At 36.1% G+C, this 1,153,433-nt stretch overlaps 2 protein-coding genes across 10 annotated transcripts; one reads left to right on the top strand and one right to left on the bottom strand.

The window, feature by feature from the left end:
* Positions 1-222,904: 222,904 nt before the first annotated feature.
* NAV3 (neuron navigator 3) lies at positions 222,905-1,131,005 on the bottom strand. Of its 9 annotated transcripts, none has more exons than XM_055236272.2 (40): positions 1,130,654-1,131,005; positions 881,775-882,182; positions 502,911-503,028; positions 502,207-502,259; positions 477,149-477,221; positions 474,770-474,953; positions 448,334-448,402; positions 444,739-444,878; positions 431,091-432,117; positions 417,001-417,116; positions 389,111-389,219; positions 388,065-388,448; positions 380,265-380,384; positions 318,814-318,946; positions 317,389-317,659; positions 315,746-316,454; positions 313,271-313,759; positions 308,442-308,483; positions 306,801-306,961; positions 298,613-298,801; positions 295,644-295,696; positions 289,671-289,694; positions 287,131-287,208; positions 276,738-276,821; positions 267,107-267,218; positions 260,574-260,695; positions 259,546-259,566; positions 258,693-258,865; positions 256,329-256,482; positions 254,949-255,123; positions 250,040-250,137; positions 247,398-247,493; positions 246,964-247,132; positions 245,445-245,680; positions 238,224-238,378; positions 236,956-237,027; positions 236,090-236,286; positions 235,038-235,156; positions 230,766-230,969; positions 224,912-225,510 (listed from the first exon to the last, which is right to left on the bottom strand). In XM_055236272.2, exons 2-40 carry the CDS (start codon positions 881,844-881,846, stop codon positions 225,391-225,393), a joined length of 6,921 nt encoding a protein of 2,306 aa, XP_055092247.1. In that variant the 5' UTR covers positions 881,847-882,182; positions 1,130,654-1,131,005; the 3' UTR covers positions 224,912-225,390. The 9 variants fall into 9 exon arrangements, with proteins under 9 accessions (XP_055092245.1, XP_055092247.1, XP_055092241.1 ...); XM_055236266.2 differs by lacking the exons at positions 881,775-882,182; positions 1,130,654-1,131,005 and adding exons at positions 258,322-258,387; positions 619,510-620,949; XM_055236267.2 differs by lacking the exons at positions 881,775-882,182; positions 1,130,654-1,131,005 and adding an exon at positions 619,510-620,949.
* Positions 304,366-305,402, top strand: LOC134732152 (peroxiredoxin-like 2A). Its single transcript, XM_063614901.1, has one exon. The coding sequence runs from the start codon at positions 304,519-304,521 to the stop codon at positions 305,272-305,274; it is 756 nt and encodes a 251-aa protein (XP_063470971.1). The 5' UTR covers positions 304,366-304,518; the 3' UTR covers positions 305,275-305,402.
* Positions 1,131,006-1,153,433: the final 22,428 nt, after the last annotated feature.

Here is a 1,153,433-nt window from a genome sequence, read left to right as displayed (position 1 = left end):
ACTCTACTCAAACTATTCCCAAAAATGGAAGAGGAGGGAATACTTCTAAACTAATTCGCTGAGGCCACTATTACCCTAATGCTAAAACCAAACAAAGACACATCCAATAAAGAAACTGCAGGCCAATATCTCTGATAAATATTCATACAAATATTGTCAAGAAAATATGTGCAAACTAAATATAACAACACATTAAAAAGATCATTCATCATGACCAAGTGGGATTCATCCCAGGGATGCAAAGATGGTTCAACATATGCAAATCAATAAATATGATATATCGCATCAACAAACTGAAGGAGTAAAATTATATGATCATTTCGATTGATACTGATAAAGCATTTGATAAAATTCAACATCTTTTCATGATAAAAATAACCCGAAAAAACTGAGTATAGATGAAACATACCTCAACACAATAAAAGCCATATACAACAGACTCACAGCTAGTATCACACTGGGGAAAAACTGAAAACCTTTCTTCAAATATCTGAGACATGACAAGTTTGTTGTTCACTACTGTTATGCAACATAATACTGGAAGTCCTAGGTAGAGCAATCAGACATAAGAAAGAAATAAAAGGCATCCGAATTGTAAATGAAGAAGTCAAATTATTCTCATTTGCAGATTATATGATTTTTTGGGGGGGGGCGGAAAACCTGAAGACTCCACCAAAACAAACCAACAACAAAAACAAAAAAAACAAAAACAAAACCTATTTTAACCAGTATGCAAGTTCAATATAGCTGCAGGATACAAAATCAACATACAAAATTCAGTAGCATTTCTGTGTGCCAACAGAGAACAATCTGAAAAATCAAGAAAGCAATTCCATTTACAATAGCTACAAATAAAATTAAATACTTATGAATAAATTTAACCAAATAAGTGAAAGATCTCTACAATGAAACTATTAAATATTGATGCAACAAATTGAAAACAACACAAAAAATGGAAATATATTCCATGTTCATAGATTGGAAGAATCAGTATTGTTAAAATACCCATACTAATCAAAGCAATCTACAGATTCAATGCAATCTCTGTCAAAATACCAATGACATTCTTTACAGAAATAGAAAACAAATACTCCTAATTTTTATATGGAACCACAAAAGATCCAGACTAGCCAAAGTTATCCTGAGAAAAAAGAACAAAACTAGAGGAATCACATTACCTGACTTCAAATTACAATACAGAGCTATAGTAACCAAAACAGCATGGTACTGGCATAAAAACAGACACACAGACCAATGAAACAGAATAGAGAGGCCAGAAATAAATCAATACATCTACAGTGAACTCATTTCCAACCAGGGCACCAAGGACATACAATAGGGAAAAGACAGTCTCTCCAATAAATGGTGCTGGGAAAACTGGATATCTACATGCAGAGGAATAAAACAAGACTTCTATCTCTTGCCATATACAAAAATCAAATAAAAATAGATTAAATACTTAAATCTAAGACCTCAAACTATGAAATTACTACAAAACAACATGGGGAAAACTCTCCAGGACATTGGCCTGGGAAAATATTTCTTGAGCAATATCCCAAAAGAACCAGCAACCAAAGCAAAAATGGACAAATGGGATCACATCAAGTTAAAAAGCTTCTGTACAGCAAAAGAAACAATCAATAAAGTGAGGAGACAGCTCACAGAATGGGAGAAAATATTTGCAACCTACACTTCTGACAAGGGATTAATAACCACAATATATAAGGAGCTCTAACAACTCTATAGGAAAAAAAACTAATCTAATTTAAAAGGGGACAAAAGATCTGAATAGACATTCCTCAAAAGAAGACATACAAATGGAAAACAGGCATATGAAAAGGTGCTCAACATCATTCATCATCAGAGAAATGCAAATTAAAACTACAATGAAATATCATCTCATTCTAGTTAAAATGATTTTTATCAAAAAGAAAAGCAATATTGAATGCTGGCAATGATGTAGAGAAAAAAGAACACTTGCACACTATTGGAGGGATGATAAAATAGTACAGCTACAATGGAGAACAGTATGGAGGTTCCTAAAAAATCTAAAGATAAAACTAACATATGATCCATTAATCCCACTGCTGGTATATACTCAAAAGAATGGAAATCAGTATACTGAAGAGATATCTGCACTCCAGTGTTTATTGGAGTACTATTCACAATAGCCAAAATTTGAAAGCAACCTAAGTATCCATTAACACATGAATGAATAAAGAAAATGTGGTGTGATGCATGTTCACACTCATAGGTGGGAACTGAACAATGAGAACACTTGGACACAGAGCGGGGAACAGCACACCCCAGGGCCTGTCATACGGTAGGGTGCAGGGAGAGGGATAGCATTAGGAGAAATACCTAATGTAAATGATGAGTTAATGGGTGCAGCAAACCAACATGGCACATGTATACCTATGTAACAAACCTGCACATTGTGCACATGTACCCTAGAGCTTAAAGTATAATTAAAAAAAAAGAAATAAAAGGAAAAAAAGAAATTAAAAGGGTTATCAAGATAAAATGTAGGAATCCTAAGGTGCTATGACTTTTAGTGCTTCTTAAAAACTCAAATTCTGTGCCTGACTTACAAGAAAAATTTGAGTGGAGACCTGAGGATACTGCAAAAGATTAAAAGATGAGAATTGGCTCATTTATTTTTATATTCAGAATTGTCATTTGCTCATAAACACTATAATAATAAAAATTATCAATGTTAAAAAAAAAAGAAAATGTGGTATGATATGGTTTAGCTGTGTCCCTACCCAAATCTCATCTTGAATTGTAGCTCCCCCAATTCCCACGTGTTGTTGGAGGGACCCAGTGGGAGATAATTGAATCATGGTGGCAGGTCTTTCCCCTGCTGTTCTCATGATAGTAAGTCTCAAGAGATCTGATGGTTTTATAAAGGGGAGTTTCCCTGCACAAGCTCTCTTCTCTTGTCTGCCACCATGATTGTGAGGCCTCCCCAGCCACGTGAAACTGTGAGTCCATTAACCACCTTTCTTTTGCAAATTGCCCAGTCTTGGGTATGTCTTTATTGGCAGTGTGAAAATAGACTAATACAGGTACATATACACAATGGAGTACTATTCAGTCATAAAAAAGAATGAGATCATTTCCAAGTTTAGAATAGAAATAGAGGACATTATCTTTTTTTTTTTTTTTTTTGAGACGGAGTCTCGCTTTGTCGCCCAGGCTGGAGTGCAGTGGCGCAATCTCGGCTCACTGCAAGCTCCGCCTCCCGGGTTCACGCCATTCTCCTGCCTCAGCCTCTCCTTGTAGCTGGGACTACAGGCACCCGCCACCATGCCCGGCTAATTTCTTTTTTGTATTTTTAGTAGAGACGGGGTTTCACCGTGATCTCAATCTCCTGACCTCGTGATCCACCCGCCTCGGCCTCCCAAAGTGCTGGGATTACAAGCGTGAGCCACCGCGCCCGGCCAAGGACATTATCTTAAGTGAAATAAGCCAGGCACAGAAACACAAACTCTGCAAGCTTTCATTCATTTGTGGGAGCTAAAAATTAAAACAACTGAACTATGGAGACAGACAGTAGATTAGTGGTTACTAGAGGCTGGGAAGGGTAGTACAGGTTGCGGGGTTGTTAGAGAATGGAGATGGTTTATGAGTAGAGAAATATAGTTAGAATGAGTGAATAAGACCTAGTATTTCTAGTACTTGATAGCACAACAGGGTGACTACAGTCAGCAAGAATTTGTTATATATTTTAGAGTAACTGAGGGAGTACTATTGGAATGTTTGTAACACAAGGAAATGATGACTGCTTGAGGTGATGGCAACCCCATTTACTTTCATGTGATTTTTGTACATTGTATGCCTGTATCAAAATCTCATCTACTTCATAAATATTTATGCATGGTATATATCTATAAAATTAATAAATTAAAAAAGAAATGATAAATATATTCTAGCTATGTGATATCTAAGGGTAACAAATAGGGCAAAATTTTAATTATTGGATGAGTTTATAATACCAATCATCTTGAACTGGACTCTTGGTAAAACCAAAGGTACTTAGAAACTGTCATTGCCAACTGCTATCCCTATTTGGTGGCTGGACCTTCTGTGTTGGGGACAAGGATGGAGGACAATGAGGTAGAATGGAATACAAACATTGCCTGCTTATCCAGGGAATTTTCCCTGGTAAGTTTACAGATTCTGGTATTGGATTTCTTGCTGATGGTGACAGTGATGTTTGAAGGATTTTAAGCAGGAGGTGACATGATTTGTTTTTCATTTGAAAGAGTTCACTGTGGTGGCAGAATGAACTGATGGAAATGGGATCAAACTAAAAAGAGGGGTAACACTTAAAAATTATCAGTAGCAAACTAAATACAAGAAGATACAATAGGAATTGCTTTGCCATGTAGGCTGGTAGGACATCACTATTAACACTGCTTATCAATATACCATAAATGTAAATAAATACCACTTAACTAAATAATAGGCAACAAAGCACATACATTATATTTTATAGTGGGTTCAGAAGAATCCAAAATTTTTGAATATTGTAGACAATGACATTATGGGGGTATTTTTATAAATTCACAGGTTTCTTAAAAGGTCTGCAAGGTTGGTTAACATTTTAATACAACATGGAGAAACCCTGACAGCAGCAGTGTGCTCATGAGAATGTATTTAGTCTTATTTCTGTTGGAGAAGCTTCAGTGCTATGGTTTTAGAAATATAGTGCTTTAGTATGTCCCATCAAATCTTGGATCAGAATACTTGAAAAGTCTTATTTCTGCTATTCAGTGACCTCTTGGCTATACACTAATAGATTTCCAATCCACTGAGAGGCAAAACCCTCACAGACACTTTTGAAACATTCAAAGCTATGATTAAATGTGCCTTTACATCAAAAATCAATCTTTTTAAAGGCATTCAAGGGATTTGCTCTGCAAAGCAGAGACTAGCATGCTAGCCAGGCTCTCCTAGACTTCTAAAATATCTATCTTTTCCTTCTGCAGGAAATCATTATTCCAGGGACTGTTTATAGAGGCAGATTTTCAAAGGCCTCCAAACTCCAATTAAGATCATTTTGGCTTAAGAACAGCCTCTCATTTATTACAGGATTTTCTTTAAGTACACAAAAGTTGCATGCTGTAAGTGTAACAATCATCAATTAGATTTGCCTTTTTTTTTTGTACGCTGGTTAGCTAAACAGCACAGTCTTTACTTTTAGAAACATTCAAGTAATAATATACAGGTTTATCTTTTTCAAGTCATTGTGGAACTTCCATAAAGTAAGTGATATTTTGCTTTCCAGAATTGTCATAATAAAAGTAGATTTAGCTAGCATTTAATGAGTTCTTCATATACATAATGTCTTTTGTCAATACAGATAATTGAATTTTTTTTTTTGTAGTGCTAATGGTTTCCTATGCTCGTTAACCTCAATTCTTCCAAAAGATATATAAGTTTCTTGGGGACAAGGATCCCATCTACTCCTGTGCTTAATTTCCATACTAAATTTAGCAGAGTTCTAGCGATTAGCAGGTAATAATAAACACTAACAATAAGCCTTTAATACTAGAAGAAGTCCAATTTCATGTTTAAAAATTTTTTTATTTGCAAATAATACCCCTATTCAATTCAATACATGGAACGGTAGGTTGAAACTGACAAGTTCTGTCGTCATTGATCTGACATTTTCCGATCATTCACACATTTTTGTTGTACAACTACAATATTGAAGCAGTCAATGAAACTTTTTGTCAATTGTCCTGTCATATTGTCATATACACCTCTTACAGGTGTATTAATGTCATTCTGTTGTAATAGTTTCAGTGGTATCATTCTGTTACATCCTAAACTTTCATTTGTGCCTACTCCTTCATTAAATATTGCGTCTGTATGCAGTTTCCCACTACATCTTCATTATGTTCCAATATAATTATTTTGTTAATTTGCTAAGAAGCCATATAAGTGAACTTAAATTAATGAAAGTGGTCTGCACATGATCACAGATTACTTGGCAGAAGCTGGCACACCACAAGCCAAACGAAGACATAGATCATTTATCTGTTTGTAAGAAGTAGGCCCTCAAAACCACTGGCAGAGGTTCAATAGGAACATAGAGTAGAAACCCAGGAGAAAGTGATAGTGGGCTCACATCCCCAATAGAATGATCCAGAATCTAAAACTGGAACCAAACCTGGCCCATCTTCTGTCTCAAAATCTCCCATCTTCCCCAGATAGGTGGACATCCTTATCATACATCTTGTTGTCCAAGCCATCAAAATGATTTCTACTACTTTCTCACAGCCCACAGTTAACACATACTGTTGATTCTATTTTCCTGATATCTTTTAAATTACTCTAATCATTTTCATCCCTAGGGCCACCATACATACTCTGTCTGTTATCACCATTTCTCTGGTATACTAAAAAGACTCTTAACTCATTTTCCTGCCTCTAGGCTTGCTTGCATTCCCACATTGCATCTACCATTTACTTTCCAAATTCATCATCATGTTCATTTTGGGCTAAATATCATTCACAGGTTCCCCATAGCTTCTAGATAAGATCAAAATTTCCTGGAAGGATATTCACATTCATTTACAATCTAATTTACGGACCTTTCCAATTTCATCTCTCACCCTTGCCTTGCTTACGTTGTCTGTTCCAATGATCACCTACTTGCACTTTGAGTGTTGGGCCACCCTGTGGCTCCTGGCCGCCTTAACCACCCTACCAATTCATCTTTTTTATCTGGGCTTCTACTTAAAAAGCTCCCATTCATTTTTTAAGTTTTACTTTTTCCAGGCTTTATGCTATCTAAAGAACACTCTGTTGCCATACCTTCCGTTTCCTTTTGTCTACAATAAAGTTTGGAATCCTAAATTTCAAAGAAAAATTAGATTAGAAAAACAGTAAATAAAATGGGCATTGAATTGTGTTAGGGTCAAGAGGAAACAAAAATGCAAATTCTGCTCCTTGGAAGTGTCAAAGGGAGGGAAATTTATGAAACAAAGATAGTGTCAGTGCCATGTGTTAAATAGCGCTTCACTCTTTTCAATCAAGCATAATAATATTCAAAGTGGAAACAGTAGACTAAGAAAGAATAAAAAGTCAAAATAGGTGTAGTGGGTTTCTATTACTGCTATAACAAATTACAGCAAATTGTGTTAAAGCAATACAAATTTATTATCTTAAATTCTGGAGGTCGGAAGTCTAAAAATGGATCTCATTGGGCTAAATCAAGATGTCAACTGGGCCATCTGTCTTTCTGAAGGCTCTAAGGGATATTGCATTTTCTTGCCTTTTTCACCTTCTTGAGGCTGCTTACATTCCTTGGCTCATGTCCTTCTACTATATCTTCAAAACCAGTAATAACTAGTCTTTCTCACATAGAATCACTCTGACATTCATTCTTCTCTCATCTTCCACAGTTCAAAGCCACTTGTAATTACATTTGGCCCGTGGAAGTCTCCAGGAAAATCTCCCTATTTTAAAGTCAGTTGATTAGAAACCTTAGTTCGATCTACAATCTTAATTCCTCTTTGCTGTGTAACCGAATATACAAGTTCCTGGGATTAAGATGTAGACATCTTGGAGGCGGGGGCATTATTCTAGCTACCACAATAGATAATATCATAAAATCTTCAAAGGAAGCCGGGTTTGTATAGAGTGAAGTCTTGTGATTACGTATGTGCATTTTGTAGCCAGAAAAACCTGGGTTTAAATCCTAACTCTCCTCACCAAAAATAAAAAATAAAATAAAAATTAAAAAAAATCCCTATATAGAAGTCTCCTAATGTTGAAACCTGAGAAAGCTAGGGCTTTAATCTGTCAGGGTTATTGGGATACAAGTTTTTCAAGCATATAATCTCTTCTCAATGACTATGCTATAAGATGGAATAATAATGGAGTTGTCTTAAAGATTATGTGACTCAAAGTATTAAGTATAAAACATATAGAATGGCCTTTAGCATGTTCGAAGAGCTCGATAATGATAATTGTGGGTATTTTATGCCTCAGTGAATGGTAGTGGTTATTATGAAGCTAAAAGAAAAGTCATTCCCTTTAAACGTACCAGAAATTTGAGTTAGATACAATAGGAAAGTATTACAATTATTTTTAGGTAAGAAACCACCCTTATTTAGAAAAACATCTAGATGGGTGCTTTTAGTATTATGAAAGCCAAAGTATTCTGAATGTAATTCAGGAGAATAGAATGCTCTGAATAATACAGAAATACATCTAAGAGTTTCCTTCAGGCAGCTGGAATAGGAGGAGGTTTTTGTGAAGGAGAACAAGACCCTGGGAGTAGAGAGGGCTCACCTATCATGCAAAGAACAGAGGCCAGATAAGAATATGGGTCAGTGACATATCCTCCAACACAGAGAAAATAAGAAAACAAATCCTGATAATGAAAACAATAAGTTGTTCTGTGTTCAGTGCTGTGCTATGAACCCCTGTGTTATCAAATTTTTAATCCCAATTATTTTAAATTCTAAAATGTTAGTAGAAGGAGGCTCCCATCAACAATCTTATTTTAGCGGTGTTATGGGGAATCATGTATAAGAAGCCAGTGTTCAGCTCAGGACAAACAGCTCAATTTGCAATAGCGCATGTTCAGATCAGGCAACACAGAGAAGCAGCAGCCAGATGAGGAATGATTTAGCAGAAATATGAGACAAATTTCTTTCTCTCCAAATACATTAAAAGAAGGGGAATGTTGTATTTGTTCGTGTGTTTGTTTTTGAAGAGGGGTAAGGCAGAAGGCGTTGTTGATTCCTGACGTCGCATGTATTCTGTTACAGAGATTAGACCTATCTAGAGAATAGGTGTTATTATTTTAAATGATTCATCTTATGATGATGATGATGATGATGACTGCTTTCATTTTTATCATTTCCAGATGATCTACCTTATTTTGGAATTAAGAAACACTTGAAGATTATTCTCAGAAATGCCATAAGGGATATTTAAAAATCTTGGAGCACACAAGAAGTACAAGAGGAATGAAAATGTCATGTTTTAATTTTCCAAAAAAGAGAATATTTTAGTTTTTAGTATATAAAGGCAGATTAACAAACCTTCACACAAATCTATATTTTATTACTAAATTAATTGATTACACTTTGTGTTTACTAGGTCACAGGGAATTTCAATGGGTTTACTCTGCAAAAGATTTCATGTGAAATACATTTTTCTATTGTGAAAGGTTAAGGTTTTCAAGGCAACTAAGAAGTTTTCTAAAGAGACAGTGTTTGTAATACAGGTAAGATACAGTAGAAAAAGTTTCTTCCAAAGCGTAAAGTTTTCCCACATAATAAATTTGTGTTTTGGGATGTTACATGAATCTCTTCAGATCATTAAGTTATAAACATAGTAATATAACAAGTTTTCTAGAGGTCTAAAAAGTTTAACATGTGGTATAAAAATACCTACTGTAGCTAAGATGCAGTATTTCCCAATCTGCTTGAATACATCTTGTTTCCTATGATAAAAATGTTGGAGAATTCTTTAGTTCTAAGATCTACTATACACGTAGAACTTAGCTGATAATACTTTAAATCTTATTGCACAACTGCCAAGTATTTAGGAGAGTAGTAAACATATTTCTGATTAAATCAAAACTCAGTTAAATCAAGACCTAATTAAACTCCAATTAAAGAAAAAACCTTTGAAATAAATGTATATAAATACATTTACTGGAGCAATCTTAAGATACTCTCAGTCATCTTTGTCTACTGGTATTCATGCTTTTGTATAATCCCCTTCCCTTAAGTGTAACAGGGTTGTGACTTGCTTCAATCCAATAGACTATAGCAAAGGTGATGAACTGTCACTTCCATAATTATGTTACATAAGATTATAACATCTGTTCAGCTAAGGGACTTTTTCCTTTGCTAGCTTTCATAAAGCAAATGGCCATGTTAGGGAAGTCCACACAGCAAGAAATTGAGAGTGACCTTCAGCTAAAAGCCAGCAAGAAACTGAAGCCCTCAGCTTAACAATCCACGAAAAGTGAATGCTGCCAATGACTTCATGAATTTGAAAGTAGATCCTTCCCAAGTTTAGCTTTTACATGAGACCCCATCCCTGGCTGAACAATTTTATTGTGGCCTTGTAGAGAACTCAGCCAAGCTATATCTGGATCTCTAACCCACACAAAAAGTAAGATCATATACATTTCTAAATATTCAACTATTATTTTGAGACAATTATTAATTTTCATGCAGTTGTAAGAAGTACTACCAAGAGATATCCTGTGTGCTTTACCCAGGTTTCTCTAATGGAAACACTTTATGAGATTGGAGTATAAACTATCAACCAAGATATTGACATTGACACAATCAAGATACAAAATATATTCCATCATCACAGGATCCTCATGTTGCCCTTTTACAGGCACACTCACTTCCCTGCCTCCCTCATCCCCTTCTTAATCTCTGGAAGCCACTGATATGTTCTCCACTTCTGTAACTTTCTCATTTCAAGAATCTTTTGTAAATAAAATCATAGTATTTAATCTTTTTGATTTTTTTTTTTAACTCAGCGTAATTCTCTAGGGATTCATCCAGGTAGTTTCATGTCACAGTGGTTTATTTCATGATATGAGAAAAACCACAGATTGTTTAACCCTTCCCCTTCGAAGGGCATGTAGATTGTTTCCAGTTTTCGATTATTACCAATAAAGGGACCATAAACATTTAGTACAGATTTTAGTGGACATAAGTTTTCATTTTTTTAGAATAAATGCCCAGGAGTGCAATCACTGGGTTGTATGGTAATGGCATGGTTAGCTTTTTAAATAAATAAATTGCCAAACTGTTTTCCAATATGGCTGTACCATTTTACTTCCCCACCAGCAATGAATGAATCATTCTGTTTCTCTGCACCTCCACCAGCAATTGGTGTTGTGTGTATATATGTAGATATACATACATACACATACATTTTACATATAATGTATGTTTGTGTCTATATGTGTGCATATGAGATATATGAACACACATATAAAATTATATATATATTATACATACACACACATACACAAAGGGTCTCACTCTGCCAGCTAGGCTTGAGCGCAGTGACCCTATTATAGCTCGCTGTAACCTGGAACCCTTGGGCTCAGGTGATCCTCCCACCTCAGCCTCAACTCCCGCCCCAGAGTAGCTAGGACCGTAGGCATGTGCCAGTAAACCTAGTTAAGTTTCTAAAATTTTTGGAGAGATGAAGCTTGCCCAGGCTGTTCTGAAACTCCTGGGCTCAAGAAATCCGCCTGCTGTGGCCTCCCAATGTGCTGGGATTACAGGCAACAGCCCACCTCACCTGACCTGGGAATTCTGATAGGTGTGTAGTGATATCTCATTTCAGTTTCATTTTCTGTTATATTGAACATCTTGACATGTGATCACTTGCCATCTATATTTCTACTTCGACAAAATGTCTCTATTTCCATTTTTAAACTGCCCGTTGCACATTTTCTCATCAGTTTGCTTATTTTTTCTAATGTTGATCATTCCTTATATGTTCTACATACTATTTATTTGTCAGATATTTGGTTTGCCAATATTTTCTCCTACTTTGTAGCTTGGATTTTGATCTTTTTAACAGGATCTTTCCCAGAGCAATAGTTGTTAGTTTTGATGAAGTCCAACTTATTTTTTAATTTTCTGGATTGTACTTTTAATGTTGACTTTAGGAATTATTTTCCTAACCTTATATCCTGGAGATAATCTCATAAGTTTATTTATCTAAATTATATAGTTTTATGTTTTACATGTAAGTCCATGATTCATTTTTAATTAGTCCTGCAAATGACAAGAGACTTCGGTTGTGATTAGTGTTTTGCTTGTGGATATCCAATTTCTCTAATGCCATTTGTTAAAGAGGCTGTTTTATCTCTATTTAATTGCTTTTGCACCTTTTTCAAAAATAAGTTGGGCATATTTGTATCCGTTTTTTCTTGGTTCTCTATTCACTTCCATTGATTTATGTTTATTCCCTCCACCCAAAGTCTTGTTTATTTCTCTCTACTTTTCAGAGTCAACTCATATTTGTTTTATTTATAATATTCAGTGATTCTACTTTTACTTAGCAGGAGAACTAGCAAAACACACATTGATTCCATCTTCCTATAAAAATGGAAGTCTCCAATATATGTTATTTTAAACTTAGTTTGTAGTAATATTGTTATGTAACAATAAATAATACAACATATAAATAATAGTATGTCTCCAGTAAGCACCAGGAGATAAGTATTTATCCCAGGGTATCATCATAAGCATTAAATTAGGTAATGTTTAATAAACTATCTAATAAATTGACAATACCATGCAAATTATACCTATTTGCGTAGTGGTAGAGGATAAATGAATGAGGACTCAAATCCCTACTTCTCCAACTATGAAAAGTATCCACTTGTATTAGTCTGTTCTTGCATTGCTATAAAGAACTAGCTGAGACTGGGTAATTTATAAGGAAAAGAGGTTTAATTGACTCACTGTTCCACAGGCTGTATAGGAAGCATGGTTGTGGAGGCCTCAGGAAACTTACAATCATGGCAGAAGGCGAAAGGAAAGCAGGCACATCTTTTTTTTTTTTTTTTTTTTTTTTTTTTTTTTGAGACGGAGTCTTGCTCTGTTGCCCAGGCTGGAGTGCAGTGGCGCAATCTCGGCTCACTGCAAGCTCTGCCTCCCGGGTTCACGCCATTCTCCTGCCTCAGCCTCTCCGAGTAGCTGGGACTACAGGCGCCCGCCACCACGCCCGGCTAATTTTTTGTATTTTTTTAGTGGAGACGGGGTTTCACTGTGGTCTCGACCTCGTGATCCGCCCGCCTCGGCCTCCCAAAGTGCTGGGATTACAAGCGTGAGCCACCGCGCCCGGCCGGCACATCTTACGTGGCTGGAGAAGGAGGAAGAGAGAGCAGGGGAAGGTGCTACACACTTTTAAACAACCAGATCTCATGAGAACTCACTCACTATCACAACAACGCAGGGAAATCCACCCCCATGATTCTATCACCTCCCACTAGCCCTCTCCTTCAACATTGGGGATTACAATTCCACATAAGGTTTGGGCAGGGACACACATCCAAACCATATCATCACTAATTAATGTTTCTGAAAGCTACTGTTACATTAGAACCACCTGAAGAGCTTTAGAAAATTACAGTTCCCTGAGCTTCCATCTAGATTGATTAAATAAAAATATCTGGGCTTGAATTCCTTGAGTTACTATTTTTTAAACTTTGTCAGTGATTCTGATGGTCAATGAGTTTTGAGAACCACCGCTCTAAACCTTTCTGAAATTTCTTCTTGTTCTATAAAGTGAGGATAATAATATGATAAGGATATCTCTGCCACAATTTGATGTAAGACATATAAATAACCTAAATCAGGTTCTTAGAACTGTATCAGCATATAGAAGTGGCACGAGTATGCGTTTTGCAAACGAGTTCCTAACCTAGCTGGAGTACTTCCTAGGTCTGTCACAGTCAAGTCATAGGACTTTGGAGACTCAGTTTCCTCATTTCTCCTAGGACCTTGGAGCCTCAGTTTTTCTCCTAGTACTTAACTCTTGGAGCCGGTGTAAGGATAAAATTAGATAATGTGTATATACATATTTCATACATTGCGGTTGCATTTGTTCTCGTTCTTTCTTCCTGAAACGTCTCTGCAAAGCACAAGTGTAATCATCCTTACCATAATATAAAGTTTAATGTGGAGCTTTAAATTTTAGGAAGGGAAAAAACACCTTCCCTTTATCCAGCTGTCTGGATGCTACCAATAGTTCTTTGACTTCTTCCAGGGTTGGCCAGTGTTATAGTACGGTTTTTACAAACTTTTTTTTCTAGAGGTTTCACCATTGAGAAAAAAGTAGGCTTGTATTTCAGTCTTCAATGCTCAGACTTTGCTTCTTCCTTCTTCTACACTACATATTTTATTCTGTTTTCCAAGCTAGTACACCCTTGTTACAAGAGTTACTGATTTCAATGGACAAGATGTCATCCTCAAGATGTCTCTTCTAACATTCTAGAATTGTTACACATTTAAAAGAGTTCTAGTGCATCTGAAAGGTTGGGAATGTCTTCCCCAAAGTAGCAGCCTCATTAATTTCTGGGATATGCAATAAAGGAATTCTGAGACATATCTCTGTATTATCTGTCCTTTCTTTTAATCTGATGATATTTGTTCAGAATCTACTCAAGTGGATTAGAACATGTGAAACAGACTTGTGGGGACTGAAAGATATGATGCAAACCCCAGAAGTGCCCTGGTTCAGCCAAATGCATACACACATACATACAAACACACACATCAGAACTCATAAACTCAGCATTTTGACTTTGACTTAGGAAACAAAATGGTTACCCATATTGTCATCAATCTTAAAGTTTGGTGGATTGCAGCAAATCAACAATTTTTGGAACTTTACAAAATTATTATCTTCCTGATATAATTAATTAAACTGTAAAATTTTAGTTGATCTGTTGTTCTCTTTAGATCTGGTGTCTGTGTAGTGTAAGCATTATTAGATTCTACAGTCTAATATTTGAAATTACACTGTTACACCAAAATAGAAGTTGAGACGATTCATTACAAAAGCTCTAAAGACAAAACTACTCAGTCTCCAAAAAATGGACAATAAAAAATGACAAAATATAATTCCCAAAGGAAAACAATTATATTTTCTACTCGTAAGTATCAATAGAATGATGTCATATTGCGAAAGTAGGGTAATAAAATGTCTTGTTTTAATAAGCTACTGCCAAGGAATTTCAGGAAAATAATATTTTGCTACAACAGAACTGAGTCATCCATAAGTAGAGATTATAATTTCTAAACAGATTCTTTTGGTTAGGGTCTGGGTTTAATTTTTGGCCAGCTTTTCAAATGCTTTCTTACAAAAGAATTAATTTTAAGTGAATCATGATTTTCTTTTCATTCTCAGAAGCAGTTTTGTGGGATTGGGGTTGAGGAGGCTGAAAATAGATGGATCAGATACGAACAAAAGCATGCAGCAGGAGGACAAAGACGACTAGCATTAAAAGCAGTGAGTTGGGGTTCCTGGATTTTTGTGGACTTATTTACCATCAAAAAGCCTAAACCTGTTCATTTCCTTGAATCTAAACAGAAACAAAGTGGGCTCTCAACTATTCTAATCTAAACTAAGCTCCTATTTTCCTACTGGAAAGTACTATCAACTTTCCCCTGAGAAAGATAGGTTATATGAGAGCCGAATAAATAAGGCTCTATTTAAAGACCCTAAGAGTGCATACAATGAATAGAAAAATCAATGTGAGCCCCTTTGACAGCTGAAATTAGATGTCTCATAATGTTTTGCCAGCTTCATAGAGCATTGTATATTTTCAAGCTACCCTCTATGCTTTTGTGCTCCTTTATCTTTATTTGCCTCTCTTGTTAAAAATACAATTTTGCCCTTTTGCTAACATTTCATGGGCTTAGGGACTTACTTTTAAGACCTGGCCACAAAGCTTTGAATTGGTGGCACAGGCATTGCTAACAGCAAATTAACCTGGAAGAATATGGGCTTTGGGTTTATTCAGTAGCACATTACCAATAATTTTTATTTTGAAGTGTTGCCTTATTTTCCTTTCATGTCACATGGCACCTAAGCAAAAAATGTACAAAGGCTGCAGAGAGTAGCCTGGAAGAGACAAATGCTTTGTGATTTTGCAGCGTCAGTGACATTCTCATGTCTAAAGATATGGAAGTGAAATGTGAGGCATAGGTTTTTCAAGTTAGGAGAGGGAGATAGAAAACTATTTAGCTAGATAGTTCAAAATCAGGTTTCTTAGGGACAAAGGAAAACTACAGGAGGAAAGCAATTCATTGAACAGGTGGACAAAGAAATATGTTATTTAATAAAATATCTTAAATACCAGGGGTACTTTGCTAAACTCTCCATACCTTACCCTGAAAACTGAGTTTATTTTTAAGCAAAAAGAATTAATAAAAGATTCATTTCTGGCAATATTTATTCTATCACAAAATGTTACAGCCTATAATAGCTTTTGAAGCCCTATCCTGACCACCCACTCATTTAAAATCCAGTGTCTTGCTCCAACACAGCATTCTGATTCCCCTTTACTCTCCTTTTTTCTTTTTGTGCCTTCTAACATAACTATAAAATGTACCTATTTTTATATACTGTTTATTTATCACAGATCTCCTACTAAAATACAAAATCTATGAGGTCAAAGGCCTTGGTTTTACTTACTGATATATCCCATGAGTGTAGATTAAAGCTTAACACAATATATTTGGAGAATGAAGGGATAAATGAACGAAGAGTAACATGACACACATTAACCGGGATCTTTTGTCTTGATGTAGAGAAATCAACCTACTGGGGGCTGACGTAGTTGTTAATATCGGCTATGACATTTTCTCTCTGTATTTGCTATTTGCCATCATTTACTTTTTCTGCCTTCATTTTACAAGTGTAAATTATATGGTGTAAAAAATATTGCCCTTTCTCCCAGTTTCAAGGGTATTAAGCAATAAAGCCAGAAATAGACTTAGGACTGTAGAGCATTATAAACTTTCTTGTCACAACATCATAAATAAATATGTCCAGGATTGATCACCCACAACCCAACAAATTAAAATAAAGAACAAACATAAGAAGAAAAATGAAAAAAGGAGATTATATCATTTTGCATTGGTTTAATGGACCAGCAGAATCAAATATGAAAATGCTGAAAAAATATAGAGAAGAAACCCAACAGCTCTAGAAAGAAAGATTGTACCTCATTACTAAAGTTCTAAACTTCAATAGAGAGGAATGACAGATTTCTGTTTAAAAAAAAATGATTCTCTGTGACATTTCAGTGAGTTGTCAAATCTATAACTTCCCTTTTTTGAACTGCTGCTGGAGGACAGATGCCTTTCCTGTGGGGGTTACACCTCTGTGAGTGGTTAAAAAGAGAAGGACGAGCTTCCTGCACACGGCACCACTATTCACTGAAGGAGGTTATTTTTGTGCTAAATCATCTGCACCAAACCATATGGTTGGAAGAAAATAGACTGCTAGCCAATATATAGCATCTCCAGAGGGCCTAGACTGGCATAAGATGCCTGCTGATTTGTTTGCTATTTGAATAGATGCCTTCCTTTCCTTGGCGCAATGAAGAAAATTGTGACTTGGGGCAAATAATTCCACAAAAAAATAGAATGGAAGAGAATGTCACCAAGTAAGAAATACCTCCCAGTATTTTTATATCTATGTTCATATTTTATTAAAACTTCTATGTGTTATTCAGTGCTATTTGCTGACCGTTATATATTCCTTTAACAAAGAAATTATATGAGTTTCCCTCAATCCATCATAATACATGTTATGGTCTGAATCGTGTCCCAATCTCCTTAACCCAAAATTGATGTGTTGAAGACCTAATCCTCAGTACTTCAGAATGTAACTGTATTTGACGATAAGGTCTTTAAAGAGGTAGTTAAATTAAAATGAGGTCATTGTGATGGACCTTAATTCAGTATGACTGATATCCTTATATGAAGAGGAAATTTAAGCCCAGACATATAAATAAAGAAGATGAATATGAAGACATAGGGAGATGACAGCCATTTACAAATAGGCCAGGTACAGATTTTTCCTTCAAGGCCTTGAGAAGGAACCCTGCTGGCACCTTGTCTTTGGACTTCTAGCCTCCAGAACTATGAGAAAATAAATTTCTGGCCTCTGGCTTCTATGCTACAGTCCTAACAAACTAAAGGAAACACACACAAATCCAAAAACTGTCTCTTCTGGAATTAATGAGGATAACCAGCAAACTGATGGAGGGCAGGTGATTTCTGCTTCTATAGAAATGGCAAGAACCAAAGAGCAGTACCTTTGTAGAAAAACATCTCCATTGTGATTTAAAAAGCAAAACATTAAGATTACACGAATTTCAAAGGAATAATAATTATTAATGTTTGCAACATAATTTTGCCAATACTCTTTTGTTCAATTCTGACAACGCTGTGAAGTGGGTATGTAGATTTCAATCTTCAAGTTAACTTGTCCAGTTCACACAGCTGGGATTTGAACTCAGATCTCCTACCTTTAAATTCTATTCTGTCACAATGAAATCTCTCTGCTCTGATTTCAACTGGGTTTAATTTCTTTTGTGTTAATTGCCTTTAATGGAAGAAGTTTTCTCTTTCTCTTTTCTTTTTAACCTAAAGACCATGTTACTCATAAGCAATAGAAATACTGGCAATTGGTGGTGTATTCAGGTTTTCTTATTGCCAATAATTTAAGATTATGAATTATTTTTTCTTATAATGACAATTCATTCAGCTTTTCAAAACAATGACATCATTTAGTCTTGTGAACTTGTAATCTGTGTCTTAAAATTGAATGGTAAAATGTTATTCACTATGTATGTGTGAAAGATGTTATATCATTATGTATTACCCAAGATGTAATACAAGAATGTCTCAATTATTTAAGAACACAATTACTCTCAGCATAATTATTGATACATTCATTGTTATGAGGCCACAAATGATTCATTTAATTTTTTTGTAATTTTCTATGTTGTTTTATAATGAGAAATAATGTTTAGGATGAGGGAATTGTAAATTTCTAACATCAAGTAGTCAATTTTATCAAGTATACTTTATTTATAAGTCAAGAAAATAGATATGTTTTCATTAAATTTTACACCAAAAACATTGAAATAAATAACATGTTGTCTTTATATCTCATTTATTACTTTCTACTTTCACTAAAGTTTTGTATGTATATGTCTTATATTTTACTGATTTATTAAATCAAGATTCATATCTGCTTCATCTTTGCAACTTCTATTTTGTTTGTAGTACTTGCTCAATAAATATTTAATGAACATCAAAATAGTTTTCCATGTATCACAGTTATTAAAAATATGAATTAAATAAGAATAATCCACTATTTTTTTTGTATCAAAGAAAACTGGGGCATCAAAATAAGAATATTTATACCATAGTCAGATTTTAAACAAAGTGCTAACAACAGATGGTAGTGTTCTTTCATCTGTGTTAAACAGATTTTTTCATATTAACTTATGAATGGTGTTCATCAAATTTCTATAGCATAAGGAAAGTTTTATTCCTTAAAATTTCAGCATTTAATCTGTGGCTTAAGAAACTAAAGTCCATTAGTCTAGCTTATTTATACCATCATCTTGGCGCATTGGACTCCCCTGGGATATTTGTAAAGTCACAATTCTTTCCTACTGTTTCAATTAACGCTCTAGAACACTCATTATCTTCAGTAGAAACTGTCTTTGAAACCGTAACACCCTTCAGCTGGAAATATGTTATTTGATTGTTCAGAGTTAAAAGGCTTAGGGTTTTTATTAAGGGACTCACATGGGGATGAAAATTACAAGCAGAGGAAGACCTTGGCCAAGACATTCAGAGAAACTGATCACCAAGTCCCTCCCGCCGCTTAGAAAAATAACCAAGTCCATAATTAGGGCATAGCTAAGGTTAAAATGCTAGGAACATACTTTTCCAGCTCTCTGAATGAGACAGCCTTTGCTTTCCAAATCATCTACCTCATCAGCTGGGGTTACAAGACCTGCTTTCTCACTCTGCCTACCCTTTAGTTGAGAAAGTAAAAACAACTCTTTAATCTTTACCCATTTGACTACATGGCTCCAGCTACCAGTCAACAAGGTTTATTGAGCCCCTTTTCTATGGAGATTCGGGGTGGCCATGCGGTATATTAGCACACACACCCAAAAAAAGGGAAAAATTGTATTTGCCTTTGAAGAGCTCCAAATATGAGAAATCCAGGAAAGATGTTAATTCCTGTATCACCTTATTCTTTTATTGGAATGTACAGAGAAAGACACAAAGATCAATGTGAATAAATGCTGCCCAAAATAATTTCTTCTGTTGCATTGGGTATACTGCAGTGAGAAAGACACATGGGATAAATTGAGAATCCTCAGCTCACACAAATTGGCCTTATTTTTAAGCAAGTACGCCACGTGAATTTGCAAACACATTTGCTGAAAGGTGACCTTATTAGGAAAATTAGCAACTACATGCTGTAAAGACATGAAATATATGATAAAATTGTTCTATTAATATGCAGCCCTCACTTTTTTAGGCAGAGACTAGTTGACTAGAGGTAAAATCAGTGTTTCTCAAAATCTCTTCTTTTAAACAGACTAAAATTTTAACATAAAGAGTTGTGGGAATTCTTATCAAAATGTTTTATTTCCTGTTAAAAGGTTTGGGTTTTTTGTTTTGTTTGCTTTTTGTCTTATGATTTTTGCAATTTCATTCCACTAATGGAAGTGCAGTGTTTTGATAAACGGATAAAGACAATGTATAACAACTCACTGGGAGAAGGAAACCAATTTCTAAAACCATTTTATGATAACCTGAGTCTCTCCTAATATTTTTTCTCTTGATGTTCATTATGATTAATAAAGTTTCTCAATGTTCTTGAGATTGATTGGCTTCATCACACGCAATAAATTTATTCTACCTAAGTTCATTGAGTGCTATCCCCAACATGATTTTTGCTGTCTCATCACCCCTCCCTCCTCCTCAATTTCTCTGTCTCTCTCATTTCACAAATTATTTAGGGGGGAAGGATAAAAAACTAGAATGAAGGTGATTAAGAACTAAGAACTATGAAAGGTAATTATTTGTCAAATGTTGACCTCTAGAAAGTAGGGACATACTTAAAGTTAAGTTTTTGGCTAAATGTCTGATTATGAAACCAGGGTAGTCAGTTCTGAAACAAAAGTTATTTCACAAAGGAGGCACTTTAATAACCAAAAGAGGAAAAAAAAGAGAAAAACAATGATATGTTCTGTAGTTGATATTAATGGGTATTTTATTAAAGGCAAGGTGAACTAACTTTATAAAACATACTCTGATGCCTTTTCTGTAAAAATATGAATCATTTTATGACATTTTATGCATCTGTAGGCTCAGACACTGACAGGTGTTACATGCAGTTCATTATATTTTTTGTGAAGAAAAGGGACATTTCTATAATTTAAATTTCTGTAACATTCATGCTAGACAGCTTATTATAAGTTTAAAGTATAGAATAACAGTGTGCACATCATTACGATGTTACAGATTTATTTCTGGTCTGCAAATAGGGGATTGACTAGAACCATTCATTAATTCAACAAATATATATTCAGATTTTTTGGGTTTTAGGTATGTACAAAGTTGAGGAAAATGTGATCCTTGACCCAAGGAGCTTATAGCCTAAGAGAGAGAAGTTACAGGACACATGCATATTCTTATTGTTAAATAAAACATTCAAAATCATTAGAGGTTAAAAAGTGCTTTTGAATTTAGAGGAGTAAAAAATATATACATGGAACAGTTATCAAAGGTTCATTGGGATGGGCCTTAGTATTAAGTCCTTAAAATTAGATGAAATCAATTGAATGAGTTTGGAGGAGTAACAGTAACAAGAGACTAGAAGAATGAGAAGGTAAGTATGGTCCTTGACAGTGAATAATCCCATCTGACTTGAAAATAGAGTATGGGAAAAATGAAGACAGAAAAGGAAGTTTGATAAAAATCTTGTACGTTTCTTGAATGTTGAGCTAAATAATTTGGACTTTATTCCTCAAGTAATGAAGAAGAATGAGAATTAGCATATATTGCATTATTATGCACCTTCTAAAACCATTTATTTACATAGGCTATGTAATTTAATTTCCTCATCAACCTCATAATGAAAGCAATTTACACACAGGAGTCTGTAAATGGGATTTAAGTGGCTCTTGTTCCAAAGCTCCTTTTTCTACATGACTTCTTTGTGGTCATAAATGACTTTGAGAATTTCATGAACGCTATGGAACTTCTTTCCAAAGAAATGCATATGTACACACATACACAAAATTTCTCTTATAATTTCATGGTATTTATTAATTTCCATTTTCATTCCCTGTTAAAACACTCTTGCTCCACCCAAAGATATCTCTCATAAGGCAATGCATTTCCTTCTGATTCCATGATCCAGTAATATTTCAACATGGGAATATATAAAAGAATACTATAGAACTGAGTTTTCAATAAGGCCATTATATTTCCTATTATATCAATAAAAAAGAAATATGTAAATTAAATGATTAAAACAATGTAATAATTTTACCCCAAATTTGGAAATGTTCATCTTATAAAACAAAACAGATTGGTCCAAATCTGAACCACCTCACATTAATTTGAATCTCTTCAATGTTTTATTAGCTTTTGTTTTCTTGTCTTAATATTTGTATCTAATATTTTCCCTTTTTAAAAAATTTGAATATCCTATTTTTACCCGTATCTTTCAATTTAAACATAAACATTTTTGTTGGTTGGAAATCTTTGTATTTCATTTGCTTAGCCATTTTGTCCTTAAGGTCTTAGGGACAAAATGGCTAAATCTGAGTCATGAATCTGTATTGCTAGCAATGTGAATCTGGACACATTACACACACTGCATTTTATTTAAAACCAGAAAACTCTGTCAGGTTCTTTTCCTGAAAACTGGGAATAATAGTAATTATGCCCTTCCTTAAATGATTATTAAATGTAGAAAATTTCTAAATGATAGAAGTAGTTTAATATCCATTATATCCATTACTATTCAATTCATGACCATTCTTTAAAACCTAGTTGTAACTGCATTAAGTTTGGGAATTTTTTTTTTTTTTTTTTTTTGAGGCAATCTTATTCTGTCACTCAGGCTGGAGTGAAGTGGCATAATCTCGGCTCATGGCAACCTCTGCCTCCCAGGTTCAAGCGACTCTCCTGCCCCAGCCTCCCAAGTAGCGGGTACTACAGGTGCATGCCACCATGCCCGGCTAATTTTTGTATTTTTAGTAGAGACAGGGTCTCACCAGCCTGTTTTGTTGGCCAGGCTGATCTTGAACTCCTGACCTTAGGTGATCCACCTGCCTCGTCCTCTCAAACTGCTAAGGTTACAGGTGTGAGCCACTATGCCCAGCCAAAAGGCAAATATTTAAGAATAAGAAAAAGCATAGTTTAAAAGATAAATATATAAATAACAAATGATATAAGTGATATAATAAGAGCTTGATATAAAATGCTAGGAAAACACAGAAGAAGAAGTAATGACTGAGTCCTGGAATAGTGCAATAAAGAGGTAACATTTGAGTAGAACCTTCTAGATGGGGTTTTCTAGGTTGACCTAGCTGACTCTTAAAGTAATTCTCCACGTAAAACAGCAGCTTCCTGTTCTTGTATAACATATTAGCCCATGCTTTAGAACATGCTTTAGAACACGCTTTAGAATATGAACATTACAGAAGCAAGAGAGAAATGCTATATTTTGATTTAAATGCTACTTACTGGACCATTTACATGGTTGAAAACATGCAATATCTTTTCAGTTACATTGAAAAGCGCATACACTGTATTTGTTTGAAATTCAGGTATTAAAGCCAGATTATGTAAATGACATTTTAAAAAACAATGAAACGAATGCATTATTTGAGGGGTCAAATACATTTTGTATTATCAATCAGTTTGAAAATTCTCATGAGCAATAATTACCAACTCTAACCCACACCATGATATTGTTTCTAAATATGTCACCAAGGATGGGTGTCTCTCCATGTCAATTCCCTCCTTGATGTTGCACTTGTGTTCATCAGAGCTTCTTTTAAATAAAATATTTTAGGTTTAGGGGTACATGTATGTGCAGGATTGTTATATAGGTAAACTGCATGTTGTCAAAGTTAGCTGTACAGATTATTTAGTCACCCAGGTAATAACGATAATACCCAGTGTTTTTTTCCCTCCACCCTCAAAGTAGGCCCCAGTGTCTGGTAGTTCTCCTCTCTGTATCCCTGTGTTCTTTTTGTTTAGCTCCCACTTATAAGAAAGAAGATGCAGTATTTGGTCTTCTGTTTCTGCAATTAGTTTGCTTAGGACAATGGCCTCCAGCTCCACCCATGTTGCTGCAAAGGACATGATCTCATTCTCTTTTTTTCCAGGTAAAATTATTTATTTTATTTTTTAACTTTTATTAAATTCCGAGATACACGAGGTTTGTTACACAGGTAAACTTGTGTCAGGAGGGTTTATTGTGTAGATTAATACCAGGTATTAAGCCTAGTACCCATTAGTTATTTTTCCTGATTTTCTCCCACTTCCCACACTCCAGCCTCCAATAGATGTCATTCTTTTTATGGCTGCATAGTATTCCATGATGTATATGTACCGTATTTTCTTTATTCAGTCTATCAGTGATGATCATTTAGATTGATTCCATGTCTTTCCTACTGTGAATGATGCATGATTAACATACATGCATGTGTCTTTATGGTAGAATGAATTATATTCCTTTGGGTATATACTCAACAATGGGATTGCTGGGTGGAATAGTAATTCTGTTTTAAGTTCTTTGAGAAAGCGCATCAGAATGGCCATTGCTAAAAAGTCAAAAAGTAACAGATGCTGCAAGGTTGCAGAGAAAAGGGAACACTTACAAACTGCTGGTGGGAGTGTAAGTTAATTCAGCCACTATGGAATGTAGAGCTGCTTTTCTTGCTCTGCCAGGAATCAGTATAGTCATCTAACATTTACTGAGTCTTTAATCTGTACCAGTTACAATGCTAAGCATTCTGTAATGTTTTACTTTAGTTTTCTCCGATCTTACAGATGAAAAGTCAGATTGAAAGAGATTAAGCAATGTACTCAGAGTCAAGAGCAAATTCTGTTAAAGGATGGAACTGAAATTTGAACAAAGGATATATAATATAGTCACTCTGTGTCCAGGAAATAAATCCTGAGATGCCTACAGGTAAGAGTGAGGCATACATTACACGAAAGATCCAAACCAAGCTCTACATGTTTTTGTAGAAGCCCAAAGTCTCCAGGATTAATACATAAATCAGCAGCAAGACATTCAATGCCATTTTAAGCAGATAGATAATTGTCTATTCAGCAGAGAAAGCCAACACATCTCTACTAGTTAGAGCCAAGGATTATCAGATGGTAAGCTGTGGGTTTCCTATGTGTAGGTTATTGAGCTTCAACTGTTAGTGCAGGGCCAGGGGTCCAGGCAGTTCAGAGGAGCATCAAGTCTCTTCCACCTGGAACTTTTATCCTTTACTCACTTAAAAAGTGACATCATCACCGTGCTAACAAATTAATGTGTGCTTTAACTGCCAGCTACCCGAATACAGCTGAATGGCTCTTATCAATGCCCAGTTTCTATCAAAGTAACAGGAAGTTTTTATCCCAGAGTTTCCAAATAATATAGGATTTTTCTACATGGCATGAGGGCTTTCTAGCCTAGATAATTTCTGATAGCTATGACCTACCAAAGTGTCTTCTAGCTAAAACCTAGGATTCAAGGTAGCAATCAGAAACACTAAAATATTATTTTCTTAATTAAAGAAAGAATTAAAGAGTGAGGTCAAATTTAGCATATATTGATGATCACCTACTACCACACGCTTGAAGGTCAGTGATTACATCTTATATATTCTTGTATTCCCAAAACCTAAAAAAGTGACATTGCATAGTGAATATTCAGTCAATATTTGTGGAAGGATTCTTTGGCCTGTTATTTATATACTATCACTGAATTTAAATTTCATAAGGCTTTGAGATATGCTATTAATATTTCAATATTTTTAATTAGGTGATTACATTTTTTCCAAGAAAATCCAGCTAGTTACTGACTGCGGTGAAATTCAAAACCAGATCTTCCTACCCTACATCTCATTTTGAAGATAACACCAGTGAATTCGATGATTCAAAAATGTGTACCTAATGATCAAGAATTGAATGTATATGCAGTACCTACAAACTATGAGACATATCATGAGACATTGTTAATATTCATTTAATCCTCATAAAAATCTTTAGAAGTATTATTTCAACTTAACAGAAAAAGAGAGCTCAGAAGTGTAGAAAAATGTGTCCAAGGTCAGACAATAGAATATGGCTACTTACTATGTATCAAATACTTTATATATATTAGTTTCTCATGAGCTAGGAAGAATTTGAACCCCCAGAGTAAAATTCCAGTGTCCATATTTTATTTTCTTCATATGCTTACTCAGTGAGTTTTAATTTCCTGAATTTGATATTAAATATTTGGATTCAAATAGCTAAAACAAAATAGCAAAATCCATAAGACATAAAATTCAAAAGTACCAGGCTGGGCGCGGTGGCTCACGCTTGTAATCCCAGCACTTTGGGAGGCCGAGGCGGGCAGATCACGAGGTCAAGAGATCGAGACCACGGTGAAACCCCGTCTCTACTAAAAATACAAAAAAAATTAGCCGGGCGTGGTGGCGGGCGCCTGTAGTCCCAGCTACTCGGAGAGGCTGAGGCAGGAGAATGGCGTGAACCTGGGAGGCGGAGCTTGCAGTGAGCCAAGATCGTGCCACTGCACTCCAGCCTGGGTGACAGAGCAAGACTCCGCCTCAAAAAAAAAAAAAAAAAAAAAATTCAGAAGTACCTCTCATATAAAGACTTAGAGCATTATTTACAGTATTTCTTGAACTTCACAACCTGAAATACACACTTCATCCTCATCTGTGAAATCTCCCTCTTTACTTGGCCTATTTTAAATATTAATATTTAAACCTAAACCTCAACTGCAACAAAATACCATTTGATCCTATGTTTATGAATAAAATAATACAAAACATTCAAGATAGCAAAATGCTCACCATTACATTGAAGATGTATTAGCCATTGCAGATTAGATGTTTGTGTACTAGTTCGACAGTTTAAAAATCAGATTTTTATTTAATGTAAAGTATGATAAGCAATAGCTATTTTGATGAGTCCATTTCTAGGTCAAAATTGAGGGTAACAAGACAGGGCCCTGCTTTGATAACCTTGGACATTTTGGAGAAAAGAAATAGTTGTCTGTCTTTTCCATAACTCCACAATGAAGATAAGCCAGAAAGAAAGGCTATGCATATTTCACACAGAGATGATATAGAGATTTGAAAAATTAACAGTAAATAAAAAGGGACATCTTCTTTCTCCCACTACATTGTATATTTGCAGGTCTGTCATTGTTTTCTCCTCTGGTCTGTGAGCTCCTGAGCATAGTGATTTATGTTTATGTTGTTATAAATCACCAAGCACACAAACCATCCTCCATAAATATATAATAAGATGAACAGGAACACAAACATTACAACAAGAAAATGAAGTCCACAGTGACTCAACTTTACAATTCATGTGTGCCCTTCCATTTCCTCTGGCTCTAATTCAAATTGTCAGGATCCCTGAGCTTCTCTCCAATCATCAGCTCTTTCCATACACCTAAGGACTAACCTTTAGCTTCAAATTTCATGGTTACAAACACTCTATTTTTTACCAAGCCGTTATGAAGTAGCAACTATTACTGGTGCTAAATTTATGAAATTCAACAAAGATCCATTAAGTAGTAAAAAATATTACTAGTGGTAAATTGATCAACTTTTAACAACTGCCCCAATTCCATGAAAATAAGTGAATAAATGAAGAATTATGAATCCAGAACGAGAGAGGGAGGTTTCCAGGAGAGCACTTACACAGATTACTTGGAACTAGAATATTAATGCCAAATTATATTAAGTGGTTTTCATATGCAGAAACAGAGAAATATGTGAATATATTTCTTCAAAAGTGAATATGTTCCTTCAAGATTCCCCAAAGTTGGATACAGCTGTCTTAAAAAAAATTGGTGATTGAAAAATGTCTACCAAATTTTTGTTGCCCTTTTACAATTATTAAATCACATATTTGTAGCAAAGAATCAGACTTCTGTGATAGTGCCTCCCTGTTTATTATTCTTCAAAATAAATTTTATTACGTAATGCATTTTAAATTTAAAAATACACTGGACTCTAGTAAAATCTGTTATAATGAATAGTTATGCCTATCTTTTAGCTGATCTGGCACAGGTATAAGCCAAGATTTTATTTGGTAAATTGGCAAATAACAATTTGGTTCTAATTTGAATCCTAATGGAAGGGCAGTTTCTGCCCCTCCCTTCAAACTTCAGCTGATTTTTTTTTTCCAACTCCAAGCATATAGATATTACATAGTTGTTTAAGTTTTAGAAACATAAACATGCACTTTTTTTGGCAGGTATAATTGATGGAATTAGGTTTTCAAGATGAAAAGTTGTAAAAAAAAAAAAAAAAAATTAGTCTGTAAATTGATAAAGTCATCAGCTATTTTTAAAGTTCTAACCTCCAACCCAAAGGGAATATGTAATCAACGAGGTTGTGTTACTCTTCACATACATTTGTTCCCTCCCCTTCCTTGTGAAAGGTTGATGCATCACCATGCTGTTTCACAAATTTGGCCATGTGACCTGTTTGGGTCAGTGAAAAAGGAGAAAATGTTATCACTTTTGTGGCCCAGCTGTAGGAGTGAGAGCATGGTTTGCATGCTCTTTCCTGCTTTTGTTAACTCACTTATCAGTGAGCAGCTAATGGGTCATAAATTCTAGAATAAAGACAATGTAGAATAGAGCCACAGCTGCCCCACGACAGGCATGTAGCACGAAAAAGAAATCCTTTTATTTTTGTAAGCTACTAAAATTTTGTGGTCCTTACCACAGAATTACTTGGCCTATCCTGTCTAATATATCTGTTCAATATACCTTGAAAATGGTTGATGCTTTGTTTAGAGAGAATGTTTGGCTACTATTTACCATCAGAACCTCTAAAAGAATTTGTTCAATAGGATCATTTATCATGAGGAATTAACTGTAAACAGATGAACAAATCATTGTTACTGTGGTCAGGTAACAGGACATAGAAATAGTTTTGCCTTAAAAATTATCTTAAATCTGTTAAATAAAATAATCACACCCCAGCGTAACCCATGTCTTTATAATAATATGAAATTTCTCGTTTTAGAATGTTTTCATACGGAGAGCCAAGAGTAAAGAGCACAATGAGTAAACCATGTTTAATTATTTGCCTTTCTGTAAGAAGCACATACATTTATTTATGTTTTTCTAACAACAAAAAGCACTGTTCCTTACTCCAATGAAAAAATAAAACACAGGAAAAATGTTGTTTGGTTCAAAGCCCACATTTTCCCACTTCATTTTTCATTTTATTCTTTAAGTGCTGGTACTGAGGAGTGATTTTACTGTGTAAACAGCTCAGTATTTCCACTCATTTCTAGTAGTTACCAATGGCCTTTTATGGTGATTTAAGAGAATTCTGTTCCTGCCACATAACATATTTAAGCTAAAAGGAGGCATTGAGGTGTCATGTCGTCAATGGTGCTAAATTCTTAAACCCTTCCATATGTACAAATATGCAGTGTCAATAAGAAATGATTTTGGTATCAGTAATACTGAAAGAGAAAGTGAGAGAGAGAGCGCACAGAAGGCAGCCTGGTTCCCTCAGAAAGGAACTGACATGTTCTGTTTTATCACATTCTCTGTAAAATGTTACAAGATATACTCTAGAATACACTTTTTGTGTATGATTTAGAATTAGAGAATTCTTCTTTCACATTAAAATACAGATAGATTTTCCAGCTCAACAGTTTCCCCAAAATCTCAGGCAATGAAACAGCCAATTGGACCAGCTTGAGAAAATAAAAATACGAAGATATTTTCTCTAATTGAGCTACACTGTGGAGGCCTTAATTGTATGCTATGTTTAAAAAGATGCTCTGTACCACCAACAATATTCATATTCTCTCTGTAGATGGCAGATGATTCGTCTCCAAGAACACTGTGATAAACGCCCTGCTACACTAGGAATCGAATTTTCTAATGTTTGAGGACATGCTTTGTTTTCATATCTGTATCAACACAAAATCTTTATTTACAAGGTCTGTCATTTCAACTTGTGAGAAATGATTTCCTCTCTTAGAGATTGTCAGTACTCATCTTAGATTCAAGTCATCAACAAGGACAGCAAATGGAGGAGAGTTCCTAATACCAAGAATATACAAACATCTTATTCTAGAAAAAGCTACTATCAGTGATTATTGCTCTAAGAAACGGAGAAAAAAAAAGACTTTCAGAAACACTCTCAGTTCAGTGAACCATATCCTACCTTTTCTCTTCCAAGAAAAATAAAATACACATGAATGAATGATATAAAAGAGGTCAGGTATATCAATGCTGTTTCACTACTGAGTGATTAGTCTTTGGAAGTTCTTCAAAGGCAGCTAGGGTGAAGGAAAATTTCTTGATTCTTGAGAAAATTAGTTGGAATTACAATGATAAGAAATTACAATAAGAAATGAGAAATGTGCATGACAAGCTAGGCTCCTTTCACTGAAAACCCAGATAAAAGACAAAGCACAAAACTTTAATGATGCTGATTAGATGCCATTCAGGGGCAGCCTCAGAAACTGAAAACTCCCCACTTCTGTAAGCATGGGGAAGATACTAAAGAAAATAAGAAAATTGTCTCAACCCTAAAAAATATAGTATACTACTCTGAACTAAAGGGGACAAAACATCCTATTTGGATGATTATAAGATATTTGGAGTAAAGATGTTTTCCTAAGACAAACTAATATGTACTCAAGAAAGTATTTTAATAGGACAATATTATTTTCAATAATATTTGAATTGATAGGCATTATCATTTGATAAATAAGCCTGATCTTAGCCTAAGAAACAATCATATTCAGGGAATATATAATCCATGTGTAACCATGTGTCTAAATGTGTTTCTTCTGTGCTGTGTTTAGGGCTTTATGACATGCTGATCTCAATCCCTAGCCATGAATATGGCACCTTGGGAAAGGCTGGCTGATGACATCTTCAACTGGCAGTTTCCACCTCTGAGATAGGCTTGATTGCCCTGGCCTTAAATGTCAGGGGCTGTATAGGAAAGGTCAAGACTTTGCTCTTAAAGATCTAGCAGCTCCAAGATCTTCCCTGATGATGAAGAAAAAGCAAATATTTTATATCTTTCGAAATCTACAAAATTTACTCTCCTCAAATTAAACAGAATGGGCAAAAACTTATCTCTATTGTCCTTCAACTCACAGAGAGCTACTAAACGTAGCAACTTTCTTAAAGCTAGCTTTTAATCTCCAGAAGACATGTCTGAGGCATGTTATTAAAAGGAGAAAAAGACCAGGCATGGATCCTCACACCTGTAATCCCAGCTGTGAGGCTGGGATGGGTTAATCACCTGAGATCAGGAGTTCGAGACCAGCCTGGCCAACATGGTGAAACCTTGTCTCTACTAAAAATACAAAAATTAGCCAGGCATGGTGGTGGGCACCTGTAATCCCAGCTACTTTGGAGGCTGAGGCAGGAGAATCGCTTGAACCCGGGAGGTGGAGGTTGCAGTGAGCTGAGATCACGCCACTGCACTCCAGCCTGAGCAACAGAATGAGACACCATTTCAAAAAAAAAAAAAAAAAAAAGAAAAGAAAAGAAAAGAAAAAATGTTAAATCTTAGATAAGAGGCATTACCTGGATTTGCAAAGCAGAAATTGATTAACGGTAAATGTGAAGAGCCTATATTCCTAAAAAAAGAAATATTTTTATCCCTATTCATCTAGGATATAGGCTCCCCCTTATAAAAATTGCTTTAATGTTTAAAATAGAAAAAGAAAAAAATAATTATGTCTATAGAAAAAGGGATAAATATAGCTCATTAATATTTTGGTTGAACATTCTTAGTCATGGAAGTATTTTAATATGACAATATTATTTTCAATAATACATAGCCATGGAAGTAGAATGATAGCTAATTGAAATCATTTTTCTAGAATAGCACTGTCCCCCCCAAAATATAACAAGAGTTACTACACAATACAATTTTCGTTTGTTTTTTTTTTTCTTTTTTGAGATAGGGTCTCACTCTGTTGCCCAGGTTGGAGTGCAGTGGTGTAATCTTGGTTCACAGCAACCTCTGCTTCCTGGGTTCAAGCTATTCTCCCACCTAAGCTTCCCAAATAGCTGAGACTACAAGCACATGCCACCACACTTGGCTAATTTTTTTGTTGTTGTTGTTTTGTTTTTTTAGTAGAGATGGAGTTTTGCCATGTTGGCCAGGCTAGTCTCAAACTCCTGGACTCAAGGGATCTGCTCGCCTCAGCCTCCCACAGTGTTGGGAGCCACTGAGCCTGAATGCAATTTTAAATTTTCTAGTAGGTATGCTAAAAAGGTAAAAAGAAACAACATAAATAAATTTTGATATGTTGTTTAATTTTATAGTAAATAATCAGTATTAAAACAAATTTATACTGCCTTGGTTAAGTTTGACTTTAATGACTGGAAATAAGAATAAAAAGTCCCTCAGTTGCAATAGCTGCATTTCAAGAACACAATACCCACACGTGCCTAGTGGCTCTCATACTGGACAGTACAGTGTTGGAACACATCAAGGTGAAAACATGCACATAAGAGTTGAGGAAAGGGAGGCTTAAATGAACTTTTTAAGGCTACCCAGCTAGAGAGAGTAAAGCCACCTCAACTGGGTTCCTTTTTCTAAACTCAAGATATTTAAGTAATGTTGTGTTGAATTCTAATGCACTAAATTTTAATTTTACACACCAAAAAAAAAAAAAAAAAAAAAAAAACTTTTGTAGTTCTTAACAGTGCAGATCAATGAAGACTAATTCATTGATTATTTGGAAACTCAGAGGTTTCCAAATGGGCCTCTTTAAGACATATTCAGCAGCTCTGCAGGCTGATTAGGAGAAATGGACACTCTTAGGGGTTGTATTTTATTCTTTCACTGAAATCGGCCAAATGTCCAAATTATCACAGGTCTCCTCCCTGTGTTTCCTATGTTTTTCTTTCTCATTTTAGTTGGCCGTTAGGTTTGTGGTTTTATTAAGGTTCTTGTGGCAGTGTCAGCCACATTCCAGAAATCAAGTGCATGTCACACCATATCCAGATCCTTTTTTAAAGTGTCCTTCCAGACAACTGGCCACAGGCGGAGTCACTCAGTTAACTCAGCTGTAACAGATGATGGATCTCCTTCACTATGGGATCTCTCATCCATCATAAAGCACACCCTGCTCTCTATAGAGATAATAAATCATTACAGGGCTCAGGGACATGAGAGAAGAATCACAAAGAATAATACACCAAAGAATGTGTTTTGTCAGCACAAGATAGAGACACATCAAGCAAGCAAACAAAAACAGAATTTTCTTCAGGTGTGAGTACATTTGCTTTATAAAAATCTTCTGTTTGATGCCCCATTTTGTCTGCTGTAAACATGCTTTGTTGCTGCATAAAATTAAGAGTCATCCTTTGTGTTCTCAGACCTTATATCTCTTTCATTGAATTATCCTCTAATGCCCTGGACTGTACTGGAAACTGTCCCAGCGCCTTGTCAAATCCTTTTATTTTTGTTATGAAGCAGGTTTTACCTGAAGGAGATGTCCATTTGTTGCCAAACTTAATTAAGGAAAGTTGGATCTTTTAGAATAAGAAAAGCATATGAGTGGCTAAATAGCGAAGGACATTTTATGTGTTTTTTCTACAGCACTAAAACAACACCATGTTCTTTCCATCTAAGTAAAAAGACAAAACAGAACACTTCCAACCCCTGCTGACGTTGTGCACATTATTTGCTCATCGTTATCCCCACTTAAAAGGTGGAGAAACTGAGATAGGGAAAGATAATTGGAGCTACCTAGTGCCACAAAATAGAAGACAGAGCTAGAAGTCATTAACTTTCTCAATTTCCACAGCACAGCTGAGGCACTGTGGTTTTGAAAAAGAACAGATGGTAAGTGAAGGCAAGAGCTGAAGATGAGACCTTCCTTTAGTAACTCAGAAAGCTGTGGAATGCTATTATGCATGCTAAGTAGGATAGACACTCCATATATTGAAAGCAAGCCATAGTGCCTTATATGAGGTTATAAAAGATGTATCCCTTTCAAAAGGGTGGCCTATATTTATATTATCTTTTAGTGTCCTATTTTCAGGGGATCCAATTCAAAGAGAGTTGTCTTTTTTGTTTGTTTTAAATAGTGGGTAGTCTTTTCAGTGATCTGTTCTGAAAAGACCACCCACTATTCACCCCAAGTAGTAGGCTACAATTAGGCTACAATTACATCTTTTAGATGGGTTTCTCTAGTTGTTTTTTGTTTGTTTGTTTGTTTTTGCCATTTAGTTCTGTAGTGCATTCAAAAAAATCTAATCCACAAATAAAGTCCATCTCTTGTTCCCAAATAAATTCTAACCTATTAAGATTTTCCTTCTGTCTCCAGAAACCTTGGAAACAAACTTTTTACTGTAATGCAAACCTGAGAACCAAGAAGTCTGGATACTCTTCTTTTATGATACTATTTTTCATGTACGCATGACTTTCTGTGTGTGTGTGTGAGATGGAGTCTCGCTCTGTCACCCAGGCTGCAGTGCAATGGCATGATCTCAGCTCACTGCAACTTCTGCCTCCCAGGTTCTAGTGGTTCTTCTGCCTCAGCCTCCCAAATAGCTGGGACTACAGGCACGCACCACCACGCCAGGCTAATTTTTGTATTTTTAGTAGAGAAAGGGTTTCACCATATTGGCCCGACTGGTCTCGAACTCCTGACCTCATGATCTACCCGCCTCGACCTCCCAAAGTGCTGGGATTACAGACGTGAGCCCACTGCGCCCGGCCTTGTTTTCTTGATATATCAAATAAGGGATACTTTATGAGGCATAATTTCCTTCTGCCATACTCCCATCACTGATATTTCATTTTAATCTTCTAATAACTTTTAATTTCATGTCTGCAATTAAGACAAATTATTCAACTTTTAACTATATACTCTAAAACTACACTAATATGGTAACCACTAGCCATATGTGCATATCAGCACATGAAAAGTGACTAATTCTAGCGGAGGTACACTGAAGTGTAAAATGCGTATTGGATTTGAAAAGCATTCATTACAAATAAACATCTCAATTTTTATACTGATTACACATTAATATTTGAATATATTAGGCTCAAAAAAACATATTTTAAAAATTAACTTCACCTTTTAGTTTTAACTTTTTAAAGTGGCTATCAAAAATTTAAAACTACATATATGACTCACATTTTAGTTCTATGGGATAATGCTACTGTAGAGCAGGGGGTGGCAAGATTTTCTTGTGAAGGCCCAGATAGTAATATTTTAGATTTTGATGTGACTATATGGTCCCTATATTAGTTATTCAGCTCTGCCACTATAGCATGAAAGTAGGCATAAACAATACATAAACTAATGAGCAGACTGTGTTCCAATAAAACTTTATGGACACAAATTAGAATTTCATATAATTTTCATATGTTATGAAGTATTCTTTTTAACTGTTTAAAAGTATTTTTTTAAAAAAATCTCCTTTCATGGTACAAAAAAAAGTCCTTTCATGGGTCAAAAAAAGGATTCAGAATGGTCAGTCAGATTTGGCCCACAGGATGTAGTTTGCCAACCCTTGTTACAGAGTATATGTTACAAAAAGTTTGATGTGAGAGCAATCCTGTCATCCACCAAAGCCCATTATTCCTGTCAAAGAGAGCCAAGTCCTGTTATAAAATTGGAAAAAGAAATCTTAAATGAGGATGGCTGGGATGAAAGTAGAGGTAAGGATACTGGTTTAATTTCTCATGTTCCATAAATAACAAACTTTTTTATCTTCAGGAATTAATGTTATCACATTTTATTCCAGATATTCTTATGCTAGTATATTTTATGCAAGTTTTAAAAAATGGAGGAGATGAAGAAGTTGAGACAGAAGGTAAAAAAGAATTCACAGATGTTAATTCTTCTTCCTACATTTCAGTTGCCCTACCTATTGTACAGTAGGGGCATCAGCTGGTGGGGCTGAAAAAAGAAGTCAGCAGAAGGTGGTACTTTGGCAGAGTTGAAGAGCAGATGAAGTTTGTTATTTACATTTACCCATCTCTTCCATCTTTGCCTATTAACCTCTGACCTCACATAGTTTACAGTCTAGTAGGGAAAGTAGACTTTATGCAAATAAACATGTATCATTTAAAAATGTGAAAACGTGGCCGGGCACGGTGGCTCATGCCTGTAATCCCAGCACTTTGGAAGGCCCAGGCAGGCGGATCACCTGAGGTCGGGAGTTCGAGACCAGCCTGACCAACATGGAGAAACCCCGTCTCTACTAAAAATACAAAATTAGCCGGGTGTGGTGGCACATGCCTGTAATCCCAACTACTAAGGAGGCTGAGGCAGGAGAATCGCTTGAACCTAGGAGGTGGAGGTTGCGGTGAGCTGAGATCCCGCCATTGCACTCCGGCCTGGGCAACATGAGTGAAACTCCATCTCAAAAAAAAAAAAAAAAAAAAAAAAAAGTGAAAACGTATGAAATAAAAGAGCAGGCACAATAGAATGGTGTTTCCTAAACTTAAACGTGCATACATAACCTGAGGATTTTGTTAAAAGGCTATACATGATTAAGTAGGTCCAGGTGACGCCTTTCATCCTGCATTTCTCTCAGGCTTCCAGGTGATGCTGACATTTGATCTTTAGACCACATTTTTTAAAATGCGAGGTTGACAATGAGAAATACTTTTGTCTTTTTTGGTTCATTGACGCATCCTAATTGCCTAGAACAGCACTTAGCGCACAGTAATCACTCAAATCTATTTTGAATGAATGTAAGTTGATAAAGAAGAAAATAACATGGATATATCATTTAGATTGAGGTATCCAAAAAATGTCTCTGATGGAGAAATCTTTGAGCTGAGCTTGCATCCAGAGCCATCTTACATTCCAAATGCTATCACTGCATCCCTCTTTCCTCCACTGTTTATTCTCAACTCTAAGACGGGTTCTCATAAAAGACCCCAAATAAAGATGGAGATTATGGATAACAGTGAAATATGTTGCCACTTCTGTGGCATCTGCATTTGTAACATTTGTGTCATCAGTGTCTGGAGAAGGAACACTTTCAAAGGAAAGACTCTCTAATAATGGAGTTCAAGGACTAGTGACAACCAAATGGGGACGTATTTGGTGTCAGTGTCCTTTTGATCATGCCAAATAAGAAAACTACTACAAGTCTGTACATAAATGTAGTGATACAACCATTAACAAGAAGGAGTGACATTTTTTTTTTTCTGTAAACTAAGGCTGGCAGTTATGACTAGCACTATTTTCCCTCACAGAGGAACTGATAGAATAGTGGACTCCTAGAGATGTAAAGAACCTGAGGGATCATCTATTTCAATCACTTTCTTAAGGTATTTTGTATTTCCTACTCAACCTTTAAATGGTTATGCAATCTGAGCTCACGAAACAATCCATTCTATTGTTAGTACCTGGTAAACGGTACTAAGCTGTATCATTAATAATTTATCTATTCCTAAATCTTTTATTTACTTGTTCTGATTCATTTATCCCACAGATATTTTAGTGCCAACAACATGTTGAGATAAGTGCAGTCATTCATGGGCCTCGCGTATATCTTCCTGTCCTCTGGAACCCATCAGAATAAGTCTGATTCATCTTCCCTGTGACAGTGCGTCATAGTTTTAGAAGACTGTTATTCTTAAAGATGTGGGAAACTGTCCATTTATCTTTATGAGAAGTTATTTCATTTGGTCACTCTGTCATAAGTGCCACATGCCAGTTGCTGTCTCAAGCACTTGGGATATTGCTTTGCACAAGACAAACATGATATCTCTCCTCATAGAAATTATAGTTTATTGAGTAGTGCATGCATTGAACAAGTTAATACAGCACTGGATATTTTTATAAGGCAAGAAACGATGCCATGAGATCTAGATAGTAAGAGGGTAGGATCTCTAACAACTCGACCTTTATATTGAAGCCTAAAGGACTGAGGTTGAACAGAATGGGAGAAAGAATATCCTAAACCAGGGAACAGAGAGCACAAAGACCCCATTTGAGACACAGAATGTCGTATTTGGAACAAAGATGGCTATAGCATAGTGTGGGAAGGAAAAGGTTTATGAAATAAAGCTGGAGGAAACAGGTATTGAAGGGCTTCGCAACTTAATTTGAAGGCTTTTTACGTACTTGAGCCAAAAGACATGAAGGTGAGGAGTATTAAGCAAGATAGACACAATCAAATTTGAATTCTATAAAGATTGCCCTGACTTCAGTGTTCAGAATGGAATGGAAGTGAATAAAGTAGAGACAGGGAGATATGCCAGTGTTTCTTAAAATGTGGCATGCATATAAATCATATGAGGATCTTGTCAAAATGTAGATAAGTAGGGTTGGGTGAGCCCTGAGATTCCACATTTCTAACAAACTCCCAAGTGCATGAAGAAGATTATGGGCTGAGAGATGATGGAAACTAGATAAAGTGATAGCAGTATAGATGAAGAGAAGTGGATGGATTCAGGTGAGTTTTAGAAAACAGATTCAGTAGGTTTCACATATGATTTGATGTGGGATAAGAGGGAAAGGATGCTCCCCAGGTTTCTGGCTTAGCAAATGGGGAGTTACGGTCATGATGTCTTTGACCATTTTATGATTGAAAACATGGCAAAATCTTAATTATTTTCAGCCTTTCATAAATATAACAAATTTCCTCCAGTCAGCTGTCTTGGTCCATGAACTCTCATGTATTTATTCTAAGATGTGTTAAGTGGCTTAGAAAATGCATAAGTGTATTGCCTTGATATGGGATTTGTGTTTTTTTAAAGACAAACAATATGGGGATTAGCTTTCTGTATACATAGCGACTAGCACATTCAGTAACTATATCCTTGCAGGAGTGCAGATCTGTACTTCTACAGTGCATTGTGGACTTCAATGGCTTGCATACCAGTGGGGTCTCTTTTGGCTTTAGCAGCAGAAGTGGGTAACTAGAGATGAAAGGCTCATTTCCTAAGTTTTTACTACTGGTGTGGCAGTAAGAATGGAAAATACATTTCTGTGATGAGCCGACATGGTTTTTAACAGCTAGCATTCTTTCTCCACTCCCACAGCACATTCTCTGGCAGATTTCTGTTAAACAGAAGAGGCAATTTAAAGGTTGTATTATTATAGGTTTCTTAAAGTTTAGCCCACGTAACAATTGCACCCAGCCTTTCTAGAATAGTTGAGAGAAGAGAGAGGAAGAGAAAAGTCTGATGCATTGAAACAACAAAATCTCATTGTGAGAGACACATCTGTTCTCTCTCCTGTCTGAAATACCATTTTGTTTTATGAACAAAATGTTTATCTGTTGAACTATTCAGGCACAGGGATGATAAGCAGGTCCTAGACTTCTAAGCTGACTTAGAGAGTTAAAATATTCTTGGTTGCTAAGCTTTAAAAAGATGGTTGTTTGTGGTATATAATCCATAGTTTTCCATCTGCTTACATTGAAGCTGACAGAAATTCAAAGTCAATGCCTTCCTTATAAAGTGATGCTTTGTGATGTAATTACAGAATAAAATCTCTAGGCTGAAATAGGATTTTCTCCCGTGGAGATAACATTAAAAAGAAATAGAGATACTAATAAACAATCTGAGAACATAGATGAGTAGCAATGAAAGAAAAAAAAAGTCATTTAATTCTCTTGAATGCTGTCAAAAAATAACATCACTCAGCTGAAACAAGCAATTTAAACTAGGCTACAGGAACTGAGAAAGCCAGCTGAGGTATTGCCAAAGTCCCAGGAAAACACAGTTGTCTTATGACAGAAGACATCATTATGGTACCTGCCCAGCACCCAACACTGCTGTCAACTTCCCTGCTGAACAACAGGATGGGCCCCTGTGGAGAAGATCATTCTATTTCTTTCTTCCTGGATTCATGAAGAAACTGAATTTCTCAGCCTTCCTTGTGTTTAGATCGCCCTGTGATTAAGCTCCAGCAATAGAATGTGAGTGACAATTATGAATGCCACCTCTAGTCCTGGCTTTTAAGAACCCTTCCAAGAATTCCTCCACCTGTTCTGTCGCTTCACCCATTGGCTTCCCAGTTGAAGAAGAAACAATAGAGAATTCTGACATCATAGAGGAAGCCAAAGCTATAAAAGCCACCGACTGTGGTGGTGTTGTTACAGCAATCAGATACAGCTGACTAATAAAGTCCATATAGCCATATGTTTGCCATGTGACTCTGGGACCCAAGTTAATTGCACTGAGGGCAAGAAGTTCACTTTTACTGAGCCATGTCCTGGTTCCCATGTCCTGGATAGAAGAGTTCAGTGCTCTTGGCCCCTGGAACTGAGGACATGTCAATTCAGAAGCTTGCAGCAGCCACATTTGGTCATAAGTGGGTGAAATAGATAAAACTAGACTGCTGAAGTGATTAACAAGCCAGAGTGCCCATGAGAAAGACCATGAGGCATGCTGTGAAATGTGTCAAAAAAGCTTAGTTTCCTGAAAGTTTGCTTCTTCCTGATTTGCTTAATAAATAATTCTTCTTTTTAATTAACAGGTTATTTATTTTTAATTTTTAGCATGTTCCCTCTAGTTTTTACGAACTGGTCAACAAGACACCTTTTACTTATCTAAATTCATGTGACTGATGATCAAAGCTGGGATTTGGGACAGCTCTTAAAGCAGGCCTCAAAACCAGGCCACTTACTGCTCTTCTTTCCAGAGACTCAGGATTGAACTTATTCTAAAGAAGATTCAGGAACTCGAATCATACTGTTTCTGTTAAGTAATGCTGGCTATTCTTCCATTTTGCAACTGGAATCAAGAACCCCAATTCTGTCTGGACTGCCTGTTGCTTTATTTCAGATTGCATGGTTTCTTCAGAACAACAGGGTCCATTAGCTGAACAAAGACCCTGCTGGCTTCAGTGGTGGGAAGAAAGAAGGAAAGTGTTAAGATACTCTGATTCCTTTAGGAAGAAGGAAGGAAAGAAAGAAGACAGAAGTAAACTGTGAAAGATAAAAAATAGATCAGAGGCATCTAGAAAGAGAAAAATGAGGCAAAAAAAAAAGGAAAATTAGGAGAAGGAAAGGATGGTTGATCAGGTTTATCACTGCTGGTGGGCAGGCCAACAGACACTGAATGAAAAAAGAAGTTGCCTCTGTAAGCCTCTACAAGTCTAATCTTCAAAACAAAACACAGCTATGAGAAAAAGAAGAGGTTCCTTCTGTGTTTGGAATGTTCGGGAAATAAGAAAGACAGTCGGTTAATATAGCTATTTTGTGTATAATTTTCAAACTGTGTCTGAAATGCTATATATACATATATATGTATATATACACATATACATACGTCTATATATACACATATACATACGTCTATATATACATACATATGTATATATACACATATATACATATATATGTGTGTGTGTGTATATATATACATATATATGTATACATGATAGAGTGGAAGTCTACACACAGGTAGGAAGGGTAAGTAAAATTTTGCATGCTACTAAATAGGACCTTTAGTTAGATAAGGCAATTTTTGAACCAGTTGGCAAGCCAATAAATGATTTTTAAGCGATGATAACAGTTACCCCCATTTTGTTCTGGATTTTGCTGCCCTCTCTAAGCTCCCTGTCTCTAGTTTGTTTTATGCTCAATTTTTCTTTCATAAAGCAACCAGAATGATATGTTGACAGCAAAAATTTGACTATTCATCCCTGGCATAAAAATCTTCAGTGACTTTCTATATATTTTGAAGAAGCAAAATCTTATTAACCCAATACAAGTTGTCCTTAGTATATGTTTGGACCTACATTTTTCTTTTTATCCCATATGCAATCAAACTGAGCTACCAACTCCTTCCCCTAACATTTAACATGTTGTTATCTAAGCCTGAAGCTGCCCTTTCTATCCTCCTCTCTCAATAAATCACTGACGGTCTTTAAAGGATATCCTTGAACGGCAACTGTTAGTTCCTTTATTGGTCTTTGCTTCCTCTTAACCCCATGACATTTTTTTTTCTCCTTTGTCATGTGTTACATTGCTATATGACAAGCAGTTTACTCAATTAACTCATTTTCTTCAAAACAACTCTATGAGATAGGTATTCTCATTATCATTTGTTTTATAAAGAAACTAGAATGTAATCTATCCAAAGACACAGGAATGTTACGAGTCAAAACCAAGATTTGAATCCTAGTATGCTGGATCCATAGCCCACTATCCTCACCATGCTGCCTCTTTCACAGCTCGTGCTCTGTCCATGGTTATTTGCAATTTATCTCTCCCACTAGAATATAAACCTATCGAAGGCAGATACATCCTGTTTTTGTTTCCCAAGCAGTGATTATAGATTACAGTGCATATATGCATGTATAGATTTTTCCTTAATTGGATAGAGAAGGATGGTATTACATTTGGAAGTCTATATGTATTATATACAGCTACAGAATTTTACACTGCAATGAAGTATTCATCTGAGGTGCCTCTAATAAAGGTAGATAATCAACTCATAAGCAGCAGATAAAATAATCTACACTCTGTGGTTTAACAAGGGGAATTTTCATTTTTGTTATTCAAAATCTTTGTGTCCTGAATCCTTTTTCTTACTAGAAAATGTGAAACAGGAAAGACTTCATTAGACCTAAATGTGAAGGCATTTTCAGAACATAAAACTGTAACCACATTCCAAAATTTTGTTTTCCTGTCCTTACTTCTTCTACTTTCACATCATTACCAATTTTCTTTTAGTATAATTAATCTACAAAACATCAATCATCTAAAATATGGTGGAAATGTAAAGAATTCGCCCTAGTTCCTTTGACCATGCAGATGACCAGATATTGTTTTGATCTAAATGGTTCCAGTGAATTTTTATCATTAAACTGGAATGACCCTTTTCCTGGCTTCTTTTCATGCTCTCTATCTGAAGCTATTTGTATTTGTTTGTTGATTTTTATATGCCTCATAAGCAAGTCTCAGCACTCATAATAGCATAAGCAGCTTGTTGTTCTTTCAATGAAGGTTATGGTGGATGCTGTCCATTTCATTTGTATCTTTAAAAAATAGTTGCTGAGAAGTGTCTTAATCCTATTACATTTAGTAAATGTTTTCAAATTCTGATAAAATAACATGTAAAATACTAATTAAAAGTATAGATGATTTTTCTACCTGATAGTTTTTAAAACTTCCATTATTTCATTAGATTACTTTGTGTGATGGTTTTACTATTTACTGGACACAGTGCTGCACAAGCAGGCAGAAGTGGATCTCTGCTGTGTTCACTTCAGAATGAGCTATCTGTCTCTCGTTATTCAAGTCTTGTTACATTAGATTCGTACCATATTTCCTCCAAAAAGAAAAAATATGGCACAGAAAATTGCGATGGAGACAATATAAGAAAAGCTCATATTGCCTTTTTCCAGAGCACCAGACCAGAACATTCTAAACTTGGAATGCTGCACTGCCATCTGGGGGATAAAAATCTTCATCGTACATTTACTGTTGAGCTGAGATGGAGGGGCAAGATTCCACAACAATCACAAGAAACTGGGAGCAATGAGAATTTTTCTAAAATACAGTGTGAAGTCCACTATTAAATTTTGGGTTATTTTCCCAAAGCAAAAAATATGTATCTAAATCTATCCCTATCCTTTAAAATAGCGTTCTGTCATGATGATGTATTACTTACTTTCATTGATTACATTTTATTTTCTTTAAATCATAATTTGAACCTAAGGAGTTTTAGAAATTATTTAGCATATTTCCCTTATTGCAGAGATGATGAAATGGAGATGCAAGTATTTCTACACTTTGCCTTGTCACAAAACTAGTAGTATATCCAAGAGAAATACATCTCTGATTTCCCAATTGAATGTCCTCTCTTCTGCAAGATACTGTTCCCAACAATATCAGAACTTAGATGCTTCTCCACCTGGTAAACAGCCACTTACCCAGTATCCCAAGAGTAAAACACGTGTACAAGTTAGTCAACAACAGCGTTGATTTTCAGATTCTATTACATACATTCCTCCAGTGGAAGGCAAATAAAGATATTAAGGTGGAAGAGTAAGTGGCAATTATTGATTTTCTGTGCTTATTTTAGAGACTAATGTATTTGTTTGTTATTAATCTTTTGGTATTTATCTCCCAGAGTCCAGAGATGTCACTGATTTTAAAAAGGAAATAAAAAAAACTTTAGTCCATAATTACCATTATAATAAATAAAATCTAAAATACGTTAATTTGGTTTTTGTTGGTTTTTGCTTAATAAGATAACTAATCATTGGGTTATATGGAAAGTAAAAAATAAACCATAAGTAACCAAAAAAGGTAGCTTCATGTGGTCAAGTAATTTTAGTATTTTTCCATTAATTTTCAACCTATTTGTTATATGTAAGTAATAATAACATCATTCCTTTACTAACCTATTTATTAATGTTGTATTATTCCTATTTTTAAAGGATTGGGCAATTCATTGATATGAACTGAAGTCATCTTTACCTGCACTAAAATTCAAAATTCCTAAGTCATACTTTCTAATAAATGGGATTTCCAAGGCTCTTATTCTTATGCACAAGGAATAGCTGCAGCTTCCTGGGAATCCCTCCATGGCTTCCTAGCATCTGTCAAAACCCTAAGAATAATAGGTAAGATACCTTAGTCCCTAGCCATGCCTTTAGTAGGCTGCAAACTAGAGGGTTCAAAGTGCTTTAAACTTGAAGTGACTGAATACAGATTTTCTTTTTAGGGGAGAATGACAGCATAATTACCATGGAGAGACACTGAATTCATGAGCTCTTGATCCATTGAGGTAGCATGAAGAAGAAAACACTTAGGATAAATGAATGAACATCATATTAAAATAATATTAAGAGAATATAGTAGAACAGTTTATACCCTTAAAAATTGTAACCCACAGCAAAAGTACATTTTACTGCAACTACACACATATATATGCATAAGTTAACATAGGAACAGGTGTTCCTATGCTATAACACAGAGATATAAAGTAAAGAAGTTCATTTCTCTCATGTGAAGTTCCAGATGGAAGAATCAGGCCTGGAATGTTGAGCTAGGTTTCTTCTCTTTTGGTGTCTGGCCTTCCTCATTACACCACATTTTTATCTAAGCTAGGTGCTTCACTGCCCATCACCGTGCCACACTCAATTAACGACAAAAAGGAAAAAACAAAAAAGAGGGGACTATTTAATAGATAGACATCATTTAATATTCTTTTTTTCTGCTATAACATTAATACCACAGACTGGGTAATTTATAAAGAAAATAAATTTATTTAGCTTATGATTCTGGAGACTGAGAGGTCCAAGAGCATTGTACCAATCTGGCAAAGGCCTGAGGTGGCAAAAGGGTAGAAGGGCAAGTGAGTGTGAGACAGAGAAAAAAGGGGCCAAACTTCCACAATAACTAACCCACTCCTGCAATAACAGCACTTATCTGTTCATGAGGCCAGAGCCCTCAAGACCTAACTACCTCTTAAATGTCTCGCCCTTTAATACTGTTGCAATAGCAATTAAATTTCAACACGAGTTTTGGATGGGTCATTCAAACCATAGCAAGGTCATACTCTTGCCTTAAAGTTCATGCAATAGAAGTTACATGTTTCAACTCAGTTCACATCCTACTGGCAGGCTTTATTATGCAGTCATATCTAGAGGTACAAGGGACTGGAAAATACCAGTTTTAGCGGAGTGGTCATGTGCTGAGTTAATATTATATTACATGGAAAAAGATGTGTAGGCTAGGGTAATGCTAGCTTCTATTTAAAAACAAAAAAGAGGGGTCTCCTCAAATGAAAAATAGGTCAAACACAATCAAAGTTTATTTCCCATCTGTGTCTGTCATTTATTTACAGAAATAGGCTTATACTGGCTCTGCCATCTTTAATACATGGGTTCCATTGCTGGGGAGGTGGGAGAAGTGTTCTCTTCTTTACATGGTTGAGGAAGTAAGAAAAGAGGATGGAGAAAGTATTCATGTTTCTTAAACACCTTCACCAAGAAATGACAGATTTAATGTGTTACTTTTCTATCATCCATTGACAAGCAGTTACGTGATCCTATTTAGATGCAAAAGGGGCTAAAAAATGTTCCTGGATGAGCACCTACTTCCCAATATCAACTCTGTAGTATGCATGACAGCATGAATTTGGGTGGAAAGGTAGTTTTCTCTGGAATAGAAAAGAAGAATGAATATCGAAGTCTACTTCAGTCTCTGCCATCACTGCCGATTTAGGTCACACTTTTCAACCACAATTAGAACATGCTCTTCCCCATCCCACCCTCCAAGAGGGACAACTGAAAAGTTCTATTCAGGTCCTCCATCTTGCTAAAGTTATCTTTCCCCTACTCCCCAACCTAAACCACAGTGGTGAATAGGAATAGGATAGACATAATATTTAAAAAGCTCAATCCTTAAAAAGGAAGAATAGAAACAGTACAGCAGTAACTGGATTCAATATCATGGCAGTGGGGTAATTTCCTATGTTAAGCTATCTGGCAGCACTTTGAACCACTCTCTGCTGCACACCTTTCTTCATCATTATCCTATGAATTTATGGCTTTGCCTTTAGGGAGGTTCTTGCATATCCATTATCTCCATGGCCACATATGAAGTAGACACTGGAGATTTTTACCAACTTGGTACGACTCAGAATGCTGGCCGGCTTCTTCCTGATGGTTGGTACAGGCTTAGGGAGACACAGTTTGCCTGAACGGGTAGGCTATGACAGACTTTTGTAAGCCTGGCCTGAGGTTTCTTTGGCAATGCAAAAACCTTTGGTAGGTCCACAGACTCTATTTCCACCAGTTCTGGTTGCAAGTAAATAAAGCCAAAGTTCTCATCTCTATGTTGTTTTTTAGCCTGAAAACTTTGGCCTTTAGTTACTTGCTTCCATGTCCTGTCAATTTCCTTCTTGCTCAATTTAATAGTGACCAACTTAAGGAGAAATAAAACAATTGGCTTTAGTAGGAAGGCAACATTCTTAATCTAATGTTTCCCACTGGGCTGGCTCCTATTGTCTGGCAGTCTTAATGGTTTTGTCCAGCATTACTTATCTTCTGCTAAGACTGTTTCTTGATTTAGAGACTCATTTTATCACTGCCTCAGTTTGGGCACAGAAGCCTTTGTTTTTCTGTCAGAACTGATTTTTAAAGCCCTGAATTATAAGACTCTCAGTCAATTTAGATTACAGGCCAAAAGCAAATAAAGAAAAATAAAAACCCCAGAAAGCCTATCTTACCACAACTACATTTTTTTCCTTTTCACCTTGCAAGTGACTAGTTCTAACTTGAGTTGTCTCTCTAGTTAGACTCTGCTATGTGGAAAAAATTTAAAAATTAAAAACAAAACAGCCAAAGCAGGCAGCAAGAGTGTAAGAGTTGAAGGCTTGGTTGGCAAATGGTCTTACGTCCAAGATCTCTCCAAGTCAACTTTCTAAAATGTTTTGCCATAATATACATATCATCAACAGCTATCCAGTCCAATATCTGTGTCCTCACTTCCTGCCACCTAGTCACTAAGCCAATATAATATTTTTAAGTGTTGTTTCCATGGCCTGCTCAATTTAACCATGGTCAGAGACAATCCGAAATAAAGCTTAAACAAGACAGATGCTTGTTTATGTCTTAATTAGAAGTCAGCTAGGTGGTCCAAAGATGACATGGAGGCACCATAATCATCAGGGTTTCAGGGTCATTCAATCTTCTTGTCTTGCCATTTTCAACACATGATTTCTATTTAGTGATACAAGTGGTGACTTCAGCTGTCACCACTATGTCTGCATTCCAGCTAAAATAGAAGTCAGGAGAAGAAAGAGGCCAAATTTCCTCCTCTCAAAGGCACAACCCCAAAGCAGCATACTTCCCTTCTGTTTATATTCTTTCAGCCGGAAGTCACATGGTCTTTCCCAGCTAGAGGGAGGCTGGGAAATGTAGTCAAAATGCAGCTGTCTATCATTTAAGAAGAAAAGAACAGGTATTTGAGGAAAATCCAGCGGTCTTTTTCATCTGTGTATGTCACTGAAACAAAAATTTAACACAAAATCTGCCCTAACTACTTACAATACCCCCTGATATTTCTACTCAAGTCCATCTAGTAAAAATGCTGATCAAACCCATAAAAATAATTTCTCTACTTATTAATGCATAATGCCATCAATATGTGGGTCTAGAAGGCAAGCTTAAGCACGATACCCTTCATTCTAATTCTGCATCTTTGATTATTAAAAAGACTCTTAACATTTAGGGATAATCTCAGTTTGTAGAAGTCTTCAGGGACAAAAAACACACCTACTCCCAGATACAAGGCAAAATAACTAAAACAAAAAAAGAAGAATGGAAAAATAAATCTCTCTTATCAGCCTTTAATTAGAGACTAAGTCCTTCACAATTAGAGATAAAAAGCTTAAAGAAGATACAAAGACCTGGAGGTGTTAACCATGACTCCAAATTAGTTTCACTAGGTTTTATATCCTGCAGGGTAATAATAATTTACTAATTTTGCTATTCAAAATAAATAATAATACCCCTATTACCACACCTCAAATTCTTAGCATCCCTCTGAGCTCACAGTCAGATCCTATTCAGACTGAATTTATTGCCAGCATATGAATAGGATCTAGAAAATTGGCTGTCTTTTCTTAGCACAGGTCTGAGGGTGTACTCCATATGGTTTCACAATAGAAAAAAACACAAATTTGCATCTTTGGAGAACTAATTATTTTGCCTTTTTTGATTTTTTCAAATTTAAGATTTGGAATTGTATAGAATCTTGAGGAAAATAAACACCAATTCTCAGTGGATAGAAATTTTAAGAGTGAATATGGTTTTGCAATTGTCCAAACAAAAATGAATGAATCTTAGACAACATTTAATTTAAAAAATATAGCTTGAGGCAATATATTGAATTTTCAAGGGAGGTGTTGGTGCTGAACTGTGATGCTTCTGGGCTTTGAAGAAAATTATTATTTAAATAAAATTGCTTGTAAAATAGCATATGCCACTAAGATTTTGGGCTATAGAAATAAGAGAACAAATGCAACATATCGTAAGTATTTCCAAAGCAAATATAAAACAGCAACTCCACTTCAGAATAATGTGTTATTTTTCCATTGTGACAAGCTAACAAAGAATCTCTGCTCCTTCTCCAGCAGCCTCTTCTGTAATGAGGAATCTATCTCACATTTATCACTTTTCATAATTCTTTTCAGCTGAACTTAGTAATTGATGACTACCAGTCTAATATCTCCAGTATTTTCACCTAAAATAGTATAATATCCAGAAAAAAATTTGCCATTGACAATTAGAAGATGCTGTTTCATAAAGTACAAATTTTCTATTAGCACATACTAAATGACAAAGAGCAATTCCTAACAGATGGCATTTAGATAATTATATTGTAGAGATATGTTTCTCTTTTATGTTCGCCCCCTCCTTTATCCCTACCATGCTTTCCTTTGGCCACCATAGAGTGATGTCAAGCTGACCTAGCTGTGTTGTTTGGCTCACACAATCTGCGCAGTGACCTACATTAGTTCAATTGATACATATGAATGTTAGCTTCAAATCTCACCCCTCTTTATTTTGTACTGGAAGCCTGAGCAATGCTCAATCAACCTAAATATTATGTGGCTATGGCTCAAACTTTTGTTCATGGCATCTGCTTTATCTGGAATTAGTTTTCTTTTGGTAATCACACCCACTTTTCTCCTGTGTGCTCCCTTACAATGTCATGTTAACCTGGAATTTGTATTTAACACATACACTGTAATTACTGGGTTTTATATCCGTCCTTTTCTTTAGATCACGAACACAGTAAGAATCTGTTTACACCTACTTAATCTTGTTTATCCCAGCATCTAGAACAGTGCCATACATAATTACACCTTAATGAAGCCTTCTTAAATGAAGTCATAAAGTCAAGAATATGAAAGCACTCATGACAGCCAGAACACACAGTGCCATGGAGTGGGAGTGGAAAGGATGGGTAGATTCTAGGGTTTTGGAGAGGGAGAATGCTTCACAAACTGTGTTACAGGAAAGCCTCCATTAAACATTCACATCTTGTATTCTGACTCATAGACATTTTCCAAACTTAAAGTTGATTTGGATGCAATTACAACTATATTTATACAATATAGAAGTACTAGATTGGGTAAACATATTTATTCTCTCAATTAGCAAACTGAGATTTTGTCCAAGCCAAGTAACAGGCATCTTAAGTATGAGAATCTGATACTAAACCAAATTTTATAATCTGATGTTTATGATCTGGCAGCTAGAGCACCTGAAACAGCTCACGTTGGAGACTTTCTGGTGACAGTATTTATCTTTCAAGCCATCAGAGAACCTTCCAGAAGAGCCTAGAATTGGTCTTTCTAAGCACTGTGGAGAAGTCAGTAGAATGGACTTTGCATTCCAATAAAAATGCAACAATAGAATATTTCGCTGAATATTCAATTTACTAAGAACATATAATACATAATGAAGAAAAGCAACAGATAAATGAATTAATTTTTGTAACCAAACCCCTTTCATGTGTGTTTTTGTTTTATATCTTTCTGTAGCATCTTAAGTTACAGCTATCATTTATACAGTTTTCTCTTAGGCAGACTTTAATTCACAAGAACCAAGACATGAACTGAAATAATATGGGCTACCTTAAAAGGCATTCACTCACATGGTCTTATATTACTTGCAAAAAAAAAAAAAAAAAAAAGTAAAAAGGAACTATAATGGAAAGGCTACACTTTGGTCTCACTCTCTTTGGAGAAGATATGAAGGCAGGAAAATCTGTTTTCTTCTTGGGAAGGTTTGCCTGAGGCATTCGCTGAGTCAGACTGCTAAGAAGTGTCATTCCTCTTTTTTGCTCTTTCTAAAATACTGGATTTTTTTTTCTTCCTTTCTTAGTATCACAGAGGGATTATTTTGGGGAAAAAAATAGCAAACAAAAAATTACTAGATAAAGAACATGGATCTTGAACATCACAAAGGGTGCCTGCAGAAATTGGCTCCAGTACAAACCCACTGCCAATTCTGTATGGCATGAAAATTCCTAAGGAATTCAACCCTCCTCATAACTCTTTGCTTTGCCTTACAACTTGCAAGACACCTACACCATCCTAAAAAGTGTACTCAAATAGAGTATATACATACATTTTCCTTATTCATTTATCCATTGACGGACATTTAGGTTGATTTCACAGACTATTATGAAAAATTTTGCAATAAACATGGAAGTGCAGATATCTCTTTGACATATTTATTTCATTTCCTTTGGATATATACCCAGTAGTGGAATTGCTAGGTTATATATTAGTTCTATTTTACTACAAAGCCGTAGTAACCAAAAGAGCTTGGTACTGGCATAAAAACAGACCCACAGACCAATGGAAGAAAATACAGAGCCCAGAAATAAATCCACGTGTACAGCCAACTCATTGTTGACAAAAGTGCTAAGAACACACAACGCAGAAAAGACAATCACTTGAATAAATGGTTTTGGGAAAACTAGATATCCAAATGCAGAAGAATAAAATTAGACCCTCCTCTCTCACCATATGGAAAAATAAACTCAAAATGGTTTAGACTTAAATATAAGATCTGAAACTATGAAAGTGCTAGAAGAAAATATTAGGGAAAAACTCCATGACATTGGTCCGCACAATGGTTTTTTGGATATAACTTCAAAAACCACAGGCAACAAAACCAAAATAGAATTTGATTGCTTATTCACTTGTTTAGAAACTGAACTCACAGAGTGCTTGGTATATAGCTCGTATACAAGGCCCCCTGAGGCTACAGTCAGTAAAGACAAGTTGCTCATCATTCAGTACGTTCAGTAACAGGAGACAAACATGTAAAGTAATACAGTACAATTGGCCCTCTGTATCCATGAGTTCTTCATTTGTGAATTCAACCAACAGCAGATCAGAAACATTCAGGAAAAAAAAAGAAGGTTGTGTCTGTGCCAAATATGCAAAGACTTTTTACTGGTAGTTATTTCGTAAATAATGTAACTACTATTTGTATAGCATTTACATTATATTCAGTATTATAAGTAATCAAGAGGTGATTTAAAGTATACAAGAGGATGTACATAGATTATATGTAAATGCTACATCATTTTATATAAGAGGCTTGAGCATCTGTGAATTTTGGTATCCACAAGAAGTCCTGGGACCAATCCTACATGGACACTGAGGGACAATTGCATATATAATCAGTTTTTCAAGCGCTCAGATAGCAGTATTTCAGCATACAGTGGAGGACACAAAATTCTACCAATTTGGCCAGTAAAGGCTCCATAACATGCAACACATAGAGAAATGTAGAAACAACCTAAACATATAATGCTAACAGATAAGAGAGGTAGAGTAGTCAGGGAGCTAATCCAGTGGTCTAGGAGAAAGATAAAGACCTGAATGAATCAGGGACAGTAAGAATGGACAGAAAGTGGTAAAACCAAGAGATGTTAATGAGAAAACACATATAAGCTCTATCTCTGTCTGGCAAATAGAAATTGCTAGATATGTTTTGGCTATATTTGTTGTTTAATTCATTGTGTACAAACAGATTACTTTGAATAAAGTAGTGGGCTAAGGAAAAGCCCTTGATTGTTTAAGGAATGAGTGAGGATCCATCTATTTCCAATAATATAACAGCAATAATGGCACTAGGCCTAAGCATGAGGGTCCCCATGCATGAGCCCTGCACACTGGAGGGCCTGAAATGGTTCTTCCCTTCTGCCATTCATCTTCACAAGGTAAAAAACATGTGTTCATGGAGACTTGATTGTCAGAGTCTCTGTCTCTCTTCTAGAGCATGTTCCTGGGACATGGGAACCAAAATTCCCTGCCCATATGACTTCAGCCTGTTCCACAGCATACTTAGGTTTCCTCCCTGCATTGGTCATCTTAAAGGCAGCCTGAGCCACTGCTGTTTCACATCTCTCAGCTGGAAGGGTAGCTAAGGAATAGCTGTTTATTAAGGCAGGGATGGGGCCTACATGAATGAAAATGAATGTGGTATCTACATGCAAATGGGGAAATCTCCTATAGTATGGGATGGACACAATGGTGGTAGAGAAGGGGAAGTAGATTGTAGGCTATAATCCAGGGGCTTTGGAGATAGGGGTTGATTTTCTTTGTGCAACTACATTCCAGCACAAATATGTGAAAAGTACAATTCTAAATTCGAGGCTTACCTTCCATGTCATTCTGAAGGTTTAATAGTCAAGACTGGAATAGAGAAGATATTTAATGACTTAATTTATGATGTTAAAATATGTAGACATAAGATATTTAGGCCTCTATTTATAGACTTGTCCTGAGCCCTGCAAAGCCCTGCAAAGATTAATAAAAATTTATGGAGAATAATTTTCTAGAAAAACTTTAGCAAACACAATTCTTACATTAGAGTAAATTCAACAAATACAAATGCAGAGCTGATTTCCCAAAAAGGTAAAGAATAATTCCAAAGTCACAGAAAAACAGATGGAAAATATGAAAAAGATTAAGAGTCATGAGGGATACAATGAGATATGCCTTCCAGTTCAAAGAGGAGAATTAAAAAGGAGAGAAACAAAATTTTTAAATAAATAATATCTGAGAACTTCTAGAACTAATAAGAGATCTGATTCTTCAGGTTCTGAGATGCTCAACAAATCCAAAGCTGGATAAATAAAAACTAACCCCAACCTAAACTCTTAACAATAAAAATTCAGAAACAAGAATGGGGAGGGAGATTTTCAAAGCAATTATGGGAAAAGCTGTAATATGCACATAGAAATAAACATGGGACTGACGATACTTCCCAGAGCAACAAAGGAAGCCAAAAGACAATAGAACAGTGTCTTCAAACTTCTGAAAGTAAGTAACTGTCAACCTAGAATTGAGTACATAGATAAACTATCATTCAAGAGCTAGGGCAAAATAATGACATTTTCAGATAAAGGTGGGTTTATCACAAATAGAACCTCACTAAAAGAACGTGTTTTGAGAAGTAAATCCAAAAAGAAATATTTCAGAATCTAACATTTTAGAACAAAGAATACGATAAATATGGGTAAAGTAAAACAAACATCGAGAATAAAAAATATGTAATTGTCGTAATGATAATGTCTAACTTTGGGAGTATTATTCGTCAAATTGTGCTTCCCCTGATTCGTATGCTGAAGTCCTAACCCTTCTGTGTACCTTATTTGGAGATAGGATCATTACAGAAATAATCAAGTTAAAATGAGGTGAGCAGGGTGGGCCCCAATCTAATATGACTGGAATCTTTATAAAAAAGGGAAATTTAGACCTAGAGATACACACAAAGGGAAGAGGACGCAAAGAAACAGAGCCATCTATAAGCCAAGGAGAAAGGACTGGAACAGAGGGTCTCCTTGGAAGAAACCAATCCTGCTGACACCTTGATTCTGGACTCCAAAACTCTAAAAAGACAATACATTTGTGTTATTTAAGCCACCTAGGTGAGGTAAAAAAAAAAAAAAAAAAATTAGAATGACAATTTTGAAATTAATGACATGTAGGACTGGGAGGTTATAACATTTTCTAAGGTCCTTCTGTTGTTCCAGAATACATAAATTGACTAATATCATATTTTAACTTAAGCAGGCATGTAAAAAGTCTGACCAATGAATGATGAGAATAAGGAGTGTACTTTTAAATCAATTGAGGGGAAAAATAAAATTTATACCTAAAACATAAATTGAAAAAAAATGCAAAAAAATGAGGAGGAAACACCTAAGATAAACAGACAAAACGAACACAGTGAAATGGTAGAAATAAATGCAAATAATAACATGTTATTTATTTTAAAAAGTAAATGAACTAAATTCAACTGTTGAAATGAAAAGATACATTGAATAATAAAATCTGGCAGTATCATTTACAAAAATACATCTAAAATATAAGGGCATATTCACATAAAACTAGAGATCTACAATGCCTGACAAGCAGTTTGGAAAAAGAATTATGAGAAAATTACAGAAGTAGGGCCAAGTGTTCTGGATCATCGGTGTAATCCCAGCACTTTGGGAGGCCAAGATGGGAGGATTGCTTGAGGCCAAAGCTTCAAGACCAGCCTGGGCAACATAGCAACACCCCTGTTCCCACAAAAAAATTAATAAGTTAGCCAGGCATGGTTGCCCATACGTGTAGTCCCAGCTACTCCAGAGGCTGAGGAGGGAGGATCACATAAACCCAGGGGTTCAAGGTTGCAATGAGCCATGTCTTGTCACTGCACTCCAGCCTGGGCAACAGAGTCTCTTAAAAAAATTATAAGAGAAGTTATGAGTAAAATATCTTTTAGATACGTCTTTCAAATGCCACTGCATATTTTTATAAATTATTTTTGTAAATCTTTTAAGATTTTAAAAGATTCCACAGTCCCTGTACCAGTAAATGGTATTTTTATAACAGGGAGAATATATTTATTCTGATATTTATAATTAGGAAAAAAAATATTAGTTATTTTTTCTTTTAATAGCTAAAAACATTGGATTTTTAAGTAAGACATTTACTTTTCTTAATAAAAAACACTGATGGTTCATAGAGACAAAAATCTACTTTCTTAATAGTTCATGTTCTGCTATAAGAATAAGTGAATATTATACTGTTGTTACAACAGGAGATAACTTTTCAGGCAACTTAGATATTAATAAAATTATTATTATCGTACTTGCCTAGAGACTTAAAAATAAAATAAAACAACTAGGAATATCTAATATACATATTTTCACATTTTTTGATAACCCATGTTCTAGGTCAGCTGAAAATTAATACAGTAAATACCTATAACTTTGACAGATAGAAAAATTACTATTCATAACTCATTTCACTAGCAAAGAATTAGTCACTTTAAATGAGTGAAAATATATAATTTTTAAAAGAGAAAATAACATTTTTAGATTTGCTAGAAAAGCATTCACTATTGACTGATCTTTTTAGGGATATAGTGTAACTATCCCAAAAACTTAATTAAAACTAGAAAGACATAATTTTTCTATATTTTTATATATAATGTATACCATGTAAATAGAAGTGCTAAAATAAGTGAAATTGTGGGAATGTTTAACTGTCTCATATTTATTTTTTCAAATTAGACTTCACTATGTTATACTAAAAAGAAAATATTAAGGTAAGGATTAATAATATCTGAATAACAGAACATCCATTTTTCTTGTTGTGTGATTTAATTCAGGATTTGGCAAGATAGACACTTTAAACCACATAATTCTAGGTTGTGTTTGGGGAAGGAGGAAGGTTTGGCTGTGTCCCCACCCAAATCTCGTCTTGAATTATAGCTTTCATAACTCTCCCCATACTGTGGGAAGAATCCAGTGGGAGATAATTGAATCATGGGGATGGTTTCCCTGATACTGTTCTTGTGGTAGTGAATAAGTCTCATGAAATCTGATGGTTTTATAAGAAGAAACCCCTTTCACTTGGCTCTCATTCTCTCTTCCATGCCGCCATGTAAGATGTGCCTTTTGCCTTCTGCCATGATTGTGAGGCCCCTCAAGCCACGTGGAACTGTGAGTCCATTAAACCTCTTTTTATTTATAAATTACCCAGCCTCAGGTATGTCTCTTAGCAGCAGCATGAAAATAGACTAATACAATAAATTGGTACTGGTAGAGTGGGGTGATGCTGTGAAGATACCCAAAAACGTGGAAGCAACTTTGGAACTAAGTAACAGGCAGAGGTTGGAACAGTTTGGCGGCATCAGGAAAATGTAGGAAAGTTTGGAACTTCCTAGAGACTTGTTGAATGGCTTTGATCAAAATGCTAATAATGATACAGACAATGAAATCCAGGCTGAGGTAGTCTCAGATAGAGATAAAAAACTTACTGGGAAGTGGAGTAAAGGTGACTCTTGCTATGTTTTAGCAAAGAGACTGGCAGCATTTTGCCCCTGTCCTAGAGATTTGTGGAACTTTGAATTTAAGGGAGATGATTTAGGGTTTCTGGTAAAAGAAATCTCTAAGCAGCAAAGCCTTCAAAAGGTGACTTGGGTGCTGTTAAAAGCAATCAGTTTTAATAGGGGACCAGAGCATAAAAGTTTGGAAAATTTGCAGCTAGACTACATGATAGAAAAGAAAAACCCATTTCTTAATTTTTCTGGGGAGAAATTCAAGCTGGCTGTAGAAATTTGCATAAGTAATGAGGAACCAAATGTTAATCACCAAGACAATGGGGAAAATGTCTCCAGGGCATGTCAGAGACCTTTATGGCAGCCCCTCCCATCACAGGCCTGGAGGCCTAGGAGGAAAAAATGCTTTTGTGGGCTGGGTCCAGGGCCCCCTTGCTGTGCATAGCCTAGGGACTAGGTGCCCTGCATCCCAGCTGCTCCAGCCACGGCTAAAAGTGACCAAGGTATAGCTCAGCCTGTGGCTTCAGAGGGTGCAAGCCCCAAGCCTTGGCAGCTTCCACATGATATTAAGCCTGTGGATGCATAGAAGTAAAAAACTGAGGTTTGGGAACCTCCAACTAGATTTAAGGTAATGTATGGAAATGCCTCAAAGGCAGATCTCTGCAGGGGTTGTGCCCTGTTAGAACCTCAATTAGAACCTGCCTTAACAGAACCTCTGTTAGGGTAGTGCTAAAGGGAAATGTGGGGTTGAAGTCCCCACACAAAGTCCCCATTGGGGCACTGCCTAGTGGAGCTGTGAGAAGAGGGTCACCATCCTTGAGACCCCAGAATGGTAGATCCACCAATAGCTTGCACCCTGTACCTGGAAAAGCCACAGACATTCAACACCAGCCCATAGCAGCTGGGCCATGTTGATAAGCTAGCCCCAGGAAAGGGGCTATACCTTGCAAAGCCACAGAGGAAGAGCTGCACACCATCATGGAAACCCGCCTCCTACATCAGTGTGACCTGGAGGTGAGGCATGGAGTCAAATGAGATCATGTTGGAGTTTTGAGATTTGACGGCCCCACTAGATTTTGGACTTGCATGGTGCCTTTAGCCCCTTTGTTTTGGCCAATTTTTCCCATTTGGAATGGGGGTATTCATCCAATCCCTGTACCCCCATTGTATCTAGGAAGTAACCAACTTGCTTTTGATTTTATAGGCTCCTAGGTGGAAGGGGCTTGCCTTGTCTTAAATGAGACTTTGGACTGTGGATTTTTCAGTTAATGCTGAAATGAGTTAAGACTTTAGGGGACTGTTGGGAAGGCATGATTGGTTTTGAAACGTGAGGACATTTCAAAATGTCCTCATTTTGGGTTTTGGGATTTGGGAGGGGCCCGAGCACAGCAATATGGTTTGGCTCTATCCCCACCCAAATACCATCTTGAATTGTAGCTCCCAAAATTCCCACGTGTTGTGGGAGGGAACTGGTGGGAGATAATTGAATCATGGGGGTGGTTTCCTCCATACTGTTCTCCTGATAGTGAATAAGTCTCATGAGATCTGATGGTTTTATAAGGGGAAACCCCTTTCACTTGGCTCTCATTTTCTCTTCCTTGCCACCATGTAAGATGTGACTTTCACCTTCCACCATGATTGTGAGGCCTCCCCAGCCATGTGGAACTGTGAGTCTATTAAACCTCTTTTTCTTTATAAATTACCCAGTCTTGGGTATGTCTTTATCAGCAGTGTGAAAACAAAGTAATATAATCTACTAGATGCCAAAAACACCACCTCTTCCAACCCCATATCCTTCAAATTGTGATAACCAAAAATACCTATAGACATTGCCAAATGTCCCTTCTGGGGCAAAATCACCCTTGGTTGAGAATCACTGACATAATTTTAGTGTTTCTTGCTAATTTTTTTTTTCTTAGTGACACTTCTCCAATAGTCTGTTTTATTTATTTTAGATTATACATATGTCCAGCATATAGCACAGAAAACTTGGTCTAAGACAATCATGGACACTTGAATGGAAGAAGCGATGCCTATACAAAGCATGTCTTTTACAAGATATTTTTAAAGTAGATTAAAACATTTTCAGTTCTTTAATATTTCTTCTAAAAAAGCTCATTGGCATTGTTTTTGGTTGGCTATATGTATTAATTAGAGATTTTGGTTGCAAAGACAATCTTCGTGCAAGTGTAATTTAAAGAAAGAGCAGTTTGAGGAGATCTCATGTAACCTAAGGCAAGATAGCAGCTGGGCTGTTGATAAACTAGGATACTGTGAGGACCAGAAATAGTCTCTTATTTCTGTTTACTTGTTTGCCTTATTCTCTTAAACTTTTTATTACAAAAAATTCCAATTATACACAAAATTGAAAGCAATAGTTTACAGATAACTTAGCCTCATCAATTACAATATTCTGCCATTCTTTCTTCACCTCTTACTTCTTTCCATATTATACTCTACTTCATGCTGTGGAGGCAGTAAAAGAAAAATCTAGACATTGTAACTTTTTTTTTTTTGAGACAGAGTTTTGCTCTTGTTGCCCAGGCTGGAGTGCAGTGGTGCCACCTCGGCTCACTGCAACTTCTGCTTCCTGGGTTCAAGCAATTCTCCTGCCTCAGCCTCCCAAGGAACTAGGACTACAGGCTGGCGCCACGACGCCCAGCTAATTTTTTTTTGTCGGTCTGGCTGGTCTCGAACTCCTGATCTCAGGTGATCCACCTGCCTCGGCCTCCCAAAATGCTGGGATTATGACATTTTATTAGTAAATATTTCTGTATGTACTGCTAAAAGATCATGCCCTTTGTAACATAATCATAAAACCATCATTAAATGTAAATTCAAAATAAAAATAATTTATTAAGATTATCAACTACCCCATCAGTGTTCAACTATCCTTGACTGTCTCATAAATGTCTTAATGGTTTTATTTACAGTACAAACAAGTTCAACACTTAATGTTTTGTTGATGTGTCACTTAAATCTGTTTTAATCTATTAAAATTCTCTCATTTTTTCTAGTCCCATTGCTTTGTTAAAATAAGGTTATTCTCTAAATTTATAAATTATAGATTTGACTGACTGTATCATCTTACCATTTGATGTTCCTCTCTCCTTTGTATGTCTTTTACTTTGAGATTTAGATCTAGATGCTAATCAGACACATGTTCAAGTTTTTGGCAAGAATATGTCATCTGTTGCACTGTATAGTTCTTATTGCATCACATCAGAAGGTTTAAAAAAACGCCAGACATTCCCTTTTTTGTGAAGTTAAACTAAGTCTTCCCATCTACTCTATTCTTTATTAAATGACCAATTGTCGCAAATTATATATTTAGCACTATGTAGGTTTATGTGTGCAAGTATACCATACTGACAACTAGTTTTCATCAAAATCACAGTATATTTAGTGAACCCTTTATCATTGTTTTTTTCTTTTTGAAAAAAATATTTTTATTTGTATTTTTAATTTGCATGGGTGCAGAATAGGTGGATATATTTATGGGGTAAGTAAGCTGTTTTTATATAGGCAATGCAATGTAAAATAAGCACATTGTGGAAAAGGAGGTATCCATCTCCTCATGCATTTATCCACTGAGTTACAAACAATACAATTATACTCTTTATGTTAAAATATATAATTAAGTTATTATTGGCTATAGTCATCTGTTGTACTATCAAATAGTAGGTCTTATTCATTCTATTTTTTTCTTTCTCTATTTTTGAATGGATTTGAAACCATGTTAGAGCAAATCAGAATCACTGGACTTAGTGGATAACTTCCCAAATATTATTTGAAGAAGCAAAAATGCATTCAGATGTTTAATTGCTAGTAAGTTTGTTTAAAACAAAAATGTCATGGCCTTATAATCACACTGTCAATCCAGTGACAAAACTAGTAATAACTAATCTCTGGATGTGACTAGAGCTTTAGACCTTACTAAGCAGTTTTACATCCATAATTTCATTCAGTTCTCAAGGCAGATGAGAAGTGATGCTGGCAACGTGGCTTGTGCATCCAGGATGGATGTGGAGCAGTGCTCCTACCTGACAGTCCATCTGTTGTTGTCCAGAGAAAGAGTTTATGGTTAATAACTTGATTATTTCTTTCATGGATTCAGTGTTACTATCACAGATTGCTTACTCAATTTTAATACTCACTTTAAAATATAAGAATAAAAGTGGCAAAATTAGACTGAGTCTTCACAGATGATATTAAAATAGGCAAAAAATATTAGAAGGCACAGGTTGGAAATGACTGCAGGAAGCATCCACATATCATGGAGGAGGAAACTCAGACCAAAAGTAAGAAACATAACAAGGAGACCACCATCTGTGGGTGTTATTTTGATTTGTATTGATTTACAAATAAAATTCTAATTTTCTAAAATAACTCTAATTCCAATTCATAATTCTAATTTATAAATAAGATTCTTGTTATTTGTACATGAAAATTTAGCTTTACTCAATACTGCACTTCAGAAATTAAAAATTCAAAATTAGATCTCTGTGAGAAAATGTTGACAGAAGGCCTGTCACTGAGAGGTATGCACTAATGCCTCGCCAGGCTGTTTCAAGGACAGGAAAGAAGTTAAAAAAAAAAAAAAATCAAACATACGGATGCCATGAACAGAAGAAAGATTATTTAACTTCATCATATTAAATATAACTATATCAAACCTGGTTTGATAAATATTTAAGGGTTTTGCACATTCGAGGGTCTAAGCTTGTACTGCAGAAGGGATAGCTACGAATTACAAGAAATCATTGGTTAAGCATGTTCATTAACAGGAAACGTGATAAACAGTTGTTAAAAATATTAGTTGAAAAAATATATATATATTAGTTGAGAGGCAATTAGGCTGAGGCAGCCCCAGCGCCCTAGGTTCCTCCTAAGCAAACAGAAATACAGCTTAGTATAAAAGGCACAACAAAACTTAACCTTAACAATCAGGAATAACCAACTAACTTCTAACTAGGGACTTTCCACTGGAATGATCTAAATAAGGCTACTTGCAACACTTTCATTAATCAAATATTTTCTTTACCTTGCTTCAGTGTTCCTCTTATAAAAACCTTCCAACTCCTTCCGTACCCTGCCTCCTTGCTGGAGCCCCAAACTGCCTGTGGTCTTTAGGCTGCCCCATTTACAAATCGATGTCTGCTCAGATCTACTCTTTACAACTTTATGGTATCTAAATTTATCTTTCAACACAATGGAAATAAACAATGGGGATAAAATGATAAATGTTGTAAGTGTTGTTAAAATGTTATAGAAAATTAATTCCAACCCCAGGTAGTTAGAAAGACTTCATGAAAGAGGTAGCAATTTTAAAGGAAGAATAGGACTCAGACATTCCAGGCAGAGAAAACAGCAGGGACATAGCACAGAGATTTTTGAAAAAAGTTCAGGTCATTGAGAGAGAAAAATGAATATCCTGGTTTGAGGAAAGAGTAACACAGAGGGATAATATACCAAGAGATAAAAGCTCAGTGGGGTGAAGTCAGGAAAGCTTTGAATTTCATGCTAGGAAATGGGGCTTTATTTGATTGACAATGGTGCATTATCAAAGAATTTTTAGCAGAGACATGCATGTTTACTACAGTGATGTAGAATGAATTTTCTAGGAGCTGTATTAAAGATGCATTGAAAGGGAAAGACAGTGGAGATGTTCACAGAGAGAACAAGCCAACCTCTAAATTAGGAAACAAAAGTAGGGGCATACAGACATACAAGAGAGTTGAGGAAATGAATAGCTAAGCCATGGCTCCATAATGGCTGATACTGCTTGTTACATCAATTTGCTGTTTCCTCTTTTCAGCTAATCAATTTTTTGTGTTTAAATTTCAACTTAGATTTCTAAATAATGTAATTTTAAAATGCTAAAAATTATATCAATTGAATAATAACATAGATGTATACTGTTTTTTGTTTTGTTTTGCTTCCTGCCATAAAGTGGTGGCAAGTGATGCCTGGCAAACATAAGTATTTAATTTTTTTAAAGGTCAAGTGTAGACTGCAAACACCATATAAACAAAGAGGATAGTGGCACTTACTTGCCTTTGTTTTAGGTTTTAGTGACCAGCTGAGAAACAGTGGAAGACCACAACCATCAAAAAGCCTATCTGCATATTCATCCATAGAAACACTCAGTGTTCACATGTAAAATATGTGGTTAGAGATAACCTATAAAAATATATATCTTTTGAGGCTAGTATAAGTTATCAAGACCAGAAAAGATTTATTACATGAGAAAGGAGGAAAATAATCAAATATTAAATTTTATATCTGAGTGAAACATTGACAAAATTTGCTAACATCTATAAAGAATATAAGTACGACTATATATAAATCAATGTATAAATATTTGAAAGAAAAGATCAGCATAGTTTACGTGTCTCCATATGACAGACAGGCAGGCACTCTTGATGAGAGAAAAGTGAAGCCCTTAATAGATCATGTAGTCTCAGAACTTCAGTCAGGCTTTTGTTTTCACCATACATAATATTTCCGTACACAATTAGAAAGCTTGTTAACTGGTATTGTCTCCATGTCATCTGGGTCCCATGGGGTCCTACACTCTTGCCACTCTATCAGGCAGTGCAGGGTAGTCCCAGAGTGACTGTCTTTTGTATTATTCTTTTTTACTATTAATTATTCCTTTATAAGGGGAATCGTAGGAATAATATATTTTTATATGTAAATGGGATTCTTTCTTTAGCATTTAGATATATTCAAATCCCTCCCAAATCAGATTGAAGCATGTGTCTCTATGGGCAATGGGGCAGGGGCAAGGCAGGATTGTTACAACAGTAACAAATATTAACCATTAATTTCTGATCACCTTGTGCCTTGCCCCTGGACCAACCTGGCAGTGGTCAAATTAATTCATTCCTTCATTCATTCACTCGATCAATGTTTCTTAGATGCTGATTTTATTTCAAATACTATCCTAGGCCCTGGAGATATATTGTGAATTATTATTTTATCCTTGTAGAGCTTATGTCTTAGTTGTTTTTCTAGAAACGCAAATAGATAATATGATAATATTTCAGGTGGTGGTAAATTCTTTTTTTTTTTTTTTTTTTTTTTTTTTTTTTTTTTTTTTTGAGACAGAGTCTCGCTCTGTCACCCAAGCTGGAGTGCAATGGCATGATCTCAGCTCACTGCAACCTCTGCCTCCCAGGTTAAAGGGATTCTCCTGCCTCAGCTTCCCGAGTAGCTAGGATTACAGGTGCCTGCCACCACGCCCAGCTATTTTTGTATTTTTACTAGAGATGGGGTTTCACCATGCTGGTCAGCTGGTCTCGAACTCCCAACCTCAGGCAATCCACCCGCCTCAGCCTCCCAAAGTGCTGGGATTATAGGTGTGAGCCATTCCACCTAGCCCAGGTGGTGGTAAATTCTATGGGAAAACAAAGCAAACTAAGGAGACCAGAGTGTCAACATACGGTGAGGGGAGGTGAAGGGAAAGTGCTATTATTAAACTGGCCCAGGCAGTGACACATGCCTGTAGCCCCAACACTTTAGGAGGTGGAGGCGAGAGGATTGCTTGAGACCAGGAGTCCAAGACCAGCCTGGGCCACACAGTGAGACCTCATCTCTACAAAAAACAAAAAAAAAAGCTAGCTGTGGTGGCATGTGCTTATAGTTCCATTTAGTCAAGAAGCTGAGGCAGGAAGATTGCTTGAGCCCAGGAGTTGAGGCTGCAGTGAGCTATGATGGCGCCACTGCACTCCAGCCTGGGTAATAGAGCAAGACTTGTTTAATAAATAAATATTAAATACATAAATAAATAAAAATGGTAGTCAGTGAATACCTTGATCAGATGGCATTTGAGCAAGTCCTGAAGAAAACAAAGGCTTGAACCATGCAAGTAACTGTAGGAAAAGAATTCCAGGCAAAGAAAAAAGCTAGGCAAATGTTCTGAGAGAACATGCTTGGGTCATTTGAGAAACAGTAAAGAGATCAACCAGTGAGGCTGGACAGGAAAGAGAGGAATAGGGATATTTGTGCTTGGATCTTAATTTTTCTAGGTTACCAAGTGACAAAACAGAAAGGTTAATATTTAAAAAAAAAAAAAAAATTACAGTTCCGAAGAGAAGGGAGCATAACTTGCCAGACAGGGCCACAAAGGGAAGCACCAGTTTTATTCAGGAGGCAGAAGTAGGAACAAGGGGAAGGCACTGGCCAGAGTTTTATTGGAATTTCCATGATAAAGGCAAGGCAGAGTGGGGTAAAAACCTTAGGACCCGCTAGTTTGAATAGCTGTAGTGGGATTTTGGGCATAGAGCTGTCTTTAGTTGTCTGGTATCTGACTCCGGGTTGGTTTAGTGCAGAAGAAATACTGGCTTGATGTGTGACAGATAAGGAGGTGGTTGGGGGTACAGACTTGGGGTTAGTTATAGGGTTGGTGATATGATTTCCATGCGCTGTGAAAGCTGGATCACAGGAAAGATATAAACAACTTTGAGTCTTAATTTGGCCTTGTGATGAATGACCACAAAATAGACAAGACAGAATTGAAAAAAACAGTTCAAACACAGTGATCACAGTGATAGGGCCGGGCACGGTGGCTCACGCCTATAATCCCAGCACTTTGGGAGGCCAAGGGGGGCGGATCATGAGGTCAGGAGATCGAGGCCATCCCAGCTAACACGGTGAAACCCTGTCTCTACTAAAAACACAAAAAATTAGCCGGGCAAGGTGGCAGGCACCTGTGGTCCCAGCTGCTCCGGAGGCTGAGGCAGGAGAACGGCGTGAACCTGGGAGGCAGAGCTTGCAGTGAGTGGAGATCGCGCTACTGCCCTCCAGCCTGGGTGACAGAGCGAGACTCCGTCTCAAAAAACAAAACAAAACAAAACAAAAACAGTGATAGGACACAAAGCCAGAAAAGGAAAAGGGAACAGATGATTGATATGAATATCTGTAAGTCATTGTAGGTATTTTAAATCTTACTCTAGGTGAAACAGGAAAGCACTTGGAGAGTTTTGAGAAGAGGAATGGCATAATCTCACATATTTTAAAGGGATCTTGGCTAGGCATGGGGGCTCACACCTGTAATCCCAGCACTTTGGGTGGCCGAGGCAGGTGGATCACCTGATGTCAGGATTTCAAGACCACCCTGACCAACATGGTGAAACCCTGTCTTTACTAAAAACACAAAAATTAGCCAGGTGTGGTGGCAGGCGCCTGTAATCCCAGCTACCCAGGAAGCTGTCAGGAGAATCACTTGAACCCAGGAGGCAGAGGTTGCAGTGAGTCAAGATCATGCCCCTGTGCTCCAGCCTGGGCAACAGAGCGAGACTACATCTCAATCAATCAATCAATCTCTATAATTCCTGGGCTGCTGTGGTGGAAATAGTTTGAAGAAATAAGAATTTCAGTAGTTTAAGTTTGAACTGTCTAAAAAGAAACAGGTGGAGATGTCAAAAAGTAGGTTAATATATAACTGTTCCTGAGTATAGATTTGGAAATCTTTGTTGTATTTTAGATAGTGTCTAAAGCTGTGAGATTAGATGAGATCCCTCTAGTGTAGGCTACCTGGAGAACCGGAATAACCAAGCTCTGTGGAACTGCAGCACTGAGAGATTAGGGTAAGGAGAAGAAACCAATAACTGACTCAGGATTAGTCAGTGTGGAGAGAATGAAACCCTAAATAGTGCTATGGAAGCTATGTGAAAAACATGTTTTGAGAAGAAGGGATTAAATGTCAAACGCTGATGATGGTCTTTTTTTTTTGGAGGGTGGGTAGGGACGGAGTTTCGTTCTTGTTGCTCAGGCTGGAGTGCAGTGGGGCGATCTCCGCTCACCACAACCTCTGCCTCCTAGGTTCAAGCGATTCTCCTGCCTCAGCCTCCCGAGTAGTTGGGATTACAGGTATGCACCACCATGCCTGGCTAATTTTTTGTATATTTAGTAGAGACAGGGTTTCTCCATGTTGGTCAAGCTGTTCTCAAACTCCTGACCTCAGGTCATCTGCCTGCCTCAGTGCTGGGATGACAGGCGTGAGCCAGGTGATGGTCTTAATAAGACGAGATCTGCTAATTGAATGGATTTAGCATTATTGAAAGCCTTTGGTGACACTGATAAGACCTGTTTTAGTGGAGTAGCACTGGTGAAAGACTCTTTGGAGAGGATTCAAGAGAAAATGGGAGGAGAGAAATTTAAGACAAGAGTATAGCCAACCTTTTTGAAGAATTTTGTTGTACAGGTGAGCAGAGAATTATAGAGCATATGGAGATAAATATTGGGTCAAGAAAGTTGTTTTGTTTTTAATATGGTTGATATTACAATGTGTTTTTATGTCTGTGGGGTTGACCCAGTATACTGGAAAATATTACACTGAAATTAAGACGTGGAAATTAATGGAGAAATGTTCTTAAGTAAAAAGGGATAAAATCAAGTGACCAAATAGGAGGGTTAGTCTTAGACAGAAGCAAAGAATTTTATCCATAAGAACAGCAGGGACTGCAGAGTATAGGAATATAAATACAGATATACAGTGATGGGTGTGATAGAAGTTATTTCCTGATTGTTTTCTATTTTCTTCAGTGTAATAGGAAGCTGAGACTGGAGAAGGGAACAGATACGATTTTTTCCCTTCCCACACCTGAGGCATAAACCATCCTTCCATCACTGGCAGACAATAACACACCTAGAATAGTGTCTACATCCACTGGAACACATCTCTGGAGGAAGATGCATTAGAATATGCAAGCACAGGGGGTAGCTCCATTCCATGTAACTCAGATATGCCTCTTTGGAGAACGGTTGCCATCCAGACTCCACTGAGAATCTATTATCTAAATGTGTTTTCTCCAAAGATACCCTCTACTGCTTGCAAATATGTTTTTACTAGACTCGTCTTTATTGTTTACCAGACACGCCTGGGCTTTTATGATTTTTAGAAACAGATTCAGCACTGGTTCCAACTAATATTAAATGAATAAGTCACAAATATGTAATCACAATTCTGATAAGTGCTATGAAAAGGAGAGATGAAATTTGAGCAGAGGTCTGAAGGAGACGTGAGATAGGCTAAAATGAAGAGAAGAACGAACAAGTACAAAGACATCGAAGTAGGTATTGAAGACAATGAACCCAGCGAGGCAAGAGCATAGAAAATAAAGGAGAAACAGGTGATAGAGATGGGGATTGATAAAGTCGGGGAGATAGAACAGAGCTAGATAGTTCAGAGCCTTGCAGGTAACTTTCTGAATTTTTGTTTTTATCATAAAATCAATGGAAATCTATTGAGGTCATTTAAATAAACGTACGACATAATCAGATTTGCAACGTAAGAGCAGTTCAGAACTAAGCAGCTGGAGGTTCTCACATTGAAGCTTACTGCGTAAAGGGGAGAGGAAGGAAATTCCTGTTTGTGCAGTGAGCTTCAAGTGTATGTACGGTGGTTTAAAGGAGCTATGGAGAATCAGACACGTAGGATCAAAGTGCTATCGATATCTGAAGACCAAAAGAGTGAATATATAAAAGGAAGCTGGAGAGGTAATATACAATTAGTCCATCATTTAATTCTTCTACCTTTCAATTCTGTATTCCACAGACTCAATATCTCAAATATTTGTCTTATCAGTAGTTTCCATTCCTGATTTTCCATTTGTCTTTCCTGAGCCCAGTAGTGGTTTCTCCTGCTTTCTCACTGAATCATAAATACTATCTTTTCTTCAGTGTTCCCAAAGGTTTTAGAAAGTCAGAACTTAAAGTCCTTTTGTATAGCACAACCTTCCCTCCACTATACTTGCTTCTGAATTTCTACCACCATACCTACATTAAGGTAAGTAAGTCATAATATATAGCCTATTAACTAGAGTTTTCTCTCCTTTTATTTCCCTGTAGAAAATGCTCAAATGAGGGCAGGATTCAGGGATCAACTAAAAGCATTACCCCAAGGCCAAACAATTATTTACTTAAAGGAAGTCAGGCAGAATTATTTTGGCTGATAATTTGATTAATGTAGTACTTTTTATTAAAATAAGAATATGCTGAATGATTACTATTACACTACATAATGGTTTTCAGCTGTGTATCACCGGCAACTATTTAGCTTGAACCAAAATTTTACTGTACAGCTGAAAACCTCAGCTTTAGATGAAAGAGAGTTAGATAGTTTTCCTTTTAATATGAGCAAAAGTTACTATGATGAGTTTTAATCAAGTTGTTAAGGTTCCATAAACAGTAATGAGAAGGAAAGAGTTAAAATTTTATTTTAAAAATGATAATCTAACTGAATAATTTTTCTAAATGTCCTGCTTAGGTTAAAATTCATGTGTTACTATTCTAAAGCATAACAACTTTGTGAGTTTAAAGTATTTTTGGTTTAATTTGTTCAATATTGAAAATAATGCTACCTAGACTTTGTTTACTTTTCACATGTAAATAGGGTTATATACACTGTGTCATCATGATTGTTAAATTATAGACCTTCTCATAGTGATGGTGAATACTAATGGGAACCACAGAACAGCACTATCCCAAAAATTTCTCCAAATCATCTTTGGGACTGACTTTTCAGCTCAGCTGAAAGATTAATTTGATTTAGGGATACCCTGAGTTAACTCAGTGAATAATTTCTCATGTGTAACTCTCAATATTCTCCAGACAATGGCATTTTCTCAATATAATTCTATCAAACATCAGTATAGGAGACTTAGTCTGGGCTAAGAACTTGTGCAGAGTTGTAGAAAAGACAATGGTCTTGCTCTTTATATCTGCATTAGAAATAAAATTTATAAGGGGCGGAGACTACTTTTCATTGCTTAAACAATAGCTGCTCCATCCTCTGCCGTATTATTCTTTCCTGGTAGATTCTACTTTCCACACTACAGAGGTAGAAAATGCCAGATGGTTAATCTTTTCCAAGTAGCATATGACAACCTATGTCAATGGGACCCAAGATTAAGTTTGCTGATAAACCTCTGGGAAAGGCTTTCGTTTTCCATAAAAAGTGGATGTGATACCTGGAGCTGCAGTAAGCTTCTATTGACCATGAGAAAATAAACCTAAGGATTAAAGCTAGCACATTGAAACTGTAGAGAGGAAGGAGAGAAAGTGCTTGGGTCCATGGTGTTACAATAGAGACTCTAAACCAGCCTTAGAACTAGCTTACATCTAAGCTCTATGTTATATGGTCTATCATATTTTCTCCTAGTGTAAGCCAACTTTACTTGAGAAAAATGACCTAATTAATTCTCTAAACACGTTAATTAAACATGATAACAGTAGTCATAAGTGGAAAAATAATGGACAGTTCTTATCTCTGGATGCTTTTAAAATACTTTATCTTGATTATTTATGTTGTTAATGGTAAGCAAACCTGGGATTCACAGATTTATGATGCATGGCTTGCTACAAAATGCCATGTCCACTGCATAATTAACAGAGTATAAAATGAGTTTGGTGACCATAACGGCTCTCTTTGTGTCAGCAATGCCACACAGGTATCAAAAATTAAATCTGGGGCAGGATAGATGCTAATGTGCAAAGATGTAGACAGCTGTGTCATTAGTCCCAGACTTTGCCATGTTTTGCCTTTGTTTCTTTTGAATTCTTAGTCAAGTTTAATATTGGCCTAGTTCTCTAGATTTTGTGAATATGATTTGATAATTCAACCCTTAATGACATCTCACTGACACGCCTTTTAACTTTCATTTTCTAATGTGAAATACAAAATGACAACTCAAGCAGGACAGTATTTTCAGAAGAAGCCCAAAGGATATCAATAGATTAGAAAGAAATTTTGCCATAAAGAAATACCTGAGACTGGGTAATTTATAAAGAAAAGAAGTTGAATTGGCTCACAGTTCTGTAGGCTTTACAGGAAGCATGATGCTAGCATCTGCTTGGCTTCTGGTGAAGCCTCAGGGAGCTTTCAGTCATGGAAGAAGGTGAAACAGGAGCAGGCACTTCACATGGTAAAGAAGGAGCAAACAAGAAAGAGTGTTGAGGGGGGAGGTGCCATACTTCTAAATGAGCAGATCTTGGTAGAACTCACTATCATGAAGACAGCACCAAGCCATGAGGGATCCGCCCCCATGATCCAAACACTTTTCACCAGGCCCCACCCTCCAGCACTGGAGATTACAATTCAACATGAGATTTTGGGCAGAAACTAATATGCACACTATATCAGTACAACTTGATGTCTTCTAATTTGCTCTGTATGAGTTACTTCTAACAAAAAGCCAGACTTTGAGGCTGGCCACAAATAATTTTTCTAAAACTGTTGTTTGAGTACTGAAGAAGACCATATATTTTCCATAAATCTTGGATTTTTAGCTGGTTATGGTAAATAGTCATCTGGTTTGAGGAGGAGGAGAGCATACTTAAAGTAGATGTAAGAGTATGTGCCTGGATATTTGAGTGTCTTATTGTAGAAACTAGTATTTTCCTTCTCAAAGGCATATTTTCTCTCTTACATAGTAATAAGATTTTTGGATACACATAGAGATGCTCAACTTAAGACAACAATTGTCAACTTCTCTTCAAACTAGGTAAGAGTGTGATGAAGTTCTAGCCAATGAATGTGAATGGGCCTACCATGTACAATTTCCAAATCATGGCTATAAAGAAAAGAAATGTGTCCTCTATTTTCTGTTTCTATTCTCTTTTCCTCTGACTGGCAAAACCCATACTGTGTCATTAGATGGATGCTGTTATTAAAGATTAAAGGGAATCTAGATGTTTGATCATTACAGATTTAGCATGCTAGCCTCAACCAAACTCTTATGATTTCACATGAAAGGGCAAAAGGTCCTTTTGATCAAGCCACTATAATCTCTGCTGTCTACTACTGGGCTAAACCCGGATTCCAACTAATATATTCACCCATCTCCATAATGATTTGGTATTCATTTTCTTTATATACATTATATTTGGTCCTATCAAATATTAAGTTTGCATGTATTTTCTTCCTATTCCCTCTTTAAAACTCAGTATGTTCAACTAAAAGTTGCAAAAAAGGGTGAGTAGATATTGGGGAACATCTAGCAGTCTCTGTCATACTTATTTTAATAAATGAACAAAATAAAATTTTGGTAGATACAGTGGCTTAAAATGTTCCTTTTTAATGTTTGAGATGGAGTCTTGCTCTGTTGCCCAGGCTGGAGTGCAGTGGTATGATCTCGCTCACTGCAACCTCCACCTCCAGCGTTCAAGTGATTCTCACACCTTCAGTCTCCGAATAGCTGGAATTACAGGTGTACACCACCATGCCCAGCTAATCTTTGTATTTTTAGTAGACATGGGGTTTTGCCTTGTTGGCCAGGCTGGTCTCAAACTCCTGGGCTCAAATGACCCACTTGCCTCGGCCTTCCAAAGGGCTGGGATTACAGGTGTGAGCCACCACACCAGCCTTAAAATATTATTTAACAAATTGTATTTCTCAATTATCACCATCCACAGATTTTCCTCACTTGTTATTTTAAGAAAATGTTATAATAGTATTTGCCTGAAATTCTTAATATAAGCTATTTTTTGGACCATGAGCCTTCTTCAAATAATCAGGTAGTTTTAAATTTTTCCTAAACAATCATTTTTGTTGGAAGGATGTCAATACAAAAGCTCCCACATTTATACACTTTTAAGTGAGGAATTATTATGCACGTAATAAAAGTTGTGCTCTAGGGCAAAAGCACCTTAACTCTCATCCTTTTACAAGCATTTGAAGAAGGGTAGTAAAAGGTCATTTTATTTTACTGCACATCGTTTTCTATCTTTTTGTTTCTATTGTTGCTGATTTTGATGTATTATATTAACTTTTGTTCACCATTACCTAAAAAAGCACAAAAGCAGTGAGAATGAGGAAAGTGCCTGGAAAAGAAAATTTCTGATTTGAAATAAAAGTAACAATAAAAATCAAGCAATATGTGAGAAAATAATGTTGCATGAGAAATAATTATAGGAAGTATCATCTTAAAAGAAAAATCATGCAATGTGTGGTAAGAGCTATATGCCTTTCCAATATAAAATAACAAAGTGATGAGAAAAAATTAGTGACAAATGGGAAAACCAGATCTGTGACTGGATCCAGAGTTCACAAGCTTGCTAGATGTTGGAATCACTGAGAGGACAAAAAAAAAAGAAAAAATACTGATGACTGGCTGGGCGCAGTAGCTCACGCTTGTAATCCCAGCACTTTGGGAGGCCGAGGCAGGTGGATCACGAGGTCAGGAGATCGAGACCACGGTGAAACCCCGTCTCTACTAAAAATACAAAAAATTAGCCGGGCGTGGTGGCAGGCGCCTGTAGTCCCAGCTACTCGGAGAGGCTGAGGAAGGAGAATGGCATGAACCCGGGAGGCGGAGCTTGCAGTGAGCCGAGATTGCACCACTGCACTCCAGCCTGGGCGACAGAGCGAGACTCCGTCTCAAAAAAAAAAAAAAAAAATACTGATGACTGCTTGCCATTCCTTAAAGATCCTATTCTAGTTGGTCTTTAATATAGCATATAGCATGTGGCCTAGATATCTAGATGTTTTAAAATCTTTCCACTGATTCTATTGTGCAACCGAGGTTGAGAATCACTGGATTAAGGTAACAGCATTAATGTCAGATGTTAATTAGGTTAATATTAATGCAGAAGAAGGTTGGGAATTCATCTAAAATCTTAAATTTAAAATTAGAGAGGGGTCTGATTGTAAAAATATCTTAAGCCACACAGGGTCAGTGCCTGTTACCCCATCAGTAATGAAGTAGCTTCTAAGATTCTGTAAGGTAAAACTAGCCAACAGAATTTTCTTCAATGATGGAAATGTTCTAATCTGCGTTGTCCAATATAATAACCACTTGCCACATGTGACTGACTATTGAGGATTTGAAATATGGCTAGTGCAACTGAGGTACTAAATTGCTAATAGTATTTACTTAATGAAAAATATTATTTTAAATTAAAAATATGATCAAATTTCATTTATATTTAAGTGTAAATAAACATCAGTGGCAAGTGGCTATCTTATTGGATGTTGCAGTCCCAAAATAAACTCAGAGGACATTAAGTTGGAGCATTACCTGATTCTACAGATTTTCAGTGTTGAAAAGTAGGTAGCCTATTTTAGATAAAAATTCCAGATACAACATATATTTGCAAGATGAACATATATGAATCTTTTACTTACAGAAAGAACTAAAGCTTTAATTACTCTTTGCAAGTCTTGGAACACTGAAAAAATAGGTATATAAACAGACTTTCGGAAAAAAAATCTGGTTGTAAATATGAGTTTATCTTCTGTTTTTATTTAGGGGATTTTAATTAAATCAACCACTTAATTTTTTAATATAAAAGTATGGCAGTAAGCTTCATGTCTAAAATAAATTCCTATGAAGAGACACATATAGAGTTATAAATTAGGACTCTGTGCCAACAAAATAAGCACGTGTTTCTTTTTCTGTCTTTATACTAATAAATTGGACTTGTTGCTTACCTACTAGACAATGGGTTAACAGCTTTTTATGCACATTCTTATTTTATCTTCACAACCATCTTTTGAGGTAGGTACTGTTACACACATTAAACATGCAGGAACTGAAGCTCACAGCAGTTAATTTCTTCAAATTCACCCAGCTTATGAATGTTAAAGCTGAATGCTGCATTCTACCTTTATTAGTAGTAATAACTGGCACACCTCCTTATAACTACGTAGGAATAGTTAGTAGTGTTATTTTTATTGCTAGCCGACATTTCAATGCCACTGCTAAAATAAACGCTCTATCAACAGAAAACAATTGGCCACTGTCTGAACAGGTGTTACTTATTTGTGTACTTGTGAATGTATATTTACTTCATTAATACCACTTATATTTCTATAGATCTAGCTCTCCAACAGTAGTTTGAATAAAGCCAAATTCTAGAAGCCACAGTAACAAAATATTTATTACTATTCAGAGATTAGAACAATTCGTTGCTTTTCATTGTCTCCTGTAGTTTTGCCAAGGTAGCATGAACAAAAATAGGAATGTGATTATTACGCACGCCTTTTAAGAGCTATTTGTTAAGTAAAGATAATTTAGCCAAAATGCACTTCAAAAAGAATGTGCTATTTGCACATTTCTTCACCAAATGACAATGGCATTGAAAATCTAAATTTATAGTAAAGAGGTATCACAGGAGTTTGAAGCAGCAAAGCCATTTCTAGCTGCTGAAGTGCAAGAATGAAGAGATAGAATAATAAAACCTTGGGGACATGTCTAAAAATGTGACACTATACACCGAATATCCATCTGAAGGTGTCTCCAGAAAACCTTGATGTACATTTAAAATGCAGGATACTGCCACAGCAGGGCCTTTTTCAAAATGTGTCACTTGATTTGTATATTTCGCGCTAGATTCCACTAGAAAGATGTAGGACTAGGCAAATTATAGTTATCAGCCAGCGAGTTCTTTCAAGGTTATTTTCTGGATACTTTGGAGCTGAGTGTCTCCAAGGCCTCATCTCATAGACCAGAGTTGCTATTTTCAATCAGTGTGATGAGACAACACATTTGAAAATTCATATTAGCTTATGCTTCAATGCTTCCTTTATTTCTGGTTAACATAAATGGTTATATTCCTAATCATATTTCAATCTTCAAAAGATTATGAAATCACGTGAAATAAAATCCAACTTCAGTAACTGAAAATAGTTATTAATTGAATTTCACCCTATGCCAGCCACTTTGTTTAGCACTTTATCTAATGTAATCCTTTACACTTTATGAAGAAAAAATTATTTTCCATAGTCTGCCTATAAAGAAACAGGCTGAAAGTTAAATGACTGTCCAAAAGTAACATAGCCAGTAGGGAGAGGTGCCTGGTAGCAAAGCCCATGTTCTCGATTTTTCTCTTCTATGCTAAAGTGAGAAAATACCTGGATGTGGTTAATATTTTCTAGTCTTTTCTTGTCTGAAAGTAGACTATTATGCCTTTCACAAAAAAAAAAAAAAAAAAAAGGCTACCTTGAAGAAACCAAGGACACTAGTCATATAATCTACTCTTCCAAAAATATTTGTACTTTCCCACAAATTATCCAAAAATTCAACAAGAAATTATCCTTCATTTTCATAACATGTTGAAGCCTTATTTTACCAAAGAAAAAACTGAAAATAATAAATTCATGAACTCAGATGTTTATTATTTTTATTCTATACTATGTATTTACTCTTTTCTCACTGAGATCCCAAATTTATTCAGTACAGGAGTGTCACATTGTTACACACAATAGGACAGGTGGTAATTAAGTTTAAAAGAGAAAACAAGACCATATAAATACTAGAAGAAAATACAAGGTCATATCTTTATAGTGTTGGAGGAGAGAAGGCCTTTCAAATTATGACCTCAAATCCAGAATTCATTAAAAATTTTATAAATTCCACTTCATCAACAGATATAGACAAGACATACAAAACTTTTATATTATTAAAAACACTGTAACCCAAAGCAAATTACAAAACTCTCAAATCATGTACATTACAGAGAGAATATATGGAAGCTCCTTAAAACTAAGTAGTAGAAAACTGGCACCCAGCAGAAAAATGGACAAATATGAACCTGATGTTTATAGGTTAAAAGAAAAAAAACAGATGCCCCTTAAATATATGAAAGCATAGTCAATGTCTCTCAGAATAAATCTGATTTGGGGATCAGAACAAAGGAATAACAAACCTAAAACTACACCAAGATATAATTTTTAACCTATAATATACATGACAACCTAAAATTTACAACTCTGTTGGCAAGTTTGTGGAAAAAAAAAAAAAAAGTAACTTCTCTAGTATGTTGCTATTGGGTATAAAATAGTGAGACCCTGTGGAGGCAACTTGAGAATGACCATTAAAATAAAAATGCCTTCACTGTTGATTTATTAGTCTCTACTTCTGAGAATTTATTCTACTAATTTACATGTATGTATACAGTATGATATATGTAAATGGTAATTCATTACAATACTTTTTTTATAATAGCAATAGACTGAGAAAACAACAACAAACATCTAGCATTAGGGGCATGTTATATAATTGACTATCTTCCTATTGATAAATTTTTTTTCTGTTGTCACTTTTTTCTCAACATAATATGCCCCAGCCTTGTTCTAGAAGGCAAATGACATAAACTGGCCTGTGAACACATGGAATTCCGGGAGTAATACGCAGATAGAGTTACAAATAGTTGCCTGGAAAATATCAGAACAGAACTCACACAACCTTCCTGCTCTCAGGAGAATCTGGCACAGCACCATCACCAACTCAGAGGGAGGGAAGCAACCTTGAGTCAGCTCCCAGGCAGTAATGAGTGTTCAAGGGAGATATAACTCTAAGGAAAAGGATTGAGGTCATGGAATTAGAAGAAACAGATGGAAGAATCATTTGAACCATATCCAGGTCTTCTGAAAATGATGAGACAGAAGAGAAAGAGAAAATTGCTTCAGACAGTTTTGCTGAGAAATTTGTCTCAGATAAATTTTGGAGTAAGGTCAGAGACCTAAGATAAGAAAACCGAGGCAGAGGTGGGAAAAAATAGAAAAAGGAAAACGAAAAGAGCAAATACATTCTTCCTTCCTATCTTCGAGGTGCCAGAGTAGCTTCACTAAGATGCTGCCTGATTGTTTCTCTCCAGACACTTTTGCGAATGATCTTAATACTATAAAGGAGCATTTCTGGACTTGATTCACTAATGATTAGAAAGCTCGTAACAAATTAGACGACCAGGCTACAGTCTCACCTGCCAGGCAGTGCAGCTGCAGATCTTGGCTGACCGTCATGTCAGGTGAGAAAGAGACTAATACAAAATAAATGCCTTTATAAATTGCAAGTTAATCTTCTGCTGATTGATATTCCTGAGTAGAATTACTAACATAGATTTGGGGAAGAAAAAAAGAAGGAAAGACAAAGATAGGCATTAATTATATTTTTGTATGTGTCAGGCAAAATGTCAGCATGTTACTTGTGCTTTCTCTTAATAGTCTCATAAATATTAAAGTTAGGCATTATCCTCCATTTTGCAGATGAGAAAGTTGGGACATAGAAAAGTTTTTAGACTTATCTATGATCACATAGAGGCAGAGATCAAATGTGAATGTGAAATGGTCCGATTCTAAAGTTTCTGTTCCTTCTAAACACATTCTATTGTCTCTATTTCAAATGTCAAAAACTTGGGTTTTACCCTATTTGCAACCTAACAGGTTAGTCTGCCACGGATGCTGGCAGAACTGGCAGAACCATGAGACTCCTGGGTCAGGGACAAATCACAGTTTATTACTTACAAAATAGCAATAGCTAGTATGTATCATTTTTCTTATATGAGTTCCTCAGGCCCCAAATACCATAGGTGACATGAAAAGGTGGCGGATGACACCTGCACATGCCATGGGCTCTGTTACAGGAGAAGAACACTGAATTTAAGGAATCTAATTGTTTTATAATGTGCAATGGGCGTAACTGCCATTTGCCCTGGAGAAACACATTTTTTCCCTATAAACAGTACAAAAGACCATATCTATCTTCCAAGACTGTTATAAAAATATCTTTGAAAATATATCTAGAACAAAGACCATCACTGTTTCTGTTCACAAGGTGTACAGAAGTAAAACACACCTGTGGAGAATCGTCTCCCAATACCAATCTAATAATATTATAGTATTGCTTAGCATAGACTTCATAACAATTTCTCATACTTTCTAAAGGGTATTTGTGCTCTTCCTTTCCAAAATGGTGGTAGAGAAGCAAGCTTGCTTCACTTCCCAGAACAGAAAATCAAAAACAAATATATATCACCAAGATTATTACCAGTAATATCCCACAACTCAAATGTAAGAATGAGTATGTTCCTGGGGACGCAGAGAGGTGAACAAATTCAAAAATGTAGAAATCATACCCAGTGTCTTTACAGACCACATAAAATAAAACTACTAATCATTAATAAGAGGAACCTCATAAACTAGAAAAACACATGGAAATTAAACAACATGCTCCTGAATAACCTATAGGTCAATGGCGAAATTAAGAAAGAAATTTTAAAATATTGAAACAAATCAAAATCAAAACACAACATACCAAAATCTGAAAGATAAAGTAAAATCAGTACTAAGAGTGAATTCTATAGCAATAAATGCCTACATTACAAAGCTTAAATATTTCAAATAAACAACCTAATGATGCAACTTGAGGAACCGGGAAAGCAAAAACAAACCAAAACCAAATTAGTACAAGGCAAGAAATAAAGATCAGAGCAATAATAAATGAAATCGAGATTATAAAATAGAGAAGAGAGGTGACACAACAAAAGCTTTTTTTTTTTTTTTTTGGAGGGGGAAGATAAACAAAACTGAAACTTTTTGTTATACTAAGAAAACAAAAAAAAGAAACTCAGAAGACCCAAATAAAGAAAAGCACAAAAAAATGAAACATAACCACAGGAATACAAAGAATCATTAGATATTATTGTGGACAACTTTATAACAACAAATTGTAATTGCTTTATTCTATGTTTATGTTTTAGGATTTTAGAACATGTATAGTTTGAGCTCTTTACGTAACATTAACTACTTGTACATGGTATAAATGTTTTCCCATTTTATATGTTATTTTTATTTAATTACGTGTGATTAAAGAGCATAGAATTTTTGGAAACAGAACACTATCAACAGGTTTTCATGATTTCTTCTAGTACTTCAAAACAAGCAAGTTATCACATAGCTTGATAAATATTAAATTGTAATTGCAGCTGTTTTCTCATAAAATTTACATTTATGTTAAATGGATTCTATATCAGTCTGGAGTTTCTCATTCCTGTGAGAATAAAGGAATCATTCTTTTCAGCTTCCTCCTCAGATCTTCTCTCCTGTAGCATTAACATACCTGGTGCCTTGAATCTTTCCTTGTGTAAGTCACTGTACCATGTAATTTGCTGTGAGCTTCCACATTTGAAATAAAAACTTCAGTCATAAACTCCCAATGAAAGTACAGTGTGATCATGTTTCATCTCAGTTTGAGATATTGTACTACCATTAATTTAGAAAATGTTCATTTATATTTTAAAGTCTTTTATTGTCAATTGTTGGTTCTGAACAATATCTAAATTGGAGTGATGTTGGGGAAAAGTTGAAGTCTTAGCAACTGACTTATTGGATTCAGCATGAGGACAAATCTCTGATTTTTTTTTTTTAATCTTGCCCAAATTCCTATCTAAGGGGTCTGGCGAGTCATAAATTCTCACAAACCATAAATTCTCATCAGAATGGGTTTTATTTAACCCTGTATATCATGACTTACTTTCCAATCTGGCTCTGGCATAACAAGGAAAAACACGTTTCTCTGCCATATCTTGAAATGGCCCTGCAAAGCTGAGCTTTGTGGGGGAACCTGCATCTGTAAAGAATCTCTATTGACATAGCTAGATCTTTTTCTTCCAGGCCCTCCCAATCCTGAAGAGATTAACTAAGAGATTAAGTCTAGCACCTTTTAAAGATCTAAACAGGAGACCGGGCGTGGTGGCTCAGGCCTGTAATCCCAGCACTTTGGGAGGCTGAGGTGGGTGTGGGGCTCATAAGATCAGAAGTTTGAGACCAGCCTGGCCAACATGGTGAAACCCCGTCTTTACTAAAAATAGAAAAATTAGCTGGGTGTAGTGGTGCACTCCTGTAATCCCAGCTACTCAGGAGGCTGAGGCAGAGAATTGACAGAGCAAGACTCTGTCTCAAAAAAAAAAAAAAAAATCTAAGAAACATTTGTCATCTGTTGTCTCTAAGGGCAGCCACAATAAGACTTAAAAAGGACCTTGGTCTCTTGGTCTCCACAATATTTTATCTTTACCTGAACATTTCCTTGAGATAGAGTCTCACTCTGTCACCCAGGCTGGAGTGCAGTGGTGCGATCTTGGCTCATTACAACCTCCGCGTCCCGAGTTCAAGCAATTTTCCTGTCTCAGCCTCCCATGTAGCTGGAGCTACAGGTGTACGCCACCAAGCCAGGCTAATTTTTGTATTTCTAGTAGAGATGGGGTTTCACTATGTTGGTCAGGCTGGTCCCGAACTCCCGACCTCAGGTGATCCTCCCGCCTCGGCCTCCCAAAGTGCTGGGATTACAGGCATAAGCCACCATGCCCAGCCTAGACTGATTATTTTAATAGTCTTGCAATATACTATAAAGTTATTACAATGCTTTATGGAACTTGAACTGTAAGAACTGAACTAAATTCATCCTGAGCCAGGCAATGTTATGAAATCATGTAAGACCTTGCCAGTGCACTGCATACAATGTCAGGATCAGACAGGATATTGTAGAAAAGATTAATTTAAACTAAATACAAAAAATATGTAGATGAAAAATAACTATTATAGGGAGATTTCGATAAAATCTTATGCTGGAGCTTAATTAGATGATAAAAATATGGTGACTCAAGTGCTTTGTCTATGAGAAGAGATGAACAGAATCACAACTTGAACTCTTCAATGGTTAGGGGAAAAGGCTTCCCCAGGACCAGAAGCCTCATAGCAAATGGGTGAAGATAGAGGCCCAAGACCAACTTCCTTCTTTGATTTTATGCTGCACTTACAAAATTTCAAAAATGTCAGATTGTCTATACATCTGCACAGATAGAAATCCTCAGGGACTAAAAGATTTTAAAAGCGAGTAGTCAGAAATGACTAAAATACAACTCCAATGCTTATATATATACCATAGTGTATGCGAGATCTAGAGAGTTGACTCTTCTCGCCCTTCTGATTTTAGAAAATGTATAACCTAATTATCCAGCGGCATTGTTAGTTGCTCTCCAGATAATTTTTAAGAATTAAAATACTGATATGCTAATATTTCATATCTGTGGAAAACTGTTAGTTGTTTCCCAACATTTTTCTGTCTTTTTTTTTTTTTTTTTTTTTTTTGAGACGGAGTCTTCCTCTGTCGCCCAGGCTGGAGTGCAGTGGTGCGATCTCGGCTCACTGCAAGCTCCGCCTCCCGGGTTCAAGCCATTCTCCTGCCTCAGCCTCCCGAGTAGCTGGGACTACAGGCACCCGCCACCATGCTCGGCTAATTTTTTTGTAGTTTTAGTAGAGACGGGGTTTCACCATGTTAGCCAGGATGGTCTCGATCTCCTGACCTCGTGATCTGCCCACCTCAGCCTCCCAAAGTGCTGGGATTATAGGCGTGAGCCATCGTGCCCGGCCTCATTTTTCTGTCTTCCATAATAAAATGATTGTATCTGAACATATGACTGCTCAGCTAGAGGCAATATTTCCCAACCCTCCTTGCAGCTGGGCATGCTAATATGACTAAATTCAGAACAATGCAATTTTGAGCTTAATGGTAACTTACTCCTCACTTACTTAAAATGAAATCGATGCCATCCATTTGGTGTCTTCCTCTTCTTTCATGGGTGAACAGACATGCACACTACCTTTCAAGGGTGGAGAAACGTGGAGGGAGGACTGGGCCTTCACACCTTCTACAGCAGGTCTACTTCACCAGCTCTGACTGACTGGACTATTAACTGAAAAAAAAAAAAAAAAAAAATCCAGTTTTATAGTACTAAGTTGTAAAAGCAACTTAGCCTTTATTCTAAGGAATACAACCATCCTCACCCTGTATCAAGTCTGTGAAATTCTTAAAGGAAAGAACTATGATTTATTTGCCTGGTTCATAGTAGCTTTCAAAAACTGCACGTTTGTATTGAATAGGTAAGAGTCCTCTGAAAGATTACTCGGTCGTTTCTTGTTTTTTCAGTCTACCTCAATATCACATCAAGACAAAAAAAGGACTTAACATACAATTTGAGGGTAGTAATCATTTTGCTCCTTTCCAGGCTAAATGCCAATTATTTTAACCTTTTTTGTAAGACTTACTTTTCAGCCCTTTAATCATTATGTCACTGTCACTTTCTCTGGATGCTGTCTAATTTCTCAGCATTTCTTTAAAATGTAATGATCAAATATGCACATATGCTGTATAAGAAGTGTTTAAGTAATGCAAATTAGGATGGAAGAATTATGTTCCAACCCCTACATGTAACATGAAGGCATATTTAACTTAATAGCCTGGTTAATATGGTTAGCTGTTAAACCCAGAACCACAGTAATAATCATATTTACATAATGATTTACAAAAATGCTCTACTCTAGTTATTTCTTCGCTACTATAAAATTACCAATTTTATTATTAAGACTTATTTGTTGATATTTCTACTCCTTTTGAATCCATTATGTTTGTATGGGACTGTATCATTTTTATTATTTACAAATAAAATTATTGAATTTTGATTCATTTAATTAGGTCATCAGTAAAAATATCAAATAAAATAGACAACAGTTCTGCAAACTATCACCTGAATTGTCACTCAGGTTGACCTAGAATCACTGATAATGACCGATACCTGATCTTGCTGAGTATCAATATGTAAATCACTTCAGGGATTGAATGTAACTTCATATAGTACAACTTTCTTTAATCAAATTGGGTTTATTTTTTTCACCCAATAAAATGTCTAGGAATGGAATAAGGAAATAAATCACGACTGGAGTATCCCCTTCACAAGGCCAGACTTCTGTCTGTTTTTGTTTTTCTTTGTCATCCTTATTGTGGGTCTGTCATCCTAATGGTTTTTAGATAGCTGCCATGAACACACAAAAGGGTAAAAGGGACATATCAGTATGACTACCATTTTTAATCAGGATAATGGAGATTTTTCCCATAAGCCCCCTCCCCACCAGTAGATGTCTGCCACTCATGCTACCCATGTCACATTGCTACCCCATCACTAAAAAGGAGTCCCAGAAGGCAAATACTTAAACTGGGCATAGGGCCACCTAGAACAAATTTGGAATACGTTAGTAAAAAAGAGGGAGCCGTTAACTGTGAGTGGACAGTTTACCATATCTGCTATGTCTTATGCTGGCAGAATCCAGATTATAATTCTTACATTATGGACAAGTATTTGCCGATGGGTAGAAAAAAATGAAATCAATAATTATCTCTTCTTTCTCATTATTTGGCATATGTTTTCACTAATCACACTGTAACACTGATCTAGGTTGTAGTATCATAAATGTTTGCTGATATATTGAATATTTACATAGAGCTAAAAATTCTGAAATTTCTGGTTTTATTCCTTATGAAAAACGACAGTATTTTCCCTTAACAAACCCTCTGGGGATATGAGGAGCCTGATGCCAAGAAACATTGAGAAACACAAATGTTTTTAAACTGTTAAGGTCTCCACTATAAAAATATATTTTTTCAAGGTCCCCATCCCTCTCCTCAATGGGAAATTGTTGAGAAGAGGATGGATGTAGATTTGTTTTCAATCAGTTGTGTCTATTTAGATAGGCTAGAAATGCCGATTTTGATGCCGAGCACTTTCAGCATGTGAGACTATTAGAGATTTCATATATATATATATGAATGAATGAGAAAGGGGGAGAGAGAGAGAAAGAACAGATAGATACCACACAGGAATCTTTGAAGAGAGAACGATACAATTTTATGGTGAATATTTTCTATCTTTTTGTGTTTCTATTCAAACTGCTCTGTAATCTAGTGGTTTAAGAGGCAATTTCAATACCTCCTGTATAGTTTTGATTCAGGAGTCCTTTGACAATTTAATAATACCTAAGAAGCATAAGAAACTTCTGGCCATATGGCAGGTATAGTGGGAAAAAGTCCTTGCTTTGCGATTAGACATGCCTGGAATTGAATTCTGTATTTCCTATTGTTAGATGACACTCACTAAGTCATTAAATCACTCAGACCCTGCTTCCTTTTCTGGGAATTGGAGTTTTGATATTCCTTTACAGGTTAGGAATTACAATGGTCCTTCTCCATTATTTTCAAACCTCACACTCTACCAGAACGATTTATCAGAACTAGGATTTAATAGCAATTATTTCCAACTTTAGCAAAACTTTACTGCAAAGAATTTAGTAAAAGACATCCTTGACATGCTTTGCACCCCTGAAAATTGACAATCTTTAGGAATGGTACATAAAAGCTATTATTTTCCATCGTGCTCATCTCTAGAATTATAGATCTGTAGGTACACAGTGGCTTTTGTCATTTTTGAAAGTGTATTGAACATTTTGCTAAATATGGTGTACTAAATGTTGAAACGCTGACAGCTAAAAAGATACAAATTGTAATTTCACCTACTCATTGTACTTTCATTGTAAACTCTTTGCCTCACTGATTTGTTTCTGTCTTCTATTTTGCTGCTTTGTTTACCATGTACTTTCAGCTCTTAATTGCCTCTGGTTTTATTATATAAGCTTGAACACTACATTATTTGCAAAGCTTAATGATTAAGTTATTTCAAAATTCTGAAAAGTTTCTATTGAAAGGATGGCATCCTTTATTCACATTATCTGGTGGATGTTTTTTAAGGTTTCAGTTCATATTTCACCACAAAAACGTTGACGTCATCATTAAAAATACAACTGCCCCATAATATTCTTCAGTTTGTATGACTCATACATAGTTTTGCACTCAGTTATTTAATAGACACCTGTACTGAAACCCTAGGATATACCTTATATGCCTATTTCTTTCATTTTTTATTGATATATAATTGATGTGTTTTGGGGTGCACGTGATAATTTGATACATTCAAATAGGTGCAAAAATCAAATCAGGGTGATTGGGATATTCATCACCTTAAATCTTTATCTTTTCTTTGTGCTAGGAATATTCAAATTATTCCCTCCTATTTTTAAAATGTAGAATAGATATTATTAAGTAGAGTCACCCTACTCATCTATCAAATACTAGGTCTTGTTTCTTTACATAGCCTCGTTAATCAACCTCTATTTATCCCCCCTCATCTACCCTTCCTGTTCTCTGGTACCCAAAATCCAATTTCTATCTTCATGAGATCCACTCTTTTAGCCAACAGATAAAATGAGAACATGCTATGTTTGGCTATGGTCATTTAGCATAAATAACCTCTAGTTCTATCCATGTTGCTATAAATGACATAATTTTGTTCTTTTTTAGTGGCCGAGTAATATTCTATTCTCATTCTCTGTGTGTGTGTGTGTGTGTGTGCGCGCGCACGCGCGTGTGTGCGTAATATTTGCTTTGTCCATTTATCCATTTGTGGGCATCTAGGTTGATTCCCTAGCTGGCTATTGTGAATAGGGCTGTCATAAACACAGGAGTTCAGCTATCTCTTTGATGTATTGATTTCCTTTCTTTTGGTCGCATACCCTGTAGTGGAATTGCTGGATCATGTGGTAGTCCTATTTTTAGTTTTGTAAGGAAATTCCGTACTGTTTTTCATGGTGGCTGTACTTACATTCCCACCAACAATGTAGTGAGGGTTCTCCTTTCTCAACAACCTTGCCAGCATGTGCTATTCCCTTTTTGATAAAAGCCATTCTAAGTGCAGTGAGCTATCTCACATTGTGATTTTAATTTGTATTTCTCTGATAATTAGTAATGTTGAGCATCTTATTATATATCTATTAGCCATTTGTATGTCTTTTTTTTAAAAAGTGTCTTTTTACATCTTTTGCTCATTTAAAAATCAGTTTGTTTCTTGGCTATTTAGTTGTTTGTGCTTCTTATACATTCTCATAAATTTATTTGTATATATTTATCTCATAAATTACAATATATACAATTTTTTTCTCCCATTCTGTGGGTTGTCTCTTCATTCTTTTAATTGTTTCCTCTTCTGTGCAGAGGGTTTTTTGCTTGATGCAATTCCATTTTTTTTTTTTATTTTTGCATTTGTTGCCTATGCTTTTATGGTCTTACACAAAAAACATCTTTGCCCAGACCAATGTCTTGCAGCATTTCCCCAAAGTTTTCTTCAAGTAGTTATATAGTTTCAGGTGTGAGATTTAAGTCTCTAATCAATTTTGATTTGTTTTTTTGCATTTAGTGAGAGTTAGGTGTCTATTTTCATTTTTTCTACAGATGATTAGACATGTTTCTCGAAATCATTTATTGAAGAGACTTTTTCCATTGTTTGTCTTTGGTGCCTTTGTAAAAAAATGAATTGAAAAAAATAAATGTGTGGATTTATATCTGGGTCCTCTATTTTGTTCCACTGATCTACGTGTCTGTTTTAATGTCAATACCATGCTGATTTGGTTACTACAGCTTTGTAAGGTGCTTTGAAGTCAGGTAATGTGATATTTTGTTCTTTTTGCTCAAGGTTGCTTTGACTATTTGGGATCTTTTGTGGTTCCTATAAATTTTTTTTAAAAATTTCTATTTCTGTAAAGAATATCATTGGTATTTTGACAGGAATTGCATTGCATCTATAACTTGCTTTGGATGATACTGTAATTTTAACACTATTAATTATTCCAATCCATGAGCATGGAATACTTTCCATTTTCCTGTGTCCTCTTCAATTTTTTTCATCTATCATTTATAGTTTTTCTTATATAGATCTTTCATGTCTTTGGTCAAACTGATTCGAAGTATTTTATACTCCTTTTAGCTACTGTAAATGAGATTGCTTTCTTGATTTCTTTTCCAGATTATAAATCTAAAAAAAGTGTAAAAATGCTACTTTTTTATATATTAATTCTGTATCCTACAGTTTTACTGAATTTGTTCATCAGTTTTACCAGTTTTTGATGGAGCGTTTACATTTTTAAAAAATATAATATCATTTCATCTGCATACAAGCCTAATTTGACTTCTTCCTAATTTGTATACCTTTTCTTTCTCTTGTCTAATTGCTCTAGCCAGGACTTTCAGTATCACATTGAATAAAAGTGATGAAAATGGCACCCTTGTTTTACAGGAAAGGCATTCAATTTTACTCACTCAGTAGGATGTTGGCTGTTTCTTTTATACCAGGTTCTTCAAGGTTTTTATCATAAAGAGATGTTAAATTTTATCAGATGCCTTTTCCACATATATTGAAATGGTATTTCTTTGTTCTGTTAATGTGATGTATCATAATCAATGAGTTGCATGTATTGAACCATCCTTGTCTCCCTGAGATTAATTCACTTGATTATGGTGAATTATCTTTTTAATGCGTTGTTGAATTCATTTTGTTAGTATTTTTGTTGAGGATTTTTGCATCTATGTTCACCGTAACACTGGCCTTTAGTTTTCATTTATTGTTGTGTCCTTGTCTGGTTTTGATATCAGGATGATGTTGGCCTCATAGAGTGAGTTTGAAAGTATTCCCTCCTCTTCAATTTTTGTGAAGAGTTTGATTAATATTGGTATAATGTTTGATAGAATTCAACAGCAAAGCTATCAGGTCCTGGGCTTGTCTTTGATGGGAGACTTTTTATTAAGGCTTAAATGCCATTACTAGTTATTGGCTTGTTGAGGTTTTCTATTTCCGCATGATTCAATCTTGATAGGTTGTATGTGTCCAGGAATTTATCCATTTCTTCTAGGTTTTCCAATTTGCTGATATATCCTTGTTCATAATAGTCTAATAATTTTTATGTCTTCTTGTCTGATTTTAAGTCTTCTCTTTTTTGTTAGTCTAACTAAAGCTTTGTCAATTTTATCTTTACAAAAAAAAATTTTGTTGTGTTGATCTTATTTTTGATAGTCTCAATTTTATTTATTTTTGATTTATTCTTTATTATTGGATTTCTACTAATTTTGAACAGTTTTCTTTTTGCTTGTGTAGTTTCTTGAGGAGTATCATTCAGTTATTTGAAGTATTTTTTAACTTTTGTAATGTAGGCATTTATTGTTTTAGACTTCCTTCTATTGCTTTTGCTTTATCCCATAGATTTTGGTATGTTGTATTTCAATTTTCATTTGTTTCAATAAATGCTTAATATTCCTATTTTCTTCATTGATATATTGGTAATTTGGCAGTATATTGTTTAATTTTTATGTGTTTGTATAGTTTGTGAAGTTCAACTTGTTACTGCTTTTTGGTTTTGTTCCATTGTGGTCACAAAAGATACTTGATATGATTTCTACCTTAAAAAAAATTGAGACTCATTTTATGGCCTAATATTCGGTCCACTCTCGAGAATTTTCCATGTGGTGATCCAAAAAAATGTGTTTTCTGCAGCAATTGGATGAAATGTTCTATAAATGTCAGGTAGGCCTATTTAGCCTAGTAGATTGTTTAACTCTGATGTTTCTTTGCTGATTTCCTGATTGAATGACCTGTCCATTACTGAGAGTAGAGTGTTGAAGTTTCCAATTACCTTAGTACAGCCTATCCCTTCCTTAGATCTATTAATGTTTACTTTATATACATGGGAACTCTAGTATTAGGTGCATAGATATTTATAATTGTATCTTCTTGCTGAATTGACTCCTTTATCACTATATAGCAATCTTTCTATTTTTTTAATAGTCTTTGGCTTGTAATCAATTTTATCTTATATAAGTATAGCAACTCCTACTCTTTTCTGGTTTCTACTTGTATCAGGTATCTTTTTGCATCCCTTGAGTTTGTCTATGTGTGTCTTTAAAGTGAGATAGGTTTCTTATAGGCAGCATGTAGCTGAGACTTGTTTATCCATTCAGCCACTCTGTGTTGTTTAGTTGGATATTTGAGCCTGTTTACATTCAGTTTTATTACTGATAGGTAAGGACTTACTACTGCCATTTTGTTGCTTGTTTTCTGATCATTTTGTGACTTCTCTTTCTTCCTTTCTCATCATCTTCCTTTGCGATTAGGTAATTTTTCCTGGTAGAATGTTTTATTTTGTTGCTTTTTACATTTTTAGTCTATTATTAGTTTTTTCATTGTTTTAACCAAAGAGCTTACAAAAGTCATTTTACAGTTATAAAAAGTTATTTTAAAGAGATGACATCTTAGATCACAAAAAATGGAAACAGAAAAAAACTAAAAATAAAACGGTACATTTTAGTTTTATACCCCTTACATTTTTTATCAAGTTACATATTTTTATATTACCTATTTTTAATAGGCTGCTGTAACTAATATTTTTATAGATTTATCTTTTAGGCTTTATACTAGAGTCGTGAGTGCCTTGCCTACCACAATTACAGTATTGAAATATTCTCACATTATCTTTTACTTAATTTTACCAGTTTTGTACCTTCAAATGTATTCTTTTTGCATATTAATTTGTTTTCTCTCAGATAGAAAAAATACCTTTATCATTTCGTGTAAGACAGGTCTGGTGGTGGTGAATTCACTCAGCATTTCTTTGTCTGGAAAAGACTATCACTGCTTTATATTTTAAATAGCTTTGCTGGATACAGAATTCTTGAATGGTAGTTTTTTTCTTTCAGCACTTTGAAAATATCATCCTACTTTCTCCTGGACTGTATGGTTTCCCTTGAGATGTCTGTTGCCAGATGAATTTGAGCTCATTTTTACACTATGTAGTTCTTTTCTCTTGCTGCGTTCTTAGAATATTCTCTTTGTTTGACCTTTGAGAGTTTGATTATTATATACCTTGTGGTAGTTTTATTTGGGTCAAACCTGTTTGGTATTCTCTGACTTTCCTGTACCTGGGTATTTATATCATACTCAAGTTTTGAAAGGTTTTTAATTATCATTTCTTTGAATAAGTTTTCTACCCCTGTTCTTCCTCATCTGTCTCTTAAATGCCAATAATTTTTAGGTTTTGTCTTTTAAGGTAATTTTCTCTTTTTTTTTAGGTGGTCTTTGTTATTTTTCATTTTTTTTTCTCTCTTTGACGACATTTTCAAATAGTCTGTTTTCAAGCTCACTTTTTTTCCTCTGTTTGATTCAACTAGCTGATGAGAGACTCCAATAAATTTTTCAGTTCAGCAAATATATTTATCAGTCTCAATTTCTGTTTTATTATTTCAATTTATTTGTTAAATATCTTTGGTAAATTTTTGAATTGCTTTTCTGTGTTACCGTGGATATAGCTTTGTCCCTTAAAACTGTTATTTTGAATTCTTATACAGTAGCTAACATTATCATTGTCTCATTAGAATCAGTCACTGGTTCCTAGTTTTGTCCATTTGGGGAGGCCATGGTTCCCTACTGTTATTTCTTGTGGATGTACATCTATGTATTTGTATGAAAGGATTAGTCATTTCCTCCAGTCTTCTCTCTGTGGCTTGTTTTTTTACTGTTACGTTTGCTTAGAGATTCTCTGTAATTTGCCTGTTGAATTTCTCCCCCCACTCCCCCACTACTAGGGAACTGCTTCTTTTTTGGCACCAGACAGCATCTAAGCCCAGGTTTGCCTCCATTGCTGCCTGTCCTGAATGAAAGTGGTCAAAAAGAGAATAGTCCATCAGCGTGGGAAGGCTGGCTAGGGGATTGTACTCATAGGACTGTAGGACACACCTCTTTTATTGTTCTCCTGCTGAACCAACACTCTGATCTGGTGTCTCCTTCAGCCAAGCTACATAGTAATTTCTAGATCTTGGAATGATAGTCCTACCTCTTCCCTTTGTCTCTGATTGTCTTCAGGAATATGTCTCCCTTTGTGAAGCTTCCTATGGATTGAGGCAGAGACAGATCTTCCGCCTTGTAACCCAAGATGGTAAGCAAGCTGATTCTCCACCCCAATCTCATATTTTCCAGTGTAGAAATCATGAGTCAGGTGTCAATTCTCTATTTGCTTGGTGCTGGACAGATTGGAAGGAGGTACATCATGGCTATGAAGTCTGATTCTCTTACCATTTGTTCAGAATATTTTCACTTCTTTGCAGCTCCAGGAACTGACTAATCCTCATATGCGAGTTCTAGAATATCACTGGTGATAATCTTGGCATTGTGTATTTTTCTGTTGTCCATGTTGGGGAATGAGGCCAGTTTGCTTCTGCACCGCCATTTTGGAATCAGAAATTCTCTATAACTATTTCATAATTAAAAGCACAGTTTAAAGAATTAACAACCCTTGCAATATTTTCTTCTTAACTCATGTAAAATAACAGAGCCCCAGAGATGAAAACCTATGATCTTTCCAGTGAGAAACAGAAGGATACTCAAATTTTATCTGAAGGCTAAGGAATGAGGTTTCATCCTGAATATTTCTAGCCATATTGGGAAGCCATAATCGCTCACATAATTTGGGAAATGTGGCTCTCTAGAATGTCTCCGAAGACAGCAACAATGCTATACTCCTCTGATATGCCCTCAGGTTTCCTGTATTAGTTTGCTCAGGCTGCCATAACCGAATACGACAGACTTTGTGGCCTAAATAACACACTTTTCCCCACAGTGAAAAAATTCCAAAATCAAGTTGTTGGCAGATTTGGTGGTATCTTTGAAGCTTCTCTTCTTGGCTTGCATGTGACTGTCTGCTGGCCCATGACTTCTCATGGCTTTTGTTCTATGTACCCACATCTCTAGTGTCTTTTCTTCTTCTTATAGAGACAACAGTTAAATTGAATTAGGGCCTTACCGTTATAACCACACTTAACCTTAATTATCTCTTTAAAGGTCCTATCTCCAAAAATAGTCACATTGGGGGGTAGGGATTCAACATATGAATTAGGAGTGACACAATTTAGTTCATGATAATGTCTGTGCTAGCCATAGTACACGGAAATATGTCTCCTTTGTAGTTCCCAACTCCAACACCTCAATATAGCTTCACTGATGAAGGATCAAAAATGTCTATCTCTGTGGTGGCTATCAATGCATATTGCATGGAAAGGGATGTACAGTAATGGTGAAACCAGTCCCTTGTATGTGCTTAACTAGAAAAACCTCTTTTCCAATTAGGGTTTCAACAGATACTTTCTTTCTGAATTATAAATAATTCTACTATTATACTACTTTATATTATTATTCTATTTCATTACGTTATTTCTGGCCATAGAAAGAAAGATCAGTCAGGCACAGGACACATATTTGCATGCAGCAAATGTGTTTTGAATGCCATTGCTATGTGCTAGCTATAGCAGACACAGTCATAATTAAATGACATTCAATCCATATATTCAAGACGCTTACATTCTAATAGCGCTTAAATATCTATTAATATTTTTAAGGAGAAAAGGTAATTTTTTTAATTTGAAAAAAAGAGACTAAAAGGAGAGAGGAGGATGGGGGTTGATAAATAATTGGTTCAAGGTTTCCTTGGAGAAGGATGAAAGTTCTGTAATTAAATAGTGGTGATAGTTTCACACTTCTGTGAAATAAAACATTGAATTGCATACTTTGAAGGAGTTAATCTTACTACATCTATATTCTATTTCAATAACTGTTATTGAAACAGAGAGAGACTAAAGAGATCCCCTATCTTGGTCTTCTCTTCAGGGACGGTTTAAGCACTTCCAAACCACTACTACAGGAATTTGTTTCCTCTGAATTTCATTACACTGATAGTTGCTGAAGTTTATGAAAATATACTTGAAAGAGTGATGGTGCACTGGGGATTTATTCTATAGCTATTAGGGGGCAATATTGTGTAATGGTTAACTTAAATTTAAGAATTAGGATGTCATCTTCAAATTCTGGCTTTACCATTTGCTGGTTGTATAATACATGACAAGTTATTTAACCTCACACATTTATGCACAAAAATTTTAGGCTAAGTATACTTATTAGCCTCATTTCACATATGAAGAATCAGGCTGATCAAGGTCACATGGCAACCGCCAAAAATGTTGACAATGGAAAGAAATAAAATATAGTCAGTAAGAGAGAATACTCTGCAATGAAATAAAATATGACTTAAAATCTTCAAATTTCGGTTCTATGACCTACCCTGTGACTTTTGGCAGGTTACTTAATGTCTTTAGTCCTCTGCTTTCTTACCTATAAGACGGTGTTTCAGGTACCTGTTGCTACATAACGAACCATCCCAAAACTTGAAGGCTTAAAATGGGTTATTATTGTCTTTCCTGCCTCTGCAGGATGAGTGGGCACAGCTGGGCAGTTTTCTTTTGGGTTTTTTATTTATTTATTTTGAGATGGAGTCTCGCTCTGTCACCCAGGGTGGAGTGCAGTTGCTGGGACTACAGGCGCACACTGCCACACCCGGCTAATTTTTTGTATTTTAGTAGAGACGCGGTTTCACCGTGTTGCCCAGGCTGTTCTCGAACTCCTGAACTCAGGCAATCCGCCCGCCTCGGCCTCCCAAAATGCTAGGATTACAGGCGTGAGCCACTACGCCCGGCCCGGGGTTTCTTATGCTACTGCAAGTAGGTGCTGGCTGGGGCTGCAATCATCTGAAGACTCACCTAGGCTGGATTTCCAAGACAGCTGGCAGCTGCTGGCTGTAGGCAGGAGGGTCAGCTAGAACTATCAACTATGGCCACTATGTATGGCTTAGGTTCTTGAAGCATTATGACTGGGTTCCAAGAGGGAGCTTCTCAAACAGGAGTGTTCCCAGAGGCCCAGATGGAAGCAATAATGTTTCTTATAAACTAACTTTGGAAGTCCCTGAATGTTACTTCTGCTGTATTTTATTACCCAAGCAGGTTACTCAGGGTAATCTAGATTTAATGGAAGGGTACATGGATGTGCTTTGGTCAAGCAAGAGGCTGAGGCGGATATCCAGGCCTACATGACTCAGCAAATTTGGCATGCAGATGCACACCTCCATTTGTTATATAACCTGTTTGTGTAAGTTCATACTTGGCCCTGAGCCACTATGGTCTGTAAAAGGTATAACTGCCCTGTTGAAGCTGTGCTCAAGAGACATGGCTCTTGGGGCTCAGCTCGGCTCAACGTGGCTCTTGTGCAGGTGCTGGTACCCAGAGAGAGCATCAAAGAGAGCCAGAGGAGGGGCCCAGGACACAGTTTGGCTTCCTCGTGCCCAGAGAAAGAGTTAAGCTGCTGACCCTGAAGGCAGGGGAAAGCCAGCCATGCAACTGCAGGCCCAGGAGCAGCAGGAGCCGCAGAGCCAGAGCAAATAGCCAAGGTAAAGGTGGACAGTGTAAGAAAAGTTGCTCATAAGAGAGCTAGAGTAAGAAAACTGTTAATGAGAGCTGCTGCTGAATACAACTATCTTTCACCTGCCTACGCCACCACCCTCACCCTCATCCCCACCCCCCTCCCGCCTCCAAGTGTTCTTTCTGATCATCCACCCACCCCACTCCCCTCAGACTTCAGCATGGGCTGGACCTGGACCCTGAGATCTGACAGGAATTAAATCCCATTTCTTCAGGTAGTGATTTGCATGCACATACCAATGGAGAAGGACTTAGTAGTTACCATTTTGCAAATTAATAACCAATAGCCTGCCCTTCCACTGGCCGCTGTAATCACATTCTCCCCATGTGCAAAATATACTCACCCTCTTTCCAAGAGCCTCAAAATCTCATCACTTAATGGCACTGGCTTGAAATCCAGAACTTCTCTGCTAAATCAGCCCCTCATACAGATGGGGCTCCTCAGGTGAAATTCCACAGTGCAGTTTGCCTGAATCTGAAGACATACAAACCAAAAAGTTTTCTTTAGTTACCTGCTCCCTACACACCCAGTACACAAAGATGAGGTAAGCATAGAGTAATGGCAAAATAACTGACTTCCAAAAAGAGGATGAAAAGAAAGCACTGAATGGTCACTGGTCCACAGTAGTTAACACCCTCCAAGGTTGACTTTGGTGACCCACTCACATGCTTACATAGCACCATAGGCTTTTTTTTATCTTAAAAATAATCGAATTACATACAATTGCTTCTTATCTAACCTGTCCAACATGTGGCAAGAGTTTGAAGAGCAAAGACTATTTTCTTGATCATTGTTCACCTAGCGCCTAGCACTTAACGGATTCTTAATCAGTACTAGCTGAGTTAATTAAGGCCTGAAATATGAACTTGTATTCTGTTAATGTATGATCTCATTTCTGTCATTTAATTTCTTCATCGCTACATTTCCTCATCTGAAAAGTAAAAAAGTTCAGATTAGACTCAAGAGCTCTGGTTTGCTCTTGATTCTTCTGTCACTTCTGCTTTGACATCCTGTGAACTCCAGCACCAAAACTACATTCTTCTCAGATGCCCCAACTAGTCAGCATTTATTCCAAAGAGCTCCACTCCCTGATGGGTGCTGACTGAAGAAAATAGAAACATGTGAACAATATTTTCACAAAGTGATGGGAAATTAGGCTCAGGTGCATGCCGGATTGGGCCTAGTAGCCAAGGGCCAGCAGAAGACAATGACACCCAAGTAATGTTTGCATTGCTCCTCAAGCATCTTACAAATTCATCCTGGGGCTAGAGGAAGGGTCTGAGGAACATAATCCAGATACTTCACAGTGTATATCAGCAGATGGCAGAGGTGTATGCTTACACTCACCATTGTCACAGTTCTCTGAAGTATTTGAGATTTCTGTACTTGGTTATCCTGTATTAGGATGGAATATGTGGGCACAGTGTCTCCTTTTTCTCTGAGTTTTGATTGTTGATTTATTTATTTATTATTTTTTGTGAGTCTTGCCTCTGAGTTCCTCTGCAATGGGTTGCTAAAAAGACAAGTGCCTACCTTTGGAGCCCTGATTGTATTTATAATTCATTTCCCTTTTTTTTTTTTTTTTTTTTTTTTGAGACAGTCTCACTCTGGTATGCAGTGGCACAATCTCTGCTCACTGCAACCTCTGTCTCCTGGGTTCAAGCAATTCTCCTGCCTCAGCCTGTGAGTAGCTAGGACTACAGGCATGCCACTATGCCAGCTAATTTTTGTATTTTTAGTAGAGATAGGGTTTCACTATGTTGGCCAGGCTGGTCTGGAACTCCTGACCTCCAGTGATCTGCCTGCCTTGGCCTGCCAAAGTGCTGGGATTACAGGCATGAGCCACTGCACCTGGCCATCTAACTATATATATTTTTTAATTAGCTTTCCCCATGTTTTATATCACTGTTTCACTTTCTTTCTTGGAACAATTAACTCCCACAATAGAATCTGTAGGCTGTTCCCTCTTTCATTCGTTTTATTTATTCTTTGTCTATAAACTCCAGGGACATGGTTCTCAGATTTCAACTTACATCAGAATCACTTGGAAGGTTTATTAAAGTACAGATTGCTGGGCCGCATCCCCAGAGTTTCCAGTTCTAGAGGTGGGTCTGATAATTTGCATTTCTAAATATTCCCAAGTGATGCTGTTGCTGCTTGCACGGGGACCACACTTTAGCAACCCAGTGCTTTAGGGTATGCACCAAAACCCAAGTTTAAAAGTGTTATTTTTTACTTGTGGAACTGAGTTGTTTTTCTGTTTTTTGTTTTTTGTTTTTTTTTTTTTGAGACAGAGTCTTGCTCTGTGGCCCAGGCTGGAGTGCAGTGGCACAATCTTGGCTCACTACAACCTCCGTGTCATGAGTTCACACCATTCTCCTGCCTCAGCCTCCCAAGTAGCTGGTACTACAGGCACCCACCACCACGCCCAGCTAATTATTTTTTTATTTCATCTTTGTATTTTTAGTAGAGACAGGGTTTCACCATTTTAGCCAGGATGGTCTTGATCTCCTGACCTCATGATCTGCCCGTCGAGGCCTCCCAAAGTGCTGGGATTACAGGCGTGAGCCACTGCACCCTGCCAGAACTGAGTCCTTAACCTGTGGGGTGTGCACTAACCCCAGGTAGCTAATGTCCAACTTTTGAAAAAAACTTATTTTTAATTATTAGGGATATATAATAATTGCGCATATTTGTGAGGAACATGTGGTATTTTGATACAAACATACAATGTGTACTAATAAAATCAGAGTAATTGAGGTATCTCTATCACTTCAAGCATTTAGATTTCTTTGTGCTAAGAACATTCTAATTTCACCCTTAGTTATTTTGAAATATGCAATCAATTTTTTGTTACCTATATTCACTTCACTGCTTCCTAACACTAGATCTTATGCTATATAATTTTATTTTGTACCCATTTACCACTTCCTCTGTATTTCTCCACCCCCACTACCCTCCCATACTTGGATAACTATCATTCTGCCCTCTATCTCCATTAGTTCAATTTTTTGGGGGTCCCACATATTAGTGAGAACAGGTAATATTTATCTTAATGAGCCTGGCTTATTTTACTTAACATTATATTCTCCATTTTCATCTATCTCTTTGTAAATGACAGGATTATGTTCTTTTTTATGGCTGAATAATATTCCATTGTGTATATGTACATTTCCTTTATCCATTCATCCATTGGTGAGCACTTAGGTTGATTACATATTTTGGCTATTGTGAATAGTCCTGCAATAAACAATAAAAATGGGAGTGCAGATATATCTTCAATATACTGATTTCCTTTCTTTTGGATCTACCCCAGAAGTGGGATTGCTAGATCATATGTAGCTCCATTTTCAGCTTTTTGAAGAACCTCCATACTGTTCTCCGTTGTGCCTGTACTAATTTACATTCCCACCAACAGTGTACAAGGGTTTGCTTTTCTCCATAACCTTGCCAGCATTTGCTTTTGCCTGTTTTCTGGAAGAAAGTCATTTTAATTGGGATGAGATGATATCTCGTTGTACTTTAATTTACACTTTTCTGATGATTATTGATGTTGAGCATTTTTTTCATATATCTGTTGACCATTTCTATGTCTTCTTTTGAGAAAAGACTATTCGGATCTTTGGCCCATTTTAAAAATTGGATTATTTGTTTTGTTTAGTTGTCTTCTGTTGAGCTGTATATATTTCGGTTATTAATCACTTGTCTGATGGGTAGTTTGCAAGTATTTTCTCTTTTTCTGTCAGTTTTCTTTTCACTGTTTGTTGTTTCCTTTGCTACACAGAAGCTTTTCTCACTATGTGATCCTCCTTTGTCCATTTTTGCTTTGATTGTCTGTGCTTTTGAGATCTTACTCAAGAAATCCTTGCCCAGACCAATGTCCTTGAGTATTTCCTCAATGCTTTCTTCTGGTGGTTTTATAGTTTCAGCCCATAGATTTAAGCTTTTAATGCATTTTTATGTGATTTTTGTATATAATGATATATATCTTTTTAATGGCAAACTATTTTATTGCCTCTCACATGTAATTTTTGCTAAGAGCACAGATTTTTTAAAGCCTCTTTTGATTTCTCACTTTTTGTGAAAAGTCAACCTGTTAGCCTAATTGCCGAAATTCTTGAATTATACAAAGTAACAGGATAGCTGAACTAATATCTGAGATTAGCTGTCGTGAAGTAAAGTTCCATCCACTTTGAGTTGTTTCCTAGGAACTTTAAACCAAGGGTGGGAAAATAGTTCCTTCTCATTTTTTTGTCTGCCTGTATAAGCATATACTGTTTTTCTTTCCCATAATATCATCTAGAACATTTATAAACACATTAAGATAACTAAATTTAGGATATGAAAGAAAAAGTTTCGTTCTACCAGCTAAAACTGTTTCCCAGCATTTTTATTCATCGATTATCATCACTTCAATCTTAGACTTTAGTAAACAACCATTTTTTTTTAACCACTTAAAATTTAAGGATCTTGGACACTTTATTTAACCTCATTGAGCCTCAATTTATTCACTCATTAAGTGAGAGTATTGGTACTTACCTTCTAGTATTTTATGAGAACTTTATATATACTATCTTCATTCCCCCATTGAGACCTGAAATTCTGTTGATTGCCATTTCTTTCTTCCTCCTTTGATCTGATTTTAATATCCTATGAAAATAAAAACAAAAATATGGAAAAAGGTGGTCATGCTTTACTATATTTAATGTTTTATATTGGAGTAGAGCATAATTTTTTATAAATTCGGGGCCTCTGTTGATTCAACACTTTTTCATGCTGTTAGTTTCCTGAGTTGACTTTAACTTATTTTCTACTTTTATTTATTAGCATTTAAATTAGGCGTGACTTCATGAAAAAAAATCCTATTTTCCTTTTTGTCTCAATCAATTCCTTTTTCAGTGTGTGTGGCTTTTCTCGATTGTTGACAAGACCTTGAGAGCAGGGCAGATTATGCTTAACAGATACCAATTTACATGTTCCATTTTATCTTCTCTTGTCTTGTGCTAAAAAGTATGGTTCAGGATTTCTAAGGCTTTGATGTAGAGAAATAGCAATAAAACACATTTATTGAGCACTGTTAAGACAATGATACTCTGCTATACATCTCCTCCTTTGGTTTTTCACAACTGTTTGAGGTAAGTATATATTACCATTCTAGTGATGATGTAGAAAGTGAGGCACAAATAAATAAGTTGGATGACACACAGGCATATATTCCAGAGCCAGAATTTTTAATCCTGTCTGATCCCAAAGATCATGAGCTTAGTTATTACAAAGATTGCTCTTGAAACTTAGAAAAGCTTGAGACTATTAATACAATTTCCAACTATTATGTAAGAGAACAGTTCCAGAAGAATTGCATCGTAGATAAGTGGGATTTTTACCAAGTGCTTCAAAAATAGTATTGAAATATCTTATTAATATTTGATATTTTAACTATTTTATTCTGTCAATTTTTGTCCATTCTTAGCTAATAGGCTCCATGTTCTATATACAGTCGAAACTATTGTTAGAACAACTCCATATTATCACCTACCACATATTAAAGTCTAACTTCTGCCACTACATTTCTACATATAAAGAGACCAAGAATGAAGCCATGAGAATTTATATCTTTATATACCTTCTTAAAGCATTGCAATTACAGATATATCTATATCCCCTGATGTGAAAGCAAACATGAGTAAGCAATCCATTTCTTCTAATTATTTCATATAATGCTTGAGAAATTATATTTGTTGCTATTAAGACAAACCACAATCTTGCTCCTCTTTTCCATGGCCAGAATTTCTCTTGCCTTTAATCTAAATATTCTAAAAAAAAAAAAAAAAAAACCCACCCGTTACTATTCAATCAGACTGCTATGATTTTCAGGAGGATGGCAGGGGCTAGCCATCAAAGGCATTGACAATTACCAGGGGAAAAATACACAGATCACTAAAAACAGAAGCAACAGAAGAGATTGCACTGGGCAGCCACCTCTTTCCTATATATTCTATTTGATTGGCATTCTTCTATGATAAGTAAAATCTAAATTTTTGAGAAAAGGACAAAAGTTGCAAGAGGTTTGATTTTAAAGACTCAGATTTTAGGAAATACAAATAACATTTTATTGGGAAAATAACTACATTTTATTGACATAAAACCCTGGGATTGATAGTGAGATCAAAGATAGGGTGGGAGAATGTAAATGCAAAGTGGATATCACTGATGTTGAAATTTGTGTATTCGGAGCAGGATGATGCATATGAGCCAAAGAAGAGGGTCTTCAAAAGCAAACACAAATAACTCAAAGCCACCCTGATGGCTTCCTCAATGTCCAACCAGTTGCTTCTCACCTGGGGGAGTTATGCTGGTAAAGCAGCAACCACACATTCGAGTCACGTAGTGTGACTGCCATAACAAATTATAAACTTCGTTGCACCTAAGGCCCACTTCAAACAACAGAAATTTGCTATCTCAGCTGTGGAGGCCTGAAGTCTGAAATCAAGGTATAGGCAGCACTGTGCTCCCTCCAGAGGCTCTAGATGAGATTCTCTTCCTTGCCTTTTCCAGTTTCTGGTGGCAGTGGGCATTCCTGGACTTGTGGCTGCTTCATCCCAGTGTCTGCATATATGATCATATCACCTTCTACTTTTTGTCTGTCTCAAAGCTCCTTCTTTCTCTTATATAGACACTTGTAATTGGATTTAGAGCTCACCTAGATAATCCAGGGTGATCTCATCTCAAAACTCATAACTTAATCACATCTGCAAAGACCCTTTTTCCAAATAAGATAACATTAATAGGTTCTAGAGATTTGACATGGACATATGTTTTGGGGAACCACCATTCAACCAATGATAACATGATTGCATATTCCTTACAAATAACAGTCTTTGAAGAAGTGAAACTCTCTTTTTCTGGTGATGATTCTATGTCCCTCAAATGAGTCTGAGCTCATTCTTCCCTTAATGCAAGCATGGGGAAGAAAGGCAAGGAGTAGAAAGGAATCCAGCTGTATTTTTAAAAGACTGGACCTTTACTGCACTCCATCTCAAATAAAATACTGGCTCTTTGAAAACAATGGTATAAGGATACATACTTAATACAATGGTAATATCAACAGAAATATATGAAAATAAAATGCCATCACCAAAAGCTATCTCCTTACAAGAAACTGGATATTTAGAGAAACAGTACCCTCTTTCAGGTCATCAGGGATCCACTGAGTGTTTATAATAAATGGTCCCAAGTTTGAGCAACCTAGAAGAAAAAATGTATAGTCAAGGACCTTGAGGAAATCATATCCTTGAACATCTGGCTTGATGTGCTGTTGAAATGTTATTGTCTATCTTTCTGCAATGGGCATACTGTATCATCAACAGGAATATTAGAAGCTTAGTCAGTTTCCCAACAATAGAAGTGAAGAACTAATTTTTGGTGACCAAAGAGTTGCTTCTCCATTCTTATCTAACACAATACTTCTCATTTGCTTTCCTAAACCATATGGCTAATGACTTTAGGAGTTACAAATACTAATTACAATTAGACTCACAAATTGAGTTTTTAAAAATCAAATTATAAATTATGAAATAAAAGTTATGTTTCTTGGTAAACTGATAGTAGATAAATAAGCATAAGAACTCCAAGATTTTAACTCTTGTAATCTACATTATACCTAGGAGGAAGTAGAAAAATATCAAATAAAAATAGTGACAAGACAAAAACAGCTAAGGCCCACTTCAAAACCTTACTGAATATCTTGAACCTTATTTTTTTCATCACCCATGTATGTATACACTGAGACAAGTAATCAGCAATAAACAAAAACGCACATGGTAAAATTTTGTTCCAGTTTATTTATTTAGTTTTTTAATCTACAGTTGCCTTTCCTTTTAATTCAGGATTAACATCATCACAGAGTACCTTCTTTATTTTGTATTCACTCCATAACCTTCATCTGTATGCCTCTTTAAAGACAAAACTAACTTTCAAAAGCAATTTGCTTCACTGGAGGGAATAATATAGTGCATACTGATGTGTAATATTTCCATCTTTAAGGAGTTAATAATTCAAAGACAACAACAAATACTCATCTCTTTCCTCCTACCTCACCTCCTCTCTCCCTTCTCTTGTCTCCTCTGCTCCCGCTTATCCACCTTCCTTTTCTCCTCATCCTTTGTGGTTCCTACCTCCCTGGCTCTCTGTTCTCTGCTTCCAAATGAGAACCCAGCTGTCAGCACTGTGCTGCAATGCGAGGGATGTCAAGGACGTTCTGCTAGGCAATGCACAGGACCATTGATCATTGTTTTTCTTCACGGTTTACAGAGAATCTCTTGGCAAGAGAAGTGTCTTTGCCATGCAGAAAGAATTCAGAGTGCTGCAAGGTTTTGGCTTTTTCGAACAACACATTAAGGTTATTAAGTTTTGAATATTCAGCAGGTTAAAATTCCTGTTTTTCATTATTGCCTCCATAAAATAATATCTGTATTTACCTCCAAAACAAAAATCCAGAGTCTCACTATAACAAATATAGGGAAGAAAAATTTTCTCCTCACAGTTGTATATATAGAATCAACACAGTGACAAAACAAAACACTCAGGCATAACAATCTTAGTTTGATAACCGTGTACGTTGGAGACCAAAAAAAAAAAAAAGAGTAAAGAACACTCAAATTACCATTCGTGAAATAGCCATGAATTTTAGCATATGGCATGAACCACAGAAGCAATACAATTTGTTCTTTAAAAGCTCTGGATAAGCTTTTAAACTTATGGATCTGCAACACAAATTTAAACCTAGGAAGACATCCTGTTGCCATGACAATATGGTACACTAGCTCCCTACCATGATGAGTCCCAGGCTTCAGGAATATGATCACGCCCTTGCACTTCAGGGTTCTTTGATAACAATGCGCTGCTTTTAAATCTTATTAACATATTACTTAGGTATTTGTTTTTAGCTCTAAGTAATAGATATAATATCATAGTAAATAACCTGACAAAAATAAAAAAGTATTAAATATATTTATTTCAAAATGTTATTATCTGATGTTAGTAATAACTGTGAACTTACAACCAAGATGTTTAGATTAGAGAGATAAAGGCTATTGTTCAAAATGAAAAAAGTATCATTTGTAGGAATCACTCATTTTCAGTGCTTCCGTGGAAAAGTTAAGCGGATACTAATTCAAAAGCTTGGAAAAACTCATTGTGATATATTATTCATTACACGGTGATGCCTGCAAACGTGCTTTAAAAACAAAATAGAGAAACAGAGGACAGGCCTTAACTTGTCACAAACAACATGAGCTAAAAAGAATCTCTTCTGAGGCACAAAACAAACAGGGTGAGAGGTTTCTTCCTGTCAAGGCAGATGGCAGCTTATTATCACCAGTGTCTCACTTTCTTCCCGTTTCCCAAGATTGTTCTTGCTTTCTCCTTTATTATATTGCAGCCGATAAGTAAGGAAAGGCTACACTGAGTTACCATTAATTCATTCTCTCAGTAAACATTTAACAAGCCTTCTCTTAAAAAGGCAAGAGAAGAATAAGCTCAGCCTAGCAAGGAGGGCAAATATGAGAAAAATAGATATAATGAAATTCTTAAAGGCCAGAGTCCTGGAATATAAAGGATTCCTTAAAATCACAGATGAGTATAGGCCTCAAACAGTCCCGAGGCACAATTTATGTTTGAGGTGAGCATTTTCCTAGGTAACAATGGGTGAAAAGGAGAGGAAATATTTCAAGAGAAGGACATGTACAAAGGCAGAGAATTTTGGAGTTCACTGTTTATTTTGGGAAATCCCACCAGGCCTGTATGCCTAGAGTGAGGTGCATATGGGAAAGCAGCATGAAATCAGCTTGCCATAATATGAGGCTTGTACTTTGTCCTGCAAAGTACAGGAACCCATAAAAAATTACAGGCCATAGGAAAAAAAAGTCCAAAAATTGTTGTAGAAGAATCACCCTAACAGAATGGGAGAGGATACATTGGATTGAGCTGAGATTGAACACAGGAAAGTTAAGAAGCTCTTATAATAGTTCAAGTGAGAGAGATCTGAACAAGGACTGTTTATGGAGAGATCTGGGGAATATTAGAGTGGTCCATTTAACAAACCTTGATAATCTATTCAATGCAGAAATTAAAGAGGGAATATTTCTGGCATGAGTGATTAGGGGAATGCTGTTATAATTTTCCACAGTGAGGAATATGATTTAGTAGACAGGCATGGTGAAAATAGATTAGTGTATTGCAGGAAAATTCCAACAAGTAAAACTATGAGGGAAAAAGAAGATTGAAAATCAAATGATAGTAACTGCTACATTGAAAAGATATACATAGAGGATACGAGAAAGGGGAAACAAAATAGATAGAAATTGGAAGGCTTTCATTCAACAAAAGCATTTCAAGAGAGCCCTCCATATTGAAATGCATTTGAATAATGTTTCTAGTGTGATAAAGGCATCCATTAATATGAAAAAACTGTATATATTTAACAGTTCATCCTTGCACCATGTAGAAGCATCATTTGATATTTACCACAAATCTGTGTGCCTAGATTAGGTATTATTATCCCTCTTATTATTTATAAGAAGAGATTCTCATATCAGAGATCTCATATCTCTTCTTATAAATAAGAAGAAGGATAATATTTACCACAAATCTGTGTGCCTAGACTAGGTATTGTTATCCCTCATATTATTTATGGAAAGAATGCTGAAGGTCAGAGAGGTTGGCTAACTCCCTCAAGGTTACACAGCTGGTAATCCAGGACTGCTGACTCTATTTTCTCAAGATATTTAAATATATTATCTAGTTATTCCTGAGCCATATACAGGGATTTATTTTGTTGAAAGAAATACAAAATCATTCAGTCAATTAAAGCTATTTCACATCTTCTGTAGCTTAGGGATGATTCAAATATCTAAATAGATATTTTGGGATAACTGTCCTAGATATGACTAGAAGCTCGTTTTTACTCTGAATTTGTGGAACTGAGATATGACAGTCATAAAAGGGCAAAAGGAAGAGTAGAAAAAGGTTTCACAAACATATTGTGAACAAGATATTCTTCAGTCAGAGAATCAATGTAATTTTTCCTCTCAAGTGAGTACTGCCAGACTCAAGGTGATATTACCCATTACCTGTTTCAGATCTATAAACAGGATACTCAATTTTAGACTCACCAAGTAATATAGCAATCTCTTAAATGAGCCAAAGAATATGATCAAAAGAAAGGGTAAAATTATTCCAAATATTTCCTTAAAACAATAAAAATCGCACGCATAAATTTCTTGCATAGATCCATAAAGGGTAAATGGTAAAACGCTTGAGAAACCTATCTGTTGCCAAAAAGGTGATATAAAAAATGATAAAAACATCAGATTAAAAACTGAAACCAAAGCCACATTTGCACAAACGTCTGTTAGAGTTGTGATAAATCCATCCAGAGCCACATAGAAATCAGCAGGTGTCATAAGAATCACTTCCATTTCAGTGTGGTCACGGAGAATATCTCACTCTTACTAATACTTTGCAATAACAAAAATTATTATTTTAGAGCATAACTTGCATTCCATTAACAGGTTCTTTACAATTTCAAATTTTTAATTTTAGTCTACGAAACTTCTTTGTGATAGGTAAATAGATATTGTTTCCACCATTTAAAGACGAAGAATGGTGGCTCAGAAAGATCAATATTTGCTGAGTTTTATCAGAAGGAAAAGGCAGAAAGCCAGAATGTAAATTTATGTGTTTTGACTCAATCTTTTATGTAAGATCACTATAACACTCTATACTCCATTTCATAACTTTCAACTTTAATATTCTCATGATAAGGTCCAGGAAATAATCTTTTACAGGGTAGCAAAAATCAAATCATATTGAGATATTAGTTGTCTCACAGCAATTATGCTTTATTAAGTGATTACTCATCTGATACATAAAAAGCTAATTTCTTTTTATTCTCTAAACATAAAGTATGTTCACAAATAGCCAAGAGTGGGTCTGAGGTTGCTTTAAGCCCACTAGTGTGTTACTACAGGACTCAGAGACTCTGCATTTTAATTACACGCCATGATTTCATAACTCAGTCCCATGGCAAATCATTATAATAAACACATCAAAGGAAGCCTCATCTTTTTATGCATAATGCAAGCATCAAATACAATGACCTTTCTCATATTTGCACATAAGTAATTTTATTTTTGCAAGGATAATGAATTCCTTTGCTTCTCAATTTATTCTTTGTTTTTGTGAAATATTAATCATCTGGTATTCAGAGTCCTTCTTTAAAGTCAAATTTTGAAGTTTCTTTGCTAAATCCAAAAATATAAACACAAAATTCTCAGATAATAATTATGGATTGCCTAAGCTTCTTAATAGTATCTCGAGTAGTCCCAGCTAGAACATGCCCATGAACAGCAAAGAATATTCGCTAAACGTCTATCCCTAGGATATTCTTAAGTAATGAAGCAGTTTTGAAAAGTGTTGGGCCTTTCTGGAGAGTCAAATGAATTTGTGCATAGGGTCTTCAATATAAGACTTGCAGAATGAGGTGAATATTTACATCACTGTTTAAATTAGATTTGGAATCTGTGAGGTGTGTATGTGTATGTGCTTCTGCCTTTTGTGAGATGTGTATGTGAATAGGTTTCTGACAGTAAGTCTCCCAGAATTGATGAGACCTGAGTTTGAACACCATCAACAGGTATATTGCCCAAAAATGGGTACTGATCCACATGCCATGATTATACTTATATAACTATTATAATTACTGTTATTTTTTTTTCAACAAATTTTAAGCACCTACTATGTGCCAGTCACTGTGCCAGGAGTTGGAAATATGAGGAAGACCATAACTCTTATAATGAGAATACAAGGAAGACCATCTCTCAAGAAAAGAACATCATAAAACATGTTCACTGTCAAGTCCTTGTCATTATCAAAAATATCTTCAGATTGATGTCATTCTGAGAAAAGTGATTTCATATTGAAAAAAATTCTACAAAAGTAATAAAACTTTTCTTCTCAATTTTCAGAACTTGGGTGGGTTGGGGGGCAGGTGTTTTCATCTATTTTCATCCTTGTCCTGGTAGAAATTATTTGTTTGATTAACATTTTGGTGGGGAAGGTCAGTCTCTAAGGCTACAGATGAGAAGATCAGTTACTGGATGTGTTCCTAAATTCAACGTCAAATCCAAGAGCCTGAAAATAAAGGATGGAAAGAAAGGGAAAAAAAGAAAAATTATCAGACAATGTGAAGACATTTTATGGAGAGGAAGAAAGAGTGAGTGAGCACAGGAAAAATCACAAAGCAGTATATGCAGAAAAGAAAGAGATAACAGTTATCAGTAAGTAAAGAGATAATTAAGAGATAATCTTTTCAGTGGCACTAACACCATAGTTTGTCACATCACTGGTCATTAATGATTTGTGAGAAGCAGTGTCTCAACTATGTTTCTGTTACATTAATTATACCTGAAATAAAATCTTTGCACACCTATTGTTCCACATAGTTATGCCTATATCGTTTCATGAAAAAGTTAATAATGAATACTTATTGAATACTTAGTAGGTCCATTCAACATGCTAAATGCTTTATGTACATTAACTATTTTTAATATGCAAACTCCATAAGATATATACTACTATTAGGCCAATTTATAGATACCAAAATTGTATACCATAGGACTTAATGACATTTCTTTTCATCTGTCCCCCTTCTCCTCCCTCGATAAAAGCTTGACATTAGTCTGCAGTTAAGGTAGAGACAGTTTGCTGTGTAATTTTGAATAATTCTCTAAGCCTTCATTCTTCATCCACAAAATAGGACAAAATAGAGTATATGACAGCATCGTTGTGAGGATTAAATAATTCACATAAAATCATTTTATTTATAGCTGAAACAACATAACACTCAATAAGTGAATTAAAAGAATTGTTATTATTATTTTAGATGGCTGATTAGAAGACAATATTAAGCACTTTTTGTTTTAGAGACAGAGTCTCGCTTTGTTGCCCAGGATAGAGTTCACTGGTGCGATCTTGGCTCACTGTAACCTCCTTCTCCAGGGGTTCAAGCGATTCTCCTGCCTCAGCCTCCTGAGTAGCTGGGATTAGAGGCACACGCCACCATGCCCGGCTAATTTGTTTTTGTATTTTTAGTAGACATGGGGTTTCACCATGTTAGGCTGGTCTCGAACTCTTGAGCTTGTGATCTGCCTGCCTCAGCCTCCCAAAGTGCTGGCATTACAGGCATGAGCCACCGCGCCCGGCCTAAACATCAGAATCTTAAGAGTGCCACTCATGGTTAACTGGCAGATATTTTATAATACATCAGGGTAGATGCTGGCTTAAAAATGAAATGCTAGAGTTCCAGATCAGATTATGGATTTCTGAAAAAGCTTCTTTAAAAGCATCTCAAATATTAGCCCAGAGCAAATAGCACAGGATTTAATATAATTAAATACACACCCATAAATACTGCAATGTTTGGCATCACTGTAAATGTCCATAGGCCTCTCTGCACTGCTGCATATGCTGCTCATGCCTGTGGGTTCTGGGAAGAGTTATAAGTGACACAGCAGCGTCATACCTTCTGCTATAGTATAAGAGGCCGATATAATATTACATATATTAGATATATATATATAATGGTTTTCATGTATGTATAAGTAATGAATTATTTTTGAAATATTAAAGAATTTTCCCCTTGTAAATTTCCATTTTTCCGTCTGCTCAGCTTCTGCTCTTCCCTCACAAACCTCCTCCCCGACTTCATGTCATTGTGGTGTTCAGTACTCAGACAGTGGAAAGGAAAGCAAAATGGAAGCCATTTAGCCTTTGATTTGTAAAAGCACAGAAGCCACTTATAGAAAGGGGGAGAATTTTAAGCATAAAGCAAACATTTGAGAGAGGTAGGTTGAAGAGACTCCGGATGTTCCAGGATTAGGAATCACAAACAAAAAAATAGAGGACTGCTGGATCAGGGATCACGTGGCCAGGTAGATGGGAATAAGGCATGTTTTTTAACAGAGACCTGTGTCGACAAGACAACTAAGTCAACTTAATGATCGCCAGCACACTTAGGCAACATGGAAGATCACATGCCTTCCTTCTATAGAGGTAGTATATAAGCTCCCAGAATTTACCCAACAATCTAGTGAAGGTCCAAATTGTTAGTACATTTCTATCACATGAATAGAATGAATGCTCAGATTACAAATTAAATTTGCATATAAAAATACAATGTGATTTTCTCACACACCCATATCAGGTTCATATCCATACATCCTAACTGACTGTATTATGCATGTGCATATTTATGTGTGTGTGTGTGTGTGTGTGTGTAAAACACATATAAAGACATATCAATGTGGCCATAAAGTTATGCATTTAATTTCTAGGAAATTCTACAGAGTAGATACTGCTTAAAAATTTCCCCTGAGAACATATAAATGTCTCAAAGTCAGGAATTCTGTTTTATTCATTTTTATATTAGCAGAGCCTGGCACAGCTCCTGAATTGAATAAGTATTTATAATATCTGTTAAACTAGTAGTCAGTGTGCATGTGTAAGAAAGCAGCATGATGAGAAAATGTACTTTGAAGGACATTAATTTGGAAACCATGAGTAAGATAACCTGCGTGGCTGAGCTAGGAGGCTATTGAAACGTCAAGGAAAGGGTATAAGGTTCTGAACTAGGCTGGTAGCCTTGGGAACAGGAAGGAGCGCATGAATGAGATCACTAAGTGGTAACTGATGGATTGTGGCAACAGTTTTCCATCATAGAACTAGAGCTCTTGTGGGGTTCAGCCTAGAATGGTTTTTATCCCTTGGCCAAATGCTTAAGAGTATAAAGTAAATATTAGCTGTCAGTGACAATAGGAACCTATAGAAACAGCTTTTTAGAAAGAATAGTATTCAAGAAGCTCATCCATTAAAATTGATTGCATTTAAATAGTCTATCTAGTTAAAACACAAAATACAACTATTAGAACTTTGAAAATACCTTTTTTATGTTCAAAATCAGGTCATTAATATTGTTCTAAGTACTCATCTTTAAAACAGCAATAATAGTAAAGTCAGTTATTATCTATGTTCAGTGAACAATCACATGAGTAAACACATACATGATACAGCTTGCATTTTAAGGAAGATTATATATATATTCATTTCAAGCTGGAATTGTAACAGTTGCCAGTTCCACACTTAAAGAAATAGGTCAGTAAGTGCAGACATGCTGAAATGCCTGGGGTCCTTATTATCTTTGAGCTTCAGTGAAACAGAATCTAAAAGGAGAAATAAAGAGATTCATGTCTCCATAGACAGATCAAGATGAAAAGTAAACATTTATCATTAGCTTCCCTTTGCCTTCTGCATTGAGTGGAAGTTTCCTGAGGCCCTCACCAGAAGCAGACTCGGGTGCCATACTTCTGGTACAACCTGAAGAACTGTGAGCTAAATAAACCTCTTTTCTTCACAAATAACCCAGTCTCAGGTATTCCTTTATGGCAACACAAACGGACTAAGACAAGAGACAATGTCACCATCCCTGTAAAAAAGAAAAAAAAATTGGCAATGCCATTCTGAAAAGGTGATTGTATGTATAAGGTTAAACAATCCTGATGAAGGCAAAAAATAATTTCTGATTCCGATTTAAAGCATATGTAATGAGTAGAGGAGTCACCCTCAGAATAAAGATCATTTGAACTATTCAAAATACAAAATGGGTATAACTCCCTGTGTATCAGAAGTTGATAATGTAGATCATTCAACTGTTTTCCCCTTCACTGTTATCATGACTCAACACAAAAATTAAAGAGCTTTACTGATCAAGGTCCTGAGCTTGGAAGGTCAAAGTTATTACTTTCTCCAAATTTATGCCAGCTTTTTCAATTCCTAGTATTGATATAGTAGATGATATTTGGTGATACCACATCAGTAAATTAATTTGTTCACTTATCAAGAATGGTACAGCTTTCTCACCTTTAATGACCTAAATTTCATACATGAGAATTTGCAGAAGTTTCTACTGAATAGAATCTTAGCACTTTTCCCTCAAAAGGTTTCCAAAAGGAGGAAAAAAAACTTCAGGAAATATGTATTATATGAACCAAAGTATTAAATAAACAAATTGTCTTCCTTTCTGAATTAATCTCAGACAAAGCAAAATGGCGTTTGTGTTGTTTAAAGTAAGATCAGACTTCATAAAATGTAAGACTTTCTACCCTGAGATACAGTTTAGGGAGAATAATTGCTTGTCTGTGGAAACAAAAATTCTACCTGCAAGGAAGTATAAACTACTTGAACTCAACATCAAAAGACTTCATAGAGATTTTAGTGTGGTTCTGAGAGCAGTTAAAAAGAGAAACTGCCTTTTTTATTCCTTTTAGATTTTGGTAATCAGAAACTAACTGCAAGAGGAGATTATTTCATGTGGTCCATGAAATAATTGAGTTCAAAGAAAAGAATACCAATATAGGCTTCTAACATGTAAAAATATATGCTATGATCTAACAGACTCAGATTAGTTTAAATACAAAGTAATCTGAAAAATTAAACAAAGCATTACAAGCAAAAGGTCCTACATATTGAGATGATAAAAATATGTTCCAAAATTCTATTAACATACTTCAATAAAAGACAATTATGAGTATTCTTTATCTTTAATGTATTTTTAAATAAATTGTATTGTTTTGGGTCATACAACATAACATGCTCCTTACAAAAAATGAAAAAGCACAAAAAGCTTAAAGCAAGCAAAAATGAGAATAAATCTAACCATTCAGTGATAACAGCTAACACCTGGCCCACAGACTTTGAGATGACTCTCCAAGCTTACATACTATTAGAATATTACATAAATTTGATAAAACAATAGACACATTCTCTAATGCATTTGTTAAAAATACATTATGATCAGCTTTTAATATCCATAACTATCAGAATATTTATAATAGTTAAATAATATTGCCCTGTGAGATTGTATCATAATACATTTAATCTTATACTGATAAAAATATATTTCTATTTTTTTACTATGAAATTCTGAGAACATCCAATGTATAACTTTTGTGCGTCAGTCTGATATTTTTTATGGTAAATTTTTCAAAGTAGAATTGTGATTTAAATTTATCAACTTGAAATTTGAACATACAAGCTGAATAAATAATAAAACTAGGACCGAACTATATTCCGGCTACAGGAGAGTCACTTTGCCTATAAGGACTCACGTAGACTGAAAGTAAAGAGATAGAAAATAATATCTCATGCAAATAGAAACCAAAAGAGAGCAGGAGTAATCAATATTTGTGCCAGATAAAACAGACTAACTCAAAAAATGTAAAAAGAGACAAAGATAGTCATTACATAATGAGGAAGGGAGGGGTCAATGCAGCAAGAAGAGATATCAATTTCAAATACTTATTCACGCAGTGCCCAAGCACCCAAATATATAAAGCAAATTTTATTATATCTAAAGGAAGAGATAGCTTGCAATACAAAATAGTGGGGGACTTCAGCATCCCACTTTTAGCAATGGACAGATCATCCAAACAGAAAATAAACAAAGGAACATTGGATTTAAACCTGCCCTGTGGATCAAATGGACATATCAAACATTTACAGAACATTCTATCTAATAGATGTGGAATGTAGCTGCACATGAAACTTTCTCCAGGATAGATAATATGTTAGGTCCCAAAATAAGTCTCAACAAATTTTAAAAATTCAAAATCATATCAAGTGTCTTTTCAGACCATAATGGCATGAAACTGGAAATCAATAACAGAAAGAACTTTGGAAACAACACAACTACCTGGAAACTAAACAACACACTCCTGACTAACAAAGGGATCAATGAATACGTTGAAAAGGAAATTAAACGTTTCTTGAGACAAGTGGAAAAGGAAATATAACAGACAAAACCTGTGGGATACAATAAAAACAGTTCTTAGAGGGATGTTTACAGCTATATCAAATAATTTTTAAAAATCTCGAATAAACAACCTAATGTTATACTTTAAGATATTAAAAATAAATTCAAAAATAGTAAAAGAAAAAAATAAAAATTAGAGCAGAAATAAAATAGACACTAAAAATACAAAAGATTAATAAAGCAAAGGGCTGTTTTTTTGGCAAGCTAAGTAAAATCAACAAACCTTTAGCTAGACTTAAAAAAGGAAAAGATTTGTGTTACTTCATTTTCAAACTGCTGATGAAGACATACCTGAGACTGGGCAATTTACAAAAGAAAGAGGTTTAATTGGACTTACAGTTCCACATGGCTGGGGAAGCCTCACAATCATGGCTGAAAGCAAGGAGGAGCAAGTCCCATCTTACATGGATGGCAGCAGGCAAAGAGAGAATGAGGAAGATGCAAAAGCAGAAATCCCTGATAAAATCATCAGATCTTTTGAGACTTAATCACTACCATGAGAACAGTATGGGAGAAACCACCCTCATGATTGAATTATCTCCCACTGGGTTCCTCCCACAACACGTGAGAATTATGAGAGTACAATTCAAGATGAGATTTGGGTGGGGACACATAACCAAATCATATCAAGATTCAAATACATAAATCCAGACCTGGAAAAGAAGACATTTCAACTGATATCACAGAAAAACAAAAGATCATAAGAGATTATTATTATTGTATACACTCATAAATTGAAAAACCTAGAAGAAATTAATTCCTGGACATATAAACTTACAAAATTTGATTCAAAAGGAAGTTGAATATCTGAACAGAGCAATGGGTAACAAGATTGCACTGATCTACTACATATACAATGCAACCTCTTAAAATACCAAGATTGAATCAGTAACAAAATGTTTCCCATCAAAGAAAAGCCCAGGACCTGATGGCTTCACCAATAAATTCTACCAAACATTTAAAGGACTAATACCAATTATTTACAAACTATTCCAAAAAAAGTTGATGAACAGTAAATTCTTCCAAAATCATTCTACAAGGCTAGCAGCATCCTGATACAAAAATCAAGCAAGGACACAACAAAAAAAGGAACTACAGGCCAATATCTCTGATAAGCATATACATAACAATCCTAAACAAAACACTAGCAAACTAAATTCAACAGCACATTCAAAAGGTCATTTACCATGACCAAGTGGGACTCATCTGAGGAATGCTAGGATAGTTCAAAATATGCAAATAAATTCATATGCTACGTCATGTTGACAGAATCAAATATAAAAATTATATGATCTTTTTAGTAGATGCATAGAAAGCATTTGATAAAATTCAATACACCTTTATGATAAAAACTCTCCACAAATTGTGTATAAAAGGAATGTATTGTACCTGAACGCAATAAAGACCATGTATGACATACCCAAAGTTAAGATCGTACTGATTGAGAAAAAGTTGAAAGCTTTTCCTGAGACCTGGGACAAGACAAAGATGTTCATTCACTTTTACCATGCTCATTTAATATAGTACCAGAAGCCCTAACCAAAACAATTAGACAAGAGAAGGAAATGAAAGGGATCCAAATTGAAAAGGACTGCACACACACACAAAAAAAATTAGAGCTAATAAATGAATTCAGTAAAGTTGTAGGATACAAAATCAACAAGCCAACTCAAAAATTAGTAGTATTTCTGTGAACACAATCTGAAAAATAAATCAAGAAAGTATTATTTACAATAGCTACAAAAAATTAATATACCTAGGAATAAATTTAATCTAAAATGATCTCTAACATTAAAGATCTCTAAAATGAAAATAAAATATTTATGTAAAAAATTGAAGAGAATGTAAATAAATAGATATTTTATGTTCATGGACTGGAAGAATATTTCTAAAATGTTTGTAGTATTCAAAGTGATCTACAGATGCAAAGCAATCTACAGATTTAAAGTAATCTCTCTTAAAATACCAGTGACATTTCTCGAAGTAGAAAAAAAAATCCTAAAATTTGTATGGAACTACAAAAGACGCAAAATAGCCAAAGCAACCCTAAGCAAAAAGAACAAAGCTGGAGGCAATCATGGTATCTGACTTTAAAATACACTACAAAAATATAGTAACTGAAATAGTATGGTATTGGCATAAAAATAGACCAATGGAACACAATAGATAACACAAAATAAATCCATCCACATGCAGAAGAGTGAAAATAGAAACCTGTCTCTCACCAGACATAAAAATCAAGTCAAAATCAATTAAAGACTTAAATGTAAAACCTGAAACTATAAAACTGCTGGAAGAAAACATCAAAGAAACACTTCATGACATTGGTCTGGGCCAATATTTTTTGGATAAAGAACTCAATAGAATAAGTCACAAAAAATAAAAATAAGATTATATCAAACAAAACAGCTTCTGCACAACAAAACAATCAACAGAGTAAAGACACAACCCACAGAATGGGAGACAATGTTCGCAAGCTATGTATGTGACAAGGGGTTAATATCCCGAATATATATGAAACTCAACTCAGTAGCAAAAAATTAAAAAATCAAATTTAAAAATGGGCAAAAAACCTGAATAGACATTTCTCAAAAGATACACAAATGGCCAAAAGGTACATGAAAAAATGCTCACCATCACTAATAATCAGGGAAATGCAAATCAAAACCACAATGAAATATCACCTCCCTCAAATTAGAATGGTTATTATCATCAAAAAGACAAAAAATAACAAATGCAGCCATGGATGTGGAGAAATGGGAATTCTCACACACTACTGGTGGAAATGTAAATTAGTATAGTCCAATAGTATGGAAATTCCTAAAAAAATTAAAAATAGAACTACCATGTGATCCAGCAATCTCACTACTGAATATTTATCCAAAGAAAATTATGTTGAAGAGACATCTGCACACCCTTGTTTACTGCATCAAGGTATCAAATAGCCAACGTATGAATTCAACCTAATGTCCACCAATGGATGAATGGATAAAGAAAATGTGATAAATATACACAATATTTACATACAACACAAACAACATGGAATGCTATTCAGCCATAGGAAAAAAAAATGAAATACTGTCATTTGTGGCAACATGAATGAACCTACAGGACATTATGTTAATAAGCCAGGCACAGAAAGAGAAATAACCCATGATCTCATGCATTTGTGTAATCTAAAAAAGCTGATCTGATAGAAGCATAGAGTAGAATAGTGGTTACCAGGGGTAGGGCACAATGCAGGGCAGGGGTATGTGGGGAATGGGGAAAAAATTGTTTAATGAGTGTAAGTTAAATAGGAGGAATACCTTCTGGTGTTTTATCGCACAGGAGGGTGACTCCAGTTAACAATATTGTATGTTTCAAAATAACTAGAAGAGAGAATGTGAAATGTTCTCACCACAAGGAAATGATCTCTATTTGCAGTAATGGATATGCTAAATACCATGACTTGATTATCATACAATGTATACTTATATTGAAACATCACACCATACCCCATAAATATGTACAATTATTATGTCCCAATTAAAAATAAAATACAACAACAACAAAAATAAATGCATAATGCCAAACCACTCAATCGGAAGCCTGGATGTAAATATTCAGGAAAAGTTCTTAACCATAGACTACAAATTTCCCAAACTCAGGAATTGCTACTCTCTTGGATTTTATTCTCAGTGTCAGAAGCATGACTAGCATACAGTAGACACACAATAAATATTAGTTGAATAAATTAATATTGATTAAATTAGATTTAAAGAGTTTAATTTGCATCTAATTAGTTCTTTATTTGAAACCGAGTGCAACCTTTTTTAGAGCCTTCCCTTTAATATAACCATTGAGAAGCTTTTGACTGGGAAATACAGACGGATTGGATTCTCTCTCCTCACACTCTACATGAATTATGCACCCATAGTGCTCTGCCACCACTCTGCATGACCTTAAGCTAATTGATTATTTTTGAGTCTCCCATTTTCCATCTGTAGGACGAGTATAGTAAAAACCCACTTTGCCTGCCTGTCAGGGTTATTCTGAGATTTAAACAATATAATGGGAGGTAAAAGCACTTTGTACACAATAATATTGTCTACAAATGAAAGAGATTAACAATTAAAGACAGGTTTAATGTTTTGGAATGCATTATACACAACTCTTATTAGCCTGAAAAGATTTCTATAAATATGCTAAAGCTCCAGGCTCAGAGGCTACTGTTTCCAATGTCCAAATGCACATGATGTATCATAATAATTATTTCTTTAAGATTGGAAAATTGCATTTGTTTTCACTTTTATCTGCCATATTTAGCTGAACAATGCTTCCTATTGATTTGCGGCATCAAAGTCACTTCCTTTCTTCAAGCATGACATTTGCTATTATCTCTTTGTAGGCACAGAAATCAAAAAGCAACACCATAAAAAAATACAAACTTCCCCGCTTAAGTATTGATTTAAAACACACTCGGTTCATTAAAAGCACTGCTGGGATTTGAAGCACTTAGAGGTAATCTTTTCTTTTCCTCAGCATTAAAAAATATAGTGATTTATAGATCTTAGTGACTCTCAGGAGGAGTTAGTTGTTATTTAAATGTGCATTGGATTAAAAAAAGTAAAAGATTATGAGTTACAATCCAAATTTCCCCTTACTCTATGTAGTACCAATGTATGGCAAAGATAATTTTTCCCTTAATAATACTGACATATGTTAATGTTTGTATAGACTTTTTAAAAAGAGGTTTTATGTCATGTATCCTGTACCTCTGTCTCATCCTGGAATTTCTTGGTCCTCCTCCAAAAGGGACAAGGTCAGGAATGCAGGAGGGCTGAGGCAGAGCACTCACTAGCTTCTGTCTTTAGGGATCTTCCCAGAGAGGGGAAATCTGTGCTCCTGTCAAAAGGAAATATGTGTCCCAATTGCAACCAACAACGTCTTCGTGTTCCTCCCGCCAGCCAGGTGTCATGGTGGTGGGAGGGAAGAGTCGGGAGTCATAGGATGACTCAGACCCTTTCCCCTCCTACAAGGGCATTCAGCTAACGCACTACTATAAATAAAGGATAATAAAAGAGCTATCAATTGAAAAGGATTCTTAAACTTGCTTAAAACTCTTTAAAATTATTTCATTCATGTGTTTAGCTCTCTATGATTAAAAAACTAATTATTCTACACATCAGTGATGTTAATCTTCAGTATTAACATACATCTATCACAGTTTTGGCCACATACATGTATCGACTATACTATTATCTTCTTGATTATTTTAATTGACAAATGTATTTACTTAAAATGTATTTTAAAGGAAGTTTCAAATCTAATGTACTTTATCAATATAAAGCGATTAGAAGTAAAAATGGAACAAAAACCAAACAAAAATTCCTACTCCTACTTTGTTATAATTGCCTGTGCTAAAGCCATTTCTCTATTTCCTTTTATAAAGTGCAGTGATAGAAAAGTGTTAAGAGCAATAAACAGTATCAAAAATACTTGATCTTGGTTGATCAGAGGATTGAAAGATAATTTAAAATGGAGATATGCTTTGTCTTTGATGTGTGACCCCTTGTCCATCTACCACCTTAAATATTTCTCTTATATCCAGTGATATTTTTCTCATCCTCTGGGAAACACAGCAGAGCTATATGTTTTGGTCATGTATCTCTTGAGCTGTATAGCCTCCAATTATGGTGCCCCTACTTGAATGCATGAAGCAGAAGCATGACAAACATTTTATGGTGCAGGCAAAATATCCAAAGTGAGTTTTTAAATTTTTATCCACATTGACAGATTTAGGTATTAACTGTCCATAACTGAAAAACCACATGTAACAAAGGTTTTATGAACATAAGGCAATTTAGACTTTTAACCCAGAATGAACTCCCCCCCCCCCAAAAAAAAAAAGCCTTGGGTGCAGAAGCAGTGTGCAGTACTTATCAAATTTTTATGTGCCTATAAATCACCTGCCAATGTTGTTAAAATTCAGATCTGAGTGAGACCTAATATGTTTGCATTTCCAGCATGCTCTAAGATAATGCAGTCACACTTATTGTTCATGGGCTGCACTTGAGTGGCAACAACTTACAACACAGGTTCTCAATTCAGGCTCTGGACTTATCCATTGAATCTCAGCTTTGCTGTTGTCTACTTGTATGAATAGAAACAACATATTTCAATGCTTGCAGCCAATTTACTTATCTGTTAAATGGTATAAGAAGTGGTGGAGGCTATTTAACTGGATTGTGGTGGACAACAAACGAGTTCCTATATGTAAAGCACATTGAAGTGTATCTAATACTTACAAAACCCTTAATAAATAAGTATCAGTTCTTATGATGAAGCCACAGATGAGGATAACAAATTTTCAGCAGTATTGCATGGTTCTTGGAACAAAAGCTTTGTTACTACACGGGACAAATTTAATTACCAACAAGTCTCAGAAAACACCTGCAGTATCTCATTGCTATACTTTGGATATTTGATCCTCCAAACCTCATGTTGAAATTTGATCCCCAGTTTTGGAGGTGAGGCCTAACAGGAAGTGTTTGGATGATGGTGATAGATCCCTCATGAATGGCTTGGTGACATCCTCACAGTAATGAATGAGTTCTCCCCCTCTTATCAGTTCCCATGAGAGTTTCCCCAAAAGTTGGCTGTTAAAAAAAGCCTGCCACCTTCCTCCTCTCTCTCACCTCCTCTCTCAGTATGTGATCTCTGGATAGTCTTATCATGTTTCTCTTCCCATTATGCCCTGTATCATATATTTTTAAATGAGATATTTACTCTCTTGATTCTCCAATTATTATGTGTTATACATCTTGAGCTGTATCATCAGTACCGGGGAGAACTGTAATTTAAGTGTTCATCTCACTGCTTCACACAGTGACACTAAGTACCTGAATTAATGAAACTCAGAAACTGAAAAGATATATGCATGCTTACAATGTCCTTTTTCATTCCTCTTTCAGAAATATTTTCACTTATCAGTAATATAGTAACATTTAACTATCCAGCACTCAATATATATTAAAGGACTTCTACTTTGAAGAATTGGTAAAAGGATGCAAAATTTATCCATTACTCACAGTTAGTAATTCTCATACAAAATAACTTTATATATGTCGTGTTAAAAATTTTGTGTACTCTGTTATGTAATATGTCTGTGTTCACATATTTTTAAATAATTTTATATTATAAAATAATTTTTCAAAGTTTCTTATGTCTTCCACTAATTAATGTACTTTTTAATATGCCTGTCAACTGCAGAAATATGACGGGAGAAAAACCCACATTGTATATCAGATTGTTATGACAGGGAAATTTCCTCCTTTGCCAATATTTTGAGATAACAAGTTTAATCTTAAAAAACTGTTTCTTACTATTTGAAATTTTATGTAGTTTTATATTAATATATTACCATTTTGGAAATCAAGAATCATTTAAACACTCTTTGTCACCTTACGATTATAATTGACAGTATTTTTTCTTTATATTGTGATATAGAACATAGTATTTCTTAAAATTAATGTCACTTTAGACACAGTATAAATTTAGTATATGGGAAAAAATGGCAAGAGTTTTTTACCAGTTGATGAGCAGAGGTTAATGTGATCACGGAAGAGAAATACTCAGAGAACTGTCAAAAAGGTGGCATATAACAGATCATCACTAAAGGAAATTTTAATGTGCATCTTCTCGTTAGACAATGAAGCTGCAAAAAGTTGCTAAGAGTGTCTAGGACTCACTGCTTAGTCATTTTGACTATCTCATGTAAATATTCTCTAAAGTTTTTTTTCAAATGAAGAGGGAAGAGTGCCACTTCTAATTCTGGCTGTAATAAACTAGCTTATATCAGTCCAACCCCTTCACCAATAACAACATAAAAAAATGTTGAATATATATTAAAAACATCAGTTTGAAGGCATGGGAAAGCCACGAAGGTATCCAAACTTATAGCCAAGGTCTTAAAGAAAAATGCAGAGGGACAATCTGACACTTAGTACATCTTTCGTCCTTGAAGCATTCGTGAGCACATTAGTGATGTATGCGCCACTGAGTAGCTTTTAGCAATTTCAAGGGACTTGGAAGAAAAAAAAAACAGAGACTATCAATGAGGTAAGGGCATGGGAAAATCTCCAGATTTTCAGTTGAGATGCTTGAAAGGTTACACCAGAGAATTAATGGAGAGCCAGGAATAGAGAGTCTTTACAATAACAAACTCAACCTCAAAAAAATTTAATCTATGTTTGGCTTACATAATATTCTCCAAGTCTAACTACTGCCAGAGGAAAGGAAAATTCCCCACTGAAGAAAGATAACATCTTCAAAATATTCAAATTATGTATATAACCTTTTATACATGATACTCAGCATTCAATCAAACATTGTCTGACACATCAGCCGAAAATACCAAATTACCACAAACAGAAGTAAAAAAGAAAGACACCTACAAGAGATTCCAATATTGGAGATACCAAGCATGGACTTCAAAATAGCTATGGTTAATATGTTAAAGAAAATTGAGATATATAAGGTTAAGTCAGCATATACCTGGGATCTATGAAGCAGAATTACTGTGAAAACCTTGGAAAATCCAGAGCTGAAGAATACAATAAATGAAATATCAAAAATAATTCAGATAAATTTGACAGCACATTAGACATAGCTCAAGAAAGGATTCACTGGAAGATGGGTTAGTATGCTAGATCTAAAGCATAAACCACAAAAAGAAATCAAAATACAGAAAATAAATGCACACATGAAACTATAAAAGCTTATTGTGATATATAAGTAATTCATAAATAGTTAAACAGAATTTCATGAATTGGAATGCTCAATAATATTAATTTCTACCAAAGTGGTATATAATTTCAATGAAATTTCAGTTAATAACTCAGAATATATTTTTCTTTGCATTTGACAAACTGATTTTTTAAATGATGTGAAGATGCAGGGAGAAAATAGCCAAACAATATTGAAGAAAAATAGTGTATACAATAACCTTAATGTGGGTTACCATTCAGTCTTTTTTCATACAAATTTAATCTCTATTTTTCTCAACAAATGAGCCTTTCGAAGAATCAACAAATTATTATATATCCCATGTTTTTCTTTACCAACTAATATATTCTATCATTCTGTAAATTTTCATGTTTTCACAGATATCATTGTTAAAATATATCAAAAGCAAACGTAATGGACAAATAATTCATATTAATATTGGTCTTAGCCTATTGATACTACTATAACAAAATACCATAAACTATGTAGCTTATAAGCAACTGAAACTTATTTCTCACAGTTCTGGAGACTGGGAAGTCCAAAATAAAGGTTTTGACAAAATCAGTGTTTGTTGAGGACCCATTTCCTGGTGCATAGAGGGCACCTTCTTGCCTTATGTTCACATGATGGAAGGAGAAAAGCAGCTCTCTGGGGCCTCTTTTATATGGGCACTAATCCTACTCAAAAGGACTCTGTCCTTGTGACTTAATCACCTCCAAAAGACACCGCCTCCTAATACCATCACATTGGTAATTAGGTTTCCAGTGTGACTTTTGGGTAGACACAAACCTTCAGACCACAACAATGATATAATCCAACTATAAAATACAGTCAAATTCACCACAGTTTGTCATTTATTTTTACATAAGTTTCCCACCACATTCAAATTGTAATTAAATAGTATTATTTAGTAAGAATGTTTTTCAGTTTTGCTGCCTCTTTCTGACCCAAAACAGTCTGATCATTTCTATAATAGTTTCATTATATCTATAGTAATAACAACCTAAGAAAACATGCTCATTTATGAGTGTAGAATGTAACCTCCTTATGTAGTTCTACAGCTAACCTTAAAATAAGGTTCAAGCAATTTTTGTTTGCTATTTTTGACTGTTGCTATTGTGGTATTGTGCTCTATAAACAATACTTTTCTTTTTCTATAAAATCTTCTGGTGAATTTCATTTAATTGTCCATAATTATCATGCACCTACTACAAAAGACACCTGAGTTCTGAGCATCCCCAGTTTGTAGCTCTGGATTATGTTAGATTTATGATTGATAAGCCCTATCAGTTAACTAAGAAAATAACCCTGACATAATCCCTTCTGGAGACACTCCTAAATGAATTGGAATAAACGAGATTTGTTACTGAGGTAATTGAAGTACATAAAGAAGGAATTTATTGTTCAGTTCCCACCTATGAGTGAGAACATGTGGTGTTTGGTTTTTTGTTCTTGAGATAGTTTGGTGAGAATGATGGTTTCCAGCTTCATCCATGTACCTGCACACTGTGTACATGTACCCTAAAACTTAAAGTATAATAAAAAAAGATGGAATTTAATATTTTAAAATTTATAATTACAGTTTAAAATATTTAAAGTTAACTAACATTCTAAGTTTATGAAAAGGATGAAATGCCAATCAAAATTCCCCTTAAAAGTGATTGTTCATATTTGCTAAACTTACAATCAAAATAGCAATATTTATAAGCTATGCTTAAAATCTTAAGAAAAAACTAGCTTCTTTATTAAATCAACTATAAATATTTAAGATCAAATTTGATCTCTGAATAATTTTTTTGTGTCTGTGAAAGCCACCTTTGAAGGCACCAAAAGCTCTTAACAATACAAAACTTAAAAGTTAATGAGGTTTCCTTCATAATCACAATTTGCATTACTGGTAATTCTCCACAAAACTTATCAATTATTGTATGGTCTTTATTGTGCCTCTTTTCGGAAAACAGGCATGCAATTGATCACATGCAATTGATTACTTTGTGATCTTCACTAGATACGGTATGAACTATGAAAAGTTATTATGCTGGTAATGATAAAGGAGCACACATTCATCAATATGAATAAAGTCACTCAATCTATCTCATAACTGGGGGTCAGATCTTTTCAATGCTATCTTTGTTATACTTAAATTTCAAACATTACATAATACATATTTAAACTTATGTTTCTCTTTGTCGCAATTAGACTGGCTAGAACCAAATGTCTATAGACTGCCCAACCCTAGAGAATGTCTTTCATAATGCAGTTTATACAAATATTGCCACCCAAGATTAGCAGCATGGCCACTATTATTACTATAGTAACTTTTCCATAAACAGTACAGTTTCAAGAAAACTTTCATAAAGTTACCGAATTAAGTGTTCTTTGCTTCCTGTGGTTCATCTGAAATGTTAGTTTTTCCACCTAGAACATTTTAATTTATGAGCACAATATTTTATTTTTGATCTCTCAACAGCATGCTGTTGTAACTACACATTTTTTTCACAGCAAAGTGAATTTGGGATTCTCTAATGTTGCTTGGTAATGTTGTGAAAGGAATTATAGGCATTGAGGTAATGCACAGTACTCCCACATCTTTCACCTCACTGTGCAGTCAGCCAAATTATATATTTATTAATTTTGTTAAGCTGGCCTCATGAGTCAATAGATTGAATAGAGTCTCTGTTAATTAAGTTTGCTGATGAAATGACTAGAAACTTGGAGAATAGCTTCAGAATTAAAAATGAGTTTAACCAGCTGGAGGGGATTTAGGCATTGGATAAGGATTGGATCAGATGACCTCTGTGGTCTTTTGCAACTCTGGGATTCTGTGAAGGACTGAGAAATCAATACAGGAATAATTTATATGAAAAAAGTTCAATGTAAAAAAAAGGTTGGATTGAATGGATTTATTAAATATGTATTTTAAATATCAAAATCTTAAATGGTTACACAGAGGCATAATAGTTTTATATGCTAACAGAGAGACGTTCTAAACTTGTGTTACCAGGTAAGGTTGATTCAATTATGACACTGAGATGCCTTGCTTTCAAAAAAAGCCTTTTCTATAAAATGTTTTTTATTGTGTGCTAGATAGCAACTAGGTGGTTCAACAAAACCTGTGTTCTCTACTTCCTGCCCAATCAACAAGATTACTTTTTTTGGTAGCTAAAATTCACATGGCCAAATTAAATTTTAATCAATATAATGTGTATATAAGTTCTGTAAATCAATTTCAAGCTTTCCCTGTAAATATATCCTCATGAGATTTTCCATTTTCTTTTTTAGCCTGGCTATCATAGACTGATATGCAAGGCAATGCAAACTTGGATTCTCTGTCTTAAAGATGACATATCTTAAAAAAACACATACACACATGCATTATATATATATATTTTTCTTATTGTAAAATTTAAAATGGCAGAAGTCATGAATAGGTATTTGGGAAGAAGATATCAAAATATCCAATAAGGATATAAAAGGCTAGTAAACTTCATTAGTCATCAAGAAAGTGCAAAAGTTAGAACCTCAGTGAATACCATTACACCTCTGCCAGAATGGTTACAATTAAAAAAATACCTTAGAATGCCAAGTAGTGGCAAGATTGTGAAGCAATAGAAATTCTTATGCACTGAGAGTAACAAGGTAAACTGAGAGTTTGATGGCACTACTAAAGGAAATCAGACACATAACTCTATAACCTAGCAATTCCACTCCTAGATATTTTCCAAACCAACAGAAGTTCTTAAATACATCTGCCAAATGCATCTACAGAAATCCTCAAAACAATAATATTGATAATAGACAAAGCAGAAGAGTCTGTCTACAGTAAAATAGGTAAATAGTGATATATTTACAATGGAATCTCATAATAAAAAAGAACAAACTTTTTATTCTGAGCTGAATTATATAATATTGAGCAAAGAAAACCAGAAACAAACGCCAACATACATAATTTCATTTATATGAAGTTCAAATATAGGAAAAAATAGTTAAGTATAGTAATAAAAACAGTAGCTATGTTGAGTGTGTATGTAGGGTAGATATTGACTTATAGGGAATTGTGGGAGGCGTCTGGAATGCTAGAAATGTTGTTTATTTTGATTTAGGTTGTAATTCCACCGCTGAATTTGTAAAAAGTTATAGAGTTTAAACCTAAAATTTGTATACTTTCCTGCAATTAGGAAGAAAAAAGTTTACAGGAAGAGTTACGGTCTGATGAGTCTAGGTTAAATGTCTCAAATATATATCTGAGATATTAAAACAGTAGAAATTCTGTACAGTTTCCTTTCTCAAAGGAGATTCAATGGTTTAAATCATGCCCAGAGGCAGGCTGGGAGATTAGATGACTTTTTGGGGTCTCTTTCAGCCCTATGATTCTATGATATTTCCTATAACATGTTGTTTTTCTTTAAACCCCCTTCAGTCTTTCTGTTTCTCTAGTATGAAGTTGTCCTTGACTGAATTTAATACTCTAGGGGGTTTCTCACAAGGGCACCGTAAGTAGAAAGTCTGTTACCTCCCTAATATGTAATATGATGAAGTTGTATCCAGTGGGAAATCTCAATGGCATTTTGTCCAGCCCTGCTATAGTTGGATGGATAATGCAAGGTCATATACAATTATCTCTCTGCTCTTGCCTCTGGATATTTTAACATTATTTCTTCACGAGTTTCCCTTCACATTGCATGCTTTGCACTAGATTATTTTTTCGCCAAGAGGTACTAAATTGACTTCCCTTTTGTCAACTTTAGAAGAATTTTGTAAACATTCTCAGTGTGAATATATGGGATGAATAGTGGCGATTTCAAGAAATTTTTTGGAAAATATCCATGGATCCTTTGTCATTACATAAGCAGTGGGTTACATTGATGAAGTATTTTGCTTTGAAACACATTTTAGTGTTATGTGGACACAGCCAAAAAGATATAGGCTAAAAAAAAAGATTGAAAAAATATTGTATAAAATGATTTTATCATAACCATAGATATTTGAGATTTCACTTCTTGAATATTTTTCATGGGAATTATAAATGTTACTGTCAATATTATTTTAAAACTCTTGACTCAGTTTTGAATATTTATTAAATGAAGCAATTCACACTGCTACAATATAAATCAAATTATTTCTATTAATGTATTGCAACTTTCAAATAAAATTTAATGTGAATTTCCCTTTAGTTTTGGAAGTGTGCTACATATATTTTGCATGGGCTTTGTTGAATATATATATTCATATATATATAGTGGGTATATATATATATACCCACTAATGTGTTAGTTTCCTTTCCACATAGACATTTTAGGAGCACTTTTTGTTGGAGAATCCATAGCCTATTATTTCTGGAAGTTCCTCAAGCAAAATATTTACTCTGGAGAAATAAGCTTACAGATTTGAAGACATCTACGTTAATTGACACTAAAACATTTGTTCCTAGACTCTTAAGGCTCTCCAAAGTCTGTACTTTCAGGACGCCCATTCAAACTTTATGCCACTAAATGCTTTGGGGCAACTACAAAAAGCAGCATTCCATTGGTAATGTGCATCTGTGTGTACAGCAATCTCTAAATGCAGCTAATGGAATCTCAGCATGAAACCAGAAAAGATTTTTCCAAACTCATTATAGTTGCAGGTTACTCTAGTTGAAAAATTGATTTTGCACTGGAAAGTGAAAATCTAACTTCACAAGGTCATCAATCATTGGGAAAACATGCAATAGAATAATTATTTCTATGCATTGAGGCCTGGATGCAAACTTATCCATTCACAATTCAAGGAAAATTTTTTTGTTATTCAAGTGCAACCAAAATGTCAATAAATTTGAAAGATAACTTATAGGAATGCAGATAGAAAAATCTATATTTACTTTAAAGAAAAATAAAGAAAAAAAACCTCAGAGCCAATTACTAGATATTCCAGTCCCTGCAAAATTTGTAAGAGTACATAGCAACTAGAATTAGTTTCAACTCAGTAAAAACCTCATTCTTCAGATGACTGATGCCAGAGATAAGAAGTCTAAATGATATCCATCCTATTGGCATGCATAATAGGCAAATAATTTTCATTTATTCATTCATCTAGAGATTCATTTAACAGGATTTTTTTGGATGCAACTGTCTAAAAGGCCCATAAAAGAGTAGATTTTATGAATCATAATTTTTCTTACCTGGATCATATTTCAAATTTTATAATCATATGTATGATCTAATTTCCCAATTCCAGTAGACTATCTAGCTTCGTGTTTCTAAAAGCGAATAATTTTGCTTCTAGTATTTGATAAAAGTATTTATTTAAAGCCCAGCATTTTATGGATCCTTGATTGAAAAGCACTAATTTAGTTGACTAATGATAATCATGTACTTATAGAGAGTTTTGTAACTGTAATTCCACAACCAGGCCCAGAGCACTGTTGCATCTGTCAACCATACAGTTCTTTATATAGGTCAGAGGAGAATCTTGCTTCATGCCCATTCCATGAATTTGTAAAACTGGTTTATTAGATGACATCTACTTTAACGTGATTCCTAAACTGTAGATAGCAGCCTCTGTTGACCGCCAACATCCTGCTTCTTGGTCTTTATACCTTGGTGTCTCTTCCCTTGAGTGCGAACTAGGCTTATTGAATCATTTCTAACAAATAGAATATAGGAAAAGTATTGAGAAGGTCCTTTCTGAGATTAGGTTCTAAAAAAGTCTATAGCCTCCATATTGGGTGCTTGTTTTCTGTTGTTCTTTTACTTCTTCGTTCTGAGGGCAGCCAGTTGCCATGTTGCAAGCTGCACTATGGATAAAGCTAGGTGGCAAGGAAATGAGGAAGGTCTCTGGCCAGAGAATGGTAAGAAACTAAGGAAATGAGAACTGTCTCCTACCAACAGCCATCAAGCAATTGAATACTCTGAGGAACGAATCCTACCAATTGACAGAGAAGGAACATTGCCATCTTGGACAAGCACCACCATTTTAAAGTTCACCTTGATCAAAAATTGCCTAAATCCAAAGAGCATCAGCCTAATGGCTAAGGTCAGCATGACCATAAGCCACAGATGACATCTCTGACCAGAAACATTCCAACCCTAAGATAAACCCCGCCCCTAACCAGAGACATAAAACAAGAAACTTTTGCATTTTTGTAAACATACAAAAGAACATCATATACCCAATATACCCATAACCCAACTTTAGCAATTATCAATATTTTGAAAACATTTATAAATTCAGAGGCTAATCACAAGATGTAATAAAATGACCTCCTCTGAGGTAGCCTCCCCTCCTGCCAGAGAGATGTCAGCCCCAAGATAACCTCCCCTCTGACCAGAGACATTCCAACCCTGCAATCAATTTTCCCCCACGCAGAAACATTCCAAATCCATGATAAGCATTCTCACCCGAAAACCAGTAAACACCCTTAGTCTGTAAGAGAGAGCACTCCTGACCAAAATCGGCCAGAAGCCCCTCTCAGGTTTGTTATCCAAAATAAACCTGTCTAACTGTTGAGCTGCTTTTTATGTTTCTTTCCTCTTTAACTCCCACACCAATAATCATGTTAGTGAGTTTGGAAGTAAATCATCTCCCACTTGAACCTTCAGAGGAGACCACAACTCTGTCTGGCAGGCTGACCAATATCCTGAGAGACCTTGAGGCAGAGGCACTCAGCAAAGTTAAACTTAGATCTTACACCCAGGGAAATTGTGAGATAATAATTGTTTTAGATCACTAAGTTTTGCGGCAATTTGCTCTATAGCAATAGGTAACTTACCTTTTTATAACTTGTGCAATTAACTCATTTTATTATATCTTGTTATTAGCCTCTGAATTTATAAATGTTTTCAAAATATTGATAATTGCTAAAGTTGGGTTATGGGTATATTGGGTTTATGATGCTCTTTACTTTTGTATGTTTACAAAAATACGAAAGTTTCTTAACTTGTTTTATATAATCAGAGAGAGAATCCTCATTTTCCCTTCCCTCTATTTCTTCAAATTAAATGTGATTTTACATTTCCTCATATGAAATTTTCATCATTCTTTAGTTTTTTCCACATATTTTAGAGCATATTGGTATAATTAGAAACATTTGTCTCAAAACAACCAGAAATTTTTTTTTAAAAAATCCTAAAAGATTTTTTTAAATGTATAATCTGTAGGAGAAAGATATATCCAACTCACAGGTCTGCATAACAAGTATAAACCTTATTATTAAGCAAAAATGAGTCCAAAATAATACAAGAATAGTTAATACGATTAATCCTTATTTTGTAAATCTTTAAAAATGATTTAATAAAACTTGCCTTACTGGCCTGTGATAGAGTATTAACGTAATATTTGCTACTAGTTGGTGAGTACTTATTATGTAATTGGCGAATAGTTGCCTTGTTTTATCTCATAGAAACCCTTATAAAAGCCAGTAAGATAGAGTCTATTTTTTCTATTTAATAAAGAGAAACTAGGCATTAAGATATTAAGTAACTTTTCTCAGGACACATAGATAGTAAGTGATGAAGCTGGGAATTGAACTGAGATTTTAATCACTAAACTATACAATACATATTACATATCTAAAACAGTATCTACCACAGAGAAAGTGCTATTGTAATTTTTTCTCTTCATTTTCCTCATGCAAAGATAGATTTGAGAGGCAGTGAAATAACTACCTGCATAGTCAGGTTTCTACTGACATAGGTCATACAGCTACCCCCAAACCTCCATGGCTTAAAACAACTTTCCATGCTTTCAGGTCTTTAAGTTGGCAAGAAAAAGCCCTGCTTTGGACTGGAGATCATGTCCAAAACCTTGTGTTTCTTATCCTAGCCCACTAATACCCATAGAAAATGCTTTTCATTTCAGATGGAAGAATCTCCAAGAAACTTTAAGCAAAAGTATTTAATGCTTCTTGAGGTTTCAACTCAGAACTGGCATGTTCTCACTGTACCTTCATTCTATTGTCAAAGCCCAAAGTCAATGGGGCATGGAAGTAACTGGCCCACAACAAATCATGAAAGGGAGAGGACGAAAGGAAGAATTATAGATAAACAATACAGTTTGAAACAGCATTCATAAAAATTGTTATAAAATAAATATTGAATAAATGAGATATTTGATGTTTAAGTTGTATATACTCTAAAATGTTATAGTTTTAGCATAATAAAAATGTTGCTTCCTAGCAATTTTTCTGATCATTTTCATTCAATTTTACTAGTCATTCTGATTAATACATGCATTAACACAAGTCATTTTGTTTTTTTGTTTTTTTTTTCCTTTTTTAAACCATTTTTAAATAAGGAAATACAGGGATCTTTAGTCATTCTCAGGAAACTCTTTCTTTCATAATTACTCAAGTTAATGCCTAATGGCTCTAAAGTAATACCTGTAATTACTAAATTACTTTAGAAATTATGTCCTTGGTCACCATAAATCACTGTAAATTTAAATGTATTATGTTTTCTAGGTACCTCTAGGTAAAAGCTTTCACAATTATAATCAGATTTCCACAGGTAAATACAAATGATAATTTGTTTTTACTAATGCTCTATGTCTTATCTCTTTTGCACTAGGCAACTTAAGGAACATCAAAGGAATTTGTTTTAATTGCCCTCTATTATTAATTACCCATCTTTGATCATCACAAAAACAGAATTGCCACTTTCTCTTATCTTGCAATAAGATAAGATAAGCACTTCCTTGGTGCTTCCATTTTTTACTCATAGTTTTGTTTGTTGGTTTGTTTTAGAATAAATGGTTTACGTATCTGTCTCCTTCACTACATTGTAACCTCCTTCAACGAACAAATTAGATCTTATTTATCTTGGTATCATTTGTGCGTGCCTATTCCATGCCTGTTCCAATCTATGCCTATTAAGTGAAAGTTGGCTGAACAAATAGATGACATAATTATTCATTGGACAGCTGACACTCAAAGTTATAGAAAAAAGTGCTATTTTAAAAATAGCTTTTGACTAAGAAATATTCCAATTAATTCACTTTTAAAAGAGTTGAATGTTCATGTGGTAAGATTTTAAAAGGCTATCATTTATCAGTGAATCAGACAAAACATGTTGAGATCAAAATGATAAATTTAGAGAAATCTGTACACAATTAGTGGGACCCCCCACCAGTACACCAGGAGGAGCTATAATTTCAGAGAACAAAGACTGTTACATTATGTATACTATCAAGCAATACAGCTACATCCTGAGTTCACAGTAGGTTTTCCAGCTAAATGGAAAGTGAAATCCTAAGAGGCATTACAAAAATATAATTATTATTGTAGTAAAAGAGCAGTCAGTATCAAAGGCTATCAGGATTTATGCCCTAGGTTCACCTCTAGTACATCAGAATCCAAGCCTTACTGTCAACAAATCTCAAAGAACACTCTACTTTAGCAATGAGAAAAAAGAAAATAACAGGAAAATATAGCATTATAATATACCAGAGTTTTTCTAAGAACAGGAAAATAAAGCATTATTATATATCAGATTTTTTCTAAGAATTCCATTAAATGTCTGCACATTCATTCAATACATGTTTATTCAGTGTCTACTTGTGCCACGTACCATTTTATGTGCAAAGAATAAAATGAGGCAGAATAGAGGAGAGTATCAAGTCCAGTGAAAGAAAAGGAATGTCAAACTATACATAAAATAAGACTTTTTTTTTTTGAGACAAAGTCTTGCTCTATCGCCTAGGCTGGAGTGCAGTGGTGCAATCTCAGCTCACTGCAACCTCTGCCTTATGGGTTCAAGCAATTCTCCCGCCTCAGCCTCCTGAGTAGCTAGGATTACAGGTGCCTGCCACCACGCCCTGTTAATTTTTGTATTTTTAGTAGAGACGGGGTTTCACCCTGTTGGCCAGGCTGGTCTGGAACTCCTGACCTCAAATGATTCACCCGCCTCAGACTCCCAAAGTGCTGGGATTACAGGCATAAGCCACCACACCTGGCTAATAAGGCATTTTAACTACAGTTTGTTTTATGAGAACATAGAACACCCAACCTGAATACAAGGGATAGGGAAAGCTTACAGTAGAGAAAGTGAATTCTAAGTTCAGAACTGGAAGATGAATGACAGTCAGCTAGAAAAACATTCCAGAAGAAAGAAAAATATGAGTAATTCAATACATTCCTTCTATAAGCCACATCGTGGAGTTTGGACTGGAGAAAATGAGTACCTGTTAATTTTATTTGCCATATTGACAAATAAAGGATTCTTATGTCTAACATGAACAGTAGGCAGATATTCCCTCTCCTAAAGCTGAATAGCTAGTGTCCTACAATAGATCAAAACTCAGTCAATCCGGGAAGACTGTGCCTGTGACATGGTCCTGACTCCACCTTGTATTCCTTTTGTTCCACACATTTTCTGAGCCTTGATTGTATCAACTGTTTGATATTCTTAAAATGAATTCCATTTCTGCTCAAGTTAGCCAGAGTTGGTTTCTCTTATTTTCAACCCAATTCCCTGACAACTTGGTCTTTAAAAGATTTTAAGCAGAAAAGTAGCAGATACATACATGTACTTCAGAACAATTTGTCTAGCCTCAGCATTGATAATGGAAAGCAGGGTAGCTATCTTGGAGTCAAGGAATTTGTTTCTGTGAGTTTACAATCAATCAAACTAGAGATTGCGAAGGCCTCAACTAGAAGGGTAAGGAGAATAGCCAGTGGGTTTGAGAGGTATTGAAGTAGAATTTACAAATATGTGGGCATTAAAGAGAGGTAGAAATAATGGTTTTCTTCATTCTCATGAAAAACATTTACTGACCAATTTCTCAGTACACATTTATTATATAGACAATGAACTATGTGGAAACACAACCAAAGAAGTCTGAGGACAAAAATATAAAGTAAACCTAAAGAACATATAAGAAAGGAAATAATACAGATGCAACAGTTAGAATTTAAGCAAAAACCTACCACAAAATAGCTCAAACGATAAATAACTTTTTGACCTATCTTAGAGTTCAAAGCTAGATCTTTGATTTAATCTAGTAACCGAAGTTAAATCTCCCTGAATTATCTTATCTTTTAAAAATCTTTTTGGGGTGGCTTTTCTAATTAGGATGATATGAATAAAGTTAGCGTAGGTTGGGGGCACAGATTTGTACTAAAAAATGTGCAGAGAAAAGAGTCCATCTCCTTTTGTGTCTATCTCTTACAGGAAAGGCCACAATTTCCAGAAGCTCCAGAAAACTTCTCTTCCTTAATCATTGCTGTACATTAGGGCATATGTCCATTCCTGAAATAATTATTGTAATTAGAAGAATTTCACGTGTAACAATTTGAGACTTGGGTTCCTCTAGTAAGACTAAAATGGTATTAGCAATTTAAAGGGTCAATGCAATGACAGTATATTAGGGATTTTTAAATCATAAAAATGTATTAAAAATAACTTTATGCCAATATAACTGAAAACATTAAGAATAGGCAATTTTGTAGAATAAAAATAAGTTACTAAAACTGATTTAGAAAATAGAAAAACTGAATAGACTAGTATTCTCTGAAACATTGTATCAGTTGGAGAATAAAAAACTTCCTCTAACATAGGCCACAGACCCAAATCATTTCTTAGGTAAGTTTTACCATATCTTAAAAGGCACAGATAATCCTACTATCACCAAAACAAATTTTTAACATTTTTATAGAGGTATAATTGACATACAAACACCACACATGCAATGCCTAATGTGTACAATTTAGTGAATTTGGACATATGCAAACTCCTGTGATACCATCACTACAGTCCAGGTCGTGGATATAACCAATACTTTCTAGAGATTTCTTGTGTCCCTTTGTCTTTGTTTTCATGGTAAAAAACACTTGTGTTTTTTGAATGTTTTGTTCTAAGAACACTTTGACATTCAAAATTAACAAACTTTGAAGTGTGCTAAAGCACTTCATTGTAAACCAAAGACACTATGTTTTACAGCAGATTTCTAAAACTTATTCGTCTAGCACAACTAAAACTTCAGGTCCATGGAACAACTCCAATACAGTTTAAAGGAAAGAAAATTATGGAAAACTATTTTAATCTTATGAACCTAACATAACATATGTGATAAAATTAGACAGCAACAGTATAAAAATTAAATCATTGTTAAATATCACCTTTAAAAATAGATGAAATAAAAATTTTAAAAACATAAAAAGCAAATTCAATACAATGTAGTATTAAAAAATCCTCAAAAATACCAAAAAAATCTTTATTCTAAGATTGCAAGAATAGTACATCATTTGTTTAAATTAGCAAAGTCATATAAAATGTTAATCTATTAAACTGAATCAATGTATGATTTTTAAAAATTAAGCAGAGAAAAAATCATTAGAAAAATCTGACATCCTATTATGAAAAAATTCTTAACAAATTGGACGTCAAAAGGAACATCTTTATTTGATAAAGTGTTACCAAAAATCCATAGAAATATTATTCTTAAAAGTAAAACATAAGAACTATTCCCACTAATGTCATAAATGAAACAAGTGTTTTATTGTCATTCAATTATTGCACATTGCATTAAATGTCCTGGTCAATATTGTAATTCAAGAAAAATAAAAGTTATCCATACAAATTGTAAAAGAATTAACAAAATAATTTTTATTTACATAGAAAATCTAAAATAATTATAGACGGCATTCAATCTAAAAGAGCTTAGTACTTTTGCAGTATAAAAAACCCAACATACTGGCTGGGAGCAGTGGCTCATGCCTTTAATCCCAGCACTTTGGGAGGCCACGGCGGGTGGATCACGAGGTCAGGAGATCAAGACCATCCTGGCCAACACGGTGAAACCCCGTCTGTACTAAAAATACAAAAAAATTAGCCGGGCATGGTGGCAGGCGCCTGTAGTCCCAGCTACCCGGGAGGCTGAGGAGAATGGCGTGAACCTGGGAGGCGGAGCTTGCAGTGAGCCGAGATCGCGCCACTGCACTCCAGCCTGGGAGACAGAGCCAGACTCCATCTCCAAAAAACAAACGAACAAAAAACCCCAACATATTGAAAATGCTATGCAAAATGCAAACATTCACAATAACAATGAAAATTAGATTTATCTGTAGTACCTTTAGGAATAAAGCTAACAAAAACTGTGAGACCACCAAAGAAAAAAATTGTAAGATGTTATTAAAGGACACAAAATGTAAAAAACTGGGGAAATACGTCAGATTCAGATTCATATTTATACATAAAGCAAAACAATAGCATGTCAATATTGGCCAATTCTGTGTGGTGGGTACACCGGTATTTGTCATATTTACTGTACTTTCCTGTATTTTCTTTAACTTTTCAAAACAAAGACAAATCAATACAAAGAACTGTGTTTTTCTGCAGAGAAAAATACATCTTCCTTCATGAATCAATGAAATAAACTTCTTAATGCTTTTTCATAAGTAAAAGTTTGCCACAAGTATTAATTTTTTCGAACCAAAGCCAAAGTTTTTCATGTAGAGTATCTGACTAAAAACATTTGCTGTTTGACAAGGAAATACTAAAGTCTGTTTAAAAGTATACAAGGAGAATCGTACAGTGAGATTAAAATCCTTAAAAATTACCAGAATAATTTTCTGCTCTCCTTTTTATTAACATAATTATGTCAACAGATACATATCAAGATAGGTATATAAAATTGGGAGCAATATTTTTTCAGTCATTTGGAAAGCAATTAAATAGAGCCATAAGCTAACATGACTAAAAAATATTTATGAAGCAAAGTGAGGTTAATTTTGAGGAAAATAATATGTTTCAAGTATGTTATTGTATTTTCTTTAGCAGTCACTGTTATATTCTTGAATATTGGATTCATATCTAAGACACTGAATCATATATATTTTCTATCTGAATATAGTATTAGCACCTTTCAAAGTATCCATAAGGCAGGATTTTTTTTCCATAATTAGTGAGGGATTATTTTCTCACCCTATTTCCAAATATTATTAGATATTTGACACTTCTGGATGACTTAAATTATTTTTGATTAGCTCAAGATAACAGTTTTATCACACTGCATCCTGAATCAAGAGAAGAGAAAATCACATATTAGCTTTATGTTCTGCCAAGTCTAGACTAAACTAAAATAGAAATAATAATTTTGTTTGTTTGTTTTTTAAATGTGTCTTTTGGGTTCAAAGCCGACATATACGGGAATCTTGACTTTAGTTGTTCCCCTCATAAAATCTGGGGACTTGAGAAAGCATTGGTGGTTAAACATAAAATCCACAGACAGCATCTCAATAAACTGTAAATCCTGAATATTTTTCTGTCTAAATTCTTATCACTATTATCACAACTATTAAAATTCTACACATGATTAAAGTACAATTTAAATTTTGTTTCTAAACTGTCTGATCAAAATGAGATATGAAAAGGCCAGGCACAGTGGCTCACGCCTGTAATCCCAGCACTTTGGGAGGCCAAGGAGGGCGGATTACCTGAGGTCAGGTGTTTGAGACCAGCCTCAACATGGAGAAACCCTGTCTCTACTAAAAATACAAAAAATTAGCCAGGCGTAGTAGTGCATGACTGTAATCCCAGCTACTCGAGAGGCAGAGGCAGGAGAATTGCTTGAACCTGGGAGGCGGAGGTTGCGGAGAGCCGAGATCGTGCCATTGCACCCCAGCCTGGGCAACAAGAACGAAACTCAGCCTCAAAAATAAATAAATAAATAAAAATAAAATAAAATAAAATAAAATGAGATATGATCTCTACCTGCAAGCTCAGTTGAGGTTTTGTGTAAACTATGCTTAGAATCACACTCTGCTAGATTTGGAGAGAACATTCAGGTGATTTAGGTCAAGCCTCTTTCCAATGAAGAAATGACTTTCTTAGCTAATAATGCTGGCAAATAGTTGGGGCAGCTTCGCCTTAAACCCTGCTAAGTGCTTACAAATTTTGAGACATTCCGTGTGGACTCTTTAATATCCAATTATGATTCTCCCCTTTCTCCTTACTTTCAAGATCAGAAATTGAAGTGACAAATAAAAGCACATCCAAACTTAGATGAGTAAAGACTTTATTTGGAAGAAAGACTACTGCAAAATGGAGAACTCCCGGATTCCAGAAATCTGCAAGAATCTCAAAATCACAAAGAAAGTCTCTTCTTTTATAGGGAGGGCTGAGTGGTAGGTGAGGGGAAGTGAGGCAAAGGAGAGAGTAAGTACCACATGTTTGGAGGTTTGACTAGAAATACATCTTGTTATGGTCAGTCAACTCCCAGGATACACTGATAAGGGGGCATGTTCTGCATTTTAGGGCTGATTCAGGGTTGGGGGCAAGCTGATGTACAGCGGCTTGTGGGAAAGAGAGAAGCCTGACTAAAGTTTGGTCAAGACAAAGCAGGGGTTAAGAAATGGAAAATTGTGAGCTGTTATTCAGAAGTTATGATGTGTGTCAGAAGCATGGCCATGTGATATTGTCTTGGCTAACAACATGCAAGCAGATTACTTCTGTTTTATTTTCCTGATAAAAGTGGCCCACTGAATTGGTAAGCAATTTTTGTAGACATGATGCCTGGAAGTAGAGCAGCAATATTATAAATATAAAGAAGAAACCACAAATGAGGAGCCAGATCACTTTTGGCACCATACAGTCAGCAGGAAGATCTAGACTACCTCAGACTTCTTTTTTTGCATTAAAAAATAAACTATCATTGGATTAAGTAACAATAGTTATATTTCTATTACTTATAGCCATCTTATATGAAAAGTATGTTTAACAGTCTTTCCTAAAATTCTGCCAAAAGTCAATATTAACTTACAATTTTTTAAGATACCTGAAATCAGCTGGGTGCAGTGGTTCACACCTGTCATCCTAGCACTTTGGGAGGCTTAGGCAGATGAACTGCTGGAGCACAGGAATTTGAATCCAGCCTGGCCAACATGCCGAAAACCCACTTCTACCAAAAGTATTCGAATCTATCTATCTCTATATATAAATATATATGTATACATATATATATATATATTTCTAAGAGGTCAAGTTATTGCATGTGAAAATAATACATAAAATACTACACAAATGTTAATGTTGGCATATTGTTTTGTATTCTGTCACTGTTTTTTGGTAGATACTCATGAAAAATTTTGCGTAATTGCATGAAATATCTAATTCTGACAAATTATAAACATTGAGAGGACTTGGAAAGCTCTCACTTAGTTTTAATTGTATTTCAAAATATCACAACTGTGCTAATATCAACATGAAAAGAATTAACTATAACTAACTATGGATATCTTTCTGAAAGTCTTTTTAAGTTAATTTAATTATTTCAATTGCCTTAGAGAAATATTTAGAGAAATCCTGTAGTGAAACCTTTTACAAATACAACAATTATTCCTTCATTCACCTATAATTTATCTGTTGAGTTTGTTTGTTTTAGGCAGACTTTGTAACATACCAGCATTTGCATTAGTGAGTTATATAAACTTTAACCAGGATGTCCAAAAGCAATTGAAATAGTTGTCAGGGAGATGGGAGAGGCAAAAGGTAACTCTGCAGGGGAAAAAAATATAAGCTGAAACTCTTCCAGTGAAGAATTCTAGTACAAGGTGGTTTATACCTGGAAGCCACTTGATCTACTGACAAGTATTGCCTAGGGTCTAGAGGCCACACTGCAATCTAGGTGAGAGGTCCCTATCCTTTTTGGCAACAGGGACCAGTTTTATGGAAGATGATGTTTACATGGATGGGTGTGGCAGGGGATGGTTTCAGAATGACTCAAGCACATTACATTTGTTATGCACTTTATTTCTATTATTATTACACTGTGTTATATAATAAGATAATTATGCAACTCATCATCACATAGAATCAGCAGAAGCCCTGAGCTTGTTTCCAGCAACTAGACAGTCCCAAAGTGGGGGTGATGGGAGACAATGACAGATTATCAGGCATTAGATTCTCATAGGAAACATACAACCTAGACCCCTCACATGCACAGTTCAGAATAGGGTTCACACTCCTATGAGAATCTAATGCCACCACTGATCTGACAGGAGGAAGAGCTTGGGCAGTAATGCAAGTAATGGGAAATGGCTATAAATATAGATGAAGCTTTGCTCACTCAACCACAGCTCACCTCCTACTGTGCAGCCCTAATTCCTAACAGGCCATGGCCCAGGGGTTGGGTACTCATGGTCTACGTAATGCTCATCCCCTACGTAAATCTATCTCTCTTCTGGTTGTTTATGGTCCTCCTTATATCAATGAAGTTTTGAATTTTAAGAACACAGATTCCATTTTATCAAATCCTGCCTTCATGTGGATTAGAGGGTAGTGAAAGATCTGGCAAACGGAGGATCTGATTCAAGCCTTGATACTGCCTAGAGTCCTCCAGGGTCTGTATGGTGTTACATAAGGACAATTAAAATGCATACCAGACAATATAAACTATCACTGTCATAGTCAAAGAAATTTTCTCAAGGGGAACCAAAACAAACCTAAATTGACAGTTTCTTAGTTTTGGTTTTCATCTGGGCCAAGTCATCCTCACAAAACATCAAAATAAGTTTCAAATTTGGTTCTACATAGACTAATTAGTGGGATGCCCAGTAAGGAAGATTAATCCAAATAGGAGAAATGTCAGAATTTTCACATATATCAAAAAATTATATCTTAAATGAAAGGTTAACATGGTCTATTGTAGGTTTTTAGATGTATTTGTGTGAATAGGAAAATGGTTTATAATTAGGAAATAAATTATGTATAAGTACTTCATGCTTCCAAAGCTCATAAGGATCTCCAAAAGCATCTTTATATTTTAATTATTTTAGAATATTTTCTTGTCAATCTACCTTGTGGCATTCATTTTGTGTACCAAACTTGTAATCACAAATTGCAAAATTAAGCTTCCTGTTAAGTGCTATATGAAAGACAATATATTCTAAATTAATAAAATCTCAACTTACATGTGTTAAAATTTAAACACCAAGTTTTGTATAAATATATTCTATTCATCTTTATGTAAGGACAAAAAAATAGAAATTGGTGGTAAAATTTTAAAACATTGAAACTATCACCAAAACCATTAAATAAAACTGTCAAATATCAGAAAATTTTTTCTATTGTCTGAAAGGCATTCAATTCTGGGCACTTCTCTGGTACTTATAAATAATTTCCATCTGAAAAGATATGTTTCTTACAAGGAAAGAAAGCACTAGATTTTTAAAGTTGTTTTTATAAGCAATACTCAACTATTATATGGATCATGGTACAGTACTCTTCTGTCCTGTATTTACAGACAGGATTTGTAACCATAAGAATTCTGAAAACCAAGTTTATATAACATTTACTATTGCCAATGTCTGCAGAGTGAGTTCAGGGAGGAATAAGAAAAAGAGAAGAATTGGAGGGCAACCGAAAACAGAAAAATATCTGTAGTACACTAAATGTGAATGTGTTTAACCTAGAAAAAGTAATATTTTTTTCTGTCAAATCTATAATATTTTTGTAGTATTAACTGAAAATAATTTAGGAAGAGGGAACATTATTGTACATTTTGATTTCATTATCTTGTATTCTTCTCACCTTTCATAACTGAAAAATCTAGAAAAATATGTCATTTGCATTGAACAGTTACATCAGAGGACTTAAAAGTTTCAACACTGCTTCCCTTGAAAGCTCGGAGTATGTCAAGCTAAACCCATTATGATGACTAATGATAAGGTTCCCTGTGACTGGGTTGGCCACCCTCAGCTGAAGACCTCTGCCATGCTGTCATAATCATGGGCAGTCTTCTGGCTGGCTGACCCCAGCTTCCTACTCCGCAGCCCGTTAGTACTCAATGATTAATGGACTGTAAAATAAAAACCAGTCTTTGAACAAGTCAGGATTCCTTCCCATGAATCCTGAGAGGGAATACAAAGTTTCTTCCCTGAAGTTGTCAAGATTTTATGGGAAAAACTTCGTCTTTTTTTTCTCTCTCTCTAGCTGTATGACAGTTCTGTTACCAGTGTTGAAACCAGGCATCGAACTAATTAATCAAAGACCTTTTTTTTTTTTTCCTATCGCAACCCTAAAGAGCTGCTATATGTTCTTCATCAATGTATTCCAAGTTATTCCAACCACTATGATTCATGATTAGCTCTTTCAAAATTTCCATCTCAGGGCTGTACTTTGGCATCAAGGGGCCTTGTGAAAGAGAAATAATTCAGTGAAGCAAATGTAATTTTAAAGCTGAGAACAGGCTGACTCTAAATCTTGTGTAACTGAATCAGGAGTGCATAATGTACATAGCAATGCTTCTTCTAATAATATTGTTTCCATAAGTAAACAAAAAGTCTAAATAAAATAAGAACCATAACTAAAAAGTTCAGGAAAACAGGAAATAAAACAAAAATTTAAGAAAAGAGAGATGAGACCTGGTTTAATGCTAGCATATTGATTTCTAGACTTCTCATCCAAATTGCATTTCCTAGCAAATTCTTCTTGCTTAAGAATTCCAATTCCAATTGATTTAAGAGATTATCATGGATATTGAGTATGAACAACTAAAAGCTAACTTTAGCTCTCAGTAAATTTGAATTTAGCAAACATTTTGCAATTAAATTCTTCTATGAATAAAATAAATCTCTTCATTTTAGAAACCATGCCTTCTCTGTAGTCCCAGCTATTCAGGAAGCTGAGGCAGGAGAATGGCATGAACCCGGGAGGTGGAGCTTGCAGTGATGGAGATGACGCCACTGCACTCCAGCTTGGGTGACAGAGCGAGACTCTGTCTCAAAAAAAAAAAAAAAAAAAACAAACAAACAAAAAAAACAAACCAGAAACCATGCCTTCTCATTCTCCTTGATATAGAAAATTAGTAAGTGGTGAAATTAATTACACATAATATCCCATTATTAGAAACTCTTGTAGTTCCATTACTGCTTTTTGAAATTGCATTGGTCAAAAACATATTTGTCATCTTTTCTTTTGTATTATCTTTCCTGGCTTTTGAAATATTTACACTTAGATGCATTATTCTTGTTGATTATACTTCAAGAATACATATTTCAGTGTTCTTTGATCTGAAAATCAAATTCAAATCACTACAAGGATTCTAACATGAACATTTCTTTCTATTCCTTCAAATATATATTCTTCCTATCAATCTAGCTCATATATGTATGAGATGATATTTTTCTGAGACATGTGGATTAACATGACACATCAGGATAGTTTAGGATTTTGGTAGAATTTGTGAGAATTTAGCACAAACATTAGTTATTCAATGACCAATCAAAAGACTTGAGAAATAGTGGCAAAAAGAAAAAAAAGTTTAAAAACTGCAGGCATCAGAAAATGTTTTTGTAAAGTTGCTACTATGAGTGTTTCCTAAAAATATGCTTTGTTAACAGAAAATTCTTATATTTTTCACTTAATGTGAAAAGGAATCTTTTTTTCCATGAAAGTTTAGCTTTAGATGCTTTTTACAGTAGCTGTAGTACCACAATCATTATCTTCAATTTCTCAAACAATGTAAAGAACGTGAGACTGACAGTGACTGTGAATTGACCCACTTAGGGTCAGTGTGGGTGTTCGGACCTTTTTACACAAAGGCTTTTCATAAAAATCAAATGAGTAAAGGAAAAATAGCTGAAGATGCCAGACATACAGTTTTTTCAAATCTGTGTTTTCCTCACATAGGTATGGCATTAGTGTCAGGGTGGAGATGCTCAAAAATGCATAATACATGTCTAAAAGCTTCATAAAGATACCAGATTTTTAAATAATTATCTCAAGAGATAGAATATAAGAACAAAATTTTAGAAAGCTCAGCACAGTTTGCTATTGTTTTTCCTTTATTTTTGCATGTTTTCTTATAGTTTTTTCAGAGGAAGATGTTCTCCAACAAGAGCACAAAGTAGTAGCAGTACTCTAATGATTGAGGGAATGCGGCCGCTAGGCGCAAAATTCTGCTCACTGGTTGTGTGGCATCATGTTGAGAAAGCAACTAATTGTTTGGCTTCTTCTCTTACTAGCCAAGTACTCCCTGATATAGCCATCAACTCACCAATTCTACATGTATGATAGGAACTACCTATGCCAAAGCAAAGCAAGGCTCTGACAGACAAAAGCAGAAAAATCACAAAAGAGTGACAACAATAGAAATGTTTTCAGTTTTGTTTTTTGGTTTACTTCACTATTCTTATTTGAAAACAAAATCAAGCACATAAAGTTATATACTCTAGAGATTTGTATTTTCCACAAGGATATGTCAAAGATTGGTTTATTGCTACCCTAAATTGGTCAAGGTTTGGGATATATACCTATAAATTCTTCAAAATAGACAGGATGGCCCTTTGTTCGTTCATTCATTTATTCAACAAATATTGATAACATGTTGATTCTTAAGCATCCCTTCATGTGCCAAAAATACAGTGATACACAGGGATAATAATGGTTCCTAACACCAGAAAATTTCCGTCGAAAGGAAGAAGATAAAAAGAAACTCCATCTAGAGGATAAAATAGAAAACACATAACTTGGTAAACATAGATGCATAGATTCCATTAATGTTCTGAATAAAAATGAAACATGATATAATTCAGTGTCTAAGGAAGAGAAACTAGGATATACAAGGAAGGATTTTCTAAGATAACATCATTTGAATTATGACATGAATTCAATGATAGAACCTGGACAAGCAAAACTTCAGGTGAGAGCACCCATGAAGAAGGCAAGGGCTTAAAATGGAAACAAAACTGGGGTATTCAAGAAACTAAGCGAATTTAATAAGGTGTTGTCTTCCTTCTTTCTTTCATGCCAAAATTTAAAACTTTGCAAAGGACAGGAGACTTAATATGCTTAGAGCCTTTGAGAGACTAAGACCCTGATGTTCTTCTGCGAGTATAGTAGACTTCTTTACATTTTAAAACTGATACATAAAGACTTTCAAGAATCTTCACTTTCACATCAATCATTATTTTGGAAACGAATTCTGGACTTGGACCCTAGCTAAGTGACCTGAACCCAAGCTCACAGCCCATACAATCAATATTTAAGTAGTTTTACATATATAAGCACATGTAAACCTCAGAATAACCTATGTGATTAACATTCTAAAATTTGTCATGAAATTTTGAGAGTGGTTCTTAAATAGCTGAATTGAGGAATATTAAATTCATAAATACATAGGTTCTAAAATACCACTCTTATTTTTATCTCTTCTCTATTAATATTGCATAATCTACCTTATTTACTTTTCCTTCAAAATGTCTTGCATTTATTTTTCTTAATCCAAGTAGTACTATTTTACGATTTTTCATCACCTCATGTTCTTCCCTACGTTTAATGCCTTTCCATCTGTATCTTCCTGGCTAAATCTTACATATCTTTCAAAGCCCAGTTTAACTATTTTCGTGTTCTTCCTATGAAGTAGACCAAAAGAAATAATACAGTTTACGTCTCTTTGGCACTTAGCACTTGGAGTATCAGCTCCCCTTCTACCTGTGTATATCTCACAGCATCTAGCAAATTGCCCACCCAGAACAAATACTTCTGGAAACGGTGAGGATGGAGGAAGGTGGAGATAGTACTCTATCCCATACTTTTCATATGGAGGAGAGAAAATGTGGGCATTCTAGAACAGAAAAGCATGTAGTAAAATGCAGGCCTCTCCTTCCCAAAAAGAAAAAGAGACCTCAATTGATTAATTAGGGGAAAGGCCTGAAATTGTAAATTCCTGTTTCTGTATTTCTTCAAAGCAGTTGTGTCTCAAGGTGCACGCTTCCTCTGCTTTTCTGAAAGCAGGCTCTGTATCTGTTAATGCCTGCATTTCTGAGCATATACATTTTATTGTACAGGGAAAATATTAGGAAGCCTGATTATAGCTACATATCTGAAACACATTTTCTCACTTACTTATTAAGCTGTAGTACTTTTATCTCCATCTTTATGATTCTCTACCTTAAAAACTTTCAATACATACTTGATGAATGAATAAATGAGTGAATGAACACCAAGTAGAGGATGATAACCCACCCACCCATCTCAGTTTTGTATTTTGGCCTTATTAAAAGGCCAATCTTCCAATTACCTTTGGAAGATTCACAAAATGAGACAAGAGTATAAGTAAGTATTCTCTGCAGCATAATTATTTCACTTGGCCCTTGGGACAACACATCAATGTGGCAAAGTTATATTTTGAGGTTTCCTTAAAAATTTCTCCAAAATAAAGGCCTTTTCAATTTTAAAGACTAGAAGACTGAATGCTAAATATCTTATCCACCAACATTGATGAGAAGTTGTATCAAATAGAATGCTTTAGACATACATAAAGAGGCACGTTTCATTCACTACTCATCAGCCAAGCACTCTCATTTATTTCAGTACACCATTGTGAACTTAGAGACTGGTATTTAGACACTAGGAAATTTACATTTCCAAGAAATTGAAATAACCCCAAATACTGCATAACTAAATAATTATTACATTGAAAATAGTGTCTGTTATTCTTTCATAAAACTAGAATCGATACATAACAAATACAGCCCCATTCCTCATGAGGCTCCTGGGAGAGACCCTGCTGTGCTATACTTTAATTCACTATTTGATCTGGGCTGTGGGCGGGCTGAGGGGGGTAGGGGGGTGGGGAGGGGGAAGAAAAAGAAACATTTAACATTATCAAAATTAAAGTTGAAGAAAGCAGTCATAATCATTCTCAGTATCAATGCAATTGTTACCAACAGCTAGTTTAAGACAATTCTCTGCATTCTATGTTTAAACAGAGTACACTACTAAAATAAAAATTGTGAGTCATACCAAAGAACTAGAATTCTGAATTCATCAGCAAGGAAAAATATAAGTGAAAAGCATATTGTCTTTTTTTAAAAAATAATTCAAATCTTTTCCATTACTTCTCTGATTTAAGTGTTTTCTTGTAGTGTTTTTTTCTACAGTGGCCACAATTTCCTCTGTGAAAAACACCAGTTTCTGGGAAGCACATTGTACCAATATCATTCTGCTAGAATATAGCAATTACCTAACAGCTTAACTGTCACCAAAAATATTTTTAACTAAAATTAAAAATTCACTACACATCACATTCTTGTAGGACTTTAATTTATATTTTAATTTATATATTTCACTATTTAGAACCTTTCCATTTTCCTCTCCATGAATTTGCCATTTAGATTTGAGTTCACTGGAGGAGAACTAAAACTTAAGCTGTTACGGCCATGTGAAATAATAATATTCTCCACCAGTACAGAAGTTCACCTATTAATGATTCCCAACAATGTCTGAAACAGAAATGCCACATCACTGGCGTTATTTCATTGAAACTAGGCCTCATTCAGCTGCGATCTCACCATCTAATCGCATTTTTCTCAAGTTATAAAAAAGACAGTGCTTGTTAGGTGGAAGAAGCATCAAACTTTTCCGAGTCTAATAATGTCACCATCAAAGAAGCAGCAATTTATAATTGTTAGCCACTTGTCATTGCATGAATACCAGTCTGTTTAAAATATTACCTCTGTTTGTGTGCAAATTGCTATCTAGTTCATCCAGAGTCCTATTAGCAGCCATCTTCTCTACTGCTAGAGTCCTGGCTTTAGAAGAAAGGGATAGTTAGGCAGCTTTTGATGAGAAATAAAAATTAGCCTAAAATTTATCATATTTAAAGGAATTTTACTAAAGAGAAAATTCAGACCACGGATATCTCTCCAACACTCCTACCATACTATACTCCATATGATCTAGATTTAGCTTTACCCCCTGAAACCTCCATGTAGGAACCCAGCAGAACCCATGAGCTGGTTCACTTACGGGTTTTCACCCTCCTTCATAATGGAGACTTATTAGTCCCAAGGCTATTATGTTTTGGTCCTATTTTCTTTATCTTTCCAAAGTCTACATGGCAAAAGCAATGCGTTATCTTCTTCCAGTAACATTATTATCCTCTTTTTTCTAAACCGTTATCTTCTTTTCTTCTTACTGTCTACAAGTAAATAAGGCATGTTTTGAATATTTAAATTAAAAAATGCTTCATACTTTGTTAGACTTAATCTTTCAGGCTGGTCTAAAAAACACTATAATATTTTCTGACAATTACTGATGTCTATAGTACAAGATAGACAATATATTTTTTTTAAAAAATAATAAAACTAAAAGAGTAAATAAGTGTGTTTTATTTTGGGGAAGAGATCGGGAGCGATACTCCAATCTCTTGTTTAGAGGACTCCAGTGTGATTACCAGCCTAGGCTTTCTATGTCTTACTTTCCCCAAGGGATAAATATTTACTTAACTAACCGATGATTTTGCAGTGAAAAACTGGGGAGAGCAGTCACTTCCTCTTCCCTTTCATTGTGGAGACAGGTTATTTGAAGGAAAGATACATTCTGCATTATACATCTATGCTCTTACCCTAAGCATGAAGATCTAGCCCCAAGCCACAGTGGCCTGTGGCTGGGTCTAACTGTCTGGTTCTGTGTTAGATATACCATTTTCCTGTAAATATAAGCCACCATCTTCAGTATGAACATCATCAATAAACAACGTTATCTATCCATCCTCGTCTGTTTTAGTCTTTTGTCTCACATTTCAGTTGTTCCGAACAGTGTTAGGGAATTGATAGTTTCAGTTCATAGACTCCCTAACCCAGCACATTTGAAGAAGTTGTATCTTTTCTTAATTCATCTACCACTTAATAGAAGGGATAATCTGAAGATCATCACTGTATGCTTGGAACCATCAAATAACTTAATACCCATTTTTTTCTCAGGTTCGTTTTTAACCGGTCAGCCTATCAAACAAGTGTTTTGGTATAACAAAGAAATTACATGAATAACCTGCTTAAATATATAACAGCATTAGTATTTGCATAAGTTAATTTATCCCAGAGCAATAAGTTAAGGTAAGGTAATAAGAGTTAACATATTAAACAAATGATGGTTAATAACTAATATTTATTGAACACTATGTGATAATACTACTGAAAACATATTGTCTTATTTAATTTTCAAAGCAGCCCTAGGAGAGGAACTATTATTATCTATACTTTAAAAATGTTAAAATTCAAGCTTTAAAACCCCGTGTGAGGACATAGAACTCTTCCAGTATTGAAAGACAGGTCTGTTTGACCTCAGAGTCCATGAGCTCTGGAACCACACTTTATCTTGTCTTTGCAAGAATTATCTTGTTAAACTAGAACATCATATGGGAAATTAATTCCGTTTTACTCAGTTTGAATTTGCTGGTCAAATCTTACCAATATGTAAAACTATACACAAATTAATCAAGGACGCAGCACTGTAAAATTCATAGATGTTATTAGGAGCCTATTGTCTTTAAACAAAAGATTCGTCTAAAAGATAAATGTAAAATGAGGATCCTTTATGTTTTGACATTTCCAGGAATAGAGATACAGAGAGATTGTTTCAGTTACCTGGGATCCATCTTAAAGAGTTATGGGAAAGTAAAACAAAGCAGAAGCAGTTCCAACTGCCACATAATCAAATCTTAAGGAGAACTGAGACGCTATGCCATGTGTAACAGAAGCTCCAAAGCCCAGTTATCCTGTTACCCTTCTCAGCAGCACCCCAATTAATTCAAACCTCTTCTACCCTGCCATAATGGTGACTCAACAGCTTTATTTTGCTTCTCTCTTCATGTGTTTTTTTTTCTATTCTGCTCCTGCTCGCCTTCACTCTTTTTCTATGAATTCCGCTTTCTTCAGATCTCAATTGCCTTATGACTTTTGCTCTAGATGAGCTCAGCTTAAAACATCATTAGCTTTCCAACTTAGACTCAAGCTGTCATAGGCTGATGGTTTATTGTTTTCATGCTTTTGATTTTATCTTACTCCAGTGGTATATACCAAGCAGTTTTCTTCCTAAAGCAATCAGACTTTATTTTGAAACTTCACTTTTGATGTTTCATGTTTTATTCCAATTATTTCAGAGAAAGACAATGCCTTTGATGATATATTTACTTCATTTACAGGCACATAGCCTCCTATAGGACACAATATGCCTGTATTTAATTTAAAGTTTTTTTAACTTCAGTTTCAACCCAACAATTTTTTGTTTTGTTATTACTGAGACTGAGTCTCAATCTGTCACCCAGGCTAGAGTGCAGTGGCGTGCTCTTGGCTCACTGCAAACTCCACCTCCCAGACTCAAGTAATTCTTGTGCCTTGGCCTCCAGAGTAGCTGGGATTAAAGGCCCCTGCCACCATGCCTGGCTAATTTTTGTATTTTTAGTAGAGATGGGTTTCACCATGTTGCCCAGGCTGGTCTCAAACTCCTGACCTCAAATTATCTGCCTGCCTTGGCCTCCCAAAATGCTGGGATTACAGGCATGAGCCACCATGCCTGCCCAGCCTTGTTTTATTTTTAATCATCACTGATGATGTTGGCCAGTTTACTGGTGTAGCACGTATCAGTGTTAGCATGCAGCACAACCATACTGTTGTAAATATATGTTTTAATCATTACTGAATAACAAAATTGGGAGGTATAATCAAAACTGTGGTTTCTTTTCTCTATAGTCACAATGTTTCCCTCCTACCATACTTCTAGTAATGCTTCCCACCTTCCTATCCATAGAAGTGAATCTTAACCATAGTGACCCTTGCCTCTGACCATGGTGAGTGGTTCAGTAATAGATTCATGACCTAGACCAGACCAATCATAGCTCTTATACAGATTTTATGTAACTGAGGCTATTAGTTCCTTCTTTAGAAAACTCTCTAATAATGTGATTGCAAAGTTGTTCAGCAATCACAATTCTTAACACATGGGGAGAGTTTGCCTTTCATAGAAGAAAATACTGTAGAGCCAATTAACAATAAGCAAAGAGAGCTGGAGGGACTGAGAGAAACAGTTCTGGCTTTGACCAAGTTCAAGTTCCTGTTCCTTAAGCCCCTAGAACTGTCCAAGTCTGAGCTACAGCAATATTCTTTCAATAAATCTTCTTTATTGCTTAAATTAATTCAAATTGGGTTCCTGTAATTTATAACTGAAAACACAGTAATATAGCATTCTTCATCTATCACACATTTTTACTAATAAAGAATACCCTGATTGTGACTCTCAGTCTCTATTAATCATAGTGTCTTCATTGAACAGAATTCTTATCCAAGCGTACTTGAAAGTACCTCTACTCCACCATGTATAACACAAACTCATCCTTTATCCCCCAATTACTTTGACTATGTAACTTTCCAAGTATATCAGTGATACAGTCTTGAATCTTGAGAAACACTGCTCAACTTCAGATAAGGTAAAAAAAATCTACACTCTACAAACAAAACCCAAACTTTTTCAACTTGAAATTTGAAGCTATTTTTGTGGCCTATACCTACCATTTCTACCTAAATTCTCATTGTTTTCTATCACAAATCCTACAATTATCTGTATAATATTCCCTAGTCACATATTTATATTTCTATCTCTGCATCATTCATTTTACCGAGAATGCTTTTATTTTCATCTTATTTTCTAAGCTTTGTCTAGCTCAAACACTATCTTCCCCTTGGAGAATGAATTTGCCTGGAGGCAAGCTAAACTAATCAAGAGGAATTGAAACTAAATGTGATGAGGGAGGAGAAAAACATCCCGATAAATATGTAAATCAATTTACTATGGAAAACAGTAGCTATAACATTCAAAGCGGCAAATATTGTGGGTAGTACCAGTGAGTCATATGAGAAAACAATTGAACCCAAAACCAGTGATAATGCTTATAACACCAAATGCAAATATACATTCTTATACAAATTCTAAGTATTGTGAATCTTAAATTTTAGAGAAAAAGCAATTTTTAAGAATGTAGACTTGCTGGATTTTTGTAAAAGATTACAATGTTAGAAGGACATATAGACCTACTAAGAAATAAAGAAGAGTGGTATAGAGTGACAGATACTATGTCCACTTAGAAACCAAAGATTCTGAAAGATAAAGATTACTGGAGACTAGGGGATACTTTTTAAAAAAGAAAAGGTTAATCCGATATATTTTGCTATGGGGTTAGAGCTTGTATCATGGTTAGGGTTATTGTGAGGGTTATTCTGGGGGTGACGTTTAGGATTAGGGAATACCAAATAGGGAATAAGACATTTGCAGAGGGAAGAGCCAAGATGGTCAATTAGATGGAGTCAGGAAGAGGAAGAGCTTCTCCCCCTGGGAGACTAGACCATCATGTAGACTAGCACACTCTGAACAGATCTTCAGAAAGAAGGCATTGAGGGTGGATAGAGAAAGAACGCAGACCCCAGGACTAGAAGGAGAGGAAGCTGGAAACCCTGCATAGGATTGCCAAGTACCAGGACGCGTTCCTGGCCCTGGAGTGGCTCTCACTGAAAGGATGAGTGAGATAGGCATGGAATGGCACACTCCAAGCACACAACTCCAGGATCCTAGCTGCAGAAGACCCGTGATCCCCACAGACATTTGCAGTGAGAACCACCTGGAGAGTTAGCAGAGTCAGAACTTCAGTCTGCATAGAGCCCAGAGGGTTTGGCAAATTAACAAATGCAGTGGAGCACAACCATGGGTGCCTATCCCCTGAGGCTTACCATACTTCTCTCTAGATGGCTTTTGCCTGTGTTAATTGCCATACCTGAAGAGATCCGGGTTGTCTTGCTCATAGGACAGGGCCAATCTTATCTAAATACCCCAATGTCTGCTGGGCTTTCCCAGGGACCCTGCCTAGCTTCACCCACATGCAGCACAGCCTCAGCTGCCCCATCAAAACTATTCCTAGAGACTACCACCATAGCATTCTGCTGGCAGTCCCTGCCTTCCTGTTAGAGCACTTTTGCAGATGGACCCCCACTAGCACGCCCTCCTCCACGGGTGCACACTCACCTACAGACTCCCCTCATTGCTCTATTGGCATGCACGTATCCATGGCCCCTCTGCCCCACATTGGTGTACACATGCATGCCTGCAGCTACCCTCTAAATCCAACCTCCCCCGACCCCCTGTTGGTGCACACTCACCTGTGGCCTCCCACTGACCCTCTGGTATGCACTTACCTGCCCCTGACCCTTCCACTGCAGCACATTCCCTCACAGACTATTGCCATGCTGCCACAGTGCTTTCGCTGAAAGCCCCTTTTAAAGAGTTGTTGCCACAGACTTGAAATACCTTGGCCCCTCCAGTGCACCAGGTGCTTGGCCTGCAGGGGCCAGAGAACAATGCCACAAGCCTGGGCTCAGCCCCCAGAGATAGAGCACACAGCAAAGGAGTGCTGAGCTGAGCCTCGGCCCCATGAAAGCATCCAGAAATGAAGCCAACTGACTAAACCCAATGTATTAGTCCATTTCCATACTTCTATGAAGAAATACCCAAGACTGGGTAATTTATAAAGAAAAAGAGGTTTAATGGACTCACAGTTCCACATGTCTGGAGAGGCCTCACATTCATGGAAGATGAAAGAAGAGCAAATACACATCTTACATGGCAGCCAGCAAGAGGACATGGGCAGGAGAACTGCTCTACAAAACCATCAGACCTTGTGAGACTTATTTACCATCACAAAAACAGCATGAGAAAAACCTGCCCCCATGATTCAATCACTTCCCACCAAGTCCCTTCGAGGACATGTGGGGATTATGGGAGCTATAATTCAAAATAAATTTTGGGTGGAGACATAGCCAAACCACATCGTTCCACCCCTGGCTCTCCCAAATCTCCTGTCTTCACATTTCAAAACCTATCATGCCTTTCTGACAGCCCCACAAAGTCTTAACTCAGTTCAGCATTAACTTAAAAGTCCAGTTCAAAGTCTCATCTGAGACAAGGCAAGTCCCTTCTGCCTATGAGCCTGTAAAATCCAAAGCAAGTTAGTTACTTCCTAGAAACATGGGAGTACTGGCACTGGATAAATAAACCCATTCCAAAGGGGAGAAATTGACCAAAATGAAGGGGCCATAGGCCCCATGCAAGTCCAAAATCCAATAAGGCAGTGATTAAATCTTAAAGTTCAAAATGATCTCCTTTGACTCCATGTCTCACATCTAGGTCACACTGATGCAAGAGGTGGGCTCTTACAGTCTTGGGCAGCTCCACCTCTGTGGCTTTGCAGGGTACAGCCCCCCTCCCAGCTGCTTTTACGGGCTGGCATTCAATGTCTGACTTTTCCAGACACACAGTGCAAGCTGTTGGTGGAGGTATCATTCTGGGGTCTGGAGGACAGTGGACCTCTTCTCACAGCTCTACTAGGCAGTGCCCTACTAGGGACTCTGTGTGGGGGAGCTCTAACCCCATATTTCCCTCCTGCATTGCCCTAGCAGAGGTTTTCTATGAGGGCCCTGCCCCTGCAGCAAAGTCTGTCTGTTTCCATATATCCTCTGAAATCTAGGTCAAGGTTCCCAAACCTCAATTCCTGACTTCTTTGCATCAGCAAGCTCAACACCACATGGAAGCCACCAAGGCTTGGGACTTGCATCCCTGAAGCCAAGGTCCAAGCTGTACCTTGACCCCTTTTAGCCACAGTTGGAGCATTAGAGCACCAAGTCCTAAGGTTGCACGTAGCAGGGGGGTTCCTGGGCCTAGCCCACAAAACCATTTTTCCCACCTAGGCCTCTAGGCCTGTGATGGGAGGGGCTGCCTTGAAGGTCTCTGACATGCCGTGGAGACATTTTTCCCACTGTCTTGGTGATTAACATTCTGCTCCTTGTTACTTATACAAATGTCTTCAGCCAGCTTGGCTTGAATTTCTCCCCAGAAAATGGGTTTTTCTTCTCTACTGTATCATCAGGCTGCAATTTTTTTTTCAAGTTTTATGCTCTGCTTCCTCTTGAAAACTTTGCCATTTAGAAATTTCTTTCATCAAATACTCTAAATTGTCTCTCTCAAGTTCAAGGTTTCACAGATCTCTAGGGCCAAGCAAAATGCCACCAGTCTCTTTGCACACCAAGAGTGACCTTTACTCCAGTTCCCAACAAGTTCCTCATCTCCGTCTGACACTACCTCAGTCTGGACTTTATGTCCATATCACTATCAGCATTTTGGTCAAAGCCATTCAACAAGTCTCTAGGAAGTTCCATACTTTCCCATATTTTCCTGTTTTCTTCTGAGCCCTCCCATCTGTTCCAACCTCTTTCTGTTACCCCATTCCAAAGTCACTTCCACATTTTCAGGTATCTTTACAGCAGTGCCCCACTCCTGGTACCAATTTACTGTATTTGTCCATTTTCATACTGCTATAAAGAAATACCTGAGACTGGATAATTTATAAAGTAAAAGAGGTTTAATGGACTCACAATTCCACATGGCTGGGGAGGCATCACAATCATGGTGGAAGGTGAGGAGGAGCAAAGGCACATCTTACATGGCAGCAGGAAAGACAGTATGTGCAGGGGAACTGCCCTTTATAAAACCATCAGATCTCATGAGACTTATTCACTATTATGAGAACAGCATGGGAAGAGCCCACCCCCATGATTCAATTACCTCTCACTGTGTCCCTCCTACAACATGTGGAGATTATGGGAGCTACAATTTAAGTTGTGACTTGGGTAGGGACACTGCCAAAGCATATCACCCAACATATACCACTATCAAACCCTCAGGGACATTAAAGAATATAAGAGCAAAAACACCCATCCAAAGGACAGCAACTTCAAAGAGTAAAGGAACATCAGCCCACACAGATAAGAAAGAACTAGTGCAAGAATTTTGGCAAATCTAAAAACCAGAGTGTCTTCTCACCTCCAAATGATCACATTAGCTCCCTAGCAATGGTTCTCTACCAGATTAAAATAGCTGAAATAACAGCATAGAATTCAGAATATAGATGGAAAGGAAGCTCAGTGAGATCCAGGAGAAGTTTGAATACATTTCAAAGAAAACAGTAAAATGATCCAAAAGTTGAAATATGACAAAGCCATTTTAAGCAAGAACCAGAGTGAACTTCTAGGAATGAAAAATTTACTGCAGGAATGTTGAATGCAATTGGAAGTGTTAATAAAAGAATAGACCAAGCTGAAGAAAGAATCTCAGAACTCAAACAATTCCTTCAAATCAATGCACACTAACAGAAATTTTTTTAAGAAGTATTTTAAAAAATGAATAAAACCTGAGAAATATGGGATTATAGGGAGACAAAACCTATGACTTATTGGCATTCCTGAAAGGGGTGGAGAGAGAGAAGCAACTTGTAAAACATATTTGAGGATCTTTTCCACAAAAATTCCCCAATCTCCCTAGAGAGGCTGCCATGCAAATTCAGGAAATTCAAAGAACCCCTGTGAGATACTATACAAATGGTCATCTCCAAGACACATAGTCATCAGATTCACCAAGGTCAACATAAAAGAAAAAATCTTAAAGGCAGCTAGAGAGAAGGGGGTAGGTCACACCCAAAGGGAACTCCATCAACCTAACAGCAGACTTTTCAGCAGAAATCTTACAAGTCAGAAAAGATTTGGGGCCTATATACAATATTTTTAAAGAAAAGAAAATCCAACCAAGAATTTAATTTCCAGCCAAACTAAGCTTCATAAGTGAAGGAGAAATAAAATCCTTTTCAGGCAATCAAATGCTAAGGAAACTCATTATTACCAGACCTATCTTACAAGAGGTTCTTAAGGGAGTGCTAAACATGGAAACAGAAGGTTGATACATGCTACCATAAAAACACACTTAAGTATGTAACCACTAACACAATAAAGCAATTATACAATCAAGGCTACATAAGAACCAGCTAACATCATGATGACAGGATCAAATACTCACATACCAATATTGACCTTGAATATAAATGAGCTAAATGCCCCTCTTAAAAGGCACAGTGTGGAAAGTTGGATAAAGCAGCAAGATGCAACTGTATGCTGTCTTCAAGAAGCCCATCTCACATGCAGTGATACCCACAAACTCAGAATACAGGAATGGAGAAGAATCAAACAAATGGAAAACAAAAAAGAGCAGGGGTTGCTATTCTTACTTTACACAAAACACACTTTACACTAACAATGATCAAAAAAGACTAAGGGCATTACATAATGATAAAGGGTTCAATTTACAAGAAGAGTTAACTACCTTAAATATATATATACCCAACATTGGTGTACCCAGATTCATTAAACAAGTTCTTAGAGACCTGCAAAGAGACTTAGATAAACACACAATAATAACAGGAGACTTCAACACCCCATTGACAGTGATAGACACATTATCAAGGCAGGAAACTAACAAAGTTATTCAGGACCAAATCTTGACACTTGACCAAATAGACCTGAAAGATATCTACAAAATATTCCACCCAACCACAAGAATATACATTCTTTTCATCTGCACATGGATCATATCTAAGACCGACCATATGCTTGGCCATAAAACAATTCTTAGCAAATTTTAGAAAACTAAAATACTGACCACTCTCTCAGACTGCAGTGCAATAAAAATATAAATAATAAAAAGATCTCTCAAAACCATACTATTACATGGAAATTAAACAACCTGCTCCTGAATAACCTTAGGGTAAAGAATAAAATTAAGCCAGAAATCAAGAAATTCTTTGAAACTAATAAAAAGATACAACATATCAGAATATCTGGGACACAGCTAAAGCAGTGTTAAGTGGAAAGTTTAGAGTGCTAAATGACTACATCAAGAAGTTGGAAATATCTTCAATTAGCAACCTAACCTCACACCTACAGTAACTAGAAAAATAAGAGCGAACTAATACCAAGGCTAGCAGCAGAAAAGAAATAACCAAAATAAGAGCTTAACTGAATGAAATAAAGTTGCAAAACTCCACACAAAAGATAACTGAAATCAAAAGTTTGTTCTTCAAAAGAACAAGATTGACAGACTACTAGCTAGATTAATAAAGAAAAAAAGATTCAAATATACACAATCATAAATGACAAAGGTGACATTACCACTCATCCCACAGAAATTAAAAAAAAAAAAAAAAGTCAGACTGCTACGAACTCCCCTATACACACAAACTAGAATACCTGGAAATAAATGGATAAATTGCTGGAAATAATGTCTCAAGATTCACCACCACCACCACCACCACCACCAACAACAACAACAACAAAAAGAAAGAATGAAATCCTGAACAGACCAATAACAAATAACCATATTTGAATCAGTAATGAAAAACCTACCAACCAGAAAAAGCCCTGGAGGCAGATTTCACAGCCAAATTCTACCAAAGGTACAAAGAAGAGCTGGTACCTATACTACTGAAATTATTCCAAAAAATCTAGGAGGAGGGATTCCTTCCTAACTCATTCTGTGAGGCCAGCATCATCCTGATACCAAAACCAGGCAGAGATACAATGCAAACCACCACCACCACCACCAACAACAACAAAAAACTTCAGGCCAATATCCCTGATGAACATAGATGCAAAAATCCTTAACAAAATACTAGCAAACCAAATCCAGCAGCACATCAAAAAAGCTAATGCACCAAGATCAAGAAGGCTTCATTACTGGGATGCAAGGTTGGTTCAACAAACAAATTAATAAATGTGTCTCATCACATAAACAGAACTAGAAACAAAAACCACATCATCTCAACAGACACAGGAAAGATTGTAATAAAATTCAGCATCCCTTCATGTTAAAAACCCTCAACAAAGTAGACATCAAAGGACCATACCTCAAAATAATAAGAGCCATCTATGACAAACCCACAGCCAACATCATAGTGAATGGGCAAAAGCTGGAACTATTTCCTTTGAGAACCAGAACAAGACAAGGACGCCCATTGTCACCACTCCTATTCATCATAGTTCTGGAAATCCTATCCAGAACGATCAGTCAAGATAAACAAAAAAGACATCCAAACAGGAAGAGAGAAGTCAAACTATCTGATGATATGATTGTACACCCAGAAAACCCTGTAATGTCTGCAGAAAGACTCCTAGAACTGATAAACAACCTCAGTAAAATGTCAAGATACAAAATCAGTGTACAAAAATCAGTAACATTTTTTATACATCAGTAACATCCAATCCAAGAGCCAAAACAGGAACAGTTTCACACACAGACCAATGGAACAAGTTAGAGAGCCCAGAATTAAAACCATACCCCTACAACCATTTGATCTGTGACAAAGTTGATGACAACAACAAACAATGTGGAAAGAACTCCTTATTCAATAAATGGTGCTAAAATAACTGGCTGGCTGTATACAGAGATTGTATGTGACTGGACCCCTTCCTTTCAACATATAGAAAAATTGACTCAGAATGGATTAAAGACTTAAGTGTAAGTCCTAAAACTATAAAAACCCTAGGAAAAAACCTAGGAAGAACAATTCTGGACATAAGCCTTGGCAAAGATTTTATGACAAAGTCTCCAAAATCAATTGCTACAAAAACAAAAATATACAAGTGGGACCTAATTAAAGTAAAATACTTAAACATGGCAAAAAAAAAAAAGCCCTACCACTATTAACAGATTAAATAGACAACCTACAGAATGGAAGAAAATATTTGTATGCTATATATCCAACAAAGTTATAATACTCAGAATCTATAAGGAAATGAAACAAACAGTCCTATTCAAAAATGGGCAAAGGATATGAATAGACACCTCTCATAAGACATAACGCAGCCAACAACCACATGAAAAAAATGCTCAACATCTCTAATCATTAGAGAAATGCACACCAATACCACAATGATATACCATCTCACACCAGTCAGCATGGCTATTAAAAATTCAAAAAATTATAGTTGCTGTAGAGGTTAAGGAGAAAAGAGAATGCTTATACACTGCTGGTGAGAATGTAAATTAATTCAGCCAGTGTGGAAAGCAGTTGGGAGATTTCTCAAGAACCTTAGAACCAACTGACCCATCAGTCACATTATTAGGTACACACTGAAAAGAATATAAATTGTCCAACCATAAAGACGCATGCACGTGTATGTCCATCATGGCACCATTTACTATAGCAAAGACATGGAATCAACCTAGATTCCTATCAACAGTAGACTGGATAAGGAAAATATGGGACATATACACCATGGAATACCACGCAGCCATAAAAAAGAACAAGATCATGCCATTTGTAGCAACATTGACGGAGCTGAAGACTATTACCCTAAGTGAATCAATGCAGGAACAGCAAACCAGACACCATGTTTTCACTTATAAGTGGGAGCTAAACACTGAGTACACCTGGACACAAAGATGAGATCCTGGGGCCTAATTGATGGGGGGTGGTGGGAAGAGGATGAGACTTGAAAAAGTACTAATTGACTACTATGCTCACTACCTGGGTGATGAAATGATTTGTACACCAAACCCCAGCAACGTGCAATTTATACATTTGATAAACATGCATGCGTACACTTGAACCTAAAATAAGGAAAAAAAATGATCTGCACACAATCAAAGTATAGTATACTTAGAGAATCATTTGACTCAAAACAGTTTATGACAAGTTCTCCACATATTTTTCCTGAAAATTTGAAGTCCCAGAGAAGGGTAGGATTTACCAATGGAAATTATTTAGAACCTGATTTTGATCAATAAGGAGGAATTGGATGAAAAAAAATAAATAAAATACAAAACCCGACAAATGATGTTAAAGTATCATGAAAATGTTAACCTGAAGAGAGCTGGCATGGTTCTATGAATAGCAAGCACACTATGCTTTAAAGTAAAAAGAACAATTAGTTTTAAAAAAAGTGGTCTCTACTTATTAATAAACGTAATACTTAGGAAAACACAACATTTTAAACCAGCATATATGCAAGAACAAATAGCCTATAATTAAAATAATTATTTGGAGAAATTAAAAATGTTACTTTCATAGTGGGAAATTTAAAAATAGTGGCTTACATCCCTTTGAATGAATAGGCACATTCAACAAATAGTAAGAACATAAAAAATATGAACATATCAATTACCAAACTTGCTATACCATGTATACAGAATCATGCATGCCAAAATTAAAGATTGCACAATTTTCTCAAGTGCATGTGATTCATTTACAAACAATTCTTCAAGCACCAAGCACTAAAATAATTTCAAAAACCAAAAGACAGTTAACATATAAAGCATATTCTTGAATAAAGCACTTCATTTATGTGTAGTTAATTTTAAAAATAACAAAAGGCAGCCGGGTGCAGTGACTCAACACCTGTAATCCCAGTACGTTGGAAGGCAGAGGTGGGTGGATCACAAGTTCAGGAGTTCGAGACCAGCCTGGCCAACAGGGTGAAACCCCATCTCTACTAAAAATGCAAAAAAAAAAAAAAAAAAATTAGCTGGGCATGGTGGTGTGCACCTGTAATCCCAGCTACTCAGGAGGCTGAGGCAGGAGAATCACTTGAACCCAGGAGGCAGAAGTTGCAGAGAGCCAAGATTGTGCTACTGCACTCTAGCCTGGGGAACAGAGCAAGACTCTGTCTCAAAAAAAATAAAAATAATATAAAATGAAATATAACAACAAAAGAAGAAACAGTTGAAAAGGTGAGCGGGCATGGTGGCTCACATCTGTAATCCCAGCACTTTGGGAGGCCAAAGCAGCAGGATCACTTGATGTCAGCAATTCCAAGACAGCCTGGGCAACGTGGTGAAACCCTGTCTCTACTAAAAATACAGAAATTAGCTGGATGTGATGGCAGATGCCTGCAATCCCAGTTGCTAGGGAGGCTGAGGCAGGAGAATCACTTGAACCCAGGAGGTGGAGGTTGCAGTGAGCCGAGATCGCACCACTGCACTCCAGCCTGGGTGACAGTGCGAGACTCTGTCTCGAAAAAGTGAAAAGAAAAATTTAAAAAGCATTTCTAAATAGATCATAACTGAAAAAGTAACAAATTAGAATAAACTTAAAATAATCAAATGTGAAAATGCTGCATGTTAAAACAAGTGAAACAAGTAAGCATTACGAGTATCCTTCACTATCCAGCTTTCTTGATGTGAATAATCAATACGAAGAATTGCAAATATCCAAATTTGCTATCTGAATCGAAACTTCCTATTACAAATATTCATTTATATACCAGAAAAAATGTTGAATTTGCATATGACCCAGGGCCAGAAAATGCAGTATGACTTTAGTCTATTCTGGATTTCCCCCCTAAATAGTATTTTGATCTCGTCATTTTAAAGGATTCTACGTTATCACTATGTATTCCTACCTATTCCCTGGGACCCAGGGTTTGCTGCTGCTGAGGAAATAAGCATAGTACCAACCTGGGTTTGGGTGAAATTAGTATTTTTACTCTACAATTTAGTTGGTTATTTACGTGATAGACAAGTTCTTTTTATGTACATAATACAAATGTCATTTATATCTGATATTGCAGCATTATTTTATAGTAAGAAATCAGAGAATGGCTTTTAATGCTTTCTATATATGAAACACTGATATTAAGAAAGTTTTACTAATAAGTAGAGAAACTGGTTGAGAGCATTAGATGGCCAAAGAATGCCATTTGTACTATTTAAAAAGGTGAACTATAATAGGCATGTAATATGCAAAAATTTGCTGTTCAACATATTTTCAGGTAAACATTAAATGTTGATAATAAAAGATGCATATATTTACAATCATTATATAAAAACAATAAAACCTAACAGAAATATTGATATGAACAATTAAGGAAAGAGAAATACTGCAAGAATTGTATTTGTGATCATAAAGATAATCCTAAATAACATATAGGCAAAGAGAATATGTTATTGTACATAAAATAGCATAAAATTAAGGTTTATCTAGGTATGCAAAGATTGTTTAACATTTTAAAATGAAACTAATCATGCTAATGGATGAAAGAAAAAATTAACATCATTACAACAGATAAGGAAAAAGGACTTGAAAAAAAAATTAACTATCATCAAATGAAAACTTTAACCTGTGAGACTTTAAAAACAAACTACCAGAAAATCTACAGAAAACATTTAACCATAGAAAACAAAACTACATAAAACCATTATGCTTAAGAGCAAAACATTAGAAGAATTACTTTTAAAGTCAATAAAGATAAAGATCTTGCCATCATCACTGTAACAGTTACCTGTTGCTGTGACACAAACTATCTCAAAACTTCTTAGCATTTTATAAAAACAGTGATTTATTAATTCTCATGAGTCTCTGAATTGTTTGGGCAGGACTCAGATGGGATAACTTGTCCATTCTGTTTAAATCCTTTGGAGCTCGCTCTTATGGCTTCAATTTGGGCTGAGAAATTGAAGATGCCTCTCTCACATGTCTAGTTTCTAAGCTAGGGTAGTTGGGTCCTTTATCTTTCTCTTCTTTAGATGTTTATCCTCTAGGAGTTCTCTCCACTGATATTCTTTCATTTACTCAGATCTTTCTCTCCGTGTGGCCTCTTCAGTAGGACAGCTCATGTTCCTTTACATCGCATCTCAGGGATCTCAGGAAGCCCAAAGTGGAAACTGCTATGTGTCATAAAGCTTAGGCCTTTAAACTCAGACACCATCACATCTACTTTATTCTTTTCTTTAAATCTAGCTAAATGCTAGGCCAGATTCAGTGTGGGAGATTACACAAGGGCATGAATAAAGCGATGTGTCTTTTACTGGGGGTCATTTTGTAGCAATCTATCATAGCCACTTCATTTCAAGTTTGTATTTGAGATTTAGCCTATCATATTGTGATGAGGAAGGGGATAAGAATGATGATAGTGATATTAAGAATTGAGGGGAATTCTCATTTGGGGATTATATGATTGCATATATAGAAAATCTTATAGAATGAACAAAAAAATATTAAAATAATGTATGTCAATGATCTTAATATGAGTAGCATATTAAAAATGAATTATATTGGGACAGCATGGTGAAACTTCATCTCTACAAAACATATAAAAATGAGCTGGACGTGACAGGGCATGCCTATAGTACCAGCTACTCAGCAGGGTGAGGTGGGAGGATCAATTTAGCCCAGGAGTTTGAGGCTGCAGTAGCTTAGATCATGCCACCACACTCAAGAATGGGTAACAGAGCAAGACTCTGTCTCAAAATAAATAAATAAAAATTATACTTCCACATATCATAAACATAAAAATGTAAGATTTTTAAGAAAATATGTACATCAGCAAGAAGTCATCTGAAGTATGTTAGAAATGTCCAGCAAAAATATTCTAGACCTTTATGAGGACATTGAATACATCATATTGAAAGACATTAAAGAAAATCTATATAAATGAGGAGAAATGGCAAATGGATAAGAACGCTCAATATCATTAAGTAAATAATTTTTCTACTAGCAGTATATAAATTTAATAAAATTTTAAATCAGAATTACAATAAGATTTTTCCTGGAACCTAAAAAGTTAATTCTATAATGTTAAAGTGCAAAAGGCCAAGAATAACCAAGACAAATTTGGAAAAAAGTGAACAAGGTTTGGGGTCTTGTCCTACCACATATCAAAACTAAACAGAAGTGTTAATTCAGAAAGAAGCACAGGAATAAAGGAAAAGACTGATTACTATATTAACAATTATAAACTTCTGTACAATCAAAGAAACCAATGAAATAGAAGATACAAGCAACAGTCTAGAAGGCATATGCAATGACTCATCTAATACATCACTATCAAAAATATATTTTAATAAAGCCTTCAAATTAATAAGAAAATGAAAATAAAATAGAGAAATGGACAATTACTATACACAGGAAATTGAAGACAAGGAATACCAAAATGATCGATAAACAAATTAAGGGTTACTCAAATTTTCTAATGATGAATGAAAACGAATCAATAATTATTTGGTAAATTGTAAGCCATTTGAAGATTCTACATGTTTTTAAGAAGGTAGAGACTCTAATAGAGTGCTCACAGAAGTGCAAATTAGTACAATTTATTTGAAGAGTGACTTCACAATGATATCCATTTAAAAGTGCCTAGTGAAACCTTTATACACTTAAACTAGGAAAATATGTACAAGAATGCTTTTTCAGTATTATTTACAATAGCAAAGAAATGAAGTGCAACCTATGAGAGAAGCATAAATACATGTGGAATACCCATACAAAGAAATTGTATAAAGCCATAAAAATTGATAAAAGAGACCCATGCTTATAAACACAGATTAATCTTTCAAATATGTTGAGAGGGAACAAATGAAAGTAAGTTGCTTGGGGTCTGTAAAATTTTATACCAGTTTTATAATTTTTTTAAATTTCAGCCAGTCATAATAATGCTCATATATTTTATAGGTATTTCTGTATGTAGTAAAACTATCTTTAAATGAATGAAATTTAAAAACGTATTCAACACAGTTGTTGGCTTAGTTTCAACTAAGCTAAATAAGTTTTATTTTATATTCTTGATGGTAGGCACATGAATATTCATGTTATTTATAATTTTGTGTGCATGCCCTTGAATATTACAAATGTAAAAAAAATAGAATTATAGTGATTGGGAGGGATTCTGGGAACACAAAACTTAGAGCAAATGATTTCCTGTTTTTAAAAATAAAAGAATAAATTGTTTTTCATTTTTCAACAAATACTTGTTATAATTCCAGGATATATGAGACACCGTGCTGAGTGCTGAAGCAACAGCCAAGAAAAGAAAGACCCAGAAAATCCAGTTACCACTTTCATGGCATTTATAATCTGATTATCACTTAACCTACAAAAAGTGGTGGTTTGTGACAACATAAGTCACAACAGGCTGCTTGAGAGCTGACTTTATTTCTTTGAGGGGGTCCTTTTTTATTTAATGGCAAAGAGAAATATTATGGAATTCAGCAAATCCATGACAATGTCTAGATTAACTGGTATCAATCTGAAGGGAGGTTTTTTTTTTTTTGAATTATTGCACTGCACAGTTTTCATCTATTAAGAGTTTATTTGTGCTTAATGGCTTGAGAACAGATACAAATGATAAAGTTGAGTTTTATTTTTCTACATAAAACTTTGAGAATAGAGAATGTTAATATGCAATATAGTAGTACCTATATACCACATTTACCAGTAATACACCAAAATTCTATTTTTCTCTTTAACCACACTTCCTGTCATGAATTTACAAATACTCTATGTCATGAATATTTAATTCTTATCTTAAATTGTGATTATCAACTGCAATGGCTTAAGTAGGTTGTCCTAACTGATTCTGAAGTATGTTGAATGTTATATGCCTACACCAACTTAGAGGTCTCAAGTTTTCAAATCATTTTCTCTTTCTAAGACAGCAAAGGGAGTGGACTCATGCGTGGGTGTCAGCAGAGACTGTGTTAAAAACTGTTGCTTTAGAATACATGATAAATTAGGCCGGGCGCGGTGGCTCACGCTTGTAATCCCAGCACTTTGGGAGGCCGAGGTGGGCGGATCACGAGGTCAGGAGATCGAGACCACAGTGAAACCCCGTCTCTACTAAAAATACAAAAAATTAGCCAGGCGTGGTGGCGGGCACCTGTAGTCCCAGCTGCTCGGAGAGGCTGAGGCAGGAGAATGGCGTGAACCCCAGAGGCGGAGCTTGCAGTGAGCAGAGATTGCGCCACTGCACTCCAGCCTGGGCGACAGAGCGAGACTGCGTCTCAAAAAAAAAAAAAAAAAAAAAAAAAAAAAGAATACATGATAAATTGTTGCCACCTTTCATTTTGCTTGACTTTTGATTGCAGCTTCTTTTTAAAAACATTTCTACCAAAGAGAAGATTTACCCTTTCAGTTACCAAAATTTCATCAAAAGTAAAGATACATCAGGGGAGTAAATTTTGTCAATCTATAAAATTTTAGCACACATTGGAACACTTCAGGATTAGTAAGAGTATACTATGTAACAAGTTAGGTTTATCCCAGAAATGCAAGCTTAGTTTAACATTGGGAAATCAATAAGTATAATTTACTATATTTACAGAAGAGAAGGGAAAAATCATAAGATTATTACAATAGTGCAGAAAAATAATTTCACAAAATGTAACCAATTCATGCTGAAGAGCCTCCACCAGAAACAAAAGAGAATTCTCTTAATATAAGAGTATCTTTAAAACATTTTAGCCAGGCGCGGTGGCTCACGCCTGTAATCCCAGCACTTTGGGAGGCCGAGGCAGGCAGATCACGAGGTCAGGAGATCGAGACCATCCTGGCTAACACGGTGAAACCCCGTCTCTACTAAAAATGCAAAAAATTAGCTGGGCGTGGTGGCGGGCGTCTGTAGTCCCAGCTACTCAGGAGGCTGAGGCAGGGGAATGGTGTGAAGCCGGGAGACGGAGCTTGCTGTGAGCCGAGATCGTGCCACTGCACTCCAGCCTGGGCAACAGAGCCAGACTCCGTCTCAAAAAAATAATAATAATAAAATAAATAAATAAAACATTTTAGACCTAATGTCATGCTCAGTAGTGAGAAAAAAAATTGCCCTAAAGTAAGAATACCAAGGATATCTGTTTGCCATTTCATTGATCATTATACCGAAGGTCCTAGGAAGTGCAGCAAGCCAGAAGAAAATTACATATTGGAAAGACAACAAAGTAAAATTATCTTTTCATAGATGGTATTTTTGTCCTTATAGAAAATCCTAAGGAATCTCCAAAAGGCTACCAGCATTAATAAATGAGATTAAGAAGTTAGCAGGATAAACATCTATATATTAAAAAAAACTATATTTGTAAACTAGTAAAACCATCTGAAAATAAAATTTTAAAATTACTATTTTCTAGTGCCCCAAATATTAATTATGAAAAATTTAACAAAATAAGTGAAAGATATATACATTGATAAACACTATACATTGCTGAGAGACTTGCAAAAGACCTAAATAAAGATAATGGCCATGTTTATGGATTAGAAGTATTATTAAGATATCAGTTCTTCCCACATTGATCTACAGGTTGAAAGTAAACCCAATCAAATCTCAGTAGGCTTTTTTAAAAATGGAATTTGGAAAGCTTATTCTAAAATTTATATAAAAAGATAAAATATATTGAGTAGCTAAAACCATGTTAAAGTAGAGCAAAGTTGGAGGAATTATTCCACTGAATTTCAAGACTTAGCATAAAGCTAAAATAATAAAGATTGAGTGAATTTCATGTAAAGGGGATATATATATAATCAGAACAAAGAGTTCAGGGATTGTGCTGTACTTTAGTCAACTGAGGGTGCAAAGGTGCAAAGTAATTCAGTGGGGAAAGGATATTCTTTTCAGGAAATTATTCTAGAAAAACTACCCTTCTTAAGAAAAAAATATGAAAAATAATCTATATCTCACCCCATGTACTAAAATTAATTTAAAATGGATTATATATCTAAAAGTAAAGCTGTAGCTATAAAATTATTAGAAGAAAATATCTGCAACCTAGGAGATAAACAAGTATGGACATAAAAGGCACTTCCCATAAAGGAAAAAAGTCAATAAAGTCTTACAGCCAATAAATTACAGAACTGGGATCCAAACGCACTCTGATTGCCAAGGCAAAGTCTGTAACATTATACATTATATGTTTTCTCTCATATTTGTCTTTTTCTCCCCAATTCATTTGAACTTCAGAATATGCCAGAAGCAAAGCAATTCTCAATTAGAATAAGTAATGACAAAACATTATTCCTACTTCAAAATCTGGTTTCTTTGGATTTCCAGTAAAGTTTTCGTTTGACTGCGAGTCCTCTAAAATGTTTGTCAACACAAAACTGTTGCAGAGATTTCTATACAATAGAACAAGTTCCTAATAGTAGAGAATAATACATACTTGTGCTTACTATGTACCAAGTCCAATTCTAAATGTTTCATGTTTACTAATGCATTTAATCCCAAAAATAAATCTATGAGTGTGGCACTTTAATCCTATTTTTACAGATGAGAATATTTGAGGCAGAGAGAGAACTCACTCAAGTTCACATAGCTTAGTAAGACTTCCAAACAGGATTTAAATTTGGGCAGTCTGACTCCAGATTTTATACTGTTAACCGTGGACCGTGTGCAACTGCTTCTACTGTATAGCTCAAGGCTCTTCAAACTTCCCAGACATACAAATCACCTGGAAGACTTATTAAAACACACATTCTGGCCTACAACCTGAGATTCTGTTGGTCAGAGAATTTGCATTTCTAAAAATCCCTGCTGGTCTCAGAGCATGCACTGGTATAGACCATGTTTTGGGATTTTCTTTCTAATGATCTTTAAAACAATAGACATTTTATCAGCCCAGTGCAGTGAGCTATAATCTCACCTCAGGGCAGCAAGATGAAATAAACCCCTTCAAATCCCATGACTATGTGAAATTCTTCCCTAAGTCAATATGATTTACACCTAGAGACAATCAAAACATGATTTATATAATACTAAAAGTATTGTTTGCCAGTCAAAAGGCAGCAAAAACATGTGCATACTAAGTAGAGAGCTTTTTAATGAGTTTTCTTATAAATGTTCTACAATGAAAGGAAGGTAATAACAGTTAACTCTGAAATCTGCTGGCCTTAAGGGCTAAACTCTGTCCACCATTAGCTTGCAGGTACAAAACTCAGGATCTGATGTTTCGGCCAGGACAGACTTCAGCTCTATAAACAGGATGGACATTTTATAGTAGAAGCTTTTTATATGCTTTTTCTTTTTTTTTTTTTTTTTTTTTTTTTTTTTGGAAAGAGGAGGTTTATTTAGGAAAAACATACCAGTCTTAGCTCTAGGAATAAAGCAGGGAGAGGATGCTTTGAAAAAAGCCTGAGCATCACATTGGGCATGTTCTCTGGGGCCCAGGCTATCTGTGGAAAGACAGTTGCTTGAATTAAGCAAACAAAGATTTTTGCAGGTGTTAGTCAATTTGTTTCACAAGAACAATTAACTCATTTACTCAAAAAGTTAATCAACTCCGTATTCTATTTGAGAGAAAAAAAGGATATACTGAGGGTCCCTAAACATAAACAGCAAATATTGGAGAAAATAATTTTTAAATAAAATGCCAGTAGAGGTTGGGTGTAAAACCTCCACCAAGAGTCAGTTGGATATGTCCTAAAAGTGGCCAGTTTGTCAGCTGTCCTCCAGTACATGAGAACTTAATGGTTCATGACTTAAAAACATGATTTTCTGGTGTGCTTTATCTTCTTCTTACTGCCATGTCTTGGGACATAGTGGTTTCTCAGAATGTAGAAAGCGTTTTCGTAATCATTGCTACTTCTTTTCTAAAAAAGAAAAATCACTGCATTTGAGACTCGCATTTCCTCTATTTGCAGATACAATGAAAAAAATATATTTCTTGACGTCTCCATTGGCTAAAAATGAAACAAAAGGCGAGATATGTGAGGGGAAAGGGAGTACAAGCATCAATGCCTGCCAGTTCACACTTCATTTCTAGCATGCTGTTGTTAATATTTTGTTGTGTATAAAAAAAATTAGTTTGGACTTGTAGTCTCCAGAACTGTGCAAGAATAAATTTTTTTTTCTGGAGGGAAATTTATAGCACTAAATGCCCACAGGAGAAAGCAGGAAAGATCTAAAATCGACACCCTAACATCAAAATTAAAAGAACTAGAGAAGCAAGAGCAAACAAATTCAAAAGCTAGCAGAAGACAAGAAATAACTAAGATCAGAGCAGAACTGAAGGAGATAGAGACAAAAAACCCTTCAAAAAAAAAAAAAAATCAATGAATCCAGGAGCTGGTTTTTTGAAAAGATTAACACAATATTGATAGACTGCTAACCAGACTAATAAAGAAGAAAGAGAGATCAAACAGACACAATAAAAAATGATAAAGGGGATATCACCAATGATCCCACAGAAATACAAAATACCATCAGAGAATACTATAAACACCTCTATGCAAATAAACTAGAAAATCTAGAATAAATGGAAAAATTCTTGGACACATACACCCTCCCAAGACTAAACTAGGAAGAAGTCAAATCCCTGAATCGACCAATAATTTCTGAAATTGAGGCAATAATTAATAGCCTGCCAACCAAAAAGAGCCCAAGATGAGACGGATTCACAACCAAATTCTACCAGAGGTCCAAAGAGGAGCTGGTACCATTCTTTCTGAAACTATTCCAAACAATGGAAAAAGAGGGACTCCTCCCTAAGTCATTAGAAGAAGCCAGCATCATCCTGATACCAAAACCTGGCAGAGACACAACAAGGCAAGAATGAATTTCTACTGTTGATGTTGGTCTTTAAATGTTTTTATTAGCTCTTAAACAAGAAGAATGGTCTATTGCTTGGTAACCAAAATGTAGGCATACAAAATGCTTATAAATTATATTAATGTATTTGGTTAATGTACATAGATACCTCACTAGAAGCCTGCAGAAAAGTTAATGCTAATGGTTAAAGGAGTTTAATGCAGCTATGTACCTAGAAACTCAGCCAAGATTTTTTTCCATTTGATTCCTTAGATAATCCAGAATATACCCAGATGATTCCTTTCACAGTCCAGAGAGAAGCCCAGGAGATGCTATAATTCTACAAGTTAAATCTGTTTTAATTTGTCCCCTGTTCCTAAGCATTGAAGCACCATCAGGAGAGGAAAGAATGCCTATTTGCAAAGCACTTGTGCTTACTACCATATCTTAATTGTCTTCAAACTGCTATACCAGAAGACTCACTTTGTGCTATACCAGAAGACTCATTTTGAAATAAACATGACAGTTCAGGTTTGCATCTGTGACCCCACTAAATATGTTTTGAGGAGCCTGTGATATTCAGAGTCCATAAGAGCTTTATATCCAAAGTGGAATTTTTTTTTTTTTTTTTTTTTTTTTTTTTGAAACGGAGTCTCACTCTGGCCCCCAGGGTGGAGTGCAGTGGCGCCATCTCGGCTCACTGCAAGCTCCGCCTCCCGGGTTCACGCCATTCTCCTTCCTCAGCCTCCTGAGTAGCTGGGACTACAGGCGTCTGCCACCACGACTGGCTATTTTTTTGTGTGTGTATTTTTAGTAGAGACGGGGTTTCACCATGTTGGCCAGGATGGTCTCTATCTCCTGACCTCGTGATCCGCCCGCCTCGGCCTCCCGAAGTGCTGGGATTACAGGCGTGAGCCACAGTGCCCGGCCGGAAAAAAAATTTTAAGTGTATTATGAGGGCTTCCCTTTCCCCATGTAGCTGTTTTAGATCACGGCAAAAATGGCCACACTTCTATATCCAGTAAGTTTCAAAAAGTACTTAGATGCATACACCTGGTGTAAGCACTAGAAAAAAAAGAGTCCTTAGAAGCCCCCAGTAGAATTGAACAGGGGCACCTGGCCTGGCAGGGAGGGAGCTTTTTCTAAGGAACTGATTTTCAGCCTGAAGCTTTCTAAATAAATATAGACCAGCTAAGGCATGGGGCCGGTGGAAAGGGAAAGGAAGGCCATGATTCAGCCATAGCAAACATTGGGTGTGAAGGCCCCGAGGAAAGATGTGGTACAAAGAACTTGATAAACAAAATGAAGTCACTGTGGCCGAGGTGGAGGGAGAAAGAACAAAGATCATCATATGGGGCTGGTAGGGCCAGATCAAGCAAAGCTTTTTCAGCCACCTTGAAGATTTCAGGGTGACAGAGGGTTTTAAACAGAGAGATGCTGTTACAGACTTACCTCTTTAAGAAAATCTCCCTTGCCACTATAGGGAGAATTGATTGACAGGGGAAGAGTTGAAGCAGAGACACCGTGAAGAGATTTTTCCTTTGCCCAGGAAGATGATGATTTCACAGTGCACCAAAGTAATGGGAGTGGAGATGGATAAAAGTGTTTACTGACAGAAGAGAAATAGATGAATCTGAACGTTAAGGAAAAAGATAGGAATATACATTATTCTTAATTTCTGGATTTCTAGCAGGCAAATCCAGCTAACATTTAACATGAAAAAGAAAGAAATCTTTGTGTTTAAGCTGCTGAAATGTTGGAGCTATTTTGCTACTGTAGTTAAGTGATACAAAGATTTAGAAAGATTTTGGCTAAGTTTGAATATTTGTGCATTCCACTTTCAATCCTACCTTTAGAACCTAATCCCACATAAAGTGGAACTCCAGGTACTTTAAGGAATTTTCAAATACCCTTCGACTAGAGGTGGGGTCAAATCTCATAATTGCGGCAATGTAATGGAATATCTGCTGCCAGGACACATTATAAATGTTGTTTCTTGTACTCCAACAAAAGCGGAATGTTTTAACATGGACTGGTCCTAGACCTCCATTCTGACCACTAGCTCCAGTAACTTGTACTGCTTTCTCCCACCCCTTTCTTTATCCCTTCTTGTAGCCTTAACAGCTTATTATAAAAGCTTCTCTGAAGAAAGGAAATAGCAGCAGTAACAAAATCTCTCTCTCTCTCTCGCACACACACACACACACACACACACACACACAATCACAGAGAGGCATGCATGTACATGCACATTTTTACTATACTTTTGTTTTTCCTGGTCTTGGTTCACATAATGAATATTCCATCTCCATTTACAAACAGCTGGCTGCTTGTCATGTTTTTAGAGTGGAAATGTGATTTATGCCTTGCACAGGTGTAATGAATGCTCTCTTCATGGAGTCTATGCCAACCATATACCTCTACAAGGTCCTTGTATAAACTGTCCCTCATTCATATAAGAGGTTCTGAGCTTTGCTGAATTTTTTTGTTAACATCAACTAATGTCAGTGCTTTTTGTCAAATTCTCTCACACACACACACACACACACACACACACACACACACAGTCTTTTCATATATGTGCACACACAGATATGAGTGAGCCCACAGGCCATCTCTCACTCAATATTTCTGAATATTCTCTCCTATATTTGATGTCTGGTAACTACCATCATGGCCCACCCAGTACAGAGTGAAGAAGCTTTGCCATGGTGGATCTGGAGCACAGGTGGGGGCACTCAGATCTAGGCAAGTTGCAAAGGGATGAAGTGGCACCAGTGCAACAGACCTGCAGGACCTGGGCAACATCAGCATAGCATGAATAGCCTGAGATATAAGAAGGACAGAGAGATGACATCATAGGATATTTCTCCTGATGATGAATAAATTATGAGAATGCTAGTAAAACAATAATCACGACCTAAGTGAGGCTTGAACACCAATTGTCTCCTCAGCCCTTGATTTTTCTACCACACATACAGTTACATACAGAAATGGTCATAGACATTTACCCAAGAAAGGAGGAAATATGTGAGTAATATTAGCAGTAATTTGAAATTAAACAGTACATCCTAGGGAAATGAGGACAAATAAAATTATTTTGACTTGAACTCTGACAAGCTGCAAATGAGATTTCGGTTCACTGCTTTCCTGGTCATTAAATGGAAAGAAAATGGTTCTTTTCCTTAGCCTTCTCAGTCTTTCTATGACAATCTTGCTTGTGCATTATGTTTTTCCCTTAAAATTTAAACACCCTTTTCTACCCACCCACAGGATAAGATGCCAAGTGCTATTCTCTGATCAGTTATTGATTTTGTGCCATCTGTCACCTATGAAGCATGATTTCAGGGAAAGCAATGGTGTGGCATCTCTTAGCTTAAATTGTTCTAGGCAACCACCCCTTCCAAAGTGCTAGACAGAAACCTGTTTATTCCCTGTCTACCATCCTGATTTGTTTATGATCTTTATTATTTATATCTTACAACTAAATAAATTCACAAAATACAGGGAAAATATGCATTTGAGTTGACAGGTTAAACAGTAGGTTTAAAAACCATTATTTTTCTCAATCAGGAGGTTCTAATGAATATGCCAGACACCTAAATGAGCTGTTCAATAAAACGTTCCTTCCTACAAGTTTACTTATTTCTGGCGATGCCAAATCTTATACTTCTCTTTGTATTAAAAACAAATGTCAATGAAAAAAAACTATATCATTATTCAATTTGAACTTTCACCACTTATTTAAAAAATTGTTTTGTGTTAAAGGATATTCTAATTGCTGGTCAAAATAGAAAGTTGATGTAAGAATCATAACTGCACTTATTTTAAGAAGATATAGCAATGAATGATTGAATATCTTTTATTATTTTACCTGATCCAATTTCTACTTTTCTAAATTATTGGCCTTTCCCTTCTTTGTTCACCTAACCACTTACTTTCACCACATTCTCCCTAATAATCTTTTCTTCATTTTCAAGAAACAAATGTATTCAAGCAAAACCAAGAAAGAAGTGGTGAGGTTATTATAATTAAAAACATGATCATTTATTGGACACTTAGATATAAAATCCAAAGTACAGTTGTATTTAACTGTGGCCATGTCAAGAACTTGCCTCCAGGATTGAGGTAACTAGCCCTTCTTCTCAAGTCAGAGTTGACTACAAATATATATTGAATGCTATCTATGTGCCAGGCACTGTCTAAGCAGCATAAAATAAATGAGAAATTGTCTCTGCCCTTTTGGCATTTATAGTTTAGGGAAGAACACAGACATTAACATTAAACCAATTATTTAAAAACTTTTGAAATAGTAAAATTGAACACAGGTGATATATTAAATGCAGAACCCAACTAATTTTTAGAGAATAGTAAAGGCTTCATAGGAGAAGGGATGGTGAGGTTGAAATCTTAAGAACAAAGAGAAAATAATTAGACAAGTGCTGCTATGAGCATTAAATTCTTACAACTGTGTTTAAATTACTTGGTGTAACTGCGTCATTCTTCCATCAGTCTCTTTTGGCTACTCATAAGTTTTGGTTTTTTTTTTTTTACAGACCTAGAATATACATGACTTCAAATCTGGAGATTACATAAACATACACATGTCTCTGTTGTTAAAATGGAGAATCTAATTGACTTAGTCTGGTCTTTGGAGGCTTTGGCTTCTATTAGGTGCCACTAATGGCCTAATCAACTTGAGGCAAGGTTTGTTGGGAAGGGGGAGCAGGGAGTATCTTGAAGCAAATGTCTTTGGCTGTGGTCAGTAAGGATGAGCAAAAAGAAAATGTGAATTATAGCAGGTGAACTGATTGGCATGTCTAGGATACAGGTGTTTTTGTGCACACACATATGCAGTCAATCATGGGCAGTATGCCCTGTCACTTCTCATTGGTCATGAAAAGTTGTACACACACTAATCCAGCTCCCTGTGGGGTTACTGGACCTGTAGCTATATCCGAGAAATGGCCAGAGACACCATTAGATTGTGGCTATAGAAATAAATATGACTCCCTTGGGAAAGATATTTATGACTTTAGTTTGACTAGCTCTGGTCTCTATAACCCTCTATGACTTACTTTTGCTGCATTGAAAATAATTATGTTGTTCTTCGGTTCCAAGATGGCTAAATAGGAACAGCTCCAGTCTACAGCTCCCAGCGACACAGAAGATGCATGACTTCTGCATTTCCAACTGAGGTACCGGGTCATCTCACTAGGGCTTGTTGGACAGTGGGTGCAGCCCACATAGTGTGAGCCGAAGCAGAGCAGGGCATTGCCTTACCCGGGAAGAGCAAAGGGTCAGGGAGTTCCCTTTCCTAGGCAAGAGAAGCTGTGACAAGTGGTACCTGGAAAATCGGGACACTCCCACCCTAATACTGCGCTTTCCCAATGGTCTTAGCAAATGGCACACCAGGAAATTATATCCCATGCCTGGCTCAGAGGGGCCTGTGCCCATGGATCCTTGCTCACTGCTAGGACAGCAGTCCAAGATCGAACTGCAAGGTGGCATTGAGGCTGGGGGAGGGGCATCTATCATTGCTGAGGTTTGAGTGGGTAAACAAAGTGGCTGTGAAGCTCAAACAGAGTGGAGCCCACCACAGCTCAAGGAGGCCTGCATGCCTCTGTAGACTCCACCTCTAGGGGCAGGGCATAGCTGAACAAAAGGCAGCAGAAACTTTTGCAGACTTAAACATCCCTGTCTGAGAGCTCTGAAGAGAGCAGTGGTTCACCCAGCACGGTGTTTGAGCTCTGAGAACAGACAGACTGCCTCTTCAAGTGGGTCCCTGACCCCCGAGTAGCCTAACTGGGAGAAACCTCCCAGTAAGGGCCAAATGACACCTCATAATCCAGGTGCCCCTCTGAGACAAAGCTTCCAGAGGAAGAATCAGGCAGCAATATTTGCTGTTCTGCAGCCTCCGCTGGTGATACCCAGGCAAACAGGGTCTGGAGTGGGCCTACAGCAAACTCCAACAGACCTGCAGCTGAGGGTCCTGACTGTTAGAAGGAAAACGAATAAACATAAAAGACATCCACACCAAAACCCCATCTCTAGGTCACCATCATCAAAGACCAAAAGGTAGATAAAACCACAAAGATGGGGAGAAACCAGAGTAGAAAAGCTGAAAATTCCAAAAATCAGAGCACCTCTTCTCCTCCAAAGGAACGCAGAGCTCCTCGCCAGCAACGGAACAAAGCTGGATGGAGAATGACTTTGATGAGTTGACAGAAGTAGGCCTCAGAAGATCAGTAATAACAAACTTCTCTGAGCTAAAGGAGGATGTTTGAACCCATAGCAAAGAAGCTAAAAACCTTAAGAAAAGATTAGACGAATGGCTAACTAGAGTAAACATCACAGAAAAGACATTAAATGACCCGATGGAGCTAAAAACTATGGCACAAGAACTACGTGACACATGCACAAGCTTCAGTAGCCAATTTGATCAACTGGAAGAAAGGTTATCAGTGAATGAAGATCAAATGAATGAAATGAAGCAAGAAGAGAAGTTTAGGGGAAAAAGAATAAAAAATGAACAAAGCCTCCAAGAAATATGGGACTATGTGAAAAGACCAAATCTATGTTTGATTGGTGTACCTGAAAGTGACGGGGAGAGTGAAACCAAGTTGGAAGACACTCTGCAGGATATTATCCAGGAGAACTTCCCCAACTAGCAAGGCAGGCCAACATTCAAATTCGGGAAATACAGAGAACGCCACAAAGATATTCCTTGAGAAGAGCAGCTCCAAGGACACATAACTGTCAGATTCACCAAAGTTGAAATGAAGGAAAAAATGTTAAGGGCAGCCAGAGAGAAAGGTCGGGTTACCCACAAAGGGAAGCCTATCAGACTAACAGCTGATCTCTCCGCAGAAAGTCTACAAGCTAGAAGAGAGTGGGGGACAATAGTCAACATTCTTAAAGAATATAACTTTTCGGGAGGCTGAGGCAGGAGAATGTCGTGAACCCGGGAGGTGCAGCTAGCAGTGAGCAGAGATCACACCACTGCCCTCTAGCCTGGGTGACAGAGCTAGACTCTTTGTCTCAAAAAAAAAAAAAAAAAAATTTCAAATGAGAATTTCATATCCAACCAAAGTAAGCTTCATAAGTGAAGGAGAAACAAAATTCTTTACAGACAAATGCTGAGAGATTTTGTCACCAACAGGCCTGCCTTACAAGAACTCCTGAAGGAAGCACTAAACATGGAAAGGAAAAACCGGTACCAGCCACTGCAAAAACATGCCAAATTGTAAAGACCATCGAGGCTAGGAAGAAACTACACCAACTAACGAGCAAAATAACCAGCTAACATCATAATGACAGGGTAAAATTCACACATAACAATATTAACCTTAAATGTAAAAGGGCTAATTGCTCCCATTAAAAGACACAGACTGGCAAAATGGATAAAGAGTCAAGATCCATCACTGTGCTGTATTCAGGAAACCCATCTCACAGGCAGAGACACACATAGGCTCAAAATAAAGGGATGGAGGAAGATCTACCAAGCAAACGGAAAACAAAAAAAGGCAAGGGTTGCAATCCTAGTCTCTGATAAAACAGGCTTTAAACCAACAAAGATGAAAAGAGACAAAGAAGACCATTACATAATGGTAAAGGGATCAATTCAACAAGAAGAGCTAACTATCCTAAATATATATGCACCCAATACTGGAGCACCCAGATTCATAAAGCAAGTCCTTAGAGACCTACAAAGAGACTTAGACTCCCACACAATAATAATGGGAGACTTTAACACCCACTGTCAACATTAGACAGATCGATGAGACAGAAAGTCAACAAGGATATCCGGGAATTGAGCTCAGCTCTGCATCAAGCAGACCCAATAGACATCTACAGAACTCTCCACCCCAAATCAACAGAATATACATTCTTTTCAGCACCACACCTGTTCCAAAATTGACCACATAGTTGGAAGTAAAGCACTCCTCAGCCAACATAAAGAACAGAAATTATAACAAACTGTCTCTCAGACCACAGTGCAATCAAACTAGAACTCAGGACTAAGAAACTCTCTCAAAACCGCTCAACTACATGGAAACTGAACAACCTGCTCCTGAATGACTACTGGGTACATAACAAAATGAAGTCAGAAATAAAGATGTTCTTTGAAACCAACAAGAACAAAGACACAACATACCAGAATCTCTGGGACACATTTAAAGCAGTGTGTAGAGGGAAATTTATAGCACTAAATGCCCACAAGAGAAAGCAGGAAAGATCTAAAATTGACACCCTAACATCACAAATAAAAGAACTAGATAAGCAAGAGCAAACACATTAAAAAGCTAGCAGAAAGCAAGAAATAACTAAGATCAGAGCAGAACTGAAGGAGTTAGAGATACAAAAAAAACCCTCAAAAAAATCAATGAGTCCAGGAGCTGGTTTTTTGAAAAGATCAACAAAATTGATAGACCTCTAGCAAGACTAATAAAGAAGAAGAGAAGAATCAAATAGACGCAATAAAAAATGGTAAAGGGGATATCACCACCAATCCTACAGAAATACAAAATACTATCAGAATACTATAAACACCTCTATGCAAATAAACTAGAAAATCTAGAAGCAATGGAAAAATTCCTGGACACATACACCCTCCCAAGACTAAACCAGGAAGAAGTTGAATCCCTGAATACAAGAATAACAGGCTCTGAAACTGAGGCAATAATTAATAGCCTATCAACCAAAGAAAGTCCAGGACCAGATGGATTCATAGCCGAATTCTACCAAAGGTCCAAAGAGAAGCTGGCGCCATTCCTTCTGAAACTATTCCAATCAATAGAAAAAGAGAGAATCCTCCTTAACTCATTTTATGAGGCCAGCATCATCCTGATACCAAAGCCTGGCAGAGACACTACAAAAAAAGGGAATTTTAGACCAATATCCCTGATGAACATTGATGCAAAAATCCTCAGTAAAATACTGGCAAACCAAATCCAGCAGCACATCAAAAAGCTTATCTATCACGATCAAGTGGGCTTCATCCCTGGGATGCAAGGCTGGTTCAACATATGCAAATCAGTAAACTTAATCCAGCATACAAACAGAACCAAAGACAAAAACCACATGATTATCTCAATAGATACAGAAAAGGCCTTTGACAAAATTCAACTGCCCTTCATGCTAAAAACTCTCAATAAATTAGATATTGATGGGACATATCTCAAAATAATAAGAGCTATTTATTACAAACTCACAGCCAATATCATACCAAATGGGCAAAAACTGGAAGCATTCCCTTTGAAAACTGACACAAAACAGGGATGTCTTCTCTCACCACTGCTATTCAACATAGTGTTGGAAGTTCTGGCCAGGGCAATCAGGCAGGAGAAAGAAATAAAGGCTATTCGATTGGGAAAAGAGGAAGTCAAATTGTCCCTGTTTGCAGATGACATGATTGTATATTTAGAAAACCCCAATGTCTCAGCCCAAATCTCCTTAAGCTGATAAGCAACTTCAGCAGTCTCAGGATACAAAATCAATGTGCAAAAATCACAAGCATTCTTATACACCAATAACAGACAAACAGAGAGCCAAATCATGAGGGAACTCCCATTTACAATTGCTTCAAAGAGAATAAAATACCTAGGAATCCAACTTACAAGGAATGTGAAGGACCTTTTCAAGGAGAACTACAAACCACTGCTCAATGAAATAAAAGTGGACACAAACAAATGGAAGAACATTCCATGCTCATGGATGGGAAGAATCAATATCGTGAAAATGGCCATACTGCCCAAGGTAATTTATAGATTCAGTGCCATCCCCATCAAGCTACCAATGACTTTCTTCACAGAATTGGAAAAAACTAAAGTTCATATGAAACCATAAAAGAACCCAGATTGCCAAGACAATCCTAAGCCAAAAGAACAAGGCTGGAGGCATCATGCTACCTGACTTCAAACTATACTACAAGGCTACAGTAACCAAAACAGCATGATATTGGCACCAAAACAGAGATATAGACCAATGGAACAGAACAGAGCCCTCAGAAATAATACTACACATCTACAACCATGTGATTTTTGACAAACCTGACAAAAACAAGAAATGGGGAAAGGATTGCCTATTTAATAAATGGTGCTGGGAACTGTCTAGCCATATGTAGAAAGCTGAAGCTGGATCCCTTCTTTACACCTTATATAAAAATTAATTCAAGATGGATTAAAGACTTAAATATTAGACCTAAAACCATAAAAACCCTGGAAGAAAGAAAACCTAGGCAATACCATTCAGGACATAGGCATAGGCAAGGACTACAATTCTAAAACACCAAAAGCAATGGAAACAAAAGCCAAAATAGATCAATGGGATCTAATTAAACTAAAGAGCTTCTGCACAGCAAAAGAAAAGAGTGAACAGGCAACCTAGAGAATTGGAGAAATTTTTGCAATCTACCCATCTGACAAAGGGCTCATATCCAGAATCTACAAAGAACTCAAACAAATTTACAAGAAAAAATCAAACGACCCCATCAGAAAGTGGGTGAAGGATATGAACAGACACTTCTCAAAAGAAGACATTTATGCAGCCAACAGACACATGAAAAAGTGCTCATCATCACTGGCCATCAGAGAAATGCAAATCAAAACCACAATGAGATATCATCTCACACCAGTTAGAATGGTGATCATTAAAAAGTCAGGAAACAACAGGTGCTGGAGAGGATGTGGAGAAATAGGAACACTTTTACACTGTTGGTGGGACTGTAAACTAGTTCAACCATTGTGGTAGTCAGTGTGGCAATTCCTCAAGGATCTAGAACTTGAAATACCATTTGACCCAGCCATCCCATTACTGGGTATATACCCAAAGGATTATAAATCATGCTGCTATAAAGACACATGCACACGTATGTTTATTGTGGCACTATTCACAATAGCAAAGACTTGGAACCAACCCAAATGTCCATCAATGATAGAATTGATTAAGAGAATGTGGCACATATACACCATGGAATACTATGCAGCCATAAAAAGGATGACTTCATGTCCTTTGTAGGGACATGGATGAAGCTGGAAACCATCATTCTAAGCAAACTATCACAAGGACAGAAAACCAAACACTACGTGTTCTCACTCATAGGTGGGAATTGAACAATGAGAACACTTGGACACAGGGTGGGGAACATCACATACTGGGACCTGTCGTGGCATGGGGGGAGGGGGGAGGGATAGCGTTAGGAGATATACCTAATGCTAAATGACGAATTAATGGGTGTGGCACACCAATATGACACGTGTATACATATGTAACAAACCTGCACATTGTACACATGTACCCTACAACTTAAAGTATAATTAAAAAAAGAAAATAATTATGTTGCATGCCACATAATTTGGATATTCACAAAATTACTATCAATATATTAACCTAAATCTAGTATTATATTACTGCATTCTAGAATCAAACAGATCCCAGTTTGAATCCAAACACTGACAATTACTAGCTGTAACAAAAATTACCTAACATGGTTAAGCTGCAAGATTCTTCATTTGTAAAATAGAGAAAATAACAATACCTGTGTCACAGCTAAGGATTCTGTGGAGTAGCATAGAATAAATTATCCAAAATAACAGTGGCTCAAACACATATGGTTTGGTCTTTCTCATAAACTGAGTACAGATCTAAGAAGTCCAAGCTGGCAGCGTGGCTCCAGGAGATCAACCAGGACCCAGGCTACTTCTGTTTCTGCTTCCCCATGCTCAGCACTGGATTCCATCCTCAAGCCACCATGCTGGCAGCCAAATCATTAGGTGTCATTCCTATGTTTCAGATTGTAAGAAGCAGAAAGTGGGATTGGGGGGTAGGTTCAAAGGAAGTAACTCCCAACAACCTAAGTTCCACACAACTGTTCTGCGCACATCTCATTGGCCAGTACTCAGTCAAATGGCTGCAAGAAGCTCCAAGATACACCTGCAAATGGAGTCTTTGTCACTTTGCATAACATTTTGGTCATAAGGAATAAAGGAGAAATAGATTGGTAGGCAGCCAGCTATCTCGGCCACAATATTCTTCACAGGATTATTGTGATGATTAAATTAGTTAATACCTCTTAACATCTTAGCACAGTGTGTGATACATTGTCAGCACTCGGAGGCTACAATTATTATTGTTAAGACACTTGGCAGAGACATTAGTTTCTATTATTTAAAATACACAATCACATTGTGTAAAAAGAAATTATGATTCTGGAAAATGCAAATTTCTTTATTCCACTTGGAACTGATAAAATATTAAAGGAAATGAATCAAAAAATGTCATAGAAAAAATACGTAGAAAAAAGTTTAAGACAGTAGTTAAAAACTGTAGCTTGGAGAGTTTATAAATGAATAAAAAATTGGTTTATTAAATGAAAGATCCAAAGCTAGGAAACTACAGAAAACTACACTGATAGGAAAGGAAAACAGTTCTCTTGAATTCTAGAATAATTCTCAATAAATATATTAGAAGAGATGGTAATAGAATGTGGGTACTTACTCAATACTTCAGATTTTTATATAGTTCAGTACAAGTGCCTATGTTGGTAGAGATTGAAGGAGAGAGGTGTTCCTGTCTTTAAAATCTTTGGTCTCTGGTTTCTGATTTGCCTTCCTCTATTTTGACCAGCATTTCCTTTTTTCTCTTCCTCTTAGTCTCCCTTTTCTGTCTCTTTCCCTTTGCTGTTTTCTCTTTGCTATGTTTTTGAGGTCTGATGCAAATAATAATCAATGTTTTTTATTCTTTTATGGAGTGCGTGTTATCCTGAATCACTGCTTCCAGGCAGAAAATGATGCCAGATTCTCTTAGTGCTAATTCTCTTTTAATGCTCTCTCAAATCTGAAATGGAAATATACTGCTGAAAATATAGGAGAATGGGTTTCAGCAACACACAGACCTAGGTGTGTGTCATCTTAGACAATTATTCTTGGCCTCAGTTTCCTATTTCCTAAAACTAGTGTAATAATGGCATATATTAAAGCCTTTCTTACGGATTCAATCTGGTGATATATAAACTCTATAGCTTATATGAGTAAGAACATGAAGCAATTAAATGTTAGCTCTGTTAATATTATGATAATAAAACTAGATACAAAAGTTCTACAGTTAAGCTTTTGGTATCTACAAAGTATTGTTGTTAAATAATATTTTTAAAATTGTTAAATAACAAGTATTTTACGATGCTGTTAGATCAGTAAGAACTTTCCACATGAAGCAAACCAAAAACTCAGGAACAAATATATTATATTTGATTCATCTGTTGTATAAAATCCACCGCTTGATAGAGTACTGCAAATTGTCCAAGTCTGTCCTCGTAACTCTAGTCCAACAGCAAATACTGTCATACATTTTCGGTATGAAGGACTCTGATGCCTTCCCTCAACCTTCCATCATTTGGTCTAAGAACATATCACCTAATTAGTTCGTTTTCTTGGAGCCTGAAGTTTTATTTCCTCATGATTCATTATCCTCTAGAAGGAATAATGCAGACTATATCAGGTAGTCTATATATGTTAATTCTCACTGAAAACACCGTTAGTCTAGTTAGTCTGTTTGTGTTTGCTTTTTGTCTAGCCATCTGAAATAAAAGCTCCTACTCATTCACTGCCTTCTAAAGCACATATGGTGTTTTTCTAAGTCTTCTTCCCAAGGCACTGACATATCTTGACAGACTTTTCCTACCTCCATCAACAGCAAAGGTTCTTAAATGGTTTTGGCTAATGGATATTTGTGAGAATCTGGTGAGAAGTGCAGCTGAAAATGAATGTACACGTGTACTTGTTCTGTCTCTGAAAAGCAAGTACACATGTAGGTTCATACAAAAATTTTCAAGACATTCACAGATAGACCTCCTGATACTTACCAGTTAAATTTTAGGGTTCATTCAGAAGAAGTATATATTTTATCAGTTAATTTGTATATATACAACATGAAAATCTAATTGTTATCATATAGATGAAAGTCATAAAAATGTGAAGAAAATTTAGCTTCTCTACAACCCACAACCCAAGTTGGCAGTTTTATTCAACGGATGCATGTATTTTTTTCTCCTCACTTCTAGTGTTGACATCATCCTTTATTTTAGGAGACTACTTATAACCCTCAACATCTCAACCTTCACAAATGATTTAAAAATAAATGCAGTAATTATGTTTATACTGTAGAACTAAATAGAAAAAAGCCTTTATAAAATTCATATGAATGCCCACCTTATTTCAAACTACTATAAAGCCAAATTCATTTTTTATTTCCAATCACATTTTTATATCCTGATTCATGAAAATGTCTATTAATTCCCTTATACTACCATAAAATAACTTAGTAAATTGTGAGTAAATCTTCTGATAAGACTCCCAAGAGACAGGTTAAGTATAGTTCATAATTTTTAACATATATGTGACTTAATATCTGCCAGTGTCTGTAATATACTCTTATTTTCACTTTGCAGATACTTAGAGCTTAAGGGACTCAAGAGCCATACAGTTCTTAAGCGATGGGAAACCTGCACTGCAATCCATTTCTTTTCAAATCCAAAGTCTAGGTTTTTCCACTGTGCACTTCTACATAGAATATATGTTCATCCTTCTGTTTATCTGCTCCCTCCCCAACTTTTGTTGAATAATTGCCATAGCAGATTATTTAAGGAAATATATATTTGATGACAGCCTATGTACAGAGTATATGCAAATTTTGTTATATTCCTTTAGTGAGAAACAAAATAATTTGAATAGTTCAGGTGGTTTTGCTCATCATTCTATTCAATGAGGATGTGCCCAGAGAGTCTCAAACGAGAGATATGAATCTGTGGAACCCTCAGTAGCTCTCAGTTCTGGCATGCCTCTCATAGTGAAAGCAACTAAGTATGATTCATCATCAAAAGATGGTATTGCAAATTTATATTTTGTACATACATTCTGTTGTATTTATACTTTACTACTACTACAGTAGTGTTTATATATAAACATATTCAAAATCATTGTACTCTGAGCTCATTTACAAATTTAGGGGGTAATTTCGACTAATAATAATTTGACTAATAATTTTCAAGTCACGTACTCAGGTGCACTAGGAAGATGGTCTGAAATGCAGCTCTTAAATGGGTGTCCAGAGAGACAGATGTTGAGAGTTAGACTTCAACTGTATCCAGGGAAGAGGACATCCTGGCCCATGATACAAGCATCTAGTTAATTTTGCGGTATTAGAGGTAGATGAATCTGCTTATACCATAGTTTGACAACACGAATCACTGAAATCATCCAATAAATGCTCCCCTTACTCTGGTTTTTTTTTTTTTTTTTTTTTTGTGGTGGAGTCTTGCTGTCACTCAGTCTGGAGAGCACTGGCACTATCACAGCTTATTGCAACCTCCACCTTCCAGGTTCAAGCTATTCTCCTGCCTCAGCCTCCTGAGTAGCTGGGATTACAGACACCTGCCACCACGCCCGGCTAATGTTTGTATTTTTAGTAGAGGCAGAGTTTTACCATGTTGGCCAGGTTGGTCTTAAACTCCTGACCTCAGGAGGTGATCCACCTGCCTCGGCCTCCCAAAGTGCTGGGATTATAGGTGTGAGCCACTGTGGCCGGCTGATCTTACCATTTCTGTATACAACTTTGTAACTTGATCTTCATATAGATTCACCTATAAAAATAATACAATTTGTTATTGCATGCAACCAATGTAATTTCTTGGTATTCTGAGGTTTTCTGATTTTGTTTTTACTTTGTCCAATAGCGTTTTATGTCCAATAGCATTTTATGAATTTGAATGAAGAGACTCAATTTACCTATGACTCTAATGGCATCTAATCATATAAAGAGAATCTTAAAATAGAACTCTAAGCCTTCCAACTAGGAATAAGCTCCTGGAATGTGGTAATTCCACCAAGGAACTATATTTGAGAAAACCTGAAAAGATTCATGTGCCATGGAAGAGGTAGGAAATAGGTCCTGGGGAGTTTCGAATGTCATGCTGAGTGTAGCTGTTAAGATGTAGGCAACTGTGAGTCTGGCTTTTATGCAGGAAAGAAACATGTCTGTTTGGTGAATTTGTTTCTGTAGGGTGGGGAGTAGAGTTGTGTGTCCTCTGATGTTTTGGTTCTCTCTTGTCTTATTTTTCTTTTGCTTATTCCCCCTTTACCACCAAATTGCCAAGTGGCACTTTCTCCTTTCCTTCTGTGCCTTTCCCCCTCAGAACCTATGCCTCTCAACAAAAGACTCTAAGAGCCCTTTCAAATTCTACACATGTTTAAATTCCCTCCTGTGGTTCATGTTCTTACCTATCAGACACACTTTTAGTTATTTCTAGACCAGCTACTGTAGCCTGGTCTTTCTGGTGGTAGTTTTAGACCGACCCTAGGCTAATCCTAGGTCCCCTCTTCTTTCTCTGTCAATGGCACATGCCCCCTTTTCTCACTGAAGACCTTTCTGTCAGAGGGGATGGAAGGTAGCGTGAGAGATCCCGGGCTGAGTTTGCAGTTTGTTTTGTCAGGTGTTGTACAGTTTAGCTTTCTTTGTCTCTAAATTATGGTGACAGTGTGGCTTTGGTATAGTTTTATTTTTCCCTCTTTGTTGATCTGTGCCTTTTTTTGAGAAAATATTGGCAGACAGGGACGTAGACAGCCACCACTGTCTTCAACTATCTGTAATTGCTCAAAAATAATTATGCTACCAGTATAGAGGATGGATGGGAAGAGAGGCTAAAAAATAGACTAAATAGAAGGCTATTTTAATAGTGTAGGTAAAATATAATGGGTGACACAGTTAACTTCATAGATGAAGAGGTGAGTTCAGTTAAGAATTTGGAAAATGTCAAGGCAGCAGAAGGAAGAAAGGGTGACCCCTAGGTTTCTGGCTTGATCCACTGAATACCATTATACTATAGTAGAACTATTCCGAGATAAAGAAGACAGGATAAGGACTGACTTTGGGAGATGGGAATGTATATGGAGAGGATTAAATAATTTCAGAAATGTAAGTTCAGAATGCCTGAGAAATGTCCAAGAGGTCACAGTCACTGGGAATTTTTATATAAAGAACACCCCCCAAAAATGTTGTAATTAAAGATAAAAATCTGGGAGTCAACAACAAAAGGCTGATAAGAGCTATGTTTATGTTGTGTTTCCTTGTAAAACCAAGGAAAGGAGGTTAACAGAAAAAAGTAGAAAAATACACCAGGATAGAACCCCAAGGGGGTTAACAGAAAAAAGTAGAAAAATACGCCAGGATAAAACCCCAAGGGGTTAACAGAAAAAAGTAGAAAAATACGCCAGGATAAAACCCCATTGATGGTGTAGGCAGAGAGGAAGAGGAGCAAGTGAAGACCAGGGTAAAGGAAGTCAGCAAGGCAGGAGGCAAGCCAGGAGAGGCCTATCTTGGAAGTTTGAGATTAATTCAGTTTCTTGATGTGAGTATTGCTTCATCTTAGTGAATAGGTTATAAAAGAAGTAGTAAAGGGATGTATGAATACCAAATTTCTTGAAGACTGAACATTTATTAAACTTTTCAGCAGTAGGATGTCATTGGTGATGTTTGCAAAGACCATTTCTACAGGTTGGTGGGGGGTGAATATCAGATGATAGTGAGTTGAATAGTAAGGAGTGAAGAATTAGAGGCAAGAAGTATCGATAAGGCACTCATCTGTAGTGCCTCATCCATTGCAGTTCATGAAGGACAAAATAAGGCCAGTGAAGTAAAGTAACATTTTCACAGCATTTACACTCTTGGCCTATATCACTTTTACTATGTTTGTACATGCCTTTTCACCCATTTAAAATGGAAAATTCCTTTAGGTGAGAATATGTTCCTAGACCATTTTTGTATCATGCCATAGTTTGCACCTACCATGAATTCAGTAGGAATCTGTTGGCCAAATGAATGAACAAATGAAAGATTCAAAAGAGCCAAAACCACCCATGTTCCAAATTCCAGGCACGATAGTTAGTCCCATTGCTTGTAAAAATGTTTAGCCTCTGATTTGAAACAATGAAGAGATGCTGACTCTTTGCTTATTTTATGATCTCTGAATGACAGTCCTGGCAGGCACAGCAGAGGAGCTAGCTATTAGGATGCACAGAAGACTCTGGCACCCAGCTGAAGTATGTAAATGGCCACTCTGACAGCCCTCCTCCAAAAGCAGCTTTCAAACCTTAATATGCTTTACCATTTATCTGTCGTCTTACAAGTAAAGAAACATTTTTTCCTGTGTAACTACTCACAGACACTTATTTAATTTTATTACTGCTCTCTGCAGTGCTGTCAGACAAATCTCCTTTGAGCCCATTTTGATTAATAAGGTTTGCATTTCTTGTTTGATTTCCAAGCCCATCTCAAAGCAAGACTCCAGTACAGAACTCCAGATCTTCTCCACATTGGCTCTGTTTTGAAAGGAAGGTTCTGATTGATAGAGGTGTCAGAGAACGCACTGCTGAGAATAAATACAAAAGCAACAGCATGTGCACAGAGCCACAGAAAGAAAGAAAACAACCCACAACAATGTGCCAGAGCTTAGTTTTTAAGAAGAAAGGTCCAAAGGAAAACTGTCGACTAAGATATCCAATGCAAGATTTCATAATCCTTCTCACTTTCATGCCAGGTATGTCTTCCTATACAGGCCAGGAATTTTTGGTGCCAAGGGGACAAAGGGGGAGAGAAAAGGAATACATAAAGAAACATAATAGAAATGTTTCCTGTTAAATTTATAATCCAAACATTTGCCTCCTGGACAGACTTTAATTTCTCCAGCTGGCTGTGGTGGTAATTAATATTTGCATAAAGTTGGCTTGAACTTCAAATCCCTTATGATTATTTGGGTAGAGATAGGGTGGTCAAGCCTGCGTTTCTCCAGGTTGCTTGAGATTTATTCTCCATCTCCATTTCAAGGGACAGTTTTTATGTGTGCAGGCCCCACTGCCCCCACTGAATCTTACTCAATGCCTTTACTTCCAAATTTCTCCAACTCAAGGCTATGTTTATTTCAGATTGTCCTTAAGAACTGAGAGAGGAGGGGGCCGGGCGCGGTGGCTCACGCCTGTAATCCCAGCACTTTGGGAGGCTGAGGTGGTTCGGATCAGGAGGTCAGGAGATAGAGACCACCCTGGCTAACACGGTGAAAGCCTGTCTCTACTAAAAATATTAAAAAAATTAGCCGGGTGTGGTGGTGGGCGCCTGTAGTCCCAGCTACTCAGGAGGCTGAGGCAGGAGAATGGCATGAACCCAGGAGGCAGAGGTTGCAGTAAGCCGAGATTGCATCATACCACAGCACTCTACCTTGAGCGACAGAGCGAGACTCTGTCTCAAAAAAAAAAAAAAAAAAAAAAAAAAAATTTTAAAGAGGAGGTGAGAGGTAAATTTATTTAACTACACAGGAGGACAAACAACCTAACATTGACTATTGGACACACCTGGCCTTCAAAGTCACCTACCTAGGGTATTTGCGGTGGTAATTTTCCTACTACAATCATAGACTTGCATCATGTTGCTGTCCCTTTTTCTCCTCAGACCAAGCTCACTTAGCTGTATCTCTCACCCAAAGTTTCAGATAATTCCTGCTGCAGAATAGTTGAGCCAGCCCTTCATTAGAAACCATCTGCTCATGCCCAAGGGGCCATATCCTGATATTTATGACTGAAAAGGGCTCCTCTCTCCCTAGGAGGGATTCTGTTTCAGAACTTAAATAAATTTTTCTTCCTCCTTCTGCTACTTCAAAATAAAGCTCGTATGCTTTGGACTCGACATGAAAGTAATTGTGTGTTTTTACTGTCGCGTTCTCATGGAAAAAAAAAAAAAGTGAAGGTATCAAGGTTTATTTTACTTCTTTTATTTTTGTCCCCAAAGGATTTATCCTAATCTTTCCCACATTGGTCTGTTCTATCCTTCACAAGTCCTTGCAAAATAGGGAAGGAAAAGTAGGAACCCTTAGTTGGAGCACTAGCTCACCTCTCACCAGTTCCATCTCGGTACATTACATCCAAAAGGTTTTTTATAACCTCCTCTAAGCAAGTCCTCTCTCTTATTCCAGGATATTCAAAACATACACATTCTTGAGTTCAGAGTCCATTATATCCTCCATGACTTCCTGTCCTGTATTCCTTTCCTTTTTCACACCCCCTCTGCTAAGAGATATCTATTTGTTCCACCTCATTTGCTGAGTGAATTATTTCCCACAATTACCAAACAAACAAAAAAGTCAACCCCCATGCAACATACTTCACTGGGGGAAAAAGAGAAACAAGAAAAAACAGATACATTTTATAATATAATGAAAAAGCTACAGAAAAAATTTAAAACACAGAGAAATAGAGTGGGTTGCAATTTTGAGTAAAGTTGTGAGAGAAAGGCTCACTGACAAGTTGATATGTGAGCAAATATTGTTGTATTGGTTTACTATTGCTGTTTTAACAAATTCTCACACACTTAGTGACTTCAAGCAACACACAATTATTCTCTTCTAGTTCTGGATGTCAGAAGTCTGAAACCAGTTTCCCTAGGAGAAAATCAAGGTGTAGGCAGGACTGTACTTGGTTCTGGAGGCCCTGGGGGAGAATCCATTTTCTTACCTTCTCCAGTTTCTAGAGCTGCACTCCTTGGCTCAGGACTCTCCTCCATCTCCACCGCCAGCAATGTAGCACGGTGCTTCAGTAGTCACATCACCTTCCTCCACATCATGTCTCCCTCTGCCTTCCTTGAAAAAGCACGCTGATCATTGCAATTAGGGCACACCTGAGTAATCCAGGCTACTTTCTTCATCTTAAAACCCTTAACTTAATCACATCTGAAAAATCCCCTTTGCCTTATAAAGTATTATTCACAGGTTCTGGGGATTAGAACCTAGATACCTTTGGAGGCCAAAATGGAGACTACTGCAGATAGTAAAAGAGCAAGCCACGCAACAGTGTGTAAGGGAGATAGTTCCATGCCCATAGAATGGCAACTACAGAAGTTTCGAGGATACACTTCAAAAGCACCCATAGATGGGCACTTGCTCAGAAGGAAAGCCAGTGTGGCCTGAGTAAAGCAAGTAAACAGAAAGTAGATGAGGTCAGAGAGACAAGGAAGAGGGTCTAGGGACAGAGTGCATCAGCCAATGAGCTATAGCTTGGAAATCCATTGTAAAGGTTTTGGCTTTTATTCCGAGGTGAGAGACAGCTAATGTGAAGAATCCATTCAGGTGAATGCATTAGAAATGCTAAAATGCTTGATTTCTTTTCCAGACATTGCTACAATCTTATCACAGTGTTATAATTCTTTTTGACTTTTCTCTTTACTCTGCCCAAAGCACATACACCCAGTGAAAAACTTCTCTATTCTAAATCATCAGAATTTGAAGAGCCAAGGTTTCTAGAATGTCTGTTTTTTCTTTCCCCCAAATGTAGTTTTAAAAGCCTTCTAACATAGACGTTAAGGGTTACCCCACTGCTCCCAGTAATGTACCATTCTTATTACAGCATTATTAAATCTTTGGATTTTATTGTGCACCACATTCTTTTTTGAGCATTTGATGTACAAATATCCTAGGCAATTAAAAAGGGGAGTGAGAAAAGGAGGGGCTGTCTACATGAGGCTATTCAAATACTTGCCCTCAAAGTCTTCAGCACAGTGGGTATCACCTGGATAAGTACAGGCAGTTTTTGATGTTCGGATGGAAAACTCACCTGCCACTGACAAGAACTGTTAATGAGGCTCTTCAGCGCTGGGAACACGATGAGCTTGCTCAAATGCATTGATGGCCTGCAAGCCTTGGCTTGTATCCCACACTGCTCCCTGGCACGGGAGACTGATAGTGTTCAGCAGTCTCCCGGTGATGACTATTGTGTCTGATGTGGGCTTGGAGAGCCAATTTGGAAGTCAAAAACTAAACCTTGTTGTTTCTCTCTGCATTCTTGCCAGAACAGTTTAATTCTCCAGGCAATGTGCATGCTTCTGACTACCTAGGGAAAGGATCATACACGAGGAAGTATGGGTTCAGTATTTCAATGTATTATTATCTCACTGCACCGAGCGGTCTACATTTCCAGCTGCATTCATTCCCCAGTAAGCAGTGGACAAGTAAAGTGCCCAAACAAGTGAGAAGAGGCAATTTTAATGACTGGAGAGTTGCTACATAGGTGTTTGTACTTAAGGTGGCCATTAAAACCTCAAGAGGGAGTAAAAATCTGTAGTTTAAATTTCACAATTATTTGGTTACTTCTGCCCCCTTGTCCCAAACCATGTTTCCTGCCCCATTACATGCCCTTTGGAGGTATAGATACATTAACAAAGAAATGTAGATGAATTTTGCTACAGGACCTAATCCTCAGGATCTTTTTAAGAGAGTTTCCTTGGTCTAATAAATATTCAAAACAACCAGGTTGAGCAAATCCTAAACCACTTATCTGATTAGTAATCTTAGCTTAACCCCATGTCTCCAACAAAGCTTTTGTTACCATTTGACAGGAAGGTATTTGTCTTTTGGGGCAAAACGGAGGGCATTGAACAGAAGTGAAAAAAATCTAGGTACAGGGAGAGCAAGAAGCTTCAGAAGTGGTTTGTCCAGGTGGTACAGATATCAACCAGCATATGAGCTACTGGCCTGCAATTTCCGCCTGTTTCTTTTTTTTTTTTTTTTTTTTTTTTTTTTTTTTTTTTTTGAGACGGAGTCTCACTCTGTCACCCAGGCTGGAGTGCAGTGCCGCGATCTCTGCTCACTGCAAGCTCCGCCTCCCGGGTTCACGCCGTTCTCCTGCCTCAGCCTCTCCGAGTAGCTGGGACTACAGGTGCCCGCCACCATGCCCGGCTAATTTTTTGTAGTTTTAGTAGAGACGGGGTTTCACCGTGGTCTCGATCTCCTGACCTCGTGATCCGCCCGCCTTGGCCTCCCAAAGTGCTGAGATTACAAGCGTGAGCCACCGCGCCCGGCCCCGCCTGTTTCTTGGTGCCCTGAAGATCAGGTGTTTTGCAGTTATAATGTGTACATGAATCACTCAATACTAATTCAACATTTTTCAGCACCTCCTATGGTGCTAGCCTCTTTTCTAAGTTGAGAACTCACATTCTAGTGTTTATGGACCATGTACAATGACTCTGTTATGCAGATCCTTCTCTTCCTCACTAACGTGGAGGACGGCAGCTTGGTGTGCAAAGAACATTTTTTGCTTAGATTGAACAATTCTAGATTCTATTCTTAAACTTCCCTTTAAGCAAGTCTATTCAATGCATGGTATCTCAATGTCCTTATGTGCAAAATATGCATGTTAGTTCAGCATTAACTTGCCCATAAATGCATTTTGTATTGACTTCTTGCTCTTCCCTGTTTCATTTCTCTACTGCCCTATTGGCGCTTCTTAAGATCACCCCCCGACTCCAAATAAACTACTTAGACACAAGTTCTTATCTCAGGGTTGTCTTTCTCAAGGAACACAGCCTATGATAGATATCTAACTCTATACATGATTTATAAAACTCTGCCCACTGACTAAAGGTGAGACTATGAGTTACAAAAACTGGAGGATATTGGGTAATTGGTTCTAATAATTTTAGAGAGTTCAAATAACAAAGTTAACAATAAATAAATGGAAGAGTTAGAAGTAAAACCCAGGATTGGTGAATATGACAATATATAATTTTTATTTTCGTTTGCATACACACAAAAACTCACTAAGTCTAAAGGAATTTAACAAACTGGAAGAATTTATCAAAACATATACCACAAATGACTAAAATCCATAGCACATATAAAACCCTTAAAATTGAGAGAGAAAAATAAAAACCAAAGGAAAATATCAAAAATATTTGAACAAACCATTCTCATAAAAATGATACAAAAGTTCTTTTCAAACAGGAAAAACTGTTCAAAGTCACTTGTAATTAGAGAATTGCAAATAAGACAATACTAAGGTACCATTTTTCACCGATCAGACTGGAAAAAAAATTAGAAACACAACAGAACATTCTGTCATTGGGGCTCTGGGGGAAAAAAATTACTCTCACGCATTACTGGTAGGAATGCAAAGTGGTACAGCCCTTCTAGAGGGATATTTAGCAACACCTAACAAACTACATATGCAATTACCTTTCAACCCAACAATCACAGTTTTTGGAATTCACCCTGAAGACACATCCAATGATGGAGAAATACATATGCAAATATGCATCATTCATTGATACATTACTTGCAAAATTTCAAAGTATTGAAACAAGCTAAATATTTACACATAGGAAAATGGTTGAATAAACTAGCATTTCCACTCAATGGTGTACTGTGCAGCTATAATAAAAGAATGAAGATGATCTCTATAAATTGATAAGGATTTTTAGGATATACTACTAAATTAAAAAAACAAGTATCTACAGTATGCTACCTTCATGCAAGAAAGGGATAAAAGACAATTCACATGCATCTATTAATAGTATTTCGCCAATGTTAATTTCCAGATTTTGATAGTTGCAAACAGTTAAGGATTATAAATATGGGCTGTATGAAAATTATCTGTGCTATTTTTGTAAATTTTCAGGTCTAAAATTATTTCAAATTTAAAAACCTTTTTAAAAAGGGTGAAGTCTGATTTATCTTATCAGTAATGCCCTAAAGAATCTAATTGTTTCTTGTTGCCACCCAAAATTTCAAAACTACACTGTGATCTACTTTCAGAACTACACTATGACCTACCGTTTAGAAGGCCCAGTTATTCAGCTTTTTCTTTGAGTGTGTGTACAGCCATCCCACAGTTATTCAATATATCTTTTTTTTTTCCGAGGCAAATGAAGTTAGTTTTTATTTGAATGTAATCAAAGAAACATAATTGACACTGGCTAGCTTAAAGGATAGACTTTTCAATTCTATTTCAAGGTTTAATGTTTCCATGTTCAAGTGGAAAATTTATTGTAAGAAAAAATTTAAAATGGGTCCAATGTGATCTTTTTTCTTTCTTTTAATACAAAATGCTGACATCTTATTGTCTTAAGAATTGAAATATGCTTTGAAATTTAGGGAAATTTTTAATTAAAAATACAAAGATGTAGACAGAAGAAGCGGTAATAAAAGAAAACTTTCCTATTTGGTAATAATTGTTACTGCTCTCAATTTTAATGTGCTATGACTCAACTTCTTGTCTCACTCTGCCTGGAAGTCCCTTTTACACCACTCTATCTGAATCTCAGAATGACATCAAACAGAGTGGGAAGTGTTTACTCACCAGCATGTATCTATTTTCTCATTTTAAATCTTCAACACCAACTTTCTAATTCATTTCTCTCTTCATTCCTTTCTCTGCAGCTTTTGCCATCTATTGTGGCCCCTCACACGTTTCTATCTTCACCAGGGATTTAACAGTATTAATTAAAAAAAAAAAAGGAAAGGAGAAAAAAAGCTAAAGTACCTTCACCTTAAATGAGCCTCCAACAAACATTCCCTGATTCGATACGGGCCAATGTTAGAATGCAAATATGTTTGGTGATAGTTAGGACTAGGTTAGGAGCTAGGAAAAACTGTAAAGACCAAAATTTGTCCAGGTTTCTTACCCTCCTGGTCGGTTTTCTTTTCCCCAACAATCATTTACTTATTCACTTAAAAATAATAAAATTGTAAAAACATGGGTAGGCAAATGTGAATACATTCAGTAGGATCTCATACTTTGAGCAAAAGACAGGCACATAAACAAATACAGTATTATATAAGGGCTATAATGTTTGCATGAACCCTCTTCGATTTAAACAACAAAAAACACAGTAATCCAAATAAAGTATGAGATTTAATTTAAAACATCAGCAACAACAGATATGATTGTATAGATCCAACAACCATTAGTTTATACCCTTCATGAATCCAGTTGCAAGCAATTGATCTCTTCCCACAACACTAATTTTTTACCTCTTTTATGCCAAGTATAGCAGTGCTTTGTCCAAACTTTATCTTCAAATATCTGTTTCCTTTTGTATTTTAGTGTATTTTGTATTTTAGGCTATATAGCATTGCCTTCACTCTCAAAATATATATATATATATCTTGTATCTCTAGGATTTATATATGTGTATATATATATCACATTCATATATATAAATACTAGAGATACATATCTATATCCCTGTGTATATATATGTATATATCCTTGTGTCTCTAGTATTTATATATATATATGTATATATATATACACCATAATTGCAAGTTTCCTGGGGCCTCCCCAGCAATGCTGAACTGTGAGTCAATTAAACCTCTTTCTTTTATAAATTATCCAGTCTCAGGTATGTCTTTATTAGCAACATGAGAATAGACTAAAACAATTGGTTTTGAGGGATTTAATCAAAGAAAAATATTGGGTTTTTATGTTAAATGTCCTGTTTCCTCTGATAACATGTCATTCTGTGGTAAACTACAGAGGAACAAGGGTAGTTATTTATTCATTCATTCATTCATTTTCACTCAGTGACACTCATGGAGTGCTACAAGTTGGGGCTGGAGGTAGAGGTAGTACATGTTAGTCTTGTCCTAATCTTAAAAGTGTAGTAAAAGCTATTGATGGCTAATTGAGGGTATAATGGGAATTAGATTTATATTTCCAAAGGATCAACTTGGAGAGTCAATTTGTAAAGTGGCCACTGATAGAGCAGATATTATTATAGTAGTCTAAGCGGACATAGAGAGAAGTGAGTGAATTCAAGAGAAATCTAAAAGATAAAATTGGCAGGCCTCACTAATGGACAAGACTTGGAGACAGAAAGAAGCAGGAATGAAAAATGAGTCCCACATTACTATCTTGAGCAACTATATTGCTGGAGGTTTCTTTCACAGAGATATGGAAATGGGAGAAATGCACCAGACATAGGAAGGCTAATCATGAAGTTGAGTTACCACTGAAATATGGACGAGAAACTGTCAATAGCATTTAACACTATTCATCACATTTTCCTTAGAATAATTTCTTCTTTTGGCATCTACCTGGTATTCTTTATACCTTTTTATATTCTCTTACTAAATATATTTTGCCTATTTTGAACTCTAAATCTTGGAGTCCCCAGGGCTTTGTCTTTGGACTCCATCTCTTTTCTATCTCACTCATTCTCTATATGAGCTCATCCAGTGGCATGGCTTCACACACCATCTACCCTGTGAAAACTCCCACATTTTGATCTAAATCTTCAATGTTGTGTTATATAGAAGCTGGTATCTATCTCACACAAAAATTTTATGCTTTCTTTGATGCACAAGATCTCTCACTACCTAGCTACTTCCCACACACAAATGCGCCCAGGATTGCTTTATGACTCACAAAAGAGGCTGGGCCTTGAACTCACAGATAAACTTTAAAGAGGCTATTTGAAAGAAAGCATTAGTTTGAAAAGTAGTCAAATATACAACTGAAAATATGGGGGAAAGCACAATATTTTTTCAGATCAAAAAAGGATATGAGATTGAACATTATTTAAATGATCAAGATGACCAAGTGATTAAAACAGAGGATCTTTCTGTTATGTGTGATTGTTTTAATGTGTAAAACTGGTTATATGAAACTCTGTTGAATAAAGAGGGCCTCATTTCATAATCTCCAGATGAGACCACTCTCCAGAACTTCAGACACATACATGTAACCTCCACATCTCCACTTCAATTTCAAGTAAGCATCTTAAAATTAATATGTCAAACTTACACTCCTAATAGTACCTACCAGCCAACTGCTTAGCTGTAGCGTCATTTCACATTTCATCCTAACGTGGCCAAAACCTTTGGAGTTGTATTAGTCAGGAGTCAGGATTCTCCAGAGAAGGCACACACACACACAGAGAGAGAGGGAGACACTGTGTGTGTGTGTGTGTGTGTGTGTGTGTGTGTGTGTGTGTGTGTGTGTGTAAATATAAAGGAAAAGAGAGAGGTGGAGATTTTAAGGGCTTATCTCAGCAGCAATTGTGGCAGCTGGTAAGTCTGGATTCTATAGACAAGTTAGCAGAGGCTGGAGATTCAGGTAGGAGTTGATGTTTTAGTCTTGAGTCTGAAGGCTGGAAATTCAGACAGAATTTTTATATTCCAGTCTGTAGTCAGAATTCCTCAGTCTTTGCTCTTAAGATATTCAACTGATTGGATGAAGACCACTCAGATTATGGAGGGTAATTTCCTCTAAGTCAACTGATTGTAAACGTTAATCACATTTTTAAAAATACCTGTACAGTAACATCTGGACTAGTGTTGACCAAATATCTGATCACCATAGTCTAGCCAAGTTGACATAAAATTAACTATTCTGGGATTGATCCTTGACTTTCCTTGACCCAAAATCCAATCACTCCCCAACTCCATCCACTCCACTTACCACTCTGGTCTAATTTATCACCATCTTTCTTCTGGATTATTGCAATCACCTCCTACTAGGTTTCCCTCCTTCTACTTTTGCATCCTCTAGGCATGCTCCCAACCTTAGGGCCTTTGCCCTTGCTCTTCTCTCTGCCAGGAAGACTTTAGCCTTGCCTATCCACATGACTGACCCGGCCACTTCTCTGGTCTTAACTCAAAAGTCCCCACCCAGTTCAACCTTCCCTGGCCCTATCTGTCATCTGTCACAACGCATACTTCACTTCCCATTCCCTGCTTTATTTCTTTTCTAACTCTGTGTAACTTACCTACTTAAGTATTGTCTTTCTCCCAGTAGAATATGAGCTCTGCAGGTAAAACGTGTGTGTGTGTGTGTGTGTGTGTGTGTGTCTGTGTGTGCGCGCGTGTATTGGAGAAGAGAGGGTGTTTATCATTGTATCCTAGGACACAGAATACTGCTTGGCCTATAGTAGGTACTCAAGAATACCGGTTTAATGATGGAAGTAGCTTATGGAATTTAATCAGAATTAAAGGAAGTTTTAGAATTTGGAGTATCAGCAATGTAAGTTTGTTAGGGATTATTCAAGGCAGAGGAATAACAAAAACAGAATCTTGGCCTAAAACAGATAACATGTTAAGGGGACAGTAAGAGTTCAGCATGACTGAAAAATGTAAAGTTCAGTGTGGAGGCAATTAATGTAGAATGAATTTAGATTAGTCTGCAGGAGTTGATTAGAAAATGCCTCATGGGAACTTTATACTAGATAATGGGGAAATATTGAAAGATTTTAAGAAAAAGAGTGACAAGGTCATATTTTCACTCTAAAATCTAATCAGAGACTGCAATTTAGATAATATATTAGCGAGGGGCTAGGAAGAGGAATAGTTGTTTCCAAAATGATCTTGCCTACAATAAGATAGCTCTCAGGGTTACTGTGTCTTAAGGAGAGAGAGAAAAGGGATAACAATGTTATTAAAGATGAGAATCTATCCCCTACAGTAAATGAAAACAAAAGTTAGTAGAAAAAAGGTCATCCCCTTATAGGTTTCTAAGTCTGTGTTGCACGAAAATAAAGTCATTTTGAAGCAATAAACAAATATAATTGTAACAATGATTCAGGTACATGTGGGAGCTGAGGAACTAATTATTTTCACCCTCTAAAGTACCTACTGCAGTTTATCAAGTTTGCAAGATAAATGTTTTAATTCACTACATTTACATAAATCCCCTTGCAGCACTTTTTTTTTATCAGTGCACTTACAAAATGAATTGATTTTCCAACGTTCTCCAACTTTTTTCAATTAGCATACTTACATTTGCACTTTTCAAAATTCATTTTTTCATTATGTAAATACCTTATCAATTTATCACCAAAAATATGGATTTCCAGAATCAATCAAAATGTGAAAATTTAATTTCCTCCCTTATAATAGAGTCCATCTTGTCTTACCTTCTACATAATACTCACCACTTTCATTAAATCAAAGCTAGTAACCTTGCTCTTAGGTTTAGATGCTAAGCCTTATAAAGAATTGAAAAAATTAAATTGTGAGTTGGTACAAAAGCTCAGACCATCATGAAAGACTACTAAGTAAATCTTTATTTTTCCACAAAATAAAACTCTCCAAGCACGAGTTTTTTTTCAACAAAATAAAACTCTTCAAGCATGAGTTTTTTTATACGAATTGTTCATCCTCTTCATTGGAACAGAACTTTGTGAGGTGATCTGTAACACTAACTATATTACAATCAGAAAGCAAAATTCTACCTTTTACAATGCTCCCTAAATATATTAGAATAACAAGTATCAATACACATTTCTGGGCTTATTATGTTCTTTAAGCACCTCCTAAAAGAGGTAGCATTTGAGAGATGGGAGGAAGAAGCAGAAGGATGTAATTATACCTTTAAGCACATTAAAGAAAAGATTAGAATAGATCTAAGCCTGATCTATTACACAAATAGCTCTTAGACAACCCTAAATATTAGCCTAGAGGATAGAATGACTGCCTTTTCCTGATTTTTTCTCTCTTGGGTTCAGAGTAGCTCAGTTCTGATTCCTCAGATTAATGTTTTTGTCTATATCTGAGTCTTCTGGGTGCAAAACTGGAACCAACCAACTGGGGTCAGACCAAGAAGAATGTAATGTTTCTCTCAGCTTTAGACAGGTTAATCCCTGACTACAGGCCCTTGACCTCCCTTTTCTTATTCACTTTAGGAAACTTGCAATTGCTAATTTTTGCTCTATCGCTTTGAAATGTAAATGTTCTACAACCCAGTCATGGTTTTCTCTAAGACCTGGGAAATAGAAACATTAAGAAAAGTAGAGCCCCAGTCTCCAAGTCTTCGTGAGAGAGTAAGAGCCTAACCTGGGGGAAAATGCCAATTAGCAAACACAGATGGCCTAATCATATTGCCCAATGCCCCATCCTAGGTCTTCAAGTATTTTCCCAATAGCTCACTCCAGTGTTTAACAACTCTTCTGCCTTTTGTTTCAGTGGAATTGAGTTCATTACTTTCTCTTTATTCCAACAGTCTTGACTACTGTTGAAACAGAAGAAGACTTGATGAAGTCTTCTCTGCCTGTTTAACTGCATCCAGTGCAATTTTTCTTTGAGAAGTCACAGGCTGATATATTCTCCACTGATGGAGACAGTCACAGCCCTATTTGGGCCATAGTTTTAATAATTAGGCCCCAAGGGTAACAAGAACACAAAACTAGAGGGTGTTTGTGTGTGTTTGCATGAGTGTGTGTATGCGCACGCGTGCAAATGCGTTGGCTGGGCAAATTAGACACAGCTTTTCTTTGGATTTACCTTCCTATATGCAGAAGTTCCTGTAGATAACTGTTCCATCCCTCCTCTTCAGGGGAGGAGTGCATTAGCTACTTGGTAATATTGGGAACAATAGATCTGTCTGGCTGTGTGGCCAGCTCAGTGGGGCAGTATGAGACAGAGTAAGCACTGTAAAACTTTTACATTAATTAATTGTGAAATAAATAACCACATTTCAAGTTCAGGCAAGAAGCAAGGAGATCATTTTTTAGGTTCTCAAATGCTAATAGTTTGTCGGGCCAGTACTTTAAAAAATTGAAGTACTTAAAACACTAAATTTAGAAATTCAGCTTAAAATATTTGAGGGGATTGAATTAACTAATTTATTCAAGGAACTAATTGAGAGTTTAAACTGTTAAACTTGAGCTAATCAAATGTTAACTAAATGTTAACGGTAGAGGGTGTCTAGGTTCTTGGCATCTTGAACAAAGAATTGGACAAAACTCATAAACAAGGCAAGGAAGGAATGAAGGGATCTATTAAAAATGAAAGTACACTTCACAGTGTGGGAGCGGGCCTGAGCATAGTGGGGCTCAAAGGCCCTGTTACAGAATTTCTGGGAGTTTAAATACCCTCTAGAGGATTCCATTGATTAGCTGGGGTACACCCTACGTAAATGTAGAGAATGAAGTTACAAAGTCATTTACAGCCTACGCCTTATGGAGAGGATATTTCCTGTCCTAGCTGAAGTGTGAATCCACCTTAGCTCCTCACCCTATTTTCCTGCCTCCTCACCCTATTTTCCCTGCCTCTTCACCCTATTTTCCTGCTTCATAAAGAGTAAGTAAAAGAGTATAAGTGACTATTCTTTTTCAAATAAAATTTATTTAGATTTTTGAATGACATAAAATTTATAAAATGTAGCTTGAAAACCTAAGGCAAATGTGGTTATTGAGTTTGTAACGCTAATAAATTGAATATCAATTTAACTGCAAAATGTAAGAGTGTTCATTGCTAAAAGGCATTGAAATACTTGCATTAACTATTAAAATAATAATCTATCCAGACTTTCAGGAATTATTTTGAATAGCTTGAGAACAGATGTGAATGTCACTAAAGGATCCATGAAAGGATTTTGAATATTGGTTATGAGGAAATTATGTATATAAACTTCCTTGGATACTTCTTTAAAAAGAAATCAACAACAAAAAGATAAACCCCTTTAAAATAAACCTTCCATATTTTAAATATCAAGGAAAATATAATCTGATTATAATTTTATTTATTTATTTTTTTAAGACAGAGTTTAACTCTTGGTGCCCAGACTGGAGTGAATGGTGTAATCTCAGCTCACTGCAACCACTACCTCCCAGGTTCAAGGGATTCTCTTGCCTCAGCCTCCCAAGTAGCTGGGATTATAGGCATGTGCCACCATGCACAGCTAATTTTTTGTATTTAGTAGAGACAGGGTTTCACCATGTTGGTCAGGCTGGTCTCCTGAGGTCAGGATTTCGAGATCAGTCTGATAATTTTAAATTGATGTTTATTTTAGCTAACATATGAGATTTCAATAGGTCGTTCATTACTTAATGACCCAATTCTATACAAATGGACAGAGTTTTATTTTTTAACATTTTAAGAAATAGGAAAGACGTTTGTACAGAAACAAGTATGATGCAATTGTGGCCATTTAGAGCACTGTCACCTAACTTTACTATTTTAAATTACAATCAAGGTAGAAGTCACTGTGCTAAGTGATTAATCTAGAAACAATCTGAGTGTTTCTATTGCAATCGTGAGTGTCACGACATACATACAAAATAATATTTTAAAAGAACTAGAATGAGATAGTATATAAAGTAGAGTAAAATTTCATTTCTTCTTGGGTGTCCCCAAATAATCAGGTGTATTTGCTCTAACTCTTACAAGGTAGGTAAGCACTTGACCAGGGATGTGATGCAAATTTGGTATACCTAACTAAATGTTCATTGTCAGATTATGTGACTTTCCAGTCATAAAATTGTTCCTTTGAGAAATATGTTATATTTCAATGAGATCTAATTTATTCTGACTTTCAGAAAATAATCTAGTGAGAAAATAGGCACTTCCTTTATTCAGACATATGAAGGCAAGCCCTGTTTCTTCTTTGAATGCATATGTCACGAAGATAACATTACCATTTAAATAAATGTCATCAATGGGAAGTCAGTAGCAGTCAGTAAAAAAGCTAATTGCAACGCTTTCAAGATGAAAAACGTGAAGAGAGTCTCAGAGAGCTAAAAAATATTTACAGCTTAGTATAATTAAAGAAAAAAAGAAATGAAGCAAGGATAAAGAATGCAGAATGTGGGGAGGTGACAAGACAGAGTGGAAGGAAATGGACCTGAGGGAGAAAAGAAGGAAAATAGTAAGCAAGATTGGCATTTACTAAAGGCTGTTGGATTGTTCCCATCAATAACAGGGAGAGGCATTTCTCAAGGCCACTCCATGACACAGGAAAATAAGAAGCTGGAGAAAACAGCAGGTCTCAAAGCCAAGCTGTTTCACTCACAAAGGGTTGACTTAGCTCTGTGTGCTGTTGGAAAGAATTAACACGTGCATAGCTGAGGGAGAAATTCAGACCTTTTTTACTTTTCACCCGATTCAAATAAAAACCAGGACACAATCAACATAACAAAAGATATGCCGATTACTTAATATAATTCTACTGCATTCATCAAAAGCCTTTCTCTGTTTAGAAGCCTGTTCTTCACAATAGTTAGGAGTCTCACAGAGATAATGAAATGCATCATCAAAGAAGCACTTATACTCACATGCATTAGCAAAAGTGTAGGTGAGGCCACCTACTGGGTATGCTGTGAAGTGCAAGAAGTTCCTCCATTTTAAAATACCTCTTTTACCCGTGTGTCAATGTGAAAGAAATTTCCAACAGGATGTTTCAGATTTAGGCATTCTTTTCTTTGAAGACCTAGGTTAAAATACAAGTCTGTCAACTGAAGGGAAAACTCGACTTCCTCTGTAGGCCTGATCCTTATCTGTAATGGTTAATTTCACTGCAGATGGCAAATTTGGGGTATTCTCCCCAGGTTTCTTTTTTGTAAAGTTTCCCAATTCATATAAGGTGGCATGAGAGAATTTATGTATAGAATTATTATATACTGAAGCATGTATAACCTTAAAAATGTATTTGTATTTATAACCACTATGCATCTATAAGATCAAAGGCAATTACAAATACCAGTAAAATTATAACATTGAGACAAGTCAAATGAAGAGTATAAATTTAACATAAAGAGAATATTGTCTTGCTTAAAGTGAATCGTTGAATGCTTAATGAGTCATGTGATGAATGAATTTTTCCACTACTGAATTTTCACTCAGAGAGCATGCTTGACACCGTGGACTGAATTCATCATACACATTTTAAGCACCTATTGTTTATGCAATGATTCTGACTCTGTTCTTTTAACAATAGCCCTCAACACTTAAGAGTAGCACAGTCTGACTGGAACTCCATTATAAACATAAAAATTCAAGGTCTAAAATCAAGCACAGAAAGCAATTAGCAAAACTTGGTTTTAAGATGGCTGTCCAGGCCGGGCGCGGTGGCTCACGCTTGTAATCCCAGCACTTTGGGAGGCCGAGGTAGGCGGATCACGAGGTCAGGAGATCGAGACCACGGTGAAACCCCGTCTCTACTAAAAATACAAAAAATTAGCTGGGCGCCGTGGCGGGCACGTGTAGTCCCAGCTACTCAGGAGGCTGAGGCAGGAGAATGACGTGAACCCGGGAGGCGGAGCTTGCAGTGAGCCGAGATTGCGCCACTGCACTTCAGCCTGGGCGACAGAGCGAGACTCCGTCTCAAAAAAAAAAAAAAAAAAAAAAAAAGATGGTTGTCCAAATGATCCAGAGTATGTTTTTTTAAAAAAAATCTTAAATACTTAAATTCAAAAATTTACAACATTCAAAAATTATTCATGTTTAGTATTTGCATTTGCAGGCTCCAATTTAAACTACATTGCTACAGAGCAATGTTGTCTAACAGAACTTCCTGCAATCAGCCGGGTACAGTGGCTTATGCCTGTAATTATAGGTATTAAGAAGGTTGAGGAGGAAGAATTACATGAGGCCAGGAGGTCTAGACCAGCCTGAGCAACATAGTAAAATCCTGTCTCTAAAAAAAATATATTTTTTTAATTAGCCAGATATGGTGGCACGTGTGTCAATTACTTGGAGGGCTTAGGAGGGCGGATTGCTTGAGCCCAGGAGTTCAAGGTTGTAGTGAGCTATGTTGTGCCACTCCAGCCTGGATGACAGATCTCACCCTGTCTCTAAAAATAGATAAATAAAAATAAAGAAAGAAAAGAAAAGCTTTCTGCACTAATGAAAATGTTCTATATCTGCACTATCCAATACAGTGTTAACCACATGTAGCTATAGAGTTCCTTCAAATGCAGCTAATGCAACTGCCAAATTGAATATTAAATTTTATTTAATTTTGACTAAATTTAAATAGCTACATAGGGCTAGTGGCTACTGGAATAGTCAGCACTGTTGTATTTTTATTAAACCCTCATTAAATCCTGGCTTTCCAAAATATTACTAAAACAACATGGTATAATAGAAATTAACACAAGTTAGTAACTTAGAACAACAAGCATTTATTAGCTCACACAGTTTCCATAGGTCATGAATTTGGTAGCAGCTTAGCTGGGTGAGTCTGACTCAGGGTCTCTCATGATGCTGCAGCCAAGATGTTTGTGTGGGCTAACAGTAATCTGATGGCTTGACTGTGGCTGAAGGATTAACTCTAAAATGGCTCACAGGATTGTTGGCAGAAGGCCTCAGTTCATTGCTGGCTGTTGCAGGAGGCCTCCTTTCCTTGCCAGGTGGATTTCTCTATGAGGCTGTTCAGTGTGACCTCACAACATGGCAGCTAGCTTCCCCTAGAGCATGTAATCCAAGCTTCCTCCAGAGTGTGCCATCTGAGAAAGGAAGTCAACATGCTTTTTAAGATATTGTCTCTAAATTCATATCCTGTCACTTTCTTTACTAGAAACAAGTCACTACATCCAACATACTCTCAAGAGGAGAGGAATTAGGCTCCATCTCTTGAAGGCAAGAATATTAGAAAATTTGTGTGCATAATTTAAATCCACCATAGACATGTTAACGTATCTAAAGCAATGGAACTAATAAGTGGAAAAGCCTGCATCTGAACTTATTTCAGTCTTAGTCTGGAACCAATGTTTTAATTGCAGCTCTCCAGTGCCTAGGAAAACTATATATTCGAATGCATTATCTCTTGAGAGCACATTTAGAAACCAAATGCAATCTAAATGTGAGTATTTACTTTAATTTTTCTTGATTTTAAAAAGATGTAGCATTTCAAAAATCTATTTATAAGTTCCCAAGTGCAATTTGACATTATAGTCTCATCATTTGAAACTTTTCCTCTTTCCTAAGAAATTGGGTAGATATTAAGCTCACAAAGAAAGTAAAGCAACTAGCAAGTTGTTTGGAATTCCAGTATCTATTTCTGGAAATTCCAGTTAAACTTCTCTTTTTTAGGAAACCTCAGAGCGATAGCCATACCCTAACTCCTCTTTGACAGTCTCTTCTATATTCCTGCTTAAGATGTGCCCCACGTACTTATACTCAGGGAAGTGGTACAATCAGGGAAGCACAGTTTGAATGATGTTTACAATCTTTACCTGATCTCTCAAAAAATAATAAAGGTGATTCAAGTACAAAGTTGACATGACTTCTTACTAAAATTCCAAATACCAAGGAAACGCCCCAGAGCCTCTCATCGTTCTGAGGAAAGAATGCTTTGCATTCTCTCCACCATTCCATGTCCCACTTTCTCCACCTCTCCCACTCCACCCACCATGTGTGCCTTCACACATCTTTCTTTGGGCCTGTGAACTGCTCAGAAGTATATTAGCTATGCTTTTCTCCCCACTCTTGCTGAAGAATTTGGCAGTGGAACTGTTGTCCTTTCTGCTTCTTCACGCACAGACTCTTCGTCACCAGAGCCCAAAGCACCAATGACCATAAGAGCAGTAGAAATAGCAAAATAATCTACTAATCCACAACCTTTCATGGCAATTGGAGAGAAGGGGGATCTACATATATGATTATTTTCTCTGCTACTCCAGACATAGGTGACTGGACCAGGAACTGGTGTCTGACATAAAGGCAGCCATCTGCGGGATGAGCAGGAATCTGAGAAGTGGTTTGGCAGAAACACAGTCCAGGCTAAGGGATCCAGAGTTAATGGTGACTGAGAAAATCCCTTGCACTCTTTTTTTTTTTTTTTCTAGGAAATTTAACTGTGAAACACTTAGTAAGGAAATAAATGAGTAGAGAGAGCAGAAGCCTAGAGATGAAGACCTACAAGGCAGTAAGCCTTGTGTGATTAGCCCTGAGTGACAAGGAAGAAAACTAGGTTTAAAACAAAGTCTATCTCATTGTGGTTTTGATTTGCATTGCTCTGATGGCCAGTGATGATGAGCATTTTTTCGTGTGTTTTTTGGCTGCATAAATGTCTTCTTTTGAGAAGTGTCTGTTCATGTCCTTCATCCACTTTTTGATCAAAACCACAATGAGATACCATCTCACACCAGTTAGAATGGCCATCATTAAAAAGTCAGGAAACAACAGGTGCTGGAGAGGATGTGGAGAAATAGGAACACTTTTACACTGTTGGTGGGACTGTAAACTAGTTCAACCATTGGGGAAGTCAGTGTGGCCATTCCTCAGGGATCTAGAACTAGAAATACCATTTGACCCAGCCATCCCATTACTGGGTATATACCCAAAGGACTATAAATCATGCTGCTATAAAGACACATGCACACGTATGTTTATTGCGGCACTAGTCACAATAGCAAAGACTTGGAACCAACCCAAATGTCCAACAACGATAGACTGGATTAAGAAAATGTGGCACATATACACCATGGAATACTATGCAGCCATAAAAAATGATGAGTTCATGTCCTTTGTAGGGACATGGATGAAACTGGAAAACATCATTCTCAGTAAACTATCGCAAGGACAAAAAACCAAACACCGCATGTTCTCACTCATAGGTGGGAATTGAACAATGAGAACTCATGGACACAGGAAGGGGAACATCACACTCAGGGGACTGTTGTGGGGTTAGGGTAGGCGGGAGGGACAGCATTAGGAGATATACCTAATGCTAAATGACGAGTTAATGGGTGCAGCAAACCAACATGGCACATGGATACATATGTAACAAACCTGCACATTGTGCACATGTACCCTAAAACCTAAAGTATAATAATAAAATTAAAAAATAAAAAAGTCTAACTGAGACAACTCAAGTGTGACTCTTCCTCGCAATGGAGGGATCTTATGTATCTACTAAAAAGGATATAAATTGTGTTTTCTATCTCTCAACAACTTTTATTTAGGGTTTATCATTTATTTATATATTTATTTACCTCAATGTCAGCCCTAACCTGGTTTCTACAGTAATAATGATAGCTAACATTTCTTGGATGGTTACTAGGCATCAGCACTCTTCTAAGTGGTGAATTATATTAGCATGTCTCTGTTACATTTCTCACTTTATATGAAGATATGAAGACACAGTATCAAACTAACTGGCTTCCTGTCATACAGCTAGTGAGTGGCAGAGGCAGCATCTTTGTCCATTTGTGCTGCTATGACAAAATACCATAAAGTGGGTAATTTTATTTTATTTTTTGGCTGAAAGAACAGAAATTTATTTCTCACAGTTCTGGAGGCTGGGATGACAAGATCAACATTCTGGCAAGTGCAGAGAGAGCGAGTGAGCTCTGGTCTCTTTTCTTATAGTGACACTAATGCTATTGGATCAGGACCCCACACTTATTACTTCATTTATGCTTAATTACCTCCATAAAGACCCTACCTCCAAATACAGTTATATTGGGGGTCAGAGATTTAGGAAATAAATTTGCAGAGGACACAAACATTCAGTTCATAGCCACTAATATCGTCCTTTTAATTGGAAAGTCGCTGGTAGATTTATCAACTTTGTCTAGGTCCACAAAGTAAATTGGGGTTAAAGAAAAAATTTATGAACAATAGAAATATATTTCTCATAGTTCTGGAACATGGGAAGTTAAAGATCAAGGTGCCAGCAGGTTTGGTGTCTGGTAAGGACCTGGTCTCTGCTTTCAAGATGGCACCTGGTTGCTGCATCCTCCAAAGGGGATGAAGGCTGTGTCCAGAAAGGCAAAAGGAAATGAACACTAGTACCCTCCAGACAAATTTATAAATTCACTAATCCCTTTCATGAGAGCTCCACTCTGTGACTTAACTAGCTCCAAAGGCCCCACCTCTTAATACTACTGCATTGGAGATTAAGATTCGACGTAAATTTTGGAGGAACACAAACATCCATACCATGGCAGGTAAGGTTTGAAATCACATAGTCTGGCTCCAAAGGCTGTGCTTCTAACTGTTGTATTCTTCTGCTGCTCTAAATGAAACAGTTGCCTCCTCACTGTGAGATAATTTCCAAATGTCTTACCCTGACATGGAAGGCTCCCAGAGTCTAGCCCACAACAAGCTTTATCAAATTCTGTTACTTCAATTTTTATAAACCCCAGCCTCTCCTCTCATAGTTCCCTAAAACATGCAGCCTGCAGGCTTTGTACTGCCTCTCTCTGCACCTTTATGTCTCCTGAAACTGGAAAACCTAACTAAAGGTGCGATCACAGTAAACCGACACATAAAAAGCAGCAGGCCTTCTGACTGCTACAGTCGCATACATCTGAATGCTGAGGCTGTAGAATCCAACTTTGACAAACAACGTAATCTTTCTGACTGCTTTATAAGTGTTTATTTAGGTTCTCAGCTGAAGAACAAGAAAAATGAAATTTAGTGCCAAGCTGTGTGGACATGGTCAGACTCTTGGATAATTTATTTTTTATGACAGATTCCATTTTCTGCTGCTGGCATGATTACACGGGAAGACATTTGTCCACTGAGAGTACGTTTGTGTCTTTTGAATGGGCTAACTCAGTGGTAGGATTTAATTTGTGCAATATTATTCACTTATTAGACCAAAAGACTAAGTACATGCTCGTCATTACTAAGTTTATTGAAATGTTATTACAAGAATCCGTCTTGAGAGGCAAAAGGAACATCAGTGCTTAGCCTGAGATTTTCTCATTATCTTCGAAGTGCAGATATCATTGAGATGATTAGTTTCCTGGATAAATTTAGATTTGGAGAGGTGTGAATATGTGCTCTGTTAGAAATATTGTGTTGCAGTATCGTTTATGCTGTAATGCTGTTGCTGAAAACTGAAGTACTTAGAGAGTGAGCTGGGTGAGTGTGTGTTAACAGCGAATTGCAAACTATTTGAGAATGCTCCTCGGAAAAAAGGGACGGTCACTTATCAGGTCTAGCCAATTGTTGCAATGGTGGAATGTAGCCCAACATTGACAGATAGCTTCATTTTTAAGAAAACAAAATTTTTGAATATCTATATAAAATACCCTGATGTTTAAATGTTGGTAAGTATGGTAGACAGAATTCTAAAAATGACTTCTCTTGGCTGTCTTCCTTGTGTAACCCCTCCCCTTTGAATGTGAGTGGAATTTGTCAATATAATGAAGGATACCACAGATTTTTGCTGGCTTTGAAGATACAGGGGCCTATATCTTCAGCCTCTAGGATCTGAGCACAGTCTGGGGCTGGTAAGCTAGCCAGAAAATGCGGACCTCAATCTCACATCCACAAGGTACAGAATTCTGCCAACAACCAGAATGAGTTTGGAAGTGAATTCTTCCTGAAAGCCTTCAAATAAGTGTTCATCCCAGCCGACACTTTCTTTTTGATCTTGTGAGATTCTGATCAGAGAATCCAATGGAGCTCAACATAAATAATGACTTACAGATTTGTGAGCCAATAAATGGGTATTGTTTTACGTTGATAAGTATATGGTTATTTGTAATTTAACAATAGAAAATTATTGCAATGTATTAGGCTGCTATGAAGAAATACCCGAGACTGGGTAATTTATAAAGAAAAAGAGGTTTAATTGACTCACAGTTCCACATGTCTGGGAAGGCCTCTGGAAACTTACAATCATGGCATAAAGCACCTCTTCACAGGGCAGCAGGAGAAAGAATGAGTGCAAGCAGGGGAAATGCCAGACGTTTATAAAACCATCAGATCTCGTGAGACTCACTCATTATCACGAGAACAGCAATGGGAAAAACACTCCCATGATGAAATTACCTCCACCTGGTCCCACATTTGACACACGGAGATTATTAAAATTCAAGGTGCGATTTGGGTGGGGACACAGAGCCAAACAGTATAATGCAGTAAGCATTTAAAATAATTTAAAATCTTTAGTAGGAATATTAACACATACCAGTCAATGAAGGATCAGTTTACAATCTTTGGTATAATTAAGGTAAGGTAAGAGTTCAGATGAAAGGGATAATGAGCATTTTTTCATCTTCTAATGTAACCAACTGTGCCATGTGCGTCTCATGATCATCATTTAAAGTCAGTCTGAAATAAAAGTTGATTGAATTCCTTTGATTAAATGGATACATTTTGATTGAAATGAAAATAAAGCTCACAAAGCAATGATGGGTAAAAACATAAAATGGTGAAATGTGTAAGAGCATTAAGAGAGACAATATGCTTTGGGAATATTTTTTGTATTTGGTTATTTAAGGTAATCTAGGTAAATCAAGTAAAAGGAAAATTTTTTTATCATTTTTTCCTAAAAATAATTCCAGTATAATTGTTTCTTTAAAACTCTTTATATGCCTCCATAAATCTGCTTCATTTATTCTTGAGGATGCTTCCTTAAAATATATGGCAAATATTTGCATTCTCAAAGGTCGCCTAGCTTGAATCACATGTAGTAAAAGTAGTACAAGTTCAGAAATTCCAGAAGATATTCTTTCTCTTTTAGTAAGCAAACTTCAAAAGATTATTTCTAGGGAATACACTTATTGTCATTTCCTTGCCCCAATAATATTCTTCAACCAAAGTGGTTCTTAAATATCAAAACAATTAATCAGTAAGTACTGTCTCTTGCAGCTCTCACAAGACTCTCTTCATATATTCAACATCATTAATTGAACATCTATTTTGTTGAGGTCACTGTGTTATAAAGAGAATGCTAAGAACAAAGAAGGCCAAAAAGATAGGATGGCTATCCAGCTTTAAGTAGCTTACTATCTTCTTCTCTTTTAAAACTTGTCTATTATAGTTAAGAAGTGGATATGTATTGGCTTTATTAAAGATGCTACTGAGATTTCCTAGCCACCCTTTCCTTTCCACCAACCACACACACAAACACCAATTCGAAGAAGGCAGTTGAACCCACTCAGTTGCAGGTGAAGCTGAGGGTTGGCAAGTTTTCCATCTCCTTCGTGGCTGGAGAAACCTGCCCAGGGATGCTGACTACATAAAAACTGGTAAGCTGGATTACCATTCTGCCCTCCATGGCAGATACATGTGACCACTTGCATGCCTTATCATTCACATAAGTCATTCCTCTTGCTCTGGGAGAGTTTAAGGAGTAGGGCTTCAAGAGCAGAGTAGGGCCCTAGAGAAAATCTGGGGAAAATACGATTAATGTTCTTTACATGCAATTTTTAGAAACGTAACGTTTTTGGGCCCTGGGCCCCTCCTTTCCAGAATCCCAGGCCCTGTAATTTGTACAACCCCCTTGCTTTGGCACTAGAGAGGGACAGACAATCCCTCCATGGTTCTTTCCTGATAAGATTTCTATTTCCTATGGCCCAGAGCCAAAATGTTTCTCTTTCATGAGTGCTTATTTGGTCTTTAAAAATCAACCATTTATCTATTCAATGAAATTTAAAATAATGTATGCTCAGTAAATCAAACAAATACCTTATCTTTAGAGGCTACAGATGATTATTAAAATCTGGAAATCCCAAAGCTTATGTCAAAATAGAACTAACCCTGTTTTATTTTTTGGAATTTTTCTATTAACTTCCTATATATACTAAATAATGCATGCATTTAACTTTGATTGCACAGTGTATTTACGCTGGGATTACAGACAACTTTTCTTCTCTTTACATACCGTTCTATTTGAATAATAATATAATGTTATTTAATAGATACTTGTGTGTATTTTCTGGAAATTGGTTACAATATTTAGTAGCTATACCTCTATGGTCTTATTAACATGATGACATGCTAGAAGTTACAATTGCTTAACCACAGTCTTTCATGTTTTTGTTTTTAAAATTAATACTTGGACTGATTTCCCAAAAAAGGAAATTACTTGTGGCATTTTCCTATGATTATTTTCAAACTTCTTTTCCATTCTTGCCTTACTGATGTTGTTGAGATCTGCAACTTGACCTTTCTTTGAAATTAATAGTCACACAGTAACTAGGTCTGATTCTAACAGTATCAATATTTGCTTGGCTGGAGAAATGTTTTCATCTGTTTGCACATGATCTGTTTTCTAGTTCTCTTGAGGTCTTGCATATATTTTGCAATTCATTGTGAGAGAAGGAAATTTCCAGAGCAGACTGCAAATCCATGGTGTCCTGCAGGATTAATGTGGGAGTCCGCCCTCATGTAGTTAGTACACCAGCTGGTCACCCAGAAACTTTCCTCCACTATTGTTCTGTGCTAATGGCATAGAAACATTTTATTTTCAAGTTGGCAATGTAGATAGCATTAGTACCAATTATAATGTTATTTGATGAGATAATTATTTTACTTAAATCCTAATGCAACTGTGTATTGGGGATATTAATAATTTCAAATTTCCAAGTGGGCCCCTAGTATAAGAGACATCTCTTCCTCAAGCTAGTTCCTAAAACTCTCAGTTGATGCTGGAAAAAAGAGCAAACAGCTAAAGGGCACACCATAAGAAAAAAAAGGCTAATTACTGCGTTGCATTCACAGAGGGATTACTTACAGCCTGTTCTCTATCCTCAGCCCCAAGGCTTCTGCAGATGAGCAAAATTTCTAGTAGCAGATATTAAAGAAAATGTATATTGTTGAGGAAACATGGTGTTTTTGATTTTGGAAATAAATAGCCACTAAATTTTAATATGTAAGGAAAAGAACTTTAATATATAAGAAAAAGCATTAAATTTTAGAAGTACCTTTATAGGTTCAGGGGTTCTTAGGAAATCGTATTAGCAATTAGAATGTTGCTTGGTGAACAGGGGATGGGGACAAAAGCAGCTGATAGCCCTGTGTGATATTTTATCCAGATGAGGAAAAGTATTCATTTAATCTGTCTCTTATTTGTCATATTCAGTCTGCATGTCCATTTTGAGCGTATATGTAGATTTTTCTCTCTTATACTGCTTTTTAAAGCATTGTCTCTTTATATTTATTGATAAGTCTGCAGTGGTGATCTGATCTTGTTCTGGGAGTCATTATTGCATTTCAAATTTCTTTGGGTAGTTGTGCTTTATATTGTTCCTTTCATTTTTTAATCTAGAGAAGAGAATCATTTTCTGTCTTAAAAAAGAATATTTGAGAAGGGTCTTTTTAATCCAAAGGTAGAATAGGTAGGTGCTATGGACTAACTTTTTGTGTCCCCACAGAATTGATATATTGAAATCCTAACCCCACACTATGACGGTATTGACAGGTGGGGCCTTTGGTAGGTGATTAGGCGTTGAGGGCAGAGTCCTCATGGATGGGACGGGTGCCTTTACAAGACAGATTCCAGCGAGCCCTCTTATCCCTTCACTCATGTGAGGGTACAGCTAGAAGACAGCTCTCCATGAGGAAACGGGCCCTCAACAGACACTAAATCTGCCAGAGCCTTGGTCATGGACTTCCCAGCCTCCAAAACTGACAGAAATACATTTCTGTTGTTTATAACCCCCACAGTTTATGTTATTTTGTTACAGCAACCCAACTAGACTAAGCAAGTAGGAAACCTTCATCCTGGGATTACAGAGCAAGAATATTACATATATAAAATTTTGAGCTTTTCTGGAGAATGGGTGGACATATTTATTATGGAGTCCATGTGTTTTTACCTAATAATTGAAGTTAAGGGAAAATGTTACAAAAGACAGACCAAGGTGATCTTTACCAAAGCTTGAGAATGAAGAAGGGTAACAGAATCCCTGCAATAGTTACAATGAACTACTGGAAGCCAGCACTGGGTATGAAGGGAAATGTGTCTGTATTCGGTAAGTTGAAAAACTTCCAACTCAAAGCCTCAGGTTAGCACTTCCAGCTGGGAAGATGCTCTATAAGTGATCGAGAAAGCTGCTTACCAAGTGTGGCTAGAGCTATGCTATTTAGTAGCAATCACTGGGCATATGTGGATAATTAGCATTTGATGAGTATATCAATTTAGGAATACAATTTTCAGCCTTATTTCATAGTAATTACCTAAGTTTACATTTAAAACTGATAATTTATTTTAAGTGTATTTGGAACAACCGAAGCATGCCAATCTATCAACTGTAAATATTTTCAATTCTAAATGCAGATCAAATTGTTCTGATGAAAATTTAGCATATGACTTCACAGTAGGTATAAGTGTAAAATACATGCTACATTTTGAAGTTTTAGCACAAAAAGGAAAAAGAGAGAGCAGTATGTAAAATATTTAAAGGATCTTATTTAAAAGTATTTTAGCTTGATTTTATGTTGAAATGCTAATTTTTTAATATATTTAAGTAATAAAATATATTATTATAATTAATTTTACCTCCTTCTTTTTACTTTTATCAGTGTGGCTACTGGAAAATTTAAAATTGCATTTTAGCCAGGCATGCTGATGCATGCCTTTGGTCTCAGGTACTCCTACTCAGCAAGAGGCTTGCTCGAGCCCAGGAGTTCGAGATTATAGTGAACTCTGACTGGACCACTGCACTCCAGCCTGCAAAACAGAGTGAGACCCTGGCTTTAAAAAATAAAATGAGTTGCATATGTAGCACTCATATTTCTACTGAAAGTGCTGCTCTAGTCTAAAATCATAAAGCCTCATGATTGGGGTATAGTTCGGGTGAATTTCCCTCTCTTGAGAAACCACTAATATTGGAAAAGACTCTTCTCTAGCTTTTATGTGGTAGCCAAATTGGAGACTTTATCTCCAACCACCATGCACCCGACTCTAGCTCTTCATAGTGCTGGCTTTCAGCCTCAGAAGTTCCACCAAAACCTGGCTTCTGTGTAGCATTGTTTCATCACTGAGTCCCTCGCCCCACCAGTGAGAGGCTGAAGAGAATCTCTAGGCCTACATTCTGCCACAACCGGAGGAAGGGCTGAACGAGGAATGTAAGTAGCTTACCAGGAAAGATTTTTGCCTGGGAAGGGGGGATCCCCTGCCCCCTCAAAGTAGGCAAATGGCCACTCTACCACAAACAGCCTATAAGGGAGTTTGGTCCAGCTTCTACACAGTGAACATCACCCTGCGAAACCCGCTTATATACTCAGCTGCCTCTGCACAGCATATCAAGTTAGATCAAACTAGACTAAACACAACTGTACTCAAGTGTTTTTGGTTGGGCTATTACCAGATACCTAGAGTTTTTACTCTCCCCCGGAATATCTGATAGATACACATTATTTATATCACAAACAATGTATAGAACCACTCCAGTGACATTGGGTGAATTTTAATATCTGTCATCATCTTAGGGTATAAAATCTACAAGAACACAAATAGTGGATCAGGTGATTTTTCTGGGAGAAATCACAAAACTTAACTAGGATACAGATTTTTCTGACTCTTACGTCAATGGTTTTCCCCTTATATTATATTCCTTTCTAAATGTTGTGTTAAATGTGCACAAATATATTAGGCAAATTGACAAATAATGACTAAAAGAACTATGAAGATTTTCACCATATTCTTCAAGTTCTATTCTCAGTCTTTACTTGGTCAAGGTCTCTCTTGTGGGGGATAATCCCAAAGTGAAATTCACATCCTTACTTCTCATTTCTGTGCCAAAGATTCCTATTCTGATTTTTCCAGCCGCCACCTGTCCTCTAGGCTCTAGCATTACATTTCTACTGCTTGGTGTATTTTCTTTGTTCCCCCAGAAAACCCCACACATTTAAATTGCACCATATATAACTAAGTCATCTTTAAAAAAAAAACTTGAAAAGCAGAAAGAAAAAGAAAACTTGATAGAAATTATGGAGCACATTATATCTAAAGGGGAATAAAATTCCCAAGCATGAGGCAGTGCTTTAAATAACACTAGTCCTCAAGATATCTGCTTCTTCCCTGGTCACCAGTCAGCATTTGAATTACTAATCTGGCTTCCTAGGAAGCTCCACACCTGTAAAAGTCGTTCTTCTCAAATTTAATGCATTTGCTTAACATATGCTAAAGTTCAGTTGCTGTCTCCATGTTCAGAAATATTTTTATTCCACAATATTATATGGAATAATTATATATATCAATAATTAAATGTATCTATATATCTGGAATATAATTCCATGTATATGTGTATATATATGCATGTATGCGTTTATGTGTAAATACGTATATATACACACACACACACATATATATATACATACACACACACATATATATATATATATACACATATAATTTTTTTTCTGGAAAAGCAAATAAGATAGATTTTTGACCTTATCTGAGGGATCAGAAAGGTTTGTCTAAGGAAATGACATTTGAGACTGTATAAAGCTCTTGGGGTAAGAGAAAGGAAATGACTGTAAAAGAAATATTGTACTAAAGCTGGTCTGGAACAAAACATGATTTATCTCTTGATGTAGTTTGTAATCTCCTTCACTGAATAAATTTGAATTGTGATAAAACATTTGGGAATTTTAAATACTTATTTAATTATGAGATGATATTTGTCACAAGGAAGGAATTAGTCACACACTCACCTACCTGGCAGTCAAGAGTTTGGGGATGTTTAAATTTTCTTTTCTATTTTGTTTAATTTCCTTTTTCCATAGATGTCTCTATTTTAAGAGAAACTTTTAAATTGGCCTCCTAGAGACTTTTTACCATCCTGCAAGATTATAACAAAACTTTGACATATGGTCATAGCTACATTGTCTGGAAAGTTATAAAGTTATTGTTGTTATTGTTTCAACAATTACTTCTAGGTTCTACAATTAGGCTAATGTACCAAAATGGGGGTGGTGGACATGGTGATGAAGCTGAGGGATAAGCAAGATTCAGTTTAAATACGGAATTGTTGTCCTTTGGTATTTGAGTCTTATTTTTAAAAGCAAAATACAAAAGAGATGAGAGAGATGATCACATTTATATTTTGTAAAGATCAGTCTTTCTATATCAGCATTAATAGAAATATCAAGCAAGCCACAAATATGAGCAACATATTTAATTTTTAAATTTTTCACTAGCAGCCACATTAAAAAAGTAAAAACCAGGCCAGGTGCAATGGCTCATGCCTGTAATCCTAGTACTTTAGGGAGCCAAGGTGGGAGCATCTGTTGAGCCCAGGAGTTCGACACCAGCCTGGGTAACATAGTGAGACCTTGTGTCTACACAGAATTTTTTAAAAAATTAGCCAACTGTGGTGGCTTGTGCCTGTAGTCCCAACTACTTGGGCTGAGGTGGGAGGATTGCTTGAGACTGGGAGGTCGAGGATGCAATGAACTGTGATCATGACACTGCACTCTAGCCTGGGTTACAGAGTGAGACTCTGTCTCAAAAAATAAAAATAAAAATAAAAAAATAAAGAATCAGATGAATTAATTTTAATATTATAGTTAATATAGCCTAATATATTGGAAATATTACTACTCTTAACATGTAATCAGTGTAAAAAGTATTTACTCTGTTATCAAGTTCAACTCTACCATGCCATTCTGGAATATTAAGGACAAGTGTTAAAAATTTAAATGATGGAGAAAGGTTTATTTAATATTAGTATTTTTTTTTTTTTACAATTTCATGAAAAATACTTGGAGAACTTTCATTTTTCTCTAATAAAATTCTAGTTTAGAATGTGTTCTGTTTAATTTCTATGAATAGGTTTTCTTGTTGATGAGTTCCTGGGTAATTGAGAGATAATACATACTTTATGTAGAGAAGAGATCCTCTTAATGATTACTTATCCAAATCATATTCACTGAATTAAAAATAATAGTGAATTCACTAATGCAATATTTTATGTATTAATTGTCACAAGGAAGGAATTAGTCACACACTCACCTACCTGGCAGTCAAGAGTTTGGGGATGTTTAAATTTTCTTTTCTATTTTGTTTAATTTCCTTTTTCCATAGATGTCTCTATTTTAAGAGAAACTTTTAAATTGGCCTCCTAGAGACTTTTTACCATCCTGCAAGATTATAACAAAACTTTGACATATGGTCATAGCTACATTGTCTGGAAAGTTATAAAGTTATAACTTTTCTTATTGATGAGTTCCTGGGTAAAACAGAAAACAAAATAAAAACACAATCCAAGCTTTTTTTGTTTGTTTGTTTGAGATGGAGTCTCGCTCTCTCACCCAGGCTGGAGTGCAGTGGCGCGATCTCGGCTCACTGCCACCTCTGCCTCCTGGGTTCAAGCAATTCTCCTGCCTCAGCCTCCTGAGTAGCTGGGATTACAGGCGTGCGCCACCACGCCCGGCTAATTGCTAATTTTTGTACTTTTAGTAGAGACAGGGTTTCACCATTTTGGTCAGGTTGGTCTTGAACTCCTGACCTCGTGACCCGCCCACCTCGGCCTCCCAAAGTACTGAGATTACAGATGTGAGCCACCGTACCTGGCCTGAAGCTTCCTTTTAAACATCTTCACTGATCAAAGAAATAGAAATAGACGTTTTTAAGGTGGCCTATTATTTATAAAAATAATATTTTTCTTTTTTTAATGTGAAAAATCCAAAGCCTGAAATAAAGATAGTACTTGAATTTCTCCAAATGTAAACACAACTCACTGGTATCATTGATTCTCTCAGTATCTGAAAATATATCCTGTACAACTATTCAGTGGACTATTCACAGGGCTTTTTACAGTCAACCTCATTGTAGAGAACTTAGGTGTTCATCAAAGAAAGAAGTGAGAGGAACAAAGACTCAATTTTACTAATTGTTTTTTTGAGACGGAGTCTCACTCTGTTACCAGGCTGGACTGCAGTGGCGCGGTCTTGGCTCACTGCAACCTCTGCCTCCTAGGTTCAAGTGATTCTCCTGCCTCAGCCTCCCAAGTAGCTGGGATTACAGGCACACACCACCACGCCCGGCTAATTTTTATATTTTTAGTAGAGATGGGGTTTCACAATGTTGGCCAGGCTGGTCTTGAACTCCTGATCCACCTGCCTTGGCCTCCCAAAGTGATGGGATTACAGGCCTGAGCCACCGCGCCCAGCCAATTTTACTAACTGTTAAATCCTTTAGGAACATAGCCTGTGTCTCAATGGCTCTGACTCCTAGGAAAATTGCCTGGCACATATTAGGTATAACAGCTAACACTTAGGTAACATTTAAGCCAGGACAGAATCTTTTCTGAGTATTTTACATATTTTAAAATATTCATTATTCAAAACAATCTTATGAGTAGATAGATACTATAATAATCTCATTTTATAGATGAGTAAATTGAATCCTGAAAATATTATATTACTGATATTATTCATGTATAGTAACGGCAGTGTTAATATAGAAGCTAACAGTTATTGAGTTTCTTGAGTGATAGCTATTACTCTGATTACAGATCTAAACTCAATCCTCTCCACAGCCCTATGAATAAGTACTATTTCTATACCCATTTTATAAATGAGGAAATTGAGTTAAAATATATACTTTCAAAACCCTAAAATAAATTTATTTACACCTTATTCTCAAGAATATTTGAAAATAAAATAATAAATATTTCTTACTATTTTGTCAATTGTTGTTAAAGCAGTTACAATTTATGGAGGGCTAGGCACCGTTTAAGGAATTTCCATGTAATAACCCATTTGGTCTTCAGAGTAATCTGTGAGAGGTGGACACTATTATTATCATCACTTTATGGGTGAGGAAAATGAGGCACATAGAGTTTGAGTAAATTGGCCAAGGTCACACAAAGAATGACAATGTTGGGATTTATACTTAGGCAGCCTGAAATTGCATTTAGCAGAACTGTATTAAAGTTTTGGCTAAATTCAATGTTTGTCTGAATAAGATAAATTGCGGAAATTTCCTTATCTCCCAACTGAGTGAAGGAACAAATGCACTGATTATAATCCATTATGGATGATTGGTCTATTTAAACTAATACCTTTCTTTTTTGCTCTATAACTATTCTAATTCAGAAGTTTTCCTGCTTTTAGAATTAAAATCCTACTTATACTATCACAAATATACATTCCAATTACTGAGGTTAAAGAGATTTCCAAGATACTTAAAAAGAAATTATAATTTTAAAACAGGTTCTTTTTTCTTTTTATTATCTTCTCTATTAAAATAAATAAACTACCACCCAAAGAATTAGTTTGCTTTAAAATAATCTTTAGAGCTAAAAGTTCAAAAGAGGATTTAATGGAATAAAAACAAAGAAACATTTATTGAGTTAATTTAACTCAGTGAATCTCAACGTTTTATTTTATATTCTTATTTTATCATCGGCTATTTAGGAAAACTATTCAGAGTTTTCTAAAATATTCACTAAATAACTATCATCGAAAAAGATAAACTGATTACCTTTATTTACTTGAAAGCTGAAACCCTTTTTATGTTTACAAAATAGAAATTTGCATACAGTCCTATTGATGGCATATTAATAGTGCAGCAACATTTTAAAGCTTGACACTTCTTGATGCAAAATTATTCACTTTTTTCCACACGTAGAAACCACACCACGTTGTCAATAAATAATTCCACTTTAATGGCAAAGTAATAATTTAGACAGATACAGGGTGCACATTTGCAAAAAAATATATGCAAGCTGGTTTACAAGCTAGAGGAACAATAAACCAATAGAAAATACATCATCCAGTTAAGTCCATTGACACCAAGTACTTATTGTTGGGGCTTTACAAAGACTACAAAACTTTTCAGATGATTTATTTCACTGTTTCTGCCTATTTACATGATATGTTACATCAAAATGTACAAAATATAAAATGTATACAGACAAATGTTTCACAAACTAGTTTAAGTTGTAAACTAGGTGGACCTACTGGGATGTATTGCAGGAAATTCTGTTTATGCTCATGTTTGGACTGTGTTTCTCAAAATGGCAGGGAAAGATTAGCAATTTTCTTAGGTCACATATTATACAAGGGCAACTAGTCACTCATCCAGCTACATAGATTGATGTTTCACAACAAATTTGATCCATGTTTGAGGCTTCAAAGTCAGGGTGACAATTCTATGTGCATAAATTCAGTTCGGATTTCCCTTAGGGCAATAGCACCGTGTAAGGACCTATTGACTTTGTGACACTCTGAAAACTGCACAGATGTTTCGTGGTATTGTTGTTCTATAGCAACTGACCCATTGGTGGTCACAGAGAGTAGCACCAATTACACGTCCTAAAAGTAACACATTTTCACACACTCATAGAAGAAGTCTATACCATGGCCTAGCCCTTGGGTTTCATAAACCTAAAACCTGTCCTTTGTGTGTGGTGGTAACTTCTCCAATGACTGATCAGTTTTCATGCACTCTCTTTAAAGCCTGCCATGACAGATGTACTTTCAGACAGTTTTACTTATCCAAAAATATATTGGCTTCATGTACAGTTTTGAAGCATGCTCACTCTAGCACTGATAGCTCCTGCATAGTCATAACAACTGTAAATACAGGACAAACACACCAGATAATACAGCTTTGAGGGTTTGCATTCTGTATTTGTTTGCAATGTACAGGAAATCTCAGCAAGTGAAACACCTCTTAACACCAACAGGATAAAATACAATTTTGTTTGTGTTTGTTTCGATTTGTGCAAGTTTTAAAAATTATTATTTACAATACCTACCCAGTAGACTGTGCAAATCTAACCTTCTTTTACAGTATAAACGCTTCCTCTTCCACAGTGACCTTACCGCTTCAGTGTTCTTTAATGCTGAATTTCTCATGTACAACAATAGCAATCAAAACAACATGCGTCAAAACTAATTAAAAAAACAAAAACAATAGGGAAGGAAAGCCGAATAGTTGTGCTCATGCTGCATCTAGTGCTTCCAGCCCTGCTGGATAATAATTCAAAATCTCCTGCCTTCTGAAACTCTCTCACTTAGAACTGAATGGAATTTCGCCACGTCTTAGGTTTTAAGTGACAGTCAAAGAGCATTTCTGGGTTATTTTAATATTTTGGAGGATAGGCAAAGCGATCTATTCACAAGGCTAAAAATACTGATCTTTCTCCTATCCATTTCTTCAAAAAAAAAAAAAAGAGAAAGATATATAGAGATGAGGCTACTGTGTTAACTGGTGTTGCTTGGTTGTAAATGAAAAGACAGTGGAAATTATCAATGGTTTAGGATTTAAACCAACTGTTAAACTGTCATAGAAATCTGTTTTAAGGCAGTGAGACAGCACCATAGGAAATGTTCCTTCTTTCACTGAAAAGGCCCAAACAAATAAAGCCCTAAAAAAGCCTTTTATCAGTGTTGACTAATAATTGGTATAAAACTCTTGTTAAGGGAGTGGGCAGGTGGTTTAAAAAGACCACTGTGGTAAAAACAACCTTATAAAACCAGTGACTCATATACTAAAAAGTTGGTGGAGCACATCGTGAGAACGTGGCAGTTCGAATTAAATTGGCACTTCTCCAGTCTGCCACAGTAGTGTTCTTCTGGTGGTTGCACAATTCCATTTGTGCTTATGGAGGACTGGCCTCTTGGATTTGTTCTGGAACGGGGTGAGCGCACAACACAAACACTACTGAAGCCCTGTGACCAGCACCGTGTGGCACAAAGGAGGTTGGACAGATCAGAAAGATGGACCCTGCCTGGGGAGAACAGCCCCTCAGAGGAAACAAAAGGGACAAAAAATGGTCTGCATTGTAAACTTTTAAAGAGGAAACAAAGAAAGTCCAGTTTGGCTATCCCATGTGCAATCTATTCAGTTGCCCTGTCATTAGGGTCCTTTCCAGTTGAGTAATGGAGCCTTCTATTACTCCACAGATATAAAAAATGCTTAGAAATAAACTAAAGTTAAGCTTCCATTGCCATTTAGCATCTTGGCGGTTCAGACTTAGTTCTGCTGCCTCCTTGGAGACCACAACTCTGGGTCAGGGCCCTCGACAGGGTGCTTTTATACTGGCAGTGGTTTAGTGAAAATACCTTCCTTTTGAAACATTTTTTTAAAAGCAAAGTCTTTTCCCCTAACTTTTTTCACCCTCTAGAGGGTAGATTCAAGAGATGAATCCAAAATGTCTTCATGGTGGTTGGTGCTTTCGCTGTCGCAGCTTTGTGTGCTCGAGTAATTGGCTGCTTCTTGGAGTTTCATTAGCATATTCATCTGAAGAAAGAAAAAAGACATCGATGTAGGCAATGATGCATTGAGTAAGCCAGCCCATAAAAAACAAGGCCCTGAGCCACACCGAAGAGCTGTCTTATCCCATCCAAGTGACATGGGAAAATAATTTTAGATTTTTACTCGTTGCCCCTGGCTCCTACGCTGTTTCTCCCAAACAGGACTACAACACCAAACCATAAGGACAAAATAGGGCCTCTAGATAACTCTTTTATTTGGGGTTGTGAATGAATACTGCTCCAGCAGGGAGACTGGAAAGGAAACTGAATCACAGCTGGACATCTGGGTTCGTTGCTGGAAAGTACGCCAAGCTTCCCAGCTTTTTGGCTGGGAGAAGCAGAAAGCATTGAATGGCAACTGAAAGTCATGAATGTTCATACACACACAGACGCACACAGAGGCACACACGCACCGTCCCTTGAGAGAAGGAGGGGATGGAGAGGAATGAAGCCAGCTGCTGCACACAAGCACACCATCTGCTGTTTAGGAGCTGACCTCGGGAGGAGGTGACTGAATGAAGCAGACCATGAGTGTTTGAAGAGGGAGAAGGAAAGAATTACTGTCAAGTTTGTGTTGTTGAATTTCTGGCTAAAATATGATTGATATATCACCGAAAACAAAAACCATCATCTGGAACAATAGCGGCTGTCTCAAGTTTCCCAGCCTTATAGGAGAATGGTAATGTTTGTTCTAGTAAAAGGGACATATGCACCTGGGGAGAAAGGCAGCTAGCATTTCCATGTATTATAAAATAAAGAGCAGTCACATTGCTTGAATTTTGATAGATCTGGAGCTCCAGTGTTAGAGATGGACTTTTTTTTTTTTTTTTTTTTTTTGGAAAAAAAGACTGTTTAAAGGCAAATTGTGAATAAATGGTTCAATGATTTTAGAAAGCACAGAAAAATTGGCACATGTCTTTATGAGGGTAGTGGACTTTTTTTCATATCAAGGGTTTTTATAAACTGTAAAAATTTTTATATTACGTAATGCATACTAATTTTATTATTCTATAATCAAAAGGTTTTTTTTTTTTCCAACTTACAGAAATAGAAAGGAGAAATCCAAAAAACGATTCCTTGGTCATATGTTAAGCTATGCATGCTTGTGTGCTCAGTACAAAAAGTGTGCTTGATAAATGCTTGTGAAATAAATGATAAACTGGTAATCACCAATTTCAGCAAGAATTCATTTCTGACAGAGACTACAGTTACAGCATAATTTGAAGTCATTTTAATAGTCTCAGGAAAATATGTTTTAACCTAATTTTCAATCTGACTCTCTTAATTTATTAAATAAGCTACATAAGGTTATGAAATAAAAGTAGTTGGTGATAACTTTTTAAACCCAGTAAGCCAAAAAGTCAAATGTCTCCTTCAACATAGTTTCTTTCTCTCCCACTCTCCTCTCTCTTTCTCTCTCACCCACACCCCCACCTTCCTACTTTCATGTCCATTCATATTCCTTCTCCCATTTCTTTTATCAATCTGTCACTCATTAGCAGCTGCCTGTATGTTCAAGCATTTGGGTGAAACTGATCTGTAAAATAAAACTGAGTTTTGAGCACCCTAGTGATTTAGTAAGAGTAGAAATGATAAATGATATCTTTTAAAAAAGATACAATTGTATCTTAGGCACAAATATTTGAAATCACTTGAATGCTGGATGTTGTAAAAGTTTCACTGTGTAATAGTATTGTTATTAAAGTCTAAATTTTTTAAAATGGTGTCATATAGTAAATATGTTCCATTATAATACATTCCACATCTCAGATTCATAATAAATGTATACAGTGGGATTTACTTTGCCTTTGCTAAGTATTATTTTGTGCATTCAAATCAAGGGAGATTACAAGAGAAGATTATGTATGATTTAGTCGTTATCGTGATACATCACAATTCTCCAAAAAGTATTAATATTTTTCCTCTCTTCCACCCCACTTCTTCCCCACACTCACTGCTATGGTTTGCATGTGATAATGTCACTTCCGAAACTCTTGTCGAAATTTTATCCCCATTGTGGCAGTGTTGGGATGTGAGTCCTAGTGGGAGGTGTTGAATCATGGGGGTGGATTCCTCATGAACAGATTAATGGCATTCTGGTTAGGGGTCAGTGAATTCTCACTCTGGAGGGAATGGATTAGTTCATGTGCTAGAGCAGGTTATTAAAGATTCGTGCTTCTTCTCTCACCATGTGACCTCTCTGTACACTCCCACTCCTCTTCCACTTTCCACCATAAGTTCATGCAGCATGAGGCTCTCACCAGATGCAGCTGCCCAATCCTAGACCTTCCAACCACCAGAACGATGAGCCAAATGAATCTCTTTTCTTTACAAATTGCCCAGCCTCAAACAGTCTGTTATAGCAACACTAAATGGAATAGGGTATCTATAGTCATAAATTTAATGTTTATCATTTCTAACACCTTGATCAAATCCTTACCATCATTGGTACTTACAAATCTGCTAAGCTTCCAGATTCCACCCTATCTCCTTCAATCTGTCCTCTCTCTACTCTGTTATTAAAGTGATCTTTAGAAACTGCAGATCTAACTAGGAAAATCATGGCTCAAACACCTTTGATGGTTCTCCACTGTCTCTGTGATAACGTTTTAACTTCCTGCAATGATAAACAAGGCTTAGCATGATCTAGCAATTGTATACTTCCATAGTTTTAATTCCTACCACCAACTGGTGTATAGTTCCCTAAATGTGTCCTCCAATGTTTCACATTCTATTTCTTTAATTTTGGATGTTCTCCCTGTAACCATATGGTGAACTCCTATTAATCATTCAAGATCCAGCTCAAGCATCTCCTCTGTAAAGCTTTATTCTAACTGCTTCCTCAATGAACGCACAATTTTACCTAATATGTGCCTCTATTATGTTACTGCAGTTCATACAGGTAGAAGTCTCTCTTCACTACTGGATTTTAAGCTTCTTGAGATCAGAAATGATACTGTAGTTATCACCTGATCACCAGGTCTTAGCATTAAGGACATACTTATTAACATTCTCTTTGTTGTTAATGGTGAATACACATTGTATTTTTAACATAATGTGAGATATACCAAAAACTTGCATCCTCATTCAGATTCAAAAAGTCTCTCCCCTCTCTTCTTCCCTGTTTCTTTGCTATACTCATTGCTCTGGGGATTTCTGACACTAAATAGTGGATATTTCTTGACACTAAATAGTGGATATTTTGTAGGATTTCTGGTTTAGAATGGACTGAAAATATATGTTGGCTTCATGCTAGTAATTACAAAAATATATAGAAATAAAAACAGATAGATCGTCACCAGTCTGACCAACATAGAGAAACCCTGTCTCTATTAAAAATACAAAATTAGCCAGGCATGGCGGTGCATGACTGTAATCCCAGCTACTCTGGAGGCTGAGGCAGGAGAATTGCTTGAATTCGGGAGGCAGAGGTTGTGGTGAGCCGAGATCGTGCCATTGCCCTACGGCCTGGGCAACGAGAATGAAACTCCATCTCAAAAAACAAAAAAAAAAAAAAAAAAAAAAAAGAAAGAAAGAGAAGAAAGTGAAAGTAAAAAAGAAAGAAAAACAGATAGAAATATTTATTTTTTTAAAACCAGAGAAAGCCTGCCAAATATTTAGTTTTAGATGATGTCTTTTACCATTTAGCATGTAAGACCTCATACTCCCTGTTTCTTAAGATGCTTAATAGAGCAGCAGGTTAGGAACCAGGAAATTTTTTTACTCCAGTTCTCATGCCAGAATGGAAAACCTTGAATTTGTTTCCTCTACTAGAAGACAAGTGTGTTCAGAACCAGGAAAAAAAGTGCTTTATGGGGTGAGCTGACCTGCACTATGAGAACTGGGAAAGGGTTTCATACTCTACAGACTAAAACTGAGAACAAATCTTATAAACACCTCTCCTCATAAAACAGACATATTATATAAAAACTGCAGAGGTAGGACTGGAATTTTTGAGGAATTCAGATTAAATAATCCATACTCATATTCTAAAGCTTATATTTACTCTGTTAATCATTCTATCAGCAATTATTTTTTATATGCTCACAATTATGCTGGATCCAAACCAATTTCATCACCACTGTTGATTCCTAGCTATGAATCATCTAAAAGGCCAGGTACCATGTTATAAAAATATAAGTCTGGGCTCTTAAGGAATATATCGCCTAGATCAGAAATCAGCAGGAAATCCCTGGAATCTAAGTAGGTCTATGTATATCTTCAGTGATTTGATGAAACTCTTAAAATTGTATGCCAAATTTTCAGTGTGTATGCATTTTGCTGGGGAAAGGATCTTGAAAGTTTATCAGATTTTCCACAAGAAACTCCCAAAATGTTCAGCTGAGATGATGATGATGATGTGTGTGTGTCAGGGTTGTTGGTGTAAGGGTATTCCTTAAAATATCAAGTAATTTAATATCCTTAGGCATAGTCATAGGTTATGATTTCTAATTATTTATGTTTTGTGTTTGTTTGATTTAAGCAACATAATGCATTTTTATTTCAGTATCTTTTCTTTCTGTATTGGTTGTAAAAGTCCAATAAGCTCTATACTCATAGAATGGTGAGTTAATAACACTTCACATTTGATACCAATATATTGAAAGTAATCTGTAAAAATAAAAATAGGTATCAAAAAAGTGCTTTTTCCTAATAATACTACATACTTAATATTTTCAGAATATTCATACTTTGGAGTTTTACAGACTTTCATTTCAATTATTCCACTATTTTAGAAAGTAAATAAACCATAACTTCCATTTGACTTCCAAGTCAGTTTATCCTTTGCTACAGTAGGCAAGAGAAGACCCATTCTATAAAATTAGGTTAGTCGACATAGGCAAAATATTTTTTAGTTCTCCATGAACACATTATACCATAATTTTTTGTTTTTCTATTTAAGAAAAAAATTGAGTTTTCTCTTAAATGCCTATTGAATTGAATCATAATATAGAAAATTATATTTATTTAATTATATGCACAATTTAATGCATAATAAGAGACAAATTATAATCTAGGAGTTCATTCTGATTGTAGCATTTCTTGATTTCTTTTTAAGCATACAAGTTTGGTTTTCACTTTAAGATTTTCATCCATGGAAAGCAGGCCAAAGATAATAGGGTTAAAACTGTTCCAAATATTGCTTAGGAAAACAAATGTCTTTGCTGGAAATAACTAAATATTAATGACTATACACTGTAGTCAAGATTACATAGGAAGAAACGAACATCTGATTCTTACCAGGGGATCTCCTTCTGTGTCAGTTTGCGGAATGTGCTTTGAGGTTGTGGCTTCCTTAGTGGATGTGCAGCTTTCATACCCAACATCTTCTGGTCGCAGCTGAAGTAAGGCTGGGCTCTCCTGAGGCAGAGACGCTGAGCTCCATGGATATGTGTCAAGCACCCACTTTGAAGGATCTTCCCATGGTGTGCGTTTCCCATACATCTAAAAGTTGACCACGCGTTTAGCGTATATAAAACGCATTTCTATTCAGCAAAAAAGGGGACTACTAATTGGATATGATTTTTTGACATATTGAGTTCTTAAGGGACTTTCAAGAGAATTAAGTATCTGTATACAGTTTTCCAGATTTAAAACATGTATCTGTCTACATAGCTTACTTTAAACTTGAAGGCTAGATAAAATAAAGCTGAATATTTGGAATTGATGTCAACCTTTGGGGGAGAATATACGGGAGGTTTATTATAAATAAACATGGACATGACTGCCCACATTTACTTTTACTAGTAATTTGACAAGCCAAGGGAAAACTAAAGGTTGAAAAATAAAAGCTTCAATTATGGAAGATTTTAAAAAATATGCTTGATGTTAAGTAGAGTTCTCTACTAAAGTATACCTTGGAAAGATGGAAATAAAATAAAAGTAACTTATTTTTCTTTGCCTAATTCACTCTACTCAAACTGTCTTTTAGAGTAAGAAAACTTTCTCTGATAACAATTTTCCTGTAATCAACTTGCTCTTTAATCCCATTGCTTTCTGTAAAAACTCTTTTTAGATGTTTGTGTTTCAGGCCACTAGTAAAAGAGGATAAAAAATTGGAAACTGAATTATCAACTTTGCAAGAACCTTATTGTGCAATTTGCCCAATAAGGAAGAGCTGATATAGCCTGGTTAAAGCACTCGCAGTGGAACAGAAGAATCAGATAAATCTAAGAGATGTTAAACATTTCTAAGCTGCAAGCAAAGCTAAACCCAAACTAGAAAGGGCACCGTGAAGAGAAGAATGAGACATTGTAAAAAAAAAAGAAAATAATAAGTATAATATTACAAGGGCACAGAAAAAAAGTGAAAATTAAGAGAAGGGGGCAGTAACATAGGGACACTTGTTCCTTAAATTACTTTCCTTCCCCATTTGACTTGCTTTACCAAGGACAATCCTGTTTAGCAGGTGCCTATTTGGTCTCAGATGACATACTTTGGTTTGTTGTGAGATGGCTGTTTTGTATAGTTTGTTTTGGTTCAGTAAAGACAAAAGGGAAAATGGTGGACATTAACACCATGAAAACTTCATGGACTGCCTTAGAGTTTTCTTTTGAGTTTCTTCTGGAGAAGTTGGACTTACCTAAAATAAAAGGGAGTCTAGGTACTGATATCTGTGCATTTCCTTAGATGATGATAACAGAGGTAACAATCATTATACTTTTTTTAAAAATAGTTATCTTGTTTTAGAGCAAAAGTTTCTTCTCGGTTAAAAACTTACTTTATAGATGTAAAGTATAGCATGCTACACAACTTCAACCAATTGAAGAAAAACGTGTAATTCTTGGAAAGCTTAATTATGTTTGTTTGTTTTAATGTAAGTCTAGAATCAATAAATTCTAGGTTTTTAAAGAACTATCCAGTATAGCAAAATTGGAAGAGACCAGTGAAAAGCTAAATGGGCCAAACACTATATTTCCCACTGAAACACATATTGTAGAAAAATAATTGAACAAAGAGAAATCTAAATATTCAGAATGAGATGAATTGATAGCTGACTTTTTAAGAAACAATCCACCAGAATAAAAATCAAAATCCATTGTATCACCAACATCTTTTCCAACTAGAACATCTGGCAGAATGCATTCCCCATAAGGTTTTTCACCAAAAAAATCAGCCTTCATCTGAAGAGATTATTTTATTACTCTAAACTTAAGACTGTCATTTTTGCTACCAGGCTTTGTTTCTCCACTTCCTTCTCCAATCCAAGATTCTTTCTTGCCAGTAGATCCATGGGAATGGATCATGACAGATTTGATTCCTTTGCTTCTTGCTCCCCTAGAAATATTTTCAACCGATAGACTTTTCTGGCCCAGCATAGTCTTCAATAGCAATGAAAACTGTCTACCCACAAAAGGATTTTCCAATTTTTCCCTTCCCATGTGCTGGATTCCCCTCCCCCAACAAGCCCTAAATCACAGTTGATTCATCTTTCACACTAACCTACTACTAAACATCCTGAACCACAGCAAGAACTGAGACATTTTTATCCCTCTTCAAAAATAAGTTTGAAATATCTCTGTTTTAGTTTGAGAAACTAATCCTTAAGTGATTATACTTTTGCCCAAATGGATACTTTATAGAATTATAATTCTCCAAATAATGTTCTATAAATAATATTAATTTAAATATGAAAAAAGAACCCATGCACCTTTTGAAATAAGACCTAAGGATGCTAAGCATTTTAGCTATTATCATTTCAAGGTTTTTACAAAGATTCCTTTGCTTTCTATTAGTAAGCAAATATTAAATGAGGAGAAATTTATTTATAAATAGATAATGGTTTATTAAAACCAAAACCATAGCTAGAGAACAAATAATGTATATGAGTTCTAAAATTTTCATAAAATGATTTTTTTTTGGTACAAATAATCAACATGGAAAGATCCAACTTATATCCTATGGTAGTTTTAGAAGAATTCTGAAACACAATATGTTATACTTGAAAAATAAAGACATTTGTATAAGCTTTTATTTTATTGGAGGCACTTGCTTGGGGTAGATTGGCTCATACCCTTAAAAGTGTTAAATTTGATTATTTAAATCTAGAGTAGAACCAATCAATAGCATTGTTTAGGATCTTAGCTTTATCTCTGAGGCTTCAGAGTATCCTCATAAAATTCATCATGTTCACCAGAACTGTCATTTTAGTTCCAAATACTGCCATGCCATTCAATAGATAAAGAGAGCATGATAGTAAAAGGGAGTAAAAGAGGGAAAAATAGATGGACAAGTTTTTTAGATAGTAAAATAAAGACAACACAGTATTGTAGATGATCGAATGTGGAAAACATAAACTATATCTTAATTCTAGTAGTAGTTGTAAAAACCAGAAATAGAGACATCTCGGCTGAGTTATTGAAAAGGAGATGAGATTCTTCCTCAATAAATTGGGTGATTATGTTACATAAATTTTAAAGAGTTTTATAATTCTACAATTTCAAATCAAACTTAAGGAAATAGCAATACTTATGGAAAAATGACATGTATTTTGTTGGAGAAATAGGGATTTCTTTTAGTGATACCTTTTCATCTTTTAGTTAGGAAAAAACAGAAGGGCCTTGGTTGCAGGGCCTCAAGATAGAAGGCACATGAGAGGAAGAGCAAAGATGCTGTGAAACCAATCTGTCATAGATCAAAAGACCAACTGACTCTCTTAGAATTTAGAGTACTCCCTCCAAAATAGTAAAGGATCCTGCAAGTGACATTAAAGGGCTTCCAATAATGAAGTACACTAAAAACAGGAAACTTACAAGCAAAAGCTACTTGTCAAAAATTATGTGAAAAAAAAGGAAAAAACAATTCCAGCCTGAGAAACCTAGAAAGACCATGTCTCTAAAATAATAATAATAACAATAAAAGTAACTGAGTGTGGTGGTGTGTGCCTATACTCCCACCTACTTGGAAAGCCTCATCACTGGAGCCCAAAAGTTCGAGGCTGCAGTGAGCCATAGTTGTACCACTGCACACTAGCCTGAGTGACAGAGTGAGACCCTGTCACACACACACAAAAAAAAGAATAAGAAGAAACAAAGAAAGAAAGAGAGAGAGAGAAAGAGAGAGAGTGGGGAGGGGGAGAGGGAGGGAGGGGGGGAGGAAGGAAGGGAGGGAGGGAGGAAGGAAGGAAGGAAGGAGAAAGAAAAGAATTAAAAGATAAAGGAAATTATGTGATAAGAATATAAATGGTCAAGGCTCATGTAAACATGGCTGTGTCATAAGACGTAGAACTGTGCAATTAATTAGCTATCTAATAAAAACAATCTTACACATCCATGACAACCATTTGCACTTAAATGTATAGTTGTTGAAATAACTGTACCTTTTCTTTCTCTTACAAATTTGTTCTCAGAACAGGGAAAATATTACAAACTATTTGCTCTTGAAAACTTTATTGCTCTATTTATATAGTTCATGCCTTTAGTTTTCTGCATAAATACCCAGATTTTTTTTTGCTTTTAAAATAATTTTTTTTTGCTTTTTTTAAAAAATAGCAATGAAAATTGAGTACTATACCTGAAGACCCTCTCTCACTGCCTCCAGAATATAAGGTACTAAAGAATAGTTCCAGAGATCCATGAACCATACTCTAGAACCTTCTACATCCATGGGGCAAGGAAGGAATAGTCGGGGACCTAAGAAGAAACAAATAACAAAATATTTTCAGAGTTATACTTAATGATCTAAACACATATCTAGACACCATTTTGGAATATAATATATTTCTTACAAAATTCCTAGAAAATTGTATTATTGGCCAGCTTGATTATTATTAAAGCATGTTTACTGAAGACCCAATATCCTAGCCACTTCTATCTTTTTACAATAAATATTAATCTAGGGCACAATATACTAGAGTTAGGAGAAATGATAAAAGTCATAATGCAGTTATCCTGTTTCATTTTACAAGCAACAAAGCTGTGCTGAAATGAATTGCCAAATATAAAACATGTCATTCTTTGCAGAATTGGGACCTGGCATGAGTGTTCTGGTCCCAGTGTAGAATTCTTCTTCCTAATCTAAACTGTGTTAACAGTGAGTACATTTTTATGATGCATAACAATGTGAAAGAGACTTCTGTACATGCAATTAAAGAAGGAATAAAAATGTAAATATCTTTATGCAAACTAAAAGAGAAATAAACAGTTTTGTCTTCATGAAAAACACAAAACACTTAAATTATTTACAAAGCATCTAAATTATCTCTAACTAAAATCTTTCCTCACAACTTTATTTGACATGAGCTATTTAGCCAAATTTGTTTTTAGCATAAAAAGTATCCTAAATCGCTACTATTCATTTCCAGTGGTTATCTGATTTTTAGATATTTGTCCATATTGAACTTATCTGATCTCGGTAATATTTTAGTAAAACATAACTGTCAGACAAAATGGATTTAATTGGAGATACAAAGAAGAAGAAAGCAAACTTTCAGAAGGGAAAAAATAAATCTTTGGAAGCTTGAATAAGCATTAGCTTTGCTTGTTATTTTCTACCATCCAATCTGGCCATCTTTACCAAGCACCGTTAGTTCCTGGAAAATGGCATATTATAATTTTGGAACTCACCAATGGTAACGTCAGAAGAACTGTGTGTTTCCAAAAAACTGTTGAGATGATGCCACGTCTTAGGAATCCAATCTATAATTTTGACTAGGTCATTATTGCGAATGTTCCTTTCAATTTCTATCTCTATGAGTTTTCTTCGAAGATATCTGCCTAAAAAGCCTTTCACTGGTTCTGTATGATTTGCACATAATACCCATCTACAAAAGAAAAAAAATCAGATATTTTTATATAAATTAAATTTTACATTCACAGTGATTCTTTATCATTATTATTTATTTTATTTATTTATTCATTATTACTTTCCAATAGAAAGTAATACGTTCTATTGGAAAGTAATAATGTTCCCATTTCAATTGGTGGCCACCTTTTAATGATCAAAGGTGTTAGGAGGTCTACTAGGATGAGAGCTATAATGTAGCTAACTCTACTTTTTGAGCTAAAAAGAAGCTCATGTGCGTCAGAAGTGAGTGGGAGTCTAAATGCTGATCACTCTTCTGTAGGAGAATCACAAATCCTGAAATAGCAACTCTCTTCACATTTCTCACACTTAGAAGGAATATGCTCTACTTTAACCAGGGACATAGTGAACAGAAAAAACATTTACTTTTCTTTTTTCTTTCTTTTTTTTTTTTTTTTTTTTTTTTGTTTAAAGAAACACATCTGATTACAGGGTTGAAGATCACGAAATGTTTGCTTGAGAAAGTGTCAGAAGTGAGAATTATTTTCACACCACAGGTCATCTCTGGCAAGATTTGTCAAAATACAAATGGAAAAACAACCCACAAAAACAAACAGAAAGAAACAATGCCAACCCCCTCCCCTGCCCCCCAACACAAAACAAAAAAAAACCTTCAACTTAACTTTACCTGAAATTGTGATGCAGCTCTAGATTTGGTGATGAAGAAACTCCCTGATTCATTGTTCCAATAATATATGGACTAGAAAAAAATAAATAGAAAATTTTAATTTACTGGAGGTAAAAGTGATTAATTCATTAAAGTTATCTTGGAAAACTACTAGGATAGATATGATTGTTCCATTTCAATATTTGTCTTTTAAAGGGTAATTCTGTAATGGAAAATGCCAAAGATCACTGGACTAGAAACTGATACTTGAGTTTCTAATGCCAGTTCTGGAATCAAGGCAAGGCATTTTCTCCCTCTGAGCCTGAGTTTATTTGTAATTTATAGTATTTGAGTAAAGAGTTTAGTTAGTATAATCATAGGGGTTTTGTCCCACTCTAACATCTTATAATGCTTATGATAAAATGTATTAATTTTTACTATTTTAATATTTCATAGTTATGTTAAAGATTATTAATATTGTGAGACAATTTGTATTCTTTCAATCCTTATTTCATGCTGATCACTTAACTTCCAAAAATCTCTAGCAGAGATAATTGGAATATTTGGCACTATTAAAACCAATTATTTTATGTTGATATTCTTATATGTCCTTTCTTTAGAGGCCATGCCACAGTGAATCTTTAGTGGGTTTTAAGATTTTTTAATACCTTACTTTAACCTCTCCTTTTATTGTAAATAGTTAAAAATCATACTCATTAATAGAGGGAGCTATATCTGAATGTATTAAGTTTATCTCTAGAGAAAGGTTGAATTTAAACTTTGATATGAACTGAGAATGAAACCAGAGCTCTAAAGGCTCCAGTTAGTTTTTAATTTCCCTGATTAAAACTATTCCATCATTGATGTTGGTTCCACGAATGTTCATCATGTCTGCAGAAGCTAAGAGCATCAAGGAAGTAATGTTTCCATAAGAGTGCCTGGGATATGGTTGTTGAATGAATACATAGATATTCTAAGGAATACATAGGGAGTCTTTAAAATTATGGTATAATATTAAAGAGGGTTTCTCAAATTAATGGCAGCCATTGTAAGTCTAAAAATAATAACTACTGAGGTAGTTCATATGTTAATTAGCTGGAGTTAATCATTCTACAGTGTACATTTACTTCAAAACATCATGGTGTACACAATCAATATGTACAGTTTTGTCAATTTAAAAAATAAAAATTAAATATTAAAGAAATTTTAAAAATGCATACAGGCACAAGAAGGCAAATTTGATGATAATTATTTCATATTTCATTATTCAAAATATTTGATAAGCATACCATTTGTTGTATTTACAATTGAGAAAACCATTGAAGATATCACTCAGAGAGCCCACATGATGAAGATTATCAAGAATTATTACAACTGGGAGCTCCACTCCATTATTATCAGCACTGCACTGTTCAGCCAGGTTAGCTAGATATTGTTGCAATTCCTTTTAAAAAATGAAGAAAACAGATACATCAATGATAAATTTATACTAATAGCAAGCAGTTAATATTTCAGGAATAGCATGCTTTGTCCTCTATTCAGTTTCTTTCATTAAAGTCATAGATTATTCAACTGATGTAAAATCTTTTCCTATGAATCAAAAAGCATATATTGCTGACAGAATAATTTTTTTAAATAAAAGCGAGAAAAAGGAAAGCAATAGAAGATCCAGTACCAAACACCTGCAGCAAATATAAAAGTATAAACATGAAGGCATATTTCTAAGTGGCTTTCTCCCCGAAATAAAAGCCAAAATGAGTTCTGGATATGAACTCTTATGATAAACCACATATATTGAGATTTTATTCTGAGTTTTGGTATGCAATGATAAAAGTAAATTTTAGCAACCTTAATATTTCAAGTATGAACTAAATTCAAAATGGCATTTCTCAGGTTCCACTAATATTTTTAATTGCGTTAATTCTAATTCATGTAGATGGGGTATATCTAAAAGTACAGCCATAGGACCTTGATAAGAGTTTGCTTATTATTTATTTAAAATCTGCATGCAATTGCTGTAATTTTAAACAGAGACAAAATTTAGCATCTCTTGAGTTTATTGGTTCTTTTACAGGTATTATTCCTGTCTAATAGCTTTTAATCTAAATATGATAACCAGTTTGCTGATTGACTGCTCTCACAGATGGGTAGGCCAGGAACATAATTAGGTTTCTTAAAATTATCCTAATCAGTAAGAACATTTCCATAATATTTGCATATTTACAATGACATTTTCAATTTGCAAATCGTCCTCAGGGTTATAAAACAATTCCATGATTCTGGTTTCTGGCAGCCAGGTAAATGTGTGAATTGCTCACTCTAGATGCAACCTCTCTCTGTCTGTAACACCACTGCTGAAATAAAAGTAGGAGATAAAACAACAGGCCAGGATTTTGAGGCGTTTAGTAATTTTTATTTATGTTCAAATATAAAAATGTATTAAAGAAATAAAGTACTATTTGTTTTCTATTGAGCTAATCACATAAAAGAAATCTTGCCTAAGTCAGAGAATGCAGAAAAATATGTTTAAAACTGTTGAATATTCTGGAGAACTCTATTTACTTTAAAAGAAAAAATTAAATTTATGTCACTAATTTAGCTACATTAAGTCATTCATTCATTTATAAAATATTCACTGTCTATCTACTGCATTCATAGCCTTAGACCAAGCCCTGGGTATACAAAAATAGTGAAGTCTGATTCCTGCTACCAATGGAGTTTAAGTAGGTTTAACATTTATTTAACATTTATTATGAACTGCATCAAGTACTTCTACGGACATGAGGACTAAAAAAGGTAATCAGGCTGTTTTTCCCTGTAAGCTCTAAGAGTTGTCACATTAGGGACTGGAATTTAAATGTTACAAATGATTTCAATATAATATCATAAATATATTATGAGATCTGAGAAGTCAAGGGAAGAGATTTAGCCTAGCTGCTGGGTGTCAAGAGTGGTTTTCTGGAGGAGGTAACACTGGAGCCTGAGTGGGGTGGTAGGCACACATGTAAATAATGATGAATTTACAAAATGCAAGGTAAAACATTCCATGAGAGAAGATAAAGGAGGCATGTGGCCTATAGGTGGGAAAGAGATTAATCCCAACTGGAGCATCCTGCTGGCACCAGGGATTTAGAGATAAAACATAATTTCTGTCTTTCAGAAACTTAGAGTTGATAAGCAGAGAAGCAGGTCAGCAAGTGATTCAAATACAGTGTGCTAACTGAAATGCACAAAACATTATAGGGAGACATAAGAGAGGCATCTAATCCAGACTTAAGGTTTACAGAAAAACAGAGTACAGTGGTTAAAAGGGGGAAAAAAAGCAAAAAGTAATAATAACAAAAAAAAAAAGGATTGAAATCTAAAGAATAAAAAGTGAAACCCGAAAAGTGTAAGTGTATGATGTGTTTTGGGAAATAAGTGTTCTGTTGTTATAGAAGAATATAGTACATGCTACTGGTGGTGGCAATAAAAAAGAAAAAAGACTTTGAATCCATGCAGAAGAAGTTGCATTTTTATTACATAAACAAGTGTGGAACTTTGATATGTTTGTTTGCGTCTTTGTTTTCAGTAGAGGAAAGCAATTTACTTATCCAAGGAAACAGAAATGTGAAAGATAGAATAATTAATTAGAAAAGGAAATAGCATTTAAGAAGCTTATTACCTTCCTGGAATAGAAGATCAGGCATATACATATATAACTATAATTCACAGTCAAAATAATACATTACTTCAAAAAAGTATAGATCAAAGATTTTGTTTATAGTATGTAAAGATTGCTTGTAGCGTCTGGAAAAGGCGTTGTGGTGGCAGTATTATTTGCTATTATTCCCTTGTTTTTAAGATTGGGTAACATCTTGATGCTCCAACACAACAGAAGAGCTTTCCAAATAGAGAGGAATAACCAGTCAGAAACATGAAAATATGATATCCATGTAGGAAAAAAGCTAAGAATATGTGTTTGTGAAAGGAAATGGTGGTAATGAAATTGTAAAGGAAACTGCAACCTTAAATGATTAGGAAGATCACTGGACATTTCCTTTTGGCAGTGAAGAAACATTCTTCTGGTGACCTGAGTAAGTAGTCACAATGGTGATTTAACATGTGGTGAGCATATTGAAAGGAAGAAGCAAGGCCAGCCAAGAGAATGTTGAAATTATTGAAGCCTAGAGATACTGAGGGACTGAACAAGGAACAATGTGATGTTTTTGATCTAGTACAGAAATCTATAAGAAAACATTGAAAAATTTTAATCTGATGAGATTTTAATTATGAAAAGATATTCTATGTTCTATGAGGTGAATGAATATATCCCAAAAAAAGAAAGAAGGGAAATTTAAAGGAAATCATGTATCGAGCCGTTAAAAAATAATTGTAGAAATCCAAGAAACAACAGAGGAGGATGTTAATCTGGGGTGGAGGGTGGTTTTGTTGGAAAGGAATGGAAGAGGATAAACTTATAATTTGTGTTTGGGGCTGAAATTGTCAATTCTCAACATATATATTTAGTAGGTGGATAGAAACATATGTGTAGGATGATAGAAAGCTTACACATTTCGGAGAATGGGCATGGCTGATTCTGTTTAATTGAAGTCAACCACACAAGTCAACACAAGTTGAAGCCACAAGAGTCATCCAAAGGAGAATAAAAGTGAGAGAGAACAGAATAGTTCATTATAAAGAAAAACAGTTTCATTTACTGGGAATTGAAGGAAGAGCAGAGAGGGAAAAAAACTGAAAAGCAATTTACCAGGGAGCAGGAAACAAGGAGAAAATGATAACATGAACGTCAGAGACAGAGAGAGAGTGGGGAGGCACAAAGGAATTGAATTTCATAATTAGCAGATCACTGGGTCATTTTTGGACAATCGGAGCCTTTAGATTCTAATTGTAATGTGGCTGTCTTTCATCTCAAGAGGGTAGTGGATCCCTTGGGAATCTGATGGTAGGTATGAACCATTGGATGTAGAAACAGGCAAACACAAATATACTTTTTTCATATAACTTAAGAGTTTTTCACAGATTCCCTTGAAATAACTTCATGATACCCACTCTAGCTTGATGAAAATGAAATCTTAGATTGAGGCACTGATGCACTGGCATTAAAAGTCTTTTTTCCAGATCTAGTCAGGTAGAAGGAAACAGGCATATCTACCAGATGGGAGTTGGCAATGAGATGAATCCCATACTCTGAAACTACAGGTGGAACACCACAGTTACATAAAAATGGTAGATCACTGCTTTCTCAGATGCTGACTCCAGACACACTAAAAAGGAATCTATCAACTCCAGTTTTCTGATCTTTTCCAACCTAACATTCCAAATGGCTTCAGCTGGCCATGTATTCTCTACTAAATCCATCTCTAGCCTTCTGGGCCTACTATATCGAATGTCACAAAGTGTAATTGTTTATGTGTACTGCTCTCAATCAAAATATTCCAGTTGGCAGCTTGAGGGAGGGCTTGAAGTGTGGGAAGAGGAACAGAATGTAAAGTGCAGAGGTACCAAAAACATGAAAAGATGTTTTTCATTTGATGATTTGTTGTTCGAGTTTCTTCTTTTTTTTTTTTTTTTTTGAATCAGTAAGTGCTTTTCGGATTTGTCTCTTCAGTGCTATCTATGGCACAGCATAAAATGCGTCAGCATTTACACAGCTCCAGGTTTTCAGGAACAGGATTTATTATTTCATGCCTCATTAGCATTTTACTTCAGCAAATCTATGCTGCTGGTATCCCTAACACAATCTCAATTTGTCATTCCCTCTTTTTTTATATTTATCCTCACTTACCCTCACTCCCAACTCCTAAGAAAACAGTGGGTATTCTCCGTCAATTTGGCAAAAATTGTCCAAATTTCCTGGCAATGAGTTTGTATTCGGCATTACTGATAGCTTGTTCTTATCTTCAAACCATAAGGAATAACATAAAACATAAATATTTTTTAGTTATACTTTGTGCTTTCTTGGGAATGAATGGTATTGTGATTTGTTCAAGAGTTTCTTCCTGGGCTGAGTGCAGCGGCTCATGCCTGTAATCCCAGCATTTTGGGAGGCCGAGGCAGGTGGATCACGAGGTCAGGGGATTGAGACCATCCTGCTAACAAGGTGAAACCCTGTCTCTACTAAAAATAAAAATAAAAATAATTAGCTGGGCATGGCGGTGGGCACCTGTAGTCCCAGCTACTCAGGAGGCTGAGGCAGAAGAATCACTTGAACACAGGAGGCAGAGGTTGCAGTGAGCTGAGATCATGCCACTGGACTCCAGCTTGGGCAACAGAGCGAGACTCTGTCTCAAAAAAAAAAAATTAATAAAATAAATAAACAAAGGATAAAAAAATAAAGAGTTTCTTCCTATGAATGTTTCCTAGCATCATTAGCTCTGCCAGTGCTTGGCAATGCTTTTCCCCTGCCCATTATTTTGCAATAAAGTACTGAACTGACCTAATAATGGCACAAATACATTGTCCTCTGAAAAAGCAAAAAATAAGAGTGTTGGAAATATTTCATCAAAAAAGTTAATAGGACACTAACATGTTCTTAACAGAACATCTCTAAGCAATAAACTTTTTTTCCTAAGCTGAAATATATAGATAGATAGATAGATAGATAGATAGATAGATAGATAGATAGACAGACAGACAGATAGATATTTTTTAGGGAAAGCTATGTTTTAAAATTAATGGGAATTACCTATTTTGTTTTAGCATGTCAACTACATTCTAATGAAGCTTCATCTCTTTAATTCAAAACTTGATTTTAAGTGATCCTCAACTTTATCAAAATGTCATGGTCTCCTCCAATAAATCAATTTTGCTCTTATTTTCTAAACACTTTTTTGTTCCGTAAAAAAAGTACCTTGTAAAGAGTTTCGTCATACCAACATTGAGGAAAAAACAAACACTGAGGATGACTAAGAGGGCTTTCAAACCTTTCATATTTTTTGGCTGAAAATATTTAAAACTGTGCTAAAAGGCTTTTATATAAAGATATGAGGAGACAGAATTCACAGGAAGCATTAAACATGTCAGCTGAAGTAAACAGACAATTGTGCTCTTCCTACTTTTGCTCAGAGAAGAGTCAAATACTCTACCTCAGGTTCTATGTCTTTCTTTAGATGGCGGTTCAACCACATTTGAATAGGTCTGAGTTCCAAGGAATACTCAGAATTTATGTATTGCATTTATTTAACTTTAAGAGATCCCATTGTGCTTTATGTACATCGTTGTTTTTGAAGGACACATATAAAACGGTTTTGAACAAAGATGTGTGTGTGTGTGGTTGTATGTGTATGTGTGCATGCACTGTGCATATGTGTGTGTATGTTTGTGAGAGAAACCTTCACTGGGAGCCAAGGGCTGTAATTAAAAATTGCAAGCAACTCTTATATTGTGCTTGCTACCTGTGCTGTTCTCTCTGTCTCTCACACACACACACAGACACACACATGCATACACACACTCATTTATTTAGTCTTTAGAATAGCCCTACTATTTCTCTCATTTTACAGGTGAGAAAATTAATACTTTTTGTTCGTGAAGCTATATGCCTGGCTTATTTCAAGAATCTAATGGGTTTGGGCTGCTCTTGGGAGTCACATTTATTTCTGAAAATTTGCAGACTTAAGGTTTCTGAGAAACTGGGACAGTTTAGATCATTGAACCAGCTTATCCTTGAAAGTGTAATATGACCTAGTATAATTGGGATTCCCTCAAGGTATTGCTTATAATAGTTGCACTTTCTCAACAGAAACTTTTAGGTTTCATTGATTCAAACTTTAATAAATAATTACAGGTAAAACTAGGTTAGTGTTAAAAATATGTTAGCCATCAACTAATTCCTTTTTAGGATTTTTTATTTTACTCAGAAAATAAGAAAGTACAGGCTACGCTGTATCGGCCCTCATGCCTTTTTAATATCTGAGTGTTCAGGCTGATTACTATGGCACATTAGACCTTAGATGGTGGTGAAATTGAATGTTGTTAAGTTTCCTAAGGTTCCTAAACAAAAGTTTTAGGGAGATGTGACATAAGCAAATTGCTGCTCCCAGAATTTCTGCTTGGAATATTCTAATTATTGCCAAATCTCCATTGCTGCAAAACCCATGTTATTTCCTACTTATCTATTAAGATCCAACAAACTATTGCCCCTTTATAAAGCTCTGATTCCTCCAAGAAAAGTTATTCTTCCTTGTTGCTCGTGCACAGACCTCTTTCTACTGTAACACTTTCTAGGTGGATGTCTAAGAGAAACCATGCCATAGGGGACCTGTCGTATTATTCTGTATATTCCCAATACCTTGGGGAGTACCTGATAACTGAATGTTACTGAAAATAGCAGTCTTGTTCAAATTGATGAAACAGAGTTTGGTCACTCACCAGGTTATAATTCTAGTAAAAAAAGATAGATATTCTTTTCCATGTACAACATGGAAGTCTCACAAAATCTTATGATTTGATTGCTTAAAACACTTATGGATAAATTGCAGCTGTTCTCTTAGAATTCTGCAACATACCTTACTTGACTTGTGGTCCACATTAAAAGTGGCAATTGCATCCTCTGTTTTTTTCCTCCCAGATTTGGTTATTACATATTCAGCAAGTTTGTTTGCCAAATAGGTCTTTCCAGTACCACTCGGTCCTGAGAGTATAATTCTGTGATGCTCCATCAACAGGTTAAAGTACCTTTGGGTAATTGGTTTAGGAATCAGCGTATCAAAAACAAAACTGTCCAAACTATTTTCTTCTACCCCTGAAAGAAGAAACAAAAGAAAGGGCATGATTTATTGTTCTACATAAGCTAGAATTTAAAATATCATGCTAAACAGCAACAGCATTGTTAGTCATAGGAATAGAATCCTTGCAAAATAATTTCCTAGATATTTCTATCCCACAAATATGTGTTGCCATTTCAAGGAAGAAAACATATCAGTAATATGGCAGAGTGAACATCTAAACAAAAGCAAGCTGTTTCTTTTTCTTCAGGCTTCACTCCACTGTCTACTTCTTGTTTTCACTTATGTTTCCAGAGATAAATGGAAGCATTATAAATGCTATCATAACATCTTTTATTGAAGATGATTATCTTTGTCAAGAATAAATGTGAAGATTATAAGAATAAATGTGAAGAATAAATGTGAAGATTGAACACACACACACCCATATATATATATGAACACGAGTTCAGTAGAACACATGTCTTTCTGATTTCTAAAATATTCATTTAGCTTACAGTCTTCCCTTTGTGTGTGTGTATCTGTGTTCTTTCTTTTACTTTCTCTTCTCCCCATCTCCTTATTCTCTTCTATCTCTCATTATGCATCCTAGTTGTACAACCACTCAAGCTTTTGAAGAATACAAATTGTTATGTTTGGCAAGGAATTAAGAAAGGAGCAACAGTATCTCCTTTTACGAACTCAATTACCTTCATCATAAAATCAAATATTGACAAATTCCTCTATTAAGTCACAGTTTATATAGATGTATCCTGATTCTTTAACATAAATAAACAAGGAATTACGAAGACAAAGGTGCTTCAGATATTACATTAGCCTGTAATTAATCACATCATCTAAAGCAAAGAAAATTATCAGAACTTTCCATCCTTGATTCTTAACTTCTATTCCCTATTCCTGGGGGGTATTTATTAGGCATACGCATTTTAAAATCAAAGATATATCAATGAATATGTAACTTTGGAATACACACTAAATGTTTTGCATCCTCCTGTAATGAAAGATGATAATGAAGAAAATCCAGAAATTTGAAATTCCTAAATAACATTCCTTTTTGTGAGTCTTGAATCTTCAAATCCCAGAACCCAAAGAACTTAATTTCCTTAGATTCTAGTGTTTTTAGGAGGATTGTAGTATTTAATAGTTTTGGTATGCAATGAGTCATATTGATTTTTAAAGTACTACAGAGTTTTCAAATAGAAAAAAATTAAGGGAAACTGGCCAAAAAGGGGTGGGGGGGGGCAGAATAAAATATTGCTAAAAATTATATTTCTGCCTTACTTTTCATTTTCATTTTTACCTTTGAGGTTCACAGTGATGATGTTATTATCTCCAACAAGGTATCCACAAGGCAGCAATTCAGGCACTTCTAGGTTATGGGATCTAATTAAGTCTCCTATACAGTAGCTAGCAATGCAGTCAGAGCTCAGACCAAGGCTAGTGGATGTATCAATTCGGAATACATATTCCTACAATGGCACACACAAAAAATAAAGTCAAAACAGAGGTTCAACTCATCTACAACAAATACATAACTCACAGGGATACAGAGCTAGTTGTCAAGAATATTAGAAATGGGTAATATAAGAACTGTTAATATCAAATAGCTCAAACAGAAAGCTTTCCTTATTTGAGGAGAGGAAAAGAAGATGTGTCTCTGCTATTGAAGTTAAGGAAAACAATTAAAGAGAAACATATTTGAAAAGTACTATTAGGGCGTCTTGCACAACATACCTTAAAGAGACGTCTTATTACACCATCTAAGACATCCCACTTGGTTTTTCCACTAACACCAATGGATCCTATCAAATATGCCTGAGACTTTTGATCCTAAATAAGAACAAAATAAAGTAAGATAAAATCCAATCGTATATCTTTTTTATTACTATGTTTTCTACTAAAATTAGTTAATGTAGTTGTTGTTAAGACTAAATTTATTAAGCCTGTGGCTTCTATAGTAACAGAAACACATGGTGGATTATATAAAATAAAACATATTTCAGCCAACTAACCAACCAAACAAATAAAGTAACAGCAATAGCAACAGTAACAAGAAAGAAAGAGATGAGATAAAGCAGCATGTCAAGGAAAACTGATTCATGACCTGTTCTATAGAAGGCAAAGGTGAAGGAATCTGAAAGAATACTCTTGCATTATAATGCAGTGGATACCTTCTTAAAGAGAAGCAGCTTGGTAGGAGGGAAATGGTGACAGAGACAGAACAGAACCATATTATATGAATTCTAGAACTTTATCTTACTATTTTGTGATCTTATTTTTGATAAGTCCAAAACTCAGTTGTTTTATTAAATTTAATCTAGAATCCAATCTCGCTTTAAAATGTGTTATCTATGATAATATAAGGCATTTGCATACCTATAAAACAGGTTCCATTTTGAATTTATCAGAAATTCTATGTTTAAAAGACCTTGCCAGAGAAACCCACAGGATTTGTTTTATCAAGCAAGTAATTATTTTATAATAAAAATAATGGTTCCAAATCTATCTTTTTTGTAGGATGGGATTTTGAGAAATTTCTACATATATTAGAAAGGTAAATAATTCAAAAGGCTCTAGTCTAGCTAGAGCCTCTATTATGATGACCAGAAATGGTTAATGAAATAGTGATTATGATTCCAGTAGATATAATTAGATAGTTGACATATTATAATCCTGGTTCTAGTCACCAAGTATGTTATCATTAACGGGTGGTAGAGTAATCACTGAGTCATGGGTTAGAAGATATGGATTCTATAACACATAATACCTACCACCTAATTAAGAAATGTGACCTTAGGTAAATCACTTAGCTGGCTCAGACCCTCAATTTCTTAATCTGTAATATTTAGCACCATAAGGGTAAATGGTTATCACCATTATTCAGGTATAATCTGAGTTAGAATCCAATACCTTTTGCAGAATAAGTTGAGAAATCCACAGCTGACAATTGTGATTTTTGTTACTATTGTTATGAAATGATATTTGTGTCTCCTCAAAATTCATACATCGAAGCCCTAACTTCCAAACAGATGGTATTAGGAGATGAGGCCTTTGGGAGGTAATTAGGATTAAATGAGATCATAATGGTGGGACTTTCATGACGGGATTACTGGGTAAAGTAAACAATTCAGGATTTGCAGCCTTTCTCTCTTCCTACCTACAGACACTGAGGTAAGACTGTGTGAGGACACAGCATGAATTCCACCACCTGCAATGCAAAAAGACAGCCCTCACCAGGAACCAAATCAGCCAGCACCTTGATCTTGGACTTGCTAGCTTCCAGAACTGTGAGAAAATAAATTTCTGTTGTTTAGGCCACCTAGTCTGTTATTTTGTTATGGAAGTCCAGGTAGAATAAGACAAGTACTTTCATGGAAGCTTTTTTAGAAAAGATGTTCAAAGGTATTGTCTGTTAGAATTACTGTGAACAGGAAATCTTATTTTTTGGTGTGTTTATAACCCAGTTAAAATTACTGCTTACGCAATCCCTTATAAAACGCTGCTTTTAAATTAAAGTTAGTTTATGTTTCACTAAGAGTATTACTGTCTCTCACATAAAGACCCACTTGGGAAAAGTAGGTACACATCTGCAGCTCAAGCAGAAAGTTGATGGCATTGGTATCCTTGGAACATTGGCCTAAGGTAAGAATTCACAAGTGCTATCTTACTTTTCAAACTTAAGTACTTTATTTTAAAATTCGAAAGAATTTTTATTTGCTTGATGTAAAAAAATTGGATACTTAGAAATTTGTATTTTTGGCTACTCAACTAAAATTTTAACTTAAAATTTGTTTTTGTTGTTGTTTTAAGAAAGGGATAGAGTCAGAATGACATTGCCAATTTGAAGGCAATATTTCATTGCAAAAAAATTAAAATACTTGCCTGGTCATCTAGGACCTTGCTTAAATAGACAAGTAACATCAATGGAATTTGTCCTACCGAGTTCAGTAGAACATGTGTCTTCCTGATTTCTAAAATATTCATTTAGCTTACAGTCTTCCCTTTGTATAAAGATCATATTGACGGCTCTAGTGACTGCACATCGTAAACATTACGTATAACCAATAAGTGAAACCAAAAGAATATGTCAGACAAGATGTTTGCCAAAGAAATAACTATTTTTTAAAGTTTTAGAAATGAGGGGCTGTTAATATTGCTTTCAGTGAATGAATGTGAGGTACACGTAAGACACATTTCTACCTCTGTGATGATGTCATCTCTTTATTGTCCCTTTCATGTTTGTATGACATATTAAGCTAACACCAATCCACAATTGTTGTAGAATATTTACCAGATCAAATATTCACACATAAAATACATTTGACTCATGGTAATTCTCATTGTTAGTAATAAAGAGTTTAAGATTAAAGAAGTACCTTTGCTCGACCATAGCCCTTGCTTATGGAGACTATAATTTTCACACTGCGGCCATCTTTATGTCCAGTTGCATCACCAGCATCATCTAGCAAAATATCTATCAAATTTTAAAAGAAAGACATACGCAACAGAGTAACATTAGCCCAGATTTGTTTACTGTCATTCTTTTCTCCTTCATAGTTTTATATCTTTTAATGGGATTTGCTTCCCATTCTAGCCTAACTGATTTGAAAAGCCTTAGCTTTCAAGAAGATGAATTACTGTGGTTGGGCTAAAGTTTCAATCTAAGAATTTAATTCTGCTTGCAAAGATCTTCACTCAAGTGTTGGGCCACTCACTGCCTTTAGATGAAGAAATAAGAGATTTCTTTTTCTATTACACATAGGTCTGAGTAATACCGAGTAATATTTAGTCACCATTATAACCATGAAAAACTGACAGCCATCTGGTTTTTCTATCCAATCTAAAATATCCAAGCTCAATATCTATGTAATTTATAAATGTAAAGGTGCTGAAATTGACTGTCAACTGAAATTATTTTCAAGCATTTGACATAGCCAGCTATATAACTACTCACCTTATCTTTATAATTATTAGGTACTGTTATTGAATTTCAACTGTGGCATTATACTGGAATTATGATTGCCCTCCTGAATCCTTTATGCTAATAGTTTCAAAACCAAAATAATATTTCTAGTAATCAGCTAAGAGTTACAGAAGCATGATAAAGCTAGCTGCCTTTAAAATATCAGCCTTTAAATGGTGATTAAAGATTAACTTTCAAAATATATTATACCAGATTAATTTCCAATTTGGAGAATTATTAAGGCAAACTATCCCAAATATATGTTTTCCTTTAATAATAATAATACTATCATAGAACCATGCTTAATATTAAGACAGTGTTCTGTGGATAAATGAAACTCCATTACATCCTAAAGAGCACATGTTCCTGGTAAAAAGAGGACTCAACTGCTCTGACAATAAATTTATAGAAAAAAAGGTTATGACTATAGCATCATAGAAATCAATACTTTAATAAGATGGCCTCTGAAAATAGAATGGTTTCTATTATCTTAATAATTAAGCATATGTACTTTTGAAAGTAAGCAATAAAAATACTCTAAGATCATAACAATTAAAAACAACTTTTAGAGCTTGAGAACTTTCAGAGCTTTGTAATAAATTTTTAAATCATCAAAGATAATCTCCTGCACTGGAGTTTAATTATTTTCCCAAGTTAACATCTTAATAGTCTTTCACCTTTTCACCTACTCCACTCAAAAATAAAACTCTTCCTTCAGTGTCATTTTAATTATCTTGCTCCTTGTTTAGAAGTTTACAGTGGTTTACCATTGGCTATTCACATCTAGACTTCTGGTAGTTCGTGATCAAATTACTTTAGTACTTGGCTTAATTACCCATAAATGCTCAAAAATATTTGACCAATATTTATTAAGCATAAATGGTATCAGAAATTTTGCTGCATATTGGGAATGAATACCAAGATGAGAAAGAAAGTGAATTCCTTGTTTTTTTGGAGTATGTATTTCAGAATAGGTTAAGCACTCTGCTAATATAAACAGGACAATGAAATAGAAGGTAACTGAAGGGAGCCTGCTCTAGATAGATAGGTCATCCTGGAAGGCTTCCTTGAAGAAGTAGTGTTTGGAGATAAGACCAGAAGGCTGAAGAATGCTAGACAAGTGAAGAACCAGGGGAAAAGATTCAGTCAACAAAAACAAGTGCAAAACCCTGAGATGTGTGACCTGGGTATGTTAAAGGAACAGAGAGATGTTTGGGGTAGCAGGAATGTAGAGACAAGGGGAGGGTGAGGAGTGGTATGAATGATGTGGATGGAAATAAGTATGGACCATATCACACATGGCCAAGTAGTCCATGGCAAAGGAGGTTGGCCTGATTGTTGATCCACATAAGCTGCTTAAATTTGCCTTGGAATATGTTATTCAGTTCATGTCATATTTACTTCTAAAAACCACACTTACAATATGAAATTTCTCCTGACAATAGTAGGATAAATATTTACCAAAGATGAGTGAATAACTATTCTTTGCTTTTATTATGTGGCTATTTAAAGCAAAATTAACACAGTAGTGAAAAGTCCAGGTCCTGGATTCATCCAAGCTAGGGTTTGATTATTAGTTCTGCTGCTTACTAGTTTCACGATCTTGAACAAATTGTTAGTCACTTTCCTAAGTCTTGGTTTTCTCAGCTATAAAATGGGGCTTTAACAGCACCTTCCTGGTAGAGTTACTGAGAACATAAAAGATAATACTTTCAAAGCACTTCATCCTCAGTGTTTACTAAGTTTTGCTCTTCCAACCATTATTTCTGTTTATTCTAACTCCTTCTGTTGACTGTGGGCGGGTCACATCATGACTCTGAATCTCCCCAGTTCAGAGTATATTGACGGGATGGTCACCTGATGAAACAACTCCAGGAAAAACAGCAAGTTTAATGTGAGAGGCTTCTGTGTTTTTGTTTTGTTTTGTTTTTTACTAGAAAATAAGTCATGGTCCTCTGTCTATATTTTGAAGGAAGAATTAAAGAGGTCTGCCATTCTGACTATAATTAAGTAAAATTCTGGCTAAAAACTAAAGCCTTCTCAAACGTCTGACTTTACTGGATGCATGGAACATGCAATTAATATTTCAGGAACTAGATACTTGCCAATTATCCTTGCTCCTGCCTACTTTCTTTATCTTAAGATTAATCATGAAACCTAGAAAGTCTCTCTGTTAAAAAGCCCCAGCATAGCGTGGATCACGAGGTCAGGAGATCGAGACCATCCTGGCTAACACAGTGAAACCCCGTCTCTACTAAAAATACAAAAAAATTAACTGGGCGTGGTGGCGGGCACCTGTAGTCCCAGCTACTCCGGAGGCTGAGGCGGGAGAATGGCCTGAACCTGGGAGGCGGAGCTTGCAGTGAGCCGAGATGGTGCCACTGCACTCCAGCCTGGGCCACAGAGCATGACTCCGTCTCAAAAACAAACAAACAAACAAACAAACAAAAAAGCCCCAGCATAAAGGCAGTTTTGATTTCCAAGTGTTGAACCCACTACACAAGAGTGAAAGTAATGAAAACAATATTCTGGTTGTGTGATTTAATTTTTTTAGTTCAGACATAAGTATCACTATTGAAAAATAAGGAAACAAGATATATTAAAAATAACTTAGGGAATGGGTAAAAAAAAAAGGTATTAAAAAACGTAAAACTTGGTTCCTCCTAAAAAATTGCCATAAATTCTTAATCATGGCCATCAATGTGTTAAGACCAATAAACACAGAAATTGTAAATTTAAACTCTTTGATTTTATATTTCTCTTTATGAGTTCTATTTTTCCTAGATATTAAGTTTTTTTATATGTGTCTGTTTTTTCTAAACCACCTTCAGTATTAAACTTGCCTCCTTCAAACCTTATCATATTTTCATAAAATAAAACAGAATTATATAAAAGGCAATGAAAGCCTACCATTAGTCTGAACTGTAAGGTACTGGCCCTTGTCTTTCCCTAGGAGCCAAGCCTGAGGATCCAGAAATGCACTGGTTATTATGAGATGTAGATCTTACTTCACTTCTCTGTCAGGTCCATCAGCAACAAGCCAACATAGAGGATGCTGTTCAGAACTGTCAGATTCTATACATTTAAATATTTGTGTTCTTTCTTTTGTAGAATATTTTGTTGAGTGTGGATAATACTTTATGTACAATTTACAAACTCAAATTGCCATCCACTTCCATAGTCTTATTTTACCTAATGATCTACGAGTTCATTTAATTCTGAAATCTCTTGCTTTTTACTTGGCTTCTGACATTAGTTGTACTTGATGCTTATTCTCAGAATTTATTTTCTTCCTCTAATCTCCACCAGAAGTTTATAAAAGTTGTTTTCTTAAATTACAGGGAGTGCCCACTTGTCTTTTACATATAAGATGAAGGCCATTATTTTATATTATGAAGAGCAGCCATAATAGCAGAATTTTTAACATTCTGTCTTTTTAGAAGAGATGTGATTCATTGGAAATGTAATCAATATCAGCATGCCATGTCATTTCCCTTCTCCTTCTCCTTCTGTATTTTAATATGATTTAAGGCAAGCAGTGTACTGTCTCCATTCTGTGATGGAATCTAACGTTGGCTAGAAACATACATATTATTGGTTTCCAAGCGTCATCTGGTGGCCGTGCTTCACAATTACCACAGATCCTCATGTAAATATTACCTAGACTAAATTCTCTATCCTTGAAATGATTCTCTTGAATGAACTGTTCCACAGAAACAGCTACACTTTATGCTTGAATGGTTCATCAGATATTAAGATGACATTATGTCATATGATTCTATTTGCAATCGAATCAAAACTGTACCCTTGTTCCATCACTAGTACTGTATTCTTTATCTTTGCTGGAAATTTAATAGAGCTGCAGACTGGGTGACAGAGTAGCATTATTACTCTCTCAGAGCAACATCATGCAGGGTCATTGAGTCGAATTTAGAAAATAAAGCCTGCTACACTTATAAATGGGTTTTACACACTTAAAACAATAAAATTCAATGAGGTTATTATTATTATATCCATAAGTACTAATTATCATCACTGAGAGTATTTCTTCATCATCATAATCATGGTGAAATTACTTCCTAGGGAAAAGTGATTTCTTAAAAATATTATGAAGACCATATCTCTAAGATTGACTTTTGGACGGAGAATGTGCTTTTAAAATTATAACTAAGTAGACTAGATTTATAAGATCAAAATAGGACTATGTCTGAGAATTAGAGTGTAACATTTTTAAGAGTATGTAAAGTTCTCCAAATTCTAGGCTTCCCACCCGTTAACTCATAGGCATGCTGTGATTCAGGCAAGCATGTGCACTAAATCACCTGAGGTAACAGCCTCTGTGATGTTCAAATTGTTTAGAGAAAGTCCTAATGACTGCCTGGAAGATGAAGAGGAGGTGCTGCTTGAGGATTCTGACGGTGGCCGAGTAGGCTTAGCTGTGTTACCAGTTTCTGCCTTCAACCGGTCATTTTCAGCTTTCAGTATTTCAATTTCATTCTGTTAAGAAGATGGAAAACATGAAAAAAATTCAGTTGGTTTGATTGAGAGAAGAGCACCAAGTCTTTTATCAGAGTTAATTAGCTTGTTTGTTAAATAAAACATGTTAATATGTTAAATAAATAAATATAAGATATGAAATAGGATTTCCTTCCCAAGAAGGAAATTTAACCTTTTTCTCTCTCATACATTATACGTTGCTGAATTCACAAATATAGACAATCCAACCATTCGACATGTTTATCATTATTTTTTAACTAAATCATGTGTTTGAGAATTTTTCCAGGACTTGATCTCATTTGAATTAAGAAAAATATGATGGAATCATTCGTAACACTTCTCATTTTAAAGGTGATGTTAAAATCTTATAAGCATATAATGCCATTTGTAATATTGTTATAAATCCGTGGACAGTTGAAAGACAGAGCAAAACAAAAATAATGTAAATAAGGTGATTTAAAATTACTCCAAAATCATACCTAACATCTGAAAAAGATTTTTTTCCTTCCAATTGGGACACTAAGCTCATAAAAAACAACAAAAGCCTTTAGATGAACATATACAGTGGCAGATGAATCTGCTCAGCAATGAGCTTGTCTTATTGCAGTCATCTGTGGTACCAAGTGATTACTGGTATACAATAATAAAATGCAAACTTAGTCTGAGCACAGACTGGTTCTGAATTTAGCCTTTAGATGTTTCTTAAAAAAATACAAAAGCTTTACTTTTACAGATGGCATTCTAAATCACTTTTACTTCCGTATTCAGAAAGCTTGTGTTGAATTTCTACAGTTTCCTCATTACTTTTGTATTTCAGTGGAAAACTGGTGAAAGTATGTGAAAATCAGATTTCAAAAGAACAGGCAAAAAGCCAAAATATAAGTAAATGATGGAAAAGTGAAGAAGCAAGAATTGTAGTAGCTTCTCTAAAAACTTAGCTCTCAACCTCAATCCAATCACTAGTACAGTATCCTGAATGGTTCTTGAATACAGCTTGCCAGTTTGCATCCCACTTCCAAAAATTGGATTTGACAAAATTCTCAATTGAGTACTAAGAAATGAGTTGCAAAGACTGAATAAACGAGTACATTTCTAAGGTGGGTTTCCAAGTGGAATTTATTCTGTGTTAACCAAGAGAACAGAATAAGCAGCATTTTTTTTTTTTGTTTCTCCATTTTATTCCTTGAAAGTGCTTCAGCACCAACCTGCATCCGGTTCATGGCTTCCCGGATCTGATCAAGATGATGAGCAGAGCTGAGGGCCTCCAGCCGAATATCCGTTAATTTTAATTCCTTTTCTCTGAGCTCACTCTTCAGCTGCAGAATTATCTCTGCCTCAGCTTCTGTGCATTCACAGATCCTGAAGAAGGAAACAAACAGAATCAGTGGCCTGGGGAAGGCAGAGGATTAAGAAAAGCACTGCCTCTTTTAAAGGCTGAACTGCAATATTATCTAGCTGGTACAGATATGGTGTGCTGCTGGCAAAACCTAGAGAAAAGGAGAGAGTTTTACAAACAGTTATGCATTCACAGGTTCAAAACGGAAGTAGCTTTTTCTTTTAATCTTTTTTCTATTTTTTAAAGTTTAAAAATAGTCTACTATTACTGAGTATAAAGTAATCCTAAAAATTCTTTTATTGGTGATATTTATAGGCAGAAAAGTCATAGATTACTACATTTCATTCCAACATTTTCAAGGGACTTAAACCTCTATTTGCAACATGTGACTATTCATTTATAAAAGCAGTTATTACATTCTTAAAATGTTGATTTCTTCTTTTGTAAAATTGTGCAAAAAAAAGCTTTGCCACAATACTGTCTTTAATTACCATAAAAATCCAATCTAAACACTGTAGAAAATAAATTAGAGAGATTACTTTTGGACATTTAAATAATGGGTGAGTTATACAACCTTCCTATTAGACTCAGCTGATTTAGGAGATCACAGCTAAATCACAGGTTTCAACCCCTACTAGCAGGCTAGCTGAGGGCTGTTTGAAGGAAACATATTGTATTCTTGTGTTGTTTTATTGTATTGTTGACAGCTTTGCAGGAAATTTGCCAAAATAATGTTTTATATTAAATAACATATTTTCCATTTAAAATTTGAGAACTACTTTACTGGCCACAAATGACAGTGACATGTTCTTCCTTTCTGCATAAATCATAAAATTATGTGGGCAAAGCACAGTGGCCCTGTTCTATATGAGTTCTATGCTAGTTGTTGTCATGGGCATACAAGGAAATTAGATTTAAATAGTAAATAACACAGAGAATTATCTCACCAGAACACTTTCCTATATTTGAAATGTGTTCGTTCTTGTACAGTAGTCCCCCACAATTATAGTTTATCCACAATTTTAGTTTCTGTGGTTTAAGTTACCTACAGTCAAACATGGTCCAAAAATATTACAGTATTTTGGGCTGGGTGCAGTGGCTCACACCTGCAATCCCAGCACTTTGGAAGGCCAAGGCGGGTGAATCACTTGAGGTCAGGAGTTTGAGACCAGCCTGGCCAACATGGTGAAACTCCGTCTCTACTAAAAATACAAAAAATTAGCCAGGCGTGGTGGTGCATGCCTGTAATCCCAGCTACTCAGGAGGTTGAGACAGGAGAATCGCTTGAACCCGGAAGGCAGAGGTTGCAGTGAGCCAAGATCTTGACATTGCACTCCAGCTTGGGTGACAGAGTGAGACTTTGTTTAAAAAAAAAAAACAAAAAACAAAAACAGTATTTTGAGGAAGATACAGACTACAATAATATAACTATTATCACAAAATATTTCGGTAATTGTTCTATTATTGCTGTTAATCACTTATTGTGCCTAATTTTTAAATTAAATTTTATCATATGTACATATGCATGTATAGAAAACAAAAACATAGTATACATAGGGCTCCGTGCTATCTGTGGTTTCAGGCATCCAATGGGGGTCTTGGAAAGTATCCCTGGTAGATAAGGGGGGGCTACTGTACTACCAAAAAGTGGGATATCATAAAAATGCTAGGTTAGATTAACTAATAGAATCAAAGAAAACTGGATTGCAGGTTGATTTTAGGAAACCAAATTTTAGTTGAAAAAACAGAGACGGTATTTATTGTTGAAATGCATGTGAGTGATTTTAGAAAAAGCAGAAGCAAACACTACTTAGGTTAGAACCTGGATCTTTGCAATTTTCATGCATCACACTCCACTTTACCGAGATCTATGCTTGTAGATCACAGGGCCATTTTGTCGTTTCTTTGGTGGCCAGACAAGGGGTGACCTGTATGTACACAGTTAGACAGATACATGGACAAATGCCCGTGAAAATAAGTGAGAATCATGATTTAGAAAACTGGAGAATGAGATCAAGAAACACTTGAATTCTAACATACGAAAATGAAAAAGAGAAATGAAAATGAAAGAAACCAATGAAAGGAAAAATATGAAAAGAGAAACTAATGCTGTCCATCATTCTCAGAAAAATCTGAAAATAATTGGTACAGATATGGTTAGAACATAAATATGGCCTTCATCTAAAATTGTTTTTAAAATATATTTCTGCATTTTGCAGAAGGAGCAACTTACGCTGAAGCAGATTGTGAGGGCTTCATGGATGCTGAGCCACAGTCACCAGCATTATGGGGCAACTTGGGGGATGCTGGAAGGGATGAATCAGTAAGCTCTTCAATGTCGGAATGTGACGAAGGAGGCTTGGTGGACTTTTTCTTCCCAAAGGCTTGTTTGAAAGAACTTCTCAGCTGAAACAAGGACAGAAATTACCCTTCTTGTCTATTTGCACTTGAAGAGCTTTTGCTTTGGGGCGTTAGTTTGCAGATGCCATCCTAGCCACTGCCTGGGGTCAGTATGTACAAGCAGAGTATTAACAATTGCAGCACAGTATCTCTAAAAAAAAAAGATACCGTGTTTTGTGTGTTCATTTTATTCTTGTATTAATCCAGCGCAGCGCAAACATGGAAGGCTTTTAAATAGTGCAAGGTCAAGGGCATGGCTGTCAGAGCACTCATTTAAAACTAAGTACCTTGAAGGGATCTCCATTCCCAATGCTTCTCTCTTCAAGGCAATTTGTTTTAAATGGCCACTTTAGCGCTACAATCAAGTCATGTCCTGCTGACAGTACAAACTTAAAAAGCAAAATGAAATCAAATTCACCTAACACTTCATTAATTGTGATTTTTCTATTCAAATTTTCCAATCCCAGACTACTCAAAACCAGAATTGGTATCCCCTACAGCTCTATTCAGAAAGTGGTTTTACATCTCTTTAAAATTTGAGATTAAAATGAAAAGACACAAAGAAAAGACATACAAGGTAATCTGTTTTAAAAGGTATAAAAGCCTACTGCCAAAATGAATAGCATTCATGCCAAGGTAGGGTTTTTTTATAGATGCATGCCAAATTGTCCACGGTTTATATTCACCTCACTTCCTCTAGAGTTCACCTTGCAGAAACATGAAAGAGTGTGGAATTACAAATCAAGGGAATGAAGGCTGATCAGTATTTTAAAATATTACCTGTATAAACATTTTTTAAGACAAAAAGATATTTCTTTCATTATTTGTAGAAAGCACTCCAGTAAAATTCTCTGACAATAATGTCTGGATTTCATCAAGAGTTGTATTTACTGTAAATCTACCTTTTTTTTTGGTATTAAAAGAAATTATTGACTCAATTGTTTTTAAATTTTTTGCAGTAACAGTATCTTCCCCTCGGCTATTTAGCTATTGATCAATATCATAAATTATATCACAGCAAACTTAAGGTACAGTTCTGTTAAAGTGCATTTCTATATTTCTGCTGTATTCTCTTGGTTAAAAACATCAAGCAGACACTAATGTGGTTGATTTCTTTTAGGGTGAAACTATTCACAAGGTAACTGTTGATTCCAAAGGCGGAAGGAGAGTTTCATGGTTTCTTCTTTCCCTTTATTAACTCCCGTTCTCCTCCTTTTCCTCCAAGACCACTATCACCATCATCATCACCATCATCATCATCTTTTCACTTTTCCTTCATCTCTACCCCCACAATAAACCCCTATTTTAAGCCATTTATTCACAGATGTTATCTTATTTTTCTTTAGTATAACTCTATAGTTATACTATATAGTTTCTATAGTTATACTATAGAAAAATAAGATAACATCTGTGAATAAATGTATTCACAAATAAATATAATTGCTATTAACTATCTTTTTATTGGTAAGAAAATTCAGGCCCCTCAAAAGGTCTAGATATAGTGATGATTCAAACCCAAGTTTAGTCCCAACATTAAAATGTATGCTTTTCAGTACATGCCACTCCAATCTGGTGATGAGTGCAGCATTTGAGGTGTCAGTAGCTTGAATGGGACACTTTGTAAACTACTGCAGATCACTAAAGCCCCAAAGAAAAAGACCTAACACATTATGCATTAATAAGCTTCTGAATTAGATGAAGGATGGTGACTTACCCAGTTTTTCTTTTTCTTCTTCTTGGAGTCAGCATCATTACCACTGCCAATACTGGAATGGCTTGTGGCACTGTTGATACTAGAAACACTTTCAGAGGAATGCTGTCTTCTGATGCGAAGATCTAGCAATAGAGGAAGAGTATCACATTGACTCATGAAGAGTCTCGATCTGAACAAATAAGTCTTTTAGGTCTTTTGAGAGGAAGTTCTCTAAAAGGTCAACAAGGCTTTGTACAGATAATTTCAGTGCAGTTTTGACTTTAGAAGTTTAATAAAGTACAACCACATTTGTTTTAATTAACTGAGTTATCTACATTAAGATTTAATGGGAATCTCATATAAGTCCACAGCCCTGGCAGTTTAATGAGTTCTGAGTTTTGTCTAAAATTAAATGCTGTGCTAGTGATTTCTACTGAATACCTGGATCAAACAGCTCCTCCAAAATGATTTGTTCTGAATGATTAATTTCAAAGAGTAAATGGAAACTCATAATAGAATGAGAATTAATTGTGCCTTTTTAATATTCATGCTTCAAATACAGTTACTAGAGCCAAATGTATTAACTTTCCATTTCATAGAATCATACCATATTAGAGCCAAAACAAATCTTGAAGTCACGTAAGCACATAATCTCACAGATGAGGAAACTGAAGTGAAAAGAAGTTAAGTAATTTGGCCAAAGTCAAACAGCCAATGAAAGGCAGATCCTCCAAAGAAAGCCTAGGTAGACTGAGTTTGTGAGTTAAACAGCGGACATATTTAAGACAGTGCAGTTCTTCCAATGTACTCCTACTGCCTGCCCATGACTTATTATAGAATAGTAATAGTAATACCAATAACAAATAATAATAAAACTAGGTTTTACAATATGCTCGATATGCCCCCGGAGTACCTAATTTTATTCTTAAAGCAAACCACTGAAATGAGTTTAATTACTAAATATAACTTTCACATGGTCACATAGCTGAAAAATAGTGGAGCCAGGCTCAGCCTTAGGCTGATTCTAATATCCATTGTGTTAACAGCCATGTGCACAGCATATGGTATGGCCTTGCTTAACTTCTAAGAGCAAGCAGTGCTTCTTTAGTTAAGATATTTTGAAGAGAGTAGCATTTGATATTTAATCATGTTTAAAGGTATCCGTTTCTTTTATACAAGCAACTTTTAAGATTTATTTATAGTTATTAAAAATAAAACAAACTGAAAATTTTCCTACCTAAAAGCACTAGTATTAAGTATTACTGAGACAGTAAGAAAATTTACAAAATTGTGCTTGAAGTCACATTTGCTTTTAGTCCATTTCCATTAATATACTTATTGGCATCAAGGCAGATTAGTCAAGCAAAAAAATCTCAGTGGAAGTTGTAAGATGTCAAAATTTACTATAAAGCTGACGATGTTTCCAAAAAACTAATACCATAAAATCAAGCCTCTTCAATTGACTGATTTAGTGAATAGTAAAAATGATCCATGGCAACAAAACTATAACTGGTTGCTTTCAAAACGTATAATAAATGAGTATGTATGTATTGATAGACATGTAATGTATGTATTTACATACATATGTGTGTATATGTGTATCCTCACCTTCATATACATATATATCAATAAGTCCCTTAATTTTTCTACCGAGACAATCATGCTGAAAAATTTTACAGGAAGAAACACATAGAGCTTTTTTTTTTTTTTTTTTTTTTACAATCCCTAGAATTTGTCCCTTAACATTGTTTTAAAAAGTAATGATGAGAATATTAACTGGTTTTGCATGCCAAAACATTACCAACTCCTAAACCTAAATCAAGGTTTTCATGTAGGAGGTTTTAATTCAACAATAAAGGAATCCAGTATCCTTTAACCAACTATTATGGAAATCATATAAATAGACAATAGAAGAATATGTGTAGGTATATCTTCGTGCTTTAAATTTTTGCTAGGATTGGCCATTAGCTTTTTGAAAAAGAAGTAGCATTTGCTAGCTCGTTCCTAATAATTAACTTTCACAAATAGAAAAGCACAAAGTATTAAAGTATTTCAGAATTTTTATTATATCCAGAATTAATAAATTGTGTTCGACTTCTTTAATACTAAATTTTTAAAAAGATAGTAATCCTAGGTCAAAAGTAGTCCTTGGAAGTATCAGTTACATTCAATTATGACTGCATTCACCAATAAAGATTAGCAAAGCCATAATATTAATAATATTGTGAAATGAAGGAAATGCATTTTACTGTTCCCTAACAATTTCTTTTTAGTGCTTGTAAGTATTTAATTCAGTATACGGGGAATCATAAAGTTCAGTAAAGAATGGCCAACCAAATGAATATCAGCAATCTGAATTAATGGAGAAGCCTACTTTTAAAGTGAAATTTTCAGGTATGTGTTTGTTCACTCGTCATTTTCCATCTCCCATCCTCTGTGTCACCACTGCCCCAGTTCAAGCTACCAACATAACCTTTACAGCAAGTATAGCTATTGAACTTACTCATCTTCAAAGCATTCTGTAAACAATAGCTAGAAAAATCTCTTTTAAAAGGCAAACTTCATCATCACTCTCCACTTAAGACCTTCCAATAACTTCTCACTTTAATAAGAATAGATAAAAAAATTCAACTTCTAAATATGGCCTACAATCCCTCAGTAATCTTGTCAGTTCTTAACTCATCAACCGTGTTCTTCTTATTACATGTTTGCTTAGTATTTTCCTTACATTAGTTCCATAAAGAAACTAATTTATTTTCTGCCTCAAAGCTGTTTTGAAATACTCCTCCCTCAGTACTTATAAAGTGATTGACAATTATTCCTTGGATATTCACTTAAATATTATTACCTTGGAATAATCTTCCCTGACTATGTAACCTACAGTAGGTACCTTGGTACCCTCCTTCCCTATGGTACCCATTATTGTCCATCTTGGAACTTATAACTGTTTTGGTATACAGGTTTAGCTTCACCAATGATCACATACATTCATTTGCTTTCTGCTCTCCCACTAGACTAAAAGTTCTATGGAGACAAAGACCGTATCTATTTTGTTTACCATTATAAATTCCAAACCTTGTATTGCTATACAAGCATATGGCATGTGGTATCAATCAATACATAGTGTGAAATAAATTTGATTCTAATTTTTCATTCAATATAACTATGTTTGCCTATCACTATTTCTAAAAAACAAATTAGTGCTGACAGAATTTTAATTCATGTGTTATCCAACTATATTTGGTATATATCAAGGAAAAACAATTCCATATTTACACAGAAGTAGTGACTTAGAAAGCGATGGTACATTTTTAAAAATAAAGGTAAAATTTTCTATTACCTTCAACTTTCAAATTTCTTATCACAAATATTATTTTTGCAGTGGATTGTGGGCTCCGTGACCACAGGGTAATTTTTTAAATCTTTGTATTTTAAGATCTGCTAATGCCTATACTTAATAGCAGGTGTTTAAATATGTTTGTAAACAAAAATATTTTATTATAGACTATAGTCATGTATCAAACTTTGTTAATGAATGTGATGCATTAATTTAGAGGAAATAGAAACACATTCACAAATTGGTGTGTGGTTTTGTGATAGTCAGGCCTGTCTATAAAACTGCTGCCTCACTCCAAATATATCTTTTAAGATCATATGTTAAAAATATATATTACATAAATATTTTAAGGGCCTCTAAAAGTGAATTTCAATGTGATTTCCAATATAAATTTATACACCATACAATTACCTTAATAACCCACGGAAAGACACATAATCAGTCCAACTGACTGTTTTTTCCATGTAATGTCAATAGTCAGTGTGATAAGAATCACTTTGTGTTCATTAAATTTAATGCTGAGTTTTAATATTACAGAAATACAATCTAACTATCCTGTATACATTCAATCCCTTATAACCAGTGGTTTTTGTTAGTTTTAAAACCTAGCAAATTATTTTTTAATATTTCTTGACCAATGTAGATATTAGCTGTTATTTTTCACCTTAAGCACCACCCCTTCCACATTTCTGAGCAAAGGAATTCCAATTTTTCAGTTTCTGTAGATATATTCAGCTACCTGTTGCCTAAGATAAAAGGAATCCTTTCAGCAAGTTTCACTTCGGTGACTTGTGCTGTGTGAAAGTAAGGATTAAGGATTTTTAAATCCCTTCTGGACCTATTTACGACATGAAGATTTAGAACATAAGCTGCTTTATTATAGCTCTAAGATAAGCTTTAAATATGCAGTAATTTTCCATGCATCACATAAATCACTCCCCCACATGGAAAGTTTCTAAATTCTTGAAAGAAGTAGCCCCTACAGAACTACTTTGTCCTTCAATTTAGGCATATCTCACTTTATATAATTGTTTTCCTAACATTTAAATTGAAATTCATTTAAAAATTACTTTATTCTTCTTTTAAAAATTCAAATAAACCCCTTTTATGTGCAAGACATCATCGTGGGCATCTTGATGTCTTTCAAAAGGGTGAAAAAACAAGCTCTACTATTGTACATCAGGAAAGACATACCTTAAACAAAAGCCCCATAGTATAATGTAATTTTAAGAAGGGAAGTATTGCTTCTTCCAGAAACATATCACAGGGGATTTCATTCAGTGTAGGGGTCAAGGAAGCATATTTAGTTTCACTGCTGCTGCAGTGTCTCAAAAAGTTTTTAGTTTTTATGCTGATCAAACAAGGTAGAATATTCTAAATGGAATGAACACAATTCATTAAGAACTTATGAAGAATTGAAAAAAAATTCAGGATAGCTGAAATATGGAATATGCAATGCAATAACAGAACAAGAAGTCTATATGTGCATCATCTGGCACATAATTGGTTATGAATAAATATTTGTTGAATAAATGAAGCTGGTGAAGAGAGATGATGTCATGTGGAGGAGTCTGTATTCCATTCTAAAGGCAATGGGATACCTGTAGATGTGTTTCTCAATGACTATTCTGGCTTCAGCGTGAAGACTGGTGTTAAAGCAGGATAAGATTAAGAAGAGGAAGGCTATTTAGGGGTTTGTGGTCATGGTTCAGGAGAGAGGTGATGGATCGCGAGAGTAAAATCACAGAAAAGTTAACAGATCCAAGAGATATTTAAGGAGTGGGATCAACAGATCTTGGTAATTTATTCAATGAGGAGAGGAGGAGTTATGAAGAATACTTAGATTTCTGGCTAAATGGAAGGATGGTGGTGCTATCTACTGAGGCAAAGAGCACTGAAGGAGCAGCAGGTCTGAGACAGAAGACAAGTGCAAGTTTGGAGACGTTAGGTTGAAGATGCAAAACAGACATCCAAAGATATCCACGTGGAGTTCTCTCTTGGTAGCTGTATATACAGAGTCTGGCCTGGAGACCTAGATTTGACAGTTATTAGCTATTAGCACATTAATAAAAATTACAGCTAGATTATGAGATGATTTTCTATATATTTTTAAATAGGATGCATAGAATCATAATGGAAGAGAGCTTAGGATATCAACAATTAACAAATGGATACAGAAGAGTGAATTTACAAAAGAAATATTGAAAAAATATTTCAAAGGAGCAGAAGAAAAACCAAGAACGTATGATGTCATGAACATTAGAAAAACTGAATGTTTCACATAGGAAGAAATGAATATCAGCATCAAATGCTGTTTCCATGTCTTTCTAATACAATAAGAATTTTAAATATTTTACTGAATTTAGTGTCATATAAGTTTCTACTGATCCTGGAGAGCATTGTTTTGGTGGAGTGGAGGGAAAAGGAGCTACACTCCAGTGGTCTAAAGATGGCTGGTGGCTGAAGACATTGAAAGATTTCATAAAATTTGTCTCAGAATTCTTCTGGAAATGAAAAGAGAGATAATAAGGCATTCATGTTTTAGGACAGGATTTTTTAAGCTGGGAAAGAGTTGAGCTCATTGAATGCCATTGAAAAGTGTCGGGAAATGAGTAAATAGAACCAATGTAAAGGAAAAAAATGACACGATATTAATAATGAACATTTCTTCAGTGGTGAACCCAGGGATGGGGCAGTGGCAGAAATATTTTCATTGTTTAGAATTGCTTAAGCATAGGAATAATTTAAAACAGACCTACCTTTCACCCGTTGTTTTTATTGTTTTAAAATTATCTACAGGAAATGAACCTTTTTATGGCCTCCATCCAGGAAAAGTTGTTCCCAATGCCCACTGCTTGCTATATCATCATATTGACTATTTCATTTTTAAATACAGATCTAGATTATCATACTCATTAATGAGTTTGTTTTGCCTGAAGTCAGATATGCATGTATTAACCAACCACTCCATCTCCATCTCCACTGAATCAAGTAGAGAGATGTGTACACAACTATAGAACCAAATTTCTTAAGATCAGTTTAAAAATTACTTGATAATGAAAGTCACCGTTCTAAAATTCTAGGATTCTGACCACATTAATACCAACGTATTCATTATAAAAGGCAGTGACACTGAGTAAATGCAGTTTTACTGTAATTGATAAATAAAATAGATGCCTATTATATTGGGTGGAAATGAAATGATTTCTAAATATACCTTTGGGAGGATGGTCTGGACCATTCAGCGCTCCCTGAATAGCCGCCTGGGCAGCAGAATTCTGAGCCTTCAGCATTTCAATGGTTTCTCTTAGTTCTATAAGTTCAGATTCCTGTGAAATAAACAGAGTTTGGAAGCTTTAGTAACCAGAAAGAAAAATAAAATCTCCTTGCTCATAGTTGAATTAAAAAGGTTTGATTTTATGTAGTAACAACTTCCTGGAAGATTTGGATGCTTAGCTGAACTTGTCAAGTTGTACCTAATAACTTCTTTCTTAGCTAAAGTAAAGGAGGTGGTTTTTGTTTGTTTGTTTGTTTGTTTTTCTTAGTTATTGTCTTATAAAAGAGATATGAATAGTCTTTATTCCTTTCAAAGGGTGGCACCCAGAACTCACCAGTACAAAGTAAAGCAGAATATCACACCACTCATTTCAGATAACACACTTACTAATATTACCTATGATTACATTAGATATTTAGATATCACTATTGCACCGTTGCATTGTATTGTATTTATTGCCAACTGCAAACCTGAAGTTTTGTCAAATGAATGATTTCAGATTTTGTTTGAAGTATTTTGTGCCTGCAAAATTGATTATTTGTATTTAAGTGTAAAACGTGGAACTTACCCCTAATTCCTATTAAATGTCATCTTATTAAATTCTGATGCCATATCAAAGTCATGTTACATTCTGATCCTTTTTCATTCAGTAAAACTCCTAATGTGGAGACCTAGTCTCACCAAGCCAAAGCAACACAGGGATAAAGTAAATAAAAATATATGTATTATATAATTTTTAAATAATAGTTAAATTACAAACAAAGCACCTTACAGATCAAATTTTAATAAAGCATATATTTTCTTTTTGAATTTACAGCAATTTTAAGATATGTCCCAATAAAAATATTTGCACAAATTTGAACTTTCATAGTTATTTAAGTGAATTATTTTATCAGAAATAACTCATTTTTGGAAGATAAAATAACTCAAAACAAGATAAAAAGAAAAAGAACTGAGTATTGTTTCAGTATAGACCATATTTCCATTAGAAGCTCAGTGACAAGGAGTATCTTTCTTGATGGTAATATGATCCTAAAAATCAGATCTTTGTCAGCCTCTTAGAGGGAGAATTCCTTGGTAATGTATTTGTCATTCTTCATTGCCTTTAGCATCTTTGGCAGAAAGCCAAAGAATTGGGCCTCGGTTCTTCATTCTCTGGTAAATAATTTCTCTTTACTCAATGCCTCCCAGAATATATATTTTAAAAAGATCAACAACAGCAGCCTTTGCAGAAAATTGTTTCATACATGGGAATATCTGGTGAGTATTCTAACCTTAGACACTTAAAAAAAAAAGACAGATGATGCTAATTGAAGTGATATCCAAGTTTGAAATAGATACCTGGCACCTCATATATCTATTTTCATTGGATACCTGACATCTTCCTGATAGAAAACAGTCACATTTAAAACAAACAACCAGATCTTCTTATGCACTTTTAGTAGCTTATGAGTGGAAGAATCTCTCATAATGAAAAATCAACAGTAACCTCCTAAATTTATAGATGGGTCTTCAAATACTTGACTGCAATTCATTTCGACTATATTTATTATAAAACAAGAATATAATATTTGTGGGAAATTTCCAGTGTCATGACAAAAGTCAGACCCAATGCATCATAATGACTCAGTCTCTCCAATTTTTATATTCTGTCCACTGCCAAATTAGCAACAGATTTTACCAAAACTTAATATATTTTCCATTTAAAAATATCCCCCAAGAAATAAAATATTTACTGAAAATTCAATCTGCTCCTACTGGAAATTTATTCAAAAAGAAATAAATGGTACATAGTGGAATCATGGAATGTAAATATTAATTATACAACATAAATACTAGAATGCATATTAAATTCTAATTAAAATCAGATTTTTATCCTTAAATTTAAGATCAATTATGCTTGTACTATGGATTAAAGTCTGTTAAAACATTTGCCTGTGGCTTTAAAGGAAAAAATTGGAAATGAGACTTCATGCCAACAGTGTCAAACAATTAAGCTTAGCTTTGAGTTAGCTGACTTATTTCAGTGTCAAAATGTTCAGCTGTTCAAGAGAAATCTCTTATAAAACCTGTTTTCAAAAAGATAAAATGTAGAACGTTCAGGCAATGTTGCTTTTTCAGAATATCATGTTTAATATGAAACAGAAAAATGATCACTTTCTAATATTAATTATCTTTTAAAAAGCAATAGATATTAGCAGGTTAGTTGTTACTCAATGTGGCACAATATATGTAAAAGGAAGAATAACTAGTTAAGAAAAATATATGCTATATAACTTGAGAGAATCATATCTATGAAAAAAATTAGTTCAACCAAATTCATACTGTTATTTCTTTAAAACTTTATGAGTATAAGCAAACACCTATAAAATATTCCATAGTCTTTGATTAAAAAGATAGCCAAATTCTACATTGATTGACATAATCTGTTCAAACTTGCACTAGTTATCTTTCCATATTTGCAAAATTCCTTCCTTCTCTCTCATTTCAGTTAATGAGATCTGCTCTCACCTTGCACTCAAGCCACACCCATCTCTTTTCTCTGAGCTTTCCATATAATTTTTCCCTTTATTTAAATATCCTTCCTCACTGTTAAAAGCCATGGTAAAATGTCTCCACACTTGTGAAACCTGTTTTCCTGTCAGAAAAAAAATGAAAATGTCCGTCGAGACTATTTAATGTAGTTTGTTTAGTTGTTGATGAATATATTTTTTCACTTGATTTATGATCTCCATAAATATTGGGATGATTTTGTTGAAATGGTCTGGTCTGTGTTAAACAGATGTGTCTCCCCTTGAAAGAATAACATAAAACTTTATTGCATATGTCTTTTATTTTTTTTGCAGGAGGGTATCTGATCACCTAGTGAGTGGGGTACCATATAAAAAACATCAAAAACTGTATTATTTATTACAACCAGGAAGTCTTATTTTGGCTAAATCAGTGGAATCACCTCCTTTGGAGGAGAACACAGTCAGGTTTTCCTTTCTCTCTTTCCCAATAGTATTATAGAGATAAACATAAAGAATTTTAAAATAAAAACTAAACTGATACATACAAATTTTTCAATAGTTTATTTCTAGTTTTCATTTTTCTTCTTCATAATTATGGTTAGTTCACATTTATTTTTTAAGGTATATTTTCTCAGGTTTCTATAATGCATAGAAATTGTAATGTGGCCTTCAGATGCAACTAATAATTTTTATTTTATTTTTGTCCATAGTGGGGAGTTTGGATGAGGTATATGATTAGAAATGAATTCCCGACATCGCTAACTATAAAATCATTAGACATTTAAAAAATATTTTCATACAATTTCTTCATGTTGAAGGGAAACATAGAAGACACTCAAGTTTTGAGAATCCTTAATAATCACTCAGAAAAAAACTGAAAAAATGTATGTGCCATCAAGATACGGATTTAAAGTCTACTCTTCCAATTCAGTCATTTCCAGTTTCTTATTCTCATTAAATACTAAAGAGAAGATTGAGGCTGGGATAATTGTGCAAAGGATTTTAGGAATAAGACAATCAGATCATATTTTGTTACTTCACACTTTTCAAAAATGATAGATATTTTAAAACCTGAGAACCAAACTAAGATTTCATTTTCCTCCAATGAGCTATTCAAGATAATGATGCCCCCAACACCTGCTGAGCTTGTAAAGTTCTAGTTTTCCATGAAAGTTTCTCATGTTAAAGAAGCTGAATGGAGTCAATGTCTCTTTTCACAGTTTTATGCATGTATCTGAGGCTAAACAATTCATTCAGGTCAGGCTTGAAATTCTTCCAAATAAAATGATCAAATTTTCTGTCAGAATACTAGCCTTTCCTGGTGGTCTTTCCAACCCAGTTTCTTAACTATACCCAATCTCTTTCCAAATTTCTCACTAATAAAGACTTTGTTGAGAATCCCAAAGCTTGGGACAATCTCATCAAGTGTCATCAACTAACTTGACCTTCTAGGCAAGCCTGTTTAAATTTTCCACCACATCTGCTTTTTAGGTCCTCACGTTGGCACTAAGTTAATCTCACACTTCCCAGCTCCAGTTTCCTTAAGTTAATCTCACACTTCCCAGCTCTAGTTTCCTTAAGTTAATCTCACACTTCCCAGCCCTAGTTTCCTTAAACAGGTCCTCCCTTCCCCACTTCACCATGCATCTGAAGTCTTGCTAATTGTTCTACTGAAATAACCTGGCCATCCCTATTGCGTCTAGTTTCAAATAAATTACATTGACCAAATACCAGTAGTGTAAGTAATTTGAAAATTTTAAATTCACATTATTCTATGCCCTAAAGATTAAGGGATGCATCATTTGACTCCAGCAATATATATTTTTAAAAACACTTCTAGATGACAGATATCATAATGTAAATTAGGGAGAGTTAATGTAAAAATCATATTCAACTAAATTTTTAGTTGCAGCATTATCTATTTTCAAATATTTGGTTTCAAATTCCCTCATTTTGAAGGTTTCAATTCCCATTTTATAGTCACCCCAAAAAAAGTTTCAGAGAGTTAACAAATGAGCAAACTACTAGGCTTTATGATTAGCATAGGAGTCAATATCTGAGCTTCCACTCATACAAGGGGATATTTCTCTGCCCTGCTCTGACCTTCTAACAAGAAAAACCTATCACACCTTAACCTATGTTCTAATTGCCTTGGCATGACAGCTACAGGGAACTAATTTGAAAGTCTTTTAAATTTTAAATTCTGAAATATTTAGCTGTGAATATAGCTTTAGTAAATTTGAACACAAGGATTTAGAAGTAGTTCTGTAAAAATGTTACTTATAAAAATATAGTTTGCTGGATTCCTGGAAGTTGAGCCTTTCTCAACTGGCATTCTGTGAGAAAATTAAGCCCTGCACAATGATTTGAGTAGCAATTTCCTTGATTCTGACAAGAGTGGTACATAGCTAGTACCATTCTAGATGGTGAGAAAAGAAGTTATTTCAGCACATATAATGGATGCCTCAGGGCATTAGGTTTAATTTTTTTCATATAATCCTGGTGAAGAAGTGCTGGTGAAGAGACAACGATCTGAAATCAGGATAAAATTCTTGATCAAACTACGCCAATATCATAGTCTACTGAGTCCTAGGTTAGGTACACGGTAATGCCTAGAGATAATTTCACTCCCCAGCAAGCATATTAACAATTCTCTTAATTTTTACCTACTTACAGACTTACTATTATATAACATGTCTTCTTTTAGCAGCTATTGCGAATACTGTTTAACTTTCAGAAAATGCTGCCAGATTGATCACTAACTTTTTTTTTTTTTTGTAATTTTGATTTTTTTGAGACGGAGTCTTTCTCTGTCACCCAGGCTGGAGGGCAGTGGCGTGATCTCAGCTCAATGCAACCTTCACCTCCAGGGTTCAAGCAATTCTCCTGCTTCTGCAGATGTTTCCTTTGAGAATGCACATGAAATTGTACTGAATATAATAGCATGATAATTTTCTGCCTTCTGAGTTATTCATACATGTCTTTTCTTTCTTACTAGGCTATAAGTATATAAAACCAGTGTTCTGCCACACAAATTTGGCAAGAGATTCAGTGTTATTTGGCATCTGGAAATAGGAAAAGTGTTAGGAGTGAATCCCTCTCTATTCAAGGGAGTTATTTTGGTCTATAAATCAAACAACAATTCTGATGTAGTTTCAGGCTATTAATGCCATGTGATTGCTGAAAATCACACTGTGAAGCCCAAATACTAGAATCTGAGTCTTAATTTAGTTTATCCATTTTTAAAGTATGTAATCAAGAACATGTAACCACCTTGGCCTTTGTTACTTCGTGTTTTAGCTTCCAACCCAGCTTCTCAGTATCCTCATTCTCAGCTTTACTTTTTTCGGTAGTGCTTATCATCACCTGAAATCCTATATGTTTTAATTATATATTATATATATGTATTTTATATATACATATATTTGTGTATATATATATGTATATATATATATTTTATGTATATGTATTTTTTTTCGAGACAGAGTCTTGCTCTGTCGCCCAGGCTGGAATGCAGTGGCATGATCTTGGCTCACTGCAACCTCCACCTCCCAGGTGCAAGTGATTCTCCTGCCTCAACCTCCTGAATAGCTGGGACTACAGGTGCCCACCACCACGCCTGGCTAATTTTTGTTTCTAGTAGAGATGGGGTTTCACTATGTTGGCCAGGCTGGTCTTGAACTCCTGATCTCAGGGAATCCACCTGCCTCGGCCTTTCAAAGTGCTAGGATTACACGTGTGAGTCACCACACCTGGCCTGTTTTAATTATATTTTTATTATCATCTGTGACCTCCTAAAATATAAACTCCATGATAAAGAGATACATATATGTGATATATATGAGAAATATCAACTCCATGTGGAATATTACATATATGTACAATATGCTTTTAGAGTTCTGGTAGATATGTATGTCTATAGATATAGACCTATATCTATCATTCTATATCTATATTGTCTGTACTGTTTTGTCATTAGAAGAGCACAAATTCAATATAAACTTCATGAATGACTAAATAGACAAATGAACCTTATAACTTGGGGAAGGGAGTTTAAGAATCTCTGCTCTATACTTCACAAGCCTTTTCTCAGGATTGTTGAATCACCAGAGAGCAATATACCCTTTTATCTCAGCTCCCTAAAGAAATGCCTTTAGTGAAATATGATTAAATGTTATGCCCTTAGCTTTTAGAGAAATGTCTATTTGAACAGTGATTTTGTCTTTTGTTATTCCATGACCCCAATTTAAAAACCTTGGCAATAAATTCGTCCTTGAATTTAGTGCCAAAGAGTTTGTCTCTTCAGTCTAAATTATGCTCTTCTGGCCAGAAAATGAGAATAAAACACACCTAACGATCTCCCTTTGTACCATAGCTTCCTTGAAATTCAATTCAGTTCAGTGCCTTGCAGTAGTAATTATCTAGGCTGAGGTATATTGTTATATACATTATTCTACTGGTTTTAATTAGATTCTGTCCTTGAATTATACCATTTCATATTGCAAATAATTTTATAGGCTTTTAAATATCACTTTGAGAATAGGCAAGTTATAATCTCAAATTAATAAACTAGTTAACCATGATTGTTGTGTGTATACAGTTTGCAATTCAAAAAAAAGTGATTTTATTTTCAGTTAAAAAAGTGATAAGGACAATATGAGACATTCTGATATCTTCTGAGAAAATTTTATAATTTTGGCAATGTTATTTTAAGGATAATGTAGACACATTATAAAATCTCTTATGTTATAGAAATTATTTTTAAATATTCGGGCTTTAATCATAGGCATTATAAGTTAACATACCTCTACATTTTTTTTGCAGTTTCTATGAGAAAATTCACTTACAGATATAACAGGGTTCAAGAAAATATTGGGTGGAGGACAAAATTCTATTAATTTTGGCTTATTAAAGATATTGAGACTTAAATTCTAACACTTGTTTCCAGCAATATGCTTGGTATATGCCCAGTGAGGAATTTGGTGTTATCTTATAATTTTCAAGGGGAAAAGAGAAATGTAAAGGAAGGTAATATTTTTTGGTAGCCCCTAGCATGTGACATGATAACAGTATCTGACTTACTCCTCATGGTGATCCTACAAGGTGGTTATTATAATCTCCACTTCTAAGAAGGTGAATTTGAGGTTCAAGAAAGGTTAGATAAACTTGCTCAAGATTACCCAGCTTTTAACAGACATAGCCAGAATTCTCATTCAAGAATACTGGGGCCCAGTGTTTTTATTCTTTCCCATCAGCTGCTCTAAAAAGCCTTCTAATTCTATTTGCTGGGTTCTTATATTACACAGTGAAGTGACAAGCTGCAGCAAAAAAGAAAGAGAGGGAGACAGAAAAAAGAAGGAAGGAAGGGTGTAAAGGAGGAGAAAGGAAGGATGGAAAAGAGACAGGAAGGAAGGAAAGAAAAGGAAAAAGGAAGAAAAGGAAGGAAGGGAGGGAGGGAGGAAGGAAGGGAAAATTTATGTTTCAAAAGGAGTTTGTTAGCTGTGCTAGAACAGATTTTCCAGGAATGGATAATATTCTCTCTCACAGGCAGGGTATATGGAGAATATGAGAGAGAATACAATGTGCTAGTAATACTTGGCAATTATAAGAATTTTCGATTTTCTCTTTTGATTTCATTGAACTATTCATTCTGTGTTTTAAAAATAAACTTTTGTAAAGTGACAAAATTTGGTAATACATACTACTTTTGTAAAGCTAATCACATACCTTACAGAATCTAAAGACAGAACTGAAGCCATTCCTATGGATAGAGGAACACATTCCTGAAAATACCCAAAACTTTTGATATAATGGGTCTTTTTGAGAATTAGATGATCATTTATGCACATTTACAGTTTTCATACACACACACACACACACACACACACTCCATACAATTCTAGAGGCTTCACCTATTTCTGATACCCATCCACGGAAGTTAAGGCCACTGGACTAACAGCAGAGAAGTAAGTTAACTGCTCATCACAGGAAAGGTGACCAGGCTTTCTATGCAGTATGGACCTTTTTAATACTTTTGTCTTTGTGAACTAAATTCTCCGTTCCTTTCTTTTTGGTATACCCTCTTTCATACCATAAAATCCTTTAGGTTCATTTTAAACATTTTGATATAACAAATGACTTTTCTTCAAAAGTAATATCCCTAGATGGCAACTAGTTGTTATTTCAAAATTACACAGGATTGGCCTTTGTTTCATAGCTGCTGTAACCTGAAGTCCCTTACTTGGCAGAGTCCTAACACCTGTCCCAGGCATCCTTCCTGTGTGTCTTAGCCCACAGACATGTTCTGTAGCTATGCCTACAGCCATGTTCTATAGCATAGCCTACAGCCATGCTCTGTAGCTGGATTTAGTGACCACGTATTTGTGAAAGTTCTTAACAAAGTGTGATTCTTGTCAACTGCATAACAATTTGCTCCCAGAATATTCTCTTATGTGACTGTTTCTCTTTCTTAACATTCAGTATTCTTTTACTAGTTCCATCCAGAAGTAAATTAATAGACTGCCTAGAAAGGATTTTGTGTGCCTTCGTGTGTTCCAATATGGAGTAAACTGATAAAATTTTTAAATTAAAATCTGAAAAGAAAGGTATTATCATTGTTTTAATTTAGTATAGAATTGAACGTTATTTTATCACTATTATTCTTTTTTTTTTTTTTTTTCTGTCTCCCAGGCTGGAGTGCAGTGGTGTGATCTTGGCTCACTGCATCCTCCGCCTCCTGGGTTCAAGCGATTCTCCTGCCTCAGCCTCCTGAGTAGCTGGGATTACAGGTACCCACCACCACACCCAGCTAATTTTTTTTTTTTTTGTATTTTTTGTATTTTTAGTAGAGATGGGATTTTACCATGTTGGCCAGGCTGGTCTCGAACTCCCGACCTTGAGTGATCCACCCACCTTGGTCTCCCAAACTGCTGAGATTACAGGCATGAGCCTCTGCACTCAGCCTGGAATATTATTTGTAAGGAGCTTCAGGTATTATTTAAGAATCCTATGCAATTTACTGTCTTCTTTCAGTCTCCAGTGGCAATTTCTGAACATACCTTTTGTTCCGCTGTCATAGTTAGACTTTGCAATCGGCCAGTCATATTCCCTAAGCTCTTTTCAAAAGCTGCTACAAGGTGAGCCTGTGAACAGAATGGAAGAAACATAGTTTAAATGTCAGAATCTTATGTGGATGGATGAAAAGCCTTCATTTTACAAAATGCTTAATTTCATGTGTTCCAACTCTTTAAATACTATGACTATCATAATTAGCTCTGACTGGTGACTCTTCTTTAACACACATTTTCATTCATCTTTTCTAAGCTTTGTCTTCTTAAAATCAGTGTTTCAGTCTCCTGACATTTAATGTGAGTTTAACTTCTGAAAGAAGATGGTATTTTGCAAGTAATAACTCCTTCTGACTTGCACATCATGTAGAGATTTGACACTCAAAATGTCGAATATAAAGTTCTGATCTGCCAAGTTTTTAGACTTAAAGCCCAAAAAGAGGTCACTGAAATGGACAATGGACAAATGTTCCTCATTTTTATACTTTCATGATGACCTTTGCAGATATTGTTAGCTGCTCTATTGTAATGATACGCTCCGTCAAGTGTCAGACATCTGCTGACAGCTAGAACATTATCTTTACTCTTTTTCTACTTACAAAGAATCGAATCGAAAAGAGTTATCTTTACTTTCCAAACTCTTTTCAATAAAAGGGCTTTTCTACTTCATATCCCCTTCAATGAAGGAAATGTAGGTAAGCCAGTTAGAAATAATATTCCATCATATTTTATTTCACAGTAAGCTTTTGTGGCTTTCGGGTTTTATTTTAAATATCAGAGAATTATACATATTGTAGTACATAACTATAACTCTTATGATTAAGAAGTATTTGACAATTTTATTAAAGCTCAAAAATAGGCCAGCTTCCATTTGCATGCCCTTATGCAACAACTTGAACCCAAAATATTAAAATGAAGAGGCACTTCAATCTCTCACCATGGCCTGAGGTAGAACTACAGGTACATTATCTCAAACTGATAAAATTTTATTGTGTCCCTAAAAGGATATACGGACTTAATATTTTGCAAACTAAGTCTATAATAAACTATACCTATATATGGGGCAAAATTTGGAAATCTTTGGCCAAAAATTATTTTCTTTTTGAAAGACATGAATAAGATGACTTAAATAAAATATATCTCCATGTACTTATAGCAGAGTTGAAATGCTGAGGCACCTACTATCAAATGGATCACAAAAATCCAAAGAATTAAGGCTTATTACTTAATAATGGAAATATATTCCATTATTGGTAACAGTTAGAATGTGCATGTTCCTTCCATTAGCATTATGATACAAAGGTGCATGTTCCTAGCTCTGAATTCATCCTGGGATGCCTTTCTTTACCTGATACTGCAATATGGAGAAAAACAATTTGTAGAGAATACATCTACTAAAGTTTAATCCATCAGAACAACTCTTTGTTATCATTTTCCACTCCTTCCCCCTTCCTTCTTTTTCTCCTGCCCCTCTTCTTTCTCTGTCTCACACACACCTACCCACTCTCCACACACCCTTACCCTTGAGATTTATACACCAAATTTGTTAGCAGATTTAATTGAATAAATACCACTAAAAAAAGTATCATAGTTTAAAAAATTTTCAGTGACAAGCATGGAAAGTGATGATATCAGATCTAGTAACTGAAAAATTAGCATAAGGCTATGCTCATTTTTTCCTATATTTTAACTTTTAATTATTTATTTTATTCTTTTACTCAGTGTCTTGCTGCCACCCAGGCTGGAGTGCAGTGCCACAACCCTAGCCCACTGCAGGCTTAAACTCCTGGGCTAAAATGATACTCTTGCCTCCGCCTCCCAAGCAGCAAGAACTATAGGCATGTACCAACATGCCCAGCTACTTTTTTTTTTTTTTCATTTTCTGTAGAGATAGTGCCTCACTCTGTTGCCTGGGTTACTCTCCAACTCCTGGCCTCAAGTGATTCTTCCCACCTTGGCCCCGCCAAGTGCTGGCTGGGATTATAGGTGTGAGCCACCACACCCGAATTTTACCTTTTCAACTGTGGAAAAATCCACACATATATAAAAGTGAACAAAATGAAAACAGCCCCCTGACTTATCACATAGTGAACATTCATGCATTCACCAGCCAAGTCAAGAAATAGGACATTTCAAGAACCAAGAAACTCTTCTTTGTCCCTCTCTTATCATTATTCCCTCTTCCTTCCCCAAAGATAACCTCTACATAACTTCTGTGGTAATTATTTTCTTGCTTTTCTTTATAGTTTTTCCTACCCAAGCTTACACTTTTAAGCACTATGTTTCGATATGCCTGTTTTAAAAACTACCCAAGGGTAATCAAATGGCATGATTCTTTTGTGGTTTTCTTTTGCTTTACGTGGGTTTTGAGATTCATCCATGTGGTGTGTAGCCTAACTTAGTTTTTACCGTATAGTATTCGCATATGTGAATTTATAATATATATGCCCATGATGGTCATTTCAGTTTAACCTGTTAGAAATATTCCCACTATGCCTATAAAATTGGTTACTAAAACCTAAAACTAAAATTGTGTGTTTCCTTTTAAAATAAGGAAAATTATGGCAGAAACCCTTTATTAGCACTTACTAAATGAAATGTAAGATTTTACTCAATATTTCAGTTTTCATTCTCCTTATAGTGGAGAAATGTAAGGTTTAATCATTCTACTATGAATCCTTAAATGTGAAACTTGAAGAAAATTACTCTCCTTTACCCTTTGTGCATACTTTATCAGTTTAATATGAATTAAAATTTAACAAAGAAATCGGGATTGTAAAGAGTATGCTGTATAAACTATATTACTTACATTTTGTAGCTATAAGTAACCACAAAATATTTATGATTAGAATGGCAGTTTGTAATTATGCATAACAAACTTATAACTGGTTACTAAAGAACATTTTGAGTCATGTTGTTTTCAATGAAATGTATGTTATGATTATATTAGTGAAAAACACCTACAACCATCTGATCTTCGACAAACCTGACAAAAACAAGCAATGGGGAAATCTGAAAAAACAATTAATAAATGATTCTGGTAGAACTGACTAGCCATATACAGAAAATTGAAACTGGACCACTTCCTTATACCTTATACAAAAATTAATTCAAGATGGATTAAAGACTTACAAGTAAAATCCAAAAACTATAAAAACCCTAGAACAAAATCTGGGCAATATTATTCAAGACATAGGTAAGGGCAAAGATTTTATGATAAAAACTCCAAAAGCAATCGCAACAAAAGCAAAAGTTGACAAATAGGATCTAATTAAACTAAAGACCTTCTGCACAGCAAAAGAAACTATCATCAGAGCGAACAGACAATCTGCAGAATGGGAGAACATTTGTGGAATCTATCCATTTGACAAAGGTCTCATATCCAGAGTCTACAAGGAACTTAAACAAATTCACAAGTAAAAAACAAACTACCCCATTAAAAAATGGGCAAGGACATGAATAGACAGGATATGAATAGACACTTAAAAGAAGACAGTCATGCAGCCAACAAACATATATAAAAAAAAAAGCGTAACATCAAAGCCACAATGAGATACCATCTCACAGCAGTCAGAATGGTGATTATTAGACTCAAGAAATAACAGGTGCTGCGGAGGTTTCTGAGAAAAATGAATGCTATTACACTGTTGGTGGGAGAGTAAATTAGTTCAACCAACGTGGAAGACAGTGTGATGATTCCTCAAAGATCTGGAAGCAGAAATTGACCCAGCAATCCCATTACTGGGTATATACCCAAAGGAATATAAATAATTCTATTATAAAGATACCTGCATGCATTATGTTCACTGCAGCACTAGTCACAATAGCAAAGACATGAAATCAACCCAAATGCCAATGATAAACTGGATAAAGAAAATGTGGTACATATACACCATGGAATACTATGCAGCTATAAAAAGGAATGAGGTCATGTCCTTTGGAGGGACATGGACGGAGCTGGAAGCCATTATCCTCGGCAAACTAACACAGGAAGAGAAAACCAAACACCACTTCTTCTCACTTATAAGTGGGAGTAGAATGATGAGAACACAGGGGCACATGGTGGGGAACAACACACACTAGGGCCTGTCAGTGGGAGTTAAGGGAGGGAGAGCATCAGGAAGAATAGCTAATGGATGGTGGGCTTAATATCTAGGCGATGAGTTGATCTGTGCAGCAAACCACTATGGCATATGTTGACCCATGTAACAAACCTGCATATCCTGCCCTTGTACGCCAGAACTTAAAAGTTGAAGAAAAAAAATATTGTCTTAAGCTTATCTCACCTTGGTTTAGTTTATCAGATTAACATTGTTACTTTAGAAGTTATGAGAGGCTAAATTTCTCACTCAATAGGGTAAATGGAAAAGGAGGCAAATAAGGGAAAATTTTTCTACTAATGATAATCTTTATCACCTTAATGAAGAGAAAATGGAAAGTAAGACTGATTAAACTTATAGGGTATCACATCTTGTCTGAGAGACTCTATAAAACGACTTTTAAAAAATATGGATTTTCAGGGGGGTTGTTAATGACAGTTTACTTGGTTCTGATTTTTCCTTTAGCAGTTGCATAATTTTAAGGTCAGAGTAAAATTGTATTAATATGATGATAAATATCCCCTGACTTGTGTTAGGTGAAGTCTATAAAGGTAATAAAATAGACAAGACTGAGTATTAGTAAAGGGAATATGATTTCAATCCATACTCTCTTTGGTTTTGGAATCATACAATGTATTAGGTTGGTGCAAAAGTAATCTGAATAGATATGTAAAGAGAATTACTATGATGCCACCCAACAGGATGAAATATCATTATACATAATGTCTACATTTTATTCCTTCATATAGATTACAGAGACAGCCCACTGACAAATTAAAAACACTCTAGGCATATATATATATATATATACACACATATATATTTATATTATATAGTAATATATACTATATATAATATATAGTAATATATACTATATATTATATAGTAATATATATACTATATATTATATAGTAATATATATACTATATATTATATAGTAATATATATACTATATATTATATAGTAATATATAAATATATAGGTGCATATATAGGCATATAGGTATACCTAGAGTATATATATTATATAGTATTTTATATATGTATGTTATGAAGGTATATATATATATATATATACACACACATACACATATATGCCTAGAGCATTTTATTATTTATATGGGAAAATATTTTGTAAATCATGTATAAATATATAGTATATTATGTATAAATACAAAACATATATTATGTGTAATATATATTTACCCATATAAATTTTATATATATTTAAGACTTCATGTTTTAAAATTAGTAGTTAGTTGAACCAAGAATGATTCTGCAACATAAAGTTTCACATTTCTTTTACACTATAAAAAATTGTCCAAACACTGAAGTGTTTCTCATTAATAATATGTATACAATTGTTTTCTCTTAGAAGAGATGCAAAAAAGCAAGAGTAACTAGCAAATTTTATGAAAATATTAAATAAGCAAAGAAGTAGAACACAATCTCAAAATACTCAAGAGATTTTTGGTTAAAAGACTTATCTGCTGAAAGGCAAAAAGTACCTTTTGTTTTCTTACACATTCATTCAGTAATGTCTTTAAAAATGTTAGTAATAACTAGCCTTGTGTCCATTTCCAAATTATGTAATGGCTGAGATTTGTAAAGAAAATCCGTTAAAAGACAAACAAAAGCATCCCACCTGACCCAGCTGCCCGAAGGTGTGGGCGAGAGGCCAGAGGCTACCTGGCTTATTGTTTGCTATGACCATTTATTTAGTTGCCTTTCCTTGTGTGGCTTCTGTTTTCTTTCTGTTTGTTGGTGAGTTATTGATCAGAAAGGCCAAGCAATAGCGCCTGCCAATATAACTGCTCTCCTTTCTAAGGACATGCTAGTAGAATCAGCTTAACACTTTACCTGTGGTTTTACGCAGCTCTGTCCAGAACAACTTTACAAAAGGGAGGGAAGGCTTAATACACATTCTACTGAACAGGGGCTTTACTCTGCCAGTCAAATGAGAGGTGAGCTAACTAGATACTCTTTTGACTTACCATACCCCATTTGGGCAAAGGGAAAGAAATGTATTTTAACAGAGACACAGATGCATTTCAAATTTAAAAATTAAAATACAGGTTATTGTTTAGAGTCCATATAAATGTAATTATGCCAAGTTTAAATATGTGATATACCAATTAATACATAAAAAACACTCCAAATAAAGGAAAAGCACGTAAGCTATGGCAGAACGTTTCATATACAGAGTAAAGATGAATATCTGATACTTAAAAATGTTGTTAAAAACAACTGATTATTTCTTAGAAACAAACTCATTGAAATTCATCCCTATAAATTATAGCTATTAGATTTCTAATATAACAGTTTCTCACTGTGGGGGCTGCACTCACATTTAACCAAAAGGTAGAAAGTTTACTTGTACTGTGAACAAACTAGTAAACAAAGACTTACTTTTACTTTCAAACAGGAACTGTAGATTTAAAAAATCCTTGATTATACTTAAAATATCCTATAAATAAGTAATTTTACCAAGTCCCTATAATCAATTTAAGTACATGCATGTTAAAAATATATGTGTATATTATATACATTAACAGATATTAACTCAGATGAAATGAAACATTCTGAACGAAATTTAAACACAGCACTTCTTACAACTGAGGAAAAATCAAGTATTAACTAAATTATTTGATGGCTGATTATGATGTATGAAATCTAAAATGACATTATAAAGCAAACACAAAGAAAATGAATGAGTTCAAAATGACTTGTAGTTAATAGGTGATTTGAGAGTAATTCAAATTCCTGGATGTGTAAAAAGGATTATTTCCTTAAGAACACAAATGGCCAGATATATACAAAATTTTACCCCCTATAGTTATAACAATATTATCAAAATGTTTAAAATATAACTGACATTAAAATTGTTTAATAGTAATTTATATACATTTCCATTTATATAAATTCCCAGATACTGCATTAGTCTAAAAGAGAATTTTAATAAACTTTTTTTAAAAAGTAGATGATAGTGCATATCTTCATTACCTGTACCTTTTGACTCTCATTCAATTTGTACATTTTTACAATGTAAAATATTTTCCTATTTTTAGTCAGTAAATGTATTTGACGGTAAGAAGCTTCGACAGTCCCTATCACTACCAAATAAAGAAGCACTAAAGAGTGGATTAAGGTTGAAACACCTGGGAAACTAAAAGCAAGATATTTTTTGAAAAGAACTGTGGTAGATCTTTAGGTGATTTATATTTTAGTTTGAAACTAAAATACCCCAAATAAAGAAAAAGCATGTTACATTATGATAGAACACTTCATATACTGAGTAAAGATCAACATCTGATACTTAAAAATATTATTTATACATTTTAATACATTATATCTTTTATAATTATATACACAAGAAGTTGCAAAGACAGCACAGGGAGGTCCCTTGTATCCTTCATCCAGTTTCCCCCAATGATTATATATCTTATAAAATTGTATTATATATCAAAGCCTGGAATTCAATATTGATTTACATTAATAGGTTGACATATGTGGATTCATGTAATGGCCATCTCATTCAAAATACAAAACTAAGGATCTCCCTCTTACTGTAGTCACACTACCTCTCTCTCTCCTCCATCCTTAACCCTTAGCAATCCCTAATCTGTTCTCTGTTTCTTTAATTTTTGCCATTTCTGGAATGTTATATAAATGGAATTATACAAAATTTGACCTTCTATAACTGTCTTTTTTTCACTCAGCATAATACCCCTGGGATCCACCCAAGTTGATGCACGTGTCAATAGTCATTTCTCTGTATTGCTGATTAGAAGTCCATGATATAGATGTATGAGAATTTGTTTATTAACTGGCCTATTAAGGGATATTTTTGGTTGTTTCCTTTTTTTTGGCTATTAAAAAATAACGCTGCTATGTACTGGTTTTTGTGTGGATCTGATGTGATTTGAGAAGGTTTCCAAATTACATTAAAAATTGTTTAAAGGAACATAAAATAGGATATATATCAGTCTCCCATCAGTGTGCAAAAATTAATACTAATGGTAACACATACAGCTGAGTGGAACCTAGAGCAATTTGGGCATTTGTCTCCAAGACTAGCACATTTTAAATTAACACAAAGACTAGCATGAATTATCTATTTGGCACTGCTGCTTCTAGTCTGTGTTCCTTATTTTTATTTTTTTTTAAATTATTGTTCCCCTAGGAAAACATTATAGATTTTTTTCCCTAATTGTGCTCTTCCTTCATTTTTTAAAGCCACAGATATGCTGGATGTTCCGTTATGTATTATCTGCATATCTGTGCTTTTCACATAAAAAGAGTACTTAAAAAGAATACAAGAACCTGTTTTCACCCTTTGTTGGTCACATTAACACCCAGCTGAGAATTCATGCCCTAAAGTCATGAAAACACATCAGTGAAAATAGTGTGACATGCATAATTAGAGCAGACGAGGTGGGTAGCAAACTGCTGGAACCTTTCTAAAATTATTCCTCCATTTTCAAACAGCAGCACAGAGTTGACCCCAAAGATTATTCCCCTATGTTAGAATTTAGTTCCGTATGCGTGTGTATGTGTGTGTGTGTGTGTGTGTGTGTGTATGTGTGTAAGGAAGCTTTTGCACATGTGTATTAAGTATATATACACATTAGCATATAATAGAAAAATGTTGAAATGATACACAAGAAACCAATAATCATGAGTAAGAATGAGATTCTCAGAGCAAAAAAAAAACAAAAAAAGTGAAATACCATTTCAGTTTTTTCTTTTGAAGACAATAAACATCATTACATTTTAAATGGAAAGTATCAGCCCATCTTCCACTATGTCTAGCAGCCATTTATTATTCCAATATCTGAATTATATGATGAGATCAACCAAGAGACATTAAAAATAAAATGAAACCCTGAGTAATCATTCAAGACATCTGCAAGTATCCGGACAATCTAATAAATAAGGTCTGCCACTGAGCCTTCCTCATTGCAGATAAACACAACCCAGGAGGTTCTGGCATTTACATTGTTGTACTTCCTTGGGTACAAATTCAGGAACCTAGACAACAATATTTCACACTTCTATACATGTAGCCTATATTATAAAATTTACAGTTGCCTCTGGACTATCTCTTTAAAAACATAATAAGGTTAAATAATACTGTTATTTTCTCATATTGCTTAAACAATTATCTAAAACCTGCTATTATTTTCAGGAATCTCCTAACAACATCTATAAAAAATAAATAGAATAAATCCAAAAATTAATTCAATTCTCCCAAATTTCAAAAAATAAAATCAATTCAAATACAGTGCTAAAATGAATACATTGTGAATGAAATGATACGTATACTTAGAATTTATATTGCACGATGATAACTTTTAAAAAATTTTAAAATTGCTCTTATTCAAGTCTTATACTGTAGGTCTGCACCTGCTCACTCTTGAAATATCATGCTTTGTCTAGGAGACAGAAAAACTCAGTAGAGGAGCAGAGGGAGGGGTGTGGAGGCACAGAGCAGGCCCAAAGCTAGGCAGCAGAACTGAGCAAAGGACTGTTGAGTGACAGAGGCAAGACATATGGCAAAATAGCAGGCATTTCCTTACCCCTCACTGCTGTTCCTAACACCATTGCTCCTCAGGACTGGGAACAATGCCACATTTCTCCTTTATCATTCTGCATCTACTCTGAGTGCTCCCTGACACAGTGGAAGATATTCAGTAAATGTTTATTTAATTGACGGTCATCATTTCTGCCATCCTGGGCTGCTTTGGTGCCAGTAAAAGTGTACCCTTTTAAATTGCTATGAGAAGGCTGCCAAGGTTTTTTGAGCAAACCGTATCTCATCTACAGTGTAGCTAAGCTATCCCTATTTAGACCTAAGTTCACCTTTTAGAATTAACTGGATGCTTAACTAATTGTTCAATACATTGAGATGAAGGAGGCTGGGCACATGAATATTTTATCTTCCAAAGTCAAACACTAACAACCCCTCTTACATTGTCAGAGAATCTTATGCAAGAGGAGCAATAAAAATAGCAAACAAGAAAAGAAGTAACCCATATGGCTGTTACTATTATTTCCAATCTTATTAGAAACAACAAGCCATTTTAACCATATTGCTGCCTCTCATCAGTTTGGATTTACATTTTATTACTGAGTAGGCAGAAAATGTTAACTTTTTATGAGTCCTGCTAGTTAATAATTTAAGTCTGTATCAGGCACTGAAAGTCTGTAAGTTTTTTACTAAAATGGTTCCATTTTACTGTATACAAATTTGTTGTAATATATTTTAAAAATGAAGTGACTTACATTTGCTGAAAGCTGAGATGTGAGGGTAGCAACTTTTTCTTGTGATGCAACCAGCTCTCTCCGCAGTTTATGGATTTGCTGAATGCAATTAAAAAAAATCAATGGAATACACAAATAGATTTTTACTTAAAACCAAGAATTCAAACCAAGAAAGCAAATACTGTATTTAGCTCATTCTAACCCCATTGTATCAGCACCAACTCCTGAAAATAAAGGATATGAACACTGACTCCACAGTAACAACAAATGTCATTCAAAAGGAAGGATTATGTGTCAAACTCAAATCTAAAAATCAAAGTATGCTTACTTGCTCCATTTGCCATCCCTCAAATGGCAAATGACTCAAGAGCAGTTTACCCTCTGTATTGATTCTTCTCCTTCTAGAAAAACTGTGGTAATAAAACTGTAGAAAAATATTTTCTTTATAAAAACTGTATACACACACACACACACACACACACATATTTTTCTTGTTCTTTTTTAGTAAAAGATACTCCATGTTTTTTTTTTTTTTTCAGAAAATCTTAGGTTTTTTTTTTTTCCTCTGTACATTTTAATTTCTCATAGTTTGAAAACTTCTCAAAAGCTATGGAATACCCTGCAATCACTGAAACTTGGGCTTAATTCAACATTTAATCAGTTCACATTTGAAATGTTATTGGCAAGAGTTTTAATGACCGCAAAGAAGCCTTCACAAATCTGTATCATGACCTTTATTTAGTGAGTTATTCTTAGCTCAGAGACGCTTTATAGCTTATCCACATCTTAAAAATCAGGGGGAAAATGCAATGATAGGTGCAACTAATTAGATGAACCAATATAATATATATTCTAAAGTATCTTTCTTTTTAGTTAAGTTCACACTCCAATAAAACTGAAACAAAAAAGGGTAAGGATATATTATATCATGTTTAAAGTTTTAATTCAAGCACTTTCTGCAGTTTATTCTGCATGTCTCTTGTTGTGACTAATAAGTATTGAACATTTATAACAATCTGACACTAGGTTCTATAAGTATATATCTGGTCTCAAGGGATTTCAGTTACTCGGATGTTAAACATTCTACTTTTGGTACTTCTCATTTCTTCAAAAACAAGTCTTCTATAGTTGTAGTTGAACTTTTGGAATGCTGTCTCAGTTTGAAAGAGCATTCTTGACATAGTTTATTAACTGTCTAGTTTTTGCCCCTGGGCATTAGATTTTGTTGAAAATAAATGGTGGTCAACTGAAACACTAACAAAGTAGAGAACTCTAAGCTGGAAACAGATAGTAGACATTTATATAATTTTACCAAATGTGATTCTACTTCATTCCTGTTTTTGTTTCCAAAACAGATACACCCCAGTCTAAAATAACATTTGCTTTACACTTATAAGATAATGACTATGAATGATTTCAGAAAATACAGCGTCTATTTTACTCATAAATGAATCCAAACTCGAAGAGCATTTCTGAAATTAAATAGTCTCTATTACATGATTCCAGTATCTTTAAAATGTAATCCAGGAAACTGTAAAGTGATTGAAATTGTTTTTTTAAACCATAACCCATGACAGAGCATCAATGATAATTGATAACTACTACTAAGGCAAATAGATGTAGCATTTCCATGCTTCAGTAGCTATACTATGATCAATGTTAGAAGCTTTGTCATGTCCATGTGATGTAAATAAAACCACTTTGATTTTAAAAAATCATATCCACTCTTTGGTTCAGAGATTATAAAGAAATATTAGTTTAATCAATACTTTTCAAATATTTTTAAACATAGCACAAATTTTATTTTTAAAGGCTAATAAAATAAGACTTCAAAGAAAGGAATACTTTTGCAAAAGCTGTTGTTAAGGCATTTTTTTTTCTCTGTTGTCTGATTGCCTCAATGTAAACCAATCAAACAGTCATTACCTCACCTTGAATAAAGTCATAATTAAAGTCCTCCTGCTCTCTTTGACCAGGACAAATGTTTTACCAAGGGAAATTAAAATAATATTCTCTCCTGATTGCAGTTTGATTTGCTCATGAGTGCAACCAAATATGTATTTGTGAAACACGTGATTAGAACAATAGGTGACACACCACACATAAAATGGCAATTAGGGGGAACAAGATAATGACACAAAACAGATAGTCTGAGATGCTGGTATCCTGTGTTGTGGAGGCTTGGTGCCCAAGTTTCAACCAGTATCCTATGCAGATGGCCTCACAGGGAGTGGGGAAAAGACTGTAATAAAATAGGAAGACCATAGGCCTTCATTTATCAATGATTTAAATGAGTGCTTACTATTATAGACAACTTATTAGGTGTTCAGCTAAGACTCAATCTAGAATGTGAGAGGACAGCTTGCCATACAAACTTCCTTTCATTTTATTTTTAAGAGGCAATATCAAAGACCATTTATCAACTAGCTGCCTTACTTCACCAGTCCCGTGGAGTTCTGCTATTGTATCACAGAGCCCTCTAGTGGTCACAACACTAATTTCATCATGAATGCAAACTAAAACAGAAAATATTAAAATATTGCATGTTTTTTTTTTTTTACCTCTGAATGAGCCTTTTCTTCAGCCTGTAAAACAATAAAAAGAAAGACTTTAACTATAAAAACTATTTTCAATTAATTCCACAAGTATAAATGAATAAAATAATCATGATGTATTTTTTATTATCTACTATGAGAAGAATGGAATGAAATACATAAAGTTATTAAATTGAAATAGTACAAGCAAGTTACTTTAGAGTTTAATATAAATGTTTCTTAATACATAAACTATAAGGTATTCTTAAAATATAGGTCATTTGATCCATAATATTCCTTTAAGCAAAAGATAGAATTAAAAGACTCTAAGATGTAAATCACAAGCAACATAAACCAAATAGTTATAAAATTATACTCTAAAAAAGATGGGTGCATGAAAACTTAAAATATTGAAGTATCTTTCATACAGATTGTAGGAAACAGACTCCATAAAATTATAGAGACCTCTAGCCAAGGTTTAGATGTCAGAATTTTATTCTGTGATTTACCGATCACAAACAATGTCAAATAAAGCTGGGGTAACATACAAACCTCTACTGATAACCACAGATAATTAACATTATTTACTTCTATTTTTTCTTTCTTTAATGATTATTAATAATTTTGATTATCACAAGTCAGGAAAACACTTAAACACTGAAAACACTGAAACACCCAGTGATAAAAGTGTCTGGCAAACATTTTTGGCTTATGCAGCTTATGGAAAGGAGGACTGCCATAGGAATTTGCAGGGTGTTTTTGACTTGACTTCCAGAAAACTCCTAGCTCTGTTTTTCTTCATCATGCTGGGCTGCAAAATGCCAGAAAATGAGTTATGTGCACCATTACATTTGGGAAGCTCCCTTATTCTGGGAAAAGCTGAAGAATGCATAATCTTGTTGAATAGTACAAGTCTGCTTATTGCCATAAGCAGATCCAAAGCTGAAAAACAATCTCTTATCTTCTATGTCTACTTTTGGGATAGTTCTAGATTAATTGATACAAAACTACCTGAACTGTTTTTTTACTGCTTTTCTTTCAGAAAACATAAAGCAAAGTAGTCTAACCATCAGGATATATTTTATTTGCCAGCAACTCTTTTAACCTGAGCTTTGTCTTCCCTATATTTTCTCTACCTTTAAAAATATGTAAACTTAGTAACATAGTGGCTAAATAATAAAGTGGCTAAGTGGTAGAATCCTAATAGCCTTTATAAGAAAACTGTTTTAAAAAGCAATCTTGAATAATTTACATCTCAATTTTAGACTTTTAAGGAAAGATTTTATTTTTCAGATCCTAATAATTTTAAGGTTTTATACATAGTTTGGTTTTTGAATAAAAAATAAGCAAGGAATATTAAGATAAAAGTTTCATTGTCTTAAAACATATGGCACAATTAACTATGTAACCATGTCTATTAGTTTTCCCTAGTACTTTGCTTTTGTTTTTGTTGTTGTTTTCTTTTTCTTTTCTTTTCTTTTTTTTTTTTTTTTTTTTTTTGAGACAGGATCTTGATCTATCACTCAGGTGCACTGGCGCATTCATGACTCACTGTAGCCCACTGTGCCCGGCCTACTTTTTATATTTTTTGCCAGTTTATTCTGCCCAGTCCTGCTTCTAGGCTTCCTAGAATTATAGAAAGCTGGTAAAGATTCAATAATCAATAAATAATTCATGTATTTTTTAATAATAATTTAAAAAAATTAAGAAATATACTCATCGCATTTTTGTTAATCTATAATAGTCCTGTTACATATACTAGTAGCAAGCATAATCATTAAATATCAATTCTATACATGCTGTATAGCATGACTTTTTTCACTACCAGTTTTTCAAAACTATTATTTGCTTTAACCTTTGCCTTCTTTCATACTCTGTGGTTATTAATACCAGGTGGGTGTTACCACAAAAATAAAGCAATGAGCAAGAATATTAATATTATATTTTTTTCAGTAGCTTAGGTGTGGGATTAATGATCTCATGATGGAATTGGATTATTTGCCATTTTTTTTACAATGGTTTTGAGCAAGCCCTATGTCCTGGAGATGATAAAAAATATGAAACACTTGACTGAATAAAGATGCTTTTATTTATTCTGTAAGCCAATAGGTGGCCATTTATCCATTCAAATTTATTAATTAAAAAGTTATAACTTTAGTATTAGCTATTTGTTAGGCAACATGTTAAAGAATCCACAATGAATCAAAAATGACACTTGCTCTCATGAAAATATACAAATTAGAATTCAAATTCAAAACAGGTTAAATAAAGTTTTTAATATACAGTTAATCAAAAAACATCTATTGCAGGGATCAAAAATTTAAATGCCTAATAGGACAAGGCTTATAAAGAATAAATGGACTTGAAGTATTTAAATAGTCACATGACCTTCCCTGGCTGTCTTTCATTTTCCCATTTGACAGCAATATAAATAGCAAAGGGTATTTCTTTCTCATGAGGAAAGCAACAGCACAGTGAAAACTAGCCACCCAAATTTAGCTTCAGCATCAGGAAGAAAAGCATTGGTGGAGGCTGTGGCTTCCTGAGAGCCCATGCCAACATCTAAAGGGGTCAATTACAGGTGACTGAAAACCCAGAGGAATTTCATCTTAGTATTGCTAGATATTCCATAGATATTCCAATTATTTTTAAAAGGAATTTAAAATTTTGAATTTTTTAGATAAAAGCTCCATATCTCACAATATTTCACAGTGTTGGCTTAGATTCCCTCTCCCTCTCCCTCCCCTCTCCCTCTTTTCCTTTTTTTTTTTTTTTTTGAGACAGTGTTTGGCTCTGTTGCCCAGGCTGGAGTGCAGTGGCGCTCACTGCAGCAGCCTCAGCCTCCCAGGTTCAGGCGATTCTCCTGCCTCATCCTCCCAAGTAGCTGGGATTACAGACGTATGCCACTACGCCAGGCTAATTTCTGTATTTTTAGTAGAGACGGGGTTTTGCCACGTTGGCCAGGCTGGTCTCGAACTCCTGACCTCAAGTGATATCCACCTGTCTCAGCCTCCCAAAGTGTTGGGATTACAGGCATGAGCCACTGCGCCTGGCCTTAGATTTCAAAATAAACACACAAACCATAAGTTTGCCAAAGGTAACACCTCTGCAGATCAGGTTAGGCTTGTGATTTCCAAACAGTTTGCAGACATCCTGAGACAAACGGGATAGATCTAGCTAACATTTTCAAATTTTATTTTATAGGTATAGTCCAAAGAAATTTGGCAACTTGCCTGATGTCACGCAATAATTTCTTGATTGAACTAGGCAAGAATGCAAACCAACTAAGTCTCTATTGAGAGTTATTAAGAAGGCATGAAAAATAATAATAAGTTGCTTTTTCATTTGATAGTTTAAAAAGCATTTTCATAGGTATTTTCTCATTGCCAATTAAATCCTAATGCCTGATCATGGAGGACTGGGGAAAGAATGACTCCTCATCTTTTATGATTTTTCTCTTCAGTAGTTCCCCAAATATTCACTTATTTGAATTATTTTACTACAGTTTACTTGTCAATTCAAATATATCATTTTCATCATCTCAAATACAACTCTTTCAATTTTCTAATAATATCACCTTCTCATGTGGCTCGATCACCTAATCCATTCTTTACTCACTTAATACTAGGATCTACCTTACCTCCATATATTGGCCTATAAATATATGTTATATATATATATGTATATATATACATATTCTATTTTAATCTATGTTCCCATTTCATATTCTACTCTTAAAACAATATTTCTCATGTATGCTTTCTAATTATCCTCATCATTTTGACATCCCACTCCTATCTACAAATGTACCCCTTGGGTTCTCTATAAACTTGCACTATCCAATCTAGTAGCTGCTAGGCACATGTGGCTATTTCAACTTAAATTAACTAAAATAAAAAAGTCAATTCATCACTTTGCCAGATATACTTCAAATAATCAATAGCAACATATGGCTCATAGTTACTATATTAGTGTAGATACAGAACACTTTTATTAACACAGACAGGTCTACTGGACACTGGTAGACTAGTAATCTGTTTTTTCTTAAACTCATGATCCTTTTCTTGAGGAATACATTTTTCAAAAAAATCTTTAATACTGGGATACACAATAGTTATATATATTTATGGGGTGCATGTGGTATTATACAAATATACGATGTGTAACGATCAAATCTGGGTAAGTGGAATATCCCATTCTTCATTTAGGAAGAATATCATTTCTTCCTGTTAGGAACATTCCAAATCTTTTCCAGCTATTTTGAAATGTACAATAAATAATTGTTAACTATAGTCACTCTATTGTGCTACCAATAACTAGACCTTATTTCTTCTAACTGTATTTTTCTTTCTTTCTTTTTTTTTTTTTTAGTTTTTCTTAGGTTTCGTAAAGGTAGTTTTATCCAAATATTAATTATTGTATGTATTTAGAATAATAATGATGCTACATCTTTTGACATTACACATAGATTTAAATGGCAATGGTTTAAATCAGAATACAATTCCCCAACAAATGGCAGTGCTGGCCCAACAGGAGAAACACTAAGTCTTAATATATTTCTTTTATGTGTTTTTTTCATGCGTGTTTATATATTCCTCACTTTATCCATTTTCACAAAAAGTACATTTACCTAAACACTAATAGTGATTTCTTAATTTCTAGAAGCTATGGGCAATTTTAATCATTGAAAGGAGAGATAAGAAAAATATTACCTCTGCCAATAACAGTCTGATTTTGAATGACTATGTAAGGCAGTAAACATATGAGATTAATTTATAAACAGAAGGTTCAAACAAACATTTGAACCTAATGATAATGAGTGAAAAAATTACTGCCCATGATGCTCAGTTGATCAGTGACAGCAGAGGCTATGAACTTTTCATGAACCTTACAATACAGGATTAGGGCTTATTCATAGTACTCAAGTCCCACTGAGATTCAGTAGGCTGCTTTTAAATATACCTCACGGTTAACCTAGCTCTAAAACGACTCACTCATAAAATATAACTTCCTGTAGGCTACTTTTAAAAAAAGATAGAATTGTATTTAACAAACAGAAAAACTCTCCTGGTCAAAAATGAATTACAATTTCACACATTTGCAAAAGATCTGGAAACACTGGTATTTTTCTCTTAATAAATAAGTTTCTGTCCAAGTGTGCTGGTTTACACCTGTAATCCCAGCACTTGGGGAGGCTAAAGCAGGAGGAATTGCTAGAGGCCATGGGTATTGATCAGTCTGATCAATATAGCAATGACCTCGTCTCTAAAACAATTTAAAAATTAGCTGGGCATGGTGATGTGTGCCTGTAGTCCTAGCTGCTTGATAGGCTGAGGCAGAAGGATAACTTGAGCTCAGGAGTTCAAGGTTGCAGTGAGCTATGATTGTGTCATTGTACTCCAGCCTGGATGACAAAGCAAGACCTCAACCCAAAAATAAATAAATAAATAAATAAATAAAATAAAATAAAATAAAAAGTTAAAAAAATCACACTCTTTCAAAAGGTATATTTAAAAAAATCTCTCATTCTTTTATGCTTTTACCCTTTACCCTTACTGCTTTTACCCTTCAATAATCCTCTCAACAGGATAAACTTTAAAAATGAGGAGAAAATACTATAGAACAATTAACAGTCATGGCTCAGAGAACAAAACATGGATAACTCGTCATTACTAAAATGATAGTATAGCAGACTACATGGTTTCAGAGACTCCAAGTCATACCTCAATAAGTTTTATGAAATCGAATTCTACACCCACTCATTGATTATGATGAGTGCACAAAAGCCAAGTGAAAGCACATGTAAGTGACCAAAGAATGGCAGGTGGAGCACCTGGCACTTTATTGGGTATTGGGCAGCTTAGAGTATGCCCTTATTTCACTACACAACTCCTGTGTACAAGTCATAGACGAATGTGATCTCTTCACAGTAAAATGATCTACTTCATCATCTGTGTGCATGGCAAAAGCACAAGCTTTTTCTTAACAGCCATTACTTACTGTAGAGTAAAGAGAAGAAGTGCTGGACACCAGTGATAATGAAGAGCCATGAACTGGAGAAAACAAACAGAACAATAGAGTTAAAATAATAAGGTCTACTCAAAAACCCCAGCCTTTACAGAAAAAGTAAAGAACAGGTGGTTAGGGAAATTAAGTAATAACAACTAACTATAAGATTCTGAGAACCAGCCTGCTATAACTTTTTGCCAGTCAGGACGTTGAGACATGGAAGAGCCCCATCCATACTCCCTAAAGTACCTCAGTTGCCAAGTTATTAGACAGAAGTCTACAAGCATGAGCCCTACCAGCCTGTTTCGTACATATTGAAAGCTGCAGTAAATTCCCATATAATAAATAGAATAGCATGGAAACCCAAACTAAAGTTGCCATACACTTTTAAACCTTGAAAAATGTATGTACCTTATTTATTTCATTTGTATCCAACAAAGGTCCACTTTCAGATTTTTTTCTCGATATAATTTCAGGAAAATAAGCACGTTTATCTAATGTGTTATTACAACATTATCTGTGATGCATTGATCATACACTTATAAATGTGGAATTACTGTTCCTTTACTAATTTTAGTAAGAGAAAAATACTTTTTTTTTTTCAAGGTGGTGTCTCAGAGAAATTGAGAACGGAAATGTCGCGCTGGCTTTTATCTATTTCAAAATACCATGGTAAACATTGGACATTCTGCTTTATACTCCTATGCTTCCAATGTACTAAACCCAAAAGGTGGATAAAATGGTGCTGAATAATATTTGCAGAAAAGTTCATCCTCTTTTTACTATGGAGTAGTATGGTTATTTCTGCTCATTGTGCATTAAACAAACATTAGTTGAGCATGAACAATGTGACAAGCTGTTGCTAGATCCTGAAACTACAAAAATAAATAAGATAAAATCCCAAAAGCTCAAAAAGAAGATATAATCTAAAAGATATTTACAATAGAGTACTATGATTGCTACTGAGATCAATATGGTGGGTACTACAAGGACATATGGGAGGTGCTTAAGACCTGATCAGGAGACGGCTGGAATAGCTGCACTAGGCTTGTGGATGAAAACATGGGGATGAAATTGAAGGGAAACCAGGAAGAACCTTTTTAAAACTGAGTATATAGATGTGGTCAAAAGAGGAATAAAGAACAACCGCCAGTTTTCTAACTTGGGCAAAGCTGTTACTCTATGTGATGTGCAAAATGTTGGTATTTGAGTCAATTACTAAAAAAAAATTCTTTCAATCTCTAATAATACCCTCGTAAACTAAAGTGTTACCCTGATGTACCATAGGAAAGGTGGACAATTAATCAGACGATCTCATTCTCATTCTTTTTGTTTATGACCTTAGAACACGTGGCTCAGTCTCTTCATCTGTCAGTGTGAGCATTAGGTAGGATATCAATAAAGTCCCTTCAATCTAGTTCAATAAGTCTTGAATCTAGATCACCATTTAAGAACTAGAATAGTTCAGTATTCAATACATGAGCACAAAAAAGCCATCTTGCCCACTTAGGCTAGCTTGCAGAAATTTAGATTATTTAATCCTGATACATTGAAGGCCAGAATTTCCCAGTATGTAAAAATCACTTTATTTGTCAATGCGACACTCTAGAAAGCCATCTGTATGCTTAGCAAATTATTTTAAAAGTATTATAAGACGCCTATCTGTGAAGAGAGCAACAAAACCATTTCAGAAAGCAATGTCCTTACATTTGAGAATAGTTATATTTTGTCTATCTACATGGCAACAATCAGTGGAGTCATTGGATATATTTCACTGTCTGTCATAGTGAACTTAGTGGTTTGGTTAATATTGCAAAAGGCAATGACAGCTCTTCTCTACTGATTTAGTGCCAGTATATTAAATCCATAGTGGTGACCTGAAAAACATGAGTCAATTTTCATTGCTGCCTAACCCCTCAGTCAGAAGATACTTTAAATAAGAAGGTAGGAAGGGAAAAGATAATGGAACAGAATTGTTCTTTGTTCTCATATTTCATCCTTGTGACAAACCTAAGAAGCTACAGATGCAGAACTTAGGGATACTAAGGTTAAGAAACTTGCCTAAGTTTATACCACAAATAAATGGATGGCTAAAGACTTAAACTCTGGTATGTCTCAAGATTTGGAGACTTTTATTTTAAACATAATTATTAGGGTTAATAATTTCATTCTAATCAGTTTGAATTTGTATGTCTAGTTTTATTTTATCCTTAGCTGACATGCTTTATAATATGTATGCTGTAAGTTTTCTTTATGGATACTAAAAAAATTCATTAAATCAAAGAGAAAAGTCTCTCACATTATTGTTAAATTTGACATTTGAGCTTCTACAGTTTACAAAAATATATATATTTGAGCATCAACTCAGCTTCCTGAGGTTTTCAAGCTGATTTATTTAGAGTATTTACATAGAACTATATAACTATAAAGATATTTATTAGGTTAGGTGACAATTTTATTGCCATTGGATGAAGAAATAATGACTTATAAAGCAAAAAAATAGGTACAATATGAATTCTAAAATGATATAATAAAAAATTAGCACCAGAGGGAATTCCTGGGAATAAAAGTCAGCAACATGTGGTATTTTCATAAAATAATGTTTCTGGTTTGCGTGTCTTTATGGCTCTTTAACCAAAATGTCAAACAAAACATTTGCTCTGATACTTGATGCACCTGGGAAAATAGTTTCTATGTATATTTCTGTATTGGAAAAGTAGATTTACTCTAAACTCTTCTACAGCCAAGTATTAATCCAAACAAATTCTGGCATATTTCCAAATACATAAAGAAATAGAAGATAATACAGAATAAAACTTCTTCAAGCTTCTAGTTTCTCAAATGATAATTACACTAGTTTATTTTCCTCTTCAAGAATCTTTGTGATGTGAGTGACGTGATGGTTTCCCTCTCAGGGTTTAAATAAAGTGACTTCATCTTTATTCCCCCACAAAGCTTACCTTCTTCCATGCTGTCTCTGAATGAGCCTGAATGACTGATAGCACGAGGTCTTTCCTCCAGAGAAGTGGCACTCCCACAAAGCTGGGAGTCATCATAGAGATCGAAGGAAGAGTCTTGGGCTGGGATGCTGTTTGAGCGCATCATGCTGGGCCCAGGAAGGTTAAATTGAGACAAATTTGTTGGGCTCACTGAAAAACAAAGCACACACAGCCTATTACACTGAAGCTTGAAAGATGAAAATAGCAGGTTGATAGAAAGTAAGAACATGATCCCAATTCTTATGAAAACATGAATGTATAGTGAGTCTCTATTTAAGGTAAGAGTCTGCCTCTGAAATGTTCAATAACAGACCCCATTGCGTCCTTCTTTTCCTCTGGCACTTTTATGGCAAGCCTTATGTCAATTTCTAAAGCAACAGTACACAAAACCAACAAGTCACCTCTACTGCTCTTGCTAGAAATGTAATAACATGGTATTTTCTGCTACCTGTTATGAAGAAAAGATGGTCTTTCTAGAGTTTTCGGTTTTCTCTTTAAAAATAGTCATCACTTTAATGGAAAAAGCAAAATCAGAAAGAAAGTAAAATATAAAACATCTAAATTTCCCAAGAAGGGCTTTAAATGCTTCCAGGCAAATACTCTCAGTCACTTCAAGCTCTTAATTGATGTAAGTTCATGATTAGGACCATCATTATTATCAAAGTTAGGTTATAAGGAAATAGCATGTAATAAACATTTTTATAACTAAACACAATGTAACATACATGGTATCTGTAGCCCACCATAAAGTTAATTATATGAAATGATTTTCTACTCTGTTTAAGATCAGCATATCACGATGAGATGGTCAAAAGTCACAAACATGTTATATTTCCAAAGAAGTATCTTAAGTCTGTAATTTTTAATAACAATTTATTTTCTTATTGCTTATTGCCAAAGAGTCCTCATCGGGTAGTCATCAATTTAAGAAAAGATTCGGTTGCTTTTATGTACAACTGCATTGGAAAACAATACAGTTGTGAAATTTGGAATAAAAGCAAAGCAGAAAAATTGAGAAAGATATTCTAAATGCTCTTATTTAAGAAAAGCAAGTTTGTTACTGGTATATGAGAAAGCAGGCAGGAGCCTCTTAAGATATAAAGGGAACTAGTAAGTATTTTCAAAACCCTGGGGAATCCGTCGGTGGCTTAGAGTTTTTCTGACATCACTTCAAAACTTACTAAGTTTTTTTCTTTGACACAGGCACTAAACTTCTTCTTAATACAAGTACGGGCTCTCAAAACAATGTAAAACAGGAAAAGTATACCCAGAGGTAACCGGAGAGAAGTATCCCACATTTGGAAGGCACTGTGCTTGATAATTCTGGTATTAACCGAATTAACACACAGAACAACCCTCTGTTAGAGCCAGTTATTGATTGGAGTAAAAGGAAGCATAGGACTAAGAATCACATATTTAAAATGTAATGCAAAAGGAAGAAAATATGAATCTGCAAAGTGCACAATCTATTGGAAAAAAAGAAGAAAGGATGGAAAGGAGAAAAAGGTAAAAAAGGGAGGGGGAGAGGATCTGCCTATCTTTCAAGCATATTTCTCCGGCCTGCAGTGACCATTAGTACCATTTCGGTCTGATTAGTGACAACAGCCGGTAGGTACACTGTAGGACATTCAAGACTTAAAATGTTTATGTTTAAGGTGGCAAGATTGGGGTAAGTCACCCTATTCTTGGTTCACAGTATGAATTTACTCATCTTAAATTAATGAAGTATTAAACAAATTTGCAAGTGCATCATTTTAATATACATATCTATAGGGTTAGGAGGATATTTTATTTGCTTTTTGGCTTTGTTTAATTCTTACCTAAATGATTGCAGAGATATCCAAGTGAAGTGTACTTCTACAATTTCAATACATAATACTTAGCTCTATCAAGATGAAGCATTAATGAAGATTAGGATAGATTTTAAAGGGGATAGTTTGCATTTACAAACACTTTTGATAGCTTCTGCATTGGAAATTACACCCAACTATGTAAGAGTGTTCAATTAAGTTAATAACTACAACAGATCTGCTCTTAGATGTTGTAGTTGAATAGAAGGAAAAATATGACACAGTCTCTGATTTCAAGAGTAGCCAGTAGGGCAGATGTCTGAAGAAGCAGAAAAGTTAATATGTAAAATAGAACAAGAAAAACTATACAATACAAGACAAATGTAAGACATACAATGACAATTTTTTGAATGGAACACAAATTGGTAAAGAGCTTCTAGTGGTAGTTTTGCTTTCCATATGCTTTGGGCAAATAACCCAATCACTACCCTTCAGTTTTTTTATGAATAAAAAATGGAAGAATAAAAGGCCTATAAGATCCATTCAAAGCCAAGAGACACATAAGAATTTCTAAACAGAAGAGAAACAGATATGGCAATATATTAGGAAAAAGAGGGCTACCAACTTTGTCTTAAATTGCATTTGCATAGCCAAGCCACTAATCTTTTATTAAGATTATATATTTATTTGTAGTAACTTGAGGAAAACAGGATCCTATATAAATGTGGACTGGGTTTTTAGGATATTATTAAATACTATTATTTTGAGACACGGTCTCACTCTGTCTCCCAGGCTGGAGTATGCAGTGCCACTACATAGCTCACTGTAGCCTCTAACTCCTGGACAAGGGATCCTCTTGCCCCAGCCTCCTGAGTGCTGCTGGTATTACAGGCATGATCCAATGTGTCTGGCTGGACTGGGTTTTTAAATAACCCCAAGTCACTCTCTACTTTTGCATCTACAGCTAGACATTAACTAGTGAGTTTATTATATTGTTTTAAATATGAAGAGCTGCCATATGCAATCTAACTTTGACTTATTTTGTAGAATCTGGATATATATAACTAGGAACAATAGGTGAAGATTCAGGAAAATTTTATTGGATCTCTTAAAGAAAGAATTCCAAAAGTGTTATTTCTAGATTTTAGTAGTTTCTGTCATTGGCGGGTTTAAAGAAGAAGTTAGAGATGTCATAAAATTTTACATAAGAGATGAAGGGTTGAACCAGATGTGGTCTCTTCTGACTATGAGATTATATGCTTCCAAAAGAATAGAAGACAGGAGGTTATTCTGAGAAGATTGAAGAGTGAACACGAAGATGGGAAAGGATTCAAGGTAGAGGAAGGTTCTTGTGTGTCTCCTGGCTTTGAATGGATCTTAGAGGCCTTTTATTCTTCCATTTTTTTATTCATAAAAAATTGAAGGGTAGAGATTGGGTTATTTTCCCAAATGAAGTTTCATCCAAAGACTTTTTGATTTACATAAGTTACATTTTGTTAGTCTTTCTTGAATGAGAATGGTTTCTACTAAGGCTAGCATGCTGGGAGCGACACACGAACCACAGTTTACTGTGGCAGTAGCTCACAGTAGTCTACTAAATATGACATATTGTAGTGATCTTAATTTTCTAATATATGTTGTGATTTTTTACAGTAAAATTTCTAAAAATTTTATACATTAACACATTTTAAATGGTACAAAGAATAAAGAAAACATGAATACTGCAACTATTGAATATTAATAATAATCCTGTATCTTACTGATTATTCCAAAAAGATAATGGTCAAATCAAAAATGGCTGATGTTAAAAGACAACAAGAGGACATATTTAAGGTAATATATATATATATTTAAAATTTAATAATAAAGTAACTTTGTTATTGCATTTTAAGAGTACTCATTTTCTTGCCCAATAAACAGAGGTTCAGGTGAACTGTAAATACAATAAAAACTCTTTAAACATTATGTTTTTGAATCAATCGTTTTTTCCACTCTGAAATCATACAGCATAAAGGTCTCAAAATGCCTGATTTGAAGCCATACGTGTTTCTAAGATCTGGAGAGGTACATGAGATTGTGTTGACATGGATAGGAATAGCTTCTTTTATACCTTCCAACAGGTGAAAATGTTGAAACATAAGGGAGTTGACAGAGTAAGATCAGTTTCAAATCTGCTGCAATTGTCGATAGTTAAAAAAGCTTCAGCAAGGACAATGTCCCTGAAAATGAGAGACAGATGTAGGAGATATTCTGAAGATAAAATCACAGGTTCCTGCCTATTGAAAATGTACAATATGAGGAGCACAGTTTCAAGTAAGACTATTGATTACACGGATTTTGTACTAGAGAGAAGGATGATATGTGAAATTATAAGACAAATAGAAGAAAAGAACTTCAGAAAAGACTTTGATTTGAGGTGGCTATATAGTCTAGCACACTGATGGGATTTTAGTTTTAGAGCTGAAAAAGGTCTCAGACAGAAAGTGAAATGTTGATTTGAGAGATTAGAATTAAAGTTGTGAATGAGAACATAGAAAAAGGGTTTAGGATAAAAAAAGTCTAAAGGAAAAACAACTTGGCAAACACATAAATATAAGGAGGAGATGCAGGATGAATTGCATTGCCCAGGGTTTGCACCCAATACCTGGAACAATTATTAATATAGTCCCATTCACTCTCAAAAATGACCTTGTGTCTACAATAAATGATACAGTTATGTTAAGATGAGCAACCCCAGGAGAAAGAATTGTAGTTGGAAAAGTATGAAGAGAATCAAGAGGGCAGTGTCACTTAAGTCATGTCCTGTCTCACACAGCTGAGAGATCTCTAATATAAACCACAATAGATTAAGGGGGGAAACCCACATCCTAGAAAGGTAAACTTGACCTTTCAGACTCGCTTTCTATAGCAATGAAATGTAAGGGATGTATTTGATCAGTGGTTTTCTAATTCATCAGAACATTAAAGCTCTACAGAGAGCTTTGTTGTCAGTAAAAGTATAATTCACATTTCATTTATTAATTGTGTTCTAACTCTGAAAACTATGTAATAAAATACATTCCCAAATGTGCTACAGAACCATTCATTTTTTAACACATTGTGACCATGGACACGTTGGCTTCAGTTGCCATGTTAACTTTAATTTATGCAAATCTTAGCATAAACTTATCTTTGCACAAATATTTGACATTTGTGGTAAATGAGTCCTTGATAAAAATGTCACGGTTTTGTACTAGTCTTTCAAAAATACAATCTGTGAATGTCTTTTACATAAAATCCTGTGGTTACTGTCTTGTGAATTACTACTCAATTAAATGTAGACGAAGCTCAGGCATATCTGATGAATGCTACTCTATGATAGTGTGAGACATGCTTTCCAATGACAATAATGATTTGGCAGAATCTATCAAGTCTTACACACTTCTCCATCTTTACATACACTATATCCATCATTCTTTACAATATGACCTAGGTATTATGTATCCATTCAAGAGATAAGAAAATTAAGTTTAAACGACTTCACCAATGTCAGACATAGTAAGTGGTGAGTCTTTTTGTTCCTAAGGAATAATGAAGGTGGATTTAATCAGAATAATAATGGTGAGGAAAAATAGAATAAGGAGTCAACTAATCAAATTAAAGTCAATTATGAAAGAATTGATAGGAGACATAAAGTACTTAGAAAGCTTGTAGCACTTTAGGTGATTTGGGTGTGTTTTAGATGTTGTACAAAATTATTTTTTTCATATTCCTATGACTTACACAAACATTTTAAATTCATTTTTTGAAGTTAAAGTGTTAGGCTTTTTGCTTTTTTAAAAAATCAACTTCAACTTAAAGTAAATAAAAGCTATACATTGTTTGGCATTATAGGCAAAGACTCTTATCACTATACAGGTTAGGAAACAAAAACTTGACGTTTGATATGAAATCATTAGCTTATATGAAACCATGACCAAAATAATTATTTTCAATTGCTAAAAGTCCTACTCAATATAGTGGGAAGGGTTGCAATAGAAAAGACATAGCATTGAGTCTTGTCCTGGCTGAAAGCTGGAAAGTCCAACTTACTGAAAAATGTCAATCTTCTGTAGGTGCATGACTAGAATTTTTTTTCCAGTGAAAAAAGAAAAAGTAATGAGGCCCTTGGAACCCTCAGGACCCAGGAGGGTTTGGCCCCTTAGTGTCCTGGCTTCAGGCTTGGGAGAAGGCAAGAAGAGGGAGGCACTTGAGGACCCAAGGTGCTTCTCTGTGGGGATGTGGTCCATGGGTGCAGGAGCCCTTGGAGGCTGCTGCCTTGGCACTGATGCTGGCCAACACAGATGTATTTTTGTTCAAGCCCTGGAAAGACGTGCTGGAGTACCTGGAGAATATAGACCTGAAAACACTGGAGAAGTAACCAATGACTTTCAAAGCAAAGGAGCTATCAGGGGGAAGAAGGAAGTTGTGATTGTGGCTGTGCCAGGCTGTTTTCTCTGGCAAGAGGGGGCTGCAGATCTGTCCTCCCTGCAACCCAAGTTGGATAAGCTGGGTGTCTCCCTCTATGTACTCATTAATGAGCAGGTCAGGACTGACATAAAGTTTTTCCAGCCTTGTTTCAAAAGAGAAGTCTTCTTGGATGATAATAAAAAGTTCTATGATCTACAAAGACAGAAGATGATGTTTACGGGATTTAGACCTCTGGGAGTATGGTACAACTACCTCCAGCCTGGAATCGAGGCTTCCCTGGAAACCTGGAAAGCCAAGGCTTCATCCTCAGGGGAGTTTTTGTGGTGGGATCAGGAAAGCAGGGGATTCCCGAGCATGGAGAAAAAGAATATGGAGACAAAGTAAACTCACTTTCTGTTCTGGAAGCTGCTAGGAAGATCAAACCAGAGACTTTGGCCTCAGAGAAAAAAATGATCGCATGAAATTGCCCAACTCAGAGGCACTAGGGGTATTCATTCACCTGTGTTCATGGAATGTGTTGTCCCCACTTGTGTCCCTAAGGAGTTAGAAACCTGCATTGATCCTATTCTCAGTATGGCTTATTAACTTATTTTAATATTATACTCTGTTGAGGCCCAGTAAGGCAAAATAGTCCCAAAACTAGACTGGCAAAAAGCTAAGAAAGCAGTGAAGGTTATTCAGCTGAAACCTGGAAAATACAAGGCTCAAAATGGACTGTTGTGCCTCATTACAAATGTATATGGTGTTTGAGTTCTGTTATTTGAAATTATGTTTATTTTCAGGTCTTCAAAAATCTAACAGAAGTTGATGATTAACTCGAAGTTTAGAGAATATAAGGTTTTGGCTTGTGTGTTTTCCATTACTAATTTTTTATATAATATCAAAGGAGTACTTTCATGATGGAATTGACGTGCTCTGGGATAGTTTGACAAAGGTAAATCATAAAGTGAAATTTCTTATTTCATTGTCCTCTGTCCTAAAATCAGAGATGTGTTTTTCTAGAAGGAATGATTGTCTCTGGCTCTAATAAGATTATGTATCAAAACTCACCTTTATGTACAAGTTTTTCTGATAAACTAATAATAAAAATATTTACCATAAAAATAATGAGAATACTTTATATGTGACTTTATAGAAGATAAATCTATTTTTACAGTCATTGAATCTATTAAATGGTATCTGGCATGTTTAGTTTTCTTTAATTATTTTGTTACTCAGAGGGCTTTTAATGACATTTTATGCAAATAATTTTATATTTCATACAAATGATGCTAAATACAAAGTAACCCAATGACTAAGTTTGTAATTTATTTTTCATTGCATTTATTTGAAAATGGTCAGAGTATTGTCTTAACAGAAATTCTTGTATGCATTTTAAGGAGTTTTAACTGTAACCATGTTAAAAGAAGTTAACTTGGAGTCATGGAATTACATATTTTTTTCTTCCTAATTGTTTCTATTTTCTACAAAAGATTACTAATTTTGTTTTAAGGATGTTTTAATATTTCAGACAAATAAGGAGATGCCTTCTGTTTTTTAAGAGGATTCTAAAATGGAATGGAAAGGCCCCTGGGATTAAAGTCAGATGTTCTGGAACTGATTACTGCCTCGAACCCTTAGTAATGGTAAGACTTTCTCAAGTCAAGTGACCTTTCTGAGCCTCTGGAGCCTAGACTAGAAAACAACCACAGTATTAACCTATGTTAAGCATTTGTCGTGAGCAATAAACAGCATAATGTTTGGAGATTATTCTGTGAAGAGTAAACAATGACGCAAATGAAGGTACTGTTAAAGTGCCTTTATCCCTCCCTTTAAATGAAAACATGTTGTGTTATGGAGAGATTCCAGGGTTTCCGTGAGAGTGGGTGGTGAAAGAAACAAAACAAAATCAATATTTTAGAATATTTTACCCAAGTTAGAAAAGTGGTATTTTCCCGCTGCAGAAGATGACATGGCAGAAGGGGAAACCAGAGGTGACTGGTTGCCAGTGTCCTGAAGCCCTCCAGTAGAATGAGAACGCAACCACTCTTTGCCCTCTTCTTGGTTGGCCTGCCGAGATGATGGGGTGTATCTGCAAAACAGCACAGCTATGACACTTAAGCACATCTACAAGGGCAAGGCAATGCCAGGACAGGAAAACAATTGAGAGGAGGTTACTATTCAGAATGAATAACAATTTCAAACAGATTGAATCTAATTATGATTGCTCAGTTCTTCCAGATGATCTTACACCATCTGTTTGAATCACATAGGAAAAAAATAAAGGGATTTGAGAAGAAAATTATGCTTCTATCAGACATGTAGTTGGAAATCATAAGCAATGAGCAGAGAGCCAAGTTAATTGAGAACTCAAAAGCACAGGGCTAGAAAGGATGTAAAGAGGGTGAAAACATGGACTACAAATGGAGGACAGTGGCGGGCCAGGGCCAAGAGAAATGAAGTGACGGTCACAGAAGGCATAGGGAAATGGAATACATATTGGCAGCTTTTGTTTTTTTTTAAAGGAAAAACAGTTCTTTTGTTAAAACTGCCACTTGACATCATGCCTAGATTACAAAAATAAGGAGGGAGATGTGCTCGCTTTACTGGAAAATAAATTTCTGGAACAAAATATTAAAATGGAATAATTGCCAGCTATTTGCTATTGCTGAAAAATTGGAGAGAAAAAAAAATGGAGAAAGACCTAGTTTCGCCATTATTCAGTGTTTCACCAAACTAAATATATTCCTTTTCTTTTTGTAAGTAAATTCTTAGCACCAAAAGTAGCCAACTTTTCATATGCATACAGTGTTATACCTCTATTAGTAGTTCATTCTATATCTCTTCCGCAGATAAAAGTACACAGTAAAAGATGGACATAAGTAAAATTTTTATTTTATTTTTTATTATGGATGGAATAATTATTTTGAGATTATTAAATGATATTAGATTAATTCAGATTTAAATTGATCTGATAGCAGTACCCCTGCAAAATAGAAATTAAAACAATTTTGAGATTTTATCAAAAGGATTCTATAAAAATCATGCCTTAATTACAGTATTTGTCCTGTGATGATGAAAATATGTTTTCTTTGATTTAGATTGTAGCATCCTTCAACCTATCAACATTAACTGCCCACATCTGTAGATTGTATGGGTTTTGAGGATTTGCACGCATATGCCTCCAATAGGCAAAAGTTAGAAGAGTTAATTTTATTTTAATTTGTTGAAGTGAGTTCTGCATTCTACCAAAAGTTGCTGCCCCCAAAAAAGCAATGCCTGGGACAAGTTTTTTTTTTTTTTTTTTTTTTTTTTAGTATTATTTATTCAAAATAGTGATATTCACATTGGAATTTATTTAATTTGAGTGACAGCCTCAATCTCTACTAGTATCTCTACCTAAGGGGCTATCTCACCAACTGTTCGGGCCAGAGACACCATCAAAATTAAAAGTGATTTCATCCTCAATGTCATGTGCTACATTGCAAACAAACAAAGAAGGAAGAGAGACAGCACACAAAGTTTACATAACAACAGAGAGAGGTAGCAATTGTGCTGAGAGAAATATATACCTTAGTCCCTTTTTGGGTAGTGTATTTCTGTCAAGCTGCATGCTGTTAAAACAAAGAAAACCCCTAAGGACATAATGTAAACAAAACTTCCAAATTACACATCCAACAAAAATGGTTCTCTGAACTATAAAAAATAATCTTTTGGTAACACACATATAATGCTTAACTCATTGAAAAAGGCCAACTAAAGGTGACAAGATGTCCATTGCCGTCACACATATTGAGTTCCTTTCTAATGCAGTACCATTCAATGATAGTTTAGTGATAGGATTACTAGAAAATAGATTAAATCACATTAGCATAATTTTCCTCTGAATTCTATTGATTAAATACTATCTTAGTTTTTCCTTCCTTATGCAACTGATTAGACTTTTGCTATGACATCACATGCAAAATGAGATAGATCTGCTCTGGCTAAGTTAGAGTGACAACTTCCAATTGACAGAGATGGTATAAAACATTGTTTAATACTTATCCTTTGTCTTCAAATTATTTTTAATAAAAAGGCATGTTTATTTCCCATTGACTCATGTGAAGAAAGATATATGAATGTTTGCTTAAAACTTAATTGATTCTAGTATCATTTATTTAAATATTTTAATGAAATTAAACTATACCATCTTTTAGAAATCATAAATTAGGTATTTAAAAGACTATAAATTTTATCATCTCTATTTTAAGGAATTCACAATTGGTAACAAGAAGGAATGAAAAGGTATGTCTAGAGAAAATAAGAAATGGCCTCTCTAAAAATACAGGAAGAGGATATCAACAACTAAGTGGGACAAGTCTAGGGATTTCTTTTATAATCTCTGGCATGTGGATAAGCAAAGTGTAAAATTAAATTGCAGAATTATAGCTTTCTTCCTTTAGGACCTCAAATGATCAAAATTAAATGCACAGGATATGTATAATGGGGATGATATAACATGAATGTAAAAAGGCTGACTTAAAATTTGATCACTCAAACCAAAGCTAAAATGTTTTCTTCTATGTGTACTCCATTAGTTAGCACTGCAATCAAAAGCATCCAAAGGCTTTATGCAACTTTAACTTTATTGATAATGTCCATGTGAGGTAATTGCTTATACTATGTAGAGGCCAGTTACAGTATATATGTTGACTATAGAAGTTTTCTTAAGTACTGTGGATAAACAAACAAAATAAATTATATTGAACAAATACGAGAAATCTCCAAATATGAACCACATGTGCTAAGGCATTTATGTGGTCATAAGTCGTTTTAAGGATTATTTATTTCCATGTGTACAAGTTAAAGTTCAATGCCACAAAGAATATGAAAAGTTGGTATTCTTCTGCCAAACTCATCCAGTTGTATAAAAATTATATATTTATATGATGAAGAGCAATTTAGTGAAAAAAATTAGAATAAATACATTTAAAGTTACCATAATAATTTAAAGCTTTATTTAGAAATATGTTTGAATCTAGAGATTAATGACTTTATAACACAGACAATTTCTGCAAACCACCAAAGGTTGCAAACTCATATGCCAGCAAGGGCCAGATAGGGCATGAAAATGAATGTGGTGGGGATTTTAGTCAACAATCTGAAGCAGACAGGCACTGTCTGCCTACAGCCAATAGTTTCTGGGCAGAAATGTCAAGGCAGCATTGCCAGATCTGACATTTAAAGACAAACCCGGAATTTGCAAAGTTGGTTACTACAAATTATTTAAAAATTTAGTTGCATCAGACACATGAAACAAAACCCAAAACAAATACAGACTAGTTATGGCTCAATGGCCACCAATGACCTGGAGCAGCTGCAGAGAGAAAACTGTTAAAAGGTGTATTTTATTATTTTATTTAACGAAGAGGAATTTAAACAAAAATTAAAATCTATAGGAAAAGCTACCGATATAAATATGAGTATCAAAGAAATCATCTAAAATTGTAGACAAACAGGTAAATCATGAACTTATATACATCTTTATTATATATCACTAATTAACTTGCCTTAAAATATTTATATTAATACATTTTTGTCTCTGGTGTAGCTCTTTGGTTTTCTTAGCATTTCTGACATTCTACTGATCAATTAATTAATCGTAGTGAAGCCAGTATCACCCACTAGATCTACTTTTCTCTTCAATAGGTCATAAACTTTCTTAAATGTACTTGAAAGGATTAGAGCAATTTGCTATTGCTTGGAGTTCTGTTGTCAAGAAAACAAAAAGCTCAGTGACTTATATTAAAATGTATTTTAATCTAGTAATTTACTGGAATGCACTAAGTAATATTAATAGTAAAATTACTATTAATTTTAATGCTTTTAATACTATTAAAATTAATAGTAATTTACTGGAAGGCACTAATTAATATTAATACTATAGCTATGTAGTTAACATGTACTTTTTACAGCTTAATATTCATTCATGCATTTTATTAAGGCTTAAGGGCAAAACATATTTATCCAAAATTAAAGTTCATTTTAGAAAAACTATTTGGTCATTTTAATGTTAGAATACTCCCGTTTTAAAAATTGGCCTAGTTCAGGCTGGGTGCCGTGGCTCACACCTGTAATCCCAGCATTTTGGGAGGCTGAGGCGGGTAGACTACTTGAAGTCAGGAGTTTGAGACCAGCCTGGCCAACATGGTGAAACCTCATCTCTACAAAAATACAAAAATTAGCCCAGCATGGTGGTCTGCTCCTATAATCCCAGCTACTCAGGTGGCTGAGGCATGAGAATTGCTTGAACTCGGGAAGTGGAGGATGCAGTGAGCCGAGACGGCACCACTGCCCTCCAGCCTGGGTGACAGAGCGAGGCTCCATTCCAAAGTAAATAAATAACACAACAGAACATAAATAAAACTGGCCTATATCAAAGATTGAACATGTACAGTAAATAAATCTGCTTAAAAAGAATAAGAAATTACATATTTCTAGTGTGTTTCTATAGTGAAAATTTTATTGACTTCAGTGAAAATATAGAGTAAAATATTAAAACTGCATTTTGGTTATAGCTATGCAACTATCCAATTTTATCATCTAATTTTGATTTGAGAGTTACTTGGTTATAAACAGTTACCTGACTGTATTTCTGAATCTGGGATTCATGTCTAAATGCTGAAGAAATAAGCTGATGGCTAAACGGCCAACTTGTTGCAGATTATCTTTATAATTAAAAAATAACCAGTATTGCGGAAGGTGGTTGTGGTTAAGAAATGATAACCTATTTGCAGTATGCTTGGTTTGATTATCAACTTGATATTTAGAATCCTTACATATAAGCATACAATCTAGGATACATTCATTAAAACTATAGGTTAATATATTTTAATATAATTTATTCATTAGAAGTTTTATAAATGACATGTGAAGAGATGCCCATTTACCTTAGAAGTGCTGAAACTAGAATCAAAGATTTTACAGGAAGCCCGACTTTTTAGATGGAAAAATGAACCCTTACTGGTCTTTACGTATGCTGTCTATAACAGCACATAACAGCAAAACCATAGGGAAATGGTTACATTTTAGTTGCTATCACTCAGCTGTTTGTCTTGGCCCAGTTTTTTTCTTTATGAGGAAAAATGTATTTTGTAATTAGCAGCCCACCATAGGAAGCACCAATATTTTAGTTAGTGCTAAAATTATTTTATCATTGGAAAGCCCCATTTACGTGGCTGTCTCTGTCTCATTGTTAGGCAAGTAGGAAGTAAAGAGGGATAGAAGCAATGTTTTGCTCTGGGTTTTGTATTTTACAAAGTCAAGAGAAAATGGGGAATTTCAAATTGGGACATCCTAGATTAAGGGGAAACTGGTGTAATGCAGAGAGTGCCTAGTTAAGGGCTTTAATTGATGTTTTAAAATATCATTCCGGGAGTAAGGCTGAAGGTCTAGAAAATAAATGCCACCATCAATATCATTGTTAAAAAAATAAAAATAAAAATAAAAAAATAAAAAAAAATCAGGGGAAGATACAGAAAGATATATCAGGTATTTTCTGTGACCAGTATTTCTTTCCACATGTGGCCAAGACCATGTTTAAAGCTTTATTTGTGTCAAGAAACGAATAGCATTGCATTTATCAGGGAAAAAGAAGTAGTTTTAAGACATTTTCCTGGTGGTAAGAGTCAGTACCAGTATAACCAAGAAAGGATCACTTTGAGGAAAAAATTTAGAGTGATTTTGCTCAAAAGGGATGCTTCACAGTAAGCATGTTAGGTAAGAAATGACTTGTTATGTCCTCTACTTTAAGTTTATATATATATAAAGCCAATGAGAAACACTTTGTAATATGATTACTTTTTTAAGTGGTCTATTAAAAACAGTACTGGCACTATAATTTTCTCCAATAATTCATGGCTGACAACTGATTTTTTTTTTACCAGGCCAACTAGGATTTCCCAGCAATCCATCTGCTATTTTTTCATAGAAGTAAAGTGGAACAAATTTAACATATTGCTCTGAGCATAACTGTAGAATAATTTCAATTTGGTCTTTGAAAATGCTTGAGTCATCATAAGGAGCTAGTGTTGTTCTGAAGCTTAAGCCAAATCATTAAAATGTCTTCAGGAGACCTCATTCAATATCTAAATACATGCCTTGAATTTTATTCACATTGCCTACTGGTTATAAATGTATGCATTCACATTAACAAAAGTATCCACTCACCCTACCTTTAATGATTTTATTCCTCTGTAAATTTGGTAATAAGAGCAAATGAAAGGCCCAGTTTCATCAGTCTTACATCCTTTTGCGCAGGGGCACTCACAGTGAAATCAAGAGAATTTAATGGGATGGGGGTTAGGCATAGTGCAGGGAAGAGGGGGAAGATGTTATCAATGCCTCCAGGAAAGCTCACCTTTCTGAGAGAGTAGATCTCACACTACCCGTTCTCATGAGCAGGCTCTGGACCTCGTGAGTGCCTGTGGTCAGTCCAGACAAGGAGCCATGATGGCTGAGGGGGAGGTCAATGGACTCAGAGCTCGTGTGGAGGCTAGTCATGGACTGGTAGCTTGGAGTATCCTTGCTGCCTGCAGAGGAACTGCTCATATTGGCAGCCCACACGAGACCACCTGATGTGAAAGAGTGAACCGATGCTGGGCTGGAGGCCAACGAGTGACTTAAGCTTATAACATCTGTAGTTAAGTCTGAGGGTTTACTGAAGAGAGGGCTGCTGCTGCCGCTTAGCCCACCAGCACTGCCCATGCTGCCCGTACCGGACGACGGTGACTCCAGACTGCCTTGCCGCGCTAATGTGGTACTAGGGCTGGGCATTACTGAGGAAGATTTCACACCCTCAGTATTAGGTGCAGAGGCAGATTTGCCACCTGCCTTGGCACCAAACAACCTAAAAGAAAAACAAATAACAACTTCAGTTGTTCCAAGAAGCTAATATCCACATTTAATATTTAGGGTTACAGTACACAGAGCCAAGTGTGCTTTGGTGTACTGAACTACAAAGCACTTCCTGTTTCTATGTTAATGAACTTTTATAAGCTTGGACTTCTTTATCAAGTGCAGAAAATCTCTCATATAAGGGTAGGTCAGTACTGAGCTGCTACTAGGGAAAGAGGGGAAGTGGGTGGAACAAAAGTAAGTCAAACATGAAAACCCCTGGTTTTCATAATTTAAATGATCATGAGACTTTCACTCAAATTCAGTAGTTTGACCATACTTGCTGTTACCTATTTACAGAACCATTATAATGAAACAACTTCTACGCATTCGATAGACAACACTTAAATGAGCTCTTCTTCTTTTTTTTTAAATTTTTAAACAGTTTATTCAAAATCTAGAATGAAAGCTTAAGGCAAGTTTAGGGAGTTGTGTTGAGTATCTGGTGGTCTAAGTGACTGTCAGGGAGCACTTGGTTGGAAACAATATTGACATTGTCAGCAACAAGTCAGTTTGTCTGTATTTTCCCCAGCAGAGGCCAAAGGGTTTTATGTCAGTTGCCAGTGCTATTCAAATACATTTTTTAATAGTGATTTGAAACAGAGCTGGTGCTGTTAGATTTTGGAGTTTAGTTCAGAAAACATTTTAGTTTTGTAAATGAAGCAGATGGTGGAATCAAATTTATGTAAATATGGAAATACAATGATATGAAGTAATGGCATATGATTACTAATTAAGTTGCAATGAAATCCATATTTCCTACAGTGAAATATTTTATGACGAATATGAGAAATTGTTTCATAGGTAATGGGCCACAGGAGGGCACTACTGGCTTTTACTTAAGAAACAAATATTTACTCTCCCTATAAGCCATAATTCATTCTTCCCAATGAGAATCAGTATTTTAAAAAGACAGTTCTGCAGCATTAATATTTCTACTGAGGAATAAAACCTTTAGGTTTTTCAAACAATGAAGTATCTGAAATTGATTTATTATAAAATAAATGTTTCAAAATCTGTCATTTCTAAGATATCAAAGTTCTGGGTTTAGTCAACAGAATAAAAACAAACATTAAAAATACTGAACCCATAATGAACTATGAACCACACTCTACCATCTTGCAGATGAGAAAACAGACCCAGAGAGGTTTAGATACTTGTCCCCAATTTTTAACTGCATTTATTTTCCTACCCCTTAAAAACACATGGGTATTTAAAAACAGTGATATCTTAGAGCAGATCTTCACATATTTAATACCAAAAACAATCCAGGAACAGAAACCAAGTCATGATCCTTACCAGAGTCATGTCAAAGAAAGCAGATGAAGAGTTAGAAAGCTTAGCCCACTCTTCAGTTGTGATACTGTACCAAACATTGGAATAGTTTCAAATTCTGTCATATCTTGATTGTCTTTAATGTGTCAAGATATGACACTGTATAAATCTGTCCAATGGAATCTGTTACAAGGAAAACAACTTCATCTACATTTACGATCACCAACTCATTAAGAGCCAGCAAGAAAATGACGCTGGAAATGAATGCCAAAAGTCATAAAAACCTATTTAGTTTTAATTTTTAATGTGAAAAGGAGGGATGGAAATCTATAGAAATTTTACAAGCTATTACTTTGCCTTATCACTAAGCTTAGGTATTACCATCAGCTTTTAAGTCTCTTAGGTGTTGTTTGTGTTGCTAATATTACAATAACAGTGAAACTTTGAAGTTTGACTGTTTCTCAAAATGAGAACTATTTTTTTTTGCTAGCTGTTTATATGGTAGGCTTCATAGAGTTCACTGTGTACTTTAAAGAATTCTAAGATATATATATACCCTATACATATTTAAAAAATATATACACACACATATTTATATGTAGTGTATGTGTCTAACACATATTTATCCTTTATATTTTTCTGGCATCATTTTATACATCCTTACCTTCGAAATGTGGGTGAGGCAATATCTGGATACTTGGATCCTGGCTGCCTGAGACCTTGTGCACCACAGGCGCTGGCAGAGGTGGGGCTGGATTTGGGGGAACCTGACAAAGAAACACTTTCTGAATCAGAGACTGCTACTTTTTCCTTTTCCTTGTCTGTTTGGTTGACGGTGACAGGACTCGAGCGCCCTGACCCAATTTTAGTTGGTTCTCTCAGTTTTGAGGTGGTGGCCCCAGCAGACTTGCTGCTGACGTTGGAATCAATACTGCTGGTACTGGATCTGTGGCCACCTCGGCCAGGAATGCCACTGGTGCTGGATTTTGAAGGGCGGGGCAAGCTGCGATATTGTAGGGTAGTCTTTGAGCTAACATGCAGCACAACATCATCCTGATTCTGTGAACCGTCCAAACTGGTTTTTCTCCCCGCATTTGACTTCCCACCAATGGCAGCAGATTTTGGAATTTTACCCAGTGTCGCAGAGCCACTTGTTATGGTTGCTCCACTGCTAGTGATCATGGCAGATGACCCTACGCCACTTGCTTTCTTAAAGCCAAAGGAGCTGGTGGCAGTCGATCTTCCAATGCCCGAGGGGGGCTTCTTCCCTTCATCTCCACTGCTTTTTCCTGCATCTGAAGGAGACCTTTGTAGAGATGATCCCTTTAGGGGAGCTTTTCCTTTCTCAGAAGCTTTGGCATCATCGGTTTTCCCTAATTAAGGAGAAATACACAAACATGTGTGCCTGTACCGTTTGACATCACCACACTTCGCGAAACAAGGTGTAAAATGTGAATGCTTCTTTATATTATTTCCCTTCCTAAATGTATTGTCTTAGATGAAAAGTCTAATATATTGAGAGGACTGAGTACATAGCTACAAAATTTTGGCTGTCAGAAGAAACATTATGAGAGATGGAAGAGATAAAATGAAAACATATGTTTTGCTATTTGTTAATATCTTATATTTTGCAACTCTCTTTAAAAAGATAGCACTTAACCCTATCAAGCTAATTAGTAGAAAAAGAATTCATTTGAATATCTGTGAGATGATTATATTTGGAGTACCCTGTTAATTAGTGTTTCAGGTGGCGCTATTTATAATTAGGCATTATTTTAAAAATACAGAGAGTCTTTTTTTAAAAAAGTATGGCACAATTTTGAAGAACTATTTCATTCTCTTCTTTCATGAAGTCTAATACACAGACAATGTTTCAACTCTCCAGCATTCCAATTGATTAGTGTCATTGCTAGTTCCTCTCAGAGTCTGTAGTGAAATTCAGTGGCACATTCAGTGTAAAAATTCCAAACTTTCATTAAGAACTCAGGACAACAACAAAAAAACTTGACTGTTGCTTTAGCAACCTAATCTTATTTCCCCATAACCTGAAATAACTCTGGCAAGGTAAGGCATCCAGTACCCCTTATGAGGGGGCTCTCCAGAGAATGCCTAGATATAGGCGCTACTTGGGCTTCTATGACGAGTTTGTGAAATGTAGATAGAAAAACTATTTAACTATTTGACTCCATGTTTAATATGGATAAGAATTTGGTATTTTAGAAATGCTATTGTTAGAGAAAACAAAGATTGAATGGAAACAATAAAGTAAAGCACTTTTGCATAACAGCTGCCAAATGACAAGCCTACCAGGAGTTTTGAGTGCACTTGTTCCAGCTTTCTGCCTAGATGGCGCCCCTCCTTGGGCAGACATGCCTCTTCTCCAGGAACCTGTCTGTGAAACAGACAGGGAAGCTTTCTGCCCTGCCTTCTCGGGGTCTTCAGGAAGTCCAGAGGACACAGTCTTCCACTTGCCACCAGCATCTCCATGGCTATCAAAATCTTCTTCTGGTTTTTTCAGTTCCTCAGGACTATCCCAGGTCTCGTCTGTGGTGGAGCGTTTCTCTGAATCTGTCCTCAGCTATAAATATTACAGAAAAACTTTATGTAGAAAAATTTATAAAGTGTGAATTAAGGCAATGAAATGCACTTTCAGATAACTGGATAAATCCAAAGATTCTATTTTGATCTAGCTTCACTTACATTTTATTAATTTTAGCCACATAATTCCCACTTGCAGATATTAGAGAATGTCAGAATAAATACGTGCAGAAAACACCAATTAAACGCTGCAGAAAGGTAGAAATTTTCTATATCAAATGTCATAAGAAGTAGTAAGACAAGCTAGGACTTAATGATGTAATGCCCGTTTTTCATTTTTGATTTATCATTCACAACAGATCCAGTGATGTATTTCAGAGATCATATAAATTAATCAAGAACTATCTAAAATTAGACTATGAAAATAATTGTTGGATTTTTAAACAAATATATCAATATTATAAGGAGAGATATAGCAACATAAATCTTTCTGAATTAGATTGTAATCAATTGACTATATATTATATTAAGTATTGATATGTTACTATTATATTAATATATAATTATACATTATATATTAATATATACATACCATATAGCTTGGTGGTGTAGTTATCTATACAAATATAGTAATTCATTATTAATATTTTAAATATATAATATATTTTATATAATATATAAAATATATTATATCTATATATGTTATATATTTTTATATATTTAATATATAAAAATATCTATTATATAAATATATATTTATATACTATATATAATTATCTATTATATAAATATATATTTATATACTACATATAATATATTAACAATAAATAAATATATTTGTATAGATAACTATACCACCAGGCTATATGGTACATATATTACATATATATAAATATATAATGTATATCACATATACACATATATATATATATATATGTAAGCTGCTTCTGTTTATTCAAAATTGGCTGAAGTGCACATTGTTGCTCCTCCTAAGGGTTGTGGCTTTAGGAAAGACTAAGATTAAAGACACTTCAGGGTTCAGGAGTGGCAAAGGGAGTCCTTATTATCTCTGCATTTTCCAGTTTCTGCAATAATTTTGGATTAAGGGCTTGTAGTATACCTTAATCTAATATTAAGTAATTTGGGGGAAAAAACTGGCAGAAACACTGCAGAAAGAAAGGCGGTAATTCTCACCTGAGTATTCTTCCTAGAGGGGACGGTGAGGTTGGAGTAAGAGCTGACAGAGGATGTGGTGTTCAGGTCATCAGTGCTGATGTTATCAAGGGTGTCACTGAGACCACTGCTCACTGAACTGCTGTCATCCCAGCTAAAGGCAAGACATTTAAGAGCAGTGAATCAAACACAGGATGCACAATGCAAGTCACCTACATTTCCATGCAAGATTAACAATTTATTATTAAGACATTCTTTTAAAAAAATCTTATGAAAAGTCACTTAGTTCCCATTTTGGGAAAATCATATTTATATGAACTGAGGGTCTACCTAAGAATAACCTTATCTGATATTTGGAAAGAATTAGTGTCTAGAGCAGTGTCCAGGTTCGAGAAGAATGTGTGTGGAATGAATAAAATCACTGATACAAATACTGCATAGTATCAGGAAAGAATAATATTATAGCTGACTTTTTTATCCCTAAAAATTCAACCAGGAATCATAAAGCGTGCACAAATTTATTCTTTGTTCTAAAAATCAAAAACTTGTGCTGTAGTCAGGAACCAGAAAATCATTACTCATTCTTCCTCCTAGCTTAGGAACTACTTTCAATCATTCACAGAGTCTTATTGGATGAGTCTCATTATTCTTTGATCACCAAGAATATTGAGATTCATTCAATCATAGCATCTCTCCTGCTATCCCTCACATTTCCATCCATGATAACATCCAGTATCCTCTTATCTGGACTTCATGCTTTTGATCTTTCCCAGTACAAATTTATCTGCTAACATGGAGTCACTGATCAAAAATTCACATCTGGCCATGTCACAACCTTGCTCAACATCCTTCAAAGACTTCTCCTTTCCCAAACAGTGGTTACTAAAATGAAATGCCCCTGTGCCACACAGTGCATAAGAAAATCCATTTGAAATATAAGAGAAATAGCTAAAATTCTGGATATAGGCATGCATTACATATTGTACTAACTGTATTGTTACCTACTGTATTAATGACAGGGACATGTTTTAAGAAATGCATCATTAGGTGATTTTGTTCATTGTGAGAACATCATAGAGTGTACTTACACAAACCTAGATGGTATAACCTAACTATACACCTAGGCTATGTGGTATAGCCTGTTGCTCCTAGGTGTACAGCATGTTACTGTACTGAATACTGCAGGCAACTCTAACACAATGGTAAGCATTTATGTATCAAAACATATCTGAACAATGAAAAGGTACAGGAAAAATATGTTATTATAATCTTATGGGACCACAGTAATAGATGTGGTCCTTCAATGACCAAATGACTGAAGTGTCATTCTGTGGCACATGACTACATATTTATTTTTAATCTAAAGAAGGATAAATTAAATAGGCTGTATTAATATCATGTAGAGGCTAACACAGGCACCTTCATTTAGTGAATGCATTAGATTATGCAGAAATAGTGTTGAATAAGCAGCATAAGCTGAAGGAAAATGAGAACTCCACAATGAAAAGGTGGACCACAGTTCTCTCATTTACTGGCTGGTTCTCAGTTTATTGTGATATATAGTCTTTATTAGTAGCATGAGAATAAACTAATACAGTAAATTGGTACCAGGAGTGGGGCACTGCTGTAAAGATACCCTTACCCGGGCTCTCTCAAATTAATCCATGCACACTGAATAAACACATTATATACAGACAAAAGCTAAGTCTCATAAAATGGACACATGGATTTAAAAGGCTCCTGCAAATAACCTGTACATTGAAGAGAATATTCATCATGAAAGCACAAACTACAAAGAAATGGTGAACTGATACTTTATCTGCTCTTCTATATATACTTTCAGAGCTACATCATAAGTCCAAAATAATGGTAATGTATTTAGATCACATATGAAGTCAACTAAAATGTAATTATCAGAAAAAAAAGAAAATTAAATTTATAGAATTATTGTTAAGGCTGATTCCTCTCTAGGTGTATATTTTGCCTGAAGTTTTAGCTGCTGAGAGCATAATGGATCATAATTATCAATGACATTTATAACTCAGATTATCAATAACAATTATATTTTTAATAAGAGCAAAATGGTATTTTGCACTACTATAGCACATATCTGTCATTTGTGGTTGCTCAAATCTTTTAAAAACCTTCCCTGCATCTTAATTTGATAATTTCTCATATCATGACTGACATGGTTTGGCTGTGTCCCCACCTAAATCTCCTCTTGAATTGTAGTTCCCATAATCTTCACGTGTCATGGGAGGAACTCATTGGGAGGTAATGGAATCATGGACATGGTTACCCTCATGCTGTTCTCAAGAGAGTGAGTTCTCATGAGATCTGATGATTTTATAAGGGTTTTTCCCCCCTTTTGCTCATTCTTCTCCCTGCCACCATGTGAAGTAGGATATGTTTGCTTCCCTTCCACCATGATTCTGTTTCCTGAGGTCTTGCCAGCCATGCTGAACTGTGAGTCAATTAAACCTCTTTTGTTCATAAACTACCCAGCCTTGGGTATGTCTTTAGTATCAGCATGAGAATAAACTAATATGGTAAATTGTTACCAAGAGTGGGGCACTGCTGTAAAGACACCCAGAAATGTGGAAGTAACTTTGCAACTGGGTAACAGGCAGAAGTTGGAACAGTTTGGAGGCCTCAGAAAAAGATAGGAAGATGTGGCAAAGTTTGAAACTTCCTAGAGACTTGTTGAATGGCTTTGACCAATATGCTGATAATGATATGGACAATGAAATTCAGGCTAAGGTGGTCTCAGATGGAGATGAGGAACTTGTTGGGAACTGGAGCAAAGGTGACCCTTGTTGTGCTTTAGCAAAGAGACTGGTGGCATTTTGCCCCTGCCCTAGAGATCTGTGGTACTTTGAACTTGAGAGAGATAATTTAGGGTATCTGGTGGAAGACATTTCTGAGCAGCAAAGTGTTCAAGATATGATTTGAGTGCTGTTAAAAGCATTCAGTTTTATGTATCCAGAAAGATATGGTTTGGAATTGGAACTTAATTTTAAAAGGGAAGCAGAGCATAAAAGTTTTAAAAATTTGGCCGGGCACAGTGGCTCACGCCAGTAATCCCAGCACTTTGGGAGGCCGAGGTTGGCAGATCATGAGGTCAGGAGATCGAGACCATCCTGGCTAACACTGTGAAACCCCATCTCTACTAAAAATACAAAAAATTAGCTGGGCGAGGTGGCAGGCACCTGTAGTCCCAGCTACTTGGGAGGCTGAGGCATGAGAATGGCGTGAGCCCCGGGGGGCAGAGCCTGCAGTTAGCCAAGATCGCGCCACTGCAGTCCAGCCTGGGGGACAGCGAGACTCTGTCTCAAAAAAAAAGTTTTAAAAATTTGCAACCTGATGATGCAATAGAAAAGAAAAACTCATTTTCTGAGGAGAAATTCAAGCCTGCTGCAGAAATTTGCATAAGTAACTATGAGCCAAATATTAATAAGACAATAGAGAAAATACCTCCAAGGCATGTCAGAGACTTTTGTGGCAACCCTACTCATCACAGGCCCAGAAGCCTAGGAGGGAAAATTGGTTTTGTGGGCTGGGCCCAGGGCCCCCCTGCTGTATGCACCATAGGGACTTGGTGCCATGCAACCCAGCTGCCCCAGCTTTGAATAACAGGGGCCAAGGTACAGCTAAGGCCATGGCTTCAGAAGATGAAAGCCCCAAGCTTTTCCAGCTCCCCTGGGGTGTTGAGCCTACATTTGCAGAGAAGTCAACAACTGAGGTCTGGAAACCTCCGCCTAGATTCCAGAGGATGTAAGGAAATGCTTGGCTATTCAGGCAGAAGTTTGCTGCAGGGGTGGAGCCCTCATGGTGAACCTCTGCTAGGGCAGTGTGGAAGGGAAATGTGGCATCAGAGCCCCCACACAGAGTCCCCACTGGGGTACTGCCTAGTGGAGCTGTGAGATGAAGGCCACCATCCTCCAGACCACAGAATGCTAGATCCACCTACAGCTTGCACCCATGTGCCTGGAAAAGCTGCAGGCACTCAACACTAGCTTGTAAAAGCAGCCTGGAGGGGGGCTGTACCCTGCAAAGCCACAGATGCAGAGCTGCCCAAAGCTGTGGGAGCCCACCTCTTGCATCATCATGACCTAGACGTGAGATATGAAGTCAAAGGAGATAATTTTGAAACTTTAAGCTTTAACAATGACCCTACTGGATTTTGGACCTCCATGAGGCCTGTAGCCCCTTGGTTTTGGCCAATTCCTCCCATTTGGAATGTGTGTATTTACCCAATGACTGTACCCCTATTGTATCTAGGAAGTAGCTAACTTGCTTTTGAATTTACAGGCTCATAGGCAGAAGGGACTTGCCTTGTCTTGGATTAGACTTTGGATTTGGATTTTGTGTTAATACTGAAATGTGTTAAGACTTTGGGGAAACTCTTGGAAGGGCATGATTGTGTTTTGAATTGTGAGAACATGAGATTTGGGAGGGGTCAGAGGTGGAATGAAATGGTGTGGCTGTGTCCCCACCCAAATCTCATCTTGAATTGTAGTTCCCATAAGACCCATGTGCTGTGGGAAGGACCTGGTGGGAAGTAATTGAGTCATGGGGGCAGTTATTCTAATTGTGTTCTTGTGAGAGTGAGTTCTCATTGGATTTGATAGTTTTATAAGGGGCTTTTCCCCCTTTTACTCATTATCCTTCCTGCTACCATGTGAAGGACATGTGTGCTTCCCCTTCCCCCATGATTATAACTTTCCTTAGGCCTCCCCAGTCATGCTGAACTGTGAGTCAATTAAACCTCTTTCTTTCATAAATTACCCAATATGGGGAATGTCATCATTAGCAGTTTAAGAACAGAGTAATACAATGACCTTTACCACCCAAAAATAGGATATAAAAAGCTCACATTCCTAGACTCTCTTATGAACACCTATAGCATGCAGCACAGGGACTAGCAATCATTTATAGCAAGAGGTCACAAATGAGAAAAACAATCTTCTGGCAAGCAAGGTGGCAGAGTCATTTGATTCTTTTCTATTATCTAGCAAATTATTCAATTGTTTTCTAACAGCATGGGCAGATGTCTGGCCTCAAGTTTCAAGTGTCAGAGGTGTCATTGGAGGTAGCAGTGAAGCCCTAGTGCTATGATTCGCTAATAGCCTGCAAAAAGGCTGGTTCTAAGCATCCCAATAAATGAGAACCTTCTACTATAGTTTAATTCCTTAAATTAGCCAAGGTAGATTATTTAGTTTGCAATGTGGAACCCCAATAAATACATTTATGAATTTAAAAATATATATTTCTTTACTATATCTTTCTTATATTTGTACATGTTGAGCAATGCATACAGTATCTTTTCACAGGAATATATGTATATAAATTATAAAAACACAAATATACACACTTTGATGATTATTGGCTGAAGTAAAGCTCAGGCTCTTTGAAAAGACATATATCAAGAGAATGAGAAGATAACCCACAGACTGGAAAATTTTTTTTCCAAAAGACATATATTTTGGGTGAATAAAGAAACTGAAAATTGTTTTTTCAATGTGGTTATATAATTGTAAATTCTTACCACAAGGAGTGAGAATTTCAGCTGCTCCATATCCCTGTCAATACTTGGTATTGTCAGTCTCTGTAAAAGCCTATCTAGTAGTATCTCATTACCATTTTATTTTGCATTTCTCTGATGACTAACGATGTTGAACATTGTTACATGTATTTATTAGAAATTTGAATATATTTTTTGGTGACATGTATTTTCTAGTCCTTTGACCACATTTTTATTGGGTTGTCTTAATATTATTGTGTTTTAACAGGTTTTCTAATTTTTTGGATTTTAGTGAATTTTGTTTCATTCTATATGGCATTAACATAAACAAGAAGTGGTTCTTATAGTAGTATTGACTTAATGCCTATCCACCTGAGTTAACATTGTCAGTGAATGATACTGGATTAGTATTTTATTATTTTTATTTGTACAAATTCAAATTTTACACGTATATAGTATATAACTGCATAGTGATCAAGTATTTAGGTGTTCATCACCTGAGTATAATACATTTTGTTAACTGTAGTTACTGTACTCTGTTATCAAGCATTGAATTTATTTCTTTTAACTGTATGTTTACACCTTTTAACTCTCTTCTCTTCATCTTCCCTCCTACCCTCCATTCATCCTTTCCAGTCTCTGTTTCCTACCTACCTTTCCATTCTCCACCTCCATGTAATCAAGTTATTTAGCTCCCACATATAAGTGAGAACATGTGATATTTATCTTTTTGTGCCTAGATTATTTCACTTAAGATAATGAACTCCAGTTTCAGCCATGTTGCTGCAAATGACAGGATTTCATTCTTTTTAATGGCAGATAGTCTTCCAATTCTATATAACCTATATACAGAAATGGAATATGTATAATGGAATGGAATATAAGTATTAGAACATGTGGAAAACATTATATATACATGTACGTGTGTATACACACACACACACACACGCACATATATATATATATATATATATATATATATATATATATATACATATATATATGGCTTTATTTCTGAGCTTTCTATTCCATTCCATTTGTCTACAAATAACATGCTGTTTTGGCTACTATAGCCTCCAGCTTTGTTCTTTTTTTATATTTTTTTGCTTGTAGAAATTGATAAAATCCATGTGCAATTTTGTTACATGCATAGATTGCATAGCGATTAAGTCAGGACCAGATTTGTTCTTTATGTTCAGAATTGCTTTGGCTATTTGGGCTCTGTTCTCATTCCATACAAATTTTAGGATTATTCTAATTCTATGAAATATGACATTGGTAATTTGGTAGAAATTGCAATGAATATGGAAATTGCTTTGGGAAGTATGGTCATTTTAATGATATTAATTCTTTTGATCCATAAACACGGGATGTTTCTCAATTTGTTTGTTTAATCTTTAATTTCTTTCATCAGTGTTTTGTAGTTTTTTGTGCAGAGATCTTTTACTTCCTTGATTTATTCCCAGGTATTTTAATTTTTTGTAGCTAATTTAAATGGGATCACTTTCTTGATTTCTTTCTTAGCTATTTTATTATTGGGGCATAGAAATGCTACTGGCTTTTGTATTTTGATTTTGTATCCTGAAACTTTAGTAAATTAATTAATCAAATCTAAGAGGTTTTTGCTGGAGTTTTTAGTATTTTCCAGATATAAAACCATATCATCAGCAAAGAGGAACAATGTTACTTGCTCTTTCCAATTCAGATACTTTTTATTTCTTTTGCTTGTCTGATTGTTTTGGCTAGGACTTCTAGTACTATGTGGATAGGAGTGGTGATAGTTTGCATCCTTGTCTTGTTCCAGTTCTTAGAGGAAAGTCTTTAAACTTTTCCCCATTCTGTATGATATTAGCTCTGAGTTTGTCACATATGGCCTTTATTATACTGAGGTATGTTTCTTCAATGCCGAGTTTTAGAGCTTTTTTCATGAAGAGATGTTGAAGTTTATCAAAATTTTTTTTCTGCATCTATTGAGATGATCATATATTCATTTGTCTTATATTCTGTGAAGATGCTTATCATGTTTATTGATTTGTTTATGTTGAGTCATATTTGTATCCTTGATACAAACCCTCTGGATTGTGGTATATTATTTTTTTGATGTGCTGTTGGATTCCGTTTGCCAGTATTTTGTTGATTTTTGCATCTGTGTTCATCATTGTTATTGGCCTGTAGTTTTCTTTTTGTGGTGTCCTTGTCAGGTTTTGGTTTCAAGGTGACACTGGTCATGTAGAATGAGCCAGAGAGAATTTCTTCCTCTGATTTATTGTAATAGCATCAAGAGGACTGATATTCTTCTTGGCATGATTGGTAAAATTAGGCTGTGATTCTATTTGGTCCAAGGCTTTAAAAAAGTTGGGAGATGTTTTTTATTACTGATTCAATTTTGCTAATCATTATTGATATGTTCAGGTTTTCTATTTCTTCCTGATGCAACACCTTGGTACGTTGTAAGTTTCTAGGAATTTATCTATTTCTCTATATTTTCCATTTTTCAGCATGTAGTTGTTAATAATAGTCTCTGATGATCCTTTTTATTTCTGTGGTATCTATTGTAATGTCTCCTTTATCGTTTTTGATTGTGTTTATTTGGATATTGTGTTTCCTTGTTTACTCTATCTAGTGGTTTATCAATTTTATTTATCTTATTGAATAGCCAAATTTTAGTTTTGTTAATCATTTGTATTTTTTTAGTCTCTATTTGATTTAGTTCTTTTCTGATCTTTATTATTGCATTTCTTCTGCTGATTTTGGGTTTAATTTGTTCTTGATTTTCTAGTTTCTTCAGGCACACTGTTAGGTTGCTAATTTTAAAATATTTCTACTTTTTCAATGTAAGCATTTATTGCTATAAACTTCCCTCTTAGCACTGCTTTTGCTGTATCCCATGGGTTTTGATATGTTGTGTTTCAATTTTTGTTAAATAATTTTTTGATTTTCAGCTTAATTTCCTTATTGTCCCAGTGATCAAACAGGAATATGTTGTTTAATCTGCATGTATTTGTATAGTTTCCAACGTTATTCTTGGTATTGATTTCTAGTATTATTCGACAGTGGTCTGAGAAGATATGTGATATGATTTCAACTTTTAAAAAATTGTTGAGACATGATTTGTGGCCTAATATATGGTGGTCTATCTTGGACAGTGTTTCATGTGCTGATGACAAAAATTTCATTTTGCAGTGGTTGGATGGAATGTTTTGTAGATGTCTGTTAGGTCTATTTGCTCTGAAATCTAGTTTAAATCTAAAATTTATTGGTTGATTTTTTGTCTAGATTATTTAATACTGAAAGTGGAGTGTTGAAATTCTCCACTATTATTGCATTGCAGTCTATTTCTCTCTTTAGGTCTGATATTTGCTTTGTGGAGTTGAGTTCTCTAGTGTTGAATGCATATACATTTAGAGTTGTTATTTCCTATTGCTGGATTAATCTCATCATTATATAATAACATCCTTTGTCTTTTTTATTTTACTCTTTTTAGCTTAAAGTCTGTTTGATCTAATGTAAGTATAGCTACTCCTGCTCACTATTGCTTTCCATTTGCAAGGAATATCTTTTACCATTCTTTTACTTTCAGCTTATGTATGTCTTGCCTGGCAAGGTAAGTTTCTTGTAATCTGCATATATTTGGATCATATAGTTTTATCCATTCAGGCATTTGATAACGTTTAGGTGGAGAATTTAATTCATTTACATTCAAAGTGATTATTGATATGTGAGGCTTCCTGTTATATTGTTGTTTATTCATTGCCTTTTATATTTTTTTTCCTTTCTTTTTCCCTGATTGTTTGTCACTGTGGTTAGTTAGATTTCTCTGGTGGTAACATTTGATATCTTTCTTTAGTTGCTTACCAGGGAGTTTTATACTTTCATGTATTTCCATGATGATAAATGTCATCCTTTCACTACCAGTTTCCAGACCTCCCTTGAGCATTTATTGTAGGTCCAGTCTGGTAGTAACAAACTACCTCAGCATTTTCGTGTCTGAGAAACCTTTTATTTCTTCTTCATTTATGAAGGATAATTTTGTGGGCTATAGTATTTAAGACAGTTTTTTTTTTCTTTAAGCACTTTGAATATAGTCCTATTCTTTCTGGCCTGTAAAGTTTCTGCCAGAAATTTGCTGTCAGTCTGATAAGGTTTACTTCATAGGTTATCATACACTTTCTTTTGCTGTTTTTAGAATTTCTTCTTTATCTTTGACTTTAAACAGTCTGATTATAATGTGCTGTGTATAAGACCTTTTTGCGTTTTATCAGCCTGGGGACCATTGAGCCTCCTGCATCCCAAATATCTAAAACTCTTGCTAGACTTAGGAAGTTTTCATATATTATTTAATTAAGTGGGTTTTCTAATCTTTTCTTTGTCTTTTCACTCTCAGGGATATCTATAATTTGTATATTTGGTCACTTTAATGTTATCCCAAATGTCATCAAGGATTTGATTATTCTCTTTGAATTTTGTCTGACTAGATTATTTCAGAAGACCTGTCTTTGCCTTCTGAGATTCTTTCTTCTGGTTGATGTAGGATATTGTTGAAGCTTTCAAATGTATTTTGCGTTTTCTTCAATAAATCCTTCAGTTCCATTAGTTTTTTTCAGTTCCATTTTTATTAGTTTTTTTTTTTAAATCTATCTGTTTTGTGAATTTCTCATTCATATTCTCAATTGTTTTTCTGATTTATTTGCATTGTTTTCTGGTATCTCAATGAGCTTCTTTAAAATCAATATTCTGAATTCTTAATCTGAAATTTCAAAAATTTCCTTTTGATAAGATCTCTTGCTGGGGAATTATTGCGTTCCTTTAAAAGTGTCATATTTCCTTATTTTTTCATGTTTTCTGTGTTCTTATGTTGATATCTGCATATCTGTTGTAACAGTCACTTCTTCCTATATTTGAATTCCCTTTCATATTATACCTGTGATGTTGTTTGGATAGGGTACTGTGGCTCTGATTATGGGTGTGTGCAGTAATGTAGTCTCTCTATGATTTCTTTGGCTACAAACAGTGTCAGTGACATTTGTGATTTTCTTGGTAGGTTAGGGTGTGGTTATTAACGGAAGCTGTGATGAAGCTGTGCTGAAGACTGGAATGTCAGGTGACCCAGTCTTCAGGCCCTAGTGGTGGCAGAGGTGGGCTGACTACATGCCTATCTTTGTTCCCTAGGGTAGTGTACAATGGTACCTCTGTTGGCAGTTACCAGGGGGCTGATGGTGGCTTCCCCGGATGCTGGTAGCTGCAGCAGTGGGCCAGGTGTGAGGAGTTTCTCTGGCTTCTGGGCAGCTGTCGTGATGTGGCTGACAAAAGAGGCAGTAGTGAAGTAACCTACTGGAACCCAGACAGTCCATGCTGGTGTTGGCAGTGAATGCCTTTTGCATTTCCATTTGAATTATAGAAATAGCTTGTCAGCTTCGACAGAACATCTTCTTGTGTTTTGTTCAGAATTATATTGAATCCATTGATTAATTTGGGAAATACTGATATTTTAACAATATTGTCTCTCAATCCACAAATAAGTATCTTTTCACATATATTGGTGTTCTTTAATTTATTTCAGCAATGGTCTGCAATTCCCAGTATAGGAGATTTCATTTTATAAATTCCTAAATACTTCATGGTTCAATATTTTGATTTTATTTTAAATGGTATATTTAAATTTTCAATTTTCAAATATTTTTTGTTAGTAGATAAATAAAATTGAATTTTGAATCTTGGCTTTATATGCTATGATCTTGCTAAATTCACTAATTAGTTCTAGTTGTTTTATTGATTTTTTTGGCTTTTCTTTATACATGTTCATGTCAACTATGAAAAAAGGCAATTACACTTTTTTTTTCTAATCTGTATGCTCTCTACAATACATTTAAATGTATTAATGCATCAAGAAGATGAAAGTCTTTATTAATAGCTAACAGATATTTTTTCCTCTGTGATAATATTATACTAATATTTAATTCTAGGAAAAATAACTTCAGAAAAAGCATTATAAAGGAAACAGAAGAAACAAAAGAAACCTAGATGAGATTATTAAGTAAATATTTGTTAGAAATTTTGAATATCATAAAATATAAAATTAGGATTTATATCATATTCCATATTCAATTCCGATGACTTCAGAATGAGTAAAAGAAGAGAACTATTTCATTAAATATATGTTTTGGTTCTCAGGACAAGAATTTTCAAATCACAAAGCAATAAAAAAGATAAAGATACCAACTTGATGAAGAAACCTTTTTTTTTTTTACATTTTGCAAATATTATCTGAAAGAAAAAAGATAAAATGCAGAAAAAGTTTCCTAAAATGTGATAGAAAATCCTTAAAATTCTTACTAACTGAACCTGAAACAAACCAGTAAGAATAATACTAACTTGTCCATAGAAAAATAGACAAATACTCTGCAAGATATTATCCAGGAGAACTTCCCCAATCTAGCAAGGCAGGCCAACATTCAGATTCAGGAAATACAGAGAACGCCACAAAGATACTCCACGAGAAGAGCAACTCCAAGACATATAATTGTCAGATTCACCAAAGTTGAAATGAAGGAAAAAATGTTAAGGGCAGCCAGAGAGAAAGGTCAGGTTACCCACAAAGGGAAGCCCATCAGACTAACAGCTGATCTCTCGGCAGAAACTCTACAAGCCAGAAGAGAGTGGGGGCCCATATTCAACATTCTTAAAGAAAAGAATTTTCAACCCAGAATTTCATATCCAGCCAAACTAAGCTTCATAAGTGAAGGAGAAATAAAATACTTTACAGACAAGCAAATGCTGAGTGATTTTGTCACCACCAAGCCTGCCCTAAAAGAGCTCCTGAAGGAAGCACTAAACATGGAAAGGAACAACCGGTACCAGCCCCTGCAAAAACATGCCAAATTGTAAAGACCATCGAAGCTAGGAAGAAACTGCATCAACTAATGAGCAAAATAACCAACTAACATCATAATGACAGGATCAGATTCACACATAACAATATTAACTTTAAATGTAAATGGGCTAAATGCTCCAATTAAAAGACACAGACTGGCGAATTGGATAAGGAGTCAGGACCCATCAGTGTGCTGTATTCAGGAAACCCATCACACGTGCAGAGACACACATAGACTCAAAATAAAGGGATGGAGGAAGATCTATCAAGCAAATGGAAAACAAAAAAAGGCAGGGGTTGCAATCCTAGTCTCTGATAAAATAGACTTTAAACCAACAAAGATGAAAAGAGACAAAGAAGGCCATTACATAATGGTAAAGGGATCAATTCAACAAGAAGAGCTAACTACCCTAAATATATATGCACCCAACACAGGAGCACCCAGATTCATAAAGCAAGTCCTGAGTGACCTACAAAGGGACTTAAAATCCCACACAATAATAATGGGAGATTTTAACACCCCACTGTCAACATTAGACAGATCAACGAGACAGAAAGTTAACAAGGATATCCAGGAATTGAACTCAGTTCTGCACAAAGTCGACCTAATAGACATCTACAGAACTCTCCACCCCAAATCAACAGAATATACATTTTTTTCAGCACCACACCACACCTATTCCAAAATTGACCACATAGTTGGAAGTAAAGCTCTTCTCAGCAAATGTAAAAGAACAGAAATGATAACTGTCTCTCAGACCACAGTGCAATCAAACTAGAACTCAGGATTAAGAAACTCACTCAAAACCGCTCAACTACACGGAAACTGAACAACCTGCTCCTGAATGACTATTGGGTACATAATGAAATGAAGGCAGAAATAAAGATGTTCTTTGAAACCAATGAGAACAAAGACACAACATACCAGAATCTCTGGGACACATTCAAAGCAGTGTGTAGAGGGAAATTTATAGCACTAAAGGCCCACAAGAGAAAGCAGGAAAGATCCAAAATTGACACCCTAACATCACAATTAAAAGAACTAGAAAAGCAAGAGCAAACACATTCAAAAGCTAGCAGAAGTCTAGAAATAACTAAAATCAGAGCAGAACTGAAGGAAATAGAGACAAAAAAAACCCTTCAAAAAATTAATGAATCCAGGAGCTGGTTTTTTGAAAAGATCAACAAAATTGATAGACCGCTAGCAAGACTAATAAAGAAGAAAAGAGAGAAGAATCAAATAGATGCAATAAAAAATGAAAAAGGGGATATCACCACCGATCCCACAGAAATACAATCTACCATCAGAGAATACTACAAACACCTCTATGCAAATAAACTAGAAAATCTAAAAGAAATGGATAAATTCCTCGACAAATACACCCTCCCAAGACTAAACCAGGAAGAAGTTGAATCTCTGAATAGACCAATAACAGGTTCTGAAATTGTGGCAATAATCAATAGCTTACCAACCAAAAAGAGTCTAGAACCTGATGGATTCACAGCCAAATTCTACCAGAGGTACAAGGAGGAACTGGTACCATTCCTTCTGAAACTATTCCAATTGATAGAAAAAGAGGGAATCCTCCCTAACACATTTTATGAAGCTAGCATCGTCCTGATACCAAAGCCTGGCAGAGACATAACCAAAAAAGAGAATTTCAGACCAATATCCTTGATGAACATTGATGCAAAAATCCTCAATAAAATACTGGCAAACCGAATCCAGCAGCACATCAAAAAGCTTATCCACCATGATCAAGTGGGCTTCATCCCTGGGATGCAAGGCTGGTTCAACATACGCAAATCATTAAATGTAATCCAGCATATAAACAGAACCAAAGACAAAAACCACATGATTATCTCAATAGATGCAGAAAAGGCCTTTGACAAAATTCAACAACCTCCATGCTAAAAACTCTCAATAAATTAGGTATTGATGGGATGTATCTCAAAATAATAAGAGCTATCTATGACAAACCCACAGCCAATATCATACTTAACAGGCAAAAACTGGAAGCATTCCCTTTGAAAACTGGCACAAGACAGGGATGCCCTCTCTCACCACTCCTATTCAACATAGTGCTGGAAGTTCCGGCCAGAACAATCGGGCAGGAGAAGGAAATAAAGGGTATTCAATTAGGAAAAGAGGAAGTCAAATTGTCCCTGTTTGCAGATGACATGATTGTATATTTAGAAAACCCCATTGTCTCAGCCCAAAATCTCCTTAAGCTGATTAGCAACTTCAGCAAAGTCTCAGGATACAAAATCAATGTACAAAAATCACAAGCATTCTTGTACACCAATCACAGACAAACAGAGAGCCAAATCATGAGTGAACTCCCATTCACAATTGCTTCAAAGAGAATAAAATACCTAGGAATCCAACTTATAAGGGATGTGAAGGACCTCTTCAAGGAGAACTACAAACCACTGCTCAATGAAATAAAAGAGGATACAAACAAATGGAAGAACATTCCATGCTCATGGGTTGGAAGAATCAATATCGTGAAAATGGCCATACTGCCCAAGGTAATTTATAGATTCAATGCCATCCCCATCAAGCTACCAATGACTTTCTTCACAGAATTGGAAAAAAACTACTTTAAAGTTCATATGGAAACCAAAAAAGAGCCCGCATCACCAAGTGAATTCTAAGCCAAAAGAACAAAGCTGGAGGTATCACACTACCCGACTTCAAACTATACTACAAGGCTACAGTAACCAAAACAGCATGGTACTGGTACCACAACAGAGACATAGATCAATGGAACAGAACAGAGCCCTCAGAAATAATGCCGCATATCTACAACTATCTGATCTTTGACAAACCTGACAAAAACAAGCAATGGGGAAAGGATTCCCTATTTAATAAATGGTGCTGGGAAAACTGGCTAGCCATATGTAGAAAGCTGAAACTGGATCCCTTCCTTACACCTTATACAAAAATTAATTCAAGATGGATTAAAGACTTACATGTTAGACCTAAAACCATTAAAATCCTACAAGAAAACCTAGGCAATACCATTCAGTACATAGACGTGGGCAAGGACTTCACGTCTAAAACACCAAAAGCAATGGCAACAAAAGCCAAAATTGACAAATGGGATCTAATTAAACTAAAGAGCTTCTGCACAGCAAAAGAAACTACCATCAGAGTGAACAGGCAACCTACAGAACGGGAGAAAATTTTTGTAACCTACTCATCTGACAAAGGGCTAATATCCAGAATCTACAATGAACTCAAACAAATTTACAAGAAAAAAACAAATAACCCATCAAAAAGGGGTGAAGGACATGAACAGACACTTCTCAAAAGAAGACATTTATGCAGCCAAAAAACACATGAAAAAATGCTCATCATCACTGGCCATCAGAGAAATGCAAATCAAAACCACAGTGAGATACGATCTCACACCAGTTAGAATGGCCATCATTAAAAAATCAGGAAACAACAGGTGCTGGAGAGGATGTGGAGAAATAGGAACACTTTTACACAGTTGGTGGGACTGTAAAGTAGTTCAACCATTGTGGAAGTCATTGTGGCGATTCCTCAGGGATCTAGAATTAGAAATACCATTTGACCCAGCCATCCCATTACTGGGTATATACCCAAAGGACTATAAATCATGCTGCTATAAAGACACATGCACACGTATGTTTATTGCGGCACTAGTCACAATAGCAAAGACTTGGAACCAACCCAAATGTCCAACAACGATAGACTGGATTAAGAAAATGTTGCACATATACACCATGGAATACTATGCAGCCATAAAAAATGATGAGTTCGTGTCCTTTGTAGGGACATGGATGAAACTGGAAAACATCATTCTCAGTAAACTATCGCAAGGACAAAAAACCAAACACCGCATGTTCTCACTCATAGGTGGGAATTGAACAATGAGAACTCATGGACACAGGAAGGGGAACATCACACTCGGGGGACTGTTGTGGGGTGGGAGGAGGGGGGAGTGACAGCATTAGGAGATATACCTAATGCTAAATGACGAGTTAATGGGTGCAGCAAAACAACATGGCACATGGATACATATGTAAGAAACCTGCACATTGTGCACATGTACCCTAAAACCTAAAGTATAATAATAAAAAAAATTATATATAAAAAAATAGACAAATAACTTTATTGGAAAATTCACTAAGAAAAGTTTCAAATATCCCAAATCATATAAGGAAACTGAGCTTCATTAATAATTAAAGGTGTTAGATAATAAACAAGTAATATAGAGAGAGTCCTTACTAGTGACTAGATACCATTCTAAGCATTTTCTATAGTAATTCGGTTAATTCTCACAGCAACCCAATATGATTGGTACAATTATCCCCACTTTATAGATTAGGAGACTAAGGCATCAAGAGATTAAATAGCTCACCTAAATTCTCACATATAGTAAATAATGAAGATGGATTTTGAACCAAATATCTCTGGCTGTACAGTACATTTAACCATGATAATAAAATGCTAATAATGATGTAACATTTTTGTCCCATCAAATTAGCAAAGAATATTTTATGTATTATCATTAATGTTGTCAGTTGTTATAAGAAAGATACATTTATCCCATACTGTCCTAAATGTATATTGGTAAAAAAATTTGAGATTATTTGGCAATATGTATCAAATATTTTAAAATTATTTGAATGTTTGACCTAGTGATACCATTTCTAGGAAACTATCCTAAATAAACACTTAGCATTGTGAACAAAAACTCATTTAGAAAGATATTTATCCCAGCATACATTTTTTCTTAACAATTAAAAAGAGTGAGCCATTGATACATGAAACGACATAGATTCATTTCAAGCGCATTAAGTTAAAGATGCCAGAATCAAAAGGCCACGTAAGGTATGGTTTTGTTTACGCAATATTTAAGAAAAGGAAAAACACTATAGAGATTTAGGACAGATCAGTGATCAGGAAGACTTGTGGTAGCAGTTGCATGGCTTGATGCATATGTCAAAATTCAGAACTGAACAATAATAAAACAAATTTTACATGATATTAAGTAATTAAAAATGTAGCTAGCAAAACTGTTGGAAGATTATTGTTTGGATACACATAGGTTAATTAATGATTCCAAGAAGGAAATAATTGTTGAAGCATGCCTTTTAGTTTTTAGATTTTTAATGTTCAATAACTCGATGGGGCCAATCTTAGTTAATTTGTAGTTCTGGATTCACTCTTGGATTCACAGTTAGAGGCAGGCTTGTTTGAAAACAAATGTGTTATACATTCAAGGTCTTTTGCCTGCTTTTTATGATGAAGGATTCTGAAATATTAACTAAACAATTATTAAAACGAAATTCTGAATATTTAAAATTGATTTGAGGAAAATGCCATTTGTAGGTAATTTTTCAGCACACACCTCTTTTTTGATGTAATAGCACTTCATATAGCAGGTATTCGAGTCATGCTTTTTGATATTTCATGTTACTGGGGCTCAACAGTCCTACTTATACATGTACATGTAAAACAGATACTTTGTTTACATAAACAACCAATTCTTATACTTCAGTCATTTAATAGTAACCTCAACCTCAATCAGCTAGGCTATTCAAATTTTCCATTAATCGAAGAAACAGCTTACTACTGAATCTTCTAGATGTATTCTGCTCTCTAATTCAACTACAATCATAAGAATACTGTTTACTAAGGTGATACTATTTTTGATTTCTGTAAAAACACCTTCTCACTTCTAACCTTTTAATGATGTATTTTTTTGTTTGTGTTATTAAAAGCAAAAGTATAAAAAATCCATGTGATATAGTTTAGCTCTGTGTCCCTACCCAAATCTCATCTTGAATCGTATTCCCATAATTCCCATGTGTTGTGGGAGGCACCTGGTTGGAGATCATTTGAATCATGGGGGCGCTATCACCCATACTGTTCTAGTGGTAGTGAATAAGTCTCACAAGCTCTGATGGTTTTATCAGGGCTTTCTGCTTTTGCATCTTCCTCATTTTCTCTTGCTGCCATCATGTAAGAAATGCCTTTTGCCTCCAGCCATGATTGTGAAGCCTCCTTAGCCACCTGGAACTGTAAGTCCAATTAAACCTTTTTTTCTTTCCAGTCTTGGGTATGTCTTTAACAACAGTGTGAAAACGGACTAACAAAGTAAGTTGGTACCAGTAGAGCAGGGCATTGCTGAAAAGATATCCAAAAATGTGGAAGTAACTTTGGGACTGGGTATCAGGCAGAGGCTGGAACAATTTGGAGGGCTCAGAAGAAGACAGGAAAATGTGGGAAAGTTTGGAGTACAGACTTGTTGAATGGCTTTGACGAAAATTTTTATGGTGATATAAACAATAAGGACCAGGCTGAGGTTGTCTCCGATGGAGATGAGGAACTTGCTGAGAACTGGAGCAACGGTGACTCTTGTTATGTTTTAGCAAAGAGACTGGCGGCATTTTGCCCCTGCCCTAGAGATTTGTGGAACTCTGAACTTGAGAGAGATGATTTAGAGTATCTGGCAGAAGAAATTTCTAAGCAGCAAAGCATTCAAGAGGTGACTTGGGTGTTGTTAGAGCATTGCATTTTAAAAGGGAAACAGCATAAAAGTTCAGAAAATTTGCAGCCTGACGATGCAGTAGAAAAGAAAAACCCATTTTTTGAGGAGAAATTCAGCTGGCTGCAGAAATCTGCATAAGTAACAAGGAGCCAATGTTAATCCCCAGGACAATGGGGAAAATGTCTCCAGGGCATGTCACAGGTCTTCACGGCAGCCCCGCCCTTCACTGATCCAGAAAGCCTAGGAGGAAAAAATGATTTTGAGGGCCGGGCCCAGGGTGCCCATGCTGTGTGCAGCCTAGGGACTTGGTGCCCTGTGTCCCAGTCACTCCAGCCATTGCTAAAAGGGGCCACGGTATAGCTCAGCCTGTGGTTTCAGAGGGTGCAAGCGCCAAACCTTGGCAGCTTCCACGTGGTATAGAGTCTGCAGGTGCACAGAAGTTAAGAATCGAGGTTTGGGAACCTCCACCTAGATTTCAGATGTATGGAAATGCCTGGATGCCCAGGAAAAAGTTTGCTGCAGGGGCAGGGCCCTCATGAAGAATCTCTGCTAGGGCAGTGCAGGAGGGAAATCTGGGGTCAGAGGCCCCACAGAGTCTCTACTGGAGCATGGCCTAGTGGAGCTGTGAGAAGAGGGCCATCATCCTCCAAACCCCAGAATGGTAGATCCACCAACAGCTTGCACCTTGTTCCTGGGAGAGCCACAGACACTCAACGCCAGCCTGTGAAAGCAGCTAGGAGGGGTGCTATACCCTGCAAAGCCACAGGGACAGAGCTGCCAAAGATTATGGGAACCTATCTCTTGAATCAGCATGTCCTGGATGTGAGACGTGGAGTCAAAAGAGATCATTTTGGAGCTATAAATTTGACTGCCCAACTGGATTTCAGACTTGCATGCCCTGTAACCCATTTATTTTGGCCAATTTCTCCCATTTGAAACAGCTGTGTTTACCCAACACCTGTACTCCCATTGTATCTAGGAAGTAACTAGCTTGCTTGTGATTTTACAGGCTCATTGTGGAAGGGACTTCCCTTGTCTCAGATAAGACTATGGACTGTAACCTTAGATATTCATGAGACCATTTCGTGAAAACTTCTGGGTATGCTTCTTGTTTTCAGAGGAAAACGAGGTAACACTTAAAATCAAGGCACCACTTTTAAAACATCCTATCACATTTCAGTATAACTTTTTCCCACATTTTTTTGGTAATTTAAATAATACCAAGAAAGAGATATACTTTTTAAATATTATATAAAATATTTTCATATTATTAGGCACAATAATCTTTGCAATAATAATTTAAAATACCAATAATTAACTGTTAGGCTTTGGGTTTTAGTATCAAAATGTTAAGTCAATTATTTTCTCCCGAAAACTAAATAAGCACAAAACCACTTAGCCCTACATCATACCTCTTATATCAGCAAACACAGTGCACTACCTGTCAAGTTTGAGCATTGCAACCACTGAAGTGTAAATTCTGTATTACTTCAGGGTCATTGATAGAAAGCAATAAAACTTATTTCAAGAAAGATTTATTCAGCACTTCCCAGGAAAATGTTTTATTACCATGAAGAAAAGCACAAGTCATTAAAACAGGTTTTAAATGAGAAAAACCTAAGTCTATATAAACACTGATATACTGAAATGATTTTATGTTAAATACATTACTCTTGACCTATAAAATGCACATGTACATGATTTTTATAGCAGTTTAAAAAAGATGCCTTTTACTTTCTAAGGTATGTCATCCTGCCACTGCTCATTAACTGTGCAACCTTGTGGAGCTTGAATAACTGGTTTAGAATCCAGTTGAAATGTCATTCCCTTTATGAATCTTTCCATGATTTTCAAGGACACTTTACCTCTTCCACATCTGTGTTTACTTCTAGTGTGCTTTCATTCTGTAATTTATGTACATTCTGAGTTGTTTCATTTTGTGGTTTATGGTGGGGGAAGCAGATTCTCTTTCAGAGTCTCACTGCCCAAGATTGGCATTTGGCTAAATGCAGTGCCTCAATGTTTGTGGAACAAATCAATAACGAATCCAATCTTACATACTCACAAACTATAGTCATTACCTGCGATTCATTCCCTCATTCTAAAGACTCTGAATTGCAAATTACTACAAATTGTGGCAAAAACCAAGGGAATGAAGTGAGAAGAAAACTCCAGAGAAGGACTAGAAGATTTAGGTGAATAAAGAACTGCTTCTTTGAGTTGATAACTTCAGATAGCCATTAAGCAGGCAAATGAAGACTAAACATTAGAGGAAAGAGCAATAAAGAAAAATAAGAAATATTTGTAAATATTGTCAAAAAGTGTATTTCACATTTATTGTAAAAATAAGTGTAAAAACCTGGAAGTAACAAAAATCAAGAAACCGGTGGTACAAGTACAGCAGGCAAAAGCAAATACATAGTTCTGAGTCTGAAAAGGTGGGCAGGGAAGCCCTTAAAGGATTTTATATAGAGTGCTAAGAAATTAGAGTATCTTAGAAGTGCAATAGCAAATCAAATAGTATTGAGCAGTAAAGTGACATAAGCAGATATATTTTTTAAAAACATTTCAGTGCTACAAATAGAGGTAGAGTGCAAGTGGGGAGCTTAATGAAGTATTGTGACACTCTTCAGTTTTTGATGGGGAGTTACAAGTAAATCAAAAGAAGGGAGTTTCAAGATATATTTTGCGGTAAAAATGATAGGATTTGCTGTTGATTGGAAAGTGATGAAAGAAAAAAAGACTCTAGGTCTCTTGCATGCTTTCCTACAATATAGGCATAAAACAATTTGGGGGAAAGTGTGGGAAAAAATCCATCAAGAGGACTCAAAGAATAATTTTAACCTCATCTTCTGTTTGTACTTAGTACCATTATTTTCATATATCAAGGGAGGTCTATATGAGGTTACTCTATCGTAGCCTAAGACTTGATAGTCTATAGCCTATAAACTTCTTGATAAACTAGAAATTCATATAAACATGAGGTTAAAGTCTTTCCATTCTTATTGTTTTTAGTATGCACTTAATGCTCTGATTTTATTCATGAAATATTCATAGAGACTAACATTAATACCATATGGGTTTTGAGTAAAGAGAACAACCAATAAACTTTATACACTGACCTTTTTATTTCTTTTTATTTTCTCTAGAATATAAATAATGAAGATTTACAGCTATTCTGTTGTGGCATCAGAAAGGGCTAGGTAAACAAAAAATGGAAAGCTCTTGTTCTTTATACAAGGAAGCCCTAGGTAGACTTAGTTAAACGTAATAAGTGATATTAGTTTAAAAGGGATTTATGCAGTCAGGCACAAATTTATTTTTTAATGATATCGGAAGGAGAGTATAAACATCCTTTTTTTTAAATGGGCTGAAATCACAAAGGAGATAAAATAATTTTATTAAAATTTCTTTTGTTCAAACACATTACTTGAATAATCCTCATGATGGTTGGTTTTGGTAGTTTAATTCAATGCTCATTTTAAAGATGCTGTTATATAGTTGAAATAGGTACAAGTTGATTTAAAAGTCTTCTATTTGTGATAAGTTTAGAATATAACATATGACATACACGAAAGTTAACTCCAGGATTCATTGAAGACCATTTGGTATCTTTTTACATCTTATATAAATTTAAAGACCAATATATGCTCACTGTGGAAGACTGGGCAGTGCAGAAATACATAAAAGGAACAAAGTAAATCATCTGCAATCCCACCCAGAAGTAACCACCATTAGCATTTTGATGATTTCTGTCAAGTCATTTTTAGGAAGTATTATATACACACACATAAAAATTTACCTAGTTAACACTCTGCTGATTATACTATCTGTACATTATTCATTCACGTTATATTACCTTATAATTATTTTAATGCTCTTAAATTATTTTCTAATTCATTATTTATAATAATGATATAATTATATCATATGGACTATTATATATTTAACAATTTGTATTTTAAGATGCATAAAGCATTTTACAATTTTCTAACTATTGTAAGTAACACTGCAATGAATACCTTTGTACACATATATTGAGATTATGTTTAGAATTATTGTCTTAGGATAAATATACAAAAAGAGAATTACTGACTCACAGGTTTTGGATATTTGAAACACTGCAGATGCAACTTAATAACTGAAGAAACAACATCACTTCAATTCCTGCCACCCATATAACAGTGCCAATATTATAAAAAAAAAAAAACCCTGGATACTTTCAGGCCATTACGGTTTCCTTTAGTAATTCAAAAATTTTGACATGTAAAAATAGTTACTAATTATATTAATGGTTTTCAGTTACATTTGTCAAATTGTGAGACTGAGTTTTTCTATAACTTACTTAGCTAATTTTATTTCCAGATGTTGTCAATGTCCTTTGTATATTTTTGCAATGGAGTTTAAATAATCCATTTGTACTATATTTTTAAATGTTAAAAAAGTTTCAAATATTTCCCAAATCCGTTTCTTTGTTTTTCCTTTTAATTAATGATATTTTTATGTATAGGATTCAAAAATGTTTCAGTCAACTCTATAAATCTTTCATATTTTCTTCTGTAATATTTTCTCCCAGAAAATTTTATGATATAATTTGATTTCTCCTCCTCTTCCTTCTTTTATATTCCATTTTTATGGTAAGGTTTGAAAGGTAAGAATCCCTTTTTATACAACTATTTCTTTTCTATTTATTATTGTGGTTTACTTATCAAGTCTTAATATATGACATGTGAGCATTTTTAGTGATTATCAAATGTTTTCCACTGGCCTATTTGTTGATGTTTTATAGTAATATCATGATGTTTTAAATATTACAGTGTGTGGAGAGGTTATTTTTAAAGACAGACTACAACTTAAAATGTGTACACTTAACAAGAAATTCAAGCCTTTTAAAAATATTTTTATATTTAAATTTTTAATTTTTAAAAAACAAAATTACAAAACTCAGCTGTTTCTAAAGAATCATTACCATGTATAGTTTTATTCATGTATTAGTGCATCGAACATTTATTTAGTGACATTATTATGGCAGAATGAGAAGATAGAAATCAGTAAGATGCTATAGAGACAAAACTTTTACCTTAACTTAGAAAAGGTGTAATCTTCACTTTTGAGAATGTACAGGCTGTTTTTTGGATATCTGAGAATTTAGTTATAGGCGTTCTGCTTAATAAATAGCAATCACAGCTATTAAGTCTGAGCTAAATTGTCTCTCCTTTTAAAAACCTTCTTTCTCCCTTGAAATACCTTTGGCATTAGCTTTCTCTTTCAGAGGAACAGAAGTTCCCAAATTACTGTAATTTCAAGGTTAAGTGAAAAGGGAAACGTTATGTAAAAATAAAAAAGCTTAGATAGAGCTCAACGACTTAGTTACAGAGCTAACTGTGAACAAGGTTGAAAACAGTCATCTGTTCTGTTTTATCTTACTTGAAACAGCTACATTAAAGTATTAGTTCAATAAAATATTTATTATATTTAAAAGGGAAATATTATTAAAAACAAAATTACAAAATTATTAACCATGAAGAAATTGATTTTTGCTTTGAGATATACAAAATGTATTATAATAAAAACATTCCAGATTCTTCCATTTTAAAACATTCAGAACATTGCCTTGGTGAGGAGCAATGCTTTAAAAAGGCACTTCAGTAAGTGAATATCTCTAGATGGGGGTGAAAGATAGTTCAGAATTAGAGAGATGTTTGCCAAGAGATTCACATCCCAGCACTGAAGAACAACAGATGGCAGCAGTAACATTGAAAACTTGCCGCAGATCCTGTCTGGCATGCTTTCAAAATGGCCATTTATATTTTCTAGCACAAACAGCCAACTGCTGTCTCCTTATATTGCAAGCGTGGATATAGAAGAGAAGACAAAATGCAAGAATGACACTTGAATCCTCTTGACAGAGGAAAGGGATTCAACTTGAAAAGGGAAGTGTGCTGGTGATATGACCTTGCCTGACCAGATGTATAATTTTCTAGGATTTTCCAGGCAGTCTCCTTAGTGCTGATGACCTAACCTATCTCCAGGTCTAAAACATTGCCAGCTGCTCTCAGGCTACTACCTTACTTCCCAAACCCTGGTCTCTGTTTCTGAGCTTTGTTTAGTAACATCCATTTGAATTTTGCTTCCTCCCTAAAGAGGATTTTAGTCCACAGATTGTTGTTGCTAACCTGGACCATCTCTCACCTCAGGTGGGCAAACTAGAGTGAGCGCATGCACAGAAAGGGTCCGGACAAAGCAGAAGCAAGGCAGAGAGAGGTCACTGAGTCTTAGCACAGACAGGAGATAGACGAGTTACAGTAACTGGAAAGGCTCAGAACCTCAACAGAATGGATATGGTACCCAGTAACAAAGAAAGAACTTGATATGGTTTGGCTGTATCCCCACCTAAATCTCATCTTGAATTGTAGCTCCCATAATCCTCATGTGTTGTGGGAGGGTCCCAGTGGGAGGCAATTGAATCCAGGGGGCGGGTTTTCCCGTCTGTTGTTCTTGTAATAGTGAATAAGTCTCACAAGATCTGATGGTTTTATGGAGAGCAGTTCCCCTGCACGTGCTCTCTTGTCTGCAGCCATGTAAGATGTGACTTTGCTCCTTATTAGTCCTTCGCCACGATTGTGAGGCCTCCCCAGCCATGTGGAACTGTGAGGCAATTAAACCTCTTTCCTTTATAAATTACTCAGTCTCAGGTATGTGTTTATTAGCAGCCTGAGAACAGACTAATACAGGTCTGATAAATTGGGCAGCCCTTCATCTCAAACAGAGAGCTTTACATCACTAGAGGAGAAATAAATTTCCCAGGATTTGGTGAGGACAAACAGAGGGACCTGCCAGAAAGAATGATATAAAGCCTTGGAGAGAAGTAGCTCCTGCTCAAGCAGTTTGTAGTGTAAGTTATGATATTCTTCACTGCTCGTCTCCAGAGAAGAGAACTAGATTTTATTTATAGGGGAAGCCATATAATTGATTGGGACATATCCTATGAGGTGTTGATTCATGAGCTTGATCTTAGGACTTGATCCTTTTTATTTGCCAAATAGTGAATCTAATACTACTCTGTCTTACCTTCAGGGATATGAAATACTGAATACTCTTCTTGGGCTAATATGAGTCAAAATAATAGGATCAGGAAATAAAATTTATCAGTAGGGTTTATACAAAAGCCACCTCATTTCCTATATTCCATATAGGTTACTTCCAGATCTACCACTAGCCTATGTAGCAAGTGCCTTTATACAGTTCCATGAAGCATAGCTTAGCATGCAGAGCGTCATCTGGATTTCAGCTAGACAGTCACTCTATTGTGCAAATATGGGTGGGATTCAGCCGGTACAACTATATGATTCATTCTGAGAACTATCATGGAAGCACCTACCCAAGACAAAAACCTAGATTGCTCCATCATGCATATTCTCAACCTATATCCAACTGGCCACCAAGCTCAATTGGATCTTTATTTCCTCCATCTGCATGTCTTCATCTATGTTGCCATTGTCTTCAGGAAACTCCTCACCATTTCCCAGTAGAGTATTGCTGTACTCTCCTAACTGGTATCTCTCCCTCTAGCCTGGATTTGCAATGCACCCTCAAAGAGCAGGAATAAATTCTGTAAATTTTAGCATGGTACAAACACTCTTCAAAGTCTGATCTTTGCTTAAGGTTTAGCCTCGTTTCCCATTGTTTGCCTACTTATAGTCACATTGAGCTACTCTGTACTTCTTCAAGTGTTCTCCTTCTCGTTAAACATGTACAAATATGTTTGTACTTTAATTGTGTTTATATCATATTCTTTCTCTTTTTCTCTCTCTTGCTCTCTCTTCAAGAGTTGAGCTTGAATTGATTGAGAACATTTATAGAAGTCAATTTCAGAAATTAGGTATCTTATTATGGTGCCTACATAACCTGTAAGACATTCTGGTACAGAGGTTTCATGCACTGTGCTGTGGTAGTATACTGACAAAGTAAATGCATTACATGAAACATAACAAATATGCCATCAAGTCAAGATATATATACATATATATATATATATATATATATATATATATATATATATATATATATTTGATACAGAGTCTGTGTCACCAGGCTGGAGTGCAGTGGCATGATCTTGGCTCACTGCAACCTTTGCCTCCTGAGTTCATGCGATTCTTCTGCCTCAGCCTCCCAAGTCGCTGGGACTACAGGCACGTGCCACCACACCTAGCTAATTTTTGTATTTTTAGTAGAGACAGGGTTTCACCATGTTGGCCAGGATGGTCTCAATCTCCTGACCTCGTGATCCACCTGCCTCGGCCACCCAAAGTGCTGGGATTATAGGCATGAGCCACCACACCTGGCCAAGCCAAGAAATATTTTTAATATTTTTGATGTACAAGGAACTAATGCTAGATATTATTTGTTTCGGATTTATAACCCGGTAATTAAAAATACCTTCACCGTTTCCTCAATGTTCATCATAGTCCTTAGTATTTTAAAGAATAACTAAAGTAAATAAAATAGTACATATTTATAATTGTATATTTACAAAGTCTTATAATTAGGTTAAATGCTTTAGGATATTCTTGATTGATATGACAGTCTTAATATCTTCAAAGTTTAAATACACAATTTTCACATCTTAGTAATTTCTTGCATTTTACAAAGTACAATTTTTTGGCTTGGGAAATTACTTTCTTCTCATTAAAATGTTACACCATTATATCCATTGACTTATTTCAGTTAAAAATAAACAGTCCACTATTTAACAACCTGGACATAGGTTAAATCTCATGCATTTGAAATCAATATTTTCTAGGTGTCTTTTGGTATAAAAGACAAGCTGATTTCAACTGGCTCAAGATTTCACAAGCCATTTTTGTTACAGTGCTTTCAGATAAACTCTTAAATCAATAGACATATAGCATAAATATCTAATCCTCAGATTGTATTCAAAATTGATATGTTAGAAATTCTCCTTAAAAAACAAAATAGGTCAGACATGGTGGTGCATGCCTGTAATCTCAGCACTTTGGGAAGCTAAAGTGGGACGATTGCTTGAGGCCAGAAGTTTGAGACCAGCCTGGGCCACATGGCGAGACTTCATCTCTAAAAAAAATTAAAAATTTAGCCAGATGTGATGGTGTGCGCCTATAGTCCCAGATGCTGGAGAAGACTGCTTGAGCCCAAGTGTTTGAGCCCAAGTGTTTGAGGCTGCACTGAACTATGATTGTACCACTGTACTCTAGTATTCCAGCTTGGGTGACAGAGTGAGACCCTATCTCTAAAAAAGAAAAAAAAGTAAATAAAATTATTATTTTTAAGTCTTGTCTCTGTAAACAACAGTCCTTTGGGATCAATATGTTTTCTAAATTTAAAATTAAAGATGATTTGGGGTAAGAAACAATTTTACTTGGTAAATAAGTTTGTATAATTCATTTTTGTTTTTTTCTAAGAGTTTGATTTTCTACTTAGTACTGTACTTTTTTTTTTTTTTCCCCAGAGTGTCTTTGTTTTGGCAAACTAAAACAGAGGGTTTATAGTCTCTATTCCCGATAGCTTTCCACTGCTGTACAAATCTTTACACCATAGTGTTATGTGTTTTATTTCCAAAAACAGTATCTGGACTTACTTCCATTACAACGTCATGCCCTATGAGATTGAAGGGCACTTTGGATTTCCTAACCAGAGATCGAAATGTTCCCTCTGTTCTTGTACTCCATAATTGATTTATTTAGTACCTGCTATATTTCTGGCTCTGTACTAATTGCTGATTATAGACAGGTGAGTAAAAATTAGCTTTTGTCCTCAGTGAACATATGAAATGTAGAAAAAGATAGATGAGTAATTATCTGTAACTGAGATTCTTAATTTTAGCCCATTTATAACAAATAAATACAAGTGCATTATATAAAACCTACACCTGAATTTGCTTGCTTACAGTAAAGACTGTCACAAGTTTTGTCACAGAAACTTGAAACTGTTAATGATTCATATTCATTGCATATTGTTAACTCATTCTTCTTTTATTTATTCATTCATACTTCAGGAATTTGCTAGGTGCATACAGGGCTTATAAAGATGAACAGAGCAAAATCTGCACACCAGGATTTGACCAAATGAAAATTATTGCAGGAAGTAGACATGGTTTGGTGTGTTTCCCCAGAGGATTTAACCAACCAACCAGCTAATACCTAATATATGAAAGCCAAGTACATACATTGTTCTGTGCTTTGGAGCAGGGAGAGACAAAGTCTACATTTCCTGACCTAAAATAGCCTTAAAATTTGACTGAAGACCCAAGTGAATATGGATGAAACACTTTAGAAAATAATTAACACAGCCGGGCGCGGTGGCTCACGCCTGTAATCCCAGCACTTTGGGAGGCCAAGGCCGGCGGATCACAAGGTCAGGAGATCAAGACCATCCTGGCTAACACGGTGAAACCCCAGTCTCTACTAAAAACACAAAAAGTTAGCTGGGCATGGTGGCGGGCGCCTGTAGTCCCAGCTACTCCGGAGGCTGAGCCAGGAAAATGACGTGAACCCGGGAGGCGGAGATTGCAGTGAGCCGAGATCGCGCCACTGCACTACAGCCTGGGAGACAGAGCGAGACTCCGTCTCAAAAAAAAAAAAAAAAAAGAAAAGAAAACAATTAACACTTTCAAAGGGTGAAATGAGTTTCTTTCTGGTATTAGAAAAATATTACCATTCTAAGTGTGAGCAAATGTTTAAAGATCTATTATTTTATACACTATGGCCCTCCCTCAACACCAACAAATTATTTTACCTGAGTCAGGCCTCTTCCCACCCCTCCAACATCTTTTCTATTTGATAAGAAAAGACAGTAATTGAATGAGTTTGTATTTAAACCTGTTATACTTTGTTTTTAATATGTCATTTATAGATTTATTTTTCTTCACATGCATTTCTCCCAATTTGCACAGGTACCTGTTTGCAATGTTGAAGTAACCCTGAATTTGAATGTCAACTTTCCAAGGATTCAAGAAATTTTGCAAAATTCTAGGTTATATGAATTCTGTGTCCTGGTTTATCTTGTGCACGACTGTGTCCTCAGTGCTATATACCATAGGTGTGGATGTTTGGTGAATGAATAATGAATGAATTCTGGGGTAAGATATATTAGCAAAATTAAATTACCATTTTCGTTCTTTCCATTATGACAACTCTTTAATTTAGAGTGAGTGAGTGCTTTATTGGGCATGTACTGTGCAGGACAGTGATTCTGTATATTCTACGTTTAAAAATGAAAATAAGAAAAGGAAAAATTGCACAAGAAATGTAGCCAATTAACAGGTGAATTGTATTGACTCCGATTAATACACTGTTTTCAGTTAACATTCGTTTCGAATTAAATTATTGGTCAATTGAGCATGCTGAGTAGTGAATATTTCTCATAGAATCAATTCCTGAACCTTTAATGCTCTACAAATTAAAATTATCAACATTAATCAAAGAGTTATGCCTTTTAGCAAGATAGGGCTAATAATGCACCTTCAAGGAATCCAACATAATTCTATTCTGAAGTCAACATTAAGGACAAAAGTAAGGTTACTACTAATATTATACTCGACTGAGCTTTTCAATCCCAAAACATCAATAGAAATTACAGATATTATTTCTATGATCTTGAACCCTTAATCACACATTATAAGTAGAGTCTGCATTAATTAGCTAGGTTAGCAATCAGGTCTATTTCAAAAATGCATTTTTAAATGTAAACTACATACTTTGGAATTATATTATGTAATTTCCCAGTATCATAATTGAGTAAAAAGCTAAAAATTATATCTATTTGGACATATTCTCACACACACACACACACACACACACACAAACAGAATACAGCACAGCACAGAAGTACTTCTGACACCTTGCAAAACACCATTCATCTTTTACTTTTATTGTTAAGAGTTTGAAAGTGAAAAAATAGATCCCATGAAAAGACTGTTATGGAATTTTCACATCTTTTTGACTTTTATCTTTGAAGTCAATGAATTTTAGAAATATGAAAGCAACTATTGTAGTAGCTCTTTGTATCACTTTAAAGATAGGTCATAAAGACAGTGGTATGATGTGTCAACTGTAACAGTTTATGTTCCTGAAAAACTTAAAACATTTTAAAAAAATATATATGGTGTCAATTTCAACCAGAACCTACAAAGGAAGTGCCCAGGGTTACTCTGTAATGAGGTACACAGTATACTGGCAATAAGGTTCTATTTAGCATTGATGGCACCATGATCATTGAGAAAATATTCCAAAAAGCTCATCGCATACTTTACATTAATCTAAGAACTTGGAATAATTTAAGACAAAGTTTCTGTGGTGACATCAGGCATCTTCAGGCAATATGGTTAATGTTAGTAGAAAAGGTTTTAAATTCAAACAAGCTTAAATTAGAATTTGGATAAACTGCTTAACATGTTTGAATTTTTTATTGCTTAGTATTATACCATCCACAATCATTTGTAGTACTAAAATCAAAGAAATATGTGTATAAGAACACTTTCAATTTAATTCAACTTTAATATATATATAATGTGATATATATATAATTCCACTTTATATATGTATAATTCAACCATATATATATATATATATATATATATATATATATATATATATATGTATTTCGGCAGGGGGAGGAAGCCATATACAAAGTATAGTAGCAACTGCTTGATGCAGGGCATATTGGAGATAAGAGAGATAGATAAACTCAGATAATGATTCTAATTTTGCAACAAGGCAATAGACGTAAATTAATAAAATATGCAAACAAGACCATATAAATGTTAGGCAGTCCAGAGTAGAAGAGAAAGAGCTTAAATCCAAGTTTGAGAGGTAGGTAATTCTGAGTAGATTCTGAAGGGAGAACAGAAGTGTAGAGATTTAGGATATTAGCCCATCTGGAGATCAAGATTTAAATTAAAGAGGAATGGAAGATGAAGTTGGATAGATACACTGGATCCTTTGGGATGACAAATTATTCTTTATGAGTTAGACACAGTGTCTAAGGAAGTACTGTCAACAGGATGGATGTATACTGGCTATCACAAGTATCAACTTACACATGGTGAGGAGGCAGAGGGGAATCAACTAGTATCTCATCATACCTTTAGTTCTAATTTCCATTCTTGATCCTGTAACTAACTGGTACATTCAAACTGAATAAACATTACAAAAATCATTCATAATAGTAAACCTAAAAATCAGCATCCAAACTGATAAAAATAAGTGAAGTTTATTTCATCTTAAAAATAAAGAAAATAAACCTCTACAAAGTTAAATACCATATATTTTTGATAATCCTAAGTATTTAGGGGCTTTATAGATTAGTTTTTGATAAATCAGAAATACTAGTATGCCTGTTTAAACAAAATGCTGTGGTTCTCTTAATATGCTAAAATGGTGGCTTTAAAAAATATGTTAAAATGGTCATCCGAATGCATTCATAATAATTATAACATTACTTTATGGTTTAGCATGTATTTTTTCCTTGTTTCTTCCACCTGCATTCACTTATTTTCTCTACTTGAATTAAAACCTCAGAAAAAAGAAATCTGAACTTACAAATTGGTTGAATTCCATAAATTGACTTTTCTTTGGGAAAAGGGGAAGGGAATGGTGGTATGGAAAAAAATGGTAAAGTGATTGTCTAAATAACAAATATAAATTACCTGACCTGCCATATTTGCAAAGACAGTGCAAGGCACAAACATTCCTATTACGTTGATTTCACATGTGGTGAACAGAATCCCTTCATAAACCCAAATGCTAAGAGATCAACGAGCACCTATTAGCAATAAACTGTATAGTTCCTAGTGAAAGGTCCAAAGCTAAAATTACTAATCCAAATGCTGATAAGAGAAGATACTTGGGGTTTTAACAAATGTTTACATGTGTCAGTGTTTTCTTGGGTTCTGTCTTTGCTAGTATGACATGTCTATTTTTGGTCCCATTATACAGTGATGTGGGACACACCGTGATTTTCCAGCTCAGACTCTCAGATTCTGGGTAAGCAGCCCATCTTCAAATTCTCTGAGGACCCCTGTAAAAGTATGTATTTGCTGCCTAAGATAGGCAAGACTTAGAGAATTGTTGTGGTCACAAGAACAGTAGGATTTATATAGAGTTCCGGATTAGAGGTGTGCTTATTTTAGTTGTTTCCTGATCGTCTCTCTTAAGAGGACAAAGAGAGAAGAAACAAGTAGAATGGAGATTTTTTTATTTTTCCTTTCGAATGAGGACACTATTAGCAGCATCTGTGATTTTTTACAATAGCGCATGTCAACAAACTAAGGGAAGGTGAAAGTGAAAGGAAAAATTGCAAGACCAATGTGATCACTGGGTCTTCCCTCTTGTCCACTCAGTTGAGATAACATTCTTTGCAGTGATAATCTATTCGCACATTCTATAATAATAGTGTTTTATTCTTTGTTAGAAACACATTTGGAAGGAAAAGACAATAATTGAATGAATTTTATATTTTAACCTGTTATATTTTGTCTATGTCATTTATACACTTATTTTTCTTCACATGCATTTCAGAACAATCAACTAATTAATTTTAATGTATTTTATATATTATGTTAATTGTATACTTAAAACAATAAAGTCTTGCTAACAAAAATTATAAAAACTATTATGTTAAGTGAATAAGAAGTATATAAAATTGAATGACCCTCATAAGTTACATGAGGTCATTCATAATATATATGAGATATATCATATATCTCATATATATATATGAAGAAACACTAGAAAGGAAAAGAAAATGGTAGCATCAATTATGCTTGGAAGAGAGGTGTCTTGTTTTTAATTTAGCAAAAGCTTTCTGTGATATTGTTGTCTGATATTCCTTTTGCAATAAACATGATAGTTCATGTTAATTACGTGGATCTATAAGTGAATATTCAAATTAATCTGCTATAATTTGCCACTATTATAATTTATCTGTGAAACTGGGACAAATAAATACATCCCTAGTTAAATCTAAAATATACATAGAACCATAAAAATAATTAGCTGGCCATGTTATTTCTAAAACACTGAAGGAATATGTATAGAAAAAAATTCAAAAGAAGAAAATTCACTTCATAACTTACATTTTATGAACCACTATTTCTAGAGAAAGACAAGAAGGTTAGAGCTTACATTTTATAATTGTCTCCTTAACCATTGCTAGATTGTAACTCACTAACATTGCTGTCATATTTTTTGTAAGTCAAATGACATAAAACCAAGCATTAAATCCCACTCAGGTTACAACCTCATCTCTGAAATACTCATTTCTTGCTGTACATTGCAATTTCCAGGGTGGTTACTTTGGTAACATCTAGATGCTTTGGGGTTCCTTCTGAATGTGTCCAGTGATTTTCCCTACTCCTCTGTGCTATACAGGACAAAATATACATGTGGATACCAACATAATCTTTAATCCTCCTTTAGGCTGTTGATTTTCAGCGAGAAGTTTGTTTTCTAGAATTAGATCATACATGTCAAGGTCTGTTACAAAATCAGTTCTCATAGATTTATGTATCTTGGCAGCTCAGCAAAGAAATCCTTGATTTCAGTGAGATCAATGGAACCATTTTTAGAAAATCACTGCCAGACCTGAAGCTAATTTTCTCTAATTCTACAACATCTGTAAATCTCATATGGAAGTCTGGATTTTAATCAGCCCTGCAGCATAACAAATGACTAGTGATGCTTAAAGAAAATAAACACCAAAAACTATTTGACAGGAAAACCACAAAAATAGCATAAAAGAGCAATATGGGCTACAGGCTCTAGAAACCTATTGTTTCATTGACAGTTTTAAAGGCTTCATAGGCAGTTAATTCAAAAATAGCAAAAAGTGTTGGTGTCATATAGGGTGTCTTCTTCACGAAAGATTATTTTTTACTACTATGAAAGAAATCCAGTGAAACCACTGGGATCCCAACACATAGATGAGGACGTGCAACGATTGAAAGAAGTGATCATAGAGGAAAGAATAAAATGCAAAGTGAATCTGTACCACAGGGGGTGCTGCAGAAATATCGGCAGTAAAATAGCTGTATCTTTCCAAGTCTTTAATTCTAGCCAACTTCCAGGGTTGGCAAAGTGAAAAGATCCCTCAGCAATGATTACTTCCCTTAAATAATGTTTATTACCATATGACTTCTCATTAGGCATACAAATTTAAGAGGTTGCAGGTAAATAGTATCCACATTGTCCAACAAGACTCTCATAAATTCACTGTGATAAAAATATTGGTAGCAATAAGTATGTGTACTGTGCAGCCATACTCTTGCAAGGAACAAGACTTGAGCATTTTGGCATAATGAATCAAAAAATAAATATGTCATTACTTAAAATGCTGCATATGTTTTATAATTGAAATTAATCTTATTTGCATTTTTCACATAATTGACTAATAATACATATCCTAGACATTCTTTTTGTCAATAAAATTTTCAAAACTAGTAAATAGAGAACATATACTTGAAGAAGAGACTCCTATTAAAACAAATGTAAACAAAGCCAGATTTAGTGTTTTCTTTTATGCAATTTTGGTAGTAATATTACTTATACCAATTCATTACTTAAAATGAACCAGGAACTATCTGAACATTTTATAGGCATAATCTTTACCCTCTCAACAATCCTGCAAGGGTAAACACCATTGTTAATTATTTTGTAGAAAAGGATACAAGCTTGGAGAAGTGAAGTAACTTACCTAATCTTCGCTAAGATTTACAAAATGGCGGAGCAGGAAGGGAAACCCAGCGTTTGCATTCCTGAGTTTGTACTTTTAATTTCTATGCCACATTGTCTCTGACAAATTTACAGAACTCAAAACCCATTGCTGAATGAGTCTGGATGACTTAGTTGTAGATCATCAATTGGCATTATTATCAAGATGCATTTTACTCAACATTTGAGTTCGCGAATCAGCTACTCACTTTCTTGTAGTTATATCTCCTCATCCTCCTTTGCCAAAATGCTGTGTTCCCAAATAATCTGTTCTTGGCTGTACTCAAAATTTTTAGCTGTCCTTTTTCCTAAGTGCCAGTTTTCCATTTCAAACTGCCTGCCTGACATCTCCTCCTGAATGTTCAGCCCACACGCAATATGTTTCTTACTGAATTCATCTTCTCCCTTCCCAAATCCATCCCTTCTACTACATCTTCTATTTCTGCTCATCATTTTCACAATCACTTTAGAAGGAAAGAAACTAGTGTGAATTGCCACTATAGTAAGTTGTATGATTATTTACAAATATTCTATCTACTTTCCCTTTTTGTGGATTATACATTATCTATCTCATTGACTTTTGGCCTTGGGCATGTGATGTGTTTTGGTCAATGGAATATGAACATACATGGGATATGCCAGAACCTTTAAGGGTCGGTGTAAGTTTCTGCTGCCTCTTTTGCTCTTCCCCTCTGTCTCAAGAAAAGACATCCCAAACAGGGGTTGCTTCTTCAGTCTGAGTCTAGTAATAAGAAAACAAGTAAAGTCAAGCCACAGCAGGTAATTCACAGCTGTGCCATGTATTGTGAATAAGGAATAAATGCTTTTTACTGTAAGCCACTGACATTAGAGGGTTACTTGTTATTGCAAATACAAGTTTTGGTTTACCCTCACTTTAATATCAAATTAGCTGCAATTTGCATTAGTTCTATATTTAAAATATATCTTCTATACTTTATTTTTATAGGAACACAATCTAATTATGTTGATTATTACCCATCCCTTTGATGATGCAATTCTTTTTATATGTCTTTTTCTCTTTTTTTATTTTATCAAGATGACTCTTCTTGAAGTGAAATTGTATCATTTTACTCTTCTATTCAAACATCATAAATAATTTTACAAGCGGAAAAAAAAGATCTCACAGAAGACTAAGTAATCAATCATATCAAAGAGTGCTGATAGGCCAAGTCAGGAGAGACATGAAAATTAAACAATGAATTTAGCAACATCGATTTTATATCAATGAAAGCCATTGCTAACCTTAATAAGAAAGTCATTGATTAGTTTAGTAAAAACAGTTTTAGAAGAGTGATGGGATAAAACACCGAATGGAGTGGATTCAAAAGACAACAGAGAGAAATTGATGATAGCAAGGTAACTTTAAAAAATATTTCAAGGGATTTATTGCAAAGGAGAGCAGAGAGAGAGAGAAAGAGAAAGAGAGAGTGGTGGCTCAAGGGCAATATGGAATAGGGGGGGTGTTTGGGGTTTATTTTGTCTACTTTGTTTATAGTGAAAGATAAACTTCAAAATGTTGGTGTGCTGATGGGAATGATACAGTAAAGACCAAAAAAAAATTGGTGATGCAGGACAGTTTAGAAATAACTAGAGCTATAACTTTGATCACAGAGAGGCAATGGGATCCAGTGCCTAACTGCAGGGTTTAGCTTTGGATATTTAACTGAGACAGTTCATACGCAGTAACAGAAGGTAAGGCTGATATAAGTGTAAACCATCAGTAGGGAGGTAGCTGGGATGATGAGACTGATACTTGGATTTCTTCCATTTTCTCAGGGAAAATGTAAACATGCTAACTGAGAAAGAGAAAGAAAGACTGGAAATTTGAGGAGAAAGAATAGTTGCAAATTATTTGTTAAGAGAATGAAAGAGTGGAGCAGGGAAATGTAGGATTTCTGTGCACACCACTAGTCCACTTGAGATTACTAGTCATGAACATACTATGAAATCAGTCTGCATGATATTTATAGTTTTATCCAATCACATTCAGCTGGACAGGAGCAGAGTAGATAAAATCTTGGTTTTAACTGAAGTTAAGATTTTTCTAGTCAAATAAGCAAAAGAGAAAGGGGTAGTGGAGTAGAAAACATATCCAAGAAAGGTTTTTTGTTTGGCTGGTTATTTTTGATAGATCATGGAACCTAACTTGTACAAAGAAATATATGACAACTCGGCAAGTATTTAGGATTCTGATGATTTAAGTATCAATGAATTGCAGGTACTGGTCAGATTATATTATTCTTGGAGCCAGAATAAGAAAGGAAGTGAACTGGAAAAATAGGGGTAGTTGTTAGCATAGTACTCAACCCTGTTTGAATGGAGAAGGTGAAGTTTTCACAAAGGACAAGTTCCAGGGTGTGACAGTGGGAGTGTGTGACTAAAGTACGAGTTGAACGGAAGGCAAGATCATTAAAGGATAAGGTGTCAAGCTTCTGAGAAGAGAGGCTATGGGTCAGTGGATGTGGATATCACAATAAATTAAAATAATAGTAGTGTTAGAAAGTCACAAAATATTAGAGTTAAAATCTTGAATAACCCAGGGACAGAAACATAAGTTTCTTGAAATGATAACTAGGAGGGATAGCAGGTGGTCTATATTGATGGTAGGAACTTGTTATGGTTTGAATGTTTGCTCCCTCCAAACTCACATTAAAATTTAACCCCCAATGAAGCTGTATTGACAGGTGAGACCTTTATGAGATCACTGGCTTATGAGGGCAGAACCCTCATGAATGTATTAACCCACTCGTAGATTAGTGGGTTAATGGCCTAGTGGGTTAGTGTGTGAGTAGGTCTGTTATAAAAGCCAGTTTGGCTCTCTCTCGGCTGCCCCTCACCGTGTGATGCCCTGCACTGCCTTGGGACTCTACAGAGCATCCCCACTAGCAAGAAGGCTCTTACCAGATGTAGTGCTGAACCTTGAACTTCTCAGCCTCCATAACTCTAAGAAGTGAATTTCTTTTCCTTATAAATTATTTAGTTTCAAATATTCTGTTATAAGTCATAGGAAATACACTAAGACAGGCTTCAACACAGGTATTTCTTTCAGAGGGGAGGTGATGATGAAAGTGGACATTTAACCCACCCCCAGGCCCAGGAGGAAAAGAATGTGTACAAGGACTACAGGGAGTCTTCAGGGGAGAGGCAGATTTCAGTGAAAAGAACAAAGGGAAGGGCATGTTTCAAGAAGAAATTACTAATAGAGGCAATTCAGCCAACAGTGGATTATGAATTCTAAGCAGCATAGTAAAAGGGTTTCAGCTATTGGGAAGAAATTAAAAACATGGTTTAAAAGCAGAGAATTTAGAGGGTTATAAGTTTGTGGGGTTATGGGTATCAGGGATAATCTTTTCTCCTAAAAAGTTGATATATGTCAAACATACCTTTTCACTTAATTATGTTCTATTGAAATGCTAATGGTAGGACAGCTATATCACACAGTGATTTTGTTTAACAATAGACTAACAGAAATCATACACAGTGTGCTTAAAACCAAATACCAAAATATTCAACACTGACTACCTTCAAGCGAAAACTTCTGAGAAAAATCAGTTTTTAACTGATCTGAAACAACAAGATTTTCTAAAAATACATGCACAGATATTTTCAAAACAGGTCATAAATTGACAAAATAACACAAAATAATTCATCAGCCAATATTTATATTTGAAAATATAATGCATATGCCTGTGTATGAATATGTGCCCTTAAGCCATGTATTAGTCTGTTCTCATGCTGCTAATAAAGACATACCTGAGACTGGGTAATTTATAAAGGAAAGAAGTTTAATTGACTCACAGTTCCACATGGCTGGGGAGGTCTCACAATCATGGAAGAAAGCAAGGAGGAGCAAAGCCACATCTTACACGGTGGCAGGCAAGAGGGATTTCGTAGGGGAACTCCCCTTTATAAAACCGTCAGATCTCATGAGACTTATTCACTAACACAAGAACAGCATGAGAAAGACCTGTCCCCATGATTCAATTATCTCCCACTGGGTCCCTCCCATGACAGGTGGGAATTATGGGAACTACAAGATGAGATTTGGGTGGGGAGACAGCTAAACCATATTAGCCAGGGAATGAGATCAATGAAAGAACATCCAGGAAAAGATCTACTTAAAAGTCTTGTTTTGGGAATGTTTAGCATTCATATTGAAAGTTTATCTTTGTGGTGTGGGTAGATTCAGAAATACACAGTGTGAGCTGCACAGGGAAAGGGGCAGTTGAATGTGGAAGGCTCAGCACTGAGGATCCTTAACTCCAGGGAAGATAATCAAAGCCTTAGGCCCTTAACTTTAAAAAGGGAGAAACTTCATTTCCACAGAGAAAGAACAGCATAACACCTCAGATGAGCCTCTCTCCAACTTCCAGATTTGCCCCTGCCTATTTCCATGGGTAAACAGATCTAGGTCAGAATTTTAGGAGAAAAAGCAGCAAAAAAGAAAGTGAGAAGAAATGGTGACAGCCTGCAAGAGACTGCCAGCAAGATGGACAACTGACTCAAGCTGGGAGGAGCATCCACAGCACAGCACACCTCCCCTACTCATCTCTTGACATTCACGTGCTGTAAAGGGTTGCAATCCGCGGCCCTCAAGCCATGCGGAGCACCAAGACCTTCATCTATACTCAGCCTTCACTGGGCTCTCCATGAGCTTTACAGTACCGAACTACCAGGTTCATTAGTTGTACCTACACGTGGAGAATCATAAAAGGCATAAGGGTGCCTGTTAACTCTGACCAATAGAGATTCTTTCAAGAAAAGAACAGTCCTGGTAGTCAGAATAATCAACCTCTCTCTCTCTTAACGTATTATCACACTATAGTTCATAAGATGCTAGAGGTGTTATAACAATAGACCTAACTGAATATTTAATATGCACATTAAAGAAAGACTCAAAAGACTTATATAGCCTGATAGGCTTTTCTCCTAAAAACTTAATAAATCAAATTCTGACTTCTGTATTTCCTGTCTTATGCCTTTCCTGTTCATACCTGCTAGCTTGTCAAATGGATACAATCTCTAAAACACACTGGACTTCATTTATGATAACTAAATTGCCTGTGGTTGACAGAATTTTGAATTATCCTACTTGTTATTATCAAATGCATGTGCTCAGCTAAATAAAGTCATAAGACAAGCAAGTTTGAGGTAATTAGATGGTGCTGATTGTACCTGCAGTATGCAGTTCACTTTCATGATTAATTCTGCATTGAAGGCTACACATACTATTGTATTCCACAAAACAGAGCATCAAATAAGAGAAAAGAGTCTAGGGTACCTCGTGACTACCAGTGTCAATTTGAACACTATTATCTCACCATGAGTAAATGGTCCAATGTCTTAGAAAAACTCCAAAGCAGCAGCAGATCAAGAATTATGATCTATTTTAGACAGAAATTAAACTATAATGGGAAAAAGTAAAGTCTAAAAGTCATAATCAATACTGATACCCACTGTGTTAATGAGTTTCTGTCATTACAACAACAATGGAATCAAAAGGGTAGGAAAAGTATCTCTCGAAATTGTGGTGATTAAGTCTTTAACCCAAAGAGAACATTTATGCAGGTGAAAATTTATTTTAAAAGTATATTTCAAGATAGAAAACTTTTAAAAGTTAATTTAAGGCTCACTCTGTATATCACATAGATAACTTAATGTTACAAAAGGGTTTTTAATGATCTTTGGAAATGAGAGAATGCTTGACCTAGCCTTTCTGTTCTCTTGCCAAGGGGACATGATACTTTCATTTCCCACTTTCTACTGGCCCTTGGTACTTTTATACTTTGTGTCTCAATCAGACCACATGAGTACCTACTATGCAAGAGATAAAACTTTTAAGTTAGAAACAGTGTAAACTATACCCTATCCCCAAATTATTTTTGTCTAAAATGCCAGGTTTAAGAATGTCTAGATGGCTATAATTTAAGATTTTATTGTTAACAGAATGGGTGGGGAAGAGGGTAACAGGTTCATAACATATTAAAATATAGACAAAATACATTTTTATGGTTAATATATTAACTCTCCATGCTTCAGTGGCCTCATTTACACAATGTAGGATACAATATCTTCGATTATGAACACAAGGCTTAACACAGTATCTGTCATATCATTACTTAAACACATATAAGTGACCTTCACTTTCTTTACTGTCCTATGTAGGCGAGAGAGTAGCCATTAATTATCATGCATAGAATTGGTAGAAACTCCATTTAGAGGGTAGGCCTAATTATTTGTACAGTGTTCTCTTTGGAGATGGTTCCATTCCAGATATAAGCCCAGGGCACTGGGGTATCCAGCCATTCTCTAAATAAAGAAGCCTCCTGTTTGTTGTCTTACTTGTAAAGAAGTGAGAGTTTTCAAAAATTAACTGATTTCTGATGTCTGCTAATAATTTTTTCTATGAAGAGAAGAAAAAGGATTGTGACTGACACTGTATAATATACTTACGGTGTGCTATCTTATTTAATCTTTATAATCATCCTTTTAAAGTAGGTTTGGGATTGTGAAACAGGTATCAAATACCAAATAAAAATATCAAAAAATACAGCCTTTTTACTGATAAAAATGTTATCAGTCATGAAAATAATGAATGCATCAATGGCAGGCTAATAAAACTTCAGAGATAAGAAATAATCATGCTTTGTTTTAAAGCACATTTCTTTCAAAATTTATGATTCTAGACTACTTTTTTCCAAGGCATTTCCAACTAGCTAAGCTATAAATCTAAGTCTTTATATCTAAAAATCTCACACTGTCTTTTCATTTAAAAATAAAAAAAGACATATTTAGAATTCTTGTGCTAGCCCATCCTAGCACAGGATGTAGGACTCAATGGCACATCAGTTCTTCATGCTGTGACAGTTCTAGCTACAAAAGGTGTGACACTATCTGACACCAAGGCACATTCACAGCTGGGGTTTTCAAATAACAGTTTTATTTTGGAGTCAATTCTGAGTGCTGCTAGGACATAGGAGGATGTTATTTGTGTATAAGCCTTTTGATCTATTTAAGGAATCACCAAGTTAAGTGGTTAAAAACCAGCAACATATTTGCCAGAAATATGATCAAAATTAATATTTTTCTTTATAATTTGATATTTCTAAATACTTCTCTCTTGCTAAAGTGGTTAAGTATTCAGATGATTTCACTATGCCACATTATCTTCTGGGTGTTTGGAAGGGAGGTGAAACCAAATCTCAGAGAGTCATCTTTCCATGGAGAATTGTATCAATGCAGTTCTAGTTGTCTATTATTGTGCTGTGAGGTTATTGAGAGAGAAGCTACAGCTTTCAATTTAAAAGAGTGGAAAGAGTGAAAGGCAACTCTCATACTTGTTACTTGACCTCATAGAAATTAGGCCTGATGTAGAGCAAAGAGAATGAGAATGTTATTGGTTGAATTGTGTACCTTCCAAAATTTGGTTGTTGAAACCCTAACCCTAGGCTGGGTGCGGTGGCTCACGCTTGTAACCCCAGCACTTTGAGAGGCCGAGGCGGGTGGATCACGAGGTCAGCAGATCGAGACCACGGTGAAACCCCATCTCTACTGAAAAAAATACAAACAAATTAGCCAGGCGTGGTGGTGGGCGCCTGTAGTCCCAGCTACTCGGAGAGGCTGAGGCAGGAGAATGGCGTGAATCTGGGAGCCGGAGCTTGCAGTGAGCTGAGATTGCGCCACCGCACTCCAGCCTAGGCGACAGAGTGAGACTCCGTCTCAAAAAAAAAAAAAAAAAAAAAAAAAAAAAAAAAAAAAAGAAACCCTAACCCTAGAACCTCAGAATATGACCTTACTTGGAGATAGGGTCTTTACAGAGGTAATCAAGTTAAAGAGAGCTCATTGGAGTGGGACCTAATCTAACATGACTGATGTTCTTACTGAAAAGAGAAATTTGGACACAGACACACACAGGGAAGACAATGTGAAGACACAGAAAAGTCAGCTAACTACAAGACAAGGAGACAGGACTCCTCACTCATGGCCCTCAAGAGAAAACAAGCCTACCAAAGCATGGATTTCTAATGTCTAGCCTCCAGAAGGGTGAGACAATATGTTTCTGTTTTTTGTTTTTGAGACAGAGTTTTGCTCTTGTTGCCCAGGATGGGAGTGCAAAGGCGTGATCTTGGCTCACTGCAGCCTCCGTCTGCAAGGTTCAAGCGATTCTCCCTGCCTCAGCCCCCCAAGTAGCTGGGATTACAGGCACCCACTACCATGCCCAGATAATTTTTAGTAGAGACGGGGTTTCACCACGTTGGTCAGGCTGGTCTCAAACTCCTGACCTCAGGTGATCCACCCGCCTCAGTCTCCCAAAGTGCTGGGATTACAGTCATGAGCCACCACGCCTGGCCAATACGTTTCTGTTGCTTAAGCCACCCAATCTGTAGTACTTTGTTATAAAGTCCTAGCAAACTAATACAGAGAATCAATGTTAAACTTCAGAGTCTAACAGTTACGATTCGGATTTGTTTCACCACCATGGGAGTCAGCAAACTATGGCCATGGAAAAAATCCAAATTGTACACTGTTATTTAAGAATGTTTTTTACATTTCTAAATAGTTAGAAAAATTGGGGGCAATTTATTTTCTTTCATTGTGTAAACAGATACACAATATCTTGATTTTGCCTCTTGGCCTGTAAAGCCTAAAATATTTATTGTCTGATCCTTTATGAAAAAGGTTTGTAAACTCTGGCCCGGGTAGGAATCAAGCTGAGTTGAAATCCAACTTCATTTAGTTATTGAAATTTGGGTTAATTTTATTGTGCTTTCATATTTTTATTTGTAGAACAGAGCTTTCTAACAATTTTCCTTATTTTACAGAATTAGTATCAAGGAGTAAAAAAAAAATGAAGAAATATGAAAAAACTCAAGAAATATGGAAACGTCCATATATATAATTGTATTTTTTCAGAAAATATTTGTATAAATTACACATACAACAAATATTAGAAGTCTATCATTTCACTCAACACATTTTCTAAACTCAGAGATGAGTTCTTTGATGTTTTAGACACAATCCAAAGATTCTTTAAGCAGAATTTCTAACGTAAATTACCATCAGATATCCTAGCATTATACTTTGCTATTTAAATGTATTAATATCTTGGTCAAAATATTTTAAAATTACCACAATCTAGAAAGCCTTGAATTTCTTAAGCAAGCAAAAGCAGGTAGCAATATTTTGGATTATATGGCTTCTATAGACTTTCATACTTAATAAATTTTCCTCCATAATGATTTCAAATGTTAATACCCTAGCTACATGCTTTCTATACCTGTGTTTTTTTTTAAAAAAGCTCTCAAAAGAAAGCATGTCATTCATTCATTCATTTACATAAACATTTATTGAATACTAATAGTGAATCAGGTCCTGTGCTAGATGCGAAGACTATGAAGTCAGAAAAGACATGAAATAAATACTTTCGAAATAATATGGGAAACATTAAGATGCATATGACGGCATAGGGTTTTGGGACGTCACATGTATATCTTGTGATGAGAACTGCATTCGATTCTGGGAGTCCCTATCTTTGGTATGTCATAGGTTTCTGGAAAAGACAGACACAGTGCCCTCAATAAAATACGGCGAATTATAAGATTGACACACAACTAGTGCACAGAGAAGAAGCACTGAGTCTATGAGGTTTTGAGGAGAGTTCACAGAGAAGGCAATACCTGAAGTGAGTCTTGGAGGATAAGTAAGAGATACGAAGGAAGCCAGAATTGATATTCCAGGTTGAGTATGGGATTTCAGGCATAAGCAATGCCATGGAATAGCAGGTTTTAGGATGGTGGTGGACATCAACAAATAGTTACACATTTTCATATTGTAAACTGTGGCACCAGGCAAACCAAGAGATAAGGTAAGCCTGTGTGCCAGATGCCAGAATGCTCAGATTGGGAAAACAAGAAGGGAGAGAGCAGAGAAAAAGTGCATTGGGAATTCCATAGAGTAAGCATGTTAGGATATTAAGTAAAGACTTAGGCTGTGAAGATGCTTCTTTGGCTTCCGTGATTGTTTCAGGATGTCCTAACCTGTTCAATCCACTTGACTCTTGGGAACCTTGCAGAAGCTTGTTTCTCTCCCATTGGATTTGAAGCTTCAATTATATAGGACTGAGAGTGCATTGTTTTAATCAGAGGAGGGCCTCACATTTCATGTTAGTAGTCATGAAAATAATTAATAAATCAATGGCAGGTTAATAAAACTTTGGAGGTAGGCAATAATTATGCTTTGTCTTAAAGCACATTTCTTTCAAAACTGATGACTGTGGACTAGATTTCCCCAAACCGTTTCAGGTAATTAAGCTATAAATCTAAGTCTTTATATCTAAAAATCTCACAATGTCTTTTCACATTTTCATATTGTAAACTGTGGCACCAGGCAAACCAAGAGATAAGGTAAGCCTGTGTGCCAGATGCCAGAATGCTCAGATTGGGATAATAAAAAAAAACCTATTTAGAATTCCTGTACTAGTCCATGTTTGCATTGGATGCAAGACTCCATAACCCCCAAATCCTATCTAGGAAGAATACCACAGCCAGGCCAAGAGATAAAGGTAACCAAATACTGTTCTATTCAGCCACATCCAAATTCATAGTAACTATGGACTTCTCAGTTCTGGAAACAATACGTACTTTTTTTTTCTTAAGTCAGTTTTCACACGATTTTCTGTCACAATCTAAAGAGAACTATTCTTGTAACTGTTAGTTTCATTCATTTTATAAATATAGAAATGAGGCCAGGACAGCTAACTTTCCAGACTCACACAACCAACCAATGGCTTAGATGGGATCATAAACCAGGAATCAAAACTCTAAATCCCCTTTTTATGATTAATTACGTTAAATTATTTCTCACAACACTATGTTTTCTTCATATCTGTATTGCTTACAATGATGTATGGATTTGCAGTCAGTAAGCATGTGACAGATATACGGGGAAAGTAAAGGATCAGTGATAGTCCTGATCAGGTAGACTCACACCAGGTTGCCAGGATTACAGGATCCAAGGAGGAAAAAAAGTTCTTTTCAATATTTAATTAACCTGTGTTCAGCCCTCAACTGTGCAGTGTGTCCCATCAGATTACCTTTCTTTTTTCTTTTCCCAGAGGAAACTCTCTAGGCTTTTGCTAAGATAGAAAAGAGATAGTTATCTACTATTTCAAGAGTTGGGTTGGAGACCTGCAGGTCTGACTACTTCTTAAAAAGCTTCTGATCCAGTTCCTCCTGTTTTTACTTCATATTGATCCCTACATCTCAAATCAGAATTAGTAGAATACCGAATGCCAATTGGCATTAGAATACTAATTCTGTCTTACATCATATCTTCGTTTGTTTGTTTGTTTTGAGACAGAGTTTTGCTCTTGTTGCCCAGGCTGGAATATAGTGACGTGATCTCTGCTCACTGCAACCTCCACCTCCCAGGCTTAAGTGATTCTCCTGCCCCAGCCTCCCGAGTTGCTAAGATTACAGGCACGAGCCACCACGCCTGGCTAATTTTTGTATTTTTAGTAGAGATGGGGGTTTCACCATCTTGGCCAGGCTGGTCTTGAACTCCTGACCCTCAAGCGATCCACCTGCCTTGGCCTCCCAAAGTGCTGGGATTACAGGCATGAGACACCGCGCCCGGCTACATCATGTCTTTTACTTATCCTCCAAGACTCACTTCAGGTGTTGTCTTTTCTGTAAATTCTCCTCAAAACTTCATAGGCTCAGTGACCCTCCTCTATGCCCTAGTTGTATGTCAGTCTTATAATCTGCGATATTATTTTTGAAGACTCTGCGTCTGTCTTTTCCAGAAGTCTATAAAATATCCAAGAATAGGCACCGTGTTCTACTATTTGATCCTAAAATTCCCAAGCCTTTTTGGGGTTCCTGTAGTATAAATTGCCTCCTTCTTGACTTTTCCCACAGAGTTCTCAGTGCTTTTGTGGGCCTGCTAAATCAGTTACAATCCTTCTTCATGTTGCCACTTCCATAGCTTTATTGCTATTATTTCCTTTTGTATTCTGGACTTTACACATTTCTACATTTAAGACATTTTTTTTCAATAATATATTTGTACAGTTTCAGAAGCAGCGCAGCTAGTATAATATTTGAGTATGAACATATCACTGCTATAAAATCGTCAACTGTTCCAACATATTCCACAAATTTAGTATTAAATTGACATTTAAACAGCATATCTATTAGTTTGCACTAAGATTAACCTGCTCTAGTCACTAGCTTCTGATCAAGAGTGAAGCTGGAAACAATTTCAAAATAATTAAAATATTATTGACGCCATTATTTTTATGCACTTTAAAAAAAAAAACTTCACCTGGGTATAAATCCCAGCATCTGGCATTTACTAGTGGTGTAACCTTGATAAAGTTTTTCAGTCTCTTGTGCATTGCATGCCTCATTTGCAAAAAGGTGTTGATTATAGTACCAAACCTAGAAGGTTGTTATGGGAATTAAATTAATTCGCACATGTGAAGTACTTAGCAATATGTGTGGCACCAACCAAACATTCAATAAGGGAACTATTATTATAAATAATTTTATTTTTACCTAGCAAATATTTGAACAGTCAGGTAGATGTGGCTAGTCCAAGGTGTCTGATGTCAGAGTAAAATACACTCTTAGAGAAACAAATGACAGAGTTTTGTTCTGTAAAAAGTAAGGAACTCCTGGATATTTAATTAAGCTTCATAAAGAAGCATAGTTTCAGTAGAAAGTTTTTATCATCTATCTTGTCAGCAGGAAAACCTAACTGACAAAATATTTCAAAATTACAACAAACTATAATTCCTGATAGTTCACAAATATATACTTGAAATTAAAAATCTAAAATTAAATTGTAAATCTTTATCTCATCAAATGAGTACAGAAAAATTAAATACCAAATGCATATGTATATGTATACATACACATACACCCACACAAACATGCACACACAGATATGTGAGGCATCTCCTTCTAGTAAGTTCAAAATTTGATCTTTTTAGAAAATAAATTCATGAATATAGTCATACAATCAGATCAGATAAGATTCTGCTAATTGGTCTGCAAATAAATCAGAAATGTGATGAATGTCTTAAATTTAATGGTTTATTGCACTAGCTCTTTAGATATGTAATTTATTCCACATAATAGAAGGATATGCAATCATTAAAAATCATATTCAAAAATAAGATCTAATACTACACAGTATTATTATATAAATACAGTGAGGAAAGCAGGGTACTATACTATACATATGATGTAACCAAACTATGTAAATAGAAAGGGTAAAGAAGCCTAGGAGGAAATATCTTAATGCAATATTCTTAGTTGTCTTTGGGATGAGAGGATTATAGATTCTTTTTAGATTCTTCTTCACACTTTTGTATATTCTGTGAATTTTCATTAATAAGCCTAAGAAAGTTTTATAATAAAAAAGATTTAGTTTAGAAAATAAGCACTCATTTATAATGAAAACACTGTCATTTACAACTTATCCTAAAAAAAAATATGGGAGCTCTGTTAGGGCTTTAAAAAAAACCAAGCTTATTGCAAATAACTTTAACTATTTCAAATGCAAATTAAGTCAAGCAAGAAAAAAGTATAAATGAAACCCATATGCCTCTAATAAATAAGTCCATGCCACCCACTCTATGCAGCCGGAGTGAGGAAGATGCAGAATTTATCAGCTGCCAGCCAAACACTCTCAATTTAATGATCCCAAGTTGAAAATCTGAACCCATTAGTTAGCCTATTAAAAAAAAAAGAATTCATGCCTAGTTCTGGAAGGGGAAATAACCAAGTGTTTCATGTATAGATGTAACTTCTTAAATCAAATTAACCATTTAATTAGCTAGGATATCTCTCATCATGAAAAGTAATATCATGTAATATAAAAGGACCAAAATTCCTTTTTCCCTCATATAAGTGCTCTTTTAGTATTTTTCATTTTATAAGCCATATTTCTCCCTCTTCCATTTTTCTATCTCCTGAGCCTGTTAGAAATAGATATTTCAATAGAATTAGATTTCAAGACAATGACAGATTTATATATATATTACATACATTTTATATAAAATATATGTATTATATACAATTATATGTATTATAAATAATATATATGTAATTACATATAATTATATATTATATATTATATATAAAAGAACAAAACAATGCTAAATTGCTTTATTGATATTAGCAAGCTAACTAGCTTTTTAGAAGCTCTCACACATGTGAAATGATTGTTCTGTCATCTGTGTTTTAAGATCTATTGACAATCTGCAATAGAAATAGATACCATTATACATTGAATTAATTTACCAACTTTTTTGAAGCTAGATTTAAAAAAAACTGTTTATAGTGTAGATACGTTTAGGTCAAGATGGAAAAATTAAATAATTTATGAAGTCAAAATATTTCATCCAGGCATGATAAAAACCTTTATCTGAATTAATAATTTTATGAATAATGCTTAAAACATAAGCTCTAAATTCAAATTCTGCAATTATTATTTATTAAGAAAGCATCTATGGGTAAGCTACTTGATGTGAGAATTTTTTGCCTCAATGGTAGTAATAAAACCTACTTTATAGGGCTATTGTAAAGATAAAGTAAAATAATGTATTTAAGTAATATGGTATGTTAGCTACACACACTAGGTCCTCAATACTTATGTCTATTATAGCTATTTTTATTATAACAAATTTGACTACTCTTCCTCCTCTTTGTTCTCCTCCTTTTCCTCCTCCTGTTCCTCCTCTTCTTCCTCCTCTATTCTCCTTCTTTCCTCCTCCTCTTCTTCCTCTTTTCTTCTTCTCAATATCTTTACCATCCTCATAAGATTCATTAGTAAATTCTATTATAAGCAGATAAGATAAAAATATACATAAATAAGAGTCCTGGGAACCATCTCTTGTATTGGGAGAATCATTCTATAATGGTAAAGTTAAAAATTGATCAAGTTTAATGTCAAGATGAGTCTTATAAAAAAATAGGATTTAGAGCTACAATCTACAACTTGGGCTAGTTGTAGTGTCGAAGCATCTTTTGAATTTCAATGGCAATTGAGGTTTAACAATCCCTATTCTAATGCTCTTCTAATATAAGACTCTTGAGTAAAAAGCCCAGCATTGAGCACAGTGATTGGCAGAGAGTAGGTTCTCAACATGTGGATGTGGTATGAATTAATTCCCTAAGGGGCATTATAAAAAAGTACTGGAAGCCTCTGAGGTTATTCACAATGGGCACAGTTAATTTTAAGATTTGAAGAGAAGTCCAGAACCTGTTCATATTCTTGCAATCATGAGCAGATGATTGCAAAGGGAATTTGAGAGGGCATCAATAACAGTTTTTCCAAATCCCTATTATTTTGCATTGGTCTCTCCCTACTTAGAGTAAAGAAATGTGGGCAAAAAAGGCAAGCCATCTGATTATAAAATGAAGTAATTATATTTACTTTGTCTCTTTCCGTCTCAGCCTGTTAATCTTTACTGTGTTTGCTTTTAATTACTATGGAGAGCCAGTAAGCTAATGAAGGAAATAGTTAAGACATGGGAATATACTAATTCTGTGATTGTACTGGAACAAATCAACATGGAGAAAATGAATTATTTACACACACTAGTGACAAGCATCATGAATCTGATCCCGGAGATATTTGCTTGGTGGCTTAGAAAAAATCTCTGTTGCCTTTACTTTTCCTAGTCGGAAAAGTCTTGGAAATCATAAAGGTCTCCCACCCTTATAACTGATGCCCCCATGATTTCATGAGAACTGGCATGATGCCCTTTGTCATGGCAATGTAATTTTCTGCACATTGCTAACAATTGCAGACTTAGATATTTAGTATTAACTATGTATTTAGATTTGAACTTAGGCTTGCTTCAATATATGATGAGTTACAATGGCAACCTCAGAGTCATATAAAATCAGGACAATCTTTAATGCCTTTTGGAAACTGTGATTTCAGCATCTGGATTATAGTTTCACAAATCAAAACAATCCATCAAGTAGTACAATATAAAAATAATTTCTATGATGTATTATGCTTTTATACTTTCAATAAAAGCATGATTATATATGAAAATAGTATAAATGTGAAGCTATATTTATTAGTTTATAATTAAAATTAGCAATTACTATATTTAGGAATATAGTTTAGATAACAATGTGACAGACAACCCAAAATATAGGTCGGAAAGGTATCTTTGTTACTACAAGTTGTAGAATTTTGTTGATATTCAATATAATATATGGTATCTGGAGCTTTGCCTTTCTCTCCTTTAAGATTCATTTTGCCATCATATTGACTGAATAGCTACCTGGATGAATCATCTACGTAACCTAATTTTGACTTCTATTATCATTCTACTTCAGTAACCCAGGTTATAGCTTGCAATTTGTTCAACCAGTCAGTAAATCTCTACCTCTCAAATGTGAAATTTATTATTATTTTATTTTATTTTGTGGTAAAAACCTTCTAATCAACCTCTTTGATCCCCCTCCTTTCATTAAACATGCTCAGGGACTTCAAGGTAATGTTTTCAGAAGCCTTCATCAAGGTGCCAGCAGATTTGTGTCTGAAGAGGGCCTGATTGCTGGCTCATAGGCAGCTGACTTTTTGATGTAACCTCATATGGCAGAAGAGGCTAAGGGGCACTTGATAGTGGTTTCTTTTCTAAGGGCACTAATAGCATTCATGAGAGCTCCACTCTTGTGACCCAATCACTTCCCAAAGACCTTACCTCCAAATATCATCACAAGGGGGACTAGGTTTTAACATATGAATTGTGGAAAGGAGATAAATGTTAAGTCTATAGCAGTTCTATAATCTTTTTCCAGATTCTTCTATCTTCCTTAAGACTTATCACCTTATTTTGTCTAGGAATTCACTCTCTGTACCAGATCAAATTCCTTTCTCCCCAAAACAAAACAGAGCAAATCAGCAATAATCTTCATCCTGTCCCTTTTGTTGACTTCTATCTGATCTCTCTCCTTACCTTCACTGCAACTTTCCTGAAGATCTCCCTTCATTGTTTCAACCTCCTAACTTCTTCACCTTTTCATAACCTAGCATGCTCCTTCAGTATTTCGTTGAAAATAACTTTGATAAAGCCACTGATAAGAAACTAGTTGCCAGTTACCAAACATCACTTATCCATGGAATTGGACAGTATTGCATATTTCCTCTTCTCTCCATTTCAAAAAATATCAGTTAACCCTGGTTGTCCTTTGATCTTTGTGTTAAAGCTGATTTCTCTGTTTCTCCAATGGTTGTTCTTCCTTTATTCACTCTTTCAATGCTAAGAATTAATTCTCAGGGCTTGTTTTCTTACTGTACGTCTGAGATACAAATGTTCCTAGCTTGCATAGTGCAGAGTCACAGAGTGGTTTAAACAAAATTTAATTCATTACTGTCATAATCGGCCTCAGGCAGGCAAGAGGCCAGCTCCACTGAGTGATGCTATGGCTGGGAAGCTGACCTTAGATTTGTGCTGTCTTGCATTAAAATCTCCAAAAAGAGCTCAGATAGTTTTGCCACAGTTACCTCAGCTGCTGGGCAGGCTTCTCATGACTGGTGGAATTTTCACTCTGCACAGGTGGTATCATCACCAGCACTATCTCGGTGAGAAACTTCAAGGAACTAGGACAGTTGCAGGACCATGAGTGCAGTCTTCACTCTCTCCTGCTTTATATAACTATGTCTGTGAATTTCTAGATTTTTCTCCCACTGAAGAAAGATTTTGTCTTTAACTGTATCTATTGATCTTACGTATCTGTTAGGAGAGTTCTAATGCTTAAAAATTGGGAAACTTCTCATAAGAGTCCAGACTCTTGGCTTCACTTGAAAAAAAAATCGTGGGAGGTCTCTCAAAATAATAAGAGCTATCTATGACAAACCCACAGCCAATATCATACTGAATGGGCAAAAACTGGAAGCATTCCCTTTGAAAACTGGCACAAGACAGGGATGCCCTCTCTCACCACTCCTATTCAACATAGTGCTGGAAGTTCTGGCCAGAGCAATCAGGCAGGAGAAGGAAATAAAGGGTATTCAATTAGGAAAAGAGGAAGTCAAATTGTCCCTGTTTGCAGATGACATGATTGTATATCTAGAAAATCCCACTGTCTCAGCCCAAAATCTCCTTAAGCTGATTAGCAACTTCAGCAAAGTCTCAGGATACAAAATCAACGTACAAAAATCACAAGCATTCTTGTACACCAATCACAGACAAACAGAGAGCCAATTCATGAGTGAACTCCCATTCACAATTGCTTCAAAGAGAATAAAATATCTAGGAATCCAACTTACAAGGGATGTGAAGGACCTCTTCAAGGAGAACTACAAACCACTGCTCAATGAAATAAAAGAGGATAGAAACAAATGGAAGAACATTCCATGCTCATGGGTTGGAAGAATCAATATCGTGAAAATGGCCATACTGCCCAAGGTAATTTATAGATTCAATGCCATCCTCATCAAGCTACCAATGACTTTCTTCACAGAATTGGAAATAACTACTTTAAAGTTCATATGGAACCAAAAAAGAGCCCACATCACCAAGTCAACCCTAAGCCAAAAGAACAAAGCTGGAGGCATCAGGCTACCTGACTTCAAATTATACTACAAGGCTACAGTAACCAAAACAGCATGGTACTGGTACCACAACAGAGACATAGATCAATGGAACAGAACAGAGCCCTCAGAAATAATGCCACATATCTACAACTATCTGATCTTTGACAAACCTGACAAAAACAAGAAATGGGGAAAGGATTCCCTATTTAATAAATGGTGCTGGGAAAACTGGCTAGCCATATGTAGAAAGCTGAAACTGGATCCCTTCCTTACACCTTATACAAAAATTAATTCAAGATGGATTAAAGACTTACATGTTAGACCTAAAACCATAAAAACCCTACAAGAAAACCTAGGCAATACCATTCAGGACATAGGCGTGGGCAAGGACTTCATGTCTAAAGCACCAAAAGCAATGGCAACAAAAGCCAAAATTGACAAATGGGATCTAATTGAACTAAAGAGCTTCTGCACAGCAAAAGAAATTACCATCAGAGTGAACAGGCAACCTACAGAATGGGAGAAAATTTTTGTAACCTACTCATCTGACAAAGGGCTAATATCCAGAATCTACAATGAACTCAAACAAATTTACAAGAAAAAAACAAACAACCCCATCAAAAAGTGGGCAAAGGACATGAACAGGCACTTCTCAAAAGAAGACATTTATGCAGCCAAAAAACACATGGAAAAATGCTCATCATCACTGGCCATCAGAGAAATGGAAATCAAAACCACAGTGAGACATCATCTCACACCAGTTAGAATGGCCATCATTAAAAAGTCAGGAAACAACAGGTGCTGGAGAGGATGTGGAGAAATAGGAACACTTTTACACTCTTGGTGGGACTGTAAACTAGTTCAACCATTGTGGAAGTCAGTGTGGCGATTCTTCAGGGATCTAGAACTAGAAATACCATTTGACCCAGCCATCCCATTACTGGGTATATACCCAAAGGACTATAAATCATGCTGCTATAAAGACACATGCACACGTATGTTTATTGCGGCACTAGTCACAATAGCAAAGACTTGGAACCAACCCAAATGTCCAACAACGATAGACTGGATTAAGAAAATGTGGCACATATACACCATGGACTACTATGCAGCCATAAAAAAAGATGAGTTCATGTCCTTTGTAGGGACATGGATGAAACTGGAAAACATCATTCTCAGTAAACTATCGCAAGGACAAAAAACCAAACACGGCATGTTCTCACTCATAGGTGGGAATTGAACAATGAGAACTCATGGACACAGGAAGGGGAACGTCACACTCCGGGGACTGTTTTGTGGTGGGGGGAGGGGGGAGGGACAGCATTAGGAGATATACCTAATGCTAAATGATGAGTTAATGGGTGCAGCAAACCAACATGGCACATGGATACATATGTAACAAATCTGCACATTGTGCACATGTACCCTAAAACCAACGTATAATAATAAAGTAAAAAAAAATCAAGTGATGTGGCAATCCTTGGCTCTCTTTTCCACACTTATGCATTTCCAAAGGCAGCAATTTACAATATAAATATGCATATATACAATCTGGAGCTTGTATACAAGCTAATTTTGTATACACTCGTATATACGATCTAGATTATATATATAATTATTATACATACTAATACTTTAATCCAGCACATATATAGTGACTGACCTTATATCCCCAAGGACATATCACCTGGGAGTTACACAGGGTTATGAATTGAATTATGTCTCCACCCCCTAATTTGTATGAATTGTTAACCTGCAATGTGACTGTATTTGGAAACAGGACTTTTACAGAGGTAATTCAGGTTAAATTAATACATAAGGGTGGAATCCTAATCTAATAGCACTGGTGCCCTTATAAGAAGATAGAGGGACACCAGAGACCTCTCTTTATACAGACAGACAGGCAGAGAGAGACACACAGACAGACAGACAGACAGACAGACAGACAGATAGATCTCTCCAGGAGCACAGAGGAAAGGCCATGTGAGAATACAGCATGAAACCCACTCTCTGGAAATCAGGAAGAGTTCTCATCAAAAAACAAATTTGCTGACACCTTGATCATAAACTTCTAGCCTCCAGAACTGTGAAAAACTAAATGTCTATTGTTTAAGCCACTCAGTCTGTGGTATTTAGTTATGACAGCCAAGGATTATCATACACATAGACAAAACCCAAGTTCCTCTAGAAATAGATGGTGTCCCCAGCCCCCTTCCCCACTGCCATTCTTTAGTTAGGTGTTCATCCAATTTACTTTAGTCACTTTCTAAGCACTCTACCTGTCTTTATCTCATCCCTCTTCAATATTCTTACATTGCTGTGAGAGTTCCTTTTAAAATACAATGATTATAGCACGTGCTCTTGCCTTGAAATGAAATAAAACTAATTAAACTTAGTAAAATAGCTCCTTATCACCTATAGGTCCAAACACCCTAGTAAGGCCCCCAGGTCCTTTGTCTCTTGTCTCCCTGTCCACATTCCCAGTGCACTTCAGAATCCCATCACTGGTTCCTCACACCAAACTCGTCTATGCCTTTATGCTCTCACTCCCCACATTCCTTCTGATTTCTCCCAGGCTGGATGTCAAAAAGTTGTATGCTTTCTTTAAGACCCTGCTTAAATGCTACTGCATTTTGAAGTCTTTCCTTTATACTCCCAGGTAGGAGTAACTGTTTCTCTTTGGTGCTTCTAAGGCACATTGTACAGACATCTATTATGAGTGGCCTTTGTTTACATTACTCTCCCTTACCATTAAACTGAGCAACTTTCACCCATATTGTTTTGTTTTATTTTTACCCAAGGTGCTATTATGATGACAGGCACTTAGGAAGCAATCATATATTTGTTTATAAAATATTTGTGATTGTTAGCATAGAAGCTAGAGTAAGAACTATAATAGGAGTTAATAAAGGTCAAAACCACAATCATCCTGCAGTCCCCCAAAATGTACCTTTTAAACATAGCCCAACACAATGTATAAAACCCACATATTTAACTGCCTGCTATAAATGTATCTGTGAAGTTGCTGGAGAGTCTCGAACATATCTACAAGGATTATACCCATTCTGTAATCTTTTCTTAGTCAAGTAAATACAGAAATGGGGTTGATGTTGGATTGATATGGAAAGTAAATGAACTGCAATATCTTTAAGCAATAAAATATTTAAAAGACACTACAGATGGCTGCTGAAAGTCCTCATTTTTCCTTTGGGGCCTTTTTAATGTGCTGGTAAGAGGAATTCAGTTGTTCTCTATTGTCCATCACATTTTAACCAGAAGTTGATCAAAGGGAAACTATAGCCTTCACTATAACAATACAAACAATTCAAGTCCATTGCTATCCTAGCTAGCTGGCTGGCTGCCATTGTGCTATGACTCTCTGCTTTTGCACTTACACAACTTTTGGAAAGGATAACTAAGAAAAAAAATGCTGTGGATTTTTTTTTTCTTTTGGCTTTTAAGCTTTCTTGTCAGTGAATTATTGCAAGCCTTATCATTTACCCATTTACTATAATGAATCAATCACTAATATGTTTCATATTATTTAAAAGACCTTTGGCAAAAGTAGTTGGGAACCACAAAATAGGAAGTAAAAGACCTGAATCCTTATACTATTAGCTACATGATTCTGGGTAAATAAATATTTCTGAGTTTCTGTTATTATATTGGTGAAGTGAAGGCATTCAACTAAATCAACATTTCTTAAAATGCTACAGGAACAAGTTAATTATTATCATAAGAGAAAAAAGTGAGGGAATCAGTGATGAAAAAGCTCCACTGAATTAAATACAATTAAGCAGATTTTACTTTGAACCTCAAGACTTCTCTGTACCTTTGATATGTTAATATCCAACATTATTCTCTAAGAACAGATAGGATATTCAGTTTTTTCAAATGTACACAACCCCAGAAAACTATTTTTGACTTACAATATCTACTATTGTCTCATGATACAAGAAACACTGGAAAAGTCCAAACTGTACGACATCTGAAAGGTCTGTAAAAAAAGGTATAAAAATTTTTTGATATGTATAATTGTATTCTTTTTAAACTCACATTTCTGTATGTTATAAGATGATATGATTATTTCCACAATTTATCTGATATATTTATTGAGTTCCTACATTATGCTAGCTACTGGTGATAAAAAGATGGATTAGATATTATTCTACATATAACTGTTTCATGTTCTATAAGTGAAATAGACATGTAAACATGTAATTACTTATGTGACTGCATAACAGAAAAATCAACGGCATGCTGCAGGAGCAGAGAGAAGATATGCTTTGAAAATAATCTGAAAAATTGCTATGAAAGACTTTTTGGCCTTTAAAATGTGATTTGCCATGTCGTATGAATATAGTTTTTAGTAGAATAAAATTTCCCTGGTTGACATTTTCTGCAATTGTCTTCTAATTCCTACTATGTCAGATTTAAGGTGCCAGGATTAAAAGGTTGAGACAAACAGACAGGAAACATGTTTTTATATGATCTCAATTACAGTAATTTTTTTTGGGTAAACATGAACAAAAAAGTAATATATCTGTTCTTGCCTATCATACTTGAAATGGATAACAGAATTTAGAAAATTTTTTGAAACAATTTTTCATAGAAGGAAGTATTTTAAATTAACTGAAAGAGTCATACAACTACAACATTTAAGACCATGTATTTTAAAATGATCTACATCCCGAGTCACTTCCTGAATATAAGATTTTAAAAGACCATCAGACTTATCTGTAATTTTTTTAAAAACCTTCTATCTCTGCTAATAGGAGGATTTATACTATGAACTTATTGCAATTTAATTTATACAAGCAGCTCAAGTTAAAATTATTCTTTTAAAAACCATTTATAAAATCCTCAAAAACTGCATCTACCAAGCTGAACCAATTTATTTCAGGTGTAACAAGTCATTATTTGATCTAATTTAAAAATTAGTGCCATCAGTGTATTCTAACATATCAATATTCTCATTATCTTGACAGAACACAGCTAATAGGGTAAATAATAACTCTGAAATGTCATTTTTAATGTTTAAATATTTATGCTAGGCACACATGTATTTGTAGGCCTGGCATCTATTTGTTCAACTTAATGTAATGATGCTTGAACTTAAGAATCACCTTGAGGGCTAGTTAAAGCTCAGATCACCATGCCTTACCTTGAGATATTCTAATTCGGTAAGTCTTGGATGAAGCTGAGAATCTATCTTTCTATGAAGTTTCAATGGCTGCTGCTGCTGCTGCTGGTCCAGGTACCACACTTTAAGAGGCACTGTTTTCACAGGTCCCAATTTATTAGATACCGATCTAGGTCTTTATGTTGTTCTGAGTTCCTCCGCCAGAGCCCAATCTGGGGCCCTGATGGAGCAAGGAGAGTTGATTATCCCACTGTCCCCTAACCAAAGTCAACTTGTGTTCATTTCTTGGTTCTGCCATCACAACCTCCTTTACCAAAAACTAGCAGATATTCCCTCCCAAGACATTTTCTACTTTCAGCGAACAATAATAGAATAATAGGTCATTAGTTTCAAAATGTGGCCCACACTTTGGGATTCTTTCCCTCTTATCACTGTCTCCTATTTTTCACATAACCCATTTTTCTCTTTCATAACATCCTTGTATTACCTTGGTTCTTTCCGGAGCTCATTTGCCACTCTATTTAATCAGATGTGATTGCCAGCCTATGTGACTATATAGCCTAATTAATAAATAGCCTATATTCATTAATTTGTTCATTCACTCCACAAACATTTGTTAAAACTCAACACGTAAACAATATGATAAAAATTCTGCACTCATGGACTTACATTACAGGTGGGGAGACGCTTCACACACACACATGATTCACAGCCACACCCACACCCACACCCACACCCACACCCACACTCACACACATGAGTATATAGGCTAGGAGAGTAGGATACAGACAGGGTGGGAGCTGAGACTGTTCTAACCATTATGAGTCAGGATATCAACAGCCTGTGGGTAAGGAGAAACTGAAGACTAACATTAGAACTCCCTGGGTATCTGGCCTTTGGAGTTGACTGTACAAAAACGCACAATGAATTGTATACAGTTCCTATTTCAGAATGTGAGTACATTGCACCTTAACCTTTTGTCTTTCTCATAAATGCTGAATTAAACAACCACTCTAGGTATTTAGATATAACAATTCTGAAAATATGCAATCTCTTCCTGCTCAACAAAGTCAAAACTCTGAGTGAAGAGAGAGCAAAATCAGGCCAGAAATTATATTACAACATTATCTTACCAAAACAATGTTCTTAAACATGATGATTCTGATAAATCAGCAGAGCAATTTCCAGAAAAATAATTAGTTCATAACACACACACACACACACACATCTTTAAGAAATTTGAGGCAATAAAGAAGCAAAAATAAGCCTAAAGTAAGAGTTTTTCTATGTTTACAACACCTTCAAGAAAAGCATCAAGCTTATTATACTAGATGATTTGAAATATGTTTTAATCTTTATATCATTAGCTTCCAGGTAAATCTGAGGATATCTGAATTGAATGAAATTTATTAACCAGAGTTTCTTTCTAACAAGGAAAGTAAGTCTATGTTTATAATTTTGCTTTTACAGATATTAACATTTGCAACTATGTTACCTGAAATTAAAAAAAAAAAATCTCCCCAGCCACACATTTATTTTCAGTATTACAGAGCTAAAATGGCCTTGTAAAGAAAATCATCCTAGTTTTAAAAATATCCCCAAATAGGCCGGGCGCAGTGGCTCATGCCTGTAATCCCAGCACTTTGGCAGGCCAAGGCGGGTGTATCACAAGGTCAAGAGATGGAGACCATCCTGACCAATATGGTAAAACTCCATCTCTACTAAAAATACAAAAATTAGCTGGGCATGGTGGTGCATGCCTGGAGTCTCAGCTACTCAGGAGGCTGAGGCAGGAGAATCACTTGAACCCGGGAGGCAGAGGTTGCAGTGAGCTGAGAGTGCGCCATTGCACTCTAGCCTGGTGACAGAGCAAGACTCTGTCTCATACACACACAAAAAACAAAAACAAACAAACAAAAAACCTTAAATAATTATTTATCAAAATAAAATAATTATTTATCAAAATAAAAAGTCCTTTGATTTACACTGTTTAATAGGAGTTTTCTCTTATTTTCTTATTTATAAAATTGCTTCATGCATGCCTCACCATCATATATGCTGATAGCATTACCTGTCTGCATCTACTGTCACATCGTGGACCCCTCTCTGGATGATGTCCCGGGAAGTTGTTGTGTCTGGTATTCGGTTTAGACTTCTAGTATATAGGTTAAGTCCTCCATCTGTCATGTACCTGAAAAGAAATGTCTAATTAATCCACAGAAAATTAAATCAACTCAACTGTACAATTTAACTTAATAAACAAATGGTGTCCACAATTTGCAATAATTACTCAAATATATTCTATTATCTTGTTTTTTTCTGTATAAACATTCTACTCACCAGGGATAATTAAAATATTTTTTCAAGTTTACTAGGAAATCAATATTTCCTAGTATTTGTATCAATATTTCCTAGTAGTAGTTACTGCAACAAGTAACTAGCCTATCATAGAACCTATTTTTCTCTTTTGTTATTAATATTATGAATAGGCTTGCAGATAATATAACTCTTAAGAAATTAAAAGGAAGAAAATTTCATTTTTGAAATACTGTTTGTGAAGAAGTCATAGGAGTAATGGATCGAAACCTAAACTTCTACCATATCTGCCATCTTCCTAGAATTCTGTTTTTATGTTTAATATCTCTTATCAGCTGCTGTCACTGCACTGTCACAATTAGCTGTGTCCCCACCCAAATCTCACCCTGAATTGTAATAATCCCCATGTGTCAAGGGAGGGGCCAAATAGAGATAACCGAATAATGGGGGTGGTTTTCCCCATATTATTCTCATGGTAGTAAGTCTCACGAGATCTGATGGTTTTATAAATGGGAGTTCCCTTGCACAAGCTCTCTTGCCTGTGGCGTGCCATGTAATATGTCCCTTGCTTTTCCACTATGATTGTGAGGCCTCCCCAGCCATGTGAAACTGTGAGCCAATTAAACCTCTTTCCTTTATAAATCACCCAGTCTCAAGCATGTCTTTATTAGCAGAGTGAGAACACACTAATATAGCCATCTTCCTAGAATTCTATGTTTTTATATTTAATATCTCATATCAGCTGCTGTCTGTCACAATTAGCTAATTTGTAATTGCATGCACACACAGAGAATCTAAAGTGATCGTCACCACTCCCTTAAAGAAACTCCAGTTCAGCATCTTCCTTAAACGTGGCGTAGATAACATTAAAAAATGCCCCTTATATTAAATATGCTAGCTACAAAATCCAGGCTGATAACAAATGATTGCTGTGAACCTTTTTTAAATGATTGTTTGGAAAAAAATCAGGCACCTAGGAGAGAAACCCTTACATGCAGACATGCTGACAGTTTCCTAAGGTCAGTGTGTAAGGATGGTTGAGTGTAGACTAGAGCCAGACTGCTGAGGTTCAACTACAGTGCTGCTACTTACTAGCTGTGTGGGCTCAGGTAAGTCACTTAAACAAGCTATGTTTAAATTGCTTCGTCTGTAAAATGGAGACAGCAACGATATGCTCACTTCTTGCAGTGACAGTGAGCTACCAATGAGTTTATATATATATATATATATATATAACATGCATACAGCATTGTCTAGCACATTGTAAGTAACATATAAATACTGACTATCTTTAAAAATACTAGCTATTTTATGCATTAGAATTTCTAGAGTCACTAAAATAGCTCGTATCTTGAATATGAAATTAGAGGAAGTATTAAGATTAGGAATCTCTGGTGCAAAAGATGGATCTTTTTAACACAGCTCAAGTAACTCTGACCTTTCGCACAGTTATGCATACTTCAGTCATCACAAAGTTTACTAAATGAGAATTGAGGGAGATCAAGGCAGAAGCAGGATTAAAGTATATCTACCCCTCACTCCTGTGCCTTATTTTTAATTTTTACTCCACAGAATTCTTAGATTAGTTTGTGTTTGGTCATGTGACTTGAAGTAGAATTTTAGATTATATTCTTGGCCCAACTATTTATTACTGTGACACCTGAAGATAACTTCAATTTCCACTCAATTAAAATATGGAACTTTTATCCCAATTTTCCAGGGTGTTTTTAACTTCATAAATAGAGACTTTCCAAAGAGGTTCATTATGAGTAAGAGGCCTTTCTCTGACTAATTCCTAATTACTGGCAGATTCATATCCCCCAGTATTTAAAGTAAATTCAAAAAGAGGAGAAAGAGATAAGCCTTCTCATGTTTCAAGAAATTTTGAATTCTCAGGATGCTGATTAACTAACTTTCTGAGTTACACCTAGAGTACATGGAAAAAATGAAACTTTATTCCCATTTAAATGACTTCATGACATTCTTCGTGGTTACATGAGAAAATCCTAATTTAAACATCGTCATTCATTACTACCTTATTGAGCCTTTTGTTCCTTTAATCTTTAAAACATATTTTTAAACATTTTGAAAAGAGAGTTAACTTTATGATTCAACTTTTTCATGACTCGTAGTATAAATACTTTTTTTTGAGATAGAGTCTCGCTCTGTTACCCAGGCTGGGGTGCAGTGGTAAGATCTCGGCTCACTGCAACCTCCGCTTCCTGGGTTCAAGCAATTCTCCTGCCCCAGCCTCCCAAGTAGCTGGGATTACTGGTGTGCACCACCATGCCCAGCTAATTTTTGTGTTTTTAGTAGAGATGAGGTTTCACCATGTTGGCCAAGCTGGTCTCAAACTCCTGACTTCAGGTGATCCATCTGCCTCAGCCTCCCAAAGTGCTGGGATTACAGGCATGAGCCACCATACCCGGCCAGCAAACACTTCTAAGCCCCCTTTTCTTAAAGAAACACCATCAAATTAAACTTTTCCTGGGATATCTCCAGCCCTCTTGTCTTTTCACGTTTTAATTCTAGGCTGAGATTTTGGGGCTGCCTCCTATGTAAGCCAACAAGGGCACGCTGCATAAGCTGATGAGCAATAAGTCCAGAACATCCTGGGTATCCTCGCACAATCACCCTTGAGCTGAGACCAGCCCCATCATCTGCTGATCAGATCTTAGCATCTTCTGCACAGATAAGAGAACTGAGTCATGACTTAAATTTCGGTGTCCTGTACTCTAACATAGGAAAGAACAAATGCATGTGAGTAAACAGGGGAAGTTTCATGTAGGATTTGGGGTATTTTTACTTGTCAACATAAGACATGTAGACCATCGATGCATATTTAAATGGGCTCATTTGTGAGACTATCCAAGACTTTTTTGAAAGATGTTGGGGAACAAAAATAGAGGAAACAAGAAGTCTGAATCATGTTTTAAATGAAGCAGAAACAAATGAGAAGGACAAAATCCATAACAGCATTTTTAAAAAACTTAGTGAGTTCAGCAGAGACTAGCCAGATGTCATCAAACCAGTTTCCCTCTCCTCCTGGGCACACAGCTGAACCATATAACCTAGTCTCTTTTACAGTCAGATGTGGTCATGCAGCTGTTCTAGACAAATGAATGTAGGCAGAACTCATATGCATGAGTTCCAGGCCTGATACATACAAAATCTTCTCACATCCCGGTTCTTCCCCTCTTTTGCCATTTGCCTGTTGAATATCAATGCCTAGGGTAACACTGGAAATCTGGCTGGGTAACAACAGAATTACCATCCATCTTATTCTCTGAGTGACTACATGGAGTGCATTCCCCAAGTGAAGATCAGAAACACCAGTGAGGGTTTTATGTGAAGAACAAATTAGCTTCTTTGTGTTAAGTTACTGAGATTTTGAGATTTCTCTGTTTTAGAAATTAATGTTAACTAATATAGTTAACATATTATGCATGTATTCTTGCATATATTGCATGTATTCTTGCAAAATATAAAATGCTTCTGAGTACAATATGCCTGTAACATATATTATTATATGCAGAATTCAGTTGCTAAAAAACATTTAAAACAACTACTTATTTAAGAATACTTCTCTGTGTGTATATATATGTATATATACACATATGTGTGCACATTACAATTTACTGAATAACTGGAAAGCTACAAAAATATGAAAACACCATCATGTGAGTCACATGTGGGCACATACTATGTCTATATTATTCACTACTGAATGCACAGTGCCTGAAATGTTGCTTGACACATAGGATGAACTCGATAAATATTTTTAATAGACATATACATGTATACATACATATATATATAATTCAGTTTATGATCCCTGTTCTTTCCATATTCTTTTCCCAGGAGCCTTAATGCCTCCCACAATTCCCGCTCTCTTCTATTGAGATGAAATACAATAGATCTCTATCCTGGACAAACAATCTTCATATCCCACCGTCTCCAGCTCTACATCTCTAACTCTAATTTCATCATCTCTCTCTCTGCTTTCTCATTAAAAAGTCCTTTCTCTCTCTCTTTCTCTCTCTCTCTTTCTCTCTCTGACGATTTTCTCTAATGGTATAATTTTCCATCTCCTGTGCTTATGATGTAGGTATCTTAATTCTTGTCTGCCTTATGCCCTCGTGGGTAGTCCATCTCTGGTTCTTAAACTTTTCCTTTGCAGTGCTTCCCCTATCAATTATTTTCCTAATTTTATCACTACAAATGCCACTACCATATTTCTAATCTTATGAGCTTGAGCGAGAGCTCTTGCACTAGTTCCTGAAATTGAACCCCCGAGTTTCTCCCCTGAATTCGCTTTGCATATTTCCCATAAAGGGGCCTTCAAAAGCCATCACCATCCTCATGCCATGTTCTATGACTATTTAGTAATCTCTAAGATAGAGTATTTTACATAGCTTATAATGTAGTTTAAACTTCTTAGCATAATGATGTTAAGGTCTGTCAAAATAGTGCCTATCTCTAAAACATTATCTTTAAATATTCATGTTCCATGACTCTCAGTTAAGAGAAAAATCATCAATATCATCTAATCCATTGTCCCTTAGATTCTGAAAATTACATTTTATGCAAGTTTACTGAATAATTTATACCTTCTATGTTTGCACTTTTCTTATATATGTATTTTAAATGTATTTCCTTTGTCTATAGCTTTTAAATCAGAAAAAAGACCTAAAATGTTTCTTTTTCTTATTCACTCCTTTCTATTTCATGTGATGGTTTAGTGCTTTCTCCTCATTCTGAACTCTTAGCTCAATTTTCATCCCTATAAGCCTTTTGAAATTCCCAACATATTGCATTGTAGATGTCCCTTGATTTCTTATTCAAACTGCTCCCAAGATATGCTGTCACTCTCCAGATAAACATTCTACATGAGTGTGAGTATATATAGTCAATCATCATTATTCACAAATTCTATATTCGTGAAGTTGCCTACTTGCTAAAATTTATATGTAGCCACAAAATCTAAACTCATAGCACTTTCACAGTCATTCATAGATATGAACAGAACAGTGAAAAAAAATGAGTCTCAGACGTTTCCAGCTAAGGCTAAATAAAGTGATACTCTGCCTTCTTCTATCAGCTCTAATATCACAACAAATGTTCTTCTATGACCTATTTTAGTGCCACGTTTCCCACATTTTTTGGGTTTTTATGCTGAGAATTGTGCTGTTTAAATAAGGTGTCTTTAAAGAGAGACACACGTAAAGCAAGTTTATGTATTGATCAGTTGACAAAAATATTGTGGCGAAATGCTCACGGGAACCAAAACCTGTATCTCTACTAGGGGCAATAGTTCAGTATTCACTAATGCAGTGTTTGTGGTGACTTCATAGAAGAGAAGTACCATGAATAATGATATTGAGTGCACATAGGTATATATACATACATACACATACATATACATATATACATACACACACGTATACATACACACACACATACATATTTATATAATATATATATATTTTTTAGACGGAGTCTCACTCTGTCACCCAGGCTGGAGTGGTGCAGTAGTGCAATCTCAGCTCACTGCAACTTCTGCCTCCCGGTTTCAGGTGGTTCTCCTGCCTCAGCCTCCCAAGTAGCTGGGAAGACAGGCACACGCCACCATGCCTGGCTAACTTTTTTAGTAGAGATGGGTTTTTGCCATGTTGGACAGGCTGGTCTTGAACTCCTGACCTCAGGTGATCCATCTGCCTTGGCTTCCCAAAGTGCTGGGATTACAGGCATGAGCCACCGTGCCCAGCCTTTGTATATATATCTTTATATATACTATATAGGTATACTTATGTATATAATTAGCCATACAAATATATTTGAATAGTGAATATAAAATTGAATTCACACATATGTCCACATTTAAGGAGATTAAGAAAAAAAGAGAAGAGGGGATAGAGTGGAAAGAATGGAGAAGAAAGAAGAGAGAGATGGGAGAAAGAGTGTGCCTTAGACACTCTTGCTTTGCCATTATGTTTTCTGAACTGGGCATTGCCTCCTAGGCTATGTTAAATACATACAAAAATGATAATTATAACTAACAGCAACCAAAAATTGGTACAGTTATTAATGATAGTAAATGTAATAGTGATGATAAAGAGGAAGATGATAAATTTATTGAGTCCTTATATCATGCCAAGCATTGTGCAAACTAAAATTTGTGGATGATCCTAACAACTTCATGAAGATGGTACAATTTTATCCTTATTCTAGATGACAAAAACTAATTTGGATACGTTAGGTACCCAAGGGGTCCACAGATAGTGAATGAGAGAGATTCAAACTAGGCACTCTGAATCCAGTGGCAACTAAACAACAACCTATCTTAATTAATCATAATTAGTCTCTATAATTCTAAATTTTTAGGAAGTCAGGTAGGGTGGATACCAGGAATGGACTAGTAGGTATCAGGATATCAGAGCAAATCTATAAATCTAATCAAAAGCTATTTTGTACTCTTTTTTAGGTCGTGTCACCATTCAAACATAAGCTTTTCATGAATGAAGTCAGGAAGGGTCACTTATATAGAAGAATTATTTCCTACATGGGTCCTCTCAGATGCATAAAGACAAAGAGTAGGTCAAAATCCAGACTCACACAAAGTTTATAGACAAGGTTAATTGGGAAGCTTTTCCACATATTACTCAGCCTGTGTTTGAAGTCAGACATAGCTGAGTTCTAATGCAGGTCCACCGTTTCCCTAGCGTTAGGTCCCAGATGGGGCCAATTAGACTCAGTTTCCTTATCCATAGTACATGTATAAAAACATCTACCTCATAAGCATTGCTGGTGGTGGGAAGGAAAAGTAAAATAATGTCTTGAAAGCACTTAACAAGAGCATAGTACATAACAGGAAATGCTAAAAATGCCAATTATAATTATTAATAGAATATCCTATTGCCTCCCTTTGGGCCTATTCTGTGATTATGCCAAATATCCCAAATTGATAATATACTCTAAGAGTTTTACAATCACAACATGTTTTGGAATGTAATAGGACACAGAAGAAAAACAGGGTCTGAGATGTATTGAAATCTGATATCATCAAAAGAAAATGAACAGAGTGAAACTTTCAACTCCAAAGTGATTTTTCCCTCAAGTTAAATTGGGGATGCATAATTGAAGACAGTAAGAAAATATTTGTTTCTCAAAGCAGTTACAGGCAGCTTCTAACAAGCTAAAAAAGAAAAAAAATCAAGCAAATCAGCAAAACTCCTCCTGTCTCCTTCCCACGTCCTTCACTACAAAATCTGTTACTTAAGAAGCATGTGAAAATCACTCTGAAAAACAGAAGCCACATGTGTTTCTCTCAACAACAGAAAAACTTAGTGGCTTATAATGAATTTATAGAAATCTTGGATTCTTTACTCTCCATGAATGAGCAGAGGAAGGGCCCTTCAACATTCTGAATAACCTCAGATGTCTCATATTTTCTCATGACTTTCTGGGCAAACTTACACATTTCTTTATAGTGAACGCATTCTAGTAGACCACCTCCCCTCTTCACACAATGCTGATGGAGAACAGGGCCACTTACCCACTGTTGATGTCATCAGTCCTGAGACTTTTCCCAAGGATATCACCATCACTCATATATCCACCCACATCGACTTCAGAAGACATGTCCAGGTCACTGCTTGCTTTCTCACTCATGTCAATCTGTGACATGTTTCCCAGCCTAGAGACAGCAGCTCGACGGAGAGGCGTGGTATACATGAACCTCGAGGGGTCTGTGTGGATGAATCGACTAGTACCACTGCGAGGATAGCCAGCACCCAAGGAGGGAGCATCTCCCGCCTGAAGTCGCGGACATGCCTGGCCCAACCTCCAGGTCATGGGGGTGGGTCGACTTGTCAAGTTGGGTATGGTCCTTCCGTTCACTTCTGTTGTCACAGTGCTGTCAAATGTTGTCTCCAGGGTGCTGTCAAATAAAATGGAGAAATAACTATACTCTGGTTCACTTAGGGCCATAACCTAGAATGCATGAAGATAGAAAAGGCTAGAGTTGAGGGTCATCTCTTATAAACACGTCATCTTCCTGAAAGTTAAACTCTATGTTCATTTTGAGGTCAAACTGTGGAAACGGGCATACATTTTATAGCTTTTTGTTTATTTTCAAAAGAAAGGCCATCAGTACACCTTGGGTAAAACAACATATTGTTTTACATTTTCAACAAATCCTTAACTCACTGTAACTTTCCCAGACCTATTCTGAAAGTTAACTACAATTATGTTTGAATGTCTCCCTACCACCCTGCCCAGATGCATTTCAAGTGCAACTTGTGCCACTGTTTTCTAGGACAGGTATTACAAATCCACTTAACAGTGATGGTGGTAGTTGCAGTACTGGAAATTATACTGAAAAAGACATAGATAGCAGATAGAGATAGAGATAAAAGATAAATAGGTATATACTGTGAATTCTCAGTTTAAGGATAATTACCAATCAATTTGATATAAAACAAGGGAGAAAATAATAAGGGGAAACTGAAATCCCATCTCTGTCATTATAAGAAAAGGTAAATGTTTGTTTGTAATTATTTTTTCTTTATTGGCTCAAATATATGCAAAATTGAAAAAAACCTGTGGCTTATCTGAGTCCCACGAAGACTGGACATAGTCTCTTCTAAATTCTGCCTCAAATCTGCTATGTTTTTAACTGTTCTCATTCTTCTTGTTTCAGGGTCTTCACCTAGGAAAGCAACATGATAAATTTGATATTCATGACATTTACTATCCTCAAAATAATTGTATACCTAGATAAGTAAGTCACCTCTTCTTAAAAGTAAAAGGATATGTAATACATTTGAAATAACTATTATTATCTACAAATTATAATTCTTTCTACAAATAAAATGTGAATAGAGACAAACATAGTATCACAAGTAATAATTTTAAGTGGTGATAACACTATAATATTTTGTAGGTTTGACCTTAAAATAAAAAAAAACTCACTTGGAAATGTGCTGTTTACTAATCCATGTTGCTGGGATTAATTAAAAATCTATGATTATGACCTGAGAAACATGGCTGAATAGGAACAGCTCCAGTCTGCAGCTCCCAGTGAGATCAACACAGAAGGCAGGTGATTTCTGCATTTCCAACTGAGGTACCAGGTTCATCTCATAGGGACTGATTAGACAGTGGGTGCAGCCCACAGAGGGTGAGCAGAAGCAGGGTGGGGTATTGCCTCACCTGGGAAGTGCAAAGTGTTGGGGAACTCCCTCCCCTAGCCAAGGGAAGTCGTGAGGGACTGTGCCTTGAGGGACGGAGCTATCCAGCCCAGATACTATGCTTTTCCCACGGTCCTCACAACCTGCACACCAGGAGATTCCATTGGTTGTCTACACCACCAAGGGCCTGAGTTTCAAGAACAAAACTGGGCAGCCATTTGGGCAGACAGCAAGCTAGCTGCAGGCGTTTTTTTTTCATACCCCAGTAGCACCTGGAATGCCAGCAAGACAGAAGCATTCACTCCCCAGGAAAGGGGGTTGAAGCCAGGGAGCTAAGTGGTCTAGCTCAGTGGATCCCACCCCCAGGGAGCCCAGCAAGCTAAGATTCACTGGCTTGAAATTCTCATTGCCAGCACAGGAGTCTGAAGGACACCTGGGACCCTGGAGCTTGGTGGGGGGAGGGGCAACTGTCATAACTGAGGCTTGAGTAGGTGCTTTTCCCCTCACAATGTAAACAAACCCACTGGGAATTTTGGACTGGGCAGAGCCCACTGCAGCTTGGCAAAGCTGCTGTAGCCAGACTCCCTCTCTAGATTCCTCCTCTCTGGGCGGGGAATATCTGAAAGAAAGGTAGCAGCCCCAGTTAGGGGCTTACAGATAAAACTCTCATCTCCCTGGGACAGAGCACCTGGGGGAAGGGGCGGTTGTGGGCGTAGGTTCAGTAGACTAAAACATTCTTGCCTGCCAGCTCTGAAGAGAGCAGCGGATCTCCCAGCACAGTGTTCTAGCTCTGCTAAGGGACAGACAGCCTCCTCAAGTGGGTCCCTGACCCCCATGCCTCCTGAGGAGGAAACACCTCCCAGCAGGTGTTGACAGACTCCTCATACAGGAGAGCTCTAGCAGGCATCTGGCAAGTGCCCCTCTGGGATGAAGCTTCCAGAGGAAGGAAGAGGCAGCAATCTTTGCTGTTCTGCAGCCTCTGCTGGTGACACCCAGGCAAACAGGATCTGGAGTGGACCTCCAGCAAACTCCAGAAGACCTGCAGCAGAGGGGCCTGACTCTTAGAAGGAAAACTAACAAACAGAAAGGAATAGCATCAATGTCCACAAAAATACATCCACACAAAAACCCCATTTGAAGGTCACAGACATCAGAGACCAAAGGTAGATAAGTCCAGAAAGATGAGAAAAAAACAGTGCAAAAAGGCTGAAAATTCCAAAAACCAGAATGCCTCTTCTCCTCCAAAGGATCACAACTCTTCACCAGCAAGGGAACAGAACTGGACAGAGTATGAGTTTGACGAATTTACAGAAGTACGCTTTAGAAGATGGGTAATAACAAACTCTTCCAAGCTAAAGGAGAATGTTCTAACCCAATGAAAGGAAGCTAAGAACCTTGAAAAAAGGTTAGAGGAATTACTAACTAGAATAACCAGTTTAGTAGAGAAGAACACAAATGACCTGATGGAGCTGAAAAACATAGCACGAAATCTTCATGAAGCATACATAAGTAGAAATAGCCGAATAGATCGAGGGGAAGAAAGGGTATCCGAGATTGAAGATGAACTTACTGAAATAAAGCATGAAGACAAGATTAGCAAAAAAAGAATGAAAAGGAACAAACAAAGCCTCCAAGAAAAATGGGACTATGTGGAAAGACCAAACCTAGGTTTGATTGGTATACCTGAAAGTGACAGAAAGAATGGAACCAAGTTGGAAAACACTCTTTAGGATATTATCCAGGAGAACTTGCCCAGCCTAGCAAGACAGGCCAACATTCAAATTCAGGAAATACAGGGAACAACACAAAGATACTCTTTGAGAACAGCAACCCCAAGACACGTAATTGTCAGATTCACCAAAGTTGAAATGCAGGAAAAAATGTTAAGGGCAGCCAGAGAGAAAGGTTGATTACCCACAAAGGGAAGCCCATCAGACTAACAATGGATCTCTCTGCAGAAATCCTACAAGCCAGAGGGAGTGGGGGCCAACATCCAACATTCTTTTTTTTTTTTTTTTTTTTTTATGAGATGGAGTCTCGCTCTGTCACCTAGGCTGGAGTGCAGTGGCACAATCTTGGCTCACTGCAAGCTCTGCCTCCTGGGTTCACACCATTCTCCTGCCTCAGCCTCCTGAGTAGCTGGGACTACAGGCGCCCGTCGCCAGGCCCGGCTAATTTTTTGTATTTTTAGTGGAGATGGGGTTTCACCGTGTCAGCCAGGATGGTCTCGATCTCCTGACCTCATGATCCACCTGCCTTGGCCTCTCAAAGTGCTGGGATTACAAGCGTGAGCCACTGCACCCGGCCTCAACATTCTTAAAGAAGAGAATTTTCAACCCAGAATTTCATATCCAGCCAAATTAAGCTTCATAAGCTTCACGTGCAAATACTCACATAGGCTCAAAATAAAGGGATGGAGGAATATTTACCAAGCAAATGGAAAGCAAATAAAAGCAGGGGTTACAATTCTAGACTGATAAAACAGACGTTAAACCAACAAATATAAAACAAGACAAAGAAGGGCATTGCATAATGGTAAAGGGATCAATGCAACAAGAAAACCTAACTATCCTAAATATATATGCACCCAAAACAGAAGCACGCAGATTCATAAAGCAAGTTCTTAGAGACCTACAAAGAGATTTGGACTCCCACACAATAATAGTGGGAGACTTTAACACCCCACTGTCAGTATGAGACAGATCAATGAGACAGAAAATTAACAAAGATATTCAGGACTTGAACTTAGCTCTGGACCAAGCGGACCTAACAGACATCTACAGAACTCTCCACCTCAAATAAACAGAATATACATTCTTCTCAGCACCACATCGCACTTATTCTAAAACTGATCACATAATTGGAAGTAAAACACTCCTCAGCAAATGCAAAAGAACGGAAATCCTAACAAATAGTCTTTCAGACTACAGTGCAATCAAATTAGAACTCAGCATTAAGAAACTGACTTAAAACTGCACAACTACATAGAAACTGAACAACCTGCTCCTGAATGACCACTGGGTAAATAAGGAAATGAAGGCAGAATTCAATAAGTTATTTGAAACCAATGAGAATAAACTACATACCAGAATGTCTGGGACACAGCTAAAGTTGTGTTTACAGGGAAATTTATAGCACTAAATGCCCACAGGAGAAAGCAGGAAATATCTAAAGATCAACACTCTAACATCACAATTAAAAGAACTAGAGAAGCAAGAGCAAACAAATTCAAAAGCTAGCAGAAGGCAAGAAATAACTAAGATCAGAGCAGAACTGAAGGAGACAGAGACACAAAAACCCTTCAAAAAATCAGTAAATCCAGAGCTGGTTTTTGAAAAGACTAACAAAATAGATAGACGGCTAGCCAGACTAATAAAGAAAAAAATAGAGAAGAATCAAATAGATGTAATAAAAAATGATAAAGGGGATATCACCATGGATCCCACAGAAATACAAACTACTATCAAAAAATACTATAAACACTACTATGCAAATAAACTAGAAAATCTAGAAGAAATGGATAAATTCCTGGACACATACACCCTCGCAAGACTAAACCAGGAAGAAGCCAAATCCCTGAATAGACCAATAAGAAGTTCTGAAATTGAGGCAGTAATTAATAGCCTACCAACCAAAAAAAAAAGCCCAGGACCAGACGGATTCACAGTCAAATTTTAACAGAGCTACAAAGAGGAGCTGGTACCATTCCTTCTGAAACTATTCCAATCAATAGAAAAAGAGGGACACCTCCCTAACTTATTTTATAAGGCCAGCATCATCCTGATTCCAAAACCTGGCAGAGACACAACAGAAAAAGAAAATTTCAGGCCAATACCCCTGATGAACATCGATGCAAAAATCCACAATCACACACTGGCAAACTGAATCCAGCAGCACATCAAAAAGTTTATCCACTGGCCAGGTGCAGTGGCTCACGCCTGTAATCCCAACACTTTGGGAGATTGAGGTGGGCGGATCACAAGGTCAGGACTCAAGACAATCCTGGCCAACATGGTGAAACCCCATATCTACTAAAAACACAAAATTAGCCAGGTATGGTGGCACACACCTGCAGTCCCAGCTACTCGGGAGTCTGAGGCAGGAGAATCGCTTGTACCTAGGAGGCGGAGGTTGCAGTGAGCCGTGATCGTGCCACTGCACTCCAGCCGGTGTGATGGAGGAAGACTCTGCCTCAAAAAAAAAAAAAAAAAAAGGTTATCCACCACGATCAAGTTGGGTTCATCGCTGGGATGCAAGGCTGGTTCAACATATGCAAATCAATAAATGTAATCCATCACATAAACAGAACCAATTGCAAAAACCACATGATTATCTCAATAGATGCAGAAAAGGCCTTCGATAAAATTCAACACCCCTTCATGCTAAGAACTCTCAATTACTAGATATTGATGGAATATATCTCAAAATAATAAGGGCTATTTATGACAGACACACAGCCAATATCATACTGAATGGGCAAAAGCTGGAAGCATTCCCTTTGAAAACCTGCACAAGACAAGGATGCCCTCCCTCACCACTCCTATTCAACATAGTATTGGAAGTTCTGGCAAGGGTAATCAGGCAAGAGAAAGAAATAAAGGGTATTCAGATAGGAAGAGAGGAAGTCAAATTGTCTGTTTGCAGATGACATGATTTTATATTTAGAAAACTCCATCTTCTCAGCCAAAAACTCCTTAAGCTGATAAGCGAATTTAGCAAAGTCTCAGAATACAAAATCAACATGAGAAAATCACAAGCATTCCTATACACCAATAACAGACAAACGGAGAGCCAAATCATGAATAAACTCCCATTCACAATTGCTACAAATAGAATAAAATACTTAGGAATACAACTGAAAGGTATGTAAAGGACCTCTTCAAAAAGAACTACAAACCACTGCTGAAGGAAATAAGAGAGGACACAAAGAAATGAAAAAACATTCCATGCTCATGGATAGGAAGAATCAATATCATGAAAATGGTCATACTGTCCAAAGTAATTTAGAGATTCAATGCTATCCCCATAAAGCTACCACTGACTTTATTCATAGAGTTAGAAAAAAACTACTTTAAATTTCATATGGAACCAAAAAAGAGCCCCTATAGCCAAGATAATCCTAAAGAAAAAGAACAAAGCTGGAAGCATCATGCTGCCTGACTTCAAAGTATACTCCAGGGCCACAGTTACCAAAACAGCATGGTACTGGTACCAAAACAGATGTATAAACCAATGAAACAGAATAGAGCCCTCAGAAATAATGCCACACATCTACAACCATCTATCTTTGACAAACCTGACACACACAAGCAATGGGGAAAGGATTCCCTATTTAATAAATGGTGCTGGGAAAACTGGCTAGCCATATGCAGATAACTGAAACTGGATCCCTTCCTCACACTTTATACAAAAATTAACTCAAAATGGATTAAAGACTTAAACCTAAGACCTAAAACCATAAAAACCCTAGAAGAAAACCTAGGCAATACCATTCAGGACATAGGCATGGGCAAAGACTTCATGACTAAAACACCAAAAGCAATGGCAACAAAAGCCAAAATTGACAAATGGGATCTAATTAAACTAAGGAAATTCTGCATCTCAAAAGAAACTATCATCAGAGTGAACAGGCAACCTACAGAATGGGAGACAATTTTTGCAATCTATCCATCTGACAAAGGGCTAATATTCAGAATCTACAAGGAACTTAAACAAATTTACAAGAAAAAAACAACCCCATCAAAAAGTGGGTGAAGTATATGAACAGAGACCTCTGAAAAGAAGACATTTATGCAGCCAACAAACATATGAAAGAAAGCTCATCATCCACTGGTCATTAGAGAAATGCAAATCAAAACCACAATGAGATACCATCTCAAGCCGGTTAGAATTGCGATCATTAAAAAGTCAAGAAACAACAGATGCTAGAGAGGATGTGGAGAAATAGGAATGCCTTTACACTGTTGGTGGGAGTATATATTAGTTCAACCACTGTGGAAGACAGCGTGCAATTCCTCAAGGATCTAGAACCAGAAATACCATTTGATCTAGCAATCCCATTAATGAGTATATAACCAAAGGATTATAAATCATTCTATTATAAAGACACATGCATACGTATGTTTATTGCAGCACTGTTCACAGTAGCAAAGACTTGAAACAAACCCAAATGCCCATCAATGATAGACTGCATAAAGAAAATGTGGCACATATACACCATGGAATGCTATGCAGCCATAAAAATGGATGAGTACATGTCCTTTGCAGGGACATGGATGAAACCAGAAACCATTCTCTGCAAACTAACACAGGAATAGAAAACTGAACACCACACATTCTCACTCACGAGTGGGAGTTGAACAATGAGAACACATGGACACAGGGAGGGGAACATCACACACCGGGGCCTGTTGGTGGGTGGGGGGGTCAAGGGGAGGGATAGCATTAGGAGAAATACCTAATGTAGATGACGGGTTGATGGGTGTAGCAAACCACCATGGCATGTATATATCTATGTAACAAACCTGCACATTCTGCACATGTATCCCAGAACTTAAAGTAAAATAAAAAAAATCTATGATCATTAGATCCTAATTATTTCAAGGTGTTCTAGGTGTACTCAGAATACTTGAGGTAAATTTGCTTTATGTAAAAAGTACATATTTGGAATCTGGGGAATAAACTAGAGGCCTTTTTTTTTTAATTTTATTTTTATTTTTAGACAGAGTCTCACTCTTTTGCGCAGGCTGGAGTGCAGTGGCGTCATCTTGGATCACTGCAACCTCCACCTCTGGAATTCAAGCGATTCCCCTGCTTCAGCCTCTCAAGTAGCTGATATCAGGCCCTTGCCACCATGCCTGGCTAATTTTTGTATTTAGTAGAGATGGGGTTTCACCATGTTGGTCATAATGCTCTCAAACTGCTGACCTCAAATGATCCACCCGCCTTGGCCTCCCAAAGTGCTGGGATTTCAGGCGTGAGCCACCATGCCCGGCTGAGGTCTTTTCTTATGGAAGCAATAGCTTTTGAAGTCTTTTACTAGACTCATGGACAAAGACTGACAACATTGAATGGTTTTATTTTTAATTACTTCTCCAGTTTCTACAGTTCTATCAATGATACTAGAGTTCAAGTAAATTCCTAGGCATCTAAACTCAAAATGTTTGTATCTAATGAGCATGAAACAAATAGCTCTGCAAGTATGACTAATGCTGGCCTGATACAATCACCACCTATCAACTGCGGGCAGAAGTGTCCTGAAGCCATTTTGTTTATAGTCATACAATACTTCCCCAAGCTAGTCACCTTCTAAAGCCAGTGAGTCTAGATAATAGGAAGAACATGAAAAGAGAGTAGTGGAAGCACAGTTTTTATTGTGTTCAATTTGGACTGAAGAGGATGTCTAGTGATGGGCACTTTCAATAAAAGTGAAAACAGAAAGGAAGGAGGGAATTGGAATGGATAGATTAAGAGAGGGACAGGGAAGGAGAGGAGACAGAGAAAAAGGAAGTAGATGGGATGGCTGGGAAGGGAATGGAATGGAAAGAGGATGGAAGAAAAAGAAAGGGAACAAAACGAAAAGCAAAAAATAGTATATATTAAATTACACTATGAAAATTGTCACATAGAGAAGTCAAGATGCGCATCTATAATCTGTTTTAGGAATATAGCTAACTATTTAACCTGTTAATTTACTTCCTTAATACTCAGGTCAGATTTTTAAAAATCTATAACAAATGTGCCCCTTTAACACTTATCATCACAATCACACAGTTGGTGGGGATTTCAGAGATCGTCTTGCCTTAGCTCTTGGCCACAGCATTCATCTGTCTCACATGGGACAAGGCCATCTGCCTCTGCCCGAAAACCCCGACACTGGAAAGGCCTCCACCTCACCAGTAAGAGATGGCTCCTTCTAGTAGCAGGTCAAAATATAAAACATTTATGGGGGATAAGCAAACATTTGTCTCCCTTAAACTTTCACCCCGTGGTTCCAGTGGATCTGAAACCAAATGAACAAATTTACACTGTCTTTACCAAGGCAGCCACTCAAATATTGCAAGACAACCGCTAATTCCTTTACTATATTTTTCAGGCAAACATTACTACTTTGTTCATTATTGCTCACTTTGGGTGGTTGACAAAACAGCCACCATTGTGCTGCCAGCCTGTAAATTTCTTCCCTTGAATTTACAAATCATTTGAACAATTAAAGTATACTTAATAATAACATCATTATTTCAAACATAAAGTACTAAGAAACTTTCCTGAGGTAAATATTTTTAAAGAATAATAAAACACATGTTGGGATCTCATGCACATGACAAACTTTCTCTACACTAATTAAATTCAAACAATCACTAATCCTATAGATTAACATTATTCTTTTAGAACTCAGAACTGTTAATAACCCTTGAGACTGATCACATTCTTCCTGGAAATTCTTCCCATACTTCTCCTCACACATATAATACAGGGTATTTCAGAGATGGCTATAAAGAAGTCTACCTTTCACTTCCAAATAATCTGAGAGAACTATGAAGAAAAAGAAGTTTTGTAGAGAAAATCTTACAGACTGGAAATAAAATTATTACAGTCAAGGAAGAGACATACAAAGAAGAAACTTATTCAAACTGGGTCAAAATAAGTAGTGAAGGGGACAAAATTGGAGAAGCACTAAACTTAAGATTCAATACGAAAGATTTCATAAAGTTATTGGCATCTTAGATTGCAGGCGAAAGATAAAAAGTCATGAAAGAAGGAGTATCTTGAGATGACCTTTTTTTTATTTTGGTGAGGGGAGGTACAAGTAATTGACCTCACACAGATTCCTGGAACACATCATTACATGTTCCTATCCGTTTCCTCCTTCCCCCAGGAAAACTTTTAAGTTGTAATCCAGCTGCATCTCAATCACTTGCTAACTGGAATATTAAAATTAATATCTCAATTATGTTCCATCTTTTTATATTAATTTTAAGAACGTTGTATTTTCAGACATGCTGTTTCACTAAATATATTTTCACATCTACTTCTTCATTTCCTTTTCAATTTCTTTTTTCCAATCCAACAGGTATCTTAGATCCTTGGATTCTTCTAACTGAATTCATTGTTTATCTGGTTTCTCTCATGTTTTAGAACCAAAGCCTCCCTCATTCCTTAGGTTTTTTTTCATCATGACATTCACTTACGACACTGCCCTCCTCATGACAGACAAATGGACCTGAAATTCCCAACACTTATTGAGCAAAACATAACTGCTGCCTTGTTCATGTCATGAAAGATAATAACCAAAGCAAAATTTATTGCAGTAAATGTTTTCAATGACCCACAAAAGGCAAGATAAAACTAAATGTACTTACAAACTCCCTAAGGACTGATGGCATAGTCTTAAATATCCTATAAATTTGTATCTGAGTGAGGTCCAGAGGCTTTGGGGGAAAAACGCAATTACAAAGCCCAAATATAAAAGCAAAAATAAAATTAAATGTTTAGCAACAATAAAAGTTACCAGAAAAATGCACATGAGAAATGCATTTAATCATAGTAATGTTGTGTCTCCTCCTACTTGCATAGTCTCGAAGTCAACCATTATTCCTGAAAGAGGCTTCCTATATGTCAAACACAATGGAATGGCTTCCACACATTTTCCAGAACGGTATATTCTGAAATCTACTTGAGTTTTTAACATTGGTGCAAAGTGCTTTCTCACTGCTCATAAGGTGTTCTTAGTAGAGAAAAAAAATAACAGCGTCAATTTGATACTCCTACGTTACTATCTGGTGGCAGACAGACCATTTAATCTGTGATCTTGCTCTTAATTTTTAGGCTTTAATTATACACACACGTTGCAATTAACACTGCCAGCATTGCCATCTTTTAATAGGAAATCAAATCTATATGAATAAACCTTATTCTCAGAGAATTATGCCCTCTACCCCATCCATATTACAAATGTTATATAGAGTACAGCTTCCTGATTTATTGTGTGAAATAACTCTAGTTTTGTGGATGGCCCTAGTAGTGATTTGGATGAACATTTTAAAACTCCTCTGGTTAATCTTGACACTTTGGAGAAAAATAGCAAAATATGGCCAAAAGCTTTATAGTCACTTTTAAAATGTGCTCCTCTATGGTTATAGGATAAACCTTAATCTGTCTGATTTAGGGGCATATCTAAGAGTAAAGAATTAACCTCAAGGAACCCCACCTAAAAACTAACTTGGAAGAGGCCATTTTGAGTCGTAAGCAGAACCTACTGAAGCACGTGTTAGAAATTCTGGAATTCCTGTGTGCTGTGGGCGTAGATATATTCAACAACTTAACATGGATCATTATTTAGAGAATTGCATCAGAATGCTTCATTATCTGGAGATATGATTATTCATATCACAGCTATTTGAATAAACTTCCCCTTACTTTTTCACTTGCATTTTTGAATACTGGCATAAGTAGGAAAAAATACTTAAACAGAATAATCACATAAATACAATAAGCAGATGCTCTTGAAAAACCAAGGCATACCGGCTTCTTTTGAGAGGTTACCTTCTGACAAAAATGCTTCAAGTTATTTATGCACAAAAAGGCACATGTCATATATACACCCACCCACAGCATGCTATAATTTAACTGAGTAAGCATCAAATGCTGTCAGGGGACTGCACTCAGTTCACATCTTTGTAAATACTTAAGAGATACTGAGAACAAGATAAATAATACCACTTCAAAAGCAAAAGAGGAATATTATCTGATTCTACAGTTCCAGAGGATCCAAAAAAGAAAAAGCTTCATAAAGATTAAGACTTTCTCTCGCCTTTGTGCTGCACATAGCCCTTTATGAGAAGCAGTTCATCACAGAAATCATACAATGGTGCAAAACTAAATCTTCAGTGATGGAGCACCTGGTGTATTCAGATTCAGAAATCGCTATTCTGACAACTGTGGAAACATTACTCTTTTAAAACCAAACTGACATGAAAAATTGAACAATATTTGCCTCTGCTGTCTCTATAAGCTTTCTTCTTCTAAAACTGGTTCACTGAAAGAATCCAGAAAACCTCATAAAACATCTTGTAACAGGAGGGTCTACATTAAGAGTAAAAACAAGCCTGCATTTAGCATTAGTTTCATGAATCAGAAACAAAGAGATCATTGCCCAGGTTTAATTCCTTTCAATTTCAGGAGCCCAATATGAAGTCTTTTGTGGAAATACACATTGACATAAAATATGATACAGCCAGTAATTTAATACTTATGGAAGAAGGGACTGTATGATGTAAATATATTTTGGTACAACACTGAATTCAGAAATAATAATTAAAATGTTCACATGTTAGCTGTTTAGGTAGGTGGCACAGTTGACATTTAAAGTTTAGTCACAAACTATAGAATCACTTGACCTCTTCTTAGTTAAAGATTATGCCAGAAGTTACTACTGAAACTCATGTTATCAAAAAGGCCTAGTTTCTAAAGTATGAAAACAGTTCATAGTCATCTACATAGTAGCTTAAATGCTTATAATATGCACATGCAGAACTAGTTTTAGTCAAACACTGAAACAAAAGAGAAAAGAAAAAAGGTATTTTTGCATTTCTGAAACTGTTACTGCAATAAACAGGGCTTGTCACTGAGGTATAGAAGAAGCCTTCTATTCAGGTAGCAGGAAGGCAGCAGAAGAAACTTAACTCTACAGAAAATTTACCCAGGAGGCCATTCATTATTCATCCCTTATCTGTGATGAGGTCACCTTGAGGGAAGTTGAACAAATAGGCCCCTTTAATGAGTAGGTGAAAAACATGTTTGGAGTTTTAAAATGTTAACTTATTTATGGATGTCTAGAAGGTACTGGACACTAGGCGAGGCTAATAATGCCCATGGCAGATTTCTGGAATTTACTTTCTCCAAATGAACCTTACCAGTGGTGCTCATAGCTCAGTTTTACCAAAAAATTTAAAAAAAAATCATTTCAAGAAACAGGAATTTATAATGTAACCATATATTTTTAAAAATCAGTCTAAAAACATGAAAGCTATTTGGCAAATGCAAATAATTTCATAAGAGACTATGAAATTTCTTAAAATCCCATACATGTTTTTAGGAACAAATTGGACTTACCTAATAAGTCAGTGTAAAGTGCCTGTTCCAGATCACCCAGCATGGTAAGGATCACCTCCTCATCCAGATGAGCTGTCCCTTCCCGCAAACAGCTTTCTCCCTCCTCTTCAGCCCAGCTTCTGCTGATGCTGCTTGGCTTGGAGGACACGTTTTCATCTTCAGACCTACTATCTTCATCACTCTCACCTTCCAAGCCTCTTCTTGCAGACAATTCCTCTAAGTCTTCACTGTCTGACTGGCTGCCCCCAGCAGGCAGGAGGTTCCAGGCTGAGCTGCTGGTGTGATATAGGGACTGCACAGACCGCGAGAGAAACCTGGACAGTGAGCGCCGCTCTGCATAGCTGGCTTCTCTCTGGCTGGCCTTGGCAGCATTTCCAAACCAGTTGGAAATGCGCACCGTGGGTCTCCTCTCCCCATCACTGGTGAGGGAAAGATTGGTCAGAGACTTTTGTTTCTGAAGGCAAGCTCCCTTTCTCCTTACTTCTTTGCTCCGGAACACAGAGAGTTCAGCAGGCCGCTGCATGATTCTTCAGTGGCTCCTTCCTTTCAACTGGACTTCATATTGTCTTTTTACACTGTGATTGTAACTGATCCATTTGATTTTGATTATCACATGCACTTCAATAAAAGCTCAAGCTCACACATTCACAGAAGATTCTAGAGATATAGTATATATAATTATTTGCCCCCAATTTAGCTTGACACATCATTTTACTAATCAGCAGTACTTACAAATATTTTGCTCGAATATATCTGAAGCAGAAAAGAGTTCACCAAAGACCCTCCTCCAGCTGAAAAGTAGTCCAGGAAGCCAACTACGTTTGCCCGTCTTCATCCAATCACATGTCTCAGCAGGAGGATGGGTACACATTTCCCTCTATTGCTTCTGTGTCCCGAAACGCCAGGAGGTGCAGCACGAGCTGAGGTCTCTTGCTTTTTGCTTTTTTTTTTTTTTTTCTTCCCCTGCCTTTCACCAGCCCTTAACTGACCCAGGTCTGTAACCCTTTACTCTAACGAGCTGACACAGTGCAGCAAGTACAGCCTTCCCATAGGAGCCCAGGAAGAGCAGGAATTAAGCACTGAAGCCCAGCCCTGCACGAGCCTCTTACATTTTAGTATTCCACCTGCATTCTCAGATCTATGGCTCTTCCTTGCTGCTGCAGTGGATGCTGCTGGCTGCCATGGCAGCAAACATCCTGCCAAATTAAAACAGAGGCACGGGAACGGCTGTCCAGCGTAGAATGCCACAGGTTTCAGAGCCAAGCCTGTATGAGATCTTCCACTATTAACCTTATGCACATTTAAATGACTCTCAGCCACCCAATCTCAAACACGGACACACACTCACACCCTCACATACACAACACACACTCCCCGATGCCGAGAATGACAGACTAATTCTCTGTAGCTGCAGGCAGCTGAAGCAGGCAGATCTCCCTTCTGAATGTTGGGATTTGTGCTGTAAAAGCACAAATCAAATTCAAGAGTGTAAAGGACCTAAAAAATGAAGCATGACACTCTCCACCCGCTAGGAGATAATGCTTTAAAGGGAAAGACTTCCCTCATCTTTTAAAGAACAAAGTCAAAGGCTTTTTATTTTGAATCCTAAAATCCTAATGTGATGATAAAGATTTCTTACAGCCTTTTTGTAAAAACAAAAAGGAAAGAGAAAGAAAAAAAATTACTCAAAAGGGTTTTCCCTTCATATTTTGACTCAAAGCATAAAATTGAAAGTTTGTGGTCAAGTGTGTGGAACATAATAATGTCACAGATAACACAAAATGCACATTGTGTCTTTTGATATTGCATTTTTCCGGGTCTATTTCATAAGCCTATCACAGCATAATCAGCTCTTATTTTTTAATGTTTTCGTAAAAACAGAAAACCTAAAGATAATTTTCTTGTATTTACCTTGTACTGGTATGTACACTACACCACCACAAAATTCTGATTTTAAGACACCTTTAAAAAACAAATATATAGTATAGCAGAAATCATGGGTACCATTGACAGTTAAGAAGAAGACTATCGACTTTTTAGTATTTAACTTCTGAAGATTTTCTGCTCAGAAACAGAAAAATAGGGACTTCTCCTTTATCAATGAGGGAAAGTGGAGAAATATGCAGAAATATTATCTTCATCATTTTCAGAGCTAATGCGGCAAAATTAATTGTGATTTTCTACCTCCTATTGCCAATCTCAACTAGAGGAAATACCCAATCTCATAACTATATATATTAGCATTATAATACGCATTGCCTATAACTTTACACATAATAACCACTTACTTTGCAAAGTTAATTATTCCTTATGCCCCACCTTTCAAGGTAGATCAGACTTAGATCCATTTTATAGACATGAAAAGGAAATTAGATGGAAAGAACAGCAATTATTTGTGACAAAATTCTGCAATAAAGAAATCTGTGAATTATTGATACTCATTCAATTCTCAATTCTATACTTTTTAAATACTACTCGTTTACATAAAATGTGCTAAATAAAATTAGAGTACAAATATCAGATAATTGAAACTGACAGTTATGCTCCTAAAAACATAATTTTGTAAAGTATTTTTTGGAAGACCAAAATGACACTCCCCTTAGAATTCCTAAGTAGAAAAGTTTTTTCCTTCATTCTGAGTTATTGTGACACAGTGAATTTCCAAGTCCTGAGACCATAGTGAAATTTGTTCAAATTATGAAATTTCAACATATTTAACATTTGTTACACTAGTATATATGCTAATATACCCTAAAGCCTTACAGATTCACAAAAACTGCAATTCTAATGCTTTATATATCAAAAGAGTTGACCTTATTCATCTGTAAATAAAAGCAATATTTATGCCCTTTCCTTATTCAAGACTGCTTATATATATACCAATCAGTTTAAACCTGTGGTTCTCAAGCTTCGTATGTTCAGAATCACTTGGAGGGCTTATTAAAACACAGTTTGCTGTGCCCCAGCCATATAACTGCTCATTCAGTTGGACTTGGAGGGTCCTGGGACTTTGTATTTCTAACATATTTCCAGATACTGCTGGCTCTGAAAACCCCCTTTGAGAACTACTATGCTGAGATTAGTGGTTTTCAACTGGGGATGGTTTTTCCCCAAAGGGATATTTGGCAATATATGGAAACATTTTTCATTATCACAACTGTGGGTGTGGTGGTGATATCTAAGGGGAAGTGGCCAATGATATTGCTAAACATCCTACAATGATAAACCACCCCCAAGCAAAAAAGAATTACGCATTTTACAACGTCCATAGTGCCAAAGTTGAGAAATCCTGACTTAGATTGTTATATTGCATTTACAAATGGTTTAGAAACTTCAGTGGCATTCAATACAAAGATGTACTTTTGCTGACATTAATGTCCACTCTGTGTTTGTTACAGCTCTCTCTCAGGTATTCTTTATTCTAACAACCGTGCTGCAAGAGCAATCCTAGTCTGGGACATGTTGATTTTATGACCAAAAGAAAAGAGAAGTGAGAGATCCAAGCAATGGCTCTTAAGTTTCTGCTCAGGAACATCCCATGTCATTTTTCCACTTGTATTTCATTTGTCAGATTAAATCAAATGGTTCTTTCTGATTCAATGAGACAGGAAGTTTAATCCCTCTGGAGGGGTGAACCCTGGAAAGGATGGGCTCAGTCCAATGGAGCCAGCAAGGAGGGGATTGTAGAGAGGGCTTATCAAAAGGGGGTTTCTGTCTGTTTCTTTGTTCAAAGATATTGTTATTAACTTGTGGTTACAGTAGGTTTGTCCCAGAACTACATCAGTCCACATTTACCCTGAGCGACAGTGGGGAACCCACTTATTCCTTCTCTGGAGACAGCCATCCTGCTTGCTTTGGGTGTACATTCATATATAGATGTTTTTATATTTGTTTGTATTCACACATATAGATGTATGTTATACAAGGAAGAGGAGGAAGTCGCACTGCAAAGGAGACAAATACGCCCAGTCAGTAGGAAAAATGTGAATCATTCTAATTACGCCAAGACCTAAAATAAGTTATAGCCATTATAATGTGCTGGAAAGGACTGCTTTTCAGCTCCTTAGTAAACATAATTATAATGTGGCGATTTAAGTAAAAGACCTAAACTGATTTGAATTATCTGAGCTTGATCTTCTTGATCTTTATAAACATTAAAAAAAGGCAATTTCAGTGATCATTTACAGAGATTGTAAATGTCAGATATTTCCCACTTTCAATACAAAGTCTGGTAGTCAGTAAAAGCACATGTAACCATTCGCTTATCCTTCTGTTTAACCTAAATTCTTCTATTTCTAAAATGGTTTCCTGAATTCATCCAATAATTTTAATACTATTTTTTTACAAATGACACGCCAGCTTTATTGATATTGAGCCAGTTTGGCACCTATGAACATTTTTTGGTTGAATATAAATTCCAGATAAAGGTTAAGAAGTGAATTAAACAAATGTTAAACATGTTGGTGGATAGTCTTATGCAAAAAAAAAAAAAAAAAAAAAAAAAAAAGGCAAGTGTGAACCTATAGAAGAAAAATTGAAAAACTTCCTTGAGTACCAGTGGGATGAAAATTTGGGCTCGCTTTACATTTGGCAGAATCACTTGGCAGATGATGAAAGGGATGTCCTCTGAGGACAAATTCTTTCCGTCAATGAATGTGAGAATAAAACTCAAGCCAAAGCAGTAAAATCTGTACCATTAATTCAGCCAGCTTTGTAATATTGAGGCCATGATATGAATCTTAGAGGAAAGGCAGGAAGCATTAAGCTACTTCTTCAATGGCACAAATTATATAATACATTTCACCTGACTATAATAATTATTGGAGCTACCATCATCAGATTGGGTAAATACAACTAGGTTTCTTCACAAAGAACATAATAAGCAAAAGCAAATTTAAGTTATGTACTTAAAAATTTCGGAGAGGTACACTGAAGACTTATGAAGAATATTCAAATTGAAAAAGTCATTTATCCAGTATTCTACTTTATTGAGTGTCATGCATTTCTGATGTTTATCTTCAAACCATAATTTATCACCTTTTTAAACTTTCATTACCATTTAATGTCAAAGACAATGTTTTTATAACGTCAAGTGAGTTACTGCATTGGTGAAAATTTAAACAGCTAAGCTCTCCAACTAACTTAGCAAATCCTTCTAACACATCTTCATTGCAGTGTGAACCATTCAAGTTTGCTCCTTAATAGTCTGGCAAATCTTTACATGTCATACGTCTTGTGGGTCACGCAATAGGGATGATTTTCACATTTGTGTAAGCACAAAAAGATTTTTTTCAGGGTTACATAACTCAAAAGTAGAGGAGAAATAGTTTCAGACATGGATTTTTCAAGGGCTCAGTCATTTCCGACAATGACCTTGAATTTGGTCTCTCCTGATTTAGGTTCTGTTTCCTCTATGTTTGTTTCATTTGAGAGTGGAGGTCACCGTAAGCAGGTCTAAGCTTTTCTTTTATTAGTTTTAGGTGTAGTGGAAAAAGAGACCACTTCTCTTATAACAACCTCAGGAAAAGTCTTGAGATTGAGTCTTTTCTGTTCTGATCAAACTTGATTGGGTCACACATCCAGTCCTCAAACAGTCACTGCAGTCAGTGAATAGATTGTTCTCATTGGCTCCACTTATATCAATTTCAGTTAGATCACATGAGCAGAAAATGCTCCCCAAAGAAAATCAAGGTGCTGTTATCAGAAGATGGGGCAATGGATACCAGACATACAAAACGACACCAGTACTTGCAGGTAGGCTTAATATACAGCAATAGAGCTTAAGCTATAGAACTCCTAACTCACCTAAACCCCTTTCTAGACACTATACATTTTATTTTCTGTATTATTTTCAGGCCTCTGAACATTATATATACTTCATAAATTTATAAAACCTGCATCTTACCCTGCCAAGACTAACTTCCTCAGAATTCTGTATCATGAAGGCCACTTCACTTGGGAAGCAGAATTATCCCTCATTGAGGCCCCTACAGCAACCATGAGCAATAAAAGTTCAACAATAACAATAGTCTTGAATCTTGGGGTTACAGAAAATCACAGAATTATCAAAACCTCAGTGAGCTTAGGAGAAATGCCCAATTTTACAAAAAGAAACTAATGAAAAGAATAAGTTAAAAAGAATTTGTTTCCCATTATTTTCATGAGGTTGTTTCTACCTAGAATGTTATTCCACAATTTCATTGTTCATTAGAATTCCACAATATTCATGTCTGATCTTTTTTTAGGTTCTGCATGACTCTTTACAGCTAAGTTAGTTGTTTCCATGTGCCTATTTATTCATTTATTTGTGGTGTTAAATTTTACCTATTTGTTTCTTACTTTTTCAAAGGAGAGCTCACTTCTTAGTCACATTTGTTTTCCCAAATTTTGAGATGCCTGGCATGTGTAAGATGCCAGGTGATAATTACTGAAAAGACTGATGGAAGAATAATACCATATCTCACAACAATCTTCTGAGTTTATTAAGTATCATCATAGTCACCACACAGAAAAGAGAATCAGGGAGCAATTCGCAGTGCAGAGTCCAAATAATCGCTAAATAATCGCAGTGCTGAAGCCAAAATTTATTTTTTCCAATTCCTAGAACATTTCTCTTTCCACATGTCAAACAGTCTTGGAAGGGGTATTCTGTGGGCCAGTCTGAGCTAGGACCTGGCAATAAATTCAAGTGCTTATGTGCTTTGTGGTTTCACTAGCATCCAGAACTCAGAAAGAGGAAAGCCAACAAAGGGATGGAGATTCTGAGAAAGAGAGGCATCATTAATATAGAAAACATCTCATGAGCTTTAGAATTCTGACAGGTTAATTCTTTTATAGGGTTATTCTATTACAGGCTTAATATCCCTTATCAGAAATGCGTGGGACCAGAAGTGTTTTGCACGTTGAATTTTTTTAGATTTTGGAATATTTGCCTATACATAATGAGATATCTTGGGGATGGGACCCAAGTCAAAATTCACCCATGTTTCATATGCATCTTATACACATAGCCTGAAGGTAATTCTATACATTTTTAAAAAAATTTTTGCATGAAACAAAGTTTATGTGCACTGAACCATCAGAAATCAAAGGTGTCTCCATCTCAGTCACCTAACTGGATTGGACAATCTGTGGTTTTGTGGCATCACCATCATTCCTGACTGAATTTATATGCTACTAATAGGCAATTATTTTATTGCAGTTATTTATACATAAGTACTTACCAGTAAAAAATATGACATAGCATTAATGCAGTGAAAAAATAATGTGTTCAAGGTCACTAAGCAGCACAGTAGCATTGCCAGAATACCTGTATCAGCTATGAAACAACAGCAACCACAAACAACCACAAGCTTTCCATCTCTACATTCAATGCTGTGTTTGGATTAAAAGGTTACTGTACACTGTCTTTTTTTTTTAGGTGAGAAGAAACATCAGAAGCAGCTGAGGGACCGAGAAATGGGCCCCCTAGGGATGAGGCGGCATTCTGCTGTGTAGCTTTTTAAAATGTTTCCCCCAGAGTCATCTGCCTCCTTAACAACAGTTTTTGTCTTAGAAATCTCTCTGACTTTTATCAACTGACATAATTTATTGTTCTGTAATGAATGTACACTGCTCTAGTTCTTCACTAAGATCATCATGCATTTCCATCATATTGTCTCTAGGCACTTTCTCTGCAGTGTTAACATTGTTATCTTCATCATTACTATTATCACAGTCACCTGAATTCAGCACCATTTCGGCTATGTCATCAACGTTCAATGAATGAACAACTGGAGGCTCATTATCAATGTTAAAAATTTCTTTGATATCCACTTTTTCCAGCCTTCTTATGGACTCTGAAAGTATTTACTTATTTATTTATTTGTTTTTGGAATAGGAAGGGTCAGACATCATTGTTTTTCTCATTTGACATATGGAATCCTTCAAAGTCACCACCCGGTTCATCATCATCACTGAACATAGATTCAGACCAGAGGCTGTGCCAGGCAGGTACCACCATGTCTTTAGTCACTGCATTCCAAGGCTTGACAACAGCATATATGACATCCTTCATGTTAAACTCCTTTTGAAAATCTTCCACACATATACCTCTGTTCACTGCTGCTGGCATGCTATTTAAGGAAGTGTTTTTATATTTATTCTTTATCGAATGAAGGATCACCTGGTCACTTGGCTAAATGAACAAGTCACATTTTGGGGAAAGCACATGGCATAAACATTGTTTTTGATAATAATTTCAGCTAGACAATGAGTAGAATAAATATAATCAAACAAATTCTTGCAGTCATTCAGTCCAGCTTCCTGGCAGTGAGCAAGAATTGCTGATACAAAATGTTTGCAAAACCAACAGAAAATATGTCCCTGGTGATCCAAGCCTTTTTGTTAGCATAATAATAAACTGGTAAGAAATTCACTCCCTGAAAATAGCAGGGATGCAAGCTTTTGGTTATCACAGCAAGTTTTCATTTATGGGTTCCTGCTGTATAAGTACATCCAATCTCAGTTACTCCGTCCTTGGCATCCTTACTTCCTGTAGGGGCTGTCTTATCTTCTGTGTCAGTATCTTTCTGAGGCATCAAAACTTGTGTTGTTTCAGCATCAAAGATTTGTTCCAGAGTCAGATTTTCATCGGCAATGATCTTGGCAAACTAGTCAATGTATGTCTTCACTATTTATCACCACAAATCTTTAAAAATTTAATGCCATTTATTTTCTTAAATTTCCACAACCAGCCTATTGAATAGTTTCCTTCAATTGCCAGTTCATTGTGAAAGATCTTTGCTTATTTAACCATCATCATACCAAGAAGTGACATGTGTACAACGTGACACTGATGGATCCACTCTTTCAATACACAATTGAGATCTTCATTTTTAGCTTTATGCAGTATTTTTCTGTTTTTCATTAATTCTGTTCATCACTTTCAATGGAGACCTTCAACAATTTATCCTTTGGTTTCTTCAGGTCATATATGGTGGTCATTCCAACACCATTCTCTTCCGGAAGATGTTTCCCACTTACACCACAGTCTAGTCTCTCCAACAGCTTGACTTCCTGTGCTATAAATAAAAAAAAATGCTTCCTTTTTTTCTTATCACTGTTATCCATAGGGGTATCTTCAGGCCTTTTTGACATTTTCAACAATATCTTTATGCCACAGAATGAAAAATAAGCAAACAAACAAAAACAAAAACAAAACAAAAACCACAGTGTAATGCATATAGGTCTTGACCCAATGTGGGGCACTGTGGGGAACCTGCCATTGGCATGTCCATTCTGCACACATGCCATTATATTACCCTTTGTGGGTGTGCTTGCGTGGGGGAATCTGGGTGTGCATGGAAAAGATACATAGCAGCTAAAGGGGCTGACAGACTATTTTTTCCCCTGAGAATGCTGAATAAACTATGCTGTGCACCTGCATTTTGACTGCAATTTGTCACAGGAGGTCAGGTTTGGAATTTTCCACTCGTGGCATTATGTGACCACACAAAAATTTATGAGTTTGGGACCTTCTGAAAATTTTGGATTTTTAAATTATGGATGTTCAACCTGTGTTACAAATTTATTCTTCTTCTCCCCCCGTCCCCCCAACTCCCCGCCTTTTTTTTGGAGACAAGGTCTTGCTCTGTCACCCAGGCTTGAGTGCAGTGGCATGATCATGGCTCCTGCAGCATTGAACTTCTGAGCTTAAGCAGTCTTCTCTCTTCAGCCTCCTGAGTAGATTGGACTACATGTGTGCTATACAGCACCATGCCTGGATAATTTGAATTTTTTTTTGTAGTGACAGGGTCTCACTATGTTGTCCAGGCTGGTCTTGAACTCCTGGCTTCAAGCAGTCGTCCTGCCTTGGCCTCCTAAAGTGCTACTATTCCAGGTATGAGCCACAATTCCTGGCTTTCTTCCATTTTATAATGTGCTGTTTTAAAATCCCAGCTCAACAGGGAGAGCTTCTGAACTGTAACATTACTTCTGTAGAATGCCTAAACATTTTCTTATTCATATTCTTTGATTATTCAGTGATGGCATAATGAAAAGTAAATTTTTATTTTCCATTTATATCAACCCCTTCAGTTGAGTATAATTGGTCTTAAGTTCACTGTGATTATTTCCTGAGTGCCTTCCAAAGCCAAAGATATAAGTCCTATCTTTTCTGTTTATTGTTTTCCTCTGAAAATTATTAGGTTCCTTTTTTAGTGTAGTTCTTATTTAACGCTATATCCATTATATTAATTTCATTTTACATGCATTTATTGAGTGCTATCTATATACTAACCATCCATTGGTGATGCCACTTAATAGACAAAAGTAGAAAAAAGAAGAAGTGGCAAATTCTGGATATATTTTAAAAATGCAATTATTCTAGGGTATCTTAGTACCTTATTTCTTATAGTTAGTTCAATGTTGTGTCATCTAAATTTTTTCAGTTCCTGAATTTCTGAGAAAATAACAAGAGTTCAAGTACTGAGAAATATCCCAAAAAGCTGATTCATATACACCATTTGTTTCTGAGTACAAATAGAAAACAATACTGCTGGAGCCAACAAGATACTATAATGAATAGAATATCAGGACATCAGGTGTGAGGCATTAAAAAGGAGCCATGAATAAGTCTAAGGTTTCAGGCTTGGGCAACTGGAAGGATGAAATTCTTATTAATCAAAATGGAGAAGACTTGGGTAAAGAGTTCTCGAGGGGTACAACTTTTTAGGTTAATATCAGAGGTTCAGTTTGGGATATATTATGTTTGAAATGTCTATGAGATATTCAAGTGAAAAGATTGTGTTGGCAATTGGATATTTGAGTCCAGAGTTCCAGGGAGAGAACTAGAGCAGAGAGAGACATTGGTAAGCCATTAGAATATAGATGAAATTTAAAGCCATGAGATAATATCGATATTAAATCACATTTATAGGTAGAGAAACCTAGAAGCAGAGACCTGGATCATTTAAATCATAAGAAATCGTCAAGAAAAAAGTATAACTAGAAAAGGAAACCAAGAAGGAACAGTAAGTTTTGAGGAAAACAGAGGGGATATATGACCCTGAAAATCAAGTATCTTAGTCCATTTGTGATGCTATAAAGGACTATCTGGGTAATTTATGAAGAAAAGAGGTTTATTTGACTCATTGTTCTTTAGGCTGTACAAGAAGCTGCTTCCAGCATCTGCTTCTGATGAGGACTTCAGACTGCTTCCACTCACAGTGAAAGGCAAAGGGGAGCTGTTGTGCAGAGATCATATGGTGAGAGTATAAACAAGAGAAAGTGAAGGTGCCAGGTTACTTTTAACAACCAGTTTGTGTGGGACCTAACAGTGAAAATTCACTCACTCCCAGGAGAATGGCACCAAGCCATTCATGAGGAATCTGCCCCTGGGATCCAAACACCTCCCATGAGGCCACACCTACAACATTGGAGATCAAATTTCTTTTTTTTTTTGAGATGGAGTCTAGCTCTGTCACCCAGGCTGGAGTGCAGTGGTGCGATCTCAGCTCACTGCAATCTCCGCCTCCCAGGTTCAAGCGATTCTCCTGCCTCACTCTCCCAAGTATCTGGGACTACAGGTGTCTGCCACCACAACCAGCTATATTTTTGTATTTTTAGTAAAGACGAGGTTTCACTGTGTTGGCCAGGCTGGTTTCAAACTCCCGATTTCATTACCTGCTCCCCTCGGCCTCCCAAAGTGCTAGAATTACAAGCGTGAGCCACCATGCCTGACCAAGGGGATCAAATTTCAACATGAGAATTGGTGAGACCAAACAAACTGTATCCAAACTATAGCACCAAGGAAGAAACCTTCTTAGAAGAGGACAAATAGTTGCTGCGAGGTGAAATAAGATAAGGCCTGAGACTTGAGCCTTGGATTTGGCCATGTTGACATTAGTGGTGACTTCAATAAGAGCAGTTCCAGTGGAGAAGTGGGGCTAAAAGCCTAAGAGACTGTGATTGAACCCTGCTCTTTTTACAGCATGCCGTAAGAGGAGATAAATCACAACAGCACTTGAGGACAAATTTGGGGTCAAGGGAAGTTGTGTGTTGTTTTTTTTTTTTTTTTTTGAGACGGAGTGTAGCTCTGTCTCCCAGTCTGGAGTGCAGTGGCGCGATCTCGGCTCACTGCAAGCTCTGCCTCCCAGGTTCATGCCATTCTCCAGCCTCAACCTCCCAAGTAGCTGGGACTACAGGCGCCCGCCACCACGCCTGGCTATTTTTTTGTATTTTTAGTAGAGACAGCATTTCACCATGTTAGCCAGGATGGTCTCGATCTCCTGACCTCGTGGTCTGCCCGCCTTGGCCTCCCAAAGCGCTGGGATTACAGGTGTGAGCCACTGCGCCTGGCCAGGAAGTTGTTTTTTTAAAATTAAGGTTGGAGAAATGATAGTATGCTATGGCCTAAAATAAGTGATTTGGTTGGGAGGGAGCTATTAAAGAGAAGAGAGAGTAATCTAAGTAAAAGCAGAGTAAATAGGTTTTAAGAGGGTATATATGTTTTACTTGGGTAGATGTGATGACAGGGGTTCATGAACTTTTCTTTGTGCTTCACTTTTTTAAGTGAAGTATACATCAAGGTCATCAGTTAAGAGAAAGGATGGGACCAGTGATGTCGGACATTTGAGAAAAAAAGGTATACAGAATAGACTGACTGCCAGGAGCATTATATAGTCACTTGAGGTTGGAGGTCATGAATGTAAAGTGAGCCGCATTGACATGCGATGTGTTTTCTCCTGGTTCATTCATTGTTGGTATAGAATAGGTGGAGATTTAAATGTAACCAGGTCATGATTTCATCAAATGAGTACAATTAAGTGAGAGAGAGGCAATGGAGTTAGGGTATATAAAAATAAAAATACATTCACTCATTACAGGAATTTAGCTGACTAAGGAGAGAAGAAAAACATGCAGAGGTTGGTGAAGAACAGTTAAAAGTGGTAGGATCAATGAATTGGAAATCCTAGTGGAATCATTGCTGGAGTCAGAGAACAAAGGAAGAATACTGAAATGATAGGAAAATGTAACCAGTCAGAGTGCAGTGCATGAAAGTGAGGTCATAGAGAAGTAGTAGTCTCTGATGGTGCCTAGGTCTAGGGTATGATGATGAGAATAAGTAGCTCAGGAGGGACTGCAAGACAAAATTATGGGAGGAGAGGCCAAGGTGTTAGAAAGAACACCCACGTAGATACTAAAATCACTAAAAATTAAGGCAGAAATGGTAAGAGAGTAATAGTGACCCATAAACCAAAATCTTAAAATGATGAAGATATGTAATCTAATTTCTCTGTGATAGTCATCTTATCACTGGCCTGCTTATATTTCCTTATCTAAATTTCTTCAATTATATACTCAATTTATAACTTACTAACTGCAAATAATACACAATTTTTCCAGGAAATCTCAGGTTAGCAATGAGAGACATTTTCACTATCCCACTATAGGCTGCATTTAAACAGATGATAGTGAGATTGACATAATTAGATAAGTCTCATTATACCATTTATTTTCTGTTTTCTTTCTTTTACTGAATTCCTATCCAAATCCTAGACTGAAAACTATGATTTTATGTAAATAATTGATTATTGCTGCAAAATGATATTATGCTCTCTGATAAATCCATTAAATTATTACATTAATTGCTAGTTTATATTCACTTTCAGGTATTCTATTAAAAATCAGAATGTTAAAATGAAATATCAACTGGAAAAATGAAAACGTGATCAAAGGGTAGACAATAAGAAAGTGGAGAAAAATATCAAATACAGACTATTTATTTAATCAGATATACTGTGATATATGAGTTTCTGAAAACAGTGTTCCTTTGTGAAATTAACATAAAATTGCAATTCAAACTCTACTAAATTCATTTATCCTACAGATTTGAGCTCTAGTACTTAACATGCATATCGAGGACATTTATGTATAAATATATGAGGCATACACATCTTCATGCCATGCTAATTTTACAAAACATCTGGTCATAGTAGACACATAGCATTATTTTGACCATGGTACTACCCAGAGTTAATGGAAAGTCAACACATCCCCTATGTATTTGAAAAATCTACAATTACTAGCCCTATATCTATGTCTTGGCATTACCATTTCTACCCCTACCTAGTACTGGCCTTTGTTGTCATCTGAATATGAAACCTCTGACGCCTAGTGTTATCAACTAATGCTGATTCCAAAATGTACCCTTGGGATGTTGCTCTGTAATTGTTGTCAATATCCACTGCAGGATGCTGTAGTCACGTCTAATGCTTGCCAAATGTTTTTCAGGTCTGCTGAAGTGGGGAAGTTTCTTAACCCCCAAATTTGTGATAAAGTCACTTGAGCTTCTTAGCAATACTTATACTTTGAGTCTTTGGAGTGCACAGTGATTTTTTAAAATTAAATAATTTTAATTTTAAAGTTTTCTTCATTTGAACTTAGCTGTGAATACACAAGGCTTGGGCCAGAGATTTCCTGGAACAACAGACATACCACTACTTTCATCCATTATTATACTTAGGAGCAGATAAAGTACTCTTTACTCTCTCACCCTTTAGGGGCAATATATTTTGCTAGGAGGTTACTTGGTTCCTCATGAATATAGATCTATATGTAATGAAATTAAACTAAATGCCTTCCGTATATGCTTAGGCTTACCTGGACCCTAGAGAAAACACTGTGCTCAAGCTGAGCATCCCGTTTTATACACACCAAAAACATGATAGCTGTGTCTGGGATATGTATTATTTTTTTCTTACATCATCTATATATAATAAAATACTTTCCTTTTCAGAGTTTTTTAGAATGGTCATTTGAAACCGCCCTGTAGAAATGTTTTAAATCGTACAGAATTGATGACAGAGCAGGCTGCATTAGCCATGGAGAATATACATGGCCAATCATTAGTTTATTTTCAATCTCCAAATGTATTATCCAGATTTTCTCTGATTTTATTCAACTTGACTGAGGGCAAAATGACTTAAAGTCTTCACTTCTGAAAGGACTACCATTACTTTTACAGTAACAAAGAGATCATCCTAAGCAGAATAGCCAAATAGCTAACAATCTTTGAAGCATGAGATGTATATAGTCCATTTTTGCATTAAAAACAGTATACCACATATATGATTTAATAAAAAGTCTTATGGAAAGAATACAGAAATTCCTAGGTTTGACCTATGCATCGATGAGGTCACTTACCAGATATCTCCTCCAGGCACTGCTTAGCAGTCTTACTATATGATAAGTCCATCTTTGTAGGACTGGTACAGGAGTCAGCTGATGGTAAAGTGGTACCTTCATTTTCTGAATGTGCCCTGAAATCAACCATGAAAATAGAAAGAAATAGCAATTATAGTCACTAGTCACTCATCAAAGTAGAAGTTCTACAAGAAATATTAATTACAAATTTTCCATCAAGGTAAGTATTTCTTTATGACTGGAATGTTCCAGAGCTGTCTATGTATAGGAGAACTGTGTTATTTTTCATATACAACTTAAGTGGGAATGAGATGTGGAATTAGATTTCTTAGGCTTGTCTAAATTTGGAAGCTTATAACTACCAATAGTTTATTATAATTTGGGGGCAAAATATTTTAAAAGATCCAATTTCTTTTGCTATTTTAGAGGAAATATGGCCAAACTACATTTTTTGTGAGAATAGTGAAAGTATTAAAATCACACCTAAAATTCTTTTTTAAAACAAAACTTCTATAAAATATATTCTAAAATAATGTGTAAAAATAAAAAATAATCTTGTTCTAGGCTATATACATCATGATAATGACTTAATTACCAAAGATTTCAGAGGAATTAAAGTCAACCAGAAACAAATTCTCATTCTTACAATTACCTTTCACATCATCTGTTTCACATTTGTCTATGTATGTACATGGGTATGTATTTTTGTGTGTGGTTAACTTGTAAAGAGTCTCTAATTAAATGAAAAGCACTCAACAAAGGTCCTGAATACTTTTGATATTCTAATGATACTTCAAGCACGTTTCTTCCCTTTATGCACAGGTAAATATTTTAAGATGTGCTTTCTATTTGATGCAGCTTCAAAATCGATGTATATTTGACACAAACTAGCACACATTTTAAATGTTCACAGCATGAACTACTAAGACACAGAAGGAGGCAAGCCAATACAGGATTGCACACTGGACTGTGTTCTTTAGAGACATCTCATTTGCCTTACTTCTACCCTTTTATTTCTGGTAGTAGGTGTGGGCCATGACAAGTGATCTTTCAATATTTACTACTTTAAGAATATTTACAAATAATGTTCATATGTGAATAAAAATGTATTATATTTTTGAATCAATGCTTAATTAACATTTTGCTTTTCATCTAAATTTGAGTTTCAAGAGAAAAAATGTAATCATTGATATTAGAAATAGTCAATATTTAACTGACAGGCCTAGAAACTTAAAAGTTCACTTAGGTTTTATGAAAGTATGGAAAACTACAAGTTGTCTGTATTGATATATGTGTTATATATGTGAATTAATATATGAAAGAAAGAACTATGCAAGAAAGCAACTTTCCTATACAAAGTTGTGCCTTGGCCTCCAATAATTTCTGACAGACTGTTCCTATTTTATTCTAGCTTAAAACTGAATATAAAGAGCATAAACAAATTAAGAAAGAAAATGTACTATTTAAGTGATAGGATATATACCATTAAGGCCAGAAAAAAAACCTCAAAGTAGCTAAATTTAAAAGATATTTTAGTCTTCCAATCATTTGGTATCTTGGCAGCATTTAGAACAGCAGCCCATTCCTTCCTTTATCAAACTGTCCTACCTTGGCTTCTATGGTAAAAATTCTCCAGTGTGTTTCCCATTTTCTCTGGATTCTACTTTATTCTATGGTTTTCCTTTACATAATCATTAAATGTTTTGGTTCTTGGTAGTAGAAAAAGAAGTGGGGATACAAAGAGCAGAAATAGGAGTTCAGCAAAGGAATATTCTATTCTTCTTCCAGTTTTTGTCTATAGTCTCTCTAGATGATCTCAATCATATTCATTGTATTGGTTATTATTATTTATGCCTGAATTCTAAAACTCTAACTCTAACCCAGCACTTTACTCTGAATTCCCGATGTATATAAAGACTGTTTAATTGACATTTCTTCTTGGTTGTCACAAAAATACGTCAAACCCATCATTTATAGAACTGAAGTCATCATATTTCATTAACAAACCTGGTCCTGATTCATGGAGCCCTCTGGTGAAAACTTTATGGAACTTACAAGGTCTTGCATGGCTGGGTCCCATGCAACCCATGGGATGATGGTCTCCAGCATCACCTCACACAAGACTCCTCTCTCCTCTCTCTACCGTGGTCACAAGAGTCTTCTACGCACTTTCCATAGCTTCCTACCCAAACAGGGTCTTTACACTTGATTATTTTCCTCCCCACTTCATCCAGTTGGTTCCTTCCCTCCAAGTCTTAGCTCAAGTGACTATTTCTTAAAAATTCCTCCCTAATTTCACTGATCAGGCAAAGTCTCCAATTATAAACACTTAGTATTCCCTGGACCTATCTTTTCAGCACTTCATACTCTTGTGATATGAGATTAATGAATTAATTGATTAATGTTTAACTCCCAGACTAGACCCTATTCTCCATGTTTGAACTCACCATTGTATCCCCAGTGTCCAGTCTTGTATCAGAATATGTTTCAGTCAACAAATCTTTTATAAATATATGAATAAATAATATTAGCCATAATAGTAAAACAAAATTATTGGTGGGTAAAACATATGCAAGAAAGAGTAGCATATGTGTAAATACACTGGGTTGGAGTGTAAAACTTGGCCCCATCACTAATCAGTTATTAACTCATGTGATGTTGGCAAGTTACTTCACCTCTCTGAACTTGTTTGTTCATCTGTAAAAATAAGAAAAAATGCCTGCCTTGCAAAATAATTGTGAAATCAACTGTTATTACAAAAGGACTGGAAATACATTCTCTCTCATGAAATTCTGGTCAATATTAAAAGAGAAAATATATCTGCTCTTTGTGTAGCCTGTTTCTTTCTCTTCTGGACCCCAATTTCTCGCATATCCCCCATCTACTGACAGTCCCTCCCCATTCGTTTCTAAAGTCTACTAAAGTCTGTTCTTCCACCTGGCTTCATCTATCGTGGGCCACTCTACCCCTTGCTGACCTCTCCCTTAACCTATTGTCTCTGAACAAAGGGAAAAACAATCCTCTGAAGTGTTCTAAGGATTTTTATTACTTGCTGAAGAAGTTTAAATGGAGAGTAGGTAGTGAAACTGTGGACCTCAGGGAAAGCTGACTGGCTGCCTGCGAAGTGTCACAGAGACACAGTACCTTGTTGAACTGGCTGGGAGCCAGGGTTGACCTCTAGTCCTGCAGACTTTGTATTCACAGATTCATCTTTTAGAAACTGAGTCACATTAAGCATTTCACTGAAATATTTGTCTAAAGCCCACTGCTAATTGGTTCTTATGAGAACAAGACCAACAACTGTCACAGGAGCAAGAATGTTTGTGGCCATGTTAGTTAAAAAAGATTCTATCTCCGTCTAAGAAAGTCTGGAGTAAAAGAAAACTTGGAATGTATTTTAGCAGTATAGTTTTTGCTCTACTAAAAGCAAACAGCTCTTAAAAAGAATTCTTCAGAAGCTGACTTACAGCTATCTTCCTCAACATGTAAGACTTAATTCCATTGGTTAAGTTCCCACTCCCCCTGTCTGAGAAATGCTTTTCAAAAAAGTGTATTCCTACTTGTGACAGCTCAGTCTTGTCTTGGAAGCCTTTTTAAAATTTTTGTTAATGTGGCAGTACATATTTTTGGCAGACTCACTTTTTTATGTCTTTTAGTTTAAGTCACAAGAGACTCTTATTTACCTTAAGTTTTCTGGTGTATTTCTCATCAAATTCCCTACATGAGTGATCTACATTAGCATTAATAAGGAAACAGATTGATCAATGAAAGAAAGGAGCATGATGAAGGTAAACTTCAAATCACTGTAAAAAGGACTTAGAAGTCATCCTTGGTTTATATTCACATGTAAATGGGACCAGAAATGTCTACTGATGTTACAAGCCATCCGTTTCTCTAGTATTTCCACCTCACAATTTGTTACGGCAAAATTAGATTTTAACTCCAGTCTATAGAGGATCAATCAATGCCAACTGGTAAAGATGTACCCTTTATGCAAATGATCAAAGAAGTTAAGTTAAATCTCTGAAGACTCACAACATACCCTCTATTTTTATGCATGATTCATACCAGTTAAATAAAAATATTTGAGTTGATTCATGAAATAATTTATGAAGACTTTAGAATCAAGAGTGTTTTCTAATCAGAAAGTACATTTTGACAGATATAGTGAATATTGCAGTGGCACATTCACTGTTTCCCCATAAATTGATAATGCATTCTCTTCCTATTAACTGGAAAAAGGAAAAATATGTATCATAATATTCCTTCAAAATATTCAGCAACATGGTCCTATGTAGACAATCTTACTGTGCATTTACAACATGGTCATCATGTTATGAGTAACTATTGAAACTATAAGATATAGCATTGCAAAAACAGTTTATTTGGATTTCTTTTATTTATTTACTTTCTGAGATACGGTCTCACTCTGTCACCCTGGCTGGAGCGCACTAGAGCAACCATAGCTTACTTCCGCTTTGACCTTCCTGGCTCAAGAGAGGCTCTCACCTCAGCCTCCAGAGTACAATTTATTTAGAATTCTAATAAGCCAGGTCCTTCATCTGTTACTGAGAGTTGTAGTAATTAAAAATCATGATACCATGGATCAGTGATTACCATGAGAGCTATTACCTGTTTTTGTGCACTTAATATGTGCCAAGTGTGGTGCTTAGTATTTTCCTAGAGCCTATCCTCAAAATTCACAACGATCTTGCAATGTAGGGGCTGCAGATAAAGAAATTAAGACATCTAGAGGTCAAATAAGTTGCCCTAGATAACAATCTAGTAGATGCTTAACCAGTACTTGAATCTGGCTACCTGTAAATGTTGATCTATTAACTACTACCTTACAGTTTAACTCCATCAAAATGCCTCTGAACTAAGTATTTTATTGCATTTGAGGTTCCCTTAGCTAACAGACAGCTCAGTCACTCAGTCGTTAAATGTGACATATCCACTGGTCTAACCTAAATGCTATTCTTTATGTACTGATCATTAAAAGGAACTCAGTAATAAATCCTAGACGCTATCAAACCTCTAATCTTTAATGTCATAAACATGAACGTTTGCATATTGATTTATATTCAAGAAATATTTCCCCCTGTGGATCCATCTTGATATAGATATGGTCACAAATGTAGACACAAGTAGAACTGATTTGAGTCAGAAACATTAACTAACGGTATTGTAATTCCCGTTTATAACCCCAACAAAAAAGAAAGAAAAGCACATATCTTTCAAAAACCAGTAATGTGCTTGCTTTCCTATTTTCTTCATTCTGGAAAGGCAGACAGGTGACAGCCAGGGCCAAGGCCAGGAAGCTGTTGGGGTGAATAGAAGTCTAGTGTGGATGGAAGATTTACTCGATTCAGGGGAGTTGAGCAAATAAGAAAACATGTTGAGAATAATGACAGCCAAGTTTCTCATGGTTGACAAAAGAAGGCACAAGTATGGAAAGAAAAATAAAGTCTGTGGTGTTGAGCTGGAATCGGAGGTGTTATGAATGTATGTATATGTGAATAATCACATTGAATTATAATAAGTCATATATATATAATATCAAAATAAATGATTCAACATATGTGTATGTATGTGTGTATATACATACATATATTTCTTGGTTTTGACCACCAAGAAAACCTAGGAGCAATGAGATCTTGGTTTCTAAAATCACTCTATACAAAAAGACATACAAGTTCCTTAAAGAAAAGAATAGGATCTAAAGCCAAGTTAGGGAATGTGCAAGATGAGCTTAGAACACCTTGAGCCATAAAGAAAGAAAATTCACAAAGAGAGATAGGGCATTTGGAAAGGAGACACAGCCAGCTTGAAGGGGCTCCCAGTGGCCAAATCTTGGAAAATTAAGCATCAAAGTAAGTTGTGATAGTAATGAATTATAAGAAATACAGTAGAAATCTATTTGTCCATATAATTTAAATAGATAGAAAGATCATGGGGAGAAAATATATCTCTTTCTTAAAGTAGAATGCCAGAGAGCAAACGCAGAAGACAGGATGGAATTAGAAAACCAGTTGTCATTTACAATAGCACATTATTAATTCAGGCAACAAAGCTCAATGGATGCTAAAACTTGTGGGTGAAAGTAGATAAAAAATTGCATTTTTACACACAGTCTCAAAATATCTTCCCACAAAAATACCTATTACATACAACTGGAGACAAATTCACTTAGAATATAAAACTGTGGCAGATATTATCTTACTCAAGCAATCAAATTCAACACAACCAAAATGGAAGATATTGATATTCATATCATGAAACACCCAATAAAATGCAACGGGAAAAACACAGTATCATTTCGTTGACATTCCAGACAAAAAAATACATTTAATATGTATCAAATAATGAGGAACTATATGACAAACCCAAATTAGAAACATTATGTAAAATGCCTAGCCATCAATTTATCAATATCACGAAAGTCAGGGAAAGGTTAAAAGATTGTTCCAGATTGAGGGATATTCGGAAGATGTGACAACTACTAGGTGCAATATTTATCCTGAATTACTAAAAGTGACCATTTTTGGTGAAACTTGGTGAAATATGAATAAGTTCTCTGAGTGCTCTGGGAGAGGTGTAATGAGAGTCACTTGCACAATTCTTGCAAATTTTCTGTAAGATTAAAATTGTTTTCAAAAACATAACATAAAATATGAAGAGAAGGAACAACAATGGCTTGGTTAGGCAATCTTGCCATGAACCTTGTAATCAAGCACAGAAAAGGTAGTTTGTGAACCCTTCTGCTGGGAAAATGGCGGCTCGTGGTAGTATTCTACACAAAAGTGCCTCTTCTAGCAGTGTATCCATATTCCATCCTAAAAGTACTGCTGTGAGAGGAAAGGTAAATCACTACCTGACGTGTGGATACATATCAAACCTAGCAAAAGACAAGCTGGCAAGCCAAGCATTCAATAAGCTTTAGTTTTTACTGATAGCCAATTATGCCCAGTTCACATAAAACCATTACTGTGGTATATTATGTAGAAGGAGCTTCAGGGCTTACAAAAGCATTACCTGAATGATGGTTAAAGGCTTCACATTTCAATCTTTGTAAACTCACAGTTCCTCCTCCTCCTCATTGTACTGGCTCGACAAATAAGCCAAACTTAAAACCTTGTGAGTAAGCATTTTCAAAACTAATGTTTTGCATTCTTTGCCTTTTGGAAAATAGCATATTAAAATGTCAATTTCCCTGTCACATCCTAGGCAAATCTATAGTCCCACAGAAATATTTTATAATAAAAATCTCTTCTGAGAATCCATGGTGTGGTTGTATAAAGTACAGCATATTATATCAAAAGAAGGAAAAACTCTAAATTCAGATTTTCTTGGCCTAATTTTACAAGTCAAGTGTTAATAGAGGGTCTCTGCTTACATTTAATTAATGGGCTTAAGAAGCATGACACTTTTCTCCTTATGAATAGTGCCTTGCCTTTTCTAAGGGTTAGGTATTTTTCTTTTTTGAGAACTGCTCAAAACCCTGGTTCTGCTCTCTTTGCCTCTACATGTTTGCTTTATGTCCAATGCATTGTTTCCTTGGCATTTACTACAAATGGTCAGAAAAGAAAGAATGTAGACTTCAAAACAGCATGTTATAAATCTGGGTAAGCGTTATTTTAAAACTTTGTTGGAGGCTTCTAAAGAGACAGGTTTAAGGAAAACACACAGGTCTCCCTTTTCTCCATAATTAACCAATTACTATATTATTTTGTTTAACATGTCCTTGACAGCATGTAGAATATAGTTGTGATGTAATTAACACAAAAGCAATGGAAGAAAAATGACATATGGGAAAAGGGGAGGTATTTTTTGAAAATCTGAAGGATGTAAGGTAACAATTTTTGAACTCCAGGCAAGAAAAACAGGTTCAACTAATATAGCTCAGGATGGACACCAAGAAAGAGAAGGAACAATAAAAAAGGAGTTTTAAAAAAACAGAATGAAAAAACTGTATGGTTCTCCTTTCTCTTTTCTTCCAATAACTGGAGCCTCCTTTGAGATTTAACAAACCTACCTAAGAAATTCAGTAAATTGCTCCTTCATCTATACATTTAACCTGGTTCATCCTACTCTGACCTCTCCCACAAACAATCCATTTTACATACTGAAGAAAGTAACTTTTCTGATCATGCTTTCCACACACATGCTCATGTGCATGCATGCACACATGTATGCACACACACATATACATACATAAAGTCCAAGTTTCTGACATTCAAGAATTTCTACTACAACCAGGCTCCAATCAATCTTCAATGTTCAAGAGAAACTGACCTACTTGCTGACCACCCTACGTATCTTGTATTGACTTCGTTTATGTGGTTCCTTCAGCCTTATGTTTCCCTCCCTGTCCCCCTCATCTCTGCATTACCAAATCCTACTTATCTTTCTGGACTCAGTTCAAGTGCCACTTTCCCTGATTCCAATAGCTAAAAGTAACTTTTCACTTTTTTGAAGCCTCAGTATAACAAATCTAGTTCACTCCTGGGGAGCTTTACACTTCCAGCTGCATTTTGTTGTTCTCTTTGAGCTTGCCCCTTGTCTACCACACTGTGGATGATAAAAAGCAAATGACATAGTACGTATGATTTTTCACTCAATTCTTGATGTCTCATGCATAAGAGATATTTAGTAGGTAGTTGTTGAAAAAAGATAAAAAATAAGTGAATAAATGTGCTGAAGAGAAGGTATGGTTTAATTCTTTAAATATTTTAAAGCTGTTTGTATTTCAGTTAAACTCTCCCATTTATAGGAAGTGAGAGACTTCAGAATTTTTTTTTTGTTCCAGCGTACATTTTTGGCAGGTTTGAAAATTCTTCCATAGCAAGTGATTCTAACACAGGATGACAGTGTTTCATTCAACAATTTTTATTTGGTATCTACTGTAGGTAGCCTCTGTACTGAGCAATTATGCTACTAAATAAGAAACACAAGACTCTTAATTTCAATGAACTTACATTACATTAGGAGGTGGCTGAAATCACACCAGTTAATAAGTAAACAAGAAAAGAACAGATAGTAATAAACTGTATAAAGAAAATACAAGAGGACGATTAAACAGAATTCTGAGAAGGCACATAATATATATTCCCCTGGAGTAGGTGGTTGGAGATGGCTGGAGATTAGCAGAGCTCTAATAACAAGACAGGCCTGCAGTGATCTAGAAGACTGTTGTTACAGTCATAAATGAACGTATATGCCAAAGATATGTTCTAAAGCAACATAGGTTGGTTTGTTGAGAAGGAGGATGAAGGCTGAGATACAATGTGCTGGGGGAAGGGGGGACTGCATGTGGCTGTGGGGATCAATTGTGAACAGGGTACTAGATTACTTAGAACCTGGAGGGTCACGGTGCAATGTTTGAGTTTTTTTTTTTAATGTAATGGAAATCTAATAGATGGCTTCATTAATTAGAATGAGATATATGATTTACGCTTTTAGAAGGTCAAAATGCCAGCTGTGTGAAGGATGTTACTGCAAAAAGCCCAGAGTGGAAGCTGGGAGACTCACTGGAAACTAGATGAGAATTGGTGGTGATATGGCTTAGATCAGGAGACAAGGGCTGGAAATGGAAAGAAAGTCTGATTGAGGGTATGTTTCAGAAGAAGGGTTGGGAAGACTAGCTGAAAATTTGATGTATGGAGAAGGGGTCATTGAAAGAGAAAAACAAAATTCAAATTATTTCCATTTCTTTTCTTCTTTAGTCTCTGATATGGTTTGGCTCTGTGTCCCTACACAAATCTCACCTCAAATTGTAATCTGAATTGTAATCCCCATGTGTAGAGGGAGGGACCTGGTGGGAGGTGATGGGACCAAGGGAGCAGTTTCCCCCATGCTGTTCTCCTGATAGTGAGTGAGTTCTCATGAGATCTGATGCTTTAAAAGTGTATGGCAGTTTCCCATGTCCTCTCTTTCTCGCCTGCTTCCATGTAAGACGTGCCTTGCTTCCTCTTCGTCTTCCACCTTAATTGTTAGTTTCCTGAGGCCTCTGCAGCCATGTGGAACTGTGAGCCGATTAAACCTCTTTTCTTTATAAATTATCCAGTCTCAGGAATTTCTTTATAGCAGTGTGAAAACTGACTAATACAGTCTCTCATTCATATAATTACAAATCCTAACCATTAGTGCCTATAGCAGTTCCAGTTACTAGTATTTGCATAGCAGCTCACAATTTACCTATTATTTTTCCCATCATGCCTGGATTATAAAATTGTAGGATATCAAATTTGGATGATAGCACAATGTTCTTCCCTCCTTGTGACAAACTCTAACTCATCTTTGATGTCTTACCCTTATCTTAACTTCTTGGTGATGCATTAGTTGACTCCATTTTGTCAGATTTGTAAAAAACCCTCTTTTTTTTCTACATTAATTGTGTATGTTACATACACTTCCATAACAGTAATGGTTTAATATTTTTGATGATATTATTCTTACTACCCTTAGTAGACTGAGCTCCCAGAAGGCAGAGATTTTTTTAAAAAAATCTTTGTATCTTCTATTACACAGTATTTGTAGAATGAGGGATGAGTACATAAATGAAAAAGTATGCAGCAATTTCCCTTTGCCTAAACTGTAATAACTGGTCACTTTGCCACTTTTTAAATACTTCAGATGGTCATCTTAACACTATAAAAAGCAGTCTATTTCAATTTCAGGTAGCTCTAGTTATCAGGAACTTCTTAAACCAAAATAAAATATTTTCTTTAATTCTTGACATTTTGTCTTATTTATATCTATTTGATAAATGAATAAGAATAACAGCAAATTCGAAACTACTTTATCACACTGTAGAGATAATTGAATTACTGAAACTATGTACAGAATAATTTATATTAGATAGGAAGTTAGGCTAATAGGAAATCTATTAACTTCCAGAATCCACATTATATTTATAGAACTTTGAACATCCAGTTTGTGACAAACAGTACTATGAAGCATATAGCAGAGTCTCAGAAGGAGTAAGTACTAACCTAGGATTGAGCTGAGAAAAAAAGTCACCATCAGCCATCAATCTTCCCATTATATAAAAGTTACTTAATTATCTTTACATATCATATATGTGTATCTGTATACATTTATATAATTTATACTAATTAACAGCAATTACCATTTTCAATTGTAAATGAGTTCTGATTGAGAATTTTGCAAGTGTACTATTGGCATTTTCTAACCAGAATTTTCTCAGTAACAATACCTCTTATTTCTGTCATGTAGATAGAACTGATAAGCAAAGCAAATTTCTACTAGCTTTATGATCTTAAGAGATTATTACTATTCTGACTTAATATCTCTGCTTCTTCATTTCTGGAAAATGGGGGGTAACAATCTTTCTCATGAGTTCATGATGAAGTTTAAATGAGAAAATTCACATATATTTTGTGACACAAAGATTTTCACTAAGCAAGCACTCAATAAATGATAATACCAACATAAAAGAGTAAATTATTAGTATTATTTCATCAAATGATTAGCAACTCCAAAAATAATTGTCAGGGATTTTATAGGAGGGATTCTTACATGGGGATAGAACAGTGAAAGTCAGAAAGAACATAAAAGGTTACATAATCCAAATGTCATGACTCTATAAACAAGCTTTTACTGAAAGTTGAAAAGAATGAATGTTAACCACTCTGTCTTTTGAGGATTTACTATTATTTGTAAAATTTTTCTGCATTGATTTAAAAACTTTGAATGAATATTACTTTATATATAGACTTCAATGTGAAATTTTAAGAGACAGTTTTAATTAATTTATTTATTGTAGAAACAGGATCTTGCTCTGGTGTACAGGCTGGTCTCACAGTCCTGGCCTCAAGTCATCCTCCCACCTTGGCCTCCCAAAATGCTGGGATTACAGGCATGAGCCACCATGCCAGCCATGGTTTTATTTATTTTTAACTATCTTATATTGTTGATAATAATAAAAATAATTACTGATATTCATGTAATTTACTCAAAATCTGGCTGTGTGCTGTTTCTGAACAATGGCAACCACCACCACAAGACGCTGTTTCTGAACAATGGTAGAGTAAGACATGTTCTATCACCCCCTCTTTTTTTTTTTTTTTTTTTTTTTTTGAGTTTCCCTCTTGTTGCCCAGGCTGCGGTGCAATTGCACGATCTCAGCTCACTGCAACCTCTGCCTCCTGGGTTCAAGCGATTCTCCTCCTGCCTCAGCCTCTCTAATGCCTTTTTTCTTAGCTACTTGGCTATATTGCCTCACTTTTATAGTCTTGTTGTTAAAAAACAGAAACTCAAAGAGTTTCTCAAAAAACTCATCAGGGTCACACAGCGGATCTACACTGTAACTTCTAAGCTGTGCTGCTGTGCTGCTTCCTGTTTTTGATATTTAAAAGTTACATTTTCAAATGGAAACCACTAAATTTGTTTCCACTGGATATTTTATTGCAAACAATTTTTTTAAAAGCTTGTTGCTACTTATAGAAAGAAGCCTACTAAATTAGCAGTTCTAGATTTACAATTTCCTATGAAATTCACTTGTGATTTTTTTGAAAGGATTGATGTTTTTACAGAATATATTTGTAATCCACAAGGGTGCTGAGTATGACATATTTAAAACTTCATGATTTTTTTTCTCACATTTTTGAAATGTGGCTCATGATTTTGACCTCTTAAATTCTGCTTTGTCAAATAGGGACCCTGGAGTCAGAAGGAGCTGCAGACTCTCATCTGATCCAAATACACGTATTTTAAATGAGTTAGTACTACTGAAGTCAGAATAGCAACATTCAATTGTAATGTCCCAAGAGCGTAAATGTAATAATTATAATAATTTTGTTTTGCTGAGTGTATAAAACCTCAGAAAAAAAACACTTAGGTTCCTCATTGAGAAAAAAACAAATCAGTATAAACTGCTTTATTTTAAAAACTTTTATATTAAAAAAACTTAATAAAATTTTAAACTATATAGTTTTGACCCTTTCTTAATTATAGTAGGTCCTGCTTCCTATTCATAAAATTTTCTTTCTGTAGTTAAATTGCCAACCTGCCCGAAGGAGGGACAAAGCAGACATTATTGCTCCTCAGGCCGTCTCCTTACCAACCAAGCAGTGAATAAACTGGGGACACAGCAGTTACTGACATATCTCTAATCGATTAAAACAAATCACAGAACAACAGGCAAAGTGTTGTCTTTACCATTTGGGTGGTAGGATGCATATTTTAAAATGCATAATAATGCATTTAAAAATTTTATATTGTGTATTTCAATGCCTACAAAATAAGAATGCAAAGTAAAATAAATAATAAATAAATAAAAGGTAAAAAAAAACAAATAAGTAATACAGCCCAAATAAGTAATACAAATTATATATGTAACCCCTTTTACCTAGAAACCTATGCCTTGCTGTGGGAAATTAATATAAAATTTACATTGAGAAAGTAATACCTTATAAATAACATTTGAAGAACATTTGCAACACATCAGTATATACAGTAAACATGTTATATGCATGAGTGCTGTTAATAGTCTCAACTCTACAAAGTAGTGCATGGTTCCTATTTGACAGCTGAAGAAAATGAGACTAAAGAATGTTAAATAACTTGCCCAATGTCTTATAGCTGAAAAGTGGCAGAACTAGGAATGAAATCCACAACTTTATCATTTCAGAAGCTACTTCTTTAACCATTATGGTATACTTTCTCCCAAAGATGACAACAAAAATAACCGTAAACTATGTAAAAGTGAGAATTATTTTAAAAGTCTGCTGCTAGTAATAGAAAAAGTATAGTAGTAGCAATAATATGAATAAACACAAGAGAAAGTTGTGGCATCTGGTTTCTAGCTGGCTTTTGATAACAAGTAGTTTAATTTTTGAAGGTCTCAATTTCTGAGAGGGAATGAGAGAGGGAATAAAACTAGATCCTACTGGAAGTTTTTTTCCAGACTAAGATTCCGCACTAAATTCTAGGCCTCTATCTTTAGCATGAAACATTACTCCAAAATGACGACATAAAGCACCACTTTATCAGCCTTCCCTATTACACTCTGAGTATGTAGGCCTGTAAATAGATTTACAACTGTGGATAAGCGGAGGCCACCTTACCTGTAAATGAATGGTGCCACTGTCGCAGTATTCGGGTGGCTATGTTGCTGCTGTTGAGGGAGTTGGACAGCACCATTTCCTGTGCTCTGCCCACTGCTTTGTGCCACTGTCATGGTACAGGAACCAGAAGGAGGAGCTTGGCCAGCTTCCCTTCCTTCCAAAGGGGCAGGACAACTAGAAGCACTTGCTTTCTCCATAGTTATAGGCTTAGATAAGGACTGGGATGGGCTCCCCTTGGTAGTCCTGAATTTCTCAGACTCTTTGCTTGCTGTGCTGCCAGGTGAAATGGTTTGCTTTGCTGTTGGAACTTTAGAGCCCGGTTTTGGAATACCACTGGAAGATGGAATTAAGCTTTCCTTCTTAGCTGCTGTTGTCTTGCTGCCCTTAGGGATCAAGCTTGCAATTTTGGAGGTCTTTTTTGGAGCCGTCTCTGTCACCTGATCCTTCTCTTCCTTGATTGTTTTTTCAGTGCAAACTTTATTTTTGTCCCTGTTCTTTTCTTCTTTTTCCTTTGGCTGTAGCAAAGACTTTTTATTGCTGAGATTTTTGCTGCCAGCTTTTGGAGGGGCCAACTTAGGTGACACTTTGGGACTGCTATTTGTTGAGCCACCACTATTCAGACCACTATTAAAACCTTCCATTTCACCAGATTCAGAAAAGGCATCATCATCCTTCCCACCATCACTAGTTCCTGAACTGGAAGGCTGCGGGGGGCGTAAAGCAGTCCGGGCATTGACTAGCTTGAATTTCTCAAGCATGGATTTCTGTCCTGAGGGAGCAGTTTTGACCCCTTCTGAGACAGGTGGCTTCATTCTGTCTGAAGATGGTGTGGGTGAGGTGGCTGGACTTGACTGCTTTACAGTCAACATGGTGGAGGTGGCACTGTGTTTGACATTCATGGACTTGCTGCGCCAGGGCTTGCTGGCACTTGGAGAAGGGATGGCAGAGGCAGGAGGCTGCCCAGAAGTACTGGGAGGCTGCACATTACCATTTACTCCTGAAGACGATTGAGGTCCTTTGGAGGAATCTGGACATTGTTTAGAAGAAAAATAAAGAAAAGGCGATTAATCTTGATCATTTATATTACCTAATTGAGAACTTCCAAACTATCGATGGATAGAAGTCTCTCTCCTCTGAACTGAAAAGAGACCGTGGCATCAATCACTTCTCTGAGGTGATTTTTTTTTTTTTCACCATATTTCAAAAATGTAGAGTGTTTGAGAGGCATTGATTCTGGGGCGGGGGCGGTGGGGGTCCCTATCTGAGGGACTCCTCAGACAGGGGTCCCTTGTTCACCATCCTCCGTGAAATCAATATCCCACACAAGAGTGCTACTCTCCTCGCTCCGGGCCTACAACACTTGGGGGTAGCTATAGTGAGCTGTATCCAGCATCTGGTTCTTACCTCACGGCCATGGCCCCTTAAATCACCCACACGTTCCCCTTAAATAAGACATTACGATGGATCACGGGTCTATCACCCTATTAACCAGTCACGGGAGCTCTCCATGCATTTGGTATTGTGGGGTGGGGGAAGGGGGAGGGATAGCATTAGGAGATACACCTAATGCTAAATGACGAGTTAATGGGTGCAGCACACCAACATGTCACATGTATACATATGTAACTAACCTGCACGTTGTGCACATGTACCCTAAAACTTAAAGTATAATAAAAAATAATAATAATAAATGTGCTTTATTTTCCCCTCTGAAATTACTCTTACCCAAATAAATTTGCTAGTCACAGATATCCAAAGATGAATAAAACACTATCCCTCCTCTAAGCAATTCTCCGTGTTCTTTTTCAACCACCACTGTAGCCCATACTAGTAAATGGATATTCCACCTTGCCCTATAAAAATATGTTGTATAACGAATGTTGAAAATTGGCTTAAGCTACTGGGAGTTTAGCTAATTGTTTAGTTCATTTTTACCGGATTAAATATGCTTATAACTTATAATTTAGCTTTTTGTTAATTTTAATTTGTATATTATTGAAATTTATGCTTCTACAGATCAGATAATCTACTAAGCAATCTACATCTATTTATCTTTATAATAATCCTACAAGGTTTGTATTCATATTATCATCCCTATTTTACAGATAAAGCAACTGAGGCAAGGAGAGGATAACTTCTTCATGGTCAGACAGTCTGTATTTGAACTGATTTCAGAGACTCTGCTCTTAACCAGCACACCTACAGCTTCCCATAATGATCAGAATAAATGAAGCTACTTTTTAAGAGTTATAGGAAAAGAAATCCATCTGTCATATAAGTATTTGATAATGCACTAGTGTTTGTTTACATTCCACTTGGAAGGCACATTATGATGTGAATCTTTAGATGACTGCTCTAGTATAATTAATGCTTGATTACAGTCTTATTTTTAAGAAGACCAAACTAAATTAAAGGAAGGATTTTACAATATCGTATAGAATAAAGAAAAAGAACTGAGCTTAGAGTTAAAAGATCTCCATCCAAGTGTTCACATTTGGAAACTGTGTAATTCTGGTCAAGTCATTTATCTTAAGTTTAATCAGCCATGAATGCCTCCCTCTTTCTTCCTCGGTTTTTGGGGATGAGGGGATGATTGAATTAGACATTTAAGTGGTACTGTAAACATATAGATATTGAAAAATAAATGCAAATCTTTTTTGGATGAAATGCTTAATGAAATGTTATATAAAGATATTATTTTAATACTATTCAGGAATTGGAGCTCATTCCATTTTATTAAATACCTATAAATAAAAAACTACAATGCTTTTGTTTTTAAATGTTTTCTTTAAAAAAATGTCAGAACACATGATAAACCACATGTAATCAAGCCAATTGGTACAGAATACTAGTCTTAATTCATTTTTCACAAAAAGAAATTGACATACAACAGAAGGAAAGAACAAAGAAGTTAGAGATGGAGAAGAAGTCAAATGGTTACATGAATTTTTGTGTGTTAGGTTTTATTTTCTAAAAAACGAAGTGTGCCTAAAATAACATAGTTGATATTTGAAATTGATATTAACAATAAAATATTGTACACAAACACATTTATATTAAATTTTCATAAACAAATTGGTAGACTAACAATAACTTCTAATTCTTACTACCCCTCTGCAGTTCCTCATTTCAATTAGCAAAGACTAATACTAATAGTATAATACAAGACTGAGCCTATATATTCTATATTTCAATCTTGCCATTCACTGAAAAGTCGAAATGCTTATAAATTTTAAAGCATATAATGAGAAATTGATCTTTTAAAAATATTCATGTAAAGTCTACTTGTGCTCATGTTTGGAATATTTATGAAAATTCATTAGATACATACACAAACACTAAGGTGTTCTAAAAAACAGTGGATATATTCAAGTGGATATATAATCAGTGGACTGATTCAAGACCAATCCAACAAGCTTCAAAACATTCAATTACTCAAATACATTCACTTTCTGTGAATGGATTCCAATATTTTGCTTATTATCTATGTTATAAGTACAAATAATTTCAAGATTATTTCACCAACATATCCCTTTCAGAGACTAATAATATTTCCTCATAATTTAAATGATTCTTAGTAGCAGATAGAGTACACTGACTACCGACAGGTAGAAGCACCTTATTCATCAGGTGTCAGCTGCGACCTTACTTCCTCAGGGGGAAAAAAAGTTACTCCCACACCCACCTTTGACCCCCACAGCATCGAGTCTGAATTAGATGGCTCTTCTACTATCTCCCATAGCTTACCATTGCCTGCATTATAGTCATTATCACTCTACTGTAACTGCCTATTGCCTCCACAATGCTGTGCATTCCATGAAAGCAAAGACCATGCCTGTATTAATGTTTTATACCATGTATATAGCACCCACTACATGGCAGGCACTGAAGTAAGTGTTTAACATGTATTAACTCAATTAATCCTCCCAACAACAGCATGAAGTTTCCATTATTTCCCCTATTTTAGGTGTGAAAAAGATGAGGCACAAAGAGGTTAAGTAATCTTACCAAGATTATACAATTGAGCACTGAACTTTGCTTGAATTCTAAGTTAATCCTATCAACCACCATTTTTTTATTATTATTTTTTATTATACTTTAAGTTTTAGGGTACATGTGCACAACGTGCAGGTTAGTTACATATGTATACATGTGACATGTTGGTGTGCTGCACCCATTAACTCATCATTTAGCATTAGGTATATCTCCTAATGCTATCCCTCCCCCCTCCCCCCACCCCACAACAGTCCCCAGAGTGTGATGTTCCCCACCCTGTGTCCATGTGTTCTCATTGTTCAATTCCCACCTATGAGTGAGAACATGCAGTGTTTGGTTTTCTGTCCTTGTGATAGTTTGCTGAGAATGATGGTTTCCAGCTTCATCCATGTCCCTACAAACGACATGAACTGATCCTTTTTTATGGCTGCATAGAATTCCATGGTGTATATGTGCCATATTTTCTTAATCCAGTCTATTGTTGTTGGACATTTGGCTTGGTTCCAAGTCTTTGCTATTGTGAATAGTGCCACAATAAACATACGTGTGCATGTGTCTTTATAGCAGCATGATTTATAATCCTTTGGGTATATATCCAGTAATGGGATTGCTGGGTCAAATGGTATTTCTAGCTGTAGATCCCTGAGGAATCGCCACACTGACAATCTACTCATCTGACAAAGGGCTAATATCCAGAATCTACAATGAACTCAAACAAATTTACAAGAAAAAAAAAAAAACAAACAACCCCATCAAAAAGTGGGCAAAGGATATGAACAGACACTTCTCAAAAGAAGACATTTATGCAGCCAAAAGACACATGAAAAAATGCTCATCATCACTGGCCATCAGAGAAATGCAAATCAAAACCACAGTGAGATACCACCTCACACCAGTTAGAATGGCGATCATTAAAAAGTCAGGAAACAACAGGTGCTGGAGAGGATATGGAGACATAGGAACACTTTTACACTGTTGGTGGGACTGTAAACTAGTTCAACCACCATATTATACTATTCCTCAAATGCAGATGGGTAAGTTCAATGGTTTACCAATTACAACATTCCCTTGAATATAGAAACATAGAAAATAGTAACTATCCAATTAATGCCCTGAATAGAATTATATTAAATGAACTTTGTTTCTCAGGTACCCAGATTCAGTTAGAATCTAAGAATTTTTCTTCCAAACAAAATGAATTTTCTCAGGTTCAATGAACTGTGTACATGCCTGTCCACTTCCTACAGTGAACATGTTTTCCTGATTTTTGTTGAACATATATGGATATTTTTCTACTATTTCCAGGAAAATTAATGTTATTCAGTTCCTACTGTTTATGGAACATGAATCTAGGCACATCATCTGTTAATATTTAGAGTTACTACTCTATTTAAGACATTCCAAGACACATTATAATCTTGTAGGAACAAAATAAATAGAGTCATAAAAGATAAATGCCACTGTATATATTAAATGTCAGGTGAGTGTCATGTGGGAAAGAAAATGGTAGAGAAGATCAGAGTTGCAAGGGCTCATAGAGAGCTGCAGAATAAGATTAAAACAGATGTTATAAGAGAGGTGTATAGGCTTTTGAGCCAGAAGAACATTTACACATATTTTTGGGGAGCTATATAAAAATTTATTCTATTTTTTAACATTTAAAAATTACATATATATGGACAAAGAGTTGGAGAGAAACATAGTCCCCAAAATCAAAGCCTATTCTGCTGGATGTATTGTTAAGCAGAACATGATGACATCCTATTGAAATCATCCTTACTCACATTGATCTTAAAAGCCATTTGTGGCTGAGCACAGTAGCTCCTGCCTATAATCCCAGCACTTTGGGAGGCCAAGTCGGGTGGATCACTTGAGGCCAGGAGTTTGAGACAAGCCTGGCCAACATGACGAAACCCTATCTCTACTAAAAATACAAAATTAGCTAGGCATAGTGGCGCACACCTGTAATCCTAGCTACTCAGGAGGCTGAGGCATCAGAATTGCTTGAACTCGGGAAGCAGAGGTTGCAGTGAGCTGAGATCTCACTGCTGCCCTCCAGCCTGGATGACAGAGCAAGACTCTGTCTCAAAAAAAAAGTTATTTATGATATTTCATATTCTATAATGAATATAATATGAATAATTATTACAAATATAATTATGCTAACTGACATTTTATTGAAGGTTCTTTAACTGCATTATTTCACAACAGCGCATTGAAGTGGAAAGGGCTCATATTCCTAATTCACATTTGTAGAAACCAGAGCTTGGTAAGCTTCATTCAATGATTTACGTACCTAATGAGGAGTGTATGGTGGAGCTAGGCTTTGACCCCACATCTTGTCACTCTACAGCCCAAGCTCTATAATTTTCTTGGAATGTCAAACATTCTAAGTGTTTATCACAGTCATTCTCAAAACTTTAATGTGCATACATGACACTTGGGGATCCTGTTAAATGCACATTGTGATTCAGCAAGTCTGCAGTGGGCCCTGAGGCTCTGCATTGCCAACAATCTTCTGGATGATGCCGGTGCTGCTCACACACAAATCATACTTCGAGTAGCAAGGGTTGAGCAGACTCACAAATTCTGAAAACTGTTGGCCTTTTCAGTTTTAAAGGGCTGTTTCTTAACACAGTCCCTCAAACTGCTAAATTCATTAAATGTTTCATAGCTATGCAATATTAACATTTTTTTTTTTCTTTGATCAGGAGTCTCGCTCTTTCACCCAAGCTGGAGTGCAGTGGTGCGATCTCGGCTCACTGTGGGCTCTGCCCCCCCGGGGTTCACGCCATTCTCCTGCCTCAGCCTCCCGCCTAGCTGGGGCTACAGGGGCCGGCCACCTCGCTCAGCTATTTTTTTGTATTTTTAGTAGAGACGGGGTTTCACCGTGTTAGCCAGGATGGTCTCCATCTCCTGACCTCGTGATCTGCCCGCCTCGGCCTCCCAAAGTGCTGGGATTACAGGCGTGAGCTACCGCGCCCGGCCAATATTAACATTTTTACTGAACTTTCTAGCTCTGAGTTCACCTGGATGTTTAGCAATTTGCTTCAAATAATCTCTAAAACCAAAACAAACTCTTCAGGTTTTCCTAATGTCATTTTTTCTCATCTCTTTGGCCACATACTTGGTATGTATCTTCTGTGCATCTACAACTAGGTTAAGAAGTAAGAGTGTGCCTGGGAGCTTTGGTGGGGTTGATCGGAGATGGTAGAAAAGAACCAGTCAGGATGCTTTTTTAAGTGGCTGATGAACAAGGGAAATAAGAGAGGATGCTCTTTCCTTAGAAAAGAAAAACAAGTGGGCCGGGCGCAGTGGCTCACGCTTGTAATCCCAGCACTTTGGGAGGCCGAGGCGAGCGGATCACGAGATCAGGAGATCGAGACCACGGTGAAACCCCGTCTCTACTAAAAATAAAAAAAAAATTAGCCGGGCGTGGTGGCGGGCGCCTGTAGTCCCAGCTACTCGGAGAGGCTGAGGCAGGAGAATGGCGTGAACCCGGGAGGCGGAGCTTGCAGTGAGCCGAGACTGCGCCACTGCACTCCAGCCTGGGTGACAGAGTGAGACTCCGTCTCAAAAAAAAAAAAAAAAAAAAAAAGAAAAGAGAAACAATGTAATCCCAGCACTTTGGGAGGCCGAGGCGGGCGGATCACGAGGTCAGGAGATCGAGACCACGGTGAAACCCCGTCTCTACTAAAAATACAAAAAAAAAAATTAGCCGGGCGTAGTGGCGGGCGCCTGTAGTCCCAGCTACTCGGAGAGGCTGAGGCAGGAGAATGGCGTGAACCCTGGAGGTGGAGCTTGCAGTGAGCCGAGATCGCGCCACTGCACTCCAGCCTGGGCAACAGAGCGAGACTCCGTCTCAAAAAAAAAAAAAAAAAAAAAAAAAAAAAAAAGAAAAGAGAAACAAGTTGAAGACATTAGCTAGAAAGACTGCTATAGAAGTTCAAGTACAGAAGAGGAATTTCAACATCACTGCACCCAAAAATGAAACAAGAGGGACTCTGAATTATGACATCTGCATCCAACCCACAGTAATGGTCATAACAACAGCTGTAAAATCATTCTCAGGTGAGTACACACATATAAGACATTTCCCGAAGCTCTGCTCTAAATCTGTCCACAGCCTGTCCCTATACAGAGGCAATGAGGTGCTTCAGATTTCATTAAGAGGGCAAATCATAGGTTGTTGTGCATCAGGAAGGCACTGGAATAATAAGAGTCTCTCTGGACTCCTCACAGTAGAGATTGCACAACAGCAGCTGAAATGGCAGCACCTGTAGTGTCTACAGAATGAATGTAGTCACAAATTATAATCATTGCCATTTATATATTCAGGAATAAGTAGCCTGGTCTCAATGACATATTTCTGAATGTTGATTACTCAACTTCTGACTATGAATGAATCTCAGCATGGGGAAAATAACAGATTTCTAATGCACATATTTAAAGGCATTCCCAAAATAGATTTGTGTCTTGCATTTTTATGGGCTACCTCTGCTTACAGCCTTACCTCTTGTCTACGGTCCCCAAATAGCAATTTGCTTCCACTCCCTCTCTTCTGCTTCCTCTTCTTTTACCTCCTCTACATTCAGCATTGCCAACTCCACCATAACCAAATAATATTATTCATCTACTGCTTACTTTATTCCAAGTACTTAATAAGTACTTCATACATGGTATCTCATTTAAGCCCATAATAATCTACAACATACTTATGATCTCTCTTGTTAAAAATGAGAAAATGAAAACTTAGAAAGATAAAGTAATTTGTTTTCAATCATACATATGGCAAAACTTAGAAAAAACAAAATCTAAATTGGAACTCATTTTTATCTGACTCAAACATTTGGAAGATTTTCACTGTCTCTTCTTTCCACATGTTTACTGCATGCCAGAAATTCTACTGAAATGGCTCTCCAGCAAGCCACACTTATCGCACAGTCAAGTTAATTGGGTAACTCCTTGTTTTCCTTCTTCCTCGGTGAGCAGGATATAAATGGGGAGAACATCACACAAGACACTTTATTCATGTACTATATACCCTCTTCTTTAGCATCTTACTTGCACCTGTTCGTCTGAGTTGATGTGAGAATAGATATTAGTTCACACTTGCGAAACATCTAAATTCACAGAACTAATGTCTAGTTATCTCATCTTGTAAATAAACAATATTGATGACTTGGGAACAATGCCAACCAAGTTCCAAGTTCTAAAATTAATACATTGATGTAAATGTGGCAGTCACAACAGGCATATGGAAAGTTTATAGTGGGACATTTCTCTCTGGAACCTCAGTTAGCTGTAGAGTTAGCACCACGTTACCAAGAGTGGTATCAGTCTGAGAAAGGACATACAGACGATTCTTAATGGCTTATCTCTTTTTCCTCACTGAATAGTATGTTGCTTTGATAAAAGAAAATTAGGTACCAACTCTGAAATATAAGAAGTGACAACAAAAATGATGACAAAAGCACCATTCATTTCTGAAGTATTTCCTGCATGGCAGGCATTGTGCTCAGTGATATAGATGGTCCCTGCTGAATACAGGATACTTTAAGCATCACAGATCATGGTGGAAAGAGGAAAATGATTAAACAATATGGCTATGCCACTTATTTTGATAAATAATTAGGACTTTAATTTCACAACAACATACCAAATGCTTTAAAAAAATTAAGTTGGAGAAAAGTGGCATTCAAATCTAAATATGTCTTGGTATTCAGTGGCTCCTCATGCACCTCCCCACACTGCTTTGCATAAATAATTGCTTGTGTATTGCCTCAGTCATCAATTTTATAGTGACTCAACAGAAACATGGGGTGGAGTTTTATAGTGATCCTAGAAAAGCTGTTCATTCTGTACGTGCTTATATTGTACCTTTGCAATCTTAGAGTGCCACTCTGTGGAGAGTTGTACAATTTAGAGAAGCTTACATTCACTCACCAGCCAGTATGTAATTTATGTACAGACATATATACTTTGTGGACACCTCAATATTTGTGCATGTATGCATAAACCAGCAACACATATGCCCAAGTCTATTTAGTCTTATAAATTGATATATACATAGATATAAATATATAGATATAGATATATACATATATTTACATATATGTACCTAGTTATGGTAACTCATGGAAAGAATTCTAAAATCCCTGAAATCATGACGTTAACAACGTATTTTAGCCTTATATAAGTATTAAGTAATAAAGCTGTAAAATGCATAATTAAATCACCAGTAAAGTAATATAATAACTAAAGCACATTTGCATTGGCTTGAAAAGAAAACAGTTCAGTTCTTTGGCTTTATTGTAATTTCAGAGTAATTAAAAAAAAACAAAGTGTTTAAGAGCTAGACATCTATGTTGTAGCTGAATAAGCTGCCCAAATTTAAACACTAATGCATAATTCTCATTAACTCTGATAGCTGTATAATGTTGAATTAAAATGTTGCTAAATCCTTGGCATCTATCTTATTAATTCTGTGTTGTGTGCAAATAAAAGCCAAAGCTTCCACACCAGAAGATACCTGATTAGAATCTAGACAAAGAGAAAGAAGCCCTGTTCAGTGAGTAAACAGGTACAATGTAAGAATCACAGGTGAGAAATGGCAAAAAGATGGTAGGTAGTATCACCTCTGGTGCCGGGGCATGTTTCTTAGCAACATGGAAAAACACCTCTCCACTAAGGAACTCCATCAAATGATTCATGTTTATAGATCATAATAAAGAAACTGGATTCCAAATAAAGCTATGGATAAATCCCTAATAATACTAAGCTTTTTGCATTTTTAGATTTTTTTAATACAAATTTTGTAAAACAAGAATGATTTCTTAAGGTAACTTGCTTCAGGCATGCAAAGTATATGTCGAAATGAACCATGGCATGGTTTCTACAAGATTTGATTTACAGTTAACAGGTATTTGATTTTCTTCGGAACATATATCTGTCTAGAATACTCTCATATGGTTCTGGGCAAATTGACAAATGCTGGTGTCAGAGTGTATTATTCATTGTCAGTTTCTGAATGGCAGGTCATCAGGAGAAGAAACTGAAGGAGTCTCAAAAGAAATGCTTTACAAATTATGCTGTTTTCATTTTACCACTTGTTCTGAGAAATTTGTTTCCACGTTCCACTTCAACATAATGTTCAGATAGCAGTGCATCCCATTGTAACGTTTCTATTTCAGCCTTCTCTGCCAATGATAACCTACTATAATGTGCGCCGATATTTTAATTCATTTAATGAGACTGTAAAATGAGCACAATATTTTTTCAAATTTCATTATTAAAATGATATTAGATATATCTTTTGAAGTGCAGTTTGTAATTCTCTACTGATTTCTTCTTATTAAGCGTCACATCACTTTAAAAAAGCTAATTTGTTTTACAAATCATACATATGAAAAGCCACTGTACTTTCAACAATTTTTAATTTTTTTTTTTTTTTTTTTTTTTTTTTGAAACGGAGTCTCGCTCTGTCGCCCAGGCTGGAGTGCAGTGGCGCAATCTCGGCTCACTGCAAGCTCCGCCTCCCGGGTTCACGCCATTCTCCTGCCTCAGCCTCCTGAGTAGCTGGGACTACAGGCGCCCGCCACCATGCCAGGCTAATTTTTTGTATTTTTATAAATTGTTTTATGTGTAATATATTATTATCTCGTTTGCTCTTATAATTTAAGATAATATTTTGGAAATATAGCATGACATAATGATTAATCTACGAACACTTATTGGATCTATTGACATAAAGTTTTAACTCCACATTTAATAGCAAATTTCATATTGTATACAAGACAAATTCCAGATGTCTTTATTATATCATATGAAAACTTGTCTAAGGAAATGTGCTTTAGATGAGCAGACTGCATATTACATGACATCTGTCTCCACCTTGTGGTTATTATCAATATTGCTACTATCTAATTTTGCACTACCTTCTAAGCATAGGTAGGGAAGGTATGTATGAATTGAGTGGCCATGGAAAAATATTAATGCTTGTATATCATCGGAATTTTACTTTTAGATCCCAGAAATAAGTTAAATAAAATATTTTCACATTACAGAAAAATTCAGATAGATTAAGATATAAAAGTGTTAATTCATCGAATGCATTTCTAAGTCTCTTTACAAACATTGCTAGCAATTTCTTGCTAGAATATTAATAACGGTGGTATCGTGTTGCTTAATTGGACACTTTGGTAGTCTATTTAACACATCTTTATTTCTAGGCCTGTTAGCTTCCCCCAGAAATTTCCCACATATACAGGAATTATTAGCCTGAACTTGTATAATATTTTTTAGAAAAGTTAGAAAATGAGGGCATTTTTTTTTCTGATGAGGGACTGTCATCTCCCTTAGCCCCAGGAAGAGTATAAGTCTTCAGTAATATTTCTTGTGATCTTAAATCTAAAATTTTATTTTATATTTTAAATAAAACATTCCTAACTTCCAAATATACACTTTTGTTTTTCATTTTCCAGTTAACTCAAGAGCTTAGGATATTGCAATCTTAACACACACTGCCCTGCTCTCAGGTGTTTAAAGTCTGTCCGCTTTTGCTTTAGGCGGAAGGGAATATTCACACAAAAGAGTGTCTTGCTTCTAGATCACATCTGTCCGTTCACATTTGAGGAAGAGGGAGTTGTCTAATCATTTGCCTATATGAAACAATTCACAATTATCTATTTTGAGCAAAAATGTTCCCACATGGTTGAATTATTCGATCCCAATTTGCCAGATGTTCTACTAACTAAACATTTGTGCCACTTTTTAATTTCATGTGTTTTTCCATGTAGAGCCCAACGCTCTGAAGAAAAGTTTGAAGTTCTATTGATTTGAAAATACTTCCTCAAAATCCAGCAGAACACCCTAGTTCCTCACACAGCCATACTACTTATAACAGCACAAGTTCTTCATTTCCTCATGATTGAGGTGTAAACTGCACATGCTCATCCCCATTCTCTCTGCTACTCAGTGACAAGCATCAAATCAACACCTCTTTAAATGCCCACTTCATACATCACAGAGAACTGTGTGGCATACGATTCACTTATAAAATGCCTTTAACAGACACTCTCATTTAATGTCCTTGATTTTGTGATTTGATATTTATATTATGCACTATTTCAAGAAAACAAAACAAATATGAATAATTTGTCTTTTGGGGAAAACTGAGGTCATAATATCTCTGGGATCTGCTGCTTGCAAAGATTAAAAACCTACTGTAATTATGTTTCAAATTTTGACGCTCCAACCTTAACTGCCAAAAACACTTATGGCCCTTACCTTAACTGAAGTTAAGGATTCAGATAAATTCAATATGGCTTTATGATTTCAGGATACATTTTCAAAAATATAAAAAGACATAAGAAAATGTGACTTACATGCATTTGGAAGGACTTGTTTTTGAGAAACAGTATTTATACTTGCATATATAACTAACTACTTTAAAATAAATGAGTGCATTTGTTTAAAATGTTCTTCAGATAGGAAAGCTGGCAGTCAGGAGGGGACAGTTAGGAAACATACAGAAACTCCACTGATAACATCTCTAGGCCCAAAGTTGTTACGCTGGTCAAATATTAGATTTAGCATGTAATTCACAAGACTCATGTTAGACTTGTGTCATAATGATGTAACAAACATTTACCTTTTTCGTTTCCATTTGCATAATTTGGAGGCTTGTTTTTGTCAATGCTGTTAAAGCTCTGACTTCTCCTGTTTAAATTAGAGGCTCCCTGGACCTTGCTGCTGCTGCCTGCAGCAGGCACCCTAGAGGGCCCTGGAAGCCTGAAATAGTATAAGAAAAATTACATCATTATTGTACATTACAAAAAGGTAAGAAGCAGGACGTGCTGAAAGTCAGAAATTTACAACATATGATGTTATAAAATCTATTTAGCAGAAAATGGTGATAGATGTGACAAATAAATAGCTAAGCACAATGTTGGAGATCTTCAGAAAAATCTTGTTTCACTTTTCAATGAACATGTCCCTCCAAAATTGTAATAATATAGAGTAACTAAAATAAACCTTAACTTTAAAAGTCATACTCACCCCATCCCTGATGAATAAAACTTTGCCTTAAAAGTACTGTAACAATGATGTGAAAAGTAAAGGAAACAATAACACTTAACTTTATGTTCTCAGCATATTTATCAGCTATTTCAGTTATTAAGCTGTTCTTTTCAATGTATAAGGCATTTGTTTTTATTGTAGGTAGTTATATAGTAAGTTTGCTTGGATATTAATCACAAGAAAGTTACTGAACAAGAAGGAATAGCTAATGCTCACTGAGTATCTAAGTTACTTAGCTACACTAATGAAAACATGGTACCAAGACCCAGGTCATGAGTTAAATTATATTTTACTGGTCTGCCCCACAAAAAAACCTTTTTCATTTTCTTGCCAAAAATAAGCATCCAGACTTAGCTGGTTATCTCATAAGTTTGGCCAACTGATCACAGAGGAGACATGACAAGAAAGGATGCAGATCTCAGAAGAAAATCACTGTTAGCCGGATGACAATTTAAAATATGCTTACATGTAGTGACAATAGCTTTAGCTACTCTTTGTGTATGAAGGATAGGATATGAGGAAATATGAACAGACTATCTTACAATTTAGAGGTGGTTTGATTGGAGGTAGTAACTTACTGCTGCTTTATTTGAACTAAAATATCAGTTTGGATCATTCATTTCACTCTTAAGCAATTTCCACTTTAAAATTTCAATGACCGATTATGTAACGAATTGTGCCTAAAATGTGCAATTACTAGATTTTGATTTTATACTACTGACATATATTCTACAGGTATATTTAATCTATAAGTTAAAAACTAGAAATGAAGAACTAATATCGACATTCTTTTTTTTTTTTTTTTTTTGAGACAGGGTCTCTGTCGCCCAGGCTGGAGTGCAGTGGCACGATCTCAGCCCACTGTAACCTTTGCCTCCAGGGTTCAAGCGATTCTCCTGTCTCAGCCTCTGAGTAGCTAGGATTACAGGCACTTGCTACTACGCCCGGCTCATCTTTGTATTTTGATAGAGACGGGGTTTCCCCATGTTGGCTAGGCTGGTCTTGAACTCCTGACCTCAAGTGATCCCGCCTCAGCCTCCCAAAGTGTTGGGATTACAGGCGTGAGCCACCGTGTCTGGCCAAGAACTAATACTGACATTCTAAGATCTATTTAGAAAATACGATATTGAAAGTTTTGCTTAGTATTTGCTGCCACCATGTGAATGTCACTGTGTACTACTCTGAAATTTTTTATTTGAAAGGAAAACAAGAATTCAAAATCTACAAATATAGCACTATTTTTATAATCATCTTATAAAAGTTTAAAGCAAAGATTATTAATGTCTCTCATATTGGTATCCGATATACCAAAATTTCACAATCCAGTTGTTACATGTTCAACATTTAACTCACCTTTATAATACTACTTGACTATATCATTTTCATAGAATATTAGAAAATCAAACCACCTTCAGGAAATATAAGTGCTTTTATAATAGTAACAGTCATTATAAAATAGAGTGAATATCAGGAAAAAAACAAATACCAACTTAAAAACAAAACTGTTGATTTCTTAGAATGGTTAATAGCTTCAAAATGTGAATTATATTTTAGTGTTTAAATATATATGGCTGATAAATGGTCCCTTTAGCTATTTTGCTAATTGGACACTGTGCCATACAAAATATTAGAATATTTTCCAAATGATTCCAGCATTTAACTTTTGCTCAAGAGAATCTACAAGGGTTTGTAAGTACAGCATAATAACCACAGATGCTAGGAATTTACAGGACCAGTGATTGCACTCTGTTGAAGGAACTCAACTAATGAATTTGGCCAAGTGTCCCAATCATAATAAATCTGAGAACTATTTCTGTAGACATAGGCATAGACTTAGAAAGTTCATTCCAAACTCACACATATAAACAAATTTTGTCACAAAACTTGCCCTGCTTGTAATGCAAATTGACCCATTTCCAGAAAATAATTAAAATATATTTTAATCTTTACTGCAACCCATGAAGTCAAATGATCTTCAGTCCTTAGAAGAACAAATTAAAACAAATTTAAAAATAATTTGCTCTTCTCATTACCCTAATTTGACAGGCAGCCAGAGCAGGCCTTCGGATTATTCATCGAAGTAATAAAAAGGGAAATGAGATGAAGCAGAGAGGAGAGAGAGAGAGACGGAGAGAGATCTATCAAAATACAGCACTTAAAAATATTTTACATGCCTAAGTCTTGGAGTAATAAAAATGCTCATTGTGCATGGCAGGTCACTGTTCCTTACCCATCATAATTTATATCATTTATTCTAGTTTTTAATTAAATACCTTTTAAAATTTGTCTTTCCAGAATTATGCTGGCTACTCTGGAAATGAATATAACTTAGAAAGCCAAGGCAAGGGGAAAGACACCTACCTCAAGTCAAAGCATCAGACGCATTCCTTGTGGTCAAACACTACATAATATGATTCATCAGTGGAACAGTAATGAATAAACCACTGCTGGATACTTCCCCAGTGAGTGAGATGACACAAAGGATCACATACTAATCAGAGGTATAAAACTCTTTTGCTGTGGTTTTATTCAGCTGTTCCATGCTACCATCATGCCTTCAGCAACTTAACACTTTTAAAAAATCAAACTCTTTCAAAACATTTTATAGGTCATTATTTTCCAAACAGTATATAATGCACTGTCATTTATTATAACAGGCTGTCTTTATTATACCTGTGTCATAAAGAAGCAAAAAAAATAAACTATTATAGATAGGAGAACAGTTCAGACTGACCTGGTACTAACATCCCCACTAAAATCTGCCAATGTTTTTCAAATCTCCATTAAAATGTGCAATAATTAATGCATGCCCATCTCAAAAAGCAATTACAATTTTGTTGTATAACTTCCAGATTATGTGACTTGGAAAGAATTGGGCATTCAAAGTAATGGTTTTCTTGATTGATTCTAAGCCTAGAACCTAGACTTAAGCCCAGTTATAGCACGACATATAACTAAACTAAAAAAGGTGCCAAAACCCATTTAATTATCTAATACAAACATGCTCATCCCTGAGGCTATGTGTGAAAATCTTCCTGGAAAAATTTAGTGCTCTAAACTTCTCATTCAGAAGTGCATCATTAAAAAAAAAAAAGATAGGACAAAATATCACTGGGTATTTACTTGCATATCACTAATAAGCAATAAATTAGAGAATATTAACTGACCTAGTAGGCTTTTTTTGACTGGTTGCAATTCCACTGTGATTAGACTGAGTTGCATATCTGGCTGCCAGACTGTATGAGGAGAAACAGAGAAATTGAATTAAAGAGATTCTTTGAACATGGAAGGAAAGCACAAACTTACAAGAAAACTATGAATTAATGAAATGCAATTGGAACACATATAAACATGTATAAAGAACAAATTAATTAGAAAATTATGGTAATGTTGTATGTCCAACATGACCTTTGATTGTGAATGTACTATGAAATAATGCAGTGCACACCTTGTCATAAAATGTGTTATCACTGACTTTACAATTATGGCCGTGTAATATTATTAATATTTTAAAAATACTATTATTTCATCATATAAAAAAATTCAACCTTGTAAATGACTGTGACACTTCAGGCAAACTAGTTTCACTGACATGATGAAAGATCACTTTCTTAAAAAGTTTAAAATGAAAAAGAAGAGTATGAGATGACAGTCATTAGTCCCTTTAGTAAACTCTTCTAATTTGCTTTTTTCAATCTAAATATTATTTTGAAAGCCAAGTGATTAAATAATCTGGTTTCTGTCTAATAAGTTATTGCTGACCTCTAGTACTAAATTGTTTTCAAGGAAGTAAACAATAAAAGATGTTTTGTCTTGGGGAAGATCGATATAAAAACAGAAATTAAAGTGGGCTTAAGTTCTTCATAAACAACAAATACTGATGACAACTTCTGGGCATTCTTGAATTACATTTCTCAATGATTTTTTTAAATCAAAATCTTTGTTCAAAGGCACACAAGAAAGCATGATTTAAGCCAAATTTTGAAGAGCAATACTTTACACATAAAATGCACATTTATACATTAAGTTCAACTGATCTCTGCGTTACGTAAGAGTTCTGGAATCAGTGTTCTGAAAGATATAGTTAGACCTGATAAACCCAGGACACGTTCACACACTCTGTGATGGTCATGGGTTGATGCCTAAGTGGAGAATCACTTCTCACATGAATTGGAATGGCTCGACATGAACCCAGTTGCTGTGCATGCACAGTTTTCAAGGCCTCCAAGGAAACAAGAACAACATGGTGGTGTTGGAATCAGGGTGGGATCACTTGGAGCCTTGCTGCAGTTGATCCAATTGCTTCTCTGCCAAGCAGAGGGTATTTTAGTCAAGGATGTGTTTACTCAGTTAACTTCTACTACACTGAGCTAGTCAGTGGTGGGAGCTTGCAGGTCCTTAAAATTGCCTGGCTTGAGGGAAATATATCCTCATATAGAGGGAGCTTTTCAGATTCACAGAGCACATTTGGCATGTGATAAATTGTTATTTGTGTATAACACAATCTGTATTCTAACTGCACTGAGCACCAAAACAACTGGCCACAACAGGCTAAACTACCTCAGTAATAATAATGTCAGAAAGTAATTCAGAAATAAAAAACAAACTGTCTCAATTCAGTGAAATAGCATTTTGAAAATAGTAAAGAATAAAAACACGCAAAGTGAGGAAAAACCTTTTGTGAACTTCTCAGTCTACTTGTCAGTTCGAGAGTAAGAGAACTATCTGTTTACCACTATGTCTACCCCACTTTCTCTAAATTGGACACAAATATTAGCAAAATAGATGACAATGAAACAATATGTTTTCCTTCAGTGAGTTGAAGCCACCTTATTGGTCCCCCACCTCATTAATTTAAAGAAGTGCCATAATATAATTCTTAGCATAGAACTGGAGAAACAACAACAAAGTCCATAAAGTTTGAATGATTTGGCCAAAATCAATTTCATTTTATGGTCCATGTGTGTTTTCCAATTTATTATATAAGAATACTCCACTTTGAACCTGCATTCTTAGACCAAACCTTCTCACTGTAATCCCTTGAAAGGTAGCTTCTGCTCTGCTTTCTTGTACTGGTGAAGCTGTTATCTTGAAGGACACAGTGTTTTCTTCAATGCTCACTGTGTTCTAAAGTCTTTGTATTTGACCATGTTGGTCCCTGCCTCTTTTTGAGCCTCTTCTATTCATTGACTAGGCATTATGGCATTCCAGTAAGCTGACCCAATTAGTTCACCATCATTTTTGTTCCATTTTCTCTTTCCTTTTTGGGGTCCTTGTTTCCCCATCTCTTAAAGGCATGATATTTTTTCCCTCAAGAGTATGTCCTCTTTCCTCGAATATTTTATGCATTATTTACTTAGACTTTCTACTAAGATTTAAACTAAAATTCTACTCCTAAAATTAACCTCTGTTCATATTCCCATCCATCGGTACCAACTCAATGAAAGACTTGTCCATTTACATGAGCTTCAAACTCACCACATCAAACTCTCCATTCTCCTTCCCCTATTCTCCAGCTCTCAATAAACTCCTTCCTTAAATTTCTTTATTTCTATCCACAGGACCACAATTTTCTTAATAATGTAGGCTGAAAATCTCAACAGTTGACTCTTTCCATTTCCCTTTCGATTATTACAGAGGAGAAATCACCACCTAGTCATACTAATTCAATATCTACAATTCCATCTGTACCTATGTTTTCCATCAATTCCAATGTTTATCACTCTAACTCAAGCCTTGAATACTTCCCACGATACCTCAGACCTAGAGAAATTCAAATGTTATATTGCTTATCTAATTCATACTTCAGAATCAAATATTCGAATTGAAATGAATGTATCTAGGCTTGTGTCTTGATATTACTGTTTGTCTCAAATAGAGAAGTGAAATTATAGGTGAAGGAAGCAAAGGTCAAAGACAGACAATAAATTTTCTAAAACATGTAGCTAATTAGTGAAGATTCAAAGTAAATTTTGATATTCAAGATCCTCTATAAAATATTCATTTCTTTTTTTGAGATGGAGTCTTGCTGTCACCCAGGCTGGAGTGCAGTGGCGTAATCTCAGCTCACTGCAACCTCCACCTCCTGGGTTCAAGCAATTCTCCTGCCTCAGCCTCCCAAGTAGCTGGGATTACAGGCACCCGCCATCATACCTGGCTACTTTTTGTATTTTTAGTAGAGGCAGTGTTTCGCCATGTTGGCCAAGATGGTCTCAAACTCCTGTCCTCTTGATCTGCTCACCTCGGCCTCCCAAAGTGCTGGGATTAAAAGTGTGAGACACTGCACCCAGGTTTATAAAATATTCTTATGTTTCTATGTTTACGTTCTAGTATCTTTGTCACAGGATAAAAGACAAGAGAGGTTTTTATCTCACTTGTACTTTTCTATTTTTCTGTGCCTTTACTCATGCTGTAACTCCTATGGGAATACACCCTACCTGTGTCTATTATACCAAATTCTAACCATTTTTCAAGTATCACCTTAAATTACACCAAGTCTATGCAACATTTTATCACCTTCTAGACACATATTAAATCTCTAAGCTTTCATAACTAGGCTTTGTACCCTTTTATGAAATGAAAAAAATAATTTAACTTTAGTTATTTAAATTTATAAAAATAATAAGATTTCTTCAAGGCAATCTCTTCATCAAATGTACCAACATTATCATAGATATTGGAAATTCGCCTACTCTTGTCTCTTAAAAAAAAAAAAAAAAAACTAGGCTGGGCGCAGTGGCTCACATTGGTGATCCCAGCACTTTGGGAGTCCGAGGCAGGTGGATCACGAGGTCAGCAGTGTGAGACCAGCCTGGCCAACATGGTGAAGCCCCGTCTCTCCTAAAAATACAAAAATTAACTGGGCCTGGTGGCGTGTGCCTGTAATCCCAGCTACTTTGGAGGCTGAGGCAGGAGAATTGCTTGAACCCAGGAGGCAGAGGTTGCAGTGAGCCAAGATAGCACCATTGCACTCCAGCCTGGGTGACAGAGTGAGACTCTGTCTCAGAAAAAATAAAAAGTTAAATAAATAATAAAACGAATACATTTTGAAAACATAATATATCATATGTCACCAAACCAGCACCATAAGTGTTGTAACAGGAAGTATATTATTAACACAATTAATAGAGACAATTTTTCAAGGATCTATATTACAGAAATGCAATAATAAAAACACAGACAATGGAGCACTCAATAGGACAAATGACCCAATTTCTTCAACAAATAAATTGCAAGAAAAATTATGAAGGGAAAACCTATAGAGTCTTATAAGAACTTAAAACCAATTGTAATGTACAGATGCTTATTTGAATTCGGACTCAAATAAACAACTGTTAAACTTTATGAGAAAACTGAGAAAATTTTAACACTAGGATGTTACATGAAACTAAGTAATTTATATTAATTTTTTAAGTGTGATAATTATCTTGAATTGTTGAAACTGGCTTACATGTCCCATAAAAATGATGTTATAGTTTCTTCTGAATAAACATAGAAATTGATCCTCACAGTTTTAAAATTTGAGAAACTTACATTTGTTTTATCTGAGTTCCTTTTCTCAGGAAACTGACCATCAGGCCTCTTAGACAGTATCAAGGAACTGAAACTTACCAAATCACCATATCTAGACAATTAGATGTCAGGCCCCTCATTTGCCATGATTACTTTCTTACTCATTGCTAATTCCTGTTTTCCTAACAGATGATCTATTTCCTGTTGACCAACTTTTCTTCCTTACCTTTCCCTAATTCCTGCTTTTCCGCGTGTAGCCACATTCCTTCACCACTACGTAAACCCCCAGTTTTAGTTGATTGGGGAGGTGAATTTGAGACTGATCTCCCATTCTTATCAGCTGCAGCAACAGAGTAAGGCCTTCTCCCTGGGCAATTCTTGTTATTTTAGTGATTGGCTTTCTGTGCAACAGAGAGCAGGACTAGACTAAACCCCTGGTGTTTGAATAACACTGGAAGCATATTAAAAATAAACTCTTTCACAGATATATATTTAATTTGTTTTAAATAAATTGAGGTGAATAGCTGATTTGAAATAGTCAATAGTGGAATTAGGAGCTTGGAATGGTTGGATACTAATTTTAAAAAAGGTAAATTGTGAGGTGATAATGGTTAAGTCAGATTGATGGGTCCATGAGAAATTTAAATGGAATTTAGTATGTTTTAAAAAAGCAGAATAAGAACTATTCTTATTTATTATTATTATCCTCTAAAAAGTAATTTATCTGCCAAGTATAACTGCCGCAAATGCTTAGTATGTCAAAAAGAATATTCTTTATGTTTGATTTATTTATAAGGCAACTTCACCATTCCATGGATCTATTTTCCATTATAGAGAATAAATATTATTTCACCAATTAGCCCACTGGTCTTATCAATTTCATGATTTTTGTCCTTTATTTTTCATGATCTCAGCTACTAACAGACTACATTGCACCAGCTGCATTTCTAAGAGGCACCTAGTCAAAAGTCACTGGCCTGTTGCTACTTAAGTGTCTACCACTCTCAGATGTTTATAGATCAAGAAGCTTGGACTCCTTGGAAGACCAGTTTATTTTGGTTTGTTTGTTTGGTTGGTTGGTTGGCTGGTTGGTTTTAGCTAGCTCTTTAGCTTCCATAGGAAGCCCAATGGGCAAACAGTTTGGTTGGGCCTAATACCTAATGTTTATGAAATATCGTGTAAAGGTAAAGCACTGTACACACATATGTATGTGTAAGTTAGTGAGACATTTGTTAATTGCTGGTTCTAATTATAGTATTACTGCCATCCCGTTTTTATGTCCGTAGTAACTACACTTAAATATCTGTTGCCTCTCCTTGTTTTTGTCTTTTCACTTGAAAAGAAGTCTAAAAGAGAGCAAGCAAGGCTTAGTTGAACGTTTGCAATGTTATATAAAAAATAAGCTATTACTGTAATCTTAAAAATCACTGGTAATCTAGGGAGGACAGAAATATCAAATCTTCTGTTTCAATATGCTTCTACTTTTCTCTCATTATTTTTCTTTCAAATTTTCACATAATCAATCTCTCCCCATTTCTCTCATTACTTGTTTGATCTAACTCAAAATCTTTCTCAATAGTTCCTTTATTTTTCTTAACATTATTGTCTATGCCTCCCTGGACAGCAGAAAAACATTTTATCCTCCGCAGTGGTTGTAATACCATTTCCCAGGTTTCAAGTTTATAACATGTTAGTAACAAACCAGGTGAGTAAGCACAGCCAACTTGCCGAGTCCTAGTAAAACAGACACAGGTGACATGTAGACACAGCTCTCAGGCAATGGGGGAAAATAAACTGAGTCAGAAAAGCAGTAAAATAAGGGTTTTTAGATGTCTGAATTGAAGAGTGTATTTTTTTCTGAAATCCTGTATGATCAGACTCCTACTGTTTATGGTGGGCAAAAGATGTCAGAAACAGAAGCACGAAAGAAGTAAACATTTTGAGGCTCATTGTGGATCCCACTAAAAGAAGTATGTGATCATCTTTCTAGTAAACTGGAAGATCAAGGGGCTGCTTTGTATTTTTCTCAAACATGGAAGCGAAGAAGAGAAAACTATACGCAGTCAACTATTTTTAAAGTATGGAATTCATCAGTGATCAAAACACAGCAGGATCCAAACTGCCAGAGCTTCCTATTTCAGCTTCAGTGTAAATCCTCATGTGGAATTATAAAATCCATTTATTATAAGGAAAGAAAGTTTTTAAGGTAAACAGCCGAATCTGTGGTTACCCATTTTTACTAATCACTAGAGCCTCACTACTCAAAATGTGGTCTATAGACCAACAACACTGACATCACCTGGGGCTTGTTAGAAATCTAGAACCTCAGATCCCATCTCAGACTCACTGAATTTGAATCTTCATTTAAACAGAATCCGCAGGTGATTCCTATGCATAATAACATCGGAGATACTGTGTGCTACAGAATATCCACAGATGTCTCCTTAGAAGGAGAATACTCACAGTTTCTAAAGTCAAACAGCATATTCCAAAATCTCAAGCCATGACTGTTCTCTAGATGTCAGCAGCCTCCTTCTTACAGACTTCATCATTTTAGCGTTCCTGACACAACAGCCACATCTCCAGCTGTTACTCCTGCTTCCCAAATACAGGTTCATTCACTGTCACCACCCACAAAATTTCACACTGTTACCATAAATATTCTAAAAATTATAATCCCAGATATAATCGACTCCTTCGTTCTTTTATAGCAAATGTGTATTTCAAACCCTAATCTCAACCCTAAACTTCAGAATCCCCTTTCTGAATATCTCCTTGATATGTCGTGAATATTGTATCTTGATGGTGCAGTAATTAATCAGGTTAAGTATCTGTCTCCTAAACAGACTGTGTTGTTCTCCAGGGCAGGAATTATGTTACGTTAATTTTTTTTCATTCTTAGTTCTTGCCATGGGGCTGGTATATGTTCAATAACTAAATAATTGATTGACAGTTACTGGGTAGCATTTTCAAACGATGGCATGTTATATCTCTACCTTCTAAGCTAGGGAAATTGTTCCAAGAATAGAATTATCAGAAGTATGTTAAAGGAGGGAACAGAAAGATACTAGTCATTATTACATCCTTATTAACTGGCAGCAGTTTGTGTTTATCTTACTCAATCCTCACAACAGTCCTGCAAAGGTTATGCTATACAACTGACAAATATGAAAAATTAAGTCTTTTAATGTTAACTCATGTGCATTTTACACATTTTGCAAATTAAAGTGCTGAAATTTGAACTTAAATTTGTTAACATTGCATAAGCTGTACTCTGTTCTCTTGTACCATATTGTCTGTATAAATTATCAGTTGAAGTATTTTTATTGCTCCACAGATTTGTGAAGATTTCCAAGATATTATAGAATCTGTATACAGAATATGATCTCTGCAAGTATCAAACAAATCTAATTTCAAAATATACCATTTGACAGAGAAATAATATTAAACAACTGCAATCTACTTTACATAGAAATCAAGAGTAAACAATTTTAAAGGTTAAAATAATTATAGTATTTAAGCAACTATTCTCATAGTCTTACAAGCAAGTATTATCATTTAAAATCTTTGGCAATGTTTTATTCAGGGCTAATAAATATGGAACATAATTTATAATTAGCCACACCCACATCCATTACAGACATCACTAATCAATCATGGAACTTTTTTTCCTACTAGTTCCTATGGTAGCCTCATAATCCTTGCAAAGGATTCAAACAGCCCTTATTGTTCAACAGGAATTACAATGAGAGTTAAAATGTATTTGTATCTCCTCTCTATGCCTTCATCAATACACAGTTAAGAAAATTTTAATAATTTCATGTAAGATGTTTGTAGACTATTCTATTTATGTTATAGTTATTTTAACAGCAGACTTCCATGCAAAATGTGGTCATATATATGTATATATGACCTCATTCCTTAGTTTTAGTTTTCAACCTCAAGAATAAAATTTGCTTCAGCATAATGCACATACAGAATTCTCTAAATCACCAAAACATAATACCTGAACCTCATATAATGTATCAATTTTATCTCTTTGGATTCTATCAAGCTTCTTCCAAAAAAACTCAGCTGAGGAAGTTGGTATTTGAATTGTTTCAACTTATGCTTATTTATTGTGGTAATTATAAATATTTTTAATTCTCTTATTCATTCTACAAATATTATTATTATTATTATTATTATTATTACTATTATTTGAGATGGAGTTTTGCTCTGTCACCCAGGCAGGAGTGCAGTGACACAATCTCGGCTCACTGCAACCTCCACCTCTCAGGTTCAAGCGATTCTCCTGCCTCAGCCTCCCAAGTAGCTTAGATTATGGGTGCGTGCCACCACACCTGGCTGACTTTTGTATTTTTAGTAGAGACGGGGTTTTACCATGTTGGCCAGACTGGTCTCAAACTCCTGACCTCAAGTAATCCACCTGCCTTGGCCTCCCAAAGTGCTGGGATTACAGGCATGAGCCACCGTGCCCAGCCCTACAAAAAATATTTTAACACTTAGTTTTTTTTCCAAGTAAGAACCTAGAAAGCCATATCAATTTGCTAAGGAATTTGGTCTTTATTCTGATTGCAGTGGGAGACTACCAAAAAAATTTAGTTTCGAAAGAAATACTAAATTCTCAGATAAGATCCTTTCCTTAGATAGGTAAGAGTGAGGAAGAAATGAGGTTGGGAGATGTTAACAAGGCTGAAAACAGATCAAATAGAAAATCATGGCTAAAATTCAGGCAGGATTTTATATAGGCCTGAATGAAGACAGAGGCACAGGAAATAGAAGTAAATGATTAAAGTAAGTTAAAATAGTGGACGCAAGAATTGAAAGAAAGGGAAGAATCTAAGACAAATCCTGGGCCTCTAATTTGAGTTGTTCTATGTACAATAAAGTTACATAGAAAAGAGTGTGGGAAAATGAGGTTGAACATCCCTTGTATAGTGTATGAAAAGAAAATTCCAATTCAATTATGTCTACATACAAAAAAAAAAAGTAGAGAAAGAAATAGAAAACACTGGGAAAATGGATGTTCAGGAGTGACTAATCCCACCTTTAGAGTATTGGCAGAGTGAAGAGCCCTCACTGATCTTATTCTAACGATTCACTTATAAAGTATATAAATACTTTTGGATATTGAATTAATGAATAAATAAGAAAGCAGCTTCACATTCCTAAGGTTTTCAAAGTGGCACATAGACATAGATATTGAAAAACTAAACTTAGTTCAGTGTTCCCCTCATTCTGACAAACATGAAGATTCATTTATTCAATTGTCCAATTAATCATTGAAAATACTTTTATTGACCACCTCCGATGTACTGGCACTGTGTTAGAAAGATTTAATTTGGAAAAATTTGGTTAAAGCATACAGAGATTACTGTTTCATTCTGAGAATTATAACCCCTAAAACCATGTATACTAATACTCTTCATTAAAAAGTATAGTATGGGTGTGGTGGCTCACGCCTGTAATCCCAGCACTTTGTGAGACCTAGGTGGCTGGATCACGAGGTCAGGAGATTAAGACCATCCTGGCTAACACATTGAAACCCTGTCTCTACTAAAAATACAAAAAATTAGCCGAACGTGGTGGCATGCGCCAGTAATCCCAGCTACTCAGGAGGCTGAGGCAGGAGAATCGCTTGAACCCAGGAGGTGGAAGTTGCAGTGAGCTGAGATCACATCACTGCACTCCAGCATGGGTGACAGAGCGAGACTCCATCTCAAAAAAAAAAAAAAAAAAAAAAACACACACACAAAAAACTATAATTTTATAGTTAATGGAAATCAAATTCAAGTTTGGAAAGAGAAACAAAAGCATTTTGCAGATGTGAAGAAATGATATATGACATTATTTATCTTCTATGAATTAATATGTTGAAATGCCAGTAGTAAACATCTAATACATTGGTTAATAGCAAAGAATCTACAGTCAGCTGCCCTACCCAGATCTCAGATCAACTGCTTTCTGTGCCTAGTTTCTCACCTGTTAAATGAGGATGACAGCTACCTAAAGGTTTTTATGAGGACCAAATTGCAGATCACTTAGATGGGTGTCTGGTAAAGATAAGTGCTATAAAAGGTAAAAAAAAAAAAAAAAAAAAAAATGCATACTTGACAGTCTCTGGAGGCACTGTAAATATTCTAATGAATCCTGTGTGAATTTTAGCCAGTATTACCCTGCACACCTGCACACCTGCACTTGGAAGTCTTCCTAATACCACATCCCTTGGTTCTCACTTATCACTTTTGATGTTACGTTATTCTTACTTGAAAGCACATAAGCATGGCTCTTTCAGGACAATGGCTGAGCTTTTAACTGTGGCTCTTGGTCTCTCAGTTTAAAATTACTTTGGGACTGTGATTCCTTGAAATCAAATACAATTAGGTCTTATTCTCCTTCAAAATTTTATGGATATTATTCATTATTCTTGTTTCCCAAAGTCAACAACATAAGTCCCACAGGACTTAGCCCAGTAAGAAATCATTAGAAACTGTCCCAATAAGACACCAAAGAACCAGCATTCCCAAAACAACACACACAGGGTGAGCCTTTCAAAACATGAGTCTCAACACTGCACAGAATCCAAAAATGTCTTAAATTCAGGACTTAGTGTTCTGTGATGCAGTGATTAGACGAATATATGTTCAATATAGTTTATTTAATATTTCAACCAGAGTTTTATATTTCATTTGTAATCTAGATTTCAGGAATAATTTGAAAGACAAGAACAAAATGTCTCAGAAGACGAAGTACTTCTCAATAGAAAAACAATTTACATGTAAGAATTTAGCAAAAAGTTACCATAACTCAGTACATTGCAAAACAAAAAGAACATTCTCTCATTCTCCTTGTTTCCTCACTTCACCTGTAGTTTTTTATGGTCCCCAGAGTTTTGTGTTGAGCTCTCCTTTCTTTCCCCTACCTTTATACTCTTTTCCTGAGCTATTTCTTCCATTTCTATTGTTTCACTCAATAAAACATAGCTAAGCTAATGTTCCCAGGTCCGTACCTCTGGCTCTAGCTTCTCTTCTAGGATCCGGAGCCACATATTAGTCACCAAAGTTCCATTAAAATCTTAAACCTAGGAAGGCCAAAGCTATTTTTTTTTCTCTCCACCTCCTTCCTCTCATCTGTTTCCACTATCGTATTATATTTTCTGCCTTACTGAAATACATGATATTTCAATTCATCAATGAAAGTAGACATGTGATGATTGTCTTTTACCCTTACTTCCAATCAGTAACCAAATTCATTGTTCCAGTCCGACTTTCACATCTGCAAACATTAAACTGTTCATTCTCTTGCCACCAGGGCAGGGTCCATCCCTATTCCCCTGCCCAAAGCACATCTTTTCTCTACCCTGTCACCAGGGCAATATTTCTAAGTTATAAATAGTCTCATTTTCCCTCTGGTAAAAATTTCTCAAAGCAATTTTACTTTACATTTAGCAAATAAGTTCCAGCTCCTAGGTATAGAGTTCACAACTTCCACAAACTGACCTCTGCCTATTTCTCCAGTCTTCTCTCTCATTATATGCTATGACAGTTTTAACACAGGAATACAGTGAATTCATTGATCATCCTTCCATTGAGAGGTGAGATCTTTGTGCTATCCACCCATCTCTTAGAGTCTGAGTGGGCTTGAGGCTGCTTTAACCCCTAGAGCTACCATGTGAGAAGTATGATACCACTAAGGCTGCCATGCTGAAGTGGCCATGTGAATTTCAGTTAAGCTGCTAGAACTGTGAGTGAAGAAGTCATCTTGGAAGTGGATTCTCTAACCACAGATATTCTGTCCCTCACCAGTTTGTGACATCCCCGCCATTCCATCCTTCTCCATTGCATGCCCTGGACATAGTGGAGCAAAGACAAGCCATCCTCTTTATGCCTCGTCTGATTCCTTGGCTTACAAAATCCATGAGCATCGTAAAATGGTTACTGTTTGGTGCCATTAGATTGTGGGATGCTTTTGTAAAGCAGCAATAGATACCGAGAACCCATTTCTACTTTAACTTTCTCCTCAGCCAAATAACTATTGTTTCCTGAATGTGAAATGGCATTTCCTTTGTCAGTCCCTTCATATGTGCCCTTTCCTCTAACTTTGATCACTGAGCAACTTGTGCTTTGTTGAGTTAATTAACATGTCTATTAAGTGATCTACTTAAATATTTAGGTGTCTATAAGATTGTGGGTGATTTGAAGACAAACATCACTTTATCTTAGCCACATATCTGATCTAACTCTTGGCTCATGGTGAGGGCCAATTTATTTGTGGAAAGGTCACATATGAACTTTCAAATCACCAGTGGAAAAGAACACAAGGCTCTAATGTAACATATAAAGGATCAGTAGCAACAAATCATCTTTCATTAAGCCATATGTTATGCATTGACTCTGCCCAAGTAGACAGCGGCTGGTTCATCAAAACATAAAAATCAAGTAGAAAACAGTAATTTTTAAATAGATGTATTTAATACAAAGGTAGTTGAATAAACTATATTTATCAGAGCAAAATAGAATGTAAAGGCAATCTTTCACATTACATAGGTTTTTATAACTCTTCATCTATATTAAGAAATTTTATAGAAAATCATTTTAGAATCATCCTTGTTTCTGGCCCTATCTATTTACCCTCAGTCTTGGAGTCACATAAACATATCACAAAAGAAGAAATCTTTATTCGGAATCCCTATAGAGTGAGACATGTAGTACTCTTGATTCCCGAAGAAAGAGAAAAGCATGCTTAATTATGATATCACATTTGTTTTTTCTAAAAGCATCATTCACAAGGAAACAAAGAGGAATATAAAGAAACAAATCTCAAAGTATAAAATAAGGCATTTCTTGGGTTTGAGTTTTAGTGGGCAATTTTTACGTCCCAATTTTCTCTTCTATAATATAGTATGTTAAAAAGACAGAAATTATTTCCTTTCATATTCACTGAAAATGGCTTGAGAAAAAAATCGAGAATAAAGTACCCAAGATATACTATAATTATATTTTTTTAAAGTTTTATGCTAAGTAATTTTAGACAAAAGAACAAACATTAAAGACAGTTAAATACATTCACTAAGGGTTTTTAAGACTGAGATAGATGGAAATAAATTTCTTTATGTGTCCTATGATTGCTTGGGATAGAAATGAAACCATATATTCAGAATTAAGATTTAAAGAGCTCCTTAAACCAAATTCTTTCTTTAGTATAAAGACTTCTGCAGGATCCTTGTGAACTGCTATAAAATGAAAACTAACATGCTATTAGCACTAAGAAAGAGAGAGATATTTAGCCACTTCTGCAAATATAGCTTTGGTACCTCAAAACTATATGTGGTCCTTAAAAAACATTTAAGACATTTTGCAAAAACTATCCTCACTGCAGAGTATATCATAAAATACATTCTCCTTTTGCTAAAAGTTCACTGAAAACAGTTATTGCCTAATCCATAAATAAGTCAGAAACAGCTTTAACCCACATGTGTTTCTTTTTAGTAACCGGGTGGCTGAAATATCATCTGAATTGCATTTGGGACAGGTTACTGTGATAACTTATCCTATTAGTGAAATACGGTATGAAAATATGTCATAACCTCTGTCTTATCTTAAATTTCCACAGACAGTTAATAAGGCCACCTGCATGGTCTGCTTTTGTGAGATCTCAAAACAGTAACTAAAGAGGGAGAGGCCTGTGGAAGATAATACAGCATCAAAGTCTCTTGCTCTTTTAGGAATGTCAAACTTCAGGATAAAGGAGAATTCAGGAAATGAGGCTCATATTTCTTTTACAGTATCACCATAAATTAGATTTTCCACAATGCTGCTACTTACACATAGTTCAAAGTACTACGCTACAATGCTGTTCTGTGGATGTTTTCCATTTTCAATTTTTAGTATGGAGTATAATTACACCTCAATACATTCAGAGCTTCAGTCCAAAAGTTCATTTGAATGCAACCACCTTAAAAAAATTGGAACTTGAATACTGGTAGAAAACGTTATTTTGTCAAACTAAAAATTTAAACTAACTTAGGCAAAGACCACACAGATCAGTGAAAAATCAGATTATTTAATACTTCTAAATACTTAAAAAGCATTGTAGTCATCATAAAATATGTTATTTCTTAATACATATGTTCAGGAAAATGACTTTTATTACATTTAAAACATGAATACCTATAAAGTATGTGAAGATTTGTGAGAAAATCTAGTCTAAGTCCTTATAATTGGGCTGCTCTCCATTTAATGCAAAGCAAATATAATCATCAATACAATCATAATCAAACCAGCCCAATTGTCTCATAGAACTGATGTTTATGGTTTCTTTTGAATAAACATAGAAATTGACCCCTCCAGTCTTAAAACTTGAGAAACTTACGGTTGTCTTATCTGGGTTTTTTTCTTGGGAAACCAACCATCAGGCGTCCCAAATAGTGTCAAGGAACTGAAACTTATCAGATAATTATATCTGGACAATAAGATGCCAGGCCCCTCATCTGTCATGATTGCTTAACTGACCACCTGCTTCCTGTTGACCAACTCCGCTTCCTTATCCCTCCCTCATTCCTGTTTTCCCACACATAGTTACATTTCTTCCTTACCATATAAACCCCTAATTTTAGTTGGATTTGAGCCTGGTATCCCTTCTCCTCAGCTGCAGCACCCAGTTAAAGCCTTCTTCTCTGGCAATACTTGATCTCTCAGTAATTGGCTTTCTGTGTAGTGCACAGCAGGACCTATACCAAATCTTTGGCATTTCAGTAACAATATTAGTAAGCAGTGAGTGGGGTCACAAAACATCTCTGATGGGTGAGCATTGGTCTAGAGCCTGCCACTCAGCAGAAAGAGAAGGCTTTTTTTTTTTTTCTTTTCACATCTTATGAGACTGAGAGATCAATCAGAAAGAGGGAGGCACTTGGGATGGTCAGAAGTAGAAGCATAGAAAAGGGACTATAAAGAGGTGTATGTTGAAAGTGTGCCTTTGACTAATGGTTAAAGTCTCATAAGCAAGACTAAATTGCTGAAACATGCAAATCCCCTAAATCTAATTCCATGCTCACCAAGTTATCTCCTGATTTTCCATGTAGACTTGGCTACAGAAAAATAATCTAATGATCATACTGACATAATTATTATAGCTTTTTTATTTTTAGTGTATTTCTCTCTCTCTCTCTCTCTCTCTCTCTCTCTCTCTCTCTCTCTCTCTCTATATATATATATATATATATATATATATATATATATATATATATATATTTTTCAGAGGAGGAATCTCTGTGCCCAGGCTGGAATGCAGTGGTGCAATTATGGTTCACTGCAGCCTTGACGTCTTAGTTTCAAGCCATCCTCCCACCTCAACCTCCCAAGTAACCAGGACAGCAGGCACATGCCACCACTTCTGGCTAACTTTTTTTTTTTTTGTATTGTATTTTTTGTAGAGAGCAGGTCTCACAGTGTTGACCAGGCTGGTCTGGAACTCCTGACCTCAGGTGATCTCCTTCCTTGGCCTCTCAAAGTTCTGGGATTACAAGCATGAGCTATCATGTCCAGACAATTACGATTTTTGTGACAGTTGCAGTTTTTATTATAAGTCAGTAATTTTTCAAATTTGAAATTTGAAAAATTACTGACTTATAATGGAAAAAAGGTCCATAATTATTAATATGTTTTCTAGTGAAAACTAACCTCAACTTTTTGAGGCTGAAGCTCTGAATGTATTGAGATGTAATTTTACTCCATATTGAAAATTATAATTAATAAAGTCAATAGTTATTTTGTTTAATATCTTATTAGACTGAGAGATCAATCAGGGGCATTTGGGATGGTCAGAAGTAGAAGCATAGAAAAGGGATTATGAAAAATTAATAGTTATTGACTATTAATTATAATTTTAAAAATTTATTCGAAATTATAAATATTGACTTTATTCTGCTTTTTTATAAAGACTAACCTCAAAAAATTGAGATGAGGTTAGTCTTTAGTAGAAAACAGATGAAATTCAATAGCTATTGACTTTATTAAGTTTTGAAAATTTTTAATAAATTTTATCTTTTTGATGTTAGTCTTTAGTAGAAAAGATTAATAAATAATTTCATATAGTATAAAATTGCAAATGAAATAATTACATATATAATCAGTGCTCTATTTGAGAAGAAAGTTGCTCATACATGCCAAATATGTAGTACCTGTGGTTAGAATAAAATTTCTAGTGTTTGATAGAAAATATCTAACTAGGCCATCAAAATGTCCCGTTATAAAATTTTAAATAAATTAATCACAAATTAGTTATCATGAATCACAGCTCTATTATAATAACATTTCACATCTTAAAAAATATTTCATAGGACAAATAATGGCTCACCATTGTTTTTATCTACATATTTATGGCAAAAATTATGTCTTAAGTTCTTAAATTAAGAGTTAGTCTCATACTTTCAAATGTATTTATATTCTCACAATTCTTTTGGAAAGATAAAATACAATTATGATGTTTTTATTTTTTACCTAGAAAATTAAGTTTAATTGATTCTGACTTAGTTAAGAAAAGTAAAACTAAGAATAATTTTTTAAAAAACAAAACTAAACCAAAACCAACGATCTGAACATAAAAAGTATTTTAAACTATAATAACTGGATAATTCCGGAAAAAAGGCACTGGCACACAGTGATCCCTTGTTTACTTGGACTGATCTCCCCAAACTATTATAAAATGAGCTCTGGCCCTAATTCAAATTATCTACTATTTTATGCATCAATTCAAACAAGTATCAACTTTTACTAGACTTTCAGATAGGCCTTAACTAGGGAAGAATCAGAGTATATTACTTGATTCTGAAAAAAAATAAATAAATAAATAAAAAAAATATATATATATATATATATAAAATAGCTCCTATGTAAACACTCTATTGATTTTCAACTTTTAGAATCAACCTATACTAAAAGCATGGACGAATCAGGTACTGTACAAAATAGATTAATCCTATGAACATTGGTAACAAAAAAATAAAAGTGCCGATAACAGAGATTGGAAATTGTTAGTGGATGGAGAACCAAACCGTAGTTTTAATATCCAGGTTTTACAAAATCGAACACCAAAAGATACTCTGCAAGTGATTGAAAAAGAAATAAAGATGTTATTCCATTATATAAAGGTACAAAGTTAACCAATAAAAGAACTAAAGATACTGGAGTATAACTATGTTAGTAACACTCCTAGAAAGACCTGCCTATATTTGCTATCTCTTTTTTTAATTGACACATAGAAATTGTATATCTCTCTCTGTAATTCCTCCCTCTCATTCTCTTTTGTACGGATTCCAATCAAGTTATCATAGCAACTACTTCACTGAAAGAGCTCTCATCAAAGTCTCCAGTGCAAAAGTGGTAAGTCAGTTCTCAGTCCTCATCCTACTTACATGCAACATTTCATGTAGTTGACATTCTGTAAATAATGGATAGAAACACAAACTCTGTACTAGATTGCCTTGATTCAATATACAGCCTAGTCTCTGTGAAACTGTGCAATTTAATTGATCTTTCCATTTTCCGTTTCCTTACGTCAAAATTAATATTAAGAATACAGTACAGGCCAGGTGCGGTGGCTCACGCCTGTAATCCCAGCACTTTGGGAAGCCGAGGTGGGCAGATCATGAGGTCAAGATTGAGACCATCCTGGCCAACATGGTGAAACCCCGTCTCTACTGAAAATAGAAAAATTAGCCAAGTGTGGTGGCGTGTGCCTGTAGTCCCAGCTACTCGGGAGGCTGAGGCAGGAGAATCACTTGAATCCAGGTGGCGGAGGTTGCAGAGAGCCGAGCTGAGATCACGCCTCTGTACTCCAGCCTGGTGACAGAGTAAGACTCTGTCGAGAGAGAGAGAGAGAGAGAGAGAGGAAAGAAAGGAAAGAAAGAAAGAAAAGAAAGAAGAAAGAAAGAAAGAAAGAAAGAAAGAAAGAAAGAAAGAAAGAAAGAAAGAAAGAAAGAAAGAAAGAATACAGTATATACATCATAGGATTGTCGTGAGGATTGAGACAGTAAATGTATGTATAAACTATTTAGAATGGTTCAGAAGGGGCTCCATATAAGTTATGACTATTGATCAGTCTCTCCATTGAACACTTTCTGCACCTGCTTTTCAGGACATCAAGTTCTACTTTTCTTCCTACGTGTTACAGGCTAACTCTTTTTGGTCTCCTCTATCAGGTCTTGCCATCTCCTTGATCTCTAAATATTGGTAAGCTCCTGATCCAAGGCCCCAGTTCTCTTCTTCATCTATGTACAGATTTTGGTGACTTAATCATGTCTAGCCTCATAGCTTTTTATTGTTGCTATATGCTTATTTTTCCATGATTTTTATCTATAGGCTTCATCTGTCCCTTAAACCCCAGTCTTGCAATTCCAATGGCCTCCTCAGTATTTTGGATATATCTCATATATATTTCAAAGCTCACATGGCAATAAGTGAATATCTGACCTTCTCCCTACCAAACATTTCCTCATATTTTTTTCTTCATTTCAGCAAATGGAAACACCATCTTTCCAACAGCTAATACTACATCGATAACGTAGTCTCACCTTTATAGCCTCCTTATCCATGCTAGAGTTTCCTTTCTGTTTACCAATTTCATTACAAGTCTATCAGTTTCTTCTGACACTACCTTCAAAACACATTTGGCATTTAACTTCCTCTCTGCACTTTCAACATGATAGCCCAAGCTTTTTCCACGACTTCTTGCTACCACCTTTTCCCTACTACACTCTATTTTCAACACAGCAGCCAATGTGACCACTTCATTTATATGCCTGTTTATGTTCCTCATGGCACATAGTATCTTCCCCTCTCTCCAGGAATAAAAACCAGTCTTTACAATGGCAACAGGGCCATACTAATTCTTATGTTTCTTTGAATTATATCCTACTCTTCTTCTGCCTCTTTCCCTCTGATCCAGCGCAACTGGGATAGATGTTTTCTCTTCTTGAAGAAAACCAGACAGGCTCTTAATTCAAGGTCTAAGGGCATTTCTTCTCTCAGCCTGAAACACTCTGCCCTGAGATATTCACCGACAACATTCTCTCATTTTCTTTGCTTAGTGTCATCATCTGAATGAGGACTTTCCTCGGTCCTCATTAAATTTAAATTAGCAAAAAATGGTTCCCACACATCTGATTGGCCCTTTTCTGATTTATTTTTCTCCATCATCAGCTGTCAAATTACTGGTAAATATTTTAATTAATTTTGTATTATCTCCAATCACTAGAATGAAAGCTTCAAGAGAGCAAAGATTTTTTAATCTCTTTTGTCTTCTGCGTATCTCCAGTGACTAGAAGATTGCCTAGAACATACTACGTGCTTAATAAAAGTTTGTAGAATCAATTAATGAGGGTGGAGAGAAATAGAGAAGTGTGAATCCAATGAAAATGGTCAAATTGATGAATAGAAACTGGTGGTAGGTGCATTCTATTTAGCTATATGGAAGTAACTAATAAAAAATATCTAAACTAATTAAAGGGGTTATTCTGTTTATTTAGACTGGGCATACAAAGGACTGAGCATTATTAAGCTATTTTAGTGGAAATATTATTACTTTAAATTATTTTCATATATTTAATTAAACTTAGAAGTGGAATGGGCAGACTTGATTAGAGAAAGAGAGAAAAGGGGGAACAGTAATGAGGTTGACTTAAGGTTTTTATTTTTTATTTTTTAATTTTTTTTCTGCAAATCCCCCTTTTATTTGTTTTACCTTTTTGCATTGTTTCTTTTCCATGTACATTGGTTCAGAATTAACTTTTGCATATATTACACTGATTGGTTGTTAAGAAGATAAATTCTCTCTAACAGAATTCTCTGTGCACAGTGTGATATATTTGTATTTTTTTACATCTTTTTTAATGTGGGTCAATGTATTTTATTACACATGTGATACGATCTTCAAGTGAAAGAAGGGAAGATGGAAATAGCTGGTTTGAGTGTCTATTATATGCTGTGTCATGCTAAGTAAGCATTTTATACATAAACCATTTCATCTGGTCTCCTCGACACCCTTATGAGAAAGTTGCCACCATTCCAATATTAGAGGAAGAACACTAGGATTTGAGCAGGTTAAAATCACTTGACCATGCCACTCCGCTGGGAATTGGCAAGCAGGACTCCAACCCATACTTGCTTGACTATGAAATAACCAATACAGCAAGATGTTTAATCTTTACCCACATAAAATTCATCCAAGAATACTGACATAGCATCTGGGAATGATGGCTCATGCCTATAATCCCAGCACTTCGGAAGGCTGAGGCGGACAGATCATCTGAGGCTAGGAGTTCGAGACCACCATGGCCCCACAAAAAATACAACAAATAAATAAATAAATAAATAAATAGCTGGCTGTGGTGGCGGGCACCTGTAATCCCAGCTACTAGGGAGGCTGAGGCAGGAGAATGGCTTGAACTCGGGAAGCAGAGGTTGCAGTGAGCTGAGATTGGGCCACTGCACTCCAGCCTGGGTGACAGAGCGAGATTCTATCTCAAAACAAAACAAAACAACAAAAATACTGATATAGATAAAATCTAATTTATATTAAATATATTTAAGTTTTAAAAAATTGATTACTTGGTTAATCAAGTCTTTATCACTCCAAATATAGCCAAATATTTTCTTGTAATGAATTTAAGAAACTTAAAATCTGAGTCCCACCTTTACTATAATATAATCTTCATCTATAACAACCAAAACACCAGTGTTAGAACATAACAATAGTGTGTGCATGTGCACACACAAAATTCCTCTTAATATTACATACTGTTGGTTTCCAAATGCAGTCAGTTAAGAATAATTTCTTTCTCTTCAATTATTTCTCTCTAGAGATAAAAAAATCCTGCTTTAAATAATGATTTTATAAATATCCCTCTTCTTTTATGTTTTTGTTTTGTTTAAAGTTTAATCGATTAACTTACTTTTTTTAGAGAGCACACTATAGGCCACAACACAGAACTGAGTTAGGCAACTAATTGAAACCAGGTTCATAAGGGCTTAAATTACTAGAGCCTTCCTGTCATCTTAAATTAAACTTCCTTATATACTTCTCAAGATTTATAACCTTTGGCCCAAAAGCTGTAAACCGTCCCAGTTTCAGAGTGAATCTCCCAGAAGGAAATAATGTTTCCTGGAACATACACGCTGGAAGGCAAATGTCCTCTATGGTAAGAGGGTTCCAAAAGCAATATGTGTGGTAGGGGTCACGGGAACCTTGGAAAGGGGCTGCAAGGGAACAGACAAGCCGTTCAGAAAACATGTACCCAGGGATTTCACAGTTTTACTTGTGAGTCCTGTAGGAGCACATTCATCTTAACTGAAAGTGGACACATTCTTGATTTGCTCCTACAAAATCAAAAGCAGAAGGACATATGATCATCTGCAGAGATCATAAACTTTCAAGTTCCTAAAATAATTTTTTTTAATTCAGAAAGATTTATCACCACTGGTTTTGCCACCTCTATCATCTATCTGCGTAATCTCTTACCTCTACTTTCACATTCAATTTTCTTCTTTTACATGTTTTAATTGTATACTACATAAACTATTCATGTGATTTAATAACCACTATCTGTGAGTTGGTAAAATTCGTCAACTATTTGGTAACAGGAAGGAAAATCATTTAATAATCTGGTCAAAAATTAAGATAAAAGTATGTATTTTAAGAAAAATCACGTCTTTTAGAAAAGGTTTTAGCAAATAAAAAAATTTATCTTTTACATGTACTATCATCCTAACATCTTGTATATAACCAGGTCAGTACATAAGAAAAATTAAATTTCACTTTTTTTTTCACTGTAATGTTTTTACCAGATATTCTTAGGAAAATCATGCATTCATTTACTGAGTGTTGTTGGCTGGTATGTGCTAGGTACTGCTTAGGGTTGAAATAGAATTTTCTTTTAGCTTTCCTGCCAACTAGAACTCTACTTGTCAAAATGCAACATATGAAAAAGTAAGGTTCACAGAAATAGCCTAGGATGAAAATGAATTTTATGAATTTTAAAATTATAGGATTTATTTTTACATTGTTTCCTAGAATAAGAAATAGGATTTCCTTCATCTCCCAATTAATACCTGTGGAAAATAACTATGATACCAACCTTTATATATGATTTTTTTAGCATTTTATATTAAAACACTTCTCATATTTCCCCTCTTGGTTGGAGAGAAGAATTTTTATCTACCTTTTTCAAAATAAAAAGAAAATTAAGAAATATAGAATGAACTAGTTTTATTTCATATATTAAATAAATGCAAATAAGATGCTTAATATTTTGGAATATAGCAAGATATTGAATCTTTACCCACATAAAGTCCATCAAAAAATACTGACATAGATAAAATCTAATTTTCATATCAAATACATTTAAATTTTAAAAAATTGATTACTTGGTTAATCAAGTCTTTATCACTCCAAATAAGCCAAATAATTCCTTGTAATGAATATAAGAAACTTAAAATCTGAATCCCACCTTTACTTTAATACAGATCCAAGTCCTGGCAGTCTGATTGCAGAGGTAAACTCTTAATAATTAGAGCTCTAGGTGCCACTTGAGCAGGACACACATGCATGCACACTTGTGCACACACATACACTCAAGTTCACATATAGCACATGACCCATGCACCTATAGATACATACACTCAAAGGTGGAGAGGGAGCTGAGAGAGCAGGAGAGCAGAATTTGTTACTCTATTCTTTCCTCTTGGTCCATGTTTTATTTTTTCTCCTGTATATTTCACTTGTTAACCTTTAAATCCAAATTTCTGTTTAAATGAAAGCTATTCAACTTGAGGAAAATCTGGAGTTTTTTTCAAAATAGCAAAATCAAATTAAAAATGATTAATGTACAAAATAAGTGTTGTGGAAATATGTAGAATTATGCCAATTTACTTTAAACAAAGAGAATAAAACAGAAACACTTTCACTGAACTGAAACAATGTGCCCTAAGAAATGTTTATTAGTCTACAGAGAAAAATATAAGAACATTTTCTGGCCAAATATCCAGAAAAGTATAGCAAGTTGACATTTAAACTATTTACTTGGAAAGAACTTTGAAATCAATAGAAAGGCATCATAAATCATGATTTATGACTCACACCTCCAGCAAATGAAGATAAATTTGTCACTAGGAATTTTTCTGCATTAATTATCTTGGTTCTAACACATAGATACTACATGATGTTCCTATGTATATTATCATTATGGCCTTTTGAAAAATGCTTTAAAATATTGATTGCTACATGTAAGTCCACATAAATTCTAATTTATATATTAATGTGATACACTAAATCTATATGAATAAAAATAAGTATTAATGTCTTAAATATCATATCCTTTAAAACATGTAAAAATTCTCTAAAAGTAAGACTATTGAAAGTAAGACTTGAACTCTTCTATATTAGGGTCCTGAATACTACTTTTAGTAAAGCTGTTACTCTATAAACATTTATTAAATTATATATCAATTCAAAAAGTAATTAAATCCAATTTAGCAGAGAAAATTTTGCTAAAAGTCTACCACAGCCTTAAAGGACACTGCTGAAAAGAATACTTTTCATAAACTTGTAATGAAAAATTGAGACATCCTTCCACAAAAGAGTATAAAAACCATGAGTATTATACATGGCTTTATATTTTAAACTACCCCATAGTTTCACAACAGCCATGTATATCCAGCAAGAAGAATAGGAAAAGAAACAATTTCCTAAAAGGGTCATAACTACCAAGAAATTCTGGGCAAGAAATTCTAAACAATAAATTTCACATGGAAGATACAGAAAGAGTGAGGTAAAGCAATGTCAAATGATATTCCATATCACTTCCAGAGTCAACATGCTTTACGTAAAATAATTTTATTTCCTTTATTTTTTCAGCTACTATTCTTGTGTCTTCTTTATTTAAATTGCTTAAACCAAACTCTAGTAAATATTATTTCTGGCACTTTTCATAATCTATCTCTGTTCCAACCATCCACACACACAAAAAAAATAATACATACAACACGATGTCATCCACTTTCTTCTTCTCTATGCTTACGAAAATCCAAGAAACTTATCCTATAGAGATTTATTTTCTACTAAGAGTCTTGTACAGTCTCACTTGATATAGCCAAAAGCCAAGATGAGCTTAAAGAGCAGTCAAATATCTGCATTACTTTATAATAAAAATATCCCCCATCACTTCATAAGCTTTATATTATATGCTATGTTTTTAGTAAAACTATAGCTTTTTTAAAATTCATTTAAAAATTCACTGATGAGTGAAAATCCTCCAAAGGGAACAGAATTTACATGGTTGTATAGAGAAATAAATATTGTTTATTATGGAGTAACAAACAAGGTCCATATGAGGGTTGGTTGATAGATGAAAGAGAGGTGATTTCTGAACAGTTGAACAACTGACCGTAAGTGGGAGGTAGTTCATAAATGTACTTTGGAACATTATTTTAATTGTTTGAGTCATTTATAATTACCAAACTCAAGGTTAACTGAATGTTAGCAGATTTCAAGCTTGACTTCTAAGGTGGACAAAGTTAAATATTTACATTTGTTGACAAGTGTTTATATTTTCAAAGACGATGAAAGGGATTTTCATATCCTCTGTCCTCAAGAAAAATAATCATAACTATTTATGTAATAGAGCTAACTAACCAATACCCCAGTCATTGTTCAGGAACAAATATAGTAGTTTGCATGAAAGTTGTTAAGTGAAACTTCATTCTGTGATCATTTATTTTGATACATAAACTATGTTAGACTATAGTCTAAGTTATTCCTTCAAATACTAATCTAGTTGTTGCTATGTAGATATTTTAAGGATGTAATAAAAGTCTATAATCAATTGACTTTCAGTAAAGTTTATTTTAGATAATTTGGGTGATCTTGATTCAACTAGTTGAAAGAAAGTTCTTTTGTTTGTTTGTTTGTTTGTTTTAGATGGAGTCTTGCTCTGTCACCCAGGCTGGATCTTGGCTCACTGCAACCTCTGCCTCCCGGATTCAAGTAATTCTCTGCCTCAGCCTCCAGAGTAGCTGGGATTACAGGCGCCTGTCACCATGCCTGGCAACTTTTTATATTTCTCATAGAGACAGGGTTTCACCATCTTGGCCAGGATGGTCTTGAACTCCTGACCTTGTGATACATCCACCTTGGCCTCCCAAAGTGCTGGGAATATAGGCATGAGCCATCGTGCCTGGCTAAAAGTTTTGCTTTTCAAAAGCAGAACTGAGGCTTCCTTGAGAGAAGAAGTTCTGCCTGTGTACTACAATTTCAGTTCATGACAAGAGTTCTATCCTGCCCTTCCAGCTGGGCTGCCCTTCAGATTTCATATTTGCCTAACCAGTATGCGCAATCATGCTAAACCAATTCTTCACTATAAGTCTCTTGTTATATATCATTTACTTGCTCGACTCCTCTAGTTGAACACTGACTGATGCAATTCTAAATTGGAAAAAAAAAAAAAAAAAAAAACAACTAATAATGGAAGAGAAAAGGAAGTTGCCATGATTTGGGAGCACTCCACCCAGGTTGTGTCTACATAAGCCAAAAGGCTCAAGCCAGACAAATAATACATGTATGTGCACACACACACACACACGCACACACACACACACACATCAAAAACACTATGTTCCCAAACCTCAAACTCCTACGTTTAACAGACCTGAAATTTCTGACAGACTTAATTAATCAAAAGTATCAATGAAAGATAACTACACGACAGGAGACTAGGACTCAATTGCACATTCTAAATACTAAAGACATTTGTAGAAGAATGTAGCCATGCCACATTACTTACACCAAAGACATTTCACACTGTGATACAGAACAACAATCTTTAGAAAGCAAACAAAATATGTCACCCAAAAGATGATAGATGTTGCTTGTCCAAGCAAAAGAAGAGTGGTTTGTTTGTATTACACAAGTCAAATAATCTCATCACATTGATACAAGTACATGAGTACATTTTTCAAACTCGTGGACAATAATTTGTTAAAAACAAGTTGTATCTACACAAACTAGTTGGAAACACATTCCCTACTTCCTTTCCTTACCTGGACTGCATATCTTGTTGGGTTTTGGCCTGGCTGGCTTCCGATGGAGGGGAAGCGTGGGTAACTCGCTGCTGAAGTTCCACCAAGGACTGGTAGTACTGTTGTTGATGGTGTTGTTGTTGCTTGTAGCGAGATAAACTGAAAAACAGCCCTAGAATGGCTTTTAAGTTTCCATTTCTTATTTCTGTATGAAATGAAAAATACGAAAAAAGCATCATATGTATTCAATGTCCTTTTTAACAAATTCTAGATGCAATCCTCTTGAAATAAATCTATGAAGATATACAACTTAATTCTCTCAGTCACAGTTGAATCACAAACCTGAATTTCTGAAACATGTTAACATTTCCAAATAACTTGGAATTTCATGGAGAGAATAAAAGGATAGAGGGTAAAAAGAACAAAGCACACTCAGAAGTGATATTCTTTGCTGACCTTGAACTACAATTTTTCTCGAGTTAGCTGCTTCTTAGAAATAAATGAGCTCTCTCTTGTGCTAACCATTTGATTTAGCATGTTGTTTCCCTCACAAATATACACAGCCATTGCCAGCATTGCAGTGGCTACGAACTGGAGAAAGAAAGCCACTTAAATGTTGGTTGTCCTGCATTTATAAATATTGATGATGTGGGTGCACCTCATAATACCAACTGGATTTGTTGCAATCAACTTTCTTTCTAAATCACCCACTCACCAACTCATTTATACATATTTATGTATGTATATAGCCTCCAAATATATATCCATATATATCAAAACATATATGTGTGTATGTATATCTTCCAAAAGCAGACATAATATCAATTTTTAATGTTCCAATTCTTTTATTTTTAATTTATGCTATATATTAATAAATAATGAGGATTAGCTTACGACAGATAACATAATTGAATAAGTAGAAATCCTTGTTCTAACAGATGAAATTCCTGTGTAAGATTTTCAAATATTGAATAAAAAAATTCAATTCACAATGTAGGCTACACATAAGCCTAAATTTTTCTCCTGTAGTTATAACTTAAAAAAATAGGAAAAGAGAAGGAAGTAAAGCTTGAAAATAAGCTACACAACCTGCAATCATATTTTAAATAAAACTTGCTGTTGCCAATAAAATACATCCTCCTCTGAGATCAAGGTTTTATGTCCCCTTTTGGAGTTTAGGAAAATTAACCAACTCTTTGGATTTCTTGCTCTCTGATGGTTTATCATATAACTCAAACTATGCAGTAAAATAATTAATATAAAATGACCCTCTGAGTTGTTCTATTTTCCCCCCAAACATTTCTCATAGTTTTCGTCACATTGAAGAGTTGGCTTCATCAATCTGAGGCTACAGTGAGACAGCGTTAATTTCCTCCTATAAACCTGAAAGATTTTGTTTAAAGAGTTTTTAAAAAGTTAGTTTTATTATTTTGCACGTTTAATTTAGAGAGTAAATTGTGAGCATTCATATATATTTTAAAGATGAATGAAAATCAATGGGCTTATATTAATAAAGGTTTTCATAAGGAAGAGACACAAAAAGTGAATAAATGGCAGCATTTCTAGCCTGCCTTTAACTACTTAGCAACATATTATCCTGGGGAATTTTATTCAAATGTTATTCTAAGTTACAGAACTACCAGTTAGGTTTGAACCTAAGATTCTCGGTCATTAAATGCATAATTTAATTATATATCATAACATGCAAATATAAAAGAAATTTAAATATCAGTGTCCTCAAGTATGGAAAATTTTATCTTACGTGTGGCAAGCTTTTGCAAACTTTTGCCACCTTTATATGAGCAAGTAAAATAAACTAAGAAAAAGATCAATGTCAAAATTTGTTCGTTTTCCCCATTTTGCTCTTTCAATTTTAGTGATGATCTTTTGAATCTTTAATGATTTAAAACATTTATATATAACAGTGATTAACACTGTTAGTTCTAATTATTTAAGACTTCATAGTGACTTATTTAAACTTACCAACTATTTTGACTATTTCTACCAACTTGAATATATTATAGAAATGTTATTGATAAAATAATATTTAAGACATAATTAAAATATTTTATCTGTGTTTATGTCATCCAACATTTATCTAATTATCTATTAATCTACTTAAGAAGACTAATTATACTATAAACTAGTAATAACGTAAAGATGTTTTGTTGATTCACTCCTCTCCCATATAACAGTTCCGGCAGAATCCAGAAAACATTAAAATACTTCAAGCACTTATTAATAACCACTATGTTTATGTTTCAGTTGTCCTGAAGACTTCACCAATTTCCTTTATCATATAAAGGAGCCGTATACTCCAATGTTACATTTCTTACATTATAAAAAATAATTTGAAAACATTGATGCCATTTGTGACAATTCAGTCATTCTTTTTCTTACCTTCAGCAGATAGACCTTGAACATTTACCCCTCTGGCTGCTAGAAAACTAAGGCAGATATCAACATTTTCAATCTGCAACATGAAAAGCAGTGAAAAAGCAACTTAGAGGATTATATTTTAACAAATACATGTGCCAAAATGAAACCAGAAAGAACGATAAAGAATGGTTTACATTCATTTCATACTAGAAGTCTTAACCAGAGTTTAACTAGAATTATTTTGGCTAATTGCAGAATGAATATAAAGCTTTCATTGTCCAGCTGGTACTTACAAACAATTCATAAAGGCCTGATAAAGAATGGCATTCTTGCAGATTAGCAATCCACCTACTTAACATAAAACTGGATCTTGTATTTTGCAAATAAGTCCCAGTGAAAGCATCGATACAGACTGAGATTGTTGCATGTGTGAGTCTTAGAATGTTAGGATGTGGGTAATTCAGATTCAACCAGCAGTATTTGTTAAGTGTGTCAAAAGATAGATACATGGAGACAGGTTTGATACAATGTGAATATCAAGCATATTTTCATCCTAAACCTAGCAAATCCTTATTTCAAAAATTATATTTGTATTTCTAGAGGTGAATAATCTGCTGATTAAATAAAGGTATTGTCTTTGCTATTTTAAAAGGGTGATTCTCATGACACTTTTTGTTTGTTTGTTTTTGTTTTTGATTTTGAGACAGAATGTTGCTCCGTCACACAGGCTGGAGTGCAGTGGCGCGATCTTGGCTCACTGCAATCTCCCTCTCTCGGGTTCAAGTGATTCTCTGGCCTCACTCTCCCAAGTAGCTGGGACTACAGGCTCCCGCCACCACGCCCAGCTAATTTTTTATATTTTTATAGAGAGGGATTTTGCCATGTTGGCCAGACTGGTCTTGAACTACTGACCTCAAGTGATCCACCCGCCTTGGCCTCCCAAAGTTTTAGGATTACAGGCGTGAGCCACCATGTCAGGGCCCATGGCTTTTAAATGATTGGTTTCAATATGATTACCAGTTTATAATCATTTAGGGTGACAAGCAAAAAAATATAAAAAATAAAAAATTGATCATGACATTATATAGCAGTGACACAGCTAAGATTCGTAAGAGCATAGAAAGCTAAAAAGTTCCAATTCTTTGTGATCCATCTCCCTGGATTTGGAGTATTCTATAAATCTTTAGATTCTACAGTAAAGAAGAGATTTAAAATTAATAACTTGGCAAGGTCCTATTGTCTGTCTTACTAAATTCTCATCGAAAGCTATGCATGAGGACGCACAGAGTTCTGCCAATGTCCTCCCTAGCTTAGCTTCATAGCAATGTCAAAATGTCTCTTAAAGAAAATAAAAAGAAAAAAATAGATTCAAGAATCTATCCTTATAAAATAGAGAAACTATTTATGTTCCTTTAAAATAGTAATTTTGTACAAAATTGATAATATACAATGATATGCTTTTTGCTTAAAAATGACCACAGCCAAGATATACTCATTTATTTTGGGGAAAAAAAATCTTTATATTAATTAACTTCAAAGTAAGTTTTACTGAAATTATTCTACTGAATAAATAATAGAGTTGAACATGGTGAATACAACATAATATAATAAATCTTATTGTTCTGCCGATCAGCATCTGAATATCCAATGAGGCAATACTGCTGAAACGTCTATTAATTCTTTCCTTTCTTCATATTTCATTCTGCTGCTAGCTATAAGATTATATAAGGAAGGAAAGGAGGAGGAACAATAACAAGAAATGAGGCAAATTCAATGTTCCCTATCCATCCACAGTATTCTTTTAAATGTATTTCTTTCAGACTCATTAAAATTAGTAAAAGAAAGATGCCAAATAATTATTGTGGCCTAATATTAAGAAAGATAATGTGATGGAATATTTTTAAACGTTTGCAAGAGCAGCCCTAAAGTTCTTGATTTCAATGCAATTATATGGCTTTTATAGAAAGAAGGAAGATTTCTGACCCAAATGTGATTTGCTACAAAATGTTAATAGGATATTATTACCTAAAGTTTAGTTACTCATATTATACATGAACAGGTTAGCTCACTGAAAATCCAGAAAAGGCTCATCGAGTTTGTAAGTTTGTAAGATAATTTTTTCTCTACCATTTAACCAGCATATAAAATAAACTGATTCCTAAATTGGGTGTTAGACACAACTCTCTCTCTCAACTTGCACCACAGTCAGAAGGGGAATGTAAAAGAGAAGAAGAAGAAAAGGAGAAGGAGAAGGAAAGAAAGACGAAAGAGAAAGAGGAGGAGGAGGAGGGAAGAGGAAGGAGGAGGAGGAAGGGGGAGAAGGAGGAGGAAGGAGGAGGAGGAGCAGAAGGAGGAGGAGAAGGAAGGAAGGAAGGAAGGAAGGAAGGAAGGAAGGAAGGAAGGAAGGAAGGAAGGAATAAAGGAAGGAGGGAAGGAAGGAAGGGGAAGGAGAACAACAACAACAAATGATCCATAATACATTCTTTTTTATTTTCAGATCTATTTATCAGGAGCATTCAACCATTTTTACTATTCTCTTATAGTCATTCATTATGAGGACCAGCAATTTAAGATAGTTAGTTATGTTCCTCATTATTGCCTGAGTAGCTAAGTAACAGCAACAGAATAAGTACTCGAATAGTTTCCAATATGACTATTAAAGGCTAGTTCATTAAAGCTCATTTATTTATTCAACAACATTTATTGTTAAAATTAACAATTTACCAAAATTTATTTTCTCACAATGTATCAGCATAATAAGCATGACTTTCAAGAAAATAATACCTTTTCCCCATTTAATTCTAGTCTTTCTATAAATTCAATCACATTTGTTATTACATACTAGGCTATATGTTTAATAGTAAAAAGAAGTGGTTTTAAGATATCTTGTTAAATGCCATTTATATGGTCACTTTCTCACCAGTGGCATACTTTAAGATAATTTGAGTGGATTTTTTAATGATAAAATAAAATTCTCTGGTTAATAATTTTATTTCAAGAAATTATGAAGATTTTATCATTCCTGTTTTTAATATAGATTTTCCTTAAACATCTCTCAGTTATTATAAATAGACCTAGTACAAACACTGTTTTAATTGTTTTTTTCCATATTTAATGTCAATTTTTTTAAAACTAGAAACCTCTCTAAAACTTTTTGGTAACTTACAAACAGATAAAAGTTATTTTACCATCAAATTGAGCCAAATAATTGTAATCTGTTTTATTTTCCTTCATTATTGTTTGAATCAGATATCAAACAAACTAACAAAATTCAAATCATATTTTAACACCAAAAATTTGGGTGAAATTTTAATTAGAATAATTTTATGTACCTTAATATTTTCTAAAATATTGACTGTGACTCACAGCAAGAAATAAATTGAATAACACAACCCAATATGCATATACATAATTATAATGGAGTCAAAGTTTCACGGAATAATACTTCACCTTACTAAATTCAGGTTACTGTGATGCTTCCTAGTGCACTGTACTGTCTTCTGTTTAATCTATTTAGATGTTGCTTAAAATCCACCAGATGGATTTCAGGGTCCATTAATGGATGGTAATCCACAATATGTAAAACACTGCCCTAAGAAGACCAGAGCATTGCCATGCCTACATTGCCTCTTTTCTGGTGGGGTTTGTGGCAGGTGGTATGCAGTAGGGGGCATATTCAAGTGTAGCAACAAGGTTAGTGAAGGGACAGTGAAGGTGATGAGAAATGGTCAGATTCCAGATGTTTTCTGAGAGAAATTGGTGGGAAGATATGGCTTTTGAGACAAAGAGAAGAGCCAAGAATAACTCCAAGTTTTTGGGCTTTAATCACAAGAAGGATGAAGTCTGTATCCACTGAGATGGAAAAGATCATGAATGGAAGTCGAAGTTTCTTTTTCGACATGTTGGCTGGTCCATCGAACATTCAAAAGGAGAGGGTTAGTAGGCGGTAGGACACACAATCTGGAGTTCAATTGAGAGGTTGGAGTGGAGATCTAAATTCAGAATTTTGGTGATGTGAATGAAGTCTTGAGGGTGGATTATCAACAAAAGTGTGTAAACATAAAAGAAGAGGAACAAACATTGAGCCTTAGGAGATTATCACTGGAAAGAAGAGGAGGAACCAACAGAGAAGAGTGAATAAAGCCACCGGGAAGTATGAGGAAAATCAGGAGAGGATGGGGCACAGAAAACCACCTGAAGAAAGCATTTTAAGCACAAGGGAAAGATGAGCTCTATCAAAAGCTGCTAACAAGTAATGTACGACAAGAGCTAAGAGTTGACGATTAGAATTAAATAAAATTCATGAAAGGTGCTCATAATAGTACTTATCAAATAGCAAATGCTCAAATATCTAAATTAAATATTAAAGTATATGTCATAACATTATACACACATGAATTAAATATTAAAGTATACGTTACATATTACATGTGTGTGTGTTTGTATGGGTGTAATGTATACATAGAGGACCAGCCAGAATGTAACCTTCATGATGGTTCTTTTTTATTTTGTCTACACTCTCTCTCCAGTCTACTTTAATCATATATATTACATATATGTAATATACATTGTTTATATTATATAACATATATTACATATCTTATATTGCATGTATGTAATATATAATTTAATAATACATTGCATAATATATATTACATATATAGTAATATATATTCAAACATATATATTACAGATACATAATATATAATATATAATTTAATAATATATATTACATATACAGTTATATATTATTAAAGTATATATTATATATTTAATGTATTCCATATATGTCTTATACATGTAATATATACATATGTTATGTATATATACATCTATTACATGTATAAGACATATGTATACATGTAATATATTAAACATATTTATATTACATATAATGTATTTATATTAATATATTTAACATATTACATATATGTATACGTGTAATATATACATATGTGTATATTTCATATATCATAGATATGTAATATATGACATACACTTTAATACTTTAATATATTATTACATATATAGTAATACATGTTATTAAAATATATATTATACATATTACATATGTGTCTCATACATGTAATATATACATATGTATATAGTAATATATATTATTAAAGTATATATATTTAATATATTACATATGTCTTGTACATGTAATATATACATATATGTATATACATGTAATATATACATATATACATATATTACATGCAAAAGACATAGGCAGGTATACACATAATATATTAAGCATATTTATATTGAATATATAATATGTTCATATTAAATATTAATATCATTTTTAATATATTACATATATGTGTGTGATATATACATATGTGTATATTACACATACCATACATGTATGCATTTTTACTACATATATGTATTGTATATTTATATACTACATATGTATATATCATACATATGCATATATTACATACATGATACATATATGTATGATATATGTGATATATAGCATATACTTTAATTATACATTACTATATAGGTAATAGTATAATCATATATGTAATGCTAATATGTATAAACATTGTTAAAGTATATATAATAGTATTTTACATACATTACATATGCGTTATATATTATAAGTAATATATGTTATGTGTTATTAAAGTCTATATCATATGTGTTACATATATATTACAGTATACATCATGATATATACTTTAATGTGTTATATGTGTATATATGTATTTATGTATATGTGTGTGTGTATATATATACACACACACACATACACACACACACACACACACACACATATATATATATGACTGGCCAGAATGTATAGTCTCTATTGATTCTTTTTAATTTTGGCTACTGCTCTCTCCCCAGTCTAAATGTATGACTTAGGTGATCTACAAACAATTGCTGAGGAAATAAATGAACTACAGGAAGGATAAAATAATGTGTTCATGCTTGAAGCAGTCAAATAAAAAAGAGAAATAATTAAACTCTAATTGGAAATAATATTAGTAGTCAAATTCATTATGTCTCCTGAACACTGACCCTGATGAGCTGACTTACTTCTATGGCATCCTAAGCCTCTCCTCTAATATATATAAACTCATCTCTGCTGGTGGGAGCTGACATCTCTCTTCTCACATTTACCCTCCTACCCCCAGGACCTCACACCATGGCCAGGCACAATCAATGCTTAATGCATTGTTGTTGACTATCTGAATGAATTAATAAATTTAGACATAGCATTAGTTATAATCTGTAATAGCATTTGGCCTGCTATATGTCCAAAACTTAGGTTTTGGTCTTTTTTTTTTTTTTGTCGGGTCAGGGAGGAAAATACTACTCTGGGGTAGAAAAGATGTTGATGAGAATAGAAAACCAAAACCTGATCATAACAGGAAAATGAGTGGGAAATGGAAGTGCCAAGGGGTTAGTCGAGTTTTGAGCTTTCAATTAACATTTAGAAAAGTCAATAGTCCATAAAAACTGAAATGATGTGCGGGGAAAACTTGTTACCATTATATTTTGAGACTAATAGAAATAAATGATTTCAAAAACATTCCATGATGGTGGGGCCCATAATAATCATTTTAGCTGATTTTTTCAATTTAAGAAATAAAAATTAAAAGCAGATAATATGCATAATTACTTGGAAGAGTCAGTTAAATTTTACATGTAAAACACTTAGCACAATACAATGTACATAGTAGGGATTCAATAACTCAAAACAACAAAAAATACCTATTGTTATTATAACAGTTTTTAATATTAATGGAGGGTAACAATGCTATAATGGTATAAATGATGCCATTTCACATCATAGCCTCTTTCACTTTTGGTATTACACAGATTTTCCTGAGAATTATCTGTATCCCAGTAAACTCAGTTCCCAAATTTTTAATCTAGTATTTCTTAAACTCTACTACACTTAAGAATTAACTGAGAATCTTTTAAAACCATAGATGCCCAATTTACATTTACAAACTCATAAGTTTAATCAGAATGTAAGCAGATAGGAGCCAGTTTTCAGTATACATTACAAATCTGCAGGTGATTCCAATTTGTAGCAAAACTTGTAAATTACAACTTCCAACTATGTTCTTCAAAGAAAGTAACTGCAGATAATTTCAGTTTAATACCATGTCGTTGCAGGAATTGCACTGTTCACACTAGAGTAATACATTGTTTTTCTTATTTGGACCATAATACTATATAATTCATGTGTTATTCCTGTGATATTAAAACATACATTCCTTTATAGCAGTAATACAAAGAAATTCATTATGCTTTCAACGGACACCACATTTCTCATTTGGCTCAGGTAACAGTCAAATCTCAGGACATTTGTAGCTTATGGACAGTCACTCTCAGGACATTTACTTGCCTATTACGTCAGGCACAATTGAATGTCAAGCACAATTTCTTGGGCCCTTCATTTCTACTTGTGGTTTATCTTTTATTGGCATGGAACACCTACTTTCTCTTTTTCATGTTAAATTTAAGCATGGCTTGATAACTATAAAAATGTTGGCTGTGTAATGAAAATAAAATGAAAAGTTTCTGAGAGCTAGATCTAGTCATTATTTTCAGAAGTATACAAATGCATGGATACATTGAGCCTTGAGGTTTTGGGATTTCATCAAAATACTTAACCTTATCATAATGCTCTAAAGAAAAACAGTTTTGTTACAGTAATTCTTCAAATGGGCTGTTATTTTCTTTATTATAGAAACTAAACAAATGTAATAGAAATTGGTCCATATTTTTAGAATTGAGTAGTTTCGACCTGTATACTTAATATTAGCATCCTGTAACACTACCGTTGTTTCATGTTCTATCAAACAAACCATTTATTTATTCACTCATCACACATTTATGAAACTTACTTTATGCCTGAAAATGTGCTCTGTGCTACAGAGATCAATTTTGAGGCACAGCTACTATTTTCATGTGTTCTAAAGAGCACTGAATTATTTCAACTACTCATAAAAAATGGAACAGAAATTTTTCAAGGCAGAATTTTTCTGATTGTCTATTTTCATAGTTGTATATTTATACTGACCCTTACATACTTGCTAAATATGAGCATGTCTGATTGCTAAATTATAAATTGGGTTTCAGATGAGAAAAGGAAGAATTTTCATCACCTTCATATATGAAAACTCAAGACACTTACCAGTGTATTTTTAACTACAATTATTTTTTTAAACCTGAGAGTTAACATGTGTTCTTGACATATCAACCATAGAGTGTGTATTAGAAACACTGATATTGGCAGGGCACGGTGGCTCACGCCTGTAATCTCAACACTTAGGGAGGCCAAGGCGGGCAGACAACCTGAGGTAACGAGTTCGAAACCAGCCTGGCCAACATGGCAAAGTCCGTCTCTACTAAAAATACAAAAATTAGCCAGACATGGTGGTAGGCTTCTATAATCCCAGCTACTCCAGGGAGGCTAAGGCATGAGAATCACTTGAACCTGCGAGGCAGAGGTTGCAGCAAGCCGAGATCACCCCACTACACTCCAGCCAGGGGGACAGAGCGAGACTGTGTCTCAAAAAAAAAAAAAAAAATACTGATATTTATTCATTTCAGTGATGAATAAACTATTCTAAAAATGTAGTGCTTTTAATTAGCACAGCTCTTTATTGAATTCATACATTTTAAGCTGTGTTTTATTATAGCCAGCCTTTTAGCATTTTTTACTGCAAATATAACCTGTTTCAGGACATGTAATTGGAAGCATCTATCACAATATCAACAAAGTAACATCTTGTCTATTCATATTTTTTTACACTTACTTATGGATAGTTAATGAACATTACAGTTTGGTACTACATATCAAGACATGATTAATAACCTCCTTATAGTTTGTGATTAAATCTAAACCAGGGCACAACACTAAACACTGAGTGATTAATTCATTCAGCAACTATGGACTGTTTATTATGGTCAAAGAGCTCTGCTCAATGGTGAAGGGATATAAAAATGAATGATAAGATCTTTGCCTTTGTGAGCTTGTAAAATAGCTGAGGAGACAGAAAAGATTCATAAATTGTCATAATGCAAGGCATAACATGATAAATTTCAAAGAGAATTATAAACAACTCTGTAGAGCAGTGAGGAGAATGGAGTTATCAATTTCCACTACAGATAAGGAGAAAGCTTCATAGTAGTGTCATTTAGACTTAAAAGCTAAGTTGGGCCTGGGTGTGGTGGCTCACGCCTGTAATCCCAGCACTTTGGGAGGCTGAGGTGGGTGGATCACCTGCGGTCAGGAGTCTGAGACCAGCCTGGCCAACATGGTGAAACCCCGTCTCTACTAAAAATACAAAAATCAGCTGGGTGTGGTCGCATGTGCCTGTAATCCCAGCTATTCTGGAGGCTGAGGCAGGAGATTCGGCTTGAACCTGGGAGGAGGAGGTTGCAGTGAGCCGAGATCACGCAACTGCACTCCAGCTTGGGTGACAGAGTGAGACTCTGTCTCAAATAAATAAATAAATAAAAAGCTAAATTGGATTTTATATAAGGTTAGACAAGCATCAGAAGGAGGAACAGGGCATACCAACCAGAGCAACTGTAAGGAAAACTGTTCACAAGGATGCTTGAGAACTGATTGCTCCAGTACTTACCTTGTGCAATTATGCTTATAGAGCTGACTTTGACCTTGGATTTAAAACACTGTGTTGCTCATTGGACTCAAACCCTGCTACAATGGAAAAAGTCAAATAATCATAAACCAGATGGCAGGTATAATACCTCAAAGATTTATTTCTTTCTCCATAAGAAATGCATCCAAGTTAGAAAATGGCTAAAGTGCTAGATATTGCTGTTGCCAATCATACATAGAGAATGTCTAGACAAACATAAACCAATCCTAACTTTGGATATTTCGGGAAGGTAGATTCTTTTGTGACTTGTGCTATTTTTCATGAACTATGCTTCTCATTTTTCACATTAAACATGTAATACTAGCATCGTTACATAAATTAAATTAATAAATTTTCAATTAAAAAATAGATGTTTTAGTTTGAGCAAATGCCAATCCTAACATTGAATTCAAGTAATTAGATAGAATTTATCCTAGGATTTTAACTAGACATAAATTTTTTCTGGAGAGTTAAAGTAAAACACAGTAATATTTTTGCTTTGGTTAAAATTTGTAGGATGTTTGTTTTCCTTCGTTCATTTAACAATTATTGGTTCATCGAGACATTTCCAAGCCCTAAAAAATATGTAGTTTTATAGGCAAGGGAGGTAAGTCAAATTTAATGCAGTAAATATTATGATCACGGAAACACAGACTCTTAGAAAAGAATGCAGAAGAGTCTATTTCTTTTTTCTTTCTTTTCTTTTCTTTTTTCAAGACAGGGTTTTACTCCCATTGCCCAGGCTGGCGTGCAGTAGCACAATCTCGGCTCACTACAACCTCCACCTCCTGGGCTCAAACGATCCTCCTGCCTCAGCCTTCTGGGTAACTAGGACTACAGGTGTGCACCACCATGCCAGGTTAATTTTTGTATTTTTAGTAGAGATGTGGTTTCACCATATTGGCCAGGCTGGTTTTGGACTCCTGACCTCAAGTGATCTACCATTCTCGGCCTCTCAAAGTGCTGGGATTACAGGCATGAGCCACTGCGGCTGTCCAGAAGGGTCTATTTCTGACCAGAGGCCAAAAACACTAGGAAAGGAGAAAGTCATTAGTAACTAAGACCTACCTAACATAGTAACAAAGATATGTTATTTTCAAGTTGTCATTACTATACCAATTTATTAAAAAAGTGTTGATCAGAGAACTGAATTGATATGCCCAAGATCACTCAGAGCCCATGTTCTTAATCCACACATTTTGCTCCTTTAAGGGAAGCCTGAGTTAGTCCCTGAGAGGTTAGGAAGGGTTTGCTGAAGGAGGGGATGTGGTACGAGGTGAACGCAGGAAGGAGCTATATGTGAACTGGTCATGGTTGAGAAACAGCATAGGTTGAGGGATCTTTAAGAGATCAGAATAGCCAGGAATGTTGAATTGACTCTCATTTAAATCTTTCTCCACAACTTCCCATTGTTTATCATTGTGAAACTGCTCAACAGGTTAGTAGCCTTCAAATCAGCTTGAAGAACATGGGTAGAAGGCATCAGGCAGAAGGGGCTCCAGAGCACAAATCCTGAAATCTGGAGAAAGACAGTGGCAGGAGACAAGGCCACAGAAATAAGTAAGGGCTCAATGAGGAACATCCTCCATGCCTTGCTAAGGGTCAGGCTTGATCTTAAAGATCAGAGATCCAAACGTGTGCTTTAATCAAAAAAGGGATATGATCAGTATTGCAATGAATACATCAATTTAAATGACCACACAGTACATACATACATTTATTAACACATAGTAATAAAAATTTCACAAATCAATTTTTACTCATATCTGAAATACACTCCGATTTTTAAAAAATCCTATTTTAGTATATTTCATTTTTTAATTCAGTTGTAATACACTAACTCATAAGATACTATGTGAGCAATTTGCAGTTTTAAAAATCCTATCGTGCATGTAAAGAATGGAAGCAGGGAAAATGATTTGGAGCTTCTCTATGTTCTCCTCCACCACTCAACAACCAAGCACAGGAAGGAAGTTTACAGAGTCATAAGCAAGTATGCTATTTACTCCACATACAAAACCCTTTTCATCTTCACTGTCAGTTTTAGTAAAGTCAGTATTATTTTTCTTATTCACTAGAGGCTCAGAGAGATAGCATAGTTTATATAAGCTTATACAGTTAATGAGGAGCAGAGCCAGAACTAAAACTTAAACCCGTCTTTCTGCAATGAGCTTGCTCTTCTGCCTCATTATGCTTACTACCACTATAATTTAAACATTCTCACTAAGCTATTCTCAGCCTCTGACTCAGGCTTACTACACAACTGGCAGATGGCTAGGAAATAGTGCCAGGTACAAATGAAGTAGGGGCTCAATAAATATTTGGTTGAATGTAAGAATGAAAACTGTGTAGTGTAAAGGTAAAGACAGAAATGGGTATGCAAAAATCCACTTGTTCCACACATTTCATAAGTTTACAAGTTTAACTACTCGTATATTACTTCTCAAATATCCAATGCATTTTATATGCTGGTAGATTAACATACAGAATGGTTGATGTGGCCTCAAGCAAAAGAAAGAATGCAGGCATCCACCATAAGCAAGAAAAGGAAAGGAATGGATATTCCCTACAGCCTCTGGAAGACGTACAGTACTGCTGACACCTTGATTCCAGCCCAGTGATAGAGATTTCTGCCCTCCAGTACTGTGAGAAGTTAAATTTCTATTGTTTTAAGCCACCAAGTTTGTGGTAATTTGTTACAGAAGCCACAGGAAACTAATACAAGGATCTACTCAGTAAAGCAGTAGAAATCTAAACTTTGGCAAGTCCAAAGCTGAGCAGGGGTCACTGTGAGCATGCATAATTCCAGGCCTTTTCCTCTGGAATTGTGATTTGTTGAGTCTTAGTGCTGGGGGCAGAGAGGATGAGAGGTGCAGTTTAATTAGTTACTCCTGTGTCATTGCAAAGCAACGCCTTGAAGGCTTTCCTTTCCCATCTCAAATGTGTTTGTGTTGCAGAATAGAGAGAGAAATAGGGGACAGTAATTGGGTTTTGCTCTTTGGTTTTTGTTTATTTGTTTAGTTGATCTGTGATTAGATACAAGGAGTACGTTTATTAATTAGGTCCTATGGTGTAATTAAAAATTTTGCAGTTAAATAAAACTGGATTTGCATCATGGTATTACAATTTACACATTGTAAGAAACTGAGAAGTTTCTAGGCATGTGTGGGTGTGTGTGTATGTATACACACACATATATCCACACTAGAAATGGAGAAGGGTATATTCAATTATTTATACGTATAGATACTCTTCCTTAGAGCTAAGCTGTATAAACACATGTATGCTAGAACAGAATTGTGTGTGTGTCTGTGACTAGCTATATAGACATAGGTATGGAAAGTTCCTGAGGATATAATCAGATAAAATCTTTTCTTCAAAACCCTACTATTCTTCTTTAACTTACTTGATAATTGGAGAATTATGAGCATCATTTAATATTTTGTATCAGTTATAGATGATATGAAATCTTCATTATAAGCTATAATTGGCAAGTGTTATAAATATAATTTATTAAAAATTACATCAGTATTCATTGACCTGAAGATATAGTCTTTTGTTTTTTAATAAATTTCTGCTTTTAAGTTTGTTCCAGAAAACAAAACCAAACAAGGGAATTTATTGTTTTATTATAAAGTTATTAAACTCTTCTAAACCTAAAAACATGTATGTATATAAAGAGCTCAAGTTACATATAACAACTTATTATTTGCCAAATTCATAATTTTACCATAAAATTTATAAATCATTATTTGTCTCACAAGACCACTCCCTCTCCCAGTTTCATAGAGTTTATATCCCTGCCACAGATAGAAGAAACAAGTGTAATATTGAAGAATAATTCTTATTTATATTGCAAGTTTGGGCATAGGGGAGGGAGAAGGAGAGGAGCCAAATAATTTTTTTTAGAAAGAGCAATCTCAATAAAAATCCAGGAAGTTATTTTGTGGATATCAACAAACTAATTTTAAACTTTATATGAAGAGTCAAAAGACCTAAATTGCCAACAGAATATTGAAGAAGCACAAAATTGGAGGACTAACATAACATAGCTTTATGACCTACATGAAGTAAGTCATGTAACCAAAACAGTAATCAAGACAGTGTGAGGTTGGTGAAAAAATGGGAAAATAATCAGTGAAACAGAATAGAGAGCCCAGAAGTAGACCCAGATTAATATAGTCAATTGATATCTGTCGAAGAAGCAAAGGCAATAGAATGAAGCAAAGATCACCTTTTCAACAAATAGTGCGAGATGAGCTGGGCATCTACATGCAACAAATATATAAATAAAAATAGACACAACACTAAAGACATGATGTATAAAATAAATAATTGATAAGCTGGACTTCATAAAAATTAAAAACTTCTGCCCTGTAAAGCACAGTGTCAAAAGAATGAGAAGACAAACCACAGACTAGCAGAAATATTTGCAGAAGACACAATCATCATCCAAAGTTTACAAAGAACTCTTAAAACTCAACAAGAAAACAAACAACCTGTTTTTTTTTTTAATTATACTTTAAGTTCTAGGGTACCTGTGCACAACATGCAGGTCTGTTACATATGTATACATGTGCCATGTTGGTGTGCTGCACCCATTAACTTGACATTTACATGAGGTGTATCTCCTGATGCTATCCCGCCCCCCACCCCCTGCCCCACGACAGGCCCTGGTGTGTGATGTTCCCCTTCCTGTGTCCAAGTGTTCTCATTGTTCAATTACCACCTACAAGTGAGAATATGTGGAGTTTGGTTTTTTGTCCTTGTGATAGTTTGCTGAGAATGATGGTTTCCAGCTTCATCCATGTCCCTACAAAGGACATGAACTCACCCTTTATTATGGCTGCATAGTATTCCATGGTGTATATTTGCCATATTTTCTTAATCCAGTCTATCACTGATGGACATTTGAGTTGGTTCAAAGTCTTTGCTATTGTGAATAGTGCCTCAATGAACATACGTGTGCATGTGTCTTTATAGCAGCATGATTTATAATCCTTTGGGTATATACCAAGTAATAGGATGGCTGGGTCAAATGGTATTTCTAGTTATAGATCTTTGAGCAACCGCTGCACTGTCTTCCACAATGGTTGAACTAGTTTACAGTCCCACCAACAGTGTAAAACTGTTCCCATTTCTCCACATCCTCTCCAGCACCTTCTGTTTCCTGACTTTTTAATGCTCACCATTCTAACTGATGTGAGATGGTATCTCATTGTGTTTTTGATTTTCATTTCTCTGATGGCCAGTGAGGATGAACATTTTTTCATCTGTCTGTTGGCTGCATAAATATCTTCTTTTCAGAACTGTCTGTTCATATCCTTCACCCACTTTTTGATGGGGTTGTTTTTTTCTTGTAAATTTGTTTGAGTTCTTTGTAGATTCTGGATATTAGCCCTTTGTCAGATGAGTAGATTGCAAAAATTTTCTCCCATTCTGTAGGTTGCCTGTTCACTCTGATGGTAGTTTCTTTTGCTGTGCAGAAGCTCTTTAGTTTAATTAGATCCCATTTGCCAATTTTGGCTTTTGTTGCCATTGCTTTGGTGTTTTAGACATGAAGTCCTTGCCCACGCCTACGTCCTGAATGGTATTGCCTAGGTTTTCTTCTAGGGTTTTTATGGTTTGAGGTCTAACATGTAAGTCTTTAATCCATCTTGAATTAATTTTTATATAAGGTGTAAGGGACGGGATCCAGTTTCAGCTTTCTACATATGGCTAGCCAGTTTTCCCAGCACAATTTATTAAATAGGGAATCCTTTCCCCATTTCTTGTTTTTGTCAGGTTTGTCAAAGATCACATGGCTGTAGATGTGTAGTATTATTTCTGAGGGCTCTGTTCTGTTCCATTGGTCTATATCTCTGTTTTGGTACCAGTACCATGCTGTTTTGGTTATTGTAGCCTTGTAGTATAGTTCGTAGTCAGGTAGTGTGATGCCTCCAGCTTTGTTCTTTTGGCTTAGGATTGTCTTGGCAATGCAGGCCCCTTTTTGGTTCCGTATGAACTTTAAAGTAGTTATTTCCAATTCTGTGAAGAAAGTCATTGGTAGCTTGATAGGGATGGCATTGAATCTGGTTTTTAAAACTGGGGTCAAAGACCTTAACAGACACCTCACCAAAACAGATATACTGAAGACATATAAGCATACGAAAAGATGCATATTTCCACATCATATGTCATCAGGGGAATTCAAATTATAGTTACAATGAGATGCCACTACCAACTATTAGGATGGCCAAAATCCAGAACATTGGCAACACCAAATGCTAGTGAGGATGTGGAGCAGCAGGAATTCTCACGCATTTCTGGTGGGAATGCAAAATAAAACACTTTGGAAGACAGTTTGGTGGTTTCTTACAAAACTAAACAAATGTCATATGATCCATCAATTACACTTATTAGTATTTACCCAAAAGAGTTGAAAACTTAAGTTCACACAAGAATCTACCCACGGAATTGTATAGCAGTTTTCTTCATAACTGCCAAAACTTGGAAGCAACTAAGATGTTCTTCAGTAGCTGAATGGATAAACTGTGGTACATTCAGACAATGGAATACTATTCAGCACTTAAAAGAAATGAGCCATCAAGCCATGAAAAGACATGTAGGAACCTTAAATCCACATTACTAAGTGAAAGAAACCAACCTGAAAAGTCTACATGCTGTATGACTCCAACAATATAACATTATAGAAAAGGCAAAACCACAGGGACAGTAAAACAATCACTGGTTCCCAGGGGTTGGAGCACAAAGGATGTGTAGGGCAGTAAAACTTCTCTGTATAATACTATAATGGTAACACAAGTCATTACATATTTGTCTAATGTACAATACCAAGAGTAAACTTTAATGTGAATCATGGATTCTGGGTGATGCTGATGTTTCAATATATGTTTATTAATTATAACAAATATACTACTCTGTTGCGTGATGATGATATTGGGGGAGGCTATGCATGTGTGAGGGAAAGGGGTAGATAGGAAATCTGTACTTTTCTCTCAATTTTGCTGTGAACTTAAATTTGCTATAAAAAAGTAGTTTAAAAAATAATAAAAAAAGGGGAGGAAGTGGAGGAGGAGGAGAAGGAAAAAAACAGCTGAAGATCCAAAGACCTGAATTCCAGACCTTATTTTGTTAAATTTATTTGTTAATAAATCTAAAGATAATTTGGCCTAGACTAAATAAACATGAGTCCATACCGTAATTTTTCCACTTTACTAAATAAAGGACACAGATCGCCTCAGTGAGACACAGTTCCATTATAGGTTTGCCGTGATGGCTAAATGAAAAGTATAAGCAAAACATCTAGCACAGCACTAGGTATATACCATTGATGTTCAATAAGTAAGTGATAATGACATCATTGAACTATCAGATCTTTCTCTAAAGTTGTATGTTTCTATGTAATGATTTCCCAGTATTTCTTGTTATGTTTGAAACATGGCTAATACAAGTTAGGCGTGAAATATGATTTTTCAGAGTGTAACAAGGAATGTCAATATATTTTCTGTGTCTATCCACACAATTCAGTTTTTAACTGAATTCGTATTAAAATAATTTAAATATAATTTCATGAAGCAACTAGCTTTGGCATATCTACTATATTTCAAAATACTTATCTGATCAAAGATAAATTTTGCATATGATTGCACTGAGGTTAAGTGAACAAGATTTTCCCTATTTACTCTTTTTTCTTATTATTGAAATAATTGTAAATATATAAACTATCACAGATTTTTTCAGATAGGAGTATTACAATTCATATTGAAAATGGCCACATATCTTAATATTTTGTTTCCTAAACTAAGATTGTTAAAATTGTCCTACTGTTAAATATTTTTCCACTGATTATTGTAAGTGATAATTTTATTAAGTTTGGCAGTGGTGGGGGGCAACTGAAAAAGAAGGAGCAATAAGTTCCTTAACAACACCAACTATTAAATGTAAAAAGCTAAAATTATAAAAGGATTCTTATGAACTATGTCTTCAAATACAATGATTGTATTTTGTGTTTACAGTAATACTGGGCTACCAATAAAAAACAATTTGTAGCATTTTAAGTACAAAAAAATCAGGATAAAAATATGCCAATTATTTATTAAAGTGGTCAATATTCAAAAATATAGTAGAAATATCAACTACATTTTGCAATAGTTACATATGCATATATAAATTTTAATGTCCTTAAAAATTATTTCTTCTCTTCAAAAACAAAGAAAAAATCTGTAATTCAAACCATTACTTTATTCCAATTTCTATTTATCATATTGGTTACACAAACAAGTATAAATATTGACAACAATAAGAACAACATTTAAGCTATTTATTCTATAAAGTTAATGCAACAAGGAGTTCTTGTATTTTTAACTTTTATTTAATTTCTAAATGGCAGACCAAAGAATTCCCACAACGAAATGATTTCACGTTGCTGTTTTTCTTTGTAAATTAGACTTACTAAAACTGAAGAGAAATCATCATCTTTGGCATTTTTTTTTAAATCAAGGTAGCAAATCAGAGTTCCAATTGACTTTAGAGTTTATCTGTCCAATTTCCTCATTGCAGAAATGAGCAGAGGCCTTGAGAATTTACTGAATGCCTTTTCCTGGGTCATATACACAAAATTAGAATTCCAGTTACCTTTGTCCTTTTAACAAAACACACTGCCTCTTAATGCCTCCATGTTATGTCAATTACTTCATTTGAACTTGACTAGTGTGTGGAGCAACCTCTAGAGATAGACAGATTTAAAAATCATTTAGGTGATATTCTAATAACTTAAATATAAATTCCCTGATACTAGTAGTTTATACATATTTTTGCAAAGTTTGAATCTGTATAAAAATAACGAAATCATTAAGAAAAATACAAAGTAAAGATTTTCATTTAGTATTTCTTTATAGATCAGAACTCTATTTGTAGTAAAGCATTTGTCTTCATTAAGCTATCTTTTTCTAGCCATTCCAGAAGATGAATATTTTCAAAGTCAAGGGATCATGTGACTGGACTAACTTAGCCATATTCCACTCCTCTGAGTCATAGTGCTACAATTTTACAGTGTGCCATATATAAGATTTTATTAAACCTTTAAGAGCATTCCAGTATTTTATCTCTTCCCTATTTGGTTAAGAACCTCATCTTCTTATCTTACCTAAAAAAAAAAAAAAAAAAAAAAAAAAAGAAATCCTTTAAAAGAAGAGTGATTACAAGCAGTAGCTGAAAAAAATAAAACTTTAAAGGACAGGCTACTGATAAAAGCATGGGCTTTTTTTTACTATTAAGAATAGTTTCACTTTCCAGATAAATATAAACAATAGAAATAGGATCAAGAAATTTCTATCCCAAATGGGATAAAGATGTGAATTCCATAACAGTAATGATTCTGGGAGCCATAACCCTATGGGACATGGAATCAGATAGGCAGGAAAGACTTAAATCTAATGTTCCAGCTACTAGGAGTTAAAAAGGAATAAGAAGCCAAAAATATTCATAACAGCAAATTGTAAACAACATATATGTTATACTAAAAACTTAGGTTGAAGGTTGTGGCTGGAAAACAATTGAGCTATTACAACAAAATAGAGCCAAGAAAGAGGAAGGACAAGCTGTGAAATACATTTGCCAGCTCATTAGCTGCCTTACATAGTCTAATACTTGGTTTGTAACTATTTCACATAATCAGATGTCCTCATTCTTCTGTGCATTTTTGAAGATCCTTAAATATAATGGTCTATTTAAAAAACAATTTTAAATGTCTTTGAAACAACTTTTACCCTACATGTCTAACATTTTTGTCTAAGAAACTTGCACTTGTGTCTCTGCATTCTAAGTAAATGTTGGACATATTTTTGCTATTTTTAATTTGCTGGGCATTTGGGACATTCCTGGTATTTATAGTTTACTAATTTATTTCCTCATGTAAGCTCACCAAAGTTGGGACATGCAGTATATATTTTGAATCCTGATGCCGCCCACCTAGGAATTACTCAACAGGTGCCATCCACATTAGTAACTTCATCTTTGGATAAGGTTAAATTTAGTGTTGACTAAGCTCCAACAAACTAAGTTCTGTTTTCCAGGACCAGTTTAGTCTCAAGCTCATCAAAGAAAAATAGCCACGACTTTGAAACTCAAGATAAATATGAACCACAATATCTCAGTAATTATACTAATAAAGTGCTAAAAGGACAAATTCATATTTTTCTTAAATATGTGCTCTTTGGACTATGCTATTCAAAAGAATTATTGTTGGGATTATATATACCTGTATTATGTATATCCACACACATACACATATTATATAGAGAGAGTTAAATTTTCTTTATAAGGTGCACATGCACACGCACGCACACACACATACATATATATACACACACATATACATGTATATATATAGCAATATTCCACTCCTCTGAGTCATAGTGCTATAATTATATATATGTATATATATGTACATATATGTGTATATATACACCATATATATATATGTGTGTATATATATATATATATATGGTGAATTTTTCTTTATTATAAGGTATCCATGGCCAGGCGTGGTGGCTCATGCCTGTAATCCCGGTACTTTGGGAGGCCGAGATGGGTGGACCACCTGAGGTCAGGAGTTTGAAACCAGCCTGGCCAACATGGCAAAACCCGTTTCTACTAAAAATTTAAAAAATTAAAAAAAATTAGCCAGGCGTGCTGGTGGGCACCTGTAATCCCAGCTACTTGGGAGGCTGAGGCAGGGAGAATTGCTTGAATCAGGGAGGCAGAGGTTGCAGGGAGTCAAGATCACACCATTGTACTCCAGCTTGGGCGACAGAGCAAGACTCCGTCTCAAAAAATAATAATAATAATAAATAAATAAAGTAACCATTAAACCATTAGAAAATCACATGAAAAGAAAGCACATTAATATTATCTAAAATTCTGAAGTTGTCATATTAATTTAAATTCCTCTAGTTTCTATTTAATATACTTTCTTTTCTACTTTGAAATTATTGAGTATACTTGATGTACACAAAATAATACATATAACACTTATGTAAGTTGTAAAAGCAGAATAATATAGTGCATTATACTCCACAGAACTAGAAACCTTCAAATAACTTGCCTCTATTTATGTGTTTCTTCCCTGTTCCGGCCACAATCCTTTCAGTGGTAGCTACTATGTAGAGATTTGTGTTTATACAAATATGTTACATACATACTTTTTTCAGTATCAGTATCTTCACCCCATCATAACCTTTTATGACATGATACAAAAACAAATGTATCCCTATTGTTTTCCAATATCAAATCTTCCACACAGACTAAAATTTCCTCCTCTTCTACTTCCTTTAGGACTTGGTATAGTTACTTACCACTTCATTCCTGTGAACCCTTTCCTTTCCCTCTACTGCTTCCTCCTTCTCTGCTTTCTCCCCCCCTTGCAAAAACTCCCCTCAACTCTGTCTTCTTAAGCTATTTATTTTTTTTCTTCTCTAACAGTGTCTTAACAGGACACTCTTAGAAAAATTATTCATGACTCAATGGATATCGGCACTTCTTAGTTACTTCTTAACACGTTATCACTCTACAGAAGATGTTCACATACAGGTAATCAATGCCTATCCAATTACCAAAAATAAATACCACATTCCAGTATACCAGCTATTTAGCTGCATAACATTTGACAGCGTGTTACACATTCTGCTCATCTTACTTTGCCCTGACTTGCTGGGGTAGTCCACATATTAGAGCTTCAGCTACTGCATCTTCCCTAAGGATTAGCAGTCCACATCTGTGATTCTGTTCCTCAACGATAGTCTCACTCTGTCAACATTCTTTCCCTTTCCCGACTCCTATACCTCTATCACATAAATATTTATATTTCCTAGAGTGAAAAACCTCAGGTTTCTTCTCCTGTGACTTTATGCAGACCTCCTGTAAGATTCCATTCTTGTCCATGGTTTCAAATATTACCTCTTTTTTCAGTATATTCTAACCAATATTATTTTCTGACTTTCAGAAACACATGTTTAATAGCCTTAAGTTTCCTCCAAATTGATGTTTTAATAGATACATCAAGTTCTACATGTTAAAATATGAATTCATCACCTTCCCCCCTACACACCTTTTTAAGAAATTTTTTCTGCTTCTATAATAATCATCTTGTTTAATGGTAATTACTTACCCATTCAGGCTAAAAAATTGGGGCCATACTCTCCATTGCCCACATTCAACTGGACACCAACACTTACTTACTTTATAATCCCCATAAAGCATCTAGGGTGATCTTTAAAAATATTTATATTGGATCATACCACAGCCCAGCTTTAAAAGTCTTCCAAAGTCTCCCTGAGTTAGAATACCATACCAACTCCTTACTTTGGCCCTACGCTATCAGGCTTCCTTGTTCCCTTCAAACAACTCTCCTTGTGCCTAATCCACAGTGCTCTTCTATTTGTTTGTGGAATGCACCAAAGTTACTCCATTCTCAGTCCCTTTTGTTCTCGCCTATGTAACTGTTGCTGTTATTTATCTAAACATTTGCTCCTCCAATTCTCAAGTGTAGTTCACTCAAATGTTGTTACACCTTGTACTCAGTGCTCAGTAAATATTGATTACATGTGAATTACCTGGCTACTATGGAAATTTATCAATACATTGTAGATTCATACAACAAAAGGGATCTTCTATTCTTAAAGGCTTAAAATGATTCAATAAAGGGTAGCAAGTTTAAGATTTAAATAAAAACAATTTGTGATTAAAAATAGTAGCAGACCTAATTTTACTTTATCTTTTGTTATTAAGCACCAACAGCAACCAAAGGCCACAAGAGACCAGGTATACAAAAAGAGGTGGCCAAAGTAGTCCTGTGAGCAAGTATACCACTCACTCTTACTAATGTAACACCTCCCAGTGTTATGCAATCAAGGAACAGGCAGCATCCTGTTTGGAGTAGATACATGAAATTCATAAGCCTAGTCATGCTATCATAATTCTATTTCCTTTTCATTCTTGTCTCAATTAAAGTCTGGAATTTGTATTCACTAATAGTTCTGACACAAATTCTTAAGAACAGAGGCAAAAATAATTCAACCAAAAAAAGTTACATTTATTTCATATGTATTTTTCTGAATCAAGATATTGAAGGCATGCCAACTTCAGATTCAAAATTCAACCACATCTTAAAGAAATGAGGATCTAAGTCATTCTTAGTCAATATTTGATATGATTCCAACTAATGCTTTTTGGCTGAATAAACTACCTTTTTGATAGCATTTGCATTTCTCAGACTTTGGCCTTTCTATTTTGTTTTAATCAGAAGTGGAAATATCAACATAACTTGCATAATATCTGTAACATGATATTTTGCAGTTAACAGGAATAAGAAGTAATAAAAAAATTAACAGAGTCTGAAACTCAAGAGAATCTTTTCACAGATCTGTAGACTCTCTAGGAACAGCTGTTTCAGATAAATAGGTAAAAACAGCACCTCTATTAACCATTGTTATGAGCTTTGGAATTTTTTTTCCATCACTGAGTATAAGCTTCCCTGTTTATTGAATTCTCTGTAATACCAGAATCAAATTGGAATGGTAGCCAAGTAGGTGAGAGTTTCTAGACTTAAAATGTTTAATATTATTCAACACCTCTTCATGGTAAAAATAATGAAATCAAAAGCAACCATGCTGGGTTTAAGAAACATAATTATGGTTTCAGGGGACTGTTGAGCTTTTTAATTGAAAGCCTTAAAAATCTTTTAACAGGTGTTAATCCATGCATGTGTCCTTTACAAAGTTTGTAGCAATACTATTCTGCATTGCATAATAACATACATATCTCATTGTCACATTCTAATTAAGGTTCATTTTACAGATGAGAAAGCTGAGGCTCAAAGAAGTTACATATTTTTCTCAACATCACACGGCTTATTACTGTATCGAGGTCTAAATGTCTTCTGATTTGGCTTGTTCACAGTAAAACCTCAGAAAACAACTGTAATTAATTCCCACAGAGTCACTTAGAGTAATTAGATCAGGAAGTTTCCTTAAAACCGAAGGATTGTATAGAAATCCTTTCTTTTACAGTGATTTTTTTCACAACCATATACACAGAGTTCATGACATTATAATAGGTCCTGGAAGTAATTATTTTTTATTTATTTATTTTATTGTTTGATTTTATTATTTTATTTATTTATTTGTTTATTTATTTGAGATGGAGTTTTGCTCTTATTGCCCAGGCTGGAGTGCAATGGCATGATCCTGGCTCACCATAACCTCCGCCTCCCTGGTTCAAGCGATTCTCCTGCCTCAGCCTCCCGAGTAGCTGGGATTATAGGCATGCGCCACCACACCTGGCTAATTTTGTAATTTTAGTAGAGACAGGGTTTCTCCATGTTGGTCAGGCTGGTCTCGAACTCCCAACCTCAGGTCATCCACCCACCTTGGCATCCCAAAATGCTGGGATTACAGGTGTGAGCCACCACATCTGACCAATTATTTTAAAAATAGACATGATAGTTAATCACTTTTAAAAATAAATTATGTTTATTATTTTGGATTTCAGTTTTCTGACATTAAGTAAAATAGGTCAGTGGATTTTAAAAGTTTATAGATTTTTTTATTCTTCCAAGTTTCTGACAACTAAGAACTCATTAAATTCATTTAAAATGCCTATTCTGTGCTGAAGAGTTTTGGAGAAAGCTTCATCTTGTGGATTTTGGCTGTCATTCCTGATTATATCTGCTTGATGTAACTTTAGTTAAGGCATTTTATATTTCAGGTTTTCCTAGAAAACTAAGTTGTGGCTTTTTAATTAAAAAACATATTTTTATCTCTGTAGTTTATTACTCTTTGACTTTATTATAAAACTTTAAGTTTTTATTGGTTGATAAAGATAAGAGATAGCTGGGAAAGAGGCAGATATCCAGGCTGAAGGCTTTCTGGAAGAGACTACGAATCATATCTCAAAATCAGTCACTGCTCACCAAACTTACAGCAGCATGCCTTGAGAACTATTTCCAGAAGTGTTGAAGAGTCCATGTGTTTACATTGGACTTTGTTGTGAACAAAGAAAATACTATTTATATATTTTAAAATGCACATGGCAAGGCCTGTTCTTTAAGCCAGTTGTTCAGACAGAAATAATCCACTTAAAAGTAGAAATGAAATTTACTACCATTAAGACCAGTGTTAAATTAAATTATACAGCACGGCAGAACAAAAAAAAGTCAAGGATCTAATAAGACATCTGGAAATATGTCATGTGTATATAAGAGTCACTTAATGATGTTGATGTGCCTAAATTGAACCCACACAAATACATATGAGAGAATGGGATCAAATGGTTTCTTAAGCAGGAAGACATGCAGAAAAAAAAATATCCATTTACAAATGCAATTAATTCTGGAAGTGAAGATCAGCATTATATATTGAGAATAAATATGATTCTTACCATCTGAGACTGACTTCTAGGACATCCATTGATATCTTCAACTTTTTCATTTGCTAAAGCCAAGAGATAAAATAAAAGAGAGAAAAAAAGAACGACATGCTTAAGCAATGAAGTGAAACACACACACGAAAACAGGAAAAAAAAACACCAAGCAAAAATGCTCCTGCTACATATATTCTGTCTTCCAAGCAGTGTACAAGAAGACACACTTATTAACAGCCGCCAATTCTATATGCACAAATCAGGCAAAAAAAAAAAAAAAAAAATGAGTGAGAAGGAAGTTGCTGCTAATTCTTTAGCCTGTGCCAAATGATTGCTGACATGAAACCTTTCACAATTGTCCCTGCTGGATCAGGATACAGTTTCAAGGCATCTCAGAGTGTATGAATTGCTCCAGCTAATGAACTACACACATGGGAGACATATGGTTTAATAAAGCATTCATTTCTGACAGTTCAATTCAAATGATTCAATAAAGGTTAGCAAGTTTATGTATATAAAGATACAGTTCTAGTTATTTAAAAGTATGGCCAAACTGCCTTTTTCAAACATCCTCACATAAACATTTTAATTAAATCAGGGGAGAGCTACATGAATCTCAGAGACACATGGACCAATTCAGTAAGGTGCTTAACTTAAGTTGTGCTTTACCAAAGAGATGGGAGCAGAGACTTTCATGCTTTCTTTCAGAAGGAAGGGCTTACCAATAATCTGGATGATTTCTGCTAGGAGTACTCCATCTGCAATGTCTTGTTGCAAGTCCTTGATCAGCCGCTTATGGCCCGATTTTGCTAGGTAGTGGTTGGCCCAGTCAGTGTAAATCTGTTGAACAGAGAGAAGGAAAAAGTGAGATGGGGTGAGGGAAAAGAGAGACAATAAAATGCTGAAGACAAATGTGGGATTCAAAGGGAAGCTATTCTGGATCACATTCCAGTTTAAGAAGTCATAGCTCTAAAGGAAATAGTTGTAAAGTAATTTTTAAACAGCTCTTTCCCTGACTTATCTCTCATTTCAAAGGGGATGATTCACTCTCAAAATTAAGGGCTAGTCACTTGTGACAAAGCAAAACTTCCCTCCGGGATGACTACTGAGGAAACTCCCGTTGCAAATCAGTTTGGGTTTTCTCTCTCTTTATTGTTTCTATCATTTTGAAAACAATCTTGCCTGTTCATGTAAAAGAAACCCACCTGGACTGATTTACATAGAAACATTACTATAAAAAATTGTGTTTCTCTGAGAAGACTATTGAATTTGTCATGTGAGATACTGTATGTGACAAGATTTTGGCATCATTTTATGAGATAATTACAAATACCTTCCTGTCTAAGATATTTTATTTTTGGATTATCATCTTCCACTTAAGCCTCTTGAAATGTGTTTATATGAGAGAATAGAGGCAGCAAATGGAGTTATTACACAGAAATTACAATGTAGAATTCAGAAGTGGATTATAAGGCACAAAATTGACAATTTGACATAGAACACAGGTGTCTCTTCAACAGCAGATCATGATATACAGAAAAGCTGAAACTCTACAAAAAGTTTACAAAAATAAAACTGTTAATTTTTTCAATTGAACAGAATACTTACTAATTGTAAGGGAAAAATAAGCATGAAGATTTCAGCTTCATGAGTGGTACATATGCATATATTAGTGGATTTATTACAAGGCAGACTATGATGTGATGTAACAGAAAAATGAAATATTTGAAATGAGAATAGAAGAAAGAAAATAAGAAATATGCTTGTTAAAATTATTCTTAGAAGCACTGGAATTAGAACTGGAAATAACACAGAACCTAAGCATGAGAAGTGAGGAGAAGGACCTTCCTTGCAGTGGGTATGACACACAGAAAAGCCGACAGGCAAAGAAATCTAGGACACAGCCGCAAAATCTGTAATTGAGGCAGAATGTCTAAAATTAGGGAAAATTAGGCTGAAAAGGTAAGTTGCATTTTATAGTCACGAACACTAAATGCCAAGCATGTTAAAAACTTTTTAAGCATTTCCAACAAAGCAAATTCACATTTAAAAAAGTAATAATAATAAATCAGAAGTATAGAAACTAAAAAGTGAAAGTCTCCCCACAACTTTCAACCCTGTCCATTTTTGAATAATTTGGTATGAAGAGTTCTAGAATTGTGTGTACACCCCACTTCACACTATACCACAGAACACACACACACACACACACACATACACACGAGATGACATTTTTAACCAAATTTGGCTGAAATTTTACATATTATTTTGCAGTTTCAAATTTATATGTAACAATATTTTAACAGCTTTTCTAACAGCCATTTCATGTATGTTCATCTATTTTTAATATTGCATTATATATATCAATCCCCCAGTTGATAGATATTTGACTTGTTTAAATGTGTTTCTATTATATCTAAAGTTGCAAGAGACAGTCTGATATATGTACCTTTCTGAACTCACATGCTAGTGTTGTTATATGGCAAAAACCTAGAAATGGGGCTGCTAAGTGTTCTGAATGAATCTTGGGTCTAAATATCACAAGATTACAACACAGAAGAAAAAGTCTTCCTTTCTATTAGAAAATACAAATTAGTCCTACTGGCATCAGAAGACTAATACATATCTGGTGGTGATTAAGTTTCTTGAAAGACGTAAACAATTGGAGGCATCCCATTGCGTAAGAAAAATATATGTGAGAGCAAAATTGCATCTCCTTTTATTAATATCCATGATCTCTATGTTGAAGATATTGAAGATATTGAAGGGTAAGAAAAATTACTTGCATAACTGTCTCCTGAATTGGCACACAAATACATGATTTTTAGGTAGATGCTTTTATTTGGTAATAATTTTTCTCAGTTAAGATTTGATTATATTCGTATGATCATATATTTTTTGGAAGGATTTTATACTGTTTAGAATTTAAAACATTGAGCACTCTCCCCTTCTTAACACATCATTTAAATGATAGAATTGTTTTGGCCTTCTAGTAGAAACTTCAGGTTCAGTCAGACTTGAGTTGTGCCGAACTGTCGATATGCAAAGAGTGGGGCCATGGGTTGAAAAAGGATTCACAAGCGTGAGGAGAATGAGTTCTGGAGTCGGACAGATCTGACTTGAGACCACTTACTACCAGTGGAACCCTGGACAAGTTACTTAACCTTCAGATTCCTCTTGTAAACAAAAGTCTTGTTGTAAAACAAGGAGAAAGATAATACTTACATTATAGGATTGTGCCAGGACTAAATAAGACAGCACTTGTAAAGCATCTGTCACAAAGCTAGTCATGAAAAAACATGCTTGCTATTATTATTATCACATGGCATCTAGTTTTATTTTGCTGTGATAGCTTTCCAACAAATACTTGTTAAAGTTATAATTTCACAAAGGTTAAGAAAATTGAGAAGGCTGGCATCAGAAAACTAAAGAAATTGTAGTAATTGCTTCTGACACTACTCATATCACTAACTCTGCCTGCCTTTAAATTCACAGGTGTTGTGAATCTGTTTGCCATCTGAACTCAGGGAAATCTAAATAAAAGATTGAGGCTGTCATATTCTCATCCAGGCCTGTAATGTCTCTACTGTGACACCACTTCCATCAAACTGTATTGCATTGGTTTTGTTTTATGATGACATTAATTATACACAAATATTTGTTTAAATAAAAAACAAAATGATATGAACTGAAAGTGAAAATAAGAATACTTTCATTCTCCAAATGCATGTCAATGGTTCCTTAGCCTTTATCCAAATTCATCCTGGGACTTAGGTGAGAAAACAAATGGGAGGCCAGCTAGTTGGCTTCAAGGTACCTTGTTGGTAATACCTGTGTTTTAGCTCACAAATCATTTTTTGTTTGATCCAGAATTTCTTCCAGAGGAATCCCAAGCTTAAGGGCTTTGATATGTCCAGCATCTCTAATATCTGAAACTTTGCTCAGGCCACAGTTCTAACTTCAGCTGCAATCAGTGAGAGCAATGACTATATAAAGAAATTTAATGCAAATTTAAAAATAATTGCTGTACACTTTATTTATTCCTTCTAATAAACAGCTGTGTCTTCCATACGTAAAAGATACTTGAGACCCTCCAAGGAAATGACAAGAGAGGGAAAACCAGTGCCTTCCAAAAGGATATTATAACCTAGATGGTGAAATATTTCAAAAATTACAAAGTAACATGTAAATATATTGTAAAATATTATATACAAACGTACTTCTCTCTTTCAAAATTGTATATGTGTAAGCTGAATAAAAAGGTGGAAAAATGAGTTGTGTCTTTAAGGAGACTTCAAGCAAAGGACACATGGTATATAAATGTATTTAAAACTCATCAATAAATTTACTGTAATGCTGTGATGAGAGAGAATACAAACAATCTTGTCAACTGTCATTAGAATGTGATCTTTAAATAGATACAACAGGATGGTGAAATCAGGCCCTGAAATTGTATTTGAATTCCAAAATCGCCCTCGGTTCATTATCACAAAAATAATAATCACAGTATTTAACCTTTTAGTTTCAGCTGAATGAGTTACAAAATGTGCAGTAACGTATTTTGCAGGCTTATGCTATGAATTAATTATAGTTTTTTTAGTGAAGAAATTTGTATAATTGGGAACAATATCAAACTATTCATAATTCAGTGTTTGGTAATTTTTGTAAAAGGGTCATTGAGGACTTTAATCATGAATGTTCTGGCTAAAGCTTCCAATATGATTTATCACTAGACATCTGAAGCCAGTCTTCTTCGACAGTTTCGATGAACTTCAACGTGATGAATATAAATATCATCCCATCTAATAATTTCATCTCAAGAAATTCAGAAGAATTAGTGAGATTGCATTTACAAGAGGGCTACTTAGAAATTCTAGTACAATTGCACGCATAATCATTCATTTACCATAATTAAAAGTGATAAAAATCAAAGGTATCATGGTATATTTTACATTTATCAGTATGAATTTTTGGGCCTACTATGCAATAGCATGTATTCTTTGAGGAACAATTCACATTGTTGGAATGTCTGCTCTGCCACTTAATATTCGTGCAGACTTTGATTGAACATTTATTTTCTCTAAATTCCACAGTATTATCATCTGTAAAATGGCAATAATATTATAACCTACTGATACAGTTTAGCTCTGTGTCCCCACCCAAATCTCATGTCGAATTGTAATTCCCAGTATTGGAGGAGGGGCCTGGTGGGAGGTGACTGAATCTTGGGGGCAGACTTCTCCCCTTGCTGTTCTGATGGAGTTCTCATGAGATCTGGTTTTTTTGAAAGTGCGTAGCACATCCCCCTTGGCTCTCTCTCTTCCTCTGGATCCCACCACGTAAAATGAGCTTGCTTCTCCTTCACCTTCCAGCGTGACTGTAAGTTTCCTGAGGCCTCCCGAGCCTTGCTACCTTTGGAGCCTGCAGAACTGTGAGTCTATTAAACCTCTTTTCCTTATAAATTACCCAGTCTCAGATATGTCTTTATAGCAGAGTAAAAACAGACTAATACCTCAACCGATGGAATTATTGTGAGGATTTAATGAATTTATACTTTGGAATATGGACTTTCACTTAAAATATGTATTTGCTACATGTTAAATATTATTATTAGTAGCTCACTGCTTTAATATGAAATACATTTCCATTAACCATGAGAATTTTATTAATATTGTAAACCATTATTATTGTTAAACTCTTAAATCGTAGATATTCATCCAAATATAGTTTACCTAACTAATTAAGGAAAATTGCAGGAAGTTGTAGTGACCTTGTAGCTGCATCATTTGCCTCTATGATATTTCTCTCACAGTGCTCATTTTTCACTATAAATATGAGGATGAAATAGAAGGCAACATATATGATACCATATTTCTTTTGAGCAGTGAACCTGCTATGAAGAAACAACATCAGAAAAAGATCTACTCTGATTTTCCTAGAAGTCCTAAACATTCGTGATTTTTTTTTTACTACTGACAGTATTACATACTATCTTTGTCTGTCACAGCAAGCTGCTTCTACATTTTAAAAAATTATTTATTTTAGCATTTGGTTAATATTTTATAAGTAACCTACCACTCAGTTATATAAAAATAATTATAACTATTTTTGTTATTCCATACACTACATAGAGGTAGATGTGTTTCAATGGGATAAAGTAACTTATTTTTAAGGAATCCTAAGTAATCGAAGAAGTAGGGAGAAGTGACAGGGGAAAGACTGCCTCTTCATTGAAGTTAAAAGTCTGTTTGAATAAAAACACACTAATCTGTAACCTGATTAGAAAATATTATGAATATAATCAGAGGTTTTAAAAATATTAGCTGAGCTAATTTTAACCCTGTACTTATTTAAAACATTACTGTTTTCCTTCAACATTCAAGTAGTAGCATTACATTTCTATAAGCACTGCTCCCTGGTATATTCAAATTACTGGCTTTGTAAAGTTAAATAGGTTCTTCTAAGCCATAACAGGAATTGTGTTGAAGACCAAGGGTTTCTATGATAATAACTGGACTTCTAAATCTTAAAAATCAGCAAAAGACTAAGCATATAAAGTACAACCAGAAATCATATCTTAGGGAAGGGTGATCAGTGAGCTAAGTGTTTTTCCCACAAAAAGAAAAACTAGTATAGGGAAGCGAACTGGAAGGAAAAGGAACCCTAGAACAGACTGAAGAGGTTACCTCTCTGGACTGAGTTTCAAAGTAGCATTCAGACCTGAGAATGGAATCACAAAGGACAACATTGACCACAACAGTAAAGGAAAGCATACATTTTTTTCCTAATCCCCCAAGAGCCATATGGAATTTTCTGGAAGAAAGAAGTGATCCTAGAGAGCACTTGAAATCAGGACAGGAAGGATGCATAGAGCTGGTACAGAAAAGCAAGAAGGGCACAGAAGATGTGAGGATAGGTTAAAATAACTAAAGTTATGCATGACAAGCATCCTACCTTTGGGCACACATCAGACAGCAGCCTTGGTGGGTAGCAATGGCAGTGAGCAAGCTGTGTCACCCCTGGTGCCATGATAATAAGTAACCACAATCAACAACCCTCCCCAGGCTATCACTGCAGAAAGAAAAGGAAGAATCTGGAACTGAATGAGCCTGGTCCTCAAACAGTGAGTTTTAAACAGAAAGTGATTATGTTACTTTGAATTGAGAGAAATACATTTTCTCCTACTATACAGAGAAAGAGGCTTAAAAGGTGAAGTTATATATTTTTTCAAAGATATAATTTTGTACACCACAGTTTTAAGACTCAAAAATTCAAAACTGGTAGGCAACATTGGACAAAGAAGGTTGCAAAATGACAGTGTGGGATTAAGACACAATACATACTACTTTTAGACGTTTTGAAAAGATGATCACAGACTGGATCAGCAGTTGTTGTTACAGAACGGATATGACCAAAAGATTTGTGAATGAGTCCAATCTCATGACTCTTGCAGGCCTTCTAGAAATCTCAATAGCTCGTGTGGTACAATTATGAACTGAATCCATTAAAAGTTTTGGGTAACATCATATCATCACAATATATGTAATACATTCGCCATCTAGCTAGTTCACCGCAGTCTGTATAGATAGTTCACCTCAATATTCATATCAAGGTTAAGGCTGACACTGTATGAAGTTTTTCAAAAATCTCAACTTTGGAGTTTGATTTAAAAGTGAATATTAATGAGTTGACTACCCCATAAGATCAGTGGATAGTCTATGAAGGAAAGTAAATTATAAAGTAAACATAAAGTGAAGTCTGATAATTTCCTTTTACTTTTTTTCTTTCATTCTCGTTCAATCTCTGACCCAGTGCTGTTAATTTTATTTCCTTAACATCTCTTGACCCTTCCACTCCTTCATTGCTACTATCATTGCCCTGTGTCACTACTCATCATCTCTCACCCAATTGCTCTAACAGTCCTATAAACAGTTTCTGAGTGCAGGCAGGCTAAGCATTATACTATTCTATACACTACAGCTAGTGATTGCTTTAAAATGCAAATCTGATCAAGTAATTTAACATCTTAGTAAAAATCACAAAATAGCTCCCACTTAAATTCAGAAAAAAAGGTCCCTTATGAAGTCAATTTATTCTATTTTTAAGAGAAAATTAGTTTAAATAAAAATAGCAAAAAGAGTAAAACATAACTATGAAGGTTACAGAAGAACGATGATTGAGAAATGACACATAAAAGGATGAGCTTCGACAACCAGAAAGAAGGGGAAAGCACATTCCATGCAGAATATGCAGAAATAATTACATCTACAAAGGAACAGGGCTATGAAATAGCCTCATGATTTCAGATAATTTTGAATAATTCTATTTGGCCAGAGCATGGGGAAGGAGTACATGGAAAGACTAGAGGAAGAGGCCAGGAATCAGGTAAGGGTGGGACAAAAAGCAATAGTATCTAAAGCTAAGAAGGCTTTATTAAGATTTTTAGGTGAAAGTTTATTTTCATGTAGGGAACATGAAAATGACAGCCATGCTGCTGTTACTAAACTTGAACTTGAGTGCAGCTATGGAGTTTAGAGTCAAGTTTAGATTCAAGAAAGTAAAGAGAGATTACTTACAAGACTTCTGTATTCTAGATGATAGAATAGTTTTCTGCCCTGTATTTACTAAGAAATTGCCCACAGGACAGCAAGAACAAAAAATCTTAACTCAAATTCCATCTTCCATGACCACAATATATGAGTATGGAAGGCAGATGAAAGAATGATACACAGGTAGCAGAGTAGTAAAGGAAGATAGACCCAGAGGAGCCTGCAGAGGGAGACAGAGTAACGCAAACAGATTTTCCCACAGAACCCCACAATGGCTCAGAAAGTATGAGCATCAGATCCAATGGAAGGTAGGATGAACCAAATTCAAGAGTTATATTACTGCCGGCCTATCCATTCTCGCATCAAAAGCCAGGACATATTTTAGGGAAAATCTGGACTTAGGGTTATCAGAAAGACAAAAGGTAAAGGCATGGAAACGTAAACAAAAGGATTAAATAAAATTATGTATACCTATGTTGAGACCCCAGCAACTGACTTCACTTCCCAGGCACCGTCTCCTTCAGGAATATAGGATTTCATATCCTCCACCCTCACTCCAGTCAGATTTAAAGAATCTGTCTTTGACAAAAATGATCATCCCTAAGATCAACAGATACTGACATTCATGGTACCCAGTGAATCAATCAGCTGGCCATCATTATAGGATGGCCTATAATGAATCACAAAAGACATTAACAATTATATGCATGCACACACACACACACACACACACAAATAGCTTCCAAGTAGATTATCATTATTATTATTATTATTATTATTTGAGATGGAGTCTCACTCTGTCGCCCAGGCTGGAGTGCAGTGGCACGATCTCAGCTCACTGCAACCTCCGCCTCCCAGGTTCATGCCATTCTCCTGCCTCAGCCTCCTGAGTAGCTGGGACTACAGGCGCCCACCACCAGGCCCAGCTAATTTTTTGTATTTTTAGTAGAGATGGGGTTTCATCGTGTTAGCCAGGATGGTCTCGATCTCCTGACTTTGTGATCCACCCTCCTGGGCCTCCCATAGTGCTGGGATTACAGGTGTGAACCACCACGCCTGGCCGCTTCCAAGTAGATTTTTATTGTCTCATGCTTGATACAGAGAATTGAGGTTTACCAGGGATTTCATAGAATTATCTGAAATAAAATGGAGATACCAAAATAGACAGATAAAAAGAAGCCAGGATAAAGTACAGACAAAGCCAAAGCATAAGAGAACTTCAGGGAAATTAAAATTAATACCCTGGGTTAGAAATGTGAAGTTGCATTCCTTAGAGGATGCAGAAGAAAATGAATGATACATACACACACACGCATGCATGCATGCATGCATACTTACACCCACACACACACAAATACACACACATATATTTGAAGATCTAGGGATTAAGTAGAAGTATGGTAAACTAAAAATATGATTGACTTTTTAAAGTTAAAAGGCTGGAAGGATAAATTGAGAAGGTTTATTGGAAGGAGATCAAAATTGAAAAGGATGAGCAATAATAGAAAAATACAGTCATATTAGAGGATCCAGTAAGTCAAATGTCAAAAAAATACTAGTTCCAAAAAATAAGATGAGAAAAAAATTATAGGAAAGAATTTTCAAAGTGTTCATCACGATTAAGAAGATAAAAATTGATAACAATATCAGGGATAAAAAGAATATTCCAAAAGCTTCAGGAGGGTGGGGCACAAATAAACAAATTTTAAAAGTTCAAGTTACCTTCAAAGGATCAGAAATTATAATGACATCACAAGTCTCTACAGCGACATTGCAACTAGAAGATATAGAGAAATTCCTATGAAATTCTGGAGGAAATTGATTTTCAATCTCAAATTCTATGCCTAGACAAACTTTCCAACAGTTGGGATAATAAAATAAGGATACAGGGGGTGGAGCCAAGATGGCCGAATAGGAACAACTCCGGTCTACAGCTCCCAGCGTGAGAGACACAGAAGACGAGTGATTTCTTCATTTCTGTTTGAGGTACTGGGTTCATATCACTAGGGAGTGACAAACAGTGGGTGCAGGACAGTCGGTGCAGCGCACTGTGCGTGAGCCGAAGCAGGGCGAGGCATTGCCTCGCTTGGGAGGCGCAAGGGGTCAGGGAGTTCCCTTTCCTAGTCAAAGAAAGGGGTAACAGACGGCACCTGGAAAATCGGGTCAGTCCCACCCTAATACTGCGCTTTTCTAACGGGCTTGGAAAACGGCACACCAGGAGATTGTGTCCCGTACCTGGCTCGGAGGGTCCTATGCCCACAGAGTCTCGCTGACTGCTAGCACAGCAGTCTGAGATCAAACTGCAAGGCGGCAGCCAGGCTGGGGGAGGGGTGCCTGCCATTGCCCAGGCTTGCTTAGGTAAACAAAGCAGCCAGGAAGCTCGAACTGGGTGGAGCCCACCACAGCTCAAGGAGGCCTGCCTGCCTCTGTAGGCTCCACCTCTGGGGGCAGGGCACAGACAAACAAAAAGTCAGCAGGAACCTCTGCAGACTTAAATGTCCCTGTCTGACAGCTTTGAAGAGAGTAGTGGTTCTCCCAGCACACAGCTGGAGATCTGAGAACAGACAGACTGCCTCTTAAAGTGGGTCCCTGACCCCCGAGCAGCCTAACGGGGAGGCACCCCCCAGTTGGGACAGACTGACACCTCACTTGGCCAGGTACTCCTCTGAGACAAAACTTCCAGTGGAACTATCAGACAGCTGAATTTGTGGTCTCACAAAAACCCGCTGTTCTGCAGCCACCGCTGCTGATACCCAGCCAAACAGGGTCTGGAGTGGACCTCTAGCAAACTCCAACAGACCTGCAGCTGAGGGTCCTGTCTGGGAGAAGGAAAACTAACAAACAGAAAGGACATCCACACCAAAAACCCATCTGTATATCACCATCATCAAAGACCAAAAGTAGATAAAACCACAAAGATGGGGAAAAAACAGAGCAGAAAAACTGGAAACTCTGAAAAGCAGAGCACCTCTCCTCCTCCAAAGGAACACAGTTCCTCACCAGCAACAGAACAAAGCTGGATGGAGAATGACTTTGACGAGTTGAGAGAAGAAGGCTTCAGACGATCAAACTACTCCGAGCTACGGGAGGAAATTCAAAACAATAGCAAAGAAGTTAAAAACTTTGAAAAAAAATTAGATGAATGGATAACTAGAATAACCAATGAAGAGAAGAGCTTAAAGGAGCTGATGGAGCTGAAAGCCAAGTTTCGAGAACTACGTGAAGATTGCAGAAGCCTCGGTAGCCGATGTGATCAACTGGAAGAAAGGGTATCAGTGATGGAAGATGAAATGAATGAAATGAAGTGAGAAGGGAAGTTTAGAGAAAAAAGAATAAAAAGAAACGAACAAAGCCTCCGAGAAATGTGGGACTATGTGAAAAGACCAAACCTATGTCTGATTGGTGTACCTGAAAATGACGGGGAGAATGGAACCAAGTCGGAAAACACTCTGCAAGATATTATCCAGGAGAACTTCCCCAATCTAGCAAGGCAGGCCAACATTCAGATTCAGGAAATACAGAGAACACCACAAAGATACTCCTTGAGAAGAGCAACTCCAAAACACATAATTGTCAGATTCACCAAAGTTGAAATGAAGGAAAAAATGTTAAGGGTGGCCAGAGAGAAAGGTCAGGTTACCCACAAAGGGAAGCCCATCAGACTAACAGCTGATCTCTCGGCAGAAACTCTACAAGCCAGAAGAGAGTGGGGGCCCATATTCAACATTCTTAAAGAAAAGAATTTTCAACCCAGAATTTCATATCCAGCCAAACTAAGCTTCATAAGTGAAGGAGAAATAAAATACTTTACAGACAAGCAAATACTGAGTGATTTTGTCACCACCAGGCCTGCCCTAAAAGAGCTCCTGAAGGAAGCACTAAACATGGAAAGGAACAACCGGTACCAGCCACTGCAAAAACATGCCAAATTGTAAAGACCATCAAGGCTAGGAAGAAACTGCATCAACTAACGAGCAAAATAACCAACTAACATCATAATGACAGGATCACATTCACACATAACAATATTAACTTTAAATGTAAATGGGCTAAATGCTCCAATTAAAAGACACAGACTGGCGAATTGGATAAGGAGTCAGGACCCATCAGTGTGCTGAATTCAGGAAACCCATCTCACGTGCAGAGACACACATAGACTCAAAATAAAGGGATGGAGGAAGATCTATCAAGCAAATGGAAAACAAAAAAAGGCAGGGGTTGCAATCCTAGTCTCTGATAAAATAGACTTTAAACCAACAAAGATCAAAAGAGACAACGAAGGCCATTACATAATAGTAAAGGGATCAATTCAACAAGAAGAGCTAACTATCCTAAATATATATGCACCCAACACAGGAGCACCCAGATTCATAAAGCAAGTCCTGACTGACCTACAAAAGGACTTAAACTCCCACACAATAATAATGGGAGATTTTAACACCCAACTGTCAACATTAGACAGATCAACAAGACAGAAAGTTAACAAGGATATCCAGGAATTGAACTCAGCTCTGCACCAAGTGGACCTAACAGACATCTACAGAACTCTCCACCCCAAATCAACAGAATATACATTTTTTTCAGCACCACACAGCACCTATTCCAAAATTGACCACATAGTTGGAAGTAAAGCTCTCCTCAGCAAATGTAAAACAACATAAATTATAACAAACTGTCTCTCAGACCACAGTGCAATCAAACTAGAACTCAGGATTAAGAAACTCACTCAAAACCACTCAACTACATGGAAACTGAACAATCTGCTCCTGAATGACTACTGCGTACATAATGAAATGAAGGCAGAAATAAAGATGTTCTTTGAAACCAACGAGAACAAAGACACAACATACCAGAATCTCTGGGACACATTCAAAGCAGTGTGTAGAGGGAAATTTATAGCACCAAATGCCCGCAAGAGAAAGCAGGAAAGATCCAAAATTGACACCCTAACATCACAATTAAAAGAACTAGAAAAGCAAGAGCAAACACATTCAAAAGCTAGCAGAAGACTAGAAATAACTAAAATGAGAGCAGAACTGAAGGAAATAGAGACACAAAAAACCCTTCAAAAAATTAATGAATCCAGGAGCTGGTTTTTTGAAAAGATCAGCAAAACTGATAGACCGCTAGCAAGACTAATAAAGAAGAAAAGAGAGAAGAATCAAATAGATGCAATAAAAAGTGAAAAAGGGGATATCACCACTGATCTCACAGAAACACTATCTACCATCAGAGAATACTACAAACACCTCTACGCAAATAAACTAGAAAATGTAGAAGAAATGGATAAATTCCTCGACAAATACACCCTCCCAAGACTAAACCAGGAAGAACTTGAATCTCTGAATAGACCAATAACAGGTTCTGAAATTGTGGCAATAATCAATAGCTTACCAACCAAAAAGAGTCCAGGACCTGATGGATTCACAGCTGAATTCTACCAGAGGTACAAGGAGGAACTGGTACCACTCCTTCTGAAACTATTCCAATTGATAGAAAAAGAGGGAATCCTCCCTAACACATTTTATGAGGCCAGCATCGTCCTGATACCAAAGCCTGGCAGAGACATAACCAAAAAAGAGAATTTCAGACCAATATCCTTGATGAACATTGATGCAAAAATCCTCCATAAAATACTGGCAAACCGAATCCAGCAGCACATCAAAAAGCTTATACACCATGATCAAGTGGGCTTCATCCCTGTGATGCAAGGCTGGTTCAACATACGCAAATCAATAAATGTAATCCAGCATCTAAACAGAACCAAAGACAAAAACCACATGATTATCTCAATAGATGCAGAAAAGGCCTTTGACAAAATTCAACAACGCTTCATGCTAAAAACTCTCAATAAATTAGGTATTGATGGGATGTATCTCAAAATAATAAGAGCTATCTATGACAAACCCACAGCCAATATCATACCAAATAGGCAAAAACTGGAAGCATTCCCTTTGAAAACTGGCACAAGACAGGGATGCCCTCTCTCACCACTCCTACTCAACATAGTGCTGGAAGATCTGGCCAGGGCAATCAGGCAGGAGAAGGAAATAAAGGGTATTCAATTAGGAAAAGAGGAAGTCAAATTGTCCCTGTTTGCAGATGACATGATTGTATATCTAGAAAACCCCATTGTCTCAGCCCAAAATCTCCTTAAGCTGATAAGCAACTTCAGCAAAGTCTCAGGATACAAAATCAATGTACAAAAATCACAAGCATTCTTGTACACCAATAACAGACAGATCCAAATCATGAGTGAACTCCCATTCACAATTGCTTCAAAGAGAATAAAATACCTAGGAATCCAACTTACAAGGAACGTGAAGGACCTTTTCAAGGAGAACTACAAACCACTGCTCAATGAAATAAAAGAGGATACAAACAAATGGAAGAACATTCCATGCTCATGGGTTGGAAGAATCAATATCGTGAAAATGGCCATACTGCCCAAGGTAATTTATAGATTCAATGCCATCCCCATCAAGCTACCAATGACTTTCTTCACAGAATTGGAAAAAACTACTTTAAAATTCATATGGAACCAAAAAAGAGCCCACATTGCCAAGTCAATCCTAAGCCAAAAGAACAAAGCTGGAGACATCACGCTACCTGACTTCAAACTATACTACAAGGCTACAGTAACCAAAACAGCATGGTACTGGTACCACAACAGAGACGTAGATCAATGGAACAGAACAGAGCCCTCAGAAATAATGCCGCATATCTACAACTATCTGATCTTTGACAAACCTAACAAAAACAAGAAATGGGGAAAGGATTCCCTATTTAATAAATGGTGCTGGGAAAACTGGCTAGCCATATGTAGAAAGCTGAAACTGGATCCCTTCCTTACACCTTATACAAAAATTAATTCAAGATGGATTTGTGTTAGAACTAAAACCATAAAAACCCTAGAAGAAAACCTAGGCAATACCATTCAGGACATAGGCATGGGCAAGGACTTCATGTCTAAAACACCAAAAGCAATGGCAACAAAAGCCAAAATTGACAAATGGGATCTAATTAAACTAAAGAGCTTCTGCACAGCAAAAGAAACTACCATCAGAGTGAACAGGCAACCTACAGAATGGGAGAAAATTTTTGCAACCTACTCATCTGACAAAGGGCTAATATCCAGAATCTACAATGAATTCAAACAAATTTACAAGAAAAAAACAAACAACCCCATCAAAAAGTGGGCGAAGGACATGAACAGACACTTCTCAAAAGAAGACATTTATGCAGCCAAAAAACACATGCAAAAATGCTCATCATCACTGGCCATCAGAGAAATGCAAATCAAAACCACAATGAGACACCATCTCACACCAGTTTGAATGGCCATCATTAAAAAGTCAGGAAACAACAGGTGCTTGAGAGGATGTGGAGAAATAGGAACACTTTTACACTGTTGGTGGGACTGTAAACTAGTTCAACCATTGTGGAAGTCAGTGTGGCGATTCCTCAGGGATCTAGAACTAGAAATACCATTTGACCCAGCCATCCCATTACTGGGTATATACCCAAAGGACTATAAATCATGCTGCTATAAAAACACATGCACACGTATGTTTATGGTGGCACTATTCACAATAGCAAAGACTTGGAACCAACACAAATGTCCAACAACGACAGACTGGATTAAGAAAATGTTGCACATATATACCATGGAATACTATGCAGCCATAAAAAATGATGAGTTCATGTCCTTTGTAGGGACATGGATGAAACTGGAAACCATCATTCCCAGTAAACTATTACAAGGACAAAAAACCAAACACCGCATGTTCTCACTCATAGGTGGGAATTGAACAATGAGAACTCATGGACACAGGAAAGGGAACATCACACTCTGGGGACTGTTGTGGGGTGGGGCGGGGGGAGGGATAGCATTAGGAGATATACCTAATGCTAAATGATGAGTTAATTGGTGCAGCAAACCAGCATGGCACATGGATACATATGTAACAAACCTGAACATTGTGCACATGTACCCTAAAACCTAAGGTATAATAATAAAATAAAATAAATAAAATAAAATAAGTATATATTATACAAAAACATTCTAAAAGAAAAAATTATTTTCACACATCCCTTGTAAGGCGGTTATCAGAAGTGAAAATAATGGAATCCAACAAACAGGTGACCAAATGTAAGAGAGAGGCAAAGACATTTTTAGGTGATGATAAGGAAAGTTCAGTCTAACTGCTATGGAACAGATCTAGAGAGCAATCATTTTACATGGAACAAAGAGAAATGATTCTAGGATTGTTGACACTAGGGAAATAATAAAACTGATATACTTTATGAGAATTGGATTATAAGAAAAATTGTGTAGGGACAGATTTTACAGATCTGTTGGAAACTGTTAAAAAAATGTAAATGTAGCCATAAAGTCAACATAAATTATACAATTAAAAAGTGAGGCAATTATTAGCTCTATGGAAAAAAACAACAAACTCTGTTTAAGAAAGAGATTTTAATCATAGGATAGTATTGGTCTGGTAGTGAATAATATTTACATGGGAATAATGAAAACAATATAGATTTCACTGAAAATTATAATGTAGGTATATTGGGCATAGTACAGAGAAAAAGGGGGTTATAAAGAAGCAAAGTCCTTATATATCATCCTAAAAAGTCAATAGATAGCCTCTAAATTTCATAAAGTAGGATATTAAAGCAAATTACTTGGAAATACAAAAACAATCACCATAAGAAACTGCTAAATGGGTAGAAATTCATTCCTTTTGTTGAAGAGGAGCTAGGGATACGACTGCTCTTGTTTGTTTACCTGTAGAACTTTACATGTTATTTTATTTTAATAGTCTGATAACAATGAAATCATTCATTTAAAAATAAAGTTTATAGACCAGGCATGGTGGCTCATGCCTGTAATCCCAGCACTTTGGGAGGCTGAGGCAGGCATATAACTTGAGGTCAGGAGTTCAAGACCAGCCTGGTCAAAATGGTGAAACACCATTGCTACTAAAAATACAAAGAAAAAAAAAAATAGCTGGCTGTAGTGGCAGGTGCCTGTAATCTCAGCTACTTGGGAGGCTGCAGCAGGAGAATCGCTTGAACCAGGGAGGCAGAGGTTGCAATGAGCTGAGATCACGCCACTGCACCCCAGCCTGAGTGAAAGAATAAGACTCCATCTTAAAAGAAAATAAAAATAAATAAGTAAATAAATAAATAAATAAAAATAAGGTTATAAAAAGAGTCTGAGCGAAACATGATGAGGTAGGCATACAGAAAACCAAAGGTATGGGGATATAGAAAAGCCATATTTACAGAGTAGAATCAGTAAGACTTGAAAGTGAAACAGATTTAACTCAGGGTGGATAAATTCAAATTTCTGGTTTGGATTAGCTAGATACTGGTGTCTCCCACTTAGCAGACACTCAATAAAGACTGGCTTATAGCTTATAGGGTCAACGACATGTCCCTGTCCATGATGCAGCCAGAGCTATGCAATGTGGTGGCTTTGATAGGCTAATGGAATGGAACTCTAAAAATGGAACTCTAAAAATTTGTTTTTAGGTTTTAAGAAAATATACATACCTCCTAATTATTTTTTAAAAAGGTTTGATTTTAGTTGCAAAGAATACAAGTCCTCAATCAATATATTAAAATCCTGGTATATCTAACATATTACTAATGATATATTTCTTTTTTTTTTTTTTTTTTGAGACGGAGTCTTGCTCTGTCACCCAGGCTGGAGTGCAGTGGCACAATCTCGGCTCACTGCAAGCTCCGCCTCCCGGGTTCACGCCATTCTCCTGCCTCAGCCTCTCCGAGTAGCTGGGACTACAGGCGCCTGCCACCACGCCCGGCTAATTTTTTGTATTTTTAGTAGAGAGGGGGTTTCACCGTGGTCTCGATCTCCTGACCTCGTGATCCGCCCGCCTCGGCCTCCCAAAGTGCTGGGATTACAAGCGTGAGCCACAGCGCCCGGCCACACTAATGATATATTTCATATGAAGAGATTGGCTATCTTCAGACAAAATGAATAAATTACATTGATATGCATAAATATCATTATTACTGCATCTAACTTTTCAAGTACTCTGAGAGTTATTTCCTACCCAAACAGAGAATTCACCACAACAGGCTACTGTACTTTTGACCATAAAGCCAGATGAGACAAATAATCAACATCGACCTCCTGAACTCTCTGGCACCTACCCCTACTCATCCCAGTGACACTTTGTTATGCAGATATCAAGTGCACTCTTTAACTCAATTTCAGATTTTATCGGAGCTGAAATTACATTAATATTTTCATTTGCAACTGCATTTATCTGTTTAAAATTGTAGCCACAATTCACTAGCTTAGAATCTAGTTACATATCTCTATCATTAGACTGGAAATAGGAAATTTTTAGATCAACAGAAATACAGGTAAGTTGATAGGAAAAGAAAGGGTAGGATTTACTATGCTAACTATAGTATGTTCTGATTTTTCTTTACATGCAGTTTTTTAATAGAGAAAAAAAGCTGAGGCCATAACACAAACCATGTCATTCATAGTCAGATCAAACCTGCCAACATTTATTGAGCAGTACTGTGCTTGGCACCATGGGCAGTACCAACAAGGATAAGGCATATAGGTTTTCCTTAACGAGGAAGGGAAGGAGGGGGTCGGGAACAGGTCAGACAATTTTGAAATCCTAGTAGGGGTTCTCTGCAATGATGACTGCCTCATCTTTCCTCCATCTTCCTTATCCTTTGGCATTCTAGCTACCTAGTTCGTGTCCAGATCATCATTGTGAGAATCCCTCAGCATTCATTTAAAGTCATATGTGTTGTTCTCTAATCTTTCTTGCTGTTCCAAATGTACTGAATACTTTGGAAACTGAGTCAGCATTTTCCTTCTCCCCGCCCTCTCTCTCTTTTTTTTTTTTTTTTTTTTTTTTTTTTTTTTGAGGCAGAGCCTAGCCCTGTCACCCAAGCTGGAGTGGTGCAGTTGCACAGTATCGGCTCACTACAACCTCTACCTCCCTGATTCAAGCAATTCCCTCCCCTCAGTCTCCCAGGTAGCTGGGATTTACAGGCACACACCACCACGTCTGGCTAATTCTTGTGTATTTTTAGTAGAGATGGGGTTTCACCATGTTGGCCAGGCTGGTCTTGAACTCCTGACCTCAGGCAATACGCTCACCTCAGCCTCCCAAAGTGCTGGGATTACAGGTATGAGTCACCGTGCCCGTCCAGCATTTTCCTTTTCTAACCTTTAGTGATGCGGTCATACTGGGCAACCTCATGGTCAATATAGATAGTCAATCAAACACTCTAGCAGAAATAAAATATATAATGAAGAACCAGCTACCCGGTCTTAAATGCATGGGGCCTGACTAATGATCTTTTCTTCTACAAAAAATGATATTATATACATTTTTGAAAAAGGAGTTGGCTATTATAAGGGCACAATCTGGTGGTAACTTAACTTTTATTTCACTTTAATTGCATTTCCACTGCTACCAGCAGTATGACAAGAAAGGGCCACATAACATTCTTTCTTCAAGATGTAGTGTCTACTAATAACAGTGTTGAGAGTAAGCACTATTTTAAATACTTCAAATAGTTTAACTCATTCAATCCTTAAAGCTCCCTAAGAGGAAGGTACCACTATTCCATTTTTAAAGATGAAGATTCTAAAACAGAGAGGTGAAGTATTTTCCCAAGGTGGCAACAGTAAGTGCTACATAGAACCCACAATTTCTGTCTCAAGATTTATACTCTCAGCTTATACAAAAGGAAATGTTTTATTTATGAGCCTTTCTTAACTCCAGCCTTCTACCTTATTTCTGTTACATCTTATGTGCATCTCAAAATATGGAGAAAAGTCTCCTTTATTTGACTGCTGCAATATCTAGCATTAACAGAGAGCTCCATGGGGAATTCATCTTAACAGTTTGTGAAGTCTAATAATGCTGGTGACAATATGAGCTAAAATATAAATATTAATACCACAGAGTATATTTTAAAAAACAGTTATGAAAACTGTCCATCTCCACCCTTTTCTAAGAAAACAAGTGAGAATACTTGAGATTCTTTTACCTTCTTCTTGTATCAGTCTGATAAATTGTTGTAAATTGTGCAAGTACATTCAAAGTAAAATCAGCTACCATCCTCCAAAGACAAAGTACATGCTATAAGTATGCATAAGAAAATACTGTTAATAAAACACAAAGTTAAAAGAGAATAAATCTGTTTAAGCCTTAGCAGTTCAGTTTCCAGGCTTCTGACCTGAGTATTTCTCCTCTCTTTCCAACAATTAACAGAGAAAAACTGACTGATGGAAAGATTGGTTTAACGTAGACTGTAGTTCTCAAAATGCAGTGTCTTGATCAGCGCATCAAAATCATCTAGGAACTTGTTACAAATGCAACTTACCAGGCCCCTTCCTAGCTCTACTGAATCCGAGACTGGTAGTGGGGCCCAACAAATGAGTTTTAAAAAGTCTGCCAGGTGATTCTGAACTGTGCTAATGTTTGAGAACCTCTGGCATGGATGGAATACTGTTCACAAATTACAAGAGACCTAATTCTAATACCTTAAACTGTCTTTCAATGTAAAGAATATGGTATTTTAATGTAAGTGAAAAGTAATAAAACAGCCATGGCATATCTCTATCTGTATCTATCTATGTACCTATGTATCTATGTATGTATGTATGTATGTATGTATCTATCTATCTATCTATCTATCTATCTATCTATCTATCTATCTATCTATATCTTCCCTTACCTCCCAAGCCTCTCTTGCTAGGAAGAAATGCTTTGTGAAGAGAGGCTTGGGAGGTAAAGGAAGGTAAGAGGCATAAGGTAAGGTAAGCATTGCCTACAACAATGCTCCCTGCAAAGCATTCATTCCTGTTTTCAATACTTTAAATTGTTAGTGACAAAGATAGATATCTACCTCAAAGTTGTTTCAAGATAGGATGTAATTAATTTATTAATTAATTTGGAAAGAAGTGGCAAAGGGATGGTTTACTTTCACTTAGGCTAAAAACATAGAACTTGGAAGCTGAGAGAGAACACACTGCCTGCTGTGTTTAAAAGCCTCTGTGAAAAGTAATTGAAATAAAAATGCAGCGCACAGAGAGTACTAATCCAGCCATCAGTTGACAGGGAGCAGTAGAGAAATTTCCAGGAAAAAGTAAGCAACTTTCAAAAAATATTTGCTTTTTCAACAACTTTCTTTCCTTCCTCTTACATCAACTCTAAGCAAATATTAGACTACTTGGAAGATTCTGTTGATCCCCACTAGAGGGCATCCGATTTTCATAAATACCAGAAAATTTTAAAACTACAATAAATTATAGAAAAACATATTGGTGGCCGGGCGCGGTGGCTCACGCTTGTAATCCCAGCACTTTGGGAGGCCGAGGCGGGCGGATCACGAGGTCAGGAGATCGAGACCACGGTGAAACCCTGTCTCTACCAAAAATACAAAAAAAATTAGCCGGGCGTGGTGGCGGGCGCCTGTAGTCCCAGCTACTCGGAGAGGCTGAGGCAGGAGAATGGCGTGAACCCGGGAGGCAGAGCTTGCAGTGAGCCGAGATCGCGCCACTGCACTCCAGCCTGGGTGACAGAGCAAGACTCCGTCTCAAAAAAAAAAAAAAAAAAAAAAAAAAAAAAAAAAAAAAAAAAAGAAAAACATATTGGTGAGATCTGTCATCTAGTTTGCTATTTGCTAAGGACACTTTGATGGTTTCATTTTGTATTCCAATCATACCCAATTACGTATCAGCTTTCTGCAGTTGGTGTCTCTCCAGTGACATGCTGTAGCTCCACATCACCACGGGTAGGAGCTAGATCCACATACCTGCAAGACCATCAGCTAACAGTGGCTGCTGCTGCGTAGCCTTGTCAAACCGCAAAGCGATACTGCTCAAATAATGAGCCAACCACATGAGCACTAAGAGAGCATGGAGACTTAGAAGTCATCGCATTAACAGCCACCCTAAACCCCCTCCAATTTCATCCTAAAATCCTTTCATTTGTAATGCACCACAATTGCTGGAATGCACAATTGTTAAAATGCTAAGGATTCCATTTGAATCTCTTACAAATTATTGGAATATATTAGCTAAAGGAAAATAAAAATAAAAACAGAAAACATACAGACTGCTCACTATATGAACTTATACGGTTTATATACAAATATAAGATAATGAATAAAAGTCAAAGATTTTAAATCAGACCCAAATTTCAAGTTCAAGCCTCTAAACCAAATTTTAGAGAATTTCCCTTCTTATAAACTATTCCTACGATTAAAGTTGACCTTCAAAAGATATGTGAAATATGGTTTAAAACATTCATTCAACATGCAAGGCACAAGAAGTAAAAATTCTCACTAGTTAGAGAAGCAGACGTAAGTCAATCTTGTTTTTTGTTCCAACCTTTCACCCTCCCCATCATTCCCCCACCCTTCAAAAAAGTAAAGTTAAATTTTTGAAGGGTTTCAGAAGTGGAAAGTATGGAGCCGGGAGTCAGAAATTCTGGGCTTCCTTCCAAGTTCCACCACTAACTACCGGATCTTGAGTCTTCTCTTTCATGCTAGGATCATATCCTTATCTACCCTGCCTATCTCAAAGGATTATTGTGAGGATTAACTGTAATAGAAAACATGTGCAAAAGCAAAATGAGCTATACAATACAAGTCATCATTATTATAATCAATGGAATATGCTTACTCATGATTTACATTTAAAAACATATTCCCCCAAAACAAATGTGTAGTAATTTCAAATAACCATTGCGCATGTCAATATTTAGATCGACTACTCTCTTTTTAATTGCATTGAGACACAGAAACTACTTTACTTTCATAGAATATCCTTATCTTGAATTTCTTCTTTGTCCATATCTGATGTATTACCTGATATATTACAAGGAACATTATACTTTAGATATCTATATTGAAAATTAATGACTGTGCAAAAACTAGTTTTTGCGAAGAGTTGACCCAAGCAGGGATGCACTTCCAGCTGCCTCATGCCTGGAAGTCCCCCTACTGCCACCTCCTATCAGAAAACGTATTACATTCTCACTGTTCACTGAAATTTCTGCTCCACCTTCCATAGCATAAAATATTCTCTAGAAAGCAGCTTCTCACCAAGGACTTCATTTCCAGCTCTCCTCTCCTTGCATTTAGGTGGATAAATATGGACTAGATATCACCAATGAAATAAGAGCTAAAGTATTATGCACCTCTTCCTACTCTAGCCCATAAAAATATACTCTAACCTATTCTTTGTTTTGCCCACAGACCACCTGGGAGTATATATCCAGGTAAAACAATGAGGCCACATAATGAAAATGTGTTTTCATCAGTCTGAGTTCTTGAGTGACTGTACGTAACAAACCATCTCAACTCCATACCCAACCCCCAGGAAACACTGTGGACTGCTGAAAGTCTACTGTGTACAGAGCCATTGAAATTCAGGCGTTTGTTAGAGCAGCTGGTTTTAATTTAAATTACAGAGATTCTCCTTGCAGCCAGACCCTTAGGAGAGCAACTCCCTTATGTACAAGAATTCAATTACAACTCCTATAGAGAGCTAAAAATCCATTCCACAAATCCCTATTTCCCTTGCAGAGATCATTGTGTTGCACCTACAGTTTTCTGGTTATCTTTTTATTAACTAATTTAATAGCATCTTCTGAGCACATATTGTGGACTGTTCATCACTAGTAACTCTTCTCTTCTTTTTGAAGCTCTGAGCTTGATTTCCCAGCAGTTCCATTCATTTTTTACTGCTGATTCTGGGGTGGTAGTGTGAGCATTTGTTGGTCAAGTTTCCACTGCTGGGGCCCTTGGAACTTCATATAACCTTTTTTTTTTTTTTATTAAAATGAACTAGGTACTGAATGTATCTAATATTCTAATTTTGCTTTATAATTTACAAATAGGTCATTTTGTTTGTTATACTCATTTGAGGTATATACAGTAGGTGTTACAGTCCTACTTTACTAATCTACGAAAGAGGTGATACAGATTTAGGTGGGCTGTTCAAGAAAACTAACCATCATTTATGACATTATTTCTACATTAATGATGTTTCCAAATTTCAGTATAATAGATTTTTAAAAAATTTGGAAGATGATCACTTTCTAAATCTAGCTCTCTCCTATTTTAGCTCTGATGTGTGTGTGTGTGTGTGTGTGAAGTTAAATTCGATAGCTTAAAATGTATTTAAAAACATAAGCAATGACTTTTAAATTCAAAGTTCTTCACTATCATAATTAAGCTGGTAGAATACTGGAGCGATAGAAAATGTACTTTTTATTTCTTAAATTGACTTTAGACTTACCACATACTACTATGACATTCCTTTATTCTCTTTTTATGTGAACTGATATTCCAAAAATGTAATTTATATTAATTATAATATTTATAAATTGGAACTAAAACACCTAATGATAGGGAAATTGTTATTATCAAATTATGGTTTATTCACTCTTCAAAATGTTAAGTAGCCATCAAAAATAAGAGTAAAATGAAAAATATGATGCAAAAAAAAGTAGAATAGAAAACCATCTTGAGATGCACTTATAAAAATACTAGAAGCAAATTCAGGGTGTAATAGTATTTACAATAAGGATGATCTGATTTCAGATATTGTTCTTTGTAATTAAAAATGTTCTGGATTAATATATTCCTCATAAAATTAAAATTGATTTCAAAGCATTACCTCATTGGTATTCTAAGGAAGTTAATGAGAACAGTTTAAGAGTATTTTTTGGTCTTATAGAAAAACAAAGGTACAGGGAGACTTAGGATTCAAGTCACTAATAAAAACACTTATTATTATTCTCAAAGAGAGAACCACAAGTAAGAAGAAGTTTCTGGTTAAGGAACACAAGCCGAGGGGACAAGCGTAAAGTCAATGCGGGACAAAGGTGGGATCCTAAGCTGGAACAGTGGTCTGAAAGGGCAAGGCACTTTGGAGTGGCCTGTTCAGGTCCAGAACATATGAGCAACACCTCTGTAGGATAGCAACGGAGTAGGGCACACAGGAATTGCAAAAGTCTGAATAAATGCTGATGAGGGATTTTCCCAAAAAGCAGAGTAGTGGAGGTCAGAGAATAACTAAAAAATAAAGGGATCAGTCAAAAACCAAAACATTCACAAGAGCCCGAATGACCAGAAAAGCTGTTAGGAGATGGAAAAGAAGCACTGGCCCTCCAAAAGGTCAAAAATTAAACAAACAAACAAATAAACCAAACCAAACCAAACAAACAAAAAAAAAACCTCTCTGGTTCACAGCTCAAAGATTCCAAAACACAGAGGCAGGGAACCATACCAAGGTAGCTATTCTGGCATCTTCTGGGCTAATATTTTTAATTGGAACTGGTGGCTAAATTGAAGTATTTTCAGGGCTGACCAAGGAGGTAGCTTCTGCTATGCATATGACCAGGTCTTGCACTTCAAGTTCATTGACACAAAGATTCAGAGATACAGCTTTGATATAATTGCCACTGTTTCCACTAAGTCATAAAGGTCACCCTATACAGCATTCTCTGCCCATGTGCTGGACACTTTACAGATCTTATTTCATTTATCCTCCAAAGGACCTTATGAGATGGGCATTGTTATATTACATGTGAGACAACTGAGGCTCAGATTCATTGACTAATTTGCCCCAAGTCATTAAGTAGCAAGTCACAGAGCTAAGTTTAAAATTGCTTCTCTCTCTCTCTACAATACCCATACATTTTCAGTGGCACCATACAACCTTCTTTGTTGGTATAAACAAAAAAAAGAGAAACACTAACATTTTTCAAGGTGTGTGGCCAAGTACTGCCTTGTATCCTCATAAAAAATATCATTTTAACTCTATTATTTTCACTAGATTTTTCATGTTTCACGTTAGAAATTGTAACTCTCATTTTAACTCCACGGAAAAGGAATTTAGCTATGAGAAAACTTATCATAAGACAATCTTTCCCAAGTCAGTTCCAAACTGCAGTTCTTAACAATGGCATGATTTTCCTGCTCTAATATATTCATTTAATAATAGTCACAATTTGTTGGTTATTCCAGGCTGCCAACGTTTATGTAAGTATGGCTACTTCTGGATTTCAGGATTATTAAGTGAATGGTTCCTACATGGCTAATCCTTGTTCTTGAACATTTCTATCAATAATGAAAATAGAATTTTGAACTGCATCTCTATGACTTCATGAACTATTTCGCAGTTGGTATTACCTAACCTGAAGAACATTTATTAGTCTCAAAAATTCCAAGTTAAAATTTGAGTAAATATTAACATTTTTAGAATTCCATATCTTGAATATGCATATCCTCAGGCACTAGATTTATGAGGACCAAAAGATGTTTCTCATTTTTTCTCAAAATAGTTACCCTAGCTTTAAAGTTAAGCCTTTGACAAAGTCGGTTGAATATTTCACATAGCACTAGACTTAAATTTCAGCTTCTCCACTGGCAGATGAGCCTTAAGAATAGGTATCCTTTTCATTTTCTTATGATGAGCTTGTTAGAAATCCAAATCTTCAAACACACGTTCAAAATTCTCTACTTGAAAGTACTCACAGCCATTCTATTCCCTTTTGTGACAAGGATATGAACAAATAACTCATATGAATCCAAATGGTGACCTTTGAAGGTCTACTACTATCCACATTCACAGGACGAATCAGTCATCAATCTGACATTATTTTCTGATAATATTTTCTTTCTCAAGACAAGAGGCATCTGCAGAGTAATTTTTTTTCGGATAACTTCCTTTTTTGAACAAACATTGCTGGTTAACATTTGGACTCACACATGTGAATCAAGTGGAAAGAGATGACAAATATTCACCTACATTAACCAGAAGGTGTTTGAGTATTGTACCTAAAAGTAAATTCAAAGGCTTGTACCTGTTTTTCTGACAATTCTAATTTTCATAATATATATTTACCTAAAAATATATTTTAATGTTTCACAATAGCAAGTTAATTGTATTTCCAGAAAATTGTCAATGAAGGTTTTTTTTGGTACTATAAAAGTTATATGTAAAAAGGTCAGATAGGACTTAATTCATCTTACAGTTTTGGGGCTTTTTGTTGTGTGTTTTTTAAATCTGACTTTTCCATTTTCTTCATGTCCAATTTTAAGCCACTGTTAAAACAAAATCCATTTTTTCAAACAAAATAAAACTGGTTAATTTTGATAAAGCAACTGAGAAAATTAAGTACAATATATAGCATGATATCCTTTATTCAAATATTAATTATGGGATTTAGAGTACTAATGTTAATTATGGGGTTTAGAACACTAATGTGACTCCTAAAACAACACATTAAAGACAGTTTTATTGTTACTCTTATTTTACAAATGAGGAAACTACAATTTAAAGATACTAAGCAATTTGCTAAATGTCACACAGTACAGAGTGCCAGAACCCGGATTATTAACCAAACCTAACAATCTCTAGAGTTCTTAACACCATGCTATATTTCATGTGCAGTTGGTAAATATTGCTTCAATTAGTGGTAAGTTATAAACCTGCCAAATTACAGCATCATTTTCGAAACCAAAATATAAGTGATAATTCAGTCTTCTGGAGAAGTCATGGGTTGTTCACTTCAAACTCCAATTTCAGAGCTCCCACAGTGAAAAAAGGTCACCAAACAATCCAAGCTTGATTAAATTTTCAATAGGGTCAAATAAATAGTGTCCCTTTAAGAGCTCGAATTCTGTTAATCTGATCAACTATTAAGCAAAGGGAGTATAATTGCCACTGAGAGCAGTGTACATGCAGACTGTCTCAATGAAAGCATGCCTATTCTTATAAGAAAACAGATGTTTGCTAAATTAATATGAAGTATTTTGCCTTGAAAGATATAAAGATGTCCTTCGATGGTTGCTAGGTAACATATTTGAGGTTAAGAAATAAGCTAAATTACAGACTTTGGAATGCTTTTCTTACTTATGTATTTTAGTAAAACGGGGGATTAAAAAGCAGATAAATACCAAAGAAAATACCTTAATGACATGGTATCTTCCTTTCTAGCCCCATGCCCACAGATACGGAGTTGCAATGGTTACTGTGTGAGCATTTTCAGAAGTTAAGCTGGATACCCAACTCTTATATTCCAATGTAAGAATATAGTAACATACAATTGAGCTTTCTGGCAAGGAAGTTCTAAATACATCAGTTCACGTAGGTTTCCTTCATTTAGTGGGACTAATGTGGAAATTCATGTGGATACCACGTCAAGATTTAACAAAGCAAAGAAATACTTGACCACACTTTGACCTTCACTTTAGATTAATTCATGATTAAGTGCCTGTTCTCAAAGCATCCATTTCTCTGCCCATAGACATAAAATATTTGTTGTTTGTTCACTTTCTGTGATATCCATACCCACTCCAATCCTGATAAAGTTTCTAATTCTTCCTCTATCTTGTTTTCTTTGAAAGTATTTTTTCTCATATTGTCCCTTCAAATCAGCTCTCTGGTTCATTCTTTTCCCTTGTTTGAATGAAATACCTTGCCCATTGTTTATATTCATCACAAGGTCTACTCTTCCTATAATGATATAGACTATTTCTTCCCATATGATATGGAGTCTATTTCTCCAATCTTGAATTTGGGTTGGTCATTTGGCTGGCTTTGCCCAATGTAACCTTAGCAAACATGATACAAGCAGACCCTGGAAAATCACTTGTGCAATGGCTTTAGGTTATTTGCTGCTCTTGGAACTCTGAGCTGACATATGAATAAACCTGAGATATCCTACTGTATGATGACCATATGGAGGGAAGCTCCAGTCATTCCAGCTGTACCAAATAAGACTATCATAAACCAGCTTGCTGAGAGCCATATGACCCCCCAGAAACTATCACCTAGTTGATGGGCAGCCGGCCACAAACTTGAGTGAGCCCGTAGAGCAGCAATGAACTTCCCTGATGAACTAAGCCCAAATAGATAATCCACAAAATTGTGAATAAATGGTTGTTGTCTTAAGACATGGAGTTTTGGGTTTGTATTCTAGCAGAAGCTACCTGATACATTTTCCAATAACTATACTAGGTGTGGATGTGCTAAGAAAATCAGTAGCCAACAGTTCTAGACTGGCTGACTTAAAAAGGTCCCTCTAATATTAGCTATAATGATACTCAGCCAAGTGGTTTTTCTTTATGGATCTAACAGAATGTATTTGCAATTATGCAAGCTAATACAGTTTCTAAAACAAAATAGCCCTGACCATGGAAACTTGTCCAAATGGAAGGTCACGAAGCAGTGTTAAATGTATTTTATTTAGGAAGAGCTTTAGTAATGACAGCCAGAAGAATCCTCAGCGTCCAGAGGGAAGAGTGTAATATCACAGTTAACCATTCCATATGGAAGGAGAGATGCCAAAATATTGTTCTTTAGGTATAAACTCAAGTCTTAACAATTTATTTTGATTAATTCAATTTGGACTTTATCTAATTTGTTGACACTACTGCTGGAAAACAATGCTGCTGACTGTCTGCAGGTGAATTCAAGTTTTTTAAAATGCCATTCCATTTGTCTACCTTTAAGAATAGAAGTTATCAATTATAAGGATCCTTTTGGTCACTGCCTTTGAATGCAAAAAGTCACTGTATGAGTTAGGGTCTAGTCAAGAATATAGAAACCTTTCTAGGTATTTTAAATAGAAAGTATTTAATTTGGGGCTATGGGCTGAAACATTTGTCTTCAAACAAACAGTTCATGTTTAAATAATCCAGATTTTAGCAAGAATAAGAAGCCACCATCACCTGAAAAAGAAACACTCTGGCCTTTCTCTGCTTCCTGCCCTTTAACTTTCCATTAGTTCCATTCATAGCTGCACACATTGGCAAATTAAAATATAGCTTTCAAGAGAAGGTCGGTGAATGCAAGGAGGGCAAACAGGCAATACCCAGGCACTTCAAGTAAGACAATAGGAGAAAATAGGACCATTACACATGCAAAACCTTAGACATATTGCTATATAATCTTAAGCAGAGAAATAACCCTCGATACATAAATAATTGAACAAAACTGATGATATAAAAGATGTGTATTTCATCCATTTCTTGCTTTTTTTTTTTTTTTGAGGCGGAGTCTCGCTCCGTCGCCCAGGCTGGAGTGCAGTGGCGCAATCTTGGCTCACTGCAAGCTCCGCCTCCCGGGTTCACGCCATTCTCCTGCCTCAGCCTCTCCGAGTAGCTGGGACTACAGGCGCCTGCCAGCACGCCCGGCTAATTTTTTGTATTTTTTAGTAGAGACGGGGTTTCACCGTGGTCTCGATCTTCTGACCTCGTGATCCGCCCGCCTCGGCCTCCCAAAGTGCTGGGATTACAAGCGTGAGCCACCGAGCCCGGCCATTTCTTGCTTTTTTACATGGTGTTTTTTAAAACGTTCTGAAAAGGTTATCAATAGTAGTTTAAAATTAATACTTAAAATAATGATGAAGAGAATGGGCTCCGGAGACAGTTTACCTAGGCTGCAATCCTGGTTCTGGTAATTCATACCTTTATAATCTTGGGTAAATTTGGTAATTAAGTCACAGATAATAATACTATATGTGCCATTTAGTTATAATGAAGGTTAAAGTACTAATGCAGGCAAACCTCTTCCACAGCATCCGGTTTGGAATAGACCAACAATAGATTTTAGTTATATTATTAGCTTTTATGTGTTGAAATACAAGTTACATAAACTTTATGTCAGATTTTTAAATTGCTAGTTTTATTTTTCATTATGATTTTTATATAATAATGCTCTGTTTATAAGACTAGTTAATTTAACACTAAATAAACAGTGAATATCCTATTGATGTGATATTGCCAGAGAAGAGAATGAATTCTGTTTTTTATGTCTCCTGGTATTGAATTCTATCTTCTATGTATTTGGTATTTTTCTAATATTTCACATTAAAAACTTCATCAGTCTGAAAAGGTATTTTTTAACACTAACTGTAATCATAAAACAGTGGTGTCCTGAGCATTGAAATGAGATCAACATCTGTATTTTGATTTTCAGTAATTTCTATTGTCTGATCATAATGAAAATCAGCACCTCTTCTAAGTCAACTCAAAAGTCTGATGAAAAACATGCATTTAATCAAATGTGTCTTTGCAAATGCCTTTTCTTTGAGTACTGTATGTAGAATTCCATTCATAGGTTAAAATACCTTTTACTACAGGAAAAAAAGAAGACATTAGTTAGATCTTGTACTTTAGAGCTTTGTTGAAAATGTACAATAAAATCAATGAAAAACATGCCACTCCCCTCCCCACATTGCAATACATGCCTAATAGCCTTTCCTCTGCCTCTTTACATCTTTTCTTCTCTTGGTAGGATTAATCATTCCTTCCTCTTTGTTTCTGTTCCTTTTACTTGAAGGGTATAGATGAAGTACAACCAAAAACAGACTTATGTTTAGTCTTTCCTTTCAAAGCGGTCCCGGGATTTATTCTTTCCTCCTCTCTGAAATAAATATTGGAGCAGTTGTCCATATTTTCCAATGTCTTTCAAACAATAAATAGTTCCTTTTGTTTTGTTATTTAAAACATTCTGGTGCAATCTAAATCCTAAATAACTCCAGTCCAACTTCAGGGCTTTGCTTTCTCTGTTCCCTTTACTCATAACGCTCTTTCACCAATATCCAAACAGCTTACTTACTCATTTAAGTCATGTCTCTGATCAAATATCACCATCTCAGAGTGGCCTGTCTTAAATTTCTTGATAAAACAGCCTCTTCCCACTGCAATTCCATCACTGTCTAACCCATTACATTGCTTTATTTTCTTCAAGTGCTTATCATCACCTAAAACACCATAACTTTGTCTCCTGATTACTTTCACTCATCTCATTGGAAGGTAAGCTTCATGTCATTCAGCACTCTGTCTTGCTCACTGCTCTATGGCCAGCGGTAGGTCACAGGAAATGATCAATAAACACTGATGAGACTAAATGAATGAATGAGGAATTCATGAAGCCACAAAATACACATATCAAAGATCTTACCAATTTTGCAACTTTTTGTCTTTACAGCTCTACTACAGACCATAATAATGCAGTGAATTTAATTATTTCGTAGAGATAAAATAACTATCTTCAGGGATATAGAAAATGTACCCTCCTCATCCTGACAAAATTTTGCAGGTATACCATAGCACAATTACATTGAAATATGCAAATAATATACTATCTAGATGACTTACTTGATTCTGGCTAGAAAATCTTTTTTTTTTTCTTTTAACATGAAGAGATCCAGTGGGAAATCCCTGGCTTGCCTGTCTGTTTTTGTCAAACATTCAACAATAATTGATAATCTCTACATCTGTTATTTATTTGACAGATCTCTGGAGGGCCATACAAGAAGAAATTTCAGAGAAACCCTAAACAAACTCGATAGCTCTTTGCAAAGCCAGGAAGAATTTTTTCCCATTATATAAATGTTAGGTTTAATTTAATAATTCACACAATGATTACTGATGCATTCTCTTGCATAGCATGTAAAGTGAAATTTGTGATTTGTCCACTATTGTATTAAAAAACAAGAATTAATCACACACTAAAATTGAGCCATTTGAATTTGGGAGGAGGCAAAAGCCAAAGAAAATGTGCAGCTGGTCAGGAAGCAAATCCAGGGTGGAGAAATTTTTGCAGAGAAGGAAGAGAAGAAGATCCTAAGGCATGAAGGAAGACATTCAGATTTTGTTAGCATGTTTTCAAGCATCTGACAACTAGAATCTAAAAGATGCAACATATCACTTAAATATATATTTTGTAACTAAACCAAAAGATCTTCAGAAATTAATGGAGCTGCATCTGGCTTGGATTTTTTAAAGCCATTTAACTGACTAATTTTGTAAATAATATGCATACCGAAACACAGGCTTTAGGCATAAAGCTGAAAACATCAGATCATTAAAAAAAAAAAAAAAAAGACAAAGAATCTCTGCATTTCTTAACCTGGTGAAAGGTTTGTGTTTATTGTTTTGAGCTTAAGATATCTGTTTACTGAATCAAAACATAAATCTGAACATTGATTTTTACAAGCTATTCAATATTAACTTTACTCCACAATAGACTAGACAAAACCAATAGACTAGACAAAACCACATGTATTGTCACTCCATAATCATGCAAGGGGGTGAAAAAGCAAGAAGTAAAGGTTATCCCAAAGAGCACTAGCAAACCCTTTGAGGGAATTTATTCCATGCCTCTGACCATAATTTATTTTAATGGAATCCCCAAAACAAAATGTTGCCCTTCAAATGTGATTTTTAGATAAAAGCAAAATCATTTATCTTGCCATTTCATGACATCAAAACATCTGTAGGAAAACACTAGAAAGCATCCCTCACTAAGATATCAAAGTAACTGCTAAACTCAGAGGACAGCTGAAGCACAATCAGTATAAATCATCTGGGTACCTCCAAAAAACATCTTGCACATTCTCAAATGATTGACTGATGGACTGCTTGATGTGTGAATAAATGAATGAAGCCTTCGACAGTTAATCAAAGGCATGATCACTTTAAGTGCCAGTAAGACCAATAGTATTAGTCTGCAAAAGAGATTGTGAGATGATTCTCTCTTAAGGCAGTTTAAAAATTGGCACTGGTACAGAATATAAATTTATGGGAAGCATTAACCAGCTAAACATCTGCTGAAATTTTCATTCAATTAAAAGCAGAGCGTCTCATAAAACCTACACTTGGCTTCCTTAAAATGTCATGGCTCAGAGGTGAGGGGGAACTTCTGCTGTGGATATGATTAAGATCCACAAAGAATAAAGAAGAAAAAGGACAGTCAACATTCAATGAATCTATATTTTACACTCATCACAGTGCTTTTAAAAACTGACATGACAAATTCTAAATCCAGATCAGACTGAAAAAGTATCAAGTACAATCATCAGAAAGAAGGGAAACATAACTAAGGAAACATACTTTTAAAATTCTCTGTCTGAAGCTTAGCACAAGCTAAGAATTATGTAAACATTTTAATTAGTTATATTGTGAAGATAGAGCTTAAATGAGAGACTGTAAAAACACTCAACTCCTATTTTGCTTCCAGCCTCTCAACCAAGGATAGTATAGCAGAGTTTTTATCATTCACAGACACACTCCCTGAATTTTGGGTCCAATCTTCCAAGAAACCATAACTTCTCTAGGTCAAAATTTCCTGAATGAATTAAAAAAAATCAAACTATGTTAATATAGTATGTAATACAACTCTTAGAGTAATGCCTAGTACGGGAGGTTGCAGTGAGTCCAGAATGCGCCACTGCACTCCAGCTTTTGGGTGACAGAGTGAGACTCTGTGTCAAATAAAAAAAAGAATAATGCCTAGTATATGGTTAAATATTAGATAAATGTTAGCTATGATGATTGGATTATGGAGTAGAAAATTCTAAACAGTTCTAACATTTACTCTTTTTCATAAACTACTATAAGTTTAATATATTTTTATAATAAGAATAAAGGTATTATATGATCATAGCTAACATTTATCTAATATTTAACCATGCACTAGGCATTATTCCTTCTTTTAGTCTAGCTAAGTGACTTTCCTCTTAGCAAAAGAATTGCTGTGTACATGAGATATGGAGTAAAAGTACGCGTATATGTAACACAAAACCATATAGACCATGTTTTGGGGCCAAGTATGCTAATGTTAAGAATTTTTTCACCATGCATTTTTTTCATGTCACAAGTTGACTTTGGAAGCTACTCAAACAAAACTGTGTCTCAAATATAAACTGAAAATTATTAATGGTCATTGAAAGAGCTGAAGATAAAAGACAATAAAAATAATTATGAAAACACTTAAATGTACATATTACTTATTTCTCAGTTCTTGAAAAATGCATGTAAAACGTCATGGCTCACATCTGTAATCCCAGCACTTTGGGAGGCCGAGGCAGGCGGATCACTTGAGGTCAGGAGTTTGAGACCAGCCTGACCAGTGTGGTAAAACCCCATCTCTAGTAAAAATACAAAATTAATTTTGTAGCCCCAGCTACTTGGGAGGCTGAGGCAGGAGAAATGCTTGAACCCAGGAGGTGGAATTTGCAGTCAGCTGAGATTGTGCCATTGCACTCCAGCCTGGGCCACAAGAGTGAAACTCTGTCTCAAAAAACGAAAAAAAACAAACAAAAAACCCTGCAAAACTACAAAGATAATAATACTACTGTAATAATAGTATGCTTTTAAAGTAGAGATTGTTACAATTTTTAAAACTGGGACAAATGTCTATATGTAGATCACCATCTTGAGGTTAATTTATGGAAATATTCTAGTATAAATTACTGAGTAATTCATCTGTGAGCATTTTCAAATTAAAAGATAATTTTAGCAGCTAGACCTTGTTCACTGGGAACAAGTCAACTCAAAGGAATACCATATTTTGTTGTCAGATTATTAGGCCTTTCTAGGCTTGTAGACACGTGGCTTCATTCTCTGCCTCAATAGTTACATGTCATTTTCTCTGTGTGTGTATGTCTAAACTTCTCTCTTCTCATAAGGACACTAGTCATTGTATTATAGTCCATTCTAATTCTGTATGATCTCTAAATACACCTGCAAAGACCCATTTCCAAGTAAGGTCACATTCACAGGTGGTGATGGGGTTAGAACTTCAACACAGCTTTTTTGGTAGGCACAATTCCACCCCAAACAGTATTATATTCCAGGAAATTTATATTACCTTGTCTCAAGGAATGCTTGCCATAAACTCAATGGAGTAGGTATCATTCCTTTTTAACTTGGTGAAAAAGAAATCTTGCTAAGGTTAAGCTACTTTTCCAGAATGACACAGCAAATGTGAGGTAAAGGCTTGATTTAAACATAGAACTGTTTGATAATAAAGACTGTGTTTCTGAAACTGGGGTCTGAACACCTTGGAGTTAAAAATATGTGATCATGTGGTATAAGAATCTTTCTAATTAGCATGGCTCAACTTGCTTGAAAATTACTTTAATGACAATGATTTAAAACATTAATTTTATATTAAAATAAACACATTTGGTCATAAAATGCAAAATTCACATAGGGTACTGTAAATAATTGATGCTTCAAATACATTTTTTCGAGTTCAGAAGACTGAGTTTTGGTAAACTCTTACGAGTAATTTTTCGGTCCATCCATCCGTAGGTATTTTTAAGTTAAAAAATTAAAGAAGCATTGCCAGAATAATTGGTGTTTTTGCATATAGAATAGATGATCATTTACCAAGATATTGTGGGAAAAGTCCAACATAGGATGCAATTCTGATTCTTGCATTGACAATAGACCAAAATACTCCACTATGTGCACTTATTAGTTGATCTTTTAACAGAAGCACAGACATAAGATTGAGATTGAAAACCTTGAACATTTCTGGCATGGTGGATCAGGTGCATTATAAATTTATTTGGTGGAAAAATTTTATGCTGGCCAACAGGTTAGATTAATTTTATTAATGACAGATTCTAATCCAGTTCTTTAAGGGAATTCTGGAATTTCCAAAGACTAGGACAGATCATCTGTTTCTGTCCTTCTTTTATCAAAAAGTCCAGAAGCATTTGATCACTTTTTACCTGGAGTTGGCTCTTTACTCCCTCCCCAAACACACTGTGACTTAGTTATTCTAAAGCTAATGTTGGGTTGAAATGGCACAGCACTGCCTTAAGGGCATTCATTCTTCCATTCATACACGATCTCTGTAGTACACACAGTACTTCCTAGGTAGAGTACCGTCCTGGCTGGTTGAGGTATAAAAAGATAGCCATTTTCTCTCCCAAATACAAAAGTTTAAAAAGTTTTCCCTCTGCATGCCCATTGTTGTTTGTCTCTACTGATAAGTGTCTGTACTACTTCAGTATCTCACAATATCTTCACGTTTTAGGTTATTGTTTCACCTCTTTTCTTTCATGCTTCAGCTTTCAAGCAACATGACTTTGGTGGCACACCACCAACCTATTAGAATGTACTTTATTTCTCTGTCTCTAGGGGAATCTCCTGAACATAGAATATAAGGTGCAGCCTGTGTGCTTTCAGCCCTATTTTTCCACAAGGGCTGACTTGTTCGGATGCCTGGGCTTTCTTTGTCACCAATCTTAGGTACAGAGTAAGTTGTTGGAACTGCAGCTCCTCAGAGATAAGGAATGCTTCTGGTGGCCGGACACTAGTCAATTGCCGAAGTTCAGGTCAAACTTAAACTTAGACATAGGCAAAAGATCGTTTTTAAATAATGATACCTTTTCAGCAATCTATTACACATAAGTGTTTGTCCCCTCCAAATTTCATGTTGAAATGTGATCTCCAGTACTGGAAGTAGGGCCTAATGGGAAGTGTTTGGGTCACAGGGGCATATCCCTACTGAACGGCTTGGTGGCCTCCCTATGGTAATCAGTGAATTCTAACTCTGTTAGTTCAAGGAAGAATTGGTTGTTTAAACAGTCTGACACCTCCTCCCCTCTCTCTCTTGCTCCCTCTTTCATCATGTGACCTGCCTGCTCCCCCTTCACCTTCCACCATGATTGGAAGCTTCCTGAGGTGCTCATCAGAAGCAGATGCTGGCACTGTGCTTCCTGTACAGTCTACAGAACTGTGAGCCAAAATAAACCTCTTTTCTTTATAAATTACCCAGCCTCAAATAACTCTTTATAACCATGTAAAATGAAAGAATAGACATAAGATTACCCCAATTTCCTGTCTAATTAAACTCCCTATGAGACATATTTTAAGTATGCCTTGAGAGTAAAATAGTGCTATTCTGTTAAGACCCTTAACATCAAAATATTAGGAACATTGTAAAGATGTCTCAAACATGACAACAACAAAGACATTTAAGTGATTGCATATATATAATGACATATCTTAGTTCTCTAATATCTATCTCACCATGAAAAATTTATATGAAACCCATTTTTAGACATTCATTTTGTATGTCTAAAGTAAATTGTGGTACCATTAAGATTTTATGTTCTAACTATAGACTCTGATGCTGGTCTAATTATTTTAATAAAATCTTTAATAGTCATAAAAATTGATATTATTATACTTTATATAAAGCCTCCATGAAGAAGCATTTATACAAGAAAGTCATAAAATAAATTCTCCATTTCCATTGGATCTTATAAGATAATGGGCAATGTATTCGAAAGGGGGGCTGAACTTCATCCAGTAGCTTATTTTAAAAGTCAAAAGTATGTTGCATCAGCTAATATTTTAGTAAAGAACTTGTTCTACCTGAAAGATAAATAAGAAGCTAATCTGCCTTTTTTCCATGTGGTACCAGCATGCAGTGCCAGAACTGCCTAATAACATATTGTTTCTTTTCTTTTCTTCCTTCCTTCCTTATTTTTTTGGAATTAAAGATTTTAAGTTGGTATTTCTTATGCTTCTTCTTCCTATCAGCATTCACTATGATCACCCTTGATCAGGGTAGAACAGTTGTTACCAGGATAGACAAAGCTCTCCCCAAACTGAACTGATGTTTTAGTAAGATCAAAGAAGAAAAATGTTCCTGAAAGGTTCTCTACTGCATATGTTAAGATACAGATAGTGACTTTTATTTCTTGTTTAAAAAATTATCATCTTTAATTATCAAACTATTATAATATCCTATACCCAAAAATGTAAATCTAGCAATAACAGTAGCCACATTTTGAGTACTTGTAACATCTAGGAAATATATAAGGGGCTTTATATTCAGTATCTAATTTAATCCTCCCACAAAACTATCAGCAAACATTATTATCCCCATTGTACAGATGAAGAAACTGAGGCTGAGAGAAATTAAGTAGCATGAGCAGGGTGAAACGACAAACGAAAGGGTCATGATTTGGATCCAGTCAGCCCATTTCCACATCTATGTTATTTTTACTGAACTATGAAATGTATAGCTTGATTTTAATTACACTACTTAGACTTTTAACTTCTTTAAATACAAACTATACAATCTATTTTCACAGGCAAAAATTAAGTGCCATTATTATAGAGAAGGATCAATCTGATCTATAAATTATGCAAAGCAGAAAAATTTCTTAGAAGGGTTGAATGTTTCTCTGACATATTGAAAATAGTAAAGCAGTGAAAAAAATCTACTCGTTAATCAGATATTTTAAATATCTCTAAGCCAGTTATCAAAGAAAGCAATGTGCTTTTTAGATGAGTAATATTTTTGGGAAAAAAAGTACAAAATTCAAACATTACTATAAAACAAAATCAATACAATCATAAAAACTAGACACCGGAAGCTAAAGAGTAACAGGGATATATTCTTTTTAAATTGCTTTATCTTATCTTAAAAATATCTGTATCATTGTTTTTTCTCCTTCTAGAAAGCACATTTATGTGCATTTTGGTAAGTGATGCCCATTTGGAAACCATTTTATATTCCTTAAATAAGTGAATAAAAGACTTCCAAGCTTTTCAGTGAAAGACAATATATTTAGCCCATAAGAAGTTATAAACCATATGTCAGCTCCAATATTTTCTTGAGGCATATGTTTTTGGCTTCATATTATATTTACAATACAGTTAGTTTAATATTTATGTTTATTTTCCGATATGTAATTAGTAGTCTATGTGACAATAAGCAATTTTGAATATAAGTTGTTTTGGAAAATCATGCTGACAAATAAACATATAATTTGTGATTGCTACTTACATACAATAGCTCATTATGTTTTAAAGTAATAAAATATAGTACATATGCTAAAAACCACTGTAAACCACAACTCTATAGTTTCTACATGGGAGTGGTTTAGTTCCAGCTTTCAAAAATATTATGGAAGAAAATTCCGTGGCAATCACTTTGTGTTTAATATGCATGTCATCAGTTTTATTCAGCCATTTACGCTGAAAAGGAAAAGTTGATAAACATCCACACATCCTTACAAGTATGTGATACACATGTAATGTTATGTAGACAAGAAATAGTGCAGTGAGTTAACACTTACTGAGCCTGTTCACTGGCTCAGTATCATACATGTGTGGAATATATTGACAAATTAGCTTGCTCTTAGGTGTTTAGTCTTAGGAAATGGTACTGGAGTCTTAGCTTTCTAAACTAAAAATCAGGTGTAATGATACCTCTTCTATAGGGTTGTTAGGAGGGCTCCTACATATAAAACAGATAAATACAATATTGAAGATTGTATAAAAGTCTTTTCTCCTTCCACAAACACATTGCTACTTAGTTATTCTAAAGTTAATGTTTGGTTGAAATGGCACATCACTGCCCTAAAAGTATTCATGCATTCTTCCATTCATATGATAGAGACAGCTAGTGACTCCTGTTACTAATTATTACAAGGAAATAATCAGGAAGTCTGAAGTGGGTAAGTTTTATAAAAGAGATGAAATTGAGCTCGATCTTGAGACATGAGAAGTTTACCAAAAACTCTCACCTGGAGGCAACTAAAACTACTTCAACCAAAGTTCAACCTGTAGAAAGACAAAGAGGAATGGCTTTCCATATAGATGAATAAAATTGGCAAAGACACAGACTTGGGAATACATACATGTTACCTGAATGAGATCTCATCTCTCCTGATGCCAGGCCCTTGTGCACGCTGTTCCTTCACACCTGGCTTTCGCCACCACCCTGGAACTCCATTATGTAAGAGACTTTGATTTACCTTTGTTTACTGAGTAGCTAGCATGAGCCTGTCACACAGGAAATTCAAGCTGGACAGAGGGTGTCAGATTTGAAATCAGATTTTAGAGTTTTTGATGGATGAGTGACAATCAGGATAGCTTCTTAGAAAGTAGAGATAATAGAGTCTGGAGGGCTGCTTGAAGGGCACTGAAGCCATATAGATAGACCAGGATGGTGGCAAATAAGTGAAAAAAAAAAAAGATGTAACTATTAAGTAATGACAGAAGTTGGCAACTGAAATATTTCATATAGGTAAAATATTTATTTTCTTCAAAATTATATAGGGTTAGCAGTTTTACTCCTAGTCAATATAAATGTTAGTAGTTCAATAGTTAACACTTATACAGATTTACTATGTGCCAGACATTCATCCAAACCCTTATATGAATTAAATCATTAAGTTATCACAACATCCCTGTAATGTGGATACTATTATTATTTCCATTTTACTAAGGAAGGGAGATCAAGAAACATGTCCAAATCACATAACTAGTGTCTGATGCCACTGAGAATTGAACTCAGACTGTGTGGCTCAGTTGGAGTTTTAATAGTCAGCTAAAATACCTGGAGATTATTTCCTAATCCCTCAAACCTAGCCCATTCCCACCAATTTTTTTTTTTCTTTACTGGCAGTATTAATGATTGTCTTAATGTATCATTCAAATATAAAATACAGTGTGTTTTTTATACTGATTGCAATAAACATAAACTCATGCAAATAAAATTTAGGTGAAAATGGAATTTATTATAAAGATTCAGAGGTTCGTCTTTCCTAAGGGCGATCTGCTGGCTCTTTCCAATAAGCTGTTAATTGGAAAGCATTGGGGAACAAAAGCTTGTTTGCTTTCTCTCATTCTTCTTTGTCTCTCTGTCTCTCTCTACCTTTCTGTGTGTGGAAGTGTATGTCTGTCTGTCTGTGTTTATCTCTAATGTATTTCAATCCTGCTTTTCCCTGCTTTATTCTTCTCTCATTGTATATAAATTGGTTTTCTTTGCAAGTTTGTGGCAAATTCAGCTCCTATATATCTGAGTTAATCCATCCCGTGCCTGTAGCTCTCTACCTTTCCTGCATGCTCCACAATTTTCAGGGAGAAGAAATGGAATTGGTGTAGCTTGGATCAGAAGTTCACCCTTTGTCTAATCAGAAGTGACCAGATGGAACAAGGTCTAGTGACAGTTAACTACTCAGTAGATCATGGGAACGGTACTCACGGAAGTGATGGGAGCTGGCAGGCCATCATGCCACGTCCAGTAGTTAATAGCAATCTAAATGTTTTAGTTACCTCAAAATGTTTCCAGTGTACTCAACATACAAAATTAAATTACTTTAGTAATTTTTGTGCTCATATTGTTATGGGTCTGGTCAGCCATATTTAATATAGGTTTTAGCAAACAATAAGATAATTACTATTATCCAACTTACAAGGGATGTGAAAGACCTCTTCAAGGAGAACTACAAACCACTGCTCAATGAAATAAAAGAGGATACAGACAAATGGAAGAACATTCCATGCTCATGGGTTGGAAGAATCAATATCGTGAAAATGGCCATACTGCCCAAGGTAATTTATAGATTCAATGCCATCCCCATCAAGCTTCCAATGACTTTCTTCACAGAATTGGAAAAAACAACTTTAAAGTTCATATGGAACCAAAACAGAGCCCACATCGCCAAGTCAATCCTGAGCCAAAAGAACAAAGCTGGAGGCATCACGCTACCTGACTTCAAACTATACTACAAGGCTACAGTAACCAAAACAGCATGGTACTGGTACCACAACAGAGACATAGATCAATGGAACAGAACAGAGCCCTCAGAAATAATGCCGCATATCTACAACTATCTGATCTTTGACAAACCTGACAAAAACAAGAAATGGGGAAAGGATTCCCTATTTAATAAATTGTGCTGGGAAAACTGGCTAGCCATATGTAGAAAGCTGAAACTGGATCCCTTCCTTACACCTTATACAAAAATTAATTCAAGATGAATTAAAGACTTACATGTTAGACCTAAAACCATTAAAATCCTACAAGAAAACCTAGGCAATATCATTCAGGACATAGGCATGGGCAAGGACTTCATGTCTAAAACACCAAAAGCAATGGCAACAAAAGCCAAAATTGACAAATGGGATCTAATTAAACTAAAGAGCTTCTGCACAGCAAAAGAAACTACTATCAGAGTGAACAGGCAACCTACAGAATGGGAGCAAATTTTTGCAACCTACTCATCTGACAAAGGGCTAATATCCAGAATCTACAATGAACTCAAACAAATTTACAAAAAAAAAACAAACAACCCCATCAAAAAGTGGGCGAAGGACATGAACAGACACTTCTCAAAAGAAGACATTTATGCAGCCAAAAAACACATGAAAAAATGCTCATCATCACTGGCCATCAGAAAAATGCAAATCTAAACCACAGTGAGATACCATCTCACACCAGTTAGAATGGCCATCATTAAAAAGTCAGGAAACAACAGGTGCTGGAGAGGATGTGGAGAAATAGGAACACTTTTACACTGTTGGTGGGACTGTAAACTAGTTCAACCATTGTGGAAGTCAGTGTGGCGATTCCTCAGGGATCTAGAACTAGAAATACCATTTGACCCAGCTATCCCATTACTGGGTATATACCCAAAGGACTATAAATCATGCTGCTATAAAGACACATGCACACGTATGTTTATGGCGGCACTATTCACAATAGCAAAGAGTTGGAACCAACCCAAATGTCCAAGAACGATAGACTGGATTAAGAAAATGTGGCACATATACACCATGGGATACTATGCAGCCATAAAAAATGATGAGTTCATGTCCTTTGTAGAGACATGGATGAAACTGGAAAACATCGTTCTCAGTAAACTATCGCAAGGACAAAAAACCAAACACCGCATGTTCTCACTCATAGGTGGGAATTGAACAATGAGAACTCATGGACACAGGAAGGGGAACATCACACTCCAGGGACTGTTGTAGGGTTGGGGGAGGGGGAGGGGGAAGGGACAGCATTAGGAGATATACCTAATGCTAAATGACGAGTTAATGGGTGCAGCAAACCAACATGGCACATGGATACATATTTAACAAACCTGCACATTGTGCACATGTACCCTAAAACCTAAAGTATAATAATAAAATAAAAAATAAAAATAAATAAATAAATAAATAAAAGCTAAACATACTATTTCTGGATTGCGGGTTGTATTGTCATTTATTCCAAAAACTTCCAAGAGTGAGAAATGCATTAAATTTAGACATAAAATACAGAAGATATAAATATGTAACTTAATATGTAGAAAGAAAACATAAACAGAATATATTTTAAAGTAAATGTGAAAAAGGAAAAAAATACAGTAAGTTATGGCACCAAAGATTCATACTCATAGACAAATCACACTAGGTCTCTAGGTTCTCAACAGTCCTATAAGTGAGGGTCACTGGACTCATGTATTTTGAAGGTCTTCTCTATTTTTAAAATTTATACTAATTTTTTCCCTATAAAAAGAAGTTAAGGTAATGATCTAAAATCTAAAGAGAATTCCTTTCAAACAAAATGAATCACTGATGATATAAAGAATGCATAGGAAAGAAAAAACATTTTTCCCACTTAAATACTGCTAGTAATAAATACAGAGGCAATATATTTTGTGTTTCCCCCAAAGCAATTCTATAAATTTTAATACATCTATTCATCTTGAATCTCAAAATCCAAGATTTTGATATTAGAAAAGCCCCAGAACCCTGAAGACATCCTTACCATTTTTGTATGACAAAAGGTGAGTTTTCAATGAAATAATTTGAGATGAATTCAAAGGCATTTGGAGACTACGGGAGAATATACTGACACAAAGCAGTAAATATGAGAGTAACTGAATTCTGCATTGAATACATACTCATTTCAAATCGCTTTCTTAATTTTTTTTAAATAAGATACTTCCTCAAATTAAAGCAGCCATATGGCACAACCAGCACTTCAGAAAACAAACACCAACTCTTACACAGATAAAGCATAGAAGAAAAATTAGAGTAGACATAAGTGTAATGAAAAAGTCATGAAAACAACTTTTGGTCTTGAGTCCAAAATAAGATAGGATAGAATTAAAGTGAATCTGGCAGTAGTTCTGAAGTAAATTTAATAAATACTGCTGTGTCCTTCTGTTCCCTGTTAGCTTGGTTTTCACGACCACCTACCTTTTGGAATAATCTTTACCGCATTTTTCACAGGCTCAGCTTCAAAATCGTGGTCCGTCTACACAACATTAAAAAACAAAATAGTTCTTTCTATGAAATGGCTGGTCAGCCAGTCAAACCCCTGCTTTGATCTAACTGAACAATTCACAGAGTGAAAACAATGAGTCTAGAAACCAATTTCAGGCAAAGCAGCATCCTGATTATAGATGATTAAGAGAGATAATTAAGAGATGTTCCACTACCAATAAAATAACTTGACAACCAAAGTTTCAGGAGATAATTTTTGCAAACAACATATTACAATTAAAATTTAATGTCAGATATGAAAATTATGTATATATATATATATCACTGGTTTCAGAGGTAAAGGTAGAGATAATTTTGAGGAAATCATTTATTAAATTCCTATATCTTCTTCCCCGAGTACTATTAAGCATATACATATGGTGGACAACTATTTTTACATCCAAAGGACACCCCTAACATGTTACCCAGAAAAACAGTACTGGGGCATCTCAGAGCTGCACATCCAAGCAAACTTGGGGACTCTAAACAGAAACTAATGAGGAAGAGATGCCTCCTCTTTGAGGAGCCAAAGTAGCTCAGCTGAGACTGGTATCAACAGGCAGCCACAGGTCATACGAAGAAGAATGAAGCTGGACCCTTACCTTTCTTTTCTTTTTTTCTTTTTTGAGACAGAGTCTCACCTTGTTGCCCAGGCTGGCGGTGGTGCGATCTCAGTTCACTGCAATCTCTGCCTCCTGGGTTCAAGTGATTCACGTGCCTCAGCCTCCCAAATGGCTGGGATCACAGGCACCTGTCCCCACGCCTGGTTAATTTTTGTATTTTTAGTAGAGATGGGGTTTCACCATGTTGGCCAGGCTGGTCTCAAACTCCTAACCTCAGGTGATCCACCTGCCTCAGCCTCTCAAAGTGCTGGGATTCCAGGTGTGAGCCACTGTGCCTCGTCTGGAACCTGCACCTACCTTTCACCATATACAAAAATCAAATCAAGGTGGATTAAAGATATCCATGTAAGAACTCAAACTATAAGAATCCTAGAAGAAAATTTAGGAAATACAGTTTTTGATATTGGCCTTGGGATATAATTTATGACTAAGTCCTCAAAAGCAATTGCAACAAAAACAAAAATTGACAACTGGGACCTATTTAAACTAAAGAGCTTCTGCAGAGCAGAAGAAACTATCAACAGAGTAAATACGCAATCTATAAAATGGGAGAAAATATTCTCAAACTGTACATCCAACAAAGGCCTAATATCCAGAATCTATAAGGAACTTAATCAAAGCAAACAACAAATAACCTCATTAAAAAGTGGGCAAAGGACATGAACAGATACTTTGCAAAAGAGGACATACAAGGGGCCAACAAACATGAAAAAATGTTCCACATCACTAATCATCAGAGAAATGCAAATCAAGGCCACTGTAAGATACCATCTCAAACCAGCCAGAATGGCTATTATGAAAAAGTCAACAAACAACAGATGCTAGCAAGGCTGCAGAGAAAAGGGAATGCTTTTACACTCTTGGTGAGAATATAAATGCTTATACACTCTTGGTGGGTGCCACTGTGGAAAGCAGTTTGGAGATTTCTCAAAGAACTTAAAACAGAACCACCACTTATTTGACCCAGCAATCTCATTACTGGTTATATAACCAAAGGAACATAAATTACTCAACCAAAAGACACATGCTCTTGTATGTTAATCACAGCACTATTCACAGTAACAGACATGGGATCAACTTAGAAGACCATAAATGGTAGACTGGATAAAGAAAATGTAATACACACACACACATATGTGTGTGCACATGCACATGCCATGGAATACTATGCAGCCATAAAAAATAATGAAATAATCTACTTAGTTGTAACATGGATGCATCTGGAGGCCATTATCCTAAATGAATTAATGCAGGAACAGAAAAAGAATGCATGTCCTCGCTTATAAGTGGGAGCTAAGCACTCAGTACACATGGATATAAAGATGAGAACAGGCCGTGCGCGGTGGCTCACGCTTGTAATCCCAGCACTTTGGGAGGCCAAGGCGGGCAGATCACGAGGTCAGGAGATTGAGACCATCCTGGCTAACATAGTGAAACCCCATCTCTACTAAAAATACAAAACAAACAAACAAAAAATTAGCCGGGCGTGGTGGCGGGCGCCTGTAGTCCCAGCTACTCAGGAGGCTGAGGCAGAAGAATGGCGTGAACCCGGAAGGCGGAGGTTGCAGTGAGCCGAGATGGCGCCACTGCACTCCAGCCTGGGCGACAGAGTGAGACTCCGTCTCAAAAGGAAAAAAAAAAAAAAAAAGGATGAGAACAATGACACTGAGGACCACTAGTCAGAGGAGAGAGGGACAGGGGCAAGAGCTGAAAAATTTCCTGTTGGATACTATTCTCACTGTCTGGGTGACAGGATCATTGGTGCCCCAAACCTCAGCCTCACACAATACACCAATGTAACAAGTGCGCACATGTACCTCCTGAATCTAAAATTAAAACGATTAATAAATAAAGTGCTAGCACGTTAAGGAAAAAAGAAATATGTATTACTAATAGATATTAAGTTGGTTAAATGATGGATTTCTCATAGCTAGTGAATTAACGGTTTATTTTTTGAAAAAGGCATACAAACTTTTAAACTCTGGACATGTAAAATATGCCTCATTTTATGATTTAGATACAGGAACACCTTGGAGATATTACATATTCCATTCCAGAACATTACATTAAACCAAATAGTGCAATAAAGCAAGTCACACAATTTTTAGTTTTCCACTGCATGTAAAAGTTATGTTTGTACTATACCGTAGTCTATTAAGTGTGCATCAGCATTAACGTCTAAAAATGTAATGTGCATACCTTAATTATAAATACCTTATTGCTAAAAAGTGCTAACAATCATCTGAGGCTTCAAGGAGTTGTAATCTTCTTGCTGGTTGAAAGTCTTTTCTTTTCTCAAGGTCGACAGCTGCTGATTGATCAGGGTGGTGGTTGCTGAAATTGGGGTGACTGTGGCAATTTAAGTAAGATGACAGTGAAGCTTGCTGCATCGATTGACTTTCATGAAAGAGTTCTCTGTAGCATGCAATGCTATTTGATAGCATTTTACCCACAATAGAACTTCTTTGAAAATTAGACCCAATCCTTTCAAATTCTGCTGCTGCTTTATCAACTAAGTTATGTAATATTGTAAATCTTTTTTGTCATTTCAACAATGTTTACAGCATCTTTACCAAGAGTAGATTCTATCTCGAGAATAGAAACCACCTTATTTGTTCCTCCATAAGAAGCAACTCCTCATCTGTTCAAGTTTTATCACGAGGTTGCAGCAGGTCAGTCACATCTTCAGGCTCCACTTCTGATTTCAGTTCTCTTGCTCTTTTGCTGTTCCTACCACATCTGCAGTTACTTCCCACGGTGAGTCGTGAGCCCCTCCAAGTCATCCATAAGAGTTGGAAACAACTTCTTCCAAACTCCTGTTAATATTAATATTTTGACGTCCTTCCATGAATCACGAATGCCCTTTGACATCTATAATGGTGAATCCTTTCCAGAAGGTTTTCAATTTACTCTGCTCAGATCCATCAGAGGAATCACTATGGCAGCTCTAGCCTTACGAAATGTATTTCTTAGAAAGTAAGAGTTGAAAGTCTTGAAAGCTATAGTAAGCTCATCTATATTTGTCCATGTTTTAGAAAATTATAGTGATTTTTACTGGTAGAATGGACAGCCATTTTGACAGGAAATTAAGTTGATTTTGTCTGTGTTCCTCAACCCATGATGTCAGGAGGCCTATGTTTGTCATCTTCCACTGATCACATCCTGTGCCTAAGACAGTGAATAAGACTGAAGGGACACAATCAATAGTTGCTGAATGAATAAGTACACTTTTTAATTCTTTCAATTATTTACTTAAAGTGGCCTATATCTTCATCAAGTTTATTTTTTTCTGAAAAATGTTCAATACCTTATTTCAATTTGTTTGCCTCTATATATTTGCTCCAAAATTTATTCATTTTCTCTTATTGTAAACATAGTAGGATCATGTATTATATACTACATTTTTGCCAATTTGAAATATGTTTTAAATATACTTAAGCCTGTGATAAAAACTTATAATGTTTGACAAGTTTGATGGTATTTAAAACAAAATGAAATGCAGATGTATTATTTGAGGCTTTCTCATGCTTGGGACAGAAATCATGATATAATATAAAAAATACCAAATGCCAAAAATCTAGTGTTTGTTCAAGTGCGTGTGATATTAGTCTAGGTAGTTAATTTCCATAATCATCCCATTTTCCTCTATAAAATGTGAATAAAAATACCCAATCTGTAATGGTTATAACAAACAAATGAAGTGAAAATAAAAAGCAGCAAATCATCAAACAAATATAGGTGCTTAGAAGGAAAACTCCTTGTGACCCAAAGCCATCCAGCGTGAGTTTAGCTGGGAGGCCAACCACTCGGAGGCAGAGCTGTGAAGAAACAAAAGAATATGAGATTGGAAGTTGCGTTTAACAAGAGTAGAATCCACAGTAAATACAAAGATACACACTCTTGAGGCTTCTTTAGCGTGGTAGCAATTCTCACAATGCTTTGGGTAGCAAGCATGCCAATGAATAAAGACATATTACAGATATATACCCCCACAGACATCTGCAACAATCCCCACCCCTAAAAGAAAAAAAAAAAGAAGGACAAAATAGAATTCTAGGATTGGCCAGTAGAGACTATAGGTACAACTCATGGAGAAAAAAGTCAAAGAGGGAGCCACAGGAGCCAGATGAGTATGAAGCCTAGGACAGCTTACCAGCTTGCAATTCAAACTGCTGTGAAGTAACTTGAAACTGAAGCCAACAGGAGTATAACCAAGGCCTGGCAAGGAAAAGGCCTCTTTGTTCATGGATATAGGAAATATCAAAAAGCAGAGATGAAGGGAAAGGGCAAAAGAGAATGGGGTCAGAGTTCTAGGATTACATAGAAAATGCCAGTCAATATTCAAAGCTATCGCATGAAAGGAGCCATGTGATATGTGTGCTAGTGTGCACTAATCATTTACTGAAACTGCTGGTAGCAGGTACCAAAGATTTACTTCCATGAGAATTAAGATTTGCTGATTTCTAAAACAGACCAAGTATTCACGATATAGTCAACAGTGGACATGGGAAATCACAATAGAAAATCACCAGGGAAGATTTAAAAGTCATGGTCTTTGGAGAAAAATCAACTTCTTCTAGATGTCTTCCTAGACTGGTGCCTGTCAAATGTATTATGAGACTACAAATCATGTGTAGGCTTGTTCAAATGCAGGTTGTGTTTCACCAGGTCTGGAGCAGGATCTGAGATTTGATATTTTTAACAAGCTCTCAGGTGATGCCCATGCCTCTGGTCAACACACCCCACTTTGATCAGGGAGGTACAGAAGGGTGAGGAATTGAAGAGTCTGATGTAGATCTTTTGTGGCTGTTCATTTGCCTCCCACAGGCCATGACCTAAAGCTTTGCTCTGTTTGGCCCAGACAGTTTAAATTCTACATGAGAAAAGCCAGGGTTTCACATCAAAATTGGATTTCCTGGCTCTCTTAAAATACTTAGGACAGCTGGCATTGAGCAGCTTGAAGTTCTACCTGGCAACCATCAACTGGAGCTGAGTGAGAGTTACTCCTTTAGAGGAAGCATTTTCCCTCCACTTCTCCATAGCCACCTTCACTACCAAGTAAATCCCTGACAGAGGCAGAGACCATTTGCTATTCATCATGCGATTGTTATGTTCATTTGTTTAGTACAGAAATATTTTTCCATATTCCCCCAGGTCTTTGTCAAAATTAAGAAGAAACAAATATAGACCAAGTTGGATCATATTCTATATTTTCCACATCCATTATCTATATTTACCTACCAATCCTCTTTACATTTTTGACTTTGTAACACCCAGTCTTATCCATCTCTCTTTGTCTTATCCTAAGACAAAGTCTGACATATAGTACTGTGAATTTGAATCTCTAATGTAAAACACATCTAAGGAAAACAGAGACTCAGAATTAAGAGTCCTAGTTTGGGATCCTTTTGTGGTATCCTGTTTGTTACATTAATATTTTCACTATGAAACTGGTTATGATGTGCAGGCAGACCCATGTGCTATCTTACTATATCTACTTACAGTGAACTACAGAGTTCACTGTTAATCTTTAGATTAATTTTGTGGCCTGACAATTAAACCAGAGGATAAGGTAGTAGTGATCTGTCTCTTGAAAATGATTGTGGTAAGTGGTATTAGAAATGATAAAATTACAAATACATCCTTACTATATTGTTTAATTCATTAATTTTCTAACATTGGCACTTTCTCATTTTTGTAAAAGATTTTCACTGTCTTAAAAATAGCATAAAAGAGTTCTTCCTTTTTTTTTAACTGGAAATTGAGATCAAAAGGCCATAAAAGGCTAGAATATAATTAGATCCCCCTGTCAGTGGTTATAAATTATAATTTATACTTTTATATGAGTTCTTTGAAAAGGACTGGGAAACATGACTCCTTTTATCAGATCTGTGTATTTTGTATAAAAAGGAACATTTGGGTAAATGTTTCCAGACAGGATTAAAAAAAAAAACAAAAAAAACAAGAGGGTACATATATGTGGTAGTAGAGGATGGGGTAGCATGGAAGGAAAACAGATTTGAAACAGTCATGATAACTATTTAATGCAGACACTTTTAAATATTTAAGAAAATAACAAAACTTAGCATGTTTTATACATAACTCAGGAGTAAAAGTTTCCAATTAGAGGAGAACTATTGAGAATATTAACATAAAATCAAAGCAAAAATAATAAAAAGGCAGGTTCTAATAATCATTCTTAGCTTTTATTTAGAGAGTAGATTCTAAGTTTTATATCTTGCTGCATGCCCAAAACTCCAATAATGTTTCCTTTCTTGTTTACCATGAGATGGCTGACCAGCAAGTTTTACAAATTATGTCACCCACAATCTACTATTCCCCACCTTCCTCCTCCCCACAAAATAAACACACACAAACACACACACACACCATCATGTCATTCTAAACCTATTTTAAAATTGAAATGTCCTTAGACAGACCAGCAATAAATTTTCTGTTGACTTTCTATCTTCCTTTGTTGATTACTCTATTCATATTGAATATCTGCATTTCTGTCAGCAGGGTTATAGGAATGCAAAGTCTATATTAGTTGAATCTGTGAGAATATGTTTTTTTTTTTGTTTTCAAGAAACACTCCTGTCCTTTTTCTATCTCTCTTTCTTCTTTCAGATCTCATCATCACACATCTCTTTTGAATGTGCTTTAAGTTACTAATATTTTAATGAGTTACTCCTCTGCAGATGGAGGCATTTGAAGTCAAGAAAATAGGGATATGGGAGGAATATCTGCTACAGCATGGTAGTGAACTGGATGAAGCTCTCCAAAGATGCTGTATTTGGCAAGCACAGTGTTTCAAAAAGATTTTAGCCAGTTTTTTAAACTTGAAACTTTTACATAAAATTCCAGGTTTCTGGCTTATTTTGAGAAATGAGAAGATCTGTCTACACTGAGTCCACATTCTTGCATGTCAGCAATAGGCGGGAGCTTTCCCTTTCATACAGAGCCTGTACTCTTCAGTTATCCAACTCTCTTCACCACATTCTGTTGCTTCTACTCAGCGCTTTTCACTCATTTACTCTTCTTCAAGATAGGGATCTTGTCTTATCTTCATAGACATTTATTTGAGTTTGCAACTTCTGTGGTAGCTACCGGCTAGTTCTTTCTAATTTTCCTGGTGGTAGCTAGTGAGGGTTGGTTAAAGTAATCAAATCTCTATAATTTGGTTCTTTCTATTATCAAGTTTCTCTCTCATGTTGTTATTATGGGTAGCTTATTGTTGTTTTTTAAACTCGAAACTTTTACATAAAATTCCAGGTTTCTGGCTTATTTTGCAAATCTAAATTATTAAAATGTTTATATTAACATGAAATATCACTTTGACCAAGATTTAAAGACTATAATAACAGATGTGCATTTTCTCCAACCTTTATCTTGGGTTATAAACTTTATTTGTAATCTTATTTTGGGGATAGAAATCTCTCTAGGTTATGTTCATAATCGTCATGCTGGGGTGGGAGGTGGTGACAACACCACCATCTTGTTAGTCAATTGGAAAAAGATCTAGGCAAGTGCCGGGCAAAGTTCCAACATCAACAAACGGAAGTCCATCTACTGTAGTTTCTGGAAGTCAGGAGGTAAGGAGGAAGCTGAAGTTCTGGAATTCAGTAGATCAAATCATGCATTTGAAAGAGGAAACCAGGTAAGGGTCAAGGAGTAAACTAGAGGAAGATAACTTCACTGATAGGCAAAAATAACTTGTCCTGTGTCATCCTTGGTATTTTCTGCTGAAAATGAATAGACTTTGGTCTTTAGTTTTCTTGGAATACATTAGTGTAACTCGATAGGGGAGAGCAATATATAAGTAGTACACTTGTAGTTTTAACATCAACATTAAACAAAAATTCTTAGAGCAACTTGAAGATATTTCTCTGGCTCTTGTCTTCCTTTGATTTAACCACCACTGGAAAAATTCTATATGGAAGTTGCTATAGTCACTGTTCCAAAGCCTCATTTGGGCAAGTTATTATTCTTGCCAGCTAACTCTACTTATTATTCTTGATTTTTGTCTTTGAGTAAAACTCATCCTTGAAAGTCAGAATAAGCTTGCGTACAATTACAATCCCCCCACCTTTTTTTTTTTTAGTTTGGCTATCTGAGTTTTCTCATTAATAAACTTTCTTTTTAATCAATTTGTTTTTAATAAGATGCCATGTATCAAAGTACACATATGACAATGTCAATATAAGTATTCTATACATTTCAACTCTAATATCAATACATTAGTATTATAAGTTTCAACTGTGTCCTTTTTATTTAACAATCTCAATCTCTTCTCTCAGTTTTATGCTTGAGAAAAAACTTCATATTAGTCAGCATAGCATATTGGTCAGTTACTGTTACTGACTTACCAGTAAACTCCAAAGAAACAGTTTGCTTTGATAGAATGTGCCCTCTATAAACTTTGTGATTAGAAAATTTACAGCATAATGTAACTGTAGTTGGTTATCTACCTCATTCCTGAGGTTCTTAAAAATTCCAATTTTCCTTCTTTGATCCCTCTTTGTTTCTTTGCTTCCTATTTTATATTTATAAAGATCCTTTAAACACTATGCAAGTAAAAATCCTACAACTAGAGATAGAGGAAATTCTTATAACTAATTCAGTGCATCCAAACTCATGTTCTTCAGAAACCTAACATCCAGTGAGATGTTTAACAGGTGTCACTCAATGGCACAGAAGGAATCTCACGAAACTCATAATTTATAGTAATGCTACTTCACTTAACTAATATCAAAATTAGTTACCTACCAAATAATCATGACTTCTATTTTCTTTTCCCTTTTAATAGCCAACATAAATTTATCACGTTTTGCCAGGTACCATACTAAGCACTTTGCATATATTTTATCATCATCATTATACTTTTGAGATCAAGAAAATGAGGTTTAATAGGTTCAAATAATTTTCTCAAAATCTACAGCCAGTAAATGGAAATACTGAAATAAAATTCAGATAGTCGGGCCAGGCGCAGTGGCTCAAGCCTGTAATCCCAGCACGTTGGGAGGCCAAGGTGGGTGGATCACAAGGTCAGGAGATTGAGACCATCCTGGCTAACACTGTGAAACCCCATCTCGACTAAAAATACAAAAAATTAGCCAGGTGTGGTGCCATGCACCTGTAGTCCCAGCTACTCGAGAGGCTGAGGCAGGAGAATTGCTTGAACCCGGGAGGTGGAGGTTGCAGTGAGCTGAGATCATGCCACTGCACTCCAGCATGGGTGACAGAGAGAGATTCTGTCTAAAACAAAACAAAACAAAACAAAACAAAAATTCAAATAGTCTAATTTTAGGGCTTGCCCCCTCTATGAATTTGAGGAAACCCTTGGTGATCACCTAATGCACAAAGAAATAATTTTCCATCAGCAAGAAAATATAGACAACATTTGCCAACTCACTTTTGCATTGAATGTTTCTACTCAATGATTACAACTATGTCATGGACCCTGTCTTACAACTTCAACATCTTTATTGCACAATAAACATAAGTCAATCTTTGATCATTTATTTCAGCAATTAATAAATTTATGAGTGCATTTGCTTTCTATTTTAATGTCAGTTTGAATTATTTCCACCTGTGAGTATCTTTTCGATATGAGAATCTGACAAAAATAATTATAAAAAGTGTTTCATGTCAAATAAGTTTGAGAAATTTCTGTGTAGGTCAATTTCTCTAAACCCATGAAACTGATAAAGACTATAGAAATGACTTCCCTCCTCCAAAGGCTAGACCAGTGGATGAGGAACCACACCTGCAAGGCTGTTGGTCCTGGAGCAAAGAGGGGAGAGAATGAAGGGTTCAACGACACCTTCGAGGTAGAATAAAATAAATGGACAAGGGAGCCAGCACTTAAGATGAGTGGTTCTTCTCTGGAAGGCATCAGAGTGTAACACAGAAAAGCATTACATTGGAAAGCAAGACTTTAAAGCCATCTCTGCAGCTGTTGGCCTTGGGGTCATGTACAAGTCCTTGAACTCGCTAAGCTTCAGTTTCACTAAACAAGTGCTTGTTAAATTATTAGCCCTGTCTGTGATTTCTATGACCGAGTACATTTTTTTAAAGTCACTTTAACTTAGGTTGTTGCTGTTCAAAAAAATGAATCAAGTCATAAATAGTAGGACTGGAAAGTTATTTAAAAGTATTGAAAAAAAATCTGGATTTGAGAGTAAGAGAAGTGAAATGGCCACTTGTCCAAAAAGACTACATACATTTATCTGCAGAAGATATAAACAAAGAGATATAAAGACAAGGCACTTTTGAGGATATTTTGGGTTCAACATAATATGAAAAAGATGCTCACCATAGAAACATTTACTGAGTTAGTATCGAAGTAATCTTTATAAATTTATATTAAATTATATTATCTTTATAAATTTATCTTTATAAATGTATTTATCTTTATAAATTTATATTAAATCACAGCATAGATACAAAAGGCCCTATCTAAATTACTGGGAAAATTATATTTAATTTAAAATTTTTTTATTTGAGTTTGTTTAATTTGTCAACACTTGCAGCAGGAATACCAAGAAAAAGTCCTAATATTTCATCATGAATGCTAAACTAACAGGGAGTCCTACTTATGAAATGGGATAATCTTATTTAAAAAAAAAAGGATGGAAAATATTTGACTAATCGCAGTTTGCTATGGAGAATTACCTTGTATCTAAATTATTATATCATTTACCATACTGCAACATTGTGTATGATTCCTCTCTTTGAACTAGTTTCTGCAACATTATAGGCATTTCAGATGTTGCTGTAACTTGAATTTACTTTCAGGAGAACTTGTGCAGCTTTCCTGCAGAGTTTACAGGTAGCTGTGTGAGATGTTTAGACATATTCAATGAATACTTATTGTGAAGTACCTACTTTATGTAAGAAGCCATCTACATTCTTTAAATTCTAATTTTATAGTTGTTATATTGCAATTTCTAGATATTTTTCTGAGTCAACATAGAGCAGGCATTTACTCGATGAAGTATCGTAAAAATATCAAAGTAAAAACATGTTCTCACTACATTTTTAAAGAAAGGTGAGAAATAGACATGGAAACAACTATGGATAACCATATGGGAAGCAAATACAAGCTAACATAGAAATATTGTATTTATCATATTTATTTCATAATTCATTTACAATTAAAGAAATGGAAATATGTTGCTAATAGCAGAGTTCTCAGGAAATGCATTCATCAAAAAATTCAACTGAGGCTAGTGCAGTGGCTCATGCCTGTAATCCCAGCACTTCAGGAGGCAGAGGTGAGGGGATTGCTTGAGCTAAGGAGTTTGAGACCAGCCTGGGCAACACGGTGAAACCCCATCTCTACTAAAAATACAAAAAAATAAATAAAAATAAAAAGCCAGGCATAGTGACAGGCAGGCACCTGTGGTCTCAGCTACTTGGGAGGCTGAGGTGGAAAGAGTGCTTGAGCTGCGGAGTGGAGTTTGCAGTGATCAACTGAGAACTAAGATTTGATTCAATTTGAATTATAATTTGTTTAGAAGAATAATTTATAAAATAAAGCTTTATGAGAATAACATAAGATATAATTCGAGAATTCAGTTCAGCTTCTTAGGTTTCCCTCACCTACTGGTTTTGGTGTCAGTTTTGACTGGTTATTCCAGTTGGACTTCAGACAGCTATAGGCCAAGAATGATAACTACTGTCTGTACTTACACAGTGTTCAAACTTATAATGGCTGATCTATGCATACCCTGAAAAATATACCAGATGCATAAGAACATCATAACCATTGGACATATTTTCTTATGTTAATGTGAAGACTAGGATCTTCTTTCACACTATACATATAAATTGTACTTCGGAGTGATATTGAGAAAAAACTACAGTTATTAATTAATTTACATCTCTAATAACGACTGTTTCAACTATTGAATAGCCATTAATCCTAAACAGAAAAGTCATGAATATGAATGATAAAGTACTTTATGTTCAAAATAACAACTTACAGAGTTCAGTATAACATGAATCATTGCAGAGTAAAAGAATATTTACTGAGTTATTATTGAATTAACTTAGAGTAGTTAAAATAGTCACATTTCCATTAATTGTCCAGTATTTCAGCCATAGATATGTCTACCTATATTACTTATGGTTTGTGAGAGAAACAGAACTAATTATGAAGGCTGAAAAGGCCCAAGATCTGTAGCCAGCAAGCTAGAGACTCAGGAAAGATGGTGGTGTAATTCCAGTCCAAGTCTGAAAGCATGAGAAGCAGAAGAGCTGATGGTGCAAACTGCAGTCCCAGGACAGAAGACTGTCTCAGCTCAAGTAGTCAGGCAGGTAAAGTTCCCTCTTAATCAGCATTTTTGTTTTACTTGGATCTTCAATTGATTGGATGAGGCCCACCAATAATAGGGAGGGCAATCTGCTTTATTCAGTCTACTGATATAAATGTTAGTCTCATCCAGACACCTTCATATACACACCCAAAATAATGTTTGACCAAAAGTCTTAGCACTCCATTGTCCAGTCAAGTTGACACATAAAATAAACCATTGCACCACACAAAAGGTGGATGTTAACCATCATGCTGGGCCCAGCAGATGCAGGTTTGGAGGGCACTGAGGTTATTCTGAGATTAAAACACTCAATTGACCAAATCTGCCCTAAAATTTTTTTCAAGAAATCACTTGTCCATATTATATAGATCAAGATGGAGTTCCCCCTGAGTATTTATGTTACTGAGCAGAAGAACATCGGTCCTATCCACAGTCACACACATATGACTCACCTCTCTGAGAAAACAAAGATAAAAACATTTGAATGCTTAGAACATTCAGTGACTCATGCCAATTCCACATCCCACATACACAATGCTTAATACATACAGGTCATTCTTAATCAGCATAAACTATAGCATCTTCGGATACATATTAGATAATTCAACCAGGAATTGACTCCAACCCAAAGACTTACTTGGGACATAACATTTGAGGGCAAAACTTAATGAGGCTATTAATTTATGCTTCTCTTCATTACTTTATCTTACTGTATTAAGATAAAGTATTTCAAAAACAAAATCAGCCATTAAGCTCGCTGCAGAAATTATTTAATTATTTAATTGGTTAATTTTTAAAATGGGGTCTTGCTGTGCTGTCCAGGCTGGAGTGCAGTGGCATGATCATGGCTCACTGCAGTCTTGACCTCCTAGGCCAAAACAATCCTCCTGCTTCAACCTCCCCAGCAGCTGGGACTATAGTCACATGCTACTATGTCAGGCTAATTTTTATTTATTTCTTTGTAGAGATGGGGGTCTCAGTTGAGTCTCAAACTCCTGGTCTCAAGTAATCCCCCTGCCTCTACCTCCTTTGGATTACAGGCATAAGCCACCATGCTCGGCCTATTTGGATAATTATATACAACGATAAACACTTAGAGAATGGGTTTAAAATGTACATTTAAATAACCTTCCTAAATCTTTTGCAAAGCCATGGTTAAAACCATCATATTTTACCCCATATTCCTCATTTAAGGAACCATGACCAGAAAGCACCTAAGGAATTCATTCCAGAAAAAAAAAACTCAACAACTTTTGTGTCTTTAGATATGCTTTATTGTTTGCCACTGTAACATTCAATGTATTCCCATTATCTCTTTTTTCCCTCTTAGATATCTAAAAACTGAAATAATTAAATGGATAATTATAATAACATGATTTAAAAATTTCTGATAACATCAATTTTATTGCTTTGTTGGATAATGTTTCATATCTTAAAAAGCCTTATTATAAGCTTCACTGAATTTTGTGGATGAAATGAGGTTTATTTTATAGTTTACTACTTAATTTTAAATTAATTTTTATATATTGAATTAATTCAAAACTCTAAAAGGATTTCACAAAAATATTAGCACTCTCTAAATAAGTCTCTCAAAGTGGAAAAGGGAGATTAACATGGAATAACTCCACTCATCCTTCCAACAAATATTTATTTTCTATTAAATCTTGGGGCTTTTGCAAAATGCTAATCACATAAGAATAAACAAAGTAGATATTGCCTTTGTTATCATGTAGTTTATAATCTAGTGGAGAAAAACAAGTGTCACATAATCCCAAAAATAAACATGAATTTCAATAAAACTTAACCCCAGCCCTAATCATATTGTCACAATCTTTCCCTGGATACTGGTTTTGAAGTTACCACATAAGGCAAAAAGTACTCATACTTGAATTTTCCCTTGAAAATTCTAAGTTCCCATTGAAGCAGAAGATACATAGTTTTAAGGATTCAACCCTATATAGTTGTGTAGAAATTGAAGCCAACTAAGGGATCCAAGTCTTCCATCTCATGATTACCAAAGAGCAAAACTAAATGGAATGGCGGGCAGAATTTTTTCATAGCATTTATATTATTTTCTCTTTAAGTCTACCCTCATTCTCTCCCTTTCTTATCAACTCCTATCACTGAATTTCCTAATTAAATGCACCTATGCTGAAAACCCACTGTGAGAGGTTCCTCTGTTTCTCCAGAATGGGTTCTTCTCTAACGCAAGGTCAATATTTGTATCACTAGCTACTAACATTATACCTGGAACCTAATTCATGTTTGTTTAGTGAACATGAGAAACTGTTGTCAAAGTCCCATTTACCTAGAAAAGAATGTTCCATTCCCATATAGCTTGGAATCCACACTACACTAAATGAAAACAATTGAAAAATCTCATACAAAGGCATTTTAAGTTGACTATGATGATTAAAATCAAGGAGTAGAAACCAACCCGATTAGAACCACAATATTATAGCTTATTTCAGCCCAATGATTATTTATTGATAGGCACTGTTCTAGATATTTATGTAAGAAAAAAAGAATTTTTCTAAAAAGCATATCCAAGTCTAGAAAGATTAAGAAAATGACGTTAAACATGGACCAAATTCACCTGCTTTTATTCAGTAAGCTATGGTAGTTAAATGCAAGAATATCAGAAAAAAAATGGGGGCTCTATATACATCCTTGAGAAAGATGAGTTCAGCAATGAGTTGTCCAGGGGTGGAAACAACAAGATGCTTAAGTGACATTCAAGACCAATTTGCTTTAATTTTAAATTGAAATAATCTACAACTATTGAACATATATGAAGATAAGATAGCCCCATCCTTGAGGGATTTATATTCCAACATGTTAGACCCATATGTACGTTCTGTTTAGCATGTTAAGTTTAGCATACAGACTGACACATACATTGTGGTGATAGTGGGGAATGTATGGGAGTTCAAATGAGCTGGAGGGAAATAATTTAACCACTAAACAGCAGGCTGTGTGAGGAGAAGCCATTGAATGTTACGAGAGCAGAGAAATGAGGCTGTAATTGAATGCAGGACCAGGTCATGGCAGTTTTATATGCAATGCAGCGCTTTACCCTGTGGCGATAGACAGCATTCATATGCGTGAAGAATGGTAAGATTTACATTTCTCAGGCAGCAGTTGAAAGATTGGTTAGGAGGCAGTAAGACTGGATTGAGACTATCGACTACCAACAAGGTGCCTTCAGAGAGAGATGATAATAATTGACACTAGGGCAGTGGTAATAGAGGTAGACAAGGGAGGAACTGCAGATTTGATGTTTGGCTTAAATAACTAGATAAATTATGTTTCTTTTAATGGAGAGGAGGAATTGCCTAAAAAGATTGTATTTAATTAAATAAAATTATTCTTATTAGAAAGATTTAGTCACTACCATTATCAAGAAAGGTGAGAAGAATGGTAGAACTGAACATATGTCTCTGGTTGGATTTAAATTCATCTTAATCAACAAGACAGCGAATAATTCAAATTTCAAATGGGTTATTTTGCTCTAGCAATGTTCTTTTAAGAATGTGAACACGCTAATATATTCAAGTGCATGTTAACAGATCATTAACTACTCAACAGAGAAACTAAGAGAAGGAAATTGACATACGTAAAGAAATTTAGAAGAATCCTGGAAGTCACTTCCAATTTAAGATCAGAACATTTTCTTAAAATTTTTGATTCATAAAAATACTCCTCTAGGGCAGATACAACCTGTAAAAAGCAAGGAAACTCCATATATGACCAATACAACTTTTATTTTTATGTGGGTGTTTATTGCAACAAACCAACATGCATTTATTGAGTACTTATTCTGCATAAGGTACTATTGGAAACTGCTATGGTTATCTTTTTCTGAAAATAAGAGACATATATACAACACTAGTAGCAGAAAAAAAAAAGTAGCAGTACAACCTTTGGCAAGCTACTTTGCTTCCTTAGACTTCAGATTAATAATTGATATAATTAGACCATTACATTTTAAGAGTGTTTCCATCTCTGTGACTTTGTGACATAAATAGAGACACTCAAATCACATTTCAGTGTACTAAAATACTTATTAACTCCTAAAAAGCTTAACATTTTAATTGTCTCACCCATATAGGAATAATTTCACTTTCAAGATAAATGATAAGAAAATGATGAGACTGATTAACCTTAAAGAAATAAAGTTTGACACTATATAGTAGCCCTAATAGATGTTGTGTTCCATGAATGTAGACTCTTCCAACAATAAAGATGAGATTCCAGAAATGCTCCATCCATCATTGATACCATTAACAAAAATTACTCTAAGACATATTCTCATATTTCTGAAAATGGGGGAAATTCATTAATAATTTGGAATTGTCAATCTTTCTTTTCCTTCCTCTTAAGTGTTACTAAATTAACGGTGAACATCAGAATTGCTGAAACAATGAAATAATCAGGAGTACCTGGGATGGAATTTTAGGTGTCAAGTTGAGTGGATTAAGGAATACCTAGAGAGCTGGTAAAAGCATTCTTTCTGGGTATGTCTGAGAAGATGTCTCTGGAGAGACTGGTTTTTGAATTAAGGGACTGAATAAGGAAGATCCACCATCAATGTAAGTGGACATCATCCCAAAAGCTGAGATCCTGTTTGGATGAGAGAACACAAACGGCAAAGGAAAAGTAAATTTCCTCTCTCTGTCCTGTAGCTGGGACACCCTTTTTCTGCCATTGGGCACCAGAACTCCAGGTTCTCCAGCTTTTGACTCCAGGGAATTACAACAGGACACCCCAGATTCTCAGGCCTTTAGTTTCAGACTGAAGTTATACCATCGGCTTCCCTGGTTCTGGAGCCTTTGGACTTGGACTGAGCCACACTACCAGCATCTTTGAGCCTCCAGCTTGTAGACATCCTATTGTGGGACTTAGACTCCATAATTTGCATGAGAGAATCCCCTGGATATATCCCCTCTTTATCTATGTATCAATCTATCTATCTATTAATCAATCATCATCTAATCTGTCCATCCATCCAACCATCCATCATTCCCTCCCTCCCTCCCTCCATCCATCATTTCTACTGGTTCTATATTTTTGGAGAATCTCGACTAAAACACGACAATTTTTCAAAAATTGACACTGCTTCTAGGCACCGTTCTAAATATCATCCAGTTATTAAATAAACTAACAGGACTTAGGAGCCAGGTTTTCTTCCTTTACTTAAATGAATGAAACATATCAAAGCTACAGTTGGGTGCTGTACCTCCCAAAGAGATTATTGTTGGCTTTATTTTAAATTATAAGAGGATAATATAAACAAATATTTCATGTGGCCAAATACAGTTCATTTCGTGCGTTGTTTATAAAATAATGTCAGGAAAACACAATCACTTTTTTTCTAGGAAAGATTTCCATCTGGACACCTGAATTCCAATTTCCTTGTGGTAAACTGAAAGATAAAAGAGAAACAGAAAAACCAATAGAGTAACAACTGGTGATAGCAAAAACCCAATGGAACAAGACCATCTTCAAGATAAAAGAGGAAAGAACTCTCTTTATCATGAAATAACTAGTTAGTATGCATGTTCTCACCTCACTCTGTCTCTCTCACTCTCACACTCTTTCTCTCTCTCATTTAGTAAATATGTTAGAAGAAAATGGCTTTTATTTTTTTCAAAAAAATCAACTTTTATTTTAGATACAGAGAGTACATGTGCAGGTTTGTTACATGTGTATATTGCATAATGCTGAGGTTTGTGTATGGACCCCGTCACTCATGTAGTGAGCATAGTACCCAATATGTGGTTTTTCAGCCCTTGCTCTCCTCTTTGTCTAACCTATCTAGTGGTCTAGCAAGGTCTATTGTTCCCATGGTTATGTCCACGTGTGCTCAATGTTTAGCTCCCAGTTAGTGAGAACATGCGGTATTTGGTTTTCCGTTCTTGTGTTAATTTGCTTGGGTTAATGGCCTTCAGTTGCAAACATGTTGCTGCAAAGGACATGATTTTGTTCTTTTTATAGCAGCATAGCATTCCACAGTGTATATGAGTACTTTCTTTAACCAATCCACTGTTTATGGACATTCTGTGTTCTTAGGTTCCTTCCACGTCTTTGCTATTGTGAACAGCATGGGGATGAACTTATGAGTGCATGTGTCTTTTTGGTAGAATAATTTATTTTCCTTTGCGTGTATAACTAGCAATAGAATTGCTGGGTCGAAATGGTTGCTGTGTTTTAAGTTCTTTGAGAAATCTCCAAAGTGCTTTCCACAGAGGCTGACCTAATTTACATTCCTACCAATAGTGTATAAGCATTTCCTTTTCTCTGCTGCCTCACTAGCCTAGCACCCGTGGTTTTTTGACTTTTTAATAATAGCCATTCTGACTGATGTGAAAGATCTCATAGGGTTTTTGATTTGCATTTCTCTGATGATGAGCGATGATGAGCATTTTTTCATATGTTCATTGGTTGCGTGTATGTCTTCTTTTGCGAAGTATCTGTTCACATCCTTTGCTCATTTTTAATGGAGTTACTTGTTTTTGTTTATTGAATTGTTTAAATCCCTTATAGATTCTAAATATTAGACCTTCATTGAATGCATAGTTTGTGAATATTTTCTCCTATGCTCTAAGGTTGTCTGTTTACTCTGTTGATAGTTTCTTTTAATGTGCAGAAAGTCTTTAGTTTAATTAGGTCCAACTTGTCAATTTTTGTTTTTGTTGCGATTGCTTTTGGGGACTTAGCCAGAAATTCTTATAAAGCCCGATGTCAAGAAGGGTATTTCCTAGGTTTTCTTGTAGGGTTTCTATAGTTTAAGGCCTTACATTTAAGTCGTTAATCCATTTTGAGTTAATTTTTGTATATGGTGAAAGGTAAAGGTCCAGTTTCATTCTTCTGCATATGGCTAGCCAGTTATCCCAGCACCATTTATTGAAATAGAGAGTCCTTTCCCCACTGCTTGTTTTTGTCAGCCTTGTGGATGTTCAGATGGTTCTAAGTATGCAGTTTTATTTCTGAGTTTTCTATTATGTTGCATTGCTCTATGTGTCAACTGGTATTGTACAAGTACCATGCTGTTTTGGTTACTGTATCCGTAGAGTGTAGTTTGAAGTCATGTAGTGCGATGCCTTCTGCTTTGTTCTTTTCATGTGAGATCGCTTTGGCTGTCTGGACACTTTTTTTTTCCATGTGAATTTTAGAATAGTTTGTTTTCTAATTCTATGAAAAATTCCATTCGTAGTTTGATAGGAATAGCATTGCATCTTTAAATTGCTTCAGGCAGTATGGCCAGCTTAACATTATTGATTCTTCCAATCCATGAGCATGTAATCTTTTCCCAATTATTTGTCTCATCTCTGATTTCTTTCAGCAGTGTTTTGTAGTTATCCTTGTAGAAGTCATTCACCTCCTGGGTTAGCTGTATTCTTAGGTATTTCATTTTCTTTGTGGCTATTGTAAGTGGCATTGTGTGCTTGATTTGACTCTCTGCCTGGATGCTATTGGTGTATAGAAATGCTACTGATATTTGTACATTGACTTTCTATCCTGAAACTTTACTAAAGTCACTTACCAGTTCTAGGAGTCTTTTGGAATAGTCTTAGGGTTTTCTAGGTAGAAAATCTTATCGTCAGGGAAGAAAGACAGTTTGACTTATTTTCCTATTTGAATGCCTGTTATTTCTTTCTGTTCACTAATTGCTCTGACTAGGACTTCCAATAATATGCTGAATAGGAGTGGTGAGAGTGGGCATCCTTGTCTTGTTCCAGTTTTCAGGAAGAATAGCTTTTTAACCAAGTATAATTTAAAATAATTTTGGTGACACAGTGGGAAAGCTGTTTTTTCTATGAATGCTGAGAGATTATCAAATCTGGTTCTCATATACAGTTCAAGGGAAAGTTCAGCTGAGCTACTGGCCATTTGCAAACACTATAGTGACCTAGGATTTCCCCTCTAAATACAGAAAGTCAAGTATTAGAGTGGGCTAGAGAGAGAGAGACCAATCTTAAAACAGTTCCTAAGGTCGAAATCATTATGGTAAAAATTCCATTAAAAAGTGTTATATCCATAATAAATTCTTATATTATGCACACTCAAGTTTCAGATCCACTAAGTAAAGGAAAGATCACAGGAAAGAAGAAAGTACACATATCTAGGCATTCTGCCTTACAGACACAGTCATGCTGGGCTAGCTACTCAGGAGGCTGAGGAATTTGAGGCTGTAATGCACTAAGATGGTTCTTGTGAATAGCTGTGCCTTCTAGCCTGGGCAATGTAGCAATAGCAAGACCTCAATTCAAAAATAAATAAATAAATGAAATAAAATAAAGATAAAGTAATGTGTCACTTCATGATGGGGCTATCTTCTAAGAAACACCTTCTTAGGTGATTTCATCATTTTGTGAACATCACAGAGTGTAGTTACACAAACCTAGATGGAACAGCCCATAACACAACGAGGCTCTGAGACATGTGCTATTGTTCTTATGCTAGAAACCTGTACAGCATGTGACTAAATATCGTAGGCAATTGTTATACACGGGAAGCTTTGTGTATCAAAACATATCTGAACATAGAAAAGACATAATAAAAATACAGTATTATAATCTTATGGTACCACAATCATATATGCAGCATATCTTTGATGGAAATATCACTGTGCAGTACCTTACTGCAATTATAATACCTCTGGTCATAATTGGCAGAGTAGGTGGAAATAGTGTCAATGAACCACATAACTCCAGAAGGCGTCACTCACTTTTCATTATCTCCTGATGGCGTCCGGTGATTAGTCTGAGCAATACAACATTGAGGCTCTGGATGGAGTAGTTCAAAGGATTTCTGCTTACTTGCAAGTTTTATAGGGCCTCTATGAAGTTACCGCATGCTAACAAAATTGTCCATTTTCCTGAAAATCACATTTTATATGATGTGATTTCACTAAAAGACAGCTATTTGCCAAAGAAAGGTTTTCTTCCTCAGGCTTCCTGCTGGTATCTTCCCCAAATGAGAAATAAAATAAGAGAAACAGAATTGTGCCACTCATAACTTCTTTATTATTTGAAAATTGAGGTTCAGATATATTTTTATCACATACCATTTGGAAGCTGGGAAGGCTTGCGCTCCTATTCATTGTCACCTCTTGTTGAAGCATGAAAGGTAAAGTCATTAATCATCACTACTGCCAATTCTTAAATACTTAAGCCAGGTACATTTTTACAAATATGATCACCCTGACAACATTCCTGTAAGGCAGGGATTATGCATGAATAAGGAAAATGAGAGTAGAGAATTTAAGTCATTTATCCAATGTCCTGGAAGCACAAGCATTTGAACTCACATCTGTAGGACATCATTATCACCTGCTGTGTACTACAAAATTATAGAAAACATGACTTTGGCTTAACATGAGAAAGCACTTTTTGAAAAGTTATATCTAGCCAACATTAAAATAGATTAATTTGGTGGTAGTGAACTCTAATAACAACAAATAGTACTTGTAGATAGTTTTATAGCTGTGCAATAATTTTCTTTTCTTTTCTTTTCTTTTTTTTTTTTTTTTTTTTTTTTTTTTTTGAGTTGGAGTTTCACTTCGCTCTTTCACCAAGGCTGTAGTGAATTGGCTCAATCTTGGCTCACTGCAACCTCCATCCCCCTCAAGCAATTCTCTTGCCTCAGCCTCCTGAGTAGCTGGGATTATAGGTGTCCACCACCACACCCGGCTGATTTTTGTATTTTTAGTAGAGGCAGGGTTTCTCCATGTTGGCCACGTGCCAGGCTGGTCTCGAACTCCTGAGCTCAGGTGATCCACCTGCCTCAGCCTCCCAAAGTGTTAGGATTACAGGCGTGAGCCACTGCACCCAGCCTGAAATAATTTTCATATGCATGATATCATTCAGCCTATATAGCCCTGTTGATCAAATATTATTTTACCCTTCTAATTTAATATAAATTCTGTGGACATAAATCTTGTAGTGTGTAAAGAGTTTATTTATATATCTATTAAACAACTTGCTGCTCTAAAATCACATGGTTTGGTGCAGACGTACAGGAGACATTTTTGAACCTGAGGAATTTGCAGGGTAGTTATCCCAGCGGGTTCGCAACTCTCCCTTACTCATAAATAGTTCTTGCAGCAGCAGCTGTATTTGGTGGCATAGGGCTACAAACCTCCACTGTGGGTTCCCTATATTTAGAGCTGCTTCTTCTCTGCAAGGGTCAGTAAAAATAAAGAAATGACTGTCTGGGACAAAGTGTGTATAGGCAGCAGACACAAATATGCTCAACTGGGAACTAAAAATTTGCAAATTTGGTTCTCCTTCCTATAAACATCTTACTGGAATGTAATGAGGTTGGTACGAAGGTTAGTTTATTTCAGCTATTCTGAGAAAATAATTCAAGTCCAAATTTGACTGCCAAAGACTATTTCAAGAGGAAAGAGTAAATACGATGGGACTGCTAAAAAAAAAATGATAGAATTAAAACAGAGCAAATGTAATCAACATGTCTAAGCTCACCTGGCACCAGAGACTTCACAATCAGATCACATTAACTTTTTTTAAGAAATAGATCTTTTTTTTTTTTTTAGAAGTTTAAGCATTACAAAAGATTGAGATGATAATACAGTTTCCATATGCTCAGTACCCAGTGTCTTCTATTATCTTACATAACTATGGTGTGTATATTATAGTTAATACTGATGTTAATACATTACTGGCTGGGTGTGGTGGTTCACGCCTGTAACCCCAGCACTTTGGGAGGCTGAGGTGGGCAGATCAGTTGAGGTCAGGAGTTTGAAACAAGGCTGGCCAACATGGTGAAACCCTGTCTCTACTAAAAATACCCCCCAAATTAGCCAGTCATGGTGGCACATGCCTGTAAGCCTAGCTACTTGGAAGGCTGAGGATGTAGAACTGCTTGAACCAGGGAGGTGGAGGTTGCAGTGAACTGAGATCCCACCAGTGCATTCCAGCCTGGGCAAAAGAGCAAGACACCATCTCAAAACAAAACAAAACAAAACAAAAACAAAATTACTAACTAATTCTGTATCTCATTCAGATTTCCTGAGATTTTACCTTATGTCCTTTCTCTTCCCATGTTCTCATTCAGGTACCACCTTACATTTAGTTGGCATATCCCCTTAGGCTCTTTTTCCTACCGGTTTCTTAGACTCCCCTTGTTTTTGATGACCTTGACAGCTTTGGGGAGCACTGGTTAGGTACTTTGTAGAATGCTCATTTATTGGAATTTGCCTCATACTTTCCCCATGATTTCACCGGGGTTATAAGCTTTTGGGAAAAAGACCAGAGATAAAGTTTCTTTCCTCACATCATATCAGAGGTATATACTATCCATATGATGATATTGATCTTGCTCACCTGGCTGACACAGTGTTTGTCAGGTTTCTCCACTGTAATTTTTCGCCTCTCCCTCCTCCTTCCCACCCCCACACCACAGTCACTTCCAATATGATACTGTACGCTTAGGAAGACAGTCACTATGTATAGCCCACACTTAAGGAGTAAGGAGTTATGCTCCCCTCCTTCAGGTGGAGAATTTTCATCACTTATTTGGAATTCTTATGCATGGGGGATTGGTCTATTATCCCCATTTATTTATTTCCTAATGGGAAACTTGATACCAGCCAGTTTCTTGCTTCTATTTAGATAGTCCACTTTTTTGCTCCAGAAGTGTTGCCAACAAAGCTCTGAGAAAAAATATCTATAAACCTACTCTTTAATATCCAGTCAAGCTATTTGTTACCTATAAATGTAATATAAAATGAATTTTAGACATGAAAGATGTCAAAATATACTGACAGAAAAGCATATTAGAAATAATAGGTAAATAATTGATCTTAGATTTTAAAAATAAATCTATTAAAATAGTTAAAAGAAATACTGGTAAGCAAAGCCCATTGAAATTATTAATTTAAAACTTTTATTGTTTTAATAATAAAATAACTGGGACTAAAATCTCAAATTGTATTGATGTAGAGATGGAATCAGCTAGGTAGGGAAGAAACAAAAAATAAATGTTGTCTTTTTTTTTGTTTTTATGCAATTTTTGAACTTTTTATAGCCTAATGTATTTTGACATTTCTTTTTTTTATTATACTTTAAGTTTTAGGGTACATGTGCACAACGTGCAGGTTTGTTACATATGTACACATGTGCCATGTTGGTGTGCTGCACCCATTAACTCATCATTTAGCATTAGGTATATCTCCTAATGCTATCCTTCCCCCCTCCCCCCACCCCACAACAGGTGTGTGATGTTCCCCTTCCTATGTCCATGTGTTCTCATTGTTCAGTTCCCACCTATGAGTGAGAACATGCAGTGTTTTGTTTTGTTTTTTGTCCTTGCGATAGTTTGCTGAGAATGATGGTTTCCAACTTCATCCATGTCCCTACAAAGGACATGAAGTCATCATTTTTTATGGCTGCATAGTATTCCATGGTGTATATGTGCCACATTTTCTTAATCCAGTCTATCATTGTTGGACATTTGGGTTGGTTCCAAGACTTTGCTATGGTGAATAGTGCCACAATAAACCTACGTGTGCATGTGTCTTTATAACAGCATGCCGCATATCTTCAGCTATTTGATCTTTGACAAACCTGACAAAAACAAGAAATGGGGAAACGATTCCCTATTTTTTTTTTTTTTTTTTTTTGAGACAGCGTCTTGCTCTGTCGCCCAGGCTGGAGTGCAGTGGCGCAATCTCGGCTCACTGCAAGCTCCGCCTCCCGGGTTCACGCCATTCTCCTGCCTCAGCCTCTCTGAGTAGCTGGGACTACAGGCGCCCGCCACCACGACCGGCTAATTTTTTTGTATTTTTAGTAGAGACGGGGTTTCACCGTGGTCTCGATCTCCTGACCTCGTGATCCGCCGCCTCGGCCTCCCAAAGTGCTGGGATTACAAGCGTGAGCCACTGCGCCCGGCTGATTCCCTATTTAATAAATGGTGCTGGGAAAACTGGCTAGCCATATGTAGAAAGCTGAAACTGGATCCCTTCCTTACACCTTATACAAAAATTAATTCAAGATGGATTAAAGACTTAAATGTTAGACCTAAAACCATAAAAGCCCTAGAACAAAACCTAGGCAATACCATTCAGGACATAGGCATGGGCAAGGACTTCATGTCTAAAACACCAAAAGCAATGGCAACAAAAGACAAAATTGACAAATGGGATCTAATTAAACTAAAGAGCTTCTGCACAGCAAAAGAAACTACCATCAGAGTGAACAGGCAACCTACAGAATGGGAGAAAATGTTTGCAATCTACTCATCTGACAAAGGGCTAATATCCAGAATCTACAAAGAACTCCAACAAATTTACATCAAAAAAACAAACAACCCCATCAAAAAGTGGGCAAAGGATATGAACAGACATTTCGCAAAAGAAGACATTTATGCAGCCAAAAGACACATGAAAAATGCTCATCATCACTGGCCATCAGAGAAATGCAAATCAAAACTACAATGAGATACCATCTCACACCAGTTAGAATGGCCATCATTAAAAAGTCAGGAAACAGGTTCTGGAGAGGATGTAGAGAAATACAAACACTTTTACACTGTTGGTGGGACTGTAAACTAGTTCAACCACTGTGGAAATCAGTGTGGTGATTCCTCAGGGATCTAGAACTAGAATTACCATTTGACCCAGCCATCCCATTACTGGGTATATACCCAAAGGATTATAAATCATGCTGCTATAAAGACATATTTTGACATTTCTTGTAAAACTTAAAATGCAGCAAAACAAGATTTTTACAATGACTAACTTTAAAATATTACCTAAAAATTGTTAGTGAATTTTCTGCATAGCTTTAATGGATGTAAATGTTTAAGGAACATATAAAATGTTTTGTGGTATGATTCTTACACTTAAAATCAAGACAATTCTTAAGTACTGTAATTAACAGCACAAAGGTGTCCAGTCTCATAACTTTCAAATATATACTGAGAACTCATGCTCATTCTGACAGAGAGCTAAGGCAGGAAAAATAACTTTTCATTAGAAACATAAAAAGTAGAAAAAAATTTAAGTAAGCAGCCCAATCTTAAGCCAAATTTTATTCCCAAATCCTACTAAAAAGCCTTGACTGAGCTTGATTAGCAAATTTTACTTTCACAGTAAACTGAAAGACTCAAAAAGTGGCTTATACATCATAAATATTTCTTATATTTTATCATAGGAAATATGAATGAAGCATTTGTTTCAAAATATAGGAGTTTGGTTTTTCTACTGTCTATAGATTCCACTAATTGCAAAAGCACCTTCCTCTTTACATCTAAATGATGTTACAAATACAATTCATCATACTTAGTGACAGAGTCCTGTCAACTAAATTAAATGCATATGTGTATGCAGTATTGACTACCATGATAAACTATTTTTAAATCAGTTAGGAAACTAGCAAAAAGAACTGATTCATGAAGAAACAGCCTCTTCATCTATTTAATGAACAATCTCAAATTATTATCCTTGTTCCTCCTACTTCCCATATTCCTGCTTAAGTGCCTTGAGTGCATTAAATGCCGTCAAAAGTTAGAGCTATATAGAAGTCTTATTGCACATTAGCTTTCTCTCATGTTTTCAGTGTTGGAGAAGTGGGAGGACAATGAATGCGCAGTTCATATAATCATAAAATACGGAGGGAATGTTCACTTCAACTTTGGTGATAAGGTGTAAATTTCATATCCAAAACGATCGACTATAAAATCACTTATGATACAATATAATGATATAATACACAAAATCGTGGCTATAAAATACTGAGAGAAGCATAAATTAATTATATTTTCAACTCTATTTTCATATTTACACTAATTATTTTGGTATTTAGATGGAAATAAGAACAATAACAAATTTCAGTGTCATTCTCTCTATCCTATGCCTTGGAAAAGGGCTGAGGACCTGAGCCGCAAAGTTACTCCCTGAAAATGCTGTTATTTTCTTCAGAAGACTATAAGAGCAAGTAGAAAATATTATGGATCCACTTAAGTATTGCCTGTTGATAGATGAACACATGAATAGAACGTATAGACTACTTATTAATAACGTATTTAAACAAGAACATGAGTGGAGACATAAAAGCACATTACAGACTAATTATTGTTAATATATTTGAAATGTATAACCTAGCATTCTATGTACACATAGGCTAAATAGAGTCAACTAAATATGTAAATCATATGAGCAGGAATGTAATAAAAATGCTATTTAGATAATCAAATTATAATTGTTTTCCTCATTATTTGACTCAATGTATTCATAAATTCATTAATTTAACAAATATTTATTGTTTGTGTTCTATATGCCGGGCAGTATTTCAGGAACCAAGAACACAGTAGTGAATGAAACAATGTCCTTGTTCTCACAGAACTAATATTCTAATTGATAAATTAATTGATAATTATAAAGCATTAAATACAATAAAGAACACTGAAGCAAGATAATGAGAAAGAAGTGACGAGGTGCTCTTTTGAGAAGTGTGGTAAAAGAAGGCCTTTTTGAACAGCTGTCATTAGACAGAAAGCAGTATAATATACAGGGATGACCCTTGTGGATACCTAGGAATAAGGAATGTTAGGTAGAAAAACAGTAAGTGCAAAGGCCCTGAGGCCACTACATATGAGGTATTCAAGAATAACAATTTAAACATTTATAACCTGCTGGAAGTTTGAAGGTAAAGAACTTTCTCAAAAATATATTCAAAATATTTTCTTTTGCATAAAAGCAAATAAATGTTCAGAAAGACCTCCATTTGGCTTCTACTCATAGCAGCTAATGTCTTGCCACACAAAACTTTAATCTTGTTAATTGGATTGTACTCATAAGCTCAAATAAATGCATTCTTCCTACAATGAAATATAGATTAGTTCTGCCACTTTACTTCATTTCCCCTAATGTATACTTCTGTACATGTTTTATGAAAGATGTAAACTTCAGAGTAACAAATCTATAAAAAAATACAGAATAAAATAATATTTTATTGATCCAGGTGTCTCTGATGCTTAATTCATTGATTCATTATAATAACATATTAAGGATGGTATTATTAACCTCATTTGAAAGATGGTAATCTAGTGCATCACAGACCTGTGAAATTTGGTCCACAAAAGCTCCCTAGTGGTAATTATAATATATAAACACATTCTGAGCTGTTCTTACACTTTACATACATTCAATAATAAGACAATATAGAGTGAAATTAGATTTTTTTTACTATCCACAAGAAATTGTTTACTAGTAATAAAGCATTGCAAGTAAGTTTAGATATTTTTTTTAAATCTATGAATCTCATTTGCAAAGATTAAAAAGAATGCTGGCTGAGCATACTGACTCATGCCTGTAATCCCAGTACTTTGAGAGGCTGAGGCAGGAAGGACTGCTTGAGCCCAGAAGTTCAAGACCAGTCTGGGCAACACAGTGAGACGCCATCTCTTCAAAAAATTAAAAAAAAATTAGCTGAGGATGGTGGTGTGTGCCTATAGTCCTGGCTACTTGGGAGGCTGAGGCTGGAGGATTGCTTGAGCCTGCGAGGTTGAGGCTACAGTGATCCGTGATTGCAGCACTGCACTCCAACCTGGGCAACACAGTGAGATCTCATCTCAAAATAAACAAATAAATAAAAATAAATAGAAAGAATACCAACACTTAGTGTTGGCTAGGTCAGCAGTCCCCAACCTTTTTTGGCACCAGGGACTAGTTTCACTGAAGACAAATTTTTCACAGACTAGGGTGGGTGGGGGTTTGAGAAGAAACTGTTCTGCCTTAGATTCTCATAAGGGGTGCACAACCTAGATCCCTCACATCGCAGTTCACAATAGGGTTCATTCTCCTATGACAATCTAATGCCACTGCTGAACTGAAAGGAGCTAGAACTCACCAGCCTGCTGCTCACCTCCGGTTGTGCAACCTGGTTCCTAAACAGGCCACAGACTGGTACTGGTCCATGGCCCAGGGGTTGGGGACCCCTGGGCTAGGTTATGGAGAAATGCACATTCTTACATGTTATTCTTGAAAAAACAAATTGACACAATATATCTAGAGAGAAATTTCACATAATGCATACGCTGTTTTTTATATATATATATATACATATTTAGATAAGCAAATCATGTATATGTATATATATGCAAATCGTGTATATGTGTATATATATACATGTATATATATGCAAATCATGTATATGTGTATATATATACATGTATATATACACATATACATGATTTGCTTATCTAAATATATATATATATATATATATATATATATATATATACACACACATATACATGATTTGCTTATCCAAATATTTCCCCTAAGGAAAAGAAATAGTAAAGTCCTTTGCTAAGACATTATAAAAACTGCAGAAAAAGTTACATATAACAGAAATGCTAAATATTAGAAATGTATTGAAATAGTCAAATTATGATTTATAATTTCAATCATTAAAAATTAAGTTCATCAAAATATATGTGGACATAGAAAAATATTTAAGAAATATCATTTCATTACAAAGTAACAATTTGTCACATTTGTTACATCATTTGTTACAAAGTAACAATAAGATCTGTATCAATTGTGTATCTTCACATATATTAAAACTGGACATACATATACTAATATACTAAAAACTAAATCTGAGAAATGGGTATTGTATTAATCCATTTTCATACTGCTATGAAGAAATACCCAAGACTGGGTAATTTATTTAGAAAAAGAAGTATAAGGGACTCAAGTTCCACATGGCTGGAGAGGCCTCACAATCATGGTGGAAGGTGAAGAAGGAATAAAGGGTATAAATATAAATAAAGGAATATAATGGTGGCAGCCAGAGCACGTGTGTTGGGAACTGCCCTTTATAAAACCATCGGATCTCGTGAGACTTACTAACTATCATGAGAACAGCATGGGAAAATCCCCACCCCACGATCAATTACCTCCTGCTGGGTCCCGCCCATGACATGTAGGGATTATGGGAGCTACAATCAAGATGAGATTTGGGTGGGGACACAGCAAAACCATATCAGGGATAAAGGTTTGTAAAAACTTTTTTCTATATTTTTCAAATTCTCTAAAGAGCATACATTGCATTTATTCAACACAATAGAATATGAAAAAACTGACATAAATAAACAGCTCCTCATTGGTTAAAAGCAAAGCAACAGTCATATAGAGTTCTGAAATGTAAAAGTTCACAAAGGAGGAATATTAAAATCTTGGTAAACATGATTTAAATAAAATAATGCGATGCCAAAAGCCTTAATCCATTTTTCTCAGTACTTGTGCCTCTCTTAGACATTTCCCTGACTCCCTGGGATTGCCATGAACTAGTGGTTCTGTCCTAAACCTAGACCTTGGATCCTGGACTCTCCAACCAGAACTTCCCCAAGCATAAAGTCTCCTGCCCAAGACCATGGCCTTCCCCAAACACCAACCCTTCAAGGCTCACTTTCAGTTCTACCTCTTGCATTTCCACCAACTACTGCCTACACCGGTCTCTTCTTTCTCTGAATGCTTTTGTTTTTCAGAAGCATAGCACTTCAAGTGGAGTTAGATGACATTAATGTTTTTTTTTTTTCCATATTAGCTGGTCTTACACACAAGCCTACTTTATTTCAGTGTTCAGTTAGAGAAATGGCAACCTGTTCCCATGCTAGAGAAGAAACTTGACCAATAAGTTGCAAGTTAATATAGTATACAAGAATATCATGTGTGTGGTTCTTAAGAAAATTTCAAGTAAATTTGTTATAAAGAACTTAAACAAATTTACAAGAAAAAAAAAACAACCCCATCAAAAAGTGGGTGAAGTATATAAACAGATACTTCTCAAAAGAAGACATTTGTGCAGCCAACAAACATATGAAGAAAAGCTCATCATCACTGGTCATTAGAGAAATGCAAATCAAAACCACAATGAGGTACCATCTCATGCCAGTTAGAATGGCAGCCATTAAAAAGTCAAGAAAGTACAGATGCTGGAGAGGATGTGGAGAAATAGGAACGCTTTTACACTGTTGGTGGGAATGTAAATTATTTCAACCATTGTGGAAGACAGTGGGGCAATACCTCAAGGATCTAGAACCAGAAATACCATTTGACCCAGCAATGTCATTACTGGGCATGTACCCAGTGGATTATCAATCAATCTACTATAAAGACACATGCACATGTATGTTTATTGCAGCACTGTTCACAATAGCAAAGACTTGGAACCAACCCAAATGCCCATCAGTGATAGATTGGACAAAGAAAATGTGGCACAAACACACCATGGAATACTATGCAGCCATAAAAAACGATGAGTTCATGTCCTTTGCAGGGACATGGATAAAGCTAGAAACTATCATTCTCAGCAGACTAACACAGGAACAAAAAACCAAACACTGCATGTTCTCACTCATAAGTGAGAGTTGAACAATGAGAACAAATGGACAAAGGGAGGGGAACATTACACACCTGGGCCTGTTGGCGGATGGGGATTAGGGGAGGGAGAACATTAAGAGAAATACCTAATGTAGATGATGGATTGATGGGTGCAACAAACAATTATGGCACATGTCTACCTATGGAACAAACCTGCGCATTCTGCACATGTATCCCAGAACTTAAAGTATAATAAATAAAATTTTAAAAATAGAAAATTTCAAAAGCAATCTTTTAGTAAATTTTTTCTTCTTCTTATATGCTGACTTAGAGAAGTTATTTCTCACATGAAATTTATCCTTTTAGATCTGTATTGGAATGTATTTCATGTAAATTTTGCTTTCTTAAATTAAGTATAAGCTACTAGGGAGTAAAGTTAAGCACAGACATGTTCCCTTGTAAATGCTTAGATTCAAGAGCTGAAATAAGTGGGCCTCCTATGATGGGCCAGTTACTTTCATGTGCTTATTTCGTTCTTCATGTATCTCTGCCTTATGTGTGAGTGTGTACATGCTTGTGCATGCATGTGTGCATTTTTTAATCTCTTTGCCTCCCTGTTGTCTCCAGGAAAACTTTAAGGATAGAACAAATCCTTGGTGTTAAAATGAACAAACGTTTACTTAGGCTTTCACTTTGCTTCTACGTTATAGATGATGACTGCTCTTGGATTTCATGAAAATAACCTGTGCTTTTCACATTTCAATTTAAACCGCCCCCCCCCCCTTCTCAGTTTATAAGATCCTCATGGATTAGATTCTTGTCAGATTTCCCACTGTCTTTCTTCCTCTTCCCAATTCTCCTTAAAAATGTCTCTTTTTCCCACTCTGCTCACTTCCTTTTCTTTCCCCAGCGTGTGGTAGATTCTCATCCACACGTTCTCCAGCATCTGTAACAGAAGTAGCAAGACTAATTGATTTTCTGAGTTGTTAAAATCTCATTTTAACCCCAGTATTTCTCTTTTATCCCGATTCCTAAATGTCTAACTAATAAAAAGCAAAATGTTCCAATTTTCTAGGCTTTATTCTGGATACTTCAATCTCTTAAAGCATACCAAATTGTCCCCTATATATTCTTGCTTGAAATTTTAGAGATGTAGCAATTATTAGAAACTGTTTTTTTTTGAGATGGAGTCTCGCTCTGTTACCAAGGTGGAGCGCAGTGGCATGATCTCAGCTCACTGCAACCTCTGCCTCCTGGTTTCAAGCAATACTCTTGCCTCAGCCTCCCAAGTAGCTGGCACTACAGGCATGTGCCAACATACCGAGGTAATTTTTGTATTTTTAGTTGAGACGAGGTTTCACCATGTTGCCCAGGATGGTCTCGATCTCTTGACCTCATGATCCACCAGCCTCGGCCTCCCTAAATGCTGGGATTACAGGAGTGAGCCACCATGCCTGGCTTATTAGAAACTTTTATACAACTACTTCTGCATTTTTATATTGCAGTAACATTTAGATAATTCCTTGGTAAATTTTGTAGACATACAATTTGAGTTGAGTAATAACAAAAGAGCATGTGTTTATCTCCTAATCCAATGCAAAAATGATGGGTAAAACAGAATTGAACATATGCATCATGCATTAATTCATTCATTCATGACATAGTTATTGCATGCCTAGTATGTGTTACACATTAGAAATACACTAGTGGGTCAAACCAGGTTTTCTCTGCATAAAGCATATTGTCTAAAGGACAAGAAAGATATTCAACAGATAATTAAAACAATAAATATATTATTAAAAATTGAATAAGGGCTCTGAATGAAAGGAACATGATATTACAAGTGAGCATAAAGCAAAAGAAACTGATCTAGAATTGGGAGTGGGGACAAGGAGTCACGGAAGCTGGCCCTCAGAAAGTAAAGCTTGAACTGAGGTCTGGAAGTGAATAAGAGTTAACGAGATTAAGAGTAATGGAAGGAAACTCCAGAAATGGAATTTCCAAAAATTCTTGAGAACAGACATGTCATGTTCAAAATGGTTGACATGAGTAGGGTCACATGCATTAAAACAAATTTTCATTTACTTAATGGTATATTATGCCCAATTATAGTGGGCATGTGATAGCACTGAATGCCTAGTTTTGTAAAACTTATTACTTCCATAACACATTTTTCAATTCAAAATTGTTTTTACTTAATATTTATTAATGATTCAAAAACCTTGCCCCCAATAGAATATTTACTTATTATCTCTTGAGAACTTTATATTATTATTTGATCAAACCCTCATAATAGTTGGGGAATCAAGGCTTAGAAAGGTTAGGACATTCATCCTAGGTCACAGGGCTAAGAGGTAAATCTAAGAACCGAATCAGCCCGGCCTATAGCCCAGCTTTCTTTCCACTTGACCTTGTTTTCCCCGTATTAATCCTCGCATCTCAGCTAGTGGAGCAGAGCATTCTAAAGTTTTTTTTTGTTTGTTTGTTTGTTTTTGACCTCGATCTCGGCTCACTGCAACCTCCACCTCCCAGGTTCAAGTGATTCTTCTGTCTCAGCCTCCCAAGTAGCTGCGACTACAGGTGCATGCTGCCAAGCCCAGCTAATTTTTTTGTATTTTTAGTAAAGGCGGGGTTTCACTGTGTTGCCCAGGCTGGTCTCGAACTCCTGAGCTCAGGCAATCCACTCGCCTTGGCCTCCTAAAGTACTAGGATTAAAGGTGTGAGCCACCATGCCCAGCCTCTAACTTTTTTTTTCTTTTTTTTTTGAGATGGAGTCTCTCTGTTACCCAGGCTGGAGTGCAGTGGCCCAATCTCTGCTCACTGCAACCTCCATTTCCCAGGTTCAAGGGATCCTCCCGCCTCAGCCACCTGAGGAGCTGGGACTACAGGTGTGTGCCACCATGCCCTGCTAATTTTTGTACTTTTAGTAGAGATGGGGTTTCACCATGTTGGCCAGGCTGGTCTGCAACTCCTGACCTCAGGTGATCCACCTGCTTCAGACTCCCAAAGTGCTGGGATTACAGGTGTGAGCCATAATACATTTGGCTTGCACTGATCTGCAATGACAGTTTTCAAATCTATTAAAGGGAATCATCTATTTTTCTTTCTTCTTCAAGAGAAACTTTTCACATATCAGTTTTTTCCTTTTAGCTCAAAGTAAAATAAAATAAAATAGAATAACATACGTTATTATATTAACAATATTAATATATATTATGTAATATTTAAGGCACTCATACAATTATTTAACTAGGTTTCATGCAAGGGTTTTTATTGTTGTTGTTGTTGTTGGTTTAGGAGGGCCCATTTTTATATACAGGAACATATGCCCTGATTATTTGTCTTCACACTTGAATCCTAGTAAGCTGCTCCTGTATTCTCAACTTCTTCTTAATTTTAATAGCTGAATTAGAACAAACAGCAAGGCTTGACTGGAAAAAAAATGATTCAAACTTGGCTAAAATCACTTCCACTTTGGTTTACAATAGAACCACCAAATCTACAATTCAGAGCATGTGCCTGAGATGTGGGACAGTATCTGGTGTAAGTCCACTTCCCTTTCTAATCCTCCCTAGTGATTTACTTAGATTCGTCCACACTTGAGGGGCCCTCACCCAACAATCTACTAGGTCAGTGCAGTCCAGAACTGCAGGTTTCTTACTTTGTACACGGTTTGGAGCCTGAGGCATAGGGTCACATTATTACTCTCTGGTCTACTCTAACACAATGAAAGTAATTTTTTGCTATACTACTGTATTAGTGTGTTCTCACGCTGCTGATAAAGACATACCTGAGGCCAGGCGCGGTGGCTCTCACCTGTAATCCCAGCACTTTGGGAGGCCGAGGCAGGTGGATCACGAGGTCAGGAGATCGAGACCATCCTGGCTAACACGGCGAAACCCCGTCTCTGGTAAAAATGCAAAAAAATTAGCCAGGCGTGGTGGCGGGCGCTTGTAGTCCCAGCTACTTGGGAGGCTGAAGCAGGAAAATGGCGTGAACCTGGGAGGCGGAGCTGACAGTGAGCCGAGATCGCGCCACTGCACTCCAGCCTGGGCGACAGAGCGAGACTCTGTCTCAAAAACAACAACAACAACAAAAGACATACCTGAGACTGGGTAATTTATAAAGAAAAAGAGGTTTAATGGACTCACAGTTCCACGTGGCTGGGGAGGCCTCACAATCATGGCAGAAGGCGAAAGGCAAGACTTAGATGGTGACGGGAAAGGGAGAATGAGAGCAAGCGAAAATGGAACTCCCTTATAAAACCATCAGATCTCATGAGACTTATTAACGACCACAAGAACACTATGGTGGAAACTGCCCCCATCATTCAATTATCTCCCATCGGGTCCCTCCCACAACACATGGGAATTATGAGAGCTACAATTCGAGATGAGATTTGGGTAAGGACACAGCCAAACATATCAACTACAGTAACTCAAACTAGTTACTTGAGTGTTTTAGCTTTTATTTACCATTGGGTCTACCAAAGTGTTTAGTGTCACAACTCTAGAGATGGCCTCCTTATCATGCTTGGAGCCTTTCACAGTTCATTCTAATACTCTAGAATATTCTACAAGCCTGAATGTAATTACATTAAAGATGAAAGTAAGTATATGTGAGAGGTTTCAAAAATTTATTTTCATTAGGGTTGGATGTTTCATGTTATTTCATGGAAGAATTTGACTATAGATCAAAGCTTTGATTGGATGATAAGAGGATTTGTTTCCATTTGAATGTTATTCAAGTTATTCATGAAGTTAAACAAGAACAATATACAGTTACGATATACCATTCATGCTTCAAACATATGAGGTTTTAAGTCCTAATCAAAGGGCACACTTCTTGTAACATTAGCATGGTAAATTTGTTGCAAGTCACTTCTTAAAATTCATGTGTGATTGTAATTAAACTATAAAATCTTATTTATTAGTCTTGATGTGGGATAGGAGGAAATGTTTGGTTTAGCCTTCTGTTGTGGCTGGATCATGTGAGTTTTCTGATTCGAATCAAAGTTACCTCTGTGGCTGCATAGACCAGGGGGCCTCTGGAGTCTACATGAGCCAGCAGGCACTTAAGTTAACACGTTCATGTTGTAGTAAGTTCTTTTTAAAAACTGCATTCTTGTATCCACTAACATTGTATGAACTTTCAAACCCATTCAAATTAAACCTGAAGACTAATGTATTCACTTTCAATTCTTCAACAAAATGTAAAAAGAAAATATTCGAACACCCACTCAATTCCTCTACCACTATTTATATTTTATCAATTTTGAATAATCATTTAAAAATAGTATAGATGCATTCAACAATTATTTTTCTGTTGTAGATTGGGATTTTTGCTTTTTATGAAGTTATTTTCTGCTTTTGAACTATGTGCTTAGAAATTTTATCAATTACTCTTTGCAAAGTATATTTGATAAACTAATATTGGAAAAATGCCATCTCATATTGTTTTGGTGGCTGGTTGAAAAAAAAAACGTATAATGTGAGGTCAATGGGTAACATTATAAGAGCAGCAGGCTGTTTTGTCATGTATTTTTTTAAAAGTATGTTGATTACCCACTATGTTCAAAATAAAGAATCACAAATCTTAGGAAAAGCAGGAAATGGCAAAGTTTGTTTCACAGTAGCCACTAAAAAAATTAGAACGACCATACACACGCACACACACACACACACACGTGCATATATATGTGTGTATATGTATATGTAGAGAGAGAGAGAAGCAACCAATTGTTTCATATTATAGGGAGTTATATAGAAACTTTGTTCATTTGTTTGTTGTTAAATACATTATCTTAGAATGTCTAAATACCCTAAATATTATTCTTAACAATATTGTCTTAAATTCTAATAAGTAGAAAACTCAAACAAAATTAATTTTTTAATTACTGCAAACAGCAGTAACCACATAGATTTCAAAGGGGTCAAACATTAATTAATGAGGATATTTTCTTATATTTCGAAGACAGCTATAGTTTAAAAGAAACTCAAATTCTCCCTTTGAAAATATATGTGTAATAACAGATGACTAGACAATAAAAACAAGTTCCATTATGTGTGTTAGAAAAGGGCTTGAAATATGTGGTACCTTATAGACATTACGAGGGTAAAGGAAATCATCTATTTTTCTTTGTTATTCAATAGAAGCCTTTCACATGTCAGTCTTTTCTCTTGCTTTAAAGTAAAATAAAACAAAAGTATAATAACATAGAGACACATCTACATAAACTACAAGAGTTCTGAAATGTAGAATGAATAAATTTTAGTAAAATCATCTATTTTTGCAGATGAAGCTAATGTAATAAACATACCTTAGATTCCCTCACCCACTATTTATATTTTACCTGAATTCCTCATTTATTGCCAATACAAATGCTTTTCTCATAGATCTTACAATGTTACATTTAATGCCCATAAGTGATTAGAATAAAACATAAAATATGCCCAATTCCAGGAGGCTAATCCTAGAGAAGAGTAAATGCTCTGTACCTTTGTGGAGATACTTCTGGGTCAGCTCACTCATTAATTCATTATTTGAATAGATATTTACTGACCATTAACTTTGTGCAAGACACTACTCCAAACATTCTAGTGTCAACAATCAAAAAGAACAAGGCAGGTAACACTTCTTCCCTCATCAAGCATACATTCTTTAAAGAAAAAAAAAAAAAAAAAAAAAAGGATAACAAAAACAACAAATAAATTAATGGGAGAACTACAGATTGATGTACCTACAATGAAGAAATTATAACTGGGCAATATGATGCGTGGTAGATGGACAGAGGGGACTTCAAATAGGAAAAGTTTGCTTAAAAATTGAGCAGAGACTTCATTGGAATATATTCCTGAGAGAAGTCTATTTCTAGTCAAGTTAGCCTTAAGAATTTACATAACCTTTGCTTCTCAGTCATCTCAGAAACTATGCCTCCTTGCGTCAAAGCTCCATAAATATGTATTTACTATGTAGGGTGACATTGGGAAGGCAAGGCCCTACATCCTATTGCACCAGGGAAATTATTGCAGTGGATATATGCTAGTGCACATGTGATACTTTTAAAGGGGGTTTAAATCAGAATTATTTGACATGAAATGCACCCAAAGCCATATCATAACAAGGTATGTTTTAACAAATTTTACTATCATAGTTAAATGCATTTGTGAATCACTGGGCCCTACTGCTGTGAAGATGAGGGACTTACAGGTTAGGAAAAATATAAGTTGGCAGAATGCAGGAAAGGACTGAAAATGGAAAGAAAAAGAAAGAAAATATAAATAAGGGGTGAAGGAAGAAGCTATAGAACAGTGAAAGTACAAACCAAATTTGGGGTGCCCTGATCACAGGATTTAAATGAATCTTCATGTTTAGGAATTTTTTTTGTGATGTACCAAAACTGTGCACCAGTCTTTCCCCATTTATATTACAATCTCTGCCGTAAAAGTTGTATTTTTGCAGTTGCAACTGACATAAAATATAGTGTTTGAGAAATTGGAGATCTCTTACTATTAACTTGATTGCCCTGTATGACTCCCTCAAATAACTTTCGTTTTCTGATTTTATAACCCTATTATAAAAACAAAGAATGAAAATAATTTGAGTAAACTGTCTTTAAGTAGCTATTTTTGTCTTAACTCTAGATTTCCCCACCTTTCAAAGGATTATCTTATCCTCAGAGTAGCCTTAAAACATGCCTCTTTGTGGTTATATAGATTTCCATTTTTTTTTCATTGTAAGAAATTCAAACTTCTTCACTTAAAAGGACTTAGAGATTACAGAAATATTGCTAACTGGATGAATTCCATGAACATTTCTGTCAATGAATCAAGAAATCATAGCAAAGAGAAAATTACAGTTAGATGTGTCAAGACCCAGTCCAATAAATTTTAAAATTATCTTGCAAAAATGTCCTGTGGAATGACTTATGGTACAAGAAAATATAGGAGGATTTTATTTGTTTTTTTATTTATATTATAGGAAATAATAGTTGAAATAATTATGAAGACTTCAAAAAGTTGTCCATCAAATAGTGACTATAAAGATGGAAATACTAAGTGGTCAAAAATATCTGGTGGTCTGTAAAAGTTAAACTAGTAGTCAGAAAATATTCGCCCAACATCTGCTGAAGGGACTTGAACTTCTATAATTTCAAAAATAGATGGTTTATTGTAACAATCCTGAGACAAGTTAAAAATTAACCTTTTCATTCAAATATGTATTCTGACCTGCATATCTATGGCAGAATTGTTTATTTACACTTTGCGTTTCCTTTCTGTAATATTTGGACAGTTGGCATCCCCAGCCCTTTCATTTTAAATATAAACTTGTTGGATTGGTCTGAGCAGCTGCAAATAATTTAACAAAGATTTTTAAAACATCAAAATTCCTTAAATATATGCATACAGTTCATCAAGTCATGGACAAAAAGTTTTCATTAACCAAGAAGAATGGGAACTCAGAATGTAACTTGTAGTGTTTAATAGTATAGAAATAACGAAATGGAACACTTAATTCCGTTTTTTTTTTTCAAGATGAGTGAAAAAAGAAGATGAAGCTTACATGACCTTCTAAAATTGAATATGACAGTATCCTCCTTCATCCTTTCCCTATTCAGGTCCTAAAATAAACAGTTGCTTCATCCAAGAAACTTCTGCCTGATTAATATGGAAACATTAGATAAGCTATTGTTTAATCAAAATAATGTTTTAAGAAGAAGGTCACATATCACCACTGATGAAATGATACTTTCCCTTCAGGCTTTCATTTATTGATAAATTCAAACAGAAAGAGAACAATGATGCTCCCTTTTTTATAATTTTTTGTTATCATTTGCTTGGCACACCCATTAGACCTTGCTGAGAAGGATTACAGAAAGGATTATTAACTTAATAAACGTTTTCTCCTTTCATTCCATCTCAGAACAAAACATCAAGCCAAAGTAAACACTCTCAAATGATTCAACTGATTCTGCAGCCTGGCCGCAGTGGATTCAGCATCAGTTATAGATGATCCTCCAGCTTTCCCTTCACCTCCCCCAAAACTCTTCTGGCATTACAAAACTCAAAACAAATTCATCTTGTTGACAAGCAGAACTGATTCAAGAAAGGCAAGATAGCTCATCATCTTTGTCATTAAACTTTAGATAATTAAAACGTCACACCGAACTTCCCTTGAAATAGCTGATGAACTGCTCTTTTCTGTATATTTAACTTAAAAACATTAAAAACCATTATTTTAATGATATAGAACATGAAATCAGAGGACTATTACATTATTCAGCACTCTTTGAAGACCCATGACCAAAAAAAAAAAATTCATTTTAATGTGTGTCCCACATCTGTAGAAATCTCAGAACTGCATTTGCCTGTGATTTAAAGTAACTATCACAATATTACCTATTGGAAAAATTAGAAAACATGACAGAAATGAGAAAGTAGAAAAGTATATTTGTGTGTGTGTGGAATACCTTCTTGACTTTTGATAGTATTTATTTTAAAGGTATTTTAGACAAAAAAATCTATATCAATTGACAAAAATGGTTGAAATCCTACCTAATATGTATTCACATTGATTTTAGCCTTGGGGAGTAGGGACTATTCTTCTAGTTGCTCAAAAGAATAACTTAATTTTTATAATTGTGGACTCTAAACATAGGAAATGATAAAATATAGAATAGTAAACCTTCGTGAAAATTACTTAAGATTTCAGGAAGTTTCTTTATAGCCTCCTCTAAGATTTCTGTTTTTTCAATAATCTACCCCCTTCCCAGCCCCAACAATTTAAAACCAAATAGGCTTTCATGAATATCTGGACAGAAGGTAACAGCAACTCTAAATTATGCATCCTATTGCTTATGTAGCAGATTGTAAATGTCCAGGGAATTCAGCAGAGGTCATATTTCATTTGTTATTTAACTGTCTCTGCTTCGTTTTTTCACAATACAACATGACACTCTACTTGCAATGTTGAAACATTGCCTAAATAATGTGCTCTTAAGAGAGATGTATAAGCTGGTTTTATTCGTTCAACCATTCCAGATTTCTTAGCATCTGACCCGAATATAAATGGCATTAATTTAACTCATAACATAGTGTCTTCATGACAGATGCCATATGATAACAGAGAAGAATAGACAAAAACTCACAAAACTTCTGGTCAAGTTTGGCTAAGCAAGAGAGGGTCATGTAGACGGGTGCATATAATCATCTGTACAAATAGAAAAAAAAAGAAGAAAGATACACAGTTCCTCTTTTTAATCTGGTGAAAGATTTTAATCAATTATGACCATGTAAATACCACAGAGCTATATGATTTTGCAGCCACGTGCTAATTTTATCTTTACTACATAGGAGACAATCATGGTTATGGCTTCAAGCTGAACTCTCAGCTGAAGCAAATGAATGCTTGGGACAAATTTCTCTGTGATAAAGAAAGGAATTAATGGAATTTTCCAGTGTTATGCTTTTAAGTGACTCTTCTGCATGTTTTCACAGACAGACATACACCAAATGAATACTGTAGGGTAAAGCCAAGTAATTCAGGCTAAATTGATCAAGTCTGCCCACTCTATGAAGGATAGTTTTGATCCTCAAGTCCTTTATTTCCCTTTTAGGACAATTAAAAGAGCTTGATTAAGAATTACTGGAATGCTATGTTCATTGCCACTCGAAATCATATGAGAAACTGCCAGCAACCCTGCCCATTTGGCTATAAAATCATGTAGAGCTCTATTTAAAATTTTAAAGCCAACTTTAGGCATTCACTTCTGCATCTATACCCAGAAAACATTAAACAAAAGGGAAATATTATCTAGCAATCTTGCTTAGCAAAAATAAAAAAATAAATATAAGCATTAATTGTTCGGATACTTATGATTATCTGCTTTGCTGTAGCACTACTTTAGAGGTGGCTATTTCTAAATCAAATATGATAAGGGTGTAGCAGTTATTATTTGAACCTCAGCAACATTTTAATAGAGGTTTGCTAATTTTTAATAATATACATGATAAAAAGCCTAAACAATATAAAACAATACAAAGTGAATATATGTGTTGTATATTTATATATATATTTCACTTTTGTATACATAATGTATATATGTGCATATAGCATATAAAATTATAAATAAAATATAAACATAAAATGCATATATATGTATATATTATATATAAAAGTAAAGGAAGCCCATCTCTACCCTTGATCCTTAAGTTTCTTAGTTGTCCTTTCTTTCCTGGAGACAATCACTGTTATCATTTTCTTATCTATCCTACCAAAGATGATTTATGCATAAATAGTGCATATGTGTACATATACATACGAATATATATTTTATGTGTTTGGCTACAAAAGTAGAAGCATGCTACTTACAATGTTCTGCCCTTTGCTTTTTCCACTTAATAAATCTTGAGGCTAATTCATTATCAGTTCATATATAGCTATCACATTCTTTTTAACATACAGGGAAATATTTTAATTGTGCTTTACTTACTACCAGAAGTTGATGCAACTTGTGATGGAACTAAGGAACAAAAGATAATCAAAATTGTGATGGTGTGATAAGGAGAAAATAAAAAAATAAGAATTATGAGGCATGTCAGGGTTCAAATTCAGGGCAAAATTATCATTTTAAATAATTTCTTGAAAATTAGAAAGACATAGCAAAAAGATTATCAACTTAGTCCTTTCATCACCCAAAAAACTGTTGTTCTTGGAAAGCCACCTCTGATTTCCTTAAGCCTGAAAAATTACTGTCATAAAACCTTTGCCCTGGAGGCCAAAAGCCGTATCTCAAAGGACTATGTATTTCTCTTAAACAAAACTGAATAACTTTAAAGTAGGAGTTATGTGTTAGATTGTTTCTGAAACACGTTCACAATAGTAGTTTCCAGGGCCTTACAATATAGTATCTAAGCTGGCAACTTAGGAATTAACTGAATCCTAAGGAAAGTTTATGAATGTGATAAAATATGCTAAGATTTGCATGAATTAAAGGAAATTACAACTGCACTGAAATTTTATTCTCCCCTTTCTAAAAGACTGAAAAGAGATCTCAATTACTTGTGAAACTGACTTCTCATTCTTTGCTGGGCTGACTGAAATTATTTTATTGTGAATGACATACTCTTGTTCATTTAAAAATAAGAGTGAGGATCTATACTTTTAATAACTGCAGTGAAAGCAAATTAAAAGAAATATCCTGCCAACCCGCAATGCCAGTCAGTCAACACAAAAGGTTTATGAACTTAGGTCAGGGTGAAGAACTTTGCATCTCCCTCAGTAGGAAATCATAGCAGAATTATTTAAGGCAACTTCTCTGCTAAGTACTGCGTATCCAGTTGAATAGTTAATGAGACTTTGTTAGATTTTGTTTGGCTTGGGCTTTTGGTAGAACAGTTATTGTTATATGGATAAGGATGCTTATGTAGCAAGATTTTCTTTTTAAATCTCTTCCTGGGGTTTAACATGAACAAACTTGATTTGTGAACCTTTGCCTTCCCTGAAGAAAAGTGGTCAGACTAAAATGAAAGCGGAGAGGCTCCCTAGTTCTGGAAGTCGAATTCCCACAGTGTGAAAAACCACAATGAGATAGTGTAATAAAATATGGCTGTGAGTTCCCAATCTGTCTTCAACAGAACTGTTTTCTCACCAATTCTTCTGGTAAATCTCTATTAAACTATTGTATGTAAATAGCTGGTCTTAGATATTAACTTTAAGTTGGTGGCTATATGCATTCTACCTCCTGAGAACCTGAGGCATTGCTGAAATGCTGGAAATCTTAATTAACTACACAGTCCTCACCAAACATTTCCTGGAACATTTGTATTTTAAGTCAAATTCCTTATCCACATGGAACCCAATTCCGCTTAAACCCCCTGTTTCCCATTTTCATTTTCTTTTCATGTTTTCCACCTCCCATGAACAGTGAATTTTTCAAGCCATACTCTGGAGCGTTAAATATTGTACTTTACATTGTGGATGATGGATAACTTTTTGAAATATTATAAGCGATTGTGTTTTATTGCAGAAGCCACTGCCAAAAGTAAAAATCACAGGCCAGATTCCTAACTCCCTTGGAACTCTCCTATAGAAGTGACCCCTTAAAATTCCTAAGCTCATGAAATAAATATGGATTGTATTTTGTCTCAAATGCAAAAAGTATATTTTTTTCTTGGCAAATTGCATGGATAGCATTTGGTACTCGAAATGAATTTCCTTCTTATCCATGTAATGTGTGCCCTTACAAACATACCAGTAACAAATATGCAAACAAAACAATAAAACTCATCAACTCTGTGTCATAAAAACATAACAAATTCCATGGCATTGTAAATATAAATGTGTTTGGGGGGGTTCACTTTTCACCCATTTTAATCTATATAATGCATATTTTTACTATCCCTAGTTTTCAGACATTATTTTATATATGGATTTTTAGTTTTTTACAAGAACATTAAAATATCATTAATTCTTTTGAGGAAAAGATTACCCAAGGCAGACTTTTTCTAAAATCTTGTTTTCACATTAAAGTAATGTCATATATATATAATTACAGATAATGGTTTAAAATTCAGACAAAAGGAACTGTTAGCAACCAAAATGATAATATTTTAATATTTATCAATATAAATGTTGCTGAATACTTGAAAGAAACGGAATTCATTACATTTTTATTTTAGTTAGGAAAAGCCCTACTTTTCCTAAGTTAATGAGATTTTTTAATAATTTAAACGATTCAAACTTCTTATTCCATGCAACCATCAACACTAAACACCAAAGAAAAATTACAATTATCACATAGTTTCAAAAAAATTGAAACCAAAGTCTTGGAATATATGATAGCTATCATTTATTAAAGATGCATGCTATTCCAGGCACCGAAAAGCCATGTCTTACTCTTATAAAAACTCTAGGAAGTTCATATTATGATCTTCATTTTAGAGACAAAGAAGCTGGAGCTCAAAGAGATTAAGTAACAGATTCAAGTGTACTCCCTCATTAAAAGAGAGGGCTAGAATTTGCATGTAAAACAGTTGGATTCCAACTTTCATGCTTGAATTCCCCTCCAAATTTATCAGAAATATGTAGGTTTGAATTTCCCTTGACTAGCGTCTCATTTTTCAGATCAGTCAAATAAATGCATTTGATGTTAAAAGTAACAGATTTATTCAATGCAAAGCCATAAAATAGTTTTAGATATTTGATACTGCTAAATGAAATCTAAAAAATTAGCATTTTATCATTCCTAGCCTTCTGTTATCCAAAGTAAGTCTAAAAATTTAGATCCACTCAAGATCTGGAAAGTTTATTTTCAGAAAGTATAACTGCTTATTTTGAATTGAAACCATTCAAATTTTAAAGTGCATAATTCTAAATGTCTTGGTAAAAATGTTTTTAAAAAGCCATTTCATAATACTCAAACATTGTTTAGAAATGTGGATAATTAACTGTATTATTCCTCCTTTCAAGTTAACATTTTAATATTATGCATTCACAATCATTGTAAAATAATTTAATATTAAGAATGTTATTTTATTATTTTACTTTTTAATTACATCATTTCAAAACTCTGTGGCATTGTTTCCACTGGAAAATTTTCTAAAATATAATATTTTAAAAATTATTTCTGGAGGTAAGATTTTAAATTCAAAGATTGAGTTAAACCAAATATAGTCTTATTCAAATAAATACATATTTCTCATGTATGTTTTTACACATTTGAACATAGGAAACAAATCTTGGGTGTACCTCCTGTGTAAGAAAACACCTCTTGGGGCCCAACAGCCAATGTGCACAATTTGTGAGCAAGTTATCAGTATTTCCTCCTAATTTTTACCTTGTCATTGTCATTTCATAAAGCATCATTTATTCTAAGACTTAGATAGCTACATGTCACAAGAACAAATAATAATAATACTCTACTTCCTAGACAGCCAAGAGCTGCAAGTCCTACTTCTCCTGAAACAGAACAAACAGCAGGGAACGAAAGCTCTTATATATATCCATTGGTAAAAAGAATTACCAGTTATATAGTGCTCATCTTCACTCCACAACATATGTACAATTTCTCACATATTGTTCTTAAGAAAGTTTCTTAAAATTATATTGAAGTGAAGATAATAATACTCTACAACCTATATAAACAGTAAATTCTAATAATAGACTTCCATAGAAATAAACATTATAGTATTTATTATGAAAGTGCTGTACAAATCTGTATCAGTTAGCACTTGCTATATAAAATACACCACCAAAAATTTAAGGAATTAAAACAACAATGACTTTTTAGCTCATGATACTGTAGGGTGACAATTTGGGCTAAGGTCAGCTAGGAGGTCCTTCGTCTGAGTTTGGCTGGGCTCACTTACGTATCTGCAATGTGCTGGAAGTCAACGACTCACTCATACATCTGGCATTAGCTAGCTGTTGGTTAGGGCCCTGCATCGTGTGTCATTCAATATCCAGCGGACTAGCTCATGTTTATTTATAGAGAGTGCCCAGGAGCAGCAAGTGGGAAAGCTCTGGGCCTCTTTAGTCTGGGCTCAGAATTCTCACAGTGTCTCTTCAACGGCATTCTATTGCTCAAAGTAAATTTCGAGGCCAGCCCAAATTCAAGATGGATGTGAATACACTTCTGTACCCCACCTTGATGGGAGGAGCTGCAAAGTATTATAGAATTCTTATAATATATCACAATGTCATTGAACAGAGACCTTTTGAGAAAATAGAAAAATATTGTGACACCCTTTAGAGATATCACAGATTCACTAAGAATAGATTCTGTCAAACTGACCTCCTTTCATTTTGTAACAATGTTAAGTTAGAAGCCAAAAAAGTAACAAAAGCTTAGAATTTTGATTTCAGACAATATTTGATGATTATTTTACTATTTTTGGCAAAAATATATTGAAATTTAGGCTATACCTAAATTAGGTATAGCCTAAATTTATACAGTTGGATAACTGTATAAATATTTAGACAATTATAATTTTTAAATGTTGATTAAAAGATCATTCTCCACCTGAATTCTTTAGGACACATGCAAAAGGATGTTAGTCAGCATTTTTTTTTGTTTGTTTGTTTTGTTTGTTTGTTTGTTTTTTGTTTTTGAGATGGAGTCTCGCTCTGTCGCCCAGGCTGGAGTGCAGTGGTGCGATCTCAGCTCACTGCAAGCTCCGCCTCCTGGGTTCAGGCCATTCTCCTGCCTCAGCCTCCAGAGTAGCTGGGACTACAGGCGCCCGCCACCACGCCTGGTTAATTTTTTGTATTTTTAGTAGAGACAGGGTTTCATCCTATTAGTCAGGATGGTCTCGACCTCCTGACCTCGTGATCCGCCCACCTCGGCCTTCCAAAGTGCTGGGATTACAGGCGTGAGCCACCGCACCCGGCCAGAGGTTAGTCAGCATTTCTAAGTAACAAATGCTTACACTTAAAATATTTAGATGGTATATGATCTCATTTAAAGATTTAGAAAAGATAGTAGAAAGAGGCGGCATGATTGATAAGGAAATGAACTTGAAATTAGCATAAATGATTTGAAATTACATGTTGTTTTCTAGGATAAGTGCCACAAATATTCTGGTACATTTATTTCCAATAATTTTAACACACACACACACACACACGCACAATTGGCTTATCATGATTACATAGCTTTATTTCCTACCTTCTTCAGTTACCTTTACATCAAAAAGAAAACATAGTCCTATATCATAAAATGTTCTCGGAAAACAAGGCTTCTAATGATCAGCAAGTTTTGTACATTCGTAAATTAACTGAAAAAGTTGGAGGACACTTGTTTGATAATAATCATAGAAGTACAATTTAGGGGATTTATGCAGATTTATTCAAATTCAAGTTTAGTATGTGAACATGGTATGAGGCACTGCCAAAAATATGATAGAGCTGCTCTAAGCTGAATCAACAGAAACAGGCTGCCTTCCAGTTCTAGAAACTAATGGAGCCATATTGCTGATGAAACATCATGTGGGCTATTGCTTTCTATTAATTTTTAATTTTAATGCTAAATATATCAGTACCTAATTAGGCTATGTCTGAAAACGAATAACCATGATGATAAGGCATCTGAAATTCATATCGTGTGTGGAACAGCTGAAAGCCTTTACTCAAAGAAGAGGACAAAAAGGTGAGGCTTTTTCATTTTCCTACCAACTAGTATGACTATGAGCTCTAAAAATGTACACCTGTTATCAGACTGCTTCCCAAAGTCAATTCTGAGTTCCTCAATTATCCCTGGAACCTTTCCAAGACTTAGAAGTCATAGGATTCATATAATATGTGTTGAATAGATATGTGAACAAAAGACTATATTCGTAAACTAGAACCAATAATTGGAACTAACAGAGAGAATTTTCACCTCAGTATAAGAAAAATTTATACCTTATGAAATACTAACTCCTGATTTTTAGAAGTCTGTCAAACTAACTATAAAAGGTATGCATACGTTAAGAGTTTTACTGGATTCAGAAATCATCTGACACAAAATGTGACATTTTTTTTTTTAAATAGAGATAAGATTATCTCTATTCTGTACAATGACAATTTCTGCCTGTTGTATTGTGTATGTTGAAATGTTGCTGTCAGAAGTATTGCACGTATTCAATTTTCACCTCAAATAGTGCTTTTTGCATAGAATAGTTTTGTAATTTTTGAACAGTAGAGTTTCTTAATTGATACACTGGATTACATTAAAATTAAGAATTTATGTTTCCCAAAAGACATTATTAAGGGAGGGAAAACACAACCCATGGAGTGGGAAAAGATATTCACAATATGCATATCTGACAAAGGACTCGTGTGCAGAAAATGTTTAAAAAATTTCTATCAACCATTAAGGAAAGAGGCTCACTACTTATTAGAAAAGTGGGCAGAAAAGCTGAATGAACACTTCACAATGGAAGATATCCAAATGGCCAGTTAAATACAGAAAAGATAATCAATTCCATCAGCCATAAGTGTATTGAAGCTTAAAACTACAAAAAAATCACACTACATAGAAAATGCTAAGGATCTGTGGCCTCATAACAATGGGGATACCAGAGGGCAGAGATGTAGAGCAACTGAAGATGCATTCAGGTTAGTAAGAAAGCAATCTGGTACAACAACTTTAGGAATGGTGGCAGTAATCATACTCATGAAAGCTGAGTACATGTCTTGCCTATTACCTAGAAGTTTCATCCCTAGGGATCTACCCAGCAGATATTGTTTCTTGTGTTCACAAAAAGACATGAGAAAGAATGTTCACAGTGGCATTATTCATAAATCACCAAGCTATAAACTATCCAAATGCCCACATTAAAAGCAGAATAAAAAATAAATTGTGGGAGAATTCATATGCTGGAATAATATATATCTATGAGAATAAGGAATCTAAATTGTAACTGTAAATGTCAGACAGCAATTGTAAATGTCTGTTTCCTATTCTCTACTAGCTGTAAAAATGTGTTCATTTTCTACAAATTCATGAAATGTATTTATGATATATGTACTTTATTGGTATGTGTGTATTATACATCAATAACAATTTTAAAATATTTTACTAGGCCATTTTCACAAACTTATAATGCATATGTTTTGTTATTCTTCATAAGTATAACATTATTTATTTATTTATTTATTTATTTATTTATTTATTTATGAGAGGGAGTCTCGTTCTGTTGCCCAGCCTGGAGTGCAGTGGTGCGATCTCAGCTCGCTGCAACCTCCACCTCCTGGGTTCAAGTAATTCTACCACCTCAGCCTCCCTCCCAAGTAGCTGGGATTACAGACATGTGCCAATATGCTCGGTTAAGTTTTGTATTTTTAGTAGAGATGGGGTTTCACCATGTTGGCCAGGCTGGTCTCAAATTCCTGACCTCAGGTGATCCACCTGCCTTAGCCTCCCAAAGTGTTGGGATTACAGGAATGAGGCACTACACACAGTCAGAATAACAGAATTTTCAGAGTTTAAACTGTTATTTTGAAAATCAGTTATCCATTGCCACACATGAACTTTATAATGAGCAGGCCACATCTATCCCTACTCTCAAAAACTGCTTTTTATTTCCTAAGGGTCATCATTTTATTTATACTTTTGCTCTGATTCCCTAAATGAAGCTGTTGTTCAATTTCTGCTATTGTAGTAATAGTTCTTACTCCTCCAAGCTTAGTCCATGGGAATTACAAAATAGGCAGTAGCTCGGTCGTCTTTCTCATGTTTCTCAGCTCTAGTTATACTTTAGTTTCCTTATCTAAAAAGTGAAGTTAATGGTAGTACACACGAAGACTAAATGAGAATGCATTTAAAGCACCTCTAACAGCGTCTGGCAAGTACTACTTAATATTAATAAATGATAGCCAGTATTGTTAGTAGTCTTTCATGAAGTTACAGTAATATAGACATTGAAGCTGGTATTAGAGAATGCTTTAAACATTCTAGGAAAAAAATACAATTAGTTGTGAATTTTACCGTATCATAATATATATAAATTTATTATTCTTAAGTAGGAGGGAGTATGCATTTTTCAGATAATAGCATAGCATTTTTTTGGTCCTGTCTCTTAGTTGATCTAAAGTTTCCCTAATCATTAAAATAATGACAATCATTATTACAAGAAGACAGAATTCAGTCTATAAGAAATAATTGATTGCTTAACATTATTGAAAATATTTTTAAGTTCATTGTGACAAAATAGTCTCAAAAGTTAGATTTCATGGAGCACAAAAGTGTTTTCCAAATTCAAAAACTTTTCTTTATCTATCAAATACAAAATCTTGGTTACCACAGCATACAGTGGCACTATTAACTACAATGCATAGGGTGCAAGATATATTTCAGAGAACCTGTGACAGTGAGGGTAAATAAAGGTTCAAATAGCAGTAAGGAAGCAAGGGGATTCAGAAGGGGTATGTCTAAAGATAAGATACAATTTGAATCCCTGAGAAAGAATCTGGTGCCTCCGTACCCTTGGGACTAGGCACAAGATTAACAGTTACATAAAAAAAATTCAAGATAGGTCAAAGAGCAGGGTGAAAGCTGAAAGAATTTGTGCCCCACTTCTCATTTGATAGCTGGGGGGATCAGAATGCAGGGGTGCTCCTTGCCAACATGGAATAGCCACAGCAGAGGAAAAATGATAAGACACAGTTAGGTAGATATGGCTTGAGACAGCATATCTGATGTGTATGAATCCAGAAGTTCTTACGTGTCCCAGTGGTGCTATGCAGGAATGCTCTGAGGACTAGTATTCCAAGAGAGCTGGCATCAGGACAGGTGCAGAATATGAGCAATAGTTGCCAACAGAGGGTGTCCACATAGTACTCAAGGCCCAAGTCTCACAGCACTTGTCCAGTGACCAGGCTGGATGGGGCCACCTCTGCAGAGACTAGCAAGGACCCAAAGAGTAGCAAGAAAACCAGAGACTTTTTCTCCCTCCGTCTGCCATTACCCTGAGGACACAAAAGCTTCCCTACACACACTGTATCCATCCATCTGAAGAAGCCATTTTAAAAATGAGAAAGAGAGAAACTTCACAGAAAAGGAAAAAAGGTGCTGAAAAGAAATTTGACCTTGAAATTTACTAATCTTTTACTCTAATGAGGGTTTCTCAAACCAAAAGAAAATAGCTTAATATAGGTTTCCCCCATCATCACCAACCTCCTTTGCAACTACCACCAGCAGGAAAGGAGATTTGAAAGAAAGCAAGAAGAATATGTTACAGAAAATACTGAGTTACATTTTCTTGTACATTTGATAAGTATCCTGTCTGAAATCCCTGTAAGTAAAACATAGATTACAATGCACTTGGCTGATTTACTATACTACGACGGACTTATGATTACTTAGAAGAAGATCCATATCATACATCACCCTCGACAAGGAAAACTCTATTAACATCCATAAACCTACCCTGGCAATAGAGTATGGATATTGTTACTGAACAGAGGAATTTCACTAGTTATGTTCTGACAAGGAAATCAAAGAATGCCAAAAACACTTGTAAGTGTTGGAGGATGACTCAAACATGTTCCACCTCCTTACTGATTTTCTAACACAAGGCTATGGCTGGCTTTCCATAATATTATGAGTCCTGAATTTTATGTTAAAGACATATTTATTTTTCTAAGCAGGTTTGTTAGAGCAACCTAAGCCATAATTATCAACAAATGGGACGCTTAGGACATGGGCATAGAATTTTATAGCCACTTTTTAAAATACCATGGCTTTGAGATAACCCACTTCAATTTGCTGAGTCTTAATTTTAATAATGTACAAAAAGGAGACACTTGTGTTGGAAGATCCTCCACTCTTTCTTCCACATTCAAAAGTCTATATTTGATGAGATAGGTTTGGAGACACACGTGGCCACCATTGGAATGGGGTAGCATCGCTCAAGGTAGACTTAGTATACTCTGCTAAGGCCAAAATTATTAAGGTTTGGACTTTGGATCACTGATATATAGATTGAGTATTTCTTATCTAGAATTCTTGGGACCAGAAGTGCTTCTAATTTTGAGTTTTCTTTTCAGATTTTAGAATCTTTGCATATACATAATGAGGTATCTTGGGGATGAAAACTAAGTCTAAACAAGAAATTTATGTTTCATATACACTCTGTACATTTAGCCTGAAGGTAATTTTTTCAATAAATAATTTTGTGCATGAAACAAAGTTTTGACTGTGTTTTGACTACAACCCATCACCTGAAATCAGGTATGGAATTTTCCATGTGTGGTGTCATGTTGGCACCCAAAAAGTTTCAGATTTTGGAGAATTTCAGATTTTGAACGTTTGGATTATAAATACTCAACCTATATAGAAATAGCATAGCTGGCATTTCTATCCAATAAATCATGAACAGTCTCTAGGATGGCTCTTTTTGCAATATAGACATGAGGTAAATCATGAGTCAAAGTAATACAATCATAAAAATAATTATTTTTTATTCAACACATATGTTTAAATCACTATTACATACAACACATTGTGTTTGGGAAGCTCAAGAGATATAAACATGAATCAAATTGGTTTCTCATTAAAGAAAGTTTAAAGAAATTTAATTAAAGAGCTTAAATAAATTTAATTTTAATTACATTGGGGAAACCTTCAATGATTGCCAAGATTATGGCTATGCTCAGGAAGATTAGTTTGCCAACAATGTCTATGAAGGATTAGCTACCAAAATAAAAGAAAACAGCACTATTATGCAGTAATTCCCAAAAGACTCAAAAGCTATGAACTATAAATTTTGATTGACTGGTAAACACAGCACATATCTCTTTCAAGTATATATGAAATTACACGGAATCATGTTGAAAATATTGATTTTTTTTGATCCTCATTAAGGAGATTTCTCTGCTTTCACCTGGGTTTCTTCCTCCAAAAATAAAGAGCAATCATGAAATTTAAATCACTTAGTGTTCCAGATCCTATGGCAAATGTAGCATATATCTTGTTCAACAGATAATAAGGCAGTTACCTCTTTATCCTGCATGCCACTGCCAGGATGGATAAACTGTTTCAAAGTTTAGTAAACTATGTGCTGTATTAAAAATGATATGAGCACATTATTCAATATTTGTAGTGGAGGACAAAGTTCCTGTGTGTCTCCAACTTGACTATATCCAGCAGAGAAAAGGTTTTGATTTATTTGGAGTAAAACACTTGGAATACAATAGAAGGGAGCAAGGACTTCTCATGGATTTTTCCCATTAAGCATTTTTGGGCAAACCTTAGAAGTTACTCTGCAGGATGGATCTTATATTCACTCAGTGGCCTAGCTTTACAGCTAGTAGCAAAATTCATTGCCTTAACCCAGAGCAGTCTTGTTATTTTAACATGGCTGTTTCTATTTATAAAGTTACACAATCCAGTTGGTTCATTCTTCCTCCCTGTCTGAGACACAGTTTACAAAAAGAAACCACAGTCATTACAAAAATACATTGCCAGGAAATCCAAGTGTTGTTTTCTAGTGGAAACTGAAAGATCCACACCTTGACTTATGTCTTACTCATCCTAAATCACGTATTTGCAGCACTTTCTCCTGGCTAAAGAATGTGCTCTGAAGTTTTACTACGTTCATTAGAAGGCCATCTTTTATATTCTGACTATTCTTGTTGTGGTTTTATAGGTGTTCTGTAAATAAAAGTCTGCTGTACAACAGGAAGCACCTTCTGCCAAGTCTTTTGGAGAGAGTAGCAACACATCCCCAAGAGAATCCAGGTGGCAAGACATTTGAACAAAAGGTTTACACAACAGCATTCAAAAGAAGAAAGTAAAATACAAGACAGACATGGGAACTCATTCTAACTCTCCTTTCAGCCTCATGGCAGCTGCACCAGCTGGATGTTCATACAGGTCAACATTGTGATAGAGTGCTATATATGGGAACTTTCCTCTGAAAGCTAAAACAAGCTACAGATGCAGAGAACAGACACGGGGCTAAGACATCAGAGATTTTCTTGCAAGTCCTTGAAATATGAAATTTAATTAAAATTTAACTACCATTTGATCAAGGCTACAGAAGAGAAAGAAAAATAGTGGTGTTTGTAATACTTATACTCTGTGTAGCATCTTTGCTCATACAGAATGAATTAATTGTAGATAAAGTCAGCACCTGGGGCACTCTCGATTTATTCTTCCTAGAAGGACTTCTTGCCTGTTGGATCTTCTGCACTGTTGCTTTCAGTTGGATTTCATCTTCCCACCCTTTTCATTTTCTCAGCTTGATTCACATAGATCATACATAAGAGCTAAAGAAAATGTGTTTAGTGCCTGAGGGAATTCATTTTCTGCCTGGGATAACTAGACAAAATGTGATGCAATTCCTCCCCTGAATTTAAAATGTTTTGTTATCTTGAAAGCAATTTTCCTCATCCAATAAAAACAGAGAAGGAAAACGGGTGACCTTAAAAAACATATTTTTGAAATCGAAGATTCTCACACACAGAAATGCCTCTGATAATTTTGGGTGTAGACAGATGCTCTCTTCCTCTTTGTACTCCCTAAACATTCTGTCAATGGCCTATTGTTAAAGTGTGGACTTTCTCCTAGACCACATCCTGTCTGTCTCATAGAGGAGAAGCATACTGTTGAAGTGAAATGAAAGTCTTGATCTCTGTGTGTAGTCTCTGAAGGTATAGAAAAAACAAATTCACTGCAGTACCTCAAGATATCATTATATACAACTCAAGGCCCATAAGATTTAGGTTGGAAATTTCCTGATGATGAACTCATGGAACTAAGACATGTTTGTTTTATTGACAAATCAAAGCTTTTTTCATAAAAGGGAAGTATATTATTTTCATTGTCAACACTGGTTAAAAATGGTAGGAAAAAGGAATGAAGAGCAAATGTATACATTTGAACCTCATTGAAAAAAATCGTTCTCCTTTGAATAACTAAAACCTATGAAGAAGCTACTTCTAATTTGAAAAATTCCTGTTAAAGAAAGGACATTTTCCATTAAATCCGAAATAGTTAATTGACAGCATCTAACAGTGAATCCTTAATTAAACAAGGCAATAATATATTTAAAAATTAATAAATATGAAATCTCCAACTACTATAAAATTAGAACTAATAATTAGACTATTATAGAAAACTAGAATGAAATCAAGGAGAACTCATGGAAATTTGACTCATAACTCGAGTAACCAACCATCCCAGTTTGCCTGGGACTGAAGAATCTCCAAAACAAGAGACTGAGCACTAAGATCAGCACAGTCTGAAGATAACCAGTACAGTGGGTCAGCCTATGTGATAACTCATTTCTTCCTCCAACATTTTCTTATTTATCCTTCAAGAGATTTTTCTATTGAATTATCTTCCTGTATATGTTATCCTCACTATTTCTAAATACCTTGCATTCATTCATTATGCAAACACAAAATGAATTAACTTTTAAAGAACAAACTCCTGACAGTGGATTCTCAGTTCATAACTAAAGCAATAAATACAAAATCTGAATCTCTATTAATAGATTTTAATGAAGGAGGATCTGACATTACAGAAACTCTGTCATTTAGTATTGGATGTGTTTTTGGTGCTTATCACCTCTTGAGTGAATTCATTTCTCAGCTACATAAGCCTATCCCTTTCTTCTCCAATCTTCATTCAACCAGAATTGGAGATATGACTCAGAGATCAGTAATCTCTATGTGCTTTTTGGAGTGAACTGCATTGTAAAGCTAGTATTTTGGTACACTTAATGTTTAAAGAATCTAATAGGCCTGGCGTGGTGGCTCACGCCTGTAATCCCAGCACTTTGGGAGGCTGAGGCAGGCAGATCACCTGAGGTCAGGGGTTCGAGACCAGCCTGAGTAACATGGAGACACTCCATCTCTACTAAAACTACAAAATTAGCCAGGCATGGTGGCATGTGCCTGTAATCCCCGCTACTTGGGAGGCTGAGGCAGGAGAATCACTTGAACCCAGGAGGCGGAGGTTGCAGTGAGCCAAGATCGTGACATTGCACTCCAGCCTGGGCAACAAGAGTGAAACTCTATCTCAAAAAAAAAAAAAAAAAAAGGATTAGCCTAATCAAACTTAATGAAAACATGAAAAAATAGAAAACTTCTAAAAGATATCACTAACATCTAAAACTTCAGTGGATGAGAAAATTTCTATCTATTCCACATTGTTTTTGTAATTGACTTAAACATAGGAGGAAAAAACATTCAACAATGGTGAAGTAAAGCGTGATGATTTGTAGATATGCTTCTTTCTGCAATAAAATAAATAAAGTACTTGGGTTCTTTTAAGTGTTGTAGCAAAAATCTGAAATAAAGTCATTCAATATTAGGATGTTATAGGTTCTTAGTCAAAGTCCAAGAGCATGTGGTCCTCTCTTGTAAAGGCAGTGCCAGACTGCACTGATTCCCAATCTAAGCACAAACCCATCTGAGCTCTATCCCATAAATCACTACTAAGATTGTTTTTCTTCAAAACAAGACTGCCTGAATTTGGGAAGTGTATTTGTATTCCACAAGATTCATTTTATTAAAATAGATGGATCCAGGAGCTATTGAATATCATATATATATATATATATCATATATATATCATATATATATACACACACACATATACATATTTATATAAAACTGTGTGTAAATTTTTCTCCTTAGTTCTATGCTTGTTGATATTCTAAAAAAAGAATAGCCTGTCTAAAAATTACGTGTTTGTAGGTCTCATCTGCTTCCAAAAATGATAGGTAATGTCTTAACGTTATTATGATGCTATAACAGTACGCTTTTATTTCTGGCTACAATTAGGTGAGGTTGCTATTCTTGTCCTAATCCCAAAGTCGAGAAAATTAAGTAAAAACATGCAAGATTACACAGTTGGAGTAAAGGACTCCAATTCAGGCCACCTGACTAGAAGTTTAGTGATTTCATGTTAACTACTGCTGCTGTAATGCTGTATGCAACATATACTCTACATATTTAGACTACAGGATGGATAAGTATGCTCAGGTATCATATGTAGGTATATGTATATGGCTATATTCTTTCTGCCCAATGAAAAAATATTTAATAGAACCATTAAAATACAAATTTAAAACAAGTCCATATAGAATGGAGGGATAAGGAGAGAAAATAATAACTAAAATCTGGAATGAAAATGTTAGTGAGAAAATTTTTATTTAAACTACATTGTATCATCCCTATAAACGCACCTCAAAAAAAATTATTGCACACCTAGAAGCAAGTAAAGTTGTGAATCTCCTGACCAAATATTAGCTCATGCTTTGGGCATTGCTATGGTCCGAATGTGACCTTCAAATTCATATGTTGAAACTTAATCACCAATGTGATAGCTTTAGAGGTTGGGCCTTTAAATGATGATTAAGTCATGAGGATGGAGCCCTCATAGATGGGAATAAGGCCCCTATAAAAGGGCTTGAAAGAGTGGGTTCACTCTCTTTTGGCCTTCTGCTGTGTGAAGACATGGCATTCCTCCCCTGTGGACGATGCAGAAACAATGTGCCATTTTGGAAGCAGAGTTAGCCCTCACCAGACACCAAACCTGCCATCGCCTTGATCTTAGACATCCCAGCCTCCAGAACTGTAAGAAATAAATTTCCGTTGTTCATAAATTACCCAGTCTGTAGTATTTTGTCATAGCAACACAAATGCACTGATTAAAGCAACATCACTCACTTAATCTTAATGTATCAGCTGCTCAACAGCTCAGATCCAAATGTGTAGGTGACCCCTAGCCACTGTACAAAATTGCACAGCAAAAATTTTATGTATCGGCCTTTCCTCTAGCTTTATCCTTTTCTAGTGTTCTTTTCTTCGTATAATCCCATTTTATTTGCATATGTTTTAAAATTTTATATATTTTGTATGTTTCTAATTCTACTAAATCTTTCTTTTTTTTTTTTCAAACAAGACAGGGTCTAAATTGGTTGTAAACTGGGGCAATGCCCCCTGCCCTTTATGAGATGTTTGGCATTGGCATTGTCTGGATATATTTTTGATCGTCACAATTAGAGAGAGCAAACCTGTTCTAAATAAAACAATTACATCCAGACCTATAATAAAGCTATGATTGTTTAAAATCTGCATTATAATCACTTCTGTGGCTTCTAGGTAATATTAAGTAGGAATTTAATATTGAAAAAATGGATATAAATTCCTAAAAAGAACCTAAAAAGATTCCTAAAATGAATATAGATTCCTAAAAAGAAGAATAGGAATTTAATACTGAAAGAACCCCAGGTTCTTTTTAGGCTTCTATATTCAATCTGTTTTTCTAAGTATATTTTCTATAATGCCTATAAGATACATACACACACACACACACACACACACACACACACACACACACACACACACACACACACACTGATTAACAAAGACAAGGAAAGTTACCTAGGGTCCACAGTGCAGACCTGGAAGTGGTAGCTGAAAGGGTTTACATGTACTGAAATAGCAGTCTTTTTTTGTAATTCAATAGGTCTAGCTGGAATCAGAAGACAATAGCTGAGAGGACATATTGTTGGGGATAATAGTAAACCTTGTATTCAGTGGAGGAGGGCAACACACAAGTGTGGATATCAAGAAGCCAGCCAAAGGAAGGAAGAAACAGTATAAAAAGCAGATGCTTTGAAGACAAAAGAAATGTGAAACAGAATCCAAATAATATATGAGTCAAAATAATAATATAAAAAGTTCTGGCAAAAATATCACCCTGTAGAAATTCAATAAATTGTCCAAAAAAAGGCATAGCAAGTTTATATGAAAGATGTGAGCATTCAGGGACAATAAAGAGAAATATATAATTTGTACATTTTTTAAGCCTAAAAAGTGAGAAATTTAACTTGATCCAAGCTGAAGTTAAACAGTGAACACTGTTGAAGAGAAGGAGAAACCTGGATACAGATAGTCTTATACCACAGCTACATCTACAGACAAATTACCTTAGAAATTCACCTTGCATTTAAAAAGACATTGTTCTGTGTAATATTCTTTATATGTGCTTATCATGGTCTGAAAGGATTGTAATATGAGCTTCTTCTTTTGATGCTGAGTTTTCCAGTGATCTATTCACACATTCCCACTCGGTGCCCCTTGGAATCAATTTGCAATGAGCTGACAGAAGTTTCACAATACCTCCAAGCCAAGAGAGAGGATACCTCCTTACACAACTATGCAGTCACCTATTTGGCATCAGCCAGAATCCTGCGAATGCCTCCTTATGGCTGGACACTTGACTTCACCCAATTTATTAAATTTCTAGAATTCAGATCGTACACGGTCTTGGCCTTACTGTTCCCCAGCTCTGACGGAGTGTTTCCAGGTCCAGCAAGAATATAATGCTAATAACAGGGTACTGAAGAAAGTAGAAGCAAGGGTGCAGGACAAAGAGAGACCTGCTTTCAGGATGTGAGACTGGATGAGCAGGTTGGAACAGAAGAAATTAAAAATAGCTAGAAAGATCCTAAGGTGGGAAACAGACCACAGTGAGCTTTTTATATGGTATTTGCGCATATATGGACCTGGTATACTTTTAAAAGCTGGGTTAACTGCAAGATCTTTATTTAGTAACTTGAGTGTCCTTATGGTTCTTCTCTTATTCAGTGTTTTGCTTGAAAAGATATATCCCTGTAATTCTGGACAACTTATTGACAATCTGAGCACCTTAGACTATTTTTTTAAATGGTGAATTTTTGCTTAATCTTGAACATCTGACTAAATAGCCAGTTTCTAGCTAACTATATGCTGGCTAATAGTTTAACACAGTAGAAATTTATTCTTCACCTTTTTAACGCTCTCATATAGTTAGGGATTAACAAACTATGACCCATAGGACAAATTTGGCCAGGTGCCCAATTTCCTATTTCCCTTAATTTCTGGGTACACAGATACATGATATTTCCTAGTCTGTCTTGAAATTAGGTATTATCATCTGATTGAGTTCTGACCAATGAAATAGAGTGGAAGTGATATGTGGAATTCCCAGCCTCTTATGCAATCCTCCATTTTCTCTCTTTCACTGATGGCTGGCTAGAGGTGAGATGATGAAACCATACGCTGGAGGGAACCTGGTTTCTTTGTTACCATATATATGTGTCAGCAACCATTTTCTATAAATGGCCAGTTAGTATATATATTAGTCTTTGCAGGCCACATAGTCTCTATTGTGACTACTCATCTCTGCCATTATAGGATACAAGCAGCCACAGGAAATGCAAAAACCAGCGTCAGGGCTGTGTTCCAACAAGATTTGACTTTAGGAAATTGGGCACCTGGCCAAATTTGTCCTATGGGTCATAGTTTGTTAACCCCTAACTATATGAGAGCGTTAAAAAAGTGAAGAATAAATTTCTACTGTGTTAAGCCACTGAGACCTAGGTTTTATCTGTTATAGAAGTTAGCATTACCTTAACTAGTGCAATGCCATTTTGATTGCATATAAAATTTGCTTGGTCACATTTCATCACGAAAAATTTTGAACCTGCCCACCCCATGTTTCCAGTTTTACAAAAATGTTCTCTACAATATCAAAATACAGCAAAAAGAAGAGATAGCCAGTAGTTTTTATTTATTTGTTTTTCTTTTTCATTTATAGAGGTGGCATCATGTTGTTACACTGGGAAAATGTTACATTTTTACATGACTCTTTCATCTGGTGACTTTTTTTCCAGGCGGAATTGCAACACATTTTAACAAATAATTCTATGATTTGCAGTGGGGAGGTCCTGCATGTAACCAATTAATGAACTCTACCACAGATATCAAATTTTTCTATTGGTCCCAGTTACTAGTAATCCAAAGTAAAACACTTCTTACAGAAAAATGAAGTAACAGTGGGATTTGCAGAGACAGAAGAGTTCAAAGTGAAATTTGTTAAAGATTAATTCAGTGCTCCTGGTAAGAATTTATTATTTTCTTTGTTTTCTTATTATGTGACTCAGTATCCACAAAGACAGTAAAGAATAACACTGATTTTGACTGCTGGTTGTCTATACATTGTTGTGAGGAAACATCAGGGAAGGGAGACTCAGCGAGTAAGGACAGGAGAGTCAAATAGACCTAGGTTGGAATTCCAGCTCAGCCCTAGCATCTCTCTGAGATCAGCTGCTACAGGTGTTTGACTGGAGTTATAGCTTGGGTATAACTTCCAGCATGTGGTAGGCACTCAAAAAATGTTAGTAATAATTCTTAATTTTAACTACTACTTGCTACCTGTTTCACACAAATTATCACTTCCAACTAAACTGTACATTTTTGAGTGAAGAAAATGCATTCATCCTGCAAGATACAGAATTTTTGGATTGCTGATGATTAACAGCTTAATCCAAACATCTATAGCCTCTTTTACTAGACTCGTCCCTCTTCCGTTGCTCTTGAGCTTGTTACTTTAGTCAAAACCTTGCTCCATCACACTCTCCTCATTTGTATTTTGGAAATGTTCCCCACCCATTTACTGGCTCTTTATATAACTTATTTTGTTGTCAGTTTTCAAAATATGAACTAAATCCTGTCACTTTGATATTTAACATACTTCTTCCATTCTGTACAGAGTAAGTCCAAACTCTTTACAATGGCATTTAATGCCCATCTTCCCACTGACCTGAATAAGCCTCATCTCTCTTGGTTGCATCCTACATCCAAAGATTGGTGAGTAATCTGTAGGTTTATAAACACAACACACTATTTCATAGCCTGGTAAATGCTATTCCATATAAAATGCTCTTTTTTCCCATATTTACTTGACTAAATCAAATTTATTCTTTTATTAATTTTTTTTTTATTTTTTAGACAGATTCTTAGTCTATCCCCAAGGCTGGAATACAGTGGCGCGATCTCGGCTCACTACAACCTCCACCTCCTGGGTTCAAGTGATTCTCATACCTCAGCCTCCGGAGTAGCTGGGATGGCAGGTACTTGCTACCACGCCTGGCTAATTTTTATATTTTTAGTAGAGATAGGTTTTCACCATGTTGGCCAGGCTGGTCTAGATGAACTCCTGACCTCAGGTGATCCAAAGTGCTGGGATTACAGCATGAGCCACCATGCCTGACCTTTGAGACCTGGCTGAAATGTTACTTTTCCCATCTATAGAGAATTAATCACTCCTTCCTCTATTCCACTACCAATTATTAATTTTATCCACTTTTATATGAAAGTATCAGATACTCTTATAATATTATAATACTAGTAGGTAATAAGTGTTGACCACCAACTATGTATTAGGCCCTCTGTTGACATATAGTTAATATGCAATATCTCTTTTAATCTCCACAAAAATTCTATGTGCTCATTTACATTATTATCCTCATTTTAAAGATGAAGAAATTGAGACTTAAGTATTAACTGCCTTGCCAAAGTCATTTTGCTAGTAAATATTGGAGTATTCCAAAAGTCAGAGTTTTCCAAAAGTCAGAGATCAAGAAAAGTGAAGCAAATGCAAAGCTTGACAGTGACCATGAACATAAACTGTGCTTTCAAGAAATGTCTCTGTGAAATAGGAAATATGGAGCAATTGATATATGGTGAAGAAAATTATTATTGTTGTTGTTGTTATTACTATGATTTAAGTTAGTAAAGACGAAAGCATTATTGGAAGCTGATTCTAAAGCAGCATTTCTCAGCTGTATTTGATTTTGCCTTTCTCTCAGACTGAAGGATGCCACTGCTACGTAACAGTTTAACTGTGAAACCTGGAGGGTACATGGTGGTTAGAGATAGGCATGCTGCCAAATATCCTATACTGCTCATAACAGACTCCATCCCTATGCCTAATACAGCATTATCAGTTCTAAATGTTGCTGGTGCCAAGGCTGAAATATCCTGGTCCAATGATGCGTTGGGGATGAAGACTTTGACAATATGAGAAATCGCATCACTGATGCAACAAAATCAGGAAGAAAGAGAAAGGGAGGAGATAAAAATGTTACTCTTTGAAAAGTTTTATAAGAAACTATTATCCTCATTTCATTTCATTTTTTAAAAATACAGAGATCGAAGTTCAGATAGTTTAAATGATTTACACTTTTAGGAGCTAGCATAAGTTTAATTCAAAATTTGAGCTCCTAATAAAATATTATTTTAACTATACCACTTAATCTTTCAAGTTCAAAATTGGATATGGATAATTGTTGGTGATTTGATAGCATAAATACCAAACATGTAGCAATTATTTTGCCTGAAAATTAACGACATATCTATTGGCTTTATGTATCTATAAACAATATATTTAGAGTCTTAGTTTTTATTAAAGGAAAGAAAGATGTCTGATACAAGAAAAAAGAAACTAAGAAGAATGTGTTCAGCAAATTGGCATCAAAAATACACAAAATATTCAAACTTCCAAAAAAATTAAAAAGTTCTATGAAATTTTCAGTAACAGTTAATCATGTAATTAGCATCAACAATTTTAATAATTTCTAGTTCAAAGCATGAAATATAACCCTTTAAAGACATTGTAAAGCGTGAACTAAATTAACAGACAATAATATTGATGGTCACGTTTCTACCAATTGTTACTCAAGAGCAATAAATGTACAATAATGAAAAGCTGAGCCTTCTGCCAGTAGAGAAAATGTTAAAATTCCAACATTATTTCAACATTCTCCAACCATTGTTACCACAAAAGCAAAAACAATTAAAATGACCATCACAGTATAACTGTGAAACCGGTAGAGTTATAACTAGAAAAAGAAATAATCATGTTTCTTTAAATACAAATAACTACATGTGCAAGCACAGCAGAAACAGGCAAGAAAAGCAGAATCGTCTGGGGACCCAAGAGCTGACCTATGCAGCTGTAGGCCTGGCCAGCTCTGGAAATGCTACCATGTGAGCAAGCCAACGGGAGCATTGACAGTCCTCAGCAATCAGGCAACTTCTCCAAGAAGGAAACAGCTGGAGGCCGGAACCAGTGATCTACTCTATTGACATCTGCTGCTATATTTCTATCATGGGGTTCCTTTTATTTGTTTCTGTTACTCAAACAATTCAGTAGAGACCATGTGTCAACTTAACTGTCTTCTCCTGATAATTCTAGGCACTTCACACAATGACTGATTGATTTACAATTCACCAACAATGCTAATTTAATACCTAAAACAAACCCTACTATTAATTAAGTCAAATCAGTAGTCCTCCTTCCCTTTCCCTAACCCCAGGAGAAGTATTTATTGCTGCAGTGTAGTTTATTGGTTAAGAATAATGTCTTCTGTAACCATACAGCCTTAGTTTGAATCTCTATTCTACCACATTCTAGCATTGGGATATTGGCGAGTAATTTAACCTCTCTAAGCTGCAGTTTCTCCATCTGTAAAATGGGAAAAATAATAATTTCTATGCCATAAGGCTATTGTGAGGACGGAATGGAATACTGTATGAAGTGTTTGGCCCAGTACCTGACATACAGCCAGTCTCTAAACATTAGTTAATATTAGACCTCTCTGCAATGATTTCTCCTAAATATCATTACCCGTGTCATTTGGTCTCATTCTTACATAAGATATTTCTCCATTGTCTACCTGCTGTTTTCCATACATATTATGCTTCATTTATAGTGGTTTACTTCCCTTTTGAGGAAAAGTTATGTAAACTTTTAAAGTTTACATAACTTTTCCTCAAAAGAATGTTTTTACTCTATATATCTGAGTCCTATCTGCTCATTAAATTTCAAACATTCGGTCTTTTCTGAATGCTCCATTCATATACAATTTCTCTCAGCCCTAACATTCTAAAAAGAATTGCCCACATTAGCAATACTATTTATACAATATATTTTCATGACAATATTATTAGTTATGCTTATTTTAAATATTTAACTACTGTTTTTGTGTATCTTTTGTTTTCAAAGTGTTAGTGCCAGCCCTGTGTGAACACAACAGCAAGAAATAATTCTTACCCTGGTTGCCCTTAACTAGCAGAGTGAACAGGAATTAAATAAGCATACATTCTACCAGGAACATAAATGCCTCTACTCTTTCAATAAATTTCTTTGGATTGCCCCAAGCAGATGTAATCTCTCCTTCCTTATAGCATCCACACCAATTTGTCTACACTTTTATTTGACCTTTGAAATAATCTTAAATAGTGGGCAAGATTTGGATGATAGGGTAAACCTAGAAAAAATATTGCTGTTACATCATTAAGAGAATGTATAAATAAAATAACATAGAAAAAAAGTCTTCCTTTGAACAAATTTTAATTCAAATTTTGGATTTTGTTACTAGTTAACTGTGTGATTCTATGCATGACTCCTACTCTCTCTGTTTATCTCTCTGTAAACGTAGATTATAATGCTTTCTTTGAAATGTTTTAAGAATAAAGGAAAAAATTTTCTATAAAATATAAGGCTTGTCCTCAAAAAAGAATTGCTTTCCATAATAATGTAAAACAGAATCTTGAGTTTGCACAAGTAATCTGAGAGGGAAGGAATGAGTGAGCCCAAGACTGGAAAGAAGTTGGAAATGAAAGTAGGAGTAAAAGAAAGGTGGCAGACCAAGTTGGAAGGAGACTAGGGATTGAGACGTAAAAGCCAGGAAGTGCTCCACAGTAAGTATGGCCAAGAAACTTTCATGAACAGGGACGTCTAATGCTTAATTGGATGTTGTTTGCTGAGCTATGACAAAATAGAACACTCTTTCTTAACCTTAACCTCCAGAATGTTAAGTAAAGGTTCCAAGGCAAAGTGACTCTGTTCTTCATTTGGGTGTATGCCCAGGAAGAATGGAAAAACAAATCCATATAAGAGAGATTAGAAAATTTGAGATAAGAAAGAAATCAGAACAAGATATAGCTAAGGAAAACATAAGCCCTTGAAATATTGTGGAGGATTTTCCAACTGCATATGACATAGAGTCTGGAACTAGTATTATTTATTTGTTAAAGGACAGTGGGACTAAACATTCTGAAGAAATTGGGACACCCAGGAAGAAGACATCTGGGATGTAGTAGCTAGAAGGAGCTATGGAAATAGAGAAAGTGACAATTGGGAAACAAGAATGCCTGAATGAAGACATTATAAAATAGGAGAAGAAAATAAAGTTTTCTTCTTAAGCAGGATGGTGAATATGCTGCATGGATGAGGGTAGAGAGACACAGGAGGAGAGGATACCAATTTGGAATCACTGAAATAATTGATAGAAAACTTTAAAAGGCCATCAAAGGATGGGCAAATGCAGAAGAAGATAAACCCAAGCTATAATACCGAAGTAAAATTCTCAATTTCTGGCAAGTTATAGGATGTGAAATGGTGATGTACTTTACCAGATATTAGTCTAGGAATTTGGGATTAGATGACTGGAATGATGGCATTTGCACTAATTGAAACAACAGGTGAATGGAGTGACAACTGAACACACATTTCTGACACTGTCATATGTAAATTTGTTCTCTCAAACCAGATCATAAAACTGTTTGGTACAAGGACTAGCAGAGTACCCCACATAAATGTTTCTTAATGACAGTCATTTATTGTGGGTACTATCAATGGTATCTTTTCCTGGAAATTGAACCCATAATTCTTAGCTGAGCACATGGCTGCCTAGAACAAACACTACATTTTCCAGTCTCCACTGCAGCAAGGTAAGGCCTTGGAACTATAACTAGGCCAGTGTGGAATAATATTTAATAAAACAGGGTGTGTCTTTTTAATTAAGTGGAGCGCAGTTATCTACTCAAGACTGTGAGGTGTGAGCCACAAATGGATGATGGCAACCAAAATAGAGCCTGGTTCCCTGACAACTTCCTGAAGTCTCCCTACCAGCCATACATGGACTGCTCAACTCCGGATTTCCTTTATGTGAAAATGAAATAAACGTCTGTCTTCTTTATGCTATTGTTATGTTGACTTTTCTGCTTTTGCAGCCAAGTCTAATTCTCTCTAATATAACTACCTTGTTCGATTTTGCTATTTACTTCAGTTCTGTTTTTTTTTTCCCAAAAGCTAAAATAACTCTACATATACTTTTTAACATTTAGAAATATTCTGAACTGCTGACCAGGCATTCTTTACATTTGTTTGAAAACATTTTTAATCTGATAAGTGGCATGGTGAAAACATCCCTATAAATACAACTTTGCTTACCACAGAGGCTTATTGGGATATCAGATGTTTGATTAATATGTTTGCTAACCAAAGAGATCAACCAAAATTATATTGAAAACAGTGCTTATAGTGCTCAAATCCTAGGCCAAGGTCATTTAGCAAAGTGGAAGTTTCACTAAACCTGCAGAAAAGATAGCCACGGTCAGCAGAGACAATGTGTCTCTCTATTCTTCCCATTGAATCCATACAGACTTGTGGATAGAAGATTAGAATAGAATTTTATGGCATTTCTTTTAATTATGTGCAAAAAGATAAATATTTTTAGTCTTTTGTTGATAATTTACGTTTCCCTGCTTTTTACTCTGAATTGTTCACTTTGAACTGAGAACTATAAACTCAAAAAAAATATTTTATTTTAACTGATTTTTCTCACATGGACAATGCTTTGTTAGACATAGAACTCCACAAATCATCCATTCTCAACCCCTTGTTTTATACATAAAATTGATATGGGAAGGGGGCAGGGAAGCGCTGGGTAGAGAAAGATGGGGTCCCTGGCTAGGGCTCCATCCCTAGGCCTGTGCCCGTGGACCTAGTGAGGACAGGCATTTCTGTTTTCATGCCCAAATGTTGCATTGTCTAAGACCACCCTGGCCCACGACATCCCCATTCTGTGCCTGTAAAAACCCCGAAACCCTAGCAGGCAGAGACAAAAGTGGCTGGACATCGAGAGGAACACACTGGCGGAAGAACACACAAGTGGCTGGACGTCGAAAGGAACACACCAGCAGAAGAGCACACCGACAGGCACCTGCAGACACCGGCAGGCCATCGATCGCAGAACGACATGGACCCGAGGGGAATCTAGCCAGGGATCTCAGAGGAGAGCCTGGCTGCTGGGCAGCCCAACTCCAGGGGAAATCCACCTTTCCACTTCATCCTCCTTATGGCTCCCCATCCATCTGCTGAGAGGTACTTCCAACATTCAAAAGAACCTTGCGCTCATCCTCCAAGCCCACGTGTGACTCGATTTTTCCGGTACACCAAGGCAAGAACCCAGAATACAGAAAGCCCTCTGCCCTTGCAATAAGGCAGAGGGTCTAACTGAGCTGATTAACACAAGCCACCTTCATACTGCAAAACTAAAAGAATACACTGTAACACACGCCCACTGGAGCTTCAGGAGCTGTAAATACTCAACCCTAGATGCTGCTGTGGGGTCGAAGCTCCACAACCTGCCCATCTTCATGATCCCTCTAGAGGTTTCAGCAGCGGGGCATTGAAGAAGCAAGCCACTCCTGCTGTCACATGCCCTGTGAGGAGGACAATGAAACATTTCCTGTTTCGAACTGATTCCAAAAGATGAACAAACTTAACTGAATCCTTCTCAGAATAACTGTTTATTCATTCATTGATTCATTAATTCCTGTATTCATTCATCCAACTACTATTTAATTCCTATCATGCATAAAGCATTGTACAGGGAGTGAGATGGAACACCGGATGATACGAGACCTGCCTTCTATACGTTTCCAACTTAGTGGAGATACAAATAAATTATCCAGATAATTAAAAGAAATTATCCAGATAATTAAAATACACAAGCATTTCTACAAAGAATTGGGAAAGAGGAATGGTGGGGAAGGGATAGCTAGCAAAGACTTTAAGAATAAAGTTGCATCTGGGATGAAGCTTAAAGAATCTGAACAGGTGAAGGTGGGATAGGCATTGTAGAAAAAGGAGTGGCTTTCTTTTTCACTTCTAGAGTTGATTTTTATATAAAGGTTTTGTCCTTAAATTATTTTAAACTAACATTTGGATAGCAGAGTAAAACCAAAATATTTCCTAAGAAGCCAGAGATGAGGCTGTGATTTTGGAAAGCTTGACATCATAGTTAATGCTTCATTAAAAACTGATGCTTAGTAGAATGATGGTTACCAGAGGCTGGAAAGGGTATTGGTGAGGGGTGGGGGGAGTGTGGGTGGTTAATGAGTACAAAAGTACATTTGGATGGAATGAATAGGATCTAGTATTTGATAGCACAACATGATGATTACTGTCAATAATAACTTATTCCATATTTTAAAATAACTAAAAGAATATATAATTAGAATGTTTGCAACACAAAGACATGATAAATGCTTAAGGCGACAGATACTCCATTTACCCTGATATGATTATTACACATTGTATGCCTGTATCAGAATTTCTCATGAACTGCATAAATATATACACCTAATATGTACCCATAAATATATGCACCTAATATGCACCAATAAAAGTAAAAACGCACAAAAGTCATGCTTATCAAGGTACAAATGAATCCCCATGAAGTTCAGCAGCTTCAGGGCCATGCTAGCATTCATGACTGGAGAAAACGGTTGTAGTATGCTTTAGCAACCAAGGGCTATGAGCAACCACTCACAAAATATCATAAATTAAATGACTGCAAAAGATGTCAGTAATAAGTAAAAGAGTAGGGTTTCAGTTTACAAGGGAAAATCCAGATAAATGTGCAGTATCAAGGAAAATAGTATGTCATTTTCCTTCATACTGCAATGAATTAAGCAGCCTAGGATACAAATTTTCAAACATAAATTCTTTGAAATGCAAATGACATTTAGAGAAAAGTGATGGTGTCTATATGAATTATTACAAATAAATGTCTTTTTGAAAGTCCCTATTTTCATACATTGCAGTATGGATGACAATAGGCTCTCTTTTTCTCACATTTGTGATTGATTATGGTTATTAGTAATAGGGCAATACCTAGAACTAACTAGGCATTCATCAATAAGTAGTACTAAATGATTACAATAGATGCATATTCAGAAAATTTTGATCATGACTTTTACAACTCTAAACTAAGAATACAGTTTTTACATAAGCTAAATATTCAGCTTTTCAGCCACTATAACTACTTACATCCTTACACTGGTATTCCTCTACTACTCCCCATTTCATAACACGTTTTATAGTGCACTTAAAGAGAAATGTGCATTTTAGCTATGTAAGTCTGCAGGTAACTTCAGCAACTAACCTTGCTGTCTTCTTTCTCCTTGGCTTTTCCTTGGAGGGCTTTCTTCTCTCCAAATTCACAGGTCGATTTTAATGCAAGCTGACAAGAAAGCATGGAGCTCTCTGTTTCAGCAAGTTCCAAAGGTCTTGAAGAACAGTGCTGTGACCCAGTAGTGCCAAGATTTGGTATCGGAAGAGCAGTATGCACAGGCTTTGACCCAACAGCTGGCTGCCTCAGTTTTGAGGCAACCCCAAGAACAGGCATGGCTTCTATAAAATTATCTTCTTGCTGCCAAAGAAAATGCTTCTAACCTCAGTCTGGTAGACTCCAACTTTAGTATTTCCAGAACAAATAGTTTAAACAAAACTAGCAGTCATCCTGATTTTTAAAAAGCTAATAATATAATTTTCAGGAAGAAGCAAAACTTCCCTGCATCTTTAGTTCAGTATCTTTTCTTTCTTGCTGGCTGGGATTCATATTCATTCTCATTCTCATTCTCTCTCTCTCTCTCTCTCTCTCTCTCTCTCTCTGTTCAGTGACTCAGTGTCTAAGTAATACTAAATACTCCTTTGGGGAGTAAACTTTTCTTCAAGGTAACTGCTACAAAGCTCCCTCTTAGGATTAAAGAGCTCTTAGTTTTGCTTTTTTTTTTCTCACTAAAGCAGTCTGAGTCTGAACTTTGAGAGTGAAAAAGAGGAAAAAAACAAAAGGAAAAGCCCTTCAGCCCAACTGTCAGAGCAGCCAAAAGACCACAACAGTGGAAGGACAGGGGTTCTTCCTGATTTCAGAAATAGCCAGCCTGCATTCTCTTTTTAAAGAAAATTGTATTTCCCCCAGCTCAGAAAAAATAAAAAGAATGGACATGTTAATGGCCAAAACAAACAGCTGTTGGAAGAACTTTTAGCCCGGAAACAATCTCAGCAATAAAGTTGTTTGTCTGATTTCCAGCTATTTTTCACTACTGACAGCCATGAGCCACGATGTTCATTCTGTTGCATCCCATGAAATCAGGCTAAAATCATGCAACAGTGTGACTAGCTAAAGCAGTGAAATCATTCATCCGACCATAGCTGCCTAGGTTATGAAAAGAGAGTAAACACAGGGAGCAGGGCACTAAATATGTAGTAATCATTGTTCCCAAATTTAATAAGTCATGATTAGAAAAACATTCAAAGCTAATACTTATGTGGAATGTATTACAAACCAGTTATTGAGCTAAGCATTTTATGCATTATCACATTTGATCATCGGAATGACTCAAAGTATAGGCATATTTATTTTCTTCACTTTATAGAAAGAACAGCTATGACTTGGAGACACTGAAAAAAATTGACTAAAATGATGAAGCTAGAAAGGGGGAAAGAATGTACGATTTTAGTTTGTAAACCTATCTTTTAAAACGGTTGAAAATAACACTGTTATTCAAGCTTATTAAGTCCAACTTAAAATCCCAAGCTTCTAAAAACTGTCCAAACAGATACTCAGTGAGAATGAATGATGATGCTTCCATCCATAGAATTATTTTATTATAATCATAGCATGTTCTATTTCTGGTTAAAGCATGTCAGGAACTTTAAATAAACAAGGGGTAAACTTTTAAGAAAACATCCATTGTACCATGCATTATTGTTCTGAAACTGATTGCACTCAGAAAATGGATACAGAGAGCAATTATATTCACCAAATATAAAAATTAGTAATAATGCAACCAAAGATCTTAGAAAAATGAGTGGTGGACACTTAGCACAGATACAATGAATTATGGAAATTATTAAATCATAACCATTTTTTATAGAAAATGTCTTTCTTTAGTGAAGAAATGGTCATCTTTGGTCTACTGTTTCCAGGTCTTTAAATCACTACATACTTTTATCTAAGAAGCAGTAATTTATAGATGAAAGAGCCAATAACTAAAATAAAATGTATATGTTCTGCTGATGCAGCATAGAAGACAGGAAATGCAAGTTAAAAGTCTTGCAGGCTTTAAAAATAGTAACCCAAGTGGGCTTTACACAATGGGATAATACAAAACAAATACAACACTAGTGGTATCAAAGAAATGAAATAATCTCTCTGAGGAAGTAAGTTATTTTGCAATTTGCAAACCATTCAACACATTATAACTTTCAGAAACTATAAGATAATACAGGGCTGGAGAGGTTCATGTTCGTAAAATGAGGCTTAGTTCATAATAAGACATATGCAACTTGTAATCCTCACAATGCAAAACAAAACAGCACCTAAATGATAGAACTTGTGGGAAAAATTGATTCTAGGAAGATCACTCAAAACATATGCAACTTTGGGAGTATATTGCTAGCAAAAATAATATTGGCACCTCAGAAAATAATTTGGACCACCCAAGGAAGTGACTCAGAATTACATAAAAAAAAAAAAAAATTGGCTATAAATGCTGGCAACACTTTAACCAGAATTGGCGGAAGAAATCTGGTTGGAAGGCAAACTCCAAGCCAGTAGGCTTGCCACTGAAATGGGTACAGGGTCAGGGCAACAGCAAATATTTAAGAGCTGCACAAGGCCAGGGGCATGCCCTTTTGAAGAGGAAGCCCCAGATGCAGGCATTTATTTTTGTTTTTGTTTTAAGTTTTCTTAAAACTGAGCCAAAAGGGCTCCTGCTGACTATACAACATTCAAACTGAGGGATTCTTTGCCCACCCAAGGTTATAATTCTACTCTGACTATTCTGCCTCTCTTTGCCTAGAATAAATTGTATATAAAGCTATACAACTTCTACATTATACTGGTATAAAATTCCTATTTGCCAATTACAAATGAGCTAATTGGTATTTTAGAAACACATGTTGGAAGAGAATGTATTGTAATTCCTGGAACAATTAGATTGAAAAAAAAAGGGTTCACATTCAATAAGATGTCTTTTCACTTTGAAATACCTTTTGCATATTAGGCAATATCTTTCACTCTGACTGAAATATAAGATGGTATTAGTAGCCACTGTCAACTAATTTTTTGCAGTAATAGCTACCACCAAAAGCAACAAAACCGAACTAACTTACTATAAAAAATGTGCTTTGTGCCAGGAGTTGTCATCTCAATTTATCTTAAAAGAACCACACCATTTTGAGACCTAGGAGACAAAGGCACTGAGAAAGTAAAAAATTAGCGTATGGTCACTGATACTTTGTAGATGAAGTTCAAAATGAGGTTTTACAAACTGAGTTCAACAAACCAGATGTGACGGTGACCTGAGTGCTTACTAAAATATAGATGATTGTATTCATCTCGAACCCACTGTGTTAGTCCATTTATGCTACTATAACAGAATATCTAAAACTGGGTAATTTATAAATAACAAGAGATTTGCTTCTTACAGTTCTGGAGGCTGGGAAGTGTAAGACTGAGGGGCCCATATGTGGTGAGGGTCTTCTTGCTGCATCTCCCCATGGTCGAAGGCAAAAGAGCAAGAGAGCACTCATATAAGAGAGACAGAAAGGGCCAAGCTCACTTTTATAACAGCCTACTCTCATGATAATCCCACTACCACAATAACATTAATCCATGTATGAAGTTAGTGTTCTCATGGCCTAATCACCTTTTAATGTCTCCATCTCTTAATACCATTCACAATGCCAACTAAATTTCAACATGAGTTTTTGGAGGGGATGCAAAACTCATGTTGAAACCATCACGAGGGAGAGGGAAAGGTCTGAGAGTCATATTTAAGTGAATTGATTCTTCTAAAAACTAGAATTTAAGATCTGTAAATTATAGGATTTGTAGTTTGATAGTTCAGACAATGGGCTGTAAAGTGGGACTACTTAAAAGCAAATCTCTGCTTCCTTACTTCCTAGTTATATGAATTTGGAAGTTGCTGTGTCTCAGTTTCATCATCTATAAAGTGGAGTAAAAAATAATTATTCTTCCTTCACAGGGGTGCTGTGAGAATTAAAGGAAGTAAATGCATGATGTTGTTAGGATAGTTTTCCACATAGTAAGTGTTCAATAAATGTTAGCTCTAAATGTTACAGGAAATATAGTCATGAGAATTAGAAAGATAAAGTCATGAAGCCTAATATGGTCATGATCATAAGGATTAATAGGACTGAACTCAGGAAAAAATACTGAAAATTAAAATGAAATAAATTGGTTGTCATTTTATTCCTATCAAATTTAACAGGAAAAGTGGCAATGACCCTTGAAATACCTTCTAAAGCTAAGCTGGAGTTTTAGGCAATAAGAGAATTCCAACCTGGCTAAATTTTAATATCAGTAATTTAAAAAATAAGTAATAAAATCTCATAAAATGGCAACTTGCAAACCACGATTTTTAAGAAAGAGTAAGAGAAAAAATATTCAACTGTCAACACAAGATCATGCTTGCTGAAAGGAAAAATATGGTTTGATAGTCAACTCTGATATTTGCTAAAATTGTAGAAAAGCCACATTACTTTTTTTTTTTTTTTTTTGGAGACAGAGTCTCACTCTATCCCCCAGGCTGGAGTAACTATATTCCATGATCTCGGTTCACTGCAACCTCTGCCTCCTGGGTTCAGGCGATTTTCATACCTCAGCCTCTCAAGTAGCTGGGATTACAGGTGCCTGCCACTACACCTGGCTAATTTTTGTATTTTTAGTAGCGACAGGTTTTTGCCAGGGTTTCGCCATGTTGGCCAGGCTAGTCTCGAACTCCTGATCTCAGGGGATCTGCCCGCCTTGGCCTCCCAAAGTGATGGGATTATAAGCGTGAACCACTGTGCCTGGTCCCACATTCCTATTTTTAACAGCTTGATTGAAGTGGAATTTACACATAAGTAAAATTCAACAAATATAAGGAAATAATTCAATATGGCCAGTATCACTATCAAGATGTAGAATATTCCCTTCATTCAAAATATTCTCTCATGCCTACCATAGAATGTCTCACTCTCAACACAGGCAATGTCTGAAGTGACTTCTAACGCTAGTTTTGCCTTTTCTAGAATTTCATAGAAATGAAATCATTCAGTATTTTTGTTTTTGGCTGTTTTCACTTAGCATAATGCTTTTGAGATTTATCCATGTGTTTTATGTATCATTAGTTCTTTCCTTTGTGTGGCTAAAATGCATTCCATTGTTTGAATATGGCATAATTTGTTTCTGCATTTATCTGGTAAAGGACCCTTGATTTGTTTCCAGTTTGGGAAAGTTCTATAATAATTTTTTGGGGGTAGGGAGACAGAGTCACGCTCTGTCACCCAGGCTGGAGTGCAGTGGTGTGATATTGGCTCACTACAACTTCAGTTTCCTGGGTTCTAGCAATTCTCATGCCTCAGCCTCCTGTGTAGCTTGGACTACAGATGTGCACCATCTGTATTTTTAGTAGAGACAGGGTTTCACCATATTGGCCAGGCTGGTCTCAAACTCCTGACCTCAAGTGATCCACCTGCCTCGGCCTCCCAACGTGCTGGGATTACAGACTTAAGCTACATTGCCTACCCCTATAAATATTTATATCTGTCTTATGTTGATATTTATTTTATTTTCTCATGGATAAACAACTCAAAGGGAATTTCTGAGTCATTTGATAACTATATATTTAATTGTGTAAGCATGTGCCACACTATTTTCCAAGACATACCATTCTGAACTCCCACTAGCAATGTATGAGAGGTCCAGCTGCTCCACATACTCTATACTTCATATCTTCAATCTTTCATTTTAGCCATTCTACTCAGGAGTAGGAGTGTATCATTGCAGTTTTAATTTGAATTTTTCTAAAAATTTATTGATGTTGATTATCTTTTCATGTGTGTGCTTGTCATTCATATATCATCTTTGGTGAAACATCTGTCAAAAACTCTTGCCCACTTTTTGTTCATCTCATTATTACTGAGTTTTCTCAACAATTCTTTATATATTTCGGTATAGGTCCTATCTTAGATATATTTTTGAATAGATTTTGTCCTAGTCTTCAGCTTGCTTTTTGTTAGAAGATGATTCTCCATATATCTCTCAAACTTTTGCAGTCTTGTGAGTGGGGGCCCTAAATGTCCCTTTGTGCTAAACTACTTTTTCAAGGATTTTGATTAGTGTTTAGTGTCGTCTTTTCATTCTTTCAACTTTATCTGTATCTTTATAAAGTGGATTCTTAGTAGGTGACACATATTTCATTTTATTCTTCTGTTTCCTCTAGGATTTATTATATAAACCATTAAATTATTAGAATATGCCTTCAAATTACATTATGCCACTTTAGATATAATTTACAAACCTCACAGTATTTAATTTTACATTCCTGTTCACATTCTTGTGCTAGTGTTAGCATACGTTTTCTTCTACGTATATTAACATAGCACATTATTTTGTTCTATTATCAATTCTGTTTTAAAAATTAAAAACTGAATAATCTTTATATTTATCCACATAATTTCCGTTTCTGGTGCTCTTCTTTCCTTTGCATAGATGCAAATTTTTATCTGGTATAATTTTCCTTTTATAAACAACCTCTTATAACATTTTTCAAATTGCATATTTGCTGGCGATTAACTGTCTCAGCTTTTGTTTGGCTAAAAAAGAGTTTGCTTTGTCTCCATTTTTGAAAGAATTATTTTCTGGGTACAAAATTCTAAGTTAACAATTTTTCTTCTTCAGTGAAGAGGCCACACCATTGTATTTTCCTTTGCATAGTTTCTAAGAAGTCCATCACATGTCTGATCTTTGTTCCTTTCTATGTATCCTGACTGTATTATCCAACTTCTGATAAGATATTCTTTATCAGTAATTTTTAGCAATTTGATTTTCTTTTTTGCTGTTTTTTTTTGTTTTGTTTTGTTTTGTTTTTGTTTTTTTTTTTTTTTTTTGAGACGGAGTCTTGTTCTCTCACTGGGCTGGAGTGCAATGATGCAATCTTGGTTCACTGGAATCACTGCCTCCTGGGTTCAAGCCATTCTGCTGCCTCAGCCTCCCAAGTAGCTTGGATTACAGGCACACACCACCACACCCAGCTAATTTTTTGTATTTTTAGTAGATACAGGATTTTACCATATTGGCCAGGCTGGTCTCAAACTCCCAACTTAAGGTAATCCATCTTCCTCGGCCTCCCAAAGTGCTGGGATTACAGGTGTGAGCCACTGCGCCTGGCCAGCATTTTTTTTTTTTAATGTTTTGTTCAGGTTGTGTTACGTTCATTGGCCTTTTTATAGTTTATATCAAATTTTAGAAACTTTTGAGTTTTTTCTAAACTTATTTCCTGCCTCCCTGTTCCTTCTAGGACTCCAATTATGTATGTTGGACCACCTGCTTTCATGCCACGGTTACTAATGCAATTAATTTTTCAAGGCTTTAAAAATCTCACTCTCGGCCGGGCGCAGTGGCTCACGCCTGTAATCCCAGCACTTTGAGAGGCCAAGGCGGATGGATTGCCTGAGCTCAAGAGTTCGAGACCAGCCTGGGCAACATGGTGAAACCCTGTCTCTACTAAAAAAATACAAAAAAAAAAAAAATTAGTTGGGTGTAGTGGCATGCGCCTGCAGTCCCAGCTACTCGGGAGGCTGAGGCAGGAGAATCACTTGAACCCGGGAGGCGGAGGTTGCAGTCAGCCAAGATTGTGCCACTACACTCCAGCCTGGTGACAGAGTGAGACTCCATCTAAAAAAAAAAAATTTAGTCTCTGTGCTTCATTTCGCATTCACGTAACTTCTATTACTGTTTCCAAGTTCATTAATCTTTACTTCTATATTATTTAATCTGTTGTAATCCTATCTCATGTATTTTTAATTCACACACTATACTTTTTCATCTCTAGGAGTTCCATTTGGGTGTCTTTTCTTTCTTCCATGTCTCTCCTTATCACATTTGTTTTTCTACCTTCTTGAACATATAGAGCATATTTATAATAGTTGTTTTAACAACAACTTGTCTGCTAATTCCATCATCTCTGCCATTTCTTAAGTATGTTTCCATTAATGGATTTTTTTTCCCTCCTGGATATAAGTCATGCCATATTGCTTTTTAACATGCCTGGTAATATTTTACTAGATGGTAGACATTTTGAATTATACACTGGTATACTGGATTTCAAGTAGTGTTTGATTTTGTAATGGCACATAGTTATGTAGCTTTTGAGCATTTTAAATAAACTGTTAAAGAAGGTACAGATCTGATTGCTTAGAGCTAATTTTGCACCACTTGTAAAGAAATACAATTTTGTGAATCTAACACACGCCTCGTGGTCTTTTCACTCTGGCTGGGGAAAATGTCAACTATTCCCAACCTTGTGTGAGTGCTAGCAATTATTTCTCATACTTCTTTCTGCTGGTCCTTTCTTTGGCATTTGCTTGTTTCCTCTATAAGTCCTCTGTCAAAGATTAGAAGAAACATCTCTGTAAGTCTCTAGTGTTCATCCTTATTCTCTCCCATCTCTTTGCATCTCTCTCTGTGTCTCTCTGGCTGTTTATCTATCTCATTTTATCTTTCTCTCTCTCTCTCTGCAGTTCCTTCTTTTCTGGTACTTTGGCTCCAAAATTTTAGCCCTTGAGGCTTTCCTAAGCTTTGATCTCTATTTCTAAGAGTCAGCAAAACTTTCGAACTCTATTTGGGTTCTCCATCTCTACTCTGTGGTCTGGATATTGCCTCCAGGAAGTCAACTAGCGCAATCGTAAGCCTTCCCCTTTGATTACCCTTCTTTCAGGAACCATTGTCCTGTATTGTCTGTTGTCCAATGGCTGAATAATATTGTTTTATATACTTTTGTTCAGTTTATACTTAAGGTGGAGGGAAGTAAATATGATCCCTATTAGTCTATAATAGAAGCAGAAGTACAGAGTCAAATTATTAACTGTTCTTTTTTTTTCCAATCCATTCTGAAATTGTATTGTGCATTATCACTTTCATATTCCACCTTAAGAACCTTCATTTTTTTAAATTATCCTTCATCCAGGTAAGAACTTCCCTTAAACCCCAGAGAATAAATGACTTGTACTAACAAGTTGCAAAATGTTTGAATGATTTGAATAGATTGTCTTCAGGACTAATAAGGAAATCTAAATAATAAAAAATATGATGTGATATACTGAGCATGAAGTTAAAACTATTATCCAGGCCTGGCTTCACTGAGGAAATTTAAAGGACAAAAAATAAGATAAGATATACTGAGCATGAAGTTAAAACTATTCTCCAGACCTGGCTTCTAACACATAAGACACTAAGATCTGTTTTAGAATTTTTTCTTACCAGTATTCCCACTGAAATCATTTTTTCAGATATCTCAGAAAAAAATGGATGCATAGAGAAGTATTAGGTATACTCTGCTCATACAGTGTATTTGTGGGGGGGCAAGGGGCAATATGCCAAGATGTGTCTTTATTGTGGCATTGAATCAGGCAAAAGAAAGGTAAACTAGCTGGCTAAAACATGAAAGCTGGTGATGAGTACAAGCGATTCAATAGTAAAACAGCTAATGGATTTTTAAAGAATGCACACAATGTCCACTTAAAACGAGGAACTTCTCAGGAGAGGTGGAAATTGTTTGTATATGATATATGACATGCATTTACTACCCCACAGGCTTCTTTACAATATGCTACTGATAGAGTTAGTTGAGCAAATAAAATTTATCAAATTCAGAGGGTCTCTTAACCATAAAGTATAATGAAAAGCAAATGTAGTCAGCTTTGGAATGGCATTGCATGTTAATACCCTTGCTTCAAGGATATCAGCTCCCTGAGTGAAAAAAAATACACATCTGGAAAAAGGACAACTATCCCATTAAAACAAAATCGTTGGATATTCTTGCCAGATAAAGTTCAGTGTTCCAGTAAGACAGTAGACCCTTAAAAATCCAAATGAATGCTAAAAAATGCAACCTAAAAAAACAGTTATGCTTGAAAGAACTATTCTTGTTGGAATGTGGGTACACAAATATACTGTGTTATAAAAAGATAAAGGAAGACATCTCAAACAAGTTTTAACAGTTTGGTCCTGGGAAATGCGGCCAAAAATGTTGAGATGTAACAATGTATAATAACAGTGTTTTATAAAGGTATCATTTTCACTACTGCTTCCTTGCCAATTTTCTTATTTTCACATATTTTTGAAGGTTATATACAAATAAAATTGGCTAAAACATAAAAGAGTGGCACACCAAAGCCAAGCTATTCAAAAGGTATCATAAAAATGTCATTTGCAATCGTTGTAACTTGTAATTGTGAAAGATTTATAGGACCACTTAGAATAGTGCACATTCTCACATCCCAAGCACCAATGCCATGGACTCAACATGTAACCATTGCTCTTACCCCTTCAGAGTCCACATGTTAACCATCTCCTGCTTTATTGCAGATATTCTGAGGGTGCATTAGGTTTCGTTCAGGGATTGAGAGTAAATCTTTTCTTAAACATTTAAACTTTATTCTTATATTTTAACACAGGGTAATACTATAATTAGCCTATGATTTTAATCTAAGTAATGAGTTAAAGTAATTGCTGCCTGTAATCAGTTCCAGTTGCCAGTTCCAGCACAGGTTCTAAACTTCAGATCTAACTAACATCCAGATCCTTTCTAGGAACCACCCAGAAAAGCTACCCCATCAATAGCTTCAAAAGTTTGTCTTTTTCAGATCATGTAGCATTTTACTAGGAACTCTGAGGATATTTCAAAACAGCTGTGTGTGTGTGTGTGTGTGTGTTTGTGAGAACGTGTGTGTGTGACAGGCAGAGACAGATAATAAGAAAGAGAGAGAGGAATATTGAGAGGTTCAGCTAGATACCTCTTTTTCAATCTACCTGAAGTCATAAAAAAGAATAGGAAATTAGAAAGTATGATAATGAAGGCCGGGCGCGGTGGCTCACGCTTGTAATCCCAGCACTTTGGGAGGCCTAAGCGGGTGGATCACGAGGTCAGGAGATCGAGACCACGGTGAAACCCCGTCTCTACTAAAAATACAAAAAATTAGCCGGGCGTGGTGGCGGGCGCCTGTAGTCCCAGCTACTCGGAGAGGCTGAGGCAGGAGAATGGAGTGAACCCGGGAGGCGGAGCTTGCAGTGAGCCGAGATTGCGCCACTGCACTCCAGCCTGGGTGAGAGAGCGAGACTCCGTCTCAAAAAAAAAAAAGAAAAAAAAAACAAAGTATGATAATGAAAACATAAGATCTGATTATGACTCTTCTATTATTTTGAGTATTTCAGTCAGTGCTGGGTCTATATTTAGTAAGTATAAATAAAATATAGATAAGTCATTTTAAGGAAATCTTATGGCATCATTTAAGAAGGCAGCAACATAAAATTACATATACATTATTAATATCTACTTATTCCACTGAACAAAAGCAGTGACTCAGAGTCAACAACTACTTGAGGTTGTAGTGCCTTTCACATACACAGTGGCAGAGTGTGTGATCTTCCCAGCTATGCGCAATGGTCATGTGTTTAATAGCCCAGAAATAAAATGAGACCATTAACTGGAAAACCACATCTCTCTGTCAGACATTGCAATGGTTTGAATGTTTTTGTCCCCTTCAAATTTCATGTTGAAACTTAATCCTCAATGCAACAATATTGGCGGTTGTGGCCTTTGGAAAGTGATTGAATCGTGAGGGCTCTGCCCTCATGAATGGGATTAGGTGCCTTTATAAAAAGACTTGATGGAGGGAGGTCGCCCCTCTCTTGCCTTTCCACCTTCTAACATGTGAAGATGCAGCCAGAAGACCCTCACCAGATGTCAGTGCCTTGATCTAGGATTTCCTAGGCTCTAGAACTATGAGATATAAATTCCTGTTCTTATAAAAATTACCAGTCTGTGGTATTCTGTTATAACAGCACTAATGGACTAAGACAGGCATCTAATACATTAGATTCAGAAATATATAGAAACCTACTACAAAAGATGCAAAGTGATCAAAAAGTCTACATAAACCCTTCAAAGTTTTCCTTTCCTTTTTTATCTGCTTATCAGAATAGTGCGCACGTACACACACACTTCAATTTATTGACATTTTATTCTCTACTGACCTCACCATCCATTTTCTTTAGCCAATCATTTTTCTTAAAAAATGTTAATTTCCATGTATGCATTCCCCTTTACTTCCATATTATCATAGTCTCAAGGGTTCCTTTTCATGAAATTTCACAATGATTTCTGACAGCAACAGAAGTAGTTGCCGAGCTCTTTCTTGCATATACCCTGCTTATTGGTTTTACGAACCACACATATGTTGCCCTAAATATCTTTCTCATTCCTGTTTTAAATGTGTGGACCATGAGAATTGGTGAGTGAAAAAGCATAATGCTGAAAAAGCAGAATAGATTTCTGTAAATATGATTTTTCATGTAAAATTTTGTATCATTATCAACATAAGATATATATGAGGAACTTCTTCACTTTTCCTGTGTCCATATTGTCTTGCTAAATATTTCATAAAACATTTCATTTTTAATCCCCTCCTCAATGCTTTCCCAATGTATTTGTAAGATTTAGGGTATAGAGCAAGTGTGAGAGTAGAAAAAATTGGACAACTAAATTTGGCATCTAAGACTTAACTCTTATTTTACTTTATTCACTAGCTACATTTTAGTGAATTGAAGAAGCTTCACAAACTTCAAAGAAATGAGAATAAAGGAAAATTTATAGATAACCTTTAAGTAACTAGTGACATACTAGATTTTCACCTAAAGAAGTTTGAACCCTGAGGGACCTCAGTTTGAAATCCTCATTATTAGTCAATGCTTGTACTTTCAGAATGAGTAGCATACTTATATTTTAGTTATGTTAATATTCAGTTGAGATGTGAAGAAAAAGGGGATGGGTGCAGGGTAAACGTGAAAAATCTTATAAAGTTCCTATTGTTCTCATAAAACATTCCCAGTAACACCTATTGCATGCATGAGTCCTCTTTTTCTTAATTTCTACAACAGCTACGAGAAGATTTAAAATCCAACAGTTTCCTTCTCACTGATAGATATATTTTTAATCATTGGAAGTGCATGTAATGCATTTTAATATTATTAAAGAAAGAAGTTTGCATAGCCAAAATTTAAAAGGAATAAAGTTCATCAGATTTGCTGAAAATGGGATGGGCTGAAATCTATCAACAACTAGTATAATTAGTATTACACATAAATGTGTAATATATACAATCCGGGAAATGAGCTATTTGTTTACTTTTAAAAGAATCTGACTTGGTCATTAATTAAACTTGGAATACTAATTAATACATTTATTTTCATATTCTTTATCATAAGTAAAAGAAAATCTCTCGCATACATTTCTGGAATAGAAAGAACAAAAATTGCTTTCCTCAAATGCAGAATAGATGCAATATTACATGTGAACGATGAGGGGTAATTTGTTATTCGTTTCCTCCCCTCTAAACACTTTTCTAATGGAGGCCATCAGATACTAACCTGGATTATTGTAAATGCATTGATTTCCTCCAGACTTTCCTAACATTTACATGAGGTCATTGAAAGCAAAGTGTGTTAGCAATCACATACCCCTCATCCCTGCAAAGACACTGCCAACTTTCCACACTTCCTGTCAAAAACAGGCAAACCAAACCAAACAAAACAAAACAAAAAACTTTGAACAAACATAAATGGAAAGTTTTGTAATTCTAACGTGATGGAATGGATTCTTCTCCCATAAAAACAATTTCCCTGTTTCCTACTAAACATTAAAATTGCTCATTAGAGACTATATCATTTTCATAGGACAGTTTTAAAAATCATGACTTAATGCATGTACATTCTAGGAATTTTATTTCTGCAAACTCTTTCTATAATAATGGTATATTTGCACTATCTATGGTACAGACCTCAGATTCTTATGAAATAAAATATTTGTGATTTATAAGATAATAACTTTAGGGAAAATAAGTTCAATTGCACGGCTTACTAAGTATTGGTTAAATTATTAAATTTGCATTTTCCTTAAATTGTTTTTGTTTATATTCATCAGGAAGAAATCCCTTCCCTCCTCTCTTCAACCTATCCCACCTATCCCTCCAAAAAGCTAGTTTATACATATATTTATATCATCACACTTTAGCTTCTACTTTATTGGCTTATTGTATCTTTTATCTCAAAAGTACTATCTCAATAGCACAAAGTAACTAGGGGCAAAATCAAGTTCTACAGAGGCAGACATTTTCCTTCGTGTTGTTACAGGAACTACATAAAAATATTTTCTGACAGGTGAAAGATGCTTAGGAACACATTTATCCAGCTGAATTTACCTTTGAGGATTAAAATTAGATAAATAGGAGACCAGTGGTGATTTTTCCCCAACAGCTTGCATCTATCAGCTGAGTGTTAAGAGCTATCTTACATAAAAAGCATATGGTGACCATAAATGCTACAGCGTACATAAACAAGAAAAATAATTTTAAAAAGCCACAAAAATTATAATAAAGGTGAAATGACCATTTAATTACACATCTGGCAATGTTAAGAGCTTCTGAAAAGAAGAAAATGCTTTGCTAGAGAAACCTCAGGTGAAGTTAACATTTGCATCTGCAGTTTTTAAAAAAAGCATAGTTTGGTCTTGACAGAGTCACTAGAAGAACTTCGCAGAGCATTTTAATCAACAAACGACTCTGTTAAGGAAACTTTAAATTAAAAAAAAACTTTTTATATTAAGTAAACTCAGCTATTTCTTTTGTGATTTTTCTCCAGAGGATTTGATTTAAACAAAGCATCTCTGGCAAAGAGCAGGGCTTATTATTCTGCAGAATATTCAATAGAAGTATAAAATTACAAGTGAATCTTACAGAGGGTGTAGCAATTCCAAACCTAAAATTGTCTGCTCCATTTAGATAAGCCTTAAAGCTTGCTTGCTCTCATTTTCTCTTTCCCATTTATATTTTATTGATGCCATTTCTTCCTCAGCATCTGAGCCCCAGCAAGGATCCTTCCATAAAGTGATCACCAAAGTGTATGCAATAAGTAAGGATTAAAGGTCAACAGATATCCACCAGAAGATAGAGAGAGGATAATAGATTGGAAAAGAGAATAAAAAGTCAAAATGAAAAAGAACTACCAGAGTTTGATAGTTGCAGATAAAATACCAGCCGTGCAGCCACATCTTTGCCGAATTCAATTTGTCAATAAGGAAGAATTCTTAGAGTTAACATATACATGGCACTTTGCTGCTCTCTCTGAGCTGCAAGCTTCAAATGTTCCCTGGAAAGCTTATCCTGCCATAGTTTAGGAATCATAAGGATGTTTAGAATTGAGCCAAGACATAAAGTCCTAAACCCACATTATTTATTTCAAGTAGCTTTTTGCATTTCTGCATATTGATATACGATTTTTTTTCTCTCTGGTTTAGGGAAGCAGAGGTAAAGGAGTGACAGATGATAAAAAAAGAGTAAACATGGAGGTAAATGGCACAAGACATTGCATCCGTAAGTGATGTCCAAAGCCTACTAGCTGCAGAGAGGTGGCGGCAGATAATAGCCGAGCACATGTGGAGTTCACAAGCAGGCACCATGCAAGAAGGCTGCAGATAACAACGCTTTTCAGAAGCTACCTGGTGGCTTTACCTGTGCTTTGTCTAGTAATTTGTGCTTGCATTGGATAAAGAACTTCTGGATAGTACTTAATAATTAACTCAAAGGAAACAGAGTCAAACGACATCATCTCAGAGACTATCTGACACTACTGTCCCAATATCAATCCTATTCAAACCGAAAGCAGTGACTTCCCATTTTCACTTTACTGGAGGCTGTCAAGTGTTCCTCTCTCTAAAAATGCACCCTCTGCTATTACTGAGTTAAAACACTTATTTACACATTGATCATATATGCAGGGTGTTGAACAAGTCTGAAACTATGGATTAATCCATCATAAAATCATGGTCTGTGTTTCCAGACCTTCTGTTTCTAGTATTTGCAATAGTCTTCATTCTTAACCCCTTCCAATGAATATAAAGTTTATCTCCCGTTAGCATTCCTTGCAATTATCCATGAATTTCTACCAATTCACCCTTAATTTTTTTCCCATCGGGCTTCTTCCTGCCTTTGAAATTCTATCTTGTATTTCCCAGTACTCCTGTTCTTAGCTCCCTGTCCCCTAAAATCATTTGATATATGATACCAGCTTGACATATAATAATGCATTTCAACTTCTAACCATCCTCTGGTGCATACTCATATGAGGTTCCAAAAATACCATAAAATATTAATATAAAATTACCCAGTTTTCTTTAGGCATTAGGTTGTTGTTTTATTGGTATATCTAAAAGTTGCTAAGTACCACACTCAAGTTCTCATTTTGATAGATCATACTTGGCAATCTAAAAATTACAGTGTACTGTTCTGAAAGGATGTGGAGATGCAATGTCGGGAAAAAAAAAGATTTGATGAATTATGACATCTCAGTAAGCCATGACCACATTTTATATTACAACTATGATGGTCTAATATAAAGTGGTCATTATATGAGACTACGATGTAATTTTAAAAGCTTCAACTTATTGGAGATGATACACATGATAATTTGGAAAGGCATTCATCAGGAGCTATATCAGGATTTTTAAATGCATTATATTTAACTTGTTTAATCATAGTAGAGACCCTTAGCCTGCACAAATATTTAGGAAAAAAGTCAATATTTACTGCGTACTCCTGAAAATCTATATGCTGTAATTCTAGTAATGAGAGAAAATAGTAGCATAATATCATAACAGTATCTTCACAGGGCAAGATATTCAAATTTCACCAAGAGGATTTCTAAAGTAATCGCATCACTGCTCACTCCAGTATCCTTCTGATCAAGACAGACTCTCATTTGCTTCAATATAAACAATATAAGTGACTGTAATCCCATCATTAAGACTATACTAAGTTAAATAGTTTGTCATGACTGAAATTACTATCTGCAAGTTATTTGCTCTTTGCTTTACCTATTTATTCCACCTAAAAACTTTACTTGGGAATAATGAAGAATGTCTGACTGGTAGTGAATAGAGCCAGAACTAAAATTCAAGGACTGTGTAACCCTTCTGCCACTGGGGCTCACTCGCTGTCTATCACACTTCTTTACTCTGATGATCAAGATAGTTTCATTTCCTGACAGTTTTCCAAGACTCTTCCATGAACAGTGCCAATGTAAGTGATGGTAAAGTCAGCACATCTAGCAGCATATATTTCCACTCTTAGGAAAAAGAAAAAAATATCTCTTCCTTTCCTGAAACTGGGGCTGCACGCTCAAGATCTTGAAGTCCCTAACCTCACTGATTAACAGCAGTGTATTAATTAGTGTCTTAAAACCATGGACGAGGTGAAAAGCTTAGATACAGTCTGAACTTGATTTAAAGTTGGCACATCCAGTATTTTACTTTTTGCTTGTTGTTGGTTTTTAATCACAGGTGAATGCTACTGATGGGCAATTTCAGTCTAATTAAGGACAAAGGTAGGCCCGTGCTATTAAGGGTCACTTTCTCAGTTTACAAACTGCTTCTCCACTGTCCCTCCCAAGGGATGTTTATTTTGCCCTTCTTTAACTGCCTCGGCTTACCACACATCAGCTGTTTTAACTGGCTCTAACCCAGCCATTCCCTTTGAATTCAACCTCCTCTCCTTATTGTTGTTTTCTTGGTGTAACATTTCAAATGAAGATCTCCACGGCTTTATTTATTTCTCTTTTAATTTGCATGGTATAGAGTTTGGTAGAATTACAGTTCAATGTCAAACCACGGCAGAAAAGCAGAATATTTGATTTGAGGCCACATCTTGTCGAATGATTCTTGTGAAATTTGTCATAGGGCAGAAAATGTCAGGAGATGTTGGGATGTTGTATCAACATTGGAGTTTTCTTTTCTCAACATACGAAGGGACATGAGTCTTCCTGGGCAATGATACATTTCCTCCTTTAGGAAATTAGGCTTGTGAGTACCTGAGGAACTCTGGCAGAATATTCGATCAGTGGTCCTTTACTCTTAGTGAATCTCAGAATCACCTGGAGGGCTTGCCAAAACACAGATGCTGGGCTCCACACCCCAGAGCCTCTGAAACAGTAGATGTGGGGTGCAGCCTGAGGATCTGCTTTTCTAACAAGTTCCTAAATGCTGCTACTAATGATGACACGGGGACACTACTCTGTGTATCAGTTTTGTAGTGAGCTACAAGGACAAGAGCAAGAAAGAGGTTTACTTTTTTTTTTTAAGAGTCTTGTATTTTTATTTCATCTGACAAATGTATTTGTCTCTAAATCTAACATTGATAACTGTGCATTTCTGTATATTAGCATATATAGTTTTCTTTAAATTTTATTTCAGTATCCTTACATCTAGAAAGCCTTTTCTACCTTTCCAGAAAGGAGTGACCATTCCCTCTTGCAGTCTCCCTTGTAATCTGTTTATATTTATGTCATTTGTTGAACTAATTCACAAATATCTCCCTCCTGAAGCTCTGAGCTCTTCGTTTGTTTGTTTTCTTTGTTTTGTTTGTTTGTTGTTGTTGTTGTTGTTTTATTTTATTATTATACTTTAGGTTTTAGGGTACATGTGCACAATGTGCAGGTTTGTTACATATGTATACATGTGCCATGTTGGTGTGCTGCACCCATTAACTCGTCATTTAGCATTAGGTATATCTCCTAATGCTGTCCCTTCCCCCTCCCTCCACCTCACAACAGTCCCCAGAGTGTGATGTTCCGCTTCCTGTGTCCATGAGTTCTCACTGTTCACTTCCCACCTATGAGTGAGAACATGCGGTGTTTGGTTTTTTGTCCTTGCGATAGTTTACTGAGAATGATGTTTTCCAGTTTCATCCATGTCCCTACAAAGGACATGAACTCATCATTTTTTATGGCTGCATAGTATTCCATGGTGTATATGTGCCACATTTTCTTTAGTCTATCGTTGTTGGACATTTGGGTTGGTTCCAAGTCTTTGCTATTGTAAATAGTGCCGCCATAAACATACGTGTGCATGTGTCTTTACAGCAGTATGATTTATAGTCCTTTGGGTATATACCCAGTAATGGGATGGCTGGGTCAAATGGTATTTCTGGTTCTAGATCCCTGAGGAATCGCCACACTGACTTCCACAATGGTTGAACTAGTTTACAGTCCCACCAACAGTGTAAAAGTGTTCCTATTTCTCCACATCCTCTCCAGCACCTGTTGTTTCCTGACTTTTTAATGATGGCCATTCTAAGTGGTGTGAGATGGTAGCTCATTGTGGTTTAGATTTGCATTTCTCTGATGGCCAGTGATGATGAGCATTTTTTCATGTGTTTGTTTGGCTGCATAAATGTCTTCTTTGGAGAAGTGTCTGTTCATGTCCTTCGCCCACTTTTTGATGGGGTTGTTTGTTTTTTTCTTGTAAATTTGTTTGAGTTCATTGTAGATTCTGGATATTAGCCCTTTGTCAGATGAGTAGGTTGCAAAAATTTTCTCCCATTCTGTAGGTTGCCTGTTCACTCTGATGGTAGTTTCTTTTGCTGTGCAGAAGCTCTTTAGTTTAATTAGATCCCATTTGTCAATTTTGGCTTTTGTTGCCATTGCTTTTGGTGTTTTAGACATGAAGTCCTTACCCATGCCTATGTCCTGAATGGTATTGCCTAGGTTTTCTCCTAGGGTTTTTATGGTTTTAGGTCTAACATGTAAGTCTTTAACCCATCTTGAATTAATTTTTGTATAAGGTGTAAGGAAGGGATCCAGTTTCAGCTTTCTACATATGGCTAGCCAGTTTTCCTAGCACCATTTATTAAATAGGGAATCCTTTCCCCATTTCTTGTCTTTGTCAGGTTTGTCAAAGATCAGATAGTTGTAGATAGGCAGCATTATTTCTGAGGGCTCTGTTCTGTTCCATTGATCTATGTCTCTGTTGTGGTACCAGTACCATGCTGTTTTGGTTACTGTAGCCTTGTAGTATAGTTTGAAGTCAGGTAGAGTGATGCCTCCAGCTTTGTTCTTTTGGCTTAGGATTGACTTGGTGATGCAGGAAAATCATTGAGATGTATTTACATTAGATGCAAGAAAAAAATACTGAAATAAATGAGGGCATTAAAGTATTAGAGTGTGCCACTCTTCACTAAAATATTTTGGATCAGTGACAGTCTCTAATCTTTTGAGTACATGCTATTAGTCATATGAAGCAATCTAATGCTGACCGTGTAGTTTCTGATCCGTCCTATCCTTTTGCTTCCTTATGAACAACTTTTTCTTAGATACACATTTATTCTGTTTGCCGTAAGTCCTTTTATTTTGATGGGTTTTTCTTTCTCTCAGGTTATTATCAGTGAGATAGCTTTAGGATTTGGGATAGGCCCTCCAGGTGTAAATATAGCTACTGGGAGGTGATGCAGAATTGCACAGAGAACTGCAGGATAAGTTAAATCAATGATATCTGGTGATCTGAATGACAGGAACTAATGGGCAGTTTCTGCAGGGTCTTCTAAGATCAATTCCAGATTTGTTACTCTTTTCAAACTTAACATTCCTGGAAAAGCAATTTGACTCATGAAACTCGGTTCACATCCCTACCCAACAACATGGAAAGGCAGAGAACCCTGATATATAATTCCACCAAGACAGTAATCAATTGCAGAATGGCTGGTTCTCCAAAGTAAAATGAGTGTGCAATCAGCAAACGAATGAGTAATCAATGTTGGGCTGAGAAAATCACATCGTGTCCCCTACACATAGGCTCCTTGCTTGTATGTAAACTCTAACCAGGCACTGATGGGCTAAGAGTAATCCTATTACCTATAAGAATTTGGTGTCTTTTAGGCCAGGCATGATGGCTTACATCTGTAATCTCAGCACTTTGGGAGGCTGAGGCAGGTGGATCACTTGAGGCCAGGAGTTCAAAACCAGCCTGGCCAACATAATAAAACCCCGTGTCTACTAAAAACATAAAAATTAGGCATGGTGGTGCATGCCTGTAATCCCAGCTACTTGGGAGGCTGAGGCATGAGAATCATTTGAACCTGGGAGGCAGAGGTTGCAGTGAGCCAAGATCATGCCACTGCACTCCAGCCTGGGTGACAGAGTAAGACTCTGTCTCTAAATTAATTTATTAATTAATTTGGTGACTTTTATTTACAAACAATATCTCTGTCAATCCCTGAGATTTGCTCAATGCTGAAGTGTGACTGTTATCACATTAGAAATTAAATTCCTGACCAGGCGCAGTGGCTCTCACTTGTAATCCTAGAACTTTGGGAGGCCAGGCAGCAGCACCTTAGGTGAGCGGATCACCTGAGGTCAGGAGTTCGAGACCAGCCTGGCCAACGTGGTGAAACCTCATCTCTACTAATGATACAAAAATTAGCCGGGCATAGTGGTAGGTGCCTGTAATCCCAGCTACTTGGAAGGCTGAGACAGGAGAATCGCTTGAACCCAGGAGGTAGAGGCTGCAGTGAGCCCCGAGATAGTGCCACACTGCACTCCAGCCTGGGCGACAGAGTGAGACTGTCTCAAAAAAATAAAAGTTAAAAAACAAAAAAGAAAGAAATGAAATTCCTCAGCTTTTCATTGGGATTAAATCTTTGATCTCTGAAATGATAATGAAAGTTTAGAGGAGGGAAATGAAAGTCATTTAATAAACACTATTTTTTAAGTTATTTATTTGTGTTTCACTCATTAATTGGGTTTCCATCAGAGAGGGTTTCCTAAATGCTTTCAGTCTGAGGAGGGCATAAGGTCAATTGAAGGAGTAGAAGCTAAAGTTTGTCTCAATTAAATAATCTGAACAGCATGGAGTTTAGCAATAGGATATGGACTGTTGTTTCAAAGTAGAGGCGAGTAAAGGAACACAGTAAAAAATAGAGCACATCTCACTGAGTAAAGAAATCCAAGAAGAATAGAATAAAATTATCTATGCTTATATTTATTCATTTGCTGAATATGATGAAGAAATGTCAAGGGTGAAGGTAAATAAAAATATAGTGATGATGGAATCATGGCTGGCAACAGCAGGTTACCTTTTAAGGTGATAAAAATGGGAACCAGTGGCCGGGTGCAGTGGCTCACGCTTGTAATCCCAGCACTTTGGGAGGCCGAGGCGGGCAGATCACGAGGTCAGGAGATTGAGACCACAGTGAAACCCCATCTCTACTAAAAATACAAAAAATTAGCCCGGCGTAGTGGCGGGCGCCTGTAGTCCCAGCTACTCGGAGAGGCTGAGGCAGGAGAATGGCGTGAACCCGGGAGGCGGAGCTTGCAGTGAGCCGAGATTGCGCCACTGCACTCCAGCCTGGGTGACAGAGCGAGACTCTGTCTCAAAAAAAAAAAAAAAAAAAAAAAAAAAGGAACTAGTTTGAGTTGGCAAATTCATAGTATTGTGAATGTATTAATGTCACTGAATTGTTCACTTTAAAATGCTTAGTTTTGTGTTATGCTGTCTTATTTTACCCTACTCTGAGCAAATGCTTCTCTTCCTTCTTTCCACCTATCCACTTCTTTCCCTTTGTTTAGTGTCAATTTAATGCCATTCTCTTAAGACCTTCCTTGACAATTCCAACCCCAAGTTAACTTCTTTGAATACTGATGTTGTATTTTGTATTCATTCAGTCATTCAGTCAACAAGTGGTTACTAAACACTCACTATGTGTTGGGCACTATATTAGGTGATGGGAAAGCTTAGGTGAGCCCCTTCTGACAAATGTGGAAGATTAAATAAATTAGGTATATAATCAAACTAACAAGGCCTAGTATCAAACTTAAAAAAGTGCTTTGATAAAAAGAAATATTCCTTGAAAATGTGCAACCAAATAATCTGACGGAGACTTGATGGTGGTGGAGGTGAAGAAAGGCTTCCCTTAATATATGCTTTATAATATACTCTCTTAACTATTAAGTCCTATAATTAGTCATTCCAACTCGATTTTAGGGTTCTGGAGGGCAGGGGCTTTTGTATGCTACAAAACCTGGTCAGAAACTGTGTAAATTATCATGCTCTTAAGAGATACTGAAACAATGAAAGTATGGTTGAATAATGGGTAGATATTCACATACAATAGGAGTAGATGGTGAAGAATTGAATATAGAGAAAGTGACACTACTACCTATAACTATAATACAACTAAGTTTTAGAATTTGTATTTTAGTATTAACTTTCATTCTTATAGTTTTAACGATCCTTCTGTGTGTTTATTTTGTCATTGTTTGAGAAAATGTTTTAAATTTTAAAAGTTAAATTTCTTTATTTCAGAAATCAAATTGCCTTGTATATTTGTTACCAGTAGTCACATCAGGGGGATCTGATTACAGGGCTTCTTGTTTTGTTTTCATCACCCTACAAGTTTTGAAATAAGCAACTACTTTTGAATTTAAATAAGCAAACAATAAAACTGATTTGACAAAAAGGAAACCTTTAAGTGGTAACTTAAAAAAACAAATTAATTTGTATATTTGCTTTCTTTTATTCAAAGTGGCTAGGCAGAAATATTTGTTAAAGATTGAAAAAAACTAGTATTGAATGAAGAGGCTTAATAAGGAATACATTTGCTAGCATTTTAACTAAAATATCTTAGTTCTATTTTAATTAACATTTTCAAAAACTACCTAATACCAAATCCTAGAAAGAAAATTCTGTTCAATCCTTGGTCTGCAAACTACTGAGTTTTAAAATATTTTTCGATTCTAAAAGTTATCAGTCTACAAATGGAATCATGTGTCAATTTAAACCATTCAATTATTCACTAAGTAATAAAAAATCAGATTATTGATATAAAAACATGTAATGGGGGCCAGGTGCTGTGGCTCACACTTGTAATCCCAGCACTTTGGGAGGCCGAGGCGGGTGGATCATGAGGTCAGGAGATCGAGACCATCCTGGCTAACACGGTGAAATCCCATCTCTACTAAAAACACAAAAAATTAGCCAGGCATGGTGGCGGGCGCCTGTAGTCCCAGCTACTCAGGAGGCTGAGGCAGGAGAATGGCGTGAACCCGGGAGGCAGAGCTTGCAGTGAGTGGAGATCACACCACTGCACTCCAGCCTGGGCAACAGAGCGAGACTCCATCTCAAAAACAAACAAACAAACAAACATATAATGGGTCTTGTACAAAAAAAGTATAAACTAAGTAAATTTCTAAACTTACTTAGACGATTAGAGGTTTACCAATAGAATTTGAAATTAAACTGAAAACAAAAGGCAAAGCCTAGATCAATCCTGGGGAAAATAGTTTGAATAGTCAGGTGTTTGAGAATCTGGTTGTAATATATACTTAATTTATTATTTTTACAACATCAAAGGTGACAAACCAATAAAAATATTTTACAATTCAATTTTTTTCTGTACTGGAACAACTACGAACCCAACCAAAGGCAGATTTGATACATTAACCAAGTATGTATTTGACAAACACTAAGATCAAACTGATTTGTAATTTGCCAAGAAAAAAGCCATACAACAGTGGTTTTGCTGTAAAGTGGAAATGAGCAATTTAATGCCATTTAAAGGGCAGAATTCAAATGTAACAAATAAACAACATACAATGACGTATGTTTTATTTTGAATTATTTTCATAAGTGAGAAAACAAAAAAGATAGTAACTCATCCTCAGGTTCACTGGGTAAAATGTTAAAAATACAGATCAGGTAGCTGGCAAGATGGCCGAATAGGAACAGCTCTGGTCTGCAGCTCCTAGTGAGATCAATGCAGAAGGCTGGTGATTTCTGCATTTAAAACTGAGGTACCTGACTCATCTCATTGGGACTGGATGCACAGTGGGTACAGCCCATGGAGGGTGAGCCAAAGCTGGGTGGGGCATCACCTCACCCAGGAAGCACAAGGGATTGAGGAACTCCCTCCCATAGCCAAGGGAAGCCATGAGGGACTGTGCTGTGAGGAACAGTGCATTCCAACCCAGATACTACGCTTTTCCCATGGTCTTTGCAACCCACAGACCAGGAGATTTCCTCAGGTGCCTACACCACCAGGACCCTGGGTTTCAAGTACAAAACTGGGTGGCCGTTTGGGCAGACACCGAGCTAGTTGCAATTTCTTTTTCATAACCCAGTGGCATCTGGAAAGCCAGAAAGACAGAACAGTTCAATCCCCTGGAAAGGGGGCTGAAGCCAGGGAGCAAAGTGGTCTAGCTCAGCAGATCCAACCCCGCACAGAGCCCAGCAAGGTAAGATCCACTGGCTTGAAATTGTCACTGCCAACACAGCATTCTGAAGTTGACCTGGGATGCTTGATCCTGGGGGAAGGGAGGTCTGCCATTACTGAGGCTTGAGTAGGTGGTTTTCCCCTCACAGTGTAAAAAAAGCCACTGGGAAATTTGAACTGGGCGGAGCCCACTGCAGCTCCGCAAGGCCAATGTAGCCAGATTGCCTCTCTAGATTCCTCCTCTCTGGGAGGGCATATCTGAAAGAAAGGCAGCAGCCCCAGTCAGGAGCTTATAGATAAAACTCCCATCTCCCTGGGAAAGAGCACCTGGTGGAAGTGGCGGCTATGGGCACAACTTCAGTAGACTTAAACATTCCTGCTTGCTGTCTCTGAAGAGAGCAGCAGATCTCCCCGCACAGTGCTGCAGCTCTGCTAAGGAATACACTGCCTCCTCAAGTGGGTCCCGGATCCCTGTGCCTCCTGACTGGGAGACACCTCCCAGCAGGGGTCGACAGACACCTCATACAGGAGAGCTCTGGCTGGCATCTGGCAGGTGCCCCTCTGGGACAAAGCTTCCAGAGGAAGGAACAGGCAGCAATCTGTGCTGTACTGCATCCTCCGCTGGTGATACCCAGACAAACAGGGTCTGCAGTGGACCTCCAGCAAACTACAGCAGACAGGCAGCAGAGGGGCCTGTTAGCAGGAAAACAAACAAACAGAAAGGAATAGCAACAAAACCAACAAAAAGGATGTCCACACAAAAACCTCATCCGAAGGTCACCAACATCAAAGAGTGAAGGTAGATAAATCCAGGAAAATCTGGAAAAATCAGCACAAAAAGGCAGAATATTCCAAAAACCAGAATGCCTCTTCTCCTCCAAAGAGTCACAACTCTCCACCAGCAAGGGAACAAAACTGGACAGAGAATGAGTTTGAAGAATTGACAGAACTAGGCTTCAGAAGGTGGGTAATAACAAACTCCTCCAAGCTAAAGGGCATGTTCTAGCCCAATGCAAGGAAGCTAAGAACCTTGAAAAAAGTTAGAGGAATTGCTAACTAGAATAACCAGTTGAGAGACGAACATAAACGACCAGATGGAACTGAAAAACACAGCATGAGAACTTCCTGAGGCATACACACATATCAATAGCTGAATCAATCAAGCGGAAGGAAGGATATCAGAGATTGAAGATCAACTGAGTGAAATAAAACATGAAGACAAGATTAGAGAAAAAGGAATGAAAAGGAATCCACAAAGCCTCCAAGAAATATGGGACTATGTGAAAAGACCAAACCTACATTTGACTGGTGTACCTGAAAGTGACGGGAAAAATGGAACCAATTTGGAAACTCTTCAGGATATTATCCAGGAGAACTTCCCCAACCTAGCAAGACAGGCCAACATTCAAATTCGGGAAATACAAAGAACACCACAAAGATACTCCTCAGGAAGAGCAACACTAAGGCACATAATCGTCAGATTCACCAAGGTTGAAATGAAGGAAAAAAATGTTATGGGCAGCCAGAGAGAAAGGTCGGGTTACCCACAAAGGGAAGCCCTTCAGACTAACAGCAGACCTCTCAGCAGAAACCCTTCAAGCCAGGAGAGAGTAGGGGTCAATATTCAATATTCTTATAGAAAAGAATTTTCAACCCAGTATTTCATATCCAGCCAAACTAAGCTTCATAAGCAAAGGAGAAATGAAATCCTTTATAGACAAGCAAATGCTGAAAGATTTTGTCACCACCAGGCCTGTCTTACCACAGCTCCTGAAGGAAGCACTAAATATAGAAAGGAAAAACCAGTGCCAGCCACTGCAAAAACATACCAAATTGTAGAGACAATTGACACTATGAAGAAACTGCATCAACTAATGGGCAAAATAACTAGTTAGCATCATAATGACAGGATCAAATTCACACATGACAATATTAACCTTAAATGTAAATGGGTTAAATGCCCCAATTAACAGACACAGACTGGCAAATTGGATAAAGAGTCAAGACCCATCGGCATGCTGTATTCAGCAGACCCACCTCACGTGCAAAGACACACATAGGCTCAAAGCAAATGGATGGAGGAATGTTTACCAAGCAAATAGAAAGTAAAAGAAAAAGCAGGGGTTGCAATACTAGACTCTGATAAAACAGACTTTTTATCAGAGACCAACAAAGATCAAAAAAGACAAAGAAGGGCATTACATATTGGTAAAGGGATCAATGCAACAAGAAGAGCTAACTATCCTAAATATATATGCATCCAATACAGGAGCACCGAGATTCATAAAGTAAGTTCTTAGAGATGAACAAAGAGACTTAGACTCTCACACAATAATAGGGAGAATTTAACACCCCACTGTCAAGATGAGACAGATCAACAAGACAGAAAATTAACAAGGATTATTTGGGACTTGAACTCAGCTCTGGACCAAGAAGACCTAAAAGACACCTACAGAACTCTCCACCCCAAATCAACAGAATATACACTCTTCTCAGCACCACCTAGCAATTATTCTAAAATCGACCACATAATGGGAAGCAAAACACTCCTCAGCAAATGAAAAATAATGGAAATCAAAACAAACAGTCTCTCAGACCACAGTGCAATCAAATTAGAACTCAGGATTAAGAAACTCACTAAAAACTGCACAACTACATGGAAACTGAACAACCTGCTCCTGAATGACTACTAGGTAAATAACGAAATGAAGGCAGAAATAAAGATGTTCTTTGAAACCAATGAGAACAAAGACACAATGTACTAGAATCTCTGGGACATAGCTAAAGCAGTGTTTAGAGGGAAGTTTATAGCACTAAATGCACCCAGGAGAAAGCAGGAAAGATCTAAAATCAACACCCTAACATCACAATTAAAAGAACTAGAGAAGCAAGAGCAAACAAATTCAAAAGCTAGCAGAAGGCAAGAAATAACTAAGATCAGAGCAGAACTGAAGGAAATAGAGACACAAAAACCCTTCAAAAAATCAATGAACCCAGGAGCTGGCTTTTTGAAAAAATCAACAAAATAGATAGACAGCTTGCCAGACTAATAAATAAGAAAAGAGAGAAGAATCAAATAGACACAATAAAAAATGATAAAGGGGATACCACCACTGATCCCACAGAAATACAAACTACCATCAGAGAATACTATAAAAACCTCTATGCAAACAAACTAGAAAATCTAGAAGAAATGGATAAATTCCTCGACACATACACCGTGCCAAGACTAAACCAGGAAGAAGTCAAATCCCTGAATAGACCAATAACAAGTTCTGAAATTTAGGCAGTAATTAATAACCTACCAACCAAAAAAACCCCAGGACCAGAAGGATTCACAGCCAAATTCTACCAGAGGTACAAAGAGGAGCTGGTACCATTCCTTATGAAACTATTCCAACCAATAGAAAAAGAGGGACTCCTCCCTAACTCATCTTATGAGGCCAACATCATCCTGATACTAAAACCTGGCAGAAACACAACAAAAAAGAAAATTTCAGCCCAATATCCCTGAAGAACATTGATGCAAAAATACTCAATAAAATACTGGCAAACCCAATCCAGCAGCACATCAAAAAGCTTATTCACCATGATCAAGTCAGTTTCATCCCTGGGATGCAAGGCTGGTTCAACATATGCAAATCAATAAATGTAATCCATCAGATAAACGGAACCAACGACAAAAACCACATGATTATCTCAATAGATGCAGAAAAGGCCTTTGATAAAATTCAACACTCCTTCACGCTAAAAACTCTCAATAAACTAGGTACTGACGGAACATATCTCAAACTAATAAAAGCTGTTTATGACAAACCCACAGCCAATACCATACTGAAAGGGCAAAAGCTGGAAGCATTCCCTTGGAAAACCTGCACAAGAAAAGGATGCCCTCTGTCACCACTTCTATTCAAAATAGTATTGGAAGTTCTGGCCAGGACAATCAGGCAAGAGAAAGAAATAAAGGGTATCCAAGTAGGAAGACAGGAAGTCAAATTGTCACTGTTTGCAGATGACATGATTGTATATGTAGAAAACCCCATCGTCTCAGCCCAAAATCTCCTTAAGTTAATAAGCAACTTCAGTAGTCTCAAGATACATAACCAATGTACAAAAATCACAAGCATTTCTACACACCAATACTAGAAAAACAGAGAGCCAAATCATGAGTGAATCCCATTCACAATTGCTACAAAGAGAATAAAATACCTAGGAATACAACTTACAAGGGATGTGAAGGACCTCTTCAAGGAGAACAAAAAACCACTGTTCAAGGAAATAAGAGAGAACACAAACAAATGGAAAAACGTTCCACGCTCATGGATAGGAAGAATCAGTATCGTGAAAATGGCCATACTGCCCAAAGTAATTTAGAGATTAAATGCTATCCCCATCAAGCTACCATTGACTTTGTTCACAGAATTAAAAAAAACACTTTAAATTTCATATGGAACCAAAAAAGTGCCCATATATCCAAGACAATCCTAAGGAAAAAGAACAAAGCTGGAGGCATCATACTATGTGACTTCAAACTATATTACAAGGCTACAATAACCAAAACTGCATGGTACTGGTACCAAAACAGATATATAGACCAATGGAACAGAACAGAGGTCTCAGAAATAATGTAACCCATCTACAACCATCTGATCTTTGATAAACCTGACAAAAACAAGCAATGGGAAAATGATTCCTTATTTAATAAATGGTTTTGGGAAAACTGGCTAGCCATATGCAGAAAACTGAAACTGTACCCCTTCCTTACACCTTATACAAAAATTAACTCAAGATGGATTAAAGACTTAAATGTAAGACCTAAAACCATAAAAACCCTAGAAGAAAACCTAGGCAATACCATTCAGAACATAGGCATGGACAAAGACTTCATGACTAAAACACCAAAAGTAATGGCAACAAAAGCCAAAATTGACAAATGGGACGCAATTAAAGAGCTTCTGCACAGCAAAACAAACAAACAAAACAAAACAAAAAAACTATCATCAGAGTGAACAGGCAACCTACAGAATGGGAGAAAATTTCTGCAATCTATCTATCTGACAAAGTGCTAATATCCAGAATCTACAAGGAACTTAAACAAATTTACAAGAAAAAAAAAAAAAAAACTCCATCAAAACGTGGGTTAAGGATATGAACAAGCACTTCTCCAAAGAAGACATTTATGTCGCCAAAAAACATATGAAAAGAAGCTCATCATCACTGGTCATTAGAGAAACGCAAATCAAAACCACAATGAAATACCATCTCATGCCAGTTAGGATGGCGATCATGAAAAAGTCAGGAAACAACAGATGCTGGAGAGGATGTCTAGAAATAGAAACGCTTTTACACTGTTGGTGGGAGTGTAAGTTAGTTCAACCATTGTGGAAAACAGAGTGGTGACTCCTTAAGTGTCTAGAACCAGAAATACCATTTGACCCAGCAATCCCATTACTGGGCATATACCCAAAGGATTTTAAATCATTCTACTACAAAGACACAGGCACACGTATGTTTATTACAGCACTATTCACAGTAGCGAAGACTTGGAACCAACCCAAATACCTGTCAATGACAACTGGATAAAGAAAATGTGGCCCATATACACCATGGAATACTATGCAGCCATAAAAAAGGATGAGTTGGAAACCATTATTCTCAGCAAGCTAATACAGGAACAGGAAACCAAACACCACATGTTCTCACTCATATGTGGGAGTTGAATAATGAGAACACATGGACACAGGGAGGGGAACATCATACACCAGGGCCTATTGGGGGATGGGGGGCTAGGAGAGGGATAGCATTAAGAGAAATACCTAATGTAGATGATGGGTTGATGGGTGTAGGAGAAATACCTAATGTAGATGACGGGTTGATGGGTGCAGCAAACCACCATAGCATGTGAATACCTATGTAACAAATATGCACGTTCTGCACATGTATCCCAGAACATAAAGTATAATAAAAAATGTTAAAAATACAGCAAAGGGGAAAGCTGTGTGATGTGTCGTTATTGAAATGTCATTGAATATAGAATGTCATATAATAGATGTTCCCTTTTAAACTATCCTAAGGTGTCTTCAAAATACTAGGTGCAAGGCCAGGTGTGGTGGCTCATGCCTGTAATCCCAGCACTTTGGGAGGCTGAGGCAGGTAGATCACAAGGTCAGGAGATCGAGACCATCCTGGCTAACATGGTGAAACCCCATCTCTACTAAAAATTAAAAAAAAAAAAAAATTAGCCGGGCGTGGTGACGGGCACCTGTAGTTCCAGCTACTTGGGAGGTGAGGCAGGAGAATGGTGTGAACCCAGGAGGCGGGGCTTGCAGTGAGCCAAGATCAAGCCACTTTATTCCAGCCTGGGCAACCAGCCTGGGCAACAGAGACTCTGTCTCAAAAAAAAAAAAAAAAAAAAAAAAACTAGATGCAAAAGAAGAGTGTTGTTTTTAAAGCTGTTTTTGGCTTTGTGTATATAGTTTACTTGAAACATGCTTACATTACTCTAGAATTTATTGCTAGAGAATAATTACTTGAATCTCTATGGAAGGACTTCTGTTTTTCTTAACTATTTAGGAGTAACAGCAAACATATTTCTTCATTGTCTGTCTTTCCTTCCTAAAAGTCACAGATGACCTTGATTAAGCTACAAATGTAAACCACACAATTAACCTAATATGAAATTCATGATACATCTAAATTCTCAAATAACTTCATGCTTGTGTCTCCTAGAATCAACTATAGTTGAAAGACAAATTGTATTGCTTTAGAAAGTTATTCGTGTCTCTTTTGCCAGTTCCCGTCCAGTAACACCTGAACATCTAAGCTAAGTTGTAAAAGGAGAGAATGGCAGAAAAAGGTGATATATAAAATATATACCAAAATATAAACCGAAATATATACCAAATTTTCTGGGCTATAATTATTTCTTATATTCTTGTATTTATGTAAATACTTTAGGCCAAAGTCTCCTTCTAGAAGATAGCTTCTTTTAAATCATGATTTAATCCATTTTTGTATCTATATGTATAATCCAAAGATGTTCAAAATGGGGCCCCTAAGAGACTACATGATCATTCATTTATTCATTCATTCATCAAATATTTAGTCAGCAGCAACTATAAGCAAAAATGCTATGAAGAGTAGAGAGATGTAATACATGGTGTTTCTCACTCATCAGCTTAGTAACTGAAAGGGAGGCTAAGACAAGAACCATTTTGTTTAGAAATCATTAAAAAATAAAGATGAATGTCTCTGATGTACCAAGTCAGTTACAAGCAGAGATTTAGGGAATGGGGTAGCTAGGACATCAGGAATAGATCTTAATTTTTCCAGGCAATAAACTGGGTATTGCAGGTCGAGTTACAGAAAAAAATTCAGGGTTCTGTATTGGAACAAAACTCAAGAAAAATATTTTAAGTTTTATATACCAAGTTTTCCAATTTGGATGGGGCACACTACTTCTTTAGGGTCGTAGTGTAATAAAATATATTCCAAGTTCCATTTTTATTCACCAGAGAAAGAATGAAAAAACATATTATTGCTTTGCACATCTCTGAAAATTTGTACTGTAATAACATACTATCTAAACAGAAATTTCCAGAAATCCTGAAATAATGGAAAAAGACAAACACTCCCCTCTTTCTCAGCATGTATAGTGTGAGAGAGAGATGCGAATAAATGTTAAAAGTATGAATTTTAAAAATAGAAAAGGAAATCAAAATTCATGTAATAATTATTTTTTAAACGCAGAATGTACCTAAAACTACTGTCAGTTAAGGTTTAATTTTGCTATAAAAGACAGTATATTTAATATATGCTGTGGAATAATGTAAATGGAAAAAAACTAATATTAATTGAGCAATTTCTGTGAGATACTCACTCTGCCAGGTTGCTGTCCTATATTTATTTCATTGAACCCTCACCACAACACTTTGAGATAGCTTATCATTATCATATAAGGTTTTTGTTGTGGGAACTGTGAGATTAAGTATTATACCTGAGGTCTATCTGGATTAGAATCTGAATTAGAAAATAATTTTTTAGACTCTCACTCTCAGGTACACAAACCGAAGAAATAGGTATCAGTTCTAGTAAGAAAATATGGTTGTGATATTTTTCCCTAATTACTTCTTTAATAAAATCTTAGAATCTTCTCTGAATAGTTCTAATGTTCTTAAAGGTGATGAAGAGTGTTCTAGATGAATAAAGGACTTGAAAGTAAAGAAAAATCTAATAACTGCTAGCATCTATCTTTCAAAAAAAACATAGAAAGAAATGAGGAGTTTTCTATTTGTGTGTTTTATCTTACAAAACTACATCTCCTAAAGAGCAGATCTTAAAAATATTCCCCCTACTAAATCATCACAACTGATTCTGGTATAAGCTTACACATATGGGCCAATTCTACAGATGCCAGTGTGTTGTAAAGATGCAGTTACACAATCAATTCTAAGTAGAACAGTAAACTTTAAACAGTAAACTTGTAAACTATAGTAGCTTCTATTGTACTTAAAATCCGTAGGAACAAAATGTCTATTTTCTTTCTTTTGTTTGTAAGTATTAAAAAACTAAGACTAAAATGAAGTTATAAATATTTAGTAACTATCAAAAAAATCCACATTCCCCAGGAAGAATGTGAGCACCAAGAACACTGAACCATTGTACAATCGCTAGGATCCATTAACTTTACACTATAGGAAAAAACACTTTCCTACGACAGCCTGACTGAAGTTGGTGTGATTTGTAGGTTCGAAAGCCCTCAGATCTTTAGCTTTGGAAAATGAGTTTTATGTTCCATTTCTGCATTAGGAACACTTTCATTTCTAAAGCCCACCCATAAATACAAAGTCCCTTCCTGCTCTCCCCTTTTCCCTTTTGGCCTTTACCATGCTTAGCAAGCCAAATGGAATCTTAAAAGTGGCTGCCAAGTTCAAGGCTCAAGAGCGATTTCTTAATACTACCATTGATGTTCCATGACAGGATGAGACTATTATTATTAAACTATTATTCACTGATAATTTGAATGTTTTCACTAAGTTATATCTTTATGAAAGCAAGTAGATGCTATGGTGAAAATGATACATTTTAGGACACTGATCTAATTGTATATGTTTTTGTGACATCATCTCCCAGTATTCGCTGGAATTACTGTTGAGATTCTGGGGAATCAAAAACTACAGTAGCATTATAACTAATAAGATAATATAAAAGATTATAACTACATATCTTTATTGAATATTTTATATATATATACATATGTAAAGATATATACATTCACATCCACATATGTAACATTTGTGATATGGTACAGTATAGTGGTCAAAAGTATGTGTTCTGGCATCAAAACAACAGATATCAAGTATCACCACCATCTGCTAGTACATGACCCAGGGAAGTTCATTTGCCTTTTGGTATTTCATTTTCCAATTTGAATTTAAAAAATAAAAGGGCTATGGCAGGAACAAAATAAGATAGTATGTAAAGAATTCAGCACAGTGTAACACACATTGAGGGCTCCTTTAATGTTAGGTGTAATCACCATCATTAGCATCATCATCATTGTCAGGGGAGGAATAAAGCCTCTTAATATTTATCACCAATCATAGCTACTAGTATTTGGCTCAGTCACATTCTGACATAAAAGTTAAAATTGGGCAATAATTCTAAATAAGAAAGTACGTTGATTAAAGCTTTAAAATCAGGTACCATTATATGCCCATTTCATGAGCATGAATATTAATGAAAGCATTTCACATAAATTAAAAATTCACTGAAGTGAGGGAGGCTCAAAAGTTATATTTGTGGTAGATTATTGCAATAAAGAACCCCAATAAGTATTTTTCCCTATTATCTACATCTCTGTGTTGTCTCTTCTCACAGTGACTTCTTCCACACTTGCTTTGGCCAATAGAAAATCAGCAAATACTATACAAAGAGATACCTTCGTGGTGCTTGAACTTTGGGGTATTCCCTCTCTCTTGCTGCTCAGGTTCAAGATAGGCTGCTATAGATATGTGGCCCAACAGAGAGCTAGTACCAACTGCCATACATGTGAGCAAGGTTATCAGAGACCAGCGGCTGACTGCAAATGCATAAGTGCAATCAAAATACATGGAGCAGAGAAAAACCATCCCAGCCAAGCCACAGAAGTATTTCCTAATAAATGGTTTGGGGGTGTTTTGTTCTGCAGCAAAGCTAACACGGTATTTCTCCTCCAAATACACAATTTCTAAATTACTCATTCGGGTGAAACAGTAGTTCCATTTTATTAATGCCTTCACTGGTACATATTTATGTCACATCAACAGTGGTAATAAACACAGTAACAAACAAAGCCTAATCCTATGTGAATTTTGGCCGCAAGAACCTCCTCATTGTAATGTGAGGTCAGACAACAGGAAGTTTCCTCCAACAATAATTATAGCATTTGTTATAATTTAAATAAAAATAATTTAAAAACTAACATTTATATATTAAGGCACCGTACATTATTTCATTTAGTCCTCACAACAGCCCATAAAAGAAGTTTTACTCTTATTCTCTTTCCTCACATGAGCAAAGTGAGGTTCAAGGATTAAATAATTTGTCTAACATAATACAGCTATTAAATCAAATATTTTTCATAATTGCTATAAACAGTTTTACAACTTTATACTTTCTATTTATGCATTCCAGTAAGTTTATAAGTGTAAAATTTTATTAAATTATACTTAGTAAATTTATTTATATATCTTCATAACAATGAGTTTCAAAAAATATTAGTGGAAATGCTTAATTTCAGCTTGGCTTTACTCAAATAAATTTAGTTAAATATCCAGTTGGTGTTACCTACTCTGAATCAAGCTTCTTTCTCACTCATCAAACAAAGTTATTTGTTTTTTGGGGTTTTTTTTGTTTTTGTTGTTGTTGCTGTTTGTTTGTTTTTGAGATACAGTCTCACTCTGTGGCCCAGGAGGGAGTGCAGTGGCATAATCTCCATGAGCTACAACCTCCACATCCCCGGTTCAAGCAATTCTCCTGCCTCAGCCTCCCTAGTAGCTTGGATTACAGGTGTGTGCCACCACTAATTTTTGTAATTTTAGTAGAGACAGGGTTTCACCATGTTACCCAGGCTGGTCTCAAACTCCTGGCCTCACGAGATCTGCTTGCCTTGGCCTCCCAAAGTACTGGGATTACAGGCATGAGCCACTGTACTGAGTAAAACAAAGCTATTTTTTTTTTTTTTTTTTTTTTTTTTTTTTGAGACAGAGCCTTGATTTGTCACCCAGGCCGGAGTGCAGTGGCACAATCTTTGCTCACTGCAACCTCTGCCTCCCGTTCAAGCAATTCTCCTGTCTCAGTCTCTTGAGTGGCTGGGATTACAGGCACACGCCAGCACCCCGGCTAATTGTTGTATTTGCAGTAGAGATGGAGTTTCACCATATTGGCCAGGCTGGTCTCAAAACTGCTGACCTTGTAATCCACCCACCTTGGCCTCCCAAAGTGCTGGGATTACAGGCATGAGCCACCACACCCAGCCTAAGCTACTTTAACAAAAAAGAAAAAAAACTTTTAAAGATTCTATGTTTAAGACTTAGGTAAAGAAGAGTAAATAAGGAAACTAATGTGTTTAGCAATTTGCCCAAAATATATAATAAAATCTATAATAACAAACCTTTATTAAGTTTAATATATACATACATGAATATATTGAAAGTCACAAATGGGCTCTTTTATATAAAATCATATGTAGAAAGTAAATCATAGGAAAAACAAATGAGAGCCTAAGAACTTGAGTAATACTCTTACTATTTCTGCTACTGGGTAGCTGGGCAATTTGAGCTCTTTGCTTCAGTTTACTAATTAGTAAAATGGAGACAATAATGCATATTCAGTGACAATTTTGTGAGGAGCAAATGAATAAAAAACAATAAGATATACTGTTTATCTACCATTTAGTTCATTTGTGGTAGGCACGGTACACCCGTTATCTCCATTCTCACAAATAGCATGAAAGTGGACTATAATTTTTACCAAGGCTACACATCTTAGACAAAAGCAAGACACTGCTCAAATCCAGATATAGGCATACCTCAGAGATTTTGAGAATTCATTTCAAGTCCACCACAATAAAGTAAATATTATGATAAAGTGAGTCACACAAACGTGTTGGTTTCCCAGTACATGTAAAAGTCATTTTTACACTGTAGTCTATTAAGTGTTCAATAGCATTATATCTAAAAAAAAAATCTTAATTAAAAATACTTTATTGCTAAAAGTCTTAACAGTCATATGAGCCTTCAGCAAGTTCTAATCTTTTTGCTGGTGTAAAGTCGTGCCTCAGTATTGACTGCTACTGACTGATTAGCAAAGGTAGTGATTGCTAAAGGTTGGGGTGGCTGTGGTAATCTCTTAATATAAGATACCAATAAAGTTTGCTGCATTGATTAACTCTTCCTTTCACGAAAATTTCTCTGTAGCATGCAATGCTAATTGATAGCATTTTATCCACAGTAGAATTTCAAGATGGGGCTCAGTCCTCTTGAACCCAGCCACTGCCTTATCATCTAAGTTTTTGTAATATTCTGAATCCTTTGTTGTCATTTCAAGAACGTTCACATCTTCACCCAGAGTAGACTGTGTTTCAAGAAACAAATTTCTTTGCTCATTTGTAAGTAGCAACTCCTTATCTGTTCACGTTTTATCATGAGATTGCAGCAATTCAGTCACACCTTCAGGCTCTACTTCTAATTCTAGTTCTTGTGCTTTTTCTACTACATCTGCAGTTATTTACTCTGCTGAAGTCTTGAAACCCCCAAAGTCATCTATAAGGATTGACATAAACATTTTTCAAACTATCACTAATGTTGATATTTTAACCTCCTCCCATGAATCATAAATGTTCTCAATGGCATCTAGGATGGCAACTTTTTTCCAGAAGGTTTTTGATTTACTTTGCTTAGATCCATCAGAGGAATCTCTATCCATAGCAGCTATATCCTTATGAAATGTATTTCTTAAATAATAAAACTTGAAAGTCAAAATGACTACTTGATCTTGACAGGATTCTGTGTTAGCATGCATGGAAACAAAATGAATTTTCTTTTACATATCTTTCAGAGCTGTGGAATTACTGAGTGGATTGTCAATGAGTCATAATATTTTGAAAAGGTTCTTTTCTTTCTGAGCAGTAGGTCCCCAAAGTAGGCTTAAAATATTCAGTAAACCATGCTGTAAACAGATGTGCTGCCATCCAGGCTTTATTGTTCTATTTACAGAGCACAGGCAGAGTAGATATAGCATAATTCTAAAGGGAGTTAGGATCTTCAGAATGGTCAATCAGCATTGACTTCAACTTAAAGTCATCAGCTACATTAGCCCTTAACGTTAGAGTCAGCCCACCCTTTGAAGATTTGAAGCCAAGCATTGACTTTTTCTGTTATGAAAGCCTTAGACGACATATACTTCCATATAAGACTATTTCAATGTACTTATATGCAGTATACTGCATATACATATAATTATACTGCATATACATGTACATAATAATGTACAGTAAATTTCATTTACTGTACGTTGAAAGTCTGTTGTTTAGTGTAGCCATCTTCATCAGATCTTCTGGATAACTTGCTGCAGATTGCACATCATCGCTTGCTGCTTCACCTTGCACTTTTACGTGGTGGAGTTTGCTTCATTCCTTACACCTCATGAACCAATCTCTGCTAGCTTCAAAATTCATCTACAGCTTCCTCACCTTTTTCAGCCTTGTTACAATGGAAGACAGTTAGGGCTTTGCTTTGGATTAGGCTTTGGGTTAAGGGAATGTTATGGCTGTTTTGATCTATCTAGACCAGTTAAGTTTTCTTCAAATCAGTAATAAGGCAGTTTTGCTTTCTTATCATGCATATATTCATGGAGTAGCACTTTTAATTGCTACTTAATTACTTTAATTTTCCTTTGCATTTGCAACTTGGCTAACTGGCTCAGTAAGCCTAGCTTTCAGTCTATCTTGGCTTTCAATGTGCCTTCTTCAATAAGCTTAATCTTTTCCAGTTTTTGATTTCAAGTGAGAGGCATGTGACTTGTCCTTTCACTTGAATACTTAGAGGCCACTGTAAAGTTATTAATTGACCTAGTTTCAATACGATTGTGTCTCAGAGAATAGTAAGGCCCAAGGAGAGGGACAGAGATGGGGAAATGGCCGACTGGTGGAGCTGTCAGAAACACACAGCATCTATCAATTAAGTTTGCCATTTTTTATGAGCATGATTTGTGCTGCCCCAAAACAATTACAATACAACACCAAAAGATACTGATCACAGATCACCATACCAGATACAATAATAATAAAAAAGTTGGAAATATTGTGAGTATCACCAACATCTGACATAGAGACAAAAGTGAGCACATGCTGTTGAAAAATGGCACCCATAGATTTGCTGGATGCAGGGTTGCCACAAACCTTCAATTTGTTTTTTTACAAAATGCAATGTTTGTGAAGCACAGTAAAGCAAAGCACAATACAATGAAGTATGCCTGTATCTCTGGCTCTGCTGCATTGTGCTTTGAAAAATATTAAAGTTGATGTTAAAATAACATGAATTTAGACACATAACTGGCTAGATTAGTCTTCTAGATCAATTGCCAGTTGACTGGGATCTTGACTAGGGACTGATAAGGGTGTAGGGATCTTGAAAATGATTTAGTATAAGTGCAATAAGCAAAAGAAGACCCTAAAATGTTTACTTATTTGATCAAAATGTTACTGACAAATAGAAAACAAGATGGCTATGAACAGATTTCTGACCTCAAATTCAGTGCTTTTCTTCCCTAATATAATACATTGGAAACTATAACATATCTATACCTTAAATAGATGATATAATCTACAAAGAACTTTAAAAAATTTACAAGAAAAGAAACAAACAACCCCAGCAAAAAGTGGGTGAAGGATATGAACAGACACTTCTCAAAAGAAGACATTTACATGGCCAAGAAACATATGAAAAAAAGCTCATCATCACTAGTCATTGGAGAAATGTAAATCAAAACCACAATGAGATCCATCTCATGCCAGTTGGAAAGGTGATCATTAAAAAGACAGGAAACAACAGATGCTGGTGAGGCTGCGGGGAAATAGGAATGCTTTACACTGTTGGTGGGAGTGTAAATCAGTTCAACCATTATGGAAGACATTGTGGTGATTTCTCAAAGACCTAGAACCAGAAATACCATTTGACCCAGCAATCTCATTACTGGGTATATACCTAAAGGATTATAAATCATTCTACTATAAAGACATATGCACATGTATGTTTATTGCAGCATTATTCACAATAGCAAATACTTGGAACCAACCCAAATGTCCAACAATGATAGACTGGATAAAGAAAATTTGGCACATACACACCATGGAATACTATGCAGCCATAAAAAAGAATGAGTACATATCCTTTGCAGGGACATGGATGAAGCTGGAAACCATCATTCTCAGAAAACTAACACAGCAACAGAAAACCAAACACCGCGGGAGCTCACTCATAAGTGGGAGCTGCACAGTGAGAACACATGGACACAGGGAGGGGAACATCACAAACCAGGGCCTGTCAGGGTGTGGGGGGCAAGTGGAGGGAGAGCATTAGGACAAATACCTAATGCATGTGAGGCTTAAAACCTAGATGACAGGTTGATGGGTGCAGCAAACCACCATGGCACATGTACTTGTTACCTATGTAACAAACCTGCAAGTTCTGCACATGTATCCCAAAACATAAAGTAAAATAAAAAAATAAAAATAGAGAAATTCTTACAATTTCTTTCTCAAATCTCAAGCAAAATACCACCTTTTCAATGAAATCTTCCTGATCTCAATGTAACATTGCCCAATTTTTTGTAACTATACTGCTTTTTTCTTAAGATTACTAGCTGTAATATTTTTTATTTACTCATTCACTCATGCCATTATTGTTCATATTTTTTCAACTACAGTGCATGCTCTGTATGTATTTTTATTTGCTGTGTGGGTGGGAGAAGTTTGGTATTTGCAAGGCCAAAGAAAGCTTTTAGCTTCCTGGGATAACTAAGCACGTGGGACCATGGGAAGCCTCTCAGAAGATCCCGTACTGAAATCATGGAATGAAGTAGCCATGACCCAGCACACTTAAAGGGCCATAGTTAACATGTCCACTGAGAGACATGCTTTTCAGTAGTAATTGTGGGATCAGATTATTTGCTGGCCAAATCTCCCATCTATTAGTGTGGGCTTCTTAGAGACAGACATCAAGATAAGACTAAGTGTACACAGATTTTAAGGCAAACACTCATAAGAGAAAATACAGAGAGTGCCTTCAGATTGTAGTACAAGTCTAATCCCAAAGGAACAGAGCAGGAAAGAAGGCTGAAACGAATGTGTCTCGGGCTACTGTGTAATCTAAGGAAAGTTCTGCAAAATTTTCAGGGAGTACTTGAACCAAAATTGCCCATCAAAGGAATCCTGTGTCTTCCAGAAACAGACTTGCCGTAGTATCCCTTAGCCATGCTCTATATGGCTGGGAGCAGCCCCTGGAAAGCATGTGTAAATGTGGCAATGGATTTCAGAGCAAGGCAGCAGGATCCTTGGATGATGCTCCCTGTAGCTTGTGGTCTGAGTGACACATACTCATGGCCACCATGACTAACATCCAATGCCTTAGAACTACATGGTATTTGGGCACCATGGTAGGTGGGCATATAAGGGAGCCTTTAAAAAGGCTTAGGAATAATTTTCCACCAGTCTGACAGAATGTTGGTTAAAACAGAAAATAAAATGACTTATAAAGCAAAGGTTGTTTTATTTCTTGCCCACCTGAGTTTGTGAACTGAGCTTTATACTTGCTACATGTAAGAGGATACAGCATTCCAAACAGAGTGAAATGCTTTTTAAAAAATCCAGAGATTTTTTTAAAAAAAAGACAATTTGGAGGAATTGGAAGAAAATAAATCCAGTTGCAGCATACAGAGTGAGGAAGGGAATAATCACAGATAATGATGAAAGATTTTAAGATGCCTTGTATTTAACAGGCTTTTAGAATAGTAGTACAGTTGTCAATATCCAGAGGAGATTGGTTCTGGAACCCCCCCCCCAATACCAAATCCATGGATACTCAAGTCTCTGATATAAAATGATGTAGTATTAACATATAACCTATGTATATCCTTACAGGCATACTTTAAATCATCTCTAGATTACTTATAATAAGTCACAGAATGTGAGTGCTATGCAAATAGTTGCTATATTGTATTGTTTGGGGAATGAACAAGAAATAGTCTGTGAATGTTCAGTACAGATGCAGCCATCATAGGCCTAACTATATTTTTTATCCATGATTGCTTGAATCTACGAATGGGGAGTCCTTGGATATGGAGGGCTCACTATATATACAGATGTGAGGAGTGTTAGGCCCTGCCACATGCCTGAAGTCAACAATGGGATAGTGATTACCCTTTGTGGAGCCTCAGTTCCTCTTCTGTAAAATAGGAAAAAAGATAGCACCTATGCCACAGGGGAGTTAATATAGCTTAAATGAGACAATATGCTCAAACCACCAATATACATTTCTAAGAGCTAAGTCTGTTGGATCTTATCACAGGTCTTGTTTAATAAAGCCACGAAAATGCCCTATTTTATCATTAGGACCTATCTGTAAGATTGAGTGAAGAAGAAAATAATAATGAAATAAAAGGGAATTTTTTTTTTTTTTTTTTTTTTTTTTGAGACTGAGTTTTGCTCTTGTCACCTAGGCTGGAGTGCAATGGTGCGATCTTGGCTCACTGCAACCTCCGCCTCCCGGGTTCAAGCAATTCTCCTGCCTAAGCCTCCTGAGTAGCTGGGATTACAGGCACTGATCACCACGCCCAGCTAATTTTTGTATTTTTAGTAGAGACGGGGTTTCGCCATATTGGCCAGGCAGGTCTCAAACTCCTGACCTCGTGATCCACCCACCTTGGCCTCCCAAAGTGCTGGGACTACAGGCATGAGCCACCGCGCCCGGCCAAATGGAAAATATTTTTATTGTCCTACAGGAACAAAGAAAGCACCAACTTGAGATCAAGCTTCCTGCTTTGTTGTTGTTGTTTCCTTTTCTTTCTCCTTTGAGGGAAAACACTAAAAGGGTATATGTGGAGTAGGGAGGAGAGAGTAGTAAGAGAGATGCCCTTAAAACCATAAGAGAGGAAAGCGTGAAGGTACATAGACCTCAGTCAGCACAGGTCGCCCTGAGTGAAGTGGTCAGGTGAGAGGAGAGGCTCTGGTTTGCACTCCTGAATGTTCTTATATTACCTAGACATTGAGTTGAGAGTCACTGGGCCTGCTGACGTGCCCTCCTGATTATGAATCCCACAGGTTTAGGTAAATGGCCAGGTTCTCAGAGCCAGATAGATGTTGCAGAGTCTGAAAGTCTAGCAAGCCTCCAACATAAGCAAGAGCTAAGAGAAGTCGTAGTAAACTAGGGTACAAAGGTGGGCCCTGATCAAACCATGAAGCCAGATTGCAAATTACACAGGCCATTGATCTCACCTGCAAAGATCAGCAACAAGCTGGACAAGGATCTTCATCCCGGAGATCAGAGGAAACAGGTGCTTCTATATCCAAAACTAATTCTTTCATGACAAGATTATGAAAATTACTCATTCCATGACACCTTATATCCAGAACAATCTAGGAAAGAAGCCTAAAATGAGGGCAGATGACCTCAAAACCAGACATTGAATGTCTTCTCTTAGACATGCTGAGTACCACCTAAAGAGCCAGTTGAACATATCATAACTATTTTTTTCTGGTGAGTCAAAAGATGTGAAGTTTTGTGAAGAAAACCAGTTTAGTTTAATATGGCATATGCCCACTGTGCATCTCAGTTGTGGTATGAATCAATTTGTTGCTTTTTAAAATTGTTATTTGTATTAGAAATGACAGTAGGGGCACTGAGAGGCTTATCACTGGTAGTGTAAGCTGCTGTGGTGGTAAGAGAAGTTTCACAGGAGTGGAATCTGCTTAAACAGATTTGCCACGTCTCAAAAGGTTACTGGGTACTCCCCAGGTAGTCACTAGGTAGATGAGGAAAATATATTCTAGACAAGGGTTTTCCAACCTGCATCCCACATTCGGCCCAGGACAGCTTTGAATGTGGCACAACACAAATTTGTAAGTTCTCTTAAAACATTATGAGACATTTTTTGTGACTCTTTTTTTCTTTTCTCTTTTTTTCTTTTTTTTCGAAACGAAGTTTTGCTCTTGTTGCCCAGGCTGCAGTGCAATGGCGCGATCTCAGCTCACTGCAACCTCTGCCTCCCAGGTTCAAGCAATTCTCCTGCCTCAGCCTCCCAAGTAGCTCAGATTACAGACACCCACCACCACACCCGGCTAATTTTTTTTTGTATTTTTAGTAGAGACGGGGCTTCGTCATGTTGGCCAGGCTGGTCTTGAACTCCTGACCTCAGGTGATCCACCCACCTCCGCCTCCCAAAGTTGCTGGGATTACGGGCATGAGCCACTGCGCCCAGCTGACTTTATTTATTTTTTTTAGCTCATCAGCGATCATTAATGTTAGTGTATTTTATACAATTATTCTTCCAATGTGGCCAGGAAAGTAAAAAAAACGGACACCCCTGTTCTAGACAGTGGAAACAGGAGGATAAAGCCAGGCAGCAGGTAACAGCAAGGAGTTCTGGGGAAAAGAAAGTTCAGCAGTAGGTGGAGTGTCATTGGTAAGGGGAAGGAAGGGCTAAAGGTTAATAAACCAAGTGATGCGGGCAGGAGGCAGCCGTTAAAATGTTGAGAAGAACTTGGATAAAACAATCGGACATACATTCAAGGAAATCTCACTCTGGCAAAGAAGTGGAGAATTTATTGGAGGGATTTTAGATCTGGATAAGGGAAATTGTTTAGTTAGAATAATCCAAGCAAAATAATGATGAAAGCCTGAACTAAGGCAGAAGCAATTGAATGGAAAGTAGCGATGAAGGATTAGATATGTTAGGTACATAGAAGAGTCTTTGTTAACTAAGTAGGCTGATTTTGTTAATGAATTACTATGAGTAGGGTAGGAGATAAGAGGAAAGCATCCTGTCGGTTTTCAGAGCTCTTGCTGGGGGAGACGGAGGAGACGAGAAACTGGTCATGAAGAAGTAAGTTAGGGAATGGAAAGGACAGTTGTTAGGAGGCAGAATTAAACTTCCTTTCTGTTTTTATTTTGTCTTGTTTTAACCTAGTACAAGAACTTAATCTTTTGGAATCTCAATTACTGTGTCTTAGAAATGGAAATCCTATTATTTATCCAACATGACAGCAGTACTCACTCCTGGAATCTCTACAAATTCTACATAATAGAAGGAAGAAGGAAGAAAAGGGGGGTGGGAAGGAGGAGGAGGAAACACCTGAAAAAGTCTTTTTTTGAAAAAAAAAAAAGCACCAAATGCTTTTAAGAGTATTCCATGTGTAAAACTCATTAAGTCAAAGTATACTGACAGATTCACAGACTTTCAGAGCTGAAAGACACCGTAGAGATCATGTAATCCAAGCTAGCATTTTTATGGATGAGGCCGCAGGAGTGCGGAGAGGTTAAGAAACTTGGCCAAGATCACACAAGGGAGCCCATCACAGGGTTGTTGTCCCAGTGGGCTTTGCTGCTGCATCTACTGGCCACACTTAGCACTGACTTAAGGCGAACACCGCCACAGACGAGAACTAAACGCCGCATTTAAACCTGTTGCACTGCATTCAGGATCTCTAATTTTACTATAAACATCTCAACATCATTCTAAATAATCTCTCACAAAGGAAAGAAAAATTTAGGTATACATGTTATATACTTCAATCAAGTCCACCATAAAGATGTTATTTGGGTCTATTGATACTCCATCATCAATTCCATGATGATGATTTATATTTTATAGATGAAGACACCAAGGCACAGAGATGATAAATGTCTTACTCGTGGTGACGGAACTAATAACTTGTGGAGTCAAGATCCAAACACTGGTAATCCAGCACCAGAGACTGTATTTTTTACCACTATACTGCACTGTCTCTTAATCACCTTTTTTTGTTTGTTTCCAAATAACAGGACTAATAAAACGTTGTAATAATAGTGAAAATATTTTTAAATATGCTGCCATTTAAATCTAGACCTAATAATTGTCATAAGTCTGTGAATAATTTTGAAATGTACATATTTACAGATTTATCAGACTTTATACCCATGTTAACTTTTTGATGATCTGCAAAGCAAACTAGGTAAGTCACATTTACATAAAATAAACAGTTTTCCCCATGATATGGTTTGGCTGTGTCCCCACCCAAATCTCATCTTGAATTGTAGTTCCCATAATTTCAGTGGCATGGGAGGGACCAGGTGGAGATAACTGAATCATGGGGGCAGCTTCCCCCTCGCTGCTGTTCTCATGATAGTGAGTTCTCATGAAATCTGACGGTTTTCTAAGGGGCATCCCTCTTTGTCCAGCACTCACTTCTCTTCCCGCCACCATGTGAAGAAGGACGTGTTTGCTTCTCTTTCCACCATGATTATAAGTTTCCTTAGGTCACCCCAGCCATGCTGAACTGACAGTCAACTAAACCTCTTCCCTTTATAAATTACCCAGTTTCGGATATGTCTTTATTAGCAGCACGAGGACAGACTAATACACCCCACAATTTCTAAATAATAAAGAAGGCTGCTTTTAAAAACTATTTAACTTTGCTCAAGGAATTGTTAGTAGGTGGAAGCTTATGAAATCAGAATCATTCAAAAATGAATAGATCATGAAGTATGCAATGCCAGTAAAATATGTTGGTCACATCAGTGTTTTTACACAAATCACTCTCTAGACATCTAAGCAATAGCTGCTGGTCTTAAAGGACAAGTGGGACAGGTGAGTCACATAAGAACTTCTCTGCTTCTTCCCAGCTGTCATGGCATTTATCCTCTCTTCAACCTTGGGATATCAGATCGGAGATTCAAGCAGACAGGGGGTCAAAGGGAGTACTTTTCAACGAACTTATAGTAATTAATAATTATTAAACAACAAGGCTCTTTTTCATGGATAATGTTAAGTAATGGGAAACAATGGGTGCAATCTGAGCAGAGGAAAGGCATGACAGCACTGGGGATGAGGTACAGCGAGACTAAAGGTCAGGACATCCTGTTGAAGAACAATGTGGGCTTCCAGGCCTTAATTCTCATGGTGGTGGGACTGGGAAAGAGAGATTCCAAGTAGTCACAAATGAAAAAAGCTGGTGACTACCTGGATATAGGAGTAGAAAAGAGGGTGATTTAAAAATTCAGGGATTCCTTCCACATAATCCTTCTGTCACTCCCACTCTCAACATCAATTTTAAGAATACCTTTTTCAAGTGTCCACCTCATGTCTACCTCCATCTGAACTGCTTCAAAATGTTAAAAGAAATTATGCTTATTGCTTGAGTTACATGGCTGTTGACATGCTGCCCAAATGAACAAAAATATTTTATTTGGCTCACTTTACCATGAAATAGAATGATGTTTAAAAAACATTCCCTTTAAATTATCCTAGTGTTACAAAGACAAAAAAAAGTCACTTCAGTTTTAACATATGAACAATATTAAAATGACATATGAAGAATATTAAAATACATGTGTAACAGTCACCATTTGGAAATGATAGCAAGCAAAGGGGTGTATGATGAACAATTCAAAAACATCAAGCTTTAGGAAAAAAAACAAAATAATATCAGTGTTCTCTTATTTCACTGTAATCAGAATTATCTTATTCTCTGCCATACTTCTCTAAAAGAAATAAATAGTACCACATAGCAGTTAGGGGCATAATAAAATAGACACTTTCAATTACTCTGGAGAAGTGACTTAAATAGGGATTTTTTTAAGAGGCACTATTTGGCAAAAATCTTAACTGCAGTGATTTTTACTGGAAAGACTTCATGGGCTCCCCACAGCTTAGGTGAGAGAATTTGATCCCAACCCCAAGCCAAAATTCTTATAAATCTACACTCATCAAATAAGATCACTCAGCTCCTGCTAAGCCATAACTTGTTTAAGGTTGAATATAACAAACATCTCCTCATCTCACATACATAGGCTGTATTACTAAGAAATTTGTAACAAGAAGTAAAATTGGAGGAGAGATGACCACAGGTTTCTTGGGTTTCCAAAGCATGTCATTTGCAAATTGTTTCTCATAAAAGCCATCTTGAAATTAATACGGTAGCCCACATTATTCCTTTCATGAGAAAGACCATGAAGCATGCAGCCCATGCCTACCACCACTCCGAGAATATTAATGCTTACAAACAAGGTAGCAATTATCATAAGACTTTGTGCTTCTACTCATACTTGTCCTGATATCTACAATGTTCTCTTGTTTGTTCTCTCTCGACCGTCGAAAATCAGTTCAGTTTCTGCTTTCTCCTTGAACCTATTCCTAATACAGAAATTTGTTATCAGTACTGGAATTAATCTCCTGGAAGCTTACTTTTTTGTTTGTCCCTTTACCTTCTTTTGTCCCCTCCCTCCTCCTACTTCTTCACCTTAATGCCTCTTAGGAAGACATCTGTCTGCCTAACATCCAAGCTCTTTCACAATTAGGATCCCAATCTCTGTTTAGGAGACCTCCTGACACTGTACATTGTCACGGGAAATAGTGTCTCCCAGGAAGGAAGCCAAAGGGGTAATATCTTAATTACCCTGTTCAGGACAGACAGAGGAAACACATGGGCAGAGTCCAGAGTCTCAGAGGCTCTCTGAGAGTCTTTTCAAATGCTGAACAAGTGATATCATGCTTAATATTTGGAGCACAGCATGGAGGCATAAAGACTACAAGATGTTCGCTGTAGTTGCCCTGTTGTGTGCCTGTGGTTCCTGTCTATTTTCCAAGTCTGAACCTCTAGCTTTCCATGGATTCACTGACCTGCATTATTCCCATTAATTCTCATTTTGCTTTTGTGAGTCAGCTTCTGTGGCTTAATGCTAAGATCCCTGACTGATGCTTCCCCCAATGTCAACTGTACCCAAATTCATCCTTCCGATTTATTGCTTATCCAGACATACAAGAACCTTCGAAAACACAAAATTCTAATTCACAGAACTGCTTCAGTGACCAAAGGGCTGAATCTGGTGTGGACTGAGTTCTACTGCTGACTCTTACCTATACCTATATCCTTGTCATGCCCTTAGCAGATAACTACCTGCTTTCTATGACAAAATATTAGTTATATTGTCCTTCCTTTAGATGTATTGTCCTGGTTTTGTGTTCCCTGGATGGCCTCACTTCTAATACTTATATCTGATCAGCGACCATATTTTCAGATCCTGGCTTTAATGAGGGTATAATCTGATCCTCCAATCATGATGTGCTGTTATTCAGAATGACAATCACAGATTTATAGGAGAGGTGAAGAACTATCCTTCCCCTCTCTCCAAGCCAGTGAAGTGTCCTAATAGATTTTTCCCTGCCCTACCCAAAGCAACAGACTTCTAAAATATCTCTCCCGGATTTGCCACTTCAATGAACTTATTCCAGGCTCAATTTCACAGTCTTTCAATCTCCTTTAGTTTCCCTTTGTCTTTTGATTACCTTCTTTCCAGATTCTCCCTCTCTTCATTGATAATTCTATTGTACATTCTACATGACTTTGACGTGAGTTTTTCTTAAAGATATCATTGAAGTCTGTTCTGAGTCCAGTGTTCTAATCCATCTGGCAACCAGCTAGGTCCAGCAGGATCAGTTTGCCTTATCTAGGGGAGAGTGGACATCATATCTGCAGCTAAAGAGAGTGCCTGTGTTGGGATTAGTGGAATTGCTGTCCTCTATAGCATGATCACAGCTACTGAGTGTTGTTACTGAGTGGCAGGTCCTAACCTAAGCCCTTTGGGTACATAGTCTTATCTTATTTGTTCCTCAGAAAGTCTCTATTAAATTAGCATTATTGCTTATCATTTATTGATGAAAAAACTGAAGGTCAGAGTTATTACATATTCATACAAGTTGATGTCACTAGGGGGAGGCAGAGTCATGAAGGAAACCCATTACTTTGATCCCAAAGTCTGTGCTTTTACCCACTATAATTTTACCCTCTTCCCTGACACACACACCCATGAAAAAGTCACCAACTTTTATCCTTAATATTTTCGCTCTTATAGACTAAATTTCCAGTCCTATTCATTCCATGTGACCCAGATTAAACATTCCCTTCTCCATGAAGCCTGCCCCATTTCCCCATTTGGAAATAACTGCCCCCTTTAATTCTCATATCGCTTTATTTACTCTCTACATAGCCAAATCATCCCTCATCCCCAGCTAGATGTTAGTTCTTTGGAAGTTCCCACTGTGGTCTTCTCTTTTCCACATGCCCTCTGTGCACCACACCCTTCTATGGTAGGTTTAACTGTTGGATTCACTTAAGTGAACTTCTGCCTGGTCATATTTCCAGCACATCTTGTGGGAAGAGAATGTGGCTGCCGGATACTGGCAATCAGAGGCCACCAAATCTGCACTTGATCCTCATCTTTCACAGTCACAGTCTCCATGTACTCCATCTGGGAGGCTCCTTGCTGGATCTGGAAAGGTCATATGCTTACATTTTACAAATACAAAGGAGAGTGCTCGCAGTTCCAGTAAGCAAAACATCAAACAGCAACTGGAATCTATAGCCAGTACTGGTGTTAATCAACACCTTTTAAATGGCATTCTTAATACTACAAATTGAAAAAAAAAGCAATCATATATACAGTTGATGATACAAATGAATTTAAAAAACATGTTTCAAGATGCTTGTGATGAGATGCCAAACAACATAATGAGAAAAACAATTGCTAAGAAACTGTTTCTTCCCATGCTCCCTCCCACCTTCACCTCACCCCCCAGAGAGCCTGTAAACACAGCCCGCGACATTGCATCAGCATATGTTCAATTTTCACACTAAGAGGAAGGGAAAGATAACTTTGCAAAGGAAAAGAGAAAAAAAAAATTGTTCTTTCAAATGTGGAAATCCCAAATAAGTAGTAAATATTCTAGTATAATAGCAACATGATATTTTTTTCCCATTGCATATGGATACTACTTTAAGCTCACTAGGATTTTCTTAGACTTTCCCATTATAAGTGTGATGATCCCTTTGGAAAAGATATAGCTATGAAAGACTCAAAGGTATGCAGAAGATAAAAACTGCGTAAAAAGGTTTGAATTGTTGTCTGTGTGCCTCTGTGCAAAGTAAGCTACCAGCACACAGGCTGTTTGCTCAAATAGGGAATCTAAGTTCTCCCCAGGACAAGTCGCATCATGACTGTAACTGGTCAAATTCATGAAGTTAAAGCATTAACTCATGAAGCAAGTTTTTAATTTTAAATTTTTATTTGAATCATAAGCTTTTCTAACTAATGTGATCATGATTATTATGTGGTCTAATCCGTTTTTAACTTTTTAAAAGAAATGGAAGACCTACATCAAAAGAAACAAAGGAAGGAAGAAATGGAGGGAGGGAGGGAAGAAGAAAAGAAGGAAGGAAAGGGAAAGGAAGGGAAGGGAAGGGGAGGGGAGGGGAAGGGAGGCAAGGGGGAGCAGGAGGGGAGGAGAGGGGAAGAATTTCATGAGGAATCTGAATGTGCTTCTTAGGTTGAAGTTGAGATAGGGACCCAGAGCTCTATAACATGAGAACGCCTACTTCAATCAACAAACTGCTCCAGACGTGACTCTTGTCAGGAGATTCTTAGGAATCTAAGAAAATTATTACTAAAAATATTACTTTAGTTTGGCAAATGAAGAATGTGGCACATATATTTTTAGAGTGGCTTCAAGTGATCTTCTCCTCCTGCTATTTATATCTTCATGCAAATGCTCCCATTCAGTGTGCATGGGACATGAGACTTGTTTCTAATCAATAGACTACAGTGTCACTCTCATGATTATTTTATATTACAGGAAACTTGTTCTTGCTAGCCAAACACTTGCCCTAGTCATTCTCTCTTCTCTTTCTCTCTTTGAAGAAGCAGATGCCATGAATTCACTAAATATTGCCAAGAACCATGCTTGTGGGCACAAAGTTGCTTCCCTAATTGAACTTTCAGATTGTAAACCAAAAGTGTCTGGGACAGGCCTCTATCAATTTAGGAAGTGTATTTTGCTAAGGTTAAGGACATGCCCATGACACAGCCTCAGGAGGTCCTGATGATACGTGCCCGGGGTGGTCAGGTACATCTTGGTTTTATACATTTTAGGGAGACATGAGACATTTGTCAATACATGTAAGTGTATATTGGTTCTGACTGGAAAGGCAGGACAACTCAAAGCAGGGGGTGGGGAGGTTCCAGGTCATAGGTAGATTTAAAGACTTTCTGTTTGGCAATTGGTTGAAAGAGTTATTGTCTGTAGAAAGGAATGTCTGGGTTCTGATATAGGGTTATAGATACCAAGGTTTTATCATGCAGATGAAGCATGTAGGTAGCAGGCTTCAGGGAGAATAGATTGTAAATGTTTCTTATCAGACTTAAAGAGTGTTTTATCCAGAATTTCGAAAGGGAGGAGGGTATAAAGAGGCATGTTCCATCCCCTATTCTCATTACGGCCTGAATTACTTTTTTCAGGCTAACTTTAGAATGCCCTTGGCTGAGAAAAGAGGTCCATTCAGAATCTTATTTTGGGTTTACAAAATGAAAACTTGGTCCTGGTCAACACATTAACCGCAGCCTTGTGAGATCCGTAGCAGACTTCTAACCCACAGAAACTATGAAACAAGTAAACCTGTGTTGTTTTAAGCCAATAAATGTGTGGTCATTGTTATGAAGCACAGAAAACTAATAATAGGGAACCAACACCTAGGAAGTATACTTAAGCCAGAGCCAAGGATACAACCGCTCCTCATGGATACAATTCTCAATTTCCACGCTGCCTCCCAGGAAAAGAATTGTAACCAAAACAGCCTTAAACCTTACCTCAGCTAGGTTAAATTTTAGACAGGTTTCTTCCCTATAGGCCTCTGACCTCCCTTTTCTTAGAGAACTTACTTAAGAAAACTTACTCCTTTGCGATGTAAAGCTTTTTCTGATCACTTGCCAATTTTACAACCCAGGAACCTTTGTGAAGGGCCTGGGAACCATCTCTTTGTAACGCAATCATCAGGAAAGATAAGGCCCCTATCACAGTCCCTGTTGGGGGTTGGGGACCCAGGAGCCTAACTTCAATAACTTGCCTGGTAGCAAACACACTGACCAACATTCTCACCAACTTGCTTCAGGACTTTTTCCACTAGGTCACCTGAGCTTAAAACCTCTCCTGCCTTTTGTTTCAGTGGGGTTGAAACAATCTATTCTGTTGTATAATCTTGACCTTTATTGCAATAAATCTTGACCCTTATTGTGATCATTTTGAATAAAATCTATCTTGCTTGTTGAATATTTTGACATTTGAAATAGTCAAAATAATGACAAATTGATTTATAAGATTTTAACATATTGAGGTTCTTAAAAAGAGGGTTCAATAGGGGGAAATATAATGGCTCTTGCCTAACCTGTGAGGGCTCTGGATAAAGGGGTACAAAAGTGCTCCACTTATCCTCGGGATTACTGGCTTTGATTGAGACCAGGGAGAGTGCCACAGAAAATCTCAATGACTAGGTAGTGTCTACTGCACAAACATATTCTGCTCACCGTGCGCCTTGCTCCACTTCCTCTGCAACTTTGTCTGACAAATCCCATATGGCTGAAATCTAGAAATTCAGTAAGTAGAAACTGAAATAAGATAAAAAAATAAAAAGAAAATAAAAAGTAAAAAGATACACAAAATAAAAAAAAAAAACACTGCATTCCAAAGAAACTATCCAACAGGAGAAGCAAGCAGGCATGTCGTAATGGGACATGTACCAATAATATGCACTGTGCCTTCCACAAGCATTGCTTCTTGCAGCTATTCAACTTTTTAAGATGAAAAGAGGCTGGATCAAGTTTAAACGACCACGCTGCCCCTTTCATATCAAATAATTGAAAACCACTGACAACGCAGGCCTCCCCTGCTTCTCCTATCTGCTTATTTGGCTGACAGAGAAAGAAAAGAACTTGCATGTTGATGAAGGAAGAAGCTGGGTGGGATGACAGTAAAATCTAGAATTACAGCCGAGCTGGCCCAAGGTGCCCTGAAGGATATAAAAATAAAGTTTAATCAGAGCGCCATTTTTTGCTGTTTAACTTATTTCAATTATTGTAATGTACAATTGTTAAATTATATAAATAAGTTTTAAAACCTGAAAAAAAGAAAAAGGAAAACTATGATGCACAGCCCCATGTGTTTGCTCAGTTCCATGAGGGAACCATTCATACTTTACTCACATTGAACTTCATGGAGTTGTACAACATGGTGGCCTACGTGTACATATTAGTTCTTACTAACAGTTTAAAGGAGTTGCAATTTCTCTTCTTCAGCAGTCCTAGATGACCTGAATATATGTAAGCTATATAGAACTCGGTTTTGGAATATGTCCATTTTACTGGAATGGTTGGTTTTATACCCTTTGAGATGTTATTTTAGTGCTGGTTTCATCCAACTGATGTGCAGAAGCCAAAAATTTGATTTATACCCTTTGGGTGAGATTTTTGAGTGTTGTGACAAAATTTCAAATCCAAACCACAAATCTCAGTGGTTTCATAATATCTGTCCCAAACCAATATTTGTAGCAGAAACAAGAAATATGACAGATTGCCACAAAAGTGTCATTACAAAACAAAATTTAAGTATGGATGCCAATAATTTGTTTTCACATTTACAGAGTGGCACAAGGCTTGCAAGTAAAACTTTTTTAAATTTACATTTTCAAATTCCATTGATGTGTTTTCCTTAATAACTTGAGAAAATTACAAATTCCAATACACACATTACATACCACAACTTAGTCATTTGAGACATTCAATCTCAATAATCACTAAACAAATGGATTCAGTTTCTTTTTGTCCCAAAGACAATACTTATCCTCTGAATTTTCAAATTGCATAAATATTCTGCCTTTTACCAAGGAGAATACTTGATGTTTTATAATTATGTGAACATTTATTAGTGAGGATTGACAACTCTTCCCTTAAAGACAATTTTTCATTTGACTAATAGATAAAATTTGTTCTCCAGCAAAGCTCTTGCTGTATTAAAAAAATAAAGTCTCTTTCCCATTGTTAATATAAATGCATTTTCTTTCTTTCTTTTTTTTTTTTTTTTCCTGAGACGGAGTCTTGCTCTGTCGCCCAGGCTGTAGTGCAGTGGCGCGATCTCAGCTCACTGCAAGCTCTGCCTCCTGGGTTCACGCCATTCTCCTGCCTCAGCCTCCCAAGTAGCTGGGAATACAGGTGCCTGCCACCACGCCCAGCTAATTTTTTGTATTTTTAGTAGAGACAGAGTTTCACCATGTTAGCCAGGATGGTCTCGATCTCCTGACCTCATGATCCGCCTGCCTTGGCCTCCCAAAGTGCTGGGATTACAGGCGTGAGCCACCGCGCCCGGCCTATAAATGCATTCTCATTATGAAATTTGGAAAACAAAACAGGGGAAAGAAAAGAAAGATGAAAGGTAGCAAGGATGGGAGGGAGGGAGGGAGGGGGGAAGGAAAGAAGAAAGGAGAGGAGAGGAGAGGGGAGAGGAGGGGAGGGGAAGGGAGGAGAGGGGAGGGGAGGGGAGGGGGAAGAAAGGGAGGAAAGAAGGAAGGGAAGGAGGAAACTTATAATTTTGCCAAAGAAAATTACTAATATTTCTTTAGGAGGCCAAGGTGGATGGATCACCTAAGGTCGGGAGTTTGAAACCAGCCTGACCAACAAGGTGAAACCCTGTCTCTACTAAAATACAAAAAATTAGCTGGTCATGGTGGTGCATACCTGTAGTCTCAGCTACTTGGGAGGCTGAGGCAGGAGAATTGCTTGAACCTGGGAGGCAGAGGTTTCAGTGAGCTGACATTGTGCCACTGCACTCCAGCCTGGCGACAGAGCAAGACTCCGTCTCAAAAAAAAAGAAAAAAGAAAAAAAAAGAAAAGAAAATTACTAACATTTTTGGTGAGGTACCTTCTAGTCTTTTCTCCCCTCTCTGTGTAGTATTTGTTTAAGTTGAAGTTATACTGATGGAACTATTTTGTAGTCCACTTTATTATCCTAGCGATATAGTAGTACCCCTTATCCACTGTTTCAGTTTCTACCTTTCATCTTTCTTTTCTTTCCCCTGTTTTGTTTTCCAAATTTCATAATGAGAATGCATTTATAGGCCGGGCGTGGTACAGTTATCCATGGTCAATATCAGCTCAAAAATCTTAAACAGAAAATTACAAAAATAAACAATTCATGAGTTTTAAATTACACTCCATTCTGAGTAGCATGATAAAGTCTTGGCCCGTCCTGCTGTGTCTCACTCAGGATGTTAGTCATCCTTTTGTCCAGTGTATCCACACTGTAGATGCTACACACCTGATAGGTCAATAGTAGCCTAACATGTCACAATGCCTACTCCATTCACTTCATCTCATGATGTAGGCATTCTATTTCACGTCATCACAAGGAAGGGTGAGCATAGTATAATAAGATATTTTGACAGAGAATGATCACATTCACATGACTTTCGTTATGTTGTATACGTATTTCATTATATTGTTATCATTGTTCTATTTTGTTATTATTGTTAATCTCCTAGTGTGCCTGTGTTATAAATTAAACTTTATCAAAGGTATGTATGTGTAGGAAAACAAAAAACAAATATATAGGGTTTGGTGCTATCTGCAGTTTTATATTTCCACTAGTGGTCTTGGAACAAGTCCCCCACAGATAAAAGGAGACTAGTTTATAAGCAAGCATTTTTTTCTAGGTGATTACTAATTTTTTGAAACATCATTTTAAGTTACTATACAATATTTCACTGAATAAATGTATAACAGTTTACTTAACTCTTGCTTTCCTATTAAACTTATGCTTAAGCATCAGAATATACTAAGCAAAATCTCAACTACTGGGCTGGATAGATAAAGATGTTGCAGCCTCCCAAGTAGCTAGGATTACAGTCATACGCCACCAGACCTGGCTAATTTTTGTATTTTTAGTAGAGACAGGGTTTCTCCATGTTGGTCAGGCTAGTCTCAAATTCCCAACCTCAGGTGATCCGCCCACCTCGGCCTCCATGCATATTCGTTCCTATTAATCACGGTTTGAGTAGTGTAAAACTCTCTAATTTGTTTAGATTTGGTCAGAAACCATGTTTGTCAGTGGTACAATGACAGAGCATGCTTTTCGTGAGCCTAGATGGTAGTGTGTTTTGAGGTACAGGGCAAGAGAGTGCAGATCTTCATAAGATCGTCCTTCTACTGAACAAAAAGTTGAATGAATAAATGAGCTCTCTACAGTTAATAGCTGGAATTTGTTACCTAAAATTGGATAACTTGGCAGAAACTCTATAAAAAAGGGTTTGCTTATGCCTTTATGTGTTTTCCTATAGAGGGATCACAGCCTTCGTTAGGTTCTCAATTGGTCTGTGACCAATTAAAATGTATAGAGCTGTTAAATACAGAAAGACTTCAACTGTATCCAAAAAATTTAAGAAGTTTTCACGTGGGATATATCTATCTTATATGGTCTTGTATTCCTTTTATGTAAAATTAAAGCTGATTATTTTTATTTACCTGTTTTTAAAATGTTTTACATTTTTCAAATGTAAAATCAGGTAAATAAACACCTAGAATTTATTCCATTGGCTCTCAATGTTGTTTTTCTTGGTCAGGCACATGGGACAGATGAATTTTATAAGTAACACATTAATTGGGCTTCTATGAATGGTCCAGCAGGTTGTGCCTTCCCCAATACTTAATAATTCTTGGCCTGAGGGAGATGGGGGCTAGAATCCTTGCCATGCTCTGAGGACAAAGGCATGAACACTGATCTTGGACTATATCCCTTGGGAAGATAAAACGTTCTTTCTTAATTCATGAAAAGATACTGCCTTAAAGGCTCATGCCAATCATGCATGTGCACAAAGGATAAACTTCTATTTACATGCTACTCCCAGCTTCAGATGTAAATTTACCTTTATCACACCCAAGAACGTGAACAATGGTCCCATTTAGATCTCATAAGAATTGTGCTTTATTATATTTAGTGACAAAAAAGATTGTCATTTGTGACTTACCTCATAGTACACTAATGTGCAACGTCATTGTGAGAAGAAAAATTTTGATCACTACAGATTTTGGAAGTTGTTTTTCTATTTATTTTTAATCTCGCCTGTTGCCAAAAGTTCTAATGTGGTATACATACTTATATATAATAAAACAAGATAAAGTAACAGGCTACTATAAGATTTAAAACAAATGAATGAGGAAAGGATAAGATAACATCAGAAATGAAATTGAAAACAGAATATATATTGTAAGATGAGCTCCACTGGCTAGATCTTGGTCATAAATTGAGATTAAGTTTTGCAAGATACAGCTTAAAGAGCCAAAAAATGACACACTTTTTTCTTTTTTTTTTTTTTCTTCAAGATGGAGTTTTACTCCTGTTGCCCAGGCTGGAGTACAATGGTGCAGTCTCCGCTCACTGCAACCTCCGCCACCACGTTCAAGCAATTTTCGTGCCTCAGCCTACCGAGTAGCTGGAAATACAGGCATGAACCACCATGCCTGGCTAATTTTTGTATTTTTAGTGGAGACGGGGTTTCTCCATGTTAGTCAGGCTGGTCTCAAACTCCCAAACTCAGGTGATCCACCCACTTTGGCCTCCCAAAGTGCTGGGATTACAGGTACGAGCCACTGCACCCAGCCAAAATGACACACTTTTAAGTGGAATATCCATGTCTAAAGCAACTAGCTCCTGATATAAAATGGTAACGTCCATGTCTACTTATTTTATCCTTAATACAAGTCAGCCATTTGTTCACAGTGGAAGCACAACCTTCTCATACTATGACCAGACAGAAATTCATCCAGTGGGTCCTCATGGGATGACACTATGATACAGAAATATACTAAATGGAACCCTTGGCTTTATAAATCTTTGTCTCCTAATTTCTTCTACACAGACTGTTGAATTCACAGTACAATTACAATTCAAAAAACTGTATTTTAAGAGAGATTAGAATAACACGTTTTGGGTATATAGTCTTTCACCAGCCCATATTAATCAGAGGGAGATTATAGTGTATTTAAATGTGGGGTGGCAAAGTGCTCATCTGCTTTCAGGAACTGACCTGCAGGAGTATTTTGCAGAGCTGAGGGATGACAGTCCCCTACATAAGTACTTGCTCTCCAGTATGCCACAGGCCACATAATTGCCTTAATTCAATTTTGTTATTTTCTTGGCCTCTCTAGTCCTTTAAGATTATAATTCCCAATCTAGAGGGGTGTGTACCCTGACTCTCTTTCAAGGAATCCTCCATGTATACCCTGTCTCATTTCAGCTTTTTGTGAACATTTTGGAGAAATGACTTCAAAATAATGTCCTCCGAGAAGTGCCTTGAATGTAGCTATTGTATATTGCTGACTGAGTAGTGATTATACAGAAAAGTAGGCAGGGATATGATCAGCATCAACTTGTGAAGGCTAAAATGGTCCATCCTACTGCTTCATGGAAGCGGATCAAAGGAAGGCAAGGATTGGATAATGGAAGGCACTTTACTTCCTATTGGGCCTTTCCTAATTTGGGAGAGTATAACCAACTGAGTATCTGAAGATGGCATGTTTATTCTTTCTAGTCTCAACAGCTGGGCAACTTACATATGCTGTTTATATGGGCATAAAATTCACAACTATAAACTGATACTTAATCCTCAAAGGAAACCATTTCATTCATATTATCTCAGTAGTATTAATGTAAAAATATGTAAACACAATCATTTTTAGCTCATGTGTAATTTCTGATTATGAGTTCATCAGGCAAGGTCAGTATAAAAAATATAATTTTTTGGCACATAATAAAAAGTATAATAGTGATTAACACTAAAATAATCATACTAATGTCCAGCAGCCTCTGTTACAGAAGAGTAGCCTATGAATGCAAGAAATCCTACTGCTTTTTTATCCATTAAATGAACACAGGGATTAGCTGACCTAAAAAAGCAGGAAATAGTGTAATTACACAATTAAGTGGATGAATACATCAAAACTATATATTATGTATGCTGGGAAAATTGCATATAAAGTTGTCAAACTACATATTTGAGGGTTACTCAATGAGATGTACATTATTAAAATTGTAATCCCCATACTCCTCAATAGCATTCTTTTTTTTGCCTTTCCTGCTTTATATTTATTCATAGGTCCTATCATTATCTAATATACTATGTATCTTCCTTATTTCTCTTAGTTTTTACTGAGTCCATCACTAAATTTTAAATTCCATCAGGACAAGAATTCTTTTTCTACTATGTTAAGCTAGAGGTTGTATATCTCCAGCATGTATAAATGTTCCTACCATTTAGTAAGTACTCGGTAAATACCGGCAAATCATCTGCAGTTGATTTTCCTTAAAATGTATAACAGTCACAAATAATAGGGACATTAGAGTTTTTCCAATGGAAGATGTTACTGTTGATATTGCTTTTCTTTTGAGATTTTAGTACCAACAATCCTAGCCCTTTTGCTTTTGTCTACAATCATTTCAATACATTTTTTATCTGTGACAATTATCACTAGACCAACCAAAAAAAAAAAAAAAACAATGCTTTGAGCAAAGGGAGTTCTGAAAAGATGATTCAGTAATGATCAACACTTTTGGGGAAAAACAAAATGTCTGATTGTTTATTACTGAACGGCATGCCAACCAAATAAATCTCACAGAATGATGTCATGTGTATGTTACTGGATGTCCTCGTAGTCAATGAGAGCACCCATCTGTTTCTGTCATTCAGGATGATTAAAAAATTGGGATGATAGAATCTCAGAACCTAAGCTACTTTTTCACTATGACGATTTATTCACATAATATATATGCTACTGAAATGTCCAGATTTATCTGTTATTCATGACAAGTCATAATGGCAACAACGAAAGGAGAGAGGAACAGCTGGTAGGAAAGACTAGCAATCTGTTTAGTGCATTAAGTCAGGTCTGAGTGATATCATGTAACATACATGTCCCAAAAGCACATTTTGGCCATTGACGGTCATCCTAAACCACAACAAAAATTCAACACAGATTCCAACTGCTCGAGCCATCAAGGAATTTCTTTTTAAAACAGGTTCTTGTGTGACCATGAGTTTACCCATAGAAATAGAACCTCTCAAATCAACCAAGGAGAATTTGAAATTTAAAGTAAAAGGATAACCAAACTACAAATTAAGTTTGGCTTCAAAACAAGATAAAAATATAAAAATCTTTACCTGCTAACTAGCATCTCCTTGCTAGTTTTGCTCAGTGAAGTCAGTGTCAGTGGTAGCGCTATTTATCATAAGTCTTAGCGTGAATTTAATTCTGAGCATGAATTTTTTTATCCTTATAAAAAGATATATATTCATAGTAGAGTTGAAGTTTATTAATAAAATATTTAATTTGATGGCAAGTCATTGCTTTTTCCTAATTAACTAAAATATTTCAAATTTAATTTTCCTTTATTATTTGAAATAATCTTTATGTTTTATTATTTGTTGCTCAGAGCATAGAAAGCATACAAAGTTCTTGATATGCCTTGACAGAATCAGTGTGCCATAGAAATCAGACAGGTCTAAGTTTGAATACTAGCTTTGTCCCTCATTAGCACTGTCACCTGGAACAAGCTACACAACCCTTCTAAGCCCCAGTACCCTCATCTATAAATGGAGTTAAAAATGTTATCAAATTTGGAGCTGACGTAAAGTCTAACTGAAATCCTTTGCACCATGTTTAGTACATTATAAAAGGATGAAAAATATTAGCTGTTATTGGAAGATACCAATATCAAATATTATTAATTTTTCATACTTGGTCATACTTTGAAATAACCTAAATCCAAATGGTTACATTTTAGACTTCATATAAAAGCAGGGAACAGCTGGATAAGCTCTAAAAGCTGTGGTGTAGGTGTGCGATTGCTAGTCTATCATAAACTATTCAGAGCTGATGTTCTTGGCAACCACTGGGGCAAGCTGCCTCTAAGGCACGTTCAGCTTTCTGGGTCTATTTCTTAAGAGCTCTAAAGAAGTTTAGGCAAAAATCCCTACTTCATAATATTCTTCTGGCTGCCTGGAAGGCCAGCTTTTTTACTGACCTGGTTTCATGACATGCCCAAACTCAATGACATCCATCTCCAAGGCTACTTCAGCAGCAAACCTCTGGGAGGTCTCTAACTCAGCCGTCTGTTCATCCAGAAGTGCTATATCTCTAAGATTGCAAGTTCACAATCTACTATCCTGCCACAGGTACCCTAGCTTCTTCATTTGGGATTTCATCCATCACTCCTACAAATATTCTCCTCAGTGTCATTATTCCTTCTCATAAAGTAAAGAACAACACCCCCTAGGTTTTTAACACCACTGGGGGAAAAAAATGGATCTCTAGCCCCAAGCACTCTGTTGAGCTCTAGCCTTACATTTTCATGTGCCTACTGGTATCTCAAATACAACATACCCAAATACAAAGCTACCATTTTTCCTAAAAAGATACTCCTTTCATCTTACTTATTTCTCTAACTCTGTAAACAGAAATGTCTGACCTATAAATTTAACATACGTTTTGTGTATTTGAAAAAGAAAAAAATATCCTAGTTATCAAACATTCATTTCACTAAACATACTTATGTATAATAAGTCACTTTCTTATAATAGAAAGTGATGAATTTTTAAAATTAATAATATTCACTGCCTAGTTTACTAAAAGATATCAATACAGGATCTGCTCAAGTAATGTCTAATAATAAAGACCATAACTGTTCACTTCCTTGTTGACAAATCAGACTTTCCATAATGGCAGTTTATTTCATACCTTGGCATCAAAGACATTAATTAAATTACAAAAGTAATCCACTTGAGATAATTACTGAATTATTTTAATGATTCGTTTACTAATTTATAAGTCTGTAACAACTTGTGTTATACAGAACTGTATCTTCAAAAATTCCTATGACTTTGTTTGATACTATTTACTCTTTTAGGATAAAAAAATGTATACAGAAAGCTTACAATGAATGTCTAAGTATTTATTGGGCCAACTTTACAAAACAGATCAACATTCCTCTTTTCAAATACAGTCACTATTGTGCTATCAGAAAATGCTTCTGACAGATTGCATGACCATTCTGGGAGCTGTACTGTTCTGTTAGCTATTACTGACAAAATGGGCATTTTACATATGTCTAAGGTTATACTAGAAATTGTATTTGAAAGGTTGAAGTCATATTTGGCTGAGCTTTATATCAAATGTAATTTACATCAAACACAGTCTTGACTAAGAATTATTTCATAAACATGCAGCAATTATATTGTAGTACTTAAAAACACACCCTGGAAATGACCTGCCTTGATTTAAATTTGGACTCAGCTATTTACCACAGAAGTTATCTTGAGCAAATTACTGAACCTTTCCACGCCCAATTTTAAAATGGCAATGAAAAAATACCTGCCTCCTTGATTTTTTACAAGGATTAAATATATATCAATTCATGTAAAGGATTAATGTATGACTCACTGTAAAGATTTACTAAGTGCTGACTATTATTTTTTGAGGAAGGGTAATGTTGATGAGTAAAATTAATTTAGGGAAGAAGAGAGTAATAAATAGTCATTGATGGCTGTGGTGGCTCATCTGGAGCAGCCGCTGAAAAGACACTGGCTGCAGTAGGGAAGGTGCTGCCAGGGTTGCACACTCTACAGAGCTGGCAGGAACCAGGAACAGGCAGGAGCCCTGCCTGCCTCATTCTGAGATTGCTGGGCAGGAGGCCCGCCCTCCCAGGTGTAGCTGCAGCTCTCCAGCTGTAGCTATGGATCTGGGCACCAGCACTCCTGGCCCAGAAGCCCCCCTACCCCCACAGGCTCAGAAGTGCCTGCTCCCTCTGCCTGGCAGCTCCCCACTCTCAGCACCTGTTCTGATTTCAGAGCAAAGTTGAGGCCAAGCCTAGGGGCTGTTGCGTTCATCCCAGTTGGATGTGCATGTGCTTGGGGCACTGCTGACTCACCAGCCCCCTGCTGCCTCAGCCCCCTTCAGTCTTTGGGTGATGCTAAGCACAGGAGGGAGGCCAAGGGGGCACTAAGGGCAAGTCGGTGCAGGCCTGAAGGCATCCTCTGGCACAAACAGCCTGGGCACCCTGGATGACATGTAAATGGTGGCAGGAGGCAGACAGGCTCCTGGGCAGAAAGGGTCAGGTGCCTGGTGAAACCCCACCTTCAAGCCAGGGACAGCCTGAAGCCTGGTAGCCTGGCACTCAGTTCCAGATGGAGTCCAGGGCCTGGAGTGAGAACTTATGGTGCTTTTTCCAGGCTGCCCCATGGCCATCCATGAACAAATCAGCATGTACTTCCTTCCCTCTGAAGCCCATAAAACCCCCAGACTCAGCCAGACTCAGGCAGATAATGGGATGACCTACCTGTGGATAGGTGCTACTGGACTCCTCTCCACTGAGGGCTGCACACTTGTCAGGACAACCTGCAAGTCAAAAGGAGCTACCCACTTCAGGTCTCCTGAGAGCTGTACTGCCACTCAATAAAGCACTTCTTCACCTTGCTCACCCTCCAGTTGTCTGCATACCTTGTTCTTCCTGGATGTGAGACAAAACTTGGGACCTGCCAAATGGTGGAACCGAAAGAGCTGTAACACAAACAGGGCTGTCACACACCTCCTTTGCTCACCGCATTGCAGGCAATGAGAAGGAAAAAAGAGCTACAGCCCTTTGGGGATCTCAGAACTAGGTGCTCCCCAAGCCAGGGCTATGACCCCGTCTTTGGGGCTCTGCAGTTTCTGGTGTCTCCAAGCTCCTGGGCGCCACTGTGTTCCCCTCCTCTAGAGGCAGATGCCCACAGCTGAAGCCACTTGCCATGCATCTGATTTAGCTGCAGGCTTACATGGAGCCGGTGTCTGTGCTGGTACCTGGAGCTGCCCACCCCACCACAGTGGCTAGTGTGCTTGGCTGTATGCAGTGGCCGGACCCCACACTCACCTACTCACACATCCCTTGCCACTCCACCCCTGGCTCCAGTGTCTTCAGAGGCATGGGATCTGGGCTGGTAGTGCTAGCCAAGTGCAGACTACCAGGCCAAGTGGGTAGAACAAGCCCTGTGGGCCCTAGCAAAACTCAGGCTAAGGCGCCACTGGCCACAGAGGTTTCCAGCTGGAAAAGTGACACCCTAAGGATCCTATGACATCATTAGGAATCCATCATACATCACATTTGAACTGCCTGTTTTACAAATATTATCTGACATGATTTTCACAACAATCCTTTAGGAAATCCTAAGTCTACCCATTATGAAAGATCAAAGTTGAGACTTAGTGAGTTTGAGTAACTTAAATAAGGATACAAAACTATCATACAAGTAGACAAGGTTTGGGCCTACCTCTCTGACTCTCTGACTTTCCATCGCACTTCTTAATAGTCATTTTTCCCTTGTAAAAAAATTATTGGCTGGGCACAGTGGCTCATGTCTGTAATCTCAGCACTCGGAGGCCAAGGCGGGCTGATCACCTGAGGTCAGGAGTTCGAGACTAGCCTGGCCAACACTGCGAAACCCCATCTCTACTAAAAATATAAAAATTAGCTGAGTGTCGTGGTGGGTGCCTGTAATCCCAGCTACTTAGGAGGATGAAGCAGGAAGAATTGCTGGAACCCAGGAGGTAGAGGTTTCAGTGAGCTGAGATCACGCCACTATACACCAGCCTGGGTGACAGAACGAGACCCCATCTCAAAAAAAAAAAAAAAAAAAAAAACTTAATTGCCTGTTTTTTAGAATCCTAGAATTTTTAAGTTGGACTAAACCCTAGATATGATCTGGTCAAGATCACCATTTTAAAAAATAGAAAGAGACTGAAGTTGAGAATTATAAGTGACTCGTCAGATGCCCTGTAACTATCCTTTTATTTTTCTTCAATACAAATCTATCAATACATTTTAAATGCTAAAATTATCTTCTCCTAATATTAAAAACATTCCCTTGGCCATTATCCCCATTAGAGAGCAAGTTGATGAATGTGTATTTAGGCCAAGATAATTGGGAAATAAAATTGGCCAGCCACTACAGAAAGTGTGAGCCAAGTTCTGAGACTTAAGATAAAAAGAATAGCTTTGTTGGTGACTTAGAGTTGCACCAAAGTGGGAGTTAAGTTTTGCTTTGAGAGGAAATGAAGAGAGAGAAAAAGGTGGTGTTCATGTGTGAAAGGACTGAAAGATTTTTCACACGTTCTTTTAAAGTAATTATAATCTCTTATATCTCCTGTCTCTTCACTGTCTTCCTTTTCCTTCAGCTCCTTCTTTTCCCTAGTGTGATAAACGTGAGCTAAGTTTATTTTTATTAGCTGGGAGGGGAAAATATAGACAGCCTGGCTAAGTCTATTTGCCACTTCCTTTCTCTTCTGCATCAAGAAATTTGACCATTCAATATCTCCTCTTGCTCATATCCCTTAAATTTCTTAACCGATGGCAATTTCTGCCTCTTCCCCATCCCCATCAGCTGAGACAGATCTTGCTCTGAAATTCAACAATAATTTCACATTTCTCACTCGGTTTCATGTCCCTCATGCAAATTTCACCACTGACCCCCTCCTCTTTTATTATATATATTTTCTTTTTGTTTTTGTGTTATAATTTTATCTTGCTTGTCCCTCTTCTCTCATTTTTAATCTCAGTATTCTTTTTATATCTAGTTGGATTCTTCAAGGCTTCTTTTTCTGACTTCTACTCCCAGTCTGCATGCCTAACTTGAGTGATCTTTCATTTCCTTTTCTTCAACTTTTTACCTTCACTACTTTTCCATTCTCAGTTCTCACCATCCCCCATGTGAACTCCAGGCTCTAGCCATAGTTGTTCTCCAATACCTCCTGTTCCTTCAGGACTGCAGGTCTTTGTTCATGTTCTTTCTTTCATTTGGATGGCCCCTTTCATCTTTGGCTTCCTGATAAGTAGCTTAAAAATCACCTTAACTGAGTGGCTCAGATAGTCATCTGCTGCTGCTTTTGTGCTCTTGTGAGTCTCTGCATCACCTACCATATTCTTTTGTAATGGACTTCTCTTCCAGTAGCATGTGTGCTTCAATGGCACCTCCTTGAAACTGATCATTCATCTCCATAGCATATGTAACTGGCATGGTACCTAGATTTCAGTGGATCCTTTCACGATCAGGTTTTGATCAGTGAACAAATTTGGAGTTACGGAACAAACAGCAGACAGTGATATTTTGAGAGGCAATAGAGAACAGAACTGAGGCCAAAGTGGCTGGCAAAGGGTCTCAAAGAGATCAGAGAACCTTGAAGCATGAGGAATTCAGATCTGGTAGCAAAACTAAGTCAGAAGTCTCCTTCAGCCCAGGTTATGAAAACATTATGTTCTTTCAAAAAGATTTTAGTAGAGAAGGAAGTTGAAAAGATCAGGATTTCTGGGGACTTCCCCTTTCCAAATACTATTTTAAAAATTTAATAGCCTTCATAATGTTTTATGATTCATGAAACCTTTTAAGCAGGTTTCTATAACACAACTGATAACACACCATTAAGGGATTTTTACAAGAGGGTATGGAGAGGGCTGCCATGCAGCTACATACCCAGATGCTTCCTGAATGGGATGGGTATATGTTACATGAACTGGGATAGTTTCCAAAACAATGACCTAGACTTGCTGTCACAAATGTCACTATACACCGACATAAATATACATAAAAATTTATGTAATTAGCTACTCCAGATCTCTTAGCTAATTCACAAGCATAGATCTCCTACAAGAGAGTAAAATAGTTAAGGAATAATAAAATTCAGTGAGGCTAACAATAATGAAACATTCTATTGGCTTTAAAAACACTGCAGAACCAATTTATTAAACAAAGCTCTCTTTTGAAAAATCCTATGAAATAATATAGAAAATTAATTTCCTGTTCAAATCAATGATATATCAATTTAAATGTAGTTGAATTCTATTTTGGAACTTGATTAAAGTGATCTTGAAAGGTTTCTAAATTAAATTTGTCTTTAAATCCCTAAATCAAAATTGTTCAAACCTAGTTTATTTTCATATTCCTTTCAAAATCACCAATGACTGGTACCAATTACAAGATGGCCAGGGTCCTATAAATGAACCTTAAAACATGCAACAAAATGACTATGATTGCCTATGTGGTAACATTTGCATTTGACAAGTGGCAAGCAGGGTGATTTTATTGATTTTGAACAGATTCTATTACTCAGTATATGAATATAAAATAAATACATAAACAATGCAGATGATACAATGTACAGAATAATTAGAAAAGACACTGCCTGTGCACAGATGGTAACACATATAAGAGAACTGCATCTAAAAATGTTGCTGTACTCCAGAAGGCATTCATCCACTTGTGGCAATAAAGAAGTTGAGAAGGACAAATTTAGTGAAAAGAAAAGACGACTTAGGGCAGACAAGAAAACTGTTTCCACATAATTGAACATCTGTAGCAGGAGTGTCCCCTTCACAACCAGGAAAGTGAGGCCCCTATCCTGGATCTCAGGCCTCAGGGTATTCCATGCTTTGAGTGCCTTACTTGATATATTCACTGTCCCTCTCTGATAGCTGGACCAGCCAAAATCTGTAGTACTATCTGGGTGGGGTGCTTCAAACTCAGACTGGAACTGTGTGGGACCCATTCCTAATTATGTCTAGAGCCCTCTCCAACACTTTATCCCAAGTATGAGGTCAACCAGATGCTCCAAGGAGCATAATGACACACTTATCTCAAGATTTGGTGACCTTGTCCTAGTTCCAAGAGAGCATCCTGGCAAGGGGTCCCTCCAACAGGGCAGTGTAATATTTCCTTCAGAGAACTACACAAAATTAGGCTGCAAAAATGAAGCATACATAATTAATTTTGACTGATGTTCATTCAGGTTGGACAGAGGATGAGTTCAGACCTCTGCACAACCAATGGTTCATTACTCATATTAGGGTTTGAGCCTCGTGAGTTCACACCTCAGCTCTCACCTGCCCATGTTCTAACCATGATGATGATGCTAGTCTACAGAAGTTGAGGGTAGCAAGGGTTGCAGCAGGCATTTTTATCCTGTGAGCCCCTGACCCACAAAAACCAAAGCTGAAACCTCTCCTGTTTTGCAGGTTCTGTGTTAACAGTGAGGAAGTTCTCTGGTGATGACCATATTTACCTACTCCTCAGAGGCCTTTAAAAATCATTTTTTCTTTAACGCTAATGGCCCTTTTGATAAATGCCCTCTCCTACCTTCTGTAATCTGTATGGTTAAGGGACCAATATTCCTTGGATAAATGAGACCACTCTTCTCTCTCCACCCAAGGACCAGTCACTTCTTCTCTCCTGAAGACAGTATGTAGAAGGCAAGTGTACAGTCTATATTTACAGACATCACATTCCATGAAGGCAGACATTATAGCACAAAAAAGTTCAAGATATGGTTGGAAAATGTGTTATTCTATCTTCATGCTCTAAAATTCTGAATGGGAAACATAACATGACTAGAAACAAATTAAGGTTCACATTTCCCTCCATACTCTGAATAAGTTATCCACGTGGGATTACAATTGTGCGCAGGAACAACCTCTCAGAGAGCCACTGGAAGCCTTTACTGGAGAGGTAAAGTCCATATTGCTTTAATATAAATAGGCTCTGAAGAGTAGTATTGTCGAGAGTAGTAACAACATTACTACCTTTTTCTCACGATTGAAAACCTTCAGCCAGAAACTACACATTTAACAACAACAACAACAACAAAAAACACATGAAGCCTGGGTGGAAATTTGAGAAGGAGTTCAATGGACGAAATACAACTTTATAACAACGATCCCTGTTTGAAAGTGGAATAGTCATCTTTTTAATTTTTTTTTGAGGCGGAGTCTCACTCTGTTGCCAGGCTGGAGTGCAATGGCACAATCTCAGCTCACTACAACCTCCAACTCCTGGGTTCAAGCGATTCCCCTGCCTCAGCCTCCTGAGTAGCTGGGACTACAGGTGCACACCACCATGCCTGGCTAATTTTTTTTTTTATTTTTTTTTATTTTTTATTGTACTTTAAGTTCTGGGATACATGTGCAGAATGTGCAGGTTTGTTACATAGGTAGACAAGTGCCACAATTGTTTGCTGCACCCATCCACCTGTCATCTATATTAGGTATTCCTCCTAATGCTATCCCTCCCATAGCCCCCCACTCACCGACAGGCCCCAATGTGTGATGTTCCTCTCCCTGTGTCCATGTGTTCTCATTGTTCAACTCATACTTATGAGTGAGAACATGTGCTGTTTTGTTTTCTGTTCCTGTGTTAGTTTGTTGAGAATGATGGTTTCCAGCTTCATCCATGTCTCTGCGAAGGACATGAAATCATCCTTTTTTACAGCTGCATAGTCTGCTATGGTGTATATGGGCCACATTTTCTTTATCCAGTTTATCACTGATGGGCATTTGGGTGGGTTCCAAGTCTTTTCTACTGTGAATAGTGCTGTGATAAACAAATGTGCACATGTGTCTCTATAGTAGAATGATTTGTGATCCTTTGGGTATATACCCAGTAATGGGATGGCTGGGTCAAATGGTATTTCTGGTTCTAGATCTTGAGGAATCGCCATACTGTCTTTCACAATGGTTAAACTAATTTACACTCCTACCAACAGTGTAAAAGCATTCCTATTTCTCCATATCCTCTCCAGCATCTGTTGTTTTCTGACTTTTTAATGATCGCCATTCTAACTGGTGTGAGATGGTATCTCCTTGTGGTTTTGATTTGCATTTCTCTAATGACCAGTGATGATGAGCTTTTTTTCATATGTTTGTTGGCCGCATAAGTGTCTTCTTTTGAGAAGTGTCTGTTCATATCCTTCACTCACTTTTTGATGGGGTTGTTTGTTTTTTTCTTGTAAATTTGTTTAAGTTCCTTGTAGATTCTGGATATTATCCTTTGTCAGATGGATAGATTGCAAAAATTTTCTCCCATTCTGTATGTTGCCTGTTCACTTGGAATAGTCATGTTTTAAACATTTTTCCATGATAAGAGAATTTAAGCAGTGCTGATTAAATATAAACAATGTTGGGAGATAACAGCTGAACTGTGTGGCAGTTTGACATAGATGATCTTTAAAATACTGGCTGGGCACGATGGCTCATACTTGTAATCCAAGCACTTTAGGAGGCTGAAGTGGGTGGATCACTTGAGGCCACCAGCTTGGCCAACATGGTGAAACACCATCTCTACTAAAAATATTTTAAAAATTAGCCAGACATGGTGGTGAGCACCTGGAATCCCAGCTACTCGGGAGGCTGAGGCAGGAGAATCGCTTGAACCTGGGAGGCGGAGGTTGTTGCAGTGAGCCGAAATAGCACCACCACACTCCAGCCTGGGTGACGGAGTGAGACTCCATCTCAAAAAATAAAAATTAATAAATAAATTAATAAAATAAAATAAGATGCTGCTGAATGGTCTTAAATCTCTTCTCTTTCGGTGAGAGACAGTGGAATTCCTGAAGTGGAGAGACAGCAGAAATAGGGTGGGGTTTCTTTTGCTTTTAAAGTGGTCAGGGATTACTTCACATTAATTTTATTTTCTAGAAATTCAGTTCTCTGTGCAAAATGCTATCACCCAAAACTTATGATGGTCCTGCCTCCTAGTACTCATAGTTGCCTGACTCACACTTGAGCTTGATAAAAGTTTTGAAACATTGTGGCTGAGAGCTTTGATTTTCTACCTTCTTCCCCCTCTTTGTATGCTGTGTGTTGTCCCAGACAGACACTAAAGCCTACCCCGTAAGTCAACACTGAAAAAAGTCACATATGAAGCCTCATATGACTGATAATGTTTCTTTAATTTATACCACGAATTTCATCTAAAATGGAGTTCATTTTCAATGCAACTTTTTCACAATGATGGCTTTGACGTTCTACTTACTGACAGCTAGACTAATATTAAAAACAAGGCTACAGATGCCTTTTCAAACTCTCCAACTGCTACTAGTACAAGTGACACTAAACAATAGCCAAAATCAACAGTGAAGGCTTAGAGATGCTAATGCAGCTTAGCATTCGACTTCGAAATTCACATGTATGGCAAGAAACTCTGTCTCCAAAACAAACTTGCATGCTGCTCTGTGGTTCTCCAGAACTCAATCTTCCCAATCCTACTCCACTTAGGACAGTGGTACCAAGGCCAAGATATTGCCTCAGCATAAAAATGATCTCCACCTGGATGTGAAACTAAAATCCTGACAATTGAAAAATTATTTGGAAGTTTTTACATCGCTACTCAGTGACGGTAAAAACACTACTTGCTTTATACACATGGATATTTCCTGTCGTATCTGGATTTAATATTGGTTCAAAATGAGATTCAAAATATCAAGCATATTCTACACCAGAGATATTCTGGTGCTCACAATGTTCAAAAGTCTCGAATAGTCAAATCACCATTGAAAAGATTCCAATTCCCTCAGATTTATAACTGATCCTAGAAAGAAAACACTTATGTATTAACATACAAAGAGGATACTTTAATTCCACTCTTTGGGTATCTGCTGCAAGCAGAAACCCAGTGCATATTGAATCATAACTTCAACCAAAGTTATGATACAGATCTTCAGAATCCAGAAAATGCAATAAGGGGCAGATCAACTACTTTATTAGGAAAAAGTCATTAGTTCTTTTGGAATCAAACTGGGATATGATCCAGAAATGTTAAAAAAAAAAAAAAAAAGAAATCAGACTGTCTTCACCAATGAGCAACTTTATTTAACACTTGCACATTTGTTAGTAGCGTGCTGAATACCCACACCATGGTGGTCAATATTTGTTCCACCGAACTAACATAACAGGTAATTATATTAATGAAATTTAATCCATTTAGAGCACACTTCTCAGATTAACTTCAGCTACCTTTGGTGGTGACAATTATTTGATAAGTTATCTAGGCATTGGAGGACAATATTTAAAGCTTTACATGTATTTCAATTAACATAGTTTCATTATCAGATAAAGTTCAATTTATAGTTTCCTGGAATCTCAGGCCTACTGGCCCTACACATATTCCTAAATCAGTCAAAAAGAAAGACCTGAGATTGAATACCAGCTCCACCTTTTAAGCCATGTGAATTTAGGCAAGTTTTGTAACACTTCTGTACCCCATTTTCCCTTTTACATCTTTTTGTTTTTTATGAAGAGCTAAATAATATTTGTAAGGCAACTACTGCAGTTCTAACACACAGGTGACTCTCAAAAAATAACAGTTAAGAAAATCTTTGTAATGATCAAAAATGTAAATTAAAAACAATGAAACATTGTTTTGTGTATTAAACTTAGAAAAAATCAATAACCAATATAGGGATTAAGGATGTCATGAGGAAGCATTCATATAGACTGGAGTGGCAGGGTGCAGTGGGACTGTGCTGTCCAGTGTGGCAGCTACTAGCCACAAGCGGCAACTGGGCACTCGGAATGGGGCCAGCCCAAATTGAGACCACATCAGCTTTGAAAGAATAATTATGAAAAAATGTAAATGATTTCATTAACAATTTTGAGATTAAGAACATATTGAAATGATGCTTTGGCTTCAATGAAAAATCCTAGCCTTTTAAATAAAAAACCTTAAATTCTCAAACTTTTCAAATATTGCAAAATTATTTAACTTCTTTACTATTGAGTTCATTGCTCTTACTTCAGTTTGGTATTTTCTCTCATTTATTTCCAAAAAAAGAGGTAATTTCTCCCCTATCTCTAGCTCATTTGCCTAAGTGTATTTTATATTTTAGATAGAATAATTTCTGCCTATAACAAAGAACATTTCAAAGACTTTTTTGAAGACATATTTTATGCAGCTCTTTGTATTATCAGCAATTTCTAGCTATTTAGACTGCATATAACTGGTTACTTGGGTAATAAATGTTTACATGCAAAAATTATGTATTAAGGAACTTTCCTATGATAAATTTGGTGTATGCAGTGATAAAAAGAAGATATGGGGTCCCTGTGCTTGTTTTCTCTGGCCAAACATGTTGTTGATTTTCTTGAGTGACAGATTATATATTTCATTTATTTACTTATCATTTATTAACCACCCACTTAAGGGCCAACTAACATTGTAGGTACAGGCTGTAGAATGAACAAAATAGTCTTTTTTTTTTTGGAGTTTAAATTCTAGAGGGAAGACAATGCATAAATCAGTAAACAAACAAATATTCATGTCAGGTGATAAGAAATCAAAACAGAAAAAAAATATATCCAGGTAAAAGGATAGAGAGTGATGAAAAGATTGATATCTTAAGTAGAATGGTCACAGGCATCTCTGATGAAATGCCATTTATTCAGAATAAAATGATAAAGCAAGACTCATAGATACTTAAGAAAAAATATTCTACTGGGAACAGCAGTGGCCAAGACACCAAGCCTGGACTGTGCTTTGTGCATTTTGGATCATGAAGAAGTCCAAGGTAGTTGGAGCAAAGTAAGCAAGGAAAAAAGTCATGGGGTCAGATCACTTTGAAGTTTGTAGGATACAAAGAGAACTTCTACTTAATTCTGAGTGAAATGGGGTCTCAGAGGGTTTTGATGAAAGTGAGACAAGATACGACTTGCATAAGGCTTTATAATGCATCAAGCACTGCGCCAGGTCGTTCACATATTCTCTGCAATTTAATGTCTGAGGTTATAATAGTTCCACATTCCTTTGAGGAAACTAAACATCCAAGAAAATTAATAATTTGACCAAGATCACATAGCTAATAAATCACAGAGTTAGAATTCCAATCATATCTCTCTTATTTAAAAAGTCCAAATCATCTCTGAAATTTGGAATCATAAAAGGGGACCGAGGTGAAACTTTCAGGGAAAACATAAAAATTATTCAGTATGGGTAGACATACCACGAGAAGAGTTAAGAATGTCAGTAGATATTTCTTTCAGGTTACAACTCTTGATATTAAAGTTTGTACAATTACTAATTATGTGGCACCTGTAATAGATACTCAATATATGTTTAAGGAATGAACAGGTGATATTGTAGAATTAGAGAGAAGAAGGAACATTTCAACATGCAAAGACAGCAATATGAAGGTAGTGTGGTAAACTAGTTTTGTCTAAATATTGTAGTGCCACCTCTCCCACAGGCCCATTGCTACAGGAAAATTATACTTTCCCATAAAGTTATCTTCAGGCTTGACTATGTGACTAACTTTGGCTAATGAATTGTGAGTAGGAGAGACATGAAACATGTGCCTCTCCTGAGCAGAAGGTGTAAGAACCGACATGCAGTCTCACAAGTTCTCTCTTTCCATCTGCCATTATCTTGGCAAGCCCCAGTTAAGGATTATTCCTCAATTTGAGTCTCAGGATGAAAAAGACTTTAAGAGGATCCTCAAATAATATTTAACATGAGCAAGAAATAAAACTTTGCTTTGATGGGGTTGTTACTGTTATACCTAGCAAATGCCACCTAATAGAGATAAAAGGTGAAAACTGAATAAATTGAAAATGGCAAGGTTTTCTTCTCATGGAAGTAGAAACTAAAATCTTATGCTATGAGTGAGATTAGGGGATTCTAGCAAGTTGAATGACTAAGAAGAATCTGTTTAGCATAAAGATAAAATCTACTATATATAATTTTTTAATGGCAAGGAATAGTTCAATAAATAACCCAGCTGAAATATACGAACTAAATATAGGTGGATATGGATATTGCATATCTCAGACTTACAAAGTACATTCATATTTTAATTATTAGAAACTACTTTCAAATAAGAAAATTAAAAATAATTTAGAATCTCATTTTTAAACCATGACTAAAATACTCAATCTCAAAAGAAAGTCAACTAATAATCTTTATATAACCTTTAGCCAGAAAATATAGACTTAGGAATATTTCTTTTGTATATGACATTCCAGGCTCATAAACCACACAGTTCCTGAAGGAGCACGTCTTACTGACATTATTGAATATAACAAGAGAATGGCCAAGATAATCTAGACATTTCCAAGCACCCCTTGATTCCTCTGTTCAGAATAATGAGTAGGACAACAAACTGAGTAGAAAAATAAAAATACATCTCACTGAAAATAGGAGAAGGAATTAAAATTAAAAAAAAATGTATCAGTTAAATCAGCATAATATGCACAAACTGCAAAAGCCATCTGAGTCATAGGCTAAAGCTTATTTACGCCTATGATTTTCAAATTTTCATAACTCCTATTTCTATAAGGGCTTGCTTTTAATAACAATAATGATAACATTAATAATGATACTAAAAAAAGGCACAGACATTAAGAAACTACCTGGTGGTGGTCTTTGTATATATTATATCATATAGTCCTCACTCACCTCTAGGACGATGATATTTTATTATCTTTATTTTTTAAAGAGAACAAAATGAGTACAAAAAGATAAGTGTAATTTGTGCCTAATAAGTGTGAGGATTCAAAAGTTGATCTATTTCAAAGACCATGCTAAGTTAGTATTTTAGAACTTTTTCTGTGCTTTCCTACAGGATATTAAGATATTTAAAGTGACATCTTATCTTCAAATATTTCTTAAAATTATTTTGAATTCGACATTATTTTAACCATAGTCTCAGCTACTTGGAAGGCTGAGGTGGTAGGATCACTTGAGCCTGTCAGGTTGAGGTTGCAGTGAGCTGTGTTCATGCCACTGCACTCCAGCCTGGGTGACAAGGCAAGACCCTGATGAAGAAAAGAAAAAGGAAAAGAAAGAAAGAGAGAAAGAAAATAAAGGAAAAAAGAGAGAGAGAAAGGAAGGGAGGAAGGAAAGAAGGAAGGAAGGGAGGGAGGGAGGGAGGGAGGGAGGGAGGAAGGAAGGAAGGAAGGAAGGAAGGAAGGAAGGAAGGAAGGAAGGAGAGACACAGGGAGGGAGGGAAGGAGGAAGGGAGAAAGGGAGGAAGGAAGGAAAAGAAAAAAGAAAAGAAAAGAAAAGAAGTTCCCATCAACGTAAGCAGAGGGCTCTGTGCTCCCTGGTATCCCCAGCACACAGTTGGTACAGAGTAGGTATGAGTGATTAAAGAGATCAAAATATATGTGGCCTCCATTAAATTAAAGTCATGTATTTCATTCATATCTCACAAGAGCCATATTAGAAAGCTATAAACTAGAAATTATTAATTGTGATTTAAGAGATCTGTGATCTGTATAAATTTCAGAAATAGTCTTTTTTGAGATTTAAAAAAACAGTAAGCATAAGTGGTTTCAGGAACAAATGAAAAGACTAGAAATATGAAGATGGTGAGATTCATATGTGTATGAAAATGTCCACCTGTAGGCTGAGCTTCATAACTGAGAAAAGAAGGAAAATTAAATTATTCGGGTTTTGGATTTTTTTTTAATTCAGCAAAAAAACTTTCCCCGATATTGATAAAAAATATTCAGAATATCATATTTAAATCTTCTGATAAAAGATTTTCTATTGTTGCCAGCAATTATAAGTTTATTTTCTTCTTTCACCAATCATTACCTGACTATGCCCTTGGTTTTAGTATAAAACTGGAGCAAAATAACAGTATTATAAGGACTATGACTCTGGCAACACTTCTATCCCAAGGCAGAGGAAAACAAAACCTGATAGAATCACCGGTCTTGTGAGAAATCCAGGCAAAGTTTCGCATAAACAGCTAAGCCGTTGGAAGCACAGCCAAAAAGAACATTAACATCTTCATAAGATTTTCACAAAGTTTCACTAACACTAGTCAATGGGGCTGCCATTCTTCCTGCTTTAGTAGCAGCAAGAAACACAAAATTGTATTAAGAAACATGTTTTCTGCAGCTGTCCAAGTTTTAATGGGTAAGAATGAGAAATTCAACTAAACTCAAATTCTGGGCTATACAGAAATAGAGAACTACAATTCTATGCTATGAACTGATAACATGAAAAGAGAAGACTAAGTAAAGTAGTCCTTCAGGAGCAATGAAGGTCACCATAATAAGCCAATGTGGGGAAATGGTAATAGCCGTAGCTTGTATTGGAGTGTAGCTTGAAGAGGATTTTGGACTTTCACATATATTGTTATCCCTTTCCCACGTTAGCATACAAGGGGAATTAAGCCAATGAGTAATCTAATTAGTCTCTTCAACACTGGCTCCATGTGAATGGGGCATTGGTATTCCCTAATATCATGCCAATATCAGCTTGAGGAGAGTGGAGCACCTGAGAGTAAATGGCCAAAATCAGAGCTCTAAATGGATGAAGCTGGAAGAAAGGTTTGCTCATTATTATATGAAATTATGAGATGCCTGTGATTTCTTTGGAGAAGCTATTCAGAAATATGTATAAAATAACATCAGTGTGGCCGGGCGCGGTGGCTCACGCTTGTAATCCCAGCACTTTGGGAGGCCGAGGCGGGCGGATCACGAGGTCAGGAGATCGAGACCACGGTGAAACCCCGTCTCTACTAAAAATACAAAAAATTAGCCGGGCGTGGTGGCGGGCGCCTGTAGTCCCAGCTACTCGGAGAGGCTGAGGCAGGAGAATGGCGTGAACCCGGGAGGCGGAGCTTGCAGTGAGCCGAGATTGCGCCACTGCACTCCAGCCTGGGCGACAGAGACAGACTCCGTCTCAAAAAAAAATAAAAATAAAAATAAAAAAATAACATCAGTGACATGCCTAGTTAATAATTTAAAAGTATTAATTGTTCCCGAAACAAACTTGGGCGTACCTAGACGACCTTTTTCTATATGACAAGACTCAAAATAACAGTCATTTATGTGACGTTTAATTGCACTAAAGGTGGCAGTCTGATTAATGTGAAGAAATTTAAATCTTTCTTAGTAAACCATGAGTAGAATGACAAAACATCTTTCATTCAATATTTTTGAACATATTTCAACTTATTCTTTCCTCAATAAGTACCAATAATCTTCATCTGTAAAACAATTTTGCATTAGACAGGAATTTTTCTTACAGAGACATAAATAGTACCACTTGATAAATGGTACCACTTCTGTGCCATTTCCTAAAAACAATGATTTCAGTGCTGTGGAACAATAGTGATGGGCTTCCCTACTTCCCCCTCCTTTTTCTACTGACTGTGGCAAGGGATAACAGAGAATACAACACCTCATTTTTAATGCTATCATCATTCTCAATATGACCTAACCAGTAAAAACTGCAAAATCAGCAGTAGATGTAGACCTAGAGATTGTCTTTAAATAGAGAGATGGAGATGGAACACACATGTGCTGCATCCAAGAAGCTGTCATTAGATTTCAGGATGAAGTTTGCTTTTGGCTACTGCTAAGTTCAACAGTTGCTACTGCCCCACTTTTGACTGGCTATCTACTTTAAAAGAAGTGATTTAGAGAATATTTTAAAGGGAACATTTACTGTGAAAAACATTGTCATAAACTTCAATTGAAAAAAATTTATTAGGTGCCTACAATGTACAAGACAGGGTGCTCATGAGAATGGTAAGTAGTTTTCTTCACTGCATAGATTCTAGACACTCAATAAATATGAATACATGGATTGATTTGGCAGGTAAAGTTGTAGGAATTCTTTTTTACTTTCTATGTGTTGTCAAGTTTCTTGCTGCACAATTTTTACAGAAGACGGTCTGAAAAACTTCCAAAATATGGATGAACTGAGCTTACAAAACCTAAATTATTCATAAAATATGACTGAAGTTTCACAGCTTAGAGGTTTAGTAGCACCTTCAGGTCATGGAGTTCCTGTTCAGTTTGCCTTATAAAAAGTCTAAGACTGTACCTTTGGCTTAGTGGGTTAGAACTATATGGTAACGAACCCAGAATGCCCAAAGCCTGCTCTTTAAGGGACCCTAACCTGACAGTCTCACCAAAAAGGGATGTAACTTGTGCATTCAATTTTATTGTCACATAGTTGTATATTTTGTGCATTCAATTTTGAGAGATGAGGAAGAGGAAGAGGAGCATGACACTGTCAGTCACTGTATTAAGTCGCTTGCCTTAGTTAATTATTATAAGAGCTCTATAGAGACGATTAATATCTCATTTTACAGTTGAGGAAAAAAAGGCTCAGTGAGGCTAAGTAACCTGCCTAGACATATAAGTGGTAGGGCCAGGATTCAGCCGCAGGTGGTCTGGATGTAAATCCTATACAGTAAGGAGTCAGTTCTGTAGAATTGCAGCAGTGAAAAGCCATTGGACTTGAGACTAGTATCTGTCCTGATTGCTCTGCATTCCAGCATTCCATTAAACTGAGTGATTTTGATGTGTCTTTATCTGTTTTTACCTATAAACTAAGAAAAATTGACTCTTGGCTACTTTTATTTGTCAATAGCCGTGCCAACCCTGAACTCGTGGGCATTAGTACATTCAGGTAGTAGTTATGTCCCTATAAAAGTGACACAAACATCCTGTCTATAGATTCCTTTAGAAAATGTCAAACAAATAGTTTCCTTCCCAGCTTCCATGTCAAAACGGAATATGTTTTATGTTTTACACCAAAGACAGGATCTGTGCCAAGTTTAAATTAAGAACAAAAGTCAAAGTAATGGTGCATCAGTTGTGGGTTTGGCAATGGCAAGAAAAGATAGCCTCAAAGAAAACTCTTACCTTTTATGGAAACCAAATATTGACCACAATTGGCACACAGAAAAGTGCACAGACAAACAAAACTGCTGGATAAACAAATCAAAATTACATAGGAAGCTGACACCCATTCTTTACAGTGGAAAACCAAAGATAAAAATGAGTCACCAATTTTATATTCTTGGAAAGGAAAAATATTCACCCATCTGGTAATATGTTTTAAAAAATATCTCCCTGAAGATATCTAATATTTCCAATATTTTCTTAAATAACAAACCAAGAATAACTTCAATGTGTTAATGTCACAGAACAACTAAGTATAAGCTCAGTTATGAAAGAAAAAAAACTTTCAATTGCACAATGTGTAAATTGTATTGTGCGATTTAAGAATACAAAATGTATGCTCACATCGATATAATGCTTCTAGATTATAAAGGAACAATGTATGTATTAGTCCATTCTCACGCTGCTAATAAAGACTTACCCCAGACTGGTTAATTTATAAAGGAAAGAGGTTTAATTGACTCACAGTTAGGCATGGCTGGGGGGGCCTCAGGAAATTTACCATCATGGTGGAAAGGGAAGCAAACACATCCTTCTTCACATGGTGAGAGGAAGGAAAGCGAGTGAGTAAAAGGGGGAAAGTCTCTTATAAAAACATCAGATTGTGTGAGAACTCACTATCCTGAGAACAGCATGAGGGTAACCGCCCCCATTATTCAATTACCTCCCACCAGATCTCTCCCAAATGTAGTTATGAGAACTACAATTCGAATGAGATTTGGGTGGGGACACAACCAAACCATATCAATGTGTATAAGTGGATATGCCTAGGCAGGGGTAGATATTGGATTTGAGGAGAAAAAAAGTCCTTTCAAAGATAGCTCTAAGCAAGGCTAGTATTTTTGAAGTAGAAAAGCTCATAAGAGTATAACCCATTAGTCAACTTTTTTGTGCCTTTTGTTATCCAGTGCAGTTACGTTTACCTTGTCCTGACCAACACCAAACTCAACTTTCACATGCCTAAAGGATTCTAAAGAAATAGGACCAGTTCATTCAAACTAAGATCTATATGTTTGTGAAACTATACGTAACAAAACCCTTTAGCCCAACTCATTAATAAATAAAACAAAAAGAGAAAAAAAATTCTCACAGTTAGTTGTGAGACTGCAGGAATCTACAGCAAATAAGAATAAGCCATGTAGCCAGAGGCACCCTCATTTTCAATTCTAAGCAAACTATAGTTTTAAAAACTGCCATTCTGTTAGTTCCTAGAAACTTTGAAAATTGATTATCACTTCTTGTGAGTGCTATGTTCTGCCTTTCTTAAATCATTTTTTGCCAGATTTGGAATAAAATCAATATGAAAGTATTTATCTTTCCCTTTTTAATGCTAACAGCATGCCTTGCCATATGCTATTGTATCACTTGTCACTGTATATCACAATTATTAAAATCCACTTCAGACTTTAAATGGAGCCCCAAGATCCACCCAATTTGCTTTACAAGGCCCAGAAAGCCAAACAAGATAGTCATGTCCTATATCTCTCCCACCTCTGTATTTACCCAGGGTTATCTTTCATATTTCTTTCTTTTTACTTTTTTTTTAGAGACAGGGTCTCACTGTATTGCTCAGGTTGGAGTGCAATGGCTATTCCCAGGCGTGATTAGAGCGCACTGCAGACTCAAACTCCTGGCCTCAAACAATCCTCCTACCTCAGCCTTCCAAGCAGCTAGGACTACAAGTGCAAGCCAATGGAGGTTATCTTTTTTTTTTTTTTTTTTTGAGATGGAGTCTTGCTCTGTCACCCAGGCTGGAGTGCAGTGGCGTGATCTCAGCTCACTGCAACCTCTGCCTCCCGGGTTCAAAAGATTCTCCTGCATCAGCCTCCTGAGTAGCTGGGACTACAGGCGTCCACCACCATGCCTGGCTAATTTTTTGTATTTTTAGTAGAGATGGGGTTTCACCATGTTAGCCAGGATGGTCTTGATCTCCTGACCTTGTGATCCGCCTGCCTCAGCCTCCCAAAGTGCTGGGATTACAGGCGTGAGCCACCGCGCCTGGCCAACAGAGGTTATCTTTACTCCTTCCCATAATTTTCATTTATACTGTATTAAAATAATGTGTCATCTTTGACTTTATTGAACTGCAGAATCATCTGAACTATACCTCTCTAGCAGCAGCTGCCCATGACTTCCCAGGGGACTCACTTGAAAGAAAAGAACTCTAGCATCTGTTCCATTGGCAATTCAAATATTTGAGAAAACACCTGGTCAGCCTCTTTTGGACCCACTCTGATATATAGAGAGAGCACTCTCTTAAAATATGGCCCAAAGACAGCAGCACAACCCGCTGGATGTGGTCTAAATATCATAGAACGCTAAAAGTGCATGACTTCTTTTGATCTTTACTGCATTGCTATTATGCCTAAGGCTTTTATTTTTATTTTTAGCAGGCACTTCATATGTCTGGCTCATATTAAACTTATAGACATTTAAAAAAAGCCCACCTGAACCTTTTCAAAAACTATTTGTTATCAAGCTATATCTTCACTATCTTGTCTAAATAGATTTTTTAAAATATTTACATTTAAATTCAGTCTCATAATTTTGATGCAACCCATCAACTTAGCAGATTAACTTCGTGTATGGCCTTTCCCATCCATCATATTAATACTCACTCTCATCTTTTTATCATCTGTAACATCTTTTATAACTTCATCTACGTTTTAATATTTTTAAACTGTTCTAAATGTTAAGCCCCATTACAGGGCTGAACCCTTCTAGTTTTAATCCCTGAATATCTCTCAACGTAACAGAATTATTAGAAATGTGACATTGTCCTTCAATATATAATGATATTTCTTTTTCTGTTCACTGGACTCTGTTCTTGTTAGAAATGTGGTTCATATGAAGTAGTCCTTTATCGTGTCTGTCATTGTTGAACAATAACACATCTTTCCAGTTGTTCTGGGTAAAACTAAGGTGAGAGAATCTTCCCTACTTCACTTGGTGGCATGGATAGCTCATTTCCAACAATGTGGATGGTTTCTAGTATGAGTTTGTACATCGCACTTTCCTTTTTTTCTCCCGCTTTACTGAGGTATAATTGACAAATAAAATTGTATACATTTAACATGTGTAATGTAATGATTTAATTCACATGTATATTGTGAAATGATTATACAGTTAGACATCATCTTACCTAGTTATCAATTTTATGTTTATTTTGTGGTGAGAACATTTAAGCTCTTTTCTCTTAGCAAGTTTCAAACACACAATACAATATCATTGACTAGAGTCACCATGCTGTACAGTAGATCTCTAGAACTTATTTATAACTGAAAGTGTGTACCCTTTGAGCAACATCTCCCCATCTCCCCCAAGCCCTAGGCCCTGGCAACCACCATCCTACTCTTCAAGTTGGACTCTTGTAGACTCCACATCTAAGTGAGATTATTCAGTGTTTGTCTTTTTATGCCTGATTTATTTCACTTAGCATCATACCCTCAGTTTCATTTATGCTGTCACAAATGCAGGATTTTCTTCTTCATAGCTGAATAATATTCCATTGTATATATGTCCACCATATTTTCTTTACCCATTCATCCATCAACAGACACTGAGGTTGTTTTCATGTCTTGACAGCATTTATCTTAACTTAAAAGTATAATTTAATTTAGAAGGGCAATTTGAATCTTATCCACAATCTTGAAAGCTTGATGTATACATTTATTTTTGTCATATAGAATAATGTAAATCTTGGATTTGACAGCAAGTAAATCAAACCACAAATGGAACATGCACAATGAATGTGGCAACCAAATTGCTCAAGCAGCTTTATAGAGGAACCACTATGACACTGAATGACTGATATAATTTTCCATCTAAAATCACAGATTGTATTTTATTACAAAATCACCAGTAGCAGGAGATAGCACTGGACCCTTCCAGAATACTTTTCTATGATATCAAAATGAATCAAATATATACCATTGTTATATTCACATGCTACTTTCTGATTACTTTTGAAATATAATTTTTAAAACTTAAAATCAATGTTTTAATCTGGCAAACAGTAAAATTTATCTACTACACTATTTTTTAGATAAACTTCACAAAACATAAACAACAGACTCAAGAATCTATTGCTATGTGCATGTATGTTGTAATTCAATAAAATGTTTACTTAAAATTAAGAAGAAAAAGAGTCTATATCAAATGTAGCAAGATACTATTTTCAAGGCCTAAAACATTTTAGGAGACCAAAATCATACCTGTCAAAGTGCAATTGAGTTTGACAAGTGTCCGTCTAATTTTTCATTTTTTTTCCATTTTAATAACTATTCAGACTATACGACATTCAGCAGAACTAAGAAGTAGAAATAGTAATACAGGAAAAATAAGTCATTGTTTCATCTCTCCAAAGAGAGATAGTAGCTGAAATGGCATATGTAAGAAAAGAGTTCCCAGTTGGCTACTTCTTTGAATCACCTCAACTTCAAGGGCAGAGAAATATTCCTTCCTAATGTACTAGCTTTCTATATTCAAAGTCATTGTGTCAATTTTTATCAGTAAATCCACTGTTCAACTATATCAAATTTTACAATTACTTCCATTCCCTCAATCTTCCTTTCTCCACCTCTTCCTCCAAATAGGATGACATTTCCCAGAAGACAGAGATTATTTAATTTCTACATAATTCTCATAGGGCCCAACACAGTATTAGTTATGTAATATAGTATACACATACGTATATGCACACATATAGATGTACTTGTAGGTAGATTGAAAACAGCTCCTTAACCTCCCAGTAGGCCAGGAAACCCAATTTTACAATGCCCTCATCACTGTTTATACCAAACAGGTGCAGCTTGTCTGTGTTGACTTCTGATGGGGATTTCCCACTAGGGTTTCTAGGCAACCACCTGTGGTTTTCACGTTAATACATTTGTGTGTTGTCTAAAGCTTTTTTCATAGAGTACTGTTGAGTAATTGTGACAGAGACCATACGGTTTGCTAAGCCAAATATATTTACTATCTATCCCTGTGAGAAAATGTTTGCCAACTCCTGATGTAGGTAAAGTACACAGCTCAGAGTAGCCATCAGGCAATGGTAGAAACCATACCAGAGAACTTTTTTTTCTTTCGACTGCTATTTTAATACAGTTATTATTATCAGCTTGCTGACTGCGCATCAGGTTACCATAATTTACTACTGGATTATAGGATAGACATGTTCCTATTTTTTTTTTTACCTTAAGTCTTTAACCAATTTTGTGGGTCTGCCCAGATTTCTAGTCTAAGCTTTTTGTTTGTTTGTTTTGTTTTGTTTTGTTTTGTTTTTTTGAGACAGAGTCTCGCTCTGTCGCCCAGGCTGGAGTGCAGTGGCGTGATCTCGGCTCACTGCAAGCTCCGCCTCCCGGGTTCACGCCATTCTCCTGCCTCAGCCTCTCTGAGTAGCTGGGACTACAGGCGCCCGCCACCACGCCCGGCTAATTTTTTGTTGTATTTTTAGTAGAGATGGGGTTTCACCGTGGTCTCGATCTCCTGACCTCGTGATCCGCCCGCCTCGGACTCCCAAAGTGCTGGGATTACAAGCGTGAGCCACCGCGCCCGGCCTAGTCTAAGTTTTTATTGCTGAGCCTTCTTGACCCCTGTGCCATTTACCCAGACAAATCCCTGGTCTCCTATGCACTTAAGAGTTCACTGTTACTCCATTTATTTTGGAAGTGTATTCTTCTTTGTCTCTCTCTGTCAAGGACTACCAGAGGGTTACAAAGTCATGCTGATTGATTCAGAATACACATGTAACCTCACCGAGGCCTCACCATTGCTCACAAGCCTTTGATTCAGTCCTAATTGACTCCTTATTGCATTCTTCACCACAATTGACCCCAAGCTCTCTTACTGTCATAAAATGTCCTCAGTTTTCCTTCCCTCCCAAGATGCCTTCAACTCATCAAGGAGTATTTACTAAGCAGATGGTCCTGCTTCTTAATTTCCAGAGATTATGGTCCCGGGCATGATATCTTACCATCTCCTTTCTCTCTACCTGAATATCTGGTTATCTTCATATCCATGCGTCCTTACATTCAACCACATTTTCTAAGGCAATATGTTTTATCTGTGTTCATGGCTTACCCTCAATCTTCCCCTAGGCAATCTGTCCTATCAATTGGTCATTGCTCCTTCATCATTGTCTCTTTCAGTCACCAAACTGACTCAAATATTCCCAGTTTTTACAAGAACCAATGAATGCCACCTGGCTAAGTGGTCCAAACTGCTATGTATAAGATGACAAGAGAAAACCTCAGTTGCATGCAGAAAGAATGATACAATACTTGCCATTAACAAAGTATTGGTTTTAATGACTAATTTGATACTCAGATATTAAAACCAGCAAAAATTACTGCAACCATTACGTTTAAACCAAAAGACAACACTTCCATTCTAGATCATTAATTTTTAAGATAACATAAGGCTACATTAGTGTTCCCTATCTCACTTATGTAGCAGCACCTCACTGTCCAAAATGAGACACACAGATAAGGTGATGGCTTACCCTTTGAAATGCAAATATTTCACAGAAAGATAGAGTTATCTAGTATCGAATGATACTCTTATGATGTATTTTAGGACCACTGTACTCATTTAAGTTTACATCTTCAAAAAAAGTTCACTATGACTTCTGATTTTTAAATAAAACACATAAATATACTAAACAGTATTGTTATTAGTTTTCTGACACATCTTCCCCCAGCTTTTTATTAACATATCATTTAAATCAATGAAAATTTAAAAAATGAAACCACAATAAAAAAAACTATGGCAAAGAGCCTATCTAGAACATTACAGGAGGTTTGATACTCTCAATCTCCTTAAAATTCGGTTGCAAAAAAGCATTCAGTGTTCTATATATGCGTCCACTGATTAAACAGAAGTAGTTTCCTTGAAAGAAGTTTATAAAACATGAGTTTTCCAGCTTACCCCTCTACTTCCTGTTCGGAAAATCAAAACCTTGAAAAACTAGAACTACACAACAATTTTCCATCATGTAGATACCTGTAATGTCTTCCTTTACCATCTACCCTTCACTCCAGTCTTTCATATTCCATTTGTAGTCAAAGTCCAAGCAGAAAAAAAAGATGGGAAACAAATGTGTATGCATTCTGGGAGCAATAGTCTCTATTAAAAAATAAATAAAAGCTTTTCAATTGTTAGAGAACCATTTGTTGAAAAGTCTTTCCTTGTCTCATAGAGTTGCCTTGGCATCTTTGTCAAAAATCAATGCACCACAACTGTGTGGGTTTACTTCTTCATTCTCTGCTCTCTTTCATTGATCTACATATCTATCCTTTCATCATATCAAGCTTTTTTAATAACTGTAGCTTTATGGTAACTCATAATCAGATAATGTATGGAAATAGCTTTCTTTCTTATTTTGAAAAATAAAATGATTTGGTTATCCTAAGTGGTTTGCATTTCCAAATAATTTTTGTCAATTTTTACAAAAAGAAAATAACTTAGAATGTTTATTGGTATTGTTTTAGCTCTAGAGATAATTTCAGTTAAAAATGACAACTTAATAATATTAAGTCTGACGGTCCATGAACATGTGACATTAAGTAATACCATCCTTTTATCTCTACTGATGTCTCCTTACAGTTTCTACCTCTTCTTCTCATATTATACTGATGATGCCAAACAGTGTTTTAGAAATATACTTGTTTCCACAGCAAATGATTACAGAGATATGGTCATTATTTTAATTTTTATTGCATCATTTTCTTATTTATAAGATATGAAAGATTATTAACAACCTTTATTATAATATCTTATAAATATGGAATCATATAGATGTACTTCTTGGTGTCTTTTTTTTTCATTCAGTATATTTCTCGGATCTATTTATTTTGCTATGGATATCAGCAGTTTATTCCTTTTTTATGAGTAGTATTTCATTTTATGAATAAATCACAAATTGTTCATCCACTCACTTATGAATGAACATTCATTTATGCTCTTTCTAGTTTCTGAAAATTCTGAATGATGTATCTACAAATATTTGAGTACAACTCTTTGTGCGGACATATGTTTTTATATCTCCTTGGGTGAATACCAAGGAGTAAATTGCTGTGTCATATGTAGGTATATGTTTAACTTGTACAGTTGACTCGAAAAACATGGAGTTTAGGGACACCAACCCCTAGTCGAAAAAATCCTCGTATAACTTTTGACTTCTCAAAAAATTAACTAGTATTAGCCTACTGTCGACTAGAAATTTACCAATAATATAAACAGTCATTCAACACATATTTCATATGTTATATGCATTACATATTGTGCTCTTATGCTAAGGTAAGCAAGAGAAAAGAAAATAATATAAATCTCAAGGAAGGGAAAATACATTTACAGTACTATACTTATTGATACTGTAAGTTTATATTGTCTGTTTACAAAATGAATCATCTGTCTGAAATGGCAAGCAATCCGAACTGCAAAAATCTCAATCTATGGTAAGTATCAAGCAATTCAACATTTTCTTGTGTAACTTTTCCCTGCTTCTTGGGAGCACTTCCAGCATCACTAGTGGCACTTTGGATCCCACGGTATTATTCAGGTTTACAGTATTGCGCTAAACATGTTGATAAATACATGAGAACCATGAGAGATCACTTTTTACTTTTCTTTATTTGCAACTGACTGGAGAGATGAATGGCTCAGGGTCACATGACGTTTTAAGCAAATACTTGCAACATTTGAGCTAATCCCAACAGCAACAGAAGGTAACTACAAAATTATTATAGAAATACAGCATGTACTACAGTTAATTTTATACAGTTTTAATTTAATACTGCATCTTTATATTTTTTTATTTTTCTCTGGACTCCTAATAGTGCCATGTACAATTTGTATTTGTGTGCACAAGTTTTGATACATTTTAACTGTTTATAATAAATTTGTTTGTGTTTTATGGTAGTAAATGATAAAATAGAGTAGTATCTCCATATATTTTATACATTTATGACATCCCTAACTCTTTCTTACTTTTTTTGATATTTCTAATCTATGTGGTTCATCTGCAATTTTTTCAAATTGTCACAAATCTCCAAAACATTTCCAATGTATTTATCAAAACAATCTGCATATAAGTGGACCTGCACAGTTCAAAGCTGTGTTGTTCAAGGATCAACTCTAAAGATGTTGCACCATTTTACATTGCCACCAGCAAAGACAATATGCTGAGAGAAATTCAGTGAGGAAAGACTGCAAGGAAACTAAAATTGTACCAGATGAAAAAGGAGCACAACTTATCCTGTGGATAAAACCCCAACATATACATCAAACTTGAAAAACTCTCCCAAAGTTAACAGAAAACAAAAGCAAAGACCTAAGAATTATGCAATAAGACAACTTGTACAGAGGATGAAGAATGGATCACTAATCAGAGATTTTTAGGTATACTAGTGAAGAAACCATAAAAAATAACCCATAAGACATTATGAACATTAATTGAGTGAATGGTAATAATTAAAGAAAATGCTAATAATCAAAGAAAACTTTGTGAAGCTGTATATGAAGGTCAAAAGAGATTGTTGTCATGTTAAAGGAATATAAATTAAATAAATAAGATTCTAATTACATAAGATTCTCATTAAATGAGATTATATACCCGTAGACATCTTAGATTTTCTTTTGTATAAGCATCAATTAATGCCAAAAAGCATTAAGACAGGAAAAGGAATTAGTGAGCAGTGATAAAACAACATGAATTTGTCATCACACTCATTTGTAAAACTACATTCCTAAGAAAATATTGAGCAGTGTCTACAATTTTAAGGGGAAAATAATTGGACATACAATAATTGTTTATATTGTGTCACATTTTTATTCAAATATAAAGGTAAGTAAAAGACATTTTCAATAATGCAAATCTTCTATTTATCAAACAAACTATTTGAAAATACACTCCATGTGGTTGAGTAATGAATCAAAATTGACAAGTCTTGAATAAGGAAGTAGGGGCATAGAATACTGGCAGTGAGACTAAAAACTAGTTAAATGAATTGGTCTAAATGTTGTCAATATATCAAATACAAAAACAGAAAACTGAAAGCAAAACACACACACAAAAATGAATGTGTGTGTGACCAGGATACGTGTGTGTGTATGTAAATGTATGGAAAAATTAATAACTTAGTAACAATCCAAATACCAATCCTCAGACTATCATATATATAATAATAAAATGTAGTGGATAAATTGATGAGAATAAGTTCTTTTAAAACCTGTGAGGGGATTAATACTTTATAAGGATTCTCTTTTTTCTCTGTTTCTCCTTCACCCCTTCTCTATCTTTGACAATTGGATTTTCTTTTTCTTTCTGTCTTTTCTTGTTTTTTTCTTATCTTTTTTTTTTTTTTTTTTTTTTTTTTTTTTTTTTTTTTTTTTTTAGTATTTCTAAAATCAACAAATAGCGGCTGCAATTCTTTATACCTGGTTAGAAAGAATATATCAAGGAATACTTTCCCCACAAATTATCCATCAGAAAGTTGCTCAAGAGTCTTCTACTCTTTTCTCCCAAGCAGGAATCCTTAGTCCGCGGCGTGGAGCCACCCAGCCTCTGCTAGAGTACTCATGGCGTTTGGGAGCTCACTTCTTTGCAGGGCAACTTAAACCATACTTGGTGTAAGAGGCTTCCCTTCTAGGAGTTGTCTTTGCCTCTCATTTTTTTTCCACTTCTAATTCGTCACCCAAGTAGAACGGAGGCATCTGCCTGTGTAATCATCACCCAAGCAGAACAATTTCATTGTTATTCTTTTTGTGACCTATAATGTTTACAATACTGTCTCAAAAATAACTTGTACTGCAGTAACTGGCCCACCAACACCACACAAACACCACACATTTTTTCCTATGGATTTTTTTTTTTTTTTCAGAATCAGGTTTCCTTCAATCAGTAGTCAAGAAAAAGCTTTCTGATGTCTAAAATTGCCCTTTTCTCTGTTGCATATCATCTTATCACTTTCTAGATGGCTGTTTCTATAGCATTCTGATACTCCATACCAGTTTACCCCACATTAGAAATGTCAAATTAAAGAAGAAAATTTCCACACATTCCAAATATAGGAACTGAGAAGTAGTTGGTATACATAAGAAATAGTAATGGCATGCAATAAATAGTAAGGGTATAATGGTCATGCTCAGTTCTCAGTCCCAAAACTGGAAGTAAAGTGGCATTCTTTTACCCTTTATTTTACAGCTAATATTAAAATTGAAAGAATTGCCAACATTGTTATTTGATAACTTAATTGAATGATCTCAAGGCTTGTATATTTTCTTTTAAAGCACTGAAGAAATTATTCTAATTCACATAAATAAATCCAAATTTGCACTTTGTATTAAAATTCAATTTAAATAATTTAAATTTATAGTGAAAAAAATTACTGTGCGAGTCATTATAAAACACTGGGACATTTGTCTTTTAGATTTGAATATTTAAAGCTCCAGAATCATAGCCACTCTCTACTTAGGAGACAACTATCCATGTGGATCTGAATTTTCCATCATCTGACATTATTCCAATTTAGTATTACTGTAATTTTCTGGGATCTGAAGAGTTGAGTAGAATAACTGAGGTTAAAATAAAATCTGTTTACTTCTCACAAACTTATTTTCATAAAATTTTGAAACTTGCTGCTAAAGGAATAGTTATGCTTTGGGTGGATGTGATTTAAATCTGTAAGACACAATTTTCACTACTAGTTGTGAATACTCAATTTAATCAGTTTTTCTAATAAAAACTGTTTTCTTGTTATCTGATATGACCTTAATGTTCAGTCAGTCAATGAATGTTAATTTTGCTCTTATTAAATGTGGCATCAGATTAAATGCTAGAGATACACAGAATTAACAAAAAGGTATAAATCTTATTCTCTTCATGAAGAAACATACTAACTAAGTATAGATATGGGATATACACAGTAAAGGATACATAGCCCAGAAATGTATAATGCCTTTATTTTAAGAAAATATATACTATCTTTTTTAAAGCATTGATACCTTTGTCAAACTAATGTTGCAATTTATCAGGATACAGAATGATAAAAACAACAGCTGACAATTATATACGATATAAGATGTAGTAGGCAGTATTTTAAATCATTATCTTTTAATCTTCACAACAGCTCTTTGAGATACATACTTTTATCCAGATTTAACTACTGTGGAAATTGGGATAACGAAGGCTAATTCCTTGCCTGAAATCACACAACTAGTTAGGGCTAGAGCCAGGATTTGAACAGAAGTCTAGTTCCAGAACCTGTAGTCTTTTTTTTTTTTTTTGAGGCAGAGTCTCGCTCTGTCGCCCAGGCTGGAGTGCAGTGGCGCGATCTCGGCTCACTGCAAGCTCCGCCTCCCGGGTTCACACCATTCTCCTGCCTCAGCCTCCCGAGTACCTGGGACTACAGGCGCCCGCCACCGTGCCTGGCTAATTTTTTGTATTTTTTAGTAGAGACGGGGTTTCACCACGTTAGCCAGGATGGTCTGGATCTCCTGACCCCGTGATCCGCCTGCCTCAGCCTCCCAAAGTGTTGGGATTACAGGCGTAAGCCACCGCACCCGGCCCAGAACCTGTAGTCTTAACCACTCTCCTATTCTGCCTCTAATTACATTTTTTCCCAAGTAACTTATTGAAGTATGATTTCCATATAGAAAACATAAATTGTGAGTATACAAAATGCATATGCCTGTGTAATCATCATTCAAATCAACGTGTGTGTGTATGTGAGTATATGTGAGAGTGTGTATGCGCTTGCACACTTCCTTCTGTTAATTATACACTGGTCAATTTATTTAGAAAAGTGAATTAAACTTTAGAAGAAGGTGAGTTATACTTAAGAAGTCATGATAATAACTAATATTTATTGAGCACTCACTAACTGGCTGCTATGGTTCTATGTGCTTTACAACTAGTGTCTCCTATAACCCTGTGAAGAAGATGCTGAAATTGTCTCCATTTTACAGATGAAGAACTGAAGCATAGAGAGGTTAAGGAGAAATCCATAGGATTTGGCATTTTCACTCCACTAACTGATTAAATTTGTGAAGTACAAAGAGATGATAAGATGGATGGCTATTAGGAGCAATCTTAAAAACCCAAGAAAGAATTCTGCCATTATCCTTTTAAATTTAACTTGCCATCCAGAATCCAATTAGACCTGGACTGGATGCATATGGTAAGTGATTCACTATTAAACAAACAGAAAGAAGTTAAAGTAGACATCTAGAAACCCAAGGAGGAAAATGACTTGAAGACAGGAAACATTCTTGAAGGATGCACAAATTCAGAAGGATAGGGTGGGATGTCAAGGGAGGAAAAGATAAAGGAGCAAGAACAGGAAATGCTGCATGATTGAAACATGGTAAATTTGTCACCAAAAAGGAAACTAAAGAAGCACAAAAAAGCATGTTTGAACCATTCTAGGATATGATCATATTCCATCACTAGACCAATGTGAAATACTGAAAACACACATATCTCTAGAACAACAGTGGCTGTTGAATTCTTACATGGTGGAAGGTAGACCAATTGTTGAAAAGCCCAATAAATGGCTACGAGACCTTACTAGAAATTATTTATACAAAATAGGTCCTTTAATCTGTGACAGGTTTTTGTTTTTTTTTTTTAAATAGTTGTAGCTGCCATCTAAATATTACATTATCAGGTTTGGCCTTGCTCTTTTGACTTTTGTTGCCCTGGATGAAATGCTCACCCTTACTCCCCCCTCACTTTCCTTTACTGATTCTTAATCCTCAGCATACAGCAGAATCTCCTGCGGAGCTTTTAAAATTGTGTCAACACCTATATCCCCTGGAAGAAAAAAGTAAAGCAGCACCTAGGAGCTTGTTCCAAGTATGCTTGCCTCCTACCCTACACTTAATGTTGGGGGCCTGGGAGAGTATTAGAACATAGAGTTGGCAATTTTCCCTACTGGACCCTGATACATGCCATGATCCTTTTTAAGAAACACTGTTCTATGCATTTTTTTGGTGAGCGCAGCATTTCCAAAGCCTTCAAAGACTAATGACCCCTCAGTCTTCATCTGCATCTAGAGATCCTTCTCTTGATCCAAACCCACATAACCATCTGACTCCTACATAGTTCTAGCTGAACACCAATAGAAACATCAACTTTAATATTTTTAAAAAAATGTTTCCCCTCTGCCTCCCTCATCTGAGTGAATAGTGTTACTAGCCAAAGAAGTATGCTAACTTTTTCTTTTCCCCTATATCCTTATTTCTCTACCCTCTTTGAGTTAGAAGGAGGCCAAAGGAAAGTTTGGGGGCAAAATAGTAACCTAGATGTAGGCTCAAATCATTTCTCATCTCAATTACGGCACTATTGTTGAATGGATCTCATTGACTCTAGTCTTGTTCTGAAATCCATTCTCCACAGTGCTGCCCAAGAGACCTACCTGACCATTTCACTCACTTATCTAAATTCATTCAATGGGTTCATCCACCTTGTTGGGCACAACCAACATTCCTGTGGTGACATATAGTGCCCCCTAAGGGCAGTGAGAATACACACTGTATCTTGAACTTAGTTTCTTTGGCATCCTCCAGTGAAATCACAGCTTCGGTATTCATGGCCTTGTGTAGTTCTTTCCCCATGAATCTGCACTTCACTTTAACCATAACCAGTGCCAAGTCTAAATTTTTGCACTCCTGTGAGCCCTAAATTACCATGTAAGAAATATATCTATCCCCCTTTGGAGTGGCCACATGGAAAGAAGAGGCTTTGGGATTACATCGCAGGGCAAGGAGAGAAGCCATGCTGTCTCAAGTGCCAGTTGATCCCAGACCCCTAGTTAATATTTCAACTGGTACAACCACATAAGTTACCACCAGCAAGACTGACATAAGAACCGCTCAGTTGAGCTCAGCCAAAGTTGCAGAACATAAGCAAATAAAATGATTGCGTTTTGAAAATCCTCTCTTGAGGTGTTTGTTAAGAAATAATAGAAAACTGAAACAGTTTGCTCCTGGCTCCGGAAAGGTTTTTGTATCTATTCCCCATATAGGTGTGTGTATACATTGACCTTCACTAGAATAAAACTGGTTTAATAGAACTTGACTGAGTGTTTCATAAGACAGAACAAATAAAGTGGTTTTTTAAAGAAATAACTCCTAATGCATATGGCCTAAAATATGTTTACTTGTCTATATCTCACAAAGTGTGTAATAGTGGTCAATGATTACAGATATTTTTACACGTTTTTACAAAGTGTAGTAAAGATACACTGAAAGAAAATATAAGTTAGCTGAAGTGTTAGCAAGTTTGGTAAATGCAGTTTAGAATCTGTTTTCAGATAGCGGAGGGGAAATGCAGACATCATAAAGATGCAGGTAGACTAAACCCATGAATGGTAGCGTTAAAAATGTTCTATTGTAATTTTAATAACTTTTTCTAAATATATGTTTTATTTGTAAGCTCATGGTGTGTTGTGCATTTATGTATTGCACACGGCATTCCATTCATCCTATTAAGGGAAGTGTTTGGAGATATAACAGTAGATAGATTCAAGCGATGGGCATGTCTATGCTCCATGAAAAATCCAATTTTAAAGTAATATCCCATGTAAGGAAGTGAATTTTTACAATATGTCTTTCCAAAATCATTTTTTTCTGATCATAGTGATAAAATAGTATCTAATAATGCAGAAAGAATAGTGATATTCTTTACATGTAGCCATTTGTATTGCAATTCAAATTCTAATTAAGAATTATTAAACCAAATGTTTATACTCAGAGGCAAATATTTTCTAGTACTCTCATTACTAAAATGATATATAAATAAATGATCAGTGGACTCATTTTTAATATATATCTTAGAAGACTTTAAAATATCATGTCAACATTTTCATACTTTCCTATATTTTTAAATATCCTCTTCATTCTACTGTACATAAATACTTGCAATTATGTGAAGAAATATTGAAAAATTTAAGGAAGGAAAAACAACTACCCCAAAGCCTAGGAAGATCTTTTAATCAAACTAAAAGGAAGAATGGGCTCCTGTCAGGGAGTGTCTTTTGTTTATAGGAGGGCTTAAAATCTTTTTCTTCTTACCTTTAAGTTGTTCAAATCTAGCTAACCATTTCTGAGCTCCTACTGTGAATAGTGAACCTCTGTATGTTAACTGATTCATTAGTGATATTCTTTACACGTAGCCATTTGTATTGCAATTCAAATTCTAATTAAGAATTATTAAACCAAATGTTTATACTCAGAGGCAAATATTTTCTAGTACTCTCATTACTAAAATAATATATAAATAAATGATCAGTGGACTCATTTTTAATATGTTTCTTAGACTTTAAAATATCATGTCAAAATTTTCATACTTTCCTATATTTTTAAATATCCTCTTCATTCTACTGTACTAAATACTTGCAATTATGTGAACAATATCATGTCCTTGATATCTGTACAAACACACTACTATGTAGGTACCTATACACAGTATATTCACTGACATTTATATATCAATTTGCATATTATTAGGCTTTTTTTAGAGAGAAAATTGATTCGACTTCATCTTATCCTTGGTAAAATGAATTATATCTGACTCTTCTCGTAAAACATCAAGGCTATTAAAACAAACAGATTTTCAAAAGCAAATGAAGGAAATAACCTTGCTCCTGCCCTTCAGTAGTAATTCCGTTGTTTTGCTTTCTAATATTTACTTTTACTTAAAAGAAACTGGTCAAGGTTAACACATTAGGCAGTCCTGCCTAGCAGAAAATATTTTTAATAGTAATTTGCTGGAAGCGATGGCTTGGGGTTGTTCAGTGTCCCTGGAACTGGCAGTTTAAAATCTCAGATAGGCTGACTCATCCCTTCCACATTTGGAGGTTTAAAAAAATAAATAAATAAATAAGGCCCATTTTGCAATTTATTGCATGCAGATCTTTGAGGCCAGGTTGTAGATCATCTGCTCAGGCTGTAAAATTATAACAAAATACGCACATTTAAAACCTCAAACTCAGTTGTTGTGATTTGTCTGACTTCTATGAGGGTCATCAGCCAATGCTTCAAAATTTAGTTTCATTCTAGACCAGGTGTTAATCCTGTATAGTTTGAGCTATCTGCAAAATTTTCTTGAAAGATTTTCATATGGCTAACATACACACAGAACCTGGAAATCAGAAAGACAAACAGGCAAGGCCTGTGATTTCAACTTCACAGTTGTCATAAAGATTTAAAAGCTTGCAAATGAAAAAGACCATGAATACAACAAGAATTTAGAGAAAAAAAGAAATGACTGGTTTATTGAAAATAGAATGTAACAAAAGTACTGTCCATAAAGTTGATGGATTGCTAGATTTTCCGCACCAACCTATACTTTTATCCTCATAGCATGAGTGAACAATGATATTCTCACTTCAAATGGCTCAGTCTGTACTCTGGATGCTACCTCATTGAAATGTTCCTCCACTATTTCTTTTTTATTTAGGGTCTTCTCTTTTTGTCTCTCTTTTCTAATTCTTTCCCTTAAGTCTCTCTGATCCTGAAACAAACAAACAAAAATCTTGACTTACCTTTCCTGGCTTTGTCTCCTAACATCTTAAATATCTAGTTTCTCCCTCACCTCTCATTTATTTAGAAAACTTAAGCTCTTAAATCAACCTCTTCCAAAAAAAAAAAAAAAAAAAAAAAAAAAAAAAAAAAATCTAAATCAAGTCAATTAGGGCTTGCTAATTATCAACAGTTGAGTGGCCTGTTAGTGAAATTTGATCACTTTCTCCTTGAAACTACTCACAGTATCCTTTGCTTTCATGAAGCCATGGTTTGTTGGTTTCCCTCAGAAATCTGGCCCCTCTTCAATCTTCTCTGTGGTCTTTGTTTCTAGCCACCATTTAAGTGTAACTTTTTCCCCGAAATCATAACCACATTCTGCTTCAACATTTAGCTTACATTTGTCAAGTGATCACAGATGATGTTCTGGAACTTTGCTGTATCTCTCTGAGATGGTTGCAACCATGTCCAATTTATACAGGTGATTTATATGGTGAAACCCAAAGCCAGATCAATAAAGGTCACATATATTCTCTCTCTCTCTTTCTCTGACTTTAAACCAAGTACCTACTTACATTTTTATTTCTCCAGATCGCACAAATGAAATCGATCTCAAAGTATATTCATATTTGTCTTATCTCCCAAATGCTCTTCTTCCTGTTTTTCTCATATTGATAAATGGTTTTTCATCTAATTATCCAAGCCACAAATACTCTTCATGACCTATTCCAATCTTTCGCTAAATCTTATTAAACATACCTCCTTAATGCCTCTCATATTTGTTCCCTCCTCTCTGTGTCTACTGGCACACTTTGCCTTAACCAATGCCAGTCTCATAAATGTTCTCATTGCTATATCCCCTCCTCTGATATTTCCAATTAATTTTCTATAATATTGCAAGAAGGTGCTTTCTGGAAAAAAGTCGATCGTATGATTTTCCCAGTTAAAATCCTTCCATGGCTTCTTCTAGCTATCAGGCTAAAGCCCAGAGGTTTTCACTATGACGAGGCTCTTCATGAACCAGTTTCTCTTATGTCTTCACACTCTTCCTCCACAAATTCCCCACATTTACCCTCTAAATGTGCATCATACATCTATGCTCCAGCCTTACTTAGCTAATCTCAATTCCTCTGCTTCTTCAACAAATGCCATGTGCATTAGCTATTCCTTCATCTACAGTGTAGTTACTGCAGACATAAGATAAAGACTAATCTACATAGGCTTAGTAGTCAGGCTACTTAGGTGCAAATATCAGCTTCACTACTCACTTGCTCAGTGACCTTTGTCAATTAAACTATATGTGCCTCATTGTTACCATTTGCAAAATGGGAATGAAAACAATTTGTGCCACACAGGGCTGTAGTGAGGCTCAGATTAGACAATCCATATTTCACAATTAAATTAGGGTCAGCAATAACCTCTCAGTAAATTTTAGCAATGATTACCAAAACTATATGTAATAAATGTTTATAGGAAGTACTTAATTCTACCTATTTTGGGGAGTATTTCACAAAAAAATTAAGCAGCTCACATGTACTGCTGAGGTCCTATAGATTGGAATCACCCACCCATGGAAGCACCTTACAAAGCAGTGAGAAGCGCCATTCTTCAAATCTCCCTCTGTATAGGAATTTTCCCTGTGTGTATCAAATTCTTCTAAGTCCAGTAATGTCTACCTCCCTTCTTAAGTCCCTCCTTATCTGTTCTTATTCATTCCATGTCAGCAACCCAACACCATGATCTTTCTCTGAAAACCCTCACCAAAAGATAAACAGCCCCACTTCATAACTTCTGCACGTGGATTGCTGAGTAGGCCATTAAATTTGAGGAGGAAAAGGCACTAGGAATCCTTGATGAAGAAAAAGAACATAAATTAGCAGCAACCTCAGTCTTTTCCAGTGATTCCAATACATGCTTTATCTTCTAAGTTTGTTTTGTTTTGTTTTGTTTTGCCTTGTTTTCAAACTCTTCCTTTCTACCGACTCATTCTCTGTAGCCTATAAACCTATTCAAGCTCCTCCCATATGAAAACTGTCCTTCCCCTCAATGCTAAATGTAGTAACAGTTCCTCAATTGTCTTTCCTCTGCCCCTGGTAACTTAAGTCTTGCTGCAATTGTGCTACATTTGCAATCTCCACTTCTTTAGCACTTAACCACTATTTTTTTAATTGTAATATAATTTTATATTGAAAATTCTACACATAAACATTTTAAAAGTTGAATAATTTTGGAAAGATTTTTAATAAGAACAGCACTACTCTGTGTCACCATCAGGTTTCATTCCTGAAAGGCCACCATTTTAACTCTTTTAGCTCCGTCTTCTTGAATTTTTCTCAAGCTGATAAATGATATCCATGCTGTTTCCCACTAAAAGTTCAACAATCTCTTGAATTCCTATATGGAAAATGAAGATTCTTCTCTCTCTTACTCTTAGTTTTTATACCCTGGCTAGAATTTGCCAATCACAGTTTGGATAGTAATTAACATTCAGTGTTTATGTTATACTAACTAGGTAAATATGTTTCCTGCTGGGTTATATATCGTATCATAAAATCATTTACATTTGTGAGCAACTTTTTCTTTTTGTATAATTGAGCACCTCTTCAAGAAAACTGCACAATTTTCTATGTTCTTGTCATTAATTCTTCTATACGTCTCTACAATAGAGCAGACAGGATAATCCATTATTGCAACTTATCATTTTTCTCTGAAAGACCTTCCCCTGGAATCCTCCCTCCGCCTCCAAAACTCAGGACTGGCTGCTGTATGGGACTGGTATTCAGGTGTTATCCTTTTCTTCAACTTCATTATTCTGGGATAACCTTTGCCTCTCTTCTGCAATGAATCCTCCAATTTCTGAATCTCATGCTATCTTCATTCTTGATTTATTCCTTAGTTTGATGAACCACAAGTTATATGAGTGGAAGAATTTTGAAGCCATGTGTTTTCTGAAATACTTTCATTTTTCTTTGTTTTCTAATCCTTATGTCATTCAGAAATTAGCTGAATACAAATTCTAGGTTGGCAATCATTTTCCTTTTGAGTATTTGAAGCATTGTTCTGTTTTTATTCTAGCTTCTAGTACTTCTATTAAGAATATTCAGCTTCAAATGTGCCCTTTACTTGTGAAAGCTGTTAAGATTTTCTCTTTATCCCGAGTATTTAAAAATGTCATGATTATGTGCCTTTTTGTCTTCTTTAAAATAAAAAAAAAAAAAAGCACTGTGCCATCCCATTCAATGGGTGCTTTTAATCTGGAAACTTAGTCATTCAGAGAGGCTTGTTTTATCTTTTGGCATTATTTAACTCCTAATTATTTCACTTACATTTTCTCAATTCTGTATTATTGGAACTCCTGATCATAGGATTTTATTTTATTCTGCTCTGATATCCTCAGCACCTAGAACAATGCAAGACACATAACAATGCTCAATAAACATTTATTGAATATATAAATTAGAATACTAGACTACTTGGTTTACTTTCCTCAATTTTCTTGCCTATTATGATTCTCCTTTGTTTTCTTTTTAGCTGCTTCTAAGTTTTTCTCACTTTTAATTTCCAATCCTTACATTATTTTTTTTTTAATTTCTGGAATCAGGTGTTTTCATTTCTAAAAATCTTTTTGTTCACTAAATGTTCTTTTTAAATTTCATCCTATTCATCTTTCCTGTGTCTTTTATTTTTCCTCTGAGCATATCAGTTTTTGCTTTTTAAAAAGTTTTTCTTTTGCTAACTGTATTGTGAATGTTTCAATTTCTTCTGAGTTATTAATCCTGATTTTCCCATTTTCCTTGGTCTTACATTAAAGGAATTTCTCAAATTCCCTGGGACACTTAGCAATCTATATGTTAAAGTGAGGCTTAAAAAGTAAAGAGTGAGGTTTGTGTTACTGGGTAGAGTTTACTTGTTCACAGGTCTTAGAATAATTGGGTAGGGGCTGAATGTTTTCAATAAGCTTCAAATGTCAATATCTAGAAATTAATTCTATACCCCTCATTCCCATATACACACCTCTTCCTTGAAATGGGAATCTATTATGCTCCTGCCTAGAGAGCTAAATCTTGGATATAGCATCCTGGGTAAAGAAGGAGTTGATGGCTTCTCTATTTGGTATCTAGATTTTTCATCAATTACATTGTTTTCAGGCCCTCTATTGTGTCTGATATCCTGAAGTCTAGAATATTTCTGATTTAATTTTACCACTAGGTAAGTCTCCTGCCTTATATTAGGATTTAAGAGGAGTTGTCATTTGGCTGTGGTGGGAATCTGAAAGATGAATTGCTGCTGCAGAATTTCAGCCTTCTCTCCTCTTCCTTGTTTCAGTGATTCTTCTTGCCTCCAATTCCAGGGCCCAGAGGTAAAACATTGTTTATTTCTTGCAGGACCTTCCTTCTTCAGTTAGTTATAAGCTTCCTATGCCCTGATCACCATGTTTCTCTTACATTTCACTTTCCAAATGTCATAGACCTTACTTTTTTCCTCCTTTCCCCATCCCTTTTTCTTGTAGGTTTTAATTCTTCGCTAATATTTTAGTGGGGTTTGAGAGGAAGTAAACACACATATATGAACTCAATCTTCTAAGTAGAAGATTTTCCTTCACTCTTCAAGCATGAAATCAGGCTTCTATGCCTTCCTTACCATTAAAACTACTTTAGGAAGGATCAATAATGACATTCCACATTCTAAGACCAACACATTGATGATTGCCAAACCTGTACATACCAAGCCTAGGTATCTCTTCACATCAATATACACTTGATCTTTGAACAACACAGGGATTGGGGTGCCGACACCCTACACAGTCAAAAATCCACATATAACTTTTCACTCCCCCCAGAACTTATCAACTAATAACCTACTGTTGACTGGAAGCCTTACTGATAACATAGCCAATTAACATATATTTTGCATGTTATATGTATTATATACTGTATTCTTACAATACAAATAAAATGTCAAGAAAGAAGAAACAGAAAAATATATTTACTATTGGTTAAGTGGAAGCAGATTATCATAAAGGTCTTCATCCCCATTGTCTTCATGCTGAGTAGGCTGAGGGGGAGGATGAGTAGGGGTTAGTCTTGCTGTCTCAGGGGTAGCAGAGGCAGAAGAAGTGAAGCGGGTAGAGGGGGAGCCAGGAGAAGAGGCAGGTACACTTGGTATAACTTTTGTTGAAAAAAGATCCATGTGTAAGTGGACCCGTGTAGTTCAAACTCATGCTATTCCAGGGTCAACTGTATGTAAGCGTGTTCTGGACATCACTTACAAAACTAGATTCATCATTTCCTTTACCACCCTCAAACTATTACCGCCTAAATGATACTCTATCTACCATACTTCTCCAGCCGTAAACCTGTGCATTTCCTCCATCATTCTTACCCTTTCCATCCAATAACAAAATTCAATCGGTATTACCATATTGATGTGTTTTATATCATTTTCTCCACTGAGGAAGTGGAGAAAATGAAAAAGTGGACTAAATATTGAAGAAGTAAACTAAAGCATCCTCAGTGCTGATGCTTTAGCCCACTTCTTCGGTAGTCACTGGAGTTATAGAAATAGTCCAATTATTCTTTCTGTCTCCAGTCTTGCACTTTTCACACTCTTGCAAGTGTGACCTTTCTTAAACACAAGTCTACCCATGCCATTTGCTGTTTTAACTGTAATAAATCAGCCATATATTACTCAAAACACTTTTGACTACAAATCATCGTAACCAACTCAGACAAGCTTAGGCCTTTTGTGATTCACATGACCAAATTGCTGAAAAGGAAGTCTTGCCTCAACAGGACTGGAGTGAGCTGGGGAATTAACTACCACCAGGAGGCTCACTGGATCTCATCTCTTTATAAACTCACCATGGCTATGTCTACTAGGATGGAATCATAGCCATTTGCAGTTTGGAGTACACATTTCACTAGCTTTGCTATCAGAGGAGCAGAAATGTTTTGTTCTTTATTTCCAATTTTAAAACATCTAAAAAAATACTGATGAGGCCAACTTGGGTGTTTTTCCCACTCCTATAGCCAGTGGGGATGGATAATATTGGCAGACTTCATTAGGATGAAAAGCGAAATAGCCACCCCTAAATGAGAGTAATTAGAAGAGTACTTGGCAATAGCAGTTGTCCATTATGTAATACAGACTGCCTGGGCTTGAATTCTAGCACAATTTCCTAACAGTATAACTGGGAAAAGTTACTTATCTTCTTAGTGCCTAAGTTGTCTCATACATAAAATGAGGTAATGATAGTAATTACCTCACAGACTCGTTGATTTAATAAGTGTAAAATTTTTAGAACAGAATTTTTAGAACCTGGGCCCTGTCATATCACACTTCTGAACTCTTCTGAACAATGTGCATCTCCATGCCTCTTGGCCATTGCCCATGTTATTCTGTCTCCCTGGAATACCCTTCCTTAAATCTGTCTGCCTGCTTGTCATTTAAGTTTCATTTCAACATTAAAATATTCATACCCTCGACTTGGTAATATTCTAAATGATACAAAAAGGGGTCAATGATTCATGCAATTTTAAAAAAATTGTTCTTCTTAAGAGCTGAAATAAGAAGCAATCTTTTCCCTTTTTCCTGTTTACTTTTCTCCCATGCCTATAGTTGCCGTCTACAAAGCTTCCACAGATAAAGCTCCAGCCCACAACAAACTATCAGGCCTTGACTACACTCATAAACTTCTCACTGGAACCTCCATTTTTATGACCCAAAAACCTCTCAAATATAATGCGTCCAAAATTGAATTCAGTCCTCCCACTACAACAGCTTTCTCTCAGCCTATACCAGTCCTAGTAAATGGAATCATGGCATCACCAACCTTTCAGTGGCTCCTACCATCCTGACCATCTCCTCTATCGACAAATCTGTGGATATTCATCAATATGGTCCCCACCTCCTCATCTCTCCTTCTGCTATCTTCATTCATGATGAGTGCTGTAGCCAGAGGGATCATTTTGAATACAATCATATTGTGTTTCTCCTTTGATTAAAATTCTTCTATAGCTTTCCTTGTTTTTAACATGAAATACAATATTATTACCTTGGCATACAAAGTCTTATATGAAATGGCTTTTCTCACCTCTCCATCTTCATCCCGAGCCATTTTTCTTATCACCAAACACCTGCGAGTTTGTCTCACTTCACACTCATCCACTGTGCCAAGCAGCTTCCTGACTTGGGGTCTTTACTCGTGTTCTTTTTGTTGTTATTGTTGTTTTACTCATGTTCTTTTTGTTGCTATCGTTGTTTTTTGTTGTTTTGCCTCAAACACTATTTCCCTAGCTTCTGAAGTGGATAAATCTCTCCACCCTCCAGACCGAGCAAACATGTCACTTTATTAGGGAAACCATGCCTGACTCTCCACTGAAAAAATATCTTTCCATTTTTATGGTACCCTGTTCTCCATTGTCATGCCCACATCAGAATTTTAATAAATTCATACTCTGACTAATCCCTTACTTTCTTTCCTCCTCTCTTTCCCATTAGTTCCCCTAAAGGCAGAAACTTTGTCTTATAAATGACTACAATCCCATTTATTTGCAGGGCACCTGTCACACAACTGATATACAATAAATATTTTTAAATAAGTTAAGTGGCCAATGTTAGGTGAATGGGTAGGAAAATGTTGGTAAATTCTTTCCATATAGTGTTCTGTGGCTGTGAAAAAGATATTCACTGAAAAGCACTAACCTGAGAAATTCCAAACCATAAGTGTAGGTGAAAAATGCTAAACAAATTACATACATAGTATTTCAACTCTGGAAAAATGCACAGAAGGTACATGTGGAAGGCAGAAAAATAATCCCCTCTCTACAGATGTCCACATTCTAATCCTTGAAACCTGTGAATATATGAGATGGAAAGGGAAAATTAAGATTGTTAATCAGTTGACCTCAAAGTAAGGAGTTTGTCCTGGATTATCCGGTTAGGCCCAATGTAATTTAAAGTGTTCTTTCTGTGTGGAGGATGAGGCAGAAGGGTCAGATTCAGAGTGATGCAGCATGAAAAAAATTCAGTCAGCCATTGAAGGCTTTGAAGATAGAAGGGAAACACAGCCAAGAGACAGGGGAGACTTTAGGGCTAGAAACAGCAATGAAATGGATTCACCCACAGATCTTCCAGAAGGAATGCAGCCCTGTAGACACCTAAATGTAACCCAGTGAGGCCCATTTTGGACTTCTGAATTCCAGAACAGTAAGATAAACATTTCTGTGGTCGTAAGCCATCAAGTTTGTGGTATTTTGTTACAGCAACAACAGGAAACTAATACAATAGTTTACATGAGTATAGAAGAGTTCGCTTTTTTTCTTCTTTCCAAATTTTGTATGGTTTGCAGGCAAGCTCTCTACAACTACCACTTTCTCTGATTTCCACCCTATTTTACCAGTATAGTTTGCAGCATTGGGCTTAAGACTGCCACATTTTTACTGAGCACATGAAATTAAAAGAAAAAAAATCTGGGGAAACTATTTAACTTCCAAAGGCATGTTAAATGAAAATGTAGATGGCAAATGTCCAGTAAAATATCCAGAGAGAGAAATTTTATACTTTTTCCTGCTGAAATGATAAATGAACACATTTTCGTCAGTTATATTAATATTACAAAAGAACTTTTAAAAATGTCTATATATTTTGATGGCTTTTAGCACTGAGATAAAGAAATAGCTCCCAAGATAATATTATTACCCTTTTACTATTTTATCCTCTTCTTATCCTTTTATAGTAGTCATAAAAATAAGCAGTGAAATTTGGAATCTGGGAAGCATGTTGTATTTCCCAAATGGAAAAGAAAAGGGAAATCCTCAATGGAAAAAAGTTTAATACCAGTATCGCCTAGATGCTTAAATTATCTTGAAATAAACTATGTGAAGAAAATACACACAGACACCTGGTAATATTTTATACTTAGGAAAGCTTAAAGACAATAAACCTTTTAAGATTAGTGAATTTACTGACAAGATTATAAAATGTACTCACTCTAGAATTATGCATTCCACAATATCATTCTCAGTTCTACCATATTTTAAAGGGAGTGTAAATTCACTTTTGAAAGATTTGACATCTGAGTTGGCATAGAACATAAACTTTCTTTATAAAGTTGACTTTAAGAGAAATTGTAAAGCTTAAAATTTATACAGTATCTTCAATTACATGAATATTATGTTCTCCAATATTTCATATAATGTTATTTCTAAAGACTTCTCTATTTCCTACTTTTTTTGCCCATGGTCAGCTCCTTGAAATTTCATAGATAGGATATTGACACCATATGAAAACCTATCACTGAATGGAGCAAATGATCTAGAGAAGACACCACCAAGAGCAAATGGAAAAATACTAGCATAAAGCATTCAAACAGGCTGGTTTTATTTCCCTTTAGCACCTTCTAGTGGCAAACATAGTGTATTGCTGAATCCTCTAGCACTGAAAGGAAGGATACTGCAAATATTATTTAGCACTTGAGATGTTATTTAATAAACTGAATCCTCCCAAAGTGGCCTAAATACATTTTTTATTTTTTTGTTCCTCCAGTTATATATTCATAATATGAGCATATCAGGCAAGATAATTTGTAAGTTTCCTTCTAGAATTGAACATCTTTGAGTTAATTTATTTGCAGGTACTGAATGAAAGTTTTTTTAAAAATTTCTATTCTCAGAAAAAAATACAGAAAAAGTATAATCAACTGATAGGTCTGTAAACTAATACATAAGTGCCCACATATGTGGTCACAGCCAAAATTTTATATGAAAAGTGCAATTTTAATAGAAATTTGTATTAGATAGAGAATGTGGTATTATTTAGTATTAGTAATATCTAACATGTCTTGATACTTTACATGTGCATCTAGAATATGTTACATACTTTATCTCATTCAGTTACACAGTAAACTAATGAGATAAGAGTTATTATCCCCATTTAATGGGTGTAGAAAAGTAATAATTTATTTGGCATTTAAAAGTAATGAATAGAAAAATACAAAAACTCAAAATGTACTTTCATATTTTCAAGAATAAACGAATGAACACGCATATTCATCACTTTAAATCTCATATGTATGAAGCACTTCAACATGAAAAAGGCTTTTCACTATACTGCAAGGACTTACTGTTTAAGTTGCAGAAGGTTGAAATAGAACAATTCTAACTAATGGGACCTATTATAACAGAGGTATATGTAAAAAAAAAAAAAGTCAAGATTGCCAAGAAGAAACTCCTCTAAATCTGTGTGAAGACTCAGAAAGGGCATCAACTAACTATAGATCAGGATCTTCCAATTGACCCTCCTTTATTTTCATGACCAGCAAGCAAACAAGGTTGGCTCTGCACCCGGATTTCTGGCAGGGAGAAGGTGTGTGAACCAGAAAATTCAAGCCTTTCACAGCATCTGTCATAACTTGAAATGTATTTGTATAACTCGGCAGAGATCATATCTATTTTGTTTATCATTGGCTTCTTGATAGCCAGCAGAGTGCTGTTCACATAGCTTGACTAAGTATCTGCTCGGTGGCTCCGTGTAGTCTAAGCAGCATGCCAGCCTCTTTAAGGAGGCTCATCATAATCCCTCCATAAATCAAATTTAAATAAAAACTTTTCAATAACATTATTGTAATAATTAATTATTATAGTTTTGCAAAACTAAAAAGTTGTTAAGGCATACAGAGATCTTCTCCTTGGTTTACTTAATTGGCAGTCACTTCTGTAAAATGTAGGGCTTAGTAAAGGAAAGAGGACTGAGGAAATGTTTGGTATATCACACCATCTCCCAGTACCACTGTCATTTCCACATGGGGAGAGCATGTGCTCTCTCTCTGGCTCTGTCTCTCTGAATAGAGACACTATAAATATATTTTACAGAAAATTAATAACATAGTAGAAAAACATTTAGTAAAAACCCAAAAGGCAATAAAACCTTACAAAAATTACTGTAGCTGATCACACAAAAGCTACAATCATGCCCCTCAAAAAATCATATTCAGAATGATAATCTGTATACATTCACCTGAGCCTAACTTTACTGAGGTTTGTGCCAAGTATGCATTCATGAAGAAAAAGAAAAAATCATTTCTAAAGTTGGAAAGCTGAACTTCATGAGTGAGATTTTGGCTATAAAACTGCTATCCTCATAAACACTGCATGATATCCAAGTAACAAGACAAAATTTCTATCAATAATGCCATAATATAAACATTTGGATTAATTCAAGAATAGTTCAGTTCATGCTTTTATTCCAATCATTTCCCTATATAAACAAAGCATGGAAACAGCCGGGACACTCTTCAAAAGACTCCAAAGAACTTAACAACCCATATAATAACATGATTTAACAAAATTTCTCCCAGACTATAGCAGAATATTTTTTATTTTTTTCTGTCACTGCAATTTATATGCAATCTGAATACTGCCCATTTTAAAAAATTACAACTAGGCCCATAATAATCAAAAATTATTGCTAAACAGCTATACCAGCATAATGCTTTGTAGAAGCAAAGGCTTAAGTATCAAAAAGCTGAAAACTATCACACACAATATCAACAAAATTTTTATAGTACCTGTTGCTTTAACATATAAATACACAGCATGTATTTAAATGTAAGCTTCTCAGCTGACAGTGGGTCCACTGGGTCCAGATATGGACTACAGTCCTCTCACTAAATAGCACATGCTCCTCCCATTACCAGAAACAAAAATAAGCACACAAATAAAAAACACAAACCATTCTAGAGCAGACTCAGACGACACTGCTGAGCTTATATCTAGGGCCCTGAAGAATAAAAACTGATGTGCAAAATATCTCTCTTAATTAACATCTTAAGAATCATAGACAGAAGTGATATTATCAAGATGACGGAAGAGAAAGTCCCAGACTCTCCTTCCCTCCATGGACAATAGTACATGGACAAACTCCCTTTGTGAGAAATCCAGAAACCAGTTAAGAGGCTCCTACACCTCAGTGAGCATGAAACCACTGCATCGAGCCTGGCAGAAAAACGTGTTGCACTCCCTGGCCGTAGTTGCTTACTGGCTCCACATGGAACAAGTGGGAAAAACTCTCAGCTTCTTCCTAGAGAGGGAAAGAATTGGAGCTTGCATCTAACATTCTGGTTTTTGAGGATGCTGCCCAAGGGTCTGGTTATTCTATTTTGGAGTGCTGATGGGACTGGCATACTCTAGAAGCCAGGGAGCTGCTGAAAAGAATGCAGAGCAGAGCAGCATATGGCAGCTGCAGAGAACCTGTAGTACTTCAAACAGACACAAGAGGAAGAAAGAGTACAGTTTCCTGCAAAAAGAAGCCAGTAAATCCTTCTAATTGGAAATTTATGTGCACATTTCCTGAGAAGACATCCACAGAAAAGGCTTGAGTGGCCCCCAGAATCTCTAGCCAGCTGATGGGTAAAGGGCCTTCCTCTGTGAACAGTCTGGGAAAAGTGACTGTTTTTTCAAATGTGTAGATCGTAATAGAAAGTTACAAGGCACATAAAGAAACAGGAAAACATAACTCAACCAAAGAAAAAATTCGATAAACCATTAACCAGGTTAAAGAGAGAGAGAGAGAGAGAGAGAGAGAAACTCAAGTAAAATAAGAAACTGATGCCAGAAATACAAAAGATAACAAGAGGCTCCTATGAACAATTATGTGCCAATAAATTGGATAACCTAGGAGAAATGGATGAACTCATAGAAACACACAACCTATGAATACTGAACCAGAAAGAAATAGAAAATCCGAACATCTGTAACTAGTTAAGACATTGAATCAGTAATAAAAGAAAATAAATTAAAAAAAAAAAAAAACTCAGCAAAGAAAAGCCAAGAACAAGATGGCTTCACTGAAGAATTCTACCAAACATTAAAAAAATGCACATTCTTCCCGAATTCTTTCAAAAACTTTAAAAGCAGGAAGCACTTCCAAACTCATTTTAGGAAGCCAGTATTACCCTGATACCAAGGCTAGACAAAGACATTACAAGACAAGAATACTACATGTCATTATCACTGAATAATATCAATCCAAAAATCCTCAACAAAATGCTAGCAAACTGAATTTAACAACATATTAAAAAGACCATACACCATGGCCAAGGGAAATTTATCTCCAGGATACAAGGGGAGTTCAACATATGTAACTCAATCAATGTTATTTAACAGAACAAAAAATAAGTCACATGATTATGTCAACACGGGCAGAAAAATCATTTGACAAAATTCAACACCCTTTCATAAAAACACTCAGTGTACTAGGTGTATAAGATAATTACCTCAAAATAATAAAGAGCAATATAAAAACCCACAGCTAAAATCATACTCAATTGTTAAAAAAAAATCTGAAAGATTTGCCTTAGAAAAAGGGCAAAGATTCCCACTCTCACAATTTCTATTCAACATAGTACAGGAAGTTTTCATAAAGCAATTAGGCAAGAAGGAGAGAAAAGGCATCCAAGTCATAAAGGAAAACTATCTGTTTCTGCAGATGATATAATCATAAATGTAGAAAGCCCTAAAGATTTCAAAAAATGTTAGAAAAAACAAATTTAGTAAAGTTGCAAACTACAAAGTCAGCATGCAAAAATTAGTTGCATTTCCGTACACTAACAATGAATAATCCAAAATGGAAACTAAGAAAGCAACATCATTTACAATAGTACCAAAAAGAATAAAATACTTAGGAATAAACTAATGAAGAAAAGACTTGTACGTGAAAACTACAAAACATTGCTGAAAGAAATCAATGAAGGAATAAATAAGTGGAAAGACATCCTGATCAGGTGCAGTGGCTCGTGCCTGTAATCCCAGCACTTTGGGAGGCTGAGGTGGGCAGATCACCTGAGGTCGGGAGTTTGAGACCACCTGACCAACATGGTGAAACCCTATCTCTACTAAAAATACAAAATGTTTAGGCATGGTGGCGCATGCTTGTAATCCCAGCTACTTGGGAGGCTGAGGCAGGAGAATCGCTCAAACCTGGGAGGTGGAGGTTGCAGTGAGCCGAGATCGTGCCATCGCACTTCTGTGCAAACTCCGTCTCAAAAAGCAAAACTCTGTCACAAAAAAAAAAAAGACATCCTATATACATGAATTGGATATTCAAATACATCTCTATCAAAATGCAAATGGCATTTTTGTAGAAATAGAAATAATGTTTATGGAACCACAAAGGACCCCAAATAGCCAAAACAATATAGAGCAAGAAGAACAAAACTAAAGGCTTCACACTGCCTAACCTCCAAACATATTACACAGTTACAGTAATCAAAATGATGTGGCACTGACATAAGGATAGGCATATAAACCAATGGAGCAGAATATAGAGGCCAGAAATAAATCCATGCATAAGTTGGTCAAATGATCTTTGACAAGGGTCTCAAGGCTACATAATGGTGAAACAACAGTCTCTTAAACAAATGGTGATGGGAAAAGTGGAAAATCCACATGCAAAAAAATGAAATTTGAGCCTTATTGTACACCGTACAAAAAATTAACTCAAAATGGATTAAAGATGTGAACATAGAACTGAAACCACAAAACCTCTCGAAGAAAATGGAGGAAATCTTCCTAAATTTGGTCTTGGTACCGATTTCATGGATTATGACACAAAAAGCATAAGATACAAAAGCAAAAGAAAATAATTGTCACTATATCAAACCCATAAGCTTTTGCATAGCAAGGAAAACAATCAACAGAGTAAAAAGGGAAACTATAGAATGGGAGGGAATGTTTGTAATTCACATATCTGATACAGGGTTAATATCCAAAATATATAAGGAACTCCTACGACTCAGTGATGAAATACCTAATAATTCAATGTAAAAATAGGCAAAGGGTTTCAATAGACAAAAGGGTCAACAGGTATATGAAAGTTATTCAACATCACTAGAAATCAAGGACATGCAAATCAAAACCAACTGAGACAGTGCCTCACACTTGTTTGGGTAGGTGTTATCAAAAAGTTAAAAGATAACACGTGTTGGTAAGGATGTAGAAAATTGAGATTCTTGTGTACTGTTGGTGGGAATGTAAAATAATATAGCCAGTATGGAAAACAGTATGAAAGTTCCTTTAAAAATAAAAATAAAAAAACCATATGATCCAGCAATCCCACTGCTGGATATTTATTCAAAATCATTATGAATATTTTGCAGGATTGCAACATTAGTCATACTAGCCAAGATATGTAAACAATATAAATGTCCACTGATGAATGAGTGGATACAGAAAATGTAGTATATGCACACAATGGAATATTACTGAACTTTAATAAAGAAGGAAATTCTATAATATGATATAACATGGATGAAACTTGAGGACATCATGCTAAGTGAAATAAGCCAGTTGCTGAAGGACAAATACTGCATGATCCCACTTATATAAGGTATTTAAAGTAGTCAAACTCAGAAGGAGAAAGTAGAATACTGATTTCTAGCAGCTGAGGAGAGGGGAAAATAGGGAGTTGTTCAATGGGTATAGTTTTGGTCATGCGAGATGAAAAAGTTCTAGATTTCTGCGGTACAATAATATGCATATAGTGAATGGTACTGCATCATACACTTAAACACTTGTCAACAGGGTAGATTTTATGTTATATGGCTTTTACCCCAATAGAAAAATAAGTATAAAAAGTCACAGATGCTCGATAATTCTCCACATACACCTACACACACACTCACAAGCCCAGGCACAGACATATGTTTAATTTTTAGCAAGCTGCAAAGCATGACTGGTTTACTTTTTTTTTTTTTTCTTTACCATGATGCTCTCCTATAAAAAACATTACAGGAAATTTCCTGAAAGCTTTGTTCTATCGGATTTCTGCTCTCAACAGAAGTTGTCTAATTTGCTTCCCAGACAGCGTTTGCTTCATGCATATCACATATAATATTCATGATAGCTTAGTATGGTGGGACTTGCAGGACCCTTTTTATAGGTAAGAAAATTAGGCATAAAAATATTAAGAGAGAATAAATGGTATGATTTAGGCTGAAATTAGATATGTCAAACTCTAACATCTAGAATACTATCCAGAATTATAATCCAAGAGAATAATTGGGAATTTTGATCATTTATAATCTGAGTTATTACTAGGAGATCCTGGGCAAGAAAATAACTTCATTTATACTTCTGTATGTATAGTTCAAAAAATTTAAGTAAAAAATATAAAGTCAAGGAGTTATATAAGGATAAAAATATAAAAATATGTTTATTACAATTAATCCTTTAGAAAAATTATAAAAACATAAAATTATTGAATATGATTTTTGCACAATATACTCCGAACAATATTATGCCACTTGTACTGTTTATTTTTAATAATTTTTCTCTTACAACTCTGTGAGTTTCTTGAGAACATGGTACATTCCTTATTCATTCCTTTTATATCTAGCACGAGTACAGTGTAACAAATAATTTCCAAAAATACCAAAGAAAAAAAAACTTGCTATTACTTTTCTGGAAATGTAATTAGATTTCTTGAAGTCCAAAACTTATAAAACATAAACACTTAGATATAATGACATTTAATTTAAACTCTTATTTAGAAAAAATATTTATGACCTTAAGACTTACATAGATAGGAAAGAAACTTGAAAATGAGACAGTTTAAATTTCTTCTTAGGAGTATGACAAATTCTAAGAGATTCAAAGTTACAGTTACAGATTTTGCACAACTGTAAATATAACACATAGATACATGTTACAAGAGAAGTAAATGACTTTCCTTCTGCCTTTAAATCTTGATAATGTCCCAACTCTATACAGCTCTGAAAATTTAGTTCTAGGTATGAAACAGTACCTGTAATGTACCTGAGGGATAATTTTATAAAGACCCCATGCTCTCATGATGTAGATAAATGGCATTCTGCATCAATGATTGAAGGCTACAATAACTTTTCTTTACTCTCAGCAAAACAGCACAGTGTGCAGAAAAATACATAACATGAAGTAAAAAAATGACTAAATCAGCAGAGGTCTGATACTCAGCCTGTATGTGCCTGTTTCATAATGAGACACCCTGTGGCACAGCTACAAAAGACATTGAAAAAAGAAGGCTGCTTCAAAACTTAAAAATGGTTTAGTTTAATATATCTAAAAATAGTGTCCTCAGTAATTATATATTTCATTTCACTGATAATATCTTCATCATAGTAATTTCATAACCCTGTTCATTTTTTGGTAAAAATTATATTTTATCCACTATGAATTTTGAAAATTATATTGTAATAATTTATTAATGTATGTAAATGCATATGTATATATACATAAATATTTGTTGTTTTAGACATGTCTAAAAATATGAGACATTCATGTTGAAAAAGCAATACAAATAAGAGATATAATACAAAAAAGACATAGAAAGCATAGTTTTAAGGATAATTTTAATACCTAAAATGTGTACAGTTTTACTTAAGATTTGATTCCACTGTATACCAACAATATATTAACTAACTAAAGGTGTCATTTTCAATGTTATACTAAAGATTGGGTCCATTTTATTCAAATTCATTGTCAAATCATGCTTTCTATTAAATATTTCTTCTTTGTTTTATGGATTTAATATCACAATTTCTGGATTACCAAGACAAATATATGGACACAAAGTATTATAACTAAGTTTTTATAGTTCTTGCTTTTACAACTTCAATGGGAGAACCAAATCAATACCAAATGTAACCTACCATTTATCTACACTTATAGGGTACCTAATACCCTAACTTGAAGATAAATTAAATATTTTTGAGTTACATAAATCATGAAAAGTAAATATCATATTTTTAAGTAAAGGTACTTTGTGAATCTAAAAATTATGTTATGTATTTTTAAATGTTTAACTCTTTATGCCAAGTGCAACTTTTAATAATACTTATGTGCTTTTTTTCTGTAATCTATTTGAAACAGCAAAGATTCCCAAATTGTTAGAAATACTGTATAAAAGGAATAGATTAAATGTCTTTGCAAATTTCTTTCCAGGAAAGACACAAGATTAGAAACAAAACCTTTTAATCTCAAAATTAAAAATGAAATTCAAAGATGTTTAGTAGACATTTAATTATAAGCAAAACTGTAGGTAAATCATATGAAGTCTAATACATTTTAACAATTTTTCAATATTTAATGGGCACATGCCTTTTACAAGAGGTCCTATTACAGAAATCTCTAAAGGAATTAATTACTAGTGGAGTAAGACAAGAAAGAAACCAAACCTCAAGCAAGGCTGTACCTTCAATTCTAAAAAGATTTGATGGGCTGTAGGACACAAAGTTGGATAAAGTCAGACAGATCAGGAACCAGATCTATTAATCTATGATTCTGTACAGGGCTCAGCACAGTTCCACATATAATTAGCAAGCTAGCGACAACAACAACAAAATAGCCTGAACTGAGAAATTTTGTAGGGTAAATTTTTGTATAGGACAGAGTTGCTTTGAACTCTCTTCCTTACCCATTCATGCAGACATTTTGGATATTTCTTCACAGCTTCACTTCCCAAATTTCTAAGTTACTGAGATCTGACATCTCTGTGCCTTATATCCCCAGCCTCTGAGGAAAATTTTGAGAAACAGAGCCTATAACATTAATTTCTTTACAATTTCTCCAAAATGCTAGTCACAAGTCATGCCCTCTAGGTATAATATTCTTCTATATTCCCAGAAGAAGCTAAGAAAATATAAAGATCTGCAAAAAAAAGTATATTTTCTACCATGCAGAAAATGTATCTTCAATGTAATAATATTATACAAAGTAATGATGACAATAATATTAGCAACTAATGTTTATTGGGCACATAATTTTGCCAGGAAATACTATCTTCCTAATTTTAGAAATGATAAAAATAAATCTAAATGATTAATTACCTAGCCCACAATAACCAAGAAACTGGTAAGTGTAGAGGGAGGATTCAGATCCACAGTGTTGATGACCTTAGCCACTATAAGATATTATACATGTTTGTTTTATTTTCAATTCTTGCTGGTACATTTTTATAACTGATCTATAACTGGAGAAAGATAAAATGCAAGGGTGCAATAGGGAAAATAAAGACGTCAAAGATCATACAGAAAAGGTTTAAGGAAGATCATAAAAGGAAGCTTGAAAACATAAACAGAATAAGCAGTAGTACTTCTGCTCAACATTTAACAAGCTTCATATATTCTACAGATTTCACTAGACACCATTTCTACTTCTGAATTCATTCACTTTCACTTAAATGTATACTTAAGAATGGATACATTACCAAAATCAAGTTTCATTATAAGAAAAGTATTCACTATGCAAGTCACAAAGAGTATATAAAACTGAATATACAGTATAAAACCAAATTTGAGAACTATATTAATAAGGCAATATGTAGGTACAGTTGCATAGCATAGTCAGATAATTTCTGCTTACACCATACTTTAGCCACTGAAGAAAATGGTATTTTATAAATGGAGAGAAACACAAATACTGAAAAAATTAGAAGCCAGTACACATATACATCAACCTCTCTCTATAATAAGATAAATTACTTGTTGATATTTTTCACACCTAAATAAATGTGCAAAATCACAGAGCAGGCATGCATAGGTGTGACCCTTAAGTGAAGTGTGATCAATTGAAAAAGCCATTTCTTAGGCCTGGCAATCTCTCAGTTGGTAGAAACTGAGTTATGCTAGCTGCAGAGGTCTGGGCCTAAGCTAGCTTTTGTGGTGACCCTAGTATCAGAGTGTGTCAACATCAGACAGTGGCTGTGAGTGCTGCAGCCATCACAGACACCCACAAAGAACTGAGTCACTTGCTCACCTTGCTGAGAAAACCAGCTATTAGCCTTGGAGTGTGATCTGTAAAATGTGAGCATATGTAATCTGAAGTGATTTCCACTAACTCGCTTGCCTATATGTTAATGAGTCATTTATTTGTATGAATTTCTTTTGTTTCTACACAAAGTCTGGTTTACAGAACTCTGAAGCAATGATTGCTATCTCTGAGAGAAGTCAATTTGTTGGCATTTTATATTCATTAAAATAGACCCCATTTGTAAAGAAAAATCAATAGTTGGGGACTTACTACAGTTATCAGTTACTAAGAATCCAACAGGCAAAACAAGAGACTATAAGCACCATTGGGTCACTATGGTCACTATAAACATGTTCTGGTTAGGATATCACGCTAACATTTATCTTATTGAAGTCTCATTTCTAATGATAATGATTCCACTTTTTGACCCCAAATACTTTGGTCCCTAACTCATTAAAGACTGGCCTCTTTTTGTTTTACAAGCTTTGTTTTAAGGATAGCGTCTCCAGTAGATTTCACCATAGAGAGAGGCCATGTGCATTAAAGTGGTGCTTTCTGGAAACAGTGTATATTCTCACAAGGAGAATAAATTTATTAAGGAAAAATAATATATGATAAATATAGAATGATATCCTCCATCTTTGTAAATGGTAGAGTCTTTCATTGGTCCAGTGATTTTGTTTTTGCTCTCCCTCTCTGCTTCCCCTTAGTTTTCTGTTGATTATGTTCACAAAAATATATCCTTTTCGCTATGAAAGGGAGATTGTGGTTTAAGGGGTGGACCAAAGTTAGACAATATAATATGCAATAATGAAAAATCATACAAAACAGCTAAAACTCCTGTTTGCTTTTAACATGCTCAAGTTGCAGGTGGTTTAAATGACCTGGGGTTTAAAGGGCAGACACGCACAGACTTAATTCAAAAGAGCTAAGTTTTTTTATGAAGTTGTGGGTTTTGAGAAAAAGAAGAGAGAAAGCAGAGTGAGTTCATTGGAAGTAGAGAGCTATAAAGACAGCCCACCAGAGAAATGATAAAACCAAATACAGGAGACACAAATAGGATGCAGGAAGATCAAGACAAATGGGAAACAACCTCAACTCTATGGGTCATGATGGCGGCTTGGTAGCCAAACACAAAGCAGAAAATTTCCTAAAAGCAGACTTAATGGCTGCTTAGTTCCTAGTGGGTTAGCAGTAAAAGCTTCCAGTCAAAATCTTTCAGTCTGTGGGTGCCCACCTCCCTCAAAGATCCCCTGTTCCACAGACACCCTGCCTAATCTTGCTCAGGGCAGCTGAATAGGACTGACAGGACATCAGGGTCCCCGCCCTTTAGCTGCTCCTGACACCACATTCCATAACATGGCCAAAAAAGGACCAGATCCTGTTTGTAATTGCTTCCAGTTTGTAAGTGATAATTTTGAGATCAGTTCACAGTTCTTGACTCTTCTCCCATTTTCAGCAATAAAGAGATTAAAAAGAAAATTAGCACAACATTCTCTCAGCTTTGACCAATTCCCCTGAAGTCAGGGAAAGGACATCATAACAGGAATAACAAAGACTGGGAATTTCCTATGGGACTAGAGATGCACAGACAGCAAAAGGCAGGGCAGAGGCCATAAGCAGAAAAAGCCTCCACTTCAATCCACAAGTGTGGGGTTAGGCCACATTAACAAGACTGAAGACCACATGAGTCTCTGAGGATCACCCTGGTAATTCTGACGCAAAGTAAGAAAAAGACTACAGATCATTGGGAAAATCTAAGTGGGTCTGATATTTCACAAAATTCAAAGCATTCAAATAATTTTGTTGTGTACTGAGTCGATTCAATTGGCAATTATTTCCAACATACATAATTTCCAGTTACTTCATTTATTTGAGAAGTGCAAAGTGACATAATACTTAAAGAGTGTTTTAATTCAGCTTGTTTTATAAGGACATTGATTTGGGATGAGATCAAGAAATATCATGGTACAAAAGTTCTGACCAACAAAAATTAAATAACTTTAAAATTTGTAGAATAATTTTTTTAAGTTATGTTTAAACATAGTTGCCAAAAAAAGCTCAAATAGATTTTGCCAAATAGATTAGTTCATTTAATCTATTGCCAAGAGCTAGATCAAAAAGAGGACTTAAATTTTTTTCTAGACATACAAATAATATAAAGTGGCATTTTTCTATTATGTCAGAATTATATAAAAATTCAAGACAGCAGAAACAAAGCACTCAAGTCCATTTCTGTGTGCATGTCTGAGATACTCTTCCATGACGTAGTTCTCAAAAAGTCACATCATTTCTACTGATATGCTAATTAAGTAATGATTATGCCATATATTATATCTCTAAGCACTTTTAAGTAATTTCTACTGACATCTTTGGGGAGAAGTTGCATAAAATCAAATTAACATTCATTTTCCCAATTAAAAAACTGGTATAAAAAATACAAGTGAGTTTCAACATCACAAGAACATTGGTACATTCAAATTTGAACTCAGTTTTTTATTTTTATTTTAATCTGCTGAGTCAGCAATCTGTAGAGCATCCAGAATAATAGTTATCTGGAAGAGCTCCACACAGGTAACAGTTGCCTAGAGTCAAGTCCAGGAAAACTTAACAGTTTTAGATTAACAAGCTAAACCTACATTACGATTCGTAATTTTGCTTCATAATTGAGAGAATCCATGCAAAAGCCTTTCGTTTCTGAAATAATTTTAAGTGATCTGGAAAGACCAGAACCTTTTAATGATTTGAAGTTTGTTATGTTTGGAATACATCTGGATATTTAAAAGAAAAAAGTGCACGCCCTAATAAGAATAATCATTGGCTTTTTTATTCGAATCTATTAAATACTGGCTTTCAAAATGTGGATTTCTAAGACACAGATTATTATACTTTTAAAACTAATGCAAGCTGACATTTTTCTCTGCTGATGCTCATATTAGACCCACATTAGAAGAGTTTATGATTCCATAATAGCTCATTTGGGTTCATGTTGTATAACTGGGTCTGCAGGGTTTGGCTCAGTCTTCAATGCTGGCGGACTGCACAGAGATAGCTTAAAAGATAGTTTGAAAATACATATGGAAGGGAAAATAAACCTTTTAATTAAGTATCTACTCTATGCCAGGCACAATGTTAATTGCTGGAAATATAAATCAATATTGCAAAGGTTGCAATTTGATGAGGGAGATAGACGACAGCAAATAAGGAGTGCTTGTATCCAAAAGCTGTTTGCCAGACTATGATGATGTTATGTAATTTCTCAATACTTTAGTTTTTAAGTTGTCAAGTGGGAATATACTTAACTCATCATTTTGTAAGCAAAGATTTTATACTTAGGGACATTTTATAATTTAAAACACTGTTTGATATGATTCCTTCCTATATCTAGAAAGTATCTTCATGGCACCCATAATAGTTTATTAAATTTATTTACATAATGTTTTCCTTTTACTCTACTACAAGTCTGTTAAAGAAAAAGGTAGCACTTCCAACACTATGTTGAATAGGAGTGGTGAGAGAGGGCATCCCTGTCTTGTGCCAGTTTTCAAAGGGAAGGCTCCCAGTTTTTGCCCATTCAGTATGATATTGGCTGTGGGTTTGTCATAGATAGCTCTTATTATTTTGAGATAAGTCCCATCAATACCTAATTTATTGAGAATTTTTAGCATGAAGGACTGCTGAATTTTGTCAAAGGTCTTTTCTGCATCTAGTGAGATAATCATGTGGTTTTTGTCTTTGGTTCTGTTTATATGCTGGATTACATTTATTGATTTGCATATGTTGAACCAGCCTTGCATCCCAGGGATGAAGCCCAATTGATCATGGTGGATAATTTTTTTGATGTTCTGGCCAGGGCAATCAGGCAGGAGAAAGAAACAAAGGTATTCAATTAGGAAAAGAGGAAGTCAAATTGTCCCTGTTTGCAGAAGACATGATTGTATATCTAGAAAACCCCATTGTCTCAGCCCAAAATCTCCTTAAGCTGATAAGCAACTTCAGCAAAGTCTCAGGATACAAAACCAATGCGCAAAAATCACAAGCATTCTTATACACCAATCACAGACAGAGAGCCAAATCACGAGTGAACTCCCATTCACAATTGCTTCAAAGTGAATAAAATACCTAGGAATCCAGCTTACAAGAGATGTGAAGGACCTCTTCAAGGAGAACTACAAACCACTGCTCAACGAAATAAAAGAGGACACAAACAAATGGAAGAACATTCCATGCTCATGGATAGGAAGAAGCAATATTGTGAAAATGGCCATGCTGCCCAAGGTAATTTATAGATTCAACGCCATCCCCATCAAGCTACCAATATCTTTCTTCACAGAATTGGAAAAAACTACTTTAAAGTTCATATGGAACCAAAAAAGGGCCCGCATTGCCAAGACAATCCTAAGGAAAAAGAGCAAACCTGGAGACATCACACTACCTGACTTCAAACTATACTACAAGGCTACAGAAAGCAAAACAGCATGGTACTGGTACCAAAACAGAGATATAGACCAATGGAACAGAACAGAGCCCTCAGAAATAATACCACACATCTACAACCATCTGATCTTTGACAAACCTGACAAAAACAAGAAATGGGGAAAAGATTCCCTATTTAATAAATGGTGCTGAGAAAACTGGCTAGCCATATGTAGAAAGCTGAAACTGGATCCCTTCCTTACACCTTATACAAAAATTAATTCAAGATGGGTTAAAGATTTAAATGTTAGACCTAAACCATAAAAACCCTAGAGGAAAACTTAGGCAATACCATTCAAGACATAGGCATGGGCAAGGACTTCATATCTAAAACACCAAAAGCAATGGCAACAAAAGTCAAAATGGACAAATGGGATCTAATTAAACAAAGAGCTTCTGCACAGCAAAAGAAACTACCATCAGAGTGAACAGGCAACCTACAGAATGGGAGAAGATTTTTGCAATCTACTCATCTGACAAAGGGCCAATATACAAAATCTACAAAGAACTCAAACAAATTTACAAGAAAAAAAAAACCCCATCAAAAAGTGGGTGAAGGATACGAACAGACACTTCTCAAAAGAAGACATTTATGCAGCCAACAGACACATGAAAAAAAGCTCATCATCACTAGCCATCAGAGAAATGCAAATCAAAACCACAATGAGATACCATCTCACACCAGTTAGAATGGTGATTATTAAAAAGTCAGGAAACAACAGGTGCTGGAGAGGATGTGGAGAAATAGGAACACTTTTACACTGTTGGTGGGACTATAAACTAGTTCAACCATTGTGGAAGACAGTGTGGTGATTTCTCGAGGATCTAGAACTAGAAATCCCATTTGACCTAGCCATCCCATTACTGGGTATATACCCAAAGGATTATAAATCATGCTGCTATAAAGACACATGCACACGTATGTTTATTGCGGCACTATTCACAATAGCAAAGACTTGGAACAAACCAAATGTCCATCAATGATAGACTGGATTAAGAAAATGTGGCACATATACACCATGGAATACTATGCAGCCATAAAAAATGATGAGTTCATGTCCTTTGTAGGGACATGGATGAAGCTGGAAACCATCCTTCTCAGCAAACTATCGCAAGGACAAAAAACCAAACACTGCATGTTCTCACTCATAGGTGGGAACTGAACAATGAGAACACTTGGACACAAGATGGGGAACATCACACACCAGGGCCTGTTGTGGGGTGGGGGTAGGGGGAAGGGATAGCATTAGGAGACGTACCTAATGTTAAATGACGAGTTAATGGGTGCAGCACACCAACATGGCACATGTATACATATGTAACAAACCTGCAGTACCCTAGAAAGTAAAGTATAATAAAAAAAAGAAAGAAAGAAAGAAAGAAAGAAAGAAAGAAAGAAAGAAAGAAAGAAAGAAAGAAAGAAAGAAAGGAAAAGGTAGCAATTCATGCTGGGTCTTGAAGAGGAAGTAGGAATTTCGTAAGTAGACAAGAGAAAGGAAAACACCCCAAGCAGGTGAAATACGCACAGACTTGTTTAATATCAGTATGTCAAGAGGGCATGCTTTTTTCCCAGTTTTTTGTTTTTTGTTTTTTGTTTTTTTTAAGAGAGTCTCACTCTGTTGCCCAGGCTGGAGTGCAGTGGCGTGATTTTGGCTTACTGCAAGCTCCGCCTCCCAGGCTCATGCCATTCTTCTGCCTCAGCCTCCCGAGTAGCTGGGACTACAGGCGCCCACCACCACGCCCTGCTAATTTTTTTGTATTTTTAGTAGAGACAGGGATTCACCGTGTTAGCCAGGATGGTCTCGATCTCCTGACCTCGTGATCCACCCGCCTCGGCCTCCTAAAGTGCTGGGATTACAGGCGTGAGCCACCGTGCCCGGCCTTTCCCAGATATTTTAATTATGGGTCTCTCATATCTTTTGAATTTCACCGTGGGATTATTGATCACGATCAGCCAAGATAATCATAACTTACCAACTGGCAGACATTAGAGTATACACATGAAAAGTAGAGTTTCAAAGTAGGTTTCAACAGTGGATTGAAGGCATAGAGCAATGTATTGAATCGATCCCTAATTTGAAGAAAGTTGTTTTATGTGGAAAAGAGACAAGTCCCTCATACTCTTTGAATAACTATTGAGAAATATAGTATGTACTCCTAGAAGTTTAATTTACTCACTAACATTATAGCATTATTTTTTCAGCATTCATAAGAGAGATCTATTAATGTTAATTTAGTTGCCCCAAATGATTAACTAGGCTCTTTGGAGTAGTTTGCATGGTGATAAATATACCTGAATTTCATTAACTTTTTATTAATTCATATCTCCTAGCTACCGAAAATCTTTTTTTAATTTGAAGTACGCATCATAAAAGTTAGAGTTTGTTTAATAACTTTCCTCTCTTTACAAAAGAACTGTATTTCCTCAACTTTAGATATCATGGACTATATGATCACCATCTATTACAATAGCTGTGAAGGGAAAAACACAACTACAATGGATGAACACATCAACTGTTTATTCTAATTTAAGAAAGAAATACATTTAAAAATATGCAATTTGCAATCAGAAATAAGATACTTATTATAAAATATCTGAAAACATAAGACAAAGAAAAAAAAATCACCTGTAATCCAGCTATAATAACTTTTCATTAATAATAACAGAGAGTGATACCTCAATCTGTGGTCAGGACAAAACCCCCTTGATGGCATAAACTTGTACTATATAATTACCAGCCCTTAGAAAGCTCATGTGACTTTGGAGGGGCTGAATTCATCTTTGACCCCCGGGGGAACAAACAATCCAGGCGAAATCAACTAATATGCCACATCTGGCTAGAGCTGCTGATGGTCATATTTATCTTGTCCTTTTCTCAAAAGTGTGCCTGATGTAGCCATGCACTGGAAGGCAATGCCAAAAAAATGGAGAGACAGTATCCTAAGAGTATAACTTTGGGGACAGGGTTGAAAGCCATTTCATAATTTTAAGTTCCCCTATTTTTTTAGCCCATAAAATCCCCTTTTAATTTCAGGGTAGTCTGAGATAGTTTTGTTCATTTGTTTTTTTGAGACAGAGTCTCGTGCTGTCACCCTGAAGTGTAGTGGTGCAATCTCTGCCTCCTGGGTTCAAGGGATTCTTGTGCCTCAGCCTCCCAAATAGTTAGAATTACAAGTGCCCACTACGACACCCAGCTAATTTTTTGTATTTTTAGTAGAGACAGGGTTTCGCTATGTTGGCCATGCTGGTCTGGAACTCCTGACCTCGGGTGATCCACCTACCTTGGCCTCCCAAAGTGCTGGGATTACAGGCATGAGCCACTGCGCCCAACTTGAGATTTTTTTGTTGTTGTTGTTTTGTTTTTTTTTAATTATTATTATACTTTAAGTTTTAGGGTACATGTGCACAATGTGCAGGTTTGTTACATATGTATTCATGTGCCATGTTGGTGTGCTGCACCCATTAACTCGTCATTTAGCATTAGGTATATCTCCTAATGCTGTCCCTCCCCCCTCCCGCCACCCCACAACAGTCCCTGGAGTGTGATGTTCCCCTTCCTGTGTCCTTGTGTTCTCATTGTTCAATTCCCACCTATGAGTGAGAACATGCAGTGTTTGGTTTTTTGAGATTGTTTTTTGTTTTGTTTTGTTTTACACTTAAAAGAGGGTCTTGATTAATACATGAATGTTACAAAGACACATTCTCTCAGAGCAGAAATGAGACTACTCCATCCTGCTTCTCTGTCTCTTGCATCTTAAAAAATGACTTACTATTTCCTATAACACAAAGTTTCTAAAATAGTATCATAAAATCTTTTATTTCACAAGTATAAACTAGATTTGAAATTCCAATATCCTAGGGAAAACCCACAGTGAAGTGGGAAGCTAGCACATATGCTAAGGGCCTTTGAAGTAATTGGATAAGACAGAGAGAAGAGAAATATGAATAAATATTTGAAATGTGAGAAGTAAACCATTTATATACCTTCTCCGATCTACTTAGATTATTTTTTGTAACATACCTTTTAACCACTCGAATTTACTAATGCTCAGTCTCTTAAAGTGGAGTCCATTTCACTCCACTTTAGCAATGATTGAATGTTGGCTTTTTAAATTATTATTTCCCTTAGCAATTAAGGACTATGGAAAATCTGAAGACTCATTAATATGAACATTTTCACCAGAAAAAAAGATTATGTGTTTTGCTTTATATGAGGTAATTTTTATAGAATAGCATAAAATTGTTAAAGGATTTAACTGCAACAATTGCTGGATTGTCATAAGATTTCTAGACCATATGTACACAATACTGTTTTGGATATCAAGCAAGTAGGAATCAGGGCTGCTTGACTGAGTAGCATTTGGGATATGGCAGCTTTCATTTGTTCTTCAAAATGTAATCGCTGTTAATAATATCTTAAAAACTTCAGATAGGCACTTCTGCTACAAATGTGATCTATGTAAATCACTTGCCAATTATTTATAAATGCCATACACACATGCACGCACTCACACACCCATACACACACAGAAACATATTTGTAATCCTAAAGCATTTTAATAACTTTATTATTAAAACTAATAGAGTAGAAAGCTTTTTATCTAATTTAGAAATGGCAGTAAACAAAAGGCATTAAAATAGAATAGAAAAGGCCTTAGGCTCTGCAGCCTTTTAAATGTGTTTACTCAATATATGTTTAATTAATATTCTATGGCTCAGATTAATCACAGAAGCTCAAGATGGCAGTGACCTCAACAAGATCATCCATTTCCTTGCGCTAGTGTTACAAGTGAGAACAATGTTATATTGAGAAGTTAAATGCAGTATAGAAGGTCATGAAATGATTATTGGCAAGCCAGGAGTCATATTAAAAACACAATCCGTGGTCCAACCAACTTCTCACTTCTGTAGCATTTTAACTAACTTAAGTTGCAAAAGATATCTCTGTTTTTATCTGCTCCACAGTCATTCTTCTACTGACAGGATCTTATTTTCATTTTGAAAATGACTACCTTCTCACAGAATTTAATTTTGTGGAATTGTCAAAAAGAAATTTTACTTTCTCCTGACCAAGGTGTACACATATGGCCAGGCCAATTGGACTGGCTCCCTTGGGAGGGAATTTGAACCCTCAAAGTTTGCTTGTGAAAATGGAAAATGTTATAACTATTTTGTAAAATTTTGGCAGTTTCTTAGAAAGTTACATATAACTTGTCATATTACTCAGTAAGCGTATTCCTAGACATTTATCATGATAATGTAAACATCTATCAACAAAATAATCTGTATGCAAATGTTCATAATAGCTATATTCAGAATAGCCAAAAGCCAGGAACAACTTGAATGCCTCACAGCTGAAGAATGGATAAATTAATTGTGGTTAATCTATACAATGGAATACTACTCAATATAATAAATGAACTGCTAATACATGTAATAACACGGATGAATCTCACAAATATTATGCTATGTGAAAAGAGACAGACACATGATCACGTACTATATGATCCCATTTACATCAAATTGTGGAATAAGAGAAACTTTAGGGACAGAAAACAGATCAGCTTTTGCCAGGAGTAGAAAGGGAAAAGGCGTCTGGCTTCAAAGATGCCTGAGAAAACTCTGAGATAAAGAAATGTTCCATATCCAGATTGTTGTGGTAGAGCAGGACAGATTTATAAAACTTATCAAACTATATGATAAAATAAGTGACTTTTATGAATGTACATTAAGCCTCAATAAACCTGCATTAAAAATTATTTAAAAAAAATAAAGACATTAACCAAATAAAGAAAAATGGAGGCAATCGGTCAGCAGCAGACCATCACACTACAAGAAATACTAAAGGTAGTTCTTCAGACTAAAGGGAATTGATACCAGAGGAAAAATCAGATTTACAGAAGGAATAGAGAGAAATGAAAATATTTTGTATAGAGGCAAATACAAAATACTATCTATTTTTCTTCTATTAACTTATTTCAAAGGCTCTTGTCTATTTAAAGTAATGATAATAATATTGTATAGTGGAATTTCTAATGTCTATAAAACTAAAATATAACAATAGCACAAAGAACAGGGGTAAGTAGAAAAATACTTTTATTTGTTTCTTACATTTCATGTGAAGTGATATAATCTTAACCATAAGTAGATTGTGAGAGCTTAGAATGAATATTGTAATACCTAGAGCAAAAAACAAAAAGTAAACTCAAAGGAATAATAAAAAATTCAAATCTGTTTATTATGAAAGAAAGTAGGAAAAGAAAAGACGTACAAAAAAATACACAAGACAAATACAAAACTAATAGCAAGATGGTAAACTTATTATTTCCAGAGTAAGAATAAATACAATGTAAATATTTTAATATACTCCAAATAAAAAGGCAGACATTGTCAGATACAATAAAGAACAACACCCAACTATATCCTCTGCAAGAGATAGACTTTAAATAGAAAAGGACAGAAAGGTAGAGAATAAAAAGATAACAACATATACCATGCAGCCAGCAAGCATAAGAATGCAGGTGTGGCTATACTGATGTCAAAATAAACTTCAAGACAGAAAGTACTATAAGAGATAAGGAAGGACCTTTTGTACTAATGATAGAGTCAATTCATCAGGAAGACAGAAAAATCCCACGTGTGTATGCACTTAATGACAGAATTTCAAAATACAAAAAGCAAAATCTGACAAATAAAGGGAAACATTAATAACTTCACAATTATCATTGGAGATATTAATATCCTTCTCTTGGTTATTTATAACACAACTAGAAAAATCAATAAAGCTGTAAGAAAGAATGAACCAATTTGACAACTGATGCTTTAGAACACTATGCCCAATAGCAATAGAGTGCATATCTTGCTCCTGGTACGCATGGTGCATTCATTAAGGTAAACCATAGGCTGGGCCATAAAATAGGTCTTACTAAATTTCAAAAAAATTAACTCCTACAAAACATGTTCTCTGGCCACTAAAATAATGAAATTTTTGAAATAAAGACAATATAAAGAAAGCCACCCAGATTTGGAATGAACACACTACTAAAACAACCTATGAGTCAAAGACGAAATTACAATGGATACTGGAAAATATTTTAAACTCAAGGATAATGAACACACAACATATCAAAATTAGTGAGGTGCAGTTCAAATAATGTTAAAGGAAAATTTATGCATTCAAATGCGTATATTAGAAAAATTAACTAAGATAATTCTAACTTAAGTTTCTGACTTAAGAATCTAAAAGAATGAGCAATTTAAAGTGAAGAGCATGAAAAAATAATGAAAACAACAGTCAAAAGTTGTTTCCTTGAAAACATTAATATAACTGATAAACCTCTAGCAAGACGGATCAAGAAAAAAGAGAAAATACATATCACAAGTATCAGGAATGAAAGAAGCAACACTGCCAAATATCTTCATCGGAGCCTACAGAGAATAGTATGGCTAACATTCTGCTAATAAATTTGACAACTTTGATTACATCATCAAATTCTCTGAAAATACAACTACCAAAATGATAATATAGTACAGAGATAAAAACTAAATAGCTTTGTATCATTAAAGAAATTAAATTTGTACTCAAATATTCTACAAAGAAAACTCCATTTCCAAATGTTTTCAGTGGTGAATTCCATCAAGACATAGAAAGAAACAGTATCAGTCTTACACAAACTTTCAGAAACAGAGAAGCGGGAAATACTCCCAACTCATTTAACAGGCCAATATAATCCTGATAGCAAACCTCACATGCAAAAAATAATTACAAGAAAATATTTTGGACAATAAACCTCATCATAATTAATATAAAATTGTTTAATGAAATATTAGAAAGTTAAATATAAAAGTTTATAATATATAATATAAAAGAGTTCATAGTATATAATGACTAAATTGGGTTTATTACAGGAATATAAGGTTGTATTTGAAAGCCAATCAATGCAATTAACTATATTAATAGAATAAAAACGCATATGGTCATTTCCATATACATATGAAGGCATGTGACACAATTAAATATCCATTCATAATAAATAATAAAAACCCTCAATAAGAACAGAAAGGAATTTCCTCAATCTGATAAAGAACATTCATTAAAAACCTACAGGTACAAATCATACTCAATAGTAGAAGGGTACAAATCATACTTAGTGGTAAAAGACTAAGTGTTTTTCCCTAATATAACAAATATAACAAGAATATCTGTTCTCACTATTTCTATTCAACATTGTAATAGATATCTTCACCACAGGAAAAATAAACCTTAAAATCAAGAAGACTAGACAGAAAGAATTTAAAATGTCTGTATTCTCAAATAACATGATTGTTTTTTATGGAAAATTTTAGGGTGAAACACATACGCAACTTTAAACTAATTTTAATTTATTTTCTCCCTATCAAATTGCTTATTTGTCTCTCCCAACTGCTCACAAACTCTCCTTCATGCTCCCATTTCTGCTTAGCATTGATATCCTCTATTTTGTGAATACAGCACATGGTGCAGATTCCTTCCAACTCCAGGGTCATTTCAAGGATGAGATTTTTGTATGTTAATCCTACACTATCTAAAAGCCAGAGTTTGCCCACCACTCACTCTTTCTTCAGAGATGACTGTGAGTGTTAATCAATCATTTCAATACAAATTAGCTATAACACAAGAGTTAAGGTCTTGATATCATTAGGTTTCTATCAAAGTACAGAAATCAAGTCCCAGAATTTCAGAAAGAAAAGAATGAGGTATCTGAGTAACGTGGCAGTTTACATCCACAGATTAGACTGTAGGCCTGTGCCAAAACAAAACTGGGTGAGTCAGAATTTCATGAGCTCTCATACCATCTGATTTTAAAACATAGCTGCAAATTCTTCAACATTTGTTCCATCTACAAGTGGGTTCTATATCCCTCCTCCCTGAATTTGGGTAGACTTCTTCAATCTATGGAGTGCTGTAGAGATGACTGATTTCAGAGCCTTGTTCATTTAAAAAAAAAAAAAGGCCATGCAGACATGGCCTTGCTCACTGGGACATTCATTCTTGGTGACTTGAGCCACTAGGGAAGTTCAACTACCCTGAAGCCACTTAGCTGTGATAAAGCCCAGGTCACATATAGAAGCCACATGTAAGTGCACTGGTTGAGTTCCAGATGAGCCCAGCCTGAAAGTCATACCAGACCTGTACCAGACTTAGAAACAAAGAAGCTTGAAGCTCTAGATGATTCCATCCCCCAGCCATTCAAGTAAACTCCTGCCTTTCAAGTCTTTTTAGCTTAGGCCCCAGACATCATAGAGACAAGACATCACTACCATGCTGTGTCCAAATTCCTGATTACAGAATCCAAGGACGTAATAAAATAGTTATTGTTTTACTCTGTTACATTTCAGGTGGTTTGTTTTGCAGCAAATGATACTAGAATATTTGACAACTACAAGATTTCATTGGGGAATAATATTAGAATACTGCAGTAGGAATAGGCACTTGTGAGAACCAGGGCATTGAGAATAATGCACAAACATCTGCTCCTCATTCAGGCAAAAAAGACCCAGGATAGAATATGAGTTCAAGGCCAGACAACCCTGTTAATTAGACAGCCAGCATGCCTTCTATTGTTTCATGTCCTGCAAGATTCTTAGGCATGGAATAAATAATTCTATGTTCCATGCCTGTCAAATATATCAAATAAAAGTGGATAAAACACTAAATCAAAAATATAACCTCTAAGAACTAACAGGGTATCCTGAATCTAGAGTATATATGAATGCTACATAGTTAGGTTTATGATTTAATTTAGAAAATTCTGACTATGTGGAGATGAAACATTCTAACATGAAGCACTTGGAAGAAATTGTGCACAAGTATTCTAGGACAAACAGTAAACAATAAAAAACCAAACCCCTGCTATTCCAACCTCACCTGATAGAGCTGATGGATAGGTGAATCATTTTAAAATTATTTACTAGCATATGTAAATTCCAGCTGTTAGGGCTTGAACATCACTGGCCATGCCACTCATGTAGAGAGTTTTACCAGCCTTCAGGAGGATACCTAAACTGTATTCTCATCCATTAAATATTAATTATCTTGAGGGTCGTGTCTCTATTCCTTCTATGGTCTCACTTTCTACATATTCGGGGTGACCATACCCATTCTCACAGCTTCAACTAATAGCATTCGCACTTTGAATCTACTTAATCTGCAAATCATCTCAGGCATTTCTCATCAACTCTTGGCTTTGATCTCCAGTTGCTTGGTTGACACATTTGGTTAGAGATCCACTGGACCCCTATACCCAAATTCAACATAATCATAGCTTGTTTTCTATCTACACTCTTCCTCAGCCGACAATCTGTTCCACCTGTATGCTCTATTTGCATTGACACTAGCAGTCATTCTTCTTCCAGTGATAGGTGATATAATTGGAATAATAGTTGAGCCCTAAAAATAAATGGAGAAATGATTTGCAGGCAAGCCAGCTGACGGAAAGATATACTCAACTAGGCCTCCCAAAGCCAAAAAAGCTATCCAAGATATTAACACTGTGGTTGATTTCATAGAAGAATGGAACAGGATGAGATGGAGTAACATGCAGCTCAATGACAGGCAGGTCAATCAAGAAACCAGCTGCCAGTTGTTTAAGCTAAAAACTTCAGTCATCCTCCACTTCTCTATCACCTTTAGATACCGCATCCTGGATCATTTTCAATCTGATAACAGTTTATTTTGTCATCCCTTTATCCTCATCCTGCATGAAAAAAAAAAATGCTCTTCTCAACTCTTCACCTAACATTCTAACTTGGCATGTTCTTGCATAATGCTGTGCCTCTAACAGATTCTGTTTTCTCTACACTATCGTCTCCACTGCTTTTTAACTTATAAATTCCTACTCATATTTCAAGTCCAAGTTCAAGTGTCACTTCTTCTGGGAATACCGGGATTCCAAGCTAATTGTTCACACATCTATTTTCTCAAGCTCTTGGCACATATTTTATTTCTTAACTAATGGCATTGTTTATAATTGTATTCCTTCCATTCTAGCTATAAGCACTTTGAGGTCGGGAATAAAATTTCATTTTTCTTTTAATTCAGGGTGTTTGTTATACAATCCGCTATATACAACCACTTACTAAAATCTTAATGCATGAGTGATTAATAAAATGAGCCAGAGTGAAATTCAGAGCCATGAGTCTATACAATTCTGAAATGATGAAAATGTAAAATGAAAAAGATATTTCTGGAAGTTTAATACGAGAAATAAAGATTGGGGCAAAAAAGCTCACACAAACAGATCATTAACATATTCATTTTATAGATTTAAAAATTGAGAAAGAGAGATTAAGCAACTTGCTTATGGTTATAGCTCATCATGAATCAGGAATTACATCTGGAACTGTCTTACTCTAACATCTGTGCTTTCAGCCACTGTGCTTAGTTAGTTGAAGCCATTTTGACCTGCCCATCACTGTTGGCAGATGCCCCACTACAAGCCTGAGGATAGTTGTAGAGAGAAGGAAGATGGGGTGGATGATTACATGGTGATAGGGCATCTACAGGCCCAGGTAGGGCTGGGAAAGAAATGGACTCAGGGAAGCCTGAAGAGAAAGGTGACTGCAAGGTAACAGGGCTGAAGGAGTTAGTTAAGATATCCCAGGCTTCTCCAGGCCAGGAGAATTTACACAGGATACCAAGATGTGCTGACTTCTCTGGGAGAAGGAAACTGGGTCAGAAACAGAGAAATACAGCTCTGTAATAAGGTGAAGCATCCAGCTGCCAGAGGGAACATGCCGGCAAGAGAAGGTTTTCAACTATATCACCAAAGATGAAGCTAATGAACTAAAGAGGTACTGCTAGAGAAGCATACGATTTTGAACTGGCAGTAGATGGAAATAATTAGTAAATGTACACGAGTCAAACTCTTTAACCAAGTAGAAGTTATTGAGGAAGCACAATCACTTCTAGTATGTTTATATTCAAGCATTAGATTATAAACAGGTGAACAATGAATGTAGGAAGCCTATGCATGTAAGAAGCCTTGTCATTATTGACTTATTCAGCAAATGCAACTCTGTTCTATTTATTTAACCTCCCAATTTTCTCAAGGGCTAGTCTGGTATATTAGTTATATGTGGCAGCTTAACAAATTGCCATAAGCTTAGTAACTTAAAGTAACACATGTTTATTATCTCATAATTCCCATAGAACAAGAGACCAGGCCCAAATGAACCTCATCCTCTGCTTCAGGGTCTCTCCAAGGTGCTAGACAGGGTTTTGGTCTTATCTGAGGAATTAACTAGGGAGAAATCTGCTTCTGAACGCATATGGTTATTGGCAAAATTCAGTTCTTTGTAGGCTGCTAGACTTAGGGCCTTGTTCCTTCCTGGCTGTTGTCCAGAGGCCTCTTTTACTTTCTCACCACATGAGTCTCTCCAACACAGCAGCTTGTTTCATCAAAGCCAATGAGGAAGAGGCTCTGCTAGCAAGATCGAAGTCACAGTCTTATGTAACCTAATCATAGAAATAGCATCCTGTCCCCTTTGCCATATTCTATTGGTTATAAGCAAGTCACTAGGACAGCATACACTCAAGGAAAGGGGATTACACAAGGGCATAGGTACCAAGACAAAAAATTATTGGGATCCTTTTAGAGACTGCTTGCCATATGTAGTTTGGTGCATCTCAGTGTGATTGAATTAGGTAAGATTTAGTAGCTAATCTTTTTTTTTTTTTTTTTTTTTTGAGATGGAGTCTCGCTCTGTCGTCCAGGCTGGAGTGCAGTGGCATGATCTCAGCTCACTGCAAGCTCCGCCTCCTGGGTTCACGCCATTCTCCTACCTCAGCCTCCCAAGTAGCTGGGACTACAGGTGCCCGCCACCACACCCGGCTAATTTTTGTATTTTTAGTAGAGAGAGGGTTTCACCGTGTTAGCCAGGATGGCCTTGATCTCCTGACCTCGTGATCCGCCTGCCTCGGCCTCCCAAAGTGCTGGGATTACAGGCTTGAGCCACCAGGCCCGGCTGTAGCTAATCTTTCTACTGTACTTTTTATTCTCTCTTCTTGGACTGATGCAGTGTTATTCCTACTTCTAAAGATAAGGATGGACACAAAAGGATTTTTGCATACCTTGAACCAAGGACACGACAAATTATAGCTTCAAAATAAGGAGAAAGTACTTTCATAATCTTCTCTGGGGTAGAAAATATGGGCCATGATGACATCTGATCACAAAATTCTCACCTTTCTTTATTTGAGGCACTGAGGGTAGGATTTTTTAAAAGTTCTCCCTTTAATATATTAAAAGGGAGTATGTGTATAATTTCTGGTCAGAGACAAAGTTTCATAAAAACTTTACAGAGCTTTATATTTCCCTTCAACATCTTGCAATATATATGGGATGGGGAGTGGAGGAGAGGGGCATTTAGAGTTTTGTACATGATAAATTAGGAACCATACTCAGTAATTATTCATCATATTTTGTACCATACAGGTGAACAAAGAATAGTCATCCGGCCAAGTTTTAAACAAGTCCTGGCCTAAAGAGCTACAGTAACCAAAACAGCATGGTAGTGGCATAAAAACAGACACACAGACCCATGGAACAGAATGGAAAACCCAGAAACAAATTCACACACCTAAAGTGAACTCATTTTTGACAAAGGTGCCAAGAATATACACTGGGGAAAAGACAGTCTCTTCAGTAAATGGTGCTGGAAAAACTGGATATTCACATGCAGAAGAATGAAACTAGACCACTGTCTCTTGCCATATACAAAAATCAAATCAAAATTGATTAAAGATTTAAATCTAAGACCTCAAACCATGAAACTTCTACAGAAAACACTGGGGAAACCTCCATGACATTGGTCTGGGAAAAAAATTGCTTGAGCCATACCCCACAAGCACAGGCAACCAAAGAAAAATGGACAAATGGGATCATATTAGTTGAAAAGCTTCTGCACAGCTAAGGATATAATCAAAAAAGTGAAAAGACAACCCACAGAATGAGATTAACAATGGATTTTTTGAGAATGTTATAGCATGGCTTATAAAGTTCTTAGAGCAGCTTCTGGCACTTATGTACTCAGTGAAGGCCAGCCATTTTTGTCAGTGTAAGAATTATCCTCCACCCAGTGGGGTAACACAACTTCCATTGGAAAGAACCTTGCTGTGTCCCTGAGTTCCTATATCTTAGTCTCTTTCCATGTGCAGGCAACATGTTATCTCATGGATTTGACACTCAGAACATCTCCAAAATGTCTTGGCGTAATTATGGACAAAGCCAAGAAAGGTAGATTTGCCTGGTATCCTTGTTGTGTTCACAAGTGACCCAATCTCTCTTCTCTATTGTGATAGTCTTGACACTGATCACAATAGGTCCGAACAAAGCCTTCCTTACTATGTTAACAAATGTCAGAATACTTTTTTGACAATATTAAGTATCTAGAAGGGCCACAGAGACTGGAGATAACTCAAGGAGATACTAGTCATGTTAAGTGTAGATTGGTAGTAGGCTACCATCTGTTATACACGGTCTGGACACTAAACTTGGTTGTTAAGGTTTGTGTGAATTAAATGTTATAGCTTCAAAGGAAGAAGAGACTGCCTTTTTTTTTTTTTTTTGAGATGGAGTCTTGCTCTGTCACCCTGGCTGGAGTGCAGTGGCAAGATCTCAGCTCACTGCAACCTCCGCCTCCCGGGTTCAAGTGATTCTCCTGCCTCAGCCTCCCAAGTAGCTGGGACTACAGGTGCGTGTCACCATGCCTGGCTAATTTTTTGTATTTTTTTTTTTTTTTTAGTAGAGACAGGGTTTCACCGAGTTAGCCAGGATGGTCTCGATCTCCTGACCTCATGATCCACCCGCCTTGGCCTCCCAAAGTGCTGGGATTACAGGCGTGAGCCACCAGGCCCGGCCGAAGAGACTTCTTTTCTAATCACCGTAGGATAGAAATTATTGGCCATGATGATGTACAACCATAACGAACTCTAGGATTATAGAAGAGAAAATAGAGATATATAGGAATAGAGATCACAGGTATCATAAAGATTGCTATTAAGGATGGAACAGGGGATTGCATTACTGTAGCAAAACCCCCAGGAATATGCAAGGTGTCCCAGTGATTCTGTTAATAAGGGACATAAGATCATAAGTATTTATTGTATATCCTATCAGATCATTGTGTCAGTTGGGATTAAAGATTGTAAACACAGGCAGATGTCTTTGTATATGAAGAACATTAAAAATGGCACACAGAAAAAAGAACATAAACTGACTTTGGTGGTCCAGAAAGTTATGCGGCACGATGACTTGAGAGAAGAGTGAAAGTCCAGAGTACAGGAAAAAGGGGGTCTTTTGTGAGTATTAACTACCAGCACAAGCAGGCGGTGAACTTGGCACCCTCAAGGCCAATCAGGCATATCAAATGGTAATAGGGGTTGCCTCATGTCAGAAGAACTGGTGGAATAATTTGTTCAGCCCCAAGAATTCACCAAAACAATATGAAAGTCTAACTGTAATAAAGTTCTCAGAGTCCTTTGCAAGTAAGAAGAAGCTATAATGAGTAGCAAGTTGTCAATAAAATAAACCCCAATCTAGAAGCAATTCCATGGTTGGCATGAATGGAGCTTCACAAAGTAGTCATTCAACTGACGCTAGATAGGGATGTTGGAGCAAATGATTTCTAGGTTACAGACTGGAATATAAAGTGCAGAATATGGTACATAGCAAGGACTATGAGGTTTTATCATGGCCTAGTGTTGGGTTACTGGGTTGAGATATTGATATGGTGGTATTTGGTCATGGGCTACAGGTATCTAGAAGTTGCACACTATTATTTCTTTTGTAAAATAACAGCACTCAAGAACAAAAAATAAATGACTGAATGAACAATGAAACATAATTACTATAACTTTATTTAAATAGCTAAACATACTTCTTTACTTAGATATTCATGCAGAAGTCAGAATTCTGCATGGAGTGGCACTGACTACCCCTTTTCTCTCCTTTCTCTGTGCTCTGGACACTTTGGCTTTCTTTCTACCTTTTGGAGGGTTTTTATACACGCTGCTTCCCTAATAGGAATGTTCCCACCTTTATCCGCCACGTTTGCTTGGTTAACTCCTATTCTTCAGATTTTAACTCAGACATAACTTGTTTAGGGAAGCTTTCACTGATCTCCCATATTGGGTCAGGTCTCCCTGATGTTATGTTTCTAGTATTATATTATTCTATCCCACAGCTTTATCATAGTTATAATTTCTGTGCTTCTTTGGTGTGCATCTTTTTCTCTCAATGGACTATTAAGCTTTATAAGGGCAGAAACATATTTTTAAAATGTATTTTTGCACACTATTATTTCTTTTGTAAAATAACAGCACTCAAGAACAAAAAATAAGTGACTGAACAATGAAACATAATTACTCTACCTTTATTTAAATAGCTAAACATGCTTCTTTAGGCATTGGTAGCAGCTCAGCACCTTTACTAAGTAATAGTGCTAGATGGTAAAGACAAGGAGCTTTTATATTCATCATGATTAGTGCATAGTGCAAGGTTTAGTGTATCATACCCCATGCTCAGTAAAGCACTTTGACAAATTAAATTAGTCATTAGTACAGCCTATTGGTGACATCATTGCCATCTTACAGATTGACAGACTGATGGCTAGAAAGGAAATGATTTCCTTAATGGAATAAAGCTATTAAATGGTAGAACAGTGCCTTTGACCCAAGGTGTTTGGGTCCTGGTCTATTTCCCCTTCAAAATGCTATTATAAAATAAATTCTTATATAGTGAAACCATAAATGTAAAATATTTTATTATGGATTTCTCATGGAATATTAAAATATACTCATTGTATTCCTATATAAAATAATATATTCACTGTATAAACAGATATATTTCATGCTTAGTACTCCCAGTACTTCTTCTTTTTGTCTCCCATTTATATATATCAATGTTTATTGAGAAACGATTGTAAGCATAGGAATTTCCCAGCTTGTTTGTACACTGGAATCACTAAAGAAACTTTTATATAAATACAGGGTATCATCTGGCATCCATGGATAAACATATAATGTCATTGCTAATGGTCATGCCATAGGGTTAAAAGTATAGTCTCTACCGGCCGGGCGCGGTGTCTCACGCTTGTAATCCCAGCACTTTGGGAGGCCGAGGCGGGCGGATCACGAGGTCAGGAGATCGAGACCACGGTGAAACCCCGTCTCTACCAAAAATACAAAAAAATTAGCCAGGCGTGGTGGCGGGCGCCTGTAGTCCCAGCTACTCGGAGAGGCTGAGGCAGGAGAATGGCATGAACCCGGGAGGCGGAGCTTGCAGTGAGCCGAGATTTCGCCACTGCACTCCAGCCTGGGCGACAGAGCGAGACTCCATCTCAAAAAAAAAAAAAAAAAAAAAAAAGTATAGTCTCTACCTTTAAATATTCTCTCCTTTTATTAAGGAGGAATATCTATATAATTCCTATATAACATAGGAAAGTGATGTGGGTAACAAACTAAGTGCTTTGATTTCTGACAGATTTGAGTTCAAATCCCAAATCCTCCATTTACTAGCTGTGTAACGTTGGACAAGTTAACTTCTGAGCCTCAATATGTAAATAGTATATCATTACATATAAATTATGATATGAGGAAATCAACTTTAAATCATATCTAATACAAAGCAATAACTCAAAAATGAAAACAATAAGATACACCTTAATAAAGGTACACCATTTGTGAAAATTCAAGGAAGAAAAAACATTTGTTATAAAGGATCATTGTCATTAATGCCTGGTCATTCATATCAAGTGTTTTTTAATCTGTCTATACTATGATGTTCATGTCATTCTTTCGTTATGGAGATAAAGCATAATATTGAATAACTATAATAAGGATTACTTGCAAGAAATTTCAAGGAAAAAAGTCATCTTTTATGATAGAGAAGATTGGCCAGAACACTGAGACTTAATACTTAGTAAATAATAATTTCTGGTTAAAGAAATAAAATTTATGTTTGAGCAGAAAAAGTACAAGAATGGATATATATATATATATATATATATACACATACTTATATATGACTATATATATTCCTCTACCACAACTTTTCTAAATCATTAATTCATCATAAAAATTTGATAACAGAAAATTCCCAGAACCGTATGTAAAAAAATCCAAACCATAGGCTCACAAGATTTTTCAATTATATTTATGAGATGGAATTACTTAGTTTTTTTTGTGAAACAACATCCCATCTGATAATTTTCGTAGTTACCTCCTCTTGTAAAACATCAATATTCAACCTTCCATATAGTGATGTCAGATCCTGTCATCAGAACTGCCATTTGACACCTAAACTGTTAAAGACACAGTTTCAAATAAATCAAGCAGAAATAAAAGATGCCATAAAAATATACAGAAGAAAAATTAAGAGTACAATTTATTGCTAATCTTGAGGAATTTTGAAGACTTTAGTTTTAACTTTAGCAGTCAAAACTAATGAATCAGAAACTCAGAAAATTGTTAACACTGAATAAGTGCTCCTTTTTATATTAGGAAGAGAGAGAAAAGAGGCAATTTTTGGGTGAATATTATTCTAGGCACTGTATATATATATAATATATATACTTATATATTAAAGTGGGGATTATTCTAAACTACAACCATGGTTGATTGTAAATGATTATATATATATAATGAATATATATATTATATATAATCATATGATTATATTTTTGGGTGAATATTATTCTAGGCACTATATATATATATAATATATATACTTATATATTAAAGTGGGGATTATTCTAAACTACAACCATGGTTGATTGTAAATGATTATATATATATAATGAATATATATATTATATATAATCATATGATTATATATAATATATATATTATATATATGAATATATATATAATATATATATTGATATGAATATATATATAATATATATATTCATTATATATATATAATCATTTACAATCAACCATGGTTGTAGTTTAGAATAATCCCCACTTTAATAGAGGAGAAAACTGGGGCTCTAGAAAATCATTAATAACTTCCTATGATCTTATTATATGACAAAGTTGAGCTTAGAATGCACAGATTTCTGGCTGCAAAAACCTAATTCTTTCCATTTCATTATATTGCCCCATTTACAGCAGAGATGAGATAAAAATGCCTTTGACAGTAAGAAGAAATAAAAATATTAAGTTTTAGAAATTTAAAATATGTTTTAATGATGCTTACAAAGTGCCAAAACATTTTAAATGATTAATACCACTTTAATTACTTTGTTAGTAATGACATTATCCTTTCTAAACAATGAATTTTCTAGAAAATGTTAGTAGCCTTTTGATGTTCCAAACTCACACAATCACTACTAAATTTATCTGTATCCTTTGGAGTCTCTCATTTGTCAAAGTGACCCAAGACTTCCCTGGTGTATCAAGCTGAGACAGTTTGTTTCTTCAGTGTTTTGTAGGAACCGTATGCATCAGAACAACTTGTAAAACTGAAAATATTCAACCCCAATTAATCAGGATGTTTGAGAACATGAACTGAAAACCTGCATTTTATCAGGCACCGTAAATTACTCTGATACAGATGACCTGACGAACCTGTTAAAGCTGAATGTTATTGTACACTAAACTACAAGAACCACCTACCTATGAGAGGGAAAAAATAGCTTAATGTTGGTAATTATTCCATTTCACTCCAGAATGAAAAATGGAAGAAACTCCTTGTGATTATACTTATTTTTCATATGATCATTATTTTTAGAGATGGGTACTGTAACAAATATTTAACATGCTATCATTAATTGCTGACTTTGCATTAATTAGTTCTAGTATGATTTCTAGAAATATTAAAAGATTCAAGTTTATGAAATTCTAGTAGTACAAAATATATGCATTATGTAAAATGTTTACTTCCCATTTTAATTACTGCCTTAAATAAAAATACCTAAAAATGAAACTTCAATTTAGTAATGGTGATTTAATGATGTCACCTTTATGACAAACCTTTCCCTCAGTTTAGGTTCCTTCTAATTTTTTCTTTTCACTACATCTGAACACTAGAATAGTATTTCTACAATCAGCTTTCAGAGAAAAACATCTAAGTATAGTGCACTGCAACAGTTGCTAAGGTAACCACCATCTGCTACTCCTTTAAAAGTTTTGAGTTCACAGAGATCTTAACACACCTTCCTGAAACATCCAACATAACAGCCACTGCCTAGAGAAATTTGGGTTCTCTTGTATTGGTTTTACATCTCAGACTGGATGGTAGTATATGGCATCAAAAGAGGCTGATATTTTTAGTTACAATTTTCATTGCACTTCAACCATCGGTAGTAGACTAGATATGTTCTAAAATGGAATCTTGGATGAGCTCATCTTGATTCATTCAGTGATTTTAGTGCTACTTTGACTTGAACACTGGCATATAATGTTGAGCTTTCTGAGACTTTTCTTTCCCCTAGCAGCAGATGTTCAAGACATGAGAATAACATATTTTGCTTTGGAAAAGAGGCAATTTCAGCAGGAAATGTTATCGTTTTTAGACTTGTTAATGCTTGGAAATATCTGCTGAGTGTGTTGAGATCTTTCATATTTGTTCCTATTGATAAGGTCTTTAATAGTGCTCTCAACCCCATCACTTCCTTAACCCTTCTGCTTATGCAGTCCTAAATCCTGGACTGCCTCCATTACCCACTTCCTATTATCCTGGTTTCAGCTGATTTGTTTCAGAGAAAGTTATAAAACTATGTAAATTTGGCCATCTGAAAACTCAGGTTTTCCAATTTCAGTTGGCTTATCACTTCTTAGTAATCCTTTTATTTACCCCTTATTAATCATGTGGCACACTGTTCAGAGAACTCAGACACAACCTTCCTTTTCCCTACACCTGTATATCTCTAATCCATTGAATTTCTCATTTTTTACAGCCTCTCCTTCATTATCTGTCAGTCTTTAAGATACTCTACAATATCTCATTTACACTATTCTATTAAAACTTTATTCTCAAAAGTCATAAATAGCCTGCTCATCACCAGTGCAACTGCAATAAATTATTTCTAATACCTGTACTTTGATCACTGGTATTTGAACTATTCCACCCTCTTAGTCATATTTCTGTCACCTCATACTCTGTCTCCTTCACTTACTGATTCCTCAATCAAAATCAGTTGAACACATATTCATTGTGCACCTACTATTATTTTGTCCCTAGACTAGCCCTTGGAAATGAAACAATAAGATAAAAAGATCCTTATCCTCATCCTCATGGTACCTACAGCCTAGTGAGGAAAGCAGACAATAATAAAGCAATCAAAATATTAAGAAAGAAGTGGCATAGGGTAGAATGTGTACATATAGTAAGCATGTCTAACCTAATCTAGGGGGTCAGGGATAGTCTTTTTGAAGTGTCTGTGTCCCCCTTATCAACCACCATTTGAGCCATCTCTTTATCTTATTAAGAATTATGTTTCAGATAAACTCCTAGCAATGATACAAATTTTTTTTTTTTTTTTTTTTTTTTTTTTTTTGAGACGGAGTCTTGCTCTTTGGCCCAGGCTGGAGTGCAGTGGCGCAATCTCGGCTCACTGCAAGCTCCGCGTCCCGGGTTCACGCCATTCTCCTGCCTCAGCCTCTCCGAGTAGCTGGGACTACAGGCGCCCGCCACCACGCCCGGCTAATTTTTTGTATTTTTAGTAGAGACGGGGTTTCACCGTGGTCTCGATCTCCTGACCTTGTGATCCGCCAGCCTCGGCCTCCCAAAGTGCTGGGATTACAAGCGTGAGCCACCGCGCCCGGCCACAAATTTTAAATATATATTTTTTTAACTTTTGGATACTAATATTAATGAGGGGTAATGAACTGAAATGAAAGATTCAAAAAGCAAACAGAATAATGTAACATTTCCATGTGTTAAAATTGAGCTTGTACTTACACTATTTAAAAGGAAATCTGTGGGTCTTAATTGGCTATGATGTTTATATTCTATTGGATACAGTAAAAAGTGTGATATAATGTTTTTACATACAACTAACATATGCAGAATGCAGACAATTTTATCTTTATGATACACGTTGAAAACAAGACATGGATTAAGTTGTTTATAAAAGTATTTTGAAGGACTATTCTGTCAAAAAGGTTGAAATCCCTATATGATATATTGATTTAAAATTTGCTATTAAGCCGTAAGACAATGTGTAAGATTCTATCCTGATCCTCAAATGGCTTATATTCAAGAGAGGCATTACCGTTTCTTTGGTAGAGAGAGGCTTATGGAACCGATCTAAGTTTATATTACTTGTGAACTTAGTCTAATAGTCCAGTTTTTTCTCATGAGTTTCTCTTTTTATTAGGCTAGAATGCTTCCATATGCTGTTCTTTTTGCTCAAATTTGATCTGTTATTGAGCAACCCAATAGTCCGTTTAAAACTCTGGCAGATATAAGCTTGATTAATTAAGTTTCTTGCATTATCTCCAGGCATTTCTTGGGTTCATTGCCAACCTCTGGATTGTCCACAGATTCAGGCATTTTAGATCTTGGATTCTCAGAAATGAGTTTGGGATGGACCCAGAGGAGGAAAAATCAAGTGTATACTTAAGGACTCACTGATGAATATGGGCTCTAACACGGCTTTCTTATGCCCCCTTACCACCCCACGACAAGCATTCTTACACATGCACATATAGTGTGTTGAAATAATGAAATAATACCCCTAATAAAAACAAGGTATCAGATCTCAGGCAATAAAATGTGCCAGGCTACTTTCTGTTTTATAAATGGTTGTCTGTTATACAAAAGGAGAGAATGCTGCACATCAGCCACTCACAGTTTTCCAGTCTGATAGTATAAAAGAAGTAGTAAAATAGGTAGACCAGGGATAAGACATTAGAAAATGTTAGTAAGAAAAATCAAACCTTATAAACAGGGAGAAATATGTATATGGTAATACTTGCAGGAAATTACAGATTTAGTTAATATAACTTGCCTAGAAGCTAATGGGATAGTGAAGATGTAAAGATTGTTATGGAAAAAAGACCCCACCAAGAGGCAGCATTGAGTCATGGACATGCACACATGTTTAGGCTTGTTTTGTTTTCTTAAAAAATTCTTCTACAACTCTGTTTGCATATTACAACACAAATCTTAATTAGAAAAAAGAAACTATTAACTGAAAGCTTCCTCAGAGCTTTTATTTGGAAAGGTGTTAAAATAGAGAAACAGGCAGTGGTGTATATTGAGACCTCATACTGTAAAGTCAGACGAACCTAGATAAACTTGTGGCTTCACTCACCATATGCTTATGATATGAATAAGTTACTTCAGCCATCTGTGCTCAGTGTCCTCATCTATAAATGGGCATAATAACGAAATGAAATAATACATGAAAAGTACCGAGCACCTATGGATGCTGTGTGTCATTGATGCATCATTGATTGAGGCTTAAAATATCCTGACAAATCAAAGTCTGATAAGTCAAATATTACATATATAGGAAAAGTATAAAACAATTTTTTAAACAGAGCCAAACTACAAAACCAACTTTAGAACAAAGCCTCTGATAAAAAAAAAAAAAAAAAAAAAAAAAGAAAAGAAAAGAAAAGAAAAGAAAAAAAATCCAGTGGGCACGGTAGCTCATGTCTGTAATCCTAGCACTCTGAGAGGCTGATGCAAGCAGATCACCTGAGGTCAGGAGTTCAAGACCAGCCTGGTCAACATGGTGAAACCCCGTCTCTACTAAAAATATGAAAACTAGCCAGGCGTGGTGGCCTATGCCTGTAATCCCAGCTACTCAAGAGGCTGAGGCAGAAGAATTGCTTAAACCCAGGAGGCAGTGGTTGCAGTGAGCTGAGATTGCAAAATACATACATACATACATAAATCCATCCCTTAATAATCACTATATCTAGGCTCTGAATATATCAGGACAGTTAAAATCAGGCATGATGGGGGAGGAGGAATTCCACATCTAGAGAGTCAAATCCATCCGTTTCATTCCAGTAAAACATCAGCTTTCAAAAACTAGACACTTCTGTTGACAATGTTAAAGAGACACTACTATACTGGCTAAGAATAGCTCTGTGCCTACAGCATATGTATTCAATGCTTTGTCAAAATTTCTAAACACTCTAAATGGCAACAGCATAGTGAGGATAGTGACGCAAAATGTATTCATTGTGTTTAAATTTTTCTTTTTATAAATTATCATATGTAAACACAACTTTGAAAGCTGTTAATGGACCCCATTAGGTTTAGACACTACACAGGGTAGTTTAATAAACACTAAAACTAATTATTTTTAATGAGGTTTGAAATGGGTTGGCAATGACCTGACAAACAGCCATTCTTACAGTTCTCTGAGGTTTGCTGGGTGGAGATGCGAATCTTCCGGGCTATTCATTTCAAAAAGCTCTTGAAAATGGGAAAATTGGTAATTAGGTATGAAGGATAAAAGTGGATAGGAAGCAAAAAAATATAAATGGAATATAAAACCAATGGGGTGTGTGTGTGTGTGTGTGCGTGTGTGTGTGCGTACGTATGTGTGTATGTGTTGGGAGTATCTTAAAGATTTGAGCTGGAGAATCTGTCATTGAAGACAGTGAATGAACAAAGAGAGAAATGAAGTTAAGAGTTCTTCATGATATGATGCCACTGGAAATGTCGATCAGCAGATGGCGCACGTGTCAGGAAACTTGTTTCACTGCACAAAAGAATTGCTCCAAGGCGCTTAGCAAATTTCGTGGCATGTTACACACTGCTTATAGGTAGCATGGTTAAAAGATTTATGCATATTTATCTGTTTGATTTTTTTCAATAACCCATTCATAAAAATATTTTTCTATGAGTACATAGGAACAATAGTAGGTTTCATATAAGTACTCAAAGCAACTCATTAAAAATTTCAGCTTCAGAATCTTAAAAAGGAATAATGAAATTAGAGGAGCAATCTGACATTAAGACATAGTATAAACGTAAAATAATCACGACAGTGTGACATTGGTATTAGGATACATGAATAGATCAATGCAACAGGTTACAGAGTCTGTAATGATTCTGACGAAGGTGTCAGCAACAGGGAATTCAATAGTGAAAGGAAAATTCTTTCAAAATATTTTGCTGGGTTAAATATATATCTGTATGGAAAAAAACGGAACCGTGATTTATACCTCAGGCCATATGCAAAAATTTAACTCAGGGTAGATTACATACCTTGGCCAAAATATAAAGTTCAGTGAAGAAAACATAAAAAGAATATCTTTGAGTTATAAATATAAACTATTAAACATCTACTTTATACCAGGCTTAAAGCATCATTTCATTCATTCTCATAAAAGCACTAGAAGTATACATGATTATTTCTAATTCCTATTTACAGTTGAAGCAACTGAGGCTCAGTCAGTAATTACTCAAAGAGGACACACTGTGATCCCTGTCAGTCTCTCTGAATTTATAGCTGCTGATCCTAACCATTCCACTTCAAGTTGATATAGTTTGCCTGGAATCACAAAAGAAATGTTATGTTGATAATTTTTCAAATGAGGAAAAAGTACACATTGTGTGACATCTCAAAATCTTTACACATTTAGCTTTAATTCATTTACTCAAAATTATCTAGTGCCTAGGATAAACTCTTTTTATTTGACAGATTGCAAAAATGAGAAACCTATGTAATTATGACTTTAATTAATTATCTGTTAATCATAATTTATATGTAAAATTTCTTCTAATCTCTTCTGTTTTTATAAAATTCCATCTTCCACTGTTTCAGGTACACTCATGTAGACACACCCTAAATGCTTCCAATAGCAACATGTTTACAGTTTTTTTTTTTTTTTTTTTTTTTTTAATCTAGTCAGGGGTCTGTCTACTGAGTCTTTCAAATCACTCATTAACAATATCTCTTCTAATTATTGGCCAAATAGTAGATCTTGATTTCATTAACTTGTGTTTCAGTAACTTCTCATTTTGAAACCAAATGCCTTGTACATAGTAGACATGCAACAAATACTCATAGAATGAATGAATGAATTTATAATGGCTAGACTACAAACAAAAATCAGATTACTTGAATTATATGAAGAGAGACACTATTCAATCTAATGTCTGTTAAATAAAAAGCCAAATGTTGCAAAGTTTATCTATTAGAAAAAAAAAAGAATACTCCATAAGAAAATGGCAGATTTAATTTAATGCATTCTAAGAATAAATTCAAAGATTGCAAAGCAATTGGCTTGTGCTAAGTAAGTCTAAATATTCTGCTCAAGGTATTAAATTGAATTAGGAATTAAATCCTCTTATTCAAAGGGATGTATTGTGCTTCTTTGAGGTTTACGCTATCCAGATTAGCATTTTATTTAATCTAGAATTTTTCTTTGATATTCACATCAGATACGAGGAGAAAATTTGTTTCAAAGTTATTCTTTTAAGGTTGATTTGATTAATCAAACTTCTCTTGAGTATTTTCTATCTGCTACTTATCATGTTGGGTAACAATGGCTTTCTTTTGGAAGTAGATTTTATGGATGTTTCATATTTAATTTCATAAATAAGTCAAAACATCTAATGGCTACCTTAAAATAAGGCTATCTTACAAATGAAACATTTGTTACAAATTGTATGAACTAAAATGGAGTGTGTGTATGTGTATACTATTTTTATGATTTATCAGTCCCATGTTCAAATCCTAAGAATACATTTCTAATTGTACATTCCTAATTGTGCAGAAGGTAAAGTCTGAATGCAAAAATTTTTGCAGGAGATGGTGTTGTAGAGATTAAGATGGTGAGTAGGAGGCAGCACTAGCTTGCAGCTCCTGCTCAGACAGACAGAGCAGCATGTGAAGACTCACATCATGAACTTTTGCTCCACGAAATACCACAGGAACATACCAGGAAAGGCAAGAGAATCCACAGACCCTTTGAAGGAACTGGATTGCTGCTGCAGTCTCCTTGAGATTCCAAAAAACTGAGTCAGCTTGCTTTCTCAGGTGGTGGTCTAGGGTAAGTTCTCAGCCCTGGTCACAGGCTGCCTGGAAATAGACTCCATGCTGTTGGTGGGGCATGGTGAGAGTAAGACCAGCCTTTAGGACTGCTGGCTGTATGTAAGTGGGGTGAGGCCTGTGACTGCTGGCTTCCCCCCACTTCCCTGGGGACCTGTATGACTCAGCAGAGGCAGCCATAATACCACTGGGAACATAAGTCCATTGGCTTGGGAACCACAATCCCATCCCCCACAGCAGTCACACAGCAAGCCTCACCCAGGGAAACTCTGAGCTCAGACATACCCATCCCTGCCCCAACCTGGTAGTCTTTCTCTACCCACTCTGGTAGCTGAAGACAAAGGATATAATCTCTTGGTAGCTCTACAGCCCTGTGCACCACTTGAGAAACCTGAATACTAAACCAGGCACCCCTAGGGCAAATCTGCATCCTCCCTGTACGACCACAGCTGATGTGCTCTTGAAAGCACCACCTTCTGTCTGGAGGCCAACCAACACAAAACTGGTGCACTAAACAGAAATACAACCAAGACCCACAGAGTCTTCTTCACTCCCCTGCTACCTCCACCAGAGCAGGTGCTGGTATCCATGGCTGAAAGACCTGAAGACAGATGACATCACAGTGCTCTTTGCAGATACTCCCCAGTACCACCTGGTAGCTCCACTGGGTGGCTAGACCCAGAAGAGCAAAAACAGTTGCTGCAGTCTGGCTCTCAGGAAGCCCTATTTCTAGGGGAAAGGGGAGACCACCACATCAAGGGAGCATCCCATGGGACAAAAGAATCTGAACAGCAGCCCTTGAGTTCTGGATCTGACCTAGTCTACCCGAATGAGATGGAACCAGAAAATCATTCTAGTAATATGACCAAACAAAGTTCTTGATTACCCCCAAAAGATCACACCAGCTTATCAGCAATGGATCCAAACCAAGATGAACTCTCTGAATTGCAAGAAGAAGAATTCAGAAGGTCGACTATTAAGCTAATCAAGGAGGCACCAGAGAAACATGAAGTCCAGCTTAAAAAAAAATAAAAGCATAATACAGGGTATGAAAGGAAAAATCTTCAGTGAAATAAATAGCATAAATAAAAAATGTTCACAACTTCTAGAAATCAAGGACACACTTAGAGAAATGCAAAATGCACTGAAAAGTCTCAGCAATAGAACTGAACAAGAAGAAGAAAGAACTTCGGAGCTCAAAGACAAGGCTTTTGAATTAACCCAATCCATCAAAGACAAAGAAAAAAGAATAAAGAATAATAATAAAAAATGAATAAAGCCTCCAAGAAGTATGGGACTATGTTATTGTCCAAACCTAAGAATAATTGATGTTCTTGAAGAAAAAGAGAAATCTAAAAGTTTGGAAAACATAGTTTAGAGAATAATGGAGGAAAACATCCTTGGCCTTGCTAGAGGTCTAGACGTCCAGTACAATAAGCTCAAAGAACCACCTGGGAAATTCATCACAAAAATATCATTGCCTACACACATAGTCATCAGGTTATTTAAAGTCAAGATGAAGGAAAGAATCTTAAGAGCTGTGAGGCAAAAGTATCAGGTAACCTATAAAGGAAAACCCATCAGATTAACAGCAGATTTCTCAGCAGAAACCCTACAAGCTAGAAGGGATTGGGGTCCTATTTTTATCCTCCTTAAACGAAACAATTATCAGACAAGAATTTTGTATCCAGCAAATCTAGGTTTCATAAATGAAGGAAAGATACTGTCTTTCCCAAATGAAGGAAAGATACAGTCTTTTCCAAATGAAGGAAAAGGTAGTCTTTTCCAAAACAAATGCTGAAAGAATTCACCATTACCAAGCCAGCACTACAAGAACTGCTAAAAGGAGCTCTAAATCTTGAAACAAATCCTCAAAATACACCAAAATAGGACCTCCTTAAAGCATAAATCTCACAGGGTCTAAATAACAACACAGTGAAGAAAAAAACAAGGTATTCAGGCAACAAATAGCACGATGAATAGAATAGTACCTCACATCTCAATACTAACATCGAATGTAAGTGGCTTAAATGTTCCACTTAAATGATACAGAAAGACAGAATGGATAAGAATTCACCAACCAGGTTTCTGCTGTCTTCAGGAGACTCACCTGACACATCAGGACTCACATAAACTTAAGGTAAAGGGGCAGAAAAAGATATTCCATGCAAATGGACACCAAAAGCAAGCGGGAGTAGCTATTCTTATATCAGACAAAACAAACTTTAAAGCAACAGCAGTTAAAAAAGACAAAGACGGATGTTTTATAATGATAAAAGACTAGTACAACAGGAAAATATCACAATCCTAAATATATATGCACCAAACACTGGAGCTCCCAAATGTATAAAACAATTACTACTAGACCTAAGAAATAAGATAAATGGCAAACAATAATAGTACGGGACTTTAATACTCTATTGATAGAACTAGACAGGTCACCCAGACAGAAAGTCAACAAAGAAACAGTGGACTTAAACTATACCCTACAACAAATGGACTTAACAAATATTTAACGAACATTCTACCCAACAACTGCAGAATATACATTCTATTCAAGAACAATCCAAACCCAAACCCAGCAGAAGAAAAGAACGAAGATCAGAGCAGAACTAAATGAAACTGAAACAAACAAAAAAATACGAAAGATAAATGAAACAAAAAGCTGGTTCCTTTTAAAAGATAAACAAAATTGATAGACCATTCTCGAGGTTAACCAGGAAGAGAGAAGATCCAAAAAAGCTCAATTGGAAATGAAACGGGAGATATTACAGTTGATACCACAGAAATACAAAAGATTATTCAAGGCTGTGGTGAACACCTTTACATGCATAAACTAGAAAACCTGGAGGAGATGAATAAATTCCTGGATGTATACCACCCTCCAAGGTTAAACCAGGAAGATATAGAAACTCTGAACAGACCAATAACAAGCACCAAGATTGAAATGGTAATTAAAAAATTACCAACCAAAGCCCAGGACTAGATGGATTTACAGCTGAATTCTATCCAGACATTCAAGAAAGAACTGGTTTCAATCCTATTGATACTATTCCACAAGATAAAGAGGGAATCCTCCCTACATCATTCTATGAAGCCAGTATCACTCTAGTACCAAAACTAGGGAAAGACATAACAAAAAAAGAAAACTGCAGACCAATATTCTCTATGAACTTAGATGCAAAAATCCTCAACAAAATACTAGCAAACCGAATCCAATAGCATATCAAAAAGATAATCCACCATGATCAACTGGGTTTCATACTAGGGATGCAGGGATGGTTTAACATACATAAGTCAATAAATGTGATACACCACATAAGCAGAATTAAAAACAAAATTCAGAAGATCTTCTCAATAGATGCAGAAAAAGCATTTGACAAAATCCAGCATCCCATTATGATTAAAACCATCAGCAAAATTGGCATAGAAGGTGCAAACCTTAGGGTAATAAATGCCATCCATGACAAACCCACAGATAACATTATACTGAATGGGAAAAAGTTGAAGGCATTCTCCCTAAGAAGTGGAACAAGACAAGGATGGGTGCTTTCACCACTTGTATTCAACACAATACTGGAAGTCCTAGCCAGAGCAATCAGATAAGAGAAAGAAAGAAAGGACATCCAGATCAGTAAAGAGGACGTCAAACTGTTGCCATTTGCTGATGATATGATCATATGCCTGGAAATCTCTAAAGACTCATCCAAAAAGCTCCTATAACTGGTAAATGAATTCAGCAAAGTTTCAGGATACAAAATTCACGTATACAAATCAGCTCTGCTATACACCAACAGTCGCCAAGCTGAGAATCAAATAAAGAACTCAACCCCATTTACAGGGCTGCAAACAAACAAAAAACAAAAAACAAAAACAAAAATACTTAGGACTATACCTAACAAAGGAGGTGAAAGACCTTTACAAGGAAAACCCTGCTGAAAGAAATCATAGACGATAAAAACAAATGGAAAATGGCCATATTGCCAAAAGCAGTCTACAGATTCAATGCAATTCCCATCAAAATACCACCATCATTCTTCAAGAAACTAGAAAAAAATGATCCTAAAATTCATATGGAACCGAAAAGGAGTTTATATAGCCAGAGCAAGACTAAGCAAAAATAATAAATCTGGAGGCATCATATTACCTGACTTCAAACGATACTATAAGGCCATGGTCACCAAAACAGCAAGATACTGGTATAAAAATAGGCACCTAGACTAATGGAACAGAGTAGAGATTCCAGAAATAAAACCCAAAACTTACAGCCAACTGATCTTTGATAAAGCAAACAAAAACACAGAGTGGGGAAAGGACACCCTATTTGACAAATTATGGTGGGATAATTGGCAAGCCACATGTAGAAGAATGAAACTGGATTTTTATCTCTCAGCTTATACAAAAATTGACTCAAGATGGATCAGACTTAAATCTAAGGCATGAAATCATAAAAATTCTAGAAGATAACATCAGAAAAACCCTTCTAGATACTGGCTTAGGCAAAGACTTCATGACCAAGAACCCAAAAGCAAATGCAACAAAAACAAAGATAAATAGATAGATCTTAATTAAACTAAAAAGCTTCTGCACAGCAAAAGAAACAATCAGTAGAGTTAACAGACAACACACAGAGTGGGAGAAAATCTTCACAATCTATACATTCGACAAAAGACCAATATCCAGAAGCTACAAAGAACTCAAACAAATCAGCAAGAAACAATCGAGCAATCCCATCAAAAATTGGGCTAACGACATGAATAGACAATTCGTAAAAGAAGATATACAAATGGCCAACAAGCATATGAAAAATGCTCAACATCACTAATGATCAGGGAAATGCAAATCAAAACCACAATGTGGCCTGCAAGCATGGTCATAACCAAAAAAAAAAAAAAAAAAGATGTTTGCATGGATGTGGTGAAAAGAGAACACTTTTACACTGTTGGTGGGAATGGGAACTAGTAAAACCATTATGGAAAATAGTGTGGAGATTCCTTAAATAACTAAAAGTAGATTTACCATTTGGTCCAACAATCCCACTACTAAGTATCTACCCAGAGGAAAATAAGTCACTATATGAAAAGGATACTTGCACACGCATGCTTACAGCAGCACAACTTGCAAATACAAGAATGTGAAACCAACCCAAATGCCCATCAATCAATGAGTGGATAAAGAAAACGTGATAAGTGTGTGTGTGTGTGTGTGTGTGTGTGTGTGTGTGTGTATGTATGGCTGAGTAGTATTCCATGGTGCATACACATGTAATATGTATGTATATGTATAAGCTATGAGGACTCAAAAGCATAAGAATGATACATTGGACTTTGAGGACTCAGGGGAAAGAGTGGGAGTGGGGTGAGGGATAAATGACTACACAATGGGTATAGTGTACACTGTTCAGGTGACAGGTGCACCAAAATCTAGAAATCACGATTAAAGAACCTATTCCCTAAAAACCTGTTGAAATAAAAAAGAAATTTTAAAAAAGAAAAAAATTGTGGGAAAGGAGCTACTAGTTTTAGTCAGTGTAAAATTGACTTTAAAACTGTATGACTATTTTGAAGGATAGTAAGAGATGAGGAAAATAACAACTAAGGGCTTTCAAAGGAAATGTTTGCCTTTTGTTCTTTTTGTTATTTTTCTCCACTTTTTTGTTGATATGTATTTGTACATTCACAATTCAGTGTTGTAGAAATTAGTAGTTATTACTTGTATGTCTGTTCATGTTTAGAAGTAATCAAGTGTATTTTGCTCTATACATTTTTACTTTTTAAAAATGTTCACACCTAAACATTACACCAGGGATATAAACTTGTGGAAATATCAGCCTTTTTTCTCATCTTTTTTTGTTGAGTATTTCTCTCAAAACTCCATTAACAATGAATTTGGCTTTACTATTCATACATATATTACATTTAAAATTTCCTCTTTTATGATCAGATTGCATTGCAAAAGACTCATACTCAGGGTCTCATATGAATGATTCAACAGAGCTTAATGAACATAATAGTGATTTCTTATTATAGTATATATAGTAGTAATTTCTTATTATTCACTGAAAGGAGAAACATTAATAAACACTAGTAAAAACTGTTAAGGTTTTCTTTTAATATTATACCTAAGGTATAACTTACATTTTCAACTTCCTACATTTATTTTAAAGCAACAAATCTTTCTTGAGCCATTGAAGACATTTATGTTGATAAATATGAAAGATGCAATAATTTTTTGAACACTCATCCAAGTAATCTGATGCACAATGACATCAAGTTCATTTGAAAGCAAATACCTATTCCTGAACTTTTGTATGGTGTTTGATGTCAACCTTTCCTAAGACTTACCCATTTAAAAAAGAAATAGGTGAGGAGGAAGTTACATACCCTTCTCTTATGGGAAGAATTTTCTATAGAAAATATTTCATCTTATAAACTGTGAAATACCTATAATAATTATAAGTTCTATTGCATATCTATTTTTCTTTTACTATGTTGTGATCAACACACAAGAACTCTTGCTTTTTAAAGTGGTTATTGATATTTAGATTCAACTTTTTTTTTAAACCAAAAGAACAAGTATTTGGTTAGCCTTCAGAGTCTTAATACACTGTAAATGTGCTCCTCAGACCACTTTCCTCTCAACCACCTTCCCCTGCTATGATGGTGTCCAGTTGTCAGTGGGTGAGTGTTCTGGGAAAGTTGTGCCTTGTGGGATCTGAGGTCCTGGGAAGGCCTCAGGCTTCCTCCTGTGCTGGTCCTTGTGTGTTTGCGGACTACAGGTTTCTGGCCCTGATCTACCTGGTTGACACATGGCCTTCTGTCCTGGACTTTGATCCTGGCCAGTACTGCCAGTCTCCCCTCAATGGTCAATGATGTTGACCTCTGGACTTCTGCTCTCTACTGTATTTGGCCCTGCCTGGAAATTTCCACAGTTCCTCACCCACCAGAGGGGCTGTCATCACATCATCCACTTCACATGGGAAGCAAGCAGCTTTGGAGTGCTAGCTTTTTTTTTTTTTTTTTTTTTAACCTTAAGTTCTGCAATACATGTGCTGAACGTGCAGGTTTGTTAAATAGGTATACATGTGCTATAGTGGTTTGCTGCACCTATCAACCCATCATCTAGGTTTTAAGCTCCGCATGCATTGGGTATTTGTCCTAATGCTCTCCCTTCCCTTGCCCCCCACCCCCAACAGGCCCCAGTGTGCTAGCTTTAAGGCTACTCTCTCTTCCTGAAAGGAGGGCTCCACCTTGATATTGCCGCTCCCTAGATCCAGAGGGTGGCTTACAAGGTGGTGTGCTCCATGGTCTCTTCCAGGCAGATGATGGGCTGTCCTTAGCACCCCTGGCATAGCTGACAAGCATGTCTTATATTGGTTTTTATCTTTAATTTTCCTTCCACCAATCTCCCAAGGTTCGAAACAAGTGGGCTTTCTTTTCTTTTTGCAGAACTTGTTCTATGTGGCTGGCAAGCCTACCCCTTTAAAGCTTTTTTTTTTTTTTTTTTTTTTTTTTTACTTTTTAAAAAAGTTTTACTTTAAATTCTGGATACATGTGCAGGATGTGTAGGTTTTTTACATAGGCATATATGTGCCATGGTGGTTTGCTGCACCTATCAACCTGTCATCTAGGCAAGGGGAGGGAGAGCATTAGGACAAATACCTAATGCATGTGGGGCTTAAAACCTTTAAAGTCTTTTGAAAAGCACAGTTTAACTATCAATCATGTAGTCCTTCACCAGGCATGGATTGAGGAGAAAAGGCCCCCTCCCCTCCAAAAAAAAAAACCTATTTATGAGGGAAAGTTAAGGACCTAGGGTTAGCATAAGGGTGAGGCGTATGAGGAGGAAGGGGAAGTGAGTACAACATTAAGCTTTGCTTAGATCCCCAGAATGGAAATGTTGGCTCTAGATAGACATGATAATTAGATTTTAAAAGGTTCTCACAGTCATTAAAAACTCCTAAACCAGCACAAAGGAACATAAAGTGTATCTACCAGTAGTGGGGATTGAGTCCTCATGATCCGTTTATCTCTTCTTAACCCATCCCCACATTTACCCAGAGGTATTTTCAACATGAAGTATTGAAGAGATAGTTTCAGTTTGAGGCTAAGAAGTAATTCACTTATGAAACAAATATTGATTTAGTATATCTAGGCACAGCCTATAATATGAAATACTGAATGAATGCATGAATAATATGAAATAGTCTCAGTTTATAATTGGCTATTTATCCATTACAAAAACTTACTCTTTTAAAAAGATAATTTAAATTGATGAAAAAATGGGATGTCACACATTCTGTGCCCTGAAGGTAGGGTTGGCTCCATGGATATGCTTAAAAGGGCCCTGCACTTGGTTTAATGCCCTGCTGTTGCCATCTTAACATTCTTAATTTTTAACATAGCGTCCCCACACATATTCATTTTGTGCCAGCCCAGCAAATTATGTATCTTGTCCTCAACAGAATAATTTGACTTCTAATCCTCACTTCACTTACTAGCTCTTAAGCAAGTTACTTAACTACTCTAAACTTCATTGTCTTATCTGTAAAATGGGCGTGTACCAGTGCCTGCAAGGGATTGCTGAGAAGATAAAATGAGATGTGTGAATGGAGTAATTAGTGCATTGCTTTGTAATTAGCAAGTATGCAGTAAATGCTGGCAGCTGCTGCTGCTGTTACTACTACATAAATAAATGTGTTTTGGAACCAAACTATTTCTTTTAGGTCTAAACAACCTACTAATGTAACAAATACATTTCCCTGTTCAAAAATAAAAACTACATAAAGTCATTTTTAAAAATTCAAGATATTGCCGAGACTGCCAGCTTTATTTTTCTAGTCACTGGTTAGTTTTCTTATAGTAAATAGATTCTTTTTCACAAATTTATTAAAATTGAAATAATGTTTTTCTTACAACTTTAAGACTCTTAAATAGTATGATTTTCTAAAGGACAGATAGCAGGCTCTGATGTTATGCCTTGTTAGCACTGATTTGCTGTTAGGAGTTTGACAATTTAGCTTCTATTTTAAGGCATTAATATTTAATATAGATTTATAAATGAAGTACACACAAATTCCACTAAGTAAAACCAGATGAAGCACATGGACAAATGGAAGTGGCAAATTAGGAGGAAGCAATAGATATAATACAGTAATGTTATATTTTAAAAATGTATAACCAATCTTATCTGAGAAAGGACTGGAGCAGAGTATTTCACCTATTCAGCCTCACCAGAGGAATGGATTGACTGTTTTTTTTTTAAAAATAACTGAAATTTAAGCATTTAAACTTTTAATGTTTACTAACATATTTTAATGGAAATTATTGTTTCTATGGAAATCTTAGATATTGCAGGCATCTGATTCCTAAAATAGAATGTATTAAGCATTGTTTTTTTATTAATGACTCAAGGTCATTCTATCATATCTTTATAGTGTTTTCTCTTTGGGGACTTGAAAGGATCATAGGAATTCCCTACTTCCTTTACAGGAATTTCCTCAACTTTCTGCGGAATGCTAGCTGGTGCTTACTTGTTCCATTTGCTGGCATAGCTTCAAATTTCTAATGACCAGCTCAATTGTAGGAAGGCTGTTTCTGCTGTTTACTCCTTTCTCAGGATTTTTAAAATATTTTTGATTCTTGTCAGTCTCTTTATGTGGTTAGAATTAATAGATCTGTAAAAACTCAAGAGCATTATCTCAGCCATCTTATACCATATGGTACCCTAAGAAGTAGAGAAATCTAATCCCAGAGCGATCAGAAGGAGACAGAAGGACAGAGAGGAAAGAGAGGAGAAATTAAGGGAGTGTGCCCAGTTCCTGAAAGCTTTATGGCTTCTGTTTATCTAGAACATTTATGATTAAGTATCTCATTTTCCTTTGAGAGTCTTTAAGTATTCCATTATCTTCTAAGTAACTCCAAAACTTTCAAAAATGTGGTTTGAATTTGTGTTATTTTACTTGTGAACAAAAGCATCTTAAGTATGACTATGTCCACTTCAGGCATACTCTACATTAGTTACGATTCAATGTTAATTAACTCATTTTGAATTTGCAGGTTACTAACTCTGGATTTTTTTTAACCCCAGTTCAGGACTTTATATTAAGCTCTGTTAAATTGCAACATAACTGGGGTCATATAATATACATTTGAATATCATAATAGTCCAAGAGCCACTGAAGGCCTCTACTAGGGCATTAACAGGTTATGAGGGAAACAATACGAAGGATAGGAAGACACTATGAGAAGGTTTAAAAGGATGTGGTGTTGACTGGATGGAGGGAGATGGATGAGAGACTAAATCCTTAAGATAACTTACAAATGAATGGGTAGAGTTTGATGCCATTCACGGAAATGGAACACATAGAAAGGGATGAAAGGGAGGATAAGTTGTTCCCTTCTTGTCATGTTGTGTTTGCTTCCCTTGTAGCAGGGGTACATACATAAGTCTGGATCTCAAAAGAGAGGCCCAGAGGACAGTTAAAAAAATCAATGAGTTGCTTATTAAGTGATAGTTTACTCCAGGGTGCTGAAAGGGCCTACTTAGCAAGGATGCAGATTATGAAAAGGGAAGGCTGGAGATGGGACTGGGGAGCACCAACTAGTGGAAGAATAGAATGAACTCTGAGAAAATTGAGAAACAGCAGCCTGAGAGGCGAGAAGTAGCAGAAAAAGACAGTGTCACAAAAGACAAGATGCATTTGAGAAGGAAGAGCGATCAACAGTGTCAAGTGACCCAGAAAAATCAAGTTGGATTAGGAGTGCTGTATGCCCATAATCTTGGATGACTCGGAGGCAATTGCTGACTTTAGATAGAGTATTGTCAGTGGATCAGTGGGTAGGAAGAAGCCAGCTTATCATCGAACCAGAAGTAATGGGCAGTGTGGAGGTACGCATCATGTCCTTGCCTTTCATAAGCTGAACTGAGTGAGAATGAAAAGAGAGGATTTATAGAAATAAGAGGATGCACAAGTGAAAGGGAAACTTTTGAACAATAGAGATTGCATGGTGTTATACTGAGGGAGGAAGAAAGTTAGAAGGCACAGGGAAAGGGGGTATTGACTGATAGAGGGACAGACAGAAGAATAGGATCCAGAGTTCCAGTGTCCGAATTCGCTTCTGATAAAATTTCAGAACAGATACTTTTATGCCTGTGGGGAGTGATGTGGGCATGGGCAGGAGGGTAAGGGACTGGGAATTGTGGTGTACTTTTTTCCCAACCTAATGCTGATTTTTTTCCTTCCTTGAAGAAAGAATATCTATTAGGATAACGCTGTTTGCATCTTTCCACCTCACCTACACTTCACGTAGGGGAAGAGGGAGGCATCATTTACTTAACTGTGGATTCATGGCCTACCTTCTCTCCTTCCTTCCTATCAGGAATTCTCTATTTCTGTTAGAGTTGTGAATGGGTTAGTAAGACTGTCTAGCTTTTGTTTTCAATATTAGGAGACTTATTCAGCTTTCACACTTAAGCCTAGTCACCAATGTTAGCATCAACAATAAGAAAGATGGTATTTTGTACTTCATTGCCAAATTCTTTTATCCTGTTTCTCTGTTGGCCCAGAATTCAAGCAAGGAAGAAGAATGCTGTCTTCTTTGTGCCCTTTATTGATTTTCAGGAAACTTTTCTTCTACAGTATGTGCAAAGTAGGTGACAATATAAGAAAAATATCTCTATACACATGAGAATGGAAAGTTAAGGGAGTCTTGGTTTCATATAGAGACAAGAACAAATGCCAGGAGTCAAAAGTGGAGTAGAAGCTGAAGAAGGAGTCAAATATGGACACCAAGAAAGAGTACTGAATAGCATTTTTTATCCAGTGGAGATGAGAATCTATTAAAATACTTTTCCCTTTTATTCCTCAATAAGGTTGACTGTGATGATGAGATCCAATGTTGGGGGGAGGGGCGGAAGTCTTATTCTTTGTTAGATTTCTGGCCCTGGGATTTTATCTTTAACTTTTTCTGAAGTCATTGGTACATACTTAAATTTGCCTAGGATTTTTTGATCTTCATGGTTAGCAGCTTGAAGATAGCTTGATCACTTCTCTGATAAGCTCTTTACCCTATTACATCTTTTAATTTTGAAAAGATTTCAGTCCAGAATTTCAGTAAGTTCTCCAACTTACTCCATCTCCCTTGTGAGCAATAAAATTAAAAGTCTTGTTAAGAACATTCAATTCAGAAAACATGATTTGGATACCTACTTGACGAAAGGCAAACAAGTAATAGGTAATTATATTGGTGATATTAAATATGCCAAATCTTTTGTGTATAGTAATTCTCTAATATTCCCAGGAAGTCTTTTTTAATATTCCTTTTGTTTCCTGTGAGTTCATGATAAAAGAGCATCAAAGCCGAAGGACAGTAGTCACTGGGTATTTTCAGTAAGGTGAAGGTTACTTTAATACAAAAATGACCGTTTTCAGATTTAATTTAAAAGATAATCACACCTAATTGAAACATCTCCATGTCAGCAACATTTGAAGTTTGGGAGAAAGGAATCACAAACAGTGTAGTGTTAATAATCAACTTTTTTTCTCCAATAAATTTCTGGCACAAGGTGTTCTGTGATACTGATTTTCCCTCCGTTTTTCAGGTATAATTTCCAAAAGCAAGACTCACAAATCTTAAGTGTATGCTTTGATGAGTTTTTATAAAAGTATTAAACTCATGTAACTAACATCAATCAGGATTTCTCTTTCCAATTTATACCTCTCTCTCCCAGAGGCAATTATTCCTTTAATTTCTAGCCTTATAGAATGTTATCATTTGTTCCTTTTTTAAATTGACAAGTAAATATGGTATACATTTATGGTAAAAAATGATGTTTTGATATATGTGCCTATTGTGGAATGGCATCGTCAAGCTATTTGCACATGCATTATCTTGCATATTAATTTTTTGTGGTGAGAACACTTAAAATCTGCTCTAGTAGCAATTTTCAACTATGTGATTCGTTGTTATTAACTACAGTCACCATGATGTATAATATAATAGATCCCTTGAGCTTATTCCTCCTAACCAAAATTTTGTGTCCTTTGACCAACCCACACCCTCGTACCCTGCCACCCCCCACCTCGCCCCCGGCCACCAGAATCCCCAGCCTCTGGTAGCCACCATTTTACTCTCTGTTTCTATAAACTCAACTCTTTCAGATTCTACATATGAGTGAGATCATGTGGTATTTATCTTTCTGTGGCTGGCTTATTCCGCTTAATATAATATCCTCCAGATTCGCCTACTTTGTCACAAATGACAGAATTTCCTTCTTTTCAAAGGCTAAATAGTATCCCGTTGTGTATAGGTATTACATTTTCTTTATTTGTGTATATGTTGATGGATACTTAGGTTGATTCTATATCTTGGTTTTTAGGAATAATGCTGCAATGGACATGGGAGGACAGATATCTCTTCCCACATACTGATTTCATTTCCTTTGGGTATATACCCAGTAATAGAAATGCTGGATCATATAGTAGTCCTATTTTTAGTTTTTTTGAGGAACCTATATACTGTTTCCATAGAGGCTGTACCAATTTACATTCACACCAACCGTGTGCAAAGGTTCTCTTTTCTCCACATTCTCGCTAACGCTTGTTATCATTTGCCTCTTTTGTTAATAGTCATTCTAATAGTAATGAGGTGATACTTCACTGTAGTTTGGATTTGCAGTTTCCTAATCATTAGTGATACTGAGTATTTTTTTCAAATGTCTGTTGGTCATTTGTATGTCTTATTTGGAAAACTGCGTACTCAGGTCCTTCACACATTTTTTTAATTGTATTATTTCTTTTGTTGCTGTTGAGGTGTTTGAGTTTCTATTAATAATATATTTTGAATATTAATCCGTTATCAAGTGTATGACCTGCAAATATATTCTTCCATTTTGCAGATTGTCTCTTTACTTTGCTGATTGTTTCAATTGCTGTACTGAGGCTTTTAGTTTGATGTAATCCCATTTGTGTAATTTTGCTTTTGTTGCTTGTGCTTTTGGGGTGATATCCAAAAAAATATTGTCAAGACCAATGTCATGGAGCTTTTCTCCTATGTTTTCTTCCAATAATTTTATAGTTTCAGATCTTATATTTGAGTTCTTTAATCCACTTTGAGTTGACATTTTTATATGGTATAAGGTGAGGATCTAATTTCATTCTTTTGCATGTGGTTTTCTAGTTTTCCAAGCACCATTTATTAAAGATACTGTCTTTTTCCATTGGGTATTCTTGGCATCTTTGTCAAAAATTAATTGATCATAAATGCATAGTTTTATCTCTGGATACTGTATTTTGTTCCATTGGTCTTTGTGTCTCTTTTTATGCCAGTACCATGCTGTTTTGATTACTCAAGCTCTGTAGTAGATTTTGAAAACTGGTAGTCAGGTAATATGATGGCTCTAGATTTGTTCTTTTTGCTTAGGATTGCTTCAGCTATTTGGGATCTTTTGTGATTCCATGTGAATTTTAGGATTGGTTTTTATATTTCTGTGAAAAATGTCATTGGAATTTTGACAGAGGTTGCACTGAATCTGTAGATTGCTTTGGGTAATATGGGCATTTTAACAATATTATTTTAAACAATATTTTTAATTATTTGTTCTTAAACATTGCAACAATGAATTAGACAGTAGGTGTGCTTTCATGTCTGGCTTTGTCTGCTAAGCATAACGTTTTTAAGATTCTTTTATTTACTGTACATCAGAAATTCATTTCTTTTTATTTCTTGAATATTGTTCCATTGTATGCGTATGTTACAGTTGTATATCTCCCTCCTGCTGATGGACATTTGAGTTTTTTTCAGTTTTAGATTATTATGAATAAAGTTACTGCATACATTTGTGTATAATATTTTGGGGGACATATGTTTTATTATTTCTTTTCAGTAAATATGTAGGAGTAGAATTGCTGGGTCATAAGGTAAGTATAATTTTAAAAGAAACTGCTTAATGATTTTCTACAGATGTTGAACAATTTTACACTCCCACCAGCAGTATCTGAGTGATACCAGTGATCTGCATTCAGACCTACATTAGGCATTATTACTGTTTAATTTTAGCCATTCTAATGAGTATGAAGTGATAATCTTGTTGTGGATTTAATTTGCATTTTCCTGATGACTATGTTAAGCATGTTTTTATGTGTTTATTGGAATTCGCATGTACTCTTCTGAAGGGTTTGCCCAAGTCTCTGGCCCATTTTTAACTATTATTTTTATTTATTGTTGTTATTTAGATAATATAGATACAAGTATGACTTATGTATTATAAATATTTTCTCATTTTGTGGGGCTTGCCTCTTTCTTCATTTCTCTCTTTCTCTCTTTGTTTCTTCTTCTTATTTTTTGACAATGTTTTACTCTCTTGTCCAGGCTAGAGTCCAGTAGCAAGCAGTGTCCAAATCCTGGGCTCAAGTGAACCTCCTAAGTTTTTTTTTTTTTCGTAGAGACAGGGTCTTACTATGTTGCCCAGGCTGTTCTTGAACTCCTGGCCTCAAGAGATTCTCATGCCTCAGCTCCCCAAATTGCTAGGATTACAGGCATAAGCCACTATGCCCAGCCAACTTTTAATTTTCTTAATGATGTGTTTTAATGAGCAGAATTACTACATTTGAAGAAGTCAGATTTATTATAATTTTTTTCTGATGATTCCTTTTTTTTGTTCTAAAAATCTTATATAACTCATTGCCAAGAAAATTCATATCAGATTTTAAAGATATTATGAGATCTCCTTAGTCCTTATCTTCCCAAGATACAGGAATTTTTTACTGATAAAAGAGACTTTCTCACAACCTTCTAACAAAAGAGAATAAATATTATCATCTTCATATAAAAATGTTTTTCAGAAAGCATAGCTTTTTAAAAAGTATTAATTCTCATACAAAAATTAACATGAAATAAAACCATAAGGCCCTCATGTGAAAGAGAAAAGGAAATAAGATTTCTGTGATGCTGGCTAAATATAATTATGGAGTTTTGATAATTTTCCTTGGTTTACATGGAAGTATTAGAATTGGGTTTCCTAAAGAAGTGAGTTTAATAATATAGATATGTCCTTGACTGAGTTTAGGGGATCAAGTAATTCAGTCAAACTGTAAACACAATTTTATTTGCATATGCACCTACATGCTTTTTTCAGATGAAAAGTTCCAGGGGTTTATAAACTACAAAAGGTCAAGTATCCCCACTCCAAAAGTGTTGATATAAATTACAACTCTTTAGTGAAGAACAATGAAGTAGTGCAAACTTGTTTACATAACTTTCATCCATATTTATTTTTAGCCAGGCAAGGTGGTGTGCACCTGTAGTCCCAGCTACTTGGGAGGCTGAGGCAGGAATAGCCACTGCAACTCCAGCCTGGACAACATCACAAGACCTTGTCTCTTAGAAAATAAATAAACAAATAAGTAAAATAAAAATCTGTGTTTACTGTACAAAAATAATGTGTTGTCACAGAAGAATCTATTACATGCAGATTAAGATTTTAGAGTGTTTTCTCTTTTTTGTTTTTTAATCTGAACAAATATGAATAAATTGAAGGTCAGGTTTACTTGGTTTCTTTCATTTTTTAATCTGAACAAATATAAATAAATCAAAGGGGGGTTAAGAGACTGCATCTTAACTGACAAGTTTGAACAAAGATTTATTGACTAATACAGCACTTAACTTTTGAAGTTCAACAAAATTCATGACTTAGGAGTTATAATGGAACTGTAAGTGTAAACCTTATCATCTGTGACTTTAGCAGAGTACTATTAAAATAATATATTTTCCCTAGAACATGTTTGTCATTATTAATGATACTGTCAAATTATTGACTACTTTAACATAATTACAAGTGCACATTAAAAGTGTCAAAAGAAAAAGTATTTAAATATCCTTAAGCATTGTGAGGCAGCACTGGATACAAACCTATTGAATATTTAGGAAACTCTTCCAGGAAATAAAATTAATAATACATTAAGCAGTACCTCATTCTTCATTGAATATCACAATTATTTGGTGCAGGACTAGAAAACTGTTCTGATACATAAGTAGGAAGATTTTCATGGATACTTAAAGGAATTATTTTCAGTTCTTATTGTATTGCTAAAATAATTTAGATCCAAACATCTCCACTGAATATTAATAATATTATTAGCTATTTCATGTAAGTATTTCACCGTTGGCACATGCCAAAACCTGAATAATTTCATAATTTTTAATTTTGGTTAATGTCATGTTTACCATCATGTTATGGTCATCAAATTGTACCATGCTAAAGGGTTAATATGTAGAAATGTTTCACATGTCATTGACTATGACAAAGACTACACCAGGACTTTTCAATCAGGTTTAATAATAATGGTAAAAATATATTGATTGCTTATTATATACCAGGCACTATTGTTCAAAACAATATGTACACGTATATGTCTACATATACCTATATACATAGATATATAGACACATATGTTGGCTCACTCATGCTCACTTAAAAGAAATACTACTACTGGCCGGGAGTGGTGGCTCACGCCTGTAATCCCAGCACTTTGAAAGGCCAAGGCGGGCAAATTACCTGACATCAAGAGTTCGAGACCAGCCTGACCAACATGGAGAAAACTTGTCTCTCTTAAAAATACAAAATTAGCTGGGCGTGGTGGTGCAGGCCTGTAATTCCAGCTACTTGGGAGGCTGAGGCAGAAGAATCACTTGAACTTGAGAGGCCAAGGCTGCAGTGAGCCGAGATCACGCCATTGTGCTCCAGCCTGGGCAACAAGAGCAAAACTCTGTCTCAAAAAAAAAAAAAAAAAAAAAAAAAGAAGAAGAAAGAAATACTGCTTATGTAGTATAATCCTCACTCACAGTCGAAAATGTTAGCTTTGCAGGTTACATCTTTTTGTTTGTATGTTTGTTTTGTGAATATTTTTTTCTTTGTGCCCTTAGTTTCCAACTGAGGCACTCAGTGTCAGAACTGACAAATTGAAAACTCCATAAACCTGTTTTTGACTTAAAAAGTGAGGGCTGTTTTCATATACCTCACATAGTAGTCAGAATATGATGTATGTTTATCATTATATCAGTTATTACTGTGAGGGAAACAGGCATTTGTGTTTTATGTAGTTAAAAATCTTAATTCAAAAATTATTTAAGAAAAAATATTCTCCTAGTTAAGTGTGAGATGTCTAAAATGACTCTGATTGTTAGTTTAACAAAAAACTTAATAAAAAAGATTTGTGCTTAATGTATTCTTAAAGACTGTAATTTACAACATTTAAGTGAAAATTAAATAGATGTATTATTGTTGTAAATTAAAAATTATGCAATAAACATGATAAGGCATAAGCATTTTTCTTTAATGAAATCAAAGCCTGACGGTAAGAAATGCATCCTTAATGCACTTAGCATTGATCACATATTCACTTAAATACTCATCCTCTGGGGAAAAAACAGAAAAGGTGAATTTTATCATCAACATGCTTTTGGATAAAACAAATCTATTAATATTTAATTGTCAATTTCTGTTTTCTTTTTTTTCTGCACATTGTCTAAGTAGCCTAGGAATGGTATTTAAAGGGTGAAACATTTACAATTTTGGTCCTCAGGAAATGTAAATATATAATCATCAAACCTATGTGTAAAGTCTCATTTTTATAAAGTTAAAATACATATTGATCATAGTTAGGAAAAGCATAATACTCTGGAGAAATTTATGCAAAAATCCATTCTCTCACCCAACAAGCATTTATTAAACAAATACTAGGCACAGGTATCTGTTTCCCAGTAGCATATAGTCTGTTTCTGGGAGAATTTCAGAATTTACTTTTTTTTAGTCCTAAGGGCTTTACAAAAAAGTTACTAATAAATACAGCAAGTTTACAAGATCAATATAAAAAAATCAATTGTATTTGTATATACTTTGAACAATCTGAAAATGTAAATAAGAAACAACTTATAATTTAAAAAGATATAATATTTCAGAATAAATTTAACAGAAGTATAAGACCCATAAACCGAAAATTATAAAGCACTGCTGAGAGAAAGTAAAGATCTAAAATAAGGTGAGATAGAGATAGACAGATAGATAGATAGATAGATAGATAGATAGATAGATAGATAGACAGATAGATATGAAGATATATAACAAGGTGAGATATGCCATTTTCATGGATTTTAATCGATTCAAGACTCAATACCGTTAAGCTGTCATTCTCTTCAGATTGATCTACAAGTTCAACAGAATCTCTGTCAAAATCCCAGCAAAAATTATTGTAAAAATTAACAAGCTAATTCTAAATTTTATATGGAATGACAAAAACCTAGAATAGTTAAAATAATTTTGAAAAAGAAAGTCAAAGGGGGAGGATTTCAAAATTTAATATAAAGTTACAGTAATCAAGTAACAATGTGCAATTTTTATAAAGACAATGTGCAATTTTTATAATTTTGTTGTATGCACATGTACAACAAAATACAAAATCTAGACATATACTCACATTTTATAAATTGTTTTTTTATAAAGGTGCAAGGCAACTCAATGAGAACAAGGAATGCCTTTTCAATAAATAATATTGGGATGATTGGATAGTTGTATGAAAAAAGCACTTAGAATGCAGTCTCACACCATGTACCAAAAAAGAACTTCAAAATGGATTATATTTCTAAAGGTACAAGTTAAGATTATAAACATCCAGAAGAAATAGCAGAAAATTCGGGGGGCCTGGCATTAAACAAAGATTTCTTAGATATTATACCAAAGGCATGATCCATCAAAGAAGCGAATGGTTAAACTGAGCTTCAGCAAAATTATAAACCTATGTCTCCAAAAAATGCCATTAAGAAAGTGAAACGACAAGCCACAGAGTGAGCGAAAACATTGGCAACTCATATATCTAATAAAGCTCTTCTGTCTACAATTATCAATAACTCTTTCAACTCAATTCAAAATGGCAAAATATCTGAGCATATATCTTATTGAAGACAATATATAAATGACTAGTGCAAAAAAAATTTTTAACATCATTAGTCATTATGAAATATAAATTAAACCCAAAATTAAGATACCACTACACACAGTAGAATGACTACAATAAAGAGACTGACAAACTGAAGTTGTTGAGGGTATGCAAAATTAGAACTCTCAGACATGGCTGGCGGGAAAGTAAAACGGTATGTCCACATTGAAAAACAGTTTTCCAGTTATTCAAAAAGTTAAATATAAACTTAGGATACTAGTCAACAATCTCTCTCCAGAAATAATTAAAACATGTATTTTAGACACATTTAAAGCCTTGAAGGTATTTATGGCAGCATTATTCATAAGAGCTTTAAACTAGAAACATTTCAAATGACCATCAACTGGTGAATGGATAAACAAAATGGTATATCCAGACAATGGAATACTATTCAGCAATAAAAATAAATGAACTACGGTTCATGCAACAACATGGATGAGGCTTTATAATAGTACACTGAGAGTAAGAAGTCATGCAAAAAACTCTGTATTGTATGATTTCATTTTACAATATTTATAGGAAAGGCAAAACTATAGAGACAAAGCTAGTTCCATGGTTGATTGGGATGGAAACAATAAATGACTCTCAAACAGGCACAGAGAAACTTGGTGAAGTTGGATACATTCTAAAATTAGACTGAAGTAATGGTATACATGTATACATAAACATGTCTGTATATATGCACATATATAATATACATACATATATATGCATACAGTCACATCTGTTTCCTCAAAATTATTAACTTGTAAACTAATAATAGTGAATTTTGTGGTTTATAAACTATAATAAAACTATTTACATAAAACTATTTAAAATGGATACCTTTCGATAATTTGTGTAGAAACACTTGGAGTATAAAAATGAAGAAGTATGTCTAATCCACTGGAAGACACAAAATTGGTTCATAAAAGTGAATCTCTCTGATTTGTTTTCCAAATTCCCAGCTCTAATAATTTAGTTTATGATACTACAATATTTGACTTAAATTCTGAGATAAAACAAATTTGATTCAAAATGGGAAAATAGGAACAAGATCTGCTTGGTAAAATTTTTCTGTTCCATTTAACAAACCATATATTTAAACCGATGGTAGTAGATGAATTAAAGAACTTCAGTTAAACTTTTCTCCATCCACTATAAGTAATTTCTGATACATTAATTTTATATATGTAATCACCATAAAATAAGATGACTAACTCATATTCTTTACTTCAGGGGATATCTGCATGCTTTTTCTTGGTTAAGAAAACTAGAATTTTTTTCATTACTTGTCCCACATATATGCATATATATGTGTTCAAACTTAAAAACAAATATGCATGTATGTATGTGTACAGAGCTGTAATGCATTTGTGTATATGTGTTTATATATGAGTATATTTCCATTGATGTGTAAATATAAAGACAGAGCATTATTTTGTATTCACCCAAAAGTACTGCACTACACATTGGCAATATAGCACCTTCTGGAAACTCCCCCCAGCAACAGCCCATGTCAAGAAGAAACTCAGGAAAATGATCCAATACTTTGTTTTGCACAAATCAATAGTGTTATATGGCTATAAAAAATGTGTTCTGTAAAATTTTTCCAACACGCGATAATATCAAGGAATTCATTAATTCTCAGTTAATTTAAATTTGATTTTCAAATCCAATTAGAACTGTGAACTTCCCTTTCTGAAATCAAAAAGAACAATTAAAATATATGCATAATTTTAAGTCAGATTTGAGACAGCCTCCTCTTTTCAAATACATGTATGATCATGTAATCAAGATATTAGTCTATCATTTTCTTTAGGGTTCTAGTGAATATTTATTTATCCATTCAGTCAATGAACAAATACTCAATTAGCACCTGTCAGTATCAGGCACTCTGCTAGGTACCAGTGATAGAAAGGGGAACAGGGACAGGTTGTGCTCTTGAGCAGCCAAAGCAGGTGCTTACATAAGTCTACCTGAGCATTTTGCCAGCTTAGAACATAAGATTCTCAAGATTCATCATAGAATCAGCTTTTGCTATGTTGCATTCTATAACCCTTCTTGAAAATCAGCAATATTAAAGGCTCTGACCCATTCTATAGTAAAGAAATCTGTTTTATCTTCCGTATTCCAGTTTCTTAAATTTATTTGACTAGGTAATATTTTTCAGCCACATAACCCGATTAACATCCATTGAACACACTTTGAAAAATACTAAAAGCCTTGTAAATTCCCTGTATAAAATCAATAACTCTTTTATAAAAGAAAAACAGACATATCTAGCATTGCTTTCACTTCACAGACACATGCTGATTACAGTATTTGTAAACTGACTAACACTGATGGCTTGATAATAGGCTCTACTATTTTTCCAGGCAGTGCTGAAGCATGGGAATTATCTTGAACAGTCTATAATTTTAAAAATCATTCTTTTATTAAAGATGGATCTATTTAGTTTTTACTATCCCTTAGGTCTATCCTTTGTCCTTTTTCCAAAATCAAGGATTATGATACTTTTGTCTCAGGTATTTAGTTAAGTCTTTAATGGCAATGCATCTGGACATATGAATTTGGGTACATTTTGATAAATGTATATTTTTTCTTGGTATTACAGGCATACATCTTTTTCGTATTCTAGTTTGGCTTTCGATTGTTCCTGTCAGTTGTTTACATCTTTATTGCTTTGAAAAGAGAGAATATTTGAGATTGTAAAAAGTGAAGGAGTAGAATTAAAATGTTTCTTTAAAATGACAGCTATTAGGTACTAGGAAGACAGAAGTAGTACAATAAAGAGAAAGGTGAACTTTAGGGAGTAGGCTCTATGGACTTTGAAGCAACACGGCATAGTGTTTTAGAATGAATCTATAATGAGAGTGTCTGACTGCCAGCTTAACCAATCCCTATCAGTGTGACCTTGGGCAGGGTATTTAAACCTCTCAGAACCACAATTTCTCATCTGTAAAATGGAGATAATTATGATATTGGGAATTTGCTATTTGTTAAATACTGTTCTGAGTACTTCCAGTTTCACTGCCGTTAGCAACTTACGAAATAGGTGGTAGTAGTATTACAATTTTATAGGTAAGGACAGTAGAGAGATGTTAAATCCCAAAAAGCAGAGTAGCAAGTTGCTATTTTTTGCCTTCCCTGCATTTTTCTACTTTTTTCTGGTCATCACACCCCCACCACTACTACTTTGAAAGCTCCGCTTTTCCCACTAGTACCCTTCCTTTCCCTAGACACAGTTGGAGAATTGACCAAACGCAAGCTGACCAGATTTTCTCTGAAATTAGATTCCCAAGCCCAGGACACCAATTGTTGCTACACATAGCCCAGCACCTCTGACTCTTTCTTTTCTAAAGCCTGGATCTTCAGCTGTTCTTTATTACATGAGTTACCAATTTAATGACACGAGTTAGTAAATTTAATTTTTCCATGAATGGTCACATTTTACTCTGTTGTATACAACTGACGTAGACTAAAAAATAATAACCACCAGCTTGGCTAAAATTCCAATTCTAGCCCATGAAACCTTAAAATATGGAAAGATCATTGGCTTTCTGATGAAGCAGTCTCACAAACATGGTCTCAGGAAGTTAAGGGCAGAGGCAAGCACTGTACCAATAACATACAAGTTTTAAGAGGTTTTGTTTTGTTTTGACTTAAAGTATTTCAAAATCCCTGTGGCTATTAAATGATCTATTCCAATCATCATTCATATAAGCAGTAAGAGTTGTTGAAGAAAAAAAAAGGCATGGGAAAATATTTGGGGAGTAACAAGCTAAATCACCAACAAAATGGATAAAACACAAGAATGGATCGCTCAGAATAAGTCTGAAAGGATTAAGGGCTCACAGAGAAAAAGCTCATTTGAAATGTTACTTCAGTCTTTTTAAAGTCAGTATAAACATGGTAGGATGTTCTCTTGGGTTTTAAAGGCCAAAATTTTCTAAGGAATTGATAAAGTAATGTTTGCCAAAAAAGTAATTATGTAAGCAGCTAGACTGAAAAGTAGAAATTTTTCTTTATAATTAACTTGAGTCAAAAGGAATGTATAGTCTCACATTTTTCGTGATGATGTATCAGCAATGTCCGATATAGTTGTACTTTGATGAGTTTAAAATACTGACCAGCCAGTTTTAATAACTGAGTCATTATAAGGATTAATTTACCTACATTTAAAATAGTTGCTATATATTTATGAAAAATAGAATTTTTATCCTCTGTGCTCAATCAGATCAATGTCTTAAAAGCAAGGTAGAGAGCTTTGAAGCTGCTCCTATCATTATCAGTATCTTCATTTTTATTAAGTCTGTCACTGAACTAATAATAGATATTAATAAGCCTTTCTCTATGATCTTCATAAGTCTGTTATTAGACAATACCATAAAAAGGAAATTTAAGTCATTAACTAATGTTCACGTGCAACTGACATCAGGCTCCAAGAACACTTTCAGGTTTATAACATCCATGAAACAAAAATCTATTTACAAAAGTGAATTTTATAATACACATAGTTTTTAAATTGAAGTAATAAACCACACTAAATAACTAAAGTCAAGCACATATAGAAATAGTATAATGGTTCATAGTACATGTAAAATATTCTTTTCTCCATCCGATTTTTACATTTAAATCTTTTAAAATTCTGCATTGGGTTAATTAAATATATTTAAAATCAAAGCTTCCAACTGTACCTCCTTGAAACTCAACATCAAATGAAACTACCTCATGACAGCAGAGAAGTGGCAATCAGAGATTTTTCTCAGGTTGGTTGTTGGTCTCTCCAACTATTTATCAAGATTCGGCTTAAATACTGATCTTTAGGGAAGACTTTCTTAATTCACCCTCTCCTCCACAGTAGAGGGTTAACTTCCCCTATTGCACCTCTCAAAAACATCCCATGCTTCTTCTTTAAAGATATTAAAACAAGAAATTAAACTACTCTGTGTGTGATTATTTGCGTAAAGAACATTTTTATTACAAGTTTCATGGGGATCCAACTGACTGCTTTATGGCTACATCTGAAGAAGCCAGCACAAAGCCTGGCACCTGGGAGGCACTTAGGAAGTACTAATCTAAAACAGGGAGGGAGCAATAGAAGGTATGACATGGGTCAAATCTAGGGAAGGCAAACTTAGAAGACAAAATGAACACAGGGAGAAAGGACACCGGGGCCAAACCACTGAAATGAGACAACATATCTCACTGTATGTGAACACAAAGATTGCTGTTTCAGCTTATTCTGGCTAAATGATTCATGAAGGAAACCTAACCAAAATAAAATAGCAACTCAAGGTCTTCTTGGTAAAGAAAATAAAACTATTGCAAAGTATAAACAAAAGTAGAGATTGTCACTTAAAAAATAGATTAAATCATTTACTTTCAAAGGCATATTTCAAAATCTTTGGTCATAAAAAATATAGCAGAAAAGAAGTGATACAGGCAAAATGATCTTCTATTTGTCACAGTACAGAAGATTAACTGCTCAAATTTAGTCTATTATTACAAAATCATTTTTAAATAAGATTAAACTAGGAAGGTCACAATAATATATTGCTACGGTAAACATGAATTTCATTCCTTTATTTTAAAATTTAAAGACTATCTTTCTATTTCTGATTTACTCTTCTTATTAGTATGTTGAGTTGTACTTTTTGAATCAAAGATAATCCAAGAACTCAGCTGTATAATTAGATGCAAACAGCACGATGTGCTAATTTATGCCTTTTAATTAAACAAGATAAATTAAGATTTGAAATACCAATGGAACGAATGGAATAAAAAAAATATAGTGTCTGATGTATTACTATACAGGGTTTATATATAACCAATTATCTCTCTTATTACTAAAAATCTATACAGAAATAGAAATACACAAATACTATAAGACTGTGAACAGCCGCAGATCAAATGACCACCTATGTATTACTCAGTAAATTATCCCCAACGCTTAGCGGTATGTCTACCATATAGTAGAAGCTCAAGAAATATTCGTTGGTTGAATAAGTGAATGAATATTTCATTTATAATCTGGGTCCATCTGTGAGCAGTGGTCTCTGTGTAAAGCTGTTGGCTTAAACAAAGTCCAAGAATATAGTTTATATTCGAACTATATTATAACATTTTATTTAAGAAATTAAAAATAGATCACTGAAGAAGCCCAGCTACTGAGAATAATCTATGATTACAGCAGATCTCCTGAGACTGATTCTATCTGGACCACCTTCCTCATACTGTCCTATTTCCCAATGACTCACTCTATGACTTGCTAGAAGAATGAATTATGTCAGAAACAATATATGTTACAATCAGAGAATTTCTAATCAGCTCCAGAAGAAATCCCATATCTACTCAATAGGCACCCTGACCAGTGAAATCTTCTGAGAACAAAAGTAGAAAATTCAGGGTGCTGAAATCGTAGAAATTACCATTAAAAACAATCTTAAAAGACCTCATCAGCTCTACTTTTTCACACGAGGCAAAAGTGAGATAGTTATGGCAAGCAAATAAAATAAATTGTCACCAACTTTTTACAATGGCAGATATTAGGGGACCCACTGGTTACAGATATCTTCGTAGTTTCCTTCATAACTGAATGAGCAATATGGAGTTCAGGATAGCTCTTCCACTGAGTGTTGTGCTCATAAGCAGGAAGCAGAAATACTTGAATAATCAGTTTGGCCATGATTCAACTAGTACCATTTAATAACCAGTCAGTAATTTATTCTAAGACTCTGTAATTTGAGAGATATAAATACTGCTATTAAACTACTGGTGTGCAATCTTCACTACCGTTGATATTTTTGACGTAAAACACCATACATGACTTAAAGTCTCCAACCAAGAGCCCAATTAATTAAGCTAAATTAGGGTTGTCTCTGTGTGTGTGTATGAGTATGTGTGCTTCTGAAAAGATAATAAAGATCAGGCCTCTAACTATAGCAGAATTATAGCACAATTCAGGATCAGACTCTGACAATAAATTCCAGCAGGTTCTTGGCTCTTATACTCCCCTAAAGAAATTTCTTTGAAACCAGGCCTTTACTTTTACTGGACAAAGTTGAAATATTCAATTTTATTTTGCATGACTTTCCAAATAGGCAGGATTTTTCAAATAGACCAAAATCTTTTTGGCCATTGATAGGGAGTCCAACATCAGGGAGGTATCAGAACCTGTTTTCTTCTCTTTGTTATGTCATTATTTTTGAACTGCTGTCAGGTTCTTCCTTGGTCTGAAGGGCCCAAAATGTAATATTATTGCATTTTCCCATCTGTTTTAGGAGAAGTTGAGATGTACACTGCAAATTAAAGTACACAAAACCACATTTTTATTTTATATGTTATAGGAATGGTAGATCTGTGCTTTAAAATCAAGTAATTTCCTGAGTGGCAGGCTTTATTTTTCTGAGGTAACACAGTAAAACATAATATAGGAGTAGTGTCAATGGGAGAAAATGGCACATCTATAATACATTTTTCCATACATTAGAGAGAGTCGATATAGCATAACAACAGTACTAACTGTAAAATGTTAATAAATCACTTTATTTTATATGAAGTAGAATATGATCAAAAACAGCACTAAACAGTGACTTGATTTTGTTCACTGGTCTTTTCAAGTGTTTCTAGAATGATACAAGGAGGCTAAAATAGACATAATATCTCAAGTCCTAATCTCAAATTTCTGAGATTAAAAAAAATTCATCTAGTTTGGGCAAAAAAAAAAAACAAAAACAAAAAAAAGCATGCTACAAATCTGCAGCTGGTTGTAGCACAGAGCTGTTTCAGAAGATGAATTACTTGAGATGATTGGGATTTTAGCTGATGCAGAAACAAGATAAAATGTAATTTGGTGTACCAGCTAAGGCGTTTAAAGCCTTTCTATTACATGGGGAATTGCTCTCCTTTTACCAAGAAATGTTACTCCTCTATGTTTTTCTAACTGTAAATAAGTTACATGCTTAGCTTTTTAACTATTTTCGTTGCATAAATATGTCATAACTTATTCATCCATTCTCTTATTAATGGCACTGCGATTATTTCCAAAGTTTTGCTGCTACAGTCATTATTTTTTGTACATGTCGACAAATCTAAGGTACATAGGCATGTGTGTGTGTATGTGTGTGTGTGTGTATATATATATGTTCACACATACACCATGTATATATGTGTGTGTGTATGTCCATGTATATATATTTTAAACCTTATGAAACTGCCATTTTTATAGGTCAAAAACGAAAACTGTAAAAGTCAAGTATCAGCAAGCTCAGATGGTTCAAACTAGTACTTAGAAGTGGAATTGATGGGCCACTTCAAGATTACTGGGTTTTTCCAAATTAATCTCCACAATGATTTTGCCATTTACATACACATTTTAAATTTATTTTTCTTGTATTTATGTAAGGTATAAAACATGATCTTTTGATATACATAGTGAAATGATTACTACAGCTGAGCAGGCTTCAAAGCGACTCTCCTACCCTGCACACCCCCAACCCCAACATCTTGCACTCCTCCCAGACTTGCACCTGGACAAGCAAACCCTTGGTGTTCTGCCACCTCTGAGAGTACTGTCGAGTGTAAGGGGAGAGTCTACCTGAATCTGGACCTTTCTACTTTTTGGTAAGGCCTAGATTTTGTTCAAGCTGTTCTTTCCAATCCTCCCTATATAGAACAGAGGTGTCTGTCTCTGTCTACCTGCAGGAGATTTGGGTTTAAGGGAAAGAAAGAGAGAGAGAAGAATGCCTTCTTCACCTCTGCTTCAGGACAGGAGGTTTGGGTCACAGTCACACAAAGGGCTCAACAGAAAACTTACGCTTTCTCTGCCTCTGTCTCACAGCAGGAAGGCTGGGTTACAGTGCTGGCAGTAAAGCACCACAGGTTTCACTCCTTTTCACCTACAATTATATAGCGTGCTTTAAAAATTGCAGCTGCTTCCTATTGCTTTTAATTTGGACTTGTCTTTTAACTGGTGACCAATTCTTGTTAGTTTCAAACAGAAAGATGAATGAGAGCGAGTTCTCTCATTCTGAAATTAAGAGGCATTTGCTCCCTCTGGCCCATTCAGATGCTCTAAGTGACTAGAGACTATCCAGAAATGCCAAGATGTTTGTCCATGATGCTCATATCAAAACATCATGTTGTATACCTTAAGTAAATACAAAATAAATTTAAATACATGTAGGGCAAAACCATTTTGGAGATTAGTTTGATAAAATCCAGTAATCCTAAGGTCACCCCTCAATTCCACTCCTAAAATCTTACTCCAAGATGCCCACAAAGCATCACTTTGCCTGATACAGTGTCCTAGCCTTGGTCACTTTTTGAAAAGGAAATTCTCCTCCTCAAAACTGAGATTTCCCTTAAGGTACAATCCCCTCTTGGAAACACTAGCTGTTTTTATGTATAACACCTATGGAGCTTCCGTCTTGCAAATAACCTAGGTAAATGAGACATTACTTGATATCACCACAAAATGCAATAACCAAGAATAACAGTCTTTTGAAATTCCAAAATTAATATATTTGCATACACAAATAGAAAAAGCAGGTTTTAGAACATAATCGGATGGGAGGACTACTTTCTGTTTGTCCTGGCTAAAACCTGAAAATAAGTGATTTGAAACTTTTTTTTTTTAGAGAGAGAGTTCTCCATGAATTCCCCAAGAAAGCCCTTAAATGCTCAAACTACCTACTTGACTGAAAGGCTTCCCTAGGTCTTTTTCTGTCCCTTAGAGATGTAAATCTCACCCTCTTACCCTGTCTTTGAAGTATTAACATCCAGGGAATTAACTAAGCAGAATTCCAGCTGAGGTATAATTTGAAACAGAGTTAAAGTTATTTGGACCTACCACAAAATTCCATTTCTCAATGGATACCTTTAGCTCAGAAGAAAAAAAAACATAAGATTTAAATTATTCATTTTGAATTATTTGTGTGACTCTCAACATTTTGTAATCCTTTCTACCCCCATCGGCAGCTTTCATTTTCCTGTTTTACCGTCTCTTTTTTTTTTTTTTTTTTAACTATACTTTAGGTTTTAGGGTACATGTGCACAATGTGCAGGTTTGTTACATATGTATCCAGGTGCCATGTTGATTTCCTGCACCCATTAACTCGTCATTTAGCATTAGGTATATCTCCTAATGCTGTCCCTCCCCCCTCCCCCCACCCCACAACAGTCCCTGGAGTGTGATGTTCCCCCTCCTGTGTCCATGAGTTCTCATTGTTCAATTCCCACCTATGAGTGAGAACATGCAGTGTTTGGTTTTTTGTCCTTGCGATAGTTTACTGAGAATGATGTTTTCCAGTTTCATCCATGTCCCTACAAAGGACACGAACTCATCATTTTTTATGGCTGCATAGTATTCCATGGTGTATATGTGCCACATTTTCTTAATCCAGTCTATTGTTGTTGGACATTTGGGTTGGTTCCAAGTCTTTGCTATTGTGAATAGTGCTGCAATAAACATATGTATGCATGTGTCTTTATAGCAGCATGATTTATAGTCCTTTGAGTATATACCCAGTAATGGGATGGCTGGGTCAAATGGTATTTCTAGTTCTAGATCCCTGAGGAATCGCCACACTGACTTCCACAATGGTTGAACTAGTTTACAGTCCCACCAACAGTGTAAAAGTGTTCCTATTTCTCCACATCCTCTCCAGCACCTGTTGTTTCCTGCTTTTTTAATGATGGCCATTCTAACTGGTGTGAGATGGTATCTCACTGTGGTTTCTGTCAGGCCACGTTTTCTGGGATCTCAGCTTCTCAGCTGGGTAGTGTACCGTCTCTTTTTATCTTCCATCTGGCCTTTGTGGGTAAATGGCCAGCTGAGAAGCTGAGATCCCAGAAAACGTGGCCTGACAGATGTGGGTTTCACCCAATTTGTAGTGAACAAAACTTTCCTTTTTTTTTTAAGCTGTTTTTGGGAGGGGTCAGGATCTTGGAAGCGCTGCAAATTTTTGCTCCCTTTTCAGAGACCTTGGGTAAAGCCATAACGAACTTAATCGTTTTGGTACTACATACGCTTACTTGTGTTGGTTTTTAGTCATTTATTCAGGTATGCCTTTGACTTAAAATTTTGGTTTATATTTAGAATGTAATAGAAACTTTTTTGTTGCTTTGTTTAGCCTACTCTTCTAAGCTAAATAAATCCATATACTCAGAAAGAAAGGACCCAGTTTATTAAAAGAAAAATTTTAGAGACAAATGGCTTTTAAACAATGATTACCCTAGACCTCTAATAAACCAACATGCCCCACCTCAAAAATTCCTTCTTGGTGTAAATTTCAGAAAGGAAAATCCAAGATACAGTAATGCTTGTTATTTGCCCAGTTAAAACCTGATAAAAAATATTTTTTAAGAGCTTTATTGTCAAAAGTCGACTTAATTAAAAGCTGACATTTAGGCTGTATATGCACATACATATTTTTGAGGCCTCTGTTTCATGGAAGCTTCTCAGTCTATTAGGAATTCATTTCTTCTTAAGCCCCTGATAATTCTGTGCACTCCTTCTGTTTGTTTCTCCTCTGGATATGATTTTTGCCAAGAATAACATAAAACTTCATTGGTTTTTCAGAAGACAAAATCTCAAACAGGCTTCTCCAAGACTTGTTTCATTTACTCGTATCTGTCCCTCCTTCCTCTTGCCACCCTAGATACCACATGAGGGGACATAAAGAAATCTAACATCCCGGGGACCTCTTAAAGAAAATAGAAAAGGTGCCACAGACTTTCCTCTTTTTTGGGGGACTTCTGTTTGACCTCATGGAGCCCCAAGAATTGTGGGTAGACAGATGCCTCTCAGGTCTAAAGTTCTACTTTCTTTTACACTGAACCCCTTGATCCCTTCAGCTTTCAGATGAATACATGCCTACATGTGTATATGTTGTCTCCATATGTATGCGCATGTCTATATATGTGTTTATATGTTGTCTACATGGTACCAAATTAACTTAAAGATAAATTAGTGCTCATAAAAGTAATAAGCTCAAATATTTTTCAAGTTCATGTGATTTGAATAAATCTTTTGGCAAGTAAGACTAGTTTAATATTGTCGATTTAATAAAAACAACTATGTCTCTGAGTTATTAGCAAAATACACATGTATTTAACTTTAAGGTTCTTGCTTTTATGATACTTGCCTAACATACGATAACATAAAAATGATTAATAGGAAATGTAACTTGAGACAATGGTTAGGTTTATCTAATAACTCATGAAATTTTCCAAATATAATTTTTAAGAATGAATAAATTAAGTAAATGTAAGTAGGATAAAAATTTATAAATGAACTTTTAATAATTAGATTTTATAATATGTCTACTTTAAAGGTTTCTCAAATCTTTTTTGGCAAATAAGGTTTCCCAAATCTTTTTGGTAACTATACCATTAGAATTTTGCTAAAGTAATTTAAATGAATGATATTCATTGAATATCTAAATCATTTCCAAATAAGATATGATGCTGACAGTAATTACTAAATATGAGTTTAAGTTTAAATACTTTTAGCTTCTTATTTCAGAGAAACAAAATATATTTAGATCTGTTAGTAAATATATCCTCTCCACATTGAAAAATTGTTCCATTAGCTTTCATTTCTAAAATTTATAAAATATGTATTTATAAACTCATAAAGTATGTGACTAAGAGTTAAAAACTGCTTGCTTCTTAGGTTTTCTATATGAATTTAGGTTATTAAAAGTGACAATTCTAACTAATATGTGAAACTAAAGCTAGACATAAGAAGTAAAACAATTCTGTATACAGAACATACGAGGAATTTAAGACATGTTTTATCAAGGAGGTTATAGAGTATGCGAATATGTTTTTGTTGAGAAAAAGAGTGATTTTGTCTAGATTACAGATTATTTGAAGATTGTCCAGAACAAATGAAAGAAGAGAAAAAAGTGACATAAAACTCAATGGATATAGAAAGTTGGGAAAAGAAAGATAATAGGAAAAATTACAAGAGGTTATAAAAGATTTACGAAAATCCTATCCTGTTGGGTCAAAGCTGATTGTGATTACATGGATATGTTTATAAGATTTTATTAAAATTAGCTTTCATACTAATAATAAACTATTATAAGAGTAAAACTTGGTTTTCTTTTTGAAGTAAGATTTTCATGAAGTATTAATAAGAGATAACCAAAGACATTTTTTCACCTTTTGAGTAAATTACGAAAGAAAAAAAAATGATCAAATTTCTTTGTCAACTGCATCTTTAGTCATTGCCATTTTATGTCTTGTCCTATTCCCTCTAGAGGAGTTCCTTTTAAACTGCACAGCAACCAAGGAACCCATTTCCAGGTCATGTAATTCAATCTATTTGTAATATGTGACTGATTTTTAAGCATTCCCATAGTGCATACTACCCTCAGTCTTCTAGACTGTGGGAACACATAAAAGGGGTAATGAAAAGTCAATTAACAAGCTTATAGAAAGTTTTAACCTTCCCTGGCTGAGGTTTCTTCCATTAGAATTGCATAATTTACCTTCTATCCCATTTGGGAAACATCTGCATTCTCCCTTTAAAATAATAACAGGAAAGCCCATGTGGCTGATTGAAGGAGCCTACAAACCAACGCTCCTGAAAGGCAATATTCTTCATTATTGCCAAGGCCATATCAAGCTGTTAACAAAAAAAATAATAATTAAAGATTTTTAAAACACTGAGCTCTTGGGAGACAAAGACATCAAAGATCATGGCTTCCAACCTAGAGATTTTGTTTATTGGAAACACTATAAAATAAAAGATTCCTTCCAACCCCATTGGGAATCTATTTAAGACTGAGATTCTATTTGGGAGATACCTGCTAAGTATCTGCCTGCCTGTAATTCTTCCTAACAAGATAGCTCCATGCATTTCATTGGGAGAATGCTTTAGCCTTGGTGGGGTGTTGCTTTCCCCGAGCATATACTTGGAAATACTCCTATAAATGTAAGATATATTGCTAATAAAACAGCTTGCCTCAATTGCGGCTCAACAAATAGCTATGGATTCCCTGGTTAAGGTTGTACTAGACAATTGCATTGCTATAGATTATATATGTGTTGAAGAAGGAGGTATATGTATAATGGAAAATACTTCTTGTTATGTATTCATAAATATTTCCCATGAAGTAGAAACTCATCTAGGAAAAATTAGAAAAGAAGCCACTTCGTTACAAGCCTCTAAAGAAGAACTGGGATATAATTTTCTTCATCATGTTTTAGTTGGCTCCCTAACGGAATAGGTTATTTTTTGTTCTAGCATACAAATTCCTTTTTATTATAATTTTTTGTATATTTTATTTCTACTATTTCCATTATTAAAACTGTATAACTCTCGTTGTTTTACTTCTTCTGAGAAAACTAAAATCACAGCATTCTGAAAACTAGAGATCATTCAACAAGTAACAGCAGCCTTGTAAATTAATGTCTTGACTGAGGTCTCATTTCTGCCACTCTGATGTCATCCCACCTCAGCTTTGGGGCACTCTTAAAATTTCTCACTGAGATGTCTCCTCCTCCCCACCAACATAGGACAAGACCATCCAAGAATGAGCCTTCCCAGAGATGACAGCAACTTGACACTCGGACTTTGCTTATCAATGCTTTTGATAAAAAAGATTTTGATCAAAAAGGGGAAATGAGAAAGAAAAAAAAAAAAAACTTTTGATCTGAGGAATGTAAACTTCCTCTAAATTATCAGGCCCAGAGAGGCATAGGAATGAGACAGCAATCACATCCTACTTCCCCTCCTTGAGGTAAGTGATTCTCTCTAGAAGCTGCTTGCTATGTAAAGTTTTGTACAGCCAATCACTAGTCAATGTCATTTCTGCAAACCAATGAGAATTTCTGACAAATAACTTTGTATCAGCCCGTTTCTCATACCTCTCTTTGCCTTTAAAAACCTGCTTATAACAAAAGTTGAATGGAGCTCATATCCAAGGTTACTTGGGTGTGAGTCTTAAGAGTAGCTGTCATCATTTCGGCTCCAGTAAACTCTTTTAAATTATATTTTAGGTCTCAGCTTCTTCCTTTAGGTTGAGGCATTTAAATAAATTAACATATCTATCACCTTTCACAGCTACATTTTGTGTGTGTGTGATAAGAACACACAAAATCTACTTTCTCAGCAAATTTTCAGTGTATAATATTATTAACTTTAGTATTCATGCGGTATTTCAGATTCTAGACTTACTCATTTTATTGAACTGCCATTTGGGACAACATGGATTAAACTGGCAGATATTATGCTAAATAAACAAAAACGCAGAGAGAAAAATACTGTATGATATCACTTACATGCATAATCCTTTAAAAATGTCAAATAAATAGGAACAGAGCGTAGCATAATGGTTACCAGGGATGGGGAAGGGATGGAAATGGAGAGAAGTAGGTAAAAAAATATCAATTTATGTTTTATCTAAATGAGTATTTAAAGAAAGTTTTGCTTTATTCAGTTCTTCTCTGCAAAATGATTACTCTTCCTTAATTCACCAAGAAATTGCTTCTTCCTGTGTGTTGCACCACAACTCACACACACTCTCTCTCTCTCCCTCTCTCTCTCTGCTGTATGTCTCTGTGATTAGATTTCTAAATGCATCATTTCTTTTTTACAGTACACTTGGCAATTGCAATCTTCTACTTTTCTATAAGTTTACTACCATAATTTTGTTAAAGGGAACAAACAAACTACATCTGTATAACAGAGGAGATGTCTGATATAAGAATCATCAACAAGTCTTAACCTCTAAGATCTGGATCTAAGAATTTGGATGATGGTCAGAAAGACTACATACAAGTATCTTTGTCATACAAGTATCTGGGGTCATTCCCTATGCCACGGAGATGGCTCTAAACTCTTCTCTAAAACTAGTGCCCCCCTTTTGACAGCTCAGGCTGAACGTTTCTCCTTGTCAAAATCTTTTTAGGCCTCTAGTCAGACTTGAGTCTGCCTCTTCTGTGCCATAAGAGCAACAGTGCATGTGCCACATTTCTGTATAAGCAACTGTATTCCTCACATTTCAAGCACAAGGTTATTATTTCTCCTCTGTGCTTCTCCAGGCACCTAATGTCTGTCTCTGCCATTGGCTGTAACCACCTCTCAGTAGACTGTATGTTCTTACACCAGCTTCCCTTTTCCCTATGGTTACTTTGTCTTTCTATAGCCAACACTGAGCACCCTCATACTTAAAAGACAAATAATAAATGTGTGTACCTTAATTATTCTCCTTCACATCAACTTTGCAGCATGAGCCAACCACTGTTCTAACATGGGAGTGGTGTCATTTTAACAAACAAAGTAGAAAAATCTCTGCTCTCATACAATTTACATTCTGGTTAGAGGAGATGGCAGATAAATAAACCAGTGAATATATCATGTCTCAGATCATAATGAGTGCTATAGAGAAAAATAAAATGTGCTGAATAAATTAATGAAGTTTCTGCTTCATTGTTCCACTATAGATTATGAATTACACAAGAGCAGAGAGTGGGTCTATTTTGTTCATTTCTGAATCACTAGCACCTAGACAAGTATACCTGACTAAATTGTTGGCTAAGTTAATGAATGAAGGACATTCATGTAGTCCTTTAAACATATAAGATGAGGATAAAAAAATTTTTAAAATCTGTTTACAGATTCTAGATTTACTGGGAATCCAAATCCAAATGGAGATAGTCCAGTTACCCCAAACATAATCTCAGAAGGCATTTTGCCTGCATCTAACTCTGTAGTTCAAAATGACTATGTTCTGTGCCCATCTCTAATTGTCAATGTGTAAAATATTTTGGCCATACATACATAACATTACCCCTATGTTTTTAAATAGAACGTTGACCATGCTCTGCAGAATAGAGTGGAGGTAAAAAATATACCATGGTTCCAAATAAATACTGCATCCTTCCTAGAGAATGTTTAAACATTGTCTCCTAAGTGCATTAGAAAGCACATTTAAGGCAAATAGTTCTACTCTAATAGTGACTTGATGTAAAGAATTAACAAATTCATATGATATCTATGACCTGGCCATTGCAGACAATGTTGTGATGACACTATAAATATTACTGATTTAATTGTTTGGAGAATTTTAATCTATTCAAGTACAATGACAAAACAATTATTATATAAACTGTCACAAATTCAAAAATAGTATACGAATCTTCTTAAGTTGCTCCATTCTCCAATCACCCCAATATTCAGATTAGGTGCTTAGTAGATGAGAGAATTGCACTTTGTGCGGTAAGTCTGTAGGTTTTTCCGAAAGACTATGCATGCTTACTATGTACATGAGACTATGGCTTCTCCTAGAAAGCAGATGGAGCACTGCTTTGCTGGATGGGGCAGCAAAGGAGATGAGATGCAAAGAATAGAAGAGGTACGAGAAAGTAGTAAACTGACAATAAGCACACCCATGAATTTCTAGTCTTCAACAAAAATAATGATGAAGTAAAGCAAAGCCTATCTTTCTTGAGGGTGGTAAGATCTATGAAGAGAAATCACAATATTTTGTCCTTTGTTTTCAAAGCAGGCGGAAACCATTCCCTCACAATTCCCAGAATGAGACTGCATTATGAAGTGAAGTTTGACAATTCAAAAAAATTATTCAAAGATTCTAGTTTTTAATTAATGCATCTAATTGGAACAAGACATTAATTTTCCTCATAAGACTTAGCTACACTATGTTTCTCAATTAATGATCAATTGCTAAAGAAATCCCTATAGACAAGAAACATTATGTTCTATGCTCTAGTGCACAAATAAGATGGCAAATGCCATTAAAGCACATCACAAAGGTTGCTTTATGATGCATCAAATAGTGTCTGTTGAGAACCTTTGACTTGTTAATTAAAATGTCAATTAATTCAGAGATTTTCTATGACACTAGTCAAATAAGGAAACACTATTTAAAAGCATGACTGCCATATCACAGTACCATTTACAAAGTAATTACCTTCTTTGGAATTATGGCTAGCATACATCAGTTTCTTAATAGAACACATAACATTGTGAAACATAATATAACACATTTAAAATAGGAATACTGACTGAACTATTAAATTAGGTATTTAGAAGATATTTGTGAGAGGCAGCATTTAGCATAGACTCTGGAATTAGCTTAGATGTAAATTCAAAAGCTGTTCTTGCTAGCTATTTAAATAGGAGCCAATTTTTATGCCTCATTTCCACTTCTGTAAAATGGGGATAATAATAATGCCTACTCCATGGGGTGAATATGAGGATTAAATAAGCTAATATTTATAAAGTGTTTAGGACAATTACTTGCACATAGTAGCTGCTTATATATCTATATGATAAAAATAACTTTAAAAATACTTATCTTTGAAACATTTATATTATGTTTCAATATTAGAAATTATGTTCAGTTTGGCCCTGAAGACAAAAAAGTGCAGAATTTCTGCAATTTTCCTGATCATGGGGATATTTTTCCCCTAATACTATAATAAACACTTAATCTTTAAAATTGCAAGTAAAGTTTCAAAAATAATTTTTACACCTCAGTGATGGTTTGCAAATGCTATGGTCAATTTTTTGCTATGGACCATAGCAAATTGCTATGGTCATTTTTTCTTGTCAAAAGCATTAATAATCTCCCAAAGTCAAACATTTATTAAATTTATTTATTTTTCCTTTTTTTATTATACTTTAAGTTCTGGGATACATGCGTAGAATGTGCAGGTTTGTTACACAGGTATACATGTGCCATGGTGGTTTGCTGCAACCATCAACCCATCATCTATATTAGGTATTTCTCCTAATGCTATCCCTCCCCTAAGCCCCCACCCTGCAACAGGCCCCAGTGTGTGATGTTCCCCCCTTGTGTCCATGTGTTCTCATGGTTCGACTCCCACTTATGAGTGAGCACATGTGGTGTTTGGTTTTCTGTTCCTGTGTTAGTTTGCTGAGAATGATGGTTTTCAGCCTCATCCATGTCCCTGCAAAGGATAGGAACTCATTCCTTTTCATGGCTGCATAGTATTCTATGGTGTATATGTGCCACATTTTCTTTATCCAGTCTATCATTAATGGGCATTTGGGTTGGTTCCAAGTCTTTGCTATTGTGAATAATGCTGCAAAAAACATACGTGTCCATGTGTCTTTATAGTAGAATGATTTATAATCCTTTGGGTATATACCCAGTAATGGGATTGCTGGGTCAAATGGTAGTTCTAGTTCTAGATCCTTGAGGAATCGCCCCACTGTCTTCCACAATGGTTGAACTAATTTACACTCCCACCAACAGTGTAAAAGCGTTCCTATTTCTCCACATCCTCTTCAGTATGTGTTGTTTCTTGACTTTTTTTTTTTTTGAGACGGAGTCTGGCACTGCTGCCGAGGCCAGAGTGCAGTGGTGCAATCTCGGCTCACTGCAACCTCTGCCTCCCAGGTAGATGCCATTCTCCTGCCTCAGCCTCCTGAATAGCTGGGACTACAGGCATTCGTCACCACGCCTGGCTGTTTTGTATTTTTGGTAGAGCCAGGGTTTCGCTGTGTTAGCCAGGATGGTCTCGATCTCCTGACCTCATGATCTGCCCACCTCGGCCTCCCAAAGTGCTGTGATTACAGGCATGAGCCACCATGCCTGGCCTGTTTCCTGACTTTTTAATGATCGCCATTCTAACTGGTGAGAGATGGTATCTCACTGTGGTTTTGATTTGCATTTCTCTAATTACCAGTGATGATGAGCTTTTTATAATATGTTTGCTGGTCACATAAATGTCTTCTTTTGGATTTATTTTACATATTAAAGCAATTAAGTCATTCCTGTATGCTTATAAACTGGTTGAATATTTTTAAAGAAAAATTAATTATGCTAATTTTTTATAATATGGAGAGTAAGAGGCTGACTTTGGAATTCAACTAAGATTCAAGTATTGTACTTGCTTTATATTAACTCTGTTACTTTGAGAAGTTTATTTTGTTTCACAGAGCTTTAATTTTCTCATCTTCAAAACAGGAATTCTAATTGTTCCTACTTCACAGCGGTTTTTTTTAGAAGATTAAATGAAGCAATTTAAGGATAATATTTATAGCAGAGTCCAGATCATAGTAAGTGCTCAATAAATGTTAGCTGTTATTATTAGTTTTTACAGTAAAGTGTTCTTTAATTAATTTTTAAGGTGCCCCTTCAGTAAGCCAGATAAATTAATCAGTCCCAATTTATCAGGAAGTTCCAAGTAAAGCTCATTGTTATGAAGACTTAAGACATCTGAAAACATCCTCCATATTTTATATTTTACTCATATATTGCTGTTGACACAAAACATAGAATATACCTTTAAAAACATATAAAGATTTCAGGAGAAAATTTTATCTACATATATTTACCCAACTTATTACATTTTTCATCTTACATAAAACATTCCCTTCTTTTGGAAGGCAAATTTGTCCTTAAAATAATATTTGCTAGAAGCTGGGCACTGTGGCACATGTTTGTAGTCCCAGCTACTCAGGAGACTGAGATAGGGAGATTGCTTGAGCACAGGAGTATGAGGCCAACCTAGGCGATATAGCAAGACCCCATTTCTCTCTCTCTCTCTTTTTTTTTTTTTTTTTGAGACAGAATCTTGCTCTGTCACCAAGGCTGGAGCGCAGTGGTGTGATCTTGGCTCACTGCAGCCTCTGCCTCCCAGGTTCCAGCAATTCTTCTGCCTTAGCCTCCCAAGTAGCTGGTTCTACAGGCACACATCACTACGCCTGGCTAGTTTTTGTGTTCTTAGTATAGACAGGGTTTCACCATGTTGGCCAGGCTGGTCTTGAACTCCTGACCTCAGGTGACCTGCCCGCCTCGGTGTCCCAAAATGCCAGGATTATGGGCATGAGCAACCGTGCCCAGCCACAAGACCCTATTTCTTAAAAAAAAAAAAAAACCTGCTAGAGTTACGATATGAAGCTCACTATTCATAAATCCTTAAATATAAATGATATATTTTCTCATTGTTTTCCTTTTGGACTTTCATCTTATTAAATTTATCAGTCATATAGATAATACATTTTTTAAAAATTACTGTTAAAAATAAGAACTAAAAAAATTACCACTAAAATTTTTTAATACGTAAGACTAGAACATAGAATTCCCATCATTAATATGCACAGATAATATTTTTAAGGAAATTTCAAAATGGAAATAGGTGACACCTGTTCTAAAATTTTACACTATGAAGTTTCATGTTTTATATATTAAAATATAAATGTTCTTGCAAGATGCTACAAAAGGAAGAACGTCTCTTTTTCAACATTTTTTATAACCATCTTGCTTACAACTGACTGCAGTCCCAAACTAAGATTAACCTGCAGTTGGTCCCTTGTAGTAATGTTTATGATATGACACCATTTAAAACAAAGAAATTATTACATAGGCTACTTCAAAATATTATCAAAAATTACCTTCTATGTAAAATCAACTAATACAATTGCAGAAAAATTAAGATGAACTGCTTAAATCATAAAATAGCAAAGCCTGCAATGAATACTGGTGAGGATGATCCATAGATAAGGACAATGCAGTCTGAAAGTACGATCAGAAGTTATTAAAAGAGACACTGTTTACTGAGCACCTGCTTAATGTCAGGGACCAGTTAAGCTATTTAACAGTGTCTTCATTTTAATGTTCTCAAAATCCCAAATGACTCTGGTAAAAAAAAAAAAAAATGAGAGATTTGCCAAGGTGGTTGGAAACAAGATTAAAATACACACAAAAACATAAAAAATGGAAATAGAAATATTCCATTTACTTTAGCAATAAATTTATTAAACACTGATAAATTTAACGAGAGAAGGTAGGATTCAAGAAATAAAACATCAAAATATTTTGAAGAATATAAAATAAGATCTGAACAATTAGGAACACATTTTATATTCTAATATGGGAAAATTTAACATGAAAATGTTACATTGTCCAAAATAAATACATGAATTAGATGCAATTTTAATTAGCATTCTAATAATACGTTTTCCGAATAAAGTGAGTATATTTTAACACTCTTCCCAAACTCGATCAGTAATATTATAGGGTATGGTTGAAATGTCTCGACTTTGAACTTCATATTTACAAGAAGAATTAACTAATACTTTAAAAATAACTCACTGCTAACAATTATTTACTATTACCAACTTCACTGCTAACATAAAATAGTATTTTTTTGGATTTAAGTTGGTTTTGCTTCTCCTTTAAATATTTTAAGTGAACTATTTAATATTTTGAAACTATCTGAGATCTTTTAGATTGTATTTCTGGCATAAGTGTCAATACAATATACAGTTCTTTAATAAATAACTTCATGAATCTCATCGGAATGTTCATTTTAAGGGAAAAATGCCCGTTTTAGCTATTCATTTAATGTATCCATCAAGAATAACACTTGATATACAATTATAGATTTGCTTCAGAAAAATAATGTTATTTTACATTAGGTATATATTTGCTTTAACAATGAGTATTATGAAAACACTAAGTGTTTAAGAGTCTAATTACGGTAATGATGATTAATCTTTGAAACTATTCTGCTTAAATGAAAAATATAGTCAAATATTTACAGATTTACAAGAGTATTATAGTTGCAATCTAACTTAAGTTACTAAATGGAGATAATAGAACAACTGTTAGGAATATTGTGAGAATATAATTAGATAATACTTGTAAAGTATTCAATGCTCTACCTAGCATATTATCTAAAAATCATTAAAATTCACCTAATAACTGAGTATACTCTAATAGAAACACTTTTTCATTTATCTCTGAATATGAACCCCTAAATCAAAATTGCAAATATCTTGAAAAATAATTTTGTTCAAATTAGTGTTATATGAAAGAGAAGACCAGTTGCAATAATAGTTAACATTTCTAGGTACCTATCAGGCACAAGGCTAAACATTAGTAAAGATTTTAAATTATGAGATATCTCTGTATTTCCTACATCCACTATATAATTATCTAAAAACACTTATACTTGCCTTATTTAAAAATCAATATACATATACATCTATAGAATAAGAAAAAAGACAAAAATTGGTATATTACTTTTAAAAGGCTCATTACTATTATAGTAGTATGAGACAGATTTCAGAACTGTGTCCTTGACTTACCCAGTAAAGATAGTAGCAATAATAAACATTTGACAGTGATATGGTTTGGCCGTGTCCCCTCTCAAATCTCATCTTGAATTGTAGCTCCCATAATTCCCACGTGTCATGGGAGGGACCCAGTGGGAGGTAAATGAATCATGGGGGTGGGTCTTTGCCCTGATGTTCTTGTGATAGTGATAAGTCTCACAAGATCTGATGGTTTTATAAAGAGGAGCTCCCCCTGCACAAGCTATCTGTCTTTGCCTGCCGCCATCCATGTACGATGTCACTTGTTCCTCCTTGCCATCTGCCATGATTGTGAGGCCTCCCCAGCCGTGTGGAACTCTGAGTCCATTAAACCTCTTTTTCTTCCCAGTCTTGGGTATGTGTTTACCACCAGCGTGAAAACGGGCTAATACAGATTGGTGATATATATATTAATATTAAACGTTTTTATAAAGAACATCAAAAGCATACTTCATTTTTTCTCACAATCCCTTGGGAAAAACAGGCAAACATCACCATTCTGATTGTAGCTAGATAAGCAGAAGAATAGCATGATTAAGCATCCAGGTTATGTCTCTCAATGGAATGAGTAGGATATAAAACAATTCTCTTGATTTCCCACCTCAAATCAATCCTTCCATGAATCTCTGAATTGAGAAAGCAATACCAGGCCAGCTGCCCACAACTCTGTTCACCTGTATATTCTACCACTACCTAGTCGATGACTGGAAAAGGAAAAGGTACTAATGATTTCCGGGTGCCTGCAATGTGCCAGGCAACATGGGTTATTTAGGCAAACAGTACATTTTGGTGGTTTAGGAAAGTGGAATAGGCCCTGGTATACCACTGGTGGATCCTGTGACATTAGATCTCTTGCTTGACCTCTCTGTGCCCCAGTGTCTCTCCCTTCTATGGAGCTGAATTATATGAAATTACTATTTTTAAGGTTAAAAATAGTTGAATGCTGACAATTTAATAAGGTTTTTGCCTCTGACATAATCCATGTGAAGGGGTGGCACAGAGTAAGAATGTCAATGTCAATATTATTATCATTCCCACAGAAGGGGAAACTGGTGTTTTCAGTCTCAGCTTCTTTGTGGAGTGGCTTTGATTTGAACTTGGATCTCTGACTCCAAAGGCATTGCTGTCTCCTCTATAGCGTGTTGTCAGCCACAGTTTCTGAGACTCTGCTAATGAGATCTAAGTTTTTTTTTTTTTTTCCAAAAGATTAACATAATGCCAATTTTGCTTTCCAGGGACATTTTACGAATTAAAGCAACACTGATTTAATCACTATAGAATGGCCTTTGTTTCTTTTCTTTCTTTTTTTTCTTTTTCCATGATGGATTTGTTCCCTGGAGTAGCTGCTTGCCAAATGGTACCCTGGTGTCCTGAAAGAGTTAAGGCAGCTTGTACATTTGCATAATTTACAACCAGGGAGTAGCTGAGGGACTGGGAGAATCTGGTTCAGTAGGCCATTTAGAAATTCATTAAAATTTATTCAGCTTCACTAATAGTTATGTCCAGAACGTAAAAACATCAAAAATGTATTTCCAAAAGTAAAGTAGAAAATAAGGTAAACTTGACATGCTTACATCTGTAACTGCAAACTCTTAAATCACCCTGTTGTTTGGGGGTTTCTCCTTAAACACAGAAACTTACTCATATATTCACATTAGGCAGTTAATTGAACAGAATAGAAGTTGCTATGGAAACAGTGTGGTATGCCCTAGTACTTAGTGAGGAAATGAACACTACTAATTATCACCAAACGTATATTTCTGCTTTTGTACTCTACAGTTTTTAATGTACAATCTGTTTAATGAGCAGCAAGTTGTTCACCCAGCATTCGGAGGGTGAGAGAAGCCTAAAAATAGAAGAGTAAATCCTCAGGGGTGAATCTGCAAATTTTATTGAAATAAAGCAATAAAAGACTTGTCTTTCTCCCATCTATCTTAGCAAGGATGGAAGACATACTGGACCCTAAAGCCTTAAATATAAGCCATTAAGGTAATAGGAAAATACCGCCAAGAAAAAAAGAAAACTACCCTATTCTTCCTTCACGTCTTTAATATATTTCACACACCCAGTTATACTTAAAAGACATGTATGGCATACTAAGGGCAAGGTACTGGGGAGGAGGAGAAGCTGATCTGAAGGCACATGATTTATTCTGTTACAAAGCTAACCATATCAGGTGACATAAAAGAGTTACAGCAATACATTCTACGGAGAGTAAAGAAGATAAGCAGATTAAACCCAGGAAACTAAAGGAAATAGTTTTCAGTTGAAATCCTTGAAGGATGGTGCAACTCCTGACAGACAGGTGCTCATAGTGGTTAGAAGTAATAATTTGCTAATCTATAGGAATAGTCCGTAAAAAGTTGCTAATCTACAGGCACAGTCTCCCCCGAACTCAACCAGCAAGACGGTATGGACACTGAATTAGGAGGTTCCTCACCACCAACGAGAGGAATTTGAAAATGATGTGGCCTGCTGTTCACACTCCTACTCCCCAGAATTTCTGGAAGAGAATCTAGCTGTAGCTACCCTGTCTTACTTTAACCCTAGTCAGTTGACTCCTGGAGTCCACTGTCCAGATCCTAACCGTTTTCTGTGATGTTGCTTTCATTAGCCTCCTAAGTTAAATCCACGGGACTGCTTTCAAAAACTACTTCTGTAACAATTGTTGCCATTCATTGACCCCAACACAGACTCCTCTGAAAAGACCTTGGTTATGCCATAATAGAAATTTTGAGGATGCTGGTGTTGGTAGTAGTATTTGTTTGCAGTACCCTATCTTTTTATGGATTCGTCTGACCTATCTTCTCCCAAGCCTGCTTTGTGCCTATTTTCAACGTGGTAGGCACTCTGAGGTTATCCAAAAGGCAGAAGTAGGAAGCAGAATGTCATTTTCAGCAGAGGGGAGAGTTTTTAACTAATGTACAAAAGTTTACATGGCATATATTTAAGTAATATAGTACATCATAAGAGTAATATAGGATATTACTACATAAAACATTATTCTTAGGTAGGTTGGTGCCACATTGAAGAGAACATTTAATGTTTTGGACTTTATTTTAGGGAAAAATTAGAGTGAAAAGTTATTGCAATAGTCTAGTCTAAGCAAGAGACAAAGAGAACCAGATAGAAAAGAGCTATATTACCCAAAACTTTACAAGTGAAATTTTTAAGCTCTGATCACAATGCAGATAAAATAATGGGCACTGAATAAACATTTGTGGATGATCTCAGCATTGCCAGGTCAGCTTAAAAATGTCAAATGAAAGGCCAGTTATCACAATTACACTTTAAAAGCCACATTATTTTCTGCTCTGTTTGTATAATTAATTCAGCATTCTCAAAATTTCTATTTCACTTCATTAAGCACATAAAATTTATAATTAGAGATAAATCATGCTGTAAATATTTATTGAATACTTATGTCCAAGCCAGTTGGGGTCTTGTTACTACACTGTAAAGAAAGACAATATTTATGGGCTTCAAAATAAATCAACTCTCATTTTTTACAACTTTATTGCTTTCATGCCAGGATAAATTGTTTTGAAGTATTACAGATATTAGACAACATTTGAAAAACTGTTCTAGACATTCTTAACATTTTGCAACATAAAATTATTTTAATTGTAGGAGCAATTAAGGTTTACCTACTAAGCACATTAAATTTAGTATCTCCAATGGATTTGAGAATGCATTAAGAAATTTGTAATTCTGTAAAATGCAGAGGATACGTTCTGATTTTTGATTCTTTTTTTTTTTTTTTTTTTTTGAGACAGGGTCTCACTCCCATTGCCCAGGCTGGACTGCAGTGGTGATGAGATCATGGCTCACTGCAGCCTTGACTTCCTGGGCTCAGGTGATTCTCCTATCTCAGCCTCCCCAGTAGCTGGGACCACAAGCATGCTCCACCATGCCCGACTAATTTTTTTTGTATTTTTTTTTTTCAGTAGAGATAGGGTTTCACCGTGTTGCCCAGGCTGATATCCAACTCCTGGGCAAAAACAATTTGCCTGCCTTGACCTCCCAAAGTGCTGGGATTACAGGCAGGAGCCACCACACCTGGACAGATTTTGGATTCTTGAAAAGCAATTTGCAAATAGGAAAAAAAAAGAAAATAGATAACATAATTAATAGTTTAATCATACAAATTACTATTGAAAAATTCACATATTTTATGGATAATTGTGTTTCTTCCCTCAGGTTACAAATCTAAATCATGTTGTTAAGCAACAATAATCTATTTTTAACTTTTTAATCATTAGTTTTAAGTATAGCTTATTTCCAGTTACTCATTTTGGCTTCTTTAGTTCATGGGTTATTGAAGCCTCTTGCTTCTGAAACCATCTCTTTTCTCATATTTTGGGGTGTTAAAACATTTTTTATTGATATATAATAATTGTACACATTTATGGAGCACGTGATATTTTAATACCCGCATGCAATGTGTAATGATCACATCAGAGGATTTAAGATATCCGTCACCTCAAACATTTTTCATTTATTTGTGTTGGGAGCACTGTAAGTCTTCTAGCTATTTTGAAATATATGACAAAATACTGTTAACTATAGTCACGCTACTGTGGTATCAAACACTAGAACTCACTCCTCCTGTTTGTTTGTACCCAATAACTAACCACTCTTCACCACCTCCTACCTTTCCCAGCCTCTGGTAGCCATTATTCCACTTTCTACCTCTGTGACATCAACTTTCTAAGCTCCTTCATATAAGTGAGAACATGTGATATTTTCGTTTCTGCTCTTGGCTTATTTCACTTAACATAATAACCTTCAATTTCCACCATGTTGCTGCAAAAGGCTTTTAATGGCTTAATGGTTTACCATTGTGTGTGTGTATATATATATACCACATTTTCTTTATCCCTTCATCCATTAATGTATACTTAGGTTGATTCCATATTTTGGCTATTGTTAATAGTGCTGCAATAGACATGGGGGTGCAGGTATCCCTTCGATATGCTTTGGATAAATACCCAGTAGTGGAATTGCTGGATCATATTTTATTTTAATTTGAGAGTTTGGAGAAACCTTCACATTGTTTTCTATAAAGGTTTACTAATTTACATTCCCATTAACAGTTTATAAGAGTTTCCTTTTCTCCACATCCTTGCCAACAATTGTTACTTTTTGATAGTAGTCATTCTAACTGGGGTGATATAGTAACTCATTAGGGCTTTGATTTGCATTTCCCTGGTGATTAGTAATGTTGTGCATTTTTTCGCATACCTGTTGGCCATTTGTTTGTCTTCTTCTGAGAAATGTTTGTTCGTGTCCTTTGTCCACTTTTTAATGGGATTATTATTACTATTATTATTAAGTTGTTTGAATTCCTTTGTTGTGTCTTCACCCTGTTGACTGTTTCCTTCGCTGTGCAGAAGCTCAGACGTTTTTTAGCTTGATGGAATCCCATTTGTCTGTATTTGTTTTTGTTACCTCTGCTTTTGAGGTTTGAGACATAAAATCTTTGCCTACATCAATGTCCTGAGCATTTTCCAGATATTTTCTTCTCATAGTTTTATAGTTTTGGGTCTTACATTTTAGTCTTTGATCTACTTTAAATTGATTTTTTTAATATGGTGAGATATAGTGGTCTAGTTTCATTCCACTAAATATAGATACCCAGTTTTACCAGCCCTATTTACTGAGAGGGTGTTCTTTCCCCAACGCATGTTCTTGGCACCTTTGTTGCAAATTAGTTCACCCTAAATATGTGGATTTATTTCTGGCTTATCTATTCTGATCCATATGTCTCTGTGTCTGTTTTTATATCAATACCATGCTATTTGTTTACTATAGCTCTGTAGTATATTTTGAAGTCAGATAGTGTGATGCCTACAGCTTTGTTATTTGTGTTCATACTTGCTTTGGCTATTCAGGCTCTTTTGTGTTTTCATAAAAATTCTAGAATTGTTTTTCTATTTCTGTGGAAAATGTTATTGGTATTTTGATAGGTATTGCATTGAATCTGTAGATTTCTTTGGGTAGTATGATGATTTTAACAATATTAACTATTTCAATCCATGAGAATGGTAAGTCATTCCATTTGTTTGTATTTATTTCAATTTCTTTCATCAATATTTTATAGATTTTTGTCGTAGAAGTCTTTCACCTTCTTAAATTTATTCCTAGGTATTTTTTGTAATTATTAGAAATGGGATTGGTGTCTTGATTTTTCTGCTAGTTCATTATTAATCTATAGAAACAGTACTGATTTTTATATGTTGATTTTTTTATCCTGTAACTTTTATAAATCTGGTTATCAGCTCTAAGAGGGTTTTTTTTGGTAGAGTCTTTAGGGTATAAAATACTGTTATTTGCAATAAGGGACAATTTGATTTCTTTTATCCTAATTTGGGTGTCTTTTATTTCTTTCTCTTGCCTGATTGCTGTGGTTAGGACTTCCAGGAATATGTTTAATAAGAGTGGTAAAACTAGGAATCTTGGTCTTGTTCCAGTTCTTAGAGAAAAGGCTTTCATCTTTTCCTATTCAGTGCCATGTTAGCTGTGGTTTGCCATATATAACCTTTGCAATGTTAAGGTATTTTTCTTTGATGTCTAAATTATTGAGAGTTTCTATCATTAAGAGATGTTGAATATTATCAAACGCTTTTTCTGGATCTATGAAAGTGATCTAGTTTTTTGTCTTTTATCTTGTTGATGTGATATATCACATTTATTGATTTGCATATGTTGAACCATCCTTGCATCCCTCAAATAAATCCCACCTGACCATTATGTGTTATCTTTTCGATGGATTTGTTGGATTTGATTTGCTAATATTTTGCTGAGGATTTTTGGATCTATGCTCATGAGTGATACTGGTCTGTAATTTTCTTTTCTGTTGTTGTATATTTGCCTAGTTTTGGTAATAGGGAAATGCTGGCATTATGGAAGAATGGCCTTCTTCTTATGGAAGAATACTTAGGGAAGAATTGGTGTTAGTTCTTCTTTATACGCTTAATAGAAAACCATCCAGTCCTGAGCTTTTCTTTGTTGGAAGTCTTTTTACTACTAACTCATCCTCATTACCTAGTATTGGTCTGTTTAATTTTTATATTTCTTCCTGGTCTAGCCTTAGAAGGTTGTATGTGTCCAGGAATGTATCCATTTGCTCTTTTTCCAACTTGTTAGGGTATAGTTGCCTGTAATAGTCTCCAGTGATCTTTGTATTTCTGTACTATCAGTTGTAATATGTCCTTCTACATCTTCTACTTTGAGTCTTCTTTTTCATGGTTAGTCTAGCTAGTAGTTTATCAATTTCATCTTTATGAAAAGTGTTTTGTTTAATGATTGTGTTGATTTTTGTCACCATTTCATATAGTGGAACATATGTATTCATGTATTTTTTACTTAAAGTCTATTTAGTCTGATGTAACTATAGTTGTTCCTGCACACTTTTTTTTTCCATTTGTGTGAAACTTTTTATTTCATCCCTTCACTTTCACTCTATGTGTATCTTTGCAGAGGAAGTGTATTTCTTATAGGCAGCATATAGTTGTTGTTGTTGTTGTTGTTGTTGTTGTTGTTTTATAAATCCATTCAGCCAGTCCATATCTTTTAATTGAGAAATTTCAACCATTTACATTCTAGGATGTTACTGATAGGTGAGGACTACTTCTGTCATTTTGCTAATTGTTTTGTTTTGTATATCCTTTGTCCCTTTTTCTTTTATTGTTTGGCTTTACAATTTGGTGTGTTTATGTAGTGATATCTTTTGACTCCCTTCTCTTTTTCATTTGTGTATCAGTTCTACTAGTGAGTTCTATACTTTTGTGTGTTTTCATTATATTAGATGTCACATTTTTATGTCCAGAAGAAGGACTCCCTTAAGCATTTTTATTAGGGCTGGTCTAGTGGAGATGAGTTCCCTGTTTTTGGTTGTCTGGGGAAGACTTTATTTATTTATATAGTTTTCATTTTGGAAGGATAGCATTGCTGGGAATAGTATTATTGGCTAGCAGGTTTTTTTTCTTCTTTATGCAGCACTTTGAATATATCATACTATTCACTCCTGGCCTGTATGGTTTCTGTTGAAAAATCCATTGTTGGTCTGATGGGGATGCCCTTATATGTGACTGGATGCTTTTCTTCTTGCTGTTTTTAGAATTCTTTCTGACTTTTGACAGTTTGACTATATTGTGCTATGAAGACCTTTTTGGATTGAGACTATTTGGGAATCTTTGAACTTTTGGAATTTGGATGTTTATATCTCTTGCAAAACTTAAAGATTTGTCAGCTATTATTTTGTAAATAGGTTTTCTATGCCCTTCTCTTTTCTTTCTGCAATTCCCAAAATTCAAATAATTGGTCACTTTATGGTGTCCCATAGGCCCATATGTCATATATCATGTCCTGTTTTTTCATACTCTTTTATCTTTTTTTTTTTCTGGTCTGACTAGAATATTTCAAAACACCTGTCTTCAAGTTCAGAAATTTTTCTCTTCTACTTAATCTCATCTTTCCTGAAGCTCTCAATTGTATTTGTTACTTTTACCATTGAATTCTTCAGTTCTAGGATTTCTGTTTGCTTATTTTTATGATATCTATCTCTCTGTTGATTTCTCATTTAGATCATGAGTTGTTTTTCTGATTTCTTTGCATTATTTATCTGTGTTCTCCTGTATCTCATGAGTTAATTTATTTTCATTATTTGGAATTATTTTTCAGGCATTTTATAGATTTTTGTGTGTGTTTACCCATTATCGGAAAATAATTATGTTTCTTTGGAGGTCTCATGTTTCATTGCTTTTTCATGTTTCTTGTGTCCTTATGTTGATATATAAGCACTTGCTGTAACAGTTGCATCTTTCAATTTTAAGGATTGGATTTCACAGGGAAAAACTCTTTCCTACAGATTTATCTATAGTATTGGTTGAGTAGGATACTTCAGCTTTGATTAGGGATGGGTGCAATAGTGTATTCTCCATATGATTTCTTCTGCTGTAATCAGCACCAGTGGTGTCTGTTTGTTTATCAGTAGCTTAAGCTGTAGTAGTTAGTGAAGGCTGTGACGAGGCTTTGCTGGGAACTGGGAAATGAGGTGGGTCATTCCTTGGGCATTAGTGGTAATGGCAGTGGGCCAGATGTGGATGAGTTAAGACACAAAATTTCTTCCTATAATCATTTCACGAGTGTAATAAGAAACAAGTCGACTTTTTTATAATCTTATTTTCTTTAAGGAGATTGAGCCTTAAATTCATGCCCTGAGGTTTTTCACAGATACTTTCAACTATAATTCTTTCTTCCACAAAGTATTTTCATATGTATTTTAAAAACTAAAAACAATTAGTTATTAAATACATAGGGTTCATATTCAGGGTTCATAAAGTACTCCTAGAAATGAGTAAAAATAATTAAAAACTCAGTAGAATAATAAACATGTAACATGTTATTCTCTGAAGAGAAAATAAAAGTGACCATTAAACATATGAAGAGATACTGAACCTCATTTATTTTATACATATATATATATTAGTTTTATTGAAGACTTAAGTAATTACTTTTATTGAAGATATTAATGCAAATATTTTTACCATTTTAAAAGTTTTAAATTTCTTCAAAAACTTTTTTTCCACCTTTTAAGTTCTGGGTACATGTGCATGATGTGTGCTTTGTTACACAGGTAAACGTGTGCCATAGTTGTTTGCTGCACAGATTATTTTATCACCCAGGTATTTAGCCCAGTATCCATTAGCTAAATACATATTTTTAAACCTCACTGTATGTGTTGACTTTTTTACTAAATGGAAGGCAAAATCAAAGGATGGAAAAATATACAATCTAAATAAGCCACTGAAATACTAAGAATTAGGGATGGCTGCCTTGAATTATACTACAGTATTTGAAAGGGCTTGAAGAGGTTAAATCTGATGGTTAATGTCAATTTTAATGCTTTCTCTCTCTCTCAGCCTACATTTCATCCAGCAGCATATCCTGTAAAGTCCACCTTCAACAGCCACTTCATACCTTCTGCATGTCCACCACTTGGTCCAAGTCCAACCTCATCATTCATAGACTATGGTACTAGCCTACCTGCTTTCACTCTTCCCAGACCATAGGCTTTTTAATATAGAGTGCAGAGTGTTCCTTTTGAAACATTTGTCAGACTGGATCCTTTTTATACTTAGGATCTTCCAGTGGCTTCTGAGGTGACTCTGAGTAAAAGCTGCTTCTATGGGTTACCACAGAGTTCCCACGTGTTTGGCACTTGGGCTACCTCTCCACCTTTATTTCTTGCAACTTTCTGCTAGTTCGCTCATCTCCTACTGTTCCTCACATGAACGATTATGCTTACAGTTTTGCACTGAGTGATTGCTCTACTGAATTGATTTCCTCCCAGATATTCACATGCTTGTATCTGCCCTTTATTTCATTTCTAGTTTTCAAAACGTCACCTCTTCAGACAATCCTTTCCTGGCTAGCCCTTCTAAAATAACATACTCTGTCATTTTCAACCCACTTATCCTGCTTTTGTGGTGCTTACTGAACTATCTGACATTTTTTTCCCCCGTCTTCCTTTTATTATGTAGGTTCCCTTGACATTATTGTATGCCTGATTCCTAGAGCAGTGCATGACACACAATGGATGCTTAAAAAGCATTTGTTGAAAGAATGGATGAGTTTAGATACAGAATTACTTCCTATAATCATTTTACTAGTGTGGTAAGAAATGAATCTAGCTCTTCGTAATCTTATTTTCTTTAAGGAGATTGATTCTTAAATTCATGCTCTGAAGTTTTTTACAGATTCTTTCATCTATAATTCTCCCCTGGGAAATGCTGTCAATTTAAAGGTTGAAATGTTTGTCTTTATGATACTGATAAGGCTTATCTCCCTCATTGTTTTCAAGAGAAAACCCAATGAAAATCCTGGCATTTTAGTATTCTTTGAGACAACAAGTGTATAAAGATACCTTTCCTTCAGAGAACAGGCTAGACCTAAATAATGCTGAGCAGGGGTAAAATAGATTTCCGTGAATTTTTTTTTATCTCTAATTATGCTGCCTCTTAGATAATATGCATCTAAACTCTTACTGATTTTGTTACACAATTTGTGCAAGAGCTGTGTGGGTACTTTGGATAGGAAATTCTCTGTCGTACAGGAGATCTGTCACAGTGCAGGAGGCTTCATTATCCTGACTTCTACCAATTCGAAACCAAAGGTATTCTACAAAATCAAAACCAATTCAAAACCAGAGTTACCAATTCAAAATCAGAGGTATATCTCTAATCAAGATGCTCCCACGGCTCTCTGGTGCCTTAAGAAACACTGGGTAAAAATAGGCCTTTCTTATTTTTAAACTAATTTTGTTATTTTATTTTTGATCTTATCTAATTTTAATATTAAAAAATCAATTTTTTTCAGTTACAGAAAAATACTATATTTTAATTTGCGAAGGACATATTCATGCTCTTACAAATGTGTTCTAGTCTCAAAGTCCAGCCTATACCAAGACATCCAAAACAGACACTGACAATTCACTTCTATCACTTGATGTTTAGCAAGTCACACTTCTGTCAACATGGTTTGGTATCCATCACTTTCTAATGTGACATTGTCTAACAAAAAATTGTATTACAGGTATTACTCACTGAAAGTCACTGTGAAACCCACCTTCTCTGGACACATACAAATATGCATTTTATGCACCAATCTAGATGGCAATAGAATTGGTACCTCTGCATCTAATCTCAATAGTGTTTTAGACACCAGATAATGTGTTTACGGAAAGCTTTTAAACTATATAAGTTATAGACATACATTTATATGTGTCATCCAACTTTATGTTTCATAAATTCTCCATATCAAAATTAATAAATGGAACACAATTTTACTCAGAGGTAACAGTGGTTCACAGTGATTAATATAATGTGTCAAAACCAGGAATTATGATATGAGGATTTTATTGCTTTTCTACGTATTTTGGAGCAAGTACAACTAGCTTAATTCTCCTGTCTTCTGGATACTTACATAATCATTCTCTTCCAACTTTCAGTAAAAAAAAAAAAATCCATATGGATGAACACGCTGCAGAGCACTATGGACCTTGATCAATGTGGTGGTGTAGAAAAACAGACAGCTTGGGGGCTGGGTGCGGTGGCTCACGCCTGTAATCCCAACACTTTGGGAGGCTGAGGCGGGCAGATCACAAGGTCAGGAGATGGAGACCATCCCAGCTAACACGGTGAAACCCTGTCTCTACTAAAAATACAAAAAATTAGCCAGGCGTGGTGGCGGGCGCCTGTAGTCCCAGCTACTCAGGAGGCTGAGGCAGGAGAATGGCGTGAACCCAGGAGGCGGAGCTTGCAGTGAGCCAAGATTGCGCCACTGCACTCCAGCCTGGGAGACAGAGTGAGACTCTGTTTCAAAAAAAAAAAAAAAAAAAAAGAAAAAGAAAAAAAGAAAAACAGACAGCTTGGAATCAGAGGCTATGAGTTTCCTGCCTTTTCTACTCAATTTTCCCATCAGTATAATGAAATAATACAAATAACTGGGGCAAGTACTTTGCTAGAAAGATAAGAAAGGCAGAACATTCTCCTCAGAAAACCATAAAACATAAATTTAAATATGTCTACCATCCCCAATCCTCATCATAGATGCCCATATACTATATTAACCCAAAACTTGTTATTCCTCTGATTCTAAGATATCAAATGATAAAATATTGGGTAATGAAATATTAATTATATGATTGTCATTGTAGTATCATTTTACTTTGCTAGGACTTCTTGAGATCAAGGAGAGTATGTAATCAATCTATGTGGTTAAGAAATAGAATTCAGGCCGGGTGCAGTGGCTCATGCCTATAATCCCAGCACTTTGGGAGGCCGAGGTGGGAGGATCACGAGGTCAAGAGATCAAGACCATTCTGGCCAACATGGTGAAACCCTGTCTCTAATAAAAATACAAAAATTAGCTGGAAGTGGTGGCTTGTGCCTGTTGTCACAGCTACTTGGGAGGCTGAGGCAGGAGAATCATTTGACACGGGAGGCGGAGGTTGCAGTGAGCCGAGATTGCACCACTGTACTCCAGCCTGGGCAACAGAGTGAGACTCCATCTCAAAAAAAAAATAAAATAAAAAAAGAAAAGAAAAAAAAAAGAGGTAGAGTTCACTGGCTATTATTGTATTAGCTTCTAGATTCTTCTTCAGAAGTTCAGCAAAGTGAGTGTCAGATTTTACACAGAGGTAACAGTGGTTCATTTCTCAGAGCTGATGGATGTTGAGAACTTTGACGGGTATGAGGGCACTGCTTCTACATATGTTAGAGTCTGTAATCACAGCAACAAAATGGGCCTAGCAGCTAGAAGAGAGCTTCTAGTGTTAATTATCCCATGGTATTTAACAGTGCTTGATCTAGAAAACATAGGAGAAGTAATTTTATAAATGGTAAACCTGTAGAAGATAAACACAGTTGTTTATCATTTTAATGCATATCACAGAAATATTGAGCCTCAGGATGAACTCAAACAAATCACAAACTCAAACCTTCTTCAAGAATATCTTATCTGATGCATTAAACATTTGAGCTACTTGTTTCACCCCTTCTCAGTTTGTCCACCTTCTTTAACACTTGTGCCACCACATCTGCTCATTGTTTCAAACTTTACCACAATGTCACCGATGTTTCTGAGATCTTTTAATTAATTCCAAATACTTTATGTCTATTAGTTTTTGTAACTTGCCAAATTTTCAACTTCGCATTCAACTTTTTTGTATAAATGCCAAAATATTTTCTTTTTGTACTCTTTCAGCAGCCAGCTATCTTGGTTCCTTTTTCCTAGCAGCACAAGAATAGCCAGACACAATGGCTCATGCCTATAATCCCAGCACTTTGGGAGGCTGAGGGGGGTGGATCACCTGAGGTCAGGCATTCAAAACCAGCCTGGCCAACATGGTGAAACCCCATCTCTACTAAAAATACAAAAATTAACCAGGCATGTTGGCATGCTCCTGTAATCCCAGCTACTCAGGAAGCTGAGGCAGGAGAATCACTTGAATACGGAGGTGGAGGTTGCAGTGAGACGAGATCACGCCACTGCACTCCAGCCTAGGCAACAGAGTGAGACAGTCTCAAAAAAAAAAAAAAGTTCAAATCATAAATCAAAAGCATTAATTTGAAGACTTGACACAAGCATAAGTAATGAGTTTTTACATGAATGAATTCCACTGGGATATCTGCATTTTTTCCTCAGCAACACTGTCCAGCATCGTCATGATTAACAAAAACTATTACATTTATTGAGCAACTACTATATATGAAGTAGCATGTGATAAGCAGTTTTCATCATTTTATAATGTTCATAAAACCCTATGATAAAGATCAGGAAACTGAGGCTCGAGGAGACAAGTTGCCCAAGGTTTCATAGCTAGTTAATCAGTGGCAAAGTTAGGGACAGGAGGAGGTGAAAGCTGAATATCAGAAGTATGACTACGTAATTTGTAGTCTTTCCAAAAATTATACTTACTTTTATTACTTGTTCTAAAAAGTCCTCTCCAAATGAAAAGACTCCTTAACTTTACAATGAAGAAAATCTGTTTGTTTGCAATTTGGGCAATAGAAGTAAATTCATAATTATCTACCTTTCACATCCTTTAATATCTCCTTTACTAAAATAGAACATTTAAACATTTGAAAATTTCCAAAGAGTGTGTGTTTGTGTGTGTGTGAGAGAGAGAGAGAGAGAGACTTTTTGTCACATTAATGTGCAATTTCCCTCTCCCTAAAATAATTACTTTCACTCCAAAGTCATTTTGAGAATGGAATATCTCATGTTGCTTTTAAAAAAAAAAAAGAGAGACACACGTGAAGATAAATGGTGATTTACAGAAAGTAATTCACACCATGACAACTCTACTTATTCATTTTTCTTTCCCACGTGTCCCCTGTGATAGCAAAGGCATTTATCCCTTCAACAGTCCAAAAACAATTAATGCCATACATCATGTGTGAATCAGACTGACAGGACACACCATCTGCAGCACCCATGCAATGCTGGCTTAGAAGGCCAAGCACACCTGCAATCAAAGCTCAAAGACAAGAGAGTGTGCTGAGAGTCACAGCTAGATTTTTAACACATATGTTTTATTTACTTTACCAATAGAGAAAGTTGTCAAAGCAAATGGAAAAATGAAATGTAATTGTTCTGGTCAGAACAAAGGGACAGTAGAAAAGATTTAGTCTGATTTCTCGATCTGCCTGACGTCATTCATGGCCTTAATCAGCAGAAGCTAAAGGAAGCTAAAAAATACTATTGATGGACATAAATTATTTGTTAAATATTTCAGGAAGCTTCATGGCTTCCGATAGCATTAATAAACCTAAGGGGGGTTGACAAGAGAGCTCTATTTTCTGAAGAAGCACAAGGAATCATGGTTGGCAGTGATAATATGCCAATGTAAGAAACCACTTTTCAAAATATGACAAGGTATAATAAATGCTTTTATGAAAGAAGAATATTATGCTAAGTGTCCAATATAGTACTAACCTGGGTTATAAAAAATATATTCTTTTCAATGATTATGACAAGAAAATTCTTATTTTGGGAGCAAATCTCCTCAGGCAATTCTTATGTCCTTTAGATTTCAAAGCTATATTTTCTGGTTGCATAACACAAAGCTTATCCTGACAATGAAACTGAAAGAAACATAAGCCCCTTGGATATTAGAAGAAACCTCAAGTAGGCTACTGACAATCCATTTATTTAGATTTTGTGTGCTTTTAATTCTTAATTTGTAGATGGTGAGTGCTAATAATATTTACAGCCTTGTCTTCCTTCCTATCTTCTGCCTTCTTTCTCCATTTCTCTGGAGCATTACAAAAATCAATGAACACATTCTATTAAATACTGACATAAAAGTAATATTCAAGGATTACTACCATTTTTATTAAAGTAGAATCTATTCAAGCTATTTTGTTGATATATGAGAAATTATATGTATACATGTTAAACACACTGCAAAATTTTAGAAATAAATTTAATTAGATAGTATTTAGTTGTATAACATTTTAATTTGATACTTTCCACATATCTCATTTATTTTAAACTTAAAATACTAACAATAGTATCAACTAATATAATTATTTTTCAATCCAATATTGAGTCCATGAACAAAAAATGTATGCCATTTCTAGTAGACAAAACATTATGAAGAGTAATTAATATTTTGCTTGTGTTTTAGTAGTGCCTATCTATAAATTTAAAATCATTCCAAGGAAGTACTGTATAGTTGACTATTGCTCAGGGTAACTTGTTATTCCAAAACTTAATGGCTTAAAGTAGTAAACATTTATTATTTTGTAGTTTCTATGGGTCATGAATTCGTTAGTAGCTTAGCTAAATGATTCTGGCCTAGTATCTCTAATGAGGCTGCAGTTAAGATGTCAGCTGAGGTTACAGTCATCTGAAGGCTCAACTGGGGCTGGGGAATCCGTTGCCTAGATGGTTTAATCACCTGGTCTAGATAGGAGTGAAACCATCTCTAAAAATTCTATACAATTAATCAGGGAAGAAGGGGAGAGACAAAACCAAACCAAATTTGTTGCACACTCAGCATCAATCATTAGGTCAGCTTGATTCTGGCCTGCTTTCTCATAGTTGTTTGCTGACTATTGCCTCAGAATCACATAGACACTGTCACAAGATTATAGTTTCCCTTAACTGCTCTGTAGACAATGAGTTGAAAATTGTAAAATTTAAGTTTTCCATTTGAGATATTATTTCAGGTCTTGCATACTGGTGAAACTACTGAGGTAAGATTACTGACACCAGCTGGTCTGAAGGAACCCACTAGGAGCTGAACAAAGAATGCAGTTTTCACATCTGTTAACTTCATCCATCTTACCCAGACCAATCAATAGATCCAATTTCCAACCCCTCACTCTCCATGATACCCTTAAAAGCCCCAGCCCAGAATTCCTCAGGGAAGTGGATTTGAGGATCCCTCCTGTCTCCTTGCTTGGCCACCCTGAAATCATTAGACTGCTTCTCTGCTGCAAACCCTGCTGTCTCAGTATATTGGTATGTTACTGCAAAGTGGGCATACAAACCTGGTGGTTCTATACAAGGAAGTCTCAGTTTTTTATCATATGCATCTCTCCATAGTGCTGTTTAAGTCACCTCATAAGATGGCAGCAGGAATCTTCCCAGGACAAGTAATCCAAAGGAACAAGACAGGGGCCTCAATGAGTTTTACAACCTATCCCTGAAGTCACATTCCATCTTTCTGGCAACTTCCCATTCATTACACAAGTCAGCTGTACTCTAGGAAGGCATGTCAAAGGCATGAACACCAGATGGTGGGGATCACTGGGGAACATCTCGGGACTGGCTACTACAGTTATCAAAATTTTAAAAATATCAAAATTCACATTTCAATAATTCACCAAAATTTCAAAATTTAAGAATTGTCCAGTATACCCTAGCAAAACAATATTCAGCTGTCCAAAGAGCTTCCAATACATGTGAAACTTAATGAGAAAAACTGTGAAATGTATTAAAGAGAAAGTCACAGAAGATGTGCTCGGGAAACTCACAAGAATAGAAAAGATAAATGACTATTTAGTATCATGTAAATGCTATAGTGAATTCTATTATATTCTTTTAGAGCTGCAAAAAATTATGAAACCAGTGACAAGTTAAAATAATCAGTAATTCAAGTCTATTAGCAGTCTCTTAGGATTATAAAATATAAAAGAAATGTAGAAAAGTTGTTGAGATTTTCTGCAGAATATCATTCCACCTACACAGCTAGCAAGAGGTTTTTAAAGAGGAGGTGACTAATTGCATGGAGCATATTTTAATACAAAATCGTGTGTGTGTGTGTGTGTGTGTGCCTGTGTGTAGTACAAATAGCAGGTTTTGTGTGTGCATGTAGTACAAATAGCAAGCTTTGGAGGTAGGAAGATCTAATCTCCCAGCTCAGTTCTGGTATTTACTGAGTCAACTTAGGCAAGTAACTTAACATTTCTGAGCCCAATTTCCTCACCTGTAAACTGGTCACCCCTACCCCATTGGTTATTCTGTGAGTCACAGAAGCCTATGTATATGTTGGTGATTGTACCACATTATGTATACAAAGCATCTTCAAAAAGTTCAAGAAAAATGCATATTATGAAAGAACTATGCAGGGATTTAAAATTTTTGCACTAAAATACCCATACTAACTTATTTTATTGCCCAGGCTGGAGTACAGTGATGTGATCTCGGCTCACTGCAACCTCTGCCTCCCTATTCAAGTGATTCTTCTGCCTCAGCCTCCTGAGTAGCTGGGATTACAGGTGCCCACCACCATGCCTGGCTAATTTTTCTATTTTTAGTAGAGATGGGGTTTCACCATGTTGACCAGTCTAGTCTCAAACTCCTGACCTCAGGTAATCTACCCACCTTGGCCTCCCAAAGTGCTGGGATTACAGGAGCAAGCCACCATGCCCGGCCTCGTACTAACTTCTTATGTCTGAATATGATATAGTTTAAGGCACTAAGAAAGATAAAACATCAGTTAGAAAAAACACCCCAACATGAATTCTGCTGAAATGGAAGAACTCATATGAATTTTATGGTGAAGCTTGGGTGAAAGAATAGTGAAATCACTGATGCTGTATACAAAGTTTATGAGGATAATGTCCCCCTCTTCCCCGCAAATAAGTGAATGTACAAATGGATAACTCATTTAAAGAAGGGAAGAGATGATGTTGAAATGAAATGCCATAGCAGTAGAGAGAAGAAACTATACCAATTGGAGAAGAAAAAATTAAATTTGTCTGTGCCCTAGTTGAAGAAGACTGACAATTAACAGCACAAACAAGAGTCCACACTATAAACCTCTCAACTGGTTCAATTAGTATATACCCAAAGGAAAATAAATCGTTCTACTAAAAAGCCACATGAATTCATATGTTCATCACAGCAGCATTCACAATAGCAAATAATGGAATCAATAAAGATGCCCATCAATGGTGGACTTTATCAGGAGAATGTGGTACATATACACAATGGGATACTATGCAACCATAAAAAGAATGAAATCATGCCCCCTACAGGAGCAAGGATGCAGCTGGAGATCATTATCCTATGCAAACTAACACAGGAACAGAAAAACAAATGCTGCATGCTCACACTTGTAAGTGGGAGCTAAACGCTGAATACACAGGGACACAAAGATGGGAACAATAGACACTGTAAACACTAATCCATAGATTAGGTAGTATCATGATCACTATCTTGGTAATGAGGTCATTTTTACACCAAGCTTCAGTGACACACAGCTTACCCATGTAACAAACCTGTACATGTACTCCCGAACCCCCCCAAAAAATAAATAAAATACATACTTTATTAAAATGGTATAAATAATCCTTCATGAAATTTTTCTAATTACAAAATAAACTTTTATAAATTATAGAGTTGTGGCTTCAGAAATACAAGTTGAAGAAAATTGACTGCATTTTAAAATATTTCAAAAAACCCAAGAAATATTTACTTGCTCCTATGTCTCAAATTATACATACAAAGAAAAAGCAACATTTGCATGTGATGTCCTTGCCCTACTTCATCACCTAGCTATCTTTTGGCTGACCTTCTCATCCAGGGCTCAGCTTAGAGCTCATATTTTCCAATAAGTCTCCAGATGTTGCTACCACCTCTCCATTCAGGATTAGTAGCTGCTCTCCTGAAGGAGCACATCCTTGATGATAATACTATTGATAAAGATAATGATGACATCTACTATAATGCAATGAACATTCTTTAAGTACTGACTATGCACCAATCACTGCGCTAAGTACTTTATATCTATGATTGTGTTCAATCCTAACAAGTATGTGAAAGCACATAGTTTCACTACTACCATTTACATAGGTTAAAACTGAGGCACTCACTGTGGAAGGTCACACAGCCAGAAGGGCCAGAACCAGGCTTTGAACTCAGGCAGTCTGACTCTACAACTCGTGGTCTTAAATGCTATGTGAATACTGCCTCATATGATTTGTTTTGGAATACAGATTGCATAGGACAGTGCCTGCTCAACATAGGAACTCAATTCCATTTTTCAAAGAATAAATGATTTAAAATATATTATATTACATACTAGTGATAAATATTTAAAATATTTTTTTAAATGTCTTTTTGCAAGGATAGTCAGGCTGAGGACAAAAGGGGCCTAGAAGATACAGGGCTACTAACATCCACACTGAAAGAGTGACACTTTCATTACAAAAAGCTGTCTGTTGAAGAGGTTATCTGTGCCCAAGCTTCCTTTCCTTAAAGAGCAGTGATTATCAACCAAGGACAATTTCACTCCCCAGAGGACATTTGGCAATGTCTGGGTCCATTTTTGGTTGTCACTACCGGGAGGGTTGTGCTACTGACATCTGGTGGGTAGTGGCCAGGGATGCTGCTAAGAGTAAGTATCCCACATAATGCATTGAATAGCACCACTGCACTCCAGCCTGGGTGAAGGAGGGAGACCCTATATTGAAAAAAAAAGAGAGAAAGAAAAGAAAGCAGGAAAAGAAAGGCAAAGTCAAAGAGGCGTTGCTAGAATCACAGGTCCAGTAGCAAGGCCCACATCCATATGTGTTGAAAGACAATTCCCCCACATCCATATGTGTCGAAAGACAATTCCCACTTTTACGTAATCATACACTTCATGTTATGGGGGGAAGCCCAGCAGGCAGAAGAGAAAACTAGAATCACGGGTTCATCATCACATGGATCAAATCAAACAAGGGCCATCAGGTAAACTTGGTTTGTGGTTAAATCAATAGTGCTTCAGAGAAAAACTTGGAAGTTCCTAATGGACAAAACAGTAACCCCAAAGGGAAGTTACAAAACTTCAGTAAATTGCCAAAGGAAACAGAAAAACAAATGGCAGTGTGTGGGGGTTTATACTATGAAAAGGCCATTTTTCTTCACACACTACTCTTCCAGCCTCACCCACAAACACTGAGAACAATACGCTTTTCTAACTTATGGGCAGGAGTGCTGGAAGAATACTGGCTGCCTTGAATACCAAGAATTTCCCTTCGCTGTACTCTGTAAAGCAAACATCAAATAATGACAAGAAAGAATAATAGGAAACAAGAAGGCAGACTTCAAGGACAGAGGACACCCTGAGTCTTTCAAACATGATTTTCATGTAAAAAGTCTGTTTACCCCTCACTGACACTGGCCCTGCTGCTAACTCTTCATTTCCCATACCACTTTCTTCACTGCAATGCTCCCAGTGCCCTCAAACTATGCACCACTGTGTTCAACTGATTTAGACATCAGCAACACTGGTCAAGTGAAATGAAAGCTGTTGAGTTCTGTTTTAAAAAAAGAACACATTTGAAAAGTAGAAGAATCATATGTGCATAAAATGCACTCATTGTACTGTTTAGAGTTCTATTCTGAGCAAACTCTGCCAACAACTATCCAATAAACATGTCTATAGGTTAATGAGATTGATAATCGCTGCTAAGGCAGACTATTTTTGTTTTATTTCATTCTCATGCTGCTAATAAAGACAAACCTGAGACTGGGTAATTTATAAAGGAAAGAGATTTAATTGACTCACAGTTCAGCATGGTTGGGGAGGCTCAGGAAACTTACAATCATGGCGGAAGGGGAAGTAAACACATCCTTCTTCACGTGGAGGCAGCAAGAGGAAGTGCTGAGCAAAAGGGGGAAAAGCCCCTTATAAAACCATCAGATCTCATGAGAACACACTCACTGTCATGAGAACAGCATGGAGGAACCATCCCCATGATTCAATTATCTCCCACCAGGTGCCTCCTACAACACATGGGAATTATGGTAACTACAATTCAGGATGAGCCAAATCATATCACTTTTCATACTGAAGGGGTTGGCATTTTAAAATTGAGAAGAAATAACAGTTTATGAGAATATTTCTGGAAAATTGTAATTCTATAAAATAAAGCAATGCTAGGGAAAAATATCTTCTTGTTCTAAAATCTGTTGTGGTGCCTTATGAATCTACAAGGTGTAGTGTTAAGTTTAGATAAAGGCACACACCCATTAAGCCAAATTATATGGGGAAAGCAATGCAGATACTACCAAAGGGAAACCTGGTCTCTCCTGCTGCCTCTCACCTCCAGGGTGTGTAAGGAAATACTAATTCTGAGGACAAGAGACTGAAAAGTTCAAAGCAAGTTGACAAATCCCCTTTCTGTGAGAACACATCATTTGCCTTCACATAAGTACCTCTGCCTGGAAATTACAGATTTATCCAGAAATGGATCAAATTTTTAATCTCCACTTTATAAAAATTCAAAATTGTGTATTATCCACAAGTGCACGTAATGATTGGAGACATCTATGAGAACTGATTCTTCCACAAGTAGGGTCAAATAATGGCTGTATTTCCATGAAAGTCACATTGTACAGTGTATTTAAAATAATATTATAATATAATTTATCCAACAATTATGCCATACTTTAAAAAGTCTGTTCACACTTTCTACTCTAGGATAATGAATTCATGCAGTCTAGTCTTTTCTAAAAAATAACCTAAAAGCATTTTTTTTTCTAACAGTTCATTAAGCAATGAAACTAGACATGTACAATGAAATCATATGAATAAATACTTCCCCAGATATGTGGCACAATATTTCCAGGATCATTATCTGTTGAGCTCAGCATTATACAGGACAACAAAAAGCAATGAATAGTAGCAAACATCTTTGAATAAATGAATACTAGCTTATTCAATCAATATATTAAAGCATGAAGAGAAGCTTGGTCCCTTTTCTCCCAATGGGCAGAGCACTGTTAATTTGTTTAAGCAAAAAAAAGTTATACATAATAACCCATACTCAATTATTTATTTTTATTAAAGCACTTTTTGCTCATCATTGTAAAGTATGCACTTTTAAAATACTTAGGAAAAATTAAGACTGTGCAATATATATATATAGCATGATTCAATTTCTGATATATGTAAATAGATTATAATTATTTAAGGATATACAAGGGCCTGTTAACTATAGTTGCTTCTAGGGAGTAGAACTGGTGATAGAGAAGAAATTTCTGAAAGACTTCATTTTATATTTTTTATGCATTTGAATTTTCTATGTGCACATATTTCTTTTAAAATAAAAATTAGTTTTAAAATATTTTAAGAAAATATTTTATAGGAGAAAAAATAGCTAGTATTTACATTTAATGTTTCAATATTTGGCCTGTCCTCATCAAACTCACTTGAAATTATAATTTCTTTTTTTCCAGAAAGTGAAGGCATAAAAATCTAGGCCTTGCAACTAATTTTTTCCAACTCCAGGAAAAGCTTTCTGACAAGAAGAAAAGATAAACAAAATGGTCCAGTAAAATAAATAGAAAATTAGAAAACAAAATTGCTTGTCAGGATGGAGATTTTGCTAGGAAGCACTGACTTACAGAGTGCCCTAGTTAACATAATTTTGTTTTTACTCTCTGATGTGGCTTATTAGATATAAAACTAAACTCTTCTTTTTTCACATTGGCATTTCAAATGAAGAAAATATATATTATTAAACACTCAAAATTAGCAAACATAAATGTAACTATTAAGCAGAGCTAAACAGTTTTTTTTCCTAATAGGTTTTCTTTTTTCTAATGGAGGTTTTCAATATCATCCGAAGATTGGACATCCTGTATTCTCAAAGGTTTAGTTTTTACTTCTCTCTTACTCTATTTTCTTGTCTATTTTATTTCTCAAAGTTTATCCATCACACGCATCTTCATCAAATATACACAGACTCTTAAAATATCTCACTTTGCAAATAAAAAGGCAAAAAAAGAGCTGCTTTGCTTCTCTCTGCACATGGAGACCAGGCTCACTTTCATTCGCAGGCTACTCAGCAGAACTTTGCTTCTTTCAGTGCTGTGGGGACACAGAAAGCCTCATAGTTCAGTCACATATGAAATGTTCTTTGAAATTCTGAGTGTCAATAAGTGGAGTCCAACTGATTCCAGGTCTCTAGAATTAGATCTTAACCACAGAATTACAGCTCTGTGACCACATCTATCTGTGTGCAACCAGCACACGTCTGATTGTACATGGCTTGTCTATTTATCTATAAATGAGAAATGGGATGAATTCCACAAACTGACACATCTCTTTCAACATTACAATTCTGGTTCTGAGTGAACCAGAGTAGCTACTTTCTATTTATTTGCCCATTAGCAAACAAATTGAACAAAATGCCATGTAATACCAAAGGCATTTATCCACACAGATACCTGACAAGGAGGACATCGAGATTAAGTAAAAGGTGTGCTTAAATGTATATATATCAGAGACATGGCAGGAAGATAACTTCAGACAAATGTTTTCTACGTGACAGCACTTGAGGTTAATTAAGTGACTAAGAAAAGAGCAGTTTTCAAAGAAGGTAGGCAAGTATTAGCATATCTCAGAAACCGATAGTTCAATAGCATCATTTATCCTCCTGAAAATAGTATTCGACAGCCTTCTAAAATTTTAAACGATGACTATTCAAGAACGCCTTGTGACATTAAACAAAAATACATTGAAAAAGGAAATATAAGGCCACGAGTAAAATATCAAAAAGACTAGGAAATAATAAATTTTCTTGTGGTTGACATTCATTCAAAAATGTATATTGAACTTCCCCGTCTTGTACTAATCACTGGCCCACAGAAGTGGGGACATGATATTGTATGGGAAATGAAATAAGGGCTCAAAGAGCTTACAAATCTAACTTTGTTTAAAGTATGTGACAGTATGATAAGAAAGGCCTAAATAAAGTGTCAAGCAGCATCCTGAGCAGAGAGCTCCTGAGACCTTCAGGATTGCCTTGTGAAGGCAGTATCTGAATGATGGTTCACATGTTGGTAGGTAAAGATGATTACAACATGTCACTCAGGGAAAGATACTGGCATAAACCAGTGGTTCCCAAAGTGTGTTCTGCAGACCAACAGCATCAACAGCACCTGGGAAGTTGTTCAAAATGCAAATTCTCAGACCCCATCTCTAACTTATTAAATCAGGAACTCAGGGATCAGGCCCTATAAGCTAACTTTTAATAATCCTTCTGGGTCATTATCATGTGGACTGAAGTTTAAGTATCACTGTCATAAAGACATACTGAGGTAGATACAATGCTCTTCAAACATTTAACAAAGGATTAGCAGCATCAGAATCAACTAGAAGGAATAAAAGAAACTTTCAGTTCCACATTTGATGTCTCTTAATCCATAGAAAATAATTCTCCAGGTAATATTGCTTTGTAGCCAGGCTCTGGAACTACTGGAGTTGTAGGAGCTTAAATGGGAATTTAAAGTGATGCCAAGTTGTTGAGGGGGGCCTTAAATGCAAGTTTGATGAATCAGATTTCAGCGGGAGGCCACTGAAAGCATGTAAGAGTTTTTTCGGTTTTGGTTTTGACTCTTTAATTGAAATATGACAGCCATGCATAGAATTGTGCACAAATCATCTGTGTGAAACTCAAAGGATTACCAGAACATAAATAGTATTGCAAGATTTGGAAGCAGATAAAGCAATGTTTCCAAAATATTTATATGCCAGTGGTCAGAGGTCCTGTATTAGGAGGCAAAGAATCAGGTAGAGACACCAAATAAAAATGTGATTACCACTTCTATGTATGTATATTAAAAAGATGTTTTCAGGAAAAATCACACAATGTAATCTGGAAGGACCTTGAAAATGGGGAAACTGAGGCCAATAAATGTTAGGTGACTTGATGGAGGTCATACAAATGCCTGGAGAAAAAGCTAAACTAAAGCCAGACTCTCTGACTCCCAGTCTAGGGGTAGTTCTCCTGTGTCACACTACACGCCAGAAAAAAATATTGCCAAGATTTTCCAAGGGAGGATTGACAGGACTTGACAAATGACCAGATGAAGAGACTAAAATAGAGAACTCCAAGTTCATTCTAGAATCCTTGGATCTATGCAACTGAGGAAATATTGCTACCAGCTTGGACAAATTAGGCTATAGACCTAGAAAATATTTTTACCGCATATAAGAAGGTGTGACCTCAGCTGCTTAGCATTTTGAGCCTCAGCAAGACCAGAAGATTCTCATTCTCTTATTAGCATCTTGTTATGGACCAACTCCATATCTAAAACAAAGCAAATATTTTGCACATAGGATATAACAGTCTGCTTAAATTACATGGAAAGGATAATACCGTCTCAACTGACACTTGTGATTAATTCTAATAAGGACTTGCTTTAGAAGGTTTTTGGCAGAACATTCTAAGCTGACAGTTCACAAAAGACAAGGACTTCATTGTTTACAACAACAAATATGGGAACAATAATGAGATTGCACATCTTTCCTCATTTTCCTGGATCTGTTTAAGAAGAAGAATGTTTGAATAACATTACAGTATGCCCATATCTTGACAACTTTATGGATTTTATGGAAGTAATATAAATGCAGTGACATATCCATAAAGTTTCTTCCTTATTATCTATTTGGAAATCATTAGAAATCTGGCATTAGAAAAGCAGTGAAAACATTTCAAATGGTTCTATTCCCTTTGAAAGTCTTTCAACAGTCTCATTTCTTACTGGATCTTTTACTTTGCCTGTCAATATTTAAGTTTTAATATGTTTCTCAGCAAAAAGAAGTTACACTTTCACATCATTATAGTTCAACCACCTTTGTACAAATCACTGTGAAATAATAGATCATTTGATTTAATCCCCATAAGCATTTATTCAGCACCAATTATTTACAGAGCAACTTTACAAAATGCTGGGGCTAATTCCAAAGGAAGATAAGACACAGTTCTTGCTCTCAAAATGTTTACATTCTGTGTAAGGAGACAAGACATGCAAATGAAAACAGTTAAATGATTTTGCAAGGCAGTCTGGGATTAAGAGGAGAATGGATCAGACAATAGAAATGGTACGGGGTTGAGACAGAAGAAAATAAGGCTGCAATTCGGGTTGAATGCTTGATAATTAGACATTCTACAAGAAGATAACTTGAGTTTTATACACAATCAGCACCACCTCCACCATACTGGTTTTGGCTACCTGGCTACAATCCCCTCTCTTAGGCAATTTAAGAAACATCCATCTCCTTTCAAAATGTAAATGCACACACAAAAAATCAAGTTTTAAAGATGTCAAAAACATCAGGGATAGCTCTAGGCAAAAATTGTGGATCTGAAAATTTTGATTCCCTTTATTTTCTCTTTTCCATGTTTGCTTTTCCTTATCCAGTTGTTCAGTCATCTTCCCGTTATCAAAAGAAAGTGCATCCCTTGTTGAGACTAAAATTCCTCATTGAGTTAAGGGGATAGCCCAGTAGGGTCTAGCGTAGTAGAAGATTCTTCCTAAATTATAGCGTAGAGAAAACTGCCCACTATAACTTTTCCATAGGTAACTCTTGAAATTTAGCTAATTGTACACAGCCAGTGTTATTACCAACAGATTTGAAAATGCTTACATAAATGTGTGAGAGTATTTTTGAACTATTAAAGAGCAGTATTTTTCAGATGTCTTTAAGAAAACTTTGAAAGAATGTAGTCTCATTTCTATACATACACTTTATTAAAATGTACTAGAGGCTCAGAATTCCATTCATTAATTACAGTGAATGTTTTTCATTGCTTCCTCACATTTATTTGTTTCCTGAATCCAATCAGTTTTCAGGAGTAGAACACATAATCTCAGCAAAGTCAATCAATATATTCTATACCTGACCACAGTTATTAGTTCAAGAAGGGCTTATGACCTAAAGGAATGCAATCGAAGTGGGTTTCAAGACTGTTCCTAGAAGTTCGGGACATAGATTCTCTCGCTCTAATGGATTACAGCCATTTTGTTCCCTTAAGGGAAGCCAGCATAAGGGTGAAGTTTTGACATGTGATGTAAAGAACTAAATGCACTGTAGAAAATATGATGGGAGTCTTCATCAAAGCAAGCCTAAATTATTGCATCAAATTCTTTTATTGTTGAAGACATTTTTCATGGGGTTTTCCTCTACCTGAAAACATATAACAAATGAACTCAGTAAATGTTTATTGAGCTCATACTATGTGCAAGGTTCCAGGACTGCAGCAGAGTGAGACATAATTTCTGTCCTCAAGTTACTCACATTCTGGCAGAAAAGTTAAAAAAGCTAAAAGACTAAATCAATATAGTGTGATAATTAACTAAGAAGGATAAACAGAGGATAATGAGACATGATGAAATAGTGGCACCTAAATCAGCACAACAAAAACAAGTTTAAAAAACAATAAAACGTGAGGCTAAGCTACACCATTATTTTATATATAACCATCGGCCAGTTAATAGTATGGTTTGTTCCTTCGCATTCGGCATAAAATGACTGGGGCTTAAATGGCAAATACTAATATTCTCACCCAGCATTGAGTCTCTTGATTGAAATAACCAACTTATTCTTGAAACAAATTGTCATTTCTTGTGTGTCATGATAAAGACTTTCCAACAGACAAAATACAAAATATTAACTCTTAAGCCATTACCAAGTACTCATTTTTACCTGTGAGGTTTTTCAGACGGTATCTCTAGAGACCTGAAACTCAACAAATTCTGGGAGGGAAAAATTAACTGCTGTCTTAAAAAACCAAGGTAGTAAAATAGTGGTTGCATGTTAAAATATATTCCTGTATATGCAAAATGTTCCCTGTGGAATCGCATGCGATAAAGAATATGAAAGCAAGGCAAGGCAAAGATTATAAAGAACTTAAGACAAATGCCAGTTAATGCCATTATTCTAGGGTGTGCTTTTTTTTTTTTTTTCTTGAGACGGAGTTTCCCTCTTGTTGCCCAGGCTGGAGTAAAATGCCCCAATCTCAGCTCACTGCAACCTCTGCCTCTGGGTTCAAGCGATTCTCCTGCCTCAGCCTCTAGAGAAGCTGGGATTACAGGCATGTGCCGCCACATAGGATGTACTCTTTTACTACAATCAGAAAGCCAAGAAGTATGATTATTTTGCACACTTCCCTCTAAGAAAAGATTATATCTTTAATCTTACAGGACAAAATGAACACATTAAAGAATTCTCAATACAAGTTATCTTTAATCTTAAAGAGCAAAATAACAGGTTAAAGAAGTTCCAATACACATTAATGTGTTGAAATAAAGAACTATTACATTTCTTCTTACTTGGGTTTGAACAAATACAACTAAATGGCCTAGAGCTTTGTTCTCCAACTTTTAGTCGTTGAGAAAAAAAATATAACGATAACAAATTGGTTCAACCTTCTCATATAAAGAAAAGTGGGCAAAGGACCTTATATTTATAGGTAGTTAGAGGAGATTATGATCGGGCAAGTGCTATTGATTCTCATAATTATAATACCTATAATACCTTGTGGGGATGATTTTTCCATTTTACAGGAGAGTAAACTGAGAGTATAGAAGCTTTATTGAGATGATTGAATGAATGATTGCAGGGCATTTTGCAAGGCATGAATTTATTTTATCTTACATTATTTAGAATTGCTATAGCTAAGGGACATTTCTACAGCATAGACAATTCAAGTGCCTTTGGAAATGACTCATCATTAGTCAAGATATAGCCCGTTTTCTCCTGTCCCCTTGGTATTGAATCCTCAGTCCATCCTTCATAATTTAAGCTTGATTTAAATACTAGACCCTCAGTAAGTGTTGAATGAAGAATGGCAACATGAAGTCTAAAGCAAACCATTTCGCGGTGTTCCATTTGTTTTTGTTTAGAGTTTAATGGAAGAAAGTTTAGTTTTTTCAAACAATGTAGTGTTAACACAAAAGTACAGTTCTATGCAGACAGTGATTAAATCTTAAGCTACCTAAATGTCCCCAAGCTAATTGGAACTTTACCAAAAAGCACCATTTAAACTTGGCTATCTAAATAAGGGCACAAGTAACAGAAATTAACTGAGCATTATATCAGCACCAGCTGACATAAACAGCTTTCTAGACACTCAAAGGAAGGAAAGTCATCACAAAAAAGAAACCTACAATCCAATGCTCAATTTGAATCTCAACTGCATTCTAAAGAACTATTTTTTCCCAAATGCACTCCCCCTCAAAAACACTACATAAGATTTAATTTATGGGTCCTAGAAGGAAAATAATAATTACTTATATATAAAATATTTATGGCTGCTCTGTGCCAGGCCCTGGTCTAGGTTCTGTATCATAGCTTTATTAAGGTATCTCTATGCATGATTTTAAATGTTCTTCATCTTTCTGAGAATGTTAATCCTTTTTTTGTTCCTATTACTTTTTCATTTTCATTACAACTACTTACTTACTTTCCTAGATCAATTCTTCCAGCATTCTTGATTCAATTTTCTTTTGTGTTTCTGCTACACTCACTGATCCCTTTACCCTAGAAAAAAAAGTATCCAGTCTGTCCTGAATGCTTGAAACTGCAATTGTTGAAGAAAATTGTCTATGCAGATTGGTGGTATGATTGATGGTTTCTGACTCCATCTGGGCCTTGGCACTGCTCTGCTCTCATCATATTTATCCTTAGTGAGTTTCTTTTCATGTTTCTCTTTGCAGCCTATCATTCTTAAGTCCTTCACTCCACTGATCACATTATTCTCAGTTGATAAATCAGCTTTCTGATTCAGAAGAAAAAATAAAATATCAACCAAGAACTCTCCAAACCTGTCTCCGCAAACTCCATCTCTAAATTTATCCAATACGGACTCTTTACTTATACCCTTTGCTTCTAGTTTTTGTATGAGGGACTTCGTCAATACATTACATATCTCCCTCCTATAACTTAAGCATCTCCCTTTGTACTGGCTTCTTTCCCTCAGCCTATAAGCACATTTAAAGGAAGGAAAGGAGAGAGGAGGGAAGGAAGAATGAGAGAGGGAGGAAGAATGTAATTCATTATAGATCCACCCACAATTCAAGGTTCAATCCTGCCTCTCCCTTCATCATGACGATCCATTCAGCTTCTGCTCATCAAAGTATCTGAAAGCAGATCTACATTTTTTGACTTCACTTACTCAATTTTTATTAATCCATAGATCAAAGTGCATTATTCCACAAGTTATGATCCTCTGGCTTCTACTTATACCAGTGTACTAAAATGTCTTTTGATGAGATCACCAAAGAGTTCACTCATGTCCTATTGCAGGCCCTAATCTTGGTTATTACCTTATTTGAAAGCAGATCTACATTTTCTGACTTCACTTACTCAATTTTTATTGATCCATAGATCAAGGTGCATTATTCCACAAGTTATGATCCTCTGGCTTCTACTTATACCAGTGTACTAAAATGTCTTTTGATGAGATCACCAAAGAGTTCATTCGTGTCATACTGCAGGCCCTAATCTTAGTTATTACCTTATTTGCTCTCTCTTTATTACGTATTACTTCTGAACAGTCACTTTTTAGTTTCCACATACCAAAGAGCATGAATTGTTGTGCTTATGGGTAAACCTAAGGGCACATCTCTGAGTCAATTCTAAAATCTCCATCCTTGAAAGCCAACATGGACATCATCAGAAGGTTCAGGGTGCACACAACATTGTTTTTACCATTCCCTTAATAAGAACAACTAGAGAGAAGAATAATAAAAAGTAATGTCAAGATAGCATGCTTATACTCCCTGCCAGGGTTGGCTGTGTTTAGAGATTCTAAGTGGTGAATTACTGCAAGAAACTGAGGGAGAGTATATCATTCAATTCTCTGAATTGAGGGCAAGAGTTTCACAATTTCTTGGAATTCCCTGTTGCATGGGTCTTTGATTCCCATGAATAAAGTGAGCTGTAGATCAAAGATATATTTGAAGGTTATTGTGATTAAACCCTTGGGGAATTGGGAAGTTGTCTTCTGACAGGTAGGAGGCTGAGAGTGGACTCACTTTTATGGGCATGGTAATTTATGCCATGAAGTTATAGACTGCTAGTATGGGAGTAGTGAAATGGGGCCCAAAACTTAGAAGGAGAATCCTAACACATTTTCCCCTATCTGTCTGCCCATCTCCCCCCCTGCTCTCTTTACAACATTTTTTATTGGCTTTCTGCACCTATTTCCTACAGTTATTCCCAATGTTATCCTTTAGATCTCTGCTATTAATCTCCTCTTTAGTTCATTGGACATAGCTTCAAATTGCTGATGGCTGTCAAATCTATTTCTCTATCACAACCAAAATCCTTTTTCAAATAACCTATTTGACATAGCTATCAAATGATCTGACAAAAACTTCAAACTTAATATATCTAAAATGGAGCTCATTATATCACCATGTCTCTCTAAATCTGTTCTACCTCCTCCATCTCAGATTTCTGTTAGTGTGGTCATCAGACACTCTGTAGCTGAACTGCTACCTCGATACTCATTTGCCCTCTCTTTCTTTAATAATTCAATTTCCAAGTTTTAGCTGGGTACATTGCCATCCAGACTAGAGACTATAATTCCCAGACTGTCCTACTCCTAGAAATGGCTATGTGACTAAATTGTAGCCAATGGAATGTGAGCAAAAACTACCAGATAATTTTTCTTCTCACATTTGATCTTTCCTCATTGATTGGCTATGTAACTGACAATCTTGGGGATAAAACCTCATGCAACCAGATGCATGAGAGTATCACCCTAATGGAAGGTAGAGCAAAAAGAAAAATATAAGGGTCTCTGCAACACTGCAGAATTCCCTATTATCCATAGTTTGCTAAACCTGCAGTGTTTGGCTGACAGAGAAATAAACTTCTGCCTTGTTTAAACTAGACTATTTAAAATATGACAGTCAAATTGGATCTTTGGTACAGCAGCTAAACAAGCCAGAATTTCAAACGCATTATACCTCACAAAACTTCAACCCTTACCTTCAATCACTTGTCAAATCTTGTCAATTCTACCTGAGAAAAAGCTCTTAAATCCATTTCTTTTGTCCAATTGCATGGATACTGCTTGAGCCCTAGCTCTCAAAATCCCTGGCTTAAAATTTTCTATGTCTCATAAGAAATGCCCCTCAAAATACAGTCTATTCTTCAGCAGCCTAAGGTATGATCTTCTATAAAACATGTCTTTTGACTCCTCTGCATCAAAACTTCTGAAAGTTTCCTACTATCTACCAAGTACAATACAAATCCCTCAGCTTGACATAGGTACATGTTTGAAATCCTTCTTACTTCTTACCACTCCTTACTATGCACCACATGCTCCTATTACATAGAAGTCCCATTACTTCTGAAATGATCTCAGCCTTTATGATATGATGCCTTTGCTCACAGAGTCTCTTCAAAAGTTCAAGGAGGCCTACAAGGTTTGCTTTAACGCGTGTAAGAAAGCGTCCTGCCAGTGTGAAAATATAAAATGGTTATAACCTTCCCTTATATTCAGTCTGGATTTCCCCCATCATATATACCTTCTTTTGGTTATAAAAGGGAGAAGCATTAGTTCAGACTGTAGCTTAGCAATTGTAAAGTACATAAGCTTTGAAACCACAGTACCTAGTTTCAAATCCTAACTCTGCCACTCATCAGCTGATGATCCTGGACATGTCACTTCCCCTGTCTAAGCTTCAGTTATCTCACCTGAAATGCATATAATTATCCCTACATCCCTACATCAGAGGGTATTTGTGAGGATAAAATGAGTTAATACATATAAAGCACTTAAATCAAGCACTGCCATACTAAGCACTAAATAAGCATTAGCTATTATTACAATTTCAGTAAGGAAATGGTACAAGAAAGGCTCAGGAGGGTCCTGGAAGATTTGAGTGACCAGTAGAGATAGCTGATAATTTGTATCTTCTTTCATCATTATCTGATAGAGATACATTTCTAAAACCAACTAGTTATTATGTAGATTATGTACTAGGTTTTAAGCAGAAACCTGCCACTTTAAGGCTCAGAATGTGTAAAAACACCCGTAAATTTGCCTGAAAAGATAGTAGGAGCCAGAGCCCAGTGTGTGCTAGATTGGTCTTGAATTGGACCCTTCATCCCTATCTAAAGGTCATCCATAATCATTTGTCCTGGGATGAATCTGCTGTACCCTCTCTGACCATGTTTCAATTCATTTCTCTCTAGCTCTGCCATCCAAAACACATGCTTTTCCTTTGGATCCGTGTGAGACACACTGATTCCCTGATTTATGGCATGCACTTTTCCCCTTCTGAAATAATGCACTTGCCAATTGTGTTTCTGATGAGTTCTCTTCTCTCCTGGTCTGATCTCAAGACCATATATACAATGTGGCTTTTCCCCATGGTGAGAACAGCCTATATGCAATTGTCTTACCTACTTCCTGCATCAGAGGAACTAAAGCTTGGGGAAGACTTGAAGGTGACAAATGATGGGTTGGAGAGAAGATACAGTCAAGGAAGACAAAAGGTCCTGGGTTAGAAACTTTAGTAAGAGAGAGAGTTGAGATGTCCTGGGCCAGTCAGTAGTCAGTATAAGATCACAGACCTAAGCCTAGCACATCAGTGGTTCTATACAGAAAGGAGCTAAAATGAGATGAGAATGCCAAAGATATGCTGTACCAATTCTGCCTAGAGCTGGTCCAGGTACTAAATATTTAAGCATAAACATCAAAACTCTAGTTTTGCATTCCCTGAGGTAAACTTACATTTATGCTGCATTACTTTGACCACATGTTTTACACATTTGCTTAAGCATCAATGTTTCTAAATATATTCTGACAGCAAGCACAGCTACAAAGGAGAAGAAAATCTATGATGTTGTGCAGTTCTTCAAAGATCTGACAGGCTTTGTTAATAATTAAAAAGCTGCTATACTGGCCTAATGGCAAAATATTTCTGCAAATTGACTTTCTATTCACGGTGTGAGAGGATTGGACCAAAAACTGGGTAATCATTAACAGGCCTTCCTGTACAATATTTCTTAGTATTTGTTTGTGTTTGACTTCCTATAAACTGAAAACTAAGCTTGATTAAAAATTTAGTGTCTCAAATATATCTCGCAGCATTTTATAATAGAAGAAAACCTGATTTTAATAATAGTAATGCATTTTTAAAAAATAAGATTACTTAATTATTGAAACCTTATAAATTATCATTGTTAAGGAGCCTGTGATAACTGATGATAAAAACAAGGGTTTGAAAATACTTGAACACATATATATCACACATATATATATCTCTACTAACCCCAAATTTAAAAATCTATCTTGGAATGGTTTTCAGCCTACAAAATTTTGTTTTATCTTAAACCAGTGAGATCATGGTATTAAAATTAGATTTTAACCAACAGAATCAGCATTATTCTCAGAAGTCACTGTACTGGTAAGTATACCAGATAAAAGGTCACAAAGTACAATATTCAAAAGTGATACTTTTGAAAAGCATAATTTTTATGGTTATATCCCCTGCACCCAGGACAATGCCCAACACCCAATATTTCTTCAATGAATTTTGAATAAAAGTCTACTAAAATTCCTCCTTGAAGATACAGCTGAATAATTCAAGATCATCTGAATTATAATCACATACATAGTAAATATGATATAGATAGTATCAATGGAATATTGAATATTGTTCAGCATTAAAAATGAAGAAAATCCTGCCACATATGATGACATGGATAAGTCTGGTGGATATAATGCTGAAGGAAACAAGCCAGTTATGGAAGGACAGATATTACTTGATTCCACTCACATGAGGTACCTAAATTGCACTCATAGAAGCAGAGAGTAGAATGTTGGTTGCCAGGGCTTAGTAGGGTAGGTGGGATATGGGGACTTGGAGGGATGGCATGGAGAGCTGCTAATCAATGGATACAAACATTCAGTTATGCAAGGTGAATATGTTCTAGAGATCTGTTGTACAATGTAGTACCTATAGTTAACAATACCATATTGTGCAGTTTTAAACAACTGTTAAGAAGGTATATCTTACGTTGAATATTCTTATGACAAAAATAAACAAAAACCCAAAGGGACATGGGTAAACTTTTAGAGGTGATGGACAATTATATGGTATGCAAATTATATTTTTATAAATAAAATCAAAATTAGCACTACTCTTGTAAGTCACTTTACAGGTATGTACACCAGACAAAATGTGTACTTTTATTGCCTTGATTCTGGTAATGGTTTCCCGGGTGTATCCATATGACCAAATTCTCCAAATTATACACATTAAAGATATGCAGATTTTTGCATATCAATTATACTTCAATAAAGCTAGGTGAAAACAAATAAAGTCAATCAAGCTAAAATTGTTACAGGATTTCTGAAGGACAATCAGACCCTACTACAAAAAGCTTCAAATGTATGAGTGTACTGTCATCTAACAATTTTACTTCTGTAAATGTAACCCAAAAAGTTAAGGATATATAGAAGGATTTAGCAACTGTTGAGTTATTAAGATTGTCAATGGTATGATACATTACTGGACCAAATAAAAATAGAAACAATTTAATTCTCAACAATAATGAAATGGTCAATAGATTGGGATACATCCATACAAAGATTATTCAGCCATTTCAAATGATCTTGTAAACTAATGTTTATTTTAAATATGGATACTTTCTCAAGAAATGAGAATTTCCAGTGACAAAATAGCACTTAGGATCACAAATTTGCTGAAAATGTACATATAAATTTATTCAAAGATAACATTCTCAAAACAATGTTCTAGCTACAATAAATGTATATGGGTAACTATTTTTAAAATTTTAAACTATTCATAGGATAGCGGCACAAATTGTTATATAATTGAAATAGAGTGATTACTAGAGATGTATTTTTTTCAGTGTTCAGAGCCTTTTTCACAAATGTATTTCATCTGCACCCGTCTTGTTTCTTCCATTCCCTGTTTTACTTCTTCCACCTGGTCAGAGATACAGGGAGGCTTGCTTTCTCCTTTCTAAGACTGTCTCCACCATAAAACTGTATGCTTACCTGAAAATGAGTATCTTGCTCCAGGTAAAATGTTACTTCCTTTGTTGGTTTTTTAATCATCTCAAGTTGACTTGGGTGCTGCTTTATCTTACTGCACTTTGTACATCCTTCTGTTTCTTTATTCCATTTCAATTGTTTGCATAAACTAGAGAGCAAAAACTGGAAGCTATTTAATATCAGAAAGCATGCATTTTCATGGTTATATCTCCTGCACCCAGGAAAATGCCAAACACCCAATATCTGGTCAATGAATTTTGAATAAAAGTCTATTAAAATTCCTCCTTGAAAATACATTAACTCAAGATCTTCTGAATTATAAACACCTACATACTTAATATGCTAGCCAAAATCTTATTCAATTGATAAAATTGTGATATTTTTCTTAGTGTCACTGAAAATTACTAAGCCTCGTCTATGCCCTAGAAGATAAAGAGTTTGAACATTTATTGAGTACCTGCCCTCTGCATTGGGGATATCAAGGCTCCATGGCTTACTGGAAGAGACAGGCCTAGAAGCAAGTCATTTCACATCATATGAGTAATACTGATTAGAGGCCACTGCAATGTGATACTGGAATACAGAGAAGTGAGCAACAACATACGGTATCTTGGTGGTGGTGCCAAGCTTACAGCAATAAAGGGAAAACAGGCTGAAGAAAGGGACTGTTACTTTAGTTCAGGACTCCCACCTCCAATGAGGTCTTCAACATTGCATGTCAGACATCACTGTATACCTAAAACCCAGCAAACGTGCATTAATTTTAAGTAATAATGTACTTGGATCTCTATCAGAATATTGTTCTTTGAGTTAAAGAAAGTGATCATTATTCCATCCTCTTGGCTTGGCAAAGGATGGACTCGATGGACGCACATAGAAGTACTCAAGCCTTGACTATAAGACTTTTCATGTTTTCACTATTACCAACAACTTTTATTGTACCCCTCTCTACCCCACCCATTTACTTTACTTTCTGACAAAGCCATACTGCACATGGATGCCTCAAAATGCCAACCCAGTTCAGTTTTCTGCATCTTTAAACACAACCGTGACTTTTTTCCTGCAAAAAGTCACCCAAGCCTGCCCCTTCGATAGTTAATGACTACTTCCTCTATGTTATCTCTGTACATTATAGAAACTTCTTTCATTTAATCAATTACTCTGTATTGAAACCATTAAAATGTTTTTCTCTCTTGTTCTTTGAGTGCCTTGGAAGCTGAGAAAGTGTCATTATTACTTCATGAATGGATTTGTGCTAACGTTTAATTTTAAAATAAAAATATATGCTAGATGGTGGAGCCAAGATGGCTGAATAGGAACAGCTCCGGTCTACAGTTCCCAGCGTGAGCAACGCAGAAGATGGGTGATTTCTGCATTTCCATCTGAGGTACCGGGTTCATCTCACTAGGGAGTGCCAAACAGTGGGTGCAGGACAGTCGGTGCAGCGCACCGTGCGCTAGCCTAAGCAGGGCGAGGCATTGCCTCAGTTGGGAAACACAAGGGGTCAGGGAGTTCCCTTTCCTAGTGAATAAAAGGGGTAACAGACAGCACCTGGAAAATCGGGTCAGTCCACCCTAATACTGCGCTTTTCCAACAGGCTTGGAAAACAGCAAACCAGGAGATTGTGTCCCACACCTGGCTCAGAGGGTCCTACGCCCACGGAGTCTTGCTGATTGCTAGCACAGCAGTCTGAGATCAAACTGCAAGGTGGCAGTGAGACTGGGGGAGGGGCGCCCTCCATTGCCCAGGCTTGCTTAGGTAAACAAAGCAGCCAGGAAGCTCGAACTGGGTGGAGCCCACCACAGCTCAAGGAGGCCTGCCTGCCTCTGTAGACTCCACCTCTGGGGGCAGGGCACAGACAAACAAAAAGTCAGCAGGAACCTCTGCAGACTTAAATGTCCCTGTCTGACACCTTTGAAGAGAGTAGTGGTTCTCCCAGCACGCAGCTGGAGATCTGAGAACGGGCAGACTGCCTCCTAAAGTGGGTCCCTGACTCACGAGCAGCCTAACTGGGAGGCACCCCCCAGTAGGGACAGACTGACACCTCACTCGGCCGGGTACTCCTCTGAGACAAAACTTCCAGAGGAACGATCAGACAGCTGAATTTGTGGTCTCACGAAAATCTGCTGTTCTGCAGCCACCGCTGCTGACAACCAGCCGAACAGGGTCTAGAGTGGACCTCTAGCAAACTCCAACAGACCTGCAGCTGAGGGCCCTGTCTGGTAGAAGGAAAACTAACAAACGGAAAGGACACCCACACCAAAAACCCATCTGTACATTACCATCATCAAAGACCAAAAGTAGAAAAACCTACAAAGATGGGGAGAAAACAGAGCAGAAAAACTGGAAACTCTAAAAAGCAGAGCACCTCTCCTCCTCCAAAGGAACACAGTTCCTCACCAGCAACAGAACAAGGCTGGATGGAGAATGACTTTGACGAGTTGAGAGAAGAAGGCTTCAGACGATCAAATTACTCCGAGCTACGGGAGGAAATTCAAACCAATGGCAAAGAAGTTAAAAACTTTGAAAAAAAATAGATCAATGTATAACTAAGATAACCAATGCAGAGAAGGGCTTAAAGGAGCTGATGGAGCTGAAAGCCAAGTTTCGAGAACTACGTGAAGATTGCAGAAGCCTCGGTAGCCGATGCGATGAACTGGAAGAAAGGATATCAGTGATGGAAGATGAAATGAATGAAATGAAGCGAGAAGGGAAGTTTAGAGAAAAAAGAATAAAAAGAAACGAACAAAGCCTCCAAGAAATATGGGACCATGTGAAAAGACCAAACCTACATCTGATTGGTGTACCTGAAAGTGACGGGGAGAATGGAACCAAGTCGGAAAACACTCTGCAAGATATTATCCAGGAGAACTTCCCCAATCTAGCAAGGCAGGCCAACATTCAGATTCAGGAAATACAGAGAACGCCACAAAGATACTCCTCGAGAAGAGCAACTCCAAGACACATAATTGTCAGATTCACCAAAGTTGAAATGAAGGAAAAAATGTTAAGGGCGGCCAGAGAGAAAGGTCAGGTTACCCACAAAGGGAAGCCCACCAGACTAACAGCTGATCTCTTGGCAGAAACTCTACAAGCCAGAAGAGAGTGGGGGCTGATATTCAACATTCTTAAAGAAAAGAATTTTCAACCCAAAATTTCATATCCAGCCAAACTAAGCTTCATAAGTGAAGGAGAAATAAAATACTTTACAGACAAGCAAATGCTGAGTGATTTTGTCAACATCAGGCCTGCCCTAAAAGAGCTCCTGAAGGAAGCACTAAACATGGACAGGAACAACTGGTACCAGCCACTGCAAAAACATGCCAAATTGTAAAGATCATCAAGGCTAGGAAGAAACTGCATCAAATAACGAGCAAAATAACCAGCTAACATCATAATGACAGGATCAAATTCACATATAACAATATTAACTTTAAATGTAAATGGGCTAAATGCTCCAATTAAAAGACACAGACTGGCAAATTGGATAAGGAGTCAAGACCCATCAGTGTGCTGTATTCAGGAAACCCATCTCACGTGCAGAGACACACATAGACTCAAAATGATGGGATGGAGGAAGATCTACCAAGCAAATGGGAAAAAAAAAAAGGCAGGGGTTGCAATCCTAGTCTCTGATAAAATAGACTATAAACCAACAAAGATCAAAAGAGACAAAGAAGGCCATTACATAATGGTAAAGGGATCAATTCAACAAGAAGAGCTAACTACCCTAAATATATATGCACCCAACACAGGAGCACCCAGATTCATAAAGCAAGTCCTGAGTGACCTACAAAGAGACTTAAACTCCCAAACAATAATAATGGGAGATTTAAACATCCCACTGTCAACATTAGACAGATCAACGAGACAGAAAGTTAACAAGGATACCCAGGAATTGAACTCACCTCTGCACCAAGTGGACCTCATAGACATCTACAGAACTCTCCACCCCAAATCAACAGAATATACATTTTTTTCAGCACCACACCACACCTATTCCAAAATTGACCACATAGTTGGAAGTAAAGCTCTCCTCAGCAAATGTAAAAGAACAGAAATTATAACAAACTGTCTCTCAGACCACAGTGCAATCAAACTAGAACTCAGGATTAAGAAACTTACTCAAAACCGCTCAACTACATGGAAACTGAACAACCTGCTCCTGAATGACTATTAGGTACATAACTAAATGAAGGCAGATGTAAAGATGTTCTTTGAAACCAACGAGAACAAAGACACAACATACCAGAATCTCTGGGACACATTCAAAGCAGTGTGTAGAGGGAAATTTATAGCACTAAATGCCCACAAGAGAAAGCAGGAAAGATCCAAAATTGACACCCTAACATCACAATTAAAAGAACTAGAAAAGCCAGACCAAACACATTCAAAAGCTGGCAGAAGGCAAGAAATAACTAAAATCAGAGCAGAACTGAAGGAAATAGAGACACAAAAAACCCTTCAAAAATTGATGAATCCAGGAGCTGGTTTTTTGAAAAGATCAACAAAATTGATAGACTGCTAGCAAGACAAATAAAGAAGAAAAGAGAGAAGAATCAAATAGACGCAATAAAAAATGAAAAAGGGGATATCACCACCGATCCCACAGAAATACAATCTACAATCAGAGAATACTACAAACACCTCCACGCAAATAAACTAGAAAATCTAGAAGAAATGGATAAATTCCTCGACAGATACACCCTCCCAAGACTAAACCAGGAAGAAGTTGAATCTCTGAATAGACCAATAACAGGCTCTGAAATTGTGGCAATAATCAATAGCTTACCAACCAAAAAGAGTCCAGGACCTGATGGATTCACAGCCGAATTCTACCAGAGGTACAAGGAGGAACTGGTACCATTCCTTCTGAAACTATTCAAATCGATAGAAAAAGAGGGAATCCTCCCTAACACATTTTATGAGGCCAGCATCGTCCTGATACCAAAGCCTTGCAGAGACACAGCCAAAAAAGAGAATTTCAGACCAATATCCTTGATGAACATTGATGCAAAAATCCTCAATAAAATACTGGCAAACCAAATCCAGCAGCACATCAAAAAGCTTATACACCATGATCAAGTGGGCTTCATCCCTGGGATGCAAGTCTGGTTCAACATACGCAAATCAATAAATGTAATCCAGCATATAAACAGAACCAAACACAAAAACCACATTATCTCAATAGATGCAGTAAAATCCTTTGACAAAATTCAACAACCCCTCATGCTAAAAACTCTCAATAAATTAGGTATTGATGGGATGTATCTCAAAATAATAAGAGCTATCTATGACAAACCCACAGCCAATATCATACTGAATGGGCAAAAACTGGAAGCATTCCCTTTGAAAACTGGCACAAGACAGGGATGCCCTCTCTCACCGCTCCTATTCAACGTAGTGCTGGAAGTTCTGGCCAGAGCAATCAGGCAGGAGAAGGAAATAAAGGGTATTCAATTAGGAAAAGAGGAAGTCAAATTGTCCCTGTTTGCAGATGACATGATTGTATATCTAGAAAACCCCACTGTCTCAGCCCAAAATCTCCTTAAGCTGATAAGCAACTTCAGCAAAGTCTCAGGATACAAAATCAATGTACAAAAATCACAAGCATTCTTGTACACCAAAAACAGACAGATCCAAATCATGAGTGAACTCCCATTCACAATTGCTTCAAAGAGAATAAAATACCTAGGAATCCAGCTTACAAGGGACGTGAAGGACCTCTTCAAGGATAACTACAAACCACTGCTCAAGGAAATAAAAGAGGATACAAACAAATGGAAGAACATTCCATACTCATGGGTTGGAAGAATCAATATCGTGAAAATGGCCATACTGCCCAAGATAATTTATAGATTCAGTGCCATCCCCATCAAGCTACCAATAACTTTCTTCACAGAATTGGAAAAAACTAAAGTTCATATGGAACCAAAAAAGAGCCTACATCACCAAGTCAATCCTAAGCCAAAAGAACAAAGCTGGAGGCATCACGCTACCTGACTTCAAACTATACTACAAGGCTACAGTAACCAAAACAGCATTGTACTGGTACCACAACAGAGACATAGATCAATGGAACAGAACAGAGCCCTTAGAAATGATGCCGCATATCTACAACTATCTGATCTTTGACAAACCTGACAAAAACAAGAAATGGGGAAAGGATTCCCTATTTAATAAATGGTGCTGGGAAAACTGGCTAGCCATATGTAGAAAGCTGAAACTAGATCCCTTCCTTACACCTTATACAAAAATTAATTCAAGATGGATTAAAGACTTACATGTTAAACCTAAAACCATAAAAACCCTAGAAGAAAGCCTAGGCAATACCATTCAGGACATAGGTGTGGGCAAGGACTTCATGTCTAAAACACCAAAAGCAATGGCAACAAAAGCCAAAATGGACAAATGGGATCTAATTAAACTAAAGAGCTTCTGCACAGCAAAAGAAACTACCATCAGAGTGAACAGGCAACCTACAGAATGGGAGAAAATTTTTGCAACCTACTCATCTGACAAAGGGCTAATATCCAGAATCTACAATGAACTCAAACAAATTTACAAGAAGAAAAACAAACAACCCCATCAAAAAGTGGGCAAAGGACATGAACAGACACTTCTCAAAAGAAGACATTTATGCAGCCAAAAAACACATGCAAAAATGTTATCACTGGCCATCAGAGAAATGCAAATCAAAACCAAAATGAGATACCATCTCACACCAGTTAGAATGGCCATCATTAAAAAATCAGGAAACAACAGGTGCTGGAGAGGATGTGGAGAAATAGGAACACTTTTACACTGTTGGTGGGACTGTAAACTAGTTCAACCATTGTGGAAGTCAGTGTGGCGATTCCTCAGGGATCTAGAACTAGAAATACCATTTGACCCAGCCATCCCATTACTGGGTATATACCCAAAGGACTATAAATCATGCTGCTATAAAGATACATGCACACGTATGTTTATTGCGGCACTATTCACAATAGCAAAGACTTGGAACCAACCCAAATGTCCACCAATGATAGACTGGATTAAGAAAATGTGGCACATATACACCGTGGAATACTACGCAGCCATAAAAACGGATGAGTTCATGTCCTTTGTAGGGACATGGATGAAACTGGAAACCATCATTCTCAGTAAACTATCGCAAGGACAAAAAACCAAACACCGCATCTTCTGACTCATAGGTGGGAATTGAACAATGAGAACACATGGACACAGGAAGGGGAACATCACACTCCGGTGACTGTTGTGGGGTGGGGGAGGAGGGAGGGACAGCATTAGGAGATATACCTAATGCTAAATGACGAGTTAATGGGTGCAGCACACCAACATGGCACATGGATACATATGTAACAAACCTGCACATTGTGCACATGTACCCTAAAACTTAAAGTATAATAAAAAAAATGCTAAAATATTCTGAGATACGCTGTATAAAACTATTTCAACATGTGATTATCAAAAATAAATCTGAGAATAAAATTTTATGTAATTTTACTCGATATTTTAGAAATGTGAACCATGATTTATATACCTTAAGTATTTGTCCCACTGTTAATGAGCAAAATATTTATGTTCTAATATAGCTAGCAATAAATATTAAGATGGATTCGATAAAACGCTACACTTTGATTAAACAGGTATCTGTAAAAAAACAAAAGCAGTTAATGTGCTCTCAAATAATCAAAAACTACCATTTTTGAATTCTTACCAAAAATGTCATACATTGCCTCATTTATCTTCCCAGCAACTGGTATAATTGTTATCCTCATTGAATACAAGAGACCCAGAGAGATCAAGCCTCTTATGCAAGGTCAAACAGCCAGGAAAGTGCCAGAGCTGTGATATGGGCCCAGATTTGCTTGGTCCCAGAGCCCAACCTCATTGTCACTACTAGTTATCTGGCTAAAATGACACATTGCTCACAGATTGCTAGAATGGACCAGATAATTGAATGAAAAGTATAAGTCCAGTCAATCCACAATGTTCTTAATTTAAGGTAATCGCCTTCCTACTTAACACATACAATTTAAAATTCTTCTTTCATAATATTTATGTCTAGGCAAATGCATCTGTCATAGATTTAATTAGAACAATGTGAACATAACAAATATTCAAGTTAAACATATACATGGCAAAGCAAAAATACTTCATATTTTTATATTCTGGTTTATTTCTTTATAAACTTTTGCATGACACTATAAACTATGTGGCAAAATAAGTATAAATTATGAAGGTATTTGCTCAATAGTCATTTAAAATCTACTATATTTAAGTAACTGGACTAGAAGATAAAAATTGGTAAGATATGTTCTTTTTTGTAATGAAAATTACATATATTTAGGGCTTATGACATGATGTTTTGATATTCATATACATAGTAAAATGATTACTACAGTCAAGCTAGTTAATATATCCATCTTCTCTCAGTTATTTTTTATACGTGTGATGAGAGGAACTGAAATCTACTCTCTTGGCAAATCTCGAGTATACAATACAATATTATATTTATAGTCATTATGCTTACATTAAATCTCTAGGCTTACTCACTCTAGATAACTTCAATTTTGTACCCTCTTATCAACGTCTCCCCATTTCTCCCACCTTCCCAACCATGGTAATCAATTTTCCTCTGTCTGCCTCTATGTATTTTATTTTTTAAGATTCCACATATACGTGAGATCATGCAGTATTTGTCTCTCTCTGTTTGGTTCATTGCACTTAGCACAATGTTCACCCAGGTTGTCCCAAATGGCAAGATCTTCTTTCTTTTTTTTAAAGCTGTACAATATTTCATAATATACACATGCTACAACGTCTTTATCCATTAACCCATCAATGAACACTTGCGTTATTTCCATATCTTGGCTATTGTGAATAATTCTGTAATCAACACGGGAGTGCAGATATCTCTTTGAGGTACTGATTTCATTTTCCTTGGGCATATACCTAGAAGAGGGATTGCTGGATCATATGATAATTCTATTTTTAATTTTTTGAGAAACTCCATACTTGTTTTCCATAATGGCGACCAATTCATATGCTCACCAACAATGTAAGAACATTATCCCTTTTCTCAGTACTGCACTCCAATCGACAGGATCTTCTACCACAGAAGCAATTTAAAAGTATTATAGTTATTGGTAATGAATTATTTTATTCTCATAATGGAGATTTACGTACTGAAATTTATTAAAGCAAAACTCCATTTAAGAAAAAGAATGGCTATTTACAAATTATATGAAGAAAAATGATTATTCTACTGTATATTGCTTGCTTTCCATTTTCAACTCTAGTAAGGAGATCCTGGGGGTAAAAAAATGGTCTTCTAACTTCGGTGCATATGTGAAAAGTGTCTCATCTCTTTTTCATTTTCTTTTATGACTCACTCGCCTGTTGTCATCTATGTGTTTTATGCCCAGAGAACCCTAATCTGGCATGTTAATGCCCTAAAACCCAATAGCAAACTTAGTCCAGTTGGGGAACATTCCTTCCAAGTAAATATCCAGGCTGTTCTGCCAGATGTTCAACTAACAAAATCAATTACTGTACTGTATTTCTGTCCAGTCTTGCTGCTGGCAGACCATTATTATACACAAGGATTTTTGACAGGTCAGTGGAAACTGGTTGAAATAATTGGGCACATTTACTTAAGCCCTGGAAGAAAGGCTAAACTGATTTTTTTTTCTTTTTTCCTAGCACAGATAGATAACTATGAAAATTTGAGTGGATCTTCTTTTCTCTGTGATAGTACTTTCAATACAGAAGACCAGATACTTCCTCCCCACCTCCACATCCCCCCCATGGGTAATAGGAATAATTAAATAAAGTGCCTACAATTGTAAATATGTGAGATAATATCCATAATTCCTTTGCTAAAAGATGTGATATTAGAGTTTTTTGTTGTTATTACAAGAAGCATGAGGACTTACATTTTCATTTTATAAATTTTTTAGTCATTGACATTAAGTAGACCTGTGAAAATGAGAACAAATATATATTATGTAAAATTTGTTCAAAAATTAGTAGTAAACACCATGTGACAGAAGCTGGGCCAGTATATACGTAAGTTTCACGTGTTTAGGATGGCAAAGGTAGAAGAATCATGTGACTTTAGAGAAAAATATTGAGAAATGAACATTAAGACATTTGACAAACTAATAAGCTCTACACAGTTAATTTCTCTTCATTTCATCTAAAATAAATCTCTCCTCCTCTAAAAATCACAAAGGAGAAGCTGGGCATGGTGGCTCATGCCTCTAATCCCAGCACTTTGGGAGGCCGAGGCAGGCGGATCACGAGGTCAGGAGATCTAGACCATCCTAGCCAACACGGTGAAACCGCGTCTCTAATAAAAATACAAAAAAAAAAAAAAAGTAGCTGGGATTACAGGTGCTGGGCATGGTGGCACATACCTGTAATCCCAGTACTGGGGAGGCAAAGGCAGGAGAATCGCTTGAACCCGGGAGGTGGAGATTGCAGTGAGCCAAGATCACGCCACTGCACTCTAGCCTGGCGACAGAGTGAGTCTTTGTCTAAAAAATAAATAAAATAAATAATAATAATAAAAAAAACACAAGGAAGAACAACACTTTGGCTGTTTGGAAGAGAGAAAGACAGGGAGAGAACAAGGGGAGAGAGAAGAGGCAAATGTGTTAAAAATAAGTTGTAATCAGCTTTATACTGTTTAAACCCTAAGGGATACACACACACCCACACACACACACCCCATAGAATTAATGTGTTAATAGTCTTGGTGTAACAGTAGCATTCCTTTTAAGCAGATTCATTGTTTTTTAAACTATAATTATTTCTAGACACCCATGGGTTGATCTAGGTTTCTCTTCTCTGAGAGGCCCACTCTTCCCTGAAAGCTGGCTTGTATGCTCGTTACAGGCTGGAAAAAAGCAGGGCTGTTTGCGTGGCGCAGCACCAAGCCCTTTAGAGACTCATGCCATTTAGAAGCTCAGTTTTCACCACCTCCATCTGCTGCACAAGAAGAATTAGATCCCAATTGTCTAGGCCACTGAGAAAAGATATTTGTAGAATTCCTCTGGTATTTTCTAAAGCCTCTGGCCTTTCCATTTAAATGTCAGCCTTTTCTTTTTATTCAATAGGCTTTGCTAAACAAAAATATGCCACTGTATGAAATGATCTGATAAATGTAGGACAAATTCAGAATGCCCAATATACAGACAACCTGGGTAATCGACTGCCAGAAGAAATCATCCAGCCAAAACATTTGGAGGAATTTAGGAGAATTTAGCAATTTAGCGTATGTGAACAAGTACAACACATGCAGGAGCACTGACCAAGATATCACACCAAATGACTAGTAACAACTGCTAGGCTGCAGGACATAATATGATTATCTCCATTAAGGGAGGCTAAAAAATAAATCACCCCTTGAAGCTTTACAATATTATAAAAAGGATTGTGTGAGCACGATTGGACGTCTGTAGGAAAAGTAAAGGGCAGGGAGCTACTTTGATTACAGCTTCAGAGTGACACAAAAAGAGCCCCTCGCTTCAGCCATAAAAAGGCTTAGGTGAAACCAAAGAATGACCATTCTCCTATTCTGAACTTTGTTCCAAATGTCCCCAGCTTTGACTTGTATCAAAAAATATATAACATCCTGAAACTGATATTTCTTCTCTGCTTTAGATTAGGAACACAGGGACCTAGTCCTAGGCAGCCTTAGCAAAGCCCTCTCTAGGTGGCTCTTTAGCCGGAGTGCAGACAGTGCACCATCAGCCCCAGCCAGCCAGTCTCCAGCCCCATGTTGACTTTCACTAAGCTTCCTAATGACAGGCAGCAGCTGGCTTTCAATTCTCTGATCTGGAAACCTGGGAGGGAAGCCGAATGAGCTAGGCAGAATCCAAAGCTGGTTTTGGAGACAGACACTGTGCGAAGCTCCTGCGGTGCCTGCCCATCAAGTGGCCCAGAATTTCTAGTTTCTAACAACAATGAAGCAACCTACCATTGAATTCTATTTAAGATGCTTTGCTTCATCAGAATGAAAAATATAGTTTACAATTTACAAATCATCTCAGAAATTTGTAATATTTAATTTTACCAAAAATCAGGTAGACTTTCTAATTAATCAGTAGTAAAGTTAATATGACATATGGACTTAAACATATATGTATACATTAGGAAATAGATATACATACATATATAAGTATACAAACATACACATACATAAATTCAATCTTAATATAAATACACGTGCATACATCTTTATATTTATAAGGGATTGCCTCTTGGATACACACATTTTTAAATATGCACATCTAGAATAACATGTTATATGTTTAAATGGTTTTGAAATCAATTGACACACTTGAATATGGCTAATCAAATTGTTATGGATAATGTTTCCAGGTTCCTCAATTTATCTGTATTGGTTGGTTCTATAGACTCAAGAAATCAGTTATTCTCCAACTCCAAGCTTCTTCCTTCTGTGTAGAGATAACACTATGAACTGCATATTTTATACACTTTCTAGAAAAGTCTCCAACTTTGGAGTGTGTGTAAAACAATTAAATAATGAACATCACAAACCTTTCTCATACTATAAATTTTCCCATAGGAAATAATCCTAAAAACCTGAAAAGCAACTATGGCGGTGAAGATTCATCCTATCAATCATAGAAGTGAATAAAACAGATGAATATGTTAACATATTTGAAACAGATAGAAGTAACAGATTTTTCCAACAAATCACTACCTTTTTTTAGAAATAAGGTTTCAAATGGAAAATGATTCATTGAGGGAATTTATTAAGAAGACAAATTTTAATGAGCAGTAAGCTTATGCAAAATACACAAAAGGAAACAGTTTTTATCTCATATACTTTGTTTTCTCCCAACATTTTCCAGTTGAATGACTATTAGCAGCATTCAGGGAAACCAATTTGGTGAGAAGACAGGTTGTCTGTCTGAAAACTGTATTTCCTCCTTCTCTATTTCCTGAGCCATTCTTACATTCTTACGCAGCAGGTACTATACAAGAGTCTTCACATTGTTTATCACCTTTGTTATCACAACCACCTAATGATGTCGAGTATTATTATTATTCCCATCTTTCAAATGAATAAACTGAAGCTAAAAGAACTACAACCACAAGAAAAAGGAGTAATCTTTGCACTCATACCCAGAACTGTAGGACACTACAACCTACTTTCTTAATAACTATAAAAACCTGTGTCTATACACAAATTATTTTTAAACTTTCATGTATAAACTCTTGATTATAATCTCCATGAATGAGCATATTTATGTGAATAATAACCACCACAAGTGTGGGGGTCTTTAAGTTTAGAGGTACAAGTGCAGGTTTGTTACACAGGTAAACTTATGTCATGGGGATTTGTTGTACGGATTACTTCATCACTCAGGTATTAAGCCTAGAACCCATTAGTTATTTTTCCCGATCCCCTCCCTCCTCCTACCCTCCACCCTCTGATAACCCCAGTGTGTGTTGTTCCCCTCTGTGTGTTCAAGTGTTCTCATCATTTAGCTCCACTTACAAGTGAGAACATGTGGTATTTGGTTTTATGTTCCTGTGTTAGTTTGCTAAGGGTAATGTCCTCCAACTTTGGTGTGGGGGTCTTAACTTCATTCCTTCTGCTGGAGAATTTGCTGTTGAGCCATCTCACTTTATCGGGCTTTTGTTGAAGCAAAAGGCAGCCCAGGAGCTTAGTCCGTCATTGATGAATCATCCATAGCTCTGTCCTCCACCCATCCTAAATCCTGACCAAAAGTGCTGAGTGTAAATTTAAGTCTACAGCCTCTACTGGGGTTCCTTTGCCATTTATGATATAGGAAGATGACTCTAATTTATACATAGACAACTTTTTCTTCCTTTTAGAGGTTTAAGGTTATGTTTTAGTTGTATCATGCAGGAGTTATAGTAGCCAATAAAACTAATCTTTAATGGAGGCTTACTCTGTTCCAAGCTTACATAAGTTATCTCTCTTAATGTTCTTAAAAAACCCTATGAGAAAAGACTGTTATTGTCTCAATTTTACAGAGAAATGTGATTAAGCAAATTGATCAAGGTGATACAGCTAGGGAAGAGCAGAAATGTTGTCCAAATCCAGGCTAACTCCAAAGCCTGTGCTCTTCACCTCTACTCTTTGGAAAATACACTTGGTGGACAATCAAATTCAGAGTCAATTTAAGATGTCTGATATGGTTTGGCTGTGTCCCCACACAGAACTCATCTTGAATTGTAGCTCCCATAATCCCCACATGTGGTGGGAGGGACCTGGTGGAGGGTGATTGAATCATGGGGGCGGTTTCCCCCATGCTATTCTCACAATAGTGAGTAAATTCTCATGAGATCTGATGGTTTTATAAGGGGACTCCCCCTTCACTCACTCTCATTCTTCTCCTTCCTGCCTCCATGTGAAGAAGGATGTGTTTGCTTCCCCTTCTGCCATGATCGTAAGTTTCCTGAGGCCTCCTCAGCCCTGTTGAATTGTGGGTCAAATTAAACCTCTTTCCTTCATAAATTATCCAGTCTCAGGTATGTCCTTATAGCAGAGGGAGAACAGACTACTAATACAGTAAATTGGTACCACAGAGAGGAGGCTGCTACTATAAAGATACTTGAAAATGTGGAAGTGACTTTGGAACTGGGTAACAGACAGAGGATGGAACAGTTTGGAGGGCTCAGAAGAAGACAGGAGGTCTGTGAGGTTCAATTTGATTAACTCACTGAACAAAATTCACAGAGCTATTAAGTGATGGAGCCAGGATTTGAACTATTGTCTTCCTCTTCCCAAAGTGTTTTTCCTATTATTTCATGCTGCCAAGGTCTTCCTACAGGAGAAAAAACATAAAGTGTTTCCTTCCTGCAGTAATTTTTGTCTTAGTACCTAGATCCTTTATCTGTACCCTCTGTGAATCCAGGCTGCTTTGGCTTTGATGGAGATTGAAGCTTCTATAACACTTTGAAAGTTTAGTCCAGGGTACAGGACTCTTAGTACTCATTTCCAGGTACAGCTTTGCTGTGTCCAGTCATAACATTCAGACCACTGCCTTCATTCCCTAGTGCTCAGTATGCAGAGAGCCCACTAAAACTCTAGTCCAAAAGGGATTTAACATTTTACAAACAGAATCAAAGTTATAGAATTTTGTACTTCTCAAATAAAAATATTTTGTTAAAATTATAATTTTTTCCTTAAAAATGTATTTTTACAATTCATACCTGTACTTTTCATGTGAATTACTTTCTTTATAAGCACTTGCCAAATTAAGGTCCTTATTGTAAAGGAAATTATAATCACTCATTCATTCAACACACACAGTGGATAGTCTGCACTAGGCCCTAGGCTAGGTACTGGGGATACAGGGATGCTTAGGGCCTGGGACTTAAGGTGCCTGAAACCTTGTGATTAGAAACAAAAAGTATCCACGAAAGATGCAATATCAGGTGTGGTGTGAACACTAGTATGAGAAAGCGCCAAGGAGAAGGCAAAAGAAGCTCAATTTAAGTGCCCCATGAGGTTGCTCCTACCCTATTACTGGTCAAATATAACAGTAAATCCTTATTGGTTGGGTGTGGTTGCTCACACCTGTAATCCCAGCACTTTAGGAGGCCAAGGCAGGGTGATCACTTGAGCTCAGGAGTTCAAGACGAGCCTGGGCAACGTAGTGGGACCCTTTCTCTACTAAAAAAAAAATTAGCTGGATATGGTGGTGTGCACCTGTAGTCCCAGCTACTCGGGAGACTGAGGCAGATTACTTGAGCCCATGAAGTCAAGGCTGCAGTGAGCTGTGATCACACCACTGCACTTCAGCCTAGGTGACAGAGTGAGACCTCATCTCAACAAAATAGATATATTTACTGACCCATGACATTATGGCTAGCTTTTCTAAGTATGTTAAATTTGGGAATGATGGGTGTGCACAAATTAATGTTTAAAATACATATGGAAATTGTAAAATGTTAAACATTATATTAGCCTGATTTAAAAATAACAGAATCTACTTGATGGACTGGAAACTATTATATATGTGTGTTTGATCACAACTCTAACATCCAGCAGTTAACCTCGGGAAAGTTACATAGCCACTCTGGGCCCCAGATTCCTCATTTTCAGAGTGATCTATGTAATCTCTGAGGTTTTCATTGGCTTTAAAATTCTGTAACTATTACATGGAACACTTCTACTTCAGTCTACCAAATCTTAACATTCCTGGCAAATTAACTATTCATGCATCTTATTTGTATCATTAAACTGCATGCTAATCTTTCATTCTTAACAAATGTAATAGTTTCACCAAGCTTTTCTGTGACTCCTTTAATTTTACATTTTGTAACTAAAGTTGTCTAACTCAATGAAAATGAACTTCTATAATATATATTTTTGAAGAACACTGCTTGGAATATAAATGTAACTAATGATTCCTTTGCTGATTAACATTTTACTTGTTCTAGCTTTAGCAAAATTTCTGTCCAAAAAGAGCTTACGAAACATATGGCTCTGTGGATCTTATCATTTGGCAAGAAGACAATAAGTATATGTGACAGATGAATTGCACTATCATATAAATGGATATAATCACAATTTTAAATCATTTGCTAAAATGATGGAAAATATTATGCACGTATTTTTGTAAGTATTTTATGGTTTCTTTTTACCTCAATACTTTTGCCCTGATACTAATTTGTTGGCTGATCTTATTGTATTCGAAAATTTGAAACAGCATTTCATCCCCCATGAGATCATGGAAAGCATCTTTGGAAAGTCTGCACATTGGTTTAACAGTGAAAATTTATTATCAAATAATTTATTATAGATAATAATTTATAATAATATAATTTTTTACATAGATTATGCAAAACTGATTATCTCATTCATTGCTTGTGTATATACTTCTTAAGGTTGGGAGCTTCTGGTTACTTTCACATAAACAAAAATAAGCAATATAAATAATTCATTTACTAATTTAGTAATGGGTCTAACTCACCACTAAAATCCTTTCAAACACTCCATAACTGTTCTTGTTCCTCTGACTTTCATTGATCAAACTCTGAATCTGATTCTCCTAACTTCCCATTCTACATTGTATTCTCACCAGAACATTTCAGCAGCCTATCGAATTTTCTGCACAGATGAAAATGTTCTATATGTGTGCTGTCCAACATAACAGCCACTAGTCACATATGATGACTGAACACTTGAAACAGCTAGTGCAACTGAAGAACTGAATTTTTAATTTATTCTGATTAATTTAAACCTAAATAGCCACATGTGGCGAGTGGATACTGTATCAGTCAGCACGAAAAGATCTTTCAAATCTTTGCCAAGCTCCTGTTTCAATTTTGCAATAGTTAGTTGCTCTAGATTTACTTTCTCTTAGGAAAAAATCCTAAACGTCTAGTAGATGCTCTCTAAGACTTTAAGAAAAAAGACAAATAACACTTCAGTTAATCAACATTCTATTAGAATTGAATTTCTCTCTACAAAAGCCCATTTTTAATTATGTTTGTAAACAAGTGTATGAAAAGCCCATTATCTTTGAGTAAAAATAAAACAACTGTGTGTGCTAATGAAACCCTAGTCTTTCTGAATTTTGGAAAGAATCTTACCACGTAAAAAAGCATATAAAAAGCTGATTATAATATTCAATTTCTTATCTGGGAAAGTGCTTTCCCAAGCATCAAAAATAAAGTTTCTCTTCCAGGGAAAAAAATCTTAATACTCTTGGCCAATTGGTATTGTAAGAAGATACAGAATAGAGTACCAGGAGCCAGTTATCAGTGTAAATTATAATCTTACAGCAAATTTTTTTTTTTGAGACAGAGTCTTGCTCCGTCGCCCAGGCTGGAGTACAGCGGCGTGATCTCGGCTCACTGCAAGCTCCGCCTCCTAGGTTCACGCCATTCTCCTGCCTCAGCCTCCCGAGTAGCTGGGACTACAGGCGCCCGCCACCATGCCTGGCTAATTTTTTGTATTTTCAGTAGAGACGGGGTCTCACCACGTTCGCCAGGATGGTCTCCATCTCCTGACCTCGTGATCCGCCCGCCTCCGACTCCCAACGTCCTGGGATTACAGGTATGAGCCACTGCGCCCGGCCAGCAAATTTTTAAGAATAGACATTTAAATATTTCAGAGGTAAAGAGATAAAAAAGCCTATTCACATCATATACTTTATATCAAGGGTGCCCAACCCCCAGGCTGGACCAGTACTGGCTTGTGGCCTGTTAGGAACTGGGCTGCACAGCAGGAGCTGAGTGACAGGAGAGGAGCATTACTGTCTGAGCACCTCCCTTAGGATCAGCCGAGGCATTAGATTCTCATAGGAGTGAGTACAAACCCTACTGGATGCATGAACTACACATGCAAGGGATCTACGTTGGGAGCTCCTTATGAGAATCTAATGTCTGATGATCTGAGGTCGGACAGTTTCATCCCCAAACCATCCATACCCCTCCCCCATCCTATCAGAGAATAATGTGTTTTCATCTTTGTCTTTTTCCTTTCTTAACAAGAGATTTTCTGGGAATTTATCTTGGAGTTATTGAAACGAACTCTGTCTAGGGTCCTAAGAAATTTTCCTAGAAGCCCGCTACCCAGGTAAAAGAAATAGAATCAAACACGCCATGTTTGAAAGTAGAAAAGAAAAATGGTGGCTGACATTTAGGAGTGAAGACCCTGGAAACAGGTCTGATGCAGGGTCTCAGGTGCCAGCTGATACCTTGGAGGTGGTTATATGACCTGAAGAGGATGAACGCTGAGCACTGCAGCTACAGTTGCTGAAGTACTGCCCAGCTTAGCCCTAGGAAGCAGGATCATCTCTCTGAGACCATCCTGGACCAGCAATAGACAGGCATCACCAGTCAGGCAATGCAGAAACACCTGCCAGCACCATCTGCCAGCAAAACACAACGGCATAGACATGTGAGAATGGGGTTTATCTTGTCTTGGATGTGTAGCAGGACTGAGGCTTCCCCTCCCTACTTTCAGTTGTATCATCCCTCAGGGATCTTGAATGCCACTCAAGAATTAGATACCAGACTCTGTGCTAACATGGTAGCTGGAGGCATGCATAATTATTACAAAACCTAAACAAAATTTGACCATCCTTTTACCCTACATTTTTTTTGAGGGGGGGAAATCAAATACTAAATGTTAAATAACTTTAGCCTTTAATTTTTTATACAACGCATATATAGATTGAGAGTCCAAGTAGCACATACTGTCTGTATCCAAAATTGTAAATCCTAAGTATGCCATCACTTCTGCCTATAAAATATCATGGATGAATTTATAATTAAACAGCTAGGTAATTTGTAATGGAAATTGTAAAACATTTAAACCTGTCATTTTTCTCACTTGTAAGAGATGGAAGGATATGGAGAGTCAATGGAAAATGCAGGAGGCTGCTTTGATAGCCTTGCTTTGAAAGTTCTGCCCTTCCTCATAGGAAGAAATAAAGGTACATGGGTATGTAGAGGCAGCATACCCATAAGCATGTAATCTAACCAAAGAGACTCTGCTTTAAGATTTTCATTAAAAATTTTTTTTTTTGGTATACTATGTGAGCTGCTTTGGAGCAAGCTCAGTGTTTAGCTTATCTTTTTTGTTTACCTTTTATAAAAAAATCACAACCCAATTTGATAAGTCCTCATAAGACATTTGCTGAATAAATAAATGGTATTTTATGTACCCCCATAGGCTTTTCTTCTTTGTGCTATAGCAACAGTTCCTGAGTACGTATCATATGCAAGGCATCAATACGAGGATGAATGAGACAAGCAGTGTCCCTGACCTGGTAGAGGCTGACTGCAAACAAGCAATACATGAGTAAAAATACAAACTGAATCATTCTTAAGAAAGAGGCAACAGGGTGCTATTATAGAACATAATGATGGAGTGGTGGGAAAGCACTTTCTTGAGGAAATTACAGTAAAGCTGGATGCATGAATGATGAAGCAATAGCCACCCACGCAAAAAATAGAGCAATGAGTATTCCCGGCAGAAGGGGTAGTCTGTACAAAGGCCTTAAGGTAAGAAGATAGGTAGTACTGTACTTGCATTGTTCAAGGAACTTAGAGATGTGTTGTCAATATGTCTGGAAAAGAATGAATTGAAGAAAGAGTGGCAAGAGACGAGGTTGGAGGGGGAATGGGATGAGATTATGCCAGGTCCCATGGGCCATGTTAAAGAGCTCAGATTGTGCTAAAAAGTCATCAGAGTTTTAGGAAAGTGAGTGATAAATATGGATGTGCCATGCATTTAAAAGGTCACTGCTATATCCACATATACTCTTAGTATATTTAGTCAAACCACTAATTTAGAACCTGAGGATGGATATGGAAGAAATTCATAAAATGGTAAGTGCTTTGGAAATGTCTGGGTACAACTTTCTTTATCCTCACTTTGTAGTTTTCCCCCAAAACAACATGGTACACTATTAATTCATAATTACCTAAAAATATTTTACAGAGCAAAGCAGATTAACACATTAATTATGAAGTTCACATTGTTTTTAAAGTTTAACCCTAGATCATTTTCCAATGTTAATTAGAAAATAACATGTACATACAAGGTGTTATTTATCTGTTATTTACAAACATTATAATTTGCCAATACCAGCAACTGTTAAAAGATGGAGACCTTACTTACCGAGATGGTATGAGGTAAAACTGCTACATCATACCTAACAATATTGTCTAATCAAGCAACTGTTAAGAGTTTAAAGGAGAACATCTAATTTTCATGAAAAATATTAAGTAGGAATTAATTACCAGCAGCAAAATTTGAAAAGCAGGCAGAAGTATTGATGTGGTTTGGTGACATTCTTAAGAGGCAGCCTTATCTTGGAACTGAATGTATACATTTTGGGGAGTACTCTACAGCTATAAGCATTTGCAAAAACACAAATGTTAGGAAAGTATAATGCTTGTAAATGAAGCTCTTTTTAAGAATATTTATCAGAGTGGAAAAATAAAGGAACCATTTATATAGAACACTATTCTTATCTTCATTGTGTGTCAGACAGATCAAGTGCTGTAAATTAGGCACTTAAATGGTCACGTATGTGTTTTATTTAATATTTCCTCAAAAATGATATGGATATGCCTTGAAGTGGCTGGCAGTCTCACCTCTGTGACAGGCCCCAGTTCCCATTCATTTCCACCATGGTGAACAAATACCAAATGTGAACATAGTCCAATAGAACATCCTGCTTCACTACAGGAGAGCAAGGTGGCTCACATACATGCGTGTACTCACATGTGTCATTGGCACCACTAAGAGACCAGGGAGCCAAGCCTTGTGGGTTATCTGGTGGCTGATGGGCTGGCAAAAACTCACGGCCCTACCTGTGTGGACTGTTGATGAATTTTGTTTGTGTAGTTTATCAAATTTAAATGTAACCTGTGTTTCTACAATGCATTTTCCTAACAATTAATAAAACTTCCTAATATAATTTTCCAAAATCTGTCACCTCTAATAAGATAGAAGGAGAAACTTAAACCTAAATTCTCAGGTATCACAAGTGTAACATGATCAAACCGGTTTAATGTCAACAAAGAACTGTGGTTTCCCAAATGTGGACTATTTTTCACATCTTTTCAAAGTCATTTGGGGAGTAGCTCTTGAAAAACACTTGCGGATGTGTCTTTATAGCAGCATGATTTATAGTCCTTTGGGTATATACCCAGTAATGGGATGGCTGGGTCAAATGGTATTTCTGGTTCTAGATCCCTGAGGAATCGCCACACTGACTTCCACAATGGTTGAACTAGTTTACAGTCCCACCAACAGTGTAAAAGTGTTCCTATTTCTCCACATCCTCTCCAGCACCTGTTGTTTCCTGACTTTTTAATGATGGCCATTCTAACTGGTGTGAGATGGTATCTCACTGTGGTTTTGATTTGCATTTCTCTGATGGCCAGTGATGATGAGCATGCACACGTATGTTTATTGCGGCACTATTCACAATAGCAAAGAATTGGAACCAACCCAAATGTCCAACAATGATAGACTGGATTAAGAAAATGTGGCACATATACACCATGGAATACTATGCAGCCAGAAAAAATGATGAGTTCATATCCTTTGTAGGGACATGGATGAAACTGGAAAACATCATTCTTAGTAAACTATCGCAAGGACAAAAAACCAAACACCGCATGTTCTCACTCATAGGTGGGAATTGAACAATGAGAACTCATGGACACAGGAAGGGGAACATCACACTCCGGGGACTGTTGTGGGGTGGGGGGAGGGGGAGGGACAGCATTAGGAGATATACCTAATGCTAAATGACGAGTTAATGGGTGCAGCAAAACAACATGGCACATGGATACATATGTAACAAACCTGCACATTGTGCACATGTACCCTAAAACCTAAAGTATAATAATAATAAAAAAAAAAGAAAAACACTTGCGCAAAGAAAGTATACTATATGCCAACTCATGTGGCATAAAAGTTTAATAGAAAAGCTAGAAAGGCTTTGGAGATTAATGTCCTTTAAACATACTCTTAACAACACATTAGTAAATTAGATGTTATTAAGGAAGAAATAATTTGATACATAATTTCCATGCACATAGAAAGTGTGCTAAATACAAGTGGATTTGAATAAACCACTAAGCAAAATAAAAAGATGAAACCTGGTGAGTTGTATGATCTTGGGAAAGTCCCTGTCCCTCATATGGACATAAAGAATGGAAGAAACTGCAAGGAAAGTGCTTTGTAATTTAATGTTGCTATTCACATATTACCTAGAAGCCTAACCCACACTGTTATGCAAAGGAGAGGTGATGAGTATAAATGAATAAACCCATTACTAATGCAGTTAACATAGTAGTTTTACTATTACCTACCGCAGAGCATAAGTAGGTACCCCATAAATGCACAAAATACATTGAGTTCAGCCAAAATATTGTATCATTTAAATCTGTGTGCAATTATTTTGATTTCCTTCTTCAAACAAAATATTATGTTAAAATCCAATATATAAAACACATTATAAGAGCAGAATTACTAATTTGAGTGGATCAAAACTATCTCAAGTTCTGAAACAATTACTTAACAAAACCTGGCGAGTTTACTGGAAACTAGCAAGTTAATATGTAGAAATGTCTGAATATACTGGAGAACATTCTTAGCAAAGAGCTACACCTACTGTGCACTAAAGAACTACTTTACCATTATACAAAAATACACATAAGAAATTGATTCTAAATAAGCAATATAACATCACATTTTGAATTGATTTTTAACCAACTACACTATTCAGTGTAATATGTGGCAGGAAACATTTATAAAGGATAGTTTATCCCATGAAAGATGAAAAATTGATCATGAAGAATTACTAGCTATAAAAATCATTTATTTTTATTTGTTTAATGCTTGGAACTGACATTCCCAGATTTAAATCAGAGCACAATAAAAGTATTCTATGGAATGTACAAATGATTGAATATATAAAATACTTAAGGAAAAAAATCAATAGATGTGGGATGGAGTCCTAAAATTGGTTTCTAAGTTGTTGGAAATTCATGGTAAATTTTCCATATAGATCATGCAACAAATGCTGGTTAACATTCCAGTACAACTGAAAAGACTACATAGTACAGCTCAAAGGCAAGTAATAGCAGTCCTGAGCCAGCCTCCCTTAACTTCTCAAAAATCCTCTAAGCCCTCTTGATCCCCAAGTTACACTGTTAGGGAGAATCAAGTTTGGAGAAGTATGGCAGGGGAACTATAGCTACGCTACTAAATACCTTGAAAACAAGCATTACATCTTACTAACATATTCCCCATGTGGATTTATAAATATTATTAAATATACAGAAAATTTGAAAGAATTTTACAGTGAACATCTCCATGACTGCCAATAGAGTCTATAATTAACATTTTATTATGATTGCTTTATCACATAGTCTTTACATTCTTTATCTCACTTTGGAAATGGTAAAGATAAAACATGAGTCAGTTCATGTATTGAGAAATTTTCTTATGTTCAATGTTCTTTTTCTCCTCTTGAAAATAGAAACGAAACTCTAATATTTAGGGTTTAGAGAGTAAACACTATTTAAATGTACCATGAATTAAGGGTAACCTTGCTCTTGTCAATATGCCATGGCCATAAAGTATTTTGATTTATCAAATGTGTCATCCTAAGGGAAATAAAGTCTTTGAACACAGACTTCTCTTCTGACTAGCTCTAGGGTTGAGTTCTAGTTACAGGTGATTGATGTTGTATGCATATATTAGGATGAAGTATCATGAGCACTAATTCTCCTCCGACCCTCTCCAGGGAACAAGCAGACGGCATCATGGCCTTAATGAACCACTAAGATGCAGCTCAATGGAAGCCAGGAAGAATGACCAGACCCACAGGGAAATTCTATCCTGGGACTAGGGTGGAGAATCAAGGATTGATTTATTAGTTACACTTCCCTCTTTTCGTGTGTGTGTGTGTGTGTGTGTGTGTGTTCCCACCCCACCCCCAAATAAAGAAACCCTTCACTTTTAGGGGAGCCTGGTATTAAAAGTGCTTAAATCATTTGTTATATGCAGTTTGGAGAGGGAAATCTAAAATGGGGTGCCGTGATTTGAGCAAACTAGGAAGCCATTCAACACTAGCACTGCTGGGGCCCCATAGGAAGTCAGTGATGAGAAAGGAGTAATGATTCTGCCCCCAGAAGACAGAACACAACCAAATCCTTAGCCCACCTCCAACAGCTACCAGTTATTGTTTTTCACATGTGAAGCACTGTTTCAACTGCTGTAACTATCATTTTAAGAAGTAACACAAATGAGAAAACTGGAGGAAGACAGAAGTTGAGTAATCTGACAAAGTGTCAGATTCAAGAACCAAACTCAAGTGGTCTTATTGTAGATTCTGTGCTTTTAACTCTTTGCTATAGTATGTTTTACTGGATCTTCCCAAAGACATTGCTAGTTTCATCAGGTCTTGAGTGAAATAGTAATCCATGTTGTATTAGGAGGCAGTGGTTGTTTCTGCTAAAGGTAGTACTATGGTTTGTATGTTAGCCTCCTCCAAACCTCATGTTGAAATTTAATTGCAATTATTACAGTATTAAGAGGTGGGACTTTTAAGAGGTAATTATGTACTGAGGGCTCCACCCTTATGGTTGGGTTGGTGCTGTTGTAAAAGAGTGATTTCAGCCACCACTTGCTCTTTCTAGCTCTCTCTTGCTTCTTCTGTGATGATGCAGCAAGAGGCCCTCACCAGGTGCCAGCACCTCAACACTGGACTTGCCAGCATCCAGAACTGTGAGCCAAGGAATTTCTATTTCTTATAGATTACCCAGTCTGTTATTGCAGCACAAAACGAAGTAAGGTAGAGTCATGGGCACCACCACTTCTTTTCAATGTATTGCTCATTTGCGATAAGCTCAACTAACAGGGTCCCCGTCTTTGGGCAAGCTCTGTCCATCTTCAGCCACACAACTAATTTGGTTAGTATTTGGTTTGCTCAGTGAAGTGGTGATTCCAGCTTTGAGGGACTCAAAAACCCAGATTTGGCTTTTGGATCTAAAGTACTAAAGCTTTTTAGAAATGATCCACTTTTAGGAGAGTAGAGACATTCATACACATACTCTTTTTATAACGCCAGTCATTTTTTCCCATTTAGTCACTGTTTCATGTATATATAGCTTCCTCACAGGGAACTCTAAGAAGGAGAGAGGAATGAATAGAAAAGTTTTGCCTAAAAACCCACTCCAGATTCCAAGTACCAAATATCTGATTCAATAAATGTCTCCTAATTGTGTCTTGTTTGTTTTTTAATGAATAGAATAAAGGTAGGATGTGGAAAGAGGTACTGGCAGCTCCGTCAGCAGCTGCTTGGGACAATGTCAGTTGCAGAGGCCATCAACAGTGGAGAGGGCGTGAGTGATGGCAGCAGCTGTTCTTTGTGTGGGTCACCCATAAATTGCCTGTTTATTTTTAAAAATGACCAACCATACTGAACAAGTGTTGATATTATCATTAGTCTGTGTATGCACTTAGGATATCCAAGAATAAAATAGGAATGAATAATAAGGATGAAAGAATTCTTGAAAAGTTTAAATTCCAAACAGCTGTGCTAACAGAGTCCAACATTAGCTGACTGAAACAAATATGAATACCAGAACTGTAGATATAGAATGTCATAGTTTAGGTTTCCTGAGAGCAGACCCCAAAACAATGATCCAAGTGCAAGTAATTTATTTGGCTGATGATTCCAGGAAATACTGGGAAGGGAGTTAGGGAGACAGAAACCAGAAGATAGAAAATAAAGGCCACCTCATTGAACACATCACAATGGTGAGTAACTAAAACTTTATCTTCCTGGGGTGCACAGTCTTTAAGGCAAGGGTTCTCAAATATTGCTGTGCATTAGAGTCACCTGGGGATCTTAAAATGCACATTCCCATTCAATAGGTTTAGTGTAGGTCCTGAGACTTTGTATTTCTTATAAGCTCCCAGATGACAGTGATGCTGTTGGTCATCAGAATATACTCAGAAAATAAAATATATTGATTTTTTTAACTTTGCAGTCATACTGTAAAATATTATATGCAAAATAGGCAGAATTCCTTATGTCTACCACTTTTGTAACATATCATTAAATCGGCTTTGTTTCATTTAATTCTTATCCCAGGCATTGCATATTCCTGAACTAGAATCAATCTTGGAGACAATTAGTCAGTCCCTCTGTAAGAAAACCACAAAAATTTTTATCCACCCTGTCTTATTGCTATTAAATCAGATGGCCCAGCTCACCAGCAGGCAGCCTGCTATCCAGAGAAACAAATGGGACATATTTTAGAAGAAAAATGTTAGTCTTAGTATATTCATTCCTTTATGAAATGATAAAAGCCAGAACTCACATGTTAGTATCAAGACAGAGGAAGGGACTTAAGAAAAATCAGAATTAAAACTGAGAAAACTTTGCATGTTAATAATAATTAGTACATTATAATTACAGTCATAATTAATGGCAACTAATACTCAGAGATTTTCATATAATTTTGCCTTCAAAATGTTCAAAATATATTGAGTGTTATATATTTTGGGACTGTATATTTTATCTATTCATTTATATGAAGATATAGGCTCACTATATCTATTGACGTCTTAAATCCACCAATCAAGAGAAAGCACATAGTCTAGTCTAGAACAAAATGGTGGAACCATAAAGTATGCATATGTCCCATTCACTTTTATCCATTTCCAGTTTTTTCTGTTATACCAAGTCCATATACTTCAAAAATGTGTGCTGCCAGGTGCAAAAAGGCCACCATATGAATTTTTAGATTTGGATGATATGGTGGAGAAAAAATGAAAGGAGGTTCTATCCAAGTTCAAATCTGAGAAAGAAGTTTCTAGAATCTCTTCTGAATGGAAAAAGAGTCACTTTATCTAATTCATCCTTAGAAGATGCCAGATAAAATAACTGGGAGACAGCTGTTTGTGGAATCATCTTATAGAAGAAAGAAGCAGAGGTAGAAATTAGAGATAGTCTTAATCTGCATCTGAGTATGCTACAATCACAGCACGAGTTTCTTGGGGAGCTTGATGTTCATATGTATGTCTACACATTAATTCCAGATTCATATAGTAACATTATAAAATGGCTATGTTTCAAAAATGAAAAGTTTAGATAATCAACAATTGAATGACTAACCACTTTTGTTGAAACCGACACTATAATTCATTCTTACTAGAGCCGTGCTTCAGGATTGGCTGATAATAAATGTTTTGATGTTGTTTCAGAAACCTCATCATCCCTCATGGTCCCTATAACTTATGTAATATACACTAAAAGAGGAAGTCAGGTAGATTTATAAAAAGAATTAAATGGTCTCATTTAATGAGGCCATTCTTTAAGAAAATCAACAAATATAAGGGCTAGACCTATCCTCGCTAAACTTTCTTTTTTAATTGACTTATGCTCATATTTTCTTTAAAGAAAACAGATTTTTAATTAGTTTCCAACATAAACAATCTTAAGTAGTCTACATCTGCAAGAATAATCTGAAGAACACTTTTTGACTTTTATACAATGTTATTTTATCATCACTGCAAGAAAATGCAAAAATAAAGTGAAAAGAATCAGCACACTAAATGAAATAAATAGCAAAATAAGAACTAGGCTAGCTTTAAATTGCTAAAGTACTTCTACTCCGTAGAGCTCTGGCAATCATAAGTGGGTGATGTTTCCAGGAAAATTATTAAAGTAACCTAACAGTCACATGTAGACCCGCATGCCCGGACCACGCTTCTGTTTGATGTCAGTTGAAAGAGAAAGAACAAAACAGGTCTATGTGAATTAACATTGATGAAGCACTCATTGTTACTTGAAGATGATGCTTTCTCTAACCCTTCACTTAAACTTGATTTTAAGTCCAAAAAAAAAAAAAAAAAAAAATCACAGGAGCAGCCCTTAAAATAATAGTCTTTTTCTATATCAGTATTATTCCTTTCTATCAATTAATACAATAATTTCTCTCATTTTACATAATTCTTCACATCTCAATCACTATACCCAGAATATATCACTTCTGAAGTAATCTGAAGTCTCATAGAAGGACAGATGTGATGTGTTGGAATTTATCGTGAGCTTTTTCATGGCAAGGTGAAAATAACTCTGGCAAACTGAATATGTAAAATATGTGATTTGGGGAAATGAAAAACTGAGATCGTACTAATCTTAAAACACTTCCATAAAAGAAGAATACCTCTACATATACAGAATTATATTGCTCATCTCTTTCTGGTTTACAGAATACAGCAACAAAGTACATCCAACAGATCACCAAATACTTATTGCACTTTTTTGCCATGATTCTGAAGTGTGTATCCTGCTATCTTTTTATCACTACCTAGTAAAATATTGACTATGACAAATGCTTTGGTTTAATACACAAAATATTCATGGAGCAATAAAACAGTGTTCCAGGGTTGTCTGAATTGCAAACTTCTGTAATTAGACTGACAGTAAAATCTACCATGCTCTGCTTTTCAGTTCAAGGTCACGATTAATTACATAGCAGTATCATTTGTACCTATTGAGCTTTCACTATTCTGGGTTTGTTTTGCAGAAATAATCCCACAAAGCAATAAAATTAGTGGACAGCAGTATGCAAACCTGACTGGATTTGATTTTGCAAACAAAGGTCAAAAAGTCATGTTATCAAAAATAAAACACTTCAGTACGGGCATTCAGGTGGTTTGAGATGCCACGATAATTTTCCCATCTGGGACATTCCAGAACCTGAATGCCAAGAGCTGGGTTATGGCCCAATACCAACTGAAAGTTCTACTGAAAAAAAAAAAAAAATCACAAGAATCAAAAAAACCCGTCAAATATCACCCAGTCCTACACTAATCCAAGTTGACTTGAGATCCTTAAAAGTATTTTCTTCAACTTCTATAAGATTATTAGAAGTATTCTCTTTAAGTCCTACAAGATACACATCTGTAGTTTATCTATAATGAAGAGCACTTCAGATAGAATTTGTGGATACGATACCTTGTACCTTTCAAGTATGTGCTCCTCTGTTCAGATTTAGTAAGGTGATGAGGCATTATTTAAAAGAAACCAATAAAAAACACTTCTGAATGCTTTAATTTTGAATAATAGTATATACATTTTAAATACATATTTATACATAAATATTTATATGTTATATATAAATATTATATATAAAATATATAAATATAATATATAAAATATATAAATATAATATATAAATATATATAATATTTATAATTATATATAAATATTATATATAAATATATATAAATATTATATATAAACATAATATATAACTATATAAATATAATATATAACTATATAAATATAATATATAAATATATAAAAATATAATATAAAATATATAAATATGATAAATATTAAATATATAAATATATAAATATATAAAATATTTATATATAAACATTACATAAATATATAAATATTATATATAATATTATATTAAATATATAAAATTATATATAATATTATATGTAAATATATAAATATATATATTATATATAAATATATAAATATTATATATAAATATTACATATAAATATATAAAAATTATATATATATATTTAAGTCATAGATAATTATTTTTACAAGACCCAAACTCTTAAGGAGATAAAAGCAGCTTTTATTGTTGTAGGAAGATACTATCTTAATAAACCAAAAGGTACCATACATGTTCCTGACATATGATAAGCACCCTATGAATGACCAACCTCGTCCCTGACATTCACCTCCTCATTAGTAGAACACATACTCACAGACTCATATAAGCAGTATCCTAAGAGTTTGTACTTTGAAGTAGAACATAAGTACAAATCTACACATCTTAAATTAACAAAAGCTAGTGATTTATTGTAGGCTGAATAAGAGATCGGTTGTGTAGTGCTTAGAATAGGTGCTTATTCAATCCATTTCAATGTACCTTGCTTTGAATGTGTACAATATGCCAAACATCACGAAAAGATGACACTTTTTCAGTAATATTAAAAAGATGCTTCACCTCTCAATGAAGCAGGAGTCAGGCTAAATGCATTCTGTTTCACCAATGTGGAACACTATGCCTGCTAAATTAATTCATCATGAAGGACTATAAACACTTGAAGTAATTAAATAAATGACCTTCTAATCTCTACTAGTGATTACATGGTGGCAGGGCCATGGCCAGTGCTTCATCTACAAAGATTTATGATGTTACCTTTCAATTTTTCTTTAACTTAAACTCATTGTGACTCATTGTGTCATTGAGACTAGGTTTCCTGCTGACATTTGAGATTCAAAAATTTTGAATCTTAAATCTTTATCTATACATATCAAGTTTCTGGTTTATTTACAGATCTTACATATCAAGCCTACTTTTTAGGTGCCCACACCAGTGAGGGAGCCGAGAGGCCATTAGAACTCCATTTTCCACTCTTGATACTGCTCATTGAAAACATTCATTCCTCTTCCATTCCTTTACCGATGAGAAGGTGAGGCTATAGTGAGATGGGGGTCTTCCTGTGCAACATCACCAAAGTAGTATTTTTACATTTCTTACAGAACTATGGTTCTCCATGGTTTGTCTAAATTCTGTTACTATTAGTACATTATGTATGAGCTGAGCAGTTTTGTGTGAGTTGGCCTAGTAAACGAAGTGTCATTACAAAACATTTTTTAAAGGTCCACGCAAAGAATTCAGAGAATGACTTTAAGAATTCATTCCATTCTTCAACTTTAATTCCTTTTGTGTTTGCAGAAAATCTCCCTTAGCCAGGGAATGAAAAGACAGCACCTGCAGAGGTACTCATCTTTTTTGTCATAAAAGCAGCATCTCCATCAGAAATTATAACTCTGTAATTAATCACTTACCTATTACCTCCCTCCCTCTTTACCCACCCAATATAGTAACCAAATTACCATCAGAGTTAAGGACGTTATAAAAATGTATATAGAAAAAGATGATTAAATGGCTTCTTAGTAGTTAAATTGCAGAGAACGCTTTAGATTGAAATTTACTGTGACATCTCTTCTGGGTAAATACTCCAGTGCCAGAAGGAAAAGAAGCAGACTGAACATTTGGTAACACCAACAAACTTATTTGTAACACAAGTATTTGTGTAGAAATTTATATCCACATTAAAGCGAAAATTGATTTCAGGCACCTTGAATTTTATATTATTTAGTATTTTCTGAGATTTACTTATACTGCACAAAAAATGAACCAAACTGGGAATAAACAATCTACGCATTTCTGCCTCTATTAATGACAAAAGGATTACTGTAGCCCCATGCTAGTTGCATTAATCGTATTGGCAAAACAACATTAATAAGCCATCGACTCAGCACAGCCTCTTCTAAACTTAACCTCCACCACCGTGAAAGACCTAACTAGTTGTTTCTCAGGATATGAGAAGTGAACAGTAAACAAAATTTCTAAGACAGATGTAAAAACAAAGCTTCATTACAGCCCTTAGAACCACATCTAACTAAAAATTTCCTTCCTTTTCTCCCATTTCTTGCCAGCGCCATCACTACTGGGTCCCCACACACCTATCCTGTACTAACAGAGTCCATAAGAGCACTGCAAAAGATGATACATTTCAGTATGAGTGGGGCTCTCTCTCCTGAGCGCCATCTCTAACCCTTCTGATAAGCGTTCTTTAGGTGGTTCTCACTCCAGTGGAGCAATTCAGCAGGTAAGAGTTTCTAAAAAGCTAGAAAAATGAAGTTGAAGTACATCCCTTAGTATTCAATTCCCACTTCTTACTAAAAAGCTCGCTAAACCCTTTCTTTTAAAATAAAGTTAGCACAGTTCTTTATTCCATCAGTTCTTTTGACATCATGTAGAATCAAAAAAAAAGCTCGCAGTTGCCTCACAACTTTCTTTCCAGGCCAGCTGTATAATTCAGAAGGCCTAAGTTGATGTGTCCCAAGGATATGAAATTGGAGAATTTAAAATGCCACTTGTGCTTTCTAATGGCAGTAAGGCAGGTGTTCTCTTTAAGGAGAGCTCTAGCCTGCTCCATTACTCCAGAGGTGCCTGTGACTCATGCCTCACTCTGGGTCTCAGAGAACTGTTCCTAAGAGGTCAGTTCAACAGGTCACTAGTATGAAGTCAAGAGTGGGACAACACAGTAGAATCCTTGCCAACCCACTACTGGATGGATAAATTCAGAGGACTTTAGAAACAAAATCACCAACTGGTAATGAAATCCAGACCCACAGAAACACATTGCTATACAGCAGGGTTGATTTCCGTGAAATAGTATGTTATTTTATATCAAAATGTGCATTCATTTTCAATTTCAAAAATTCTCTTTAAGCATAAACAAAAAGGACTAAGCAAAGAGAAATTTCTTTTACCTTCTTCTGATCTTCTAGCTTGTGACTCACTGGATTCTTCCCATGTCTGTTCATTTCTGAAGATAAATCCATCACATTAGGTTCTTGCCCTTCAAAATGGAGTATCTTCAAAAAAGCAGCAAACTAATCCAAAATGCAATTTCTAGGAACACACTGGCCTGTCACGTTCCCCATCACACACCGTTTCCAAACTTCATCAACTCCAAGGAATGATTAAAAAATCCATTGATTGAATGGAAAAAATAAAGTTTGCAGTTTACTCCCAGGACCTTCCAAATCAGCATATCGTTTTTAAATGCTGAATCCTCAATAGCAAAATAGTCATCTGAGAATTTTAACTTCAACTGCTATCTTTTTCTTTCTTCACAGTTTTCCATTTTAATAAAAAATGACAGATTTCCTGTAAACCTGTGATTTAAAAAAAAAGCAGACAGTTAATTCTCTTACACCATTTTTTGTAACAATTAGTAAAATAAATTATTATTTGAAAATTTCAAAATACTTTAGGCATAAACAATATTTGACTTAAAAATAATGGCATTATTCTTCACCCTTGTGGCCTTTAAAATACCAAGCTAAAAAGTGACAAAGACAACACAACTACTCATCAAACATGTATGTATGCTTTACTGTTCCACTCTTCAATTTCTGCATTTATAGAACCACAGAATTTTAGAAGAGAGACCAATATGGCCAGATATTATGTTGTAGTTTGATAACTTTCACTTTAGACTTCAATATTATTAAACTTTCATATTTAGACTTCAAAAAGATCGGTAAAATGGTTATTATGATTCCATTTTAAGATGACATAATTAAGATTGAGAGGGTAAATTTTTATAAGTCTCATAAGTAACAGAACTAGAATTAGAATTCAGATTGCTTTGATGTCAAAACCCATTATTTCTCCTAGTTGTACTCTCCTTGACTCATATTACATATTTTGTCCCACAAGGATAACATAAACAAATTTGTCAAGTGCCTTACTGGGTTATAGATACACTATGCACAGTACTTCTTCTTAAAGGGATCATATAATCCAGTGGTTTCCAAGGCCAGCTAGACAATAGAATCACCGAATTACCTCAGAATAATCATAAACATATAGATTCCTGGGGAACACCCTTATCTCTGCTAATTTAGAAGCTACAGAGAAGTGCTTGGACATCTGTATTATTATCATCTCTTTTAGATACTTGTGATATAGAAAAACTACTGTTGAAACCTCCCCTTAATGCAGGACTTTCTCAACTTGTCTGCACATTAGACTCACATTGGAGGCTTCCAAAACTACTGGAAGCCCCAGATACTGTGCTTTGGCACCACCGCCTCAATATATAAATTCCCTTTATAACTGACCAACTACTTCCTGAAGAAACCTATCGTCTCAGGAGGCAGCCCTTTTCATATTGAGGCAGTTTTAATCTTTAGATAGTTCTTGTTAATTTGGAGACAAAATCTGTATTTCTATACTTCTGTCCATTTGTAATTATTCATAATCTTCATAGTCATCAATGTGCACAAAATATGTTTGTTTTATATGACAGTTCTTCAATATCTCCTTAGCCAGGTTATCCATCCCTAGCACCCTGAAAAATTCCTTACCACCATGATTGCTTCCTTCAAAAGAGGTTGCACTTTGTACGAGGCCCATAAACTGTGCTGTCCAGCACTGAGCACAGAGGTGAAGCACAACTTGCTCCCTTTAAGAATTCACCTCCAGGTCCCTCAACACATGCCATGACAAGCATAAAGCAACTGATAAACATACTTTAAGTCAACAGTAAGTTAAATGTTAGTAAGTATGAAAAATCAGCTTCTAAACTGCCCTTTGCACTTCTCTATGCATTTTTTGTTTTCTTATCTGGCATCATTTTGCCAATCCCTGTTCTGTCTTCAACACCTCTGCTCTGTCATGCAGAAATTTTAGTTTGTGCACCACTGTGAAAGTTTTCAGCTCAGTAAATAACATGGACAAGGGCTTTGGCATAAGAGAACACGATCAATTTGAGGATCTGAAAGAAATCCAATGAGGAGTCACTGCAAAATTGTAAGAAGGCATGCACTATAATAGGGTTTGTGATTTTAACAGTTCACCTGAACTGTCATACAGAAAATAGGAGAGAGCCAAACTTGTGCCAGAAAAACCTTATAGGCATTGTTAGAGCAATCCGAGAAATATACAATAGCATCCTGAACTAGTGTAGGAGCCGAAGAGGTGGGAAGGATGACAAAACTGAGCAATATATCATGTAAGAGGCAGAGTTGACAGAAATGGTAATTGACTGAAAATGAGTTTGAGTGTGTGGTTTAAGGGTGCAGGAACATTACCTAATACAGCAAACTCATGAGAGACACACTTTGAACAGAAGAAGAAGAAAGACATGGTAAAACAAAAAATGCTTGCTAAAATCCAGGACATTATAAGATAATCTCACTGATGTTCATAGATGCAAAAATCCTAAACATTAGCAAACTGAATCCAGGAATGTATAAAATGAATTATACATCAATTCCAAGTTGATACTATCCCAGGAATAAAGGTTGGTTTAAGATTTAAAAATAAATCAGTGTAACTCACCACATTTACAAAACAAGAAAAATTATATGCTCATCTCTACGGGTGTAGACATATAATTTGATAAATTAAACATTGACTCATGACCTAAAATTTATCTTGGCAAATGAGGAATAGAAGGGGACTTTTATAATCTTCCTTTATCTCATAAAGTGTATTCACCAAAAAACAACTACTGCAAACATTAAACATACTGGTGAAAAGTTAAAAACTTTTCATATGATCAAGAACAACACACAGGTGGCTACTAATATGACTTCTATTTAACACTGTACTTAAAGTCTAGCCATGCAGTGGGACAAGAAAATATGAGACGAGGGAGAGGAGGGAGATGGGGAGAGCAAACAAGCAGTATAAACACTAAAAAGAAAGAAATAAAATTGTTATTTGGAAATGTTATGGTAATATATACAGAATATATTAAAGAATCAAGAGATAAATTACTAGGATCAGTAAGTGAGTTTAGTTAAGTTTCTGTATACAAAGTCAATATATAAAAATCCCTTCTATTTCTTTATAATATCAACAAACATTTAGAAAATGAAACATTGAAAATATACTATTTACAATAGCATTAAAAATATCAAATGCCCTGGAATAAATCTCACAAGAGACTGTAAAAACTTTATGATAAAGCAATAAAACAGCATCAAAAGAAAATAGAGATTTAAATAAATAGAGGGCTGTGCCATATTCAGAAATTCAGAAATAAGACTCAATAATGTAGAAATAACTCATACCTAAAATATTTATTGCATTCAATGCAATACCTATCAAAATCCCCAGTTTTTCTTTATAACTTTAGAAGATGCTTCTAAAAGGTCTAAAAGGTATATGGAAATGCAAACAATCAAGAAAATCCAAGACACTGATGAAGAAGAACAAGTTGAAACTATTTGCTCTACTGGATGTTAAGGCATATTTTAAATCAATAGTAAATTAAATGATAATAACAAGGGTAGAAAAATCAACCAATGGAACATAGAAATCCCTAAACCAGGCTTTAACAGATATGGCCACTTTATTTGATATAAAGGTTGAACTGCAAAACCATGGAGAAAAAGTATTTTCAAAAAAGAATGCCAGGTCAGCTGGATAGCCATATAGAAAAAAGTTAAACCTGACTTTTACTTCATACTAACAATTTCAGGTAGACTGCTGATATAAATCTGACAAAAAATAAAGCTTCTTGGAAAATGCCTTCATTAACTGAGGGTAGGGGAAAATTTCCCAAGAGTTCAAAAGCACTGAACATGAAGAAAAATAATTATATCAATATCAAAAACTTTTATTAATCATAAAATACCAATAAGAAAATATAATTCAACTCATGGACTAGGAAAAGTTACTTGTTATATATATAATTACATGTAAAAACATCTAAAAGTCAATAATAAAAATACAATAGACAAAAATATCTGAATAGATGTTTCCAAAAATAATAATATAGATGAAGAACAGATTAATGGTTGCCATGCCTTAGGGATGAGGGTGAGATGTGTCTAAAAGAGGCAGGAAATAGGAGCCTTATGGTATGGAACAGCATCGTATCTTGATTATAAGGGTGGTTACATGAATCTACTTAGGTGATTAAATTGCATAGACAATACACGTATACAATTCAGTGTCTATAAAACTGGTGAAATATGAATCTGCTCACTCTGTGGACTGTACCAATGCCAACTTCCTAGTTTTTATCTTATACTATAGTTATGCAAGATGCTAACGCTGTAGTAAACTAAGTAATGGGTACACAGAACTTCCCCGTCCTTTTTTTGCTTATCTTGACACTTCTTGTGACTCTAAAATGATTTAAATAATTTAAACATGAAAAGTTTAAAAAGGATGGACAAATGGCCCACAGATACATGTAAAAATGAATACTCTTGGCTGGGCGCGGTGGCTCACACCTGTAATCCCAGCACTTTGGGAGGCCAAGGCAGGCGGATCACTAGGTCAGGAGATTGAGACCATCCTGGCTAACACGGTGAAACCCCGTCTCTACTAAAAATACAAAAAATTAGCCAGGCGTAGTGGCGGGCGCCTGTAGTCCCAGCTACTCGGGAGGCTGAGGCAGGAGAATGGCGTGAACCCGGGAGGCGGAGCTTGCAGTGAGCCGAGATCGCGCCACTGCACTCCAGCCTGGGCAACAGAGCAAGATTCCGTCTCAAAAAAAATAACTCTTATAAGAAATCAGTACAATGCTAATCAAAACTACATGAGATATAACATCTCATCTACCTAAGTTAATAAAAAGAATGACACTATCAACTGTTAGCAAAGACATAAAACAACAAGAACACTGCTGGTCAAAATGTAAATTAGTATAACTATTTTGGGAAAATGTTTAGTATTATCTACTAAGTTTAAAGATACACATACTTTATGACCCAGCAATAATATTTCTAGGTATGTACTCTTCAGAAATATATGCATATGTGCATCAAGAGACACAACAGGAAAGTACTTTCAACATAACCATAAAAAAAACTCAAAACAATCTGGAAACAAAGTTCACCAACATTAGAATAGATGAATAACTTACGGTATGCTTATGCAACAGACAACTGTACATTAATTAATATTAACAAACTATGGACACTCATCAATATGTATGAATCTTGAAAATATTAAGGAAGCTAAAACCAAAGCAAAAGAAATATATATACTACATGATTCCATTTATACGAAGTTCCAAAAACTGGCAAAACTAACCCATGGTGTTAGAAGTCAGGATACTGGTGACCTTCAGTGAGTGGGAGAGAATGATGTTTTAACTGCAATTTGATTACAGTGTTATCCATATTCATTTTTTCGACTTGGGTGGGTAATACATTAATATTAGCTTTGTAACAGTTCACTGAGCTGTAAATTAAAATTTCGTATGGTTTTCTCTATGTAAATTATGCTTCATGATTAGAAAAAAAGCTAAGAAAAAACTTAGATACGTCTATGTGCTTAGTGTTCCCATAAATGGTCTCTCAAACAAGCAACAATAATAAAAAAATAAGTTAGACTGATTAAACTTGTTATTATTGGGTGTCATTCTTTTTTTTTTTTTTTTTTTTTTTTTGGGGGGACAAAGTCTCGCTCTGTCTCCCAGGCTGGAGTGCAGTGGCGCGATCTCAGCTAACTGCAAGCTCCACCTCCTGGGTTCATGCCATTCTCCTGCCTCAGCCTCCGGAGTAGCTGGGACTACAAGCGCCTGCTACCACGCCCGGCTAATTTTTTTTGGATTTTTAGTAGAGACAGGTTTTCACCGTGTTAGCCAGGATGGTCTTGATCTCCTGACCTCGTGATCTGCCCGCCTCGGCCTCCCAAAGTGCTGGGATTACAGGCGTGAGCCACGTCATTCTTATTTTTTAAGGTTATGGACCAGCTGTTTCATTACAGCATAGAATTTTGCCAGAGCACAATGTCAAGCTTACCAATAGCATTTTTTATCAAATGTCAGAAAATGTATTTATCTCCTAACTTTCAAAATATCTCCCCCTCTCTTTAGAGTAGTAAGGCATTACAGTCTGTCAACAATATTTTCCATACACATTATTTTATACTAGCATGAAATAATTTTTCCAAAAGCATTACTAATGTTCTAAATTATTCAAATGTGTCTACGTTACCTAATACCTTCCTCATAGTAGAAAAATACATATGGAAGACACAAAGCACTGTGTGCCTAATGTGTGCGCAGCACAGTGCAGGCCCCAAATCACCAGATTTTAAATACTCATCCTTGTCTTTATACAGTTTACAGTCCAGCAGGGAGTCAGATGTAATGAAAACAAAGGAGCATAAGCATATTCTTTTCAACTGTGTCAAATATCAAAACCTTAGAATACCAATGAGTTCACACCAATGATAAAAGCCAATTTCATGTGGACAGAATAAATTATGGACAATTATGCACATAAAAATTAATTTGAATATGATTTCAGTTCATTTTAAATTAATAATTTAAGATGACTTATCCTTACTTTTGCAGAATAAAAATGATTTATGATAAAACTACAAAGCTGCTGGAACGTACATGAAGATATTGAAAAGTTGTTTGCTCATATGAAGGTAATTGTCAATACGTAATATTAATTCTCTACCACTTTTATTCAATGTAATACAGTAGTTGGGTTTGGTAGTGAAATCCAATGCCTTTATCTATAAGTATAAATATATGTTTTTATAGCTTAAAAGAATGTTTCCATACTGTTCAGACTCACCCAGGAGTCTCTCATCAGATAAAGGATAAATGTTTTCAGTGAGATTTTGAAAGGATTTGTGAAGATTACTTATAGAGTGATTGGAATATGTGCTACTCCTACTTCAGCCTCTGACAGGGACTTTACAGGGACCACTCAGACAGATTGATGGATATTTTCTGCAGTTGAGGGGACACAGAAACCTGGTACCCAGGCAAGGTGAAGTGGCCTGTGGCCGCAGGGCAATGACACATCTGAGAAGTAACTTGCAGTTTTCTCTGATCATGAATCAAAATGTGCACATCTTAGGGACCTGATAAAGAATGTATGGTAAAAATGTTTTCCTGAACTCATTTAGTAAAAGCGATCCTACTCAAAAGGATAATTAGCCAGGGTAAGGGAACTTCTGAGGGAGGAAGCTGTGGGAACTACAGCTGGAAAGAGGAGCTGAAGAGACATCCAGGATATTTGGCTCAAAGAGAGGCTACTATCGAGTTCAAGGGAGATGTGGTGAGGGAGGTCTAGCAGTACAGTTTTCAAAATTCTCAGACAAATAACCAGGAAAGTCAGTTTTAAACATCCCCCTGGCCTACAGCCAATGAGCCATCTTACAACATTAAGACTTTCTTACCTCTCCTCTTTTCCTCACCTACCCTGCAAACTCCCTAGTGAGTGGGGAGGAGATGAAAGGAGAAAGACCTTTCCAAATAGCAGAAGTGTGGTAGCAAAGGGCATTAGTCTCTGGTCTTGGTTTGGGTAAAGAGGAAGAAGTTTTTGAATAAAGATGTGTTTACAGATACAATGAAAAAAATATTCAAATTCTGAACTGAAACCTGTTTTGTGACCCACAGTGAGACAGTAATCATAAATCTTTTTTTTTTTTTTTTTTTTTTTTGAGATAGAGTCTCTCTGTCTCCCAGGTTAGAGTGCAGTGGTGCGATCTCAGCTAACTGCAAACTCTGCCTCCCGGGTTCACGCCATTCTCCTGCCTCAGCCTCCCGAATAGCTGGGACTACAGGTGCCCGCCACCACGCCCGGCTAATTTTTTGTATTGTTAGTAGACACAGGGTTTCACCGTGCTAGCCAGATGGTCTCGATCTCCTGACCTCATGATCTGCCCACCTTGGCCTCCCAAAGTGCTGGGATTACAGACATGAGCCACCACACTTGGCCAATCATAAATCTTACACTATGTAAAAGTGAACGAAACACAATTTTATGATCCAAATTTACATCCATAGATAGCAAAGCAATTAATTCTATGAAGAAGTTTAAAGAAACAGGAAAGAAGTTTGGAATAGAGATTTAGATTTGTGAGTCATCAGTCTTAAACAGGAGATCATGCATAGAAGTTACATGGGTTGAGAAAAGTACCAAAGACAGGCCTCTTGAAAAGACTCAAATTGCCTTAGGTACTATTTTCAAAATTAACTCTTAATCCTATCCACTCAGCAAACTTAATCATACCACTTAATTAAAACTCATCAATGGTTATCTAATACCTGGAGCCCAAAACAAAACAAAAATCAAAATTTCTTAGCATGATATTCAACACTCTACCCATTCTATTTTTTTAACTTCCCAGCTCCTATTTTATTGTAGCTATATAAAACAAGTTATAATACCTAAATATAACTTGTCATTTCACATCTTGGACATTTATAGATCCATGTATGCCACACAATCCACTTGGAAAGTTCCTACTTCATGCTTAAAAAGTCTCCTCAACTCATTTCTTCTCTGAAGGCTTCACGGTGTATCTTCACTCAACCAGACAAGTTAGGCCTTTTTATCCCCATGTTCTACAAGCATACACAAACACACACACACACACACACACACACACCAATCATTGCCTGTAAGGCTGAAAAGGTTACGCCGAAATTGTCTCATTCTAGCAAAAATACATTTATAGTTTATAAAGGCCATAGGTTGGATGCGGTGGCTCACGCCTGTAATCTCAGCACCTTGGGAGGCTGAGAGGGGCAGATCACAAGGTCAGGAGATCAAGCCCATCCTGGCTAACACAGTGAAGCCCCATCTCTACTAAAAATACAAAAAATTAGCTGGGCATGCTGGCGCACACCTGTACTTGGGAGGCTGAAGCAGGAGGATTGCTTGAACCCAGGAGGCGGAGGTTGCAGCAAGCCAACATCGCACCACTGCACTCCAGCCTGGATAACAAAGTGAGACTCCATCTCAAAAAAAAGAAAGAAGAAAGAAAGAAAAGAAAGAAAAGAAAAGAAAGAAAGAAAGAAAGAAAGAAAGAAAGAAAGAAAGAAAGAAAGAAAGGCCATAGGCCCCTTCTGAACTTATTATTTTAGCCATATTCTCTTTGAGATAGTACATGCATACAACAAAGTACAAAAATCTTTAGTACGGTCTATGACACATTCATCTACTGAGTTAACAACCATGCATATCAAGATATAGAACATTTCCCAAATTCCAGAAGCCTCCCTTATTTACCCTTTCACATAATAGCCCTAAAGGTATCCACTACTCTGAGTTTTATCAGCATATTTTCCCTGTTCCTGAAACTTCAATATAACAAATACCACAGTGCCTACAGTATGTACTCATTTGTTTCTCCTCTTTTCTTTCCTCAACATTAAATCTGGAAGTTGTGTCTGTGTTGTTACAAGTAGCAGTAGCTCATTCTTTTTTATTCCTTTATGGAGGCGAAGGTTGTGCTCATATGTCCCAATTCATGTAATTGACCAAAGTAATGTTCAATTAAACCGGAATTTTTAATCATCCTGAATTCTGTATCCTAATTCAGGCTTTCTGGATTCTTCATGTTTACACATGAAGAAAATAAAGAAGTTCCTTTGACTTAACCTATTTTTTCCCAGGCTCTGTGATCTCTATCCAAGTCAAGAGAATACAAGAAATTAACAGTTCCTGTGACCAGACTGTTAACAGAGTAACAAATCTCAAATCCAGAAACTATTAAAAAATGACTGAAAATTGATTTAGGAATTTTAACCATTAGTCAGAGGTGATATGGTCATTATTTACTCTTTAAACTCTCATATTGAGTTGTTGCTTCATCTTTATGTGGCTAAATCAGCATGTCTAAAGTGCAAAGAAAGGATCCAAGCCCAAATGGGAAGGGTTAAGAAGCTGTTCTAGCAGGGCCTTGGGTCAGAGGTTCCACTTGGCCTCCTACCATGCCCCAGATCCAAGACTCATTGTTACACATAACAAAGTACTCTACCCACAGTAAAAATATTAGAAGCCTAATGGAATAATATGACTGTTCAAAAATATATTTTTAAAAAAAATATTTAAAAATATTTAAAGGGATTATTTTAAAAGGTTATTTAAACATCAACATCTATTTATGATTTAAATATTTCAAAAAGCAAAACATAGAAACAGGAATAAAAGAAAGTCAAATAGCTACAGCAGAAAATATTGCAGTTACTAGTAAACTACCAAAAGAATATGCAGAGTATACCATTTATATAAAATTTAAAAATCATTACTAAATATTACGTGTAAATACATACAAATGTAGTAGAAGTAGAAAAACATGTATGCAATGACAAATTCTTTAAAAGTCAAAAATAAATAAAGATGCTTAACACTACCATTTAAATAAACCATCATGTTTTAGTTCCTCATCACCATGTCAAGACAAAGAGAAATCAATACAAAATATAAGAACAGAAAAGGTAGAAAAAAAATGTGCATATATTATCGACTACAGACAATACAGGAAAATTTATAAACAAATTGTTTAGAATAATCAAGGTTATCTTTTATGATACACCAACAAAATATACATTTGTATCAGCAATGATAAAAACAGTAAAATAAAATGCAATTTTAAAACAAATTCTACTAGTAAGAGAAACAAAAATTATAATGTCCTTAGAGATAAGACTAGAACAATATATGACCTTTACAAGAAACATCTTTTTGTTTTCATTGAAAGATATGAACAGTATTTATATAAATGGAGAGATATAACAGGTTTATGAATAGAAGGATTCAATATTATAAAGGTTCCAGTTGTCTCTTATAATTCCCTAAGTTCAATTCCAATCCAAATCTCCGTATGTAACTTTTTAATGTAACTTAAAAAGCTGATTATGAAATGTATATGTAAGAGCAAAGGAATAAGAAAAGGCAAGACCATTTTGAAAAATGCATGCTTTTGAGATTTTCAAGATACCAAGATTTATAAAAAACAATGATATTTAAGACTGGGGAGGAAGTGGCCAAAGGGAAAGGCAAATAAATTATTAGAATAGACTATATTGCTCAGAAACAGAAACACACTACACAGAGATTATTAATATGCAGTCCAATGAGGAAAAAAATTGACAATTAAAAAATGTTTCTGAGACAATTCGTTAAATACATGGGAAAATAAGACTAACAAAAAATAATTCTTAAATGATACATAAAAAAATACAAGCCCTAATGAAAAAGACTGATAAAATTGACTATATCCATGTGTACAACAAAGTGTTGGCATATAAAATAGAAAACCCAGAGACTGGAAAAATATATTATAGTATATGTGTCACAGGATCCTTAGGGTGTCGCTTTTCCAGGTGGAAACCTCTGTTGCTGGTGGCGCCTTTCCCTTAGTTTTACTTGGGCCTATGGGATCCTTCTGCTCACTTGGCCCAGCAGGCTGAGATGGGCTCCTACTACCGGTCGGATCCTACGCCCGCCAAGGGCGAACCAGAAGTTCAGCAGGGAGGGGTGTGTGAATGAGCACAAGGTCTGGCCACAGCGCACACAACCAGGATTGCTGGCTGTGGCAGGGCAGGCAGCTCCAGGCACCCACACAGATGCTGGGCTCCATGCAAGGCTGCAGGTGAACCAGGCATTCGGAAAGCAGCTTCCACAGAGGAAGCCAGGGAACACAGTAGTACCAGGAAGCTTGGACATGCCAGGAACCACAGAACCCCAAAGAGGGTGTCACAGCCCGGCCTGGGGAGCCCCTAGTTCTGGGATCCTCAAAGGGCTGCAGCTCTTCTCTCCTTCTCCTCACCTGCAACATGGTGAGCAGGGGGGCATGTTTCAACCCTGTTTGTGTTACAGCTTTCAGTCCTGCCACTCGGCAGGTCCCAAGTTCTTGTCCCATTTCAAGGAAGAAGGAAGCATGCAGACAACTGGAGGGGAAACAAGGCAGAGAGGAGCTTCATTGAGAGAAAGAACAGCTCTCAAGATACCCGAAGTGGGTAGCTCCTTTCTGCAGGCAGGTCATCCAGACGAGAGTCCAGTTCTCAGCGGAGAGGAAGCCCGGAGTGGGTAGCTCCTTTCCACAGGCAGGTCATGCGGGTGAGCTGAGAAAATTTGAAGTGGGTAGCTCCTTCTCACAGCTGCTAGTCCCAGTGTCTCTGTGAGTCTGGCTGAGTCCAGGGTTTTTGTGGGCTTCAGAAGGGAGGAAGTGCATGCTGATTGGTCTATGGTGACCATGGGTGGGCCCTGAAAAGCACCATAAGTTCTCACTCTTGGCACAGATTCCACCTGCAACTGACAGCCTGGGCCCCGTGCTTCAGGCCATCCCTGGCTTGAAGATGCGGCTTCACTCACCCCTTTCTGCCCAGGAGACTGCTTCCTGCTGCCATCAATCATGTCATCCACAGCACCCACCCAGGCTGTTCAAGCAGAGGGCATGTCAAGCCACCCTCAACCCACCCTGTGCCCGCCCCCTATGCTCCTCAGCGCCCAAAGTCCAGAGGGGGCTGTGGAGGCAGGGGGCTGATGTGTCAGCACTGCCCTGAGCAAACATACACCCAGCCAGGTTGTGACGGTGCCTGCCTGGGCTCAGCCTCAACTTTGCACCAAAATCAGAGCAGGCACTGGGAGCGGGGAGAGGCCAGGCCACGGGAGCAGACACTTCTGAGCCTGTAGGGGAAGAGGGGCTTCCCGGCCCGAGAGTACAGGGATGCCTGGGTCTGGAACTGCAACAGGGCAGCTGCAGCTGTGCCTGGTGAGCAGAGGGACCCTGACCCGCCAACTTAGAAGGGGATGGATCCCACCCTCCTGCCCCCCATCCCCCTCCTCATGGGGCACGCAGCCTCAGACACGCCTTCCCAGCTGCAGCCCAAGTCTTCACAGTGGCCGTTCTAGACGGGCTGCCACTGCCATCATATATATGTGTATACGCACTAAAAATAGAATTCTTACAAAGTAAAAACAAAGAAGACAAGTGACCCAGTAGAAAAAGAAGCGGAGTATATATACATATATGATGAAGCAATTCACACAAGAACAAACATGGATGGTGATATAGTTTGGCTCTGTGTCCCCATCCACATTTTATCTTGAATCGTAACCTCCACATGTTGGAGGAGTGGCCTGGTGGAAGGTGATTGGATCATGGGGGCATATTTCCCCCTCACTATTCTCCTGATAGTGGATAAGTTCTCATGAGACCTGACGGTTTACAAGTATGTGGCATTTCTTCTTCTCTCTCTTCTGCTCCACAATGTGAAAATGAACTTGCTTCCCCTTCACCTTCTGCCATGACTGTAAGTTTCCTGAGGCCTCCCAAGCCATGCTTCCTGTTAAGTCTGCAGAACTGTGAGTCAATTAAACCTTTTTTTCATAAATTACCCAGTCTCAGGTGTTTCTTTATAACAGTGTGAGAACGGATTAATACAGATGGCCAATAAGCACACGAAAAGTAGTAATTGACAAATTATACATCTTTTTTAAAAAAAAGATACTAGCAGAGTCCCATCTAAAAGAGTATTTAAAAAGTTTAAATGTTACCAATATCAACTGTTGGCAAACATGGGCTAATACTAAAACTTCCATGAACTGCCAGTGAGTATGTAACTGATGCAAATACTTTTAGTGAGGTATGTAGCAAAATCCAGTAAAATTTAATGTCAACACACCTTATCATGTATCCACTGAATTTCTTGGGAGAAATACATACACTAAAAGACATGAATGAGAATGTTCATTGTAGCCTCTTTGGCATTGGTAAAACATTTGAAATATTCTAAATATTCATTATCAGGTATCTAGATCAGTAAATTATGACATGTATCTGTATAATGGCATGTTTTATAATATTTAAAATTTATGTATTAAACTTCGACCTACCCACACAAACAAATCTTAATATAATCATGTATCAAACAAGTTGCACAAGAATAGAGAATGATGTCACTTATAAATTTAGAAACATGTAAAACAGTAATAAATACCATTTGGATAAAAATACGGATATGGTAAAAGCATTAAAAATGTGTTAGAAATGACAAATCCTAAATCAGGATTGCAGTTCTTTTCTGGAATGAGAACATGGAAATAAAAAAAGAGTTACAACAGGAGCATTTAGTAACTCCAGTATTCCATTTAGGAATTGCATTATTTTATATCTTTAAAAAAATTCTGAAGCAAAATGTTAAAATATGGCAAAGCTAGATGTTGAGTACATGCAAGTTAATCATTATTATTCACTCTGTTTTTCTTAACACCTAAAATAGTTCCCCATAAGAAATGTTAAAAAAGTTACAGAATGCAAAATTATGTTTAATAAATAAGTCAATCAACCAACCAACCATTAGACTACAACATGTGGTTTTCAACAGGGATAAGATCTCTTCATGTTGCATTTGGCAATGTGCTGGAGGACTCTCTTTTTCATTGTACTGGAGAGTATTGTTGGCATTTACTGGGGGAGGGAGATGATAAATGTCTTGCAATGCATTGGTACAATCCAGGACCAATAAAAATTGCCCACAGATCTCCTGTTGACAGACACAGCCACCACATCAATCTGCCCCAGAACATACTTGACCCAACGACAGACTTATCTCAAGCCCCTCACCAGGAGAAGATGGCTTATTTCTCGGGATCCTTTCCTTAATAACATTATTTTCCCCAGAGTCTCCTATGTGTCAGAGGTTGTTCTTGGATCAGGAAGAGAAAGATGCATAAGGCTCTGCCCCAATACCCACCCCGTAAGCTGAATTCCTACCTCACCCTCTCAGCTGAAGTGTTGGGTTCCGTGAAGTCAACCCCAGGAAATCTTTATTGCCACCTGATTCAGATGCACACAATCAAAGTTTCAGTGCCATTGGTTGCCCTATAAATGCCCCTCCACACAAATATATTCCTTTTTTTGGTATCATGAAGAATCAGACAATCAGAAAGTAAACACCAATGCAATATAATTTTGTGGGTGAGTTTTCAGAAAACTGTAACTGTAACATAAGACAAAACAAGCTTTTCTCAACCCCATCAAAAAGTGGGCAGAGGACATGAACAGACACTTCTCAAAAGAAGACATTTATGCAGCCAAAAAACACATGAAGAAATGCTCATCATCACTGGCCATCAGAGAAATGCAAATCAAAACCACAGTGAGATACCATCTCACACCAGTTAGAATGGCCATCATTAAAAAATCAGGAAACAACAGGTGCTGGAGAGGATGTGGACAAATAGGAACACTTTTACACTGTTGGTGGGACGGTAAACTAGTTCAACCATTGTGGAAGTCAGTGTGGCGATTCCTCAGGGATCTCGAACTAGAAATACCATTTGACCCAGCCATCCCATTACTGGGTATATACCCAAAGGACTATAAATCATGCTGCTATAAAGACACATGCACACGTATGTTTATTGCGGCACTATTCACAATAGCAAAGAGTTGGAACCAACCCAAATGTCCAACAACGATAGACTGGATTAAGAAAATGTGGCACATACACACCATGGAATACTATGCAGCCATAAAAAATGATGAGTTCGTGTCCTTTGTGGGGACATGGATGAAACTGGAAAACATCATTCTCAGTAAACTATCGCAAGGACAAAAAACCAAACACCGCATGTTCTCACTCATAGGTGGGAATTGAACAATGAGAACTCATGGACACAGGAAGGGGAACATCACACTCCGGGGACTGTTGTGGGGTGGGGGGAGGGGGGAGGGACAGCATTAGGAGATACACCTAATGCTAAATGACGAGTTAATGGGTGCAGGAAATCAACATGGCACATGGATACATATGTAACAAACCTGCACATTGTGCACATGTACCCTAAAACCCTAAAGTATAATTAAAAAAAAAAAACAAAAAACAAGCTTTTCTCTTGTATACTAAGTATTCATAAAAGGTATTTTTAAAAATTGCCTTGCATCGTGCTTTATAAACTAAGTTCTTGCAAAATTCCATCTTTCCCACTTGTAATACACAGGAAAAATAAAAACAGCAGGGGAAAACATTACGTTCCTTGCAACATGGCTGCTCTGCCTCATTTCTGTAGCCTGCAAATGGTAGGCTATTTGCCTTTATCAGATAAATTGGCTCTGCAGCCACATTTAAAAGAACATACACTGGTTTTCAGCATGAAGTTTGGACTTCATTACTTCAAGATAAAGGGACGCAAGGAAGGCTGAATATCATTTTGAGACAATAATTGTCTGTGTAATGGAGATTGAACAGTATAATGCATCTATATTCTTAGGTACTAATGATAAGTAGAAAAAAAGCTTGCATCTTTCAGCTAAATTTGTTTATTTCCTGAAAAGTCAATGTAGTAATTCAAGGCCAAGTGACAGGAAATTAGTTTCCTGGCTGACATCAATTCGATCTTCAGTAATAGTTCTTAAATGGAGTTTCTATGCTCAGAAGAGAAGGAAACACACACACACACAATATTTCCAATAACTCAGGTCACAACCCAGGTGATATGGCACACATTATGTGGATAATACTATGATGTATGCCTACAAACATGCATTGCCTTATTATGTAATTTTAATCAAACCTATTATTTGATCAGGTTCTTACATTTAGTCTTGTATATGAACTTGGTTATTTAGAGAATACAGCCTCTCATAAGCCAGATTTGAAACACATGGCTGTTTCTTATTGCAATATTAAATAGACAATCATTTTATCTAGGTAGTCATAAAAGTAAATACACTAAGTAAAGTTTTTAAAAATTAAAAACAAAAATTGATTTCTAGTCTCCTTGCTCCAGTGTTATCAATAATACATAGTTCTCTCTTGGGAGAAGGGTGCCTTTCTCACCTTTTCTACCCATGCTCAGGACCTCACCCTATACATCATCTGTTTAAACTCTCCTGATAGAAGAGACTACTAATTTTCACCCAATATCCGTTCTCCATTTATCCTCAAGGTTTCAGCTGCACATAGGGTCTCAAAATGGGAGACTATTTTCCCAGTTTCCCTCTTCGCAAGATCTGGCCATTTGATCATGCTGTAGCCAATAGAATGCACATGCCACTTTCAGATGACATAATTTCAAAAGGAAATTACAATCTTCTCTCTTTCCCCCAAGCACGTGGCTGTTTCTTATTGCAATAGCAACAAAATAGGTGATCAAGCCAGGTTAGGTAACATTATTGAAGCAAAACTAATAAATACTGAAGAAAAAAGACCTCATGACATATCAAAAGAAACAATTTGGACTTCATAAATTTTGAATTAGAAGTTTCAAAAACTTCTATGTGTGACTCTTCATGGTTTCAATTCAATTTATTAATTTTCCAGTAAAAGGGTTACACAATTTTTGAGAATCCTTACAGTTTTAATATTCTAAGATTTTATACATTACTTCCTAATTTCTGCCACTTTCTTAGCCAAAGCCTTTCATTACCTTTATTAGTGCACTGCAACCTACAGATACTCTGAGGAGAAGCGCACTCCCCTTGTTAAGAGATGTTCTCATCCTTCCTTGATTTCAGATAATCATAAGCCATGATTTGCTACCACTTATAACCCAGTGGTCTACATTTTACTTCCTATTATATCCAACCTTTCGGCACTAGTCCAACACCAATAAAGAAGCAAATGCTATTTATCCAATATCAAAAATTCCAAATTAAGTAGAGAATAAGAAACCTAGCCAGCATATAAAACTGTAGAAATTTTCTACTAGAGAAACCAATGGTATATATTGGAGAGGGAGATCAAAGAGAAACCAGCCCTCAGTAGAGTCATTCCTTTACATAATACAATTTGTAAAAGGATGGGGAGGGGAGAAGGCCTTTAGAAAACAGCGAGTAGTATTTTATGTCCCATACAAATCCTGCCTTGTGTATCTTTTCTTCTTGATACAGCAGAGTATTTTTATATTTTACTATTCACAGTTTTAGAAGAGACTGTGCTGCATATTCTGCACATCATTTTTTCCTCCTGTGCATATGGAGAGACCACATTTTAGCATGTGGTAAATAATATTACTCAGGCCCAATGAGTATGAGACCCAGAAGCTTGGGCTTATCCAATGCATTTTTTTGGGTCAGTGTACCTGATATCTCTGACAGACACCACTGGTTTTTTCATGAATATACACCATCCATCATCCCCTTCTTCCTTTAGTTGTGGATACCCCAAATTAAAAGTTGCAAATTAAAAAGACAAAGAACTGTCTTGCTAGAGACTCTTCCCAGTGTCCCTTGCAACTAAGGATGACCATATGACACATTTTTCCTTAGTGGGATCTAGGCAGAATTCATTTGTGCCACCGCTTGTAGATGAAACGGATATATGCTCACCTGACCTTTCCCTTCACCTTTCCTTTCCCTTCCCTTTCACCTGTAGCTAGAGTATAAATGCTACAGGAGGAACCAGAGCAGCCATTGTGGACCATGACATGAAAGCTGCATGTTAAGAAGGACATACCAATGAGACTGAGTGAGTCTGAGTCCCTGGGTGGCTATGTGAGTGGTAATACACTACCAGCCCTGGACTGTCTCTGGACTACAACATAAGAATGAAACACACAAACCAAAACACTTATCTCTTTGGGAGTTGGGCAAGATTACTTATAACAGCAACTTGGACTGTACCTTAACTGATACTCATCCTTACTCCATGTGACATCACCCTAAGAGTATTCCAGTGACTGTCCTGTCCTATTATGGATTAGGGTTCATTCTACTCCCACTACCCTCCACTTCCAGAAAGTTTAACCACATTTCTCTTTCCTAGTTTTTCTTGGATGAACCTGTTTTCATGCCTCAGTTTAGAATCCTGATTTGGCCTTATATTCTGTCTCACTATCCTCAATCCATCTTGGGTCATGCTGGCTGGATGTGTACTTGCTCTCAGCAATGTCCCAGCTTGAATATGGCTGTGATGCTCTCACAGTCTTCCTCAAAAAAGAAGTTTGCCTCATTTTTCTAGGCCTTAGGATCTCACATTTTCCCTAGTCCTTTTTCCACTGAACCTCTCTCCCTAGTGCATATATAAATACATTACAACCACAGAAGAAAATTGCTACAGTAAGAGAAGTAAGGTAGATTCTTGGCAGTTTCATTTTCATGTTTGTAGTTTCAGCATTTGTGAGCTCTTTGCAGTAAGTTTAAGTGGCCATGGCATTTAATGATCTACAGTTTTGCTTTGACTTTGCTAGTCATTGTTGTCATGGTATTGCACTTTCTAGTACAGTGGGGAAAGAAAGAGGTAAAGCGGAAGGAGATGGAGGAAATGCAAGACGGCCAGAGAGAGGAGGGAGAGAAAGAAAAGTGGAAAGAGAAAACAGAGCAAGGATTTGGAGAGACCGGGGGAGAGAGGCAGATGGGGTGGAGGACAGGGTAGAGAAGAAAAGGAGAAATGAGAACTCTCAGTCAAGGCTCTTCATAGGTTTGAAGCCTACAAAACAAATATAACTAGAAGATATGTTGAGAGGGCAGATAAATAGTTAAATGGATCTGCCCCTCTGTTGCCACAGCCAGAGAGGGAATAACTAAAATACTCCACAAATTCCTCCATTTCCAAGGAAACTGAAGGCAATTTTAAGAAAAAATGGTATGCCTTTTGCATCCCAGAAAAGATCTCTTACCAGTACCTGGCCTGAGAACGTTAAAAAGGAGTGACTCCTCAGTAAGTGAGAATGTTCCACTTTCTATGAAAGCAAAAAAATACCTATTGACCCAAAGGTTGTAAAATAAAGGCATTTTCTTGGCCATGTTGGAGGAATAGAAATATTTATTCCTTTATCGTTCTGGTTTCCAGAATAACCTTTAATGCTAGAAAGAAATGTGTTTCCCCTTGTAAAGAAAAATCAAATTCAGAAAGGAGAAATATTTTTAAAGGAACTGGGTCTGAGAAATCTAACCTATGGAAATGAAGCACAGAATCCTCCAAAGGTGTTTTAGAATCTGACTTTGATTAAAAATCCACTCCTTTGAAATAATGGGAATTCCTATTTTCCAATGAGAATTTCAAGCAAACATTTATTTTTAGAAAGCTACCAACTTAATGTTGAGAGTAATCCAGGTCTGTTGACCTAATAGGACCTGGTTAATGAGAGTTTTACTTTGGTTTGGCAGTGCTTTTTAAATTATTAACAGTTTAGAAATGAGTCCAGTAATCAGTAAAAATTTTCAACAGAAATTTACTTATTATATAGCAAATAAAAACTTAAAGTGCATGATGGTTTACTAATTTCTTACAGGCTTTAAGGTGGATAATTAAAATGTAATTAGACAAAACACTAATAACATCAAACAATTGGAGGAAACATTAAGATTTTTAATAAATGTTGAGATATATCCTATTGGAAAAATATTTCTGGAATTATAGCTAAAGTCAGTATAGAATATGACACAATATAAAAATACTAAGAACTAAACACCACTTAGTTGTAGACAACCAAGTACAGGTTTTAAAGTAGGCATTAATGAAAACATCATTAGTCACATACCATGTTTGCCCAGTGATATCATTTAACATTTCTATCCAAACAAAACCAAACTGGCAACTAACCTGATAGTATAATTCATGATAAACCTAAATTTTAAAATACCTGGCTTTCTAAAAACCAGGTTAGACTTTAAAATATTCTATTAAGATATTCTAAGTTCCCGCCCCTATATCAGTGAACCAACATAGGTCACTGAGTTTAAGAACATGCACAAATGTGTTTGCCCCAAGCTTCTACAACAGAACTCACTGACACTTTTGCAGAGTAAAATGTTTTTGCTTAGTATAATAATTCTCTTCTTTTGTGTGTCTTGCTCAGAACTGCTTTACAGGTGCTGTATCAAGTTTTATAATTATCAAGGGTAGGAAAAATAAAAAAGACACTCAAATGTTAACAGAGAATAAATGTTTAAAATAAATGGGCATTAAGAGAATGCAGAGTTATGTGGAAAAGTATACTATGAGTGTTGAGAACTTTGTATCTCTCTATTGTCCTGAAAGAAATAATCAAGAATGACTGTGCAAAGGAGGTCAGCACTCAGGGACATGGATTATACTGAGAAAAATACTTTAAAATTACACAGGTAATTGATTCATAAATCTAAATGTATTTTGCATAATCAATGTGATTGTTGTTTTCCATGCCTAAACCTGTATCTTCCTCTAGTTTTCTGAAGGTCAGTGTAGAAGTGATAAGGGCCAATTGACCAAGAATGCTTCTCACACACTTGTAGGAAATAAACTCATTCCTACAAAGTTGGAATCATGTGTATTTCTCTCAAGGACCTAAGTTAAAAGAATTTTAGATATTTGTAATAAATGTCTGTATAGGAATTATCTTTTAGAAAATTTATTAGCACCTGGAGGATCCCTTAAACCACGTCGCCAAAGGATCTGTCCTGGAAGTTTTATTTTTAGAAAAAAAAAATTTTGCTATCAGCCTGGGAAATGGAAAGAAACACGTACATATGAAATTGACATATGCTTGAGCTTGGGGTGGTGACAGTACATGGAGGAGGCTAGGGAAAAGAGAAGCAAAAGGCAGTCCAGTTCTTTTGCCTCATTCTCTGAATGAAACCACTCTAAGTTCTGCTCTGTTTTCTCTCCATTTCTACTGTCAGGGAGAGTAAGGAAGGGAGGATAAATGAAGGGAGAATAAATAGTACAAAGTACGTATGAGAATGAGATAGCTTCTTATATCTTTTCTAGTTTTCCCCCACATCTCTTCCTATAGAAGATACTCAAGCTGTGTCTAAACATAGCACAAAAAACAAGTGTATCCTAAATGTTTGTCATAGTTTAGTATCAGTATACAGATCAGTTGTGTTTTGAAACCCAATAATTGAAGGCGGCCGCCCCCTCGCCCGTCACGCAACGCACGTTCGTGGGGAACCTGGCGCTAAACCATTCGTAGACGACCTGCTTCTGGGTCGGGGTTTCGTACGTAGCAGAGCAGCTCCCTCGCTGCGATCTATTGAAAGTCAGCCCTCGACACAAGGGTTTGTAAACAAAAAAAAATAAAAAATAAAAAAATAAAAAAAAAAGAAACCCAATAATTGAGTACACAGTAGCTTTATTTACTCACCAAACCTAAACATCTAATAAAGAGTCAATAATCTCCAATGGACGCTCTGTACATGAGCCTATCCAGGGCATTTTAGAAGAGCAACTTAGGCCTCTATTTAACAACTGTGGGATAGCTCAACTGTCTTTAAATTAAAAAGTGTATGTTTGTGTATTTCTCTGCATATGTATATTAGAGAAGAATTAGTTGTCTCTGAGAAGTATGACTACAAGTGTTTTTTTTTTCCTTTTTCTAACAGAAAATTTCAGAAGTATGTATAAGTAAAGAGAACAGCATAATGAACCTCTGTTCTTCACCCAGTTTCAATCCTTATCATGGCCAATATAGTTTCATCTAGACCCCACCTCCTTTCCCATTAGAAACTATTTGAATCAAATCCTATCATATTTCATTACAAATGCATTTTATTAATTTTTTACTTTACATATTTTCCAATGTTTTCCATATGAATACTTTCTTTACATTAGAAAAAATATGAATGCTATCAAACAAAATTATGAAATCCAAGGCAAGACCGAGAGTCTATTAAAGGCTAAATAAAAATTATAAATTAATAAAGAATATGGCTCATTATTATAATACTTATTTCCTTGACATTGGAGACTTTTTATTAAAACTTTCTATTTCGATTATCTTTATACCTCTTTATATGTTCACAATTTGGAAAGATGTGCAGAGCTTTGAATTGTGCTAAAGAACATAGGAAATATAGATACTTATGAAATACTTCTTCCTTTATACATGGATGTATATTTTCCTTCTGCCCTCTCTGCTTCACATTAGCAGTGTCTGCACGTTTTAGGATCTGTTTATACCTCCTTTGTGCAATCCAAAAAAAAAAAAAAATTCAAATGTTGAGGCAGCCATGATCTAAGGTATTCGTTTATTTAAAACCTACTGAGAATTATCTGCAATTTACTATGTAGTTTCAAAATATATGTTCTGTTCAAAAGTGCTATTTGGGGGTTGAAATGAATATTTTTTCAAAAGATATAATACCATGCCCCTTTAAGCCTTACGTTAATTTTGAGACATGAAATATAGAGTAAAATGAGCTTTTATCTAAAGCTACTATCTGAATCCAACCGTGGCTACCTGTTGGGAGACAAAGGGTAATCTGTGATAAGTAGACTGTCAGAGAGGCCCCTCATTACAAATTTGTCATTAAAAGAATGTACGCTCACTTTCATTCACATATCATTCACTTACATTCACACATACTCAATCACATTCTTCTGGCTTGGGCCAATGTGTGTTAGGGATCAAATACAGAGTACAGTAAATGGTGTTGTTGGTAAGGAAAGACCAAGTGTGATACAAAGAATATAAATGAATACATTCTCTCCAAAATGTTGTTAGCTGACAGCAAAAATATAACCTCTAGTTTGATGCAGTCAGTGCAATGTCAATCACATCCTCTTCTCCATAATCAACACTCTTTACCTGAAGGCAGGCTTGATATGGGGGGACTGTGAGAGCCAACAGGAGAAAGTAGTGACGCTTCTCATTTCAATTTATTTCCATCCAGGCAGTTCCACTATAGAGGACAGCAGTTTAAGAGAGGAATGAGCTTCAGGAAATAAGCAAAGATGCTTTCTGATTTAATCTCGAGTTTAATTAAATACCCACAGAAATCCTATTATGTGCCATTTTAAAATTGTGCACACTGCCTTATTAGGCCCACTAGAACAATCTAAAAGTGATGTTGCTAGTATTTCTAATTAAAACCAAAAGAACCCGTGATGAAAGCTATAAATAAACCCTGTCTGGAAAGACTTTTTTCTTGTCATTTGTCTTCCTGATTATGAAAATAAGGACTGTATCACAAACATACTCCCTGCTGAATCTGTCCATGAACTGAGTATCTAACTTGCAGTGTTGCTATTGCATTTGGCTGTTGTCAGCCTCACTGGCCTGACTGCTGATCATCATTCACAGGTGGATTTGATCAATTAGTTACTAAGCACACAAAAAAGGCAGAGGTCAGACACCATCATCAACTGGAAACAAAATGAGGCACAGATGTCCATAACATGGCAACAGGGTAACAAGCAATCAGCTGGTAACCACATACCATTGTTGATATTACAACCTGAATTCACATCACATAAAACAATTAGGAAGACCAATCCTTACAGCTGTTATACAAAACAACAGAGAAGCCAAACAGTGCTGTGGAAGCACCTGGCTTATTTTTGCACCAAACAATTTCTTAGGTGGCAACATGTAGAAGAGAGAATGTATTATTTATTGAACATTCATACTACAAGAGAGTAAGAGGGCAAAATCATGTCTCAAATGAAATAACGAATCAATAAAAACTCACTCCATTCTATTTCAAAAAAGAATCTCAGAGGATTATTCCCTGATTCTGTAATAAAAAAGGTGCATCACTCTACGCTAGCACTGCAATAATAGTTCATCTCCTCTACTTGCTATTTCAGTGGAAGGCAAGGGATTCTTAACACTTTAAAATGAAAATGATTCATGTGATGCGCAGCTAGCAATGTAAATAGAATGCTCACATTTCAGTTCATACATTTTCATGTCTTAGTATTACTTTATAGAGGAAATTAGTCAGATCTCGCTATTCCTTTGCAGATCTCATTACTCTTCAAATATTAAGTCTAATTATTTAAAAACCCTACATTCAAACAGCATTACAAGATAAAATTTCTAGCATATTCTAATAGTCATAAATATAGAACATTCAGAATAGTATGTGTGACTGCTTGCACACACTAATTTGTTTTTAATAAATTGCTATGTTTGGCTAAAAACATTCACAACCTACAAGTTTATTTTTGCCAAAGATGAGTCTTTGTAAAGACTTTTAGAGTTGAGCTTTTCTATGAAGAACAGTGCTTTGGGGACAGAGGCTAGGTAGCTTTTCCTGATGGGAGTTGGATACTGGTTCCCCGACAAGAATTTTAATGTTTCTTCAAGAATACCAAAAGTTTTCATCCTAGATGACCTCACACATCACATCAGGTACACTGACGGGTCATCCACCCTGAAGGTCAACACTAGAAAAAATTATTCTACCTACATTCACATATGATGTATTTTTCCGCTGTGAACAACTGATTTTTTATATAGTATTCTCAAAAACCTCACATTTCTATTGTGTTCTGGAATTCTATTTTTAATTTATTTTGTATTTTAAAAACATGAATACAAAACTTAGTACATATCAGGCATTGTACCCAGAGCATTACAAATATTATCTCACATTCATAGCAACCTGATAAAGTAGCTGCCATTACTATCCTTATTTTACAGATGAGGGACTTGAGACACAATTGACAGCCTAGTAGTTTCCTAAGTTCACGCCACTATTAAGTAGCAAAGTTGAAACTGGAAGCTAGGAATTTGTCTTCACGAATAATAATTCTAAGAGTTTCTACTAATATGCAAAATACTGATAAGGTGAAGCCACTTTATACATCTTTTCACAAATCTTAATTTAGACCAATAAAATGATTCTAAAATTTACTTGAAGGCTAAACATATATGAATAATAAGGAAAATACACAAAAAGGTAGTAATTTGTTCTACCAGCTTCCTAAAAGACACCAGAATTTAGTATACAAAGATGATAATTCAAATAAGTTATGAGAAGTATTCAATAAGTGGTATAGGGGCAACTGGTTAATGTTCAATCTGGGGAAAACAATTTACGATGTCAGTCAATGTTTTGTATGGTATAAATCTTATTTTAGTATAATACATTGATTACAATTAAAGCATAATATCTTGATGTTCTGAATTCTAGATTCTGCAAAGGAAGTGAACAATCGTACCTCTAAAAATGTTTTGCCACTGTAGAAAGTATCTTCTTTATACACTCAAAATCATTTTAAAATATAGCTATTGACTTCATAAACACTCTAGTAGAAATTTCTAGTGCGTACCCATGTCTGGTTCTCCTCTGCTTTCAGGCACATACATTTGGTGGGCAAAGTGAATACCTGTACCCAATCAGCAGAAGTATGAAGTCGCAGTGCTATGACTAAATATGTGACATATCACAGACGATGTGGTTAAAAGGGTGTGGAGCTCCATTAGCCTGGATCACCAAGTGGTTATGTGGAGCAGTGTACTCTATCAGCTCAAGCTGAATATGTAGCATGAAAATAAATACACTTCTGTTTCATTGAGCTAAAGATTTCAGGGTTAGTAGTTGCAACATAATACAAACTATATATTTGGTTTCTGCTCCCAGTCCCTTGTCCAGAGCTGCTAAAACCCTTGTAATTTCTTGGGAGACAGAAGTGTTTTTCTGATGAGGCAGTTCCTGGTGGCCTCCTGGATAGCTTTAGGATGGGGGCTGGTGGTTACCAGAAAGACCAAGCCATAATTAGAAGTGTGGGACTTTCAGCCCCTCCCCCATCCTCCAGGGAAGAGAGGGACTGGAAATTAAGTTAGTAATCTATCAAGCTTATGTTGTGAAGCCTCCATAAAAATCCTTGAGTATGGGGGATCAGAGAGCTTCTGGACTGGTGAACACATCCACGTGCTCAGAGTGTGGTATACCCCAACTCCATGGGAACAAAAGCTTCTGTGCTTGGGACCTTCTGAACCTCACCCTGTGTACCTCTCCATCTGGCTGTTCATCTGTATCCTTTGTAACATCATTTATAATAAATGGGTATATGTACTTTCCTGAGTTCTGTGAGCCATTCTAGCAAATGATCTTACCTCAGAATCGTGTTGTGGAAATATCTAATTTGTCACTAAGTTAGACAGAAGTTGTAGGTAATCTGGGCACGCACTAGTTGCAATTGGCACTGGAAGTGGGGCCAGTCTTGTGGGACAGATCCCTTAACCTGTGGGGTCTGTGCAAACACCAGATAGGTATTATCAGAACTGAATCGAATTGTAGGACACCTAGCTGATGTCTACAAAGGATTAAAGAATTGGTTGATATAGGGGAAATCCCCATACACCTGGTGTCAGAAGTATTGTGAGTATGGGAGAAAAAAATGAACAATTTATTTTTCCTGCACAATTATTTATTCCTGCAGCCTAGGCTACTCTGTTCTGATTAATACAAGTGGTGGTGTGTCGAAATAACATACCAAGGGGCTATATAAAAGAATGACAGATCATTTATAAAGGTATGGTGGAATTTAAAAGATTAGAGATGGTAAATAATAAGTATAAAATTCGAAGTGGAAATTACAGATCAACTTTGATGGGCTTTCCAAAAATAGAAAGGAAAATTATGAAGTTGACTAGAATAAGAGTTGATGATAAAAATTAGAAATTATTGATTTTTCAATATGAATGAGAAGTATTTCCTTGATGAGACTAAGACAAATAAATATGACCTCATATATTTAAAGATCAGAGTTAAATAATGACCTGCATGAAAAGACTCAGCACATGCAAGTCAAAATTAATAGAAAGATTATAATTGGGCTGAATAGGGTTAAAGAATCCCAGTAACAATACAGGCAAAAAAAAAAAGACAAGAAAAACAATAAGAAAGTCAGGACATAGACATTTATTTTAAGCTAATACATTATAAAATATAAGAAATAAATAGGATGTCAAGTATTACCTTATAGTTCAAAATTTTAAATACTGAGCCAGTCTGTGTCCATAAAGCAAGTTTTTCTAAAAATTAAATATCAACTGAATGTATAGGAAAGCAGAAATTTTTCCTATTGATTAATTTTATAAAATATCTTAGACTATAAATTAAAGTGGAATCCCAGGTACTCTATAAAAATACGAAAAAAGAGACCCTTTATAAGGAAAAGTGATTGTAAAACTTGAGAGCATAAAACTACTCGAGTGTTTGACTAAATCAGACATGTTTGCATGTAAGAGTTTGTGTATATGAGACTGTCAGCTCTGTCAACATTTATGCCCAACTAAGAAAACTGAAGAAATTATCATACATTTCATTTTAATATAGTTTTCTTCATGCTACAGCAAAATATTTGTGCAGCTGGCAAGAAATTTCAAGCTCACCATCAGCAATAGGAAACAGTTGAATGAGAGGAATCTGATTGGTATGGATTTATTGATAGAGACTTGATTATGTTTTATTTCAGAAAGTTCTATCTGTTGCTGTAATGAGAAAATAATTACCATGCAAAAGCTTTTAATCAACAAATACTCTCTTCATGTATTGGTCCTCTGCATATAGTTGACATATGACAAAAATTACAACTATAGTAATTTCATGATTACTTCTTTACAAATTAATGATGAGAATAGAAATAGCTTCCAGCATATTTAACCTTCTAGGCCTGGACTATATGTTTGCTGTTTTAACTTTATATAATGTTCATCCTTGCTATCATCCACATTTACATTTTATGTTACACATATATATATTAAATTTTAGATTCAGGGGGTACATGTACAGGTTTATTACATGGATATATTGTATAATGGTGAGGTTAGGGCTTATAGCGTACCTATTACTCAAATAGTGAACGTTGTACCCAATAGGTAACTTTTTAATCCTCACCCCCTACCGTCCCCCCTCAAGCAGCCCCCAGTACCTATTATTTCCATCTTTATGTCCGTGCATACCCATCGTTGAGCTCCCACTTACATGTGAGAACAGGCCATATTTATTTTGTTTCTGATGAATTTCACCAAGCATAATGGCCTCCAGTTCCATCCATGCTGCTGCAAAGGATGTATTGTCCTTTTTCATAACTGCATAGTATTCCATGGTGTATATATTCCACGCTTTCTTTTTTTTTTTTTTTTTTTTTTTTTTGAGACGGAGTCTCGCTCTGTCGCCCAGGCTGGAGTGCAGTGGCGCAATCTCGGCTCACTGCAAGCTCCGCCTCCCAGGTTCACGCCATTCTCCTGCCTCAGCCTCTCCGAGTAGCTGGGACTACAAGCGCCCGCCACCACGCCCAGCTAATTTTTTGTATTTTTAGTAGAGACGGGGTTTCACCGAGACGTGGTCTCGATCTCCTGACCTCGTGATCCGCCCGCCTCGGCCTCCCAAAGTGCTGGGATTACAAGCGTGAGCCACCGCGCCCGGCCATATTCCATGCTTTCTTTATCCACTTGATCACTGATAGACACTTAGGTTGACTCCATAAAGTCACAGTTTTGAACAGTGCTGCACAAACATATAAATGCAGGTTTATTTCTTCCATAATGCCTTCCTTTGGGTAGATGCTCAGGAGTGGGATTTTTGGGTTGAATAGTATTTCTATTTTTAGTCCCTTGAGAAATCTCCATACTGTTTTTCATAAAGGTACTAATTTACATTCCCACCAACGGTGTGTAACAATGTCCATTTCTCCACATCCATGCTAACATCTGCTGTTTTTGACTTTATAGTAATAGTTGTTCTGACTGGTGTAAGAGTATCTCATTGTAGTTTTAATTTGCATTTCTCAGATGATTAGTGATGTTGAATAATTTTTCATGTTTGTTGGTCGCTTGTGTGTCTTCTTCTGAAAACTGTTCAACCACGTCCTTTGTTCATTTTTTAATGGGGGTTGTTATTTCCTTTTTGAATTCTTTGAGTTCCTCACAGATTCTGGTAATTAGTTCTCTGTTGGAAGCATAATTTGCAAATATTTTCTTCCATTCTGTAGATTACATGTTCACTCTGTTGATAGTTTCTTTTGCTGTTCTGAAGCTTTTTCATTTAATTAAGTCTCATTTGCCTATTTTTTCTTTGTTGCATTTGCTTTTGGGGCCTTAGTCTTAAATTATTTGCCTAGGTCAATGTCCAGAAGAGGTTTTCCTAGGTTTTCTTCTAGGACTTTTATAGTTTCAGGTCTTACATTTAAGTCTTTAATCTACCTTGAGTTGATTTTTGAATATGGTAAGAGATACAGTTCCAGGTTCATACTTTTGCATATGGCTAGCCAGTTTTCCCAACACCATTTATTGAATAGCATGTCCTATCCTCATCATTTATTTTTGTCAGCTTTGTCAAAGATTAGTTGGTCATAGGTATGTGGCTTTATTTCTGAGTTCTCTATTCCAATAGAGAGAGTCTTCCAATCCATGAGCACAGGATGTCTTTCCATTTGTTTGTGTCACTATGATTTTTTTCATTAGCATTTGGTAGTTCTTCTTGTAGAAATATTTCACCTCCTGGGTTAAATTTATTTGTAGGTAGTTTTTTTATTTTTGTGGCTATTGTAAATGAGATTGAGTGCTTAACTTGATTCTCAGCTTGAATGTTACTGTGTAGAAATTCTACTAATTTTTTACATTGATTTTTGTATTGTGAAACTTTACTGAAGTTATTTATCAAGTCAAGGAGTCTTTTGGAGAAGTCTTCAGGCAAGCTCATGATCGGGCTCTCTGAAGCTGGCACAAGCATTGCCCTTAGTGGGAAGTCTAGAGACAGCTCTCAGGCTGCAGGGACAACTCCCCAGATAGGGGTGGAGGTGTCTTTCCTTTACCACAAAGCCCACTCAAGGGAAGAGGGGCAGCCCAGGGTTTTCAGCCCAGCAAGCTGCCATGGGGCCCACCGAGCTCTCATAGTCCCGACCAGGCAAGTCTCCTTCAAGTGTCTGGCCTGGCAACAGGCCCAACCAGCCAACCCAGATCACCAAGCCAATCCAGGTGTTCTGGACCACAAGACTGCCTGAGGCAGAAACCAGGGCTACCAGGCCATACCCTTCCTGATCTAGTCTCATAAAGGGAGAGGTACCCAGCTCCTGCACCACCATGCAAACTTACACACCACTCATGTCTGTTCTGACAAAGAGGTCCCCTCCTTTTCTTGAAATCAGGCCACAACTCTCATCTCCATAGCCCTGAGCAGTGTGCTCAAGTCCTGGGGAACTAGGACCAGACCAGTAGATTTGTCCTCTGGCCCCTCAGGGTAAAGTACCCCCTATGACATGGGAGTGAACTGCTCCCAGGTCATCAACAAAACACTTAGGAAGGGCAATAAAAGCTGTGCTGTGGACCCCCTACTTTGGAAATGGCCAGGCATGCAGTCTTGGGAGGGACTAGTAGGTGTAGGGGTGCATGGCTCAGATGTAACTCAAACCCACAGCAATGGTGAGGATGCCTGACTTGGTCACATGACCATGCCCAGGTGCCATTCTCTTCTGGCCGGGCAAACCACTGGATCTGTAGCTGCTAGATGCAGGACACAGAGCTTTGGGGAGTAGGCACCCAGAGTGGTGTTTTGCTGCAGCTGCCCAGGACACTGAAGCCTTTTGGGCTCCACATAGGTTTAAGCAGTGTCTCTATGTGTTCTCCAGGCAGCTCCCTCTGCCAGCCTAAAGGTCCGTGAGGGTTGTGGGAACTCCTGTAGCTATGATCTCAGAGGTCTGTGGTGGTAATGTGGCACACTGGGCTTCCTTCACTCATCATATCTTTAGATCCAGTCTAGGAACCAGTCCCGGCACCCAGTGACACTGAGCAGGCAGCCCTACTTCCTCCCTCTTTAACTATGGTATTTTTATTTTTAAACACTTCTCTATCAAATTTCAGTGTTTTCTCTTGAAATATCTGTTCAAAGTGTAAAGATTTACTTGACATTTTGGTTCCTCTCCATAGAAGAGGCGTATCCCAGCTGCATCTAGTGAGCCATCTTTTGACTATATTACATATATTTTAATCAAATTATATTAAATCAACACACTCAGATATATTAATAAATACAGAAATAATAGACAGTAAGGCATTCTCATGTGTCTATAATCACAGTAATAAAGAAAAACAAAAATGAAAGACACATGAAAATATAAGCAAAACCCCTATGCAATTCAAAAATGATATAACTGTGCTAATCTGTGTTTAAGTGTCAAAGTGATAGTCAATAATTTAAATAGTAATGGAGTCAGGTGGGCTTCAAGAGAAAGTTGACAAGATATGAACACTTTTAAAAAATGTTTAAATACATTAGCAGCATTGACAAAACATAAAACTTAGGAGTAAAAGAGTTGACAATGTAAAATGTCTCACTTTGTCAGACTCACATATGTTTATCTTTATGTCGCAGAGGTGCTATTTGATTGAGAAGGGTTCATAGGCATCATTCAATTTATGGCCTTCCCAGTGGCTGGCACCACCAACTGGTCAGTTTCTCAAGTCAGAAACTTATGCATTAACCCTAAAGTTCTCCCTCTTCTTAACCTACCACATTCACTTAATTACAAATCCCTGCTGATTCAATCTCCTAAATTCCTCTTCAACCTGACTTCTTTATAGCTCTGCTACCTTCAGCCTAACTTCAGGCTGCCTTCATTCCTAACCTGGATCACCAAGAACTTTTCAAATGGTTTTACCTTCCCTGTCTTACATTTCTATAATATACTATTTACAGAGGAGAGTCACCCTTTGAAAATATAGATTCCATAAGGTCACTTCTCTCCTCAAAGAGGATTCACTCCCAACTCTTTAGTATAATTTAAAAAGTCCCTTAAAAGTCTGAACCAAGCATCCACCTACCATATGTGCTGCAAGCACACTGAAATGCCAAATGCCAAGTTCCCAAACCAAGCAACAGAAAGTAAGGCACTCCCGAGGGCTTAATAAAGGTAATGTTACTGCTTCATTTTTTTGGAAACTTTCTTTTCCATCCTTTTAACCTAATTTCTGCTCCAAGTTCAGGCTTCAGCTTAAATATTCCTCCAGGTTCTTCACACTGTCCTTCCAGTCTTGGTTAGGTATTCCTTCTAACTCAGTTTCTACTGTATCTTTCTGGCATTCCTATCACAGCACTGACCACACTATAATTGCTATGGACTGTGTGTTTATGAGTCCCACTCCCCAATTCATTTTAAACCCTAACCCATAATGTGATAGTATTAGAAGGATAAGCTTTGGGGAGTAATTAGGTTTCGATAAGGTCATAAAGATGGAGCCCCATGATGGGACTAATGCCCTTACAAAAAAAAAAAAAAAAAAAAAGGACAAGACACAAGATCTCTTTCTGCTTGCATGCACCAAAGGCTGGCCATGTGAGGACATAACCAGGAAGAGAGCCATCACTAAGAACTCTATCATGCTGGTACCCTAATCTTGGACTTCCAGCCTCCAGAGCAGAAATGTGTTATTTAAGCCACGTAGTCAATGGCATTTGTCATAGCAGCCCAAACTGACTAAAGCAATATTGTAATTACCAGCATACATGTCAAAATCTACAACTGGAAATACTTCACAGGCACGAAGACTTGTCTATGTGGGTTCAACACCATTTTCTTAGCACTGATATGGTCTCTGACATAAGCAGTGTGTAATCAATAATGAACCTTGCTGAAAATAGCAAGTTGAGTGTGCATGAATGTGACACAGTTAATTAAATGTCCTAATAGAAACTTCATTAAATAATATTAAAGCTTCCTTGTTTGTATTTTCTTATGTATTAAACATGCTTTTAAGTCTAGAATTTACAGTGTTATTCTAGAATAAGATTGCTAAGCATAATGTTTGGAAAAGGAATTAAAAATGATACCAAAAAGGGTTTGCAGAAGAGACAACTTCTATTTGCATACTTTCATTCAAAACTTTAATTCAACATAATTCTTCCTTTTTTAAAATGAGGCATTGTAGCTTTCAAATTCCACATTTATTCCACCTTAAGTAGCAAGGCAAATCATAGATTTAACCTCAGCTCCAAGAATAAGAAAGAATTAGTCTGTATCAATCATGGCCATTCTATTTTCTCTGCCAGTAATTACTTTAGAGATGCATCTGTGATTCAGCTCTGGTCAATGAATTGAGAAGCTTCAGGAAGGGTTAAGAGAGTCATAGGAAGTGGCTGCTGAATATGAACGAGGAGCAGGCAATTCCAATGGGCATTGCAACCAGTTTGCTACTGCATGAAAGCAATCATGCGACATGCCAAACAAAGAGAAGGAAAGAGCCCAGTGACCAAAAAGAGTTAGAGCTGGGCCCAAACTGAATCACACCTGTAGCCCACCTTGCCGCTGGATTTTCTCCTGTGTGAGCCAGTAAAATTTATTATCCCGCACAGTATGAGCTGTATCTTTGCTACCTGCAGCCTCCCTGATAGTCATTTACTTTGCCTGGTCCACAGTTCACTCATCTATTAAATAAGTGCTTGAATCAGACTAATTTCTAATGTGGTCCAACAACCATATGCACCAAAATAACCTGGGGCATGGTTTAAAATACAAATTTAATAGACTCACATCCAGACTACTAAACCAGACTCTTCAGGGATGAGTAAGAACCTCCATTTGAAGCAGTATCTTCAGGTATACAATAGAATTTGAGACTTCACTTAATACATACTGATATATGAGTGCTCTCAACAGTTCTAAGACCTTTTGACTTAATGCAGCAAAATTGTTTTATTTAAAATGATTATTAAGGATGTAGGAATATACATTCAATAATAATTGATGTGTTAAATTGTAAACTGAATAATTCTGATGAGGCAACAATCAAGCATTCAAAAGGGACTTGTGAAATTGCTGACATGAGGCAATCAACATAAATATGTGAAATTAGCACTGCATGTTGCCTAACAGCTATGAGAAGAGATCATCTTACTCCTTCAGTCTTGTCACTAGCAGGACAAATGTCAGCCTAGGGTGGTTCCAGCGAGCTTACAGATTCACTGCACCTGACTCATTTTTAGTCTTTAGGTTTGTTCTTTTCCACTAGTTGAGTAAATAAACAAATAAATGCTAATGGGAAAGATGTATTAAGTACTTGATATGTACCAGAGCTTTGCAAAAAAATGTTTCTATGTATATGTGAGTGTGAGATAGAAGGTAATATAAAGAAGCAAACTGCTGTGTTATGGTGGAAGAACAATGAAACCTTTAAAACAACTTTTTATTGATATTATCACATTTCAATTAAAAATGTAAAAAGTAAAAAGATCTATATATTGAAGTATATATATTCTAGTTGCACTTCTTGATGATTTGTATTGATATCCTTCTTCTCTCTGGCATGTAACGGATAGAATCAAGGCTAACATCTCCGAGAATGAGAGAAGCAAGGAGAAATGTAACAACAAAGCTCTAACAGCTTCATTTTGTATGTTACATGTTGAAAATATTTACTCGATGTCAAATGCCAGCATTGCAAGATCCTTGGATGGTTCCTCCTTATTTCCTGTTCTCCCTGTGTCCCCTGTGTCATCCCTCAACCAACACCCACACACCAACAAAAGAAAAAGTGTTGGAAATAAATGACATTGTATTATTCTGGAAACTGGTAACCATTTTTTTTAACTCTCAAAATGTCAGATTCAGCTAGGTTCAATGTGCTCTTGATTTAATGCTGTTATTAGATTCCTTCTTTTTGGTACATGCCTAGACAATCTCTGTGAAACACACAAAAAGAATTTGTTCTCACTTTTTTTTCTTTTAGGAAAACAGGACTGAGTGCCATTATATGTTTTTTGGATAAACATACACATTATCAGCTAAAAATTTAAAATAGTTTTAAAAATTTCATACCCAATGCAATTTTTTCTATGGAATTTATTCTAGAATTATGCTGCTGTACTCCAAAAATTGTAATAATTACCTGGGTTTCTGAATACAAGCAGGGTTCCTTGGCCCTCTATTGATCACTAATCAGTACTTCTTAGAATATCTCGAAATACAGAAGAAACAAGATTCTTTTCAAACCAAATTTATTGGCACTCATACTAAGACCATACATACTAAGATTATTACTTGCATAATCCAGAGGATTTAATGACTATCATTGAAAATGGATTTTTACAGGTAATTTGACCTCAACAACAGTCCTATTCAATTTACATATGTAGGCATTCAAAGCTTGTGATAGGCTGATTGCAACATCTTTTAAAAGGTATGACAATTTTATCCGCTTTCAATCAGTTGTTCATACCACTTTTAGGAAACGATATTCGATAATATTTTCGTATTTCCACAGTCAGGACTTTTTAGGCAAAAGTTACTGGTAACTGGAGTTAGAGCAGGGGTGTCCAATTTTTTGGCTTCCCTGAGTCACACTGGAAGAAGAATTGCTTTGGGCCACATATAAAGTACACTAACACTAATGATAGCTGATGAGCCAAAAAAAAAAAAAAAAAAGTTTACAAATTCGTGTTGGGCCACATTCAAACCTGTCCTAGGCTGCATGTGGCCCATGAACCATGAGTTGGACAAGTTTGGGTCAGAGGATGATTGAAGGATAATCAAACATTCAAAGTTAGAGATAAGAAATTTTTCCAGATATTTAAATTCTTATTCAGAAGTATTTGCTTACATTATAAGGGTAATAAAAATCTAGGGACCTTCCCTCCCTTTCCTCAAACAGGATTTGTCTCTCATGGAGGGGGGGACATGCAGACAGCCATGCTGCCCTACATAAGCTCTCAGTTTCATAATTTTGGAGGCCCTCTCCTTTGTTGCAACCCCAGTATGCATAAACATATCTGGCCCTCAACGCACTGTCTCATAGGGAATGGAACATGGGGAACTAGTGCTGCAAAGATGCTTTGTGAATAAACTTTCTGCCCTCTGATCCAGAAGTACTGTGTTTCTAGTAGTGTATATACACACGTGACTGTGGCTTGTTAGTTTCCAAGAAGACTGATATCTTAGATCCATACAGTTTCAGATTCAACAACTTCCCACTAATGCTTTTTACTCAGACTCATGATTTTCCACCTGCATTATTGCCGTAATCTACCTTAGGTCTAGGATCTTCTACCATATTATCACTATCATGCCTTCCCGAAAACACATCTCATATCAATTTATATTTTCCCTCTTTGAATAATGCCATAAAGGCCAACAAAGTACTATATCGTTTAAGAGCAGAAGCTTTGGAATCTGACAGTGTCTGGTTCCAAATCTAGCTCAAGTCATTTGCTATGTGACCTTAGTTAAGTTATTATATTTAACCTCTGTTAGCCTCAGTTTTCATGTTTACCAAATGAGAATAAAATAATATATGCAAATAAGCAATTATTTCCTCATGGTTAGTCCCCAATAAGTGGTTGCTATTATTATATCACTGTTAGTACAACTGCTCGACACCTTAAAAATAAGGTCCAAAATGCATCAGATTTCCCATCAAAGGGAACCATAACTTGGCTCCTAATATTCTCACCTATGCACCCTGAACTCCAGACATGCTGTGCCTTTCATCGTCCTCAAGATATGCTCCACGTTCACAAGTCTAGGACTCTATTTGCGCTTTTATTTTTTTAACCTAGAAGCATTTATTCTTCTTCACCTTGGAAGCAACTGCTCATCCTTTAAATCCTTGCTCCTCCATAAAGTCTCCTTCGCAAGCCTTGGGCAGAGTCAGTCACTCCTTCCCCTGAGCTCCAGCAGTACATCTCTAGCTAAGCTCTCCCTGCAGTAGCTGCAATCACCAGGATTCATTTAGACATCTGTCTTCCACTCCCTGTGTTATGCAAGATGAGGTCAGGGAATTCTTCCTATCTGTCGATATCTGATAATTTTTTAAATAAAGATATTATTTATTCATCAGATTTTGATCATAGAAAATTTTCCTGGAGAAATAAAACTGCATAACAACTTCTGTTTTTGGTCATTACTCTGTCAAATAAAACTTTTCCAGTTCAAAATTTGCAGTTCTAAATTGTTATAATAAAGTTTGATTCACACATTGTTTTTACTGCTGACCTCTAAAATACCCAATTTTACCAAAGATTCTGAAGAAAATTTCTCTAGCATCCACCTGTATCCATCGCTGGGATAATGGCTGGATCTAAATACTGTGTCACACTCTTTCTGTATGCCCCAGGCATATGTGTGGATTTGTGTATGCATATTTGGAGTGTTGGGGTGGGAGGAGTTTGTGATAAAACTATGTAACAAAATTTACAATCTTAGTCATTTTTAAATGGATAGTACATTATTGTTAACTATATGCATATTATCGTACAACAGATCTCTAGAAATTTTTTATCTTTCAAAACTAAAACTCTATGCATAGTGATAATTCCCTAGCCCCTGGCAACCACATTCTATTTTCTGTTTCTTTGAGTTTGCTACTCCAGATATATAAGTAGAATCATCCAGCATCATGAAGAAGTTTTTTTTTATGACTGGCTTATTTCACTTATTTCACCATGTGACAAACTTCCTTTTTAGTGCTGAATAATATTCAGTTATGCATATATACCACCTTTTCTTTATCTCTTGATGGACATTTAGGTTGCTTCTATATCTTGCCTATTGTGGATAATGCTGCACCAAACATAGGTAAACAAAAATCTCAAAATTCTGTTTCCAGTTCTTTTGCATATTTAATACATCTTGAGTGTGTAAGTGGCAATTTGGTAATATACTGTTGAGTGATCAGAAATTTTACAATACTGATGTTTCTAGCTGAAATTATCATGCAAATTTGTGGCAGAGACATATACTGAGTCATAGTATAATAAGATTTTTCTTTTTTTTGGGGGGGGACAGAGTCTCGTGCTCTCACCCCGCCATTCTCCTGCCTCAGCCTCTCTGAGTAGCTGGGACTACAGGCGCCCGCCACCACGCCCGGCTAATTTTTTGTATTTTTAGTAGAGACGGGGTTTCACCGTGCTGTCGATCTCCTGATCTCGTGATCTGCCCGCCTCGGCCTCCCAAAGTGCTGGGATTACAAGCGTGAGCCACCGCGCCCGGCCAAGATTTTTCTTTATATCATGCAGTAAAACAGGTCACATTGTTCCTTCCTTTCTCTATCAAAAATCTCCCAATTTATTAATAAAGTAAAAATATGACTATACTAGCATCCCCATTTTTTAAAAATGGCATCACTGAACATATATATTCCAGAATATAGCTGGTTAGACTAAATTTTGCAGGGCTTATACTAACCATTATATAAAAAATAATGTTTTTTAAGATACATCAAGCGTTATAGCCTCAGGTTGAATAACCATGTATTAAACTCTAAAACTCAGAGTAGTAAAATCTCTCTCCTCCTCTTTTCTCTTTTTCCCTCTCCTTCTCTGTCTCTGTCTCTTCTTCCCTTCAAATCATATTCATGTAATGTTGAAAAACATGAAATATATTTCTGATCCTATTTTCTATAAAATATTTTGTGATATTTTATTGCCATGATCAGAATCCAAGAAATTATTTAACACATCAATTAAAAATACAGAATGACATTTGCATCCTTCTCAAAATGTTCACATATATCGGCCTTTAAACCATCCTTGAATAGGCTTTTAAGTTTGGGGACTCTATTACTGGTTAAATTCACCTTTTATCATTAAGAAGTGTGCGAAGGAAATGCCACAATATAAAAAACAGAACAAAATTTTCAAGAATGTTTTTGCCTATGTAATAAATATGTGATAATTGCCAAATTATCTAGAACTGGAAATCTGTTATATATGTGATTTATAACATTTGCTTTAAATTATGGAGTTGTAGACACTCAACGTATTTTTAAAAATCACATCACATGGATGGTGAAATAATACTGAGGTCTTCTTTTTACTCTTGACAAATAACTTCTAAGGGATCTTATGCCTCATAATAAAGATGAAAATGTAATCCATTGTTATACTAATATAAGCCAGATTAGGATAATCATAGAGAAGAAGTAAATTTGGCATCTTTGGGCATGTTTATATTTTTAGTCAATCAAATTATTATGATAAATAAAACAGTCTAGCCACTTGGAAGAATCATTTATCTGTAATAAGTGATCAACTTTTTCCTTTTTGCCAGTAGAATTAGACATGTGGTTATATTAAACAATGGAATTATTCTGGGGTTTTCATATATTTTTAAATAAAACTATCTATGACAAGAGTAATATGTATATACTTATACAGTTTTCATGAAAACACATTAAAGAGAGCATATTTCATTTTTCAACCTTTACCAGAAACCTTATTGAGTAGCACAGATCCATACAATTCAAAGTTACAAAATTTCATCAGCAGAAATAGTGACTGAAAGGAACCAAGGACATGGAAATATATCAAAGGGCCCCCAAAATCTGTTCTTTTCATTTATCTTAACTCGCTCTTCCTATTTGTCCTGAACTCATTTACACTGCTTGCTTTAACTCCCTTCCTGGACAACCGTATTTTATATACTGAATACATGTGTTGAAATAAACTACTCTTATCTCATTCTTTTAATATCTTGTTATATTGAGAACAGTGCATACATTTTTTCCCAAAAGGGAAATATGACAATGGGAAGGAACCATCCACACAAAACAGATTTTTTGCCTTTAGCTGAATTAAGTTACAATGCACGATGATGTTAATTACTCCAAAGTAAAATATCACAGAATGTTATTTTATTGCAAATGCAGAATTACTTTTGAAATATTTTGAGCATATCTGTTGAAAACAGATCATAACTTTTAACATTTTGATATCTAGAGGTAGACTATTTCTACTATTAGCAAATATAATATACAAAATACAGTAGGCCAAAAAATGCTCATTTATTAGTGTCAGTCAAATTTCTCTAAATAGCAAATTAGCTATCAGAGAATTAAAAACTATAGCATTAAATAATCAGATTTTTTTTTTATTTTCTAAAGGTATTTTATTTTATTTTATTTTATTTTTTTTATTTTTTTTTTTTTATTATACTTCAGGGTTTTAGGGTACATGTGCACAATGTGCAGGTTTGTTACATATGTATCCATGTGCCATGTTGATTTCCTGCACCCATTAATTCGTCATTTAGCATTAGGTGTATCTCCTAATGCTGTCCCTCCCCCCTCCCCCCACCCCACAGCAGTCCCCGGAGCGTGATGTTCCCCTTCCTGTGTCCATGAGTTCTCATTGTTCAATTCCCACCTATGAGTGAGAACATGCGGTGTTTGGTTTTTTGTCCTTGCGATAGTTTACTGAGAATGATGTTTTCCAGTTTCATCCATGTCCCTACAAAGGACACGAACTCATCATTTTTTATGGCTGCATAGTATTCCATGGTGTATATGTGCCACATTTTCTTAATCCAGTCTATCGTTGTTGGACATTTGGGTTGGTTCCAACTCTTTGCTATTGTGAATAGTGCCGCAATAAACATACGTGTGCATGTGTCTTTATAGCAGCATGATTTATAGTCCTTTGGGTATATACCCAGTAATGGGATGGCTGGGTCAAATGGTATTTCTAGTTCTAGATCCCTGAGGAATCGCCACACTGACTTCCACAATGGTTGAACTAGTTTACAGTCCCACCAACAGTGTAAAAGTCTTCCTATTTCTCCACATCCTCTCCAGCACCTGTTGTTTCCTGACTTTTTAATGATGGCCATTCTAACTGGTGTGAGATGGTATCTCACTGTGGTTTTGATTTGCATTTCTCTGATGGCCAGTGATGAGGAGCATTTCTTCATGTGTCTTTTGGCTGCATAAATGTCTTCTTTTGAGAAGTGTCTGTTCATGTCCTCTGCCCACTTTTTGATGGGGTTGTTTGTTTTTTTCTTGTAAATTTGTTTGAGTTCATTGTAGATTCTGGATATTAGCCCTTTGTCAGATGAGTAGGTTGCAAAAATTTTCTCCCATTGTGTAGGTTGCCTGTTCACTCTGATGATAGTTTCTTTTGCTGTGCTAAATAATCAGATTAAATGAATAAAGGTCCTTGTATTATTTTTGTTCTTTAGAGACCGAGACAAGGTCTCATTCTGTCATCCAGGCTGGAGTGTAGTGGCATGATAACAGCTCAAATGATCCTCCCCGCCTCCCAAATAGCTGGGAGTAAAGGTATGCAGCACAGTGCCTAGCTAATTTTTTTTTTTAATTTTTTTGAAGAAATGAGGTCTCACTATGTTGCCCAGGCTGGTCTCAAACTCTTGTCCTCAAGTAATCCTCCCACCTCAGCCTCTAAAAGTGCTGGGATTACAGACATGAGCCAACACCCAGGCTAAAGTTATTCTTAATATAGAAATTAATAGCTTCCCATTAATTTTTATATAATATAGTATCTACATTAAAATTCAGAATAGAGAGAATCCCTCCTGTTCTCTATCCTTTAGCAATTTTGTCAGCACAGCGATAACTAAGACTATAAGCAAATGAGTTTTTTGAATAACGAAAACGCCTCACAGCCATCTTTGTATTTTTGTCTAGCACACAAGCCATCACACTAGCAGGTACTCAATAAATGCTGTTGACTTGAAGCATGGCAGCTTTTTTCGTTTGTTTTGTTTTGTTTTGTTTTGTTTTGTTTTTGAGACTGAGTCTCACTCTGTAACCCAGGCTGGAGTGCAGTGTTCTGATCTCGGCTCACTGCAACCTCCGCCTCCCAGGTTCAAGTGATTCTCCTGCCTCCTCCCTCAGCCTCCTGAGTAGCTAGGATTACAGACACCCACCACCATAGCAGATACTTATTACATAATATTTTGTACTACCTTTTGTCATGACTCTAGAATGAGAAGGAAGGCCTAGATCTTCCATACACAGCAGCCAGAGCCAGCACAAGGCAGAAATCACTCTAGGTACTGCCGCATTCACTTCTAAAAATCAAAGCCAGCCAGGCGTCTTGTAATCCCACACCTGTAATCCCAGCACTTTGGGACTCTGAGGCAGGAATTTTTTTTTTCTCGCTCTGTCACCTAGGCTGGAGTGCAGTGGTGCACTCTCAGCTCACTGCAGCCTCTGCCTCCTGGGTTCAAGCGATTCTCCTGCCTCAGCCTCCTGAGATTGGGGCCTACAGATATGTGCTGCCATGCCTGGCTAATTTTTGTATTTTTAGTACAGACGGGGTTTCACCATGTTAATTAGGCTGGTCTCAAACTCCTGACCTCAGGTGATCCACCCACCTCGGCCTCCCAAAGTGTTCAGATTACAGGCATGAGCCACCATGCCCAGCCAAGAGAATCTGGTGACCCCAGGAGTTTGAGACCAGCCTGGGCAACACGGTGAGACCTCAGTTCTACCAAAAAAAAATTAAAAAACCAAATAGCTGGACATGGTGGCACACACCTGTAAGTTCAGCTACTCAGGAGGCTGATGTGAAAGGATGGTTTGAGCCTGAGAGGTCGAGGCCACAGTGAGCTGAGGTTGTACCAGTGCACATTAGCCTAGGCAACAGAGTGAGACCCTGTCTCTAAAGAAGAAAAAAAAAAAAAGCAAGGCCAAGGGTGTCTAATCCAAGATTACTTATGATTAAGTAATCATATATTCTGTGATCTTTTGTCACTAGTTTCTTTCACTTACTGTGTTTTCTGGGTTCATCCATATTGTAAAATATATCAGTATTTCATTTTTAATTGTCAAATAATCTTCTATTGTATGGATATATCACATTTTGTTATCCATTTATCAGCTGATAGATAATTGGGGTTTTTTTACTTTTTGGCTACTTGAATAAAACTACTATAAACATTCACATACAGATTTTTGTGTTGACATAGGTTTTCATTTCTCTTGGGCATTTATCTTAGGAATGGAATTTCTTTGTCATATGGTAAGTCTATGTTTAACATTTTGAAAAAACTACCAATCTGTTTCCCAAAATGACTGTACCATTCCACAATCCCACCAGTGATGTATGAGTGTTCTAACATTTCTACCTCCTCACAACACTTGTTATTGTCCTTATTTTAGCCATCCTAGGAGATGTGCAGTAGTATCTCATTATTGTTGTGATCTGCTTTACTCTAATTACTAATATTGCTCTCAGGTGGTTGCTGGACATTTGTATACCTTCTTTACAGAAACATCTATTGAAATATTGTGCCTTTTAAAATTATATATATGTGTATATACTTTTATTATATTTTAAGTTCTAGGGTACATGTACAGAACGTGCAGTTTTGTTATATAAGTATACACATGCCATGGTGGTTTGCTGCATCCATGAACCTGTCACCTAAATGAGGTATTTCTCCTAATGTTATTCCCTCCCCTGGCCCCCCAGCCTCCAACAGGCCCCAGTGTGTGATGTTCCCCTCCTTATGTCCATGTGTTCTCGTAAGTGGGACTCAACTCCCACTTATGAGTGAGAACATGAGGTGTTTGGTTTTCTGTTCTTGTGATAGTTTGCTGAGAATGATGGTTTCCAGCTTCATCCATGTCCCTGCAAAGGACATGAACTCATCCTTTTTTATGGCTGCATAATATTCCATGGTGTATATGTGCCACATTTTCTTTATCCAGTCTATTCTTGATGGATATTTGGGTTGGTGGTTCCAAGTCTTTGCTCTTATGAATAGTGCCAGAATAAACGTATGTGTGCATGCATCTTTATAGTAGAATGATCTATAATCTTTGTGTATATACCCAGTAATGGGATTTCTGGGTCAAATGCTATTTCTAGTTCCAGATCCTTGAAGAATCATCACACTCTCTTTCACAATGGTTGAACTAATTTACATGCCTGCCAATAGTGTAAAAGCATTGCTATTTCTCTACATCCTCTCCAGCATCTGTTGTTTCCTGACTTTTTAATGATCGCCATTCTAACTGATGTGAGATGGTATATCATTTTGGTTTTGATTTGCATTTCTCTGATGACCAGTGATGAAGCATTTTTTCTTATGTCTGTTGGCTGCATAAATGTCTTCTTTTGAGAAGTGTCTGTTCGTGTCCTTTGCCCACTTATTGATGGGGTTGTTTTGTTCTTGTAAATTTGTTTAAGTTCTTTGTAGATTCTGGATATTAGCCCTTTGTCAGATGGATAGATTGTGAAAATTTTCTCCCATTCTGTAGGTTGCCTGTTCACTCTGATGATACTTTCTTTTGCTGTGCAGAAACTCTTTAGTTTAATTAGATCCTATTTGTCTATTTTGGCTTTTGTTGCCATTTCCTTTGGTGTTTTAGACATGAAGTCTTTGCTCATGCCTATGTCCTGAATGGTATTGCCCAGGTTTTCTTCTAGGATTTTTATGGTCCTAGGTCTTACGTTTAAGTCTTTGATCCACCTTGAGTTGATTTTTGTATAAGGTGTAAGGAAGGGGTCCAGTTTCAGTTTTCTGCATATGGCTAGCCAGTTTTCCCAACAACATTTATTAAATAGTGAATCTTTTCCCCATTGCTTGTGTGTGTTAGGTTTGTTGAAGATCAGATGGTTGTAGATGTGTGGTGTTATTTCTGAGGCCTCTGCTCTGTTCCATTGGTCTATATCTCTGTTTTGGTACCAGTACCATGCTGTTTTGGTTACTGTAGCCTTGTAGTATAGTTTGAAGTCAGGTAGTGTGATGCCTCCAGCTTTGTTCTTTTGACTTGGGATTGACTTGGCAATGTGTGCTCTTTTTTGGTTCCATATGAACTTTAAAGTAGTTTTTTCCAATTCTGTGAAAAAAGTCATTGGTAGCTTGATGGGGATGGCATTGAATCTATAAATTACCTTGGGCAGTATGGCCATTTTCACGATATTGATTCTTCCTATCCATGAGCATGGAATGTTCTTCCATTTGTTTGCATCCTCTTTTATTTCATTCAGCAGTGGTTTGTAGTTCTCCTTGAAGAGGTCCATCACATCCCTTCTAAGTTGGATTCCTAGGTATTTTATTCTCTCTGAAGCAATTGTGAATGGAAGTTCACTCATGATTTGGCTCTCTGTCTGTTATTGTGTATAAGAATGCTTGTGATTTTTGCACATAGATTTTGTATCCTGAGACTCTGCTGAAGTTCCTTATCAGGTTAAGGAGGGCAGAGATGATGGAGTTTTCTAAATATACAATCATGTCATCTGCAAACAGGAACAATTTGACTTCCTCTCTTCCTAGTTGAATACCCTTTATTTCTTTCTCTTGCCTGATTGCCCTGGCCAGAACTTCCAATATTATGTCAAATAGGAGTGGTGAGGGGGGGCATCTTTGTCTTGTGCTGGTTTTCAAAGGGAATGCTTCCAGTTTTTGCCCATTCCGTATGATATTGCCTTTGGGTTTTTCATAAATAACTTATTATTTTGGGATACGTTCCATTGATACCCAGTTTATTGAGAGTTTTTAGCATAAAGGGGTGTTGAATTTTGTTGAAGGCCTTTTCTGCATCTACTGAGATAATCATGTGGTTTTTGTCATTGGTTCTGTTTATGTGATGAATTACATTTATTGATTTGCTTATGTTGAAGCAGTCTTATCATCCCAGGGATGAAGCCAACTTGATTGTAGTGGATAAGCTTTTTGATATTCTGCTATATTCGGTTTGCAAGTATTTTATTGAGGACTTTTGCATCGATGTTCAACAGGGATATTGGCCAGAAATTGTCTTTTTTTGTGTGTCTCTGCCAGGTTTTGTTATCAGGATGATGCTGGCCTCATAAAATGAGTTAGGGAGGATTCCCTCTTTTTCTATTGATTGGAATACTTTCAGAAGGAATGGTACCAGCTCCTGTTTGTACCTCCAGTGGAATTCAGTTGTGAATCCGTGTGGTCCTGGACTTTTTTGGTGGGTAGGCTATTAATTACTGCCTCAATTTCAGAACTTGTTATTGGTTTATTCAGGCATTTGACTTCTTCCTGGTTTAGACTTTGGAGGGTGTATATGTCTAGGAATTTATCCATTTCTTCTAGATTTTCTAGTTTATTTGCATGTAGATGCTTATAGTATTCTCTGATGGTAGTTTGTATTTCTATGGGATCAGTGGTGATATCCCCATAACAGTTTTTATTGCATCTATTTGATTCTTCTCTCTTTTCTTCTTTATTAGTCTGGCTAGCAGTCAATTTTGTTGATCTTTTCAAAAAACCAGCTCCTGCATTCACTGATTTTTTGAAGGGTTTTCTGCGTCTCTATCTCCTTCAGTTCTGCTCTGATCTTAGTTATTTCTTGCCTTCTGCTAGCTTTTGAATTTGTTTGTTCTAGCTTCTCTAGTTCTTTTAATGCTGATGTTAGGGCATCAATTTTAGATCTTTTCTGCTTTCTCTTGTTGTTATTTAGTGATATAAATTTCCCTCTACACATTGCTTTAAATGTGTCCCAGAGATTCTGGTATGTTGTGTCTTCATTCTCATTGGTTTCAAAGAACATATTTATTTCTGCCTTCATTTCGTTATTTACCCAGCAGTCATTTAGGAGCAGGTTGTTCAGTTTCCATGTAGTTGTGGGGTTTTGAGTGAGTTTCTTAATCCTGAGTTCTAGTTTGATTGCACTGTGGTCTGAGAGACTGTTTGTTATGATTTCCGTTCTTTTGCATTTGCTGAGGTGTGTTTTACTTCCAATTATGTGGTTAATTTTAGAATAAGTGTGATGAGGTGCTGAGAAGAATGTACATTCTGTTGATTTGGGGTGGAGATTTCTTTAGATGTCTATTAGATCCGCTTGGTCCAGAGCTGAGTTCAAGTCCTGAATATCCTTGTTAATTTTGTCTCATTGATCTGTCAAATATTGACAGTGAGGTGTTAAAGTTTCCCACTATTATTATGTGGGAATCTAAGTCTCTTTGTAGGTTTCTAAGAGCTTGCTTATGAATCTGGGTGCTCCTGTATTGGGTGCATGTATATTTAGAATAGTTAGCTCCTTTTACTGCATTGATCCCTTTACCATTATGTAATGCCTTTTTCGTCTCTTTTGATCTTTGTTGGTTTAAAGTCTGTTTTATCAGAGATTAGGATTGTAACTCCTGCTTTTTTTTGCTTTCCATTTGCTTGGTAAATATTCCACCATTCCTTTATTTTAGCCTACGTGTGTCTTTGCACATGAGATGGGTCTCCTGAATGAATACAGCAACTTATGAGTGTTGACTCTTTATCCAATTTGCCAGTCTGTGTCTTTTACTTAGGTCATTTAGCTCATTTACATTTAAGGTTAATATTTTTATGTGTGAATTTGATCCTGTCATTATGATGCTAGCTGGTTATGTTGCCCGTTAGTTGATGCAGTTTCTTCATAGCGTCAATGTTTTTGCAGTGGCTGGTACCAATTGCTCCTTTCCATGTTTAGTGCTTCCTTCAGGAGCTCTTGTAAGGCAGGCTTGGTGGTGACAAAATCCCTCATCATTTGCTTGTCTGTAAATGATTTTATTTCTCCTTCACTTATGAAGCTTAGTTTGGCTGGATATGAAATTCTGGGTTTCTTTATGAATATTGAATATTGGCCCCCACTCTCTTCTGGCTTGTAGGATTTCTGCAGAGAGATACGCTGTTAGGCTGATGGGCTTCCTTTTGTGGGTAACCCAACCTTTCTCTCTGGCTTCCCTTAACATCTTTTCTTTCATTTCAACCTTGGTGAATCTGAAGATTGTGTGTCTTGGGGTTGCTCTTCTTGAGAAGTATCTTTGTGGTGTTCTCTGTATTTCCTGAATTTGAATGTTGGCCTGTCTTGCTAGGTTGGGGGAGTTCTCCTGGATAATATCCTGCAGAGTGTTTTCCAGCTTGGTTCCATTCTCCTTGTCACTTTCAGGTACACCAATCAAATGTAGATTTGGTCTTTCCACATAGTCCTATATTTCTTGGAGGCTTTGTTCATTCCTTTTTATTCTTTTTTCTCTAATCTTGTCCTGTCTTTATTTCATTAAGTTGATATTCAATCACTGATATCCTTTCTTCTGCTTGATCAGTTCAGCTATTGAAACTTGTGTATGCTTCACGAAGTTCTTGTGTTGTGTTTTTTAGTTCCATCAGGTCATTTATGTTCTTCTTTACGCTGGTTATCCTAGTTAGCAATTTGTCTAACCTTTTTTTAATGTGCTTAGCTTCCTTGCATTGGGCTAGAACATGCTCCTTTAGCTCAGAGGAGTTTGCTATTATCCAACTTCTGAAGCCTACTTCTGTCAATTCATCAAACTCATTCTCCGTCCAGTGTTTTTCCCTTGCTGGCAAGGAGTTGTGATCCTTTGGAGAAGAAGGCATTCTGGTTTTTGGAATTTTCAGCGTTTTTGTGCTGATTTCTCCCCATCTTTGTGGATGTGTCAATCTTTGGTCTTTGATGTTGATGACCTTCTAACAGGGTCTTCGAGTGGGCGTGCTATTCCTGTTTGTTAGTTTTCCTTTTGACAGTCAGGCCCTTCTGCTGCCAGTCTGCTGGAGTTTGCTGAAGGCCCACTCCTAACCCTGTTTGCCTGGGTATCACCAGCGGAGGCTGCAGAATAGCAAGGATTGCTGCCTGATCTTTCCTCTGGAAGCTTTTTCCCAGAGGAGCATCTGCCAAATGTCAGCCAGAGCTCTCCTGTATGTGGTGTCTGTTGGCCCCTACTGGGAGGTGTCTCCCAGTCAAGATACACCGGGGTCAGGGACCCACTTGAGGAGGCAGTCTGACCCTAAGCAGAACTCGAACACAGTGCTGGGAGGTCCCCTGCGCTCTTCAGAGTCGTCGGGCAGGGACATTTAAGTTTGCTGAAGCTGTGCCCACAGCTGCCCCTTTCCCCAGGTGCTCTGTCCCAGGGAGATGAGGGTTTTATCTATAAGTCCCTGACTGGGGCTGCTGCCTTTTTTTCAGAGATGCCCTGCCCAGAGAAGGGAACTCTGGCAGTCTGGCCACAGCAGCCTTGCTGAGCTGCAGTGGGCTCTGCCCAGTTAGAAGTTCCCAGTAGCTTTGTTTACCCTGTAATTTAAAACCACCTACTTAAGCCTCAGCAATGGCAGATGCCCCACCCGCGGCCAAGTTTGAGAGTCCCAGGTCAATCTCAGACTGCTGCTGTGCTGGCAGTGAGAATTTCAAGCCAGTAGATCTTAGCTTTCTGGGCTCTGTGGGGGTGGGATCTGCCGAGCCAGACCACTTGGCTCCCTGGCTTCAGCACCCCTTTCCAGGGGAGTGAATGGTTCTGTCTCGCCGGCATTCCAGGTGCCACTGGGGTATGGAAAAAAAGAACTCCTGCAGCTAGTTCAGTGTCTGCCCAAATGGCTGCCCAGTTTTGTGCTTGAAACCAGGTCCCAGGTGGGGTAGGCAATGGAGGGAATCTCTTTGTTTGCAGGTTGCGAAAGCCATGGGACAAGCTCAGTATCTGTGCCAGAGTTCTTCAGACTCAGTTGTGTCATGGCTTCCCTTGGGTAGTGGAGAAAATTCCCCAATCCCAAGAGCTTCCCAGGTGAGGTGATGCCCCACCCTGCTTTGGCTTGTTCTCCATGGGCTGCACCCACTGTCCAACCAGTCCCAATGAGATGAACTGGGACCCTATTTGGAAACGTAGAAATCACCCACCTTCTGCGTTGATCTCGCTGGGCACTGCGGACCAGAGCTGTTTCTATTCGGCCATCTTGCCAGCCTCATGTCTATTCTTTAATTGGGTTACTTATCCTTTCATTGAGTTATAAGAGTTCTTTTCTTTATATAATCTGTACAAGTCCCTTATGAGATGCATAAACTACAAATATTTTCTCTCATTCTGTGGTTTGTTGACTCACTTTCTTGACAGTATCCTTTGGAACACCACAGTTTTTAATTTTGATAAAGTCCGAGTTATCTCTTTCCCCTTTTGTTGTTTGCGCTTGTGGTGTCATAAGAAACTATTGTCTAATCAAAGATTGTGAAAATCTACTCCTGTTTTCTTCTAAGCATTTAGTAGTTTTAACTTTTACATTTAGATCTATATTTTGAGTTAACTTCTGTATATTTCATAATTTCTGCATGATGTAGGTTCTAAATTCATTCTCTTGCATGTGACTATCTAGTTGTCCCAGCCCACTTGTTGAATAGTATTTTTTCACCACTGAATTAGCTTACTATCCTTTTTGAACACTCTATGTCTTCTTAAAGGCAAACATAGTATCTGTTGAGATTGCAACCAAATTTTCTAATTTTACATTACTAAATATTTTTTAATGTAGTTTTTAAAAGTTTCTTGTAGTTCTCACTCTAAATTCTGTTAAACTGGTACCAATTCCAAAATAATTTTCATTTCAAAGATAATGATTTTTTAAGATCTAATCTTTATTTGCTAGGTATTTTGCTAAGCATAACACTATGAAGGCAGTTTTAATGCACACATTCATTTTGTTACAAGCTTTACTTACAGTTGTTCACTCATTGGAAGATAATCTGTGAGCAATAACTGGGCTAATTATGCAAAATTAGACTGCTTTTAAGCCCTTAAATTCATGAAGATAAAACAATGAGTGTAGTAGATAGGTCTTGCTTTGGAGCTGCCTGATAGGCATTTGATTTGCTAATAACATGCAGTTTCATTTTAGGAAATCACTTTCCCTCCCTATGTAATATCTTGGTGGAACAGTAAATCAAGATACTCTACCCTCCCACTACCCAAGGGGTTCCTGAAGATTTCCTCTAGGTTCTTTTCTCTTGCCATTCATATACAGGTAATATGCAGGGGCAACTTGAAATATTGGCTCTTAGAAATTCAAGCAGGGTGATGCAAGGGCAGAATAAACCATTTCAGTTCATTTATCTCCATGAAGTTGCCAGGAAAGAGATGATTAAAATGATTTTGCTCCCAAGAGCGACATAGATATTCCTGGTTCCTGTCTATTGGAAGCTTGGTTTATAGAATTCATTTCATCCTGGGAACTACACCATAAGCTTCAAATTCATGTATTTGCTTAAAGTATCCACAGTATTTCATGCTTAAAAAAAATCCTCACTTATATCATCAATTCCAAAGATATTACTAAAGATTTTGATCTTGTTTTCTAGTATGATTTCTCCTTGAATGAAAAATAAACAGCTTTCTCAGTGTTAAATAGTTGGATCAATACAAATTATACAATTGCTTGATTTAATGAGCTTGTTTTAGCAGGTGGATTTTAACATCATTAATATTATCATAACTTGTCTTCTTGCCTGGAAAACACCACCCCACTACTTCCATAGATCTCTGTCCATGAATACATTCCTTACATGCTTTTGACTGAAGTTAGCCAAGCTGTTTTCCAAGCACTTCTCAAGTTAATATTAATTAGTAGAAGATGCCAAAACCAGAAAAAGAACTGGATTTTCACATGAGTTTTTAATTCAAAAGTAAGAAAAGCAATGAGTTATGAGATTTTTTTTCCTGCCCCAACATATGGGAACTACCACATTAACTGGATGAAGTGACCTGTTGCTGGGTGACTAATCAGTGGCATTCATGATGCAAAGTTCCTCACTTCTGAGGCCCATATTTCCCATGTACTCCCAAAAACAAGAAACAAGCGCTGTCATATAGGAAACTGTGTGTATGATCATCAGTTAATGAAGTCCTCGACATTGACTAATACTATGGAAAGTTTAACTAAAACCATTCATCTACTTTTTAAGCACACTGTATTAGTCTGCTCAGGCTGTCATAACAAAATATCACAGATGGGGCAGCTTAAACAACAGAAATTTACTTTCTAATAGTACTGGAGGCTAGGCATTGATGTTCAAGATGGCATCAGGGCAGGTTTCTGATGAGGCCACTCTTCCTGGCCTGTAGATGACTGCCTTCTCACTGTATCCTCACATGGCCTTTACTCTGTGCACACTTAGAAATCCATCTCTGGTATATCTTTTTCTTGTCATGAGGATGTCAGTACAATCTGCTTAGGGTCCCACCCTTAAGGCCTCACTTAACCTTAATTATTTTCCTAAAAGCATTAACTCCAAATATAGTCACATTGAGAAGTTACAGCTTCAATATATGTATTTCAGGGACACAATTCGCTCCATAACGCATACTTATTTTGAAACCTTCATTGTGTTTATTGCCACTCTGGTTCCTCTCTCTTTTTATCATTTGTTACATTCATTAACATTCCCTTCTACTTCTTATTTTCTTCAGCTTTTTATAGCCCAGAGATATCAAAACATATACATAAGTATGCCTCCCTAGGGTGTTCACAATACTAATATTGACACATCACTGCTTCTCATTAGCAATCACTGAGTATACTTGTTTAAATAGAGAGCTAGCAACCAAAAAAAAACTAGAATTCTTAAGATGTACACACTTCATTTTAGTATCTCTTATACTGTTAGTTTTCACATTATTTTTTTCTGGTTTTCCTCTAGAATATTTAGCATTATTCAATTCTATCATTACACAGATATTAAGTGCATTAAATTCATGAATTTTCTATTTGTCAATGTGCCAGAAATGTACAGTAATGTGAGCAAAATATAGATGGTGGTTTTAATATAGGTTTGCAAATTATGTGACCCTCTTCCCATCAAGAAGTAGGGTCTATATCCTCTTGCCTTGTTCAGTGGAGAAAGGATCCAGTCTGGAGCTCTGGTGTGTTCGTGGTGGTCATTTTTTCTCTGTATGAGCAAGGAGTTTGTGTCCTTGCATGTGAGGGTCTTCTGTGCAATACCAAGTCTCAGAATCTAATCCCTGTTCCTAAGAGTCACCTTCAATCTGGATGAAATTGACCTCAATGGTCCCCAAAGATGTTCAAGTTCTAATCACTGAAACCTGTGAATATGTTTTGTTACATGGCAAGAGGGAATTAAGAGTGTAAGTGGTTAAAGTTGTTAATCAACTGATCTTGAGATAGGTGCATTATCCCGGATTAACTATGTGGGCCATGTAATCACAAGGGTCCCTAAAGTGAAACAGGCAGGCAGGGAAGTCAAAGATTTGGAGATGCTATGATGCTGGCTTTGAAGATGGAAGAAGGGGCCATGAGCCAAAGAATACAGGTGATCTTTAGAAGCTATAAAAGACAAGGAAAAAGATTATCTGCTAGACCCTCCAAAAGGAACACAGTCTTGCTTATATCTTGATTTGAGCTCCTTGAGACCTATTTGGATTTCTGGCCTCTAGAACTGTAAGAAAATAAATTTGTGTTTTGTTAAGCCACTAAGTTTCTGCTAATTTGTAATGACAATGATGGGAAAGTAATGCAACTACTTTGACCAATAGAGTACAGTAGAAGTGATGCTAGGTGACTTCCTATACTGGGCCATAAAAAGATGTTTAGCTTCTACTTTCTTCTGACTTGCTCTTGGAGTCCTGAGACAGCCAAGTACAAAATCTAAACATTCCAATTCTACCACACTCTGGATAACTGCAGACCCCAGAGAGAGGCCATGTGTAGGCACTCTGGTTGGAAGCCCCAGCTAAGTCTTCAAGTTATCCCAGCCTAGGCATTAGACATGTGCATAAAGAAGCCTTCAGAGGATATCATCCCCTAGCCATTAAAATAGCCCTCTCCCCTTCTAGGTTTCTGGGTAATGCCTTAGATACCATGGAACAGAGGCAATGTATGCCTACATTTGGACTATGCCCTGTCCAAATTTCTAACACATGTAATCCATGAGCATACAAAATAATGGTAGTTTTATACCACTACGTTTTGAGGTATTTTTTGGAAAAACAGCAATTGGAACAGACTTTGGTTTCTGGTAGTGGGGTGTTGCCATAACAAACCCAAAATACATAGCAATAGATTATCAGAAGAGATGTGGTCTCATGCCTAATGAAATTTACAGTCTATAGGGAGGTATAGATGAGTAAATACGCAATAGCAATAAATAATTAAAAGAGCCACAATATGGCTGAAGTGGCCACAATGGGTAGGAGCATCTAACATTATGTGCGGTGCTGAGAGACGTTTTCCTCTGAACAATAACATCTCAATTGAAGGCTAACAGGAATGGAGAGGATGTTCTAAACCAAAGGAAGGTCATGTAGGAAGGCTTGGGGGTCACACATTCCTGTAATATTTGAGAGCACAAACTAAGTTCCTATATGCCTAGAGCCTAGAATGCAAAGAAAGGAAGATTCTTAAATCTTTAGATTCCCAAATAAATAGGAAATCAGGACTTGAAACCATTTATATAGCACACCAAGTAATTTGTTTTTATCCTAGGGGCAAGACCAAGATGTTTTAATCAGGGAGGTAGCATTATATGTTAAGCTTAGCAATATTACATTGACAAAATAGGAAGAATGGGTCAAGAGGTAGTAGAGACAAAGCAGAAAGCCATTATTAGAACAATCTAGGGCAGAGAGTTAGTGGGCTTAGTAGTGGCTATAGAGATGAGGAGTACTAAACAGATTTTAGAACACATTAAACAGTAAGAAACAGTGGATATCAAAAAGGAAGCCCAGTTTCACTCTTGGGCAAGTGACTGAATGGTGGCATCAGCTTTTGACAAAGAGAACCAGAAAGACCAGCTAGTGAGAGAATATGGTAAATCACAATAAAATGTTTGGCTCCCTATAAATATAAAATTTTAAAACATTATATTATAAGCATGAGAAACTAATTTCTCATATGAGAATATCTCTTCAGGGATGTTTTAAAAAAATAGGTGCTTAAAGAAAAACATTAATAAAAATCAAGCATATTTGTACATTAAAGATGAAAGCATTAAGAATTCACCTTGCAGGAAAGCAGTAAGGCCAAAAATAATCAATTGTTGCTATTTCTAGCTTTTATATTCAATATATAAATACTCCCATCAGAAGGAAGAACCTATCCTTTAAGAGACTGCCTCTTCAAAAGAAAAGACACCAAGACTCAGCTGTTTAGTCTTTAAGGAAATGGAAATCAATGGGAATCTTCAGGCTAGTGAGTTTGAAATTACTTGGCAAGCCATCACGTGGCCAGCCAGCCAAATTATCCCTCATATCACAATATAACACACCTACATTGAGAAGCCAGATTTGCTATACTCATCAACTAAAAATAAACACTTCCTTCCTTGCCACAATTTCCCACTTAGCTGAAACAACACAATATTCATTTTGATTGACAAAATATTTTCAGATCTAATTACAATTTCCAACAGTGTCTGAACATGTTGTGTTTTCATTATGAATTCCATCACAATTGGATAATTCACATATCAATACAAGTCTAGGGCACTGGTGATCTCAAACATCTATATTGTTGCCCATGCAGTTGATAAATTGGTAGGATCAGAGTTAGCTTATTTTGTTACAGAGTATCATTAATAAGGCCAAGATCAAGAGCTTAGTTCCTTTCTAGGGAAGGTAAAATTGCTTTCTTCAGCCTAACAGAGGCCAATACATTTATAAATGTGTATCGCTGATTATGAGGACGTCCTTGCATCAAGGCTGCATTATGAAAAGTCCATTGACATTTCTAGAAAATCAAATTAGTGTTTATACTCGGGCGACTGTATCAGTAGCTCTCATGTCGGCCCACAGACTATTCAGTCAGCACTGCATATAAATGGTATTCTAACACCCTGGCATTTTTCAGTCTTACTGTTGAAGCATTTACCTTAATTTTGCCATACTTTATAATCTCCTAATTCTGTACACTTGTAATTTTCTAATTTTGCACTAAGAGCTCCACCTTGACACTTGCCCCTGACAATCAGCACCATTTCTCCAGCTATATCACTCTACTTCCTTACCCAAGCGTAACTCAGACCTTGCCTCTCACCACATGGCCTTCAATCCCCAGGACTCCATGTTCTACAAACTCCAGCTGGGCACCTGGACCACCCTCCTCTTGATTCAAGCCCTCATCACATTCCAGCTTGTCAGGCAAAGCCTAGCTAAGACCACTCCAAGTTTTAGGGCTACAGGGTCAATGGCCCACTTAACATTGCCACTTGAATGTCTTCCAGGCATCTTAAACTTAAAATTACATTCGGATCCCATCCCCATCTTCCCACCCATCTTGATCAATGATTCCTTCTTCTCATAGTTGCTTATCCTTGCGATTCTCCCCTTCCTCACCCCACCCCACATCAAGCTCTGTCAATCCTACCTCCAAGAACTAGTAAAAGCATTCTCCAGTTACCTAACTGCTACATTAACCAATACTTTCCATTTCCTCTAGAAGAGCACATTGAGTCAGGACCATGGCACTCTGAGTGCTTGCAGCTAATATGAACTTAATTTCTAGTATTATCCTACCTACATTTTCACTTCTTCCAGTCAAATGATATCCTTATCAGAAGTCAGTTGTATTTGTTTCCAAACCTGCTTATACCAGTTGTACTTATTATTGAAATTATGTATTTCCATGAACCATTACATAAACTGGTATAATTTGCACTTTAAAAAGTTTGGTTCTAGAAAAACTAGGTAGAATATTTTGGAAAACCACAAAGAAAAATTACTAAATGAGTTATCTTTAAATCACATATGTGCAAAATTGGAAAAAAAATATTTAAATAGAAATTTCTGGGCTCTCAACCTCATCCTTGTGTCATAAAAACCTTTACAGATATCTTTTAAATTCTCACTTCTCTTCAACAAAATTAAAACTAAAAATCATAGAGGTTATAACTATGGGTATGGTTCATACAAAATGAAACCAAACAAAATCAATACAGAACTTCAACTCATGTATTCATGTTCAACAAATGGTCCCAACTCTGCATCAAAAGATTGACAATAAATATTTATATGCTTTAAGTAAAAATTAAATATTTAAGATAAGTGTATATTATTCAGTATTTCCCTTCTTTAACAAGCTTTTTCAATTAACCAACCAACTAGTACAAATGTCATTAGGTAACATAAATAATCATAGCTAACATTTACTGCTATCAACCCTATATCAAACACAGCAATGATCCCCAGTTTACAGATAATGAAACTGAAGGATTGGTCAAGATGTCTTGAATCTGTCCACTTCTATCCATTGCCTCCTAGTCACTCTTATCGGTATTTCTTCGATAGCCTCATAGCCCATCTCTACACGTCCACCTGACTCCTTCTCTAGCTTTCATTAATCAATAAATAGCAGAGAAAATAATATCTTTACAATCTCAGCTGTGATTATACCCATCTCCTACTTAAAACTCTGAATGTTTTTACACTGGAAAAAAAATACCCCAAATCCTCACAATGGCTTCCAAGGTCCTTCATGACCTTGCACTTACATCTCTCTTCATTTTTATCTTACAACACACTCTACCTTGCTCAATGCAATTCAGTTACCCTGGTTGTCTTCTGGTTTTGGCAATATGCCAAGCTTTTCCCTGTCTCCAAAAATTTTCCTGAACTGTTTACTCTGATAGAGCGGATTCTTTTATTCCAGCTTATCTTCATTCTTTAGATTTCAACTTGGCTATCAATTCCTCTCTGAATTATCAATTTAAATCACCTCCGCTTGTTAATAACTGCTCACAGCACCCAGTACTTTTCTTTCATAAGATATCATAATTGATGAATACATATTTATTTGTGTGATTATTTTATTCCTGTCTCTCCAGGGGAACAAGGCCAATGTCTATTTTCTTCACCTCCCCAGAACCTCTCACAGTGCCTCTGACTTAGTAGACAAATTCACAAATAATTGCTGAATGACTCAATCTATCAATCTTTATATCTGAAGTACAGAACAGAAGCAGATCCCAGAGAGTTTTCAAATGGTCACCTGGCCCATGAAATCTTCACTACCAAAAAGTTGACAGTCATTTTCTCAGTTTTGTTGTGAAGTATCTCCAGGGATAGGGACTCCGCCATGACCTGCTTTATATCCTGTTCCTATGATAAACATCGTTATATTTAAGATGTCTAATTTATAAATTCAGAATTCTATTCCTCCTTTTTAAGGATTTAGCAGACCTACCCAGTAGTATCTGTGTAACATTTACATTTGCACTCAAGTCCTTCACTTAGGCATACATTAAAAATATTAAATATATAAGTCCTTTGACTGTATATTAGAATAGTGTACCAAAAGTCAAAAATAGTTCCTACAGCCAGTAGCCCAACTATATACAACAACACCTCCCTCATCTCATGAACTGCACTTGGGAAAATATCAAGTCCTCACTCAAGCACTATCCTGGTGTTATTTAGACACAATTCTGGCAAGCATGGCTTACTGTCAGAATCAGTAAATAAAGGCTGGCTTTCTAGAAGTAGGCACATTGCCAGCAGTAAGGAATAAGAGTAGAAATGAGAATTCAAAAAAAGACAGCTGTCTGGATCCATTTAGTACATAGTAGAGTGGGGCTACATATTCTAATATACCATGAGGACAGTGTTGTGTCACTCACTGGGCAGTAATACATATCTTAATGGTGGCCTTTTATCATAAGGAGTTTATATTATATTTACTATGCACTTCTTCAGAACACAAAGATGGGAGAGACCGACTACAGGAAAAAAATCACCCAAAAATTATGTTTATTGGAATGCATCATTTTCTGACAACATGTCAGAAAAACCAAGGTATTACCATATCTCTGAGTTTTGTGCTTCATGTCTTATTAGAATAAAACAAAAAATAGTCTCTATAAAGTTTGGAACATTATCCTAAATGCTAGACACAAATATGAAAACACAAATTACCATAATGAAAGATTCGTGGTTCTAATTCAGTGATTTTATAATTGTGAAGTGTCCACCTATTGAGAGCATGACTTAGATAAACAAGGAATATAAGAAAATAGAACAGCATAGAGTTTTAACACAATTTTCCAAAATAGCAGAGCACTTTAACCTAACAATCTCCCAAATAGGAAATAGGTTGAAACACTCCAACATTTCAAATACAAAAATGCTAAGTGCTAACACACACACACACACACGCACAGGCACACATATGATTCACATGTACAATATCTTTAGATTCTTTGAAACCATATTCTTTACAAATTGCTAATAAGAGCCCAAAATAAACACAGTAAATGGAAACCTGCCTCATCAAGAATTAGACTAATTCAAATACTCTTATTACTAGAAATGTAGTTACCAATCAAAACTATACAGAAATTATCAAACATCAAGGACAGAAATTATAATAAAAATCAAGTGTACTATGTCCCAAATACTGTTTTAACTATGAACTTCATCAGAGGGATCTAATTTAATCTTCAGAATAAGGCTAGCAGGTAGATATTACTATAATCTCCATTTAAAGTTGAAAATGTAAGGCACAAAACTGTTTACAAGTTGCTTAAAATTATACAGCTAGTAAATGGCAAAGGTAAGATGGGAATCCTGGAAGTCAATCTTCAGGACCCATTTTTAACTACCACCAAAACATCATTAATGAAGTATTAACTGTGCCCATAAAATAAATAGCTTTATTTCATTTACATGAAGTTAAGCTGAATAGACATAAAGTGATGTAAAACAAAATTCGGGAAAATACTTTTTACTTAAGTGTGATTGTATATGAAGAAAGACATAAAAACACCAATGAGGCTGGGTACAGTGGCTCATGCCTGTAATCCCAGCACTTTCGGAGGCTGAGGCGGATGGATCACTTGAGGTCAGGAGTTTGAGACCAGCCTGGGCAACATGGGAAAACCTCATCTCTACTAAAAATACAAGAGTTAGCTGGGCATGGTGGTGCATGTCTATAATCCCAGCTACTTGGGAGGCTGAGGCAGGAGAATCGCTTGAACCTGGGAGGCGGAGGTTGAACCTGGGAGGCAGTGAGCCGAGATCGTGCCACTGTACTCCAGCCTGAGTGACAGAATAAGACTCTGTCTCAAAAACAAAACAAAACAAAAACAAAACACCGATGATTTAACACAAAATAAGGTATATTCAATCATCTTGAAAAAGTCCTACTACCTCAGCAACCTAAAAATATTTTACTGTTTTGAACAAGAATTTATGGAAAGTGTAGCAGTATCGTTGTCTTCAAACTGCCCCACATGGCAGCTGAGCCAATTGTGTATAAACAAGTGTGCTACTGTATAAATTAACAATATAACACAGTCATAACCAATGTTTTAGAATCAGCGCATTCAAAAGGAAAGCATTATAGATGTAAATGAGGATCAGCTGAATTTCTCAAAATCTCAGACAAATTTATGTAAAAGAATTATTGCTTATGATAGACATCTTTTGCCTGGCAACTAAAGTACTAGATTTCCAGCTAAACAATGACAACTCTCTAAAAAAACAGGTAGTAATATACCTTGTTAGCACCAGAATTCTCTTTGGCTGGAAATCTGCAACACTCCGGAAAATACAAAAGCCTGCTTTTTGCTAAATAATTCAAAAGCACTCTGAGGGTTTTGTTGGGTCCTTTAGTTTATTTCCATATTGTAAACCATCTCTCCAGTATCTCAAGAAATTTGCAAACTCCAATATAAATTATTAAATGTAGATCATTTATGACATTTTCTCTTCATACATTCTGGTCAATTTCTTTAGCAATTTCCAGGAGAAAAGTAGAAAGGGAAAGTACAAGTGTCAAAAACTGAAGTCACCCAGGTGTGTTAGTAAACTTATTATTTTCTTTGCCTGAAATGCCTTCCCCCTTGTGCCTGCCCATCTCAGTCTTTTGCTCTGAGTTGCCCTATTACGGACCTCCCTCTGATTTCAGCACCTTCCTGGAATTGATTTAGATGGGCCACTCTTCTTGGAAATTGTTTTGATTTTTGCACTCCCCAAGTTTGAATAGCTAACCAGATTTCTGGTCCAGATGAAGCACAGAGCAAAATTAATTGAGTACAATGTATTCAGAATCTGAACTCATTCATGAGGTCCAAAGAATGAGGTGACTGCCTGACAGAATGATCATTCACTATGTTCCCCTGTCCTTGGTGACAAAATACACCTAAGCACCTTTGGACACGCTCTCATGCCTCACAAAGAGAAAAGCTTGTGACCTGCAGCTACCCAAGCAGGCTGGCCTCCACAATGTGAAAACATCTGGGAACCTAGAATCCAAAGGTATCATGGGATTTTCATGACCTTCACAGATGCTTTGCATCTTGAGAAGGGGACAACAGAATTCAAAACCATCAGAATCCTAATTTTTCTGGTGGCAAGTGCAATCCTATTCTTCTACCTAAAGGAACAATGTCATAAGCAAAGTAGACTAGAAATGGCTGGTAATAAATAAAAGTAGATAGGGCTAGAGCAATTCATTCATCCACTCATTCTTTTATTAATTTACCCATCTACCTACTCACCATCATGATACAGTGGGAACATTTCTGACTGTCAAGCTGAAAGGCTCGAGTAGATAGTGAAGCTCAAATCTGAACATACAACTCAACTCAAATTTGACTCTACCAAGTACCAATTGAACGACCTTGTACTAATTAGTTAACTATAAACATCAGTTTCAATAGAAGAGAAATAATAATTGATCTGTTTAGGATTGTTCTGAAGGTTAGAACAACGCATTCACTTAATAAACACTTCTTAACTGCCTTCTGTGTGGCAGTGACTCTGCCAAGGACAGGGTATACAGCAGTGAATAAGAGAAACATGGCTCCTTACTTCAAAAGGTTTGCAAAATGCCTTCGTGGCTTCAGAAGCACATGGGAAGGGCTAAAAAAATGGTCACTGATCCTGTCACTGTTACTATTAATTAATATTATTAATACTATTAATATTATTTGGGGCAGAGCCAAATGATGACAATACTGAGCTGAGAGCTAGGCGCCTCTCTCCATTGAGGGACATACTATACCACTGCTCTCTACAATGTGCCCAGAAATAAAATGAGTTTAAGTGAAGCTATAATTATGAGAGAAGAAAGGAAGATAACCACTGAGCAGACCCTCTGGAACCCACAAACATGGCTTGAACTCCATTGGGAAAACACCTTAGCCTGCTTTAAAGATGCAGAAGTCTTCTCTGTGGGTTTGGATTCAGGGCTGGGAAAAGATTTCTCAAGTTAAAGGTTGACCAGCAAGAGATTTATATTGCTTCAAAACCTTCAGCCATTATGGCTGGTTACTTTTTCTGACTTTGTGACCTTTCTTTACCCTCATTAGATGACCAGCGAGTAGCACTACTCCCTCGTTTTTTAAGTTCTGGAGCCCAACTGATCTTTCTCAGAAAAGAGGACAAGTAGATAATGCCTCTTCATCCAACTATCTATTGCCCGGACCAGGTGCAAATTTGCTTTTGGGGACCCAAAGGGTACAGTGGAAAGAGGCACTGTAGTTGAAGAAAAGAGAGTCACAGCCTGAACAAACAGGCTATAAGCTAGTCACTAAAATTAATAATGTAGAACTAATTAAAATCAGATAGTAGTCAGATACGCATTGAAAAAGCTATTCCATTGTGTAACTATACCAGACATTCCTGCTCCATTCAGATGCATGAGTAGGTAGTACAGAAAGGAAAACATCATTAGTTACAACAAATGAAACAAACTAAGAAAGTACTGTACTGTGAAAGGTGTTTTTATATATCTAATTTTTAACTGAGTATTCAGAGTTCCTTCAACATTTAATTAACTAATATTTATTAAAGGTGTATTGTACATTAGCTACTGCCAAACTCCAACAGGAGAAAGAGTACGTTTGATTTGAAAATTAGAGTTCACTGCTGACATAAACAGTTTCAGTAGAGAGACAATGACAGAAGTCAGAGTAAGACTGATTAAGGGAAAATGGCAGATGGAAACAGAAGAAGTAAATATTGCCTCTTCTTTTAAGAGATTCAGGAGAAGAATGGAAGACAGACATGGGGAGAGAGAGAGAGACACCATGTGTTCCCTTCCCCTTTCCAAGTGAAATTCTTATGTTGTCAAGTTACTCTACAAAACGATTAAACAAATTTTTAATAAGACAAAGTATACTAAAAGCTATACAGCCTACATTGTACTAAATCTATAATCTATTTTAATCTCATTTTCAAAGTGTTTTATTCATTCCCCTCTGACCTAATTACTACACTTTCTTTCCTTATTATTACTTTAATATGAGTATTCATAATATAAACTCCCACTAAAGTAATTACTGGAAATTAATGGGACATGCATTTATATGTGATGAGAACAAAATTATTCATCTAGCCATATTAACATACTTCCCTCTTTTTCCAATGCATCATAGAAAGTTGTATAATTCAGAGTTTCTTATTGCTACCCATGACCCATTAATGGACAATAAAATCAACTGGATGAGTCATAACCAAAATTTTTTTAAGTGCAAGAGGATATAGTGAAAATGTTACAGTCCACTGCAATATTTTTTCATCTCTTTTCACTTCTATGTATATTTCTCTGAATTGAAAAGTATAATGTGTTTCTTTCTATAAGTGATGGTTCAAGGAAGTTTGAAAGCCATACTAAAACTACAAATTTGATTTTCCTTTACTTCCTTCCTAAATGGGAAGAATTCTTTCCTAAATTTAAGGAACTGAAAAGGGGAGAAACTTATATTTTTAAAAGGCAGATTGTTGAGAAGGAATTAAGGGAATGAATTTGAAACAAGAAGAGCTGTGAATTAAAGAGAAAAGGAAAGTTTAATAAATGGTGATTGTGAGGTACATATTTAAGTTCTTTTAATGTCTGTTGAAGATCAGACTAAGTTAATAATAGAATATATTTTTAATTATTTGGGCGTATAAAGTTTGCTTCTTGCATACTCCTCTGATTCACACGAATGGGTTTCTAGGTTATTAAAGGCACATATGTGCATATTTACAAATATATGCTCACTTATATAAATAAATATTTATCGTGATTAGAAAAGATTACTTAATAGCTCCTTATGGAAAAAAGAATTTGTGTGTGTGTGCACGTGTTTTTAAGAGATTAACTGTAGTTTATAGTTAAGAGCATAATCTTTGGAGTCAGGCAGAGTTCAGTTAGTCCCAACTTTACTTCCCATGATATACACCAGGCTAATTATTCAACCTCTATAAAACCCAGTTTTCTTCTCGATGCCCACTAGGATGTTTTAAAAATCAAATAAGATATTAAATAACTTAGTAGAGTGTCCTAGAACCCAGAACATAGCAAGTAATCAATACATGAAAGTGTTACAGTATTAAAATGATTTTATACATTGTAAAAATGTTCTAAAGAAGATAACCCAAATATATAGTTAATCACAATCAATAAGAAATTAAAAGATACAAAAGAGAATTTTGCTGGGATAAGTGATTAGACAACGACTAGCAACATTCAGAAATTCCATCATTACTGCCAGTTCATGTAACTACTGTCTTCATAATAACGTTTAAAATTGACATGTGATAATTAAAAAGGCTAGATTTTTCCTTGTGATCCAATTTCCAATAGTAAATGATAATTCAAGCTGTAATAAACTACATAACCATTCACTGACAGCACAGGAAAGCTCTAAGTGTGCGTCAGCCAGGTTAAGTTATAAGGCAGCAGGACATACACAGGAATAGGATACTGAAGATTCAGATTTAACTTATGCATTCTGTATGACACTCATTAACCTACACCATACCTTGGAAAAGTAAGCAGACTGGCATACACATTATTTGTTAAATGTGGAGCAACTGGGAAAATTGAAGGTTGAAAAATCTGATCAAGAAAGTCTAAGAAATTAATTGCAAAACAAAAAGTTGAAATAACTGTTAATATTTCAAGCTCACAGTCCTGTTGTAACTTGCCTAAGTCCTTTCTAATTGGCGTGTCTAGAAAATGCCTCTGTTCAAGAACTTTTTACACATGTTTACACAAGGGTCTGTCTACATGTTAGAGAGACTTCTTGGTGACCCATGATTCTACCCAGGTGTCCTGTAAAAGGTGAGGTTTCCGAGACATCTCTGAGTTATCCAGTAAGTTCCATGATCAAATGGTATCTGATTCTAGATAACTCATAGATATTATGAGCAAAAGGAAGTCTGTGAGAAAGACACTGTCTAGCCTGGTACATGACACACAATAAGTGCTCAACAAGTGTCTGTTGGAGGGAGGCAGGAAAACAGGTACAATAAGACCTATAGTCTTATACAACACCTACTCCGTTGCATTCTGTAATAGACTTTTCCCCAAATTCTAAACCACAGATCTGTTTTAATAATTAGAAAATAAACTACAAACATTTATTGCTTGTATAAAAAGGTCCACACTAAATACTAGAGCCTCTTGCACTTGAAAGAGTGAGTAGGCATAAAAGTGCCATTAGTTTTTAATAATACAGGGAGAGGGGAGCTAAAAAAGAAAGATAAAGGAAAAAAAGTAAAACTAATTGGATACCATTGGAGAGTGGTATGAACATTGGAGAGTGTTAAAGCATCAACTTATTTTACTGAAAATTGATTATTAAAGAGAAAAAATGAGATTTATGCTTCTGTTCCAATTTGAACTGTATTTCACAGCAACCATGAGATGAGTCCTATATAGAAGAATTCATCCAGTAAACAGAGACAGAATGAAAGAATTGGACCACTACTATTTTCCGACATCTAATAAAATAACTAATTCAAGCAGTCATCAATGAGTGGCAAAACCACTATGTGCAAAGTTGTTAGAAAAGTTTACAATTAAGAGACCAGGCTGTCACCTGTCACCATCTAAACTTCACCTCCACAATTCTAAGTCAAAGATATTGTTTGCCACCAATGTTGTAAAATGTGAAATATATAACATCACTCAGGAATTAGTCTTGCAAAAAAATACACATACATCTAATTAAGATTTTCTATCTAACTTCTAGTCTAAATGGGGAAATAGGGGAATTAATTAAATACCTCAAAGGAATGATCAGAAAACTCTAAACTCTGAAATATGGGATTATCTACAGGACAATTACCTATTGTTTCTACAAGTCAATGGAATGGGAGACAGGAAGAAGGGGTGGAAGAAAAAAAGAGGAATGGGGGAAATAAAGAAAGGATGGAGGAGGGTTGGAGGGGAAAGGAGGGAGGGAGGGAAGGAGGTGGCTCTTAGATTAAAAAGAACCCAAGAGGCAAGAGGTAACCAAATATTAGGAATGGATCTTGTTTGGAAGCTGATTTGAAGAAACCAAATGTTTAGAACAGGATTTTTTTTTTTTTTTTTTTTTTTTTAGAAAATCAAGTAAAGGTGAATTTGAATATGAACTGAGACTGACCTGAAGTATTTCTCATTTTCAAAACTGGCTAGCCATATGTAGAAAGCTGAAACTGGATCCCTTCCTTACACCTTATACAAAAATTAATTCAAGATGGATTAAAGACTTACATGTTAGACCTAAAACCATAAAAACCCTAGAAGAAAACCTAGGCAATATCATTCAGGACATAGGCGTGGGCAAGGACTTCATGTCTAAAACACCAAAAGCAATGGCAACAAAAGCCAAAATTGACAAATAGGATCTAATTAAACTAAAGAACTTCTGCACAGCAAAAGAAACTACCATCAGAGTGAACAGGCAACCTACAGAATGGGAGAAAATTTTTGCAACCTACTCATCTGACAAAGGGCTAATATCCAGAATCTACAATGAACTCAAACAAATTTACAAGAAAAAAACAACCCCATCAAAAAGTGGGCATTTATGCAGCCAAAAAACACATGAAAAAATGCTCATCATCACTGGCCATCAGAGAAATGCAAATCAAAACCACAATGAGATGCCATCTCACACCAGTTAGAATGGCCATCATTAAAAAATCAGGAAACAACAGGTGCTGGAGAGGATGTGGAGAAATACGAACACTTTTACACTGTTGGTGGGACTGTAAACTAGTTCAACCATTGTGGAAGTCAGTGTGGCGATTCCTCAGGGATCTAGAACTAGAAATACCATTTGAGCCATCTATCTCATTACTGGGTATATACCCAAAGGATTATAAATCATGCTGCTATAAAGACACATGCACACGTATGTTTATTGCGGCACTATTCACAATAGCAAAGACTTGGAACCAACCCAAATGTCCAACAACGATAGACTGGATTAAGAAAGTGTGGCACATATACACCATGGAATACTATGCAGCCATGAAAGGATGAGTTCATGTCCTTTGTAGGGACATGGATGAAGCTGGAAACCATCATTCTCAGCAAACTATCGCAAGGACAAAAAACCAAACACCGCATCTTCTCACTCATAGGTGGGAGTGGAACAATGAGAACACATGGACACAGGAAGGGGAACATTACACACCAGGGACTGTTGTGGGGTGGGGGGAGGAGGGAGGGATAGCATTAGAAGATATACCTAATGCTAAATGATGAGTTAATGGGTGCAGCACACCAACATGGCACATGTATACATATGTAACAAACCTGCACATTGTGCACATGTACCCTAAAACTTAAAGTATAATCATAATAGAATAAAATAAAATAAAGTATTCCTCATTTTCTTTGAAGTGATAATTGAATTGCGATTATGTATTTGGTGGCCTAATAATGACAAAGTGATAGCTCCACACGTTCTAAAGGGGGAAGATCTAACTACAGTACATGAAGATAGGAAGCTCCAAGAAAGGAAGGACCATGTTTATTTTATTTCCTGCTGTATCCTCAGGACCTAATGCAGCACCCACAAATAAAACGGGCTCAGTAAGTATATATTGAATGACTCTATCTAGGATAGTCTGAGAGGACATCTCAGAAGATTGTGTAAGAGTTTAAACAAGTGAACAATGGGACATAACAAGACTTTTGAGTACATGCAAATTGCTCAAAATGCCTGAAATTTCATAAACACTTGAAAGGAGGAGGAGATTTAGCTAAAATGGTAAGGAGGAGGCAAGTTATTATGTATTCCACATGTTATACTATGACCTTTGTATTTTACACTATTGGCAGAGGGCAGCCTTGGGAGGGTTTGACTACATGTAAATTAGAATGAGATTATAGGAAGCTTTCTCTAGAACAGTGTTTTTCAACATCAGCACTATTGAAATTTTGACCAGGTAATTCTTTGTTGCTGGGGGTCACCCTATGCATTTTGGATGTTTAACAGCATCCCTAGCTTCCCCCAACAGGATGCCAGTAGTAATGTTCACTTGTGGTAACCAAAAATATCTCCTTTGGACATTGGTAAATTTCACCTGGCAGATACTGCACTAGAAGTTTTGTGAATCAGAGGAGAGTAAAACTCAAAGCAGGTAGATGGATTAGAATGCCACTGCAAAAAAGTGAAGTTAACAATGCCTGAACTAATGCAGGAGCCCAGGAAATAGAAGAAAAAATGGATCTGAGTGACATTTGAGAGGTAAACACAACATGATCAATTATGGGTGGTGAGTGAGGTTGAACCATGAATCAAAGACAATATCCAATATCTCAAATGAGCAATTGGATGGTGAGCTAACCATTCAAACAAGGACTAGCCTTGAATGAATAAATGAGCCCATAAGACTGGGCACCTTGAATGAATACATGAACCCATAAGAGTGGGCTCATTTATTCATTCATCTAACAATTACTTACCATGTTCCTAACCATTCTCTAAGTGCTAATGTTAGAGAACAACCACGTGAACAAATGTGAACAATGTGAACAAAACGAACGCCCCTCATCTCATGGAATTTATATTCTAATAGAGAGAGGCAGGAAAGTAAAAAATTCAGGAATAATATAACTTCTCACAGTGATAACTGCTAGTCATGGCTAGCATGTTTAAGGAACCCAAAGCTAGAGACATAGAAAGAGGTATATAATATCATATAATGGTTTTATCATGAAGGCTTGCAATTGGAAGACCTAATGTTTTATGCCAATCCTGCTATTAATTGGTTGTGCCACTTTGGAAATGTTACTTCACCTCTCTAAGCCTCAGTTTCTGCAACTGCACATGAGGATAGTAGTAGTTGCTTAATAAAACTTATATTTTAAACAGAAAAGAATATGTTTGTATTTATGTGTGCATGTGCATGTATATGTGACTGTGTGTATGCAATCTTAGAGCAATGTCTGACACATAAGTAAGCACTCTATAAACTCTTATAATCTTTCAGTTGTGTGAGGAAGGAGAGCACATTGGTATTTAAAAGCCTTTTCCAAGCCATTCAGCACTTACGTTTTTCATGCTTTATGCCTTCATTCAACAAGTTTTCATCATGTGCCCACTCTGTGGTTGGTATTATTCTAGGAGCCAGGGATCCAGCAGTGAACACGGCAGACAAGGTTCCACGCTTCAGCACCAAAGCTGTTCCTGGCAGCCTTATCATTCTCAGCAGCTGGGTCTCTTTACTTCACAGCCTATCTGGGAGGCTCCTTGATGTAAAATCAGCAAAATTCCCAACATGACCTCGTATTGGTCCATTTCAAGGGCTACATATAAAATAGCTAAAAGCTTCACCAGAGTCTGAGGGTATAGAGAAAAATCAGACAGCTGGTTCACCCTTGCCAGTCTATGATGATATTAAGTTCAAAGTTGTTTGAGAGAAAAATGGCTTGGCTCTATAGAAAACAATTCTAGTCGACAGTGGCAGCCAAGCTGGAATCTTGCTAAAACTGCATCCCGGAGCTAGTTGTGCTCTAAATAATGATACTTATATCTCCTATGTGGGCACAATGGGAAGAAAAGCTAAGAGTGGAGAACAGAATACTGCTGCCTACATATTTGAACCAATGGGTTTCAGGAGATGAAGGAATGCGAATTGCCATCCCATGTCCACCTTTGAGTGACCGCTATGTGAGGATCTGAGCTGGTGCTTTTCAACCTTGGCCATATGTTAGAGTCATTTGGCATGCTTTAAACCTAGGCAGGCCTGAGCCCTCCACTGCAGAGATGCTGATTTAATTGAAGTCAGACTGAGCCTGAGTATCAGTACTTTTACAAAGTACTCTAGGTGATTCTAAACCTTATAAAATTCTTTTGTGAACAATTAACAAGAGTGAACAGAAATCAAGGTGCAATTTTAACTACAAGGTTTGGGGCCAGAGAAAGATATAAGAAAGTAGAATTAATTAGAAGAAAAACTAAAGGTTGAATTTTATCCACTCCTCCCTGGATCTTCAAATTATCGTTACTTCTTTTAATTCCAAGTCGTGATTGAAAAATACAGATTACTGAATAACAATCTAAATTAATGAACAATCGTTTATATTAAGCTAGTAGCTATCTTTAAGAAACTGACCTTTTTAAGTACACATGAACAAGTAAAAAATGGAAATCTATTTTTAATTCCTAAAAATAAACTTAGATTTCAAAATGTATTTTCTTGATCTCTACCATTTCTTCAGCAAATTTTCTGCTAAACTGATCTCAGCCTCTAATGCACAATGGGTACAGTGTGCTATAGGATAGTTGATACCAAAAAGCAGCCAATTAAAATGGGACTGTACAAAGAATCTCTCCTGCTGAAGTTGCCAAGAGAAAACAATGTAATCCTGGAATTGCTGGCAATTATTATTCTAATAGAAGAGGAGATTTTGCCTGGAAATGTGGCAATCACAGAAGAAAACACAGCTGAGCTATGGAAAGGGCAAGACTGAGTCCTTGAAATCTGGCTTAAGCCTCAACATCCAGCATGCCCAGTGCTCATTCTGCTCTTGGACTTCTAATTTATGTAGGTTAATAAATTTCCCATTTTGCTTAAAACACAAATACATAAAATGAAACTGTAATCTCATAATAAATGATTGAGAAAAGTTGGATTAATAGCATTCCTTTAAAACAAAAACTACAAATAAAGAAAATGTTATTTTGTCATCATTTTTAAATGAACCTAAAAAGGGGTCAAATATAAATTTGAGACATTATTTTTCTGACAAAATTTCATGAAAACATTGTAAGACATTTTTCATTTCACTTCTGATTCACTCAAAATGAGATCATTTCATTTTCCAGTGGTTTACACTGTATTTGTATTATATTTCAGCAAGCAAATGCCCATTGTGGACACTAATACCACATCTAGGAGAAGATGACATCATTAAGCATAAGAAATATTTGAATGGAGACTACTTTCTCAGGTGACTATCAGTAAATAGCTTCATGGTACAAAAATTTTTGCTCCCTACACAACTTTATAAGTGGGTAACAAGGATTCTCTATGTATTAATATTATTCTAAAATTCTTATCATGGAGCAGAATAACCTGGTTAGTCATTAAAATCATAAATGATCAAAGTAGTAAATTACTCAAAGTACCACATAAAAGATACATATACAAAATAGCCACCAGTCCAAATAAAAACTGATCTCAAGGACCAATATTATTTTGAAATCAAGTATTGATCTAAATTGGATATATATGAGAAACAAAGGCTTTTGTCTAAGGTGGAAGCATAAGATTCTACAATCCTAATTTATTCCAAATACTATTAAATTATAATTGCAAGGTAAAATTATAATGCTTTCTGTAGTGTCTTACAGTTGATGTATCAAGAAGAGATCACTTCCTTAACTTTACAGATGTAGAAGTTAAGGATTAGAAGTACGAATAACTCAATCAGTGATGAGTGGTTAAAGGGTAGAAATGAAATTCAAAGTCAGATCTTACTCCAAATATAAAGGTTTTTTTTTTTTTTTTTTTTTTTTGAGATGGAGTCTTGCTCTGTTGCCCAGACTGGAGTGCAGTGGCGCCATCTCGGCTCACTGCAAGCTCTACCTCCCGGGCTCACACCATTCTCCTGCCTCAGCCTCCCGAGTAGCTGGGACTACAGGCACCCGCCACCACGCCCGGCTGATTTTTTGTATTTTTAGTAGAGATGGGGTTTCACCATGTTAGCCAGGATGGTCTCCATCGCCTGACCTTGTGATCTGCCCGCCTCGGCCTCCCAAAGTGCTGGGATTACAGGTGTGAGCCACTGCTCCCGGCCAGGTTTTGGTTTTCTAAACTGCACCACAGTGACTTTTTTTAAAAAATTATTATTATACTTTAAGTTCCAGGGTACATGTGCGCAATGTGCAGGTTTGTTACATATGTATACATGTGCCATGTTGGTGTGCTGCACCCATTAACTCATCATTTACATTAGGTATATCTTTTGATGCTATCCCTCCCCCCTACCCTCACCCCATAACAGGCCCCGATGTGTGATGTTCCCCACCCTGTGTCCAAGTGTTCTCATTGTTCAATTCCCACCTATGAGTGAGAACATGCAGTGTTTGGTTTTTTGTCCTTGCGATAGTTTGCTGAGAATGATGGTTTCCAGCTTCATCCATGTCCCTACAAAGGACACGAACTCATCATTTTTTATGGCTGCATAGTATTCCATGGTGTATATGTGCCATATTTTCTTAATCCAGTCTATCATTGATGGACATTTGGGTTGGTTCCAAGTCTTTGCTATTGTGAATAGTGCCGCAATGAACATACGTGTGCATGTGTCTTTATAGCAGCATGATTTATAATCCTTTGGGTATATACCCAGTAATGGGATGGCTGGGTCAAATGGTATTTCTAGTTCTAGATCCTTGAGGAATCACCACACTGTCTTCCACAATGGTTGAACTAGTTTACAGTCCCACCAACAGTGTAAAAGTGTTCCTGTTTCTCCACATCCTCTCCAGCACCTGTTGTTTCCTGACTTTTTAATGATCGCCATTCTAACTGGTGTGAGATGGTATCTCATTGTGGTTTTGATTTGCATTTCTCTGATGGCCAGTGACGATGAGCATTTTTTCATGTGTCTGTTGGCTGCATAAATGTCTTCAAGTGACTTTTGGGGAATATTCGTAAGTATTTTTAGCAAAGAGATTAAATAAGTGTCTTTTCTTATTACTTTTATGGGATGGGAACATTCCTCTCTAACTTATGAAACCAGAAGGACAACTTTATATTAATTTTATTCTCTAGGAGGAGAAAGTGGGCTGTTTTGTCAGAAAAAAAAAGTCAAAATTTTCTAAGAATTACTATTTTTAAGCAATTTCAATAATTCATCCATTACATCTGTCCATTCAAATTAAAACCACAAGGAGCAAACTCTTCAAAACTACTTGAAGAAAATTCATCATCATCAAATCTGTAGTTCAGCTTCTTTTTACTTAGCCAGATGCTTACAATTATTCAGGTCACTCCAAAACTCCCAAACCACTCACATAATAATGATATTTACACATCACCCATAGTAGGAACTATCATCTATGGATTTAAATCACCCCATGCCTGGCACAAAGTAGGTACTTGTATATCTTTGTTCAACTAAGATGTTGTTCTCCCCATTACATGTTTTGTATCCAAAGTTTAATTTCATATATGTGTGATTATTTGATTAATGGCTAATCCCTCCTTTATACTAGAAATTATTGAGGGTAACACTATTAGTATTTATATCCCCAGAACATATTATAGCATACTATCTGGCAAAAAGCTGGCCCTTGTTCTGTTATGAAGATTTAACATATAGTTCTTTAGAATAGTGGAATAGTTTTAGGTACATGCTAAGTACCCTAAGCGTTACTGTCATTACTGTTGTTGTTGTTTGTTGCATAAATGAATGATTCACTGGCAATCTTACACCAACCTAATGTAGCAGATAAGGTAGCTTTTATAGTCTATATTTTTAGACTTTTTTAAACTGAGGCTTAGAGAAATAAGATAAGTTGACCAAAACTACTTAGCAATGATGTATTATGTAATGCTATCTCATAGAAATTAAATGAATAAGAGTAAGGTCTGATTAAGAGAAGGAAGATATATCTAATCTTGGCAGCTCTTAAAATATGAACCAAATCAGAAGCTTGAGACATAAGGAAGATGAACTAGTCTTCCTGAGTGTATCTGAATCCTGACTAACATCCAATTCCTTTATTCAGCATAGCAGAGGTGTTTGCCAAAGATGAAGTCTGATTCTCTTCCTCTTGTATTTGGGCTGACTTCGATATTTTTTTGACAAATAGAATATGGCAGAAGTGAAATTCTCAGGTTTACAAGACTAGATTATAAAAATCCTTGCTTCTGTTTGGCCTCTTGGAACCAACCAGCTGAGCCTAGTCAACTCATAGAACCATGAGAAATAATAAGTTGACGATTTGTCAGTAACAATGGGGATAGTTTGTTACACAGCAAAAGATAACTTGAAGATTCAGGAAAAACACATGGGGTCATATAAATATATACATATATATAAATATATACATATATAAATATAAATATATACATATATAAATATATACATATACATATATAAATATATACATATATAAATATATACATATATAAATATATACATTATATATAAATATATACATATATATATATATATATATATATATACTGTGCTAATTTTGTGCTATGTGTTACAAAACTGCTTTGGGTAAGGCGGGGATTCAGAGTTACCACAGTATTGACTGAAAGTGTCTGATGGCCCCAGGTAATCATCGTCCCCTGCTCACTTCTCTTGTACCCAACCTATGTGTTGCCTATTTTCCCATGATTATTCTACAACCTATCTGGACCCTCTGTCTGGAATGTTTGGTGCATCCCATCCCCTTCATTTAGCTCACCACTCCTCACCCTCAGACCGGTTAGTTCTCCTTTTTCAAACACTCATAATACTCTGTACTTCTCTATTGAAGTATGTAATAGAATTTTAATGAACAAATTAATTGTGTGATTAGCTAACTATAGAGTAAACAGTGAACTCCATGAAAAATGAGACTGTGTGCTTCTTATTTATAGTGCAGTATCCCTAGGGTGACACAGTACTCTACACATAGTAAGATTTGTTTTTTGGTCAAATGAATGAATAAATGAGATGTTACAGCTATAGGCCATTGGATGCAGAAAAGGGCCTTCTCTCAAATCTGAGGCATCCAAACTTTGTTTTTGTCAAAGATGACAACTGTTGTTCCCAATGAACTCTGAACATTCTAAAAAGATGACTCTGGTAGGGAAATTTTTGTACAGCAAGGTATAGCTTGGTGATAACAGATTGATAATACAATAGCCAACATTATGATCTTCCAAGTGCCTTTCTTGTAAGTTCCCCAAAGACCTTTGGTATCCAATTCAAGATGGTGAAGCAAAAGGGCATAACCTTTAGAATCAGACAGATCTACAGTCATATCCCGATTCTGCAAATTACTAGTGTCCTACTGAGAAATTTACTTCTCTAAGCCTCGTTTTCCTGATATATTCTTTAAAATAGGGAAAATAAATATTGTTTCACAAAGCTATTATTCAAATAAAATAAAATAATGTGTGGGCAATTCTTGACATGTAGTAGGCTACTCAATAAAAATTGTTCACCCCTTTTTGGTTTGTGTAACTGCCATTCCACAGCATTTCCTAATGCGTATCACATGGCAATTCATCATGAAAAATAATAAAAATATAGAGCACTGATTCCAGAATTTTGATCTATTTAACTACAAATCATTCAGTAAATGAAAGAAAGCATTCATAAAGCTATGTTTAAGATGCAGGTAGGTGAGGTAACACAAGCTTATTGGTGGCTCTCTTCTGTAGTATTCCAAAGACATGTCAATTTTTGCCCAAACATCTCCAGGCTGCACTCAGGATTACTTTTCATGTTTGAAATTACAACTTTGAGAAGCAGCTTATATTCCAGAGAAAAGAAATAATACTCCATACTTCTCACTGACTACAAATCTGAGGGAAAAAAAATGACAGCCTCATTGTCAAAGTCACAGAACCTAGAATTGGCATGTCCATCAAGAAATTAAGTCATCCTCATCTTGGTTGTATTACTACAAATTGGCATGGTCATATGAGAAAAATACAAATGAGGCAGATATACAAAGTATCAAGGGGAAAAAGTGCATAACTTTGATTTGAGTATTACCACTTTCAGGTGATAAAACTCTACAAGCTGATCAAAACGTTTTTCTACACATACAGGTCTTGTCACTCAGTATCTAACATTTTTGACTATTCACAAAATGTAGCCAACCTACTACTCAAAAAAAGAATAGATTTGAAAAGTTTTACAATAAGAATATTTAAAACAGTAAAAGCAGTTAAAATACAAATTTTCTAAGAAAGATCAGAAGGCATTTAGAGGAAGGGAAGAGAGATCCTAGGAAAATGGTGTAAAACAATTCCGCAACTGAAGATCAAATTTAGCACTCAGCTACATTTTGTGATGTGTTTTACAGTTCTCTTTGTCTGCAAGCAAGCTCATCTGAGAGGCAGATTTTGCTGGCATCAAATCCTACGAATAATGTATCTTGTAGGTCCTTTTATGTTAGAAGAATGTTGAAAATGAGATGAAAAGTATCCTTTGAATATGAGACAGCAAAAGTATCTTTGTATGACCATTTCTTATAACAGTCTTTGATAAACACAAAGGACACAATAAATAATTTCATGAAGCTTAAACATTCCCCTGAAGATACAACTTGAGAAAGAAATCAATTAAACAGATTCTCATCATGTATCTTAGACCTGTGGTTCCAATACATCAAGAATTTCTAATGAGTAAAACTGAAGGTAGGAGAGAGAAGACAACACAAGGACAAGGGGTGGCCAAGTGTCACTGTTGTCAAATAAGGCTATTTTTAACATCTATCATCATGATCCCTTCAAAAGGAAAGACTATCTTGATTAGTAAAAAAGGTGGAAATAGGCCAGGTGCGGTGGCTCGTGTCTGTAATCCCAGCACTTTGGGAGGCTGAGGCGGATGGATCACTTGAGGTCAGGAGTTTGAGACTGCCTGACCAACATGGTAAAACCCCATCTCTACTAAAAATACGAAATTAGCCAGGCATGGTGGCGCATGCTTGTTATCCCAGCTACTTGGGAGTCTGAGGCAAGAGAATCACTTGAACCCAGGAGGCGGAGGTTTCAGAGAGCCGAGATCGCACCATTGCACTTCAGCCTGGGCAACAAGAGCAAAACTCCATCTAAAAAAAAAAAAAAAAAAAAAAAAAAAAAAAAAAATAGCACATTAACTTAAAGCATTAGTTCTTTAGTACATTTAACGAAATATATGTTGAGAACATTACATTTTTTCCCTATTTGCTATAAATGATGAAAGATTTGCCACAGAATAGCACTAAAATACAACTATTTGAAAATCACCACCTTTGACAATTTTGCTAAAGTCAGCATCAGATTCATGGCTGAGTGACCTGTGCAGTCTCACAGGGCCCTGCACTCAGAAGGCCTCTCGCTTGGGGTTTAACACTCTGTGGTCATCATCTTGAATGGTTAATACATTTTCAACAAAATGCTCAGGGTCTTCATTTTGCACTGGGCCCTGCAAATTATATAGTCAGTCCTGCCTCAAGTCCTGTGGACTTCATATTTATTCCATAGGAACTTACCTAGCAGTCAATTCAGGATTTCATTTAGAGTGAGTGCCCAAAGTACAAGCATGATACTGTCCATTGAGAGGAGAGTGAAGCCTTCAGAAATGAGAGAAGGAAGTGGCAAATAGATGTTTCACAGCAAAACTGTGAGGCTTGATCCATCCCCCAGTGGAAGCTTCCATAACCAGATAGAAGGTTATTTCAGCCTTCAAAAGGTAGCAGAGATACCTTGGGAGAAAAGGCCAAAATTTTTCTAAGGAAATAAAAGTTTGAATCACTCCAGTGATGGGACTAGTACTTAACCCCAACACGGCATAGTTGTCTGTCAGAGAACACAAGAAAACATTTTGTTGGCCTGTAAAATGTTAATATCCTTTATTATCGCTCCTCTAGCATGCAATACCACCTCTTGAAGAGCCTGCCAGAATAAATTAACCCTAAAAGCTACACTCAAGTTGTTTTCCCAGCTGCACTGTTGAAAATAATTATTTAATCCTGTACATGTGAAATTTGGACAATTTATGCCAGAAACAATAACCTACACTTGGCATAATTGAAACAACAAGCATTTTCCCTGACAATAATTAGCCAAAGTAAGCTATGGCGTTGGAGCAAAACCAATACAGAATTAAGCCCAGCTGGCTCTAACACTTCAGAACTGCACCACCCTGAGCAAGCTACTTAATATCTCTAAAAGTCATTTTCTGTAAAATGGGTCCAGGATTTCTCTGGTGACTAAATGGACACTTTAATAGAATGGTTAATTATATCATAGTGGTTCTGGCCCTTACTGGTTGTGTAATCTCTGGCAAGTCACTTCATCTCTGTGTCAGAGGGGTGTCTATTAGTTTTGAATCCAAAATCACCTGACAGGTAGATAATCCATTACAACCCTGACTCCCACTGCATTAGGAATGTGTCCCAAATTTGTCATTGTTCCACATCTACTGAGCACCCACCTGGCTGACCCAGACCACATCGTCGGACCTTTTGTAGATGCCAAATAATGAATGAACCTGCACTTGTTCCCACCAGTTTCTCATTGTCCAGAATCCAAATAGCAGAACATCCCTTGAGACATTGATTTTGCACAAGTTATTTAGTCCCATACACATCTATTCTGTTGAAATAGATTGTGCCTGACTAAGCTTGATTGAGAGCCAGGTGTGTTTTGCATGTCATCTTCGCTTTATATATCTATAGGTATGTGCTATGGTCTGAATATGTGTATCCCAACAAAATTCTTATGTTGAAAACCTGATCACTAAGGTGATGGTATTAGAAGGTGAGGCCTTTGGGAGGTGATTAGATCAAGAGGGAAGAGCCCTCATTAATGGAATTAGTGCCCTTATAAAAGAGACCCCCCAGAGCTTCTCTGTCCTTTTTACCATGTGAGGACACAGGGAGAAGGCACCATCTATAAACCATGAAATGGGCCCTCACCAGACACCAACTCTGCCAGTGCCTTGACCTTGGACTTTCCAGACTCCAAAACTGTAAAATTTGTTGTTCAAAATCTATCCAGTTTATGGTATTTTGTTATAGCAGCCTGAGAAGACTAAGACAGCCTGGACTAATATTCTTGTGGGATTTAGATCATGTTATAATTTTCCTTGTCCACTCCCCACTACAGTTGTAAATTCTTCGAGGACAAGGGCAGTGGCTTGGTCATCATCTTTGTTCCACCAGAGCTCATCATACAGCACACTTACCTCCCATGGTCTGCACATTCAACAGTGTCTAAAAATTAAGTAAAGATCTCAGCCCAAAGTAGACCCTCAATAACTATTAGTGCCCCTCAGATAATACCGTCCTTTTCTTCTTTTACCAAGGAAGGCTGGGCAAAGCTCTTAGCATTTGTTTTTAAGGTTAAGTATTTTACTTGATTCTTACTCTTTTGACATAGGTAAATCATGTATGATATAGATGTTTTGCAATACTAGCCCGAAGGTTACCACTAGGACTATGCTTTCCAAATACTGGCTGCTTGATCAATATTTGACAGATAAATGAATAAATCACTGAAGAATTTTCAATCTGCTTTAATATCTCCTCTCCCCTTCATTGTAGATATGGCTAAGAATTTATAGTAAACCAGCACTTTTAAATTCAGAAAGACCAGAACACACAGGCTGATCAATGTAAGAGGCATGCTTAACTCCAACACTTCTTCATACATCCTCCCTTTGGAGGCAAGTGCCCTTTGTTTTGCAAGACCAGAGAGTAGCCAGCCTAGAGCATCCTCCCAATGTTTTATGCAAATTAAAAGATGTGTCATCTAAGCTTTAATTCAAGAGGGAAATTATAGACTGCAACATGGAAAATTTTAAAAATCTCTGGCACTCCATTATCTTCATTTAAAAGCTCAAGTAAACACATCTGATTTGATATATTTCAACTGTGGTAAGTTACTAAGCTTTTATAAAGTTTTATAAATGACAAAATCATATTCACATAAGTAAGTATCACAAAGGAGCCATACAAAAGTACACAAATGATTGTTCATTGCTTCTAACTATGTTTGCTTTCTACTGTTTATTAGTTTTTTTTTTCCCTGAGCTTCCAAAACAGTTGGAAGTCCCTCAAGAGGAAGCTGTGGTAAAATAGTAGAGTATTGCATAGGGCAGCAGGTCTCAAACTTCTCAATTTTCAAAGGCTCCAATATCACCTGGAAGGCTTGTTAAAGATTGTTGGATTTCACCCTCAGACTTTCTAATTCAGTAGATCTGGGATAGTGGCCAAGAATTTGCATTTCTGTAAGTTTTCAAGTGGTGCTGATGCTGCTGGTCCAAGAACCACACTTTCAGAAGCACTGGCTTAAAGCAGAGGCAGTATTGAGGATGCACAGCATCCTGGTTAATAGTAAAAGCTTTGGATTAGACACATAGGTTAGAATTATAGTTCCCCAACTGCATTAAATACTTGGCATGTTTGTGATCATCCACCTTCCTCTGAATAACTTTTCCACATTTGGAGGAACTCCCATGTAATCAGTTCCATGGCCCCAGTGATGAAGCCGAACTCAAATTGCAGCCAGATACATGTGACCTGTGCTTCAGTCATCAGATTCACCCACTGAGCCATCAATTCTAAAGTGAGCAATGTGTGGAAACAGGCCCTGTGGGCAGCTTCCATTTTGCTGCCTTTGGGAATGGCAGTTACCCAGTTTCCTGAGGCTCCAGTGATTACAAGGTCAAGCTCCTGACATCCAAGAGGCATCAGTCCAATGAGGTCACGTTTCTGGCATGTAGTGCTTGGTGCAGCAGCTTCCTTAACAGACCAATGAAGCAGCCTGACTTCAGTCACTGTTCTAGAATATTCAGCCTTGAGTTCTGTCTCCGGCTGCTCAAATGTTCTATGGGCCACCTAATATCCTATAATAAATGCCTTTCCACCAGAATGGTAGTACCTGAGAACCCTGTCTAATAATAACCACATTCTAATATCACAACCAATAAGTATCGTTAGAACCTCAATTTCCTTCTTTGCAAATGCAAATATTACATAATGGACAGTGGTTCAAAAAATCTGTTATATATATTATAGATTAACACACACACATTATTGATTCTTAAAAGATATTTTGATTCTTCAAAAGATATTTTTAACCACAAATGTCTTTTGTTATATCACCAGGCTCCAATTCATAAACCATAATAACCTTATACAATAATGGAGTTCATTTTTCACAAACAAAAATTTTTTTTAACTAACATCAAGTGGCAAGAAAAATAAATTTATATTGAAGTATTTTTTCTTTCTTACCTTTTGTCCTGTTAGAGTTTTGGATATTTTTAAATAAAATATTTAATATTTCAAAATGAAAAGTAGCTACTAGTAAATTTCCTAGAAGAAACCAAACAGTATTGGAAGTGATGTTTCCAAAGTAGAAGCTTTCCCTAGGCTATATCTAACAGAGCAGGAGAGAAACTAAAATGTATTTTTCTGCTTCTACTTTATCCACAGCCCCAAGAAGCCCTGCTGGCAAAGTTGTCACATCTAATTTCGGCTTACATTCCTAGATGCAGTTTACTAAACTCATTTGTTTTGCAGCTCACAAGCTAGAGAGTGCAATGCAGTTATGGGTTTTGATTGCAATTTTCTTTTAATGTCCAGTCCTCAGTACAGATTCTGTTGTCATTCTCCTTACTTGAACACCTTGCATGCAGGCACCAAACTGGACCACACGTTCGCCCCTCACTCCCAGCCCTTTGTTCTCTACTTTCATTAACACCCTCCATTCCTGGAGGCCATGGCAATAGTCAGTCAAGAACGAGGGATGCAGAGTCAAACAGTTATAGGCCTATATTTTAAGAAAACTGACACTGGGAGAGATTTTGCACATTTGCCCATGATCTCACACCTAGCAAGTTTGAAAAGAGGATTTGATCTGAGGTCTCCCTGATTCCAATAGTCCCTACCCACTTTACAATACTGCCTCCATCTTTAAATGCATGTAAAATAGGAATTACACTTATTCTGTTTACCTTTTGAGAGCCTGACTTAATAACTGTGTTTTAAATACAGTAAAGATTTACTCAAGTGGAAGTCACCTGACCTTCTACTAGAATTCCTGTTTTGATGTGACACTGGTATCTTAGTCTTGAGTCCTTAAAAAATCCAAGTCTGAGGCAAATCGTACATGCTAAGTCATCGGTAGAAGTTGCAATTTCCAAGGCAGCAAGAACAAGGAATAAAAGGGTTAAGAACAAGGAAAGAAGAAAAAATACGAGATAGGGATATTGTGGCACTTCACAAGGAAGTCAGTTGTTCAGGCACGTGTGATGTCTCCAGATAGGCCATGTGAAACCACCTTGGAACAATCAGTCAGGAGAGAAATCTACACCCTTCTTTCAGTCACCTCCTAGTCATTGGTCAGAGTCTGCCCCATGACAGGGCAACTCTCTAATATTTACTGTTTGCATTATCCTATCTTCTGCATATCTGCTGGGACAGAAGCCAGACCCTGTGTCCTGTGCAAGCAGCATTCTTTCTAAGCCTTGGAGCAGTAAGAGGGTCCTCTGTGGGTCTTGCCAATTTGGATCTAGAGTTTGGACCCGGGCGTTGAGCCACTGCGGCCAACCTTCACCCCAGCAAATGATGTGTTATGAGACAAAGTGATGGCAATGGTGGCAAAGCCTCTTATTACGCAAGTTACCAAGGCCCAGGCAGGCACAATGCTGGGTCCAGTATACTGGTTAGAAAGAGATCCTTCTGATCCATCTAATTCTAACAGCCTATGATTTAAAGATTCCAAGTGGGGTTAATGACCTATTTAAGATGAGACAGCAATTTAGCAGCACAGGACTGAAACTCAAAACTCTGGAGAACTAGTTTGGTATTCTTTTCACTACAGAAAAGCTTCCTTAAGATTTCCCTCAAGTTCTATTGTATCCACAGTCCTTTAAGCCAGCAGTCTCCAACCTTTTTGGCAGCAGGGACAAGTTCCATGGAAAACAACTTTTCCATGGACTAGGGATGGTGGGTGGTTTCAAGATGAAACTGTTCTACCTCAGATCATCAGGCATTAGATTCTCACAAGAAGCATGCAACTCAGATCCCTCTCATGCACAGTTCACGGTAGGGTTCGTGCTCCTATGAGAATCTAATGCTGCCACCAATCTGACAAGAGTGGAGCTCAGTTGGTAATGCTGGTTCTTCTGCCATTCACCTCCTGCTATGTGGCCCAGTTTCTAACAGGCCCGCAGACCAGCACCAGTCCACGCCCTGAGGGCTGGGGACCCCTGCTTTAAGCCACAGGTAGCAAACAAATATCTATATGGGCCTAAATAAGTATTCCAAACCAGTAAATTGTGAATTGTGCCAGTTATTTATATATTAGACCACAACAGAACAACTTCCCCTTTTTCTTGAAACATGTGGTCATTTGATTTGTCCTTCATACTTCCAATTCTGATACAGCAAAGAAAGGTGAAATATTTAGCATAAAAAGCAGTATGTGTGATAATAAATGAAAGCTGCCAGTGGTGTGCTAGATCCAGCTCATACCAGATTGTATGAGTGTCCTCCATACTCCTTTATGTTGATTTGCAATTAGCCACTGTGAAAAATCATCAAATGCTACATATCAGGGTTTTTATTTTCTGGGGAGCCAGGTCATCATAAATATCAATGAGCACACAACTGCATATGGCCTCAGAACATGATGAGGTGTAGCAAATCACGGAGAACATGTTCCCTTTAAAGGTGACAGTGACACTGAGCCTTAAAAAGTATTGCCACGTCAGAATACACATTCATCATAGTTGATCTTCCAAGTCTTCTAGGAAGTCAGAAATACAAGTTCTTAAGCTAAAACCTCCCACTTAAACATATGAACTTATTTTTTTTCTAAACATCTCCCTGAGACAAACTGGAACTCTCGGCCTCAAGTTCGCAAATCCCAGCTTACGCCAAGTATGATCCCAAAGGGTAGCATCCTATGCATCTTCAACTAAACATCAGTATGAAAGATTTGGCCTGATTTTTCTTCAGAAAAAGCTAATAAAAGATGTTCCTTGGACTTCATCCCATACGAGACAGTCCTTTATTTAACATCACAGCAGCATCATTCAGTATATATCTGGCTACCAGAAATACACTGACCTATATAGGAGGGTTGTAGGATGTAAAGTTTTAATTCACTTTTCCAAATTTTCTCATTGAACTAACTTTTTTCATATCACTTTACAAAGTTCCAGATGATTTCCAGGCTGCCGATTTTAATATTAAGCTCTATCTGAGCAGGGCCCCAGTGGGATAATTAGCAATACAAGAAAATATTTTTTATTCTACCCAAGTAAATATCTTTATTATCTAAAAATGACAATAGATGATGGAAAATACACGGGGGAGAAAACCTTGATTCCAAATTCTAAATTATGATCTGTCGGAAACGATGCTAGTATTTGCAATAATGTAGTGAAATCCAAGAATCTCCTGTCTTACCAACAGATGCATCCACAAGAAACACATCTGAGGGTGGCCTCTTGCCTTGTGAGCAGAATTGCAATTTGCATAGTTTGCCATTGTTTGTAACTTTGCTTCACTGACTCCTAGTGAACTTGAAGCTTTGGCACAAAATGACCCTAGCCCTTGAATTTATATTCACTCATCTTGTTTCTTGAATTTCTCGGTATATTCTTTTTCTGAATTCTCTCCAGCTCCACAAAAGCTGCCTGGCTGGATGTCTTGCTGTCAGGTGTTCTATGTAAATATCTGATCTAGAGTTTCATTAGTAAGCACAGCTGGGGGAATCTGGAAACCTCCTATTATGAGGAGTTGCATAGTGCTGAGCAGAGCATGTAGGAAACACAGATGTAACTATATGAGCAGTTGGATGCAGAAGAAACATTCCCCTAGATTGTATCTCAATCTTACAAAATTTTTGTCTAAACCTTAATTCACTTCTACGCCACATTCTGTCTGCCAGCCCAGAACATCTTTGGAGCTAATTTTTCAAATTTATAGTTACCATTTACATGCTATCTAAATAGAACTTATTCCTATGTTTCAATTTTGCAGCATCAAGCAACATAGTTGTATTTAAGAATAGGGTGTCTGAAAGTCAGAAAACGTAGGAAAAACTTACATTTAAATAGTTCGTTAGTTATAACATGCTTAATGCATTTTACTTCCATTAGAAATCATTTTGGGTAAAGTATCTCTAAGTTTAAAACAGTGAGTACAACTGTCAATATACTATACAGTGTCCCGAAAAATCTGGAAACACAAAGGGAACTGCGAATTTATATTACTTTTTTTTCCGACCAACAATTGTTCAGACCTTGAGTACATTCAATGTCTTTCCTTGTTCAGTGAAAGAAAACTTGTGTGGGTGATCACACTTTTGGTCTCAGAAGGAAAATTATACTATCCAAATTTAAAGTTCAGCCAGATGCAGTGTCTCATGCCTGTAATCCCAGCACTTTGGGAGGCTGAGGTAAGCTGATCACTTGAGCACAGGAGTTTGAGACCAGCCTGGGCAACATGGCAAAACCTCATCTCTACAAAAAAAAGAAAAAAGAAAAAAGAAAAGAAAAGAAAAGAAAACCACAAAAATTAGCCAGGCAATGTGGCATGTGCCTGTAGTCCCAGCGACTTGGTAGGCTTGAGAGGTGAGAAGATTGCTTGAACCCAGGAGGTTGAGGCTACAGTTAGCCAGGATCACGCCACTGCACTCCAGCCTGGATGACAGAGTGAGAAGTAAGATCCTGTTCTCCCCCGCCACACAAAAAAATTCTTTTCATTCCTTTCTCTACAGTTGGACATGCAAAAGAAAAATATGTCTAAAGAACTGCAAATAGCCACAAATCCAACCAGCTTGAATACACTACATCCAAGACTTCAGCATCATTACTTTTTTCCCCCTGAGCTTGTAACCAGACAGTCAGGAAGAAATAGGAGACAATAAATAAAACAAATGGGCTATTTCTCAAATGCAAATATTTTGGCTCAAGTTGAAAGATTATATTGTTTATAGACATATGATATTTTAAAATTGCAAAAGCAATATTCTCTTAAAATCTACCACATGCTGAGCAGAAAACATGTAATCCATTGCAGTATTGAGCAGAAAATATTTTCCCATGGCACATAACCATGGGCATGAGGAAGACTGATAAATACTGTTTTGACAAGGTTAGTGGAAAGAAAATTTTCAATTAGTAAACTTTACAATCTAGCGTAGGATGCCCTGATTACTAACTTTCACTGATCTTATTTATTAAGACTACTTTATATTCCACTCAGGTTCTATTTACCAAGTAAAAAGGAAGGAAATTCCTATTTCATTGAGTAACTCATTATCTTTGACATGAAAGATAGTATGGACAGGCTTTGCATTTTATGGCTTAAACCACTATTTAAAGATGACACACATTACCTGGTCACATCAGTCTTTGTGACCACAGGAAAAACAAAATAGCTTTTCTGCTGCTCTGTCAGAGGCCAGTCTATTTCTGTGTACCAGAAGATCTGAACTTGTTTGGTTTTGTTATTAACAGAAGCTTATTTTGTTAAGCATTATTAAAATGTATAGACTTCATCTGCATGTTTTCTTTCTTGAAATTCTACATAGTAGCTAAAAATAAAACACTTTCACTACCCATCCCTGGGTATATTTAACCAAATATATAAATAGTGCAGAGGATTATTGACATGTTCATATATTAGGCAATTTAACAAGACTTTACCTTCCAGAAAATGCTAAGAATCTATATCTCAAAAAATTTGCAGGTAGAAAAAATATGAAAACAAACGACCAAAGAAATAATCCAAAATTTACTGACATCCTGTTATCAAATTCAGTGCATATAAAGACCTCTGGAAAGTTCTGGATATACAGCAGCTGGGTCGATTAATGCTTAAGAGAGTTGTAACAGATTATCCACATATCCTGTCTCTCAGGACCTTGTTGTTGGAGTCTTAAAGGTGCCATGAGCTTCAGACAAATCTCATGCTTATCATGGGAGAGTTAACCAAGGTTTTGCCGAGAACCTCTAGGACAGCACTGCAAAAGAATCTATTCAGGTTCCTGTTGGATTCTCATATCAAAATGAAGCAAACCCAGCATTTGAGGGGTAAAGACAATGTTAGCACAATGCTATTAGAGCTATTACTAGCAGACTTCCCTTCTCTCTGCCTTGAAGTAAGAGCACCAATTCTGACTGCTCCTGCAGGAACTACCTGAATTCCGACTTCTCTGGCTGTAATTCTAATAGATCAATATTTGCTGTAAAAAATATTAGTGCCTGGCCTATTAAACCCCTCCTAATAAATCAGTACACAAACTGTTGATCTATCTAACTGATGGTTTATTTCACAGGTAGCTACTCATTCTTCTTTCCAAGCCATTATTTACACAACCACACAGCAATAGTCAGCAGAAGAGAGACTGTGAGGGTGTTAACAATGTCTAAATTATCAAGCAAGCCCATATCTGTGTATATAATTCTAACCACCTTATAGCTAAATTTCTATCCATAGCCCATATTCCATGAGTCAATTTGCATGCATTCCAGGACAGACCCTGCCACATTGGCTGTTGGACTCTGTCAATGTCCATCAGATTCAGGCATGACAGCATGGCTGAGGGGTGTGCCTTTCAAACCCACTCAACCCCAGAAAATCTCAGCACTTGTGCACATAAGGATGTTTGTGTCCCTGTTTTCAACATGATTTTCAAAGTTAACCCCTCAAGTAGAATTACAGGGGGAAAAATAGCAAACATTACTATTAAAGATGACACACATTACCTGGTCACATCAGTCTTTGTGACCACAGGAAAAACAAAATCGCTTTTCTGCTGCTCTGTCAGAGGCCAGTCTATTTCTGTGTACCAGAAAATCTGAACTTGTTTGGTTTTGTTGTTAACAGAAGCTTACTTTGTTAAGCATTATTAAAATGTATAGACTTCATCTGCATGTTTTCTTTCTTGAAATTCTACATAGTAGCTAAAAATAAAACACTTTCACTACCCATCCCTGGGTATATTTAACCAAATATATAAATAGTGCAGAGGATTATTGACATGTTCATATATTAGGCAATTTAACAAGACTTTACCTTCCAGAAAATGACATAAAACCACTTGTCATCACAGCTGTGACTTCAGCCTCTGTCTGTCGTAGAAAGCTGGAAGACACAGGCCACTTGAAGAGCCCTCTCCCTTGTGACAAAGTCCTGCTTTAGCACAGCCAGCCTGGCCAGGCTGTGCTTCTTAGCTCCAATGTCTTAAATTTTCTCTTCTTTTATTCTGCTAATTTTCTTTCTTCTGTATTACAGTTATCTTTGCTGCATTCTAATCCTTTCCAAATGGCTTTGTATTAGACTTGACTTCTCACCCTTTGATCCACTAACTGGGTTTTCACTTTCCCCTATCTGCTTTGCGGCCTGTTCTTACAACCTGGCCCTCTCTCCTCCTTCCACTCATTCTTCACAGGCACATTACCAATCCTCTACACTTTACTATTCATCTTTCTTTGCCTGTGAGATTATCTACTTGTATTCGCTCTAAAACCTTTGTTCTCATTTTGTATTTTCCAGAGGAAATGTCACCTGTAATCTTATTTTCAGCTCTTCACACATCTTATTTTCCCTCATGATTAATTTATGTTAATGCTGGGAGTTATTGCGGTTGTCTCCAGCCAAGTCTCTAGGGAGTTTGTATCATCTAATCAATTAACAATCACAAATTGTTAAAAAAAAAATGTGTTCCTAGTCTCTGCAATTCAAATGCAGAGACGTATTTAGAAAAGGAAAATAAGGCTTCATCACCTAATACTTCTTATACACAAATAATGGAATACAGGTTCTTGTCACCCCAGAATACTTCAAGGTGGGACTATTGTGTAGTTCCAGCCTCTTTAAACAAATAAAATATTTTCTTGAAAACGAAAGAATGGATTTTAGAGCATAAACTAGAACTAGAAAATTGCTTTTTTCCCCTCTTCCCCAAAAAACTTAAAACAAAAATCATGTAGTGTAAGCTAAACCAGACATGAAACATCCTAGATGAACTGAAGTTATTTTCATTACAGTTTTTGATTAGGTAGGCTTGGCCAGATATATGTTATCAAAGAACAAAACCGTGGAGCATTCAGAAAAGTTATAATAGTGTGTCATTTGTAAGTTATGTAAATACCTCATTTAAAGTTGTAAGGGATTAAACAGTTACCTGTCATATTTTCGTAATTAATACAATATTGTAGAATCTCAGTTCATTTTGTGCATCAGAAACACAGATTCTAATTACGTATTTGCTATAACATGTACCTAAGTCATCATGGCAGGCTTTCCAGTCAATTTTTAACGACAGTCCTGATTTTCATTTCACCAACATTATTTTAATATTTGGACTCTTTACATAAAGAAAAGCACTGAAAAGAGCTTAACTTTTTTTTGGGTGGGGGGAGGCATGACCTCTTTAAGAATTGGATAAAAGACTTAACTCTCTCCCCAGAAAATCATATGAGAACCTATGCAAGTACACATCATACATCACACAAGCACAGAATTTTACCTGTGATTTTAGATATTTCCCAGAGCTAATTGTTCATGGCTGGGGTAAGATCCCAAGGACCACAGTGTAGCCTTAATAACACTTGGACTATTTTGTTAAAATTTCTAAATGCCCTTTTACATTACACATTAAGAATCTTTTCTAAAATTATAAATGGCAACAGACAAATGTGAGAAATGCTCAGAAACTTTATGCAATTCCATTTTTAAGAGATAGACAAGAATACATTTAAAAAATCCAAACCTTTACTGTCCAATACAGTCATCACTAGCTACTCGGAGATAGTGGGCACTTTGTAGTGTCACTCCTCTAAATTGAGATATGAATTAAGTGTTAATTAACCAGATTTCTTAGTTCTAAACATTATAGAGTATCTCATTAATAATATTCATTTGATTATATGTTGAAATAACATTTTGGAAGTAATGTATAAAATTACATGACAAATTAGTTTCCTGTTTCTATGTTTCAGATGTAGCTACTAGAATATTTAAAATTGCCTATGTGGCTTGTGATATGTTTCCATTGAAAAGTGCTGGTCTAGACAATATAAATCAACAGTTATTCACTATGTACATAATCCTGTAGTGAGACTTGAGAATCTTCTACCTACAGGGAATAATTACATACCAGACTTATAATGCATTTCTTATCTAGGTTTTTTTTCTTGGGGGGCTGGGGGACAGCTTCTCACTATGTTGCCCAAACTCCTGTGCTCAAACTCTTCTGCTCAAGTGATCCTCCCACCTCCCAGCTTCCAGATAGCTGGGACTACAGGCATGCACCACGACGCCCTGCTAACACTTCTGATCTACAGACCTAAAATAACTGCAGTTGCTCCTTGCCTTGTCTCCTTCTTCCTCCATTACTTCTACTATCACTGCCCACTCAGCCTTCTTTTTCTCTGTCAACTTTGCATCTTCCATCACTATCTGCTCCTGACCATGTTTCCCATCAGTCACTGCCATGACTGTCCAGTACCCGAAGACTAGAAGATTCCCTGCCCACGAGATCACTTTGCATCAAGCCATGTGGCCTCCTAACACTGTTGGACTTAATATTGTTTCATTTTCTTTCTTATTTTTTTCTCACGATGGCCTGATTTGTATTATGGAGCTTTGGCCTCAGAAAAGCAGATAATTCTGGTGACTTTTTGTACTCCTTTCCTTTAAGAAGTTTATGTTCATGTATTAGTCAAGACATTCAAACATAAAATGACAGAATTAAAAGGAAAAATGCAACTGAGTGATGAACTGTGTGGGGAGGATTATTAATAACTACAGCTTCTTAAAAAATTTAAAGCATAAATTACTGCCTAACAAGTTTTCTCTCTTAAATGTCACCAATAGAAAAAGAGTCAACAAGGTTATATCTACACAGTGCCATAGTAATTGACTGTAATGTCAATTTCAGTCAATTGGGGAAATGTTGATTTATAAGAAAACAGAAATATATATTTAAGTTCAACATTTTGATGACTGTAAGCAATGGCTTGGATATTATCTCATATATGAGTATATGACATATACAAGTTCAATTTTTTGAATTGCTTGCAAGCAATTGGTATATTTACATATCAAAAATTCAAGTCCTTGGCCGGGCATGGTGGCTCACGCTTGTAATCCCAGCACTTTGGGAGGCCGAGGCGGGTGGATCACGAGGTCAGGAGATCGAGACCATCTTGGCTAACATGGTGAAACCCCGTCTCTACTAAAAATACAAAAAAATTAGCGGGGCATGGTGGCGGGCGCCTGTAGTCCCAGCTGCTTGGGAGGCTGAGGTAGGAGAATGGCGTGAACCCGGGAGGCAGAGCTTGCAGTGAGCCAAGATCGCACCACTGCACTCCAGCCTGAGTGACAGAGCAAGACTTCATCTCAAAAAAAAAAAAAAAAAAAAAAAAAAAAAAATTGAAGTCTTTGAGAACTGTAAGAAAACAATTCAGAGCAAACTTCAAAGCAGAGGAAACATTTAGAAGCATATAAGCCAGAGTTTCAATTGCTACTGATCTAAGTGGATGAAATATTTTTCCACTGTTTGGTATGGTATATCTTAAAAATCGATCAACTGGTGTAGCTTCACAAACTTCTGTCAATAATGTATATTAATGAACGCCTATGTGAGTTTCTTTCTTAAGTAATGATTTTTCAACCACCTTGTTTACAATTCAAAAGATAGCATTTGACAAGGAGGCATGTCTGCCTCATACAAAATATTTTTAAACTTGGTCAAACAAATGTGTGCCACATAACAGGGCAAAGCTCACCATGTCCCCAGGTCTTAAATCTTCATCCTTTCTGGAAAATCCATGTCATATAACATTCTGAATGCAATTCACCTTCCAACCTAACCGTGGCCTTTGCCCATAATTATTAAAAGACCTGGATAACAGCAGTAATTTGGTTTGTTTCTGTTCATGTGGCAGGGCAATCAATACTGCTGCAGCATTTCACACATCATCTCCTATTTTCACTATTTTCATTTTGAAGTATCTGCAAGAGTCTGCATAGAATCTATATCCATGAACTCGGGAATATAACAGTAGTTGTCAAGATATAGATACTCATATAAAAGGAATTCCAATAAAAGCAACAAACTACAAACACTTCAAGATAAGTAAATAAAAACCTAACAGGGAAAAAATTTCAAGATAAATTATTTCCAGTTTTTGGAAACTATAAATGTGACAATTTTATATCAATCATAATATCCTATGAGTACATATTGAAAAATTATTTAATAAGAAAATGTAAGAGTACATTACCTGTTACTGGACACATGAAGTCTGCGCTTTTCTATGTTCTGTATTTCCATTTTCTGTATTAGAATTTCTATATATTTTTCTATATTAGAATATACTTGAATGCATGTGTTTTTTGTAAATTAAATCTAGAATGGGCATACTGAAATGATTTGCAAGCAAATTGTTAAGTAGCCATATTTTATAAATATGATTTTACCTACATGATGCTTGGACACACAGGTATTCAATAATTGTTTGTTGAATGAATGAATAAATATCAAAGTACAGAATCCTGGATTTTTCTTCAACCACTTCATAGTAAAAACTAGTAATCCATTACGCAATTCAGGCACAATGTAGATTCTCACATATTCCTTTCACTTTAGACAATGTGGTGCAGAAATTTTTCAAGACATACTGTTAATTGAAGATCAATGAGTATGAAGAGGGGTGGAGGCTAGAAGGATGAATGATTCATCAAGTCAATTTTATAACATCTGTTCCCTGTAGCAATGATTGCCTCACCAGCAGATCAGCTTTAGGTCTGTTGTTTTATATTTTAAATGGAATGATTAGGAAAAAAAACAAATTTTGTACATGACACCTTCTAGCTATACCACTACAAACACTACTGAGGATCACAAAAATGAGAGGCATAGAGTCAAATATCAATAGGAAACAGAGATACATAAATCTACCTCAATTGAATTGTGGTTGAGGAGAAGAATCGAAGGTGATAAAGATAACACAAATACACACACATACACACACACACACACAGAGTATGAGTCTGTTCTCGCACTGTTATAAAGAAATACCTGAGACTGGGTAATTTATGAAGAAAAGAGGTTTAATTGGCTCACAGTTGTACAGGAAGCATAGCGGCTTCTGCTTCTGGGGAGGTCTCAGGAAACTTACAACGATGGCAGAAGGCATGAAGGGTAAGCAACTATGTCTTAAATGGCCAGAGGAGGAGCAAGAAGTGGTGGAGGTGCTACACACTTTTAAAACAACCAGATTTCGTGATAACTCACTCACTCCGTATCACAAGAACAGAACTGAGGGGATGGTGCTAAACCACTCATAAGAACTCCACGCCCGTGATCCAATCACCTCCCACCAGGACCTATCTCCAACACTGGGGATTACAATTCAACATCAGATTTGGTGAGACACAGATCCAAACCATATCTCTCTCGCACACATACACACACATGTGCACTCTCTCTCTCTCCCTCTCTCAAATAGGAAAGGTAAAATTGGAAATAAATTTACGTATAGTCATGTAATAAATATTTTTCCTAATAGTGAGTATGGCTTACTGAGGTATTCTCTATAATTTCATTTCACGCACTGGTATTACAAAATTAAGAACAATATTTCTGAAGAGTTTATGAATCCATAATTCACCACGTTTACTTTCTTTCCAAAGCATAGCTAATGAAATACGTGACAATCCTTTGCAAGCTTTTTTTCTTCAAATATCCTTAACAAAATCAAAGTTATTTCCCAAAGCTTCTTAGATTCTCTAAACTAGTAAAAGAAAATTAAAGTACCATTGCTGTTTATTATAACACTGTGGCCTCAAATGATTTCTCTAGTGCTTATTCTTTCAGGGAAAATTGTCTTGTGACCCATGCTTTAGAAAATTAAAATGAATAATTAGAAAGTTTATTATATAATTGAAAGCTCGTTATTATGTATTGACAGCTTAATACCAGATAATTTCACATTTTATCAATATCTCACAAACTCTCTAATGAACACTATCATCAAATAAACCAAATAACAATGATACAGGGTTTCATAAGATGCTCAATAATGGCATTAAACACTTTCCAGCATAGAAAACAAAATTCACAAGGGAATAATCTGATTACAGTGAATTAATGGCTGAATTTCTGGTTTTGCACTTACTCTAGCAAAAATTGTATACAGAAAAAAAGGCCCCAAATTCTTCACGGTTATTTAGTCATCAGCAGGTACAATGGGCAGCAGAATACTGTGAATGTTTTCATTATGATGGCTCTACCATTTAATTTGATATTAATCAAGAACAGGGATTGGAGAGCATCTGCTTTTCTGCTCTTTGTTATGGAATAAGTAAGATTACTGGCAACCAGATAACATGATTGCCTTTTACAACTTCATTTATAATTGCTCTTCACATTTTTCTTTCTTGAGTTATTTTATATAAAATATGTCCTTTTCTGAAGAAATCAAAGGTTGAGCATTGGCTAACCAAAACCAATGCTTATGCAGGCAACGAAGTTGGACAGACTAACAAATTAATTTTCATCATTGGGTATAAAGAAAGCAGAAGGCAGGACAGTTCTTAGCCCTGTGAGGTGACAGGCTAGAAAGAGGCAGCTGCTGATGGTGTGGCCCATGGAATGGGCACTGCTCCCACTTCAGTCTGGGGCTAGCCTTGGTGCGTTTCCCACATGTGGCTCTAATGCCACTTCACCAAGCGCTACAGTCATAAGTAGAGCTCTAGCCTGAAGAACGTGTCAGAATCTTGCCAAATATCTACCATAAAGAATATTTCTGAGTTAACAGTGACAACTAATTAGGATCATATAATAAGTTATTAGGATCATATCATAAACTGGGCACATTAAATTCACTGAATTTAAAAATTTTAGTAATTTTGTAAGGTAGATACCCTTTTTATCTTTATTTTATAGATTTAAAAACAGCCTTAGAGGTTAAGTAACTTGATTAAAATCACACAACTTGTAAGGGTCATGAGCAACCGAAGAGATCTCCTATTCTTTTGAAACTTGAAAGACCATCAAAAGCTAAAATTGTACCAGTAAAATAATAGTTGAGATGACTTAGGAAGGCAGCCTCAGCAGTGAGACTCTCTTTTGTCCTTTCTATGTACTTCCAACATGTCCAGTAGAAGAATCGGCTATAGAGGTAGACGTGGTCCTTGCTCAAGTAAGAGAGTCTTCCCACTCAATAAAGTGAATAAAATGCATGTTCTGACATTACCCACACCTCCTCTTAAATTGGTGGATAGATAAAAGATAAACAATCCTGTTGGCAAGGATATGGAGAAAAGGGAACCCATTCAATGTTGGTGTAAATTAGTACAACGTAAATTAGTACAACCACTATGGAGAAGTTTGGAGGTTCCATGAAAAACTAAAAATAGAGCCACCATACAATCCAGCAATCCCACTGCTGGGTATATACCCAAAAGAAAGGAAATCAATATATTGAAGAAATATCTGCACTCCCATATTGTGTGTCTCTTCACAGTAGCCAAAATTTGGAAGCAACCTAAATGTCCATCAACAGATGAATGGATAAAGAAAATATGGCACATGTACACAATGGAGTACTATTCAGCCATAAAAAAGAATAAGATTCAGTCATTTGCAACAACATAGATGGAACTGGAGGTCATTAGGTTAAGCAAAAAAGTCAGGCATGAAAAGACAAACATTGCATGTTCTTACTTATTTTTGGGATCTAAAAATCAAAACAATTAAAACCATGGAGATAGAAGGATGGTTACCAGAGGCTAGAAGGTTAGTAGGCAGGTGGAGTGAGGTGGGGGAGATAGTTAATAGGTACAAAAAATAGTTAGGATGAAGAAATATGTCCTAATATTTGATAGCACAATAGGGTAATAATTTAATTGTTCATTTTAAAATGACTAAGAGTGTTATTGGATTGTTTGTAACACAAAGGATAAATACTTGAGGGGATGGATATCCGATCTTCCATGACATAATTATTACACATTGCATGCCTGTATCAAAACATCTCATGTACCTCATAAATATACACACCTACTATGTACCCACAAAAATTAAAAACTAAAACAACCAAAAAGAATTTGGTGGATAGTGGCTCCAAAATCAAATTTCCCAGGAAGGAATGAAAAGAAATTAGTTGCAGCATGGTGTTGCAGCAGGAATGCAAAAGAAAGGAAAGAGATTCAGCTAGAATGAATGACAATGGAGGCTATGTCAGTATGGAGCAACAACCTGCTTTAAAAGCCCACTCTTGGGAAAGTGGGTACCAGGATTCTGCAATAATAACAACAATGAATGTTAGCGTTTATGGGATGCATACTATGTGCCAGGTCTTGCTCCAAGAGACTCAAATAAATTAACTCAAATAATCCTCATAGCGACTCTAGGGATAGGTAAAAATATTAGCCCATTTCTTAAATGAGAAAACCAAGACACAAGGTGAAATAGCAAGCAAGTGTTTGGAGCAGGAATTAAAACTCAGGCAACCTGGATTCTAACCATGGGCTACAAATTCCAAAGACATGCCCATATGGCAGCCCCTCAGCCATATGTGATGTTTTCAGGTGTAGAACACGGAGGCCTAATCCTTAATATTGTCTACTTCCACCATGCATTGTAAGTTGTCTGAAGAAACCACATGAACCTCTTGATTTCCAGTGAGTCCAGTTTCTATGTGTTCTTGAAGGTTACTGACGATCATCGCTTGAATTATTTCTTGTATAGGGCCATCAAGAAGCACAGTATCTGTAAGCGTGCAAATCAAGCAGAAGGGGCATACTTCAAAAAGAAGGGAAAACCGGATTGAGAAATACAAAGGGGAAATTACAAATATTACTACTGTTTGCCTTGTATTTTAAGAGGCCCTTCCCTCCAAATAACTCCAAGCACTTTTTTGTAAAATATCATCTTTTCTTTCAGGTATTTAAGGCCAGAAATAAAGCAGTATTTTCAACTACAGTGTAGTCGTCTTAATGACAGAGCAGTTTTACAATGTTTAGATTGAATCCAATTTAATTTAAACAAATAGTGCATGGGTAGAATGCCTTTTGAATATTTTGAGCTGTGTCCTTAACCTCTAATTTAAATCATTTGTTAGAAAGCTAAAATGAGAATTAATTCTATGTGTAGCTAACATCTAGGAAAACAGAATAAAACCAATAAAATCCCTCAGAGTTTAGAACTCATCATATGAAACCACCATCTGAAAAGCATAATGAAGCATTCACATTTCTCCCAAAAGGCTTTAATTGCTCCAGCTTCATTATATTTAACATTTTTCTAACTCAGATCACAGCTATGAATCTTGCTACTGATCCTGGCTCAATATTCTCACAGTAGATCATTGCCAGTCAGGTTTGCACCTGCTTTCTGATTGCCTGCACCCATTTCCAAGTTGAAATCAATGAAACCTATTAGCATGTTCTCTACTCTGCACTTTAATTTTGGATAGCAATGTATTATTAATGTAATCATCCCGACAAGCCTTGTTCAGCATCAGAAGTAAAATTGAAGGGTTTGCAATAGAGAACTTTAATAAGAACACTTATTAAATTGTATTGAAATCTAAATAATTGAATGCATATTTGATATAAAATTTAAATGGAAATGAATCACACCAAAGTAGAGAGCCATCAATGGAGAACAGAGATCCTTTATACCTTTGAAAGACAAAACATGATTCCAGCCATGTATCACTGGACTCATGACACAAGCAAGATCATTTATTTCTACATTTGAAGATGACGGCTCCTTTTTCTCTTTGTTTTATGCTATGCTGGGCATTTTCTATGAAAAAAAATTCCTTCTTTAAATAAGCTAAATGGTATAGTATCTCTAGTGTGTCTGCCTCAAAGTTTGAATCACTAAATGCCAGATACTAACTTTATATAATATGTACAAACCCTAAAGAGAAAAAAATAGTAAAGGTGCTGATGAACTCATGCATTGCCAAAGAAGACAGGAATTTTAATGTAGCAGAATTAACAATTAAAAGAAAACATTTGGTTAATTTGTTATTTAATTTGTCTCACCACTAACCTTCTGCTATTGGAAGATTAATATTCACTTTCCTTAGAACTTACTTTCATAAATATTAATATGGGAACATAATCATTATAATTAAAAATAAATTTATTAATTTCCAACATGCACCAGGTTGTTTAAGCAAATTCACTTTCTACACTCTTGAGTATTGGCGATCTAAAATAGTCACCAAAACAGACATAGAAGAGTAAGCAGCAAAGGGATATTAAGGCATAAGGTTTTCCTATACACAAGCAGCTGCCTATTTACTGTGAGTTTATCAAAGAATAGTAAAGAGAAAAACTTAAAAAACGGTAAGATCATTGTGACTTCACCCACATTCTTAGAGAATTCAGAGTCACTTTACTAGGCAGTGAAAATTGAGGATCCTGCATATCTTCTGATGGAGTTGGCAGTTTGGGGGTACGGATTGATAATGTGATACAGCAATCAACTCCATATATATAAGGTGTTTGCTGTACACCTAAAATAGTGTACTTCTCCCCTCCTAAAATTACAGCAACCTCTCCAAAGAAGCCACCTGTTTTGGGTGAGTTTTTTTTTTTTTTTTTTTAGAAGTCTGCTTACATTTTCTGTCATATATAAACCATCAGCAACAGAAAATATGTTTTAGGGGTATTGAATGGGGAAAAAAAATACTTGGAAGTTTCTTGCAGTAGTTCAGGCAAGAAATTATAAGAGCCCAAACCGGGTTAAATGCAGTGAGGATGAAAAGAATGTACCTAAAATATAATTATGAGATCAAATTAAGATTTGTGATTGCTTAGATATGTGCATGAGCAAAAGGGTGGAATCAAGCAAGTATGATACGCCAGTTTCTAGTTTTGGTGAATTGAAAGATAGTGGATTCCTCCAACCAAGATAAGCAGAAATAACAATTCACTAAGGAAGTGACGAGTTCGGTCCAAGACCTCATGAGATGCCCATGGGGAGATATCCAGTAGGATTTTCATGCTTGAAATCACAGTGAGGCATCTGGACTGGAGACAGAGATTTGCAGCTATCAGCAGCTTTTAGTGCTGTCGAACAGAAATATAATACAAATCACGTAAGAAATTCTATATTTTTTAACAGTAACATTTTAAAAAGTAAAGAGGAACAAAAGGAGTTATATTTGATTGTACACGATATCTATAAAGTTTCTTTCTAGCACATGGCACTAGCCACATTTCAAGTGCTAAGTAGCCATATGTGGCTACTGGCTACAAAATTATACAGTGCAGACTTGTGAATATTTTGTAAGGCTTGAGTAGGGATGTATTACATAGAGAATTCAAGTATACGAAGAGATGGGACTAAGAATAGGCCCTTGGATAATGCCAGTAGAAATGACAGAAAAACAGCTTACAATGGAGATGAGAAGAAATTGTCAAGAAAACACAAAAATGGGGGAAAAACAGAAACCAAAGAAAAGAGATTAACAAATAGTGTTTGTACAAGGAATTCCAATTAGGCAGAACTTACAACCTTATACATTGATAATTTTGAACTTTCAGTAGTCTACAGCAACAGAAGTTAGGGCAGGTCCAAGTTTTGTGGGGGTCTAAATATCAACCAAGTTTGGAGTCCCCATTTAAAAAACAAAACTATGAATACAAAGTCCAATAGGCCCCGTGAAGGCCTAGGAAAGGATCTGTGAAACGAGGAGCCCTGAATTTTAAGCTTCAGTAGCTTCATGGAGATCCATCTCCAAATGGGTGCAAGATTTCAGTGGAAAATATAAATGGGGAAACTTTCTCAGACAAGTTAAAAAGAGATGGACGATTTCATGGTATCCATAGGCATATTCAGGATTAAATGAAGGTTCACATAAAGTACCAAGCAACATAAAATGCAGCATAAATTAAAAGGGAGTGAGGATGCCACAGAGTCAAGAATCGAGGTGACGGTGTAGCTTAATATCACTGAAAAATAGTCCATGCAGAACATCTGCAGACTGGACTTCCTACTGGATATTGTAAGTACAAAAAAACTCAAGAAATGCTAGGATCCTCTTTTCAGATAACTCAGACTATACAAAAAATATCTTCAAGTAATTTTTTTTCTTTTTGATTTTAACTACTGACAAATAATTGTATATATTATATATTTATTTGATATAATGTGATGTTTTGATATAAATTTACATTATGGAATGAATAAATGAAGCTAATTAACAAATCTGTCAGCTCACATACTTCTTATTTTGGTGGGTTAAAACATTTAAAATCTACTATTTTAGTAACTTTGAAATATATAATGCATTTTTATTATAGTCACCTTTCTGTACAATAGATCACTAAAGCGTATTCTTCTTGTCTAACTAAAACTGTATATTCTTTGATCAACATCTTCTCTCCCTCAGCCATCCACTTCCCCCACCCTTTGGTAACCACCAATATACTCTCTACCTCTATGGGTTTGACTTTGAGATTCCACATAAGTGAGATCATGTGCTATCTGGCTTTCTGTTCCTGGCTTATTTCACTCAGCATAATTTCTTCCAGGTTTATCCATGTGATTACAAATGACAGAATTTCCACCTTTTAAAAAGCTGAATAATATTCCATTGTGTATATACACATACAGCATTTTCTTTATCCATTCATTTGATAATGGGCATCTAGGTTGCTTCCATATCTTGGCTACTATGATTAATGCTGCAATGAATACGGGAGTGCAGATATCTTTTTGGCATACTAATTTCAATTTCTCTGGATATATACCCAGAAGTGCAATTGCTGGATCACATGGTCATTTTGATTTTGGTTTTCTGAGGAACCTTCATACTGTTTTCCACAGTGGCTGTATTAATTTACATTCTCACCAATAGTGCACAAAGACTGCCTTTTCTCCACATGCTTGCCATTTACCTTTCGTCTTTTTGAAAACAGTCATTCTAACAGGTGTGTAACATTTCATTATGCATTTTATTTGTATTTCCCTGGTAATTAGTTATGTTGAACATTTTTTCCATGTATCTATTGGCCATTTATATGTGTTTTATTTTGAACAATACATATTCAGGTCCTTTGCCCATTTTTTAATTGGGTTCCTTGTTTTTTCACGAAGTTGCTTATACACTTTGGATATTAACTCCTTATCAGATGTATGGTTTGCAAATATTTTCTACCAATCCAAAGGTTGTGTCTTCCCTTTATTGTAGCCTTTGCTGTCCAGGAGCTTTTAAGTTTGATGCAATCCCATTTGTTTAGTTTTGCTTTTGTTGCCTGTATTTTGGGCGGCGGCGGGGGGTCATATACAAAAAATCTTTGCCCAGACCAAGGTCATGGGGCATTTCCCCTATGTTTTCTGATAGTAGTTTTATAGTTTCAGGTCTTATGTTTAAATCTAATCCATTTTTGATTTTTGTATATGGTATGAGATAAGGGACTAATTTTATTCTTCTATATGCAGATATCCTGTTTTCCCAGCACCATTTATGCAAGAGGCTGTCCTTTCTCCATTGTGTGTTTCTAGCACCTTTGTCAAAAATCAATTGACCATAAATGCATGGGTTCATTTCTAGGCTATTCTGTTCCATGGGTCAATGTGTGTTTTCATGATAGTACCATTTTGATTACTATAGTTTTGTAATAAAATTTGAAGTCGGGTGGTGCTGTGCCTCTAGCTTTGTTCTTTTTGCTCAAGATGGCTTTGGCTATTTGGAGTCTTTCATGGTTCCATACAAATCTTACAATTGTTTTCTCTATTTCTGTGAAAAATAACGTTGGTATTTTGATAGGGATTGCACTGAATCCATAGATCACCTTCAGCTGTATGGACATTTTAACAATATTAATTCTTCTAATTCATGAACACGAATAATTTTCCATTTATTTTTATTGTCTGCTATTTATTATCAATGTTTTATAGCTTTCAGTATATAATTTTTTTTTACCTCCTTGTTTAAATTTTATTCCTCAGTATTGTTTTTGATGCTATTGTGAATGGGATTGATTTCTTAATTTCTTTTTCACATAGTTGGTTGTTAAAGAAACACTGATTTTTGTATGTCGCTTTTGTATCTTGCCAACTTACTGTATTTGTTTATTAGTTCTGGTTTTTTTTTAGTAAAGTTTTTAGGGTTGTTGACATATAAAGATCAGGTTATCAAAAAACAGCCAATTTCACTTTCTCCTTTCTATTTTGATGCCAAGTGATTTCCTTAAATGAGACATTAAACCACTGACATAAAAGATATTATGAGCCTTTTTCCCATGTTCCTCCTAAATACTTCTAGCGCGTGTAACTTTTCTATTATCCTTTTGCTTTTACTTAATTTTCAGAGTTCATAAAAATGAATTTTTACAAAACCTTCAGTGCTCCTGATACTGTAAATACAGGCTCATATCATATAACCCATTTGCCATATTTATTCTCAGAATGAAGCTATATATTTAATTCTGTATAATTTAGAAACATAGCCAAGCATAGGCATCTACAAATTTTTGAGTAATGCTTCTGGGGACTCATGATAAAATGAATGAAAGATTAAAATAAAGATTCTTTGCAATTTCAAAAAATAAAGCTTTCATTTAGTGTGGTCTTCTGCCATATGGGACCACCTGGCTGCTTAGAGCAAAATCCTATCACCATGACAACTGAGCTCAAACTTTCCATAATGTCTTTAGGATTCTTATGATATACTCTTTTTTCAGCCTATTTTTTTCTCTCCAAAAATAGGTTATTAAAGCTGCTCTTCACAATAAACTATTCCAATATCAAAATGGAAAAAGCAATTATCAGACTGTCCTTCAATGACCTTGAGAAGTAATCAAACACACAGAACAAAATCTCTATAAAACTCCTTCAATTGAATTAGAATGGCTGTGGACTGCTGGGAAATTGCAACAGTTTCAAATGGAAAGATAGAATCCCAATACTGTGGAGCACTTTAGAATGTAGAAAGCAGACAGATGATAGATAGATAGATAGATATATAGATAGATAGATAGATACAGATATAGATATAAAATCAACCTATTTGGACCCCAAACTACTAAGAGGTAAGAATAATTTTCCTTATTTTATAAATGAGGAAACAGTGATTCAGAGAAGTAAATGACTTGCCCTAGTTTTGAACAAGAGATTTTGAGATTTCTGACATCACTGCTCATGATCTTCCCTAGAATCACAGGTTTCAATCAGTCAAAGAGTGATCAGAACCACAGAACGAAAAATAACTTACTGGCTCATTGATTCATTCATCCACCAATTACTATGCACTGAATTCCAATGAGCCGGCTAGGTCTGTTTTTGCCGAAAAAGCTGTATCAATGCACATGACTTGAGCCACACACACAAATGATACTGATTAATAGCAAGAGTGTTCTTTACTCCTAAAAGAGAGCTGTTATTCTTTTTTTTTTTTTTTTTTTTTTTTTTCAGACTGAGTCTGGCTCTGTTGCCCAGGCTGGAGTACAGTGGCATAATCTCGGCTCACTGCAACCTCTGCCTCCCGGGTTCAAGCAGTTCCCTGCCTCAGCCTCCCGAGTAGCTGGAATTACAGGTGCCCACCACCACGCCCGGCTAATTTTTGTATTTTTAGCAGAGATGGGGTTTCACCATCTTGGCCAGGCTGGTCTCGAATTCCTGACCTCATGATCCACCAGCTTCAGCCTCCCAAAGTGCTGGAATTAGAGGCATGAGCCACCATGCCTGGCCTATTCTGTTATTCTTTATTTGAATTTCCTAGTTTTTAGGTTCTCTCATTCTCCCTTTAAAAACATTCCAGGCATTTGGTCTTCAGAATGTTTCAGCTCATTAACACAAAATTTTAGGAATTCCATGAGAATAATTAACTGGGATAGGATCCTTAACTATCTCATATGCATTTTTTAATTTGACATTCAGTCAACTATAAAATTATTATAGCCCACCAGTTGTGACATGCAATACCTATGTAAGCTTAATCAAGAAAAACATATCAAAGTCAGTACATTGGGCAAATTATAGTATTCAGTCATCAGAGAAAGCCTCAGATCAAAGCAAAATTAATGCCATTATTATGTGCTTTTCAAAGTGAAATTGGAAATAAGTCTTCAATAACAGTTGCAGCAAGATAAGAGAATTGCCACAAGTAACCAATGAGAATGACACTTATTCTTATCCAAATGCCAAATATCTAAGCATATCCACAATGATAGTAACAAGAAAAAAGGTGAAAAAAAAGATACTTTTCTAACAAATTATACATGAACACAAGTAGAAAGCTCTCTTTCTAGGTCTATTTTATATTTATCTATGGCCAGCTGGTGTTTGTGGTACTATAATGGTCAGATATATGTAAGCCTTTACTTTTTACTATCCAAATGGAGAAAACTGCTCCTCTAAGGAATGCTATTTCTGAGGAGGCCTGAGGGTACATTGGGAGGCTCTCCTCCCACCTCACCAACCCTGCTGCTCTGATATGTGTCCATGAGTGCTATGATTCAGTATCAGTGAGGAATGTTAGCCACTTTGAATTCCTTAATTGTCTGCTATTTTGCAGAAATAAAGATGGGCCAAAATAGTATGGGAGCTATAAGTGCCCCCCACCCACCCCTGCACAAACCAGATAAAAGACCTGTGCTTATTTCGTTTCTTTGCTTTTTAGTGCTACCCAACTAATCACTTTTCTCACGATGAGAATCAGGCTCTGATGACAACAGCACTTTTCAAGAGAATCTCCTGAAACCTGCTCCAAACAATTTTGGATAGAGTCCAACCTACATATCACTTTAGATGATGACATCATCTTAGAATAGGCCTTCAAAATGGCTAGTTACATAAGATGAATGGGCATAAGTCAGGCTGTTTCCTAAAATTCATTTTCTAAGTGGCACTCTACTGTGACAAAAATTTGTTGAAATATTGTTTACCCTTGCAATTTCTTATTTTGGAGATTTGGACTGACTCCTCGAAAGTCATTTTGAGAAGCCCTGAGGTGGGGGAAGGAAGAATGCCTGTTTAGGAAGAGGACAGAGATCTAGGGACTGGCATCCGCTCTGCATTAGGGAGGTGGTCAGAGTCTAGTGGGGGACGGCTTCGAGATACACAAAGGTAGAGAAGATCCGAGCTACTGAGGCTCCTGGATTCTCAACTTTGCTTAAGATTCCTGAGCCCAAATTATGGCATGGAATTAATGGAATAAGAACCCAAAGAAAACGTTTGGCTTGAAAATGGTGGCATCCCTCAGTGTCACCACCGCGCAATGATGAAGGAAGATATGAGGATGCACCATTGTGTTTCTGGGTATGGATAAGCCTGAGACCTCCGCACAGCTCTGAAGGAAGGAGAGCACACAACGTTTGTAAATGAGCTTGAATTTCCCACTGTACCACTGGGATCTGCAAATTGGAATTCAGTTACTGACAAAATATGAATAAATGCAGTATTTTCAGTACACTTAAGTTTATAGACTGTGATTCAGACCAGCTACCTGGTTTGATATTTTTCTGGGGGCCTGTCAAAATCAAATACTTGCCATGTGAAGACCCCTCACAACCTCAGCCTCACAGAAAGTTGAGGCATCATTTTGTGGGTCAACTGAAGGTGTGTGTGTGTGTGTATGTGTGTGTATATATACACACACATACACACACATATATATATATTTTTCGAGACGGAGTCTCGCTCGCCCAGGCTAGAGTGCAGTGGTGCGATCTCGGCTCACTGCAAGCTCCGCCTCCCGGGTTCACGCCATTCTTATGCCTCAGCCTCTCGAGTGGCTGGGACTACAGGCAACCACCACCAACCACCACGCCCGGCTAATTATTTTTTGTATTTTTAGTAGAGACGGGGTTTCACCATGTTAGCCAGGATGGTCTTGATCTCGTGACCTCGTGATCTCCCTGCATTGACCTCCCAAAGTGCTGGGACTACAGGCATGAGCCACTGCGCCGGCTGAAGGTATACTTTTTATTTTGCATTGTCATTCAAATGGAGTCACCACTCTAGGGCACTACTGTGTATATATGACACAAACATGGCAAATGTCTCAACATTGAGAACTGAGAGACTTCTAAGAGAATGTTACCTTTGATTTGGTTATATGTGGAGATCACAGATAAATGCTTTTGAAAGCCCTTGACTGAACCAAATTTGACAGTTACAACAACTAAAAAGAAACTGCTAGCCAATGAAACAACACTACCACATGTATCAAAAAGTAAAGAAGCACCTTGTATAAATAATTAATCCATTTAAGCTTAAAAACTTTGCCAATAGACAAGATTTATAATCCTTCGGGTATATATCCAGTAATGGGATGGCTGGGTCAAATGGTATTTCTAGCTCTAGACCCCTGAGGAATCGCCACACCGACTTCCACAATGGTTGAACTAGCTTTTCAGTCCCACCAACAGTGTAAAATTGTTCCTATTTCTCCACATCCTCTCCAACACCTGTTGTTTCCTGACTTTTTAAAGGATTATAAATCATGCTGCTATAAAGACACATGCACACGTATGTTTATTGCAGCACTATTCACAATAGCAAAGACTTGGAACCAACCCAAATGTCCAAGAACGATAGACTGGATTAAGAAAATGTGGCACATATACACCATGGAATACTATGCAGCCATAAAAAATGATGAGTTCATGTCCTTTATAGGGACATGGATGAAGCTGGAAACCATCCTTCTCAGCAAACTATCGCAAGGACAAAAAACCAAACACCGCATGTTCTCACTCATAGGTAGGAACTGAACAATGAGAACACATGGACACAGGAAGGGGAACATCACACACCGGGGCCTGTTGCAGGGATGGGGGAGGGGGGAAGGATAGCATTAGGAGATATACCTAATGCTAAATGACAAGTTAATGGGTACAGCACACTAACATGGCACATGTATACATATGTAACAAATCTGCATGTTGTGCACATGTACCCTAAAACTTAAAGTATAATAATAATAATAATAATAAACTTTGCCAGGAGACAATAGAAAACAAGAAATATTTCATATGACTTGAACAATAAAAATTACCATTTGTACAGTCTGCCAAATGTTAAGAATATGGAATGCAGTCTGTATGGGAAAAAGAGCCACCTTTAGAGATTTGGTCATTCAATGTAAGTGGAATTCCTAAACTATCATAACAGATCACACTGTCAACCATCAGATATTCTTAATTACTCACATGAAAGAAAGTTCTGAAAGAAATGCTCAGAAACTGCATCATGTTCCAGAGAAAAATGCCTCAGGGCCTGGAGTACATAGCTGCGAAGGCTTTATAATCAGGCTGTCTGCATTTTAATCCCAGCCTTGCCACTTACCAGCTATGAAAGCTTTTGCCAAGTGGTAGGAACCTTTCAGAACCTCAGTTTCTGCATCTACAGAATGGGGATAATGAGAGCATCTGCATTTTAAGATTATTTTGAAGTTCACATGAGAAAATGTAGGTAAAGCACTATGCTGGGGTGTAGTGCTGGCATAGAGCCCTCGAAAGATTTTAGAGTGTTGTTATTATTACTATTATTACTTATAAATAGCTATAAATGAAAACCTCAAGTTGGCTGTTATCTGCATGTAAAAAGATTTATTCAATACTTATTTTTTAAGCACCTACTATCTACGTAGGGAACACAGCACCAAACAGAAAGGCAAGATCTCTCCTTCTCCATGGATCTTTCATTCTAGTGGCAAGATGGAAAAACAGACAACAGGTACACAAACAAATCAACAGAGTGACAGGAGTACTGCTTTATTTTAATATCAGGAAAGGAAGAACCTCGGAAAAAACAGACATTTAGGCAGGTCTCCAAACAATGGAAAGGTTCCTGTCTAGAGAAGATCTGGGTCAAGAGCTTCTGGGGAAGATAATATTAAATTCAGAGGCCTTAAGGTAGAAAGGAGCCTCAGGGGCCTCCAGAATAGTTTCTCTCTCAAAATTGTCATAATAGGAGGGCAGGTACCAATAAAAACTGCTTTGCTGATATGCAACATGGATCTTCAGGGAGGTTTCTGCTTCTTGTAGCTATACGCAGAACCCAAAGCCTTGATCAAGAACCTACATCAATTAGCATAATCATTCTTCATTATAGTGGAGTGTACAAAATGGGTCAATGTATTTATTCTATCTCAAACCTCTATAGCAATCTCACCTCACCAATAGTCGTTACTGTTTTTTCTCATCATGGACATACACCTACCACATTTGAGTTTAGGAAACTGGTGCACTGGGACTTTATCCAAACAAACACATAATGGGGAAGAGACTATTAAGATTTTCCCAAAGTTCATTGTTAGAGATGGCTGTCAGGAAGACTTCTGAGGTCAGCAGCAGAAGTCAACCTTGTTCAGTTGTTTGTGGGGTAATTCTCTATCCAGACATTTTTTAAAAAGCAGGACTAATAAAAATGGATTCTGCTCTACCTACCCTTTGCTTGGTTTCAACCCTTGGATTAGTTTTTACTCAGGACTATGAACTTGAACATCAGAGGGTCCACATCATTAAGGACTCACAGTGAGCCAGTGATTGATTGTAAAAACATTCCTTCCAGAGTGACTGCCAAGGAGTAGAACTATTAGATGCATCACCCCAAGGCACATCAAGCATTGTGTCTGTAATCTGCATCTCACCACAGTCTCAAAAGAAGAACTCAGTATTCTTTTTGGCCAACTACAAAGTGAAATCAACTGGGATTCCTGACACATGAATTACATTAACATAGAGAAAGTCACAGAAGGGCGCCATATTGCTTCTGAGAGAAAGAAATTAGGCATTATATATTTGAGAGAGAATTTTTATGTAGTGTCAGTGTCTTTTTGTCTTTTGTCTTCCTGTAATTACTTATGGAAATATTTAAGGAGAGTTAGTCAGATTCATTTGACATAAAATAGGAAATGAGAGAATTCCTGAATTACTGGTCTTTTGTTTTGCTTTTGTAAGATTTTCATTCTTTTTTCCTGTTTCTCTTTATATATTATTATTATTATACATTAAGTTCTAGGGTACATGTGCACAATGTGCAGCTTTGTTACATATGTATACATGTGCCATGTTGGTGTGCTGCACCCATTAACCCATCATTTACATTAGGTATATCTCCTAATGCTATCCCTCCACCTTCTGCACACCCCATGACAGGCCCCAGTGTGTGATGTTCCCCATCCTGTGTCCAAGTGTTCTCATTGTTCAATTCCCACCTATGAGTGAGAACATGCGGTGTTTGGTTTTCTGTCCTTGTGATAGTTTGCTGAGAATGATGGTTTCCAGCTTCATCCATGTCCCTACAAAGGACATGAACTCATCATTTTTTATGGCTGCATAGTATTCCATGGTGTATATGTGCCACATTTTCTTAATCCAGTCTATCATTGATGGACATTTGGGTTGGTTCCAAGTCTTTGCTATTGTGAATAGTGCCACAATAAACATACGTGTGCATGTGTCTTTATAGCAGCATGATTTATAATCCTTTGGGTATATACCCAGTAATGGGATGGCTGGGTCAAATGGTATTTCTAGTTCTAGATCCTTGAGGAATCACCACACTGTCTTCCACAATGGTTGAACTAGTTTACAGTCCCACCAACACTGTAAAAGCATTCCTATTTCTCCACATCCTCTCCAGCACCTGTTGTTTCCTGACTTTTTAACGACCGCCATTCTAACTGGTGTGAGATGGTATCTCATTGTGGTTTTGATTTCCATTTCTCTGATGGCCAGTGATGATGAGCATTTCTTCATGTGCCTGTTGGCTACATAAATGTCTTCTTTTGAGAAGTGTCTGTTCATATCCTTCACCCACTTTTTGATGGGGTTGTCTGATGTTTTCTTGTAAATTTAACTTCTTTGTAGATTCTGGATATTAGCCCTTTGTCAGATGGGTAGATTGTAAAAATTTTACCTCATTCTGTAGGTTGCCTGTTCACTCTGATGGTAGCTTTTTTTTTTTGCTGTGCAGAAGCTCTTTAGTTTAATTAGATCCCATTTGTCAATTTTGGCTTTTGTTGTCATTGCTTTTGGTGTTTTAGTCATGAAGTCCTTGCCCATGCCTATGTCCTGAATGGTATTGCCTAGGTTTTTTTCTAGGGTTTTTATGGTTTTAGGTCTAACATTTAAGTCTTTAATCCATCTCGAATTAATTTTTGTATAAGGTGTAAGGAAGGGATCCAGTTTCAACTTTCTAGGTATGGCTAGCCAGTTTTTCCAGCACCATTTATTAAATAGGGAATCATTTCCCCATTTCTTGTTTTTGTCAGGTTTGTCAAAGATCAGAAGGTTGTAGATGTGTGGTATTATTTCTGAGGGCTCTGTTCTGTCCATTGGTCTGTATGTCTGTTTTGGTAACAGTACCATGCTGTTTTGGTTACTGTAGCCTTGTAGTATAGTTTGAAGTCAGGTAGCATGATGCCTCCAGCTTTGCTCTCTTTCCTTAGGATTGTCTTGGCAATGCGGGCTCTTTTTTGGTTCCATATGAACTTTAAAGTAGTTTTTTCCAATTATTTGAAGAAAGTCATTGGTAGCTTAATGGGGATGGCATTGAATCTTTAAATTACCATGGGCAGTATGGCCATTTTCACGATATTGATTCTTCCTATCCATGAGCATGGAATGTTCTTCCATTTGTTTGTGTCCTCTTTCATTTTCTTGAGCAGTGGTTTGTGGTTCTCCTTGAAGAGGTCCTTCATATCCCTTGTAAGTTGGATTCCTAGGTATTTTATTCTCTTTGAAGCAATTGTGAATGGGAGTTCACTCATGATTTGGCTGTTTGTCTGTTATTGGTGTACAAGAATGCTTGTGATTTTTGTACATTGATTTTGTATCCTGAGACTTTGCTGAAGTTGCTTATCAGATTAAGGAGATATTGGGCTGAGACAATGGGGTTTTCTAGATAGACAATCATGTCATCTGCAAACAGGAACAATTTGACTTCATCTTTTCCTAATTGAATACCCTTTATTTCTTTCTCCTGCCTGATTGCCCTGGCCAGAACTTCCAGCACTATGTTGAATATGAGTGGTGAGAGAGGGCATCCCTGTCTTGTGGCAGTTTTCAAAGGGAATGTTTCCAGTGTTTGCCTATTCAGTAGGATATTGGCTGTGGGTCTGTTGTAAATAGCTCTAATTATTTTGAGATATGTCCCATTAATACCTAGTTTATTGAGAGTTTTTAGCATGAAGGGCGGTTGAATTTTGTCATAGAACTTTTCTGCATCTATTGAGATAATCATGTGGTTTTTGTCTTTGGTTCTGTTTACATGCTGGATAACGTTTACTGATTTGCCTATGTTGAACCAGCCTTGCATCCCAGGGATGAAGCCCACTTGATCATGGTGGATAAGCTTTTTGATGTGCTGCTGGATTCAGTTTGCCAGTATTTTATTGAGGATTTTTGCATCAATGTTCATCAGGGATATTTGTCTAAAATTCTCTTTTTTTGTTGTGTATCTGCCAGGCTTTGGTATCAGGATGATGCTGGCCTCAAAAAATGAGTTAGGGAGGATTTCCTCTTTTTCTGTTGACTGGAATAGTTTCAGAAGGAATGGTACCAGCTCCTCTTTGTACCTCTGGTAGAATTTGGCTGTGAATCCGTCTGGTCCTGGACTTTTTTTGGTTGGTAGGCTATTAATTATTGCCTCAATTTCAGAGCCTGTTATTGGGCTATTCAGGGATTCAACTTCTTCCTGGTTTACTCTTGGGACGGTGTATGTGTCCAGGAATTTATCCATTTCTTCCAGATTTTCTAGTTTATTTGCATAGAGGTGTTTATAGTATTCTCTGATGGTAGTTTGTATTTCTCTGGGATCGGTGGTGATATCTCCTTTATCATTTTTTTTTTTGCGTCTATTTGATTCTTCTCTTTTCTTCTTTATTAGTCTTGCTAGAGGTCTATCAATTTTGTTGATCTTTTCAAAAAACCAACCCCTGGATTCATTGATTTTTTGAAGGGTTTTTTGTATCTCTAACTCCTTCAGTTCTGCTCTGATCTTAGTTATTTCTTGCCTTCTGCTAGCTTTTGAATGTGTTTGCTCTTGCTTTTCTAGTTCTTTTGTGATGTTAGAGTGTCGATTTTAGATCTTTCCTGCTTTCTCTTGTGGGCATTTAGTGCTATAGATTTCCCTCTACACACTGCTTTAAATGTGTCCCAAAGATTCTGGTATGTTGTGTCTTTGTTCTCACTGGTTTCAAAGAACATCTTTCTTTCTGCCTTCATTTCATTATGTACCCAGTAGTCATTCAGGAGCAGGTTGTTCAGTTTCCATGTAGTTGAGCGGTTTTGAGTGAGTTTCTTAATTCTGAGTTCTAGTTTGATTGCACTGTGGTCTGAGAGACAGTTTGTGATAATTTCTGTTCTTTTACATTTCCTGAGGAGCGCTTTACTACCCACTATGTGGTCAATTTTGGAATAGGTGTGATGTGGTGCTGAGAAGAATGTATACTCTGTTGATTTGGGGTGGAGAGTTCTGTAGATGTCTATTAGGTACACTTGGTGCAGAGCTGAGTTCAATTCCTGGGTATCCTTGTTAACTTTCTGTCTCATCGATCTGTCTAATGTTGACAGTGGGGTGTTAAAGTCTCCTGTTATTATTGTGTGGGAGTCTAAGTCTCTTTGTAGGTCTCTAAGGACGTGCTTTATGAATCTGGGTGCTCCTGTATTGGGTGCATGTATATTTAAGATAGTTAGGTCTTCTTGTTGAATTGATTCCCTTTACCATTATGTAATGGCCTTCTTTGTCTCTTTTGATCTCTGTTGGTTTAAAGTCTGTTTTATCAGAGAGTAGGATTGCAACCCCTGCTTTTTTTTTGTTTTCCATTTGCTTGGTAGATATTCCTCCATTCCTTTATTTTGAGCCTATGTGTGTCTCTGCACGTGAGATGGGTCTCCTGAATACAGCACACTGATGGGTCTTGACTCTTTATCCAATTTGCCAGTCTGTGTCTTTTAATTGGAGCATTTAGCCAATTTACATTTATGGTTAATATTATTATGTGTTAATTCGATCCTGTCATTATGATGTTAGCTGGTTATTTTGCTCGTTAGTTGATGCAGTTTCTTCCTAGCATCGATGGTCTTTACAATTTGGCATGTTTTTGCAGTTGCTGGTACCGGTTGTTCCTTTTCATGTTTAGGGCTTCCTTCAGGAGCTCTTGTAAAGCTGGCCTGGTGGTGACAAAATCTCTCAGCATTTGCTTGTCTGTCGAGGATTTTATTTCTCCTTCACTTATGAAGCTTAGTTTGGCTGGATATGAAATTCTGGGTTGAAAATTCTTTTCTTTAAGAATGTTGAATATTGGCCCCCACTCTCTTCTGGCTTGTAGAGTTTCTGTAGAGAGATCCACTGTTAGCCTGATAGGTTTCCCTTTGTGGGTAACCCGACCTTTCTTTCTGGCTGTCCTTAACATTTTTTCCTTCATTTCAGCTTTTGGTGAATCTGACAATTATGTGTCTTGGAGTTGCTCTTCTCCAGGAGTATCTTTGTGGCATTCTCTGTATTTCCTGAATTTGAATGTTGGCCTGCCTTGCTAAGTTGGGGAAGTTCTGGATAATATCCCAAAGAGTGTTTTCCAACTTGGTCCCATTCTCCCCATCACTTTCAGGTACACCAATCAGACATAGATTTGGTCTTTTCACATAGTCCCATATTTATTGGAAGGTTTGCTCATTTCTTTTTACTCTTTTTTCTCTAAACTTCTCTTCTCACTTCATTTCATTCTTTTGATCTTCAATCACTGATACCCTTTCTTCCACTTGATCAAATTGGCTACTGAAGCTTGTGCATGGGTCACGTAGTTCTCATGCCATGGTTTTCAGCTCTATCAGGTCATTTAAGGTCTTCTCTAGACTGGTTATTCTAGTTAACCATTCATCTAATCTTTTTTCAAGGTTTTTAACTTCTTGGTGATGGGTTCAAACATCCTCCTTTTGCTCAGAGAAGTTTGTTATTACCAAACGTCTGAAGCCATCTTCTCTCAACTCGTCAAAGTCATTATCCGTCCAGCTTTGTTCCATTGCTGGCAAGGAGCTGCATTCCTTTGGAGGAGAAGAGGCACTCTGATTTTTTGAATTTTCAGCTTTTCTGCTCTGGTTTCTCCCCATCTTTATGGTTTTATCTACCTTTGGTCTTTGATGATGGTGACATACAGATGGGGTTTTGGTGTGGATGTCCTTTCTGTTTGCTAGTTTTCCTTCTTACAGTCAGGACCCTCAGCTGCATGTCCGTTGGAGTTTGCTGGAGGTCCACTCCAGACGCTGTTTGCCTGGGTATCACCAGCAGAGGCTGCAGAACAGCAAATACTGCAGAATGGCAAATATTACTGCCCGATCCTTCCTCTGGAAGCTTCATCTCGGGGGGCACCTGGCTGTATGAGGTGTCAGTCGGCCCCTACTGGGAGGTGCCTCCCAGTTAGACTCCTCAGGTGTCAGGGACCCCCTTGAGGAGGCAATCTGTCCATTCTCAAATCTCAAACTCCGTGCTGGGAGAACCACTACTCTCTTCAAAGCTGTCAGACAGGAACATTTAAGTCTGCAGAGGTTTCTGCTGCCTTTTGTTTGGCTACGCCGTGCCCCCAGAGGTGGGGTCTACAGAGGCAGGTAGGCCTCCTTGAGCTGTGGTGGGCTCCACCCAGTTCGAGCTTCCCGGCCACTTTGTTTACCTACTCAAGCCTCAGCAATAGCGGACACCCCTCCCCCAGCCTTGCCGTGGCCTTGCAGTTCAATCTCAGACTGCAGTGCTAGCAGTGAGTGAGGCTCTGTGGGTGTGGGACCCTCCAAGCCAGGCACGGGATATAATCTCCTGGTGTGCCATTTACTAAGACTGTTGGAAAAGCGCAGTATTAGGGTGGGAGTGTCCCAATTTTCCTGGTACCATCTGTCATGGCTTCCCTGGGCTAGGAAAGGGAATTCTCTGATCCCTGACCCCTTGCACTTCCCTGCTGAGGTGATTCCTGGCCCTGCTTCGGCTCACACTCCATGGGCTGCACCCACTGTCCAACAAGCCCCAGTGAGATGAACCCGGTACCTCAGTTGGAAATGCAGAAATCACCCGTCTTCTGCATTGCTCATGCTGGGAGCTGTAGACTGGAGCTGTTCCTATTCGGCCATCTTCCCTTTGTATTTTTTCTACCCTGGCCACCCCAATCTATGATAGGGACCTCCCCATTTTTTTACTCTACAGTGTATTGGTTTTCTCAATAAAGTGGGTCAATCTGCTATAGGGAGTCCAATTTTCAATATTTTATCCTTCCTTCTGATTTTTCTCTTACTATCAACAATCTAACCATTATCATGGATCTGTGGGTCCACAAACAACTTGGAGAAAATAATTAATAATTATCACATAAGAGTTTACATTTAAGAGCAGCTTTAGCATTGAAAATGTGCAACTAAACAATGAACCAAACAAAGTTAAAATGAATGTTTGGGTGCCTTAATTTTTGCAAACAAGTTGGGGCAGAAAATTCAGATATGGGAAATGATTATCAGATTTCTTTTGATTAGGTGGTGTTTTCTTTCTAAGTACTTTAATCACATACAAAGATATCATGTGATCTTAGAAAACCAGATAAAACATTGATTTCATTATAGTTGCTGAATGTTTATACACAAAGCCAGTTAAACGACTGTTTCTATGGTCCATTTCCAAAATGTGAAATAACTGGACAATATTATAATGACAAGGGCATTGTAAAACATGAAGAGTTTTCCAAAGAGCAAGTATTTTTCCTCTCCTTTTTTAAACAACTAAAATAGAAGAATTGAAGTACAGTAGATTATTAAATGCGTGTGTTTCATCTGAGCTCTTCCAAATATTAAACATACTTTCCACAAGAAGTGCACTATTAGGTCTCAGCCATAGAACACATTCGTGCAATGGACATCTTCATCTGATGGTTGTCATATATAGGGCAAAATAGAATCACTGCTCAAAAACCCTCACAGGGCTGGGCGCGGTGGCTCACGCTTGTAATCCCAGCACTTTGGGAGGCTGAGGCGGGCGGATCACGAGGTCAGGAGATTGAGACCACGATGAAACCGCGTCTCTACTAAAAATACAAAAAATTAGCCGGGTGTGGTAGCGGGCGCCTGTAGTCCCAGCTACTCGGAGAGGCTGAGGCAGGAGAATGGCGTGAACCTGGGAGGCAGAGCTTGCAGTGAGCCGAGATTGCACCACTGCACTCCAGCCTGGGCGACAGAGCGAGACTCCATCTCAAAAAAAAAAAAAAAAAAAAAAACCCTCACAGATGCCAAAATTCCCATGAATCTGGGAGTTAACAATGACTCTCCTCTCAAATAAGCAAAAAAAAAAAAAAAGTAATTTCCTTGTCCACATGAATGAAATGGATGGTTTTAGATTAAAAACAAGATACAAAACATACATCCATACACCTACTTTTATATTATCTCAAGTGATAATAGAACACCCAAAATATCAATTCAAAATAAATCAGACTTGGTCACTTTTCCAAGAAGATTTAAAAGCTTTTATAATATACAAAAATTATATATTATATATATTTATACATACATATTTAGTGGGAAAATATATATTTACCGTAACATTTATACCAGATAACTATAACATTAATAGCTAATATTGAGTACATGTTTAATAAAAGGCAGCATGTTTTTAAAATCTCATTTAATTCTTATCACATAATTGTTATTTATTTTACTTTAAGTTCTGGGATACAAGTGCAGAATGTGCAGGTTTATTACATAGGTATAAATGTGTCATGGTGGTTTACCATACCTATCAACCTGTCATCTAAGTTTTAAGCCCCACATGCCTTAGGCATTTGTCCTCATGCTCTCCCTCCCCTTGTCCCTACCCCTCAACAGACCCCAGTATGTGATGTTCCCTTCCCTATGTCCATGTGTTCTCATTGTTCAACTCCCACTTATGAGTGAGAACATGAGGTGTTTAGTTTTCTGTTCCTGTTATCACATTATTATTAAGTTAGTACTAGTACTTTTGTTATTCTCACTTTCCAGTTAAAGAATCTGAGAATCAGAGTTTCAGTAATTTTTCTTGGTTTTATCATCTATAAAATGGAGATAATAATAACAATTCCTGTGAGATAGGGTTAGGAGTAATAACTGAAAAAATTAATGTTTGTTAAAAGGTAGAACGGTATCTGACACACAGTAGTGTATGTGTTTGCTATTATAGTTAACAGTAGCAGTAACTGTAATAAGTTGACCAACATCTCACAACTGTTACCGCATAATAGTTGAAACTGAAGTTGGAACCCCAGCATCATAAAGTCCAGCTCATAACCACTACTCTACACTGCCTCTCATTACAAACAAGTGGAGCATTGTTGTACAAAGAGCTCATCGAATGAGGTACAGCAGAACATCCCCATATACTGCATGAGAATGATGGGCCATGATTAATTGTGGTGATGGTATAAAAAGAAAGAGCTAATTATTGGGGTGAACAAGGCCCAGATTATTTAGGGCTTGATAGACCATAACCAGCTTCCTGAATTGCACTTGTAAGCAAATTGGCAGCCAGAGCCCATGGAGTGAAGCGCCTCAGTATAATGTGCTCCCTGTGGCTCACTCCCTTAGCACTTTATCCCAGAGTTTGTTCTATTTGCTTAGTTTAGAAGTCAATAAAACTGCACACAGAGCTGCTAAGCACACATAAAACACAAAAATACAACATGTTGAGAAAAAAAATAAATAAAAGAAAAACAACACTGCCATTCTTTCTGAACCCTCGGGTTCTAGCCACAGTTCAGGAAGGTCCTATTGACAAAAATATGCCCATGACATCTTACTGGATGGTAAGTTTCCTGCTGATAAACAACCTCCTTTAAGATTATCTTAGTTACATGTTGTAACTCCTAGACGTGGTCACTAAATACAACTGAATAAAGAGATACTTGGCAACCATGAGTAGAAAACTTAGAAAACTTCAACTTCAACTTCAGCCCTTTTTCAGGAGTTCTTGCTCTTATAACATTACACAAAAATCAACTCAAAATGGATACAGGACCTAATTTTAAGATCTGAAACCATGAAACTCCTTGAAGAAAAACAGGGGAGAAGCCTCTTGACATTGGTCTAGGCAATGATTTTTTGAATAGCACAGCAAAAGCTCAGGCTACAAAAGCAAAAATAAATAAATGGGACTCCATCAAACTAAAAAGCTTCTGTGCAACAAAGGAAACAATTAACAAAATGAAAAGACAGTCTACAGATTGGGAGAAAATATTTGCAAATCATATATCTGATAAAGTGTTAATAACCAAAATATATAATGAGTTCACACTGCTCAATAGCATAAAAACAAATAAGCCAAAGGATCTGAATAGACATCTCTCTAAAGAAGATATAAAAATAGCCAACAGTCACATGCAAAGATGCTCAACATCACTAAACATCAGGGAAATGCAAGTCAAAACTGCAATGAGATATCACCTCACACCAGTAAGGACAGCTATTATCAAAAAGACAAGACGTAAAAAGTATTGGCACAAATGTGGAGAAAAGGATGCCCTTGTACATTGTTGGGGAGAATGTAGATTGGTGAAGCCATTATGGAAAGCAGTATGGAAGTTCCTAAAGAAATTAAAGCTAGAACTACCGTAAGACTCAGCAATTCCTCCTCTGGATATATACTCAAAAGAAATGAAAATCATCCTGTAAAGATATCTGCACTCCCATGTTCACTGAAGCACTATTCACAATGACCAAGATTTGGAAACAACCAAAGTATCCATCAGCAGGTGAATAAATAAGGAAACTTTGAGATATAGTCACACAAACATGCACACACTAAAATATTATTCAGCCTTTAAAAAGGAAATTCTGCATTTGCCAGAACATAGATGAACCTGCAGGATATTATGCTAAGTGAAATAAGCCAGACATAGAAAGCAAAATGCTGCATTATCACACAGTGGTTACCAAGGGCATGGGGTAGATGTAAGTCAAGGAAAGGGAGTTCTTGGGACAAATAATAAGAATATGGCTTAGAGGGAAATATATACAATAATGTGAGTCTTTAATCCTAATTTCACAAACCTTAACACAAGAACACCCACCAGGCATATTGCAATTTTATCATATAGATTTTGAGTTCACCAAAATCAAGGAGATTAAAACTTAAGGCTTACATCAAACTCTTGTGCCACTTGATCCCAGAGCAGAAATTCCTCAACCAGGAGTTAGTATTAACAAATACGTATGCCCCTAAGAGAGGGATATATTAACATAACCTTATAAATCAGATCTAATTCTCCCACATATAATTCTAACTATCCATGCATCACATATATTTAAAAAAATTGTAAGTACACAGTAGGTATATATATTAATGGGGTATATGAGATATTTGATATATATATATATATGCATGCAACGCATAATAATCACATCGTGTAAAATAAGATATTCGTCAACTAGAGCATTTATCCTTTGTGTTACAAACAATCCAATAATACACTTTCAGTTATTTTTAAATGTACAATTAAATTATTATTGACCAAAGTCTCTCTATTGTCCTATCAAATACTAGATCTTATTCATTGTATATTTTTCTATCCATAAACCAGGGGTCCCCAATCCCCAGGGGCCAGGGACCGGTACTGGTCCGTGGCCTGTTAGGAATTGGGCCACAAAGCAGAAAGTGAGCAGCGGGTCAATGAGCATTACAGTCTGAGCCCTGCCTCCTGTCAGATCAGCAGCGGCATTAGATTCTCATAGGATGGCAAACCCTATTGTGAACTGCACATGTGAGGGATCTAGGTTGTGCGTTCCCTATGAGAATCTAATACCTGATGATATGAGGTATCTGAAGTGAAACAGTTTCATCGCAAAACCATCCCCTCTCATCCCCCCTCCACAATCAGTAGAAAATTTACCTTCCATAAAACTGGTCCCTGGTGCCAAAAATGTTGGGGCCCATTCCCATTAACCATGCTCCCATCCCCCACCTTTTCATTACCCTTCTCAGCCTCTGGTAACCATCATTCTACTCTCTATCTCCATGAGCGCAACTGTCTTCATTTTTAGCCCCTACAAATAAGTGAGAGCATGCAGAATTTCTCTTTCTATGTCTGGCTTATTTCACATAACATAATTGAACTCCAGTTCCATCCATGTTGTTGCAAATGACAAGGTCTTATTCCTTTTTGTGGATGAATAGTACTCTATTGTCTATAAGTGCCACATTCTCTTCATCCATTTATCTGTTGATGGACACAGGTTTCTTCCACAACTTGGCTATTATGAATAGCTGCAATAAACACAGTAGTGTAGCTAGCTCTTGGATACACTCATTTCCTTTCTTTTGTATATATAACTAGCAGTGGGACTGCTGGATCATATGGTACCTCTATTTTTAGATTTTTTGAGGAACCTCCAAACTGTTCTTCATAGTGGTTGTACTAATTTACATTCCCACTAACATTGTCCAAGGGTTCCCTTTTCTCTACATCCTTTCTAGCATTTGTTATTGCCTGTCTTTTGGATAAAAATCATTTTAACTTGGATGAGATAGTATCTAATTGTAGTTTTTACTTGCATTTCTCTGATTTAGTGCACCTTTTCATATACCTGTTTGCCATTTTCATGTCTTCTTTTGAGAAACGTTTATTCAGATCTTTTGCCCATTATTTGATCAGATTATTAGACTTTTTTCATATAGAGTTGTTTAAGCTCCTTGTATGTTCTGATTATTAGACCCTTGTCAGATGGATAGTTTGCAAATATTTTCTCCTATTCTGTGGGTTGTCTCTTTACTATGTTGATTTTTTCCTTTACTGTGCAGAAGCTTTTTAACTTGATATGATGCCACTTGTCCATTTTTGCTTTGGTTGCCTGTGCTTGAGAGGTATTACTCAAGAAATCTTTACCAAGTTCAATGTCCTGGAGAGTTTCTACAATGTTTTCTTTTAATAGTTTCTTAGTTTGAGGTTTTAGATTCAAGTCTTCAATCCATTTTTATTTGATTCTTGTATGTGGCAAGAGACAGCAATCTAGTTTCATTCTTCTGCATATGGATATCCAGTTCTCCCCGCACCATTAATTGAAGAGACTGTCCTTTCTCCAGTGTATGTTCTTTAGTACCTTTGTTGAAAATGAGTTCACTGTAGATGTATGGGTTTGTTTCTGGGTTCTCTATTTTGTTCCATTGGTCTATGTGTGTGCTTTTATGCCAGTACCATGCTGTTTTGTTTACTGTGGGTCTATAGTATAATTTGAAGTCAGATAATGTGATTCCTCCAGTTTTGTTCCTTTTTCTCAGGACAGCTTTGGATATTCTGGGTCTTTTCTGGTTCCATATACATTTTAAAATTGTTTTTTCTATTTCTATGAAGAATGTAATTGGAATTTTGATGGAGATTACATTGAATCTGTAGATTGCTTTGGTTAATATGGCCATTTTAACAATATTGATTCTTCCAATCCATTAACATGGAATATTTTTGCTTTTTTGTGTCTTCTTGAACTTCTTTCAATGTTTTATCATTTTTATTGTAGAGATATTTCACTTCTTTGGTTAATTACTACATATTTAATTTTATGTAGCTATTGTAGATGGGATTACTTTCTTGATTTCTAAGATTGTTCACTGTTGGGATATAATAATGTTACTGATTTGTGTATGCTGATTTTATATTCTGCAACTATACTAAATTTGTTTATCAGTTCTAATAGTTTTTTGCTGGAGTCTTTAGGTTTTTGCAAATATAAGATCATATTATCTGCAAACAAAGATAATTTGACTTCTTCCATTCAAATTTAGATGGCCTGTATTTCTTTCTCTTATCTGACTGCTCTACCCAGGACTTCCAGTACTATGTTGAATAAAAGTGTTGAAAGTGGACATCCTTGTCATGGTCCAGATCTTAGAGGAAAGGCTTGGAAGTCCCCATTCAGTTTGATACTAGCTGTGGGTCTGTCGTACACGGCTTTTATTGTGTTATGTTCCTTCAATCCTGTTTTTGAGGCATTTTATCATGAATTGACGTTGAAATTTATCAAATGCTTTTTCAGCACAATTGAAATAATTGTATATGGTTATTGCCCCTCATTCTCTTCATATGATGTATCACATCAATTGATTTGCGTATGTTGAACCATCCTTGCATCTCCGGAATAAATCCCACTTGGTCATGATGAATGATCTTTGTAATGTGTGGTTGAATTTGGTTTGCTAGCATTTTGTTGAGGATTTTTACATCAATTTTCATCAGGGATATTGGCCTGTAGTTGTTTTCGTTTGTGTGTGTGTGTGTGTGTGTTGTTTGTTTGTTTTGGGTGTGTCTTTGGTTTTGGTATCAGGGTAATATTGGCTTCATAGAATGCGTTTGAATGTATTCCCTCTTACCCTGCGTTTCAGAATAGCGTGAATAGGACTTGGTATTAGTTCTTTAAAGTTTGGTAAAATTCAGCAGTGAAGCCATTGTGTCCTGGGATTTTCTTTGCTGGGAGACTTTTTCTTATGGCTTCACTCTCGTTACTTATTATTGGTTCGTTCAAGTTGTGGATTTCTTCATGGTTCAACCTTGGTAGGTTGTAGGTGTCTAGGAATTAATCCATTTCTTCTAGGTTTTCCAATTTTTTGGCATATAGTTGCTCATAGTAGCCTCCAATTATCCTGTTAATTTCAGTTGTAACATCTCCTTTTTCATCTCTGATTTATTTGGGATTTCTCTTTTATCTTAGTCTGGCTAAAGATTTTTTGGTTTTATCTTTTCAAAAAATGAACTTTTCATATTGTTGGTTTTCTGTATTGTTTTCTTTGTTTCAATTTTACTGATTTCTGCTCTGATCTTTAGTATTTTTTTCTTCTACTAATTTTACATTTGGTTTGCTCTTGCTTTTCCAGTTCTTTAAGATGCATCACTAGGTTGTTTATTTCAAGTTTTTCTACTTTTTTGATGTAGGAACTTATAGCAATAAACTTTCCTCTTAGTACTGCTTTTGCTGTATCCTATAGGGTTTAGTATATTTTGTTTCCATTGTCATTTCTTTTGAGAAATTTTTAAATTTCCTTCTTAATTTCTCCATTGACTCCCTGGTCATTCAGGAGCATATTGTTTAATTTCCATATGTTTAAATAGTTTCCAAAATTCCTCTGTTGATGTCTAGTTTTATTCCATTGTGATCAGAGAAGATGCTTGATATTATTCCATTTTTTAACTTTTATTTTAAGCACTATTCACAATAGCAGAGATGTGGAATCAATCCAGGTTTTTTTATTTTTTAAGATATGTTTTGTGCCCTAACATATGGTCTATCCTTGAGAATGATGCATGTGCTGAAGAGAAGGTATATTCTGCAGCTGTTGGATAACATGTTCTGTAAATATCTATTAGGACCACTTGGTCTATAGTGCAAATTAAGTCCAATGTTTCTTTATTGATTTTCTGTCTATATGATCTGCCCAATGCTGAAGGTGGGGTGTCGAAGTCTCCAGCTATTATTGCACTGGGGTGTCTCTCTTTAGATCCAGTAATATTTGCTTTATATATCTAGGTGCTCCAGTGTTGGGTGTATATATATTTAAAATTGTTACATCCTCTTGCTGACTTGACCCCTTTATCATTCTATAAAGACCTTCTTTGTCTCATTTTATAGTTTTTGTCTTGAAATGTATTTTATGTGACATAAGTATAGCTATTCCTGCTTTGCTTACTTTCCATTTTCATGAAATATCTCTTTCCATCCCTTTATTTTCAGTCTATATGTGTCTTTATAGGTGAAGTGTGATTCTTGTGAGAAACAGATTGTTGGGTCTTGTGTTTTGAACCCATTTATCCACTCTCTGTCCTTTGACTGGAGAGTTTGGTACATTTACATTCAATGTTATTATTGATAAGTAAGAACTTAACAAGTCCTTATCAATAATAAGAACTTAATAATAATAAATCCCTGCCATTTTACTATTTTCTGTTCCTTTTTTCTTATCTTTCTTTTAGTAAAGGTGATTTTGCGGTTTTCTCTTTCTTCTTTCCTTTCTTCTTGTCTTCCTTTTAATAGAGGTGATTTTCTCTGATAGTATGCTTTAATTTCTTGTGTGTCTATTGTACATTTTTTTTAAATTTGAGGTTACCATAAGGCTTGCAAGTAGTATCTTATAATCCATTATTTTAAACTGATGACACCTTAACACTGATTGCATAAACAAAAAAGCAAAGAGAAAACTAATAAAAACTCCGCACTTTAATATCATCCCCCCCTCACTTTTTAACTTTTTATTGTTTCTATTTATATCATATAGTACCGGCTATGTCTTTAAAAGTTATCATTTTTGTTCAGTTCATTGGTTCATCTTTCTACTCAAGATATGAGTAGTTTACAAACCACAATTATGGTGTTATAATATTGTATGCTTTTCTGTGTATTTACATTAACAGTGAGTTTTGTGCCTCCAGATGATTTATTGCTTATTAACATTCTTTACTTTTGGATTGAAGGACTCCCTTTAGCATTTCTTGTGGGACAGGTCTGGTGTTGAAATCCCTCAGCTTTTGTTTGTCTGGAAAAGCCTTTATTTCTTCTTTGTTTTTGAAGGATATTTTCACCGAATACACTATTCTGGGAGAAAAGTGTTTTGCCTTCAGCACTTTAAATACATCGTACCACCCTTTCTGGGCCTATAAAGTTTCCACTGAGAAGTCTACTGCCAGACATTATGGAGCTCCAATTTATGTTATTTCTTTTCTCTTGTTGCTTTTAGAATGTTTTCATAATCAAACTCCCAAAGATCAAGGATAATTAACTGTCTTGAGGTAGTTTTATTTGGGTTAAATCTGCTTGGTGTTCTATGACCTCCTTACACTTGAATACTGATATCTTATTCTAGGTTTGAGAGGTTCTCTGTTACTATCACTTTAAATAAACTTTCTACCCCTGCTTTCTCACTACCTCCCCTTTAAGGCCAATGATTCTTAGATTTGCCTTTTTGAAGCTGTTTTCTAGATCTTTCAGGCATGCTTCATTCTTTTTCATTTTTTTTATTTTTGTCACCTCTGACTGTCTTTTCAAAAAGCCTGTTTTCAAGCTTACTAATTCTTTCTTCTGCTGGGTCACCTCTCCTATTAGGAGATTCTGGTGCATTCTTCAGCATGTCCATTGCATTTTTCAACTCCAGAATTTATGCCTGATTCTTTTTTAGTCATTTCAATCTCTTTGTTAAATTTACCTGATAGGATTCTGAATTCCTTCTCTGTATTACCTTGAATTTTATTGGTTTCCTTCCTCAAAACAGACATTTTGAATTCTCTGTCTGAAAGATCACATATCTCTGTCTCTCCAGGACTGGTCACTGGTGCCTTATTTAGTTCAATTGGTGAGGTCATGTTTTCCTGGGTGGCTTTCATGCTTAAGGATATTTGTTAGTGTCTGGGCATTGAAGATTTAGGTATTTATTATAGTCTTTGCAGTTTGGTCTTATTTGTACCTGTCCTTCTTAGGGAGGCTTTCCAAGTATTCAAAGGGACTTGGGTATTTGATGTAAGTTTTTGATTACTGCCGCACATTTGCATGAGCTGTCACCCCAAGCCCAGTAATACTGTGGCTCTTGCAGACTCATAGAAGTACTGCCTTGGTGGACTTGGATAAAATCTGGAAAAATTATCTGAATTACCAGACAGACTCTTACTCTCTTCCCTTACTTTCTCCCAAACAAATAGAGTTTCACCCTCTCTGTGCTGAGCTGCCTGGAGCTGGGGCGGGGCAACACAGCACCCCTGTGGTCACCACCACTGGAACTGTACTGGGTCATACCTGAAGTCAGCACAGCACTAGGTCTCATTCAGGCCCGTGGTAATCACTGCCTGGCTAACACCTTTGTTCACTCAGGGCCATAGGGCTCTACAATCAGCAAGTGGTGAAGCCAGTCTGGCTTGCCTTCTTCCTTTCAGGGCAACAATTTCATCTGGGAGACCAGGCCTAGAGCCGGAAACTGGGAATCTACCTAGTGCTGTATTCTACTGCAGCTAAGCTCACACCCAAGCCACAAGAAAAAGTACTTCCCACTCTTCTCTCTCTTTTCCACAAGCAGAGAAGTATCTTCCCATGGCCACCACCACCCCAGGCCCACAGTGAGCATTTCCTGGCTATCACTGATGTTCATTCAATGCCCAAGAGCTCCTCAGTCAGCTTGTGATGAATGTTGTCAGGCCTGAAACACTCCCTTCAGGGCAGTGGGCTCCCCTCTGGCCCAGGGCAGGTCCAGAAATGCCATCCAAGAGCCCACTTAATGGTCTACCCCACTGTAGCCAAGCTGGTACTTAAGCTGCAAGACAAAGTCCCCTTTACTCTTCCCTCTCCTTTTTTTCAAGTGGAAGGATTCCCTCCCCATAGGTACCACAGTTAGAAATACTCTTGGTCACACTTGAAGCTAACACATCTCAGAGTCTCACTCAAGGCTCGTGATGAATGCAGCCTGGATACCACTGCTGCTAATTCAGGGCCCAAGGGCTCTTTAGTCAGCAGGTGATGAATCCTACTAGGACTGGGTTCTTCTCTTCAAGGCAACAGGTTCCCTTCTAGCCCAGGGTATGTCTAGAGAGGTTTAGGAGCTAGGGCTTGGAATAGGGGCCCAAGGACTCTGCCTGATACCCTATATACTGTGGCTAAGCAGGTATACAAGTTGCAAGCCAAAGTTCTCTTTACTTTTCCCTCTCTTCTCTTCAAACAGAAGGAAGGATTCCCTCCTGAAGCTGTGAGCTGTGCTGCCTGAGGTTGGGGAAAAGGTGATGCAAGCCACCCTGGCTGGTGCCTCATTAGGTCACATGGCCCCCAAATCCACAGGTTCCAAGCCCAGCATGGCTCTAGGACTTGCCCAGGAATTGCAGTCTTTGTGGCCTAGACTGCTTTTCAGGTTTATTTTGGACCCCAGAGCCCTTTAGCCCACAGTGGTAGGGCCTGGTGGAACTCAGGTTCCAACCGCTGAGATAAATGTTGCCCCCCATGCTCCTCCATGGGCTCTGGCTGAGTTCTGCTCGGTGCTGCTTTCCATTGTGACAGCACTAAGTTCCAATGCAAAGTCCTGCAATTGCTTTGTTCTCCCTCCCTCAAGAGCAGTTTCTCTGCACCATGCAGCCACTGCTGGGGGATGAAGGAGGGGTGGTGTCAACAATTCAATACTGTCTTTTCTACCCTCTTCAGTGTCACTTTCAGTAATATGAAGTTAAAACCAGGTACTCTGATCCTTCACCTGATTCTTGGTTCTCACGCTTTTTTGTGTAGACAGCTGTTAAGTCTGGTGTTCCTGCAGGGAAGATGATCAGTGGTGGCTTCTATCTGGTCATCTTGTTCTGCCTCCTCTCCTCCAATACACACATATCATATATACTTTTGATGATATGCCAGAAAACACTTGATAAGACTCAAAGGTAAATGAATCAATCACTACAAATAGTTTCACAGAGTCTTAAGCAATTACAAGGGTAAGGCATAGAGTAGAGTCTTAGTTCTATTTTAACTCAGTCTAATGTGGCTACTTTTGAATATTTAGAAAGGAAATGTCCTACTTAAACTGTTACTGTCCTAGTTGTTTTATATGTTCTTATAATTTGGAGTATGCAAGTTATTAAATTGCCTTTAGCTTAACAGAGTTGTAAAGCATCTGATAATCCCTGAGGTTTAAAAGCAATAAGGAGGACACTCAAGCACTTTTTTCCCCTTAGCTTAGGGAATCCAAAACCTTGTTCATCAAATGAATTAAGAATATAAAGAATAAAGAATGACTAAAAATAATGTCAAAGAAGTAGCGGATGTCAAAAAAACACAGTCAACTGCCTTACTGTAAGAATTAAATACCTCTACTTGGTGGAATATAGATAAATTCTGACCTATGGAGCAGGAGTCTCTTGAGAAATAACTGCCAAGAGCTTATCGTTTAGCTAACAAATAAGATGTACTATATATATTCTTACTAGAAGAAGCTTTAGGTTAACTAGAATCTCAAAGTCAAATATGAAGCTTCTGAAGCTTATTAATGCCTAAAATGGGATCTATTTAAACCTACAATTAAATCAAAGGGGAGTTTAAAGAAAATCAGTAGAGTTCATAATGAAATATATCTGCAGTTCTTATGGTTTCCAAGACAAAAACAGCTTCAGCAATTCCATGGTGTGTGTTTGGAAGCAGGTCTTTAGTTTTTATCATCTTTCCCACTGTTCTTCAACTGTCAGATTGAATCTATCCATAGGCAGGATATATCCATACCAGTCAATTTGTGAAACACAGGTAATAAAAAAACATTATTAATAAAACTATATTAAGTGCAATGAACATGATATTATTATAAGTGAATCTTAGGTGATATTTAGTAATTATTGATGAAATCTATTGTAATAGAAACAATTCCTCATACTATTTTCTGGGCACATAAGACTAGTTATTTAGTATTCTTGTACCTGTTTCTATATGGGGTAATGTGACTGAATGTTGGCTAATAGAACATGGGGAGCTGGGAATTACATGGGAATTATATTACTCCTATACTTGACCCCTAGGATATAGTTACGAATTCCAAGGAGACTCTAGGACATGGATCCACAAGATAGAATTCTGGATTCCTGAGTCACCACATAGAAGGAAAAATATCCAGGTGAGTCTTCTGACTTTCTATTACATGTAGCTATTAATGTTCCAACTGGTTTTTACAATTCTCAATCTCTAACCAAAATGAGGAGAGAATGTGCTATTAGGACCCTAAAGATAAAATTTAACATTCATTGAGCACTAAATATATGTCAGGCACTTCCTAAGTGCTCCTAAACATTATCTCATACATTTCTCATAAGATCTTGAGCTTTATAATCTCTATGAGGAAGCTGAAGCTAGGAGAAATCCAATAAAGTTCCAAGGTTATACAGCAAGAAGAGGCAGAGCTTGATTGAAACTTAGCAGTTTCTCTACAGAGCTCACATGACAACAGTGCATGGGATTCCTGTTCAGTACATCCTAGGAACTATGCTAGCCAATTTGGATCAAGAGAATAAATAGAGTGTCCGACTTTGAGCAGCTTACAGCCAAGTGGGAAAATGATTGATATTTCAAGGACTCAACGAACTACCCTAATGAAAAACTAAAACAATACAAATGGAATAAAAAGAATTTCCAGGCAAATCTGGTACTTCATGGGGACATTGTCACTATTCTTCAATTGACTGAATGGAACCAACTCATAGGCATCATCCTGAGACCTTCCTTAACCTGAAACCCTTGAGGAACTGAAAAATTGAATCCTCTAACACCATTTCCCATACTGTGGCTCCTTGAAGGATTATTAAATCTTCTAAGCAGGCTGGAGTTTAGTTATACGTTAAATCACTTTTTTTTTTTTTTAAGAAAAACGTAGGATTCTGTAATTGTTTACAACATATAATAAAAATGACAGTAGTAATTGACATTTCTTAAGCACTTATGTTCCAAAGTTCTAATCTTTTTATAGATATTCTTTCATTTAATCCTTATAATAATGCCATAAGACAGGTATTATTATTATCTGGCTTTCCAGATGAGGAGACAAAACATTGAGAGACAAGAAGGTTAAATAACTTTCTAAGGTCATATAGCTCACAAGTACTAGAGCCAGTACATACAAACTTAGCTTTATCTTAAAATAGTTGCTTAGTCGGAAAATATTTTCTAAAATTTTTGTTCAAGCAAAACATACGTAACATAAAATTTGCCATCCTAACCATTTTTAAGTGTATATTTCAGTGGCATTAAATATTAATACATTCACATTGTTAGGCAACCATTACCACCACCCATCTCCAGAACTTTTTCATCTTCCCAAATTGAAACTCGGAATTCATTAAACAACAATTCCCTATTTTCCCTTTTCCGTAGCCCACCACCATTACACCTTGTCTTTATAACTTTGACCACTCTAGGTAAGTCACTTTTCGATTGATTGATGCCTGCCCATTGAGTGGACTGCTGCTCATTTCAGGTAAGCAAATGCTATCTTTGTTAGCCTCAAGCTGTGTTTTTCCCAGTGCTTCTGGGTTTTTTTTTCCCCCCACCTTATTTGCTGCTTCTTTTGCTAAGCACACCATTCTGTAGTTTTACTTGGTGCCTTACTACTGGATCTTCTTTCCTAGTCAATTAAGCCACAGCCAATTTTGGTGAGCTACCTTTGAAGCATGAAGGATAACTGCCCAAGGGCTTGACACTAATATCCTGTTCAAACAGTATTAAATAAACCAAAAAATTAATCCATTTAATAAATATTTACTGAACGCTGACTACTTCCCAGGCATTGTGCTAGACAGCTGCAGGAATATAAAGGGGAGCAAAAACAAATGCACTCCCAGCCACCATAAAGCATACAGTTTAGCACTAGACAGGCACTAATCAATTAACTCTAATAGATGTAAACCAAAATTGTGGAAAGTGCTACGAAGCAGTAAAAGATACCTCAAAAGCACAAGATATATGGTACAATAGGATACTAAGGATAGGACAGAAATGACAAAGGGTGAGTGGATGTTTCTTAGGCAGAGATTGGTAGGGAAAAGCATTTTATACTAAGAGCCCAACTTGTGCAATGGCTATGTGGCTAGATGGAGCATTGTAAACATAAGGGACTTAAAGAACGTAAACAGTAAGGGAAAGCCTGGGTCAATATAAAGCTAGAAAGATAAGCAAAGGTCAGATCATCTAGAGTCATAGTTCTGTTGAAGTCACAGGGAGTTTTGAGACAAGTAATTACAGAAATACCACCAATAAGATCATGTGACCCTCAAATAACTACAGAAATCTACCTAAAGTGAGGTTACCATTATTACTTGGGGGATCTCTCCAGAAGCACAACTGACTTGTTATTTATGCACAACCTGTGGGCAGTTTTCTCTACAAGAACCATCTAATGAGAAAGGTGGTCTGAAATTTGTTCCTGACTTTAGTTGAAGTCATCAATGACACAACCTAGGTAGGTCCTGGAAAGTATTCAGCTCTGCCCCAGCTCACTATCCAAGGTTGCTATGGATGATAGCAGTGTCCTAGACTTACTCATTTCAGTATTAATGCATCCTGATGTGGCTGAATTAATGCCTTAAATCAAATGGAAAGGTTCATGCAGAAACTCAAGAAGAAAGCCATTAGGTTTTCTAAGATAAACCCTGATGTTCTGTGGAATTTGTTTGATTAGCTAGGCCTGGGGTCCTGGAGGGTATGGTAGGGACCCTGGAAATCCTATTTCAAGTGGGAACTGCTTGAAACCCTATTAATATTCATCTTAAATACTGTATGAGACAAATGACACAGATTTGGGCCAGCTTCTGCCAGCCAGATTAAATAGAATGGCCAAGGGAATGGCATACTCATGCGAAAATTCAAAAAACTAAGATAGTATAGAAATAAGGGGTGGATATAATTGGGAGGCAATTTTCCATTGGTCCTTCACATTTATGCCTGTCTTACAAGCAGAAGCACTAACAGCCTTTGTTCTGGACCATCTTTTCAAGAATGTTTGGTAGAAAATAGCCTTGGAAGATAGAAAGGGTACGCCCTCTCTCTGAAGCAAAGGACAGATTTGTTTACTGTCCAGTATAATAAAGATAATGTTTCTGTCCAAGGCAAAGGTCAGGCAGGTTTGCTTGGAGTACATCATAAAAGATTCCCTTTCCTTAATTTGGCTGAGGCTCCTTTTCTATAATGCAAGCCACTGCACGCACAGGTATCATTTGGCCTTCTTTGCATTGTGTGTGGGAATAGGGGTTCAGAAAACTAGTGAGGATGCTAAACTGCTACTGCTACTGCTATTGTTTTGAGTGGAAAAAAAATCCTTTGTATCTGAATCAGAAGTCCGTCTTTTGCCAAATATGTGATGGGCTAACTGACTAGCTTGCAAGTAGGGTAAAATATCAGACTTGTCACATCTCTTGGCATTCATAATCCTCTAGGGTAGATATTACAATGTCTACTTTTCAGATGAAGAAACTGAGGTTTTGTCACATAAAGTATGGTATCAAATTATTCATTTACCTTTTTGGTCAATCAAGCCATGTCTAAATGTTAGGAGTCCAGGTATGAATGATATATGGAGAATCTATGCCCCTGGCTTGATCTTAAATACTCTTGTCCAGAAAGTCATCTTTAAATGTGCTATACTTATTTTTTTCTTAAAGATAATTGGACTGGGCATGGTAGCTCACACCTGTAATCCCAGCACTTTGGGAGGCTGAGGCAGGTAGATCTCCTTAGGTCAGGAGTTCAAGACCAGCCTGGCCAACATGGTATAACCCCATCTCTACTAAAAATACTAAAATTAGCCAGGTGTGGTGGCACACACCTGTAATCCCAGCTACTTGGGAGGCTAAAGCAGGAGAATCAACTGAACCCAGGAGGCAGAGGTTGCAGTGAGCCAAGTGCCACTGCACTCCAGCCTGGGCAGCAACAGTGAAACTCAGTCTCAAAATAAAAGGTGCTGGAACACAGATCAAACCATACCTAAAGGGAACATACAGCTGGACTTTTGGTTGCATAATTTTAAAAATACTCTTAAGTAAGCCAACTAGCAGTGCATCTTCTGAACCTTGCAACTGACAAGTTGCTGATTAACACAGTCCATCTAACTCTAGAGCCCATCTTCATAACCCCTAACACTATACTATACTATACTATACTATACTATACTATACTATACTATACTATACTACACTTTGTAACCCCTAACACTTTTAGATGTTACAAAGCTAAAAAGCTCGAATTTGTGAAATACTTAATCAAGAAATGGGATTTTTAAATACTGGCAAATAACTGTCCCAAAGTTTTTACATGTTACAGAAGAAATAGTCTTCACTTGTCCAGAGCTGTTGGCATGAAAGTGCTTCAAAGCTCATACACATAAATAACTACTAAGGGCAAAGAAAGAGAAACTAAAATCATTGAAAGCTAAGTAAAGCATTTGGCAAAGACATAAACAATATTTTACGTACTAATATGCTTATCAGACATCAAGAAATAGATGACAGAATCCTGTAGTCAGAATCTCAGAGTTAACTTCGACGGAGAAGAGCATAGTATGTTTGAAGAATTTCAAGTAGTGGAATGTTTATACAGAATATAGTAGTGGGAAATTAATCTGGAGAAGCAGGTACATCGGGGTCAGAGCATAAAGGGCACAGTGATTTGATGTATAGGCTAATCTGTTTCATTATTATCCAGCAAGTCAGATGTTTAAATTTGTGAAACAGACCACATATGTGGAATACGAAGATTCTGAGACTATGATTACATTGCATGTGTGTTTGCAGGGTAATACACACTGGGAAAGGATTTTCATAAACATCTGTAAATTCTTAAAAATGTTCATGAGTGAAGAAAGGTTATGAAATCTATTGGGAGCATGTATAGGAGAATTTCCCTCAAGGGATGCTTGAAAGAGATGAGTCTGTCTCCTGGACTGTATATGGATTAGGCAGACAGTACATGATACTGAAGAAAAGAAAATCAGGTAAGAGACTATAAAAAGTGCCACAAAAATGATGCAAACAGCACTTCCATCAAATTGAGAAACTCAACAAAAGAGTCCCTACTGGATAAATCTAATGGGCAACAATATCCTTACTATAATTATATATAACCATAATAGGCCTAAGAATATGTATGCATTTTAATAACCAGGGATACACTTAAGAATAGCATTACAAACACAGCTAGTTTGCTGATAAATCTCTGAATTAACTTCAATTAGTATTAAATCTATGATTGGTTTTATTTTACATTTTAATAAATGTCTTTCAGTTTGCAGATGATACCAGGTATTTCTGGCTAGTATAATATCAATCTCAGAAATAAACTGTACAAAGATCACACAAAACTATGTGAGTGGGCAGAAATATGAGCAAATATTCTTAGCTGAAATAATCCAAACTATATTTGTATGATAGTAATTTAGAATGTAAGAAGAAAAATATTATGCAAAAGAGCAATATACCAATGAAAAGACGCTCAACATTACTAACAATGAGAAAAACATAAAACCTTTTACACCTAAAAAGAGTAAAAAGATTAAAGTCTTCGAACACCAAATGTTGACAAGGATGTTGACCAATTCTTGCATTGCTAGTGGAGAAAATCTTGGTAAACAACTTTGCAGAACAACATGTTAATATCCAGTGAAGGTGAAGATATTTAGACCCATGATAGGCAGAATAAATGCCTCTCAAAGCTGTCCATGTCCTAGTCCCTGAAACTTATGTGTAAATTGCATTAGCTGGCAAAAGGGATTTTGCAGATTTGATTAAGAATCTGAGATGAAAAGAATATCTAGGTGGGCCCAACATAATCACAAGGGTCCTCATTAGAGCCAGAAGGTACGAAGGCCAGAGTCAAAGAGAAATTTGAGACATGATGCTGTTGGCTTTGAAAATGGAGGAGGGACTGCAAGCCAAGGAATGCCTCTAGAAGCTGAAAGCGGCAAAGGATCAATTCTTTACAGACTCGAAAAGGAACACAGCCCTTCCCATACCTTGATTTTAGCCCAGTGACACCAATTTTAGACTTCTGACCTTCAAAATTGTAAGACAGCAAATCTGTGCTCTTTTAAGCCACTGAGTTTGTGGTCATTTATTATAGCAGCAATAGAAAACTAATACACTACACTTGACCTGGAAATTTCATTCTTAGATATATGGGTCTAGAGAAAAATCTTGCACATATACACAAGAAAACTTATTCAGAAATGCTTAGTGAAGCATTTTTATAAAAGATAAAATTAGGAACTTCCTAAATGTCCATCGTCAGGAAAAAGCACACTGAGATATAATCATATAAGAGAGCAGTCTGCAATAGGGAAAATGGGTAGAGCGACATGTAATAACATGGATATAGCTCTAAAACATAACATTTAGCAAAAAAATTAGTTTAGCTTTTAAATTAGAATTAAAAACATTAATTATATATATTGCATGTCTGCATAATATATTTATACACAGAAAGAAAATAATATATGCATAAGAATGATTAAAAAACCAAATTCAGCATATGATTATTTCTGAGAACAAGAGGGCATCCTGGTGTGAAGAAAATATGAAGCAAATATCACAAAATAATGAGATTTGATAAAGTTAGGTGATTAAGTATGTAGTTGTTTACCATTCTACTTCCTTTAATCATTGATGATTCCAGTACTTTCAGATCCAATATTCTGCATCAATCTCTCCGTCAGAACTGCCACCCCTTAAGCTAGTTAAACGTTGCTGGAAATATATTCAGACACAATGCTCTGTTTTCTCATATAAGTATCAGAATCTACATACAAAATCCTTATAAAGCCCCCAATACTCAGGTGCTATAGCGCAAAGAAAATAGTTGACATGAAAGTTAAAGAGATCTTATAAAATGGGTATAAGGCAGGTCTTCTCAGATTTTTGGTCTTAGAATTCCTGTGAACCCTCAAAAACTGAGGACCACAGTGATCTATATGTGTCATATCTATCAACACCTATTAAGACTTAAAACAGACACATTTTTAAATATTTGATAGTTCACTTAAAATAACATTACCATAGCCATTATATCTTAGAACATAAGTACATATGTTCTAACATGTAACATTTAAACATTTTTAAAACCATAAATAATTAGTGAGAAGAGTGGCATTGTTCTGCACCTTTGTAAATTTCTTTACTGTCTGGCTTCATAAAAGCCAGCTGGATTCTGCTGAAATGTATTGTTTTGGTTGAAGAATAATAAAGATAATCTGGCCTCACATAGATTCATAGACCTTACAGACCTGAGGAAGATTGTGGAGATCTCCAAGGATCCTCAGACCAAATGGTGAGAACTGCTGATATAGGCAATATGCTTTGTTCTCAAAACCTGAGGAAGAATCTGATCAAAAGTAAAATCTATTACATGAAAACAGGCTAAAATTATTTGGTAATTTCAAGATTAATGAAATTATGGAATGCCAGAATCATAATTTTCACCCACCCCAAACACACTCATCTTGCAGCTTAAAAGATATGTTTTTTTTGGACAAAAACATGTGATAAACATAAAAAAAGGTAAATAAATAAACATTTTAAAAGAAATTAGATAATTTTGATTCCAATAACTTTTAAATATTACTTGGTAATAAAATCATGATGGCTAAATAATATAATGAAATTTCCATTCTTAGAAGTTTTCCCCTCCCAAAGAAGTGAAGATGTACTGCATAAGTAGAAAGAAATTTATATCTCCTTTTACTATTTACCACCTCTGAAAGAGAAAAATTGAGAGAAGGAAAATCATGAAGTTGTACAACTGAATTGCAAATGATTTGGTATTCTGATCAAATTGAATTGGACATATTTTAGGCAAGAAGCATTTACCGCAGTATAAATATCTTAATTCATATGTGTGCTTGGTATCTAAATAAAAGTATTTCAGACCAGAAATCAATCAATAAGAATATATAAAAAACATAACACCACCACTACCACCACCCCTTTACTCCCAGGGGAGTAAAGGAAGAATCATAACAATAATCATGGTGAACCACAAATAAAGAACAGCTACAAGTTCACAGCTCATCTTCATCCCCTGAGCATACACCTCTGGGTGGGAAAGCAACATTCTCTGGGCCAGATCTGTATAACTTCTTATAGAAATGTAAGTGCCTGAATTATGTTATGCTAACATAACTAACCTGGAGTTTATCTGACAAAGCTCCAGAAGGGACAGGAGTGGGAGCAGGGAATTTTCTCAACAGCCCCTTATTCTGGGAGATAGTTAACTCAATGTCAATACGCTCATAGTTCCTCCAATGTATGAGATTTTTGGTTTAAATACTAATAGCATAATATTGCCATAAAATAAATGCTGTTACTTTTGTTCAAATTAACCACTTTTAAGTCAACTATAGGTATATTTTTTAAGTATTTTCTTTATCCTTCTAAAAACCAAATGAAATTAACCAGATGAAGTGTTAACAGTAGCTAAATACAAGATAAAACAATAAGTTAAAGAAAAGCATTATTTTTACTCTCACCAAATTAAACAAATTAGTAAATTAGCAAGGCTGCTAGATATACACAGTAAATTTTCCCATTACAATTTGTATCTTACATGGGAGAAGTCCAGTGTATCTTATGGAAATCCACCACAATTAGCATAATCTTCCAACTTTCAGATTTGTGTGTTGTTAATGCCTCTGTAAATTTAAACTCTGGAACACTGCCCAGAATTTTTTGTTAACTGAAAACCAGGCACATCCCTGAAAGATATCTCCCTCTTCCATAGTTAATGCACGTTTTGCTTCTCAATAGTTTTGGCAACAAATTTCAGAGTTTGCAATTCTATGGTTGGGCTCTGTGACATCGGTTCTCAAAGTGATGTGTGTTATTAGCATAACGGGTGGGCAATTTTCACAAGTACTTTGAACAAAACACAGTCAAATATGATTCATTTAAATTTCAAATAATTATTTGATACCTAGCACCTTAAAGAGGGAAAGAAGATTATAAAACCATACACTACATCTTGGAATGCAGGATGCTAGCACTTGGGAAGCTGTCATTATCCAAGACAACTGAAATCAGATCATTTCAGAACTAAAACTTATTCACCCTGGGTTTGATGGCTCACGCCTGTAATCTCAACACTTTCGCTGGTCAAGGCAGATGGATCCCTTAAGGTCAGGAGTTCGAAACCAGCCTGGCCAACATGGCAAAACCTCATCTCTACTAAAAATACAACAAAATTAGCTGGTCATGGTGGTGGGTACCTGTAATCCCAGCTACTCAGGAGCGTGAAGCAGGAGAATCACTTGAACCTGGGAGGCAGAGGTTGCAGTGAGTTGAGATCATGCCACTGCACTCCAGCCTGGGTGACAGAGCAAGATTGTCTAAAATACAACAACAACAACAACAAAAACCTAAAATTTTTCAGATCTTAAAAAGGTAGTAGGGTACAAATACCACATATTACACAACTCTGAGGAGTTAGCACATCCTGCTATAATTAGACACTTCATACTCCTCAGGTGAAACACACAACGCTCATTAACTGAAGTAAGGACTATAAATCACCTCATGTCAGTTTGGCTTTAGTATTATAACTAAATGAGATATAAAAACATTTCTGTTACCAGTCACCAATCACTTGAGTTGCATGTGAGCACTGCAGGAATCAAAAGCAAAGTGAGTAGATATAGAAAATGAAAAGGTGTGAGAAAAAATAAAATGATAGAAGGAAGGGAAGATGAAAGGATAGAGGCAGAGAAGGAAAGAAAGTAGAGATAGGTTCAAGCTTTCATAGTGTAAACGTCCAGAAGACCTGTAGGATTTCATGGTCCAACATATCCAATGAGCAAATAAAGATCAGTGACAAACAAATGGCTATTGCAGGAGACTAAAGAGAATTTATGCTAGTTTTTTAGTTTGTTTTTATTGCCATTCTAAGAGATGGAATGATAATTGAGAGATGCATATGCCCTAATCCTTGGAAACTATGAATATGTTACATGGCCAAGGGAACTTTCAAGTTAAAACCCTTAAAATAGGGACATAATTCCAGATTACCCAAACGGATCAAATCTACTCACAGAAGCCCTTGAAAGCAGAGAACTTTCTCAGGCGGAATCAGAGAGTTGTGGCAAAACAAACAAACAAACACAGGTGGAGAGATTGGCATGTGAGAGGGACTTACCCCAGTGTTGCTGAGGGTAGAGGGTGAAGACACACGGAAAGCCTATGAAAGAAGGCAGACAGGCACCAGCAGAATGACTGGCCTAAACTGACAGCCAGCAAAGAAAAAGCAACCTCAGACAGCAAGCAACTGAATTCAGCTGACAGCCAAGAACGAGCTTGGAAACGGACTCATCCCCAGAGTCTCTAGAAAAGAACATAGCCCACCTGACATCCTGATTTCAGCCTCTGGAGATTCTAAGCAAATAACCCAGCTGAGCCATGCTAGATCTTGATATCTATCCACAGAACTTTGAGGTAATTAAAGCATGCTGTTTTAAGTCACCAAATTTGTCATAATTTGTTATGTCATCAACAGAAATCAAATACAGCCGTCCCTGTGAAAAGTGATGTTGGCCCACTCCAGTTGCTGACTGGCCATAGAGAAAGACATTACAAGTATGAGCTCAGACTGATATTACCATCAATAGTAATTAAACCGATAACTGTTTTACACAAACTGGTTTATAAAACTGAATACACGGGAAGAAAATAGTATCTTCTCCCAGTGAAAAACACTGAGAGGATGTGTCAAAGATAAATCAAGCTAGTCTAAGGGCAAAGTGATTCATTCAAACTGACTTATATTTTGGCAAACATTCAAACATGATTTAGCAAGAGATTAGATAGGGAAGTCTATTATTTATGAAAGATAGGATGTTAAATATGAGATATTGACAATTTGGACTTTATTGTATAACTAAGTTATCATGTCTCTACAGGTACAAATTGCCTAAAATTTTGTTTTCATTTAATGACTCTTACAAGACACATAAAGGCCTATGTAGACAGCAGTGTTACCTAATAGGTTTAGATCATCTTATCATAGTTTAAACCAAATAGACCAACATAGTTTAAGTATATTGATCCCTCACAAGATTCCAGATTTTAGAACCCCAAACCAAAGTCAATAAAAAAATACATAGTATACACTCTTTTGGCTAGTTGCTTTTCTAAAGAAGGGCCTATAATCATAAATTAAGCAAGACGAAGATAATTCGATGATTGCAAACTGCATTCAAGTTCAAGGTTCAAATACCTCATTTTTCATAGAAATTACCATAAATACTGTATTTAACCATTTTCAGTGCTATGTAGCACCAAAGTTTCCAAAGTTTATAGAAGCCAAGGACTTTAGTAACCAAGCACATTAAATATGATTTAATATGATCTGAGTGCTATGTAAAGTTCTTCTGTTATTTTTCTCTTCAGAAAGAACTCTTCAGCAATATTTTGAAAAATACCAAAATTACTCCAGGTCTCTTAATAATTTTTAAGACTTCTCCTAGGCAAGTTTACTTTCTTTTTGGACAAATTTCCTTATAGCAAACTTATATTTTCCAAATCAAGGTGTAGCCTTTTTCAATCCTATTCAAGATAGAAATAATCTTCTCAAAATTGGCTATGCAATGTATATAACTTTCATCTTAAGTTTTCCAAGTAATTGTGGGCCTATAAATTTCTAACTGGTTACATTTGGGTTTTATCTAAACCATTAACTTAAATTTATTGAACTAGAAAATTAGAAAGTAAAAGTAGCAAATAAAATAAAATGTAAACCTAACCATAAAATTCCAGGTATATGTATTGATATGTATATGTTCAGAATATGAGGGACATGTCATGGCCATATTATTAAGAAAAACATCCAACCAGTGGTGTACATTTACATTTAAAGGATATTTTGTAATGACAGATATGTATTCAATAAGAAAGGAAAGTAACTGAAATTCAGAAGTATTCTCATTCTAATAGCTACGTTTAGGTTTAACTCTGCATTATCTCATATTTAATGTTTGGTATTTACAACATATTTCTTCTGAGTTGATGCAGCAAATCAATAAAATGAGGTCACCCACCATACTCCATGCTTTTCTAAGTCATCTTCCAACTGCATTTGTGGTTTTCTTGAGTAATGCTTCAACTAAAAAGGTTTAAAATAGCTTCCTGAATAATAGTCACATTCTTTTCCCTTAAAGACTCTGAGTCCATGCAACAAACTAAAAATAGGTTTACACTCCCTGCCCCCTCCCCGTTGCAAATGGGCATTGGTCCAGAAGATGAATCTGGCCAGGCTTGAAAGAAAACTACAGAAAACCAAAAATATTAATAAAAGATGATGATCCCCTGGCCCTGGAGCTAATATGAATATGCCTCAAGACATAGTCTCTGCCACATGATTTTGAAAAATTAATTTTTTTTGCAGACTGACCTTTTTCCAGGATTGAGTTAGTTTGAAACAATCTATCAGGTTTGATATTTCCTGGCCCTCAAGACAGTTTACAGCTATAGCAAATGTGTGTCTTTGCTTAGAGCAAATGGTAGCCTGTTCCAGATAACTTAAAACCTACAGGTTTTAGACGGGGGGATGTTTGCATCATGTTAATCATATTCTTCCCAGACAGCACACCCAAATAGGTATTGCATAAGCACAGTAATGCATTAATTAATCCTGGGATAGAGTACACCATCAAATAACAATACGACATTTATCTTTCATTTCTCAATACTCTATTAAAGCAACAGACACCTTACGTTGTTAATGTATAATCTTTCCCATATGAGAGTGTCTTACAGAGAAATACGCAAAATAGCAAAAAAGAGAAGGACCAGCTTTTCATTACATGAAATTCAATGGGAGAATGAAACAAGCATTGCACAGGTGAAAAGTAAAAGGCTGCAAAAGCAATTAGAAGGAGAGCATTGCAAAAGTAGCAGATGGTCCCCTCTAAATTGCATCATGTGTAGCTCATAGACTTGAAATCTCGTGCATCTGAAGGTTAAAAATGGGGCTGGGGGTGTGAAAACTCACTTGTTGAAGCTATTCAGAATTGAAAACAGTCTGATAAATCCAGGATTCTCATGACCCCTGGCAGCATTCACATCTCATCACAGTGATAAATGTCCCATTGATGCTTTGGAGAGCATCGATCACATCAGCACAGACTGCCCTTGCTGTAAACCATCTTGGTGATTTATAGGCTTGGGTGGCCTGACTGTGCCCTTTCAGCTCTGCTGCACGCAACAGGAGGCCTCCCAAGTCATCTAGGTGGAAGAAACTTTCATTTGCTGTTCAATTCCATCTTCCTGGCAGCTGAATTCTCATTATCTCACACACCTAGCAAGGATTTGCCTATAAGATTTGTGTGTGTGTGTGTGTGTGTGTGTGTGTGAGCGAGAGAGAGAGAGAGAGAGAATCTCGCTCTGTCGCCTAGGCTGGAGTGCAGTAGCACGTTCTCAGCTCACTGCAACCTCTGCCTCTTGGGTTCAAGCGATTCTCCTGCCTCAGCCTTCTGAGTAGCTGGGACTACAGGCGTGTGCCATTATGCCCAGCTAATTTTCGTATTTTTAGTAGAGATGGAGTTTCACCATGCTGGCCAGGCTGGTCTCGAACTCCTGACCTCAGGTGATTCACCCACCTTGGCCTACCAAAGTGCTGGGATTACAGGCATGAGCCACAGTGCTCAGTCATATTTGCCTACAAGGTTTCATTCAGTATCTTCCAAATGCCTCACCTCTTCTCTTAGAGATGCTCCCGAAAAACTTAAACGGATTTTGTAGTTTCCTACATGTACAAGGTAACATTTTCCAGTTTTATTTTTGTGAAGGAATTTATAAAATCAAATTTATTTTATAGATAGTCATCTCTGGCCTACTTCTACTGCGCACAGCCACTCCCTCCTTAACAAAACAAAAAGCTACAATGGCTTCCTGAATGCGTATACAATTAAAGTTCTAATTTCTTGGATCTACATTTTTGGCCCTCCTTAACCTAGACCAGGGTTTCTCAACCTCAGCACTATTGACACTTTGGGCCAGATAATCCTTTGCTGTGCAGGACTGACCTGTGTATCATACAATGTTTGTGAACATCGTGGTTTCTACCAATTAGACGCCAGCAGCACCACTTCACACCTTCCAGTTGTGACAACCAAAAATGTCTCCTAGACATTGCCAAATGTCACCTGAAGGGCAAAATCACCCCCAGGTGAAAAATCACTGATCTAGCGCCAAACAATCTTTCCAGGAATCTTCTATCAACACACCCCCACATAAAGCTTCTGATCCAGGGAAAATCAATTGCTCAGTTACAGTCTAGACTATTGCCTGATGGTTCTCATTTTCATACTTTTCCAGATTATCCTACCCGTATCTTTCTTCTTCAGGATTCACCTTCTATTTCAAAACCTAAAAAAAAAAAAAAAAAAACCTAAAATTTTCTTCTGGACAATGTCAGTTTTAATCCTAGGTTTTTTTTCTAGAAATATCTTGATTTTGCCCCAGTACTACATTTAGTAATTCTCACTTCACATGAGTCTCCTAATCTGTAGCCTGTTTCTCATTGTTTAATTAGCATAATATCTAGTCCATGTACCTGGTTTTTGTGAAAGGCAAATAAGATGATGCACATGGACATGCTTTAACAGTTGCAGAATACAAAACAAATATAGAAATTATCAATAAATCATAAATGCCTTCTGATATTTCTGTTATAGTTATTGCTATTTATCTCTTGCACTGTGATTTACATGTTTGCATCTCCATCAGATCTTCAAGTTTATCATATGAAGACAGATTCCCAGATTGTGAGTTTTCAACAAGAACCAGAACAATTTGGCATTAATATTTGTTTAGTTATTTCATTTAACTGTTTAATCACACAGTCATCACAAGAAAAAATAACCTTATTCTCCATCTCTTCCTACAGTCATCAATTCCTCACACCTAAGAGTTCCATATGATACAAAGGCTTACTTTGACTACCTCATTACCACCCCAAAGCTGGTATTTCATTAGGAAACCTGAAACCAATTGCAAGAATTTAGGAAATAGCATTAATACATATTTGGAAGAAGGAAAGTGAAAACAATCAGGACTGGGGTAAGAGAATAAGTACCAGCGCAATCTCTCCTTCTCCCATCCTATCTAGCAAACAGCAAACCTCTGCCTTTCTTTTTGATGTCTGCTCATCTGGCAGTGGCAAAGATGTTTATGTTTATAAAAGCCTCCAAAGTCAGCAATAAGTATGGCTCCAAAGCAGAACTACCTGTAGGCTCTGACTCACTGTTACATGAATTAGTTTCATTATTTAGAGATGGATTTAATTTGGGGACACAGGTAAATCATTCAGGTAGTTGGTGAATGTGGCTGGTAATCAATTTGGGGAATACTGCACTTAGTAAAAACTTAATTCTACAAAGCTAACTTGTATGACTCAAAATCTGTATGCAATTGAAAAACAGTCAGGACAACAATGTCTAGAATAGTAGCAACATTTATTGAATAAGTCTGTAACCTCTAATGTAGTGATTATCTTAAAGCAATATTAACTTGTATAGTTTAGTTTTGACAGTTCATTATAAAAATAGTCATTACATAAAACCAGAGCTCACCTGGGAAAAAGCACCACTTTTGGAATGGAAATAGAACATATGGAATCAAGCCAATGGTGTTCTGCATTTTGTGTAGTAAGTTTGTTCCTGGGCAAATTCTATTTTAAATACTTACAAATCTGATTAGATTGTTCATGCTTTTGAAGGAGTTTTTAAGCAAATACTATCACAGAGCATAGGAGCTTTTCTCTAATTTGGATTATATGTAACCTAAAATTCTCACTGAGGTGATTTACTCAAGACACACTATAAGCAAATTAGCCAAGAGTGGTGGCACACGTCTGTGTTTCTAGCTACTCAGGAGACTGAGGTGGAAGGATCGCTTTGAGCCCAGGAGTTCAAAGCTACAATGAGCTGCGATAGAGCCACTGCACTCCTCTGGCCTATGTGACAGAGTGAGAGCCTATCTCAAAAATCAAAAACAAAAAAATTGACAAAACAGCAGATTATTGTAAGTAAGCAAAGCAGATTTATTTAAAACCCTTTGCAGTCTCTAATATTGAAATGAATCTTTTAAAAAAAATGCACACTCTAAATATGGTGTTTGTATTTTCTGCTTGCATTAAGCAATGAATACTCATGGAAGCCCATTTTTTAAAATGGACTACAGTTCACTGCAAATTGTATTCCAACATCACACTGGCAAAAGTTGGGAGGGGGACCATCTGAGTTACAGATCAAGTCTGTATATAAATATACAGAGATACTCTTGTGGTTTAATAAATTCTATCTAGAACAAAAGCCTTTTTAAAAAAAATCAATGTTCCCTAATTGATCTACTAGAAGTTTCATTTTGACAGTGAGGAGAAGAGTCCGAAATAGTATCTGGTTGATTTAATTCAGCACTTTACAACAGTGGACCATGATTCAGATGTGGTTAGAAGGAAATCTACTGAGATTTAGAGTTGGATTTTAGAGGCTATTTGATGTCCAAAGCAGCAAACTCGGCAGCTAATTGATAACTTGGAATTGTTGATGAGTTGTAAAGTTAGGCCAATCTCCCTGGAATTAAAGAGAAAGACCTTACAAACCCTTATCCTCATAATGGATTTGAATAAATATATTTCAAAAAACATCAGGGTATGAGAACCAAGTTATTTAAATCTGTGTAGACCCAATGGGGAAAAAAGTTACTTTTTTTAACCTATGAGATCAAATTTTTAATATTTAGCTAGTGGTTTGTAGACTCTTAAAATGTAATGTTTAATATCTTTCCACAGTGCTTGCTTGAATGTTATCAAATTTGCTAAAGTCTCAAGAATTCTTTTATAATATCTTAGTATCGAAAATTAAGAAAGATATATAATAGTCTAAAAGTGCTTAACAAAGTCAAATACTGCCCATTCTCACTTGTCATTGGGAACTAAATAATGTGTATACATGTGAATCGAGAGTGAAATAACAGACACTGGAGACTTGGAAAGGTGGGAGGGGGTGAATGATGAGAAATTACCTGCCGGGTATGATGTCCCCTGTTCAGGTGATAGCTACACTAAAAGCCCAGACTTGACCATTACACAATATATCCATGTAATAGACTGCTTTTCCCCCTAAATCTATAAATACAAGACATAGGAAAATGAAAAAGGACTTAAAGAGCAAGTTACTGTTCTTCATATGTAAAATAGTTTTAGCTAAAAAGAAATACCCCGAACTCCCTTTTCATGAAAAAACATCATCTTAAAGTCTAATTGGTTACATACTAGTATTATCAAGGGTCATATCAAACCTTTAGACACTGATTAGACCCATTAATACACCCATTACAAATATTCAATATAGTGCTGACAAAACCTCATGAAAATAAGCAGTATTTGTCTGTAATTTTGCCTGTCTCCTCTAGACATAAAGATTGTCTTTTTTGAGTAAAATCTCTAAGGAAAAAGGCTTATGATGAAGAAAGGAGTCCAAGGTCAGAAAATAAACCCAGTGCAAACAGCTACAAACTTCTCCAAGTAAAATAAGCAGTTCCATCTCCAGATAGCTTGTCAAATTCCACATATTTCGATAGTTCTGAAAGTACTGTCAGAAACTCACATTTTTAAAGCTATTAATAAAAGCTGTCACTAACAGGGCCCTTATACTATGTTAGGCCCTTTTCTAAGTTATTTACATCTTTTTAACTTTCCCAGTAACAGGTAGGTAATATTACAACCTCCAAGGTTACATAGCTACTAAGTGGCAGAAACAGAATCAGCCCATGCTCTTAGCCACTGCTGAATACTGCCTCTGCTGAGACAAGCTACCACATAACTGTAATGAGAGAACATGGTCCAAGTCTTTGTAATTTATTAATAGAAAAGACTATAACCACAAGCAAAGGTTTACACCCAACAACAGATGCAGAAGTGAAATCCATTTGTCATGAGAACCTTAGGGAACAATCAGTTCAAAAGCAGGGGTCACAATCCTAGTTTCTGATAAAACAGACTTTAAACCAACAAAGATTGGAAAATATGAAGAAAGGAACTACCTAATGGTAAAGGGATCAATGCAACAAGAAGAGCTAACTATACTAAATATATATGCACCCAATACAAGAACACCCAGATTCAGAAAACAAATTCTTAGAGACCTACAAAGAGACTTAGACTCCCACACAATAATAGTGGGAGACTGTAATACCCCACTTTCAATATTAGATCAATGAGACAGGAAATTAACAAAGATATTCAGGACTTGAACACAGCTATGGACCAAGCAGACTTAACAGACATCTACAGAACTCTCCCTCCCAAATCAACAGAATATACATTCTTCTCAGCAACACATAGCACTTCTAAAATCGACCACATAATTGGAAGTAAAACACTCCTCAGCAAGTGCAAAAGAACATAAATCATAACATATATTTTCTCAGACCACAGTGCAATCAAATTAGAACTCAGGATTAAGAAACTCGCTCAAAACCGCACAACTACAGGGAAACTGAACAACCTGCTTCTGAATGGCTACTGGGTAAATAACGAAATTAAGGCAGAAATAACAAAGTTCTTAGAAACCAATGAGAACAAAGACACAATGTACCAGAATCTCTGGGACATAGCTAAAGCAGTGTTTAAAGGGAAATTCATAGCACTAAATGCCCACAAGAGAAAGTGAGAAAGATCTAAAATCAATGCCCTAACATCACAATTAAAAGAACTAGAGAAGAAGAGCAAATTCAAAAGCTAGCAGAAAACAAGAAATAACAAAGATCAGAGCAGAACTAAAGGAGATAGAGACCCAAAAAGCCCTACAAAAAATCAATGAATCCAGGAGTTTTTTTTTTTGAAAAGATTAACAAAATTGATAGACCGCTTGCCAGACTAATAAAGAAAAGAGAGAAGAATCAAATAGATGCAATAAAAAATGATAAAGGGGATATCACCACTGATCCCACAGAAATACAAACTACCATCAGAGAATACTATAAACTATGCAAATAAACTAGAAAATCTAGAAGAAATGGATAAATTTCTGGCACATACACCCTCCCCAAGACTAAACAAGAAAGAAATCGAATCTCTGAATAGACCAGTAACAAGTTCTGAAATTGAGGCAGTAATTAATAGCCTACTAACCAAAAAAAGCCCAGGACCAGATGGATTCACAGCCAAATTCAACCAGAGGTACAAAGAGGAGCTGGTACCGTTCCTTCTGGAACTGTTCCAAACAATAGAAAAAGAGGGGCTCCTCCCTAACTGATTTTATGAGGCCAGCATCATCCTGATCCCAAAACCTGGCAGAGACACTAAACAAACACACACAAAAAAAATTCAGGCGAATATCCTGATGAACATTAATGCAAAAATCCTCAATAAAATACTGGCAAACTGAATCCAGCAGCACAACAAAAAGCTTATCCACCATGATCAAGTCAGCTTCATCCCTGGGATGCAAGGCTGGTTCAACATACACAAATCAACAAATGTAATCCAGCATATAAACAGAACCAAGGACAAAAATCACATGATTATCTCAATAGATGCAGAAAAGGCCTTTGATAAAATTTAACACCACTTCATGCTGAAAACACTCAATAAACTAGGTGTTGATGGAACATATCTCAAAATAATAAGAGCTGTCTATGACAAACCCAGAGCCAGTATCACACCGAATGGGCAAAAGCTGGAAGCATTCCTTATGAAAACCAGCACAAGACAAGGATGCCCTCTCTCACCACTCCTATTCAATATAGTATTGGAAGTTCTTGCCAGGGCAATCAGGGAAGAGAAAGAAATAAAGGGTATTCAAACAGGAAGAGAGGAAGTCAAAATGTCTCTGTTTGCACAGGATATGACTGTATATTTAGAAAACCCCATCGTCTCAGTGCAAAATCTCCTTAAGCTGATAAGCAACTTCAGTAAAGTCTCAGGATACAAAACCAATGTGAAAAAATCACAAGCATTCCTGTACACCAACAATAGACAAACAAAGAGCCAAATCATGAGTGAACTCCCATTCACAATTGCTACAAAAAGAATAAAATACCTAGGAATACAACTTACAAGGAATGTGAAGGACGTCTTCAAGGAGAACTACAAATCACTGCTCTGCTCAAGGAAATAAGAGAGAACACAAATGGAAAATCATTCCTTGCTCACGGATAGGAAGAATCAATATCATGAAAGTGGTCATACTGCCCAAAGTAATTTATAGATTCAATGCTATTCCCATCAAGCTACCACTGAGTTTCTTCACAGAACTAGAAAAAACTACTTTAAATTTCACATGGAACCAAGAAAAAGCCCATATAGACAAGACAATCCTAAGCAAAAAGAATAAAGCTGGAGGCATCATGCTACCTGACTTCAAACTATACTACAAGGCTGCAGTAACCAAAACAGCACAGTACTGGTACCAAAACAGATATATAGACCAATGGAACAGAACGGAGGCCTCAGAAATAACACCACATATCTACAACCATCTGATCTTTGACAAACTTGACAAAAAAAAAAAAAGCAATGGGATATGATTCCCTATTTGATAAATGGTGCTGGGAAAACTGGCTAGCCATATGCAGAAATGAGAAACTGGACCCCCTTCCTTACACATTAAAGAAAAATTAACTCAAGATGGATTAAAGATTTGAAACCTAAAACCATAAAAACCCTAGAAGAAAACCTAGGCAATATCATTCAGGACTTAGGTATGGACAAAGACTTCATGACTAAAACATGAAAAGCAATGGCAACAAAAGCCAAAATTGACAAATGGGACCTAATTAAACTGAAGAGCTTCTGCACAGCAAAAGAAAGTATCATCAGAGTGAACAGGCAACCTACAGAATGGGAGAAAATTTTTGCAATCCTTTCATCTGACAAAGGTCTAATATCCAGAATTGACAAGAACTTAAACAAATTTACAAGAAAAAAAAAACCATCAAAAAGTGGGCGAAGGATATGAACAGACACTTCTCAAAAGAAGACATTTTTGTGGCCAATAGACATTGAAAAAAGCTCATCATCACTGGTCATTAGAGAAATGCAAATCAAAACCACAATGAGATACCATCTCAAGCCAGTTAGGATGGTGATCATGAAAAAGTCAGGAAGGATTGCTGGCAAGATGGTCAAATAGGAACAGCTCCCGTCTGCAGCTCCCAGTGAAATCGAAGCAGCAGGAGAGTGATTTATATATTTCCAGCTGAGGTACCCAGCTCATCTCATTGGCACTGGTTGGACAGTGGATGCAGCCCACGGAGGGTGAGCCAAAGCAGGGTGGTGTACCGCCTCACCTGGGAAGCACAAGGGGTAAGGGAATTCTCTCACCTACCCAAGGGAAGGCATGAGGGACTGACCCTGAGGAACCATGCACTCTGGCTCAGATACTTCACTTTTCCCACTGTCTTTGCAACCCACAGATCAGGAGATTCCCTCCTGTGCATACACCACCAGGGCCCTGAGTTTCAAGCACAAAACTGGGTGGCCATTTGGGCAGACACCGAACTAGCTGCAGGAGTTTGCTTTTTTGTTGTTGTTTTTTGTTTTGTTTTGTTGTTTTTTCCATACCCCAGTGGCGCCTGGAACACCAGCGAAACAGAACAGTTCACTCCCCTGGAAATGGGCTGAACCCAGGGAGCCAAAATAGACAAATGGAATCCAATTAAACTGAAGAGCTTCTGCAGAGCAAAAGAACTATCATCAAAGTGAACAGGCAACCTACAGAATGGGAGAAAATTTTTGCAATCTATCCATCTGACAAAGGGCTAATATCCAGAATCTACAAAGAACGTAAACAAATTTACAAGATAAAAACAAACAACCCCATCAAAAAGTGGGCAAAGGATATGAACAGACACTTCTCAAAAGAAGACATGTATGCAGCCAACAAACATGAAAAAAAGCTCATCATCACTGGTCATTAGAGAAATGCAAATCAAAACTACAATGAGATACCATCTCACACCAGTTAGAATGGCGATCATTAAAAAGTCAGGAAACAACAGATGCTGGAGAGGATATGGAGAAATAGGAACGCTTTTACACTGTTGGTGGGAGTGCAAATTAGTTCAACCATTGTGGAAGTCAGTGTGGTGATTCCTCAAGGATCTACAACTAGAAATACCATTTGACCCAGCAATCCCATTACTGGGTATATACCCAAAGGATTATAAATCATTCTACTCTAAAGACACATGCACACATATGTTTACTGCAGTACTATTCACAATAGCAAAGACTTGGAACCAACCCAAATGTCCCTCAGTGATAGACTAGATAAAGAAAATGTGGCACATAAACACCATGGAATACTATGCAGCCATAAAAATGGATGAGTTCGTGTCCTTTGTAGGGACATGGATGGAGCTGGAAACCATCATTCTCAGCAAACTAACACAAGAACAGAAAACCAAACACCACATGTTCTCACTTATAAGCGGGAGTTGAACAATGAGAACACATGGACACAGCGAGGGGAACATCACACACTGGGGCCTGTCGGGAGATGGGGGGGCTAGAGGAAGGATAGTGTTAGGAGAAATACCTAATGTAGGTGAAGTGTTGATGGGTGCTGCAAACCAGCATAGCACGTGTATACCTATGTAACAAACCTGCCTGTTCTGCACATGTATCCCAGAACTTAAAGTATAATAATTTTTTTAAAAAGTCAGGAATCAACAGATGCTAGAGACGATGTGAAGAAATAGGAACACTTTTACACTGTTGATGAGAGTGCAAATTAGTTCAACCATTGTGCAAGACAGTGTGGCAATTCCTAAGGGATCTAGAACCAGAAATACCATTTGACCCAGCAGTCCCATTACTGAGTATACACCCAAAGGATTATAAATCATTCTACTATAAAGACACATGCACACGTATGTTTATTGCAGCAGTGTTCACAATAGCAAAGACTTGGAACCAACCCAAATGCTTATTAATGACAGACTGGATAAAGAAAATGTGGCACATACACCATGGAATACTATGCAGCCATAAAAAGAATGAGTTCATATCCTTTGCAGGGACATGGATGAAGCTGGAAACTATCATTCTCAGTAAGCTAACACAGGAACAGAAAACCAAACACCACATGTTCTCAGTCATAAATGGGAGTTGAACAATGAGAACACATGGACACAAGGATGGGAACATTACACACCAGGGCCTGTCAGGGGGTGGGGAAAAAGGGCAGGGAGAGCATTAGGACAAATACCTAATGCATGCAGGGCTTAAAAACTAGATGACAGGTTGATTGGTACAGCAAACCACCATGGCACTTGTATACCTATGTAACAAACCTGCACTTTCAGTATATGTATCCCAGAACTTAAAGTAAAATTTTTAAAAAAAGGAAATAATCAGTTCTTTGGGATACAATTTTAGGCAACAGTTATCCCTATTCCCTTATTTTAAAAAACTAGGAAAGTATAATTGATTAATCAGCAAGTATTTACTGAATACCTACTAAATTCCCAGTACTGCTATGTGTTTTAAGGAATGAAATTGTAGTCAAAAGTTATTTGTTATTTGTCCTACAAGACACTAACAAGTTTCTTCCAAATATCTTGCTGAATGCAAGAAAAAACAAGACCAGAAACAAGTTACTAAGGAATAACTTTATAAGTAATGATGTGCAAATAAATGCAGCACAAACAGTAACTATTCTAAAAATTCTAACTTCCATTTTGGGCAAGCATTGCAAAGTTGTCATAGTTTACACTGACCTAACCACAATTAACAAGGTTTCACACAAACTCAATTAAGATATCAAAAACTTTACCTGAAAAGAATATCCATAGCCTGTCATCAATCCAACTGTAGGAATGAATAGGTGAACATTCTAAGTTTATTATAAATATGTATTAATGCAAGATTTGAACTAATAGCGGTTGTTTTCATGGCATTGCTGGGTGTCCCTCAACTCCTCTACCTAAGGGTGCAGATGGAGAGTGAAAAGCATAATATATATAATTTTAATGAGCTCCTTTTCCATGTATCCTTGTTTCTATAAGGAGCCTACAAGGAGCTGGAGGTAAAAATAGAGCTCCTATTTTTTTCTACCGTGCAGGCCTCTTAGATTTTTGCTACAAAGAGAGAGAGCGAGAGAGAAAGAAATCGACTTTGGCCTGAAATGTTTTACTTCTCCCATTTAATACACAAGCCAGGGCCCAAAGGAAAACAGACTTAGAGATCCCTCTCACAGTGAGCTTCAATGCATTCCTGTGGCCAAGGTCAATTATAGTGACACAGGAAGTTGGGGAGTTTGCAGAAACGTGTAATGACAATTGTCAGTCTTCAGGAGGTAGAGTGTTCTTGTCTTACCATTTATCTAAAATCTATAGTAAGAAAATGCAATCACCAACTCCAACTGTATTGATTGTATCACAGGCCTGCTATAAACTTAAGGTAATCCTTATCAATTACAAAGGGAGCACCTGCAAAATTGTATAATGGTTAACTCTTTTCAGATCTACCCTCAGCTCTTAGCAATGACACCAACTCTGTGTTACTGTGGAACAATTAATGTACCAATGTCCAGGATGTGCCTGGAGTGAAAGTCTTTCCCTTCATACTTCATTCATTTAACAAATAGAGAGTATTTTGCCATCAAATGTTGCTTCTGAAAAAGCTAATTGATAGGAAAAAAAATAAAAAGACTCAATTCATTTCTACAGCATACAGAGTACTTCAAGAGTTGAACATTGTGTGAATGTGATGAATGGGAACACTCCCGCAGTCAAAAACCTTGACCTCAATGTGGAGAGCCTCAAACTTCATCAATAACTGGGACTGGCTAAATGCAAGCTCCTTCTCAAGCACTGTGCAGAGGTTGTTTCCCTAAAGACTCTTCAATATGAAAAGTTTGAAAAGGAAGTATTGGCCGGCATGGTGGCTCAAGCCTGTAGCCAATACTTTCTTTGTGCTTTTGGAGTCTGAGGCAGGCTGATTGCCTGGGCTCAGGAGTTTGAGACTATCCTGCGCAACCTGGCGAAACCCCATCTCTACTAAAAATACAAAAACTTAGCTGGGCCTGGTGGCATGTGCCTGTAGTCTCAGCTACTTGGGAGGCTGAAGCACGAGAATTGCTTGAACCCGGGAGGCAGAGGTTGCAGCAAACGAGATCGCACCACTTTACTCCAACCTGGGAGACAGAGCGAGACTGTCTCCAAAAAAAATAAATAAATAAAGTATTTTCAGTTGCATGGCTACTTGCTTTGTTTAAATTTTTTTTCTGGTATTGAAGAATCAAGGATGTTCTCAATGAGAATCGTGTTAGTGATAAAGACCCACACTCAGATCTGCTTAACACGTTAGAGCCTGGCATTGTTTTAAGCATGTTCCACAGATTAAGTCATTTTAATTCACCACAACTACATGTGGAGAGATGCTGTTATTATCCCCATTTTGCAGTTGAAGAAACTGAGGTACAGAGATTAACATCAAGGCAGTGGCCAAGCCAGAATTCAATCTCAGACAACATGAGTCCAGAGTCTGTGCCCTTAATTCCACACCTACGCCTCTCAACAGCACCCTAAATGCCATCCCTATGCCACCAAATGTAGTACATTGAAGAATCACATGAGAGCATGCTATAGGTCAAAGTTTCTTTATAACTACAATCATTAAGTATTTACCCCAACACCTTTCCTGAAAACACATCTTCTACAAAACTATTTAGTAACATTTCTATAATAAAGTCAAAGCTTAAACATGGTGCCACAAGAAGCTATCATCTTATAGCATGATCAAATAATTTTTCAACAATTGCTTTATATATCAGACTTATGGCAGTGAAACATACATTTCATGTTAACATCTATAGTTTTACCTACTCATTGTATTAATATGTTTAACGGACACTGATACTGAAAATGCTTGGTGATAAAAAAAGTTTCCTTTTACATAAAAATTTTATTTGTTTTAATGAATTTTAAGACTGTATTTACATTCTACTAAACTAGTTTGGTGATGAACAAGGCACAGTAGATCATTTCCTTGAAATAATGTAAGAATTCATTATCCAGCTTCAACTGTTAGAATCATAACACCCTTTTATAGGCTAACTTTTTACAGAACCCAAGATCAACTACTATTGAATGGATTAGCTGGTCATGATAATAATTGATTCATCACATTGAATGCAGAAGAGATGGTGAATACAACTTCCTAACCTCAATAACCAGATACCATACACAGTATTTAAAGCTATATTGTTGGAAGAAAGTGCAGTAAACAGAAAATAGGACAAAAGAAAACCTGGATTTTGAATGAAATACTAACAGCAACAAAGACTTCAGGAAACTAATTTGGAGCTTCTCTTTAAGCCAGGGGCGACACACTCAATGAGGAGGAAGTAAGGTAGATGGAAACTGAAATGGGCTAGCCACTGCACATCTTGACCAAAGATATCCAACTTTCAAGTTTTTTTTTTGTTGTTTTTATTTTGTTTAACCATGTTATGTGTAAGCTAACACCTCAATAAACTGGATTCAGCCTATATGGGTTTCAATTCCTAGGTTCTGCTTTAAATATTAGTTTTATCTCAGTTCCCCACCAAAGATCTCAAATTTGTTATTTCCCTCTCAGACCTTTATTTTAAAAAATTTGTTGTCCTTTCAGTCCAAAGAAAAGGACGTTTTAAATAGTTTATGCAGCGATGATAATAATGAATATGTTACTTAAGGTTTTTGAAAGATTAAAAATAATTTATGTACTCAGAGAATGGTTAAACATGGACTCTGAAGCCTCAACAATCTTGGTATTAATCCATTTCAGCCACAATCACATATCAGATATATGATCATGGACAATATGATCACGTATCTCGGTTTCTTTATACGTAAAATGAGAGTATTAGTAGCACCTACCTTGTAGGACTGCTGGGAAGATGAAATGAGTCAACACTTGATCAATCCAGCAGCTATGAAGTCCTCCATAAAGGTGAGCTACTACAACTACTATTTTGAACAGACACTACTCAAGGTTCTCTAGGCTGACCACAGGTAAAACCACTATGTTTATGTCTTATTTCAAAAAGAGTTCTCAAACAAAAGATTAGATTAAGATACCTTTGTCAGTTTATTATGAAACAAAGTGCTTTGGTGGAATAGCATACTAACGATCAGTAATTGCTTGCAGATGAGGGTTCTCTTATGATAAATGGGCTAATCAGAGTTGTACTACAATCTGGACAGATGTGTCTTATGTTGACTTGAGTTTTAATCCTCCATTTGCAGTTTTCACTGTTCCTTCTTCATTATTTCACTGTGGCAACATATATTTTCAAAGTGTTATACTATATCATATACCACTTTTATTACTTTACACCTCCATTTGGAGGAGAGTGAGTATCATCTCCTGTGATGTGACATGGGCAGATTTTCCTCTCAACTTTCACAGCTCCACCTGTACAACTAAGGCCTAAGTCACTGCTATTTCACTTCTCAAGACTAGTATGATCTACCAGACGGAAAGAATTGACATGTTTGGGTTTGAGTGATATTTAACATCTTGTATATTCAGCGATTAATATGCACTAGGCCCAGCGATAAACACTTCATATGCATTAACTCTTATAAAACCCATATAAGATAGGCATGATTATTACCTACATTATACCAAGAGGAAAACTAAGAGTTACATAACCAAGGCCACATAGCTAGAAAGTGACAAGGCTTGGATTCAAACACAGGCTGCTTGTCCTAGAGCCTGCACTCTTCCCTAGCAGATATAGAACCTCCTGCTGGTACCATGTAACTTTGGTTGGAAGTCATGCTTAAGCTCTAGATCTTAAATTTCTCATCTTGTATGAGTTTACTAATACCTAACTCAGTCTGTTACAAGGCCTAATATATATGAACTATGTAGCATAATGACTAATACAGAGTTGCCATTCAATTAAAGACAGCTGTTAAATGTGTATCTGTGTGTGTACATATGTACATATGATATATATACATATACATGCATATGTATATACATACACACAGATGTCCCTTGGCATCCATGGGGGATTTGTTCCAGGGCTCTTCACAGGTACCAAAGTCTGAGGATGCTCAAATCCTTTATAATGGCATGGTATTTGCATACAACCTATGCACGTCCTCCTCTCGTACACCTTAAGTCATCTCTAGGTCCCTTGTAATACTTAAAACAATGTAAGTGCTATATAAATAGTTATTACTATTTAGGCAATGACAAGAACAAGTTTGTACATGTTCAATACAGATTTTTCTTAAAATCCTGAGCCTTTATTAGTTGAATCAATGGATGCAAAACCCACAGTTACAGAGGGCTGACTCTGTGTGTGTGTCAGTGACAGACACATTTTGACTAATTAATGTAACACAAAAATACAGGTCACCTTCCCTCTGGTGATTCCAGGAGACAAGTGAAGAGGTTAGAAGGAGGTTGTGATGGGTTAGATTTCTGTTCACTCATATTCTATGGCACCCTCTATGGTGCCCCTTTTCTGCAGGAATATTTTACATCTCACCTAATTTAATTGAGCTATAGCTATGTGACTTGACGTGGCCAATGAAATGTGGGCAGAAGTGACGTATGGTATTTCTGGTCTTAAGAACCAATGCATTGCACATCATCTCTTTTCTTTCTGCCACAAAAGCAACAATATTCTACTACCTATCAGCCTGAGAATCAATTGAAGAAAATATTGTTCTAGATCCAGATTTAGAAAACGTGGATTTTGGGGTGGCTATTGCGGCATACTTTAGCCTATGCTAACTGATATAGGAGTCCTTCCATCAAACTAGGTGAATAAGTATATATTCATTGCATAACCCTGCTATTGTCTTTAACTTACACACATGCTCCACAACCACAGCCACAATCACTGTGACAAAGAAATATGACTCCTTGACTCTTTTCTCTGCCCTTTTAATTTCACTTTCTTAAGTTTTATTAATGTCATTTATGGGAAAAAAATAAAGTCAAAGAAGATATAAACCACTTTTAAATTTTCACACTTAAAATCTTGAAAGTCAGCCGGGCACAGTGGCTCACGCCTGTAATCCCAGACCTTTAGGAGGCTGAGGCGGGTGGATCACGAGGTCAGGAGATCGAGACCATCCTGGCTAACATGGTGAAACCCCATCTCTACTAAAAATATAAAAAATTAGACGGGCATGGTGGCAGGCACCTGTAGTCCCAGCTACTAGGGAGGCTGAGGCAGGAGAATAGCGTGAACCTGGGAGGTGGAGCTTTCAGTGAGCTGAGATCACGCCACTGCACCCCAGCCTGGGCAACAGAGCGAGACTCCATCTTAAAAAAAAAAAAAAAAATCTTGGAAGTCTCCAAATGTTGAGGTCCTATATTTGCTTTAAAAGGATGATCAAAACTTAAAATTATAGGATGAACTCATTCCAACTATCTAAAATTATTAAGTAATCACTTAAATTTTACCATACATACAGTGGAAAGAGGCCTTGGCTTGGAATCAAAAGACCTGCATATGCATTTTGGTCCTGCTCTCTAGCAGCTACATTTTGAGATGTCAGTAACATCCAGTTATTTGTTTGTAAGTGACTCCATCTTACCTTCCCTGCTCAAGCGCTGCCATGTTTGTACAAGTGAATGGTCAATCTTTACACCAAATATTGTCAGACCACCAGCTCCCAGTCTGCAAGGCCTGGCACCACACAGCACAAACAGACTCCATTTCCAAGCCTTCAATGTCTATGAGGTTGCATTATAATGAATATCTCTTTACTTATGCTAGATTGAGAGGTCTTTTTAAAAAAAATTGCAATAAAAATATATTAAAACATGTGAACCTTAAGTGAATTTCTCTCTGACCCTGAGTCAAAGCTGCAGAATGGATTAAATCATCTTTACTTGGTTGTTGTGAGATTTCAATAGTGTGAATATGTGCAAGTACATGAGAATAATCAATTTCGAAAGAAATTTCAGAGGAGCAATTCAAATCACTCCTAAAGAAAACATTCTTCTAAATTATCTGGCAAGGAAAGTATTAATAACCAAATGTTTATCATAACAACCATACTCACCATATTTATTTTAAGCATGTCAAATTTTGAGAGTGGAATATTTAAGTTCTAATGTATTAAAACTCTCTATATAACTAAGAGATACAATATTTTTATTCAGTATACAGGCTGAGAAGAATATTATTTTAAAGGATGACAGTGAATTTTAGCTGAACCTCAATGTTATTTATACCTTTCCGCTTGTTACAATTATCTACTCTTGTTTAGAAATGCAATGCATTTCAAAAGCATTGTTTCTTTGGAAAAGTATAATGTGTTTTAAGACATGGTTTCTTGAAAGTGCTTATAGCAAAACTCTATAACTAATAGGAGACCCACATCTGGGGAAAGAAAAAGCAGATAAATTGGGTTGAAGCATGCCTTTTAGGTGCTTAAGGGACTTTTGTTTACATTCTTTCTGTACATAGCCCAGAGAACAAAGTTTACTGGAGGAAACTTCTTTCCGGTTACCTACTTAATCTTGTGAACACGATTTTAATAAGCACCATCCCTATGCAGGTGGTTATTTTGTTTGCAGGAAAACATTGACATTTTCCTCCAAAATGACAAAGAAATTTAGGCAATATTGCTGGAGAATATATTTTAAACCACTGGATAAATTCTAAGCAATTTATGGCTCTGCTTCCAAAGCAAGACAGGAGTATTAACTGCTCAGTAAACCGCAAACCTCATTTTTTATGCAATTCTGTTAATCCTATAATACTCATTTTCAGGACAAAGGTTGTACTCATCTGTCTAAAACATTGACTTGCTTTGCCAGAAATAATTTAACATAGGAAATTATTTTAACTCTTCTATATCATCTTTTTTAGATCCAAATTTATAGAATTATGGTATGCTCCATAATGGCCTTTTTAATAAAATACCTTACTCTTAAAAACATTATCAAGTTATCTCTTTCTTCCATGTGCCTGCAAATTGCTTGATAGTGTAAACTTGCTAAAATGTCTCTTCTTGAAAGGATGCTTCATATAGTGACATCACATATTAAAGCTTAATGGTTAAAGTAACAGTGATTCTAGACTCAGTTTGATCTAGCTCAATCTCAACTACACAGCAACAAATAGAAAACACAGCCATTCCTGGCACCATTTTATGTCTTCCATGTTATTCATTGCATGGTGTCCTCAGTTTCATTTTCATGTTATAATGTTTACAGTGTTTTCTCAGGAGTCAACTTAAGAAAGCTTACAAACACAGTACTGACAAAATGGAGTAAATTAAATATATAGGATTGTTCAGAAGAAACTAGAAAGTTTTTTAGCTCAGATCAAAAAAATAAATATATCAGAGTGGCAAAATTTAACATTAAACATGCAATATGAATGGCTTCATAATTCCTGTGAGCAGCCCAGAAATCAATTCAACTTGCAAATATGGCAGGCAGTTATATAACCAATTAGAATATGAATAGATAGATAGACAGACAGACAGACAGACCGACAGACAGACAGACAGATTTTTTTTTTAAGACAAGGTCTGGCTGTACCTCCCAGGCTGGAGTGCAGTGGTGCAATCTCAGCTGACTGCAACTTCTGCCTCCTGGGCTAAAGCCATCCTCCTGCCTTAGCCTTCTGAGTAGCTGAGGCCACAAGTGCACACCACCATATCTGGCTAACTTTTAACTTTTTTGTAGAGACAGTGTGTCTCTACAAAATGAGACATGTTTCCCAGGCTGGTCTTGAACTCCTGAGCTCAAGCGATCCGCCCACCTCAGCCTCCCAAAGTGCTGGGATTACAGGCATGAGCCACTGCGCCCAGCCTCGTTAGAATATTTTTAAACCTAAATAAAATTGGGCTATTTCTGAGGTATTTGATGGTCTGAAGCAGTGATTATCAAAATATGTTCAACGGACATTGGTGATCTGTTGACATCCACCAGGTGGTGTTGAAACAGACATGTTATACAATTCATGTTTTGTGTATATTAAATTATTTTAATTGTTGCTGCTAAGGCATTTTTAAAAATTGTCCATTATCCACTTACAATAGCAAATTTCATTTCTCCTATCTTTGTCTCAATTACAAGCAAAAATATATAATATGACACCTAGGTCTTTTTTCTGAAGTGCTACACATTAAGAATATTATTTTTAAAAATCAAAGATCAGAAGTATTCTTCAATGGAAAGATATCTTGTTGAGGATACAGGAAATAAACAAAGATTAGATTCTTCTGGCCAGTGGGGGAGACTTGGCCAGGCTATATGGCACATCAGGCTATATGGCACATCAGGCTATATGGCAGCAATCACACTGCATAGAGAAGAATGAAGAACCTTAATTTCCACAATTCCACAGAGCAGTGCAGTAATTTCCACAATTCCACAGAGCAGTGCAGTAATTTCCACCATTCCACAGAGCAGTGCAGTAAATACATAGAGCAGCAGGCAAGACAATAAAACAGCAGTTAATGAGGACCAGTGTCTAAAATGTGATCGATTTCGGAAAGTAAAAATCTAAAAATATTCTGCAGCTAGTGTCTTAGCTCTAACATACAGACACAATTGGCCTAGAGAAGCACTGCCCGGTAGAAATTCTTATAATGATGAAAAGGCTCTATTTTGCCCTGTCTGATATGGTAGACACTAGCTCCACATGGCTGTTGAGAAATTTAAATGCGGCTAGTGCGACTGAGGATTTAGATTTTTAATTTTATTTAATTTTAACCTAATTCTAGTAGCCACACAGGGCCGGTGGCTGCCATATCAGAGAGTGAAAATCTAGGAAACCTCATCCTGGAACGAAACATCATATAGTACAGAGAGAGCCAGGGAGAAACAGGTGAAGGCAGGTGAATAAGGAAAGAAAAGCATCAAGACTAGATGAACCCAAGTGAGGCTGAGGCTCACCCATTTCTTAGACAAAGGATCTGAATATAAATCAAATCATATTATATTTTCATTTTAATTTTCTAAATATGGTTTTACATTTAAGCTATCTAGCATACTTCTTTACCATTCCATATCTAATGTAGGTGTAATAATTTTAGTCATTTTTATCAATAAGAGAAAAATACCACAATTCTCCCATCCATTGTATATTGTGGCTAGTCAATATATGTTGGCCCCATTCTTTTCAGTATTAAGGTAACTGTTTTAGGTATCCTTAAGGAAAGCCACCTGAGCCAAGTGGAGATGGAGCCAAGTGGAAATCACTATTCAGATTCTGTGCCTCGAGTGTGCAGACCAGGTAAGCAACACCTGCAACCCTTCTGTAGAGTGGCACCTGTACAAGGCCTGCTCCTGCTTGGGTGGAACACGTGTTACATTAACTAATTTTAATATTTAAGACTGCCTACGCATTAAGTTCAAATTGGGAATTTTTAACCACATAAAGTGGCTTAGTTGTCAAGATATCTTTGCAGTATTTTTAATGGTAGACATAAGAACTAATTAAATGCCTTATAATATTTAATACGAGGCAGTAGTTCAGCTATAGGGGAGATTCCTATTTCCATTAGTGTGGATGAATCTGTACTTGAGCTCAGAAATTTCGATGTGTAATTATAGGGGAAAAATAGATGTTGGAGAGAAATGAAGAATTTTAAGCATGAGAACACACAGAACAGAGTCATTTTATCTTATAGTTTTCTATATTTTCAGTAAAATTAACCTGAAAGACACAGAAAAACCAATCCTTTAAGTAGCTGTTATTAAATTACTGGCTTTAATAATGAATGATACATAGATATCAAGAGAAATTTTTCACTTCATGTCTAGGATACCTAATGATGTTTGAACTTTGACTATTACAATATGATTTTAACTAGATTTTATGTTAAAGCTACAAGATCTTCGTACCGTTTGATAATAAATAGAGATAAAATTTCATGTTTAGGCTTTAAAATGCTACATATTCAATGTCAGAAATGAAGTGATATTTCAAAAAAAGCAAACATCTGAGTCTTGGCTCTTCTGACTGGAATTTTTTAGAGTCCTTCAGTAGAAAAAAATAACACAAATATGGGAATTCTGCAGACCTCAGAACACCTTACAGCTTTTACAGAAGACTCAAATTGCTCAATTTATAGGCCACATTCATACTAGGGTCTTTTTGTCTTCAACTAAACTTTTTCATTTCTATTCTGATTTTATAAGAAAAATATATATTACAAGAAAGGGCATGAATTAATTGGTCATTAGGGAAAAATAAACCTTTTTGCAAATTAAAGTTTCATTGTCATGCTTAGCCTGTTTGTTCCAGCTACAATGTGATTATTCTTCCTCTTATTTCTATATGTAAGAGTTCTATGGATCATAAAGAATCTAGAAAATAACATTAACAATAATAATAACAGCAGAAATCCCCATAAAGCACCTAACATATGCTAAGCACGATGTTAGGCAATTTATGCATATTTTCTCTCCTTCCTGAAACAACCCAGTACTGATAAGTATCAGTATCACATTTCGCCGACAATAAAATGACAGGCTTAAGAAGACTGAATAGCCTGTCCAAAGTCATTCAGCTAGTAACTAGAAGAGCTAGAAATGAAATCAAAGTTAGCTCAACGCCCTCACCCAAAGACCAAGGAGTCAGACCAGTTGTGACATGGGCATACGAAGGATAAGGGAGAAGATGCAATGAGAGGATATATTTTCTCTTCTCTGTAGCAGCCTCCTTCCTGACCTCTCTAGCATGGCATAAGTCAATGCTGGGATTAATACCAGGGTGCTTTTTAAGAGAAAAAAAAAAAATCTACAGTCTTGTGTAAGACACGCAGGAGGTGAAGTTAAATCAAATCATAGAATACCTTACTTTAGAAAAGAAAGCTTCAAATATCTTTAATATGTTTCTTTCTTATTTAATATCTATGCAAACAATACAAAGCTTGATGATTTTTAGACTTCTTGCCAATACATTCTAATTGAATGACCTACGCAAGGTGTTAAGCTCAGTATTTTGCTCTGTATAAAAGTAACCTCATATGTATTAGACCTAGATAGAACAGAACATGAGTGTTAATGAGTTAATTCGAGTGACTTCATGTGGTGGAATTTTTTTCCCACAAAAGTTTTATCATTTTTCTCAGGTAAGCCAATGTTAATAAAAAGACTTATTCCTTATAAGAAACCAGCATGGTGCTAAGGCACCACCATGTTCCCAGGTGCCCACTGATCCCAGGTGATAACGGAGTTCACAATCATTCACTTGAACTAATAGTTTGGGCTTCTTTCTCTTAATATTTTCTAGAAAGAAAGTTTCTCCCGGAACATCTTTCATATCTCACTTTATTAAGTTTCATTTTTCAGTTGTCACAACAGAAGTTAGTAGGAATGAACTAAACAAATACAGTAAGAAAAACACTTAATAATGCCTTGACACCAAAAATCACAAATCATGAAATTTAAAAATTGATAAACTGGACTTGAAGCTAAAAAACTTTTCAATTCAAAAGATTCCAATTATAAAATGAAAAGACAAACAGTGGACAGTAAGATACTATTTTGTAAATCATATCTGATGAAGGACTTATATTTGGAATACATAAAGAACTCTTACAACTAAATAATAAGTAGAAAAATAAATTCAAATAATGGAAAATAATTTAATAGATATTTTACCAAAGAAGCAGTAAGAATGGCCAATAAGCCCTTGTAATCATTTTTCATTAGGGAATGTGAAGTAGAACCACAATGAGATACCATTACACATTCACTAAAATGACTAAAATTAAAAGACAATATCAAATGCTAATGAGGATGTGGAGAAACCAGATCACATACATTTCTGTTGAAAATTGGTATAGCCACCTTGGGTAACAAATTGGCGGTTTATTAAAAATTACGCATAAACATGATGTAAGACCCAGCAATTCCACTTCTAGAAATCTAAGAGAAATAAAAACAAACGTTCACAAAAGACTTGCACACTAATAGTCATAGCAATATTATTCGTGATAGCCAAATAATGGAAAGAACCCAAATGTCCATAAACAGTTAAATGTGGCATGTCCACACAATGGAATATTCAGCAATAAAATTGAATTAACTACTGACAGGTGCTACAGTGTGGATGAACTTCAAAAACGTTATGTTAGGTGAAAGAACCTATAAACAAAGGACAACATATTATGTGATTACATTCATACGAAGTATCCAGAAAATGCAAGACAGCCTATCAGTGATTGTTCAGACTGAAGCTTACTACCAAAATGCTTGGAGAAATTTGGGAGTTGGTAGAAATTTTCCAAAACTGAATTATAGTGTTTGTGGCACAACTCTATACATTTTTTCAAAATCATTCCATTATATACTATAGTCAGTGAATTTTAGTGCATGTACAATATACCCAAGTAAAATTAGCATAATAATGCCTTATATTACTATACTTTTTATTTTTCAGCTGTAAAAGAAAATGTTTAAATCCAAACAACATACTGAGGCTAATACATGTGACCTCACTGTGTCAGCTACTCAGAAATAAGAAATGTTGACATGCTTTATATTTCTCCAGCTGCTTCCATATGCATTATACCTAATCTACTCCAATTCTGCAAGGGAAGTAGAATTGTTATCATCCAAATCTTTGGTAAGTAGAAGCAGGCAGAAATAGCAAAATAATGAACTTAAATATAATTGAAAGTCAATATATTAAAATTAGAACTTTATAAAATTCTAATTTGGCATCATTCTACTTGTCTAAATTTTAGCAAGTTTAAGATTGACAAGCCTATCAGAATTCATTTCTTCCCATAATTCACAGGTAATTCCAAAGACTTAAAGGCAATTTAAGTTTATTCTTTTTGACAAAGTGTCTGATGGCAGTCAGAATCTTAGATTCCTCCTTTTATAAGTAATCTTAGTGGCAGCTTTAATAATATCATGTACCCTTCCTGTTTCTGTTTCCTTCCTCTTATAAAAAAAATAAAAAAAAAAAAAAGAGGAAAACATGTCTTTCCTTCTTCACAAGGTTGTGACAGGCATACAGCCAAATTATACTCATATCCTATAAATCTGTAACTAAAGTTTTAAAGTTGTAATAAATCATATGTAAAACTTCACTTCATGGTTATTGAAAAAGCCCCTCAAAACTGCTGAGAATGTTATTCAAGCTGAACTACATGAGCCATTACCAGCTGATAACTGGCATCCCTGTCCTCAAAGAACTCATGACCCAGAGGTGAAAACAAATCATTTAAATGTAATATGATCAGCTCCCCCTTTTTTCTTCACTTAATACATTCAAAGGTTACATTAGGACACATTCTTTCTGGTAAAAGTTTCTACACATATAAATGGTTTTAGCTCTGCCAAACAAAAGTGCTTTATCCCAATTTGGTATGACTTAAGAGTATCACTCTCCCCCAGGAAAGTGATCTTGCAATGCTTTAAGACATTCTGGTTTGGGCAGAAGACACACCAAGTTGTTTGCAATAAGCACCTTAATTAGCTGCCCAAAGAAACATTCAGTTGTCTGATGACAACTACCTTGGGTGACAACGGGTTACATCTATAAAACAAAATCTGCAGCTTTGAAAGTCACCGTTCACTTATTTATATGTAAAATTGGAAGCCTTGATTCAAGAGAAAAACAGCAACTCTAGTCCTCAATGAAATTTTCTAATGAAAATTTTGCTCCAAGCTTGGATGGGTGAACCAAATACATTTCACAGATGCTTCAATTAAATAAGGATAACTTAAGTAAAAAACAGCTCTTGCATATAATCTCAATAAAAACAACAGTGTCTTGTGGATTCATGCTTGGGACTGACTTAACTACAAGGTTATTCTTCCAAGAAACTGAGCATATACCACGATGGTATTCCTTAAAATGCGCTCAAATCTGCCTTCTTTCTCACCTGTGAAATATCAGGAAATGCTTGTAATCTGTAAAAAAAAAAAAAAAATATTCCACCCAGACACTATTGCTTGAACACTGGTCAACGATGTGCAGTTTTTAAATGATAAACTGCATTTCCTTTTACCAGCCAAATACTAAGAACATCTGTTGGCTGAGCTTAGTGGATTGGAAGAGAGCATGGGCTCACCACTGCAGAGGCAAGTTTGCATCCATCCCTGAGATCCACCCACTGCCCAACACTGCTTGTTCCTAATAGATTTTTGAATAGAAAGTGCTGGGCTTTCTCTCTGAACAGGGAGTAACCCCGAGTAAGGTTATAATCAATGACAATAATGGAATAACGGCTATTCTGTATGGCTGTTAATCTGAAAAGAATGTAAAACCTTTAAGAAATACAGGAGTCTCTACATTCATTTTTGAAACTGAGCCATTACTGAGGCAGAACAGAGGAACTCATCAAACCCTATAGATGTACTCTGCAAACAAATAATACCACAGTCTGGAGGACTCAATGGAGGCCCCCAAAAGGCAACTGAGAACCACTGTCTACAGGTGTGGCTTTCAATTTCTGAAAAACTTAGTAACCTTTCAAACTGTCTCCTGGCTCCACAGAGTCCCATTAGCTTTCCTATGAACCTACACATTAGGAAAATTTTCATTCAGCAAGCACTGTGGCAGGCATGCAGAATGTATTGGGCACTAGTGGTGTCAACTGCAGAGCAAATATCAATGACAGCGGATCCTCTTTTCTTCTTTTATAGCAATAATATTCCCCAAACTCAAAACAGACCTTTAATGAGATATTTGAGTCTGGAAGCTTAGAGAAAACATTATTCTGGGACTTAGAAGTGAAAAGAACTAATGTTTAGTCCTGCACGGTTATTTGACCCATGGTTACAGAGAACATGTGTCATCTCCTCTTTCATGGAACCATTGAGGTGGAGGGGCATCACTAAGCTCTATTTGAGTATGGAACGCTGCAGGTAAAGGAATTAGGTGAGGGGCCCAATAATTAAGAACATATATGCAAGGAAATATAGTGATTCTCAGGACAGTCTGTTACTGGAAAGCTGCAGAAAAATTTAACTTTCATTCCCATATTTTGAGAAAGTAAACAGATTTGAGAGTTTCTAAAAGGCCTCAGTTTAGCTATAACTTCATCACTCTAAATGGGTTTCCAAAAGGTGAACAAATAACCATAATAAAACTACTATTCGGCTGGGCATGGAGTAGGTTAGGCCCGTGCACATAATTCCAACACTTTGGGAGGTTGAAACAGGAGGATTGCTTGAGACCAGGAATTTGAGACCAGCCTGGGCAACATAGCAAGATCTCACCTCTACAACAAAAAAAATTAGCCAGGTGCCGTGGCACATGCCTATAGTCCTAGCTACTCAGAAGGCTGAGGTGGTATGATTCCTTGCGCCCAGGAATTCAAGGTTAGAGTGAGTTATGATGGTGCTACTGCACTCTAGCCTGGACACCACAGTGAGGCTCTGTCTCAAAAATAAATAAATAATCTACTCTTCTTTGCAGGATCTAGAACTTCCCCAGTCCTGTTAATCCATCAGAGCCAGGTGGGGCCAGGCTATTCACGTAGGTATCTCTTGGCTTATCTGTGGCTCTTAATGATATTAAGACCACCACTCTACCACCACATTTTCCAGTATTCTCATAGTGAAGAGGCCTTCAGATATCATTCAAACTGTAAATTACTAATACAAGTGATTTATTCACTGTAAGATTTTCCTAGGAGAATTTGATGCATAGCTTCAAGTTTCCTCAAGTTGATACATAATCACTAACGTGGTAGTGTCTCAAAAGTATACAGGACATACACGCTTTCAAGGCCCAGAATAAATTCTGTGTATCACACTTTCTAACCACAGCAGGATGGGGTATAAAACTTCCCAAGGGCATTTCAGGCAGTTTAACACTGGCTGTTCGAATGCTTATTGTCTCAAACATGGCAATGAATACTGCATTCATAGAAGTGACGCAAACATGCTACTTTGCTTTAAGAACAGGTCACTTGCTTTTAACCAGATTCCAGAGTCACTAAATTTGCTGGATGAAACACAGAATTCAATCCACTGATCAGTATTTTCTTGCAACCATTATGAAAGAAACACACTGTCTTGAGAAGGATTGGCTATATCGGCATAAGAGGTCTATAAATTTCTGAAAACCTTTGCTCGCATCCTCAGGGTGATGAATAATCTTAGCAACCATTATATTACGCTAGCTCTGTGGTGGTTTTTGAAATAAGATCACATGGTTCAACACTAGTTTCCAGTGTTTTCCTAGGAACATAATTACTTGAAATGATCCATTAAGAAGAATCATGTGGTCAACTATGTGTGGGAAACACCATAGTCACCAGCTCTATATTCACAAAGCACAATAGCATATTCAAGTCTCTGAGAAGACTTGCAGTAAAGAACCCTGTTTATCCATCTAACCTAGCATTTTGCATATTTAGTAGCCATAGAAGCCTTTTCTCATATCTCTTTCATAAGATTATAGCCTATAGCCCAGGTGTCCCTAAAACACATACTTCCCCAACTGCTGCTGCTTTAATCCGTGAGATTTCTCTATTATTTAAATAATTGAATAGATTATGAATAATAATAGAGATTATTCAGAGGTTTGTTTGTAACTAGCTGGCTTATTTGTCTCCCATACCTTGAATGCCAGCTCCTTGTGGAGGAGGATTACAACTTCCTCACTTTTTTTTTTTTTTTTGAGATGGAATCTTGCTCTGTCACCAGGCTGGAGTGCAATGGCATGATCTCAGCTCACTGCAACTCTGCCTCTCAGGTTCAAGCGATTCTCCTGCATCAGCCTTCTGAGTAGCTGGAACTATAGGCGCCTGCCACCATGCCTGGCTAATTTTTGTATTTTTAGTAGAGAGGAGGTTTCACCATGTTGGCCAAAGCTGGTCTCGAACTCCTGACCTCAAGTGATCTGCCCACCTCAGCCTCCCAAAGTGCTGGGATACAGGTAGGAGCCACCACACCCTGCCTATGTCTTCCTCAATTTTGCATTCCGATGACCTAGGAGATGTTCAGTAAATGTGTAATAACTGAATAAGTATCTTCTATATTCCCAACATCAGAAGTGTTATGTGCTGAATGGTATCCTCCCAAAATTATATGTTGAATCCTAAGCGCCAATACCTCAGAAAGTAACTTTATTTGTAATTAACATTAAAACAAAGTCACTAGGATATAGTCTAATCTGCTTATAAACAGGAAATCTGGACACAGATACACACAGCGGGACAATGATGCAAAGACACAGCGGGAGAAGATGGTCATGTGATTGACACCAAAGAACCAAGAATTGCAGCAAACACCAGCAGCTAAACAAGGCAAGGAAGGATTCTCGCCTGTCAGAGAGAACATGACTCTGCCAACACCCAGATTTCAGACTTCCAGCCTCCAGGACATAGGTTTCTGTTGTCTTAAGCCACCTAGTTATACGCACTTTGTTATAACAGGCCTAGGAAACGTTTACAAATAGTACATCTGCACATGCTTTATATCCGTTTTTATATGCTGGCTTAATATAACGAAATGGGTTAGCAGTAAGTTATTTTTTTTCTGAAACAAGGTCGTGCTCTGTCTCCCAGGCTGTAGTACAGTGGCACTATTACAGCTGACTGCAGCCTCAAACTCCTGCTGCACAGGCTGATCGCCAACTCCTGAGCTGAAGCGATCCTCCTACCTCAGCCTCCCAAAGTGTTGGGATTATAGGTGTAAGCCACTGCACCCAGCCAATAAGTTATTTTCTTTAATGGCATCTTTCATAATGGGGTCATCTATGTATTGTTTTACAAGTTGAATTTTGAGTTTCATTCAGCAAATCCATATCCTTTGGATAAAATCTAGACTCAAAATGATAATCAAAGGAAAAATAGATCAATGTCTAATGAGCATTACTCTGAAATGAAAAATCTCTACAGAGATGATCTCATGGCACTTTAATTGAATATACTATACCTGATACTCTCATTTGGAAAATTTATCTACAAGAATTATTTTTCTTTTTACATATTGCAATGGACATTTCAGAAAATATAGCTATGCAGAAGGCTGATAGAATTGTCTCTTTCTGAAGTTCTAGGTCAAGATCAGCTCATGTTAAACCAACCTGAATATGGACATGAAAGTAATACAATTATATATTTGCAACTAAAACTGTCCATATGTTTTTTAAGGAGATATGACTTCATATCAATTGTGTTCCTTTCACTTTAATGCACACAATGAGATTCCTCACAGGAGGAACTAAGGGCTAAAGCCATTCAGGAGCCAGCATATATACTACAGCTGATGAGTCCATGCATCCAGGCAAAAAAGGTAAGTCAAAAATTCAGAAATAAAAAAGCTTATAAGGAAAAATACTTCCTGAATTTGTTACCTTTCCATGTATTTGCGTATGGCCAAGAAGTGCATCACTCGTCATACCTCAGAAATGGTGATCTCCAATCTTAGGGAAGACACCAGTAAATAGGGGCTCTGCTAGTTATGGCTTAGAACCCAGATGACTTAGAGCTCAAACCGTGGTGGCCAGGGAAGGGTCAGAAGCCTTGGAGAAAGCACACATCTGGGTGAAAAATGTAGAGGGCAGTTTTCTTCTGTTCTCAACGATACATTGTACAAACATCTAAGTCCACTATTCACTGTCCAAAGAGATTTTTTTTTCTTCCAGTAATTCAATAAAACCAATTTCAACTAATATTCATGCCCTGGCATCTTTAAATTATAACTTCTAATACACCAATTTAATAATACTTAATAAAAAATAATATTGATATATTTCTAATATAGCAATTTAATATTAATACCATACCAACATATTAACAAAATAAATTTTAGTAATATTGTGTGAAGGTACTATATATGCACACATCCTGATATATCATTTTATCTTATTAAAATCTACTATCAAACCATGCAATCCTTGTTGATTGCCCAAAATTCTTCATGTGATAGGAAAAAAAATTTTTTAACATGAACCATTTTTTAACATAAACCAGTTATTAAACATTTATCCATAAGAAATAACAGTGAAGAATTATGTATTACATGGCAAACTGGTTAAGACTGTCTTAGTATTTACTCCATATCTTCACATTGAATGACTAGGAGATGAGTGGAGTTGTTCTACAGTGTCTGTTCGAAGAAGAATATGTATTTTAGGGTCCCATTTGTATTCATGTTTATATATCAAAAGAATTCCTTTTATCAAGGGGTCTGATCAGTCTAAACCCATAGGGCCTATCAAATAGTTTAACCATATTAAGATAGAAACTGATTACTTTGTAAGTGTTTGGAAGTCATCAACTGTGTGTATATACAGCCAATCCTGATGCGCTATGGCTGAGCACAACCTGTATTGGAAAATATTACATTGAAGAATAAAATTCCAGTACTCTAGAGTCAACATCTCATTATTCATTAATTAGGGATTCATATCTAATGTCTAGGCACCACACTAAAAATGCACTAGTGATAATCAAACACTATGGCTTGTAAGTGGTAGGTATTTAAAACCTAGTTCTAAAAAGCAATCCAGTTTACACACCAGCATTGCAATTACCTTATAACCTTGGGCTCAAAAACTAGATTTTGTAATAACTAATTTTGCTTAAAAGCCAAGAAATCTCAATCTACTTCTCTAATATAAACTACATTTGAAAATACTATAAGAAGAAGTGCCAAAATACTTTAAATTCCACGCAACTATTGGCTCTTCAGGATATTACCACTTCAGACAAAATGAGGAATGTCTGAGTACTGAGAAATCCTAGCAATCTTTGATGTTCCATATCAGACTGGGAAATGCTAGACTGTCTCCTCTGCAAACATCAAGCTGCATGCCCTGGAACAATGCCAAAGAGAAACAGGCATTAATGAGTTATTTTCTATTGTTACTCATTCTATAGCAGTGCCTTATAATTATGCAAACTACTGAAGGGACAATTTAAAATCTAATCAGGATTAGAAAAAAATCCTTACATTATCACATTTTTTATAAGCTACTTTTGTTTTAGTATGTACTTAGCTAAGCTCATTCAGAATATGCCCCTCCTATAATAAATCAATTTGAATTTATTTTATCTTTCGTGTTCTTTAACGCAGTGCAAAAAAATGAATAACGAACTGACCTCCCCCAAGAAGATTAAGTCAGACTTAATCTACAATATAACAATTTATATTATGTTGGGGGATGGGGAGAAACTGAGTCAATATGACTTTTTTAAGGCTGCATTTTTCATATACACTATAACCATTTGAATCCTTGCAAAATAGTAAACTAACTTGTTATGAATCCTAACATAGAACACTGGGTTGTGCAATATAAAAGTGCCAGAACAATCAATTCCAGACCAAACTGACACACTGAATCAAATTCAGAATTCACGGGCTTTTAAATTGATTTTATATTATGTGCCTGGCAAAACTCCAAAACTACCACACTATAAGATATTGAGCCCCTTCCACCAAATTGGTTTTTGTATCCCAGAATTAGAGTACTGAGCCACAAGGCAATACATTCCCTATCATAAATACTGACATAAATGCTTTGGAAAAGCAATATCTGCTCATAATAAAAATTTCAGACTACAGAGAAGGAGAAAAAAGGAAAGTTCTCTCAGATCTCGTTTCTACTTCTCAGGTTGATCCATTTAATAATTTATTGCATATTCTTTTATACATTGTACAAAGAAGAGCATCCTGCATTTTTTCCCCACTTAATGGGTCTTGGACATCTTCCCAAGGATATCTATGTCGTCCTTTGTAATGTCTACACATTTCATTATATGGATTCATGATAATTTAATCAGCTCCTAATTTATGAGCATTTCAGTTGTCTGCAGTTTTGGATTTTATGAAATAATTTTATCTGAGCACCCTTGTTCCTATTCCTTAGGAATTTATCCTTTGGCTGCACAAATATACAATTGGTAGTACTGCTATGTCAAGACTGCCAAATTGTCCTCCATAAAACTTGTTCTGATTAATGCTTCTACCAACGACTGGCATGTGAAATTCCTATTCCCCCAAACCCTTATCACTCAGGGGAAAGAGTGGATAACTAATATATGTAGGCCCAAAACTCCATGTAAACATCTTAAAACATGTTGTTTTATTTACTCCTCTCAATACAATCCTAGGGCTTTCCTGTTATCCTCATTTTAACAGGTGAAGAAACTGAAGTTTGGAAAAGTTGAGGAAAAAACAAGATTAAAAACTGGGGTGTCCAGTTCCTACATTCATGTTCTTCTCAGTTTACTAGTTCCCATATGAGTTAACATAATTAAATGAGTTCTTAATTAAAATTCTGAAACGCCCCACCAGCTATGTTGGGAGGTTTCACTGAACAAGTCACAAAGTAGATGACTAAAACAATAGTAGTTTCAGAATTTCTATTTAGATTCAGGAAGGGGTGGCTCATGCTTGTAATCCCAGCACTTTGGGAGGCTGAGGCAGGTGAATTACTTGAGGCCAGGAATTCGAGACCAGCCTGGCCAACATGATGAAACCCCTTTTCTACTAAAAATATGAAAATTAGCCAGGCAGCACCTATAATTCCTGCTACTCAGGAGACTGAGGCACAAGAATCACTTGAACCCAGGAGGTAGAGGTTGCAGTGAGCCAAGATCGCACCACTGCACTCCAGCCTTGGGGACAGAGCAAGACTCCAACTCAAAAAAATAAATAAATGAAATAAAAAGTATTTCTATTTATAAGGTACCTAGCACCAATATTCTGATTTCGTTAGTCTTAAAAATGGTAGTAGAAACAGTGGAGACCAAGTTAGGAGACAGTACAAGAAAAAATTTTGTGTTCTGTCTTCTTTCAAAAAATCTAGTCACCACACTTAGGGGCAAATGACTCCTAAGCACTTGGCCTTTGCACTCCTGTACCAGGAGACCTCAACTCCTACCCTCCCCAACCTATGATAATGAAACTGTTAGGTACAGCGTTACCTCAGCCTCTCGTGATTGTTCTGTTGTCCAAGGACTGCAAGATTCTAGATCTCCTGGAGACCAGGAATCAATAGTTATTTTAAGGTCCCATATTACATAGACAAGTGCTATAATTTGAAATTTGTTTTTGACCAATTGCTCTCAATCTTCTACTCCTTCTCTCATCAAATTTCAATCAAATTTCAATTTTCTAATCCTTCTCTCATCAAAAAAGAATTTTTAGGATATCTTAATACATATCTAAGCAACTTTCTAAAAGTAGATTTAAATAATAAAATGAAATGAATAAAAGGTAAAAATGGTCAGGAAATTAGTAGAGGAGGAAACAAAAAACAAATAGCCCAGAATCTCAGTCTTGATTATTTATCTACTTACAGTTGAACTTTTTCCAGAAAGGAGTTGAGGCAGATATATGAGTATTTAGGAAACTGGCTTTTAAATAGCTAACTAAAAAATTCTACTTAATGCACTTAAAGAGATTCACAAAAAAATAAAAAGCAGTAAAGAAGTAAAAAGAAAATGGACCAAGGAGTCAGACACCTGGTTTTAAATGTTTTTCCACCCAAACACTTTCAAGTTTTAAAGAGGCAATGTAGCTTATACATAGCTTGCCTTCAGTAAATGCTCTTCCTCAACTACTTTAATTCTATAAGTATTTGCTAAGCACTTGCTATGTGCCAGATAACATTCTAGGTTCTGAGGGGTACAACGTAATGGCCAATGGCTACATGCAGCTACTACATACTTGAAATATAGCCAGTGAGAAATGAGATCTGTTGTAAGTATAAAAACATTAAATTTCAAAGTCTTAAAAAATGCAAAATGTCTTATGATTATTTTATATCAATTGTATGTTGAAATTACATATAGAGTTAAATAAAATACATTAAAATTAGTTCCACTTTTACATGTCTACAAGAAAATTTAAAATTACATATTTGGCTTGCATTCTACTTCTGCTGGACAGCATGGTTGTGGATTCATGTTTCCCAAAATTTTCTGTGCACAGAAGTCACATGGGATCTTGCTAAAATAAAGATTCGTAATTCCACATGTCTCGGGAAGGACTGCGGTACCTCATTTCTAACAATTTCTCAGGTGATCCTGATACAGCGGGTCTGCAGACCTCACTGTGAGTAAGTGAGGCTCTGGACTTCTCCTATTCGAAGTAGCTACTCCTGCCAGTGCTGGTCCAAAGGGAGAGAGGTAAGAATGGAGGAAACAAGGTAAGCATTTAGAAACTAGTACACTACGTTAAGATTGTTACAACAGCCAACTACATGACCACTGGACACACGTTGAACAGGATACAGGCCAGTGTGAATGTTGTCAGACTTAACGTGGTACAAGCTGCAATTAGTCATCACTAGTGGCCTGTTTTGACAGATTAGAATTTTAAAATTCAATCTTTGACCACAGTAGTTTCAGAAGCACTGCTCTAGAGTGTAGACAATCCTGGTCAAAGAAGGTTCATAGAATACCAGAGTATGTCATATCAGGAAATATGAAAATTTCCTGATGTAAACATTTGAAAAACACTAGATGAAACAGATTTAAATTGGCTTCTTTACTGCAGTACTGGTCAGAGCCTTCAATATGCTCATGTGCCTTTGTAGATCCAAGAGAAAACAGTATACAGCATTTCCCAAGTGTTTTTGGTATCAAACCCTTCACCGTATACCACCACCATTACCACATCTCAGGGAATGGTGTTTGTGACATACCAGTGTATGAAATTGCTCTCTTAAATGATTTCAGGTATCTTGCTTTTTCAGCTATTTGAGAAACATTGATCAATAACTAATTGAAATTAACCTGTGCTACGTTAATTGCCATGACCCTGAATAGTTCAAGAAATTTTAATTTGCAAAATGTTATTTATGCTCTAAGATGAGATTTATTAAAAGCAGAATGGTTTTGTGCATTTAAATATATCACTATGAAACATAATTGTTAAAAACACACACACACCAACATGATACTACAGTATTATAGGGTCTTAGCATATTATCATTTATTATTTTATTATAAGGCTAATTTAGAATTTAATTTAGATAACACATTTGCAATGGCAGAATCTCTCCTTCTCACCCACAAATGAAATCCATAATGAAATACTACCACCCCAATTGGTATACAAGTTTTTAATTAGCCTAAGTTCTCTTTTTATAAAATCAAACTTTCTTACTTTGTGAACAATTAGAGACTAATATATAAGTTGTGCCTAAATCAGTAGGATGTGATATATCTGTTCAATTTCTTATCAAATTTTACCTCCATGTCTTAAGGACTCTGAGAACATAGAATGAAGCTGAAGACCACAGATAAAACATTGAAAGCATAGGCCGGGCGGAGTGGCTCACGCCTGTAATCCCAGCACTTTGGGAGGCTGAGGCGGGCGGATCACAGGGTCAGGAGATCGAGACCATCCTGGCTAACACAGTGAAACCCCGTCTCTACTAAAAATACAAAAAATTAGCCGGACGAGGTGGCGGGCGCCTGTAGTCCCAGCTACGCGGGAGGCTAAGGCAGGAGAATGGCGTGAACCCTGGGGGGCGGAGCCTGCAGTGAGCCGAGATCGCACCACTGCACTCCAGCCAGGGTGAAAGAGCGAGACTCCTTCTCAAAAAAAAAAAAAAACATTGAAAGCGTAATGGATATTATGTATACTATTTATGTGATGGCTACACTAAAAGCCCAGATTTAACCACTATGCAATATATACGTAACAAAACTGCACTTGTACCCATTAAATTTATACAAAAAAAAGAAGCATGCTCTAACAATAATAAACAAAAGATAGTCTTCAACATCTTTTAACTACCACTGGCAGCAGGACCATCTTTGGCCAAATAAATAAATAAATAAATTGTGTTAATTTTGCTAAATTAACATTAAAATATTCACGTTCATTTTGCTAGGTCAATAAAAGTAATAGTCTTGTTTGTTTTTCCTGGTGCTTTAGGATATGACTGATAATAGCTGCAGCAAGTTCACTATAGTTATGAGGTTTACAAGAAGATAGGATATTATTTCACCAATACTGTACATGCTTAGGACCTAGGACAGTACTTGGCAAATGGTAAGTCTTCAACAAAACATGTTTTGATAAATATGCAGGGCTCTTATATGAACGTCAACACTGTAATATGAATTGAGCATCTATTTGTTGTAGAAAGATTAGAAAAGACACAAAATATAAAGACAAAAACAAAAATACTCATAATCCTCACAGGTTACCTTTAACATCCATTTGCACCTTGGTACATATAAAAGACACATTTTTTTCAGTAAATGCGAAACCATACTCCATAATGCATTTTTGCTAAGGTTCTGAGTAATAAATAAAAATACACAGCTTCATTATAAATGACTACATAGTCACTTGCAAATATATAAAACTTAAGAAATGTTCTACTATTGAAAACTTAAGTAATATACTCCTCCCCTCTTCTATTCCCTTTTGTCTGGAAAGAAATATTCCTTTGGTCAAACCTTCATGCATATCCCTAATAGTTTTTTGTTTTCCTTTTTGTTTGTTGGTTGGTTTTAGGTAATATTCCTGAAAGGACAAAATTTCAGTCTTTGTTATGAATTTCCAAACTATTTTTCAAAAAAGCTATAACTGAAACTCAGAGGCTATGACTCAAGAATTCCACTTTCATCACCTTCTACCTCAACCTCAACAAACGGCATCCATCAAATGATAACGTGGCTGTGACAACCACTACAAGAGACTTAAAAACCTAACCTGTCTTTCAGGAAACCAACCATATAAGACTACTATAAAACAAAGATGTGTCCTTAAGCACACAGGAGGTGAAAAATCCCAGAGCTCATATAGTGTGAAAAACTTGAGTAGAGGAAAGGATTATATTGGGTAAAATGTGGGTTTTAAAATTTGTTGTGCCAATGAGAGTATTAAGATAATAATACAGTGAAACAGTACGCATTTATCTCACGTGGAGTCTGGTTCTACATGACGTTTGAAGGAGTAGAGGTCAGGTGCTTAGGAGTAAAGGGCAGTATTTTCTGAGATGAAGGGAGTCCACATGACCACATGTGGCTAATATTCTCAGCATGGAATATTAGAAGTATTCTCCAGAAAATTTTAAAATTAGAATGCCGATAAATTTAAAAAACAGTCATATCATATTAAGTTAATGGGCAACATCAATCTTAACACCTTAAACAAAAGGGTACAAGCATCTAGAAAGTTCAGGAGGAAAAGGATCTTCAAAATTTTAAATCACAAATGTATGCAATAGATGTTGAGCTAATTCATGTCAGTGGACAAGATAGCTCTTTAGAGCATGATACACAAATTTCCATCTATTCATATGTTTATTTCATGGTCTCTACCATACTTCATGTAAGTCATCTCCTAGTAATGGTAGCATTAGCTTCTCTCTCACCTTCCACCCCAACTAAGTTACTAGCAAGCAGTTACTTCTGATTTATCAGATCTTTTTAATGGTCCCAAGAGCGTAGGTCACACTTGTTAAGGATACCACCATTAGCTGATTTGGAGGCCACCAAGGTCTTAAAGGGTCTAAGAGAAATTAGATAAGTTTAGGAAATGGGATTCAATGAGAGATTGGTGGTATTATCCGGCTTGAGCCCAACTGAAGGCAGGAAAAGGGGGCAGTTGGCAGGGTTTTTTGTTTTTGTTGATTTTTTTTAAGCCTAATAATCTTTTCTGTAACAGCCATGGCCTCTACCCATAAGAGAATGCATCAGGCCTTATGAGAACACTGCCAAGGGCTTCCAGCGGCTCAGTCTCTGAAATACCCACTTACATGAGGACCCTTGTATTGCTGACATCTGCAGGAGGTACAAAGGGGCCAATACCAAAAATTTGGGGAAAATTATAGAGGAATAAGAATGGCAGGAAAATAATCTGATAATGTCCTCTTTTACGTAAATATTTAAATCACCACCAGATTCAAATACTGAGTTTTCATTTAAAAACGTCCATGATTACAAATTCTTCAAGCATTTTTAAAAACACATAACATGTTTATTTTCCTTTCACTATAATTGGGCTTTCATAAAAAACTGTTGGACCGCTTCTCTGTCTTAATAAAAATTCCCAGCCACATGGTTATAATCAACAATCAAATTGCTAATACGAACAAAATCAATGAAATTAGAGGGCGGGGTCCATTTGATACCCATACCTACCTCAATCCATTTTTCGAGTTTAAACAAACAAACAAAAAATACTTTAAGCACTCTTGTTCCTTGACTGATTTATTTAGGACAGCTATCCATGTTTTCATTTTCCTTCAAATCCCCCTCCCCTTCCCCACCACCAACACACACAGAACTGGAAAAAAAAAAAAAAAAAAAAAACAACTTAACTATCTTCTGATCTCATAATCTGGAAGTGAGATATAAATTGTTATGTTTGTCATAAAAACTGTGCCAATTTCCATACAGCTCACACTCACTATATAACTTTAATGAGTCTTTTCTTAACTTTGTTTTTCTAAAAAACAAATTTTAAAAAGAAAGGAATATATGTTGTGTTGCCTTTAATAGAGATTAATTTGGCTCTTACATCATTATGAAATTTTTATAATCTTTCCTGACATTTAATAAAACAAGTTCTTATGAGAAAAATGTAAAGAGTTTAAATCCAAAATGTTGACAGTGAGTATAAGGAAAGAGACTAAATTCCAGTCTGTTTGTTGAGTAGAGTTTAAAGTCTTACTTTGGATACTTGAGCTTCAACCTAGATACACTGTTCTTGATAATAAAAACATATTTTATTTTGTTATTCTACTACAGCTTCCTTTTTGCTTTCGACCATACTCAATAGCATAAAGAAGTTAGGTTAAAAACCCTTGTTTTAACAGTAGTCTTTTCCTCCACATTCCAAGCTGAATTAATGAATCAATAAATACTTACTGAGCACTTCCTCTGTACCAAGCACTAGTCTGAGAACTACAGGTACTGTACAGACCAGAAGTGACAAGTTATCTCTGTTCATACACGATGTTCATTCTTTGTACTAAATGTTGCTTGAAAACTACTATATGTTGATTGCAACTGAACACCACATTGAACCAAACAAGTATATAACAACGAATAAAACACAATCCACACTCAAAAAGTTGAAATGTACTTGTTTTTTCCTGTTTATTTTTATTGTTGTTTTTCTTGATTTTACTTTTCTAGAAAGTGATTTACTCGTATAGAAAGTGAATCCTAGGATTCCTAGACCCTAATTAGGCTGTCTAAAATAATAATATCATACCAAGTAATAATTTAAGTACCAAATATCAAGAATTTCCATTCATTTGTTTTTTTTTATTTTTACGTGTTCTTACCTCAAAATTATACAAGATTTGCAACTTACCAGTGATAACGTTAAATAACTTTGACTCAATTTAGAGCTGTTAATTTCTAGAGGACTCACCTGAATCTTTGATCAATTTTGTCAATACCTCCTCCCATCCATCCCTTTAACACTCCTTCCCACATTCTCCATCTATAGGCTGGACCATTTTCTCACATCTGCATTTCAATTTAATGATACCTTGCTTTGAATTGCCTTCTCTACTAAGTCCCAAAGTATATTTTCTTTGACTCCTACTTAGAAGGCACATTAAAAGATAAGCTTCAATTCGATTACAGATTCAAAATTATCCAAAAAGGGATTTCATTTAATTACATTTTTTGAGTGTAAAAAAATGGTTTCTCTAGCAAGATGAAATGAAAGAAAGGCTCTAAGCAAAGTTGCACATAATAGTGTTAGAAAGATTTTAGTATGTAAGTGATAATTAAGTCATCTCTACTTGTTCTATCACAGAATTTGAACATCCAAAAGGATTGCATATGCAAAATACAACAATGAAAACAATTATAAAATTTGAATGCATTATTTACATACAGAAAAATAAACAAGATAGAGGCATGCTGGTATTAAGCAGGTATTATTTTTAGCCAGGCGTGGTGGCTCGCTCCTGTAATCCCAACACTTTGGGAGGCTGAAGTGAGTGGACCACCTGAGGCCAGGAGTTTGAGACCAGCCTGGCCAACATAGAGAAACCCCATCTCTACTAAAAATACAAAAATTAGCCAGGCATGGTGGCACTTGCTTGTAATCCCAGCTACTTGGGAAGCTGGGGCAGGAGAATCGCTTGAACCCGGGAGGCGGAGGTTGCAGTGGGCTGAGATTGCCCAGCTGCACTCCAGCTTGGGTGACAAAGCAAGACTCTGTTTTTAAAAAAATGCTATTATTTTTATGTTAATATCATAACACTTCAAAATAGCTGAAGAAAGTAAGAGAGTTTTTCTCCGAAATTTTGACTAACCAAGAGTATGATTATACAGAAGCCCACTGTATTTTATGCTGGTACATGGGAGATAATTAACTCTCACTCACAGTGAGAGTCAAAATATGTCATTAATTTTATTATAAAAGCAAATTACATATGTATAAATGCATGTGTATTTTTAATCACAAATATGTACCTTTACATCATGGAATTGTGAGAGTTTGAGATTCTGGGTCTGAATGCACAAAGAAAAATTCCGCAAATAGACTATCTAGACTACTGCAAATAGACTCTCCTAGAAGTCCAAACAATATGCAATCATGACACAATGGTCTTAGTTTGCAGATGTGAACATGTCTTTATTAAAAGGGTTATTCCTCAAGACGAGTGCAACAACATCAATTACTCTCTATTCCTGAACCTCCATATGCACAATGAGGGGATCAGGACTTGAAACAGTGCCATAGTATAAAAGAGAAATGAGAGAGGAGAAGAAATGGGCTTTGGATTAATGAGCTGGCATACACACCACGGCCTTAATGGGCAGCACTGACAGGGTTCAATTATAGCAGAGTGTGCAGCCTCATTACTGCCAGGGGCTGTCACTTAGGGTGCTGGTGCAGAGGAGAATCCAACTGGCTGCAGACAAAGGGAAAGGGAAACATATGAAAACAAAAGATATTTACAGAGTATCTTCAGGAGCAAAGATCCTATTCTCCCACCCCAAAAAATATATGCACGTGCGCATGCGCACACAGGCTCTTTGTATTTACATAAGGTGATGTTTCCCTGGGCTTGGCTTGCTATTTATTACACCTAGAGCTTTTAGGCACAAACATAAATGAATTAATAACTCGTGTCAAGCCCTTTAAAAAATAGAACCGTAAATATTACCCCTCCTAAAAAATCCACATTGAAATTGTTCCTCTTACAGTACCATTACTCTGCATTGTCGTGCTAACAATTAGTCTTTTACCACATAATTTTTATTAGAATCCAAATTAACAGTTTAAAAGAAAGTATTTTGATCCTATGAATAGCTATATATAAATTTCCCAGGCCATTTAAATTATCTTCATGTCCTGGTGTTTAAATGGAGGGGGAAATACGCTAAGTGGAAATTTGATAAGACCTGATTAATAAAAGTTTCAACAATGTTTGGGATAAAGTCTTGCCGCAGAAAATCCATTTGTAAAATGCCTTCCATGAATTCACTTACAAAAGACAAAAAGCTACCTCTTTTTCTCATAAAAAGTCCCTTTCTGTGAACAACTGATTTAAACATTGTGACTGGCATGAGTAACAAAAATAATCAGAGGTATTAATGTGAAATAATTGGACATTTACTACGCAAATGTAGTCTGAATTTTTAACACTATATATATATGTATTATTTGCTGTGCAGTGTAATCCTATGATAGCTACTCGAAGAGCAAATCATAATGCTTGCTTTTCCTAGAAAAATATCTCCAGGTGAATATTAACGATGCCTTTTTAAATATTAACTGTATTACTTTTCAATTATATATGACCATCAGAGAAAAAACAATTCAATCTTAGTGGAGATCATTCAGGAAATGCTTTAGTGGCTTAAAAAAAAAAAAAGAAAGAAAGAAACAATAGAAAATTCTGATTACTCAGAAGATGGTTTCCGGCTCCCCTTCCTGAACCCATAATAAATGTGCACAGTTGAGATTGATTTAAGCCTAGGAGTACATGCCCCAAATCAAAAGGAATAATCCATAAATTTGCAGAGCACATATCACTGGGTCAAATGAAGCTAAAATAATAAGAAACATATGAGAGGAAAATATCTCAAATGGAAAGATGTTTTTCCAGACCAACCGAACTATCCCTTGGGAAAGACCAATGTGCATTCAGATTTTAAAAAGGATTACAAGTGGCCATTTTTCTTAAAAATTCAAATTAAGACTTTTTAATATGGCATAATTATGGTTCTGAATGGAAAACACAATGGAAGCAACAAAAAAAGAACCATTCCATTCATTTTTATATTATCACATATGACCTTATTCTAACACTTATAGGTAATTAAAATACAAGCAAAATTAACTTATTTCAACAAAGCACCCTTTTACTAGGGATAGTTACACTCTGGTGGTGATTTCCAATTTGAAGTGTGAATTTAAACCAAAGGTCTTCTAGTCATCCTGGTTGTTCACAGTCCAGGAGCTCCTGCTGTCATGTCCCATGCCCTGCATTTGATGGCATCACAAGGAGTGAGGATCAGGGAGGTTGAGCCATCACCTGACTGGTCACAAAAGGCTGGTATAGGTGCTGTCCTCCCAAGTCTAGCTGCAGTCTTCTCACACTGCCTCCTCACTTCATCACATCTACCTCTCACCCCAGACTCACCACACTCCAGTTAACAGAATCACTTCAGCAGCCAAGGTAAAGTGTCAAGAAGTTCTAACCATGGGTACTGTAGGGGCCATGGGTACTGTAGGAAGTCCTCCCTTCCCTCTCTGAGGGTTTGCTGAAAAAAAAAAATCAACTCATAAAGGCAGATTAAAAGAAAAAATCATATAAATTTATTGATGTGCATGAGGGAAGATCACGGAGTGATTACCCCACTATGCAATGGAGTACAGGTTATATACCCTTCTTAGGGGAAAAGGGAGATGAGGAAGTCTGGATGATTTTAGGGGCATAGTAAATGATTTTTAGGGGAAGTCAATGGGCTTGAAAAACATACAAAGGCCTCGGACAAAATCTGTTGGGCCCACAGAACCGACAATGGTTTGTGACATGTCTATCCAGGTGTGTTTACTGACTTCAGTGTTTCCTCCTGTCATGTGAGTTCAGTTATTGAAAACTCAGGGAAGGGACCAGCAGTAATTGTTTTCTTTTTGGCAGGTCCAGTCTTTAGGCAGATAAGGAAACTTCAAAGAACAACTTCATCCTGTTTTGGGGGCGTGGGGGAACAGAAGATTGAGAGATGGGAATGGGGAATCAAAAAGACCTTGAGGCTTCTTCAGTTCGCATGTCAATTCACCATAGTTTGGAGCATCTGTTTCTGAGCCCCAATAGCACCTAACAAGATAACCATGAACAAAGAGTTCTATCATTTAACACCCACTGTGTATGGAGAAGAGCCAGGGATACTTGCTTTGCTAGATGGCACTGAATAGCCCTGTGGCATAAATAAAGGCAAGTCACTTAGTCCTGTAAGTTTATAGGTAAAGAAATTAAGGCAATCTTTACATAGTTTAAGTAGCTATAAATACAGAAATAATAAAATGTATGTGCAGCATCTATGTGCAAAGAGCTTGGCTATTGGAAAATGTTGGGGTTTCTTCCCCTTCCCCACCCTTTACCGTAATGTATGACGTCATTATGTCCTAAGACCCATAGCACTTTGTGGCTTCTGTCCCATCTCAGATCTGCCAAGCTAAGCCACAAGAGTGTAGGATGAGGATTGCCACAGCTTAAGTGCTGGTAACCACTAAAAATACATTGTATATATACCTCTGATCTCACTGACATAATTGGCAGGGACTAAAATACAATGCAACCCATTTCCTGCCTACAGTGCTAGTAAGTTCAAAGAAAGATCTTGTCTTTTGGTCCTTATTATAGTCTTTAAAAGCCCTATACAATTGTATTCAAAAGATTTGTTGGTAATAAAACAAATTTTCTTCTCTTCCAAAATTTCAGATGCTATCATGACTAAAAAATCCTTTTTTCATCCTAATATATGGAATACAACATGCTAAGCCATAAGTACAGTTACCAATCGGGAGGAAAGGGGAATGAAGTTGGGGAGAGGGTATACATAAAACACTACAACCTATTAAATATGTGTATATTATATACTGTAGATTGATTTTAATCATTGTTCTATATTCTTTTAACTTTTTATGAGTGTATTTCTGTTTTTTAAAGGAAAATAAGTAAGATCAATAAAAATTAATGTTAAAATATTTAGTGTTAGTAAAAAAGTTAATTTAAATTTTAGAAATAAGAACATAATTACTGACATTTCTTCAGTTGTGAGATGGTTGGGCTTCCCAGTGATTTCCAACAGAATGAGTCTAACTGCTCCTCAAATCTCAACTTAGCAAAATCTCATTCTTTTTACTAGTGTTTCCATCTTTAGGCCTGCCTGCATAATCTGTCACTGCCATCTGGAGAGAACACTCGCATGTAATACTCACCTGACTTCAGAAATGAATACAGCTAAGCCCAACTTTATAATTATCCCATCAATACAATGCCTTTTCTCTTAGGGAAAAGTTTGATTGGTTTTGCACCCCCAGGAGACTGATTCACCTTCAGAGAACAACAATCACTTCCCCAGACTTGACTCAGCTCAAGTCTTCCACCTTACCAGGCTTCCAAGTTTGTGATCTATTTCGATGTTTAATAGCTGCCAGATTCCACAGTACCCAGTGTCTGTTCCACCAATAATCATAAATGAGGTAATCTCATGCACACTTCATAAAACTCGAAGCATCAATGGTGGTTCTAACTATGGCCATCACTCAAGATACCAACCATCCATTCTCTTACCCCACCCTCCTATCATTAAAACAAACCAAAACTCATACCTTCCTTTGATCCTGATCCCTTTGATTTATTTCAGCACCCCAGGATCATGATCCCTCACTCTTTGTACTCTATTTTTCAATTTCAATTACTGGCTCCATTCCATTTGAGACTCTTGACCAGCATTCCTCAAATGTTAGCGTGCACACCAACAACCTCACGAGCTGACCAAACTGTAGATTCAGCAGGTCCATGGCACTGCCTCAGATTCTGCATTGCTAACAAGCTTCTAGGTGATGCCTATGCTGAAGGTCTTGCTAATTTGAATACCACATCTCTATAATAACCCTATAGTTTCCTGGACCTTAACATTCCTTTTAGACTTCACTTGTTTTTCCAGTGTAAATATTGCTCTTGCTAAGGGTGAGGTGCCCAAACCACTTCCCTCACAGTTATCAATAACATCCTGTTACAAACATAAAGCTATGATTACTTAATACCAAGCCATCCATTCTCCATGGAAAAAATTATTTTAGGTCATAATTCCCCATTTAAAAAACTTATCCTAATCATTATGTATACTTGGGATATTAAAAAAAAATACTGATTTTCCCAGTTATTTAAATCAAAATAATGTGTGTTAGATATATAAACTAAGATATACAATCCAGATCTGATTGTCATACTATGATGCCACTTATGCCAAACACTGGTCATACATTTTTATTACTGAAATCTATAGGCATGATTGAAGTTTCCTCTAAATTTCCTAGGCCGTAGAACACCTGTTCTTCACACTACAGGAAACGGATCCGTATTACTTTACCCCACAAATGATTCTTCCTCTAACAATTGCACAGGTTATATAATATGATAATCTCATGTATGAGCCGACCACATTCCACCTTCACTATCCTCTGAGGACTCTTTTGCATGAACATAAAAAATCAGCTCTTTTCAAAGGATTTTAAGAAGGAGCGTGTCAACCAATGTTTAACACCACAGTTAGCAGCTCTGACTGCTCTGAACCCTCTAAGCACACATAAATAAAGCCAGATTTCATTATGGACCTGACAGCCTTGGATAGCCCTACATGTTTTATTTTATTTCAATCCCAGACAAAAGCATAGAGGAAGAAAGGGGATACTTATGAAGTAAAAGAATGCAGCATAAAATATAGTTCTAAGAAATAAACAGAAAAATACCACTGAATCAAGAAATACCTTCACTGTATTTCTTAATACTTTCTCAAAAATATATGAAAACTGTGTCCAACGTATTGCTCTTGCTCTGTACGTTTTAATTTGAGCCCCTAATTTGGGCCGTATTTTCAGCATTGGCAGTCTGATGACAAATAAACAATTCACATTTTCCAATAAGATGTTTTAAAATGGGTTCTCTTTGCCTGCGACTCTTCTACATCAAATTATGCCTCCCTCATCACATTTTTTTCATGTCTCATGACGCTGGTGACTCCTTGTAGTTATAAACAGCTTATTGTAGTTTGCTTCTTGCCAGAATACTTCCACATACTCAGAACCCAGAATAGTCCCTGATTACTGGAATTTGCATTCTAAAACAATCAATTCTATGTATCCTAAATTTGCTTCCAAGAAAACCCGTAGCTCATTACACCTTAGCAGAATAATGGATACAAGGATTACAAATGTAAATAATATATATATATTTTTACCACTTCATTGGTAAGTGAAAAAAAAGCTTGCAACAAACATGGAGACAATTTTGTCCTGGGCTCAAAATTCTGACACTTCATAGACATTTAACTATTTATCTTTTTTCTTTTGCATTATAGAATTTACCTTCTCTCTGAGCAACTTCTACAAACCTGGATCATTATTCCTAACACAAATTTCTCCTGCTATTATATATGTTCTTCTTTAATATTCAAAAGATTGAATAACATGTAATTGCCCTTCTTCCAACTGCTTCTCATGAACTTACATTTTGTATTTAAAATCACATTTATCTACATAAAAAATCATTTTCAATTATTATTACCTTTTACTAACATAACCTATTTTCCAAACTATTAATCATGTTCCAGATGTTTCCAGTAAAGAATATTGGAGAAGGATTACCTCGTGATGACCATGTGCTAGATTCCTGTTTAAACATCCCTATTTCCAGGTTAGTAGTCTGAGAAAGGTGGAAGTCACACCAACGTCATTTTTACTTGAGTAACATAAGGAGGTAGAAGTAAAACTGAGTTTAATCAGGGGATAAGAGATGTGTCTCTCAGGAATGGAATCAACTACATTAAGTCAGGGATAACTACCATTTTAAATACCAATAAATGTTCAGAATTCTAATTGCAAGCAAAGAAGAAGAAAAGAAGAATCAAAACCCTAACACAAAAAGTTTATACTGCCATGAAGAGAGGAGAATAAATGTAAATCTTCTAATTTTAATTCATTCCTGTGAGTTGTATAATTGTAACTTTTTAAAGAGTGTTTTTTAGCCCAAAAGGAAAATCCCGCATTTCTAATCTGGAATTTTAAAACATTTTTAATCGCTGTTCTGGAAACTCTCATACTTAATATAAATAGACCATTCACGACTGTCTCTAAATACAATAAACTCTGGTCTTTTCCTTCTAAAAATGATAGCATTGCATTCATTTTTCTAAATAAGAAATAAGGGAAAAAGAAGTTATGAAATTGGATGTAACGCAACAAAATGACAGATTAGGTGGGGCAGCACTTATATTCCCTTCATAATTTTGTTCTTGCTTTATAAATCATAAACTGGGATATAAATGCCAACCATATATGTTCCACCTGGGATCTGAAAATACTGCTATATTCTTCCTGCTTATAATACTGCCACAATAATAGAACTTCTGCAATCATGATTTACATCACTGACAGATTTGAAGATAATGCAAGAAAAAGATTCCAGCTCTGTCTTTAGAGTTGCATTGCTTCTTTGATGCTAGCAGCAATGTGTACTTATCTTTTATTTTTCCTGTAAAAGAGGTAGGTATGAATCAAACACTGTGGCTGATGACAAATTCAGTCAGGACGTGCCATTTATGCATAATCATCTTTCAGGACATTATAATGTTTTAATTTTATACCAGTCTTGCATTTTCTGAAAATGGATATCATCCCTCATTTTTACTTCTTCATTTCTACACAGAAATAATATTTGCTGGAAGTGACCCATTGTATCTCTAACCTGGGAGTATATCTCCTCTTGGCTGCATTTTCCTTAAAGTTGTTGTAAGAATGATTAGATAGCAATCAATGGCATCCAGCAACTCCAAGGCCCTATTTCTGTATGGGCTCAAGCAGCAATAATCAATCCATTCTCTCCCATTTTATCATTGCCATTTTCCTACGATGCTGCAGGTAAACTGAAAAACAAAATCCATCTTGTTCTTTGCAGTAGGACTAATTAGGGTATCTCATTTGCAAGAAGGATTGTGGGTATTCATTTTCGTCCTGAAAGGCTACCCTCTTTAAGGCAAAGACATAATTTTATAAGCAAAATTCAGTTAATTAGGTTCTTATGAGATGGCTTTATTCTTTTTGTTAAAGGAACTTATAAATAGCAAGAAGAGATATAATTAGGAACCATTTCTGCTTTGACTAACTTAGAAACCTAGATCAACTTTGATCGACTTAGAACTTTAGAAATTATCTAGTCCATTCCCTCAGTTTATGGATGGAGAAACAAAGCCCCAGACAGGAAATGTGACTCACCCAAAGTCACAGAGAGAGATTCAAGCCAGAGGTAGAACTAAGTCTCTTTATCCGCTAGGCATTTTAGCTGGATAAAAATGGATTTCATTAAACCATCCTTAACAGCCTACCCCAGCCCTCCTTTCCTGTACCTGTCTCCCAAGCTTGAGCCATTTATAATCCCCAGAACATCCCTAAAGAAGATTGAAGGGGGTGAGGTTCAGCCTGAAGAACTCACAGAAGCAAAAGCATGCAGGTGAACCGGTTGTAGGTTGGAGAACCCTCCATGAAAACAGAGCCTGCCCTGGAATTTCAATCTGTTTTGTGTCGAATCCCAAACTACACAGAAGATCCAAGAACTGTACCACCTCCAGAGGAGTTTTCTGTACACCCCAGATGTTTCCAGAATCCAATGCCAATCTTCCGGAAAAACTTAAGTGGAGCAGAATATTTCAAAAATCTTTCCTAACAGAAAATGAATCCGGAGGCTTTCTGGGTCACTCCTCTACATGGAAGTACTATTTCTAAAAGCTGGAGGAAGTCTGCTTCTCAGTACTAGCCGCCACTCCACTAACTCTCTCTGCAGCTGACCCTGTGTGGAGATATGTCCAGAGCAAAGGGCTCTCACATGTCATTTGTATTCCAAACCTGTGGGCCTCTCGTATTGTGTACTGGCTCCATTCTAATCACCATGCTTTTGCAAACAGAGAAAAACTATAATTTGGAAATGGCTGCTGTTGCGCTTGGGTGTCTGTTTCCTCTTTTTCTTCTTAACAGCCCCAGCACTTAGCAAGTGTATAGGAATTATAATCACAAGCAGAATGTAACACACAAAAAAAATTCTCCAACAATCCTTTATTAAGTGCCTGCAATAAAGTGCCTCACATATTGCAGGCACTTAATAAAGGATTGTTGGAGAATTTTTTGTGTGTAACATTCTATTTGTGATTACAGTCCCCATACACTGTTTTGACTGCATCTGTACTGGCTCTGTTGACATGTTCCTAAAGATGATTCCATACAATCTCTCAAAATATTGAAAGGAATATTGATCCCCTGAACTCCTGAGAAGCTGAGAATGCAGCACTGTTTGCCATTTAGAAAGAATAGAAGGACTCTTCTGTCTGTACCACATTACAGTGAACATTGTGTAACAGAAACAACCACAGAGAGTATGAGAGTTACTTTAGACAAAGACATGGACATATGACCTCCTCCTCTTTCATGTTTGAGTATATTCTATGTCCATAGATTTATGACTTACTAATATCTGAATTGGATTCAAAAGTGTATTTATCATTTAAAATATTTCCATATAATTGATCAAATATCTTAGAATTTGGTTTTATTTTCTGGATGTTATATAAACAAGTATTCTCAACAATGTCATATTAAGAATATTAGCCTTGAAAGGGATTGAGCCAACACTCTCGTTTTTACAGATTATAAATCAATCTACATAGCTTTCTTCTTATATGAAAGGCTTCCAATGTTTTCCTACAGCCTCTCTAATCTTTCCCCAAATCTTCCTCTTTATAATGTCCTCATCACTCCCACATGAAATGTTTCTCTAGCTGTCTTTTCTCTTATAAAGTTATTTCAATCTTCACAATAAATTAACTGTCTCCCACAACCAGAATTATACCACTACCCTCTCCAAAGCCTCTCACATAAATTACACACACAATTTTGAAACTTAGTTCCATCTTCCAGCAGCTTGCATCAATGCACAATTTGTCACTTTGCTTAACTTCCTTATTCTCTCACAGACTATTTCATATGGAAAAACCACATCATCAAGAAAATTAGTTTCCTTAGAAGAGAGGGTTACATCCAACAGGAGACAATGCCAAAGAACTACAAAGATGATAAGAAGGTAGGGCAATCTCCATTTTGAAACTCTTGAAATGTATGTTGGTCATCACTATATAGAGAAAGTAGTTGTCTGGGAGACATGAGTTAAGAGGTAAAGGAAGACTCATGTCTAAAACTATCTTTCCCATCTGCTGAAAATTCGTTTCACTTCAGTACAGTCCATGAGACTCATTCCTTTAAGTTACAAAGTTTTGTCTTAGCCGGGCGCGGTGGCTCACGCTTGTAATCCCAGCATTTTGGGAGGCCGAGGCGGGCGGATCACGAGGTCAGGAGATGGAGACCACCGTGAAACCCCGTCTCTACTAAAAATACAAAAAAAATTAGCCGGGCGTGGTGGCGGGCGCCTGTAGTCCCAGCTACTGTGAGAGGCTGAGGCAGGAGAATGGCATGAACCTGGGAGGCAGAGCTTGCAGTGAGCTGAGATTGCGCCACTGCACTCCAGCCTGGGCGACAGAGTAAGGCTCCGTCTCAAAAAAAAAAAAAAAAAAAAAAGTTTTGTCTTAAAACACAACTGCAAAGAGAAGCAATATAGTAAATCCTAGGAATTATTTCCAATTTTAAATAAATCAGATTGATCACCTGTTTCTCCTAATAATGAGCCAAGATCCAATACATGTGGGACTCATGAGATAAGGACTAAAAGAAAAATGTGCATACAGAGGATAAATGATAAATAAATTTGAAGTTTTAGAAAGGAAGCATCACAAGACAAGAGGAAGTAAAGAAAAAGTAAAGGTGGTATTTGTCTTAAATATCACTTGCCTCACAATTTTGACAACATCTAATCATTCCCTCAACAAGCTAAAGAAGAGCAAAAATACTTACTACTTTGACTTTCTGAGGATTGTTATGGCCCTTGAGACTTTTAGAATCATTGAGTACTTTTAAAATAGCTTTTATTCTAGATCTTTGCACTCACAGAGAGCACTTTAGTAATTACTTCAGCCTGAGCAAATGGTTGTTCTCAGTACAAGAGGGAAAAGGAGGGAGCCGAGAGAATGAATGGCAATAAGAAAGAACAAATAAATGAGAAAAGTCCATTGTTACCTGAAAGGGGGCAGTATCCATCAGAGAAACAAAAGACGGAGGTTTACACCAGTGATTCTGAACCAGAAGTAATTGTGTCCTCCAGGGAACATTTGGCAAATCTGGAGATGTTTTTGGTTGCTGGGAGTAGGAGAATGCTTCTGATGTCTAGTGGATGGGACCAGTGATACTGCTAAACATCCTGCAATGCACAGGACAGCCTTCCAGAATAAAGCATTATCCAGCCCAGAATGTCAGCAGTGCTGAGGTTGGGAAACCCTGGCCTAGACTTACATAAAAGATGACAAATAGTTGTAGGAGCAATTAAGCAACAATCTTTTCCCTGGTACAAAAACATTTTCCAGAGAGCTAATTTTGCTTATTCCAATCTGCATAGCCCAGAATCAGGCCTATGTTTTCTCCAAAAATTTGGTAAGACAAATGTAGATACTAGTGTGGAAGTGCTTAAATGATATCCAAGACTTCAGCCCAAACTAACCAAAGAATATGAGAAAAGACAGTGCATTAGCACCCAAATGTGCAAAGAGATGTGGTAAGATAAAGAGTTCTGGGTTAGAGAGGTAATAAAATCTTAAGAACTGCATCCTGATTTAGAGATGAAACAGAAGCAGATATTATAACCTTAGGATTATCAGCCCATCCTATGAAAAGTGTGGAGGTCCAAGTGAATCCTGAGAATGGTGATAGCAGCCAGCATTGATTCAAAACGTCCTGTGTGCTAAATACCGCGTGATATGGTTTGGCTGTGTCCGCACTCAAATCTCACCTTGAATTGTAATAATCTCCACGTGTCAAGGGCAGAGCCAGGTGGAAATAATTAAACCATGGGGGCAGTTTCCTCCACACTTTTCTCATGGTAGTGAATAAATCTTACAAGATCTTGTAAGATGTAAGATGTCCATGTAAGATGTCCCTTTGGGCTGGGCGCAGTGGCTCACACCTGTAATCCCAGCGCTTTGGGAGCTCAAGGCAGGAGGATCACGAGGTCAGGAGTTCAAGACCAGCCTGGCCAACATGGTGAAACCCCGTCTCTACTAAAAATACAAAAATTAGCCAGTGTGATGGCAGGCGCCTGTAATCGCAGCTTCTCAGGAGGCTGAGGCAGAATTGTTTGAACCTGGAAGGTGGAGGTTGCAGTGAGCTGAGATCACGCCACTGCACTCCAGCCTGGGCAACAGAGCAAGACTCCGTCTAAAAAAAAAAAAAAAAAAAAAAAAAAAAAAAGATGTTCCTTTGCTCTTCCTTCATCTTCCACAATTGTGAAGCCTCCCCAGCTATGTGAAATGGTGAGTCTATTAAACCTCTTTCCTTTATAAATTACTCAATCTCAGATATTTGGATATGTCCTTTATGTCCTTTCTTTTTTTTCTTTTTTTGAGACAGAGTCTTGCTGTGTGACTCAGGCTGAACTGCAGTGGCGTGATCTCAGCTCAATGCAACCTCCGCCTCCCGAGTTCAAGTGATTCTCCCACCTCAGCCTCCTGGGTAGCTGGGATTACAGGTGTATGCTACCACGCCCAGCTAATTTTTTTTTTTTGTATTTTTAGTAGAGATGGGGTTTTACCATGTTGACCAGGCTTGTTTCGAACTCCCGCCTCAGGTGATCTACCCACCTCAGCGTCCCAAAGTGCTGGGATTACAGGCATGAGCCACCGTGCCTGGCCTCAGGTATGTCTATTAGCAGTGTGAGATCAGATGAATATATTACAGCAAGTTCTTTACATGCAGAATATCATGTGGTCATTGTAAACTATCAATTTTACAGTTAAGAAAACTGAGATTCAAAAGGGTAAGGTAATAATTAGAGCCAAATTCAGGAGCCAAGCCAAGTTACATCTGACTCCAAAGTCTTGCTTTAAGCACCTTCCCATACTAACCTAATGATTCAGGGTATTGACACAAAAGAAATAAAGTCAACATTCTTTTATTTATCCCTCAATTACGTGAGTGCCTTCTAAGAGCTGAGGGCACAACAATGAAGAAAACAGGCAGGTGCCTTGGTCTCAGAGAAGTAACAAACCAGTGGGGATAGAGAATCTCCATGATGAGAATCCTTCAGACTCCAATCAGTCCCTAAATTCCACAAAGGCAGAACTAGGAGCTTTTTATTTATTCAAGTAATTTTGTTTCTTTCACTAAGCCCAAAACATAGTTTAATCACGTGCTGAGTCCTCTGCTCTGTTAAAAGCCAAAATTAAACCTCTCTCTCCCTTTCAAACAGAGAGCTCTCTCCCCACTAAAAATCATTTGACGGAAAATTTCAAACAAAGATTCTTCATAAGAATTTGCCATTCTCTATCCATTCAGCTCTAGAGGAAATAGGTTTAGGACATCCTTGACAGGAAATTTGAAGTTCTCATATCCCAGACCTCCAGTCACACAGAGAATGATGAGAAGCATCAAAATCCTACAAAATAATAAAGAGGCTGCAGAAACAGTTGTCTGATGAAACAGCTGCCACCTGTACATGAAACTGTCTCACACATTATGAAGAACATAGGAGAGTAAGAAAATCCCCTGGATTAGGACATAAAAGATAGTATTTCAAAAGTCACAGCTTTATCACTTAGTGGTTGTGACCCTCAGCAAGTCAATTAACCCTCTCACAATCTCCATTTCTTCACCTATTAAATGAGAATAATAGCTTCCCTGCCTACCCCACAGAATTGCAATAAATAAAATAATACACCTGGAAAGGCATCGTAAACTGTCAAGATTACCCATTAAGCTTGGTATCCAATTTCACCCATGTCTAGCTGTTACAGGTCAAACCTTTGGTTAGAAATATAGGTACTTAGTAGACAGCACATCACAACATCCCCATCCATGTCATAATGCCCCGTTACCAAGTGCCACCAGTAGAAGCATAGACACTGAAGGCGCAAAACCTGATCCCTGTGATCGCTCCAAGAGATGGCGCTGGAGCCTTCTCTTTTTCAATTTCCATCTTTATTATTTTGCTTCTTAGCCACAGAACCAAGTAGCTAACTTATTTATTTATAGTCACACGTTTCATTTTTGAGCACATTTCTCATAGTTATATTGCACAAATGCCCCCCATCCTCCCCCTAGCAGGTGTAGTGTGACTTTATACGCTGATATATGGGAGGACTCTAAACCGGTAACAGGGAAGGGGCCAGGCTTCTCCACTCCTTATCTATGCTGCTACTACCAGTGAGAGTTTAGCTAACAAAAATGCCTAGCAAAAGTACGAATAGAAAATTTAGCTGATGGCAATTCAAATACTATTGAAATATTCTGAATGAATGCTCAATCACATAATGTGATGAATGCTACATTTATGTAGCTAAGTATAGACACTGAGCTGCTAGTAGATCTGATTTGAAAATTATCCAAACATCATGGCCCTTCACATTGATGTGTGCCCACTTCCCAATACAAGCTCAAGGTGCCTATAATGTCTGAAGCACACTATTTCAATCATGCAGCAATAGGTAAAAGCCTGGGTTCTCTGGATCAAACTATGCATGTTCTTACAGATGCTCCAGCATGTGACCTTGAACAGGTATCTATGCAACCTTCAGCAAGTCACTTAACTTTCTGAGTCTCAGCTGCCTCATGTAAAATGAAGATAATAGTACCTACTTCTTAAGGCCATTATGAGGAAGAAATGAGATAATCCAGGTAAAGTATGTAACTCTGTACCTGACATTATGCTACATGTTCAGGAAATACTAACAGCTATCTATTACAACCAAATGAACATCAACTAAGATATGCAAGGTCTTAGTTTTCTAAACGGATAAGTGGATCTAAAAGAACTTCTAATTCCTCTCAGGTCCACTTAATTTTACTTGCTAAACATAGATTCAAACAGGGAGTACTGAAGGATAAATTTTCAAAAAGTATGACCTCTTCCATCTAAACGTACCAGCAGCAACATGAAGTATGAGTGACCAATTTGCTTAGAAACCATTCGACAGCAAAGTAACCACTCAAGGTAAATCAGGATTTGGGTAGCAGTTGTAGCACAGAACTGAATTCTTAGCAGCCCCCACATTAAAGCAGAAAATACCTGACAGGAAATGATGAAAAAGCAAAGGAAGACCAGGCTACAGACAACAGAGGGCAACTCTCAGGAGTAACAAGGGTCAGAAACAGATATTAGGATCATGGTAAAAACTCCCGTTGCAGTACATGTGAGAATGCTGAAAAGAAGAGAACAGTCTTCTCTTCTCTTCAGGAAAACCAGTATCGTCATGAAAGATCAAATGGACTTGCTAGAGGTTTAAAGCAATCCTAATAACCATTTTATTTTTACTTATTTTATTTTATTTTTATTTTATTTATTTCTGAGACAGAGTCTCACTCTGTTGCCCAGGCTGGAGTGCAGTGGTGCGATCTCAGCTTACTGCAACCTTTGTCTCCCAGGTTCAAGTGATTCTCCTGCCTCAGTATCAAGAGTAGCTGGGACTACAGGCACGTGCCACCAGGCCTGGCTAATTTTTTTCATATATTTAGTAGAGACGGGGTTTCACCTTGTTAGCCAGGATGGTCTCAATCTCCTGATCTCGTGATCCCCCCGCCTCGGCTTCCCAAAGTGCTGGGATTACAGGCGTGAGCCACCGCGCCCAGCCCTAATGTCCTTTTTAAATGACAAAGTATTAAAAAGATATTGGAGATGTGAATGGAAGCCCTAGCCTGGAACTCCGCCCTAACTCATTTCCTGCCACTCCCTATCTCCCTTGTTACCTTGCAACAGTAGAAGATGCAGACACTTCTGCTATAGCAGTTGTTTTGAAAACATGAATTTGTTCCAATGCAATTGTTATATTAGGCAACAAATTGAAGCATAACCAAATTTCGCACTTGCTCATATGCAATTTCATCTTTGGAAAACACCTAGGTGAACAAAGAAAACTGTGCCTGCAGAAGCAAACCATGTAGGAATATGAAAAAAAAAAAAAAAAAACAAGCACACACACGTGCAAAACGGTGCTATCATGTTTATTATGTTTTCTCATGTCAATGACCAACTTTTTAACGTTTTTGCCCTTGACTCCCTTTTCCCCATATGCCACGTGGGTTTCTTTTTACCTTGTACAATTTTGCAATAGTGATTTTTAGGAACATTATAGCAAAACTAACCACATCCTGTATGACCCATCTGTACTCTTTCATCTTACCATGTACTACTGTTCCCATTGGCTAACATTCCAACAGGCCTTAGGCTCATCTCACTCCTCTCGTTCCAGCTCTCCCTTAAGACTTAACTCCTTCCAGGAGGCTTTCCTGACTGGCTAGCCTGACCACCTTTGAGACCTTGCTGTGACCTCTCACAGCATACTCCACGCATGCCTCCAACGTTACACTTACCACCATGCACAGAAATGATACCTTAACAGATATCTGAACCACTTTTTTGAATCTCAAAAGCAGGGACCCATCTTATATTTTTGTGCGTTTTCATCATGGCACAGAATAACATTTAGTAAATGTTGAGGTAAACAAAACAGCAAAACAAAACACTGTCAACTTTAACCCATTTAGTAGAATAACAACTCAGCAACAATATCTATCTAACAATATACTCTATAGGAAGGAAAGAAAAACTGGAGAAACCAAGGATCATTCAAACGTAAGCTGAGTGTGTTCAAAGCTGCGAGGTGCAAAACAGGTGGAAAATTTAGGGGACTCAATAGAAATTAAGTCCATATTAAAGAAGACACAGAAGAATATATTTAAATTTAGGTAAAAAGTATCTAAAAACATTGGGAAGATGCATGTGTAAATACTGAATTTCATATATGCATAAAGAATGAGATTGTACTGCAACTACAGTGACCCCTTGCCGAAAATTTCAGAATAACTGCTATGTAATGTTGTCTCTCTACTAAGCATCCTTTGATCTTTTAAGTGAGATTTACCATATATGTTGTGGGAAGGGCATTACAGGGATGGCTTATTAACTCTGACATAAGATGTATTAAAGTGAATCAAAGGCATATTTCCTGGGCTTTCCTGAATGGACACTAAAATGAGACATAATGAAAAGTTCCTTTTCGTTTGAACAGTTTATACAATGAGACAGACTGACGCAAAAAGCTTTATCATAGATTCACAACCCACATATATAACAATGCACTCAGAAAAGAAGCTAATCTAGTGACTTTAAAGAATTATTATAGAGGTAAAAATCAGCCAAATTTCACCAAATGAAAATTAGTCTTATATTGCTCTTAAAGCTGCTCACTGTATGCAATGCAACAATTGCCCTTGGACCTAAGATTTACTTCCTGATCATACGCAAATGCAAGATAAGACCATGTAGAAACCACATTAAACTTGCTTAAAGCCTTTAGTTTTATTATCAAGAAAAATTATCCTCTCCAATTGGTAAGACATGAAACACAGAAAAAAGGAAAGGGCAAAAAGCATCACAAAGCAATGTTTATAAACAAAGGTAGAGCCTCAATTCACAAAATGGTAATCTCGAGCAAAAAGAAAAAGGCACTCCGAAGAAATAAAGTGCACACAAACCAAGACTCTGCTAAGCAAGTTTTATTTGTAAAACATGTTTAAGATGAGACTTTTTCAAAAAACTGCCACAGACAACCACTGGAATACTTCAAAGGTGATCTTAACTGACCTATGTAATTATTCACTGTGATAAATGAATGTGAGATTTCACAGTGGGGAGAAATGCTCCCCTGGAAATGGAGCAGGGACAGTGTAGATGAAAGTCTGGAGGAAAATGGGCAAAAATTGCAATCAGAATCACATTTTTCTCAATTTTATATATACAATGTCTCCAGCCAAACGATTCTCAATAGCTATGCAGACTTTTATCAAAAAAAAAAAAAAAAAAAACTCTAATCATACCTACGTCTGTTATTCTCTTTGATGCCAGGTAATTCAAGTTCAGTTAATTTTTGATGACTTCTAATAGTCCTTGAGCACTTTTTCATGTTGGGTACTGTTTTATGTATTTTGTGAATGTCAACTTATTTAATTCTTACAGTTAGTGATTATTCCCACTTCATCAAGAAAATGAGGCACAGAGAGGTTAAGTTACTTAACAAGGTTATACAGAGCCAGAATTGGAACCCAACATTCTGAATTTAAAGTCTACACTACTCCTGACTACACCAAAGAATAAATAGGCTATATGGCTTAAATGTATCCCCACAACAAAGAAAAAAAATAATCTGTATCTCAAGAACCTGTCTTAGAAGTGATCCATAAAACCAGACTCATGTTTGAGATGTGATTCCTACTACAGGTGGGTGGTTCAAGGGGAGAATGTGGAACCAACACGGCATTTGCAGTTATTCAGTGTTAACCACGGGACTGGATCCAAGAGACTCACCCCAATTTCCTGGAGTGCTACAGAGTGTCATTCACCCGGCTAGGAGAGAAACAAAATGTACACAGCTACAAGCATCAGTTCTAAAATGGAAAAGCAGCATGCTTTAAATTCTAATTTATCTAGAGATAACACTTTTCCCCTATTCAAAACTGCTGGCAAAAGTTCCCTCTTTTACTCCTGAGTAATTTAAACTACAATTTGTCAATAGCCAGAGTTAGCTGGGCTGCATGTAACCGCACCTTAATAACATGACTCCTATAATACTCCTTCTGGCAATTGCTCTCAGCAAACACGGATGGCAATACTGTTCCCTCTTGGCCTGAGAATATAGAGACAGAGGGGAACCAAGCTATCTGGCCTGGATAAATGTGACTTATGCATTTCATCAAAGATTCCAAGAAGAGTTATTTGGATGCTCTATAATGTTGAAGATGCAGTGCCAGAAAGAGAGGACAGATTTTAGATTAGCAAGGTATACGGTAGCAAGAACATACTTGGAAACCCAGTGCCAAGAACTGAATACCCACATCCAAAAGCATAGGATTTTTAATATCCCAAATTATGTGTCAGTAACATCAACATCTGAAGTTCTCACCACTGAAATCATCCCTGATCCATTAAGTTTTCTCTATGTGCCCTCGAAAAAGCCTTTCATTCACCCTTATAGCACAGTTTACATGATAGTGTGATTTGCAACTGCATGTTGGCTTGGTCATGTCCTCACTGGGCTGCTTCCCATGTGAGTTTTGAAAGAGCGTATACTGTCTTCTCACCTGTATCTTCCAGGCCTGTACTATAGCTGGCATATTATAGGTATTTGAATAATTTCTGGATGGATACTACAGTCCAAATCACCTAGCAGATTCTAAACCCAAACTTAAATTGACATCTGATACAGTTTGGCTCTGTGTCCCCACCCAAATCTCATGTCAAACTGAGATGTAATACCCACACGTCAGTGGGGAGGGCCTGGTGGGAGGTGACTGGATCATAGGGGTGGATTTCCCCCTTACTGTTCTCGTGATAGTAAGTGAGTTCTTATGAGATCTGATGGTTTAAAAGTTTGGGCACTTCCCACTTTTCACTTACTCTCTCACTCCTGCTCTGCCATGGTAAGACATGTTTGCTTCCCCATCACCTTCCTCCATGATTGCAAGTTTTCTGAGGCCTCCCAGCCATGCTTTCTGTACAGCCTGCAGGACTGTGAGTCTATTAAACCTCTTTTCTTCATAAACAACCCAGGCTCAGGTAGTTCTTTATAGCCATGTGAGAACAGACTACTACAAAATCCAAAAGTAGCATGAGCTGGAATCAGATGCTTAGCAACCTGTGACCGTCTAAAAACAATTCAAAGCTACTACAACTATTTTAGGAATTAGGAGAAGAAAAAGGTAGATGTCTGCCCTAAGATATGGTACTTCTGGAAGGATGATTATGGAAAAGAATGCTGGAAGAAAAATGCGTAAAGAATGAAGATCACAATGCTGACTAATAACTTTTAGTCCACATTAATGAGTTAAGATCTGGAGAGAAAACACACAGCTGGAAAATCTGGTGAGATTTTGTCCTACTTTACTTCTCCTTTATGTATTCATCTGCATTTTATTTCATGACTTGTTTACCTTAAATTGAATTCCTATTTGAAAATTCTTAAAATATGTATTTAACTGAGTTTGGATGTGCCTTGTTTTTCCCCTAGTGGATTGGGGCTAGAGAAAAAAAAATAAGCAATATTTTGATAGCTGAAAAATTACATTGCCTCAAATGCCCTTTTCCAAATGGCCACTCATGTATTTTACATTTTTAATCTGTTTTTTGCTTTATAAGAGTGAGGCCAAATCATGTTTAGAATTTTCAACTGGCCAATTATAAGATAACCTCAATCATAAATATTGCTGTTTTCATAGGCACAAAACGTAGAACTTCAAAGGGTAGAAGACTAGTAAGTATGGAATAAAGAGAAAGACAAAAATCATTGACTCTGCAGCATAGAAAATCAGTTAACATAAAATATGCAAAAATTTATGTTCTGTTGTCATATTCCAGAGCCAGAAATAACTGTTCAAGCCACATGAATCTGTATCCATTTTAACCTTGTAGATCAAGAACTGTGGTTTATAATAAAGCAGAGCTGAGAGAACTGTCTCTACATATCTGACCACCATCACCAGTGACAGACATTCGCACTTGGGAAAACAATAAAAAATAGAATGTTCCCATAAGGCACTACTGCACATTAAGAATGATCTGAAACAAGGACATTTCAGAGGTATTCATTCATGTATGCATATATGCCTTCATTCAACTAACCAATCTTAAATTTCTGGCATGTACCAGGCATTGTTTTGTTCTCTGAGGCTATAAAATAAAACATTTCTAGTTTACAGATTCATAATCCATTGAAGGTGGGTGGAACCCACATGCAGATTATTTGAATACAGCTAAAACAAACATATACACCACTGTGGTAAGAGGAGTAGTACAAAGGGTTTGTTAAGGAAAAGAACACCCTGAAGGAAGCATGATAATGAGGAGTTTGCAAGTGTGTGTCTATGCCTCTGTCTGGGTTGGCATGGGTTGGGGGGATGAAGGAGATGGGAGGACATGGGGAAAAAGGGCATAGTAAAGATATGAAGATGAGAAACAGCATGATATGAACAGTTTTAGTGTGACTAAAGCACAAATCATGGGGGCAAGACTAGCAACAGAACATCACAAATGGATAAGGCTGATGGTGAAGCATCTTCATAGCATGTTAAGACACTTGGACTTTTTCCCATAGGGAATGGAGGGCTAACAAGAGGTTTTAAAGAGGGAAGTGAGGTGGTCCTAATTGTGTTTGCCAGGTAACTGGCTCAAATAGTACAACTCTTGCACAAGTCATTATTGCACCAGGTCAATGAGTAACTTCATCTGAGAAAGAAGGTGAGAACAGTATGTAGCTTACAAGGTGCAGCAATGTGAGTGTTCTGGGTAATAAGTAGAATCCTGATTAAGTCCATGGGGTTCTGGGTATGAACAGAGCCCTGATTAAGATATGGATTACTGAAAGATGTGTGAAGCAACCTCAATCGCCAGGATTAGGCACTCTTACACATTGCTAGTAGAATAGTATTTTGGTAAGACGGTGGTATTATGTAGTTTAGAATTATGCAACAGATCCCTTAACATTCATACCCTCTGGCTTAGTAACTATACATCTATAAAAATATCCTCAAAAGTAAACTTATGGAAATGTTTATACACAAAGATGTTAATCACAGTTATTTTATGGTAGAAAATATTTTTAATCCAACAATAGAGAAATAATTGAATAAACTATAATGAATTTATGCAATGAACTATTACATACTCATTATAAACTCATTTTACATAAAATTTTAATAAGAGCAAAAAAGCTCCCATTTTCGCAGTAAAAAAGCAATATACGAAATTGTATATATATGGTCACCTCTGTAAAAGTAACTTGTACATTAAAAAGTGAACTAGATATACATTAAAGGGCTAAGAGTATTAAGTTTTAAGTTGTAAGAATACAGATAGTTTTCTTCTTCTAATTTTATATTTCCAAAATTTTGTATAACATGTATTTTGTTATTGGCAAAATAATCTTTAATTTTAAATACATTATTTTGGTTTTCTCACACTGGCCAAAGTGGAGTAAGCCCACACCCTCTCCCTCTTCCCACTGGTAACTAAAAACTCTGGAAAAACACAAAATGAAACTGCTTGCAAACTGACAAAAATAATAGCAGGTGATTTATAAAGACAAGTCAAAACTTGGGGACAGCTAGTACAGTGGTGGTTTTCTGTATTTCCCCCCCCCCTTTATATTCCTGCTTTCACTTAGGGGTGTGCCTGAGTCCCAGAAATGCATTTTGTGTACATATGGCAAAAAACTTCAAGAGAAAGCCCCTCTCTTGCTGCCCAGCAGACTTGGAAAATGAACTTCAGCAAACAGGACAGTGTAAAGGGGATTCCTTTTTCTCTCTCTCTCTTTTCTCTACCAGTCCTGCTCAGAAGCCACCTGCAGTCACAAAGTTGCACTATAGCCACAGCTGTGATACAGCATTGAAAATCTGGAGAGAAAACCCATCTCCTAATTCAAAGGAACTGGGAAAATGAACCCAAATGGCCTTAAGAATGTGAGGGTATCAGCATTTCACTTTCCCACCCCACCCTGTTCTCTGTCTGGTTGTTTCATCTCAAGGGCAGTCCCAGATGAGCAGAACTCTACAATAGCACAGGGTGCTAAATTGAGAGAAACACTCATTCTTTTAGACAGAGAAACAGTGAAACAGACCCCTGTGAATCAGAAAGTACTGGGGAAAATCCACTGAGGAAATTCCTGGAAAAGGGGATCCTCTAATGCTTAGAAGACCTAAGTCAGAGCGTCCCAGGCTCACTCCAGTCAACCTGCATTTGCACAAACAAACCTAGCAAAGACTGAGAACAGAGCCACCATGAGAATAAAAGCCACCATCTAAGTGCCACATAAATCCCAGAGTGATGAATGTGTAAAGTAGACCCAAAACAGCACAGCAAAGTCTTTAAAAACAGAACTGACAATGGGCAAACTGCCCATGGAGTGGGGAAACCTGAGCTAATTGCTTGCTGAAAAAAAAAAAAAAAAAAAAAAAATCTCCCATCTGATGATAGTTTCTTTTGCTGTGCAGAAGCTCTTTAGTTTAGTTAGATCCCATTTGTCAATTTTGGCTTTTGTTGCCATTGCTTTTGGTGTTTTGGACATGAAGTCTTTGCCCATGCCTATGTCCTGAATGGTATTGCCTAGGTTTTCTTCTAGGGTTTGTATGGTTTTAGGTCTTACGTTTAAGTCTTTAAGCCATCTTGAGTTAATTTCTGCATAAGGTGTAAGGAAGGGGTCCAGTTTCAGATGCATACCTATGTTTATTGTGGCACTATTCACAATAGCAAAGACTTGGAACCAACCCAAATGTCCATCAGCGATAGACTGGATAAATAAAATGTGGCACATATATACCACGGAATGCTATGCAGCCATAAAAAAAGATGAGTTCATGATATTTGCAGGGACATGGATGAAGCTGGAAACCATCATTCTCAGCAAACTAACACAAGAACAGAAAACCAAACACCACATGTTCTCACTCATAAGTGGGAGCTGAACAATGAGGACACATGGACACAGGGAGGAACATCACACACCGGGGCCTTTCGCTGGGTGGGGACCTAGGGAAGCGATAGCATTAGGAGAAATACCTAATGTAGGTGATGGGTTAATGGATGCAGCAAACCACCATGGCATGTGTATACGTATGTAACAAAACTGCATATTCTGCACATGTATCCCAGAACTTAAAGTATAAAAAAAGTATTTTTTAAGAAAAGAAATCAACATTCTGAAGAGGATTTTAATAAGACTCAGAGTCTCATAAACTAATATTCAAAAAGTCAAGGATATAATCTAAACTCACCCAACATACAAAGAATTAAAAATATCTAACCATTTCACAAGGAAATCAACAAACAATAGGCGTTAGTCCCAAGATGATCATGATGTTAAAATTAACAAAGATTTTAGAGCAACAATTGTAACAATGATAAAAAATATAAAATAAGTAAGTATACAAGTTTTGTTTTCTTCCTCATCTCTTTATTTGGGTCCAAGAGCAAAAAACAATAAATAAAAAAAAATCCAACATCTGAAATTTATGAATTTAATGAATTGTCTCAATAGAATAATTGAAATGAAAAAAGAAATCACCAGTGAACTTTAAAATAAATCAATGGATATTATCTAGTCTGAAGAAGAGACAGAATAATGACTGTTTGAAAACATGAATAGAATCTCAGAGATATGTGGGACAATATCTAAAGTTCAAACTACTATGTTAATCGGTTCTCAGAAGGAAAGTGATATTGATGCAGAAAAAAAGATTTAAAGATTAAAAAAAAATAATGACTGAAAGCATCCCAAATTTGCTGAAACATTGATTAATAGATTCAACAAGCCCAATGAACCCTAAACAAGATAAATTCATAGAAAACCATACACAGACATATTACAATCAAATTGGTGAAAGCAGCAGAAAAAAAGGGAACATTACAGATAAAGGAGAATCCAAAATATTATAGATTTCTCATAAGAAACCATGGAGGCCAGAAGAAAATGAAACAACATTTGTAAAGCACTGAAGGAAAAGAACTCTCAAACCAGGATTATATTCAGTGAAAATATACTGTAGGAACAAACTCAAAATAAAAACATTCTCAGACAAAGGAAAGGAAATAGAATTTGTCACCAGCAGCCCTGTGATAAGAAAAATGCTTAAAGAAGTTCTTCACGTTAAAGGAAAACAAGAAATGAAGGAAGAGCAAAGAAATAATAAATAGTAGAAGAGATTTTTTTCCTCAAAGGATTTAAAAATATACATGACACTTGAAAGCAAAGATTCTAACACTGTTTAGGTAGAAAGGAAAAAGAACAATATGGTTGTAAGGGTTCTAAGTTGATTGCCAAAGTCAGCTGTGTATACAGTAACTAAAAAAAGAAAAAAATACAGTCATGCATTGCTTAATGACAGGGATATGTTCTGAGAAATAGATTGTTAGGTGATTTCATTTTTGTGTGAACATCATAAAGCATACTTACACAAACCTAGATGGTGTAACCACTCCTAGTTTACAAACCTTTATCGCATGTTACTGTACTAAGCACTGCAGGCAATTGTAACACAATGGTAAGTACTTGTGTATCCAAACATGAAAAGGTACAGTAAAAATATAATCTTATGGGACCACTGTCATATATGCATCTATCACTAACTAAAATGTTGTTATGCAGTGCATGACTGTAAAGAGATAAAGCCAAAAAGACAGTTGGTAAATAAAATACTAAAAGATTCAAATAATACAAAAGAAGGCAAGAAGGACCATCAGAGAAAGGAAAATACAGAAGGCACAAACAGGAATAAAATGTTAGACCTAAATTCAACCATACCAATAATTATACTAAATGTAAATGGTTTAAACATATGAAGTAAAAGATACAGTGTAAGACCGAACAACAACAAAAAAGATCCAATTATATGCTATCTACAAAAACCCACATTCAATATAATTATATAAGTGGTTTAAAAGTGAAAAGGAAAAATATATACCATGCAAACTCTAATCAAAAGAAAGCTGGAGTAGCTATACTACTATTAGACAAAATAGATATCAAAACAAACAAAACTGAAGATAAAAAGGATCATTTCATGATGATGAAAGTATCAGTTCAACAAAGAGACAAAAATCTAATTGTATTTTTATCTAACAACTGAACACCAAAATACATAAAGCATATTCTGATAGAACAGAAAATGTTTATAATTATATTTGAAAATATCAACACTCCTCTCAAAAACTAACAGAAAAAAGTAAAATCAGGAAAGATATAGAAAAACTAAACAATACTACCAATTAACCTTACCTAACTGACATTTATAGTACACTATACCAACAGCAGCAGACTGGGTACTCTTGTAAAGTGATGACAGAACATTCACAAAGATACCATATCCTGGGCCATAAAACAAACAAACAAAAAGGCTGGGCATGATGGCTCAGCCTATAATCCCAGCATTTTGGAAGGCCAAGGCAGGAGGATTGCTTGAAGTCAGGAGTCCTACACAACTCGGGCAACAAATTGAGGCCCCCACGTGTAAAAAAAAAAAAAAAAAAAATTAGCCAGGTACAGTCTCAAGTGCCTACAGTCCCAGCTACTTGGGAGCCTGAAGTGGGAGGATCACTTGATCCCGGGAAGTTGAGGTTGCAGTGAGCTATGATTGAGCCACTGCACTCCAGCCAGGACAACAGAGTGAGACCCCATCTCTTAAAAGAAATAAAAATTTAAAAATTAAACATTTTTACAAATAAAAAATTAAACTTTACAAAGTATTTTCTCCTACCATAACAGAAGTAGACTAAAAATTTTAACAAAAAGATATCTGGAAAATAATCAAATATTTAGAAACTAAACACATTTCTAAATAATCCACAGGTCAAACAGGAAGCATCAAGGAAAATTAGAATATACTTTGAACTCAACAAAAACAAAATGAAATTACCACACAAAAAACTGTGGGATTCAGCTAAAGAAGTGTGCAAAGTTAATACCATTGAATGCTTATAGAGAAAAGGTCACAAATCATTAATATGAGCTTCTGCCTTATGAAACTAGAAAACACACACACCCCAACCACTTCATCGCATAATTCCCCAATTCATCAATAGTGCATTTTTTTTTCATTTCAACTTCTGAGAAGGCAGTGAAGCAAAATATAATGTGCTAGTATGACGAAGACATCAAGATTCCTAAACATAAAGCCGTACTTTAATCTTAGTCTGGCTCTGAAAACAGTAATGCTTATTTGTTTACTATTGGAAACACAAAGCCAGGATAAGTAAAAAATCTCAGTACAAGGGTGAGTTTTCATCTAATAGAAACAAGAATTTCAAGCCGCTGCTGGTTGTTCATAATTAAATAAGGACGATAAAGGAAAAGTCAATGTCATCAGAATTTCTACTAAAACATGCTTTACCATGACAATTCTGTTTAAGCATTACCTGAAATAACAAAACCTACAGAACTGTACCTGCTTTCTACACACATCCATAAGCCTTTGAAATTAAAAGCACACACACCAAAACCCCGAAACACAGGCAATCACAGAAAATTGACAGCATTGGACATAACTTTTATTAAAGTTTTTATAAAATTGAAGCCTTTCTAATATTTTTTAAACTAACCCTTGATTATGAGAAAGATCTTTCAGTTAATTACCATCATTTCAAAAGAATGTTAATCACTCTAGCAATAACATGAAGCCATAACTGAAATACCTCAGTATGGTGGCCCTTGGCAGCAGGCCACCTGCCTCTCTCCATATCAGTAGAGAGCTGAGCCTTTATTACACACTACCTGGAGTTGCCCAGGTGTTGAGGCTGCAGAATCAGAAGCCTACCATTTGAAAAGCCAACATAATAACAAACCCAGTGAAATGAAACAATTGCCCACCCTTGAGAGGCCAGGTTGACACTGCGCTGTAATGGCAGGTAAAATGTATAAATCTGCTCTGAAAAGTCAGAGGAACAGGAAAACAAAAGCAGGCAGATCAACAGAAACAGACAGGGAGGTGTGACCTGACTCCTGGAGAAATGCTAGGGATTAACACATTAGCATATGCTTTCCTGATTCATCAACAGGACTCTTCTGCACAGACTCTAGGGTGGAGGGTGGAAGACCCTCAGGGCTTAATGGCAGATTTAGGTTTGAGGAGAATAGCACTTCTCATTTGCTCTTCCACTTTTGCCTTCAGTGTTCAAGATAACTGCTTAGTTTCAAATGTATAAACTCAGAGAAATGAATCTCTAATGAGAAATAAGATATCAATACACTACTGTTAGTATGAATATCACATACATAATCAATGAATGTACACAGTAGAGTTACATGAAGATGAATACTGACCTAAAATTTTTTTGCATACTACAACCTAAACCTCTAGTTGTTTTCTAACCAGAAGTGTCAGCAATAAAAATGAAGATGAGCAGTACCCACTCCACACCAGGTCTGCTGCATCCATTACCTTACTCAATCCTCATGACTACACTGTGAAGCAGGTGTTATCACCTCTCCTGAACAAATGAGGGAATTAGTTCAAAGAGTTAAACTGTTGACTCAAAATTGAAGAGTTAATACAGAGTGGGACCTGAAATCAAACCCCAAATATGATGCCAGAGTGTGTTGCTTACCCCAATCTGCCTCCACTAGAGCAAAGGGTACTTGCCTGTCTTTAGTTATCTTAATAGTGACAGCAAATAGAATTCCAAAGGCCTAAATTTTGACAGATTTTTCTAGCACCAGGCAGTGTCTGGCACATAGCCAGCACCAAAGAATTTACTGAGTGCAATTCTAAGAAGTGACAAACTACACAATAGACACCCAAAAATACACCAATGAAACTGGAAGAAATCATGCCTTCTTGAACATTCATGCAAACAACACAGAAAAAAATGGAAGCAGCATAGGCTTTGGTGTCAGGGGATGTTGAGTGGAAAATCCGTCTCTGCCACTTTGAAGGTATTTAAATCTTTCTTAGGCTCGGCCTCCTAATCAGTAAAATGGGAGTTATAACACTTCCTGGCAATGCTCTCAGTATTAAAGCAAGAACGTATGCAAACACCTACCAGAATACCTAGCATACGGAAAATGAGCAGTGTTACTCCCCTTCCTTCACAATGTAGTTTCCCCAAACTTATTTTTATGAAGTATATGATTGCTAGAGCAAGTGCCTCTGAATAGGAATTTAATCTAATAAGAATAATGGAAGCAGACAAGGAAAGGTGAGCTGAGTGAAAATAACAAGTAATACATAACTGCAGCCTTTATAAATACCCTTTCAGAAGGAGCCTCCAAAGCTAGCTGACTGGCCCAAGTTTTTCCCCTCCAGCCTGCTGCTGTAACTCTAGCCCATAAGTGGTGCAAAGTAGTTCCCTATCATCTGACAGCTGCTTAGCATCCCACATGAAATAGCACTCACAACCCAGTTCAGACTCTGCTGTGCTGGCCATATCACCAACTTCCACTACATTTCAGTAGCAGCAGGCCCCTGTGGCAGGCTTACCATTCAAATAAAAAGAAATATGGCAGGGAGAAGTCTTTTTTATAAACTGCTAAGTATTGCTGTGCCTCTTCCTCTTCTAGGCACTAAATGCATTAATTCAGAACTCAAGCAGTGTGCAGGCAAAGAGATAGGAAATGCTCAAACACTCATCCGTCCTTCCCTCTGTCCCCTCTTCTTTTCTGCCTCCTTTCCTGCCTTCCAACACTTTTACAGTGGATTATTCCTGCCTATAGTTGGATATGATGTTGTGAAGAATATAATGACAAATACATGCACATTAATGTTGGGTCATTCTTTCAAAAAGAGGGAAAGGAAGGTAAAAAATTTCAGATCTTTATGAGGAATATGTAGAAGTGACTGCCTTCTGATGATCTTAATGATTTTTTCTCTGTCTCACAAGGAGATTACCATAGTTACTGCCAGTAGCATTTTGTAATGCCCTTTCAGTCAGTTGGAGGAAAGAGGTAAAAATTCAGTAATGATTATGAAAATACTAATAAGTTCGTCACAGTAAACATGGGGTTTTCCTCCCCTTACTTTTGAATATATGTGATTTAATAAGATACTAAACAATTGTATTATTAAAAGTTTTGAGAAACTACCTTTTATTATAAGTAAATGTAATTGAAAACGCTCATTACTTTTGTCAAAAGTGTACTGGATACGTGAATGTCACTCTTAGGAAATATATGCTTTTACTTACCTAAAGTTGTGATTACAAATCTGAGAATACACAATTAGTTCTTATAATAGAAAATACTACCTTCAATAATCTTGGCCTTATATTTAATTATATTTATAATTGCTTCACATTAAATTCATCAACAATTTTACCAAGATGCTCCCTATATCTAAATCTAAATGTCAAGTTACCAAATTTTCAAAACACAATTATGTACATACACTTAAAAACAGAGGAGGCTGAAAGCATTATCCCAAGATGCCATATTTCTATTTCTGAAAATTATGCATACCGAAATTGTGTCAAATAGAAGTGTTGAATGCTAAGTGTTACAATAGTTAAAATATAATTTAATTTTTAAAATCAATGCGGGTACCTAATTACATATGTCTACATGTACGACTCAACATAAAATGTCTCACTAGAAAAGATGTTCAGTTTCAATGCTGAAATACTAGGTTTCACCTTTAAAAAGAAAAAGAACACACTATTGTATTATGCCAATTGACATTGACAACAAGTTCAAGTCTACAATAATAAAATGAAACTGTCCCTTAAATATGGTACTGTTTCCCCCAAAAATGGGGTCTGATAGCAATACCTCTCAATTCACAAAAACAATAAAATGGTCATATCAAATCTATAATGTCAACAGGTTTATGATCACAAACACTTGATGAGCTGAACGTTGCACCTACCCTTCAATAATGCTTGCAGTGTGACAGGGTCTGACGGTTACCATAGTGATCATGTGGCAGCTTCTGATTTATTACCTTGTTCCCCAGGACTGTGATGGCTCTTTGGCTATACCTTCAGCAGCTATTTCAGATTTGAGAGCTACACTATGATAAATGTCTACTATCTAAAAGATATACTCAACAGAATGTAACCTTGGAGAGCAGTGCTTTAAATGCAAATTGCCAGCTTTGCCTTCCTTTTAGAATATGAAAGAGTAATTCCAAAGCCATGAAAACGGGAGGTCTCTGGCCTCTGACACAGGGATTCTTTTCCTTGGGGACTGTCATTTTCAGGGATACCACCCAGTGAATATTAAAGCAGTCTGAAACAGAAAATGAGGCAATGAATTCTGCTGAGGCTTGCCCAAGTAGCATATTGATTACAAAAGCAGGCGTGAGTCTAAGCAATTAGTGAGGCACTTAGTTATATGGCGCGAAATGTGCAATGTATTTAGAAAAGTTATCACCACCGGTCAATAAATTATGTCATTTCATCTCAACTAATTGACACAGCTAACGCTTCCACACAGAAACCTGAAAAGAACATGGCAGAAAATAAATCTCACAGTTGGGTGTCCATTTGCCAATGCTTCCTACTTACATGCCAAAGGAAATGAGTTCTTATAAAAAAAAAACTACCCGGTTTTATCTGATTTTTGCCTTAGGAAACACCACACACAACACCAGATATTTGTCACAGAAGTTTGTCACACAACTAGGTAGCACATAGATGCCAGCAGTCACCAGTGCACGTGTGAATTAACATCCTAGAAAGATGATGACATATATCATTTGATACCATTACCTTGTTTCTCTCTATTCTTTCATTTGACTGCATGGCAATGAAATACTGCCTTGCAAGCTTATCATGCTCATAAGCACCGTGCACTAATTTGTGTATTAGCAAGTCCCACATGGCTACCAAGCTATTGATTCTGCCATCTAATGCCCTGGCCTTGACAGGAAGGATATTGCTTTTAGGATAAATATAACAATCTCCACAATCATTTACGTACAGTTCTTAGAGCTTTGTTTGCAGAAATCTTTTCGAAGGAAGAAAACACAGACAGTATTTTTACAGCATAGATCAGTACAAATGAAGACCAGTTTACTCTCTTTTTTGCAAATACTAAAGCATAACCATAGCTAGGGATGTGTTCTTCCTGACTCACAAAACCCAGAGGTTGAAATATATTTTCCATTTTCTGCTTTGTTAATTCATCAAATCTGTGCAATTTCTGTCTGTATAGTAGGTTAATGGGCTCTTCATAAATCGCTGCTGACTTAACCAAAGACTTACTTGATACTAACTCTTACTTTGTTTTACTGGTAAATGGGGTAGTGGAAAAGTCAAATAAGTCAAAAGACCTCTCATTTTCAAACAACTGGAATACAGACATATTTGCCAAATAGTTTCAGGAACTACTTTCAAATTACAAATCATATTTTGGGGGATGGGGGAAGGCAGAAATTGGCTGCTTTGAATTAGCTATTTGATTCTGTACTGGGAAAAGAAAACCCAATAGAATACAGACAACTCTTCACCTCCTCCTCCACCCATAATGCCTCCCAGCTCCTTATCACAAGTGGTTACACATCTGTAAGCATTGCAAGCTATTTAATTGAATCTGACCTGTCTGTTCTCACTAATTCTCACTAGGAATTCACTGGTACTGTACACACATGAGACCAGTATGGGACTAATATCTTTTTATTTCAGACCAGATACACAAGAAGGAGAATTCAGACAATCAGATCAAGTATTGAGAGGTCACAAGATATCAGCATCTATAAGAGAATATTATTTTTAAAAACTATATCCATGTATTTGGTATTAAGAAGTCCCAAAGTTAAAAAGCAATTTACGTACCTCATAGCATTTCTACCTTGCACAGGAGCAAAATTAGGCAAATACATAACTTGCAAATCTGGCTTGGCCTTAACAGTGAACTAGCATTTTTACATAGGTCTCCATTTCACTACTGTCCTTGAAGCTATGGCATCAGCCCTAACATTCCCAGAACCTGGTACTCCAAACCCACTTTACAGGTCCCAATCCTTATCACTAATACAGTGGCTTCACATCTGCACCTCCAACTAGAACAATTTGTGAACAGAACAAGAAAAACACTGGTTTTTATAAGCTCTCTGATCCCATTCTATTTCCTCCTTACCCCCACTAAGCCACCAGGTATAGTATAGACAGGTGATGAAAACCAAAGTGGTAAAACCCAGGATAGCCAACACAATATTAAAAATGAAGAACAAAGTTGCAAGAGTGACACTACTCATGTTCAAGACTTACTATAAATCTACAGCAATCAAGATAGTGTGGGTTGATGAAAGAAAAGGCAAATAGGTCAACAGAACAGAATAGAGACCCCAGAAATAGATCCATATAAATACAGTCAGCTCATCTTTGACAAAGGAAAAAAGACAATGTAATGGAACAAAAATAGTGTTTTCAACAAATAGTGCTGAAACAACTGGACATCCACACGCAATTAAAAAAGATTAATCTAGACACAGACCACACACTTTTCACAAAAATTTAGTCAAAATGAATCATAGACTTCAGTGTAAAACACAAACCTATAAAACTCCTACAAGATAACATAAGAGAAAATTTAGATAACCTAGGGTTTAGCAATGACCTTTTAGATATGATACCGAAGGCACAATCCATGAAAAAGAATGGATAAATTTGTCTTCATTATAATAAAAATTTTCTGCTCTCCAGAAGATATTAAGAGAATGAAAAGACAAACCATAGACTGGGAGAAAATATGTGCAAATGATTAAAGGCCCATTATCCAAACTATACAAAGAACTCTCCAAAACACAATAAGAAAACAACCTGATTTAAAAATGGGCCGAATACCTTAACAGACACCTCACTAAAGAGGCTGTATAGATGGGGAAAAAGCATATGAAAAGATGCTCCACCAGAGAAATGCAAATTAAAACACCAATTCAATACCACGACACACCTATTAGAATGGCAAAATCCAGAACACCAACAACACTAAATGCTGGCAAGAATGTGCAACAACAGGAACTCTCATTCATGCTGGCAGGAATGCAAAATGGTACAGCCATTTTGGAAAACAGTTCAGCGGTGTCTTGGAACGTTGAACATACTTTTAACATACGATACAGCCCCTTGGTATTTACCCCAAAGAGCTGAAATCTTATGTCTAGACAAAAACATGCCTACAGATAGCTACAGCAGCTTTACTCATAATTGTCTGAACCAGGAAGCAACCAAGATGTCCTGCGGTAGATGAATGGAAAAACTGTGGTACATCCGGACAATGAAATATTATTCGTCCCTAAAAAGTAATGGGTATCAAGCCATGAAAAGACATGAAAGAAACTGAAATGTATATTACTAAGCAAAAGAAACCAATCTGCATACTACACAGGCTACATACTATATAATTCCAACTCTGACATTTTGGAAAAGGTGAAACTATGGAGACAGTAAAGAGATTTGACAGGGTTAGCAGGGAGGAAGGAATGAATAGGCAGAACACAGAGAATTTTTCAGGCGATGAAACTACTCTGCATGATACCATAATGTTGGGTACACGTCAATATACATTTGTCCAAAACCACAGAATGTGTGACACCAAAAGTGAATCCCAATGTAAACAATGGACTTTAGATAAAAGTGATGTGTGGATGTAAGTTCAATTATTATAACGAATGTACCACTCTGGTGGAGGATGTTGATGATGAGGCAGGCTATGCATCTGTTAGGGCAGAGGGTATATGAAAAATCTCTGTACCTTCCACTCAGTTTTTCTGTGAACCTAAAACTACTCTAAAAAAAAGTGTGTATATAAATACAGAGTTTTTGTAATAAAATTTATCTATACTTATGGTTTGGTTTCATTTTTGTTTAAGGAAAACTGGGCCAGGCATGGTGACTGACATTTGTAATCCCATTTGGGATGCTGAGGCAGAAGGCTCACTTGAGCCCAGGAGTTCAAAACCAACCTGGGCAAGATGGTGAGACTCTGTCTCTACAAATAAATAAATAAATGTATAAGAATAAATTTTAGGGCCAGACATGGTGGCTCATACTTGTAATCCCAGCACTTTGGGAGGCTGAGGCGGGTGGATCACGAGGTCAGGAGTTCAAGACAAGCCAGGCCAACACGGTAAAACCCCGTCCCTACTAAAAATACAAAAATGAGCTGGGCATGGTGGCACAAGTCTGTAATTGCTCGAACCGGGACTGGGAGGCAGAGGTTGCAGTGAGCCGAGATCACGCCACTTCACTCCAGGCTGGGCTACAGAGCGAGACTCCATCTCAAAAAAAAAAAAAAAAAAGAATAAATTTCAAAGGAAAATAGAGTGTAAATCTACCAATTCCTTCCTGTCATTTAATTGTAAACCAACTAGCACCCACCCATCCAAACCCAGTGCTAGAAAAGAAAAAAAAAAGGTGTTGACAGAGAGGTCTGCAGTCTTCAACACCTTCTGTTTCAGCAGCTCCTGCAAATCCTGTCCCTTCACTTTTCTTACCTATGTAGCCCACTAGGAGTTAACAACTGTCAGGCAAGCAAGAGTCACTGTGGCCCAGAGGTCACCAATCTTATTAAATCTCTATGCCGCCACTGGGACTAAGTAATGCCCACACTGCTCAGAGCAAGGTGGGGGGTGGGGGGGGGAAATGATTGAAGAGACAGTTAGAAAAGCCAGAACAGAAATGAAAAATGAATAAGAACTGAGTAAGTGGTAGAAAAACCAAATACTTCCACACATGGACTCTCCCTACCTTTCATCTAAAAATACAACAATCAGCCGTGCACGGTGGCTCACACGTGTAATCCCAGCACTTTGGGAGGCCAAGGCGGGCGGATCACAAGGTAAAGAGATCGAGACCATCCTAGGCAAGATGGTGAAACTCCCGTCTCTACTAAAAATATAAAAATTAGTTGGGCGTGGTGGCACGTGCCTGCAGTCCCAACTACTTGGGAGGCTGAGGCAGGAGAATCACTTGAACCTGGGAGGTGGATGTTGCAGTGAGCCGAGATCGCACCACTGCACTCTAGCCTGGTGACAGAGCGAGACTCCATCTAACAAAAAAAAAAAAAAAAAAGAATACAACGATCAAGAAGGCATTTGGTGTAATCGACCAATGCAACTGGGAAACTCCCCTAAAACAGAGCACAATCTTACATTTTTGTGATAGATGTCATTCTACTGTGAATATACTGCCCACACCCAGAAGTACTGGTGTAGTCATCCTTTGGCATTTTGTAGACAAGTGTGAAAATTCTGCAAGTATGAAACATATTGACATTTATTTTTATAATGGCAATGTTCCAAGATAGAATACACTATCTTTCATTTTAATGAACAAGAATTGGACTGGAACAAATACACATGATATAGCTTCTCACTTTTTAATCTCATTTACATATGCTAAATACATTATTAAACAATCTTTCTAGTGTTGTCTTAGCTATACAATTACAGGTTTATGTCTTGTTTGTAAATGTTTACCGTTGAGGGAGAAGCAATGATCACTGAGACTTTATAAAGATCATAATATTAGGTACAGAGACCTAGTGATCATTTTCAAACACTATAAATTGAACAGAAGTGGTTGGCTTTATTTGTTAAGAAAAAAATTTTGCTTCATAATGCATAAAATTTCACTTATTTCAAAAAAAATCCTCCATAAGTACATCCAAGATTATAATCATATTATATTCTTCTAAACTTTTAAAAATAGCAGGTGACAAAAGAGATACAGCTAATCTAAAGATATCAGGATGGTAAGGCCATGGCATGTGAAAACCCAATGAAGGTGACTATCTAGCCTGGGGAGGTCAGCACAACTCAAGAAGAGATAGGTATGTGTGAGGGGAATTAGACGTGCTCTTGATGGCACCAGATATCAAAGCAGTAACAATGGTTAGGAGGTTTAGGGAAATAGATATCGACTTAAAATGAAAATTTTTATTTTGAAAAATTACCATGACTTAAAGATAGGAAAAGCTTCATAAATTAGTGTGTCAGGATTGTCTAGAAAGAATACCTAGAAGGATGGTTATAGTCTGACTTTAGACTCCATAATACTTCAGGGCCTTTTGGACCAGATAGACTATGACATGAGATCACTGGAAATGTTAACCACATACAGAATAATGGCATGCACTACTCGGAAACACTCTAAGGACTAATTAGCAACTGAATTGCTTGCTGCCAATGCCAAATGGTCATCCAAAATTTAAGTTACTAACATTTGTTTCCTTTTTCTCAAAATATGGTTTTAATCAAAACAGGACTAAACCAATGAACCAAGAAAATACTCAAAACCTTCAATATGGCACCAACACAGCTCAAATACTTTATTCCTCTTTCCTTCTAATCCCTAGGCCATTTTCCACTGGCAGAGAACATAGAACAGATCAAATAAACACAATAGAAAAATAGGTTTTGATCTCTCAAATCAACAAGCCACTTCTGTGCCCTTTCAGCTGACATCACAAATCACTTTAATATAATTTTCTGTAGTTCCTTTATAAACAATGCCTTAAGTAGTGGGCTAAGTGGTGGGAAGTGCTTAAGGAATCAGCCTTTACCCAGTGGTGTTTCACAGCCATGTGACTGGTCGTTTCTACTTACTGATGTGTATATGATACCTATTCACTAGCTGTTCTGTTGTAGGGAAGCTGGACTAGACAGCTTTAAGCTCTCTTTCAAACCTAAGAGCTGATAAACTTATGCAACTTGGAAATCAAAGCTGAATCAAACTGCAAACAATATACCAAATATAAAGATTTTGGAAATACTGATATTTTTCCTCTCCCCAAGAAGACAGAGTGTGTTACAATTTCTAATTCATTCAATACCTGAATACCTACTATGTGCTAAACACTGTTCTAGGAACTAGGCATACAGCAACAAAATAAAGAAATCCACAGCAATAAACTAAAGAATTAGTGACACATTTGAACACTCTAAAATACTGGAACTATAAAAAACCCAAGCTATTATAAACATTCATTCATAAAGATTATATAATGTATATATGTATATATACTTAATGTATAAGTCATATAGTAAAATATGATCTAAGAATTTTCAGAGACAGCACAATTCTATGAAAACTTAATAGATTAAGCACTAGATGGATCAGAAAGGTATGTAATAACTCTTCAAAAGCTGAAGAGTACTATTCCAATGCCTAGATGCATGGACTCAACATCAGGCACAGATGATGTGATCAGAAACTACTTCCTGTAAGTGATTTTCTATTTATTATGAGCCTTTAATCAACAAGCAAGCATTGGGTGTCTAATAGCTGTAAATTCTACCACTCATTCTACCTTTAAGTGCTTACTATATGCAAGTTCCATGGTGGAATATAAAGATAAAAGACATAGTCCCATGTTTCAAGTGGTTCAGAGTATACTAGCCAAAATTAGACAATATATAAATATAGAAATCATAATATAATATAGTTTAAAAACTAGCATAAGTCAAGAATTTTGAGTGTAATGTACACTACTATATTAATTGAATATTCATTGCCACCAATTGTAAGATACACTATCACGTTATAACAAGAAAATAGGAAACAATAGATTTTAAAAATGATAAAGAAATAACATATTATACTAGGGAGGAAAAGAGAAGAGTGCCAATTAACCAAGATGCATTATTAATTGTAAAGATCTGAGAGATTTTAAAATGTGGAAAAATTTGTTTATTAGCATCAAAGAGAAATGATACTAACTAAAAGTAATTAAATTAACAGCTTTCTATAAATAAAGGACTATACCTGAAGGAAAATTATCTATGCTTGCAGTGAAGATTAACTCAATCACCAGACAGAAATACACCATGATGCAATGTCAATTTCAGCAGCACATAAAATACCATACTGACCTTGAAAGTGATCTTGGAAAGCATCCTTACTCAGATGCTTATTTTGTACCATCCCCAATTTTGCCATCCCCTAAGAGACAATTACTCCCACAAAAATCTGTACATGCATTTGTTTTTCCTTTCACTTTGGAAACCACAGTTGTGCTTCATAAGTTTTAAGGGCAAAAATTATCTTATTGACTTCTGAATCCTAGCTCAGTGCTTGTTTAATGAATCAGCAATGACTCTTCGACATAACTGAAACAACAGACACTACCAGCATAAGACAATCAAGACTGGTCTATAAATGGTAGAGTATAAGACAGGGCATAAAACCAACAGGCTCTCAAACTTCTTAGCCCCAGTTTTACTATCCTATCAAGGAACTCTTTGCTGGTATTACTGGAGAGTTATGAATAGCTTCATTTCATAACTTACTAAATTGGAAGAAATACTGTGTCTGAAACAAGGATTAAAATACAGCTCTAAAGACACAAAGAGAAGGGAAATACTTGCAGGGTAATACCCTGGGCAAATAATCAAATTTGAATTGGAGGCTGGGACTTTCTCTCTTAATGATAGCATAGAGGTAAACAGACGTGGTCCACATCTGAGTGCATTTTTAAAATGTAGCAGGTCACTGGGCAAGGGCATGTAAAAATTAAGATATTAGCACTATAAAGTACTTCAATATTATTGTCAGGCCATCATATAAAGAAAAGTCTCCACAGAAAGAAAAATGCAAGAGTATGAAATCTGTAAGGTAGCATATGTATTTGGAGATGGGGCTACACAGAGGTGAAGTCCTGAGTTACTGTTATTACAGACAGGAATCTCCAAGATGTTTCTTACTGCCATTATGGGTAACAACAGAATTACATGTTCCATTTCTTTTGTGCTTACTATGTGCCAAGTGCCGTATACTGTGTTAATGTTAAGCACTTAAGATCTAATATCTCACTTAATTCTCATTACCATCCTTCACTCCTCATTTCGAATGTTACCAACTCTTGGTAATTATAGCACCTAAATTTCTCTCCAGCTATCTGCACCTCTCCATCGCCAATACCACTACACTAAACTGGGCCCTCCTCCCCTTTAACCTAAACCAATGAATGCATTTCCTTACTAAACTCCTATTCTCAAGTCTCAGCCCTCTTCCAGCTCTTCCCCCATATTGCTGGTGGACTTACCTTTATAAATGCAAGCTATCATCCTTTCCAGTGCCACTGGTTCTAAACCCTTAGCAGAGCATGTGAGTTCTGCATAATATAGATCCTATCTGCCCTTCAAGACTTTACTGCCCCTTCCAACCTTTAGTTCTAGGCTCCAGCCAGGCAGCACTTTCATCATATTTTTAGTATCCTACACAGGCCATGCCACTTTACCTCTCCATGCCTCCTGCAAACTGTTATAGACCCTACAAGACTCAACTCAAACATCACTTCTGTGAAGATTTCCATGACATAAACCCTCACCTCCTAGCAATCACCACTGTCAAGAAATGGCAGCCTAAAAGTAGACATGTATTCTTCACACTTCCAAAGCACATGGCTCATTCTGTGGAAGTCAGCTGGTGACAGCATGGGGCAATGAACAGAAAAGGCTGGACACCCACCCCAAGGGCATGTTTTAAACTCAGTTAATTTCACCACAGTCTAGTGTAGCTCAGTTCCATCAGTGATAGAGTTGACCAGAATGGAGAAGCCAACTCATACTCACTAACCAAGTAGTAAGTGACATACATAGTCTTTAGCTCATCAGCTAATCGGGGCAGCAAAAAAAACCATGTGAAATGACAGTGTCAACACATTTCTTTTTGTCTTTATTATATCTGATTCTCATTAGGTTCTGATCCTATTTATGCCTGAAGCATGCCTTATTTTTATAGCTTTATTGAGGTAAGATAGATCATTTCTTTCTTTGTCTGCCCTGCCTTGGGAGATGATTTTCAAAAAGCCAAATCTTTATATCTCTTTTCATTTTAATCTTCATAAAGACATGCTTTCACCACATCATGCCAGAAAATGAGTAATCGTGCTAACAGCACCTAAGAAAATATGCAAACTACTAACATTTCTGAAGCCAAGAAGTATTTAACACATTGTCTTTATCTGATTTCCTTCCTAAAAATAAAAATTGAGTTAGTGTATACCAGGAAGTATATTTGCAGTAGGTAAATATGTCTTATGTATGCTCCACTTTACTCCAACTCTTTCTAATTTCTTCCTAGAAATTATGTACTCACATGAAACTAGTTATTATGTTTATACAAAATAAACATAAAGTCAGCATTTCAGCAGTAATACACATGAGCAGCTATTTCTTTTGCCTGCAGTGTGTATAAGACCAAAATATTTTAAAACATGTTATACCACTTTGAGGTATTATCTGTTGTTGATGGCCACTAACTCTAATTTTATATCAGCAGGAAAGAATATTGCTTGAAAATATTAAATGAACCTATACATTTGGGTTCTCCATCGTCAAGTTTACCTAGCATACAATTCCTTTGGGTAATAATGTAGACAGTGCTGGATGAATCCAAATCCCTTGCTTAAGACATACATTTTTCTAATCTAAACATAAATGCAAAAATCAGTTACGTCAAAATTTCATACAATGTTTTTGCAGAATTTTTTTTTTTTTTTTTTTTTTTTTTTTTTTTTTTTTTTTTTTAGACAGAGTCTCACTCTGTTGCCAGGCTGGAGTACAGTGGAGAGATCTCGGCTCAGTGCAACCTCCGACTCCCTGGTTCAAGCGATTCTCCTACCTCAGCCTCCCAAGTAGCTGGGATTACAGGCAGGGGCCACCACCCCCAGCTAATTTTTGTATTTTTAGTAGAGATGGGGTTTCACCATGTTGGCCGGAATGGTCTCCAACTCCTGACCTCGTGATCCACCCACCTCAGCCTCCCAAAGTACTGGGATTACAGGCATGAGCCACTGCACCCAGCCAAAATTGTTTAAAGAAAAGAGAAGAGAAAAAAGAGAAAGACATCAAAATTCTAACAAATGGGACCTGAGGAAGCTTCCAACAGAGATTAACAATCGCCTCAAAATCATCAAGTGGCATTGTTATTTGAATAATATTAACCATGGACAGACACCACAGTACACAAAGGCTGTTCAGAATTAGAAAAGCAACTGACTCTGCTAAATCACACACAATATACTGGCCACTAGCACACTCCACTGCTGACCTTTTCATAGCCCTGTAGTACAAATATAGATCTGTATCTCCCAAGGAGGAATTCGTAAGGCATCAATACCCTACCTTTACCTCCCCACAGCCGAAATACGTATCAACCCTTCCTGAAACAGAATAGAACACTCTTCTACCTACTAGAATTTTTTTTTTTTTAAAGCTGATCTAAGTTTTCCCTCAAATTCCCACCAGCCCCCTCACTATTTTCCCATATACAAAATTTAAACTCTACTTCAGGTTACTTATCAAGGAAGTTTCACATTTAAATAGTTTAATGAATAACAAAATGCTTGAATGAAAGAAAGGAATCCCCTCTTCAATTGTATTGCCCACAACTTTTTCAGAGTATGTCAAATTCACTGTTTAAAGAACGAGGTTAAATTACTGTTATTTCAAAAGGTTTTTTTTTCTTTTGCAGATGACAGAAATACACTACTATGATACTCTGCTCCACAAACATGAATTCATTCATCTGCCTATTTCCCTCCTCACTACCCCTTTCTCTCAACACACACACAGGCATACAATTTCATGATAAAATATCTCAGGAACAGAAAAGCAGCACAATCACAGCATTACTCCTGCAGTTTCTCCTTATACAACCTGCAGCTTAAGGGAAGGTCAGTACCATAAAAAAAGGTGATGACTTTGAAATGTGTGTCATGAATCTGAGCTGTTTATCAATAAGCCTGACAAGAATAAGGTGAGAGTCCATTTCAGCTGGCCAGAATGACTGCTGTACATCACACTCAGAGGCAGCAAGCCAAGACAGAATGAGGGTTACCAAGTTGTTATGGTAACTAAATTGTAGCTGATTCCATAAAACGTTAGCTTTTCTATCCCAGGGCCCATGTTTAAAATTCAATGCAAGTCAAGGTCTTTAGTTCAAATGAGGCAGCTAGTGGTCCCCTCAACCTACAATAAACCATGCCAAGAACGAACTCCATTTGTGCAGAGCACAGCAGCAGCCACAAACCAGCAAGCTCAGCTGCTCTAAGCCAAAGGGCTTCTCCCATTAACCCTCAGCCTGTGACATCATGACCAAAGCGGCAACATACTCCAGCTGACTTCACCGATAGACCACCACTATCCACAGAGGGAAACAAAACAAAGATGCAAAACAAAGGTCAGAGAAACCACAGCTGAAAGCAAAATCAGAGGTGGAACAATCCTCTGATATCCTCAGCACACGTAGATCAGTGTTTAAGGCAGAGGCTTCAGAGTCCAAGAGATTCAACTTGAATATCAACTCCCTTACTGAGTGCCTGTGTGATCTGGAGAAAGAGCCTTCTTTTCACTTCAGCCTATCTGTATACAGAAGTAATAATTGTAGGGTTGCATAGCAGTGACAAGTATGAGCATTGGTATCAAACAGCTTGGATTTGAATCCTTTTTCTGCAGCTGACTAGCTGCGTGACTTTAGGCAACTTACTTAACCTCTCCCAAGTTACTTGCCTCTCAGTGCCTTCAACTGTAAAATAAGGATACTGCCACCTATTCCTTACAGTTGTTGTGAAGGTTACAATAAGACAATGCTTTGCCTGTATAACATGAACACAATACATGTTGGCTATTGCTATCATTCTGGTGGTGACAGTTATTACCATCGATGGTAGACAGAATGGCCCCCATCCCCAAAGAGGCCCATATCATAATCTCTGGAACCTATGACTGTTACTCTATGTGTCAAGAGACTTTGCAGATGTCATTAAGTATCTTGTGATAGGATTATTATCCTGGATTATTCCAGATGGACTTAATGTAATTGCAAGGGTCCTCATAAGGTAAAGAATGAGAAGAGGATGCAATGACAAATGCAGAGGTCAGACAGAGAGATCTGAAGATGGCACACTGCTGGTTTTAAAGATGAAAGAAGGAGCCACAAGCCAAAGAGTGCAGGTAGCCTCTAGAACCTGGGACCTTTGGAAAGAATGCATCCCTGCTTACACCTCACCTTGACTTTAGAACTTTTGACTTCCAGAACTGTAAGATAATAAATTTGTCTTGTTCTAAGCTACTACATTGGTAGGATTTGTTACAGCAGCAATAGGATACTAACATACTACCTTATTAATATAGAAAATAGGCAGGTGTGGGGAAAACACATGGCACATAGAAGGCACTGAATAAATGATGGCTGGTGAGCTATATTTGAGGGATGGCAGTAACTCAGAGAGACTCCAAGCCTCTCCAAGGAACCATAGGTGATAAGGTTTGGATCTGTGTCCCTGCCCAAACCTCAAGTCGAATTGTAATCTACCTAGTGTTGGAGGTGGGGCCTGGAGGGAGGTGATTGGATCATGGAGGTGGATCCTTCATGAATGATTTAGCACCATCCCCTTGGTGCTGTTCCCGTGATAGTGAGTAAGTTCTCACGAGATCTGGTTGTCTGAAAGTGTGTAGCACCTCCTCCTCCCCCTTCCCTCTGCTCCAGCCATGTGAAGTACTGGCTCTCCCTTTGCCTTCCGCCAGGATGTAAGTTTCCTGAGGCCTCCCCAGAAGCCAAGCAGATGCCAGAATCATGCTTTCTGCACAGCCTGCAGAATCGTGAGCCAATTAAATCTCTTTCTTCATAAATTACCCAGCCTCAGGTATTTCTTATTGCAGTGCCAGAATGGACTAATACAGCAGCCCTCTAGTATGCCATGGCAGCTAATGCTTGTTACCTGCTGCAACCTGTATGCCTCCTACTGCATATCAAACAGCTGGAGATAGATACTGTCTTCCAACCACTCATTCTTAGGTAATTGTGCCTGAAATAGTCCAGGTAACTAAATGAACCAGAAGGGGAAGTACCATCAGCAAAGCAGCAGCTGAATTCTGAAGATGTGCAGATCTACACAGGAATGTCATTAGGCCCAAGGCTGTCTTGTAACTAAACAGAAGAAAGCCACAGAACATAACTTCCATAGCCCTTGTTACAGTTTTTTGTTATAATGGTGGATGTGTTAAGCCTCAGGGGCAGCCTCAGGAAACAGAGCCACTCTGACTTTCTCCTGCCTTCCTTTCACCTGTCCCAAGGCAGGGCTCTAATCTTCCTTACCTTTCTGATTGTGGGTCATAAGACCCTCATTCCAGAGAGGATCTGGCTCCATACCCTAGAGGAAGGAATGCTGAGTCATGAAGCTTCCATAAAACCCAAGAGAATGGGGTTCAGGGAGCTTCCAGATAGCTGAGCACATGGTGGTTCCTGGATGGTGGCACACCCATGGAGGGCATGGAAGTTTCCCCTAGGCCTTGTCCTATGCATTTCTTCTATATCCTTCATAATATCCCTTATAGTAAACCAGTAAATGTTATTTTTTAAAAAAAGAAGCATTTCTATGTGCCTTGGGTCAGGTTTAAGACCACCAACCCTACAAATTTGATAGCATCCATAATAAGGGGCCTCCAGATAATCCCCAGTGAGGTGTGAGACACAAAATTTCAAGAACCTGCACCAGCCAATATTGAGGAAAAGCACTAACATAGGAGCTATCATAAAAGCTGTTTCCCCTCCCTCCTGTTCCAGCTGATGTCCAGTGTGGACGGAATATTACAATCTCTCTTGGCAGTGTGTCTGCAAGTACATCAGTGACATGGGAAGGGGCGGCAAGTTCATTCCACTCCCTCTGCAAGGGACTTGGCTTCCTGCTGCCTCAATGTTATATGTGTAGAGGAGAGGCAGCTTAATTGAGAGTACTATATAGACACAGTGGTTAGAGTGGTGTTAGGAACAACACTCCCAAATCAGGTGCAGGAAGATGGATGAGATAGCTGCAATAAAGAGACTAGGAAGGGGAAAGAATACAGCAGAGAAACAAGGGGACAGAATAAATGGCAGAATCAACTGATTATTCACACTGGAGAAATGCCAGTCAGGGCTGCTTCTTGAGGACCTGCATATACTCTCTTGAATATAGCCTCATTTTTACACTGCATATGGCTTAAGTTCTCAGCCCTGGAATAGTCACCTTGGTGACTACGGAGGGTAAGCTAACAACACAGTTGCTTTCTTGGGCACCCAGAAGCATGTCTGATGTGATATTTGTCTTGAAATGCTCTCTGTATATGGGCCCACCCCTAAAATTATATTCTTCAAGTTCAAGTCTTTCAAATAAAAGGCATTAAAAAGGATATAAGAAATGAAGTCTGACTCAAACTCATCCTCCAAATAGACAAAATATGTATTAAGAAAGGAAAGGCATAAACAAGCAAAGCTGAATAAGAAGATGCTTTTATCTTAGATGAGATTGCATCCTTCTTTCTTCTGTTAGGATTCGCATTTACCTAAACATCATCTGTACATGAAGATGTGACATGTGATTCCAACTGAAGGCTAATAATGGGTGGAATAAACCAGGGAATGTCATAATTTTCAAACTGCATGCCAAGGATCCCTCAGAGTCCTTGGGTGGGGTGTGCGTGGAAGAGAGGGTGGGGAACTGGAATCCTGCCCCCTTCCATGCTTCAAACTGAACTTTAATTTTGAGTTTGCTGACAAAAGAATGCTTAAAATCATCTAACCTAATGTAAACTTCTCATTCGCCAACAAATAAAAAGAACAGAAGACAGGGTGCCCAATTTGCCCAGGACACCAGGACACTCCAGATTTGAATAGCACCTCCACAAAGAGACAATAAATTATGTAGTCACCAATCTAGAGACATTACAGGTCGGCCTAGGGTCCCACGTTCATGTGAAGCTCAGCCAGTACCAGAACGTGCCTCCTAAGATTCTTTCGACTACACAGTATTTTTCTCCTGTCAACAGAAAATGTTTCACTTATTTGGTTTTTTGTTTTTATTTGTTTCACCAGCAAGGGAAAAATTCCATTAAAACCTAATAGCAGGCTTGGAAAACATTTAAATTGTCACTTGATATTTTTCCTGTTTTATACCACACTGATTCTTTGCCTTGGATATGAACCAAACACTGTAGAGCTTGTTTGTATGATCCTTTTGAAAAGTTAGATTTAGGGTTTTTTTCTTCTTCAGTAGAGTTATGACTAAAACTGAGATGTGAAAACTCTCTGGAAGTGATCCAGAGAGGTATATCAGAGAACACAAGAATAATATCCCAGTATAAATAAGGTCCTGGTTTCTAGATGTTTTTGTTTTGTTTTATTTATGCTTGGATAATATAGCAAAAATTATGGAGTACAGAATCTACATTCATTTCTAGTATGAAATCTGAGATTTCAGAGCAATTTCCTACTTGTGTCTGTAGACTGCCACGTGAACCTTAGGGCATGTATTTATAGTCTTATTCCATTTTTAGGAGCACTGCAAGTTGATAAGCTTTACAGTGGTGTTCCATGTTAACACTTTAGGATTTGTGGTTGACATCCCTGACCTGCCATGGTAATCACTATCATTGCTTTTCAGAACGAGATCTTGTCTGTGCCTCCCTGAAATGAGCTCTGCCTTTTCCCCTGACTCTTAGGGCCAAGCCCCATTTGGGCTATCAACATGCAAACAGGCTTCTTGCTAGCTAGTGGAAAAAGACTTCTGAAACTCACTGAAGTCCCACAAATGCTGACCCAGCCACATTAACTTCAGCATAGCCATGTGGCCTCCACATCCAGAGGCCTGCCTACAAAATGCAGATGCAGAGAGAAAAGAACAAGCATTATACCAAGCCCCTTATCAATATATCATGTGTCCAAATATTGTATGTTGCCAGGTTCCCAGCAATATGCTAGGTTGTTGACATGAGAAAATCTTATCAACCTCTGCTATTTTCCTAATGCTCAGATGAAAACTACTGGTGTCAGAAAAAAAAAAAAAAAAAAAAAAAACTAAGTAGTAGAAGTAGGCAATAAACAATGGAAAGTGATGGAAAAAAGCTATAGCATATCTTCCAGTAGTCCCTGGATTGGAACAGTATGTTATTTTCTCAACTCTTGAAGCTTTAAAAATATTTATTAAGTGTGCTCAGCATAATAGATGCCTAACTGAGATATGACTTCCTATTGTAACTGAGACTGCACTGTAAGTAGGAAGATGAATAGATTATTTCACCTTGGCAACTGCATTACTTTTGAATTTCCTAGTTTAAATCCAAAGATCTGGCAGGAAAAAAGACCTGCATTCCTGTCTCTGCATTCCAACACTAACCTGCTTGTGCAAATCTTTTTGCCTCCCTGGGCCTCCATGAGATAAACATATGTACTATTAACTTTGTAGGATTACAAGTTAAGATCTTTTAGAAATATCTAAAGCCATATACAAGTAGTATATGGCTTTAGAAAAAGACCACAGGAAAGTTGAACTCTCTTATCTAAGAAGGCCAGGAAATTATCCCTATGACGAACTGATGATGTCCAATAGGAGACTGTTCTTGGCTTTCTGAGCCTCAGTATATCTGGATGATGGAGAGAAAAGGTTAACGCAGAATGAGAAACATGAAGATTCATGAATTTATTGGCAGGGACAGGGGAGGTAATGAGGAACTAATTTTCTTTCCCAAACACACTCAGATGTTCCTATATTCTTCTTAAAATAATGATTAACTATTTCAAAATTAAAACAAAACCAACAAGCCTGTGCCTACAAGATGCATTTCCAACTGAAGTTTAAGAGCAAACCTAGAAACTGGCCAAAGCATATATCACTTTAACCTTGTGAGCATGGTTTCCTGACAAGACTATTTTGTTGGGGAAAAAAATATTCAAGGATATGCACTTAGAGAATTATTCCTTCCCAGTCATTTGTTTGGCAGGAAAACCTGTTCTGCTTCATGTAATTAGCTGATTAAAAAGTGGTATTTGATTGAACCCTGGCTATAGAAAATGATCTTGAGTTGATTGAAGGACACTTTCAAACCCTTCGATTGGGAATGTTTGTGTTTGGAATAATAAATCTTCACTCAAGGAGAGGATGAACATTCCTATTTATACAGTTTCAACATCTATAATAAGGTATTTATTCATTCCAGAGGTAGGTTTTATTAGTCCATTTTGAGAATGAAAAAACATGATGACACTTTAAATCATACACTCCTGAGAAAAATGGGCAGATTATTCACAATGATCATTTCTAATAAGAATGGAAACAAAAATCATCATACTTGACCAATTTATGATATATAGAAAACACTGCATCATGTAACTACTAATTCGCCATCACTATTGACTTTGCAGAAGCCTGTTTCAAAGATGAGACACAGTATCCCCAAAAGAAGTGGGATAGATGTGTTTTCCGTAAAAATAATTCCTTCCATTCATGCCTCCCTAAGAAAACAAGTAGATTATGTTTTTTCCCTTGAACTGCTGTTATTGCTTTTTAAATATGTATCTCTCCTCCCAACATTGTAGAGGTACGACTAAAGTCCTATCATAGTTGAGAATGCCCTAGAAGTAATGAGTAATACAATCCCTGTCCCACTGCCTAAGCAACTACATGCCTTTCTGAATCACAGATGTCAATTCAAAAGTATAGAAGTTAGGGCTGGCTTCTAATTCCATTCTACCACTAATCATTTTTGGGAACCCAAACTTCTGAAGTTTACTACAAGCCTCAGTTTAGTTACATGTAAACTGATAACAAATACGTGTACTATGTTCCTTCCAAAATTGAAGCTATCATATGCTAAAGGCTTTCCAACAAATATCAAAAGAATTATATAAATGTAACAACACAATATATACCAAATAAGTATTTCCTATTAATATTAAACTGCCATAGAAACAGTAAAATATCCTTTCGTAGTCCTAGAGATTTTCCCTAAACCAATTTGTAGAAAGAGGAAATGATTTATTGCTTCTCATGTACTTTAAATGCTACCTTTTTATAGATTGTTCTTAACCAGAGTACAAAATAGAATTTGAGCACTTTCATTCACCAGGCCTTAGGGACCCTTCTATTATCTCTCAGAGATGGTCTGACTCTGGCCATAGGCTATTTTAATTTACCCCCTATTGTCACAGCTGGCTGTCATGGCCTAGGTCTTTGGTCAAATGAATCAAGCCCTTGTACAGAAGTGGGGGTGGGGGTGGCGGGGGCAGATATTTTGAACAGACAGGGAATTAATCTAGTTTAAAAGTCAGACAAACTTTAAAAAGAGAGTTGGCTGGAATAGCACATAATTGCACCTCCTTATACATAAAGCTAATCAATTAGCAGTGAACTGTTAGAACTTTACCATTTGGCTGGATCATTTTGAGGCTTCCAAAGCCTCCCTCTCTGGCATACAGCAGCAGTGGGCTGTATTTCCACCAGAGACAGAAACTGACGGTTAAATTCTTTCATCCCCCCACTATTTCATCTTCTCTCAGTCTAACAAAGCTTTAATACCTGCACAAAATACCGGACTTTACACTAGTTGGCTACATATACAAGAAATAAAAATCCACATAACTAGGATTCTGACCATAAAACTATGTGCCCACGTGGTATTTCCATCATCCCAAAGATGCAAGCATGTTTTGGAGGCTGAAGTGTAAATGGGATTATTTATTTGCTGAGCATGACAGGAGGGAAAATAAAACGTAGTGCTATAATCCTCACAATTAGAACTCAGCCAATTTATTGTCTGCTGTCTGGATACTACATTTCAATCTTTTTTTAAATATAACTCATGCAACAACAAAAAAGAAAGGTCTGAACATCAGGCATACAACACAAATTCTATTACACTGATAGCAAGGAAAACATATAATGAAATCTTTTCCTGTCTACAAGGTCATCCTTCTAGTTCATGGAATTCATTTAATCCTTAAGTACAATTCAGTGTGTGCTACTCTACAAATAAATCCACGCAGGTTTCTAACAAGCACCCTAAAAGAGGGTTCACAATGCAAATGAAAAAAACAGCACAACGTGGCCATTGATAAATTGATCCTTTGGGATAAGCAACACAAAAATATTTTTTTCTAACTTAAGTATCTTTTAGAGGGCAATAAACTGCTTTATCAAAAAATTAAACTGTAACTCTAAGCAAAAAAAAAAAAAAAGAAAGAAACTAATAATGTGTGCTGGAGGTTAATTTTCAAGGGCTTGGATACATAATTTACCACCCACTTCTTTTTTTGTTAACAGTACCAACTCATTAAAAACTTACACTGTTCCTTCCTTTGCTACTAGTGATTCACATGACTGGGAGAGTAGCAATTATTCATCTTTTAATCTTTAAGTAAATGCTCAGCCAAAAGGGCCAAGGTCTAACTGCTGCTTTGTATAACATTGGAGAGATTAGATGAGAAGGTGCAAACATTTAAAAGTCCTCCAAGGTGGGTGGATCACTTGAGGTCAGGAGTTTGAGACCAGCCTGACCAATGTGGCAAAACCCTATCTCTACTAAAAATACAAAAATTAGCTAGGCACAGTGGCACGCACCTGTAGTCCCATCTACTCAGGAGGCTGAGGCAGGAGAATTGCTTGAATCAGGAGACAGAGGTTGCAGTGAGCCAAGATCTCACCACTGCACTCCAGCCTGGGCAACTGAGCTAAACTCCGTCTCAAAAAAACAAAACACAAAAATAAAAGTCCTGACCTGCTGTTTAGATGATCTATCCAATAAAATAGAATGTTTCAATATTAACTGGAAATCCTGTGAAATAAAATCACTCTCTTGCCAAAAATTATAATAATGGTTATTATCTTAAAATTTGCTGAAGTGTTAGGGAGATGAATCAAAACATCTTTTTAAATAGCAAAGAAAACATAGTTATAATTAACAAAACCATAGATATGTTATGAAGTATCAGTCTATCTTTCCTTCTTAAAAATGAGATTTTGCTTTTTAGTAACAGAAAGACCTATGATATATAGATATAGATGTAATATATATAATATAAATATATATATTTAACATATAGGTATTATCATATAGTTAGAATGTGCATGGCAGTTTGTGAACTACTTTGCACACACTAATATGCTTTTACCAGCTGAAGCACTAAATCTGTGCCTCATTCTTTTCCGAAATTTTCTCATTAAATATATGTTTAAGTTACTAAGTATAGTATATGAGAGATTTTTAAGTGACTATTCAAACATACAATTGTATGGTTATCCACATTTTACTGATTATTATTCATCCCTAAAAGGCCAGCAAAAGTCATGGGAAACCTTTGCACCATTTTGGTGCCCCAGACTTCAGGCCACATTGACCTGGGCCAATTGAGTCATGGTGGTAAAGCTCTTCCAACCTCAGCATTCCCTATGTTTTGTAAATTTCCTTGTGATGATTCTACCTTTGCCAGCATGGGGACACAATAATATGAACTGTGCAGTGGAGTTTCAATAACCTCACCTGAATCAGGCTAATATCAGTCAGGGTCCCAGATGCTGTTTGTTTGCCACACTAGCAATGCATTTTTAATTTCTACTGTTTCTCATTTTCCAGTTGTCTTTGCTCAGTCCAGTAAACAAAACAAGCTCAGATTAAGAAATGTTTAAAATTCAGCTTATAGCTTCTGGCCTTCATTAGTAAGTTAAAATGCAGACTCCAATTGACTTTCAAGGACGCTTTCAGTTCTCACTCTACCAACTTCTCATTGGACACTTAGTCACTATTCTTAATAAAATTGGATGCATAGTAAATGCACATGATTATTGCACTTACTATAATAGTTGGATTCTTTGGCAGCAATAGCTCATCTAATTCTCATACCAATTCAGAGACAGCTGCTATTATTAGCCCCACTTTGCAGATAAAGAAACTGAGATATGGAGAAGTTCATTTGACCCTATTCATACTGCCTATAAGAAATGTTATACTGTGAAGCCTCAGCTCTTAGCTGACACCTAGTATTGCTTCTGCATTGAACAATTTTATATTAAGATGTTTTCATCCTGACACCTGTTCTCAAAGGGAATATATATATGGCATCCCTGTTTAACATCCTTCAATGATCACTTCTACCTCCAGAATAAAGCATAAACCCCTTGATCTAGAATTTATACACTACGTGGGCTGCCTACCCTTCCAGCTTCGTCATGCTCTACATGCCCCATGCACACAGTTCTGTTCCTGAGGACCAACGGTCCCCAAACTTTTCATGTTCCCTTCCCTTTGTACACTTGCAGTCATATCCTGAAACATCTCCCTCCACTGTGTCCATCTGGCAGGTTCCCACTCATGTTTCATGACTCAGCTCAAGCATCTCCTCTCTGGGCTTTCTTCCCTGATGCCTAGCCACCAGGCAGAATTGTTACACCCACCTCTGTTTCCATACACCTTCTTCATACATTTAGTACAACTATGATTGTTTTACATTTTCAAAAAAGTAAAAAAAAAAAAAGTATCTCATCAGCGGTGAGCTCAAAACCAACTATTTTGTCTTTCATCCATGTCTTTTGAGCACTGAACAGAATAGACCTGCTTTGAGAATAAGCAGGGAAATGAATGTACAAGTGGCATTAGTGGAGTCAGGCAATACACATCCCTTAAATACAAGCTCTGGAAAGCTAGGACTTTGTGGTTGGCCAGACTAAACAACTATGAAGAAGTCATTTACAAACAGCAATTTCCACACCTTAATATGGGTTGTCTTAAAAACTCCACGTGAAAGTCTCATTGTACAGACATTCTATCTGTTCACACAGTTTTGAAGTGGAGTTTGACACCTGCAGGACACTCCCTATAGCTCAACACAGCTGGAAGGTGTGGTGAAGACAACTGGATGCAAGGCAGGGCAGGGTGAGGGTGACTCCTAAAGGCCCATTTGCCATGGAGTAAACAGAATTTTGCCTGAAAAATTCACTACCCCATTTCCCAGTTAGAATATCTTTCCTTCTATCTCTGCACATCCAAATGCCACCCTTCATAGTTCATATGCCACTTTTTCCATTGAGCATTCAGCATTTCCTACCCAGATTTCTCCTCCTTAATCTGCTCCTCTCTACAGAAACTCATACTTTTCTACAGCACTACACCTTTGCACAAGTCTTACTTCACATACTAGAAATAAACTTGTTAAGGTCTACATCCTTTTTCCCTCCAAACTCACCCCCAGCAGCTAGCCTGAACCTAATACATTGTAGTGTGAAGAATAAGGCACTCTCCAGGTTCTGCAACTTTTTAAACAAATACTTCAACTAGAATTCAGTGGAATCAATAAGCATTGAAACAAAATCATAATTATGTATTATAGCAATTCCAGGATAGATTTCAGGTGAGAACATTTCTCTACAGCATTCCCAATATGCCAAGTTTTTTACTTGAGCCCATGATCTAGATAAAGTTATTTAAAACTTTGACATAAATAGCCATATTTGTTTTTTGTCATTGTTTTTAAAACACGGTCTCACTTTGTCACCCAGGCTGGAGTACAAGGGTGCTATCACAGCTCACTGCAGCCTCGACCTCCTGGCCTCAAGTGATCCTCCCACCTCAGCCTCCCAAGTAGCAGGGACTACAGTTGTGCACCACCATACCCAGCAAATGTATTTTTATTTTTTGTAAGATGGAGTCTCACTATGTTTCCCAAGCTGGTCTCGAACTCCTGGGCTCAAGCAATACTTTTTCCTTGGCCTTCCAACGTATAGGCATGATCCCCTGCACCTGGCCAACTATCTTGTTATTGATTACAAAGACATGACTTGTCTAGAGAAAGTTGTCAAGTTGTATTTGAATTGCAATCACTTTCATCAAAAGCAAAGAAAAGATTTCAAATGTATCATAAAAATGTTGGAAAGACAAAGCATTGTGTTGGGGGCAGGGACAATGAGAATATTAAGGCAAAGAGAAGATACATGTCTTTAACGAGGAAAAAAGTTTGGACTTATTTGATTGTAAACTATAGCTCAAAACCTATCAGTTTTCTAAAAAAAAAAAAAATGAAGGAAAAACAATAATGCAACCACGCGCATAATTTTCAGGCACAGTAAGACATTCCTCCAGTGATTGGACATCAAAAGGATCCATAGGACAACTGACGTTCCTGAAGATTCAGCTACAGATTAAGGACAGTACAAGAGTTGGCAGTTTAATTTGAATCAAAGGTAATTTCATCATTCTGAAATATATCACTGAAAACATAAACTTCAAACATGAATCAGACAGCCACAATCATTTCACTACAATGGCACAGCATTACAAGGAAAACAAATACTGCATTTGTAATGTGAACAGCTGCCCTGTATGGTAAAATATGCTTTATACTTTATGGTATATTTTCTCAGCAAGTTTCAGTATGTGGACTTTGCCCTGGATTCTGCCAAGAGAAGTACCAGAATGTCGATAATCTCTCTTCCTCACTTAAAATGTTCATGCAATTAGGTGGCTAACAGTGAGGAACATGGGCGAGCCCAAGGGTATCCAGTCTTTCTGTGGTGAGGCATTCATTCCAGTCGCCACCTCCGTTAGAGCCACACACACTGTAAAGACTGAGTACAGGAAGGGATTTCTGGCAGCCAGAGAAAAGGGCGGTACCGTTGCCACACTCACAAAATCACCCTGCAGTATTTCCTCCCCTCCAATCCCCAACCATCCTGGAAGGAAGGCGGGACAGAAAGCAGGTGCTCAATAATAAAAATAATCAACAAGGACCAATGTACATTCGCACAGTACTTTAGAGTGTGAGGCCCTTCATATACATTACTTAATCTGATTTACAGTGAACCAAGGCCCATGATCAGCCAAGTTGGTCAGATAAATCATCATCCAGCATGAGATCCATAAAGGCAATGGAAGTTAATACAAATTCAAAAAAAATCAGCAAAGGCTGAAGTATTGGGAAGGTAACAACCAAAATATATTTTTATAAGGAACTCTTTCTGCTAGAATTAAAAATTCACACCCAATAAGATCATTCAGTTAAAATACCAAGATTCCCAATTCCTTCTACAGGTCTACAATCCCTAAGTGCAATTCATAACCCGAAAGCTCTAAAAATCCAAAGGTTTTTCATAACCTCACCTGAAATAAAATAAGATTACAGCTCTTTATCCCACTTTATTAGTTTTCTATTGCTTCTGTAATAAATTACCTCAAACTTAGTAACTGAAAACACAAATGTGTTATCTGACAGTCCTCGAGGTCAGAAGTTCAACAGGGTTCTCACTGGGCTAAAATTCCAGGTGCCAGAAAAACTGCTTTCTGTGCCGGAGCCTCTAGGTGAGAATATGTCTCCTTACCTTTCTCACCTGCTAGAGGCCACCTGCATTTGTTTTACCAGAGCTCCCTTCTTCCATTTTCAAAGTCAGGAAGGTAACATTTCTCTGAGCATTTTTCCATCATCATATCCTCTGACCACAGCTGGGAAAGATTCTCTCCTTTCAAGGACCCATGTAATCAAATTGGGTCCACTCAAATAATCCAGGATAATATCACCATCTTCAAGGACTTAAACCTAAATCACATCTGCAAAGTCTCTTTTACTGTGTGATCTGGTGTGACTGTGTCCCCACACAAATCTCATCTTGAATTCTAGCTCCCATAATTCCCATGTGTCGGGGAAGGGACCCGGTGGGAGGTAACTGAATCATGAGGGCAGGGCTTTCCCATACTGTTCTCATGGTAATAAATAAGTCTCATGAGATCTGATGGTTTTATAAATAGGAGTTCCCCTGCACATGCTCTCTCTTACTTGCTGCTATGTAAGATGTGTCTTGCTTCCCTTTCACTTTCCACCGTAATTGTGAGGACTCCCCAGCCATGTGGAACTGTAAGTCCATTAAACCTCTTTCCTTTATAAATTACCCAGTATTGGGTATGTCTTTATTAGCAATGTGAAAACAGACTAATACACCATGAAAAGTGACATATTCACAGGTTCTGGGGATTGAGATGTGGACATGGGGTAGGAGGCAATATTCCACTACAGCCACTTATTGTGCATTTTCATGTATTTTCTTAAGGAAACAGTAATATTTTTAATCAAGGAGTGCTTCCCACACTGAGGTTGATATATTAAGTACAGTGTATATGTGTGTATATGTGTACATATGACTGTAGACATATGTGTGTATATGTTTACATATAATTGTATATAGGCATAAAAACATAAACATACACCTTATTGTTTTCCTAAAATATGAAGAAGTCCAAACTGTGAAACATTTCTTACTCCAAGGGTTTCAGGTTGACCTGTACCATGATTTATCCATCCTACCAGACCTGTCTCTCCTCTTCAGGTCAACCTCTGTCCATCCTCTTCAAAGGAGCAGTTGCTCTTTTCCTATGTCAGATCCAAAAACACTGACTGGACCTTAAATATTAGCAGACAATGTCACTATACATTGAAGAGCAGAAAACTAAAGTCTACTCCCTCTTGCCTTCTTTTTAACTTCTTAGTTGAAGATGCCTAATAAGTTGAAATTAGAACCCCTCTTGGGGCATGACCATTTCTTTCTCTTTTTGACTTCTTTGCTGAACTGTAGCTAGGCTAGAGGGAATCCATACTGAAATTGTACATATAGAGACACAAGCCAAAAATATGTGCTCCAAATGGCCTTTTACCAAAGAGCCCTGCATTATGGGTAATTGGCACCATCTCAAGCTACTAATAAAGTGGTATTCTGATTATCATTTGGCTGCTATTGCCTGCATGCATCTTCCCTGGGGACTCTGTACAGGGACAGAGGTAATTGGCAGGGCAGGTTCAGGTATTTCTGAGACTTTAACCATACTACTATCAAAACTCCACCTCAATTTTAATATACAATTAATAAGCACTAATATCAGGAAACTTACTCAAAAGTGCATGAAATGCTTTTACCACTCTGACAGAAAAAAAAAATCTGAGGTATAATACAGACATTTACCCTATGGGAATATCCCAAATGAACATTTTTAGTTAGCTGGCAAAAAGGGGAAAAGCTATAGGTAATGGCATAATTTCTCGTGCAACTTCCTGTGACATTATTCAGAGTTTATCTGCTATAGGCAGAAAAGCCTTTGTGGTTATTGAGGCCATAAATAGGAGACCTTCAAAAGAGCATTAGCATTCATTAACAGTGTAGAACTCAGGATAATGCTCAATTATGGTTACATGATCCAACCCAATCTTGTGTTGAGCACAGCCTGGCCATAATAAATTGTAAAGTCTAGCTATAAATAACAAACACTCTGAAAAATAAGTTTTAAATTTTTTAATTAAAAATTAAATATATTACAACTTTCTGAAGGGCAAGCATGTTTTATTCATTCTTATACACCTGTTATCTTCATTATAGTATATATGACCATTACTATACATCTACAAACTTCATTTTTGCTTAAACATCATGTTTACTTCATGGAGTAAATGGATGCAATGCCCCATGTGCGATGCACGTAAAACAAGCACACAAGATGGGACCCATTATCTAACTAACAAACAAAAGCATGCTTATCAAAAGACACCTAAGAAAATACTCCCAGGCTCTATGTACATCTGCCATCTATCCTTTTCTCCAACAACTAGGAGTGTTTTAATTTCATGAGGACCAGAAAAATCCGATCTATGTTGTTTATTCTCAATTCTAAAGGCAGTTCTTATTGCACACCGTGTGCTCAAACATAAAAATACCAGGAAGAACTAGTGACTTCATTAGCTTTATCCTGAGGCTTGTGAGGCAACTAATTTGTGATGTCCTGAAAACCAATTTCTGAATGACTACTTATTGGTTTTCCTGAGTCCTTTTGCATCATGCTTGTTCAAAGGGTACATAAATGTGTATGCCAAGGACCAAAAAAAAAATAAAGCAAAAAAATCAATTTGAATTCCCAGAGAGCGTGAGATTGGCATAGATCAGTGAACACCATCACTGTTTTATACCAAGATAACCTTGGAACTGAAAAAATTCTTGGAGGCAAGGTTCTAATTAGTTACCCTACCTAACAAATTAAACAGCAAACATACAAAAACCTTATGCTATAAATCAAAAGACAAGTGGTGGCACATTTATGAAAATGACCTAGTAATCTCACTAGTCTAAAGGCTAAAAAACTTTAATTCTATTGTCAAAGGTTCCTGGTGCTTATATATATTAAAGATTCAGCTACCATTTAAATTTTTATGGGATAGATAATTTATTTATATAAAATTAAACAGATCCATGAAGTAAAAAGTGAGGTCGTTGTCTTTTTTTGGTTCTCCAGTCCACACCATTTTACCTGCAAGGATGTATCAGAACTTTGTACGTATACAGAATCTGTCTCAGCCCACAGTGATACCCAATTTTTAGGTTTTATTAGCCTTGTAATACAACAATGAGAGAAACGGATTGATACATACCATCCAGAACCAGGCTTAAGAAGGAAAGCCTAGCAATACTCACAAAAGAACAAAGTACAAATTGATGAAGAATGGATAGAACATAATATCTCACCAGAGCCTTATTTGGGTCCTATAATATTTGGGGCACTTTAATCTTACATAGTTCACTAGAAAACAGAAGAAAAGCTTCTACGACAATAAAAGCCCATGCTGCAAAGGCCTTTTTGTGTGTCTGTTGGGGACAGGGGTGATTTTGGGGATAACCTGAAGGTAAACTATAATACCATTTCAAAAGTTTACCCAAGTTTCTGCCAAAATATGTCCCAGTCCTCAACTCTCCAGGACTGCTTTCTTTCAAAGTTCCAAAAGAGTTGAATTTTTAACAGATATATTGCCAAAAGGAAGAATCAAGACTGAGATCCAGGTTAGCAACTAATGAAAGAACAGATATTGTATCTTCTGCACTCATTATAGATAATGTCTACAGAGTATTCATTCCCAGGAGTTAAAAATATAAGACAAGGTAGAATGTTAGCTATTCACTGTGGCAAATACAGATTTAAATAGCATTCTGTCAACTAGAACTCTATTAACTGGCACTTCTACATATCTATAAAACTGTGATAACTAATACAAAAACCTTAAACTGCCTCAGGGATGTAATTATAAATACTAGTTATCTATTGCTGCTGCATAACAAATTACTCCAAAATTTAGCAGTTTCTAACAATAAACATTTAATAATTCACACAGCTTCTGTGGATAAGGATTTCAGAAATATCTTAACTGGTTGGTTCTGGCTCAGGGGCTCCCAAGAGGACGTAAAATGTTACCCAGGACTGCGGTCATCTGAAGAGTTCCAGGGCTGAAGGACCCTCTACCAAGGTGGCTCCTTCATACAACTGGTAAATTGGAGCTGTTAGCAGAGGGCCTCACTTTCTTGCCACATGAATCTCCATGGACTGCTTGAGTGTTCCCAAGACACGGCAGCTGGCTCTCCCCAGATTGTGTGATCCAACAGAGGAAGGTGGAAATGGCAATATCTTTTATGACAGCCTTAGAAGTCATACTTCCTCAGAAGTCATACACCATCACTTCCGTCATCTCCTATTGATCACACAGAATATATAACGTGGGAGGGGACTTCACAAAGCATGAATAGCAATAGGCAAAGGTCACTGGGGACTATCTCCGAGGCTGGCAGTTACAATCTTGAGATGAGCTTCCTAATGAAAGATTAATGCTCAACATACTTTTAGAACTATTTATTGTACAATTTCCTGAAAAGTATTCTTACATATGATAATATATTAATCATGACATCTTATGAGCTCTTTCAAGGAGATGCTTAAATGTTGAATCAAACTAATCTTGTGTTTTCTAACCCTGACTTCTTATATTTGCTCAGTTCTAACACATTTTTCACTCACATTTTGTGTATATTAGTTTACTGACTTGCCATTAAATGTTTGGTGTTAGTATCTATATCATTTTAGCATCAATATTATCAATAGTAGATCAATATTATTTAAAAAACAGATATTCTAGATCCTCAAAACCAGAGTGAATTAAAATTTCTATAGTCAGAGAATCACAGGAAAGGATCTGAAGAGGTTACCTAACTTGTTGAAACTGAATGACAGATCCATTGAAAGCCATCATGTCATCATTTCTACTTTCACGTCCATTCAAAACTTTCCATAATAAAAATGTTTAAATAGGTATAATTCAATAATTCATTTTTCAGATAAGGCCATCTCAATATGAAAGAAAATTACTTATGCAACGAAGCCTAGAATATTGGAGCACACAAAGAAAAATAAATTAAGAATGAAATATTACATCTTTTACCAAATGACATCTTCTCATAAATAAGACTTCAAATGACTTCACAGAAAAGTTATTCCACAACCTTCCTTAGCAAACCTGTCGTTTTGGGATTACACTGGGGTTTTAGTATGCAGTCACAGCTTGTAAGTGCACAGCTCTGTAATACTAAAGCCAGAAATTTATGTTTGTCACATATTTGTTGTTTTTATAACATACTATACTATAGCTAATCCTGATTTCAACTTTTGAGAAAAATTCATGGATAACTTTTTTTTTTTTTTTTTTTTTGAGACGGAGTCTCGCTCTGTCTCCAGGCTGGAGTGCAGTGGTGCCATCTCGGCTCACAGCAAGCTCCCCTCCCGGATTCACGCCATTCTCCTGCCTCACCCTCCTGAGTAGCTGGGACTACAGGTGCCCACCACCGCGCCCGGCTAATTTTTTTGCATTTTTAGTAGAGACGGGGTTTCACCGTGTTAGCCAGGATGGTCTCGGTCTCCTGACCTTGTGATCCACCCACCTCGGCCTCCAAAAGTGCTGGGATTAAAGGCGTGAGCCACCGCGCCCGGCCATTCATGGATAACTTTCATAGTATATATATAAAAAATAGGTTAAGATAAGCTTTTCTAGAAACTCAAAAATGGGGCCCCCTCTTACCCTTTACCTGCGCCCTGCAAAAAAAGAGTTTTCTTTTTTTAAAAATTTTTTTATATCCATAGGTTACTGGGGAACAGGTGGTGTTTGGTTACATGAGTAAGTTCTTTGGTGGTGATTTGTGAGATTTTGGTGCACCCATCACCCAAGCAGTATACACTGCACCCTATTTGTAGTCTTTTATCCCTCACCCCCTTCCCACCCTTTCCCCGAGTCCCCAAAGTCCGTTGTGTCATTCTTATGCCTTTGTATCCTCATAGCTTAGCTCCCACTTACAAGTAAGAACATACAATGTTTGGTTTTCCATTCCTGAGCTACTTCACTTAGAATAATAGCCTCCAAACTCATCCAGGTCACTGCTAATGCCATGAGTTCAAAAGAAAGAGTATTCTTATCTCCTAGGCACCTGGTCATTGTTTTCAGCTTGAGACTAAGGAAAAACTAAGGTAGAGAGAGTGAGATAGGAAAAGGAGGAGACGAGATCACAGTTCCTATATAAATAAGCACAGTATTACAGCTTATGTTCAGATTTTAGAAGAAAAATCGATCTAAACAGAAAATAACTGTGGCCTTCCTGTGCATTTCAACATCAGCAGTATAAACATCAATAATGATAGCAATTGATATGTAATGAATATATGCTACATGCTGGTTGCTCTCCTAAATATTATATTAATATACTCTCTCATTTAATCATCACAAAAATTCTTCTCTACAACTATTTTACAGATAGGGATACTGAGACTCAAGAAGTTTACCCAAGATCACCTATATAGTAAGTGGAAGAGTAGGAATTCAAACTCAGAAAGACTCCTCCAGAAGCTACATCTTTAATTGCTGGGCAATACTGCCTTAAAATTGACCGAGGTGTTTTTGATCAATCAGGGTGTTTGATACATCTTAATAAGGCAGCATAAGACTGTGTTCAATAACAAATGCTTCTTTTGATTGGGGGAATAAATTCCCAAGAAATATGATTTTATGGTCATATTGGCAGTATTAATAAGGCAGTATAAAAGGCATACTAAAGTATAATTGGCAAGTATAATTGGCAGTATAAGAGGTACCATTGATTCTTCAATGTTATGTCTACAAACCTACCAAAAGCCACCAAGGAAGGATGGGGACTTAGATCTTTTCCAATAGAGAAAAATGAAAGCTGGCTATAAGACCCAAAAACCTATTAATATGCATAAATAGATCAAATATAAATATATACTAATCAAGATGAAAGAAATAATACTTAAGGTTTGCTTCAAACCTTCCTGGCTATACCTGAACTGTTATAAATCACTTGTCAAAACACTGACTTTCTATTCTCAAGAAAGTTTTTGCTCTATGTCACCAGCAACGCTTCCAGATCTTGAAGTCTCTAGGTCCTGATTATCTGAAGTAGTTAAAATGTGCACACTTTTTACAAAAATGTTGCATAGATTAGCAAAAAGTGTCATCGTACAAGCATTGTACAATCTAATGATGTGAACAAGCAGCTTTTAAAGTCTTTGCAGGGACCGGGCTTATTTCTTGTGAACATTGTGAGATCGTTCTAAAATAAGAGAATAGTAAATACACATAATTTTAAAAATCTGGAGTTTAACAAGGCCATTGGGTTACATAACCAACTTTAACGATGCATTAAATTCAGAATCTGTGCTATTGCAATGTTCGACCTGAGACTTCATCTGGGACACCGAAGGATGATGACCTATGGAAACATCAGCACCAGAGCCTCATATCAGATACTATAGTTGACAGTCAGACTTGGGAGAAAAAATGAAGTCTGTGCAGAAACATAGCTCTGGGGATTTTTCGCATCCTGAGGTCCATTTAACCTTTCAGAAATTTACTTTTGCTTATAAAATGGGAGAAGGGAAAGAAATCTTACATGGTTAGAGTGGGGGAAATGTATTCCTACTTGCAGTCACATAAGTAAAAGGGTAATGCCTGCTGGATTTATTATGCATATTATGTGATTCATCCTTGAGCATCTACTGCCTTTATCCGTAGAACATAGAGAGCAATATATTAGCCTTCTGAATGGAAGAAAAAAATGCATCATTGCCCATTCATCAATGGTCCAAGGAAATAGCTCCAGTCTCTATTCAGAAGTCTTTTCTGTTTCTTCCGAGTGTGTCATTTAGTATCCATTACTGCTACATATGTGCACCTCTGTGTCTGTGGTTATGTCATGTGTGTTTAAGAATTCATAACAGGAAAGATTATGCTCATTTTCCTTCTTGAGAAAACAAAGCTAGGTGACATCTGTGAATAAACAGGCCATCACTGCAATAACTGAAACAGTAAGAAGTAGGAACCTAACCCTGGCCTTCTGGCTTCTACTTCCATCCACAGCTTCCTGAGTCTCAACATTCCTCATGTTGGCATCACCTTTTATGCCAGATTCTCATCCTAATGATTCCTGCTACACACAAAGTCACATGTGCACATTTCTCTATAAGTTATTTTCTATTAAAAAGATAGCATTAAACCTCTGTCTTCTGAGAATTTTATAACACCCCTCAAGTACAGCAGGTCGTGGAACGACATCATTTCATTCAACTTCGTTTCATTATAATGTTGCCCAAATGTTGATTCCTGGCTGGGTCCACTGTCTGGGTGGAGTTTGTACATTCTCGCCATATCTGTATGGATTTTCTCCAGGTACTCTTGCTTCCTGCCACATCTCAAAGATGTGCCTGGTAGGTGAATTGGCACATGGAAATGGTCCCAGCCTGCGTGTGGGCATGTGTGAATGTGCCATGAAATAGGATGGTGTCCTGTCTAGGGCTGGTTCCCGCCTTGTGCCCTGAGCTACTCCGATAGGCTCCAGCCACCTAAGACCCTAACTTAAATAACTGGGTAAATATTGATCTGGTTTATAGTAACCTTTCTTACATGTATACATAGTTTACGTGTATTTGAATGCTTAATATTAAAGTGTTTTGAGAAGTTTGGAGGTGTTTTTGTGACCAGAAATATGCCATGGGAACTTAAGTCTTGTTTCTACCAATTAGCCTGTGATAAAAGTGTTTCATTATACTTCATTTCGCTTAAAATTGCAGTTTCCAAAAACCTATCAAGTAAGTTAAGTAAGGACTTACTGTAAATGAAGAGCAAAGGGACAGACACTGAAAAACAAGGCTTGGGAGATATAGTTCTGACTAATGTCAAAAAGTTAACATTCGTCTATACAAAAAAGCCAGTACATTAATTCTTTTCATATCAAGTCCCCGAGAGCTAACAAAGTATGGGTCCATGTCCATACTTCAGCTTGCACCCAGAACAACCACTTCCTGTTGCCATGAGTTACACGTTGAGTCACTTGGAGTCCTCCAGACAACTTGAGAGGTACAGCAATTTCAGAATTAAGAAAATATATTCTTGGTAATTAGCAGTGGTCAGCAATTCAGTCCATTAAAATATTAGATCAGAAATATTTGCTAATCCCTCTGTATAAAAATATGACTTGGGAAGTAAACTTGAGAAATTTTTTTCCTATTATAAAAAAATAGTTCATCATTGCCAACCTTTCATTAAATGATCCATGCACAGAAGAAATCACAAGGGAAAAAATGGTTTCAGGATCAATGTACTATAAATAAGAGAAATTTATGGCTTGTCACTAATATACCTTTTAACTTCAAATCACATGACAATTAGAACAGACTTTGTTAAATCCTTCACACAAACACACACACACACACAGTCACACCAAAATATAAGTGACCAAAAGCGCATGACATCTCAAACCAAGAACAAGAGAAAATGAATATTTTATTGCATCTACAATTAAAAGTGCCTTCGAATTCCAGCCAACCTGCCAAAAGCATCTTGTAATTGTGTCAGGAAAACCCACCCACCCAGGGAACACCAAAATTGGAAGTCAGATAAAAACAATAATGCAGGACCATTACTACTATCACTGTTCACTAGAAAAAAAAATATTAGAAGAAAAACATGCTATTTGGATTTCAGTGGCAAGGGAATTTTAAGTCTTTTGTAAATATTCAACTGAACTGGATAAATATGATCTTGGGTACGAACAGCATTAGGTGCAGAATTCAGAAAATAACACATTTTCAGTGTATAGCCTTTAAATTGGCTAAAAACAAAGACAACCACCGTGTGGAGTGGCATGCCAATAATTACTTCTCTTGGTTTACGTACATATCTTCTATTATATCAGTAGTTTCCCTTCTGCCTGATCTATTCTCTGCTCTAAGACCTTTATCCTATATTAATAGTTGAATTTAAAAGACAAATGTGCAGACAAAGGAAAAGAGGCAAATAGAGCTCTCTCAAACTGAGACTTTTTTTCTATATAAACTATATGCACCTCTAAAACAGAGTGGAGGAACATCATTGATTAGAATCATTTTTCCACGTGAAATATTTTGACCTCAGGAAAACTTGAGCAAAACAACTAGATTTTTTAAAATCAAAAAACCAGAAATAAAATTTTTATGGACAAATAAAAGTCCTCCTGTTTTTTGCCTTTGTTTTCACATGATACAGACATCTTATGTTTCAAAGAAAAAAATATATAACCATAGTAAGGAAGTGCCTTAACATAAACAAGGCAGAATAGGTTCTAAACTAGAGTGGATCATTTTTAAGAAGTACTAATTTATACCTACCTAGTTGTACCCATGCTAAGAACCAAAAACAAACTAAAAGCCTGGTTTCATTGTATTTTCATGTTTTCATTACTAAAGTCTGAATCTCGATATTTCACAAAAGAGTTGCAATGCCTTTATTCTTTGGCAAGGTCTGCCTGGCTCTCCAGTTTTCTTAGCACCCTGTACCAGAGGTTGCCACTCCAGCCAGCTTGGATGTTGGAAGCTAGCATCTGAACCTTAATTATGACCCACTCGTTCCACTGATTGGGTAGTACAAACGTGAGTGATGTTCAAAGACGAGAAAATTAAGATAATAGAAGTTGCCTGTTCCTTAAAAACTGGAGGACAAGAACCTGTCTCCCAACTTTCCTAAAATTAAATGTCAAAGAGGGAGAAGAGTATATCAGTAATTTAAGAGGGAAGTTTATCTAGAATAAGGCCAGATTTCTTTTTCAAAGCTACATTTATTTATACCCATGGCTTATGTGGGTTTAAAACATATGTAGCCCTTACAATACATGTTATACTTGGAGCACGGAAGCTATCTGCAGAACTGATTCTGACATATAGGCGCCTAGCTTAGAATGCATTTCTGTAGAATTCAGGGAGATCAATAGACTCGGGAAACAAATATGTTGATGGATGAGGACGGGTCTGAAAACGACCAGGTTGAGGTGACCACGCTGCAGGTTTCACAGCTATTCCATGTTGGTAGAACGAAAGGGTTACAAAGGATTCCTCTTTCTTTAAAAGGGAAAGGAAAAAAAGGAAATGAGAGGAGAAAAAAAGAGGAAATGGAAGGAAGAGAATGAAGCGAGTGGTGAGTAAAGGAATAAAGAAATGAGGACGGGGAAAGAGAAAGAGAGAATCCCGAAGAGGGGCGGGGGAGTGGGAAGGAGAGCTATGATGTATGGACGCTCACCAGCCACCAGCCAAGCGCTCCATCACCCCCAAGCCTGCATCCCTCCCTCACTCGTCTGGAGACCGCGGGTTCCGCCGCCCTGGCGCTGACAGCCCTCCCCGTGACCCCGGCGCAGGCCACGCCGAGATGCCCAAAGTGGCCCACCGCAGCCAGCCCATCCGAACCCGCCACTCCCAGGACCGCGCTGGCCACCCCCGCCCCCGACGTCCCCCCGCACCCCCATCAGTAGTGTCAGGGGAAAAGCCGAGAAGAGCGCAGTGAAGAGGAAAAAAAATAAAGAAGGGGAGGGGGCGGGGGAGACGACCAAAAACAATTTTTAAAAATAATCTGATCATGGGTCCTGGAGAAGCAGCAGGGAGGAGACCCGTGACAGGCACCTGGAAACGAACACGCTGTTGCAAATACCCCGGGCTCCGTTGGGCTGGGCGATTTTCCACAAAAGGAACTTTGCAAGGAGCGCAGCGGTTTGCAATGGAAGAGGAGGAGATCGCAGCGTTACCTGGCCGAGGTCTCGCCGGCGGGCCGCGGAAATCCTCAGGTTTGCGATTTTGAGCCACTTGATCAGGTTACTATGGAAATCGTCTTAAGGAGATGGAGAAAAAAAATAAAAAGCAACCGAGGCACATCCTTGTCACCCAGAAAGAAACTGCTCGGGCCGCTGAGAGCGGGTGCGGGACCGGGCGCGGGACCGGGCGCGGCGCCTCTCCCGGCCCGCCTCGCTCTTTCTTCCCTCCTCGGCCGGGCCGCGCCTCCCCGCCCCGCGCCGCCGCCACCAAGCAGCCCGCGGGCCGAGCCGAGCTCTCCGCGGCGCGCAGCCGGGAGCGAAAGCGCGAGCTCGCTCTCAGCCTCCAGCCGGCCTGGGCGGCGAGTGGCGCTGTTTCCCAGCCGCGCAGCTGGAATTTAAAGAGACAGGCGCGTCGCGGGGTCTGGGCCCTTGCCCAGGAGAGGAGCCCACAGGAGGCCCACCGTCTTGGAACCGCGCCGGATGGACGGAACGGGCCCTGCGAGAAAAGTTTCCTGCGGGAACGGCGGGAGGAGCACCTGAGGACCAGCCACAGCTTCCTCTCCCGAATGCAGAACACAGGCTGCAAGGAGAGTAAGAGGGATTTTTTTGCCTCCCTTGGAGACTAAGGGGGAAATGATTTGTATGCTCAACAAGTCTTGCACCTATTTTCAGCTGCACTAGTTTCCGTCCTTGTACACCGACTTATTTCATTGAAAGCACACCTACAAACGGGGGATGGGCTGGGGGGGGGGGTCACTCTTCATTTTATGTCCCACTAAGCAGAGAGGCATGGGTTTAGAGGAAGGTGGTGATGGGAAGATATAGCTGTCAAATATCTGGGATTTTTTTTTTCTCTTCCTCTCTCAGCCAAAGAAGCGTCTCCTTTTCTCTCCCCCCACTCCGAATCCTGGAGGATAGACTTGAAGGTCTATTCCAACCTTTACTCCAGGATTATCCACAGGCTCACCTGCCCACCTACCGGCACCTTTTCTCTACAGCTAGGAAGGCAGGTCTACTTCTGTTGCTGAGAACAAGATCCAGCAGAAAGAAGAGTCTAGCCTGGCCCTTTTCTATTCCTAGTTGAAAAACAGCTTTCAGTGGGCAGGTCTCTCACTGTTTCACTGTTACAAATAAGGCTCGGATCTCAATAGCTGACACGCAACCCAAACAGGATGTGCAGACCAATTCACATGGTTTGAGACCACCACATATTTGGAGAAACTGAGAAATTATGATGCAATCCATTTATTTTTCTGTCCTAACCATCACCTTTCATGCATTATATTACTAAACAGTCTCTGAAGTACTAGTTCAACTCGAATCCCTCCCCTGGAGGAGAGGTAGTAAGGGGACTTTCCTTATGGTCTTGTCTAGATCAACCAAACTGATTCCAGAGTCACCCTGGCATACAGTAGTAGACGCTCCATACATATGGATGACATTATCCGAAAAAAAGTGAATCTAGATTACCAACACCTTGTGGGCAGGATTCATAGAGTGTTCTGTGTTCTATCTTAGACTATACATTTTTATGAGCCCTACACATAGGAAGGATGCTACATTCTAACTCAAGTGTCTTAAGCTTCTTTCCTGTATCTCCCTACCAACTTAACCTCCAGTCCTCTCACCTCCACCACGCTTCCTTCATATTGCTCTTCCACCTTGCTTGCAGAGCAAGCCTTCCAAATAAATATTATGAGTCTTATATAAAATCTTTCTATATATCCCCATTTCCTTCAGGAAAATGACCACATTTCTTGTTAGGGCACAGAACAGTTTCTTAGCCCCTTTGTGCTGCCATTACAAAATACCTGAGACTGGTTAACTTATAAACAACAGGAACTTATTTCTCACAATTCCAGAGGCTGAGAAGTCCAAGAGCAAGAGGCTGGCAGGTTCTGTTTCTGGTGAGAACCCAGTCCCTGCTTCCAACACTGTGTCCTCACATGGACAAAGGGCAAAAGGGCCAAATGCTGTGTGAAGCCTCTTTGGTAAGGCTTTTAATCCCATTTATAAGAAAGGAGACTTCATGATCTGATCAGCTCCCAAGGGCCCCTCCTCTTAATACTATAACATTGGAGATTGTTTCTACATGAATTTTGGAAGGACACAAATATTCAAACCACAGCAAAGAGTGTTTCTTAAACTTTAGCATGCATTGCAATCACCTGTATGACTTTTTTAAAAATTTGTAGGCCTCATGCCCGACTTTTCTTATTCAGGTGGTCTAGTCCAGGGTGATGTATAAGAATTTGTATTTCTAACAAGATCCCAAGTGATATCATGCTACTGGGCTGGGAATCACACTGTGAGAAACACTGGCATAGATCTTTTGTGATCTAGCCCCTACCTACTCCTGCTTCATCCCTCACACCTGCCCCTCAGTTCCCAAGCAGGTCAAACTTAATAACCTATTCCATGCCTTCTCATACAGCACCAGCTCACCCCCACCTGTACATATGCTGTTCTCACCCCATCTGTACATGTGCTGTTCTCCACCAGGAATTCTCTCACGTTCCCAACCCAACTCTTCTCCACATCCCACACCACCACATCTGGGTAACACTTGCTCAACCCCTGAGACTAAACTCCTTTGGAATGCCTCCCCAAACACTCCCAGATCCTACAACAAAGTTTAGATGCCATTTCTCTGTGCTGCCTCTATACCCACTTTTCACACAGTAGGCATAATAATTGTACATTTATTTGTCTGCTTCCTCACTAGACTGTATGTACTAGGGGAAAGGATGGCAACTTATTTATATCCCCGTATTCCCAAGGGTCTAGCACATTGGCTGAGACTTTGTAGCAGCTCAATAAATGTTCAGGTAGGTAGGGGAGAGAAAGAGAATGAGAGAGGGAGAAGAGAAACAAGGTTTTTGGTTGTTGATGATTGTGATGATGATCAAAGACAGTTCGTGATAGTATTAGAAAGGACAGAGATAGAAAGGGGAATTAATATTTTTGAACTCCTTGTACCGTATGTATCAGGTACTGGGTTAAATGCTTTGCATGTTACCTCATCTATCCCTTAAAACACCCTTGCAAGACAAATATTATATTACATATGAGAAATCTAAGACTTGGAAAAATGAAGTTGCTTGCTCAAATCACACAGCTGTTTGGTGGCTGTTGCAGAACTGAGGGAGGGATGATTTGTTTGATTTACTATAAGCAGCACAAAGGCAGTTTTCCACAGGTATAAATAAGTTTCATGTGTATTGTAAATATTCATGAGCATTTTGTTACTTTGGTTAATATTACTTGAGCTCTCACCACCCCTCTCCCAGAAGGGATCTCCCTCACAGCCTAGGGTAGGAACCTCTAAAGCTTTATTGTGGCTTCCCTGACTCAGTAGTCCACTGAAGTGCAGTCTCCTCAGCTGATGTAAGGGGCTCCTCCGGCCTCTGTCATTTCTGTGCAGTCTTGCTCTACCCTTGTACCATATCCTTAGTGCTGTGTAAATTTGTAAAACAGTCAAGCAAAGCGGACAAGTATAGTAATCCGTTATGGTGATGGGGCCAGAGTCCTTTGCTTGTCTATATTTCTGCTCTAGTACATCTTACTATAACAGAGAAAACCACTAACTGGCAAGAAAATGTGTGAATAAATTAAAGTATGATTGATGAAATTATTTGGATATCTTTCCAAACAAAAAAATATATTGTGAACAGAAAATGAGTCTGTTGGAAAGTAAATGGATTTTATGGCCATTTAGGATAAGGCTTTAATTCAAAACTTAGCTAATTTGCTATAAATATACCAACTTTTATAGTTAATGAAATCAGCTCAAGATAAACTTAGAACCTGTATAATGTCTATACATTAAATCAGTATAGGAATGTTTGTTTTCTTTGAATGTTGTGTCTTTTACATAGGATTATACTAAAACATGAAATTCTTATAGCTGGAAGGTATATTTAGGGTAAGGGTGCTTAACTTTAGCTGCATATTGCAATCACCTGAGGAGTTCTCAAAAATCTCAATGCCCGAGTTGCACCTCAAACCAATTATATCAGAATCTCTAGGATTTGAGATCTAGGCAACAAGGTTTTTAAAGCCTTGCAGGTGGTTCTAATGAGAAACCAGGATTGAGGACCACTTGCTTTGAGATGAACATCAGTGGAATTCAGACCTGGCTGCTGATTAGAATCATCTGAACAAATTTTAAAAGTTCTCATGCCTACACCCACCTACAGAGAATCTGATTTATTTGGTCTGGGGTGGGGCCAAGTCCTCAAAACATTTAAAATCAACCCCAGGTGATTCTAATTTGAGGTAAGATTGAAAATCACTGTTGTCAAACAATGGTCCTCAAAGTGGAGGCCCCAGAACTGTAACATTAACATCACCTGGGAACTCATTAGAACTGCACTCCAGAGGCCCTGCAGCGGCTCAGGCCTGTAATCCCAGCACTGTAAGAGGCCAAGGCGGGTAGATCCCTTGAGCCCAGGAGTTTGACACCAGCCTGGGCAACATGGTGAAACCCCGTCTCTACTAAAAACACAAAAAATTAGCTGAGCATGGTAGCACGCACCTTAGTCCCAGCTACTTGGGAGGCTGGGGTGGAAGGATTGCTTGAGTCCAGGAGGCAGAGGTTACAGTGAGCTATCATGCCTGGACAATAGCTTGAGATCCTGTCTCAAAAATAAAAGAAGGAAATGCACTCCAGATCTACTGAATGAGAAACACTGCGGGTAGCATTCAGCAATCTACATTTCAACAAGTCTTCTTGATGATTCTGATGCACGCGAAACTTTGGGAGTCGCTGCCTTGCCACGTGGTATTAGTGATATTAGTCTCCTTTACAATTGAGAACCCCACATTATCTTCAGCAAACATCTGTTGAGCTCCTACTATGGAAGTTCTAACAATTATTTCTAACAGGTTTCCAGATGGTGCTGCTGCAGGCCCAGAAATCACAGTTTGAGGACCACTGTCCTGTTATGTGCCAGGCCCCTGCAATTAAATATTAAGAATCTTGAGAATTACTTTGTTTTCAAAAGGAACCTATTACAACATACCAATGTGGTGTGGCTCCAACAAGAAAACAACTTAGAAAATTGTTGAATTTTTAGAAAATCCTTTTCCCTAAAAAATTATGGAAAAATCGCGGGTAGTTTGCTTTTTATTTTTATTTTTTTACCTATTCCTACTTACTTGATCAGAAAAAAGAAAACTATCGGCTGGGCGGGGTGGCTCACACCTGTAATCTCAGCACTTTGGGAGGCGGAGGTGGGCGGATCAAGAGGGCAGGAGACCGAGACCATCCTGGCTAACACGGTGAAACCCCATCTCTGCTAAAAATATAAAAGAAATTAGCCGGGCATGGTGGCAGGCGCCTGTAGTCCCAGCTACTCCAGGGGAGACTGAGGCAGGATAATGGCGTGAACCCGGGAGGCGGAGCTTGCAGTGAGCCAAGATCGTGCCACTGCACTCCAGCCTGGGCGACAGAGCGAGACTCCGTCTCAAAAAAAAACAAAAACAAAAACAAAACAAAACAAACAAAAAAACTATCATTCAGAACTAAAAGCTAACGGCACCTTAGTTATGAATATGGTTGTGGAGATTTCCTTTACTATATTAGATTGCAGGAAAATCTCAGGGTGGGAGAGAAAGATGTTTGCCTTTTTTCTCAAACCAAACCACCAGATCCAAGGCCTAAGAAAAAACTAATCAAAACTTTGTTTTTTTCTGGCTACACAAATGAGCCCAATTTGCCTTCCAAAGAGGCTATTCTTCTTCCTGTCACTGCTTTAAGAAGAAAGAAGAGCCTGGTTATTCTTAAAAAGGCAAGTGCTCTTCTTAATGACTTGGTGTGAATGTAACTATGAAAGTCCTGCCCATCCTAACCTAGACATTAACAGGACCCCTAGTTTCCACAGCCTCAGCTTCGTTCCACAGGCATAGAAGCCTAGATGACTGAAAGCCAGCATTGCGTCACTAATCTTTGCCTCTAGTCAAGCGGCCAATGAAAACCCCAACCAGAGCACTCAAAAGAAGACACCCTAGACCATGAAATCTCCTTTCATCCTTTCAGCTGCTTGAATTGATTTCAGGCTACTAACTTGGACCCTTGAGGGAGGATCTTTCAGGGATAAGCTCTTTTATAGTATGAGACCCTGCCTCTACTTGGCAATTGCTTTTGAAAAGTTCTGCAAAAGACTACTAAATTGCATTTCTTTTCTCTGAGACTTCCTTGGGATCAGTGGAATTTCTCTACTTAATAGAGGAGGGCTTCAGGGAGAAGATCCTAAAAGAGTTCAGAGTTGCCAGCCAAAGCATCAGGTGCTAAGTTACTGACAAGAGAAAGGCTTTATAAGAGTAAATTATCAGTATTTGTTTTGCCTGTGCTTTTTCACATAACCGTGATGTTAATAACTACATCAGCTACTGAACTAACTCTAGAAAGATCTTAAAGTTTGAAATCTCCTACCAAGGCTGGAGGAAATAATAGTCATCACCAAACTACAAAATGTCACCTAGATTGCTTTTTCTCAGGCATGTATACTTAAAAATGCCAAGCAACTCCCAGAAATGTAATTAAGTTGTTTAGGTGAACAGAGAATGGCAGTAAGTGGCCTTTTAAAATATCAATTGTGAAGGGAAAATGTAAAGAGAACAAAAAGTAAAGAAAGATGATGAAAAGAAAGGGCATGTTAGAGTAATGGGAATGGAGGTTGCTGTGAGTAACAAGGAGGCCTTTATTTGGAGAGTGTCCATTATAGACCGACATCTGAGGCTGTTTCATTATGGAGTTGATCTCCTTGGAAAAAAATAATGAAAAGGTAAATTTTCTAATCAGAAAAATCTTAAGACTAGATTACTACCTGTCTTTGAAAGGGCCCTGGCGTGGTGGCTCACGCATGTAATCCCAGCACTTTGAGAGGCTGAGGCGGGCAGATCACAAGGTCAGGAGTTCGAGACCAGCCTGGCCAGCCTTGTGAAATGCTGTCTCTACTAAAAATACAAAAAATTAGCCAGGCATGGTGGCACATGCCTGTGGTCCCAGGTGCTTGGGAGGTTGAGGCAGGAGAATTGCTTGAACCCAGCAGGCAGAGGTTGCAGTGAGCTGAGATCGTGCCACTGAAAATAAGTAGCAGTGAAGTTATTTAAGAGAATATACCTGTTGTTAGGAGGTTTCAGCTAAACTTACACTGACATGGGTAAAAAATAAATTTTTATATAAGAGGCCAGGCCCAATGGGTCACACCTGTAATCCCAGTGCTTTAAAAGGCTGATTGCTTGAGGCTAGGAGTTTGAGATCAGCCTGGGCAACATAGTGAGATTCCATCTCTACAAGAAGGTTTTTAAAAGTTTTAAACTTATTTATTTATTTTTTCTGAGACAGAGTCTTGCTCTGTCAGCCAAGCTGGAGTGCAGTGGCACAATCTCTGCTCACTGCAACCTCTGCCTCCTGGGTTCAAGCTATTCTTGTGCCTCAGCCTCCCAAGTAGCTAGGATATAGGCATGTGCCACCACGCCCAGCTAATTTTTGTATTTTTAGTAGAGATGGGGTTTTGCCATGTTGGCCAGGCTGGTCTCAAACTCCTGGCCTCATGTGATCTGCCTGCCTTGACCTCCCAAAGTTCTGGGATTACAGGTGTGAGCTACCGCGCCCGGCTAAATTAAAAACATTTTTTAAAAAGAATGAGTGTGTCTACATATGTATGTCTGTGAACATGTATACATTTATAAATATATATGAGGAAAGAGGATACAAATGTGACTAAACGTTAGTGAGAGGTGAATATAGGTGAATTGTAATAGACTTGTAACTTTCCCACAGGTTTAAAACTTTTACAAAATAAAAAGTTTAAAGAAGAATAAATAAATAAAATCGCTACAAAATAAGTTACCCAAAAACATGGTATAAGGTGAGCTTAAATTAGAGTCCTGAAAATATGTTTCAGTCTGTTCTAAAACCATTAGCAGGAGACGGGCACTGTGTTCCTCTCTTGTATCACAATTGTTGTCATTAGAGATATGGCATACACGTTTGTGCACATCATACATTCCAAGTAATGCAGCACACTACTCTGGACCACGGTGACCTTTTAAATATTCTGCAAATTGATTTCCAGGCCATTCCCACTCTCCCTTGTTTATAGCCTTGGTAACCCAGCAGAAAATGAGACTGGCCAGCTGTGATTCCTGCATTTCTGTTCTCATCAGTGCTCAGAATTACATTTCTTTCTCTCCCAAAGGCTTCATGACAACGCTTACTGTTGATCTAGAGAGCAGCAGCACCAAGAACCTTCAGTAAGGACAAGTTTAAGAGCTATAAGCAGTTGTGTGGACTCCTTAGAGGTACTCGATTGAATGAACACCAGTAGCAGCAGATTTATACTTTTCTGTATTGTAAACTATGACAGTAGAATTACAAACCTCTACAAAACATAGAGTGCACACAATACAGACAGACAATATATCTAGTGTTTGAAACCACAATATATCCAGATTATTATCTTTTTTAGCATTAAATCACTTTTACCTATTTTCATGATTTTTTAATCTATCAAAATGCCCTTTCTTATACTAAATTTATATGGATGTTGATCACAGTAATCCATGCTATGGTCTAAAAATTCTACAACAATCCCTACCTCTGACATCAAACTGAGGTAATGAATTAAGATGAGGTTAGCACCTGCCTTAAGCTTTATGACTTGGAATTCCCTGGCAGACATATATTCCCATAAATAACCAGTAAATATAGAATCAAAACAAGCTGAGTATATCCAGTTTCTTCAAACTAGCTGCCTTGTTTCTGTTAGGACAATCCTGATTTTCTAGTTGTAGAGAGAAAAAAAAAGTTAGTGGTTGGTCAACCCTTACACAGATTTCTTATCTATTGGGAAAAACCAGCAAAAATAGGAGAATTAGCATAAAAATAAAATGGAATGGAGAATAATTTTTTTTCACGGGCTTGATGATACAGAGAAAAGATAAAGTTAGAAAAAGGGAAGCATTTCTTGCCACACAGAGACAGTACAAATAAAAATTCAAGAGGGACTTGCTAGGTAGAGACACCAAGAAAAGACTGTTGTTCCACTTTCTTTCAGGAATCCAGAATTAGGTAGGGGAATTTCTACTTGAGTAGCTCAATATATAGGAAGAGGAATTATTCATTGAATTATCCTTGTCAGTGAATACAGAGCCACTCAATAAGTATAAAATATTATAAATGGAAAGCTGGTATCACCCCTCATTCATCCCTGTAGGGAGTCTAATTGAATATGTGAAAAGTTCATAAACATGAGAATGTTGTGCCTCAAATCAACAGTTCTTCATAAAATTTCTCCTCTGAAGAAAATTCTATTTATTTCCATGCATTCAAAGTTTCTAGTTTTAAATGGGAAGTTATATGGAATAAAAAGAGAGAAGGAACAGTCCAGAACTCTCATAGTAACCAGTGGTGGATAAAGAGTAGAATTTTACTTTTCATTCCATCAAGCATAGTAAGAGCGTACCTTTTTCTCATACTAAGGAATTGGAAAGGGCCAGCTGGGGAGAGATTTCATTAGCTTCCAACTATTGGTTATAGACATCCATTAATGCTTTTGGCAAGGTACCTTTAGGAACTAAAAAGCTAACACAGACCGGCTTATTGATTTGTTTACTCCACTCGTAGAATTCCCCCTTTCTGTAGATGTTGGAAGTTCAAACATAGCAAAGTCAACATATTACAAATAATGTGGATAATGGGCAAATCGGTACTAAGTGCTAAAATAACTCATTAAAAATAGCATGAAGACAGCTTTTCCCCATAATCTCATCTAACCTAAAGCTACTTGTCAATGAATATAATCCCCAAATACTCAAAACATATTATGTTTTATGTAATATATATGTGTGTTATGTGCATCAAATTATATACACACATACATATATAAAGGTATTTTAATCTATATTCTAACTCTGAGTTACTGAGTAAAAACTTAAACCTCCGAGCTCCTAATATATTAAAATGTACATGTAAGTGTTCACTCTACATGTTTGATAAGAATGAGCTATCATATTGCGCCACTGCACTCCAGCCTGGGTGCCCGGGTGACACAGCGAGACTCCGTCTCAAAAAAAAAAAAAAAAAAGAATGAGCTATCATATTTCTGATCTGCATATGTTTCATTAAAATCATTAAAAAGCATTATTTAAATGCTTCCTTATTGGCACCTAAATAGTATCAAAAGTATGTATATGTGTGTATGAGAGACAGTATGTGTGTGCAGAGGTTTAGTCTGATTTTCTACTCTCAAAAATTATTTTCTGTTTACTAAAAAGAGTCTATAATTTAGCTCAGTTAGGACCCCAACTCTGTGACAAATTGTGGCACTTCATTTTGGACCCCCTGACATTTTGTTCACTGTGTAACTCTTCTGCATAAACACTGACTCAAGCCACAATCCACAATCCAAGACACTGCAAGAATGGATGGAAACAGAATCATGTGATGTGAAATGCAGAATCATATCTCAGCTCCTATAATAATTGTCACAGAAGAGCAGATGTGAAATGCTAATGTCTGTCTCCTTGATGTTTTGCAGACTAGGAGGTTTTCCTGGTAATTTATAAACTCGTTGAAGTTGTAAGCACTTACAAAGCCAGTTTCATTATCAGCTCTATCAAGAGTCTTACCTAAAAAGGGGGTACTTACTACTGTGTTTGTCCTATGTTAATACCAATTATCATTAATCAACCTAAGAATCAAAGCTTATTTAAGTCCCCACCCTTAATTGTACCCAGTATCCAATTACAATGTCAGCTACTGGGGCTGGTAAAGATAAATAATTATATCCTTTATAAGAAAATTGCACTAATAGCTTGCTATGGTTTAAATATGTCTCCCAAAGTTCTTCTGTTGGAAACTTAATCTCTAATGCAACATTGTTGAAAGGGGAGAACTTTAAGAGGGGATTCAGTCATGAAGACAAAGCTATTATTGTGGGAGTGGGTTAGTTATTACAGGAGTGGGTTCTTGATAAGAGAATCAATTTAGATCCTTTTCTCTCTCTCACACTTGTGCTCCCTTGCACTTCTGCCTTCTGCCATGAGATGATACAGCAAGAAGGCCCTCACATGATGCTGATACCTTGATAGTGGACTTCTCAACCTCCAATAACTGACATAAATTTCTGTTTTTTATAAATTACCTAGTCTGTGGTATTTAGTTATAGCAACACAACATGAACTAAGACAGAAAATTGGTACTGAGAAGTGAGGCTGTTGCTATGATAAATATTTGAATATGTGGAACTGGGTAATGGGTACAGACTGAAAGAACTTGGAGGAGCAGGCTAGAAAAAAGCCTAGGTTTCTGTAAATGGAGTGCTAATGGCAATTCTGGTGAGGGATCAGAATAGGAGAGCTGTAAGGAAATTCCGAAATTTATTAGAGATTAATTAAGTGGTCATGACTAGAATGCCAATAGAAACATGGGAAGCAAAAGCCATTCAGATGAAATCTTAGAAATAAATGAGGAATGACATATTGGAAACTGGAGGAAAGGCCATCCTTGTAATATAGTTGTAAAGAATTTGGCAGAATTGTGTCTGTGTCCTAGGACTTTGTAGAAGGCAGAGCTTAAGAGCAATGAACTGGGATATTTGTCTGAAGAAATGTCTAAACAGCAGAGTGTTCTAGGTGCTGTGTGGCTTCTTGTAGCCGTGCACAGTAAAATGAGGAAAGAGAGAAATTGAAATATGGAATTTATAATTAAAATGGAAGCAGAACAGGAAGATTTGGAAAACTATCAGGCGGGCCTTGTAAAGAATGAAAAAGAATGTTTGGGAGGGAATGCTAAGACCATGACCAAGCTACCTTTTGTTAAAGAGATTAATATGAATAGAAGAAACCTAGGTTCTATTCATCAAGACAATGGGAGAATGACCCTGAAGGCATTTCAGAGATCTTCGAGACAAGTTAGGAGGGCAAAGTTTCCAGAGAGGTGTCTTGGGACCTCAGTATTTGCTACTCTATGCTGCTTTGGGACTCTGCTCCCTGAATTCTGGCACAACTCCTTTTGGCTATCCCAGCTGTGGTCCAAGCAGGCCAAGTGTGGCTCATGCTGCAGCTCCAGAGGGCACAAGCAGTAAGCGTTGGCAGTGTCCACCTGATGCTGACTCTGCAAACATGCCAACTATGCATGCTGTGGCACCAAAGTGACCTCCACCTAGGTTTCAAAGGATGTATTAGACAATCTGAGGGTCTTGGTAGAAACTTGTCACAGAGGAAAAGCCACTGCAGAAAGCCCCCACTAGAGCAAGGCCTTGTGGAGCTGTGGGAGAAAGACCACTTCAGAGACCCCAGAACTATAGAGCTGCCAATCTGTAACTCCAGACTGGGAGAGCTGCATGCATGAGACTCCAGCCCATGAGGGTTGCTGCATTAACTGAGCCCAGCTAAGCCATAGGGGCAGGACTGCCTGAGGTCTTGGGGTACAAACCCTGCCCTAGTGTGTCAGGATGCAGGACATGGGGTCAAAGGAGACTGTCATCCATCTTTGAGACAATAATATTTTCCCCAATAGGTTTTAGATATACTTGGGACTAGTTACCCCTTTCTTTGTGCCTATTTTTCCCTTTTGGAATGTAAATGTCTATCCTATGCCTGCTTCATCATTGTATTTTGGAAGCATATGTAATGTTAGTTTCACAGGTTCACAGCTGGAGAGAAATTTGCCTCAGGATGAATCTTGCCTTTAGTCTCACGCATATCTGACTCAGATGAGACTCTAGACTATAGGCTTTTGAGTTAGTGCTGGAATGAAAGAAGGTTTTGGGGCTGTTGAGGTGGAATAAGTGTATTTTGCATGTGAGAAGGAAATGAATTTTGGAGGCCAGGGAGGGAATGCTATTATTCCAATGTGTCCCCCAAAGTTTATGTGTTAGAAACTTAATCCCCAGTGCAATAGTGTCAACAGGTGGGACCTTTAAGAGGTGATTAGATCAAGAGGGCTCTGCCCTTCTCAATGAACTAATGCCATTATTGAGAGAATATGTTCGTTATTATTGGAGGGGATTTCTGATAAAAGGATGAGTTTGGCCCCTTTCCTCTCTCTCACACATGTGTTCTCTTGCCCCTCAGCCTTCTGCCTGAGATGATGCAGCCAGAGGGCCCTTGCCAGATATTGCCACCTTGATATTAGACTTCCCATCCTCCAAAACTGTGAGAATTTAATTTCCATTTTTTATAAATGGCCCAGTTTGTGGTATTCTGTTATAACAACACAAAACAGAGTAAGACACATCTTAAGAACATTTATATAAGAACCATTTCTTTCTTAACAATGCTACCAAAAAGAATATAAGTGGGGAATGCCCAAATAATAATTCATTAATTTGAAAATGAAGCAAAATTGAATAAAAAGCCCATAGAAAATGAGGTAGAGGTAAGAAAATATTTGGTCCTTTCAATTTCTTTCCTGACCCATGAAATCCTAAAGAAGTGATGAGATGTTCATGAGGAAAAGGTTAAAGTTATTGCAGACATATATTTGCTCCACTGAAGGCAAGTGCAAACCCTTGGCAAAGCACATATTTTGAAACATCTATATCCATACAATTTACTCGGGAACATATGACTTCCTTTGAGAATTTTAAGAGATGACTCAATCAATATATTCATTTGAAAACTGAGATTCAAAGTCTTTAGTCAAGATTTATGACCATTTTATTCCTTTATTTTCCTAAAATTTCCACCAGCCTTTCTACAGGCTGTTACATCCTGATGTCTGTGGGAGGTTTCCAACTCTGTTTTAAAGTTCTGAAGAGTGTTTACAGCATGTTATTTCTGTAGACCGTCTATCTTTTGAAATGCTTCAAAACTCTTTAATAGGAATTCACTGTGAGGACGTACTCTACCCATAACAGTTTATTATACTTGTGGCCAATGAATCAATTTTACATAAATGAGTTTAGAAATAATTTTCAGAATGATAACAAATAATTTTGTGATTTGTGTGTTTTCCAGAACTAGTATGATCAAACCAATAATACATATTCTTCCCTAACCTACTTCTTGAAATCTATTGAGATTTATAACACCTTTAATATGCAAAGAAGTTTACTTCTTGCTTTGTCATTGTAACTTCCTAATTTAAATAAGTATTTTCTTCAAATGGGTCAGATTTTCTAACTTCAATATATTTTATAATTTGCTTAAAATATTTGCTTGTTGCCAAACTATACACTTAAATGTATCTCAGGATCTCATGTGATAGAACACTTAGAAGTCATCTGTCAAGAATAATCAGAATATTTATTGTTGACCTACCATGTGCAAGGCAATGTAACCCCACTACAGGAGACTGCAAAAGTTATAGAAAACCATGCCTGCACTAAAAGAGTTTCCATCTACATGGGATGACAGCATATGATAATGAAACACTTAAATAGGATTCCTAGAGATTATATGCTTCAAAATGAGTAGTCTGTCATTAAGAACAATCAAAGACAATTTTGCAACTCTTAATTTGGACGTCCTGAAGAAAAAGGTTTAAACTGAGCTTGAGACTTTTAACTAGGCCTTACAGAGTATTGATACTAAAAATGTGGCCCAGAGGAGCAGCAATACATGCATCACCTGGAAGCTGGTTAGAAATGCAGAATCTTGGACCCAACCCAGACCCATGGATCAGAATCTTCATTTTCAGTGCATCCCAGGATCATTCATATTGCCCATTACATTTGAGATTGTTCTGTAATGAAGGAACTTAATACTTGACCTGGACATGAAAGAACAAAAAAGATGAGGTTAAATTCAGAATCAGAGTCCAGATAGTAATGGGCCTTGAAAGTTCAATCTGAATTCATGTTTGTGTTTTGCAGTGATCAAGTGTAAAATGTACTAAAGAAGAGATATGTGGGGAACAAAGACACCAATTAGAAAACCATAGCCTGAAGAAGTCACACCATTCATTTTGGGAGTTGTCCATGTAAGAGTTTTCTCTCCTATAAAAAAAAAAACAAACAACAACAACAACAACAACAACAACAACAACAAAAAGAGTTAAAAGCAACATTCTTGCATGCACCCAAAAGAGAGAAGCTATTCCAATTGATCAGTGTCTGAGATTCACTGAGCTTTGTCTTGCAAGTGAGCCTGAATTCTATTCCTTCACTAAAGAACTATCCTGTCCCTCTTGTTTCTGTGGAATATGTACAGCAGAGCAGACGTTGCACATCCTGCCCACTGAGGGGAAGGTGAAGGGGTAGAAGAAGCCTACAACCCCCTTCTCTAGTTTATATAAAAATGGACATACTAGGCAGCCTTGTGGTCTTTGTGGGAAAGCTGACTGGTCAAGTATTTCAAAAAATGCATAGTTTTTGTGTGTGTCTGAGGACAAAAGTCCCAATATTAATTCATATGGGAGGTAAGAGGCCCCTCCTCAAACCTCAGAATTTTGGATTTATAGGAAGGGAAACCACATAATACATCACCCAAACTAGGACACCATTGAAGATAAAGAGAAAACTATTCAAAATTACACCAGGATAACAGGTTTAAACTGAGATTATCCTGAGTAAACCTGTGATATCCTATAAATTATAGTATGCTCGCATATGAAATTAGTATAAAATGCCTTGGCCGGGTGTGGTGGCTCACGCCTGTAATCCCAGCACTTTGGGAGGCCGAAGGGGGGAGTGGATCACCTGAAGTCAGGAGTTCAAGACCAGCCTTGGCAACATAGTGAAACCTCATCTCTACTAGAAGTCCAAAAATTAGCCAGGTGTGGTGGCACATGCCTGTAGTCCCAGCTACTCAGGAGGCTGAGGCACGAAAATTGCTTGAACCCAGGAAGTGGAGGTTGCAGTGAGCCGAGATCCTGCCACTGCGCTCCAGCCTGGGCAACAGAGTGAGACTTGGTCTCAAAAATAATAATAATAAATACATAAAGAAATAAATAATAAAAAAATTCACCTTCCCCATAATATCTTGAGTCCCTAGTATCTTTATTAGTAGATAGTCACATATATTCTTCTTGAGAACCCTCCTTTCATCAACTAAAACCTTCAGCATCCACGAGGCCCAATTTGCACATCCAATAAGGGTGAACACTGGACTCTAGTACACTGTGGTTCTTGTTACTGTGTGGTTGGAACTATGGAAGTTGGGTTCTATAAAACTCAAAAGTCAATGCCAACCCATTTCTGAAATAATGACGTGATAACCCAGCTCCAGGCTATGGTGGTTCAGCATGGAAGCAGGAGCCCATTCCCTCAGTGCTAACACAAGGGCAAGGGTACCCCTTACTTGAGTTTCCAGTGCTGTAGCTCTTGGCTCTCAGTTCTTTGGGGTCTGGATTGGTTCAGTGTCAGCCACTCAGACACCACTTTCCCTTTCCCTCCCCAGGTTGTTGGGGAGCTTTTCATTTAATATTCTCCAAACACAAGATTGTTACTCTTCTGAGGAATGTAGGCCTCTGTCAACCAAAGGTGGTTTTACCCTACTATGAAAGAACCCCTATATCTTTGGGGGATGATGAAGGTTGAGGATACCTTTTTTGATTCCAAAGCAAGTTTCTGGCACGTCTCTTGAGAGAAACTTTTTTTAAAAAAAGCTAAACTCTAGTGGGATACTCTTCTATGCACAGATTAATAAAATTGAAATGTGTCTCCTATTTGCCAAGTGAGCATCATTGTGATCCATAAAGACATGGGAAAAGATTGTAATATTTGTGTTGGTTATAGAAATTATGAAAACGATGGAATAGCAACTAGAGACATTTTCTAAGAAAAGCCTTACTGAATCTAGAGATTGATTAGGCTTCTTAATAAACCAAAAAATAAAAAAGCGAAAAAAATCAAGTAAAAAACAAGAGTTTTGACTTTAAGTGATGAGAATAATACTGATGCCAAGAGGAAGTGGGAGTTAATGCAGCTGGTTCAGCATCAAATATAATTAATCGAATTTGAAAAATATTGGTTTTGTACTAACAGTAGGACATCTGAGTGGAAATATCTAACAAACAATTTGACTTTGTTTGGTAAGGAGATTAGAAGTTATAATATAGAGTTGGGAGTCTTCCGCACTTTAGAGCATGGGTTGTAGCCTTGTGGATGAGATCATCAAGGGGAAAGAGTGGGAAGAAAAAGATAAGTCATCAAAGAAGTCAAGGCAAGTGCAGTCAAAGAGAGAACAGTGTGGTGTGTGACTTACAAATGGAGACAAATGCCAGTGTAACGCAGAAATCTGAACAGAGAGAAAACATGGAAAACCTGAAGGGGGAAATTCAACTGGAAGTAAAGAGTATTAACTATTATGGAGAGATCAAAGGAGCCAAAGACTCTGAAAATAAACCCTTGGAATTTATACAAGGAAAAAAGGTACAAATATTTGAGTACCGGCTATATGCTCAGTGCTTTTCCTTATGTTAAATATTTTAAGAACGAAGAGTGTGGCAGTGACTTTGGAAAGAGAATTTTGGCAGGAAAGGAGTGAACAATAAATACAAAGTGGTGCCTTAGGGGAATAGCGAGGCCTAGCTAGAAATTTTTTTGTTTTGTTCTCTTGTGTCAAGATAGAGCAAACTGCTTGTTTGAAGGCAGGGAGAAAGAAACGTTTTGAGAGAGAGATTAGAGGGAGTATTATAGAAGTTAAGTGATTGTAATGGCAAATGTTGAAAAGTTGAAGTTTTAGTATTAATTAGCAATCTTGAATCTTCACGAAAGAGTTAGTTTTGTTTAATTATGCATGGAATGAGTCCATTTTTCTACATCACCTCTCCTTGTCTCTTTGCCCTTTACTTTTATGGCTTTGAATTCTTAGAAACAAAGTCTTTTTCATTATATTATATTCTTGTGAACAGTTAATTAGTTTTAGAAAGAAATATGTATTTTGACTAATCAGCCTAATTGTTCACCCAATCTTACATTTATGAATTATTTTTTTAACCCAACCAGAGAATTTCAAATCATAAAAAAAACTGGATGTTGTTCACATAATATAGTAAAAACAATTGTAAGTTTGATCTCATAGAAGTGATACTTCTATACCCTCAAATTATCTTTCCTCCTAACACATTGTCTGAAAATTCTGTAAATGTGTCTGTGAAGTGGAATAACTACCAGAAAGCAATTTTCTCATTTCTTACATGACTATCTTTCAAATATACCAAGTTATTATAATGCATTATTCTAAACTGCCAGTTTATTTCCTGTATTCAGAGTAAAATATTGTCTTATCTAAACCAAAAGACAAGTACCCTGTAGTCCTCTTCACTCCTCTAAGCACCAGCAGCCCAATTCTCCAGGACTGAGATCCAGTCTCAGCTGCATCAGCTGCTCTCTTGACATCTCTTGGCTAACCTCCCATGCCTAAATGTCCCTTGGGCAAGATAAAATTTCACTGTGATAGGATATCATCTTCTCTCCCAATTAAATCCTACCTTAGACATGCAGATACGATAGCAACTTCATCTCTGCCCAACAGCAACACACTTTTGGGTGATGGTAACTAAGTAGAGTTACTTCCTCGGAAACAAAAAGCCGAGACTGTCAAATGAATCACACACGGCCATTTCCCTGTTGCACTCAGAAAGGAGGCAAGTGGGTTGCCAAGGAAAGAAGCAATAGTGCTTGATTTCTTTGCCACAAAAAATATAAATAAGAGGAAAACTCAGTCAACAACAAAATCTAGTCTTGCTTGAGCAATAGGAGTGGTACTAATAATAATTGAAAATAATAAAATTGAGCCAGTATCAAAAATATATTTATTAAACTTAAATTTAAACTGGCTTTTCTGACTTGAAAAAGGTAAAATATGAGAAAAGTAATAATTATAAAAGTATTTCAGAAGAAATGTCCTATAGCTATCTCACAAGCTTATCGAAAGAATCTTGTAGGCTATTGATGTATGTGAACTTTATTTGAAAATTCTAAAGTGCTATATTAATGTTATTCTTTGCATGAGAAAATTCAAGATATTACTATTACTATTAGCCACAGTGTATCACAGGCCAGTTGTGCAATCCACTCTTAATCAATGTTAAAATGTTTGAAGATGTTCACAGTGGTATCTACAAGGTTTATTTGTAATGTTAATTATAAAAATCTGCTTATTATTGCTACAGAATAACCAGATGTCAATTGCAGTATATTATTATTTGGAAATCGGTAAACCTTAAAATTTTCCAGGAATATAAATTTCAAAGGTAATTTTTTTCCTCTTGTCATTCCAAAATTATTCATCAAATGTTATGCAAAATTCTAAGAAAAAAACCTTTGTTACAATCTCCCTATTGTGCCTCCCTTGAAGTATTAATGTCAAATAATTATAAGGTTCTTTTGTACTCTAGTAACACAAATTATAGGCAAAGACTTCAAAATAGTCTAAAGAAGTACTTCTCAAATGTAATGGGCATACAAGTCACCTGGGGATCTTGTCAAAATGCAGATTCTGATTCAGTAGGTCTTGGGTGGGGCCTGAGATTCTGCATTTCTAATAGCTCTCAGGTGAGGTCAATGCTGCTGGTCCAGGGTCACACTTTGAGTAGTGAGAGGCTAAAAAGAATGATCAAGGTTGGCCTGTAATCCCAGCACTTCAGGAGGCTGAGGTAGGAGGATCACTTGAGCCCAGGAGTTTGAGACCAGCCTGGGCAACATAGTGAGACTCCATCTCTACAAACAATAATTTTAAAAATTAGCCAGTCATAGTGGTGCTCACTTACAGTCCCAGCTACTTGGGAGGCTGAGGTGGGAGGATCACTGGAGCACAGAAGGTTGAGGCTATAGTCAGCTGTGAACACACCATTGCACTACAGCCTGGGTGAGAGTGAGCCCCTGTCTCCAAAATAAAAAAGAAAAGAATTATCAAGGTTGGGTGTAGAGTTCTCCAGAGAACCATAGGTTGTATATTTATATATGCATGGCTCACATGATTATGGAAGCTGAGCCGTTCCAAGATCTGCAGTCAGCAAACTGGGAACCTTGGAGAGCTGATGGTCTAAAAGCTGGCAGGCTGGAGCCCCAAGTAGAGTGTGTTTCAGTTCAAGGTCAAGGCAGGAAAAGCCAATGTTCCATCTCAAGCAGCCAGGGAGGAGGAGTTCCCTCCACATTTTTGTTGGATCAGGCCTTCAACTGATTGGATGAGGGCCACACACATTAGGAGGGACAATCTGCTTTACTCAGTTTACCAACTCTAATGCTAACCTAATTCAGTAACATCCTCACAAACACACCCAGAATAATGTTTGACCAAATATCTGGGTACCCTATGATCCAGTCAAGTTGACACATAAAACTAACCATCCTAAGTGCTATTGCTACTCTAACACATATGTTGTTTATTTCAGTCAAGTGGTAATCTAATTAAAATAATTTTAATTAAATTATTTAATCTTTGAAATTAGATTTCAAAGAATTTCTTTCAAATGCTTAATTTATTATGAACTGACTTATAGTAAGTTAAGGACACAAATAATGTTGGTTGATTAGAGTACCTCCCTTTGAAAATAATTAAAATAATCCTTCTTATTTAAAGAAAGTAAATATTTATCTCAAAAACAGTTTTAGAAGTTAACATAGTTCTAATGTAGGCATATATTGCATGTCTTTATCAAAGTTGTATTATGAACTGATATTAGAAATATAAAATTAAGTCATACAAGACATACATTTTATCATACAAGGATTATCATAAAATGTATATAAAAATTAATCTACTGTAAAACTTAGGGCCTCTAATATCATAATTATTAGCATTTCTATATGCTGATATGTAGAGGTATATATCCTTCCATGCATTACAAGAGGTAAATATATTCATTGAATTTAAATTGCCATAGAATATTATTAAGATATATCATTTTGAGTATTGTTAAGAAATAATAATACCAAATATGACATGATGTTTTATTAGTCATTTATAATTTTTAAAATACTGACAGTGCCTGCAAACTTATAGGTAGAGTTTAGTTGTGTATCAGCCACTTGCATATATAAAAAGGAAAAGGTAATTGATTATAGTATTAACAAAATTTCACATTTTGAATCTGAATCTCTGAATAACTTTTCAAACTAAGATTCACTATCATTTTTTATACAATATTTTTTGGTGTCATCAGCAGCACTGCTGACACAATATTTAAGAGTGTTTTACTATGGTCCCTAGAATATCATCTCAAGCTACTTGTATCTATTATGGAAGTTTTGATATTGGCACTTTCTCAACTAGAAGATATCAAAGAAGTTTCCAGAGATCAGGCAAGGACTCAAATGGTCTGTAAAGCGACTGAAGCATCCAGAAGTTTTCATTATTCTAAGAATAATAACTATGTTCATTGATATGTAGACAAGTACAGCTATGTCACACCTGCTGCTTATACACACACACACACACACACACACATACACACACACACCATTTTAGAATCAGTGGATACAACATCTTCTCCATACTTGTTTCACCAAAAAAGAACCCCTCACTTTTTAAAGAACTATCTCAATGGACTAGTATTGAATGAATCTTATTTTTGGTGAATGGTCTGTTTAATGCAGCACTCCCCAACCTTTTTGGCACCAGGGACCAGTTTCATGGAAGACTATTTTCCCACGGACATGTGAGGCATGGTGGCAGAGGGGCTGTTTTGGGGTGAAACTGTTTCACTTCAGATCATCAGGCATTAGATTCTCATCAGCGGTATGCAAACTAGATCCCTCACATGCACAGTTCACAATAGGATTCGTGCTCCTGTGAGGAGCTAATGCCACCACTCATCTGACAGGAGGCAGAGCTCAGGTGGTAATGTGAGTGATGGGGAGCAACTGGAAATACAGATGAAGCTTCACTCTCTCTCTCTTGCTGCTCACCTGCGGAGCAGCCCAGTTCCTAACAGACCACAAACCAATACCGGTCTGCGGCCTGAGGGTTGGGGACCCCTGCTTTAATGTATTCCTTGTTTGCCACTAATCAATAATCAATATATGCCATTACATTTTGGCATAAATTGATTTAAAAGATTTGTTTTTTTCTTAGTATACAACCATTCTGAATTAGACATCATGTTTATTTCTTCTCCCTCTGCCCTTCCTACAGCATTTAGAACACCATTTTCTATACTTTAGGTGTTCAATAAAAATTCTTAGATGAAGGCCTGGGATTGAGCATCATAGGAATTTTCCCAGCCTGCTTCTGAAACAAGTTTAATTCTCACGTTCTGTATTATAACTAAAATTTTCTTCCTAGAAATGCCTATCAAAGAATTTTTGCCTTTGAGTTTCAAATAAATATTCACTTTTCGTGACATACTCCAGTGATCATTACTAAAACCCTATTTCAATGTGCTGGTGTTTGCAGACACCTCATAGTAGAACAAGGAGAACATCTGAGTTCTAATCATAGCCCTGCCATTTGCTGTCTAAGCCCATTTGCTGCTCTGAGCTTCAGTTTGCCCCTAAGTCAAATGAAGACAGCACTTGTCAGCTAGCTTCATGGGGTTGTTGTAATAACCACTAGGAAAAAAAATACCAAAATCACTGTAAAGGCTACATAGTGCTAGCCCTGCTTTTACCATGCATATTACTTTAAAATTTCAACTCTCCATTTGGCTTCGATTTTGTTATTTATCTGACATAAACTATAAGCTCCCCAGAGAAACTTTATGAGTACCTCCAGAGTATCCTTGCCACTGAAAATCATCATTAAACAATAATACTCATGAAATTTCTGAGAACTATTCTATTGGAGATAATAACCATAAAAGTATAAAAGTGGCTCCCCTGTGGCTCAGTGAACTTCGCTGCTGTGGACTTCCTACGATATTAAATAAAATCAA

This window comes from Symphalangus syndactylus, chromosome 13, assembly GCF_028878055.3.
Source record: "Symphalangus syndactylus isolate Jambi chromosome 13, NHGRI_mSymSyn1-v2.1_pri, whole genome shotgun sequence".
Classification (NCBI taxonomy): Eukaryota; Metazoa; Chordata; class Mammalia; order Primates; family Hylobatidae; genus Symphalangus; species Symphalangus syndactylus.
The sequence above is the reverse complement of the archived record's forward strand: the minus strand, read 5'-3'. Positions and strand labels throughout refer to the sequence as shown.

Excerpts from the sequence above, each read along its gene's own strand:
- LOC134732152 (XM_063614901.1), top strand. The coding sequence starts at position 304,519 with ATGTCAATCTTCTGTAGGTGCATGACTAGAATTTTTTTTCCAGTGAAA.
- NAV3 (XM_055236266.2), bottom strand. The coding sequence starts at position 619,752 with ATGCCTGTTCTTGGGGTTGCCTCAAAACTGAGGCAGCCAGCTGTTGGG. Across the intron at positions 502,260-502,910 it reads AGAAATCATCCAGATTATTG|CAAATGAAAAAGTTGAAGAT; the intron begins GTAAGCCCTTCC and ends TCTTGGCTTTAG. Across the intron at positions 247,133-247,397 it reads TAATAAGACGTCTCTTTAAG|GAATATGTATTCCGAATTGA; the intron begins GTATGTTGTGCA and ends GTGCCATTGTAG.